Source organism: Aspergillus pseudonomiae, assembly GCF_009193645.1.
Source record: "Aspergillus pseudonomiae strain CBS 119388 unplaced genomic scaffold BDV37scaffold_1, whole genome shotgun sequence".
NCBI classification, from domain to species: Eukaryota; Fungi; Ascomycota; class Eurotiomycetes; order Eurotiales; family Aspergillaceae; genus Aspergillus; species Aspergillus pseudonomiae.
Genome location: NW_022475993.1, coordinates 114,512 through 1,064,673, shown reverse-complemented (window position 1 = coordinate 1,064,673; position 950,162 = coordinate 114,512). Strand labels below are relative to the sequence as shown.

Here is a 950,162-nt window from a genome sequence, read left to right as displayed (position 1 = left end):
AAAAAAAAAAAAAAAAAAAAAAAAAAAAAAAAAAAAAAAAAAGAATAATAATTAAAAGAAAAAGAAAAGAATTCTCTAACACCCGCCAATCTCCCATCGAGTTGTCTCTCAAAGACATTCATCATATTCAAAATTAGAGCCTGAATAGTTTGATAAGATTACAATGACTCTCTTAACCCCGGGTTATTTAAGAGCTGAGATCTGATATATTATTGCAATTAGCAGACAAAATCACATACAAATTCAGCCTGTTTGTCAGCTATTATATTTACACCAGTGGGTTCTATCAATAGTGCCAATAATGAGATTTGAACATATCAAAACCCCCGACCTTGTACCCTACTTAGGTAATTGCGAGGGCAAAACCCATGCAACTAGAACAATTATTATCAAACTCAGCTCTCTATTCGATATCGAAAAGTCTATAGAGAAACCACTTGAGTAGTGACTGATCAAGCTCGTATCACATTATCCAAAGGTAAAATACAACTCTTCCTGGAAGGACTTTACCCCTACAAGAATATAGAAGCAGATTCGCTGTACATCGTGGAAAGGCCGAGTTGGATCTTCCTGCAAATTGCAGATGTGTGGGAACCTCCATCTCAACGAATGGATTGTCGGATTGAAGACAACCTTCTGCTGATTGAGCATTTAGTATCAATACCTCGCTGTTTAGGTTTAGAGATCTTCGGTGTTATCCAGCAAACTCTCTATCGCACCTGCAAGTGCAGCATACACGTCAATGGGTTCAATTGACTGCTGCCCAAAGTGGCTGAATGGTTGCCATAAAACTGGAGCTCTCATTATGTCCTGCAGCAGTTCGCGCACGGTTGATTAGATATATCACAAATATGACAGGTTGAGTGTGAGCTGTGGGAAAACACATTTAAAGTCACATTGCGATGTGTCCCCCCGTGCATGAACTAGTGAATTGTCCTGCGACGTGCAATACAATAAAGCTAAAGATACCGGTCAAAGCAACTTCGACGTCAAATACCACGAATGTATGCTGAGAAACATTCTTTTCGACTGGTCTACTAAGGTAGTTGGTTATTGGCCTTGTTCTAAAATTAGGGCCGGGGCCTAACCGATAATAGTAGGCCAGACCCTGAACCCTGAGGCTAGTGGTAACGCTAGTTCCGCCGTATACTAGTGGTATTGAGCCAGTAAAAATCTGGCCAGACCCGGTAGTGATCATCTCAATATGAGCCCTCATCCTGCTGGGTATACAAACACCACGTCCCATTCTCGCAATATTTAATACTGTCGGGACGCCATATTGTCGTGAGAAAGTCACGGCCCCTTTGTGTGCATCGGTCAACGTTCACTCCACCCACCATGCAGCGGCTCTACGCTCTTGCTTTACTGTCATGCTGCGCACAAGCCCAGGCCAAGGCAGTCTTTGCCCATTTCATGGTACTCGAATCCTTCCCCCCGCCTGAAGTACATCTACTGACATACTATATCTTATACTAGGTGGGTAACAGTGCCGAGTTCTCAGATAAACAGTGGAAAAAGGACATCCAACTGGCCCAAAACGCCCACATTGATGGGTTCGCGTTGAATATGGCCCACAACGAGATGCTCCCCGCGGCCCTTGATAAAGCCTTCGACCAAGCCGATGACCTCGACTTCAAACTCTTCTTCTCATTCGACTATGCTGGTAACGGATCCTGGCCCAAGCAAGACACGATCGACCTCATGAACAAGTACAAAGACCGCCCGGCCTACTACAAATACGACTCCAAACCATTCATGTCCACCTTCGAGGGCGCAACATCCAAAGACTGGCCTGAGATCAAGAAACAAACCGGTGCCTTCTTCATCCCCGACTTCTCGTCCGTCGGTCCCCAAGACGCCGCCAACAGAAGCTACGTGGATGGGCTGTTCAGCTGGGCCGCCTGGCCAAACGGGCCTACCCGCATGAATACCTCGTCCGACGATGCATACAAACATGCGCTGGACGGTCGCCCATACATGATGCCGGTGTCGCCCTGGTTCTACACCAATATGCCCGGCTTTGACAAGAACTGGGTATGGGCCGGTGATAACCTGTGGTATGATCGCTGGGAGGAGGTCATTTCGTTCCAGCCGGAGTTCGTCCAGATCATTTCGTGGAATGATTACGGCGAGTCGCATTATATTGGCCCGCTGAATGATGATAGCTATGAGGCGTTTGACCGAGGAGAGGCCCCCTTCAACTACGCCAAAAATATGCCCCACGATGGCTGGCGCACGTTCCTGCCGTATGTCGTGGATCAGTACAAGAACCCGAACTCGACAATTCCGATCAAGGAAGAGAACGTTGTGATCTGGTATCGTCTCCATCCGGCGTCGGCATGCACCACCGGCGGTACGACCGGAAACTCGGAAAGCCAGGGCCAGGTCGAGTACAAGCCGTCCGAGATTGTCCACGATCGCATCATGTACTCGGCGCTTCTCAACTCCACGGCCGATGTGAAGATCAGTATCGGAAAGACCACGGTGACAGGCAGCTGGGATAACGTCCCCAAAGACGGAAAGGGAGTCTACCACGGCAGTGTGCCCTTTACCCAGTCCGGAAAAGTGAAAGTGAGCATATCACGCGGCGATAAGGAGATCGCCAGTATCTCTGGCGAGCACATCACGTCCGAGTGTCCTAGCGAGGAGAAGGGGTTCCAAAACTATAATGCCTGGGTTGGCACTTCCGGGGCGGATGGTACCATGGCACCGTCCCATGCCATGCGTCTATTCTCGCTCGGAATCGCCATCTTTATTTTGGCGAGGGAGATGATTATGTTGTAATGCGTTTTAATGTTAATGTTGAATATATAGCTCCAGTACGAGGGACCACAGTGAGCAAAATGCATCTAACGACAATTACTGTACATACCTGGCCACCGGGGAAACACAGCCGGACAACATCCATACAGACAAATGTGCTCCGTATGTCTATAATGATTTCCGCGGCCACGGAAAATGAAGATTGCATAATCATCACCTGTAGATATTCTTCAGCCAGTCCCGCATTCACTCTTCGTCGTAACGAGAACACGTGTCGTGGTGTTATCCAGAACTAAGAGAGGGAAGGTTCAGACCCAAACCGGCTAGACACGAAATTGCACCAGCGGAAGCTAGAAGCACACCATCGTTTAGACGACAAGAGGAGGCCTCCGAGAATTTCACCGACGCCAGCCAATGATCGCGTGGGATTCCTCCAGCTCAAATGTGAAGAGATGCGGGGACGCCATCCCACTCGTAGCCAAGCTTGTTTTCACACCAATGGAATACCTGCATGAACTATCCAAAGGAGGGGCATTCGCATGGCTTCCACTGGTGGCTGATCGGTCGCGATGCGGAACAATCGGATTCAAGGACCATGAGACGTACACGCGAGATGATGTGGGGATGAAAGCGTCGCTTGCGATATTTTGTTGGGGATGGGAGGATATATAGAAATGGTGTGATTCCCTGCTGTTCTCTTCTTGCTATATTAACCTGGAACTTCACGCTCTGTGGACCTTCCTCTGGTATATATATAATTTTCTATACAAGTCGGAGAGAACCTTCATTCGCCATGCCTACTGCCGTCGATAATGCGACTCCCGCGACGATACGGGGAGGCAATGAGCAATCTCGTCCGCGCATCTCACAGCCATTGGAATATACCGGCACCCTAGACACATATACCCACCATGACCTGACGCCCGTTATCGGGAGAGAGTATTATGGCGTCCAAGTCGCCGAGATCCTCAAGTCAGAAGAATGCGATCGGATAATCAAAGACCTTGCTGCGACGAGTTAGTGGCCATACATAATCTCATCACGTCGATTCACTATTCTAACAATGACCAGTCTCCAGAAGAGGCGTAGTCTTCCTCCGGAACCAAGATCTAACCCCACAAGAAATGCGCCAGTTTGGTGAAAAGCTATCAGTCATTGCAGGATGCGTGAGCTACCCGCGCCCAGACTCATACTCTCCGCAGACCTACTAACGCAGCAAAACAGCCAGAATCATCAGCCTTGCACGTCCACCCACTAACGGAAGAAGGAAGCGAGCTGGGTGACCAAATCAGCGTCATCAGCAGCGAGAAGCAGAAGAAAGGAGGCGGTCTGACACATCAGCTCAGCGACACGAGCCGCTTCGCTTCAGTAGGATGGCACACTGACATCAGTTTCGAGCGCGTACCCTCCGACTATGCGATGCTGAAGATCCACACTCTCCCCGAGACAGGCGGCGACACGCTGTGGGCCTCGGGCTATGAGGTCTATGATCGGCTCTCGCCGCAAATGGCGGAGTTCCTGGAAGGGTTGACGGCGACGCATGATGCTACGTTCTTCCATGATGAGGCGCGGAGATTGGGGAACCCCCTACGAAAGGGTATTCGGGGCTCGCCTCTCAATCATGGTGAGGAGCTTACGGCCGTTCATCCGGTTGTGCGGACTAATCGTATGTTCTCTCTGTTTTCCTTCAGTTTGCGGTCTGGTATGGCTAACATTGCGATAGCGGTTACTGGGTGGAAGTCGGTGTATGTAAACAAGGGGTTTACTCGTCGTATCAACGGGGCAACCAAAGATGAGTCCGATATGTTATTGCAATATCTATTCAATGTGAGTTGAAGGAATAGCCGAAGTCTGGAGTCTATGTACTGATGGCATTAGCTTGTCACGCAAAACCATGACGCCCAGGTTCGGTTCAAGTGGAACAAGAACGATATGGCAATTTGGGATAACAGATCAACCTGGCATTGTGCGACATACGACTATGCGGAAGCTCGGGCTGGTGACCGAGTCTGCAGTTTGGGCGAGGCCCCTTATTTTGACACTCAGTCCAAGTCGCGGAGAGAAGCACTGGCTGAGAATTGACGGTAACGAATATCATACCATGTATGTAACTGGCGTTGGTTGTTATTTTCTACTATCTTTTTAAAATTAAGGCTGCAATAATATTCACAAATGAGAGACAAGTCTTAATATTCATTCATTGCATGATTAAACATATGAACTTCAGAGAGCCACAGCGCCAATAGCTCGTAAGTCATTTTGAGTCGCAAGATCTTTAAAGTTAAACAGACATATATAAGGGTGGAACGAGAAGAAGAGAAAACAGAAAAAGGTAACTAAAAATGATAACCACCTATCCAATTCCAGATTCCAGCTCGGGCATGGATAGGCGAACCTAAAATGGATATAGAAAGAAGTACTGCTCAATCTCCAATCACGCTTGGCATGGCTCGGACATCTTCATGTAGTTCCAGCAAACTATGCGATGTTAGTTATTGTGCATGTGAGAGCAACGACTGGGGTGAACTTACTACTGTAGCCCATATCCTCACCAAACAAAGCCCCCAGGAGCTCCTTGCCATGCTTAGTGCCCTCGTCAGGGGTATACGACACTGCCGTATGTCCCAAGGCCAGCCCCATCACAGGCGGGTAGTGGATGAGGTTCATGAACTCAGGCTTGCCCTTGGTCGCTTCTGCTAGCATAAGCTGATGGATGTTGGTTCCTGCATAGTGGCCGTGGTGTATGGCGCCTCCACAACGCTTGATACCAGCCCACTGAGCAATATCACCAACCGCGAAGTGGTACTCTGCGTTGGGGACCGGGTTGGCGAATTGAAGACTGTCACACGCTTAGTTTCCTAAACCACCAGAAACAGCGGGGTACGAAGTCACTTACTTCGGACGAATCTTAACATAGCCCTCCTCGGTCAAGGCATCCTTGGGCAGATATGATGATGTAGGCGAGCTTTTCGAAACGGCATTCATAATGTGACCGGCTCTGAGTTTCGTTCCATTCGCCAAGGTCAGATCCCATGTGCGCTTCCCTTGCTCTCCCTCTACCGCTGTGGTATCAATAACCCGTTGGCCCAGAATAACCTCAACACCCTGGTCCCTGAGCTCAGAGACGACGCGCTCCGCAAACTCATCCGGCAAGGGCTCCGCGGAAAGCAGACGATCCCGAGAATGAACCAGAGTAACCTTCTGCTGGGGATCCAGCTCCTTCAACTCAGCTGCCATTTCAACACCCACGGCACCTGGGACACCACAGTTAGCCACACTCCTTCCAACAAATGATAGGACATATATTACCTCCACCGATGACAACAACGCCATCATCTGCACCCCGGATGGCCTCTTTATGACTCAGCGCCTCCTTCAGGAACTCTTCTCTCTTCAACGACTGCGGCACCGTCGGAAATACCCGACGGAGACCCGTGCCCGCAATGAAGAAATCATATTTCTCCTGCCTCGTCTCCTGGGTCTCGAGGTCAACGATCTGGGCGACCTTGTTCTGAAAATCCACGGTGTTGACGCTGCCACGGACGATTTGGAGATTCGGGCTCTTCAACGCGGGAATGTCGCAGAACCGAGTCCATGTCTTCGACGCAAACTTGTCGCATGCCAATGCTTTGGGGGAGCCGATCAAGTGATCTTCAGGAACATGTTCGTCAGTAACCAGGTCTCGGGTCGCGAAGGTGGGGGGAATTCTCACAGAATCCATCGCGTTCATCTACAACGGTGATCTGAATCGGGATTTGATATTGGGGGGCCTTGGCACCCTCTGTGTAGTTGAAGCGAGCAAGGCGGCCCTTGGAAAGATCAAGCAGGGACAGGGCTGCGCTCAGTCCGCCGTACGAGCCACCGGCGATCAAGACGCGGAACTGGCGCAGGAGAGGGGTAAGGGCTTCGTTGGAGGGCATTGTAGCGACGGTCTACTAGGGGGGTATTATGCAAAAAGGAAATACAGATGGAGAGAGGAGATGGCAGCGACCCAGGGGAAACAATGGTGATATTCAGTGTAAGGGCAGAGGGAGCATTAAGAACGGGGATTCTTCTTTTAAAGTCGGCGGTAGTGACCGGACGTGTGCTGCGCCTGCATTGGCAAAATGGATCCGAGGCCAAGGATCAAGGACTCCGGAACGGTGGAGCTAATGGAGGTTTCTATATTAGACGAGTACGAATGGGTTAATTGCCCGCGGAGATTAGGGAACTACTAGTAGTAGGGTAGCAGTATGATATTCAGTATGCGCTGTTGCATTTGCTGTCATATTGGCGGGAATATGAAGTCTATTGCCTTGGATTTGACACTCAGAGATATATGTGATGTAATGGGGTACTCCTTAAGATGGGGGATTATATGCAATGCCGGTGTCTAATCAGATTGTCGCCCCGTTCTGGATAAACACTGCCAAGTAAAGTTTCTCGTATCTTATCAGATCCCGGCTCAGAGCGGGCACGCGAATTAATTGCGGGTTTGATTGCATAAGAGAAACTCGGTGAAGAGGGTGGAGTTGGATTCGGAAGAAAAAAAAAAGAAAAGAAAAGAAAAGGAAAAGGAGAAAAAAAAAAGGCAGGATATCCAAGACTAAGAGGAAAAGAAAAAAGACTGAAAACGGAAACTCCACTGAAAAGACACAATTACAGTTATCTGATCCGAAGCCACCCCTCCCTCGGCAACCGGCCTTCCTGTTTCTTTGTCCCGCCCAGAGTCTCACCTAAAGTCTAAAGTTATCTGATCTGATCTTGGGATCATGCCCCAAGGGTCGTCCCTACCCAGTCCAATTCCTTGAAGGCAAAGGCGGAGTGCCGAGGGGTTCTGAGTTTCAAAACAGAATGGAAAGACAGGTTATGCTTAAGGCAGTCTCAAGCAAGTCGCAGCAGATGAACCCAAAACTCCAGCTCATGGACGCTTTATGTATGTACAAAGGAGTTATGGAGTAGGGTTCATGTATATCCCAAGTACATCACTGCTGTAGCTGGTCGCAAGCCCTTTTATATTCGTTGTAAATGATCTCCCCCTTCGATTCCTATTCCTGTATCTCGTACACCCCATGCTATCCATATACAAAATGGGATGATCGTCTTGGTGCACGTGGGATTGTCTCCGTGGGTGTGTTGCATTAAGAGACGCAAATCAGTCCCTGCAGATGACCACCAATATGCCCGCATGACCATAGATTATGTCTCACAGTCTAAGAAAACTCAGATCACTAAAAGCATCGACATGAAGAACAATATCAAATGGCGACATCGGCTTTTACAACGGTAAAGGATGCGTTGCATTGAATAATTCTCTCCGATGAACCTGGACCAAGAACTAGAACCCACTACTCATCATGCCAGGGCTCAAAACCAGCTCCGATGTATCTCTCAGAGTCACGCCGGATACAAGTGGATTTGCGCCATTTACGACGCATTCCGTCCGATCTACATGCGAAAATAGTGCGTGGGACACTTGTCGGAAAGAAAATTTGCTGTCTGAGTGGAACTGGTGCTGTAAGAGGACTAGTGTGGTGTGCCGAAGTTTGTATCGTTCAGGAAATACATTGCCTTGGCCCATGTTACCATACACTCGATACATACAATACGTCCTTGACTGATAGTATTGTTTTGCATACCTTGGTGATACACTTCTCTCCTTTTTGTAGATGGGGATCGTCAACATCCTACAAACTATGCATCGAGACTAGAGCTAGGTGCATACTCCAGAGTATCGCGGGAGTGCCAGGCCGTTGCAGATGTATCGGTTGAGGTTTCCGAGAGAGTGGAAGCAAAGGTTCATGTAGATTGAGTGGTCCTGCAGCTGTCACAAGGTTCCCAGACTCTGGACGCTTAGGATTATCCGAAGAACCATAGATAATATCGTATGAGCGTTAAGCTATCCCAAACAGAGTCGACTTGCGTAGTTTCAGGCGTAACGCTCCTGCGACGCCACCTTTCTCATATAAGCATTGTGTCTAAATCCATTTACAGGAACAGTAGAAAAGAAATTGCCCGGCATTGGCAAGAGTTAGCAGATACTTTGAGATCTGTTAGATGTAGGGCATGGTCATAGATGAGCCATGGGACGGAGTTGAGTTATATATGCCCTTCTACATAACAAGATGAGTTCGACGGCTTCCATGCATTGTTACTTAGGAATGGTATGGAGCTACTTGGAAAGAAATACAGGTTATTCGGCGAGCAATATGTCATTCAATGTCTCTATACTATCAGGATGAACCGTGTAAGCTTCCTAACCTTGCCAATCGGTCGGTCGTTTACCGAAGCGCGTCCTGGCAGGGGCAGAGGTTTCCGTATAGAACGTAAATGTGTGAGTTCCCATACATCCTGTTTCGAAGACATGACTACTGCGGACTAGATTTTCCAACGGTCATATCCGATCATACCCTCTATCTATCATCGGAGGATTGTCCTAAGAGTAAGCATAGGCAAGCATCGCATCCCTGTTCGGTTCAAGCCATTCCGGATCTGTCCCTTCTATTCCATCAAGAGAGACCCTCTACAACTGTTCCACTATTATCATGTTGGCCTCAAGGTTTCCAAGATTTAACATTAGAGCCAGTTCGATGCACTGATTGCTCTTATATGATCACTCGTAAAGGAATATTGTTAGGGGCACAAGGAATTAATGTTCACGAGGTTGGACTATGTCTATGCGTCTAGCTTTATTTTGGAAGCATATGCTAGTGAACTGCCAGGCGGGAAGTTTGTTCACCCTCTAAGCTGAACAGCTCAGATATGCTGGGACATAGTCTGTTCCGCGTTCTGACCTGTGATGTTGGGTCTTCGAGGTATCTCTGTACATTTCTATGCATATATCCTTCATTTCTTGGTTGGGGCATAGATCGGTATATCTCTGGTAAGAATACGTACTGTGTAATTTTGTGTTCCTGCGGTTAAAGTACAGGGAACTGAATCACTTACTGGACGGTTTCTCATTCTCGGATAAAGTGGATCATATGGTAATATCTTGGCGCTTCTTTGTCTTTTTGTTTTTCGTATTTTTTCTTTTTTTGTTTTTCTTTCTCCCACACACAATCTCTATCTCTCTTTTCCTGTTCGTGGACCGCTGCTCTGTACTACGGACTATACACGAGCCGAGAAAAGCTAAGATCTCCAGAACCAACTAAAATTATCTGATCCGTGATACCAGACTTCATTGTGCGGCAAAAAAATCCAAGGCACAATCGATTCCACACTTAGGTAAGAGATTAAAGAAATAGCCGAGACCGGAGTCAGAATTTTTCTTTTGTATGAAGAAAATGAAGCCCAAGTGGGGGTGGTCAGCGTCGTGTATCGCGCAAGAAATAGTCATGCTCTAAGCCCTAATGAAACTTTCTTGGCGTAATTTCATCTGATTAGATGATTGTCTAATCTGATGCACTTAAACCGTTATCATTGGCATCCATAGCAAATGCCCCCGCCCTCTACCCCCACCTTCTTCTCATATTCCCTCTCTTCTTTCAATTTTTTTTTGCCCGGTACTTTCTCCAAATTTACTCTTGGAAATTGCATTTATGGATCACCCTTCTCGGAGGTTCGAGCGGGGCTTCTGGTTGTGTCATTGGGCCATACGTCCTTACTTCTCCGATTTATTTGCGTTTCCCGATCCAGGCTTCGCTACGGATGATTGCAATCTGAAATCACAATATTGGTGTCTTCGGGCGCGTCTTACCGTCAATATGAATATTATATAGTCTAAAACCGAAAATCAATTGCTCCTAGGGTATTCATCTAGCTATGTACAGCTGTGTATCATTTCAATAGCAAAAGTGCGAGCATAGGGCGAACTCAATTCGTTTTCGCACGCTGCTCCAGAACCTGTGCCGCAGTCTTCCGTAAATCCACCTTCCGGACTTTTCCACTGCCCGTAATTGGGATTGTTCGATCCACACCCTCTTCGCCAAACACGAACACATACTGCGGAGCCTTATGTCGGCCTAATTTCTCCCGTGTCCACACCCGCAACTCCTCGTCCGATGGTCGCTTGTCCTCGTAACCAGGAGCCAGAGCGATGAAAGCCCCGACCACCTCCCCGTACTTGTTGTCTGGAATGCCGATCACCGATGCAACCTCGATGGCTGGGTGGCTTGCCAGTCGCTCTTCGATTTCTAACGGATAGATGTTTTCTCCACCTGTTTGTAAAGAAACACGTACACGGTCAGTCATGACGGTTACTGTAATGTAGGGGAGGTTTGCGGAACGTTAGCCCACGTACCACGTATGATGATGTCTTTGAACCGTCCGGTAATGGTGCAGCGGCCTTGCGCATCGAATATGGCCTCGTCCCCTGTCTTCAGCCACGTGGTGCCGTCGGCGTCGGTGGTTAGGGTTTCGGCTGTCTTGTCGGGGTTGTTCCAGTATCCTTTTGTTAATTGGTAGCCTGCGATGCATAGTTCTCCTCGCTGGCCGACCGGGACGATGCGGCCTTCCGCGTCGATGATCTTCGCTTTCGCATGGGGCATCACTTTGCCCACTGTTCTCAATCGGGTTTCGATGGTGTCGGTCGTGACTGCGTTAAAGCATGTAGGTGACGCTTCCGTGAGACCTATTGATATAAGCATAAATGTTAGTTCGATCCATGTTTATATATGTCGGGATGGTATTGTTTCAACACCCACCGTAGCTGCTCGTGTACTGTGTCATATTCAATTCTTCGAACAACCGTTTCATTAACGGACGGGGAACAGGGGCTCCAGCGATGATTCCAGTGCGTAGGTTGCGTGTGTCGAAGTTCGCCGGTTTGGGTAAGCTTAGGATGGCCTCAAACATAGTCGGGACACCGTGGAGAGCAGTACACTTTTCATCGGAGATCGCGTGGAGAACTGCCTTCGGGTCGAAAGTTTCGCTGGGGAAGACGATCTTCGCCCCATGTGTGACAACAGCTAGCATTCCAAGGACAAGTCCGAAGCAATGGAACAGGGGTGGAGGGCAGCAGAGGATATCGAATGATGTGAGGTCCATACGGTCTCCGATAAAGCGGGAGTTGTTTACCAGATTGCTGGAAACAGAATAGCATTAGCAACATGCAAGCAATGATTATATGTAGCGATCGACGCTGCATCGGACATGATATGTTAGGGGCACACGTACTAATGCGTCAACATGGCAGCTTTAGGGTTTCCGGTTGAGCCACTGGTGAACTGTAGATTGCAAACATCACCCGATGTTAATTGCGCCTGTCGATCCAGCAAGGCATTGCTTGAAGCCGATAGCCCTCTTTCAATGACATTGTTGTATGTAGGGAAATTGGAGTGTTCACCCCGCAAAATGACGATCTCTTCCAGTGCAGCTGATGATCCTTTCCGCTTGGGATGGGGACCCAGATTTGACAGCACCTCCTCTAAATTATGACGACCAATGCAAGGCGTCATAAACAGTATTCGGCAATCTAGATATCAAGATAAGCTCTCAGCATGGAAGTTACATGTCGATCAACCAAGGCGCAAATACCTGTATGTTCGAGAGCATAGTAGAGTTCCGACGGCGTATAAGTATTGTTGAGTACCACTAGAATAGCCCCGACCCGTGCTGCTGCAAAGAAAAGAGAGATGTACTGTTCACAATTGCCGGCCATAATCCCTACACGATCGCCCTTGTGGATACCCATAGCCAATAGGCCTCGAGCCAATCTATCAGCCTCATCGTTCAGGTCGGAGTACGTCCATCGGGTTCCTGTCCAAGGAAACACCAGACACTCGTGTTCTCCATATTGAAGGCTCTGTAGTGCAAGTAACTCTCCGAGGGTGATGTCTAGTAGGGGAGGTTGGGTATCGCCGTAAACAATTGAAAGTTGTTCAGTCGCCTTTGGCGGCTGAAAATGTGACAAAGTCTGCTGCAGACGCCGTGTAGCTGCCATGTCGAATGTGTTTCTAGTGTCGCAGGGTCGGTCCACAGACTAAGAGTTTCTACGAGAGAGCTAGGACGGGGGATATGCCGGTTCATATATATAAGCGTCCTATTCTAGGCTGTAATATACCTCGGGAGTTAATTGTCTTTGCTTGGATCCTTCTGGGCGTTCCATCAAACGCCTCTTCTCATCTCTCGGCACTCAATACCCAAAGTAGCAATGGAGCATGTACTAACTTAGTAAATAGCTCGTTCTTGTCCTTATACTTATCCACCCGGGACCCGTTCCAATCAACAAGGTTGCTCCAAGACCTAGATCTTACGTTTTTCGACCCGGATTTCACCTATGGGCATTACCACATCGCTTGCAGAACTGGGAGACGAAAAAATTCCAGGTCTCAGCCATAGCCTTCCTGTCTCCACTGGTGGCGCACCGGTCTGACAGACTGGTGGGAGGGTCCGGTGTAGCCAATCCGGGTGTTTCAGCGTATCTCACTCGGTTGGGGTAAGATCAGATAACGGCTGCTGTGGACTGAGCTCGGAAATTTTACCATAGCATCCGAGCCGTTAATGAACGAGCACAACTTTCCTACATGACTCAATCTTCATTATTAAAAGTGTCTCGCCTGGAATTTACATTAGGCATTTGACTCATCTTGAAACGTGGCTAGAGGAAAAGCGTGAAATAGGGGGGTTTAGTTATCAGATTAGATCAGTATATATTGACGTAAAAGGCTGTCAGGTCCCGAAAAAATTTATTCCACAAATGCCCTCCAAAATGCCTCGGTCCAGACGGCATACGCAGGCCAATGTTCATCGCAGCAGAGATATTTGTTATTTCCGTCTCATTAATGTGCAGGAGTTAGCCAAGCTAGCCAAGCCAGGACAAGACGCCAGCGCACTCGGCTATAGACTTTTTTGCCGGCTTTCTCTGGTTCCTCGTCAATAAGAAAGCTAAATAAACGAGCAACAGAGAGAAGTAGTCATGAATACTACGCTTGGCAAGAAAGATCGATTGATCGAGAGTCAAAGAACTATCGAGATGCCATGAACTATGACGGATATACCCGCCCTTGCCTATATTGGTTGAACAAAGCAATATCGGATGCTTCCAGGGTCAGCTTGGATTCGGCATTAGTTACTCTAAGCCGCAGGGATCGACCATGTCTTTGTCTTATTGAGGGTAGTTCCTGGCGGGGCCTAGCATCCCGTTTAGAACCAGGCACTCTATTATTATCAACTGCCTTACCCGGCTGCATAGCTTGCAAACGCGTGGTTGAGGTATATATAGTATGAATCATCCACGGCAAATTTCTTGGAACAGCAGCGCTGTGAGATAATAGCACTTTGTCTTTAATTGTGGAACTGGAGACTGGTGTATAGTCGAGCGAACACGTATAAACGCTTTCACCATACCAATGAACTGGACCATTATATGGAGCATCTGACAACCACCCCTGCCATAATCTGTTGTGGAGACTCTTCAGGCAAATGTCATGACTAGGGCAGAAACCTCAGACCCTGTCGGTCGTTGACAGGAATAACTTCTGCATAAGTGCACAAGTCCTAAGGAGCAAAGGCAAGCCATGTAGCCGCACATGGAAAAAGCCTCTTGGAAGATCGACAGATCTAAGAGCACATATTACCCAGGATTGGGTTTCAACTCAGGGCCCTGGCCACAGTCGCCAAATGAAGCCTGTGATAGAATACAATTCGATGAAAGTATTTTCAGCTCGGAGTACTGTCATTAATACAGTACGGCCGATACAATACTAGTGAAAACGGTATGAATCTAATCAGATGATCTAATCAGATAACTCGGCCGATGACCGGAGAGAGTGACTGGCTCGTCCCCACTTCGCGACCGACGGTAAGAGAATCGGGGGAGTGATTGGCGCGTCATCCGCGCAGTGTGGTGTCGCTCTCAACTTTTTGCAAATCCTGCACATCACAATCAATACCATTGTAATTACCGCGGTAGCCCGCTGAGTAACCCCCACTTTGTCATGTTCTGTCCAATGAACTTGTGTGGTGATCCTTTGCGTTCCCACGGATGACGCCGTACGATGGTTCCTGAGTTTGCTGCAGAATGTGGCTTTTTAGCTGCAGTTGCAAGAATATCTTGGTTGCAAATCTTTCCAGCTCCTCTGACTAGCTGTGATTTCCATTTATTTGTACGCGCGCAAGTGCACACTCTTGCTGCAGAAGCAAGACCAGTTTCGCTGAGTTCGCAGGTGAGTAGCCGCAGTGACCCCGCACTACTGAAGCAATGGCAAGCAAAATCACGAGCGATGAGGGGTACGGAAGCTCCGCGGACTCAGTCTGCGAAAAGACCCTTTCCTTGAGCAACAGCGCCTCGACCATAACCATGAACGAAATACTGCCCGTTACCAAGGTTCCAGCCTTGGACACGATCGATCCATACGTTGTCAATAGATCAGCCGAGTGCGCGGTAGCCAGAAGTCCCCCACTTGAGCTATCTTACAGTACGGAATATCAGAACCTCGCCGATGACATCGTCCAGGGCTATGCGCGTTTCATATCTAGCTTCACCGGGCTCGAGGATGTTGCTTTCTTCGTATCCCGCCACTCGCCCTTCGTGTCGGCCACGCAACAGACATGCGGAGTCATTTGCGCCTCCGTGTTTTGCTCCGATGGTGCTGAGCAGCAGAGGGGCGAAGAATGCTGCAAAGTGCGCGAAGTAGATACATGCTACTACAACAAGGACGAGATCCAGTTTTCGTTGACTCTAGGATTGAGCGTCGGACCTGAAAATGGCGAGCTACAACCTAGCGTCCAAGAAAATGTTGGTCTTCTCTAAAGATAGCTTGTGCACTTTACTTAGGTAACTGACGCACCTGTAGGTATTCGGCTTGAATGTTACATCTTCCACGAATGACGGTGTTCTACAAATCGATTTTACCTATCCGACGCAGCTCATTCCGGATACGGCAATCTCTCAACTGTTGAAAACGCTCGCCTCACACCTAGCCGACTCGTCTCCATTCCTTAGCCCCGATATATCCCCTCCTGAGCTTTCGATCATTAATTTCCCTCCACTCATGGTGCCCCCATCCAGGGACACAGAACTGAATGAGGCCGTTGCAGCCGAGAGCTCTAGGCCATCCCTTCTTCACGCTGCTTTTGAGGGCTGGGCCCGTAGAAAGCCTAATACCATAGCGCTTGACTTCATACATTCTTTAGCATCTGCAGAAATACCCGCAGAACACAGCATTTTAACTTACGCCGCTCTTAATACTGCAGCCTCGAACTTGGCCATCCATATCAGGACTCTTTTGTCCGGTCACGATCACTCGGCCAATCATGGGCGCATAATCCCTGTATATATGTCGACGTCCCCTGAACTTTATATTTCCTATCTCGGTGTCCTGAAGGCTGGCTGTGCGTTTTCGCCGATCCCTCAAGATGCCCCCGCACAGCGAGTACAAGAGATCCTCCAAGACATTGGCTCTCCCATTATTCTAGGCAATACACCTGAGCCGTTCCCGATGCCGTGGACCACGGAAACTACAGATGCTAAAACAACCACTCACACATGGGTTGACGTCACGGAAGTGTCTAAGTGGAAAGAGCTACGAGGGGACCAGGTCCCCTCAACAGTTATGTCTGAGCCTCTTGACCAACCGGATATAGATGAAAACCAGACTGCTTATCTCCTGTTCACGAGTGGCTCTACTGGAAAACCCAAGGGCGTTCAAGTTAGCCATTTGGCGGTTACCTGCTCCATCGAGTCTCATGCTACAGCCATCCCGCTACCTGGAGACTCCGTCGGGGACTTCCGTTGGTTCCAGTTCGCGTCTCCCACATTTGATCCATCACTCATGGAAATCTTCGTGACATTGAGCAGTGGTGCTACTCTTTGCTCTGCCTATCGGAGTTTGACATTGACAGACTTGGAAGCAACTATCAATGAAGCAAAAGCAACTGTGATGATGGCCACCCCCAGCTTGGCTGCACTTCTGCGGCCTTCACGTCTGACAACTCTCCAATCTCTCTGGACCATGGGTGAAAAGCTGAATCGAACAGTCATCGAGAACTTTGCTTCCCAACCAAATACCAATGAGGTGAATGGCTCTTCAGGACCTTCAACCATACTGGTTAATGCATATGGTCCCACAGAAGGCGCGATTAACTGCACCTTCCTTGCCCCAGTCGACCGTTCCACTCGTGGTTCAATCATTGGTAAAGCCCTGCCCACGAGTGCAATGTTCATCCTCGATCCGAATACCCATGTCCCAAAGCCGATACCGTCTGGGCTTGCTGGGGAGCTGGCGCTAGGAGGGCCGCAGGTCAGCAAAGGCTATTTGAACCGCCCGGAAGAAACTGCGAAGTCCTTTGTACATAGCCCCGACTTCGGTTATGTCTACCGCACTGGTGATATGGCACGCATTGTTTGGGACGAGACAGGCTCCCAGGTTATTGAGTTCCTTGGCCGTATTACCTCTGATCAGGTAAAGCTCAGTGGTCGCCGCGTGGAACTTGGTGAGATAGAGTCTGTCATCTCCACTGTGAATGGTATTACCGAGGTTGTGGCCGTAGTGTCGAAGCGGGACATGAATGTGCAAGGCAGCGAACAGATCTTTGCGTGCCTAGTAGTGGATAATGCAACCGAAGTAGAAAAGCACGAGATTGTGCGAACCGCCCAAGAGTCGACACAATTGCATCTTGCATCATACATGTGCCCATCGGCGTACGCATTCTTTGACTCTCTACCTAGATCTAGCTCTGGGAAAGTCGACCGCAAAGCCATATCTGCCAAGCTCCAACAGGGTGGTGTGGACTTATTCTCTATCCAGAAACCCAAATCTGAGACGTCCGTTGATGCACAAGACAACTGGGAGGCTACAGATGAACACACACAACGGGTACAACAACTGGTGGTCAATCTTATTGCAGAAACATCCGACGAAGATGTCACCGCAATCAAGCCCGGATCAGATCTTTACTCGCTGGGCATTGACAGTCTCGGTGCGATGCGGCTCCTACAGAAGCTGCGAGACAATTTCATTGAAGGCTTATCTGTAGGGGATGTACTGCGAGCTGAAACACCTAAGACGCTGGTGTCAATGATTGCGAAGCCTCAGTCAACGGCCAATGGTATCGATTCGAACGGCGCTTCTCTAGCTGATAACTCCGCCGAGCTGCTGAGCCAACAGCTTGCGTCGTTCAGTACCAGAAACCAACCTGTATGTGCGGAGAGGCTCGGTCTAACCTCGGATCAGATCCAGAAAGTCTTACCGACCACGGCAACACAATCTGGTATGTTGACCAGCTTTCTGCGCAGCTCAGCTGATACGTCGTTCGAAACGCGCTCGTATATTTATCATTCCGTCCTTCCCCTTGAGGCTGCAGTCGACCTTGACCGTGTACGGAACGCGTGGGACGTTGTTACTGCGAATTATGACTCTTTCCGAACTGTCTTCTGCTGGCTCGACGACGACATGGCACCATTCGCACAGTGTATCCTGGCTGCTGATGCAGTACCAAAGCCAAAGTGGAATGTTTACAACGTCTCTAAGGGCAATTCAGAGAAGGAAACGCTAAACGAGGCTTTACGAGACGCAGAGGAAACTATTAGCTTGAGTACGCCTCCATGGAAGTTGTCTCTGATCACATCCCCTCAAAGAACACTCATAATCTTGAGCATGTTTCATGGAATCTTTGATGGTGGCTCATTGCAACTACTTCTTCAGGACGTGTCTTTGGTTTATGGCAATAAAGCTATGGCGAGCCGAACATCATTGGAGCATATTGTACAACATCACTTTGGCGCTGACCATACAGCAACATCTAAATTCTGGAACGAACATTTGGAGCACTACTCACCGATTTCTTTTCCTTCCGTCACGCCTTATCGGGCTCCCTCAGTGAAAGCGGCCGATTGCGTGGAAATCACCTCACACATCAGCTACGACCGGTTGAAAAGGCAGTCTAAAACCATCGGCGCAACCCCACTCTCAGTGCTACAGGCAGCTTGGGGCTCTGTCCTCTTGGCCTACACTGGGACCCCAGACCAAGATGTTGTGATGGGCAGCGTAGTTTCTGGGCGGTTGGATCCCGACTCAGAAATATGTATTGGCCCAACCTTTACCACTGTTCCTGTGCGACTCGCTCTGAACCTAATCCCACAGGATGCCACTGGCACTCGGACGAACAGATCTGTCGCCCGTTACCTGTCATCTTTAAATGCCAAGACATTATCTTATCTGCAACCGCGCTTGGGGTCCCTGGTCACAGGAGATGGTCGATTACCATATGACACGCTTGTGGCATATCAGGACTTCAGTGCTGGATCAAGCACCAGTGGGCTTTGGAGCTCAATAGACCACCCACCAATGGGGAATGACTTTGCTGTGATGATTGAAGTCTGGCCTGGAGCCAATTCATCTTTGACCTTCCGTGCCAGTTTCAATCATGCTCTGCTTGACTCTGAATCAGCTGAGGTCATGCTGAGACAAATGGTTGATATCGTTGCGTTCATACTTGAAACACCAGAAGGAAACTTTTTAGATTCCCCATCCCAGACCCAAGTCGAACTGAAGTCGATTTTCAATCCTACATCAATCATTGCTCCAGAGGTGTCAGAGGGCGCGCTAATCCATTCTCGATTTGAAGAACATGCAGAATCACATCCCGAAGACATCGCATTGATATTCAAGGGCGACTTGGATGACGACAGCAACCCATGTAATATATCATGGACCTATGGAGAGCTCAACGCCATAGCCGATGGTCTTGCTGAGAATCTGCTTCAGGTTACCGGTCCGCTGACAAACACCCCTGTTCCCATATGCATTGAGAAAAGCCCGGCCATGTATGTGGCTATTTTGGGAATTCTCAAAGCAGGCGGTGCCTGGTGTCCGATTGACACCCTTTCTCCTGCCCAGCGTCGCCATGACTTGATTGCGCGGACTGGCGCCAAAGTTCTTCTCGTGTCTAGTAACGATGGTGATCAACCCGAAGGGTCCATCCCAGCTGGGGTTGATATCATCGATGTTAGCCGATTCACCGTGAATACCTCTAAGTCAAACAGCATGGGAAGGCCCAGTACTAAGCAAAGAACAAGCCCAGATTGTATGGCATATCTCATCTGGACCAGTGGCACAACAGGCGCACCCAAGGGTGTTCCCATCAAACATTCTGCCGCGGTCTCTTGTATGAAATCTCTTAGCAAGGATATTCCTACAGACGTACAAGGTGGCGTCGTTCGCTGCATGCAGTTCTCACAGTATACCTTCGATGTGTCAATCCAAGACATCTTCTATGCCTGGAGTCTTGGAGGAGTTCTCATCTCCGCTACAAGAGAGATAATGTTGGGCTCTTTCTCTAAACTCGCGAACATCACCAAGGCTACTCATGCGCACCTCACTCCAGCATTTTCAGCAGGTGTTCCTAGGAAGAGCTGTGAAACGCTTGAAGTGATTACTATGATTGGTGAGAAGCTGACCCAGCCAGTCGCTGATGATTGGGGCACTGATATGCGCGCCTTCAACACATATGGGCCTGCCGAAGTAACCATTGTTTCCACAATCAGGGAGTTCGGAAATGAGCACAAGAACATCAAAAGCGCCAATATTGGCTGGCCCATGGATACTGTGTCTGTTTTCGTGACAAAGAATCAGCGAATGGTAATGAAAAATGCAGTTGGCGAGTTAGCATTGGGTGGACCCCAGCTTTCCCCTGGCTATCTGAATCAAGAGGACGTCACAAAAGCAAAGTACGTTTGGAACGAGGAAGCCTCACAGACACTCTATTACACCGGTGACTTGGTGCGCATGCTTGCTGATGGCTCTCTTGAGTATCTCAACCGTGTCGATGACCTGGTCAAGCTCGGTGGTATTAGAGTTGAGCTTAGCGAAATCAGTTTCTCCCTTGATGGCTGCCATCCTTGTGTTGAGAATATTGAAACACTCATCCTCAGTCGTTCCGATAGACCTACGAAGGTGGTTGTTGCCTTCCTTTCTGCACCTGAAGCTGCATCTGCCGATGATGACAAGTTGTTGATACTCAACAGTACGGCACTTGATATAGCTCGTGCTGCCAGTGACAAAGCCCACTCGGTCCTTCCTGATCATATGATCCCGTCTGTGTACTTGATTGTGAAAAACATTCCAAGAACACCATCTGCCAAGACTGACCGTCGGGCTCTGCAAGCCGCATATGAAGCTATTGACATCGACAGTTGGGAAGGCCAGCTGAACCCTGACAATACGGATTCTGCCAAAGAGGCAGAAAATGACGCAGACGCCACCGCAAGCTCAAATATAATCGATATGATCGCATCGCTGGCCAACATCTCGTCCTCAATCATTACCAAGGCCAGTAGACTTGGAAGTCTGGGTATAGATTCAATCCGCGCCATTCGCCTGGCCTCCAGGCTCAAAGAAGCTGGCTACCAACTGTCTGTTGTCGAAGTACTGAACTGTGTCACCGTACAAGATTTGGTGAGGTTAGCGTCTTCTAGCAAAGCTGCCACTGCCTCCTCAGATACATTTGACCTGGAGAAGTTCAATCTGACATGGCATGTGTTGGCTGCCAAGCAGATACACGAGGATTTCTTCACTGTACGCGCTACTACAATTCAGGAAAGTTTGCTCAGTGAGACAATGGGTACATACGACATGTACTGGAGCAATCATTTCTTCTCACTTGACCCCTCTGTGTCGCTTGACGGACTAAAGCAGGCTTGGCTTGCAGTTTGCCAAAAAACGGAAGCACTAAGGACTGGATACATTCCTGTGGCTGAGGTGGCTAGTACTTGTCATGATAATTTCGACTTTTCTATCCTGCAGCTCATTTACAACTTGCCTGCCTTGGATTGGGAAGTGCGCAACTGTACTGAAGATGATTGGGTAGCGCTGCGTGACCATCGAATTGAGACAATCATGAAAAAACACCAAACTACTTATTTCAGCTATCCACCGTGGGCTGTTACTGTGTTCGATAAGGGTAATGAAAGGGTCATGGTTCTTACAATACACCATTCTATCCACGATGGCCCTTCTCTTGGTCTAATCATGGATGATGTGCAATCTGCTTACATGCACAAGCCGCCCTTGAGACATCAGCTTAGCAGTGCGCTTTCCATCGTTCTTCCGAACGAAGTGAAGAGCGCAGAGACCTGCAACTTTTGGCAATCCGAGTTAGAGAGGTTTTCAGAGCTGGACACTCCAGTGTGGCCTGACCTTACTGGCAAAAAGGTAGATCCTGGAGTTGAACAAGAATTTAATCTCATCTCAGAGGAAGTTCCATTGACGGAGAAGGTTTCAGAGCTTCAATCAGCTGCGGCTCAACTCGGAGTGGCATCTATTGCCTCTATCATACGAGCAGCATGGGGCTATGTTTCACTTTGCTATCTTGGAATACCAGCAACCGTTTTTGCAGAAACTCTCTCCGACCGTGTGTTGCACCCTGATCTAGAGGATGCAATTGGCCCATTGATCTCTGTTGTCCCCATACCTTTCCACCCACAGGGAAGCGCGCGCGAATTTCTTGCAGAGCAACATCGGATCTCGGTACAATCTTGGAAGCATCGCCATATTCACGCTCGTGATGTGCGAAGGATGCTAAACCGGCCAAGAGGAGAGGCTTTATACCCAGCTGTTTTCAACTTCCATGTGGCAACTGAATCGAACGGCCCTTCTCAGTCCCAAATCTGGCAGGAGCTAGAAGACCAAATTGGCTTACACGTGGAGCACCCTATGGCCTTCAATGTTTTCCAACGTGCAGACGGCGCTATTGTCTTGGAGGCATCCTCGGATAGCCGCCTGATGAGCCGAGAGCAGCTGTCTCTTTTTGTCCGTCAGGTTGACGGCTTTGTCACTTCTATGTTGGCGTTTCCCGACAAACAATTAGCAGACCTCGTGCACCACCTTCCAACAGCCTTGAAGTCTATTTCCACTAGACCTGTTCCCGAGTCTGTTCGTGATTCGGTTCATACCAGTCCAACCTATTGGTTGGAGAAGAATGCGCGCGAGCACCCGGAATGGACAGCTGTTGAGGTCGCAAGTGACATAGCTCCTGAAGGAATTGTTAAGGAAGCGTGGACCTACGAGACGCTCAACACAAAGGCGAACCGTGTGGCAGCCTACATTGCCTCCCAAGGGCATAAGAACAGAATGATCGGCGTTTGCTGTGGGCGAAACCTTCCTTCATATCCAATAATCGTTGGCATCTTCAAGTCTGGAAATGGTTATCTTCCGATAGACGAGGGCCTTCCAGACGAACGTAAAGCATTCTTGACTGAGGATGCTGATTGTCCCATTGTTTTCACCGAGACCCAATTTTCGCAGTCATTCTCCCGAGTCCCTGAAGCATGTCGTGTCATTTGCGTCGACGACTTTGGTTTCCAGGAATTGGTGGAAACAATGCCCGCTGAGGACCGGGATTACCAGTCTCATCCAGACGATGTCGCCTATCTTCTTTTTACATCCGGTTCAACTGGTAAACCGAAAGGCGTCATGGTCACCCGGGGCAATCTTTCATCGTTTATCGAGTCATTCGGAGAGTTCTGCATCAAAGCAGCTCCTGGTACACTGACTCTAGGTGGCACTGGTAGGTATCTTGCACAAGCCAGTAGAGCCTTTGATCCTCATCTTCTAGAAATGTTCTTCCCGTGGCGCCAAGGAATGACAACGGCGACTGCTCCTAGAGCTATGATCTTGAATGACATCAAAACAACACTTTCAAAATGGGAGATAACACATGCAAGCTTCGTGCCGTCAATGGTGGATCAATCAGATACACGGCCAGAGGACTGTCCCAAGCTACAATATATGACGGTCGGCGGCGAGAAAATATCCAAGAAGGTATTGGATACATGGGCCGATTCTCACATTGCGCTTGTAAATGCATATGGTCCGACTGAGGTGACAATTGGCTGTACTTTCGCTCATGTTAGGAGGCAGACAAACATGCGGAACATTGGACCACCGTTGAGTGCTTGTGCCTGCCATGTCATGATTCCCGGTACAGATACCTATGCCCTCCGAGGTCAAACTGGAGAGCTGGTCTTTAGTGGCGATCTTGTTGGAAAAGGATACCTTAACAGACCCGATGCCACTGGATTTGTGACGGGGCCTAATGGAGAGAGAATGTACCGAACTGGTGATATAGGCCGTCTGATGCCAGACGATTCAGTGGAGTATCTGGGCCGTGGTGACGATCAAACCAAAATCAGGGGCCAAAGGTTGGAGCTCGGAGAGGTGTCCGAAGTGCTGCGCTCATCTTCGGCCGTTCCCATTACTGTTGTCACAACAGTTGTCAAACATCCAGGTCTCGCCAGAGCGCAGCTTATATCTTTCATCACACGGTCGGATGCTCGTCGCCACCAGCCGGATGAGAGCGTGGCCTTTGTCCAGTCTGATTTCGCAACATTGGGCAAGGAACTCCAGGATATCCTCAAAAAGAAGCTGCCAGCATATATGGTTCCTGAGCTTATCCTACCCATAACGTATATCCCGAAGGCACCGATGTCTGGGAAAGCGAACCTCAAGGAACTGCATGCTCTGTTCACAAACTTACCACTTGCGGCTGTTCTCCAGGGAAACAATGCGATCAATAAAGATGGCAGCGCCGTCAGTCGACCCCTGACTGCTGATGAGGAGGCTGTTGTGGAGGAGGTCTGTACCGTTATATCTACAGACCGTTCCAACATTGGTCCAATGACAAATATCTTTGAGGTTGGCCTAGACAGTCTGAGCGCCATAGGCCTCTCTATCAAACTCAGAAAGATTGGATACCAAGCGACAGTCGCTCTTGTCATGAGCAACCCAGTTATTGAACAACTTGCCCGTCTTCCAAGAAACGCCTCGCCGTCAAATGGACAAGATTCGTTGTCGAATACACGCCAAAGGCTTCTTGACATAGAATCTCAGTACAGAAAAAGCTCCCCTGCTGGAGTCGACCTGTCTCGAGTTGCTTCTGTGCGTCCTTGTCTGCCCCTCCAAGAAGGCTTGGTAGCCCGCTCCATCAATAGCGATGGGGACCAACTCTATGTTAATCATGTTATTCTTCAACTTGGAAAGATCGATGTAGCGCAGTTGATGTCAGCATGGCAAACAGTGGTCAATGACAATGACATCTTGAGAACTGCTTTTGCTTCGTTGGACAAGGAAATGGTCCAGGTAGTCTTCTCTCCTGACTCCAGCCAGCTTCGCTGGACCGAAAAAGAATATCGCACCCTTGAAGAATCGATCGAGAGGTCCAAACTACAACAGGAGGGAGTCACTCAAGACATCATTTCGAACATCTCCAGCACACCTCCTGTGCGCTTCCATCTTGCAAAGAGCTCTGAAACCAAGGAACCACTCGCTCTCTTCATCTCCATCCACCACGCTCTCTACGATGGCGAGTCTTTCTCAATGTTGATGGATGATGTTACTTCTCATTATACAGAGCACCCAGTTCCAGAGAGAGGTTTACCGTTGACGTTCATTGAACATGTTTATGGTCAAGACTTAGAGAAGGCAAAGAAGCACTGGACTGAGTATCTGTCCGGTTGCCACCCGACAATTTTCTGCGAAGATCCTAGTGTCATGGAACTTCCAACTTCTGCGCACAAGCAACTTGGTAGCAAATTGTCAGCCTTGGAGCGCCGATCAGCGAGTCTCCAAACAACGGTCCCATCCTTGATACAGGCTATATTTGCACTTCTGTTGGCCGATACAGTAGGCGCCTCAGATGTAACATATGGACTTGTGCTCTCTGGTCGCGCTTTATCTGTGCCTGGAGCAGACTCAGTCCTACTTCCCTGCATCACTACAATTCCCAGTCGTCTTGATACGGACGGTATGGACACTGTTACTGACGTAATCGAGGCTGTCCAAAGATCGACTGTCAGGTCGCTTGATTACCAGCATACTTCCCTGAGACATATACAGCGCTGGATAAACTCCCAAACTCCTCTCTTTGATTGCCTCTTCTCCTACATCAGGGCTACTGAGCCAGAAAGACATAGTCTCTGGAAGGAGCTTGACAGCCACATGCCTGCTGAATATCCACTTGCAGTTGAAGTCGAGGCGAACCATGCTACTGACACGGTCAATCTACACTGCCTCTTTTCCCCATTGTTTGGCACTCTATATAATGGAGAGGAGTTCCTCGAAAAGATGGATGCTGTACTCGCAAGTGTCGCGTCAGGCGAAAGTGTCTCTTTGGATAGTTTCAATCTTCCTCGAGTGGAAGATTCTGGGCCACGTTCATCTGCTATTAAATGGGATGAGACCACATGGTCCAATACAGAAACTGCGATTCAAGGTCTTGTTGCTGCTTTCTGTGGCTTGAGTTTGGCAGATGTCACCAAGGGAGCCTCCTTCTTGAGTCTAGGAATTGACTCTGTTACAGCCATCCAATTCGCACGCAAGCTGCGTGAGTCAGGCCTCAATGCTTCCTCGTCTGATGTCATGCGCTTCTCTTGTGTTGGTGCATTAGCTAGACACATTGAGCAATCTTCTCTCCCTCAGCCCACAACGAACGGCGAACAGGTTAACGGAACAACGCATATTCCTCTTGATGTTTACCAGAAGCATGTCCGTCTCTTAGGTGATAATGATTCCGTCGAATCCATGTTTGAATGTACACCTCTACAAGCAGGCATGATCACACAAACACTAGCCTCTTCCGGGCAGGTCTATGTTAATCCTCATCCTATCCGCCTCAACGACTCTGTGGATACTAACAGATTACGGGATGCGGTTCAAGAAATAATCAAGAGAAACAATATCCTGCGTACTTCATTCCATCTGATAGGGGAGCTTAGCTCTTCTTGGATCGGTGCTGTACATGCACAGCCCCCTCTTGAATGGCAAGAGCTGACTTTACCATCTGACTGTGACGTTCTTTCTAAGGTCAACGCACTCTTCTCCTTTGGAGAAGAGTCCTCCTTTGAGGTTCCCCCAATCCGCTCTGTTCTAGTTAACCAGCCTGATGGAAGACTTTTGATCGTCGTCATGCACCATTCTCTATACGACGGTGCTTCCCTGCCATTCTTCTTCGAGGACCTCGCCATTACATACAATGGTGAGCGTCCGTCAGAGAGACCACAGTTCTCAGAAACAGTCAGGCATGTATTGAACGGACAAGATGAGGCCTGCGACTTTTGGGGCCGTAAGCTACAGGATTATGAAGCTGTCGAGCTTCCTCAGCTGCCGTCTTCTGAATCTTTGGATCGCATGTTCCTCTCAGACAGTCGTGTTGATCTTGACCTGCCGGTTATTATTGACGCCTGCAAAAGGATGGAGGTCACTGTACAAAGCGTGGCTATCTTAGCATACGCCAAGGCCCTTGCACGCCTTATTGGGAAACGTGACATCGCATTTGGACAAGTTCTTGCAGGCCGGTCAGTGCCAGGAACCGAACGTACTTTTGGCCCGCTGTTCAACACTGTAGCTCAAAGAGTGACCTTTGAGCCAAAATTCCTGAGCAATAGGGCTATGGCATTGCGGCTGCAACAACTCACAACTGAAGCACAAGAATATCAGCACGCGCCTCTGAGAGTTGTACAAAACTCTCTGAGAAAGGCTAATACGCTGAAGGCCACTTCGCTCTTCGATACACTCTTCGTCTTCCAGAAGAGCGCAGACTTTGCTGGCAGCATACTTGAGGAGCAACAGATTTGGAAGCCGTACGAAACAGACGACTATGCTGCTCAAGCCGAGTATAAGCTGAACGTGGAAGTTGACCATGGGCAAAAGGGAATTGCAGTCAATGCCAACTGCAACGGGCAATATATGTCACAAATGGCTCTCGATAGCTTCATCAACGATTTCACAACAGCCTTCAAAGATATCATCCAGCACCCAACCAGGTGCGTCACAGTCGTACCTGAGCATCTTGGAGAACTGCCTCTCAGACTGTCCTTGGAAACTTCTGAAGAAAACCTGGTAGAAGCCTCCAGTGCGCCTCCGCACGAAGCCACCGTTAAATCTGTGCTAGCAGATGTTTCTGGTGTGCCAGTCGACAGCATTAACGCCAGTACTAGCATCTTCAGTATTGGGTTAGACTCCTTGTCGGCAATTCGCATTGCTTCTGTCTGTCGATCGAAGGGGCTGAAGGCGGGTGTAGCCGATATTCTCCAAGGCAACACTCTTCGTGGAATCAGTCAACGTATCCGGCCTATAACAGAACAGGCAGTCAAGCCCCAAGGTGCCATTATCAAGGACTACGATCAAGTTGAGAACACAGTTTTGAAACAGCTGGGCTTGAATAAGGATTCTATTGAAACCATTCTTCCATGTCTCGGTGGTCAGTACTATCACCTCGTGAGCTGGTTGAAGTCTGGACGGAAGCTGTTCGAACCGGCCTGGCCATACTTTACTACGGAACGCATCAATGCCGAAATGCTTGAAGAAGCATGGTATCAACTTCGTCAAAGGCATCCAATGCTAAGAACTTGCTTCGCAGCTATTTCTTCTTCCGAAGCTGTCCAGGTCGTCATGAAGCACGCTGTGCGTGATGGTGAAACTTTCAAGGTCATTGAGTCCTCTGATTCCATAGAAGAGGCTGCAAAGGCACAGTCAAAGGCAGAGGCTTTAAAGCCTTCTTCGCTCTTTGTTCCCCCTGTACGACTACGCCTCATAAAGGCCAGCGACAAAGACGGAATCCTTGTCCTAGTCAACCACGCTGCATACGATGCATGGACAATGCCACTGTTCGTTTCAGAGCTTGGAAAGCTCTACCACGGTCAGCCATTGGACTCAGACCCTGACTTCCCTTCCTTTGTCGACTACTCAGTTCGTTCTCTCCGTGAAGTTGATGAGAAAGCATACTGGACCTCAGCCCTCGGCTCAGGTACGCGCACCGTCATCAACTCTAAGCAGGAAGCCGGCCAAGTCCCAGATCAACTATTCATCGGAGCTTGGGAAAAAGTCAAGAACGTATCCCATATGGAAAACACATGCCGCTCCGTCGGCCTGAGTCTCCAAGCCGTGGTCCTTCTGGCTGTTGCTCGCACCCTTGCGCGGGCAACAGGATCAACAAGCCCAACCATGGGTCTATACCAAACCGGTCGCTCTGCCTCATTCCCCAACATTGAAAAGCTCTCCGGTCCTTGTCTAAACGTCAACCCATTCACTATCTCCGACGTCATCTCTGACGGCTCGGAGCCCCACCTCCTGGACAAAGCCCGCGCGGTTCAATCTTCCCTTGCAGAACGCGTCTCATTCGAGCAAAGCTCACTGCAGGACGTCCTCCGCTGGGTTGATGCTCAACAATCTGGATCGCCATGGTTCAATACCTGGGTCAACCTCCTCTGGATGCAGGGTTCCATTCCATCAGGTAATGATGCCTCGCCAGATGCAGACGTCAACGACAAGGCCGAGGTCTTCTTGCCTCTTCGCATCGGTGTCCCCACGGACTTTATTCCCGATGAGCCTCTGCCTGGTCTGGAGGCGACCTCCGTGTCTGCCTTAGATACTTCTCTTCTGCCAGATGAGAACGTATACATCGATATCGGTCCTGACCCGAAGACTGATACCATTGGATTCGGTGTTCGTGTCGAAGGAGGTTGTCTTTCTGAGGAGGAAGTCAATAAACTTGTGTCTGATATCGGGGCTGAGATTGAAGGGATCGTTTCGTCGTTGCATTGATACAGAGCGACCAAGAAAAAAAAAAAAAACTTAAAAAAAAAAAAAAAAGGAAAGAAAGAAAGATAGAAAGAAAGAAAAAAGAAAAAACAAGTTGGTATGAGGCAGGATTCCTCGTTTTGGATACGTTTGCATATTTTTGGCTACATCATAGACATTTTTTGCTATATGTGCATTGCTAGATTTTGATTTCTGTTCATTTCATGTTTGTCGATCGTTTGTATATACTCAATTATTTTGACGGTTCAATCTATTTTTCGTTCAAAAATTTGGATCCTTTTCAATACAAATAAATAAAGTAGGTGTATATTAGTTCGCTGTTCATATATTCATTCCAGCACATGCAGATTCTATGCACGGTATGTGGCTAAAATGCCGTCATAAAGGGTGGATATACATACATACATCGTGAGGCCAAGGGCTATCCACAAATACGGCTATATACATATAAGTCATCATCCTTTATTCAATTCTATCCGTAAGTTTAGTTTCCTTTCGTATCCGAGCGAGGAACATCTTTCATCGCCTCCTGCACCAACCACACCGTGACATCTTGGATATCTGTGCCGACTCGCCAGCTACCCAGAACCACGCCCTTGTCAGTTAGGATGTCGTGGGCTCTTTCCCAGCGTCTCCGCCAGAGCTCTTCGCGCTTGTTGGGCAATGGCGCGGGAGGCGCAGATCCGGCAACTGATTGTTGGTCGCTGTCTAGACTGTTTGTACTTGATCTGGCCGGTGAGGGGTTGGTGGCTGTAGATCGGAGGAGGTTGGAAGGAGATGGAAGATACTCTGAGGCGTACTGTAGAGCGGCTGCGGGGTATGATTGTGGTTGTTTTTGGGATGGTTGGCGGCTTGAGCTTGAGTTCGAGGTTGCTGTTGAGGATGTTGCTCCCGTGTTGCTTCGGCGGGGTGGGGGTGGCGGAGGGGGTTGTTTGGACCGCGCGAGTTCTTGGGGTTCGATTGGATCTGTTTCGTTGAATGTTTTGGAGCGGATTGGTAGTGGGTTTGGTGGAGTTGGGGCTTCTGAAGGACGACGCGGCGGTACGGGTGGGATTGGCTTCCGTTTGATGGCCTCCTGCATCTGGGATGAACTGCCCTTTCCTGGCTGGTCTGACATGGCGGAAACGGTACGTAGGGATGATGGCTTGGATGGTTTCGCTGGTGGTAGGCGTCCGTTCGGTGGCTTGGACGTGTCAGCCTGGGTATCTTTCAAATCGTCATCGTCGCGGAGGTCGATCAGATCGGCATTATCTAGGCTTATGGCATCAGCAGATCGATGATCTGGTGCTCGAGGGCGGCGAGGAGGTAATGTAGGCCGATTAGTTGCCATATCGCTGGTATCGATCAGCTGGGGAGTGCTGCGAGTGCGAGATGGATGAGGCTCCAGGTGGTCGATGGACTTCTCAAAGAACTGCTTTTGATCTGATGTGGTGACGTCGCGGATAAAGATTCCCAGGATCCTTCCAGGATTGGCCAGGGCAACGTCGGTGTAAACTTCGAGGTCTGCCTCGCCGCTGTCACCGACTAGAATGAATCTGCGTGTCGGGAAGTCCCGAAGTAGTTGTTCAAGGGAGCCCTTCTTTCGTTCTGCAGTGGGTTCGAATATCCCTTGAAGCATGCCGCTGTATTGTTTAAGGTGAAAGGAACCAGGAGGCAATCCTGCCAGTTTAAAGTAGCGCTCTAACAACGGATAAAGCTGCCATGGTGAATTGGAGACGTAGTGTATCTGAACCCCCATTTTAACTAAACTAGTATACCACTCCGAGACTCCGTCGACAGTTAGATCGGCTAGTTCACGAATAAAAGTATTCCGAAATATTTCTTTGGCTCCACTTGCGATAGCTGAATGTTTCACTGTGTCGTCTATATCACTGATGAGGCTGACACCGCTCGGTTCGATGACCTCGACCTGTTTCATAGCAGAGAGTTCCTCCGAGGCTAGGACACGGATATGAGTCGGGATAAACGGCAGCGCTGCACGTAAAGTAAAGTGGCCTGACTCGTCAGTCAATACGCTTCTCGACTGGCTCTTCCCATCATTGAAAAAGAACACAGTGACAGGCTGCTGGTTCATGGGATTCGACAAGAAAGGGCGGAGTCTCTCCATAAGGTGAGCATTTGCCACAGACAGCTCATCCATGCTCATTTGAGAAGGTTCGAGCGTCAATGATGTGGTCGTTCTATGTAGAGGTCGTCCAGGGATAGCTTCGCCATCTCGTTCCGAGGCACTAGATTTCCAAGCAGCATCCGCCCTTCCTTCTGCATTTCTGATGATCGATTGCGCCTCCGCATCCACAAGCTCATCATCCCTTTTACCCGATGCCTTTCCTATAGAAGCGGTGTCGGAATCGGGGCCTTCAGTATCAGTCGAATAATTACTCGGCGCCGGTACACCGCTTAGTTTCCTCGCAAGTGCAATCAACAAGCGCTGCTTTCGATTCATCGGCCCGCGATGAGGTGAGTACACCCAGCCTCGCACATCAACCGCGACGATCGCATTTTCATCCTCCAATATCTCTCTTTCAAGTTTCTCCAGCTCCGTCTCCTCGGCCACACCGCGGTATTCATCGAGCGTCGAAGTCGATCCCCGACGCTGTCTGTTGTGGTCTTTGACAAGTCGCCTTGCGTAACTCGGGAAAATCACCATTTCCTCATCTTCGGACCGTGCGATTTCAATATCTGGAAATGCCCCCGGCGTGTTCTTCAAATACTCTTCATCGTATCCACGGGATGGATTTATCTGCGCCGACCATTGCGCGGCGTACGTCTGACGTAGTTCGTTCGCCGCCCTCAGGTACTGGTAGACCTTCTGGCGACGTCCGCCACTAGCACCGCCCCCTGAGCCCCATGAGGATGTCGACGATAAGAACTGTGACATTGGCACTCCTTCTGTCGCACTCGCCGACTTCCCACCACCAGTGTCCAATCTTCTCAACCGCCGTCGTCGCCCGACAAGGAAATCTAACACTCTCCGTCTACCAGTCTGTCGTTTCTGGAGAAGCCTGGCTTGCCGTCGAAGAATCACGCGGTATAGGCCTGCCTGGGCTCTATGGCGAAGGGCAGGGATTGTCTCGTGGCGGAAACCCCAGAGACGAGCTTGGGCACGACGGCTCGTGGTAGGCCCGAAGAGCGCACGAAGGAATCGAAAGACCTTTCCTTGTCTAGCTCCACGGTCCTGAGCGGTGAAACGAGGGAGGGGCAAAGATCGTGAGGGCAGTTGGCGCCTAGCGGGGAAGCTCGGCGGAGCGCGCCAGCGACTGCGAGGAAATATTTTCGGCGCCACGGTCTTGAGCGAAGGTAATGCGATAAAGATATGTAAATACCTCAGGAGAGCTGCAGGGTTTCCAGTCGGCGTTCAGTCGAAGGGGGTCGCGTAAGGCTGAACTTATGTGCTGTCCGGGCAAGGAGTTGAAGTCATCTCGGCCCACAAGGCGTTTTAGCGTAGTGATGTCAGGGTACCACCTTACTAGTGACCGAGTCCTCAACCGACAGTGAGCGAGATATAACAATAAATATGTAACCCTTTGTCAACACGGATGGCAAGCAAAGAGGCTATGAGGACCAAAAAGGGGTGGAAACATTCGATTAAGCTTGAGTTTCAAAAGCCGGCGGAAAGGATGTGGAGACCGTTCCAATGCCATAATTGCATCGTACCTTGCCTTAGTCAAAGGTTCTCGGGCTGCTAGATATTATGTGCAATCGATGTTATTGTGTACTCCAAGATTAAATTACTATATAAGATCTATATTCGTGTGCGCGCTATAGAGAAAAAAGAATACATAGGGCTAGAGTCGGAGCGCTTTTGACTTCAATGTCTTGGCCATCCAAGGGATCCCAAGTATAGTATTGATCCATAACCAAATAGCGTCAGAAGGAAGTACGGTTTGAACAAAGTATGATCACAGAGATTCGCCGTCTTCAGCGTAACTGACTGGCTTCACTCGACGGCTTCGACGGAGCCCAGTGCTCCTAGTTCGCGTGAGCTTGGGAGGATCCGGCAAAGCATCATTATCTGAAGCAGAAGTCGACGTGCTAGCTGGCGTAGAAGCTTTGCGTTTTCTACTAGCTACCTTCTTTGCGCTAGAGGTACGCTGAGAGGGTTTGGACGCGGGCGTCGAGGCAGGTGTAGTCAAGACAGTACTGGCCACTTCACCATCTTGCTCCAACGATCCCTCTACGCCACCATCGACCTTCTTCGTCTGCCGAGATCGTCGGGGGCTCTGGACGGTTTTAGTACGGATGAGTTTTTTAGGCCGAAGCCATTCCTCCATTGTAGGCGGCCAATAAACCCTTCTCTCCGGACCTCCCATGCCAACCACTTCCTCAGGGATAGTTGGTGCAGGAGGAACATGTCCCTCGAGGTCAACAAACCCCCCGTTCTTTTTGGTAGACTTTCGCGGCGGCTTGAACGGTTTGTTCTCGTCAGTTCGAACATGTGGAATCATGTCATTGAACAAATCGTGACCGGGAAGCTTGAAGGTTCTCATCAGTTCAAACACAGCCTGTTCTTTATCTTTTGCCTCAATCATCAAATCCATCGTGGGGTCGCATGGGGGCAAGGTGGACACGCGATCGCTATGCTTCCGCCGCTGACGATTCGTGATGGCAGAAGGTGTCGGTTCCGAATAGTGCATCTTCTGGGTGATTCCCTTCCTAGTCCAAGTAGCCTTAATTCTATCAAAGAGCCCTATAATGTCCTCAGTCCCTTCACGCACTTGGCTCGAGTCGAAAATGATGTTGTGGTGGTGGAAGTCTAGCACGAGCGGTATATTCAACTCTTCGCATATAGGCAACAGATCATGTACAGACCAGCTAACATCATCATTTTCTAAAACGAGTCGATTCTTGATATCTTGCGAGAGGGGTTGGTAATTCTCCCGGAACCGGTTCAAAGTGGCTTCTTTATCACCAAACACACCACCCATGTGGAGAATCATGACCGCATCCCTATCTTGTTGGGGAGGCAGCTGAAGCAGCTGCAGCATTTCAGAGTGATACTCGAGATCTCGTATCGAACTCTCCACGACCTCGTTTCTAGGAGACCCTAGCTGAGTGAATTGGCCGGGATGCACGCTCACCCTATGACCAAGCTCGGCAATAACCCGTCCGGCTTCTGCGAGAACTTCGGACGCAAAAGGAGCTAATCTGTATCCAAACTCCTTGTGGCTGGCAAATGGAAACATCTCGCTACTCAGTCGCATGAACTTGATTCCATAGCGGTCATTCCAGCGCAGGATCTTTACAAGATCCCGGGCATTGGCGAGTCCCAGTGCTTCAACGAATGCTTGGCCCCGTGCGATATCAGGTGTCTGGCTCCGGTCCGGGCGGTTCTTCGTCGGATGGGCAGGCTGAGAGGGGTCTAAAAGCGGGTGGCGATTTTCTAAAATAGAGGCGATGCGACAAGTGCGGGAGCAGAAGACAGGAGGGTTTGAGTATCGTAAATATGTATTTAGGCATGCCTACTCACCGTAAGAAATAAAGTCATACGGGAGGGAGACAAAAAAATGCAAAGTTGATTAGTGGTTGTCACTCACATATCCCAATCTGCCCTTCCAGGGGAGAGGCAGATAACTACTGTTAACAGGAGGGGGCCTCGATAGAGCCTCCTGGAGCTCCTCGGCCTGAACAGGCACATCCTCATCCGATTCGGGATCTGGAGGAACGTCTTCCGGTAATTCTGATGGACGCGCCTGGGCTTTGACAGCATTTTCCTCACTCGGCGAGTTCACGCTGTCCCCACTCTCAAGTTTCATGTCTACAGGCATGTTCGCGACCTGTGATATCCCCACCATGCCACGCGGACCTCCTACTAGGCGCCGGGAATGCAAGGGCGGAGTGAGTGGTGTCGTTGCAAGCTTCAGTGATCTCCGAGGGAAAGAATGCAACAGGTGGTGAACGCGAGATTCGTAATGAGAGCGACAGGAGGTATGGAGGGGAGCAAGAAAGGAGATTGAGCTTGCCACAGGAGCCGGGTAAGTTATCCACCAAGCGGGAGAGTGGCGAACGCGGCGGGAGCGCGCACCAAATTCCTCGACGTCATGGAAACGCGCGGCATGATGACAGGAAAGCGCACGGCCAAAAGTCCTCTGCTGGTGGTAGAGAGGCCGCAAAAACATCCAGCAACGCGCTATGTATTATATGGGAAAAGACAGTAAAGTGAGAGGTCTCTGGCGCGGCGTTGGGACCATTATCCTCCAGAAAGCAGGCAGGAATGAATAGCGAGGGTATGGCGGATGGTAGAATGTAGGGAGCGGGAAGAGCTTCAAGCGGAGAGAAGAGACGCGGTGGAGCGGACGCTAAGGAGCTTTAGGAAGGTCCTCGGCGGGTTTCGTATGGGAAGCACTACCGCTGACCAAACTCCCGCCCTGACAACAGCTTATTCTCTACATTACAATAGGGATGGATATTCATCGCGTCTCGTTATATACGATTCTAGCCACAGTGACTCTCTTTGACTAGTGATGCGTGATCGGAAGTCGAGACTCTCAGTATTCTACTGTACACCCACAAATTTGACAAATCTATATGCGGCAATGCCCGCCATGAGACCATTACGTACCGTACGGGATTGAAGGCGCAAGAAGACATCCAGGTTTCGGTGCGTCAAAAACTAAAAGTGTCCCGAAGAATGGCCTGCCCTTGTTTTGGCATTTTCGTGGGACAACAACATTCCAGGCGGCGCTGAGCATACCTACGTTAGCCACTTAGAGCCAAGGGCAGAGGGACAGGAGCATGCCAGAGCTCCAGATCTTGAATATGTTGAACATCTGGTTGGATCATACTGCTTGCGCGTTCCTGAGCTTCTCTCCTTTGAGCCAGGCTGAGGGTTTTTGTGGATTTTTGTTTATTCCTCCCCCTTACCAGAAGAAAGAAAACATCTTGTCCGCTATAAGGAGTGCCAGTCATCGCCATCCGGGGAGATACATCTTCATCTTTCTAGACTCTCCGGTTCTGCTTATAAGTGCTGTTATCTCTTGACTGGGTACGTGCAAGCAGTCTTGGTTCAAAATCAAATCTAACAAGTTACCTCCAGTGTTCACGGTTGGGCAAGCGGTTGCATATATCTCAGGCATAGACCATCCTAGTACCAGAACATCCACAATGAAGGGCCTTGCTTTTGTGTGCGGCCTCCTGGCTACATCTGTGTCTGCACACATGCAGCTGTCAAAACCATATCCCATCCGAAGCCCGTTGAACAAGGACGCAACTGGCGAGAAGGATTATTCGTACACAAATCCGCTTTCTACCAGTGGTTCGGACTACCCGTGCAAAGGATACGCCAATGACCCATTCACCTCTGTCGCCACATACAGTCCAGGCCAGGAGTACGAGATTGAATTGGAAGGTAGCGCGACACACGGTGGCGGCTCCTGTCAGATCGGTCTCTCGTACGACAAAGGAAAGACTTTCCGTGTGATTCACTCCATGCTGGGAGGGTGTCCAATTGCAAAGAAATACAAGTTCACAGTTCCCACTGATGCACCAAATGGAGAGGCCTTGTTGTCCTGGACGTGGTTCAACAAGGTCGGTAACCGCGAGATGTACATGAACTGTGCACAGGTCACAATTGGTGGTTCCGCGAAACGTGCAATCTCGCGTCGTGACAGCTTCGACAGTCTCCCAGAGATCTTCCAGGCCAACAATGCTGGCCCTGGCCAATGCACCACCATCGAGGGTGAGGAAGTGAACTTCCCACTACCGGGACCCTCGACAGAGGGAAGTCTTTCCGGCAAGGGCTACACTTGCAAGAGTTCCGCTTCTTTCCTAGGTACTTCCAACTCAGCCAACGCTGCTATTAGCTCTGCTGCCCACGGCCCCAAGAGCTCCGCTCACATTTTTGGCTCTGCTTCTCCGTCTGCAACGCCCAGTAACAGGGTCGCTTCCGCCTTTGGCACTTCATCCTCCGCCCATGTCGCTTTTGCCACGCCATCCCCCTCGCAGCCAGCACGTGTCGAATCGCACCCTCTCAAGCACCACGAGCCTAGCCAGGAAGACTGTAAAGATGGTACCATTATCTGCGGCGAGGACGGTCAAACCTGGTCTATGTGCAGCTTCGGTCGCCCCACCTTCATGGGACCTGTTGCCGCTGGGACGCGCTGCCGCCACGGCGCCATGCACCGCGTGTGGTGAACATGAACTTGAACGCCTATTCGCACCTTCTAAGTGCGTATTCCTCGATCAAGCTCGCCTGGCGCGAGTATACAGCATCTTCATATCCATTGTCGAGGTAGTTCTTCACTGTTTCCATTTTTAGTTTGGACCAAGGGCCTATTTTATTTTGCAACTGTTCTGTCTTCTATTCTCATTAGCCCACGTCCTGTGATTTTGTAATTTTCTCGTGATGTGCTCTGTATTGAATTCACTTTTTTGATTTCTGCAATTGGTTTATGATACGTGGCTTCACCGGGGATGTGGTGAACATTTCATATTCCTAATATATAATTTCAAGTGTGCTTGAATGATTAGCTTTCTTGGTAAACCTATTCATAATGTTCACAAACCCCGAGGGGCAGTTATATATCTACATACCGCGCAAGAGAAGCAATGAGAAATTCAAATTTCATTGAAAACCGGCAATTGTTGCCTACACTATGGAGATCCAGAGCTACACAGCATGGGACATAACTCCAGTTTATGCTTACCCTGCATGCCCAGACCCTCCTTCGCTTCAATTACACTCACCATTCCCACCCCCAGATGATATAATCCATCCTCTTTTACACCTCCTCGTACAACTTAGTACCTGCAAAGGCCTCCCATCCACCAATCAACTTTGCTTCATATGATCCAACACCGAGGCTTCCGTCATGGTATTCCATAAACCCTTCACCGACACAAAATCCCTTCCCCAGATATAATGATCGGATAAGTTCTCTTTCACTTTTCAAATCTATATTAGTACCAGTCTAACCTCGAAGCAATAATATAACCATCCAGGGTGCAATCATCGATTCTGACCACTAGTATAGATTTATCATAACAGTGACATGTTTACTTGCAGTAGCTCGCCGCCTCGTGTACCGTCTGATGGTTTCCTGTTCAGCAACACTTGATTCTCACTAAAATTTCAATGCTGATAGAAGTCCCTACATATATGGGCGAGAAACCTCAGCATCGGTGGAGGGTTGCCCGATCCGTGCGATCGCGTAACTTTGTCCTTTTCATTACTTGGAGCGTTTGAGGATGCAGACTAGTCAACTGTGATCACAGACCTTAGCTTGGTTTGGGTATGAAATGTTTTCAGATTCAAATTGCTCAATTGTATCGTAGTTTATGGAGCGCCAGTTGGTAAAGTTCAATGGGGAGCGAAAAGAATATATATATTTCGGAAGAGTCAATATTGCGTGTCCTTGTACCCTTTGAGGAACTCGCACGTAATGGATCAACGTTCGATTACAGTATACGACATGATTAAATCGATCCTAGATTAGAGTCCAGTCTCGGTATATTCGCACGCTCATATAAAGAACCTCGGTGCATTCTAGAGCTTCTATCGAACGGATGGCATAATCCCGAGAGTTGCCATGCCTGAAAGCGGCACAAATACGAAAACCGAGGAATGTGCGGAGGAAAGACAACAAGCATCGCCTTCAATGTTACAACTACAATTGCTTTGTATTATTTTTATGATGCTCTCAACGGAATTTGTACTGAAGCAGAGTTGGTACTCATAAATTAGGTAATAATTTGATTTCATTAAACACTGAGCCAATTCCATATCGTCCAATGCAGAACTGTACAGGAAAGTACCACCCCACATAAATCCAAAAAGACCATGGTATCTTATTTGCAATCATTATTCATAGACGTTGTTACCTTCCTAGCCCAATTAGATGATAAAGTCATTGCCCAGTTTCTCCCGAGCGGATATAGACCGCGCGATTAGGTCCAACAACTCCAAAGTTTGTTGGTTTCAGTTATAGTGTATCTCATTTTATTTGTTTGTTTTTGTTTTGTTTTGCACACCATGTTTGTGTTCTCTCGAACGATTCCATGGTATTCACATTTCGAAAGTGGTATGGAATGTAGTCGTCTTAGTAGTTGCCCGTATAGGCAGAGTTTCCGTAGCCATAGCCGTTCTGTGGCACATTCGGGGTGGTCTGAGTGGTATCTTTGTTTCGAGAGAAGAAGCTACCAAAACCACTGGGCTTCTCCTGGGTAGGTCCTAATTCAACATCCTGAGGAGTAGGATGGGTTGGGAGCATATCGTCGGCGCTGGCGGTATCCGGGTTGTTCTTCTTGCGACGCCAGAAAGCACGAGGACGAGTACCATACGTGTAATCGTTGGCCGGGGAAGGTCCGAAGCGCTTCTCACGCTTGTGGTGACGGGCATAGAGGACTTGGAAGAGAATGGAAACCAAGAAGAAAAAGCTGGTGGGGAATGTCAGCGCATGACTCCTGATTGACACCTTGCCTGGCGCAGCTCAAGGGGTGCAGGATGGAATATTACTCACATTCCGATGATCGCGACGGCGAATGTGACTTTTTGGAGTTGACAGGCAAACTCGTATTTCACTTTAGATGGCGATTCTGCGTTGCTTTCCCCTGATCCTAAAGGAGTATCGACTCGGCCGCTGCATTGCTGTGTGCCATTGCGAGTCATGATCGCAATAGCGATCATGGCTCCCACAAAGCAGATATCGAGAACAACGGCCACAGCGGCGAAAAATGCGACTCCTCCCAAACAGCAGCTGAAGAGGATGCCTAATAGTCCGTAAAGGGTCGCCGCACCCGACAGACCCTCAGTAGCTTTCATCCACTGAGGGATGCTCTGGTCATGGCGGCTGAGGACAGCTAAAAAGTAGGAGAAAATTCCTAGAATTACCGCGCCGTCAAGAAATTGAAGGACACGAATAGCCAGGTTGAAGAAGCGGAGAACAACGCCGCCAAACCCCATCCTGGAAGTGGGTGGCTGTAAAGCAGTCTTCTCGAAAGAGTAAAGAATATATTGAAAGTGGCACTAGGAACGAGGCCCGAGAGCTATAGTACGAAGTCTGAAGGGGCTAGAGAGCCGTTAGGTGAAACTAAGGGTTAAATTTCAACAGGAGCTTGACAACAAAGATGTATTATAAGGCTGAAGAGTGGAAAAGGTTTGCACTTGTACACAGTCCAGGCAGCATTGTTGAATGAAAAGGTTGGGTCCCAGGGGTCATGGTGTCGCAGCAAGCAGATCAGTGGAGGCATTTCCTTGGATGCCTTCAAGGCTTGTGGAACTCGAGGAATCCTTCAATCGCTTTCACAAGAGGACCCGTCCACACCATCAAGATGTCGATCCACGGACAAGGACGGAGCTCACGACACATTTGATTGGGAAGAAAGAGCAGAGGCGGGGACAAAGCTGATAATCCCCGTCACAAGCCACACCCACAGCCCAGCCCCCAAACGTCATCATCCAAACAGGGCTCGTTCTCATTGGTTTCCTGCTACTGTGACTAAGCCCTGCCCAGACATCCCCTGATTCGGCACCGGCACTGGACCCTGGACCCTAAATCACATGTCTGTCACCAGGTCTCGTGTCCATATTAGTGACCGCATTAGGGAATCACCCATTGCGGCCGGGTGGGTCCACGGCCGCAACACTTACTAGTAGTGACAATTACTAGCCACAGTTACTCATTGGCCGCCAGTTGTATACCGCCACAGAGCAACATATACACAGCCACACTTCTCCTGCTCTACCAAAGTTCATAACGTCACGACTAACACCGAATGGTTTCTATGTTTAGCACAAGCTTAAAGCAAGATCGGACCGTGCCACTGTGGTAATCGTGGCAGCGGTTGAGGCTGGACTCGGCAGATGAAAGCCAAGCGATGCCAATATCTGGAAACAAGACCCCATCTCAACTCTATCCATATACCTGAACGAGCGATAGCACTAGAGATTAACCAACCTATGCCAGGCGAACCATACCATCATGCCTGCACGTCGATTAAGATCTTGCAGTGGTCCTCGCGGTCGTTGACCAGGGTCTCGAATCCCTTTTCCACCGTCTCATTCAACTTTATTTTCGACGTAATCATCTTTTCTGGTTGCAATTGGCCTGCAAGACGGAATGCAGTCAGAAAATGTGGTGGACCAAAGTCAAGAAGTCTCTCTAGAACAGCTTACCATATCCAAGAGCCTTGATAACGGCTGCGAAGGAGCCTTCGTCGTACAATGCTGACCCAGTATAATTGACTTCGTTGTACATTAAGTCGTTCACGGGAATTGCGGGTTTCTTCTCCCATACAGCAACATTAATGATTGCACCATGCGTGCGACACGCACTAATGGCGCCGTTCAATGCTTTTTCCACACCAGCAGCATCAAAGATGACATCGGCACCCACACTGTCCGTCACTTCCATGACCCTCTGGGTCACATCCTCCTGTCCCGGATCAAAGGCGTGCGTAGCACCGTATTCGATCGCAAACCTTCTGCGCTTCTCATAGAGCTCTGATAACATGATATTCTTAGCGCCTTGCAACTTTAACACCTGTACAATGCCGATTCCAACTGGCCCGCCCCCTACCACCATGACATTATCGCCCATCTTGAAGGGTGATAGATTGACAGCGTGCCAGGCGACAGCCAGTGGCTCGATCAAGGCCGCCGCTTCAAGAGATACGTTGTCAGGGATCGGATAGAAATGTTCTGCCGGTGCAACATGGTACTTTGCCAACCCGCCACCGTACCCTGCAGGATGCGTCAGTATCATCGCCAGCTATGTATTGTTTTGACAGTGGCCGCATACCAGAAAGTCCAATGAAGCCTATGTTCTCGCAGCAGTACTCATAGCCACGTTTGCAAGCTGGGCATTGTCGGTCGAAGATGGTCGGACGTACGACGACCCGCTGTCCCGGAGACACATGCGCTACTCCCTCCCCTACCTCCTCGACGATGCCGCTGATTTCATGACCAAGTGTCACTGGACATGACCGTCCGGTTATATTATGGGGTTCTTGAGGTATCAACACAGGACCACCGGTATATTCATGTATGTCTTGCTCAAATCAGTTTATTTTTGGATAAATGCAATATAGAGGTAACTAAAGCTTACCACTGCCACAGAGCCCAACGAAAGCTGGTCGGATCTACTATTTTCACTTTGAATCAATATATTCTTGTTCATGCCGTAGGTATAGCGCAAAGTACCTTTACTTCCCCTTTGCCACAAATAGGCTCATCAATTGTTTCAACCCGGATGTCGCGGGGTCCATGGAAGCGGACCGCTTCCATTAGGGGCGTAGTCTTCAGTGTCGCTCGGACAGTACCCGTGTCAAGAGTTGTGTTCAGCATTTTTTTAAGCATAAAAAGTATCCCACAAATGCGAAAAGCTGGTATAAATTTAGATTCATTTGAAAGATCGTATAGTTGCACTATCGCTGTGTATTGCGAGAAGGCTCCCAAAAGAGATTCCTCCCTTCAAATATATATATGTAGTATGCTATCGAGGCGAATTGATGTAGCAGGAGACGCTATCATGACGTGGTCCACAAGCATTAGATATCCATAAAGCAAACAACCCTGAGATCTGATTGGTCAGGGCTCTGCGACTGTTCATCTGATAATCATTACACCATCTATGATGTTAAAGACGTTCTCCTGGGATGAAAGCCCCGACAACATGATTCGTCAAGACACCTCCAGATGAGATGGATAGGTGAGCACGACCCTGTAATAGATCCATCGGCCTTGAAGGCAATAATATGTTGATATCACCACGTGAGCTGAAAATAGTCATCCCTAACGCGGGGAAACAGTCAGTGGCGTCATCTCATTCTCCAGATATCTTGGCTACTGAATCCCACTGGCGGGATCATGTAGCTGCTCCTGTCGAAACAGTTAGCCTGCGTGTCATTGAAGTAAAGTACAATTAGGTTACACTTACGGGGGGTACTAAGGCAAGTCCGGAGAAGGAAGCCGCCAATAAGTCTGGGGTTACATTACCCCGTAGGGGACTGAACACAAGGACCCGGCCACTCATAAGAGGCAAATGTTCATACTATAGAATTTCGATGTTTCAAGTTTCTTCCTCGCGCTGCTGGTCAACAAAAGCGCGCAGGATGGATTCCAGCCCTTCGTTGCGCCGGGCCAAAAGCATTACGTCGGAAACATTAACTGTCGAACGTCCGGCATGCCTAATAAGGAAGTTCCGAATCGGTCAGCAACCCGCCATATCGAATCATACCAAAGGATCCTCTCTGCCAATGTCGCACAGAAGTACGGTAAGAAAAGCGGCGAAAGAATAATAACAGCAAGGCAGAGCACCCATCCATAAGATGATTTGAGTCGCAAATCAGCCACTTACTTAGCAAAGGATTCCAAATCCTGGCTGACTGTCTCTGTTTATCGAAGCTGATCAGTTTACACGCCACCATGAACTAACTGTGACGAAAAGCTCCATGGCTGTTCGCTCTGCGAAAGTGGACATACCTATTTGGGCCCAAACCATCTCCGTCAAGGCCCCGATGAATTGCGGCGTGGCATTCACACCAAGTTTGATGGTTTCATCATCAACTATCTTGCCAATAGCTAGCCAAAGAGCGGATTTCAGGCGCTATGAAGAGAAATTGTAAGATCTGCTTCGGACTAAGTGATCCATATCACCACGTACCTCTTCCAGACCAACTTCTTCATTTGGATCCATGTTCAGCAGACAGCCGGGAGTGACCGATAATTCAACCCCCCAGAGTTGATAGCCGAGAAGATAGCTTTTATCGATACTGATGGAAACGATGTAGTTACGATCTATACTTGATCGCGCGCGACGGTGAACAGACGCGTCCATGGATGGAGAACAACTGACGCCGCCTGTGATTGGCTACGGCTAAAACGGGCGGACAAAAGATCTTCCGAAAGACAGTAGCCACTAGACCAGAATGGAACACTTCCCATTACGGAATTCTTCGCATTGAATGGAGACTAAAAGAAAAGAGCTTGCGGCATCCAGCGGGCAATCCACTTTCAAATCTCTCATACTCTCGCCAGAAAAGGGGTTCGCAAGCCCTCATTTGAGCGCCTGTCTCTAAACCAACTCACATTGAGCTCGCAAACTGAGCCATAACATCTCAATCTCTCTCTTTCGATCTCCGCGAAATCCCGCACCTCTTTCTATAGTAATCCTTTCTCAACACCAACTACCGAGAATAATAAAACCTGCAACCGAATTGAAAATGTCTTCTCCCGACGTTTCCGTCGCCACAGAGGCCTTGAAGGACTTCTTCGGCCAAATATATACCTTCTTCGAAACGATCATCGTCCGCTTCTTCAGGAACCTCTATAACTCTTTCGCGGACGTGGGCTTCAACCGTTGGACCAAGGTCACACTCTCGGTGATCGGTTACGTTTTACTTCGTCCATATATCGAAGCCTGGTTTAAGAAAATGAGTGAACGCGATCGCAAAAAGATGCAGGAGAAGGAAAAGGCTAAGAGGGAGGCACAAGGAGGCAAGAAGGCTAAGGTTTCGGCCAATACACTGCGAGGTGGTGCTACCGGAGGCGGAAAGGTGCTTGGAGAGGTCGAGAACACCGACGATGAAATTGAGGAGGGAGAGGACTTTGCAACTGCCAGCGGAGTGCCGGAGTGGTCAAAGAATGCGAAGAAGAGGCAGAAGAAGTACATGAAGAGCCTGAAGGAGGCAGAGGCGAACGCGAATAAGTTGTCCCAGGACCAGATTATGGAGTTGTTGGACTGGAGTGATTCGGAAAATGAGAAGAAGGATGCATGATTCAAAGGCGTGGAAATTGGCTTCTTTCAGTTCAGTGTGGGTATATGAATTACTAGTAGATTTATCCGACGTTATACAAATATATAATTAATCTTCCTTCTGATATGCTTTTTGGGCATTGACATTGACATTGACATCCATTCGAGGACCTTACTACACTCTTCTGAGAGTTTGCCTTATTTGGTGAAGTACAATCGCTACAATATATCACTGAAATATACCGGGTAGAGTCGGTCTATAGAAATTCTATACCTGATCGGTGTTTTTTCTCAGGCTTGTTCAAAGACCACTATATTGCACATCAATCTCATTGTTATTGAGCAATAATTAATCCGTCCCATCCTAAATACATCCACACAATCAAGTCCTAATCCGTATAAGCCCTCTAGACATAGGCGGACACTCCTTGATAATGGACAGTTCTAGTGCAATCGCCTCAATGCCTCTATCATAACTTTCACCTCGTGGACATTCATCATGCCCACTGAATTGACAATCTCCTCCTGCACATTAGGCTCACAGTTTAAGAACTGTTCAATCAACTCGCCATCCACAAAACGGTATGGTTCCTTTGCTTCTCGGACCATACTGCGGAATCCCCGGAATTCGTTGAATGGCATCTCGCCCAGTGACTCGATCTTGCCCGCCATTGTGGCTTGTAGACGCATTAGGAAATCCTGGTGTTCTGGATTGATTATGGCGAACAGGTAAATGGAGCCCTCCACCTGGTTGTGCAATCCCAGTTAGTGGTGTATTACATAGAGGGAGGGTGAAGGGAAATCACATACCGTGCCTAGGAAAGCTCGCGGGGTGACCGTTACACTTGCCAATTGTTGAATGTTAACTGGCCGGATACGGTTGACCATTTCGCCTAGTGAGATTTCCCCGGTTACTTCTAGCCGGCGCCTATCGTCCTCTTCAACTCCGGCGAGGTTCCGACGGAGAACGATCAAGTTTCCTTCCGCATCGCTCTCTAGGAAAGTGTCCTTGTCGATGCAGGCGACTCCCGTGGCCCAAACGGTCTGGAAGTGGCGAGCCACTTCCGTTAATGAATCAGGAAGGCCGTTTTCCCCTTCCTTAAACTCCACAAGACATACACTCTTCATGAGATCTGAGACCACAATCACGTTGCCTACCACGGTCACATCCACCGGTGCGGTCGATGTTCTGAAACTGGCAAGCTTTTCCAATTTCATTGCACCAAAATTGTTGTTCACTACCTTATAAATAACGATCTGAAAGGCTTCGTCAGACACGGATTCACAACAATCGGCTCAACTATCACTTACTGTTTTGACAAGTGCCGCTACAATCTTGTCTCCTAACATAGCCAGAGCACGACATGCCCCCTTAACAGGTAATTCGGCAACCTTTGTCAGTTTCCGCCCATTGTCAACTTCAAACATTAGTATTCGACCTCGAATCGACTCTTCTCCTTCATCGTCAAGATAAGCCGTTCCAACGACGAACCGATCCTTCATCGTTTCACGTCCATTTTCACCCTTGCCCGCCGGGAATTCTGCGCGAACAACGCTTTCCACTAACTCCTCCGGTCTCAATTCAAATGAATCGAGCTGTCTAAACAGAACCTCATCAGCGAGCATAAATCGGCTTGTGACAATTTCCGCCCCGTCTGCAAGTTTACGCTCTATTGTTCCGATGCCGAACGCCTTTTCCGAAGGTGAATAAGCGACTCTGCGTACAGTTGCACCGATTTGAAGCGTTTGGATCTGGGTCGTCCTCTCCCGATCGACCAGAGCGATCTTGAGCTCGTGTGGTGTAGCCACTGCAATAGATCCAGGATAGGCCTCCGAGTTAAAATGACAGACGCGAGAAGCCCCCTCGGAATTTACTGCAGAGTATATAATACGGCCTTCGGAGCCATATATCAGGCTTGGATTCTCGCATGTCGCAAAGACATTGTAAAGTCCGTCACCCCTTGGCAGTTTCTTGAAAGTTGGCTGCTCAGACCCAAGAATTAGTTTGTTCATTTGGCTTAAGGAGTAGTCATCCAGCTTAAACGAGTAAGTGATAACACTACCATCTGCCATTGAGATGAAAAGGGTAGGAGGACTATCCGCGAGCACGTCCGCAACGAGAACGGATCGTGGGAAAGCCTCTCCGGCTGGGCCCAGCGATGTAGTATGCACTTCAGTCAAGTCTTGAAGCTTGAGGACGGACACCTTGGCAAGTTGAGGGAATCCAACAACACAAACTTCAGTCGGTGATGCAGGAACCGTAACACCAGACACTTGGCTATCGGCCCCAAATTTCTTCTCTGTCACTACTTGCACCTCATTCCGGATATCCAAGACGGTCATAAGCTCGCCTCCAATGACAAGCACCATTGAATCATTGTTAGCAGAAGCAGCGGTGATGACCAGCCCATTCGGCGGTGCCCACTGGTACACGACCATTCCACCTTCCAAATCCGCGATAAGCACCCGTTGCTCAGTAACCTGCAATATTCGGCCCCCAGACAAGTTGGCTGCGAGAAGCGTGTTCTCCGAAAGACTCAGTCCAAGGAAATGATCCAATTCTTCTACCTCACCCTCGGGACTGAAGTGGAATACACGAGTTTCATCAATAAAGGTAACAAGGAGTGTATCCAGTGTGTCCCCGCCAGCGTGGACCTGCAAACCCCATAGATCTGTGATGTGTTCCATGTCACCCAAAACGCCCAGCTCCTCCATTCCGACACCACTGCGCACACTTCGCAGGGTCCCGTCGTCGAAAGCGCCTGAGCCTGTGACAATTCGAGCCTGCCCAGACGAGAATTCATGGGTTTGGCTTTCACTTGTGCGGTTCCCGAGGTCCATTATGGTGAAATCCAATATAGGGGCAATATTGGACAGGGCTTGGATTATTTCAAATGAGCCATTACCGATTCGAAGTACTTGAGAATCCCCTTGATGAGATCCCACAAATACAATCCCACCGCCAAGATATACCAATGCAGAAGCTCGTGATGTATTTCCCAGATGATCCAGCTTCCAACCCTGAACCTGGTTATCCGAGTCTAAAACAAGCATTAAGAAAAATAGCCTTCCATAATCATCGGCTAAGAGCCATCGCTGGCTATCCACTCCTTCCCAAGCGACAAATATCGTTGCTTCATCTAGGGGCCGAGAGATTATTTCATTGTTATCGTCATCAACATATTTAATAGATGTTTCGCCAAGAATGAGAAGACCACCTATAATTGTCAGCCCGGGAGTGCGATAGTGGAGGGAATGCTATATCACATGGCACAGGGAAACTAACCTAGTGGAGCGGGCACGGGTATAAGGTGGGAGGCTCCAAGATCTAGCTCTTGCGCAAAGTCGGCAATATGCGTTAATGTAGCGTCTGCGCTCGTGCTCGCCGTAGCAGAGGTGTAATTCAACTCTCTAACCATCAATCTAACCTTTTTCTGGTTGTCCTCGTAAAGTAAAGCCAAGCGCGGCAATCCTGACTGCACATGGAGGAAGGCAGAGGAGCGTACAAAGAGCTCATCAATCCTCGCTGTCGTCAACTCTCCGAGCTCGCCGACTTTCGGCGCATCAGGCCCAGTAGGGACAGCTGCAGCCCTTCCCCTTTTCCGGCCAGGCAATTGTACAATCGGTACCACAGCAACCAAGCCCTCGTAGACCTCCAGCGTCATGAACCGACCACTCGGGTCTATCAAACATCGGTTACCAGTTTGCGATTCGCGCGACGATGGGTCAGCAATGTCGACATAGTTTCTTTCCGTTCGTATCCGATTTTGCGCACTGTCCCACGATAGAGTGCAGTAGGTGTATCGATCTGTGCCAACGAAAAGATGATCGGTGGGTGAATGGGCGGGGGCAGGAAGTCGAGCCAGCATCGACACTTTGGCATATAGAGTACACGACGCAGCAAGATTCAACCCATCGGGGGTAAGGGTATAAATTTCCAGTCGATTGGCCTTCCTATGACAAATTGGATATATTAGTAACATGTGCCTTGCAGCCAGAGGCCGACCGGTGGATTGTGGTCACCAACGCAACAACCAAGGATTCCTCCTCTGGGTTCAAGAACTGCAGCTTGATCGCATGACGCACGCTGCTCGCCTTATGTATTGGCACGACATAAGCCATCTCGATAGCCTGATGTTCTATGAGCTCGCAATCGACGATCCGGAATGAGCTTTTTGCAGTGGAGACCACTGCGGGGAGATGATAGCACGATCACCCGTCAGATCCAACGGAGTACGGAGAATTACAGGTTGACTCCAGATCGTAATATCGTATATTCAATGTTTGAAGAATATCCACATCTCTAACGACGAGAATACAAGCTGGGACGAGTTGATAGTAAAGGGACCGAAAAGAGAGGGACTGGTACGTAGGACCAGTTCGGGACTTGAGGTAAAAGTCGCAATGACGATGTTGCGGTGCCTTCCAAGACATTAACTCCGGGCTATGGCCGAACACCACCTACAGCCTTGAACTTTCACATCTCTATACTTTTATCCAATACATATTTAAAGTACTTATACATGTGTGTATTTTAAACACTTAGTCTTTCCTAATCATTGTATTTGCACCACGTAATGTTCAAAACTTCCAAAGAAACAAATGTATTTATTACCAAGTTCCGGACATCACACGTGATCAAATGTAGTGTTAAGTTCCGTACATAATTCTTGAAACATTTTCGAACCGTCAAGTCTATCATCCCTCCCTTGGCGAGCTGTGTTTTGCCATGATCAAATAATCATGTCACCCACCGCATGAAGGCCAAAAAGAAGTGCTAGGCATACATGAATCACGCCGAAAGACAACAAAATATAAAAAGGAAAAACAGGCGGAGTATATATGCAAAGATCATCTAGGCATGAGAAGGGAAAAGAAGTCATGTTCATTTAAAAGAAACGCCCATGGAAGAATCATGACCAGACATCCTCCTGGTAGCTTCCACTGCTGCGCATATGCTTGACCATCTCCTCACCCTTCTCGGCGGGAAGACCACGCTGTTGAGCAATAATCTGACCAAGCACCAGATTGACCTCACGTGCCATGTTGGCGGCATCTCCACAAACGTAGAATGTGGCTTTCTGTTTCAGAAGGTCGCTGACCAGCTCAGCTTGTTCACGCAACCGATGCTGGACATAGACCTTTTGAGAGCTCTCGCGAGAAAATGCAGTAATGATCTTCAAGGAATCACCAAGTTGTTCCTCATAAGCCTGTAGTAAAACCTGTTAGAACTAAGGGTCCATGGGGATCTGAAGGGGGAAGGGCAGATGTGAGGGAAATCATACCTTGAATTCGTCCTGATACAGGAAATCCTCATTGCGATTACGGCACCCAAAGAACAGGACGGTTGTGCCGACCTTCTCGCCTTTAGCCGCCAAGGCAGCACGTTCTTGGATAAAGCCACGGAAAGGTGCGACACCGGTACCAGGTCCAACCATGATAATGGGTCTCGAGGGATCGGATGGCAGTTTGAAATTCGAGTGACGGACGTGAACAGGAACATGAATGCCATCGTACTTGTTGCGCGGACCAGTGATAGCGTACGTCAAACCGTGAGGGTCAGGAGAAGGTTCACCATTTTGCTTCTGCTTGAGCGCAAGGAGGTAATTCGTCGTCACACCCTTGACAAGGTGGGAGGCACCAGGCAAACGGACGGATTCCACAACGGCAGTGATACTGATCTTGTCCTTCTGGACGAGGGAAGATGACGAGATAGAATAATAACGAGGCTGGAGCTTGTTGAGGCCTTCAACGAGCAAAGAGAACGGGACGGCAGAGAAAGAGTTGGAAGTAATGCTTTGAAGAGCCTGGGCAATATTGAAACATTGGTTGGTGATCTTCTCGTGGAAATAATCCTTATCGTTGCCCAAACGCTGAATTTCTGTCTTGGTCGCCTCATCGGGAGCAAAAGCAGCCAGACTCGAGACAAACTGTCGGGAAACAGGGGCACAGACTTCCATATAGTAACGAACGGCGGCATCATAGGTGGTAGGGGTCGGGATCGGAACCTTAGCCGTCACATCAATGCCCTTGATGTTAATAACCGAATGACGCTTCTCTTCAAGTCCAAAAACCTGTAGGAACCGGTCCACCTCGGCACCAGCGTTTGTCGGCCAAACAGCAATGTGATCACCGGTTTGATAGGTGAGGTTGCTTCCGGCGATGCTAATTTCCATGTGCAGGCAGTTACGATCCTTTACAGTGAATAGCTCACGAGACTCGACAATAGGCGCAACGAACGGATTGTGGGCTGAGAATGGGCCTTTGGGTTGGCCTTCGAGATGACCCTTGGTAGGCTCGCCAAGATAAACTGTTTCGTCTTCGGCACTCTTAGACTCGTCTTCTGTGACACTGAACACCGGCTCATAAACAGCCTCGCGCTCCTGGAGACCCATCGCCTCAGAGAGCTCAGTCCACATAGGTTCCTTCCAAGCCAAGAAGTCTTCCTCCATTGTGCCAGCGCCGTCATCACCTTCACCAGCAGAACCGATACGTTGGGCACCAAGTTTTTGCAGAGCGACGTCAAGATTGCGAACCATGGCGTTGTAGTGCTCATAGGTATTGTTACCAAGACCGAAAGTGACATACTTGAGAGCGGACAGCGGCTTCTCTTCAGCGGACGCACCACTTTCAAAAGCAACATCTTCACCGGTGATGAACTGATAAAACTCGACAGCATTATCCGTAGGCTCGCCCTCGCCATAAGTCGCCAGAACAAAGAAGGCGATCTTGTCTTCGGGGAATTTGTCCAAGTTTTCGTAGTCATAATCTTCCAAATCAGCAACCATAGTTTTGAGACCGAATCTCTGAGATCCTTCCTTGGCCAATCTCGAGGCGTAGTCCTCCGCAGTTCCAGTCTGGGAACCGTAGAAAATAACGCAGTTCTTGCCAGTTTCTTCCATTTTCTCCAAAATATCTCTAGTCTTTCCTGCCTTGGCGGCGCCATTCATCGCTGGACCTGAAGAGGCATAAGGATCTTTGGCGACGGCCCAGTAAGTGCCTTTGGTGAAGTAGGCAACGCTACCCACCAAAAGCGCCACTAGGACCACCAGATCGAGAGTGTCGAGTTGCGCCATACTGGCTTCGCTATGGGGGAGGGTGAGGATTCAAACAAGTATCCGAGTAAGGTGGGACGGAGAACGAGAGGGAGGCAGGCAAAATGGGGCAAAGAAGGGTAAGAATCACCCCCTTATCTTTACCGATGGTGGTGTCAACCACCACAAATCAATTCTGATGTTGGAAGACGCCGATACTGACAGCGTGTTTCAACAGAGAAGAAGAAGAAAATAAAAACAGACAATAGAAGGAAAGAGGTAGAAGAACGGAACACACAGTACACAAGGTAGAGAAGAAGGGAGCTGTGGTCTGATCGAAGGAACTAAAAGATGCGAATCCACCCTCTAAGCGGACCGCATAATTTCGGGGCCGGACACCGGTGAGGTTGAGTTAAAGAGATGGGTGGAGAGGGTGGAAACTTAAAGTAGTAGGCGGAGTGAGTATCAGAGGCAATCGTGGCCTTTTCCTCAGGTCCTGCCCTCTTTTTTTTGGCCCTAGAACCTCGGATGGCCCCGGCGCTGGTCTCGGGATTGGATGGCAGAAAGGGATACGAGCCCCAACAAGATGAGATCGTCTTATGATTGCGGTGTGAAGGCGAGCGCCGAGGTGAATTTCGTACGGAATGGAATGCGACGACAAATTAACTCTTTGTCAAAGAATTGAAGATAAGAATCAATTGACCCGTATTGACCAGGGTAGCTTAAGTGAAATAACTTATCCCAGTAGTAGATAAGCCCACAGCAGAATCCTTTCTCTCAATAATAAACTCGAGGTAATATCTTTGAGGAAACCAACTACGATTATCAAAGTGACAGGACCAAGGTTTATATATACACCATTCTTATTGTGGGGAAGCATGAAAGCCCGACAGTCAGGCCGAGCGTAAGTTGGGTTCGGAAGGAAACTTCGGTGCTGACTCGATGTGAAAACATTCATGGAGGTGAGCGGAGTCTGGGGGCGACTTTGGATGACTTTTGGTTTCCATTATTCCATATGAGGAAACTCCCGACTAAGGCTGCCGAGCACCGTTGGTTAGTAGCCGAGTTCCGCCTTTCCTGCACGCTGAGCGAGGAATGGACAAGACTGCAACCGTCGTGAATAGACATAGACACAGCTCCTGTAATTTCTGTATTCCCTGATCTTGCATGTACATAGTGCAACAGAGACTTTATAGGCTCAGAGTGGTCGATTGCATTGCTTCATCAGGTTATCATCATGAATTTCTTCTACCTAGTATGTAGTACTAGTATGCATCAATTGGCACGTGACACATCTGAAGGTCTCGGAGGATGTTGAGTTTTGCTGCCGATCATCTATGAAACAGCACTATTCCAACCCAATCACTAAGTCCGCACACAGTACGTCCTGCGTACGCTAACGCTGTGAAAATCATTTCTTCTGTTGGCTTCGGTGGACTACTGTGTTCAAGAGTTCCGCGTGTACACAGTAGGCGGATATGCATCCATGCTGATACTCCGATCATTATGAGTGACTAATCGGATGTCTGGAAAGGTACGGAAGTGATTCCGCGCCGTGCGGTTCAAGTGCGAGCTTTCTACGGAGGACCGGAGAACTGGAAGTTATGCTTGCGCTCAGAGCAGGAGGACCAACCTCTTTCTTATACCTACGGTTTCTTCTTCACCTCTGCTGTCAAACTCGATGAGATCTATCTAGCTGCTACATTCAGCCGTCATGACATGTTGCTGCGCGATAGTATCATCTGCCAGACTCGAATGACCTCAGCTTGATTCTAGCAACTTGTCCTTTTCCCCTAGTACTCAATTATTACCTCCTGCCATACAAGGCCGGCCAAATTAGGCAATCGAGGCATGCCAGGAAGTTCATGGTATCTCCTCTCTTCCATCTTCAAATTTCCTGTTCTTATCGTAATAAAATCATTATCATCCACAGGCAATGTAGAGTCTCAATCAGATAATATTGGTACTTGTTCACTGTATACATCATTGAACGTTAAGCCATTTGCCACAACTCCAAGAAATCACTATCTCGAATAGCTCGACTACTTGGCAGCGTTTTAAGTCTCATTAAGCCCACTAGTTCATGTCCGGTATTCAGTGGGTTCCTTGTCACCTAGGGAAGTGCATGATTGAGAGATATTAAGTAGTACGTACTCTATCAGATCTTTCTCGAACCCCACAAGGGTTAATTGCGGAACACTCTATATTGAAGATACACCGCCAACCCTTGTATTTTCTTGGTTCTCTGCGGGGAAATCTGGACTGTATTGGAATGCATAAGTAGGTTGTCATGGACCTGATGGTAAGACTAGAAATATACGTAGAAGAAATATATATTTATTTACATATGTCATGGCAAGAGCTTACCTTAGTAACAGATCCGCCCGTTTCCGAAGGAAATTGCGGTACGCGAAGCACTTTTATGTGCAAATAAGGCTGCAGATAGGCTATATCAGCTTTAAACCTATCTTTTTGTTTATAATTATTTTTTTAAATAATATAGCTTTTGAAACCTAATCTACAAGTTACTGTGGACGAGTACCATGGGTTTTTATTTTTCCCCCCCTTCCCACTCGTGGTGCCCATAGAAGACCCGTGCTTTCGGTCGCGAACGAACGACTGCCCATTAGGACAAAGCTCACCAGTCAGACATCATCCTTGGACACCACCACCATCTCACTTTATTCTCCGCCATCTTCGGGCTGCTGAGCAACAATGTGCTGCTCTGCATTGCCCTTGGATTCTTTCGCTCCAGTAGATGTGAGCCTCAGTAAGCAATGAATCCAGGCTGAATAAAAAGACGCAGTACAACAGTATGTGTCCCTGATGACTCTCCAACGGTTTGAATACCAGCCTTTCTTCAGGGAATTCCTGCATCAATATTTATCCTATAAATTTTATGATACTTTGACGATCGATCAACTAATCTGAATTCTATGCATGTCTAGTGGCTTCACACCCATCGATCAAAGCAGGCCCCGTCCAGCCAACAACAATGCCCCTCATCCCTGACGAGTCAGGTCTTGCGTCGCACCATACCTTCGCATCTCCACCGGAACGGTTAGTGACTAGAAGTACTCCATCTTCCACCGTTCACAGTCGAGAAACGTCCGCCGTTAGAGGAAGACCAACCGACCCCTCCACGCTCACCCCTTCCACCCTCCAACCTCAAAATACTCGCCGCGGCCACTCTCACTCCAAAAGCCCCGAGACTGCTTCCGGACGCCCCGGCGCTGGCTATGATGCTACTCTGGAGAGGCGTCCTTCTAACTCATACGGACATCATCGCCAGACTTCGATTGTTCATGGGATCCAGCACTCTCGTAACCCCAGCTTTGCCGCCTCCTCCACCTCCAATAGTCCTCTGAGCCCAGAGATGATCGCGTCTCTCGGGCGTGGCGTTAGCGTTGAGCAAGATAATTCCCCGCTGGGCCGACTGGAGCAGCTGGATATGCATACATTTCATCAGAACCAGGGGACCAACGGGACGGCTCATACTCCGCAGGGCATGTTGAGCACCATCGAAGATCGGGATACAGATGAAGCCGCCGAGGGCGGACCGGCGAACCCAGCACATAGAAGGATGAACTCCAGTGGGAAACCACGCTCTCATAGTCGGTCACATTCAAAGAATCATCATACAGAATCAAAGACCGTGGGGGAATATGCCTTACACCATCTTTTCAACTCTGTAAGCGCATTTCGACCCAGCTCAAGTATACCTGTAATAGCAGCTGACTGTGGGATAAGTTTGTTGGCCAGGCGGACAACAAGATAAACCAAGCCATTATGAAACTAGGCGAGTCTGATGTGCCTGTGGAAATGGTGTGCGGACCGGGAGCAGACCCTAGCTTTGATCAGTTGATCTCCGCCCTTGGCCATATCGCACGGCAAAAGCCGAAACCTTTGATTGATACAATCATGTTCTGGCGTAAAGCCAAAGGCGATGCTGCGATCATGGCCAAACAAGTACCTAATCAAGTATGGTTGAAACTTCCCTGCGAGTAGATGTCCGCTAGCTAATCATCCCTAATCTTGCCAGTCAAAGGAGAACGGCTTACTTATACGGCGGAATACAGAACCCCCCCAAGTGGCTGCTGAAACGGCTGCTCAGCCAGATCACCCCTCTCCTAACCCAATCTTTCCCAGGAGTGACGATGTCATTTTGGCTGAGCGTCGTGCAACTGTATCGGTATATCTCGTTTGCCGAGTCTTGATTGAGATTTTCAACCAGAGTAGTCTTGCTTCTATCACAGTCGACATGGCTGAGCGCTTGGAAGAAATTGTGTTTGGCCAACTCAAGACGGTTGATCCGGACCAGGTCGCAGCCTCCCCACTTCGCATAGCTAATTGGAGGATATACTCACAACTGCTCGGAATTATGAGTGAAACAAACTTCACAAGTGTCACGACCCGCTTTACAACGGAATTGGAACGGTACCAAAAGGAAGAGACACTTCGGGGACCTTCAAAGGACGGCGATGCCAGAGCTGAGCTTTTGATATTAGGGATGAGACATCTCCGGATCGGGACCCATCCAGACGCATGGCCTAAGTCGTGCGACTTCATGCGGTCATTGGCACGGTTGTTTGTTAATGCGCATGGGCAGCGGGTCAAGCAGGCTTACTGCTATATCTTTGAGAAGCTGCTTCTCCCGGTTGCGGCGAATCCCAACTGCGATTTATCTCTGCCTCGGTGGAAGGACTTCTTGGATTTAGTTCAATCGCGCCTGTCACAAATGCTGACCAAACCTCGCCACTGGGCTGCTTCTTTCCCTCTCCACGTTTTACTCTTGTGTGTTTCATCTAAAGAGAACTTTTCTTCCCAGTGGTTGTCCGTCATTTTAGGGCTGCCACCAAGGCTAAAGGATCGTCCTACCAGGGGACCAGCTCTCCATGCCATGTGCCGCTTGCTTTGGACGTACTTTTTCCGCTACTCAGAGTCTCCGACGGCTACTCTCCGAAAGGTTGATGAAATAGCTAAAATTGCGCTACCCGTGGGCAAGAGAACATACTTGAGCACTGAGCAGGCGGTCACGGAGCCTTTGATTCAACTGGTGCGGATGATTGGATTCAAACATCCGGAGGTTTGTTTTCGTAACATCATCTTCCCTATGATAAATTCGGACCTTTTCCTATCCGGCAAAGAATTGAAGATCGAGCAGATGGAGCCAGAGAAGATGGTCATCGGCATTAGATCGTTCCTTGCTATAGTTACCGACCTTGAGAATTGTGACCAACTATGCCCTCCGTTTCCAACTGGGTCGATACCGAACCCTTTCACTGACATATCAGCATCGACTAATCTGCTACGGCCCCAATTCCTTGCGGACCCGCGGTTGCCAACTGCTTTCGAAAGCCGAGACGATGCACGGCCACGTCCCGTCAACACTTCCAGGCTGAGTGACAACGTTAGGACTTACTATATCCGCTTCTGCGAGATATTGGGTAAAATCACCCTTCTCTGTGACAACACATTCGGTGGCCAGGCCGCCTTGGATGAGAAGTTTGGAGGTGCGACTCCGAAGACCCCGATCTCAGAGGCATTCGGCTTTGGGAGACGCGATGATCATATAAACGCATTGGATCAAAGGCAAGGCTTTTACGATTTGCTTCATGTTGCCGTTCAGGCACTACCCAGGTGCTTGTCAGATCATATACCGTTTAACTCGTTGATCAATTTGCTCTGTACTGGCACCGCGCACGTGCAATCCAATATAGCCTTTTCATCCGCAGAGTCTTTGAAGGCGATTGCCAGACAATGCCACGCGCAGCAGGTAACTATAGGCTTTGCTCGATTCATTTTTAACTTTGATGCAAGGTACTCAACAATGTCAGATGAAGGCATGCTTGGTCCGGGTCATATAGAGTCTACGTTGAGGCTGTATGTTGAGTTGTTGGAGATTTGGATAGAGGAGATCAAGCACAAGAGTAAGGGAGCCGTCGCGGCTGATTCGGGTGATAAGTCTGGCTCTGGTAGCCGCGCCTTGCAGCTTGACCTCTCTAGCGTCCTGGCTCATGTTGAAGAGATTGAATCCCATGGCCTATTCTTTCTGTGCTCGCAGTCTAGAAGGGTGCGAGCTTTCGCCATAACCGTGCTGCGGCTTATCACGGAGTTTGATAGGGCGCTTGGTAAGGAGAACACACGAATAATCAAGATTCTCGAGGCCGACTCTCACCAGATCTTGAATGTAAGTGATGAGCAGCTCACCGTTGCCGAGAGAAGCCGCATTCAGAAAGGAAAGCGGAGGAGTGCATCACAAAACACGCTTATCGAACTGTGCAGCAGTGAAGTGTCATACGATTCGACATTGTGGTCAAAGGTGTTTCCGAATATTATCCGGATCAGTTTTGAGACTTGTCCGTTTGCTGTTACTCTCGGGCGGGAGATTGTCTGCGCAAGACTTGTTCAGATGCACAAAACGATAACGGGATTTGCTGAAAATCCCCAACATCCTCCATATGGCCCCTTGGATGCCACACAGGCCCGCCCCCATGGAAGGTTCCATATGACTGCTGAGATTCTGATCGAACAGTGGAAGCTTTACTTGGTCATGGCCTGCACGACTGTCAACAGTGTAGGCGCCCAGTCTCAGAGCCAGCTAGCCAATGCCCAACATGCGCGGAAATCTTCTAAAGGTTCCCAGCAATCAAATGACAAGATCAGTTCCGCCAGGAGCCTCTTTGCATTTGTAATTCCGTTGCTGTCAGCTGAGAGGGCCTCCATCCGCAATGCAATTGTTGTCGCTTTGGGTTCCATAAATACTAATCTTTATCGTACCTTGCTTGAGTCACTCCAGTACGCCGTCACAACCTGCAACGAGGAGGCTAAGATTCGCATTGGCACGCACCACCGATCTCCGAGCAGCCCAAGACGCAATCGAAGAACAGATAGGCTGCGGACGGAAGTCACCCATGTTTACAAGCTTACATCGCACTTTCTGCAGGAGCCAGAAGTGTATAATGACGACTGGATCGTCAACAATCTCGTTACATACGCGAAAGATCTACGGATATTTTTGAGCGATGCTGAAGTTCAGAATGATTGGGAATTCCAGCGGCTACGATTTCACTACTGCGGGCTAATGGAAGAGCTTTTTGAGGGAATCCATCGCACAAAGGATTCTTCACGTTGGATACCATTCGAATCCAGAAAGTCCGCGTTCTCTCTCATGGAAGATTGGTGTGGATACTCTCCAAACCAGGCCCAGATCTCTCAGAGAGAGGAAAATATGCGAAAACTTGCCATTGCAAACCAGCGCGAAACCGGCGACCTACGTAACACTGCAGCAGCAATGGAGATAGAAAAGAAGAATTTACGTGCAGCGGCGCTTAGCGCAATGGCATCTTTGTGTGTAAGTACCTGCTTCACCCCCCATGATTGATGTCGTCAGCTAATTCTTGAAGGCGGGACCTATCAGCATTACTACAGAAAGTGGCTCAGTGCTTCAATTCGATGTGGGGCGAATGCTATCGTGGATCGATATTATCTTTAGCACTATCAGTGATAAGTGGCATGCGATTGGCAGACGAGCACTTAAGAATCTGATCGTTCACAATAAAGAACATGCTTACCTGCTGGAACGGTCGATAGAGATGTGCTATGTCACAGAACGGCCCAAGGCTCTAGAGAGTTACTTTGAAGTGGTTTCTGAGGTACTCATCGAGCACACGGACTACCCGCTTGGCTTCTGGAGGATCTTGGGAGCAGTCCTCGTCACCCTCGGTAATCAGAAACGGGAAATCAGAATGAAGTCTGCCAAACTTCTTCGCATCCTAGAGGAACGCCAACAGAAGAGCTCTAGACTGCAAGACTTCGACATCAGCATTTCTGACAAAACCACCGCAGTATACAAACTAGCACAGTTTGAAACGTCTAAGCGTTTAGCAAAACAACACTCTGACCTTGCTTTTACTCTCTTTTCAGAATTCTCCTTACACTTCAGGAACTTGCGGCCCGATAGTCAACGAAACATGGTTGCTGCTATTTTGCCATGGGTACAGACAATCGAGCTTCAAGTCGATCCCAACGGCGGGCCCACGGCCAGGTCGTATATGCTTTTAGCTAACCTTTTCGAGATCACTATTCGGGGCAGCACTATACTTCCAAATGAAGTCCAAGCTCTTTGGCAAGCACTGACAACAGGTCCACACGGCGGGAACGTGCAGCTGGTCCTTGACTTTGTTATTAGTCTTTGCTTGGAGCGTAAAGAACAGAACTTTGTGGAGTATGCTAAGCAAGTTGTTGTTTTCCTTGCAGGAACTCCTGCTGGTTCAAAGGTTATCGAGTTTTTCTTGCTGCAAGTTGTTCCCAAGAATATGGTACAGGAGAGAAAAGATATAACCCCGCCTCCGCCGGATATCAAGGGCTTGCCTTATGTCGCAGACCTGGCAACTGTACTCCCGGTAGGGAACAAACAGGCAGGGCTTTCTCTTGGCCAAGTCGCTCTTATCTTTCTCGTGGACTTGATGGTTGCTCCCGTTACCCTTCCCCTGGAAGATGTAGTCAAGCTACTTCACGTTGTCCTGATTCTCTGGGATCACTACACACTCACCGTACAAGAACAGGCTAGAGAAATGTTGGTTCACCTGATTCATGAACTAATTGCTGCCAAGCTTGAAGACGACGCCTCAGCTGGAACTAGGCAGTCTATCGAAGATTTTGTAGAGTCTATCCGCAAAAGCGACCCAAAGGTGGTCTGGGAATACGAAGACCTCAATGACAAGGATGAAGAGGATACCGGCAGCCGTGTTCCTCCGTCAATGGGAAGTGTGACTCGGCAGGTTGTTGATTTCTTCAGTTTGGCATATGAAGGTATAAATGATCTTTGGGCCAAAGAGGCTCTGAATTGGGCGACTTCTTGCCCCGTACGACATCTTGCCTGTCGATCATTCCAGGTATTTCGCTGCATATCCATGTCGTTGGATTCTAGGATGCTTGCAGATATGCTAGCTCGACTGTCAAATACTATTGCGGATGAGGAAGCAGACTACCGGACATTTTCGATGGAGATCCTCACAACGCTCAAGATTATAATTAGTTCCTTGGCCCCAACGGATCTTCTGCGCTATCCACAATTGTTTTGGACCACATGTGCATGTCTAAACACAATCCATGAGACAGAGTTTATTGAGAGTATTGGTATGTTGGAAAAGTTCATGGAGCGCGTCGATCTGAGTGACCCAATGGTTGTCACAGAGCTTATCAAAGGCCAGCCCCCTAAATGGGAGGGTGGATTTGATGGTCTTCAGAATCTAGTCTATAAAGGCTTGAAATCATGCGAATCGCTTAACTTGACACTGGATGTTCTGCACCGTTTGAGTGGTTTTCCAAACAACGAACTCATGGGTGATGGTAACCGTCTTCTCTTCACAATTTTAGCAAACATGGCCCACTTTCTACATCAATTTGATCCTGCTGTCGATGATCCGAAGACACTTGCTCGTGCCACGTTGTTAGCTCGTGTTGCTGAGAGTGAGAGATGCCCCCGCCTTGCAGCGTCTCTCCTCGGGTTTGCAAATGGACAGTATAAGGCCGAGAACGATTTCTTGAGCCACATTATCACGGAAATTCGCTCGTACTATTTCCCTCGACAAGATGTCCAGAGTCTTATCTTTCTCATGGGCTTGTTGACCAACACGACTGATTGGTTCCGGGTCAAAACCATGAAGATACTTTGCGTGCTCATTCCCGAAATCGACATGCGACGGGGAGAGGTGACATGCCATGGCCCTGACTTGATCTCGCCCCTTTTGCGTCTTTTGCAAACCGATCTTTGCCCTCAGGCTCTGCAGGTGATGGATCATATTATGACTGTCTCAGGAAACCCTATGGAGCGTCATCATCTTCGGATGAGTATGGCATCGTCGTCTTCATCTCGGGCTATCCGCAAAGAATACGAGCGTATTCAAAGTCTGTATGGTATACCAGAGCCCAGCGGATGGTCCATCCCAATGCCTGCTACCCAGTCGAGTATCACCCGCCATAACGTCCACGCTGTCTTCTACACCTGTGCTGAGGTCGATCGCATAGAAGTGCAAGAGACCGCTCCATCCGAAGTAGAGTTCCATGCGGACGAATACAACGATTCCTTCTTCCCTATGCGGGCTGATACGATGAAGTCTATTGACACGCAGGCGGATGGCAATATTGGAGATATTGTACAGAAACTGGACAGCCTAGACGACTTTTTTGAGGAGACCGAGACAAGTAACCCGACAATTGACTCTATTCCAGACTCGGCATTGCGTGGCTTTACAGGGGCCTACGTTGACACTAGCGCCAGTCTCTATGATCAACAAACAGCCCCAATTTTACGGAAGTCTCTCGCCCGAACAGCTTCCTCGTCGTCCTTCCACAACGGCCTCGCTGAATCTCGACCCCCAAATTTCCGGTTCGATGGCCCTGGGGTACATTCACCAGTGGTACTGACACCTCAGGCGTCGAGTCAAACGTTACGCCCAGTCTCGCACGCTCGTTCTGTCACGTCTCCTGTCAATCAGTTATTTTCCCCGACGTCATCCAGTGTCCAATTTGCCAGTCCACCTATTGGCTTCAACGAATCTGCGTTCCTCTCCGATGATGAGGTGGAAGAAGGAATGTATGATCTCGATGAGCGTATCATAGCTAATAGACTGGCACCTCATCAACTCAACCAAACACGTAGCGCAACTGATGGGTCCTCGTCACTTGAGTCCATGATCCGCAGTGGTATGAGACGGCTTACTGGCGGCGCCGCGAATAACCGAGATAAAGAGCGACAGCGCGATCTTGTCCGAGCTCAACACCGGGCTATGGCTCAGACTGCAAGTTCACCCCGTGTGCCGAAAGTGCCGCCAGAGTATCTCACGGGTCCAGTCAGCAACCCGGCATCACCGGGTCAATAAGCATCCGATTCATCTTTGCAATGCATTTTCGCCTACGGAGCATACTTGGTTTGTATAAGCATCCTATTTTCTTGTCAGCCACACGTTACTTTTTCCTTCAATCTGATAATCCGTGCAATGTGGGGGCGTTTCTGCACAATTTTGATTTCGGAGATTACATATACTACATACCCGCTTGTCATTGATTTTTCTCTCTGGGATGTTTTATACAGGCCAGTAGTTATTCCTTGCGGTAGAAGTTAGACTTATGTATATTATCTGGGTCAAACCCGAAAGGAATACACCTATAATCTCGTTATATTTGTCCAATTGCCCGCAAATGCAATTCTAGCTCTGCCGCATATATCATCGCATATAAAGTGAGGGAAAAAAAGAACAGAAGACGATGTAGGGTTCTCAAAACAGTGCAGCGCTAAAAGAAAATCAACCAGGAAATAATGATACCAATCCGAGCATAATTTGCTACTATTGAGTGGCCGACTGCTCTTGTAGCCATTTGTAAACCACCGAGAAGTCCTTACCTCGATGCTCATCTTCCACCGCTTTATACACCCTCCGGGCCTTATCGGCCAAGGCGAGAGGAGTACCGGACTCCTCCGCAGCGGAAATCGCCAGTCGAAGATCTTTATTCATTAAACTGATGCCAAACCCGCCGGCATATTCGCGCGACGCTGGCGCGGTCTCGACCACGCCCGGAACAGGGTTATTGATTTCCATCGGCCAGCAGCGACCAGTCGACGTATTGATCATATCGGCCAGAACCTTGGGGTCGAGCCCGCAACGGATTCCCAGATTCATAACTTCGGCGGTAGCAATGTTGTTGATGGCCAGGAGATAGTTGTTGGCTAATTTGGCAGAAACGCCTGTTCCTGAACTACCCATGTGCCATGCCTTCTTGCCCATGAGCATCAAAACGGACTGAACGCGATCAATGAGCTCTCCAGTCTGCGACGAAGCCCCGAACATAAAGGATAGCGTGCCGGCGCGGGCCCCCACCACTCCGCCTGACATCGGGGCGTCGACGAATCGCCCTTGGCGTGTTGTATGGATAGCATTGGCAATTTCTTTGGACGAAGCTGGGTCGATTGTGGAGGTGTCGATGAACAAACGCTCCTTTTCTAGGGCCGGGAGGTCGCCATCGCGGAGCATACAATAGAAGACGTCCTTGACGTGTTCGGGTTCCGGAAGGCTGGTGACTATCACAGTCTGGAGATGGTAGTTTAGTATGTGACTTCATTTTCTTAACCCCACGAGAAACTAATCAAATAATGCCAATCCCTTTCTTTTCTTCTTTTTTAGTCCCTTTTGCCAATGCAAGTACTCGAGTCCATGAGTGTGTATATATAGCACTTTCCAGTCCATAATGGAGACTCCTTTTAACCAAGGTTTGTGCGGATCCTTGTGGCATGAATTGTTCCCGTGGGGGTGGGGGGATAATAAAACGCAACGCGTAACTTACCGATTGTTCCGCCACTTCTCGTGCGTTTTGAGCGATAAGCACCTTGGAGGTGTCTTCCTTAGCTCCACTGTTCCGGACAGCTTCTTGGTTCTCTTCGACGAATCTTTTGGCGGTGTTTTCGTTTACGTCGCGGATAATTAGTGTGTCGGATGCGGGGATCTTAGCGCGCAAGTTCTTGGCCATGGCGTAGCCTGTGGAGACAATGATGTTTAGTTCCCGGTAGTGCATGCGGTTAGAAAAGGTAAAAGGCGCGAAGTAGAACGAGATGGTTTATTCAATGGGTTCGGGTGTAAGGAGATAAGGAGTGCTAAGTAAACATCGGAGCTGTGGCCCAGTGCCTCCCAGTATACAGGTCGATCATTCTAGGTGGTCGGGGAAAACATAGGTATTATAGTTGAACCAGACAAAATATTAACATACCCATTTGGCCTAACCCGACAAACCCCCATGTAGCATCACGTCGTAATGAACTGGAGAACGCTCTAGTAGCTGTGAAAGCTGACGGCGACAAACGTAGAGCAGGAGAAGTGGCAGACACCCTCCGCAGAGGAAGGGATAGCGCACGCGACATGCTCATCTTGACAACTCAAGGCTGTGTACTGGACAGAGCACCAGGTGACTGGTAAATTAAGTATGGGTGTTTCCGTCGGGCGTGCTGATGATGAGAGAAAGAAATGGGGGAACAGCTATAATTATATTTGGCTTCCGGTGCAACCCATGTCCTTCAAAGCTGGGTAATAAAGTTCAAACGCTGGCTTCAGCTGCAACGGTAGGTCAGAATCGTGAGGGTGGATGGATTCGACGGGAATAAGGAAACGAGGTATTTTTGTCCGTTGCTACCCGAGCTATCCACCCACCAGGGGAGCATCGGAACCTCTCAGGCACAAGATTTGGTAACTCCAAGTGGTCTGACTTGCTCTCGACGCTCCAGCTTCTCCGCTCTCTCCGTTCGTCTCCATGCGGGGAAGTCCTCTTCGGGAATGGCTGCGGAGCTCCGAGAGCCGATATCCTCACGTGAAAGACAGTCCTAACGCCCTTGAGTTTAGCGGGCAAGCGCCGGATCTGTAAGGGAGACTAATATTAGTCCCTGTTGAGGCTGCATATAGTTTATACACCGAAGTTGATGTATACTGACGCCAACGTGCAGGATAGACGTACCTTCCCTCCCATGGATTTCTTTTCCTAACCTTCTATTTCATCACTCATTTTACCCTTCGCTTTTTTCTCGGGTTTCATCCTATTTTGTTATAGTCGGCTTTTCCTGAAGTTTGTACGAGTTGGGAATCTAACTTTTTCATGATGATTATTCACGTCTTCAGACAAACATGACTCGAATTAGCTCGTTTCCCCGATATTCTCTAGTATTCATACATAAATAGAATAAACTACAAAAAGAATGCGTACATCGTCTTCGCGTAATGATCCATATATTAGAGTGTGATTTCGCATGATTCGCTGGTATCGCGAAAAGGTTCGACGCATATCCGAACTAGTCGATGGTTCACCAAACAGTTCGAGGAGCCAGCGAACAGCTCACTTAGATAGGAATTTGTTCGACGGACCGAACTAGATAATCGACTAGCTAGAATGCTGAGTAAATGCATATGCGAAGGAGTTCGCTACTCCCTGAGCTTGCGACTCCTTCGGAGACCTCGCTCGGCCTTATATGAATCCTACTATTACAAGTCCTACTGTTACAAGAAATCAAAAGAGGTTAGGGGGACTCTTCAGTTGAAACCGTGAACATACCCAAAGACTGCCGTGGTGGAAAATGTCACGGGTGACTGTTGACAATGACGCTTACCGTTTATAGTTGTCAGGGCTGTACAACGATACTGTACATATACATAACAAAAACACCAATGATATACAGTCTCCGACTGTATATCACCTGCTCTCTAAGTACATCCATGTGACGCGATAGTACTACTAGTAGTAGCTAGTAAAGATTTAACCAACCGTTGAATTGATTTATAACTTCCAGTATTATCATTGCAACTTGAACCCTGGTAAATAGTATCGGGTATCTGGTAAGTATGTCCAGCCAACTCCAATAGGCTGTCAAGTCACGCTTTCGGGTATCGTTCAAGCTGCGACCTACTTTGGTGTTGACTGTAAGTTCCTTCCCCAACAAGCACGGCGGTGCCTGCCATGTATGGAAGACACCATACTCTTTCCTTATAGCGAGTGAGAACATGAAGGAAATTTCCCGCTCATTGTTCGTTCCTCCTTCGTCTTCTCCATCTCTTCCTTCTCTTCTTCACTCTTACCTTGCTGCTTAACCTGATTCCTGTTCTCCTCGTTCCCTGCGCTGTCGAATGACCCGTTGTTAGTCGTTTATCAAACACGTACAACTATACATCGGAACATCCCCCAAAGAGTCTGTGTGCCGTCAGCTCAGTTCCTGTTGAAGGTTGTCAGGTACTACAACGCTACCATGGCTCCTCAGCACTCGGGTGATGTCTTGACCCCCCTGCTCGGCGCTTTGAACCTTCAGGCGCAGCGTCCAAAATATCCTTTTGTCTTTCTTCCGGATCAGATGCCCCAGATACCGCAGATACCTCAGGTGCCATATATGTACCCAAATGTTCTTCCGTACCCGACCCTTCCTTATCTGGTGAACTGTAATGAGGAGCAGAAGAACGAAAGCCTCAACCTTCCATTTCAGATGATGAAGACTCCTAACGGTTACATTCTTCAAGACTTGGAGAGTCTGACACAGCAGGATCCCCCAATTCCGCGGGCAGTGCCTGCAATGTGGACCAATCCGTCCGATCTTACACTCGCTAAATGCCTCGAGAACCGGGAGGGTATCACCAATGTTTACATCCGGGGCTTCCTGCCGGAGACGACCGATGAGATGCTGTACGCATATGCATCCCGCTTCGGAAAGATTGATCGTTGCAAGGCAATCGTGGATTTAGATACGGGTCTTTGCAAAGGGTATGTGACGTGTCCATTATTCCCACCTCATCACTCACGGAATCGGTAGCTTTGGCTTTGTGCAGTATTACAACTTCGAATCCTGCGAGAATTGCATTCGGGGTTTCTTCTATCTTGGCTATCAAGCCAGCTTTGCTCAGGTAAATCACTACTTGCGATGCTCAATGGACGGCGATCATGGCTAATATGGCTAAGAAATCTCGTAACTCGCGTCTCAAGGATCTGGAAGACAAAACATCCACTAATATATACTGCACCAATATTCCGAACGACTGGACTGAGGCAGTGAGCCGACTGATCTTTTCATCGTTATCGGGCTGACAAGAATTTCTCTTCAGGATCTTCGTCGTCATTTTGAGCCCTACCGTGTCGTGTCCGAGAAGATTAGCCGCGATGAAAAGACGGGCGTGAGTAAAGAAGTTGGATTTGCCCGGTAGGTGTTGCAGCTCATTCTATTATGTTCTTGAACCCTAACATCTTGCCCAGATTCGAGACCCGTGAGATTGCAGAGAAAGTGTTGGCCGAATTCCACAATGCCGTGGCAAAAGATGGCGTCAAGTTACTCCTTCGCTTTGCCGACACTAAAGCTCAGAAGCTGCTCAAACAGCAAAGCAATGAGCGCCGGGCTTATCGAGCCGGGGAGTACAATTACTCAGTTGAGGTAGTCCAAGGCTCAACCCCCTCGCCTTCTTTGCATCGTCTGCAACAGACTGCGTCCCATCTCAGCCCCAGCTCCCAAGTCAGTTATCCCTCGCCCGTGGGGATGGGCCCTACCTGGACTCCTGCGACATCCATTTCCCCTCCGTACGTATCAACAAGTGTATATAAGATATGAACCCGGCTGATGAGAAAACAGGTATGCTGTGGTGAAGAACCAGCCCGGTAATGTACACCTCAACACCTGGTCTGCCGGGAACAGCCCAGCGACACTTGATCATACGCCTGTCTATCGTGGACGGCTTCCTATTAGTCGTGTAGCCTGGATGGATTCAATCTCTGGCGGTTCGTCGAGGACAGTCTCGTCTAGGACTGCTTTGCCCAACTCTCCTTGTGCCGAATCCCATTCTGGGCCAACCAGCCCCCGGAAGGAGAGTATCAAGGCTGAGTCTTTGTCGCCTATTCCGTCCCGCAGGGAGATCGTTGTTAAATCTCCGAGATCCGTTCACTGAGTCACTTATGGATTGCTTCCGGTCTTACCACCACATTCGGCTCCATGACTACATGTCAGCATATGCTATAGGTTACAATGTTTCCAAAAGCACGTTTTCCCATGTTAGTTCTGTCAATTTTGTTTGTTTTGTCACCGCATTGCGGTCGTCTTTTGATTTTGCCAATTGCTACCTGGTCTTGATTTGTTTTGACAACATGCCCGTTCTATGGCGGTCGACAGCATGGCTTTTAAGATCTATATCCTTTACACTTGGCCCGTGCACATGAAGACCATAAAAAAGGAGATCGATGAGTATGGTTGAGAATTGCTATTTGTGGTATCTGACTTAGAGACACATCCCTTTGTTCAACATGATACAGGTTAGGTAAATGTTTAATGGAATTTGTACTCACGACGTTGCAAACAGCAGCCCACAGCGATATATAAAATCTATTCTTCTACCGTATACATAGAGATATAAGAGGAAAAGAGAAAGCCGTGAAAAAGGGCGGTAATAGAAAGTGGGGTCCAATACGCAATGTCATCCAATCTTCTCAGATCGCTCTCTATGCAAACATCGGATGAAACAAGAAATGTCTGCGTGAGCAGTTTGACAGTCCTGGTAACACACCATGCCGGCGGTCAAGGGGACTTAATTGCGCCCCAGCCGCTCCTCCAGGTCTTCAGTCAACTCATATGCTGGTCGGTAGTTTTTAGTGAATTCGTTATCTGCCGCAATGTCGACGCGAAGCTTGGGATTCGGGTGAGTATCCGTCTGGCCACCGAGACTCGTGTATCCCTGGTCGTAGAGAGGGCAGTATTCTAAACCCAGTTGACGGATGAAAGCCCAGATCTCCGCATAGTGCCAATCGATTACTGGGTGAACACGAACAAAATCGGGCCAACCACTATCCGTCCGATCGAAATGAGTCAACTTAGCGCCATGGGGATCCGTCCGGCGAGTGCCGACGAAAATCGCCTTCACACTGGGATGGAGGGATAGGTAGTGCGCAAAACTCGACTTGATCGTCGTCTTCGGCGGCTCCGTCGTGTACTTTATGATATCAAGATGGTAGGCGTTCGACGACCACTGGACGAACTCCTCGACCGTGGGGAAGGGATCCGGCGGTAGAGCATATATCGCCGGAATGGACTTAAGACCGCCGTTTTCGGGCGGTGGATGCGGGTGCAGACTGGCGAGGAAGATCACCAGGAGGACCAGACAGTCTTTTCCGCCGTTATAAGAGAGGGCGAGCTCTGGGAGGCTGTAGCGGGAGAGAGCTGTTGCGGCGACGTCGAGGGAGATACGAGTTTGGCGTTGGACGGCGGCAAGGAGGGAGTCGGGGGGATGTGATTCGGCGAGGAAGCTGTGCACTTTGTGGTGGCATTGGGCGATAATTTCTGAGAGCGAGGAGGATGTTGTTGTTGTTGTTGTTGGCTGTTGTGTGGAGGGTATGGAAGTGCATTGCGCTTGTGGGGAGGGCAGATGGGGCGCCATGTTTTTTAGGTTCGAGGTGCCTCCATTTAATTGAGTTAGGGCCGGGTCTGGTTGAATGGCTGTGTCGGTCATTCTTCTTGTATATGTTCTATTGTTTATGGAGTGGGAGGGACTGATGATATGTGGTGGGGTGATGGTGGGCTGTTGAGTGAGTTGAGGGGCGGCCGGGGAATTTGAACAATTAACAGATGAGGCGGAAGTTGAATTCTAGGAGTCGAATCGAACGAATCGTAACGATGTTAGCCGGTATTTAAAGATGGCAATGGATAAGTCTTTCACTTGCTGGTCCCGGTATAAACTCGGTCAGGGGTCAATTGAGTCGACCCTCGCGTATGTCGTGCGATAAGAATCGAGACCGAGGGTGATGACACTTCTGGAGAATCTTCTGGTCGCCTGGTCGGGCCGAACGAATCGGTTCGCTCGCCCCGCGCCCCGCATGCTGACCGCTTTCTTATCGCATGTGCATTGCCTGATAGCAACGTTTTCTCGAGAATCGCGTTTCCATAATTTTATGCATGAAGATGCCCTTCGACTAGGTTGTGGTTATGTGCGAGTAAGACCCTGTTTGGGATGAAAGGCTATAAGTAAATCGAGGAAAGGACAAAAGAGATTCCAAGTTAGTGAGCACTACGCCGTATTATCTACATGATGGCATTGATCCCCGTACCGCCTGTTCGGGCTTTGTTCGGCGGACTTGGTTCGGCCATTTAACTGAGACTGGTCTGGCCGGGCCCGGAACGATCATAATATCAGTTGGTCGACAGTGCTGAAGAATAAAGCCATATTGACCAGACTGACACTTAGCTAGGAGTTCTTTGAGGACCAGAGAGACCTGGGGGACTGTTATAGTGGTATCAAGATGGTTTATTCGAAAACGGTCATGCGCCTCCATGCATGCTTATATCAATCAATACATGGTGACCGACAACAGAGTAGGTATATATTCGTTTGCCCGAGGTATATTTGCTTCATTTATCTCATGGTACATTGGTCGAAGAGTGTGGATGGCAATGCAATACTATCGGGGTACAATGTGGCTAGACAATCTCAAATCCCTCTTGTAGTACCTTAGTATAGTTAGGCCTAAGAACAGCAGCCACACGCCCAAGGCCGCTGGTGATGAAGAATTTCTTGAGAGAGCAGAGAAGACTATATCGACACCAGCTTGAAGAGCTGGTTGAGGATAGTAATAGCTAACTGGTAGCCCTTCTAAAACGTCTTTGTTTAAGCACATATATCTGGGGGTTAATCCAGCTATCTATATCTTCTTCGGGGGGACAATCCAGGACTCTATTTGAACTTTCCAAGCTCTTTGCAATGCCACTGGCGGCTGAGCTTCTACTCAACAGTACAAGCCAGTGACACTGGAAATAGACTCACCTGACGTTTTCAAATACCGGATTCATACAGTTTAAGCGATATTCAAACAGTTAAAGCAAAATTGCTTTGTTTATCGGAGATATCAGAATATAATACTTCCTTGATTTGACCAACATGATGATGACAACAAGAAGAAGAAGAAAAGTGACTGGACTTCGGATGTTATGAAAAGAATATTCAATTATTCATCAAAGCAGGGTTTGAAGAAGAATAATTTTTGGAAATAAAGGGAAAGGGGTTCTAAAATAATAGTACGAAAATGCCGTGAATTCTCCACTGACCTAGGTTAGTTATTAAGTCCTTGGCCCCGTCAAAAGTTTCCGCTGAGCGGCACAGACCACGCTGAACGATGTATTCAGCCGATGTTTTCAAATGGCCTTGAAGCACGTCTGCATGTCCTTTGGATCGATAAATCGGGGTACGCAATGGATTAACTAAGAAAGAAAGAACCCTAATGTTCCGTCTTTAATGCTATGTGCGGTAGCTCCCTGACTAATGTGGCGATCCTTGACCGCCTGCTGATGTCGCGGCAATTTCCCAGGAACTCAACGCGGAACGGAGCGTCGGTTTTCAGCATATTTTGTTAAGTACAACGCGAAAACCGCCAAATTTGTCGCGAGCAATGTGAACCCCGGGTGACGTGGCTTCTTAATTACTAATGTACTACATACGGGCTCTTGATGCCTTAGGCAGAAGGGCTTGGGTTCCTGCGCGGGGAACAAGCCACCAGAGTGAGACATGTGCAGCCCGTGTAATTGGCATTGCGAGAACTCAAATTTCATCTCCAACCATAATCCAGAAGCATCCTACGTCACCGGAATCCAGATAGTCAATTTGGTCGCAGCGAAGGACTAGTTGGGTGTGTGAATTATATTTATTGTTTCCGTATCTCCGTGAAAGCGACATCATGAGGGCGTCTAGGATAGGAGCCCAGCTCCCTATCGAGCTTATCCTGCTTGCCGCCGAATATCTTGCACCTGTTGACCTGCTGTCTCTGTTATATGCGGCTCCTGGGCTCGCATGCGTCCTAAGTTTTCAGCATACCACGCTTCAGGATGAAGGAGGGAGGACGATCCTACATCTACTCGCGACGGACGGCGAATTGATGAAGCTACTGCTCGGAAACTACAGTATCAGGCCAGACCCGAAGGATAATTGTGGTCGGACGCCGTTATCTTATGCAGCTGGAGGTGGAAATGAAGCAGTGGTCAGGCTATTGCTGGACCAAAATGTTGAGGCAGACTCAAAGGATAATGACGGGTTGACACCATTATCCTATGCAGCTGGAGGTGGACATGAAGCGGTGGTCAGGCTACTGCTGGACCGACAAGATGTTGAGGCAGACTCGAAGGATAACTTGGGTCGGACACCATTGTTATATGCGGCGTGGCGCGGACATGAAGCAGTGGTCAGGTTACTGCTGGACCGACAAGATGTTGAGGCAGACTCGAAGGCTAACTGGGGTCAGACACCATTGTCCTTTGCGGCTGGAGGTGGACATGAAGCGGTGGTCAGGCTATTACTAGACCGACAAGATGTTGAGGCAGACTCGAAGGATAACTCGGGTCGGACACCATTGTTATATGCGGCGTGGCGCGGACATGAAGCAGTGGTCAGGTTACTGCTGGACCAACAAGATGTTCAGGTGGACTCTAAGGCTAACTGGGGTCGGACACCATTATCCTGTGCGACTGAAGGTGGACACGAAGCGGTGGTCAGGCTACTGCTGGGCCGACAAGATGTCCAGGCGGACTCGAAGGATAATTGTTGAGGAGGAAGCGCTTGATGAGTGATGACAGTCTGACAAGCAGTCGAGTCGACATAGCGGAAGATTCGCACACTTGTTAGGAACGACCTCAACCGAATGGTTCGTATTGCATGGAATAGGAAGCATGGAGAACTAAGTGTGGTTGTGCGATGCTGTTAGACCCTGTATGTACTGCGCTGAAGACAACCGAGTGTGATGCCTCTAGCCTCTGTGGATGCGGAGCCTGAGGCGCACGTGAGGCACAGTCGATATCTCCAGGCCGCTGGTCCTCCGCAGGAAGACTAGTGACCCCGTGCAAACAAATCCCTTGGAACCCCTCGCAGACATCCCCTTCAAAATCATCTCATCAGTCTCCTCCAACGCCCGACCCAGATACTCCGGAACACGGTAAAAGACAAAGGCCCAAAAGACGCACCCCAAACCCACCATACACAAACCCAATCTTCGCCTTGAGGTTCGCGGCGTTCGGATTAATTAGGTAGGGCAGCACAGCGCTCCACATGACGGTGTCACTTCAGGCCGTTTCGGAAATCACTGTCGAGGCGACGACGAGTGAGATTGTAAACTGAAAGTTGTATATTTGCGGGTGCGCTGTCCCCACAGACGAGAAGATGAAGGGCCGACCCCGAACCCGGCGACGCAGGTTAGGAGGAGCGTCCGCCGTCCTGTAACGTGCATAAGCGGGATTGAGAGAATCGCGGCAAGCAAGGCTGACAGGTTCAGAATGATGCTGATGAGAAAGGGCTCATGGACGCCTGCGTTCGCGTTGACCGGCTTGTTTCTCCCTTGAATGGTTCCTACAATGGCTCGTGCGACATCCGGGGCAGCCTCGCAAAGTTTGTGAAGTATTGTTTGAAACTTATGTCGCACTTAGTATGATCCTGATTTTCAGTGAATCAGCGTGCCTTGGGCGTCTCTTGAAGATCAATGGCTGCGTGAGAAGCAATAAGATGAACAAAACGCTCCAGGAGCGTGACGAGCTCATCCCTAATTTCTGGTAGGATCCGTCAGAATACGTAGAAAGACAATAGCTTGTACTATCCAAGTACATCCAAGTAGTCTCCCCAGCTCGTGCATATATAAGAATATCTGAGCAGACATAGCAGCAGCAAGAACAGTAGCATCAAACTCGAATGCGTCTCTTTCGGTGAATCTGGCACAAAATAGCCCAGGAAACGACTTCAATGGAGATCGGAAGAAATTCCAGACAAAGCGGCAGAAAATGAGAATAGCTCTCCACCGGACAATCTTGAGGACGACATACATGAGCGACTAATGTAATTTACGTGGGCTGTACTGATCGTATAAAATAGGCATTCCTGGGCCAACGTTTGCTGGCTTGAGAAGGGGCGTTATAGATTAGTTCGCATTCCTCCTTACTTCATAGAGAGGGGGAGGGGCATCGCCTTGGATATACCTCTGGACATTGGAAATGAGGTAATGGGAATTCAAAGAGCGAACAAAGTTTATTAAATGTATTGAACCATGCGAACAATTGCCAACGTTACTATGCAAGCCCTAATTAGAATGCCTCAATCCATTTGTCGAGTAGTGGTACTAACAATGGTAAATGTTATCTATGGTACTTGCCCTTTGGCTGGATCAGGCTTAAACCAGATATATAGCATTTTTCCCTATCTCTGGCTACGAGGAAATTTTATAGCGTGCACTTAAGTCATGCTGACACATTTAAAGTGCTGTGCTGGAATACGCCACAGAGTCTCAAATAAGAGCTAACAGTAGATCAGTATTGACTATCCTATTTAGTAGCAACTCCGTGCAGCAGTACGCATATTAGCTCCTCCTTAGGGTAGGGGTTCGCGCCAATCTCTGACCTTCCTAGCCCTCCTGTTACGGAGCGGCCCGGCGAGCCGTGCTTTGGCAACGCCGCTGACCAACTTAAAGGGCCACCCCAAGTGCTTACTACGTTACTAAGCTTATATGGTACCTGATACACAGACATTTCCAATTTAGCCACCAGGCCACCAGTTTGAGCACTAATTCAACGCTGTCTGAGGCCATTGATTTGTGATCGTCTTGCTCTGCTGACTTACAAATTGTATGCAAGTGCGCTATGTGCGTGCGTTGGACAGTTGGCCCTTGAGCCGACGACATGTAGGTAAATGGCGTAGGCTCTTGACAAAAGCACATACCTAATCAATCCAGGACTAGTATTGGTCTTGGCTGAATCATCAGATTGCTGAAAAATGCCCTCTGCATATGCAGACATAGTGACAAACACACCAGGCCCAGTCAAATGGGTTCTTATGCCGGGGGTCTTCATCAGCAGGCCCACTTCACCAAATAGGTCCGTATATTAGTCTATATTACTACGCGGTTTTATAGAAATGTGCTATTGGAGGCCAAATGAGCTATATATGTGGTATTAAAAATAGCGAATGATCCATTAGTCGTACTTTGTTACCCGTGCATATCTGGTCTTCAATCAGGCTCAATCTTATCTCGTCGTCTCGCATCCAATTCTGGTGTTCTTCACTATGGATATGTTAGAGTTCACCCTCATGCTAGTTTGCTACTTGTCAGTTCTTCCTGATTGCGTCAACTTCAGCACTATATTCCGTGAATGGACTGGACTTTGCGAGCATGGTAACGGTCACAGATATCTTCGGGCCGCAACAGCCTGGTATCGACCTAAGCGACAACCAGACTCCCCAGATAAATGCAACAGTTATTGCCCTATATACCATCGCCGTTGTCTCTGTGATACTTCGATTTGTTACGCGGATTAAAGTCCAAAAGATTAAATTAGGGATTGACGACTGGTTGATTGCAGCGTCTCTTGTAAGTAGCCTCCTTATGCTTAACATCTCAATCACGGCACAAAGAACTTCTGCTTATAGATTCAGCACAGGTCCCGTTAACTACACTTCTCGCTGAAACTATACTGGGTAAAGACTTTAACTAAATCTCTTACAAGTCAAGTTTGGAGGAGCTGATTGTTTGTCGACCTTCAGCGGGATACTGCGGCCTCGGCAAGCATGTGTGGAGAGGAACGCTTGAAGATGTAGTGAAGATGCGAAAGGTACAGCATACATCGGGACATTTTGGACACACTACTTGGGCTGGAGACTGACAGCGCAAGATTCTGTTCGCTTATATCTTCATCTATCTAGTTCTACTTCCATCCATCAGAGTTTCGATTATCCTCCTCTATCGTCGAATCTTTGGAATGAACTGGATGATGTGGGTCTGCCTGGCCCTCAGTATCGGTCATGGTGCTTGCTGCATGATTGCCTTCTCCTGCTCTTGCAAGCCGCTGTCATACTTCTATACGCAGTTTGCTGATCCGTCGGGAGGAAAGTGCATCATTAATCTGTATGCATTCTACCTTGGCAACGCGACAATAAATGTCTTCACAGATGTTGCCACATTGCTTGTTCCGATTCCGATTATCTCTAGACTCCAAATTCGCCCGGTGCATAAGATGCTGATCTGTGGTATCTTCCTCTTAGGTGGCTTCTCAGAGTGGCCCATACACCTTTGCTACCATGACACGAGCTAATCGTTATGTATAGTGTCTCTATCGGAAGTATGGTTCGTATTTATTACTTGACTTTACTCGCGACGAACCACGACACCAACTGGGTCATGGGCGACGTATACTTATGGTCTACCATTGAGCCCTGCATCGGCATTGTTTGCGCATGTCTGTCCACACTTAACGTGCTGGTCCGAAGAACCACGAAGCTTGTTCTCGGGTCCAATGCCGAAGGACTATTGGGCAGTTTTTCGCTATCAGCTTCTAGAAGGAAATGCCGAGATATATTGCAGAGTAAAAGACGTTCGTTCCAACAGCTAGACGCGCATGAGGGCAGTCGGAATGCCCAATTGTGTCGGGAGGACGAGATAATACTGACGAGCGTTTCGGCTCACAGTGAGCCCAACTCGTATAAGAGGGATACGGATAGCGTTAAACATATGAATGAATCTGCTCATATGTCTATAACAGTCAGGCATGATTTTGGTTGGAGTGAGCATCGTTCTTGATCTGTTAGTTGTTATATTATATCGTGTATTACATATTTTCTGGTTTATCCTATAGCATGGTGAAGTGATTTGGAAAACTGTAATAGATGCTTGGAAAACATATGCTGGTAGATACAACAGGAAAGGCAGTATATGAGAAGTTGAGGGCTGAAGATGCCATACATACTGTCTGATCTGCGCAGAGTGAATCATGACATATAAACCATTCTGAGTTAATGACCAAATGAAACTGCCTCTTACATTCATTGATGTAAGGAAATACCGACTCACTACCGCCAGCTCTGCCAGCTTCTTCGTGTTGCTTTCAGCCAGGGTCCCCTCAACTCTTCCCTATGCCAGCATGCTATATCGGATATCCATCGGTCAACCGGGCATTCGCCATCATAACCCTCATACCAGCGGCTGCTGTCATTAATTGGATGTCTCTGGATATAACGAAGGCGGGCATTTCCTTCATCCGATGACCCTGTACCATCTTCTGCCTGTCGGACAGGGTCAAATTGCACAGACCACAAGGTTTTCTGATCGCCATTCCATTCTGGTTCATTACATATAAACAGCAACCCTCGGTAAAAAGAAGTATCAGAATAGTCATGTACCATAGTGGGTAGAGCTCCAACCCCTGGCAAAACGTCGTAACGACTACTCTCCTTATATGCCTTGAGTTGCTTCTTATAATCCCCACGAAAGCGTAGCTCCTGGCGGTAATGAGCTATACAACCTTCTTCACCTAGACCGGGGACGAAGTAGAGATCGAATCGGACATCGTAGTTGTTGTACGAATCACAAAGAGCATGGTATAAAGCCCGATGGTCTACCTTTTCGCGCGACACGTGGGCATGCATAAAATAGATGGCAAAGGAAAAAAGCGGTGGCAGCGAGGAATGTCCAAAGTTTTGAAAGACCATATACGCTGTGCCTCCATTGTGCACCCAGAAGTCCAACATACGAAGTTTCAAGTCACCGGCACATTGATCCAGGCCTTCTTCTTTTGCAGCGACTTCCTTGTAGCTGTCCATGCTGTCGTCTAGGGGTAGCAGGATCTCACGACGATCTCGACATTCCTCGGGGAAGAAAGCAAATATTACCGCTCGTCTTTGGCCATCCATTCGCATGTGGTATATCGTTTGCAAGAGCTGCGGCCAGCTTCCTTCCTTCCGAAGTTGACAATCTCTTGGAAGGGCTACATGTCGACAGCCTCGTCCCACTGAGAGGTTAACACCGTTTTGACGGCACACTTCCGAGATGTCAGAATCTACATAGAAACCCTCTAGTTCAACCGAAGTTAGGGACGAGAATACCCCCGCTGTCCAGTGCTTCTTGCAGGTGCACGCGTATACTGCTAATGTGGAAGAATTTTTTACCGCCATAGAGGGTGAGAGACTGGAGATTACATGGCAAACGGTCTTTCAAGCGGTAAGGGGCATTCGGCTGGTCCCAGAAGCTACCAAGTAAGACTTCTGCTTGAATACAAAGCTTTTTCAGGCATAAAAATGGACGGAGCAGACCAAAATAGCGTTGACTCATGAAAAGCCTCGTGTGCTCTGCATCACGATAAATGCCGAGGTATTCAAGGCTGTTCTGGTGCTTTTCTAGGATATTCCAGAGGCCCGCATTTGATATCATATCAGCTCCAATTGAACCAAACGCATAATCTTGTACTTATAATGAGAAACTGGTTAATGCTTCCGGTAAAGTGAGCAGAGCCCGGAGATCCGAATACGTGAAGCTGGAATTGAAGCCGCCGGTTATGGATAAGTGTTTCAGCCGAGACATAGAAGGACTGGCTCCAAGTCGACGCGCTGCATTTGCTATATTTAGGCCATAAAGTGAGAGATTCTGAAGACCTGTCAAATGAAATGCGGGCCACAGGTCATCTAGGCGCAATAGGGTTTGATCGGCTCTTGGAAGGAGGTCATAATTCACGAGGTCACGGGTAGGAATGTCCACTTCGCCAAATATATAGAGTTCGCTCAGCTTGCTACGAAGTGTTGATGGATTGTTGCCACCCTGGCAATCTAATATTTGCATGAGAGCTGCGCTGAGAACGGGGTCGGACTGCGGCATGTGCGCGTATATTCTCGTGAGGTTGGGGAGACATGTCAGAAGAAGCGCCATCAGCGGTCGACGGTCACGCTTTCGTATATCTTTGATGATATTTGATTCTAGGTGTTTGATTCCAACCCTATTGATAGCTTCGCGGATAAGGGTGATCTCCTCCCGTGGAAGATTTAGTTCTTCCCACTCACCTGAGCGTGCATGTGGATAGTAACCCCAGTTACCTATATGTAAGGAGTGAACCAAGACTGCTAGACGGGAATCGTTGAGGATAGTTCTGAGGAAATTCCAAAGAGACCTGAATGACTGCCTCGCACCATTATATGCCCATTCAGCATATATACGAGGAACTAGGGCCTCGTACCACTGGCGACTAAGAAGAGAGAGACTGCAGAACAATTGAATGTCACTTTGATTCTCGAAGGCAAGGTCAAGCACTGGGCAAAATAATTCCGGTGGAAGCTGCGCGATGTTCGCCATTTTGACAAGTTAGGTGAATTTTAGGCCTCCTGGTTGCCCCTTTCATATAGAAACCTTCACCATCGCGCACTGAAATAGATGCATCAATCCAAATGTGCAGAAGAAGAAGCCAATGTGTCCATTCAGGCGGGGGACGATGCCAAGTCATCGGTGTCACAGTCGAATCCAACTCGGTCTAAGTCTAAATGCAGAGGCGCAAGTTGCTTGTAGAAATCTTACAAGCCTGGTGACAATGCTTTCCATTAAGACACAACAATAAAGATTTCAAATGCTATGATGCCTTCGACCTGTGTCACTGTGATGGAGGGGTCTATGAAAAGTGATCGAATCTTGCAAATCAGCCCAGGACTTTCAATTTCTTCTTCTTCTTCTTGTCTCCTTCACTCTTCTTTCCTTTCTGCCAATCTCGCCAGCTGCTGATACGCTCGTCACGACTGTCCTCCCATGCCTTGTCCTGGTCTCGCTTTCGCTTTCGTTCTTCAATTTCCTCCTCTTCTTTCCGCCTCTCACGGCCTTCCTCTTGTAACTTAGCCTTGGCTTGTCTTCGCCGGCGTGCCTCCTCTTCTAGCAACACATGCACTGTCTTCTGACGCCATTCCTTCTTGAACTCTTCTGTCTTTAATTCAGGCGAATCCAATGTGTACTTGTGTTCACGAATCAACAGCCGTCGCGCATCTGCGATACATTCATCGAGGTACGTGCGCGACTTCTCCTCCATTAGTGTAGAGTGGGCTTTTTTAAGACGATCAAACGCATCTGGCGCAGCTGGATTCTTTGTCTTATCAGGATGGATAAGTAGAGACTTTTTGCGATATTGTACTTTGATATCGGATTCAGTAACTCCTGGCTGGAGATCGAGGACGGCGTATCTATTAAGAACCATCACTATTAGTCTTAAACATAGTACAGACAGCCAAACAGCGCTAAGCTTACGCGTCTAGTGCAAATGCCTTCTTAATGCGATCAATCTCGGCGTCCTGCCTTAGAGTCAGCTGGGTGAATTCTGAGCACATTGTTTGGAGCTTTGGTTACCTTGACAAAGTCGGACGCTTCCCTTTCCAGGGCATCCAAGGCATCTTGCTCATCGGAAGACATCCTTGTTGACGCGTAAATGGAACGGCCCCAATCCCGGTGTTGAAAATGGGTAGGGAAAAGTAATAATGGATTTGTATGCTACTAATAAAAGCTCCGCATGGAGAATAGAAATGGTCGCATGTCTCCATAGCCATCGATAAGCCCTTCATCTTATCGCAAGCTGACTCAGCAGAATACTGACCGGCAGAAAAAAGTAATCATCACACCGCCCGCGATTTCTTTCGCATTCCGAAAAGCGCTCAGAAAAATCAAGAAGACTGTTACGAAATCCACAAACGTTTCAACGACCTAGCAGGCGAGCTTACCATGGCTCCTTCAAACGGTCCCCGTAACGGCAAGAATACGAAACCCTCCCAGCGTCATCCCCTGAAGCGCAAGCGTGCGCAGGATGATTTGTCGACTCTTACCCAGCGGGTTGAGGATCTCGATATCAAGGAAACATACAAATCCTTTTCCGATCTCCCTCTGTCTGAACCGACTGCCTCTGGGCTAGCTTCGTCGCATTTTAAAACCCTCACTGATATTCAGTCTCGTGCTATTGGCCATGCGTTGAAGGGTCGGGATATTTTGGGTGCCGCAAAGACCGGTAGCGGCAAGACACTGGCTTTTCTCATCCCGGTTCTCGAGAACTTGTACCGCAAGCAATGGTCTGAGCATGACGGATTGGGCGCTCTAATTTTATCCCCAACTCGTGAACTCGCCATTCAGATCTTTGAGGTTCTTCGAAAAATTGGTCGCTATCATACATTCTCTGCCGGCTTGATTATTGGAGGGAAGAGCTTGAAGGAGGAGCAGGAAAGACTGGGAAGAATGAATATCCTGGTTTGTACACCGGGTCGTATGCTGCAGCATTTGGACCAAACGGCTCTGTTCGATGTGTTCAACCTTCAAATGCTGGTCTTGGACGAAGCGGATCGTATCTTGGACATGGGTTTCCAGAAAACTGTGGACGCCATTGTTGGCCATCTACCCAAGGAGCGTCAGACATTATTATTCAGCGCTACTCAAACGAAGAAGGTGTCAGATCTTGCCCGGTTGAGCTTACAGGATCCCGAGTACGTAGCTGTTCACGAGGCAGCATCTTCCGCAACTCCATCTACACTTCAGCAACACTACGTCGTTACGCCATTATCGCAGAAGCTTGATACCCTGTGGAGTTTTATCCGGAGTAACTTGAAGGCCAAAACGATTGTATTCCTGTCTTCCGGAAAACAGGTACGATTCGTTTACGAATCCTTCCGCCATCTACAACCTGGTATCCCGTTGATGCATCTTCACGGCCGGCAGAAGCAGGGCGGACGGCTGGATATCACAGCAAAATTCTCACAAGCAAAGTATGCAGTCCTATTTTCCACCGATATTACTGCTCGTGGCTTAGATTTCCCTGCCGTTGACTGGGTCATTCAAATGGACTGCCCTGAAGATGCCGACACTTACATTCATCGAGTTGGGCGGACAGCCCGATATGAGCGTGATGGTCGTGCGGTGTTGTTTTTGGATCCTAGTGAGGAATCAGGAATGTTGAAGCGTCTCGAGCAAAAGAAGGTTCCTGTCGAACGCATCAATATCAAGGCCAACAAGCAGCAAAGTGTCAAGGACCAGTTGCAAAATATGTGCTTCAAAGACCCGGAACTTAAGTACCTCGGACAAAAGGCATTTATTTCCTACGTTAAATCAGTTTATGTCCAGAAGGATAAGGAGGTTTTCAAACTTAAGGAGCTCAAGTTGGATGAGTTTGCTTCCAGTCTTGGTCTTCCAGGTGCTCCCCGTATCAAGTTCATCAAGGGAGACGACACTAAGGAGCGCAAAAATGCATCACGGGCTACGGCCTACATGTCAAGTGATGATTCTGATGAGGACGGCGAGAAGAAGACCAAGAAGGATGAAAAACAAGTCCGGACCAAGTATGACCGTATGTTCGAGAGGCGAAACCAAGACGTCTTGGCCGACCACTATTCGAAACTTATCAACGATGACGGCACATTGGTTGATCCCAGTAAGACCACAAGTGCTGCCGATGATGCGGACGAGGATGATGACTTCCTGTCTGTTAAACGTCGCTTCGACGCTGGAGATGAGGAGCTGGGTGGTACCTCTGAAGAGGAGTCGGAACAAAAGGATGTTAAAGTGGTACAACTCGATGGCAAGGATACATTGGTCATCGATTCGAAACGTCGGGAGAAGCTACTCAAGTCGAAGAAGAAACTGCTCAAGTTCAAAGGAAAGGGGACGAAACTTGTGTACGACGACGAGGGCAACGCGCACGAATTGTACGAGATGGAGGACGAGGAAGACTTCAAGGCCCGTGGAGATGCCAAGGAACAGCAAGCCCGGTTCTTGGCAGAGGAAACCGAACGGACGCGCACGGCCGATGTGGAGGACAAGGAGGTGGCCAAACAGAAAAAGCGGGAGAAGAAAGAGAAACGCAAGGCTCGGGAGCGCGAGTTGCTTGCCGAGGAGGAGGCCGAGGAAGTGGTGGCGCAGCTGGCTCCATACAAGGAGGACGACGAGTTTTCTGCATCGGACCGGGAGGACGACACACCTCGCCCCAGCAAGAAGCAGAAGGTCCGCATTGCAGAGCCCGACGAGAGCACAGAAGAACCCTGGTACAAGAAGAGCAAGAAACCGACCGCAAAGGCCCCCGAGCAAATCCAGACTTTGGAGGATTTGGAATCTTTGGCCACTGGATTGCTTGGCTAAGGAGATGTGTAACCTGGGAGGCTGTTTTATTGCCAATGGATATATCCTTTTCAGTGTTTTTTATTTGTTCTACTAGCGGAGTATCAAAAGCTTGTCCATGATAAGAAGTTTCTACGTGTGTATATAGTCGATAGGCTAAGAGTCGATAACAAATACAAGATTTATAGCCAAAACTCAATCTCGAACTGCAGATGTCAAGAGTGGAGATCCACTAGCCACAGAAGGAAAGCGTGGTCGGCAGTTACGCCAGCCTCCTCCCCGCGATGTAACTTCAACAAATCCGCCAGGTTCAAAGTTGTACGTAATTTTTTTTGAGCACGTCATCCGCTAAGTTTTTGCGAGGTTGCAAGACCTGCATTCGCCTTGACTCCCCTGAGATGGCACAATCGAGTCTTCTGGGTTTAAGAAGCTTTTGGTCTCCTCCACCCCCGCAGAGTTAATATCTGATTTGACACCTGCTCTTCGCAGTTTTGCGCGTTTCTTCACCATCACGTGGAATCCGGCGGGTCGCTTTCCTAATTGGGAAATTTTATAGGGCTATCACTGAGGAGCTGATAAGTCGGCGTTCAGGTAGGTCGATATTAGTTGTTATGCAGGTGCTCTGCTAGTTTATCATGCTAACGTGGTATCCATGTTAGTGCCATTGTCTGGCTTTGACGGTTTATTTACCTTCTCCATCAGGATCCCCTGACCCTGGTTGTGGTCAGCTGAGGGACTTGGTATCTCAAGTGCTCTGTTAGTGATCCACGTTGGGACCATCGCCAGATCATTTGCGCATAATGGCGGTCCATGATATCGAGAAGGGGCCCGGTAGGGCTCCTCAAGAAGATGCGGGTCAGAAGGCCCCGGGATTGGTAACAAATCCCGTCGACGGCAACATTCCATATGTCAATGCGGATAAACTCGCCCGTAATCTTTCTGCACGTCAAGTTCAGATGATTGCTATCGGTGGTACTATCGGAACTGGTTTATTTTTAGGAACGGGTAAAGCTCTGGCCACTGGTGGTCCAGCATCTATGCTTATCGCCTACGCCATTTGCGGTGGTATTGTCTTTGTGACCATGCTCTCTTTGGGTGAAATGGCTTCTTTCATCCCTGTGGCGGGATCCTTTTGTACTTTTGCTGGGTGGGTCATTCCACATTATGTGATAGATGTTCCACGAGTGCTGACTACTTTCAGTCGCTTTGTCGACGACGCGTTAGGGTTCGCCCTTACTTGGAATTACTGGTTCAATGATGCGGTTTCCACTGCGTCTGATGTTATTGCTCTGCAACTACTGCTACAGTACTGGACGGATAATTTCCCTGGATGGGCAATTAGTTTGATATTCCTGGTTGTTGTCATCGGCTTGAATATGTTTTCCGTCAAGGTTTATGGAGAGGTAGGTTACATGCATTCTGGAGTCCATTACTCTCTACCTGCAGTTGCTGATCTTGGATACATTGCAGATCGAGTACTGGCTCAGTCTACTAAAGGTTGTGACTATCATAGTATGTTTCTATATATCTCTTCCCTCTGATTCTACAAACACGATGCTAACCATGTCCAGATCTTCATTATTCTGGGCATTGTAGTCAACTGTGGCGGCAACACTGAACACACATATATCGGAGGCAAATATTTCCACGTCGATGATGCACCCTTTGTTGGCGGTATTGGTGGTTTCGCATCCGTCTTCGTTACGGCTTCATTTGCTTTGTAGGTTATATTTATTATCCCTGAGAAAGAATATGCTGACAAGATCAGTGGTGGCACCGAGTCTATTGCAGTTACAGCTGGTGAAACCAAGGACCCAGCGAAGAACATGCCCAAGGTGGTCCGCAACGTCTTCTGGCGTATCATATTATTCTACATTGTGTCTATCATCATCATTGGTCTCAATGTACCATACAACTACCCTGGCCTGTCCAACGGAGACACGGCTACCAGCCCCTTCACCCTCGTCTTCCAACAGGCCGGCAGCGCCGTTGCAGGCAGTTTCATTAATGCGGTGCTTATGACTAGCGTTATTTCCGCAGCGAATCATGCTTTGTTTGCTGGATCCAGACTACTTTATACCTTGGCTGTTGATGGATATGCGCCCCGGTTTTTTGGCCATCTGAATCGTTTTCAGATCCCCTGGGTTGCTGTCCTGGCGACGTCTGTGATCAGTGGTTTATGCTTTGGTGCCAGTTACATCGGAGCTGGCCAGTTATGGTCGTGGTTACAAAAGTGAGTCCATTATCAGCAGTCCCAACCATCGATGATTATGTTTCTGTGAAGTCTAAGCTAACCCCCACGCAGCATTGTTGGAGTTTCTAACCAAATCTCATGGGTCTGCATTGGAGTAGCATCTCTCCGTTTCAGAGCTGCTATTCGCCACCAAGGCCTTGAACATCTCCTCCCTTACAAGAACTGGACATACCCAGTTGGACCTATCATCGCCATCGGCCTCAACAGTGTTCTCATCCTCGTACAAGGCTGGAAATGCTTCAGTCCACACTTCAAGGGAGTCGACTTTGTTTCCTACTACATTGAAATTCCTGTCATGATTGTGATGTTCCTCGCCTGGAAGTTGTTCAAACGGACACGGTTTGTTCATCGCGGCGAGATGGACCTGATCACAGATCGATACAACCTTATTCACAGCACCGGAGTCGACGTGAATGATCCAAATGAAGGTTCACCAAATATCCACGATGATAATGCACCAGATGGGTCGCGCAAAAAGAAATTCTTTTCGTGGGACCCAGAGGACAAGAGCGTCCTGGGGAGGATTAAGCAGGTGGGCATGTGGTTGTTCTTATAATATGTTTCTTTAATGATTTCTGTACATACAAACCGTAACAGATAATTGTGTTACGAATAACGATGTATACGCAACGAATTCTACTCACTTTATCTATAACCCTGGAAAGATATCAGCGATAATAGTACTTTTAACCTACTGCGCTAATAAGATACTGGTGGACAGTGTCACTAATAAAGATCTCAAATATTGGATCTAGGACTCAATCAATTGACACAAATATAATCACGAATCACTGCAAAGCAATATGCTCTGGAATAGGCGAGAACAATCTTTTCCCTAGCGCCGCTCTTCTCGCATTCTCCATTGCCCACGTTTCCATTTTCGCCAGCGTCTCAACGGTATGAGTTCCAAGATGGGGCACCATCAAGGCGCGCTCATTCTGCAGCAACCGCCCATTCACGCGCGGTTCATTCTCATATACATCTAGGCCCACAGAACAATCTTTCCCGAATCCAGCGCCTTTGCCATCGCAGCCTCATCTATAATTGCGCCACGAGCGGTATTCACAATGACAACCCCGTTCTTCATCTGAGAGATTTCTTTCTCCCCAAGGAGCCCTTTGGTCTGCGCGTTAAGAGGAACATTAATGCTAATAATGTCACTCTCAGCCAGCAACTTTTCAAAAGAGACATACTCAGCCCCGGCAGCCTGATCAGAGGAGGGAGGCTTGCGGTTATGGTACTTGGTGATCAGACCAAACGGCTCGGCCCGCTTCTGGATAGCGCGTCCGATACGGCCCATGCCGAGGATACCCAGGACTTTTGCCTTGGGGGTCGTGGCCGAAGTCAAGCCCTGTTTTGAACTTCCCAGCCCGCCAGGGAGTTGAGAGATGGATTCAGTTGTCGCAGAGCGCCCAGCACCAGCCAGATGGAAAGGTCTGCTGTCGCTTCGGTAACGGGGTCCGGTGCGTAGGTCACGGTGATTCCGCGTTTTGCACATGCGGTCACGTCGATCTGGTCATAGCCGGCACCGTTGTGGCAGATATGCTTACAGCTAGGAGGTAGATGCTGGATCAAGTCTGCGTCGAAATTGCCAGCTACCTGTTGGGTCCTTAGTGTGTGAAAGAAGGCGGATTGTGTGGACGTTAGACGGTGTACTTACTGCGCCGCTGGCTGATGTTCTGTAGATGATTGAGATATCCTTGTATTTTCTTTGGAGATCGAAGTAGAATTCGTCTCTGCTCTTGCTTGTGATGACCTCAGTTCGCGCTACATCTTGTAGCTGTTGATAGAACGGTATTGCATGTCTGACTGGATTGAAGAATAGGATGAATGGCCGTGGTGCAGGCATAACGGGCATGTTTTTGAAGATTGTTGTCTTAATGGTGAAGTATAGTTTGAGATGTGAACTTTTTTTCTTACAAAGTTGTGATAACGTGTCGTTCGGTGTTGGACGGAGCTTGTTGAACCTACAACGTGGCCATGCCTTTTCCTACTCAGTCTTCTTGTAATCTTCTATATATGAGGGGAATCGAGAAGCGGTTAAACTTACAGCCTAGTAATTTGACCGGTAATCTGAAGCTGCTGCTTTTCAATCTAACTTCTTCATGTAAGGATAAAAAAACAAGGTATAACCAGAGGGTGAGAACAGTTGAAAGTGCCAGGGGGATATTCAAATAGCTTCTTTGTCGTAATCGTAATTAAACAACCTCCAAGGACAAAAGGAAGTACGGCCGCTAGATAGCATCGTCTGTTTGCCATAGTTGCTGGCGCGCCGGGCTTCGCACCGTACTTCCACCGTTGTTACTCGACGATGACCTACGGTATACGCCAAATTTGTGGTTCTTGTATACAACCTTTCAAAGCTGCGCCACGGTTACTTTTCCACGGCATGGGAAATGGGGTGGAAGGATTATCAGAAAGATTAACGTGCATTACTCACCTCCACCAGAAACAGACCGGGAAAGGATACTGAACTAACCATATAGAAGTCGGTTTTCAGCTGCTAAGGGATTATGTATGATTTTAATAAGGAACCCGATGTCGATAGTTTATCTGTGTCGGCATATACTTGATGCTTTATCCCCGAGAACACAGAAACAGGCTATGACACGATCTTCTGTCAGTTATGGCCAGTGTGCCAGCCTTAGCCGGCAGGCAATGCTTGCTGAAGCCCGGTTCAGCCCATTTCTTATACCAGGATTCGAAGTCTTTGTCTGTCGGGTGACGCCCGTGGTATGACCCAATCATACCTACCAGTGTATAGCACATCCTTGTCGATATACATGTTTCCCTTACTCCAAGGATCCAGAACTCCAGGCTTAACCAGGGTTCTGAAATAGTTTGAACCTGCGGCGTGTTTTCCTGGTCTCCCTTCCAGCATGCTCATCAAGGCTATCAGCCAGCCACAAACTACAGATAAGAAAGATACTTTCCTCCCGGAGAACCCTCCAAATCCCAACTCGTCTATTCTAGGACCATTTCCGTTCTCCTACAATCCCATTCCTGACGCATATCAACCCATCCTATTTACTCTAGAAATTCCCATACATGACCTCGACCTGAACAAAGTCGCCGTCGAACTCCTTCCCTCAGAACGCATCCGCATAGCTCTTCACCATCACCTCCGGTTCTAAGCATCTGCCATCCCCAGAGAGAGTTTCTGATAAGAATATTTACCCGAAAGTTTCCCGTACCATTTTGGGATATTCCAGTTTGTCAATGGATCGGTTAAGAAAGATGGCGACAGCCATGAGGCTTGGGAGATGTGGAAGTGGATTTGTAGATTTAGAAATAATTGGGATGTTAGGCTTGAGTGTGTGGGGGGTTGTATTTCTATGTAGTCTAGGAGCCTGGAATGGGTGTAAGGAGTGAGGGTGTTGAGTTGGGGTTGTGGCTGAGGACGCTGTATACCTACGGGGGGGATTTTGGCTATCGTATGAATTCCCTGTGGAGGGGCATATTGGTTGTTGAGTAGGGAGTTGGGGCTAGACTTGGGATATTAGGCGACTCCGAAATACTTGGGACATGGTGTTTTTATTACTATATATAATGGAACAGAGACATGGGCCTTGTGGCCTTGGTGGCTCCACTTGTTCTGCTTGTCTTACTGGGGGTTCGTTGCAGGAGCCTCATTATTTTAGTAGGCGGGCATGGTGGGGAGCTTTTCTTTTCTTCTCTATTCTTATTTACCAAGATGCCCCACTAACAGTATGTAACATCGGATGTGCAAGCGATGGTCGTGGAGACTGTAGATCGTCGCGTGGTTTCACGTTATGCCTCGGCCAGTGCAACGTTGAATAGCCCTAACTGTATCTGGAAGTCCGCTGTCGCAACTTGAACCTTTACATGGAAATCAACATTCCTGTTACAATTGGTCCAGGAGATCTATATCAAGGGTTGCGTATTGGTTATATTATGTTGTTAAAAGCAAGTAACGACTATTTCCTCGGTGACTCCATATTTTGATTGAAGATGAAAAAGCATACCCGACTGAGCTCCTTGAAAACGACTAGAAATATTTGAGAAGTTGAATGAATTATATATCTTGTAGTTTGCACCCTCTTGCGACTCCCATGGTACACACATATCCACAATTTGTATGAGCTATCTATATGACACAGAGCCAGCATATGAAAAGGCCCTTCAAAATAAAACCAGACAGGAAAGAAAGACTAAAGAAGATACAATGCCCCTTTTTAATATGCAACGAATGAAGCAGAAACCTTGGTGATGCCCCCGACTCCAAAACAAAACGCCGTCTATGACGCTGAATCCAATGCTCAAGACCATTAATGTATCTTCCAAGGATACGCGCCCCGCGCCATGCATTGTATGAAACAAGCCCAGTTCACCCAAACATCCAAGGCTTATGCAATTCACAAGGTCAAACAAAGGAAATAGTGCTTAAATGGACCACATAACACAACAATGACAAAGATCGGATCTGTATCAAATGCACAACAAAGGAAATGAGGCGAGAAAAGTGGATATGGAAAACGACAGACCGCTAGATATCGGATGTAAGCATAAGGTAAGCAAAAACGTATCACAAAGGAAATGTACATGAAAGTCATCAACTGTTGTAGGTCCGGCTACAGGTATCAAGAACCAGAATGCGTCATCCGGCCCTTGAAAGAAGAAAAGAATGGATATGCTAGCTCCGGTCATGGACTTTTCTTTTTTTCTTTTTCTTTTCTTTGCCTTTTTTTTTTTTTTTCCCCTTTTTGTTTTCATGGATTGAGGTAAGTACTCAATCGTTGACCATATCGTCCAAGGCCATCTTCCGTCTCTTGGCGGGCCTTGAATCATCAGTCTCGGCTCCAGCACCTTGCTGGTCATCTCGAGCATGTACAGGAGACTCCTGTGGCGGCTGCTCTTGCATCGGGGGAACTGGTGCCAGATGTCGGGGAATCTGGTTCCCAAAACTGAAGTCCGATGCTGCTTGACGCATCTGGCTACTCGGCGAGATAGGTTCAATGGTGCTCTGGCCGTGTGATGGCACTTGCCGTGGCTCCTGCTGCATCAATTCCTCTCGAGTGCGAGGTGACCAATTCGCTGGGTATGGATCGCTCAGCCGATGTGTTTGTGGGCCAGGCTGGGGGTTTCCCATTGTGGGAGGGTAGATAGGGGGAAGCCTAACTGAGGACTCTACCAGATTTTCCCGGGGATCCCTTGGCACCGATTGCTCGCCTATGGGCATCCGATTGACCACCCTAGCATTGGGTGCATATGGCGAATAGGAAACACCGTACGACTGATAATATTGCGGTGGGGAAGGGCTAGGGTGTACCACTTGGTTTCCATATGACGACAGCGGTCTCCCAACCCCCATAGGCATATGGGACGCAGCCATAACCGGACTGTATCCCCCAATTGCCACAAAACTGCCAGGGGACACTGTTGCCATGGATTGGACTGAGCTTGAGGAGGAGAATCGCCGATGACCTATGTTACGCTGCATCGACAGCGATGGATCAATAGCCTGTGAGTACACAGCACCTGGCCATCTTGTTGGCTGCCCTGGAGAGACCCTTATCCCGTAATGCCCCGGGGGTCCGCTGGGTGCCTGTAAGTCTGTCATGGGTCTGAGCTCACGGGACGATGTAGCCCTATGCATGGGGCGTCGTGGCTGAGCCGCATGCTGCTCTCCGGATGTTCCTGAATTATCTGTCTGTGATGCATACGTTCTGAGGGACGCGTCTTCGGCTTTCAAGGGCGGCCTTCCCCGCTTTTTGTGCGTAACATCGACGCATGTTGCCTATTGAACGCTTAGTAACAGGGCCTTCTCTCCTCTATCACTGCCTTGGCCCCCGCGGATTGCAATACAAAGGAACAGGGCCCCAAGACTTCACGAAAGTAGATGGCAAAACTTACTTCTTTCCCTGACAAGACACACCTCCGACAAGGTCGGGCAGGGTCACAGCCCAGATGCTTCTTCTTACAGTTCACACACGCAGATGCCACATGAGCCTTCGTACGTCTTGTCGGTTTCTGTGGTAGTGACCGGCCAGCAGCCCCAGGTGGCGATGTTCCAAAGGTGGATTGCGAAAAGGTCGGCACAGAAGGCTGTGATGTTACCGGGACGCTGAGTGACGTTGGTAAGCGCGAAGAAGAACTGTCGTTGACTGGAAACGGGTGTCGCGCTACATCATTCCCGGGACCAGAGATCACTCGGTAGTATGTTGGCTCGTGGATCGTTGTTGTAGGTGTTCTTGGAGGGCGGGCCTGCCCCGTCACTCCAGCGGATATTCCAGTAGGCACCAATACAGTCGAAGACTCCACCGCTGTTACCGGTTGAGGGAGCTCTGACTGTCCGGGCCGTCTGACGTTTCCAGAAGTCTCCAGCGGGTCTTCTGCCGGGACCGAAGTGGACATAGAGCGAGGGAGTGGGAGATCCCGGGGATTGCACCTTCGAGCATTGGTTGATCGAGTTAGATCAAATGAAAGCCTCCCTGGACCCGGATCAAGTCTTGAATGTCCGAATTCTGGGGTGATAAAGGAAGAAGGGGGGAGGACTAGTGATTGCATCTGGCAAAACAGTCCCTCGAATGATGGGGGACGCGGTTTACAAGAACGGGAAGAGGGTTGTAGTCGATATTGACATGGGCAACATATTCCGGTACAAAGAGGCCGTTCTGCTGTATGTCAGATGCGGTTTCCTGTTCAATCGGCAGTCATTATTGAAACTCCACGCATTGCAGTCAGAGGACTACAGGAGCTTATAATGAAGTCAGCCTAGGATCATTATTGGAGGAGTCATAAATTAGGACGCGCTAATCCGGATAGACTGCCCAGATCGTGACGGACAGTTTTCCATAGCTTCGATGGTCTCCATCATGGGTTGATTATTGCAGCATGGTGGGCGATCACTGGACCCAGTGGGCAAGCGTAGAGCGGAAAAATTAAGGAGAGTGGAGGTGTAGTAAAAAAAAAAAAAAAAAAAAAAAAAAAAAAAAAAAAAAAAAAAAAAAAAAAAAAAAAAAAAAAAAAAAAAAACAAAAAAAAAAGAAAAAAGAAGGGACAGAGAGCTAGCACGTCCTTACCTCTTTGCACACTATGTAAGACTCAATTTCTTTTTTTTTTCTCCGTTATTTTCTTTTTCTGGATATAGATTTTTGACAGTCGTTAAGTGGCTCAACACCCGTCAGGAAAATAGGAAAAAACGGTGAACTATAACCGGAAAGTGAGGCGTAATAATCCGGCGAGATCACACTCCCTTCCTTTGCCAACGGAGAGTAAAGTTAGGGAGAATGGGAAATTGAAAGAAGGCGATCTTTAAAAAAGAATAATAAAATTCAGAGGTTCACGCAATAAAACAGTCTAAGGGAAAGAAAAAGGAGGTATACCCAACCTCGATCGTCAAGTCCTTTGAGTAGGGTCACTCTTGGCTGGTCATCGGCTAGGTAGTAAGTTCAATGTCAAGGGGAGAAGAAATCCCGCTGGGCGCTCACGTCGCTTTAGGAATTGTCCTCAAGTGAGCAAGTGATAGCAAGACCCTAGTCTGTGTCTGTTGTGACGAGGCTTATACCCACGAACAGGAAGGTCCCTGCTTGGTTGGCAGCATATGGGAGCAGCGGGTGGGTAATAGTGGCCAGTGCAACACCGACTAGCAGCCGATAGACTTGATCTCCATCATTTGTAGATCTCCATGGGGGTTCTTTTTCGCTCCGTAGGCCATGTTAGTCTTTTTGAGTTCTGTACGTTCGAAACGGAACCGCGAATAGTTCCAATCCTCCGGCGGGTCCAATCCAATAAGCTCACTCTTCACACAGGGCCTCGAAAGAGCTGTGAGTCGTCTCTCCTTCTTCTCCCTTTGGAATGGGGCGACGTCTTTTCTTCCTTTCTCTGATTTGTTCGCCTTCGTATTTTATTTAATCTCTTCATTCGTCTCCCATTTCATTGCTGGTGAGAATTTGGTTCATCTTCAAAATAAGAAGATCCCCCTTATTCGTCGAGCCAGTTTCCTGCTGGGTCGACAGGAGGTTCGTGGCTTGCATTAGATGGACGGTTAAGAATAGTCACTGACATCGCCCGGAACGGGGTCTCTTACCCTCTCTCAAAGAGGGGAATTTCAAGAGAGGGGGAAAAGAAAGAGGATCAGACGCCATGTCCCAATAGAGAAGCGTACTGTTCTCTGTGGAGTTGTGGTAATTTTTCTTCTTTTTTTTTAAAAAAAAATAATTATTATTTTTGACTTTTATTATTATTTTAGTTATTTCCTTTTTCTTCTATCTTTCGAGTATTTTAGTTTTTCCAGGTTGTTTGGTTGATAGCCTAGTGAAGCAGTGGTGCTCAGCCGATGCCAATCAGGAGACGAGGAAGTAAGGCAAAAAAAAGATTGAGCCAACGGATCGACGTCGGCGCCCGTCCGCTGCATCCATTGCCAATAGTCCGCTCGGCAAGGATGGGGTGGCTGCGCATTCCCCGTCCCAGTTTGACATGCGCAACCAGGTAAGATAGGAAGTCGGGGAACTTCTCACCAGGATTTTAAGCTTGTCAATCATTGGGGATTGGGTAACAGACCCCCTCCTCTTGGCCTGGGTGTTCATCTCTGTGTCCCCTTCCACATCCGATCTGGGTTTACTTGGTATTTTTGTTCGTCAGCTCCCATACTTCTGTGGTGACCACTGATGAACTCTCTTTCCTGTACTCTTTTGGTTTCTTTTTCTTTTTCTTTTTCTTATCTTATTAGTATCACTATCCTTACCATATATATATACCTTTATTGGATTTATTGATTAGTGCGCGGTTTTGTCCCAGAACTCTAAAAGAAACGGACAAGAAAAAACGTGGTAATGAACATTTGAGATCACATTGTTGATCCACGGAACCACAGCGTTCCTTGCTATTATCTATTTATGTGATTGTGCAATTTCGGTAATTATTCTTATTATTGCTATCCTAACCATGGAAATATGGATTTTCTGTTACTCAATAAGGTGGTTATATATATATATTTAACTAATTTGATTTTTAATTTTTATTTAATTATTTTTTTTCGTTTCGGCGTTCCATTTGGCCCTGATCACCAGTATGCGTGTACATTCCGGGGTTCTCAGCTGTATACGGAGATAGCTCCTTCAGGCAGCCCCCATTTACTAGGTCGTGACGGTTAAGACGAGGGTAACGGCTCTTGACGAAATTAACGGAAATTTTGATCATCTGGCATAACGATTTCTTCTGTCTTAATTCCATGCCCAATTATATCACTGGAACGGTAAATTGCGACTCGAGATCGTCATTAAACCCCTCGAGGTGACGTCCCAGGACCATGGGTCACTATCTGACTATCGCGATGGGATCTGCCCGAAAGAGACAGGACGGAGGATGTATGCAGTACGCACAGTGCTCAGCTGGGCTGAGTACTCCGTACAGCCCTGTCTTCGTACCGCTTGACTTGACAGATGACGCCAGCTCAATAGTCCGAACTTTTGGATTGAGACAACAATTCTCCGCAGTGGTTCCATAGCCTATAGGCAAGACCCACAGGCTGTGTCAATGAAGGTTTGACCTTCTGACTTGTCGTGGTGAATAAAACACACTGCACCGTGTACTCGAAACACTTTATTTGTTGTGTTGAGTGCCGAGTTGGGAGATGCCGGTACTTCAAGATAGATGCAGCTGCGACCCCGTAGACATGAGCCCTCCCTCCTTTTTTTTTTTTGGCTCAAGCCCCTTAAGATTTTGGCGGGAGGGTGGGAGGACAGCGCTTGTGGGGGACGCCGTTCGTACCACATCTTCATTAGCCTGAGATCTATTGATTCTGGCCGTTGGAGGTGACCTTCGCGGATGGTCAGAACGTTTCTTTCAGCAACCATGTCACGGTGCCACGCCACTTAGCAAGAAATCGAAAAGTGGTCTAGGCTCGCTGCATTTCTGACACTGCGTGATCTTAGACAAAGCAATATGTTAGCTACAAGCCGGTGAGGTACCCCAATCGGCATCTCTGGATTCTCTCCAGTAGATTTGAAAATAGATGAAGATCAAGATGTGGCTGCAGCTGCAGCTCTCTGATCAGTGAGACAAACATGGGTCTGGCTTGGTCACCTGAGGTCCGGACAATTTAAGCACTCCACACCCATGAATGACAATAGAAAATGGTCCGCCCGATAAGAGCGAAAAGATCCACCCGCTGCTTGAGCACGGAGCAACGGAGTATGATCTAGTGGAGGAGACCACTTGGGCGCGGATTACCGACGGTTAATTCCTGACTCGGGTCGTGGATAGGCCCATAAATCGTGTGTGATCTTTCTTTCATTCGTCAAATTCCTTTTCTTTTCCTTATGGTATCCAATGTACTCGCTTGTTGTTGATTTGGAATATTAGCGAGTCATGTTTCTTGGCCTCTAAAAAAAAGGGTCCCAAACTTGAGCTGGTCTCGGGAATTTTCCACTGACCTTCGTGACTCAACGTTATGATACCAAGCAGAGAGCCTTTGGTTCCGTTATTAGTCTCCTTTGGTCTCACTTACCCGGAACTCTTTTATTTTATGGTTTTTTGATTTTCTCCTTTTACATTTTTACGGTTCTAGAGAGTCGGAAAACACTTCAAAAACAAGCTATACAGCGCCAGAAGCGCGACACCAACGCAGTCAGTGAGTCTAGAAAGTCAGAAAAAGGACTGAGATGGCCATAACCCCCAATATTGTGCAACAGGCCGCACGCGGGGGTCACAATTCAACAGCAAGGGGTTCCGTGGGATTCAGGTAATTGGATCCTCCTGTATTAAAGGGGGACAGCTGAGTTCCCAGCAAAGTAAGCGGTTCATGCAAGCTGGAGCCGAGGGGCCACCAGCACGATCTGCCTGTTAGGGGCCGGGTGGGTGCCAATAGTCCGAGCCACCGGCTCCAAGTTCTTAGCCACCAAAGCTAAGAAGAAATGATTCAATTCCCGAGAAAAGTGTGGACTGTGAAGCGCCATCAAATGAGGTAGAATTCAGAAGTTCCTAAGACAATCAGTAGTACACGATACTGTACATAAGTCCCCATCTGGCTGGTAGTAGGCCACACGCACACTGTATCACCCAAACCAACGGGTCCGACAATCAACACAGGCTACTTGAATGGGGCGGAACAGGTATACGAGACACTCACCACCCCACTGACATGCAGGTTAGTGTCTATACCAACGTCGATTATGATGACGGGAAAACAAGGAATCGCGAAAGACGACTCCTGAGTGGATCGTCAACTCGCTGGCGAGGGTGTTCGACGACGCCCCCCGATGCAAGGTGCTTGGGAGATGACCTAGCCCTTAACCCGTTCCGGATTAGCGGCCCCCGTGAGCAAAACCTCTTTGGGAAAGCACGCGGATCTCGACGGGGGGGAAGTATTTGTCAACCTCAGTCGAGGCTCAACATGACCACTCTCGACTCGAGTACTAAGCTGCTGACGCTGCACGGAGTGGCACGCCTACTAACCTCGTACTATTTTATAGTTTAGCGGACTATGCACTCACTAGGGGATTTATCTTATGAGTTCACCCCAACTAAGGCAGTAGAGGACGATCGTTAGGGCTTAAAACGTCATTAGCTCCATTTCCGGGCCTGTCATGGCGGATGAGCCCGGGAATATCGTTGGAAGAAGCTCTGGAAACGCCAAGTAAAAATCGCCGTTCGTGTGAGCATCAATGAACTGGGGTTGACATCCGTGAGGCTTCCGTTCTTACACAGTTATTGTCAATGCGTGTTCCGGCGACACGAGGTAATCTTCCGAAAATTGTCCTCCAGTCCAGCTAAGTAAGCCGTGGGGGTGTTTGGTGGACAGGGAAGGGTTCTGCTGGGCAGTACTTTGCTGCGTCGCATATGGTTGACTAGGTTTCTCAGCGGCTGAATGACATCTTGCTTCGGACATCCCTACTCTGTAGATAATTGGTATAACCCCAAGGGCCTTTGTTTCTTTTTTCTTTCTTTCTACTTGTTGGTGCGCCTTTCTCGCTCAAGTCACTGCATCTTGTCAAGATTGTTGTCAGGCGTATGCAAAGGTATCAGCGAAGCACGTTCGTAGTGCTTGACAATTGTGCTCCGATTCTTAAACGCACCGAAAACTTTGACATACCCAAGCAAATTGCTGCATTAACGTCTTCGAGGCCATGCCCAGACATCGTTTACTTGACTTATCTCTTGGCTGCCTAGTGTGTACGGACATGTCAGATGGTGTTCCATGCGAACCAGAATACAAGGAAGCGATCCGAGGACTGACCATAAGAAACACAACCACTCAGAAAAAGGCCTCTCCTCGACTGCTGATCTCGCATTACGTTCACTTGTTCGGTGAAAGAGCCAATCAAGGTTGATTTCGTCACTTGGGCATCGTGGTTTTGGCTGATCGCCGATAAGTCTATGTGCTGGTGTACCCAATCCCTGCGCCGAGTGAACTTGGCCAAGTGCCAGTCACGGTGACCTTTCTAAGAGCCTTGCGCAAGTCTCTATGCTGGCCCGAAGGCAGTTTCATTTTAATCCGTATCTCAGTGGGCATGTTCCGACTACCACATCATGTGGGAAAGTGGCCCCTTGTGCAACCATGCATATGCTTTCTCCCACGCCCTCGTGATGGGCTGATAGACTAGGCACGGCCTCAGCTGCAGTCGTAAGCAAATAACTCTCGCAGTCTCTGGCCTCAGTCGGAATCTGGGTCAGGACTGACCTGTTTATTCGACTAGTATCCGCCTAAGCGAGTGTGGCGCCTTCGAAAGAGGTGACTCTTATCTTAGGGGACAGGATCTGCTGTATAATAGTCTCAGTCTTGGCGAGTTAAACAACCGGACGGGTAAAGAAGGTTATATGGCAGGAGTTTGACCGACGAAACTCAATGGGCTAGAGATGATCCGTCATCTGTGGTAAGTGATATACCCTGATTGAGCAATTCCGAATGAGGGATCAACTCCGGAGAGTCGGTGAAGACTTGTCAAATACCTCGATTTGCCATGCTGCTTGCATTCTTCTCCAGCTTCTGTCTCTTTCCCTCTTTTTCTTCTCTACCTTTCCCCCCTTTGTTCTTTTCCCCTTCTTCCTCGATCTTGTAGACGAAACTCCTCGGGACGGTCCGCGAAAATCGTTTCCGAAGAAAGGGATAATCAATAATTGGCACGTACTAAGACCATTGACATACACTACTTCGTACTCTGCTGGGCAAAGACATTACCTGACGGAAATCAACCGTGTCAAATACCTGGGTAAGTTATCGAAGTTCAAATGTCGCCAATTCTCGATTAGCCTCACGACCTCCCCTCGGAAGAAGTTTTTTTTTTTTTTTTTTTTTTTTTTCCCCAAACATCATTTTCAAGGGTCCCAATTTCACTTATGCCAGTCAAGTTCTATTTCCAGCCATGTGGATACCCCCGTTATCTAAATAGAAATTCCAAAGTGGCTTGTTATAAGCAATAGATGTGTATGCATGCATGTACATGCCTAGATTCGGTACATATACCCAGCGGCTTAACGAATACCCATGCCGTCGATCGTCGTCTTATGCAACTTAAATCCCTCAAGTGACCTTCCATTTTGCTACTACTCATGTACCTTGAACAGGATATTTTTCTACACAAGCAGAGGGGGTTAGTAATTGCCATCAATTACCAAACACCGCAACATTAGCAGCAGAAAGAATACGAAAGCTCCGTATATAGAATAACAATGTATGTATGTACTCATCCCAACAATAGACAACCCGCACACACAAAGCTCCCTCCGAGCCAAATCTCAATCTAGACCCTCTCAACATACCTTTTCCATTACCAAAGTACGAAATATACATTGCTTAAGGAGTACTCCGGGCCGGACACAAACCCACATTACATCCAATAGTGTGTCCCAACCCTGGGGGTGTAATATTCCTTTTAGGAAAATTGATATCACACCGGGTAGATCCCCTACTCAAACTGGACGTTTTCCCTCCCATTGATATTCCTCATGAAAGTCTAGATAGCGGGTTTTTCGTTTCAATTGATGGAGGATAAACGCAAGTAACGGTGTGATTCCAACCGAGATATCGCTCACTCACTCGCTCAGCCCTCTGGCACACTCCCGGTATATCATAGTGTGTGTAGGCTGTATATGAGAGATAGTATATCCTTGCCACTTTTTTTTCCGGCACTCGGGGTTGCTTGGTACCGTTGTCTTGGGAATCTGGGATAAATGAACTCGTCTCCACCAAGGGTGGCCTGTTGCATGGATGTGGGCGCTCAATTCAGAATTTTATTTGTTTATGTTAGGGGTATATTGCGAGAGGGTCGCTGATGTGATCGCGATGTGATATGTCTTTTATTGATTCCTATGTGGAGGAGGGGCCAATCAGCTGGACGATTGTGGATCGGGGGTGTGGCGGTGATGGAGGAACCTAAAGGGCTTTGGACTTTACTGTTTACTGTTTATTTTTATTCGCTTTCTGTGGTGACGATGGTGAGGCTTGTTGGCTGGGCAGAGGCCCGTACATATACTAATGTACATGTTTAGGTGTCTATGTGATTAGTGCTACACATGTATACTGCTTACAGGGGTTGGATTATGGCAGAGATACACGGTCTATATCATTTGGTCTTATTGCAGATGCTGTAAGAAATTTTCATTTTCATATCACAATGCCCGACTAGATGTATAGACTGCAATATGCGGTGGTATATACAATGCGTGCCTCCATGACAGCGCGTTCTCCAATCCATTACGTTCACTTCTTCCTCGACGGCCGGGCATTCTTCTCTCTTCTCTGCTGCTTCAGCTTCCTTGCCAGTCGGATATCATCTGTAGATTTTAGTTCGCTTCTGCCGCCTGCAGCCGCGCCTCCGGCCTTGGACAGCTGGCGCTGCTTGGCTGCTTCGCCCTTCTTCTTCATCTTCTCGTAGTCGCCACGTAGGCGGTCGGCCGCCTTGGGCGCCTGTTCCTTCCGGTGCTGGAAGCGTCGTCTCCTCATAGCAGTATTGAGCTCATGGACGAGAGCAGGAGTCTCTTCCTCACCCACACGTGGCATTTGTCCCAGACGCTTGCCCTTCCTCCATGCGTCGAATCGTCCGCTACGGAAGGAGGAAGCAATTTTGGCGCCAGACTCACCCTTGACAAGACGTGTACCTTTGGATCCATCTTCGTCATTCTGGCGTGACACGTACTTCTTGTGCCGCTTGTCCCAGCGCATCATGGTACGGGGCTCGGCGAACCCGCGAGCACCCTCATCACCAAGTAGATCCATTGTAGCGCTGCGCGAAGCTTGAGTAAAGTTGGCATTGGTACCAGTGTGCACACCATAGGCCCTGTCTTCAGCCAAGTTTGTATTGGATGGGGTATAGGACATGAAGTATTCGGGGTTTTGGAAAGATGCTGCGTTGTCCTTCTTTGCCTTGCCACCGTTATAGGAGGAGAAAGTGACTTCAAGATCTGACTCGGATGCCATCGACATGTTATCGGGCACTCCTTCGCCGACATCCTCATCGTCATCGGACTGGACACCGTTCTCCTCAGTCTCGTCGGCACCTCCTTTGTTTCCGCTGGACGCATCCTCCACGAAGTCTGACTGCTTCTCAGCCATCTCCCGTTTCTTCTTCTTGTGATCAAGGGTAGTACGGATCCTCTTAATGGTGTCGATGGCTTCATCACCTTCGTGCTTGCCATTTCGTCGGTTGTGTACTTCGAAAATTGTTTCCTGCGGCCGGTAGCCTCCAATCCGGGCAAGCATCTTCTCACGTTCTACTTCCATTTGACTTTCTTGGTCGTTGAAGAGAGGATGTATGGCTGTCCAGTTGTCGGAAGATACAACCTGTTTCGCCCGCTTAGCACTTTCAAGAGAAGCCGAATTTCGTGTTCGCATATAGAGCTTCTCTCCCTTTCCAGCAATAGTCCGTTGACCGTAGATGTCGGCTTCGTTTTCTAGGACTCTTGTAACCCATTCACAGCTCGTCGACAGGCCATCCCTAGGCAAGCTGCCGACGACCACATCTTCGGCAAAGTTAACCTGGCCATCATACTCGCGGCCAATGACAAGTCTCCTTCCAAGGAACAGTTGTAAATCAAGCATATAGGGGGCATCTGAGTCCCGGACCAAGCTATAACTCCAGCCCTTCCGCCCCGCACGAGCCGTACGACCGACACGGTGAACGAAGATCTTAGGTTGAGATGGGAAATCGTAGTTGATAACGTTTGCAAGAATTGGAATATCAATACCACGGGCCGCAACATCTGTAACAACGAGGATATTCGAAAGACCCGCTCTGAAGTTCTGGACTTGAATCTTTCGAGCGGTCTGGTCTAAGGAACCGTAGGCATAAGAAACCGCAAATCCGGCCTCCCGGAGTAGGGAATATAAGTAATCCACATGATGCTTCGTTGCCGCAAAAACAATAGTCGAATACTTTGTGGGAGACTCCTTGAAGTTAATGGCCTTGTCATCCCCTCGCTTCCGCTTCTTGAAATTCTTGCTATCACCCTGCTCCTTCTGGCGCTGCGAGGCCTCAGTTGGGCCAGTGGGCATCTTAATGACTTCGTGGAGGATGTGGAGCAAAGCACCTTCCTTTTCCGCAGACTTAACAGAGAAAAAGACGTTCTCAAGATCCGGCGAGATCTTGCTTTCAGTATCTAGACGAATAAGGGTAGGCTCCTGTAAGCCAGCACGGGCGAATTCCACCAGCGACTTAGGCAACGTCGCAGAGAACAGCAGAGTCTGTCGGTTCGCAGGAAGGCCATGCAAAATTTCCGTAAGTTGATCAGCAAAACCCATCTCGAACAGTCTATCGGCTTCGTCAAACACAACATAACGAATGCTCGACAAGTCCAGATTCATTTCTACCTTCAAATGCAGGAAACGTCCGGGTGTCGCAATCACAATATCAGGGTTACCGGCCATCATGCTGAACTGTTCCTCCAAACTATCACCACCAACAAGAAGGACAGACTTCAAATCCGTGCCCTTTCCAAGCTCCTTCACAACCTTCAGGGTCTGCAAAGCCAATTCTCTCGACGGTGATAGAATCAGTCCACGAGCTCCGACCTTGATACTGTGACTCTTCAATTTCTCGATCATAGGGATAACGAAAGCAGCGGTCTTTCCGGATCCGGTACGTGCCATACCAACTACATCCTGACCGTCCATAATCACGGGGATAGTCTTGCGCTGAATAGGAGTCGGGACAGAGAAACCCTTCCGGGTAATAGCTTTCAACAGGTGCGCATTCAGTCCCATTGCTTGGAAACCACCTCCCTTCTTGACGGTACGGCCCTTGAGATTAGAAGCCTTCCTGTTGGCCGAAGCCTGTTGTCCTGCAATGAATGCCTCGTCATCTTCGTCGTCGTCGTCGTCAACATCTCCTCCAAGGAAATCAAGCATTTGAGGTGGTGCCGTCTTCTGTGGCCGCTTTGTCTGTTTCAAAGACGTATCGTTGTCGGAATCGCTGTCATTCTGGAAAAGCGCATTTGTGATATCAAACTCATTTTCTGACGCCGCTGGCGACGCTGCGCGGTGAGGCATCTTGACCTCTATTGACTATTATCGTACCTATTCGCCAGCAAAAGCGGCGGGATGAAAAAAAGTTCAATGAAAAAGGGACCAAAATCCTTGCATAGAAATCTTCATCAACAAAAACCAGGGTATCTCAAACAAAGCACCAGCAGTCCCTGTGAAGAGCGATTGAAAACGACGAGAAAAGACAATCTTCCTCTCCTCGTCCGATAATTAGCACTCTTATCGATCCTCAACTTTTTTTGTCGGCGGTGGAGAAAAAAGTTCCAGGCGGTCAGGGATCAAAGTTGCTCCGGGCTGTAATGCAAACCTCTCAAACAGCTATGTCCCCGCAACGCGTCCAACGCGTCCAGAAGCGGTAAAATGGCGATAATTGCTTTCCGTTCACGAAGTCATTGACGATAGAGCTCCAAGTTGCATAGCTTAGTTCAGCACAAAGTAATACAAAATGGGTAAGTCTTTCTCTTGTCGTACACATATTCGTAATATCTTCTTCTTATCTGTCGTTACTGATAAATTTCAGATAATTATGGTTATGGTTCTTCCTTTGGAAGCGGTGGTGGCTTCGTGCCAGGAGAGACCAACAGCCCCGCCGGTGGAAAGGTATGGATGAGCTCCAAATCACGGATGACTTGAGATACCCCTTCTGTTATTCTAAGCTTTCGGCCGGCTCACACTAACTCTAATATCGCAAACAGAGCGCGGACGGCAACAATACTACACTCCGCCCCATCACAATCAAACAAGCCCTTGATGCGACACAGCCCTATCCCGAAGCCGATTATCAGATTGACGGTGCAGATGTAGGCAGCATTTGCTTTGTCGGACAAGTTCGCAACATCAGCACCCAAAGTACAAACATCACATACAAAATAGACGACGGGACGGGGGAAATCGAAGTGAAACAATGGGTTGACTCGGCCACGGCGGATACCATGGACACAGATGATGGCAAAGCAGGAGCAGGAAAGAGCCAGGTCGTGAACAACGGATATGCCAAGATATTCGGGAAAATAAAGACGTTCGGAAATAAGCGATTTGTAGGATCACATTGCGTGCGGCCCTTGACGGATATCAATGAGCTCCATTGCCACATGCTTGAGGCTGTTGCAGTGCATCTTTTCTTTACCCGTGGTCCTGTTGGTGGCTCCGGCGGCAGCGGCGCCGCTGCTGGTGGAGCGGGGGGTGCTGATGCCACTATGGGGGGTGTTGATGAATACAGCGCCGGCAGAGGCCTTCCTGCCATGAGCCCCGTGGCAAGGAGGGTGTACAATTTGTTGAAGACGGAACCTCAGAGCAATGAGGGTCTACATGCTCAGCTCATTGCGGCTAAGCTGAGTTTGCCCATGCCGGACGTCGCCCGCGCTGGTGATGAGCTGCTTACTGCTGGTGTGATTTTCTCGACTGTTGATGAGCAAACCTGGGCTATATTGGATTATTAGATTTATGGTGTCTTTCTATCTTTACTACCTACTTACTCACGTCTATGCATATGTCTGGAAACCAAAAGGCGTCAAATTCATGTGTTCGTTGCCCCGATAGCCTACTTTGCGTTTCATAATCCTGATGATAATTGAAAGCTCGTTTCTCCTCCTACCTTCCAGTCTTTTATTGAACGCTAGCTACAGAACTAAGTGTTAGAACATGATAACAACACAGCAAAACTCTCTACACTAGGTGAACGTTCAAGATACATATCAACATCCAATTTGGCTTCATTCCAGTACACGGCCGTTATAAAAATACTCCGCAGAACCTTTTTCATCATCCCATAACACTATATAGGCAGAAAAAGTTTAACATCATCTTCGACAGACAACAACAATCGATGGATGGTATCGAAAACATAGGTTATGGCGTCATCTCATCATAATATGCGGATATCGGTCATGATTCTATGCCATTGCGTTTCTCTGAATAGCATCTTGAACCGAACGGTTCCAATCAGTTTGTATCAGGAAGATCAGCTCGATCACTGATACCAAGAGAAGGGCAAGAGCAACACCGGACCAGAGTCCCAGTAAACCCCAACCCAGTCCAAATGTGGTCCCGAAGCTAATGGGCATTGCAACTGCATAGTAGCAAAAGAGCTGGACATAACCGCCTATCTCTTGTCTGCCAATCCCACGAAGAATACCGTTGCAGTTAGCTGCGAGGGCGTCAAATAACTGGAACGCTGCACACAATGGAAGGACCTGTGCTACGAGCTCGATCACTTCTTCTTCTGGGGTAAATAGCCGTGGGATGTATGAGCGCAGGGAGGAGAGCAATAGCATATTGAGCACCCCTACGATGACGGAATATCCCATTGTCACTTTGGCTGAAATCTTGGCGGGACCAACAAGAGTTGCTCCGATCAGGTTTGCAACGCGGGTACTGCCAGAAATTGAAAGGGGAAAAGGAACTTGGAACATGATACTGGCGATGGTCGATAGAACCGACTGGGCAGCCAAGGGGGTTGTGCCGAGGTATGACGATGCTAAGGTTAGTATTTCAAAAGCGAGGCACTCAGCTTCTACCATTACCAGACCAGGTAAGGCAAGTCGGATCATTGGGCCCCAGTTGCGCAAGGCCTTGGTAGTAAACCCATTCCAACATTCCGCACCATCAATGAAATACACATAAAGGAACAAAAACAGCGGCATCAGATTGTCTGTAATAGCTACTGCGATAGGGGCGCCAACAAAGCCCCATTGGAATTTCTATCCATCTGGTTAGTCACCGTGAGTGAGATAACTGCAGCCTGTGGTGACTTACCCAAACAAACAGCCAGTTCATCAAGGCGTTTAGAGGTGCGCAGATGAGTAAGACATATAGCGAAGCAGAAAAGAGTCCTTGAGCCTGCACATAACGCTTCCCGCTCTCAAAGCAAGCGTATCCAGGTGCCCCCAAGATGACAACCTTCAAGTACAAGCCAGCAAGTGCGGCGACCTCTTTCTCCGGGACAATCTTCATGAGGATTCTGTCCGCAAAGAACCACAGTACAGCAATCGGGATAGAAATGGTGCAAAGGAAGAACACCATCTTTTGCATTTGCAGGCCTACCAGCTTCTTCCTTCCAGAACCATATGCCTGTGCACACAGAGTGTCTAAACTGGTTGCTAAACCTTGGTATACAGCATATCCTGTTATGTTCGCACTCATGCTAGCTAAACTCACTGCACCAAGCTCTTTCTTGCCCAGGTGGCCTAGGGTGAAAATGCTGGCTACTGTCAACGAATATTGGAGCAGGAAAGTGGCCATTAATGGAGCAGCATTTTTACCGATTACCCGCGCCTCCCGTCTCCATGTTGTGTGAATTAACCCGGCTGCGACAGCCTCTTCCCACTTTCTGTCAACCTCTTCATCATCTGTGGCATTGTATTCGCGACCGTCTACTTGGTTTCTTAGGAGCGCCGTAGTTTCTCCTGAAGGTGCCATGGTTGGAGTCACACGCCGCTTCGTCCTCGCCTCCATGACATTATTATCGCTGAGAAGATCCCTCTCATCCTCGATGGCGCGTTCGCGTTCCCTGCGTGTCAGCCTCTCTCGTTCTCCAGTATATGGTACAACCGTGGCATGGGAGACCGTAGTGAAGAAGCTCGGACGACGGTAGGATCCAGCTAGAGAATGGGGGTTCGTGCCGGGCTGACTGTTTATCGCGCGAATAGTAGATGTCTCAGAAGCATCGTCGTCAGTACTAATCATTGAATCCTCGTCATCCGCATAGTTCTCTAAATCTCGAGCAATTGCGGCCTCGGCGAGCGGGGAACTAGATAGGAAGCGGCCATGTACGGTTTGCTCCTCCACTGAACGTGGAGTGTTACCGCGGCCCATTGTGACGGTGGTGTAATGATACAAAGGGTGCGCGGAGAGACGTTAAAGCTTGGTATGTGTTGAAAATTGTGTGTTTAATAATACTTCACCATGGCCTGATGGCGCCAAATATATACAAGCTCGAGGGAGCTGTCAATGGAGAAATGCGGTGACTCAGAGAAAGAAGGAAGAGAGAAACAAAAACGGAAGCGGGGGCGGGCGATGGTGTCGGTAAGCATAATACGCTCTATCAGCAGATTTTGCCTCTAAAAGAGCTTTCAGCCATTGAATTAAAGTTGTATGGACCGCTATATGTGTTGGATCCACTTTCTTTGGCTCCAGTTGATGCATGGGCCATTTTTTGAGTCAGCTCGTATTGACTAACGTTTTTTTTTTTTTTTTTCTCAATCATTACACAGTAAGTTCTGCTGATATACACAGTTTTGATCAAGTAAAGTTAATAGATGAAGGAATTATGCCGTATCCATTGTCATGCACAAGCCATAGAAAAACGTGCAAGCAGCCCCCGCAAAGGCAAAGCGGACCCCCACCATGAACCTTGGAGGGTGAGAAACGGTCCATAGAGAATGGTTCGCGTAGTGGAGGTGTCGATCCAAGATCAATTAGCGATGCTTCATCTCTTTGACATCGGTCATTAGGGTGCTGCTGCGAGATCTCATTCGTTTGATCTGCGCTGGTTATGAACCAACCCAGGCCAACATCAGCCACGAAGAAAAGCGCAGGCCAATGGCAGGGAGATGGACCATGCAGGGATCAGTGACATCATTCCCGATTGAGCCTAGACATGTGAATCACGTGGGTCTGTCATCGGATCTCTGACATATGGAAACGCGACTCAAGAAACATGCCCCCCCGACTTTGCTCCTTGATGAGAAGGATGCGACTTATTGTTCTTATTGTTATATCGTCGCGGTAGTGTTTCACCCATACTTTGGCTGGCATATCGACCCCCACTATGCCAGAATCTACGACAAGCCAAAATGCTGCTTCTCTTCGGCCGCGGTTTAATCCGGTGATCAACCCGGCGAACTCACGCCCCGTTCTGGTAGACGAGTAAGCGCTTCTAGTCCTTATGAACAATATTTATATCTTGGGTTATTCAAAGCAGGATCAGGGAAAAAGAGAACACTTAGGACTGACCCCGAAAAAGACACTTAGAGGACAACCATCATATCTTCCTATCCCGTCCCTGGCTTGGAGCCCTGTTATTCGAAAATGTCACCTCCGACGCCCGCGATCACTGCGCTAACGAACGAACCTTTCTGTCTTGGCTTCGTCTTTCTATGTACCTTGCGGTCGTTTCAGTAGCTATCATCATCTCGTTCCATTTTCATGGCGGGCCGACCGGACTCGAGCGACGGATGGCTCTGCCGCTGGGTATTATGTTCTGGGTCCTTAGCTTAGCCTGTTTGGTTAACGGGTTTGCAAACTATGTGCGCACCGTGCGAAAGTACAGCCGTAAAGCGGCTTTGGTACAGAGCGGATGGAAAACACAAATGACATTTACAGTGGTGGGGACCGTAATTCTAGGGAGCTGTATACTGTTCTTGGCAACGGATGCAAAAAGTAATAATTAAGAGAATTGGATTTGCTTTTTCGCTTAATGGAAAACCCCGCCTTGAGCAGGCTTTCTAAACAATGCTCTATCGTAGACCCATGTCGTGAGTAGATAGGACGCCAAATTGTAACAAGAGAGAAGGGATCTGTCACTAGCCCCAGTAAATGAAGATAGGTACCTATAAACATAAAATAAGTCCTGTTCATACATAAATAGTGCATTTGACTAGCCCATGCCATGGTATCATAATTCGAGGAAGCAGACGGAAACAGCCGAAAGATACCGCTACATTGCAAGACAAACGGATAACATATCACCATTTTCCGTTTAGCAGAATCTCACATACGCCGGATTCCTTTCTCGCCCTTGTACTTCTCCAAGGTTGGAGAGCCGAGGTGGCTCCACCATTCGAACAACATCGAATTGCAGATGAGTTTGAACCAGGGTGTGAATTTCAACCCCGGCTGCTCAAACATCGTTTTCAATTCGTCGGCCGAGACATACTTCGTGTCTCGTACTTCATTCGCGCTAGGATCCAACTCTACATCGGCTTGGATGAAGAGAATATAGTCGACTTAATGATGTTAGTTTTCGACGACAGCTGGTGATGAAGTGAAGGTCAAAGGATATGAAACATACTCTCATGCTCTCCCCATTTTCCATCGCTAGGAGCCTTGTAATGTATTCTCGTGAAAAACTCGAACTTATCCAGGGGTACTTGCTCCGGCTTAATTCCAAGCTCATGTTCCAGCTTCCGCTGCGCAGCCCGCTTCACGCCCGAGATAGCGGCATCCAGCTCAGAACCGGTCTCTCCAGCAATTCCAAGGGGGTGAGAGCAGCAGGTGTTTGTCCACATATCCGGGAAGGTGATCTTCTCGCTGGCGCGTTGTTGGAGGAGCAAGCGCTTGTTGGAATCGAAGAGGAACACGGAAAAGGCACGGTGGAGAAGGCCCCGGTCAATGTTGGTCATGAGGTGGCCTATTTTCAAGTAATTGAGCCGTTAGTAAACGGTATTGGCAAAGAGGGGAGGAGGCAAGACGCCAGCAGGAAAATTGCACTGCACCAGACGAGTACTCATGCAGAGGGCGGATCTTACAGATTTTCTTGCTGGCACTTCCGATAGGCTTGTCATCATCATCCAGAACGATGCATACTTCATCCATCAGACGGACTTGCTCCTCGTCGTAACCTGCCAGCTCGCTGCTGCTAGCGGCGGAGGGATTGCCGTCGGCTTTGGGGAGGACTTCGCGAGCCAAAGAAGTATCGACCTCTGGGAAGAGAATAGCAACATTTTCCGCCGTAATTCTAGGGGGTTCGGTAGTTGTAGTAGTTGCGCTCATTGTGACAGTTAATGTATGACGCTCACAATCCAAAGAGGGGTACTATTGTCTGGACCTTCTGGAGCTGGAGGGGAAAGGGGAATGAAATAATCCCCGCCCTTCGGAGGCGGTGTATCACAGCAAAATTAGTGGAGGATCTGGAACACCCGCTATTGGACTCTCTACCTAGTAGTAGCGAATCGCGATGGCTATACAGGCAATCTGAACCTACCACTACCTACTTGGAAGTTCCCTGCAAGCCCCCACGTAATTCATTGCAGAAAACGTGTCATACAGAGCATAGTGTCACCCACTTTAGGCTGGCTGCTCATTCTCCATGTTCCATTTTTTTGGTCATATCAATCATCGCTCGGCCGGAAGAAGTAGCTTGATGCAGAACATGTCGAGAACATTCGAACCTTGCTGGGCGTGCTTCCTATATGAGACAAGGCTACCGTTATGAGCGCTTCCATTTACCGGATATAGACTGCGACTATCGTAGATCTACGATGGCTACTAGATATAGTAGCACGCATAAAGATAGAATTCAATGTAAGCGTCTCATAGTACTCATCGGTACCCTCGATATGTCCAAACGGTGCATTACTTGGGCTACATACTGTAGTGCAGCTGAAATGACACATCATTCTGTACATATGTGAGGTGGTGAGATGCCATGGATAGTGCCCCGCATATAGAAGATTATGGGACGTCAGCTGCAGCCATCTTCTCAATTTAGTATACGGGTGGCTTATAGTTCCGCTGGAGTTGGTCGGCCCTAGCGGTCAATATCCAAATCCATTGAGCACTGCATGTCAAACGAAGGCTAACATATACAAGGCAGATGTTGGTCGTGCCAGTCCTAGCTAGCCTTGTGAAGCCGCGACTCCTATTAGCCAGCAGCGAATGGACGGAGCTCGGTATTTCCCTTGTCACTCCTATCAGATAATAAACCAGCTACAGTTCTCTAACATGGCCAACGGATGAAAGATAATTGCGTAAAGGGTGAACCGGTGATAAAATCCGGACATACATGCTTTCTATCGCGGCAACAATCAATAGCATTCGCAACGAGATCTCCGATGTCCCTGAAGACGGAAATACAGCAGGGATGAAGTAGTGCAGATCGGGCCCAGTCCTGATAGAGGTATGCAATGTATAGAATGAAAACAATGGAGATACCGAAGATCGACAGCACTCTCTTGGTAACATGGCGATCTGAGTTATGTCTTAGAAGCCTGGGTTCTATCACTCGTGACATTAGAGTTTGGGAATCGGCGACTCGTCAATTTCGTAACGATATACTTTTGGAGTCCCTCGCATACTTTGGCTATAGTGTACTTCTCAGTCAGTTGACACTCAGCTGTACAGGGATACTGCCTGCGTACTTATTGGTGTAGCAGACCAGCAAAGGCCGGGAGGATGTGAAATTCTTAATGTGTGAAATTGGCCGTCCCTGATATATGCTTGTGCTTAATAGTTAGTGTTATGCTTATGTTGGTTTGAAAATGGCCCAAAGTCTCCAGGCTGCCTGTGCATTCCAGAAGTACCTTGGCTGGGATTAGTGTACACTCCCTCGGCAGCCCCAGCTGAACTGAGACAGATTCGCACACTGAACTGTATCCCTTGTTGTAGAGCCTCTGTAAGCATAATTCCACATGACCTGTGGTGGCAATAGGAGCAAGGATTGTTAAGCCAACCACGACGCATAGGATATGGATGGGATTCGATCTTGGCATATCGTGCCTTGCTTGGTCTAGCGTGTACATCGCCCAAGGGGGAGATAAGGCTGGAGATGCCGAGTATGCACATATGTACACATGTCCCTCTAGCCAGAACCTCACATGATAGCCTACAAGGATGCTAACCAGATCAATCCATGTTGATCTAGAATAATAAGTAGACCCCGGTTACAATCCCAGAAACTTCCCGTTTCTGGAGTTATATTGCGAGTCGAGATGACTCACTATGAGGATGATACTAGGTTATTACTAGGTAAAGAAACAGAAATACAGTAGGTACCTGCCCTTATCAAGTAATCGGAGTTGCTCCAGAGTCTCTTCACGCAAAATTCAGTTATTCTTTGTTTAATGTTAGCTTTGGACTGAATACAAACAAAGCAAAATGTCGAGATTAAATTGAGCCAGATGGTTGATTTATCAGGTTGAGGACATAATGACTAAGTGTCCGGAACCCCAACCTCCAAGCACGGGATGACAAATTCTTTCCTCGGCCCCCGGGCCTTCTTTTACTCTTTCCTATTCAAGAAGTCTGTAGTTATACTAGTAGTTACCTAGGTATGTCTATCGACTAGTACCTCAGCTAAGTAGTAACTATGTTTGGTTCAATCTTAAGAAGTCCATAGCCAATCCAGGTAATGATCTAGTCCACACGTTTTTTACAACCCAGTTAATGGCATAATGGAACTTATAGGAAACCTGGCCCTGGCTCCCAAAATTTCCGAGGCAGGTTAGACGCTATAGCCGTAGCCACTTAACGGCGTTGCTTGGAGACGCGCTTGTTTGAAACTAAAGATTTAGGGCTGTTCTTCCAGAAATTAATCCGCCCGTAGCCGTTCCAGAGACCTGTTCTACTTTTAAGGCGCATTGTCGGCTCCGAGCTTCAAACGGCCAGACTCGCTTAGCGAGAAATGGCCAGAGCAGCGCAGATTGACTCGCCACAAGCCTGATCTCATCATAAGGCTCTGCTATTGTGATAATAGTAATCATGACAAGCATATATCGACATATATATAAAAATGACGGATTCAGATTCCTCGGGTTCTCCGGCACGGACGGAGCTGCGAGTTTTACTCCACGCGGCGTACTCCGTACATTGTCTCTCTTCGGCCGCCTTATATTTCATGCGAGGTAGTAGTGAGCACTGAGCAGTTTGGTGAATCCTTTAGTGATCGCCCGGGTCGCGTACGGGGAAGCTTCCGTGGTAAGATACTAGGTCTCATTAGCTTGACCATCGCATGAACTCGACAAATGAGCTTTCAGAGAAGGTGACCAGTAACGCTATTTGAGTTTCGCGACTTTGTGGCCCCGGAGACCTGCCTAGTGTTGTCGTTGGCGTCTATATGGTTCCAGAGCCGTCGGCTCGTGCACAGAACAGCTTAGCCGACGTGAGTATCCCGTTGAATCCTAGTTTTTCCGGTTAGTGAAACAGGGCCGAAAATCCAAAAAGAAAAAGTAGTCAAATTCATAATTAACAAGGCTTTGGAGTATTAGGTCGTTCATATCCATGTGTTCAGGCATGAGCCAGCCATGCGATGATACTCATTTCTAACGCTTCCAGATGCTGTACTGGTTCTAATGACAACAAAAGGGGGGAAGAAAAAAAAAAGGAAAAAAGGAAAGAAGGAAAAAGACAAAGTAATGACAATTCCAAACTCGAACAACATTATCCAAAATACTTTATGCAAAAGAATTTCATAAAACAATGCAGATAGCCACCTCATCCACAAGAGCATTCATTATGTCCCAGACAAATGTACATCATTCATTACTGAACTGAGAAGTCATGCGTATAACAGTAACTACCATATCCGCGATCAACGCAGTAATGGCTCACCATGTATCTTGATTGTTCTCGATCACTGTGCCAGACATACAGCTATTTTTTCGGTAAGGACTGCTGTCGTTTGTTTCTGCCGTGGGGATCTTTGGGAGGGAGTCCAGAGAGGTGCTGAGACGCTTCGACCTTTCTGGAGACATCCGTGCCTCGTGGTCTTCGGGGGCAACCGTCTGCCTTGTGTCTATCATATCAAACCGTATTAGCTTGTATACACATATACACTACGGTAGATTTGCTTGTTTACCTCGAGAGTGTATCCCGTCGACCGAACCGTTTGCCACAATCCTCACAACCAAATTTTCGGATTCCATGATGGATCTGCGTTTTTATCAGCTATGTATTTATGAGGAAACCGCGATTCAACTCACACTATCTACATGTCGCCGAAGGTCAGTCTTTCTTCCGAATGGCTTTTCGCAGAACTCGCAGTGGTACGACTTTCTGAGGCTTGGGTCATGTCTCTTCACATGTTCGCGACAGTTAGAACGTCGAGTGAACCGGGTACCGCAGATGGTGCATTCAAGACCACTTGCAGATAGTATCTTGCACCGCTCATCGGGGAGTTCGCTATCGCTTTTCGTCAATTGAAAGACTACTTCAACGGGCATTTTTCGTGCTGTAGGCTTTCGGCCCTCATCCCTCTGACGACCCAGACCTGGGTTTAATTCGACAAAAGTATCATTACCGTTATCGGCAAAGTGTTGAGATTTTGAATAAGCATCGTTGCTCACTGTGTGAGGCATTTGTGAAACCGAGCCAATTACCGTAGTATCACTGACCTCTGTCAAAAGGTTTTGCTCCCAACTGTCGTCAGGTTCTTCCTTAACTTGTGACTGGATCTCGGAGCTAGCAGCGTCGGATTGGGGGGTATTCGGCCAAAAGTGAGAGGAGGGGGCACTCAAAGTGCCAGAATTTCTGGCGAAATCCATAGCAGAGCCATAGCTAGATGGGGCGTTCAGAGTTTGCGGGCTGTAATAGGTAAGGGGCGAGACAGAAACATCAGAGTGAGCACCAAATGGCTCGTAGCATGGTCCTGGAGAGAAATGACCGACGTCCAGCGTCGTCTCGAGAAGGGATTCGGGAGGGATCATCTGATTCGGCCATTCGGTTACCGGCGATGGGTATGTGTCGGGTGGAAACAGCCTTAGCTGACTGGATGGGTCTTCCATCTCACAATGGGAGATTCCCAAGCCAGTAGTCGACTGCGAGTTTCTTGGATAGCTCGAAACAGAGCACATAGGCGATGAATAAGCAGAAGTATCTTCCAGCATTATGTGATTTTCCGGTGGCGATCGAACGAAGGGCGAGGGCGAAGAAAACGATGTAGGAGCCTGCTCCATTCTCAAGATCCACAACTGTGTTTAATCAAGAAGAACAACAACAAAGAGAGTAGAGTAATACAGGGAAGAATGAAGCGAATGTTGGAGGTAGTAGCGCCAAAACACAATTGTGCTATCCTCACGCTCGTTAGACTTCTACCTAACAAGTGGGTAGCTCGCGGGTTCGAAGGCTCTATATTTGATTCGAAACACGAAAGAAGGGAGGGGGATAAAATTCATCTATATAAGTATTGGTGACTCAGTAGCATTTCTACTGATAGGTGAGGTCAGGAACAGGCATAGACTGTGGCTGATGGCGATCTCGATCAACTGAGCCATATGATAATTGGAGGGGAGTGTCCGCCGCAATGACACGATGAAGGGCCGTCAAGCAGTGACCTTGACGCCTGGTCAGCCAAGGCAGATTCGACGGACTGGATGTGCATGGATGCGGTGAATAAGAGCCACAGAAGAAGGGAAGAAGGGTGTAGGGGTGTGGGAAGTCTAGCTGTGGGAAAGGGCCGGACCGGGTTGTCTGCAGCCCATGTCTGCAACATTGAGATAGGCGCGATAATCCCAAGTCATGCACAATTCCTTAGCGCCGAAAAAGTGTGATCAGGCCAAAGTATCAGTCATTGCCGTAGGGTTGGGCAAGACAGTGTTAGGCATTGTTTTTGATTAACAATTGGAGGAGCCGCCATTGTGGCCAGGGTTAGTGGGTTTGCCCGAGTAGGCTCCAGGCAAAATTGGAAGGGAAATAGAGGAGAAAAAAAAAAAAAAAAAAAGTAGCTAGCGGGGAGTGGGAGACAGGGGTGTAGAGTAGTGTCGTGTCATGTAGGATAGCAACGAGAGAAGGCTCGTCTCGATGGGGATGTTTGTGAGTGAGTGGGTTCTGTTCGTTTAGATCGAAAGCAAGAAAAAGACCGCATCAGTTCATGACAACCAGCGCTGAGAAACGAAGGCACCACCACTACCACAGTAGCATGTATGTATGAGTACTAATGGAACGTATGGCACGTATGGGACCGCTGAACACTCTCTGATCACCGCTGGCCAGTCAAACACCAGCGCACACTTCACCCATTGCTCTTTCATCAAAGAGGTTTAGTGACGACCCGACAGTCTGGTAACCTTGCTTGGCAAAATAGCAGTGCGTGTCTCCCAGTCTGATTGGTAAACACAGCCGCATAATCCGAGGAAAAAGGGGAGAGAGGGGTAGGAGACTAACGCAGTCTGTTATGGAGGATGGAAAGGAAATGGTGAGAATGATGGAGCCTCCTGTTTAGGCAAGAGGGGCTCTCCGTCCACCCGACCCTTGATGGGGCCAGCAAATCATCATATCTCTGCAGGCTCGTCCTGGTTTTCATCATGAATCAGTTGTTCTTCTATGTAGGTGTCCTCGGCTATCGTCCTGTTCTGTTTGGTGCATTTTTTTTTTTTTTTTTTTTTTTTTTTTTTTATAGAAAAAAGAGATCATTCATGTTTTTGTTTACTTTTCTCTGAAATTTGTCATTTTCTGTTGACGATCAGCATGAAACCCTTTTGATCCGTGAGTAGGGAGGTCCATGTTAGATGCCACTAACCTTTTCCTGTTATAAGTTTCATCCGGTCATGCAAATAATATGGACGTTGTTGAAGATCATACGAGCTGAGACAAAATCAATACCATCCATCCTAATAATACATCATTAGAAAAAGTAGGTTGCCAATTATTCCATACGCCCCCCCTCCAAAATCATTAAAAACTGGATGAAATACTAGCCAATGATCAAAATAAAATAGAAATTTGGAAGATAAAAATATGAAATAAGAAAATAAAAATTGAAAACACATAACATAGATGATTGCTCAATAACAATCTACTCTGAATTATTCCCGATTTGGAACTAGTAAAGTGACCGGTCTTCGCGCTAACCTTTTAGGCGAGCAGCAGTGCGTGTGTATATGGCAGTGGTCCGTCGTCTTGCCTTGTATGTAGTCCACATTTAGCCCCAGTCTTTCTCCCCTAACGTTCATTATTGAACTCGGTGGTGAAGGGTGACTGTGGCTGCCACTCGCTCCACTTGAGTGCGCAACCGTTCCACCTCGTCGATCATATCTGCGAGGTCAACACTTTCGGCCGGGCCCGCGTTTCGTCCACGCACCCCAATATACTGCTCTGGGTTAGGTTGTTTTCTGGCCCTACCGGAACTTAAAGAACGAGCATCAGCTGTGGAGAAAGCTAAGCCCGTCTGAATTGATGACACGGGGCGACCGCTTCCCCGTGCTGTGGCTGTCGGGGGCCATTGACTACTAGTATTTCGCCGCGAGACATAGCGGCGACTAGATTCATAGGCCCAGATGAGTGCAACAAAGGGAAGGTGTGTTGCTCTGAGCAAAACGATGCGCACCCGGCGGATATGCTCCGCAGGCAGAAAGAGCCTCAACGGGCGGATACAAAGCAGAGGGATGAGGTTCTGTGTATCAAGGTTCCGTGGTTAGCGGCATGGATGAACCATAACACCCTTGCAGTTACTAACCAATGGTGGCATGAAATAGGTTAGTCTTCGGGAATTACTGCTTTCCAACACGTAAATAGATAATCTGGTCCTCCACATCAGCGGAGCTCAATAGCGAGAAAATAGAGACCAGTAAAACTAACTGAAAAAGATATTCTTCGCGAGCGTGAGCCATAACCTACATTAGATAGAATGTCGGGTAGACAAATTAGCATTCTTGGGCGAATCAGGTTGGGATGCCCCACACTAGATCGTGGGTTGAACATACCCCTTCCAGACTCATGCTCATGAGACTGACCAAAGAAGAGATCAGTAAAAGGTTCGTCATCGAGACAAAAATTAGCCTGTGAATTGCACATATCAGCTTGCATGTTCTTCTTCTGATGTAACCAGACTTTTCATGCCAAGTATCGTGGGGTTATCGGCGTACGGCCCAAAGCGGCAGGTACAATAATACGCAAGGCTGAAAAAAAGAAAAAAAGAAGAAAAGAAAAGGGAAATTAATGGAACATGGGAGAGATAGATAGTGGAAAGATGGCGGCACTGAATTAGATAGCGCCATACTATCTCGAAAGTCTCTCCAAATGTCGAACGTGATCGAAAGAGTATGCGGCCAAGGTCACGAAAGGTACATGTGGCGCAGTATATTTCGTACTGAAGGGGAAACTCACATCAAACCGTAGCCGAAGATCGGGGAAATCTAAGAATTAGCGCATCAGTCAACTTAACGCCATGGCCAACCGATTTTTCAAACCCCCTTGCAATTTTGATTTGGGCTGCATGACAGCTGCTTAGCGCATTGTACTTACTTCGTGAGCGATGTCCTAATATCCAATCATTTCAGCCACCATTAGTATGAAGAACACTTCTACGCCAACGGAATACAACGCACAAAGCCTAAGACGTTCGATCTGCCTCGCGTTGTTAGTAGGAGCAGTTCAACAACAGGGGTCTCACCGCAATACCCAAAGAAAACTTTCACCAAAATCCAGGACATTTGCCTGAGAGAAAGTCGGTCACGGGCAAGCATGGTGAACGTCGTCAAGAACCCTGCAGCGCCACAATGTCATCATATGAGACTACGAGTACCTTCCTCTAGCGTGCCTCAGCGCCACATACCAATGTATAGGACAACTACAACGGGCATAAACCGGAAAAACGACTTTGTCTAGACCCAAGCGATCAGTCTTATCAGCTTCTTCGTCATCACACTAGCCCCGGGCGTAGTACCATCTCCTTCAAAACAGGTATCTATGCACGATACTTGTCAGCCCATTCAATGGTATGCGTTTATTTAATGCAGGGTCGGCGGGCCCGACGTACAAGACTCCCAAAATAGGAATTGAGGCTGACAAGTGAGCATATCCTGTTTGCCACCGTCAGATCGTAAACATGGACTTGAAACTTAGTAACAGCAGGTGAAACTTGCCTTGGAACTAGGAATAATGCCTCTAATGAAAGTATATCAAATGACAAGTCTGTAATGTACTCGCTATCTTCGGCCAACCCAATGATCCCTAGACAATTTTCTGCTTCAGCACATAGAACGGGGCAAAGCTAGGGTTCGCTCACCCCGATGGCACAGGATCCTAGTCCAGCTGAAAGAGCTGAACTAATGGTAAGGCAGATTCACAGGAGATAATGACTCACTTGAAATGACAAAGGCAAGCCCGGTGCCTATGATTCCCATATTCCATAGCTTCCAGAAGTCCATCTGATAGAAAAGCATCCCCGCATCTGCCATTCCGCTTACTTCATCATAAGCGAAGGCAGCGATCCAGAAATACATCAGCGTTTCAAAGATTCCTATACCCGTCGACTTTCGTTCAACTAGGACCGCATAGTATAGGAATAAGAAAGAGACAAAGAAAGCCGCTTCAAACGCTTTGCGATATACTGGAACCCGTAACCGAGAATAAGGATCCGCTGTCCTGTAACACAACTGCACTTCAGCAATCGGTAGGAGCTTGGGAAGCAGTGGTCATATTACCTTTTATTGAAGAAGTGTGGCCTCTTTGTCGAGTGCACACTCAAGGTATCCCAGAAAACAATTTCTCCCTTCCAGATATAGTCAATGACTCTCTGTACCACTTTTTGGCTGAGAAATTTCTTTGCGTGGGCAATAGTTGCAATCTCTAGAGCATTCAGCCCAAAAAACAGGGAGAACTTCTCCAGTTCATACGCATCATGTGTAAAATCGTGGGATCCTCGATTATCATCCTCAAGTGAGCTACCTAGACGCCTCGTGCCGCCAAAGAAACGATACAAAGATGAGGACGAGCTCAGCAACAAGGGTGCTCTCTCATCCTCTTCTAATGTCCTGTGATTAGTAGTAGCGGCAGAGGAATACCCGGAAGCACCCATTTCCGCTTGAGGAAGGTTGATAGCCTTCTGTGTGGGCCATGTGAGTTCCTCAAGCAGGTATTCAAGAGTTTCCCGCTGATTAAGATGACAGACAATCTGCCAGGCGACATATTCACAAGCGTATCCTCGACTTTCACTTACGCCCCAATCATAGTCAGCAGCATTATCAAATTGCCACTTCAGGATCCTAAGACAAGTCAGTTCAAACTCCTCTGCTAAGGAAAAGGCGTAAATATATCAAACTAAGCTTACATTAATGCAGGAATTATATATGTGTTATGTGAGCTTTCCACTAAAGAATGGATTAGCAACCTGAGACTATAGCCGTGAGAAGTAGACCCGATCTGTTCAAATGTATATGAGACATCAGATATAGTCAACGTCAAATAACTAGACAAGAGCATGTCAGGGCCATTTTCCAACAATATAGTGAGAGCGAAAAATACTTATATAGCTTTCGGACTACGTCAACTAACGGTTCGTCATCGTCAATAATCGGAACGTCGGGATGATCATTTCCTTGGGGCCCTATTGACGACGTAGAACAATCCTGATTAATTGAAGGCATAGTGGTCATCGGCTATCCAGAAGTCGCCCTCAGATCGATGGCAAGGTCGGTCAGCCGTAGTGTCGGCTTTACGATCGAGAACCCTGGTAATGATTAGCAAATTCATCACTGGAAACATAGTCGTGGTCGTGACTGGACGTGGCGCTTCTTGACCGATTCTGTACCGTACCTTCGATAAAGTGGACGATGGCCTTGGCGTAGATTGACGACGAAGTTCTTTACGGGGTAAACTAAATAGCCTGAGCCCAAGAAGTCCTTTGACCCAATCTTCACACACACATAACTCGGGATAAACACCTTGCAGGTATCATAGGTCACCGAGGGGCACGAAAGGTGGAGTTTTACAGAGCAGGATAAACGGTGAAGTAATATAACTCCATAATGGTTTGACGGCTATCGGTAAGACGGGACCAGCTGTACTAAATCATGTCGTCTGATTGGATAAGGTAGTATTCTTGAGCCTGATAGTTAAACAAGCTTTCTTCTTTGTACGGTACACCATTGCGTCTATCGACACAATCTGTACCTCACCTATCTCCTGAAAAATTGACGGCTGTTCACATACAATTTTACGGAGCTTTACCAGGTGAAAAGGTATAACTCATGAGACATTTTTTTTTATTACTTATCCTTTAGCAATAAGTAAACGCATCTTATCGAACGCCGTGTATCTGCAAGGCACTTCTCAAATCATTCTTCCCTTTATCCAATTTATTTTCATCTTTATTTTTGCCTAAACGCGCTTCTTGCTCCATAAAGATTATCATCAGGACCGCGTAGAGTCCCTCGTGTCAATACGGAATACGTACAGTTTACGGAGCACATTACACCGCCCGTATCATGTGACATGTACATCACCCAACGACGACACCTTTCAACGCGTCAACTTCACCTTTGCAAGGTATGACTACCAACTACTCGTTTTTCTGTCAAAGCGGAATCGTAGATTTGCTCTGTATATTACACAGACGCTTCCCTTATCTTTGCGTTGATGAGCTACATTGTTTTCAAAGGCCCCTGAGATGAAGGAACCTCAACATGGGCCAAGGTTATTCACTTACAACCCTTTCAGCGGGTTCGGCCGGGATTGATATCCCCGAGCTGTCCGACTTAACATATGAGAAGTCGATGGGTGGTGGGAGATTTATGAAGAGCATCCGGGCAAGGCAGCAAAATGGCCTCGTTTTTGTTAAGGTAATAATGAAGCCTTTTCCTAGCATGGAGCTAGAGCCATATGTCAAAGCTATAATTCGTACGTTTTTATTTATATGCCGTGTGCCAACATGCGCCCAAGGCGCTCTAACTTATCAGGGTAGGGGAGCGCAAGCTGCTTTCGGATGTTCCCAATGCCTTAGGTTATCAACGAATCCTTGAAACTAGTACTGGCGGTTACTTAGTCCGTCAATACATCCACAGCTCGCTTTATGACCGGATGAGGTATGTGCTGAACCTCCAGCCCATGGACTTTCTCTAACCGGCGTAGTACGCGGCCTTTCCCAGAGGATATTGAGAAGAAATGGATTGCATTCCAGCTTTTGTGCGCATTGCGAGATTGCCATGCGCTCGATGTCTTCCATGGTGACATCAAAACGGAGAATGTCTTGGTCACATCATGGAATTGGCTCTATTTGTCAGATTTCTCGTCATCTTTCAAATTAACATTCCTTCCGGAAGACAATCCTGCAGACTTTCACTTCTACTTCGACACCTCAGGGCGACGAACCTGCTACTTGGCACCTGAAAGATTTCTAGAAGCTGGTGAGAAACGAGAATCTGAGCAAGTTAACTGGGCCATGGATATTTTCAGTGCCGGCTGTGTAATTGCAGAATTGTTTTTAGAGTCGCCCATATTTACCTTGAGCCAAATGTACAAATATCGAAAAGGTGAATACAGTCCGGAACATGGCCAGCTGGCCAAGATCGAGGATCCGGAAATTCGAGCATTGATTCTTCACATGATTCAGATCGACCCAGAATCAAGATATTCTGCAGAAGAATACCTGAACTTTTGGAAAAACAAAGCCTTCCCGGAGTACTTTTATAGTTTCCTCCATCAATATATGTCTCTCATGACAGACCCCTCCTCGGGTAGAACACAAGTTGAAGCTGAATCTGCCAACAGAGGAGAGGCCGATGACAGAATAGACAGGGTCTACCTTGACTTCGATAAGATTTCTTATTTCCTCGGTGCATCAACCAAGAATTTGAAGGATGGCTCTAGTCGCACTTCCTTGAGGCTTACTGGCAATACTTTCCCTGTCCAGCTTGATTTGCCCCAGTATGGCCATCAAGGGTCCAAATCTCAGTCACAGACAGACGATGGTGTTCTCATTTTTTTAACACTCATTGTATCTAGTTTACGCAACACATCGAAAGCGTCTTCCCGAGTCAAAGCCTGCGATATCCTTCTTGCCTTTGCTGAGAGATTGTCCGATGAGGCAAAATTGGACCGCATCCTCCCTTACATTATGATTCTTCTTAATGATCGCTCTGACTCTGTGAGGGTTGCTGCCATACGCTCACTTGCACAACTACTGGAAATGGTCCATGTTGTGTCTCCCGTGAATGCTTATCTATTTTCGGAGTATATTTTTCCAAGGCTGCAGCCATTTGTTTCTAGTTCCAATTCAGACCCAAGCCCGCTGGTACGCGCCGCGTATGCATCGTGCATAGCATCGCTAGCGCAATCATCCCTCAGGTTTTTGGATATGATACAGGCGCTACGCACAGATACACGCCTGCCAGCTTTGATACCAGCGGGCTCTGAACTCAGGTGGACCGAAGACGCCACCTATCACAATCTTTACGATGTGGCAAGGGTCGATCTTCTGGAATACTTTGAAGCCCACACCAAAGCTCTTTTGACCGACAGCGATGCGTCAGTTCGACGCGCGTTCCTTGGATCTGTCTCCAGCCTCTGCGTCTTTTTCGGCAATCTCAAGACTAATGAGGTTATTTTAAGCCATCTAAATACGTATCTGAATGATCGTGATTGGATACTAAAATGTGCCTTTTTTGAGGCTGTTGTGGGTGTTGCAGCTTACGTTGGGAGCACAAGCTTGGAACAGTACATTTTGCCATTAATGGTACAGTCGATGGCTGATACGGAGGAATTTGTTGTGGAAAGAGTTCTCCGCTCGCTTGCCGCGATGGCCGATCTCGGACTTGTTCAACGATCGACCACCTGGGATCTCCTTCACACCACGGTGCGTTTCTTGATTCATCCTAACGTGTGGATCCGCGAAGCAGCTGTGACATTCGTGGCCAACTCCGCCAAGTTCCTATCAGTGGCCGATAAGTATTCTATTCTTACACCGCTTATTCGGCCTTTCCTTAAAGTCAACATTGTAGGGTTTTCAGAGGGCGATATACTCGACGCGCTTAAAAAGCCTATCCCGAGAAATGTATACGAGTTAGCCTTTATATGGGCATCCAAGGTTGAAAAGGGTATATTTTGGAGAACAGCAAATCTAGAGGGAACTTTCAGTCTTGGTGCGAATGAAGGTATCATTCCCAGAAGCCAGAGAAGCTCGAGTTACTCTCTAAGCTCGTACTCTAAGAATGAGGAAGATGAGCAGTGGTTGTCTAGGCTAAAAAATATGGGGATGAGTTCTGACGATGAGCTCAAGTTGGTCGCGCTCAGAGAATACATATGGAGAGTCACTGCGCGTCAGGTAAAAGAGTCTGAAAATGGGACCTCTGACCTGAACAACGTCATTGCTTTGACGCAATATGGAGTAACTCCTCAGACTGTTTTCTTTGACAAGAATCAAAATGTGAAGCCACGCAGAGCTCCATCGGCCAAGGACCTGCCTGGCAAGGCTGGGGAGCGCAGACCACATACTATCACCGATGCTCTACTCGATGCTTCAACTACGATTGATAGTCGACCTAGCTCTCGTAGAAAGCATGCACGTTCAAGAAGTCAACTGCAGAGAGACATAGGGCCTGTCCTGACTACGTCAAAGCAGGATACCTTGGATACCCTTCGAGCAGCAGAAAACTCTCCTGTCCCGTCGCCAGTGGCATCGTCACCAAGCGCCGCGCTAGGATCAGGGCCCTTATCACCTCCTAGCTCAGACACCGAACGAAGACTTGCCGAGGGAAGAGAGAGCCCCGGGCACGAAAGTTCATCGACGCCGACTGACGCCGAGAACCCAGTGGTGAGAAATCTAGCCACTGGCGTACAAAGGAAGCCCAGTGCGATAAGCCTACTCAATCGTAGGGAGTCCGCAAAAGCTTACGCCGAAACCAGTACGAGCTCTGCAAATGCATTTGGCAAAGTCGATGTTCCATCACATCGGGGAACGCCGCAGCCATCTCCATTGTCCGCTGCCCATGACGTGAAAACTCTCGAGAATGGGCCACAACAGTATCATGCCAGTCACTCATACGGAGGACATAATCCTGTCATCCTTAAGTTACTCGATAATGTGTTTGCGGAAAACTACCCTACGGACTTCTTTGACCTTGGTCCTTATGTCAAGGAGATAGACACCAGGCGAGCAATCAAGAAAGCCAGCGGTTACGAGACAAACAAGATATGGAAACCAACTGGTGGCCTAGTTGTCATCTTTGGTGAGCATAGTGGGCCGGTGAATAGGGTCGTAGTAGCGCCGGATCACGCGTTTTTTGTCACTGCCTCAGATGATGGCACCGTCAAAATCTGGGATACAAGCCGTCTTGAAAAGAATTTGACGCCCAGGTCCCGCCAAACTTACCGCCACTCTACCGAAGCTAAGATCAAATCATTGGCCTTTGTTGAAAATACACACACTTTCATCAGCGGTGCGACTGATGGGAGTATTCACGCGGTAAGGGTTGACTATAATAACATCAACGAGACTATTCGATACGGCAAACTCCAACTCGTACGCGAGTACCAACTACCAGCAGCCGAAGATGGGACCGTGGAATACGCAGTCTGGATGGAACACTTCCGTGTAGATGCACAGTCTACACTCCTAATTGCGACGAACACATGCCGGATTCTGGCCTTGGACATGAAAACTATGCTTCCTGTCTTTTCGCTTCAAAACCCTGTTCACCATGGGACGCCAACTACATTCTGTTGCGACCGGAAGCATAACTGGCTTTTGATAGGCACAACACATGGCATTCTTGACCTTTGGGATCTTCGCTTTCGAGTGAGGCTGAAGGCATGGGGCCTTCCTGGATCCAGCATCATTCATAGACTTCAAGTGCACCCTACTAAGGGACGGGGTCGGTGGGTCTGTGTGTCGAGCAGCGGAAGCCACGGCAACGAGATTACAGTCTGGGATATTGAGAAAGTCCGCTGCCGAGAAGTGTATCAAACGGACTCACCTGGGGTAGCACCTAACGGCGACGACACCAAAGCAAAACAGACACTCTTAATCTCTAAGGAGTACGACGCTTGGCACGTTGATAGTGACCGGCCTGAAGGAATGTTGAGTCGGTTCGCAACAGAGGGACCTATGTCAGGAGCTATCGAGCAAGGTTCAGGGCCGTCTCCTTCCAGCACACCAGCGGGGATATGCGCTTTTGCCGTTGGATTTGACACCCCTGAAGATAATCGGGATAGCAATACTCGCTGCGGATTTATTGTGTCTGGTGGGTGTGACCGCAAAATTCGTTTTTGGGACTTGGCTCGACCCGAACTATCCTCGATCGTTAGCGGACTGGACGTTGTTTCGGAAAACGGAGCAGCCGGAAAGCCGCGTTATGAAGTGTCTCAGCCGGGCCCATCCCTCCTGGTGACCTCCGAACACTTTCCTCACTCTAATGCCACTGCCGCTACTACCAGCTCGGGTGGAAAGAACAACAACAAAAAGGGAACGGCTGGAAGACTACCACGCAGCACAGTGATTAGCCTGCAGCAACAACAGCTCCTGAAGAGTCACTTGGACTTCATCCAGGATGTCGCAGTACTCCGGGTTCCGTATGGAATGGTCGTTAGCGTGGATCGCGCCGGAATGGTTTATGTTTACCAATGATGGTCATGTCTCATCATATATAATTTATGACTCAATGTTAATAGTGATAGAATCACGAATACCTCAGGTCTTGCAGACCATAGATTGACGATACTACATAGGAACAGCTTCCGCCACGTTGATCTATATAATTCTTTCGTAAACTCTGTATCCGTGAAGGGTCAACACTCACACTCCACTGACGGAACAACTGGGGGGAATTGTATATCCATGATACGAAAAGGCGAAAGAAGAAGAAAAAAGGAAAGGACACTACCCAATCACAAATATCAGCCAAACGTAGAATAGCTTATAAACAACTAGGTTCTTTAACCTATAGTAGCAGAAATATATATCGCAAACCTATGCAAACATCATGATACCCTGCAGCCGCCTAGATACATAGCTTCCAGTAATCACTAAGAACGACTAATAAACCAAATTTATACTCACTCTATACTAGTATTTCATTTCTCATTATCCCATCAGATAATAAATATTCATCTCTCGCCTCGCGATACTATTTATCTACGAAAGGCGTACCCTATCATACATCCATTGCTACCTCTTAACTTCATCTAAACCACCATAGCATCGCAGAGCCCATATTCTTCGAAATCAGGTCTATCCCCGCGAGCAGGTATAAGTTCGGCGGGAAGTAGGAGTAGAGCATTCGGGTTGCCTGGGGCTGGCGAGTGAAAATTCCCCGTGTGTTGCTTTCTGTTCTCGTATGTTCGAGAGAGGTGCGACAGTTGTTTGTTTGTTGCTTCTTGAGTGTTTTTCACAGTCGTAGAGTTGAAGTTCGCCTGTTACAATACTTGTATAGTCGGGAATAACGAGGGATGGATAACGTGGCAGACATCCCTATTCCTTTGAATGAACAATTAGTCTGTCTGATATGGTGTATGTTATTTTGAGATTCTCAGGTGATGCTGGCTAGTGAGTTGTGCTATGTCTCTCGTGTAGTATTCCACCACGTGTCGATATTACATTCTATAGTATCTGAATTAGTGTTCTGGAGTTTCGAATAATGTTGCTGGAGGCCATCGTTTGGTCGGAATTAGATAGATAGGTGCGTTAGTTAATTTGAAGCTGTAATCACGTAAGTATGCTTAAATTATTGGGGGGGGTTTTTTTTCATGAAACATGTCTAATCTACGGAATATACCTTTACTCTGCCAATGGTTATCAATTAGACCTCAGTTCCCAAGTAAACGTGCCAGCCAGGTGGCTCAAGTGATTTAGTTGCTCAAAATGTATGTGCTGTCCAGAAAGGGTGAACAGTTCATCTCCATGTGATACAGACCAACCCAAAGGCATGGCTATCCAAGCAATCGAACTAGGATAGACTAGTAGGTTGTCTCCAATGGTTTTCGGGCGCTTTCCCTGACGGCTGGCAACAAAGAAAAGGAAATTGCAAAACCTTAACACGGGTCGGGGAAAATAAATGATAACCAAGGTTGTTAGCGCTGATAAATGTTCCGTACTGTAAGGGTTCTGTTTAAAATGTGTAGGTCGATTGGACTGGGTTCATGGGTTTGGAGGTGTCCAGGGCATCATGGTCTAATGTTTCCGCACGAAACAGCTGGGAACGAGTACGTGCGCGACATGCATTGCTTGGTGTAAGTAGATATGTATGTATGTATGTACTTTTGTTGCCCCCCCCCCAATATCCTACGCCCCGTTTTAATCGATATGATATAGCATGATATGATGTGTATATTGCCCCTTAGCTCGGGATATGGCGGGAGGAACGGTCCAACGGTCAACGAGGTAGATACCCCTGTTCTTAGGGTGAGCGGCATTCAGGTTTAACGCTCAATATAGATACCTGAACGGGATTAGTCCTTTAGATAAATGAATAGTTGAACCGGTGGATCCGAGACGGTGGATGGTGAAACACTAGACAGTGGATAGGTCACAGACTGGCAGGAAACGTCAAGCACTTCACCTTTGTTTGGGGAAGACGGTGACTATGGAGTTCTATAGTGCTGTCAATGGCAAGTGTTGACTACTTCATAGCAATTAGTATACGTAGGGTGTAGTTTTGCCTCGCTTTGAACAGGGTCTGTACAGAGTTGCATGTCAAGGACGGAGAATATAAGGAGTGGTATATACCGTTTGTTTATAGATGGGGTTGCTGGGATTATGAACAGACCTGACAGCGGCTTTCTTTTCTTTTTTTTGCTTGCTGTTCCTGGCTAATGTAATCCGCTCTGTGGTGTCATTTCTTGGCTTGCCTTTGCGTTTTGACATTGACCTCAACGAGGGTATTTACTTGTTACGGATTGTTATACAGGTCAACTGAGTTGGTAGTGACATACAATGAAGGTCTTCGACATTGGAGAAGGTCTCGGCGGAAGGGTTCGATGTCTGAGCTCGTCAACAGGACTCGGGAACCTGTTCGCATATACGTTTCGGAGTTAGGCTGCTGCACCAACTACAGACTAAATCAGAAGGCGTAAGCAACTAAAGTGTGCTGTCAGTAAACAATGGCAATGCGGAAAAACTAATAGAATAGTGCCTCTATCTTGCTATACACGTTGAAATAAAGTACTGCATGCGAAACATCTTGTCCGTATTCCAAGATTAGCCCGACAGCATCCATGGATAAATCGCTCGCTAAGCGAATCTTGACTGTAATCTGGTGTAATTACTGGTTGGCCTTGAGAGTTTGGGCCGTTGGGTCTGTACCAGACAGCCGAACCGAGATTCCCGTGAGGGAGCCTATCGAAAGAAACCCCACGACGACAGGATCGTGTTTGTTATTTATTACCTGTACCCCGTAGTTTAGCACCGCTGTGTGGAAGCAGACTTTTCCTTCTATTGTTATCTGAAACACACTGTTAATTCCATGGTGTGGCTCGCATATTCTCCGAGTCGATAGTGAATTCGATAGTTTGATATAAAAATAGCGGTCAGTTGCCTGCTAGTGCTGCAAAGATGTCATGGTCAATCAGTTGATCGATGCGATTCAAACCGTCTGGTTATACTCGGTATCTTATAATTGCAGGTCATGCCGATTCCTGGGGCTGAATCTAGATTGTTTGTTTGGGGAGCACTAAATCTGCAGGTAGCGATTAGAACTGCTGTCTGTGTGTACGGCAGCTGGAGTCGGGGTGAGCCTGCCATTTTTGACAGAAGCATCGTGTCAGAGATTTTCGGTTGGAACTCCTATTTGTTAGAAAGGGATAGCCATGACTCGAAGCAGTGGATCCGGCGGGAGGAACGCGTTGTCTCCGACCTGTCCGTCAGTACCGCTACCTCGAGTTAGGTATCGGCTCTTCTAGTATTCAATACGATGTTAAGAGGATGTGGTGGATTTCAATGGAATAAAGGGAGGCCGGGAAGCAAAATATAAATACAAAAGAGGGATACGTAATGGCAGGCTTCCAGAAAGCGAGGAGAAAAAGTCAAAGAGTAGTACTGTAGAAATCCTCCGAACGGGATGGATGTAAGTAACTCAGTATCTCCGACTATTCATCACAAGGTTAACTTTTCGGTGTTCAGGCGGTTTGACAATGTTCATTGTTGGTAGCGACAAATTTGGGTTTGGATCGCCCTGGAAGACAAGAATACGTGGTATAATTATTGAGAACCTGCCGTATTACTGCATAAGTGCGTCCTGTTACGGTACCCATGATGCATACCAGGGTTGGCAGCGAACTGCTGCAAATAATGATCGTCCTCTTTTGCCGGTTGCCACTGCCACTTCCATGCCTCCCGCCGAAAATATTCCACCGTGGGTACGGAGCATTAGGTACTCATTGTCAGGGGAAAAAAATCAATAAACAAGAAGGCAACAGGCAATTGGATATATCCAGGACCAAAGTCATATCATTCTGCCATGGGACATTGGCGGCTTAAACTGAGAGAATAGCTCCGATTCATCCCTGTCGTAATCCCACCCCTGATATTACTCCAGAGTAGTAAATTCTCTTCAACACAGACCAAAAGTCAATCGCGCAGGTGTGCACGGCGATGATAAGCGATACGAGAACTCTATTCAGCCTTCCCTTACCACATGTGGGATTCTCGGCGGAAGAATACTTGTGTATAGATTCCAGAATTTCATTCCAATCCAGCCGAGCGAAAAGAGCCCACCACAAAAAGAGGGATTAATATTAATGTCTCTGCGGATAAGGCAAAAGGCGGGACTGGAAGTGGAACGAGTTGTTCGCATCCATGATACATGGGCCGAGCTCCACTTCCGAGTGACGAGCAGTATATGCTACGTACTAGTACTTAGGTGCAGAAGGATAGCTTCATGCATGTTCGTTGTGCTTGGAGTCTGGTCCATGTTCCTGTAGCTTTTTTTTTTTTTTTTTTTTTTTTTTTTTTTTTTTTTTTTTTTTTTTTTTTTTTTTTTTTTTTTTTTTTTGTTTGACTTCCATAGCGCTTCATTGTGTTTGGTTGAGACTCGTGGGAGAAGATCCATTCTCGCGTGGGTAAAGGGCGAACTTAGCCCGAGCCGTCTATCGTGTTGGGAGGGTTAGCCTTGTCTCAGTCCAATCATTTCCCCGAATTGCGGGAGAAGTCTTTGGTACCTGAGGTAAGCTCCGTCAGAAGCACTTCGCTCAGGTACCCGTGACTTCCCAGGTTGAAGCAGTGTGCCGAATCTATTTCAGACTTTCAGTATGGTAATACCATCGGCTGGCCGCCACGCCCCCGCACGGGCGCAAGGAACGAACCTCACCTGGAACACAGACTCTGGACTGAACCGGAATTTATCATTGTGCAGACAAACTTTCTATTTCAGGAAGTCGAGTCATGTTCAATATGAAAGAGTTCATTTGCAAAGGAATGTCCTGTCTTCTTGACTACGACTACTAGTCGAACAGTAGAACGATTGTTCCTTCCATTGTTCCAAGTCCCTCACGTATCAGATGGGGGACAGCCGGTTGATGGTCCCTGACTAGCAGTATCCACCGGCGCAGGAACGAACAAACGGGGGAAAGTCTTGTGTACTTTACTGGGAAAATTAGATTAAAAAAACCGCAAAAAAGAAACGGAAGGACCTCGAGTCTCCCCTACGGAGTTAGTCTCTACACTAACTACTACTAACGCTCCAATGAGAACGGGCCCCTCAACCCCTTTACTGCGACTTGCCAACTCTTCAGGGTCAAGATCAACTCCCTGGCTCTTTCTTTTTCTTTGCGCCTCCTCTCCGTCCTTTTCTTTTCTTGATCCGTCCCGTCCCTCGTCTTTCCTTCCCCTCCTGCTTTCCCTCACCTCTCTTTCATCACCACCTCGGAGAGAGAAAGAGTGTGTGAGAGTTCTTCACCACACCTCAACTCGCCACGTCGGTTCTCTTCTCCTCGGGACGTCCTACATATCTTGGGCAATGCTCGCCAAGTCGATAAATGGGCTGTAATTGAGTATTTGATATCCGGTTCCGCCCAATTGCCCCTACTTGTTCCTTCGTTTTGATTGGGTTGTCGGTCCTTCGTTTCGCCTCGCCCTTTACAACCTCTAGCAGTGCTACACTTCCCTCACCGATCGGATTTCGGGTCTCTCCAACTGAAACTGCCCTACGATCGTCCTACTCCTTCTACCGTCCATTGATTTTTAGTATCGACCAGGTCTCGACCCCAGTGGTAGTGAGGCCCAACCAAAAGGGACAAAGAAACCCCAAGATTAGATACACCCGAAAACACTCATAGTCGTTACTTGTTTATATATTCCCATTATGCCTCCGTCTCTGAGAGAACAGTCATCGTCTTTTGTCCGACCATCCACGCGCGACCGCCCGGCCACCCGCGACCAAGGAGAAAACTCGCTGGTCGTTCCTAGTCGCACCTCCTCGCTTCACTCCCGTATCACCCAGCCAATCCCGTCACAGATGAACGCGAAACCGGCCCAGCGGACGCCCAAAACCTTGACCCATGCTTACATGGTCTGTGGTGTGGGCCGTGAGCCCTCCCAATGGGTGAGGGCGCCCGCCCCCGAGCAGGGAAAAATTGGCCATATGAAAGGTGCCGTGGGACAATTTTGGTTGCCGGAGATCCTGGGTAGCAGCCCCCGGTTGGAACAGGATAATGAGATTGCTAAGTCTTTGCACTCGGCAATGAGGGTGTGTAACCGATAAACTTTCGAAGGTGAACTTCTCCGAAAGGAACAAGCCGGCTGACAAGTGACAAATAGGCATGCTTCCCCCACGACGTTGAGATCTGCACAGGCAAGACCCAGCCTCACTGTGTACACCATGCTTTCGTTCTGCAGCAGGACTCCTCCCACACTCTCTACGGTATCGCTCTGCGGGTCTGGTCAAGGGCCGATGAGAAGCGTGCAGAGACCATTCGCGAGCTGCGCAAAAAGACTGAGCCGGACTTCTATGATAACCCGGAGGAAACCTACTGGATCCCGTATTGCTTGAGCTTTCTGTCGAGATACCCGTTGTACGACCTGTTGGGTGATTACCTTCGAGGCATGTGGATTCACTGGAACAAGGCCACAAACTTGTTCCACGCCGAGGAGGTGTCCCGAATCCTCAGCTTCCCCGCGCCTCGCCTCAACGACCTTGTTCGCATTGATATGAAGGACTATGCGTTGTGCTACCAATTCCCGTCATCCCCTACCGGGTTCCAGAACTTTGCCATGTGGCCCCTGTTCAATTGTTTGTCGATTCCGAACATTGTTGGAGTTATTGAGGCTGCTGTGTCACCCACTCGTCGCATCATTTTCGTCAGTCATTACTCTGCCATGTTGACTATTGCTGCCGAAACTATTCGGTACTGCGTTCGAGTCTATGAATGGAGTGGCCTGTATGTCCCAGTAGTCCACGCCCGTCACATCAAAGACCTGGTTCAAGAGCCGGGACCTTACATCCTTGGTGTTACGGCGGAGTGCCGGACTTTGTTCAACGCACCGAACGACGCTCTGGTTGTGGACCTTGACCGGAACTTCGTGCTTACTTCCAGCCCACCAAATGTTCTGACTCCAGGTCAGCGGACCAAATTTATCAACCGATTAACACAAGCTTTGAACGGCGATGTCTCCCCAGCAGGTGTGCCGAACCATCTTCGGTCTGCGTACGCTGGTGGTAAGCTCATCCCAGCTGGCCAGATCATTGTGATGAGAGGGGAGGTTGAGAGCATCCAGGATCCCCAATGGTGGAACCAGGATGCTGTAATGGGCGTTATGGACCATGTATGTGAGAAGCTGGGTCGTAACACAGGTGTCAAGGCCATTTTCGGCGGCTCTGTCAAGAAGCCCCTGATGACAAAGGTGTCCACCCGCCATCTCAACGAGATTGTGCGCGAGCGGAACCAATACTCTCGTGATGCTATGGAGGCTTGGCAAGATTTCATTAACCTGAAGGGCCGCATGGATACTGAGCTGAGCAAGGTTACCAAGCGCAACAACTTCTTGGTCGAGGAGTTGGAGACCTGGAAGCAGCAGTTCCTTAAATTCCAGGCCTTCGCAGAGCAGCTCACCAAGGAGACCTCCGAACTCAAGGTCAAGATTGAGAATCACAAGCGTGAGAACCGTCGCCTTACTGGTCTCATTGATCAGCAGAAGGATGATGTGGCCCGCCTCACTCTTCGTTTGTCTGGCACTGAGAAGCAGCGGGATGATGCTCTTGAAGCATTGGTTCTTCAACAGGAGATTGCAGAAGAACTGGAGCGCGAGCGCAAACGTAACCAGCAGGAGCTGTCTTCCTTGCAGCACAGTAATACATCCCTGGCTCGGCAGCGTGATGAGGCTCAACGGGTGGTTTTGCATCTCCGTAGCCTCATCAATGGACAAACCCATCATATGGAGCACATCATTCGCTCCATTGGTAGTGAGGTCGATATCTCTGAGTTGGCAGAACAAGAGGCAGTCGAGGAGAGCAAAGAATCCAAGGAAAGCAAGGCAGTTGAGCCGGCACTGGCACCGACACCGGAGCCTCGGAGACAATCGAGCACTCCTCGTCTTGACGATAACCGGGTGTCCAGGGTCATGAAGGACATGAGCCCCGAACTGGAGCAGCATCTCCTAAGCATTGGTAATGGGCATAACCGCTCTCTCGCTCGCCTTAGCATAACTGATGTTGCAGATCGCTACCTGCGGGATAAGACCGACGCGATCTCCGACATCATCCGCAGCATCAGCGAACAGTGTGCTGCCGCCGTGGAGGGCCTGCATTTGGCCCAGGATGCGGAAGATGACGAGTCAGATGAGTCCAACAAGACGCTTAATGGAAACAGATTGATCCCTGATGACCAGTCTTCAATTCGCGAGGGCAGCGAAATGGGCGACGTGGATAACTCCCTTCATGCCCACCGGGTCTCCAGTGTTCCTCCCACGCCAGACTTGGTGCATAACCGGTCGAGTACCTCAATGTCCATGGTGAGCAATTCAACCTTTCCGGAAAGGTCTAGCCAACAGTATGGACCAGGTGAGGTGCCCACCAGGATAGTTGAGGATGATGATGAGCACAGCCATGAGACCGATGGTCTTGATGACCAGACCGAGACCGGAACTCTGTCTAAGCAGACCAGCGAGGATCTCATGCGGTCGAGCACTTCACGGCTGGTCGTTTAAATTGCCCATCGCCCGATGATGCAACGCTAGTTTCAACGACTTTGACACGACCTCTGCTCCCACCATCTCAGTTAGAGCGAGTTGTGCAATGGCATTGTTTTGACTTTTGCTTTCGCCTTATTCTTTTCCGCCTTCCGTTTTGGATATTCCCACTGTCGCCTTTTCAGCTTTGGACATCTATTTTCCCTGTCGTATTCATTTTATTATCTACTTCTTCTTCTATTGGCGGACTTGTTTTCTTCACGTCTGTGTTGGGATGGATCCATTGTCCCGTTTTCTTTTCTCCCATCCGCACCATTGGCGTTTTTAACTTCATTTCTTTCCGGGACCAAGTGGTCAGGACTTTTGTCTCTTTGGGTCAATTTCTTTTTAACGGCATCCCATGTGGGACCACCACACTCATTGTGTTTTCCTTGTTGTGGCACATACATTTCCTTTTGTCTATAGTTTCGAGAGGGGCTGCTTTGAGAGCTGCTGTAGTCCAGGATATTCTGAATTGGACAACGTCTACTTCTTGGTGGATTGATTGAATTCAAATTGTTTATACAGCAAATATAACTTCGTCTGTGTAGAGTAGTCATCTGTGAAGGCAGTTAAGCCAGTTTGCCAGGTACGAACGGGTGTCCCGCACTCAGTCCGCCGCAAACCGCCCATGCCTGTCCATTTACATAGCTGCTTTCATCACTTCCCAAGAAAAGGGCTGCCCGAGCAACCTCATCAGCAACAGCGCCTCGCTGCAAAGGGTTCAACTGTCCGATCTTGCGCTGCGTTCCTCTTGCGCGGGCGGCGTCAAACACAGCTTGCGTCATGCCTGTCTCGATCAAGCCAGGGCAGATAGCGTTGATCCGGATACCGCTGCCCGCCAGTTGATACGCGCATGTCTGAGCAATAGAGACTACAGCTGCTTTCGACGCAGAGTAATCGGTCGAACCGGCATTAGAGCGCAAGCCGGCAACTGATGCAGTGCAGATGATAGAGCCTGAGGGATACGGCTTCGAGGCCGACGTCTGTTTCATGGCGCCGGCCGCATGCTTGACAGCCAAAAAGACACTAGTGAGACAGCCATCAGTACATGTCCTCCTTTAACCACCGACTTAACATAAAGCAGACTAACCCAAGAGTATTTGTCTTCAGCGTCTTCATAAAGTCCTCCCCAGAAATATCTGTGAATATCTTTGGCTGACCCACAATCCCTGCGTTTGCAAAGAATATATCGAGCCTGCCGTAGCGCTGAATTGCATCATCGACCACGGCTTTCACAGCCACTTCATCGGCTGCGTCGAACTGGCGGGTGTGAACGTCGACACCTGGATAGAGAGTTTCGATTTCCCGCTTGTGAGTTGCCAAATGTGTGGGGTCGTAGTCACAGATGTAGACGGCTTTGGCACCATTGTGAGCGTATTGGTGTGCGCTGGCACGACCGATGCCGGCAGGTGAGTTGGCTCCTGTTTTGGGATTGCTTTGGTTAGCGCATGCTGCTGTTTGAGGTACATAAAGTCTCGGGGTTCGGTGTCCTGTAAAGGATATGCTGGACTCACCTGTTACGATCACAACCTTGTCCTTGACACGGCTATACCTCACTTAGCAATGGGTTGTGCATGCAATTGTTTCTCGGTTGAGATACACTTACGGACCGACCGAGTCCTGAGCAACTTGTCTAATCTTGGGGATGCCTTCAAACGTGCCTGCGTCGGGGATGCCCTCCACCAATTGCTGGCTGAGTGCTTGGAGACGTTGTTTGGCAGCTCCGGACATCTTAGATGATTTAGTAATTCACAATTGCTGTACGTGAACTCCGTAGACCGTAGTTGATCAGTATATTAAGAGAGACAGAGAAATATACAATCCTTGAATTAATGTCTGCGGCTAGGTATAGAGATAAAACAAGATATACGCGACCAACATCTCGGGTGTCATGCCTCCAATGGCTCACTGATTAGCTCGGATATTGCTCTATGGATCGGTTCTTTTGCGGGGGAGCCGAGGTTGCGGTCAGCTGACTTTCAGCAGGATAATTACATAATAAAAAACAAGAATCTGGTGAGTAAGCCGATCTTCCGCATTAGGACCAAACAGGAAAAGTCACATGCCCCGTCCCACGTCATGGCCAACGCTCTTTGCTTTGCTTAAACGCATTCCAGACTCTGCTGCTTTTATTTTATTTTCTTCTTTTTTTGTTGCCTTCCTGGCAGCCCCCTTCGCGAACCTTGTGTCGTTCTTTACTCTCCCCTCTTCCGTTCACCGCAGTTTTGTTGTTCTTTGGCTTTGTGGGATGATCTGCAGATTTCTACCCATCCATGAGACGCAGTCACGGCATCCCACCAGCGAAGGTACCAAGGGCTAATTAGATGAGACGACTATCGGAATAACGTACCGACATTCTCTCCTAATAGCCTCTTAGTGAATACAAAGTATACAAAGTATACAGTTATTCATGAAGTCCGCAGGTCAATTCTCCGTCTGCTCAATCCACTTTGCAAAGAGTCATGGCGGAGTCTGATATCGAACGCCCGCAGCGTCGGTCATCGTCACGGACGTCCTCTTCTTCCCGTCACAGCCAAAAGCCTAGACCCGTCCGTACGAGATCTCAGAAACGACAGTCAGCTGCATCTTCCAATGCTACCACCACCGACCTTACGTCGTTTCCCTCCCTTTCTCCGGACCGTTCAGTGGAAGGATTTTCCGGCAAGCCTGCGTTAAACCGCGCCCTTACGAACGCGTTGTTGGACGACCACGAGAGCATCAATAGTAGTAGCTCGGGTGAGATGACTGGTCGTGATCGAAGAGCGACCCTAGCGAAGTTGACGAGCGGAATGCCGCGAACGTCTGGCCGTGCGGCTTTGTTTGACGATGGTGTTCCGGTCCATGATTTCCCTGGTGCGCTACATTTGGCGGACGATGCACATATTGAGCGGTTGATTGCTGGTACAGGGGCTGTGAAGTTGGTCCGGCAGTTTGCGCGCGATCTGGCTCAGCGGGATGCTGAGATCTCATCACTGAGACAGCGGGCTGACGCGAGGGAGAGAGAATTGAAGAGGATGCTGAGGGAGGTTTCTGTCTCCAACCAGGATATTGAGCGACGGCTTTATGCATTGGAAAATTCGCCTCGGAAGGTTGAGAAAGAACATGATGATAACGGTAATGCGGACCAGGAAGCCGGTTCTTCTGGAGTTCATGGGCTGATGCAGCAAGCGATGTCTGATGGAGTAGGCTCTCGCCAAGAGGAGTCGTTAGAAGCCACTGCGGCGCAAGCTACCGTTCGAGGCTTGCAACGCCTAGAGAGCGACGCCAAATCGGGCACCTCTAGCGTCGAATCGGGATCAGGAACTACACGGAAGAGACAAAGCTCTCTGCGGAATTGGCAGGATTACCTTTTCGGCAGCAATACAGGCAGTAAAAAAACTAGCCGAGCGAGTAGCATAATGACTGATGTTGGTGAAGTTGATGAAGAAGATACTCGGCGTCACCCGAATAACATGGCCCGCCGGAAAGCGCTTGACGAACAACTTTTCAATCCTCCGGATGAGCAGGCGATCTCTACGGGTGAGCTTATCGGGAAACACGTGGCGGGGGTCTCGGTCAACGGGGATGATGCCAGTATCCATTCACGCAAGTCGTCAAAATCTGTATCGTCTTGGACAGTCAAGTTGTTTGCCGGAAAAGCCCAAGCAGGCAAGGAAGAGAACAACGTGGACGCACCGCGCGGCCGAGCTCTGTCAAACAATCACGGGAGTATCAGAGGAGATCCTCCGTCCCTCCAAGCAAATTCCAAAGGAGGAATGTCGGCGGTGGCTGCCTTGAAAAGGATCAACAGTAACACGAGCATGCACGGGGCGCCAGGAAAATCGCCAAGTGGCCTGGGTGCGATAAACCGATCAAATCAGATAGGGCGTAGGCATGCAGCCTCAAGTGTTTCGCACGGGACAAGTTCGGAAACCACTGACAAGAACCCAACCAATCTCGGACCAGTTGAGATGGATGCTATCCTTCCGATGGAGTCGCGACCTCCGACACTCTCACATATGTACAACAACTATCAACCTGGCGAGCTTCTGACTGACAGATTCGGGTTTATTTATGATCAGCGCCGAAAAAAGCGGCAGCGAGAGGCTAGTCTGCTCAAGAATAACAACAACCGGATAAGCATTGCGGAGACCCTGAACAGTTTTCGAAGCGATAACTCGGATGGCGATAATGATGATCTCCAGAAGCAGCCACAGTCCACTGCAGAGTCTACGCGCTCGCCCGTTTCTGCATCTCCTGAGGACCCGGAGGCTGGTAGTGTTGCAATCCGGAGGTGGCAGGACTACCTGAGAATTGCGACGGGACCCGCCGAATTGTTGTCTCATACGCCTTCAGCTGGTCCTATAGTGTCACTAACCGCAGGTGAGAGCCAGCCTCGAGGCCCTGGGGTTGCTGTCGATAAGCGTGGCTCGCTCTCAGTCAATGCGAATGCTCAGCCGTCGGCATCTACGTCTACTGTCGTTGCAGATCGTCCAGAATTCGCTGGCACATCGAATGATGAGCCTACAGCTACGGCAGCAAACGCCACTGCGAACGAAAATGAGCCTGTGAAGTTGCTTCTGGAACAATTGACAGACCTCCACGACTCCCTGCAGCGCGACAGGAGCGTCAGGTGGAATGAGTTTCTCCGTAAAGTGCGTGCAGAGCGGAGGAAGGAGGGCGAAGCCGCTGCCGCTGCCGCTGCCGCTTCAGATCGGCCTTTGCAGTCTGTACATATGCCTGAGGCATCCCTTACAGACGGCGAGGTTGTGGGAATTGCTGGCCTGGGGAACAAGGGCAAAGTCGGCCGTGCGAAGTGGCGGGAGTTCCGAACTCTTGTTCTCGGAGGAATTCCCGTTGCACTTCGAGCTAAGGTCTGGTCTGAATGCAGCGGCGCGTCTTCCATGCGTATACCTGGTTACTATGATGACCTGGTAAAGGGTGTCGGTGGCAATGACCCCGATCAATCTGTCGTTGCGCAAATCGACATGGACATCAACCGGACTTTAACAGATAACGTATTCTTCCGCAAAGGCCCTGGTGTTACTAAGCTCAAGGAGGTTCTCCTCGCATATGCCCGTCGCAACTCGGAGGTGGGATACTGCCAAGGCATGAATCTCATTGCCGCGTCTCTACTTCTCATAACGCCGACTGCAGAGGACGCGTTTTGGATTCTAGCATCCATGATCGAGATCATCCTCCCAGAACATTACTACGACCATGGTCTTCTGGCGTCCCGGGCTGACCAGGTCGTGCTGCGTCAGTACATCTCCGAAGTTCTACCCAAGCTAGCCGCTCACCTTGAGGCGCTCGGCGTTGAATTAGAGGCATTGACATTCCAGTGGTTCCTATCCGTGTTCACGGATTGTCTCTCTGCGGAAGCATTGTATCGCGTTTGGGACGTAGTCCTATGTCTCAACGTCACCAGTGTCATCAATCCAACCCCAACTTCCGCCAATACATCAACGTCCAGCCCTCGAGATCCCAATGACTCCACCGCGTCCCCTATCAAAGACCTCACCTCCGGCAATGGTGGGGGCAGCACATTCCTTTTCCAAGTTGCTCTTGCCCTTCTCAAGCTCAACGAACAGCAACTTCTCACAACCTGCTCCACTCCCGCCGAGCTATACACGTATATCAATCACCAAATGACCAACCACGCAATCAGCATCGACGGCCTGATACAGGCCAGCGAGGCCTTACGCAACGTCGTGCGTCGTGAAGATGTCGTAGAGCGCAGGGCAGTCGCAATGCGGGAGTTCGGCGCATACAATACGGACGAGAGTAAATGATTTTATTCCTTTTCATTTTATTACTATGTGTTCAACAATACCCGAAAGATACATCCCCTGTTCATGTTGCAGTCCCTTATGATACCACTTTTCTTTCCTTATCTTCAATAGACTGGCCTGGCTTCTCAAGATTATACGATCCTTCAAGTTTAGATACGTCCTTTATCATACATCACCTAGCACTCTTTCATTAGTTGTGATTTGACTTCAGTTAGCAGCAAGCGGGCGTGAAGCAAAATAAGATACCCGGTTGGCCTTTTTGCTTGAGAGCAGATGCATACCCACCCATTGTCACATACGAAATCAAGCATCAAAATAAGAAAAATCTATCCTTCCTAAGGCTATCCAAGTACAAAATCCTATCTAATACAAGAACAAAATACCATTACACATGAGAGAGGGGAATGTAGTTTCAAAAAGAAAGAAGACAAGAGAAGAAACAGGTCATACAGTCATAACACTCCTCTCAGGGGAGGAACCCAAGGCAGCCGCCGCAATCTCCCTCTCTTTCTTTGCACTGTCATCCCCAAACAATTCATCAATCTCCTCCAGCGACTTCCCACTCGTCTCCGGCACGAGTAGAAAAGCCCAAATCCCTGCAACAAAACACATCACAGCGAAGAAGATGTACGTCCGATACTCAATCTCGGCCAACATCGACGGCGTAATCAGCCCGATAATAAAATCCGACAGCCAAATCACACATGTCGAAAGCGCCACACCTTTCGACCGTGACGTCGTCGAAAATACCTCAGAAGGCAAGGCCCAACCTAATGGCGAATAGGAGACTCCGTATAGCAGGATGAACACAAACGCCATCGCCACACATGCCCAGCCGGCCGCCATATTGGCCTGCCAGTCTTTCGAGTACACGCCTGACAATACCGCGATGATAACATACGCTGCTGCCATCCCGAACGCACCGCCGATGGCGAGCGGCCGCCGACCAATCTTCTCAATGAGGAGGAAACAGATAATTGCTGCCACCAATTGGAGAACGTTAAAAACACCGGAGAGAATAAGCGACATCTCGGAGGATTGACCGAGAGATTCGAAGAGCGTCGGTGCGTAGTAGATGAAGGCATTGATCCCCGAGAATTGCTGGAAGAATGCGATACCGCAGCCGACGGCCGTGCGTCTCCAGGTTCCCTTTGAGAACAGATCGAACCATGACAGGATTTCGAGCTTCAGGCCCTTTGCGCCTGGATGTTTACGCTCCTGGACGATCTTTTGGAAGCGAACTTCAGAGATGATGCTATTGTATTCGATCTGGACGCGCTCGTCGGTGGCGGGGAGGTTGCGCAGTTTCGTAAGGCTGGTTAGGCATTCGGCATCGCGGTTCACGAGCGCCAGCCAGCGTGGCGAGTAGGGGAAGAAGTGGATTCCCAGGCCCAGGGCTGTGGCTGAGACCATTTGGAGGCCGAATGGGAGGCGAAAGCAGGCTTCCCCAGCCATGTGGCGCGTTCCGAAGGTGATCCAGTAGGCTATTACTACGCCTGCGGAGATGGAGATGGATTCGAGGACTAGGAGTGTGCCGCGCATGTTCGGAGGAGAGACTTCGGAGATGTAGAGTGGTGCGCCCTGGTACCGGGGATATTGGGTTAGTGCTTGGTCTTCTTTCGTCTTTTGGGAGGGTGGGGAGTATGGCCTGGTTGTTAGGGCTTTGCTTACCATTGCTAAGGTGCCAACTCCAATACCACCGATGAATCTTCCGGCTACTAGCATGTCGTAGTTTACGGCAGCTGTCTGCAGAATAGCACCGATGTCGAAAGCCACCACCATAGCCGTGATCGCCCATTTTCTCGAGATGCGATCTGAAAGATATGACATGAATATACAACCGATAAAGGCACCCAGCAGCAACATTCCAGTCATCAGACCCTTCCCGAAGGAGGTCTCCGCCTTGGGAAACGCCTTATGGAACGGTTCCATCACATTGATGATGGAAATGACACCCATATCATATCCCATGGAGAACCCGCCCAGCGAGGCGAGGGTAGCCGCACCGAAGACATATTTGGAGAAAAAAAGGCCTTTGACGCCATTGGGGCCGTATGAAATTGCATCCGGATCGGCATGGGGATCTACAGTTTGATAATGAAGACCCGGTATGGCATCCTCGTCATGTTCGACTATCGGGCCATCCTTGCGTTTGTCTAGATCGATCGAGCTCATGGTCGATGGGCAGTATATGAGGAGGCCCAAGTGTACAGTAGTACGTATATGGTATAGTATGGTACGTACAAAAGGAAGAAAGAAATGAAGAATAAGAAAAATTACTCAATTAGGAGCGGCAAAGAGAGGATTGCCTGAGGAAGGGGGAGGTGGCGCGTTATGGCACCGTTGCGGAGTACCTTGCCCTTTTTTCGAGTCTATCCCGAAGTTATTCGGCGTATTTATATCTAATATCGGCTATCGACAGGTGAAGCTAGTGCTACGGTCCGGCTTGATGCATGTCGGGACAAGCCTCAATTGTGACGTCGTTCCCAACACCATCATTTCCCAGACCGGACCCTCAACGGCAAGATTTCCCACTTTCAGGGGAGGGGGAGTCTAGAGTCTTGACGTGAGATGCGGAGTGAAGCCGAAGGTCGGGGGGTCTCCACTTCTCGCAGCTCTGCCTTTTTGGCCGATCTTATAAGTTACATCAAAAACCGCGCCCACTGCATTTCGATGGGTTACTACCCAATGACCGTGAAGGAGAGAGGGAGGGGAGGCGGGTATGGCTGCGGCACTGTCATTCGACAGGAATACTCCTAGAACCTAGTATTCTCTGTCTCCGCTACCTATCAGTGATGGCAAGGATGTTGCCCCGGGATGCCAAAACCCCAGAGTTTCTCGACCCCGGACCAATCTGGAGGTTAAGGTTAAGTTAATGCGATATCCCCGCACCCGAGTGGCCCACGCCTTAGGGTTGTTCTGATCACGCGGGTCGCAGGACGAATCAAAACGAAGCAAATGGCAAACGATGGATGCGGATGAACGAATGAAGAAGACTTATCCGGAGTTGCTCAGAACTCAATAGAAAGAGGAGACAAACGACGCGTCTAGTGGTTTGTGTGCACGTCCATCTTTCAACGCCACGTGATGCGCATGCGGGAAATGATGCCATTCCCGTCTTCCATCTCTTTCCATGTTGGTCCGTGTGGCGGACATTATTGCCTCCCTCTGCTTTTTCAAGACGCTGAGAATTACCGGTTTCGCTGGGAGATTTCGTACCCGGCATTGATGATGTCAGGGTGAAGTTTGCATAACTCTGCCTTATGTTACTTGGGGGAGGTATATGCATTCATTCTACATTTACACTGATTTGAGTTGGTCGGTAATCGTTTATTAAATCAACAGTTGTCTAGGGGAGTGTGGCATATTATGATAGACAATGTATAGATGCATCCATTGTGTCCACAAAGGGGGATTACGACACCATGTTCCTTGGCATCACATCGCACCAGTCTCGCCACGCACTCCTGTTATTGGGTGCATAGACAGTTCATGTGTTTCTTATCATGCAACAGCGATGCAAGTGAGTCGACTATAGCTTCAACGGCCAAGATAGCACCAAATTAGGAAATGAGTTACATGTCGGTAACTTGGGCCTACCGGGAAGCCGGCGGTGGTTCATGAATCATTAGGCGACCATTTTATAGCACAGTTGCATTGTGCATATGCTTTCATGCTACTAGGATACCCCCAGACTATACAAAGCAACTACGAAGCATGCTAAAGTATGGTGACAGGTTATGGAAGAGCGCTGGGCAGTCCGGACCGTCGTGGACCTTTCCATTTTCATATCGGTTGAATGCATACTTCTGGCAACTATCAATGGCTACAGGATGCCACAGGGTCCATTATTGTGGCAACCGGCTATACAAACACAGAAGGCCGTCTCGAACTGGCGTAATTGCTAACGAGCGTTGAGGTACGGAATACCACAGAGACATAAGGCACTAAGTCTAAGGCGTACATTTACCACCCCCACGATTTCCAATAAAGTGCTGCGTACGGCACATGTGAAAGATGAGAAGAAAAGCTTTTCACCCGACGTCAACGTGGCAACGTTAATAATCCCTTCTTCCTCTGAAGGTGTCAGATACCAGAGCGTTATCGGCTGAGACATTTTCGGGCTCTGAAAGTTGATACACCGCGGCAGGGTTACCGAGAAAGGCAATGATTGAGAGAGTTTTATCTTCCCGTCCACAGGTAATGCCTCGTGGTTTCTGTATGTCTTTAGACTGATACGGCAATGATCTCGCAGCTCGCATTAGCTGATGTGAGTGTCAGGGAACTAGATATCATTCCCTTATCTGGAATGTTGAACGTGGGGAGTCCTCTACACGAGGCTGATGGTTCCCGGTTTTCATCAGATTATAGGTAATTTTATATTGTCTCCAAGTTATTACTGGGTCTGTTATAAGTAAGTAAAGGGAATCCTTCATATCTATATAACTATAAGGGGGTGTACAAAAGAGATAACAAGATAGTTAACGGCGCGTGTTGGAAAACCAATCTTTTCATAGATTAATTGGCTCTCTTGGTAGCCAAAATATATTTCTAAAATCACCATTTTAGTCGGCAATTTTCTTAAAACAAGGATACCAATCCAGAGTCCACTGCATCTGGCAATGTTGGAAAATTACGGGAGGCCCTTGATGTTCAAACAATATATGTCTTTTGCTGGGCAGATATCAACCTCATTTCCAATTAAAATCCCTTCCTCTTTGGTAAAACAGTTCGAGAGAGAAGGTTGCCAGACGTGCAACAGATTTTTGACTCTCGATCGCAGTCTGGTTAAATCAGTCTACAGATCACCAGAGCGGGAACCAGGACTATACTATCCCTTTCTCCCATGTCTCTTCTTCATTTAGCTGTGTACCATGTTTTAGGTTCGGGGATACTCTTAGATTTACTGATCAGCGAATAGAGAATACAGGCACATACTTCGAGATGCTTGTTCAGCCTTTGCATGGGCTTTATCTTTATTGCTGCCCAGTCAGCCTTGTCCTTCGATACGGGGCTCATGTGATGGCCTCACATACGGGGGACTAAACGCGATCTTAATGCAAAGCTGCCAAATTCAGCACTCCAGCAGCTGAGACACAACAATTCGGTCATTTGGGAGTCAGCCATTCCTAAGGGTAAGTAAGCATATAAGGCCCTTACTCTCAGGGGCCATTCTTTCGCAATGGCCACACCAGCCGATACCCAATCTAAAAGTCGCAGTGAATATACTGTAGGACGGATTTGCGCGCTTCCCAAGGAGCAGACTGCGGCAATGGCCATGCTGGACAAGAAGCACCTAGATCTACCCCAACCATCCAACGACCACAACATATACACCCTAGGATCCATCGGCAAGCACAACATCGTTATAGCCTGTCTACCGAAAGGCAGGTACGGCACTAATTCAGCCGCAACTGTCGCTACTCAGATGGTACGGACATTCCCATCCATTAAAATTGGCCTCCTGGTTGGCATTGGCGGCGGCATCCCACCTAAGGTCCGACTCGGTGATGTAGTGGTTAGCACACCCGTGGGTGGATTTCCAGGTGTAGTCCAGTGGGACATTAGCAAGACAAAGGACGGCAACTTCGAGCGGACAGGGTCGTTAAATAATCCACCAACATCACTTCTCACTGCCTTGACGAAGCTGGAGACGGAGCATGACTTGAATGGGACAAAAATACCTGAGTTTCTGGACGAGCTAAAGCTGAAGTGGCCAAGGCTGGCACCAAGGTATCTAAAATGTGATTCCTACGAGGACCCTTTGCACATTCACGAGTTCCATCATAGCCAGAGCAGATGGAAAACCATATTGACTCTCTGGGAGATGATCTTGGCACTTGTCACATATCTGTTAGGGTGGCGGGAGTTTACTCCCAGCCAAAGTAGGCCCGAGCAAGTGGCAAGCAATGCACGAGATAAACTCGACCGTGAGTTTGGCGGTCACATTCTTTGCGTCGAGATGGAAGCAGCGGAACTTATGAACAACTTCACATGCATCGTCATTCGAGGAATCCGTGATTATGCAGACTCACACAAGAAAAAGGAATGGCAAGAACATGCTGCAACTGTAGCAGCGGCGTTTGCAAAGGAGCTGCTAGAATATGTGCAACCGTCTGATGTTGATGAGGAACGTCCAGTGAAGAGATTTCTTGGCCAAAGTTAGTGGGTTTCAACCTGTCTTGTCAGATGAATATCAGGCTTCTAGTAGAATATTGAATAAACAGCAATATGTCCCAAGCTACAATATCTTGATGGCACCCTTTCGGGCTGCTATCAGACATGTTTCTATCATATCATACAACAGGTACCAATATGCCCCAATACAAAATACCTAAATGAGTTTAGCGCACTATCAAAGGACCGTGCACCACCATCAACGAAAACCTCCCAAAGTAATCCCCAAACACAACCCCAACATCCAAACCACACTATGCCCCGCGTCCCCACAACCAGAGAGGTTGTGCCCGGTGCACCCGTCAACATCATCTTAAAAGCTGACCAACCAACCGGTCGCACCGTCTCGGGCACCATCGCCGACGTGCTCACCCGCGGCAACCATCCCCGGGGTATCAAAGTCCGGCTCACGGATGGCCGGATCGGGAGAGTGCAATCCATGGGGACGGGGGGTTCGTGCCCTCCACCTGACCCGACACAGGGACAAAGGACAAGAAGGACTACCTCCGAAGCAGAGCTTCCTTCGCAGAATATCGGTCTAGATGCATATATGGTTAGTGCAAGACCGCGGCGGGGTGCACGTCGAGATGAACCTCAACAACCCGTGCTCGATGGTTCGGTAGTGACTTGTCCTGTTTGTGGGGTGTTTGAGGGCGATGAAACTGCTGTTGCGCATCATGTGGCTGGACATTTTGCGGATTGAAGTATTGGGGCTTTTTGGGCTGAGTTATTATTTGAAATGGGCTGATTACAGTTCGGGTCCTTTTGGACGAGTTGAATGTTTGGACCCTGGTAATAGCGTATTATAGATGGAATAAATTACCAAGCAATGATTTATTATCAATATATTTACATTGACATTACTTTAGTAGAGTTTGATAAGTGCATGAGGTATCACACAGCATATACAGCACGTGCTGCTCGTCATGACATCGAGGATTCATGTGCTCTCCTCCAACGTTTCCGATAACCCACCCATATTGGCGGAAGACAGGCCACGGTCACCGCTAATTACCGTTAGAATCGCCGTTTCACGAGAGGAGGACAGCACTAACCAACAACACACTCCACATGGCTCCAAATTGCAAGCCAACGCTATTCGCAAACACATATTAGCCTGAATGATCGCAGACCGCCAAAAAATCATATATGAGCGAGATATAAGGCTCCAGACCTGGTTTATTGGGCCTAGGATATTATTTCCTGCCCTAGATGCATGGATTGCTCGGACGAGAGAAGATGCGATCTGATGCTTCGTCAGACATTGATCTCGCCTGTAGTTCTGCAATAGAGGTGAAAAGGGCAGTGTTACGATTATCCACCCCAGCGCGAATATTCCAACAAGACCCGCTTTCTGCTTTTTGGTTGCCGGGAGTTCAAATAGGTGTCGAGTTGGGAGAATGACGACTGTGCGCCAAAGTGTCAGTATGAGATAATTTACTTCACTCTATGGGTCTGCGCATACTCATCACGTCCGATAGAGTGTCTAAGGCTGTCGTGCCATAGAGCTTGCCTGGCTCCCTAGAAATCCCGGAGACGCAGTTATCTGTGGTAGGTCAACAAACCATTTACTAGATCAAAACACAAGACGGCTGATGTTCTGCTACCATTGTCGATTGAGAAGTTAAGGCCGAAAGGCAAGCATCCGAAGAACTGTATAAGAAAACACCCGACGAGATTCATTACCGTGAAGCCGAAGACGATATACCAGCTTGATGAAATTGCGTCAGGAGATGGTAGTTCATCAACACGAAAAGTCGAATGGCATTTTCACAACATACCCTTCCAGATAAACTGGTATTGGCAACATAATTGGCCGAAGAAAGAAAAGCATCGAAAACTTCACGCACCACACCGTAAGCCAAAAGATGATGAGAGAGGCCTTATTTCGTTAGCGGATGTTAACCTGTGCAGGAAACTGTCTACAGAGCAACACTACCTACAAAAGAGTATCGGAGCACCACTGTCACATTTTCTCTCAAAACCGAGCTTTCCGACAGAGCGTGCCCAAAATCTGTGCTGTTTTGCGCTACGTTAAATGCGTCGATATATGGTGAAACAGCGGCCGTGTGGATTGCTGTTCCAACCGAGAGAAAAGCAAATGATGAAAAGGCGAAGTAATCGTCAGCTTTCAGGCGCTCGCGAATTGAAATTCTCGAGATAATACGAAGGGTCATAAAAATCAGGGCAATCAGGTAAAGACCCCAATACAGGACCTGCGCGGAGCAGTACGATTAGCGTTACGGTTCAACTGAGTCAGGACCTCAGGGGTGCCGTTACATAGTCTGGCCATTTCTCCATCCCCCGTCTCCCTTGGTGTTCTCAACAATTGCGCGTACAACAATTCATCTGTAGCTGATGTGATTGCGACAGGGAAACTGTACGATCTCTGTGTTCTTTTGGCTGATCATCTCCGAGACATTGGGGCAATGACAGGGTCTGCACGCATACCATGACAAAGGCTGTATGTCTGGACTCGGAAGCAGCCACTAGTAGCTTTTAAGTAAAACTGGGGGAACACGATGTCCGGGGAAGCTTAAAATCAGTGGCTTACTACAATCGACATTATTCGCCGAGTCAGCAAGATGGTTGAGAGAATCTGAAAATAATCGGGTTTAGGGGTGGCAAAGCCACATGATGACGCAGCCATCGTTCCTTCGGGCCCATTCTACTTTTGTTCTCAGGGTCAATCGATGAACTACCTGGCACTTCTATGGCCCCTGTTATTTAGGGGATCTTACAGATACTCTGTTCGATGAGAAATTCCTTTCTCAACGACCAGTGTTGTGGAGACATATTATATCTCTTTCACTGGCATGAAAGCATATTTATCCTGCCACCTTCACCCCGAACAATGCGGTCGCTCAGGCATTCAATCCTCCTGCCTTCCAGACGCAATTGAACTAGAAAATGTAGAAGAAGGCAGTCGTAGAAGCTATGTTGCGCATCGCTCCACTGCGTTCTACACGCCGGTCTATTCTCCGAGGTTCGTCTATGGATGCGTCCTGTCAGCATCCATTGGGGGACTTCTCTTCGGCTACGACACCGGAATCATTTCAAGTGCCCTTGTCGTATTCCATAAAGATTTGGGCCATGACCTCAGCAGGGAAGAGAAGCAACTCTTGACTAGTATTACCAGCGGCGGTGCTTTTGTCGGAGCATTGATTGCGGCTCTCACCACGGATGCGGTATGGTGCCTCGATCACCTTGCCAGCTTGAATGTACCCAGAAACGAACCTAACCCTGCTTAACAGATCGGACGAAAAATGGTCCTAGGACTCGGGTGCATCTGGTTCACCGTAGGCTCCGTCGTCGCATCATCCGCATACTCAGTTGCCCTAATGTCCATCGCCCGATTCATCATCGGGGTAGGCATGGGCCTTGAAACCATGGTACTCAGAACACCCTACTCCCTCATAATACAGTCCCTAAGACCATCCACAGGTAACACCACTCTACATCTCTGAGCTCTCTCCTGCCTCCCGCCGCGGCCGCATGATCACCGTCTACTCGCTCGGAGTAACAGGCGGCCAAGCCCTCGCGTACGCAATCGGCTCCATGTTCAGCCTCGTCTCGCAAGGCTGGCGCTATATGTTCGCCTTCGGCGCCATCCCAGCCCTAATCCAAGTCGCGCTGTTCCCCATCTACCCCGAAACGCCCCGCCACCTCATCTATCGGAACCAAACAGCAGACGCCATAATGGTGCTGCAGCAAATCTACCCACAGGCACCCCCCTCCGACATCCAGACCCTCGTCCAAACCATCCAAGACGACGTCAATCGCTCCATCTCCTTCGACCAGGGCATCCGGCGCGCATGCTGGTCCTGGAAACAGCTGCATACCGTCCCCTCGCATCTCCGATCGCTCATCACAGCCTGCGGCCTCATGGCGCTGCAGCAGCTCTCCGGCTTCAATTCGCTGATGTACTACTCCGCCACGCTCTTCAACATAATGGGCTTCTCGAAACCCATCGAAGCGGGCCTGATCGTCTCCGGGACGAACTTCCTCTTCACGGCCCTCTCACTGAAATTCGTAGACCTGGGTCGTCGGCGCCTGCTGATCGGCACCGTATGGGGGTTACCGGTTGCGCTGGCGATGGCGGCGGGCGCGTTCTCGAAGATCCACATCGACACGAATCTAGAGCTCATGGCCACGCCGCCGCTGTGGGCGAAGATCCTTGCCATCGTTTCGTTTGCGGTGTTCGTGGCTTTTTACGCGATCGCGTTGGGCAATGTGCCATGGCTCGCTAATGAGTTTCTGGCGCTGGAAGTCAGGGCCGTCGGGACGGCTATGTTGACTATGGTTTGTTGTACGTGGGGTTCCTTCCTTCCTTCCTTCCTTGGTTGTTGCGGGCACAGTGGCGTGACATGCTGACTGGTTCATGATAGGGGGCTCGAATATTCTGGTCTCGGCTACTTTTCTTTCTCTGGTGAGTGCGATCTCGGCTTCCGGTACGTTTGGGCTCTATGCTGGGGTTTGTTTCGTTGGGTGGGTGTTTATTATTTTCACGTATCCGGAAACGGCGGGGTTAGGGCTGGAGAGTGTGCGACAGGTGTTTGAGCATGGGTTTGGTGTTCGGTATGCGAATCAGCTGCAGGGGCTGCGGTGGATAGATGCAGAGATGTGAGCTTGTCATTTTTGTTTGTCGATGTATATAATTTTCATGTTGCTGTAGAACTCTTTACGAAAGGCTTTATTTGCTTTCTTTGAGAAACCTGGTGTTGCTATATCAGGGGCGTGTTCAACTCGTGATAAGAATCATATTGATTGTTCGTGCCAATATATGGTTAACATTGATGGATGAAACTTCTCCAAGTATCTAGCGTCCAGTCATGATATGCACCAGTGCCAAATTCCATGTAATCATCAACAAAACGCCTACGTGAATATATGTCATTTCCTTTCCAATAGGGCTGGGGGTCAGTGCAGCCATCCCTGTCGGTAAATATGCGTACATCGACATGTTGGCTGATCTTTTATGTATTAATCTCTGCGGTGGGTATCGATAGCCATACCGTCAGATGATGTGAACAAGATTGAAATTCCAAAAACGCGAAGTAGATCCCAAATTTTTGAAACACTTTACCGCGCAAGGGATTCTGGCATCCAGAATCGACCGCTGTCAAGGACGCTATTCAAGTCGATATGATCCATGGTTGGTCGCAAGCCAAGGTCCATCACGTCGCGCGCGACAGCCTTGATCTGGCGGACGATGGCCTGGGAAATGGCCCACGTACGGCCGAGAGACTTGAAGACCCCGATCGTGAGCGTGAGTCGGTCTCGACTCGGATCGGGCATTTGTCCGGCTTTCACGGAGCAGGCAGCCAGCTGCACAATAGAGCTCATTACTAGAGCACAGATAAAGAAAGGAGTGTGTTTCACGACTGGCATGCGAATAGACGCCAACGAAGAAATTTCACTGGCCGCTTTCACAGCCTTCATCGCGTGTGCATGATGCGAGAAAGCAGGAATGCTGCAAGGGCCATGATGGCCACAGATGACTTCCGCAGCCATCGCCGGCGACGACAGCAGATCGGATCTTGGGAAGTGAAGGTAGATCGCCGCACCGTTGACGACCATGGTCGCCTGAAACATCATCTCATCGACCGATCCATCCGAACGCAGCAACTCAGATTTAGATTCCGGCAGGTGGTGGAACCAACTGGTGATCCGCGCGTCGATAGCTTCCACATGGTCCTGCTGGCCTTCCACCATGTCTTGTATAGACACCACTCGCCCAAGGATACGAGCTGCTTCAATACGATATGTGAAAGAGGAGAAATCTCTCTCCTCATCGGCGAATACACGTTCATCGAACTGCGCAATGGTCGGGGCAGGTGGTGGGACCAATCCGTCCTGATATATACGTTCCTCACAGGGCAGCCCGACCTCAGGCGCCACCAGACCCGTGCGAGCGGTTCGCTGGAGTCCAAGTGCAGTCAGCATGTTCTCGATAATGTACAATTCCCACCACGTACGCCTCAGGCTCTCCTCTCGCATCGGGTCACCTTCGTTCATTGTCGTTGCGTAGCTGTGATTGTTTAGGCCCAATTCAAAGGCGATATCTACAGCCGTAGCCAGACACTCTCCAGCCTCGGGTCGCTCGTTGCGCGAATGGAGTACAATGGCCAGTAGCAGAAGCGCCTGAAGCTTCTCTATACAGGAATCCTGCTTCATGACGGACGACATTACGTTGGGTCGGTAATTCTCGCTAGAGGCGGCCGGGGTAAAGTGTGAACCGATGAACTTGATGACATGGTCGAGGTATGGTGGGACGTATGAGCGATACAGATAACGAAGGGGAGGTAAAATGGGATGGGACGGATGGAAATATGTGTAGTAAATATCGATCAAATAGCCATCACCGGGGACGGTGGACGAGGAGTCCGGGGTAAGCGGCTCGTTGTGTAATGGGACGGGTTGCGAGGAGCTGGACTTCTCGGTCAAGCCGGGGCTTCCCGAGGATGGGGTCGTCAAGGTGGCGGTTGGGATGTACTGGAAGCCGTTCTGCAGGCCGTTCCAGTCGGGAGGAATGTTGACCAAGCCCACCGACTGGGGGTCAAAGGAGGCCGCCAGATCGTCGGCCGTTTCATCGGGGGACGGGTTGGCACGGCGTTTCTTTGACGGACCTTTGTACCCGCGGCGCGAAGGAGTATATTGGCACTCTGATCCGGTGGCCGCACAGCGGCCACACACAGGAGTTTTCCCGTCACATTTAAGATGCTTATGCCGGCAGAGGAGGCAGGCCAGGAGCGAAGGGCCAGCCTTCGGAGGCCCCGGGTTTTTCGTCGCGATAAATGGTTCGTTCATCGTGAAGAACTAGCTAGAAGCATGAAATTGATCAAATTTGCTAGTTAAATCCGCCGATATGATTGAGGAATGGGATAAACAGAAATCAATTAGCTCCAGCACCAATTGATGAATAATGAAAGAAGAGGTGACACTTTGTGTAATTGTGGCGTGAGGCGGGGAATCAAATCACTTTTTTTGGTTGGGGATGGGAAAGTTGACCAACACACGAAGAGATGGGGAAAAGGGGCGGATGGAGGGGGAAGAAAAGGAAGGGAGTACAAGAACTGAAGGAGAGACTCGGAGATGCACAAGAAATAGGGACCACCAGAGAAAGGGAAGAACAGGTGATGAAGATAAAGAAAAGAAAGAAAAGAATCATTAGTCAGGGGAGGAGAAGGTCGAACATGGAATATACAAAAGCTCTCCAATCAGATGCGAACCTGGCCTGAACGCTGTTGTACTTTTTTTTGGGGCAAAGCAAGCTGTATGTATGTATGAAGGTATGGTTTACGAGGTGCAGCCCATGGACAACGGCGTGTATCTTACAGCACAACGCACAAATCGCTCCCCTCCGCCCCCCACATACTCGGCCGAAGATTGGCTCCAACAATGCGATATGGTGGATATAGAGGTTAAATTGCACCCGGATCAATCACATCGGAAGACCTCAAGTGAAACATGGAAAATAGTCCAAAAAAACCAGTTGAAGAGCAACTCCGACCAACTTCACACCGTCAGAGTGTCAGAAGGACCTTGAAACGGGTTTCAGATTAGTCACCCATCGCTGACTGATCCCATCCGTTGACGCCTCAGGTACCCAAGCCTAACTCAATGAGGAACCAACAAACAGGTGTCACTTGCGACCGGCCGATCTCGACCTCCGCCCAGCGACCTAGGTACAACAAGTACATACTATCAACTCCCTCTTCCCATATCTATCAACCGCCCGCCCCCATTGGACCTTGGTCCTTCATACCCACTTGGAGCTCAAAAGGCAGGTCTTTCATAATGTACCAGTACCCCTACACCACTCTCAATGCTATCCAAACTGCAACGATGATCCTACAATAACTGGTTACTGACGTGGCTTCTATAGTAGCAACCACGCCGGCTTCGTCTTGCGACGCATCATACCGACCATACATTCCCTTCGTTCTCGAAGAAATCAATTGACCTTGCTTTCTCCTTATACTCCCGGTTCATAACTCCCCCAACCATCAAAATGATTTCCGACGACGATCTCCACCGTCTTGCCGTCTTTCTCGGCTCTTGCGCGATGATGATGATTGTTCTCTACCACTTCCTCGAAGTCAATGCCAAAGATACTGGAGTTGAGGGGGCAAGTGAAGGGAAGAAGTCGGCCGCTGCGTCTCAGGAGTCAGTTGCTGCTAGCCTTTCGACAGAACCCGCAGCGGTTGCGGGCGGTTCGTCAGCCATCGGAGAGAAAGACCGGTAGTGGCTATCTTCTTCATTTCTGTTAGCGTATTTTCTTTCTTTTCTCGTTTTGATACGGTTTGCCCTTGGTTGCGGTGGTGAAGACGGCACAGGCGCGACGATGATGGATACCCCTATGGCCTAGGTTGGAGCGATAGATACCAGCAAGGACAAGCCAGTACATGATCCGCATGGATGTGATTACGTTGGTCCTGAAATGCATCACTATTGCGCAACTTATTAGGCGATTAAGTCTTCTAGCGATGGTAAACCGCCTTGGAAAGGGGTTAAAAAAAATAATGTACACAGAATATTGGAATCGCAACCAGCCGAACGCCACTTCCTGGAATCGGCACCAACCCTGTGCGATGTAGGATACGATACGATTCCAAGAGATGCAATGGGGTATCACGCGTATGTTCTAACTATCGATTTTCACTTCGTAGACATCCTCCTCGTTGCTCACTCTCTCATTCCGGGCGGGAGTAGCCAACTGACATCCGCCGGGATCCAACCCAACACCAATCTGTTCTTTGAGCCTCTGGACCGCCTTGAAGATTCCCTGGGCCTTGTCACGCTGTGTATTATGCCCATGCACGAGATTAAATGCTCGGATTGAAGTTTGATGAGCTGGAAAAATAAGTGAGTCCTCGCCGCCCGCTATATGGGACTCTGGGATAGTCGAAGGAACCGGGCTGTGGCCAGCTGTACCTTGAACTAAAATCATAAATCAAGTATTAATAGTCAATCTTCTAGATCAAAGATCACGTTGAAAAGGAATCAGCCAGATGCTTTCTCACCAGTTCCAGGCACTGATGGTCCATCACCTAACTTCCAGGCAATGGGATCAAGATGAGCACCTCGAATGTGCTTCACTAGTTCGGCTGCAGGGAACTTGTCATCGCAGGTGCAGCCCTTCCATCCACAGGTGAGGGCATACGGTACGTGCACTTTGTAAATATGTTTTGCGAGCATTTCCAGGTTATGAAGTTCAGCGTTACAGGTGTCCCATTCGCAGGAATAAACCTGATAAGGAACCGGGGTAGCGGGAGCGGACGGAGCCACCATCTGGATTTTTGAGGTCCCTGGGGGCCGTCCTGGAGGCCGTCCCGGAGGACGTCCCGGCGGCCTCCCAGGTCTCCTCCCAGCCATCTTCCCCGACTGAATACTTGGACTTCTTGTCGGTACCTGTACTACGGGTTTGTGCAAAGCCCGGGGTTTCGTCGGCACTGGCGACTGTGCTTGAATTCGGTCTGTGGTTTCTGAGTGTTGTTGACTGAGGTGTTGCACTTGAGACGGCGGTGGCGGTGGAAGTGGTTGTTGTTGCGTGGGTTGGCTTTGTGTTTGTATGGTTGGCGCGGGTGTACCCTGTAATGACGGTTCCTTTGGCGGAGCGGAACCTTGCATCGGCGCCAGAGGTGAGTCACGTGACTTATTTACACGCTGCATATCGACCATATCCCAGCGGAAGGTTTCCAAGTCGGATGAGTTATCGACATAGAGGAAAATATCGCGCAAGCGAACGAGGTGATGGTTTAATGCCGGTTCCGTTGGATGTCGCCCGGATGCGATTAACACATCTCTGGCGATCGTCCGCGGGTCATAACTGAGTTTTACAGCAGCATCTACCTTGCTAAGGGGTTTGACGATATCCATGCGGTTCTTGAGGAATGATCTGTCTGTAGTATCACGGGGGCTGAAGGAGAAGGACGAGATATTTTCTTTTGAGGCCGGCTTCGACGTGGCGGGAGTGACTGTAGATATCACGCTGGGCTGGTTTGATGGCATAGAAGTGTCTGTACGGCGCCTTTTCGTATCATGGCCATCATTTGACTTTCTGGGTGTGTATGATTTCCATGGAATGGTGGAATCTGTGAGGGGCAGGTGAGAAACTTGTCCTTGGGAGGTCACTGGAGCGGTTGACGGTGTAGAGTAAGGCGGCTGTCCCTGGTAATAACCTGGCATAGAAACGGCAGGCTGATACTGAGCAGTGGGATTTGCATAGGGAACATCTGTTCTCATATAGTCCTGGTTGGTTGGAGGAAACGGGGAGTGAAGGTAGGCGGAAGTATTTGCTATAGAAGCTTGTAATGCTGGCGGCACACCGACATATGGAGCCGGGTCTCTTTGTGCCAGTCCAGACGCAGGTTCATATCTGTGGTCAATGTGATATAAATCTGGTCGTGGATTATTTAAAAGCCAGTCATATCCATCGTTTGACATTTTGAACAACTAACGCCACGCTGTTATCCTCAATTAAAGCACTATTGGTATCTCAGCATGACGAAAGTCGTAACAATGGGAGATCATGTGCATTCGTCGGAAAGGTGGTCACTTTGACTTGAAAAATAATTGAGGGTAGGCGTGCCAAACACCATTCGATATCAGTATAAAATGATTCTGTCGCGCATCGCGATGATCTTCCAATAATGGGACGCGATGACTTCTACTTTCCGGTGTTCATCTCCACCGCCTACCATTTTGATCCCAGTGGCTGAAAAACACATGTAAGGGTAGAAGCGCGCAGGCGGTACCTCTCTTGGGCGGTCAACCTTGTAACCTGAACCTGTTGAAGAGCCGTTAGTTTCTGGTCCCACCTCAGCCAATACCAAACCCTACGCCATGTCATGTGACGCACATTAGCGCTGGCGCACATCTTCCCCTGACGACTGACCACGATCGCGTTTCACCCACAACAACCCAGAGCCCGGTTCAGATCACCAATGGAGGCTCAAGAAGATGACCATCAATCCAGGAATATGGTCTGACAGTTCATTTTGTTGACTTTTGAAGCTTTGGCTACCATTACAGTTCCAACATGGCCCATAATGGCAAGATCATCCTATCTTGAAGTGGGTTCAAAGTCCACACAAGATTGTATTCATCCCTCCATGGGCAACATCTCCAAGCTCAAGCTCGGTAATGACTGCGAGCAGATCCTGGGGTGTGTCGCAAAGGGACGTGAAGTTGCCAATGCTTAGGAGAACTGCGTTTCGTCTGCTGTGTTGCACCTGGGTGATTTGGCGTGGGAGTACATGTGATACTCGAAAGGAGACACAATAAAGCTATTATGACCAGGCTTCTGTCTTATCTTTCTCAAGAGACCGGCGTACTCTGTACATTGGGCATATCCCTTGTCAGGCTATAGCCGCATCTGATGAGTACATCTCGATGCAGTTTATCGCTGAATCTTCCCTCTGCCCCCTTTTCCAATATTGTCCATCGGACATTGATCCGATGACTGCTACATGCTTAGCAAAGCAAAACTCTATCCCTCTCCTTTCCCCAAGACTTTCCCCTATTTAGCGCCACATTATCTCCTTATCAATCCCGTCTCTGGCGGATCAGTGGTTGAAGAGGTAAACGGATGGCGCAGAAGGAATTGCAGCAACCTAAATCTGGTAAAACCAGAGGTTGATCTGCCTTGCTTGCAGACTCGCACTGATGCGTTGGCTAGGAAGCTGCGAGTTTGAGAGTGAGACACATTACATTGTAAGAAGTAAGCTTGGCTTCTATCGCCTGGTTTGTTATAGTTGTCTGAACCAATATTATTTGAATTTATTTCATCTTTTTCTCCCACGTCCCTTGATTCGGGTAGTATATGTAAAGGATTTGGTGTACTCGTGTTTGCAAGGGTAAATATATATTGTCCGTACGAATGTTACGTCAATTGTTCAGTTTCATTATATCTAAACACTGCACGTTGTCCTGGAAAAGGAAAATGAATGGATTATGTGTAGAAGTACCAGGTGTAATAGTACAAGAAGAGAAACTGTGCTAAAAGAACAAACAATCGTGAATGGCATCGTAAAGCCCCGAGTGATAATCTGAGCCGACAATTTATTGTCCCCGAACGCAGTGAATCTCCGACATCCCATCCCGTACGCAGCAGCGGGAACCATCACGGCTAGATCAGACCGGCCAAAAAGAGCACTTCCCACTCACTCACTCACTATGACCAACACACTTCCCCCAAGCCGGTAGTCCACACCCTATCCCAATGAACAGATACAGTAGGAAAACAATCACCACCCCCAAAAGCACCATCAACTTGATATTCTTCCACCACATCCGCCTCCTTAAACCCCGACTCCGAATGCGAAAATCGTGCGCACTCCCACCCAATCGATCCGTCTTATCAACAAGCAGATCAATCCTCTCTCCACGCTCCAGCACTCGCTCGATATTCTCCGTCATGATATCTCTCACACTATCAATTTCTCTGCGGGCTGAGGCGAGCGAGTCCGACGGCGGGGCCGTATTATACGTCTGCAGTAAGGAGCGCAGTTCGTTGTTGAACGCGGCGCAGCCGTAGGCCGGGAGGGCGGCGAAATCAGTGCTGGAGGGTGGGTAGGTGGATAGGAACTTGCGTTTCATTTCGAGAAGAAAAGCGAATGGGATGCGACGGCCCTGTTCGGCGGTCGCGACTACGATGTAGCTTAGCGGAGCGTAGGAGTTGGGTTCCTGGCGGGAGCTGGCATCGTCGCTCGCCCCCGTGGGAGAGTCGGCGATATAGTGCACGAAGAGGCGTTCATGAGTGTAGGTAAGCTTTTGCGATTTCTCGTGCATGATTTTGGGGAGAATGATGGAGGCGAGAGAGGAGGCGGATGTTGACGAAGTTCCTGGGGAGGAGTGCTCTGCGAGGATTGTGGTGCGGTGGGCTATGCAAGTGCTACAGATTGTTTGATATGTTAGTCTTAAATTGAGGATGGTTATGAGATTGTGCGGTAGGTGGGTTATAGACATACTAGAGCAGGAAGCTCGGGGGCTTTGAGGATGAGGCCATAGTGACTGCTTTTTCTGTCACGGAGTACGACAGAAAGATAAGGGAGACTACACTGGAAAGAATGAGTGAAAAAGTACACCAATGACTTATTCGCCGGCCCAGGAAATTTGGTGGGCGCCTAGTGGAGATAAGGTTGTAAGTAAAAAGAAAACGGAGATGTCGATAATCACAATGCCGTGACGTCGGCGCGCCAAGAACCCCGGATTTTGTCACGTGGAAATAGATCCTATTCTATGCCTTTCCTACAGAAAGCAGACAATACGTAAAGATTCTCATTGTTCCCATTACTTATGAGAAACTGTGGCCACTAATGTACAGAATACTTCCAAAAATTATTACCGAGTATTTCCGCAAGTTGTGTTATCTTTTCGCAGGCGCAAGACTTAAGACAAGCCTCGTTCAAATCCATTTCCTCAAAATTACTCAAGTAGTGTCCATAACGACAGTGTCATCGCCATCGCTATCACAGTCAAGAGAGAAATCATCGTCGTCGTCGGCCGATGAATTCAACAGGAAGGAGCAGTCGTCAACTGCTTCGTGGTCTTCAAGCGATGCTGGCCCTTGGTGACTGCTGCCTCCACTCTTGTCTCTCTGAGAACCAGCAGCTATTGATTGTATAGACATGGCTTCTGTTCTATAACCAACAGTGGTCCCGTGAGAAGCACCTTGGACGGTACTCTCTATTTCTTTAGTGTTGATGATCGAGATTGAATCGGCGGTTGACGCTGCACTACCTAAGTGGACATCCGGACCCGGCGCAGAGAAACCCCCTGTTTCTAAGAAGGGGATATCTTGGTCCATGAAGACCCCTCCAGTTCCATCGTCATTCCCCCCTGCCCATAATGGTAGATATCTGAGTTCATTTTCGGTTAGACAGGTAACAATGTCGGTTCTCTCGGTCGAGCCTCTGTCCAGCTCAAACATGTCACTTGCGCACTTAGCCACATGTAGCTGTACATCTGATATGAACATGTCCAGTTTGAATGGGCCTTCACTATTTGATTGTAACCCGCGTAACCAGGTCTCTGGGTCACAGTTGTCCTCCATATTCCAGGGGTACCCTGGTTGTGTTTGGGAATTGGGAATCTGGTGGTTCACAAAAGAGTTGAATTTACCCACCATCTGACATAGCTCACTTCGTGTCACCGGCCTGATTTTCGCGTCGGCATGGGCCCTGAAAGCTGGTACCCAATCTCCCAAACTGGCAATGGTAGAATCCCAAAACGACTCCTTAATATCCGAAAAATGGCTTCCAGTAAATGGTTCGTTCATGAGGTTCTTCCAGAATGTCCTAGTCAATACGCGCTCTGGGTAGCGCATTGAGCTATAGGCGTACTTGTAGTGTATCGAACGATCCTGACCCATACTCCCAACCACCGCTGGTAGCGAAATACCATTTTCTCTCTCCAACCATTGCACGATACGTGCTCGGACATACTCCTTGCAGGTCAGGATGAGTTCGGTCATGAGAATTTCCTCCCAATATGTTTCTGGAGTGAACTTTGATAGGTGCAGAAAGCTTGACAATTCGAAAAGCCATTTCATCTCAGAGCCTGCTAGAACGACAAATCGATCAATAACATATTCTAGAAAGCTTTTGCTAGCATATTCGATGCGTTGGAGCTCCTCGTCGTCCAACAATGGCTCCCGGAAACGCTCATGAAAGGTCCATTGCGGTCTACCTGGTAAAGGTGGTTGATCTGAATTCGCTAATAAAAGCAGTGTCTCCTCCCCAACAAGGATCGAAAATGAGTCACGGCAAAGATAGTAATGTTGTACCCCACAGGCGATTTTGTACGCAATCTCGGGGCGGTATTCTATGAGACGGGCATTCTTCGGGTTGTAAAACCAGGATAATATGAGATCCCTAATTTTTGGTACAGTGGATACTCCGAACAGTCTAGCCAGTGAGAAGAAGGTCCAGAACTCGCAAGGGGTGTCGAACTTGGGTGGAAACCCTTCCAAAGCATATATAATTTGTTCAATACCCCTATGGTGTCGACCCACCGAGTATTCCACAGGAAGACTCGGCTTGCTTTCTGGTGGCTTGACTTCATCTTCACCACTAACGTGGACAGGGGGTAAATCCCACCAAGCCGTAGTAGTGTTGGCCCAGTTCCTGATCCCTACAGGGCACGATAGCTCTGTGAGAAATATGACAGCATCGTCTTCCACCGCAGGAGGAGTGAGATCAATGACGTATTTAATCCCATTTGTAAGCTTGCCTTCGAGTCCGCGGCGACTGATCGTCCGAGCTTGAGCCCTTGGCTGGAAGAGGTTCTTAAAGTAATTAGAGTTAGTATCCAGAAGTTTCTGGCTATGAATCCGGTGGGGGATTGACCCAGGTGAGCGTGGCAAGGCTGAGGCGTATGATTTCTGCGGGGGAGGATCAATATACAGCAGCGTGTCTGCATCGCCAAGGAGAAGTAATGTTGAACAAGGACTATCAATATTTGTGCATGGTGAGGGAGGATGCATTAATCTTGGGGGATATGCCCTTGAGCCCGCTGACAGCCCGGAAGAATCGTCCATTGTTGTATGCTTCCCTAGAGCTCCTCCACACGTGTTGATTTGAAAAGCTTCTAGTATGATAACAAGGTAGCTGGGGCGTATCAAGAGTCGCTTGAGAAATTTTTCAGTGTGTCTATTGATAGAGGGTTAGCTAATAGATCACAGTCGGTCATACGAGCAATACCAGCCAGGTAAGACAATCATTAGGAACACGGGATAGAGTAGCCTAAATGCCTTTCCAGTTTCCCACAATAGGCTCATGAGATGTTCCTTGTGGAAATTAATATTACATACCTTACTGTCTCATCAGTCGGATATCTGTTGGGCGTAGAAAAGGGTCCTGTGCAAGTTCACATGTGCGTTTGTCTAGAGTCCCACTTACAGCTCAGCCCAAGAAGGTTCAAGATGTTAGCTTACACATGCAAAAGGTTACGAAAGATGCTGTCACTATCCTTCCTTGACGTCAAGGTGATGAGGATGGAATTATGCAGATGTTATCGCCGTATGATCTAAGCCCCGTTCAATGCCTCATAGAGTTTCTTGAGGTGCCTGAGGATAGATGCTAAACTCAACCCGATATCAAATCAAAAAGCCCTTTATTCACCAGAGACGACGATTCAGAGATAAATTGCAGGATAACTACCTGTCAGTCCCAGAACAAATATGGTGCCATATTTAGCCGGCCATAAGAACTCCTTTCCGCTTTTTGTCTCTGTTCCATTATCTTCTGGATACCAGACTAACTGCATCGACAATTGTCTGAGTTAGATCCAGAATCGTGCCGTGATGAGTGTCGGCGGCGGCGCTTGGTCCGTCTTGCGGTATCTCTGGGGAGGATGACCGTGGCATCCATATAAGCTTAGAGAAAAAGCGAAACGTATTGAAAGGTAGGACGAATGAACATGGGCCTCAGGGGGAAGGACTGTTAGAGAACCGCCAGGATTGGGAGGTGGGAGTTGGGAAAGGGTTACTGTTTACATAGAAAATACGGTGCCTGTGGGCAGATAGTTTCTCAATTGTGTATGGGGAAACATCGGGTATCAAAATTGCAAGTTGAATCCAACTATGAAACAGCCACCCAATATTTTTACACAGCAGGGCTGGAGAACAAAGTAGCATACATCACAAATATATAATAGAAAGGTATTGCATAGAAAAACAAGAAGCGAAACACCGAATTCTCAAAACCAACGCTTATCTTATAATCCTCCGTTGCGAGGTATCAGACATCGCATCTGACGACTGCTCCTCACTGCCGGTCTTGCTTCTTCGAGGCCTAGGATGTGCCTTCTTCCCCTTCTTCTCTGTGCGCTTCTTTTCGCGCTGATTTCCTTTGGACTCATCAGGTCCACTCTGACTTCGGCTCGTACCTTCACGCCGGAGATCTTTCATCTCTCTGATCACTTCGCGGAACCCTTCCTCAATATTGTTCATCCGGGCAAGCACGAGCTTGCTGAGCATATCCTGGCTACTGTGAGAGCTATCTGGCCGGCGCATACCACCCGTCACATATGCCATCTGGGTAGTCAGACTTGAAGGAGCGCCTCCGACAAAGACATTCGCGATCGCCTTGTTGTCTCCTATGTCAGAGCCTAAGCCATGGAGAATGGAATCTGGCCCCCGCTCCCTATATCGCGGACCAGGAACCAAAAAGTGGCCGAATTCCGGTACAGACATGGGATTCGAGATGGGCATAGTAACATTTCGACTCCGACCGTCAGTACTGTGCCTTCTCCTTGCCCATCGGTCAGCAGAAGTAGACCTAGCCATCCATTCCGCGTGATTCGGTGTCTCTGCTCTGGGTCTGACAGGGGTCGATGGTGCTTCGGTTTCTTCACCATTGCTCGTGGTGGATAAGGGCCTGTATAGCATGGTGGCGCCTGAGTAACTCCGTGAATGATGCTTAACGCGCCGGGCGGGACTGTTTCTCCGCGACTTGACTTTCGCTGTTGATGGCCGAGAGCTGTAAAATTTTGGTGTTGCTTTACCGGGGCTCTCATTTTGGGGAATACTTTCATCGCCAGAGCTTTTTCCATTCGACTGGTCTTCATGACCGTCGCTAGTGAGCTCATCATCCCCTTCCATGCCTGTGTGTCGCGAAAGCTGCCGTCTTCGCGTCGACGCCATGAAATCCCTTCCGGCACGGGGAGTGGCTGGTGAGGATGCAATATACGCGACGTGATCTTCGGGATTTGACACAACAGAGCGGCTTGACACGGTGAAATCTCGTAAACTCCGGGTGAGTCTTCTGCGGGAAGGGTGCCGTGGCCTGTGGGGTCTTTTTTCGAGCTGGCTAACTTCGTCCGAGTCCTGCTCATCAGGAGGGTTGGCCGGACCAGGACCCATGGTTTGCATCCAATTTTTGACGATTTTGTTGGTCTTTCTTTGATCCATCTCCCTTACAGGCTCCATGGCCTCTCCGTGAAACGGGCGTCGAAAGACCTCTTCCAACGCACGATCCTTCTGATAAGTTGCCACAGAGGGTTCCCGAACAAGTCGAGGGGCATTAGAACTGAAAGCCTTGAAGCGACTATGCTGAGGGCCACGTGTGCGGGCCGATGTGCCGGCGCGAGTTTGAGAATCAACCAGGTCTGTAGGTTCGATCACTTTGGAGCTGAGGATCGTTTTCTCGTAGAAGCAGATGGTGAATAGAATGGGCAGGTGCGTGATCTTAATAATTGTACGGTTGACGCGTACAAATTGTCTGAAGGGCATCACATAACGGAAAGGTGTTATTAACCAAGCGATGATGTTAGTCGGCGCCACATAAGAGAAAAGAGCATCCGACTTAACCATGGAGATGGCGTTGACAGCAAACAAAAACTGATGTTCTTGGTTGGCATTCTGTACAATACCCATGAAGGAGTTAGTGAGAACAGTGATTAGAATGGTCACAACAACAAAATGACAGATGAACAAGAACACAGTCAATATTGTCTTCCCCAGCGTATTGTAATCATTCCAGAGTGCCCATGCAGTCGGCGTGAACCCCATCAGCATCTGAAACAAGGCATACGCTATGGATCCAGGCGAACGATCTTCGCCACTGCCGAAGGACAATGTAAAAGCGACAAAGAAGCCACTGCATGCAATTATAATCAAGAAAAAGACGGCTACCAGGTCGGAAGCCATGATCCTGAACGCGATAAGCAGCTGTGAAAAGTAGCGGTAGTGGTCCAGGATCGAGAAAAGTCGAGGGAAGAGGAGGACAGCGTTGGCAGCCAGGATATCATACGCCTGATCGGCGACTGCTTGCTTACGGGTGAATGGCATGAAAGCACCATACAGCCGCAGGCAATAGTAGCAGAAAAGAAGAAACAATATACCGAGGTCGAACAAGTTCCAAAAGCTCATGAGATACAGGCTGAAGCCCTGTTCGTTAAAACCAACAATCTCATCAAGCATGAAGCCTGCGCTCCAAAACCAGAAGACAACCTCTAGGGCACTAATGTGCACACGCCGCCGGTCTAGAACTGCGAGGAACAATGCCAGTAATACAGCAAACGACAGCGTCGAGAGAAACTGTCTATAGCGAGGAACCCTCAACCTAGAGAGTTTAAACAGAGAGGCATCTCTCGGGTCATAGAGAGTGACTGAGCGGCGCAGCTCAGCCGATCCGGGGCTTAGATTGCCGGCAAACGGGTTGGGGGTGGTAGCAGTAACGGTGGTACCATACGTCGGCCCTGAACTCTGACCGAGTCGTGTCGGTGAGCGATGAAGATAGTCTGCGGCCGAATGGAAAACGATGGTGCCCGCCCAGATCGCTTCCAGCTGTTGTACAACAAGCGGGTGAGACAGGAACCGCTTCGCTTGGGCACGGATCGCGATCTCGAGGCAAGAAATGCGGGCTACCCCAGGCCGCTTGTTCCCCGCAGCAGGAGTCCAGCCCGGGGGTTGTTGGGAATCCCCGGGCAACGACTGGCCCTGGAGAGGAAAAAACTCATAAGAGAGAGCATCGATCAACTCTCTCGTGGTATATTCTCTCAGTAACTTTATGGCAAGAAGCTCACTCACCATGGCCCTGGTCTGGCTTGTGCCACTATTACCGGGGTTGAGGTGGACTTCTTTGTTGAATTGCAAACAATTGGTCAACAACGCATATAGTGTGGCCCGAGAAAAGTGAAATGCTCTAATTTGTTGCTGGATTGGTTTTACCAGAAACTGAGAGATCTGGGGCGACCGCAACTGGTCCCAGGATAACGTGGTCTCGCAGCGAGCTGCGATAAGTGCGCGAATCGCATGGGTGATATCGTAAACGGGGAGCGTGTCTATACATAACGAAACGGCCACCAGTCAGACAACTCAGACGATCTTTCGTTCGGGGAGTACAAAATGATAAATACCTAAGTGAGAGGCTGAGAAGATGGGCAGAAGGGGACTGGACTCGAAAGGACCATCGTCCTCATCCCCGCTTTCATCTTCTTCCCCATCGTCGACAGCCTCATCAGCCTCATCATTCCCAGGTATCTCCTCATACTGCGCTTCGGAGCCACGCTGAAGGAACGGCCATGGCAAATCCCGGGTCGTGTAGGGTGACGAAAATGGAGAACGTTCTGCGTACACTCGACGTTTCTTTGGGCGAAGAAGAGAAGCAAGCATGATTGGAAAAGCCCTGTGTTCCCCAATCTTGAAAGGAACTGGTGGTGTGGTTAATGCATGATCCCGGAGAGACGGAAGATGAAACAACGACGCGAACCTACCACTAGATAAGATATAACGCCATGAGGTGCTGTATCAGCACTCTAGAGAGGTTCGCGTGATTCAAGAGGTAATTTTCTGATCAACCAGGAAGGGATGTAGAGATTAAAAACAAGCCAGGGCAATCATTTGCTGGGACAATTGACGCAGTTCACATGCGCCTGCATGCAGGATTAGCTGTAGTGGAGAGGGGGAAAGATCGCTCTCACGACGCGGAGCATCCCAGAAACTTTTGCCGCAACGCGATTTAATTTTAGTGCCCTTACTTTAACTTTTTTTTTTTTTCCCAGCTGACCCATAAGTTGATAACCGATCATTTGCACACCCTATCAAAGTCTCCACGGCAGTGGCTGACCTCGGGATACGATTTGGTCGCGGTGCAATCTAGAATGATCAAAAGTGGCAGCTCATAGTAGGTACTCATGTATGAATGCTATTGTTCTTCTAGTGGAGCATGAGGTTTCATATCTTCCGTAGTCTAACAGCCAAACGTTCCATGGATAAGGACCCTTCAGGAATGCAAGTAGAAGCGCCAAATATATATATACTGTGTGTGTATATATTTTTGTAAAATGGGACCTTTTGAAGGAACCATAATCATATACGTAGTGGCGTATATATCAATTGCTTGAAGGGGCGAATTAATGGTCATAATCATGAACAATAAATACAAAGGCAATAAAATCCAAGACATAAAAAAACCGGTTTGCGTTATGAATCAAAATCTCGTAGTTGCCGATTCCCGAGCATGTACCTGCTTCAAATCGAGAAGAAGAAAAACCCCCGTCGTTGAGATGTACTGTCATGAGGTTTAATTGGATTCCAGAGGGCTGAAGCTTTCAGCAACACGGACCATGGAGGCGTCTTGGCGGACAAGAAAAAACAGGGAGGCTGCTCACCGCCTGCAGTGTCGTTCTGTCGATCGGGGTGGCGAGGCCCCTCCATTTTGTCTTGTGCGCACCATGGTGGCGTTCAAAATTGAGCTTTTCACTCCTCCCGACTCGCGGAGTTCAAAAGGGCCGCAACCGGAATTGGGGGTGGCCTCGCTATTACTAAGAAGCAACTTAAAAACTGCAGTATTGCACGACACCTAACCGCATCAATTAATTTTTCGATTAATTTACTATTCCTGTGGTATAATCTTAGTCGAGTCACTTTAGAACAACAACAACCCCATTTGTTTTAGTTGTCTTGTTCAAGAGTATATGTTTTGGTATATAGTTTAGAAACCATTACTCAAGAATTGACCAGTTTACTCCTGATTACAGGCATTGGCATTATCAAACAAAGGAAAGGCAGAGAAGGCTAAAGAGTTTGCATGCAGTAAAAAAATTTTCAATCGGGCGGTCCATCAAGGCAGAATTCTCAGTGATGTCCGGATCAGTAAGTTGGTTAGTCCAATGAGAAAGCTCCCTCAGCCCGCTGAACACAAAATTTTATTTTATACGACCATCCCCGTCGACGAGATTTCTTTCTTCCCTTTCTATATTCCTCCTCCTGTGCTGAAGCAGCAAAAAAGACCCTTCTCCCTCCCGCTCTCTCATCTCTCTATAGGAGTCTTGGAGGCTGCTGATGCTACGGTAGAGTGAATACCATTGCCATACTGTCCCCGAGAGGACCTTTTTTCCCCTCCACGCCCACCCCCACACAGTTTCCCCAATGCCACACTCCGCCGGTCACGAGGAGGTCGCACTCCCTTCGAGTCCTTTGACTGGAGGAGCTGTTTCTTATAATCAGATCAATAAGGAATTGCAACCACTTCCCTCAATGGATGTTTCAAGTGGCGCCGTGATCCCCCCCGCCTCGTCTCGAGTGCGTGGCGGCAGTGGGAAGATGGTCGCTCTCGAGCTCGAGGATGGCACAGTCTACCAGGGTTACAGCTTTGGCGCTGAGAAGAGCGTGGCAGGAGAGCTGGTTTTCCAGACTGGCATGGTAGGATACCCGGAGTCGGTGACTGACCCCTCCTATCGTGGCCAGATCCTGGTCGTCACTTTCCCCCTGGTGGGCAACTATGGTGTTCCCTCTCGGGAGACCATGGACGAGTTGTTGAAGACACTACCAAAATACTTTGAGTCTACCGAGATTCACATTGCGGCACTCGTCGTTGCCACCTACGCCGGAGAGGACTACTCACACTTCCTTGCCGAGTCCTCCCTGGGACAATGGCTGAAGGAACAGGGTGTTCCTGCCATGCACGGAGTCGACACCCGTGCTCTGACAAAGCGCATCCGTCAGAAGGGTAGCATGCTTGGCCGCATGCTGCTCCAGAAGTCCGATGAAACATTGGAGGAGGCTCCAGTGGACAAGGACAGCTGGAGGTCGTACTTCGAGCAGACTGAGTGGGTTGACCCGAATAAGAAGAACCTCGTCGACGAAGGTAAGTCATGCGCTTAAGAGTGACCTTTTTATGAGCAAGCTGTGTCTGACTGGATTCTCATTAGTCTCCATTCGGGAACCACGTCTTTTCTCTCCTCCTGAGAATGTTGCCCTTAAACATCCTTCTGGTCGTCCGGTTCGCGTTCTGTGCTTGGACGTTGGTCTGAAATTCAACCAGCTGCGCTGCCTGCTCGCTCGGGGTGTTGAAGTCTTGGTCGTCCCGTGGGACTATGATTTCCCTACTCTTGCCGGCAAGGACTACGATGGTCTGTTTGTCTCTAACGGTCCTGGTGACCCTGCCACACTGACTACTACTGTCAACAACCTGTCGAAGACCCTCAAAGAGGCACGGACCCCCGTGTTCGGTATCTGTCTGGGTCATCAGTTGATTGCCCGCTCTGTCGGTGCTCAGACCTCGAAGATGAAGTTCGGTAACCGTGGTCACAATATCCCTTGCACCAGCATGGTGACCGGCAAGTGCCACATCACTTCTCAGAACCACGGTTATGCCGTCGATTCCACAAGCCTCCCTGAGGACTGGGAAGAGCTGTTCGTGAATGCCAATGATGGTAGCAATGAAGGTATCCGGCACACCAGCCGTCCGTTCTTCAGTGTTCAATTCCACCCTGAGAGCACCCCTGGTCCCAGAGATACCGAGTATCTCTTTGATGTGTTTATCAACAGCATCAAGGATACCCTGGCTTCCCCAGACGCTCTCAACAAGCCAGTTACCTTCCCAGGTGGTACCGTGGAAGAGAACGTCAAGGCATCTCCTCGTGTCTCTGTCAGGAAGGTTTTGATTCTGGGAAGTGGTGGTCTTAGCATTGGTCAAGCCGGAGAATTCGATTACTCCGGAAGTCAGGCTATCAAGGCCTTGAAGGAAGAGGGAATTTACACTATCCTGATTAACCCGAACATTGCCACCATTCAGACCTCGAAGGGATTGGCAGACAAGGTGTACTTCCTTCCTGTGAACGCGGACTTTGTGCGAAAGGTTATCAAGCACGAGCGGCCCGATGCTATCTACGTCACTTTTGGTGGTCAGACCGCGTTGCAAGTCGGTATCCAGCTCAAGGATGAGTTTGAGTCTCTTGGTGTCAAGGTTCTGGGTACACCAATTGACACTATCATTACCACCGAGGATCGTGAGCTTTTTGCTCGTAGCATGGACTCGATTAACGAGAAATGCGCCAAGTCTGCTTCGGCGTCCAACCTCGAGGAGGCTCTCCGAGTCGTGGAGGACATCAAATTCCCTGTCATTGTCCGTGCTGCTTACGCTCTCGGAGGTCTGGGCAGTGGTTTCGCCAATAACATGGATGAATTGAAGGACCTTTGCACGAAGGCTTTCGCCGCCAGTCCCCAAGTTCTGATTGAGAAGAGTATGAAGGGTTGGAAGGAAATCGAATACGAGGTTGTCCGTGACGCCAGAGACAACTGTATTACCGTCTGTAACATGGAGAACTTCGACCCTCTTGGTATCCATACTGGTGACTCCATTGTTGTTGCCCCGTCGCAAACTCTCTCTGATGAGGACTACAACATGCTGCGCACAACCGCTGTCAATGTTATCCGTCACCTCGGCGTTGTTGGAGAGTGTAATATTCAGTATGCGCTCAACCCATTCTCGAAGGAGTACTGTATCATCGAAGTGAATGCTCGTCTGTCAAGATCCTCTGCTCTTGCTTCAAAGGCTACTGGTTATCCTCTTGCCTTTATCGCAGCCAAGCTTGGTTTGGGTATTCCCCTCAATGAGATCAAGAACTCTGTTACCAAGGTCACTTGCGCTTGCTTTGAGCCTTCTCTGGACTACTGTGTTGTGAAGATTCCCCGCTGGGATCTTAAGAAGTTCACTCGTGTCTCTACTCAACTTGGCTCCTCTATGAAGAGTGTTGGTGAAGTCATGAGCATTGGACGAACCTTCGAGGAAGCGATTCAAAAGGCCATTCGCTCCGTTGATTTCCACAATCTTGGTTTCAACGAGACTAGCGCGCTTATGTCCATCAAGGGCGAACTGCAAACTCCTTCTGATCAGCGCCTGTTCGCCATCGCCAACGCAATGGCCACTGGATATAGTGTCGATGACATCTGGAAATTGACCCAGATCGATAAGTGGTTCCTTAGCAGACTTAAGGGTCTCAGTGACTTTGGAAAGCTTATGACTACATATAATGCTACTACTGTTCCCAGGCCTCTTATCCGACAGGCCAAGCAGCTGGGTTTCTCCGACGGTCAACTTGCCAAGTTCCTTAGCTCCAACGAGCTCGCTGTTCGTCGCATGCGTGTTGAAGCTGGCATTATTCCCATCGTCAAGCAGATCGATACCGTTGCTGCTGAGTTCCCCTCAGTGACGAACTATCTGTATCTGACTTACAATGCATCCGAGCATGATGTTGTCTTCAACGATAAGGGTATCATGGTCTTGGGATCTGGTGTTTACAGAATTGGTTCTTCCGTCGAGTTCGACTGGTGTTCTGTCCGTACTATCCGTACCCTCCGTGAACAGGGCTACAAGACTGTCATGGTCAACTATAACCCTGAAACCGTCAGTACAGATTATGATGAGGCTGATCGCTTGTACTTTGAGAACATTAACTTGGAAACTGTCTTGGATATCTACCAGTTGGAATCCTCCAGTGGTGTTATCATGTCCATGGGTGGCCAGACTCCAAACAACATCGCCCTGCCTCTCCACCGTCTTAATGTCCGCATCCTCGGAACCTCTCCGGAGATGATCGACGGGGCCGAGAACAGATACAAGTTCTCGCGTATGCTTGACCGTATCGGCGTCGACCAGCCCGCGTGGAAGGAGCTTACTAGCATCGAGGAAGCGACCGGCTTCTGTGACAAGGTTGGCTATCCTGTGCTTGTCCGACCTTCTTATGTGCTTTCCGGAGCTGCCATGAACACTGTCTACTCTGAGCATGATCTTGCCAGCTATCTCAACCAAGCCGCTGAGGTTTCCCGCGAGCATCCTGTTGTTATCACCAAGTACATTGAGAATGCTAAGGAGATCGAGATGGACGCTGTAGCACTTAACGGTACCATGGTTGGACACTTTATCTCCGAGCATGTCGAGAATGCTGGTGTCCACTCTGGTGACGCCACATTGATCTTGCCCCCGCAGGATCTAGACCCAGAGACCGTCCGGCGCATCGAGGAGGCTACTAGGAAGATCGGTAATGCCCTTAATGTCACTGGTCCTTACAATATCCAATTCATCGCAAAGGACAATGATATCAAGGTCATCGAGTGTAACGTTAGAGCTTCTCGTTCCTTCCCATTCGTTTCCAAGGTCATGGGAGTCGACCTCATTGAGATGGCCACCAAGGCGATGCTCGGCCTCCCCTTCCAGGAATACCCTCCTGTCAGTGTTCCCAAGGACTATGTTGGCGTGAAGGTGCCCCAGTTTTCCTTCTCCCGTCTCTCTGGAGCGGATCCAGTGTTGGGTGTCGAGATGGCCTCCACCGGTGAAGTTGCTTCCTTCGGTCGCGACAAGTATGAAGCTTATCTCAAGGCACTTTTGTCGACTGGTTTCCGCCTGCCGAAGCGCAATGTTCTGTTCTCTATCGGTTCATACAAGGAGAAACTCGAGATGTTGCCGTCAATCCGCAAGCTGCACCAGATTGGGTTCAACCTCTTTGCTACCGCTGGTACCGCCGACTTCCTGAAGGAGAATGGTGTCCCAGTCAAGTACCTGGAGGTCCTGCCAGGCCAGGAGGATGAACTCAAGTCCGAGTACTCGCTCACTCAGCACTTGTCGAACAACCTCATCGACCTCTACATCAACTTGCCGTCTAGCAACCGATTCAGGCGCCCAGCCAACTATATGAGTAAGGGTTACCGCACTCGCCGAATGGCTGTTGACTACCAGACCCCCTTGGTCACCAATGTCAAGAATGCCAAGATCCTGATCGAAGCTATTGCTCGTCACTATGACCTGGCGGTGCAGACCATTGACTACCAGACTAGCCATCGCACTGTCACCCTTCCTGGATTGATCAACATTGCTGCTTTCGTGCCCGGACTCATGACTCCTGGCTCCAAGGACTTCGAGATTGTGACCAAGGCTTCCATGGCTGCCGGCTTCAGTATGGTGCGCGTCATGCCGGTGGGCGTCGATGCCTCTGTCACTGATGCTCGCGCACTGAAGGTTGCCCAACAGAATGCCCAGAATGCTTCTTTCTGTGACTTCAACTTCTCCGTTGTGGCAACTTCCACCAACTCTGAGCAAATTGGTCAGGTGACAGGAGATGTCGGCTCTCTGTTCATTCCTTTCAACCACCTTTCTGGAAACATCAGCAAGGTCGCAGCAGTGACTAGCCACTTCGGCGCTTGGCCTTCCAGCAAGCCCATCATCACCGATGCCAAGTCTACAGACCTTGCCTCAGTCCTTTTGCTGGCAAGCCTTCACAGCCGTAACATCCACGTCATGAGTGTCTCCTCCAAGGAGGATATTACTCTCATCGCGCTTAGCAAGGAGAAGGGTCTCAAAGTGACTTGCGATGTCTCTGTATTCAGCCTCTTCCTGTCTCAGGAAGATTACCCTGAATGCAGCTTCTTGCCTTCCGCCGAAGACCGGAAGGCCCTCTGGGAACACCTCAGCACCATTGATGTCTTCTCCATTGGCAGCATTCCCTTCCAGCTTGCTGGCGAGAAGGCTTCTCCAGAGGTTGGTATCGCTGAAACTCTGCCACTGCTCTTCACTGCCGTGTCAGAGGGTCGCCTTACCGTCCAGGATATCATCGCTCGTCTGTATGAGAACCCCAAGAAGATCTTCGAGCTACACGATCAGGTTGATTGTTCAGTTGAGGTCGAAATTGATCGCCCATACCTCTTCCAGAACGCGCACGCTTGGTCTCCTATCAGCGGCAAGAGCGTGAGAGGATCTGTCCAGCGGGTTACTTTCCAAGGAAAGACATCCTGTCTTGACGGCGAGATCACACCAGATGCTCCGAAGGGAGCGGATATGTCTGGCCACCGGATTGTGCCTGCGTCTCCTTCCGTCAAGGCCATGTCTCCCTTGGTACAGGCACGGCCAGAGGGTATTGATGGACGGCTGTCCGTTGCCGGAACTCCCGCTCGCCCCTCACGTCGGGCCTTGGATCAAGCCCCAGCTGTCGGTGAACTCGGACCTCCCTTGTATCCTGCCATGTCACAAACCTCTTCTCCTCTTCATGAGATGCTCGCCCGGTCAACTTTCAGACAAAAGCACGTGCTCTCTGTCGGCCAGTTCACCCGTGCCGACCTACACTTGCTCTTCACCGTGGCCCAAGAAATGCGTCTCGGTGTTCAACGCCAGGGCGTCCTCGATGTTCTGAAGGGCCGTGTCCTTTGCACTCTCTTCTATGAACCTTCGACCAGAACATCGGCTTCCTTTGACGCTGCTATGCAGCGTCTTGGAGGACGTACCATTGCCATCTCCACGGAGCATTCTTCGACAAAGAAGGGCGAGACCTTGCAAGATACCCTCCGAACCCTCGGCTGCTACGGAGACGCTGTCGTTCTCCGTCATCCGGACCCGGCCAGCACTGAAATCGCTGCCAAGTTCTCCCCAGTTCCCGTTCTCAACGGTGGAAATGGAAGCGTTGAACACCCCACCCAGGCATTCCTTGATCTCTTCACGATCCGTGAAGAACTGGGAACTGTCACTGGCTTGACGATTACCTTCACTGGTGATCTGAGATATGGCCGTACCGTCCATTCTCTCATTAAGCTGCTCCAGTTCTACGACGTGCGGGTGCAGCTTGTCGCCCCTAAGGATTTGTCCTTGCCGGAAGAGGTTCGTCAGCAAATTATTGCTTCTGGCCAGCTGGTTGTGGAGTCCGAGGAGTTGACTCCGGAGATCGTTGCCCGTTCCGATGTTCTGTACTCTACACGGGTACAGAAGGAACGCTTCGCCGATTTGGAGCAGTATGAGCGTCTCAAGAACAGCTTCGTTATTGACAATGCTCTTCTCAAGCACGCCAAGAGCCACATGGTTGTGATGCACCCCTTGCCCAGAAATGCGGAGATCGCGGAGGAGGTTGACTTCGACCAGCGGGCGGCTTATTTCAGACAGGTTGGTCTCCCCTTGGTGCTTGTTATTGGACATGTCTGTGCTAACTTTGGATCTACAGATGAGATATGGCCTCTACTGTCGCATGGCTTTGCTTGCATTGATTCTGGCGCCTTAGGTCATTTACTTTACTTTAGAGGGAGCCGGATGAACTCCATGATTTTCATGTTGTGGAACGCGACCTCGTTAATTCTTTTGCTTGCGTTTTGTTTCCTTTTCAAGCATGTGTCACCAAAAGTTATGCAGTGTCATTACAGAATACCGCGTAGGCTTCTTAGAAACCGCCCGCATGATAGATTAGATGAATTCCCTTTTATGAACATGACGATTTCGTTGTGTGTTATGTATGATGTATTGTGTATTGTGTGTTCTGTGTTTTGTGTGATGTTTACGTGTGGTGTGTGTTTTGTGTGTTATGTTGTGTGTGGTGTATGTTGCGTTTCTTTTCCTTTTCTCTTTTCCTTTTTCTTTTGGTGACTGGCGTGTTTTGTTTTGTTTTTGTTTTTCTTTTTCTTTTTCTTTCTATCTCTCTTCTTTACGCTTTTCTCTTGTTTTGGGTGTTTTGGGATGGAATATCTTTTTATGGCGTTGGGTTTGGCTGGGTATGGGACTGGAAACGGAAACGGCAAGTGGCATGGATGCCTTGATACCTGATACCCCGATATGCCTGCGAGGCAGGACACGACTATTACTACATATACCCTTGGACACGACAATACATTGATATAATTCAGATGGCTTCATCTGGATCTCAATTTAACTATGATCTTGACATCTTTCATGATAGCTAGACTTTATTACCTAATACCCTCTCTTTTTTTTTCCCTTTTTTTCCCCCTCACTCCCCCTTAGGACCATGGCTCTCCGCAAATATCCAAGGTTCAAAACAAATCAAACATTATCCTAGCTAAATAAGGCAACCACTTATATCAATTAACTAAGCTAAACACCATTCCAATGACCCTGCTTTCAATTGGGGTGGTCGACAGAGCATATGTTACTGGAAAGAATAAACTTCGGGATCACTTCATCTGCAGGCTGATGGCGTGATCTACTATGCCCTTATAACCTTCAGCAATATCTTGGGATACAAATGCTGTTTAAGCAGGGGGAGCTGTTGAAAAGAAACCCCCACGCCCAATGACACAATTTCTCAAAGTCAGGAACTACTCAGTATATAGCTTTCCTGCCATGGAAGATCTTTCCTCATTAGCACCGGCTCTCTCCAATGTCGCCATCGCGGCGCCCCAATTGCTCATCCATCACCTTTGCGATGTGCAAGCCGCTGTCTGCACTCCCTCCTCAGGCCGCTTTTTATCAAAGTCTGGCCCGCACCAAGGCTGTCGGCAATTCTGATTTGCTGATTAGCGGGCCAACGCTTTCTATACACTGCAAGATCAACGTTCCTGCGGGAGGAAGTAGTGGTCTTGACCCTGCGGCTATATCTCATTCGCCGCGTTCATCGCGTGAAATGCTGGGGCGATGATGTGCTGCCTGCCATGTGGTACCCCAAACGTTTTGCTTATTTTAAATAACTGCCCTTTGCCTGGTCTCAAGATTCTCTAGTCATTCCTTCAGTGTTGACCCTAACCACGGGTTCTTTCAGTACGGTCATTCAGTTTACGTCGGCCACCTGAACCATGGCAGAGTCCAGTAAGGAAGTAGAGATTACTTCCTCCTCGGAAAAAGCAAACACTGTATCTCCTGCAGCGAGCACACTTGCTGATGAACATAATGGCATCAACGAAAAGGCCCTACTACGAAAACTGGATATGCGACTCCTTCCACCATTAACGATACTGTATCTCTTGTCATTTTTAGATCGTAGCAATGGTATAAACCTTTCTTATGAAGCAAGATGGGCTCATTCTAATTATTCTCCCGCATAGTTGGCAATGCCCGCCTTGAAGGCTTGACGACTGATATCAACATGAGTACGGACCACCAAAATGAACCATTGCAAGAAAGCTTCACTGACGGCGATTGACGCACATAGCGGGGAACCAATACTTAACGGGGTTGACCCTCTACTTCATTGGTTACGTGCTGTTTGAAATTCCCTGCAACATTGTGTTGAAGAGGACCACGCCACGGATCTGGCTTCCCACGCTCACATTGGTCTGGGGTATTGTTGCTACCCTTCTTGGTGTCGTGCAGAACTATGCCGGTTACTTGGTTTCACGGACAGGTATGCCTAGCTCTCCGCAACCAGTACGCAGAAATACTGATGGGTCGGACGTCTTGCCGGTTCGTTGGATCTCTTGATCCACGGATACCGGAAGGCTTCTTCCAACGATAGCCCTTGGCATTGCAGAAAGTGGACTTTTCCCTGGAGTTGTGTTCTACTTATCTATGTGGTACAAGAGGAGTGAGCAGCACTATCGGGTAGCATTGTTCTTCAGCGCTGCGTCGCTAGCTGGTGCTTTTGGTGGAGTCCTGGCTTGGGTACGTCTCTCATAGTGAACTCCCGAACTACAACACACTGACTATCGCCTAGGGAATTGGACATATGCGAGGTGTTGGTGGATATAACGGATGGAGGTGGATCTTCATCCTGGTATGTATTTACGTACTCTTCTCCACCAAAACTATTATCAGCTTACCCTAGCTTAGGAAGGGCTGGCAACAGTCGTCATGTCCGTCATTGCTTACTTTTGGGTCTATAACTACCCTTCCACCGCAGAATTTCTGTCAGAAAAAGAGAGAGCGTTTATTCAATTTCGCCTGAAAAATGACAATGACTCGATGCGGGACGAGAAGTTCACCTGGTCCGGGGTTTTAGATGCATTCAAAGATCCGAAGGTCTGGCTATACGGACTTGGTTTCCATACAATGTCCCTTCCAATGTATACACTGTCTCTTTTTCTGGTGAGGACTCATGGAACAGGCCCAGTTCGAACGACTTACTGACAATGAGCAGCCTACGATTATCAAAGAGCTAGGGTACACAGCCGCTGAAGCCCAACTTCTCTCCGTTCCCCCCTACGCTGTGGCCACGATTCTCACGATTACTGTTGCCGTCCTTTCGGAGCGCACCGGTCGTCGGGCGCCGTTCATCATGGGCTCTACTTCATTCGCTTGTATCGGTTATATTATCCTACTGACGGACCACCGGCCGGGGGTATCCTATGTGGGAACTATCTTCGCCGCAGCCGGGATCTATCCCGCAGTTGCTATTGTGCTCTCGTGGCCGGCCAACAATGTGTCTGGACAGACAAAGCGGGCGATTGCTAACGCAATGCAGATTTCAATTGGGAACCTTGGAGCTGTCCTAGGAACGCAGCTCTATAGAACTGAGACGAGCCCCCGTTATTATCTGGGCCATGGGTTCGCCTTGGGATATCTTGTTGCGAACATTATCGTTGTAGGCATTCTCTGGCAGGTTCTAAGGCGCGAGAATATCCGGAAAGCGGAAGTCAGGGAAAGAGAAGGGCTACAAGCGTTAATGGGTGATATTGGAAATTCAGAAGGTGAATTCCAAGGAGATAAGGACCCTCGGTGGATTTTCCAGACATAGTACAGCGCATTGGACCATGGTTGTTTGCTCAGCTTAGTACCGCATCGCTCAAGAATGTCTCTTTTGACTTGGTAAATGAACAATCTTGCAAGTAATATAGATTTTGCGACGGTTTATCTTAGCGTTGATGCACGTGGCCGATCCGCGGCAGTTGAGCGGAACCGTCGCCCTCCTTCTTATCCTTTAGTCTCTTGAACCAGGACATCGGCTATATTTCTCGATCAATTTGCAACCGAGCTACTGTGGAGACCCGGCATGGTCATGGCTTTTTGATTTGTTCTACACTGTCCCCTGAATTAACCGCGTGGTTACCATCAAGCTATATAAATCGGACTGACCGGCAGCTTTGAGCTACCCTTTCACGATGTATTCTCATTGAACTCAACAGTTATTCTCCTTGTGACTTCCTACAGAACCATGGGTATGACACTTAGGAGCTTGTGGTTGCTGGGTCTGAGCTCTGCGGCCTCAGCCAGGGCGTTCGAACCGTTAGAGCATTTAGGTGCTAATTCTCCGTGGTTTGCGGGTAGGCTTGTACACCCCATATCATCATGAAATCGTCATCTGACGAGTCTAGGGCCTAACGTTAATAAGATTGCATCTACTGTCCCTGAAGAATGCTCCGTGGACCAGGCTGTTTACGTTGTCCGCCATGGCAGCAGATACCCTGATCCTGGTGCCTACCAGGAATGGGAGGATCTCCACAAAGCGGTATGCCCTCCATCATAGATTTAGTTAACTATATGCTTCTGATTAATCACCAAATATTATTCAGTTTCAATCTGCCCAGTATCGCGCTACCGGGTCGCTGAGCTTCATCTCCGACTGGAGTCCAGTGTTGAGGCACCCTGACCAAGAGATTAGTCAGTTGTCCATTACTGGCTATAAGGAGCTGTAAGTTAATCATTCGCCCAAAGGGTTGTTTGGTCGTTCACAGGATCTAGATACAACCTTGGTGCCGATTTGCGATTCCGGTATCCGACTTTCTACAAGGACAACACTCCTTTCTTGCTGTGGGCGAACGACTATCAGCGAACCATTGACTCTGCGAGGTAGGTAAATTGCTCTACTTCGGGTATAGTGGTTAACATGGTCGATAGACTCTTCGCTCGCGGTTATCTGGGTCCCAATGCTTCTTACGGCGATGTCTACGTTGTCGATGCAGATGCCTCGGGTGCTGCTGGCAACTCCTTAGCTACCTCTGACCAGTGCCCCAACTTTAAGGATGCCAGCGGGGGTGATCAAATCGCCGAATGGCAAGACATCTATCTCCCTCCCATCACCAAACGCCTCAATCATAAACTCTCCGGCAATCTCACTCTCACGGATGACCAGGTCTCCTTGTTTCCTTACCTGTGTGGGTTTGAGACGCAGATCACCGGCCAGGTCAGCCCGTGGTGTGATGTGTTCACGAAGCAGGAGATCCTAGAATATGAATATGCTCAGGATCTGCGCTACTACTACGGCACAGGTACGTGTATCACGACCGGGGAAGAGACGCGATTAACAGGTATATGGTAGGGCCTGGAGTGGGCAAGAACATGACCGTTATGCTGCCTGTGCTGCAAGGCGTGGTCAACCTGTTGAAGGAAGGACCAGCCGCCACTGCTGAAAAGGGCAACGGTACCTTGCAATTGCCTCCGTTGGTGGTGGCCTTTACCCATGACAACCAGATTAATGAGCTGGCGTCTATCTTGGGTGTTTTTGATGACCAGAAGCCGCTCGCCTCGGACAAGGTGGATCGTGATAGGGTACGCCGCTTTACTTTGGACCAACTTGAAATCTGCTAATATTTGTCCTATAGATCTATGTTAGCAGCAATGTGAATCCGATGCGTGGGACTATCGCTTTCGAGCGTCTTACTTGCACATCGGGCGGGAAGAGTACGGCTAACGTCCGCATTTTGCTCAACGATGCTGTGTACCGTGAGTCTGCCTTGCAATGTGCATCTTGCTTTGCCCCTTCCACGCTACGGCCCTATGTTTCTCATGTTTCTCTTTCCGGTTCTATTGGTAGTACGTGTCACTGATGTCCACAGCCATCCCATCCTGCCGTTCGGGACCCGGAAGCAGCTGCCCGGTTGACCAATACGCCCAGTACGTGGCGCAGAAAAGACAGGAGTACGGGTCGTTCGCCTCAGTCTGCGGCCTACCTGAGAAAAACATTACGACCGCCGGTGCCGACGGATCGGTGACCTTCTTCACAGATCTGACACTGCCGTTCCTGCGCGTGGTCAAACCTTGAATGCCGCAATACAGCCTAAGACTTGGGTGAAGGACAGACAGGTCGTGTATACTTACTGCCCTGAGTGATAGATGATTGAGCAAAAACCAAAGCAAAAAGAGAAGCCGAACGCGGGGGTCGAACCCGCAACCTTGAGATACCGTGACGACTAAGAGTCTCACGCTCTACCGATTGAGCTAGCCCGGCTACTTGTTATATAGCAGAGTGACAATATGGCTAAATATAGCTAATGCATGTAATACCAGAGCATTTCGAGCAATGGACACCACATCTGCAGGGGTTGGGCATCCGCCTGAGCACATGGTCATATTCCTCGAGCAGAGTACGACTAGTAAATTCCAAATCCATCCGCCGCCGGGATGCAGCCCATCCCGCCAGTTCCCCACCCGATCTGTAGTTCATGAACCTAACCCCAGATAAGCAGTCACAACCTCCTCGTGCATTCAAAAGCAAAACCCAGTGATGATTGATCACCAGACGGATCGGGTCCCATCGGCGAGAATCCCGTCCATGCCCGATCCAGCCTAGCCTCCAACCCTAACCGCCGACTTTGACCAATGACCCGCACTCGATCTACTTCACCTCGGCGGTGGGGAACAAAGGAACAACAGCCAAGATGCGCCGAAAACAATATTATCAATAGACGTGATAAATAACCGCAGGGATTCCACCTCAGCTCTCTCTCTCTCTCTCTCTCTCTCTCTCTCTTTGTATGTCATGCTGCCCAACGTGGGCCATCTTATACGAACGCCCCCTGTCGTGTTCTTCTTAGCGCTGAACGAGGATATCCCGGGTGTATTATTGGTGCTGGCGAGTTGCTGTGTGATGGGAGTACATTACCTTGTGTTATTTGCTCAATTATTTATTTTGCTTTTTAGTGTGAGTGGCTATCGTTGTGGCTCTGAGGGGGGAGAATTGATTCTGATTACCTACTTGGATACGACAGTGCAATAAATGTGTTGTAGCGGTAAACAAACTCGACTGGTATATAAAATATGGACCGAGATCTCACCGCAACGTAACGGTCACTTGTACAGGTCACATTTTTTTTTTTTTTTTACTTCACCTACTTTAAGTACCTGTTCCTGGATGTCGCTTAATCTCCGGTTCAGATCGTGACATATACATAATTAATTCTCCTGTTTGCTACTTATTCTCCTTGGACATAGCTGTCTGCATACATACATACCTATATACTTACGAGTATATCCGTCGCATCCATCTACAACACCCCACAGAATTCTAACCATCCAACTCCACCAAGAACAAAACCAACAAAAAGAAGAAGAAGAACAACAACAGCAACAATGCCCCCCAAACGAACCCTAAAATACCACCTCTTCCTCAAACCCGTTGCCCTCGTCCTGCGCGCCCTCGCCTACACCCTCGCCCCACGCATCACCCCAACGCCAACAACGACCCTGCACATCCCGTCCCGCGACCCCCAAAGAACCATCCCCGTCCACATCTACCGCCCCCGCAACCCCGCCAAGGGCCCCCACCCGGTGCTCCTCAACTTCTGCGGCGGCGGCTTCATCATCCAAGGCCACGGCCTCGACCACACCTACTGCAGCCACATCGCCGCCCACACCGCCTACACCGTCTTCGACGTGCAGTACCGCATGGCCCCGGAGCATCCCTTCCCCGCCGCCCTCGAAGACGCAGAAGATGTCCTGGGCTATGTGCGCGCGCGGCCGGAGACGTATGATGCGAGTCGCGTGGCCCTGAGCGGGTTCTCGGCGGGGGGCAATCTGGCGACGAGTCTGGCGGCGAACCACGAGGGCCCGTTTAAGGTGCTCGTGGCGTTTTATCCGTTGGTGGATGCTGTCAGGCCGTTGGGGGAGAGAAAGGCGCCGGAGCGTGGGGGGTGGACTTTGCCCGGCTGGTTTGTGAGGTTTTGTACGGTGGCGTATTTGAGTGGGGGGTTTGAAGGGCAGGGTGGGGATGTGAGGATTTCGCCGTTGCGGAGGGCGGTTGCGGATGGGTGGCGGGTCGAGAGGGTTTTGTTGGTTGCTGCTGCGAGGGATTTGTTCGCCCCGGAGGTGGAGGAGTTGGGGGCTCTGCTTGCGAAGGGCGGCAATGGCGGGTTTTTGAAGAAGGTCGTTGTTGAGCGGGTCGACGGGGTGGGTCATGCTTGGGATAAGGTTGCGAAGGAGGGCACGGTGGGGTGGGAGAAGATGATGCGGGTTTATGGGATGGTGGTGGATTTGTTGGATTAGACGTTTCTTCTTCTTTATTGCTCTCTTTCTTTCTGCTATGAAGGAGTTGTGGATGTGTGGCCTTGGTATTGTTTCATTTGTGGTGTTTGTTGGTCGAATTACATATACCCCCGTTTGTTAGACCAAGGGCCAGTATTTTTGGATGATCGTTTTCTTGTTCACCTTGCCCATTGCGTTGCGCTCGATGTTCTCGACGATCTTGAGCACCGTGGGGATCTTGTAGGGCGCCATTTCTTGCTTGAGTTGCGTGCGAAGCTTCTGGAGTTCGAGGGGCTCGGTCTGGTGGGTTAGTGAGCATTTGGAACCTGTGAAGTGTAGTATGGGAGATGGACGTACGCCAGGACGTTGTTTGACCACAGCGGCCACCCGCTGTCCCCACTCTGCATCTGCCAGCCCGACTACCGCTACTTCCTGGATGGCGTCTAGTCCCAGCATCTTCCGCTCTACCTCCAGTGCCGAGATCTTGTACCCGCCGGATTTGATCAGGTCGACAGATGCCCGTCCCTGGATAAAGTATGCGCCAGAGGCATCCCGTCTGGCGACATCCCCGGTCTTGAACCACCCGTCCGCGGTGAATTCCTTGGCCGTGGCCTCAGGCCGACGCCAGTACTCCAGGAAGACGTTGTCTCCCTTGATCTCAATCTGTCCGTCTTCGTCCACCGCTTCAACAACCTGTCCGGTTTCTTTCTCGGTTAGTCGTACTTGAACGCCGGGAAGCGGCCACCCGACACTCCCGTCGATCCGTTTCTCGACCTCCAGTCCGCAGCTAATCGCCATACCGATCTCCGTCATCCCGTAGCGCTCCAGGAGCGTCTGACCGGTGATCTCTGCAAACTTCGCCTTAATGGGGGTGGGGAGCGCTGCGGAACCGCTAACAACAAGTCGTAGAGCGCGAGCTCCATCCCGCGCCGCGGATTCCTGATCCGTTCCGCGAATGTGAGTTTCAAAGTAGTCAACCAGTCGGGAATAAATCGTCGGCACAGCCATGAACATGGTCGAGGAGCCCCAATCCTGCCAGCGGGACCAGATGACCTGGGGATCGAACTTCGGATGCATCTCAACAGTAACACCACTAAGAAAACTAGCCGCCAGGCCATTGATGATCCCGTGCACATGATGCAACGGCAGGACATGAATAAGATGATCTGAAGGTGCATATTTCCACGCCTTAATCAGACATTCCGCCTGGAACGTGATATTCTCATGCGTCGTAACGCAACCTTTCGGACTAGACGTCGTGCCCGACGTATAGATCATTAGTGCGCGCCTTTCCAGCGGACATTCTGAGCTAAATAGAGGTAATTGGACAGCCGTCGGTGCGACACGCTGCGTAAACGGGTCTAGATCCATGAACGGGATTCCATTCTTGGTCCCCTCCCGCAGGGATATTTCGAAGTGCGCGAAGCTCGGATGCAGGATGATCAGTGACGGGTCCGAGTCGCCGATTGTATAGAATAGTTCTTTCACTGGATGCGTTGTGCCTTATATTATGGACCAGCTATTAGTTAGTGTTTCAGGCGGAGTGTTTGCGATGCATACAGAGTGGGACGGTAACTCCGCCCGCTGCCCAAATGGCCCATTGTGCAACCACATAATCGTATCCGTTCGGTGTGAGGAAAGCTACGCGTCTTTCTTCTAGGTCCCCTGTTTCGGTGAGCTTCAATTGCTGGAGAATCTGCTTCTTTAGTGCTGCGGTGTCGGAAAGGAGTTGGCTGAAGGTGAATGATTGGTTCTTGGTTGTGTCAATGACAGCAATTTTATCCGGGGTTGTTTGCGCATGCTTCTTGGCTGCGAGGAAGAGTGGGAGAGATGGAATAGACGTTAAATTGGGGGATTGCGTCTGCAAGTTTACACTGCGCCGAGGTGTTAGCTGTAGTTAAGATGGGCCGAGAGCGGCGGTCCGGCTTGTATACCCGTTGCTTGTCTCATTCAGGACAGCCATGTTGGCTTCAGGAGGCAGGACAAGGTACGTAGAAGGAGGTGAGGACTATGCAATGCTTCAAAGCATTCAGTGAAAGGTGAGATCAAGTGAGATCGATTGGAATGCAGTTCTCACATGAGGTCAGCTTTCGGCATTTATGCGGGGGGAAGCTTTGCCGATCGTTATCGCGTCGTCGGACTTTAGATAAGGATACCCCTGGCTTCGGATAACCCGCTGGGCTTGTATACAGCAGGCTTAGCCTACTCGCGTTTCGGATTCCGAGTACCAATGTTGAGCCATTATAACTAGATCGTCTGTAATGCCACTGCGCTAGCATTGTATGTCTAGCACCTATAGTAAAACGTCTGGAAGAGACTATGTTTATCAGTCTGAGACCCCTTAACCTGAATATCAGAAGCTGAGCACGCCGTATGCCTGGAGGTATATATCTGATCCATACTCGCTATACATAGCAAAATCAGGAACCTCGTTTACTACATACCACCATGATAACTCGACACTGACTGCCTGGCCAGTCGATGATGTCTGGGATAATAGAAGCGTCGTCTTCCAAAACGAATATATTTCTTTTATATAGAGCTGGGTGAAATAGGAAGGATGTGACAGCGTTCTGAATACAATGATCTGTTGAGATCTGCTTTTAGTACTTTCCAAGTGTGTTCAAGGAGACTGCAACTGATCATCTTTGGCATGGTCCATAATAATGTGCTTGCTACCGACTGGATTGCAGCTATCTGTGGCATTTTCATTCTAGTCTAAGAGTGTGGAGATGGGAACTCTGGTATTTGTTTGCACTACAACGGGCGACCAACTGGCTAGTCATAGCAACGGGTGTGATTATGTCTCTTTGTCACTCTGAATATGCTTGTCTCCATTGCTTAACAGTAGAATATTTTATATAGATGCCCGAATAACCATCCTAATCCGGCAATTACAGCCGATGATCTGAGGATACTCCAATCGGAGCCGAGAGACTACTCCGGCCAGTTCTGCTGATATCCAGATCCCTCATACGAGGTATAGAGTTACATCGGAGAGGAGGAAGGCTTCGCTTACTTCTTGAACTTCAAAAGTAATCCAACTCCATTGCGTCATCGACACCGACCACCATGCAGTGGACACGTGACCGTCGGAGTTGAAGACAAACTCCGAGAGTCCTGAGGCAGCATTGGAGATTCAAATAATCGCCAATCGGTCTGGATGGGAGGAGACACCAGGCGGAAATCATGATGCTCAGAGGACCTGCATCGCGGACAAGGTTGCTCTGGCGACCCACGAGTCTGCTGCGCACGACTCGCGCAGGGTCGTCATTGACACCGCCACTAATTCGCATCCAAGACGGAACCTTCTATCAGAACTATCCCAGTCCAGACGACGCCGCCAACAACCAGAACCCGCCTCTCTTTTCCAACCTCAATTTCACTCTACCCGCCGACCGGGCAGCATCGGCTGAAAGCAATGGAGATCAATCGCTGCAACACTGGGCCGTGATCGGTGCCTCGGGGAGAACGCAACTGCTCGATATTCTCCGCGGCCAGTATGTCTGTCTCCCGCCGACGGCTCGCTCCAACCCCTACCTCCTCACAGACGAGATTGCGAAGAAGGATCCTCGGTTACGGTTCGTTGGAAACGCGATTCAATATATTGGGTTCAGCGGTGAAGGGTCGGGAGCGATTGGTGGTACCCGCGGCGCCTACTTGAGTGCTCGCTATGAGAGTCTTCGGGAAGAGACGGACTGGTCGGTGATTCAATACCTGAAGGGTCAAACTTCCTTGAACCCCCTGGAAGGAGAAGAAGGTGGAAAGATACGGGATGAACAGCTACTCAATCAGGTCATCACCGATCTGCGACTGGGAGAGCTCCTGGACATGCCCGTCGCAAACCTGAGCAATGGTCAGACAAGACGTGCGCGGATCGCAAAGGCGCTACTCAGCAAGCCGGAGCTGCTGTTGTTAGACGATCCTTTTAGTAAGTGGCCCTCTCTCAGGTTACTTTCAATTCTATTGCTAACAACTTCTAGTGGGCCTTGACCCTGCGACCACCAGAAGCATCTCTGGCCTTCTCCAGCGCCTAGCAGCCAAATCGGACCCCCGATTAATCCTCGCCTTACGGCCGCAGGATACCATCCCGGACTGGATCACGCATCTGATGCTCCTCGGAAATAACAACCGAGTCTTATTTCAAGGTCAGCGCGCCGAAGCGGACACGGTATTCAATGTGTGGAAACGAGTCGTCAAAGGCGGCCGAGAGGTTTCATCTCTCGCTCCAGAGGAGAAAGTGATTTTCCGTGAAGCAAAGAGCGCCATGGAAGCTGGCCATCTGGATCGCCAGCTGCTCTGGGACCTCCAATTACTAAAGTCAAAGCCCAGTAAGTTAGGCCTGCCTGCTACGAAGGGAGGGGAACCAGTGATCGAAATGGAGGGAGTCCGCGTACAATATGGCGAGAAGGTTGTTCTGGGTGGATGGAAACAAAACATCAATGGTGAAGAGAAAGACGGCCTTCACTGGACCGTCCGTCGTGGACAGCGCTGGGCGATTCTGGGAGCCAATGGATCCGGCAAGACGACCCTTCTCTCCCTGATCACCTCAGACCACCCCCAAGCATACGCCTTGCCCATAAAGCTCTTCGGCCGTTCCCGCCTGCCCGAGCCAGGAAAGCCAGGCATCTCCATATTCGAACTCCAATCCCGCCTCGGCCACTCCTCACCAGAAATCCACGCCTTCTTCCCCCGACAACTCACCATCCGCCAAGCTGTGGAATCCGCCTACGCAGAAACCTTCCTCTCCAAACCCAACCTGGACCACGCCCGCGACCTCGACGTGAGCGCCGCCCTGCGCTACTTCAAGGCCGAGCTGGACCCCGACGCCGCCATCACCACCAACGAGAAACCCCCGAGAGTGCCTGTGGAGAGCAGAGCACATTTCCCGCGGATCAACTTCGTCCGAGGCGCCAGCCCCAAGTACTCGCCGATGGATTTCGACGTCGAGTACGCCGACAACACCCTCTTCGGCCAGCTTAACACCGCCCAACAGCGCGTCGTCCTCTGCATCCGCGCGCTCGTCCACAAACCGGACATCGTCATCCTCGACGAAGCCTTCTCCGGCATGCCCGCCTCCATGCGCGACAAATGCATCCACTTCCTCGAAGCCGGCGAATACTCTCGCAACCGCGCCTCCTCCGCCACCCGCCGCTCAGACGGCAAGGAAGACTGGTTGCGCGGCTACAACCCCGACGAGACCGACATCCGCCACCTCGGCCTGTCCGACGACCAGGCCCTCATCATGATCAGCCACAATCGCGAGGAAATCCCCGACAGCGTGCGCTACTACATGCGTTTGCCCTCGGAGAGCGTCGAGGGTTCCGAGCCGCTGGATTTCCGTTTCGGGCAACTGAAGTACGCTAAGACGTTGAATGAGCAGAGCACGTGGGATCACGCCTGGTTGCCGCCCTCGGAGTTCATGGCCCGGGGGGCCATCCGGTCGAGGCGGGGGAAGACGCTCGGTGAAACTGAGGAGAGTGACGATCAGGATGACAGGATATATGAGTGGTATTCTATTGGGTAAAGGGTAGATAGATCGCTAGTAGACGTGATGTTCTTGGCTGTGTGCCCGGGTTGTGTGTATGTGTGTGTATATATATATAGTGGTGTATAAGACAAAAGCGTATCCTGTTCAACCAAGAACACCAATTGGGGATTACTCTAAGGAGCCTTGGACCAGAACATATCCAACAACAGTAGCATTCGATCAACGACGCTCACTCAGAACAAAAACTATCTAAAGGACAAGAAGGATATATAGTTCAAAACGAGTCACTATCATCATACATGCATGCATCTCAAAGCAAGTCCGCGAGAGCCGCAATTAGGCCTTCGCTGCATCCGCCAAGCCCGAGATCAGCGCCTCCGAGCGAGTCATCTTCGGCTTCTCCACTTTCTCTCCCTTGTTCAGCTCCAGTCCCTTGGCTACGAGGTCGGTGAAGTCAATCCCGACTTCCGTGAGTAGGTCGGCATGCTCGTGCACGATGTCGATGCACTTCTGCCAGACGGTCGTGCCGCGCTGCACGCTGCTGAGCTGGCGTGTGAGGAGGGCGTTGAACCCGTCTAGGTGGTGTTTGGCCCATTTGATGCAGGCGCTGGTCATGATGGCCGGGAAGCATTGTTGGTAGATGTTGACGGTATTTTTGATGAGAGTGAAGTAGACGTAGGAGATTTGGAAGATGTATAGAGGCAGGTCACCTTCGAAGACACAGGCTCTGTTTTCGGGATGTTAGTTGCTGTGCTTTGGCTTGTTTGTTGAAAGGGTAAGGAACTTGCCTGATTCGTTTGGTAATCACGTCGGATCGGCATTTCAAATAGGCCTCTCGGGCTTGATTTTCAAAGCCCAAGCGGGTCAGCCAGGAGACCTTGGTCTTGGTGGCGTTTAGGAACGAGGGCGTGTCGACTAAGGATCGCGACAGCACCCCTGCCAGTTTGGCGGCTCGCTCGTCCACTTTAGAATTGATCACGTCCTGCGCGACCGAGTTGCCTTTCAGGCCTTTGGCGAGTTTCCGCAGCCGCTCGATGTTGGAGACAGCTTCTTCGAAGCGCTGAAGCGCGATGTCGATGTCGAGTTCGTCGACCTGGCCCTCGACCCATCGCAGGTTTTGTTGCTTTCCGTCTACGTCGATGCGGACTTCGGGCGCTTCGCGTTGGGTTTCCACGGCGCTGAAATCTGGCTTTACCATGGAGTATGACGACTGTCTTACTCCTAGATACCCAAATGACTCGTTCTTGCCTGGGGTCTCTGTTTCAGATCGCAGCGTCCGGCGAAGGTCTTCTACGGTTTTGCGGAATGTCGCGAGAAGGTCGATCTTGGCGGAGCCATTCCGCTTATCATGGCGATAGGTGAAGGGTTTAGAGCCCACGCGGACACTCACAGCGTTCATGATACCACGGTCTTCTGCTTCTTCACGGGAGACCCCGGGGCCAAGATTGGCACCGAGGTCAATCATGTCGACATCCTGCAGAGGCCAGCACTCTTCCGCGACGAGCTTGGTGGGCACCGGGCCCTGGTGGTTTGGATTGCTCTGATCCACACGCTTTCGCTTTTTAGCCGCTACAAGCAGGTGGTCGTTCAGAAGCACGATGTGAACTGGTCGCCGGGGCTTCCAAGTCGCAGAATCCAGCTCGACCCAGTTTCCCGTCTCCAATACGATGTGCCGACCTGGTACCACCGGTAGGAACTTCTGCGATCCTTCGACGGTCTTCCACAGTGTCTGCAGCTGAACGTTCCACATGCTCTCCAGATTGGCAACGGAACTGCGATTGTTTCGCTTGGTGATGCGTTCGTCCAACGTCGGAGACATGGGATTTGAAGTGTTGCCAACAGTCGCGGTTTGCCCCAAAGCTGTTGTGAGCTCTGCCATGAGAGTGCGGAGAGTGCGCATCTCTCCCTTGAGTTTCTCCGCTTCTTTGCTGATCTTGATGAATTGCGTGCGATTCTGGTAGACATTTTGCTGGAGGTCGGTGGATGTCCTATTCTTCACCTTCTTTAAGCTTCTCTGATACTCTTCGATCTCTTCCTCGGTTGCATTGGCTAGGAGGTTGGCGACGTCTGATAGGCACGACCAGGTTAGCAAGACTATACCAATGTCTATGGAGGATTCATGACTGTGAAACTTACATCTATCAACTGGTAGACTAGGGTCGCGCAAAGCATTCAGATCCACTTGTGGCGGACCCGAGGTCTCTGTCGAGGGCCGTCTGCTGGTTGACTGAGGTGGACTTAGCGCCGTATACTGTGTCGGAACTTTAGGCACCCCGGGCACCGGGGGTGCATTCGCGGCGTCAAGATCGGGAGCTTGATTGAACCGGGTGGAATATCTCCTCTTCACCAAATCGGAGGTTGCATCTTTTTGAGCAGCGCGTTCGCGTGAAGTGGACGTTGACGTAGCAGTCCTGGGGTCGACGGCCTTACTACCGGGAGGGAGAGGTCCGGAGATCGGTTTCGGCGCACTGATCTGGGGCCGGGGACGGCGGGATTTGCTGCGGAGAGTCAATCCGCGGCTTTCCATATTGTCTGGATCACGAAGCCCGACGGGAACGGTTCAGATTCATGGGGAAGAGGAATGACGACGTGGAGGTATTGGATGGGGAGCTTGCTTGAACTCCCCCCGAGCGGGACAGAAACCCCGAGGCGGAAGAACAATGATCCTCCGCTTTCAAAATTGTCAGAACATGAGAAAAGCGTCACTTCCCCAGTCATGTCCCCATAGACCAAATAAACATCCCTTTCTTCGGTTCGGTCGGACTCGCCTGAGGCACTGGACTTATTCTACCTCTGTGCTTTCTTTTATCTTTCTTTAATAAATAATTACACGTTATCTCCCGTGACACCATGAGGACGTCAACTTTGGTCGCTGCTTCGGCCGGCACGGTCCTTACCGGCCTGCTGGGTAAGAACATAACATCAAAAATCAACCGATCATGAAAGCCAAACTAATCAATCTATTTTTATTCGGGATTTAGCTTACGCTATTTACTTCGATCACAAGAGACAGACCGACCCTGAGTTCCGCAAGTCGTTGAAGAGAAACAACCGTCGTCTGGCGAGAGCTGTGAAGGAGGAAGCCGAGGCTCAAGGAGCCCAGGAACGGGAATCCATCAAGAAGTCTGTCCAGCAGGCTCAGGATGAGGGTTTCCCGACCGAACTTGAAGAGAAGGAGGCTTACTTCATGGGCCAGGTTGCCCGGGGAGAGTCTCTCTGCGCTGAAGGTATGTTTCTGCTGCGGTCACGCCATCCGCCTTCCCTCCCCCAACAGAATCATAGACGAGATTCCATTTGAAAGTAGCGGCGGTTCACATATAACCCTAGGCTCAGACAAGGTTGAAGCCGCCCTGTGCTTCTACAAGGCCCTTAAGGTTTACCCTCAGCCTAAGGATCTGATCTCTATATATGACAAGACTGTCCCCAAGGAAGTCCTGGAAATTCTGGCCGAGATGGTCGCCATGGACGCCGGTTTGAAGCTGGGCACATTCACTGGCGAAGGTGGCAGTGCTGAGTCAAGCCATGGTGTCGAGTAAAATAACAGACGTGACGCATTCATTGGATCCGGACTCGCGCCCTCGGCATTGTCAATCATCCAACCCCCTTCCGTATAAAAATAAGAACTTTGCTTGGCCTGTGATCTGGCTTTCTCAGGTCGTCGGGTCACGCTGGGCCGTGGTCCGGACCCGTTTTCTCTTGCATTTGGGCTCCTAATTGATGCGAAAAGGTTGATCGATCTCTGTGAAGGTCGACTCTTTTCGACGTTTACGCCTTGCGATGTCACACTCTCACCCTCTCCGCTTATTATTTGTTACCTTTTTTCCTCCTGTTCCCTGTATATTTGCATCATTGCCCATGTCTTGGCCGCCGGCGTGGCGGACTCTCTTGGTATTTCTCGGCGCCATGACTTTTTGTTTCTCATTTTTCTCCTTCGGTTATTCACCCCCTATTTCACCAGTCTTGGGGGTTTCTTGGGACGTGGACAATTCTTGGGTTACAGGCGCCAACGTTTCCTTTTCCCCAAGTGCTTCTCCTGACGGGTAACATTTGGGACTGTATTTTAGAGAGGCAGTAGTGTATCAACAGTGAGCCATTAAACGTGGATTGAGATGCAACAATGATGTATTCCTGATTAGGTGATCTGCAACCCTATCCCTGATCCATATCAAACAGCTATTATGAGCTCAAATGACCGGGGAACCGTTTCACCTCTATCTACCGATATTGCCTCCCTTGGGAAGGACTTAAATTAAAATAAAAAAAATAAAAAAAATACCATCGCCTAGTTTCAACTTTGAAGACCCTCCGCGCCAAGGGTCTTGTCGGTAAAGGGGATTGGTTCTAGTGAACTACTAGTCGGGAGTGGAGTCTCATAGTGCTGGAGTATACCCTTTAATGAAACTAAATTGCTGGGCATCAGTTGGTTCGGAGGGGGCCAAGGGCTCGCTTTCACTCAGTCCTTTCTTTTATTCAAAAAGCCTTCTGCCGGGTCGACTCGCGACTCTTCTCTCTCCCTCCTTCCATTCATTCCCCGTCGCTGTGCTTTTTTTGTTCTACCCACACTCGCTACTTCCCTCTCGGGTTGTGTTTGATCTTTGTGCGCCTTTGCGCTCGTCACTCGTTCTCTTTCTACTTTGGAACTTCCTGTGGAAGCACCTCCGTCCGATCCTTTGACTCCTTGTGCTTGTTTTCTCAGCGAGAGAGATATAGAAAATGCCTTCGGTCGGTTCACTTCCTTCCCCTATCAAAATTCGATATCCACATTGATATAGATCCACCGATTACCCAAAAAGGAATATTGGCTGACTAACGGCCGAGTGTATAGATGTACACTCGTCTTTTTGCTGCGCTTTGCGCTCTTGCGACCACTGCGAATGCCGTCACCACCATTGAGGTGAAGGGCAAGGACTTTGTCAACAGCAAGACCGGTGATCGTTTCCAGATCCTGGGTGTCGAGTACGTTCCTGTTCTGATCTACCTTCTGTTCACTCTCTATGATCGCCTTGCGATCCATGATATTCGATCGCGTTACCTCGTGGGGAAAGCGGTGGTGTTGATCATCATGTCATATCTACAGTTACCAACCCGGCGGTTCTTCCGGCTTCAAGAAGGACAAGGACCCTCTCAGCGACAAGGACGCATGCTTGCGTGATGCCGCTCTCATGCAGCGCTTGGGTGTGAACACCATCCGTGTCTACAACTTGGCGCCCAGCCTCAACCATGACGACTGTGCTTCCATCTTCAACGCAGCCGGCATCTACATGATCCTGGATGTCAACTCCCCTCTGTACGGCAGTTACATTGACCGTACCGCCCCCAAGAGCAGCTACAACGCCGTCTACTACGAACAGGTCTTCGGTGTGATCGAGGCCTTCAAGAACTACCCCAACACCCTCGGTTTCTTCGCCGGTAACGAGGTGATCAACGAGCAGAGTGTCAAGGAGGTTGCCGCTTACATCCGTGCCGTCCAGCGTGACATGAAGGACTATATCAAGAAGAACGTTGACCGCTCCATCCCTGTGGGTTACTCCGCCGCTGATATCCGTCCCTGGTTGATGGATACTCTGAACTACTTCATGTGCGAGGACTCGGACTCGCCCAGCTCCCAGTCTGACTTCTTCGGTCTCAACTCCTACTCGTGGTGCGGTGACTCGTCCTACACCAAGTCCGGTTACGACGTCCTGACCGAGGACTTCAAGAACGCCTCCCTGCCCGTCTTCTTCTCCGAGTACGGCTGCAACGAAGTGACTCCTCGTGTCTTCACCGAGGTGCAGGCTATCTACGGCGAGGAGATGACCCAGGCCTTCTCCGGTGGTCTGGTCTACGAGTACACCCAGGAGGCCAACAACTACGGCCTCGTCAAGCTCAACGACAGCGACACTGCCACTTTGCTCGTCGACTTTGAGAATCTGCAGAAGCAGTATGCTAAGCTCGACATGAAGCGTATCCAGGCCTCCAACTCGACCCAGACTTCCTTCAAGGCCCCCAAGTGCAGCTCTGACCTGATCAAGAACGGTACCTTCCTGAGCAAGTTCGACCTGCCTTCCCGTCCCTCCAAGGTCCAGGACATGATCGACAACGGTCTGTCCAAGGCCAACACCGGCAAGTTAGTTGAAGTCTCCACAACCTCCATCCCTCAGAAGATCTACGACCATACTGGCAAGGAGGTCACCGGCATCCAGCTGAAGGCCCTTTCCAGCGGCGAGTCCAACACCCCAAGCACCTCCGGAAGCTCCAGCTCCGACAGCGACTCTGACAACACCAAGGAAAGCGCAGCGGGCAAGATGACCGCTTCCTTCATGGGTCTGGTGGTCGGTGCCGTTGTGGCCGCGGTCTCCGTGCTGTAATTAATTGACTTCGTTGTGCTATATTTCACATTGCGTGCGTTGAATTAACTTCATGTATTGTCTTTTTCTTCGTGACCGAGATGACTCTGGGAGGGTCAGCAAGTTTATGATACCAGTTCTGGGACACTGGGACAACTGACCCACTGGAGATGTTATTTTAGAATGGAGTCTTTTCGCTTCTCATCGGTAGAACGATTTCCTTAACAGTTTAATTTGAAGAATGCTCATAAGAAGGGAATATGATCGTCCCACTATTTACCTACACGAACCGACCACATACAGAGCGTCATTTGCCCCACAGATAAAACTAATCTACTGCTATACGCTTAGACCGTCAGCACTAGAATAACTGAGAGTGATCCTGGCCAACATAACATGTATGCCCGAAGTATAAAAATCCATACACACCACATGAACTTCCCCCCAGTCTTCCAAAGAACAAATAGAGATCCAAACAAAAACCCCAGTGAAATAAAATCAACATGTCCCCCAAGCCAACCATCCTTCTCATCCACGGCGCCTGGCACACCCCAGCCCACTACGAGCCCTACACCACAGCCCTGCAGAACGCAGGCTTCGAAGTCCACTGTCCACACCTCCCAACCTGCACGGGCCAGTCCCCCCCAACAGCCACCTTCGCCGACGACGTCGCCCTAATCCGCCAAACCCTGCACTCCCTCACCTCCGCCGGGAAACAAATCCTCCTCATCATGCACTCCTACGGCGGCTGCGTCGGCACCGACGCCGCCCAAGACTTCCTCCACCCATCCCCAAACAACAAGAACCAACCTCCAAAAGGAGGACAAGGAAGCATAATCCACCTCCTCTACCTCTGCGCCTACATCCTCCCCCCCGGCTCATCCATCCAAACCATCATGGACCAGGCCGGCGTAGACGAAACCCTCTGGGCGCAGTTCATGGACGACGATGAAGCCGGACTCACCCTGCCCCGGGACCCCGGGCTGTGGTTCTACGAAGACCTGGAGCCGGAGACGGTGCAGAGGTGCATGCAGGGGCTCGTGAGGTTTCCGGTGAGCGTGCTCCGGGAGAAGACGAGCGGCGATGCGTGGCGCCGGTGTCCGGTTACCTATGTGAAGACCGAGAGGGACCGTGCTGTGCCTGGGCTGTTTCAGGATTTGATGCTCGATGCGGTGAAGAAGGAGGGCGTCGAGATTAGGGTTTTGGGGTTCGAGGCTTGCCATAGTGTTTTTTTGGAGAATGTTGGGGGTTTGGTGGGGGTTGTTCGGGATATAGAGGCTGGGGTTTGTTGAATGGGGGGTTTTGGCTGGGTGGTCAAGTTGTTTGTGTCCCCTTTCTTGGGAGTAGGTAGATAGGACTGGATTATATTATATTGATAGTGCCCTGCACTGAAAATCATATCTATCACCAAGGTGGGGGATCCTCTTTACACACATGCTCGTATGGTTATAGTTCCCCTTGCCACTCGCCTGATTGCAGCTTGTAAGTGAAGTTACATTTCCTCTCATGAGTTAGGGAATTGGTCGTGACTGAGTGGTAGTGCATGTCTGTGGCTCAGTGATACCGAGAAACCATGGCAATATGCGGCACATCTAAGTGCACAGATTCATCTGACGAGCTCCAGGGAGTTCTCAGCAGTAGCGATGGCAGTCAAATTATAGTTGCAACGGCCTTACAAGTAGTCATTTTCGGTAATACTCTAACAGATCCTCACATCGATACATAAATCCCGAATTGTATATTAAATGACATGATAACATGATCGAAACACAGACATAATAAATGAACCGAAAGCAAATGTACAAAGTACGGAATTACAAAGCTCGACCCTTCCCCTTGCCCTTGCCAGACTCACCCCACGAGAGCGATGGGAACTCGTCTCTTTGCTCCGGTGGCTGACTATCGGCAAGACTGAGTTGGATGGCAAGCTCCAAATCATCCATTTCTTGTTGGTGGCTGCTTTCAGCGACGACTTCTGATGGGGAGAGATTGTGAGAGCTAGATTGAGACCCCTTCGCGTACTTGATGGGAATGTCAGGATACTGCTCAAAAGACCCAGGCCCCTCGTCAAGAAGACTCAGGCGGATCGCTTCAGCGATGTCAGGGGCAAGATCGTCGTCAACAGGCTGCTCGTATGGAGACGAGGAGGATGAAAATTCGTCTGCTGCGACTGAGCTATCGTTCCGACCGATAGTGTCGCTAGAGGCGGAGCTAGCCATGGAGCTAGGCACGGCATCGCCCCGTTTTTGCGCTTCACTAGCGAAGGCCTCCTCACTCAGGAGTTGCGCATAAGCGAGAAGCTGCTCTTCGTCCACATCGGGTCCCAGCAGATCGATGCCGAATCGGTTGCTGAGGTGCGCCTTTTCCTTGCGATCGGCTTTTTCTTGTCGCACCATCTCCGCCTGCTCATCCTCGATGAAGTCTTGGAGCGCTCCTCGGCCGCTGCTGTTGAAGCGTTGGCCCTCGGGAGTAGAATTGCTGCCCCGACGGCCGCGGCGGAACCGGCGCTTGCTCGTCTTATACTGATCGGCGGCGCCAGAGCTGTAGGACCAGTAGCGCAAGTGGGACCCGAGGGCAACCATTCCCCTTAAGACCGTAGGATCAGGGTCTAGGCATATAGCTCCACTGGCATAGAAATTGTTTCCAACTCCCTGAATAGAAGCCTCCGCCTGAACTAGTCGACGACGCGCGCGGGAAGAAAAGCGTGAGTTGATGGTTCGGATAGGTCGAGTTGAAGATGCAAGAGGATCCCAAGCCTGCACAAGCCCGTCATTACCGCCGTGCACAACGTACAGCGACGTAACAGCAACACAGGACACTTGAGGAGAGTCAGTCTGGATGATGCGGATCGGATTGACGGAGTTGATGATATCCGAGTTCTTCGCCGTAGGAGCGCGTATGTCCCAGACAAAGACCCCTCCGGTAGCCGTTCCAATAGCCATGTAGCGCCCCCGTTGACCAGGAATTTCTGGGTCTGAGGGCTGCTTCATGTGCGGCATTGGCGACGACATACCGGAGGAAAGTGTCGAGCTTCCGGACATCCCAAGAAGAGGATCCTCGTCAGGAGTCAGTACAGCATATGTCGAAAGGTCCATTGCGCTTGTTGTGATTTCGATTGACTTGTGATCGCCGAAAACAAAATCTGAGATCCGCCATTCAGTATTTGCGGCAGAGCACACTATTTCGCCGAGGCGACTGGAGGCTCGCGAAGGCGGCACACTGGGCGTATTGACGGCTGAAGACAGAGACGAAAATTCAATAGGCCCACCGAATATAGATGAAGCCATAGCTTCGCCCGTTTGATACGTTCCAAGATGCGACGATAGCATTTCGACCTGCGTCAATTTTCTGGTGTATCTGCGAATCGAGGCCTTCTCATCTTCTTCAATACCACGAGCAATGACGATAACGGACTCACCGGCTCCGTGGCTATCGTCACCAGCGAAGTCGACTTGCATTTCGCGTCGCATGTCCCAACCCTCGCAAACCTTCCGGAAGTGTTTCGGCTTAAATGACATAAACTGCTCAATTTCCTTGGTCTCAGCAGCAAGCTGATTCTCATCAAGCTTCATCGAGTCCGACGACGACCTCGGACTATAGCTGCCGTCGACAAGCTCTCGACTGTATGGGTCGGGCCTGGCCGTGCGGCGACTCAACTCCAGAAGCTCCCAACGAACACTCCTGCCGGTCTTCCACGCCAGAGTATCAATTTGCTCAGGGCTCATCTTAGCCGACGGAAGTTCAGGCTGGCGTGGCAAGTCTGAAAGATAGAAAACTTCACCCAAGGCATTGAGAACGGTTGCCCAGATGCGTCGACGGGCGTGACGCTTGACAGAATAATCGTTGTCGACTGCAATCGCAATGATGGGGACTCCCGGACAGAGAACCCATCGGGCAGTCACTTGGCCTCTTTCGAATCGCTGTTCATACGTGGGATGAGGCCCGAGTGCATAGGCTGTAAGAACCCCAGAAGAGGCACCGGACATCATTGCGACCAATCCTCCAGTCATTTTCAGGACATTGGAGGACTTGGCAATCCACACCGCGGTGACCGCATTCGTGATCAGATTCAGAGTAGGAATGCCCAACTGCGGCTGTGAGATGGACTCAGTAAGGCCCAAGAATCGCCCGCGTTGCTCCAAGGTTGAGATGAAATAGCTGCGTCCTTGAGGGCAACCCTCACCGTAGATCATCCCGTAAGGCTGGCTAACATCCATGCGATTCGGCAGGCCGACCATGTTTCCAGAGCCAAGACCGTACTCGGCTTCACCAGGGAATATATCCGCGAAATGGCGGAACAGCTGATGGTCAGACAAACCCCATGTCCCAACCTTGACCGAGGAGGGATCGCTAGCAGATGCGATTCCCTGCTCTGACGCCCCATGGATGAAAAGAGGCTGCTTCTTGGTCACCTCGGTCCCAAAGGATGCAGCGAGATGATTGACAGGATACAAAAGCTGGGAAGTGTACGTGACAACGGCACTGCCATTGCGCATATTTACAGAGCGAACTGTACCGCTCTTTTTGGCAGGGTCGAATTGCGCCGGCTTACCTCGCGCAAGTGACCTCAGCAAGCGGGTCCGCAGAATATACTCGGACCTCCATGACGCTAACGCAGTGAGCCGGGAAAAGAAGCGCTTATCCGAGGTGACCCTCCCAGGTGTGTTAGCCTCAGACAGGTGAATGCCATTTTCCGAGACATAAGGCCCTGGAAAGTAGCGCGAAAATGCGATTCTCCAGGCGTGGGGCGTTGTGACAAGAGTGTGAAACCGGCGCGACACTAATGCCATAGATGACAGAGCTGGTGGTGGCAGGTGCGAGAGGATGTGCGTTAAAACCTCTGGCAAGCCATAGTGTTAGCAGGTCATTGTCTGAGGAAGATTACCAACGGTGACATACCATTTGGGAATGCGTCCAGCGACAGATGCGACTCAGTAGACGGGGGTGTTACTCTGAAGCTCAGATCGGTTCGTCTCCAAGGCGACTGCGCTATCACATTCTCGTACTGAGTGACACGGTCGGCAACCGGCGATGCGGGGGCTGAATCGTCAGACCTCGCCTGGTTCAAGGGCGCCAGGCGAGGTGAGTCAGAGACGCCTTCAATGTCTCTGGCCTCATGGGGAGGTCCAGAGACTTGATGGTCGCCATCGAGAACATGTCCATGCTGGGTATTGTGAAAGGACTCTCTGGGGGGCGAATCTGTAGGAGAAGTGCGCTCAGAAACTGCAGCAGGCTCGGATTGCATAAAAAGGTCTCGCGGGGTTAACGGGATCAACGGAGGCGACTGAACCAGGCCAGATACTGGGTCAGTCGGGCAATACAAGGACGGAAGAAGGAAAAGAGTTGATGGCGCGAGAACGACGCTCTATGCGGTGGAGGATGCGAAGGATAAGAAAAAGAAATCTATACAGTCCGAAAGGGAGAAGGAGAGATAAAGATGAATGGAGATGGGGCGTAGTTCAGGCAAAACGAGGGACTGACGAGAATCGACGTTCGGATTTCGGAGGGGAATGTGTCACGGGCCAGCCCTGTGATTCGTCACGGCCTTTTCGCGTCCCTCTCACGTGAAGACGCGCCGCGGAGGCAAATCAGATTGGATATCGACTTGTTAGTAATATTACCAAATATCTTCTATTTGATGGCATTTCTTCAGATCTAGTTAACTAACTACTACGTACTGTGGATTAATTAAGCATGCATCGCGGCACCCTGCACAAAGGCCGTGCATAATCCCCTGCCATTGGTCCTATTCAACGGCTTGTTTTTCCAGGCAACACCCTCACATTACAGCCTGACGGAGTCCCCATTTAATAGTGGCCCGTTCGCATCACAATACCCACCATCCTCGACACTTTCACCTCAGGCGGACTGGAGTGATTTGTTATAATGCCCGAGCTTGGTGGTAAGTACGCAATTCTTGTTTTATTGTTCTCGAGAAATCTTAGTAACAGGACCAGACGCGGAAACGATCCGCATCCTCGTTGCAACCGACAACCATGTCGGGTACAACGAACGAGACCCGATCAGGGGTGATGACAGCTGGAAGAGTTTCCACGAGGTGATGTGCCTGGCCCGCGAGCGTGACGTTGACATGGTGCTGCTCGCGGGCGATCTCTTTCACGAGAACAAGCCTTCCCGAAAATCCATGTACCAAGTAATGCGCTCGATCCGGATGAACTGTCTGGGCGATAAGCCCTGTGAGCTGGAAATGCTCAGTGATGCCAGTGAAAACTTCCAAGGGGCGTTCAACCATGTGAATTACGAAGATCTCGACATCAATGTGGCAATCCCCATTTTCTCTATCCATGGCAACCATGATGACCCCTCCGGAGAGGGTCATTTGGCGGCGTTGGACTTACTCCAGGTTTCCGGACTACTCAACTATTACGGACGGACGCCTGAGTCTGATAACATTCAGATAAAGCCGGTCCTGCTTCAGAAAGGCCGGACCAAATTAGCACTATATGGTATGAGTAACGTCCGAGATGAACGACTATTCCGTACATTTCGCGACGGAAAGGTCAAGTTCTACCAGCCTTCGATTCAGAAAGAGGACTGGTTCAACTTGATATGTGTCCACCAGAATCACCACGCTTATACGGAAACTGGATACCTCCCCGAAAACTTCCTCCCGGAGTTTCTTGATCTCGTGATCTGGGGCCACGAACATGAGTGCTTGATTGATCCGAAATTGAACCCTGAGACCAAATTTCACGTTATGCAGCCAGGGTCCTCTGTGGCAACATCACTTGTCCCCGGAGAGGCAGTAACAAAACAAGTGTCTATCGTCAGTATCACCGGACGTAGCTTTAAATGCGAGCCGATCCCACTGAAGACTGTGCGACCGTTTGTCATGAGAGAAATTGTCCTCTCCGAGGAGAAGGGAGCTCAAAAGTTGGCTCGGAAAGAAAACAACCGGACTGAAGTCACCCGTTTTCTGATGGCAATCGTTGAGGAGCTCATTGAGCAAGCGAAAAATGAATGGCTGGCGATGCAGGAAGATGTTGAAGAAGATGAGGAGTTAGAGGCGCCCTTGCCACTAGTGAGACTGCGTGTGGAGATCTCCACACCGGAAGGAGGTAGCTATGATTGTGAGAACCCTCAGCGGTTCTCTAATCGCTTCGTAGGAAAGGTGGCAAATGTGAATGATGTTGTACAGTTCTACCGGAAGAAAAAGAACGCAGCAGCCCGCAAGAAAGATGATGACTTCGATGCAACAGCAGTCTCCCACCTCTCAACGCTGGACACGGTGAAGGTGGAACAGTTGGTGCGTGAATTCCTCTCTGCCCAATCGTTGAGTATCCTTCCACAGAATTCATTTGGGGATGCTGTGGCCCAATTCATCGACAAAGACGACAAGCATGCCATGGAGATGTTCGTGAACGAATCATTAGAAAGTCAAATCAAACACCTCATGGCCCTGGATCGTGACAACGATATCATGGACGATGAAGAAGAGGCGCAGAGCTCGCTACAGCAGGCAATGGAGAAGTATCGAAATCAAATGGAAGACATGTTCTCTCGAGGCGTCAAGAAGAGTTCGCGAGGGAAGAGGCGCTTTAAGCCTAAACCAGATGGCTGGGATACTGAATTCGACGGCGTCTGGGAAGACCAACCTGGGGCGCTTATACATTCAGATAATGAGGGTGATCCCAATGAAGAGGATGCTGCAGAGGATGGCACAACACCTGCTGCCACGAAAGGAACGTCAACTCGTGGTCGGGGCCGAGGCCGTGGGGGAAGAACGACCGTTTCTGCAACTACTCGCAAAGCAACTACCACCGCGAAGACCACATCCACGGCACCCAAGAAAACGGCACCCAAGAAACCTACTAGGGGACGGAAGAAAGCCGTATCAGACGACGATGATGAGGAAGAAGATGTCATCATGCTGGACGATGATGACGAAGATGTAACCCCTCCCGCAGCTCAAGCCCTCTCTGACGATGAAGACGATGATTCCCAATCTCTATTTGTTAAGCAACCTTCAACCCGAAGCCGCAAAGCAGCGCCCTCGACGACCACCACCCAACGTCGAGGACGGACCGCGCCATCCCCGGCACCATCGTCGAATACCATAGGAGGAACCGCTACGCGTAGGTCTGCAACGACACGAGGCAAACAAACCCAGATGACGTTGGATTTTACCGGCTCCCAAATCAGTGCTCGTGAGAGCCAGACCACCTCCAGGTCGACGAGACCGAGTCGGAAGACTCGGGCTACGAGTGTGTTGAGCGAGGAAATTGATGATGACAGTGATGCCTTCGAGTCTGCGCCACCCCCCAGAAGGAGGTAGACTTCCTCGTCAATAGGTTCGAAGGAGGAGGTTCCATGCCTTTCATCCGTGGGCACTTCCGGCAGATTATGACACTTGCATTCATGGCGTTTTATGTACAGTATGGGACAATTTCAATCAATGTGATGAAAACTCAATGCCAAGAAAAGCATCTTTCCTAGATTATCCGCAAGAGGGACATCTGTGATTTAATATACCTAGCTATTGACACAAAGAAAGCTATAGCTGCAGATAGCGACGGGCAATTACAGCTTGCCACGGTTTAAAAACTTGACAGGTAAATCCACCCATTTTGCCCGCAGATACTCGGCAACATTCTTCCCCAGAAAGTCGACTGTAGTTGTCGCGCCAACGCCACGGTCGAGGAGGTTTCGGAACAAAAAGTGTACACCACGGAGGTTTGGAAGCTCGAATCGCTCGATCTGTAGCTGAGGGTTCGACCGATATTCCTCTCCTAGAAGCTCCTGCGCCTTTGGAATGGAGAGCAGTGAGCGCAGCCAAAGGTACTCATCGTTGTGGCGAACCCAGAACCCGCAGTTCGCATCGGGTCCTTTGTCGCCCGATCGAGCATGGACAATCCACCCTAGGGGGCCTCGAGTTGTAGGCCCGAAGTCTAGGTCGCGGTTGGCAGGGGATTCGGTAATCGCCTGTGAAGGCTGACGAGGCGGGAACTCTTGGGTCGTGGGCGGTGGAGGAATGTCCAGCACTTGATTCTTCCACGGGAGGTGCACACGGTGCTTCACATCTGCTTGGGGCAGAAGACTAACATAATACTCATATATGGGCTTTGGGAATCCCTGTCGTGCATCAAGGTGGAAAGTAGCGCCGGGATAGCCTTGCATGATATTATCGGTGATATGGCGGAGAAAGTTATTCGGGGCGATATCTTCTGCTTTACGAGCTTGGGCAACAATTCGCAAGGTGACAGTGGCGCTGTTTTGGTCTCGAGGGTCGTCTGGCGCTGAACCCAATGTAGAGAATTCGAGAGCTGTGTAGCTGGATGAATATGGGGCGAGAAGGTGGCGAATCTGCTCCTCCAGCATCCGTGCCTTCGCGTCGATGTCCAGCCCAACCAGAAACCATGAAGCCTCTGCTTGGAAACCGCCACGGGCCGTGATACCGACTTTGGTTGTTGGTGGAGGTGGTGCGGATCGGACGCCGTGCACGGCCACACGATTGGTACCGACTTGTTCGAAGTGGATGTCCGTTAGCACAGCAGTAACGTCTGAGTTGAAGTACCAAGGGCCCTGGATTTCGTATAAAAGCTGGGAGGAACAGGTATCGACAGTAACCGCGCCGCCAGGAGCAGAAGATTGCATTGTGATAACCACTTTCCCGTCTGTTGAAATTTCTGCAATAGGATAGCCGATATTACGCCAGCCATCACTGCCAACTTTCTCTAGCGTCTTGAAACCGGTGAAATTGCCTCCACATACATAGTTGCTACATTCGATAAGATGTCCAGCAACAAATGCATTGGCCAACTGATCGAGATCGCTGCGGTTCCACCCATGATACCAGTACGCGGCTCCAATAACAGGGGATGCATCTGACACTCGTCCGCACAAAACAATATCGGCCCCTTGAGACAAGGCTGCAGCAATTCCCAGGCCTCCAAGGTAACACTGAGCATATATTGGCTCGAAATTCCAGTCGGAAAGGGTCTCTCCTGTATAGACGTTTTTGAAGGTTGATTTCCCAGTGGACAAAGCTGTTTTCACTGTTGAGAGAACCTCGTCGCCAGAGACCCAAGCCACCTGGACTATATCAATACATGCAATGTGCAGAGTACTCTAACAATGGAATTACCTTTAGATTTAAGCCCTTGGCCTTGACCATTTTTGTTACCACTTTATACAGCCCTTCCGTGTCTGCATTTCCCGCGTTGACCGCTACTTTGATGCCATATTTGGCCAAATCATCTAGGGCTGGCTCCAGAGCCAAAAGAAATGCAAGCTCATATCCCGGTGCAGTTGTCGGCATCGCCGGGGCGTTATTACCAGCTACCTCCTGGGCTTTATCTTGATCTATCCGTCGTGCTGCCCCCGTGACCATGTTCGCCTCGCTCATGAAGTCGGCGATGATGACGTCGACGGGGTCTCGAGGGTAGTTACGAGCGAACTCGGTGATGGCATGTCGACGGTCAGACGTAGAGCCCGAAGCACCTGTCAATGGCTCAGTCAATATTGCCTCTCACGAGGAAGGGATGAATCTAGAAATTGCGACTGACCTGCAATGCGAACCGGACGAGAACTCATGATGTCTTTCAGTGATGTATCTATTTACTACGGGAGTAAGAGGTGAAGAATTTTCTCAACCGAGATACAATTGATGGGGAACTGGAATGCTTTAAGGGTCATCAAGTGGTCCATCTTCCCACTAGTGAATCTGGTTGTCGATCATCCAAACTATGTAATGGCCGAGGAGGACTTTCGGTTGTCGGTTCGCGGATGCGGGGTTCACTGGGCTGATGTATTAATCTGATGAATCAAGGACAGTGGAATAATGAAAGGTATAATTAGCAGACAATCAGCTCAATTGACGTATCTGAACTGAAGTATTACCGGACTGTGAAGAGTAATGAATGATGGTGGAGCTATTCAGCTTTTGCTTGTTGCGGTTTAGTCCATGAGATCACATGTGGATAACAGATTCGATTCGATGTGGGTCACGGGGGCAGGACAGCCCCCGAGTATGCTATGTACTGTGTACGCAGTATGTGCTCTGAAAAGCTTGTATCGGTCGAGAGTGTTGTTGGCTGGGAAATCCCATTCTTCTCTTTACATTTAATTCATTTGTAATAGTCTACAGGGATCATATCTGTATCACGTTATCGTGCTTACATGCAGACACTGAGTCACCATGTCGCTCGGAGTTAGACGTGGTTTCCGAGCCCCCACTTATGATATATTTAGTGCTAGGGATAGGGAGAGTAGCAATCTGATCACCTCTCACCGACATTACCACTAATAGCCCATTCCGATCCACCACAATGGTTCAATACTTCGAATCCATTTCAGATGATATTCGCGACTGGGCTTTACGCCAGAGCGTCTTCTTCGTGGCCTCGGCGCCTCTGCGTGGCCGCCACGTGAACCTGTCTCCGAAAGGCCTCCCAGACGCCTCTTTCGCCATTCTGGGCCCTAATGAAGCAGCTTACGTAGATGCGACAGGTTCTGGCAATGAGACGATTAGTCATTTGCGAGAAAATGGCCGTATTACTGTGATGTTCTGCTCTTTTGACAAGTCACCGCGCATTCTGCGACTGTTTTGCACGGGCTCAGTTGTTGAATGGACCGATCCCCAGTTTCCTCAATATTTGGAGCGCATGGCAGGAAAACATGTCACAGGCGCCCGTGCTATTATTCATCTGGACGTTTTTAAGGTTCGTTATTTGCCAGTGATACCTTTCCCGCTCTTACATTTATTGCCGCATACTTCATATCCTGTATGCTCATAGTTTGCAGGTCCAAACATCGTGTGGGTTCGGTGTGCCACAGCTAGCTTTGACTCATGACCCGGAGACCAACGAAGTGAAGCCATATCTCAAAGACCGCGAAACGATGGGCTATTGGGCTGGTAAAAAGGTGAGTGCAGGCCAGATGCGCGCGTATCAGCAAGAGTGGAACGTTAGTAGTCTAGACGGGCTTCCTGGTCTTCATTCCGCACTGAGAGATAATCACAAGAGTGTATGGTGGGCACAGTTGGAAGGTTGGATGAATCGCCATCGAGATGAGCTGGAAACGACGAAGACTTCAATCTTGCTTTTGTTTGTGGGTATGGCGATCCTGCAGTGGGCTGGGTATATATAGATAGATTGTATATGACAATGTATCTGCTGTATGCGAGAGATGATATGCTACTTCGTTGATGGTGTTGTCTTGATGGAATTTTTCTTGCTGTTAGATATATCTCTCTATCTTTTTTTCACTGAATGTGCAGCCTCGAGGGGGATCGACTTTGAGTATATAAACACAGCTATGCAGACTGAAACGACAATGAGCATCAGGAAGATCATGCGCCTTGTAGATCCCGTAGTGTTATTACGCGCAAGAGCCCTTCCAAAGCAACAATGCTATCTTACCGAAATACTAACAGCCCGGATATCTCCACAGTATCATCGATGCTGCCTTGGAGGTGCGGGGTTACCCCGTGAGACAAGCCGAAGACTTTTGACCAATGGAATATCAGAAACGTTGGGAAGCGTTTGGACGAGATATTTACGCGCGCATACAACTCCAAAGCTTGGGCCATACCGACAGCCGAGGTATGCATACTACCGAGCTTACAACATCCATCGTGGTCTTACTGAAATTATTTGGTCAGATGAGTGCTACGTATGCCCATCGCTTTGACCACCGGTATCCCACTTCCCGTCTGGAGCGCAACGTGCAATGGCCGATATCCTATACCACCTTCAAAAGAAGGACATTCTGTTTCGTGGCCACTTTGGATCATGGAAGTACGGGGCTGAATCACAGGTATGTGGATTATCCAACTTTGCAAGGGGAGATGGTGGGCTGAAAAGTCTCGAGTTTGATATTTGGTGCTGAGGCGGTTGAGCGGCCTTGATGACCTTATCGAACCCGAGCTTTATCAACTCTCGAGCCAACGCCGAGCGTCGTTCGGTGTCTACCATGGGTGTCCGCTAGTAAGTATATAGATACAGCTATGGATGACTGCGGAGGGATCGCTATCCACGGGCCAGTACTTGTATAATTGGGTGCGTCTCACCAATACTACTCAGCTTCAGCGCAGGCGTAACTATGTACATGAACTTTGTTATAGACCTTTTCTAGTCCTTGAATTTGATAAATACCTAAAATAAGCATAAACATAACACAATATTTCCTGTAGCTTCAGGGCATACGGACAAGCCGGTCTGTACAAGGGGAGAATACTGCCTCAGGAAAGAAACTGAAACCGTGATACCGACACAGCACACCAGCCAGGGTCATCCCGGCACTTCAGCTCTTCCAACAGACCTACTACAGAAGCCATCGAAGCATCGGATGGACGTATAAGGTCATATATAAAACCTGATTTCACTGCACGATTTCCTTTGTCGAATCCCGACCAAAGATTAATGGTTACTTGGATGAAAATGATTTGAAGACCTACTTCGGATATACAACGTGTACACTGTTCATGCGTATCAAACTCTGTGGTTCCGCTGTACGCGGATGGTCTGTTCTTTTTTAAGCTTTACAAGTCTCACCGGGACAAGTATGGGGTTGACGTGGGATGCGGGGGATAAGCCTTGTTTGTCGGCCAAATGGGAACGCCCTCCCAGCCACCCAGCATCAACACCAAATAAAAGTCGAGCCTCTCTTCGTGTTACAGTACCTATGCACGATGAGGTGAGAATTCAAATCCCGTCCGTTTGAGTACGAGCCGAATATCTGATAACTCCGGTAACCCGAGAATACGGCGGGATCGGATTGCGGGGATTAGAATCCTTCGAGACAAGTGTCCTGGTGGTCCGATCTGAGATGTGAACGCACCCGATGAAGATGTAAAAATGCGGACTTATCGCAGTTCATGACCTGTTGAGCACGATGGTTAAGGCTGGGTGGCATTCAAGGTACGGGAGCTTGTTTAGGGAGGGTTGCATATCGGGTGAACCTTGGTCCTCCAAGGTTTGAAGCTTAACGCTCCGTCATGTTACCTATTGTTAAATTTGTTACTTGCTGTTCCAGACCCTCCTTCCTCGCAAGCCTCGCAAGCCATGCTCTTCAATGGCGTACTATAGTTCCGATGCGGCCCGATTGAAACTCCCGAGTCAGCTGATTGGATGATCGCCAACTAGTCATCCATGCCGCGGCGAGGAGTTTGCGATTGATCGTCTACCATTTCTGTACAGGTCACGTGGTAACATACATAACAGGAACAGTACCTACTAATGCTAGATCCCGTCTGATGTACATACCAGTACATCTATGCGACCTGCAATGACCGAGGTCATTGATTGGACAGGGGGGACGTGGCTGGAAGTGTTTCATTGGACTGCACCTCCGTCCTGGAAATTTAGAGCAAAAATCCTAAAAGTCGCCGGCGGGAAGGAAGTTCGGCCGGTCCAGTGGAGACGGAGGGGACTTGGCACTCTCCCAGTCAAACACTATGTCTCATGACGGGGGTGCAGCCTGGTTACGATTATGCAGATGGACCAGTACCAGCCCGGGAATGTCAACTCACTATTTGGAATATCGATAGCATATTGTCCCAGAGGGCTCCGTCACCAAGATCATATTTTTCACTGATTCCACAATCGTTCAGTACCAAAGTACGGGCTACAGGTACTGGGAGACTACCTCCCAGACTACTTTGTTAGGTGCAGGAATTGCTAGTTTCTACTTCGACCTACCAAATGCAAGCAAAGGCTGCCAACAACCCCGGGTCTGGACCAATCTTTACCCCATTCAGTAAGACTTTCGCCCCATTGATTTGTCGTGATTAGTGAGATGCGTTCTGGAGACGCTTGTTGGAGACCAAGACCAGAGCTAGTTGCCAGTAGGGGATACCGAATGAGGAGAATGGATAGAGTGATTAGCAACTATTGACTCCGTACTTCAGACGTCTGCATAGAAGTAATTTGCTGTATTTGTTTGCCACGTTGGGATTGTTGAAAATGCGTTGGCGGGGGTACTAGGCTACTGACGATATAGCGGGGCAGCATTTCCCCTGTATCAACCCTAATTCCTCCGCGACCATGCGAGTAACTTGCGGACTTGCTTAAAAACTTGTTTTCAACACCATACAGAACCCCCACGTGGATCTTTTATAGCAGAGTTTTATGAACCGCGCAAGGTGCACCGGGGGAACCAGACAGAAAGACAAAAAAAAAATAAATAATTTGGAGAGATGATGCAATTTCACGGAGAGCGGAAGTACTCCTGGTGCGTCAGAGCTGGTGGGAATCCATGGACTGGGAGGGTCAGACTAACACGAAGACGTTGTATCAAAACGGATAGGGTGCCAAATTTCCAGAGACCGGAAGTGGACCGGCCAGGCCGGGGATAAGCGCTGACTGGCCTGAGGAACCCCGCACGATCGTCTGGAAAGACAGCTACGGTGGGGTACCGGTGGATCCCCTATCATCAATACAGCCTCGGGCCCTGGCCCCTCAGCCAACCGGGGCCCGGGATGACAGTGGGATTACTGAGCCTGACCGGTAAAATTACGGGCCTCGCTAACTTAGGAAGTGATGGACCGTACAGGCTTCCCCTCCTTCTTCGGTGTTATCACTGAGCTTCTCCAGTCAACGGTCGATGATTCCCCCTCCTTGCTTTGTTTTTTGGGTAAGTTTAGTTCTTTTTGTGATTTTCTTTTTATTTTCATTTCTAATCAATTCATTTCTTATTTTTCTTTTTTGTTTCCGCTTCCCACCTTTTCCCCTCCTGACCCCCCCCATTCGGTCCTGTCCATTCGCCATACAATTGAAAGGTATTAATACCGTGGGATCTCCCCCTCCTTTGCCTGACACCGTTGTTTCTTCTCCTCATCTCCCCTCCTCTAAACACCTCTCTCTATACCAACACCCCACTCCTTCCAGTGATACCCCCTTTCTCGTTTCTTCATCTCCTCCCTCACCATGGCCGACCTTTTCACCACCATCGAGACCCCTTCGGGCAAATACGAGCAACCCTTGGGCCTGTATGTCATCCCGCCACCCTTGCCATTCTCGCTCAGGGAGTCCTTGCTAACATAAGGTTGCCGCTTAGGTTCATCAACAATGAGTTCGTCAAGGCCAAGAGTGGCCGCACGTTCGAGACCATCAACCCCACCAACGAGAAGCCAATTGTAGCCGTCCAGGAGGCGGACGAGAATGATGTCGAAGATGCCGTCAAGGCTGCCCGTGCTGCCTTCGAGGGCGATTGGAGGAAGGTGACTCCCTCGGAACGTGGCCGCCTGCTCACCAAGCTGGCCGACCTCTTCGAGCGTGATATCGACATCCTGGCTGCTATCGAATCCCTTGACAACGGCAAGGCCTTCACCATGGCTAAGGGTGACGTTGGCGCCGCCGCCGGCTGCCTTCGCTACTACGGTGGCTGGGCTGATAAGATTCACGGCCAAACCATTGATACCAACCCAGAGTCTCTTACCTACACCCGCCACGAGCCCATTGGTGTCTGTGGTCAGATCATCCCTTGGAACTTCCCTCTTCTGATGTGGTCCTGGAAGATTGGACCTGCCGTCGCTGCCGGTAACGTCGTCGTCCTCAAGACCGCTGAGCAGACTCCCCTGTCTGGTCTCTATGCCGCCAAGCTCATCAAGGAAGCTGGCTTCCCTGCTGGTGTCGTTAACATCATCTCTGGTTTCGGCCGTGTTGCCGGTGCTGCCATCTCCAGCCACATGGATATTGATAAGATTGCCTTCACTGGTTCGACTCTGGTTGGTCGTATGATTCTCCAGGCCGCCGCCAAGAGCAACCTGAAGAAGGTCACTCTGGAGTTGGGTGGCAAGTCCCCTAACATTGTCTTCGACGATGCCGACATCGACAACGCCATCTCTTGGTCCAACTTCGGTATCTTCTTCAACCACGGCCAGTGCTGCTGCGCTGGTTCCCGTATCCTGGTCCAGGAGGGCATCCACGACAAGTTCGTTGCCCGCTTCAAGGAGCGCGCCGCTGCCAACAAGCTCGGCAACCCCTTCACGGCCGACACCTTCCAGGGCCCTCAGGTCTCGCAGCTGCAGTTCGACCGCATCATGGAGTACATCGACCACGGCAAGAAGGAGGGTGCTACCGTTGCCACCGGTGGTGAGCGTCACGGAACCGAGGGTTACTTCATCCAGCCTACCGTCTTCACCGATGTCCACAGCGACATGAAGATTGCCAAGGAGGAGATCTTCGGCCCCGTCGTCACCGTGCAGAAGTTCAAGGATGAGGAGGAGGCCATCAAGATCGGTAACAGCACCTCGTACGGTCTTGCCGCTGCCGTCCACACCAAGAACGTCAACACTGCCATCCGCGTCTCCAACGCCCTCCGGGCCGGAACCGTCTGGATCAACAACTACAACATGATCAACTACCAGGCTCCCTTCGGTGGCTTCAAGGAGTCGGGTATTGGCCGTGAACTGGGCTCCTACGCCCTCGAGAACTACACCCAGGTCAAGACTGTGCACTACCGCCTGGGCGACGCTCTCTTTGCTTAAATGAAATTTATGATGAAATAATGAAATATTTTACCCGTTCCATTTTGGCGATGGCTTTGATCTTTTGTCATTCCATGTAAACATAGGATATGAATTCACGATGAAATTGTGACTCCCTACTGCTTTGAACCGTAACACTAGTCAAAACAAGACCAATAACGTAGACCAGACTAAAGAGGCCATCGGTCTTTCCAGAACAAAGTTGTAAACTGAATACATGCCGTTTGGTCGGTAATGCATGAACCGAAACTAATGAATGTTGTTGTCTCCATACTTCGCTCGTCGATACAAGTGCCGACATCCCGCGGGGTCAAGGTCCTCGGGTCAAATCCACCCCGAGATTCCTCTCGGGGGGTGATACACCGAAAGTGCCGGACTTCTGCTCCAGATCCATGAACACAATGATAATATCCCGAGACATTCAACAATGCTTTATTATCTCCACTTCAAACCATGTAAATTCCGTAATACACCTAGTATGATATATCCGGTAATCAAACTCTAAACCCCATACAAGCGTTGGGTAAAGCATTATAATACACCCGCTAATACGCGATGATCTCGATAGTGGCTTTGATCGGCAGTGCAGCGCCGATGCATGTGCATACTAGTTTAATAGGATTGTTATGAATGTAGAGTTTGTGAATGGTGTTATATGACTCAGGTTCATGTCATTGTTACTTTTAGGGAAGGGGTACTCTGTCACCCTGTCACTCTATCACCCTCTGACTCTGTTTGATTACTCTCATAGGGAATGGCGAAGTGTATTAGGTTAGGGTTAGCAGTGTATTGCATACTCGTCTGATTAGAAAGTGGTTGAGTAGTTGAATTGACCATGACTGGGGTAGACTTTCTCTCTGAGAGTGTGTAAGGATACTAAGGGAATTGAATGCCTAATGCCTCCCGACCGGTACATGTATGGACGTTAGTGGTGCTCGCAGATGATCTGCGAGGAATGCTAGTATATGACCGTCGGCCTCTAAGGTGGATGGATTCCTTACACAGTGAGCATTTTATATTCCCTTCAGTCGCCCCGTCCCGTCACTGAAGGCCATCCCGCATGGATTGACAGTATGCTAAACCCGCAACGGCCGCCAAGCTGCTTTGTCTTTCAATATGTCTCTTCATGTGCAGATTTCTCATTATCATTGCACTTATTCTTGACCGGGAATAGAGCCTACTACTTCTGGATGTGATTTGACATAGGATTCCCTATCCAGATGCTTTCTCAAACCACACACACACACACACACACTCTCTCTCTCTCTCTCTCTCTCTCTCTCTCTCTCTCTCTCTCTCTCTCTATATATATATATATATATACCCATAGCGCAAGCTTCTCTTCTATTCCAAAAACCCCTAACTCGAACCTCGCATACAGTTCCCACACCAAAATCCACAGACGTAAGCTGACTCAAATCAAGCCCCTGACCATTCAGCAACTGAATCGTCCATTGAATAAAAAACCAGTCGGATACGCATGGTTGTGACTTTGGATGGAAGTTTTGTTGGTGGAGAACTTACATCTTTGAATGACACTGTTTGCGTGAGTACTGGGGTTGAATTTGATAGTGGGGTTTGCTGTGAAGGGTGGAGACTGTTGGTTGGCAGAGGTAGGTAGAGAGACTTAGGCTGTAGGATTCGGTCAAACTTGGAGTTGATGTTGTTCATCGCGTTCATCAAACTGGCATTACGGACATTCACTATTGTTTGCCAAGTCACGCACTATCGCGCCTGGGAACTGGAAATATGACTACACTTGAATTGTATTTTCTTCCTCTCTGACATCCGCTAGATCCAGTCTGACAGAGATCATGCAGTTTTCATGTCCAAAAATCATCTGGCAAACCAATATCACCGTGACGGCAAACCGATCTGACCAATGCCATTCAAGTGAAGGCGCAGAAGCTGAAGTTTGGGCGTAGCACTTTCTCCAACAATAAGGTAGAAAGGCATCAAAGCCCAAAACCCAGAGTGTAAAGGACGGACTCGTGCATCGATTTCAGAACATCTCGTTTACGAGGTCGAGAAAAGTCTGGAGAAGGACCTCAACACCGCGGCGCGGTTCGCGATTCCCAGCAATGCCGCATTGTCGTGTGAGAAGCCCGTTTTTCAACAATAATGGGGATTTGATGATTGTGGCCAATTACATCGTATAGTGTGCTCGAATGGCTTGTTGTCGAATTGGGGCGCAGCAATGGTGAACCAGTTTTAGATTGAGCGTGAGATGCGTGTTATTTGTTAGTTGAGGGTCAGATTGCTCAATGGATGCGGCTTCTCTTGCCGGGTTTTCGTCTGTACCTTGATACTGCATGAGATTGTTAGAAGGAAAGGTTCTTGGTGGTCAGAATTACTAGAGCCAAGGGACTATAGCCATTATTCTTTTTATCCGGTAATTAACATAACTTTTATTAGCGGGAGGGAATGAGATTTCAGTATAGGTTTAGTTCTGGGTATCAGATTAATTGATCACACATGGCTCGGTAGAGTCCCAGGGCTGTCGTGGGAATGGAACTCCGCCTCCCCCTCAGCAGCTTGTAGTAATCTGCTGCCGGTTGCCAACATCCTGGTCCGAACCTTCTCCATGGCATCGCGCGGGGGCATTGAGCCGTCGTTGAGGGTAGAGGTTTAGGTTCTGAAGATATTCGAGACATTGCACATGGGCTATATACGCTAAAAGGGCATTACTAGAAGGAAACGGTGGCCATTTTACCGGGGCGGAATTTACATGCAGAAAATCATGTTTATCTGGCCGTTACATTGATATACATTTCAGCTGACTATACATACGGACGTGGAGACGTCAAACCAGGCACTCTAGCGTGCATCTCAGCCAGGGCAAATTTTGCAACGAGGCGGTCGTGCCCGTCCCCTATTCGGAATGGCCGTGGGGGCCCTCCATGCCCTCTTCCGTCGGCGGACCGGCGTAGTTCTGATAACCCCACACCCAGTACCATATCGCCGAGATGATGAAGAAACCGACGAAGACGACGGAGGCGTAGTTCATGGTTTCTTGGGTGACGTCCATGAATGTGGGCATGGAGAAGAGCGGGATGGCGAGACAGGTCCATGCTGCATTGGGCATCGGCAGAGATTAGAATTTCGTTCATGGATGGAGGGCCTGGGATGATCGGAGGGGAGAACCAAGTCCACTTACCGAGACAGACGATATTACAGAACAGACCCAGGGGGCCGAGGTTGAAGCTGCAGTTCTTGATATCTTGGCGCTTTCGGAGAAGGAGGGAGACCGCAACTGGGCAGGCGTAGCTGAGGGTTAAGAACATGACACCGACACCGGAGAAGGCATTATATGCGGCTGTGGAGCCGAAGTAGATCAGGCCGAGCAGGAGTTCGATTACCATGCCGAGGAGCATCGCGTTCAGGGGGATGTTGTCGAGGCGCGGCTCGACCTTCTTGAACCACTTGGAGCCTGGGATGGCTCCGTCGCGGGCGAAGGCCCAGACGCTTCGGGATGCCGCGGTTACGCAACCTACACCGCAGATGATGCCGAGGATCAACAATGGGATGAGCAGGCAGAAGGCGCCGGCGGAGTTGCCGGTGGCGGCTTTGAAAATGGGCGGCACGGGTTGGCCGGAGGGGAGATTCGCCAGGTAGGAGATATCGGGGAGGACAAACGCGATGGGGATCAGAAAGGCGAGACCGGCCAGGGCGTTCAGGGTGAGGCCGCCGACGATCGCTTTGGGAACTTGGATGGCTGGCGCGCGGACTTCTTCACACATGCTGATGCGGGACAAGGTTAGTATGGGCTTTGTTTTTTTTTTTCGCGACGGGCATAGAGGTTGGCAAAGGCCTACGAGGTGATCATGCCGGTGGCCGAGAGCGCGTAGGCAGCCTGCAGTAAACCGATACAGAAGGACCAACCGTCTGGCCAGCCGGATTGCGGGGAGAAATCGGTGAAGACATATTTGGCAGAGTGTCTGCCGTTACTGGCAACGACCAGAATGGTGATGATGATGGCAGTCACGCCTACCAGGGTCCAGAAGATGGCAAAGGTCTATAGGTCGAGTATACAAGTGTGATTAGTAACGTGGGCATGGAGGTCTAAAACAAGAAAAGGTCAAGTCTGCGCTGCAATGATAGCTTGATATACCTCCAGGTGTGTCAACCACTTATTCCCAAAGGCAGGAATGACATGGCAGACGAGTGTGATGGCTAGAAAGATCAGATAGGTCTGATAGGCCTGAAAGTCTTCTGTGATACCGACACCTGCAGCGTCGGTAAACACATTGAGACTCTCAATCAGAAACAGCGCCGTGGCGAAGTTCACAGCCAAGGTGATGGTGATATTGCCGGCAATAAAGGACCAGCCGCAGATCCAGGCGGCCACTCGGCGATACTTAACGGGGGACAGGGCAAAGGTTTGGTAGTAGACACCACCGGCGGTGGGATAGACGGATGTCACCTCGGCGAGCGATGCGGCGACACACAACATGATCAGGGATACCAGGATCCAACCCCAGATCATGTTGGCCGAGCCGCCCCCGGCAATGGAGTACAACATGGTCGTCGAGAGACCGTACGGCACGGAGGCCAGAATGAAAACCATGAAGACTACCTGCCATGTTGATCGATTGCGCGACAACTCTGGCGTGTATCCGAGAGCTGCGAGGTTGGAATCTGCGGTGATCTTGTCCACCGTGGGCGGGTCCATGATGGAATGGCTAGTCTTAGGAGACTAATTAACGTGGATATCGGTTAGACGTCGAAGGACGATTTAGGTGCACTGGGCGTAATGAGGCGCTATGGGTCAATCGCATAAATGCTGTTGAGTGGCTTCCTTTTTCTCGGGATAAAGAAGGAAGAAAAGGATTCACAATGGACGACGAGGGCACAAAAAAAAAAAAAAAAGGAGCACGTGGCCGAGGAACGTCAGAAAATGTTGTGCTTTTAAAATAAAAGGAAAAAAGGAAAAAGGGTCGACGAGACGGCCAATACGCCAGTCCGATTGCAGGAGATAAATCGCCGTGGTGACTAATGGACCAGGGTGGCCATGAAGGGCGACACTGATTGGCCCTTCGGCCGGAATACGAATCTCCTTTTCCCCAGAATGTCTGTAGGATATTGCCCTAAACTGGAAAAGGAAACCGGGTGGCACCAACAGACTTTAGACTAACGCCGAGTGGCAACCTTACACTGCCACCACCCCACTAAGCGGGTCACCGCCTACGTAAACTGGTAGGCGCCAATCTTATCTCGGAAGAGGCCGTCCAGGATGGGAATTCCCCAGGCAGAAAGATTGGCGGCGTGAGGGGCAGGTAGTATTCGCGTGTCAGATAATCACAAAGCTACAGTCGGCCGCGCGACTCCTGGCCACTGCAATCCAATTCGCCGGCCGATCGTCGCCCTCCAGCCGCCAAAACATCCTTAAAAAGGACAAAACTCGCCGTCGTTCCAGGCTGCCGCTGAGACGAATCACCCCCAAAAGCGCCCGTTCGATGGCGTCTTGCTGATCCGGGGAACGACATTCCGTCCCACAGACGAACAGTGGCCAGACCAGGTCGTGCGCGAAATATGCCCGCTCCATGAGGTGCGATAAGTGTTCGAGAATCGCGTCTCGAGAAGCCCGAATGAGGTCGTTGGACGAACCGAAGTCAGAGAGCACACGGTGGCTGTAGATTAAACTCGCATGGTAATACATGTGTGTCAAGTGTTCGAAATCGTGTCGCGCGTCGGGATATTGAAACCGCATGATCTGATTCAGCTGGAGCGCTCGACCTCTCGCCGTTTCAATTTCGTCCACGATATCTTCCACCCGTGTCGTTTCGATATCGGAGCTACCACTAAACTTACGTCGCTCCGCTCGGGTTACAGAGTGCATGATCCGGACAAAGTCACCAAAAACGGCAATTTTGTCGTGAATTGGGATATCGTCAATGACATCGTAGGTGGCATCAAACGTGGTCAAGCCGTTGAAGACGGCGGTGAAGTAGTACTCATAACGGAGAAAATTATCGGCGACGTCGGGGGGTAGGTGACGTCCGATCGCCTGAAGCTTCCATTGTATGATTGCTCGAGCCCCCTGGATGTGTAGTCGCCGTTGCGTGGCCTTGGCCGCATAGAGCTCGAGGTTGTAGAGAAGGAGGACTGTTGCCAGAGCGAACCGTGCCTGATTCGCACAATCAAACGACACGGGGGCTTTCAAAAGACGTTCTAGATGTTGTGGTAAGAGGGATAAGACTTTGTCCCGGTAATACAGCGACTGCGCTTTCAGTTGATGGAAGTACGGCCGGTCGATGGTATATTTATGTGTGAGATCCTCCGACGACATGGCCAGCAAGGAGTAGCGCACGATCGGCGAGGCATGGGACAGGGGGAGTATAATCTGTCGCCACGGGTTTTCTGGGCCGTCCACCCAGGCAAGCTTCGTCGCAATGTTTTGGTTGAAATGATGCAGCAATGGACCAGAGACATTATCCAGTGGGGAGCTTGGTCCACGGTCTACTGGTGTCAGACACACCACCTCACGTAGGGTCCGGTCTGGGTCTCTGGGATCGCCCGCAACCGGTCCATCTCCTGCCAGTCTCCCTCTACTGGGGATGGCTTGCTTCCAGCGCAGAATTAGTCCATAGCCGGGACATTCGTAATTTCGGCGCAAACACTTTCGGCAACCGGGCAAGGTCCTATCACATTGGATTCGGCGCGATTTACATTTCGGACAGTCTACCGGGCCACATTATTGGTTGGTGAGACGTTCTGGGAAATATTTTCCCATGGGGTTCATCGTTACCTTTCGACGCAACGTTCATCGAAGGGGCGGTCATACCCGGATTGATATCACCCTTGAAGTTGAGACGAAGGGAGCTGTGATGGTTTGAGCACGAACTGATCGTCCGCTATCAGTCGAGAAGTCCGAGGGGCAGAAGAGATGAGAGTTTGGTTAATGGCATATACGCTTACAAACCCTGCTTATCTAATTCCGAGTGAGGCCAAACTACTGTGGCATGGAGAGAGCAAGAATGGACACGGATATCATCACTGTCCAGGGAGGGGATTCAGTCCAAGACCTGTTAAGCCTGCGGCTGTACAAGTTTTGCAGGGCTCACCCACCAGTCTTTTTGCCGATGAGAAGGCTGTCGGAAGGCTTGACGGTTGGTGGATCCAACCATCACGCAAAAGGTAAAAATGCCTGCTTGGCTTCCTGTTTGGACACTTGGCATGTCTCCACCGATCCCCGAGATGGACGCGTGGAGCGCCAGAAACACCTTCATACCTGCACAGTTACGACAGGAAACCAGCCATACTAGTAGAAGATCTATTCCTCCTGATATGCACAGACCATACTAGCTCCCAGAGGCTGCCCATCGAGTGATCTATTAGTACATAGTGCAAGCTTTTCCCCGGGTGCCCTTCCCGATCTTTCACTCCTGCTCAACAAAGTATTTCACCACCACCTCGATGATATGCTATGGAAGCCTGGGGGTTACGATTGACTGTGCCAACCACCCATACTCTGATAGAGTCAGGTGGCGACTGTCATGCTCCGCCGATCACCGGCTCTATTGCCATCGCCGTTCCCTCTGCTAGCTTAACATCTTCCACGGAGAATTACCCCCAGTTCGAAATTAGTCTTACGCGATCGGTGACACCCAAGCCCCCTGATGTCGCGGTCCCCCGCACCAATAAGAGCTATAGTTTTTTCTTTAAGCGCAACCCGAAGCCCAAGTCGTCAACAATCCAGGACTCTCCCCATGCAACCACATCCCTGGAGCCCACCGTTGAGACGCTAGTACAATATAACCTCTGCCATGCCCCGGATGAGATAGATCCCAAAGAGGACGAGGATGAGACATGGCTGAGGTTCAATTTCTACATCCCTGTGCCAAGCAATATCCCGCCGACGACGGAGACCATCCTAGGGAGCGTGTCCTATGCGATCACTGCCACGGTAACCTCCACGATATCCGGCACAAGGATATTGAAAGATACGCAGCAAGTAAAGATGTCCCGCCGTGTGGTCTCGGAGCCAATCCGACATATCCGACAGTATCCGGGCGAAAGGGTCCTAACGGAATTATCCCTGATACCCACTCAACTATACTCAGACTCACCCGAGGAGACGAAAGTAGCGTACTCACTAGAATGGCTGGCCCATTCTACCATTGCAAAGGGAGCGCGAGACATGGAAGTGAAATATGTGGTGGGCAAAGAGTTGAGGTGGAGAGTAGAAGAGACCGTCAAGTACCTCGCTATCGCGCGGGGCGGTGGCTCACAAAGAGACGCAGTAACGACCACCTGCAAAGAGCAGCGCGTACGGCAATTATGTGAAGGGAAACAAAAAGGCCACTGGATAGCCAGTGGGAGCTTACAAGGAGGCGACCATACGATTGAGATTCCATTTGACATCAACATTCCCGCCAAAGTGAGGGCAGCAGATGGAATAGGGCTACCTTCATATCTATGCCATCACGAGGAGAAGGCTTGCGATTGCAATCCGAGCCAAACAACCGGTGTCACAGTCGAGCATAATCTGATTCTGGAAGTGATCACGGGCCAGGATACGTTTGACGAGGCAAGTGGAAGACTTGTCGATCGCCGGCCCCGCATGAAGTCCTTCAATGCCCTTTTCCCTTTTTCGATTCAGAATTTCGTCAGTGGGGACAGTCTTTCGCTCAGCGAATTCTATGTGGACGATACTCTGCCAAGATATGACGATACGTATCTACGGCCACCTCAATATGCCACTGCCCATTGAAAGATCGTCTTGTTTGGTTGACAGGCGGTTCATCCGTGTCCCTGAAGGAAAGGGATGCTCGCCAGAGGAAATACCACCAAGTCTTTTGATGCTATGTGATATTCTGTGGTGTAGTGGAGCTTCCTTGCAGTTTTTCATTCTTATTCAAAGTGTTATTACTTAATCTAGATATACCCATTGTTAATGAATGTTCCTTTCATCTTGAAAACGCAGCGTTGGCAACAATACAATGAATTGTCCTTAGGCAAAGACTGCTCCAGTACCTCCTGTTGCTTCCGTTGAGCACAAACCGTCGAAGAACTTATATTCCCAGTGTATGAGTACAACTATTAGACGTAGTTTTTCAACATTTGACAGTACTATTAGGGTACTATTTTAGAGCTAATATTAAATAAAATCTACTTATTATTATAAAAAGCCGAATAAAATGGACAATAACTTCGCATTGCAAGAGTGAAGATTATTCAATAGTTCGGCTGGATTTCGACGTTCTTCAATCCCCCCCAAATTAGACGGATGGTGAGTGAGCTTCCTGATGCCCGTATAATCGACCAAACAACTCTGCCTCCATGCGTTGGACAGGCTGGGGGCCATCGCGAATTTCTCCCATCATGTCAGTACCTGGTGGAAAGTCAAACTCGAACGATGGGGTGAAGGAGCTTTCTGTGGTACTCCCAAGCATCCGGTGTGAAGCTTTGGATCCTGTATATACTTCCCAGAGCACGTGGGAAGAGATGTTCTGTTTCCCAGTAAATTCCACCCGCTCACGCGTGCTTGAACATTGACCTGGGCAGTGATAACGCACCGACCATCTCGCTGGCTAACTTGGTCAGACAACTTGACTGCTTTTATCAACTGCTATGGTTGTTATCGTCACAGGGATTCTCTTTCCGTCGAGGAAGAGATTAACAGTTCGTGGGACGTCTTCTCTGTAGCTTCGTTTGGCACTCAGGGGGCACGCATGGAGCGACGCTGGGCGCTAGTGATTATTTGGGCTCTTGGCTTGCCCAGCGGTAGGAATATAACGGCCATGTTGAATCGATGGAGTGATAGCTCACAGAGGTACTTAGAGCCGTGCAACCGAGGCTCGAATCACCCCCTTGACGAGGTAATCATAGGGTTTAACAGGTCTAGAAGCTGTACGGCTGTGGGATTCCCTGAGGCACGTAGACCGCATTGAGTCTTATTGAGTGTAGCTGGAAATTAGACCCAGAGATTCAGGATAGGAGACCTCGCTCAGACTACCCTTTTAAATATGGCGGTCTTTCAGGCCAGCATTGGGAAATTTATAGAGATAGTTGAGAAGGGGGTGAAGAAGCAAGCAGAGGAATGGCAAGTTGAATTCTACCATCTGCTTCTGTGCATAGAGTTAAGTCTAAGGAGGGAATCAGTGTGGCTATTTAAGTCATCGATTGTAGGTAATACTTCTGGGCATATCATGTATCGGGTCGTCAATAGGATCTCGGTATGACTTACCAAGCCCATCAGTATTATAGCATGATAGCATCCGTGAGGGAGAGATAGCATTTACCATGAGGCGAACAATTAACCCTAAATCAAGGACTTGGCTTAAGTCTAGACCGCCTCTATCGCCATTGCCTCAGCTAGGCGTAGTGGCAATGAAGTCAGACATCCCACGGATCCTCCGTAACTGCGGCGCTAACTTTATATGCGCACGTATATACGCTGCGCAAGATCCGCCGGCGTTATGATGACTTCGAGTTCTATTCCCACTAAGTATTCACCAAACCCTAATATACCACCGAGACGGAGTACTGGTTGGTTTCCTGCAAGTGTCTCAAATCTAAATTATTACTGAATTATAATTGTTCGGGTTCTGGCTTCTCTCACACGGGTTGAGCGGAAGTGATTCAGCGGAGAGGTTTCACTCGCCGTTTTCTCTATCTCCTAGATCAATAAGAGGTTACTTGAGACCGGTACAAGGCTACAACCGACCAGCCGTCCCGGAAATTGCGAAATCCGACTGCCAAGGATGGATTAGAAATCCGCCTAGGAGTGAAGTTCTCGGAGATAACAATATCACCGGCTTCACCGGCAGCTGTTTCCTCCTTAAACATGGCCACTCATACATCGATCTATGACGCTACCGGCCGCGCTTGCATGTAGATCACTTATAGTGAGACGTTTATTCTAATGAAAGTTATAGCTCGGGGGATCCAAGATTATCAATCACCATGTATAAACGGATGGCGGAACTTGGCTCCTCCCGAATAATGAATGCATCTTAGCTGTGAATATGTTAGTAATGTCTGCCGACATCACTTTGGGAACGCACCTGGGTTACTATTTAAACCATGAAGATTAACACACTTGCTGGAGCTTTTCTCGCCATTGTCACGCACGGCATATCCGAAGCACATCTACGTTCGTGATCCTACTTTGCTACCCTGACAGCCCGAAGCACCATGGACTACGAAAACCTCCCGGAAGACTACTTCCTGACGGCTGGCGCATTCACCAAGAAGCTCTATCGGGACCAGTATCCCGCCATTGATCCTACCTTGCCATCCCTGTCACAGCAGGGAAGAGTGGTTGTGATCACCGGCGCGAGTTCAGGCCTAGGTGCTCATGTAAGTTGCTCTCATATACCTGTCTCGTATACCCTCCTTACTCAAAGGTGTCTAGGGGTTCCCAATCTCGTTTGCCAAAGCCGGAGCAAAGGCCATCTGGCTCGTCGCCAGAGATAAGCAGGGCCTGGAGGCGACCAGACAGCGTGTTGTAGCAGTAGATCCCTCCATAAAGGTTCGGGCGGTATCTCTCGACGTCTCCGACGAAGCCGGCGTTGCCCGGCTTTTCGACCAGATCGAGTCGGAAGACGGAAAGGCCGATGTCTTGATCAACAATGCGGGTCTTTCACGGGGTGGTCCGATTACCTCTACCGCAATAGACGGTATCTGGAAGGATTTCGTACGTGGTGCATTGCATTCTCGACACCGGATATAATCAAGGCAGACACTAACTAACGCCAAAATAATACTTTCAGGAGGTCATGGTTAAAGGAACCTTCATAACAAGCCAATACTTCACCAAACTACTAGGGCCGACGTCAAGGGGCTATATTATCAACGTCTCAAGCATGGCAGCCGTGCTTGCGATGCCAGGAAGTGATAGTTACGCCTTGTCAAAGATGGTTCAATCCGCAATGCAGCGCTACATTGCACTTCTGAATCCGAATATCGTAGCGACGAGTCTTCATCCGGGGGCGGTCGCGACTAATATCGTCCCGGAAGTCTTTTCGAGATTTGCAAAGGACACGCACGACCTTGCTGCCGGCACTGCTTTATGGCTTGCGAGTGAAGATGCGCAATTCATGAATGGGCGGTATATGTCTGCGAATTGGTCCGTGGAGGAAATGGTGGAGCGTCGGGAGGAGATTGTGGAACATGACTTGCTCAAGTTTGACTTGAAGATTGCACCTTACGCTGCCTAGATGGGGTTTGATAGAGTTTCTCTATGGTTTCTAAGATTGACGGTGCTTGGGTTTGTTTATGGGTGCCCATTTCAGAGTTTGATATAGAGCATGGACAAGATATAGTACTATGGCTCATGCCAAGCACATATCATAAAATATGCTACTACGAGAACATAGAAGTAGCTGAAATGGTTTACTTTTGCGTATGAAAGACTTTGATAAATCAGTCCATATATTACAGATAATAATTATCATAGAGGTCTGTATATATAGACGGGTACTCCAACCGTGGGGTACTGTGGGACTATGGGGATGAAATGCAGTACAAGGCCAATAAACCGACGAGAAAGCACACCTCCAAAATGGCAAGACAGGATTCTCGGTTCTTGTTTTCATCTGGTCTGACCTACATCTAGCTCTAAATTGTCCGTCATTCTCCACACAACGCATTGTATCGATAGTAGATCCTCGAGGTACAAGATGATAACAGAATCATTCAAAACATGGCAACTTCGACTAATCCCCTCAAGGACGCTAGAGTCTCTCAAAATATACTCTCTCTTCTAGATCACCTGCATGCTGCCTCGATCGAGCAAGAGAGCCGTCTAGATAGAACCGCATTTGAACCAGATCAGATTCACAATGCCACTCGGGAAGCCTTCATTGCGTTGGACCAGGACAAATGCCACTTTGTTTATCAGTTGGCACACGCAATCAACGCCAAGAACATCGTCGAAGCAGGCACCAGTTTCGGTGTTAGCACCATATACCTGGGTCTGGCTGTAAGTGCGAATGTGGAAGCTTCTGGTGGACCTGGGACGGTTATTGGAACAGAGCATGAGCCTTCCAAGGCAGAACAGGCTTGCAAGTACTGGACTGAGGCTGGAGAGGTGGTGTCGAGATATATTGATCTGCGCGTGGGCGATCTGGGGGAAACGTTGAAACAGAATGTTCCCACCGTTGATATGCTTCTGTTGGACAGTGAGTTCTTTCTTTATGTGGAATCAGGCTGAATCATTTACTAATATCCTCGTTAGTCTCGGCTCCTATGACGCTTCCCGCTTTGAAAGCTATCCAGCCGCATCTCCGACATGGCGCAGTTGTAATCATTGACAACACCATCAGGTCTGCAGCTCGCTATAAGGATCTGCTCGAATACCTGCGCCAGGAGAATAGTGGGTTCACCAACTTGACTATTCATTATTCGAAGGGCTTGGAGATGTGTGTTTATGCTCCGCGATCATAAGTCAGATATGAGAAGACGTGTACTCTTCTATGTATCTGGGAACCATCTCAGGTCACCTCCTTCTACTATCTTGCAAGTCTGAAAACAAGCCAGGTCATCTAAGGTTTGGGAACATATATTATGTGATGGAGCGTGCTTTTCTTAATCTTTGTAGTCATTCTTTTCACTGTCACTTTCTAGAATCTAGCACTAGTATCTATACCTACAAGAGCTTCTCCAAGTGCGGTAGGCTTGATGTTTTATTTGGTGCATAGTCCTGACTTATCTATTGCTTCTCGTCTCTTATAGGGTGGATTTAAGTATAGTCTAAATGGTTTGAGCTAGTTATTGAGTCGTTAGATAAACATAGTACTACGCAACCTCTGCTAATATTCCGACCCTCCTTTATACATACTGGTTTAATATGGAAATTCCAAAGTTGTTCGAGACTACACTTCTGGTGAATAAGGCAACTGCTTGAACTATGAAGTTCTTCACTAAGTGACGGTCTATCTATGTAACCCAGGATATTTCCGTAAGCTTTCCATTGTGCCAATGAAAGAGGGAAATAGTTTGTAGACCACTGAAACCTGTGCATTTAGCGCCGACTGACTATTGCAAGGCTATATTGTAAAGGTATTTACGAACCGGCACTGGAATATGTAGGTTTTTGCAATATACTAATACACTAATTAGTAAGATGCTGGGCTCGGGAGTGCTTCGTAAGGTGTACTCAAATCTTCTTTTTAAGCAGTAGTCTGCCAATCATCTCAGACTTGGATTGGATACACTGTCATTGATTCGCGAGATAGAGTCATTATAAATCATAGATTTAAGCTCACCGTAGATCCTCGTAGTCTTAAAATTGTGTGGGATTGCCATATTGTCCAAAATTAGCTAGTGGTATATTGGGAATCAAGGGGTGAGCTTCAAATCCTGAGTTTACAAATGATGTAGAAAGGCCCGTAGACTCGTCACCGGATGCCTACCAGAACAATCTCCTCGTTCATCCAAGCAAGCATCGCGGTCCCACACCCGACAAGCACATATGCATCAAGGATGGTGAATAAGGCACCATTGCCGGCACTATACCATAAGCTTGTCAAATTCTGCAGTTGCAAGCATCGGCCGTAGGGTAATATGAGTAATGTCTTTCACTCAGATAAAGCTTGAATTCACAGAATCGGGGCTTTTCTTTTTCAATACATATTTCTGACTTAATACCCTACAGTGTAGTACGTCGCCGTATCGATCTATACTCGCTATCCGGGCTCCATCATTATCGCTGGATCTTGATCGGTTCGTATCTCTGCTGTTCGGATCGGATCAGGTATAGATAATAGAACTGATGCACTCTGGTGTGAGTATCACGCAATAATAATTAAAGAAGAATTGCATGTCGTGATGCACGTAGCACTCTCAAAGGGGTCTGCGCTGCGCTAGTATCCTACCTTGGCACCTGTATTGCGCCAGTAAACACGTCAATGATATAGATTTAACTTTGGGTCATGAGCAACTTGCAACTACCCCTCCTATTAAAAGTCCCTGTAATGCTACGTTATGAGATATACGATCGAACTTCTGATTTGGCATTTCACGTTCCCACTGACTTCCAAGTATCTGCTAGTTCGTCTTTGCCAGGTGGCCTCTACTTTGGAAGTCGGTCGAGCTGAACAAGATGGCCACTAACCAGGAGGTCCACTGCGAATGGGGGAAGCGAGACTCGCCCCGCGCCATATACCATACCTATGTTCATCTGTCGCTTGCTTCTGCCAAAGTTCAACTGATGAATGCGAATTAGCTCTGGAGCCAGCACTTCATCCATAACGATCTATAAAGCTGGTGGATCCACCAGAGCGGAATGTGACTATCGGTCAGTGCACTAATAACCAAGGCGAACTATTTAGCTACGCCACTGCCTTGCAATCGTCGGCTGCGGCTTATAGCGATGGAGAATTCATCCATCGTGATGGACCTCCCATTTCCTAGCCTAGTATGGTAATGATCTGCGGGTTGATGCATTGCCAACTCATCTATCCCATCTATTAAACGTCAACATACGGGGGAATAGGAGTCACAGGTCGCCCGGGAAGCGATCCAAGCGAGACCAATGACTCTAAGCTATGGCATTCAATCAGTTCAGAGGGACTGGATATCTGGACGACATGAATACTGACGCTGGCACGTACCTTCAGCAGAAATTCGGTATCATCACCCCCAACCGTCATAACGAAAACATCTCACCCCCTGGATGGAGCAAGACCGTGGCTCTGAGCCATCGGCATTAAGCTGCTGGCTGGCCCTCCGTTTCCTTTTTTGCTTCTTATACTTTACACTAAAGATGCACTGTTGTATACATGTACCCCTCAGTTCAGCTGAGCTGGCCACTTCTCCACTATGGGAGTCGAAAAGGCTGACCATTGGTAGATTCCGACCTCTACTTGATCGGGCCCATAACAGAGAATCTCAAACTTGACGATCTTCTAGGATATAGAACAATCATTCACTTGGTTTTGGCGCTATGGACATCAAGCCCCTCAACTCGAAGACCCATTCTGATGTAGATCGTACCAATAACACAAATGCCTAGCCTCGTCGACAAAGTTTAAGCCCTACTCACAGCATTTTAGTGGTTATTGACCCATCACTCGCAGGTCCTCTCTGACCAAACATAGAGTAGTCTTGCTGGTGGAGGGGCTATGCTCGATAATATACCCTCTGGCTAAGCACCAACATGACTCAAACGTAATTGGTATGGAAATCCCTCACGAAATATGGTTCGAGATACTCCTCGGAGCTCCATTAATTGGAGAAAGCCAGGTGCTGTGGATCGGACGTACATACCTTGCCAGGGTATATAGTGTGACTTGTTGCGCATTTCCCAACAGAGTCTTGGTGATATTCCTCAAGTCAACAAGTGAACAATTCGGTGAGAACATAACATATAAAGCAAACATGGTGAGATACATTGCAGCGAAAATTCTAGACTTGATCTAACATCACCTGCCTGCTAGGGTCGTTACACACGCGAAGAGATTGATTTCTGGAGGGAGAGATTCAAGGAAATTGTAAGTACATGGAAGCGACTAATCGGCACGACTGCTCCTAATTTCATCAAATCTGAAAGAATACCAGCGGTGATCGTAAGTTCCTTCTTCTATAGAACTACTGCCCCCACTGGCTCATGTATCTGACCTACTAGGTTATATCGAACCGTTTGAGATCATTAAATCTGCGAAAGAGGACGGTTTCGAGATGAGTGATGAGGAGGCCAAGGAGTGGATCGACACGTTGGATGAGAACCACGACGGCAAAGTCTCATTTAGCGGTATGTTGCCTCTAGAACCTCTAACCAGCATTGGAGTTCGTTTGATCGTACTGACTCTAATGGATAGAATTCATCAAAGCGTTTGGAGAACTAAAGAACAAACAGTGATATCGGATTCTGTTCCGATAATAGATCTCTACAGAAGTGGTATTGATTAGAATGAAGCAGTTGGTCTAAAGAGCAGTTTGATAGTACCTGTACTGGCCTATCCCTACCGTGCCTACAATGTCGAGTCTGTATAAATCATAATAGTACCAGGCCTCGGGGTACACCATTATCTGAGTCAAAACTAGTGCACTACGCCTACAGTTAAGTGCCACATGTTTAATAGATTTAACAGCGAGGGCTGGAGAGTAAAACCCTCGAACACTCGACCCAGCTTAAACATAGGGTTTCCCCACCAGTGCAGGGTTAGAATCCATTTACAGTACCATAGAAATTAGGAATGGAAGGAAACCTTGATGACCATAAAAGCTGCCATCCATATTTTACTTTCGCCAGTTACTCAAGGCCTAGTTGGAAACGTCTCTAGAATGCAAATTGTACATCCTATCTGGTCATGGAAGATGTTCAGTGAGCACTTTAATACTACCATAGGCCAGTTCACTGTGACCTAACCCGCTAAGGCGGCAATGACCTGCTGAATGGCCGCATATGTTGGTCGAGAGAGTATTGCTTTCGCTTCGGTTGTGGCCATAGTATGTGCTCTAACCACGTTTCAACCTGGCGACTATTAGAATATTTCGAGCTGCGGCAATTTAGACCGTAACTGACTCGTGTAAATCTGGCGCCGACCCAAGAGACTACCGTGAGAAATGTCAGGGACCCTCCAATGACGAGAAACCACCACCAACTCGGGTCATCTTTCAGGATGTCCACGTTCATTCCGAGAAGACTCTATACAAGTCAGGCATCACTGTAGCATCATGACTGGTGGTACCTACTGAGGTAAACATGAGAGGGAGGAATATGAACTAGGCTTGTCAGTCAACGTCCAAGTGAACTGGAGCTCATAATATTACCGTGATCCAACTCAGCCGCTTCATGCTCGCGGCTAGACTGGTGGACCGGTGAGCTTCATTGATTGACACCCATGCAAATTCCTGGGCAATATCGTGTTAGACGGAGACCATGGCAACCGCCGCTCAACAATGGTAGTGTGCACTCACCACTTGAAGCAAGTCCCGAATCCCCTGCTCCATTTTATCGATCTGGTTTGAAACATCATGCTCAAAAGTAGTGATGATCTTACCCATGTGCTCACTGAGCTGCCGACTCTCAGTGAACGCTTGGTACTGTGAAACAAATTCCCTCGCCTGATTTAGCTGGTCTTCCAGCATCCATTGCATTTGGGTCCACTTTTGCATATTCCCCGCTATAGCGTCAATTAGCAAGTCATCTTTGCCAGCAGCGGCCAGCTGATATGATCGCTACCAGCCCTGAAGTCAGCTTGTGCCTATAACAGTATGTTCTCGCTCGATTACTTACCAAGTGCCCAAGGTTTCTCCTTTCATCTCGACAGAAGCTTATCCAGTCGTCCTTCCAAGTTTGCATGAACAGCTCGATAAACTCCAAGTCGCTTTGCGGGGTCCAGCCAAATGGCAGATTACTGAAATAGTGAATTGTTTTAGGAGGCGCTTCAAGTACTGACCATTCAATTGTTCGGAGACGGTAGTACTCGCCATTTTTGTCTTCAGGAGACTCCTGTGGGGCCTTCATGTTCTGGAAACGGGTGACTATCGACAGACTAAAGGTCCTGCATGGGCTTCTGTTGCCCAGGGAGAACTCTAGTTCGTTGGGGAGGTTGTCCATCTGGCAATATGTGTTCCACGGCTGGTTCTCTCGAAAGAGTCTGATGACATATGGGTGGTGATGAGTTTGGATAATATACATAGGGGCAAGACAAACTCACATCAGATGACTCTCGTCTGCGCTCTTTGTCATCTTTCTCATTTTCTGGTCAAATGCTTCCTCCAAAATCCACTCTACGTCCTGTCGTCCATCCTTAAGCGTCATTATATCCACAGCGATGCTCTGCTGGATGTTGCTAGAGTACTGGGCAAAATCGTCATCGTCGTCTTCGAGTTCAAGGATTCGAGCACGTTTCCCGAGTAAAGTGGCGACCGCAGTGCGATCACGCTCCTGGATTGTCATTTCCATTACTGGTATAGAGGAATAACCATCCCAATTCGCTTTATTCAGACCCACTAGAGGTTCCGCCGCCCTCAGTGTGCTACAGGGCCCAAACCAATCACTGCTTTTGAGACCCTGCGTACTGGCTTTGTAGTCTAAGAGTAGCCTCACGGTTGGCCGGTCACTTTGCTGGAGGGCCATTCTCATGAGAGGGATCGTACTGTACATATCCTCCTCCTTTAGATTGGACGTGTATCGGTCTAAGAACAGTTTCAACAGGCGGGAGCGGCCTTCTCGTATAAGAAGATGCAGTGACACGCAGTCCTTTTTCGTTGTCTCCGGGTCTATTCCAGACATAAGCATGTCAGCTATTTCGTAGTGTTTCCACTCCAAAGCATAGATAAGCGGCGTTTTCCTGTGGCGATCAATCGAATTTGGATCCGTCCACGTCGTTCGGAGCAGTTCTTGGACCAGACGCTGATCGCCTCGCTCACAGGCCCAAGCCAAAAATGTTCGTCGTTTCTTGGTCACTGGCTCTGTGCTTCCTCTGGGGCCAAGAATTGAACACCATCGCTGGAAGTCCACCAGGTCTGTTTCAGTTTCTCGATTATCATTACCTCGGTCTGTGTTGTTTAGAAACCACCACAAGGGTATCTGTCCCTCATTATCACGGATCTCGACATCAGCACCGTGGTCAACCAATGTTTCCACGATGTGTAAATGTGAGTTCTCAGCAGCCCAAGATAACGGCGTCCGACCGCGTCTGTCTCTACTGTTAGAATCCGCGCGACCGTCAACCAAGAGTCGCTCGACAAGTAAATTATGTCCTCTCTCTGCAGCTCGGGATAACGGTGTGCGGCCCCATTTGTCCGCGGGGTCCGACTGAGCCCCCTTTTGCAAGAGTAGACACACTATCTCATGGTCTCCCGCTTTAGCTGCCCAATGCAGGGGCGTTTCTCCGGTATGGTCCCCAAGGTCGGGGTCAGCACCTCTGGCAATGAGGAGGTCAAAGAGCACATCTACATTGAGGCGGTTCCGGAGATCTTGTTTTGAATTAAATGAGATGGTTCGGGACAAGAGGGTTCGGCCCGTGCGGTCCTGAATGTTAGGCGATACACCATTGAGAAGAGATTGTGCTGCATCGACGTGACCTCGTTCAATGGCTTGCATTATGTCTGTCATGCGGAACTCATCCAGTGATTGACGCGTGATGTTCGCGACATTGTGCATTTTAATTGACTTTCGACCGTCAATTGTCCAATTATACAAAGGTTGCGAAGGATGGGATACATATGAGTGTAAACCTCGGTAGTTAATCGTACCGTTGTTGTTTATTTTCAATTTTTCCCCCTGCGTAATTAGTGCGCCTTGTCCTTGATTCTTCACGCGATTTATACGGAGCACTCCGACCTGAGATGATCATCTGTCAGCCTTGCCCTAAACATATCTATTCCTCATTCAGCCTAGAAGCTCACGTGCATGCTGCGGGAATATATCTACAAATCGACCAGAATAGGTTAAACCACCACTAACTCTACCACTTTATCACGGATGCTTCTCACTTACAAGTGTATAGATATCTCTCCAGACCGTGCTCCATATCGATAAATGCCTGGTTCGCCTCACTTAGCGGCCGTTCCATCACCCTTGGCTGAATGCTTTTCTCAACGGCCAGTTGGAGCATCTCCTAGATCTCCTTACTCGATAATAAGACAGTGAATTACAAGTAGAGTGCAAACATATTACATCTTCATAGATCAATGAGCAGAGGCTTGACCAGAGCTTGCTGAGGTCTATACTTGCAAACTTACTCTTGGCGTTATGGAGAGCTTGATCCACTCCCTTGAGATCGATATCTTGGCATTATGGAGCACTTCCCACTTGGTCCAGCTTCTGGAAAGTCCTGGCCTTCCAAATTCTCCGTTGTCATGTTAGAGCCAAAGTCATTGTAGTCCAGTTGAGGTTAATATGAATGCAGGCCACATCCATTTTCGAATAGCTTCATGATCTAGTATGCGTTTTGGCATGGCCGGTGATTTTTAACCAAGGCAGCCCGGCGGCCCAGGATACAAGATAGTACAGGTATAGGATCATAAGCCAGGATGAACCTCGGAGTTGACATGTTCTCCACCTTTTGCAGTCACGCAACTATGCCCGCCGTAAAACACTGTTAGAATGGGCACTTCTGCGAGACCTAAAGCAGCAATGCAACTTAAGACCTCTCATTCTTCACCCGGATTCCCCCCTTCCAAGAACTTGAAGAACGTCAATCGATTCCCATCGTGATCCATCATGGTAAACTGCCGGTAGCCCCATGGCGTGTCTTCAATATCCTCCACAATGATCACCTCTTCACGATCTTTCAAATATCGGTAATACTCGTCTAGTTCCTGAGTTCCTAGCGCGATCATGGCTTCGGACACTTTGAATTCTTCAACAGAGGCTTTCGAGAAGTAGAAGTTGGCTTCGGCTTTTGTACCCATGAAGATCGAACAAAAGGTCAATTCAGACGTGCCATCTTCGGGTTTAACACCGCCAAGCTCGAAGCCGAGAATCTCAGTGTAGAATTGGACCGTACGAGAAATCGAAGTAGATTGAAAGATGGGAATCACTTTCCATGCGGACTTGGATATTTTGGTGGCCATTTTGTAGTTATATGGTGGTTGGGTCAATGCTATCGTACAACATTGTATAGGGCGTTGAATGTATATTATAGCAAGATCCTGGTAGCTGCCTGCTGCTGCTGCCTGCTGCTGCCTGCTGCTGCCTGTCTAGATTAGTAATACAGAACCGAAATCAAGTTATGCACAGACAAGTTATCAGGCTTGAAATGAGAAAGACATTGTCTTTCATGACCAGTTTCAAATTCAAACTGCTTATGAATAACCGCTGTAATGAACCAGAATCCTTGCAAGACCATCACAGTACCACACTTCATGCCAACAGACTCAGATAAACCCTCTTAATTCTCTGGATCCCCTCCGCCAAATCCTCACTGGACACTGCAAAGCTGACTCGCATCCATCCTTTCTGCCCCTCGGGCATATGATATGCTCTCCCTGGCACCACTGATACTCCTCCCCCCATGTAAGCGCGGAGGGCGAGGATCTCCTCGTCCCAAGTTGTTGCATGGGGGGCCAACCGAGCAAGAACGAACACTGTCGCACAGCTCGGGAAATACTCAATTCCAGTGGCTTTGAATGCAGTGGTTAGAGCCGTGTATGTCTCTGCCAGTCTGGTGGCGCTGAGTGTCAGCAATTCCGGCAGCTGCGGCGAGGCGAGCACTTCCTTCGCAAAGACGGTCGACAACACCGATACATGTACGGACGCCACCAGCCCTACAACGTCCCTGAGGGAGCGGTTGCGGGTTACGACGCAGCCCTAAAGCTTGGTCAGGATTCGGCTACTAATGCAGGGGAAGGGCTAGAGTAGCTGTGAACCTACCAGTCGCACTCCACTGGCGGAGAGGTCCTTGCTCATGCTCCACACGACGTGGATGCGCTGCGGATCACATCCAACACTGGAGGGATCAATGCTTAAACAGGAGACAAAGGGCTCGGGATTTGTAAAGTCCGGGCTAACGAAGCTGCTGAGGGCAAACACCTCATCGGAAACAAGGTGGATGTTCCGCCGTTGGCAGAACGCCATGCATTGTTCGAGAATTGATCGGGAGTATGGTCGACCGAGAGGGTTGTGTGGATTGGCGAGTACGAGCGCCTTGATCGGACAAGGTGCCTTCTCGTACGACTCTTCCAATGCAGAGAGGAGAGCTGGCCCGAAGGAGTCTTCGAGAGAAGGCACGACAACGCCAACAGGACGGACCTCGGAGTGCAAAGCGAAAAGTGCATCGTATCCATCTGCAAACGTTTAGTAACCGTTACTAGCCATAGTGTAAAACAGCTTACTTACTCCAGTATGGACACGGAACAAGCACACCGTCACCCGGATTGCAAATATTGTACAGTATAGCATCCAGACCAGCCGCTGCCCCGGCGGTAACCGCGATACTGTCTGGTGCTACCTGAGAATGGGGGCGGAAGTGGGTGTTGACTGTACTTGCAAGGAGGTCAAGCAGCGTTGCATCGCCAAAGAAGCCCTTGGGCCAATCTAGATGCTGAAGACAGTCAGCCGGAGTCTCGCCGACCATTCAGATAGACAGCCCGGTGATTGTCTACCTCGTAATGCAGATTTGTCTCAATGGCTGATTTGGCCAGCTGAAGGATTTCCTGACGAATAACTCGGTTCTCCGCCATGGACAAATCAATCTCATCGCGATGCAAGGCTGGGTTCAGCACATGGGGCGGAATCCTGCGAAGCACCTGGGTGACATTCAGGCCACCGCGAGCGGACAATAGGCTGTCAACATTTGCCATGGTCAATATTGCAGGTTGGGATGCTCGACGGTGGACCAACCGAACATTGCTCAGCACGGCAAGCGCAAGTTATATCCGCTAATTGCTGATAATCTACGATAATCATCCTTAGACGTCCGTGCCCTGCTTCGCCCCCATCGTATATATTAATTAGTAGTCCATAATCTCACTTTCGCCTCAGGCAGCCGTGTCTCGTAACGGTCAGAACCGTACGATACCGAGACAGTACCGTGTCTCATTGACGGTCTCTATAAGCCCTAAGGAACTCATACTGCTCACTTCTCTCCGTACATTAGCCCTATATAAAGAAATGATATCCATATCCCAGCTCCTGCTTGCTCGTCATCCTGTCCCTTTAGCACACCATCATCCATAAACTATCATTGTGTTGACTCTACTATGGCGGCCGTAATCACCCAAACCTCGTCCCTGGCGAACAATGCCAGTATCAAGCTCAATATCACCGCCCCCCTCCCATCCCCTACACAACCAGCCAAAAAAACCAACATCCTCTCCTCCCTACCACCCTCTCTCGTTCCCTACGCCGAGCTGATGCGCCTCCACCAACCAGCTGGCATCTACGCCGCCTACGTCCCACACCTCATCGGAGTCTTCCTCGCCGCCGCCTCTCCAACCCTGACCTCCCACCGACCAACCCCCACCCACCTCGCCAGTCTCACCATCCTGCACGCCCTCAGCAACACACTCCTCCGCGGCTCTGCTTGCGCCTACAACGATGCCCTGGACGCCCCCTACGACCGCCAAGTCGCACGATGCAAGAACCGGCCCGTAGCACGCGGGGCCGTCTCGGTAGCGCAAGCACACGCCTTCGCCTTCTTCCTCGGCCTCTGCTGGATCCTAACCTTATCAACCCTCCCCTCTACTAGCTACATGCCCGCAGCCCTTCTCGCCGGCTCCATGGCCTTCTACCCCTTCTGCAAACGCGTCACGCACTTCCCCCAACTTGTCCTGGGTCTATCCCTAGCCCTCAGCCAGGGAATCGGGTACGGGTCTCTGGGCGTGGATCTCCGTGTTCTTGACTCCAGGACCCAGATCGCTCTGGTATGTCTGTACGTGTCGTATGTAGTGCACACCATGATCTATGACACGGTGTATGCGCACCAGGATCTGGAGGATGATTTGAAGGCCGGCGTACTTAGCATGGCGGTGTTGTGTCAGGGGAGGACGAAGATCGTGCTGACGGGGTTGGCAGCGGCGGAGGTGGGGTTGCTTGGGGTGGCGGGCTGGATGATGGGTTTCGGGGGGATGTACTGGGGCGGTGCGGTGGGCGGCTCGGCGGTCGTGTTGGGGAGGATGATTTGTGTGGTCAGATTGGAGGAGCCGAGGGATTGTCGGAGGTGGTTTGAGAGGTTGTTGTGGTGCACTGGGGCTTGTGTTATTGGGGGGTTGGTGGGGGAGTTTTGCTTGAGGGGGTGAGCGTGTATTACATGTTGTTGTGAGTACGTGTGTGTATACTTGGGTGGTGGGGCGTGGTTAGGGTTCATGCTGGCTTGGTGTTATGTAGGTTCTTTATCTTGCAGAGCTTGCCCTATGGTTCTGTATGTTTCTTCGGTCTAAGTATCTAGACTGTTCTGATGTAAGGGATTACAAATGTCGGGAATGATAGCTCTGAGATTGAAGATGATCCTGCTTGAGGAGCTGAGTGAAATTAGGGCATAGATATTGTGCACATTTCTAAGGCTTTACGTTGATATTGTACAACTATTACCCTCTTGAATGACGTCCATGGCAAAAAATTGCCAGTTAAGAGATCTCATAACCACAAACTCGTAGTAGTATAATAGTATTATGACACAGTTTTAGCAAGACTCAAACATATTATGCTTTCCCAGCGTCCTCAACCAGACCCAGTATCCTTTCCACCGTTGGGTTATCATACACCACCTTCGGCTCCAACAACTCCTTCCCTGGCCTCCATTTGATAATATAGGTGTTCAGCGCATTGGTCAAATCGATGACCACCAGCGAGTCCAACCCAAACTGGAACAAATCCGAGTCATCCTTGACCTCCCTAATATCCATATTCTCACCCAGCTGATCATAAATGACCTTCTTCAACTCAGGGGGTGCCGGCTGCACCACCTCTTCAACCCCATTTGTCACCCCATTCACCTCCCCATTGACATGCACCGGCGGCTGCACAGGAACACTCTGCGAAGCCACAGGCGCCAGCTGCCCCGTCAGCCCAGCAAGCAACCGCGCCAACACATCCTGCACAGCGCGTTCAACCGCCCCCGGCAAAACCCGCTGCAGCGCCTCCTCGACCCTACGATCGAGGTCACCGTCACCAACATCCACCGCCACCGCCTCCCTCTCCACCTCCTGCACAGCAACCCCATCCTTCTTCACATGCGGCCTCATGCGGTCATACAACTCCCTAAACTCCTCCGCATACAACTTCAACACCTGATGCCTCTGCACGGTATCCTTGCCCGCCCTGGGCATCGGCTTGTCCGGCTTCGTCAGCATCACAAAGCCCCGCATAATACGTCCGTGGGCCGGACAATCCCGATTCGCCTGCAGAATACTCGGCCAGACATCACGCAGAAACTGGTCCTCTTCTTCCTTACTCCGCGGATACGTGTACGGCTCAATGAGCACGGAGGCCTGGAACTGGCCCTGGCCGCCCACGACGGCGGACTTGACCTTGGCGTTTGCGGAGATGACGCTCTCCATGGTGACGGGGTTGAGTTTCTCCGCGGTGGTGAAGGCGATGATGTCGTCTGTGCGGGCGCGGAAGACCCATGACTCCGGGCGGCGCGGGTGCTGTTCGAAGAGATCGCCCATGGCGAACTCGGTCTTGTCGGGGAAGGTGCGGAAGACGCCCTGGAAGAGCTCGAAGCGCGGGTCGCGGATGAAGACGAGGTCGGAGAGCCCGTCGCGGTCCGCCCGGAAGGTGTGGCCCAGGAACGGGCTGATGGTGAGGTATTGCCAGTCGGCGGGGTCCGGGTTGAGTTCGAGTGGGTGCAGGGCGGTTTCGCACGAGCCCATCATCGTCATTAGTTTGATACGCGTGGTGAGCACGTTGCCTACTTCCTCCGGCAGGGCGCCGCCGACGTAGGAGAGGAATTTGAGGCGTTGGACCATGTTTACGCAGTGGGCGTTGTTGTTGTAGCAGTCGACGATTAGGGAGGGGGCCATTAGGGCGCCGTCGAGGTTGCCGTGGAGGAAGGCTTGGTTGGCCAGGTCGGCGGTTAGGGGCTCGGGTGGGGGCAGGACGCAGGTGACGCCGCCGAAGATGTTGAACACGAGGGTAAAGGTGAGGCAGGCGGCGTGGAAGACAGGGAGGGCCAGGAAGAGCCGCTGGCCCGAGAGGTAGTTGATGAGCGTTGGCTTGCCGCCGAGGGAGGGGATGAGCTGGTGGGCGTCGTTGCTGGCGAAGGTGCCGTAGGTGACGAAGACGGGCTTGGGGATGCCCGTCGAGCCGGACGTGTGGAGAACGCAGAAGGGCTTGGTTTTGGCTTCTTCCCAGGTCAGGGTAAATGGGATCGGGGGCACTTGGTCAAGGTCTTCAAAGAAGAAGTCTACTTCGGGAGCCGCGATCTGCTCCATGGGGCGCGCGGCAAAGATCTGGCCGAGGATGGCCGGTGCACGGCTGGGCACGAGGACTGTGTCGCAGCCACACTTGTCTAGTAAGGAGAGGTGGGCTTCTAAGCTGTTGCGGAGCGAGCTGAAGAAGGCCTGGAAGAGAGTCAGTGACATTGTAGAGATGGTATGGAGTACATAAGACTCACCATGTGGCCTGCCTTGGCCGCCGCCAGGATGATGACCAGGTATCGCACATCCAGCGGACCCATGTAGAGAATGGTCTTCGGGATTGAGTCCTCGCCGAGCTGCTCGCGCAGATACCAGGCACACTTGTTCACAGCCTTGGCGAACGTGCCATAAGGAATGTCCTTGAAGCCATCGGCTAGGTTGGAGCTCTTGGGCACTGAGACGAACACTCGCTGGGGATCGCTCTCGGCCACTTCGTCGAGCACGGCGGGCATCAGCCGCCGGCCGCAGTTGCGCGGAACCTGGAGGTTGGGATGTTCAAACACCATCGTGGATAAGAGCGATAGTGGTCGAAAGATCCTTGCTTGGTGGGAGATGGCCCCAAGTATAAGTAATGGCTTATTGCATCCCGTGGGCGATGTAGTCGATTAATTGCCCGAGGCAGTAGATCCTGTACAGCGCTACACTTGACGAAACAGGACAGTATTCGTAATGACAATACCTGTTCCTACGCACATAGGAATGATGGATGGTAACCTTGGCTCGCTATGTTTAGCACCGCCGGGTTCAATGCACATCAACTTCCTCAAGGGGAACATACTTCACGTCATAGGTTTTATTGACTCTACCAATTACAGCCATTTAGTGGGTAAGCGAGGGTTGCATCGGCAGATAAGGGCCAGAAGTAACCCTGACAGGGAAACTGCTTATTGCTCCATGCATAACCCCCGCGGGCATCTGCAACGCCTTCCACTAGTTTCAAGCCTCAACTGCGCCAGCGAAGGAACGTGGGTGGGGGCCACACCAACTCCGGAGAATTTTAATACGCCTCGAGCCATGCCGGCGGCAGGTCGTTCCAGCCTTGGACAGGCTAAATTCTAACGTCAGAGGCAACGCTGCGTCTGCCGGATTCACATTGGTCAACGGCTTTGGGGCGGGGTGAAACTTCGGCACTTCCGTATCTCAAGGCTGTTTGTGCTGATCTCAGCCTGGTCTCACTGGTATCTATACTGGGCAGAATTGACAGAGGTCATTGGTCACCATTCTCACTTGGACAGATCTAAATCTATGGCCGCATTGTGATCGACATCTTCAGTGCCTTGCCCGCCCAGGGAGATACATGTCAACGAACTCACCGGAGCTACAACGTTCAACACGAGCCGATATTACAGGCTTACAGCCAAGACAAATGTCTCTAAACCATCACGGATGTCATACGGCCATATCTCATTTTGCATGCTATATTCAACAGGATCTGGAACCCCAGCTTTCGCCCCCACGTATGTCTCCATGTTCATACCATATCTCTCGGCGCCCTATTCGGCAAAATCTGCTCCATACTCGCGGTGGGCAAATCCCTGGCCGACTTATTCCCCGACTTACCCTGGAATGAGCCCGACCCATGGGCACCAGAGCTCGATTGAGTCTTGGAGGAAGACCGGATGCCCAAGTATGACATGGTTTCCGAGGTCAACTTCATGAAGGGTGTAGTCAGTGGGCGGAGAGCCGGCACACTGCCGATCATCATGGCAATGTTGCGCTCCATGCCCGCCCACATGAGACCCATCACGGTCGTGTAGGAAGCATCGCTGATCCCGTTTTTGAGGCCCAGGCCGGATTCAATGGTGCGGATGGTGGCGAAGACGCCCGTGCTGGTTCCCGGTTAGTCATGATAGGCTTATATGAGTGGAGTGAGGGAGGTAGTGACTTACATGACGCCGAGTCCCATTAGCCCACATAGGATGATCTTGTTTCCGCGACTGACCTGTAGGTCTTTGAAGAGGAAGAATGGGAGAATGGATAGGAAGTAATCGGTGACGGCGGACCAGGCTGTCGTGCGGATCTTGGTTAGTCGTGGATTGGTGAAGAGGACTGTGACTGATGTATGCCTACCTCCCTGAAGCAGCACAAGGCTGATCTCAGTTCTGAATTTCCAGCATGTTCCAGGAATGAACGGGTTCCAGGACTTGCGTGGCGGATCGCATTGTGCGTACAACGAGATGATGACCACAGTATTGACCGCGAAGACCAAAAACGCAGTCAGGTAGCACGTTACCCGTAGCACGGTATGGCGCGACCCCTTGAGGATGCGCAGGTAGGATAGACAGATGGAGATTTTAGCAAAGCTTAGGGCATTGATGCAGAAGACCTGCGAAAGTAGATCATAGTACATGGCTGTGACGGCGTCATGCTTCGGGATGTAGACTAGGTGACGTCCCAGTCCTTTGTCCACGGCGACAAAATCGAAGACAGTCGCTATTAAGGCTTGGACCTGAGGATGGACCGAATTAGTTTCCGCTGCCCAAGAGTGTAGAGCGGGATGAATGAATTACCAAGGCAAATATCATGAGGTAGTCATCCCAGCTCATGCGAGCATATACGCTGCGAGCCACACCCCGCAAGGACACCACGATGAAAGCGCATACGAAGGTGACGGTTGTTCCGACCAGGAGTCGGTAGCCGATGCTCACATCAGGCGGCCGGGGGCCTGCCATTTTGTCCATCTTTTACAAGAGTCAACGAGTCAGGCAATGAAGAAAGCAGAGAAGGAGAAGACAGGTGAGGGGTCAGTTCGGCTCCGAAACCCTGGGTGTCCACGCTTTGAAAAAGAAAATGTCTCTTGGGCTAGCCAGCGCGTGGGCGAAGGTATTGCATGGTTGTGACTCTGGTCGTTGGCCCCATTGCAGGCATGTGCATACGGCGTCTCCGGTATCTCATGAATACGGAATCAAGACCGGATGGTCATGCAGGAATACGAAGAGGGTGTCACACGTTGCGAGTAGGAGAATTGACATTCTGCACCCTAGTCTGGGCAGAGAATATGCCTCCCACTGCCTAGGGACAGGAACAGAAATACGATAGTCGATCTGTCGCACGAACCTCCTCCTACCCCTGCCATGCTGACGGGGAATGGCTTATAATAACCTCTGGATATTGCCATGCTTACTGCGCCTCTCACCACCAGTCACTTTTACATGGGGCTATTGGCATGTACATTTCACTTATGCCGACTTGCATTAGTGGGACAGATTTCGGGGCAAAAATAGCAATGAAAGCAACTGCCATGGCGTCCGGACGTGGGGGCCAGTCGGACCTGATAAAAGGATCAAACAGGTTACATGAAGAAACCATAATACTGACTAGGCTGAGTCGAGAGCTAAAGCTAAGCATTACCCCGCTAGCTTAGCAGCTCACGTAAGACTGGAAATGCCAGACCTGGCCAAGAAGCTAATGTATAAGGAGCTATTTGCCTGGATAATATATCCGAGACGCTTGGCAAGGAGAAAGCCGAACGAGATCCCCGCTTCAGTCAGTCCGAAGATGACAATAATTGGGCTCGCGTGGGATGTTTTATTTATAGCCACTCTCTAAACATTTTCTACGGTCATGGATTGGACATGGTCGCCCTTGCTCCCTTGGTAGACTCGAGGTAGATAGAAGGACGTAAATTGAAAACTACTGCCATGACTCGTATTCATCCTAAATCAAATAGGAAAACTATTTACAGAATCTTGCCCAGAAGCTCGTTTAGCTCCTGCACCACAAACTCCGGGTTGTCCTTCTGGATAAAGTGCCCTGCATGGGGCGCCTGCAGTGGCCCCTTGCTATACTCAGCCTCAGTAATCTTCGCCAACCCCTCGTTGTACTTCTGCCAGTATGGGTTGACGAAGCGGTTGGTGACAGGCTTCGGGGGTCCCATCTTGGCAGATTCTTCCGCAAAGGCATCAAAGTCATGCCCCACCACCGTGACGTAGGGGCCATGGCCATCAGGGCCCTTTAGCAAGGGACCGTCACTGGCGGGGAGTAACTCACGCAGGTTGCGTCGACTGAGACCTTCTTTGCTGCCAACATCCGGGTGGAAAATGCGACGCGCACCGGCCCGCACGGCGCGAATGGCCTCCACAGGGAGGGGCCCAAGGCTAGCGGGATCGAAATCGGGGGCATCGGGGTCGGGGAAGACCGATACGAAGTCTGAGTTGGCCAGCACGCTGTCCAGCAGCAGTAGACCGGCCACGGTGCCGGGGTATTCTTGAGCGTAAATTCGCGCGAGAGCGCATCCGATCGAGTTGCCTACGAGAACAAGAGAGACGGAGTCTACATCGGCAGCGCTGAGTTTGTCGGCGGCAATCTGGGTGATGAGCTGGCGCAAGTCGCGGACGGCGGTCAGACAGTCATGACCGTGCATGGGGTCCTCTGCGCCGGCATCCGAGGGATCGCGATCGGTGGTCTGGCCCTGGCCATATCGATCGTAGGTGAGGAAGGCTGGGGTGGGTTTATCCTGGCGGAGAGCTTTCAGTTGCGCAATAACCGGTTGCCAGAAAGCCTGAGGCAACCCGAGACCATTGAGAAAGACGACCAGGACGGGCTTCGAGGTGTCCTGGGGAGACTGGTAGCTGTAGCTTAGCTGTGCCGAGGGCTTGGTGGTGAGGGCGAGAGTTTGAACATCCGCCATGTTGTGGGGGGCCAAGCGATGAGGCGCGGGAGGATGAATAAGGTGACGAGAAGCAACACGAGAAAGCAAATGCGAGACGGTCGGAGAACAGAAATCTCACAGGCTGAAGGATGCAAAGGCCAAGCTTGTCGGGGTTTTTATACGCGCTGGAGATGCGGCTGAGGCTGAGATGAGGGGTAGAGGCGCTTTGGCGAGCTTTTTTCTGCTTGTCTCATCTTACGACCGGCAATTTCTTTGTTGGTCTCAACGCTAAAATGCCAGCTTACGATTGGGGCCAAAAGGACACCCACGAGCCGTTGGTCTGCGTTAGGGCTGACGGGCTTGCGGCTGGCCCCCACCCGGTATACAACATGATACCCTGATCTCCGTCTACAAGAAGGGTACAACGCGCCATGTCCCCGTAGAATGGCATTACCACCAGTTTTCCATGCATCATCATGGGCCAGCCCATTGTAGAGACACTTCTGGTCTTCGGAGCCTTCGGGCTACTTTGGCTCTCGTATGAATATCTGCGACCGGGGAGTCTCCTACGGCGGCTAGCGGGCAAGGGGCGTAGGCTGCCTCCCGGTCCCCCAGGACTCCCTATCTTCGGAAACATGTTCCAATTCACGAGAGCCCGGGATGCAGGCTTATGGGGCCCGTTCGTGAGTCCAGGTTTCTTGCCTGACGCCGGTCTGAGTCACTAACGCAGATCGCCGACAGCTGGCTTCATTACGGCAATACGGTCCGATGACGACGCTGCACATGGGCTCCCAGACCTGGGTGGTGCTGAATGACCCGCAAGTAGCTACGGATATTATCAATAAACATGGTAAGATCACCAGCGAGCGGCCAGCGATGCCCATTGCTAGTGATTTGGTCAGTCACGGTTTGCGCACCGTGATTCGTCCCACTGCTGCGTGGACCGAGGGGAGACGGGTGATGCACCACCTGCTTAGCGGATCGGTTCTGCGCATATACGGTAACTGGCAGGAGATTGAGTCGCTCCAGATGCTGTCTGCTTATCTACAGGAGCCCAAGCGCTGGTACGCGCATCACTATCGCTACTCCATTGCCGTGCTCTACCGTCTCGTCATGGGTGAGAATCTCTCCAAGACACAGGCTGAGTTAAATGACTACCAGAAGGTCACGATGGAGTTCACCTTGAGCTTGCTCAACAGCATGGTGGACTTCTTTCCCCAGCTGGATCGCTGGATCCCCACCTGCCTGCAGTGGTGGCGGCCCTACTGGGCGAAAATGGGCGACTTCCATCATCAGGTGTTCAAGTCGTGGTGGGACCCCATTCGCGATGCCGTGCATCAGGGGACAGCCAGCTCTGGCTTCGTGCGGGACACACTGCTCCATCCGGACATGCGGTACAAGGGCACCGAGGAGGAAGCCATGTACCTCGCTACGTCCGTCATCGCCGCCGGCAGCGACAATAGTCGCATGACGCTCAACACTTTCATCATGGCGATGATCAGCCATCCGGACACGATGGCTCGCGCTCGCCAGGAGTTAGACGCCGTCTGTATCAACGAAGATGGTACGCTGAGACTTCCTGGCATGGTGGACTTTGAGCGTCTGCCCTACCTGGCTGCCATGGTCAAAGAAGTCCTTCGCTGGCGGCCCACCACTCCAGTGACGCCGCAACATCAACTGACGGCCGACCTCGAATATGAAGGGTACCGTTTCCTGAAGGGGACCTGTTTCGTAGTCAATGGGATTGCCATTAGTCAGACATGCGAGAAGCCAGATAATTTCGATCCATCGCGCTGGCTGGACGGCAACGAGGGCAACATCGTACATAATCTCTGGGCGTTTGGTGGTGGACGACGTATCTGTGTCGGTTATCGAGTTGCCCAGCAGGCACTATACGTGGCTATGGCACGAATCATATTCTGTTTTGATCTTTGTGCGGTAAGTGCTTCCCTTTGTTTATGTCTTCTGTCGTACTTCGTTCTCCTGTGGTTTCGGACGAGGGGGCGTGTTGCTCACTCAGGGATAGGATGGCCCCATCAACACTCGGAAACTTAACCACTTTCACATCCATAACGAACCCTTTCCTGTTAAGGTGACGGTTCGTAGCCCCAAGCATGAACTGTTGATCAAGGGAGAAGCAAAGAAAGCGGGGACAGCTTGTTGAACAGTGACCTAGGGGACATACGCTAGGCAAGTAGACGCCAGGCCGACATCGCGGAAGATTGCATCGTTTTAGACAGCTCGCAAAGGTATAAGGCGTATGTGTATATAGTAATTGCTTTTATATATTTTAATGTCAGGTAAACTATATCTTTACACCTCTGGTGCAGTTCTTGTGGATGTGTCGATGAAAGTCACTTCATATTGCTAGGTGGTATAACTGTCGGGAGAATTATGTTTTATACCATTGCTAAGGTAATTGACCGAGATGGAAATATTGTATATCGAGGATCACAAGGCGAGCTCTGTATAAGTGGGTAAACATTGCAAAAGAGCTACTAGAGAAATGTAGTGTAGACCAGAGACGTTATAAAGCGGGATAGGAGCGGTGTGCTTTGGATGTATATAGGGGATAAAGCTATGGTTAACGATGAGGGATATGCTTCTATTATAGGCCACATCAAGCATATTATCATTCGAGGTATACGCCGTTCCAATATATCTTTGTCTAGAGTAATTAGATAACTTATTTAGTGATGCTGGAGGGGAGAATATCTTTCTGCGCGAAATTGAGGAATATCTCGTATCGCATCCATCGATTAGCGAAGCCAGTGTTGTAGGGATTTCTGTGTTGGTAATACAGCGAAGTTGTGGGCTGTTTTCTTAGAGTAGTTGATGATACTGCGAGGCCAGACTACCAACAAGTCATAGAACATGTTGGCAGTACTCTCCGCCATCACAAGACGCCGCAGTATATGTTCTGGATTGGCGATTCGGGGGTGGGCAGCGATTTCCCCAAGACTGGCAGTGGGAAATACCAGAAGTGCATTCTACGGGAGATTGGGTGTCGTCTAGTGGAGCAAAACGTGACTAGGGCTCGCGTGTAATACATCAGCTTTTTGGCAGTAAACAGAGATTTGCTATCGTGGTTGGTGGTAGTCCTGCGCGGAAATATATCCAGGTCGTCTGTGTTGATGAGGAAGCGACAAAGAGCAATGGTTGCATGGCCACATGTATTGCTATATCCGTGACCATGTATATAGAGGATGCCCATATGGGATTGTCTAGTGTCTGCTAACTCATTGTTTGGTGGGACCTCTCGGCCTTCGCCTTTTATGCAAGGAATGTTACGGGAAATTCCATTGCAATAGTCTAAACAGGAGGTTGGGCATCATTGTGAAAACCCAGCTACTTGATCGCCTCCATTTCCAAACGTAAACTGTTACAGGGCTTGGCTGAAGCAGTGGTAATTCAATCGGGGTCGTACAACTACGTGAACCGGCTTTCTGCCTGAAAATCGCTCCATGTAAGCGTCTGGTTGGTTTGCCCTGACCACAAAGAACACCCGAGCTCGCGTTTTGCCCCTCTATACACTAATCCTGGCGAAAAGCAGATCCTGAGCCACGATTGTTTTATTTCTCATAGGTCTGAAATGGCGTCTTGTGGAGACATCGCGTGATCCATGATTGGCTCGTGAGACGGTATGTTGATATCCATTAGAGATAAAAACGGCCTTGATCCCAGGGAATGGCAAGGTTGCCCACATATGGAAATAAGTGAAAGGATTACATCGCAGTAGTTCAGAAGCGGGCATGATGGTAAAATATGCACCCGGGAGGGAATTCAGACCTTTGTTCTGGGAAGTTGGATAATGTTAGGCTACCTACAACTCAGGCTACCTACAACTCATCCTCCTGTATATAGTACCGAACTTTCCCCTCAAACAACCTCCGTGCAGTACGCGACACTGCGCAACTAGCGACTTCTCCGCCATTGGCCATTTCCACATCCACCTTGATTGTTCCTTGGCTATGTTCAATTAGTACATCGCGCGCCAACCCAGCATGCTCTTCTTTCTGGTAGTCAGGTGGAGGTGACTGCGCGGGAGTCGGTGGCAACGTCCCATGCATGATAGAACCCATGGCGGAGAGACCCGCCACGATTGTACCAGGGTAGCTTAATGCGACGGCTATTGTCACGGCGCCTGTGAGCTGTAGGCTGGGATGCGGTAGCCCCATGGAGTAGGCTTGTATGCGAATATCTGGCCTAGCCTTGATGCTGCCGCCAGCTTGGGTAATGGTTGGGGGAAAAACGAGTGCAGCTTTGGGCGTACCACGAGTCCTACCGGCGGCTTCGACGTCTGTTGCTAGCCCCATCGCGACTGCACCGGCGCGGCGGATGGACTCTACAAGATCATTCCGATCAGAGTCGGATGGATTTGTTCCGAGAAGGGTTGCCGATATTGATGTCGTATCGATGAGGACAAAAGGGTTCGCCGAGTCAATAAGTGTTACACGAACGTCGAAGGGCTCACGGCCGGGCATGAGTGGCTGCACCCAGAGTGTCTGCTGTTGCTGGTCTGCGGAAGGAAAAAGCTTCCCAGTCATACTGCCAAAGGGTTTGACAAATCTGCACTTGACTTCGCTCCCAGGCGTTTTGACCCCAGAAATGATAAAGTTGCCATCCTCCTCATAGTCTCCTGAGCTGTCGAGTGTGACAGTCTCGATGACTATCCGATCTGTATTTGTGTTGTAGATTCTTACATCCATCTATTCGTCGGAAATTAACCGTTTTGCTCTTCCTTCTGCAAACTCTCGCCCAAAGGACAAAACATACCTTGGTCTGTTCTCGCTGAGGCTTGATCAGGCCTTCCTGGATGGCAAATGGTGCCACACCCGCAGTCATGTTGCCGCAAGTACCGGTAAAGTCTACTGACTCTTTGCCTACAGCAACTTGAACAAAGGTCCAATCGATATCGGCGTCTGGCCTTTGAGAGCGCCGAACGACGGCAACCTTTGATGTCGTTGATGTCCCTCCGCCAACACCATCAATCTGTCGAGGGTCGTTCCCTCGAGATCCAAGAGCAGAGACCAAGTGGGGAGCCCAGTCAACCTCCTTCATCGGTAAATCCTTTTGGTGCAGGAATATTCCTTTGGAGGTACCCGCGCGCATGAGAACACATGGTAGCGCGTGGCGCTTCAGCCGCCGCGTCTTGGTGACCAGTTCAGTAGCCATATCGGGGAGATTAGATCGGGCAAGTACCGGCAGCCTCAAAGTCTTTGGACACAGTCCAGGCAGAATATCACCTGGGAGCCTTTTGGAGTATTCTTGGGTTTGGGATCCGAGTGCTCTGCTGAAAACTTGGGGCACTAACTTGTTCATCGGGCCAAAGCCGTGGCATATAGTGTGACTAAATATGGCCGCATTTTCAAAACCAGTAGCGCTCCAACCAATGTTAGTGTATAATTCCAACTCAAAGGATCGTTCCAAAAACGATCGTGATAGGGAATTGAAATGAGGCGACGGGCGGGTTCACACCTTTGAGAGGGCTCCACATCCAACGGGAGTGATATGCCCGCGGGAGGAAACGGCTAAACGGGCATTTCGTTTCGTCCGCGGGAACCCAGTGGACTACCATCACCAATCTGTAAAAGGGAAGCTATCTAGTGACGAACCATTCAAGCCAAAAAGTGGATCCTCTAAGGATGTAGGCTCGCAGTTTGTCGGTCTCCAGCCATACTGCCATTGAGACGTTCCGCTGGCTGTCTCCGATCGATGCGCACCATTGGTGACATCAATATCTGGACGAAGAGAAGCCTGGCTTCCGACGTGCCGCGCATTGTCCATCGTCACCGTTGCAGGAATATCGCATGGATGTAGCGGCATCCATGGTGCTCTAGACAGCTGGGTGGGGGTTCCGTTGGCCTCGTAATCAAGTAGTCTTGCTCCGCGGGTGCTATTCTCATGTAGAAAGCTCTGGATAATCCCATCGATATCTACCCAGTCCGATCCAGGGGACTGTATCGGCTGACCGGGACTTTTGGTGTTCGAATATCCCGTCACATTGCCACTAGTCAGGCTATTGTGGGTTTCGGTACCGGCGCTCGGCTGGACGCTGACATCGCCATCAGTAGCACGGTCATTGGGCTGTGGATCTCGCTCGGAAGATTTGACCGGTGGGTCTATTTCTAAAGCGTCAAGTGAGATATTGTCAATAACTACGCCAAGCCTTTTCATCAACCCTTGTACAATATTAGCCGCTTTCTTCACTGCTGAGTTCGTCTCTTGATTCTCCTTGAAGACGGCGAGGCAGGTCGCTAGGTTGGCATGTGCTATCGAGTCATGCCTACGTTTGGCCGCAATTCGGGTCAGAATCGTAGCAGCGACATATGTCGCGTACGATATCAGGTAGGGTGCTCGTCTGATAGAGAATGCACGGTGATAAGCACGCAGCAGATTGCTAGTATTTGATGCCGCTGAGGCGCACTTCATGAACGAATCGACGGATATCGACGGAGACGTGCTATACAGATGGCCGTCTGCTACAAACGGACGGTGCAACAGAATGACAAGTGAATTATGCATAGCACTGCCAAAAGTCAGTCCAGTACAACGACACTCTCAGAGCGAGTGGGCCGACTTACTGAAGGCTGGACACATGAGGTGGCGGGAATGCCACGCTGCGAGCTTTCCCAGGGTCAAACCGCAGATGTTCTGGCAACGTTGCCTTCCATTGGTCCAATCTCAGCTGCAGTTCATCCAGCATACTTGCCAGCTCAGCGGGACGTTGGTTTGAACTGCGTTCCGTATATATACAGCTTAGGATATCGCTCATAATGAGCGAGAGTTTGCACAGACACGTGAAGGTAGATATGCTGTACGCCGGCATTCCAGGGTAGTCAGGTGCTGATGTCGTATAGGCAAAAGGCTGCCAATGCTCGAGCTCCTCGTAGGTGTCCAGAAACTTGATTGGGACAAGAGCGTCTGTGTCTTTCAAGCTAACGGGACGGCCTTGATACAGGCTCTGGATCTTGTCCACAACTACAGTTTTCGACTTTGGTCAGCCAGTCGGTTTATTCAAATGCGCCCTAGGTATATGGAACTTCCTTACCAAATGCACCCCAAAATACCCGCCGTCGAATTTCTAGATCCTCGTCTGAGAATCGGTGCGTACTGGTCAAGTCAACATGCATTCCCATGTCAATCAACATGCGGAACGCCAGACCAGAGTACAGCCATGCGGCACTCCTTTCATCTCCGAGAGCAAAGAGTGAGTTTGTCATTACAAGTAGTGCTTGAATTGTTGTGATATCACTATGATCTAGTGCACCACCTAGAAGTTCGCGGACTCGCTCGCGATACCTCCAGCCAGCTGTACGGACATCGTTTGGGTCTTTGCGAACCTCTAACCTAGGGCTGAATTTGGCCGCGCCAAAGTAGATAGCGTTTAGAAGTAGCTTGGAAAAGTAAGGACCATTGCAAGCCATATCTCTCATGAATGCTGGGCGGTATGTTATTAGAAATGAATGATGTTGTCGATTCCAGTGGAGCGAGAGGAGATGCATCCCTAGATCCGGATCAACACCATCAAAGTCAAGCTTAGCCTGGCGGAAGTTTAGCTGTTCCATCTGACCTGTTTCCTAGTTTTTCAGCCTCAAACCCGATATATCCTGGACATGATTGAATAATGAAATGGAATATAGCAGTATTATGGCCAAAGGTTATAATGATATTGGCGTGCACAGGGGTCACCTACGTTGTTTTGCTGCTTCAGCGACGAGGCCCCGCTCTACCCAGTCATCCGGCATTCGAGGGCGCTGATCCGCCCCGATAGATCGATCTTGAAAGTGATCTTCAAACAAAGCACTAGTCCGGCCGTGATAGCTGGACTCGCCGTTTGCTGAAACCAAAATGTGAGCCACTCTAGCTTCAGACGACCCAGTCGCATCGCCTCGGTCGATATCACCATTAGAACGGTTACTAGATGCTGTTCCTTCATCCATCTCTTGTAATTGGTCAACCCTACCGTCGCCCTGTGGCAACCGACCTGGATGAGAGCGTCCATCTTTGCCATCGTTCAGGGCGCTCTTCTCTGGAGACCTGCGGTGCCTGGGCCGGTTATGGCGCGTATCGCCAGCCTCCCGAGCTTTACTACCAATGGGCTCATAGACGCAGTCCTGTGCGTACGTCTTACAGTTAATGCAGACAGGCCGTTCATTATTGCATTTGATCTGTCGTCACCTCGGCTACGGTCAGCGTGGGGTACAGCCGCCAGGTCAGGGTCCTGAGCAGTCTCGCACCTTTCTTCTACGGCAGAACGAACAGGCCTCGATGGCACGTCGTCGACGGGAACGAAGCGATGGCTCCGAAGGGGGAACGGATTGGTTGCTGTGGGTAGACTCCATGAATATCAAAGTGGATGCAGATGCGAGTATAAAATTCCGTCCGCGGGGTCTTCAATCTTATCTCCGCCGGACGGGCTGTTCACGTGGACGGCAACACCCGACGATTGCCGACGATTTGAATGTTGCTGCGGAGGGAATCGGGTATTGGGATCCCGCGGCAATACTTCCCATCTGATGGAATTGAAGCCATGGCCGACCGGTAGTTAATATCCCATCCAGGACTTTGCTGCTCGTTGGAGCCTTTCACTACAGTCATCTACCTCTACTCCTAGAAGCTGTGAGGTCATTGACGACCCTCGTATTTCAAGTTCAAGCATCTTCTCCATGGCGACCATTTCCGAGGCCCAGCTGCCGTCTACGGCGCCTGCACCGAAGACTCGGGCGCAAACGGCCAAGAAAAATGTCGTTTCTCCCGGCATCTCACTAGCTGCTGGAGCTGTAGCTGGAGGAGTGGAAGCAACCGTCACTGTGCGTTTATCCTCTTCCCTGTTGTCTCGCCCGCCCCACTGAACTCAACCCGTGCCACAGTACCCCTTTGAGTTTGCTAAAACACGAGCTCAATTAAGCCAAAAAGCTGCCAGCGGTATTACTAGTCCGATTTCTAGGAATCCTCTGGCTGTGATATTGCAGACGGCGCGCCATGATGGTGTTCGAGCTATCTATACCGGTTGCTCCACCCTGATTCTCGGGACTGCCTTCAAGGCCGGGGTGCGTTTCTTGTCTTTTGACACTATCAAGAATCTCCTGGCGGACGCAGATGGAACGCTGTCACCAGCCCGGGGCATTCTGGCTGGCATGGTCGCGGGTACGGTAGAGAGTGTAGTCGCAGTTACTCCCACAGAACGGATCAAGACTGCTCTGTAAGTCTGTTTCCTACCATGCTTCTTCATACGCTGATAGGATTCGTGCGAAAATACAGTATCGATGACGCACGATCATCCACCACACGTCGCTACAAGGGTGGATTCCATGCCCTCCGGACTATCGTTGCTGAGTCCGGCGTTAGTGAGGTCTACCGCGGCTTGATCTCTACGACAATGAAGCAGTCGGCCACGTCTGCTGTACGTATGGGCTCCTACAACGTCTTAAAGGAGATCGTTTCATCTAGCACCAGCATCAAGGACACAAAGAACCCCGCACTGACATTTGGAATGGGAGCCACTGCCGGCGTCATCACGGTATACATGACCCAGCCCTTTGACACCATCAAGACACGTGCTCAAGGGGCCAACGGCGCATCGACCATGGAAGCGCTGCGAGATGTGCTGAAAGACGGAGGTGTGCGAGCCTTGTGGCGGGGAAGTTCGATGCGACTGGGCAGGCTGATCCTCAGTGGTGGCATAGTGTTTACGGTCTATGAGAACGTTGCCGCACTTTTGATGGGCTCAAGGGCACGTACTATCGATGGTTGATACTGGGCACAATTTTAGATTTGTTTGTAAAGGTATAGAATTATCAATTGAAGCGTGACAATATATCAAGAGTGCCCATCCCCGTCCATCTACCTCCCGCGGATCTTACGATTACTGTGAATGCCCAGAGCTCGCCAAGATGGACGCCATGGCCTCTCGCTTGATGTCTTGGATCCGCGCCAATGGGCACAGATACTTTCTCGTGTCTTGTTCTACAAAGCAAACTTTGTATACTCTTTCTCCCGCGGGATCCACAACATTGACAGTGCGGGGCCCCGCAAACCCCATGTTGTTTTATGCCCAGACAGCCCAATGTCGCGACATATATAAGGAACGTGGACTTGAAGACATATAGGGGTTTCCTCCTTCGAAATCCTTCTACGCTTCAATTGTTGTCCACAGACAAGCCGAACACCATCGCAATCATGACTCCATCGCTGACAACCTGCTCCTCTAGCTTAAAGGGCGAGGAAGAAGCCAATCGCATCACAGATGTCAAGTCAACTGAGAAGCATATCGAGGATGTCTCGGAATATAATGAGCAGCCACCTGCCGATGGCGTCTATATCGCGCCGGCAGAGATTCAGGCGCGGTTCGAGCTTTTGCGTGAGCTGAGCCCGGAGCAGATGGACGTACTCAATAAGCGTGTCCTCAAGAGGATTGACTGGCACATGATGCCCTGCGTCACACTCATGTTTCTAATGAAGTAAGGCCCCCTATCACCTTAGATATAGACCAAGGAACTAACCTTGTGTTAGTTATCTCGACCGGATCAATGTTTCCAATGCCCGTCTTGCCGGGCTACAGAGCGATTTGAATATGAGTGATACTGTTTGGAATGCTGGCATCTCGACATTCTATGTTGGCTACCTCGTTGGTCAGCTTCCTGGAAACTTACTGATGGCTAAGTCAAACCCACGTTGGTTCCTTCCAATCATAATGCTCATGTGGAGTTGTGGCACCATTTGTATGCCTGCTATGACCAAGTGAGTCATTGTCAAGAGTTCTTCGTGCGCCAGGGCCGGTGGCTAACAGTGCCATAGTGGCGTTGGGTTCTGCGTGGTTCGATTCTTCATTGGCCTAGCTGAGGCACCTTTTTTTCCTGCTCTCACTCTACGTAAGGAAACCCTTCCCTCTATCTACTACACCCGTTCTAAAGCTCATGGCCTAGTTACTTCTTCATGGTACACGAAGGAAGAGTCTCCGATGCGCATGGCCATCTGGCATGCTGGGAACACCATATCCAATATCATCTCTGGATTCTTAGCTGCTGGGGTTCTCGAGAATATGGATGGCATTAGCGGTCTGCATGCATGGCAGTGGTTCTTTTTGATCGAGGGGATAGCATCTATTCTTGTTGCTGTCGCATCGTTCATCTTCTTACCCGCCTGGCCGCATAACACTCGTTTCATGTCCGAGGAGGAAAGCCAGATGGCACAATACCGTGTGCTCGTGTCCAATGGTGGACGGGATGAAACCGTTGGAGGCACATGGTGTGGACTCAAGGACGCCGTCAAGGACCCTTTCACATGGTTCTTTTGCCTCATGCACTTTGCACTCGTTACCGCCCAGAGCTTCAAAGATTTCTTGCCGTCGGTGAGTTGCCTTCGCGTTTATGCAACAATATATACATCTCAACAACAGCAATCATTCAAAAGCCTATATCTAACCAGCGAACCTAGATCATAAAAACATTTGGTTTCGACACCATGACCACGTACCTCGTCCAAGCCCCTCCATATGCTATTGCCTATATCTTTGCCTGCGCCGCGGCGTGGTCCTGTGGCAGACTCCAAGAGTCAACTTGGCACATAGTCATTCCTATCATCATCTCTGCCGCTGGGTGCAGTATTCTGATCAGCACCCTCAACGTCGGCGCGCGGTACTTTGGAATTGTCTTACTCATATGTGGCACTTACAGTGGGCTCAACCTACAGTTGTCTTGGGAGACTACCGTGGTTCCCTCGCCGCGAGCGAAGAAAGCTGCTCTCATTGCGATTGCCAACTGCATCAGCCAGTCCAGTCACTGGTTCAGCCCCTACTTCTATCCAACCAGCCAAGAGCCATTTTATCGTATGGGTGGCGGTTTGGTACTCATGGGGTGTGCACTGGTGGCGCTGTCTGCCTTTGCTGTTAACTGGAGGGGTAGGAGGCTTAATAAAAAGTTGGACGAAGCCGAGGGGTGGACGATGCACTCGGGTAGCGAGAGAGGCTGGAGGTACAAACTCTAAGCCATAGTGGCGCATTATGATGGCGTTTGTCCACGTACCTAGTGTGTGTCTTACGACGTATGGGGCATGAGATCTAGGAAAGTGGGATGGACTACGGTGCAAGTTCGGACGGTCGACGCCAATGTACAATATTATACATCATGGTCACACCATGCTTGGAAAACATCAAGCAGAAGAGCCAACCCCTGTACCTCCCGACTTAGCGATAGAACACACACACGGCACCACGGAGAACCTAGTACCCGAAATGCCATGCTGTTTTCTAGCCATCTCTGGCAATGTTAATGCTCTCCACCTTAACGTAAGACTATCCTCAATCGTCAGTTTAGTCGGTCTGTCTTGGATGACCTCAATCGACCTGTGGCAAGATGCAATTTATATTCTTCTAGATCAGAAGGGCTGACTCTAGAACCCCAAATAGTCGCCTGGCTTATAGCCCGTGGATTCACCTTCCTTGTTGGTTTCTCAGATCAACTCCCTATTCTGAATATGATTGGAGATTCCAACTATACGTGGTTGCCGATTCTGGCTGCCTCAAAACCCATTCGAGCGATGTTCGCAATCATCATAGATATGCCACTCCACCAATCATGGGACTGGAGATACCGAAAAGGTCTTCAGAAGCTGCGAGTCTCATTGAATCATATCCCGCGTTTGAAGTGTTGTATAGTGGAGATGCATCGTTCGAGAAGGGTTCGATCCAAGCTCATGGAATCAGATCTCGACAGACTATGGCCAGAGCCTATGTTAATAAAGCATGGCTCGAACTGCGTCTAGAAACGCCGTATTAGGGCCCGCCGTATAGCGAAACATACTGTCGGGTGCCCAGTTACGCCATATGACTGCCGACAACTAATGTAGTCGATTGGCTACTCTGGTTCGATTGACGATATCCAGAGGCAGGGCACCTATTCGAAGAAGGCACGATCAATCAGGCACACACGTGGTGAGAGACATTAGAGATGTAACCGTACGCATTTGTCAAGATAATTTTTCTTTTTACCTTTTAAGCGATGGTAGGGCCTACTCGAAGGTATTGAAGGCTGGACTAACCATTCGATAAGCCAATCACCAAGATGAATGGAAGATGGCAAAAGGCTCACTTATCATGTTACCAAAGTTCGTCCCGTCCCTCTGGGCTTCAAACTTGGTCATTTTCGCCCCTAATGACCCCACAAGGCATCACTATTGAGAGTTTGCTATAGTCGGAAACAGTCCGATGTTCGGGAGTCAGAAATGGTTCTATTTGCCGACGGGAGCGTTATACCCGCGGGATCTCTAGGGCAAATTGTCTCCCGCGGATTTCGTCTATGGAACCATGCCCCAGTTACACTAAATCTAGTAATCTCCTTGCCCCAGAGATTTTTCCCCAATATGCGGGGGCCCGGATATAAATCTCTATCCTGCATATGTTGCGGAGTATACCTCGTGCTACAGTCCGGGGAGCTGCACGAAATACAAAATGCTTCAAGGGCAAGCGTTGCGTCTGGCACAGGTGCTTCTCATCGTCGCACCTGCATTCATATCCTACGGTTACAATCAAGCGGGTGTTGGGCCGCTCGCCACTTTGCAAACATGGTATGCATATTATTTTTTGTGCACGATCTACATTTGAATGAGAAGCTGACATCCCTCTTGGGTCCACACGTTCCCTGAGATCGACACAATCAACACCGACGGTACCGTCAAGGAACAAAACTCGACAAGAAAAGGCGCAGTTATCGCCTCCCTCCAGCTTGGGGCACTCCTGGGAGCGCTATCATGCACGTATCTTGGGGACCGTCTTGGCCGGCGCAAGACCCTTTTCCTCGCTGCTGTCATCGTCGTGATTGGCGAGCTGTTGGAAACATCAGCATACAAGATTGCTCAGCTTACCGTCGGGCGGGTTGTCCTAGGTATTGGTGTCGGACAACTTAGTGCCACTGTTCCTGTCTTCCAGGCGGAGTGCAGCTCGGCAAAGAACCGTGGGCAGCATGTGGTTGTTGATGGCATTTGCATGGTCCTAGGCTTTGTTCTGTGCAACTGGATCGATTTCGGACTGAGCAAGACAAGTGGTCAAATGCAGTTCCGTGTCCCTCTTGCTCTTTCCTTCCTCTTCCCACTGATTATCCTCGCCTCTGTGTTCTTTCTCCCGGAGTCCCCGCGCTGGCTGGTCTTGGTAGGCCGCCCAGGCGACGCCGCACGCAGTCTAGCAGCCTACAGGGGGCTCCCGGTAGAGGATGAAGCCATCCAAGCAGAAATTGCCAGCATCGAGTCCGCGTTAGAGCTAACTGAGCAATCTGGTCGTATCACACTGCGCGAAGTATTCTCTCGAACCAATGAAGACCGGCTTTTCTATCGTTTCACTCTATGCATGGCCATCCAATTCTTTCAACAAATGTGCGGCGGTAACCTAATCTCAACATATATTTCTACAATCTTCGAGCAGAATCTCAAACTCGGCAGTGACCTGTCTCGGATTCTAGCTTCCAGCGCACTAACATGGAAATTTCTATGCAATTTTATCCCATTCTTCGCAATCGACCGCCTCGGTCGTCGGAAGGTCTTTATATTCAGCGGCACAGGAATGTGCATCTGCATGACCGTATTGGCAGTCACAACCAGCTTCGATACCAGCAACAAGACCGCGTCGGTTCTTTCTGTGGCTTTTATCTGGCTGTTTAACCTATTCTACCCAATCGGGTTTTCGGGTGCAAACTTCCTGTATTGCACAGAGGTCGCCCCTATCCAATTACGCGTGGCCATGGCGTCCATATCTACGGCGAACAAGTGGCTATGGAACTTTATCGTGGTGATGATCACCCCTGTTGCGCTGGACACTATCGGTTATCAGTACTATATCGTGTACGCGGCTATTTCAGCTTGCATCCCCGTGTCGGTGTATCTCTTCTATCCTGAAACGATGGGCCGCAATCTCGAGTCCTTGAATCAGGTCTTTCGTGATGCCCCGTCTGTGTGGCATGTTGTGGCTATGGCGAAGGCTCTTCCCAAGGGGGATGTGTCTACCTTGGATATGGAGCGAGCAGAGAAGAAGCTGGATGCGGAGCAAAGGGAGTATGCATGACAATTCCCTACTAATGATTTCCCAGAAAGGACGTCTGGAGACTCGGAGCATGGCAGAATGAACGAGTGGAGGCATCGGCCTCCTCCCAGCACCGTTAACAGTACTACATATACAAGACTAAGAGTTCCAAGGGCCCAGCAAACTTGTATTTCAAAGATTAAATTGCATTATGATACGGCCTTCTTGATCTGTATTATAGAACAGATATATGAATTCTACAGACATCCTATAGTTTGTTGATCACGATAGTTAGTTGCAGACAGTTTTGTAATCTTATTATACATATTGCAGTACTGTTCTATTATGTAGTACAAATGCCATGTTGTCATCATCCTAAAATATCGCCCGGACGAGGGCCCAAAGGCAAAAATTGAAGCCAAGACACTAGACTTTCTTGCAAAATCTACTACTGGTACCAACATTGAAATCCCCGCCCCAAGACACATACGCGACTGGGTCGATCGTGATGGGCGATACTTTGCCCTGACCGAACGTATACAAGGCCAAACACTCGAGCAGGCGTGGCCGACATTATCAGAGTCCCAAAGAATATCCATTGCAGACCAGGTCGTCCAAGTTCGCAAACAACTTCGGTCTAATTTCACCTCTACTACTATGCAAAGTGTCGACCAAGGCCCTTGTTATCCGGGCTTACTATTTCTCGATACGGAACCATATGGGCCATTTCACTCTGACCTGGACCTCTGGATGCCCTTACCATGGCTTATAACAATATCCCTAAATATGTCTTCGAGAACTTGAAAAAGCACTTTCCAAAAAGTGAGCTGTTTGTGCTCACCCATTGTGACCTTAACTTAGGCGATATCATGGTTCGGAATGGACAGGTTGTTGGTATACTTGACTGGGAGTATGCTGCTTATCTTCCTGTCTGGTACGAGTATATCTCGGCGTCTTTTGCATTCACAGATATGGATGTACAATGGAAGAAGGTGTACATGGTGATGCATATGATGATGCAAGGGCTCTTTGGAAGGACCTGATCAGTCTGAAACAATATCCTAATCTGGATGAGAAAGGTAAAGAAGGCCTTGAGAGACTAGCATCAGCTTAGATTTTCTTGATGCCAAATCCATAACATTGCTAGTCTTTTTTTAGTAAGTATGATCTATGATCTCTCCTCTACCTTCCCTTTGGGTAATCTTCCTCATTATTCTTTTATCATAAATAATGATAGCTGCATTGGCATTTCGTATACTGACAACCTGATATGGAAAGTGAAAAGTTCTATGGATCGATCTTGATCCCTTTTTAAGATTCGTTAAGAAATACCGCTTGCTACCACTTAATCCTTTTTTCTCTATCCTCACTTTGTCTCATGGCAGGGGTTAATATGCAGTTTCCACAATTTTATTCTCTGAAACGTAGTGGCCTGGTTTCTCGATCCTGATACGGCAGATGGTGTGTGAATGTGATGATCGACTGTTCTTTTCTGTAGAAGCTTCTTGCCGGAATGAGGTCGCAGTATCAATTAACGCAAGGATCTTGGGGGGGGGGGGGGGGGGGGGCCTTTTGATACAGGACTACTGGATGCCAATCAGTTGAGTATTACCGATGTTACTATCGAAAAAATATATATATATTTAAAAGAATTAATCTATAGTACCTATATAATCTTTATATAATAATAAATAACCCTTTATGTAGTTGTTTTGCCCTTTTAGTCAAGAATTCAAGAATGTAACCTTTTATTAAGGCGCTTTGTTTTCATCAATCTTTAAGCACCATGTGATGTTTTCTTTTAGTTCCTGTATACTGGAAAATTACGAGATGAGGTATCATGAAAGTATTTATTATGGCTGAGATATTTCTGTTCTAAGGTACGATAACCCAAGAGATCGCTACTTGTAAATTCAATTGCTTCTTACCTACTTTGCAACCTAGGGTTGACCTATTCCTTATTGGGCTTGGTTTCATCTCCCTTGTAAACAGAGCATTTCTGGTCCTGGACCTACGAAACGTTGTCACGGTTAAGGCCAGGTTCTGGGATATGAAAGTCTAGTTGTCGTTAACCTTTCCAATCGACAGGATATTGAGATAGTTTACTTCTTCACTAGTCAGGCTATCTACGCGCGAAGCCAAGGGGAATATCGAAATTGCTTATCCGGACGCGTAGTAGAGTGGTTTGTGGGGTTAATCATCCTCCCATTTATCCGTCGGAAGAGGACTTTCATGTCTATGTGACATTTGAAGCGTAAGATAATAATACTGTAGTGCTAAAGCTAAGACGCAAGGTAGTCAGGCTATGCATAACGCCAACCATTTAGATTGAAGGGAATGGTTTGGATATGCTGGTGTGCAGGTCAGTCTATTGGAGTAGCGCTGCATGGCCTGTCTCGGTAGTTACATAGCAAGGTCCTCGTGCATCGTCATAATAACTCACACTGCGCTCACTGAGGCCTAAATTCAATTTGGCACTCGTGTTCCTGCCAAGGTTAGTGACCATACCGATCATCCATGTGCTTGGGGAGATCATACTCGCACGCCACTGCAGCCTTCATCATAGAAGACTTCAAAACGACTAGTGATGCCAGGAGAGATCTTGTCAAATCCAGCTCTAGTCTCAGTTGTATATTTGCGATAGAGCGCCGCCACAAATGTGGTCATTTCCGCCATGGCAAGACTGCAAAGGTAAGTAGTCGATCTTGATATTGCCTATTGAACGGTATCTTACTGCATTCCGATACACATCCTTCCACCGCTGGAGAAGGCCCAGAAAAATCTGTTCATTTGCGCGAGATCTTGAGACGAGTCGAGCCAGCGGTCTGGGTTAAATTTCAGCGGATCTATAAACACATCTGCGTTTCGGTGCAACGTATATGGTGAGATTGAAACGACGGTACGGGCGGGAACGAGATAACCGTCAATAGTGATAGCTTCAGGTGATGACCTTGGTTCAGATGCTGGCAGCGGTGCGAAGAGTCTGAGCGTTTCTTTGATAACTGCCTCTGCATAGGGCAATTTGTCCGCTGCTTCTACCCCAGGGATGCCATCCGCGTTGAGGTCTTTCTCAGAAAGACTCCGAGCTTCGTCGATAAGCTTTTGTTGAAACTTCTTGTGCTCAGGGCGAGAAAGCGACCAGATTGTGAACATCAGAGTATCGCTTGTGGTGTCAATGCCGCCATCGAGCTGATCTGCACATTCAGATGCAATATCGAGATCGTCCAAGCCGCCATCTTTCATGGTGTGATGGTGTTTCCAGAGCTTTGAGATAAGAGATGACTGTTCAGCCTTCTCAGCAAGTGAAGCATCCGCAAATCTCTGGAAAGCCTTGGTTGCGTGAAGTTTGATGCTTGTGTACGGAGTTGGTTTCTGCATCGGGTAGAATTGACGAGCAACGCAGCCGATGATTCCAGTCTGCGAGTATAGCCATGCTGTGAGTTTGGGATGATGGACAGTAAACCAAGAAAGTGTGCGACTACCGGTGGCGAGGATATCATGAAGAAGAGCACGGTCTTCCTTCATACCATCTAGACATGCCGTCTTCCCAAAATCACCATAGAGGAACTCCGTGATGTTATCTAAGGAAAAGTAATGTAAGGTGGTAAAGATGTTATGGGATCGGCCCTCTCTGTCCAGAAGTTCCATATACTTTCTAACCTTGGTTTCAATCATATGGGCGTTTCGTCCTTTGAGCATTGCAGATTTTGCATAGGCGTGAGCAAAGAGTTTCTTCCGTTCGCCATGCTGCTTCACCGTATTGAACGAGAACATGTTCTTCCGCCCGTATATCGCAAACATATGATAGAAGTTGGTCCTTTCAAAGCCGCTCCCTGCCCCATATATCGTGCGCAACGCAGACAGGCTGTTGAATGCCACTTCATTTGGACCGACGCGCACTACTGGACCGTATCTTTCATGAAGCTCATGTATCTTGCGTGTGCGAGTGCCCTTGTAGTCCTCGTATGCAAGTCTCCATTTGGTCAAGGCAAAGGACTTGGGTCCTGGGATTCGTGCAAGAGGGCTTGAGAACAGTGACCAGTAGATATAATACAGTAGAAAGGCTACACTGCCTGTAGCGATTGCAGCAACTGTGATGGTCATTTCAATGCAGATGGCAGTAGGTCACCTAGGATTTCTTCTAATTCAACTTCCTAGTCAAAGATCCCTGTCTCAGCTTCCCGTCTGTGTAATAGCATACGGCGGTCAGCGGCATCATTTAATATAGCCGGCATTTGGTTGGACAGGATTGATATTCTTGGGTTGAAGGAAAATGATATGGTGACGCAGAGAGCAGCTGTAGGGGCGGTTAGGAACGGATGCATGCGGGGTGATAGTCAAGCACGCCGTATCATTTTCAAGATATCATCTTCTCCAACCTAATCGTATTCGGACCCCGCACGCCATGAGGTTCTATATTGCGGAGATATGCAACTGGACTCCGATAACGGACCAAGAGGATTATAGTTTGCAAATTTGTACTGAGTAGTGCTTGTATCAGTCTGGGGTGGAACTTTTGTTCTCATGCACGCGGATTCACCATGCAATGAGAGCACCAGACAACATCCTTATATATGACATGGACCTTTAAGATAGGCGAGCGTAATTCTGAAGGCGGGCCTTGGGGTGTCGAAAACTTAATTAAATCTTATTGACCATCGTCTCCAAGATACAGTTGGCCGACCTCGGAGATCCCAATATGAGAGGCACAGTAAATCGATAGATTTGTCGTCCAGACCTTGGCAATGTACCTCGAAAGAGTAAATGATCCCACTAACCAGTCAGATCATTCATATACTAAGCAAGGGAAGATTGAATGTTTCACAACGGCTCGAGAATACCCCGAAGACAGTCCTATCCCCCACCGGTCGATAGGACCGTGGTTGATATCCAATGAGTCAACGCACTAGTAAGTAATTCCTGCATGCCTCATATTGGGACCTGGAATGATATAACAATACCCTACATCTTTTCATTCTTTATGACTCCACGGACAATGAAACGAAAGCCTGTGATATCCTTGTCGCCGGCTGGGAATGCTGCTTAGTAGTTTATTTATTCCTAGCGAGTCCTTCGTAGGTAACTATACGCCATATTCTTCCTTCTCTCCCAACCTCCCGGACGTAATAGACTGAGGGCCAGAGGTGAACTAAGCTATAGTCAGGTATTTTGTCGATTTCAAAGACAAACCCATTCGACTAATCGCTCATTTCGCTCGCCTGGAAAGACCAAGCACCAGAAATCCACGAATGGTTCATCAGGACTCTATTACCACAATAAGTAATAACTACCTCAGACTGGCCAATAAACCCAGGTGCGTGACACATCCGCCGTCTACATTTGCCGGCCTAACACATTAACTGCCGGACCACAGAAGCAGCTGAAAATCTAGCTCAAGAGATCCTGCATCAAACTCCTTCATAGATTCTCCGGTCTCTTTTTCATAGAACATACCGTTGCTTTTCTGGTCAATATTTTTGTCGTTGGCCAGGATTGCCATACAAGGTCTCTTTAGGTCCCAGGAGTCGCCGGAAGTTTGAGATAATGCAAGGATCTTACTGGACTGTCTTTCTATTCAATGAGTCCAATTTCATTTGCCCGCCACTGAGGGATGAATGTAAAACATCCATATGAGTATCAGTAATACAAGGTATAGCTTCTTACGTGCTCAAGGGTGCAAAGGATAAGCTTGTGGTCGTGATATCCTGTTAGATTCCCCAAATCTCTATTTATAACGCATAGAGTAATGTTCTTGTATAACAAAGCAGTGTGTAAAGTCAATCAATTCTATTAACAATTTAACCAAGACAAAGTCCGAGCATGAATCAAGAAGCTAGGAGCCATTCCGAGCCCACATCATTGTTACTGTACTGAGACAAAAACGATTAGGCACTAGCATCTGCTCAAGGTCAGTGATAAAGTAGGCGACAGCCTATGCTAGACTACTAACCTCGCACCACAGATCGCTATCCAAAGTGGACGCCAGCACCGGCGCCCACGCCGATATTTGCGGCCACCTCAGCATCAGCATCAGCGTTCGCACCAACGTGGATTCCGAAGGGTTCAGCGACCGCAAAGACGGCGAGTAAAGCTGTCGCAAGAGCGGAGACAAGCGTGAATTGCATCTTGTAAATTGAAAAGCGGCTCTGTATGCGTTGCTTCAGTCTTCTACTATATCATCACCGTAGCGACAAAATCTCGGGCCTACCTACTCTTTAGACTGAGGCGTTAGGGAAAGGTAGATGAGTATGAACAGGTCGGTAGACTGATTGTTCGGATGAGAGATGGATGAGACAAAAGTATATCTAAATGGGAGATTAGAGGCATTTTTATACCTTTTTCCTCATATGAGTTGGCCCATATTTGAGATCAGGTAGCGACATCCAGGAGCGTAGATGACTTGGGATCTGATACCGCGGACTAAAGTTTATCATCGCATCATTTTCGGTATTATAGCAATGGAAGTGGAAAGATCTTCGCTGTGCAATGTGAAAGGGAGACGTCGAGGTTGCTGTCTCAATTTTCAGGTAGCGTATCTTGACTCAAATTTCGGACAATAACTAAGAAGCCGAGAATATTCAAGAATCCGACCGTCGAAGTCCATTACATTCAGCAGCACTCTTACCATGCCATTTTCCGTATGCTTATCTCCAAGTATGGTCAATCAAGATTAGGGATTGCGTCTGTTGCTCTGAGTTTGAGAACAATGCCAATCTCGGTCCATATTTGAAACATCTTTTGTCAATTCTCGTATATACTCCTTTTTCCATTTGTATTTTTTTTTTCTTACCGTGTTGACATTTTTCATTTTATGCATGCACAATGGACACTGTGTCTTGGAAGTTTCTTCTAAAATTATTTACTTCGGTTATAGTTATAGCAGCCTATCTTGAGCCTCTGCCACAGTCAGACCCACTGCAACTGCGTATTTGCCCCTGTATCGTGGACATCTAATCGGAATGATTCACTCCTCTGCTGCTGCTTTTTATTTTCCTCGTACCTCGCACGTACTATGTTCCATCTCATTCGAGGTTTTCTAAAGGATGTTAGGGTCTATATGCTTGAGCTTGGGTTTCTACCGGGTATATATTACTTTTCAGCACCTCCTTGTACATGGTCAACCTAACATACTTGGCGACCTTAAAGTAAGCTCTGTGACATAATGATCTGAAACTGATAGGATTGGAGCAGCGTTTCAACCATTGGCAATTTGCTACCATGGCCTACTATCCCCAACCACCAAAACTGCGTCGCCGAACATGGCAATAGACAGGCAACCACGTCACTTCCGAATTGGCAAGTACAACCCCCTACTTATAACCTGGGGAAAGAGCACCATCCCGAGAAATTCGCGATAATGAACGTGTTGTCGAGACATAGATCGTGGTTGCCTTCGGGGTTCGGACGACTTTTCATGCTTTGCCACACGACCGGATCTCGGTAGTCGGGGCTTGGCTGCAACCCTGCATCGCAATAAATACATTGATGCGTCACCGTTCTCTATCGCTGAAAGAAGAGCGACATTTGGTTAAATCGAGTTCACTTTGGAGATCTATACTTGAACCACGACATAGGCCTTCAAAACATTATCGATGGCATCCAATCTCACGCTGCATCGAGTGACCACTCTCGAAGAGTTGGAACCGCTATATCACATCGGAGCAGACGCCTTCGGAGATGACCCATGTATGAACTGGTTCTACCCCGGAGGTCGCGACCATCCCGAGGATTTTGTTGTGCTATGGAAGCACATTCTGCAGATGGAGTTCTTCGACAAGGGGAAGTTTATTCTTGCGGCCACGATCCAAGATCACAACGATGACACACGTCCGGGCAGAGTAGTAGGATTTGCGGTATGGGAACGAAATGGGGTTTGCGATGCAGCCAGGAGCTGGCAGGGGACTAGCCTTTCCAAAAGTAGGTCGTTGGATCTCTGAGACCTTATTTCATAGATATCATCGTTTGTATGTTTCGGGACTAAGGAATGCATGTCTAATTCAGAGCTGAAACGAGTAAATGTCAACCTAAAGATCGCTTATACGTTTCATCTGGACACACCGAAACGATCCATATCCTGGCCAAAGCTGAACCACTATCAACGTGAGCTCAAGTCAGCTAAGGCTAGTCAACCGACCGAGTCGTGGTACCTAAGCATCTTGGCCGTCAGCTCAAAGGCCCAGGGCCAAGGCGTCGGAAGGAAGTTACTTCAATGGGGAATTGATCGGTCGGAGGAAGAGCGTATTCCAGCTACTTTGGTAGCAACTCACGCAGGCCTTCATTTGTATGAAAGTACGGGGTTTGAACGCACCGGTTGGTTGTTTTTTGATGATGAACGGCAGAAACAAACCATCATGCGGAGAGATACAAGGTTGACTTGATTCATTTATGGCTTATACAATATTACACACGTGAACTAGACCCTCAATTGTATTCATTTTTCTGATTTTCTTAATCCTCTTGGAGCCGATAAGCGACGTATCAAGCATCCAAACAACAATAGCTTCTACGTTGTATCCTTATTATTCAGGTCGCCCGTCTCCAACTTGATGACCAGGCTTGAAGTTTCCATAGCACGCCTGTTGATACATGGCTTTTTCTTTAAGCATGGGCACCGCATTTAGAAAATGAGCGACCTTACAGAACCCATTCATTGAATGCTCACATCCGACTAAGTCGGAGATGGGAAGTGGGGCACCATTCAACACGAAGCGGATATAGTCGGTTGTGTTTTCTGTATCGGACAGGTCTGGATTCACATAAAGAGTGCTATCTAACACCTCGACTCTGGTTTCCTCGGGACAAGTCCAGACTTCGGAGATCAGGCGTGCTCCAAAAGGTGCCACCTTGTTCAACCGAAACTCCCGCGGGACGGCATGAGCTACCGTTGAAGGCATACCCCTTGGCCCGTAGTTGAAGTACTGGAGCCCCAGGGCAGTAATGGTACCGATAATGACTTTGTCATGTGTCATGTCCATATACAGTGGCTGGTGTAACGGAAATGTCGCGGCGTCGCTATCATAGGTAGTGTTAATACTGGTATCGCTTGAAGTGATCAATTTTTCTTCAAGCCTGGCAGCAAGCTCGAGAAGATATCCGATCCCCTGCGCTCGTCCCGTAGGGGAGCCAAATGCAGATGCCCCGTAAAGCCGCATATCAAGGTTATACGCGAAGTCGGCCCATTCTTGTTCGGTAAAGAGGTGACAGAATGATGAGCTACCTAACGTTGCGTATTCATAGGGGCAAAGGTTCATCATAGCCAAAATATCAGAAGTGGTTAAATTGAAGCCATCCGGGAAGTACTTCTTTAGCCGGGCGAGGGGGTCTTTAATCATCGTGGGAATGAATTTCTCTGATGCATGTGTCCTGTAAGTGCATTAGAATTTCGACTCAAATGCCCATGTACGAGACTCTTGATATTCTCTGTACCCTTCTTTTAGATCACCCGAGCAGGAATGTTCGGCCGCAAGTGTGTTATTTAAACCGTCCCCCTCAGGGATCACCACGAGATTGTACGATGTATTGGCATGGCCGGGACCGAAAAAGCCAGCTATCAAATCAGTAACTTAGCTCAATGCACAACATGGCTATTAGATGGACTGACTTAGCCACCACCTCGCACTCTCCAAAATCCGCTGCTTATTCGTGGTTCTAAATATTGGCTTCGGCCTGCGAGTGCCATTTGGATACACATTTAACTCTGGATCCCAGACAGCCATTCCAGGAGGCGCTCGATACAACATGCGTCCATACTTCGACCATATATCAGCCCCGGAGCGTGCCTCTGTTGCAGCACCCGTGGCAAGCAAGATATCGCGACCGAGGAGATACTTCCAATTCTGTAGAAAGGCCAACGGTCCTGTGCCTACAGATACATCATGCTCGCTGTTATAGTTCTTCAGCTTCTTGCTGAATCTCTCCATTCCCTCTCCATCAAACCAGGCGGACTCAGGATAACGCTCTGCATGTCTATGCAAAACATGAACTTGCGATAGCTCGCAGCCACGGGGTACGCCCTTCGGGACTCCGAATCCATCGGCTTCCTTGTAGGGACTGAGATTTGCCCAGCGGCTAGTTATATCAAAGCCGGAATAGTATGCAGTACTTGTTGGTGCGGGAGTCGTGGCTGAAGAGCTTGATGAAGGTGTATCGCGAGTGAATGCCAGGAGGGTAGCCAGTACAATTTGTAGGTTTAACATGTGGATCATTTCTCCTCTCGTCTTTCGTGTTGTGGTTCATATGGAGCAAGGAAATGGGGAATCGCATCAACGGGAGGAAACTCCCGCCAGACGTCATAATATATTCACGTCATCGGCTCTCGGAGCGGGAGCGAAACAGAACCGATATAGGGCTTCGAGTCTCATATGGTCAAAGTGGCCAGGTAGAAGCGAACAAAAACAAGACAAAAGCAGAACGTAAATTAATTCACAGATTGAATCGAAGATTATTGACGTTCAAAATTAATACTAGTAGGTGTTCCGTACAGCTCTTGGTCTCTTGAAGATGCAAGAATATATATATTATTTAGGAAAATCATTGCAAGGCATCATGTTCACATTCTGGGAGCACCGACACATAAAAGTGCCCTATTGAACTTCAAATGGAACTAGAAATTTGGAGTACTTATCTCACTCAAGCGCTGCAGTCAAACTTTCTTGGACAATGGTGTGTTGACATATGTGGTATCTACCTTCGACAATCAGGACGCACCTGCCACTTGCTCTCATCGTGCTCTGCCCAGATGACATTGATTTTTGTACAAGATGGACATCATTTGCGTGAGGGCAATAATAGCCAGAGCCAAGATTATAAAGCCTTAACATAGAGGATGGATAGGACGGCAGCCACAGTGATGACTTGAAGGTAGGGGGGAAAGACATATGGATCAATAGTTCTATGATAGCTTGAAGCCAACTAACTGACTACGGCCTCTGCAAATGATGAAGAAGTCAATTCCCTCACCAATTCCCTTTTCCTAGACCTCTTGGTACTAATATGGAACAATTGCATTTTTCCGCGTCCGTGACTCCATTAACCCATAAGCACCCGTACGATCCTGCACAATGACTAGTTCAATTCGATAGAGACGGCGTGTAGTATCCTTGGTCCTCTTTCTTTTATCGCCGCCTCATCTCAATACAAGAAATGATATATTATCATACACACAATAGCCAATGCAGGCATTCTGTACGATTTACAGTCACAAGCAAGCTGCTACAAACTAACACCTGTCAATACAGAAGGCCTAGAACTGGCCGGCTTACCTCAAGGCTGGATCATAGATTGGAAGGTCAGCTGTGTGCACATGGTATAGGTCTAGATGGGCCGTTTATATTGCAAGGTAGGGATTTCATGGAATCTAGTAGGACTTCCTACTAGTCTTTTCTTTTCCTGCTTCTTAAAGCTCGTATAGACTAGTTTGAATCCCTACAAGAGTTGCATACTTGTGAAGTAATGTACTGCACTTAACATATCATGTCGGATGCATTGGCCTCTGATGTCACCTTGAGCATTGTCAATGAGACCAACGGTGCAACGCAAATCATCCGGCAGTCTGACAAGGATAATATGGGCCCACAGAGTTGACACTGGAAACCTTAAACTAGATGTTGTGCAACTCTGCATTCTTGAGATTACATACAAGGGTACCCAGCAGCCTGATACGCATGTTCCAGTGTTGTCCAAAGGCTGAGATAGTGATTATCTGAGGTGTTAACAGGGCTTATGGTGACGCGATTGATTGTGATTCTAATCGAGACTAACCACACAGGGTTCTCACATGCAGATACGAAGCAACACCTGCACTAGGAAGGCAATGGCAACTTCCCGAGTACTACATCCCAGTCAATTGAGGTGTAATCTGCAGCATGGTCAGGCTTATCCACGTAATTACCACCACCCTATTCCATGTCATGCATAGTACAAGGAGAATTGTAAGATGGCCGCATAACGGACCCTGCTCCTAAAGCTTTGAGACATCGGTAAAAGAGTTAGTCGAATATCAAATTTAGACATGGCGAAAAAGAGTGAGTTAGGCGTGCAGCGAGAGAAATGATCTTTTTTCGAAAGACCTTTCCTTCCTACAAGCGTTGCATATTTGTACGTACCACTGCGTGTACGCTTGAGAGAGAACACTGAGCAGTCGGCATTTGATATTGCACTCCTATGACGATGGCCATTTTATCAACATTTGAGATGCGCCACTGGGCAGAATGTGGCGTCTACTTTATGCTGGTTACCTTTGGAGTGGTTGTTTTGTTTGCTCTGATTGTTCTGACGTCTGACTATGTGGACGGCTGGCTAAGGAGAAGGGCTTTGGGTGACATTCCTTTTGTAGATGAGGGAAGCAATATGAGCGCACGTTTGAGATGGTATAGCCTGAGGTTTGACGCTGAGAAAGAGTATGCCAAAGCATATAAACAGGTAGGTCAATGTTTAATGTCTAAACTTTCAATTGGAAATGCTGAACCAATATCCATCTAACACATATGCAGTACAGCAAGGCAGGCAAACCATACGCGACAAGAGTCCAGAGCAATGATCATGGTATCGTACTTCCCTTGAATTCGGCCAGGGAATATCGTGCCTATCCGAATGATCAACTAAGCTTTTTGCATGCATTGTCAGAGGTAATAGTCTGAGACTTGCTAGGGATGGGTACTATGTTCTAACCAAAAGATGCAGTTCGCCGATCAGTACATGCATACAAATGTGACAGATAGGACGCCCGTTCACACAGTACATTATTGCAATAACACTAATACGCTAAGTATGATTTGGCCGTTTCGGCTATAGAGGTACATCATATTATTGGCAAGCACTAAACCGCCTTTATAGGCCGATTTCATGGGGCTATGGTTAATGCAATAGATAAGACTTTGCCATTGACCATTGACAATACGACAGCAGGTGGTAAATGACACATGCAAGTTGTATAGACCCTCACTAATCTAACGCAGTAGAGTGGAAGCAATTGAACGTATTTAACACTATCGTTACATTATGCTCAACGGTTGTGATGTCTGTACTGCTTGGGCAGGAGTTCTGCATGGATATATCTCTAATACAGGCTATGAGCATGTACAATGCTACGGTGATGCCCAGCTGCTATGAACGCACTAGCTATCCCCGTGTTCTCCGGCCATTTGTATGGCGCCTTTCGCCCCCCTGTCGTGCAATGAAGTCACATTTTTCAAAGGCAAAGATGAGGCTGATGCCAGAGATAAAGCGCCGTATTGATATTGCGCAGCCAAACAAAGGGCGGATAGGAAACGATGGCCCGGCGTCCCTCTTGGATGGTCTCATTGAGACAGCATTCGAAAAAGGCATTTTGAATCGAAATAGCAATCGCCAAGATGATGACCAGCAGGTTGATTTGTTGGCCGAGGAGATCATCCTTTATCATTTTGAACTCTCCTCCCCCATTGCATTTTTCGTAATCTTCAAATTGTACGCTGTCATTAACCACATGGAATACTTGGCTCCTCTCAGAGAGGAGGTTAGCGAGGCTGTCAAACAGTCTGGTGGAAGATTGACACTCGATACACTGAAGCATGCCCCAAAGTTGGAGAGCTTTTCCAGGGAAACATGTCGTTTGTACGATATTTCATGTTGTGAGTTTCCCCAGCTGCACCTAACTTTCATCGATTTGCTCTGCCCAATTCACCACATAACTACTGACGTGGAAACCCGTTCTCTAGTAACCAGCTTCCGCCGGGTGATGAAACCAGTTCACCTGGAGTCTATAAACCTATCTTTAAACCCAGGCACCATAATCATGTCCCCGGGTAGAGATGTCCATCTTGACCCAGATCATTATGAAAACCCGACCACATTTGATGGCTACCGCTTCTACGATGCCAGCCGCGGAATCTGCACTCCGCATATATCGACTACCTCCCCGACGTTCCTCACGTTCTCTCATGGAATAAGTGCTTGTCCAGCGCGAGTGCTTGCGACTCAAATCTCTCGAACCATCTTTATCATGTTCCTTCTCAAATATGATGTGGAGCTTGCGCACGAAGAGATGCCAGCCTATGGCATCACTAATGGGCCAGTGTATCTCCCTAATCCGTCGATCATGATGCGCGTAAGGCTTCGCCAGAAAGACGCGTTAGGACCGTAAGAATTTGTCTCAAATATTTGTTTTTAGTCATATTTGAAGTTCCTGGCTTGAAGTCTGGTGCTGGTAGAGAGGAGTAGCCATGTGGACGTGGGCTTTGCAAAAGCGTGACCTGCTTTTTGGAATCAATGCTGTTTCACATATTGCAATTTTACTGCCTTCCATTTAATACGCACCCAGGTGGTCCACCTTTGGTTTTGGGTAATAATAGGGTATCTAAAAGTAGGATATGCGTGTTCGTTCGATATCGATACATAGCTGGGCGTTGTCAAGATAACAAGTCCAGTATTCTGGGTATTTCGATGACAGGCGAGCACTGGTGGAATCAGTGCCACCAGAATGGCAATGCAGTTTGAGTCGCGTATATGCAAAATGTACAGGGATTGTATACTGTTAGGTAACACAGCAGACCACTACGTGAATTGCAATGCTGACCTCGTACCATGAGCAATGGCCTATGCTTGGCTGGCAAGAGAGACTGGAATATAAACCATTGCTCCTGGTGAAAGATAATATTCATCTTCCCCCCACACCCCCTAACATTTTTGCCTTGAATAATTCTTCCCCCTTAAGTCTGTAACATACCTAGCCAATCATCATTTATTTAATCATGCATGAAGCTCTGACCATAGATCCGCCCGCTTCGCAGAATGTTCATGACAGCCGCTTTGCCGCCCTGTACGAATTAGGCGGCGGGATTACAGAGCTCTTTGCGAAAGAGCTGATATTGCAGTCAGGCTTGGCCCTGTCCAGTCAGGAGCCTTTAGTGATTCTTGACAATGCTTGTGGCACGGGGGCCGTTTCAAGTGTCCTTCATCGTACCATTGGCAGCGACAAGAAAGGTAACTGGCAGTTGACCTGTGGCGATAGGTCAGACAGTATGCTTTATTATACTAGACAGAAGATGCTACAGGAAGAATGGCATAATACCGAAGTGAAGATCGTGAATGCACAAGACACTCGTCTACCAAGTGCACATTACACTCATGTGTTTACAGCCTTTGGTAAGTAGATAGTGCGAACATGGGCAAAGGAAATGACATTTCACAGTGTTGACTAACGAGGTTTCAGCTTTCAATCTCTTTCCGGACGATATTTCTGCTATGAAAGGTAGCCGGGTTGCTAATCTCTGTTGAGCGCGACAGGCACGATTTTACTAATGGGTTCGTACAGAATGCGTCAGAATACTTCAGCCTCGTGGCATCCTGGCAGTTTCCACGTGGAAGAGCAGTAAGTCACTAACTTATATGCTTATCTGATTATGCATAAATGCTAATACGTGGTATCTATGAGCGAAGCCATCTGGGTTTGCACGCTTACTGCTGCCATGGCCAGCTTACCCGGAAATCTTCCAGCTCCGTCGGAGAAAGAGATTAATGGACTATACAACCTTGGCTGGGACGAGGAGTCTTCTGTGCAAACTAGGTTCGAGCAAGCCGGGCTTAGTAACATCCAAGTCAGAACGGTGAGAAAGGAACGCTTATTCCCTATGGGCCAGTTTGTTGAAAGTTGCACCGTCCTTATTCCCATGATCGTCAACACTTTCTGGACGCAGGATCAGCGACGCCAGCATGTGTCCGAGTTGCCACTGGCAATTCGTCGCTACGCCGAAGGAAAATTCGGAATGGATGGATTGGCTTCCCTCGAAGCTGAAGCTATCATTGCAACAGGCCGTAAATCTTGACTTGGAAGGTTTAAAATTTGGATCTAGTATCTATTATTTATTTACGGTGTGATTTTTAACACAGCTTGGTGACATCCAGGCCGTATTTATCGAACTCGTTCAATTGCAATGCTCGCACATATGTGGAGCTACCTAATAAAATGAATAGAGGAAGATTGATTTTAGGGCCTAAGGTAGAGAGCCATAAACTTCAGATACCATTTTGCCTTAGCAGAACTGTTCAATAAGACTGAACACTTCATGCCGTTAGGCAAATTGTTTCCTATCTTGGCGGTGGGACAATACCCTTCTGGAGATTGATTGAATATGGCCGCCATGTACTCATGCCATGTCACCTTCTCAATCCTTTGAAGTCGAGCTTGTAGTAAGCCTTACAGTCTTCTATCCTCTAAACAGATTCCACAATACCGTAGCGTGGATATTGGACAATCAAGAGTGCCTGCCTATAATAATCGAAGCTGTAAATTAAGGAACAAATGAAACTAACAGTCACTTAGAATAGAAACCCCATCCTTCATTCAATAGTTTGATAAAAGAAATTATGATTATTTGATCCAGGCCTCAAGGAGACCGTGGCAGTTTCCAGGAATTTGATAAACTTCCTTGAGTTTAAGTCCGGCCGAATCAAGAACTTCATTCCACTCCTTCAATGTTCTCTGTTTCGCACCGAGGTTCATCATTATCATATCCATCCATGCTTCCTCAGTACCGGGGTTGGTATCAGGAACTATGATTTCCTCAATCAGAAGCCGGGACTTTTCTGGCCGCATTGCTGCGGCGACGTTCCTCAGGATCTCGACAATACTCTCCTGAGGCCAGTTGTGGAGACAGCGGCGTATAAGGTAGGTAAGAGCTCCTGATGGAGAGAGGTCTGGTTATGCTGGAAGCGCTACATGTACCATTTTAGAAGAGAATATCTTACCTCGAACAGGTTGATCCTGAGAGAAATCACATGCCATCTTCTCAATCCTGTCGCCAAGTGAACCTGCAGCTTGGATTACATGCGCCTGATCCTGAAGAATGAATCTACCAGCCAGATCACCGCAGTGAGACCAGATGCGCGAGATTCCTTTCCCAGTGCCGCCCCCGATATCCACCACAACCACTGTTGTAGGGGTGGGATCCAGGCTTGATAGACTTTCCCAGGGGAAGAGGTCAATCATCCACAACTCGGTCATTGCCTGAAATGTCATACCTACATTGAAAGATGCCATTCTTGTAGGCCGTTCAGACAGGTATTCCCACATGCTCTTGCCATTCGTATCGTGAGCATAGGTGTACGGATTATTACTAGTCGATGTTGGCTCCCTCCATGAATTGCGCTTCAGGAATTCATGCATCTTAATATGGGCTGGCATATGCTCATCCATTCTAGGGTCGTTCTATGTCAACACACGATGAGCGTGGGTGTTAATCAGATGAGCACTTACGCAAAACGAAACATGCCTCGAATTTCAGGTTTGAGGTAGGCTTCTGAGGACGGAGTATGTCTGTATTGACCCGGTCCAGTCTCCTCAAAAAGCGCGGAGTTCCTCATTAATCGAGCTAGCTTGCAGTTAGCTAATCGGCAAATATCTTAGAACACAGTGCGCCGTGCACCTAGCAGAGTCTCGTCGACCTTCAGCTCTTCCGCAAGATTCCTTGTACCCCGGGACTCCTTGCCGGTTGGAAGCGCTTCGAATACCCCCATCTCCAGCAATGACCGGGCACATGCTAAATGGGCTGTCTGACAAAATGCATTAGCGGCAACGGTGATATGGCAGACACTAGGGGGGCCAGTCTTACCCGTTCAAAGCAAGTGGCGACTGTATCGATTGGACCCTGCGCGGTCTGGAGGAACTTGGAGGCCTCCATTACGAGGTTATCATGCGCGATCTGATTGGCACTAATGCCCTTTATACTTCCGTCGTGGTGAGTAAGAAGTCTTTCCTGGCATTCATTCGCGGCAGCATTGAGTCTCTTCAGGGCGGCTGTAATTGATTGCAAATACCAATCCGTCTGTTGAGGAACGTCCATGATCGCGGAATTATTCTGAGTTCAGATAGATCAGGTCTGCGCAAGAAGTAGCCCGCGTTCGGGGTATTGGTAAGTAGTATGAAAGAGAATCTAAATAAGTCGACATGTTTGGACCTCAAAGAAAGATTAGTTCCAGATAGCCATATGTCTATCATAACATTTCCTGGATCATTCTAGAAATCAGCCGACTACGTATGATACCTCACATGTGCGACTACTGAGATGCGTATATGACACGATACATTGGTCCATTTAGAAATTTAAACGATCGTCGTTACAGTTCTATGGAGCCCACACTTGTCACCGCACATTGACATTCGGCGATTATATCCTGTATCCAGTCCCTTTGATATTGCATAGTTGGGTCGATTACATGCCCAACACCCTCATTGATATATCAAATGCAAACCCTACCAAGAGAGGGTCCACTGCAACCATATCTAGGATACCTTGTCTTCGCCCTAAGGGTTCCAAAAGGTCTTTAGAAGAGGCTAGAAACTATAGCGTCCAATGAATACAGAATATGAGGCACGATAGCTCGTATTCTTGGTTAGTGTTTTGATGCAGCCCATTTTGCATTGAGGGTTGAATAGTTGCACGAGTCCCGGCCACCGAGACTGACTTTCAAAGGCCATTGCACTAATGCAGTGACTGTTGGAGACGCAACGCAAATAATGAGTTCAACCAGCTCACACGCACGATTTTAAGCATTTTTCCTGCAAGCCGGTGCTTATTCTCATTGTAAAGCTGGGCAAAATTAAGTCTGAAGCCTCTCGTGAAACAAAAGGTGCATCAAATAGTACCGCTTCCTGGGCTTCCATCAAAAACTATCTCTAAACAAGTTGACAAGCTCGGAGTATCTGCCGCTATGATGATACATCTTCAAGCTTCCAGGTGTCTAGTCAGATTTACAATTGTGGTAATTCTTCTTCTAAGATGTATAACCTGAAGCATGCTGGGATAGTGTTGCACTGGCACCCTCTGCTCGTGATACGTACTACTTCGATTATGCTCAGCATAGGACAGTCCACAACTGGATGAACACAACATCTAACATAAGGCTATCCGAGCCAGGTGCTGACTACTGTTTCACTGTACACCCATCAAATAGAGCCTTCTCTGGTGGTCGACGTGCTCGAAACAGAAAGTAATGGATGGCTCGATGGTAGTGCATGGGGTGATAATGTCATCGCTGGGGCGCAGAATGTGGCGCCGTTTTGCTCTTTTCATTCCTACTGAACTCTCACAGGTTTAGCTCTCATAGTAAAGACATAACCAGGAAGATGGCCAGATGTGACCCAAGAAGGATGCTTATGTGAAAGATCAAAGACACAGTAGCGGATGGCGCGCAAAGGCCCTTAATTCGTGCAGCAGTGAGTCCACGGTGCGTATAGACACATGCTGTAACATAGTATATTACAGGATTAGGGTGATAAGAAGACATACACTTGATTAATCGCTGATCCATGTGCCGTACAGGCTCGACTATCGATCGACCCTAATGTTCTAATTCCAAACAGTATGCAGATCTTTTATTTCAGCAACAAGTTTCCTCCAGATGATCTCTCGGATCTGTTCCGCCGCCTACGTCTGCATTCCAAGTGCCCAAACCATGTGATCTTGGCTAGAGTGCTAGAGGAGGTAACAGATGTCGTGCGAGAGGAAATTACTGGGCTTCCCGCCGAACTGAGAAGTCTGTTGCCCCCTTTCCAATCTATCCTTGACCTTGCAGAAAGCTTCAATTGGCATCAAGGGCCCTTGTCAGGAACATTCGAGTGTGTGTTTTTGGTTCTTGTGCCGATATGTCTTTTCGTCGGGTGAGTCGGTTTTCAAATGCAGAACTCCTACTATGCAGCAACAGTGACAGGTATTTATTTTAATCAGAAATTATGAGAATCGGCCATACGAGTTCGTCTTCCGTCGAGATGCATCTTTATTTACAGGGCTTGGCCTTGGGTTCTTGGCTGCCACCGCGATCGTAGCATCTCCCTCTCTATGTAGCGTGCCAGCCACGGCGGCGGAGCTGGTGCGCATTGCAATGAGAACTGGCCTTCTGATATACCAGCGATCTCAGGACCTCGAGCCGCAGAGCCTTGATGGCGCACTTCAAAGCTGGGCCAGCATTGTGAAAGGTATGAACGAGGTAGCTATACGAGACGGAATTTACGAATATAACACATCGACGTTAGGCAAGGCCTAGGCACGGATAGGAGTAGAGCTAACTGTCACACAGGACACTGCACAGCCTAGTTCAATCTACATCAGTGTGGTAGAGCCGGACGGTAGTGTCTTCATAAATGGCCCGCCATCAAGGCTTCGCAAGTTCTTTAGCACGCCCGGAAAAGTGCAATCAGCAGCCCATGCTCCATTGCCTGTATATGGTGGGCCCTGCCATGCACCTCACTTGTACGACCGCAGCCACAGTGCGTGGGTTGTTAAGCCATGCCGTCCCCAGGTTCTCTCCCGCAATCTTTCCCATGCAGCCCACCTTCTGTCCATGGCAGATGGCAACCCCTTAAAAGCGAATACTGTATTAGAGTTGTTTGAATCTGCCACCTACATTTTATTAACAAGCATCATTCGCTGGGGTGCAGTGGTGGATGCCATCACAGCGTCGTCGTTACTATGGGAGAAGGACACGGAAGTGCATCTGAACATGCTCAGACCTTCTCCTATCGTGGATGGTTTAGTGTCTGCAATTCGGAAAAGCCACCCTAGTTGCACCGCCCATGTAGTTGACCTTGGAGAGTGGATATTTGATGATACTCGCCTTACTCCATATAGCGGCCACGAAAAAATCGCAGTGGTTGGCATGTCTTGCAGGTTGCCCGGAGGGGCTGAAGATTTAGAGCTGTTCTGGGATCTTCTTAGGGAAGGGCGTGATGTCCACCAGAAGGTCCCAGCAGACCGATACGATGTTGATAGCCATACAGACATTACAGGCAAACGGCCAAATACCAGCCATACACCGTTCGGCTGCTTTGTAGACAGTCCCGGAATATTTGACGCCAGTTTCTTCGACATGTCCCCGCGTGAAGCAGGACAAACGGATCCCACTCATCGCCTTGCACTTCTTACGTCCTATGAAGCTCTTGAACAGTCAGGTTATGCTCCTGACCGCACTCGATCTACCAGACGGGAAAGAGTGAGTACGATCTATGGTCAGTGCTCTGATGACTATCGCGAGTGCAACGCTGGGCAGGATATCGACATGTATTTTATTCCTGGGAACTATCGGGCCTTTGCACCAGGGAGAATCAGTTACTTCTTCAAGTTCTCAGGACCTAGCTTCAATATTGACACTGCATGCTCAGCAAGCCTAGCTGCTGTCCAGATAGGCTGCTCGGTACTCTCGCGTGGTGAGGCAGATATGGTAGTCGCCGGGGGATTAAATATCCTCACAGGGTCAGATAGTTTTGCAGGTCTTAGCAAAGGCTTCTTTCTGTCTAAAACCGGAAATTGCCAGGTCTTTGATGATGCTGCAGATGGCTACTGCCGTGGCGACGGAATAGGGTCTATTATACTCAAGCGATTGTCCGATGCTCAGCAAGATAACGATCATATTCTCGGGTTGATCTTAGGTAGCGCAACTAACCATTCCTCCAATGCAATTTCGATAACCCATCCACATGCACCTACACAGGCCGATCTTTACCGCTCGCTCTTGAGGCAGGCTGGGGTTCGTCCACAAGACGTAGACCTGGTCGAGATGCACGGCACCGGCACCCAGGCGGGCGACGCCGCCGAGATCGAGTCAGTTACGAAGGTGTTCAGTTCAGCTGTGCCTCGGCGCTTGCAGCCATTGCGCATTTCATCTGTCAAGGCTAATGTCGGTCATGGAGAGGCGGCAGCCGGCATTACAGCGTTGATCAAGGCACTCTTGATCTTTCAGCACAACGAGATTCCACCACAAGTGTGCCTCAAAACCATCTTGAACTCTAAGTTTCCCGATCTTCGACAGCTCAATGTACATATCCCCAAAGATGTCATTCCCTGGCCACCTTTACCCGGTCGCAAAAGGTATATTATGGTCAATAACTTCAGCCCGGCTGGGGGAAATACAGGCCTTCTCTTGGAAGAACCTCCGGCTAGGCCAGACCCTCAGGGATGTCCCCAAACAAGATTTGTTGTTTCTGTGACCGCCGAGAGCACAATTTCCCTAATGAAAAACCTTGAAAGGCTGCTCGCCTTTCTTAAACAGGATCCATTGGTGGATCTTGCAAGTCTTGCGTACACCACCACTGCACGTCGTGTGCATCACAAGTATCGCATAGTGGTGCATGGCGACTCCGTCCAGGAAATAGCCAAGTCCCTTGAGCAACATTCGTGCAATGCGATGGCTCAATGTGCAATTCAGAAAGCTCCCATTGTCGGGTTTGTCTTCTCGGGTCAAGGTAGCTTTTACCAAGGTGTTGGATGCCAACTCTTCCAGGAATACCCGCCCTACCGGAAGGAAATTCGGCGTTTAAACGAGATATGTGCATTCCACGGCTTTGACTCCATCTTGCCAGCGATCACGAGTAGGAGCTCAGATCCGTTTGAGACCAGCCCGTTCATGGCACAGCTGGTGACAGTATGTGTGCAGATCGCGCTGTGCCGCTTATGGAGAAGCCTCAGAGTGGTGCCGAATGTTGTTATAGGAGCAAGCCTCGGTGAATACGCTGCACTCTATGCTGCGGGAACCTTATCAGCCAGTGATGCTATCTATCTCGTCGGGCAACGGGCCTGGCTCATGCAGGATTTGTGTACCATCAACAGTCACTCGATGCTAGCCGTCAAGGCGACCGTTGATGAGATCCGTCACACGGGGCGGAACAACGTATATGAAATCGCATGTATCAATGGGCCTCGAGATGTGACCATTGCCGCGTCTGTCGAAGAGATCAAGGACATCCAACAGACTTTGGTGTCACAGGGATATCGGGTCGCGAACTTGAATGTGCCCTTTGCATTTCACTCTTCTCAAATGGAGCCTATCCTAGAAGCTTATAGTAGGATTTCCCAGTCGGTTCTGTTCCGGAATGTAAAAACAGCACTCATATCGCCTCTTTTGGGTGACGTTATATTTGACAAAAAGTCATTCCCACCATCATATCTGTGTGATAGCACGAGGGGTACTGTACGATTTGCCGATGCGATGGCGAAAGCCCAAGAGATGGGGTTGGTAGACTCTAAGACTGTCTGGGTTGAGATTGGAGTGCATCAAACTTATACCGGTATCATGCGCGCAAACATTCCGAATCTTGAGGTCATGGTACCCAGCTTGAGATCTGACGAATGCAATTGGCATACGTTAGCTGTCAGCATGTCGGCTTTGCACGGCGCGGGCGTCCTCCTTGACTGGAACACATGGTACCAACCCTTTGAGTCAGAACTACGCCTACTAAGTCTGCCTCCGTACCAATGGAATCTGAAGAACCATTGGATTCAACATAACGGGGATTGGCTGTTGCTAAAAGATAAACGGTCTAGGGCTGAAAATGAGAGCTTTCCAATCCCTGCTCCCCCATCGTTGCGCACCGCCCTCGTGCACCAAATTCTGGAAGAATCATTCGGGGAAGACGGTGGGAGCATAGTCATCCAGTCAGATGTGACTAATGATGATTTCTTTGCTATTGCTTCGGGACACAGAATGAGTGGTCGACCACTCCTCTCGGTCGTAAGTGCCATACTTGCTTCCAGCTATTCGATGAACGACTCTTTGACTGACAATAATTTTCAGTTCGCGTACACTGACATTGCTCTGGCTATGACGAGATATATGTTCTCCAGGCTAAAACCAGGAACACAGCTCCCAGCCCTGGAATTTGGGAAGGTTCGGGTCTTCCAGGGCTTAATACCCCGGAAGGATAGGTCCAAGCCTCAGTACGTGCGAATGCGCATGCAAACAGACCGCACGTGCTTTTCGATGCCGCTGTCATTGCATCGAGTTCTCGAGGATAGCTCAAGCGAGGAGGAACTAGCCACCGGTGTTGTGACGTGCGGAGACCCCCAATCATGGCGAGACGAGTGGGCTGCTTATTCGCACCTCCTGACAAGCCGTATTGAAGCGCTACATCAGCTAGCAGATCAAGGGTCAGCAAGCCGCGTGTCCAAGGATTTGGCGTACACTCTCTTCAAAAACGTCGTCGACTACGGCGAACATTACCGTGGCATCCAGTCGGTTGTCATGTACGGCCTGGAAGCAGTTGCGGATGTCATTCTGTCCCCAAGCCAAGATAGCCGGTGGACAGCACCTCCTCATCACATCGACCCCATTACACATGTCGGGGGTCTCATTCTGAACGCTGGGCCAGCCACGGATCACACCAGCACGATTTATGTCATGGACGGCTGGGAAGCCATGCGGTTCTCCGATGTATTGGTGGCGGGAGAGATGTATCGCTCGTACGTTAAGATGAATCCTGCCAACGATAATTCTGGATGTTATTCCGGCGAAGTGTATATCTTGCATGGGGTCCATGTGATTGGAAGGGTCCACGAGATGATGCTTCGCCCATTGCCTCGCATTCTCATGAGTCGGTTCTTCGACCCCCCAGACAGCCAGTATAGGCAAACGGTTCAGCAAGACCCTTCTACTACAGCCGCTTCAACATCGCAACATACGAGTTCAGCCACGACTACAGAGTCCACTCAGTCGCAGCAAGATGATTCAGAGAACACGTCGCTTGTTACGCCTGAGAACGAACCCAAACTTCCACTATCAGTGCCTTGGCCTAAAGCCAACAGCCAGCTTGTCCGTGATGCTATAGCCCTCATCGCGTCTGAGACCGGGGTAGAGCTGGATGCCCTGACAGACGAAACAGAATTTTTTGCTGTTGGAGTGGATTCACTTCTGTCACTGGTTCTCGTAGAGAAGTTTGCTCTTGAGCTAAACGTTGATTTGAAAGGCTCTTTTTTCCTGGAAACTCCGACCGTTGGTGATCTGAAGACCCATCTTGAGACTAACCAGATGGCTGTGCGCTGAGATGTGTTTTCAATGATGCTTTGTTTACAATAGGATAACTCTGATATAGTACAGCGATAGTTAGTTTAATCTTCATCTTTAAAATACTTCCTCGTCTCAGCAGCTGACCTTCAGCCCTTAAAACCTACAAACCTGCTTGACTGGTCCTCTTGTAAAAGGCTTCAAAAGTCATAAAGGTTATCTAGATGATGAATAACCGTTATACTATGCTGAAAAGGCCTACTCTTGTTACCTATGAAGAATTACGTACCAGGCTACTTAGATCATCAATCCAAAACCTATATTCAGATCGCGAACCCTGTCACATTCCTCTCTGGGCCTCTGCAAGGCAATAGTCCTTTACATTCTATAACATCCGATGTGTGCAATCAGAGCTATACGCAAGATGAATAATAGTCCCTAGCAGATACTTGTTTATGTGGTCAGTACGAGTATACCAAACGCTAGCTTATGATGCGACCAAGATCGGATGTGAACTAGGGCTGAACCAATCATGTGCTGCGTATTCCCGTGACGGGATCTGGTTGTGCTTCATGCTACTGATATTGGATTTGTAAGCGGTGTTATATACTTAGTTAGCTATATTTACTGTTATTACTTAGCCTTCTTGTCTGCAGGATCAGCTGTATAATCCGTATCAGTCTCTTTCCAATCCCAGCATTGCGTTAGATCCAATCATGTCGCAGTACATCATCGACAAGGTCCTCCGGGAGCCTCATATTCTTCCCTCTTCGGCCTCCAATAAGAAAAAATCTGTGTGAAGACTTTTTCGGTGTCTCAAAGCAGTTCTAGATGCGGATAGTCTTTGGCTAGACTGAGCTATCGACAGCTTGTCTGACTTCCCAGGCGATGTCTTCAGCCCCATATCCCATTCAGTGCAGGGATAGCTTGGTTGCATAAGTCCGCGGAGAACGTCGTACCCTCAGCGAGACCAGGTCTCAAATATCAGCCACGACAGCGCATCATCCAAGGGTTTGCAAATCTCCGGTCAATTCCGTGGATATCTCCACTGGCTTCATCATGGAGCAAGTATGCCAAGTTCAGTGTATTGGTCAGTCAGAAGGTCCACAGATCGCTTTCCTAGCAGGAAGGCACAAACGATTGGCAGTCAACATTTTGAAAGCACTGGAAGGCGATCCTGTCAGCACACTCACTTTCTTTGTTGCTATGTCTCAGATTGTTTGAAATTGCACCCACTCCTGCGCAGAAGGCAATCCACATGAAACCAGGCGTTCGCTTTCCTGGCAACTACCCCTATCTTGTCAATGGAGTCAACCATGCCGTTTATGGTAATCGCAGCCGTGGCGCCAATAAAAAGCGGCCTTTTGCCACTTTCAATTGGGGTACACTAACGACAGGGCCATTACCGGTAGTCCGGGGAAACCTAGGGCTCCGTGTAACAAATCAGCCCTGGTCGCGAATCGATTGAATGGTCGTGGCGTAGGAGGGTTCTACATCACTCACATGCTGCGAATTTTCGGCTAACTGCATGGATGTTCCCCGGGTTGCCTCAGGTGTTCGTGAGCTACCTGCCCTCACAGCCTCCCCCACCAATTATTACACTAGATATGCCGTACCTAGCCCGGCATTGAAAACCCGGGGGATGAAACCAAAGGCGACCGTGACACCCGACCAGAAGACTCCCTTTTGCTTCCAGAAATTCGCATATCCCCGAGTGGCAACGAACCTTAAAGACAAAGGAAGTGAAAGTCTATGAGAGATTAATCCCTCCGCCAGCTGTACAACATATGGGTCGGTGTAGCGGTAGACAGGCTGGCGAATAGACCTCCGTCAGCCCACCCCATCAGACAAGTTGAAGAACGTAACAGGGTCCAAGCTAGTGCTCGGAAGGTCCAAAGGGGCAAGGCAGTAGTCAGACGAGTTGCAGAAGTTAAAGAGGAACCTATGCAGAGGAGATAGACAAATAGTATGTGTGCACACCAGCAATGGCGGAGCGTCAGGCCGGCAAGAGGCGGAGGATAGGCGCCACCAAAACAAAGAAATCCATGCCAAGACGGAAGGATGCAGAATTAGTTGAAAGAGCCCAATAAACACTGGATACGAAGGGGGCTGGGTAATGAGCCCACAACGAAAGGCTACGAGGTGGAAGATATTCCGCTCAGAATTCAAGTGCGTGAATACCAATTGAAGGCCTTATAAGCTAAAAAAGAGACTTGCACCAAAACCCGCTCCCATAGCTCAGTTGGTCTAGAGCATCAAGCTTATATGACCATTGTACTTTGTACTAGGTTGTATGCGTCTCTTGGAGGTCGACGGTTCGATCCCGCCTGGGAGCACTTTTTTTTCTATCTGCTAAAAGATTCCTCAAGTAGGAAAGCGGAATGCCAGAGGCTATTATCCGATAAATATCGATCTTATAATCATCTTCAATCTCCTGCATTCTTGAAACAGGTGTTCTGAAACCATACATAAATAAAGCGTTCCATTCCTAAGTCTAGTTGTACAACTTTTCCGTTCGCTCCTGTTCCTACACAAATAGTTTAGATCCTCAGACATCATGAACTTACATCACATCTCCTTCACGAGCCTCGGCTTAGTGGTACTCGACGAGATCCGCCTTCCCAATAGGAAAGCATTGACTGACATTCTGGGTGGTTCTGGCGCTTACGGTGGGCTTTTCTATCGTATATCTCATGCCAGTCATTGAATTGTTAATGTAATATTGTATTCATAGCGACACTCGGTGCCCGGCTGTTTCTTCCTCATCCACAAAGCAATTCCTTAGGCTGGATGGTCCATGTTGGAAATGACTTTCCGAAGCCCATCGAAGACCGTTTGCAAAGCTGGGATGTAACATTGGTCATAGAAAGGGAATCAAACCAAGCTTCGACTAGAGGGTTACTTGAATACAAAGATTCTACATTTGGACGTACGACATACCTTTCTTCATTAAAATCTGAATATTCCCTTCCCTACTGCCGACACAAACTTCTCATCACCAACTTACTAGATGTGTTGTCAACCATACAGATCACTTTAGCTAACAAGTCGTCTAGCCAAGAAGTTCAAATACACAACGCCCATCCTCGCAATTCAGGATAGCAGCTTGAAGAACACACCACTCCTAACATCCAGGGCATATCACTATCTTGAAACGCCTCAAAATATTACGATCCGTCTCTCCAGTCTCCTTGTGCTTAGGGAAAAGTCAGGCGTACCAGAACGCCCACTCATTATCTGGGAACCTGCCCCATTCTCGTGTACAGCGGAAAATTTGCAAAGCTGCCTAGACGCCGTATGTATGGTCGATGTGTTCTCCCCAAATCACCTAGAATTAGCCGCACTATTTGGCCAATCGCGACCAGCCGTTGCAGACAAGGATAAGATCGAGGCCCAGGCACTGCGGTTCTTGGACAGCGGCGTGGGCCGTGACGGAAAGGGTACAGTAATTGTCCGAGCCGGTGAGCATGGCTGTCTCGTTATAGCTCGCGATACGTCTCCTATCTGGCTACCGCCGTTCTATCGATCTAGACCTGGAGATACCCCGCACGCTAAGGTAGTCGATCCCACTGGCGCCGGTAATGCATTTCTTGGGGCATTTGCTGCCGGGTATCTGCAGACAGGATGTATCGTTGAGGCAGCTTGCTATGGCTCCGTTGGAGCCTCTTTTGCGGTGGAGCAGGTGGGTATGCCGGAGAAAATTAGCGATAGAGGGGAGGAACTGTGGAACGGTGCCAACGTGCTCTCGAGATTGCATGAGTATCGGAAGACTATCTGACTCGCTGTTATTGATCGTGGCTTAGGCTGGGAAGGCCTTTCTCGGCGACATGTCGTTGATGTATTGAAGACTGATGTACTGTAAAAGCTCGGCTGTTGCGTCGCATGGAAGCTCACAAATTTAGTATACATTTGCTCTTGGCAACGCTCATGGTTTAACCTATAAACAGTACGTAGGCTTCTCTGGTCACGAATCAATAACCTCTACTGAGAACTTGGTGAACATAACCTTTCCCTACCAGCCGCTTTGGGGGTTACATACGCCTTTTTTATTCTGTTCTCATTTCTGTTCCTTTTTCTTCTGTTCGCTAGAATTTCGGATCCCTTAGATCAAGCAATTGAAACTCTCTGCGAGAAAATCCTAGTATTCCATCTTAGAACTTTCTGGTTTTCTTGAGACACTCCATAAACGTCTCAGCAACTACGAGTACATTCTGCGGAAGAACAACCAAGCATCCGATCCCGTATTACGTCGCTTGCAATATGTCTCGCAGCTCCTCCGACAGAGGATAAGCACCCTCGACCGGAAGAAGGCCTTCGGCTTCTTCGACATCCCCCCTATCCAAGGCCCTCTTGACATCCCCCATCAGACCCGTCACGTCAGTGATCGAAACGATCCACTCATCAATGTATCGCTCAACCGCCTCCCCACTGATCCCAATCTGAATTGATCGATATCTTAGTGGCCGGTGCCACAGATCTCGCTCCGGATCCCACTGTACACGGACGGGACTCTTACGGAGACGCTGACGCCATTCATCTTGCTCTTGGTCCTGGGTTCCAGGTACATGACTGAGACAGGATCTCTTCAGGGCCCATTCGAAGCCTTCGCGGGTTATCTCGATCGCCAAAACACGTTCTTGGTTCGGTTTGGTGGCCCAGCCGCAGCGGTAGGCCATCCAGAGGAAGGACGGCTTGATCCAGGTCATGCGTGTGCGGGAGAATGGAGGGACGAATTTCTGGGCCCTCAGAGCAGGTTCGGCGATATCGGGGGAGAAGGCTTGGTAAACTGTGATCGTGGATCCAGTGGATTTGGCCCGGATCGCTCGGAGGGGTTGGGGGGTTGGGTTCTTCGTAGCCATTGTATCTTCATTTACACGTCCCCGCTAATAATGTATTCGATGGTCGTTCTGTTGGGAGACAGGTTACAAACACAGTTATAAGAACGGTCAGTATCAGACAGCCTGATCGATGTGACTTGAGAGCTTTGTTTACGCGATTTACGGGGCCACATGCACCTTGGACGGTCAGCACATATATTTACGAAAGAAGGAGAACGTGGTTTTCAGGGAAATGAGTCCATCGATCGATTCATGTCTGTGGGGCAGAAGGCTGACTCATAGGAAGGATAACTCGTATTCGGATCTGCCGCAGAGGGAGTGCCTCGTAATCATCGAGCGGAAGTTGAACTGCTATTCTTTTGGCCATTGTCGCTCCACCGAAATTCCTTCTCTATTGCAAGAGCTTCTTCGTTAAAGCAAGCCAGGGAACCATTATAAGTGCCGATGATCTGATCTGTAGCTCTTTCATTAGCACTAGCATAAATCCAGCATCTGCGGTCAATAAAGGAGACTTACTGAGATTAACGACGTGAGGGATGAGCGGTGCGTCTTTAATGCATTCATTAATATTGGAAAACATGATCATCAAGAGCAAGTCTTACCTCCCGTTCCACATGCACATGCCATCACCCCAAGTTCAGGGCCAGGGACGCAATTGTAGCAGTAGGAGTTCTCAAATGCCCTTCCCCTATTCGAAGTATTAATAAAGCACTGAACCAATCTAGAAGGTCCCCCACACACATAGATTTTCCATACAATCCCTTTGAAGGGGAATATGCCAAGCATCTATCCAACGGCAGTTCGGATTTTCTCTCGTCGTCTGACCTTCTTCTTTTGCATGTTGCCGACAGCGTAGGGACGTTATAGCGATCATCAGTCTTTACGACAAGAGAGATATTGTGGCAGCTATCTATAAATCCAGACGTAGGGTCCCCATCGTAAAAAGCCAAAGCTGCCAATGGAAAGAACACAAGAGGCAGGAATCGACACATAGCTCCAGGTGGAGGATAAACCAATATTTATTTTGTAGGAAGTGGAATGTTATATGGGTCTAGGGGTCCTTTTATGCCTACTATGGCCTTGGTAGTTATCAGAAGGCTCTGTCGGCTTGACCTTCAACGATGTTCCAAGACAGGGTGCTTTGTTCTAGTCGGGCAAAAGTAGACAATGTGGGCGAGTCGGGCAAGCCGGGCAAGACGGGCAACTTGGGTGAGAGCAATATCTATATATAGTATATCTGTATGATCTCTAGCTCGTTGGTTAGGAATTATATTTTGAATTTGATGCCGTATGGCCTCGCATTATCGTACCACCACACTATGATGGAATAACAAGGGATAATCAACCGATCTGGCCATCTTACACGAGCCTACTCCGTATAGCTTTCGGATCAAACCTCAATTTAGGTTCTTTTCTCAAAAGTCACTGTAAACATATTCAGTCTATCTACGTCAAAACTGTTTGCTCCTCTATAGCACCGTCAATGTTAAACTCTGTACATAATACTTTTAGAACAGCCATGCAGAGCAGCACACTACTTGCGCTAGGGCCACGGGTAATTCTCCTAAAGAAAGGCATTAATACAACACTGGCTAAGCCATCGGCGAAGAGATGGACACTTACAGCAGCTACACCCTTTTGTCCAAGGCAGCTCAGGTATCCCTCATCGCTGTAAACCACTTGATCTATAGGCTAATTGTTAGTAGGAGTACGCAACCTGAGTTTTGCGTCAAGAAGGAGACTTACTAAGATCAATCCTAGATACCCCGCGATCTAGATATTTTGAAAAAAAGGGAAAAAAGAAAAAAAAAAGACTTATCAGTATCAGAAGGTATATTCTTCAAGAGGTTAAACTTACTCTCGCCATAAAAACACCCCATCAGTACTGGAGCTTCTTTACGATGTATCCCGTAAATGTTACGCGTAGAGTTTTGACAGTGCTCGTGCCCTGCAAATGCATTTCCACTTTATAGAGTTATTCAGAATATTCACAAAGCTGTTAACAGGTTTGAAACTTTCCACATACCTTATTTGTGGTGCGAATCCACCATACTCAGTGAATGCCAGACACCGATTCAGTTCCAGCATGGTCTGTATCAAGCGTCCCGTCTTGCCGCAACATAGAGTTACTAGGCGGCCAGACTCGCCTTGTGGGTGGTCCACAGTCATCTCAGGGCAATCGTCGTAAAAGCCACCCTTGAGTTTTTCTGTGCTCGCGGTATCCATCGGGACTTTGGCTGGATCGCGGTCACCCTTTCGAGCAAAACAGCCCAGGTGACCATCATTATCAATATGAACGGTTCCCCCTATAGATAGGCCTTTTGTTAGTAGGGTTACACTGCCAAGATCTAGGGTTAAGATAGAAGACTAACTAAGATTAAAGTTGACAGTAGTATTATCTGTATATATAGAAAACTATTAGTGCCAGAAGATATCTTCCTTGATAAAAAGAGAGAGAGAGAGAGAGGAAAGAAAACTTACGCGAGCCACAAACACACCTTATACTCTCTCCGTCAAGCATACAGTCAAGACATTGTGCCCCATATCCATCCTCCCTTGTGAAAAGTTAGTTAAGCTGCTCACAAAACTGCTAATATATCTAGAGCTTCTCACATACTCTTGTTCTGGCTGTATATGGTCGGTGTCCCAACTAAAACAGTGATCCAAATCTAAGGAACTTAGGGATTCTCTTCCATCATATCCGTAACAAGTTGCGGATAACGTGGTTGGCGCACGGTGCATTTTGGTCCAGGCCAGTTCGGCGCCAACACAAGTGTCCAAAAACACAGCCTCACCGAGAGGGATGGCATCAGCGGAAGTCCTACCTATACTCCGTAGCCTGTCACTATCATACAACCACGCGGCAATGGAATAATGAATATTCTAGCCTGAAGACTTCACCAATACCACATGACAGTCTTGTAGGAGGTATATCTATAGTATACTACGCTACAGAGCTGTTCCAAGAATTCTCTAAACGGTTTAACATTTGTACTACTACAAGGGACTCAGAAAAAGAAAATAACCCAATTTGACCGGAACATAGCAATAGTCTGCTCACTGCAGCATAGTCATCCCCAGTGCCGATAGTTGAGAATCTTGTAAAGTATCAGCTCTGCACTAAATGCAGTGACAGTTGATTTGCTCGGGAAGACCTAAAAAAAAAAACTTACATTACCACCGCGCATTACCCTTCAGACCGAAACAACCCAGATAACCATCATAATTGGAGATTGTTTGATCTATGGGTCTGTTGTTAGTAGGGGTGCGTAGCCAGAATTTGGGGATGAGATAGGAGACCGACTAAGATCAATAGAGACAGTAGTATCGTATGCTTCATTCAATTAATTCATAAATTCATCAGTTCCAGAAGGTATATCAAGAGAGAAAACTTACTATTACAATTACACCTCAGGACTCCTCCGTCAAGAGCACAGGAAGGACACTTTTCCCTAAATCCTTCCCCCCTTAGTATCAAAAGTTAGTTAAGAATACTTAGAAAACTGCTGATAGAGCTGAAGATCTTCACATACTCCTTTTCTGGTCGTATTTTATCAGAATCCCAACTGAAACACCAATCCAATTCTAAGCGGCTGGGAAGGAAGCTGCCAGTATGTTGTTGACAGTTTCCATACAGCCAGGATGGCCCGCCATTTATAATATTGTACCCTCTCAGAGATTTAACTCTGAGATCATAACAAGTAGCGAAAATCCCACCCTGGTTGTAATCAACAGTAGTCATGTTCTCTTTGCCACCCTTGGGTTCCTCGGTAATCCGAGGGCTCCGTGTGGGCTCATTGACAGCAAAAGCTGCCGGGGTCAAGAAAAGAAGTGATATGAATAACTGCATAGCTCCCTCCTATGTGAAAGGTAGACCGATGGTCACTTGGCAAGACGTTGTAGGAGAGCTAAACTCCAGGCGGTCCTCTTGTGGCCTATTTAACCTATTCTCAGTAGATTGCCCCAAAGCTCTCGTTTTGCCCGGTCAAAAAATCAATTCCTTCTCCGGAGTACTGAATCCCTGGCTCGTGGGCTCTGGCATCGAGGACGGCACAGGACGGGCGCTTTGTTTCTAATCGGGCAAGTTAGACAAACGCCCCGGCGTTCAAGTCAAACCTAGATCTTTAATGTAAAGGGAATTTTCAAAGACTCTAGAACTCAAGTATGAGCGGTAATGTTCGCATCAAAGACGGTTTGTCTGGCTCACTTGGGCATACGCGAAGATATCAGTATGCCATTTATATTTATGCATATATATTTCGATGGAAACAGGTTGTCTCTGGACATTATTCGCTTATTTCCCCTAGCTTGAGAGTTTAGCGTACTCCCCAAATCACCAGACAGATACAGCCCTTCTTGAATTGGACCTTAAGGATGCATGTGGTAGCTCTAGTTGACTCAAGGCAGATTCGTGAGGCTGCTATTATATTTGGTTACAATGTCTGCTTATGTGCCCGTTCTAAATCTCTACCCCCGCCATTCCGCGCCTGTATGAACTTCTAGACCAAGATCCTTCGCTACCCAATATTTCAAGATACACCCCCCGGCTTGGGCCGCACAATTTTAGAGGTTCGAATTTTTCACCGGACATTCCGAAGGTGGGCTTGAACAATCACAAACATAAGTGTCCTTTGCAGTGTCACAAACAGAAGACCTGCGGTTGCGGCACACAGATTGCCTGCTCCCGCAACAACAGGCTTGGTTCCACTTTTCCACATTATGGTAGAGCACAGGGAAACCCTCCGGGTGAGGCTCAAAAGTCGGATTCACCATTTGGGGAGGCGGCTTATTATCGCACGTAAGAGTGTCCGCTGTGCCACGGCAAATCGAGTTGCTTTCAGCCTGGTACTTAGTAACACGACATGGTCGTTGTTCAGGTGGTTTACAATGGCCGTAAGCTGACCTTCCTTCCAACAACTTCGCAACATGTTGATCCAGTTGGCAAGTTGTCCCACCGGGGCATTTGGAGTTGTCCACTTCACACCATTGAACACATCGCTTCTGCGGTGATGGCCCTCCCATTTTCTCTCCAGACTCACAAACAGAGACAGTCTGGCATGATAAGGCAGATATCTTTCCACAGTAGCCGTCTTTGTGGCACGGACGCCCCAACCACACATTCAGCTGCTGAGCGCCGTCTAAGATAAATTCGGATTCGTGTTGTGTACTTGATGGATGCCTGTCCATTTGAGAGTCCGCCAGGTTGGATAGAGTACTGCTCGCATTGTAAGGCTTGCCTGGAGCTGAAGGATGAGTCGGCTGGGTATGACCCGTCCTTGAGCCTTTGGTACAGAGTGCGGGATTCTGCCATATTGCGTCTGCAGCATATTTCCAGAGATTGGTATAGTTGTACCAGGTCTCGGGGACGAGGAATATCCTGCAGTCAGCGGCCTCATAGAGAAATTGCAAGGGAGTGGCGGAGGTGTCAGTGTGTCGGACCTGGTCTCGAAGATTGACCGACGCGGTCGTAATGTGGAACGCATGCGTGCGGTTGGTTAAGTCCACATGCGTCGATTTGTCAATGTCTCGCGCCAGGTCGATATCTTCATGCATATCCTCAGCCTTGTAAACTGCTGCACCACGGGTTCCACTCGGTGCCTGCATCGGGCCATAGCTGGGTTGGCCCCCAATTACAACGGTTCGCACTCCTGCTTCATGATGCATAAGTTCCATGAAAAGTGCACATGCCGACGTGCAGAGCCCGTCGCTCAGGATAACGATGTCCTCCGGTTTATATGGCTGACCGTCGTCATGTTCATCAATTTCAATTCCAGCCGCCCCCAAGGTAAATAAGGTGCTTGATAAATTGTATTGCTCCTAAGCGCCCTCCGTCAGTACCGCATGTTCCATTGAAGACGGGGTAGAAGGATAGGCTTTGGTACTTGCCTTCTTAGTAAAACCATCACGATAATGACCTATTGGTCCGACAAAATCATCCCACGAGGTGAAGTTTCTTCCAGTATCGAAGTCCAGCCGGCCGGTTACCACCCACTCGTTAGCTATTAACTTGCGATAATCCGGATGGTCCATGGTGAGGTTCTGCCAGTAGCTTGTTAGGGTGGAACCTAGAGCGTTTGCCACTGGATGAACGCGTCGACGACTACTTGCCCACGGCGTAATGGAAGGGAAAAACTATATGAAAACGTGGGTCAGCCAGGAGCCGAGCGAGTTGCAGCGTTAACTCACTATCTTAAAGACTTCAAGTACTAACAAAGGGCTTCCACCGGAGTTCTGTTGTACGTCGATAACCACTTTCTTCATGCCTGCATTGGTGCTACGTGCGAGGAATTCCTTGACTGTGTTGCTGAACGATTGGGCTTCAGCGGTGTCAACCGCAAAATGCGGAACGCTAAGAACTGCTAAGGAGGTATCATGCAAGAAGTAACCTCTTACATGCGCTCCCTCGTTCCTAGTGTAGCTAGCATCTATGACATCAGCTTCTGAGGGATACGCTGGATTTTCAACAGGAGTTAAGTTGGGGGTTGATGTGTTCGATGACATCATGCCTTGTCGCTTGGAAATTGTCGTCGTGGATGCCGCCAGGCTTTTGTCGGATGGCCGGCCTAAGACAAAAAAATCATAGAATTCGTCCATCGTCTGCAGCGGCCCATTGCTCCCCTGGCAGCAGAATGAAGCCTTCCAAGGAAGGGGCCCGAGCGTGGTACCGTTCTCGAATGTGAATGTAATGAAGTCTCCTGGGTAGGAGGTGGTAGCTCCGTGGAAGACATCCCGCTTTCCTTGGACGTCCAATGCCGCACTTCGCATCAACATGTTCCAATCTGCATGAGGCTCAAGCTTTCCGATGGAGTGGACAGAGGAAAACTGCGTCAGATACTCAACGACATCCTGGCCGTTGATGGTCGCGATGGCCGACGGCTGCCAAGGAAGACAACCCGTTTCGTTGGCGAATAAGTCATCTGGAAGAGGCTACTGTCAGCGACAGTTCTCTTTGAACTTGTCTGGGTATTGACCTGAGATGTAAACCTTGGGCAGCTCTACCCCGTCCAATGAAACAGACACGATGCTGTAAGGGGCTGCATAGGTAAACCGAGAAAGTGCGCCGCCGACAAGTTCAAGATGATCGTCATGGGCAGCATGGATCAAGTGGTTCAGAGCCGTCTCAAAGGCATATTCATTGTGGAAGACGTTATCATCAATATCGCGTTGGAGTTGAGACAGCCCGGCCATGAGGTCAACGGCTGGCTGCTGGTAGCTCTGTGGTGGATCGGCCAAATAGGCGAGAGTACTGTGGAATTGAATCATGTCGTTGACATATTGGACAAGTTGACTGGCAGTATCTGCGTGGAATGGAAGGCTCGTCAGACAATTGTAGGCTTGGCTAGCGTCGAAAATAGAAACTTCTAAGTAAATTGCTCATAATCAGCACCTGGAGCTATCATTCTGTTTGCTTCACTCATTACATACCCTCGTTATTGACGATTTCACCGCAAATTGTTGGGTTGGGAGTCATAGCATTGTTGGAAGATGTCGGCAGCTGCTCCGCGAGCACCTGCATCAGCAAGAGCACAAGTATGCCAATGATCTGCCGCATCATGAATCCTGATTGAGAATGAATTGTTTTCATTTGGGGATAATTTAGATTATTGTCTACTCAACGCCTTGTTATCAGGATTTATACCTTGTCGTGAGACGCCAGATGCATTTGCTCCCTCAGATGATTCCACCTCAGCTGTTGTCTTAGCATTTCCTCTTGATGCAACTTCTCCCAGAGTTTCAGTTCTTAGAATAGCCAATCTGCATCATTCATTCGTCTGTTCCATCTTTCCCAGGCCTTGGCAGATCCCAAGAAGCCCCGAAGAAGCCCCCAAGAAGCCCCCGGGGCACGGGATTGGAGATTCCCGGTTTGCAGAGTCGCAGGCACTCAGCCTCGTATGATGAGTCTGCCACAGCCAAAGATCTTAGTTTCAACCAAGACAAGTCTCAGTATTGAAACCAAACCAACAGCATGACGCCTAATAATAAATAACGAACACTCATTACTCATACGTTACCCAGGGGTGCTTTCAGCCTTGCTTTACTGCCACAAAAACATATGAGACAAAAGAAAACCATACTGAAAAAGGACACACAGTACAGGATTTTGCCTTCATTCGGTCTCATTCTGTCACGGCCTCCCTATCCTGATAATTTCCGATCGTTACTGCGTAAGGCAAGCCCATCTGACTGTACTTGCATACAGCACGGGCTCTGATGAGGTCGGGAGTGCTCTTTCCTCGCTCACAATCTCCTAAAGGTTCAGCATTGCTGGCGACCCCTGAGCCACTTCTATATGTTTCTAGGGCTTGCTTGTTTCATAAGTGGCGGTCAGACGTTGCATCGCCCATGCTTCTTCATCCTCCCCCACTTTTTTGGAACTCTCTCACAGTCTCTCACAATATTCCACATTCACATTGACTTCTAATCCATACTGACCAACCTTGCAACCGCAGTATGGACGGCTCAAATCGTATTGTTCTCACTCGTGACGCCTACACGGTAGGCTGGCTTTGTGTTCTGGACTCCGAGCAGAATGCCGCCAGAGCTCTCCTAGACGAACTGCACGTCTGTCCACCTACCCCCCGCGATGAGAACGCATACATGGTCGGCCGCATGGCGAAGCACAACGTCGTCATTGCTAGACCTGTTGGTCAAGGAAAAGCCAATGCTGCTGACGTTGTGGTGAACATGACTCGTACATTTCCCCAGATCCGGTTTGGATTGCTGGTAGGTGTTGGGGGAGGCGCCACAGACTCGCCCGACCCCTATGTTGGAAAGAGAGATATTCGGCTCGGAGATGTTGTTGTCAGCAAGCCTCATGGCAAGCACGGTACGTTGATGATCTAAGATTCTAGACTTCGCTGCATTGCTGCCACTGAGCATGCTATCAAACCTTCCTTGGCTAATACGTGTTTGAATGTTATATAGGTGGAATTCTGCAGTACGATGCAGGTAAAAGGTACCCTGAAGGGTACAAAATCATATCGCACCTGGACAAACCGAACCCTGCCTTGATCTCGGCAGCCAATATGCTCCAATCAAACCACAGTTTCAAGAAGGGGAACATGGAAGTATATGTACAGGACGCGATCTCCAAGCTTCGGGATCTGGATATGCCGTATTTTGGCTTTCCGGGTCGCGAGCATGACCTGCTGTTCCGGGCAGAGTATCGCCATCCTGACGAAGGTGAGGACTGCAGCAACTGTGACCGAGCACAAACAGTCGACCGGGCCCCGCGACCGCAAGATGGTCCCTCCGTCCATTATGGGCTCATTGCATCTGCAGACCTCACTATGAAAGACCCGATGTTTCGGGATGAGCTTCGCAAGTCCAAAAAAGTACTTTGTTTCGAGAAGGAAGCGGCGGGCCTGATGGATCGCTTCCCATGCATTGCCATCCGGGGTATCTCGGACTATGCGGACACTCATAAATGCAAGAAGTGGCAGCCGTATGCTGCTATAACTGCTGCGGCTTATGCAAAAGACCTATTGGCGTTGCTTGACCCCGACAAAGTTACCGAGGATACGGCGGCGGCGAAAGTTCTTGAACAATGTACGTAGTATCCATATGAGCAATGAAAGGGGGCAGGATGCCCCTCTGATTTTAAATAGCAAGTAGACTGTGCTAACAAAGGGCCTTGATTGTATTCGCACATGAAGTAAACGATAAAGTCGACAGGATGGGCACGACACTAGACACCCAATTCCGCCGCGAATTTCTGGATTGGCTCTCTATTTTGGACTTCAAAGCCGAGCAGGAAGAGCTGTTTGGCAGATCCGTGCCAACGGGGAAGTGGCTTCTTGAATCTGATGTATTCAGACGTTGGGTCGAAGGAAGTCGCTGGCAACTTCGATGTTGCGGCGAGGCTGGCACAGGCAAGGTACGCCTTCGGGTGTACATTTCCCCAAGTATGGAATGATCGCCTTTACTAATTCTATTCATCAACCAGACCAATCTCTGTGCTATAGTGGTTCACCACCTCCAAACGGCTCTTGATTCACCAAAACCAGTCATCTATCTTTATCTAAGTGATGATGAACATAGACGAGTCAACCAAACACCAGACCGTCTTCTGGGTAGCATGCTAAAGCAGCTAATCTTGTGCGATCCCAACGTCGATATACCACCGAAGCTCATAGAGGCGTACCAGGGTCGTGGCAATGGAGCACTTTCGACTAGAGACATCATGAAGCAGACGTTCCAGGACTTAGTGGCCAAACAGGATCGCGTATATCTTATAGTTGACGGCCTGGATCAATGCTCTCCGGAGGTTTTAGAGCTTATCAAGGAATATGCCCTGGGGCTCATTCAGGATGGCCTTCCCTTGAGTTTGCTTACCACCTCACTGGGATACCGAGAAGTTAACAGTGCCATCTATTGCAATCACTGCCTCAGAGAAGACCTTCAGATATATTTTAATTGCGAGTGTAAGGATGGACTATTTGACTTGTGTCTGGACTGCAAACAACAAGGGATCACCTGTCCCAAGAAACACGATGGCGAGGAGCTATATGACACAGTGCGAGTGGAGATATGTGTTCAAGATGACGAGCTCCAGGAATATTGTCACGAGATGATCACTCGAGCACTGAAAACGTGCCGTGATCGACGTGATAAACGCGTGCATCCGTCGCCGAAGTATAACTCCCGGGGCGTTGCGCGATACCTATGCGATAAGCCCGACCTAGTTAACCGTATGTCTCGAGTGATTGCAATAAAAGCAAGACGCAATTTTATCATTGCGCAGGCTTGGATAGAGAAGCTGTTTGACGAGGACAAGGAGCCAGAGAACGACCAGAAAGCGCTTCAGCCCCTGATCGACATACCACTCGAACCTTTGACCGCGTACTTTGATGAACGGATTGAGAAGCTCAAGAGGTACAAGAAAGCGAGTCAGCTACATGTAGCATTCATGACATTTGCCTTGATGATGTCGGCTCGTCGGGATCTAACCATACTGCAATTGCGGCATGCCTTGGCCCTCATTTCAGGCAAAGTCGTGAAGTCAAACCTAAACGATAGGACTTTCATCTTGCAGTCGACAAATGGGTTAATTACCATTGACAAAGCTGACGAGCCGCACTCTTTCGTACGATTTTTTCACGTTGCACTGTCAGCTGTGCTCGCCAAAAGTGACCATCATCCATCTTTGAAGCGGGCAGAGTACGAGATGGCAAAGGTTTGCCTGAAGTACTTACAGGACGAGGATTCTTTGAAGCACTATGATAATATCACGGCATATCCTTTTCTGCCCTACGCTCTACGATTTTGGGGAGACCACGTTCGCAAAGCGAACGATCGGGGGATTGAGGAGGAAGCGGTTCGGTTTCTCAAAGATCCGGTTCAATTTGCACGGCTCATACGAGAAGCCGCGAAGCATGGTCCGAAGGCGTCTGCGGAGTGGATTCATGAAGCTGCGGATGTTCTTCATCTTTGTGCTTGGTTCGGTTTAGCCAATATGGTCAATCTCCTGATTACTGAAAACTATGATGTCGGCGTACGTGATCATAAATACAGCCGTACTCCCTTACGATACGCTTGCATCAATGGCCATGTCGAGACAGTAGAAGGCTTATTGAAGCACAACTCTCCAGTGGAGGAGGAGGCAGTGGTCGACGCTATGTGTGGTTTAATTTGTGCGGATCGTTGCGAACAGGAGAGGCGGCAACGGATTGTTGAAGAGCTTCTGGAGACAGGCAATATCAACACCAATGCCGGATTGGGCGTAAAGAGCCGAACGGTCCTCATGCTTGCGCTGGGCCACGGTCATTATGACTTCGTTGAGTTGTTCCTAAGTCATAAATCAATCGACGTCGACACTCAGGATTCGAATGGCTTTACTGCATTAATGTTTGCGGTATATGCAGAGGAGGGCGTTACGATCGAAATAATCGATAGTATGGCAGACGATGTACAAATTGTGCCTTATGAATTTTTCAACGAGATCCGCTACGAGAGATACAGATGCCCGGGGCTTGTCAAATTATTATTGCGAAAGGGTGCTAACCCAAACATGAGAGACAACGCCGGTAACTCGACCTTGATATGGGCCATCAGACTGGGCGGGCTGGATGCTGTACAAACCCTCCTCGAGTGCGAGAGGTTAGACCTGCAAGCTGAAAAGGAGCTTATCCACACAGCGAGCGCAATGGGCCACCCCGAGATTATCCATTTACTCCACTCGGCCCTTTCGCAGAGTAACAGGTTCCATGTCTATAACATAAACACCCAAGACAAACGCGGATTGACACCACTACACTATGCTAGCCTTTCGAACAGCGCACGTGCAGGTGAAGTGGCAGAGATGCTGCTCGAGCTGGGCGCAGATCCCAACCTCACAGACGCCAGGAGCTGTACACCTTATATGATGGCTTCCCTTCTTCAACAGACACAAGTCATAAAGGTGCTACAGAGCAAAACCACATCACTCAATGGGGAAACCAGAAGCATGTTGGATCTTCCTGCTTTGACCCTCGCCAAACATGGCCATTGGGAATTGCTTCGAGAAGTAATTACCTCCGGGAGGACTGACCTTACATACAAATGCATGTTGAGTGGTGATACCCTGGTACACATGGCAACGGCGGCCAATGAAACTGATATTTTGCGCTTACTTCTCAGCAAATTCAACTTGCGACCAGACATTGCAATCAATGAGCAAGGACGTACGCCACTGCATCTGGCGAGCAGTGTAGAAATCGCCACGTTATTAGTCGAGAACGGCTACCATATCGACTCAACGGATTTTAATAATGATACACCATTGGACATTGCGCGTCGATGGCCTGGAATCTGTGATGTCGCTGACTATCTTGAAAATGAGCTAAAGATGTCCGAGCAAAAGCACGGTATGGAGATATGGGTGCAAAAGATTAAAGGTGGAATTGTGACAGTGTTGAGCGAGCTCACTGTGACTGTTCATGATCGTGGTTTGACTTCGGGCAATTGGACTGGGCGACTGAAGCGTTGTAGCCTCCACCTACTGCTAAGTACCCTTCTTTTACTTATAATGTATATATAACTACTCGGTACTAGAATTGTTTCCCTGTTGCAATAGAAATCGAGTCTTCTTTGGAGATCCTAACGCCCCCTTTCCGACCTGTTTCTCAATGGTGGAAATGAACTATTCCATATCGCCTGTAACCTTTCGATTGCAGGATATGTTCTATCGCAGCTGAGCGTCGTATCCATCTAGGCAGAAGTATTGGGTTTTCAATAACTGGACTTTGTTGTTGAAAGCCTTAATAATAAGGCCTACATGTTGAATCGTGATCTGAGAAGCCGTCATTATTATTACCGCTTCACTGACCGCCTTTATTTCTTCTGCATAATTTCATGACTCAAGGTAAGTTCTACGGTTAAGCGTAATACCACAGGCGCAGGAGCAGAATTGAATGCTGATTGGTCAAAATATATAATGTTCTGATTGGTTGTTAAAGCGTTTTTCCCCCCATCCACAGTGCCTGAGGCATCGGTCGGGACAGCTGCCAGTCACTTGAGCTGGCAGCCCCTAGTATGGGGTTCTTGATCGACAAGGGTAAACAAATGTCCTCTGTAACTATTAGGATACAGCCACTATTAAGCCAACTTGTAGAGCAATCGTTAACTACCATCAACGGCCTGCAAAATCCTATAGCCGTGGCCTTAGTTTTCGTGTTCCTCAAAATCAGAAAACCTTTAATTTTACACAAAATAACAGCGAGTATACTGCTATCAAGTTGGCCGGGCGAGAGAAGCCTGCCAACCTTGCGCCGAAAAACTCTAGCTTGTTTGGAATGTCGATAAAGTAGGATGTAAGAGTCATCAAAATGGCAAAAAGGAAAGAATTTTTCCCCTGGCGACCTCTCGCTTACATAGGAGATCCATGACAGCCCAGCGCCATATCTAACTAGACCATCGGGGGCTTGCAGTATGAAATTTCTTGGCTCTTTAATGTACTCTAACCGCAGTCGGTTGCTAGAAACATCCAGTCTTGGGGTTGGTCTTATCGATAGCTGATAAGCCTGCGATAAGCGATATAAGATGTAATATGAACCCTAACGTTCACCAATATATCACTTGTGACCGTCGAGCTTTACATCTGGTGAGGGTTTTTTAAATTTTGGGACTGGCCCTAGTGGTTACCGTTACTGAATTTAATATTTTGTACACTATACTCAAGTCTGTGGTCTGCTTTGGGGGATTCGGTCGCATTCAGGTGAAACTGTAGCTACAAGATATATATTCCCACCGGAGGTATATTGACCGCAAGGAGATTGCGTCAGCCTACCACGAAAGTTCACCCTACTCAAAACCGGATAAACCTTATAGATACTGAGGAACTACACACCGAGCGATAAATGTCTGTTTGGCCCTAGAATGGGTTACAATTCTACTAGAACCTCAGGGTCTCATGACGACTCTGGTATTTACGCAAACCCTTGCGCCTTTCATGTGTGTCCTCTGTACAGGCCAGTGACGCTGATTACAAATGATAGACCATTCGTCAAACAAGCGTCTAAAGGCAAAAACTATACTTCACTATCACTTCACATGACCACATCGACTACAGATTACAGCTACGTTGGGCAGTAGTAATCCGACGAATATCGGCATACCGAGCCTCGGCCCGATGGGAACTGGAAGCTATTTGGCATTAGACAAAACATAGCATAGCTTAGCGAACGACGAGCCGAAAAAGCCTTATGCCGAGAACAAATCAGATGAAATTGAGCATCTCTTCTAAGCGAGCACGTCGACCAATTGCTATTCTCAGCTAGAATCGATGCCGGAACAGCAAGAGTACCGAACATCAGAGAACTACTATGCCAAGCCATGGATGAACAAGCGGAGCCTTGAAAACTCTTCCTCACTGTTCATTGGCTAATTGAGCACAAGCGCGCAGGCAAACAGGCCAAACACACATGATCTCGCTTCCCACTAGCGCGCGCACTAGCAGGAGGCGTCGAGTATAAATACCGGCGGTTTCCCATTCATTTCGAAAATTAAGCGACTCTACGTAAGTTCATCCCCTCCCTACATTTGGGATTTCCAGCTCAAAACGATGAGCTAATGAAGAATGCCTGCTAACTATCTTGCCTACAGTTCAAAGAATCACTTTAGAGTAGACGTCCCACCTCTGAACTCTTCTAAAGAGCTACAGAATCTCCACCCTTGCTGATGACTTCTATGTCCTCAATGCCCTAAAGTGAAGCCGTGTTTACTCCCGCCTCGACGGCTGGTGTCTGCGAACGACTTGCTTCGGTGAGCTTGTTCGAGTGCCTTCCGTCCAGGGAGTGGTGATGATCTTTACCTTGTCTCGATGTCTTGACTTCGGTCGGTCGGACTTGGTGGGTGTTGAGGAGGTCTGAAAGGTGTTTTGCTCCCATTTTCTTTTTCACTTTTCTGTTGGTGAAATGGTGATCGGACCTTGGAGTTTTATCTATATACCCATATTTGCTCAAATGAAATGATTATCTTCTGAAACCTCTCCACATTTTGTAGACCATGTACTTAGACCCCGTCATCGAGGTAGCTTTGCAACAGCGTCTCTGGAATGGCCATCTGAAGTACTTGTAGGAACCCCATCATGTGCATTTGGGCAGCTGTCGTGCGTCGTTTGTCGGGTGCTTGAGATTGCCCACTGGCGTGTGCCGTCTAATTTCTAGATCGTAGCGCATTACTATTCCTCTAAGGGTATCTATGAACGTTTCTTACAGCATGACAATTCATGAATATCATTTAGCCTCCTTGGCGGTCCCCTCGGGCGCAATTGCATTGGCGTTACCTCCACCGCTTCCCTTCCCACCACCACCACCACCACCGCCTTTCTTCGATCGCCCGCCGCGTCCACGCGACGATCCCGAGCCACCCTCAGTCGCTTTACCCCCGCGACCCCCATTGGTATTGCTGTTGCTGCTGTTATTGTTGCCATTGGCGCTGGTAGCCTGAGCCTCATTGCGATTCTTGCCACGACCTTTCTCTCCTCCAGGGTTAATCTTGCGTTCCAGCACCACAACTTGGCTTTGGGCGACTGATACTGGGCTGGCGGCGATTGCTTTTTGTAGTCCGTCTGGCTCTGCAAAATCAATATATCCAAAGCCCTTCTTCTTATCGATTTCCACCTTCACCACCTTGCCGAACGTCTTAAACGCCGCTTCTAACAATGGCTCCGTCACCCCCTGCGAGGGATTGGCATGCTTCAGGAAAGCTTGTGTGGATGTAGAGGCTGCGGGCGGTGCCTGTTTCCCTTTTGATTTCGAAGATTTACCCGAGATGGGCGTAGTGCTAGCGGGAGGTGTGTTCGCTTCGGACTGGGATGTCAACTCATTGACCTGTGGTACGTTTCCCTTGGCCTTTGCGTTCTGTGACGAGGCGCCTCCTCTCGATGATTTCGGAGGGGTCTCCTTCTTGCCTGATTCGGCACTAGTCGCTTCAGCTTTGGATGCGTCCGTCTCCGCCGAACCGCCCTTGCCCCCCTTGCGGCGACCGCCGGATGGTGCTAGGCCTAAGTCTCGCTGGAGAATCTTGGCTGCGGCCGCAACGCTTCCTCGTTCTCGTCTGCGCTCCGTGGTTGGGGTAGACTGTCCAGTGTCCTTCGGTGAGTTCTGTACGGCGGAGGCCTTCGCGGCATGTTTGGCGACATTGGCAGCCTGCTTGTTAGCTGCCCTCACTGCGTCCTTGGTGGCTTTATCCGCCTTGGATTTCTTTTCATTCTTCTCCGGGGCCTGTGCCGTTTCCTTATCCGGCCGTTGTAACAGTTTCTTTGCTTGAACCTTTTCTGCCTTGGTCTCCTTATCCGCTTTGGAGTGCTTTGAGGATTTACTGGAACTCTCCTTCGCTTTGTTCGCCTTCTTCTCTTTGATATATTGCACTAAGGGTGTAGTGGTCACGGTCTCCTTCTTCTCATCCGCATCAGTGGTATTCTCGACCGTAGGCGGTTTGGTGATAGGCTGTGTAAGACTTTCGAGAAAGGCAATGAAATCGGGGTCTTGGTCAATAGTTCCTTGGCGAGCATCTTTTCGTACACGGCTTCCTGGAATTTTTGCATACGGCGCATATTCCACGGAGGGAGGGCCCAGCAGAATGGGGTCGTTGAAGGTGTTTCGAGCGTCTGTGAAAGATACCTGACGAACCTTATTCGAGAATGGAATAATATGATCGCTCGACACAACGTGAACGTAGGCACGCGATGGTCGCGACGGCTTCGCTGGACTGTTTCCCAAATTAGCACTCGACAATCTATATCACAAGTCAATTAGTCGGGCACCCACTCCTTAGAGACCTTGCCCGGCTTATATTGAAACCAATCGATCTTTCCCGCTCCAGTTTTCCATTCAGGCCCTACAGCAGTCTCAAACTCTGTCTGCGTTAATCCCGGAGGTAGTCTCCGCACTAGGAGCTTGAGTCGTGGTGCAGCCGGTTTGGGTGCCTTCTTTGGCGCGGGGGCGGTGGCAGTGTTGGTGGTGTTCTTCTGTGTTGCGGCGATAGGGATTTGGAGGACACCTCCTGTTGATTTACCAGCTGAAATCTGCGTCATGATGTAGAGCGTGTCAGAGATCTACACTCCGAAAGGAGTGAGATTGCGGGGGAGGGGTTCTCGAAGATGGATGCAAGACCGAGTTGGCGAAACGGGGCTGTGAAAGAGATGGGAGGGAGACAAGAGGAATGGAACCTCCAAGATGGGAGTCGACACCGAGACTCTGGCGAAGCAAATAAGCGACAGAATGAAATGGGGGAAGAGAGACTCCGTGAACAGCAAAAGCATGGCAAGTCGGTTACGGGACACCAGAGCGACCAATCACGCGACCTCGAGATACCCAACCACGTGTGGGGAAAAGCGTCACTTGATCTTGATTAATGATTCAATCCAACCTTTGCGACGTTCTAGATATTCGCCCCTGCTGCAATTAGACGGCCCTCTTTTAATCCTTCCTTTCCCCTCTTTTTGATCGTCCAGCCTCTATCTTCTCTCCTTCTGTCGATCTACCCCTCAGTTCCCCCCCTTTCTCTCAGCGCTTTCGACTCTCACCATGGTCGATAGTAAAGTCCCACAGCCAGGACCTGCCAAATTAAGGCGCAATGCCGGTCCCGACGAATGGCTAGAGGCTGCAAAAGATTGCAAGTATCTTTCAGAGCAACATATGAAACAACTATGTGAGATTGTGAAGGAGTACATGATGGAAGGTAAGCAGCCCGTCGAATGAGATCCGTGCTTGTTCCTCCGAGGCTCACTTTTGCGCGCGCTTAGAATCGAACGTACAACCGGTCTCGACGCCCGTCACAGTCTGCGGAGATATCCATGGCCAATTCTACGATCTACTGGAGCTGTTCCGCGTCTCGGGCGGCATGCCGGACGAGTCTATGGTCGAACCCCCGAAAACATCACCGTCTGTGATCACTTCAGCTGATATCGAGCCTCCCTCGGAAATTACGGACCCCAAACTGCGGAAAAGGCTGAGAAACTCTGGATCGCATTCGGAAGGTGGTGACGAGACGAGCTCACAAAGAGAGCGTTCTTCAAGCGCCGGATCGAACGAGGTGACGCTGAATCGGAATTTCGTCTTTTTGGGTGATTATGTCGACCGAGGATACTTTAGTCTGGAGACTTTGACATTATTACTATGCTTGAAGGCTAAGTTAGTCATTCTCGTGCTCGGCCTTTTGGTGGAACTGATACTAACGAATCCTTCGGCAGGTATCCGGATCGAGTAACGCTGGTGCGCGGGAATCACGAGTCCCGGCAGATCACGCAAGTCTACGGCTTCTACGAAGAGTGTTTCCAGAAGTACGGCAATGCATCGGTCTGGAAGGCCTGTTGTCAGGTCTTTGACTTCATGACACTTGGTGCTATCATTGATGGCAGGGTGCTCTGTGTACATGGTGGCCTAAGCCCGGAGATCAGGACCTTGGACCAAGTTCGTGTAGTGGCAAGGGCCCAAGAAATTCCGCATGAGGGTGCTTTCTGCGACCTGGTCTGGTCCGACCCTGATGATGTAGAGACATGGGCAGTCAGCCCAAGAGGTGCTGGTACGTCACTTTCAATTCACGAGACGCTGGGCCTTTTAATGACTAATGCATATGTAGGCTGGCTCTTTGGAGACAAGGTGGCAGATGAGTTCTGTCACGTTAATGATCTGACACTAATCGCCCGTGCGCACCAACTGGTGAACGAGGGATACAAATACCACTTTGCTAACCAAAACGTGGTGACGGTGTGGAGTGCACCTAACTACTGCTACCGATGTGGCAACCTGGCATCGGTTTGTGAGATCGGTGAGGACCTCAAACCGACATTCAAGCTCTTTAGTGCTGTCAGCGATGACCAACGGCATGTGCCCACCTCGCGGCCGGGCCGTAGCGAGTACTTCCTGTAAATTATTGCATGGTCTGATTTTCGTTGCACAGTTTTGTTTTTGGGCATATGGAAGGGCATACTGTGACATGGTGAATATTCGATTTACACCCGGCGCTGGCGTTCGGAGAAACCGTTCATGTGATATGCTCTGCAGAGAGTGACAGATGATAGGCACGTTATATAACGATATTAGAGCACATTTAACGATGGTCATGCTTGGAAATTAGGACGCATGTTGGATATTTCGTCAAATGAAGTTTCATGAAGTATCAACTCGGCCAGTGGTGACATATGGCGAACAAGGACTACCCTTACCGGGAAGCCCTCCTTCAGTAAGCGAAACCCGCTAATTTGTCCGTATTCTCATCCCCAGCGCATCTCCTCCACATGATGGGCTGATATGTATCTTTTCTCCACAGCCGGGGCGGAAATGGTGGAGGAAGAAGAAGACCCTGGCCGAGGGCTGTGATGATTTGCCGTGCGGATGCCGACCCCGGAATCCATCCCGTGCATACCCCGGGATACCCCGGGATGCATTCCGGATCCCCCAAATTTAAGAGACCGATGACTGCACATGCCAGGCAAACGGAGAGTTTCCCAATTCATTGAAGTATTACCCCTATTTTCACTCTAAAGCGCCGAAGGGTACTCGCATACTCGCCGAGGTAGTCATGGTCGAGAAAGTTGACGTCCTTATCTGCGGAAGCGGATCCGCAGGCCTCTGCGCTGCCACATGGCTCGCGCGCTGTGGGATCCGTTGTAAAGTGCTTGAGCGCCGCGACGGCCCTATGACCATGGGGCAGGCGGATGGCGTTCAGTGCCGCACCGTGGAGATCTTTGAGAGTTTCGGAATTGGCGAAGAGTTGCTGCGCGAGTCCTACCATGTCCTGGAGGTTGTATTCTGGGCTGCCGATGGTTCCGGCGATATCAAACGTACTGGTCGGACGGCAGATACACAGCCAGGGCTATCACATCAGCCGCATGTGATTTTGAACCAGGCCCGTATTAATGGGTTATTCATCGAGTCTATGCAGCGGTTCAATGACCAAATAATCGATTATGGGTTTGACATCAAGAACGTTGAGGTTGATAGCTCGCTCGTCAATGACCCACAGTCGTATCCGGTGAAGGTGACGGCTGAAAAGGAAGGGAGAACTGAGGTCTTCGAGGCGAAATATGCTCTTGTATGTTTAACTCGTTTTCTCCAAAGTGTTGTCCTCTCTCGTGTTCTAACGTTCTTTGCTATAGGCGTGTGACGGCGCACACAGTACTGTCCGTCGCTCACTGGGTTATAAAATGATTGGTGACAGCAGCGACGCAGTCTGGGGTGTTATGGATATGGTACCCCGGACGGACTTCCCAGATATCCGGAAGAAGACCACCGTCCGCTCCAAGGCGGGTAACCTGTTGATCATTCCTCGTGAAGGCGATGCCCGCAATTTAACACGGTTTTACATCGAGCTGCCTGCAGGGACCAAGGCCAAAGAAGTCAAGCTAGAGGATCTACAACAATCTGCTAAGGCTATCCTTAGTCAGTACAGAATCGAGTTCGCCGAGACGGTGTGGTGGTCCGCCTATGCTATTGGTCAGCGCCATGCGGACTTCTTCCATAGGGATTACCGCGTCTTCCTGGCGGGTGATGCCTGTCACACCCATTCTCCCAAGGCCGGCCAGGGCATGAATGTCAGCTTGCAGGATGGATACAATATCGGCTGGAAGTTGGCCGCTGTCTTGAAAGGATTAGCGCCTCCGTCCTTGCTAGAGACGTATGTTGTTGAGCGACAGAAGGTAGCTATTGATCTGATCAATTTCGACCGATATTTCTCGAAGCTTTTCTCGTCTGGTGGGCAGACCTCCCCAGCTGAGTTCCAGGAAGGGTTCATTAAATCCGGGAAATATACTGCTGGCTTGACGGCCAAATACGATAGCTCTGCGATCACATTCCACACAGAGGGATCAGAACAACTTTCTACTAATATTGTGACTGGCATGAGGTTACCCAGTTCCCAAGTGGTGCGGTACTGCGACTCAAAACCCGTGCAGTTGATGACAGCTTTGAAGTCGGATGGCCGCTGGCGAGTCATGGCCTTTGTGGGTGACATTAGCAAACCTGAAAACAAGTCCAAGCTGAACGCAGTAAGTTTGGAGGTATTCCATTCATCTTCCGTGCACTGACTGACATACGCAGCTTGGAAACTACTTAAGCTCAGATGAGAGCCCATTGCACCGCTTCCGCCAGAAAGATGCCGACATTGACAGCGTGATTGAGCCTATCCTAGTGGGCTATGGGAAGCGACACGGTATTGAACTGGAAGAAATCCCAGAGGCTTTCCACCCAATCACCGGAAAGAATCAAATCAGAGGTACTAAGGAACTCCCGCCCCCGGCAAGTATGTGGCGTAAAGCTCACTTGATGAATAGATCTGCACAAAATCTACTTCGACGACGAAAGTTATAATAAAGGTCACGGCCGTGTATACGAGTACCTCGGTATTGGCCCCGAGAAGGGCGCAATTGTGATTGTCAGGCCAGATCAATGTACGTTTTGCCCCCTCCATTCTATATTTGAACGACAATAATTGATTAAAATAGATGTCTCCGCCGTGATCGGACTAGACGATTACCAGCAGATAGGCCAATTCTTTGAAGGGTTTTTAATTCCTCAGGGGGAAAGCGCTGTACCGGGGAGCAAATTATAAGGTGTTGCTTGCATTGAATGAGCATCCTATGTGATGTATAACCCATTTAGATATGAAGATCACGAACAATGAAGAGCCTTCTATATGCCTACGCACTTGTATCCCACTCCCTTTAATTCACCCACCGTAGGAACAATAAGGCAAGGCCTCCCGATACACCATCCTCTCAGATCCAGTAACTCCCTCTCCGGATGGATCCCTCTTCAATAAGAATCTCTCAACCTGGGCATCGCCAAACCCCAAACAACTCGCTCGCCGTCTCCGAGACTCAATCAATCGCCCACCACCCTGACTACTAACATCCTCCGCAGGAAATTCATCCTTGTAATTCTGAGTCGTGAGGAAGCAAGCTTGCATAAACGCCCCAACAACGAATAACAATGTAATCAATCGTCGATGCTGCAAATCCTGCTCCAAACCGGATCTACTTCGTGCTGGGATCCGAGAATCATGTCTCCCTTTGGAACCTGTCCATCCGATGTGGTTATCATATGTTGATAGAACTAGTTGGGAGAAATGCAATCGGACTTCCTTGGGAAGAGACGAGTGGGTGTCGTGCCATGTGTTTCGCTGGTGTTGACGTATGAGGTCGTCTCGTGCTTGGTTGTATAGCTCTGCTTGGCGCCGGGCTAGGATGGGATACGGCGCTAGGCTAAGTGGTGAGGATAGTCGGGGGTGATCTTTTATTAAGATTGATGGTTTTTCTGGAATATTGTAGGTATTGGTCTTTGAAATGCATGGAGTTTGCGAATAGGGCCTGGTGTAGCCCGGGAGGTGCTTTATAGGGAGGACTGTATGTGGCGAGCACGATATCTTTTTGAGATACATTGCCGTGGATGGGATGCTTCGTTATGCGTATCACAAAGATGGGTATATGCTGGCGATATAGAACTGATTTCACCACAAAACGCTGCAGAGTACAGTGGCTATAGCCATGTGGGGTCCTGAGCCTGGAGTGGGATAAGATGGAGGAGGAGAGGGGTTTGTGTATGCATCGTGCTAATCAGAGAAGAATATGACACAGTTGGCATGTGAAGCTGAGAGAGCTTTGGGGAACCTGGAGGATCGCATCGTCACCATGTTCTGGGAATCTGGCTGGTAGAGTAAAAGGTTGTCTGTACCAACCTGTAAGAGAGTGGAGTGGAGGTTGGAACTTTTCTCAATGCTCAAAAATAAGAAAAAGAAATGTTACCTATACAACGAAGAAGAGCAGAGTTACAATTAATTGGCTTGTGGACTCATATCACCCTTGCTTGGGGCTGAGAATATTTGAGAAGATTATTCATGTTGCATTCTATATGCGGGTTTAAGGGGCTTATAGGACGCCAACGCTACAGTCCAACTATTGCACGCTCAAACATCTCAACAACTAGGTATATCCTGAGTCTGAGCTCTGCACGAATATGACTTAGGCTTGTCCATGATGACTAGTGTAGTGCTGGCATTGTCTTTTCCACTATTGGGTTTATCTTGGACAAACAAATTTCATCGATGCTGCCGTGAATTCCCATACGTCTACTCCAGAGAAGCGCAATCTAGCTTCAAAATTCCAAATATTCTCTACCTACCCCCCTCAGGAATTTTTGAAGATTTCACACACAGTTACGAGATGTTTGATTATCCACACGGGAATGAAGGGAGAATAAGATAGAATCCAAATGTCATGTTATCATCCATCGTGGCATGATCCATCCTGCCAACCCGGTGATTGCTGAGTAAATCTCCCCATCGTGAGTTCGCCCACAATGATGCCAGCCAGGACTGCGCACAATATGCCAATGTTGAAAGTCATGACTGCCAACATTCTGAGAAAATCAATTAGCTTTTAGTAACAGTATATCAATGGCGCGTCACTCACAAGACATAGCCCAGCAGCGCACGAAGGCCCTCTAGTAGTGATCGTCCTCCATCTTGCTGCCAACTCCATGGGCCACTTGGAGTCCACTTCCCAAAAAGTATCGTGAACCACCTCCGGAACCAGGACAGCCCTGCGCGGCCAGATACCAGCTCGCTCTGCTCATCGTCACGCAAGGGTGGAGGAGAGGGAGGCGGTGGCAATGGTCTTTCGAATGGATCGTTCGTGTTGACTTGTATGTACTGCGGAAGAGGGCTCGCTCGATCTTTGGGGATCTTTCTGTGTCGATATGCGGGTGGTTGTCCTAGAATTGGTACGGGAATTCCAGACATGCGGGCTGAGTTCATCTTATGTTCTATTTGGAACTTGAGTGCCCCAAGGAAACGGTTGAACAAGGCAAGCAGAAATAAAAATGCCAGCGTGAGGAGATACGTGGCCATGGAGTTGGTCGTCCAGATGCTGAAGAATAACGTTACTTTCGTCCCCGTTGTGAAGATGGCGGGCATCGACATGTCATGGTGGCCGTGATCATGGCCATGGCCATTTGTCTCATTTTGCATGTTTGTATTCATACAATTCCGCAGGCAAAGAAATGAATAACATTCGGGTTTCCGGTGAGCTGGTGGAGTTCCAGTTTATAATGTAGGTGGAATGGAGTGCTGGGCACATGTCTCCTAAGGCTCGTTTAGTGTTATATGGTCTGATTGATAAATATCATCAGCACTACATAAGCTGAGGTTATCCGAGATCTTTATTGGATACTATCTGCAATGTTTGTACATGCAGCGCCATCTGGTCCTTCTCACCGACAGAAGGTTCGTTTGAATCATCTCCTTGCTGCAGAGGCTTTACCCGCCATGCAAAGTGTAAATGACTATATACCAAAGTGTCGCCAGAATACATCTGTAGACCAGTATGAGTTTGAGACCCTGTAATACATTACGTCTTAATTGTATTGGCCATAAAAGGCCTCATTTTCACTCATGTAAAGCATGGCTTAGCGGTCCTGCTGATCCTGAGTTATCAGCGCAAATATGCTCACTGTCTCCACCACCATTTTCGAGTCATTTTATAGGCACAAATTGGTCGCGATGGACATCAAAGATACGGAGTATATAGTAGATACTTAATACGTTGCATTTTTCCATATATATATCTTAACTTTGTCTATCCTCCATTGAGCGCAACGCATGCCGGTTCATCTCTCCTCTACAACTCAATGTTAATATGACCCTCAAAACCAGAGCAACGATCCGTTCCCTATTCTGGACCGATTACTTCTTCTCCAATGCATATATCACTCATATAACCCGACAAACCCCGTCCAGATCGCTGTGGGGATGGACGGCTACCGAAAAGCGACATAGGTATCTAATAACTTACTGCCCGACCAGACAGAATCTTGACATTGGTTGTGCTGACTTGTCAAAGAATCCCATTTTTCAAGACCAACTAGTGCGAGTATGCAGGTTGTTCAATGTGATGGTAACGACCTTTCTTCCTCTTTTCTCTCAAACGTGTGCTTTTATTCTTCTTTCGTCTAATTCTATGGTATTTGATTACATGTATAGCAAGGCCCAAAATAGTCTCATTCTTTACAAGTCGCTTAGATACCCACCCCCCGTGTTTTCAATGTTGCTCACTTATCTCCCCAGATATAGAATATGGCTCATCCAAGCTTGGAGCTCTGTTGGACTGCTAGCTGAGTAGAACTGAGCAGAACAATCCTACCCCTCGGTCGCTTACACCGTAGAATGACTTGATGTGATATGTGTAGTGGAAACCTTTTTGACGCTCATGAACCCATCTGTCTGCTGAGCAGGGAAAGAGTTCACGAGGGGGATGACATTTGCAGAGGAGAAAGACGACCAAGGCGAATAAATTGTTCAGTACAATCAACCGTCTCAAGATGTGCCAGCTGCAGGCGGTAGATACTAATTTGGAAGCTTAGAAATATGATATTGGGTGTCCATAATCATCCAAGGATAAAACTAGTTCTAGTAAAGGAAGACTACCTTTACTACCCTTCTAACTGAAGATCGATAACATGCCCTGAAGATGACATGACGTTCTTGGCTGGTATATATACACATATGTCTTCACTTATCCTGCCCGTTCCAGGTATATATTTATACCATGGCCCACAGGCTTGAATTAATATTGTTAAAGCTTATCGTCTGCTAAGGCTCCATCGTCAAGGACACCTCCCGAGTATAAATAGAACAACGACCGTATTCATGAACCAGAATGCCAATCACATACAGAATGTGGGGTACTTATCGTGCTTTATGAGTCATCCGATCTCCGTAAACCCTAGGCATAAATAAAACACAAAATATATTTAATTGAATACTATCAACGTCAATCCCGAATTATTTATCCCCACAACCCGACATCTATTGACCCATTAAACAACCAAACCAGACAATAAAAGTTATCCGAAGGATGTCTCATAATCTCACTTTCACCATCCCACCTCATCTAGATGAGTACAACATCCCCCTCGCCAGCTTCAAAGCCGCCAGGCCGCAATGGACCAACTTCATAGTCGGGGGACTGGTCTTCTCTCGTGATTCCCAAAACAAAAGCAACGAGGGAGGCGAACCAAGAGTCCTCCTGCTCCAACGTGCTTTGACCGATTCTCTGCCCGGTTACTGGGAAGGCCCCGGTGGAGGCTGCGAGGAGACGGACGAGACGATTCTCACAGCCGCTGCGCGCGAAGTCGTGGAGGAAAGCGGGTTGCATGTGTCGAGGATTGTGGATTTGGTCGGAGTCGAAGAATGGACGAAAGAGAAGAATGGGACGATGTCATTTGTGGCCAAGTTTACGTTCTTGGTGGAGGTTCATGAGGCTCAAGGCGTCTTTGGGGAGATGGCTGGGAGAGAAGGCGAGAAGACGGTTGAGGTTGAAGGAGATGCTGTGCAGCGGTGGGAGGACCGAGTCCGACTGGAGCCGAGTGAGCATTCAGCGTACGAGTGGGCGACGGAAGAGCAGGTGAAGTTGGGATTGGACGGAAAGGGGAAATATAAAATTTTGGAGGACGAGGGTAGGAATCTTATGAAGGCATTTCGAATGGTGGCTCAATGATTTCTAGTATGGATGGAGGCATCCGTGCTACAGTTTGAAGAACATAGAGTGATGAGAGACGTTAATGGAAACCAAGCATAATGTTTTTAGAGCCTACTAAACTATAGGTATGTACTAAGGTCTTGCTGAATTCATTCGACGGAGTGACCAAGTGCTTGGTATAATATGATGTATAGCCATAGTTACACATATTTGGAGGACAGTGGTAAAGAATATGTATCCACAGATAGGAAAGCGGGACAAGACTTTGGGTGGGCCGTGTTTACGCCTCAGAAAGATCATCCTCCAGAGGGAGAGCTCCGTTAGCTTGCTTCTCAAGAGCAATACGGTCTACTTCTTTCCAAACGCGCAGTAAGTTACCTCCTACTACCTTGCCAGCATCCTCATCACTGACACCCCTTCTGAGGAGTTCGGCAACCAAGTCTGGAAATTTGGAGACGTCGTCCAGGCCGCGAGGAACAGAGCCGATGCCGTCAAAGTCGCTTCCAAACCCAACATGGTCAAACCCGATCAGATGCCCGATATGCATGATGTGGTCGGCAACATGCTCTAAAGTAGAATTTTCGGGGACAAAGTCAGGCAGACCATTCGGGTTATTACCAGCCTTGCACGAGACGAAGTCTGGGGCAATGTTAACCATCACCAGCGAATTTCGTGATTTGACCAGCTTCAGTACATCGTCGGGAACGTTACGTGGATGAGGGCAGATGGCATATGCGGAGCTATGACTGAAGATGACCGGCGCACTACTGCCCGCCCAGTCGTCCTTGCCTGCGCCCAGCACGTCTCGCATAGTCTCGGCGCTTACATGGGACAGGTCAACAATCATCCCGAGGCGATTCATCTCGGTAACGAGGGCCTTTCCAGCTTCACTGACACCGTGCCAAAAGGGGTCAGCTTTCTTCACGCTGCCGTCCGGGAGCTCGGTGACGGCAGCATCAGCGTAACGGTTGTGGCAGTTATGGGTCAGCGTCGCATACGATACGCCCTGCGCGTAGAAATGACGTAGATGGGCAAGTGAATTCCCAATGGAGTGGAGGCCCTCCATTCCCATCGGCGAGATGATCTTCCCGTCCAGGAAGGGCTGAAGAGCTGTGGTACCATTTGGGGGCGTGGAGAAGGTGTCCGGATAGGCTTGCTGTAGGCGGAGCCATAAGTCTACCTGCTCCATTGTCTGGCGTACACCTGATAGATATTAGTCAACTGTGATTGGAGAGATACGCCGAGAACTTTTTTTACTTAGAGCGTAGTTGGCATTAGAAAAGTCCTGCCAATCTTTAGGACACTCCACAAACACGCTCCAGAACGTGCCACCAACTCTGCCCTTGGAAAGACGAGGCAGATCAACGTGTCCGGGAAAGTCACCATGAGTGAATTTCGTAGTGAAATTGTCCTGATAAATTTGGTTCCCATACATGAGGCGGATGAGAATGGGAAGATCATCATGACCATCTGCACTTTTTGCTTTAGCAAGTTGACATTCAAGTAGCTGACGGTCGTTGTATCTTACCGATCAATGGAGTTTGATGCAATATACGGTCTACTCTTTGTTCAAGGGTCAAGGGTTTATGATGTTGTGAGATGCCTATCCCTAGGGGTTCCAACCGGAGACTATGTGCAGTCATCACGAGGAAGAATGCTAGGAATATAAAGTAGAGAGCGCGCTCCATTTTTTGACCGACGGAGAGCCTTGCTGGAAGAGGTTGCGTGACGGTCTGCTCTTCGAGATTGAAGGAGTGAGAAAGGTGGGCTTTCTCTTTGGACAATGGATCACCCTTATCGCGCATCCTGCCTAGTGGACTCGCGGTGATCTATATATGTGCTGGGACAGAACTAATTTGACAGCCTCGTATTTTGTACAAAACCCTTGCATGTGCTGGTTGACGTGTGCCAGTAGTATTGCTGGATACAAATTGCAATGTAGCTAATACTGGGAAAACGGATTGAGGCGGCTATCGCAGGTTATTAAAGACCCTCGTCTTAGTAAGTATGGCGTTATCATAACTAACAAAATAGCGCTGATATACTCCGTGTTGGGGTAAAGATCGAGAAGCGTGAGGTATGAAGTTTGACTTACTCGATGGATTGACTGTCTGTCGAGAAAGACTTGAAATAACAGCTAGCTAATTTATAGTCTCACAACGCATTGGTCGATATAAAACTGTCTGGCTGTAGTCGCTGGGATGAAGGAGGAGACTTGAGCTGAACGGAAACTCCGACTTAAAATCAGGTGTCAAGGCATGCAAGGGCCCGATCTGGTAACCGTGCGGGAGCCAATCAGCGCAAAGGTGAAAAATTCCTCGTGACATCGAAGTTTCTCAACATGAACTTTTTTTTTTTTGGGATTTCGATATCTTCCTCGACTCAACCACGGCCATTCGCCAAAAACCCCCGTCGGAAGACTCTACCCATGCTGTGTCTCTCATAGTCGCAGCCATTACCGAGTCTTTTGTCAGAAGAACTTTGTTCAACCTGGAGGAATCTGCGATGTCACTGCAGGTTTCCCCACTGCCCCTCTTAACCACTCCGCTCTGAGTCCTTATCTTCTACAAAGAAGAGGCGTTGACCTCGCACGGAGAAATTAGACGAGCAAAGACTTGTCGTAGCTCGGCTAACTCATCATGGCCGAACCCTTCCTGACCGAAGGTATATTTCTTGTTATCTTCATCGTTTCACACAAACCACCTTGCTGATGAATTTAGGTCTTGTGACCCTCTGGCATTCCTACCGTCTCCCTATTCTTATCGCTATCGCCTCAGTCGCTATTATTCTGCAAGCCTATCGCAGGTTCCAACCCAAGTCCAAAGCCGTAACCGCGTCCTCAATCCCGCCATCCCCTCGGAGCCAAACTCCAGAGAAATTCGATCAGATTCGTACTGGTGAGCGTGAGACACCGGCAGTCGCGGAGAAAAGTGCTCCAAAGCCGGCTGTTAGAAATGATCCGGCCCCGAAGGTTGTATCTGGGCCTAAGAGAGTATCTGGGAAAAAGCCACTGAAGGTTGCTGGACGCCGTCGGGAGGACCAGGAACCCCCGTTGTCTTTCATCCAGCCTATCATTTTCTTCGCCTCGTTGACCACGACTACGGAGAGGTACGCTCAGATATTGCTGGAGGATCTGCGGACGGCAGCGAAGGAGAGAGCCGATCCCGAGAACCGTGAGCGTGGTCTTCTTCCTCCCCAAATCTACGACCTGTCATATATTGACTTTGACGACTACTTCACCACGGCGCCGAAGCCTCCGCCCACCTCTCCTGGCACACGCTATGTATACTGCTTATTGATCCCTACCTACAACATCGACACCGTCCTCAACACTTTCCTTAGCCATTTGGATGAAACCCACCATGACTTCCGCATTGATACCTCGTCTTTGTCAACATTGGCTGGTTATTCAGTTTTTGGGTTCGGTGATAAAGAGGGTTGGCCTACCGAGGAAGAAGGATTCTGCTCGCAAGCCAAGGAATTGGATCGTTGGATGGCAAAACTTACTGGCAAAAAGAGAGCGTATCCTTTGGGATTTGGTGACGTCAAGAGTGATGCTGAATCTGCCTTCAAAGAGTGGTCCCGCGGGTTACAGGACATTTTCTTCGACATTCTTGATAATGGTGGCCTCGGTGAAGGTGTTCCTGGTAGCGGCGATCCGCTCGAGAGTGACGAGGAGGACCTGGATGACGAAGAGAACGACGGAAAAGGCACTAAACGACGCAATGGCCAAGATGTAGTTGACCTAGAGGATATCAAGATGGGCTCTGATGGACAGACTGGATCTGGTCCTGTCCCGGTGGACTTTACCACAGTGGGCAAGTCCGCGGCACCCAGCCAATCAACTGAGAAGGAAATGGTTCCCAAGACATCGCCCACATACGCTGCGCTCACGAAACAAGGATATACTATCGTCGGCTCTCACTCCGGTGTAAAGATCTGCCGTTGGACCAAGTCCGCTTTGCGTGGCCGAGGTTCGTGTTACAAGTTCTCTTTCTACGGTATCCGATCCCATCTGTGTATGGAGGCAACTCCTTCGCTTTCTTGCAGCAACAAATGTATTTTCTGTTGGCGTCATGGCACCAACCCTGTCGGGACGACTTGGCGCTGGAAGGTAGATTCACCAGAGTTGATTTTCCAAGGCATTAAGGAGGGTCACTACAAAAAGATCAAAATGATGCGTGGTGTTCCTGGTGTCCGTGCAGAGAGATTTGCGGAGGCGATGCGTATTCGCCACTGCGCCCTGAGCTTGGTCGGAGAGCCGATTTTCTACCCTCATATTAATGAATTTTTGAACATGTTACACAGCGAGCGCATCTCTAGCTTCCTGGTGTGCAACGCTCAACATCCCGATCAACTTGAAACGCTGCATCGTGTGACCCAATTGTACGTCTCGATCGATGCTAGCAACCGTGAAAGTCTGCGAAAGATTGACCGCCCGCTTCATCGAGACTTCTGGGAACGATTCCAGCGGTGCCTGGATATCCTACGGGAAAAGCGTCACGTCCAGCGGACTGTCTTCCGTCTCACCTTGGTTAAAGGATTTAACGTCGACGATGAGGTGGTTGGATACGCGAATCTGGTCGAGAAAGCGTTGCCGTGCTTCATTGAAATCAAAGGTGTGACCTTTTGCGGCACTAGCACTAGTGCCGGAGTAGGATTAACCATGCAAAACGTACCTTTCTATGAAGAGATTCAGGAATTCGTTGTTTCCTTGAATAAGGAGCTCGAGCGCCGCGGATTGGACTACGGAATTGCTGCCGAGCATGCCCACAGTTGTTGTGCGCTGCTTGCTTCGACGCGGTTCCATGTGAATGGTAAATGGCATTCTCGCATTGATTACGATCGCTTTTTTGAACTCCTGGAAAAGGAGAAAGCCGACGGTACGCCATTCCGCCCTGAAGACTACATGAGGGAGACGGAAGAATGGGCTTTGTGGGGTAACGGTGGCTTCGACCCCAATGACCAACGTGTTTACACGAAGGGTAGCAAGAAGGGCCTCCACCTGGCTGCGACTAAGTGATAGAGCAGCTTTGCCCTGCACGCCTGAAGCTCGACGCTCTCACCAAGTGCTTATCTCCACAGCGACGGCGTTAGCGCCGTTCCATGACCACTACTGCTGGATCTGTGTAAAATACACAACATCTACAGAGGGATTAGCTGGCTACGCGAAGGCCCTGATTTCTCATAAGCAGGCCCCTGGAAAAGCCTATTGGGGCAGGACATTGACGAGAAAAGCAAGAGAGTTGGGAAGGTACTACCCTAGCATTTCCGAGGCATGCCTCGAGATGCGCGTGAATATCCCAGGGCTGCGAGTACACGCCCTGAATTCATAAGAAATGCGACTTGTTCAGTATAGCACACGCGTTGCTATTGTACTAAGTTGATCAAAGACAAAAACAAGCCAAACCTGTACATAAAACTAAATTGATGACTATGTTTTACGCAAGAATTTGATGTATCAGCCTTCTAGCTTCTCTCGCGCGTGTTTCAGATAATCTCAGCATTGATTCGATTGATACGGCAGATAGAAACCAACTAAAGTCACTTGAAAGGCTGAATAATTGATAACATGACGTTTGAGCGTCGTAACTGAGCAGAAGACCATCTACACAGGCGTTGAGGTCCGGCTCTTGGGAGAAGCCCTTACGCTCTCATCGTCGAACGTCTGCGTCTTGAACCTCCGCGCAGAGAGCTGCATTTCAAACATCCGATCGATTTCCATCGGTGTCCGATCTTTCATTTCGGGTACGACATACCATGTTCCCGCCAGCCCTAGGAGGCACAAGCCCGTATACACAAACCCTGTTTTGGCACGCAGATCACCCTCGTCTGGGTTAAAGATATACGGCAATACGAGACCAAAGACCCCGTTGGATAATCCGTTGATCACCCATCCCAAGCCCTGTGATGTAGCCCGCAGACGGAGCGAAGATGCTTCGGCCCCGACGGCATAGGATGCTGGCCACGCCGTTGCGCCGCAGAACGTAATGACGAGCATCATTGTGACTGCAGACCACCTGAATACCGAGCGTTAGTCGAATGCAATGGCCAGGCATGCTCACGCCGGGACTTACCAGATAGTCACCACGCCCTGGAAACAGCCTAGTATGCCCATGCCAGTCCACAGGACAGTCGTGATCGCCAACCCGAACATGATAAGTGGCACGCGGTTAAACCGAGATAGCGTCCACATGCTGAGTATATTGGCGATCAGACCAAGCGCAATCCCAACCTCGAGGAACAGAAGACTATTGGTCGCCCCCATGCCGACAATCTGCAGGAAATAGCTAGATTTGGACATGAGGGTTAGGCCGAACAGCTGTGGGATCAGATTAGCGTATAAGACAATCATGGTCCGACGGAGGTTGTTGCCTCGGAAGCATTCGATGTAGCCGGCTGGATGGTTTTGCGCCTGCTCATCCTCGTGCCGAATGGACGAGCACAGTTTCTCTATTGCTGCCTCCGAGTCCACTCTCGGGCTGTCCAGGCGGCGTTGTGATTTCCGGGCTGCGTCCATTCGGTCTTTGCGGATGAGCCACGTTGGGCTTTCGGGGAGAAGAATGGAGACGAGAAGGGGCAAGCCTGAGAACGGCCATTGTGAGATGAAACACTTCAGGTAGCCACCGGGGCCTTTCTCCTTGAGAGAGGTGAAGACGACGATGCTGCCGATTAGCTGGCCCAGCAAAGTGAAGAGGGGGAAGAAGGCGAGGATGGGGCCTCGCAACGTGGGAGACAGGACTTCGGACATGTATGTCTGAATTGTGCACGTTAACATGTTGACGGCATAGCCCTGGACTAGTTTGGCTACGAAAAAGACCGCTCGCCGGCCATCGATCCCGCCAGGGAGATTCGATACATAGGCGATCGCCACACCCACTGCCGATATGATACTTGCGAGCGCCAGAGAGGAGCGTCGGCCAAAGCGGTCCTGCACGTAACCCCCGAAAACGGCACCAAGCATGCCCCCGATAGGGCTGGCAACATTCCAGAGACCCAGCCAGAGGGACGGAATGATCAGTTTGCCATCGAGCTTGCGACCGAAGTCGCGCCTTGTCCTTATTAGAACACCCAGTGAATATAAACGGGTAGAAGGGTTCTCACTGGAACTCAGGCATAGAGGAGACATTGGATACAATGGCCAGATCGTAGCCATACAAGATAATGCCAGAAGTAAGGGCGAGACAATATCCTGCCACCTTCGGGGAACGTTTGATATCTGCTAGCAGCGATATCTTGCCCCGAGGAAGGGGAGGTTCGGACAGGACTTCAGTATCGTGTCTAGCAATGGGTTTGCTATCTGAATCCACCATCTTGGCCATGTTGCTAGGTAGGTAATATCGTATGCTACAGATGACTGAAAAGGAAACTGTCAACCAAAACTAGAAGTTCTCTTGAATGATTGTTTGTAACATGAATGTAGAAGTAACGAGCTACAAATGCCCCAACATACCTTTGCTTCCCTTTGGTATCTGAGGTACATCACCAGTGCATACACTGGGAGTGGTGACTGACTGGGGTCAAGGTTCGCAAGCTTCAATCGTGTTTCTACCTAGATATATGTGAATGGCCTCTACAAGCCAACCGAGGTTCTCTGAGCACTTGGCGTACGTCCAAGCGAAATTTAATTTATACACTCAACAAATTAGAGTGCCATCATTCAAACGCAAAAGGCGCAGTCGTGCGGGGTTGTTAGTAACAACTCGTCATTTCACCTACTAGTGGTGATCTTAGCTGAAGTAAGTAGTCGACGGCGTTGGATCTCTTGTACGTATTTATACACGCATAAGACCCTACCCGCAGTCAAGCTAGCAGGTTGGACATTATGCAGTGTACCACATCCAACAGGCTATACGTGAAACAATTCTACATATTATTTGAGAGTGGTAAACAATCTGTGGTACGGACGAGAATATGAAATTGTAATAGTCATACCTAAAGTTTTCCACAGCTATTCGACATTGTTGATGTGTTGGATATCTTATATGCTAAAGCTAGCTCAACTGCCAGGCTATGATGATTAAAACTGTGTTTACAATGCTCGAGTCTTATCGAGAAGCCATGTAGTAAGGCTTATAGACGGTTTTTGGATACGTTTTTATTTGAACCTGCCTACAAGACTCGCATCCGGGTGATAGTGACACAGAGGTTTCGCACAAAACACATATAACACCATTGAATTTGTTACTCAACCTTGTGTCATTGAATTTGGATTGGGGCAATAAATCCGACGTTTCACAACACTCGTTCAGCAAGATTGAGCATTATTGTGTGGTGGATTACAGAAGATTTCTTCGGCCAAAGTGTAACGCAGAAAACAACCAGATCCTTTACGGAGTTTTCCCCAGAATATTTTAATTCCCACGAGGCTTTGACAGGAAATTGCAGGGTCCATGATTAACCTTCACCCAATCTGGGAGATATGCGCAAGGATAGTGGAAGGGGACAAGGTGCGGATATCGGTATAGAGACTTTGTCCGAGGGTGGATGTCTTCTGGAAGCTCAGGCGGCTCGAGATACATACCAACCAGGCACAAACAAGAGTCAGGCTTCGAACGAGACTATCACCAATGCATATTCAGCGATTGATAAAAACGCGTCTCAAATCATCAGATCAACTAGTGCCATCACTATGTATTGAGTTGGGTCTCATAGTACACCGTTTGTTAACATATATCGTTCATATTGTATTACCATTTGAGGTTGTACACGACCTAAATTTTGTCATTTATCTTCTGTTGATTCCCATTGTTCTAAGATAACAATGTGGGATGGTGCGTCTCTCCTAGTACTATACCGGAACTCGGAACAGGGCAATATCGCAAAACCTCAGGTACAATCGAATACGCCTTAGTATGAAGCATGCAAGCGTGCACTGTAGCTGGAATGGCTGTAGCGTATAGAACGTGTTTAATACTATACTACAGCCAACTCGCTCGCTTTGAATGATAGGGTTCCGACTGGGAGCAGATGCAGATAATAGACGTAATGTCTAGACTGATGATGAATACGATGACCATAGCGCTGGGATAATTATATGCTCGCAAGTGACTGCCTCTACGGGGAATGTTGGAACGTGGGCTCAAATCAAGTTCCTGGCCTTGCTAATGTTTATTTAAAGCGTGATGTCTAATATAGACAAAGACACGAGCTGCACAAAAACAGCCAACCCAAGAGGATACAGTGGGTGAGGTTGGTAGCTGCATGTTAAGGGAGGTAGGTGAGTTGGACGGACGCAGGTTCTTTGGTCAACCGCTGGTTTCACGCGGTTTATGCAGGTTAGCATCTTCGTCTAATAGAAGAGAATGGAGCTAATTCCTCAATTACTCGATAAAGGTGTACCGTCTCGGATACTTTCAGTGAGACTTTGTCGAGGAAGCTGACAATCTGGAGGAAACCCGGAGACTGTGAAGAGGAGATGCACTATCAGTCGTTGGATTAAGCTTCAGAAGAATCTCGAAGACGACAAATGCACGGAAATAATCGAAGATCGTCAAATACTTGTTCGGCTAGGGTACAGGCGTGCAATTTGCAGGGCCCCAAGGATTCGCCCGTGCCTTCAGCCTTCATATTCGAACCTGATAATGCTGAGTGCGGTTTCGTTCAGTCTTGTGCGGACTCGAATGTTCAACGGAAGAGAAGTCGCATTAGTCTTGTGTAGTATTTTTTTTTTTAAACGTGCAGTCTACTGTATCCAACATTGCATTCTGAGTTGATCCCAAAGAATGTGCGCCTGGGGTGGTATAGATTTATTAGTACATGCATCAGGACGTATAGAGTGACTCATTCTCGAAAATGACCAGTTCAATCATCGCTACACTGACCATAGCGGGGATGACAATTTCTTGGATTGAGATATAACGCATTCTGGAGATTCCAACGTACTTTCAGTCACCTGGCATGGGAGATTCACAATTATGCCACCCTGGTCAAAGCTTCATAGATAGCAGAGGATCTGTCAGGTATACAGTTTAACCAACTCCATTGTACAAGATCGCTTATTGCAACGGCATCTGAAGGCGATTAAAGTGGAAATGAAGCACCCACCGTAATATACAGATGTGGTGTCGTGTGATCCACTCAGTATTACCACGCTTTTGATGTCCGAAGTATTGCGTGACAACGAGCATATTAACGAGCATTCAAGAATTCAAGAAAATCCGAACTGTCTATGTAGATCACGATAGAAGCTTTTCCTAGTCTACGTTAGCGGGCTTCAATTCCGATCATGTCGTCTGTCATCGACTGCTGATCTGCCACCAATCCCCCAAAAGCCCCCAAAGATCTTCAACGAGCAAACCGCCTGTAACTTTTACAGGTTCAAATACATAACAAGCCATACACACAGCATGACCACAGCCTTAGAAAGAAAACACACTATTGGATAGTGGGGTTGCCCCGGCTCGAGTCTGAATACTCCACCCCCTTGACGCTGGTGGACCTGTCGATTGAAGAGCTGGATCCGAGATTATCCGGACCATTCAGTACAGCAATAGTGCAATGGAGGTACCCCAAGGGTGCTGGCTAAAATTATGAGAACATGCAGGCAGCAGTATCTCAAGGCTGTCGACTTTTGGGCTATGAGGAATGTTTCGCTGAACATAATCGAGTACCCCAAAAAATTACTACGTGTATTCTCATGAACCATCTAAAGTTTTGCCTTGGGTATTTCTCCAGAATGACGGTCTTCACTCCTATTAGCTATAAACATGAGCATCGCTCGCAAGACATCATGCCCCACAAGTGATCTCGGCGTTATATTTCCCTAGAGGCGAAGAATTCAAGCAATTAAACCAAAATATAATATATATGGTAATAGCACCTAGTACTTTCGGTTTCCTGGTACTGCTGTGCCTTATACCACCGAACGGTATTCACATCTTGAAGCACGGCATCTACTCCCTCCTGGCTACGCAATTCGGTTTTGAAAGAAGGCAGTGCCTTGCATGTTGGGATCTCCTTCAGCATTGAATGAGGATCCTGAGGTGGAGCTTCAGGGCGAGTCATACACTCCGTTTAACTTGTGTTTCACCTATTGTTGTGTACCATTTCTCCAGGTTGACGCAATGCATATGTGTTTCTTTTTCCAACGACGGGTATGACGTACAATTGGTCCATATTTTTCTTCCAGCGAGTCAGATTTAATATAGAAGAACTCTTCCAGATGGGCTGACCTATATATCCTGGATCGAGATATATTAGCCCTGGGTAGACCCAACTGATCGAATAAATCTTCAGGATTGTACAGCTGTTTATACCAGAGCCTTTGGTTGACTCCAAAAGACTAATATAGAATCCTACATTTTGAATTGTCCTAAGTGTCTGAGACGGAACCAACATCTCAGAAGTGGAGTGGACGCCTCGTAGTAAAATATATAATCTATATAGTTTGTACCAAGTTGTCAGCATGTTCCCCCTGACCAAACACATCGATTGGTGGTTTGTATAGCCCGGGTCCCTTTCAATATCTACTTAGCACACCGACACCAACATACGTCCATCGTCCCAGATACTAGGACCGTCTCTCGTTGCGTCGGAGAGATTCTGCCGCAAGGCTAGACCAGTCGCCAAATAGTGTTCCGGTCGAGCGGAAACACGCTGAGAGACGGGTGGCGGCGAGATCGCGTTCCAGACCTCTTCTTATATAACGTATCCAAATGCCATCGGTGGCTTAAGTATATCTCGATGCTATCCAAAGCTTCCTCAAGCCTTATATGCATGATTAGCCCCACAGTCGTTTGTCAGAAGCGCACACATCGTTGTTTCATTCCTATTGTCGGCACCGTGCAGAGCCTGTGACAGTCATTCCTTGGAACTGCCAAATAAACACGGAAATAAAGTTGTGAGCCGTCAAGATTCTAGCAAGGAAGAGGAATTGTCATCGTGGATCTCCCGTGTTGCAGCATGTGATCTGTCACAACTCTAGGGATTTGACTGTCCAGTACGGAGTGCTTCGTAGATAGAACCAGATTTATCGACCATCGGGATTCTGCCAGGAATGCCCAAAGCTTCCCCGGCATTTCACCGGGCACGGCAATGAAGGATTCTGTTTGTTTTATTTGCCGAGACAGTTAACCGCCGGCAGTATAGATTTACTGTTGTGTTTCTGAAATACTAATACCAGCGACTCGACCGGAGACGCTCCGACGACGGAGTTCCGGGGGGCGAGAGCTGCAGATCATGTCCGCGGAGAGACATGCCTTCGACGTGCGGATCGCTGAGGCGGGAGAAAAGGGATAGTATTTAATCCCTGGCCTCAACAGTCAATCTTCGGACGGTGGCCCGCTGTCCAAGTTCTCCGTAATCCATCCGTAACTCCATATGCAGCTACACGAATTAGTCTGCGCTAACGAAACTCCATCGTTCTAACGTTAACCGAAGCGCCAAGAACAGGCCCAGCGCTATTTCAGGAAGGATCATTACACTTGCCTTTCTTTTTGCTCCTGGTGACTGGATACTGAGGACGAATAACTCCATTGCCGTGAAGTCGAGGGCAAACAAATACGAGGACATCTTGGCGCGATCCAATTTCCGAGACCCATGGTTGTGGGAGAACTTGTTTCGTTTATCCCTGACAGCGATTACTGGCGGCCCACACGTGTGCCGTTGGCTGGGACTCTAGAGTAGCAGATGATTGGCAGTGGAAATGCCGGCGGCGTCTGGATTCCTGCATGGCTAGTGCCAAAACGGTTCCTGAAGAAGTGCGAGGCGGGTTTTCTGGGCGTTAGCAAAAGCAAAGGAGCAACCAGGCACAATGACATTGACTAGTAAGGTTCCTAATGCACGTTAATATACGGATCAGATAGCTACTGCTGTCGGTTTCCAATAGTTCCACGGATCGATACAAATCGAATCCTTTACCTGTCAATCTCTACCCCGGGGATCATACTTTCTCATTCCTCCGCGTTTATCGCAGTGATGGCGGTTTTCCCTACCGCTTTGGTGGTCATATCCCGTCAAGTGGATCGCCAGCGAGCGGCCTGATACGAGCTAACAGCGTCTATCATCGGCGAAAGATGCTGGATTCGGTTTAAACACTAGGGGATGGACGCGCTTGACCCAGCAGGAAATAACGTAATTGCGTGGTTGCTCTTCATATGTACGAAAGTAATGCACGGTCCTGAACGATTGCCACTCAGGATTAATTAAATCCACGTGGAACCTCGGTCCATATTAAGAAACATATACTCTCAGTGCTCAGTGCTCTTGTCGTCGGGGACCATCGGTCTAAACCCTAAGCGAGGCTATCCAAGCGCCTCAACAGAGGAAATACCTTCTAGTCTGTTTCCCCCCTTCTCTGACTCGTCGTGACTCCATTCACACCACTAAAAACGTCTTGGCGTCTGGTCTCTTCAGCCGGGTCGCCACTTGACGTTGTCGATCCTCTGCTTTTTTTGCCATAGCCTGAACGCTACTAAATGCCCCGTTTTTTTTTTTTTTTTTTTTTTTTTTTTTTTTCAGTCCCTCTACCCCCTTTGCGCCAACCAGCTTAGATTAATTCGTAGCGGTTCTAGAATGGGAAAGCTGGGACCGAGCCAAGCTCAATGTCTCCAGATCTCTCCTAATATTAACATTGTAATATAATATCGTCTGCCCCCCGGGCCCGTCCCCACAACCTCTACTGGCCATGTCCGGACCTCATCATCGACATGGACCATGCGGATGACCGCAGTCTCGAAGTCAGGGCGGTCGCGGCCGCCTTCATGTCGGTGGCAGTCGTCACGGTGATCCTGCGATGCTACGTGCGAGGATGGTTAGTGAAGGCATTCGGCTGGGATGACGGGGCAATGGTGGTTGCACTGGTTAGTCTTGTTGCGACACTGCCGTGAAACAAAGAAGAAAGTATTGGCTGACCAAGGGAACCAAAACATGATAGTTATTCTACGTGATGTTCTCCGCCTGTATGATCGGAGGCAGTTTATGGGGTACCGGGAGAAGATATAAAGATCTGACGGCGGTGCAACGAGTGACGGCCATGAGGGTAAATATACACACCACCATCACCCTTCCCTTCCCATCGAACCCGACACAGACTAACACGGAAAGTAAAGTACTGGTGGCTATGTGAAATCGCGTACTGTTTCGCCTCCGTCGGCGGCAAAATCTCCATCTGCATCTTCCTGATGCGCATCACCGTCAAACGGGAGCATATATGGTCACTCTATATCGTGATGATCCTGACGGTTATCGCCGGTCTCGTCTTCATGTTCCTCATGCTCCTGCAGTGTAAGCCGCTACAGTATTTCTGGACTAAGGTCGCTTTCGACCCGAACATTGAGGGCCATTGTCTCGACATGACGATAATTATCGCCATGACGTATGTGTACAGTGCGTTCGCGGTGATCTGCGATTTCACCGTGGCCATTTTGCCAATCTTCCTGGTTAAGGACTTGCATATGAAGAAACAGACGAAGATTGCGGTGGTCGGGATCTTGAGTATGGCCTGCATGTAGGTGGATCCTTGGGACTCTGGGGAGAGTGGAATGATGCTAACTGGTGCAGTGCTTCTTCTGCTGTCATTATCCGTATACCCTTTGTTCATACATTTAACGACCCGGACTTTCTTTGTAGGTTCCCTGTCTCCTTCGGACGTGGATATACCGGGGGACAATCGCTAACATGGACATGGAAAACAGATGCAACAGTCGAAATCGCCCTCTGGTCCAATATCGAAGTTGGCCTTGGTATCACGGCTGGAAGTCTCGCTACCCTTCGTCCGCTCCTCCGTCACTGGCTCGGTTCACGCACCGATCCTACATATCCCTCTCCCTTTCCCGGTCGATCCGGGTCTCGACTTCCCGGTGGTGCCAGCCGAGATCGACCCTATCCGTTGGGGTCGCTGGATGAGAGCGCCCAGAACCGGCTGAGGCCGGATAAGTTGGCGATTACGGTGACGACGGTGCAAAGCCAGGACCAGAATGGGTCGTGGCATGGGGGACCGAGTCCGAATAGTAGCGAGGAACGCTTGACGGCTCAGGGATCGCCTGCGTTGCCGGCGGTAGGGGGCGACATGGGATTGGGCATCCATCAGACATTTGAGGTCACGCAGACGAGTACGTCCCAGACGGTGAGGGAACACTGCTAGCCTATATTAATCTTTTATATTTTTCATTATATATATATATTTCCTAGAGTTATCACCGGGTTTAGCCAAATACGATACGATAAATGAACAGTATTGGAACGATCGAGAAAATGCTTTATATTGACTATTTATGCGTGTAGGTATCCGTTGACAATTTCAGCGAAGGCCGCTGGTTGCTCGACCATAGGCAGATGCCCGGCCTTGGGAACCAATTTCAGTTCGGCACCACCGTTCAAATCGTTTGCCATCTGTTGCATTGTCTTCGGCAGTACACCATCTCCCTCGCCGGCGACAAACAACCCGGGCACCTGTGCTTGAGCCATGCGGTCCCGGACATCATATGCGCAGAGTGCCTGCACGCCTTGGCGGAAACCATCCAGGCTGTTGTTGCGTACGATCTCCTTCACCTTCGCGGGAACTTCCGGCTGGGTCTCGTATGATTCAGGCACGAACCACCGACGGGTGGTGACTTCAGACAACTGCTCACCGATAATTGGCTCCTGAGTGGTGGCGGACACTGCACCGTCGCTTTCGGCCATGGCCACGCGATCATTCCAGGCCTTGCGGTTGGATTCGGGCGCCGAGCTATTTGTGTCGCAGGAAATGAAGCGGGTCACGCGATCGGGGTACAACAACGACGTGTTGAGAACGGTCACACCACCCAGACTGACACCAATTAGAGTCGCCTTGGGGACCCGCAAAGCATCGAGGAGCGCGATGATATCCGATGCCAGAAGATCAATATTGATGGGCTTCTCCCCACACTCGCGGAGACGGCCACGGGTCAGGTACCGGAGGATCCGGAAGTTCTGGTTCTTAGGGTTGGAGAAAAAGGCATCCACAAAGCTGTCCCAGATGGTATAGTCGACGAGGATGGAGTTGCTAAGGACAATGACAGGGCTATGGGGATCGGTGCTGCCCTCGAGGCGGTATGGGAGATCTACACCGTCCGGAGTGGTGATAAACGACTCGACGGCCGGGCGCGTGGCCGAAGGAAACGTTCTGGTGCGACCGTCGTTGGAAGCCCAAGGTCCGACAACATCCTTGGAGGTTAGGGAAGACAATTCGCGTGGTGCTGGGCCGAATGTATAAGCCCACTGGTACACACGGCGCTTCTTGCTCGTAGCAGGGTCATTCATGAGGCGGTTGCGCCACGGGGTATCCATCGCAGCTTTGTGTTCAGGGCCCCCCAAGCCGTTGATCGCGCTGTACTCATGTAGGCATAGGAATTCTCGCGGTGCTTTGGGGTCGATCGACGATGTGGCAAAGAGGCGGCTGCGACGCCAGCCCGGCACACGTGCTAGCATAGGGAAGTGTTCTTCAGAATACCAGTTCTTGAGGTCCTCTTCCTTATCGGCGGGAACGGAGACCAAGGCAGAGACAAGTACCGAGCCGGCGGCTTCAGTGTCGGGTATCTCCTCGAGAGGCTTGTAATCGGCGTCTTTGTGATCATGGAGAAGATCATAAAGGCGACGATCAACGTCAATCTGGGCCATGGTGGCCTTTTCGCGTGGGGTCTTCACACCATCCCCACGGAGAGCCAAGTAGGTCTCGCGCGTCAGCTCCACCATGTCGGTAATGTCGTACGGAGCCACCCACTCGGGCTCAATGCCGTCGACGGCACGATAGCGGAAGCCATTAGTGACAAAGGGCAGACGGAGGCGTAGGGGACCGTGTTCGGTATTGTACCAGTCGTGGAACTGGGCCGCGGGGAGGGAATCGCGGGGTTGCATCGTCACGTACAGAAGGCCGGGGGTCGCCATGGTGGATTATTTCTCACTGTGTATAATTGTCCAACTCAAATCGATATCCTTGACCAGTCTGGAGAGGAGGGGTTCGACCGGGATCGCGGGGGCAATATCATTTTGTATCGCCGTGGGCACATTCCCGGATCAGGGAGAGGCCGATTGACTGCCGACCAGATAGCCGAACACTGGCGGATGAAGTCATCGGGAAGCAGGCGATCAATTCGAAGCCGGAGATTGGGGGGTTTGATTCATGATTAATAGAGGATTGGCCGTTTTTTGAAAGAAAAATATATACAATGTGTCAAGTTGTGATGCTATCCAGAAACACCTCGAGTAAGGGAAGACGACAAAATCTAGAAAAATGCTGGTGGTGGTGGTTCATAAATTATTGAGGCAAAGCACGGGATTCGAGATTTGATGCCTGGTGTTCCAGGCAAAATACGAGTATGCAGCACAGATACCTTATTGTCCAGGCATACATACAGCCGTTTGCGGCAGTGGCCCGTCTAATTCCAAGACATTTGATTCAGTATCGGCGCTTCTCCCAGGCAATGTACGAGATCGAATAGTCGACACGGCAATTCTCAATAAGCTACTGTTTATGTATCGTGGTATTCAAAAGTACATCACGGACTCAGATCTGCGAGGTTTCAACAGACCCGCAGCAATACAGATGTACTGTCATTTCTACCGAAGCTAGCTCTTCCATACTCCACCATGAACTTTCTGTAGACAACAGTGCATCAGGACTCATTCTCCTCAGCAGACCTACCTAGTAAAGGCATAGCATTTCTTTCCGCAGTGGAGGAATAAAACACATTTCCGGCTAGACTTTCGACAAGCGCCCGAACATATCGGGCCTCTGGGCTGTCATTGCCTGTCCTACCCAGGATCTCTTTGTAAAGTGCGTGCATTTCTCGTTCCGTATCCAGCTGGATGTTACGCGCAACTTCTTTCGCCGTTGTGGGAGATACGTTGAACTCTCTTTGTAAGACCTGTACGGCGTTGACGATTGCGGAGTCGTTAACCTGATGCTCGAGACAGTCTTTCTCATATGAAAAGAGATCCTTGACGATGATTCTGTGTTTTGCCCAGATATTCACTATATTGTTCAGTATAGGATCTTGGCTTTGCCTAGAGGTGAGGTGGATTGATCCCGCGAAGCGGATCATGGAAAGATTGATGCTGAAATCATCAGTGTCCATATACGGCAAAATGCTTGACTCGAGCGTACTCCGTAGTAACATCTCCAACACTCGCTTCAAGGTAATCTGATAGGGTCGTGGGTCGGTAATTGCCCTGGTCCCGAGAGCAGTGGGCTCGGGGCCTTTGATGCCACTTTAAAACCCCCGCTGCGACTTCAAATCCAATAATAGGGTCCGCTCGAAGGATATCCTGCAGAACACTGGAAACTAGGCGGCATATGGGACTTGTACCTTCATGGCACCTCGTTCGAGTAGGTGTCGCAGGAGACCTTCGGCCTTGCTGGAGCTCTTCCTGTAATGCTCTTAGTAGACTTGGCGTGTGTTATGTCACTGAGACCTTACTTGGTGGCATTTAGCAATACCCGGTACATCTATTGATCGGTTAACGAAGATCTGGTCTGGAGTTGCATAGTGACGATACCATCGTGAATCCACATTACGACATGTAGCTGAGCTAAGAGCCGGATTCTGACCAAACCAGCTCTCGGATACATGTACACGGTACATCCAACAGCTGTCTCAACTACTTGGAGAATCTCTGCCAAGTCTCTCCAGTGCTTGCAAAGGCTACTCTTGGACAAGCCTTTCGCACGAAATAGCCTATCTGTCAGCTCTTGTGCAGCGTCCTCTGCCTCTCGCCACTGTCGACTTTGCCGACAAGCGGGAAAGAATGTTTGCCATGATACGCCCAAGTCTTCGGGGTTAAGGCAAAAAGAGGACCTGTGTAGTGCTGGGTCATCCTTGGCGGCTTTGGCAAGAAAGTCAAAGAGATCGTGATTTGGGGAGTCTGATGTTGTGTGTACTGGGTCATATGAATGGTGCACCGGCCTAATAGGGTGACGAGGTCCTCGATCGAAAGGAAAAGCAGCTGTATACGATGTGGTCATTGAAGATATTGTGGATTCAGTATTGCCTGCTTAGAGGAACGTCTTGCTTTTCACCGATTACAGGGGATGAACGGTTGTTTTATATAGATCGCGACTTGCCACGCGAGTTATTTATGTCACGCAGGCCCTGTGCGATATAGCATAACAGCATTTCCCGGGTCCTCATCTTGGCTAATGACCTAAGCCTTGTGTTGATGTGCATGGAGATGTAAAATGACGTGATAAGAGTTCAAGCAGACTTGTTTGATGGCCATAAAATTTCAAGTATGTCCCAAGGACGTATCCTGCACAGAGCAGCATCGAGCGAAGGCCAGGTGCTGAGACTTGTGCCTAGAATATCCTTCCTGCCTATCTCATCTTTCACTTTAATTTTGAAAACGACCACAAAAAGATTCTTGTGGATGTAGATTCAAGGCGGTGCTGGAAATAGTAACACAACTGTCTATGCAAGATTCAGTGAGTCTATTGAATCACTTGACGTGTTGAACCATGGCCCTCGTTCTATATCCCTGGCTGATACGTCCGCCAAGGCAGAGCTGAAGGTATGTGCAAGGCTATTCATGGTCTATTTCTGAATGAAGCGGCAGGCCGTCGTCTCCCGTATCTAAAACCGGATGATATTCAACGGCTCCTTCCATATTTGGACATCCCGTATAACCCGGGATACTGCTCCTGGAATCTGGCTTTCAGTCGCATTTAATGGAAGAAGGAATCGGAATCTTTATAAACATTCTATTCTATCATTGCATTATTTTATAAGCTTTGCGTTTAACCGTTAATCATACCAGATGGCATTCATGCCGAATCCCTTTTCAGGGATATCTACTCGTGCGACACGAGCCAAATTCTCATCGCGGAATCGATAGATCTCGACGAATCCCAGCTGGTCGTCGCACAGCGCCAGCCACTCGTCGCTGAAATCACAAGGGCTGACCGCATTAGAGTGTCCACCGCTGGTCGAGGTCGGGTGGATAAACAACTGTCGCTCGATGTTGCCATTCGGGCCTAGCTTGAAGGCCGTGATGTAGCCTGTGACATCGAAGTGGTTGCTGCGCGTGGTCGCAAAGAGATATTCACCACTGCGGGTGGTGAAGGTGACGTCGCCGCGATACTTGTTGCGAGGGGGAAGGCCTGGAGGAAGCAATGGGTAGGTGATGTGCGTAAAGACGGGCACATGGCGCTTTTCATCGATGACGTATACGCCCAATCGGTTACCCGCCTCCATCAGCACGTACAAGTACTTTCCGCTCGGGTGCATCTCAACCCAGCGGGGGTGGTCATCCGGCGAGGGGGCATCAATGCAATCCACCAGGGTCAATTCGCCTGTTGTTGCATCCTTGCGATGGGTCCAGATCTTGTTCGCCGACAGATCGGCAGAGTAGAGGTAGGTCTCGGTTGGGTCAAAGACCATGCCGTGAATACCGGTGTTCGGCTCGTACTCGTAGTTCTGGATGTTCTTGGCGAGACGGCCGTCAGACTCAACCGAGAAGACATTTCCATATCCAGCATAGTTGTAGAAGGGGTTTCCATAAACAGCATAAGGGGCTTGACGTGCGGCAAGAACGAAGATGGCACGGGTATTGGTGTCGTCGTTGGCAGCAAGGGCTGTAAGGAGTCAGAATACTGCTTCCAATAGCAGAGGGCTTTCCACAAAGAATTGCGACGTACGGTGACCAGCAACTGGGTGGGAGACTTGGTGGACAATATCGGTAGGGCTGTTGACGGCGAAACTGTTCCACTTCTTCATGGCCGCGCCGTAAATCGTTTTTTTGTCGTGCTATAGCAATTGAGTCAGACAATGTCAATTGAAACATGTCGAGACCGATAGACATACGGAGAAGGTCATCCAAGAGATGGGCTCAGCCTCTGGAATGTCGGTCTTCTTGACCAGGTCCAGGGTAAGTGCCTCATCATCAAATGCGACAGTATAGATGCGGCCTGGAGGAGTCCAGGTACCGACCATAAGATGGTGCTTCATATTGGGGGTGATTGACTGGGAGAAGGCGCGAGAGATAGTGCGAGAGACCGGTATGGCTCGAAAAGTCGACGAGAACATCGATTAGAGCGAAGAAAGAGAGGAAGACTGGCTGACATGATGTCTACTTACAGATGTCTGGTCCGGAGAAAGGACGGGAGTTTGAGATCACCCGAACGCGGGGAACGGCAATCGCAGGCGGCAATGCATCGCTGCCTCAGGCCGGTAACCCCACGGCCAAGTCACTGATCTCCGTACCAAGATCAGTGTGAAGTTCAATCCATGTGAGGAAAGATTCTAGGGCTGAACTAGACCTCCACTTGGATCCCATAGTGGAACTCAATCATTTCCGCACATAATGTCCGTAGAACGTGTAATATCTATCAACGGTCACCGGCGTAAAGCTGCATAGGAGGTCATGGCTGTCCTTTTGCTCCTGTACCAGAAATCGGGTTGGGCGGATTATGCGTACCTCAGTTCCAGCAGCACTAACAAGTTTAAGGTATTGTAGCCTAATTTAGTAAGTCTAATAGTACCCGCATGAGCAACATCCACTTAAAGACAACGTCTTCAAGAAACCATGCAGTAATTTAGGGCTATTTTTATAGTGAGTAAATGCGAGGTTGACAGTGAAACACAATTCGTTTTTTTCTAACCGTTTACTCATGACAATATGACTGGAGTATGCGCTAGAAATATATACCGTGTATTTCCTCAAACGCTCATCGCAAATCAGGTATTCTGCTTTCTGTCAGTAATAAACCTTTATGTCTAGCACGTAGCACAAGACCAATGTATATGTAAAAAGTGATCCAAAATCCAGGAACACTCCCAGGTCACCCGACCTGGTATTCAACTGCTTGTGTCGAAGCCGTTCAAACCAATCATGAATGCTGTCGATGAGTAAGCTCATTCCAGATCTACAAAGCCTCCCTTGTAAACATAAGGGGAAAATAAAGAGGAGAGATAATTACCCCAAGTGAACTCGATGGCCGGTGGAGCAGACCGCGGGTAAGTATAATTCCGAAGCGGAAACGTATTTACCCGCACCCCCGGGTTTGGCTGGGTTAGGTATGAGGTAAAATTGACTGGTTGCTTATTGTCCTGACAGTTGCTGGCCATCATGTTGACTATGTTAGTAAGGTGATGCCAGTGCTAAAGTTTACATCGTACTTCTGGGTCTAACCTATCTTGAGCTGTTATAGCTGAGTTATACTTGCAACCACCAGGGTCTGTTAAGTCTAGCACTGTCCATGTCCAGCAGTCGGGCGAATTGGAGAGGAACACAATTCCAGCTGCACCAAGAGCAGAACTCGTGTAAAGAAACTGCCATGACTACAGTGGTATGAGTCGACGCACGTAGTGCTCGATCGACTGAGTGGATAATACGGCTTCGGATCACTGGGGCGGAAAACTTGAGATATGTTGTTGTATCAGGGGTACCAAGCCGCTTGACCTACTCTAAGATACAGTTATTATGCCTCTCAAATACTTTCAGTGCAACCTCACTTTCCCCTAGACTTCATAACTTCGAAATGCTGCTAAGTGGTAACTGTGACATGCTACCCAGATTGGGTTTAGCCATGCGTCACGCCCGAGACCCATTTCCTGCGTTGAGGATAAAACTGGCGCCCCTTGCCTCGGCAAACAAAGAAAATGGACTACAAAACCGTGATAGCTGTTTCTTCTTTTATCCTGTAGTTCTGAATTCTGTTGTATCGGAAAAAATGCGATGCTGTCAAAGCCTGTGTCTGAGGTGAAGGTAGACTGATCAGTATAATGATGGAACAGATTGACTATTGTGGTGTAGGGACACCCCCTGGGCACATGTATCGGTGCTTGGCTTGTAGTATAAGAATCTGCCTGTCTCTGTTTCTATCTACTGGCAATATAATAAAGCGTTTCCCCCATCTTGGCTTAGTGGAACGTAGACCGTGCCAAGGAAGTCAGCCCCGTAGGGCTGGACGCCTGGAACCCGGAAAGCAATGCGGATAGGCCCGGGAGAGTGGGAGGTAAATTGCAGCGGCGGGGCAATGTGAAGGTTGCCTAGAGTCGGGTTGAATGGAAATGGGCCCTTTTGTTCCAACTAATTGGGCCTGAACTCAAACCGCTCCGCGGTTGATACTTATAGCTCAGGGTGGGGATGCTTAATTGAATGCCCTCCCTATGCAACATTATCCAATAGCAATTGTCAATGAAACCCTCGACAGCTACACATAAGGAACTGTGAAACTCTGTAGTGACGGGACCTAACTGGTATATAGCTATAGCCCCTGGACGGGATAACAAAGACGGGGCAACAGGGCACTGTGCCAAGGCTCTTTCACTCAGTGACGATGATATTATACATCCCTCTATGTTTCCCCTTTCTGGATCGGGACACGAAAATATATACCCTTGACTAGCTGGTACTAATAGACATAAAAGGACCGCGAGGTCCTGGATCATCGACTTCCACCTTCACTATTGAACAGCATAACCCAGGTTCAACCCCCTCAACACGCCTACAAAATGAAGTTATTCTCCACGCTCTCTCTTCTTCTTCTTGCGTCAGTTGTAGCCGCAGAAGATAAGACCAATGAGACATCTCAAGCCACAAGTCAGACCCAGCCGCAGAGTAGCTCGGGAGACGGGGCTTCGAAGGGGTTGCAAAACTGCCTAATGCCAGAACTGAAGAAAGGACATGTTCTCAGGGCTACGTGCTTTGCCGATGGAAGTAAGGACTCGCTGATTCATGGCGAGTTGGACTTGAATCATTGTTTCGGTGCGAGCCTGTTGAAGGGCGAATTGTCGGCGGAGCCTAAGTACGTGTTATTTCTTGCGTCAATGATCGTACTATGCTAATGATCGATATCCAGTGGACACTTCAGCCGAAAATGCGTGAAGTGTGAGCTAGGGGGAGAAACTCGTGGTACCGGAACCCACGCTGGGGCATGGACACTGTACTGTCACTGTCTTGCCCCTAAAGCCCAAATTCGATTGGGTAAGTTTATCTTGACAGTTTCTCCCTCTACTGTTAGTAGCAATCCGTTCAGGAACTTGTTCTAATTTGTCAATAGAACCTACTGTCCAGATGAACAAACAGGGTCTTCTTGAGTGCCACGGCCATGTTGCAAAGCCAATCAGCCCATGAGTTGTTTGCCCGTCATGTGGAATACGTGCTATCATTGGGCTTTAGAGACTGCAAAGATCTTTTACTTTTTCTTTTGACTGGTGTCAATACCCTGGGCCGATAGAGCTGCGGTTACATTCTGTTGAGGGAGCATCCCATTTACTCAGTATATGCTGGGGGACTGAACCCTCCACCACAAGATGATAATAGATAGTAATAATTTCAATATGTTGTGATCTAAAATTCTATAGATTACAAATGGATATGATTGTTGAAGTAGAATGATAAACAGGAGAATGAAATACTTGTACCAGAGACTTACCCCCGATACACTGAGGAACGTAATCGGTAAACAACCTAGTTCACTACGCGTTTTCGACGCGCCTCAAATCTCCTAGATGATTTAAACATATTAGATACGGTAACTACATCAGAAACCAAACAATACTTAACAGCTAAGTGTTCTTAAAATTACTTACTACTAATATGCAGACAATATATTCTCTTGCTCTTCTCCTATTGAAGGAAACGGTTGTCTGGCTAACTTAGAATATTTTATCACTCGCAATAGCGAGGCTTCAGTAAGCAGTTCTCCCGTAGGATTACGCGGAAGTTTGGAAACCCTAACCTTTATTTAATAATTTCTGTTATCACTCCAGGCATGGTATGGAAGCTATAAAATTGAGGGGCTACTTCAAGATTTGACATCCATCGAGCCGGTGGTGCTCTTGGTTAGGGTTAGGGGTAGAGGTAGGCTCTTATAGACTATAGTTGACCCATAACGCAGACATATACACCGTATCAACCGGCTATATCATGCTAGTATATACGTATAAGTTTACAAGCCTTGTTCAGGCGCCATTTTTAGGTCTGTATTTATTCAGGAAGGAGTTTATTGAACTAGGAGGACGGCTATCGACGCCAAATAGTACAGTCTAAAGCAAGTGATTCAAGGTCCTCGTTAGAGCAGATAAGATATTATATAAGGTGGCGACTCCCTATCAGACTTTTGATCGTCCGCTCACCGTTTTTCGAAGCATTTTATCGTTCCAGATACAAGGAGACAGCAGAACAGTAGATACGCCCGCCCGAAACACAGGTAGAGATAATTAACGAGTACTAGGCGAAGGTGTTCCGACCCCTCGAAGGTTTGCAACCGTTTCCAGAATTTATGAGAATGCAGTATTGTGGTATGAAAGATATTGACCTTTGGACACTAGCCAATAATCTCATTCATAACCAAGTATCGTACCTAGGCACGTGGGTTGTTACTGTATTTTGAGGACCGATTTGAACCCCGGAATTCCAGCCACACTTCATGAACACCCTGCATTTTAATGCCCGGATTCGCATCTTTCTCTCGGATCTGTAGTCTCCAAGTTGTAAAAGGACCCAGTGGGGCTCGACTAGACTTGACTGGTTGACCACCAAGGACAAAGTCATGCTCCAACCCTCCAGCACTAAAGATTGCCTCCCAGTTTGCTTCCCTGATAGATGGGACAAGATCCACATGGTAAGCAAATTGCACCTCGGTGCTATCATGCTCAAAGTCGAAAGGGGCTCTCTCCTCATCATAAATAGTCTCATTTCCAAGATGCGTGACTTGAATCGTCAATTTTCGGTGTCCATTTTCATCGATCTTTGCAATCTCAGCACCGAAAACCCATACACGAACTTCTTGCAATCGAACATCAATGCTGTCCCCAAAGATTCCCTGGGAATTGTGGAAGTTCAAAGGAATGAAAACTGTATAGCGGCCCTCATTGTCTGGCGTCTTTAAGATCTTCAATTGCTCTTGAGTAAGTTTATAACGCAGACCTGCATCTGCACTGTTTCGCGGCCAAACAACCCGGATGTTGCCGCTGTACAAGGCAACACTATCGTCGAACATACTCTGAAGATGCATTTGATTGTTTTGTAGAGCAATATAGTTCATCAATGGACCGGGGGCGGCGAACGGAACCTCCTTTCGGAGACCCCAGAACCTGATGGCCCGACTCTCATAGTTGAGATATTTCATCACCACCAAACGCAGACTGTCTCTCATCTTCCGAAGCCAAAAGACCACCGCAGGAAGGCTTGGGTCGATCTTCAATGCGGCCTGTCCAAGATTTTCAATTTGCTCCTGGGCATACTGTCGTGATTGGAGTGCTTCTTTCAACAAAAGAACGTTGGAGTTATACTCCAAGACAGCGTTGTTTCGGGTGAGAACGGTCTTCAAGTAGTCATCCAAGTCAGCCTCTAGCTTTCTTTTCTGACTCTCCGGAATTGCATCCTTGAAGTTTTTCAATATCTTTTTAATGCCCTCGTTAGATGCAATGAGTTTCATGGCGCCGGGGTCGTCCAGTTGGATTGTTTTGTCGTTCTTATTGGTTTGTAATGCCTCTACCAAGGACTCCAGGCTGTCCCCTGCATCTCCCAATTGCTCAATGATGTATTCCTTCTTCACGTCATTTCCTTCGGCATCTTTGACCATTGTTGTGGAATTGTAAAGCTTGTATCCGAAATCTAGAAAGTCTTTGATCGCCGATCGTGATGGGTCAACAGTAATAAGCATTCCAATGCCCTCGATGATCAATTCAGGATCTAACTTCGTGCTGAGTTCAATCTGGCTGATCTTATTCTTTATCTCCTGACGCCTCTTCTTCAAAAGTGGAGTAAAGGCCACAATCTTGTAAGCTGTAGTTCTCAGCGGACCGTTAGTATCGGTTAGAAGTTGTATCTCGGAGTCGGCTGCTTGTTTGTTGGACGTCATCGCATTTCTGCTTTTCTCGATGTATCTCGTTTGTTCCTCTTCTTTCTTCACGGCTTTCTCAAAACCAGCTGTGTAATCCTCCTGCTGCTTTAGAAAGGAAAGTTGATCGTTGACAGACTCTTTGTAGTACTGGAAGGCTAGGCGAGGCGCCCAATTGGCTCTATGGCCAAACATGTCCTCCCCAACGAGCAGTCGGTTGAATCTGCTAAGGCTTTCTTCGTAAACAGAGCGTAACTGGGTCAATCCACTCAAGGTTACCGCCCAATTCGTCTCTATCGTAGTGTAGGCCTTGCCTAAACCAGATGTAGCTATTTTCTCGCCCTTGAGAGCATCCAAAAATCTCAATCGCGTTATGATGGTGTCATAGATTTTGGAAGCTCTCTTGCGATCTTTTTCCGTATTCGCAAAGAACAACTTATTGGCATTGTTGACGAGCATCTGGCATTGGTCAGGGAATGCAAAAACCTGCGATGCAACCAAGTCTTCTTCATGGCCATCTAAGCGCAAATTTCTCGGAGTAACGGTTCCTCGTTGCTTGCTGTCTTCACCCTTGCTACCAGGCTTTGATCCTGCAGTGCCGCTAGAACCACCTCGGCCTCCCACGCCTATATGTGCATATCCTTAGTAAAGTGATTGCGCGTTGGTTTTATAACGTTTGAGACACATACCATTGCCAGTTTTGCATATCTCGCGGACCTTTGTTTCGATCCCGGTAAGATCTCTTTTGATATCACCCAGTACCGTTACCATCACATCGATCAACTTTGAGTCGTCTTCCGGAGTCAAGCCGTGCATTGTTGTCTCAAGGTCCTTCCAAAAACTGTCTATATTCGACTGTTGGATCCGAACAGACTGCCTGATTTGATCTTTGGCTCTCTGAATCTTCCGGATGATCTGTGAATCGGGGGTTTTCAAAGGTGCTGGCTTAGAACTCAAGTTGCTGTGGATCATCTGCTGGATGGAATGAGCGATCGAGCTCTGACCATGTACATTATCCAACACACGATCTAAAGCAAGAAGTGCATTCGCGAGGTCAACGTAATTAGCAACGATTGCCTTATCCTCTGCCGACACATAGGAGGGAAGTTCGCGACATGAGCTCCCTTGGAGCAAATTCCGTGCTTTCTCCGGCCATGGCTGAGAATATAGCTCTCGAAAGGCTAGATAGGCTGCCTGGTATTTGCTGCCATAAAGAAATTCGATATTCCCTGGTCGCATTAATCAGTCTATGTAGCTTGCATAGTACCATAATGGAATGTATTGGGCGAATCATACCTGCGTCCCCTCCTTTTCCTCCATTCCCACCGATCTTGCCTGAAGCACTAGTATCACCTCCCATACCACCTGTTCCGCCATAGGACTCAATCTTCAATTCTTGAAGTTGCGATACAGTCAAGTCTTGAACAAAGACCCAAACATTTCCAGCATTTTGGCCATCACCGCCCTCCCCACCTTCCTCATTGATGGAGGTGTCCCCAGCCCTTCCGTCATCTCCAGAAACATTGATCGTGGCAGGTCCGTCAACCGTCAATTTAGAACAAAATATTCCTACGTTTTTTCCTGGGAGATTGATCTGCCCAGATATCTTGATCTTTTCTGCGTAAATCAGCAGACTCTCGGTCTTGAAGGCGAGACTACTATCAAACAGGAACGCCTCGTCATTCGTATCCAAAATGACAGTGACAGTCTTCTTTTCCACAACAGCATGTGCATCTGTCGCAAGATCCACGGAGTCAGACATCCTGTGATGAATAAAGGGGTCTTCAATAGAAAGATTTTGTCTGCAAGTGAGTGGCTTAGCTTTATATATTCCACACCTATAAACCCCCAGCTTGAGAGAGGCATCATAAAGTAAGAATGCGTTGCGCCCAGGCTTTCTTCAGACCCCGCCATAGAATTGCCCTCGGACCTTTGAGTATGGAGAATACAATCGAATTTCAGCTCGTGCCAGCGGGTGTGATGAAAAGCTGAGAGGTGCAGTAGTTCTGTACACTATGACGTTCCATATCGGCTGTAGGACCAGTAATCCTCCAGGCTCTGACCTGCAACCACTATACGGTTCTGCCCATCTGTACGTGGGCATAAGTCCCTTGACCGATCACCGACTTCAACAACACGATTGGGTCCTAAGTGCTTTGTGCCCAAACTGGGTATTCAGCTCTGCAGAATCCTTCGTATGTCGTACGTAACAATTCACCACTCGCCGTAGACCCCTCAGATAACATATCACATTACTCGTTGCCTTCTTTCTTCTTTTGCATTCGGCTTTTGTTAACAAATTCGAATTTTCGCCTCACTTTCTGTACTTGGTTACTTGCGTTTGAGCTGAAAGCGCACCTGAGCCCTTGCTCCCTTTTCCCCCCCTTTCTTCTTCTTTTTTTTTTTTTTTCAGAGTGAATTGAGTCGGTGTGGGCTCAAGTCACCGATGTCCCTTGGGCGAGCCCTTTTATCCAATTTTCAAAATGGATGGATCCTAGTATATATATAGAGGGAAGAGCCAACCTCACTTCGAACCAACACTTTCTCGCAACTTGTTTACAATTTTGAATCCTTTCATAACTCTCTTTATCGGGCTCCGCGGATAAATCAATTTCATCATGGAGAAAATCGCATTGGCCACGCTCGTGGAGGAGATGAAGGGAAAGGATACCACCAACGGTTGGGACGTAGTTGTATCTTACGATGAAAATTAAATTAACAAGCTCCTCCAAGAAGCCCACAAACAAAACCCTCTTACCCTCCCAAAAATGACATACCAAGGAGAGAATATCAACACCGGCGAGCCAGAAAATATTGATTTTACATTTACCATTTCCAATCCCACTTTGAAATTTGTTGGCACAAGAGGTCAGGTCGAGTTGGTCTATGATTTGGGTGGCAAATATGGCACAAAGGATCGAGATATCCCCAAAGACACGAAGATGGAGCTCACTGTCGACATCACCAACCTGAAGGGGACTGTGGAAGAGCATGGCGGTAGTACGGGCTTCAAAGTACATGGGGGGCAGCTCAAGCCTGACGAGAAGACCAAGGAAACTCAAAAGCCCAACTACATTGTTCAATTCGATAATGCAAGCGCCGACGCTGCTCAAGGCATCTGTCTGGTCTTCAGAGACGCGAAGTTACACATCACCAATAAATCGACCGATAATGCAGTTAAGAGAACGGTTGCAATGATGGAGACCACTATTCGACAGACGGCTGAGGACGAGACCAAAAAGCTCGACTTTCAATATTTCCTCGCCGGAGTGACCAACCAAGTGGAAGCTCTATCGGGACCACAAGGCACCGTTACAACCCTAAAGCCCAAGTCATTCTGTTTCACGCTGATCCCAAGTGGCGAAAGCACCGGTGCCTTGATCATCTGGATTGGTGTTGAAGGAGGGCATGGTAATGGAAGTCAGCAATCCGGCAAGACTTCTCTGACCTTCCATCCTAGCGATTTTGACCGATGTCCAATTCCGAGTGATAGCACGGCGAGTATCATCTTCCAGCATGATTTGATTGCCAATCAGTTCTTCAAGGTAGGGATTCCAGTACAAAGAATCACGAGATACGATTCTAACGCTTCCACAGCCAACACTGGAGCAAAGCTTCACCGACGTGAAAGTAACGTCGACGAAAAGCACTGGTAAGCAAACCAATGAATTTCAAAGTACTCTTCTAATCAAATCTTACATATAGATGGCATAAAGTTGACCGGAAAGCTGAAGGATATACATATCAAGATAAATGGGTATAAAGAAAGCTATTGGGAAGGCATTCGGCTCTTTCATAAAAAGCTATCTGGGGTAGACTTCTGGGCTTCCGACACAGATTCAGATATCACCGTTGACCCATCCAATGCCGTCAAGGTCTCTTACACCAGTCTTCCCCAGAAGAACCTGGAATGGGTGGAAGGCACTTCAACAGACTCGGGAATACCTCACGGAATGTTCGACCTGACCTTTAGGCTCAACATTAGCGGGTCATGGACGAAAGGAAGTGACCCGAAGCAACCTAATATTCTGGAGGTTGAGTTTACTAAGAATAACACATTCGATGTCGAGGCCAAAGGGAAAAAACCGGGGTTTTTTGATTGGATGGGATTTCAACAAGTGCCCGATTTCTACAGCAAGTTAAAGGTTAATGTGAATAAGGACCTGCAAATGGGGAGGCTTGATTATTTCCTCACAACTAATCTTCTGTTCCCTGGCAAGCACGTTTTTATTGCTGATTCTCCTCTAGTTGATGCTACTAAAAACCATGGTTTGATGGTGCCTCGCGATGTTATATTAACTGGAAAGGTAGCAGAGAGTTTGACTTAGATTATCTATCGCTCATCAATATGTTAGATATTTGTTTGGGACGTTTGAGTCAGATCTTCTAGTGATATTAAATAAATCTCATGCGATACGCTCAACATATAGTCTCACGAAAGAGGAATTTTTGACGCCCCTTGCTTCAACCGTTGCGTTATCAAGTTCGTTCTTCTCATCGTGTTTCTCCTCTGCCCTGGAAACCATTTTTCGAATTATCCTTCCTTCTCTATCTTATCGTTTTGAAACTATTGCTCTAGGTTTTCTTTCTACTCACGTCCCTGATCGCTAGCAGTACTGCAGTTATACTTACAAAGCACCCGATTGAAGAATTCATCGAATCCTTATCTCAGCAGGGGTGGAAGCCGATGCGACTGTGGACATCTTAGCCCCTGATAACCACGAAGAACTGTTTCGAAATGATGGACCTTTTTCCGACATACAACAAGAAAAGAGCGATCAGATAGCGAAACTAGGCAAGCTAGTCTTCGGAGAATTTACCACCGAAAAGGAAGGTTTTAGCGCCCAAGAAGACAAGCTGCAACAGTGGGAACAAGAAATGTAATATGGAAACATACGGGTATAACGACCTGAATAAAGCCCTGAGACTCCAGATTGTGGATATCGAAAGCTTCATACCATTGCTTGAAACTTCCAGGAGAGGAAAGAAAAGCTTGAGGAGGGAAATCATAAACTAAAAAAGGATTAAAGATCCTAATTCCTAAGCTGGGACTAATATAAGTATATACAAAAGAACGTATGGGGCGCGTGCAATCCAGACGAACACGCTTCATTCAGAACACCCTGGATCGCATCTATATAGTATACCGCCGTTACACTGCCCAAATCAATACAACGACTACTTATCTTTACATAGAAGTCTGAATCTATGGCTTTGTAATTATTTTGATTGTTCATAACTAGTAGTTAACTTTTGCAAGTACTGCGCGGTTTAGTCAGCAACACGAAAGGTCCTTGTTCAGGCCATCACTGGAACTCTGTTGTTTCACCTCCTACATGGTTCCAGCAGTCATTCAGCATGGGGAGGCCGTCGACAGCATTCACGAGAATCAGCATGGCGATGGCACTGCCACCTCCCATCAGTTAATGCAGCTTTCTAGCGACTATCTTCAGGTGCACGTGGTGGTAGAGCACCCACCGGCCAAACGGCTGCCCCTCCGATTTGAACCCTAATCTTATCAATCAGCCCCGCCTTAGTCAGCGCCGCATTCGTCACAAAATCTCGCGATCGGCACGCAAGGTGCAGGATTCCTTCTACAGTCCAGCGCATTACCATCGACCCCCCAATTCAACACGGGAATCCTCGATTCAACATCAGAATGACTGACTTTATCCTCACCCTCTCCTGCCCCGATCGCCCGGGTATCGTGCACGCCGTGACCGCGTTCCTGGTCCAGCACAACCTGAACATCATTGACTCATCGCAATTCGGCGATCCGACATCGCACCGATTCTTCATGCGCACGCATTTCTCCGCCGACGAGAATGCCACCGAGAAGAGTATCGACGAGCTGCGCGAGGCCTTCGAGCCCACGGCCAAGTCCCTCTCCATGGACTTCCAGCTCGTCCCCGCCACCCAGAAGCCCCGCGTCCTGATCATGGTCTCCAAGATTGGCCACTGCCTCAACGACCTCCTCTTCCGTAACTCGACCGGCCAGCTCGCCATCGATATCCCCCTGATCGTCTCGAACCACCCGGACTTTTCCACCCTCGCGGCCACCTACAACATCCCCTTCGTCCACCTGCCCGTCAACAAGGATACCAAGCCGCAGCAGGAGGCCCGCATCCTGGAGCTCATCAAGGAGCACAACATCGATCTGGTTGTCTTGGCCCGCTACATGCAGGTCCTCTCCCCCACCCTGTGCGAGGCTATGTCCGGCCGCATCATCAACATCCACCACAGCTTCTTGCCTTCGTTCAAGGGCGCCAAGCCGTACCACCAGGCCTACGACCGCGGTGTCAAGATTATCGGTGCCACCGCGCACTTCGTCACCAGCGATCTTGACGAGGGCCCGATCATCGAGCAGAACGTCGTCCGTGTCAACCACGGCATGAGCCCCAAGGAGCTGACCCACGCTGGAAGCAACGTGGAGAGCAACGTGCTGGCCTCCGCCGTGAAGTACTTCTCTGAGCGGAGGGTGTTGCTCAATGGACACAAGACTGTGGTGTTCAACTAGGGCGATTCATGGATATATGCGCATATATACATAAAAAGGCTAGGATAGACAAAAACACGGATAAATAAATAAAAAAAAAACACCCTTTTACAGTAAGGCCATATCCACTGCTAAACCCGAATCCCCTCAAAAGGATGATAGTCCTCCTCTCCCTCCCACTGCGCATCATGTAACGACTCCCCCATCTGCGACGCATCCATTCCCGCAATGACGTCCCTATGAACCCATTAGCACACCCCCCACACAGCAGCCCCAAGCGAAACAAGAGAGAACGTACTCATCCGTCCCCAACACCTCAAACCCAGGAACACAATCCACCAGAGCATACAGCGTATAACTCCACCCAAAGCTCCACACAAACCCTATAACCGCCTCTACAATCTGGATCCAGAGCTGTCCCCAATGCCCGTCAAACACCACACCTCCTTTAATAACCGTCGACCCGTCATAGGCCGCAACCTCCCGTCTGGCAAATAGCCCCGTCACAATGGTTCCCAGAAACCCGCCGAGACAATGCGTCGCAAATGTATCCCCGTTATCGACCCACCGCCATCGGGCAGCCCGCTTCGTGAACTTGAGGCGCAGTGCCTGCCGGCCGAGACAGGCGCCGAGAACCCCGAACCCGAAGGCTGTGGTCAGGTCGATGAATCCGGCGCTGGGTGTGATGAGGACAAGCCCCGCGATCGCGCCGAGGAAGGTGCTGTCTAGGCTCCATTTCCCGGTTTCGTAGTAGGTGAGGCTAGCCCAGGTGAGGGCGCCCGAGGCGGCGCAGAGGTTGGTCACGCAGGCGGCCATGACCGATTTGAAGTTGAGGGCCAGGGTGGTGCCGGCATCGAAGGCGAGCCAGGCATTCCAGATGATGATGAGGGCGACCAGCTGGCAGAGCGTGTTGTGGGGTTTGTGGAGGACGAGGTGCTGGGGTGTACGGATCGGGGATCGTTTGGAGCGGAAGAGAGGGTAGGAGAGATATAAGCTCATGGCTGTTGCTGTTGCACCGCTGCAAATGTGGACGGGCGTGCCGCCGGCGAAGTCCAGGGCGCCGAGATTTGCCAGGAAGCCGTTCTCTGCCCAGACCATGTGGGCTAACGGCGTATAGACGAAGGTGCACCAGAGCTAGAGTCGAGTTAGTTGTTCTGGGTGGGTTCGGTTTTGGTAGCAGAGGTACGTACGAAGATGAAGGGAATTAGTGGAAGAAGCCTTCCGCGCTCGCAGGCTCCGCCGATGGCAATTGCGCAGACAGTCGCACAGAAGATCAGTTGGAATTCAGAGAATAGGATCTCTGGGATCGATCCGACCGGGTCAGCGAGGACGCCGATATGGAAGATTTTACTGAAGCCGCCGAATACACTGTTGCCCTCGCCGTAGGCCAGTGAGTATCCGAGCATCCACCATTGGATAGAACAGACAGCTACTGCTAGGAGGCCTGGGTAGAAGGAAGCCAGGCTATTGAACCGTGTCGAATAGCCTGAGTATGCGAGGCCCACTGCCGGGATAATCAGCCAACAGAAAACACTACATACTAAAATGAAGAGAGTGTCTGTTTTCGAACAGGCCTCCCAGCCAGCTTGAACAGACATTTTGTCGCGCTCGATGAACGTCGCTAGGCTGCGACAGGAGCGCAGAAGTCGACGGAGGAGCTTGAAAGATTCATATAATCTCCCATAGATACTTAACGTATTGATAAGAATCTTCATGATGACACATTGGATTGAGTTTTCTTATCATATCGAACAGATCATCGGATGCGACATCGAGCTGCATGTGGACCAATCCTAAGCTGAGCGCGCTATCAGTGCAGCTTTGCTGCATAACCGAGGTAAGGGAGGTATGCACGGCTCCGTTGGCATGCAGAAACAGTATACTGTATTGGCCTGGACAAGGGTTACATTGCATTAGCAACCTGCAAGAAATACAAGGGGCATCCCCGTCGTCTTCAGCCGCACTCTTGCATCGCGTTCCTTAATGAGCCCACTGCCCCTGCTAGGGTTAAAGAAGTTAGTACTCAGCGAGCTGAGGGGCTATCTTAAGCATTGTTGAACAATTTAATTATGTAGAATCTAGTTAGTCATTATATGACATAACGGAAGCTTTCAATTTCAAGGTCCGTCTTGTTTGATAGCCCTTGCATCCGCTCCTCTTCCTCCGTTAACTGGGTTGGAGGACCATACGCCGAGTCGCGACGTTTATTCTCCACGATATAGTAAACGAACAGGCAGACCAGGAAAAAGGCCCCCAGTGCGAGACCAGAAATAGCACCCTTCATACCGGTCTAGGAACTAGTTAGCATTTGTTCACGTGTTCTTTTGAGATACAAAACTCACAGGATAATGAGGCTCCTCAGAAGCAAGGAAGAACTGAGGCCCAACAATGTTTCCTACACAGTAGGCTACAAACATCAAGGCACTCGTCGTGCTTCGCTTAGTGAACCCAGCCACGTTGGAACTGATGATGCTAAGCGCCAGGGGAATGTTAACCGCAAAGACGGCCCCCAGGGCCAACCCAGTCAATCGACCTTTTTGGTTATCCTCATTCAACTTCCAGACGAGGACCATGCCGACCAAAGACACAGTTGTATTGAAGATCATCATGAGAATTCGAGTATTAGGAATGACGGTGGCGACGCCAGCAGTGATGACCAAGAAGACGATTTGGGCGGCACCAAGAGGCATCTGCATCAGAAGAGACTTGATCTGTGAGAAGCCGAAGCCGCTGATAATGATTGAAGAGAACTGTTTCGTCAGTGAGGACTCGGAGAATCTCAAAAGCTTGAGCGACATACACTAGTGACACCTCCGTTGCACAGATTGACGGAGAATGTGTACAAGACAAGAAACCATGTTTGTGGATCACGAATGGCAAGCCAAGCCTGGTTCCATTTGAACTCTCCACCATCCATTACACCAGTCTTGTTCTTGAGAGTCCGCTGCACAGCGATCGTACGCTCGGTTTTGGTTAAGAATATCGCTTTCTGGGGGGAATCGGGTAGGAGGATAACGAGGAAGACCGATATGGCGGCAGTGATGGCACCTAAGAAGAGGAAGAGAAGCTGCCAACTCGAAATGGCATTAACCTTGATCGTGCCAATTCCATAAGCAACGACACCGCCGATGACGGTCGAAACACAGTTGCCGAAAAACCATGCAGCTTGTCTATATGAGAGTTAGATGGACAACACCAAATACTGAAGCCCAATGTGCTTACCGTGCAGGCTGTTCCTCTCGCTTATAGTACATTCCAGTAATTAAAGCAAACCCAGGGGCGATAGCAGCTTCTCCGACGCCCAAAAAAAAGCGCGCCGCCATTAAACCGCCAAAGCTTTTGGCCGCGGCGTGGCACATAAGAACTCCTCCCCAGACCAACCTGTGAGCTATTAGCAGGGGACGGTTGTGAATGTAGATGGAGAGACGAACACTGAGGCACTGAGATATTTGGCTATGGGAAGTCGGACAATAAGGTAGGAGCTGGGCCTAATCGCTAGTCAGTGATCTGTGTGGGCGCGTTGGCGTGGCGAACATCATACCAACTCCACGCGAAATATCCGAAATAGAAGACCGCGGAGGACCAAGAGTACTGTGTTCCTTGTAGATTCTGCCAATGTTAGCACCATGATTTAGACATGATGACCGATGGCTCATACTAAGTCTTCTCTTAAGTTGAACATAGTTGCTTGACTCAAAGCCAATTTGTCCATATACTGCATCATATAGCAAATACCCATTAAGGGGATCAATCTAATTGTATAAGTTTTCAAATTTGTATAATCAAACACTGATATACTTACATCAAGTCTAGCTTGAGCAGCACTTTTCTCTCCTGTTGCGGGGTGATATCCATCCCCAGCATCTGTCCTAGGTCGACATCTTTGGCAACTGACGTCTCAGGCCCAAGCTTCAGGTCATCTATCTCAGGTGCTGTCCCGGGGGGGACCTCCTGTTGCTTTTCCATGGTATCTGGCTCTTCAAGTTCTTGAGGTTAGTGGAACGAAAAGAAATATCCTCTCGAGCCAGGAGTCCTTTTATGACAGATATGCAGGGCATCGGGATCAATTTTCGGGAATTGATACAGCGGAAGATCGCACACTAATTCCGCACCTAGACCATGCTAATCAGACTTAAAACATCCAAGCATTTGGTACATTCACCGGATAGACAGGTATTCATTGAGTCAGCTCTTCAAGATAGTGAACTAGAGAGATAGGATACACTGCGGAAATGACGCCCTGGTTAGCGTGGCACCCAATACCGTGGGTCCATATGAAATCCTGGAGGTTTAAATCCACCGCGAACCCACTTAATGGCCGGTAAAAGTGTAACGATTCGCCCCATGGAACAGCCGCGCCACTGGATAAATATGAAAGTAGGGCTTCGTCGGCAAATCCACCAATGTCCGCCCCGAGCTCGGCAAATGTCCAACCTAAACCTGCAAAGGTTATCAACGCGTTTCCTTATCGTGTGGATCTTGACTACTTCAATTGGCATCTCACAGGCCTTCCTACAGCTACCCCGCAAATTCGATCGTGCGGAGAGCATGCAATCTGGAAACCTGAGGTGGCTCACACGAGGACTGGGGCTGTTTGATATCCACATCTCCACTCTTGGCTTCGGCAAATTGGAGCAGGGACTGGCTGTAATCTGCCGAGGGGCCAGTGATAACGAAGATAATAGTCACTTGTGTTTGACAGATACTGTAGTATCATGCATCATACCGTTAGTCATCCTGTCTTCCCTGCTGATAGCCTGCCTATTCTTACCAGATAAAGATAATGATAGCATGCCCAACATGTGGGGTGCAGCCGACGTGCAGCATGATAGGCAATCACCTCGGCGGTTTATCCTATCAAAGGGTCTCCTGAGGCGACAACCCGACTCATTCTTTTCTTGAATGCAACTGGAACCATAGCCCATACTACCGAGGGTGTTGTAGACGAGCCTATTTATAATGACCTTCGCTAACTAGCGTTGAGCAACTGACAGCTACCCAGACATCACAAACTACCATCATGACAATCTTGCAGACTAAGCCTACTATTGCGGATATTAAGGCATCCGTTGATGCGGCGTTAGAGTCGTTACAGACAACCTTGAGAGAATTAAACCGAGAGGTATATTGTTTGGTCCCGGCGCCATTTATTCACAATCGCTGATGGCGTAGATCTGGTCCAATCCGGAAACGGCATACCAGGAATTCAAAGCTCACGACGCGATTTGCAACTTCCTTGAAGCACAGGGCTTTACTGTGACTCGCCACGCATATGGACTAGACACATCGTTTGAAGCCCTCAGTGGGTCTGGCGGACGGTTGATCAATTTCAACGCTGAATATGACGCACTGCCCGGCATAGGCCATGCCTGTGGCCATAACCTTATCACAACTAGTAGTGTCGCTGCTTTCTTGGCACTATCTGCTCTTCTGAAGCAGTATGGGATCCCTGGTCGTACTCAGCTATTGGGCACACCGGCCGAGGAGAATGGCGGTGGGAAGGCTAAATTGATCGATGCCGGGGCTTACAAGGGTGTTGACATCTCCTTGATGGCGTATGCACTCTGAATCTCGACGAATATAGCATACTGACTCCATGTAGGCATGCCGGTCCCGAGAAGCTCTTTCCCGGTGTTGAAGCCACTGGCGTGGGTGGCGTCTTGATGAATGCCCGCAAACAGATTCACTGTGAATTTACTGGAAAGAGTGCTCACGCGGGAGGCAATCCATGGGAAGGCGTCAATGCGCTTGATGCTCTGGTAACCTCTTACAATAATGTTGCTGTCCTACGGCAACAGCTTCAACCAGAGGAACGTGTCCATTGTGCGTTCTTAGATACCCCTAAGGTAGCCAACGTTATCCCATCGTATACGAAGGCATATTGGCAGGTTCGCAGCCCGACACTGAAAGGCTTGAATCGGTTGATGATCAAGGTGCGCAACTGTATTGAGGCAGGTGCATTGGCGACGGGATGTGAAGTTATAATCTTAGAGTACGTACGCCATGTCCCAAGTATTTCTCCAGATCTGAGCTGACATATGCAATAGAGATGAGCTGTACACTGACATTAAGATAAACGACACCCTGTGCGAACGTTACCAGGCCCACATGGGGAGCTACGATCGAAATGTCCTGAAGAGTCATGACAAAGTCTTAACTGGGTCCTCCGATATTGGTATTCTACATTTCACCCTTTCTCGGTTATGTCCATCACTAACCACCACGACAGGCAATGTCAGTTATATTATGCCCACCCTCCATACCATGTTCGGTATACCAGGACCGGACGGATCATTCCCTCACCATCCGTCGTTTGAAGCAGCGGCTGGCACTGATGAAGCTCATGTTGAGGCAGTGGTTGTGGGAAAATCGTTGGCCATGATTGGATGGGAAATGGTCACGGACGAAGCTCTATTCGAGCAGGCCAAGGCACAATGGCAGAAGTGTATCCAGGAATAAAATGGGCGGATGCTTTTAGTAGACGAGTATCACTTGTGCTGGGGGAATTTAGGTGACATGAGTGAGGGGAGCATCATGATTTACGGCTGCATGTAATTGTCTAGGTAGGATTGGCATAAATAATCGTTTTATTTCAAACAAGATTATTCTCAACTGCGTGTTCTCCATCTCAACTACCGTTATAGAACTTGACAGAATTAGGGTAGGGTTTTTATAGAATGAGCTGCTTTAGAAGGGCAAGTTCAGCAGACCGGCTCACATCCATTTCATATTCTCCTAAAATACTTATTACTATCCAATAATGTCAAGAAACATGGGGCAGGAAATTTGTCTACTGAACAGTTCGATATGCTGTTGATACGGTGCGAAACATCACTGGCAGGGGGCATAGTAGAATGTAGGGCTCACGCCGAGAATAGGACGAGTGTACCACGCTGTCCATACACACGCACAAGCGCCAAACACAGACAAAGGCGTTTCCTACGGAAGTAAATAGAGATCTCAGAGAAGAGCTCGACATAGTTTGGTCTCTCTATGGGACCGAAGAGTCGCTGACTAAGCAATATCAGATCTCCTCCATTTTCCGGCATCGCTTTTCCTTCTCTATCGTCACTTTTCCCGACAACCTTCAGATGGTTTCCCGGCTGCCCTGCTCCTTGGCATCCATTCGTTGCTAATGCCTCCCGGCTGATTGCTTCTTTTTGTAGCGTGGGCTCTTCAATCCATGTCGGGTCGGAACGCCCCTCGCTCAAAGAAAGGTACTTAATACCTACGTGCATATGTACCCATTCCCGGAGCCTGCTATGGAATGCTCGGCTTCCCGGTTCAACACGCAAACTAACCGCGACTTCACCCAGGCTGCAGTACCTGCCGCCGTCGAAAAGTGAAATGCGGCGAAGAGCGCCCTGTCTGTAAACGTTGCTCCAACTTACGACTCAGCTGTGAGTGGGGAGTGCCAGTGAAACGAGGCAAGTCCGTCACTCCGGCGCGACATCTTCAGCCTCGATGGCCGAGTCGTGATGTCGCTGCCGCCGCTGCATTCGCCACTTCAACGATCGAAATCCCTCAACCATCCTCCGTGACTTCTCCTGCCACGTTATGGTACCCCATAGACACTATCCCCGACCTCCCGGGGATCCCCATCGGATCGATTTCATCTCCAGGCTGGCTCGGTGTGCCGCCTTTCCCCCCCGCCCCGCCGCTTTATCCACCGCTATCTGGAACCGATTTCGCGTGTGCCAACTCGTTGGTGCTTTCCGAACATGATCACAAATACTTCCAATATTTCCCGTCGTCATCACTTGTCTTCTATTACATGAAGTCGTGGCAATGGAGCAGTTTCTGTTATCTGTACCAAGGGCCGGCAGCCACAAACAAGATAATCATGCGGATGATTCTCGCCTTATCAGCGAGTGACATGCACCGCAACGGCCTGATGGTGCGCACGCCTGGCCGGCCCACGGCAGAGGACCACGGTCGTTACCACTACGGGTTGGCCGTCAAGGAATTCCGCCAGACTTTGGTGTCCCCGCGACAGGTCTCGCCCGCCGAGCTGGAGGCGACTTTTGCGACCATGTTTCTGATGGTGACGTACGAATGGCAGTATGGCCATTGCGCAAGACATCTGCAACTACATTTACAAGGGGTGAAGTCGTTACTGGAATCCCACCCAGAGTTGTTTCAGATCAAGGATGTGAATAATGTGCTGCTGTCGATGGAATCCGAGGACTCGAACGAGTCGGAATCTCGGGTGTCATTTATTCCCGAGCAACTCTTATTATGGATTCTGTAGGTCCCATGGCCTTGCTTTGAAGCCGGTCTAATGTTTGCCACAGGTATATCGACGCGAGCTGTCAGCCCATGGGGTTGACCGAATCACTCTACGACTACGTCCTTCAGTCCGGAAACCCAGCTTTACATCCGGACCGACTATATCGCTGCGCCCGCGTGTGGGGTCGATGCTTTTGGGGAAAGCAATACCCAGACCAGGAAGTATCGGATGACATGGAGAATTACCGGGCTTTGGAGCTATTACATGCGGGCATGGCACTACGGAATCGAACCTGGCAATTGCTATTCGACAACGTTCCTGATTCTGGCTACCAGGTAGAGTCGTTCTTTAACGAAATAATGACCGCCAGAGATGTATGTCCCATCCCTGTCCGAACGAAACCAATCCTAACAGTTGCAGAAATTCTCCGATCTGTTCATCACAGCCAAATTCGCAGGCCCGGCCTCCATGCGACGCACTTTAAACACAATCAATATGGCTGTTAGCACTTTTTACGCGCAGATTCTTTTCCATCGGCGCTTACTCTGCCCGTCTCAGCCTCCGCGGACACTTCACCGGCACGCATTGAGCAACATCCTCGAGATTGTGCACAAACAATACGCGTCTGAGCCACGACTCTTACGTCGCCTGCACTGGCCAATCATGATAGCAGCGCTCGAAACAGACGATCCGGCGCAGCTTGAATGGCTCCGCCAGCGACTAGCCGAGTTGCGTCCGTGTCATACCGAGATTCGGTGGGCCAACGAGATTGTAGATGAAGTGCTCGCGCAACAGAATGCGAGCAAAGGGGAGTACGTAAACCTGGCCGAATTTCTGCGCAATCGCGCGGCACAGTAATAATAAATTCTATCTGACGGACGCATTGTATAATGTCTGCTGTCATCCGAGTATGCACTAGAACACTTAATAGATTTTTGAATAGAACCAGTACATCAAACAATATTCTCCAAGAAATACGCATCATATGCAACCTCGCCTTTGGCTCTGGTCGCCCGTCCCACAATCACCCGGTTGTTCATCCATCTGTATTTTTCATGGCCGGTTTCAAGCTTGATATGCAAATGAAACCAGTACTGGTTGGGATCCACTCCGTCTCCTTCCATCAAGGCTTTCAGGACCTCGGGAGGTCCGGAGCGAGTTCCTTCCGTCCTATATAAGATCAGTCACCAAAGATTAGTATGGGTCATGCAAAGGTGCGGAATGAGAACTAACCGGATGTAAATATAAGCCCCATCATCACTTTTCAGGACATAATTCGTGTTCACATGTGTTGTTTGATCCGCCTCGACCAACCTACATGTCATCTATCAGTATCCCATGCTCAGATGAAAGAAATGCAATGCTGCTCCGTACATGAAGTCCGCTCCACCAGGAACCACTTCCCCGTTCAGGTACTTCCCTCGCACGGTACCGGATTTAATGGGTACGCAGCGACGTCGACCGTAGGGTCCATTGCCGATCTCGATTGGAGGGTCCACGGCACACTGGAGAGTGAACAGATGTGTTAGGGCTGGGGGCGGCGAGAGGGGTTCCATTTTGTCTTTCGTACTTCTTCCTTCGTGTGAAAAGAAAAACAATTATATGGCGAAGAATGGAGGGTAAATGAGAGGGGCCTGGGGAAATGAGGAGAGGGTGGGTCGTATATCATTTAGTTTCTCCCCGATGTTCGGCGTTGTTGCAATAGAATTGCCTAATTCTACCTCTTCAGCAGGTTGTTTTCCTCCAATTTCGAATCTCGAGCAACTTTTTGTCTTCCGCAAGACTGCTTGCTCTCTTTACTGGGTTATTGTCATGTCTCTCATGAAGTTGGCAAGTATTCGATAGTCCTTGGAATAAGTGGAGTCACGAATAAACGCCATGGAATTGCACAAAGCTTATCGCCAACTACATTTTCTGGGTATAAGCTCGATCTACTTTCATATATAGCTTTTGGCCATCGTGTTACAACAAATATAATTTGCAAATGTTTTTACTATTGTGAATAAGAAGAGAAGAAGAAGAAAGCATAACAGTAGGCTACTCCTGTCCTTCTGTCAAGGAAATACAAGGACGTTGTCAGGTCGGGCCTTACAACTCAGAAACAGAGAACTGTAATAAGAATAAACTACTTATATGATATATCTAAATTACACAAGAGATAGTTATATTGTTGCAGTGTGACCTTTGGCAAAATTCCAAATATAAAGAATTCTTGCGCCCATGGCTAGCTTGTGTACAGACAGGGAATTTCACTCTATTTCGTTTGCCTGCAAAAACTCCAGCAGTTTCTGTGCAACAGCAGACGGTTGCTCTTCGGGGAGAAAGTGCCCACAATCATCAATAGCGCCCCCAGAAACATTGCTCGCGAAGTTTTGGACCAAGTGAATCATACCTGAACCAACGGAGCTGGCGCCACCCAAAGCTAAGACAGGGATATCGAGTGGTGTCTTTGCATATTCAAGATTCTGCTTTGCACTTGTTTCAAATGCTCGATAATACTCGAACCCCCGACTCATCGCTCCTGCTCTCGAATAGGCTTGGATGTAGCGTTCAAATTGGTCTTTTGGTAAACCATCAGCATTCGCCGTCTTCAGATTGAAGAACCAGGTCAGTAGCTCCCGTTCACGACCACGAGTAAGAATTTCAGGTAATTCAGGAAGGGCATTGAATGAGAATTGCCAAAGACGCATGTTGGTCTGGCGAGACAACGGAAACTGAAGCTGGGGCATGAAGCCCGGCACTGACGCGTCCAATATACTGAGCGATTTGATTCTCGATTGAAATTGAGCCGCCCAAGGATAAGCAATCCATCCACCTACATCGTGGCCAACTAGATGGTACTGTTTTTCGTTCAAGGTATGGTGAACAGCCTCGGCCATGGTTTTGCTCACGTTGGAAGTATCATAGCCATTGAGGGGAGGAAGCGATTCACCCAAGCCCGGGGGGTCGAGAGCGAAAAACTGATAGTGTTTTGAAAGAGGCTCGAAGATATCGCTAAACGCCTCTGCTGTTTGTGGCCAGCCTGGAACGAGAATCACAGGGGGACCTTGACCGCCAACTATGGCTCGGATTCCGTGGAGGAGACGTATGGTTTGCCATTTGGGTGTCATGGTGTTGCCGTCCGCAGGGTCAGGTGTGTGGATGAAGACTTCGAAGCGTGGGCAATTGTAGACACAGCAGTGTTAGGGTATTTCAGCGGATTCATATCATTTTGTAATGAGTCATAGAATAAGTGACAAATCACGGCACGGGGTTGTTTCAGGCCATGCATAGACGTACATGAATCCCCTAAATCGGGTAGGCCTCTGGGAAGAAAAGACGAAGATAAGTAAGATTTTGAATACTACGGTTTTGCTATAACGAGCGTGATCGGCTGGAAATCTAAGGAAAGCTTGTGCAAGACTGTAACTATTGAATTGACTAGTTAATCAGCTAATGTAATATATTATGACTCAACGTAAATAAGTCCTTGACCCACAAAATAGCCCCAAGGGCCGGGTTAGTACGCATCCAGTTGGTAGTCTCGTTTATCATTTTTACTAGTGGACACGATATATGGTTACTGTAGAATAAATTATAAGAGACACCACTGAAATCTGGGAGGCGGACTCAAAAGACCCAACTTTCGTAAACATCCAAGAACACTCTTTAAATAGCTTTCCCTAGATAGCTATTCACAAGATCATGTCATTCCCGGCACCGGAAGTGTTGACATACAGAATATTGGTAACAGATCATTGATCCTGTCACTGTTGAAGCACTGAAGTGGAGAATCAACTATAAACTAATCAGAGTTAAACAAGAGATAGCCCTGAAATCTCACAGAGCTGGCCCAAAGGCACTAGTAACTCAAGAAGTGATTATCTTGAGACAGGAAGCGTGTCAACCGGCAATTTAGGCAAGTAGGGAAAAGAAAGTTGCACAATGCCGATCTTGATGGTGGCCTTGAGGCTATATAAAGAATCTCCCAAAAAGTTATAGGTTGACAAATTCCTGACGGTGAGTATTGTTGGAGTCAAGAAGTTGTCTTTAGTAGGGATGATCTCGATCATCCCAAAGAAGTTTAGCCTATTTCTATGCTGATCCGTGCACGTGCTTACATACATACATTTGTGTCTCTTGACTGCAGCATCCAATTCTCCTACATACTTCGGATTTATGATGAACCCGATGCTACAGCAATTCCAGGTCTCTGGAAATGGCACCAATGTTGATGCTGCTCGTGACCCGAATGGCACCTCCAGCCTGTTGACAACTATTGATGGCCCAGCAGAGCCCCGACGAAACCAGGCCTGCGACGTGTGCCGGAGGATGAAAATCAAATGTGACAGGACGTACCCCTGTAGCCATTGCCGTGACTCTTTCAATGGTACATCCTCGTACCCTCTCCCTACTGATGGGCGCTGCTGATTAGATAAGATTGTGTATTATCACACCCACGGCGCAGAAAGAGGAGCCCGGTTCAGCCTGACCGGATAGAACATCTTGAGAAACGGTTGAAGGCAGTCGAAGAGTCGTGTCAACAGCGAGCTGCACTGACAACCGTAACGCCCCCCATAGGATCTACAGATATCGTGCATTCTACCCAAGGTAATCTCAATGACAATCCTCTTTCAGGCACCAGTGGTCGTGTTCCCGACGTCAGACTCCCCTCGGCTCTTGAAAACCAAGGCGAGGCGCGCTTTTTGCACTCTGCGGCGCACATGGACTTTGTAAGGCGCTTAAAAGATGAGCTAGGAAACTGGCCTGGAGCAGATGCGGAAAACCGAGTGCGAGCAAGGGATGTGCCAGCACCGAAGTTTTTCCCATTGTCAAATGGCCCGGGTGAGGCAATATCACTGCCATCGCGAGACAGAGCCAACTATTTAGTCAATCTCGCTTTCGATGCGCACTTCTTACACAATTTCGTACACCGTCCGACTTTCGATTCCGCTTTTGCCCTACTGTTTACCTTGAACGTCAAGGATTATGGTAGCGAGGAATACCGATATCTTGCACTGTTATTTTCCCTTATGGCTTTGGGATGTCTCTTTGAAATGGATGGGGAGGGATATCGGGATGCATTCATCTTGGAAGGGTGTGTGATTACTGAATTCCCGTCTGATCGGCTGGAGAACTGACAGCAGTAGAACTCAGTACTTTGAAACATGCCGTACCCTGGCTGATCTGCAAAGCTGCAACGACTTGGTCACCCTCCAGGCCATTCTCTACATGAATATCTTTCTATTATACACTGCCCGGGTAAGCTCAAGCTTCTCAGCTCTCTCGTACACGTTTTCCCTGGCGCTACGGATGAAATATCATCAAGTCGCTGAGACGGATGACGCATTTACGCGGGAAGACAAAAAGCAAATTTTCTGGACGACACGCCACCTTCTGGCCTGTGTCTCAATCACAGGTGGGCTACCAATGCCTATGGGGTGCGACGATCTTGATCTTGAGTATCCGAGTTTATCGTGCGAGAGTAGAATGCGTGCCACGGAGGCGCGCTCCGACAGGCCACATAACGTGGTACAATGGAACCCAACCATTGCCAGCGTCGCATGTTTCCGCCTACATAACGTCCTCGGACATATAACTAAGCGACTATACCCATTGAAAGGTGTCAAAAAAACAGACAGGCAGGGGCTGTTGCGCCACCTAGTGAGCAAGGAGACTGTCCGGGAACTAGACAGCGAGCTTCGGTCCTGGCTGGCCTCACTTCCTCCAAGCCTCCGCCTCGGTCAAGAGAAGCATCCCTTGCACATCGAGCGGTAAGCCAAGTACAATGACTTTTCCAAGCCTTTTGTTCTGATCTGACATGGTGCAGTGCACAATACGAGCTATGCATGTCGTACGCACATGCTCAGATTTATCTGTACCGGCCGTTCTTGCACTACCTTGGTGCTTATTCGACTGACGAGGTCGGACCAACAGATGGGTTCCCCGCGTATGCTTCCGCCTGTGTAGATGCCAGTCGCAACATCATTCGCCTTGCACAGGATATGTATCACAAAGGACTTTTTCGCGGAGTACACTGGGATATTTCGAATATGATCCTCGCCTCCTCCTTGACTATGCTTTACATAGTCTTGGCGAGGAAGGGTTCCTCAGTCGAGGAAATGGCTTTAGCAGAGCTGCGCACTGCTCGGGATCTCATGACTCTTTTGGAGCCATATTCCACGCTCGCGAAGAGGACAAGCTTTGCGGTAAAGGTATGTATCATGCAATTAGTCCTATATACGGACTTTTATACTAAGCGGCTGTGTAGCTTTTGACAACAGCAATTCTGCCTGCTGGAACAAGCGATCTGTCTCCACAGAATGTCGTGCCTGGTCCATCCCCAAACGTGTCCGACTCATATACCGCTGCTCTGGCTGAGAAAACGTTTGGTTATGTATCGAGGACCAATGTATCGGATTACCAGGGGATATCGCCAGCTGGGAGGCAAAGCAACTCGGTGCCAGTTCCGGTATTGACTGAAATACAGTCGGCAGATAGCCTTCCACAAGGACCTCTTCAAACTGCTAATACAACAGGAAGCGCCACTCAAGGCCCTTCGGTGCCTACTGCAGCCCAACAGTCGAGTACCTCTACGCCTTTTCCAATACCATCGGGTATGGACAATACGCCATTCGTTACTGGTGGGATCATGGAACCCAGTCCCCTACATTCCACATACGTACAAGATTACGGAATTAGCGGGGACGACTATGGATATATGATTGACGGCACTGGGCCGATCGACTTTAGTGATATGATCGGCGATCTGTTCACTTCAGAGGGGTTGCTATAAAGCCCCTGAGAAGATGAATGCCTAGCTGCTTCCCCCCCTGCGTACGCCTGAGTTACATCTGGGGAACTAATGCTGAATCTTTACCTATTAAACATTTTATTCACCGAAGCCCGTCCTGGTTTGTCAATTACATTATTCTAGATCGACCGGGAACCTCTGTCGGAGAGACGCACCGAATCTGCGAAACAGGATAGGCAGCGAAATCATCGCCAGTGTCACAAACCCCAAAAGCGAGTTTCCCCAACCGTATCCGAGCTTTTCATACATGGGTGGCCCTGCTAAGGGCAATAGTGCACCGAACAGGGACCGAGTAACTGTCATTGCCCCGATACCAGATGCCGCATAGCGAGGATAGGAGTCAACGATGTATGCCTGCAGTGTTCCAAAGATGCCGATATTGCCGAAGGCGAAGGGGAAGAGTCCGATAATGGGAACGATCCAATGTGTCTTCTCCTGAACAGACCAGCCATACCAGGAGAAGGAGATTGGCACGAAGAGCGCAAATGGCAAGCACAGCGGAAGACGCATCTCAGGTTCCACAATGTTATTATTGCGTCGTTTCAGCCGGACGAGAGTCCTGTCGCTTGTGAGAGCGAATACCACCTGGCCTGCGAAAAAGCCTAGCCCCAGTCCGATATATGCAAGGCCGCTGGTTTCTACACTCCAGCCGTACTGGTCCTGGAAGACTGATGTGATTGTGGTGAAGAGAAGATAGAGACAGCCATAAACTGACGCAATATAGAGAGCCATCATCAGTACGATGGGCGAGGTTGCCAACAACTTGATTACCCTGGTGGATGTTTTCACTAGGAGAGTCGCTAGTCCGCGTGCCTCGCCCTCTTTTTCATAACAGCTGCGAAGTTCGGGGCGGCTCAGCTCCTTGCGCAGGGCTACTGTCTTTCGCCGTATGAGCACCGTCGGGTTGGTCTCTCGGTTGGTCACCATGACTATACCGGTCAATGTACCTCCCACAATGACCAACACCCAAAAGCTCCACCGCCACCCGGCGCGTTGTGCAATGAACCCTCCGCATATTGGTCCTATCACTGGCGCAAATAGTGGCCCGAACGAGAAAACAGACAAGGCCAGTCCACGTTGCTCTGCCTCGAAAAGGTCGGCAACAACACCGCCCCCAATTGTCAGACAGCCGGACCCTCCAAAACCAGTCAAGAAACGAAAGACAATCAAAGCCGAGAGATTGGGAGCAAGGGCGCAGCCGATTTGAAATAGCACAAAGATCGTCGTGGCCGCGTTCAATGTGATTCGACGACCGCATATCTCACTGAGTGGAGATAGAACTAAGGGGCCGCTCTGACATGATGAAGCTGTTAGCCGACCACTGTAGCCTTAGCTACTGGGTACTTAAACGCACAAAATAGCCGAAAAGATACGCTGTCACTGCAAAAGAGCCGCGTATGGAGGATGTTTCCCCAAATTCTTGCTCGGCAAGGCTGACACCAGGTGCGAATACTGACGATGCAAATGGGCTACAAGCTGTTGGTCAATGCCAACGTCCTTGATGGTTGCAACTGTCTCGTTTTCTTACCTGATGAATGTGATAATGCTAACTGTCGCTAATTGAAACCATTTGCGAGATGGCGGGTAGTTTCTTTCGTTCTGGCGTGAGTCCCATTTTCTTCGTTGTTCTGATGTTAGGACCTTACCTGGGGTTTAAGGGATCTTCTTGACTTTCCCATCCCACTATTCCATTCCCCAAGTCCATCACCGGATAAGTCTCCCGACTGGCAGCCGGTTCCTACATACCTTGCCATGAGCCGACATCAACCACGGTGTCAAATAGCACCTACAGCCTGTTTGTTCTTTTCTTCGTTGGACATGATGGGATATGACGAAGGCTAGATATTCCTCCGAGTCAATACAGCGAGTAAACGAACTTTGTCGCGCATGGGTTGTCCTGTCCCTTTTTATCATCGACCGTATAGAAAGAAACATGCGATATGCCAAGACATTTCCCGAGCTTGAGGTTAGACCAGTCGCTACTATCCAATAAGAATACCTCAAGACACAACTCCACCAAGCACACTAACCCAAAGCTCGGCGGTATATCAGTAACACCCCGAAATTGGGGCTAGCGCATTCCTTTTTTCGGAATATCAACCAATATTGCTCTCGTGTCCTGTATTGAGCCCTTGCATTGACCCCATTGACAGGAATGAGGATACGCAGAGGATATCTTTCAATTAGTAAGAGACGTTTCTGCTAATCCCTGTATCGGGAATATATTCTGGACCGATCATAGAAGAGTTCGAATGAGTACAGACACACTCCCAGTAAGCGAATTCCGACATATTTGAACCTTTGCACCTTCGATGCAGGGTGTTACAAAGGATACCAGTTACTTTCACCACGACCTCGAAAACATTTCGGCTCCAGGGGGGAGTATTATTCTCAGGAAAGGGATAGATTGGCGTGCTCGGTATGCTCCCTGAACTCTGCTTTTCGTTATATATTTTCCTCTGAAGCATACGAACTACGAGCAAATAATATGAACAACAGAAGGAAACATCTCTAGGAAAATATGTGCACTCAGCGAGAAGCTGATGCTTATATTAGAAGACATATGTATCTATACTACATCAAGTAAAATTATTGAGAGTCCAGGCCTGCGCCCCGGCGATCTATATACCAGAGACCAGCCCGTGATCACCCACGATCCGCTTAGCAAGAAGCGCCGGAAGGAACGTTCTGGCACTCATCGGACTTCTTGCCACCGGAGAGGCTGACGCCCTTCCAGGTCCAGTCAGAGCAGCTGCCCTTGCCGCAGAGGATGTAGACGGGGGTGGCCTTGCTGGCAACGGAGCCAGTAACACCGTTGACAGTGAGGTCAGTGATGGGGACACCGGTGGTGGGCTTGCCGGTGGGGCCGCCGTTCTTGTAGTCCTGCTGGATGACGATACCCTTCTTCTTGATGTTCTTGAGGGTGATGTTGTCGTAGGTCACACCGCTGACGGAGCCAGTAGCACCGGAGATGGTCTTGATGCGGATACCATTGTCGGAGTCAACGACGGTGGAGTCGGCAATCTTGACGTTCTTGACGACGTTGTTGTCGCGACCGCCGATGGAGCCGATGGAGATACCGTGGCCGCCGGAGCAGGTAGCGCCGGTGAATTCGATGTTCTAGGTCACGTCAGTATCCTGGTGCCAGAAATGTGATCCGCGTGGCTGATCTACTCACCTCGCCAGAGTTGATGGCCAGGCAGTCATCCTGGTTCTTGACGTTGGCACCAGTGATGTAGACACCGTTGCTCTCGCTGACGTCGAAGGCGTCGGTGTTGTGGCCTCCCTTGCTGTCACCCTCGGAGTTGTCGATGGTGATGTCGGTCAGGTGGACGTCGTTGCCCTGGACACTGAAGACCTGGACGGGGGAGTTCTTGACGTGCAAGCCCTTGATGGTCGAGGACTGGAGCTTGTGGGCGTAGATGAACTTGGGCTTGGTCTTTCCACCGTTGGTGCCCTTGCCGTCCCACCAGCGGGAGCCCTGGCCGTCAATGACAGCACCGGAGGCCTGGGTGATGGTGATGTCCTTACCACCGAAGCGGATCAGGGGTCCCTTCCACTCCTTGTAGCCGAAGGTGGTAGTGCCCTCGAAGGTGATCTAGAAGACGGGTCAAATTAGCTACTCTATCATGCACTGAGCGGGATATTGGTTGAACATACAGTGGCACCGTCCTTGGCCTTGGACAGGTCAAGAGTCTTTCCAGCGGGGACAGCGATGTTCTTGAGGACGATGTTGGAGCAGCTCTTGGCGCTAGCAGAAGCCTGCTCAGCAGAGGTGAAGGTGCAAGAGGAACCCCTCTCAACCAATTCAGAGGTACGAGAAGGGGCTGGGGCAGCAGCAGCGAGAGCGCCAAGGGCGACGAGACCGAGAGCTTGGAAATGCATAGCGAATGAATGGGTTCTGGTCAACAGAACGTACAGGAATGAATAAATGAATGTATGGGGCCTGTTCAACAGAAAAAAAGGAAAGCAAAGGAATGAAAGCAGTGATTTGAAGATGAGGAATTCCCTGAAAGCCCTGGACAACGAGAGTTTTTATACCTCATGGTTCTCCATACTTAAGCTTCGGATCTTGAGCTTGGCGGCAGCGTGGGCCTGTTTTCCATGCTGCCGAAATGATCCCATCATTGGTGGAATGGGAATCTCCACTGCGAAGCTGTTCCACCGTGCTATTATCAGTATCATCAACCTCTGACGACGGATCGCAGCCTTAGAAGGCATTTAGGGCATAGCGGACCCATGAGCCCTTAGGGTTCAGGCCAAGATCCGGTAAGGCTCGGCCCCACTATCAGTCCTCTACTCATCTTTTCGTCCAACAATCCCTAAAACGCTCGGCATAATAGGTGCTCATCTGCCGGATCCCCTGGCCCATATCCGACGCTTTGTCTCATGCTTGTCTCACTCTGAGGGAACTCGGTCCCTGCTTGAACCAGTGGATATCGTGGTCCTCCGGTACATCGAGCATGATTGGAACCAAGCTACATGGTCACTTTGGTAAAGTTCACTAGCTAAATAAAAGGTTTTACCGTTTATTCTCCGGTGTTGCCTATTCGTCGCCCTTGTAAGTCAGGGCTATTCGTGATATCCCGTCGGCTGGGACCGAACGCACCGATTCTCCGCCATCCTGAATTTATCCATATTGGGCCTTGAGTTGCTGGTTTAATCTACCCTAAATTGGGTTGCCTGGAGTCCCTGGATCAGGGGCCTCATCCTTTTCAGAAAATAGAGAAGGGATCAACAGTCAGAATCACAAATCCGGATTTGTCATATTCGGCAAATCTCCGGATCAGCCCGGCGCTTTGACACCTCACAAAGGAACCGTCACATCAGTCTCTAACCGAGTTACTCTGGTGTTCTGAATTGATGAAATGTTATCAATGTCCTCGGACAATTGATCATGACAGCCTGCAGTATAGGATAAGGGATTGGCCAGCTCAGATGTATGCTACGAAAAACTGGAATGCTGGAAGCCTGCGTGCTCCACCCAGTGGGTCAGCTTCTGGCAAAGGCAAAACGGCTTTACTCCGGAGTAGTGTCTCAGTTTCATCTGGACTTGGGCTTCTAGAATTCGCTGTGGCGCAAACTTCCTACCATAGGTGGAAGACGAATCCGCTTGCATCAATCAATCAACACGACGTTTTGCTCCCTTCGGATGCACCGGCAAGACGGAAGGGAGAGGGGGATTTCTCCGAATTCCAATATCGCATGATGCGTAGTGGAATTCTTTCTCCCCTTGACGCTGGTTGATTTCGTGAAAGACGAATGCCGTATCCGGAAGGTCTCACACTCGGAGTCCGAAGATTGCCACTGCGCGAATACGATCCAAATGCCCATGGAAAGGAGGTAACTGGACATTTGGTCGTACAGCTTTTCAAATTACATGTCACTACCGTTTCATGTTGAGCAGCCTTCTGTTAGCAACCGCTCGACTTTCTTACCTCCAGAAGAATACGATTATGAGGGAAAAGTTCAACATGAAATAGCAAAACGGACGCCCGGGAATGAATACGAAGGATATTCTTCACACCATGCCTATACGGCAACTTTGGACGATCCACGGCTCGACGAATACATTCAGGCATCAGGATGAATTGTTCGATAATAGACCAGAAGAGGACGCGATGACCTAGGCATGAATGATGCAGGCATCCATTAATAGAGGACCTACTTAATTGGTTTTTCTGTTTTTAACCGTACCAAACGCACTAACCGGCAGCATTGGGAGAGAGACCATCCCCTAACACAGAATACTTTCACTTGGCCTTGAGAATAGGTAAGCATCCAAGCTAGTCATATCTGGGTTACTAATTGCATCAGCAATGATAAATCAAGGCTAATATAGGAATAAAAATAGGAACATCCTTTCTGCCACACTGTCCCCATCCTCAGAAATTTGAATTGTGCCCGAGCGCTTTGAGAAATACCGCCTGTCTCGCCCTGGCTATAATACAGAGGTCTATTATGTGGACGGCATAGTAATCTAGTAATTAACTGGAGTTGGGTTAAAAGCTCATTCTTCGAGTAGTCGGCTTTCTGGTTGGCATAACTGTCTATACCCGCTCTGTTAGGAGTTATCCCAAGCGCGGTATAAAAGCGTATCAATCGACCATAGAAGATCTCGAGCACAGTAACGCATGTGTTGTGTATCTTATATTTCAATAATGGAGGTGAATAGGTCCTAAAGGAGTTGTGAGTGTGAGGTCTTGTACCTGTGTTAGGCAATTTCCAATACGGGCATCTTCTGTCATATCGATTCTAGTTGTCTGGTATTAGTCCTAGACAAAGAACAAAGGCCATGCCCTGACAGGCATTCTAAGACATATCCTCCCAGATCAGTAGCTATAGAGAATATCTTATAGATCAGATGGTACCGGGCGAAAGGATCCTATTTGAATAATCACATGCTCGACTGTATGCCGGAGAAATCCGATGCAGCAACTGTTTCTTGGTTTCAATAGTCAAATTACTAGGATATAGAAGGTAATTTAATTATGTGCATATTGATTTGAACATGTAAAGACTCTCCTCGAGTGCGCCGTGTGAAAGGTGATGCTGTATGGATGCAGGATACTATCAGGGAACTATCAACCACCCATAATTTAGTCTAGTAGAATAGCAGTTGTACAATCCTCAAATATCAGAAAGAGACTCGGGGGTAAAATAGTTGAGCAATGCTTCCAGCAATAAACCTGATTTCTATGTGCATCTTGTGCCGCCTTAACCTATAATACCTATAAAGTTTGCAGAAGATATCCTCCAACACCGTGCTCTCGCTAGAATATGTCGACCATCCTTTCCACGCTCGTATATTCAGTAAAGAGACGTACATACTCATGAACAAAGAAGCAAATGGACACAAGGAGAAAATAAAATAGAATAAAATGAAAAATAAACAAAAAAGAAAGATATCTCAGCACATTTTACTTCCTTCTCTCTCCTCTTTCCTCCTCTGCCGCAGCCTCACTTGCCGCTTGGTGATGATATACCAGGATCCCAGGGTGAGCATCGTAAGTGGTACTGCTGTTACTACAAAGATCCAGAACTGCTTGGATATTGTGAATCCTTTCTCATTCGAGTCACCGAATTCAAAGAGATTCATTCCTAGAAGAGTCTGCACATATTGTTAGGGCTGATATGTACCATGAACATTGAATCTGACATACGGAGACGAAGCTAGCAGGCAGGTAGATAAGGGTGACCAGCGTAACGACCCGGACAGTAGCATTATCTTCGAATGCCTCGCTGGTAAGCTGTAGCATCTTGTCGTTAATTTCGTTGGCTACAGTCTGGCCCTTGAGGTTGAGGGCAACGGCCAACTACATCGGATGAGCGACGTTAACAAATATGAGACTCAGAATCATGGAATGATGAGGTACAAAACATACCAAGTCTGAGATACCTTTCACCTTTCCTTCCAGCACTTCCACGCTTTTCATGTACCCTTCGATGGTAGTTACGTAGTAGGCCATCTCGCTGGCGAATAGTTGGGAGTCGCTATCCGTGGTAAGCCCCTTGGATTGGAAAAGCGTGTTCATGTCATTCAGTCTGCGAACAGTTTCCAACGCGACCTGTAGTCTGGAAGAGAGCGATAGGAGCTTGTCGCCCAGATATTGTGGTGTCAAGAGCTGAATGAGCCCGTCTTTATCGGTATCAGGCCTTGAAAGATCCAACGTGAGGGCGATGTCAACCTAAGAAAATTGTTAGCGCTTTTTTGGTCTTCATAAACGTATCGGTCGCATTCCACACTGACAGTCTTCTCGATCTCCTCGCCAAGGCTGCGGATACACCAACGCCAGTTGCCAATATATGCCGAAAGCACGAGTAAATGCATCGAATACCAGCTCTTGGACACGCCTGCATGCTGAGAAGTGATCTCAGCTTCGATCAGTTGCTGCATCTTTGAACGTGGCCTCGCGTGAAAGAAGATCCAGAGATTGCCGGATCCAGCGGGATTGTATCTGTGAAAGACGCAGGTCTGTCGGATCGTCCATGGCACATTTCCCTGGGCGGCATTTCTCTCCGCATATGTGAAGAGGTATTGCATGTCTGAAAGATCAGCATCATCGTTCTCGTGTCGGCTTTCAGGTCCGTTAAGTACCGTATGAGCCGTCCTCCTTCTGCCTCACTGTCATGGCTCCGTGTCCTGCATCAGCACTTTGTGGCTTGTCGCCGAAGGAAACTGCGAGGTCGAGCAAGGTCGCGTCGATACCGTATGTGTTTATGAGCTTTCGCATCGCTTGTTCGGTGACTCCGAGGGGACGCATTGAATTTTGAGAACATATTGACCTGGAGGGTTGTAAGTCTAGGTACTACGTTGTCGTATGAGCAGTACGTCTAACACTATACGTGTGTGTGGTTTGGATGTGGTCGCGATATGAGTTTCGAAGTCGTCGCTATTGGTGAATAGGTGAGGGCCGTCCGTTTTGGGACCAGATGAGGCTTATACAGTAAGCCAGGATTCAGAAGCTTGTTCTAGGGACTGACAACGTACATATATAATCAAACAGATATATGTTTGACTTTTCCGGACAAGAAACAAATGTCGGATATCGGAGATGAGGTTCTATCGCGGCATAGTGCTCAGGCGTCAATGGATTCATCTGGCAATTATCGCCTTGCAACGGTGCGATGGCATGCATTCTCACAGAAAGTGCCCAGTATGTTCTAGACGTCACACTAGAACTCTTCTGGAAGCAGATTTAAGGATACCAAGGTACTAACAAGTTGCTTATAACCAGATTCGCTCGCACCTTTCAGTTTACGAGGCAGATTTAGCCAGGTTAAGGGATGGTAGTCCAAGGCTGCAGCATGGGATAGCATTGCAGGTAAGCAAACACAGCCAGCGGCGAATTACATTACATAAAGCAGGATACGTTGAAAAGTAAAATAATATTGCTGCGGTATCAAAGCCACATGAGAAGACCGAACCAAGTGATCATCTCATCCACGTCCATCTCCGTATGATCAAACATTCATTCAATCACGAAGATCGCTGTATGGCAATATCCTAAGTCAGATTGTTGACAACTAATGCGTACTGGACTCTCTCGCACTCACTCGATCTCACTCTAGAAGCATGGGAAATGAACAAATTAGCCCACGGAATAGAAACCAATTTACCGCTAAAGTTGCACCGAGTTGCTTACCTGAGTCACTATCCTCGGGGCGTCAAAAACCCATCGCTCATTGATATGCTTTCATATTAACCTTGTGTGTCAGCAGGGTTGAGATACCAGCGCTATCAGCGAGGCTTCTTACACGAACTTTGATCGGTTTGCCAAACAGGCTTAGAAGCCTAGCCTCGAGCCTTTCCTTTCTGATATACCCTGTTATGTCAGGGCTGATGGTGTTCTGAACGGACCCGCTCATGGTCAAGGTTGGCTAGTATGGCTTAGATGGAAAAGGGAAGAGGCAAGTTGATCTGAGCACGGGGCGAAGGGTGGGCTCTCAGCTCTCTCCATGCGGTTATAGGCAAAAAGAAACAAATCCTGGCAGTACGAAGAGGCGCAGAGCCTCTGAAACTCGTGAGGCTGTGACGACGAGATCAGTGCGCTGGGTGATACTCGTCTCGATTCCGACGCGTGCGCTTGTGTATTCCCCAACATACGCAGAAGGTGTGACGGGCTCAAGAATCACAGCCCGACAGGCCGGTTACGCCAGTGAGGCTAGCGATGGTTTGAAGGATCGAGTCATCTTCCCCCTGGTTGGAGTACGGCCACGTCAAAGGTGGGCGGGGAATGGAGGATCGCTGCATGAGAAGCGGGGGATGTCAATCCATGCCCTATGGAATTTAGCACCATTCGGAAATCCCCGGAAATGCTTCTCTTCTCGTTACATAACATCGAATCTGGGGCATCTGCGTAGTGGATACCCTTCTGGCGAGGTATTCAACGGGTTGGACATTGAATCCATTGCCAGATAGATGATCCCTAACAGGTAGAAGAGTGGTCTCGTCGGCAGTTTTGGTGCACAGCCCCTATGCAGGTATCCAGTAGTCCAAGAACTTAAACAGGAAAAGGAAAGAGAGCAAACAAATTAATCAAAGAGAAAAAGCAAAACCAGTGGGTGGCAGTCCGTTGGGCGCTAAATCTCGTTCAAGTCTGTCCTCTCTTACCATCCCATTGCCGAAGCTTCCAACAGCCACCACAGGACAGAGTACTCAACTCGACGCGATTCTTCTACATTTTCACAAACTTCAACCATACACACTGAGTACAACGACTGCAGCGCGGTTTGTAGCACATGCACGGTAGTTTGAAAAGTGATTTCAGACCCAGGAGTGCCAAGGCAAGGCTGTACATGATGATCGAATACGAGTCTCTTAAAACTTTCGGAAGACTGCCCAGCATCCGGATGAAATAATCCACAAAACGAGCCTCATTTCCCGTCATGCAAGCTCCCATTTTATCTGACAGGGTGGGGAAGTCTTTCCTTGTCTCTTTTCTCTGGTGAAATTTGGCTTATTGGCCAGATCCCCTGCTTCCTTACCTCCTCACCTTCTCCGTATTCTGTGCCATTAAAGTATTATTTTGTAAAGCTACTTCTCCTTCCAAGTGGCATAAAGAACCTGCAGCTCAAATAAGCCTTGGATGCTCCACTTGACCCTTTGTTAGCCTTAAGGTGTGGCTAAAAACCATCCTATCTTCCGAGCCCCTTACCTCGCGCATGTTGAAAGGTTAAGGTTGGAGGCATTCATGTAAGGGACAACATGTGGGCAAACAACACAGCCAGGCGGTAAGCATTCTTTTCTTTATTTTCACTTTGCGATTAGTCCTTCATCCAATGGTGTTGTTGAACCTCCGTCACTCCTGCTTACGGTCGGGCATCATGCTCATCTTACGTTGAATCCTTCAGGCCTCGAAACCCGCTGGTACTGAGAACACCAGACGAACTGGAAGAAGACGTTCGCAAATTCTATGACCGGAACCACCTGCAAGACGTGATCGACGTGGAATTGCTCATCAAAGGGGCACGCATAGCACAGGAGCCGGATAACCTATACACCCTCCAATTAACAACGGCAGAGTTCAAGGCGATCAAAGATGAAAAAGAGTCAGGGTTTTGGCAGCAAAGTAAAGACCTCAAGGTGACCATTCTAACTACAGCATGTGCGGCAATCACCCAGTAGGTACGCCCGGAAAGGATCAAATCATCTCGAGGCTCCTGTTGACTAATTCCGATAGAGGCTGGCAGCAGTCGACGATCAATGCGAGTTCAGGAGGTTGGAAGCATGATTTGCACCCCCAGGGTGAAGACTGGACGCACCACCATCTATTATTGGGGGGCTTTATTGATGCTGCGCCTTGGTTATCGGGTAGTATGATGTGAGTTGCCCAACAGACGTAAGAAGACACAGAGGAACTAAAGGGTTTGGCAGTGGAACATGGCTAAGTGATCCTCTCCAAGAGGGTAATTATGGGAGGCGGCCAGCACTGTTCATCTCGGCCGTGTTTTGTGCTGCTTGTGCACTCGGTAGAAATCGTCGAAACACTGCTCATTGGACTCATTTCTAACTTCGAAACAAATAGGTACCGCTCGCTGTATGACATGGCAGCAGCTTCTTGCTTGCCGAGTGATACTAGGTATTGGGGTAAGCTATTTATTCTGTCTACTGTTGACAAAGGCTCACTAAATATCAATAACAAGATCGGTGCAAAGGCGTCAATCGCCCCAGTCTTTGCCGCAGAGGCGGCGGTTGACCATTTACGAGGACGGTTATTGATGATGTGGCAATTGTTCGATACTTTGTACGTGTTTATGCAGTTAACTCTTGATTCCTGCTGAAATGAAACTAACATACCATCGATACAGTGGTGTATTTGTTGGCTTCGCATGCGACTGGATTGTGGATCGGCAATGGCGAGTGCTCTTGGGGACATCGTCCATTCCTGCTCTTATCCTCCTGTTCCTGGTCTTTCTGTGCCCCGAATCCCCTCGGTTTCTTATTCGTAAAGGAGATTATACCGGTGCATTCGTGAGCCTCCGGCAGCTACGAGGCACTGACATCCAGGCAGCGAGGGACCTTTATTACATCCATAGTCAACTACAAGTCGAAACGGAAATGTTTGAGGGAGAAAGACCGCAGAACTGGTATAGTAAAGAGATATACCAGGAGAAGGTGCGAGAAACCAATTTTCTGTGGCGGCTTGGGAAGCTTTTCAGCCATCCACGCAACCAAAGAGCATGTTTGGCTGCTTTCTTGGTCATGGCGTCACAACAACTATGTGGTGTGAGTCGCTCCTCTCTTGCTGTGCTTATTGAAGTTGGCAACATCATTTGTCTCATTATCGATTTAGATCAATGTTCTTTCGTTTTACTCTTCTCGACTATTCAAAGGTGCAACCACGGACGACAAGAATCCCAACATGAGCGATTCCCGGCAACCTGCGAATATAACTTGGCTTAACTTTGGTAAGTGGCAATTCATATCTACTCCATGTGTATAAAAGACATTTGTAACAGAGGTTAGGATTCGGCCTGGCGAACTTCCTCTTCACCATTCCTGCGTATCGATACATTGATTGGCGTGGGCGTCGGCTTCTTCTGCTCATCTCGCTAGCGGGAATGTTCCTCAGTCTACTTGCCATTGGATTTTTCTTCCGAATCGGTAACGACGAGGCCAGACTGGCTCTAGTATCGACTTTTGCCATCGGCTTCTTCACGTTCTTTTATGGGATCGGTGCGGGACCAGTGCCGTTCACCTTCAGCGCCGAAGTCTTCCCACTTGCGTTTCGTGGTGAGTGTTGGCTCTTTCTTCCTTTCGTACGCCAATTGTCTCCTTTACAAGACCTATATTTGGATAGCTCAAGACAATGGGATTTCTACTAACTCTAAAATTTAGAGGTTGGCATGAGCTTCAGCGTTATGGTCAATTTCCTGGGTCTCGGGCTTCTGGTACTCTTTGTACCCGAATTGACCGATGCGCTAGGACAATTTGGAGAATCTAAATTGTGTTTTATATTCACGTAGGATTTCCCTATTCTCCCAATCGTATATTCCATGAGATTCTAACCGTGCATCAGGGGACTCAATGCGCTGGCGTTTTTTCTCGTCTTTCTGTTCGTAAGTACTCTGCCATCTCCAGACCACCTAGCAACAGCTAACTCTCAGCGTAGGTTCCCAGTGGGACTGCAAAAGTGGGCCTGGAAGAAATGAACCAAATATGTACGCTTTTCACCTTTACAGCTCTGTCCTACCTCGATACATGCTGACTGAGGCCACAGTTAACACAAAAATGTCCGTTCACGTCAAGGAGCATGTCGTTAGCCTTGGGAATCTGTGTGGCCGGCGAAGAATCGAGGATGAACCACATCATCTTCATCAATTTCATGATTATGCTTAGAGCATAGCATGAGAACCCGCGTTCCACTGATTACATAGAATGTCTGTAGAGTACCTCTCGTCTGGATTCATAGATTTGCTAGGCGACGTAGGCCTACCAAATTAGGATTCTATGTACGTAACTTAATGAGTCGGCTGTTTTTTCTCTCTTCGGTGAAGGCACCGAAATGCGTGTGTGGTAAATTCCGCAGTAACTTAATGGTCACAACTCCCAGTAACTCGCTCCTATGCACTGGGCTGTACAGCCACATTATACAGAAATTAGGGGTCATCAGAGAAGATCCTATTCGCCGCCTCGTCCTAGTCCTGACTAATTAGCTCCAGTACCTCAGTACCGGTCCAATACACCCATCGAGTCGAGGTGTTCGAGTGAGCATTGATCCCCACGGGGGCAGCCCCATTCGTTCTTGGCCGAGGCTGAGAGTTTTAAGGACTCGAGACCATTGGGACACGAAGGAAGCACAAGTATTAAGAGCAAACAAGCCACACGTGAATTAAAGGGCAACTATTCCATGACGTTGCCTAATCACCGTTTCTTCCAATCTCACCTCCGTTACTCATCTTTCCTTCATGCAGGCACCAGTAGCCCTTCTGCCAACGCATATGTACTGCACATACTCATATTGTACGCATTCACTTCATGTCTACTACTGGCTCTCTAGATTAATTTATTGTTAATGTACACTGTTAGCTTTAGACGCTCGCAGCGACTCATTTGGACTGAAGCCCAGCCGTCCGTTTGAGCGTCGCTCGCGACCTCGACGCTGCGGCCCGCAATCCCACGCTCAACATGAGTCGTCATGATGTATTTCGCACTGTTTTCAATGTTACAATGTCCGATGAAGAGATCGATGCCAATCTGTCGGCAAATGGCTATAGTTTAAATGGCTTTCACCGCACCCTCAACTCGTACTCTGCCGAGGACTCCTCACATCGATCCAGCTCTGAGGCGGACAGACAATTTACCAGAAGACTTACACCAGCAGAGCATGCAACACCTAGAACAATTCCTAACCAACCTCACAGTCCAGAAATGGAGATGTATGGGATATCTCCGCATCACACTTACTTTCCAGATGATCACCACGTTTACAATGTCCATGCCAAGTCAGTATACAAAGTGACCGTTTGGACTTCATGCCCGTCTCATTTGCACTGACTGATTCATCTTATAGTACAAGATACAGAGCACCACATCTCATAGGTGACAGCCATCCATATTCCCCTGATTCTCTATTCATCGAAGGCCCTACGGAACGGCGGCAATCTCTCCCACGGGAGTTGGTGCTTAGAGAGCTCTCCCGTGCGATCCAAACTGCCACACACCGAAGAGACAGGCCATCGGAAAAGGTCGTAACTCGTCATAGCTTGGCAGTTATTTGGAGTGAGGCTCGTCTGGAGAAATTCATAGACCTCGTACGGCCCGGGTTCGATTACGGCTGGATAGATGAGATTCGGGAGGACTGGCTGCAGACGCTATCTATACTGGTGGATATCGGCTGGCAGGATTGGGGGAGGTTTGGAGACATATTCCTCAGACACCGCGGCAAGAATGGCGAACTGGACCGTTCAGATCGAATGATCCCAAAGTATACCCTGGCGATTCTGGAAGATGATTCATTCCTGGGGTCCCCGTGGGCTGAAAAGTTTCAAGCCAGCCAATATACTTTCTGTCCGATTGACATCGAAGAGGGCAAGAGTCTGATGTTTTCGAAGGAATGGAAACTTCCTTTTATCAACGAGACATCGGCCAGTATTGGGATCGGTGCATATGGCAGGGTCACCAAGGAGATCATCGGAAGTGGACATTTTCGATCCCGATCCGAACATCATCTGCCAGGAGCGCCTTACAGCGTAAGTCCTATTAGTTCCATTGATAGCGTATTACCAAGCTTGGCAAGCTGACCAAGCCGGCTGGCTGTAGAAAGATATTGCGGTCGCTTTGAAACAGTTCGAAGCCAGAGGTGACTTCCGCTCGGAAACCAACAACCTCGACGTACTTCGTTCCAGCCTCTCTAAGCACGATCGCATTGTTCCATTCCTAGCTACCGTGACTATTGGCAATTCGTTCAATATTCTTTCCCCGTTGGCGGAAATGGATCTAGATGTCTTTCTCCGCGAAGGGCATCAAAGATGCCCAGACTTCACGGTACGTGACCTGATGCAAGAGGCCGCGCATCTCGCTGGGGCGCTAGCCTTCCTCCATCAAGGCTTGGACAGCAATCCACCAGGTCTTACCTGTTGTCACATGGACCTCAAGCCAAGCAACATACTTGTGTTTCAGGGAGACTCCTTGGACTATCCCAAAGTGGGAAAGTGGAAGATCTCTGATTTTGGAATCTCGATCATGTCCCGACCCGAGAGAACTGGCACCACTGTTACGGAATTCGTGGATTCATTCACCCATCGAGAGCTGTCCCGGCCGCCTCCTGGTCCATATCAATCACCGGATGGCGCAGGGCTTGGCCTTAAGAGCGACATATGGTCCTTAGGGTGTATTTTAACTCGGGTCCTTGCGCTCGGGTTAGGGGGAACAGCTGGAATGATGCAACTTGACCACCTGAGGAGTACCAGCGATGATGGAGAATCTCCTTACGAGAATGACTATTTTTACCGTGGCTCGCCTCCTGTGGTAAATCCCCACGTCCGGACATGGCTATCTGGGCTGGTCGGCGGTGGTTATAATTACAACCCTGAATTTCTGGAAAAATGTCAGTCTCTGATTGTTTCTATGCTCTCTATCAACCATGATGATAGACCGAGTGCTAGAGATGTTCAAGAGCAACTGCACTACTTGGTTGATATTGCTCGACCGATCGTTTTTCGTCCACCCAGTACTAACACCAGTGTCGGTGGGTCGGCGTCAATCGGCAGTGGGTCAGACAACATAGGGATCAGTAACAGGGAAAGCCGCCTGAGAGAGGAACGACTAATTTGGCATGCGATTAGCCTGTTAGATGGGGACGCCAATATTGAGGAGCGGATTTGGCATGACGATGACAGGCTACTTATACATGTTGTTCGGTTCGGTCTCGCATTCAAGCTTGAGAAGCTCTTGGCTCGAGAACCGGGCCTCGACGTTGAGACCCCAGACTCCAATGGAGACACCCCTCTCAAAATAGCCGCATCTGCAAAGGAGCATCACGCGTATGTTGTCGAGGTCCTTCTCAACGCCGGTGCGAGCATTGATGCCCCATCACGAAGGGGCGTCACTCCACTCATGGCAGCATGCAGGCACGGCAATGTGTCAGCCGTCCGACTTCTTCTCGACCGTGGAGCGGACTGCTCACGCCCTTCTCGGGATGGCTATACATGCTTGCACTACGCCATGTTTAGTGAAGATGGGGCGAAGATCATTCAGCTCCTCAAGGGGAGAGTTTCATTTAATATCCGCCGGTCCCATAACGATGAAACTCCTCTGATCACCCTCATCAAGCGGTACGATGGCACGGCATCTTGGTGGGAAAAGTTCGGGAAACTTTTACAAGGGTTCGCGGACATCAATATGGCCGATACAAACCGTTGTACGCCTCTATCACTTGCTGTAGAGGAGGATCGTTCGCAATTGGCAGCCGTACTCCTCAGGGAGGGAGCAGAGTATGGCGAACGCCCGAAACCTCGCCACCTATCCTCTGATATGACCGCAGTCCTCAAAAATGCGCAACCACGAGGCCGTCGAGAGAGTGAAGGCAGGCCTGGATCATCGACCACTCGTTTTAGTCTTATTCGCCGCTTCTCCACGTTTAAATTTTGAACTGAGATACTCATGTGCTCGCTATCTCGGTCTTCTTTCCTATTTCGTGCTGTTCATTTCTGCACTCTCCATTTTCCTGGATTCACTTTCATTAGTTCCTTTTTTTGTTAATTACCGAGATTCCCGTCTTGTTCCTGTTTCTGTGTATGTGTCTCTATCTCTGTCTCTAGTTCACCCTATCTGTTTCTTTATTTCTATCTTCTTGTCTCTATTTCCCTTTTCCTACCTCTCTTTTTTTTTTTTTTTTTTTTTTTTTTTTTTTTTTTTTTTTTTTTTTTTTTTTTTTTTTTTTTTTTTTTCTGTCTCTGTTTATGTCTGGGTAAGATTGTTAGATTCATCATGAGGAAAAGCGGGTTTGTATAATGGAGTAGGGTGCATGAGGATATACCAGGTCTGATCTAGTGAGAGGAATATATAATGTTACATGACGGCTATGATGTCATAGGTTTGAGATTGTGAATATCGACTGCAATCAGGAATTTCGATCAAGTTCCCTACAGTAGTAGAGACAAAATTAGTTAAGGTACTTGATATTCTCCCCAAGCAATTGAACCATTTCTATATCTTAATACTATTCATCATACTGCGAACTGCAACTAGGGTTCCATCCGATCATGAGTCCCCCATAAAACATGATTGGCCAATGGCCCGTAGCAAACGAAACAAACCAAGCAAACCACCGCAACCTCCGCTCACGGAAAGATATACCCAAAGCGACGGGTCAGGTGTCAGACCATCAGCAGAACGCAAACAAAGCAGCGCACAAATTACAATCACTCCCATGAACACCATCACCGTGAACCAAATGTACGCCCACACCTCGCGACCCTCTTGAACCCTCCTCCCCCGTCCTACAAACAGCACCCCCTTCCCCCCCCCGCGGGAAAAGGCAAGACCCGTGCCATTCCATGGCTTCGTCATCACCAGACACCACCACGCTCCCATTCCTGCAATTCCCGCCAGAAGTCCGCCTGTCCATTTACCAGTACCTGATCCCAGACCTCCCGATCCGCAACTTCTCGCTGCTGCGCGATCGCTCGAAGACAATCCACCTGCGGCACGATGGCTCGCGCTGCTGCCCGGCGCTCCTGCGCGCAAACCACCAGATCTACGCCGAGGTGATCCAGGAATGGTACGGGTCGACGTCCTACGAGGTCGTCCTGGATACGAAATACATCTTGTTCTGTGGCAAAGTCATCCCGCCGTATGTGCCGCTGCCGTCGACGATCCAGTGGGTGCAGTCCATGCGCCTGTGTCTGTCCATCCAGGGCACGCCCCGCCATATCCATAGCCAGTCGACCCTGGAGCATCTCCTCGGGTTCCAGGATCGGTTGACGACGCTGGCGGCTGCGTTGTCTGATAAGGGGTATCGGAAGCTGAGTCGGCTGCAGATCGATATCGGGGTCAATATCCCGCTCCTGTTGAGCTTGAGTAAGACGCCCAGTGAATTGCTGGAGTTATTGAATTGGAACCTGCTCCCGTTGAGGGAGAATGTGCGCGATGTGGCGGATGTGCGCTGGGAGTTGCAGGAGCAGAGCTATGGTATCCAGAGCGAGGAGTTTCAGCGCTCGTATGCCGGCATGAAGTCCATCATGTGTGCTTTTTTGCAGGATATGCGCTTGGATATGCTGGAGAGGCCGGATGGGTGATGCGCATTGTGGGCTGGGTTGCTATATTGGGGATTGGTGCTTCCAGTTTGCACTGGTGGGCTTGTGTTACTGATCTGCCATCGTGTGGTTGTGAGTGGCTTTGTGGCCACTTGGATTCTCTTATACATATCTGGACACGACGTCATGGCATCGTCGCCAGTTCATCCTCAATCAATTGACCCAATTGGGAAGAAAATGGGAGTGGATGCCAAGTGATCAGTGGGGCGTCTCCACTCTCTGGAGCTTTTCGCGTCCAGGTCCGGTATCGGTAGTTGAGCGCCCCATAATTATTGTTGAGCTGAGTCGTGGGTGGCTGGGCGCTGGTACTATGTACGCCGGAGTAGGTATCTTAAAACTTCAAGGTCTATGAGACAATGGCTGAATTGGGAAGTTCTAGGACTCTCAGATCGACAAACTGGACGTTTAATGTTACATATTAAATTTCATGCCCTAAGTATTTTTAGACTATCATGATAATCGTCACATGACATCACTTTTCAGTTAAGAGAAAACGAAGAATATCCAAACGTGGGAGGGGGAATCTAAGCCCGGCTGAGGTTCTCTCCCTCCTCAGCCTTCTGCAGACCGTACTTCTTGAGACTAGGGTCGAGGTTAGTGAGGAAATATTGTAGGACGGGGTGTCAAGAGAAACATACCGGATGGAGCTGATGGCAATGAAGCCGGTGGTGTCGGTAGGCTCGAAGTCCTCGAGGGAGTCCATGGAAGCCTCCTCGGCATCGTACAGCTTCTCGGTGCTGCTGGAGCGACCAAGGATGTAAGGGTTGCCCTTGTAGAGGCGAACACGGACCTCACCGTTGACACGCTTCTGACTGAACTTGAGACTGTTCTCGATGAACTCACGCTCGGGGCTGAAGTAGTAGCCGTTGTACAGCTGGATGGACCAGTTGTGGGTGACGAACTGATCACGGAGAGCGCGGACCTGGCCGTCCAGGACGAGACCTTCAAGGTCGAGATGGGCGGCACGGAGGATGGTCATAGCAGGGGCTAGAACATGGTTAGCTACAGGATGGAGGGTGACGGGTGAACGGGGATCATGCGTACAGTCATAGCAGCCACGGCTCTTGAGACCGATGAAGCGGTTCTCGACAATATCGATACGGCCAACACCGTGGGTGAAGCCGAGCTTGTTGAGAGCGTCGAACAGTTCGACGGAGTCAGTGTACTCCTTCTGGGGAGTGACGAGCTTGGTGGGGATACCCTGCTCGAACTGGATGGTGATGTCGGTAGGCTCGTTGGGGGCGTTCAGAGGGTCGGCGGTCATGGTCCACATGTCAGCGGGAGGGGTGTGGTTGGGGTCCTCCAGGACACCGGCCTCGTAACTGCAGTGGGCGGAGTTGGCGTCCATGGACCAGGGCTTGGCCTTGGTGGAGGTAACAGGGATGCCGGTCTGAGCGGCATAGTCGAGGAGGTCGTTACGGCCAGCGAAACGCTTGAAGAACTTGGGATCACGCCAAGGAGCGATGATCTTGATGGAGGGCTGGATGGCATAGAAAGCCAATTCGAAACGGACCTGGTCGTTACCCTTGCCGGTAGCACCGTGGCTGACGAATTGGCAGCCTTCACGCTGAGCGACACGCATCTGGGCACGGGCGATAACGGGACGAGCCAAGCTGGTTCCCAGGAGGTAGCGACCCTCGTAGATGGCATTGCACTCTGTATCACACGTTACTCAACGGCTCATGCCTACGCAAGGCATTGTGATCTGCTTACGGATGGCAGGGAAGCAGAGCTCTTCGACGAACTCCCGGCGCAGATCCTCAATCACCATCTTCTTGGCACCAATCTTGAGGGCCTTTGCCTCAACAGCAGCCCAATCTTCCTCCTGGCCGACATTGCCGAGGAAGCAGACGACCTCATAGCCCTCCTCTGTTGCTCACTGTTAGCGGCCATTGGGCAAACCAAAGGGGATTGGAGAGTTGTACCGATCAACCAGCGAAGGATGCAGCTGGTATCCAGACCGCCTATTCAAAATCCACCGGTGTTAGCAACATAATCTTCCGGTCAATTGTTTTGCCATTGAGGGGTTGGTATACCAGAGTAGGCAAGACAGACACGGGGCTTCTCGGTAGCCATTGTGCTTGAAGAAAGAATAGTGAAGGGAAGGGTGGAGAGGTGGAAGAGTGAGGAATCGGGAGGTGTTTTTTTCTTCTTTGAATTGGGAGCAAAAGGAAAGAAGTTGTGGTCGATCAATGAAATTTAACTCAACCAAAGCGACAATTCATTGAGTCACGGGGGGTTGAGTCATCTGACTGGGGCATTAAACGATATGTTATCGGAGGGGCTACTCCGGATCGGGGTTAACCCGGCCCATGATTGGCAGCGGATATTATGTAACAGCAAGCGAGCACCACCACCAATAGAATGCCTCCGATAATGAAAGCGGAACCTTGCCATCACGTGAGTATACCCCGCATTACCTTTTGGGGATTCTTCTTATATAATAGATCGATCCTGCCCTATCAAACTAGTAGTTATACTGCTACTAATAATACTGGGGACATGCGGTCGTGACTCGTCAGCCTGTTTGCTTTTGCAAGCTTCACATATGCGTTGCGACTATTCATGCACTTGCGAGAGTCTTCCGTGTCAAGTGGTCTACCCCCCGGTTGTAGAATACCAGATTGCGGTCATGGTGATGGTGACGATGTTTGAAGACTCAACACCTGGACTTGGACTGGTATAAGAGTGAGCTTGAATTTGTAGGAGACATGGGTTCGGCAATTCCACGAACATTCCCAGACAAGGACTAGGTGCATCCGGTGTTTCCCTCACATCGGAATGATTGAGACATGACAGTGACGAGTTCACTCATCCCTGACGCGAGAGTACACTCCTATGGTTGTCATCTCCCGAGTCGGTGCAGAGTATAGTCCGAGGAGATACCGAAACCAACTGGACCTTGTCCGAATATGCGACAAGTAGCTTTGGTCAGGTCCATACCGAGATTTTCCGATGGACTGACGTGGACATCGCAGTCCTTACGGATTTCCATGGGCAATAACAAACGCCAAATAGCAATATATCCCAGTCCCTGTAAGCTTGGCATAGTAGGCCAAGACTTGCAATCGGAACCACTATACGAGGAAGAATGTATATTGAAACATTTATGCCTCCCGTTTAGACAGGATAGCCCGCACAGCTGGGAGAGAATCATTACCTGCACACTGTCGCAATGGAGTTACGGCTATTTGGAAAGAGGACGTCACCCGCAAGCCTACTGTCAAACTACCAGTCCTGATCTCAACGGTACTTCTGAATGGCTTTGACACTGTCTGCATATCGTTGATGCTGTCCCCTTTACCTGACTCTTAACGTGTCATATCGTTCCGCTTGCACCTCTACTTCGGCAAAGCCTCAAAACTATGATGGTACCGATATGTGAAAATGGTAGCAACAGAAAGGTCAATATTATCGCCAGTTTGGCACAGAGATAAGCTCTACCAATAGACGGAGCTACAACTATGGAACACGGTGAAGTACCAATCAAAGCTGCAGGCCATAAGGTCATGATCAAGCGATGCGCTTAATCTTTCTCTTCTAGCATGTCGAATTCGGGCTACAAAACCAATTCCTATAATCCTCGTGTTCGGCAGTGGGAACTTCCTGGAGAGAGCATCGAAAGCTCTGGATCCCGTTCGGGGATGGTAACTCCCGATCCGTACGTAAGATGACTGTGTCAAGCTGTACCGAACCAACAGTACCCTGTCAATTGGTGAATGTAATGAGTTACTCCAGTCCAGTCAGGTAGCGAGACAACTCAAAGGGTGGAACGTGACACTGTCAGTCGCATAGTACTTAAGTGATGGGTAGGGTCGTCCTGCCCCCGACATCATCTATGCTCGACCTTTCACATACGAATAAGTCCTACTGTCCACTAAAAATGACTTCACACGAGCGTCCACATATCATATTTGGCACTGCAGCCTTTGGAACTGGATCACCTCTGGCCAAGATTCAAGATGAGGCAACTGCAGCTCCGATTATTGCCACACTCCAAGCTAGAAACGTGACCGATGTGGACACGGCTCGCGCATATCCCGTGGGTTCTCCAGGGGCCGCCGAAAGACTCCTCGGCGACTTAGGGGTTCCTACCTGGGCCAACCTCTCGACCAAGGTCACCTCCTGGGTGCCTGGTTCCCACACTGCGGAACGAATTCAGAAAAGCGTGGCGGAGTCACTCGAAGCATTGAAGACGGACAAGGTGGACATCATGTACCTACATTCCCCGGACCGCCACACTCCGTTCGAGGAGACATGCAGAGCCATGGATGCTGAATACCGAAAAGGAAAGTTTGCCCGCTTTGGCATCAGTAACTACACGGCAGACGAAGTGGAGCAGATCGTAACGATTTGCGAGAAGCACGGTTTTGTCAAGCCTAGTGTGTATCAAGGCCGATACAATCCTGTCATCCGATCTGGGGAAACGCAGTTGTTTCCTCTCCTCAGGCGCCATGGGATTAGCTTCTATGCATATAGGTATGGGCTATTTCATCTATCGATAGGGGTGCCTAATCAGAACACTACTAACACAACGCTTTGCAATCCAGTCCAGCTGCAGTAGGCTTATTCACAGGAAGGCTCTCGCAGGACCCGAGCCAACTCGCTGGATCAAGATGGGATCACAGTGTAGGTCTATCTTGATGCTATTTCAGATCGCAATAACTGACACATAGACTGTGTTATATAGACTCCCTCGGGAAAGATTTATCATGACGCTTATTACAAACCAGCAGTAATTGCAGCAGCTCAGACCGTAGCAGATGCAGGTGCAGCAGCTGGAGTAAGCGGACATGAACTGGCGTTGCGATGGACCATCTACCACTCGGCACTAAGCCGCGAACATGGAGATGCCGTGCTTATCGGCGCGTCGAGCTTATCACAGTTGATCCAAAACTTGGATGCCGTTGACGCGGGCCCCTTGGATGAAGAACTAGCTCAGTTGGTCAGCAATGTGGGGGATCTTGTAGAGGACGAGGCAGCTGCATACCACGTTTAACTATGGGTATTACCGGGATTAACGGTGGCATGCACGGTACTTCGGGGTTGAATATACTCAACGCATTGGTCTTCCCCTATCACCGTTGTGATTGGCCTTCAAAGCCGTTGCCATCTATGTACATTGCATGAATGGACCGACGAAGCCGATAGTATAGTTTTCCTTGTTGCATGTTTCCACAAATATGGCTAAGTAGTGTAGGGCAAGAGTAGCAAAACAGCCTACTATGATATAAACCTGATGCTAAATTAGTGGAGGTAGAGCAAGAATGCAAGAGGCTCCTCTCAGCAACCACATCGCTGTTTTTTCCCTCTCTCAAAAGAGAGGGTGGGGTAGAGACATAGAGTCATCGCGACAGTAAGATATAGACAAAGTGGAGTTAGCAGCATAGGGCCATGCACAACTTATGAGGAGATATTATGCACTTGGTAGATTTATAGGAGGAATGTATGTATCTGATGCTATATTCTACGCAGACGAAAGTGCTTCCACAAAGGTACAGGCAAGTGTACTATACGTCAATCTTGACCACGATAACACAAGGTGATCAAAGCAAAGCTGTATTCCATTCAAACCAGATGTGCAAAGTATACCAGTCTCACTTCAGCTACTGTCATCATATTATTAAAATAGTTGACAAACCTTGCTTAAAGCTTGATAATCCCTCGCTCACGGAAAGGCGCGGCTAGAAAGCATGGTAAGCAAGAGAAGAGAGGGGAACACTTAGTGTTCGCGGGGACCGACGGTGAATGCTGCGGTCCTATGCTCTGGGAGGTTATAGAGCTATTGTTATCCCTATAGAAGTAAAGACTATGATTGCATGATAGGCCCGAAAGATGACGTCCAGAGCTAGGAAGGAAGGAGGTAAGCCAGATTCAAAGGCAGAGAGAGTATAATATGAGAAAGACAAGAGACCGGCGCAATTCAGAACAGCAATGACGGCTATTCTAATCTAAGCATACCTGAAGCCGTACAAAGACTGAAGGAAAGAGAGCAGAAAAGTTTCTAACCGAGGGATATCCAACGAAAGGACCAGGGGAAAAGAACTAAGGCCTAGCCCAACTGACCATGATATGGAGCAATATATCAGAGTCAGGGTTATTGGTTCACGAGGGAGGGGACGTTCCTTAGTCGGGTCGGACCGATTTGGAGAGGGGTTCAATTAGTGAAGTGATATCAGTGAAATGGTATTAATATATCGAGGAGTGGGGCAGAAATGGCAAGATGGCAGGTCGGTCTAAGTCGTGATTCGAGCCATGAGTGGTGATATGAAGATTAATCTATCGATTCGGCATCCGGTACTTCCGTGCAGTAAGCACTGTCATTCCTTCACGATACCATTGCCGAAAACTCTTGCACGGTTCTCAATCATGCATTAGCGCGGGTCTTGGTTAGAACCAGTAGAAACAAGCACTACTAATGAAAGTGCCAAGTTACGCTGCCCCACCAGGCTGAAGGCTTAAGAGTCATTCATTCTTATCTCTCCTTGCCTAAAATTCCTGCCACTAGCCTTATTGTAAGCGAGGTAAGATTGTAGGTGGCGAATGGCGTCACAGGCGCTATAAACCTACTTGTTTAGTATGTATTGTGACAGCCTGTGCGCTGCCAGAGTGGCTGCGCTAGTGAGTGCAATTCGGAGATTGTCTTCTGCTCAAGGCGGAGGTCTAACTACCCTCCTGAGTCTCAGCATATGACTTCCGCTATCTGGTAACGATCCTTACAAATTCCTCTTCTCTCGGGCATTATGAAAGTGCAATAAAAGACAATAAAGAAGTGGGTTCAACCACCAGGGACAGTGTTTGCAAAGAGGTTTAGACATGCCGAATATCCCGAGACCGCTAAGGGCAACTAATAAATATAGCTTCATACTAAACTCCTCTACTAGCATGTCCATTAAAGTCTCATATTCAGCCGTCGGAATCCGATGCAGCTTGCCATCTTCCGTTGGTCTGTTCTCATTTTCCGTACAATGACAACTTGCAGAGCGATGTTTTTGCTAGCATGTTGCAATTTCCTGGAAGAATGATTCTGCATGGTGTGATCTAGCAAGACTGGATATGAGGAGATACAGTATGGAGCAAAAAAAGATAAATACTCCCACTGGACCTCCTGAATATTCTCCATCATCTCAATCACCACAGCTCTCTGGTATCCACAGTTTTATCAGACATCCAAGGTCCAACAGCAATCCACTTTTCTATCAAAATGAAGTTCACTATTGCTCTTGCTACTGCAATCCTTGCTGGCACCAGCTTGGCTGCCCCTGAGCGCGGCCTCGCAGCTCGTGTCAAGGCTCGTGCGGCTGCTGCTCGCGGTTCTCGCCCTCTTCAGGCTGTTCAGAAGCCAGCAGACGTGACAAACAAAACAAATGTTCAGTACAGTTCCAACTGGTCCGGTGCTGTCCAGGAGAACCCTCCCTCTGCCGCTGCCACCTACACCGCAGTGACTGGCACCTTCACGGTCCCTCAACCCACTGGTGGATCCGGTAGCTCTTCCGCCTCGGCCTGGGTTGGTATCGATGGCGACACCTACAGCTCGGCCATCCTCCAGACCGGCGTCGACTTTACTGTGACGAATGGCCAGGCCTCCTTTGATGCGTGGTACGAGTGGCTGCCCGACTACGCTTATGACTTCAGCGGCATCGACATCAAAGCGGGCGATGAGATTGTGGCCATCGTCGAGTCGTACTCCTCCACCAGTGGAGTTGCCATTATCGAAAACCTAAGCACTGGCCAGAAGGTGTCTAAGGATCTTAGCTCCTCTTCGCCCCTTGGCGGAATCAATGCTGAGTGGATTGTCGAAGGTAAGCCTTTCGTGCTCTGGATACAACTCTGTTCTGTGAACATGGCCTGACCCGCTAACGAACAATTTTAGATTTCGAGGAAAACGGCTCCTTGGTTAACCTGGTTGACTTTGGCACCGTTACCTTCACTGGTGCCGAAGCAAAGGCTGCCGGTGGCCAGACGGTCGGTCTCACTGGTGCTACCGTCATTGACATCGTTCAGGGTAGTACGGTTGTGACCGATGTGACCATTGACAGCGACTCTGAGGTTACCATTCGCTATGTTTAAGGCATAGGGATTGACTTGACCTGCCGAGAGCTTGTGAGCTGTTGTTCTGCAATCATACCGTCACTTTAACATTGAACATGTTGGAGTGTGGTTGAGGAGCTGGAAGAATAGAGGCGACACTGAGATGGAGAGATGCAGGTAGGGCTAGCTATTCTATCGGGAATTCTTGAATTTGGGTCAGTTGCTGGGTCGACAGTTTAGCCTGAGATAGCTCATAATTCAAGACGATTGATTCCTCCTCTATCCTTCGCTATATATGCCTTGGCTCTCTTGCTAGAAGACACAGTTACATAAGAGTATCTTCGTTTCTTTCCCCATTACAAAACTGCTAACAGTGTTGGAGCAACATTACAAGCCGTGGATGGGTCTCTCAAGCATTGAGAGAGAGTCTTGAGAGCGTTCCGAGGTTTTCCTCGAAACCACTTCCCACCATGATTGCAATTAAAGTTTCTAGGGGTGTTGCTGCTATTGGCCTTGTTTATTTTCCCCTGCTACCATTCCCTGGTAGAGCAAAATGATCGACATGAATTAATTCCAGAATACGAGCTCCCAAGGCTCCCAGGCCTGATGACTAACCTCAGGCACCAACGCTGGTTGCCTAGGAGGATGCCCCATTTGAGAGCCAAATCACCACACCAACTGCAGCGATCTCAATCGAAGATAGAATTTAAATTCCCCATCTCTTCCCCAAAAATAGCTAACTTGCCAGTCAACGCCATGGAGCAAGACCGGGTCGTACTTCCCGGCTTCGGCCAGCCCCTGAAGAATCATTTACCCACAATTGAAAAGGAGGGTCCGTGCAAAGGCCAACGTCGACGATTCCGCCATGCATTGTGCGACAGTTGCTATAGTGTGGGCGTCTCTGTGCGGGAGCGTCGAATGCTAGATTTCATCAATAAAATCACTGATAAGCCAGAGTGGGAGAGGAAGGTCTTCGACGAAGACATTGTGAGCAAATGGCGGGATGAAGCGTGTGTACACAGCGATGAGCTTGAGGATTACTATCTATCCGCTGCGATGTTCGATTATGTGAGTTTTTGCTCCGTCGACATTCCCGTCCGGTTAAGCCTGTCTAATAACATATAGTGTATGGAAGAACTTCGCGACAAAGCCAAGTACTTCAAGGACTCCCAGGTGGTGTCTGTCTATGACTGTGAGACGGCAATCGTGAAGTCCGACTCAGCAGTCACATCACTCTTGGCGGAGTCGCTACGCAGCAATGTGCGTGTCTTGGAGGACGTCCCGGAGCATCTGAAGGATTGGCATCCTGGGTCCGATGAAAAGGTCCTGGATTTGCTTCACCCGTCGCTGTTTCCCTTGATTTACGGACGATCACGCGCACTGCCGTATGGGACTGTGCTGCTCGAGGATTGTGCCCGCTTCACTGGAGAGGGCGAGGTAGTTGACCCCGAATATAATGAGCACGAGAAGCTATCTCAGCGACGGGAAGGATCACTGCCGGAATGGGGTAGCTTCCAATGGCTCCCATCCAATGTTGAATTCGACAAAGACGGTATTCCCAGAATTGTCAGTTATGTAAACAACCTGCACCCCAGGCGGCACAAGGAGCTGTATGGAACGCTGGAAAAGTTCGTCGCAGCTGCAATTCCCCTGTGGAATGAGTGTCTTTCTTGGGATGAGACTAGGTTGAGGATCGAATTCCGGGGAGGGTCAGACGAGGACATGATTATTCCTGAGGGAGTTACCTTCACCCCAGACGAGGACGAAGTAGAATCGCCCGAGAAGATCCGGCCGTACACGTACGAAGAGGCGCTCAAGGATACGGAGATCTGCTACACAGATGGTTTCGATGTTTGGTATAGGGACAACCGCGTCTTCATTGAGAGGGAGCCGGAGCCATTCCAGTCTCGCCAGCAATGGGAGGAGAAGGCCGAACACCGGGCCACCGATCTGCAAACGCAGTTTGCTGCGTCTGGACTGCAAGTGATCTTTAAGCTCGCGAATATTCACCTCACCCCTGAAAAACCAGAGTACGACGGTGGTACGTGGCACATTGAAGGAGCGATGAACGAACACATCGTCGCCACAGCTCTCTATTATTACGATGAGGAGAATATTACACCTAGTCATCTTGAGTTTCGGCAGTCTATGGACGCGGAGGATTTCACGTACAGACTTCCTCAGGTAAGTGACTGACCACTATAGCCCATATTGAACTCGAACATTGATGAAATGTCCTTCAGAATGAATACAAGTCCACCGAAATCTTCTACGGAATTGAAAACGAGGAGGTTGCAGTACAACTGCTCGGCAGTGTTGTGACCAAACCTGGTCGACTTCTCGCTTTTCCAAATGTCCTACAACATCGAGTTCAGCCATTCGAACTGGATGATGACACAAAGCCTGGTCATCGAAAGATTCTGGCCATGTTCTTAGTGGATCCATATATACGTGTACTCTCCACAGCAAATGTTCCTCCCCAGCGAAAGGACTGGTGGACAGAAGAAGTTCGAAAGGTACCCCCGTTTCGGGGCTTGCCGTTGGAACTGTTCAATATGATCATCGACGAAGTCAGAGACTTTCCACTTAGCTGGGATGAGGCGGTGGAAGTTAGAGAGGCCCTCATGGATGAGCGAGGCGCACTAATTGACTACACCAATGATGCGGTAGAAGAGGTATGCCATAATTTACATTGTCCTATCCATATGTAGCACAAGGCTAACTAGCTCTAGAATACTTTCAGCTTCTGTGAACATTGAACCTGTTTTGCGCTTTTCAAGCTGCACGCTTGGGACTCCTCCCGTATCCAGTTACATTCCAAGTCTACACTATGTTTTGCAAATTACTACAAGTAAATAGCCAGCAAAGGCGGTTCGTTGAGTCGATGATTATGATATTTCACGATTTTATTAAGTATATAACCTTCTTGACCTCGGGCTCTCATAGAGAGCCAACAGAGAAGAGTGCGTGTGTCCTATTCCACCATAGAAAACGAGAAAGAATGGCCTATGGTATCTGAATTCATGGAAGAAGATTATATTAGAAACACATCTGAGTCCAGGCTCAGGCTCATTTGGTAGAGTCGATAACCGCAAAACCGACTATGCATGATCGATAGGAGAGGGACCCGCGTCGATGGGATAGGTGAAGATGTAGTTAGGACCATCGGCCATTAAGCCATCACTGCCGGGACGCATCTGCGAGGCAGGCAACCAAAGCTTCTTGTCCGCTGTCACCCACATCAGGTCCGTCCAAAGAAGGGCGTCGTCCTGGACAAGAATGGTCGCACGGCCCTCAGGGGTGACCTTCCAGATGGCGAGGAGGTTGGTGTCGCTGACGTAGATATTGCCGTCGCCATCGATAGTGGTTCCTCCAGTGCTGGGCGTCAGGGCGAAGGGTTCAGCGTAATCTCCGAGCGAGGCAGCCAGTGTCGCGTTGGTCAATGTAGCATCGACATATGAGGTCTTGACGCGGTACAGACCACCATTGCAAGGTTGATAATACAAGTAGATTCCATCTGGCGAGACTTCGATTTGGTCCAGCCCGACAGCGAGAGTACTACCATCGCCGCCGTATCCGGGTACCAGTGTCCCGTTGTACATCATCGGAAACCAAGCAGCGGCTGAGTCGTCGTCTGCAAGGACACGCACACCATTCCCGGTTGTCATGTTCAAAACCAACAGGGCGCCGGCTGTATCACTCAAGTAGGCCACGTCTCCAGCCGCGTTGAACCGAACATCATCAATGCCGCTGTCGTCTGCCTTGATGTCGTCCAGGTAGTAGATTTTATCAACCTCGTCACTTGTGAGGTTGACGCCCACCAGCTTGGTGGAGCCATTAATTCCTTGCGAACCGCCGTCAACCAGCCAGTACCGCCCGTCGGGCCCAATCCGCGCGCCGTCAATGCTGACGAAGGTCTCCCGGGGGTTTGAGCTCGGGTTGCTTGCATTGTATGAGTTCCATGCCGCATTCGGATAAAGCACGGTTGTATTGTCACTCAGAAGCTCCACGGCCAGCGGAGGCTCCGTTGTAGAGTACCGTTGGGACAGAAACTTGCGCCCGTTGGCGGAGATACTGATGCCCTGGGTCGCCCGTTCAAGGGAGTAGACCAGTTCAAGTCCAGGTGCGTATGCAGCCACCAGCGGAGCTGTGATGCTCAAGAGGGAGGTAAACAAAAGACCAGACATGATACTATTGGTGAATGCTAATGTAGTTCCGGCTAGATATGGCTTGGAGGATCGGGCAGAGTACGGTCTTTATACATACATCTCCCGTCACCCATCTCTGGTCACCGACATCCATTACCAGTTAGTAGTTGCCGCAAGACGCGGGTTGTTTGCAATAGAGATCAGGCGATTTTCGGCCCTCTTTTTACTCTCGGGCATACAGAGCTCGACATGCTTGCGTATCAAGGATTCTCGGGGGTTCCACTATTGCCTCATTTAAACATTTTGTAACGGATTGATGCCGCAAGCTAAAGCAGGAACCCACCGTCGATTACGCAAGATGTTCTATGCCAAGCTCAAGCTCGGAAATGTGGTCCATGACCAGTATTAAGGTGGCTGATGATCTTCGTCGGCGTTTAGATGTTAGGGCCCACCCCCGGCCGGCATGAACAGAACGGGACTAGTCTCCGCTACAACTGTATATCCATCAGCTAAAGGAAAGAAACATGATGCACTATGTGCTAACACTTTCGAGCAGAGCATAGTAGATGACCATGCCGAGGACTCTTTACAGAGGTTTCTAATATCTAAATGGAAGTAGAATATTCAAGACACAATTCCTGTGTAGGCCGAGGCTATTGACTACTTCTGCCGATTGCTAGCCGGATCTGTAAGTGATTGATACACTCCCTCCAGTTGCAGTCCCAAGGTGAGTTGGAATGCTTAGGTATTCAATCCAAGGACCCTCTGGAATATATCCAACGTATGATCCCATAACTTCGTCGGGTACTCCCTCTCGCGGTAGTTCCTCATCAACGTTTGGTTTGTCACATCTTGTCCATCATAATTAAGCAGATACGAGCCACCGCCAACTTTGCCGATCGATGCCACTGCGACCCCAACGCCGTCAGCCGACAAGTCTCCAGCGTGTGCTGCAGGTGGATATGCTGTAGATGTGGCAATAAAGACGTTGCGCTCTCCACTCTCCTTTTCCGATATCGACATGAGCTTGGTCACGATGCCAATCACCGATCCGAGTATGTATCCAAAGCTGGACTTCATCAACGGCGTCTGCACAACTCCGGGAAATGTGTGAATGAAAGTGACAGAGGGGTGTTTGGCAGCCAGGTACTCCATCGCCAATGAGTTCATAGTCGCCCCGTATGTCGCGGCAGTGCCAAAGGAAAAAGAGGCCTGAAGGTCAAAGTTGCTCTCGTCGATTTCACCCTCTCTCCCTGCCGCTAGGACACTGACTACTCTGGCGGGAATGTTGGCAGCTTCGAGCTGAGGGAGGAGGTTGTGGATAAATCGCATTCGCGCATAGTAGCGGAGCACGTGATTATTGTCGAGCCCTTCCACTGTATCTGCGACACATCAGCCGTGGGTAATTATGGACAACAAGGCGACGAGCTATTGCTTCTTACCATTCTTCCGCGTCGCTAGATGGCCCGGTGTCATGAACAATAGGTCCACCTGGTGCTCTTTCTTTTGGATCTCTTGGCAGGCGGCATCAACTTCGCGAAGGAGTGATACATCAGACTGGATGAATTCGAATGTTCCACGAGGATTCAACGTATTGAGCTCTTCTATTACCCGCGAGCCAGCCGACCCATTGCGACCGACCAGGTAGATCGTGGGGGATTCAACTGTCTGGGCCAACTGTTTGGCCGTTGCGGCGCCAATCCCACTCGTTCCTCCTACAAACACTGCCACCAATTTGGAGCGTCGCCTGCGCACGGTCGTATTCGCTTGACGCGTCCGTTGTAGTCTCTCCATGATGTCGTTGTAAAGGCCTTAGGAACTAACATTGACAGGAAGAACGCGAGGGTGGCATGGACAGATAGCGAAATGAAGGAAGGGATAACAGGCGCCACGCGACGCCCCACCACCAACACAGGGATGAATAAACACTGTGAATAGAAACAATTTTTAGCCCATATTGGCCAATCTGCACAACGGGAAGCTTGCAGGAGAGTTCTGAAACAAGGTGTTGACATGACATGCAGGCGCGTCAAGGGCGCCCTTCATTAGCCCCTTGCTTTGCTATCTTCAGAAGGAACTGATCGCTCAGCTGCTTGACGCGAAGGATTTCATTGTCAAGGGTTGATGCCCCAGGTTCTGTGGACTAGTCATAGTATTATCTCTCTCCGCCATGGCTTAACTTGAAGTCATCATCAGGTCAAATTTTTTACCAACAGTTTTTGCACCATAAACATAAATCTCATGCTACACATCGTGATCTATGAGCGCCCTTCTGTTGCCTACTATCCAACAACACCTTGCATAGAACGTAGAACATTTTGTTCATTCATCATGGCTACACCAGTGTGATATGTGTTTCAGCGTCACGTACCGAAACTAGCGCAAGATAGAGTGAAGAGTCAGTTGAAGGTTGTCGACTAACCGTTGTCATTCCGATATATCTGCCAGTCAAGGCGGGTAGATGGTAGAAGTGATTGTGTGGTTCTCCTTTAGTAAAGTTCTTTTGTATTCTTTGACTTAGCAAGTCAGACTTTCAGCCCTTTGGACTCCCGTGTTGTGTGTCCCAGGTTGCTAGAAAATCTTCTGAATCTGCCTACTGAACAAAATATTTAACACGAAACTACACGATATATCGACGATGCTTGTGAAGCTACCGTATTCTGTATTGTCCGTAGGTATCTTGCCTATACAAGGGAAACACGTCTATCCACGTCCATTGGACTCAATGCCCCGTCATGTGGCTCCGCTTGCAGGATACCAGCGCCTCCAAAATATATAGTAGATCCGGCCGATAGGACTTAGCAGGATAATAAGAGGCAAGATTCGACATCTGCCACACAGGCAGCCTGAGAGCTTATTCAGTATAGCGCGTAATCATCAAGAGCAAATACTCGACAGAGCCGAGTTGGTATTTAGTTCCGCATACTAGTGTGTATGAATGTAGAGAATTGTCGGCAGGGCTGCTAGCGTAACTGCTGTCTCCAGAATTCATTCCGCCAAAGGGAGACAGTGGAAAGCACAATATCGAAGCCACAAATAAAATTAGCTCCGAGTGGCGAAGCACACGGAGACTAATGAGGGTATCGACTGGCATGCTTTTATGCACGGTACAAACTACCCTGGATAAGTACGGCACGTACCTAGCTGCCAGGTTGTCTGACCCTCGAGTTTTAATGACCTTCGCTTTGCTAGAAGAATATTCTTATTGGTCACTGGGCCCTATAGTTGAGTTTAGACTAATCTTAATCAGTGGGTAGGAGATCTTGGCTGCTCCGCCAGCTTTTTGGGCTGTCGTGATGAGGCATTGAGGACGCCTCCTTACTTGGCGTGAGGACTCATCCCCGAATCAAAGGCTGTAAATTCGCAGTCTCAGAGGCTGGGTGAAGAGAATACAGCAACGTGTAAGGGGCCATCGATCTTTCAAGCCCAGTCACATACGAGCTCATCAGACACCGCGACCATCGTATCCTTGACCCAATACTCATCTAGGGTAAGATCATGTTCGATCCTCGGCTGGCCGGAATTTAATCTCAGCTCGGGAAAACCCGCTCCAAACCCGCTAACCACTTTCGATGCAAATTGCGCGATTCACGAGCCCTGAGGACGCTAAATATGCAGCTAGACCTCAAGGCACAATCAGTTCCCTGATCGACCACTTCCGCCCAGTTCTTTGAGGTGTGGATACGAGGAGCCTCATTTAGCTGGAGTAGCCCTACCAGCGCTTGTAATGATTGGGCCGCAGAGCTGTAAATAACACTCCTGCCTCCCACAAGATGACGCCCCGTAGTTTGCACCTCCATCTCCCCCGTGGGCAGCTGGTGTCTCTGACCCTCTATTGACCATGTCTTCTGCAAATGCCGTCTACACTGGAGTGTGGACCAACTGGTCCCATGGCAAGATTCGAGGCGCCACTCTGACACTCCCCCAGGAATACGCGGGACTGTTGACGGCGTTTCTTGCCATCTTTGTCTCGTTCGCGGGAACTATGATGTGGCGGATTCTCTGCTTCATCATACACCAAGCCAACACCACACAACCGTCGGAAAAGCGAGATTTCCTACACCACAGTCGCCAGGTGATCCTTCGAAACAGCGGATCAGGGACGGCAGCAGCATGGGCATTCACCACACTAGCTTGGAACGCGGGCAGAAAGGCACCGCGAGGCTTACTCCGGACTCTTCCCCTCGTACTCCTAGCACTTCTCAACGTAGCCTTGTTTGGAGTCTCGGGTGTGTTCACCTCGTATGTGACCAAAGTCCCGGGCAACACAACCATCATCCTGGGTCCCCACTGCGGTGGGGCTGTAGGAGGCCCAGGAGCGGATACGAATGGGATATATTTATCCAAGTTGTTGGAAGATACAAAACAGGCATCGGCCTATGCGAAGCAATGCTACCAGGGCAGTTCATCTTTAGCCTGCGGGACTTACGTTCGCCAAAGCCTACCTTTCACGACTCAACAAAATGCTTCCTGCCCGTTCGCAAAGGGCCTGTGCAGGTTTAATGATGAATCTGCCTTTGCAATGGATACGGGCTTGTTGGATTCGCATGATGACTTTGGAATCAACGCCCCGCCCAACAACCGAATCAAGTTTCGACGGCTTACGACCTGTGCCCCGATCTATGGTGCCGACTTTGGTAGTGACCGCGATGAGCCTGGCCTGGGTCCGGTTGTTTACATCAATGCTGGGTTGACTCCGCAGCTGGTTGAGATGGGCAATAACTGGACATTCTCCTATGTTGCTCGCTCCGCGTTTGATCGGCTACGTGCATACTCGCTGAGGTAGGGAGGCTATGCTACCGAGGACACTGCAACCGTTATCTCAATCTAACAATGGATATAGTTCTGTTTACGGACAAGCAGACCCTACCGGTGTTCTCCACAGTACTGGAGCTATGTGGTATCCCCACCCAAAACTGAATCAAACCGACTCAGATATCACCCTAATGATGCTCACGCAAAATGGTATTTACTATCGAACGCCGAGCGACGATCCCTGGATAGCAGCCCACCAGAAGCTTAACGGAAGCGACGTGTATACGGGGGACTACACGGTTAGTTTGTTGGGCTGCATCGACCAGTATCAATTCTGCAACCCCAACAGAGAGGGCGATACGGCATGCAGCAAATTGGGAGGCATAAACTCTGTGGCTCAAGACATGATGAATCGATTCGTTTACTTTAATGGGGATCAACTCGCGACAATTGAGCGGTTCTTGACGACAACGCACTTACATTCAATGCATCAAGCCGTCCAAGGCTGGGGAGGCTCAGCGCTCGACAGTCAGTTCCCTATACCTATTCCATAGCTCCCAAACCATTGAAATAAAGCTGACCCGGCCATCCCACAGTCGGCCAAAAGCTGTACAACGGACTGCAATACTCTGTCCCTCCTAACCAATGGCAAATCGAAGTCTCGAATTGGTTTGCCCTTTCCCTCGCCAAGTCACAAGCGTGGGCCATCGAATGGGCGACTGAACCCCAGAACTTCGAACGCCCCAGCGAAGGCGAGGATTCCATTTGGGAGTACAGCCCGCCCTCCACACCCGAGGCCCAATCTCAATGTAGAAATCAACTCGTCCACAACTCGGGAGACTACAAGAGCTTGTCGGTCTTGGGAATGGGCCTGATCCTGGCGCTGGGGGGCGTGATAATCCTCCTTGGCTTGTTCCTGGATGCCTGCGTGGGGTTGTTGCAGCGTGGGAAATGGGAGTACTTACGAGATCAGTGGCAGATAGAGGAGACGCTGGGATTGCATGGCGCTGCTTATCGGGCTCTAGGGGTCTCGACGAACTGGGGAGATGAAGTGCCACCCAGCTCAGTGTTTCAGGATCTCAAGTCTGCCACGGATGGCCATCATTCAGTCCCTGTGGCAGGAGCTGATCCTGAGGGGAAGTCCGATGGTGGCATAACTGTGTCGGAACGACATCAGTTGCATCGTGATACTGTTGTCTAGGCGTATTGAGAAGAGGAGCGTAAATTTGGGCTTTTTACCTACTTTTATTTTAATATTGTGTATATTGGATGCGGTCGTTCTGTTATTTCTATATCCGCAGTGGATAGGGGAAGTTTTGACTACTCAGCCTCACCGTCTCTGCTAATAATAATAATGTACTTCCAACTTGCATTAATTAAGGATCAGGTGGTCATATTTAACTGTACATTTGTCTGGTTGTCGCTAGGGAGGAAATAAGTTTAGGAAGGTAGATTGAACGGAACAGCTCCATAGTAACGGATGGACACCAGACAGCAACCAACGAACAGCGCAATAGGGAATCCTGATTAGCATATCACTAGTAAAATAAATTGATGGAGTAAAAAAGCAAAAAGAAAAAGATATGACCAGACAGGGGTTCGAACCCTGGGCCTTATCCGTGTAAAGGATACGTGATAACCAACTACACCATCCGGCCGATATCGGTGAAAGTATGGCTGATAAAAAGTCTCAATACTGGCTTGTTACACTAAGCCGAGTCAAGCCCTAACCTGGAACAGCATTCAGTCCCCGTAAGGCCATCTCGTTGTAAGCATCATTGTCTTTCCAATATAGAGCAGTGTGTCAAATACCTTTAATTATTCGTGTTCGGTCATTCATACTGTCAAACAACTCTGTATCATCTTTTTATTGGCGGCTTGATGTCTTTCAACAACGGACTGGTTAATATCTCGCTTTGCTGTGGTTAGAATAGCATACCCGAGAATAAGTGATGCTTCGGTCGAGAACATCTTAATCAATTTCCCCGTACATGAGAAGTTTCGAGCGCCTAGACTACTCAGGGTCTTTGAGTCATATTGCATTGGCTGCGCAAGAGCAAGTCCTCAGCGGAAGGGTATCTAACTGGATTCCACTTCCAACAAGGAAATGCATCTGGATTGGTGCTGTAAGATCTGGAAAGTACTAGTAGTCTTGTTACTTCCTGATCTCTCGGACCACCTCCCTTGCAAAAGAATCTGATGCTCTATCTTTCATCTTTTTTCTTTGCTTCCTTTGTTGGGCTACGGGGACTGAAACGTTCAGCAATAATAACCGGGAGAAGTCGTTTCATCCAGAATCCAACGGGAAAGGATCTGAAGAGGATATAAGTTCCACCCCTCACCCTGTTCTGGAAAACAGACCACAGTATTTTGTATTCGCCATATTCGTACATTACTGGTAGCTCTGCTATATATGCCAAAATGAAACCGAACCAGAAGCTAGAACATAATGTTGAGCCGAAGGCCGAGAGACCCGAAGAAGCTTCCCCCAGAACGAACCCGGTACGTGGAAACAGTTTCAGAGAGACTTTTCTCACAAGAACTTCAGTTGTTGCCTCTGGACAAGCTGCGCAAGACCTGGATGGAGTTCCCAGGGAGCCAAGGGATGATGAAGAATATGTGATGAAAGAATTCGAGAAACATGTTGATCACTGCACGAAACGCACTCCTAACAAACTACGTGAAGAGGGGTACGGTGATGGACACACATGTCAAAAACATGCATTCGACGTGATTCAGTACTTGTGCTGTGTCAACGGTGAGGCCAACTCTTTAACGGATCTCAGCCAAGTGAGCATCTCCACAGAGCGGAAAGCTGTATGATCTCTTCTACGTGCAATGGAGGGTGGTCTTCGTTTTGATGGAGTCTCGAAGGCCAAGATCGAGGAGACACAGAAATATATTGATGAGGTCAAAGAGAGGTGTAAGAGCAGAGCCGGGAGGCAGGATAGTGCCGCTGATCCCAAGCCAGGAGAGCAGTGGCAACTTGGGGAATAGGTTCATACTCTTTGACCATCACACAAGATATCCTTCTGTCTCTAATAATGTTAGAAGCAGCATTTATGGTTCCCATCCTCAAAAATATTCAGCAACCGTGGGATGAAACTCGGACCGATCATGCGCCTCCTAGTTCTTAACGCTCTCTGGGTTGAGCACCTTGAATTTCCTAGGGCCAATATAGTTACATCAGTGATGTCAAGGAATTAATAGCTGGATTAGGTATTAATAGGTTGGCGTGGGTTTCCTGCCCATTTAGCTAGGCTAAGCGAATTCGACCGGGGTAGTACGCGGTTCCTTAACGATATTCCTGTTGATCTGATCTCCCGGATTGTACTCCGTACTTCTTCTCTTTGGATCTCAACAAAGGTGACCCATGCGTAACAATTCAGTGCGACCAGTGGATTAGGCTCAGGATCTCTATTTACGATTGGCAAGCATTGAATAATAGGCCACCCAAATGGTTCGAGATTTAACTCTCTTTTCCTCTTTGCTGGCAATTTAGTTATTTCCCCTCTATCTTCTAGTACACTGTTCAAAGTGTTGTCTGCCTTAAAGAAAAAGAGTGCTAGATGATATTGAGCATACCACATTTCATTTTGTAGCGGCTAGTCGCTTATAGATGACAAACAAGTCCTTAGCACCGCGTGAAGTCTTTAGCACCGTGTGATTTTCTGTACGCGGTGTTCGGAGCTTTGTTGACTCTGGATGGCTAGGGGATGAGTTACCGATAGTATAAATGAGTACAATAGTTCGCTCAAGCCTTTCCTCTTTTAGAAATATCACCCTGAACTCGGTAGCCTCTAATACCTACCTATTCTTAACCTATCAGTCACCCATAGCCATGCATTGCTTTAAGATCATCCCTATTACCTTCCTTACTGCGCTCGCCACTGCAGCAGCCATCCCTTCCAGCAGTGATGTACGTGTTGTGGTATGAGCTATACACTCCAAAAAAAAGACTGTTTTCGCTAATCGAACCGTGTCCAGGAGGGCTTGAATCATTTGGAAGACCGCGACTCACAGCAGGTCGCCCGACAGGCCGTCCAGAACGCTATCACCGCTGCGCAAATGCAAGCAGAGCAAGACGCAGCTGCAGATGCCGCGGCGAGACCCGGAAGCAACATATAGTATGTCTAGTCCTTGCGACGGTGGTGATCGTCTCATTTGCTAATTGGGCCTTTCTTGAGTGGCAGTGCCCATCTCATCCTATAACTTTATTTTCCTTCTAGTAGTGAGCGGCATCTTCTCAATGGCAAGGTTCGGTCAGGTTGATAGTTTACTACGTGCTGTCCTGTCACCTAAAGGCTCGAGCATTTGGTGGTACTTTGCTGCTTCAGACCGTTAAACTTTGACTGGGACTATGCTGTACTTCATGACCAACAATGCGTTTTATGCTACATGAAGGGACATGCTCATTGGCCTCCAAATATTACAGTCACTCTAAGAGCTAGAATGAGTACTTTACTATATCAGATGATATTCCTTAACTCACACAAAACCCTCGATCCCATCCGCACAAGCCATTCACATCGCACTAAGAACTACCTGGCCAGTATCCTGAGGCCAACCGAGCATACCATGATTCCCACCATCCCCCACCACAAAGAAATCCTTCACAGTAGCATTCCCAGCCACAACCCTCTCCCACACCTCGGGAAGACACGTCCCCGGATTCAAGACATAGCACCTCGGCTCCGGCATTGGAGGAGCAATATTCTTAATATGCCAAGTATGCTTCGGCCCACTGGTCCTGAACTCCTCCGTAACAGATCGCAGGCCCGTCGGGATATCCCGATCCAATGTAGCACGCATGAAGATCTCATAAGCCGCGACCGGCTGATACGCCGGTACTTCGTGACCTGCCTGGTAGACGCGTGTGAAGCTATAATTGCCCAGTTGGCGAGTCATGCCCTTGACACCTTCGGATGTGACTAAGGGAGAATACCCGGTGTTGGCGAACTCTGCGGCGCGCGAATACGGCACTGCAAGACTGGCCTTTTCGCCGCCGACCCAGTTGCAGGCGTAGTCGCGATCGCCGTACATCATGTGCACCTTGACGCCGCTGTCAAGCAGGTGGGCTATCGAGTCGAGGAATCCGCCGCGCGTGATGCTAGGTATGTTAGTCTGTGGCTGAGTATACGGTTGAGAAAACGTGGTTGGGAATGCATACTCATAGGTCTTCTCGAACTGTTTGTGAACAACGGGGGCAGCTTCGGTGAAGTTCACAGGGACGCCGAGGGCCTGTAGCACGGACTCTTGGGTCAAGTAACCCAGCATGTCTGGACAATTCGATTGGAATTAGAACTGAAAACAGGATTGTGTTGGTGGTTGCACTTACGATGCGCTGGAAAAGGGTCATTTTTGGGATGCGAAATGTCATACCAACTGCGCTATTAACCGCAAGGTGTGGTTAGTTTTATATCGGAATAAAAGGACCTAGGCACATACGTTCAGCTCCTGGTATCGAGCAGTACCACCTCCCTCACAATCTAAATCGATGTCTTTGCATATCTCGGAGATATTCCCCTTCTCAGCAGTAGAGTCCCAGTCCTTCAACGCTGCTTGACATGCTATAGCTCTGTCGCGACAGCCCCCGGGACGTGCCCACTCGTGCATCAGTGAATCATAAAGCGACTGGTTGAAAATTTCGAGGCCATATGTCTGTTTATGTTAGCAAGTACCAGCATTAATTTTCCAGGACGCGGAGGGTCCTAGTAAGAAACATACGTTGTTATACCCGATGGTAATATAAGATTCCCCTTGGACCACAGCATCAATAAGACCATTCACAATTCCCAGGGTGTCTAGATGCAGATACTGTGCACCCTTTTCCGCGGTACCCGTCGCGATCCGTTCATTCTGTTCCTGGAAGAAACCGAAAATCGCTGGCCCGTAGTGACCTCCATAACTCTCAGTCCAGAGAGAGATGCGGTCATCGACAGGCTTGCAATGAGGAAACTCGAAGAACCAGGTTTGGGCGAAATGCCATAAAGCATGAGCGGCAAGCGCACTGCTGTTCGCGGTCTGTGATAACTCCTGACTCGCAAATGTACCAACACGATGTGTGAAGTTCGATTCAGGTATCTCTGTCGAGAAATCCCCCGGCACAATCGTAGACTCTACAGCGTTGTAATCGACGACTAAGGTGCCGTTAGTAGCGACGTCGTAGGAAAAGCCAACCTGCATGGGCTGATCGAGGAATAAGAGGTTGACCTCATTGTTCCAGCTCCAGGGGTTCAAAATCGTGGTCTTGGAGTCAGAGGCCACCGAGCAAGGGCCCAGTTCCTCGAGAAGCCCCATGAACGAGGAGCCGCCAGGACCGCCGTTGAGCCAGATGGCGAGGGGCGCGTTCTTGGGGTCCTTGCGCGCCTCGAAGAACCAGAAAAATCTATTTATGCAAGATTAGATCTCTCGGCGATCGCCAATGTCTGTGAGGGTACGACTATACGTGTTCATGGGGTAGTCCTGGCTGTCTCCTGTGTCGTCATCCAGAAAGCCGGGTGGGAGATGGACATAGCCCGAATATGACCGGACATTAGGTGTCGTTTCACATATTCCGGGCTACTAATTAGCGACTGGCTATGTATCAAATGGGATACCTACCTCCTTGAATGAGATGGATACATTCTCATGTAGCTTAGACTTGACGACGGTCACCCCCTCAGGCGTAGGGGGAAACTGCGCTGTGGCCACGCCGAGCAGGGCGCCCAGTCCCAGGCTGAGAAGCATCCTGGCGCGAAGTAATAAAAGTAATGATCTCAGTTTGTGGGCGCTACAGCTTTATGTAAAAAGAAACGAAACAAATCCAGCATATAGATAAGCTTTTGGCGATAAGCCCTAGACATTCCGGAGTCCGCCGGAGTACTTTTCAATGGCTTATTTAGTGACCATCAACCAGGCAGAAATGGCCCGGATTACATGGCTAGCGGCGCCCTAGGTATACTATAACAGCGCTAGAAGCCACCACCCACAGCGAATAAGCTCCGGCAAGACATTTAGTTGGTGGAATGTTTGAACAAAGAACTGCAGCCTCATTAGGCCACCGAATTGTCACCCTGTCGGTCTAGGCCTTCAGAATACTAATCGCTATTTCGCTTGTATGAGGCAGTACTGGATATCTATATCTGATCGATACTCCGGAGTTATACCTGGTTATATCTATCTAATATGATGCATTTCTCGTGTACCAGTTTGGTCCGAATGGGATGCTACTGGGCCATGGAAGGTCCCCAGGAGACTAGGTTTTGGAAATGAAGGGAATCACACTGCCAGAAGTACATACTCAGCTCTTCGTATATTGGCCACTATCAACTCTTATGCACTTCAGAAACGGTGGTCTTTTGAACTAGAAATGGAAATTTGAGGAGACAGAATCAGAGCACGACTTAGTGCTTAATGGTACTGTCGAGTAATACATCTCAGACATATAGAATTCTATATTTTATATCGGTATCTATACCACGCTTGAACAGACCACTAGCACTTTGAGCATGACATTAAACAATTAGAGGACACTGGCATGAACTCTGGTACTGAAACGCCTCATTTCCGAGGCTCTCTAATCATAGACGCCAGTCCAGCCGCCGCACTTATAGAATCACTTCGATCCTCAAATCCAAACTTCTCATAGACAGGCCGACCCTGAGTACTTGCATCGAGATAAGCAAGAACCCCTTCTTGGTCAGCCATTTGACAACCCCATCCAATCAGCATCCGAGCAGCGCCCATTTTCTGATAGTCAGTATGCGTACACACCATATCGAGATCTTGTATGGATGTCAGTGATTCCTGCGAGGGTTACTTCACGTAGAAAGCCAACATACAAAAGTTCTTCTTTCCCCCGACCAACCTGGCACGACCGGCCTCCATATTTCCGACAAATGCGTCGTTACGCTCATGGTTCATCTCCGGGTGCCATGCGGGAAACCGAGGCCCACGCTCTTCAGCCGTCTGTAGTGACCACTTGGCATATGCTGCAATCCGACCGTTCCTTGTATCGACAACCTTGAGATATTTCTCTAGAGGCTTGTGTAGCATGTCGTAGCGGTTGGCGTGGTCCCACCATTGTCGTACACCGGGGGTGTCCGGCCAAATGGCTAGCATCTCTGGGGTATTAAATGCGTCGTACCAGACGTCAATTAACTCTGGGATATCCTCGAGGGTTGCATGCTCGAGCCTGAGAGGGGATCCCGAGGTTGAGGTGGGTTGTGTTGTGTTCACTGTCATTCTGGAAGGCTGCCTTGTTGACTGTCGACTGGCGAGAGACAAAGACTTGTACTGCACAAGGGTTAAGTAATAGATCTCAGTAGAGTCACAACAGCCCAGTTAAGGGCCGGGGCGGACTAATGTTTAAATAAGTCTAAAGCTTGGAAGTGGGGCAGCTATGAGGCATGAAGAATTAGAAGGAAAATCATACGTGTCGAGAAATGCATGTGGCTGGGCGAGGAACGTAAATTCAAGCATCGGCGGCTCCACAATGTACAGGGTAGGCACTTTCAACAATCGGTGAGCAGTTTGTCGAGCGCGACATGTCACATATCTCAGTATTCACGTTTATCGTACACGCGATTCACTTGTCGGTCCCGTAGAGAGGACCATTACTACCCAGCATCGCTGCTGATACTCCACGAACGTGGTGATGACAGATGAGGCCATTTCCAGGTAGGGGATTGTATGAGCGTGGTCCCAGATGGAGATGAAAATAGTTGTCAGCGTTGGGCGGCCTCAATGCAAGGATTGTGTCGCTTAGAAATCATCAGAGTCGGTGAGACCCTGCAGGGTCTTAAGCGCACCTGTTACATCATTCATATGAGCGACACGAACAATGAGGCAAGATTGGCCGTGCATCTTGTTGTAAATGGTCATCCCCGGGTCTGTTGACACTACGTCTCAGGTGATGCTGGCTGACTCGCACGCCTGGCACTGCCCCTTGCGTCCTCCTGGCTGTCTGCCAGTCGTCGGTGCCTGTTGTCTCAATTATAGCTAGCTGAATTTATTCCACTATTACCAGTGGGATATTAGATATAAGGGAAATATGAATATTTGGTACTGTACAGTAGATTGGTACCCATCCAAGGCCTTTATATACAAATGTAGGCATGTAATCATGAACTCTGTCGTATTTCAGTCAACATGGCCTAGTTCGCTTTTTCGGGGGTGGATATATTGATGAAGGGGACGCGTATAGCTATTAGAAAAGTATATCCGAAATGCATGGAGCTATTCCATATCAGATGACGAAGAGAACTTGGAGTGGTAGAGCTGTAGAACAACGAGTCTAGGCTAACCACATGCGAAGTTGTGTTGACATGGTATAGATATAACTCTCAGGATCTTGCACACACTCTGCATTATGTAATTTAGGTCACTTTGGTTCGTGAGAACAGTCTGGGCGTATATAGTGGGAGGATATGCCCTGTCTAGAGTTCATATCTCAATCGCTTCCCAGTCTCCACTCAATGAACAAATTCTTCCACATCCTCTTGCAAAGATGAAGTTGTGCAGCCACACAGGAAGGCAGTGGGGCGTTGAATCCCTCGATCTGTCAAGTCACAGCTTGACATTCTAAAATAAACTATGCCGCGATCTCCAAATGGGTCCCGGGCCGTTGTGAGACTTGGCTGCTATTTTTATACATCAGTGTGGGTCGTATAGATACCATGGAGGAGGCTGATTATAGACTGATCTGACGTTCATGCAGGGAGTGCAACGTGTTTATTATTAGAGGAAGCTCCGCAGTGGCTGGGTATTTGATGATGCTTGGGTACTCCGTAGTGCGTGAGGATGAATAGGCTATATTAGCGTTGGAATAAGGATTTAATTGTTGCAGAACCGATGACGATCCGTGGACATGCGCATTTCTCAAAGAATGCAAGAGATAGGGTTGTTTGGCTTCCTAGCAGGTTATTTAGCTGGGATGATGTACCATCAGTTACATTACTAAGCGGAGTTTCCGGACATCTGAAATGGTGTACGCGTGAGACCGACTATTTATATCGATGGAACACATTCGTACGTCTTTCATAGTAGCTTCAACAAGTGCAAGGCGCAGTTTTACACTAAGAACTACCCTCCCCATAGCTGAACACGTCGAACTGATCTTAATTTCCAGCCTGGAGATTGCGGTGAAACAGACGACATGGCTGGCCTTGGTAGGAGGGAATACGGGTGCACTAGCAGAAGATCGGCTGTTGAGATTGACAGCATTCGCCGGCCAACTGTTAGCGGCGGTGGGGCGAAGGGGGACTTGTGGTTCCTGGGCTAAATTCTTTTCCTTCTCCACGCGTCTGTGTTTTTTGCTCGGAGATAATGTGATACCGTGTGGCTTGCAGAGAGCAGATGCAGCCACGGTGCAATAGGTCGGTTTGCCAGTGACCTGTACAGTGTAGATCATAGGTTCAGAGACTGTAGCAGGATCATGACAGTGCTGATCAAGCACGATGGGATGTGGTTCGACGAAGAGGAGACGCAGGACGGATACGAAGCCGCGTCTTCCGCGTGGATGTTGAGCTCCACTCTGTATCGCCGACCCAATCAGGGGTTGTTCGGCCATAAAAATAACTGTCAGCCCTAAAGTTGGTCGTTGAGCACGTACGACGCCAGTCACCCTAGACGAGGAAATTTTAGAATCATTTAACTCCAACTCGCTAGTATTTGAAGTCGCGCTATGTTTACTCACACGAGCCATGCACAATATTGCTTGCTCCCCGCTGCATCTCTCTTCCCCCTGACCCTTTTCCCGCCCCCTTAATTCACATTGGCCGAGACGCCGTCGATATGCGCATACAATCTTTGGTCGTACTGGGAACGGTCTTCTCGGGCGCTCTGGCTCACGCCGAGCCCGATGCTGAACGGTCACCGAAATGGCCTTCTACCACAACTACCCTCGTCGTGGCGCCGACACCCGCAATACTCCAAGACAACAACAATGGCCGAACAAACCGACGGCATGAACATGGCTTGCTTCTAGAAAAGCGAGATTCGACTACGGAGGATGCTGCAACTACTGCAAAAGACGCCACCAGCACGACAGAAGAACCAGCAACAACAACAGAGGCGACCACGCAGGCTGAGACCACCACTGCCCCAAAAACTACTGAGGCGACGACGACAACCGAGGATGCTACGACTACGACGGAGTCCTCTACGACCACTAGTTCGAGCACAACTAGTTCCACGACCTCAACAACCTCCACGACCTCCACTACCTCTACCACATCTACCACATCCTCCACTTCCACCACATCTTCTACCTCCCAATCTACGAGTAGCATGTCAACGACCACCACAAAGAGCACATCGACCACCGCCTCAAAGACCAGCTCAACATCCACCGCCACAAGCACGGTGAGTGCTGAAATGCGAGAATACAATCGTCGTGGACACATAGCCGCCATTATTACTTTTAGCATACTGGGTGCGATCTTCTTTGGTTATGGGTTCCTCCACTGCTACTTGGCATCGCGGAAAAAGCGCCAGATTGCAGCGAGAAACGCGGCAGCTGAGGCCGGGTCAAACCACCCGTTAGTGGCATTGAAGGAGAATGCGAAGTCCCAAACTGAAGTCAATTTTGACCGGTCGTCTATGATGTTCGCTTCTCAGTCTCCATCCCGTACGGACTTGTCTTCCGTAGTTCAACAGGGTGCCGGGACGCAGGGGTATACCCGCACGGCGCGAACGTCATCGCTGGTAGCCAGTGAGCACTATCAAAGTCCGACAGCAGGTTCCCCCTCCAGTAGGCCTCAGGGGAACTACATCTGAGAGAGAGGAGCAACACCTGAGAACCTCCAGTTTTATCAATCTGCAGATGTTCTGTTCAATATAATGTGTGATACGATACTCACGCCATGTACACTTGCACAAACAATCCCGGATTAGCGATGTACTATTATATCCAATTTTCTTCCTAGTCTGATCTTCTCGTTTTCTTTTATCTCTCGCATGATCCTTTGTCTTCAAGGACTCGAGTTATTGGCGACCGGGATATCTCCTGTATGTAGTTTTACCCCCATCAGAACTGAAAATGCAATCGACTGCGCGAACATTTATGAAACGATTGAGCTCCTCGTTATTTTTCCAGATTCTTTTGCCCGCATCAAAACTACCCCTACCGGAGCCCTCACGCTGAAACCCTACGCTCTCATACAACTGAATCAGATAGTCTGGTAACGGGAGACAAACATGAAGGCAGTTCTAACAACAAGCCGAGTACCTCTTCCCCTCGTAGACACAACACGCCGGTACAAATACAAACTTCAATCCATATATAGCTACTCTACCCGACTATCTGAGTCTTAAACCCTCATGCTCTCTGGTGGTCCCAGAGCAGAAGCCGCATAACCACCCATATCAACGACAACCTTCTGCAAAACGACCCCCGGTTCAAGAAGCCAGAGAGCCAGTTCATGCTCTCCAACCACAACTACACCATCAAGTTCAATCACCGATGTCCACCCGTTTTCCATGACCGCTGTTGCCCATGCTTGCTCTTCCTTATACAGCAGTACGGACGACACAGGCCGGACCGTCACGGGCGTAGCCCCATCTAGTGAATACGCAAACTGGATCCAGCGGGTTGGGTCATGGTTGTGTGAGGCACCCAGGCTCACGATCAGTCTCGCGCTCGCGGAGGAGGTTGTGGTGAAAAGAGAGTATCGTAACGCGGGCCCCGTGCTGGGGTCCTGTGTGCCAATAGTCACGGGCCATGGCTTTACCGCTGAGATTGTCCGTCCGTAATGTGGGATGTTGACGTAAGAGACGTCGTTGCTTGTCTCTGCGATATTGTAGTGGCTGGCTTCAATAGATATAACGCCGTTCGACTCGACGAAGCCGGTGAAAGTGGATGGCACGGTGGTTTTGTTGAGTGGGAGGATGAGAGTTGCAACTGATGTCTTGCTGGAGCGGACGGTTAGCTCAACGTAGGATAGACCAGGGCTCACGGAGTTCCAATCAACTGTGATCATGCTCCGCGCGTCTGAGGTATTCCTGGACGCTGATAGAGAGCCCTCGTTGTTTGAGACCGTTACGTAGGATGCGTTGGACGAGATCGAGTATGGGAACGTCTGGTTTTGTCTTGCAAAGATGTCAATATACCGAGTCTCATTAGGTGGCATATAGGGATCCATGGAGAGCAGAACCAGTCGGTCAGACTCCGGGTACGTTGTGCTGTAGTGTTGGATGGCAACTCCCATGGCCTCGTTGCGCTCTGGTACTCCCGTGTAATTCAGGGCAGGCATAACATTGGTGTTATTGGCAGGGTCATCCCAGGAAGTGTAGCCGATATGAACCTGGTTCATGACGGGACTCCACTTGCCTCCCTCCAGGTCGTGATATCGCTGTGTGATTTCGTCGTCCTCGGCAAAGAGATCGTGTACCTCTTGGGCGAGGTAGTTCGCACTGATGCGGCCCTGCTGGTAGTATAGCCCATTCAACGCAGCCTTGGTATAGAGATCCACGACGGTCTTGCCAGCCAACACCGGATGGAGAACCATCTCGAAGAACGGGGTTCGAGTGGGAGCATCTAAAGAAGAGTACACGCTCTGCGCTTGGACCAGGAGGTTTTCCCATTGAGCCAGATTAGTCTCCGCCTCGTCATAGTCAGTAGTGCTAAATGCGAAAGGCAGACGACTGAGGAGTTCGTATTTGCGGCGTGCGACAAGTATCCCATATTGGTTTAATATGTCTGCTGTTCGGTCAGCTACCTGCTCGTTGACCTCTCGGGCGGCCCATTGCTTGAGCCAGGCAGAGGTGGATTCTGTGTTGTCAAAGCGATCCATGTCGTACGCCATGTCCATGAAATGTGTCAGAGGGACTTCAAGACCCTTTATGTCTCCGACGTTTGCAATCCATATCTGCCGAGCATTCTTATGGTAGGCGAGATGCATCTGCTCCCATGTCTTGACGAGCTGGATTGTATTGATCCACTTGTAACTGCGTGGGCTGCCGACGTAATCGAAATGGTAGTACACGCCTGCTCCGGCCGCACGATCGGTCTCATTTGCGAGGGGAATTCGAATCAGATTACCGGAGTTATCATCGGTCCAGAGGAGTGTGACAGAGTCGGGAACTTTCATGCCCGCCGCGTAGTAGTCACTGACCTCCTTTATGTAGATCGTTAGTTGCATGGCGCAATTCCATGTATTGACGAACTCACCTTGTAGAGCACCCAAGTCTGCGGAATGCTGAGAGGGTCACTCGTGTTAAAGGCATCTAGTAGCAGAGCCTGTTGAACCCCGATCAGTTCCTCCAGATCATCGGCAGTCAAGGTAGGAGATGCCGCATCTCCTTCTCCTCGCATACCCATCGTCCACATTGTGTCCCAATCTTTGGCCCGGTCAATCCCTTCCTGGAAAAAGGTCTTGATATTGGCCTGATTGTCGCCCCAGTCCCATTCCCCCTCCAGGTATGTTTTCTGCTCTTGCTCGGATCGAGCCATGGGCTCATGGTGGCTCGTCCCCATAATTACTCCATACTCATGCGCAATTGCACCGTTCTCAGCGTCGTCGACGTAGAACATCTTGCCCCACATGGCGGGCCAGAGGTAGTTTCCCTTGAGGCGGAGACATAGCTCAAACACGTGTCGGTAGAAGTCGCTATTGAATTTATCGCCAAAGTTCTCGCTTACCCAGCCTGACAGCGCTGGCGACTCGTCGTTGATGAAGAATCCACGATATTTGACCGATGGCGATTTCTGAACCTTTCCCTCAGGAGACACCCAAATCCCTGGTTTAGTCTTCACGGGGACATCTGCCCACCAATACCAAGGTGAGATACCCATCTGCTCTGAGATGTCATAGAGACCGTAGATCGTTCCTCGGCGGTCACTGCCTGCTACTGCTAGTGCCCAGGTAACATTATCAAATGGATTATGCACGATCTGGGACGTGTATGATTCCCATTTGCCTTGAACCTGAGATATATCTAGCTTACCATCGGACACAAGGCTATCTATCAGCGACGAGTGTCCTACTGTCCCTGCAATAATTACAGGCTCTCCAGCAGCGGGGTCGGGGCCATCAGTGTCCACGATTGAAACCGTGCCGTTCACGCCGAGCACACGTCCAAAATCCTGGGCGAGATCCCGTGCTGCTCTCGCGACCCCAATAAGATCATCCTCGCCGGTCCATATGGCCGGGGCAGTTGATTGATCCGCGAGCTTGAACTCACTTCCACCGGACGTGAACAGGAGATATGCGTGGACCCTAGGAAGCAGAGCCAGCAATACGACCGGAATTGTGGAAACTAGCTTCATAGTCTCTCATAGAGTGACTTCCTCAGCCATACGGGGTTTTAACAGAAATGACGATGACTAGTCCTCTGGCCTTCATCTATATTGTGTTTTTTATGTACCCCTTAAAGTAAGATGATTCCGGCTAATTCCTCTGACGAAGCGTGTATTCAGGCTGATAATGCCCTCCGCGGAAATTTGTTTCAAACGTCTGCCGAAAAGTCCCATCAATCTTGCTTACCATCCTGTCCCTTTCCAATTACCCAGCTGTTGGCGTCCGCAACCCAGCCAAACACCGATGGTTGGAAGTCGGCTATTGATGACAATTGCCGTTATTTTAGAAGCAAGACGGTTACTTCTGAACCTTCTTCAGACTTCCCCACATTCAGGCTGATTAGAGGGAGGATTAACCTGAACATTTGGATCTCTAATCGAAAGGTTTGCTTAACCTTCACGGATAAATCATTACAGAAGATATCATCCACCAAAGGAATTCCTCCAGCTTTCAAGTGACGGCAGTCAAGGATCATATTCCATGCCATGGGCATATTCTTTTATATTCCGCGCACTTTCAGATCTTGAGTATCAACTACGTCCAGTAAGATGTGGTGGCTTCCCTTAGCTAACATACTAGGCGCGCTAGGTTTGTCATTGGATTTATATATCACTTTTCGTTTGACTGAATATACCTTTGTTCGAGATGCCGGCCAGTGCGAAATAGCTCGAGTGGCAGTTGGCTTGTCCTGTCTACCCTGGACTCTCCCAAACGACGATCAACTATCTTCCTGTTGGCTTTCCTGATACCATCGTCGCCAGTCACAAGGTTGAATGCGCCGTCGACTCTCGAGTCATGGATCTGAGGCCCTACGCGGTACCATCGCCAAGCGGGCCGTAAAAGCTACCTTGAAATTCCGGCTATATGTTGAGTGTACTGAAAAGTTGGTTCAGTCTACATCGCATACATGTGAGATGATAATATCGCACTCTGGTATCAGGATGTCGACTGGGCCATAACGTTGGGCGCAACACCCCGTCTTTTGACCTCGGCAATCCCACCATGACCCTTGTCAGTGTCCCGCGACCATCCTAGCCCCAACCTCGGGCAACCTACCTAGAGCACCGCTAGCTGGGTAAACAAGTACAGACGGGGCACTAAGACACTAGCTCTACTTACATGTGGCTTCTGTTAGCACACGACGCCCAGGCGACATGTACACACCACGCCATTCTCTTGCTACTTAATCCCTGAAACTTGAGTGAACATGACCAACGGACACGTCTTAGATTACAAAATCTCTGGAAATATTTGGCTGTAAACGGCATATGCCAGTCAATATCCCGCTGTTGACAGAAACCTTCCACCTTCACTGTTTTCCCTTGCATGTCTTGATGCCTCCAGTTTCATATCGGAACATTCCAGCACATCATCCTCCATCAATGTCCAAAGAGCATTCAGCCCGACTGAACTTCTTACATGCCAAAGGTAACTGCGCCAAGTACATTCGGCTTGGACCAAGTCTTCCTTCTCATCTCCTTGTTAGACAGCTTGAGGGGACGGTCGTCTCTCACAACCTTCGGACGTGGCATGTCCTGATCTTGTGCTGCCGACTCATTGGATTGGTTGATTGGCCGTGACGGTAGACTATGGGTGTCTATTTCTTTTGAGGAACGGAAGCACATTGTAGAAGCGACGGTGGATATAGGGTAATAAGAGCGAAAGGTTGCTTTCTCGGGACTTGGTCGCTTTGGTATCGTAGGCACGAATCAAGTTCTTGTTTGGCAAAAGTGTAAGTCTCTCAGTAAAGACAGCAGTGGTTTGTTCGGGACTGTGACTATATATTGAGATTGGCTATATCAGACGAATTTATACTTACAACACTTTTAGTACATTGCTTTACGTCATTCGGCCATTGGGGCATCCAGTGTCCTTGTATCCAAATCATTGGCCGGCCAAATTATGTACAATGCATTCCCAAACCAGCATCATGAGTATGAGCAGCGAATTAAGGCGATCGATACTGTGGGCCTGGTGCCCGGAAATGGGGCAGAAGACAAGCATTAGGCTTGGCAATACGACCTATATCCGTCAAAATCTCTAGCTGTTATGTTAGAAGCAACTGACCCGAGGGACGGCACGGCACTACGTCAAGGAATAGCCTTGTCACACCAATACACGCCCGGCAAAATCGAAGCTTGTATGCCCGATCCGATTTCGTACGAAAAGTACCTCAAGGGAAGCGTTCATAGTCACATGCTGCCTCTAACGTGGCCATCTCTGATTGTGGTCTTTCCCCACATCGAAGACTCTGTCCTGGCATAGAGTCGCAGAGATCCGCACACTTGAGACAGTACGAGTTGCGGAGCGAAATATCACAGTGAAGGACGCCAATTGAATGGAAAGCGGTTAACCCCTCAGCCGCTTGTTTGGACCAGCGAAGACGATGTTCGGTGGTCACACTTTGGCCGTACTGCTGTATATACCCTCCAACATCTCCGTTACCCATATACTCCAGTGTTAGGCAACATGTCTCCGAGTGCCTGAAAGAACGGCACTGGACTCGTGAGTGCATGGACCTGTTTGTACGCAATCCGCTCACCGCTTAATGGTCCGTCCCTATAAAGCACCTGGGAGTGACACCTGACGTTCTGGTATGTTCATCTCTTTCGACATCAAGACCAATGAGCATGTCATTGATTGACTTGCCCCAGATACACCGTAATGACTTCATATGAAAATTTAATGGAAACTCCTGGATAATCTCAAACACGCTTTTGCTTACTCGTTCGTCGTCGTCACCCCCGGCAAACATACCAACCGACCAAGCATACTGGAGCGACAGCGAAGGTGGGCACTTCGCTCTCTCCACGATACCTCGGCCTCTTCCAGATTCCAAGCCCCTCCCAGAAAGCTCCTCTTCTATCTCAAGAGTCCACACAGTCGACAATCAAGCGGCCGTTTGGCGAGCAGGCGAAGCCTTCATTAAAGCGCCTCGCATGGACTACCCTCATGTCACTAGAGAACATGTTACCCTACAGTTTCTCAAAGACCAACGGTCCCAGGGTTTTGCATATCCAGACGTATACTCTTATTTCGAAACTGGCTCTCGATATTTCCTCATCATGTCGAGGATTCCTGGCCAGCTACTTGAGGAGGCTTGTCCTACTTTGGACGAGACTCTTTGCTAGTATTACATCAGAAAGGTGGCAGATGTTTGCAACACCTTGGCAGCATGGAAGGGCGATAGCATTAGTGGCGTGGACGGACACCAGCTGTTGGAGCGTTATCTCGTCAGAGGCAATAGCAAGATGGCGGATGCCCTATCTCCACAGCAGCTTGATGCTTAGCGAAGCTATTTAGATGGTTACTCATCAATACTTGGAGGTTAAGCAGACCTCTTACTTAACAAATACTGACAAAGTAGTATGACTTGGGAGACGAAGCATGCAACGGATCAGTCACTAATTACCAAGTTAAGATTTTGAGGAGTAACAATGGAACTTTGCTAGGGATAGTGCACATTCAAAATCTCTGATCGATCACTATGACCTTCACCCTTATATATTTTTTCAACACACTATTCTCTTCTCCTCTTTCCCAATCCTGTATTCTGGGTCTACTTCTATAAGTCGAAGAACCTCTCTCTTTCGCGGTTTATTTACGTTTTAAATTGATTGACTAACTGTTTATTGTGAAATCGTGGACTATGACAGCATGGAAGATTATCCTTGCTCATTTAGCGGCACAGCATGAAGATACCCCGGTCCAACGTTTTCATTTCAGTCGTACGATTCTAACTCCTGGGTCCTGTTTACGCTGCACTTAGCAATGATTCCTATTCCAACAAAGACATCCCGTCCATTATGCTACAGATCTTTGTAGAGGTTCTGCCACATGAAGCAATCCAAATATAGGAACTAGGCGGATCCTCTTGGCGTCAGGTTTGTACTTTGCGCATCTAGGTCTCCGGACAACCGGTTTGTCTTCCTATGTTATCCGGGCCATGAGACCTCATGACTCGGATGCACTTCAACAGGCCGAAAAAACGGGCTAGCTGAACAGAGTAGTGGAGATGTTTGAGATAACCCCTGGCACCTTCCCGCTTATTGGAGGAACCACGAACCAGTCGATGAGGGTTCGTATTCGGCAATTCTAGCCCACAGGCCAAGGGAAAAGAGAATTGGCACAGGTGCAGTAGGGTATCATTGCAGAGGATATTTGGTGTGATTTGCACGCAGTCGCGAAACAAGACCAATAGATATCCATGATATGTCTCAGATATCTGATTTGAAGTCCACTATTGCCGTGAAGAGCTGAGCTGAGATTTTAGTCTTCCGCTCTCCACTTTTACGATCCCCGATTGAGGTTATAAACTGAACTCTGGGGCCGAAAAGATCGACCTTTCGTTCACCTGTCCATCTTGCTTGAAACTGCATTTCGTTGTCCCAAGTAAGGCCCAAAATGCTTGTCGGGGTAGCTTTCCTCTTCCTGGGAGCAGTCGCTGCCAACCCAGGTTTGTCCAGCCATTATCCTTAACCCATAGAGATGCTAACCGTCAGTTACAGTCATACCCAGGGAGGATGGTAGTTCTACTCCAACTCCCACTCCAACGATTTCAAGTAGTGTACCTGCATCTGGCCCATCCGATGCATGCGCCGCCTCGTCAACAAGTAGCCAGTGGCTAAGCACATGCAATACCACTATCTTCTGGCCGACATCAACCAACTACTACTACGGCCCAACCACCGGTCCCGAGGCCTCGGCAGTCTCCTGCAACGCCGAATGGGTCGAATACGACGGACGCGCCAGCGGTTTGGAATCCCTCGGCGCAACGTCCACGTCCACCATCTACAGCACCTATGTCACCAGCACGGGAGCCTGCAACACCCAGATCTGGGGCGAAGGCTGGGACGACCCTCACGCGGGCCCAGTCACCACGCTGTGTGACGGGATTCCCCGTGCCCTTGGTCCTCGAGAGTACTCGACGACATATTGGCCCGGTACGGGGCCCTGCAGCTCCTTCATCGCGACCGAAACCACCACGACCCTCGTCTATCGATCCCCCTCACCGACCCCCAGCTGCTCGCTGAACTCCCAAGACTGCATCCCCATCTGGCAAACCTACAGCAGCCTCCGCCAGGCCTACTCCGACTCCGTGACAACTTCCCTCCCCGGTGACACCAACAGTCCCATCCGCCCAGGAAGCTGCCCATCCACCACGAGAAACTACACCGAGAAGGACCCCTGCACGAACTGCCACTACCTGCCCGGCACCGCGACGCTCTTCTACTGGCCCGTAACCACCACCAACGGCGACCTCTGTCTGCAGAACGGAAGCACCGTCCCAGCCACCCCGACGGGCGAAGGCCCCAACACCGCGGTGGTCAACGGCCACACCTTCGTCTCGCCCAGCATCTACGTCTCCTTCACCAGCATCTACGCCCGCAGCAACCAGCGCGCCCACCCCGGCGGCTCCTGCGGCGGCGAATACGAAGACGTCATCATCTCCGTCGATCCCGCCGCCGTGTCCTCCTACCGCAGCCACATCAACGCCAAATACCCCACCATCGGCACCGCGTACCCCTTCGAGTACGACGAGTTCCAGCCGCACACGGTCGGCAATTATACCATGCCCTTGATCCCCTGGGAGAAGTACCAGGGCGCCTCGCAGTGTCCCTTCCGCGGCGGCAACAAGTGTACCATGATCCGTGATGACTATATGCCCTGGATGGGCATCCCGGAGGGCGTGATGACCCAGATCGATCCCCGATGGACCGAATGTGATCGCAGGTGGTATATCCCTCCCGTCAGCATGGTGCCTCTCGTGGGCGATCTGGAGTCCCTGCCCACTGGCGTCGCCGAGGCCAGCGTCCCGACGCCGACGCCGGCGGTGCCCGAGTCGGGGGTTGCTGCGCCTACACCGGAGGCTACGGTGTGGTAGTTGTGTACATACCGTCCGTTCCATAGTTATACATGACATTCCCAATACGATGAGCAACACAGTATATAGCACTACCATAAATAAATTAACCCATATATTAAACCTATCCCACACATACACCCCAATACCAACCCCCCCCCCCAAGAGCCCAAACTCAAGAGGTCAACCACCTCTCCACCCTCTTCGTCAACGCCACACACTTATTATCCACGTAGATCGTATAATAATGCGCCGCATACAGCACCACCGTACCCAGGATAATCCCCGAAGCCCACCACGCCACATGAAACGACATGGGATCGTTCGCGGTCGCCTCCACACTGCCCGGGTAGGGGCTCCCATTCGCCAGCAACCAGAGCCAGTTCCGCAGCGGATCGCGCAACAGATGGTACACGGCCTGGTGCACCAGGTACAGCGAGAAGGAGATCTTGCCGAGATACTGCACGGGCCGGGTGTTGAACGGGCGCTGCAGGAGCGGAGATTCGCCGATCGCGTAGACGGTCAGGGCGGCGCCGACGGATTTCCAGCACCAGTGGATGATCTGCCAGTTGTCTTTCCATTTGGCGGGTTGGAAGACGGATAGGAATTCGTAGCCGGGGGTGAGGTGGCCGTCGTCGCCCAGGCAGAGGAGGTGGTAGCCGAGCAGGAAAGAGAGGATGGTTGTTATCCGGGAGAGGGTGAAGTTCTTGCGGTTGAGTAGGCGCTCTTTCCAGTTGGAGGGGGAGAATGGGAATAGGGGCAGTTTTTCTTCCTCGTCGTCCGTGGGTTGAGTTGGGCTGTTCCCGGTGGTGGCTGCTGCGCGTTCAGCGAGCCAGAGGCCCCAGATGAAGCCGAAGATGTCCCAGATGCCGTACCAGAGGAAGTATAGTGCTAGCGCGGGCAGGAACCAGAGTCGGAGCTTTGGGCGCCAGGCGGATAGCGCCATTAGCAGCAGGAAGATGACGTTGGATCCCCGGAATTCGACGGGCATGGTCCACAGCTGGCCGTTGAAACCTCCGTTGTACTCGAAGGCGATGATGTTCAGGCTATCGGTCATGTAGAGAAAGAGCCACTTGATGTGGGCCCAGGGTGCCGTCCAGGGTTCGAGGCCCTTTAAGAGCCCCTCGTCGAAGGTCCAGTTATAGAGATTGAAGAAAAATAGCAACTGACTGATCGTCGCCATGACCAGCACAGGTAGATAAATTCGAAAGGGTCTCCGGAGCACGGCGGAGGAAATCCGTGTGTAGTATTGCTGACTGGGTCGGGCTTTGAGGATATTAATGGAGATCGCATAACCCGAGATCACCATGAATAGCGTCACCATCGCATGGGCGGAAAAGAGGATGCGAATGGGAGGCAGTTGCACGAAGCGATGATTATCCTGCTCCGGGCCCCCCCAGAAGGAGAGGAATGGGTGCCAGACTTCTCCCATGAAATAGTGGTCGAATGCCACGATCGCGGCGGCGATGCCGCGCAGGCCGTCCAGCCATTTAGTGCGCTCCATGCCAGCGAGAGGGAAATCAGGTTTCCTTCGCAGTGCGCTGAACAAGTGGTGGATTTACGAGGATCCCCGGACAAGCTTACATAGACATGATTCCAAAGAGTGAGTGAGATTCAGCAGGGACCAGGGTCCAAATGACGGGCGAGGGTTAAATGTCACTCCGTGAGGCTGAAAAAGAAGGCGACGAATGGGTCCAGGGGAAAGTCTGGATTTAGTCTCCTTTTTTTAGATTTCGCCCCAACCTTGCAGAATCAGTCTCGTAAATTGTCATGGCACCAATAACCACTAGTCCTCGCGCCAGACTATCTCCGGAGGAACCAATCCCAGAATAATTGGGACTAATTCCAGAGCGCTAGGCGTCTTATGGATCGTTTCACTGCCTCCGATTGCCCACTGTTGAATTTCCCATTTCAGGCAAATTAGGGCTAAGTGGCGCTGCAGCCAATGATTTGTGATACATCGGATCCACCGGCTGCATCTCTCGTATCCGTGATGGCCGGCGGAACACGCGCTGGGTGACAGTCACCAAAGGACAATGCCAAGTAGCAAGTGCCGAATGCCAGGACCATGGACAATCTCTCCACAGATTGAGATGGGATCTCCAGGAATGCGGCTCTGGCGCAGATCGCATCCAAAGGCGAATATCTTCGCTGCTGAAGGATTTTCTCCGCCCCACTCTGCAGACACCCGGCCAATCACATCCCCATTCACAGTGCATATCCACTACTCTTGGACAGAGTAGTGGTCATATTGATCCCTGTTCGTAGAGTACAAACGAGCTTTGCAAAGATGGCCATGGTTCTCTGAGTACATATCTATACGGAGTACAGTTGCATCAACTTACCCTCATAAAATGTCCGTTGCATGGACATGCAAGGGCGGCGATCCCAAAGAGCTATCCTTACCCGATGCGGTATATATATCGACCATCCATGATCGTGATGCATGAGAACATGCAAAGCGCTAAAGACGCGGCGTTACATTCAACCCCGCCACAATCACATGGAGTCTGCATCAAAGAAACAAAACCCGTTCACCTGGCCCTTTCTCCCTCCCATCTCCAGAGGACTCAAAAAATGTCACTGCAAGTTCCCCGGGAACCGCTCCTCACCCTCCTCTTCCAGGTATGGAAGAAGCACCCTACCAAAACCATCATCCGAGATCTGGCCGACGGATATGAAACTACCGTGGAAGAGTTCTTGAACGACGTACTGGTCACTCGGGAGCGGATCCTCGAGTCGCTTGACCCAGATGTCAAAGCCCGCCTCAGGAGCGCGGATACGGATGTTTTCGTCGGGGTCCTAGTTGGCCCAGGGCATGAATTTGCCGTCCTGGCCTTCGCCCTCTATAGTATCGGTGCTGTCATTGTTCCGCTGTGTAAGCTATTTCCTTCGAATTGCCCATCCAGCGATATCATTCCGAATACTTATGTGAATCCATTAGCACCGGCGCTCCACCCCGACGAAGGGAAATACTTCTTGGGGCTATGCAACGCGGCACTTATAATCACGGTGCCGACGACGAAGAGCAAAGCCGAGGCCATCTCCGACCTCACCGGCATTCCAGCCCTCGATGTCAACGTGACAGACTCAGTTAGGCCGGACACTCTTGACTTCGCATTGCAGCCGGAAGGAGAGCCCCTGATCGACGCGGGCAAGGGCTTCGTGCTTCTCTACACGTCCGGAACTACCGGTACCCCCAAGGGGGTCCTTCACACGCGACGAGGAGCCGAAACAGCCTATGTTACCAGCATTGAATTGTTCAGCTTGGGCCCAAGTGACACCTGGGCACATTATTCTCCGGTTCACTGGGCAGCTGGATGGCTATTCCTCTTTCATACTATTCTGGCCGGCGCCTGTCTTGAATTTTGTAGCTCCGTGTTTAGTCCAGATTGGCTGTTAGAACGGTGGGAAGAGAAGGCCGGGCCGGAGGATGGCCTAACAGTTGTGTTCATGGTTCCGTCGGGGCTTCAAGCCGTCGGTGCGAAGCTAGAGGCGATTCGGAGGGAAGGCCCACCTGGGAGGTATGACCGTATTCTTCAGGGCCTGAGGGGAACGCGAGTGATCGCCTCGGGGGGTGCGAGGGTGACGCCGGAATTAAGGGATGAGTGGATGGAGCTGCGCGGCGGGAGGCCGTTGATGGTGGCATATGGGATGTCGGAGGTTTTGATGTTCATCGCTGCTGCTGACTGGGACTCGAATGCGGTTCTCCCGGTGGTAAGATGATACGTCCTTGGAGCGTGATGTCGAGGTTAGTTTGGCTGACCCTAAGAAATTAGGACTGCTGTGGTCGGATCTGTAGCCATGTTGACATGAAAATCAACGAGGCCGGCGAGATATGCCTCAAAACTCCCCCCGTATTCAAAAGGTGACAGAATCTATCCTATCCAGATTTCAAATGACTGACACCCCACATCGAAGGTATATATCGGAAAATCCAACGGTAATGAACGGTATTTTCGATGCCGACGGATACTGGAGAACCGGAGATATGGGTAAGCTGGAGGGGGACTTGGTCTACGTCTTTGGTCGGGCGTCTCAGGACAGTAAGTGAGGCTTTATTGTTATATGCGTTGTCCATGGATTGATAGTTGTAGTTATTCGATTTTCAGGGTGGAAGGTCCTGGCACCGGAAGTCGAAAGCGAGCTGGCTAAACACCCACTTGTATCAGAGGCGATCGTCTTTGGCATCCAGGATACCTCTGCCGGCCAGCTCGTTGCTGCGCTCGTGGTCATAGGTGGTGATGATTCCGACAAGACTAGCCTAGATCTTCCATCAGTACGCAGGTGGTTGGCAGTCGAGAGACGGATGAATGCATACAAGTTGCCAACGGTCCTACGAGTGGTTAGGAAGAATCAAGCGCTGCCTATGACGCTGTCGGGAAAATTCATCAAGCGAAAGATCCGAGATATCTTCTTCAGTCAAGAAGAACTCGACAGCGGTCGGGTCCAGGTGCATGACCTTTCGACTCAGGAACCAGACATCGGCAACCGGCCATTTGACTGGGCAGGAATTCAGGCCAAATGAGAATAGCTATTGATATTAGTATGCAATTAGAGATCGAAATATAGATAGTATAGAGTGACAGCAACTGTTCAGTAGCTCATTTGCACCCATGGAACGGATAACCCAGCCGAATATAACCGCGAGACATCACACCTAGTGATATAACGCTTAACTCCGACCAAAGTAGAAAGAAAGAAAGAAGAACACTACATTGTAAAGGCCCGTAGATAATGCAGAAGGGGTTGAATGAAATATCAACGACCGGACAACGCTTTAGTCATGCTCCTTTGCTCGTCGTCCATATCTATGGCCCATGCCATGACCCCTCGTAGTCCTTTCCTGCTGGCATAGTCAACCTTGAGCTTAATTGTCTGGGGATCATCGTATCTAGAGCATCACGACCAGAGCATTAATCAAAATCCCAGCAAAGGAATGGAATCACTCACGAGACCCAATTGTCCCTGCCCCATGTTAGGTGCTGGACAGAGCCAGCCTGGTCAAACACCGGCTTTGCACCGCCAGATATCACATCATTGATCTCTGTTCCAAGTAGCATCGTTAGAATGGTGAACCCGCAGTCAAATATTATCACATACCCGTGTGAGACAAATAGCCTGCAGTCTTGACGCATCGCCCCTCAGCCCCCGGACCAGTAAATGTACAACCAGGTTGCGTGCAACTGCCACTGGCCATTTTTACGCTGCGACCGTAGAAGGCGGTCCCCAAGACAAGTTTAATTGGTGCTACTCCAGCCTTGAGGTAATTCTCGACCCCTTTGTTGACGTCGGTCAAGTTCGTATGCCCGGCGGCCTTTTTGTCGCTCTCCCATGTACCGTGGATATCATACGCCATGACGTTGATCCAATCAACAGCCTCAGAGGCTACCTTGAGATCATAGTTCTGCAGGTAATAAGAGGCCAGTGGTGCCGCGAACGTCATAACGTATTTGCTTTGGAACACATGTCGCATCTCCTGCAGAAGCTTCGCGAAATTCTCCTTGTCAGTTGGGCGGCCACCTCTGTCCTCGGCACCAGGGTATTCCCAATCGAGGTCCACACCATCGAAGTTGTATTGAGTCAGAAAGCTAAGCAGGTTCGTGATGAATGCTTGGCGATTGGCAGGTGAGGATACCATGGTAGTGAATACCTCGCGGTATGGGCCGGGGTCAGTATGTGTCCAGCCCTAGAAGATTGTCAGCAAGGAGCATGGTCGTTCAAAGGGGACCCTACCCCAAGAGCCACGAGAACCTTCAGGTTGGGGTTCTTCTTTTTGACATCCGTGACCTCGTTAAACAAACCTTCTTCGGTATCCGGCATGGGCAGGACTTTATAGGTATCCGGCGCGACAAATCCAAATGAGAAGATGAGATGCGTGAGCGAGTCAACAGGGATCTCCTCCGGCTTCATGGTGGCACAGGCCTTGCCCATATTCCATCCCTGCCAGTAACCCGCGATGACCTTACCGGTGCTGTCTCCTGAGTTGCCCGGTGTTGGTTGGGCGATTGGGGGACTACTCGGCGAAGTACTGGGCACGGTTGTCGGCTGTACTGTCGGTTGGGAAATCAGCAGGGAGCTTGACTTTGTGCATGACCCTTCGCTTGAGGACCTAGGGGTTAGTGTGGTTTGCTGTTGGCCACGCTGAGAAGTACTCGGCTGATGCCCTAATGTATCCTTTGGCGGAGCGCAATTTGATTGGCATCCTGTGCCACAGTACTCACTAGTGGTACCGCAGAAGCCCCATTTACTATGTCCCTAGGGTTAATCATATGCATGGCAAGGACAAGTCTCTGCACATACGAGCAGCAGGCATTGCCAGGGCAGGAAGCACCTGGTGCAGCAGCGTCCGCGCCGCACTCAGCCACACTGCGGCCGATAGAGCGACCAAAGCGAAGTCGATGACGCAGGGCTTTGCCACGGATATTATGTATCATGGGGTTGCCAGCAACCTCTAGTACCCCCTGGAGTGCAAAGAAAGTGATCAAACATTGTAGAAGGAACGGCATGGCCGAAGAATGGCCTCTTCAAAGAATGCAAGAAGTGAATGTTTCCCCGGAAGTCGCAGACTATCAAAGGGCTTGGGGGAGAGAATTCAGGGCTGGGGTAGACAGCGACTAATATACTTTGACGCGCTCTAGTCTATAAACCACCGCAGGCAGAACATGTTCTGTACCACTAGCCGTATATTGTCACCCCTTCATTTCGGGCTGCTGATGAGGCCGTACGAGCATTCAGCTGGTGCGGTAGCACACAATCGAGGCGACCTATTTAGCCTGGATTTTGCGATTGAGCAAAGGTATCAAGTGTCTCGTGTCGCTATCGGCCCGGTGACTCCTGGTATTACCACGAATGGCAAATATGCTCGTGAGACTATTGACCAGACAGTCAGCATTATTTTCATTCGACATCCAGGTTCTAACATCACCGACAGTAGGAAGATCTCTTGCATCATGCAATTATGGTAGTCACAGCCACCACGTATACTACGGGAGGGGAATGATCCATACACGTGGAGTCAAAGAGATTAAAGGGCGGATCGTGTAACAACGGGATCGACAGGACCGTTGATAGTCCCAGAGAGACAAAGAGAAGACGAGATATGTGTCTCGTTAGTCGGTTGCACGAAGCGGCGCCTCACTCGACACGTACAATTCGAATGTCCTCTCGGCATTTGGCCTATACTGTCTAGGTTAGCGCCCTCGTCTTCCGTATGAGCCACCCGAATGCCTAGACGCGTGCCTGGAAATTGTGAGATCCTTGAAAACGCCCCAATATATGGTTACACCACCTTGACACTGACCCCAGCAGCCGGCGGTGCATGAGCGTGAGTGCATACTTGAGCCACCAAAGGCGAAGGTCAGATGTACAGGTCATCATTGTCCATGTCAAGGGGAAGGAAGAGGAAGAAAAGCCGCAGGTGAACGGTAGCCCATTGTGGCTATGAGTTTCGTTTAGAGGCCTATGTTGATTCATAATGAAGACTTAGCGCGGGTCATCTGGTTCTATCAAAATCGAGTAAGCCTTTTGAAATGGAAATATAAATATGTCAACTACAGGTCAGCGCTGTCCGCTTACGTGCTTTCGGTTGCGGGCTGACCATCTTTAGGAAAGGGTTGGGTTTCTCGTGCAGATTGCTACCGTGGATAGAACGGTGCAAGAAAGGTCACTCGGTACCACAGGACTATCGGCTACATCCTCTGCGGCACCTGGAAGTTCGCTGGATCGTAGCCAGAAGCATGGCGATCAACACGAAGTAACAATCTCGAGACCTCAGGACCTGAGCCAGTACACGGCAATGGGTAATTGATACATGCACCCGTACAAGGGTACATGTGATGGATTTCCTATTATTCATGGGTATAATACGCAACGTGAAGCTAGTTATTGGTATTGTCATAGCCGGTTTCCGGCATCAGCCACTATGTGGCTTTGGATATCTGGGTCCATTCATGTCAAGACACAATTTTCCACCATTCATTCCCTTCAACAATTATCCTCGGTCGGTGATGGTCATCCGCCACAGTAATCATATCAAGTCGTGACTGCATGCAACTAGGTATTCGACGTATATAGGGAATTGCGCTTAGTAGCCACCCTGGTAGCCGCCCTGCTGGTAGCCACCGCCCTGCTGGTAGCCCTGGTAGCTGCCGCCCTGCTGGTAGCCACCACCACCACCAAAACCGCGGTTGCCGCCGGAAGGTCTAGCGTTGGCCAGGTTGACCTTGACACGGCGACCATCGAGCCTAGATCACACAATCCGATTAGACGATTCAAGGCCATGACAAGGCTGAAATGCAAAGCTTACTCGGACTCGTGGAGCCCAGCAATGGCAGCCTCAGCTTCCTCAGGAGTACCGAAGGAGACGAAGCCGAATCCTCTGCTGCGGCCGGTTTCGCGATCTCTCATGACGATCTAATAAGATGGACTTAGCGACAAAGGACTTCACAGCAGCGCGAAAGAGAAGGAAGAGTCAATGAAAAGGATCGCAAAGGCCAACTTACAGCGTCAGTGATCTGGCCGAACTGCTGGAATGCCTCGCGGAGAGACTCATCAGTGGTGTTCCAGGAAAGGTTTCTTTTGATTTGGAATTCAATAAGTAAGATAACATTCCACATGTGATTTTTTGATTAAGAATGTTTCATCTTAATCTTTTTTTTTTTCAATAATTTTTCTGAATTCAAGAACTGACCCGACGTAAACTTTCGACATGGTGAAGGTTTGTGATGAAGTACGATAGTACTTTGGATTGTTGGTTTTTTGGGTGGAAGGTAAGGAAAGAAGAAACCTGGTGGTAGCGGGGGAGACAAAAACAGAATTTTAGCAAAGTGGATAAGGGCGGGCGGTATGGAGGGGTGCGCGATATTTATACGGGCGAAAGAAACGACACGTATCAACCCGTGATGAGATCATCCCAGATCACGTTGGGCATTCCTGCAGGCTGCACATCCTGACTCAGCCTGGGCCATTTGTGTACATAATCTGGCAGAGAGCACGTGCTCCGGTGCATCTGAATCTCCCACCAGAACATTCCCCCACAAAGAATCTCCAAACAATCATCACTTCTAATTACACTGGAACGAATGGTTCTCTATATCTATCTACGATGCATAGCAGCTACTGTTCCCCAGAAAATTGCCGGTAGGCCTGAATAATCGCCTCCCATCCACCCGGATGATTGTACTCGATCGGATTTGATTGCTCGTCCAGGACCATGACGTCCGTCTTGCGGGTGCTGATGGAATACCACACGAGGTTGCTTGGGGAGTTTGCCACGCGCATCATGTTCGTTTGACACGAGCCGTTGCACTGATGGCTGTAGGTTCCATCCCAGGGCCCGTTGAAGAACGCCCATGCGGCTGAGTTGTACAGAAGAATATCCGACCCGCCGTCCACGTTAGTTGCCAGTGAGGTACGGCACTTCTGATCGTCTTCGCCGCACCAGGAGAAGTCGGGGTCACCGAACTCGGATGCAGCGGTCCATGGAGCGGGAGCAGTCTGTGTGACTCCGTCCCCTTGCATATATGGGGACTCCGACTGGAGAAGACCTGCGTAGACATTCTGTGCGTTATGGAGGTTGTAGTTATACAGCCAGTGATGCTCTGACCCAGTCCCAGTAAGCCAGGTTCCCTGGGTGGCCTCGACCAGAATACCACGGCCCGTGGAGATAATCGTGATCGGCCCACCGTCAAGGTTATGATCAGCCGTCCAGCCCCAGAAATTCTCAATATATGCGGACGATGTCTTTGTGAGATGGAGGACCATGAATGCCGCCATGCATCGGGACATATCCTGGTCGGTGCAGCTGTTGGCAATGGTGGTCTCCGCTGTACCTCCTACGGTGGCGATAGTGTTCCATAATGCCACATCGCCGGGTGCACTGCCTGCCATGTTTATCTCGAGAATCTTCGCGCCCGGAAGAATCTCGGCAACACTGAATCTCATATTTTGAATTTCAGCCACACCCACATCCCCCTCTTGTCCGATTTGCACGACCGGCTTCGGCTTGGCGGCGTTTCTGAACCCGCCTCCCGCGCCCGTAATCACTGCCCAGGCTTCGCCCACGATACGAGAGCCCTTCGGAATGACGAGCGTATCCTTGACGAGGTATACGCCGTATGGAAAGTATGTAATCTTACAGTTTGCTGCATTGTCTGCCAAAATAGCGTTCAGCGCCGCGCTATCATCCGTGGAGCCGTCACCCTTGACGGTGTAGCCTTCAGCAGCCTTTACATTGACAATCTGGTCACTGCTGTATTCGGCGTAGGTGGGCTGCACCTTTGTGAAGTACTTATTATTTGCAAGCAGCACGCCCGGGCGCAAGGTACTAAAACCGGTTCCGCTCTGGTACTGGCCCGGAGTGACGTTTCCCCAGACCCAGGTGTCGACATGCGAGACAGCACCCAGTTTGACATTGCCTTTGCTATCGACTGCGATGGGATTGCTGTTCTCATGCGACAGGTTTTCGATAAGGATCTGGCTATTACGATTGCCGCTGTCATTGGACGAGTCGTGGAATCTAACGACCGGCCCAGAGTTGATAGAGGAGGAGTCGAGCAGCACGAGACTACCCAGACTGTTGGTAGTCATGTTGATGCCGGTGCCACAGGTGTCAAATGTCGCCTGTTGTAGTAGCACCGTGTGGCCACCCGCTGCTTCGAACGCCGTCGTGCAGTATTTGAATGATATATTCTTGAAGTTGACCTGTTGATTAGAGTTCTTGATACCTACAGCACCGCCGATGATTTGCTACTTCAGTTAGCATTGGCCCGACTCGAACATGCAGTCTGCAAACATACCACATCGGTAACGGCAATGGTCGAACCAGCCTGGATGTATATGCCGGTGTGGCCCGTAGAGCTGGTCGGCATTTCAATCTGGACATTGGTCAAGCCGGAGCCTTGTGCTACACCCCACTGCAGCGCTGTGATCTTTGTGTCCGCACTGAGAGCCGTGGTGTCCAGCACTACATTTCTCATCAGGGTCATGAAGCTGGTTTCCGGATTTCCATTGCCCGAATCATACCCCATAACCAGCGTATCGCCTTTGAAATTCGGCGCAGCCTTGAGCACCGGAGGATTTAGTGGGTCTCCTGTAATGATGGTGCCCACGCGTAGTTCCAGTGTGCTACCCAACTGATAGGTTCCCCCGGGGAGGAAGACCTCGGCCGGATAACGAGTGACGCCGCTGCTTTTACGACTACCGCCCGAGCCGTTATCGTTGATGGCGTTTTGCAACTTGGATGTCTGGTTACCGGACCCATCATTGCTGGCACCGTAATCCCGGATATTACGCCACACAGGGTAATTCGTATTGTTCACGTAGGGGGCGTACCCACCAGAATTTCCGCTATGGTTTTGATCCGCGAGCCAGTAGCTTGTAGGGGAGCTTTTGATCGGGCCTGTGCATGTTCCGCTGGCTGCGACAACTAGACTGCCAAAGCCATTTTGGATATCCACGGAGATCGCATCGGTCCATGTTAAATGAGACACTTGAGCAGTGGTCGACGATATTGCTGCGAACGTTGAAGGAATGACGGCAGCGGACGATGAGGCCACAATGCTGGCCAACCCTAAGAGAGAGCGGAAGTCGCGCATCCTCGGAAAGGAATGACTATTTTGGTTACGAATGAAACAACAGAAAGGCAAGAGAATGGACGGGTGCAGTATCCCCAAGTACGAAAACTGGCCTGCAGCTGAAACGGGCCATCGCGTCTCCTATATACGACCCGCTGCAGCTGAGCTATCACAATATCAGCCGTCGTCGAGCGAACCAGACCAGGGGACAATATCCAAATTTACCGGGCCACGAGCATGTAAGGTCTAGACTGGTGGTAAGTGTGCCTGAGCTTGAGGGACTTCTCAGCACTACGGAGCAGAAAGTGGATCAGCTTGGGGCTGCGAGTCTGCGACAACTTCTGCAGCACGGAGTAGTCCCAACTGTGATACACTTATATGCCTGCAGGAACTGGTGGCCATCTGCTAAGTGGGATCGTCACCTCGAATTTCCTTTTCTTGTTCAAGGGACTCACTAGTTTCCCAATTGAATCTGGCCAGATGCAGGATCAACTTTAGGGCTCAGCATATGGGCCAATCAGGGCCGTCAGCAGCCACGCGATGTCTGAATTATTGATCGCCCCTTTTTCACTCAGAAGAGGAGGCACTGATCAAACCAAGAAGAGTCAAGCACCTGGATTACCTCGGTAGTGGCCGTTACTTCGTACTCCGGCGTATGCCTGTACATACAGACATGTTTGGTTTAGGTCTACTGTGTGTCATCAGGCAAATACCTTTTCGGGAAACTGGTGTCTGCTACGGAGATGTACATCGACCATTTTGATCCGAAGAACTGTTTCACCTTGCGTGTCAGACCTTACCTTAATCTCAAAAGAGATCATAAACCCACGGAGCGCGAAAGCTTGGCGTCCCCCATTTCCTTTTTCCTTTCCGGTCTTTTCCTTTTTTTCTGTTTTACCCCCATACACCATTGTCTGGAAGATAACATTGCTCGATGGCACTCAACAGAATTTGTCAACAGCAAAGGCAGTCTTGAGTTATATATATCTAGCCAAATCTATAGTTCGCACTATCGACTTTCGCCACAGGAGCTCCATTGCCGGACTAAAAGGAGTGTGGTTCCGTTAAAATCGTTGGTCTGCTGTTTATATATATATAACAGTGTAGAAACCGTCCCTGCAGAAACATCGGGAATCATTTATCATAGACACCTGGACGACTCAATTCGAGCATCCTGTACTACTATTATGATGGTTTGTAAAAGCCTCTTTGACCCTCACTGACCCACTGCCCTAGCGATATTGTCCCTTGCTATTTGAAGATTATGAAGTACAAGAACCAAGCGGACGCAACGTTTATCATCTCTTGGTTGGGTCGATCTTTGGATGGTCCTGCCTTTTCTATCTCAGATGCCAGATCATGTCAAGCAGAAGGGCGCACTTGAGTTATGGATTGCATTCAATGATAGAGTGATGTAGTTGAATAAATTACAAAATATGTTATTATGCTCTCAACACCAAAGAGCGATAAAGAAAACAGAAATCCAATACAACATTCCCATGCCTCGCTTGCAGAATCTATGCAGCTCAGAGCCGAACTCCATATCCCCGTGGATCTAAGCAGCAATCGGCCCCATCTCCGACTATAAAAATAGTATGTTTCAGGAATGGGGCCAGTGCAATTCTCACCAGACGATGTCACCATAATATGAACTGCCGTGAGATTTCTCACCCTCATTTCCCGAAGTGGGAGAATGATCGACACGCGCCTGCGGTACTATTGTAAACAACCCTTGCATGCACGCTATTGTAGCCAACCAATGCCCATGCTGATTTTAATGCACGAGTCAGTGCCAGGGGTCTGAACAATGCAGGCAGATAAGATCGTGCAGCATATAATATCTAAAACACTTCCTGGGTTCTCTCTCCTACCTTCTAGGGAAACTCGCCCAGCATCGTTTTCCAGTCAAAAATGAAACTCCACGTATTGGCCGCTTTTTTGGGCAGTGCCCCTCTAACCCTAGCCTGGCTTCCCACCGACGAGGGTCGGAGCCTCTCCGGCTTCACCAGTACTTCCAAAATCCGCGGTGTCAATCTGGGGTCCCATTTCGTCATGGAGCCATGGATGGCCAGCACTGAATGGTCAAATATGGGGTGCAGCGACTACAAGAGCGAATGGGATTGCGTGCAAGGCATCGGACAGGATGCAGCCAATGCAGCCTTTAAGAAACATTGGCAGACGTGGACCACCAAGGATGATATCACTCGGATGGTCTCATACGGTCTCAACACCATCCGGGTATGTGGCAAAAGCCATCAAAATACGTCCTCACTGTCTGACACAGTCTCCAGATCCCCATCGGCTTCTGGATGTACGAAGACTTAATCAATGACAACGAGTACTACCCACGCAACAGCTCAATCGACGATCTAATCACCGTCTGCCAATGGGCGTCTGACGCCGATATGTATATCATTATTGATGTGCACGGACTGCCGGGCGCTCAGCAGCCCAACCAGCCCTTTACCGGCCGGGTAGGGTTTCCAGATAACTTCATTCTGCTTAGACATTTCAGTTGAGCGTACCCTGACTTGCATGTAGTACGTGGATCCACCACAATTCTACCAAAATGACGAAAATGCCGAACGAGCATACAAGTTCTACGAATGGATCATCGAGAAAGTCAATAGCAACCGCTCCGCATTTAAAAATGTCGGGGCCCTGGAACTCGTCAATGAGCCGCTCCAGAACACAGAGAACGCTGACACAAACTGGATGGTCGAGCATTTCTATCCGTCGGCGATCGATCGTATCCGCGCGAAAGAATCGGACCTGGGTGTTGCGGATGCTGATGCGTTGCACGTCACTGTCATGGTATGTTTTGTTCTATCCACCTATTTCACGGGAATGTTAATGTAGTACACAGGACGATAAATGGGACTCGGGCGGTAACCCTACGCGCTCTCTCAGCGACACCCAGAAGGAAAAGCTCCTGTTTGACGACCACAATTATGAGATCTATCTCGTTCGCAACGCCGCGACGATAGATGAGATGATTACGGATGCATGCGGCGACGATCGCACGTCCAGTGTTAGTCCAAAGGTGGTCGGCGAGTGGAGTCTGGCGTTTGATAACACGGGCGATGCCTTCCTGCCCATGACTGGGGATCATGCGTCGTCGTACTCGAAGTGGTTCTCCGCGCAGCAGAGACAGTATGAAGCGCTTAATGGGTGGGTCTTTTGGTCGTGGAAGACGGATGCCTTGCCCAATGTGGAGCAGTGGAATTACCAGAGTATGTTCCTATCTTACCGTTTATGCCGGGTGGCAGTGCTAACTGGAATGATCAGAGGCCGTCGACGCGGGTATCATTAACAAGGATTTGAATGCGCAGTATGATCAGAATCCGTGCTAGATCGTGGACGGTTCTAGTGCAATCGAGATGAATATAACCGGGGCAGGGATTGACTTCAAGGCCAATCTGAATATATTAAGACGTAGGGATTGTGGAGTGTGCGTAACTTAGGATACATCCAGATGTATTATATCACCAGGGTTGATATCAAATGGACAACGACAATACAATTATAGAGACATGGCAGTGTAATGATCACACTTCTGACAGCACGGAGATAGCAATGCTCACATCAAGGAGCACACGGAGTCTCAAATATTGCAGCCTCACGGTCAATCGGTCTTGTCCTTAGCAAACCGTCCAGTGAAAACCCGAATTCGCTTCCCCCAGATAAATATCGGGACGCCAATCAAAGCGAGGAACCCGGTGAGAGCAGCAAAGGTATTGAACGTTCCATCGTAGCCATGGAGAGCGATGAAAGGAGCGGTATCATAACTGGTGCCGAAGGAGATGATACCTCTGAAAGCACAGATAATCACCAGCAATGGGCCAGCCCGTGCCGGGTAGCTGTCCAGCAGATACGTGATGGTGACAATATTGACGCCAACGAAGCAGAAATAATATGCTGCAACACCCCACGCGTAGACAAACCAGTGGTAGTCATATGGATGGGCTGCCCCTACACCGTATAGAGAGCTTGTAAACGTGCCCACCACGGCCGGAATGATGAGTGGGATCAGTCGCGTTTCGGGCTCGTGCAGTCCGTTATTCCGCTTTGCGCGGAACTTGACCAGCCAGTCCGAGCCATGCCCGAGGAGAGGCAGCGCGACAACGGCCACCAAGATTTGCCCACAGTTGATGTAGCTCGCACTGCTGTTCGGCCAGTTGTATGGAGGTGCGGAGAGGATCGTGCTGTATGTAGTGCCGATGGCTATGTTGACACCAATGACCAGGCCGTTGAGGAGAAGCGCCCAGAGGACGTTGGGGAAGAGGAGCAGCTCTGCAGTTTGCTGTGCACAACGTCAAGGTTACTAACTACGTTCCAGAAGCGCTAGCACAGTGGGCGATACACATACCTTGAGCACTTCCCATAACTTGATCCACTCCGGCTTGCCGATCCACAGGCGCAAGTCCGACTTGAATGTGCGCGGGGCGTAGTTGATATAGTCTAGCTCTGGGCGCTCCGTGCAAGGTGCTGTCTTTGGATACTTTGGTTTGTCGTCGGTAGAGCTTTCCGTGGCCATCTCATCACCAGACGAGGACTCCTCTTGGTATGCCGACATAGATCGCTCGTATTTAGTTTCCGGCAACAGGAAGATAGTAGCGACAAATAGAGCGCCGGCTAATACGGCACCAAGACCATACCACCATTGGGGAGTGATGGCCTCGGCGATAGGGCCAGCGAATAGAACCCACACTGTAGTAAAGCTGACTTGAATAGCTTGTTGACCCATGAGGGCTTTACTTCGTTCGTGAAGAAAGAATATCTCCTACACATGTGCACAACAACATCAAAGAATGATATTAGTTAGGGCACCGACTGAAATAGTGAAAAGGGTACATTACTTACCTGTGTGATCATGGGAACAATCGACTCACTTTGGCCGGCCGCGAGACCGACCAGGATTCTGGCGCCAAAGTGCCACTCGTAGCTCTTTTCCGTTGCACATAAAATGGCGCCGACAGCAAGGATTGCAGTCGAGACTAGCATGACTATCCGACGCCCAACACTAATAGCCAGAGGCATGCCGATCAAATTCCCAATTCCCCTGTGATATAGACACGTTAGACATAATACGAGGCGCTGATGTACATTGGGATGACTTGGACTCATACATGAACAGGGTTGGATAGGTCATCAAGTAAGTAATTCCATTGTAATCTACCCCCGCGGCTTCATATCCAGGAATGTAAAACCCTAGCAAGCCGCCGAATCCCGATACAAGAGCAAGGCCGAGACATGAGACTGTTTGGTATTAGTGTGCCTGAATTTATGCTCGTCAAAGTAGGCTGCCTACAAATCGAGATGACGACAAGGATGGTTATCTTGCGAAGCATGGACAAATTCAACGGATCTAAAACATTGAGCTAGTCAGAAAAATGCAATGCATGAGAAGGATTGAGACAATATACCCCGAGGATCGGCTGTCGGCGCCGGGATGTACACAATGCTGCCTTCGGTCAACTTCACCGTGCCCATCACATTGGTAGCGCGGTGCGTCTCCGTTTCGCCAATGTTGACTACCTCAATGTCTTCCACATGGCCCACAGAACCTTTGTCATTCCGAGACATGGTGGCTACAAGGTGTCCCGAAGAAGCCTCGAATTTTGGACCAAACGTCCAAGTCTAACAAAGAACGAAACAGGGAAGGGCAGCGTAAAGGAGGTGGAGCGGAAAATGCAACAGCCCCAGACTCTGCAGTGGAGAGCTCACGATGTGTGAACAATGCTCATTGTTTATATGCAGACAGCATCGATTGCCATGCATACAAAAGGAATTAAGGTTGACGAATTCATGCCACGACGACAAGAAGCTACCCCGGGCCCCCCACATTGTCCGGGGGTTTAATTCTGGAGACCCCGCCGAAGCTGTCTTGGACGCCCTCGGCCACTAGGCTTGCCACCTCGCTCTGCTCCGAGTTAGGCAGACGTTGATTGGCGTCCGAGGTCTCGATCGCGCGGAACTGTCTCCTATCTCATGAAGGCCAGACCACCGAAACACGTATTGTCAGGTCTTGCATTGGCTCTTTGAAGCTATTAGTCTCATGTATCTCGATCGTGATTTAGGAACGAGTAGAACTTCATAGGGTCATGAAGCTATAGTTGCGGTGAATTGAGTTCATTAGGGCTTATCATACGACATATTTGGAGAGCAGCGAAGTGTCAGACTTCCGAGGTAGATCAAGTAATAATCATGAACCATAAAATTGTAACTATCAATTCTCAAAGACTAGTACATAGCACAACAATTACATTCAGTACGGCTTGACTCCGGCCAGTTTGAGCACCGTGTCGGTCAACACGGGCTTCTCAAAGGGCTCAGTTCGGTACTTCGGGCACACCTCGCCATTCCGCATGGGCTTTTCCGACGCAGGACGAATATTGCTACAATTTCCAACTGTTAGCTGAGCTGTCCATGATACCGTGTGGCAAATGAGGAGACTCACCAATGGGGCCAGTGGGTCGTGCCCATGTAGTTCTCGAAGCAGGTCTTCTTCAGCTCCAATGCCTTTTCGGTAGCAAAGCGTCTGGGCGTCATGCAGATGTACTGTGCGTGACGGATCTGGTTCGCCTCGGGGAAACAAGCATAGTGGAGTGACCGGGAATCCCACAGGACAAAATCACCAGGGCCGAGGTTGACCTTCATGAGCTCGCACCCCCGTTCCTCAAACCACTTGACATCTTTCTCATGGAAAAGGAAGAGGTCCATGTACTTCAGCTCCGGGGGAGGAGCATCCTCGTGGTCATATTGCTCTCGCTTCTGGGCGAAGAACTCATCGAAGAGTTTGGCAGATCCCTTCATCAGCATCAGACCGCCATCCTTGGGGCCATTGGGGGCAAAGTTAATGAGGCCCTGGACAGCTTGCATTCTGAAAGAGTATTAGCATACGCCAAGTTCGAGGATTGGTTAGGATACCCACCCCTTCCGGTTTGGGTTCTGATCACAGTGAGGCCATGGGCTCCAGTTGAGATCCTTTCGGCGCGGGAGCGAGATGTTGATGCCGTCGAAGGAGCAAAGCAACTCCTTCGTTTCCCATAGCTTCTCGAAGATGTCTATGATAGCTGGCTCGGTACGGGCTTCCCAGGCACTCTTCTCATGAGTGGCGCCGTACGAAAAATACATTCTGGTCACAAACATGGTTAACTGGATGCTAGGCCGGGTCTGTCCGAGACGGTGGACTGCTTACCCTCCCTTGAAGCTGACTGGCAAATGGTCCGCGGTCCAGGTGCTCTCATCGTTCTCATCGAAGCCAAGTTCGAAGTTCTTCAGCCATTCAATCTGCTTATCGGCGTAGTATTTCGCACGCTCCGGACTGATCACATTCTTGAGAACAACACAGCCATGGCGGTGAAATTCATCACGCCAATCGCCGTATGTGCGGTCGCTGAAGTCAACCAAGTCCTTGATGGTGAAGGACTGTTGGGTTGCTTCGGCGATTTCTTGGATCTCGGTAGTAGTCGACATGGTTCAGACTTTCGCTGTCACGATTCACAATACTTGGTATTCGATACTGCGCCGAGGACTGATGTGTTTTGCTGGTTCAGTTTGACGGGGCATTTTGAGAACACTTAAGTAACTGAGCACTTCGCCGGTCACCATGCGAACAATCATTGAAGCATTGCGTCTCCGAGGGGTGCGGGGACTAGCGCCGAACACGCCGGGGGGCAGCCTTGCGAAAGCCATGGCTCATTTTCAGCACTTCGCAATGGGTCATCTTGTTGGGCTCGGCTTGCTCCGAGACGCTCGGGCGCTTATTTAGCACTCGGCGAGTTTTGACTCTGTGAGGCATGTTGACCCACTGCCTTCTTCCACCGAATTTTACCCATGACTGGGTCCTTGGTACACTAGTTGGTAGTGGACACTAGTCAAACCTGGGACGAGTAGAAACCTCTGGTGGCAGTAGTGGACTACTGGTACAACTGAAGTCAGCCTATGAAAGCATGTTGCACAGTAGGAAGGCACAGTTAGGCGTCGTTTTGTTGCTCGTGACGACCAGAACGAGTGAGGACCCGGGGGAATGGAATAAACGGCAAATAACCATGAATGTGGATTGGTATGTGGACTTATTCTGATGTGGTTTAACACACGCATTTCTATCGTCATGGATTTGTTGACGTTTTTCAGTTCATGTTTCTATATACGTTTCTTTCCCCGGCTACTCTGTTTTCTTCCGGTAGCGCTATCAGCCCTGTTGCGCTTTGTAAACTATATACACTGATATTACCATATGCTAGACCCTAGAGAAACCGGACTCAACATGAAAAAGACAATAAGCAAACTGCAAGTAGCGCTACACTCAGACTGATTGTCCTTGAAGGAGGACTGGCGATTCGTGACTGGCACGTGGTAGAAGGTGAAGAGGCTTCCACTGCGAGGGTCTAAAGGTCTTGTTGACAGCTATTCCCTGTGCCCATAACTAATCACCAATCAGCAGGTTGGCTTTGGAATCTGCACATGAACCATGGGCCCGGTACCTCCTGTTCTCGCTCGAGCCTGCCGTAGCTCCTTAGACTTGGTGTATGGCAGATAGAAAGGGCCGCATATCAAGACTACTAGTGATGTCTGGACAGCAAACCTGGTGAGCGACGTAGATGGATGCATGGTTCAAGGCGTGGGGAAATGCAAACAGTACCCGTTGTCCCTTGGCGAGAGACCTGCAGTTGGAAGCCGTCAAGAGTTTATATTGCTACTGTTATTAAGCGATCTATAAGGAGAGAAAGGATGTGGATGACCTCGTGTGGCTAAGAGTGTAGAAGCAGTAGCCACGCCCAGGCTGACGCCTATAGCCATCCCTCGAAATAAGATCCACCAGATATCGCACGTCTCTCGAGATGAAGCGCACCGATTGGACCCGAGCCTGCTTCGGCAAATGTGGAGGAGCCATATCCGAGGTCATTTGCCGCCACGAACGCTAGGCTAAATGGCTAGCGAGATCGGCATTCGAGCCGTCGCCTCTCGAGTCTCGACATGACCCTAGCTCCAGACCAAGAGCCTGCGACAGTTTCCCCCGCATTCTACTCTAATCCCCCGCTTTTGGAGTGAACTGGGGATTACCAAGTCGTGCATTGCCGTTGCTTCTCTCTATCGTCATATCGTGTCCTCAGGCGCATGTGCAGCAATGGTCACACGGAGTGCTTCTTCATGTCAATGTTAGTGGTCGCCATTGCTTGCTCACTATCATGAATAGGCCACCAATATGCCTCGGACATCCATTGCCCCCTCTAGGATACGACATAGAGATTGATGATGGATCGACCTCCCCCGGCCAAGCGGCCCCGGCTGTCGATGGCATGCAACATCTGTCGGCAGCGAAAAGTGAAATGCGATGCCGAGTATCCCAAGTGTCGCAATTGTCGGATACGGAATCAAATTTGCGTGACGACTGACCCTCAACGCCCTGGGGTGCCAGGAGTGAGAGAATGGCTAGAGATGCCAGAGAAGATCAATGGGAACACAGGGACGCAATGTGACGGGTTGCAGAAGGAGCCAGCGTGTCGCCAAAGTGATCAAACCTCGCCCCCAAATACATCGCCTCAGCAGCAACCTCAGTCGCAAGAGGGTCAACCCTCTCCATCTGTGGGGGACAACCTGGCAGATGAAAAGGTCAACGAATTTTCCCCAGTGCATCAACCGTTCGATACATCCCTCAATGTGGAGCGTGGAACGAATCGGATGAAAATTCTGGGTGGCAGCAGCTCGCAATGCCTCGCGAAATCATTGGACGTTTATTTTGAAGCGGCACGGTTAAAGCCAGTGTCGGCTTCCTTTGGTCACGGCATGAGGCATGCGGAGGAGCTGGATATGCCGCTGACCCTATCTCTACCAGGCCTGCCTGGCCGGGACTGTCGCGACCGATATGCGCGGATCTATTTGGCCCGAATCCACCCTACCTATCCCATTTTCTCCCCCAATGGGTTTCGCGAAAGTATGGAGCAGCTTGCCACAGTCGCCGATTACACGCACCTCCCTCGAGACAACGTTCCCATACTTGTGCTTGTCTATCTTGTGATGGGATTGGGCTCGGATGAAGAGGCTCAAAGTGTGACGGAAGTCGGGGAGAAATATCTTCAAGCTGCGGCCGGGCTTGTATCTCACCTCGTCGCAATACCCTACCTGCCGACGGTGCAGGCTCTGTTACTTCTGACACTGATGTATAGAGGTCGGAACCAGGAGGGTCTGGCGTGGCAAACGTTGGGCATGGCGATCCGCATCGCATACACCCTGGGAATCCACCGACCTCAGACGGGGTCCGCACTGTCCACATCCCATAACACACCTGATGAAAGACACCTTCCCAGCCAAATATGGGCGGTTTGCTGCTGCTTGGAGCGGATGATGCAACTCCAATGCGGCCGCCCTTCCTCCATTAGCCCCGAACACCTCAGTACCATCGGCAGTTTAACCTGCCAGTCACCCTACCTGCCGTGGAGCCTGGGGCTAGCTGAATACCAAGGAAATATCAGCCAGCATATCTACAACTACCATCCTGGGTCGAGAAACGTGCGCCAGATACTTCTGGATACTGCCCGACTGGATCGGCTGCTGCTCTCATGGGCCAATGTCATTCCTCCTGAGCTACGGCCAGGGAACGATATATTCTGCCCTGACGAAGAGTACCATATGGCTGCATACCTATCCATCCAATTCCACGAAACCCTTATTACGCTTCACCGCGCGGCGCTAATTGCCCCGACAGCGAACTTTGATAGAGAAATCGAAAAGCACTGCGCCGACGAACCATCCAAATTCAGGATGCGTAATGGAGAATCGATCTGTGTCAACAGTGCCCGTGCCATCGCTAAGCTGAGCATTGAGCTCTCCGAGAGGGGAACAGCCTCGCGCTTGATTCCCGTTGGGCCGTCATTGCTCGCATGTATTGTCCTGGCTATTTATCTAATGAAAAACCCGAGATCTCGCCTCCAGACGATGGACCTTGAGGTGAGCGCCCGCTGTTGTGTGATCGACAAATATTCCTGCTGACGGTGGCTAGCTCCTGAAACTATGTCTCGAAAACTGCAGACAGCAGCTAGCCCGCTGTAATTCAGATCCCCGATTCATGGAGGGTATGCCCTCAGTCCCATTATATCTCTCAAGCCACTGGAAGCACACTAACCGCGTATCCCATCGATAGGTCTAGCTGCCATGTACGACCAAATCGTGGCCCACCATCGTGTCGTTTCAACATCTGCAGAAAGAAGGCACACTCTAGCCACAACGTATCAATCAGATCAACATCCCCACAAAGCCTCGACATGGCCGCCTCGGAATCACAACCAACAATCTACCGCCTCAAACATTGCTATATCCCAAAATCCATCAAATTATACAATACCCCATAGCTTCCTGACCCCTGCAACATACGACGATGCCCCCGCAATGAACAACATAGGACATGCATCATGTAGCGAAGAAGCCCATGCTGCGAGGGCACCCCTGTTTGATTATCTACCGACAACAGGCAAGGATCAGCCTCATAATCAGGGTGATGCAGGCCTTCATGATACAGGTTCCCTGATAGATCAACTGACCTCCTCTGGCGATGGCTCGAATGAGGTAGACCGACTATTTCCCTTTGAGGGATACAATGTAGAAGATTTGTGGAACTGGATGCTGTACTTTGACGGACCACAGTCTGCATAGACGAGCCTATTTGTCTTAAGGTGTTATATATAAAGTTTATAGATATGATGTTCTTCCTCATGGGCTGGGGACCACTATTCATGTCTCCTAGGCTTGTATTGTAACGTCATGAGCTGGAGTGGCCTGCTCTCGAAGGTGCCCAAGGGCTAAGATGAAGTTATAAGTGTGTAATTTTAAAGATATTTTGGATTCACGACGTATTGACCAGCAGTCATGAATCTTGAACTATCAGGCGATCATCATAATTGTAATAGCAATGCAGGCCAGTTTCCCCTTCGAAAGAGAACATGAGCAGGTCACATAAAACGCGAAACTAAGATAAATCCACAACCAAATATACATGCGACCAAATCAGGGTTGACAAACGCAGGTATGTACTAAAAGCCCTGCACTACGTTTCCCTGCAGAGTACAAACTGTTGTATCATTCCACAATCCTATGCCTCCTGCTTGATATACGGAATTCCAGTGAGCCGGAAGGCCCGTTCACCCAGTACCGGATCCTCAGCGGGCATCTCGCGAGCCTTAGGACAAGGGGCGCCATCACGCATGGCAATATTAGTAGGAGCGACATGCTGGGCATTCGGCCAATGCGTAGTACCCAGACGTTCTGCATATGATGTCAGTAAACCATTCCATCCCACTGTTACGAGGCCCACACAAGGGGTGGAACATACTCTCAAAGGCCTCCTTCTTCCGAATCAAATCCGCCTGCGACGCGTCGGCAACAGGCATATAGCATGTGTACACTGCCAGACGATCATTCTTCCCGGTGGGTGGCACATTGTAATGTGGGGTTCGGCTATCCCAGACGATCAAGTCGCCCGGTTCGACGCAGACCTTTTCCCACTCCAAGCCGTGGTCCTTCAGCCATTTCATGCCGTTCTCAGTGAACCCGAACCACTCTTTCGTCCAGGCGGGGATACGTGGCTCGTCGGCCATCTCGCGGTGGAATTGCTCAGAGAGCTTGTGGCCGCCTTTGCACACGATGAGGCCACCATCGTCGGGTCCACCGGGGTTTAGGTTCACTAAGCCTTGAAGACCTGAACCATGGGTAAGTTTTTAGCAAGATAGACAATGATCACTGACAGGAGGTAGGGGAATACATACAGCGGAAGCCTGGACATTCGGGGTCTTGGTCCTGGTGTGGCCAGGGTTTGCTAGACACTGTAAGTATTTGTTCCTCGGAGCCATGCATAAGGGCCATTTACTTACTTTTCGGGGAAGTCGCCACGCCTGAAACACAGCAGCATATTAGTTCGACTGATCGAAGACGACAGTGATGGTGTTGGAACTTACCCTGGGAACTGAACATTGACCACATCAAACGATACAATCAAGTCCGAATCATCATATACCTTCTCAAAGGCCTCCACTACACCGGGTTCCGATCGAATATCCCATACCCATTTCTCATGAGTCACACCATAGCTGAGAATCATACCCTTCTCATTGATCACAGGCAGCATAGCCCGCTTCACGGTGGAGGGGTCATCGCGCTTGTAACCCAAGTCACTGCAAATGGTTAGCATACGGGAACATGGAAGAACCAGTTCGCCTGCTATCAGGAACATACAAGCCTTCGAGATATCCATAGAAAGAATCTGCGTATTTCTTGGCTCGGTCTAGGGGAATAGCGCCCTTGACCACGGCGTAGCCGTCTCTGTTGAGAGCATCACGGAAGTCGCCGTAGTTGGTTGGCTGGCCATCAAGGGCCATTCGGCCCTTGGGCTGATCAAGAGTGATTGTCTCTTGGATAGTGGCTGTTGTAGACATGGTCTCTATTATTTTGAAGTGTAGTGATATTGTAGTTCAGGTAGGTAGCTCGGTCATCGACATAAGACTGATGATGCTTATCACAATCGCTGCATTGCAAAGCCTTTTCTACCTAACCTCTGTGGCACTTAGAGTGCTTGTTGCTAGGTGCATCTCGGCGCAGCAGGTACACTCCGAAGGCCTGCCGAGCATTAAAACAACCAACCTCATGATCATCAATTTGCCTTCCTAGCAACATTCTCGGACCCAGTGTGGGCGGCCGAGTTCAGCGCTTCGGCGTCCACCGAGGCCCCGCCGAGAGATGATCCCCCACGCAATTAATACTTACGCTTCTAGGGACAATCAGAGAGCACTATCCGAAGCATAAAGGTTCACTCTTAGTGTGTGCATGTCAGAAGATAGTGAGTATTGTATGATCATTGTGAAAGTTGTTAGCAGAAGATGAGTCCATTCAAGATAATCATCGTGGGCGGAGGAATAGCCGGCCTAGCTGCCGTAGGTGCCTTGTTGTTCACTACATAACAAGATTACCATGTTAACATTCTGTAGGCAATCGCACTGCGGGATGATGAACGCGATATAACTGTCCTGGAACAATCATCCATAAGCCAAGAAATCGGAGCATTGATCTCACTACAACCAAATGCGTCCAAGATCGTCGAAGATCAATGGGGACTAGGACGACGTCTCCGCGAGCAGGGCTCCATGATTGACGAGGCTTTCGAAATATACAATACCAAGGGTGAACTTCAATCGCAGATTCTCCTCTCAGCCGTGTCATCCAAATACGGCGCCGACAGAGTGTGCTATCATCGGGCCGATCTGCACCAGGCGCTCAGAGAGAGGGCAACATCCCCTGACTACCCTGGCCGGCCAGTGGAGCTGCGACTGTCGAGTAGAGTGCTAGACTGCGATTGTGAGAGCGGTACTGTGAAGCTTGAGAATGGGGAGAGTATTCAAGGAGACTTGGTCATTGGGGCAGACGGGATCAAAAGTAAGCTTCGCCAGGCCGTGCTGGGCGAGGATGTGGAGGCTCGTCCAACGGGTCTATCGGCGTATCGAATGATGATTGCGACCGATGAGCTTGTCAAGGAAACGGACTTTATGCAGGTTATTGACCCTCGGAAATGTCGTACGGCCATGGTCATAGGCCAAGACCGCCGGCTCGTTATGGGCCCAGCACGAAATGGCTCTGTCTATGGTGTGGTAGCTCTCGTTCCTGACGAGAGAATGAATGAGTCCTCGAAGGACACGAGCTGGACAACAAAAGGTGATCGCGGTAAGATGCTGGATACGTTTTCTAATTTTCCAGAGTGGGCTCAGAGACCGCTTCTATCCGCCAAGGAGGTTGGTCTCTGGCAGCTGCGCGACCTGGATCCTTTGTCGACCTGGTGCCGCGGCCGTGTGCTATTGATAGGTGATGCTGCACACGCGATGCTTCCGACTCAGGGACAGGGCGCAGGTCAAGCTGTTGAGGATGCCGAAGCTCTTGGTGCATTTTATAAGGACTTTGAGAAGAGACACCCCGATCGGTCCTTGAGCGACGTGCGCAAGACCAACGAGGATATCTTTAACTGCCGGTATGAGAGGGCTACCACCATACAGATGTATAGTCGCCAAGCAGCGAAGCCAGGTACTGATTCGACCGAAAACCGAGTGACCATGAATCCCGCTGAGTTCATGGATTATAATTGCCTTTACGATGGTGCGATGGATTGGAATCGTCGGCGACAGGGGCAGGGCTCGGCTGCACCTGTAGCTGCTTAATGAAAGATGTTATTAGTACAAGCTAGTTGTTACCGTCATAATATAACGCCTTTAAGAAATACAGTTCTAAACGCATATCCTCAATTCTTGACCTTCTTCTGATCAAGATGAGAAGTTTATGGTACTCTGTAACCTATTCGAGTAGCCCCCCCACTTCGCAATTTCAAAAACACTCATGTCATGGCATATCAAGACGATTAGTGTAATATATGAATACTAGTTACTCTGCTCAGGCCAAAGATAGCGTGTGAAGCTTAATGACAGTCTCTGGCCAGGGCAAATCTGTGGGAGAATTTAAGCCGGGATACTCCATGAGCAATCAGAGTGGCTCAGAGCATTAATAGGTGGCTGGGCGGAACTTGCAGAAAGACACCAAGTCATAAACTGCTACGAAGCTTTATCTGGCTTTAGATATACTTGCATTTGTGTAAACTTTCTATTCACTGGAAAAAGACATATCAGAAAACAGTAAACTCCAGGTCATCACCATAAGCCATTCGCATATTACAGTACGTATTCTGCCACCATATACCAGACATAAATGATACCCATATCTCCCACCCCCCTGATAGAGTTGAAATAGACATCAGGGATCTAATTCATTTCTCGCTAATCTCAGATAAATGGAAGGATAACATGGCTGGGATATTCTCCACCGAAATGAACAGTGTGCTTCCCTTTGTTGAGCTCATACGCTGGACGGGGCTTGGAGAAGGGTGTGATATCTTGCGAAATGCTAGGATACTGGCCACCAACCTAGAACAAATATGTTAGTACTTCAAGGCCAACTAAAACACGATGAAGGGGGCTATCCAACTAACCTGCAAACTAATAGACTCTCCAGCATCAAAGTCCACTCCCATTGCCCAGATACCGATCTCCAGCTTCGTCACTGTCCCTGGTTCTATCTTCTCCTGCTTCAAATGCGGGTGGAACGGGAATTGCGGGTGGATACTCTTAGTTGAGTCAATCGCACGATGAGAGGCGCGGAGAATTCCAACGGGTCCTAGGTGTAGATTCAGACCTGCCTGATCCTTCTCAGGGATGTCGTCAACTGATTTCACAGGGGTGGCGTGGAGCGGGAAGTTGAGGTGCATCAATAGTTTTCCATTCTTATCTTTCTTTCGTAGGATGACGAACACCGTAAAGTCATCCTGCTCCTCGGCGGACATGTAGAGGATTGCTTTCGGCAAGCCAATCAAGCGTGATGGTTTCTCGAAGGTATAATCGAACTCGGCAATGCTGACTCTGGTTTCGGAATCATAGGAGACAGTAGAATAGTCCGTGACCGGTGCACTCAGAAGCTGTTGGTTCCCGCCTAGGTATAGGCTCCTGTACTCTGTGGACGGTACAGGGAAGTCTTCCAGAACGATGTTGTCGATGGCGTCGCGGTCACCAAATTGCAAAGCAGACCAACGAACCTTGGGAGTCTTTTCCCAGCCATTTTCGATGCCTTTCAGATAGCGATCAAAGAAGACCGTGAGTTCTTCCATGGACTCAGGTTCACTATAGAGCTCGTACCACTCCTGCTTGCTCCCCCAATGGAGCCACTTGTTGTCGTGTGGGATTTCGAGATAGCCACGAACAGAACCCATGGTATGAATTGTGCTCACGTCCGATCCACGGATATACGCTGGGCACTGAATCTTCGTCATATCCACGCGCTTGTCGGCCCAGAAAGCATTCGAGGTAGGCGACCGGCGATACATTTCCTCAAAGTCCTCCAATCCGGAATTCTCTTGTCCGCGAACGATCTTCTGTGCAATAAGATCGAAATTGCTCATAAAGAACCAGCCGCCACGGCAGAACTGCTCACGATAGAGATCACCCAGTCCTTCCCAGGGAGCAATGGCCTTCAACGACGGGGGCTGTTGGGCAGCGATAAACCACTGGGCAATCGCCAGCGCGGAGTTACCAGCCATACCGATGGACCCATTACACCAGTCCATGGCAGCGATTGCCTCCACTATATCGTAGCCATCTTCTGCATCCTGACTCCCCATGACACAAATCTGTCCATCACTATTCCCAGCGCCACGGGTATCCACACTGACGATCGCGTAACCCTTCGGGCACCATGTTTGGGGGTCCAGTCCCTCGAACTTCTCCAAGCCGCTGAGGTCGGAGCGCGGGACACAGCAGTTCCACACGCACATTGGTAACATATCCAATGCACTGTATTTCTTGCCGTAAAATGACCAGCTCAGCACCGCGGGCACCTTCTCGGTTGAATCTGCTGGGCGATATATATCAACGTAAAGTCGAGCACCATCACGGACCACGATTTCAACGTCATGTTCCACGCGAATATCACTTATCAATGGCTTCGCGTTGAAGCCATTCCAGCCTTTCGGCAGGACTTCTGTTTTCCCAGGCTGGAATTCGACATAACCGTTTTCGCCGACTGTTGGTTTGCCGATTTTCTTATATGCGACTTGTACGGGGGGAGGCATGGTAGGTAATTAATTAAATAAAGTTGGGGATGGCTTCAAGATACTTCTATGAAAAACGATAGTTGGAAAGGCTTTTCTGAGGAGCTCGTAATGGAAATTATTCTCGGCATGTTTTATCCCCAAGCCTTGGAGCTATATAAAATAACCAGACATCAACAAAGTCCGCCGGAGCACCACCATAGGCTCTTTCCTTCCCCGCAGCGTTTCTTACAGACCCAGCAGATAGTCTGTGGGGGTAGAGCTATGCGTACAGAAACAAGCTACCAAGGGACAATTGCTCGGAGCATCTAGCGTGGACTTAGCGCCCGAATGCTGTCGTGGGGTTGCGCCGAGTCGGGGCTTTCATAATATGCGTCCCACCTCGGGGCTGTTCTCATGACTCGCTGGCACTATTCCTGAGTAAGTTGCTAAGTGCGCTTTGGCCTATCATGAATCATTCAATTCGTCAACCCCGTAATATCGACAGTCTCTCGTGATAGAGTCATGTGGGGCCGAATTAGGGCTCCGAGCCAATACCATCACTCACTGACCAGTAATCGATTTTTGCAAGTCAATCGAGGCCAGTTAGAGATTAACTAAATCGCCCTAGCTCGGGCCAATATACCCCGTGTGAAATTAGACGAAGTAGTGCTGTTGAAAGGCCAAACTGGTGCTGAGTGTCTAGATCCCCCGAGTGGGGTATTCGTGCTCTTGGACTTCGGGTGCCCACCGAGGCTCCGACATACACGCTCACCAAGAACAAACGAAGAATACGATGTCTACTACGTAAAGCATACTGAACATTGCTTCTACCATGCTGTTAAAGTGAATGCAACTTTAAATGTCGTCATTGAAGCTTCAAGATAGCATGCAAGATATATGTGAACATGGCTTCTTTCATCGAACAGGGTGTTAATCTGTATGTCCAACGCCGGATGTCACTAGGCGTTCCCGAACGGTTATCCCGGTTGACGGTGGTCAACAATCGAACCTTAGCCGAATGGACTATAAAGCACTGTTGGACTGTAAAAATGAAGAAGAACTTGACCATTTGAATATACAAGCTTTCTCAATTCTCTACTCGGCAAAATTGCAACACCTATCACAATGACTGTAACATCAGGCTTCGTTTCTCACCCATTCCCCATACCACACGGTTCTCCCTTCCCAGTATCAAATATACCTTTCGGCATTTTCAGCACTTCAGAGGACGTAAGTAGATAAAGTAGACTACTTGATTCCACTATAGCTAATCACCTTTGCGCCATGTGCCTAGCCCACGCCACGCCCAGGAGCAGCGATTGGTGACTATGTGATCGATTTATTCCGAGTCGCAAACCGTGGTGCTCTGGCCGTTGAGCAAGCCAATGGAGTAGAAAATATCTTCCGCGAGGTAAGGAATGGTAGCAGGAATTTGTCCACTCCATCTCACTGAAATGTGGCCGGTAGCCGACGCTCAACCGCTTCGCAGCGCTTCCTCGTCCTGTCCGGTCCAAGATACGGAAGGACATCCAGGGGCTGATTGAAAATGCGGATTCACCATTATACAACCAAATAGAACAGCCCAAGCTACTAATTCCAAGAGCAGGAGTATCAATGCACCTCCCATTCTCCATGGGCGGTTTCACAGACTACACCTGCTCTCTAGAGCACGTCGTGAATGTAAGCAGCAATCCCCTTGGAATCTTCGAGGATTCCAAACACAAGCCCGGCTCTCCATTGCACAAAGTACATCACTAACCCGCGTCTCTCATGTGAACACAGGTTGGTCGCGTAGCAGGCTTCGGCGATGTACCCCCCAGCTTCCGCAAGCAACCGTTAGCATACAACGGCCGCGCCTCATCGGTCGTCGCCAGTGGCACGCCGATCCAGCGACCATACGGCGTCGGCTCTGACGGACTTTACCCCTGCCAGAAACTGGACTATGAGGTCGAACTTGGCATGTTCGTCTCTACGAAGATACCTATTGGTGAACTCATTCCGGCGTCCCGCGCCCGAGACTATATATTCGGCTTCGTTCTGCTGAATGACTGGAGCGCAAGAGATGTGCAGTTCGCAGAGATGATCCCCCTGGGACCGTTCAACGGTAAGAGCTGTGGAACCAGCATCTCTACCTGGGTCGTGACGATGGATGCGCTTGAAGAAGCGGGCGCCATCGGTCCCGCCAAAGCGGATGTTGCTACCGAGGGGAAGTTCACGGCGAATCCTTTCTTACAATGTGCGGAAGATGTCTCGATAGATGTCTCTACGTTTATCTCTAGTATGTATTTCCCGGTGTATGAGTTCCTGGGCTATGGTGCTGATGGAAAACACAGGAGGGGATAGCCATCGGACTCCCATCAGCAGAAGTAACTTGAAGCATACATACTGGTCACCATTCCAGATGCTTGCGCATCATACCTCGGCGGGCTGTGGTCTTGCCCCTGGGGATCTGATTGGAACAGGGACACTGTCCTCCTCTGCCAAGCAGGCAAGCGAGGATCTGGAGCAAGCGTCTACGGGTCTAGGTCGGCTTGGGTGCATTCATGAATTGACGGCTGGAGGGAAGACACCGGTTCAACTTGCAAATAACGTGTCACTGGGCTGGCTGGAGGACAACGATGAGATTACGATAGAGGGATGGGTAGGCGAGGGAAATTCTCGCATCGGCTTTGGTCAGGTCACCGGTAGAATTGCTCCTGTTGCGCAGGCACCGGGAATGGTTACAGCTGCTTCTACCTGAGGTGCCTCTTGAGGATGGGAAGATATAGAATCGAAAAGAGTGGTAGCTCAGAACTTGGGGAACTCTACATTGAACGAAGTGCCACAATGTGCATCCTCTACTGTTCTGAAACCTGTCCTAGTCGCAGATAGCCGAAAACTCTTGTCTCACAGCATCCCCCAAAGCCTTTACAGCCTGCTCGAATTCTTCTGCAGGAGCAGCGGCAAAGGTCAACCGAAACTGCAGTTCGCCATTCGGTTTCTGATTAGGAGCGAAAAGTAATCCCTTTGTAACCTGTACCCCATTCTCTACTGCATTGTTGTTAATTTTTTCAGCAATCTCAGACAATAAATCCTCGCTCTCCACCGGTTCCATGTTGTTCCTGAATAAAGGATGCTTCGCCCAGTTCAGGCGCAGCCACAAGAACATCCCATACTCCGGTGGGTCCCAGGTACAGATATCTCGAGGTAGGTATTGATCACAAGCACGCAGTAGAGCATCCCGCCGGGTGCGATATGCCGACGATATGTGGTTCAACCAAGAGGTAAAGCCTTGATGGCCCCATGTCTGGCCAAGCAGGGACCACAGCATTAACTGCGATGGGCCATTCACTTCCACTGTAGTGATCTCTTGATAAGCCACAAATTTCTCTATGATCTGCGCACTCGCGGTCACCCAGCCAGCCCGGAGACCAGGGGCTAAGATCTTAGCCGCTGAATCAAGACGGACGACACGACCTGATCGATCGAGCGAGAGGCAGGATGGCAGATCAGAGGTTTCCGCTGTACTTTCTTGATTAGATTGGTAGGCACCCATACGAAGGAAGTAGTACGGGTCGTCTTCAATAATGATCAGGTCATGTTCTTCAGCAATGTCGTAAATGGCTTGCCGTCTCTCTGTCGATTGCGTGGCTCCAGTGGGATTCTGGCCCGTGGGAATGGTGTACAGCACATGAGGCTTGGGCCCTCGCGATAGATCCCACTGCCGCAGAATCCTTTGCAGAGCCTCCGGTTGAAGGCCTTCCACATCCATTTCCACGCCCTCAAAAGCCAACCCTAATAATTTTGCCCCTTCAATCGCTCCGGGATAGGTGAATCGTTCAGCCAGGACTGTATCTCCACGATTGCAGAAAATACGGAACGCAATCTCTAGAGCAGCCGTCGAGCCAGAAGTCAGACTGACGCTCCAGTCTGCATAGGGCGGACGATGCATAATCTCTACATGCTCTGTCAAAAACCGAACAAGGGATGGTGACCCCACCGTCGGTCCATAGTTCAACCCGTTGGATAGGTTATATGTGCTATCGTGCTTCGTAATGGTGTACTCCGCCGTGTCTAAACCGGTAGCACTAGATGCTGGTGGATGAGGTACCATTCCTCGAATTGTCAGAAACTCCCAAGGGTAAAAGTCGGCGGTTGGTCTCCCAGTTCCGAGAGGGATGACCTTCCGTCCATGCAGTCGGGAGCCCAGCTTTTTGAGGGATGAGCCAGAGAAATCTTTGCTTTCCGTGCTGAAATGGTGTTTCATTGACTTGGACTGTGGTTTGCCATTGCGGTTGGATGATACGGTAGAACGTAAAGAAGATGGTTGTGTGGTAGAGTGGACGGAAGATACTGTTGACCTAGTCATAGTGTAATAGCTATTGATGAATTGTAATGTTGTTCATCAATGACTCGTGGGACCCGGTCAAAATTTGACATATATATGTTGTGTTCTCCGATCCATACAGCTTCGGACCGGAGAGAGGATGGATAGTCGGAGTGATCGGAACGACTGATACGGCCATTATAGAGTGGATCGCATCATCGCTTCACGCGGGAAAAATGACTCACGTCTTATCTATATTATAATGAAACAGTGAAACATCAAAGAGTAGGCAAGGAGTCCAATGATGGGTGATCCGCCAAGTTTTCCCAAAAGGAGTACTCGAAGTCCCACGGATCCTGGCTAAGAAACCCAGTCCAACTTTCATCCACGCGGCGATGGGCCACTGGAGGTTGTACGGTGTCAATGAACCTCCGAATTGTCTGTGATGCTTTGGATAATAATGCATAATTTGGATCCCCTTGCTTGATAAATGATCCTGCTTCGACTTCCGCCACGAAGACGGTCAAGTCCTGTACCGCCCGGGTCCAAGAAATTTGCGCCAAACTGGGAATATCCTGCTGTCGAAGCATGGCTAGAAGAATGATTCCAGCGGCTGGGAGGCCGTAATGCGCAACCTGGTCACGTTTAATATACGTTCATAATGATGGATAGGACGTGCCTACCCTCCAAACCAGTGCAGTCCCAGAGTTAACAAGCTGATCTCGCACAAGGATACTTTCCACAACGAGGGACATCATTTGTTGCGCCACCTCTGTTATGGGCATATCTGGCTCAGCCGGTGTGTTCAGGAGGAGGAGGCGCAAGAGGAATAACACATGCAAGTGGTTTAGTCGGACAGCAGCTACGAAGTCTCTCTCGAACGGATTCTGGGTGCACTGCTTCAAGCTTCCCTCTAGTCGAAACTGAGGAGGGAGTGCCTCCCAATAAGTCTCCGCTTTCTCTTGGATCACACTGCCGTCGTTAGCCACTTTCATTATAACATTGGCTATAGCATACCTAGCCCGCTCAGTGAAGGTATCCTTCTTGTTGTCACAAAACATTTCCATAATCTCTTCCTTCAGGGACGCACACAACGCAGACCAACGTGTCTCAGCTTTATAGCTAGCTTTTGCATCTTGCAGAGCTGCCGTGATGTGCTCAGGGGCGTCACTGTCAAATCCAGCCCAGCTTGATGAGAGCTGGAAATGGCAGAATCGCTTGCTCATTCGGGGTGGGCGCCCGAGGAAAATGGCTATGTTCTTGTCTGCCGAGTAAAGCCGAGCAGAGGCAAGTTTGCGGAGTTCAATTAAGAATGGTGGAAGATCGGGTTTATTTTCGATGTTTTCATGATAACCTAGTGCAAAGGTAGAGGCTATTGCATCCCCAAGTCTCCTCCAGGAATGGTAACCTGTTCAGTCAATGGCAAGCCAGGCAACTTTGAAATCTTGGATGGCTTACTTTGGTCCCCATCTACGTGTGAATGGACAATGAAATTCTCGTACTGGAATATGAGTTGTAAATCGTTGAGACAATCAAGGGAAAGAGAGATTTCCAAGGCACAGTCACTCAACTTGGTGGCAGATCTCCGCAGTGCATATTGTTCTTTTTCTGATAGATATAAGGAGGGAAAATACGGCACATCTAGTGTTGCTCGGCTGACAACAACAAAGAATATGCCAATCGTTTCCCATCTTGCGTTTTCATCGAAGAACTGGGCCGAGAAACTCGCAAAATTGGATTCGTGGTTGAACTGCAGTGGCTTCGCTGAGTTCTGCAGCAACTGTCGTGCGTATACCAAGTGCCAATCTTTATGTGATAGCAGGGGTAGTAGATGGTTCATGGTCTGTGCACAATGCTTCACGAAAGGCCCAGCTAAGGCCAGGTTTATGCCTGTGGCTAGCCAGAAATTGACGAAGCTTATGGTGGCCTCTAGGGGAAATGTGCCGAAAAATTGGCTTAGAGCGTCGGCTGCCCGTTGTGTGAGTTCGTAGCTCTCGGACGGGTAGCCTGGCATAGTAGCCGTTGAGATATCAGTACTGCTATCTCCGTCTGGCGCGATATGATTGAATATAGACACATGGCTGGAAAACCCCAGATACCCAGGGTTTGGGTATGGGCGGCGCCTCAGAGTCGGCGTTACAGGCAGTGGGCCTGGAGAACGCGGACTACTTGGGTTTACTATCAGAAAGACATACTAAACAGAGGACAGGAAGTAGACTGACCTTTCGGAAAGTTCCACAGCCGATGGAGAGGGCACCTGCGTTCTTTTCCGCTTGAACGGCGCAGCGCGATAAACGCACATGCCGACCCGATTGGCATTCCGGCAGCGAGTACATGCCGGCCGTTTGTGATCGCATGCGAGCTTTGACTTTCTGCATGCTTCACATGCTGCTAATCTTGGTGTCATTTTCGCTGCGATAGCACGTTGTTACGGAGCGGAGTTTTGGCCGTTGATACGGGAAGAAAGTTCTCTTCTGCTACGGGGTAATCGGATCGGAGTGTCGGCGAATGAATTGCAACTTTCTCCGAGCTAACCCTACAATCTTATAAACTACCGATAGTACACAGAATCAAGGTAGCTATATGCAATGCATCGGTAACACTCTGGCTATCTAACAACAATGTCGATCAAATTAGCCGATTATCTATTCACTCGCTTGCGCCAACTGGGTATCCAGTCTATCTTCGGCGTCCCAGGCGACTACAACCTCCATTTACTTGACTTCGTTCAACCATCTGGCTTATCCTGGGTGGGCACCTGCAATGAGCTTAACGCTGCCTATGCTGCTGATGGATATGCCCGGATAAATGGTGTTTCAGCTCTCATAACCACGTTTGGCGTTGGGGAACTCTCTGCGATCAACGGTATAGCAGGTGCTTATGCCGAGAAAGCACCGATTATTCACATTGTGGGCACACCTGCTCGAACAATTCAAGATTCACGAGCTTTGGTGCATCATACCCTCGCAGATGGAGAGTTCCGACGATTTGCAGACATGGCCTCCCATGTAACAGTGGCACAGGTGGACCTGAAGGATCCCCGGCTAGTACCCGATCAGGTCGACTGGGCTTTGCGAGAGGCCATGATTCACAGTCGGCCTGTTTACCTAGAGGTACCAGACGATATGGTTGATGTTCATGTGGATGCGTCGAACCTGACAACGATGATCTGCACACCTTCTGCGCCAGTCACTGGATATGAACCAGTCGTATTGGATCGCATCCTGGACCGGATTTACGCTGCCAAGCGACCGTTAATACTGGTAGATGGCGAAAGCAGATGTATGGGAATTCTGGATGAAATCGATAGACTGGTAAAGACAACCGGCTGGCCAACGTGGACGACCATCTTTGGCAAAAGCTTGGTGAACGAACAACTGGCAAATGTGTACGGGATTTACGCTGGGTCGCTAGGCGATCCGCAATGGAAAGAGTATTTCGATTCAGCAGATCTAATCATCAACATGGGCCCGCATTACAGCGATACAAACAGCCAGAACTTCACAACCATTCCCAATCCGACCGTGACAATTACGCTGTCGAACACCTATGTCCAAATGGACGGTGACATATACCGAGATATACATCCTAGCAACATCCTCCCTCAGATACTGGAAGCACTCGACACCAGCAGAGTCCCCAGAGTGACCGGGCCTGCTAAGTCAACCAACGAAGCAGACCAGCTCAATCCGTCCGATCCAATCACTCAGAAAGACTTCTACAGGATTGCAAATTCACTCTTCCGTGAATGTGACATTGTCCTCACAGAAACAGGCACTGCAGCACACGGAGGCCGCAATATGGTCCTGCCGCAAAACACGCGGCTTCTTGGCCCTGCCACTTGGCTATCAATCGGGTACATGCTACCTGCGACATTGGGAGCGGCGTTAGCTCAGAGAGAACGAACGCAGAATCCAGAGTCCCGCGCCATCCTTTTCATCGGAGATGGAAGCCTACAGATGACGGTTCAGGAGATCAGCACGATAATCAGGGAGAGTCTGAACGTTATCATCATCATCATTAATAACGAAGGGTATACCATTGAGCGGGCTATTCATGGAAGGAAACAGTCGTATAACGATATTGCTCCTTGGAGGCATGCTCAGGCTTTGGGCTTCTTCGGTGCGGACGATACACATCTCACGAGGAGGTACTTCTCTGCTCGGACTTGGGGCCAGTTGGATGCTGTTTTGAGAAACAAGAGTATACAAGACGGAACGGGAGTGAGGATGGTTGAAGTATTCATGGGCCGGGAAGATGTTCAGGGTGCTTTGTTACGACTACTAGAGAAACAGATAGGTGATGAGTAGTGCTGTCGCTACTTCATTCGTAATTTCGATTGTGGGGTTTACTTCGTCTTTAATGGCAAGCTCCTCGGAGGCATGGGAAAAATGTGAACAAAACCAAACCGTTGACTAGGTCGTTAAGTAGGCTGTTAAGGTCCAACGCCGTAGGGTATGATCATATTTCGGGGGTTTGCCGGGTTGCGTTGCTAAAATAAAGTGCATAGCCTAAAGCAAATAGATAAGATATATAACGAGAAGTACGATTCTGGCGTCGGTAGATATAACCAAGGAAATGAAGACGCCGCAAGAGCCGGACGCAGCACTCGCGTCCTCAGCAAGAGAATACTCCATCATCCAGCAAAGATCCAGCGAGACTATGAAGGCGTGGGAATACACATGGATAGCACTTGATCCCACGAAACGAAAGCCGCTGATCATAAGTGATCACTTGTATGGCAGAAGAGGATTTTGGGGCTCATCCTCGCGGTCCACACCCAGTGGTATTACGCATAGCGAGGCGCATACTTTACATACCTCATATCTTGACCCAATAACATGCTGGTACTTTGTCACCACTTGAGCCCGCTCGCCGGATGCCAGTATCCGTGTTCCTTTTAATCAAGAGCCTACCTCATAGTAGTGCGCAAGGAATAAGTGGATCTACATGCATGGGAAAGAGGAGATTTCATATGATTCACCAATTAGATATACATTAGGTACAGCGTCTCCTCTTGCAGAGGCTGTTCCCCGTATTGTAGTACCTACATGAATTAAGTGATTTACATAAAGTGTGCGATCAGTTGAGAAATAACACTGTGTGTTAAAAGACGTATTATGTATTCCTAGTTGCAATCTGGAGTGGAAGGATTCCAAAGGGCAGATGAAAGCGTATTAGCATAGCAGGATATTCTGAAGTGATAGCGATGATAGTAACTATTATGAAGTAGTGTATGCATAAAGGAGACTAACAACTGCACTAGACTTAGTTCAGGAGCCTACGCAGTAGCCGGTGGGTCATTTAGTCAACAATAGGAACCTAACAACTGGAGGCGCGCCATAAAGCTCTACATTGAGAACAAATGAACTGAGAAGAAGAAATACGCCGCGTGCAGAGATAGGGCCTGGCTCAAGGAGGGGGAAACATTCGTTGCATGAGCTCCTGTACCGTCCTCGTAGTGTCAAGGCTGAGCACGAATGGCATGATGGGTCTCGACAACTGAACACGTCAATTGATCGTCCAGACTAAATCCCCGAGTTATCCTACCCCATGCAATGCGGAATGGGCATCAGGATTGTGACATTGCCATGTCTAGGCTTCACCAAGATCTACGAAGGTAGATGGGAGCTTGGCAGCGTGTCTAGTCGTTTATGTATTTCAACAATGGGAGGTATTCGCACCAAGTAGTCGGGCTAAGCAGTACTTCTCTCACGATGAAAATCACCGATCGGGGGCTAATACACAGCTCTCCATCTGGTGGAAGATTAGCGCATTGACCCAGCAACCATATGGAGCATAAGATTGTTACATGCATACTATGCAGACAGACTTGACCAATGAGAGACCCGCCGTAGCTCGAACCGTCTGCAGAGCGATGTGTTTGGATACAATTGGTTGTTACTCACGCTTCAGCTGAAAAAGCTGAACATCAATTATACGGGTTCCTACCGCGTTGTTCGCGATCGGCAATCATAGTGCATAAGGAATTTGTAAATACTTTCCGGTTCTGTGTTGGGACAGGAAAGATTGTGCGAGATGTACACTGTAGCTGGAACCCAAGTTGCCCTTTTTCTTTTTCTTTGCGCTTGGACATATCAGCTCAGGGCTAGCAGGATCCCTCTACCTCCAGGATAAGTAATTAGTCCTCACCCATTCAGCCCACTGGCGATCAGCCGCATGGTTTAGGTTGCGGCCCGCTCTGAAATTGGGTGATATTCTTCTTAGACGTCGCCTAGCAGGAGTAGCGACACTAGAATTTAGCAGCTGTAAATAACAGAAATCACTCCCCAGTCTAGGGATTCTTATGCAAGAATAGTAGCTATCCTTCCAGAGATGCTCAAAAGCTACATCCTTTCGAAGTTGGTTAGTATTTCCGCAGTCACCATTGTGTCAACGACCACGAGTATCTTTATAGCGTCGGCTCGCCCCATTCCAGCATCGAGACGCAGATCTTTTTCTAGATCAATCTGCAAGGCTCGGAAAGCACTGAATGGGGGTTGCACACGTATACCTACCTACATTGGTCTCCGACATCCTTCTAGTTCATCTGTTGTGGGAGTGGGGCCTTCCATGGTTGGTCAGCCTAGACATGCAGGCTATGATTGACCTGACCCTGCAAGTTTCTATGGCGGTTGATACACTAGTAAGATGCGCTGGGTTTCAGTATCTGACTATGCGTCCTACAAAAACAAGCGGAAATTATATAAAGGCAAAGCACTGCGTGTGTTCCATCAGAAACCTCCACATCTATTTCTTCTTCACTTGTCTCCTTCCATACTATACCCACCAAGGCATTAAGCACTAGCTCTTTCGCATTGTCAACTACAGAAACATGGCTCCCAATGTTTTCATCGCAGGGAAGGAGTACTGTGATCGTTTCAGATACCTACACTATGGCGGGCGCAAAGTCACTACCAGTAATCCTCCCGGAGGTGCGGCATTGGTTCGTGACATTGTATCTCAGTTAGAGCGCAAGGCTAGTAACGCTGGTTCTACAATCCAATGTCATTTTATCAAACGTGAAAATGGCACCGCCATCCAAACAGCCTTGGAGATCGAGCAACTGGCACCAGAACCATCATCTCGCCATCACATCAAGTCATGCCTTCAGCTAGAGTCCAGTCTGGGCGATACCCAAAATCCCTCCAATGCCAACATTGGGCAAAATGATTTGCTAGTGCTGGTAGAACAGCCTGAGGTGAACGTCTTTGGAGTCGACCCATCGTATCGGATTTTTAAACGATCTGGAAATTTGATTGAGCAGAGCGACATGCAGTGGACTACGCTCGACAGCTATGCCAAACTGGCTGATGGGAGGAATTGTGCTGATGATGGTTGGGACCCCTTAGGAGTGGTCATCGATGCCGAATACCTCAGGTGGAAGCACGTCGAGATCAGTCGCCATCTGTCTTGGGCGCAAACCACAGAGGACTTGCTCCGAAATTTCATTTTTAAGAAACAGGAAAAGCCAGAGCTTGAGGTGCTTCGAAAAACTCCGAATCTGATCGTCCGATTTGATTGCGACGGCGTTGTTCATGTTGAAAATGCCACAGCAGAGGATGTGACAGCAAAGCTCTACATTCACAAGTCGGAGAACTCCGAAGGAGACTTCATCCAGTCCACTCCAGGACGCACACCAGCCATTGCTGCTGGATTCGTGGCAGGTCTGGTTAGACCGTTGGCTCAAAGCAAAGAGGCTTACAGGGAAGCGATCCAGGCTGGATTGCTAGCCTCACACAAAGTGGCATTGGCAAAAGTACTACCTGTGAGAAATGACGAAGGTGATTATTATGTGCTTGATGATAAGATTAAAGGAGAGGATTTCCCAGGCGTCCAAGTTATTGTGCCATCCTCCGAGATTAAGAACCAGAGGGAATACCGTTGGAGTATCCTCCAAACGATACTCGAAGGGCAATACCTTGAACAACCAATTAGAGAATTTGCAGAGGGAATCATAAAGGCTGGGGCAGAAGAAGACGCGCGGATTGATTCGGCCACGCTTTCGAGCTTTCCGGGAGCCACTAGGCCCAAAATCAAAGAATCTGTCAAAGTCATTCTGCAGATGCAAGAAGATGCCCATGTGGCAGTGTTGGCGACAAAGATTGCGGCTTCTGTGCAATCAGGGACTGCAGCTCTTGCGAAATCGGAAGCAGCACCTGACGTTGAAAAACTGAAACCCTATATTAAGAGTGTTCTGGAAAGATTCCTGGAACTGCAGGCCCAAGCCGACGTTGCAGCAGTACAAGGCGCAATAGAGAGCTTATTGCAGAAAGAATTAAGTAAGGAAGAATTCGATGGAATACAAACAGAAATCGAGCCCTTTGCGAAGAAAACTGTGGAAGGTCGACCAAAGCCAGCTGATGGTGAAATTGAAACGAATATTACTACGCTGGGAGCGGGAATTCTGAAACTACAAGATCCTAAGGGCAAGGAACTTCGCAAGAAAACCAAAGCGCTCGCAGATGAGATTGTGACGAAAGGATGCAAGACGGCGCTCGCGGGGATTCCTACTGCACAGTTCGGAAACCTCATGACGGCAGACCGACAGGAAAAGGAAAGCTTTAGAGCGATCGCCAACTTGGTGACGGAGTACCTGCAATCACCGCAGGAGAAGCCAATTTCGATAGGTGTCTTTGGCGCACCCGGGTCAGGAAAGTCATTCGGGATCAAAGAGGTCGTCAAAGCGGTTGCCAAACGGGTGAGCAACGGAGGGAAGCAAGTCAGCAAACCCTTGACGTTCAACCTGTCCCAGTTCCGGGCATATGATGATCTAGTCGTCGCTTTCCACACGGTCCGTGACAGCGGGCTGTCTAATGAAGTCCCGTTGGTGCTTTTCGACGAGTTTGATAGCGGCTTTGGCGAGACGAAACTGGGGTGGCTTCAGTACCTGCTAGCACCAATGCAGGATGGCAAGTTTTTAGAACACGGCCATCAGCGACCGCTGGGGCCGGCTATCTTCGTTTTTATCGGTGGCACATGTTCCACGTTTGAGGATTTCACCACTGATCTGGCAACCAAAGACGCAAAAGACGCGAAGAAGCCGGACTTTGTTAGCCGACTACGGGGGTTTGTGAATATTCAAGGGTCGCACCAAAGCCCAACAGACACCGACTATATGTATTATGTTCGCCGCGGTATCCATCTGCGTGCAATGCTGCAGAACCGACTCCGCTGCAAGGCAGACGAAGAGATCGAACTGGACGACGGAGTGCTGAACGCACTCTTGACTGTGCCACAATTCCGCCATGGCGCCCGATCGCTCGAGTCTATTATCGCAATGAGCCAATTACATGGACAGAAGGTCTTCAGACGCTCTGCGCTGCCTTCTGCGAAGCAGCTAGGTCTTCATGTCGACTATACTAGCTTTGTCGAAGCTTTTGAACCTGAAAACCATCGTGCAATGGCTCGAGTTAGGATCGCAGAAAAGATTCTGCCAGCGGCAGACCAGTCTCACGGAGAGGATGATTTCCGACAGCGAATTGCTGGTCAAATTCTGGACATGATCTATAACAATGGGGCCTGTTTGGTTCCAACGGAACTGGGTCAGGACGCTAAGCACGACGGGGAACTAGTCGATCACTTGGCCAAGTACCAGTATAATGCCTTCAATCTTACTATACCTGCTGCTGACTGGAAATCTTACGAGGAGAGTGGTGAGAAAGAAAATTACAAAAAGTCCATTAAGGATTTACTCAACCTTCTTCAGGAATGTGGCTTTGTTGTTCAGAAAGGAAGTTAGCCAACACAACTGCTGGTGGTTCGAGGACAATGTCAGCTCTTAGCTTTCTCTGTTCTATCAACCATATCGAGGTTGTTGTACGTACGGCATTCTACAGTAGTCTATTAGTTGAGGTTCCTGGATCAGCTATAAGAAAATGCATAGTTAGCTGGTCTTGACGTTTGGAGATCTTGAATTCATTCTACGATTTGACGAACTCTAAATATATCGATAAAGTGGTGGTGTATGCAGGGGTTGGAAAAAAAACGTATGGCGTTGAGGTGGTTACAATTTACAGTAAAATGACACTCAAGGTTTCCGTCTTTACGGTAGGCCATTTCGTTCACTACATCCACAGGGCATAGTTGGACGTCAAATTATCATGCAGTGTGCACTTTTCACGGCCTCGTACGCACCGTAACAATGCCTTAATTTATACACCTCTCAATTGATGGAAGAGAAAACTCATGACATAGAATCGTTCTCAAGCGCATAGAAGCTTGGTGGCCGTCTATAGGATTGAAACCCCAAATCTTTATGTTGATAAACGGGCACAAACCCTACATAATTCTGGTTTTACGCGCTATATCCGACAAGTATTAGGTACCTATATAAGAATTCAAGGCCTGGCTCAGAACATGGGCAACGTATCTGCAAGGATCTTTGGACGTAGCGAATTAAGTTAACCTGTCTTGGATGTAAATATGGTTGTATCTGAGTATAGGTGCACAAAGCCTCATATCATCAATGGCACGGCACACGCATCCGAAGAGCTATAGCAAGAAATAGGCAGCAATGCACAGCCACGATCTATTTCCGAGTGTCAGATAACGATAGATCCGTATGACGTACTTAGAGATATATCGGATGGGCTGTTGTTGGCTAGAACCGGGTTCATCGGATAATTGAGTTATCTGCAACTCTCTCACACATGCATCGCAAACTGCAGACTGCATTAGCGGAGCAAATATACACCACACTGGCTTTGAACAGGGTTAAAATGCTAACCGAGGATGAAACCAAGTCCATTAGTCATTGCCAAGTGATTAATAGTCGAGGTGCCAAGCCGTGCATAGATTCAATGTCCAACATCAGTGGACGAAGTGTCCAATGCGACCCCGCTACAAGAGAGTTGCGAAAGATATCGTTCAATTGTCATGGATTCCTTGGTTAATGTAGAGAATGTTACTTCGCAGACATGGAAACTTAATCCAGAACGAATTGCCGAGTAAAGCGAGCATTTCTGGATCCAATAATAGGAAGCTCGGGTGTAAGTGTGGAGCAAGGGGGCGTTATTACGCTGATCGATGGAGCTATTGAAACTTCGAGAATGCGTGGAGTCGTGGACTGAGAAAGATCAGGAAACTCACTCCACAGTACCACGTTGCGATTGTCTGAATTGGGTATTGAAGTGTATCTCCTCTCTCTACTAGTCTGGTGCTATCGTGTAGTTCTCTCCTGACTGAGCGTAGTGGCAGGACTCTGGACCGTAGTGTGAAGTTAGATTGACAAGGCCCCACTGCGAGGAAGGGCTCGGTAAAGTCTCAGACTCTCAGTGGCCGGTGGCGTTCATAAACTCGGCAAGATTAAGTGATGACAATATCCACGCGGCGTCGGTGATATCACAAAGATTCCCCGATGGCCCCATCATCCATGATTCTCCAGCGGCGCTCAGCCACTGGTAGTGTCCGTTACGCCTTGGCTTTCTGTTGCATGTAACCCTAAAAGCATGCCGGCGTTCGCAACCAGCGCCAGCCAAGCTGATTCTATCAACCGAGCAATTGCCGGCAGTCGGCACCCATACACATTCGGGGTGGGGAAGAAAGCATGCCAAGATGGCTAAATCTTCAGCAGACCACTCATGGTAGAATGTCTCCTAGAGCTCGTCTATCTTACGACCCACTGTGGGTTATCTTGGCAAAGCCCGGAGAACGGCACAAAGGTCGAGTTACCTTCCTTGACCAGAGTGCGTTTAATACGCCGCAGATTCGGAACCTGAAACCACGTTGTGTGGTGCGTGAACGGGGCATCTTGGCATTTTTATCTGGGTCTTGTGCTCGAAACCATTGTTTCTCCTGAATGCTGAACAGGGGAGATACGATTACGATTGCGTACCTCACTCTGGAGCATGGACGTACTTCATAGGGAGGGGGTTCATATACCCCCCCACGACCCGCGTCCATCCCTTTTGCTCTTGTCCTAGACACTTTGCACCTCATCCGTCATGTCCCAATGTCCTCTTGGACTTGGCCTTCGAAAAATGCCCGTCGCTCGCGGTTGAGCCTCATCACCGGCCGCCATCTTGCTACGGTTGGCGTGGTCATCAGCTTTCTCTACATCTTTTATGTCTTCGCGGTCCCGCAACTTTTACGATTTCGCTTCCGCACGGATCTGAGCCAATATGACCTAGGTCTGTATGGGTTTGGCCCTTCAACCGGCTACGTTTCCTTTGACTACGAATCGCCAATTGTCGAAATCACGGAATCAGATTCAGGATGTGACCCGCGATACACTTTTCTTGCGCCGCGCGGTGATTCCGTGCCCCAAGCAGGTCCAATGATTCTCGACGCTCAGGGCAATCTGGTTTGGATGAAGTATAACTGGGACACCACCCAGGATTTCAAAGTCCAGCGATATAAGGGTGAAGATTTCATAACGTACTGGGAAGGTCACGAGATCGAGAGTCGCGGCTATGGATCGTGGTATATGGTACGTATGATCCCACAAGGGGCGATATGTGTGTGACTGACCATGACCAGCTCGATTCGTCCTACACCCAACGATACGTGATAAATCCCGTCGGCAACTACGGTGGTGACCTGCACGAATTCACGATAACCGACGAGGGCACGGCCCTGGTGACTATCTACGACCCAACGCCAGTGGATCTAACACCTGTCGGAGGTCCGGAACTAGGCTGGATATTCGACGGCGTATTCCAGGAGATCGATATCGAGACCGGTGAATTGCTGTTCGAGTGGCGCGCCTCAAAACACTATCCCGTCGACAGCACGTACGAGCCCCTGGGCAAGGCGGGCAAAGATCGCACATCAGCATTTGACTACTTCCACATCAACAGCGTCGAGAAAGATGATCAAGGGAATTACCTTGTGTCTTCCCGCCACTTGCATTCGGTCGGCTGCATTGACTCAAAGACGGGATCTTTATTGTGGACACTAGGGGGCAAAATGAATGATTTCACTGACCTCTCCGATGGCGAAGCAACGAATTTCGCCTGGCAACATGATGCGCGCTGGCACGCGAACAACACTTTAACACTGTTTGACAACGCCGCCCACTCAAGCAATGATCCAGATGATGAGAGTCGTGGGGTGGCCATTCAATTAGATATTGCCTCCAAGCAGGCAAGAGTGCTGGCCGCTTACTATCATCCCCAACAGATGAAGTCCGTATCGCAAGGCAATGTACAGATGCTGGATGATACTGGCCGGGTTCTAGTTGGCTGGGGCCACAGTGCTGCCTATAGCGAATTCAGCGCCGATGGAGAACTGCTGTGCAATGTCCATTTTGGCGCATCAGCTTTCTTCTCCTTTGGGCGTGTTGTCTCTTACCGTGCCTTCAAGGGTGACTGGGTGGGACTCCCTCAGACGACCCCGGATGCTGAGGTCGACGGTGATAAAGTGTACGTGAGCTGGAACGGCGCAACGGAAGTTACGTCGTGGAGATTGGAGGTGTGGAACTCCGATGATTTGACCGAGTTCTCATTTGGTGTTGTGGCGCAATTCGAAAAAACCGGGTTCGAGACGGAAATCGACATCCCTGACGACCTTGGCCCTTTATTCCGTCTCGCAGCTCTAGACGGGGAAGGGAATGTTCTTGGTGTCACCGACGTGCTCCAGAAAGAGCAAAAGTCAAGATTTGACACGTTTCTCGATCTGCACAATTGGATTCTTGGCTTCGCTATGGTGGTAAGTATCTGTGGGCTGCTTGCTGGTCTCTATCGGTGCTGTTGCAAACTCTTCAAGCTATATCGATCTCGCTCTAACGATTACCAATTGGTGGCCATAAACGAAAATGGTCAACACCCGCCTGTGTGAGTTCAAAAGGCTTTCACCTGCCATGTATAAATATTTGCTCTGGGCGCTAGGCAGCCCATGACCCGTTCTGCCGGTCTCATTCTTCTTGTACATAGTTACTACTCGTATATACCCCGAACAGATCATGGAATTCTTTCCAGTTTCCGAAACATTCTTAACTTTTCTCTTCGCTGCTCTCTGAATTCCCGTATACAACATCAAGAATACACAAGTGTAATAAATCATAGCCATCCTATTATAATCGTATGTAATTCTAATAAACACCTGCATTTAAGAGGGTCTCTCGTGGAAGTTGCTTCATATATATAATAGGAATATCCCGCAGTGGCTTACTAAAGAGGCAAAAGAAAGTACCTGACACTGCCAATATCATATGACTGCATGGCCCATCTTAATGACTTATGGGATATTGTGTTCCAGAGAGGAAAAGAAACACCTGCATCAACACATATTTCCAATGAATAAGGTCTGGTACTGGAAGATCTTTATTCCGCTACATCATGATTATGCAATCCCAACTTTATATCAACAGACTTGGCCACTATCCATCTATATAAGTGGATCTCAAACGCACACCCCAGATCACGCGTGTTTGAATTCCACTGACGAATCCTGACCAATGTAACCTACTTTGAACCAGAACATATCATTTACTTTGTCCTCTCGCGATGTCTTTCCATGAAACCGCCTGCGATATTCACCTAGACCACGAGCGTGGAAAAAGGAGAACTTCCCTAGTCGCTATCTGCAATAACGAGGAAGGATCAGGTCTAACCAGCGACATCTTACTCGATGACTTCCTTGGTAACGATAACGGTAAGGCCTCTATTCTTCTTGATTAGACTTTTGACACGTGGTAATCTCTACCTCTACTAGGACATTTCGTCTGGGGCGGAAAAAACGTTACCAAAACGAGTCGAAATCTCTCGATAACCAGAGAAGGGCCATCTCGAGTGCCCATCCTGCATGCCGATCTTCTAACCGATTCAGGTGAATATGTATCTGCTCACTGCCCCCTCGATGAGCATATTTTCAACATCAATGGCGAGCTCTTGTTTAAGCCAGATGAGGCTAGGGAATAGTATATGTTTCAGGTGAAAATAGGAGCCTTGAATTTGAATAGCAGGTTTTATCGTTATGAATTGATGTTACTATGCTGGAGGCTGTACTAGATTGGTATGAGGGAGAATGATACCCTGTTGACTGACATTTAACGCCGCTTGCAAGAGCAAAGCGCTCTCACAGAAAGACATAGTCAATGGTTTCATATAGCGTCTTCTGCAGCGAAGACAGCCAGGGCAATCTTCCTGTAAAAATCCAAGGAATTCCCTCTCGGAGAGGAGCCAAATTAACTTTATGTATTGTGATCCTCCTGAAGGAAGTCCTTGCATAGAGTAAATGTTTACCTACTCAACCTGCTTCTGCTTGACTAGGTGTGATCCATGTGCACGCAATATCCTGCACGTCCTCACACCAAGGCCGACCTGATCAGCCGAGTGATGTGTTTCCAATAGCCTTCATGACTCCAATACTCATCTCGAGCCGTGGGTAAGCTCGACGATCTTTTGAGCAGCTGCATCGAAATCGGCCTCTAAAAGTATATTATCTAGGCCCGATTCTTGAATCTATACATACCATTAGTGAATAGCAAATAGAAAGAGGTACAAGATGTGGACTTACCAATTTAACACCTTTCTCGTAGTTTGTACCCTGTAGTCGAAGGACAACTGGAATCCTGAACCCTCCCATCGCAGCAGCAGCAGCCAGTATCGACTCGGCAATCATATCGCACCGAACAATCCCTAGTACCGGTCCGATTAGTGACGAACTCTCTGAGCCAAGACATACTCACCGCCATATATATTTATGAACAGCCCTTTCGTGCGGGAATCCCCCTGCAGAATCGAAAATGCCTTCGACAGTGTCTCTTTAGTGGCGCCCCCGCCAATATCTAAGAAGTTCGCACAGTTCCCGCCGTACAAGGTGACCAAGTCATTAGTTGCCATCGCTAAACCAGCGCCGTTAACAATAACCCCGATATTACCGTCCAACCGGATGTAGGAAAGACCCAATTTCGAAGCTTCATATTCATCTTTCTCCTCCGGCAAGTGTTCCTCAAGACTAACCAGCTCTGGCTGTCGGAACTTCGCCGAGTCATCGAAGTTGAACTTTGCATCAAGACACATCAAGGACCCTTCCGTTGTCCGCACGAGGGGGTTCAGCTCGAGGAGAGTCGCGTCTTTTTCCCGGAACAATGTTACTAGCTGACGCAAGATGTGTGTGACCACGCGCATATCGTCGTCAGAAAATCCAAATTGTGCTTCAATATAGGCCGCGATTTCAGGAGTGATTCCGGTCGAGAGATGGAACCAAAACCGCTGGAGCTGGTTCACGTTCGACTCGATATTGACACCTCCATCGTCTGACATGAGGAGGACAGGCATGTACCGCTGGCGATCGAAGGTAATAGCCACGTAAAACTCCTGCGCAATATCGACCGATTTGTAGATGTATAACTTATGTACTGGAATACCGCTGGAGGTAGTTTGCTTCGTGACGAGAGAATAACCGAGCATCTTAGATGCGTTTTCAAAAGCCTCGTCCGCCCTTGGGTTGTGTCAGAGCTACAAAAGTATCCCTGGATTCGTAGGAACCTACGAGTCAACAATGCGAACACCACCTTTCCCATCACTGCTATACTTGCCCTTGCCTCGTCCACCGGCGAGTATCTGAGCCTTCAGGACTGACGGAGCCCCTGATGTTGTCTTAGCATTGGACAATGGTCCCGGTATTCCTCCCAACATTCAAACGGCATCGCCAAACCAGGAACTTACCAATGTTGTATACGACATCCCGAGCTGCCTCAGGACTGTGCACTACAAACCCATGGGGGACTGGAATCTCGAACTGGGAAGGGTCTTAACAACTTCATGCCCCTACAGTGGCACACTGCCTTACCTGTTTCAAGAGTTGATGCGAGTGGTGTTCTAGGAGGCTGAACTGGCGCACATGTTTTCTGAACGGACCATGATGCTGTTTAGCGATTAGTTCCCCGATCATTCAAGCCTAGTCCTACAAGGATAACATGCCTCTCGTACGAGAGAGAAAAGGGACCGCCAGCGCATCATCTTGAATTGTTCCAGTTGGTTTCTAGTAACTTATCTTCCTGAGTCTCTCCAAGTCCTACCCAGCGGGGTGAGACGACATTAAGATGATGGAGAATAATTTTTAACTTCATAATGACATCAGCACTATCACTTCTTCTCCGAGTGGTGCGGAGTGTTTCCCAGAGTCCGGGACTGGAAAGCTTAAGGTTGGGGTTCCGAGGCGGTTGAACCCTATGTCATCGGGCATACCCGCCCACGGCGATAGCCGCCTATCTTGAAAAGGGAGTCATAGAAGCCATAAAGTACTATTCATTTTTTTATATAGAAAGAGAGATGAACGCCATCTTATGTCACGTGCATTCATTGGAGGCCTTACGGATAGCGTGTCATCGTGGGGGCGAAACCCACAGCTTCACCGAAGTTGAAGCTGCCCGAAACAAATCTCAACCCCTCGAAGGTGATACAACGAAACCAGTTATTGTCCTATCTTCCTTTTTCCTTTTACAGTGGTGCAAGTGAATCAACAAAATACGCACTGACTCGATACTCTATCTAACCACAATGCTGTCACGGCTCACCACCCTCTCGAGATACCTCCTCTCTTCCGTCGTGCTACTTGGTGCCTTCTCGCGCTTCACGCATGGCGAGTATACCCCGGGATGGTACGAATTCCAGGAGTATCATGCCCCAGATGACGGATCCACTGTTGCATTGATCACTCCAATTATGGACGCAATCGTTGGAGTCACGCTATTATTCGGGAATAAGATGTCTAAATATGCCGCCGCGGCTGTAAGCCTTATGTTTTTCACCATGGGACTGGCCATGCAGGTACTGGCAGGCAAGGACTACAAGGGTGATGTGGCGTTGGTCATGCTTGCGGCGGTAGCGGTTGTGGGCTGTGTCCAGAAGTAGGATGAAGAAGCAATCTTAGAATACGTATGGCAGCTATTGCAAGCTATTAGTGGGTTTCTTTTGCTGTATGGTTCGCACTACGCAATCCATCGAGAGTCCTCAACGTCAAGGAAGCCACAGATATTAAGCGGACAATACGGCTTTACTGAACTGTTCTCGGGGAAGAGAGGATGTAGAGAAATGGATCATTCGAGATACACTTCATATATATGGCCCTCGAGAATCTGTACCTTATTTCTTATAAAACATCAGCCTTATCGAGCCAAGTATCTACGTAGATTTAGAAAATATGCCCCGGTTGTTCAAAGCTCTCGAGTTCCGGCAGACAGACTGCTTTGACTTACTTCTATTCGCACGGAACCTACTTGTCGACGGCGAGGCTATCTACCTCGGACTCCTAGCCAAGCAGCAAGAGGAGAATTGGACTGGTGTCCCGAGGATATTGAGGACTGGAACAAAGGCACCGCTTACGTTCTCGCACGATGTTCTCCGAAAGATCAAATGTGACAGTGCAGGCGCTTCGGCAGCAATGGCGCTGATGGGAGACGTGCAGCGCATGATCGGTAGCCAGTATTTCCAGGGGCGGGGATTAGTGAGCCACGCGCAATTCGCGGAGCTCGAACGAATTCTCCCAAAGGCGAGAGATGACTTTGTGCGGGCGCATGCGCGCAACGAGAAAGAAGAGCTTGAGCTTTCGCGCGCGTGGCCATTCGATTTACCGGACCGCAGTGCGCAAAGAAACGCAATAGCTTGAACCACCAAGGTCATTTCAAGTGACAAAATTAGCCTCGGGCCAAGGCATCGTGCTTGATTGGGAAGAAACAGTTGAAGGCGAAGACAGAGTTTGTTCCGCCTAGTCTTGAGTCGATCTGACCTTGGATTGGCAAAACAGGAACACAATTGAAGATTGTAAGTCGCCTGAGCGGTAATGAACTGGATAAATATAGTTAATTTTATATTTAGAAATTTTAGTTCTAAGATTTAGAATTTAGAGTAGATTCTGTTTTGTGCAGGAGATATCTGTACAGCGCGAGCAGAGACATGCTAGTAAATAAGGACTCCGCTTTGCGGGTTGCGACTGCTTGGTGATGTTCATCCTGGAACAGCGCTTTGACGTCGGCGAGCTCCGGTCGGTCGAGGAGGCCTTCGAGTGGTGGGCCATTGTAGTCTAGGATATAAGGCTCGATGGTGTGATGGTATAGCGGGGCGAGTTCTGTAGATTGCCAATCAATGAAGGCGCATATCTCTGATGGATCCTCTGGATTGACAAAGACATTCTCGATATGCAAGTCGTCATGCCAGATACAGGACGCTGATATGTCCTCGTCCTCGGGTAGTAAGAAATTTACCACCTTGAGGTAGCTTTCGATGGCGAAAACCTTTGTCTCACGCGATGGCTGGTACGTCCCCGAATAGTGAATAGCAATGGGCGATTGTGGTAATTGCTCCATACTTTTGATACAATAAGCTTCGCGCTCTCCAGTTGCCCGTTCATAAGCGTCTAATGTATCCCAGGGGCCTCGGTCAAAATCAAACTTTGCCCTGCCATCATCGACATTCTGCCGACTAACCGAAGGCCCAACAGCGAACCTCTCGTCGACGACGAGATTCCCATCTTTATCGGTGTACCGGAGGTTGGGACTTGACTGGTCGAGGTCACTTCGGTAGTACAGACTCCCATACTGCGAAAAGCAAACCTGGGACCAGAGCTCCTGGTAGGAGGCGACTTTTTCAAGAACCTTGAACTTGACCGGCGCGCCAAGTTTGTCCCACAGGCTACTCAGTGGTACGCCGCGTGCATTCTCCATTACGATGTACTCCGCCGCAACAGGATTGTCGGTCGAAGAACTCCACGAAAGAACTTTGGGAACTGGCGTACCGAGGACGTTGGTCATCTATCTAATGTTAGCACTTCGTGAATAGCCACGACAAAGAAGGGAAGATGTGCATACGAAGTCCATCGTAGCGACTTCCGAGGCAGTGGTGAAGTGCGGAAGCCCAGCATTCGGATTCGGAACTTTGCCCACCGCTTGGAACCCATTGTCCATTGTGAAACGTATAGCCTTATTGTGCATTCCGTCTGCCATTTTTTCAACGCCGATACACGTTCGCGGTCCATTACTTGCCGCCTCTGCAGCCCGAACAGCAAACCGGGCGAGCTCATCGACGTCAAAACGGACATGTCTCTTGGCCAATTCACTGGCTTCGTCGGTGAGGAAGCGGCCGCGGGTGAATCGAAAAAGGGTCCCATCGTGTGCTGTACGCTCGCACGGTGAGGGGGGTTTAATCGTCGTAAGCTGGCGGACTTGGGCCGGCTGCCTGATGGGGACGCAGAGCCAATATGCATCACCCAGGTGCGCGGACCTTAAGACTGGGTTCCATCTCAATCTGAGAGTCTTTGGGCCAACCATCTAGTCTGAATACGGACAGATTTGAGACCAAGACTCTCGAGTTGAGACTCCCACAAGATTGATCAGCAACCTGGCGTTACTCCTTGATTCATGATTTGCCCAATGGGATCACTGCTTTTTCCTGAATCATGTCTAGAATGGCTTAAACTAGCTATAATCTAACTTAACCCGTCTCGGATGAATTAAAATATAAAATTCCTTAACTAATATAGATATAATTGAATTAAAATCAATTAGTCTTTTAACTATAGTTAACTATACACTAAAATAACCTAACCTGGCCAAACACCCGTCTAATGCCTACTCTAATCTGACATTTGGATACTGATGGATGCTCGCTGGTATCGCCCAAAGGGGAATAGTTGGATCCAGCGAGTGAGAGGAATAATCCAGCAGCGTTCGCTGAAAGAGAGATACATGAGTATTGTGGAGATCTGAATGACGAGTAAATTAACGTGTCTCGGCTTTTGATCGCGAAATACACGTAAGACTGAGCTATGTTTATGATCTAACTACAACTGAAGCCATTGGTCCGTCTCTGCAGACTCCAATACTCCAAACCCTACCAATCTCCCCAGACGAGCTAGCTGAGCCTTGAACCAGGCCTGACGCTGAGAATCCACATACTTAAGGCCTGACGCAATGGTCAGCGGCCAGACAACCAGACTAGCGTCCGCTGGTTTAATTTCTTCCTTTAGATTCAGTGTGATGGATACACCAGGAGAGGATGCTGAAAGCGTGTTCTTGACTAATCTGAATCTCTGAAGTGCAAAGGGCACAATTGCTGCCAGAACTTCAGATACAGACTGTATATCGGAAAGAAGGTTTTGCTTCAGGGATAAATTATGTGGATTATGGAGGGCGAGAATTCTTAACCGCGTACTCTTGATAAGTATTCTTGTGGCATTGTATTGACCCCAAAAAGCTGCATATGCCGGACTGGGATAGCTGTATAGTGCTGGGGCATAGAAATTTGCAGATGGCCAAGACGGCAGGTCCGCGTTTGATAGCGTATGTTCTTGAACCTGGTGCCATGCATCAGGGACATGGGAAATGCAAGTCTCTAAGTCTAGATCAAGGGTGCGCGACTCTTCATCGAGCTGTTCGAGTATGGAAATTAACTCGGCTTTTTGACATGCACCCCGAGTGGTAATCTCGTTGATGAGAGTGAACAACCGATGGCGGAGGTTCAGGAGGCCTGTGATAATTCGGTCGTATTCAAGTTCAAGGCCATGCTCAGCGAAGAAAGCACCATCATGCACCCAACGTGGCAGTGCTAGATTTCGCATGAGGGCTGATCTGAGCAGACCCCGTCTAGTATGCTTAATAACATTCGTTGCGGGCCGATCGCCGCTTAAATGGTCGTTCCACACCTTCAAGATTGCCAATGCTCCATCATGATGTGAGAAGCTCGGTGAGGCATGTATAAATGGGGACTTGGTCGGTGGGTGGTATACCGAGTCCTCGTAGCGACCCATAAAGAAGACCGCAAGCAGACACCCGTCAACATTCTCGGGTGTCAGGTAATGTATCGCAGCTTGCGCTACCTGCAGAAGTCGATGATACGTGGCAGATGCCACTACGGTAGCATGAGGGTAATTTTGGGTCCTCGAAAATATAGCTAGAGCCAAAGAGGATACCGCTAGGTCGAGGATTGAACACCACGGTGCTGACGGAAGCACGGCTAGACATCCTCTAGTGACATCCTTGACAATATCGGGAACATTATGCGGCGCCTGCAGATAGTTATGCATAAAGTATGCAACTGCGTATGTTTTTAGATCGGCAGGCTTGTAAGACACAGTTAGATTCATTTTCATCGAGCGAGGGCCTCTCGGGCGCTTCTTCTGGCGGCTTGCATAAGCATTCTCCGTATGCCAGACTTGGTGATCCCGCATGCCATAGCATGTTCGCCGGGATTTTATGCATCGTTGACAGATTGGTTGGGCCTTATCACACTATGAGCAGCGTCAGCTGAAGCCCTGGCGGAGTGGATGGCCTCCATGCTAGCAGTACGTATGTACCTTGATTCGTCGATCTCTACATGTTTGGCATCCGCCACCGGGAAACGGCATTGTGCTGGGATGTAACTGGTCTGGACGGGGAAGATCTGGATACACAGGCGTTAACTTTTAAGACCTGTATCTCAAGTTCAATAAATGCTCGATACGCTCTGACCACACTAGTAAGTAAGTTAGAGTGTCATCTATTCTGGATTGCCCCAGCTGGATGTCAGCGCTGCTCGCGGGTTTCGCCCGATACGGTTTAGCTCCGACGACCATCGCTTATAAACATGACATCGATGTCAGATCTACAAGCCAAATATCACCAGATAGATTTGTAACCGCTCAGACAATATTACAAATGTAATCCTTCTTCCTGATTCTATATTCCCCATTCCAAAGCTATATATCACTACCCAAACACCCCATCATCCCAGCCCACCAACACAAATACTCTCAAACACCAGACACCAGACACCAGACACCAAACAAGCCTCAATCCCACCACATAAGCAACCTCCCACACCCAAAACCAAAACCAAGATGTCCACCCTCCAACCCCTAAAGCTCTACGGCGACCGCCCAGGCCCCAACCCCGTAAAAGTGCTCATCCTCCTCAATGAGCTCTCACTCCCCTACACAATCGAAACCGTCCCCTTCAGCGAAGTCAAATCCCCGCCCTACCTATCCGTCAACCCCAACGGCCGCCTCCCAACCCTCCACGACCCGAACACAGGCCTCACGATCTGGGAATCTGGCGCCATAATCGAGTACCTCGTTGACCGGTACGACACCGCCCGCCGTCTCAGCTTCGAGCCGGGGACGCACGACTTCTACCTCGCGAAGCAGTGGCTGCATTTCCAGATGTCCGGACAGGGCCCGTACTACGGGCAGATGGTGTGGTTTAAGAAGTTCCATGCGGAGCAGCTTCCCAGTGCCGTGGAGCGGTATGTCAAGGAGGTGAATCGCGTTACGGGGGTTCTGGAGGGGTGGTTGGAGAAGCAGGCTGAGGGTGAGAGCGGAGGGGATGGGCCGTGGCTTGTTGGGGGGAAGTTGTCGTATGTGGATTTGGCGTTTGTGCCGTGGCAGAGGATCCCTGGTGCGGTTGTTGGTGTGGAGGATTTTGATCTGGAGAAGTTTCCGTTTGTGAAGGGGTGGTTGGGCAGGATGTTGGAGAGGGAGGCGGTTAGGGTTGCGGTGGAGGACGAGAACAAGTGAGTTGACTTGCTGGGGTGTGGATACAGGTAGTTCTTCTCTGTCGTGTTATGCATGTTATGAATCATCACATCTTCCTGCTTGTTAACTCGTCGGCCGGGCGGTCTACGTAGAATTCTAGTAATGTTGCTATAGGAGCATGCGAGGCACACTCTTATGTATCAGCTAGTAGCCTCATTTGGCGGAGCTCAAATATGCGGGCAACCATGGCGGAGAAACCAATGCTGTCGGAAAAATTTATGGGAGTAAAATACACCATAGGGAACAGGGAATTCTAAGGATCCCAAACTTCTATATAAAGGAAAGTATACAATCGTAAGGTGTGGGTGGTACTCACCCAGGTCCGCTCAACCTGGCCGGGGCGTTTTCCAGGGAGCTTCAGGCTACCTTGTATTTGAATATATGCTACAGACACAGCATGCATCTTGGTGACAAGGTTCCTGAAATAGAATGTCTTCCAAGCACTACATCTAGGTGATATAACACCTTCCTTCTTATTTCTGTACTCCAGGTAAAATCGCGACTTTGAGTGTTGTTATATCGAATATAATATGCGCACAAGCTATATAAACCCCGATCTCGAGATACTTCCCCTTTTTCCGTTTTAGCTCGGACTGTATGAATGCGTTCATTAGAAAATCCCATCCTAAATCAGTTTAATTCGCTCAGGGTCTCGATGGAAAGGATAATGGCCACTGTAATTTTGCTCTCCGCGGCTTATCTTTGAATAGCAATTGATCCCAATCCGTTGGAATACTCCTTCCCTCTCAGCCACTTTTCTCATAACCAAAAAGCCAGCTATACAGTCTTTCCTGAACAGTTCTCCCAGCCAAACCTTTTGGTCCTCTAGTTCTTTCATGTCATCCTCGACATCGACAACTGCACAGCATTCACCCGCCTGGTCATGCTCAGAATGGTATAAGAGCTCTACCTTTTTCGGATTAGACCCACTCAATATGAGTTCAGCTTCACAAATTCGCAGTCGCAGGTAAATGAAGCCTTCTTGGATTGGCCCCATGGGGTCGTGAGTTGCAGGGACAGTTCCTGCGTCAAGAACGCAAGCCTTTTGCTCAGCACCTTTGAAATAGCTCCCCTGGTCTATGAAGATGGCATCACCATGAATAGATGCCCACGAAAAGCTCGGAGCAACATATTGTTGATGTCGAAAGTGCTTACTGAGTTCCATGGTCGACCAGGTCAGCTCCGAAATCAGATTTTTCGACCATAAGCCAGCCAGGTAATCGCCAAATATCTGCCGTGGCATTCGTTGAACCAGACTGGACAGCGCTGCTAGTCGGTCCGTCGGGACTGTGAGATCGGCTGTACAGTAAATACTGACAATAGTATCCCAAGCGTACCGATAATCGTTCCCATTCAACTCCTGTCCACGCACTGATATATGAAAAGCATCGCCCAGAAGACTCTTAGGTGCATGCATGTTCCGTCCATCATAAATCCCTAAAGACATTTTTTGACACTCGCAGTGCCTGAGGGTAAAGCATTCAAAGCTAACCTCCCATGGCCGAAAATGGAGGATGCGGGGCGAAAGAAGACGCTCTTGCACACACCACCCCCTTCTCATCAAGGATGGGCCGTTATCCAAATCATGAAGATCGCTTCCCCGGTACCCCCTGTATATAATAAACGCGGAAAACTGGTCTCCATTGCCATCAGGCAGGCCCACTTCGCGGACACTCTTTCTCTCGAGAAAGCAGCCATCGCTTGGCGAGCTATCTAGGCCACTATGGGCAGCAATAGTGATATATGCCCCTTCAAATATATCACCCATTTGAGATGCTTGCTTTGCCCAATCGTCAGGGTCATCTTGGATAATGCAGAAGGTGTCGATCCATAGATATCGCACCCCGAGCCATCGGGTAAACTTGATTGTATCATGGAAAGTTTGAGAAAGCCCTTGCTGCGGTAGAAACCGCTTTCGAGATTCATAGTTTTCCTTGAGTGTCATGGATTTCCTGGCTTCCGAAAACTGCCAGTTATGACTAAGGGCAATATATGGAGCTTTCCGATTTATATTGTCCCGGAGGCACATGACTGCTTTATCATCTTCCCCGAGGTCAATCAGCCGTGTAGGCATGGCAGACGGTCTCTGGCATTTCGGGTGATTTTCAAGGCACTCCTGCACCCACGAAAGATACCAATCTCGATGTTCATCCGTGAGAACATATCTAGGAGATGACGATATCTTCGCTATCGTTTTCCAAGGGTTTCGGTGGTCTTAAGATCCATCAGAAATGGCACATATTAAAAAAATATATTCTGGACAAGTAAGTATCACGGTCTTACCAGCGAGTATCTGGAAAAGCCCCCAATTTCGAGCACAACGTGGTTGTGCGAGTGGCGCACTTAATGAACAATCCATCGCTTGTCCTGGAGCGGATCTCACTATAATATACATCCGGTCTTCGTCCTTCAATGCATTGGGCGTGAATTCCAGACACTGAAGATATCCTTCATATAGTAGCATACACCCATTACAGCCATTGGATGCTTGGTTGCGGGCCTCAGTGACTTTTACCTCAATTGAAAAGCCAGCCTCACCCGCTGCATTGATTGGTATCTTCCTATGATAGCCGACATTCCATAGACGGCTGTGTGAGTCGCGCTTGTTATTTTCTTCCAGTTCTGGCTGAAAGTTATGGCAGACAGGACAGTCTTCCAACACGCTAGGATTCATGATTTGATCGTTGAGGTGGTGGAGGATATGGGTTTCTGATTTCCTCTCTTGATATTCGATGCATTGTTCGTATCGACTAGGGTGAGGGGCGCAAGGTGTGGCACTAAATGATTGGTTCAACTCCAAACGAGGCTGAATCTGAAGGGTTTAAGATGTTGGCTTGTATGCATGCTTCTGTCCAGCTTTGATGTATATTCTAACATGTCTCCAAATAATGGACCCGCTACATAGCTCAATACCGCTCTCAGTTTGACCTGGCCCGGGAACTTCTTTGTTTATTCTAATTAATCAAGAATATTGGTACGATTATTAAGATTCTCATACAAAGACAGGACAATACGGTGAACGAGCTGTGTGCAACCAAGTCCGTATCCGATAAGATACAACGTATCCAAGAGCACATCAAACACCCCTTACTGAGTTATCTTCAGGATCATGCAAAGATGGATGGAAATCTGGCAGGATTTTATAACGCATGGGGATGTTGATTGGAGGTCACCTGCAGGGTCCAGGCACCGAGGCCAGCCATGCTCGGTTATCCGCGGAGGCGGCGCGGAAGGAATCCCCGCATGATGACATTCTGGGGAATGGAATATAAATCAAGGGGAACGACAAAGATCCCTTCTGCGAGCATTTCCGTGACCGACTTCCATTACCTACACTCTCCGCTCCTCTGCCCTACCCTCCTCAACCCACACAATGGCGTCCCTCCGCTTACCCCGACTAATACGCCCGTCCGGTCGTCGACTATACTCGGCTGCGGCGTCGCCATCGTCACGACTGAACCTGCCCATTGACTACAAATCCACTCCGCTCCTCCATCACACATCGTCCACGATCTCCGAAAGCCTCGAGCTCCCCGGCTCGACAACCTCGAAATCCATGAACCTCTACCAAGCCATCAATTCCGCCCTACGCACAGCACTCAGCAAGTCGGAGAAGGTGATGTTGTTCGGCGAAGATGTCGCCTTCGGAGGTGTCTTTCGCTGCTCAATGGATCTACAAACAGAATTCGGGTCGGAACGTGTATTCAACACCCCATTGACCGAGCAAGGAATTGTCGGATTTGCCATTGGCGCCGCCGCGCAGGGCATGAAGCCAGTGGCGGAGATCCAGTTCGCGGATTATGTCTTCCCAGCCTTCGATCAGATCGTCAACGAAGCCGCGAAATTCAGATACCGTGAAGGTGCCACGGGGGTCCATGCTGGTGGCATGGTGGTGCGGATGCCATGTGGTGCGGTTGGACACGGCGCTTTGTATGGCCCCACCCAATGAGTGCACTAGAATCGCTATACTGACCCTAACCCCAACTAGATATCACTCACAGTCGCCCGAGGCGCTTTTCGCACACGTCCCGGGTGTCCAGGTTGTTGTTCCACGTTCGCCATCGCAAGCGAAGGGCCTTCTCCTGTCTTCCATTTTCGAGAGTAATAACCCCGTCATCTTCATGGAGCCGAAGTGTTTGTACCGGGCGGCGGTCGAGCATGTTCCGAACGAGTACTACACGATCCCGCTCAGTAAGGCGGAGATCCTGAAGCCAGGAAATGATGTCACGCTTATCTCCTACGGCCAGCCGCTGTATCTGTGCTCCGCAGCCATTGCCGCCGCGGAGAAGGCCCTTGGTGTCAGTGTGGAGCTGATTGATCTGCGCACTATCTACCCGTGGGATCGGCAGACGGTCCTCGATAGCGTGAAGAAGACCGGCAGAGCGATCGTGGTGCACGAGAGCATGATCAACTATGGAGTCGGTGCTGAGGTGGCTGCTACTATCCAGGACCAGGCATTCTTGCGGTTGGAGGCACCCGTCAAGCGGGTTGCGGGATGGAGTACACATACAGGACTTCAATATGAGAAGTTCATCCTGCCTGATGTTGCTCGTAAGTGGTGTTATCGTCGTATCCTGAGTCGCTATACTAATCTTCTGCAGGGATATACGACGCCATTAAGCAGAGCATTGAGTACTAAGTTGGTCGGATCATATGTTCAAACAGTTCGGTTATATTGCATGGATGGCGATAGCTATGCATCTTCCCTTATGTATCTAGACATTGTACGATCGGAAAATAATGAACCACATAGCATTGACATAGTCTGGGCACCTTCGCTACTTATGTAGACTCCTGGGGATATTTATTAAATCACAGCTCAGGACCTTACCACAATGATCTACAGAATACTAGTATCCACATCAATCGTACACCAGACAAAAAAAGTCCGCATTAAGCGATCTACTGATCACGAACTCAATTAATTCACTGTAGACACCAAAAACAAAAGCGGAGCCCTCATAGGAAGGCGGTCCATAACGCAAGACGGCATATGCGACTCGCAACCCCCGACCGTAGAAAGGATGTTCAATCGTTCAAACTACGATATATATATCCCACCCAAAAGAGCTCCCTTAAACCTCAAATTCAAACAGGACACTAATAATATCACGTGAAATCTAGTGCAATTTTCTCCCGCATAAAACATCGCTTTCCACGGAGATATGGCGCAGAAATCCATGCACAACAAACTATACACAAACCAAGCAGGCAAATCAGAAAGTGTTGAAATGATTCTGCCGGATTGGGGATCTGGAGAAAATGCACCAGTCCTGATCAGGCAAGGTGGCCCCCCGTGCTTTTTCTTACCCCGTGATTTGGGGCGTCTCCACCGCCTAACCCCGATTGGTGGGGGATTGTCAGAGACCCTTCCTTAGTAGGTAAGAATAGCCACGGTTGCCATCGGGGTATATCTTTGTCCGTGTGGAGTTTTGTTTGGATGCTTTCCCGTTGCTCGGCGTTGGGGACATCAACTTGTCGGGATGTATGTATTATAGACCTATGGTACTTTGAAGGGCATACTTTCCTGATTAAGGAGTCGCGTAAATGGTGAGAAACACTGAGGAACCGACTTTGGTAAAATATAGAGATCATGTCTGGCTGCTTCAGTGAGATGCTTGGGATATACTAATTAGGCTGGCCACTGCTGCTTATATCACGATGTTGTAGATCTAAAGCAATGGAAGAGCACAACGGATGCTAACATCAAACCCACAAATCGCACTTTCATAAATTGATCGTCACATCTCCACCTCGGCTTTGCGGCTTCAAGTGGCCCAGCATAGGATGCCGTCTGAGCAGGTCGAACCACATAGACCACACCTTGGCGCTGTACCGATCGGCTGAGCAGTGTCAAATAAACGCTTGGAGTTGTGAACGCTTGGGCTCGATTGGACCGGCATTAGTCCGTGGAGGATAATTTCCTGGAATGCTATCTTGATTGATAGAGTACAGATGCATGTGGTCTGTTTTGCCATCGTCGGTCTCCAATCGGCCCATGCTTTTATACCTATCATCCGATATCAGTTGATGATCTACTCCGAATAGATTCTATGTGGACATACCCAGTGAGATCCCTCGGCGCATCGCACGCATATCGATCCAGGGTCGCTGGTCCAGAGCGAAGAGTTCTGTAGTGAGATCGAACATCCTCTCCGCATCCTTGTAACAATGTCGTTCGGTCATGGGAATCTCTCAGGTCTATCCGAAAGAATCCCCATTCTCTACATGCGTTGAACAATTTCTGCCATTCGGTGGAGCTCCCATTCTGTAGACCTTGAAGAGAGATAGACAGCAGACTAGCGACTGGAGTATCGGTGGGGAAGGCTGGGGCTTGGGCGAAATACCGGGATGTCGGCATTGTTCATTGCTAAGTGAGTTTGATGACCGGGAACAGGCACTAGGGAGATGTGGACAACAAGGGTACATCCAGATATCTACTACAGCAGATTGCGTTTATACATGTGCAAGAAAAAACGAGTGATTATAGCAGAAACATAGACTCCTTTGCTCGGGGGCTCATTAGCTGACAAAGAACCACACAAGCGCCAGAGTTGGGGCCAAAAGGGCGTAGGTATTAGAGTGCTATTGTCTGGTTAACTATCATGCATGCATTACCACTTGACTGGCTGTCAATATTCATAGTTTTTTAAATTAGAGAGGCATGACTTGGTTGTTATCCTCTCACGCTCATTGATTACTAGCCTGGAGCCTATCCATGGCGGTCAACATCTTCATAGCCCTCGCATTCGATTCAATGGCATCACCGTAAAGAGGAACTATACTCATGGTGTTTGTATTGGAAGGTGGTTAGTTCTTGAACTGGGTATATATCAAGACCCCAGGCATTGTTGCCAGAGGGAACTGGGAAAGTGCCGCAAGCCGTTGGTCAGCAGTATAAGAAATATTCACACATTATGAACCTAACATGCACTATTAAAACGAATCAGCAGCTGAAGTCGTTACATTCCACACTGATATATAATAAAGAAGCTGCCTGTTCTCTATTGACGCAGTTGCCTAAGATTAGCACAATACCCAGAAACCCTACATGTCAGCATTATGATTCACCAGATTCGGCAAGGGTAGTCAATTCTGAGACCGCTAGCCAGCACTAGAACATACCAGAGGATCAACATTGCAGCGGCTCGGATCGGACCGTATAGTAGTTAGCTTTACCCAAATGACTATAGTATCGTGCGTCATTTACCAAAGAAGTACTAGTAAAACTGCCTGGTCAGGGCACGGCCCATGCCTTGCCCTAGTATCTGATTTATCCGTATTGAGAGAAATTCCTGAGAAAGGAATGATAGACGAGGCTCAGCTCTGACGAATACACACACAAACCCACCAATGACCTCTACCTTATTACATGGTATATTAATGGTTACGTGACTGGGCACCGTCCCACTTGGCCTGGATTGTCAGGTTGGTAGTAACATCTGACTATATTAGTTAACCTTAACTTTTGAAGTATTGGAGTATTCCAGGCTAAATTGGCATTGCTCAACCCTAACTACCTGGTATTGATTAGGGATGCTAGTATTAGGGAAAGTATTATCGCTTTTGTAAGGATATGGAGGTATATTTGTCTATAGTACCCATGAATCACGGCAGGAATGACAGCCGGAAGGTGAACACGCTTATTGGGAGAAATCAGAAATATTACTTCTGTGAATCACATCTAAGAATCCTTTGTGCCATTTTGATAGACTGAACTGGCTCAAAAGGATGATGGTAGAATCATTGGCCCACAACTTCCATGCTTAGATCATTACCTTGGGAAAGTGACCATTATTTTTATGTGTAAACTGCAAAGTGTGCCATTCAAACTGTTCGTGAAATGTGAATTCATTTGCAAACCAAATAGCCTTCGTAACTATTCCTAATATCGAATTGTTACACACTTCGCGCTCTATCATCAACGCCAGAACAAATTTAAGCAAATCAATCCCCGCAAATATAACACTACAATGTTGCTTCCACCTCGTCCACAACCAAGACCTTTATACTCGGGTTCTTTGGGTTAGCGCACAGTTGCAACGCCCCCTCAGCCTGCTCTAATGGGAATGTATGGGTAACAAGTTTCTTGAGATCGAGGATTCCGCCACTCATGCACTGGATAGCTGGGGCCCAAGTGTCGCGGTAGCGGTTGATGAAGCGCAAGTCAATCTATAGCGAGAACGTTAATAGAAGCTCAATAAAATATGGATAAGTAACATACCTCAGCCAGCGAGATATGCATAAACGGCAAGTTGTTCATCACAGCTTTACCCACGCCAATAACCACGACCGTACCACCTCGTCGGGCTGTGAACGCAGCAGTGCATACACTGCTTTCCACACCTGTGCATTCGAGAACTGTCTCCGGGGCAAAGTATTCTTCGGAACCGAACAGCGCTCGGATTGCCTTGGCATTACCTTGGGCATCTAGATCGCGGTTCACCTGGTATGTGATGCAGCTCGGGACGAACTCCTTGGCGAACGCCAACCGACTAGGCTCCAAGTCTGTAACAACGATAGGATGAGCACCTGACGCCCGTGCCGCAGCCAATGCGATCAGTCCAATGGGACCGGCACCGCAGACGACGGCCCCGCGACCAAGCTGCAGACCAGCGACTGACATTCCACGCATAACAACCGAGAGGGGCTCGAGGAGGGCACCCTCGGCGTAAGTGAGGTTATCAGGTAGCCTACATTTTCGGTTAGACACGAAGAGTGTATGATAACGGCTAAGACTCACTTGTGGACCCATTTTGCTGGGTGCGTCTTGTATCGTTGAATAGTCCCGGCGTAAGGGTATACACCTGCGAACTGGACATCTTCGCACAGGTTATACCGGCCATCAAGGCAGAGGAAACAATCTCCGCAAGGCACGCCTGGCTCCACAGCCACTCTGTCGCCTATTCTTCCGCATCAACACTGTTCAGTCGAAAGGGTCAAATGAGGTGAAACCAACCAGGACGGAGGTGAGTGACTCCCTCGCCGCATCTCAAGACAACGCCTGCAGCTTCATGTCCAATAATGCAATCGCCCTTGAAGATCAATTCTCCAATGCAGCCAGTTTTCCAAAAGTGAAGATCAGAACTTTTGTTCAAGTGTTAGTAAAGCTGGCGCATGGAATCGATACGATATCCTTACCCGCAGATTCCAGATGCCTTGATTTGGAGCAGAACTTCGCCGTGCTTTGGGGCATACACTGGTGCATCAACGGCTTTGAGCTTGTGATCGGCTGTGACTTGGAGAGAAGGGTTTGGGAAAGGTGTGATAAGGGTCTCTGTAGAATGTTTGGCCGGGGTTGCGGCTGTGGGGGGATTGAGACTGGGATCGAGGAGAGAAGGCGCCATGGTGAACCAAAATTAGTAGTATCAGATTATTCCTTGATCAGGATATGAAAAGCGAAAGACAGAGGAAAACATTGTGGGGGGAAATTCGTGGATATTATATTGAGGGACTCTGGATTGCAAGGCGATGCTTAGTGATATGGGGTGTTGTGGGGTATTCTTGCATGAATGTGAGCAGGGCAACTGCAACCACTGGAATCACGGGACCCGCTCCCAATGTGGATCGTCTTATCGATAAAGCAGGAATGTGGGGCGCTTCGTGCATTGCCTCTTTCGGCCAGAAGTGCCTCGACTTGCCAGATCGGGCAAAAGGGCTCACCCTACCGTATCTGTCATGCGCATCAAAGTCCCCGTCGCGCTTTGAGTTATAAATATAAGTCTGATCGGCTCCTGATCATGAGCTGTGGAAGACACAGTTATACTATACTTTTTAGCGAACACATACATACTCCATGGCTGTCGGTCTGGCTACCGTTAACGGCAGCGGCAAATCTGCCCTGCCGCTGGTCCAGCAAATGTCCAAAGACCACGATATTGTGTTAAAGACATTCCGTATGCTCATTTCGGACTTGTGCCAGCAATTCGGAGGAGGTCATCCAGGGTATGTTAGCCAGCAGACAGTTGTCACTGAGAATACTGACATCAAACCTCCAGTGGTGCCATTGGTATGGCCGCTATCGGTGTCGCGCTCTGGCGATATGTGATGCGCTATGCTCCACACACCCCCGACTTCTTCAATCGCGATCGTTTCGTTCTGTCTAATGGCCACACCTGCCTGTTCCAATACTCCTTCTTGCACTTGACCGGATACAAGGCTATGACCTTTGACCAACTCAAATCCTACCACTCGGATCGCATCGACGCACTTTGCCCTGGCCACCCTGAGATTGAGCATGAGGGTATTGAAGTCACCACAGGACCCCTCGGTCAGGGTGTTGCCAATGCTGTCGGATTGGCGATGGCGACCAAGAACTTGGCTGCGAAGTTCAACCAGCCAGGATACGATGTTGTTAACAACCACACCTGGTGTATGATTGGAGATGCCTGTCTGCAGGAGGGTGTTGGATTGGAAGCCATTTCCTATGCTGGTCATCTGAAGCTCAACAACCTGACGATTATCTACGATAACAACCAAATCACCTGTGATGGATCGGTCGATCTGACCAACACGGAAGACATTAACGGCAAGATGCGCGCCTCCGGGTGGGATGTGATCGACGTCGAAGACGGTTGCTACGATGTTGAGGGCCTCGTGCGGGCGCTGGAACAGGCTCGCGCCTCCACAGAGAAGCCAACCTTCATCAACGTTCGCACTGTCATTGGCCTCGGTAGCAATGTTGCCGGTCAGGCCGCAGCCCATGGTGCTGCATTCGGAGCTCCCAATGTGGCGCAGATGAAGCAGGACAACGGCTTCAACCCAGACGAGCACTTTGTTATTGGAGAAACGGTACGGAAGTTTTTCGAAGATCTTCCTGCTCGTGGAGAATCTCTCGTCCGGGAATGGAACAACCTTGTGAAGCAGTATACTGCTCAGTACCCTGAGCTCGGCGCAGAGTTCCAGCGCCGCATGAGCGGAGAGTTGCCATCTAACTGGAAGGACCTGATCCCCGCCAGTTTCCCAGAAAAGCCTACCGCTTCACGAGCCTCGTCGGGCTTGGTCTTCAACCCCATTGCTAAGGAGATCGAGAACTTCATGGTCGGTACTGCTGACCTCTCGCCATCTGTCAACATGATCTGGCCTGGCAAGGTAGACTTCCAGCATGTAAGTTATCCCAACCCGAATCACTTAGTCGAACAACTCTGACTTTTATAGCCTGATCTGCGCACCACTTGCGGCATCAACGGCAACTACGGCGGTCGTTACATCCACTATGGTGTGCGTGAACACGCCATGTGCGCCATCTCTAACGGCCTGGCCGCCTATGCCCCCAACACCTTCATCCCCATCACCTCGTCCTTCTTCATGTTCTACCTCTATGCTGCTCCCGCCGTGCGCATGGGCGCATTGCAGCACCTCCAGATCATCCACGCCGCCACACACGACTCCATCGGTATGGGTGAAGACGGCCCTACTCATCAGCCCATCGAATTGGCCGCATTATACCGTGCCATGCCGAACCTTCTCTACATCCGTCCTGGTGATAGCGAAGAAACCGCCGGTGCCTGGATCGCCGCCATCGAAGCCAAGAAGACACCCACCATTATCTCTACCTCCCGTCACACTCTGCCCCAACTGAAGCAAACCCGTCGCGACGGCGTCGCACACGGTGCATACGTCCTCGAGGAGGCCGAGAACGCAGCTGTTACCCTCATCGGTGTGGGCGCTGAGTTGTCCTTTGCTCTGGAGGTCGCTGAGAAGCTCAAGGAAAAGGGCATCGTTGCGCGGGTAGTCAGTTTCCCCTGCCAGCGTTTGTTCGAACAGCAATCCCTCGAATACAAGCGCTCTGTTCTGCAGAGGCACCGTGGGATTCCTGCTGTCGTTATCGAGCCTTATGCGCCTAACGGCTGGGAGCGGTATGCGGACGCTGGCGTTTGCATTAAGCGCTTCGGTCACAGCTTGCCGGGCAAGGTGGCGTACAAGTACTTCGGTTATGATATCGATGCCTTGACCGAGAAGGTTCACGGCTATCTGGGACAGGTTGAGAAGGATGAGCTTCTGAAGCGGGAGTTTGTTGAACTGTGATGACTTAGTTATGATGTATATACAAGGCGTTCCAAAATGAATATAGATTAATTGTTTTGTGTCACATGTTTTTATGAGTCAAGCATGGTCAGGGATATTGTGTAGCAAAGTCTTCAAATCCGTGCTTTGTCGAATTTGTATTGCTGCAACTCCAGACCTCTTTTCTACAAGAAAAAGGAGGAGGAAGGTTCCCCAGTAGTGCAACCTGGGTTTATGTGTATGGCATAGCGTCCACATGACCTGAATCATACGAGAGACTTGCAGACCCTTTTCTGCTGGGCTATAGTGATCCAACATTTATGCTAAGTGCCGTTTCTTTGAGGCCTATGATGTAGTACAAGGCTGAGCAAGCCATTCCTCCCAGCCTGTCAACACATGAGACCTATTGATCAGGGATACATCACACCTATTATCGCACATGGTTCAATATCGGTCAGGCAGCACCTCGTGCCCAACCATCCATGTATGTTTGCTGATTTTCCAGGAGGTATGGATGTGTGAATCACGATTTCCGATTCAGGATACAGCTGCATGAGTCGACAAAATTTCCAGCCCGTAGGCCCTCTATTGTGGGCCACTTGAGTAACCATCATGGAGCGACTCGGAGAGATTTGAGTCACTATACAGGTCCAGACTACGAGTATAATCCCAGCAATGCCTGCATCAAATGTAACCCAGTACTGACACCCATTGGGGCTTCGCCACTACGAGAGACGGGACAGTCGCACTTCCCTTGCCAAAATTACACCTATGGTGACAGTAGCATAGTATTGCACTTGCACAGCCTCCCTGGTCAGTACTTGCGAGGGGGAGATCTGCAACTAGGTAGTATTCGTCGCCCTCTCCCTCTCTTCTTCAAAGCTTTGGAGTCCTTTCTCTGTGGTCTCTTCTCTTCCGATTCTTCTTCCCCTGTCTAAGTGACGATCTCAGATTCTTTACCAAAATGGACCCCATCACAATAGTCGGGCTCGCTTCCAGCATACTAACCTTCGTCCAATTCGGTACGAAGGTTATCCAATGTGCCCATCACGCCAAATTGAAGGAAGACACAGAGGCTATTGATGTGACCGTCTCTGAACTGCAGAGGTTATGCATGGCGCTCGACCCAGACAGTGTGCCTGAGAACGAGAATGAGAAGGCTCTTTACCGTCTGGCAGAAGGATGCAAGACTGTGTCAGAAGAAATCATAGACCTTCTGGGCAAGATAAAGCCGAGAGATTGTTCCTCCAAGATACAAAACATGAGTTCCGCTATAAAGCTCAAACTATATGAGCGTCAGCTATCAGAAAAGGAGACGAGGCTCAATTCTTATCAGAAGCAACTGGAATTGCAGCTGAGCTACATGTCGAGGTAGGGCTTCCTAGTCCGATGTAGCAAAGATGGTTCTCATCACACACTCCTTGTGCATTACGAATGAGCTTGAAGATAAGACACTCATAGAGTAGATGGAACTGATAGCCACATAGGTCCGAGATCAACAATAAGCTCGACAGTTTAGTACATATCGATGGCAAAAATGGAGCTCAACTAAATATGCTCCAATCCCATGTTCTACAGCTCCGTCAAGGAGTTCAGGTATCATCACTCGGAGAGAAACTTCAAGAACAGCTGCAGCATTTCCTGGGTCTTTCGGAAAATGCTGCGAAAAGGATGGCTCAGCAGCGAATCCTTAAAACTCTTGCCTTTAGTGCTATGCGCAGGAGATTCGACGCTGTTGAAGAAGCTCACAAGCAGACCTTTCGATGGATGTTTGAGGAGAAACCGTCATCCGACACTGGGAATGATAACTGCTCTCATAACAGTCAGGAGTATAAACAAGGCGTTGCTGGTCGATTGTTCACGGACTAGCTATCCCGCGGACAGGGAATTTTCCACATAACTGGGAAAATAGGGTCAGGGAAGTCAACACTCGTGAAGTTTCTATATAACCACCCGCGAACAAGACAAGAACTAGATACATGGGCAGGTATGCTATTCATTTCTGTGACATTAGCGACTCTATATAGCCTTAAGTTATGAAGGACGAAGCATGGCTCTAACCGTTCATCACAGGCGCCCGAAAACTCGTTATTGCCAACTTTTTCTTTTGGAAACCAGGAAACGAGCTGCAGAAGACTCTAAAGGGCCTGTTACAATCAATTCTTCATGACCTGCTGAAATAATGCCCTGAGCTCATTGCCGTTGTGTTCCCAAAGCATTGGGATCAAGTGTACAATGGGTCATCCAATAATCGATCTGAACTAGAGTTTCGACCAGATGAGATCCGCGAGGCATTCATACAGTCGATAAGAAACGGGACGCTTTATCATAGATACTGCTTCTGTTTCTTCATTGACGGTCTTGATGAGTATCAGGAAACACATCAAGATGATTTTAAAACCATTGTGGAACTGCTCCGGAAGTGGACCGAAATAGCTCCAGAATACGTGAAGTTCTGCGTCTCAAGCAGGGAGTACCATGTATTTCTTAATGGATTTTCGCCAGACAGAAGGATCAAGGTTCAAGATCTCACGAGATCAGACATAGAAATGTATACGGAGGATAAATTGAAGGACGTCGATCTTTGGACGAAACGACGCCTTGTTTCGTGTATCGTTGACAGGCAATCTTTCCACTCTTTCTGATATATCATAAACTACACCCATGTAGGGCAGTTATGTGCTCAAATTCTGGCTATCCAGGCAGGGGTATTTCAAATAATTCCTCCCAGGGGAAAATAGACTTGTCCAACGCAGCGGCTGAGTCCCTAAGATAATGGTAACCCGTCATACATCTAAATGCTCTCCCCAGAACCTTTCTTTCGCAACCGCTCCTCCAGCTGCTCCTTCGGTGACTTCAGCTTCACCTCAGGAAACCTGGCATCCTTCGTCCACGGCAGAAAGTCCGACGATTCAACCAACCATCTCAACACCTCCGCCTCTAACATCCGAGCCACAGGCACATACTTCGGCTCCACAGCCAGATTATGCATTTCCTCCGGATCACACTGCCGATGATACAGCTCGGCAGGCTCATACAACCGATAAACAAACGTCCACTCCACCGAACGAATACTAACCGCCTTGCCAACAAGCGTCGTATCTTCATGCTGCAATGCAGCCTTGATATCATACGGATAGGGCGCCTGTTCCAGCAAGGGCTCCTCAGCAGTCAAGAACCCGCCCTCACTAAACGCATACTGCTTATGCGCCAGACTCGGATCCCGCAGAACAGGCACCAACGACCTCCCGTTATGCGGGAACTGCTCGGGGATACCACAGAGCTCGAGAACAGTAGGCACGAGATCCACCATCTCAGCCATCCCAGTGTAAACCTGGCCCTGGGGCAGTCCTCCCCCGGCGATAATCAACGGCTCATGCACAAGCGAGTCCGATAGACCTGACGGCCACTTCTCAATCAACCCATGGTCCCCGAGATACTCACCATGATCGGTGAAAAACATCGTAATCGTATCCTCCCACAGCCCTAACTCATCCAGCCTCCCCACCACCCGTCCAAACTGATCGTCCAGTCTCGATATCATCCCGTAATACGTCGCCTTCAGCTCCCGCCACATCGCCCCCGTCGCCCGTCCAGTCCCGTACCGCTCCCGAATCACCCGCATATACCGCGGCTCATACCCGGTCTTCTCCCCCGGGGCAGCCCCAGGCTCCGGGATGGCGTCCCGGTCATAGAGCGAGAAATACGGCTCCTCGACCTGGAACGGACAATGCGGGAAAATCAGCGGCATGAAGAGCACCCAAGGCTTATCCTGCGGCGGACACTCGAGCCACCGCAGCGCAGACCGCACAACGGCATCATCGTAATCGCTCGCCTCGGCTGCGTTCCTCAGCCCCTTGTAGAACAGTCGACCCCAGATACTCTCATCCTTGGGGGTGTTGGACCGATCGCCCGTGAACCGGGGCACGAATTCGGGAGTCTCGAGGAATCCGTATTCGTCTACGGAGAGCTCGGTCACGGTGGGCGCGAAGGTGTCTCCGCGGGGTGCCAGACAGGCGACGTGGTAGCCGTTTTCCTTTAGGCTGCGGAAGAGGTTCGGTTCCCAGGGTTTGATGAGGTTTTCGAGGCTGCGGTGGCCGCTGACGTGCGGGTATGTTCCAGTGAACATGCTGCACCGGGATTGGGAGCAGACGGAGGCTTGCGTGAAGCAGTTTGTGAATAGGGTGCCTCGGGCTGCGAAGGAGGCGATGTTGGGGGTTTTGAGGAAGGTGGTTTGGGGGTTCGAGGTGCAGGAAAGGCTGTCGTAGCGGAGTTGGTCGGGCATGAAGATTACGAGGTTGGGCTTTTTGGAGGCCATTTTGGTTGTTTTTGTTGTTGTTGTTGTTACCGTCATTTCTGTGGTGTAGCTTACTGTGATTATTTATCTGTCTACCTAATGTATGCGGCGGGTGGCTTTCTTGAGCATATATGTAGACAGGGTTGCTGGAAGCATGCATAGGATATCGGCTGTCGGTGCCGACTGTCGGTTGTCGGGGTGGAGACGAGTAAGTACAGCGTCAAACATGCACCAGATGACACCATCCACAGTATATTAAAGCTCGTGGGGCAGTCAATCAGCATTAAGCTCGCATCTTCCTGCATGAAAGAGGTTAAAGTAAAGTGGACGGAGTTTGGCGGAGCGCAGGGCCGCTGTCCCGGTTGACGAGATACTCGAAAGTCCAGGCGGTTGGTAGTTTAGAGATTGACATTGGCAAAAAAAAAGAAAGAAAAGGATATTAAGAAAGTCTTGAGAAGATATACGGAAGCCCATCGTCAGAAATTATATAATGTCTCTTTGCAATGTAGTATCTATATAGAAGCATCGGATATTTATACAGATCTGAGCAAGCCAAGTTTTACAAGCCTCGCGGAGCGCTGAAACTATTTGGCATCATTACTCATAACTCTGAAATATAGCAATAAACTGCGAATGTAATGCACATATGATCATGAAGCATGGCTTTCCTTAAAGGACTGATAGTGGCAATTACTATGAAATATTGAGCTTGCACGATATCAGAATGCCGAATATCAACCAAAGTATCCCATACCATCCCATTGCATCTGCCGAATCAAATCAAACCCTATACCGGGCTCATCCCATGCTCCCTCAAATGCATTGCCACCCTGTAGCCACACTTGGCTTGCCACAGTTGAGCCTGGTGTCATATGCTCTACAGTGTCGAAACTGGGCAACGGGGATGGCAGCTCCAACGTGTTTAGTGGTCCGCTGTATTCATGGTTATGCTTCTCATAAGCAGAGGGGTTGTCGCTAGCATGCACATCCTGAAGTGCTAGTTCCTCGCTGTCATCAACGAATTCCGATCTAGCAATCAAGCTATGGATTGACAGGATCTGGCGAGGACCCTGCGGTTGGGTGTGCCTAGGGCGGTTCTCTGGATGGGCGTTCTGATCCTGGGTTTCATCGATCAGACTTTTCAGGTCATGTTCCTAAATCGGTCAGTTACTCATGTTGCCTGCCTGTCAGCAACTGACTTACAATTGTCTGAACTGAGGGAGAAGTCCGAGCTACAGTCTGTATAATTTGCAAACATGAGTGTTGATACTGCTTGACCCTCTCGCGCGATACCGATATCTTATGCCCATATGTCCTCTGCCCATGGACGAGGAGACGTATGCACTGGTACGCACAAACAGCCATGTCCAGTGGAAGGATTGGGAACTCCAACCTGAGATCCATGAGCGAGGTAAGAATCCCTGCGATCTGTGCTGCATGGTGTGTGCACTGTTCCCGACACCTGAGAACAAAGGCATTATCAAACTCATCCAATGTGGCTGCCGGGATAGATTCGATTAGCCCACTAGTAATACAGCGATACAGATCACAGTAGCACTGGTGCCACAGGACATGTAGAACAATAAACCGAGGCAGCCAGGGCGAATGAGCACGAAGTCTAAGATTTCTCTCTGAATAGGCACTGGATGGGGGCAATCGGAGATAGAAATTCTCTAACTCAGTTTCCAGTTCTCGTATCCCATACATTATCTCAATGGCACGGCAATTCCCCGCGGCAAATCGCTTTGCATGACTGAACATCTTAGCATATCCTATAAGCTCACATAGTAATATTTACCACCGAAACGTACCGCAAAATCTTGTCTCTTAGATAGGACACGCAGACATTTGCTGCTAGTAACCCAGGAAGCTTAGCTTGTGACTTGAGCTGTACTTCCGTCTCTGGGCAAACATCCAATTCCCAAGTCTCTTCGGGGCACGGCAGGCCAACATAGATAGCATCTACTGGACAGGTGGTGAATTCTAGTAGGCCCGCAGCCCAGCTTTGGTCAAGCATATAGATGGCCCACATAAGACGGCGACGAGCTTCCCGGGCCAGAAAGCAAACTCTCTGGTCATCGTAATTCAATCGTAAACTAAAGGCGAACCGAGAAAGTAGCGATACAAGTGGAAATGCAGAGGAATACTCCCCAAAGCACATCTTACACCGTACTATCAAAAGTAGAGCCTGAGTTCGGATGATGGATGGTTGTGATAGGTTATTGATGATGAGCTGTTCTGCCTTTTTCAGGCATTGAGCGGCGTACTCACGCTTTGCGGAGTCTACCTCTGTTAAACAAGTCGAAATAGCAATGATAGCGAGAAGAAGGCACTGGTCAGTCTGTCCTCGGTGAAACCGGTCATACAGCGAGGCGCGGTGCAGGAAGGCATATCCCGGAAGGGGATAGATGCGCATAAAGAAAGTGTCCAGAGCTACTTGAATCTGTATATTGTCCGGATTCCTGAAGGCATCCGTACTGAATCCGTCAGCGACATTAGATGAAAAGAGGAAGCATATAAGATCTACACACGTAATGGTTGTCGGAGGTTCAGCATTTGTTTGCGCCTCTTGTTCCGAGGACCGCTGTGGTGCGTCCTTCGGACCGTTTCTCTCATCTGTGTTCCCAGTCTTCAGTGGACTAGAGCTATACACGCAACCCCTTCCTCGTTTTTGACAACGGAGACATGCAGGGAGATGTCCACTACAACGTACTTTCAAAGAATGACAACGAAAACATGCTTGTCGAGCTCGAAGGCGCTCCGGCCTTTCTAGTGTAGGCGATGATGAGTCCAGGTTTTGGAACGAGCAGGCAAACTGAAGGCGATCACAGTTGCCACAGATGCTTCGGCGTCCATCGCAGCGGACCTATATCAAAATGAGCTTTAGTGTACACGGACATTCGGTTATCTGAGCACCTTTCTTAGTCTACACTGCTGGCAGGTCTTGAGTCTCTGATTCGGTGCGGCTGTCGTGGATGTAGCCATGTGGTACCAATTCTAGAGGGGACAGTTTGTAACTCAATGATGGATGGTAGAGGAACATTCCGCTATTTAGAGCCGGTTGCAGAGATGTATTGGCAGTCTATACATAGTTTAATTGGTCCAGCACTAGTTGTGATTGCGGGGGTGGGCCACTAAATTGCGTGATCTGCTGCTGATCCACAATGCGAAGAGACGAAGCTATACAAGAGAATCCTCGATTCATTTCAAGTTCACCCACTAATGGTGGAAAAGGCTATCTAGCTAGATAGGAAACCAGTTCCCACCTCGCTCATATTGCACGAATATCTGGAAGAGAGACAATATGAGTATGTCAGTACACATGACACCGAGCATTGAAGAGAGACCCCAGATACCACCGTCAGAAAGAGTTCGGGGCACCTTTTCGTCGAAGTTCTTCTGAACTAGCCCCAACTTTCTTATTTAGGGTTATCAATCCCCGCAACGTCGGCCCCGACAGCCGACATCCCTTAGCTACGAGATATCGCCCTGAAATTTGACCGGAATACAGATGATGCCAATGACACGAGATATTGTCTCATCCGACGCTATAGCAAGATGACTATGACTTGGTGTGCACATAAGTATGCTTATATATACCATCTATACACAAATTCCGTCTCGAGACGACCATGGTGGCCTCTATCCTCTACAGATGCCCAATATGAGACGCCCACAGTTCTTCGCATACTTCAACACCAGACTGGCCCTAGCCTGCTTGCTCATAGCCATCTCCTCTTTCAACTATGGCTTCGATAACCAAGGCTTTGCCACCACGCAGGCCATGGACGCCTTCGACAAACGGTTTGGCAACTACAATCCTGGAACGAAGGAGTATGCGTTGGACCCGGCCTGGCTGTCGCTGTTCAACAGTCTAAACTACATCGGATTTGCTGCTGGTATGTCCCTCCCTTCTCCAACGACGCGCATCGTATGAGCTCACTAGTCAGGCGTGCTCATCGGCAGCCAAATATCCGCCCGGTTCGGTCGACGGTGGTGCATGTTCTCGATGAGTTGCTATGCCCTCATCACAGCCACGATCACAGTTACCTCTGCGAACCGTGATCAGATTCTCGCTGCTCGAATCCTGAACTACGTCTATGTTGGGATGGAGTTGGCTGTTGTCCCAATGTTCCAATCCGAAATAGGTGAGCCCCATAAACCTTGTACTACTACGTTCTGTTCTCCAACACTAAATCGCGACGTATAGTCCCTGCCCAAGTGCGAGGCCTCGCCGTAGGCACATACCAGTTCAGCATTATCCTAGGTGGTCTAATAATCAACTCCATCTGCCGGGGCACAAGCAAAATCCAAGACGACCGAGCCTGGCGCATCCCGCTTGGCCTATTCTACATCGTTCCAACAATAGTCCTATCATTGATATGGTTCGTCCCCGAGAGCCCACGCTGGCTCCTCCAACAAGGCCGCGTAGAAGAATCCCAAGCTAGTCTCCGAAAACTACGCCAGGGGTGTTTCACTCCCGAACAAATCAGCAACGAATTCCATGAGCTCCAGACCGTGCTCGAACAGGAGGTTGAGAAAGGTCACTGGATTGACCTAGTCAAGGGCGTTAATCTAAAAAGAACGGCACTCGTTTTCATGGTCAATTTTTTTCAGCAGGGTACTGGGCAGGCATTTTCGTCTCAATATGGAGCGGTCTATGTCAAGCAGTTGGGGACCGTAAACCCGTTCGATATGACGGTTGTTCTTTCACTTTTAAATTTGGTGTCGATCATTGGCTCGTTGGCGTATACTGATCGGGTTGGGAGGAGGTAAAGCTCGCCTTTTCCTTCTTTATTTCTCTGTCCTTGTGGCACTATTTGAGAGGTTATGCTGACGGTTTTGCAATATAGACCCATGCTCCTAGCCAGCTCGGCAGTAATGGCAGCAGGCCTGTTGACGATGGGAGGCCTAGGGACTCCAAATCCCATGACAATTGACTTAAAGAAAGGCGTAGTGGGTATGTACGTGGTCATGGCCCTGGGATTTTCTCTTGGATGGGGACCACAGACGTATGTAGTAGCCACCGAGCTACCTGCGCTGCGGTTGAGAGACATGACGCTGCAGTTGGGGTTTGTGGTCAATGTCATTTCCAAGTATGTCGTTCTCCGGCCTGTCCTCCGTCTATCCCGTATTCACCTATTATCCCGAAGGCTAATATGCATCTTCCAGCTTTGTCGTCAATTTCACTATCCCCTACCTTGTAGATGCGGAATATGCGGGTCTGAACTCCAAGGTTGGGTTTATATTTGGTGCCATTGCCGTTGTCGCGTTTGCTTGTACTTTCCTTTTCGTGCCGGAGTGTCGGGGTAAGACTCTTGAACAGATTGATCTCATGTTTCATCTGGGGGTCAAATTGCGGGATTTTGGATCCTTTGATGCTAGCACCTTGGTTGCTGAGCAGGAGTCCAAGGGAGGCGAAGTTCCTAGTGACACTGGTAAAGTTGGAGAGGGTGGGGTGAAACAGTAGACTGTTCTATACGGTTGGATGTTACATGGGACTTGAGCAGTACAATATGAATCAATCCATTCTAGGCGAAGATTCTATATTCGTGCCATGGCGAGTGGGGACGTACAATAATACCGACGTCAAAAAGGTCAGCTTAGAAATCTATGTAACATTTGCACATTAGCTATATTCGTGGTTGGTACTTTTATCCTCCCGAAGATCGTATATTCGTTGGACGGACGTCAAATCAATAGGTATACCGAAAATGGGCCTGCGCAGATTAGCAATTAAGTCATGCAATATTGACTCTAACTGGGGAAGAGCTTACCCTGTTCTGGATGACTAGTTGCCCCCTCTTCTGCTGACGGTTGCAAATGTAAAAGGCGAGGGTAAATACACCCACAATGGCAATCATGAGAATATGGGACCTGCTTCAATTAGCCCCAGCTCCAGGCTCTCAACACAATTGACGTATCAATACGTACCCCACCGATACCCACACAGCAGTCTGATACTGCGGGGCCTCCTGCTGCCGGACAAGGTAGCTACCCGCCACTCCTCCCAGCCCGTTACAAGCAGATACTGCAGCCGCGGTGGTGGCGCGCTTCCACTGCCCCACTATATTGTTCGCCATAAACGCGTTCAGTGCCGCCCAATTGGAGACGTATGCCCCAGTGGCCAAGAATGTCCCGATATACCGCACAGTAACTTGAGTGGAGGAAGGGAGGCCGAACATCAAGAAGCCCGCTATGAGACAGAGGGCGTTGAACGTGATCAGTGGCCCGCGTAGCCGGTACGTGTCTCCAACAAGAGAAGTGAAAAGAACAGGTACAACCGACCAATAGTATGGCTGCTCAAGTTAGTATACACATAGCAACTTGCAAAGAAAGAACGCGGCGTTGAGGATGGGACATACTGGAGTGGAAAGGATAATAGCTGCATTGCTAGAAAACCCCATTCCCGATTGCAGAATGATCGGGAGAAAATAGGACAATGCGGTGGAAACCAAATTGAGAATGAAAAACATGCATGCAAATCCGTATAGCTTCGGGTCCGAAAAGTTCATGGCGATTTTGCTCCATGAAAAAGGCTCGGGCACCACATCATCACGATCGGTCTGGATACGCTGTACAGCTAACTGTGCCTCCGCCTCCGATAGGAAGTAGAAGCTTCGGTGTGCTGATTCGGGGAAATCGACCATCCACCAATACGTGACGATACCAATGACGCAGGTGATAAGTCCTTGGACAAGGAACATCCAGCGCCAGCCGCTTAACCCCGCCCGTCCATCCAAGTGATTCAGGCCGTAATTGACGATCGTGCCTGTCGCCATCACGGTGACCTCTCCCGATTGGAGAAATGCGAATCGGAGCTGTTGTTCCCGCCGGGTGTACCAGGTGCTGATGAGGTATGTCAACCCTGGGTAGATACCGGACATAGCCATGCCTAGAAGCACACGAAGAGCAATAAGCTGTTTCCACGTTTGAACAAATGCCGTGCATAAAGTAAGCAGGCCGAAACAGAATGTGATAGATGCAAACCAGATCCGCGGACCAACCCAACGCACCGCAACCGTGCAGGGAAGTTGAAAGACCACGGAGGCTATGGTAAAGATGAATATCGATACCGAATATCGAGTACCTTCAAGGTCAAGATCGCTGAGCATACTAGTCACCGAGGCCGACGAGAGGATGCCGGAGTCGAGCAGATTGAGACTGCAGAGAATGCCGGCAATGGTGCAGAGGCGCCAGTCCACTTTCCAGCGAAGTCTCCTCTCCAACTCTTTCAATTCCTCCGGAAGGGTTGCCTCCACGACTTCACGGCCGTTCGACTGCAGGCCATCGGGCGTCAATGGCGAGGAGTCCATGGCTGCCGCGGGAACTTTTTCTTCGATCATAATGGTGGCCTTTTCCTCTTCTTATATTTAATATCGCTTTCCCTTGAATGGCTCCCACATTTGACCTTATTGTTCCATGGTCATCCAACGCCGAGCAAAGGTAAAGAAGAAATTCGATCCAGAGTCGAATTTTAGCTGGGTGGCAGCTTATCGGCAATGTTTCGTGCAGTTATCCGCAGACTAATGCAGTCCCCAACGGCAAGCACCCAATAGCGCCATTCAGCCACGGGAGTATTGAGGATTGACCATGCTAACATACCTAACATGGTGCCGAGGTCGCTTTAAATCGAATGGCCACTTCAGCCCCAATTGTGCCCTCAGCTGACAATAATTTCAGTGGCTTCTAGGATAGCACATCTGGCCAGAGTTGTCCCTCCGATCTCATTGGCAATCTTGGGGTGTGGAACAAGAATCCCTTGCATTATGCTTGAAGCCATCGTCACTCATGAGGCACCAGTAAGACTTGCCAATGTTTGTGGAATGTTCATTGGGATTTGTTTGACCACAAACACAAACAGAGTTGGTCGGGAAGATCACATGGTCAGCCTGTCCAAGATAAGCATCAAGTCGATCAATTAATTCGTTGCAATTAAAATAGTTTTTAATTTAATTGAAACTAATGACTATAATTCACTCAATAATTTTTATGATTTATTTGTTCTCTTTGAATCCCACGATTAATTTTTTCAAGGTTCTATCATTCAATTTCCTCCTACAGATTCACCTATTGTGTTTGTAAAGAGGGTCGACCGTGGAATATATATTGCACAGTTAAAGACTTGAATATTCTAGTCCACCACGTCCGCCGATCCGAGTTCGATGACCGCCCAAATGGAGGGAAAATGGTTCAAAAGGGGCATCTCCCTAAATTCTCACATTGGTCTGATCTGTCAACATTCCCAGAGTCAATCTAATTCATTACCACGGTGGCTCCCAACCCCGCAAATGGGACCCCACTCTCTCTCTCTCTTGCGCTCTCTTCGGGCGAAGGGAGACCAAGCGATTCGAGACCATGCGAAGCTTCTCCCCTTCCCCCGACTGGTGGTGGCACAGCTAGTAAGTACGGAGTAGTAGTTGGTTTAAGGCGATCGCTACACGTTGCTTTCCTTTTCTTTATTATAAACCCTCTCTCTCCCTCTTGTCTTTCTCTCCTTTCTCTCATCCAGTTTATGTACGTATCAGTTTACTCACCGCCAACGAGGAAATCTTCCGCAGTAAATACAGAAATTAAAGAACCAATTTACTCCGAACGCTCGTTACACGTCAGAGCTCTCCTCTTCCCTACGGCCAATCTGACCTTACGAAATACCGTCAGTCGCAATGGTTGACCTCATCTCCCCTCCTGATCCTCGCACCCTACTCCCGCCTCTACTGGCTTGTCTCCCTACGGCTTTTGTATCGCCATTGCCCCCGCCTGCACTTTTGCCTCTCCTATCGCCCGTGCTACGCCAGCGTGTTCAGGTTCTGAGTTCCCTCGCCGCTTCTCCGAGCGAATCATGGCTGCGACTACTTTGTTGGGACTCCGGAAAAGCTGAGCGTCTTCAAACGGTGGTGAATGAGAGCAGCTTTGAACCACACCCAGTGTCGGGCGAGATTGAACTACCCGATGAGGTTCCCGTGGAATATAAGCGCGTGGATGAGGAGACACTACAGTCCCGCGTTTTGCTCTCGGACTATCGTTTAAAGGCTATCTATCTGTGGTGTCCCAACGACAAGGATGGTGGCGGACCCGGGTGGCGAGTCGCAGAACTTTTGCCCTACGAAAGCAGTAGGGCAGATGGTGATGTCTGGTCGGCATCGATAGGGGAAGCCAATTCACACTCCAAGGAACGGTTGATGGAGGATGCTTTAAGAGCGGCGGAGAAGGAGGAGGAAGCTGCTAAAGACCAGGAAGATGACGACGACGATTACTGGGCTCAGTATGACGCTACACCGGGGAGGACCCCATCGGTGAAACCCCCCGCTCCTAATGGGCGATCTGCCCTTCAGCACCAGGACATGTCTGAAGCGTCCTACTTCTCGCGATATGCCGATGTGCAGCCGGCGATGGACAACCATGATCCATCGGAAGAACAACCAGAACTCGGTCCATCTTCCCTGGGCGGAGATTTGCTAGCCAATCTCCTCAAACCTCATGCTGATACTCAAGCATCTGAGAACTCACTGCACCTCAATGGTCATGGAGACGCTGATAGTGCACTGAACCATCCACGACCATCATCTGCCTCGTCTAACAGCTCGGAGACTGTTGCCAAGCTCGAGTTGGAGGCCGAAAATCAGTCAGCATGCGAGGTAGGCGTCAAGCAGCATATTGGCTCTAACATCAAGAGTCTGTTCCGGCTCGCTAGAGCCACAGGGATCACACGCGCCGAGTTTCAGTCGCTCGTCAGAACAGAGCTTGAGTTGTTGAATATGTCCGATGATGATTAGTTTTGGCCGTCTATGAGGCGCTTTGTTTTATGGAAATCCGCAGGGTCGATTTGTACATAATGTTTCATTCGGTCATGATGATGTTTGAGCGTTGGAGTGCGATTATTATGTTGCATTGGATATCCCACCGTTGTGATTTTTTTTTTCCATATATATATATATATATTTTATTTTTTTGTTCAAGATTCAAATTTATATATTTATTTTGATTTTGAATTTTATTTTATTTTTCTATTGCATAGGACACGCAACCAAGGAAAACCAAATATATCCACAGGTGAAACCCGAGGTTAAATATAGAAGAGCAAGCAAACGGAAATTCTGGGTCAAAGGAAATAAAGTTCGGATGAGCTCCTTGTTCCGTTCCGGCGTGTTGTGTATGGGGATGAAGACACGCAATCAGTGCGCAGCTCCCCTCTTCATTCTCCGTACGACAACAAGCCTCTCTCTTTCCCTTTTCTTTTATTTCTCTATATGATGTCCTTTTCCTGATTACTTTCTGTAGGTCATCGCATGGAGAATATTCCTCACTATCTATTCTCCTTGCTCTAACTAACCAATTGCTCCGTGCTCCCCGTCGAAGCTCATTAGGTGATCTTTTTTCTACTATCAATTCTCGTCGTCGATTACAGCCACTGAGCATGTCTCAATCCCCTCCACCGTCTCTCCGGAAGAGAGGCGGAAAGAAGGAGGCATCCCCTGGACCCTCAGATGTCTCTTCTCCTTATCCCAACAACCAGGGTGCAACCCCCAAGCCTCAGTCAGAATGGGATTATAGGCTGGCCATAACGGTTCTGACTGTGCTGGCATTCATCACCCGGTTCTATAGGATTTCTTACCCCGATGAAGTTGTCTTTGATGAGGTGCACTTTGGAAAAGTAGGTCATACATATTTCTATACCCGAAAAATGACTGGACGTTTCTAACACGATCATGTGCTTCAGTTCGCCTCGTACTACCTTCAACGCACGTACTTCTTCGATGTTCACCCTCCATTTGGCAAGCTTCTCTTTGCGGCGATGGGCTGGCTCGTCGGCTATGATGGCCACTTCTTGTTTGAAAACATCGGCGACTCGTATATCGAGAACAAAGTTCCCTATGTCGCTCTTCGCGCCTTACCCGCCACCCTCGGCGCACTGACGGTCCCCGTGGTCTTCTTGATCATGTGGGAGTCGGGATACTCGCTGCCGGCTTGCGTTCTGGCCGCTGGCCTTGTGTTGTTTGACAATGCGCACATTGCTGAGGACAGGTTGATCCTTCTGGATGCCACCTTGGTCATCACAATGGCTCTGAGCATTCTGTGCTACGTTCGCTTCTACAAGCTGCGCCACGAACCCTTCGGACGGAAGTGGTGGAAGTGGCTGCTACTGACGGGTGTGTGTCTCAGCTGCGTCATTTCTACCAAGTATGTCGGTGTTTTCACTTTCGTGACCATCGGCGCTGCCGTCATGGTCGACTTGTGGAATCTGTTGGATATTCGCCGTCCCGCCGGCGCTCTCAGCATGTTGGAGTGGACCAAGCACTTCGCAGCGCGTGCCTTTGGCCTTATCGTCGTGCCTTTCTTCTTCTATCTGTTCTGGTTCCAGGTCCATTTCGCGATCCTAACCCGCTCCGGCCCTGGTGATGACTTTATGACCCCCGAATTCCAGGAAACCCTCAGCGATAATGCCCTGGCGGCCGAGTCCATCGGAATCCAATACTATGACGCGATCACTATTCGGCATAAGGACACTAAGGTGTTCCTCCACAGTCACTGGGAACGGTACCCGCTTCGCTATGACGATGGACGTATTTCCAGCCAGGGCCAGCAGGTGACGGGATACCCGTTCAATGATACCAACAACCAATGGCAGATCCTTCCCACGGTAGCTCTGGAAGACAATGACGGCCAGGGCCACAGTGTGAAGAACGGCGACCTTGTCCAGCTGCTTCACTTGGGTACCGACTCGATCCTACTGACCCATGATGTTGCCTCCCCCTTTTATCCGACCAACCAGGAGTTCACGACTGTGACCAAGGATGTGGCCAGTGGCGAGAGACATAACGAGACCTTGTTCGAGATTAAGATTGAGAATGGCAAGGCCGGCCAGGAGTTCAGAACTCTGTCCAGCCATTTCAAATTGATTCATTTCCCCACCCGAGTGGCCATGTGGACACACACAACTCCTTTGCCTGAGTGGGGCTTTAAGCAAGCCGAGATCAACGGTAACAAGAACGTCCTTCAAACCAGCAACCTGTGGTACGCGGAGTCCATCGAGTCGCTGGAGGAAGACAGCCCTCGCAAGCAGAAGGAAGAACGCAAAGTGAAACAGCTGCCCTTCCTTCGGAAGTACCTGGAGCTCCAGCGCGCCATGTTCTTCCACAACAATGCCTTGACCAGCAGCCACCCATACGCGAGTGAGCCTTTCCAGTGGCCATTCCTTTTGCGAGGTGTCAGCTTCTGGACCAAGAATGATACCCGTGAACAGATTTATTTCCTAGGTAACCCGATCGGGTGGTGGATTGCCAGTAGTCTGCTGGCTGTTTTCGCTGGTGTGATTGGTGCCGATCAGTTGTCTCTCCGCCGTGGAGTTGACGCCGTGGAAGAAAGTAAGTAAACCTGGCGGATAGTAAATGCGGAGAGGCAAAGACTGACTGAGTGCGCTATAGTTTGGGGACTCGGTGCCCGTTCTCGCCTGTACAACAGCACCGGTTTCCTATTCCTCTGCTGGGGAGCCCACTACTTCCCCTTCTGGTTGATGGGCCGTCAGCGTTTCTTGCATCACTACCTTCCTGCTCACCTTGCCTCCTGTCTTGTGACGGGCGCTCTGATTGAGTTCATTTTCAACCTCCAGCCGGTCCAAGCCGTTGTCGATAGCGAGGTTGATCCATCGGGCAAGTCCAAGTCTGTCCGTCCCCGTCATTTCGTAACGGCCAAGGAACGGATGAGCCGCAAGTCTCTTGTTGCGGGTTGGATCGCCACCCTTTCTATTCTGGCCATCACTGTCTGGGGATTTTGGTTCTATGCACCCCTGACTTATGGTACCCCGGGCTTGGACGTTGCTGGTGTAAACGCACGTCGGTGGCTGGGCTATGACCTCCACTTCGCCAAATAAGGCGATTAAGTCGGGGTATGTCAGCAGCTTCCGACAGCATGTAAGCGCCCCGAAATCATGTAACCTTCTGTGTCTGAGAATGGTGTAAACATGGCATGTAAGATAGTGAATGAATGTGCATCACGATGGTCTGAGTAAGCTTCGGGAGCGCCGCGAAAGCAAGTGGCTTGAAGCCCAACGCGGCTACATTGCGAGACGGTGCTCTTTTGGGGCTCGTTTGAGTCATTGTATTTTCTTTCTCATTGGGGCCGGAACCATTCTTTTTCATCTTTTAATCTCGCATCTCCTTGAGTTGTTTTCTCTGCTCCTTTTGGTTTTTGCCTATGTGATATCAAATCAATAAAACGTTATGAATAGAAAACAAGACCGCACTCGAGATGTATGCCTACGGTTCCCATTTCTGCATGAGGCTACTACATACATAGTCTACTGGGTACAAAGGAGGTATCCACCATGAAAATGCTCTATTGAAATAGGACCTCAGAAACATTATATCTATGCGCACAAAAGGCAACAGGAAAGAAACGCCACGTTGAGTATCATCAAACAGTACAAAAAGTCCACACATCAGGAACGCATATGCAACCTCCTATCTAAAACGCCATTCTCTTGCCGATTTCACTCTCCCACCCACGGACTCTCTCGAATCCGTTCGACGCAGTCTGATAATCAACCATCGCCTGGTAAACCTCCTCCTGGCTGGTCAAGACAAAGGGACCGTACTGCACCACCTTCTGGTCCAGCGGCTGACCCGCCACCAGAATGAACCTGGACTCCGATTCGGCATTATCCGGCACCGACGCCTCCACATAATCTCCGCCCTGGTCAAAGACCACGTTGTGGAATTCCTGCACCAACTTTGTAGAATCGTTCGACCCAAAGACTGTTGTTCCAGAAAGGGTATAGGCAAATGCATTCCACCCCTTCGGTAGGGACTGTGCGATGCGTCCACCCGGCCGGATCGCAATATCCAGCAGCCACACGGGTGTATAGGCCAAATCGCGGACCGAATCAACTCCATGCGACTGACCTGAGATGACCTTCACTGTGACCCGGTCGTCATCTACCTTGGCGACAGGGATCTCGGACGCGCGCAGATCACGATACCGCGGCTCGCACATCTTGAGATTCTTGGGCAGATCGACCCACAGCTGCATGCCGACGTTGGGGCTGCCGTCGGGGTTCTCGTGGGGCATTTCCGCGTGCATGATTCCGCGCCCCGCGGTCATGAATTGCAGGTCGCCGGGTCCGATGGTGCCCTTGTTGCCGGCGAAATCTTCATGGTCCACTCCGCCCGACAGGAGGTAGGTGATGGTCTCTTGGCCACGGTGAGGGTGATCTGGGAAACCGGCGCCCTTGCCGATGGTGAAGTGGTCGAGCATGAGGAAGGGGCTGAAGTTGCGCAGCTTGGCGGTTCCAATTGAGCGGCGAACGCGGGCACCAGCACCCTCAGCTTGTTCGATGGCCAGAACGACTTGGCGGATTGCGCGGGGAAGGGCCATTTTGCTCGTTGGAGGAGTTATTGTCACCGGGAAAGAGTCTGCGTTGATTTGGTTGGGAGTGATCGTGTTGGCTGTGTTCGTGGTGATGTTGAGGCGAGTTGACACTTCTTGTTGTATGAAGGAAACTAGCGCTTTGAGATGGCTAAAATATAGCGATAGGAAGATAGCTGTGATTGCGATTGAAAACGAGAGAAGTAGTTTCATCGGCGCTGGAAGGGGATCTTTATATGGAGTGGACCATTAACGAGAAGTGAGTAGAAATGTCTGGAGCCATTGGGACATGGCCATTTAGTCAATTCTTATAATCGGCTAATAAGCATCTGCATATTAGTTAGTGTATGTAGATCGGCGATGAGATGGGGCTTACAAAGATCGAGGTCAGCAGCCGCTAGTCCGCTTTTGGGCGTCCCCTGGATTTCCAATCGCTGATTCAGTGGGTCGGTGGACTCTTTTCCGGCCGTTCATTGGTAACTGACTCAGACTTCACTCAGCAGCTTGGGAATTCATTCCTCAGGTGCCTGTTGCTCATGTACACTGTAGTACATCTACCGTGATTTTAGGTAATGCTCAGTCATGGCTGAGTTCTTCCTTGACTCCTGTATAGTGTCATCTCCTAGTAACTGCTCACTTGAATATATTCTATTTCGCCCTGTAGTTCGTTGTATTTATCTAGTTTATGTACAAACACTTTGCGCTACCTACACATACAGCTACTAGTACTGGGTAGAGCCTGGAGGGATGCAGGTACTACAAACTGGAAGGTCAGCCACCAATCAAACAGATGTCAAATCTATAGCAAAACCATCCAATCGCTCTTCAATATTCATCCAAATTGCATGAATCTATGACCTCCATTGATCTGGTTGGTCATTCCCTTCTGGCTCTAGTGCACAAGGCACGTGGTGATAAGCCGAAACCCCAACGCAACCGTTCAATCGGATGTTCTTCACAGCTGTCATGTTGCTCTGCTTCCAACTGCAGCGAGGGCTTTCCCTCCAGCATCCATATCTTCCCATATAGTACCATGATGACCAATTGAACTATCCCTCCCTTTCTTGTTCATATTCTAATTAATAGGATTTCCTTCCATTAAGTGACGTGGGCCTCAGAGTTCCACCAGGAAAGCTCTCATCAGGCCAGATCGTTGCAAGTCCGTAACGCCCCAGCCAAGCAGCGCCCAACGCTATCGACATTTATCGGTACAACTCGCCGCCATGGGCCGGCGCAACCGGATCGTAGCGTCCTTGCTAACTTTAGCATGCGCGACTTCTACCGCCCTTGCGAACAAGAAAGTCTTCAATATTCACGATGATCTACTCGCGTTTCCTCAAGTACATCCCACTCCCAGTCGTTGCGCTAAAACCGACATTCTCGCTAATCTGAAAGCTAAACTTAGTACCAAGTCCTTTTCCCTGACGAATATGTTCTTGACTCTCACGCGAAAGAATTACTACGGACGCAAAGTAGCCCTCCCGTTTCCGATGACCAACAGGGAAACTCTCTACAAAAGCCGCAGATCCCTCTAGAGCCTCGCACAGATGGGTCGCAAGAGCACAGTCCACAACAGGAAGGAGGACCGCAGCTCACATACGAGGAGCTAACCCTCCAAGGCCAACGATTCCTCTGTCAAATCCCGCAAGTCGAGAAAGACGAAAGTGGTCCGACGAATAGGACCAAGGAGGCCAGTGAGACGGACGAGAAGCAGGAGCTGGCTCGGGCGACGGAACGCGGCTTGGAACTTCTTAGCGAGATGGAAGGGAAATGCATGTACTATGTTTCGGGCTGGTGGTCGTACTCGTTCTGCTACAAGAAGCAGATCAAGCAGTTCCATGCGCTGCCTTCTGGCAGTGGGATCCCTAACTATCCTCCCATGGAGGATCCGGCAACGCATTCGTTTATCCTGGGCCGGTTTTCCCGGGCTAATGAAGAGGAGGATGGTGAAGCTGAGCGCAAAAGGACGGCCGAGGCGACAACAACAGCAACAACGACGGACGTGGCCGAGCTCCAGACGAACGGGGGATCACGGTATCTGGTGCAGCGGTTGGAGGGCGGGACTAAGTGCGATTTGACGGGGAAGAACCGGAAGATTGAGGTTCAGTTCCATTGTCATCCCCAGTCGACGGATCGCATTGGCTGGATCAAAGAGCTGACGACTTGCTCCTACTTGATGGTCATTTACACCCCGCGCTTGTGCAATGATGTCGCCTTCCTACCCCCACAGCAGGAGGAGCTCCATTCAATTGAGTGTCGCGAGGTTCTCTTACCTGACCAGGTTCCCGACTGGGAGGCGATGCGGCAGTATCACCTGGCCCAGAGACTTGTCGAATCGTCTGCTACTACGTCAGAATTTCCTATCGTCGGTGACATTGAGGTCGGTGCCAAGAAGCTCGTGGGCACCGAAGGCAAGGAAATCGAGAAAGGCCGCGTGGCTTCCGCCGGAGAAGAGAAGGTGGAAGTGGTGGCCAAACGCGAGAATGGTGAGGTGTTGCAGTTGTCCAAAGTCGACCTAGAAAAGCTTGGGCTTGACCCGGAGAAGATCGAAACCTTGAAGACCCGACTCGAAGAGCTCGCTCAGGGTAAGGACTGGACATTGGAACATGTCACGGCCAATGGCGAGCGTGGATTGAGAGGCATCGTGGACACCGATGAAGATGAAGAGGAGGAAGAAACGGGAGCCAAGTCTGGAACAGAGTCGGAGGACCATGGTACAACGGAAAAGCCGCAGGAGAAGGCTCCCGCCGAGAAGAAAGTTCCAGAGAAGGAGGTCCTAGAGGCTAAACCGAAGGACGAGCCAAAGGGGGAGGAGCTGCCTGCGGACAACGCGGAAGAGGGCAGTGAGGAAATCTTCAAAGATGAACTGTAACTACCCTTAGACTATGTCATATTTGTACTTGACGACTTGTAGATCTGTGTCTATTCTTGGTTATCATTTTTCATCCCAACAAAGTACCTGCAATTTCAACTTCTGGGTACCTCGACACATATACAAAGCAAAGGATTCTATCATACAGAGCAATAGGCCATCCCTCAAGTCCATAACCTACGGGGCAACTCGTCAATCATAGCCATAGTCAACGCATAAACACTGAGGAACTCCATCCCATGAATATATCAAGGAACGCCCAAGCACTTAGCAAACAAATCCATCCCACCCGACAGCCCTGCACGTCAACAAACCGGCCTCGACCTCAAAAGACACACAGTATCATCCAGATCACGACCGATCAAAGCCCTAGTATACCATCAGCACCCAACCAACCAACCAAGTACAAACAGACATATATATATATGTAGAACATACGGCCCATATCTACTGTACGGCGTCCGCCCGAAACACCGCCCAAAACACCGTCCACAGTCACACCGTCCATAGTCCTCATCGATAGGAATAGCCCTAACCACACCGCCAATCTCTTCCAGGAACTCGATCACTGCTTTCCTAATCTCTTTTACGCTTTTGCGTCGGGTTATGGGCTTAACAGTCTGTGATTCAGCTTCTGAGACTTCTGAAGAAGAAATTGTGATGGTTGTGCTGGGTGATTTGGGCTTGGAGTGTCTGGATAGACGCCTGCGGAGGGATTTGAGGGAGATCGGGTGGAATTGTGTCATTCTTATCTCTGGCTGGTGGTAGTGGTAATGAGTTGTGTATGCGTGGTGGTTTGTGAGGGTCGTGTGGATAGTGAGGTTGAGGGATAGTGTAGCTTACAAGGGATGTGGAATGTTACTAGGAATGTTGTCAGGTGGTGGGGGGTGGAGTCGCTGTCACTATGATGGTGGTGATTATTACTGCCTGCTGTGTAGATTTGGATGGTGTGTTGAGCCATGGATGGGGTAGAGGGAAGACGTGTGTGTGACTCTATCTGCCTTATTTAGGGTTGTGCTTTGTGTAGGTAGCACTGTAGATGGATATATGTATGAGGCTGTCAGAGAGGTGCGAATAAACTTGTAGCGTGGACCTCTCATCTGAGGGTTATTGGGATCTATATCGTGCTCCAGGCTTTTGGTATGATGTATAGAGATAATAGAGCTTAGCCGTAATACTTGAGCAACAAGCAGCCCTAGCTCTTTAATACATGGTGTCACTTCTTCTTCGGCCATTTTACGGTCTTCGGGGTACCCTTGAAGATCAATCAGGTTGTAGGAATACCATCACCTATTGTCTGACTGTCTGAGCACGCAGTATACAAGAAGGAAGTTCGGATAACAGACTCACTCGTCAGCAGTGGTTGATAAGGCAGTGCAGAAAACGTGACCGGGCGCTTCTGATGCCTAAGGCTGCACCCCCTCACAGCCTCCACAGGAGTAAACCAAACCACGAACGGATCGGCCAACTTCCTCCATTCCCTCCCTCGTGTGTCTGTCTCTCCCTGAAACTCTTCCGACTCGACCCTTTCTCTCCCACATTTCTCTCGTTTCCCTATCCCACCCCGCCCGGTCAACGGCTCACACGGGAGTTCTCTCCGTTTCACCCTCTCCTCATCCTTCCCCGTCCTATCCGACAGTTGCGGTGCTGCGGCCTCGGGCTCGATATCGGTACCTGAAGTACTGCCACTGCGTAATTGCCAAGCCCACCACCACGAACTAACTAACCCCCCCGACCGACCCATCGACCATCGCCCGACCTTTGAGTCTACTCTCCGCTATCTCCCTCAGGGCCCAAGCGGGAGCACCATTTGGTTACACGACCATTTAGAACCGCTGCTCTTGGGAGCAGCAGCTGCAATAATACAACAACTCCTTCTACGATAGCCGGAATTCTATCCCGGTTTGCCAGCTGACGGCGCCCACCATGGGTTTCCTCGGTGTGTACACGGCCCTTTATGACTATCACCCTCAGGCGCAAGGTGAATTAGAGCTTCGCGAGGGTGACCTATTATACCTCCTGGAGAGCAACGACGAAGACGATTGGTGGAAGGCCAAGAAGAAGGCGGAACACGATGATGAGGACGAGCCCGAAGGTCTTGTGCCTAATAACTACATAGAGGAGGTAAGGATGCATCCTATCGCACTTTGCTGTGCAACCTGGAATTCACATGAGGCATTGCTGTTGTCCTCCGGGCCTCCCGTCCTCTGACCGGAGTTGGTGGTTGTTCGTTCCCACCCTCAGGGGTAGAGAGTGGATCACCGTTGAATCGGACATTTACTGACTGTGGAACCGAATTGAATATACAGGCCCAGCCAATTCACTCTGCCAAAGCGCTATTTGATTACACACGCCAAACAGACGAAGAGGTATCCTTCTCCGAAGATGCAGAACTGGTGGTGTACGACATATCGGACCCGGACTGGACCCTAGTTGGGGTCAGCGGGGATTTCGGTTTCGCCCCGGCAAATTATATCGAGATTGTTGAACAGGCTGCCCACGCTCCCGCAGCATCATCTGTCCCTGCTCCTCCCGCCGAAGCCGCACCTCCGACACTCCCGCAGCGCCCAACGGCGGCACCGACAGAAGAGGCCAGCAGCCCTGTCTCAAGCTCGCCCATCGGCGCCGTTCAGAACCCAGCCGCCGCGGCGATTGCTGATATAATTCACAAACAGCATGCAGAGCCCGAAGCCACCAGGGCAGTGCCGCCACCCCCGCAGCCCCAGCCATCGTATGAGCCCGAACCAAGCTATCAGCGGGAGCCTTCGCCGCCGCCGCCGGCCCTCCCACAACGTCCCCCATCCCAGCAGATATCTCCGCGTGTAGAGTCTCCCCGGTCCCCGGGTCTCCCGGCACGCCCTCCTCAGATCATCTTGGCGCAGGAGCAGGATAGTAAAGGACATGTGAAAGAGTCCCCGCCGTACAACAGAGTCGGCCCTGCACCCCGTTCTCCTTCCGGCTATCACATCTACAATGTCAATGAAATGGTTGAGGTGATGGGCAAAAGGAAGAAGATGCCGACAACCCTGGGTATCAACATTGCTACTGGGACGATCTTCATCTCGCCGGAAGACGATGGGGAAGAGCAGGAATGGACAGCTGACAAGCTGTCTCATTACTCCATTGAAGGGAAGCACGTTTTTGTCGACCTGGTTCGCCCCAGCAAAAGCATTGATTTCCATGCCGGCGCAAAAGACACCGCCAGAGAGATTGTCGCGGCACTTGGTGAAATCTCCGGAGCCTACCGCGCAGAGGGCTTGAGGGAAGTCATTGCGGCTGGCTCCGGTGGGGGAGGACAGAAGAAGGGTCAGATTCTCTATGACTTCATGGCACAGCAAGACGATGAAGTGGGTGTAAGTGTTGGCGATGAAGTCATCGTCCTTGATGACACCAAGTCTGAGGAATGGTGGATGGTCCGGCGCGTGAAGAATGGCAAGGAGGGCGTAGTCCCAAGTAGCTATGTCGAGATCACCGGCTATGCCTCCAGCAGTCAGCCATCAGGCGTTGACTCGGGCTTGTCGGCAGTGGAGCGAAACCGTCTCGAAGAATCAAGGTTGGCCAAGGAGGCTTTGCGCAAGTCACGAACCGATTCAATTGATTCGCCCCGCGGAGAGGTAGGCGCTGTCCGTTGGCTATTTGGCCGATATATAATGGTGTTATTAGAAACGCTAACGATTATCTTTTCCATTATAGCATCACAAGCGTGACAGCCGTAGCAGCCAGAAGTCGAGTAAGTTCCCCTTTCCCCCTTCACTGTGTCAGGAGATTGGTCATACTAACGAACCCCAAGAGCCAGACCCAGCCAAGACGAGACAATGGACCGATCGTACCAAAACTTTCACTGTGGAGGCTCAATTCATCGGTCTGCAAGACGGTAAGATCCATCTGCACAAGATGAACGGGGTCAAGATCGCGGTCCCTATCCCGAAAATGTCTATTCAGGACCTGGAATACGTTGAGAAGGTGACGGGAGTGTCACTGGACGAGGACAAGCCACTCTCCGACATCAAGCGTCGTTCAACACAGCGAGAACCTGAAAGATCTCGACCTTCGGCTGAGAACAAACGCTCCGAGTCTGCTGGAGCTTCGTTCCAGCAGTCCGATTATGATTGGTTCGATTTCTTCCTGAAAGCAGGAGTCGGTCCACACCAATGTGAGAGGTATGCGCAGAATTTCACCAAGGATTCGATGGACGAGAGCATTCTTCCGGATATTACGCCAGAAGTACTTCGCACGCTTGGCTTGAAGGAAGGCGATATCTTACGAGTGATGCGCCACCTGGATACCATGTTCAGTCGTACTGGAGCCAAGTCTAAGTTGCGCAACGTAAGCTTCGGCGGAGAGGAAGTCATCAGCAATGGTGAAGACGGCGGTAGCCTCTTCGCGGGTCCAGGAGGTGTTCTGCGCAACAATACGCGTAAGGGCAGGCCAGCGCCGGCTGTGCAGACCGGAGATGTGGTCGATCCCAAGGCTTTCGCGCAGAAGGAAGACTCTAACCACGCGGAGCCAAAGGAAGCCTCTCCAACTTCTGCGGCTCCGGAAAAGCCTGTCCAGCGTGGTTTTGATGACGATGCATGGGAGGTCAAACAGCCTAAGCAGACTGCTCCCGCGCCAGCTCCAGCAGCTCCAGCGGCTGCAACGCCGGCTTCCCCTGCTGCAGCCTCGCCCGTGACAACGCAGCCACCACAACAGCAACTTACAGGGGCAATGGCAGACTTATCCGTGCTTCACCCTCCGCTACAGCCAACTCCTACCCAACCGACTCCCGCTTCACAACCTCCGTCACAGGCACCTCCAGTCATTCAGCCTCAGCCAACTGCTGTACCCGCGCCTGCCCCCCAACAGCCACAACAAACGGGCGCTACTCCCGGTTTCTTCTCTCAATTGGGTCAGCCGGCACAGCAGCCGCTCCAGCAGCCACTCCAGAACCCCACGCAGGGATTCAGTCCCCAAGCCACTGGGTTCCAGCAAGCTTCCAGACCACGCCCGCACGCTCCTCAGACTATGGGTCAAAATTCGCTGCTTCCCCCTCCGCCTCAGCGACCACTTTCTGCACCCCAGAACTTCCCTCAACAGCAAAGCTCTTTTGGCCTCCCTCCACTGCAGCCTCAGCTGACAGGGCTACCTCAAGCTGGACCGCCACTCGCTGCTCCAGGTCAGAGTCTGGCCGAACTAACCCAGCAGCGGTTCCAGCAACCACTCCAACCACAGCCAACTGCGTTCATGCCCCAAAATCAGTTCCAAAATGGCTTGATGCCACAACCCACTGGCTTCCAACCGCAATCTCAATTTGGAATCCAGCAGCAACAGCAACAGCAAGCGGGCTTCCAGGGACTTGCCCCGCAACCCACTGGCTTCGGTTTCCAGGCACAGCCGCAACAGCCAATGCAAACCGGCATCAACTCCGTTCTTCCCCAACCCCTGCAGCCTCAACCCACCGGTATGAATGGCGTTGGCAGCATGCCTTACAACACTACGTCGCCACCGCCAATCCCACCAATTCCTCAGCAGCCAACGGCTGCACCTCTGACCCCACAGAAGACTGGGCCCGCACCCCCAATCAGGTTTGGTGTCAAGCATGACGCTCCAAAGAAGCTCGCTCCCCAGCCGACAGGTCTCCGGGCTAATCTTGCACAAGCCAGTAAGTTCCGCCAAGCAATGCATACATCTCTTAGGCGGCTACTAACTATCTTCCACAGCGCCCACAAATCCGTTCGGTTTTTAATCTGAACATGTATATAATCGTTTTTGCTTTCGCGGCACATGACACATATCTTATACATTATTTACTCTTCACATCGGCGATTTCCCGCGCTAACCATAAATAACTCGCGTCTTCCTACCTCTGACGCCGTAATGCGTACTAAACGTCTTGGCCCACAATCTCGATCTACGCAGTCATGTTTGGAGCAATGTCTCGCATGTGTCCCCCTGACGCAGCTTCAGCCAGCTAGATTTGCCGTTCTTATTTCTTTTTTTCTTTCTGTTCTTGGTTATCATTGTCCAGGCAATGCGTGATCCTAAAGATATGACTTGACCTCTGTTCTGTTTCTTTTGTTCCTGATTGGTACTTGATACTCCCAATTACCTGTCTCAGATTGACTGTCTCGATACAACGTTTTCTTATGTTACATTAATGTATGTTTGGGGACTCTGGAAAAATATCCTTTTGGTTGGATGAGCTGCTGAACTGTGCCTTTATACCTCTCTCTCACTCTCTACTCTGGAGTAGGGTGCCGGGCCGATAGTAGAAGTGCTCTTATTCTTGTTACCTCCTTTCTGCTTTTCTTAGTCATATTGTACGATACATAGAGGGGTACTCTAATAATACTATGACAGGGTCGTTGGCAAGTGGAGCCAACTATCAGAAGCAGAGCACTGCCAGCCACGGCTGCAGCTCCCACATCCCAGTTGTATAGAAGCGTACCATATTAAGTAGCGTGGTGGGGCAATTAGTACTTCCATGAAGCCATAAACTTTTCACATCTCACTGGCAGTTTGGTTGCATCCCCCTTAAGAATATAGAACTAGCACAGCATTGTAACAAATTAAGCACCAAGTGCATTCGCTTCGATAAATCTTGCAGCACCGTGCAATACAGACCCGAAAAGCGCACGCTGTCTCTCCATGTTCAAAGAGCTTCGTTCATGGTTCCTTGGGTTTCACATTGAGAGACGAAATAAGGTCAACAATGACATCAGCCCGGATGGTCTAGTGGTATGATTCTCGCTTGTAAGGAGACCTCGTCGCCATTCCATCAATATCATCGATACTAATAAATACTCTTAGTGGGCTATATAGTACCAATCTGCGAGAGGCCCCGCGTTCGAACCGCGGTTCGGGCCCTTCTTTTTTTTGCACTCTTTCTTTCTTTACTTTATTTATTGTATATCATAACAGCTCCTCTCTTGCCACCTAATTGATGTACGCACAACAGTTACTGCCAGAGCCAGTAGAGCCAAAGACCAATTCCCCAAAGGGGAAACAGGACCCTGATCCCTCACGGGGTAGTAGGCCGTCGGGGTGATAACTAATCATCATACAGAACCTGCTGCATCTTCGTATCTGCAAGCCCATTGCCATATCACACCGCGCTATAGAGAGGATCAAAACCCGGGAAAAGTGTTTCGTGGCCTTACAGAGGAAAGGGGCTGTAGAACCTCAGCCTTACAAAGCAGAAGAATGCCGTCGGCGATGGCTACAGAAGGTGAGGGAACCTTGAGAGTTCCTGGCTAGTTCTACATGAAGAGTATCTGCTCGTCGTATGACCCGGGATTTGACTCGTGTGGGGTTACGGAGAAGGCCTGGATCCGGCCCGGCTCGGCTCCCGTTTCCCTGTTTTTATGAGGCTAAATGGCTTGCGGGGATTCCGAGCCTCAGCCTTCAGCATTGCGGTTAGCGCCTTTTAGGCGTCCTACTCTCAGCCTCATTGGGAAAGTGATTGCCCGGCCTACTACGGAGTGCTTCGCGCATAGCCCATGATCTTCAGGGACCTCGGCTGAGATGCTTTCGCCCTAAGCTTATTCGACTGCTCGTGTACTTTGATCTGCGCTAATGCCTCGGCTTGATAGCACGTTTGTGAACCCTCTGGCTTTTCTTCAAAAGCTTGCAACGTCGGGAGCTCGATCTGTGGAGCTACTATCCAGAAGCATAAAGGATGTTTCTGAATATTAATCCGCTCACTCCGATCCCCTTATCTACGAGTCAGTACCCAAAGTGTAAGTGTCGCATCATGATCCATCGGGGTAGAGCTGAAAAAGATGTCAAGCCAATGGCATCTCATCGATCATTCAGTAGGGCTCCACAAGGGGGACCTACTTCTGGTTTTTTGGTTAGCCAGGATTGGGGGCCGTTCTATATCATTCAACAAGTTTCAGGGTCCATTTAGCGCCGCATAATCAAGCCATAGACTAAGGTTCTTGGTACGACAACTGTGGGGAGTAGGAACCCTGCAGCAGTCACCTTCACCATTCCTGTGCCCTCGACGTGAGGCCAGAAGCATTTGTGGGTACTACCTGTACAGCCACGAGATACTGGGAAGCCGGGGAAGCCGGATAAGGGGCAACAGCCGCTGACTCAGATGCAAGGAGGCTTTTTCCCGGTCACTGCTATACCTGATCGCCACTCCTGTCTGCTGCCTCACTGTGGATGTTGACTCGGCCTCTGTAAGCCTTCTACTGGCCTTGCCTTTGCAGACATCCCCCTGCGGCTCTCATGGAGTCACTGCTTCCGGTTCTGGCTTCGCCGGAGGAAGGTGGACATCCATGAAGAGCATTACTTGTTCCACCAGTGATCATCACTGCTATTGACTGGCGATGTGGGGTCTTCTATACAGTGCTCCTTCGATTGGTGATTGTCACTAGTTGTTGGGCACTGTAAGATTACCATTGGACGGACGTCAAACTGTTCCTGTTTAGTATCAGGCACAGGTCAGCATATCCTTACAGGGACCCACGGAGGCTACAAGTCCAGCATCAAGAAAGAATCCCTGCAGGACAACCATGTGATGTAACGCTCTCGAAGCTAAGTGATCCGGTCGTCTAAACATCAGGCCGGATGGTGGCCTTGAAGGATCACACCGGACCAGTCCACCATCGCTGAATCCGAATCCGAATCCCCGATTACAAAAGCAGCCCTCAAAGAAAGGTATAAAAGGGCCCCTCCCCATCCCTCCAATCCAACTTCATCATCACAGCAAACAGCTTCATTCACTCCATCACAAGAAACCAAAAACAACAAACCAAGTTCATCCAACGGATCAAATATGCAGCTCAAAAACCTCCTCTCCACCCTCCCATTCATCACGGCCGTCCTGGCCTCCCCAGCCCCCGTGCCAGCCCCCGTGCCCGGCACCGTCGCCGTCGGATACGGCCAGCAGCTCCAGAACAACGACCAGGCCAACCACTGGGTCGTCTGGATCGAGGGCGAAAGCGCCTGCCCGAACACCCGCGTCCTGACCAGGCTCACCGACAGCCCCTGCGACCAGACCTTCTATTTCAACAACAAGGCCTATCATCTCGCCGACTGCGGTAGCGACAACGAGCCCCGTCGTGTGGTTCAGCCCGGTGGTGGCTCTGCTGGCTGCTCCCGCGATAACCGCAAGATTACCTGCCACGGTAGCACCCATGACATTGTCAAGCATGGCAAGTGCGGTTAAGTGGATTGGTTGAGTTTGGATATAACGCGTGGGAAAGGGGGATTGTGGAAGTGTGGATTCGGGTCCTGGATGATGCGTGGAGACAGGGATTGACGGGGATGGTGGCCTAGTTGTGGCTGTGGTCTTGTGTTACATGTTAACAACCTACGTTTGATGTCATGGCCTATAGGTTCAGTTAGGTTGAATGAGATGGAAGTTAGTTGTCTTTGAGTGGTATGATACATAAGCAAGACTATACCGGGACTTCCTTCCTACATGGAATCTCCAGATAAGAATAGTATCTGCAAATATCTGCACTAATATACGCCATCATGCTCATATCCTAGTCAGGTATGATGATAATGAATGAAACTACCGGGTCCCCTTAGCGCCGGGAGGGACCGCCGGAACCAACAAACTGATTGGCATAAACCCTCCCGGATGGTTCATGACTCGGGCTCGCACAGACTCTCTGTTCGTTGACGGAGATGATTACATTACTGTAACACCGCTCGGAGGCTGTCCTTCAGTTAGTTGCTTATGAAAAAAAATATAGGAAATATAAGGTAGCGTGCTATCTTTCCAGAATTGTATTATTGTCGTTCTATGCAGTTGTAACGGTCTGTATCTTAAGAGGTACGATTCCTGGCTTTTGTGTGAGGGGGTACTATCATGCAAGGTCATGCTACGGATGTCTTCGAGATCGGCTTTTGAAGTGGGATTATCTTGCAACTCACTAAAGTAAAACTGTTTATCAAGTTGCATGATTGCTTGTCTGTACAATTATTTAAAAATGATTATATAGTAGTTGAGTACTAACATAGTATACTAAATTAAGTTATACTCGGTAGAGATACGATCTAATTTATATATAACACGCCCAAAGATCACGATCAGCCAACCACACTATCAAACTCATATCATATCTTCCAATTCAGTGCTTTAAATCCTTGACACAAGGCTGCGACAGTCCAGACTTGACGGAAGAATACAGTTAAAGTATAGCAATACATCGTGACACCCGTATCATATCCCCTACTCACCTACAGCTCAACTCATGGACCCCAGCCCCTTCCCCAATATCCATCTTCCCAGCCCTCGCCTGCCTCAGCCCAGCCAGCTCATACGCCAACACAGCCCGACAACATATAACCGACGCGAGGAACCGCCCGGCGTTAGCGAGCGCATCTTGAACTGAAATAAACAATAGACTGGATAGCACCATCGTGCCATACAAGATATGAACCACTGCGCCGGTGGAGACACACCAAGAAAACAACAGGAATAGATACGATTCTTCGATCTCGTCGACGTCTGGGGCAGGAGTAGCGTATAACGATGGGGTGATCTCACGGACGAGATATGCCCGAAACCAATCCAGCCGGGTATTAAAACGTGGTTCTACTACAGGGTGTCGGATGACACGGTAGCGGAGTGATAGAGCGATCATTCCCCCGATATGAATCAGTGCGATGATGAACGCCCAGATAAGCGGCTGCGCGGTGACTTCCGTCGCGTAGTTGCATATGCACCGGATGCCTAGCTGGTAGCAGACGGTTGCAATATTCGCGACGGCGCCTAACGCGACGATATACTCCAGTGCCGAGATGAGGATCCATGTCCTCCCGCCCGGTTTCGCGATGGTGATCCTTTTCTTTACCCCGTCGGCGCCGAGGAGTGCTTTCACGTTGGGGTATTCGAAGGGTCGGTCCGGGAGAACGGCCGGTGATCCTAGGGCCAAACACAGTGAGAGGAATGGTCGGCCTGCGACCCGTGCCAGGATGGCAGTGTCGACTGTGTTGGAACCCAGCATGGAGAGCATGGTCGGCAAGAGGCCGAGGATAACGCCTGCGTTGGCCATGTTGGCTTTCACATTTTCCGGGAGGTTGCTTAGCATACAAGAGACCAGGGGCGCGGTCAAGGCGCTGCCCTTTGTCGGGTCATACCAGAGCTGGTATTCTGGGTTGAAGCCGGGGGTTTGGTTGAGGTAGTTGTGGTACTGCTCGGAGCAGTTGTTGTTGAGGACGAATTCGATCTGCGAGCGGAATTGTTTGTACCAGTGCTGGAATTGATCGGGCGCTGCTGCTGCCACGGCAGCCTGTATCAGGAGTAGAAGCAGTATTCGCATGGTGGGATAAGGCTTTGTGGTGCGACGAGGAATTGAAGCAGTGGTTATCAGGGACTCTTCGAGCGAAGCTGAATCCTTCCCTGATTTAATTCAAGGCGCTAAAACCGCCCCTCCGGATGATTACGAGTCATTATTGCACTGTCATCGTATCAGTTCCTGCATACCTGATCCGTGTGGCGGCTTAGCGTATCCTTCGCGTCGATGATGAACCTATCTTGGATAGCTCGACATAGTGTGACTGAGAGAGCCTATCAGGCTGTTCTCTTGGGGCTAGCGGAGATTGAGCGCAAGGACCGCACCGAACTAGGACAGCTGGAGCTTTGACACCTTTTCTTTAGTTAAGGCAACTGTGACTTTACAAATGCCGATGCCAAGGTCCCTAACTTATCACGCGCTTGACAATCTATTAGGGTTTAGCAGCCCTATCTTGGGGTTTCTGACCTCATGCGTAACTCCCGAGGGCCCGACAGAAATTGTACGACTGCCCTAGTCCCACTGAACTCAGACTACCAGAGCATTCCAGATGGAATAAATAACTAGGGCTTTGTATGTAACATCTCGTCTAACGCTAGTACAACGCCCAGCTCCTAATTCAAAGGGGTCATATAGTCATAAAGTTGGTCATAAATACAGAGGATAAATGTACAACTCATCTTGCTCCAGGGGTATATGCAGATACTGTGGGGATCGAAGAGGGCCAAATAGAGAAAGGCCAGTCTCGGAAGAGATGCAGCAAAGGTTGAAGTGAAATTTGTACGGAGAGGTGACATAAAATCAAGTCTCTCCCCAAAGCCCGAACACAGGAAGATCCTCCGCCATATAGAGGAGTCCATTATCTGAAAGGATCATATCAGAGAGAGGTGTTTGGCCTTCGTTGTCCGGCATTCCATGTGGGCCAGTAGGGATTGTACCTCCTGGTGAGCAACCGATGGGAATGCCTGTCGTCGTCAAAGTGGAAATGGCTGTGTCGTATGGGAAGGGTCCTTCAGTGGCACATAAGGCATCCCAGATACCGTCATCAGGGTGGGCTGTAGCAGTTGTTTGCTCTATAGATTGGGAGGGGAGGGGCCCGTCGGCAAATTTGTCTGGGGATAGAGGAGACGGGACTGTTGCTTGATCCCCGCGGTTGGTTGAAATGGTGTGGTGGTTATTACTAGTGCTTGAAGCTTCGTTGGACGGGCCTACTTCGCCAAAAAGCTGGTCGACTTGTTTGCTACGACGTTCCATCCATTGACGATTCCGGCGGCGGACGTATTCACCAACTGCACCTCGCAGGTATTTGATGATTTGGAAAAAGCGGCAGGCATGAGGATCATGCGGAACGAACAAACCAAGGAACTTTTCGGCCTTGTTCAAGCCCTCTTCCAGTGGGAGCAGATTGTCATAGTCAGCAAAGAATGCCGCCCCTAAGACAACAGCCGAGTTGAAAACGGAATTGATTAAGAATGGAAGCCTTCGCGGCAGGGACGAGTATTGAGAGAGATCGTCAACGACGTTGAGACTGCGCAATGCGGAATAAACGCATGCATCGGCAAAAAGCGAGAGTCGCGAGTTGTTGACTTTACTCTCGGAAAGTCCTGACTCGCTTTTATTTTTCACATACTGAGAGACTCGGAAGACCAGGAATGGCCGGGTCAACAGAATAATCGACCAGTAATACGAGCCGAATATATGGGCTGCAGCCAAGGTGTCCTCGAGAGTTTTGGCAGCATCAAGTCGTTCTGTCTGCATTCGTAGGAAGGTTGGCAGGTTTCGGACCCACGCGCGATGTTGATTCGAGATGCTGTCCGCAACACTAATCGACACCACCTGCCTCATGTAAACTTCCGTAAGGATCCGCTCGAAAATACGACATAGCGAAACAACCGTCAGGGAAAGTTGCTCTTCCGGCTGCAGGCGCTGTTGTGCCCCTGGCGTGTTGCCATCGTGTGGGTCGTAGTCAAAGTCCGTCGTGGCTGGAGGGCGACCCAGAGAGGCGCTGAGGAAGAGATCCATCATGCGCAGGCTTTTCCACACACGTTCCCGGGCACGCCGCTCTCGCGTGCAGAAGAGCGTGTTCGCATCTTTCCTGTGGATGCCGACCGCATACGCGGCACGAAGAGCAATTCCCAGATTCATGAAAGCGCCGTTGCGACGGCAAGCACCCAGCATATACATTGAAATGAGGACATATGACTGTATAGTGGAGATGCTGGGGGTCTCCGTAAAAGCCGAAAATGCCAGCTGACGCCCACTGATAAAGTATTTCTCCGCCAGGGTGTGGTTGGTATCCGATACTTGGGCCCCAATGGCGAGCACTAGATAAAATATTGAGCTCACGGTGTCTTCGTCGCCCGTTGGGTTCTCAATCCAATTGGCCAGTCGTGGATGGAATTCCTCAAGGTCAAAGAGATTCAATAGGGGACTAGTTGCAAGAACATATTGGCGAGCCAATTGTTGAGCTTCTTCATTTCTTGGGGGCGGTATCAATGGTCCCGTCTGTGTAGTGGAGCTACTTTGAAAAGCCTCAAGCATTGAATGGCGTGAATTATCTTCCGTGAATTCGCAACGGCCAATTGACGAGGATACTATGCGACGGACACTTTGGAGAAAGGACAAACTCGCGGAGTCGCCAATGTACATGAATTTACCTTGTCCATCGCGAAGAAGCCTGGCCACCTTCGGAACCGGAGCCGTCCCGTCTTTATCATCCACCACCTGTTGTTCTAGATTTGCGCTACGATCTTCGAGGGAGTTCAGCAGTCGGTCCATGGCGGTTTGTCTTTGCGGAGTAGGCACAAGGCGTTCGCTGAGCAACATTGTATCTTTCGAGCTCTCGCTGGGCTTCAGCAAGCGGGCCGGCTTGTCCGAAAAATGGCATTCTGATTCTTTGTGGCGTTGAACACAGATTGTGCATGGTTGCTCTCCATTGCATTTCTGCTTCCTCCGCTTACAACTATCGCACGCTCGTCGGCATCGTAGCCGGCCACCCGGAGGCGCGGTGACCTTCGGCATGACACAAATGGGGCACCTGATGGATATAGACTCCGGATCTCAGGTTAAATTGAAGTTCGTAACCGGCCGAGCGAAGTTGCCGCGAATAGAGTAAATGCCGAAGTGCCAAGTCGCGGGGTCCGGTGGTTATTTGATATTCGATCTGTGATGAGGGTCGCCTACTCCGGCCGACTGAAGGCTACTCAAGACATGACTCCTCGGTCTATACCAGGCGATCGATAATCACGGCTAGTCACCCTGCCGACGTGGTTAGTTGTGTCTAGCGAGAGAAATTGCATTGCGAAGAGGATTAAGTCGGGATGGTTTGCTTTCCCCGGAACAAAATGCGGAGCACATCCACGCCGGATTATTAAGCATCGCCCAGACCGCCTGCCCACACTCATTCAATTATCGTCATCAATCCATACTACCATTTCGTGTATATCGAATTGAAACATCCCATTACCACTATGTAGCTAGAAAATACATGAGACTCGCAAAAACAGAGTCATCTACTCAGGGCGGAAAGAGACAATCTTCCCCCATGTATCAGCCGTGCCCCAGATACCATGTCGCAAGCACGACAGCTGCACAATCTGACTATGGTCGACAAAAAGGTTGACATCAATACCAAACTCCCGGATATACCAATTGTAGACCTTTGGATCTGCAGCCTCAAACATTACGCGCTCCAACGGCAATTCCTTCATGATCGTGGACACCACATCCGTGCGCCAGGACTGTACATTCTCCGTGATGCCCTCGGACTCGATCATCAGGCGCTCTACCCCCGCGTTGAGGAACTTATGGCCTAAGCTGACCAGCTTTCCAGGATCCGAGGTGCCGGTTGCCTCTAGGCCGGCGGCTGGGGTGTCGCCGCCTGCGCCGAATTGAATACCCAGCTCGGGCTTCGCTTTTAACTTGTATGCGTGGACTTTGTCGACGAGGCGCAGCCAGTCGTCTTCGGGGAGTGATAGGAAGCCGGATGAGAGCTCGACTACGTCAAAGCTGTAGTACTGGTGTGTCAGTATGGTGTATGTGGCGCACAACTAGGTCAAATGGCGACAAACCCTAGGTCCCTGCACTTCTGGAAGTATTTGTCAAAGACAGCATTTGTATCTGGATGAGTGAGGAGGTGTTCGGCCCATCCACCCTACACATCTAAATTAGACGATATGCCCCCTTAAACCCAATCATTGTACAGGGAAAACTCACCGTCGAAACATAAACGCCATGCTCATGAGCCAGATCAATCAGCTCCCTCAAGGGCTTCTCCTGAAACAGTGAAAAAGAGCCTATAACCGGGGTCAGATCGTTGGTTCGACAAGACTCGACGCTGCACCTACCTCCTGCAAACTTGAGACCATCCACGTGAGTCCCCATTCTGTAAGCCGTACGTTAGCAACACTATGTTATTATCGGCGTTGCTGCTGAACATACGTTTCAAGCACATCGGCCAGGTATCTCTTGCCCATCACCTATAGTGCATCGCATATCATCAGCCCAACTGCAATCAACGGTACAATTGCAAAAGTATATAGTGCATACCGTGTAGTACGGGCCCCTGATCTCGGTGACACCCTTGCTCCTCGGCTTTGGCGGCCTAGGGTTGGACCGTGCGAACCCGAATCCATTCTTCTTATCCTGGAGCAGGGTTACATTCTTCTCTGCGGGTGTTGTCGCAGTTAGATATCTGCAAGGTCCCATCGAACATGCGACTTTCGGGACCTGTTGGGAGGCAGATTTCAGGATGGGTTTGGAGGAAACGGGGGAGAGGCGTGGCATATTCGACAACATGGTGACTTTTATATAGTTGTACTTCTCGTGCAGCGGATGAGCGGAGATGCCGAAGGACAGAACAACTAATTCAACTACTAGAAAATAGGTTTATACGCGTAGGATCAGTTGATTGACCTCAGAAATATATATAGTTGCTCTATATCTATGTGTTCGGTGTGAGATTGCCCTGACGTAAGGTGTGTGTCACCCCCGTGGAGAAGCAAAGAGCAAATTATGGATCGCCATGCATAAATCAGAGGTATTAATCTGAGAGTGTATCCTGCTATTCGTCCTTTGCTAACCCCTTCTGTATTATGTATTTCTCTACATCATTCTAAGGACGATGGGGTCATCATGTCCACGTGATCGATATCAAATTCTATTCAAGTGGACTCAGGAGTATGTTGTAAGACTATAGAGCTTCCCTGGCAACTCTAAGGAGAAAACTGGCTAATATTCAGATGCTCCTATGCATTTCCCGGAGTCTAATCCTAATACCAAGACTTGTGGTCATAGGCCAGTAGTACTCGATCTTACAGGCTAGTATACTACGTCCATACAATGGTCCACAAGCTATCTACTGCCAACGGTTAATGATTATCTCCGCCGCTTTTTCAGCGATCCCATATACAGCTGTCTGTGGATGGCCGGATAACAAAACTGGAATGACACTGGCGTCGACCACCCGAAGATTCTCCGTGCCATACACGGTCAGATTTCCATTGACCACCCCATGGAGTTCCTGCGGTAACATCGCACATGTGCCGACAGAATGCCATATTGTTGAAGCACTGTTGATTACATACTCCATCCACTGTTTATCACTATCGGGCCCATCACCAACCACCGAAAGGCCTGGTTCGTATTCTTCGGTCCAGGCGTGCCGGAGAGGGGCTGTTGATGCCAACTTACGCATGTACTTCGCGGCAGATGCGAGAGCCTGGATATCATATTCATGGGAGAAGTAGTTTGGTTGTATCTGCGGAGCTGTCGAGATCGAGGACGACGTCACATGTATCGACCCCGTACTGAAGGGGTGCAGCATGACTGCGATCAACGTGAAGAAGTTTGAACCGTAGAGTGGAGATGTCTTTGGTGGGTACCCTTTTGTTCCGAGATATCCATCTCCGGAGATTATCTCAACCTGTGGAACATTCTCTTCTTCATGTTGTATTTGATGAAGCTGAATATGAGCTCTGATGCGCTCGATGGGCGACGATGAGAGGGGTTTATCAGCGGCTTTGCGTGCTAAAGATTCCATGCGCGTAGGCTCGTCAGCCACGCCAGTCCAGTTAAGAAAAGCGTAGCTACCCCCAGTATAGTCGTATATGGACTTTTTACCTGCATTATAAGCTTTCAGTTGCTCTTTCGCGAAAGTGGTATTTGTCTGAAGCAGATCGAGCGAGGTGTAGTTGGGGAGAAGTCGATAGGAGCTCTCAATTCGCAGATGATCCTGCAGATTCTCTCCAACACCAGGGAGATCAACTAGCGGTTGGATATTGGCAGCACGCAGCACATCTTTCTGACCGATTCCGGAGAGCTCCAACAGGCCGGGGCTTTGCAGGGTGCCAGCAGCAACAATGACTTCCTTCTTTGACCAGACAGTTGTGTTATCTTCCAGAGTGACGCCTGTTGCTACCAGATCTCCTCGATCCATACTCACCAAATCAATCTTGCGCACCCTAGTCTCTACCCGTATATGAAGATTGGGTCCTGCAAGCGAGGGATATCCTGGGTGGTGGGCACTATACGACCTTTTCCGATCGAAATACCGGACGTTTGAAGGCTGGAACACGCGGCCAAGAACATTTCCTCCCAGTGAATTGCGGTTCTCTGTCACATCCAGGGTTTTCAACGCTTCCATGAAGAACTCCTGGTGTTCTGGCACCCAATCACCGATCATCGTCTGGACGGGACCACCAAAACCTACGCCTTGGTCACCGTACTTGTCTGACAAAGTGAAATTCTCAGCTTTGAGCATAGAGCGGATCATCTCTGACCAGTCCCATCCATCATTTCCTAACTTTTTCCATGTGTCATACTCGACCTTACTGGCTCTGTTCCACGCCATGAAGTTGAGCGCGGAACTTCCGCCCAGGACCTTTCCTCGGCCTTGAGCCAGGGAACGGTTGCCCGCATGCTGTTGTGGGACAGTAGTGAAATTCCAGTCGTACGATGATGCGATGGCCGAGCCCATCATAGCCGGGATATTGATGCGAGGCTCGTTCGCGGCATCAGGGCCAGCTTCCAGCACAAGGATAGAACTCTCCGGCAGTCCACGACTTAGTCGTGAGGCCAGGGCAAGACCGGCTGTGCCGCCCCCGACAATAACCTATTGAGAGTATTAGAAGATGATGGTGGGAGCGGAAAAATGATCCCCAGTGGCCCTACAAAGTCATACTCAAGGTCGGCTTGACAAGTCGCGGCAGCAATCGCTGTCAAAAACAGCCTGAGTAGCATCCTCAACCGGAGTTGCTTTGGTTGCGATTGAGCCGTGTAGAATCTCTTAGTCGTAGGACCGTTGCTAAATTGCAACCTGGGCGAAGAGCCCTCTTATATGTAATATCACATGGTTCCTTCTATTTTCGAGGTCAATCCCTTGCCTTGGTATTTGTGAATGGACTGTGGCTGACCTCCGGGATGCGACTGCCAACTTGGATGCCCCTGGGACCGTCGTGAGTGCAGTAAACAAGTTAATTGACGTAGCGCTGGTGCATGACTAGAAACAGTTTCCCACATCATTAAGACACATCGGACGGAGTACCTCGTACTTCACTCAGCAATGGAGCTGTCTTGAGTTTAGCATCAACCAATTCTTCTCCATCTCTATAGAGTATTCCCGTACGTGTATATATTAAAACCAACCAGGCGTAGAGCAAATGACTGTGGAGAGGTCACGTTTCCAGCTGATCGTCGACAAAGCTGACCTTTTTTAGTGGCATTTCAATCTCTCCCAAGACTTTGTTATGGAATGAGAGCTCTAGTTTCCATGACCTGTAGGATCCAGATGGATGTGAGCATTCTCTTAAATTTGAGCCGATATCACAGTGACTTTTTCAATGGCCTAAGTGAAGATGACACCTCCTGAATCAGAGTGAGACAGTTTCCGTCAATCCATCTTAGTCTAACAAAGGGGGAAAGATGAAGACGAGCACTAGATCGGTAATTACCAGCTATGGCATCCTCTTCCTGCACGAGGAACATATATACAAAGGAGGTAAAGCCACGCTTTTAACCGAAGTCAGGTAATCACTGCTTGAAGTACTCTTCCTATGGTGTTATATGCAAAGCTCTGAAACTATAAATACTAATAATGTAGCTTGAACGTACTTGTTGTGGGCGCATCAAGATATCGCTATATACAGTTCATGATAATCATACTGTCGCTCAGCGTCAGATATTAGTTGACAAGCTAGCAGTTAGTGCGAGTGACCTATCTTTTGTAAACAGCACAGCTCTAGAGATAGCCCTATCAAAGCCTATACATTATTCAAGATCAATTTAGAATGGATCCTTCTAATCACGCTAACGCTCAATCCGCATCTATGCCAGCATATTCCCACGTATCAGTGGTATTTCAGCGGCCCTTGCCACCAGAGATATCCTGTCCCAGGCGGTATCCTCCGACCTTCTCCCATTCCACCTTCTGCCGTGTGATGGGGAGCTGTCTGCGCAAGCCCTTGAATGCGCCCTCAGCCATCTGCACGAACGCGCGGTTCAGGTCCTCCTGGTAGTCGCGCTCCGCAGTTGCAATGCGGGAAATGATGCTCTCGGCGGAAGTGGATGGGACGGAAAGCTTGATGGGTTTATTCGTGTTGAGCGCCACGTTGCCATCTTCGTAGTAGTGGACGTCAACCTGGATCTTGCCGGTCACGGTCGTGGGCTCAGAAACAGGGAACTGGTAGGTAGCGCGGAAGCGCCCGTTCCTTAACGAATAACCCATTAGCACCATTATATCCGACAAACCGACTGATATGGACTCACCAGAAGTTGTTAGGTGAGTAGCGGTTCGAAACCAGCAAAATTGCCACCGCAGAGTCGTTTTCAATGGGGTATACACCATAGGCGCAATTAGGGTAGTGCTCCCGGGCGTGAGCACCAAGCGACTTGAGTAGCGATTTGCTGCAATTGTTATCAGCAGCAGCCTTCCAACCCGGTATCCACCAACTCACATCAAGTCCGCATTTTGCGAATCCAATACATACGACTGCGCCGCGGAGGCTTCCTGAAGCCAATGTCAGCTTAGTCCCCGCCGAGACCCCACCAAAGAGCGGCCATACTTGTGTGACATGATCGACTTCGAAGGACGTCTGGCTCTCGACGTCAAAGTAGCGGTTACCCTCCAGTTTATTGTATTCGCTGATAAGGACCTTTGCAATTGCCTTGTCAGACATTGACTCTCCACAGCGATTATAAGGATCACTCCACCTCCTGACTCGCCCCGGGGAGCTTCACGGTCGCCAGTTGCGTCTCATTGTATCGCTCAAATGCGGGAGCAAGGGATGGGATGATATCGGCGCCGTCAGAGGTAAGCGTTTTCACATCTGGTCATTCGGTCTTGTTTAGCTATTGAATTTGGATGGTACGGAAGCTCTGGCGGGGGAGCATATGCAGTCTGGAATGCGGGGAGTGGGCAATATGAACGAAGGAAGAAAAATTACCGGCAACAACGTCCGCGAGCTAAAAGGTCAATGTTAGCGACACAGCGAAAATATACCATAGGAGTAGAGCTCGACTTCACAGGCATACCTCGCCTGGCGGGGCACCCTCAATGAACGAGGAAGCGATGTCAACTGTGGATGCCATGTGGACGATCAATTAAGAACAAGTTGTGAGTAGGTTTGGTGGATATATTCTTTCAGGGTATGAAAATATATGCAAACAAATATCCAGTAGACAGGTAAACGACCGTAGATGATGAAAGAGCTCCTGAAACTGCGGTGCTTCCCCAGTGTCAACAGCGGGAGCTTTAGCGCCGTAAGCGCCCGCACCTCGCACGTGGCCATTGGGAACGAGGACCGCGGCTATTCAACTTGTATGATTCAACCCTCTGTTATATGCAATTTTGATTAAAGTATGATATTTTGATTAGGTGCTATCTATGATGTCGATGCATCAGAAGCAGATGGAGCTATACTAGCAAAGTACTATTGTTACCCAACCACAAGGCCCCCACTTGACGCCATGTATGAAATAATCAAAGGCAATGTCCAACCAGCCCAAAATATAAAACAGCTCCACGCTAAATTAAACCCAGAAAGGAAAGGCATGCAGAAGTAAAACTATTATGGTAGTGATAACAAGAAACGAGCCCGGCTCGTGCAGAAGAACGCCTGGATGTCAAGAGCGTCGACTATCACTCGATGCTCATATTCATGAGTCCATCGTTCGTTTCAGTCATCCCTTGCAGGCCCACTCGCTTCAGATGGCCTGTATGCTTGGGTGTAGATGGATTCCGGGTACCGCTTTCAGTGCTCGGCTGGTCAGGGAAGAGAGAGCCGATGTTGGCTTTGGGTGGACCCCAAATGCTGCTGCCCGTATCCCTCACGGCAGGTGAATTAGGCATCACCGGACTACTCTGGACGCTCATACTCGGAGATACCGCCCTTCGCTTGAACAGGTTCGGATCGAAATCGTCCTCACGGCGCCGTTTCCTTTTGAATTCCAATATCGAGATTGGTTGAGTTGCGATTGGAGTCGAACAGCGTGAGCTGGGCCTCTCGCTCGGTTTCGCAAACTCAGATGTCGATCCCACGGTAGTTGAGGGCGTGATATCCATGGAGAGGTCGTCCTCAGATACCGAAGTTCCCATCTGACGTAAAGGCGGCGGCGGTGGCGTACGATACCGTTCATCAAAAGAATTCCAAAACTCAGCACCAGCAGAATTTCGGTGGGCTTCCTCGCTAAAGCTAGGTTCATCGGGGACAGAGGTCCCAGTTTTCGCCGGCACGTCATCCAGATTCCGGTGCAGATCAGTTGGCTGGAAGAGATTACTTGACGAGAGGGCATCCAAACTGGGGGACGTCTGCGGAATTTCTGGCTCGCTCTCCCGGACCTGCCGAATGACCTCAGCTTCCCGCTTTGCCTCACAGTCGATAGGGGCCGATTCCTCCATCAGTGCGGCTCGAATACGTGCGAAGGTCTTCGTCTTTGGCTAGATGAGGTGTGAGCGGAGGTTCAGACGATCATGGAATGGAAGAGCTCACCAATAAACTACTTCTACGTGTAACAGCTCGTCGAATAACACCCAAGGGCCCGCCTTCGGAGTTCGAGGTACCTGGGCTGTTACCTCGGTTTTCCCCTTCATCACTCAAATCTGAGAGACGAAGATCACGAGTACCCAAACTCAAGCTTTCACGCCGTGCACTCAAGCTAGACCGTGAGCCAAAGTAACCATTCTGATTCTCGATGCTCTTCATCACCGGTGGAGACAGCGGGCCAGGGCTGGGTTTCGAACTGTTTCCGCTGGCACTGCTAGAGCTATGTCTACTGCGTCCTTTACGAAACCTAGCCCGTTGAAAGCTCATGAGACTTGCTGCTGCCTGCGAATACCCACCCATCCAATCGTTACCCGGACTGGGCACATTGCCCACTGCAAAATGATTCATCTTGTTGGCTTGGGGTGTATTCATTATCATGTCGTCCCTATCGCCAATCATCGGTTCGTCATCTTCCTCACTGCTACTAGTATCTGATTCCATCATGTTCACACTTGATACAGAGCTTGAAATTGCCGTTCTATCCGCTGGCCCGGATGTAGAAAACGGAGGTACCGAAGTCGATCCCAAAGAACCACGACGTTGGGGGATTGTCATTCCCCGCCCACCAATCGTTGGTGAAGAATCGGGCGATGATTCGGCAAGCGTAGAATGATGAAGGTTAGTACAAGCTCGAGAAAAGTCGAGGCCACGGGAGCGTCGAGGGAGGACAGAGCCTGGGGAGCCGTAGATCTGGGACGAATCAAGCTTCGGGGAGAGTGGAGCACGGCTAGATAAGGACGAGGATCCGGATGGTTTTGAAGGCAAGTTTAGAGGTAAGCCATGCATAAAAGGCCGATGAGGTGTTTCTGGTGTAGATGAAAGAGAGTTATCATCTTTACTCGACGGCCGGTGTTCTTCGGAGGTGGAACGTGCAGATATCGGTTTTGGCGCGTCGGACAACGACCGTGACTTCGGTGAAGGGCGCAATGGTGGTCCAAGTGAAGCAGATTTTCCTGAAGTTTCTGTATCGGTTGCAGATTCACCTTGTTCCTTCCGTTGCGATAACTGTTCACTTAGTTTACTTGCGAATGGCAGGGACGGCACGCTGTGCGATACAGTGGATGAAGTAGTCGACGACGTCATTTTGCGATTGAATACTCGGCTTCAACACGTGTCAATGCTTTGGAACAGTGAAATTAAAACATGATGAAGTCTTCCAGTGCGACGATCTGGCGGCGGTTAAGTACTTGGGAGGTCAGTGTCACAATGAGTATACGACGGCGCGCGATCAATAAGCGGCACAAAGAAGATCTTTCTCGCGTAGTTCTTGATATTTCCCACAGAAACAATAGTTGAGTAGAGGCAAAACAAGAAGATAAACAAGGTATGGATATAGTCGAGAGGTTTCCAAGAAGGAAAGATGGGACGGACGCCTAGGAATGTCGGACCTTGGGTCTGCTACTGAAATCGGTACTGACGTCCTTTGCCGCTGGATTTGGCGAATCACGCTCTGTGTAGCCCCTCCTCCTCGTCTGGCGATGCTGATTGGTCCGGCAGCCATGGCACCACTTTCGATAAGCATCGTGAGATCTGAGTACCCGTCATGCTTTACACATTCTAACACTAAGAGGTCTCGTTCAGAGAAAATGGATATTTTACATGCATAAAACACAGAAGAATAGAAATTGCCAAAGGAAAATGTCCCATGATTCCAAAGAAACTCGTCTCATCGTGATGGTTGTGTCCAAGTCACGCCAAGCTCATGGCAGTACTGATTGGCGCAACATACCATTCCCAATCGTTACAGCTCGTCGCGTGATCCAACGAATCAACAGAGGATCCTTTCAGCATGTCACTGTCCCTAGCTTGCCATACCTTGACGATGACTGCTCTGGTGCGCGCAACATTCGAGACACTCGATTCCGCCATCGCAGCCAACGCACGTAGCACAAGCGGTCGGCCGTATACAACGGTCTCGCCATCGGACCACACCTCGTCATGAAGAGGGTCTAATTCCACAGCAGCCACAAAGACAGGCCACGTCATACTGACTGGTGATCCAGAATCAAGTAAATCTGAAACGAGTCGTAGAACCTTCCGAACGTATTTAACAACCAACGAGGTAGATGGTGACGCCCCATATAAGGCGCAATGCAAATACAACACCGCAGCCAACCGCTTTAGCTCTGCGGCAGTCTGGAGTGTTGGGTCGTCATCATCATCACCATCGATTTCCTGGACCAAGTTCTCAAGTTTTTGTCCCAGAGAAGCTGATCGTAGAGAGAAAGCCGCCCGGGCGGAATCAGAAGTAAGCTGTCGTCTTGTCCGGCTCAATTCTGTAATAGAAGACAGTATAGAGACGAGTTCCGGACTGCAGCCCATCCACAAATCGATGTTACGCTCATTTTCTTGCCAATAGTCACTTCCAAATAACACTTCCTCGCCGCATGCCGTGCGGCCCATGACATCTTGAAATGCAAAGAATAACTCGGCAAAGGTTGTAATAGGGTCTTGGACACCACGGGACTTAGAAAGCATTGTCTGTTGTCTTCTAAGGCGGATAAGGTCCTTGGCTCCCTTCAGATGAATCGTCCAGCGCTCATCACAATTATCCACGATTTCATACAGGCACAGCATCATCATGATAGCCAGCACTTCAGGGTCGGTCGAGCAGCTCAAGGTCCCTTCTGTTGCAAGTCGGTGGCGGAGGCCCCTCAACGCTTCGGACTTAAGATGAAGTCCTATGACCCCGTAGGTCGGATCAAATCGAGACCAGTGACATGCCCCCAGTGCCTGGATCGATTTGAACAGTATTGGTGATGCAGATAGACAGAATGGAAGAATGATTGATGCAAATGGCGATGATAGCTTTGAGCTGGCAGTTGTACGGGGACACACTTGCTGAAGGTAATACTCGAAGAGGTGTCCCTGGTTTTGTCCAGCAACGTGGGGAAACAACGGTAAGGAGGCCATAGGCTGCGGCAGCTGTTGTAGAATTGGCCCATACTCTGAGATATCTACTAGCGCAGGCCAGTTTGACCTGACTGCCAGTCTTTCTTTTCCTTTGTCGCGAACCACCACCGCGTTTAATTCATCACAAGCAACGTTGACTTGGTCCGGTTGCTCAAAAGTCGAGACCCCGCTATTGACAAACCCCCAAGACTCAATGAAAGGGATATCGCACCATTCTTGGTCATCATCCAGAAGCGAAGATGAGGGCGGCGATGCCTTGGATTGAGAGCCGGACTTACTCCAAACGCCAGCTCGACCGAAGGCAAGCCCTCGACTCACAAACTCCGACTCCCATTTCAGGACCAGTTGCGTTGAGCAAACTAGGCCCCTTTCCCGACACCTGGTACAGATCGGCTTTTGTGTGTCACAACGGACTCGACTCGCGCGGCATTCCTTGCAGCCGCTACGGCTTCGGGTCTTGACCGGACCCACGCGGTCTGCAGCCTTTTTACGCGGCATCCGATAGGAGGAAACTTTACATGGCCAGTCTTCCGGACAAGATCAATTTCCTAGCGCCATCAATACGTTGATGAGCAGGAGCAGTCTCACAGTAAAGAGAACCAGGCTTTGACTCAGTTAGCCAGAGATACTCGTGGCAGAAGAGGCCCAAAACTGGGACAAACGAATGACTGCCTGTCAGAGGCTATGATACGTGGGCCAGTGCAGTGAGGAGATAAGGACGATCTTGACTGGGTCTATTATAATTAATGATGGGGGAACAACGCTTATCGAGTCAAATCAGAGAGAGTTTTTGTGGAGCGGACTTGCAATTGATTGATAGTAAAGCCAAGAGTGGAATCATGTGGGATCCGCTCTGCTCATGTAGCCTTCCACCAATAGAAACTCTTTCTACCACCCGGCGGGGAACCAATGTTGATTGGATCACTTTTGCCTGCCCATTGCAGCCTGAGGCTGTGATCTATACTATACAATACAAGAAGCATAGATGGCTATCTCAGAAAACCACCGAATTCGGTTCCCACATGAATAAGGATCAATAATATTGGTCATCTCTTGCACAGTTTTCATGACCAAGTGCTCTCGCCAAAGGTCTCGTTCGCCTTCAACTCTAACCACGGAGTGCCTTTACTATCAACCGTTCCGCCATTGACATTGTTTCCCCACCAGCTAAGGCTAACGCCAGGAAGTACCAATGAAAAGAAAATCAGAATAGCAGAGACAGCAACACCGGAGTCTAGGGCTGCGGACAGGACATAGTTGTACTTGGCCCACCAGTTTGGTCGACGACCTTTAATGATCTATGGATTGTTAATGGCCAGCAAGGCAACACGGTGCTATGCTCAGTAGGCTTACCTTATTGAAGATCAAGCTGACTACAAACGCTGTAGAGTAGTTGATGCCAGTCTATAGGTCATATGTTAGTTAAGAGTAATCTAACATCGTTTTGCGCACCACATACCGCCGGTGGTAGATTTCCCGTCCCAGCAAAGAAAATAGGCCAATGGATCGCATTCAAGATGCGGTTATTGGGATACTTCTTTCGAAGAAAGAATGTAATGATGGGAAGTAGTGCACCGATCCAGAACATGTGAAGAAGTCCAGAATACCTCTGCCCAATATTGTAAAGTCGTGCGGGTCCAATGGCTGTAACAGGTATCAGTCACTCGTACTTGTTAGAATGGAAGTGTACTTGCTCACCTCCCCAGAATACAGCACTGTTATAGTTGACTCGACCTTGGGGGCAGGTGAAATTGTTTGGCTGGTCGTTTGCGCATACGTCCTTGACATGCCCAAGCATCCACAGCAGGACACCATCTGGTGTAATCATCAGCAGGGCCTTTTAGGACATGTACCCCTTCCACTACTTACTCTGTGTCAGAGTGCCGAGGATACAGGCAATCAACTGAGCGACGAACAGTGTTCGCCGTGGTACCTTCATGTACAAACCAAGCTGGTGGGTGCACCGAAAGTTATCAGCGCATGTCATATATGAAAAAGATTCAGAGCTACTGTACCTTCATGTCAGCACCGTAGTACATTGCTTGACTAAGACCAGTGTATGCATAAAACTAGTCGGCTGGTCAGCGCCAGATTTATGCCAATGGTAGGTGTGAATCGGACCTTAAAGATTAGAAGGACAAGCGGCTTTCCCTTGAGCAAATAACCAGACACAATTTCTCCCAAAACAGTTAGAACATTGGCGTTGAGGTTTGCCACGGCATACACAGTTCCGACCGGAATCACATAAAGCGTAGCCAGAGCTAGGGTAATGAATAGTCCCCAGAAAGGAAGCCCGGTGTTCCAGACATATTGGACCATGATGGCAACAGCCACAACGATGACCTTTCCATGTTAATCATACGATGTATAATGATTGCATAGCCAGGACTTACTGTCAAGATCGCATACCACCACCATGCAACATCAGGATAGCGTGAAAGTAAACGTGCATGTATGTCCTTCTTGTTTTGACCCCTGAAGGTATCAAGGATATCTTTGGTATGATGGAGGACTACGTGAGTCAAAAGACAACTCAGAACGGCAAACCCAACGCCATAGCTTAGCGCAAATGTGATGGGTAAGAAAATAGGGCTGTAGTCCCGATACTTAGCATCATCAATTATACCTTCGTCATTCAGAATCCGGGTCGAGTTGTAGAGATTTCCGGTGTTGTCGTAAGCGTCAGAGCCGGTCAGAGGTAGGTGGGCAGTGTACCAGGTATTGGTATAGTACAAGATTGGCGCAATGACAGCATAAATACAAAACCAACCAGCAAAGACATTTGCCTGTGCCCAAAATGGGATTGTCAAGGGAGAAGAGTTGTAGGCAATTTGGCTCCAGTCGAATGTGGTGGGCATGTATCCGAGGCCAGTCGTCATTCCAAACAAATTGTTTACCACTTTGTTGTCTGGACATAGTGTTAGTGAGTTTACTATGCGATTCATTGGTAAGAAGCGTACTTGGAGCTGCCCAGCAGATAAAAGCAAATGTACTTAGCCCGGTGAATATATATCCAGGAAGCCAGTACCAGCAAAAGCTGCCAATGAAGACGTACAAGAAGAACCGATACCGGGAAATTCTCCAGCCATCGGCTATAGGATTTGCGCCACTGTGCAAAGTTTGGAATAGAGCTGCATTCGCCAAAGTAGAAGGCCAAATCTAGTGGGGTGTTAGTAACGGGCACGTATCAGCCATGGTTCGATGTGAATTACCATATGTGGTGGCTCTATTATATATCTGTATGATAGGCCCGCAAGGCCGAGTCCGAACATCTGCATAGACAACGCTAGCAAGATTTGGTATCCTACTGGGGTCGGCATGCCCAAATACACCTTCTGTGCCTGTATGATAGCACTTGCCTGATCTGTTGTCAGCATTGATGTCAAATTGTCGCAAGTGAACGCTTACCCATGACTGATTGAAGCTAAGATTTGACATGATCGTAATTACTGCATGTTCCTTGACATTGAAATGGTGGTCAGGGTTGATAGGGATTTCCCGACCAAACACGCGTATCGTCATGATGGGTAGTGCTTTTGCGAAAAAGCACCCAACGGGGTAGCTGATAAGCTGCGCTACCAGGGAAGTGATTGTAACACTGGGATAGCGCATAGAGAAGAATTGGTTCACACCCGTGCCGACCTCCACTTCCTGTCAGCATTGCAATGCCACCTTCCTACACGTTTAATCAAGACATACCAGGGTAAATACGATCCCCAAAAACCACATTCGAAAGGTGTTGATCGGTAACGTCGGATCATCCGTATTCGGTACATTGGCACGGACCTCCAGGTAAGGAGAGTTGTCTGAGTCAATAGTATACTCGACATCTTGACTTTCTCCAATCGCAATTTCCAAGGCTTCCTCGGCCGTCACGGGCTTTTTGGGTGCGCCATCACCCTCCAAGGTTGGATCCTGAGGGCATTCCTCAACATCTGCATCCTGCAGTCCACGAGACCGTAATCGACTCATGGGAGCGTGCAATCCAGCGGACAGTAGCCCAAAATCTTGCTTGAACGGAACGCGGGGGCACGGAAACCACAAAGGCTACAATTGGGAGGCTATGGCATTGAGGGCTTCAATCCTGAGGGTGGTCATTGGCCTCCCTTATATAGTGGCATGTAGCTCAACCGGAGGGCCATATCTATCTAGACTTTGACATTACCGGAAAGGAGGCAAATAGTACGGAGAATTGAAAAGATAACAATTTTAGACCAGATAGAAGGTCCTCCCCAGACACTGACCCGTCGATCATGGGTGGCGCACTGTCGCAAGCTAGAATGTGGGGAGAGTCAACGGGCGCCAGGATCGGGTCCATTCCGATACCAGGCTACATACTAGTAGTACATCCAAGTATTCTTAAGCCTAGGGCAGGACACTGATAGGAAGGTAAGGTCCAAGCGAAGGATGACACGGCACCAGCCGACAGCATTGCAGAAGTCTTATCCTGATCAAGACTAGCTAAGGCGGCTAAATATCCCTAAGATTTAGCGTTATCTGCCACCACAATCCCGGTGCTAACGTACGGACGGACCAGCCTTACCTGTCTACCGGCATCCAATAATCCGAATCGATACGAGGACTGGGCCAACTGATAAGTTTTAGTGGAGACATTGCTCGGTGTGGCTCCGATCCTGGCCGACGTCGGTCAAACATAAGGAAGGTACAGACTTATTATAACAAGTATACGAGAGGGCCGTGGATCGTCTCACTCAGACCCAGTGCATGGTTGACTCTGAAACCATGTATCGCGTGGGTGGACAGTGCACGCGGGGAACTTTCTTATCCAGTCTTATTGGATAATGACTACTTTTAATCGATAGCGGTCAATCCGCACGATAGCTTTCTCCAACAAGTTCAAACCGCGTGGACCTTCCACCCCGCCGGTCCGGCAGATTGCAACATCTCGTATGATTCATACGTCGGGCTCGTTTGCCGGTGGTATAAAGGATGAAAGCTGACATCTTCCACGAAAGTCCTCCCACACCAAATTGGCTTTTCTAGACCATTTCGGGGCCATCTTAATTACGGCAGTCTTGCTGCCGGAGCTCCTTCTTTTGTCTAATTATTGACATCAACATTCTCACTGCAACAAGGCACAAAATCACTATGACTGTCACCAAATCTTCCTCGATCCTGGTCATCGGTACTGGCACTTGGGGTGCTTCGACTGCCCTCCACCTTGGTCGCAGGGGATACACCAATGTCACCGTCCTGGACCCATACACAGTGCCCTCGCCAATTTCGGCGGGAAACGACGTGAACAAGATCATCTCCTCGGGGCAATACAGCAACAAGAAGGATGAGATTGAAGTTAACGAAATTCTTGCAGAGGAGGCCTTCAAAGGCTGGACAACCGATCCCTTATTCAAGCCATATTATCATGATACTGGCGTTGTAATGTCGGCTTGCAGCAGTGCTGGCCTGGATCGCCTCGGAATCCGAGTAAGGCCGGAAGAGGAACGTGATGTTGCCCAAGTCACGAAGCCGGAGCACTTCCGCCAACTGGCCCCCGCTGTGCTGAAAGGAGACTTCCCGGGATGGAGAGGCTACCATATTCGCTCGAACGCTGGCTGGGCACACGCCCGAAACGCCCTCGTGGCCGCTATACGCGAAGCAGAGAAACTCGGTGTTAAATTCGTAACTGGCACGCAAGGAAGAGTCATCACCCTTATCTTCGAGAACAACGACGTCAAGGGTGCCGTCACCGCAGACGGAAAGATCTGGCGCGCGGAGCAAACAGTTCTCTGCGCTGGCGCAAATGCTGCGCAATTTTTGGATTTCAAGGACCAGCTCCGCCCAACGGCATGGACACTCGCCCATATCCAGCTCAAACCTGAGGAACGCGCTCTCTACAAGAACTTGCCAGTGATTTTTAACATCGAGAAAGGATTTTTCTTCGAGCCCGATGAGGAGCGCGGGGAGATCAAGATCTGCGATGAACATCCGGGATACACTAACATGGTTAAGTCTGCCGACGGCCACTTGATGAGCCTTCCCTTTGAGAAAACCCAGATCCCGAAGGAGGCTGAGACCAGAGTCAGAGCTTTGCTGTCGGAGACCATGCCTCAATTAGCCGATCGCCCATTTAGCTTCGCCCGTGTTTGCTGGTGTGCGGACACCCCAAACCGTGAATTCATCATTGACCGCCACCCTGAACACCCCTCTCTTGTTTTGGGATGTGGCGCTTCTGGAAGGGGTGAGTATATGCACTAGATCATTCTATGCTTATAGATGCTAATTAGTTATCGTCCAGGGTTCAAATATCTTCCCTCGATCGGCAACCTCATTGCTGATGCCATTGAAGACAAAGTTCCAGAGAAAGTTCACAAGCTTACGCGATGGAGTCCAGACATTGCTGTTGACAGAAAGTGGAGAGACACTCTGGGCCGCTTTGGGGGGCCCAACCGTGTCATGGACTTCCATGATGTCAAGGAATGGACTAACGTGCAGAACAAGGATAGTGCGAAGCTGTAGAGGAGCTGCTATACGTATAGATAATTAATGATAATTCAGCTACTTCCTTAGTCACGTTCTATCCGTAGCTCTCAAACACAGTAACGGTTTTCTTACAGCTCATATATACACTAGTGTAGAGAATAACCCCGAATCCGATACATAGTTTGAAGGGTATCATTATTTTACAAGAAAGAGAAAAAGAACCTTACACTCGACGTGGCGATGATGAAGTTTCACTAAGTTGGTAAGCCTCCTCCTCAGCTCCCCATTGACTGGAAGGAACCACAGGTCTCTGTACTTGTTGTTCCTCGTCACTGGGAAGCTTGTGGAATCCCTCTTCGCCGGTGATTCCTGCTTTGTCGTAGGGCGTGTCGCAGATAACGGACCGCAGAGAGGGATAGTAGCGACGGTACGAGAAATAGGCAACCACAGTACCTAGGATAGAGCCACATGTGACATCGTATACATCATGTCTGTAATCATCAAGACGTGAAATCGCAACCATCAATGCGCAGAGAAAAGGCAAAAGAGCCACAAGGCAGCGGCAAAGGTCGGTCCTCGGCCTGAACACATGCATTTGACCGGAAAGGAAGCTGGGAGAAAACAACCGTTAGAGATATGCAATGTTGAGGGGCTGATTTGTGGGCCAAAACCCACAAGGACAAATATCCCAGCCCGCCAAATGAAAAGCTGCTGTGGCCGCTTGGAAAACTTCTCCATCCTTCCTGAAGAATATGTTGACTTGTCTGGGTGCATACGGTCCACGCAACCAGCTTGTTTTCAGGAGTGCCCTTCTTGGGGATACAGCGTGAGATCAAGTCGGGGCGAGGTCGTCCCACCGCGTTCTTGATTATATCCGTGAGCAGCGAAGTCAACATCAAGGCGACTAAGAAACCAAGTATAGTTACTTGGACTTTATAGGGCTTCGGTCGGAACGTGGCAGCCCACAAGAGCATTAATACAAACGGAATGACCCCAGCGTATATGATAGACCATACTAGTGTACATTATCAGTGCTTAGAGCGCAACGTCTCGATATGGAAGACGCTCACCAACAGGAACTCTTTCCACTACAGCAAAGGGATATTGAATGGCCTTGTTGTCAAGGGAAAACAGACGATGAAATGGATTCACAAATAGCTGGATCTGAATGTGAACGTATTAGCAAACTGAGATCAATAAATTAGATAAACAAGGCACCGACCAAGATCCATCCTCCTACAATACATCCTAGCGCCAGATAGTCAACCGCCGGAAACGATCGTTGGTAGAAACGAGCCACAGCGCCAGGTACCCCGGATTGTGCCGGGCGGGCAAAGGATGCAGCAGATAATCCACTACGAGACATCTCTGTGGTGTCAATTGAAGTACGGGTTCATAGATATGACAGTCTCCTTGAGACTGAGGACAGGAATCCGAAACGCTTGCGACAGCCATGAGACCACTGCCGCCTTTAGACGCACAGACCACCGCTACTCCCGCGGTATCTCCGCATCGCATTCCCAGACACTTTACTCTGTACCATCACACCCAAACTACCTCGCCATAACCTGACCTTCCCCATCGTCGGGTCCTCTTATAGCGTATTTAAACTTTTATTCTGGGGTATCATTATACAAGGCAAAAGATATGGCCGACGCCGGACAGCAACGGCCTCTCACAGCTTTCGCTCCGCCGCCTCCTTTGTGGAAACACTTCACGCCGGATAACCTCAAAAAGCTAGACCAGATCAAGAAGAATGCGTCGAAAAATGAGGACGGGAAACTGCAAAAGAAGAAGTGGACGCCGGCTGAATTGCAAGCTTTAGATGTACCACCAGAGCTTCGTTTTCTGATTCCACCAGAGATACCCAAATCAGGCCATTACAGTGTGTTTGGAGAACTACAAAGCGTAAGCGCATTAGCTGTTCGTGTCTCTCGCTGAGGATCATAGCTTACAAGCGATTGCAGCTCTCAACAGCTCTCCCCTCCCTCCAAGATCAAGGCATTACACAGCTTTATCCTTCCCCGCCAACAGGTGACGCCGACCGGGAACAATCCTCAGAACCCACCCGGCCACTAAACCACGCGTATTACCTCCTCAAGATCAGCAAATCGTTGCTTCTAAACTTCCTGGAATTTGTGGGCATTCTTTCGGTAGCTCCCGAGCAGTTTGAATCCAAGGTAGAGGACTTGCGCAATTTGTTCATCAACGCGCATCATCTTCTGAACCTGTATCGACCTCACCAAGCGCGGGAATCGCTCATTCTGATGATGGAGGAACAGCTGAGCCGTACCAGGGAGGAGATTCAGCAAATGGACAAGCTAAAGGAGGAAATTACTGGAGCCCTCGATCAACTGAAGAAGGACGGCATTGACGTGGATGCAGCATCCGTCGAAACCCCTGATAATGACACAAAGAAACCCAGTGTTTCAGAAGAAAAAGTGACCGGAGATGCGCGATTGGTCTGGGACCTCTTGGATGAGAACAATTGAGGCTGAAGTTTTGATCAATATGAAGCACTTAGTTCCCAGCATCTCAAGCGTCCAATACCATGCTCTTCGTGCATAACAATTCAATTGTTATAGCGCTAGCTACATTGTCTACATTCGGAACCCACACAAGCAACAGCAAGGGATGCATCATATGAGCCATCAGTCCAATACGCCGTTTCTTTCGCACTCGTGATCAGTTCCTCGACTGGACAGTCCGTGGACTCAAAATGGGACAGCTTGGACTACAGTGCAACATACCCATCCTTCACCTCTATCAGGATCCGACGTGAGATCTCGAGCATCTGTTTTTGGCGTTCTTCGAGCTCCATCTCCATATCCACTTTACATAGCGGAGTATGGTTGATCCGGGATGGTCACGTGTGGCGCTAATTACGCGCCTTTAAAATCCCACCAAATTTTGCCGTGACGAACATTTTCATGTTGACCTTCATCCATACTTCGACATGACCAGATTGGTTACTTGAAAGACTCTCATTATGGTCTTTTCTGCCTGGCTTGATGATGCCTAAAGGATTGAACTGTTTTGAGTGTCCCCTGTTCACCATTTTCGACACACAATTACTCCTTGCGACTTGTAATCAGCTTGGTAAGTTGATACTTTTTCACTTAGTCTCCCTACTATGATGATTGATGCCTATTATTCTTTGTTTCAACCCCATCTGAGAGCACACAAGTGCTTTTTGATTATATCCGCGCATCTACTATCTGAAAATTCAAGCTTTAAAGCTTGATTTTGAAATACTTGTTCTGCAAAGCATTGGACATTACGCGAACCATTTGCTGACTGGTTTCAAATAGGTTTTCCCAATGATCACATAGCCATGGATAGTCATGAATATACACTTTTTCAGTTCACATTGTATAATTTATGTTTGCCTTTTGTAGTCTAAGTCCTGTAAACTCTAGCGTCGCAATTGTAGCATCCCACAAGATGAATGTGAGCAACCCACCCAGTCGAGCAATCCTGAGAAAACCATAGTGCCAAAGCAGCAAAACCACAACACAACCACACGATACCACCGTTTTTTAACCCAAGTACTAGTAGGTATATATGCGATCGACATCCCGAAAAACAGGGAAACAACAGAATACCCCCTAATCAAGACCTAACACACATACGTACCATATATATCAACCATAACTTCAAGTCCCATAACCCCGTAGTCCAGTCCGGTCCCTGTAAAAATACCCTTCGAACACCTCAACACAAGCCCATTCTAATGAGAACGCTCATTCCACGCTTTTTCAATAGCACAAGTAGCAAGTCTATACAACTCGGAGACGAAATCAGCCACGAGCTTGATATGCACGATCTCCGCGACTGCGAAGGGCTGTCGCGAGAACAACCGCTCCATCATACCCGTTGCTGTGCGAAGGAGGCGCACATCCTTTGTGGCCTGCGGGTCGGATGGGTTCTGGAGGATGTTGCAGAAGATTGCGAGGAGGGCGGACATAGGGTAGAAAATTAGAGTCCTAGGTGGTGTTAGGTTAGCATGGAACCGTGTGTGTAGGTAGGTCATGCGAGACTTACCAGAAAATGCCGTCGACGAGGACGTGCTCCGCTGCTTCGATGTAGAGGAGGGTCGAGCGACTGGCTTCGACGGAGAGCGCGAGACTGGAACTCACGCCGTCCATCATGCCGCCCTGGCCTTTGGCCCAGGATTTGCAGCGGCTGCTGGACTGATGAATCATGGTCATGCAGAGGTGGTAGTTCAGGCGTAGCATGACAGAGTGCATGCTGACGTTTGGGTCGGGGGTTTCATGGGAGAAGGACAGGGTTGGTCGCCATTCGAGGGGGATGGACATTCGCCAGCGCTCTAGCTCGTCGTCGAGCTCGCGGATATCTTTTAGAATCTCGGCGTCGGTTTTCTTGAGGGCTTTGAATGAGTAGAGTGCGCTGTAGGCGCGAGACTTGATGATGCTCAGACGGAGGTCGACGGGGAATAGCGGATATCTTGTTATTTCGCATGTTCGTAGTTCCTCCACGCAATGATGTACCTGCATGTCTGCGTATAGCTGTTCCACGTAGCCGGGTGGTAATGTTAGATCGCAGTTTTCGTCTGTGAACATCTGAGGTTGGCCGATCCGGATGCAGACATCTTTCTCGATGGTGAAGCAAAGCCAGAAGATAATTCTGAGTTGCCGTTGCACTCGAGAGCGACGGCCTCTGGTGGTTTTTATGGGATATTCGGCTTCATCTGGATAGGAAGTATGAGCACCTAACATGAATAGCATGCGTGCTGCAAGAGTGCCAAAGTAGTTTGCAGATTGCAGGCTACCGGTGATTAACTCGAACAAGGCCTGATTCGAAGACCCATATCAGTTGTCAAATTCAAGTAGCAGGGAACGATAATGATCAGATGTATGACTGATGGTGGAAGGGCTCATTTGCCAAACCAAGTCGACGGAAGAGGTGTAGAGAAAGTCGTCAATATCATGTAAAAGCTTACCATTGCTGTAATCGCCTGGACACCATCCAGTGTTGGAGTCCCCTGCAGAATTTGGGGCACCAAGAGATGCGCTTTCATAAAGTATTTCTCACCATCAACAGGCGGGGGTGTCGGTGCGGTCACCTCATTACAGGGGTTCATGATAAGAGACGAGAATGCCAGAAAAGCAAAGATGCAGCCCCTTAAACTTGACTCTGCGTAGGAAGAATCGGGCGAAGGTTTCTGATAGACGGCATCAATGGTCTCCTGGAAAAGTTCGTGGTCCACAATGGGAAATATGCTCTGCATAAGTGATAATCGATACCTTTCGAGATGAAGCTCCAAGACCTTTCTATCCGGAAGATCAAATATTTGCCCTGTCTGCAGATCGTTGAACATTGCACATGAATTCAATGCACGCTGTTTCTCCCATGGAGGCCTAGTAGGACTTAGCTTGTCGACGTCGATTTTCTGCCCAGTTCGCGATTGAACCCATTCCTGGCCCTCCGGTAACAAGAATGGGATACCTGTAAGCTGGCTCACAACGCTCAACTCTCGTCCTGCGAAATGAAGCGGCACCGAGGACGGTAGGGACGATTGGCCGTGGGATGGCCCAGGCAACTTTATCCCGAACCCACTTGGTCCAGAGGAGGCAGGAGACGCATTAGGCGCTAGAAGGGAAATGGTCAGTCCTACGATGTATGCATGCCGAGGATCAGGCAGACAAACTGGGTTCTCTGAACAGGCTATCTGTTAGGAGTTTCTCTATCCGGTCGATGCGCTCGGCCAGGCCGGTAGATTTTTGTTGGCTGCAAGATTGGGTAACAAGTTAGTGTCTTTGAGGAAATCATGAAATTTGGTTTTTCCTATGGCATACATATTTGCATTTGTCTTATCTTTTCGTCTTTTATGGATGACTCGCTCGAATGTACATGGGATATTGTGGTGACTACACCAGTTACACTGTGGCACAGCTGCGTCGCACTTGATCTGTGCATGAATAAGCATTATGCCCACAGCCAGGGACGCTGCAGTGATACCTTTCTTTTATAACATGCATCACAGGCTCTCGCTGTGCGCTTCCTCGGCTGTCGAGTTTCATCCTCCGACCTCTCGGCGGACGTTGGAGACGGATACATCGATAGTCAGCCTCCACAGAGACTAGCGGTATGATCGCTCAATTTCGTTAATTTGAGAGGCGGGACCACAACGGGGGATGTGAAAAGAAAAGTCCGGCTGCCGCTGACTAAAGATAACAGAGGCAAAAACTTCATTGAGGCAGTGTAAGCGGTGTTGGGAGGTACTTGAATGGCAGATCTTTTTGTTTTAAAGCGTGTTCTATAGGGGTATCGATCTATCATAGATCGGGGATTTTTCTCTCCGTGGCCGAACCCCCGACAAGGCCCGAGTGTTGATGATGACAAGAGTTCGAGACTGGATTTCATCGATCTTCAAACCTGCGACGACGATCTTTCCTTACTAAGCGGAGATGGCCTGGTTAGAGTTTTAGTTCACGAACTCGTTAGCTAATCCCCTTTGATATCAATCAATCAATGGATCAGAACACCAAGTGTTGGAACTACTGGTAGTAGTTGCCATCCCAAAAATCGGGATCGTTCGTTCCCCGTAAACGCCACAAAAACCTTACTATCGTCGACTAATCCATAACATCTCTTTAGAATTGACCAACTGTCAGATGGCGTGTACTAAGCTTAGATAACCTAGTTCTATTTAAGGTATATATAAAGTAAGACTGGAGGCGTTCTAGCACGTTTTCCGTCCTCCCCTGGTTGCGACCCCTGAACAGGTTACTAAGCCACTAGCTTTAGTTAACTAGTTAACTAGTCCACCTTAGACCGAGGTGACTTAAAGCCTACCATACTAGGTAGGTAGACATTCAAACTACCAGTCCAGTATACATCCCCAACTCAACTCTAGCGGAGATGTAACGAACACAAACGTATCGCGCGAATATCTGCAAAAGGCCAGCCTGCAGCGAATGCGATTATGGTATCAAACGTTGAAATACAAAAACTATTCGGAAAGATGTCCCCATAAGGCCAGCCATAAATTTCGCGCTGGAGATCCGAGGTTGGCGTGGAGTGAGATCGGACAATGTGTGCAAGATTTGCTCATACTGTACAGTCCGGTCGCTGACTACCGGACAACGCAACAGACAATTTATAAGAATCAGACGTGATGCGTGGTGGGGATATGGTAGGTGCAATGACAATAGCAGCCTGCCTCAGCGTGAGCTGCCAGCAAGCTCGTCATCGTCGGGCAAGTCCTTGATGACATCTTTCAAGATTTGGATCAATTCATCAATGTCCGGTCGATCTGCCGGTTCAACCTGCAAACACTTCCGAACGACATCCTTGACAGGCGCACTGATCGTTGTGGTAGCATCTTTGCGGGATTCATCGCCAGCTTTGCCCTTGCCCTTGCTGGTACCCGGTTTCTCATCAGGGAATCGCCAGTCTCCACCCAGGACGCACATACTTAGGCTACCACCGGTCTCCTCGCTACGTGCCTCAAATGGGCTTTTGCCCACCAAGCAAGCGTAGAGAGTACATCCCAAAGACCAGATATCGACTTTGGTGTCAATTATGGAGCCGGTCTTCACGTCGAAAAGCTCCGGTGCTCGATATGGCATCGTACTATGTTCCGCAGCAGTATCTTGGACGGCCAAAGCAAGTGAACGCGAGGTGATAGCAATGGGGCTGGGGGCGAGTGAACCGAGATCCATCAGCACTGGTGTTTGTCCGTCATCATCAATCATGATGTTGCCTACTATCGTTAGCTACGTGGCCGAGCCCACGGGATGGGTAATGGGAACCTTACCAGGCTTGATATCTCTGTGTGCGTATGGGCGCAAACCTCCATCTTGAACGCCTTCCTGACTCCTTGTAACCTCGTCATCCATCAATGGTTCGTTCTCAGAATCTTCGTCATCTGCACCCTGGGTTGCTCGGCGCTTGGGCTTGCTCATGCGCATTGACGTATCTGCCTCTTCGCCTTCCCTTCTTGCAGCCTTCGCCTTGCGAGTAGGCCCGGCACCGCTCTGGACACGATATTGATGCATGGCCCGGAGCGCAGTGGCGACACCCAGCATCAGCACCATTAATCGCTTCTCCGGAAATCGAGTATGGTTGACTAGATTGGCATTGATGGCGTCCTGTAAATTCCCTCGTTGATAGTAAGGTAGGAGGATATAAACAGTCTTAGACCCGGCTTCTCCGCCATCGGAGCGGAACTTCGAGCCTGACTCGGTAGACACGGAGTGATCAATCGAATGAATGATATTGGATTGTGATGCAAACAGATTGTAGGCCTCCACTTCTTTTAGTGCTTGAGAGACGGACTCCTGACCAAAGGGACATCGGATCTTTTTCAGCGCAAACAGCTCGGACGTTGCTTTGTCTTGGACTAAGTACACGTAGGAGAAACCACCCTAGCATTTCGTCAGTAAAAGCCCAATGAGCTAAGCCTGGTTTGCTCCTTTTATCTTACCTCGCCCAAGAGACGGAGCATTTTAAAGCTACGATTGTTGATCTTAAGCTGCGGCGTGCTGGGGAAGCAGCACATGCAATCGGTAAAGTTATACAGGAGGTCGAAGAAATATTGCGCCATTTTCGGTTGATCACACTTGTAACATCCAGCTAGACTGCCGAATCAATGCGCACTCAATGGTCTGATCTGTTTTGTCGTGGTGATGAGTCTGTTCCAGCGCAAGGCCAGCCGGCCGTTTGAATGCGAGCGGATCCGGGGAAATTAGGAGAGGAGAACAGGTGCGGCAAGGGAGAGAAGGCCGGTATGCAGTCGAACGGCAAGGAAGGAAAGATCGGGAGATTGTATGTTTTAGAATGAAACGCAAAATGAGGAAATTACCACTAATGGGGTGGTAAATCTTGTTTGATAGTCCCACTGGTACGGTTGAGAGTAAGCCAGAGAGATAATGATGAGGTGGAAGATATGATGAATAATAAGGCTGGGGCGGCTGTAGTAGCCCGTGCAACCAGTACACCTCGTCACAACTACCGAACGCGCAGTACACAGTATACCAAATATACATCGACTACGCTCCCCCTTAAAAAAACTAAGGCTGTAGATGTTATGTATATCAAATACTGTATTTGTGCTGATGTTATGTCAAAGATGATAATCTGGCCAGACAGTACTTCATTGAACACATTACTCGGGGAAAATATTAAGAGGTATTGATAAATCACAACAATGCCAGGCCTGAACAGGGCCAGACAAGTCCAATTTGAGCAGAGTAGTAAGTACGGGGTAGGTACTAGGAGATCTACTGCTTTTCCATGTTGACGCAGTACAGTCCAACTACTACTAGTAGTACTAGTAAGTACTGTCAATGTACCCGTCAGGACATGAGAATCATAGGCATCAACTAAACGGAGTAGGCGGTCTGCGCCAAGATCCCTGAGGCTTGCACTTTGTTGCCTGAGCAGGTGGTTTGTTGTATGTATTGTACAGTAACTGGCGGTATGGCCACTCAACACCCATGCATGGGTGGAGCACAAACCATGGTTCGTTCGTGTGGTTGTTTATGTTTGCTGCGATTATCATTGGAACTAACCCCTGGGATGCATATTGATAATTCTGGGGATGAGTTGAAACAATTTGTTTATACATTGACACGAGAGAAATTGTGTGGCGATCAACTCAATTCTTTCTCCTTCGGTGGTCCCCTCGCTGCCCGACCAGAACAGGAGGAAACCAACGCAGAAAATCCTCCGATCCTCTCAAGTACTAGTTCGCTCAGACTATCAACACTATGACTGCCCGTCTATGATCAGTCACGCAGTTACCTCCGTCTTCGCAGCTTATCCCTTCCTTCGATATCGGACTTGTTTTCTACACTGAGTCCCTCCCTCTGACTTCGAATGATTTAATATCCCGGTTGCCATCCTCCCCCTCGTCCCCTCGGTCAAGGCCAATCATTTTCTCGACACCCTGATGGCTCCCCTCGACGACATCCAGGTCGGTGACCTGGTAAACGTTCCCGGGGGTATGTATGGTACCATAAAGTATCTGGGAACTGTGGCTGGCAAACCGGGGAAATTCGCTGGCATTGAACTGGCAGCTGAGCATGCCAGACGAGGGAAGAACAGCGGTGATGTGGACGGGAAGAAATACTTCACAACCTCCACCCCCGGCTCAGGCATCTTCGTTCCCATGAACAACAATAAGTACGTCACGAAACGCTTGTCCGCTCCTAGCATGCCTAGTGTAAACCCTCCGACTCCCTCCCGACCCGTCAACTTCAGCAAATCCGTCGGCCCGGGCCTGAGCCCCGCGGTTCGAACTCCCCGTCCTATGAGGCGGCCTTCACTTCCTCGAGCTGAATCTCCACGTGGCCCACCGCCCTCAAAATTGAGTCTCACTGGACTACGCACTCCATCCGGGGTGTCGAGAGCCCCGAGTTCGAATAGCCGTCCAAGGAGTCCAGTCAAAGCCCCGTCCCGCACTTCGACCAGCCGACCGCCCTCTCGCCTGAGTGTAGATGATGACATTCAATCTACGAGGTCCTCGGATATTCAGCGCAAGGCGATGGCTGCGGAGGTGCAGGAGCTGACTGACCAAGTCAGGGGTCTGGAGAAGCAGCTCCTGGACCGTGACAAGCAGTTAGATGAGCAGGCAAACACGTTGTCCGAATTCCAGAGAATGCTAGAGGACCTTGAGGGGTCGGATGCCATCTCCATTCGCGCTCAGTTGCGTGATAAAAACGAGAGGATTGCCCAACTGACGACGGAGTTCGACCTCCATCGGGCCGATTTCAGGAGCACTCTGGATACATTGGAAATAGCTGCAGCCGAAACTGAGCGGGTATACGAACAGCGTCTAGATGAACTGATGCAGCAAAACAAAGAGCTGCAGGACCGAGGAGAAGATGTCGAGGCCGTTGCAAGGCAACTGAAGCAGCTCGAAGAGTTGGTCTCGGAATTGGAGGAGGGTCTGGAAGATGCGCGCCGTGGTGAAGCCGAGGCGCGAGCAGAAGTCGAGTTCTTAAGGGGTGAAGTCGAACGAACGAAACTCGAGTTGAAGAAGGAGCGTGAAAGCTCTTCTCATGCGGTGGGGGATGGACAACAGCATTCAAGGGAGCTTGATCAGAAGGATGACGAGATCCGCGGTCTGAAAGCTATTATCCATTCTTTAAGTCGGGGTGACCCCAATCTGCATGCACTTGAGCCAAATGGACTCGGAGGTACTCAGCCGGAGTATGATTCAGAGCATGTAGCCCACTTGGAACGGCGGGTCGAGGAATTCGAACGCATGACAGAACGGAAGACTTTCCGTATTGAAGAACTTGAGCATGAGCTTCAACAGTTACAGCTCAACGGTGACAATCATCATCGCAACCCCACTACCAATGGCTCGCACGCCTACCACAAATCCTCAAGCTCCCTCGGAAAGATCGGCGGTGAGCATACCGTCAACCATGCCCATCGGTTATCTGACCGCACTGTGGTCCCAGGCGACTGGCATGATCAACCACAGCATGATGACCAATATCAGGCTTACCCTGGACGACTCCGTAGCGCTTCGGAGTCTTCTCATCAGCGACTGGAGACCATGCACGAATCCGATGCCCGGTCTGATGATGGGGCTTCCTTGTGGTGCGAGATTTGTGAAACTGGTGGTCACGATATCCTGAGTTGCACGAATATGTTTGGCGCCGAGCAAAAGAACAAGAGCAACACCGATACTAATGAACCATCTCAAGACGACTCAGCTGATGAAAAGTTCACACCAGAGACATCGCCAGCTCCTGAGTCCGCGCAATCTAGTCATGAGGATAGCACCACCCCTCAGAAAACTGGCCGAGATGTCGTTTTAGAAGGGTTGAAAGGAGTCGCGACGACATCTTCCATGGCTCCTGTAGCAGGCAAAGCGAGCGGAGCAGTTGATGAGTCGAAGTGGTGTGCACTCTGTGAAAGGGATGGTCATGAAAGCATCGACTGTCCATTTGATGATTAATGGGGTTGGGTGGTTAGAATACTGGTGTATGAGGTATATGATCCAGGGATCAGTTCTTTCTGTGGCTTGGCACGTTTCTCGCAACTGTGATGTGAGATGACATTCTGATCGGTTAGCGAGTCCGTTCCTGATTTATTTTTAATAGTGGGTTGGACACATTTTCTTCTCTTGGATATGCTATACACTGTATTATTCCGGGTCTTTTGTTTTCTCCACCCTTTCAGTTGCTATCCTGACTCTTTTATCATATACCAACTTAGTTTGTGTGAACCTTACAGAGTACCCCGATCAGATCTGTTCAACAGCATGTTCTCTTTCTATTGTCATATTGAATTTTTTTTTTATTTTACTCGCAGGTGTCACTCGTTCTGGTATTTTTAATAATCGTGTACCCTTGTGTCTCCAGACCCTTAGAGCTGGCCACTCTTCCTTCTATTCATTGTTCACATTCTGTTTCCTGGCATTCCTTTTACACGTGGTCAGCCTCAACCTAATCTAGACGAATACATCTTCATCAGACCCTCAAGGCAGGCCGATTCCCTCACATCGTCTAAGAAACGAGATTCAATTACCTACCTAGTAGTAGACTAGGCATACGTCCAATTACCCTACTAGATGAATTAGTCTCACTTGATACTATACACACTATAAACTCAAGGAAAGCATCAAGGACTTAAAAATAAGCTTCTTGAAATTCTTCCACGATATATACTATAACAGATACAGGAGTGTCAAGGAATGAAGAACTTGGGTCCAATACTCTGTGAACAGTAGCTATGAGTCACTTATAACCGATTAAATCAGGCTAGGTAGATTCCAGGAACCCTTAGTTAATTTACAATCGATACGTACCCTTATAGCGTAACCAAACCTGCTTCACCTATACTCTTCTGATGGAGGGACCCGCGATTCCCAGCGAAAAACGACATTGATAATGCAGCGACCAAGGGCATGAGGGCTCTTAGTGCATTCCATAGTGGTATATGACTGCATGTCGATCTAAGCTACCACCCAGCATACGATAGCGATGCTACTGGTTCGGTCTAAGGACTCAAAGAAATACAGCTTTCTCGGTTTCTGTGTCTGCATCCCAGGGTTGTTGTCGCCTACTTCTACGTTCCATTTGCCGTGGTGGCTGGTTCTATGCGCTGCGCACAGAATGTCGTCCCCGAGTCGTCCATGAGCGTCCGTGGTTTCGATGCCACTATTGATCATCAAAGTGATCAGGCATGACGGTCTGCTTCATCAATCAGCTCTGGAAGTTCTCTTCTGAGTATTGTCGGTTCTGATGTCGCGAACAAGTGTAGGCATAATCTAAATTAGGGTAGTTTCTGTTCAGAGGTACTTAGTGGTAGAACTTGCTCCAACCCGAAAGAACAAGGCAAGATATAGTTGTTCGAGAAATGCCAGTTCCTATAGGTACATAAGCAATCCTTCAACTCTTCCATGCCCTTCATTATTCTCTTTCAGTCTACTACCGACACCCAATCACCATTTGTAGTCAATTATCATCATAATCATCATCGTTATATGTACCCCGTAAACTCTACATGTTACATCATCAAGTTACTCTGGAAATCATTCCAAACATCAACTACTCAAGGAACCTGGGTGGCTGTACCAGTTCCCCCTCTTGGTATTTGGTTTCAGCAACAGCACCGCAAGCCTTGCACGTCCGCTTTTCCTGATCCGCGCCAAATTCTTCAACAACTTCTTTCACCTGCGTTCCCAGGTCCGTGCACACAAAACGCTTCTCCCATACAGTCTCTCCACAACTCTTACAGTACCACCGCAGGATATCAACTGCACCTTCAGCTCTGGGCTGCTCCATCACAACACCCACGGTATCCTTGAACCGCACCGGACAGTGAGGCGTATTGGCGGGTAGCAGAAACAGCGAACCCTCGTGGATGGGAATGTCTTGGAACGTTGGGGGCGAAGAGGATGTATCGACAGTTCGGAGAAGCATTGAACCTCGATACTGGTAGAAGAACTCTGGGGTTGTATTAATGTGGTAATCCGTGCGGGCGTTGGGACCGCCCACGATCATCACTGTGTAGCCGGCTGTTGCCGGGGAAGAGGGGTGATAGACACAGTAATTGTTCACTGGTGGTTGGAGAAGGTGAGAATTGGCCTCAAGCCTGTAAGTGCATGGTCAGTTCAGTCATTGTACAGTTATGTAGCTTCTATTGGGTCTGGTCGCATGTTGTGACGCATTGCGGGGGAGGGGCAATGAGGACAATATATATGGTAGCGCATGGATTGAGAAAGTACCATTTCGGAATGTTCAAGGCCGGGGGAAGCATTTTGAGCAAATATTGTATTAGCACGATGCACCCTTCTCAGTCTAAAAGGCCGTCTTGCAAGTATTCAAAGTTGAAAAGATCGGCGGAGGGGTGAACGCGCATAGTTATCAGTCGACATTGATAATCAGGCTCGGAGATAATCATTTTGCTTAAGCCCGGGCATCATTGCGGAACATTATTACCCCGACAGATTTTCTCCATTCGCTTTTTTTTGTCGGCTCAAAAGCATACTTTTGATTGCGACATTGCTGGCCCACGACGGAGATATCGCGAGTCTTCAATCAAATAATCATGGCCACTTCACAGCCCCCTCTCCGCTTTACCGGTCATAAGAACTTTGTGTATCGCTTGGTTTTTGCAACCTTGACTGGCCGCACGGTGCATATCTCCCAAATCCGCCCTTCATCTCCTACCAACCCTGGTCTTGCTCCGCATGAAATTTCCTTTCTTCGTCTCCTAGAGGCTGTCACCAATGGCTCCCAACTTGAAATTTCGTATACAGGAACAATTGTGGTTTACAAACCGGGTCTTATTACTGGGAGTGGTGCAGGAGCAGGCAGTGGTGGTGTGATCAGACATGAGCTTCCGGCAGGTTGTAATCGCGGTGTGAGCTACTACCTTTTGCCTCTTTGCCTTTTGGCTCCGTTCTCCAAGGCTCCTATAAAGGTTCTCTTTACCGGCCCTGGTGTGATCACTTCATCTACGCCAACAGGTGATATGTCCGTGGACAGCGTGCGAACCGCGATCTTGCCGCTCTACAATCAATTCGGCATATTCAACAACATCGAACTTCGCATCCTACGAAGATCTAACCCTGGACATAACGGCCGAGGAGGTGGTGGAGAAGTTCAGCTGGTCTTCGGCCACCAAGTGCGTCTCCCGAAAACTCTTCACATGATGAACCCGGGTAGAATAAAGAAGATTCGCGGTGTAGCCTATGCCGTCGGTGTCTCAGCTTCCAACAACGCGAGAATGATCGAAACCGCTCGTGGTGTTCTCAACCCACTTGTACCGGATACTTACGTTTTCTCTGATGTGTCCTCCGCCCCGCTGATTCCTGCCCCGGAGAAGAACAATCCTTCGGCTAAGAAGAAGATCGGTCTTGGATTCGGTTTGTCGCTTGTTGCAGAATCCTCGACTGGTTGCCTCTTTTCCGCAGATGTGGCATCCCCGCCTTCAGGTGGCCAGGCTCCTGAGGATATTGGAAAGCAGTGCGCTTATCAGCTGCTTGAAACCATCTCGAAAGGTGGTTGTGTTGCCCCCGCTGCAGCAGCTACCATGTTGGGTCTTATGACAATGGGCTCCGAGGATGTTGGCCGGCTTCAACTTGGCCGTGATGTGATTGCCGACGAAGGTGTAATCCAGCTGGCAAGAGACTTAGCAACATTTGGCGCGCCTGGTTGGGGTCTTAGAGAGGCTGCCGGAGAAAATGAGCGTGGTGACGTCGTTGTCAGTGTGGTTGGACGGGGTATTGGAAATGTTGGACGAAAGGTTGCTTGATTGCGTGCTCACGGTGCGAGCCTCACTTTGATTCGTGCAGCCATTCTGGTCAGCTGCCGCAAGTTTACATTCATCGATAACTGGAGGTTCAATAGCCAGGTAACAGCCTTGTTTCAGAATTCGACCATTTAACAGCCGATCGACATGAAACCCGACCTTGGTACCCGAACAGCGTGAATTCTCACGGCGTTTCATAATTCGCGATCGCAGGGAGGCCGATTACACGTCACTTCTTATCTCTACAAGTGCCTGACCTCGGTAGTCGGACGGTGGGATTTGAAATACCATGCGCTTCTTTTCACCGCTACCTTAGACCTCCGCCACGTGTCTAGGGTCTCGCCAAGACAACAACTGTTTTCCACACCGCAGCCGGCGTTCTGACATTTTCGCTTCACATTCCAAAGAGATGTCGCCCCTTTGATGGGCCCTTGCAGTTTCATGAAACGCTTAGTTGTTGTATTTCAAATGATACCCACTGTTTTTCTGGTGCTTGGAATGTCCACCTCACCGCTGGGTGTCTACCCCATAGTGGGTATAGATCTCGCAGTTTAGGGCTAGGAGTATGTTGGGCTTTGATTCTGGTGATCATGAGTCACACCTCGTGGAGAGACTGTTCCTGAAAACTATGTATATAAGCGGCATCAATGGAGATCTTATACTTTTACTTCCCCTGTTGTATTGTCTTTCACATGACTCGTCTACGTCTATCTCATTCATTATGTTTCCTTTTCTTCTTTTCCTGATGTCTGCGCAATCGCCTCGAGTTAACCAACTCAAAAAGCAGCTCAGCAACGAACCGGAGATTTCTTCTCACCGATTACGGCGTAAGCCCGGCTGTCTGTCTGCCTGACCACGACAAGGGAGCGGTGCCCATGGAATTTTTCCTTCTTGGTCATTCCATGATTCTTTCACAGTCGGACTGAAGAAGGTTATAAACCACTGAAGGCCTCATTTGATATATTCGGGACGCTTTCAACGCCATCACCAAGAGTCAGTCTCCCCGTCTCGATCGGATCTATGACCCTCCATCGTCCATCCCTCGAAATTCGAAGATAGATTCGATGTGTGATCCCTGTAGACCATGGAACCCTCGGCCATGTCCTGCTGTGTTTGACCTTCGACACCCATCTGGAGGTCACCAGCTCAACACGCCCTGAGTTGCTCCTTCCATATTAGGCAATGCGATGCCACTGAGGAACGCACCACCACCACGAGTCCACTTCCGAGGCCCGTATCGTCATTCAGTCATAATCTTCGTCGCAGTGTTCCCAACGCCACCCCCTTGCTTCCCTCTTCCCCTCCCCCCTCGTGCCTCGTCCTCGTCCCAACTACTGTTACTCTTCCACACTTTGGCTTCCTTCACACACTTGGCTCTAACATAGAGAATCATTAGGGAACAGTGTTTGTAAGTCCTCTTCGAGGTACCAGTCAGCATGTTCCTTTACTACTGATGAGGCAGGACGACCGAATATAGCTCATATTCCAAGTTAGCTCACCGTCGTGGAGGTTTCGAGTTTCATCAAGCTGGCCTGCTGGTAAGTCTCATGGAGATGAGCGCCATTGCTGACGACGCCCTCTTCGGCTTATAGGCAACTGTTTGCTTGCTTGGAACTGGATGAGACTCGGTCCTTTTATCTGCTCGACATTTATCTTGACTCGCCAATTACTCACCAGCCGAGATCTGAGCTGTCTCACCTCCCTGAGCATTATGCCTGGCACCGTGGGCAGGTCCAGTAAGTGACAGAGCTTGTATGCATACCTTCCCTCAATGCACCATCCTTTGATGTTGACGACTATTGTAGGCTGGCTAAAAAAAACTTCGCCCGCACCGCAGGCCAGCTCCCCACGGGGACATGCTCTTGTTCGTACACACCTCCCTTCTTGCATGACATGTTTCTAATCAGGTAGCTAGGGGACAAACGCCCAATCAGCTTCATGCTCATATGCGTCTTTCTACGACTGACTCCTGCCTCCTTCACCCTCCACTTGCCTTGCACCGCGGGCAGGCCCAGTAAGTGACAGAGCTTGTATGCATACCTTCCCTCAATATACCATTCTTTGATGCTGACGGCTGCTGTAGGCTGGCTAAAAAAAAAACTGCCCGTTCGCCGGCATAACCTCGCCATTATGGAGGCAGTGAGCAGGCAGACGCGACTACATCCTGATCCGACTTCACGACCTTGAGCCATGACACGCCTTCGGTCACCAGAGAACAGCCCCTCCCACTAGCTGCACCGTGGCAAGCCCAGTAAGTGACAGAGCTTGTACGTGCGGCCTACGTCTAGTGCTGGGTTCCTCTACTGACTGGGCTCTTCAGGCTGGCTAAAAAAAATACCCGTCACACCGCAGTGAAGTGAAGTCCATTGTCGGGAAATGTAAGTTTGGCCTTCTTGCAAGCCAACTGCGTGTCTTACCAGTGACTCAGACACCGTCTTGCACTGATTGCTTTCTCGACCTGTCCCACCACAACGCCCTGTGCGTCCATCAATTCTTAAGGCCGGTCACACCACTTTTGAACGAACGAATCAACCAAGGTGACCGGAGATAGGAGTTGGATAATTTGGCTGGGGGATGTTGACATATTCCTGTCTTGAGAGTTTTGTGATTAGTTCTCTGGTTGTACCTTTTGTGTTGTCACTCTCTTGTTATTCCAGTCCTGGTCAAGGTTTTTACCCATAAAATGGGAAGTTTCCCTTGGCCTCGCGGATGCAACCGCAACCTGAATAGGGGGACTGGCTGTGATATCAATCAAATTCATTCAAATGACGAGGCATCATGTTGTAGAGGTGTAGGTGGTTACCGTACTCGTAAGCACGTTGTGGATTGCAATAACAGTTTTCACATTTTCACATTTAGAGCTGCTACAATAAGAGTCTATGGTCATGAAGTCCGGGGAGCAACAATTTTGTATGAAATCAGATGACATGGAGTTTGCCTCCTCTTGCCGATGCTTACTTACCTATTAATGGCTGTTGACTTCGTCGATTACCGGCACACTGGTTGACGCCCTCTCCTTCTTTTTTCTCTCTCGCCCGAAAGGCATGCCTTAACCAGCATTCCCAAGCGAAAATGGTCATTGATAATATCGGTGAAGCTCGCCAAAAAGTCCATTCCCAGCCACCCAGAGTTTTAACAACGGCAAATCTACCCACAACCGCGCCTTATCCACACTTTTGTCTTTAAATAGCTTTGGTGGCAGTCGCCGCGTCACTGAAGCTATCCAAGGATTACTCCACCAGCATCTCCGCAGAGAAGTCGCTATAAATAGTCGACGCGGACAAATTTAACCATATAGTACAGACGCCGCGTTTAAGACAGCGGATTCAATTATCAATTTACATCACCAATGTTTGGCTCCTGGTTTGTACCTTGGTGACTTCATTGGTGCCGTGAGTGGGTTTGAGGTTGGGATGGGATGGCTGGGACGTGGATCCCGACAAGGAATCAAGCTTGGCTTGATTCTGTGGTGGGTTCTTTCTTAGGATGTGAGGCTGTTAGTGGCTTTGTGATGTGGTTTTGCTCGTTGTCTGACTTGGGTTTTGGGGTTTAAAACTCTGTACTCGATTGAGCGGTATAGTTATTTTGAGAGTTTGGGAGATGGTGTGAGCGCTACAGAGTAGTATATTTGGGATTCGGAGATATGTATGTAATGCTCCGTAATTTGATTGAAACTGCAGCCGTCGTTACCCTTTCATTCATTCATGCGATTATTAAAGGCGATATAATAACTGTAGAGGTATGCCAAACGTATGGCATGAAGGGCTTCATATATAATGTCTGAAGCATATCCCAAAGAGGAAACGAGGGCCTCCACCAACGGGGATTTTCTTTTGAGATGTCGGAATAGCTTATGCTTAATAACACGGATTAATATGTTGAGATGATAGAATTTCTTGCTAGGGAAGTCATGAACATGGAGGCGTTCACCGCATAGTTATATACTGCGCGCATACATCAGTCGCAAGACGAAAACACCTGCAGCGGAGATTAATCGATGTGTCATATTGCTTTCCCTCGCTCAACCGTTCTACCATCTATCTAGGGATTCATTTGGGAAGAATCTGAGCCAAAATGGCCTATTACGCAAATTTGGTAGTAACAATATCCCCTAGAAGAACTCGCAATTCGCCCACGATGAATTATTCAACTGCCAGCTCACTGGTTTATGTTCGTTTCTCCGTCGAGGGATGCGAGTGAATTATGAATAGTATCCACTAAATTAAGTGCCAATCCAGGTACTCCGTACAGCACCTGACAAAAAAAAAAAAAAAAAAAAAAAGTCTTCAGTTGGGTCCTGAGGAGGCTGGCAAATGAATGATGCATCGGGCAACAACCTAACGGCAGACTAAAATCCTTAGTGTCTCCGCGTCCACCATTCGCCTTCTCTCGACCCTCCGGACGAGCAAGCTGTCTGATCCCCACAGTGGCTCGCGTGAGGCTTTCGTCGCATGTTGAAAAGAGTGAGATGAGCTGTCCAACTGGTCCATGGACGATGGGGAATCGGTCATGAATACAGAGTATTGGTGAGAACAATGGAACCGAGTCCACAACGTTCGGGAACTATTCGAGTAGGGGACCCTCGATGCCACGATGCGGTCCCCTCTCTCTGTGCCCACTTTCCGCCATGCATCGCATATTTTTCTAACAAATGAGAGACACCGAAGGGCTGACTCACTTGCAGATGAGGAAATCCAGTGGCTGGTTTACGGTCTGCTTTGTGATAAGAGGGGAATAATCGCTGGCAATCGCGACAATGTTGGCGGTCAATCCACCCTGCGAAACCCCCTCATGGATGCACACGTAGCAGACTATCCTTGACCCAGTTGGGGCCGGTGTCTAAATTTTTTTTTCTTGACTCTTCCGCGCCTAGGGTTGTATTGCGATGGAGGGATAAGAAGGCGCATTGCGAAGTGTAAGTCGAACGGTCAGGGTGCGCCGGGCAGTTTGGTATATATAGACTATATCATTAGTGAAAGCGCTTGAATTTTGAACATCAACTGTGTGGGAGTCTTACGCTCTCTTTCCTTTCTTCTACCTTTTGCATTGTCTTCATCTCAGCCTGGTTTCGTTGTATATTCTTTTTTATTTTTTTTCTTCACGTGTAGAAAAGCTACAGCAAGCGTCCATGGATAACTATCGGGATTACAGCAGGTGAGTTGACTTTTGGGCATCATCAGCCGAACAATTGTCTCATTTTGGTTGCGTCCTTTCTTCCGTTCCCTGCATCATCACCAAGAGCGCAAATTTTCTTTATACCAACCATGACAGTATTGCCACTGACCCTCCGAGTTTCTCATTGGGATACAGTATCGTCCATTCACCGCCATTCACTTTCCTGGTCGGCGCCAACCACACCAAGTTAACCGTTCAATCGGGACTCGCCCGTCATGTCTCCCAGCCGTTGGACCATTTGATGAATAGTGGGGAAACCCGCGAATCGAAACATCATATCGCCGTCTTGGAGGAGGAAGATGTAGAGACCTTTGTCGCCTTCTGCGAGTATGCCTATACCGGAGACTACAGCGTCCCGGGTCCGGACAATCGTGAGGAGTACCAAGAACAGGTCGTGAACAACCCGTTCAAGGGTGTGTTCTCCGGAGAGCCTGTCCTGGCGCAGCCTGACCCTAAAACCAGCGACGAGGCCGACAAGGGCCAGAGCAAGCCGAGTGAGGAAGTCCAGCCACAACCGGAGCAACAAGTGCCGCCGACTCCAGAGCCAGAACATCCTCTGGAGGAGAACAAAGCACCCGAGGAGTCTTTAGTAGCCCCAGTTGAGTCACCACAGGAACCCGAGCCTGTCCTCGAGACGGCCCCTGAAGAGCCCGTTGAGCAGCCTCCTGCGACTCCCGCTGGCGAAGAAGGTGAACCTGCAGACGCCAATGAAGGCGCGGGCTCCGGCAAAGGCAAGAAGGGAAAGAAGAACAAGAAGGACAAGAAGAAGAAGGGCGCTGCTGCCACGGAAGAGCCTACAACCAACCTAACTCCTCCCTCTACGCCTCCGCCTCAGAAACCGGAGCAGGGCGAGAATCTTCCTGTGGATGAAACACCTGCCCCAGCTGAGGAATGGAATCAGGCTCAGGAGCCTTCGGATCCCCCGGTTGATGCAGACGCCGATGCAGAGGCTCCCCAAGCGGCTGAGCCTGTTCAGACCGAGGTTGACACCTGGGAGCAATCTGCTCCGACGCCGCAAGAACTTGAAACGGTCGAGCCTGAAAGAACGGACTTGAAGCCCGAGGCTAAGGAGGAAGAGAAGGTTACAGAGGAACCGAAGCCATCACACTTTCGGACCAACTCCTTCATCGACATGTCGTTTGCCCGGCAACGCTTCAACTTTCAGCATGATTCGGGCACCAACTTGTGGGATGAATTTGCGGCCATGGACTATCACGACCCTCGACAGACCCACGGAAACAGGCCGCCAAGCTCACTGTCGTACTCGGGCTCGACCAAGGGTGACCTTCCGTATCTTGTTTTCCATGCCAAGCTGTATGTCTTCGCCACGCGCTTCTTGATCCCTGCCCTTGCCCAATTATGTCTCCGGAAGCTCCATACAGATCTCCTGAACCTAGGATTCCCCGAGCATCAAATGGACTCTCAGGATGAGGAGTCATTCGCTTTAGCGACCACTAAAGCCAGAATGATCCTCGACCTCCTCGACTATACCTACAACAAGACCACCCGTCTCGAGCCAATCTCCGCTATCTCAGCCACTCAGCTTCGCGACAACGAGCTTCGGAGATTGGTTGTACACTATGCAGCTTGCAAGATACGGGATCTGGCGGAGTTCTGTCCTCCCGAGGAAAACACTGCAGGCATGCCCTACCCACATAAGCGTTCGGCCAAGGGTTTGCGTCCCCTCCTCGATACCACCACCGAGCTCGCCTCGGATCTGGTGTACCGTATGATGTGGTGAAATGATTGATATGATATGACTTAATGGTTCTTTTCTGTCCCCTGGTTATTGATTGAACTTTCTTTTCGTTAGCTATTTCTTTTGTTTTCTTTCTCGTCTTCTCGCCCGATATGTATATCAAAGAGCGCACACGCACAGACACAGATCAAACACAGACACGACCTTTACGTGTATGCATGACTTGGAGTATGAATAATGACTGATGTGGATTGTCTCGGAACAAATGGGTCGCTAGTCTTCCTGAACCTTCTGTTATGTTTACTCATCCTTCCGCCTGTGACGAATTTCCTTGCGTGACCCAACATTGAATGATAATTTGTTGCAAGCCTTCCGGTATGGACGATCATAGATAATTACTACGTGACTGTTACATTGGGTCCCCACCTTGCCAAGGGAGCATCACCCTTTCTTCAATGTCTTATTGATCGGATCTAACGCCGCCTGAAGGCTGCTTCCGTTTCACAAGACAGACGGGAAGGTTTAGACTGTCGGTGTCCGTCGTGGATGCATCGATCCCGTTTCGTTCGACCTCCCCCATTAGGCATATGCGTCTTCATTCAATCCTTCCGCACTGATCCGAACGCATGGGATTGGATTGGATGTCCTTGGCCAGATTGAATCTGCAGCGGGGATCGGTGGTGATCACATTTACTAGCTTGTTTCCCATCGACCATCCCTGTCGATATCTCTATGACTGATCGTGTCCCAGGGATAGACTAGCAAAATATCTGGGAAGGCTGGTTCCGGAATTGGCGCAGGATGACCTCGAACACAAGACCTATGGCTGCACGACAAGGCCCTCAAGGGATCCCTTTCGAGTATCCGCAGTCACACCAGACCGAATGTGAAGCGGACCCCTCTCAGCTGCAGGTTATATTAAAACGCGCGCATTCGCAGGATGTCGGATCCATCAGACAAACGAGGACCCGTGGATTTAGCCGCGATAAGAGAAGAGCACAACGCTGACCGGATATCCCGCAGCGCAGGAAGGAAACGCTGTTTCTTGAGAATTGATACAGAGTGCATTGAGCCCAAGAGGCATGGGTCTAGCTGTCCATACCGAGGTTCATGCGCATGAGCCACTCCATAGTTGGGTATAGCGGGCCGATGAAGTGAACCACGTCTCTCTGGCAACGCCAAGAATAGTCGGATTTTGAGTGCAGAGGTTGGCTGGGCCTTTTGCTTTTGCTTCTATTTTATTTATTTTATTTTTTCTACGCTTGCCAAAAAAATGTGACGAATGCTCTCATCCGTAGGCGGAAGGACTGGCGAGGGGGTTGGTGGAGACGATGATCTACCTGTGCTCTTCTTGGAAGATGTTGCTTGGTCTTGGCGGGGGCATGTCTGTGCCACCGCAGTTCTTGGTACGAGTCAATCGACTCGATATAGAAGATAGATCAGAGATAGAAAGGTAAGACGATCAAACTGGGCCATCCGGGAGTGGGGGAGGAGAGGGGAAAGGGAGGCGGAGCTTGGGGTATGAAGTTCTTCGATTTGAGGGTCAACGTCCGGCAGAGCTCTACTCCGCAAGCGAACGGGGAGGAGAGTGGGATTTCAAATGAACTATTGTATGGCGGTTGATCACTTTTCCTGGCGCCTTTCATTCTGCCTCCTGATCGACTCAGGGTTTGGAAAGGGGAGCTCGGTAATTGCTGACGAATCAGTCTATCATCACTGCCTTTCTTGGCTTGTCAGGATACTAGTTACTAGTTCCTATTTTTACATGGATGTCAAGTGCAGATCATGGAAAGGCAGCAACAATTCTCTCGAGACAAGAAAAAAACGGGGAAGAAAATAGAAAGTGACAGGCAAGATAAGGCCTGTACGCATCATCCATAGTTCATCATTTCAAATGCTGAAACACAATTGGGTTATGCTGTCGGATAGTCGCATTATTGAGGTCAAATTACGTCGGTTGCCCAATAGTCAGATATCTTTGCCAAGAACCTCCTGCCAAGGCTCGAGACTCTTTCCATTCCTCATTGCGTCTGACTCTTCAACTGACGGTTTGTCTCTGTCATCTTGCATTCTTGTACAACACGGTGTTTGACCCTCCGTGGCTGGTCGTTGGACGATCAGTGTCATTCGTGTATCATCTTCATTCTCGAAGTATAGAGGCGGGAAAGCGGTTCTTCATTCCTCCTCTGTATACAGAATACAGAATACAGAATAGGAAGAGAGAGAGGGCAAGTGGAATTCCTCAATTAAATGAATAGATCACATTCGCCCAACGTGCTTGTGCTTGTTATCTATAGGAATGATTAATTATCTTTCTAGACATTATCTAACACTCCTAAACTTTAAACTCTAAATGCGCTCCCCTTTTTTCGTTACTATAATTTTAGCGTCGAGCTCTTATCTTTCGTCCTTCCTTTTCCACAAATTTCGTGCACCATAGCCACCGTGAGCTTGGCAGCGGACCTCCCGTCGGTGATGTGCTGTCGATCTTGGTCTTGGCCCTCGCAGTCCTTGGGCGAGACGCTGTTCGATGAAGCCTACCGCCGCGCACGTTGAGAATCTTCTTCTTCCCAGACCTTCCGTGACATTAAAGGTGCCTGATTCGGTGATCGAATGGCCCAATGGCCATGATGGGATCCACTTACTATGCAGGAATTGTGGCGAGTCTCGCCACCTTTTTGTATTTTTATTTTATTTTGTTTTTGTTTTCGCGCTGTGTCTTAGCAAAGAATCCCTGTAATTCGGGCCGAAAAGGACGGGCTTCGGCTTGTCTGGGAGGAAAACGCATGAGAAGCCGACGGTGTCAGACAAGCCGTTAAGTTCGTGTTCGGCTGGGAAATCAAAGGATAATAGATCCTATCTCAACCGAGATGGGAAATCGATATCATAAACGGTTAACTAGATGGAGAACTGTATGGAGTTTTAATTATGGGAAACAAATTTTTTGAAAAAAAAAATAAAAAAAAAAAAAACGTCTGCCTTATGAATAGTAGCATAGAGTGTAGGGGAGATGGTGACACTTGCTAAACCATTGCACTGACACAGCCGACAAGCCTACGGAGTGGATCGGAGAGTGTTTTACAATGGGTCTTTTTCCTTTTCCTTTTCTTTTTTCTTTATTTTTTTTTTTTCGCCTTGAGCGGATAAGAATGATTTTATGCCTGGTGATATCAAATCAACTGGGTCGTGCATGCATTGCATAGTCGTTGACATTGTTGGAACTTGTTTCTACGCCGCCGACCCACCGGAACTACATAGTATATCCTCTCCTGGCCTTGGCGGATCAAAGTGAAGACGCTATCCACCGAAGATCATGAACCATTCTGGCCTTTCTCTCTACTTCCCCTGGTCATCGCTGACTTGAGTTCAATGCCGAGCCCTTGCGCCATGGTCTCTCTGCCCCTTTGCAATAATGCGATGGGCCCCTGATATGCGCCAAACATGAGCTCTTCCTATTCCTTCCGGCCCGCAGTGGGCTCTGTATCCCTTTTCTGGGACGACAAGAGTTTAGGAAAGCGGGTTTCGTCATCTCTAAGCCAACCAGCTTGATATGTATCTGGTTTCTGTTTCTTGGCCCTGCATTCCTCAGTATCGACTATAGGCGCCGATGAACATCAGCCTGAAGTCAATGATGCCCTATCATCCGCGACATGTGTAGAGGATGCCAGCACGGTTCTTATATCTAGACCGTCCCACAGCTGTAGCATCTGGCTCGATGTATCTCTGTTCTGGTCCATTGACTGCTTTCCACGCTTTTCCGAGCGTTGTCCCGTTTTTTTAATCCATTCACTTTCTTTTTTTGTCCAGCTGCATTGCATTGCATTGCATGCCTTCATACTTTCATTGATCTTGGTTTAGCCTGAAGCGTCTGATCCTTTCGTGATTTTACCTGCAGTAGTTCTTTGGTCGTTCTTTGGGTTCCTTGCACTCATTTTCCTATCATACATCAAGATATAAGTGTGTGTGATTTCCTCATCAGGCACAGTTGAAGATCACTGCCACACAGTCTGTCGTATACAATACTATCTCTCTTGATTCCTTTCTCTTATCTTCTCTTGCCTTTCTCAGTGTCACACCACTCTACCTCTTCCTAGGGTCGTGCCACTGCCTATCTCGTTCTTTATCGTACCACTCCACTATAGTCTCTTCCTTTGTCTTATAAGCTTCGCGCCAAGGGCACAATGTTCAACAACAACAACGAACACTTCATACCACCGGGTTCCTCCCATTCAGATGTCGAAATGCTAGCACCTCAGAAGTTCGAGGATGAGAAGCAGCTGGGCCCGGTGGGTATCCGGGAGAGGCTTCGTCATTTCACTTGGGCCTGGTACACGTTAACGATGAGTGGAGGAGGTCTGGCCGTCCTCATCATCAGCCAGCCCTTTGGGTTCCGCGGATTGAGAGAGATCGGCATCGCAGTTTACATCCTCAATCTGATCTTCTTCGCCCTTGTCTGCTCGATCATGGCTACAAGGTTCATCCTGCACGGTAACCTTCTCGAGTCCCTCCGCCATGACCGTGAGGGTCTCTTCTTCCCGACCTTCTGGCTCTCCGTCGCAACCATCATCTGCGGCTTGTCTAAATACTTTGGTGAAGAACCCAGTGAATCCTTCCAACTAGCCCTCGAGGCCCTCTTCTGGATCTACTGTGCCTGCACCTTGCTCGTCGCCATCATACAATACTCATTCGTCTTCTCATCCCACAAGTATGGCCTTCAAACCATGATGCCTTCATGGATCCTTCCAGCCTTCCCCATCATGCTCAGTGGCACAATTGCCTCCGTCATCGGTGAACAACAGCCCGCTCGTGCGGCCCTCCCCATCATCGGCGCCGGTGTCACCTTCCAAGGCCTCGGCTTCTCCATCAGCTTCATGATGTACGCCCACTACATCGGCCGACTGATGGAGTCCGGTCTGCCCCACAGTGACCACAGACCAGGCATGTTCATCTGCGTTGGACCCCCAGCCTTCACAGCCCTCGCCCTCGTCGGCATGACCAAAGGCCTCCCCGAAGACTTCAAGCTGCTCCACGATGCCCACGCCCTGGAAGACGGACGCATCATCGAGCTGCTGGCCATCTCAGCCGGCGTCTTCCTCTGGGCCCTGAGCCTCTGGTTCTTCTGCATCGCCATTGTCGCCGTCATCCGCTCGCCCCCGAAGGCCTTCCATCTCAATTGGTGGGCCATGGTCTTCCCAAACACCGGCTTCACCCTGGCCACCATCACCCTGGGCAAGGCGCTCAACAGTGACGGCGTGAAAGGTGTGGGGTCGGCCATGTCCATCTGCATCGTGTGCATGTACATCTTCGTCCTCATCAACAACGTCCGCGCCGTCATCCGCAAGGACATCATGTACCCGGGCAAAGATGAGGATGTGTCTGACTAGACCACCACCACCACCACCCTCCATTCTCCCCCCCCTACCCATACAGCCATATCTACATGTCCATACATTTTACACACAGTTCCTCATACTCCCTTCACTCCAACCCATCTCTCCAGTTTAGACGTTACTTCCATTCATCAGCCTCCCCCTTTCATATACCCCTTCACCATCATGTCTTTGTCCATTGCTACCTGGCATCCCACGGCGTTTGTTTATTCGGTATATATATAACGTTGCGTTCACGGTCATGCTAGCACTCTGTTTCTATTTTTTGTCTCTGTTGTTGTTTGCGTCTTTCCCTTTCCTGTCTTTCCCACATTTCCCTCCTGGCATCATCTTTCCCCTTCCCCATAGACAAAGAGATAGAAGTCATAGATTTAGAAGGAAACAAGTCTCATTATACGTTCCAAATCCAGTCCCCAAAAACTTAGTACGTAGCCAAAAAAAAAAAAAAAAAAAAAAAAAAAAAAAAAAAAAAAAAAAAAAAAAAAAAAAAAAAAAAAAAATAGATAAAGAGAGTCTAATCTCCCCAGCAAATCTCCACATAACATCCACATAACATCCAATGAAATGGGCAGAATCTAGACCGCGTTGAAAACCCATATACATGTCCCTAGTAGTTAGTATGAACCAATCTACTAAACCGGATCATGCATCCGTCCTACTGCACTCGGTAGGTGGGGATCTGAGTTGGGATGGATTATTATGGATTCCGGTTTATTGGGTTTTCCCTTGGCGGGGAGATGAAACTATATACTACTGTGTCCTGTGTAGAGGAAGTACTTCATTGGTTTTACGTAGGTCAGTGTCTAGGTTACGGTAACTAGGAATCAGTTCCGGTTTGGGTAAGGAGGTTTTGCTCCGAGATACTATGCTTGTTTAGGGTGTGATTTCGGTTGGGCCTGGAATGGTCTCTAGAGTGGGGGTTTATTGGGTCTTGGATCAATGTCTCTACTACTGAGTAACTAGTAACTAGATGTCGAAAGTATTCTGTTGAGAAGTTGTAATTTGGTGGTAGGGGTTGGGTGATTCAAGTTGTGATATATTATATATTGGGGTTGTATATCTCTGAATTACCATGATGGCCTAAGTTTCGATAAACTGTACTTGAGAGGAGAGTTTTTATAATATCCAGCTGTGCTTTCAACAATTCAACATGGAAACACAGCACACTTCTATGGCATGAGGGTATTTACGTCGACAGCATTGTATCGTACACAGTAGTTTAGACATGACAGGCCATGGCCATATATGGATCCAATCCAAAAGGTTGGCAGCCCAAAAGACGAGAAGAGATCTAGTGCACCAGTCTGATCTCGGTGAGACCGGGCTCCCACTCCTTCAAACCCTGAGCAATATTATACCAGAAGCGCAGGCGCACGCATTCCTGTCTTGCGGACTCCAGATCGCCCGTATCGAAGGCATTCGCTAGCTTCTCCACACAGTCTACTACACGGGCCTCGTTTTGTTTCTTCAGCTCGGCGATCGTGGACTCGGCGCCGGGTTCGGCGCCCACTTCTTCGATCGTCTCCTGCACCTCCATTACTTCCATCAGTGTCTCCGGGTCGAGCGCATGGTGTGCGGCGCCGTCCTCGGCTGTGACGTCGATGTCATGCATCTCGCGGAGGAGGTACTGTGCGCGCGCGAGCGGATCAGACAGCGTGCGGTAGGCTTCGTTGATGCGGGCTGAGAGGGCCTCGGCCTGTTGTTTCGATGGGCCCGGCGGGTACTTGTCCGGGTGGATTGTACCCTGGAGCTGAAGAAACTCGCGTCGCAGGTCGCTGACAGATATGTGAAAGGGTGAGCTAGGCGGTGGACCTGCTGGGAGGGTCTTGGGGAAGATAGTGTAGTGGTTCGTGATGTCGGGGATGTTTTGGACCGTGCCGTTGTTATCAGTTGTGGTAGCATTGGAGGGAGATGTGGAAGCGAAGCGACGGGGTTGCTGAATATGATATTCACGTGGTACGCGAACGGTACTTTGCGGCCTGAACTGGCAAAGGAGGCATGCCCCTGGTGTTTGCTCGGGGAACGAAGGCCGGCTTCCTGATGTTGCTCGGGAGGTTGTAAAGGAGAGCCGCGGGAGCAGTCTCTGAGGGCGAAGGGATGCCGCCATCTTCTTCTGATTTGCCCGATTCAGGTTCCAAGTTGGTCTGAAAAGACAATATGTGTAGACTGTACGAGTAATGGTTGTAGATTACACGAGGAGAGAATACTCGGACTGAGTTGGAGAATTGATGCTTATCGGGCAAACCTAATATAGGGCCGGTTAGTCAGCATGGGGTTCCGGCCTCGGAGAAAACGGAGAGAGTTCCGGCAATTTACGTCATAGTCCGAGAGCTTACTTTTGATATTCGTTGGATTTCTCAGTGTACGGCTGTTGGTGACTAAAGGTAAGAAGCTCCATGAATTGCATTGGTTCGTGATTTTCGAGATTGCCCATGCTTGTATGACCGCGGAAAAATCCCAAAAGGCTGCGCCCGGACAAGTAATGCTCCCATATCTATGGAGCAATGGACTACCTAGATTCTGAAGTAGTGACCTGTACTGCAGGGTCATAGATTGGGCAAACTGACCCCGTTATTATATTGCTGCATCTTCAGCTATCCTACCCATCGATGCCCCAAAGCTTCACTGTGCGGTCGTGGCCACAACTAGCGATCCACTGCGCATCATCGCTGATATCAGTACTCAGCACATTGCCTGAATGGCCACTCAGGCTCTTCACCAATGACCAGTCGTCCGCACTAAAAACGTTGACATTCTTATCAAATCCACTGCTCACAAAGAAAGTGCCCGACTTCCTGGGTTGTACAGATGTCGACTGTGAGGATTGATCGCCGTCCACATCCATCCGGCCACTCTGCCCATCGGTAGACGGCAAGTAGGAGCTGGCAGATTCTGTTCCTTTATACCACCGAAGGTCGGACACGACACTCTTATGCGCACCGATGCCACCAGTATTCCGTACTTGACGCAAGTCCCAGCACTTTACCCAGCCGTCACCCGACCCGGTCAGGACACGATACCCATCCACACCCCAGTCACAACCGTAAATTTCACGGATATGGCCTTCAAGAATCATCACAGTCCGACCCGTCCGAAGATCCCAAATACGTCCAATGCTGTCGAGTCCTCCACTAGCCAGAAGAGAACCATCATTGTTGAATGATACTGTGTAGACCTCACGAGAATGACCTTCCTGGAGCAACAGTTCCGCGGTCGTCTCAACATCCCATAACCGCCAAGTTGTGTCATAGGACGCGGACGCCACATATCTCCCGGATGGATGGAATTCCGTTCGACACACCCGACCACTGTGGCCTGACAGTGTAGCTATCGGTTGATCCTGATCAAGCGACCACAGACACACATTTCCCTCGCCACCTCCCGAAACGAGGTTGACGGTCGACTCGGAAACATTGGACGTCGACAGTGTAGCACCTGGGAACCATGACAGGCCACCTACCCGATCTGTATGTGCTTTGAACGACCGTTTCTCCTCCAGGTTTGGCACCGTAAGCAGCTTAATCCCACCGCCCCAGTTACCTGTAGCGATGGTCTGCCCATCCGGCGCAAAGCGACAGATGCTGACTGGACGATCACCCGCAATCTGCGAACCGTAAAGATCAAACCCATGTAGCTTCTCCTTAACCGCTTTACGGTGCTTAATGTGCGTCCGGAGTGGAATTGTCGATTCTTCTCTCTGTCGGGCCACGCGCTGCTTTGCGCGCGGAAGGGAGAATCGCGCGATCGCTTTCCGTGCTTCTAACAGATCTTGGGAACCCTCAGTGTAAAACTCCTCCTGCTGCTCTGCTTCCTCCTCCTCAGCCTCTTCAGACGCTTCTCCCATATCCACATCTCCCTCTGCTGCCGCCGCATCCTGTTGCTCGGCGCGGTCGGTTAAAAGCTCTCGTAGTCGGTCTCTCCGGTCCGCGGGGCCTTCGCCAAACAGAGTGATGGGTTCTCCAAGCTCTCGTAATCGCGCGCGTACTCGACTATCGTCGGTCGGGACCACCATCGCAGCAGCTCTTCGTTTGCGTTCAAATTGGGATAGAATAGCGGATGCTCTCTCCGACGGGATGCCCGCCGCAGCGGAGGGGATCTCATAATCGCGGTCAACAGCTAGATGAGACAGATCAGTTAGTGAAGTTCGAGTAAGATACATACGATACTTATCTTGATAGGGGAGTCGTTGTTGTACTTACGCAGATTGGCCAGATCAATACCCATCTCGGTGTCCTATGAGCCGAGCCATTGGATGTCAGTGATTTTAAGAGAAAAAGCCTTGTAAATGCATTGTGATCATCTGTTACCATTCCCGGGTCTATGGGATTCAGGATCGATTGATTCGAACAACAAAAGGGTAGGTCTTACCGCCGCCTCCTCCACATATGCCTGTCTGGATGGGTGCATCATCGTGGGCAATAGGACCACGGGCGTCGATCAGACTGCCCAACACCTTTTCAACAAGTCGGACGGAATGATTCGCGTGGGTTTGTACCACAAGGTACAGCAGCGGGTTGTTTGAAGGGAGTCGGAGGTTTGAGGGAACGCTGTGGGTTAGTGGAAGTTCGGACGGAGGAGTTCCCTTTTTCTCTTGAAATTTTGAAGGTGACGCGAAAGGAAGCGGCAAGATGAGAAAATGAACGGCGAGTGTGAACAGACACACCACCACAATGTCACAACACCGCAGCCTCCTTTTTTCTAACGTACTCGATTACATGTTGCTTCAAGCTACAGAAATTCTCTATACGGCACTATTGCCATGTCTGTCCTTGATGAACGCTTGATTTATGCTTATCGGCCCGAGTGTCACCTTATGGTCTAGACAGACCCAATCGGTATTGTCAATCCTCTCGTTTTATTCTTTTTACTCCAACACGTGGGCAATTCAGAGGCTTCAGTCGGCTAACCACGGAGATATCCAGTCGCGAGGCACTCAAATCACAATCAAACGACCGTATCCCAACGTTGGCACTGGTCACTCCACTTAAAGAATGGAGGCGGTCGATTGATGACGACAGGCGGTCGGCAATCCATTATTTGTAATTTGAAAAATGGTGCCGAATCCCAGTGTTCAAACCCCCTCGGGAGATATCAAACACGACCGCGAATTTTCGTCCTTCCGCTGTATATATACCGACCGTTGTCTCTAGATTCAATACTTGGCTCAGCGGGAGGGTCTGCTCACTCTCTTTCACGGCACGACAGGCCCTGTGCGAGGGAACATTCTGTTGCATGTTCCTAACAGACGGGTCAAAGCAAAATTCCCTATCGCTCTTTCGCGAGGGTTTGAATTGCGTTACTTAGTGCCCTTCGGCGACGATCTGGTCACTGCCGATGACCCCTCTGGTTTTTCTCCGTAGAGCCTGCAGTCCAACCTGCAGTAGGCTACAACCCGTCACGAGAGGTAGGCTCTTGGCCTCGTTCTCGACCAGCACGCCATGGTCCCGATCCTCTCCGATATCATCCTCCTTTCCTCCACCCCGACGATCCTTCCATTCGACACGGTCGCTTGACTCGAATCCCCCGCGCATCTCATACCGCATTGCCGCTTCATCCTCCGGCAAAGGCCGTCGTTTCCACCCCGCAAAGAACACGTCCGACTTTGATCCCCAGCGCCACCATGCCATTGGGGTGGCCACAGATGTGAAGAGTCCGGCCATCCGGCGCCAACGGAGGCCTGATAGTGGAGAGGATGCATACTTCGTGAGCAGAGTCGGCCAACACGATAACGGAGCGGTCGCCTTTGCCGTCGCAGACGGGGTAGGAGGCTGGGCGGAGTCTCGAGTCGATCCTGCGGACTTCTCACACGCGCTGTGTGGATATATGGCGGAATCCGCCATTGATTGGAACGCCCCGGCGGAACAATTGCGTGCAAAGAGCCTCCTCCAGGCCGGCTACGATCAAGTTGTTGCCGATGAATCGATTCGCGCTGGCGGTTGCACCGCCTCGGTGGGTATCGGCTTGGACGATGGACGGGTCGAACTGGCAAATTTAGGTGATTCAGGCTCAGTCCTTCTACGTCTTGCTGCCGTACATCACTACTCGATCCCGCAAACCCACGGCTTCAATACGCCCTACCAGCTTAGCATCATTCCACCGCGGATGCGCAAGCAAGCATCTATTTTCGGTGGTGCCTTCCTCGAAGACTTTCCGCGCGACGCGGCCGTCACCAACCTCCACATGCAGCATGGCGACGTGCTCCTCCTTGCAACAGATGGCGTCTTCGACAACCTCAATAACCAGGACATCCTTAAGCTCATAACCAGTCGGATGGTACTCACAGGCGCCTGGACCGCCACACCCGACGTTGGAATCAAACCCTCTACCGATCTCGATCAACTTACTGGTCCTGAGGGCCTTGCCTCCCTCATCCCATCATCATCCACCCAAACTTCCCAACAGCAGCGCTCCACAAGCAAGAGCCACCTATACAGCCTTCCATCCCTCCTCGCCGCCACCATTGCCGGTGAAGCCAAATTGGCCAGCGTGGATATGCGCCGCGACGGACCCTTTGCCAAAGAAGCCCAACGATATTACCCCGGCGACTGGTACCGTGGCGGGAAAGTGGATGATATTGCTGTCTTGGCTGTGGTGGCTGTGGAAGAAGGTTACAATCCACCGCCGTGAATGATGGTATATACCCCTCATCAGTGTTCATCCAATTTCAGTGAGAGACAAGCTGCCAGGCCGCGGTCAGACCAGGTCTGCCCCGAGACAGCTACGCGCACTTTTGATATCGATTGGAATTCAATCAATTTGGCGTTTTCATAAATACCGGTGGCTTTATACGGGTTTTGTGTTTTTTGTTTCATTTGCCCTCAGGGATGGGCGCATATCTCATTCATACATATTCATGTATACATTTATCTGTACTTTTGTTTCATATGCATTTGGGACTGGGACGGTCGGGTGTTTCAACTGGTATATTGATACTGATATAGAACATTAGAGTCGCACATCAGCGTACCATTAATAACTACTTAGAGATAAAAAAAAAAGGACTAAAAGAATAAGAGGATTTATGTCTTGAGCAAATGAGTACGTTGTATCTACCTAGAAGGATCTGTTTCCATATTAAGCTGTGTATTGTTGCTATCGACACGGATTTAACTGTACAATACGGCCTCTATACATTAGAGCTTTAGGAATTGAGGCCTTATACTAGTTTAATAAATTTCCCTTTCTCTTTCTATTTTTATTTTATTTTATTTTATTTCTTCTTGCTTCCTCATGGAATAATAAATTACGGCGTACACTGGGGAAAGCAAGAGACTATAGTTTGGACTGGGTGGCACATGGATATAGTAGTAGTAATAACAGAGGATGGAGTGGATGACGACTATCGGGAGACCTCACTTTACCTCCTCTTTCACTGCACCAGAACTATCTTCCAAACACTTATCATTTCCCACCCCTCCGCTTGTCGCCATCAAGTAATGCGGGGTTTTGAACTTCGCTATACAAGGTAGTAGTTGACATCCTTCAATTCAGGTGTTACTGTTGGCCTTTGTTATTGTGGCACAAGGTCAGTCGGCCATTCGTTCGTTCATTCACTCATTGCCCATCCGCTCTAATCAGGTTAATATTTGATTGTATCCTATACTAAAAATACTTACCAGGTTCCTTTCGCGTGACAGACTATTGCTGTCTCATCAGGCTAATTGCCTTGATTTGGATGCCTTGGCTTTTCTGCATCAACCACCACTTTCACAAAGCATAGATCTGCGCAACGCGTCTATCTCATCCTACCGCCGTGACAAAGATTGAGATTCTTTGACACTCAGGTGGCAGGTCTCTTTGCTGTCTCTGTTTCGACCACTACTGGCTGTGCAGCTTCCTCGTGTTTGGCACCAGCTGAATCACTGATTGCCATCCATTCTACGCGTTATTTATCTCTTCCACTGTTACTACTATTATCTTTATCACAGCTTTATCGCTAGTTGTGTGTTCTTGAGTCTACAGGGCAAGCTCTTGCGAATAACTGCGAAAGCTTGTTGAACGACTGGGGTCGCGTCGCGTAGTGAGATCACGCAGTCTCACGTGGATAAACCTGCATCCTCAGCGGTAGTATATTTGGCTACCTGACTACCTGTGAGGCTCAGTGACAAACAGCTGTCGCGAGTTGTGGAAATTCCCATTTGTTGTGGTTGCTGGTGAGCGTTGCGTCATTTGCGGTCTGGCAGCGCTTTTTTTCCCGGCAAAAGGAAGTGCACGCGTTGTCAATCAACTTCCCGCCCTCCGTCGCGACCTTCTCCACCACTTCTTCCCTCACCCACATCCACCTCGACCTATCCACCACCTCTTCCATTGCAAACTTTTGATTCCCGCGAACCTCAGGTGGAGCTGTTTTTGATCTACTTTTTATTGAGCTTTGTCGCGCATCATGGCTGAGGATACCCCTACTGCCTCGGCACCTGCCCCCGACGCCGCTGAGTCGGTCGAGCGCGCCCCTGCTGAACCCAAGGAGTCCGCGCCAGAGGCAACCAAGGAGAAGGAGGAGACGGCCAATGGATCGGAAGAGAAGCCATCGGGTAAGTGGCGCCCAAATGTTCTCTTTTCCTTCTCCCTCCTTTGCTCTGATCTCCTAGACAAAGTGTGTTACCGAGCTCGTGCGCTAACTCGTGTTACTTGATTTGTTTTAGGAGATGCAACTGCCACCGAAGAAAAGAAGGAGTCAGATGAAAAGTCCACTGAGAAGCCTGGCGCGTCCGAGTCTATTGACGCGAAGAAGCCTGAAGAGAGTGCTGCACCTGCAGAGTCAGAGGCTGCCCCTGCCCCGGAGGCTAACGGAACCCCTGCGTCGGCTAAGAAATCCGGAAGCACAAAGCGCAAATCAACTGGCGCCGTGCCCGAACATAAATCCAAATTGAACCGGAAAAAGTCGCAGGCTCGCATGACGAACCTGAACGCGAAGCCAGGCGAGTACTATCTAGCGCGCCTTCGCAGCTACCCACCCTGGCCATCTATCATCTGCGACGAGGAGATACTTCCTCAGACTCTTCTGGGTACACGCCCGGTGACCGCTCAGCGCTCCGATGGCAGCTATAGGGAAGATTATGCCGAAGGTGGCAAGCGTGCTCACGAGAGGACCTTCCCCGTGATGTTCCTCGAAACAAATGAATTGTAAGTAATATGCTCCTCGCTTCGCCTTTCTCGGGGATGTGTCAGCTCATGGCAATCACAGTGCCTGGATTCCTAACACGGATTTGACCCCGCTCGAACCCGCCGCCTGCAAGGAAGTGTCAGAGAAGGGCAAGTCGAAATTGCTTTTGGCCGCATATTCCGTGGCTGCTGATGGCCACGACCTTCAACACTTCAAGACCTTGTTGGCCGACCACCAGCGCGCCATCGAACAGGAAGAAGAAGAGCGGGAGGCCCAGGCGGCCGCAAAGGCAGCTGCTAAGGCTGAAAAGGACGCTAAGAAGAACAAGCGGAAGAGCATGGAGATCGTCGATGACGAAGATATTGACATGGAAGATGCAGACGAGGAAGCCAAGAAGCCTAAGAGCTCCAAGAAGAGGAAGAAGGATGCTGAAGCCGACGCGGAGGAGAAGGTGAGGAAACAAGCCGGCCTGGAGAAAACTGCTCGAATACTAACTGTGCATGATCTTTCTTTAGCCTGCTAAGACTCCCAAGACCGGAACCAAGCTCAAGCTGACGACCCCGAAGACTCCTGCCAGTGAGAAGAAGGCTCCTGCTTCGAGCAAGGCCAAGCAGACTGCCAGCAGCAAGAAGTCCAGCAAGGCTGCTGCCAGTGATGAGGGTGAGGAGAGCACTCCCGCGGCGCCTAAGGAGCCAGAGAAGCAGGTCAATCCCGAGGAGGCTAAGGCCAAGAAGGAGAAAGAGAGTATGATCGCCCCGGAAGCCAACTGGTCGTTTGCAAAAGGGAAAACTAACGAGAGACAGTTCTTTTCGTTCGCCATAAGCTTCAGAAGGGCTTCATTTCCCGTGACCAACCTCCCCAGGAGGAAGAGATGACATCGATGTCAACCTACTTCACTAAGTTGGAAAATTATCAAGACCTGGAGGTTTCCATCATCCGTTCGACGAAGATCAACAAGGTTTTGAAGATGATTGTCAAGCTTAGCTCCATTCCTCGTGATGAGGAATTCCAGTTCCGTCGCCGTGCTGTGGATCTCTTGTCCAAGTGGAAAACTGTGCTCGATGCAGATACCACTCCAGGCCCTTCAGAGAGGAAGCCCAAGGCCAACGGTATCCACAAGGAAGATAGTGTGGATACCCCTGCTCGTGGAGAAACGGAAGGCGAGAAGGAGGACGAGCCCAAGCCAACCAAGTCCGAAACCAAGGACGAGGAAATGACCGATGCGGATGCTAAGGAGAAGACCGAGGCCCCTGATGCAGTAAAGGAGGAATCCGACAAGACGGCCCCCAAGACCGACGAACCAGCCGCTGAAAAGGCCACAGACACAAAGGGTTCTGAGGAGAAGACAACAGAGGAGAAACCTACCGGAGAGAAAGCAGAGGAAAAGACCGCAGAAGCTTCTGCATAAGCGTCGGTCCATTCTCGTGTTTTATCTCGGAATTTTCCCTGCTCTGGTGTTCTTGGTTCTGATGTTGTCTCACCTGCGCTACTTTTATCGTGGTCTTGGTTTTTAAGCCGCTCTGCTAGTGTTTCTATCTCCTTTCTCTGATACTCCGGTTCTTCGTTTTGGAATTGAGCATTGAGACTGGGAATTCCAAGAATATTCATAATAGGCTTGACGCCTTCCCGTTCCGCGCTCCTTTTCTATACCTCCTACTCTTCCTTTTGGACCCTCTCGCATACCTCGCCACTGTACATCTAACCTCTTCAATGGATGCCCAATCCGGTGTCACCGACTGAAACCTGGAATCAGGACCTAGCGACGGAACCAGACCCATAGGATATTTTGACGGAAAAGCCCTGGACAGAGACAGATCCTGCATAAACAGGTCAGAGCTGAGTTTGACTGATTGGGATTTCGGATATCGAAAGCTACAACATGAGTTGCGATGTAGTCAGCCTGTCTCATTTTCTTAAAAATTATTCAGCGTGTGGATGGATGGTGTTCATCATTGACGTTTCTTTCAGTATTGTGTCTAATTGTGCTTTTATGTCTGTGCTTCATCACTTCGAGAATGTTACTTGTTCCGCTTGGTTGTATTGTGATTGATCCTCATTGATAACTATGTTGAGCCAATAAATACTGCTTTCGATTATTGGACAACCTTGGGGTACCGTACGGGCTGGTAGATGCTATTTCCGCGGCTTTGTGAATCTTGTAGTATGTCTAGAATTGGGCCAAATAGATATTCAATTGTGTAGTCTTGTGGCGGTGAGAGATGCATCAATTCCGGATGAGGATTTTCTCCCGTGGTCATTAATACGTCAGGCTTGAAATAAAGGAATTTCCTTGATGTTATTCATCTTTATAGGATCAGTACTTGTCCTTGTATATATAGCACTCCATAAAATATGTATTTCTCCTAGGTTGAACAGTAGAATTGGCAAATTGAACGGGAGATGTAGAAGAGAAATCAAAATGCATGGAGAAAGGGATATACGCTGTGAATAAACTAGGTGGAGATTTCATGCTGGGCGTATGTTTTACTCTTGTGTCACGTAGTATCCATATTTAATGGTAGCTACTTGATACACAGGACATATTTAATTAAATGTTCAGTAGATTAGGAAGATACAGAAGCGTACTATCTAAGATACATGCTCAGATGGGTATAACATGAGGTAAATGGAAGGGATATGATCATAGAGATGAGGGATATGCAGAAAACATCAGAAGACATAAATATCATAAAAAAGACATAAAAAAGCCATAAAAACGCAAATCAAAAAGGGTAACTTTAGGCATGGCGTGATCGAGGCTAGAAAAACAAGAGAAAAAGAACCTGAGCGTACCAGCGCCAGTCGAAGATCACCAACCCCTCCACTTGATCGCAGCTGTAAACCTCGCCCTCTTGAACCCACAAGGCTCCAAGATTTCCTTCAGATGAGGCTTCCACCAATCCTCGTGACCATCTCGAACCACAGCCGCAAGTGCATACTCCATATACTCCGGAAAAAACCCACTATATTCCCAATCCACAATTCCAGTGATTTTGCCATCTTTCACCATGATGTTCCGCGCAGCTAGGTCTCCATGTGTCAGCACGAACTTCTGTTCCCCCGTTCCACGCATCCCAGGGAGAAGCTGTGCCCATATCTTCTTCGCAGTGGGTGATTTCACCCGCTCGAGACACCAACTATCGAACTCCTCTTCGGATTCAAAAGGCCCCATGTAGTGCAAGTGGATGCGGTCGTAGAAGTTTTTTGTCTCCTGTCGCTTTATACGACCAATGTAAGGCTGTGTGCACTGCCGGAAGAGGCGTAGTTGCTCCTTGAGCTGTTGCTTTATGGACTTTTGTTCGGCCTTGGTCATGGTATGCCAGACGTTGTCGAGTGACTGCCCCTCGACGAGATCTGACACGGTTACGGTGATCTCGGGATCGACATCGTAGCAGCCTAGAACTTGTGGTGTTAAGATTCCAGGTTGCTGCGAAGCATAATGCATCATGTCGGCCTCGGATCTTACGAAACCATCAGCTGGCTTGACCTTAACTGCGACAATCCGACCACCTGATGCCCTTGACTCAAGGACCCGATTGCCGAAGTAATTGTATAGTTCTTTGCCTTGAATAGCGTCTGTGTAGGAAAACTTGTATGGGGACTTGGATTTGGAGGGCATCTTGATAGATACTTTAAGTTGCAAAAGACTACGAATGGTAGCGAGTGCATACTTCGATGGAACTGTGGATGTACCAAATGGTTCCATTGATGGGGCACGTCTATTTATCTGGGGTTGAGGGTACATTTGGCCAATCACATGTGCATAATGCTATTTATAGCTCATCTGTGCGCCCAATACAACGTTGGTTTCTTTGTAGAGGTACAAATTGATGACTATCGTGTATGGAATGATCAGTAGTTATATTTAGGCCTTTAGTAAACTATCCGTGGTTCAAACATATCCATTCATCTCATTCGATATGATGCACTAGAATGCAACATCCCATATTGACTGATCATCATATACTTCACCCCTTCTCTCTTTATATTACACAATTGAATTGTTATGGCGGATGCTATATAAAGTGTCATAATCTTACACCCTGTAGCAGGTACAGTTCGTATCATAGAGTGACCCCACTATTATCCCTGGCTTTTCTCGCTTCTTTTTGGGGCTTTCATCAAATACTCTCAGTGAAACAAGACTTGGAAGCTACATACCCAGACAATACCTACTGGGAATCTAATAATCAAGAATAGCCACTAACATTCCTAATACACAAGGATGTCAGTGGGGAAAAGATCGGCATCCCCGCATGTCGTCTTCTAGATTGGAGGTGTTTTTTAAGGAGTACCTGTGTGGTAACCCGAGCGAGGACCATTCATCCAATGTGAAGATAGGCGAAACACCACCACCACTACCATAGAGAACTGGCCTCTATATATCGCCGCTGATGAAGAACAGACAAGAAATGCCTCGATCTGAGGAAAAACTTGACTGTGGGCTCAGGGCCTGAACGTTCGATTCGCGAAGGTTCTTTGAGGACGCTGGGAGCAATTCGCTTGACCCTGGAGCTATCAACAGGTTCTGGACAATCCCGGAACTTGTCCCCATTACATTTACAGGAACCCCCAGTAAGAAAATTGATATTCTTTATGACTGATCTCTGCTTACTTTTTATATCTAGAATACGATTTGTTCCCCCCAGAATGTCTACAAAGAACCGGACTTTGTTTTTGACTCTGACGAGAAGGAGGAGTTGGTGGCACTACCACGAGGATGTCAACGGCATAACTTCTAAGAGAGCCAGCCCCCTTCAAGGGCCTCTGGTAGAGCCTCTGGCAAAGCAACGTCTGGCTCTCGCGATATTGCACGACACGACCGCGTTTTCAGAAAGGCAGTGTAGTTGTCCAAGGGGGGACGGTTGCATACATCCGAGTGCGGAGTTGAACTTTTTTTCTTCCTCAGTCCCACGAAAGCATCTCATCCAAGTATAAAATGAACTTGGAGGCCCCCGAGATCAGAGAACGTTTCTCCCAGGTTAACCAATTGACTGATGGCAATGAGCGGAGTATAGTATCACAGTTGACAGGATCTATTTATCGGCTTTCTTTCAAACATTTGTATACCAATATGTTTCGATCTCTGTCACGTTTGACAGGTAGCCTGGCTTACCTTCGCCTACGAGATGACCCGAGAGGCCTAGAGAGAGAAAGCGGCATTTGCAGTCTCAGTCTTAAAGGAACCACTCCTCTTTCACGTAACAGTACATCTCACAGTGCGTCTCGCGAAATTAACCATATATTATTTGGTACTAATCATTGTACTAAGATATTTAGTACTAGTGGAACTACTGTGTATATAGAAAGATACAATTGCCTGATATAGTTATGTCGTTTTGTTATTAGTAAACTTGGTAATATTTTACATTGTCCAGAACCTCGATATATTCACGCAATTCAAATCAAGAAAATATCATTCTCGTACACTGTCAAAGCAAGGTATCTACTCCGTACGTGCTAACCATGAAAGAAGGTAATTATCCGTGAAACAAGAGAAATAGAGCTTAAATCGACCAGCAAAGAGTACGTACCAGTAAAAGCCCCACAGTTTTTTTTTTCATCATACTCTATCCAAATAGGTTTATTGCAAAGGATCCATGTGTCAATCGCGCCAATTTACCTGTATGGTGATAATGCCGCTCGGCAACGGCTCGGAAGCGCGGCCGTAATTACCAATAAGAACAGCTATCCTCATCTTATCGCCTATAAGATACAATGTCAACCCCGGTCCGAGACTCATATAACTAACCCAAACTACTACCCGCGTCTCACGTATACATAATCTATGTACCTCCACAACATATCCAAAAAGTGATAAAGAAGACAAGAAAAAGAAAAAGAAAATGGCAGTCAAACCGCTCACCCAAAAGCCCAAACCAAACCTCCTCCGCCAATTTTCCAACTTCATCTCCACAGTCACAGGCCTCGAGAAGACCTGCCGTCTCATTCAATCCTTCGCCCAAATAGTAATACAACTCAATATCCCCCCGGGGTCAACCACAACCGCGCAATGGGAGACTGCCATATCGCAAATCGCACTGAGTAAGTTCCACGCACCTCTACAAATAAGTAAATCGAAAAATGAGATGTTAATCAATAATTGAACACCTGAACAGCGAGACGGTTTTTCCGCTTCTTCGCGTTCATCAATTGCTTTAGCCAAGTGTATGAGCTGCTTGGCGGGGCGCAGAGTCTAGGGTTGTTTATGACCTTGGTTGAGATTGGGAGGTGGAGTTGTTTGGGGCTGTATCTGGTGCTGGAGGACTTGACTATTGTGAGTTTCCCCTCTCTTTTTTTCCCCCCCTTGTGTATGGGCTCCTTCTCGAGGCCCCAATGAGATAGATGGACAGGTTAATAAAATAAACAGCTCCACGCGTTGGGCGTCCACCCCGTCGCCTGGAATACGCCTGTCCTGGTCGAAGCCTTCAAATTCTGGTTCTATTCTCTTGCATTATCCGTCTTCGGTGCTGTTTGCGGTTTACTATTTACTTCCTCTTCACCTGCTAGTAATAAGACCAGCAACAATGAGAAAACGAAAGAGAACAAGAACGCCGAGAAGACGGCACCCAATACCGACGATTCTCAAGCCAAGGCCCAGAGAACTGCCCTCATGAAGCGCATCGTGGCCGACGGATGCGATCTCCTGATTCCGGGGGTGTTCGTCGGCTGGATGCAGATTAGTGATCTGATGATTAGCGTGACGATGGTGATCAGTACGGTTGTTTCTGGGGGAGACGCTTGGGTGAAGGCGCAGGAGTGAGTTAAGGTTTAAAAGGGGGGGGGTTGGCTAGATAGTTAGATTGCACAAGTCATGGGTGGATTGCTGGGTATGAAGTGTGATTTATATGGCTTGGTTTGATAGAGGGTTGGTTATAGATATATAGATGTCATTTGGAATGGCGGATTGGTGATTCGGGATAGAGTGCGAAGTAAGCGTTAAGCATATTTAAGATTGCTTTTGATTCGCAAGTCATGTGTCAGTGGGCCAGGCTTGACGTCAGCTGATCTCCTGTGTCGGTCTAGTTTCAGGGGTACTTAAGTTACTTCCAGGGTCAGGACTTAGCAGGAGACATTAAACTTCTATCCCCTATCCTGTAGTGTAGGAGTATGGTGTTGTACGCGTACTGGACCCAGAATTCCCCCGGATCGTTGGACACATGTCCCCGGTAGTGGATCCTAGGACGGTGGACTTATCAAATGGATCAAGGGCGTATACAACGAGCACTATATTATGCCGGGATACAATCAAGAGTATGAGATGCGTCTAAACTAGGCATGGTGAGGTGCCAACATGGAAAAGTAGGGGACGGTAGCACAGGGACCAGGAACAATCCACCAAAACAAATGCCGCGTCAGCTGGGCAACGGAAAGTCTAAGCCAACAGCTTCAACACCAGATCAGGTCTTATCCATATAAGATCCCCAGAGTATCTACAGAGTAAATGTGCTATGAAATCTCGGCGAAACAAACCACGCCTTCTACTAGGCCTCTACGCACGACCCTGGTTTGTGTTGTGATCGGGAAAGTTTCCTCCCTGGAGAATGCGGAGAGGGTGTTTGGTGAAACGCCCTTCTACCAGGTTGAGGATCCGGATCAGGACAAAGCGTTGGCTTTCGATTGTCGCTCGTGGGTGGTAGATGCTGTGGAAAGGCTTCGGAAGTCCGATGGGGTTTCTTCGCTACTTGATTGGGGAATGCTGGAGAGGAGGGCTGTGGAGTATGTGGAGGGGAAGAAGAGAATGGGGAGATGGAACGCTGGCCAAGATGCAAGTGCGAAGCGACGAATTCCGATCATGGACTTGATCACAGGGGCGGAGATTTCAACTTAATGTGGGTTACGGTAATCGATGTGATACGATATGATATGATTAGATCCGGGATTGATAAGAACTTACCCTTACATGTGTTGTATGCTTCGTGAGATCACATTCATCGCTTATGTATATTCTTAGCCACACTGTTGCCTGCTCATGAACCCATCAATATAATCCATAGATGATAGGTTTATTCTGAGTAAGACAAGGCCCTAAAGGAGCCCATCAGCCCCATGGACCCCTCAGCACACAGTCAGATATTTCCGACCCCAGCACTAAAGCAAGGAGTTTACGTATGCACCGGGGCAAGCGACTGATGAAGATCTCCACATTCCCAAACCCGAGCCAACAACATTTCTCATGGCTCCCAACTCCCAAAACTAAGGAGTCGCCGATCGACAGCCATGGCACTTCTCAGCAAACGAGGCTATGTGCCGATCGCAACCAACGCCCTAATACTCAGTCGTTGGCGCAAATCCCTTATTAGCTGCCGGCCGCGCGACGACCCGCGCAAAGAGGCTGAAAGAAAAAAAAAATGATAGGAAGTAAACGACTACGTCAACCGGACGACGAGGGGATAATAAAACCCACCGAGTGCTGCTCACTATGTGGATGTTTCGAATGCGTCGGACACAAGCTTGGGTCGTCAGCGCGGCGACCTCCGCACTGATCTTCGGTTCTCTTTATCTCTTTTTCTTTGCGCATCGGCGCGGCGGGAATATCTACCGTCTTGTGACGGTGCCGAGACCTGCGGAAAAAACGAATGAGCGTACGCTGGTCGTGGCTAAGACGAAAGATGCGGACACGACCTGGGTCGATACGCTCCTGAACGAAGATGATCGGTTATACAGCGCGGTGTACACGGTTGACGCGCCGAACACGACTGATACCCCGTTCACCGTGCCGATGAACAAGGGCCACGAGGTCATGGTGTATCTGACATATATCATCGATCATTACTTTCAGCTTCGCGACGTGACGGTCTTCATGCATGCGGACCAAATCTCCTGGCACAACAACGATCTCATGAACATGGATTCGGCGCTGATGGTTCGTCGTCTGCGGAACGACTATGTTTACAAAAGAGGATACACGAACTTGCGATGTCAACACGACCCCGGCTGTTCGGCTCAAATTCGACCCGCCCCTGCGGGCGGGCAGTATAACCCGGAAGTGCCCGAAGCAAGGGCCATCGGAGAGTCTTGGAAGACGCTATTTCCGGAGGAGAGTATGCCGGCTGTGCTGGCGCAGCCGTGTTGCAGTCAGTTTGCGGTCAGTGCGGAGGTGATTCGGCGGGTGCCGCTGATGAACTATGTGGCGTACCGGAGGTGGTTGATCGAGACGGAGCTGGACGACAATCTGTCTGGACGGGTGTGGGAGTACTTATGGCAGTGGATCTTTACGGGGCAAGCTGAAGTTTGTCCGGATGAGCGGGTCTGTTATTGTGAGGGGTATGGTGTATGTCTGGAAAGGGAAGAATACGAGGAGTTCTTTAGGGCTCAGGAGGAGGTGAGGAAATTACACGCGGAGCTGGAGCATACCTCACTGGCTGAGAAGGTCAATTCAATGCGGAATAAGGTGGCTGCTTTGCAGCAGAGGATGGATGAGATTAAAGCCACCGCACTCATGAGTTAATGAAATGATTAACGACATTGTATACTATTTTCCATACTATATCCGGATTAATCTTCCACCTGCAAGTTTTCGTCTAGAGATTTGAGATTTATGTCTATCGTCTGGTATCTAATATCCGTAAGTACACAACGTCCACCCCAGTCTGCTCCTTTATTTCATCGCATATAATTTTAGATCACGAAGAGTCCCTCTGCTGCAACAACTCCTTGATGTGGTCGTTTAGCCAGTATGCCTCCAGATCCTTCCGGTCCATCTTCTTTGCCCCATCGATCAACCCCTTGCATACACCCTCTCCAGATCCACAGTTGCACTGGAATGGCTGGTCCATGTCCCACTCACTGCTGGGGTAGAAAAACGTGAGCTGGTCGCCCACCTTCAGGTCACGATCATCGACGACTCGGACCTCCATCTTGCCCATGTCGAAGTTCAGCGATGGGTTGCATGAGTGGTTGCAGTAGACGAGATCGGAGTTCAGTTCGATGTGGCTGTTGGCACCGGTCTGTACCGAAGTGTATGCTTTCTTGGAGGGAGTGGCTGTGGTGATCTTGGCGAAGAGGGAGCCGGCGGGCAGTGAGACGAGGGACACGGCGCTGGAGGAGAAGGCCTTTGCGCCACGGTCGACTCGGAGTATGTCAGGGTGAGTCGGGGGTGTCACAATGGAGGTAGGGAGAATGGTTGCGGTAGTGGTGGATGCGGTGGCCGTTGAAGGTTGTACAGCGATTGGAGACATCTTGGATGTTTGTATATAGATATGGTGTAATTGAGAAGGATGAGAGGGATTGTTGAGTGCTTTCAGTGGGCGGAAGCTTTTAATCCAAGTCGTAGACGAAGAAGGGAGTGAGGGATGGCAGGTAGAGACGTAGTAGTGGGGGCGGGGGGAGTAGGATACCCTCGAGATCCTACATCGTCTTTATAGATTTCCGCATCCAGCCGTGACTCCCTTCCCTTGTCCCGAGGATCCTGCCCGCGGAGGCATGGAATGGAGGTGAGTGGGGCCATGTCTTAGGCGTCAGTCATACCTAATCTATGAATGGCATGGCTTGGGAGGCTACGTGTCGAGCCTAAATGCCGATGTGCGGGTTAAATGAGTTGAAGTAAGATTAGGGTTGGGGGTAGCTGGTGTTTCCGATGGACTGATTGATTGATAGTTCGATTACAGTTCCGGCGGTGCCTCGGCTGACCAGAGGCGGCCTTATGTAATCACATCAGCGACTCTCCAGTGACTTTATGTTTGCTCACTTGTCTCTAGATCATATGACTAGACTTGTATGAATCATGACTTCTTCCATATGAAACCTCCAAGCCTGTATGCCTTATTCAGTTCTCTCGAACGAGGATCTGACGGTTTTGCGCTGGCACAGGATCCGAGGTACAGAAAACAGTTTTCGATTCTTGGTCCACGGAGATCCCCCCACTATGACGAAATCCACATGAAAGTTGAAACCCAGAATACGACAGAACGAGTCTTTTAATTAAGCTTCATTTGCACAGCAGAAAAAATACCTCTAAGGACAGATTGGGTCTCGGTGAAGCACACCTTAACCAAAAAGGGTACTCCTCCGGATCACATGCATCACACTTATGTACATCGTATGCAACTTGGCCTCTTAGCCACTTCAATTGTCCCACATACCATCCTGGATCTTCCGCGACAAAATGTTGATTCCCCCCTTTCAATTCATCCGTGTGTTCAATTCCTCTCCATTCAACCACCTCTCGACGTTACGAGCCACCTCATCATACCACCCGTGAATCTGTTCATCTCCATATCCCATATGCGGTGACAACACCACCTCACTCCGTCCGTCTTGACCCCACGCCGTGGTCCGCCAGGGGCTATCCTTGGGCAGAGGCTCGGGTTCGAAAACATCCAGGGCCGCCCCACGGATGCGTCCCGCATTCAACGTCTCCAACAGCGCCTTCTCCTCCACCAACGGACCCCGCGACGTATTCACCAGGATCGCCGTCGGCTTCATCACCCCAAATTCCGCAGCACCGACGATGCCCCGACTCCGCTCCGACAGTACACTATGAAGACTCACCACATCCGCGCTGCGGAAAAACTCAGCCTTGTCCCGAACAGCTTGAAAACTACCCGCCGGCAGCCCCTGTGCCGCAGCCTGTTCGTCCGCCTTTTCCTGCGTCAGATTCGTAGACCACGCAATCACCTTCATATCAAAAGCCACAACCGCTATCCGCCCAACCTGCGAGCCTAACTTGCCCAGTCCCAGTAATCCTAATGTCTTCCCCGCAAGCGTCATTCCAAGCGACCCCTGCCATTCTCCCCGCTTAATAGCTGCATCATCCCGCGCAACATGACGCGCCAACCCTAGAATCAAAGCCCAGGTATGTTGCACCGTAGAATGGACCCCCCCTGATCGGCTTGACGTTCCAGCGACGGGAATTCCGCGCGAAGCACAGTATTGCACGTCCAGGGCGAGATTGCGAGTGCCCGTGGTCAGGAGAAGTTTCAAGTTCGGGAGCGCGGCGAGCGTTTCCTTGGAGAACGGAGTACGTTCGCGCATGGCAAGAATCACATCAAAGGGCTGGAGGCGCTCGATCAGGAGCGCACGTTGGCGTTCATCGCGGGGATCGAGCGTTTCCGGGAAATAGGAGATTGAGATGCGGGATTCAAGGTGGGCGAAGTGGGGTGGGGAGATGTTCTGATAGTCGTCTAGGATTGCGAGTTTGGGTTGCGCCATTTTTGCGGTGATTGTGATGGCAGGTGAGGTCCTTCGGATAGGATTGTAGCTTTTCGTAGTATGTTTGGTTTAGTGTTTGCGTGGGTAGAGGTTGATGTAGAGATATGCCCGGTAGAAAATATAGCCGATCAGAGGATCGGAAGGAGTCATAAACCCCACATATGACGATTCGTTTATCCCCCGCATTTCCGTGATAAAGGCAGTAGGGCTTGATAGTGATAAAATTAAATAGATTGAAGCAAATGAATACATTCCCATGAACACACGGGTTGCTTGGTAATAATATGCAGGCCAGTCCCACATGATAATACAGTACGAAGTAAACCGAACAAGTCGATATTGACAAGGCTTTGGGGCTGAAAAAAGCAGCGTTAGCCCCTCTGTAAATACGGCAATCCTGCAAACCGCCAATACAGACGAGCCACGTCAACAAACATGAATAATTACATATATCACTACCCGCTTTCTTTGGTACATGGCGATCAATGGCTTCCTGTCCGTAAAGTCAAAGAGCGCATCTTGAACGTTGCCAGGTGCTTGATACTGTACGGACTGTGCGGCATACAAGCAGAACAAAATCCGTATATTACAGCCTAACCAAGTTATAGCACAGCCTTTGGTTATGCACAAGAGGATGCAAAGAGCAAGTCCAAATACGAATTCTCGGGGGGAACCAAGGAATCTATGTAAACAATGCCGAACAATCAATATTGAGCACCTGGTTTTGGGATATGCGCACACTGCAACGACAAAATGGTGCCAGCTTTGCCTTCTCCTCGAGTCATCTAGAGAAACAAATAGGCTAAAACTGGCGAAGCCCATACTTCCTGGTCTTCCGCCTGCGTTATCGAGAAGTGCGGGCATCAGAGAGAAACCTATTTTTGTAATGACGAAGAAAGGTAGGGGAGAGGCTTGGGCAAGTAGTTGCTAACCAGCCAAGCTAACGTCTCCAGGTGATCCTGCTGAGAGATTTGGCGTCCCGGCAATCACTTCTCAGTTGCCTGGAACCTGGTCGGAGGACTCGTTCAACTTCATCAAACATTGCCTGCAAGAGTGCTTGATGAATCACCACTGTTCCACAAGCATGTTCAGATCGCGGCGTCATGCTATCTTCAGAAAAGCAGCAGTGAATGATGAGGTTGAATCGGTAGCACCAAATGATATAGTAGATTCTGGAGCACCTCGTCGCTTGGTTGATGTTCGAGCATTCTGCAGCGACCACGACCATGGCATTGAATGCGAACACAATGTCAGGCTAGTGGAAAACCTGCCAGTCTGCCCCGAATACATGACACTGAGTCATTGTTGGGGCAAAAGGCTCGGTATCAATGCCATCACAACACGATATAATCTCCTCAGTCGCATGGAAAAGATTAAGCTTGATGATCTACCGGCAAACTTTTGGGATGCTATTAGCATTACCCGCCGACTTGGCATTCGGTATTTGTGGATTGATGCACTATGCATCATCCAAGACTCACAAGCAGACTGGGCTCAGGAATCAGTCAAAATGGGCCATATATACGACAGGTCATACCTGACAATCGCAGCGAGTGCTAGCGAGGATAGTACCGGAGGATGCTATCGCGGTACTGGGACAAGGCAAGATGGTCTGGGTGGAGGGACTCTAATCGAAATCACAAACAAACTCCTAGCCGCAAATGGCGAGACATCGACCTTGTTCCTTTGGGTGCCAAAGTTAAGCGAAGATGATCCTCTGAGAGAACCTGCACCCTTGATTGGCTGTTCTCTGAGCCAGCGTGGATGGGTATTTCAGGAAAGAATCTTATCGCCGAGGACGATTCATTTCACAAACTCCCAACTGGTTTGGGAATGCCGAGAAGTATATGAGATGGAGGATCGTCTCCCTTTTCTCACACCCCATGATACTCTGTCCTTGGCTATGCATCGAGAGATCTCTCCTGATAGGATAAAGCATATTTGGTACGACTGGCTCATTGGATCCGGATACTCTAGTAGGCAGTTCACTCTGATGAAAGATCGACTTATCGCCATAGCTGGAATTGCGAGATCTCTGCACGAACGAACAGGCGTACCTTATATTGCTGGTCTATGGACGAATCACCTGGGTTTCGGGTTAGGTTGGCTTGAAACTCCTAAGCATGGATCAGCATATCCTTCTGAACTGTTCAACAGTTCTAATTCTCGACGCAGGCCGACCTGGACCTGGGCTTCATCTGACCATGAATTCCAGTATCCATTGAGGGATTTTGAAGAGGACCATGATCTCCGTTACGTGGACAGTAAAATGGTAACTCTAGGAAACGTTAACGATCCATTCACTATCATTATTGGCGGGTGGCTAAACATTAAAGCAAGAGTTTACGATGGTCCTGCGTCCTATTTCACAAAATTATGTTTGGATACTATGGCCCAGCAGGAAGTTTGGGGAACGGCATCAGCAGATTCCGAAACCGGGTCTTCTACCTTCAACGCTCCGTCATGGGGGTATATCCGACTAGGACAGTTCAACTCCCGAACAAAAAGCCACATTTGCACTGACGAATCATGGCTCATAGTGCGGCGAGCGGAGGCAAGAGAGGAAGAGTATGAGAGAATCGGTATTGCTTACCGAAGCTTCAAATATCATGAAGATGGTATAGATGGAGGTGTTACACTAGGGATCGGGGATTGGGAATACTTGGTAAGAGACCTTAAGCTGGTGTGAAAGTGTGCATAGCGTGCGTTCCTACCGTATCTTGTGGCCCTCGTGTCCCCTACTCGCAAACCCGTCTTGGGTGATCCTACGATATCGATCAGATCATCATAGAAAGACTCGCTGTCATGTATCTCGTACTTCAGAATCAGGTTTCCTTGTGTAGCTATGTCTCTCTTCACTTATCCAACGCTTTCCAAAGCCCAAATACCACCCTCATGACCCTCCTTTAACCAAATAATTGGTAGAATGGCAATTCCTCAACTACTGTTTCTCCGGAAGGTGAAACAGAGCGTCTTTCCAAGGCACTTCCCTATGGACCAGGCAGTGTCGTGAATTGGCCCCTACTAGTCATTATCAATTCGACGTTCTACACACACTATATTACAACAAATCTCTATGCACCACAGGTTAGCCTCCGAAATCACCAACCTCACCAGGCCTTGTGCATTGACACCACTTGGTTCGATCAGGACACTGAATCCGAGAGGAATATACAGTCTTTACTTATACATACCAGCCATACTAAAGCTGACCGTTCATTATCTAGCTGAGGGAAACATGTATGGATAGTTATATAGCCTTGGAATGACGCGTGGAGAGCGCAGAAATGCCGTCTACATCGATCACAGAAACCGACATCGATCACAGGGTATCCTGGAACGCAACGATCTCAGAAGCGCAAATTTCATAGCGACATGTCATTCTAATCCCTTGGTTTTTAGATGGCGGCGGTGAGAGGGTGATTCTGAGGATTGAATACCGAGGTATCTAGAACAAGATGTTGTACGCAAACCATTGATGAAATAGAACTGACTAGAATTCGACAGACAGAGTACTAAGTGATCCGCGCCATCCACCTTCCTAGTTTTACTCTTCTACACTGTGGATTTTGTAAACACATAACACACTCTTTGGGGACTTCATAAAATATATAAAATAAGTATGCAATTCTATAATCTCTATTGACGTCGTAAACGCTGCAAGCAATCATGATACAGTTCTTCCACTTGGGAACCCCCCACCCCCCTTCGACATGCAATTGAAACAAACGGTGGGATTTACCAAGCCAGCAGCAAAACCTCCTATTTCTTAGTTCTTCAGAGTATACACCACGCGTCCGCGGGAGTCTTTTCCCTTGTACTCCACCGGTTTTCCGATATCAGAAACAACCCGTCTCTCATCGCCGTTATGGAGGATGATGTCCAATTCCCTCCAGGCCGGAACAAATCCAGATTTCTGATCCCGAGTGAAACCAACTGTTACCTTTTCTTCCGTCGAGCTGTAGCTAATGGTGTACTGTGAGATGTTTGGCTTCAGCGAGATTCCGTCATCTTCAAACCAAGTTGTGCTGAAAGCTTGGCCATGCGAGCTGCCACGAGGCGGGAAGATCTCAACACCTCTGTAATCATCGAGCTCCTCAACGGCCACGGACGCCGGGGTTTCATCACCAGGCACTCGGGTGTGTACAGACTTTCCAATTGGGATCGCACCACCAATCCGGGCCAAGAGGGGAATACTTTTCTGCCACTCGGATGGAACCTCAACCCATTGCCCAGAAGCGAAATAGGTATAAGGCTCGTTCATGTTCACATATCCAAAATCAAACTGGTCATTGGCCTTCCGGGGAAGATACACCTTGGCGACGCTCACGCCCGGCTGGTAGACGCCACCAACCATAATAGTGTCACCGAACCAGAACTGCTCGTCCCCGGACTTAAGTGCCTTCGTCCAGACCTCAGGATCAGACTCGTAGCCCCAGCCCACCCAGCGCTGGGGTGGAGAGGCGGTCAAGTGACTCTCCAAACCTAGAGAGTAAATGTATGGAAGGATCTCATAGCGACGCTTGATGGTGTCCCGGACGAGAGGTGTGATCTCGGGGTACATCCAGGGTTCAATGACCTCCCCGACAGAGTTGTTTTCGGGCGACGTCTTGAAGCAGTTAATGGCAAATCGAGGGGAGTGAATACCCAGTTGGATCCATCTGAGGAGCAGCTCAGGTGAAGGTTGGGGTCCTTCGAAACCTCCAATATCGTGCCCACAACACTGCAACAGCGAGATACCTGCATTGAGGGACAATGCATTTGCACCTTTCATGCTTTCCCAGCTGGTAACGTTGTCTCCACTCCACGTGCTAGCTGCGTAGCGCATCGTACCAGCCGTAGCACTCCGAGTCAGAACGAAAGGTCTCTGGTTGGGCTCAAGATCGAGCAGGGCGTCATGAGAGGCCTTGCCCATGAGCTCTGTGTGCATTGCACGTCCCCAGTCTCCAACAGTGGCCTTGACCCCCGTCTTGGCGCCGTCGGAAACAGTTGGCTCATCGATAGCAAGCTGCCAATCATCATCTGGAAGCGTGTATTCATTGTTGTCATTCCACATTCCATCTATGCCGGCGCGCTTCAGACTCTGGACTCCATCGTACCACCACTTGAATGCGACGGCTGAAGTGAAATCGATATGGCATCCGTCACCCCCAGTTGCTCCGCCAGCACTCCACAATCTCATATACCCCGGCTCATTGGTTTCGGGGTTCTTAAAGAATCCATTTCCATCAATAAGCTTCTGGAAGTCTGGGTGGGAGCCAAGCAAAAATGGCTTGATGTTGGTAATGAGTCGAATTCCTCGTGAATGATACTTGGCAATCCACTCTTCCGGATTGGGGAACCGGTACTTGTTCCAAGTGAAGACATTGCGAACTTTGGGTTCGACTTCGGCAATTGAGTAGCCGGAGCTCATTTGATGCGCCGAGCAGGGAATTTCATGCTCTTTCAATTTGTCGGCGAAATCCATGAGCGCTTGGTGGGCGGGTGGCTCATCCATCATGGTATACTTGTATCCTCCGGAGATGTATCCGTAGGCCCATCTGGGGACGAGGATCGGGTGGCCGACAAGCTCTGCATACGACCTCACGACGTCCTTGAGTGTCTTTCCGACAATGAGATATTGTTCGAGACCACCGTAGTCTTGACGGTAGACTTTGAAATGGCCCCAAAGACCGTCAACCTCCGAGCCAATGGACCACGTTCCTCTGCCGTGTGTGGTCGAGAAGATGGCAACACATCCCGCAGGTGATGCCTTAATCAAAAGTGGGATGTGCTTGTATAGGGGGTCGGTATTATACACATCGTATCCAAAACTGTCCGTGGCTGAGAGCTGGAAATGACGACCACTGAGATCCATAGGGGCTCTCTTCTCCCCTAGTCCAACATGGAGGTCATTTCGGTCATGTTCAGTGTAGTGCGCAATTCCAGATGCGTCGGCTACATAAGACCGCAAGGGAAGATCTCTGTACAAAGGCTTTTCGGTGCCCTTCCACGAGAGCGAGACCACTGGAGTGTTGGCCCACTCAACAGAGGCTGTGATATCACCAACTTCGATGGTCTTTTGTTGAGAGCCGTGTTCTGTAGAAACATGGACGTCTTCCAAGCTGGTCACTGGCTTGGTCACACTCGGAAAAGGGGGAAGAGGATGATCCTCGGAAGAAAAGGTGACTCTGAATAGGTTTTCACGAATTGGCTCGAATGAGAAGTCAAATTGCCTCTTGTCTGAACCCGAACGGAGGTGTACAGCGGCGGAGCTCTGAGCTCCTGTTGAAGTCTCCTGATAGCTCTTAGGACAAAACTCTTTCTGAGGCATGATTGCTGGTTAAGCGGTCTGAAAAAATACAATTAAAGATGAGTTCAAATCAGCGGGATATACCAAAGTCTTGAAGCTCTATTTGAATGTTTCTACGCACATCTACCACATCTGCGTCATCGGGACTCCTCCAGGGCAACTACCGTGTATACATCGGACTTCGGGCCCATGTCCGACAACTGTGGTTGCTTTCCCCACACGACATCTCCACGCTCTTGGCAACATGTCGGTTTTTCTAACCGAACACCGATACTAATCTTCTTTAAGACTACAATATCCCCACCATTGCGTTTCTTGTCCTACACGGTGAAAGAACGATGGGAATCATTGGACGCATCATCGGAAGATGCCCGACGTTCGTCACGAGTCGTGACATGCCGTCCCGTTGTGTTTTGCCGGCATTGATGGCCCGGTCCGCACTAATCCTCGTATGGTCTACAGAACGAGCCTTGGCTTGATGGGTTTGCTCCCCCTTCGGCTTTTGGAAGTTTTATCCGGGGCTGGGGGTGATGTGTTCCCCACGGGGTTCTCCTATCAAGGCTAGTATAGTATACCTTTAGAAAATCTGAGAGTATGGAAGCAAATATCCTCCTGTGCTGGCTCACTCCTCTTGGTATCTATCACCATCTGCTCTGCGCGTTGGAGAAATTCTGAAACCAAAAGATACTTCTATTTCTTTCAAGATTCTCTTTTCTAGTACCACGGATTCTAAATTCCAGAGCTAGCTGAGTCCAGCTAGAGGACCTAAAAAGGAGAAGAAGAAAATGTCTCATCACAAAGCAGCAGTGTCAGGAGAGCAAGGTCAAGACGAGCATATAGAGTCTGTTGAAAATCCTACTCGCCAGGACAGGGAGCACATAGTTGGCCCTGGACAAGACAGAGCCCTAGACCTTATAGCAGATGCAGGACACTCATCTGTCCTCACAGCTGAGAACAACGCCCGAGTGCTTCGAAAGATCGACCTGAGGCTTTTACCCATTCTTCTCGGGATATATTTCTTGCAGCAACTCGACAAGTCGAGTCTTTCATATGCATCCATTTTGGTCTCGTCGAGACAGCTAACCTCCATGGACAGCAGTATTCCTGGCTAGGAGCAGTCGTTTACCTAGTGCAACTCGTTGCCCAACCTTTCGTTGCTTATATATTAGTCAAGGTTCCGATTGGAAAGTTTCTGGCATGTACAACCCTTTGCTGGGGCATTGCCCTGACCTGTATGACCCCGGCAAATACCTTTGCGGGCTTGTTGGTCTGCCGGATGTTTTTGGGTCTCTTTGAAGCCGGTATACGTGAGTATCTCTTGAACCCTAGGCGCTCTGGTCCTCGATGCTGATTATGGGTTACCAATAATAGCTGCTTGTTTTATCGCGGTCACGCAAATGTGGTACCGACGAATCGAACAGCCCGTCCGACTTGGCTCGTGGTATGCTATGAACGGTGTGGTGTACATGGTGCGTTGGACTCATTTGAACACACAGTGTACTGTTGTACTAAGGTCAGACTCTTGCAAGTAGTTTGGCAGTCTTCTTTCGTATGGTCTGGGCCACATAAAATCCTCGGTTTTTGAGCCCTATCAGGTTCGTCATATCCCTCAAAGTTGTTGGTGATTCAGGGATCTAACTGCCAGTCAAGATTATCTTCTTATTCTTCGGCCTCATAACGATTGCTTTCTCTGGCCTTATTCTGTGAGCGATACCACCTTTAAACCAACTGATGCGCATATCTAACTCTGGCTGCATAGGCTGTTTATGCCCGACTCGCCGATTCAATCCAAGTTTCTTACAGAAGAAGACAAGCTTCTAGCTATTGAAAGGTATGCGGCTGGAGTCAGATACTTGCCATATAGGACGCTAACAGAATCTTGTCAAGACTACGCATGAACCAACAGGGTATAGAGACGCATGAATGGAAGTGGGGCCATGTCAAAGAGGCTTGTCTCGACATAAAGTCCTTTTTCTGGTTTGCCCTGATGTTTTCAGTATCGTAAGGATTGGTCTATATCCGTCGTTAAAGTAGCCTCAACTCACAGTTAGCAGGATTCCCAGTGGTGGTATCTCAACATTTGGCCCATTGATCATCGAGGCGTTCGGTTTTGACCAATTCGAAACCATTCTATTCAACATACCGTTTGGTGCTGTCCAGCTCGTAGCAACAATGGGAGGAGCATGGCTAGCGACTAAGCTAAAAATGAAGGGACCTGTTATAGCCCTGTTATCTTTACCTGCCATTGCAGGTTGCGTCATGCTGCTGCAGCTTCCTCGTGATGGTCAGCACAATGGAGCATTACTTGCGGGATATTACATTGTAAGTCTTCCTGGGCATTGGTATTTGCCTGGCTCTGCTAATTAGAAATAAGATCTCTGTGTATCCTGGAATTAGTATGTTCGTTACGTGACATTGCGAGTGGATTGAGCTAACAGACCATTAGCGCCCATGGTCTATTCGTGGTCTGCAGGAAACACCGCAGGTGAAACGAAGAAGAAGATTACGAACGGCATTGTCCTTGTTGGGCAATGTGCTGGTAATGTACGTGAAGAATTCAGTCCGATCGGAACATTTTACTTACACCTGACAGGTTCTTGGCTCGAATCTGTACACAACCACAGATGCGCCCTTATATAGACGTGGTTTGCTATCCAAGTATGTGATAGCACTAGACTAATGATACGGTACCCATGCTGATTGCAATTATAGTCTTGCAATGTTCTGTCTCCTCGTCCTGCTTCCCATGTAAGTTTGTTCTCCTGGCCCCTATACCGGCCTATGTGTTTATATATCGCCAGGATGAATATGGCATACCTGTATTTCCTCAACAAGCAACATGAGAAGAAACGAGTGAGTATGGGTAAGAGTGCAAAGATTATCGACCATTCGATGCAAGCCGTTGGTTCAGTGCCAGTGGACAAGACCGAGCCTCAGCAGCCTGCAGTGAGCGAAGACAACGCGTTCAAAGATCTCACGGACTGGGAGAACGAGGACTTTATCTACGTTTACTGAGCGATTCAATGATGACAAAACATGGTATATGGATATATGTGTGAAGTTACTGGACCAGCTATCTTGTACAGCGCGTTATAGATGATGATAGCCGTTGTTGGATGGAGTATATCAATAATTCATTGCTTAAAGCTTGTCCCCGGATTTGAATTATTCTACGTAGAGAAGCCCACGCAGTTGTGAAAGGCTTGGCCACCTCTAGACTAGGCTCTAATAGCGTGTAATCCTAAGTTTGTTTTAAGCGAAGACATGCGCTACGTTAGTAGTTGTATCGGCATGTCTTTACCCGAGTCGGCAAGTCTCCGATGTTGACGGCGTTGCCCCGCCCCCATTAATATCACCATGCAACGATCCTCGCCCTTCTTGCATTAACTCTTTCTGTAATCTATCCTAGTTGACTTTAGTACATACTGTACACACTATATGGATTCTGACGGTTCCTCGTGTATGGTGTCGGCCCCGATTGGGAAAAAGCGCATCCCCGTATGGTCTCTCCTTTTCCAGGATATGCATGTGTTGCTGGCTAACTCACGCTAATCACAGAAGGCTTGCAGCGCTTGTCGACAGTCTAAAGTGTGCTTGAACTCTATAAGATTTCCGCCTGCATATCCATTTTAACCTTCCTGTAGGTGAGATGTGACGGGAAACGACCATGTACTAGGTATTGTCCCCGTTTCTCATACATCTACTCTAGACGATGACAAGGCCATTCTCACAGGTACAATAGATGCAGGCGCTCGCGGAAGCAATGCGTATTCTTCGAGATCCCAAGGGACCCTTCCTCAGAGTATGTATTCTGATCCCATCTCTTCAAAGCGGCCCTTTGATTGTTGGTAGAAGTGTCCAGAACTGACCAGACGGAAGACGGCTAGGGAATGTGGAAGCCGAAGTACAGCGACTGCAAGCGCAATTGAGTGACATGCATGAGCTTCTTCAGCTTCACATACAGCCAAATCCAGGACCTCTTGGAGATATAACCCAGGGTCCAGTTCCGGGGCAGCAGATCCCAATCCCCTCTCCAAGTCATATCATGTCGGATCCAGGGCCAATGCCTACATTCCCTGGAACGGCGGAGACCGGTGAATACCACTATCGTGGACCTAGGTGTATACCAGCTCACCGGAACGGCTCCATCTTCCAGCAACTGCAACCCGCAGAGGTGCATAGTCCTCATCCAGCTAGGCAGAGGCGCTCTGGGTTCGATGTTAGAGAAGAGCCCATTTCCGATTTTATCAGCAAGGGTTTGATGACAATTGACCATGCCATGTCATGCTTTCGGGCGTAGGTGCTGCGAGCCATCATGTATCTTGTGAGCTTTTGCTGATCCAACATAGGTTTTTCCAAGGTTGCGTACGTGCCCTTAGTTTCCATCAATTATCTTGGGTGCTTATTCCTCGAGCAATTTCCAGGATAGGTATATCCCGATTTTCGACCCGGAGCTCGACAACTTTGCGTCTGTGCGAGCGCGCAGTAGCATACTTTTAAATGCCATCTGTACAATTGGCAGTCGCGTTGAGACAAGTATGACAAACCTCATCAAGTACCCACGATTGCAGTTGTATACTGATGAACATCAGGATCCGGATCCCAGATCTCCGACTTGTTGCACGCAGAGCTTAAGAGGTGGATTAACGTGGTTATCCAAAACAAAACGATGAACTGTCTAGAGTCCGTCCAGGCGCTTCTTATAATAGCGTGCTATTCTGCCGAACGTTCTCTTCTACTGTCATTTGCGACCCGGATGGCATTAGACTTGAGCTTGGACGAAGCATTCGAAGAACTTATCCAGCGGCTGACCATGAAAGAGGTTGAAGGCATCTCTGAATTTCATATGACAACTGACGAAGAAGAGCGTTCTTTGATGCGCAAATCCCGGACTTGGTTTGGCCTTCTCGTTTTGGATCATATGTATGTTCACAATCCAGTGCGGGATTTATACAGGCTGATAATCTCCAGATTTCATGTAGATGGCGGAAAGCCGCCTGGCATTCGGATGACGGGCAATGCGCATCGATGTCGCATCTTGCTCCGTCATCATACATCGACAATCTTAGATTTGCGTCTGTTTTCTCAGGTTGAGGTATGGCTCCTTATCTAATTTGATCAAAAATCAGGCTGACTGCGAAATGAAAGTTGAACGTTATACGTGGTAAGTTAATATCCCATATCTCAACATAAACATGAGAAAGATGCTTACACCCTTTAATAGCAAAGATCAACGATACTCTAGATGCGAAGGAGACACTCGATAGACCGGATATTGCCGAATTTGTGCACGAGGCCAAGGTAGATCTTGACCTCTGGTTTGAGTAAGTGAATCAAGTACTTCTACTGTCTACATCACTCACTGACTTATTTAGCGATTGGTTGCGCATTATCGGTAAGATTAACCTATGAATACACAAATCCATATGGTGGTACTAATGCTGTTGAAATTTCAAGAAAGCTCGATTGCAGCAGAGCAAGAGAGGCCCTTCCTCTTGGCGGCCCTGCGCGTCCAAAAATGTTGGGCTGAGCTAATCCTCCACTGCAAAGCCCTGCTATCAATGGGAGTAGAGAATGTGGCGTACGTACCGTGTTGCCCAATAGTGAAAATATCATTCCGCCTTGCACTGACACAAAACTAGTGCCATGTCCCCCGTTGAACGCAATATCCTCCTGCTAGCCAAGTCCAGCGCCCGAAAACACCTCCGCCTCATAAGCACAGAGCCAGACTTCTACCTCGCTAAGCTCAAATACGCCATGGACTTCGTCTGGGCCAAATGCGCATTCTGCTTCCTACTCCTTCTGAAACTCTCCCGGCTTCTCCCAGAGCGAAGGGAAGAGCACCAGGAATTGCTGGACCACGGGAACAGGCTTCTCGATGAGCTAACGCGGTCTGTGGGATCAAGCGGTGAAACCACCGGAAACGGAAGTATCTACATGCAGATTTTGAGGCTGAGCATAGAGAAATACGGCCGAATCTTTCAAGAAAGAGAAGCGGGCGGGGATCCGGTGGCCACGGCGCCATTCTGGGAGTCGTTCGATGCTCAGGCGGACTTGCAGTCGTTTGTACCGGAGCAGTTTGTTCGGGAGTGGGACTTTCCGGGGCTCAATTTGTTTTATTTTCCTACTGCGTGGCAGGATTTCTTTGGGGACTTTTCGCTGGCTGTTTGATTCTTTCATTTGAGCGATAGTGTCTGTACTATAGGTGATGAAGTACTGCCAAGTTTAATAAATATAAGACATCTCCTAGGCATACAGGTCATAAGCCAAACTTTTATTACACGTTGTTCCATGAATGAGATGCGATGTGGCTTGTAAAACATATCCTTTCCGCACACATACCCACAGTTCTCTCGGAGACGCCATCCATCTACAAGCACAGCTGTCCACCCATTTGCCCCTATGAGCTAACTAGCAGCAAATCTAAAGACATGTACAAAAGCAACCCAAGTCCCAACGTCTACCAAACCACAGTCCACATAAGCTGACAACAGGGATTCAAATCCTGTAGTGGATCAAACTCAAAACCTAGTATACGAGCCATCCAATCAAGGGTACTCAATGTGTCCTAACTACAACGTCCGATATACCGACCCGAGCCCTAATCGGAGTATAACATCTCTTCACCGACACGAAAGTAACATAGTATAAGAACGAGCCCTCGATCACTTTGACCTGGGACATTCAGGCGCGTCTTTGCATACAACTCGAAAAGCAAATCCTCTCAGTCATGGTAGGCCACAACGACCCCAAGACAGGCTGGTACGTTGATCTCACCCTTACAACCATATCCCCCGACGATATCTTACAGATCCAGCTAATATCTGGATAGGTGGATGGGAGAGCCCGGAAACTCTGGTACGTTAAACCCATCAGGCTCATTCTCACAAGAATTTCTAAAATCGATCAGTTCGATCAGCATACCTACCACCCCAAATCATACTCCATTAAAAACCCAAACTGAACCAAGACAGTCCTCCCCACCCCAACCCGCATAGCCACCTATGCCCTATCCCCAAATAGACAGAAACCCTTTGCCGGGGCATTCCACGCTGCCATCTTCAATACCTTCCGGAGGTTCAGACACCAGGTGTTCTATGTTGTGCCGCCGTTTTTAGTTGCCTATGCGGCGATGTGTTGGGCGAATGAGAGGTAAATTGCTAGTTTTGAGATGGTCGTTTGTACTGTGTGTACGTGCTAAATTTGGGGTAGGAATGAGTATCTGAATTCGAAACGGGGGAGACTTGAGAGCGCTGAGTGAGAGGTTGGGTTTGTGGTTGTGTTTAGCGGTTGTGGGTTGTTCTATGTGTTTTGCGTGAATTGGATGGGGGAGTCTAGATCGCTTTTTGCTGTATAGAGAAGATATATTTATCTATGTGCACTCCGTATAAGGTCTCGGATAATATGTTGCGGTTTGGGAGGTGTGTTATCAAGTCGATCTGTTCGCCGTTCGGTATAGATACATATTCTAGGCTTTCCGCAACCCACCGATCCATTGGAACCATGGATACATTCGTACTACTAATCTATAATAATTACAACCTAGACCCAGAGCCCAGAACAGTATATTTTCCCAAACCACGGGACACGGCCTGAAATTACATAATTAAAAAGAAGCTTTAACTAGTTAAATAGATTTATACGAACGCAACCCCACGTTTCCACTCTTCCAATCTTGATAGCTATATCACAAGAATTCTGTATAAAATCGAAACTCGAATATCGTACCAACACTACCAGTTCATCTATCACTCTACCGGAATCAGACAAAAGATCTTAGTATCCATCATGACCACCCCAAATCAGAATGTAAGCATTCCTGCAACACCGTCCTATATTAAGATCTTCAACCAAACATAAAACCCCACGAACCTCTTAAATTTCATATCAGACACTTAACAAAGCAAAAACAGATAGTATCTCCCACCGAGTTCCAAAAAGCTCACAGCGAACATCTCACGCTCGAAAAAGCAGCAACACACCAGCTCCAAGCCCTCTCCGCAGCCCGCCGCTCCCTGCCCATAGTGCCCGTCCCGGATCCCGCACGCTTTAAGTTCGACACTGTCCAAGGCGAGAAAACTCTTCCAGAGCTCTTCGCCGGCCGGAGACAGCTCATCATGTACCATTTCATGCTGGGACCGGAGGACGAGAAGGGCTGTGTTGGGTGTTCATTTTGCATGGACCATATTCCTGATTTGCGGCATTTGGAGAGTCGGGATACGAGTTTTGTGGCGGTTGCGAGGGCGCCGGTGGGGAAGATTGAGGAGTATAAGAAGCTTACCGGGTGGGAATTTCCGTTTTACAGTTCGGAGAAGACGCATCGGGCGTGGGAGGAGGCGGAGAAGGGTGGAGAGGTTATTACGTGGAAGCCTGGCAATGGGTATTTTGGGCTGTGTGTGTTTTGGAGGGGCGATGAGGGGGAGGTGTTCCATACGTACTCTACGACGGATCGGGGGATGGAGATTCTTCTTGGGACGTATCATTTATTGGACATGACGCCGTTGGGGAGGCAGGAGGTGGGGAATGGGATGAATGAGTTTCGGAGAATTTATGAGTACTAAAGGGGGGTTGGGAATGTGATGTATGTAATTAGGGCTGGCTGAGGCTGGGTTCCGATGACGTCGGACGTTGCATACATTGAGTGAATTTCATGTAGTCATGTTATATCACGCATATTTCCAGTGTAGGCCTTATTGCTTCAAGGTTGGGTTCCAATGTTCCTTTCGTGAGCAGTTGAGCTCCGAGTGATAGCGCCATGGCTCTGATCTCGAACTCATCAAGAGTCTTAGATGCAGATTTATAATGAGTGAAATAGAAAAAAAAAATGTGGAGGAAAGAGAGATTAAAAACACGGTGGGGAATTTAACACAAGGAAAAGAAAGAAAGGAAGGGAAAAAAGAAAGAGAAGAAAAGAAAGAAAAATGATGAACATGAATAGAATCCTGGACGCGTCCCAATGCTGGAGAAAAGAAAATCAAGTCAAGGAAAGCAGAATGCGTATCGGCAGAAACGCAGAGTAGAAATCCTCCCACGGCAGCCACTTCATCCCACACCAAGGGAGAAGAAGTCGTCAACATCACTTCGTCCCAATGTACATAGTCGTTACTTGCACTTCATCGTGATTCTATACGTTTTTGTAGAGCAACAGCGGTTCGCCGACGTTCTCGATCTCGGGAATAGTGCACTTCAGGTCGAAAGCCTTCGCCAGGACGATCTTGAAGATCTACCAGAAAGTTAGTATTGGACGGAAACCAGGTTCGGAATGTATCTCCGTTCGCACCTTTTGTACGTTTATACTGTGGCTGGTGCTGCTGAAAATCAAGCTGGCCTTCATGGCCTTGGCAAACCTCTTGGCCTGAGCTCAAATTAGCGTGGTTATCGTTAAGATTTCTTCACGCTAACCTACCTGGATCGAGATCTCTTCCTGGTCTTCCCGGGGAAAGTTGACAAAGTGATCGTATTTTGTGCCAACGAGGAAAGGAATCGCGGTCTTGTTGAAACCACGGCCCTGGCGGTACCACTCCTTGATGGAGTTCAACGTGCTCTTGCGAGTGAGATCGAACATGAAGAGGATCGCGACGGCATCGTTGCAAACAAGAGGAAGCATGTTGACGAATTCACGCTGTCCACCCAGATCCCAGATGGAAAAAGTGATCTCCGTATTCCGGATAGAAATTGTTTTCTCCATAAAGTTTACACCTTCGCATGGTTAGAACTGTGCCCACAAATAGCGACCCCGGGTATGATCACATACCCAACGTTTGAATGTAGTCTTCGTCCCAGCTGCCCTCCACATATTTGACCATCAGACTAGTCTTTCCGATTTGAGCGTCCCCGACCATTCCGACCTTGATCACCACGCTGTTCTTCGTTTGCTGCTGCGATGGTTGCTTCTGGCTGACATCCTGGCTAGTCTGGGAGATGCCGGGTGCGCTGGACAACCCGGAACTTGGCCGAGACGATGAAGGCATTTGAGGTTGGGTCAAAGGAGAAGGTGTCGGCCGGGCATCATCATGAGACTGATACTCGCGAGTGGGGGAGTGGTATTCGACGGCGGAATGGGAGGAATAGTGGGCGCGCGAATCGCTGCTGTAACCGTCCTTATAAGGCGCTGCGGGGGCCGTATCCTCCGTCACATGAGGATCCTGTTCAAACTGGTCCGCCACATGAGGTGTGCTGGCGGACGGAAAATGTGACGCATCCATATTGAGAGGAGTGTTTCAACTGGGAGGGTTGTTGGACAAAGCTTTCCACAGCCCCTGTGGGAGTGCCTGAGGGTGAACACAGCCGCAGCTCCAGAAGAGGGAGAGCGTCAACAGCCCGATCGCCACTAGTCCACGATAGGCTTAGCGCCGTTGCCCGTCGGGCTTTCGCAGAAAAAAAAAGTTCCTGAACCCTAATCAGTCATTTTCCCTCTCTGTGAAGGTGGTTCTGCCGCACGACTGGTTCGTCGACAGTTTCTCGTTAATCCCTACCAGACAAAACTTATACACCATGTCGAAGAGAGCCGCCGACGTTTCCGATGAGCAATCCGCCGCTCTCAAGGCCGGAGAGCGCCCGATGACCGAAGCCCCTCCAGACGAGGTGGGGGAATTCGAGGACGAGTTCGAGGACGAATTCGAGAGCGAAGATGAGATCCTCGAGGCCGGTGTCGATGGCCGCCCTGATGCGGAGCGGGAGGAGGAGGAAAAGGGTAAGCTCTCCTGTTCACCCATTTCTATCGGTTCAGCTCTGATTGCGACCGTGTTCTACAGATGCGATGGAGGTCGACCAGCAGACTTTCATTCCCGGAAGAACGAAACTCGCTCCCGGAGAGGTGCTTTCGCCCGACCCTTCTACATATAATATGCTACACACCCTCACGACACCCTGGCCCTGTCTTTCTTTCGATATTGTCCGCGACAATCTGGGCGACAACCGCAAGACCTTTCCCGCGACCGTCTACGCCGTAACTGGTACCCAGGCAGAGGGACGCCGATCAAAGGAAAATGAGCTCATGGTTCTGAAGATGAGCGGTTTGAGCAAGATGGAGAAGGAGAACGATACCGACTCGGAAAGTGACTCGGATGACGATGATGACATGGGAGAACCTATTCTCGAGCACAAAAGTATCCCCTTGGGATCGACAACCAACCGGATCCGTTGCCATCAAACCCCCTCCTCCTCTGGAGATTACTCCAAACCTCCACAGACCCTCACTGCCACCATGCTGGAGAACTCGCAGGTGGTCATTCACGACGTTACCCCTCATCTTACGAGCTTCGATGTTCCCGGCACCGTTCTCCCTCCTTCCGCCTCGAAACCTCTTTCTACCCTTCGCATGCACAAGTCCGAGGGTTACGCACTGGATTGGTCTCCTCTACAGCCACTGGGCAAGTTTTTGACCGGTGATAACGATGGTTTGATCTACGTTACGACGCGCACCGAAGGTGGCGGCTGGGTTACTGATACGCGGCCCTTCACTGGACACTCTTCGTCGGTTGAAGAACTGCAATGGTCTCCCAACGAGCGCAATGTCTTCGCTTCCGCCAGCAGTGACGGTAGTGTGAAGGTGTGGGATGTCCGGTCCAAGTCCCGCAAGCCCGCTGTGGATGTGAAGGTTTCCAACACCGACGTTAATGTCATGACATGGTCGAACCAGACGTTCCACCTTCTCGCTACCGGTGCGGATGATGGTCAATGGGGCGTCTGGGATCTGAGACACTGGAAGCCGAATGCCTCGGCGCCGTCAGCCCAGATCACGGCATCGCCTGTGGCCGCGTTCGACTTCCACAAGGAGCCGATCACCAGTATCGAATGGCACCCAACGGATGACAGTGTGGTTGCCGTTGGTTCGGCCGACAACACTGTGACTCTGTGGGATCTGGCTGTCGAACTTGATGATGAGGAGAGCCGGGAAGCCGGCCTGGCAGATATTCCGCCGCAATTGCTGTTCGTGCATTACATGGAGTCAGTCAAGGAAATCCACTGGCAGGCCCAGATGCCCGGTACTATCATGGCTACTGGCGCTGCTGGATTCGGGTACGTATATCGGATACGAGTATGAGAATTCTTCCATGCTAACCTATGCTTCACAGAGTATTCAAGACGATTAGTGTTTAAAAGCATAAAAGTGCGATTCCGAGATATACGCCCCACGACTTGCCGTTCTCATACCTTTATACCATTTGTTTGATGGAAGTTCATTTAAAGTTCTCCGGGAATAGAAGTCAATGAATCTGATGACATTGTGATATTATGCAAAACATGACCGCACAAATCATGGGCGATGATGACTGACTAGTGTATTGAGCCAGAAGGCTGATTGGGTTTTGAGCGACCGTTTAGCGCGGTGCTCAGTGCGCCTCGTGACGATCCGCATGTCGGCAAATGATTGTCAAATGCCGTCGGGGTGTAAGCGAGCAGGTGGCCAGTCCTGATTTGTCGTAGACTGACCCAGCATGCATACACACTGTGGTAAGGGAAGAAAAATATTCATCTAAAAGCCTAAAATGGCGATAGATACGCCATTTGCAAACTTGAAGGCATGCAGCAGAGAGGCACGTGTAAAACAGTCGTAGAGTGCAACCATCTCCCGTGACCCGGCATATCACAGTCCTTCCCCATGGAATCTCGTGGGGATCAAAGTCTGGGGCATCCAATCAGACGTGCGCTGAAAACGTTCCCCATTTCTGCGCAAATGCGGGGAAAGCTGTGCCTCGATTGGTGTGTTAAACGTTGTCGCCAACCTGGGCCAAATCCCTCGACTCAAACCTTCAATTTATTGTTGATCTCTCGGGCAATCACTCTTTTGCTCCTCATCTCTTGTCCCTGCAGTGCGCAGACCTGTCGGTTGATCAGTTCACTAAACCAATCCGCCCATGCTTGTGCTTAATTTGTATCATTTCCCCGCAGCGCTCATCGCTCAGCACCAACTGCCCCGCAAACTGCCATGAGGATCGGAAGGGGATGTGAGCGTTGTCGCCTTCGTCACATTCGGTGTACTACTCGCGCGGGGGCTTCGTCATGTAATGCATGCGCTCGCTTAGGACGGACTTGTCGTCTCGATCCTCCGTTCCGTTTCAAGACCGTTCGGCATGTGTATCAGAAGAGCCAAGGGACTGCCTCCAAGTTTGAGTTGGAATGGGACTCTGCACAGACATGGGTGAACGTTCCTCGGTCTTGTATGTTCTGCTATTTCCACCTCCATGTTCTCTTTTTGTCTAGATTAGTCCCGACGGGGCCCTAACTCATCCGCTTTAGTGACCTTCGTTCACGAGTCAGCCGAAGAGTCAGCGGATGGGAGCGTCAGTGATGCTCCGAATGAGCCTCAGGCCGAGACCCAGATTCCGGGCGGCTCCCATACATATATCCCGGATCCTTTCGTCGCTCACCTGCCTATCTCCGGATCTCTGAATCCACACGATGAGGCCATTGGCATCCCACATGTGGAACCAGTAATATCGACTCCTTCAATACACGATGAACAACACTCCACCAAAGCCACGGCGATCTCGCCGGGGGCTGTCAATGACATGGTCTCCCCTTTGGCATCCAATAGCACCTGGTCGCCGATGACTCCATCCACCCCGCGCTCGACCTCCTCATCGACGATGACATCGCGGGAGGCGTTCCTGTTGCGCTCATACATCAACAAAATATCGCACTGGGTAAGAACCATACACTGTCCGTCGTACCTCTCAGTAGCAGAGGATCTGATCACTACAACAGTTAGATATCTGTGACTCGGGATCTACTTTCAACACCGAGGTGCCTCGCAGAGCGCTACATGTACCGATGGTTTTGAAAGCAGTATTAGCGCTCTCTGCACGACACGATGCGATCATGTCCGGCGGTAGTGATTGGGAGGCCTCCGAATACCACAGCCAATGTGTAGAGATACTGCTTGCCGCTCTTGCGCGGCCGGAGGAAACGTACGACGACAACATGCTGATTTCGGTCGTGATCTTGCGAATCTACGAGGAACTCGAGAGTACGACCGATGAAAAGTGTCATTGGCTTGGTTCCAATCGGTTGCTCAATACTATGTCCCGAGCCGCATCCTCTGGCGGGTTGACAGAGGCTGCTAGCTGGCAGTTTCTACGGCAAGCCATCTACGCATCCATTGTCCAAAATCAGCCTATGCAGCTGGATCTTCGGAACTACGAAAGGTCATCTGTTTTCAAGCGGGGCGACGACGCTGCCTATGCCAACACCATCATCTTCTACTGTGCCCGGATCATTCAACTCTGCTCGGAAGGCCATGTAGCAGCCGTGGATGAGGAGGACTGGCACGATTTGTCCAGCAGCGTAGAACAGTGGTACCGCGACCGGCCCGTCAGTTGGCAGCCACTGCAGTACAAAGACGCCAATCCAGCAGAGAATCGACCGTTTCCCGAGTTATGGGTCATGTCACCCCCAGCCGGTATGTACATGGATCAGAGTGGACTGGGATATATGTTGACTGGTATAGTGGTCGGACTGCAATATTATCACACCTGTCAAATTCTCCTCACGTCGTCCGACCGCCATTGGGGCGTCGTGAGCAACTATGAGCGTGCACGGCTCAGACGTATAGAAGAGGTTCGTCCTTCGAAGTGCCATCGACAACTCCATATATATACTCACCGTCCACAGAAAGTAATTGCATCACACGTGGTGCAAGTGATCGGGCTATCTTCGTCGAACGAAACCGTCGAAAATGCCTATTTCATGGCCTGCCACCTACTATATCGATGTAAGTTCGTCGATCTCCGGTTAAATGGCTTTCCCGTCCTAACCCGCACAGATGGACACTGCCTGCGCCATCCCGCCGAGAAGCGGGGATCACTCAAATTCCTGACTCAGGTGGAGGGCTCCGTGGGCTGGCGCACGGGATGGATTATCCGTGAACTCGAGGATCAATGGAACGAGCTGCAGGGATTGGATTCGTGGGAACTCGAGCTGCAGCCGAGACGGATGTAAAGTATATTTTTCCCTATATTTTTTTTCTTTTCCTTTTTTTGCTTTTTGGTGGAGTTGGCGTTCCGGCAACCAGTCAACAGCCTTGATGAGGGCATGACATGATGCAATGATATGATTATCTCGATGCCTGATGAGCGGGGTCGCGACGGAGTGGGTCTTGGCGTACAGGGTGATAGACGATAGAGAAATTAGAGATATAAATAGATTCCGCTGTGAAGAATGTTACCGCCTGCGCTATATCAAGTCAGTCGTAGTACTACTACTACTCCGTTACTGTGCTCTTTGTTCACACCCCCAGGCATCCATATATCCCATGGAACGCCAGAGGAAAATCAATCCAATCGCCACCGATCAGACCCTCGGAGATTTCCCGGCGACCTCCTCTGTATTAGCTCCCGCAGTAGGGGTACACTGTTGCCTGGTACGCAGGAGTTCTCCGGACCATCGGCACCAAAGGCGAATGAATTACTTAACAGAAAAGCCCTAACCACAATAAAAATAGCAAAACCATCGCTGTACAATTCACACATACTAATCAAATCAAATATTACAAATCTATCAAATACCCAAATACACAGGTTGAAAGCGAGACACCCAAGGAAATTCACATGTCGCCAACACACGATCTGCAAGACCGCCAATACGCCGGAGTATAACTGAGGGAATCCGTGACAGCAATGCGAAACCAGGGTCCAATGCCAAGACCCGGGCTAGGGATCCTGAGAGTGGGGACTCGGTTACAGCTATGCCTTGGGGGGGGCGGTGCTTTAGAATTTCTTTCTGGAAGGAGGGAATATTTTCATTATCGCATGATTTCATTAGTTTATCCTATTTGTTTGACGGGTTTATGGTCGGTCACTGGCTCACGTTGCATTGCACCTGTAGACCCCAATTCCTGTCTGAAGGGTGGTAGAAGTGAAGTGGTCGAGGTGAAGTGGATGGAAAGCTAGCAAAGTTGCCCTATCTTGGCAGTGGGAACTGGGGCGTCGCCGTGCCTGATGGATTCTGCGTAGTTTCTACCCCGGCGATGGCCGAGACGGGATGGGAATGTGATTAGTATGTGTAGTCCAGTCTGTCACTTGTGATGATTTGCTCTCTGTCGGAGGGGGGATTGGAGTCCGGTTCCGGTTTTGGAACGATTGATGTAGTAACTCCCTTAGTAGTAACTAGTAGTAGGAGGTTGTGTCTTCTTCAGTTGCTCAGCCACTCGGAGATTATTGTACAGATCTTTGTTTGGCATTGGACTGGTGTGATTTCATTATTCGTTTTAGTTCTAGTTTTAATTTACCCCAAGGGTTATTATTCATGTAAATACCCTTTTGGTTTTGCTTCTCCCACTTTTTTTTTTATAATATTATTTTTATTTTTTTTTTAACTCCCTTTTTTTTGGCTGGAGATAGTATATGTGTTGTACTGCGGTTTGCATATCGCAGTCCTTCTCGCGCGAATGAAGTCAAGACATTTACGGTCAATTTCTGGGCTTTTGCTGGGTGGGACGGGGGTTTTGGCTTCGAATTCATGTGCGTAGTGCTTCGTCTCATTTTCTTTGCTTTTGTAATTTGATGCCTGTCAGGCAGTCCAGGTTGAATTGACACAGCTAACTGTTGGCAGGCTCGGGAAACCTGAGGATATCTTCCCAATCCGACGCCGACGCCCTCAAGGACTGTGAAACCATCAACGGCCCGGTCACTGTCTCCTCCTCCTCCAGCGGTACCATCAATATCCCCGAACTCCAAGACGTTAGAGGCCCGTTCACGGTCGAGGGATCGTCAAATCTCAATGCCGTCACCGCGAGCAATTTGCAATCCGTCAGTGGGCCACTCACGATCAGCGGTAATGGGGCGCTGAACAGTATTTCAATGTCGAATTTGCAGACTGTCGGGGGTGAGCTGAAGGTTCAGGGGAATGAGGGGTTGAAGGAGCTGAAGTTGGATAATTTGGAGAGGGTTAATGGGGATTTGACCCTGGATGGGGACTTCGACCGGTTGGTTGCTTCTTTTGAGGGGGTCATTTTCTGGCATGTGGTCGGGTGCTGATGTTGATATAGGATATCGCTTGGGAATCTGGACAATGTCTACGGCAAAACAAGTATTCAGAGCTCGGGCTCGTTTCAGTGCTCGAGTCTGGATGAGCTTAAGTCGGACAATGGAGCGTTCAGGGGCTCGTTCTCTTGCAATGAAAAAGGGTCGGGGCTTAGCTCCGGCGCGAAGGCCGGTATCGCTATCGGTGTCATACTCGGTGTTATTCTCCTCGCGCTCCTCATCTGGCTCTGCATACGTCGAAAAAGGAAACAAAAACGGAAGGATGCAGCCCTCGCTGGCCTCACTGCTGCTGGCGCCGCAGGGGCGGTAGGGAAGGATGTCGAGAAAGCTGAGAATAAAGTGCCTGCTGCTGTCTCCAATAGTTCCCCGTCCAGCCATGAGCCACCAAGTCCGCCGTCTGATACCGAGGTGGTGGCGGCGAGTAATATACCCAGAAAGCCTCTTTCTCCACCCCCGCCAGCATCGGTACCTGCAGCGTTGGTGCCTGGCGATCGGTCTTCGAGGGTTCTTTCCAACCCGGATGACCCATCGTTGTTTCTGCAGGCGATGCCGAGGCGGAGACCTTCAGAGTCGGAGGTCCCCATGTTGGATAGCGAGAACGTGCATGAGGCGCCGGCGCCTGAAGTTGGGAGGCAACAGGAGGGGTTGTTTGAGCTGGATGCTGGGCCTGTGAGTGGTAGGCATCAGCAGGCTATACATCATGATTGAGGAGTGGGCCTTCCTTTACGTGCAATGATAATAATGATACCTTTTGTCTCTTTCAATGTGGTTTGTTTCTTGTTTGAGATTCGCGGTGGAATGACTAGATGTCAGCAATCACAGGTCCAATGTCCCAATTCCCTGTATTATCCAGTCCAGGTCCGGCTTTCATCCGGTGGGATTATGGTAGATAAATCTGGGACGAATGACATGGGTTTGACCGAAAAAAACATCAATTAGGTGCTAAACTCGTAACCAGTGTATATCCATGGTAGTATACATCAACATTAACAATCATCTATTCAGGTCGAAATTCCCTTGGACCGCGGGGCTCGCACTGCCTGCAGTGTTTCGCCCGACGGCAACGGCCCGCACCATCCATATGCATCGCATCGGCACTGTTCGTAACGCGGACAACTGCGGCCCGTTAGCATCTCCCCCATCGTAAAAGACAGGAACCCAAAAGAACTTACTATATGTCCTTCATGCCGAAAACAATATGCCACACCTTCTCAAACACCCACCCGACGCCAAAACTATCCGTCAACTCCGTCTCCGCCGCCCACTTAAGCATCCGCTCGTAATCGTGTCGCGGTCGCTGGAGGATCCGTTCCCGGCTCACGGCGAACTGTCCGCAGCAGACATTGCCGATATGCTGGGGAACCTTCTCCGGGCCGACATTGAAGAGAGTCTCGTAGACCTGGGGGAAGTACGCGCGGATGTCATCTTTTTCGATGTCAATCTGCGTCGGGTCCCATGGGTTGACGCTCGTCGGACAACCAGGGTTATGCTCGCAGCGGAGATTGACATATCCTTGCGCGTCGACGGCTTCGAGACGGAGATGGGGCAGCACGGAGCTGGTGCGCGGGCCGAAGAGGTCGTTGTGCCACTGGTCAACGTTGGAGTGGATGAAGATGGTGTACTTTGGGAGTTGATCATAGTAGTCTACCAGATAGGATAGATAGGCGGTGGCCTCGCGACCGCGAGTTGTCTCAGGGACGAGAAGGTAAGGGGCGGGAGGGGTATCTGTGGTATAAATGAAAGGGATTGTTCCGCTGTGGGCAATTAAGGTTAATCATTAGCATTGAGGCGGTCCGTGATTTGGGGTGGTACAATATCGTACTGATCCCGGCAATAATTGAGGAGCCAGTTAAGGTCCTCTCTTTGCGTGGCTGCTAGCACCAGTCCAACTTCACTTGCATTCGTGTAGGTGTTCGTGATCTCGGATAATTGGCGAAAGACTTGGTTGTTGACGGGCTCAGGCTCTAGATATCTATGAGCCATGATATCATTGGGAATGTGGGAAACTCCCTCTCGGAATGGGGAGATAGGGGGGGGCTGAGATAAGTATACATACCGGGTTGGATGTCCAACGGCTCGCTCATGTATAAGAACATAGTCACCAGAGTGGTGAAAACTAGTGCCAAACATCCTAAACACACCGTTCGAGGGGCAGGCCAGCGAAACAACCGTCTCTTAGACATTATAGATGTATGAGCACTCTCACGGGCGAGAGGCCGAAATGGGGGAGAAGCAAGGGAATGGCGGAGGGGATGGGAGGATGAAGCGTGTCAAGAGTGGTCGATGCATTGAACTAGGTGTTATCAGCCATTTTGTTGGAGAGTCGATGGACCACTACGATGGAGCCTCAACCCCAAAGCACAAATCCTGGCAGGTCTGCCTTACGTCCTACGGAGAAAAAAAAAAAAACAGAATTGGGGGCAGAACCTGAGTGGATCCATGGATGGCCTCACGGTAAGGGGCGAATCGCATCCTGAATATCAACTAATGGTTCTCCAATCAACAGAATCTGGATGAGCGGAAGGCCCCAGTGGGGCCATTACTGTCATACCATTGGTATGCGGCACGAGCCACCCAACTACTAGTCTTCGTCACCATCGCCCTTTAGGATTAGGGACAACTTATTTAACTTATTACAATGTCTTTGAGCCCCAAGGAGAACCAATGGGGACATTTTTGATGTTGGATCGTTCTTCGAATCGTAGTGCCTAGGTGGGTAATAATCACTGCTCGGAATATGTTTTTCATCGGCCCTCCCAGACTGGCACGCTCAGTGACGACGAAGCTTGCGTGGCACCTTGTGTGATTAAGTAGACAGCAGAATAGTCCCGATTTAAACTGACAACCAATCACCTACCAAGCCAAGATGTCCGCGGAATACAAAAGTCCTGTCAATAAAATACCTAACTACTCCGGAGTACAGTATAAATAAGTGATCTGTCATGGCCGAGACCTTTCCCGCAAATTATATATGCATATCATTTCCGTGCCGCGTCCACCATTGGTGTGATTAATGATAGCCCCGCCTATTTATTTTTATTCTGATTCTGATTTTGAGCCCGAAAATTCGAGAAATTTAACGTGACGACTTTCCTACTGAAGTTTAGCGACGTGCAGTGTTAAATTCTAGGTCTGGTTAGGCGGAGCAATCCGTCCCGTGTCAGGAACCAGGAGCTCCACCAGATCACGCATCGATGGATCCACAATGAGTGACTTTGACTGAGGAAGAGATATCGCAGTACTACCTCAATGAGCATCCGGAGTAGTGAAGTGTGGAGGATTGGCATTGACTGGGCATGGATATTGCCATGTCATCACTAGCAATGGACAGCGAAAGCAACCTGGTAAAAGTAGTGGAGGGATCACTATAAGTGGACTATTTCATATACCAAAGGCATTGCGAGAATCACATTATTAGATTAAGAAGAGAAGGTGTCTGTCAAAGGCGTCCCAGAAAGGGACACCTATTCGAGAGCTGTCGGCTATTGTTCCCTCGCGTGCCTAGATCATATGGGTAAGCCGGCCTCTAAAGTATTAATCAACACCTGGGCAAGGATTTGAATACTCGCTAGTTTGGTCATACGCGCCAAGGGCTTTGATTACTTGAAGTCACGCACTCGATGGGAAAGGAAACTCCTTGAAATAGGGAAAAGATGTTGCAAAGAGGGTGAAATATGATAAAACATACTAAAAAGGTAAGATATACAAGGATGCGTAGTGTACGGAGCTCCGCTAGTAGATTAGCAACTGATGGCTCAATGGGAACGCTGAACTGGTTAAACAAAAATTGTTCCCCTGCAAAGTTTTTTGACACGGGCTCGAGCACCTTCGGGTCTAACATTACTTTGTACTCCGTAGGAATATTTTCCCGGCTATCGGTTATGATTCTTTATAGTAAGCTTAAAAAACTGACAGTTACTATATAGAAAACAATAAAAATTGCTTGAAAAATATACAGGAAGCAATTAGATAGAAATACACTAATAATACGGCTAAGAATCTTTCTCACTAATACTATACAATCTACTCGGTGGGAGCCAGGCCAAAGTTGAGCGAGAGGTGCGTAATGTCTGGCCCCAAGCACTCAATGAGTATGTGATCCACACTTGATCTTATTAGCCAGATTTCCTGCAAGCGGTCGAAGAGACATATGGATCAATATATCACTATTAAGAAGGATCTAATGTTAATTATAGAGGCAAAGGACAGAAGCTCAAGTAACAATATCGATCATTCTTATTCTACACACTGCAACTGTAATAGGTTCTCTATCACCTTATTACTAGTATCTACAAAGTGGAATTGTTTGGCAATGAAGTTAGACAAAACCCTTTCTAAGCCATACCTTGTCCATAAAACTTGGATGGACCAGAGGGAGATTACTGCATGGCGACTCTTCCAGAAACAAGTCTAATTGAATCGACTTAGAGAAGATCTGCCGCATTTATCTGTTATTGACTCTTTTGCACGGAGGTAACTGTGCTATAACCAGCACTAAATGTTCCAAAATGAAAACTGTTGACATGCCGACGACCGCTGGCGCACTTGTACACCGTAAGCTAAATGAAGCTAGGGACGCACCTTGGCTAGTGCAGCTGTCCGAACTGGGCGATTTCATTGTTTGAGAGACATCGGATGATCTTCCTAGGCCATATGAACGCTTCAATATAGATACTTATGCTCGTTAAAAGAACAGGGAAGTGTGCGGCCTATTTTCGCATATAGGGCCAACCCCAGCTTTTCATTCTCTCAATAATCGCCAACTACCCTTGGACTTCCGACAATCAACAATCGAAGGATACCTCCTTGGTTTGCTAGAAGTATTATCTGATAAGTCTCGACTTATTCAAGCTGACAGTGGTGATACCACTCGGCTTCCTGTGATTGAGGTTGATCTTGAAGTGGGTGGACTTCCAGAACTATTGAACCTTCCAACCACTGACAATACTCTGAACCCATCACGATACAGGCCACCGATAACAGCTCCTCATATGGACAAGGATTGTCAGATGCATTCTTTCTCTAGCTGTGATACAGGATATTGACGACTACTAGGTTAGCTTACTCAACTTCTCTCTCTTCATCTGCACTTGCATATCGCTATGAAAATAGCAAACGCTATCATGGTTACCGCGACGGCAGTAAGAATTTACCCCAAACAAAGCAAAGTCGATGCATTCTCATAGTATGACAGAATACCTTGGACCCAATGACGAACAAGAATCCGCTAGGCTTGGTATGAGATGCTACTGGTAATGATAAACAGGAAACTGTTTCTGGCCCCTATCGAGTCTCCGCCAGGACGTGTGTTAGACGTCGGCGCTGGAACAGGGATATGGGTAATGGATTTTGGTGAAGTCCCTAGATCAATACGCCTTCAGGTTCTGTACTAACTTGAACAGCCGACAGCCACCCATCAGCGGAGATTGGGCCGATCTACATTAAATTAGAGCAACGGCCCTTGAGCTGACATTAGCGCTTTCCAGGGTATTGGAATGGATTTGAGCCCAATACAGCCTCAATTGTGGGTCGTCAACTTCTGTGTGCTGGGCCCCACTGATAGAATGATGTCGCAGTGTCCCTCCAAATGCTAGGTCCTTGGTCGACGACTTCGAGAATGATTGGATCTACCAAGACCAATTCGACTTCATCCATGGTCGATATTTGGCTGGAACCGTGAAGAACTGGCTGAGGCTCATAACTGAGGCATACAAGTTGAGCCTCCCCTCTCACAACATGATCCCCTGATTTACTCCAACGGGTACACGAAGCCTGGAGGATAAGTTGTGTTTCAGGACTGGGATGTCGAGGATGGGTCCATCAAAGGCACCTCGGTTAAGAAATACTACTCGGTAGTTTGTGGCAGTTTCACCAAGGCCGGGTTTATGATTAGTCCAGGTCCGTCTAGGTGAGTGGCTCCAAGAAGCAGGGTTTGAAGAGGTTCACGTGCAGAAGTACCGTGCTCCTGTTGGAGGCTGGCCGAAGGATCAAGTATTATGTATGTGGGACCAGGTCGACCGCTGGTAGTGCTGATCTAACTGGCTTCGAGGCAGGGGCCATGGCGACCCTCACAAGGTTTGAAGGCTGGTCGAAAGAGGAGGTTAATGTGCTTGTGTCAGGGGCGAAAAGGGATGTCCGGAATCCTAACGTGCATACTCCGTACTATAGCCCACTTGTAGGTGAGCTGGAAGCTATATTGTCCGCTAAACCGTTTCGCAGTCATGTTGTGTGTGGCCAGAAACCTACATCACCGACCGAGCCATAACCTTGAAGTTTTAAGAAGTCCATATGGGTGGAGCTGTCAACCTCCCCTGTGGCAAAAGCAATACCGCCCTATCATGGTGGACTATAGGCGAGGACAACCGATGCACCGGCGGGACTCGCGCGACCCTACAGGGAGGAAAGTGGTGTGGATCTTCCCGAAGACCGATTGGTTGTCGTATCCAAGGAACGCCACCGACCCGAATTTCTCATGCGACTCGATCTAGACTATCGACAAAAGGGGATTAGCTGGGGGTGGTTATGATGCCGATCGCAGCTGAGAAATTGCAACCCGTGGATGTTGTTCATTTGCCCGCTGGTCTCGATTTGGGGATACCACACGAAATTCCTGGAGCCGAGTTACTACAGCATTAACTTTTGTTGAAGACCGAGGAAGCCAGTACGTCTTCAATAACGGAATACGTCATGGCGCTGAAGGGTGACACGCCTTCGCCACGACGAGTGCCTCTATGGATCAATTAGCACCAGCACAAGAATATACTAGTACACTCTATTCCCACCACAGAGTGACAGCACCGAATAAAATGTTGTCCCCACGTGGCATTGACCAGAGGCAGTGTCACTAGAAAAACGAGCCAGGAAGATTCTTCCACCGAGTGGATCAGCTGATCATGACTAAGAATTCATCAAAAGACCCCGTCGAATTTCCCTTCTTGCTTAAAGGACCAGAGCTGCAAATTCACCTACCGGTTTCACAACGTCATGAGAAACAGTTTCGCATACTCTTGTAGTTCCCGATAACACAATCTGGTTTAGGATACATAGCTTGAATTGAGTCGTTCATGAAGACAAATTCATGTGTGACGAACTCCGCCAGTACTACTTACGTGCGTCAGAAGCTATTGCCACTAACATGTCCAGTAGGATCACAAAGAGATTTCCATGACTCGCCCGGAAAGCATCCCATATTTTTAAACCATGAGTCCACGACTTGAGAAACATTCACCGTCACACACTGGGCGGTCCCCGTCTCACTCCTCAGAGGATGGAGGTTCCCGCTTCGCCTTCGTAACCGAGGGCACCTTGGCTGAAGCTCGCAGTCATGCAATGCGGGAGCATTGGAGGCAGCGCCAACGGCGCAAGCAAAAATCAGAAGATCGCCGAACCCAGAGGAAAATATTGCCTCACACAAGCCCCGTGGAGAATAGTAAACCGAAGCCAAACCGCGCTTCTGAACCAGTAGTTGACTATCATTGTACCGAGGATGTGTTCCTACTGCACCAGCCCAGTCCGACTCGTATAAAGACCAGATACTCGGATTACGGCGAAGAAAACACCGAAGCCCAGCATGCTGGGGTGCCAATACAGGCCTTAACTGGACTCAACCACGCCCTCGCGTCTTCCAGGCTCGACCCCTTTGAGATGTTTCCGGTTCAATTGACAAGTAAACATCACAAATTGCTCCATCACTGTGTGTTCGATGAGGGATAATCCTATGTGCCAGAGTGGCTAATTCGATGCCAGGGCTAATTACCCACGCGACTATGATGTTCGAAGATGTCGCCATTCCGAGCTTCAACCCGATGAAAGATGTTTGGTTCCCCCTGGATCTCTCCAACGCTGCTTCTTTCTATGGTATTATGGCCCACTCAGCAGCTCATCTGGACCATCTCTACGCGGGAATGAACCCTTCAAAAGGAACCGTCTCTGCCGATGCGTTGAAGTATAAATCAGAGGCAGTGAGCATACTCTCTACATGGATGGCCGACCCAGAGAAATCGCTGAGTAACGATGCCTTTGCTGCTGTTATTCGGCTTTTAACATTTGAGGCACGTTCGCTCCCTCTCGCAATGTTTTCCCAATGTGCCCCTCTTCTCTTCCCACCCGGCTTGTCTGGTGGCTCAAATTGATACATGACTGACTCATGTGCAGAGATACTGGGGGACGGAAGAGGAGTGGATGGTGCATCGCACTGGCCTTCAAAGAATGATTGACGCACGGGGTGGTATTGATAAACTGCACGATAATTGGCGGCTGGAGCTTGTCGTTTATCTGTAAGCTTCTATATGGCTATGGCAGTGTCATAGCTAATGTGTCAAGCAGTGTCTCCTTAATGTCCAAACCAACGTGGTTCGCGTCGTCGAACAACATATCAGAAATATCCGAACAGTCCTTCCACAATGCCGCGAAAGCAGCATTAGTGGATACACAGAAAGTCCGCTGCCTATGGCTGATATCATTCATCCAGGACATGCGAACTCTCATGGCATTTTCATCTCGGCTATATATGGACGGTCTTGCGTCTTACCCCTCTCTGTACGATGCCGTTTTACTCCTACGGTCGAATTTCCACCTAGCCAACGAGAGTCCTCCCCAGACTGCCAGTTTTCCCTCCGACTACGATAGACTGGCTTGCCTATTCTCCATCTGCATAACGATGCAAGAATCCATATCCCGCTCGCATGTCACGGCAGCGTTACCCGCGCCTGAGATTCATAACGACATGGCATTACTGGATGTGGCTCTTGCAACCTCGCGAAACGTATGGGAAACATCAGTGTACAGTCTGCGTGCATTCCTGCATCACCACTTCGTGGCATATCACCCAGACGGAGCCGCGAAGATCGACTATGTCATGAAGATGACGGACGTTCTGGGCCATCTGAGTCTTGAGGCACGTAGGGGTGTCGAAAAGTGTCTTTTGAATATGCTGTGTCGTGCACAGGAGGGCAAGCTATTTTTCTTAGCTGATGATAGCTGGACTCCTGATTCGCTGCTGTCGTCTGTGCACGGCCAGTAATTTTTTGTGGTCTTTCTTTCCTTTTTTTTCTGTTTTCATGCTTTCTTCGAGCTGACTGCTTTTCGGCGATATCTATTTCTTGCGGCCGCTATATGTCCCCGCGTCTCGGAGATGAAGGGTCAATTTATCAACCCTAATGTATATACCTTATGGCAGATATTAACAACAATTCTATATGAATCAGGATACTTAGTCTCATTAAGTCGATATATCCCTACTTAAGCACACCTGGCCACCGAGCGAACGCGATTTCACCAGGCCGGATTGCCTATGCGGAGGTCCTACGGTTGACGAAACGGTGTAGGCTGTATACTTGATTTGAGTACAGTGGAAGTACAGCTAACTAAAACTGGATGGTAGAACTTTAGTGATTTTATAGAATTCTTCGGTTCCACCCCCGATATACTAATCCATAGCTTCTAAAAATACATACTATGGAACAGGATCGGGACAAGGATCGGGACATAGTTCTTGATTCACTCTTTTCTTAGAGTCCTCACAAGGATAATCTTTCCTCTTGTGAATGACATGTTTTGGATCGTTCTTCCAGTCTTTCTATATGACATCGTATTCCAAGTAGCAGCGCATGTCGACCGCTAGGTCAAGGTGAAGATATGGTTCTGGTTTTCTTGGGAAAGGCACCCTTAGAGAATGGAGTCTTGAAGGAAACCAAAGATGGATTTTTAGTTATTTTTATATCTAAATAAAGCGAGGGTGTAAAATGTGAATTGCCTATACCCGACTTAACCTCTGATGATATTTAACTGAGTCAGTTCACATTTTGTGTTATGTACATCTGCATAAGGGTGTCCAGAGACAATTAGGTGTGATGAGCAGCTTCCACAGGCAATCTTTAAGAATTTCTAGGACCGTCTGGTATTGTTTGGAGGAGGAACCGAAAGTGTGTGGTGAAAGGGGAACAATATTAACAACTTCCCCGCGGTACGAAAGTGGAACTGAAAATTAACTCTGATAAGCTCGCGTCACCCGAGATTTTTTATCGCCAATCGGTCTCCGGAAATTTACCTTGACCACTCACTTGGTCTCTTGAGCTCTAGATTTCTTCCTTACGCCTCGACCGGTCTCCACCTGATGCAGGGTCCTTGAAGCTTTTTTCATCTTCCATTGACGGTTTTTACTTACACCCGTAGCTACTATAACCACCACAATGGCCGACACAGACGAAGCCGCCATTCACCTTCCGTCGCATGACTCCGCGACACACATCGACACGGACTTGTCCGATGAGACGCAGGACTTTCGCATGCTGAGCAATCTTTCCTTGTCAGTGTTGCTGGTTCCTAGCCCACACGTATTATGGTTATATCATGGACTGACTCGGAGAATAGCCTCGCAGATACGTCGCAAGCTACTCTCCCCAAACGCGGTGAGAAGGACTTCGAACCGAACCCAACCCTGTACCAAGCCGATATCCTAGATGCCTCACGTCAGGCTATGCACAATGCCCTTGCGCATCCGCGGTTACACAATCCAAAGAACCAGATCATTGGCATCTACGCGCCCGATGGACCTGCTCCGCCTCGATCATTAGCTACGCCAAAAACACTAGACACCATTGCAGAGAACGATACCCCAGCACAAACCGCCGAGGCGGAGGAAAGTCAGTCTAAAAAGCCTGCAGGCACTGGGGCAAACGTCCATCCGGATTCCTGCGTCTACGTAACGAACCCGAAGGGACAGTTTTTCAAGAACATGGGGCGCGCGGATCGGTGGGGTCGGATCTGGCTTCTGCCAGAGGAAGCTTTGTATATGCTTGAGCGAGGCAGTCTGGATGTTAGGTGGCTGCAGTCAGCAACGGGATGTGAGGATGATGGTGAGACGGAGGACTCTGGGATCCCAATGAGCTTGCAGGCTGCGTATGCGTGTTTCATTGGACATGGGGGGTTAACGATCGATCGGTTTTCTGTTTACTCCGGATTGAGGAGGTTGGGTTACACACTTATCCGAGCTCCTGGGTGGTACGATGAGGCGGAGGAAGAGTTCGAGGACCCAGAATCAACCAAGCGACAAGGTCCGGGTCTGGCGGGAATCTATGGGCGATTTATGAACTGGCTGCATAGCTCTACTACCACGGCTGTAGGGCCTGTTGCTGGCCTTGGGATCCATCGCAATTACAGTGAGTCAGGCTAAAATTGTCTCTGTAACGTGGTTCCGTTCTAACGCTATACAGATGATATCTACCGCAAGCTTTCGATAATTCCTTTCTACGACCCTACAGCTCCTTTATCCCAAGCCCCGCAGACGAAACTGCCATTCCGCGTTGTATTCTATGTCTACAAGCCATCTACTCCATTCCGCAAATCTGCCCCTCCTGCACCGGACTTCAGAGTTGCTGTCGTTAATGCTCGCACGCAAACTACGGTGCCAACGTTAGCTCAACTCGGCACCCTCCTTGAGAGCACACCCCTGGATCCGCCAAAAGGCGAGAAGATGGAAAGAATGCTCTACATGCGACTCCGACATGGATACCGGAACGTTGTCTTGGCGGTTGTCGACCAAGGCGTTGTAAGCTACCTCCGGGTCGCCGATGCAGCGTTTGGAAAGGAAAAACTATATAATAGACCTGCTCCTTCCGGGAATAAACGGGGTGCGAATCCTCGCAACCCCCGGCCGAAGCCCAAGGGCCGGTGATGCCAAACGTTATTGGTAATGATTCTGGTTTATAAGTACACAACATACCAAGAAAGTTTCCAGATTTATACGGCGCTACCCGGACCATGAGGCGACAGCACAGCCAATTCGTGTTATGGGTCCACACTGATCTTGGCTGCCATAAAGTATGGTACGAAACAGAAATGTCTCCCCAGGAATAAGGTCTCGATCTCCATGGCGAAGAAGGATGAGGACCTAGTAGAAGGAGGGAGAATTGACGTCATCTGCCATCATCTTTAGGACGTCCGTCTATGATGAAGATCGGACGTAGATGCTCAGATGGCGTGCAGTATTGATAGGGAACGAACAAGGGCGTGGTTTTCCATACCAGAACATGATGTATTGTGTTCATGTCATACCGTTTACCCTCCATAGCCTTCAGGACACGGTATTCTAGTAGTGTCAACCGGGACAAACCCATATATACACGAGGCCCAACGCCATGCGCACTATCCTACCCACGATCAAACTCCGCCCGTAAAAAGAAATAATCGAAATAAATAAATCATCCAGATCATAACGCAGAAAGGGTATGTCGCCTAAAGCCTGGTCAGCACAGCACCCAATAAGATCTAGATTATCCCTGACATACGGAGGTAAAAATCATGTATCCAGGTAATCCGCCGCCATCAACAACTCTAGACACAACTCCGCCGGAATTTCCATATCTGGAACATTTGACTGGTTCTTATTCTTCTCGTTATAGCAAAAGTACTCGCAGACTTTCTCGAGAACGATTCCGCTGATATTCTCTAGTGTGCAGCGACCTGTCAATGCTTCGGCGAATTTACCTAAATAACAAACTCACAGTAAGCACACTGAATCCCAGAAGATAGCACAGCGAGGACGGATTAACGAGAGGCAACAGGGAAAACGAACTAGAAGGATCCAGCATCCGACGTATCGTCCCAGAGACACAGGCCGCGCTGCGCGGAAGGACAAATTCAAACCCATCACCCGAGACCAAAGTCACGAACTCTGAGTCGGCAGCTGATGAAGCCATTTTCTCGTTAAGGTTGTGAGAACGGAGACGATATGGGGAGGAGATGGTGACAGCTGGATTTGATCAACGGTGGACGCGGGACAGGACAAGAGAGATAAGAGACGCGGCGATGTCGTGACGGAAGTTTTAACTTTCTCCACGTGGTCTGTGCGGAAGCTTTCCGATGAACTGCTTTCTTAGTCTATTTTAATTTCAATGTCCGGCTTTATATACTTCCTCTGGCATGTGTGCCTCTTGGATGGGTTGTTGAGCTTATTGTTTTCTTCTTGGTATGTTTGAAAGCGTTGGAAGCTTTCTTGGTTGTCTTCCTTGTTTTCATTTCAATCGCTTTGAGTGTTCACATACATTCATTCAGTCAGACTCAATAATGAACAACTGCCTTTCATCTCTATACATCTAACTCGATCGAGACGTGGCCGGGCTTGGAAAAGCACAATCAACCAGAATGCAAACAATACGACTCAGCATGCGCAGCGCAACAATGCCAACATCGCACCTCCCCTCTCTAGGCCGCCGATACAATAGGCGCATATTGAACACAGCTCTCTCCACAGCCTGCAATGCCCCACAAAGACGACATCTCTCATCCCAGTCACCCAGCACCCCAGCACGCCTCACCGGCCGTACCTGCATGATCACAGGCGGGACATCAGGCATTGGATTCGCCATCGCAAATCGATTTCTCCAAGAAGGCGCAGAGCGCGTCATTCTCGTCGGACGATCGTACGAGCGCCTCCTCAAAGCCGCCGCCAGCCTCCAAGTCAATGGTGAAGGTGCCCAGAACCAAGAAGCGGCTGATGACACAGCATCAAAGTCGCAAGGGACTCTGGTCGAAACTTCGGATAGAATAAGTCTCCTTGTGGGCGATGTATCGGAGGCTGGATCGTGGCTACGTGAGCTGGAGAAGGCGATGGTATGTTGTGTTACATTTCTCACTTTGTCATTTTGGCTTTGTTATTGTCTTCGAACGATGGTTTGGCTGACAAAGGATCCTAGCAACCAGTCGACATCCTAGTCAACGCAGCTGGGATCTCCCACTCCAATATTCTTCCCAAGATGTCTCCCGAAGATATCTCACAAACCCTCCGGACAAACCTTGAAGGCGCGATCTTGACATCCCGCACCCTTCTCCGTGCGTCTCTCCGCAACAGGGTAAAAAGCCGTTCTGGCGAGACCCGACCTGCATCTAAATGTATCATAAACATCTCATCATTACTAGCGCTGAAAGGCGGAACCGGTGCAGTCCCATACGCCGCTTCCAAAGCGGGGCTTCTCGGCCTCACCAGGTCGTTAACAGTCGAAGCGGCTGGTTCTCTGCGCAATGTGGTCGTGCGGTCGAATGCGATTGTGCCGGGCTATATTGAGACGCCGATGATTGCGGACTTTAGCGAGGGGCAGAATGAGAGGTTGAAGGAGAGCATTCCGCTGGGTCGGTTTGGGGCACCGGAGGAGATTGCGGATGCGGCGGTGTTTCTGGCCGGCAATGAGTATGCGAATAATTGCGTCATTAATTTGGATGGGGGGTTGAGTGCCGTTTAATCTACTGTATTATGTCAGGGGTTGGTTGTGTGTATATATGATGAGGACATCAGTGAGGGCCGTTAGAATGGTAGACCCTCAGGCTTTAGTGCAGTGTAGGATAATCTCAATTATGATAACAAGTAAATTCATCGACTCATCTGTGTATCTTTGTTGGAACGCCACGCCGAAGTATGCACATTATGACTTCGGTCAAACTAAAAAGTACCAACGGTAATCCCTTCGTCCAATCTATTCGGAGCAAACGCATGATATGTTACAGTAGATGGAAGGGGATAGAAGTAAAAAGAAGATATCTCTGGTGATCCACCCAAAACTCAAGAAACAACCAATGTGTGAGAGGAAAACATTGCATAGGGAAATATGTCGGAGGTTGAGTGGAGATAATTGGCCTCCATGTGCCTCTGTTTTGTTCGTTCAGTCGTCAATCAGAATTGCACCTCCTTCCGTCTCATCTAAGACGATAGGATTCGATCCATCGCCGTCAGCGACAGAGATACTAGCCACGCGCTTTGAACGGTCTTCACCGTTAGTAAGGCCGGCTTCCTCGGCATTACGCTTGCGCTTGTTCGGATCTGAAGTGCCATTAACGTGCTCGCTAACGGTAGGCGTAGGTGCCTGTGGTTTCCGGGGAATTTCAGGGACCTTGACTAAAGTGATCGGCTTTTGTTCTGGTGCCGAGGACTCGGGCCTATTCAATTGTCAGTAATCTATTTAATCAAGTCGGTTGACTTGAGAGGTAGATAGCCGGAGGCTTACTTCTCAGTCATGACAACTAGTTCAAGGTTCACACGCGGTTGCTCGTCCTCCTCGTCTATGATTGTGATGAGGCTTTCATTGCTCACACCCAGTTCCGATAACTTTTTAGTCAAATTGTCTTCAAGGTCGGGGTCATAAATTGTGCCCAACTCGTTGCTGACTGAAAGCTCTTCACCATACCCTAGCTGCGAGCGGAGGATATCCTGCACCAAGTCGTTGATTGTGGCCTGCTCCGGGTTAATCTTTACCCTGGCCTGGGCGACCGAGCAAACAGGGCAGTTGGGGTTGGGTGGCTTCAAAGAATCGGAATTAATTGCACGGGCACCTGATCGTTCGAGAAAGATCTATTTTGGACGAGTTAAATCGAGGCCACATGACTCAAGGCAAAAGATACCTACCATTTTGGCATGTGCGTAGTCATCCTTCAAGACCTTGAATGCCTGTAGGACACATAGGCCAGCAGTCATAGCGTTTGTGGTCGCGATTGCTGGTATAATATTACCAGCCATTTCTGCTCACAGTCAGCAAAACCTGGGTCTGTCACAGCGTCCCATTGCTACAGCACTTACGTTTTGTATCGAACTTTGATTTAGGCTCAATCCCGAATATTGTTGCTCGCAGGTTAGCACTGGCGGTGACAAAGTCTAGTGTATCCACATCGTCCTTATCAAACACCAGGATGGGCTTGACATCATTATTTGTGGTGTCTAGCAGTGTCTTTAGCCGTTTGCTCAGTCGATCCAAGCTGTGATACATATCAGTCAAAAGAATCACCACTGGAGGAACGAGGAATAAGTCGAACCTGTCCTTAAAAACTACCAAGTCCTCGGCCAAAGTCCAGACTTTTTGATCGTTACTAGAAATAGTAGGCTCAATTGACGAAGCATCTCCCTGTATCTTCTCAAAGTCCAGGGGCTCCGGGGCCTTGCGGGTCTTCCACATATCCTCCATACCGCGTAGTCGGTCTATGTCCTCCTTGAAAACCTTTGTAAATACCTTGTGAGCGAATTCGGGGGAGCCCATTGATTCGCGGATTTCTTTGAGAGCCTGTGCCTCTTTTCGTAGATTCGCAATTTCTTCCGCTGGGCAGAGTTAGCAATCTTTGCCCAAGGCTGGGTGGAAATCCATCAATATGACTCACCATTACTGGCATCTTCAGTACTATCCAATTCTGGCGTCTCGTCCTCACTTGTCCCAAAAAGCTCGCTAGACCTGCTTAGTTTATATCTTGCCGAGTATACCCTCTCCAATAACTTACGGGAAAAGATAGCTTTTCGCCCAGACAATACAATGAATAGGTTGGCTCGGGGTACTGCGGATGGTGCACACGGGGAATGACTTGGGGACTTCCTTTGAGTTGCAATCGTAGCATTCCGTTTGGCCCTGTCGGCGGTCAATTAAACCCAGCAGACTCATGTGGACGCAGTGGGTCGCCCCCATATCCTACCTTCTTGATGACCTGAACCTGACCGTTAAATCCGGTAGTTCCGCTTTCGATCAGTGGCACATCGGCAGCTAGGCACATCCTGTTGACATGGCGACGCGCGTCCAGATTGTCAAGCGCATTGAAGACCACGTCGAAATTCGCAAACCAATCCACGTTGAAACGGCTGTCCTTGATGTTCGCATGGTAGGCTTCGAGCTTTGCGCTTGGTTGAAACTTCTGGGCAACTTCCTTCGCGACCTGTGTTCAGGAAAAGACATTCGTCAGCTTCTCTTCGTCCCGAGACAATGAAAGGTGCCGGAAGGGTATCAGGGTGGGACGTTGCGCAGGTGACGCCACGGGCGGGGCATGAAGGGTGGACGGTTCAGTGTGTGACGCACCAATGCCTTTGATTTTTTAATGTGTTCAAAGCGAAAGAGGAACTGACGATTCAAATTGCTCAGGTCGATGGTATCAAGATCGATGATGTGGATTTCGCCAAAGCCAGAGAGCAAGAGGTTCTTCAGCAGCTCGCAGCCGATCCCACCGGCGCCCACAAGGAGTACGCGCGACTAGAGAGAATGACATGAATCAGCTTCTGAGATAGAAAGGAGCACAACCACAGGGTCAGAAGTATTATACATACCTCCTTTAAGCGTCTGGACAAGGTCCCGAGCGACCGCTTGGAGTAGGTGTCTCGCGGCATGATTGAGGGCGCGAGAGCAATGCGAAGGTGGAATGAGTGGCAGCTGAGGTCAGAACAGGGCGACAGTCATCGCCAAATGAGAGAGGATTCAGCAAGGAACAGTGAACAGAGCGACGCTGCAGGGGACAGCAGAAATGAGCGAAAGTCCAGGACCGGATGATTGATTTCGGGAAATGCGAAATGCGTCGGAGAAGCACCGCGCTTTAATTAGTCCCAAATTGGGGGCCTGGAATGAGCAATGACGACACCGCTGTCCAGAACACGAGACTTTCTATTCCTTCTTATATTTTTGTTATTTTTTCCCTTCTCCCTTTTAATGAGTAAGGAAAAGCTAGTCATGCATAATAGTGGTTCTACTAAAAGTCTCGGACAGCGGATGCGATCGCACGATTGGACCCTAGAGCAATCAATCTGAATTGAATTTATTGGTCATCCTCTTCTTATGCGGTGTTCTTGATCACATCTGGCTAGTCCCACTTATTGGCCATCCAGCTTCCCACATTCAACCAGAACGTACAGTAGCTTTCCTACTAGAACAAAAGTACATTCAATGATATTTGGGGTGGTGTCGATATACTGGCTGCGCAGTTGATTGCTGGGAGAAATGTGTACATACATGCATTGCAGAAAGTCGTCCCTTTATATGAACAATTTGGTCAGTCTAACTGGGGAATTGATTCCCTGCTGTTCAAATCACACATATTGGACCGAGTGACTGCAGCTAGTCATGAATTCATTGGAGAGTTCTATCTACCATAGTACTTATTTGTAACACAATTTACCATTATAGCATGTCCTCAAAGGTCAAACATGGCGTTGGGAATAAATTCATGTTTCGGTCCTGCACGAAGAGTACAACGAGGATATTATTAGAAGGCCCTATCAATGATCAGTTTATTTGTAATGACTTCTTTCTTGACTCCTACAATTCTCCAAGGCAATCTTGTTTGCCGGACCAAGCGTCCGCACTCCGGCCCATACTGTGTAGTAGGCGGATCCAATGCAAGCCCCCGAAAAGAGACCATGAAGAAGATCGCTCATACTCCCCCGTATTATTATCCATACTTTGGTTAGCCTACCCTCATAAAGCAAAGAAAAGATAGGATGGAGGTGCCCGTGATTATCTGATAATATAGTAGTTGACTCTCTCTAAGACGTGGAAGATTTTCAATGCAATCATAGTAATACCATAGTAAGTGTACATATCTTAGTGGGGAGTCGTTGCTTGTTGCCTGTCCCAATTTTCCACCTTTTTATACCTCTGGTACTTGGATTCAGGTTCATTGGTGAGGAGCCAATCGCAATGTCTCTTGGGCTGACTAACCAGGGCCTTATCGACTTGAACCCCCCCCCCCCCAAAAAAAAAAGAACCAATGGTCTTAGATGAGATCCATTCCTTTTGTTGAGGCAAGGGTCAATGAATTTTTTTTTTTTTGGTTCTATGACATTGTGCGTAAATGAAAGGGGATTCTGGGACCCATTTTTAAATGTTCAAAAAGCAACCAAATTCAAAGGCGTCTATGGGTCCTTATCAAATTAGCAAAACTTGACTCGCTATTCTTGCCCAACCGATTGTCCACCAAAGTAACCAGACTTTTTGCCTGATCGTCGCTTTTGGTTCAAGGTTCAAAGGAGTACAAACGGTCGTGGGGAATTCGGTGCGCTAATACTGTCGGTCTTTGTTCCCTCCTTTTCTTTTTTTTCTGTATCAATTATACCTGATTTCCTGCCATTTCCCTTCTCGATCTCTTTGTCTATTTCTCTTTGACTCTTACCCCTCTTAAAAGTAAATTTTGGGGTTTCTTGGATAGTTCTTCCCGGTTTATATCAAGAACCGGAGCACAAGGGAACCCGCACCACTATGTCAGACGACGAAGCAGATCCCGAATTGCTCGCTCTTTTACGCAAGTCCCTCGGGCTAGGAGGAGGGGCAGCAAACCCGCGCGCAGCAGAGACAAAAGTTTTGGAGAATTCGCAGTACGTCTTCGACAATGCTATTGATGTCGCATTGAACCCAGCCAAGACCAAAGAGGCCGCCGAAACCATCTGGCGTTTGATGCAGAAAAAGGAATATTCCACGCAGACATGGTCGGAGCATGAATTACATCCCAAGACCAAGGATGAAAGTACCGTGGACTTCATTTTCACCATGGATTTACTAAACTTCAGTTTTTGGTCGGAGCGCCCGGAGGAGAAACGCTTCGCTATCGAATATCGCGGCAGGAAGTGGACCGGGTACTGGAGCTTAGTGGCTGCGTTGCAGAGGGCTTTGGATGAGGGTAGGTTCTGCATATTTATTAGGATCTAATCCGTAATCTGTTTCAGCGCGCTGTAGATGCTAAGACTTGCAGAGATCCCCATTACGAGCCCCTACTTTTGGGTGAATGAAGACGAATGTTCTGAGTCTCTACTCAAGCATGTGTTTCGATCGGTAGCTGCCGAGGAGATTCCTCTCCTGCAAGAGCGTCTCCAGTGCCTGCGGGAAGCGGGTCGAGTCTTGTGCGAGGTATGCCCAGCAGCTCCTGAATATCAGTAGCCTATGTATGTTCTAACAGCCTATCTATCTAGGATTTTGAGGGTAGTTTTGTCAACTGTATCTATAACGCCAACTACTCAGCTGCGTCCCTCGTAAACCTTATGGCTGAGAGTTTCCCCTGCTTCCGGGATGAAACCAGCTTTCAGGGACGGAGGGTTCGGCTCTATAAACGCGCGCAGATCTTAGTTGCGGACCTATGGGCCTGCTTCAACGGCGAGGGCCTTGGCGAATTCCACGATATTAACAAGATCACAATGTTTGCAGGTGCGCTCCATCCCTTGATTACCTTCGTTAGCTATAATTTCTCAAGTTTTGACGGGAGAAGTCAAGCTAACTATGATCCAGATTACCGAATCCCCCAAATACTAAACCAACTCGGTTGCCTGATGTATTCTCCACCTCTGGAAAGCCATATTCGCGACCTCAAACCAATTCCCAGTGGCTCTACTTGGGAGGTTGAACTGCGCGCCACCAGCATCTGGTGCGTTGAATTGATTAGACGAGAAATTGAGAAGAACCATCCAGACGCGAAGCTCAAGATAACGCCTACACAGCCTAACGGGCATGTGGCCAGTGTGGACCGCCGCCAAAGCCTCACCACCTCGGCATTAGAAGAACAAAGGAAGTGCACTACACAAAAACACATTACACAAACCAGCCCTGCTAAGCCCGCATCGTCGGGCGTCAATGCAATCTTGATAGATTTCTTTCTGTATGACACCATGAAAGAGTTAGAAAGAGACGGAAAGGAGCAGATTCCCCATCATCGCACAAGGAGTATTTGGTATTAAAGGTTAGAAAACCTTTTGCTTTGCCTGTTGATTTTTGGTCAATATACCCTTGGCCACTACTGTTAGGGAATTGATGTCTTTGCTTTCTGTGCTTTTCTTTTGCTGTTTGGGGGTTTGCATAGACATCGATACCATTTCTTCTCTGTTTTTCTGTGCTGGCAGCAGCGATGTCTTTTTGGATACCACCACTTTCAGATCTGGACGGCCATCCAGAGCTCATGACCTATGACCTACACATAAACTTCCTTATAGAAATGTCATCTGTTCCTCAGGAGACATGTCGCATATAATCCGACCACTTCTAACCGCCCAACCGTATTAAATTCATGCATCCTTTTAATTTCTTTCTAGAGGTATACTGGAAGCGTCTATTTCTCAAATCCATCTACTTCACCGGTCCTTCATGGGGCACAGCACTCCGACATTTCATTTCCCCTATTGGAAAATTGCTCAGTGCGCCCCGTTTGAAGAAGACATAAAGAAGTAAAATTGCGATTTCCAAAATAAACATCTCTCGTTGAAGATGCAGAGAGCAGCCGTTTAACAGGTCGCCCAGCGCCCCAGCCAAGCCTGACAAAGATAGAGGAAATGAAATGAATAGCATCTCATTCGATACCACTACGAGTCTCCCGACGCACTATACAATAACAAAGACATGCACGGCATAAACTTAGATCAGAAAAATTCTCCTACATGGCGCCGGGGAAGAACTTATATCAACCTCCATCCCCAACTATCGCTCACTTACAAGCCACTCCCATCTTCTCTCCCCAGCACAATACTCGTAGGTCCAACAACCAGCAAAGATGTACCGGGCCTTAATCCTCCTCCTCACTACCTACCTGGTAGCATTAGCCACCAGCCAAACCCTGACCCCAGGAAACACACTCGCGAACCCAGACACGGGCGCAGGGCTCCCTCGACCCGGCTTCCAAATACTACCCAGGAAGGCCCCCCCAAAAAACCCGCCTCCCAAATCACCCCTGCAGCAGGAATGCAGAGACGTCAAGGTCAAAACAGGACCCTTAGTTTCTAAAGGAAGCCCGGAACAGCAGCTCTTGACGGCATCCTGCCGCATCCCAGGATCACAGAAAACCCAGTCCTCGGAGCTGAGCCTGGACCGTTGTCTTGGGTGGCACAAGAACAGCGACGGCGGCGGAAGATTTGTCGCGATGAAGCAGTACGTATACTACGATGACCCCTGTTCACCCATAGCATATTGTTGCGAGTGATAGGCTAACGAATGCTAGTGGCGGAGGACTTTCGAAGGCAGGGGGGGAGTGCTCGACTTGTAGGTATCTCAATTCTAACCCTAATCTGCTATGCTATTGCGCGAAGGTGCGTCAGGATGAGATGACCTATATGAACCCGGCTACGGCCACGTGGACAGGTGCCGTCATGTATAACTTGTGTAAGTGGTCTGTGTGATTGATATGGGCTATTTTCTGATTGAGAGATATAGTTGAGGTGCTCCAAGGCGGGAAGTTTTTGATAGAAGTCAATGAGAAGGGAGTTCTTTCATGCCATGGTATAGCCGGGGAGTCCAAATAATGACCCTAGAAACTGTCAACAGTTTTGAAAGAGCCCTACAAAGATGGTGTTTTAAATAGAGGTTTGAGCGTGAGGTAGGGGAATGGAATGATATCAGGGTTTTCATATAGATTAATACATAAGACTGTTTGGGTATAGACTCTATCATACATAATAGCAAGTTTTGGTGATACATGGGGTAAAAATGAGGCATTGACAATGAAGAAAACCAAAACACGATGGAAAAGTAAGGAAACAAGAACGACACTCGCCTTTAGTAACTCCTATCCTCCAAACCCGTTACCCGGAAGAAGTATATATCAGACAGGCAAGGGGCCAAAATGCTGCGCTGCAGTCTTTTGAACCTGCTCAATTCGTGCCAGGACTGTTGCCTTCCACTCAATATAGTCTTCCTTGCGATCGTCGCTTAACCAATCAACACGATCCTGCATCATGGTCCCAAGACCCGGTAGAAGGCCCTTTCTTGAGGAGTGTTTGGCCAGCGAGCGACCCGATTTCGTTGTCTTTTGCCGTTTGGTGCCTTTAGCCCGTTCTTCACCCTCGCCGTAGCCGTCCTCATCCGAAAGATATGCATCGTCGCCGTCCAGTTCTCCAGCCTGCGGGATGTTTTCAAACCATTCATTCCCATTGGCCCAGCGTTGTTGCATTATCACTGCGATCCACTGGTCGACATCCTCACGATGTCGTCTCTCAGTAGAAGGGAGACCAATGCTCACTAATGCAGTCTGGCGCATCTCAGAAAAGGTCTTCTTGTCGAGCTTCTTAGTTTCCCCTTCCTCTTCGGATAAGGAGCTTCGTCTGCGGGCGAGAGCCAAAAAATACACGGCTACCACTAGAGCATTGACAACCTCTTTATAATCTTCATCGTTCTCTTTATCCTTCACAACCAGGATAGGCTCCACGAACTCTAGGGTTTCTTCGTCGAAATAATCCTCATCCTGGGCGGAAACCCGTGAAATGAAATATAGGATGGATGATACACCGGCAAAAATATGAGGTGGTAGGGTTCTCGAAATGGGAGGCCGGGACCATGTGCTCGTTCGTGGAGCTGGTGTAGATAACGTTTTACACACGCTCCGAATAGATGTCATCACCCAGGCAGGTGCATCGGGAATAATTGTAGAGCCAGGAAGGCCATCAGAGCGAACTTTGGGCTTCTGGGGCGTCTGGGAGCGCGATTCGCTTCCTTGTTGTGTGATTGAATTCTTTAATGGCGTGGGTTTGCCCGTAGTGTTTTGGAGTTTACGCGGCGTTCCTGCTGTCTTCAAAGGTGTCCGAGTATGCTTCGAATTTTTCGTAGGGGTCGACGAAGCGGATCCGGTGCGTGAAGGGGTTTCTGAGATAGAGCTGCTTCCTGCACGCTTTACTCCAGCTACACTATTCGAAAGGGAGCGATCAAGGAATGCATAGAGCTTCTTGTAAGCACGCGGAGGACATGGCGGATGCCCCATCAAAGGGGGGAGTTTAAGGGCCCGAGCTAACCTAGACACAACCAGCTAGTCAGTGTACCAATTAACCAGAATATGGTGCAGCGACAGGGATAGGACGCTAAACACACCGGCGGCAAGCGATCTCGGCGCAAGCATAAGGGCGTGCGATTTCTTCCTCGGGCCTTAGGCTAGTAGAAAAGCTGCGAGATTGCGCGACAAGAGATAAGGCCAAGCTGCGGAGCTCTTGAGGCAGGTCATCGGCGTGGGTCGGCAACAGGGTACCCAATGCTTGTTCAACAGGTCTGTTATTCATTCTGGACGTGAGTACAACCTCAAATGATCGTACAATCGGAGTGTCGACGCCTTGAATGTCCGTGTATTTTTTCGTTATCTAAAGGCGCGTTGTTATCGGCGTCCGTCATGTGACCGTGTATTCAATTAGATACGGACTACGTAAATGCGGCGAAAAAGTCCGAGCTCCACCCATTGCATGTTTCGCTGTCGCCAGTCTCCCGTCATCTATTCTCTCATCCATAGTTCACTCATATCTCAAATAGCCATGTCGGTCACTGTGAGTTCGTTGTAACTCTCTGAATTCCCATACCCCCTCTGGGATATCGACTAATCATTATGAATACCTAACAGCTCCATACGACCCAAGGCGACCTGAAAGTCGAGCTCTTCTGTGAGGCAGTGCCGAAGACTGTAGAGGTATGTAATATCTTGCGCCTCTACGCGAACTCACTTTTCACCTCACAACTTTGTTTCGCTCTGGACCTGTATACTGACGCTAAACCGAGTAGAACTTCCTCGCCCTTTGCGCATGCGGCGCATACAACAACACGCCCTTCCACCGTCTGATCCCCGGCTTCATGATTCAAGGAGGCGATATTTCTCTAGGACCAGCAGCACATCAATCGCAAGACAGCACCAAACCCATGCTTCCCTTCGACGACATCCCGAAAGGCGGCACATCGATCAATCACCCTGGCGCATTGGACCAGGAAATCCACATCCCCGCTCTTCGGCACAATACGCGCGGAATTCTCTCAATGGCAGCGCGCCCCGTCAAAGATAGGACAGCTCCCGGATCCCAGGGTGCAATGGGGGCTACGATTAACGGAAGTCAGTTCTTCATTACGTTTGCCGCTGCCCCGCATTTGGACGGAAATAGCACCGTCTTCGGGAAGGTGTTGAACTTGACGGCACAAGATGAGGGTGGTGATGTGTTGAGCAAGTTGGAGAAGGCGAATGCGAAGGTGGACAAGAAGGGGAGGGTTGTGCAGCCGAAAGAGGGCGAGGAGTCGGAGTATGAGGCACTGCGCATTAACAGGGTCACGATACATGCGAATCCACTTGCGAAGTGAGAACGGGCTTCACTAGAAGAGTATGCAGGTTTGTGTGCGATATATCACGCGATTTTCGAGCACCAAACAAATCCCCCGAATCAAGGCGCCAGGGCCATGATACACAAAACCTGACATTGAGGAAATGACTTCACCAGACATACTGTTCTGGATAGGGAATCTTTGGCCGGCTTTACGCGCTGTCGGGGGCCATTCCACTTTATTAGGTCCATTCCAGTCGAAGAGTTGCAGACAACCAACTCGGATGTGGTCTGCAGGAGCCATTGCCTTATAACACTACTTAGGACGTGATTATCGAGGTATTTCTAATATGTAGCACGACCTTGCATAATGGAAGATGTGATCCAATGGCAAAATGTCTAGGAGCCATGGGCACAGAAGTGCTATTATTTCCCACTGAGGTGGATTACTCAACAGCATAGCATGGAATCAGACACAGTTTTCAATGAAGCTTCGAATCAGCGTTACTTCTTGCTTTTGTATACCACCCAGGAGAACCAGGATTATATTCCAAACAAACAAAGTGATATAAACCCCGACACTACACCTTGTAAACAAACCACAACGTCATCGGATATCAAGAGCGCGAAATGGGGCATAGTGGTCTTGGATGACAACTATGCATGCATGCATAGAACAGGTATGAAAAACAACTTGAAAAGAATAATCATGCACATCGTGAGGAAATGAACATCATCTACAGAAAAAGTCATGAGGCAAACAACTCAATACAGGTCAATTATGACTTCTGCTCGGCGCTCTCTTCCTTTTTCTCTGCATCCTCTTCATAACCTTCGAGCTTCATGTCCTTAAGGCCCAGCTCTTCTTCCTCTTCCTCAGTGCGGGTGTAATCTTCGGAGGTGATCTGAGGATCGACAGCAGGGGCACACAAGTCCTGAACGTAGCTGTTGGCCATGGGATCTTCGAGGGTGATGACAAACTTCATGTCTCCGTTGATAGCAGCATCGAGACGAGAGAAGAAGCGAGTCCACTTCTCTTTGGTCTCGGATGCCATGCTGTCTCCTCCAGCGCCGCTCGCATCATCTATATCGAAGATCTGACCGTGCAGTTGGTCGCGGATCTCGGTGAGCAGACCCTCAACAGTAGTGAAACGTCCGCCCAAGGTACCAGGCTGAACAGTGACTTCCAACTCTTCACTGTGCAGAGCGCAGGTGTCGGACTTGAGGATATCACGCGAGAGATCGACTTCATTCTCGACACTAAGAGTGATGCGCTTGCCCTTCTCTGGAACCTCACCACCAGTTTTAACTTCGCTAGTACGGTATCCGCAGTGCTCGCAAGATGTACTCCAGATAATGACCTCCTTGAAGTATGGGATGTTCACCTTCTTCATGTTGACAAAGCCAGGCTTTGTGCAGCCTGGGCACTCAGTAGGCAGACTGTAAACCTGACCATCGACAATCTCAGAATCATCCAATTCGCCGGATCCCTCATGCTGTACAGCATTGGGGTCCGCGGAAATTCCAAGCTCCTCATTCTGCTCGTGCGTACGAGGATAATCGCGACGCTTGTAGTTGTTTCCACTGTCGTTGATGGAAGGCGCTATCCACGAGTTACCAGTGGGGTCATCCAGGGAGACGGCGAAAGGGAAGCCCTCTCGGTTCAGAATCTTCTGAAGGTTCTCGATAATCGGCACAAGGGCATCGTGAAGTTCAGGTGCCTGGGCCTTTCGCAGGGGTTGCTCGCTAGAGAGCGACTCGTAGATCTTCTGGATCACTCCTTCGACAGTCGTAAACTGACTCTCACCCTTGGGCATCTCGATTCCCAGAGATTCCACCTTGAAGATTGAAACATCGCTCCGAACAACCTGGCGCTGGAGGTCATTTTCATCCTGGACGGTAAGTGTGTATTTGGCTCCCTTCTCTTGAATCTGCCCGGCGGATTTGACAGAGTTGTCCTTGAAATGACAATGGGGGCATTCGAAGGATTCAAGAATAATGTCGCGGAAGTAAGGTACTCGGAGGAGGAGGAGCCTTGTGGTTCCCTGAAGCCGAGTTAGTTGCGCTGCTACAGCACTCATGTTCCAGCTGGTAAACGTACGTTCTCATGGCAGTTCATACAAAGACTTTCCAAGGACATCACACCGGTATCCTCATTTCTCTCCACCAAGTCACCAGGCTTCTGGAACTGTGACTCGACGGGAGCTTCTTGCTGGACTGGCTTATCTTCTACCGACATTTTGAAGGATGGGTATAGAGAGGGTTCTGTGATACAAGGAAAACAAGATAAGAGGGTATCGAAATCTATAACGCGCAAATGAGCGGAAGAATCCACAAATATATTTAACAATCTCTGCACCCAATGATGTCCAAGGAAAGTAAAAATTTCGCCAGCGAGCGCGGGAACGTTCCTTGACTTTCCACTATCGCTGTGGCGGGGCACAATTTTTTTTTGGAGGGGCAGATGGCATTAGTCAGCCCGATGGATAGTTATTTTATGTCAGAGTTGTATGGAATCGAACAATACCCCACATATGATGCTCATAAATGAAAAGATCCAGGCTCTACAACATGGTAGACACTTCAATTGGGCTCTTGGAGAAAGTATCTCTAATCTATGGACCAATAAACTGACACAGGCCTACTTCGCACCAGCCCTCATAGGATGGAACCATTTACCTACCGGTAGCTTCGTAAGAGAATCTATAATGGCAGTTAGCTGTGTCCAATACAGATGGGTGTGAAGGACTTATAAGAAAAAAAGGGGCCGTTTCCTCGAAAGGAAACGGCGGTTCACAGGCCACCACCAAACCCGCTATGGTTCGGCTCGCCAACGTAAGGCTTACGACAGGCCACTTGCGCAAACACCTGTCCCGGGGTCTGATGACGCTTTGTATTGCAGAGCATCAGTATACTCTCTTCGTTACTCATCAATCCTACCCGTGGAGGCTTACAACCGCATGGTAAGCGGCCATGTTCGGAGATATGTCACCGAAGAAGCCACACAGACAAGCCTAAGCTTTGATCCTCACTCTTGAGAGGTCCTGCAATATGCTCCACGTTGTACACATCCTAGCATGGCAACCCCAGCGTTCAACCAACCAAACGAATGGGCAGAGATTTGATTTCTGCAACGGAGAGGAGAGCAACATGTACTGTCCCTGAAGTTTTCAGCGTTCCGTTCCCAGGACACGGCCAGCGTCGAAAGAGGTCATGCCATCGTGCCCGATTCGGCAGAAGTTGAACGGCAGAGAATGGTAGAGCCTGAAAACGCAGATGCGACATCAATAGTGCCTCACGCTCTTTATGCAGAGAGATCGAATGCACGAAACCCTTCCAGAAAGTTTCCAGTCGGACTTGGATCTAAAATCTCCATCTCCCACCTGCTTTTCCAATTTGTCATTTGTATCGATCAGAAGACATCCCGATGTCGCGAAGCCAAATTACCGAAGCTATTGCCTCGAAAAAACTCTCGTGTGTGGTACAGTATCCCCAGGGACAAGCTTTTGTTTCCTCTCCGCGTTTGTAGACTTGGAGGGCTTGGAAGAAGCGGACAAACAGCATCCATAAAAACCGCTTCCTTCCTCCCAAAAGAGAGGGACAGCAAATAGTACATTGCCGTGATTGTCGGCGCCCATCAATCTATTTGCAACCTACATTGCAAAGAGATGGCTAACACGGTCGATCGGGATCTCCGATGGAGCGCAAATCAAATGGCGGGTGCCGTGACTTGGGGTTTGCTAGCCCTTAAAAAGACAGTAAAGACTAGAAACGAGGAGTTGGAGAGGAGGTACAAGCTGCCCAGGCACCTTGATGTTGGAAACACGTACACGACGAACGATAGAGGAACAGGAAAGAGTGACGGTAACTGCTTGGCCATGCAGGACTATTATCCATCAAGAACCAATCCATAGCGGAACGGGACAACGAGCCAGATGGCACCATTGTGATCGCATGGATCACAACAGTTGACCAAGGATCACTCCGCGCAGTTGTCAGAAGAACCTCGCTACAACCTAATCCGCTGGAGACACCTGGGTTGCTTCCGCAAAGATCAAATTGATGCCGACGAGTGGATTCTTCAGGCAAACTGACTTGATGACCGTGTGTAGGCAAATGATCCAAAGATCAAATCGTTGTGTTCAACAGGAGCAGCGGATGATGCATAATATATCCCACAGCAGTTGAGAGCGCCCCCCACAGTATTCCTGCGCAGCCATCGTGATTATCGTAAAGACAACTCCGAATAAAGATGCCCGACGTATTTCACCTGCTCTCTCCCCAATATTTTCTGGCACCAGGGTATAGACAAACCATCCTCTATGATCAGCATGATAAGTCCAGCATTGGAAAACCGACGCGCGCCCCTTTCAGGAGCTTGAAACGCATGGTAGCCCGTCTTTTAGCGCCTGTGATAGGCTCTGGACATCGGGTGCCTATGTGATACATCCGCCATGCGAGACCGTGAAACTTGTGCCATAATGGCATTGAACCGACTTGGTCAACATTAGGGTCAGATTCCCAACTTTCGTCACATCCGCTAGACCAGTAAGGCAGCAAATGAAGAGGCAAAGGTTGAGAAGCTAGGGAGGGAATAAGATCTGTACAAATGTAGTCGTTTCAGACAAAGAGGAGACCTTCGACAAACTGGAATGTCTATGAAAGTACAACAACACATCTTCGAAGACAGAGGGTCCAATAGGGATATTATGAATAGAAGTCCTGCTGACTGAAAGCCCGAGAAAGAGAAGCATTGCGGACGCAGCGTAAAGTCGTTTGAGGCAATTGATGTCGGCGAACTGCAATAGTTGGAGAGGTAACCAAAACATCGAGATTGAATACTAGTACGCTAAGGTTGAATACGCGCGACGCGTGTACACGTGACCTATACGCGGTCTGGAATTCACCAGGCACCGGATTTCGAATTAGTTTCTACGTTAGACTCTCCTGCGCAAATGCTAGCGTGGGGTAAATGTTTCTTTATTTTCTTTACTTGTATTTTTAATGACCTGTGGGCCACCAGAATTATGAGCCGCGAGCACTCGGGTTTCCACCACTTCTTATTCTTACCGGAGATCAACTCCAATCCATATGACCATTTTAAGCTCCATCACAATGTTTCCTATACTTTTGACCTGATTTGGCCAAAAAGATGCTCCTAGCATGATCACTTGCTGACGGCAATGCACTGGTCTAAAATTCCGTATCAAGGCTCTTCAACTGTGACGAGAATGTCTTTCGAACCCACTCCATGTAGGCCTTCCATTTGTGATGCTCACCGGACGTCTCGGCATTGGGAAACGCCTTGCTCAGCTCTCTGGTAATCTTCAGAACACCCATTGATGCTTCCTGTGCTTTTTCAAGCTCTTGCTTCACGGCATTATCCTTTGGTTTAAAGGACAGCACGACGCTGTAACGCTCTGATAGAGCATCCAGAGACCTCTGCGTCTCCTCCGGAGCAAGGGCGATTAGTTTGGAAGTCATAAGGTTGCAGATTGTGCGAATATCTTGCTCATCGTCAATTCCGGCTAATATGCGTTCGAAGAATTCAGAGACATGCGACAAAGAGAAGGTCGTGTCTAAGGAGGCATAAAGCGTTTCGTAGGCACTCTGTTTCTAATATCAGAATATGAATGAAACAAAGTAGGTCCGTTTTACTCACCTTCCGCAGCTCAAGACCGTCATCAACTCTATGCTTGAATGGACCCATTTGCACTTCACGGATCAACTCTGGCTTGATCTGTGTGTCACCGAACACGGCAGGTAAAAGTTCGTTAAGGTGAGGGAGGATGATATCCATCTTGTTATGAATAGCAGAGTTAAGGGTTGTCAGGGCAAGTCGGTGATTTCCCAAGTCACGATCACTGAGCATGTTTACCAAAAGTGGAACGATTAACGGTCTCAATACATCGTTGTAGGTATCTCTTGAGTCTGACAGGGTATAACGGAATGCAGAGATCACCACCGCACGAATTGTCGGGTCCGAATTAGAGAGGCATTCCTATAATGTTGACATTAGCAGGTGTAACCACTGAAAAATGGGTGATGAATAATACCTGGAAATGCGGTATGTAAGCTATAGGATCAATCAGTGCTAGTCGACCAACACACTCGGCGCCAACGGCTCGGTTGTCTTCTTCTTCAGAGACATTGAGAAGAGCCTGCCATAGCTTGAGTGCCGAGGGAGCAACATCTGGGCGAACAATCTCGGGATGCTGAAGCAGTTCTTTTACCGAGTGAAGAAGCAGGTAGCTTTGATGATTGGACTTTTCCAGGCCACTCATGATAGTGGGCAGATAAGTTTTCACATCACCCGCGGCTGCATTTCCTAAAGCAGTGGCAGCAGCCAGGCGAACTTTGTCAGACTTCGAATCGAAGTGAGTCATAAATAGCTCCGGTGTCAACGAGCACTCATGGCCCATTCGTAGGCCGATTTCTCCGATGATTGCGAGCGCGAGACATTTGCGTTGGGCGTCTTGTGCAGTTTGCAACTCTTTGAGGAAATCATCCATCTTGACGCCTAGCTTGGATCCGCCGTGGACTAAGAGCGTTCCAATAGCCCTTCCAACAACAGATGTGTCGCCGTTGATGCCTACATCACGCAAAAGCTTCTTCATCAAAACTGCACCGGCACCTTCTTCCCCAACAACCTTGACGAGAAGAAGCAACGCCTTCAGAACAGTACCAACAAGTGAGGAAAGGACGATTGAGCAAAGAGCGGAAACCAAAGCCTCATTTACGAGAAGTTCCGCGTTTCCGGGAATCATTTTCGCAAGGATGATGAGGGCAGGAGCGAGGAAGTGGAAATCTTCAGCCTTGATAAGAGGCAACAAACAATCCTCTAATTCCTTCATAGTCTTCCCATCAAAATGTACTCTGGTCTTGGAATTCATAGCTAAACTGCGTAGAGCCTCTAAGCTGGCACCTCGAAGTACTCGATCTGACTTACGTAGCTGAGCCCCAAGTTCGGTGGTGACTTCGCTGACCCACGCCGCAGTGACATCTGCCTTCCTATCACACAGGACAGCAACGTCGTCAACAGCACGTACAGCCGAAAGTCGCGTAGTTTCATTCTTCAGGCGGTCTACCAACACGGCAAGCCCCTTTGACCGTCGGTCCAGCGAGATGAAAGCCGAACCTTTCTCTCCCGATGTTCGTGCCAGGAGAACCCCAAATACATGAATGGCACGTTGGCGAACTTCCAGGTCGGCACTTGTGTCGGTAATGCGACTATGAACAACATCGTACAGCTTTTCTAATTGTGCTGCGAGATCCTGCGATGCAACAGACACCCGGGGTGGAGTGAGAGCTTTCACTATCTGCTCGACAGCCCCGAGCGCTTCGCTACTCACCTTATAGTTTCTGTCATTGACGGCACCAATGACTCCAGGGATCAATGCGATTAAGAAAGGTAAAAGGGCATCAGACATGTGTGTTTCCGCAACTGCAGCAATGAGACTTAGAGTTTCGATCTGGAGAGTGCCTGCACTGGCTGTAGCTCCAGCTGGTGCGGATGAGGTTCCCGCTGGAGACGATGACTTGAGAACATCGGCTATCGGGTCTTCAATTTGTTGGAGATGATCAGCTAAACCACCGTATCGAACGAGTGCTAAATTCTTGAGCAATACAATGATAGCTTGCTTTAGTGGTATAGAAGCTTGTTTCCACATCTTTACCAAGCTCTGCACGACGAGGGGCACCGAGCGCGCCAGATCAGCCTGGGGGCCAGATTTCGGTGATGATGGAGCAATAACGGGCGTGCCAACCGCAGACGAGGTGCCGATGCTTGGTTCAAAGTCGATCATACTTGCATCGCTATCCTGCCTCCTTCTCTTCCTTGAGTTCTTCGATCCTCCCACCGATTCGAGGAAGCCATTTGATGTGATTATCATAACATCTTCACCTGTCTTACGGACGAGGGCAGTCATTGTCGAAACCACCTCCAGCTTCACGCTTTCTTCTCTTTCTTTGCCGAAGCGGGCAATAAGGGCAGGCGCAATTTGCTGGTACAAGGAAGAGTCGTCCAACGCACGACCCCGCCCGTACGTCGAGATGACGGTGAAAAGCAGCTTCGCAGCACACCGGCGCACCTTCCAGCTCATGTCATCAACGTCACTATAGCCACCTTCCTCCTCGAAATCTTCGAATTCATCGTCATCCAAATCAGGTTCCTCCGTCCCGTCGTCCTCGGAGCCATCATCTTGAGTACCACCCATTTCCTCATCTTCCTCCATCTCAGCGACATTCGGATCGTATTTGAGGAATCTAAGGGCGGATTTGATCGTATTCTGTAGGTAAGGCTGCATCTTCTGGCCGCAGGAGCTTATCAAGGCTTCTAGCGTCACCAAGGCGGTCTCGCGGAGCTCATCCGCTTGGGGATCATGTTCGTCATCCTGGGAATAAGACGACATCACAAGCGTTTCGTAACAGTCCGGGAAATAAAACAGGTGTTATGTTAGTAAGAAGGTAATCTAAGAGTTGGCTATTCGTTTCAAGGGAACGCTAGTATGTTGTAAATCAACACCCAAAGCTAATCAGTTGACGTGAGGCGGAGCTGGACGAGAGAGCTCTGGCCGATAAAGACACCCCGCGCTAGACCCCAAAATATATCGGAATAACTATCGCCGATAGCCCGATCTTGGCATAAAAAAAAGTACATAGCTAATCATGTAGCAAAGCTGTCTACTGCTGGAGGAAGTCAAACAAATCCAGAGAAGAACTAGCCCGAGATTGTTGCTTAGATGCTAATAGCGCTTGCAATCCACCCTGTTTTCTTGCCTTGGCTCGTTTCTTGCTGCTCGCATTATCGGCTGTCTTACTAGTAGGTTTAGTCTCCGCAGGATCAGGATGTTGTACTGCAGGAAGAACTGCTGGACGTGTAGAGTCTATTGCTGCAGGTATTTTAGACGAAACATTAGGGCGAGCAGGATCCTTTCGAGACGGTTTCACTGTCCGCCGACGGCAGCGGAGGCACTTGTGGATAATGGCTCCGTCTGGGGCTGCCGAGGAACGTTTTGTATTTTTCTTTTTGATATGAATGGTTTTAGTCCACTCAGGGGTTCGTATGCTACCGCAAGCCCCACAAGAAGATTCTTGTTGTCGCTGGTTTAATGCTCTGCTTTCGTCGAGAAAGATTTGGTTATGGACGGCCATTAGATGAGCCGCAGTGGAAGGGCTGAGAGAATCCAGAGAGCTGGCAGCATCCTTCAGAAAGCCCAATCGAGGGGCATGATCGCTAAAAGGCATGGTCGATATGAAGAGAATAACGATATTGACTAAACACAGCGTTTGCTGGGGTGAGCTGAGAAAAAGATGGGAACATATAGTATTAATAGGTTGAAGGGAGATTTGTTGCAGAGCGGCAACAGCCAATTAAGTTAATTTTAGTGCAACCAATACAAACCCGCCGACTTTGTCGTTGTCCTTCACTCTTTTTCAGATTCCCATTCTTCTCAAGCACACAAGAATCCTCACTTGTCCTCAATTCCCTTTGTGTTTCTTTCTGTGTTTTTGACACTGAGTCACTGTCTTTTTCAGAGTTGAGGATTATGCAAAACTGCCTCTTTTCTCTCACTGTGTGCTGAGAGCTGGGTCCTTTCTAGTTCAAATTACAGAGTAAAAAGTTGCTTTTTTCGGTATCAATTCTTTATCTACTCGGTCCAGCATTGTAACACCATGGCGCCGGAGCTCAATTCTGCATCTATTCGGGTCGCATTTGAAGGCTGTGTAAGTATTTCTGTGGCGTGTTGCTGGAGACTTTCACGTTTTTTACAAGTTACTTCTACCATGATACTAACACAGCGCTAACGATAGGGACATGGTTGTCTTCATGACATATACGCATCAGTGGAGAAGGCCGCGACGTTGAAAGGCTGGGATGGGGTTGACCTGCTGATCATTGGCGGCGATTTCCAGGTATGATCATTATCTCTGTGTAATATTTCCAGTACTAACACCCCCACCAGGCTGTTAGAAACTCTCATGATATGGCTTGTATGTCTGTACCACAGAAGTACAAGGAGCTGGGAGACTTCCATGAATACTACAGCGGAAAACGTACAGCGCCTTACTTAACCATCTTTATCGGCGGCAATCATGAGGCTGGCAACCACTTATTTGAGCTCTACTACGGTGGATGGGTCGCCCCCAACATTTACTACATGGGAGCGGCAAATGTCATTCGCTGTGGTCCTTTACGTATTGCAGGCATGTCTGGCATCTGGAAAGGTTATGATTATCGAAAGCCACACTTCGAACGGCTTCCATACAACCGAGATGAAATCCAGTCTATCTATCATGTCAGAGAGCTGGATGTTCGCAAGTTACTCCAAATTCGAACCCAGGTCGATCTTGGCCTTTCACATGACTGGCCCAAACAAATTGAAAACTACGGCGACTATAACACACTTTTCAGAATAAAGAAAGGGTTCCGGCAGGATTCAGAGACCGGTAAATTGGGAAACTCGGCGGCGAAATTTGTTCTGGATCGTCTACGCCCAGCGCACTGGTTCTCTGCTCACTTGCATGTGAGATTCGCTGCGACCGTTGAGCATGGAGATTACATTATCCCGGAGCATCCAGGCGCGAAACGACAAGCAACTACTTCACAGGGAAATACATCCCAGGGCCCAAATGCTCCAAACAAGTTTGGGTTCGACGGCGCTCTTGTCACGTCATTGCTTGGTGAAAAGGACACGACAAGTGCTCATACTTTGCCAGGGCGTACCGCAAACGAGGTTTTAGATACTGCTAGCCCAGCTCATGTTTTTAAGTCTGAAGGTGACCTCTCAGGGTCCCATCACCATCAGGCAGCACAATCGTCAGCCGATTCTACGACACAAAGCATTGTGGACGGCATTGATATGCAGCAACCCGTCTCAATTCAGCCAGACCATGAAGACACTCAAAGCAAGATATCGGCCTGGAATGAGTTTCATACGGTTGCTGCTAAGAATGAAGCGATCGAGAATTCTCGATACCTCACGGAACACCAGGGAGTTGTCCCCGAGGTTCAGCATAACCTAACCTGGAAAAGGGTCGATATTGGTGAGGATGGAGTTGGTCGGAAGCTCGTCGGAGTGGAAAGGGATACATGTGCTGACACCGCGGTAAACAAAAAGCAGAAGTTGCAACATGAACTTAACCCCGTGAAAAATTCAGATGAAATTGACTTGGACCTGGATAGCGACTCTGGTGAAGATACTGCTGCAGATACCGTTCCTGAAGCAGAATCGCGGGTCATAGATCACTCGAACTCAGCAGCTAACATTAACGAAGGTCCTACTGATAGCATTGCCAAACCCGCAGAAGATGTCGAAAAAGATACAGGAGACATCTATGAAGAAATCCGGAGCCAACTACCTGCTGGTTTTGCACGACCTCAACCGCAAACATACGCGGTTAATGGGCCTTTGCCGGAGTCTATTTCCAACAAGACCACACACTTTCTTGCTCTGGACAAATGTCTTCCAAACCGGGAATTTCTTCAACTCGTTGAGTTTAGTACTATTTCAAATCCCGACGGTGCTCAGTGCGAGCGTCCTTATCGCTTGCAGTATGATAAAGAATGGCTAGCCATCACACGTGTGTTCGCAAACGACCTTCAGCTGGGCGATGCAACCGCCAAACCAGCTGCTGATAAAGGCGACACCGTTTACGAACCCCAGATCATTGAGGAAGAAAAGTGGATAGAGGAACACATTGTGAAGCCTGGAAAAATAGGCATCCCAGAGAACTTCGTTCCAACGGCCCCGCCCTACGACCCAGCTGTTCCTATCACTACAGAGCAGATGCCACCGGAGTACAATAACCCTCAGACTGCTCAATTTTGCGAACTGATTGGTATCGAAAACAAGTTCCACCTCACTGATGAGGAACGTGAAGCTCGCATAGCTGCTGGTCCACGGCCTGTTGAGTCTAGACAGAACTTCTCCCGGCATCCTCGTCGCGATGGCGGTCATGGGCCTGGAAGTGGCAGAGGGGGTGGTAGAGGTGGCAGAGGTGGTGGCCGCGGCTGGGGACGCGGACACGGACGCGGACGAGCAGCTCCCTATTAAGTACTCATCCCTAAAAATTCTTTTGAGCTTCTCTATGATGTTTTCGTGTCTATTTGCGGAAATACCCTCGTCGGAACCTATGTTACGTGAACTCTAATATCTTCACTGATGAACTTCCTGGTTTTGAAATGCCTAAATAGTGACCCCTTCAAGTCTGCATGTTCCAGCATAAAAATTTGAGATATCATGCTTGTCCACTCTGTTTTCTACTCTTTTGCTAACAGTAGACACGTATTATCGTAATGTACACCGGTGTCTCGCAAATGCAGCAGTAGCTCATTCAATTTCTTCAATCCTAGGCCGTCCGCTTTCATTTCTTCCTGCAAGAGGGTCGATTTGAAGGCCCGCGATTCGGTCCCCCAGTTCGACTCTTGGCTCATTCTCACCATGGGCTCCAATTCCCCACAACAACGACTTCTCTACCCAAGCCTCCAAATTCTCAATCAGCACACGGATATGGCCACGGACAATGGTGTCTGTTTCGCGGCTCTCGACAAACGTGAGTGACCGCAACATATGCGGGATATTACCTGTAGTCGAAGGCCCACGGTTGCTGGCATTCTCACCCTTCCAAGACATACCACTGGCCGAGTCATCTGCAAGTGAGAACCCAAAACCGAGAGCTTGACTTCCTCGAGCCTCACGGGTAGTATCGAGGGCCTTAAGGATATCGAGAAGCAGGACAACACTTGCTCGTCGGAGAATTGCGGACTCAGGATCTTGCTCTAGGGTAAGAGTCGCAAGCGCAAGGTCAACAGCTGATGAAGCCACCGAAGGTCCAAGGCCAGCAATATTAGTTTGAACCGCGGTCGCCAGGATAGACAACGCAGATGCACGGACTCGCAGATCATCCGGTTCCTCGTCTGACGAGGCACCCGCAGCCCAGGCGGCGATGATATTGGCGGAATAGGCAGCTTGCTCAGGAGACTCAGAGTCTGAACCGTCTTCGTCTTCTTGTATGTTTGTTGCTGGTGTAGGCGACGAGATCTTCCAGCCTGATGGCATTGTTGGTTCCTTGTTTCGCCGTTCTTCCCGCTCCTTCTGTCGTTTTTCTTTCTCGAGTTGTTGTTTGCGGCGCTTTTGGGTCTCCGGCTTTTGTGCTCGTCGCCCTGCGACTGCAACCATACCCTCGCCTAAAATCTTTGCGGTCTCTCCGGTTAATGCTTCGCCGAGGTCTTGGACAGTTCGTAACAGAGATTCTCCGATTTTGAGTCTCTGGTCCAGACTAGCGGTTTCATTTCGATCTGTGTAACGGTCGACTAGTGTTTTAACAACTGTGCGGGGGTGTCTTGAGGCTAATGTGCCAATCAGTTTGATTGCATTCAGATAGATAAACTCGTCATTAGCTGCAGTTTCGGACGGATCTGTTATGATAGATAGAAGAAGGGTTAATGTAGACGGTATGTCGAGGACGGGAGAGGCTTTTTTAATCAGGTCAGAGAGAAGTGAGAACCCTTCAGCCTGGACTGGAGGGAGATCGGAATTAAGATTGGTCAGGGCTCGGCGATGTGTTTCAAAATCAGATGTTTCGGAGTATGGACGTTTCTGGCTCTGTTCGGAGGGAGATGTGAGATGAATTTCTAGAAGCATTGAGGAAGTCGTCCCTGGCTTAGCAAGCGACGGTGGAAGATAAGGGATCAATTGGTCTAGTCGTGATTTGAGATTTTCGAGGACCAGCAGAGTATCCTGCGATGCCGAGAACTCGGGGGATGCAAGAACGGTGGATAGTAAACTGAAAACGGCTGGTAGGGATTCGGTTGAGTCTGACTCTTCTGCGTTGTCTTGTTGTGCATTTTCTTCCGTAGGGACAATGTTCGCCAGCGAGGAGAGTGATACCTTGCCGGTTCCTAGATCGCCGTCCCTCTTTTTTCGTGTACTTGTGCGATTGAGCTCACCATCTATGATTTGTTTAATAAGTTCGAGTACTCTGAGCGGCCGACGAGAAAGGATATCTTTGAAATTCTCTAGAAGGGTCTCTGCCAGTTTCGCGCTGACCAGCTTGCGTTCCATGCTCTCAGCCTCATTCTCGGGGCCGAGCTGAGACTTATCAAAAGGTCGCTGATTGACCGGAGATTGAACGAGCCAGCTCTCGCTCACATATAGAAATATATCGCCGGTGCGCTCTTCGCTGCTAGGATCAGCTCCCAGTAAGCCGACGAAAAGCTTAGCCCGAGACTGTAGAGTGTCTAGAAGTCGTACAATATTCAACCGATCTGATTTGGCAGTCTCACGTTTAACCAATGAGATCCCATGGGTTGGAACTATACTGTAAGTCCAGGGGGAACCTCCATCCCAGAGCAGATGATCAACCAACTTTTTCAGTGGCTGTTCTCCGACAGATATAGCGAAGTACGTTTGTAACACTTCCATGATCTTCTCATTAAGAGAATTATGTTGTTGCTCTAAAGTAAAACAAGCCAATCCCCAGAGCGGAACGAGTATTGGGTAAACAAGTCTCTTCACGAGACTTGGGTTCGGGGGCTGAAGAACTAAACTTCTCAGTCTGTCAACTGCCACCACCAACAAGGATTCGGGCACAAGGACTCGGTCCGGCAAGTCTTCACCTTTAGCTGAGGATAACATCATCCAATTCCTTGATGAATTATCCAGACCAGCCGTGAGTGTCTTGAATAGCGGTTCCAGGAAGATAGAGTGGCCTATAGTCCCGGGTGCGCCATAGGCACGCTTGCATAAAATCCCATTACCAACCACGTATGCCGCAGTCTTCTTCAAATCCGGATCATCTCCATCAATTAAGGTCAATAGTTGGGGCCCAATGATCGAAAAATAGTGCGCTGGGTCCATGCCCTGAGGTACTGAGGATAGAAGGCGCGATGACTGCATGATCGCCTGCACTGTAAAGTGTGGGCCATTAGACGTCTGGTCTTGAGACTCCTGTCCTAGTGAAGGAGCAAGCTGTGAAGCTAGGAAGAGTATTGTTTGCAAAACCCCGTCGTGACGTAAAGGGACCCTTGATATTTGACTAGAAACTATTGATTTGAACCACGGAGCTGTATCCGACTGAAGGAAGCTCGACAGGGTGGACAACAAAACTGGGCTAGGTGTTCTACGATTCCTCAGTATGTGTAAAGTGTGGAATAAATTTGATCAAGACATACTCTTCAACTACCTTCACGAGCACATCACGGTAGCGCTGTTGCTTATCTTGGGATAAATGTTCTGCATTCGAGGCTAAGTCTGAGGCCGCACTGATTATATCGCTCAAGATACGGCCACGAATGACAGGTTGTATACTGGACCGCTCATCACAAATGATGTCCGAAAGTACGGACATTATGTGTTCCAGAAGCACTTCATTCTGTAGTTTGTTATTCGTAGGCTTCTGTGGTTGATGAGCAATAACGCCGGCCGGCAATACAGAAATCACCCTTTGCTGAAGAGGAATTCCCGCCCCAGATGAGAGTGATGGATAAATTCCCTCTAGAGAAATGAGGTCCAGGAGGGCATGTAACAGTCTGCGTCGCTTTGCGTCTTCCAAAGCGGCATCTTCCGACTCGCCGCTGGGTTGCGGGTGTTCTGCATCCTGTACTGGAGCGACAAACGCAATATGGATACGAGTCAGTATGTCTAATGCCCTCCCGATAACAGTAGCCCTTGTTGACTTTTCATCTAAGGCTTCATCTGTTGAGTCTTCACTCAATATCTTAAGTAGTGAGCTCCCGCGGGACTTTTGGAGCTCCTCTTGCATCTAGTTAGCGTATCAAGTCAAATCAAGTTTTCTTACTTCGTGGTTGCGTACCCTTTTGAAGGACGGGGTTTAGAAAATTGCCTGCGGCATTAAACGCATCTTTTAGCTGCTGCGTATCGCACATGGTCTACTTATAGATATGAAAAAGTTCACATCCAGGTATTGTCATTTTCTGTCTACTGGTTTACTTGGACATTGCTTATGCAGCAAAAGGCGACGGTTTACACGTGACTCGCACACTAGCCTCTTGCGTAGCTTACTCATAAGGACCTTTTCATGGAATTTATGGCACCATACCAAATACGGCTAGCTTAGTTTCAATTCAATATATTTGTAGCGGAACCGTTAATGATATTCTCGACGTCCTGCTCCGCTGCTCTTCCACTAGAAAACATAGTGATATTTTCAACGAATATGTTCTTGCAGCGAGGCAAGAGTAAAATGTTGGAGTGGAAGGAAGATGATTGGGGAAAGTAACTGGTACCTCCAATGTTGTTGCATACTCTGTATCTGCTGCAGGGGGTGCTTGGCATGTATTGCTCCTGACACCAGGGTCTTTTCGCCAATGTAAGAAAACTGGAGCGGCTGATTTTAGGCATACAGTGTGCTTATGATAGTCGTTATGCTTGTCCCACATTGACGGCTCTGTTAGATCCGGTAAGTGTGACCACGGTGTCAGACCAAAGCTAGTGAGAGCATTCAACGCGGGCTGTATGCAAGAAAGTTTTGGTAAAGGAGACCCTACAGTTGTGCTGTATTTCAAACTGATCCTGATGGGTAGCACAGCTGACATCTCCCTTTGATCTATTGACAATTGCGTATTTGTCTGCGCAGACAAGAGTCCAACGCGTCTTCGGCAAAGGCCCTTGCTGATGTATTTTTGTTGGCTCAGGCAGTAGAACGTGCTATTCTCAGGGACTAAAAGCGGTGTTCGCTCAAGGCGTGGTGAGCCAATATGCACAGCCTGCATCCAGTCTCCGACAGTAGTCAACATGTCATGCGTTTGACTTCTTTTCATGATGCTGAATCTGACGTGGTATTGAATAGCTATTGCCCTAGCTATCATGTCTTCTGTCGGCTCATCATCAGTCTGTGACCTCCTGCCAAAGCTAGGAGGTAACTGCAGATGTTCCCATTGAAACTGTTCGTGGCGGTGATGTTTTTGGCAAACATGCGGCAGCAATTCTGCAGGAACGACAAACTCGAAAGGCAGCCGATATTCTGTGCCTATTTGCAGTGTCTCGGCTTTCTGACAAGTCATATCGTGGAGTGGCTTATCCATTTGAAGAAATGTCTTGGATACCGTAGACTGGGGGAGTGGTATATTGGTTTCATTTGTGTCCATGCGCACTACAGTTTTACCTGCATTAATTGTTAAATATCAAGGCCCTATCAATAGGAGTATTCAGTGAGTACCTTCAAAGGATAGGCGTAGCTGATGTAAGGCAATTTGTCTTCGAGGGGTAAATAGCACAGTTCCTTCAATTTTGTCACCCGGTGTATACCTTCTGGTGCTGTCCACTAGAGCGATTTGCACCTTTGCACTCGTTTCAACGGGAAAAATTATTTTTGCAGCTTGTCGGTGACTTCCCGAAAAGCCGATTGAAGATGTCACGCCATAGCCTGCGCCGTGCTTACTAGCGAAGCTCTAATTGTAACATGATATAATACTGAAGCCATAGTCTTTCTGTTGTTATTACCACCAAGTTGTCGACTACTTTAACCTGAGTGGAGATTACCTGGTGATAGTTACTGCAAATCCGATTCCGAACCCTAACCTGTATGTATGTACATTGTGACAGCCAACGTAAATTTCAAGCCAGACTATATGTAAACCATGCATATCCGATTTATCTGCGATTCGAGCATTGGTGGCAGCTACCTAACCCTCGAATGCCAAATTATGCTTTTGTGAAGCATCGTGTCGCTTTTCAACCTGCCTAGGGTTTTCCCAGCCGGAGTTGTTCCATGATCAGTTCTGAAATGATCTGCTTCAGTAGAACGTAAGGTATATGGTTTCATTAGCGAGATATCACAGGGTCTAGGTTGCTTCAGGGTTGAGTATTATTTTCGTGAGTGTAGTCCTTGAAATTTGAAAACTGTGATAGGGTTTAGTTCTATTAATGCAAAGATATATATCCTGTCAACCTTATCCGAATTTATACACGCATTGTAATAATACCTGGTAGTGAGTGACGCACCACTCAAACTCAATCTCTCCTTCTAGACTTTTGTTTATTCTCCATTTTTCAGCCACTCATATTTAACTTGTTGGATACTATGGTATCAAATGTTGATATTAAATATTTGGCTTTCATTACTCCGTACCGAGTACTTTTTTCAATTTTCCATCGGCATCCTGACAAGTTGCCGAGGAATAGATGATTAAGCGGCCCAAGTTTGCCTCTCGGCGAAGAAGCCGAATCCCGACCAACTGTACTCTTACTGAACTTGTCCAGTTACTGTGTCTACAAACCGATCAATAGAGGGATATTGTTAGCCGAGGAATTATTTCATCCATATGCCTGTTGTTAGAAATAACCCTTACGGGCGCAACAAGAAGAAACCTGTCGCGTACGTCATGTAGTCCACAAAACCCTGAACATCGCTCTAATCTTTGTGCAGCTGCCACCGATGCCACTCTCACAAGGTCAAGTGCTCCGGCGAACAGCCTTGCGCTAGATGCAGTCAGGCCGGATGTGGAGACGAGTGTCAATATACCTTACGTGATCGGAAGCTCAAGGTTAATGAAAGGTACACTCCCCATTGGTTCTCAGTGGGCTTAGGGCTTAATCATATGCCCGTCTTATAGTTATATCGACCAACTTCTCTCAGAAAACACTCGGCTGAAAGAGCAGATTCGTACTTCATACACACCCAACCCTTCTCCAGCAAGTACCGCGGACACTACAGCACCACCACCACCACCAGAATCCTATCCTTCACTCCAAAATCCTCTGTTTGGAGAGCGGGCTTGGTTCTACCCGTATGACTCGAACGCTCCTCCAATCTATATGGGGGATGCTGCCTGCACCGCATTTGCAACGCGGTTACGGCAGTTTCTCACAGAGGATCCGAATACTGCCCATGTGGCACGTACTCAATATACCCCTGAGTCTTCCTTGCTGGAAGGTGAATCTCAATGGCCTAGCCTTGCTCAAGCCCGCTTACTAGTCAAGATTGCTTTCAACCAACTTAGTCGTGTCTACCATTTGTTCTTGCGCAAGTCCACTCTCGAGCAGCTGGAAAGTCTATATCGTCTACCGTCTCTGCGAGATGACCCGGCCTTAACATGCAAGTTCTTCTCTCTTTTTGCCTTGGGTGAGGTCTACTCTTCGCGGTCGATTTCGTCGCCAACCAGCCGAGTGCCAGGGACAAGGTACTACGTACGTGCGATGGGGATAATTCCAATTCTACCGGAAAGACCGGGATTGATCCACGTGGAAAGCTTACTACTGCTGGTGAGTGTCGTCAGTTATCTTTGAGCATGTCCTCTAACTGCGAACCAGTCATTATACTCATACTTCCTGAATAGACGGCATTCTGCCTATATACTAGTTGGAAGTGCCATGCGCCTGGGGCTATTCTTAGGGCTAAATCATAATATTCCTGCTCGGCAATGCGCGGATCCAACCGAGCGCGAACACCGTGTGCGCCTCTGGTGGGCTATTTATATCTTTGACCGCATGTACACGTCGAAAATCGGGCTCCCTCTCCAGATTCGCGACGACGATATCTATGTTGATCTCCCAGCAGCGGTTACCAGCCCCGACGCAGAAGAGCAATTCTCTGATACGGCATATCTAGTGTCTAGCATCCGTTTGGCCCGTATAGTCGGCCAGATCGTAGAGAAAATCTACACCCGCAAGCCACACCAGGAGTCATTCCTACAACGAGAGCAGCAGTTACTTCTCGCGTTGCAGGAGTGGGTTCAGTCTCTGCCAGCACATATCAAATTACCAGCTGTAGAGACTCCTCAGAAGCACGTCGTGTCTCTCCACTTGCAATTCAACCAGGTAAGTCTTACACACACACGCGTGTCGTGAGGCATGTCACTGACATGAATAAGTGTGTCATATTGGCCACTCGTCCGATTCTCCTCCACGCCTTATTCCAACAACGAGCCCACCGCGACAATCATGAAGACACCCCGCAGCCAGTCATCACATTGAGCGAGGCATGCATCCACGCTGCCCGGCATTCTCATACCCTGATAACCGAGGAGTGGGTAAACGGGTCACTGCCAATGTACGGGTACTTCTACGCACAGTACCTCTTCTCCTCCGCTATCATCCTGGTGATGTCAGGCCTTCTGCCCTCGATCGGCACGACGGCCGATCTAGAATTTCTGGAGACAGCCATCGAGATCCTTCGGCGAATGAAAGACCATGGTAATCTTGCTGCGGCAGAGTTTTACGAAAACCTGAAGCGAGTAAAGCAGTGTTTACCGAGCGGCTCTGGAAATAATGCTATCCCCCGCAGTTATACGCCTGAGCAGTCCCGTCTCTCAGTTGGAGATGCTGCTGCAAACGTGGACCACATTTTAGATTCGACCGCAGTTCCCGTTGTGGGCCTCACTACCGAAATGGCGTTTCTGGAACCGACAATGCAGGACTTCCTGGGCAGGACAAATAATGAGATGGACCTTATAAACCCGGGGGTGTTCTCGATAGAAGACTCTACTGGCATAGATGCCTGGCCTACTACCTTCTGGACATCATGAGTCTCCACCTATCTCTCATACTCATGCTTTTGGTCCATTTCAACAATGAATCTGGACAACTGGCATATCAAGCGTGGAACCAACACCGGCCTTATAGCTGACCGACAAAGACTATTCCGAATAACCTCGGGAGGTAGCAAAGGTACTAAATTGAAAGAAGCCCTGAATAAAGTCTTGCATCGGCCTTCTGGGCGGAAATGGGAGCATCTGGAAGCGGCTGCAGTGGCGGTGTACTGTTGATAACTATATCCACTTCTACCGGCCGTTTGAGGAGGCAGAGTATGCGAAAAGGGTTGAGGCAGGCCCCTCGTAACGCCGCCAGAGATTCTGCCGATATAATGCTCTACCGGTATAATGCGTTATTATAAGTAAATGAGGAACAATTACACCCATCCCGAGCGGAGAGTAATGAAAATTAATGCATTTGTGGCCTCGTAATTTCCTATCCAAAGTTCAATAAGATTTACATCTCCGACCACTGATGGAACGTCGAGTTCCTAGTAAGCCTCCGTAGCCTTTTACCACAAAAGTACAATGGAACAGCAAGGAGCATCGGCCCCATAGTCAAAGCAAACTCCACCATGGCAGGAGCAATAAAACCCTTCCTCGCACCCAAAGGCGCAACCCAATAACTCATACTAAACCCAATTGTGTTTTTAACAACCGTAGCAACGACCATGATCTCCCCGGACATGGGCTTATAGCAGTCGACCGCGTATGCAACGGCAATTGTCGGCACAGTAGTGACACTGAGCCCGGTGAGCCCGTACCCGAAAACAAGGATAATGGGCCATGGCCACTGGTGTTGATACCCTAATCCCCCAATAACATTCCCGATGGCAGTGGTGATGAAAAAGGGAATCAATGCCGGAAGACGCATCTCTGCCTCTCGAACGCCTCGATTCCGACGCGTGGCTTTGTCGGCTACCCAGTCCGAGAACGGTCCAGCAGTTAGAAGCCCTATGGTTCCACCGACGAAGAACGCAAAATTGCTATACCCGACAGCCCCCGAGGAGAAGTTATAGGGCGGCGCAGCTAGGATGGCAGATTCCGTCAGGTTAAAGAAGAGAAGTAGGTTCGCTGGCCCTGCAACGTTTAAGCCGGCCCAGAATATGATGGGGTAGAAGAATGCGCGAATGGGAGAGAAAATGTCGCGCATCAGAAAGCCTTTCCAGCGGGAGTCGGGCTTTTGGAAGAGCATGAACTGTTTCTTGGATGGTCGTCCCTTGCCGTATTGTGAACTGGTATTGGATGCTTCGTTGTCGTTTGGTGCCTGGATTGATTCTTGTGCGTCGTGCTTTTCGGTATTTGTGATCGGTGTTGGTTCGTCTACAGCTTCTGATTTGCCTCCGAAGGTCGCTGCTGAGCGTCGGTACTTTGTTTCGGGGAAGAATAATGCAAGGGTGATGATATTGAGGGCTGAAAGACCCAGTGATACCCAGAAGAAGCTTCGCCATCCATGCCTGTAGTTGGGTATTCCCTTAGCTGTGGTCATATATCTACAACTTACGGTGGTTCATCTGAAGCCAAATAAGAGATGAGCAGATGGGGATGGGCCATTACCTTTCTGCAATGTTGCCCGCAATCACTGGTCCCAAGAATAAACCAAAGAAATAGGACGTACTGCTCTTCAATTAGCTCCCTTGTCATGGAGCAGCATAGGGTGAAACCAACAAATAGATACCGGTCCACAACCCCCTTTCATGCAGAAAGAATAGATCTGCAATCACTTGCATCATGATACTCTCTGTCGTGGCCGTCGTAAGACCATTGACTACACGCGCTGCCAGAAAGGCCCTATGCGAAGTAGCAAGAGCTTCCCAGAGCACGGTAAGGAATGTCAGGACTGCCAAAGATATACTAGCCAACCTCCGCCCGAATATGTTCGAGAACGGAACGATGAGAAAGTTCGCATAGCCTAGACCGAGGATGCATCCTCCCGTGAGAAGGCCAAGCTGAGTTTCATTGAGGCCCCATTCCTTGCCCAACAATGGAAACATGGGTGCCATTGATAGCGAGGATTCGACCGCAACGAAGACATAAAGAAATTGGGAGATGATGACCAGATCTACTTCCCACCCATGTATTGTTAGAGCATTTGTTGGTCATTCGCTGTGTTTGGACAGGATAGGGCACTAACATTTCCAAGCAGGTGCCCAGTTGAGCGGATCGTTACTATTGTTCGAAGGCTGTGGAATGAGACTGGACGATGTCAGTTTCGAATACAACACATCTCAATTGAACTGGAGATAAGCCATACACAGTGTCACTTCTTCTGCCATGCTTCAAATGACGATCCTCAGCGTCGCGTAAAACATCTGTTCCCGGAACGATGTCTACTTGCATATCAGCCGGTCCCAAGGTTCCGCCTCCGCCACGGTGGATGTTGTTAGCCGTCATGACAGCTTCTTTCAGGGGTTAATTTGATATAAAAAACGGCGGATCAAGAACTGGCCCGGGAAATAAGGTGTGAAGAGAGCAGTGAGGGTCACGACTCTGGACGCAAGGGAGCCTGCTGATCAACGTTCTTCCCCAAGAAGAATGGAAGGGATTGACTTGTAGATAGTACAGCTTATCTGAGCTTACAGAGAGACCGTTTGGTCACATTCTGAACAGGGTTCAAATCAGCCATGGGGTCGGACATTAAACAGGCCGAGGACTGTCTATGTGGGTGGGCTGTAGCCATGACTGGCGTGGAAAATTGAACAATCCTGGTTCATAAACGATCTCGGCCTCCATCCCGTTTGAGGACGACCGTTATTGGCGTAAAGTGCTTATTGTGCTTAAGGCGGGTTGGAGGGCGTGTGCACTAATGGGTAGGAATATTTCTAGCGTTGCCATGACCCACAGCAGGTACCCAGATCCTTGTATACATTATATTAAATTTTTATTGCTGTGCATGACTAGTTTCCGATGGCCTTCCGTTCTCGACTCAACAGCCAAAGTACGAGCTACAGACAGTGCGACACTGCATTCATTTCGCGTCTCAGCGTCTTGTGCAACGATTGACGTGGCCTCCTTTACATGAAATGATACATATGTTAGCCAGTCACCTTTAGTACAGCCATATATTTCGGATAATGTGAGGATTCCGTCGGACTTGGCCCACACTTTACTATTTACCTAGTAGTATGAAGTGGTGCTGCCATGGTGATCATTATTTAAATCTCATACCATAAGATCATGCGCATATCCAAGTGACACCATGAAGAACCACAACCCCATCATATCCTTTCGTGGGGAAGTACCTGCCCGTAAGGTTCCCCATGCTCTCTCGATCCCGCCGGCACTTCGTATGTTAAGCTGATATCGGTTGTCTTGACGATTGTACCATCCTCGACCGACAGGATATTCTCCTCGCTTCCCTTCCCATTGACAGTGCTCACCAACAGGTCCGTCCCGTGGGGATGTGGCTTGGGTGCTTTTGGCATGTGTTTGGACGGACGGGAGTAGGACTGCAATTCTGTCCCATCACGGCTATGTTTATTGTATCGCCCAGTCGCCGATCGTGCGCTGGTCAGGATTTTGTGGAATATAATCATCAGGAGAGGACGGATTGGAGGAATGCATCCGACGATAAGGATAACCCACATCTCCGTTCTAGTGTACATGAGAGTCAGCGTTGCAATTCACGGCTATCTCCTCGATGAGACTTACTCATTCCATGTGATGAGCTGAGACAAGTAGTCTATTATTGATGTCAGAAGTATGAGTGTATACGTGCGATTGCCATTCGATTCCACGGATTGGTGGTAAGGTGACTTACACGTTACATTTTCGGTCTTGGAGAGCACGCGGAGGTAGGTTGTTTTAACAATGGAACAAATGCATGCGCTTGTATTCTATCGTGAGCAAGTTGCTTGTCTTTCGACCAAAGGATGCAGTGCGCTTACATCACTCCCAACCCCATCAATATGCAGAGCCCAGTCTTCACTGGTAATCTGAGCTGTACGTTCCAGAAAAAGCTGACCGGGTATAAGGCAAGGATAAGATCGCACAAAGCAGACCAGCCTAGAAGATGCCAGCGAAGTCAGTCTCAATCGTTTCCACCGTCCTATGGACTAGAGAAATCATACTCCCTTGGAAAAAAGCACAATTCTGAGTGCGGAGATAATCACAAGTCCCAGGATGTCTGTCATCCCATAGCTTGCTCAACGGTTGGCACTGAGTCAACACGATAATTATAATGATAACATTGATCACAAGATTACTGAATGCCACTATCCATAGTATCGCTACTTTCCAGCGGTCCTCGGGGCCATGGAGATGCTGCAGAAAAGCAACAATGGCTAGCTTCCCCATCGCGATGGCGAAAAGAGCCGACAACTGGTTCACCCAACTCCATTTTATGGCCATAGCAGCCTGATCTTGTGTCAGGATTGTCGAATCTTGACCGAGGCCGTGGAGGATGCTCAGGGTTAACGCGATAAGACTCTCGGTGCCAACGGCCTGAAACCATTTGAGGATGTTTACCCCGATTAGTCTTCAACTTTTCTTGTGGGGTGGCATATTCGAACAGAGAAAAGGGGTTATCATACAAAGGTGAAAAGTGTTAGATATAGATCGATCCGGGTGCGCCGCGTTATTCGCAGTGTCGTGTACACCCGTGCCAGCAATAGGGAGAGTGCAATGGCGAATTCCACCCAAGTAACAATCAGAAGAGTCGGGCCGTGACCTCCCACTAGGTTTACCATATCTTCAAAAAGATTTAAAGGCAGGGAGAAGTGATAGGAATGAAAGTGCATAACATAACATTGTTGATGTATACTTGAAGATCAGAGATCAAGGCGGGACAGACTTATAAAAGATGGATCATTTAACATTGGATATGCAAAATCATTTCAGTGATCGAAAAGACAGGCACAGCAATCCCTTCTCTCCCGAGCCTCTGACCATAGAAAATGAATTAACTGTTTGATCTTACACGGGATTGTACGTAAAGGCCAGGGAGCATCCCGGTAGTTAGTAACACTATGCTCAGTGCTAATATAGACATGTACACCGTGGCGTGAGTACTATCGGTCTGTGATTAAAGAGCCCCCTGGCTATATATGTGTCTCTTTAATTTGCTCCAAAGTGTCTGCTGCAGGCGTGCCTTGATTTGTGCGTGGATGGGCCATAGAGTATGTGAAATATGCACACGCACAATCTCCTAAAAGACGGAGACTCCGTGGTTGCAACAGTGATGGGCAGTACTTTCCTTAGTCCCTACATGGTCAATCGTTGTTCCGAGTTTGCTCCATCATACCACTGCAGGGATTCAGCTCCGTTACGGAATTTCGCAGCGCAGCCGATCCACTCATGTTGCGCCGCGAGAAGAATACAGTGTGCAGGGTCCTAAAGGACAAAAACAACACCCGCCAACCATCTCACTATCGATGCTTCACCAACTGCAAAGGGTATAATACTCACTATCACCTTAGGTGTGTGTATCAATGAGCACGAGCTCCAATCCAGCAGACACCAATCAATTGATTGACGGTAGATAGCCAGACCCTGGCCTGGGCCTCTTTTATTGTCAAGTCAGGAGAGACCATTTGCCAAGTCCGAGTCCAGCCCTAGAGTACTACCCTGACCCTGGAATTCCATTACTGACTTGGGACGACTGCAGGTCATCACGTCCAGGATGAAGTCTCCAAACAGGGCTCCTCGGCTAAATGGTCTCCCCGATGCTTTTATACCACCACATTGATGTTCGACATCATATATTCAGAACTAGCCTACACCTTCTCAGCCAAAACTCAAGTCTGAACAGAATTATAAGCGATTTGAAACGCGTTTACCTTATAAGCGATTTCCCGTACGGCTGCGCGTAGATAATTGTGATTGTTAATTTATTTCGATGGTTGGGCGCATTTCGAGTTGATCGAGGCTAGATATGTTAACTGATAGATAGAATGCATCGCACAAGAGGAATGAGCAAATAATCATTTTCAATGGTAAATACAAGTGAACTGGACCACTCCGGTCAGTTGTATTGTTGGTATCTGTAGCGCAGGGAGCATAATCGACAAGTTTTGGATTTAGTAGTGAACATCAAAGAAGTACAAAAAAGTCGCTCATGCAGAAAAATCCAAGACCTTTACTCAACCAATACCAAAACTCCAAATATGCAATCCTTTGTGGGACACAACGCCAGTCAGTCCGACATTAAAACACTCATACATACAAGCCGTTAGCGGATGATAGGAAAGGGGCGTAAATGAAGAATAAAAAGAGGAGTTGGAGAAACTTAAAAGAAGGGTAAAAGAGAAAAAGAAAAGAGAAAGAAAGAAGGAAAAGGGTAGACAGAGGGGGAGAAATCATCCGGTAATAGCTTTTCTTTTCAGTACTCCAAGTTTCTCAAGCTTCTTCCAAGCGTGATCTATGTCGGAGCCTGGTTCGAGCGTGGGACGCAATTGCAATCCATCCAAAATTTTGAGGGAGCCGCCTGTTCCCGCATACAGCATCAGCTCAAATACTCTGCGTCGAAGCCGTGTCGGCTCATCCAAGTGGGACAGATATTTCTGGTCGGCCTGGGGGTCCGCTGGCGGCAAAGTGTATGGGTCGTTGATTTCGACATCTTTGTCGGCGATATGTTCATCATCCTTTTCATGAATAACCGAACGCTCTAAGTCCTCAGCGTGTCCAAACTCAGCAAGCACAGATTGGATATCTAACCCAATTTGCTCACGTTGGCCGGGCTCATCTTCTACCTTCAAATCCTTTGCGTCCCCGACTCTGCCGCTTCCAGTGACAGCTGGAGGATAAAATCGGACTGTAAGCGGGTTGCCTCTTATATCTACCTTTTGAAGGGTAGAAACCTTATTCTTGTTTGTTCTTCCTATCCGACTCAAGACTTGACAGAGTCTCCTCAACCGAACAATGCAGTTGCTGGCAATGGTCAGGCGAGAAAGGCAGTTCAATCCAGCCAGTTCATTGATGCCAGCCAGGGAGTTGAAGTTCAAGTTGAGAACCCTGACGTTCGGAAAGTTGAGAGCAAAGTCTGCGGGGAGGCTTTGGATACTGCAAGATGCAACATCGAGCAGCTGCAGGCCTGAAAGAGGGCTGGACGGAGACAGGCACTGCAAAGACAGCTTATTACAAGACAGGAAAACTTTCCGAACGTCTTTTACCAGACCCAGGTCCACGTCAAAAAACCCACCATTGTGCTCACCTGTATTCATCTGCTCACGTGCAGAGAAGACGTCCAAGCCTGCACATTGTTCAAGTCCCGACACTGTGAATAGATAGTTGTGGTCGAGGTAGAGAAGGGTAAGTGACGGAAAAGCTGCAACATCCAGGCTATGCAGTTGATTACTGGAGAGTCGTAAGGATGATAGGTATGGCATAGGTGCCGATGGAGCTACTCTAGCCAGCTGATTGAAACTAAGGTCGAGCTTTGACAATGCTGAGAGCGACTCGATATTTTGTATTGACATCAGTTGGTTATGGCTGAGATCTAACTCTTCCAAGCGAACCCTATAAGAGCAAATGAGTCAGTTGTCCTGTAGCAATCTGGGCCGGAATAAGGGTACTTACAGCTCTGAGTCTTCAAAATCGACAGTCGTCAAGCTATTGTTCCGCAACTTCAGGCTTAGAAGTCCGTCCAGTTCGAAAATGCCATCAATGTTTCGGATATTGTTGTCTTCAGCTTTTAGTTCTCTCAGGTGAATCAGACTACTGAATCCATCCAGGCTCTCCAGCTCGTTACCAGAAATATCCAGATATTGCAGGTTCACTAAGTGGCCCCAGGCTGTTAGATTGGAGAGGCAGTTATGCGATATTCTCAGAGTCCTCAGAGTTGGAGGCACCCCACTCAACTGTCCAATATTGTTGTTAGACACATCCAAATCTTCAAGGCGAGGACAAAAGTCGCAAAGTTTGTGAAGCGTGATCAAGCCTTTGTGGCGAAGGACCAAACGTCGAACATGCTCCCAGTAAGGCTCAAAAGGTTCGACTTCCGTAATATGCTTTACTAACTCTTCAGTTGCCAGAGCAAATGTCCCATGCACCTGACGCAAAGACCTAGGGTGAGTGCGCTGAGCCACATAGCTAAGTTCTAGTTGTAGAGAAGGGTCAATTTGGTGGACAGTAAAGTCAGGCAAAGGACTCAAATAGAAGCTATGATTCGTGTCATGGTCCATATCACGGAGGCACATAAGCGAGTTTTCGGCCTGACTCTTAAGCGGGGTGGATAAAGCATCATTGCCCTGTCGGACTAAGCTCAGACTATCGCCTTGCTCTTCATTTGTCTCATCTATTCTGGAAATAGCGTGGCGATGGGAGGCTTGCTCCGAGGTGTATGTGTGATTAGCCGCCGTTTCAGGTTCTTGACCGGCTCTGCGGAGCTTTGACGGACTTTCATCGTCGCTATATGCGATATGTGAAACGAGGGGTGATGAGAAACTTATCGTGACCACACGAGCTTGTTGTTTTCCGTCTTTTTGGCGCCTTGGTGGCTTCGATAAGTGACCCTCATGAAGCTGGATTTCGTGTTCAACCTCGCTGGAGGATGCTCTATTGCCTTGGGTTTCAGAGCCCCACGAGGTCACTCCAGTCGCCGAGTGCGGAATACTAGAGTTGGAGCGAGCCGATTTAGACTGCAAAGAACTAGCAGCAACCGACGGCTCACCATCCTTGGTTCCCGGCCGAACCACTGAACTGGGAGAGCCGGTCTTCCGACTTAGCGGACTTTGGTCATTGGCATCTTCTGGCAGAACAGAGTCCCCAGTCCGTTCTGGGGAAGGCGAGTTTTGCATCCTCATCATTTCTTGCAATTCGTCAACACTAAGATCGGGTATATCTCTGAATGGATCATCCTCACTGTCTTCGCCTTTGGGCTTTTCGAAAGAAACTTCGGACTTTCCCCTTATCCACTGATGTCTGTGGCGGTCGTAAGTCAGGCCGTTCACCTGTTCTGGAATCAAATGAGAAACTATGTCGGACGATAGGACACCTTTAGCGTGTGAGCTTTGTGAAGACCCGGTAGGCACCGAACGTGCACTAAGGCTTTTAGCTGATATTTGAGTGTTAAAGGTCAAGAGACCGGGTAGGTCGTCATCTTCACCAGAAGTAGGCGCGGATGATTTACGTTGGCGCTGCTCAAATACGTCATCTGCCGGTTGCATCTTCTCAAACGCCTGGTTTGTCGCAGCTTCATCATCTTGCTCGATATAGTCTTCGTCGGTATCCACTCGAGAAGGCGAATCTTGTTGGTTCTTGAAGCTCAGCGAGGTGACAGAGGCGTTGTCGCCCAGCTCCAAGTCATCATGTTCTTGGAACTTCTTGAGGTGGCTTAGAATTCGAGGGTTTGTCTCTTTTTGCTCTCGCAATTTCCGCATATCGACTCCCTCTCGACTCGGGGGACGCGAGAACTCTTCCCTAGTAGATTCATCTTCGTAACTTTCACTTTCGTTTTTGTCTTCTGCCTCGGACTCTTCTACACTCGACAAGCCACCTACGTTCCTGCCCTTTGACCTGATAATGTCCATGATCTTTGTGGCTTCGTTAAGAAAATCTTGAGTTGTGATTGACCCCTTGCGAATTTCTTCATGGATACCAGTAACTTTGACCACTGGCACATTCGTCTCCGGCGGGGAGTTCTCATCATTGTACACAACATCAGGTTCATTTTTACTTGGTGAAGATCTTTTCCTTGTAGAGCCTCTTGTTTGGCTCGGTGTTGGCGTCCTTGGGCGGTCGGATGACTGGGGCCGAAGCAGACTGTCACTGTCATATCGCAGACCGTGTTGCATAAGGCTTCTCTGTAATAATGACAAGTTATCAATTGGCTGGTTGGACAGTACTGCTTCTTCCTGATCCTCCCCTGCTATGATGTGAGATCGCAGAAATGTTCTGCGTCTCTTTGGGTTTGGGTCTTTGGCAGGACTCCCAGGATTCCACTCTGGCTCTACTTGTTCAGGATTCTCCAGCGCAATCGGATCTCGGTTTTTTGACGCATTAAATCCACGGTCTATGTTCGATGACCTGCCCGTCGAGTTATGACTGTTAGTCTCTGAGCGACGGCTCGACTCTCTATGCGAGGGACGTCGTAAATACCGTCGCCGCCGCGACAAAGGACGGAGCTCTCCATCAGGGGCATCACTACTTAGCAACTTTGGCTCGTAAGGACTCGTGTCTGCGAAGTCAAAGTTATCTAATTGGCCATCACCGAACCGACTAAGGCGAGAATTTGCTGTATTCCGTGATCGCGGCCGTTCAACCCTTCTGATAGAACTTTCACCCAGCATATCGTGCCTTGCGCTTAAGAAACTTCGGCTCTCGCCCTTCCGTCGAGCTTCTTCTGAAGGCGAGGCAGGCTCGTCTTCTTCTGATAAACCACCAAAGGTTTCTTCAAACTGGCTCATCCGTCGTAGAAGCCTGTTGTTTGTGAAAGTATCATGATTTCCAAAGAGCTTCAAGGGGCTCCCTGAAGAGGGCATGACTTCACTCTTATCATCCCCAAGTATCGGGGCTTTTAAATGAGCTGACGACGGTCTAGGCAGAGTAGGTGGATCAAGTATGGGATTTGTCCGATTATAGAAAGGTGGCGAACTTCGAATCCTTGAGTTGGCGGCAAAAAAAGGAGATAATCGCTGGGAGGTGAAGGTTGGTGGAGAAAGTTGATGCTTGTGAAAGGAGCTCTCGTTTGGATACTGCTCTCGGCGCAAGTTGCCGAAAGGCCCACGGCCTCGATAATCTAAAGTCCCCATAGAGAGATCCTGAGGTAGCGAATGACTTGTAACATCGAAGATGTCTTCTTCCGGGGGTAGATCGATAGTAAATTCGGTGTGTTGATTTAATAAAACACTGTCACTTGCCCTTGAATCGGGGCGCTCATAAGGAGGTAGAGAGAGTTTCTGAAGCTTGCTTGTGACTTGCTTCAATGCTGACCGTATAACCTCTGACGTCGCGTTGCCCTCCACTGTGTTGGTGCGTGAAAAGGTGATAGGCGTGATGCCCTCATTGCGAAGGTCCTCCAGTCCAGTGGCGGACCTCATCTGGGTATCGTCATGGGTAACAAATGAGCTGTCATTGAAGTTTGAAGGAGGTTCCTCAGGATCTTTTGATATTTCCAAAGTTGCATTGGGTGATCCTTCCGGGCTGTCGCTAGGCTTCGCATTCAGCTGTAACTGAGAAGTAGGCCCTGGTGGCCTATCTTCCTCATTTGACGCATTTGTAGCATCGTTCTTGTCGGTGTCCTGTGCCTGCGATGACCTCTGAGGGCTTGTAGAGGGGTCTTTATCCGAAGGATTACCGAAATCCCACAGATCGTCCCTTTGTTTCATCTTCGGAATCGCCTCATGCTGCGTCTTCTCAGATCCTGGTGTCGGAGGTTTGAAAACACCTTCTAAGCCGATAGGAGCGAACAAGTCACGCTGCTCTCCCGTGGGTATCTCACCCCGAACCAGCCTTTTCCGCCATTCGGGAGTGCCCTCTTTGGTTTTGCCCTTCTTCGGTTTCACCTGCACTGTGCTTTGTTGGCCGGATTGCGTGGACGCATTGGATACAGATCGCAGGGGTGACCTGGAGTCCATGGCCGGTTTCTGCTTACGCGCCGAGGGCAGATCTGGTTTCGGGGTTTTCTTCGTCTTGTCCGGTGCGGGGGATCGTAACTTGGAAGGGGTCTTCGGGGTTCGAGGCGTCCTGGGGGTCGGTGGTTCTCTCCTCACAAAATGACAAGGGCGGGATACCTTTTTCTTCTCAGCGGTGGATGGTTCAATCGATCGGCGCGTGGGTACAGGAATGCGACTAGGAGAACTCGGTAGGCCTGGTAAGCTCTGTAAACTGGTGCGACGGGAATGATTTGCGGATCGCGCTGGCACCGGGCTGGTGGGAGTTCCTGGTATAGGCACCCAGTCGTCTGAAAGGTTGTCGAGCCATGGTTGGTTGCTCATTGTCGGTTTGCTTTATGACCGCAGTGTTCGCGCGTCGCGATCCCACAGTTGCAGTGAATGCAAACAGAAAGGTAATAATAACATAGAGTCCCCACTCATGCAGCTGCAATATCCGTCAAGGAAGGGGGAAATCTTAATATATAATTAAACATGGAAGTTCAGAGGGGTTGGGTAGTAAGTTGTTGTAGCATAATTCTGGTTTTATTATTTGAAGTGGAGTTTGAGGCGCTTTGAATTAACAAGCAGATCGATAAGTTAGTTCGTTTTGGGTGGTCCGGGCAACCCCAGAAGTATACCTTAAAAAAGAGAAGTTTCCACCTGTTCCACCAACAACTCTTGACTAAAAAAATGAAAAAACAAGGGAAAGGTAGAAAAAAAGAAAAATCGACCACACAGTAGATAGATCTATCATTCCCACGCGCATCCCCCATATATCAATTTTTGCTTTTTTCTCTATTGCACTTATCCATGTCAACTCACTCGTGCCTTACGTCGGGGAAATTCCGCTATAACCCAAAGCAGAAGTCATTGAGATTTCCCACCATTTTTGTCCAAAAAAAAAAAAAAAAGGATGTACGCTACTCCGTACATACATCCACTACAGAGTATGTGTTGGCAGTGGAAACTGGATTGAATTGCTGAGGGCCAATGGAAGTGAGGAGGAGCATAAGTCCTCATCCTACTGGCAGGCCACAACCCGCTGCAAGGCATCAATATGGATGCCAGGGCTCCAAGTGTTTCGGGCAATTTAATTTGGTAAACATGAGTTGGACATTATTGTCAGGACCAAAACATGTGCATGTATTCTTATTGTTCATCAATGGCAATTGATTCCACCAGAATTGATGTCGCCCCTTTATTCTTCATTCTTTTTATCCCTCTTTCTTTATTTTCTTTTATTATTATTATTATTATTTTTTTTTTTTTTTTTTTTTTTTTTTTTTTTTTTTTTTTTTTTTTTTTTTTTTTTTTTTGGAATTTTTTCCTCGCTCATTTGTTGATGGACTTTCGATCAATTAAGGCAGTTAGCTTCAACCCATCCCGCTATTTGTTGTCAGTTTGTTTCATTTTAGGGGGGAAAACTTCCAATCCGACCTCCAACCTGTATCCTCTACCCAACGGCATACGACCACAGTTCAAGGTTAGCGCACAAGAGTTGTACCTCCGTCTTCACGAAGTTGATAGGTATTGCTCGTTAAATCTTCATACTTCGCATATTCCAGTTCCAATATTTCTGCCATGCCAGATACAATGAGGATTTTGTCTATTCTCCAATGGCAATCTAGAAGGGCGGTGCTTGGGCGGGCTATTCTGTTAGTTTATCTCCATTGAATTCCACTGTATCAGGAAAGAATTGTCTGGATTTGTCTGCAAGACCCCAATACTTCTTTATCTCATAGATATTAGATCCCGATAATACACTATAACTTAGCAACCCGCAAAGCTTTAGTTTAGTTATACTATCTTAAACTAGTGATTTCTGTTCTTATACTACGCCGGCTGAGCAATTCAATTATTTGAACAGTTCCAGCAGTTCCAGCAGTTCAAGCTAGGGATAGAGTATAGAAGTAAGATTTATAAATAGGCAGAGAGAGAAATTAGAATTAAGGAAGAGCGTAGAATACAAAATAGGCGTACTACCATACAATATAGTAGTACTACAGGTGTATAAGAATACAATCACGTGTTACTTGAATGAGCGGCCAATCAGAATGCAGAAGCCTGGAAAACCACCCAGAAATTGCAGAGCGGCCGGGCGCTTTGCAAATAATCCGCATTTAGCTTTGTCCAACACTAGAAGTGTCAACATCGTCGGGCCTTCAATAATCCAGCATCCACCACGTTGCTGCGGGAATCAGTGGCGGGCGCGTTAAGTGGTTTGCTTCGCGTGACCACACCGGAACTTCCACAAGAGCTAAGAAAAGCTTTGATCTGACGCAAATGGAGCATTATCGGTCCATTACCATTGCAGTACCCAACAACACATTGTTGCAAAAGATATGAGGATCTCTCAGCCGCTCTCAACCTTCAAGTTCTCGGTCGCTCAAATGCAGTCAGTATTCGACTGCTGCTGCACAGTAAACAATCATACCCATTGATGATTTCATCCCACCCAGATGCCACCTCGTCGACCGGTGTCGCCGCTTACTCTGGAAACATGCTCTCCGCCGACATCCGATCTAGACAACAGTGGTCTTCTTGGCTCCGACGATGAACTGAATGACGAGGAGCTTGATGCGCAACGTCAGAGGATTGAGAAACTTGCCGAGTCATATCTCCAGGGCAAACCCCTCTTCATTCTCTCCGCTTCTCTACGGGGGCGCTTCGATGAAGGCTGGGTAAACCCTTGGAAAACCAATAGAAAACGAACGATACCGCCTGACCACAAGACGATACGGCCGCCCAAAGAGCCCGAGATTCCAGCTAGCCCTGTGATACATGAAACCAACTCTCGGAGAAGAAGAACATACCAAGAGCCCCGGGAAAAACGCGATTCGAGGCCACCCACTGTCGCTCCAGATTCAGATGTCCGTTTTTCGGGTCACAGTAGAGATGCTTCTGCTCCCCTCGGTCGCTCGCGTGATAAACGAAAAAGGAAGTCAGTTTCTCCGAGCACGCCTCGGACGTCAATACCGTGGGCGAGGCCAGTTGATTCGAACGCACAGTTGCAGCTTTCCAGCACTTTGAAACACACAAGTGAAGCTTGGTTAAAGAAAGACCGGAAACAGGTTAGCTTTCAAAATGTTGACCCCCCCACATCACCAACAACAACATTGTCATCCCGCTACTCAACCAAGAGTCGCGCCTCTAAAGACGCTAGAAACAACAGCCAGACTACATCTTTTGAGCATCAAGACGGATCCTTTTCAGAACGTCGCACATCATTTTCCCCTGAACATGATGGCCCCGATCCTGACCCTCTCGATGTCAGCCGGATCCCAAACAGCATCGCCTCTTCCCCTGCCAAGCAGCAGGACCTTCCCGGTCTTGGAATTGAAGCGGCCACATCCGGTGCCGTGAGGCAAGGCCCTTCATTTTGTGTCCTAGCGCCATCGTCGCATCTACCGCAATTTGAGTACCGTCGGAGGAAGCCCCGTGTCTCCAACGAAACAAGAAGCTCTAAATCCCCTATCGCCGGGGATATGGACGCTGAAGAAGCGCCACGCCCATCAGATTGCACAAAAGGTAGCCAACCTGCAGAGAAAGAGGCATTATCTCCACAAGATATGTTTTTGGCTCATCCCAATCGACATAGCCGGTCTGAGGTCGACAAAGACCCTAAAGACCTTTTCATTTCTACTAGCACTACAAAAGCGATTGGCAATATATCTGTTTCTCAGTCGGCGAAGTTTCGATCTACAAGCACTGTGAATAAGGGGAACACTAGTGAGAGGTTACCGTCAGCTCAACAAGTGCATGCAAACCCAACCATGACAGACATCACGTCCTTGCACTCGATTGCAGTACCAAGAAGCAACTCAGAGTATGACGGTGACACCATCCCCGATCCTCAATTCTCTACTCAGGCGGCTCTCCTTCACGCACAGAGGTCGTTCCAGAATGACCTCGACAGCCCGGAACATGATATAGCATATCCAGAGAGGCAGCACACTCCTAATTCCTCCAACCTTTCTTCGCCTATAGCGAAGGATACTACTCCTTTCCATCGACTGTCCACACCCAATAGAGCTGGGGCAAGTAGTGGGGTCAAGGCACCTATGACTGCCGGCCAGTGGCAAAGCACCCAGTGCATGATTGATGCGGTTACGCCGTTTACCTTCAGTACAGAAAAGAAGCCAAACCGTCGGACTATGTCCCCAGTGAAGCACTTAACAGGTAGAAAGAAATTAAAAACTGCCAGCTTTAAACTATCATCACCACCCTCGTCAGCTTCTAGTGAGGTACATTGCGAACAGGACAATAGTTACATACACTCAAGTCCTCTTCACCGTCGGTCTCCTGGGCATGAGACACAGCATAGCGTTCTCCCAATGACATTAACGGGGACAACACCACCCACCGCTCAGGAAGGGCAGCAGGGCTTTCCAGGTGCCGACAGCTTTAACCTTACTCAGGCGATCGCCGATGCAGGCAGCTGGCTGCAGCAGAGCTTCGACCTCAATAGGGATCTCAAACTCTGTGAAACTTCCAAGTCTGGTCCAACTTCTTCGACTGGCACACGGCAATCTGCAATGGGCGCGGATGGTAAAAAGTGACAGACATCATATAACCAGGCTTTTCAAGTGTTCATAAATCATATATCACATTTTCCCAGACGGAAAACACGACGGAGCTGGTCTTCCCTCGAGGCGGCAGTCCTCTGTGTCTCTATATTTGGCCTTCTCATTTTTCAAGATTTCACCTGTGACGCATTTACGATTTGATACTTTGTAAATAGAGATATATACCCTCGCTAGCCACCAGTCCTTTCTTACAGTCGCATATTGTCAAATGCTCTAGACATACAATCTGATTATTCTAGTAGACTGTGCTCAGATTACCTATCTGCATAGCGATTGGAAATTATATTTCATGGCACAGTCCCTGCATACATGGTCTTCAAACCATATTAGGACAACCCTACTCTGTCTCCACGAACTAACAAGGCAATCGTCGAACCCTCACGGACTCTAAACTCCTCATACCCACAAGCCCTAAGGATCGCCGAAATCGCATATGAGTGGACCGTAAGAGAAATAAACGAACTAGAATCTTGCGCAAAAAGCTCCTCAAGAACTTTCTGCTTCCTGGCAACATGCTCCTCAACAGACTCCCACCGATCCGGGCTCCACAGAAGATCTTCTTCCGAAAACCCAGACTCAATTAAGTAAGAAGGATAATGGCCTTCAATCCACGTCCGTGTACTTCTCTTGTCGCACGTATGATCCGTTAATCGCTCCCTCAACAGCTCCTTTACTACAGGCTGAAACGGCTCTCCAGATTGCTCCATAGGTTGGGAGAACACGAGCCGCGTAGTCTCAAGACATCGCGCCAGAGGGCTCGTGTATAGCGATTCTGGAAGTGGTACCTTCTCCGTAGTCACAGCATCTGTCCAGAATTGGCTCAGCGCTTCCGCTTGTTGGATGCCGGCTTCGGTTAGCTTTGCATCTACCCAAGAGACGGTACCGTCTCCGTCGAGGTGGGACCAGTAGTTCTGATTTTATTAGTGAGGTTGACTAGATAGGTGAAATAAAATGGGGAAGAGTGATCACATACATTCCATGCTTCTCTGCCGACCTTTGCTTCGAAGACATTGTGTATACCGAGGCCATGCCTGGTTAAATAGATGATCTTATAGGTCACGCTGTCTGGGCTTTCTGTGTTTAGTTGGTTTATATACGCTGTGAATCGTTCCCACGGCTTCTTGGGTTCAGCGTCTGGCTGGGTATTGCTTGGTGCGCTGTAGGGTTGGTCGATAAGGCCAAGGCTCGGCTGGGTGGTTACTTTCGAGTCTGGGCTTTGTCTGGCGATTTCGTGGTAATTTACGAAGAACTCGGGCATGAGTTTGAACTTGTAATAAGATACTGTTGCTCTTGGTTGCTCCATTCTGGTTATTTCAAGTAGAGGGAAGGCTAATAATCATGGGAGCTTGACAAGTTGAGTACAGCACGTCATAGAATACTTAGGCTTAGATATGCAACTGACGTCTCAATAGAGCAGAACGAGACAGCCTCCAGGGCTGGGGCGAAGTAAACTTTGCCGTTTTGGGTATGGTGCCAGATGCACCAGGGCACTGCATCTCAGCTGGCATGTACATGTGTACATGATTAGTACCTACATATTCCACAAGTATGTTTTCAAATGCTTAACCCTTAGCTATGAGCGGGAGACCTTCACTTCCCAAAAACGGTATTCTTATACTAAGCAGCATTATAGTACCCTTTCCATTTGTCTCGTCTTAACGCACGTGGATGGTAGCTTGGATCCCTTGGTGTAGCATACACCCAAATACCTGACTCAACTGTTGATCTGCAACACTCCCGACCACAGCTATGGAGAGATGTTCCTTGGCTAACGCTCCCAAGCCCAGTGAGGATGCTTGTGCCTGAAAATACCGTGACTGCTCATGAGTCGGTGTTACGTATGACATTAAAATCTGTGGTACGCCATCGCTATTGCGTGCATAGAGGCTCTGTTCAGTCAAGCCATTGCCAAATACGGTTCGGTGTTCGCTGGTGGGCTGCCCAAAAGGTTGCTGATAGATCTCGAGCATCACAAGACTTTCTTGTGGAACGATGATAGGATTGTATGTCGCATTTCCCATAATGATACGCTGATCAAGCACAGTCGCTGCTTGGGGAATTTGAGACCGCCGAGGTACAGAGTTTTGCTGCCAGCAAATCGACATTGCACTGAGGCAGGACAGTCAGGAATAGTGGAATAAAAGACCCTAAGAAAACCATTGCTTACCGGTTCCTGAGTTCTAATATTGGCCATCCTGCTAACTCTGTCTGACCGTAGTTTGATTGATGGCCATCATGAGCAACTACATCTAGCAGCTCGATGTCCTGCGGGAGACTCGTAAGATGACGCCTGGCAGTTTCGCAATGGATTCAACTTACATCCGCCTCTTCCCGGCTTCGGCTGGCGACAATTGGATGGAGAATTTGCGCCCAGTGCTCCGAGCATTCTTTTGTCTCGTTATATGTGTGAGCATTCACTCTGTATATCCATGTGGGGAGGAGATACTCACGGTCAGGATTCCTTGTTTTAACTGAAAATGAAACCTCGTCCCATCTAACAAACAGTGAGTCTATATCCTTGATACAACGGAACAACGACGTCGATAACACTCACTCGGGTCCGTATATTGCAACAGCTTCCCTTAATCGCGTCTCTTCATCTGACGCCCAAGGCCCTTGCACCCAGCGACGGTCGATCTTGAACCATCTCTTGCGGCAATCTCTATTCGTCCTCCCTGGTAATGATTGTGCAACCAGCTTCCATGCGATGGTATCTTTTCTGGCTTTCTTCGGATCTGATGGAGGAGACTGGTCCTCCCCACGAATCGTGCAAGTGTGGACAGTCCTGAAGAGGATTCCATCTTCCTGAGCAGTCCACCATATAGGTGGACGTCTTCGACTAGAAGGTGGGTTTTTGCTTTTTCTCGCCATTGCTGGATCAGGCCGTCCTAGTTCTTCCTTGCAGCCCACGAAACTCACGATGGTTCTAATGAAAGATCAGGCTTCATGCCAATATTTATATGTGTGCAACCAAGATATACTAGGGAAAATGTTATAGCACCATAAGTATGGGAACCTAATAGTGTGGCAACCTCCCAGACAACACGTCAACGCCACTACGCTATAATCCGACACTGTATACACTCTCCGGTTACATGATCGAAATTCTAGAACTGATAGAAGAAACTATAAGAAGGTACCGCACCCCTGAAAGTCTCAGGTGGAATGCGTACTCTATTCGCCAATTCAATATGGCTCACGCAGATCCATGGGTATGGAACCGTCCAGAAGCCACTTCGCTTTAAGACAGGAGAGTCAGCTCCTTCGTTATTTCTGGCGATCATACATATCTGTTCATTTGTCAGTGTTTTCAGACACCACCCTCCCGCTACCACTTATCCTACCTAGTTTAGTCACCATGCAGCACACGTATTCCAGAAAGCTCCGCACTAACTTGGTTTCAGGAGCTGAGAAGAGGGCTGAACGTCTAATGTTAGAACACGAGCATGTTAAAAACATCATCAATTATGGTATAGCACCTGCTCAAATTCTTTGTAATTTGACGCTCAAAGAAGCCACACAGTGAGACTAGCCCAACCATGTCCCTGGGTAGTCTCACCTTTGCTCGTATTCTTGAGACATCCCCTTCCACGGTTCTACATGGATGTCTGGCGTTGCCATGCGCTGAAATACCCAAAGTTTGTTGATTCTAGAACACACAAGGACGTATCTTTTGGTCCTTAGAAGAAGCTAATACCGGATACATGCATATTCTGAATCCTGGCACCATACACTCCTTCCTTAATAAGCATATCCTGTTCCACTTCCACCAGTGAAGCCCAAGCTACCTCGTCAAACCAGAGGGCTACTGATTAAATCTCAGGGGCTGTGGCATGCCGAAGCAAAGCGAGATCACACCTTGCAGCTGAAGAAATTTCTGTAATTCTAAATAGCTGTAATTGGTAGTGTAGGAACATTGCCAGGGGAATTCAGCAAGTATTGAATTCTGTGACCAGCGACATTTTGTAAAGCAGATACCCGATCCCTTAAGCAACCACTTGTAGCAATTTGTATAATGATAAGGGTATTCGGACAACACATTCGAGGAAGATCAAATGGATTGTTGTAGACAACAGAAGGAATTTGTCCATCTTCCCAAAACAGACCGAACCGTGACATTGGAGGGAATCTTGATGATCACGTCAGTCGTCACTCATAGTATAAGCCTGGATTGTCAATCGCGGCGACTAGTTCATCGAGTCGTGCCAACCGGAATAGGCTTGATATTGGTCCAAGAAATCTTGAACTTGTTCCAAGCTCAGGATCGATCCATTCTGCGATGTCGGTTGGCAGTGGACCAGGATAGCCGACGACAAAGCTCCAAATTGGACGAAAACCGGCAGCAACAAGCTCTTGAGGATCTCGTTAGAGGTCTCCAAAAGAGAATTCCAGTCTATCTGTTGAGGGCATTTTGGACTTTGTTTGGGGGGGCCTCGAGGGGATTTCGGATCAGTGATATGCTCGATGTCAGGCTTGGGGGAGTCATCCTGGTGGACACTTGAACGAATCGAGGGATAATGGTGCAAAGTGGCTCAATTCGTGGATTTGGTCCACCTAAGTTCATTGCAAATATGCTGGGGCTTCTTGAACTTTGAAAATTACATTCCTCGAATAGCCATCTACAACAGGAAGGCGCAATTCACTTAACAGTGAATAAATCAGAGAGGAGAATAGTGAGAAGGAATTGAAGTTGTCTACTATGGGGTGCAATTGCCAATAATCTACCTGTACTTAGCAAGGTCATATTGACATATCTTAGTGATGAATGCTATTATCCGTAACTATACAGGCCGTAGTTCAAAAGTTCTACGGGAGGATACAATTCATTGCCTGAGGAGACCAAACTGCACTGTGCGCCCCTATGGTCTCCCGTAGGAGCTATACCCCACTTGACAGCCACTCCATGAAGCTAGATCGGATTGATACCGACTAATCGATAAGTCATTCAGAGGGACCTCCAACCTCACTCGGTATCCTGTTTAAGATCGCATCACCTTGACTCTCGTGCTGTACTTTCGCCCCTTATACCACATTCTCCACGTTCAACATCTCTCCTCCAGCTTACCTACTATCATTTTGTTCGAGTGGAATTTGTTGTGCGGGGTATACAGCCATGGCGGACCGACAGGCAGTCCAACAGAACCTCAATGGTCTGCTCTCGAAATTGGATGATCCAGATCCTGACATGAGGTACATGTCGCTGAACGATCTTCTGGGGATTCTCAATAGCCCCACCTCTGCATATTTGGCGCACGATCAGTTTTCCTCATCACGGCTGGCGGACGGCTTGCTCAATGCCTTGGATGATCAACACGGCGATGTTCAAAATCAAGCATTGAAATGGTTAGTCTATGGTGCACGCCTTGCATTTCGTACGTAGGTCGAATATATGGTTGACTATAATCATCAGTCTCGGTCCACTTGTGAATCGACTGCCTTCCGAAAGCCTCACTACCATCCTCGAAAAGCTCTCGAACCTGACAGCATCCCAAACCATCGATACCTCAGTTCCTAACACCGCTCTACGCGTCATTGTCACCGCCCTTCCCCGTCCTCAGTCTGGGCAACCACCTACTCCAGATGTCTCCATGGCTTACTCGTCTGTCTCCAAGATTCTCATCCCCCGCTTGACCGGTCCTACACCATCTCAGTCTGGCAGAAGAGGCTCCGTCATCAAGGGCATGCTAGAGAAAGATACTTCCAAGGGTTTTAGCAGCGATGCGATTGATGTTCTGATTCAGGTCGTCACCTGCTTCGGGCCACTCCTCAAAGAGGCCGAGTTAACGGCTCTCCAGAAATCAGTGATGTCGATCATCGACAACGACACAGCTGGTACCGTAGTTACGAAAAGAGCGCTGGCCGCTATTTCCGCCTTGGTACCTCATTTTTCAGAGGCTCAGTTCAGCTCGTTCGTCGACGAACTCGTCAAGAGGTTCAATAATCCACAAATGAGCGTCGTGCACCGAAGGCACCTCATTGCCACAGTCGGTAGCGTCGCAAGGAGCAGCCCGACCAAGTTCGGTCCCCATCTTCCGACACTCGCTCCGTTTGTTTTTGCTACCGTTGGTGAAGTTATCGCGACTTAGAATACTAGATACAAAAAAGATTAATCAAGCTAGTTGAATGAATTTTTTCGGATACCCTCCGTCATTCGTCCATTTCATAGTCTAATAGGATAGCAACCATAGAGTAGCTTGTACCAATGCAGAAGAGATTTGAGCAATAGCACCAGTCCCTTTTTATCATTCCCTTGGTATATAAGGTAATTAATCTATAATTACAAGACTGAGGGAATTGGATTGCTGCTACGAGTCAAGACAAGGAAAAATAATTGCACATTGGTGTGTGTTGTTGGGAGCCAGAATGCCAGCTATATATATGTCGTAACCAGGTTTCTGCTAGCCTTTAGCGTTTGAAATCAATCAGTGAAGACTTAAATTGAATTTACTGTCCAGTCACAAGCTTTCTTTTTTAAAAAGATTTTCACTCGTTATTCTTCATTCTTTTCGGTTGCACGCCTTTCCTATTCCATCCTTTCTTTATTTGGTGATAATTAGTTTGTTCTATGTATGAACTCAGGAGTCAGGGGAGCGCTCGTATGGCTTGTCATACCACTCATACGGTATGTATAACAAGAGATTGTAGTATGCCAATAAAATATTATAAAATTAGGTATTGACTTTCGGTATTACTAGCCCAAAAGTGAGATATGGTTGAACAATCTTTCCCACACCTCAGTTGAAGCAACCACCTATAGAATGTACCCAAAGCGGGTTCATCGACGGCCAATATAATTTCCTGATCAATTTCGATATGGACTCTAATGTTATGTGTCTCATGGTTTGCCCGCATAATGATGGTGGTATGTTCATATTATGTTGAATAAAGTACTGATTGCGCGAGTGACAAAGTGGCTATGCGATGCAAATGGCGTGGAGTGTCTAGAAGTATCGTGGAAAAGGATAGCTCTGTGGTCGCAACTTATACACGAACATGTGAAGGACTCCAGAGCAGCTAATGTTCCGACTATCTGGTGCGATTGCTCCTCGCTCCTGCCATGATACCAGGATCATACTGCGCCTTCCTTAGGGAGCAATGCTCGCAATGGGTGAGCATCCATGGACTATCTTCCATGTTGATTTCCGTCCTTCATCATCTCACCACTCACTCTTATCCAAGCACTGCACCATATACAAACCCATCTCGTATTATCGTCTATATTATCAGATACATCTCACTTATCCTCAACTGATACCTCAAAAATGCACTTCAGTCGATTGATGACCATCGCCAGCACCATAGCATGCTCAGCCGCGCATGCTACCCTTCAGCCAAGCAGTACGCTCGAGGGTATTGATTCGATCACTGAGCTTGACGGGAATGATATCCCCCATGCTTTGGTGGAACGTAACCCGCAGGCCCGATGCGGCCGTGGCTTCGGCAAATGCTCCGATGATGGTTGCTGTTCGACTGCAGGTTGGTCTTTCACTTTCGCGCAAAGAAGGCTAGGTTGACAGGACCTAGGCTACTGCGGGAAAACAAAAGCCCACTGTCGCTCGCCTGATTGCCAGATCGATTACGGCCATTGCGATGCTCATATGACGCCTGACGGACCCCCAACGTCCGGTATCCCTCGACCCACAATTGGCAAGGTTCCATACGGTCCCAAAGCTGTCCGGTCATGCGTTGGGGCAGGAAATGTTGCCTTGACATTCGACGATGGCCCGAACAAGTACACAGAGGATCTCCTCGATTTGCTCGACAAGTACGATGCAAAGGTGACTTTCTTCATCACAGGCAACAATAACGCCAAAGGACCCATAGATACGCCAGGCATGCCCTGGGCCTCGATGATCGAACGCATGTATCAGAGTGGACACCAGATCGCCAGTCATACCTGGTCGCATCAGGATCTTAGCAAAATCACACCAGAACAACGCCGAATTCAGATTCTGTGGAATGAGGTCGCTCTCCGAAACATTTTGGGCGGTTTTCCAACGTACATGCGTCCTCCATATTCCAGTTGTACTGCGGAATCCGGCTGTCTGAAAGACATGGGTAATCTAGGGTACCATGTCATCCTGTATGACATTGATACCGAAGATTATAGCCATGACAGCCCCAATGCTATCCAGGGTTCCAAGGACATTTTCGACAAGAATCTGGCCCGTGGAAAGGCATCCGACAAGTCTTGGCTGGTTATCGCTCACGATGTGCACGAGCAGACTGTTTATAACCTCACAGAGCATATGCTCAAGAAAGCCTCCAAAGACGGCTATAGTATGGTGACTGTCGGCGAGTGCCTGGGTGATCCCGAGGAGAACTGGTATCGTATGGATGAGAGCTCTGAGCTTACTATCCTTCGGAAGGCCAAGCCCCTCGGTACTGCCAACCATGCCGTTTCGCGCGACGGTCACTGCGGTGGGAATGTTACCTGTCTGGGGTCGAAGTTCGGATCGTGCTGTGGCAAGAATAACTATTGTGGGAATACTCCCAAGCATTGTGGGGCTGGCTGCCAGCTCAATGCTGGTCATTGTCAAAAAGCTAGACATACATCCTTTGTTCACAAACATAGACCTGAAAAGCGTCCCGCAACATCAGGGGCGAACACTTTGCTGCAACCTGGATCGGAAGTTGCGGATTTGGTTTTATTTGTAGCAATGGCATGGTTGATGGGATGCCTTGGCCTCTTATTTTGACCCTGGTTGTAACCTTGGGATGATGGCTATGAAGTGATTAATCTCTATACTGGCTTGTCAGCGTGTTCTTTTGTACTTAGTTAGGTTATTCTTCCACTAATGCTCCTGTTGTCCGGATACTGGTTAGGACTGACATGGTCCACTCGTTTATGAAGAATGCAGTTCGTAACTCATCTCATTTGACATTATCACTTCCCGTACCATCGCGGTGATTGTATCATATACACGTTAGGAAAATACACATATTAAGAAGACAGTATAGCCAGCCGGTCGACGAACTCAACTATGGGATTCGAATATAGTAAACAAGTGAAGGGTCTTCAAGAAGATGGCTAAACACGCGCGTTTTGGTAGGGATGATTACCGCCGAACAATCTTCAACAACGGAGCAATCCTGGCTCTACGACTCAATCCAACGCGATAGGGCACTTTCCCCGTGGAGATTGGACTGTGTTTGCCGGGGCCTTTGCTCGCACCGTTGCCTGAAGCATCTGTATCCGCCGCCCCGGGAGCCGTAGAGGGTGTTTTCGGCTCCGAACCAGACTTCTTGGGTGTTTCGGGCGGGTTCTCGTGTGTAGGCAACACGGGTGTCGATTCAGAGTGAGTATTCTCTGAACCAGCCTGCAGATCGCATGATACATCAATGCTATCTGAACTATCGACGGTATTCTGGTCGACTGCCGTATTCGTAGTATTGTCGACCGTGACCGAGACAGTCTTTTGATCTTGTTCGACATGGGTATCCGACCATTTCCCTATCTTGTCTCTTGGTTCCTCCTCGATCACCGGATCGGAGGTTTTCTTCCGCTTGCGTCCGCGTTTCTTAGGTTGCGGAGCTGGCTCAGTTTGTCCTGTTGTATTGTCTGGTGGGGTTTGTTTGCTATTAGTAGGGACTGTAGGGTGTGAAACTCCGCTGGTTAGGGGATGTTGTTCTTGCTGGAGAATGACGGGCTTTGGTGGAGCATCGTCGATCCATATTACGTCGTCTTCGATATCTGGGTCGTAGGTTTTCTGGAGAGTTACGGAGGTGGTTTTGCCCCGTTTTAGTTTCTTCTTTTTTGGTTCTTTTGGTGCTGGTTCCCGAGTGTGTAGGGTTTCCGTGGGTGCTTGTTGTGGTGGGGATTGTTGGTTGGGTATCTCGATGTGGAAGTTGGTGGTTCCTGCTGCGTGGTTTTGGGGTATATCGGCTGAAAGACTAGGGAGTTCTGGCACATTTGGAGGAATTTGTGGTTCTGGTATTATGGTTGGGTGGGCGGATTGATCATCGATGTTCAAAACGTCATTGTGCTCTGCGTCAGGCTTTGGATTCTTGGGTGGCCGGCCTGGCTTGCGCTTCTCGGGTTTAGTATTATTTGCTTCGCTAGTGCCCTGGTTCGCTGGACGTGGAAGGTCTGGAGTTTCAACAATTTCCGCTGGATTTTGCTTCTTTGGACGACCTCGTTTCTTTGGTTCTGTGGGTGTTTCAATAGTGACAGGATGAGGTACCTGATTGGGGGACTCTGCATGTTGCTGTACGTCGGGGTGTGGAACTAGAACAACGTTTGAGACCGCATTGTCACTTTGCGAGCGAACGGCTTTGGGAGACAATAATGAAGAGTTCGGTTCGGTGTCGTGCGGCGAAGAGAGCATTCCTTGCATGGAGTTCCACCTCCGGGCACCATTCTGCAGGTCGATCTGCAAGGCGTCGTCGGGTCTCAAGAACGATATTGGATCGGGATTGGAGCTTCGGGAGGGTTGTAATGATGATTCGAAGAGATTGTATGACTCCGCGGACTGGGAGAAGTCATTGCTCAGGAGACTTTGAGGATGGTGTTGTTCCGTATGTGTGATAGGTTCGTATTGGTGGGTGACTGTGTCGTTTGTTTGGTACATATATTCCGGGCCACCCCCGAGTCTATTGCATTCTAAATGCTGTGGACCATTGATGCCGATAGACGGGACGAGATGTATATCATCCATATGTGGTAAAGTAGGCTGTATCGGTTCCGATTCAAGGGTAGTATGTGGGGGAAGATGCCGATTGGCGTTTTGAGCATCATCATCGTCGAAGAGCCGTTGCTGCGCGAGACCAATCTGTGTCATCATTGACCCTATCGCCATGTACGTAGTGAGTAAATGGTAGATGACTCAGTTTATCCTGCCAATGCGGAGTACTGGACTGGTAGCGCAATGCTCACCTATTGAACCGCCGCCCCCCGCTTCATTCGGGATCCATCTTTCTTCTCTCCGTTGCTGGGAGGACGATGGTCCATTTGGCGCTGTTTCCTGGGATTGAAGAAACACATCGAAGTTGATTGAGATTGGGTGATTGGGCTCCTGTACTTGGGCTGTTATAGGGTCATCTTGTGCGACTGAATTGAAGGCGTTATCGTTGTCAGCTGGATGCGTCGGGTTGGCGCGGGGTGGGAAGTCCGCTGCCAACGGATCGTCCTCGTCATCGGAGTCTTGGATCACCCGGCCGTGGGACATGGATCTAACTTATATGTAATAACGTGGAGAAAAGTAGGAGATAAACTAGACATTGGCTGCGCTTTGGCAAGGCAAATTCAATGGCTTATCACGCGTCGTGGCCGATTGGGTGCGGAACTGACGCGCGTGCACGTGATGATAAGATTATGTTCATTTGATGCCCATAATTTGACATCAAGACGTAAGCTTGGATTGGGTATGTCTGTAAACATAAAATTCTAAATACAAAAGGTATCATGATGCAAGCATTGAAGACACATCTTCATTCCATGGTGCTCTGCGGCCGCATTACCCCCCTTCCGAAGAACTCACTGATGACCCCAAAGCCATCCTTCGACCGTTGGAGCTCCCCTTTGAAAAGTTCATGTTGATCCGCTGACTCCACCTGTCTCTTGCGGATGGCTCTGATAGTGGAGTTCTGAGGGGCGCAGACTGGACACTCGGCTTCCTCATCGACCTTGTTCAGACACCGTTGGTGAAAAGAATGCTTGCAGAGAAAGTGAACCGTAGGAAGGTCCAAAATTCCACCGCAGGACTTAAGTGCACACCGGCGAGCTTGGAAAACGACTGGTTTGCTACCTAATTGTTCAAGCTCCTTCCTCTTGGTCTCCGTTTCTGTGCTATAGCTGGAAATCAAACGACGATTCTGCGAAGATTATTAGTTCACGGCATGATTATTTTGAGGGCGGGGCACTAACAGTCGATATCTCTTTCCGTTCTCGCTCGATGTTATCACTCAGATACTTCTTTACTCGGCCCATAGTGACCACTGCGTTGTTGCTGAGCGCTTGGATGACTTGGAGCGGCGACATGAGTCCCTCATCATTGATGCGTTTGAGAACAACATCTAACTCCTCGCCTGCCTCTTCGAGGATCTTCGGGCTTGAAGCAAAATAAGTCAAAGCATCAACATACAACTGGGGTTCTTCCGGGCCATATTTCTTCAACGCTTGGATAGCTCCGCGTGTATCCTTTGCAGACGTAAACGAGCGGAAAATATCAGAACGAAGACCTTCCTGCTCCCGCACCAGAGTCGATCCCTCTCGGAAGCCCGAAAGATCTGAGAGTAACAAGACGCTGGATGTGGAGATTGGGATCTAGAGAAACATTAGTCAAGCCAAGAATGAGCAAGCCATGCATATCAGGTACATACATCCTTGCCCTCGATAAGTCTCTTGGCTTTAGTCTCCCATTCTTCCTTCTCGATCGTGGCTTTCTTGCGAGATGCCGTATCCAGGTACATCTCGAATAGTGTCGTATAAAGGTCCACTTTATCTTCTTCTTTCAGGCCGTTTTGCTTGATAAGCGCCTCTAGGAATGTAATAAACTCTTGAGGATGGCCCACAAAAGCAGAGAAGGCAGTTCGGGGCTTGGGGATCTGGTAAACCGGAGTATCATCTTCTGCCTTGTCCTCTACTTCGGGCGAAGGCTCGGTGGCTGTCGTCTTGGTGCCTGCACTAGAGTTCATCAAAGGGAGAGGAAGGAAAGCGGCCAGGCTTTGTAGTGTGCTAGTAGACTGCGCCTGTGGCTCGGGTGGATTCTGAACTTCCGTGATGGGTTTGTACTTTCCCTTGTAGTATTCAATAAAAAGCTCGGTCGTTCTCTGTGGGCAATTGGAGAGGAGAACACGAGCATACTTCATAAGGTTATAGTAGGCCTTGAATTAATCAGTATCATGCTGTGGAACAATGCTAATTATTAGTACGAACCAGTTCAGGATCAAGTCTCCAGATATATTCCACAGCCTCTGCATACTTCTTTGAGTCTTCAATCAGTATGTCAACAACCATGTCGTTTTCGCCGTACTTTGTAGCCAGGTAAGCGGCTTGCTCATAGTAGCCGCCCTGACGGCACATGGCAATAGCGGTTTCCAAGTCGAACTTTAATTCTCCGGGAGCTTTTATAAACTCGTCTAATTTGCCTGTGTCCTTGAGCTTAGCGTAGCAGTTCAAGAGTAATGTGGTGTGGTCGACTGTGGCACGATCATGGTCGTGTAACTCTTCAAGGTACTCGATTAGATTGTGGATACGCTGCGTATCCAGATACTATATTCATATACAATTAGCTATGAGTGTGCAATGTGTACATGGTGTTCCAACCTTTCGAATGACTTGTGATGGCTCTGTGTTGTCAATGGCGCGGAGGTATTGCTGCATGGCTGTGTCATAGTCACCCCTCTGGTACAAGAAGTCGCCATATTTACGGTAGATGGCATTCTGCTGCAAAGTGTCGACACCTTTCTTTTGTGCCAAATTAATAGCTAATATGTAGAGACTGCGCTGGTAGAGAATCTCAAGTTTTTGTTGCAAGCTCTTCTCACGATAGCGGTAGATCTTCATCAGGTTAGCATAGCCAAAATATTACGAAGTAAACCCGCATACCTTCCCGTCGGTAGTGAGAATGAACAGATCGCCCCACTCAATGAATACTTGTTTTACAGGGGATACGAGGGCCTCCGAGTGTGCAATGAACTTCAGATCCGTATCCAGCAACGTAAAGGTGGTTGTGCTGAAGATATCATTAGGCTGACTGACATCGAAGTTTCGCAAAGTACCCGAGTTCGAAGTTGCGACCTTTGGAGGACAAACCAGTGCGACATAATCCTTGAAGATGTTGATAGAATTCTTAGGACTGTCGAAGGCGTAGCTAGGCCCGCGCCCATGCGGCCCATAGGTATAAATGGCATCCTCTCTGGCCACAAGAACGTCACCGTTGTCTTTGTCCAAAGCCATACAGCCGAGAGCGCAGCCCGTGTCTTCGAGGACTCGGGCTGGTTGGCCCTGTCCTCTACCAGCAATAACCAACGCTAATATTCGGTTCGTTGTAGAGATATAAAGGATAGTTGTCGGGCCATTGTGTATTTCCAGTCCAGTTATCGGCTCTTCTGATTCGAATACAATACGTTGCCGTGCGCCGCGATCGTGAATCAAGTCGCCACGAATAATCGCCACGGAACCATTGGCAAAACCCACGGCGACCTGCGACAGGTCGGGTACGGCCGTAAACGCAGATATCTGCCCATTCAATACTTAGCAAGAGTTCAGGCACCACCGAGGGCGAACTGACGTACAGGGAATGGTCTTCTAGCATTCTGCACCGGGGTCGTTGATAGGCACTTAGGGGCTCCCGTTTTCTTCTCCGTCTTGTCCAGAGCCCAAACCTTCAAAGCTGGTTCATTTGAGGCATCATCTGCGATCGTAGCCAGGAGTGATGTTCCGTCTATCTGTTTGATATGCGTTATGGGGCCGCCCTCAGATGCCTTGAACGATCGGATGAGCTTGAAGGAGGGCGAGATGAGGTGGACAAAGCCATCGGTGGATCCAAGGAAGAGATTCGATGAGCCAGTACAAAGCGAGGAAATATCGGACTAATTCCGAGGATATATTCTTAGTATGTCGCAATATCGGTCAGTAGATGTCAAGTACGTACATTGAATATTGATGAGCTCTCTTCAGGTAGCTTGACGGAAGAGACGTCGAAGAAGTTGAAGGCTTTCCACTGTGACAGGGCGTGTTAGCAAGTACACTTGCCACAGATAGCGATCGAAGCCTTACTGATGTTAGAGCCATTTGTACGTGGCCCACACCATGGACCGATAACAATAAGTTGGAGAAGGTTAGATTGACGGAATACGTCGTTCAGGTCCGGAGGTGTATCATTGCCTAGGCCGAAACGGGACAGCTCCGCCCGCACTAGTTTTATCAGATCAGAAGGCAATAAACAACCATAACAGATACATGTATAGGTCCATTAGACTTCCCTATTCGTCCTTACATATTAGTTGTGAATACTGAGAAGGGGACAACGTTAAGTTTGATATTTCACGGTTCATCTATTTTATTCATCTACAGACCAGTGAGATGAAGTAGCCCATTGTGTCATGTCTGAGGAGGGCCCTTGCACCTGTACCACGGGAAACTGGCAAACTGCTGGTCATTGACCTCGGATAGTAATAGAGATACCAAGACCGGTTGAATTGGTGATATTTAGTCAGGGAAAAGAAAATAAAAGAACCAAACAGTATTCAACATTGCAATTTCCTGTTGTCTGAGTAGGTATCTTCTCCACAATGAGGAGCATTACATCACTTGAGCCCACGCCGGCAGGAGTCGCTCCGAAGCTGGTTGTTCAGTAGTGACAAGGGCATGTCATCATCCGATCACCTCCAGCCTCCTCTTTCTCCTTGCATTCTTTCTCTTCCTTCTATTCATCTTACCTCAATTGCTTCATTTCCGCATAATAAACCCTTTACCACCAATCCTCATTATCCTGAATCAATTAAAAATGGTGTTCGCTCGTGCTCATGTCCTTCGCGCTTCTGCTCGTGCTGTTGGAGCCGCATCTCGTAGACCGGCGCAGCAATTCGCTCGTCGCACATACGCTTCTGAATCATCACACGGTGTCCAGAAATCCAGTGACCTGCCATGGTAAGTCGTGATAACAACCCTCCTTCCTCCTCGCAACACACGCGATGCATCGCATCAGGTTGCGATGAAAATGCTAACCCCAATTGACTACAGGTTGCTGGGATCGGTGGGCTTAGGCGTGCCGGCTGCCTATTACTTGCTCTCCTCTGGTCCTGAAAAGAAGCCACATGGCGACCACGGAGACCACCATGAAGCTGTGAAAGAGACGGAGAAGAAGGAGGAACAGGCCCCTGCGGGAGAATCCGAGCCTCAGCCCGATCGGGATGCGGAGCAGAAGGTCGAGGCCGGGAGTTCTTCGTCTTCAGCCGGCGAGAAGGGTGGATCATTTGGAGAGCCCCCATCTAATGTTGACGAGGTAAGGCCTATCCCGTTTTCCATGCGCTTCATAAGTATCGGGCTCGGGATTATGGTTAATGTGGTTGGTCTGACTATTTTCGCGATAGGCTTCGGCGCGCGGGGGAACTGGGGGACCAGCCACTATATCCGGGAAGCAGGAGGGCCTCTCCAATACCGACACCTCCAACCCGTATGTGAATGAGCCGGGAAAGAGCCAGAAAGGAGAGGGAGAAACCGAGACGGCTAAGGTGAAGGGCACTGTGGATCCGGAACGACCCCAGGCCTAGAAAATGGCACGCTTTTCCCCTGTGCATTTGTACGAGCGGCGTTCCGATAGTTGTTTCGGCATCTTGTGAATGTAATACGGCACTGATCCAACTTCATGTGGATTTCCTGCCCTTAATAAGACACCTTGTATCTATAACCACACGATAGCTTGCTAGCCAATGTGGCCGAGATGTTAATGATGGAACGTTCTCTTGAGCTTGTAATCAGCTACTGAAAGCGAAGTGGACCTGAACTTTGAATCTTGGCGCAGATAACCTATCAGCGCGGGTCTATTATTATTATTATATGATAATTGCGCGTAGACATCCCCAGGATACTCTCCCTTCCAACATACCGATAAAGCGCACATCCATGGAATCGTCACTATGTCCATTCAGCTGTGTCATGCACAACGCCAGACGACCAAATATATAAGAGGAAAGAAAAAAAAAATGTGTGCAACGAAGCGAATCTCGTAGACCATGAATACCGATGCGACCCCCATGCAAAACGCTTCATTTAGAAGCAGACCCAAGTGAACCGCCATATGAAAACGGTGAAGTATGAGTTGTTGACCCAAGTAGCTCAAGAGCTAAGAAAAAGAGAAAGCAGTGCAAACTCCGTCAAGACCGCATTGGAAAAAGTCCTACCTTTGGAGCGGATAGGAGTGGTAGAGCGCAAATTCTACCGGCGGCTGGAGGACTTCTCGTTGAGGGGCTCTCCGTTCACCAGAACTTGCGGAGCCTGGTTCTCCTTACCGACGTTTCGGGCAGTAACGGTGGGCACCTGAGCTCCAGTCGCCAGAGTAGCACGACCGTTTTGCTCCTGTTCCGGTTCTTCCTCGTCCTCTGTGTCCTCGTCATCACTGCGCTCATCCTTTGTAATGCTGTTGAAGACGTAGTTCTTGAGGATGCGAAGGATCAAAAAGAGCCAGAAAAGGTTGACGGCCTGCAAGCTCGCCAGCAAGGCAAAGGTGATATATTGACTGATCCAACACTTGTATTGCTGGGTCTCCCAGTTCAGCTCGAAAGGACCAACGGTTCGGAATTCGGTAAGAACCGCCCAGAGAATCTTCAGGTTCAGGTAGTGGCGGCAGTAGATCCACATGCCAACGAACATACCGAAGTACGGCGGAGTAATGAACGAGTCAAGGTAGTTGAGTGTTTTCGAAGTCTAGTGCAATTAGTATCTATCACCAGACGGAGTTCAAGGTGCATGCATACCGCAAGGAAGAAGTCAGAGACATCGTGTGTGATGTAGACCGCAAGGCCCATGTAGGTGAAGTGGAACCGATAACTCAGGGCGATGAGAGCCAAGGTAATGATGTGATGCCCGACAAGTTCTTTGAAGTCCTTCCGGGGTTTCTCTAGCTGGAGTAAGAGCACGATGGCTTGTTGGGCCCAATAGCTCGCCTGCAACAAATAATAGGCCTTGAATAGCGCCTCATGCTCACGGTGCGGGAAACCCTCATACATCGCCCTTGTGTTGAAATACCAAATGTCAGACCTGTACATCACGTACAAACCGAATGGGCCGAAAATGCCGAAGTAGATCGCAGTGTACACCTGCTCCATGAAGCGCGCAGTCTTGCCTTTGCCGCGAATTCCGCAGTAAGTCGCCCACGGCCGGATGATACGCTGCATGATGAATTCCCGAGTGAAAGATAAGACGATAGTATAAAACGAAACAAAGGCTATGTCCTTGGGGCCTTTTCCGTACATGACCGGGCCACCAAGGGTTTTCGGCCCTTGAGGGTAGGACAAAAAGATTGCGCTATGCAGAGGGTTGGACGGGTTGGGGTTCACTGCATACAGGGCGAGCAGAACAATCAATATAAGGAGAGGTAGGAGCCATGTATGTTTCAAGCATTTGTCTTTAAAACGACGGAGTAGGGATCTGCTTTTGCGACGTTTCGATTGCGATTTGAGCGACTTCTCCGAAGACTGCGATACCTCAGGCTGGAGTGAGCATAGGGTCGGAGAAGCACTTGAGTGAGGGCAGTTGCGAGCCGCGCAATTGATTTAGACCATACCTTATCCCACTTTGGAGCATCCGTTTCAGTTGGACTCACTTCATTCATGGTCGACATTGCTGGTGCGCTGGTGTCACCTGGTATGTCCGCACCCAAGTTACTCGAACTCCGGCCGCGAGCCATGATCAGATGAAACGACGTTGAGTATTAATCCAATTTGGAAGTCGTCCTATGGGTGCCTCCCTTGACGCTCTCCTAGAGCGTATCTCGATCAGCGTCGGCGTTCGTGAGAGTGATTTTTCTAAGATTCCAACGCGGGATCCTCCGCCGTATCGGAGCGGAATCGAAGATAAGGGAAAAACAGAGTAGAATTGAAGAAGAGGACAAAGTCAGAGGAGAGAACAACAGAAAAGCACAGAAGAGATTGCACCGGCGAAAGATGAAAAGCCGTGACCCTCCTAGGTAAGAAATTGAGAACTGATGGGGTACGAGTACGAGACACCTAATTCGTTTGAATTGTCAAGAGCGCAAATTAAACCCAATCCAGGGGCGCTGTTTTTTTTTCTTCTATTTTTCTCCGCCCCGAGGTTCCACCATCAATCAACACAGCCATTCGGCGATTGACGGAGTCCCGCCCATAAGTGGGATTGTATCTTCAACTTACTCCGTATCGCAACCCTTTGTTGCTTACGCGTTCTTAGACATTATTCAGTGCACAATCAGGTCCTGCTGAAGGTCAGGTTGTACTTTATGCAACAGTGACAGACCGCCGTCATCTACGAATCTCACCGTCGTCGTCTTGAATGGCGTATTCCGACGCCAAGACTCCTGGAAGTCGACAAGACCCACATGGGATCAGCGGTATTCGATTTGAGGTGAATTTGGACCGAGGATGAAGCATTTACCGGACAAGGTGGAAAATCTTGGCTACCCATACTCAATTGTCATTTCGAATCAAAACCATCCACCCTTACATCTGCGACCTGGGAGGCTTGAGAACTGTCGGATTGCCTTCCTTCTAGAATAATGTTTGAAAAGTTCTAAACACGTCTGCTGGTCAAAATCGAAAACATTGGTATATCCACATTATACTGTGAATGATATTCCAAATGGCGGCAGCTTTGCTCAAAAGCCAGAATGCCCCCGTAGCTGGGCCAGTATGTGTGGCAGATACGCCCTGAGGAATCCGACAAACAAGAACGCATGCGCGCAGATGATCTGTCACAGACGCTGAACCCGAGTTCAACTAGGGTCCATTGATATACATGACTCCAGGATTGACCACGATGACGACTAAGACTATCACCCGGGCACGTTCCACACTGCTCCATTCTCACAATGAGAATAGTAAAGCTCGAAGCACAGAACCCTATCATAGTAGATGACGCTGACTGGGGCCCATAGTATGCGTCAATCTACCCATAAGCCCGGCGTAGCATCGGCGATTGTCTAGTTTTATGTGCCTTTCATAGTCAAGTTGACTCAAGGTACAATAGATACACGTTCGCAAGGAGATGCATCATGGCATCGGTTGGATCCCCTCCGAGCATTGATGGTCATACCTTTGGCTTAGAAGTGGTTGCTAACCCTGAGAGATCCTCACATACGAATGGTTATAGTGAAGCGCTCTCAATATCGCACGGCAGAAACTAGGTTCAGCATATTCATTGCTCCTCTATTGAACAGAATTGTTGCATGGCGGTCATTGGGTAATGCCAATTGAACTTGGAACCTTCTGCATCTGAGATCCGAAAACGCTTATCCTCTATCGCCTATTTAACTAGGTACAGACTAGGATGTCCCTTGTGTCGTCAGACTCAGGACCTGGCTCAGTCTAAGTGGCATATACTGCCCCAAAGGAGCAGGAAAATGACATGATCCACCTATGGATAGAGCACTAAACGGACCAGGATATGAATATAAAAAGGTGTACTTTTTAGGAAGGAGACTACTTACACTCGCGCCTAACCGCTCCGATTGACCCCAGTTCTGGCAAAGTGGCGCGGACCCAATATGCCCCCACTTTATCTGGTAGCGACGATGTTACTATCTCTATTGGAGCCAATGTGTGCCATGTTACGTTCTTACCAGCTCCATGCAAGGCCGTACCACTAGTGTTGAAGTGGCTGTCGATAGGGTTCCGCTGTGACAGTTCAGACATCGAACGAAGTCATTCTTGCCGTTGGAGTACTTCATACAACTAAGCTGCTGACAATTTCTGGGCTTGGAGGCAGACGACAACTCAACGGCTTCGGGAACCTCATGATTGTTAAGAACGCTAATGCTGAAGAATGTCTTTAGATTCGCCATATGAGTGTTCTGGGTGTCCTGTTGAACACCGCAGAAGGTCGAAAATGTGGCTTGTGGAATCTCCAGGCTCTCTTTTACACGCCGCACAAGCCACGTTCGCAAAGCCTACCATGGATCCTGAGTTCTTCATTAACGAATAAGATATCAAACTGATAGCACTGTAGGTTCAGCCTGGCGTGGCTTACATCACGAAGAAATCAAACTGTGCTAGTAACCATGCGCCTTGATGGAGGCCTATGTAGATGTCCCATTCAAGGTGGGGATATGATTTGTAGTAACTTCATGTTAACCTATGCGCCTCTAAAGCATCTTAACCGCATATTTGATTATTCCACGGAGGGGAAAGCGACGGTGACGACCAATCTGGGCAGTAGAGGCACCCTAGCCTCTCAAGAGAAAAGCATGATAAAGTCCGCGAAGAACTCCGAGGAAAGTCCGTTCCTGTGATTTCTCGCACTGGATGCTTTGTTATAATGGCTTTCGCACCGTTGCTGCATCAAGAAAACCTCAAAGAAGTGCTTGAGGCGGGCCTTCTCCAGCTAGGAGGGTTTGCAGCACTTTCAGGGATTCTTCTGCATACAACCATCTTTCGGATGTACTTTTGTGTAGAAAATCATATCTATAATCTATTGGGGCTCTACGCCGCGACCGTCCTATCGTTATTCTATGCATACTTCACAATCATGGTGCTTCCTCCAATCCAAATTCTAGGAAGAGTTGCCTTGCTCATCACTTCTTTCAACATCGGCCTCGTTGGTAGTATCAGCATATACCGATTGTTCCTCCACCGACTTCATCCTTTCCCCGGGCCCTTCGCATGCAAGCTCACTCGGTTCTATAGCGCCTTCCTAGCGGCAAAGCATATCCAATACAATGTGGAACTCAAAAGGCTCCATGAGCAGTACGGCGACTTCGTCCGCACAGGCAAGCTACTTTAACTAAACATCCAGAAATCATACTCTAAGCAAGCACCACGACAGGGCCTCGTGAGATCTCCATTCTCCGAACTGCAGCACTACCCCTAATATACGGTCCTCATACTGAATGTCGCAAGTCAACCTGGTACGGGCAATTGGATGTAGATCACACGAAAATATGCATGGCTTTAAGCCGCGAGTTCGACGACCATCGGCGACGAAGAAGGGCCTGGGACCGAGCTTTCAGTATCAAATGTCGGTCAATCTTACCCTTGCGGACAGTATATACCTCACTACTAACGAGCACGTAAAAGCCCTCAAGGTCTACGAACCCCGTGTCATAGCGCAGGCGGAGAAGCTCATATCGCAGATCGAAGCCAATCAAGGAAAACCGCTCGATGCGACCACCTGGTCCATGCTTTTCGCCTTCGATATCATGGGAGACGTCGGATTCGGTAGGGACTTTGGCAATCTTGCCACAGGGAATGCGCACCCCGTTATCAGTGCTGTGCATGACCATATGCGCTTCATTGGTGTCGTGAGCCACCTTCCGTGGCTTTTGAATATGCTGGGTAAGATCCCCGGCGCGGCGGCTGGATATCAGGGCCTCTTTAAGTGGTGCGCTGATCAGATTGAGACCAAGCACAAGGTATCAAGTCCTCCTTACTCTTCTGGTTAGCTGCAGATGGTGCACGAGACTGACATATACCCGATGTAATGCGACAGAGCTGGGACCACGAGAAATACCCCCAAGACATCATGTCCTGGGACTTAAAAGCTTTCATAGACAACGATATTTCGGCCCCACCGTCCGAACCGGCTCTTCATGATGACTCCCGTGTGGTGGTGATAGCGGGCAGGTACGTACTTGCTCCTGTTCTTCTCCTTCTAACGGGGGAAAAAAAAAAAAAAGAAATACAAGGAGAGCTCCCCAAACCTACCATATCTAACCAAACAAAATCAGCGACACAACCGCCTTAGCCCTAGCAAATATCATCTACTTCCTCGTCAAACACCCCCCAGTCCTCCAAAAGCTCCAAACCCGACTCGACAGCGCAATTCCGAACGGCCCCCAAAGCTGGACATACGACAAAATCAAACCTATAACCTACATCGACGACATAATCCACGAAAGCCTCCGTTTACGGCCCCCTGTCTCAAGCAGTGGATACCGTGTAACACCTGCCAAGGGCCTCCAGATCGACGAAGTCTCCATTTCAGGCGACGTGAACGTCTTCGTCCCACCGCAGCTAATCCAAACAGACGAGCGATACTACAAATTCTCCAAGGAGTTTATCCCCGAGCGATGGGGCGAAAAAAAGGTCGAGTGGGGGACTGACAAGGCGCCATATTTCCCGTTTTCTTTGGGTGAGATTTTCCTGCTTCCCCCCCCCCCCGGGCGTGTTCATTAATCTCCCATACGAACATGAAGCATAATATGCCAGGTGTAGATACGGATTATTGATACCAGAATTGATACAGGTGTATACGGCTGCGTAGGCAAGAATCTAGCTATGCTTAGTCTCCGCGTTGCGTTATCTACCCTGGCACAACGGTACCATATCCGGTTTGCGCCAGGGGAGACCGGGGAGGCATTTTGGAACGATGCGTTGGATACGTTTACCACTTTTTTGCCGCCTTTGCATGTCGTGTTTCAGCCAAGGAAAGTGTAGATACGAAATGAGTCTTGGTACTATGGCGTTCTTTGAGTTCCTTTCTCCATTCTTGTGATATTCCTGCTATGGGTATGTGTATTCAGCCACGAAGAATGAATGAGGTTTCAGCCATATGTCTCAAGTCCCTAGTTCTTTCCTATCATTCTTCCCTCCACCCCCTTAGTATCTCCTCGAGTCTCAGATCACCCAGTAACAAAAATAAAAAATAAAAATAAAAATAAAAAGCAGTCTTCAGCACAGACCATCTTGGCTTGCGGGAATGCACACTCCGATACGTCCGGATGAAGCTTTCTCCAATGCAGCCAAGAAACTGACTTATTGGCACTGAGGAGAAAGGGACGTCCCGAATCGATCGAGTCGGCTTCCCGAAGTGCGACGGTATCGGTCTGCGATTGTTGATCTGTGGCGGGTTTTATTCGGACTTGCTGGAATGATCTGCATCACGTAGTGGTGTGTTGTATGGATAGATTTGGGGTTATCGGGTTTGGTGGGTTCGTATATGTGGGCTCTATTGGGAGATGTTTGGATGCGTATCGGGATCTTAGTGGATAGTTGGTTATTTGTGAAGGTTTACTTAATGGTAATGATGTTGTGGTTTGTTGTATAGATTCTAGCATGCTATACGTGATCGAGCAGATTAATATAAAAGCACGAGTGAATTAGAAGCTATCCCATAGAAGCACTAGGTATCAAGATATCATCGTTCTCTCGTAAACATGAACTAATTAAGTCACACACATGTTCATAACAAACCCACACGAAAGGAGAGGCTTGCTAGGCTGGTATATAGGCGAGTAATTAAATAATTTTCCTTCAGAATTCAACCCCATACGTCGATTATGGGAGTCCGCCAGTATCCAATTATGCGGACTCGGAATGCTGGACGGTGCCTCCGACCTTCTTCTCCTCGTCGAAGCCGACCTGCTCCAGGGTGGCGCCGCGCGAGAATTCGTTCTTGGTCTTCCAGGCGGGAATACCAATGAGCGGAATACCGGTGGGGTCGGTGAAGATGGCCTCGACGTCTTCGAGGGTCTTACCGGCGGTCTCGGGGAACATGAAGAACACATGGATGAACATGGCAGTACAGAAAACACCGAAGACGATGTAGACCTGCCACTTGATGTTCTCGAAGGCAGGGGGGACGAACCAACCCAGAGCGAAGTTGAAGGCCCAGTTAAACGAGGTGCACAGAGCGTTGGCCTTGCCACGGACACGCAAGGGGAAGAGCTCGGGAGGGTACACCCACGAGGCGGGACCCCAGGTGATGGCGTAGGAGGCGACGAACAGATAGGTGCACGCAATGACAGCTTTGCTAGGAGGGCCGGTGATCTCCCAGGACTCTGCGGGCGTTCCATTGAGACCGCCCGGGGGAGCGGCATGACCGTGTGAGGCCATCAGACCAGCATTGGCGTACATCCAGGTCGCCATGAGGGCTGCACCAATAAGGAGAGTGGGACGGCGACCCCAGCGGTCCAGCCACAAGATAGCAGGGATGGTCATAAACACGTTGATCACGTATTGAATACTAGAAGACACCAGAAGATTGTTACCCTGCAAACCGGCCATCGCGAAGACATACGTAATGTAGTACATCATCACGTTCATGCCCGTAAGCTGGGACCAGATTTGGGTAAAGACACCGACGTGAGTACGGTTGATCATGCTCGGCTTGAGGAGCTCCATGAAGCTCACGTCGGCATTTTGACGTTCAAATTCACACATGCCCTTAATCTCCTCGAATTCGCTCTGCACAAAAGGAGAGTCAGGGTCACCGTGACCATGGACCAAGGTAAGGACGGCATGGCACTCCTCCCAACGGTCCTTGCGGGCCAGCCAACGGGGAGACTCAGGGAGCAGCATCATTCCAAGGAAAAGAAGGATGGCAGGAATCATCTGCAGACCCCAGGGAATCCGGAAGGCGGCAGTGCCCTTGATAAAGCTACATCCATATGAAATGCTAAACAGGGACCAATTATTAGTCTGGGGACAATGGTGGAAAGCTCCGAGACTAGACTTACTAGAACATAATCAGGATACCCCACGTGATGGCCCATTGCTGAAGACCAACAAGGCGACCACGCTTAGTAGGAGGGGCCTAAATGAGGGATCAGTAAATTGCTAGGAGTCAAAAGGTCAAGGTCATAGTAGATACTTACGATCTCAGAGATATAGACGGGGACCTGAGCGGAGCAGATACCGACGCTGAAACCGTTGATGATACGACCAACAATCAACATGGGGATGTTCTGGGCGGCGCAAACAAGAATACATCCAATGCACCTGGTCAACAGTTAGAGAAGTCCCAAAAGGGGCGGAAGTTTCCATTAGGCCTACCAAATCACGGAACCAATCATGATCGATTGCTTACGACCGAGCATATCAGACAGGTACCCAGAGCACAGAGCACCTAACCACGATCCACCAGCCATGGCTGCAGTGATACCACCCTGGGTCATTGTATCGGGACCTCCACATTCCTTTTCACCGTTCTCATTGATTGTCACGCTTCCTCCATTGTTGAAATAACACTTATAGGTGTTTGTGCCGATAATCGCAGACATTGACGAGATATCGAAACCGAAAAGACCACCGCCGATGACGGCGATGGCCGCAATGACATAAATGTTGCCAATAGCCATCTTGAAGGCAAGATGGAGCTCACCACTCCACTCTAAGCAAGATGGGGTAGACGGCTACCTGATGAAGACAGAAGCCACAGAAAAGGGAGTTGCGAAAACTGTGTAAATACAAAAAAAAAGTTTTACATCACTGGAGGGGACGGGCCGGTCTTAATATACCCGAGGACAGGGGACGGAAATTTTGCCTTTCGATGTCGCATCGAATGACAGCCAATTCCGTCTAAATTCTTGATGACGCTTGAACCTGTACCGACCCGAAGTGCCATAATGGGGAAAAGGGCTGCACGCCATGCGACTGGCGAGATTAGTCTCAGCTAGCGAGATTCACTGGATTCCAATCGGTGAGACAACCAGGAAACCATATCCAATCATGGATCAGACACATCATATAGACGGCCCACCGGAGTAGCTGTTCTGTCAACAATGACATAAAGTAGCAGCCTTTCGGCTGTCCGAGTCCAAAACGGACGGGTTCCTCATTCAGTAAGAATGGGGAAACCCGCGGGGAGGCAACACATGGTCTGGAGATTTCGGGACAGTGAGGGGATCAGGCCAGCGCAACCAATCCCATGATCAGGTATCCATGCAATCATTTCGCTGGGAAGATTCATTGGGAGACTGGGAAATGGAGGACCACATCTCGGGTCCACCGGCTGCGACCCTAGGCCAAGGTTGACCGTTTGAGAAGTAATCAAGGACGGAAGGGTCGTGGTCAGCATAATGCATAACTCCGGTGGATAGTGTGAGGCCGGGCTGTTGGACGAACCAGAGGCGCGACGTGGAGGGATCCGGGGAAGCCTGACCACGCGGGTTCAGACTAGTGTTCCTAAGCCGATGGGGCCGTGAAAGGAAGAGACACCGAAAGTGACCTATTGCGCCGGAGGGCAAGCACGGCGCGAGTCGTCCCCTCGAGCAAATTGCCTTCGAACAGAGCCGATTGCAGACGGATCGGCACACATCGCTTCCTTTCCCGGCCGGGGGGTTTCCCAGAGACGGAGTTCCCGTCACCGCGCTTGTTAAGTGAGGAGTAAAAAAGCAACAGAAAAAGGTCCGAGGGTTGAATAATTGAATAAAAAAAAATAAAAAAAAATTCATAAAAGGAAAAAGAAAAAGCAATATTGTGTGTAGAGTTGGGTCAATCATTCGAAGAGAGTGCCGATCGCTGACATCCATCACTTTACAAAACGAGCCTAAACTGGCACGGGAACTCCTCCTCAACCGTCTCGGAACATGCCATCGCGTAGCGGGTTCCATGGACCCGAATGGATTCAGAAAGACTAGGAGTTTGGTGAGCTCTAGTGGTGGTGGTGGTGAGCGTTGTTGAGGTTCGGTGGATGGTCGAATGTGGAGGAATAGGAGGGGCCCCAAACCCCCGACCAATTCCCCAGAACAAACAAAACAACTCCAGCCTAGAATCTTAGGCCCCCATTTGAACCGATGGTTTAACCCAAGGGAGTAAGTGAGGGTGGAGACGACCAGCTGAAAGGGGCGAAATTAAGGTGAACAAATGAAAAGGTCCCGTTTCTTTGTTCCCCAGCCCCAAGAGGGCGTTCCTGATTGGAGGAACTGAGAGCATGTGCCTCGGCCAACGTGCCATTTCCAGAATCGGAAATTCCACCAATTAGGGCAGCGGCACAACATGAGTCGTGTCGTGGAACAGATTGAAAATTATAAACCAAAACAATGTGTTGGCACTGGTAGGCTTTGATTTCGAGATGGAGGGTGAAGGAATGCTAAGAGGGGGCGAGCGAATAAAAATTCGGAATAGGGAAGGGATTCGCAAGAAAAAATAAAAAAAAAAAAAAAAAAAAAAAAATTAAATAAAAAATAAAAATTATAAGCGAAACAAAACCGACGTCACTCATACAGTTGGTGAAAAAAAAAAATCTATATGCATTTCCACAATCGCAAAATGTTCAAACAATCATCAATGCTCCCAACAGATGTCCCGTGCCATGCGAGGCAAGTCGTATGGCCAGTGGGGCCCTCGCAGCGCCCAGATACATCGACGGTTGCTCCTCGAGCACAGTTTGCATATCCCTGGCAAGGGTTCCGACGATTATTCCCTTATATTACTTAATGTCATGTTATATTGCTTCTAATATACGATGCCTGCGTCACAGCAACGGGCGTATTGCCACGTACGTATGTAGGAAGTCAATCTGTAATGCCGGACTGTACCATGTGAGGGGGGCTCGTATCCACGATACTAATTTAGCAGCATCATGATATTAGCCGACAACCTGTCCCTCCCGTAGCGGTGTCTTGTATCAAGCCACAAAGGCTTATGGCCATGAAAATTTTTTTTTCTTTGATCTTTTTTCTTCTACTCGCTATTGAGTATTTCAGATTTCTTTACGTTGTATGGTTTCCCCCATGTCAGGGGGATGAAAGATTATGGCTCTAAACTTAAACATAATTGATTTTAATTCAAGGAGTGAGATCTTGCAGCTCTATTCCCGTATGTCCCCTCTGAAGGGTCAAGGCATGTTCCTGTAATGCCTGATTCAGCCTTGACTAATAACTGGGGTCCTGGGTCAACGTAAAGAATCAATCCATGGCTATTTAGCCTTGGTACTGCCGTCCGTAGGGTTAGTGTGGTTTTCATGTTTTCCCGTTCAGTGCCCTAATTCGGTTTGTTCCACGAGGAGGCTCTGGAGATGTACTCGATCACAGAGCACATGGTCATTACAGTGTGATATGCCGTTCATTTCTAGTGCATCTTGCTACGGGGTGATAGTCGGATTCCCTCCTGGATTCATGCTTCGTTCGGGATTACGGAAGAAGCATCATTCATTATCATTAGTGTGTCTTATGCTAAGCAAATATCATGATCCCTGCTGTTGCGGAAGAAGCTTCAAGTATGAGGGATCGGGTATTAGGGAAATTCAGAACCAATAGGGACGTCGCCATGAGAGAAGCCAAGCGGCGCCTAATTTCAAGCCCGCAAGACCGTTAGGGCTGCACGCTAAATCACACCAGCTGCCACTCCGCAATGTAAGCCCACGCCATGCCTACCCGACCGACTTGCTGCCGATATTCTTCCGCGGTGACGCCCCGTGCGTCCTTTCGATCCCCGAAGCTGGTAAGTACGGCGATGGCTAGCTTCTGGCCGGGTGCGCCCAGCATCTTGGCATTCGGTACATCGACATACCAGAAGTCCCCACCTCCCCCCGGTCCCGAGCCCCGGACATGGGTGAAGGGCAGACGGTCCTCTTGCCGACCGTCGAGGCCGTGAACCATCAGCAAGAAAAGCCCAGGCTTGGCTCGGGTGTGATGCTCCAGGGTCCAGTGTTCGCAGATGAGATTGAACTGGAACCGGAGCGGGCTGGGGTCATGGATAGAGATTTGCTTGGCCGCCGGACGGAATGACCGTTCACCTATGCTGTGATTTTTTGCGTCACCAAAGATCGTCGGCTGCTCGGCGCTCAATGGTGAGTTCGGGTTGCCCAAGATGTACTCCTCCCAAGAGATCTCGGGCCGGCCATCATCCCGGAAGAAGTGAGATCGGTTGGAAGGGAAATGTCGGAGCCCGAACTCGTCATTCGAGTCGGTGAACATGGCAGGGCTGAAATGCTTCTTGTAAGGGCGACCAGGGCCCTGAACTACACCCGCACCCCAACAAGCGTCCAATAGCTTCCACTGTCCATTATCAATTCTCACTGCACTCCACGCATGTCCGGTTGCCGAGACAGGGGGTATAGGGGAGCCCGGGGCAGGAGCATCATAGCCGTATCCCTTACCGTGACCAGCGACTACTACTGCCTCGAGCCCAGCGTGAGTTGCCAGAGCGGCAAACAGGCTGGCGTATCCCTCACACACCGCCAGTCCTGACGCTAGAGTCCCGGCTGGCGTGGAAGGTTTTACACATTTGTTAAAGAAGGAATGCACATCGTATTCTATATTGTGATGGAACCAAGTGAACAAAGCTCTCGCTTTATCAGTGGGCGAAGGAAACGGCGCTGTCAGTTCCGTTGCCAGCCATGCCAGATCGTAAGATGGCAGAGATTCGCGAGGATATCGCGCTGCGTGGGCATCAGGCGCCGAGAAATCACGACACTTCAAGCACATAGTGCTCAGTGCCGTAGCTGAATGCGCGGTTTTACAAAGGCGAGGTTTAGTCGCCTGAAGTTTGGCGAGATCGACATCTGGACGTGTCGCTCTGGGAACCGGAGGTGGCACCCCGTTCGGCTGCGCTTCTTGTACACCACTATTCATCCCTTGCCCGGAGCTCTCAGTGTTCCGATTTATCCCTACAAGCCCTGAACTTTGAATCTTCTCCAGGGCAGCACTCGAAGGGGGCGGCGGAGGCAGTTTTCTCATTGATGGCTTGCCATCGATATCCGCACTTGGTCCGGGTGACTTATCGCTATTTATCCTAGAAGGTAATGGTGGTGGAGGCCGAGACGTAGAGCGGCCCCCGTTAGTTGATGTGCTGTTGGTCGACTCCCGCCGAGGGGGTAGTGCGGGACGACCCTGCGAGAGGCTTCTGCTGCTGTTTGCGGGCGACGGCCTCGGCCGTGAGGGTGGCTGAACAGTCTTCGTCTCTTGCTTTTTCGGCGGCAATGGAGGTAACTTTGCACCCCAGGCAGGTGCACGTACGCTGCGAATGGTATCCGAGTTATTAGATGTAGTCGATGCTATTGTAGCCCTTCCCGCACTCGTAGAGGTTGAATGGGAGACATCCGAGCCTAGGGACTCCCTGGATTCCTTTCGAGAGAACCCTGACGGTCTTCGCGGTGGTAGCGCTGGTGCCGATTCGGTTGACGCTTTTCGAACCGGCAGCGGTGGAGGGGCCCTTGGTTTCTGGACAGGTGTTGGTGGTGGCCTGGGCACAGGTTTTTGTTGGGCCCCCGTTGACTCGTTTCTATCCGGTGAACTATCACCGGGAAAGCCATGAGAATTGACTGGAGGATTATTGATCGTTTGCTGTCGCGAAGGGGCAGGACGCGATGCGAAAGGGGTTGGTTGCGCCCCGAGTAACGGCGACGCTGCCGGGGGGCTTTGTCCAGCCTGCGCCTGATTCAGGGCGGCGATCCGTTGCTGGATAGAAAGCACCTGTGTCTCTTCTGCCATTCTGTCCAAATCGCTCTCTATATGGTCGCCAGGGAATAGTACAATGTCACTAACAGGCAGGAAATTAAGAATGACGAATGACGGTAAATATCCGGACTCAAATGGATGACCGGATTAGGAAACTTGGCAACTCCGCATTCAGGAACCGCGACCAGGAACAATTGGAAGTTGGCGCGTTGGGCCTGTTCACTTGGGAAGGGCAAAGAAAATTTTGAAGCAGATAAGAGAGGTCTAGGGGGGGATCATAGGTTTATAACGACAACCCCTGCATCCTCTCCAAGCGAGTGGCAGCTCGAGGCTGTGACTGTTTGAGCCTCGCGGGGCCAACGATGGCCGCAGGTCATTTCATCCACCTTCATTGTTACATTCGGGTCCCGTTCTGGATTAGCCCCTGATTATATAACAGCTCTGGCCCCTTCTTCGGACGTCATGTGATGCCTGTGCTTTCGACCATTTTGTATGGCCAGCTTGAGAATTATCAGAAACTGATCTTGTCGCATTGTATTTACATGTATGCTAACTGTTTTTTATTATATTGCGAACCGTGTTCAAGTGTTCCGGTGTTGACAAACTATGACACGTTCCAAATGGGCCTCAAAGTAACCGAAATATATATGTTCTCAAAAACGGGATATCAGTACGTACTAGTCTATGGATAATAATAGTATGACTCAGTTCCTTGTGGACTCCTCAATGATGCACTACTGTATGGCCAAACCTAGGTGATTGATACTATTAGAAAGAGGTAATCCTTCAAGCTAATATCTGGAAATTCTAGTAGAAGCCTCCAGCCAGGTTGTCAGTAATTTTAAAAACCTGTTGCTTCTCACACATGTACTTCGTGGTCCCCACTGCCTAGCCCTATACCGTACTAGGCAAATGGGTCTATATCCCAAGTTCTATTCCTGTCCCAGGCCCGAGCGTCTATAGTTTTCAGTATGTATATGTGCTTTTAATACCCCGTACAAAATAATAGCCAAACGCAGCACGCGTACCAAATCGAATCAAATCGGGGAGAATAATTGTCTTATTGTTCATTATGAATGATTACTGCAACCAATTTGATATCCTCCCTGATTCCTTGCCTTTGTTCCGTCCCTTTCTGACAGTATTCAGAGCTCGCTGAAATTCTTATTGTAGGCGCTGGTTGGAACAGTGGTTCTGTGATTTGTGGAGTCATCCGATATAGGTGGATATTCTTCTATCTCCGGGCAATGTTATCCTCAGACAGAGACATCCAGGTGCGCTTAGCATCATACCAAAGTCCCACTTAAGATGCAACGCACAGCATCATGGATATCTTGTGAATTCCGGGTATTTGTTCCTTCACCTGCCTTTACCGACGCCAAGGACGAAGGCCAGAACAATGCAAGCCACTTGCTCCATGTCAAAGGCCTCTTTCAGATGGAATGGGCCGTACTGATGAAGGGTGAGAAAGCGGGGGGCATGTGTCTTCCCCAGGAGAAAGTTGCAGTAGTGCCGGTCAAGAGTTCCGAAGCTCAGCATGATTTTGTCTCGGTCTTGCGAGACCAGAAAGATCCTAGGAAGGATCCTTATATTATGTTGCTTTCGAACGAGCACAATTTCATAAAAACATACTGTCCCGGCATTGCCGGCTCTGGATGATTTTTCTGGCAAATACATACCGCTATTTGGGCTGCCTCTTGATACTGACCCTGAGGGAGAGCATCTTTCCTCTGTCTTGCCTTGCACTCTAGAAGCGCAAATACCTTCTCTGGTTCTTCATATAGATAAAGAGCCCCATCAGTGCAGGCCTGGAAACCCTTCTCTCCTAGTGCTTGAAAGGCATAACAGGTTGCGGCCCATTGCGAATACACACCAGGATTCTTCAGACACATGGCTTGAAGATAGTTAGTTAATGGCTGCGAAGGTCACAATTATCTCGTTGAAAAAGGGCACAACGTACCACGCGTTCTTTCTGTCCGAATCAACTGCAGACAACTTGAGATCTATACCGTTTCCAGTTAAGATATAGTATTAATGACATCGTGGGATCTCGAAGATTCCCAAAGGACTAGAATCATCAGGGTTCCTCAGCGTAACCGGTGCCCCATCTTGGATACTTTGGAGATACTTCTGGAACGCCGGTGTAGCCTAGAGCATTGCTTCTGCATCATCGAATCTCTTTAGACCCCCAGTGGGCTGGATCAAAGTCCACAAGCTTGCACAGCTTGCACAGCTTGCACATAATGCGTATAAGTAGGAACTAAACTTTGTTGGCCCGAGATCCTGACATGAGGTTCAATTCCTGAAGACCCATTTCTGTCCCGGGCATCTGCATCTCTGATAGCCGTCTGCCATTCCTCCTCCGTCTTAGGGATCTGGAACCTCACAGCCGACATTTTGAGAATCCCAAGCGCACTGACAATGGATAAAAAGACACGGCGGTAGTAGAATTAACATAAAAAGCGGCTTTAATGTACTGTTGAACGATGTAAACGCAGATCAAAGCATGAGGAAATCAAGAAACAAAGCCCTTCTTAAATACCCAGAGTCAGTGAGTGATGCACATCCATATTATTTACTTGTCCTTGTCATTAGCTTGCGAGATAAAGAGAGAGAAAGAAATGGCTCAGAACATTCACTAGCATCAGTTAAGCCCGTGGATGCAGGTCAATATCCTTGCAAGGTGAATTGCAGACCCTGAGATATACCTACCCTTTTTCAATATCTGTTGGATCCAGGCCTACACAAGAAGATATAGGACAACGCTATAGTAGGCCAGGCAATACTACAACTGTACGGAATTATAGCGTAGGTAATTAGAAGACAAGTTTGACTTATTGAGACACTATATGTCAGATCTGTAGATAATCTACGCCATTCTTGAACTTATGCGCCTGGTAAACTAGAGCAGTTGAATAAGTTGATATAAAAGATACTGGCCGAGTAGCCACGGGCTAACAATATACGACAAGACCAGGAAGTCTGACCTGGAATTAATCATGGCCCGGTGGATCCCAGCACATATCGGGGCTCGTGGGAATGAAAAGCGGCGGATGATCCTGTGAAGGAGGCGGACACTGATCCTCCTAGTCACTGCAGGCAAGCGCGATATTCGCCGAGGAATCGAAAAACAGTGGGCAGCACAATGTAAAGCCGACAGAACCGGGTAGCCAACATATAGACTACTCAAGGTACCATGGGTAGTCCTAAACCCACCCAACTCGCGGGAAACGACGGTCTATCAGATCCTCCCCACTTTCCCAAGTCATAAGCAAACAAATTGTACGGCAATTAGGAGAAACTCTTCAGAGGTGGGTAAATCAAGACCTACGTTGATCCGTGCCAAAGTGCGGCGAGCACTGGTACGAGCGTGGCATCTTTATAGGTTTGAAGAGCAGTGTCGCAGGGAATGATGCCAGCCAACTACATAGGCTTCCAGGTATCCCTCGATATTCACAAAGTCTTCCAAACTGGGCCAGGGGCGCGGGGCGAGGTGTATTCTACCAAGCATGCCTTCCTGAATGGCCGCTTACAGAGCCATCACGAACAACAGAAGCTCATTAGATCGAACGTCGGCTTAGAGTATACAACACCCCAGGTATAGCAACTGTGGAAAGGCTTACTGAATGGGTTTAAATCTACTATTGCTACTGCTATACAAATCGTGTGAGATATTTCACTTCATTGTGTTCTTTTCTATTCTAGATTCTTGGACCGCTTTGCTCAGAGTAACTTAGTGATAATAACAAATCCCGAAACAAATGAGCATGTTGACTGATCAAGCTGCGCTTGCCACCTGTACCTCCATTGCATACTCAACCTGATCAACCACCGTCTTTGCATCCTTCTCATTTTCTTCCTTGCCCTTCCCCTGGTCCCCTTTGTCGGGATAAAAGTCGATATTTCCATGGGCTTGGATCACACCAATGCGATCCAAAAGCGTACGGGAACGGACGTACGGATCCAGTTTCCAATAATTCTCTCGCAACCGCCGGGCGATATCCATCCTGCGATCCTTTTGCAGTGAGACATCACCTAAATTCCCCTTGCTCTTGGCGGAAAGCCACATCGAGGTTGCTTCGAAGAGTTCCTCTCCCATCTGTTGGTGCTGGGCCATGATGGAGTCTCTGGTGGCCGTATCCTGAAGTTGAGCATTCTCGTCTTGTTGAGGCTCTACATATTCGTAAGTCCAGTCTTCATCGCCGCCAAGCTCCGTCACAATCTGGGATCGATCGATAAATTGCTCCAAGTCTTGAACCGAGTTCACGAAATGTACTTTGGCGGCCACAACGGGGTCAAGCCAACCCCGGATGACCTTCCAGATTCCTGAATACAAGTATTAGCATGGGTCTGGGTAGCAGGATGGTGATGAAAGCTGTATTGGACGCACCGGAGAAGAACCAGGGGGCATTGTAGAAGAGCATATATCCAAGCGATTCGGGATAGTTCTCCTGGAAGCATTGGATGATGAACTTGACTGGAGCGTACTCCTGGGAATCGTCAGCGAAAAGAAACACAGTGTCTCGAAGGATCAGAATAGTTTACCATATTTGAAAGAGCGAAGTTTGTCAAGTCGAAGATTAGTGTCTACTCATCCAGTCCACGAATTAGCCGAGTCCATACCTCCTCATGCTCAATCGCACGTAATGGGTACTTACCATGGTTTCAACCGGAGGAACAAGCAGCAGTCGCATCAACTCGATATTATACAAAATATATGAATTGAGCGCCTTTTCAGTCTGCGCACCTGGCTTATGCGTCCGGGCTCTTACAACACAAATAGGACGACCGGATTTATCGGAGCCATGGAAAAAGCCCTTGCCGATGTGCAACTGTGCCATAAAGCCCTCTCCATCCTTTTTATCAGTGCTACTAGTGGTGCTCTGCGACTGCTGCAGTGCATGTAGCTCGCCCTTGCGGATTACCTCCTCTTCCACGTGTTGCTGCTTGCTCCACCACTCCAGTGCCGATACAAACTTGACAAACCCTTTGCTGACATCCCATTTCTCGGCACGTAAGTATCGAAGAAGGAACGTGTCTGGATGATCTTGTTTCATCATGGCAAAGAAAGCCGAGCGAAGCTCGTCCGGCTTGAGCTTGGGCAGAACTTGCTGAATCAACTTGATCTCCGGTGCACTCATCTTCATCGCTTCGAGCTCAGAAAGCAGTTTGGCAGGCACCGAAGGCGCGTCGTTGGATTTGGCTGGTTCCTCCGACCATGATAGCGAGAAGAACTTCTTGCGCTGTTTCGGTGATGTTGTGGAGGTAGTCTGGCTCTGATTTGTTTCTGTGCGATAGAACTCCGGATCGCACGATCGCAGGAAAATCGTCCATAGCTGTAGGAGTTTCTCTTCTTGGTCTTGGGTGAGGCTCCCCACGTACCCCGTTTCTATGGTTGCGATGCTCATTTTCAGTCGTATTCCGGTGGTATGGTGACGATGTTGGGTAAGAGAAGGGGTAGTTGTCAGGGCTTATACTAGTATTTGGCTGTGCAACGGCTTTAGTCAATAGCCGCCCTCGATGATCCTCGGTCCGTAATGACTTTTCGTCAATTCCGCCGGGTGGTGCCAATTGAAATATTAAATAGACCCCTTGGCTTAGTGTATATCGACAGTGGATTCCTGATCCACATGTGATTTTCTGCAGCTACTTTAGGTTAAGGGACTAAGAGGCCGGGTGTTGTCCCTCGGTATGTAAACGTGAGGGGTAAGAGGTATATCAGGGGCGATCTGCAAACCGCTGGGGCTACGATTGACGCCTGGTCTCAAAGGTTTTGTTGGGGTTCAGCAATTGACCAGGTTCATCCTTGTCGCAAAAATCATGGGACAAGCACAGAATGTTGGCTGCATATCATCACCATGCTTACTGCGGGACGTGCTCATGTCCATCTGGTTGTCCTGCATAGTGGCATTTGAACCTAGGCGATGGGACTTGACCAAGTATCCAATCAGGACGAGAGTTTCAGTCAGCTCAATCTCCAACCCCAGATAATGGATTCCCGCCGAATCTGGTCAGGAGTGCGAGAGGCTATGGGCCACTCCATCTGGAGGTCATATCTCGTGGAATCAGGGGAGAAGGGGAAAGCGGGGTTGACGATCTCAAAGTTGAATATTCGCCGCGTGGTCCAACCGTACAGGAACGGTATTAACTCAACCGATTTGGGGCCGTGGCTGGCTGGCTCTCAGGGCTCTGGAGTGGCTTGAGCTTAGGGCAAAAGAAAGAAGATCGGCGCCGGTTTTGGCAGCGTGACGGGGAAACACCAAGCCTCAACGGGACTAGCGGATGGGTGACCTTTAAAGCAGCGGGACGACATCCCCAAGCCATCATCTCCACCATCGGAATGGCCTGCGGTTCGAGCCGCCGACCCCCTTGGCCTTTGCTGCATCTTCCAGTATGACCAACCGCGACCCCGAGTTTCGACATCAGCTGGGCAAGTTTCGTCTTGATTCTTCCTTCTCATCGCATGTTTCCACGCCTCCACCGCCCATACAACATCCTGAAACCTCCCCGCTCTCTCAGCCCCCTTCCTTGACGACGCCGACATCGTTGCAGCCACAGCAAACCCAGTCCCATACATCCCACCCCCATCGCAGCAAACGTGTTTCAACGGCGTGTGACTTTTGTCGCAAGCGGAAAAAGAAATGTGATTTTCGCTATCCGAACTGTTCTGCGTGTACTCGCGCCGGGGTACGATGTACGATTCCTCCCCCGGGTCCCCAAGTCGCCAGTGCCTCCGTCCCTCGAGATCAGCTTGAGAATCTTCAGAACCGTGTACGATGGCTAGAAGACGTTCTGCGACGCAAGACGGGCCTCTCCGTAGCCGACAGACCAACAGGGAGTGCGCTGGACGGGGAAGGAGATCTGGACTGGTGGTACCAGGTACCAACTGTGTTAATGGGCCGGGACGGTTCCCGTTCAACGACGTCTGCGACAGTCTCAGCATCTAGCCCAGCTGACTCTCCTGCGGTCGGAGCAGAACTGCCCAATGTAGGCGAAATATTCCGAGATCAGCTGGAAAATCGACGACCATCCGTTGCGCGCCCGGTCGCATCTGCCCCGCGCGTTCTCCGCTTGGCCTCTTTGGAGGATGCTGAACGAGTGGCCTCGCAGTACTTCGACGGCATTGGCTACCAATACCCATTCCTCCATCGTCATGAGTTCTTTACGCAGTTACGACGCATATATACTGGTGACGTGCCATCAACTGACGTGCTATACACCTACCACATCACAATCGCTATCGCCATGCTGATCAGTAATGCCGAAGGCACACAAGCGAACGAGTACTACCGTGCGAGCCAGGAAACACTATCACTGTCGTTACAAAACGAGGATCTGTCGGCGGTGCGGGCCTTACTGAGCCTGGCTCTATGGACAATGTTTTCCACGAACGGCCCGAGTGTGTGGCATGTGCTGGGCAGCGCTCTCCGTCTCGCGACGAGTCTCGGTCTGCATAAAGCTCGGAATTCGGGCAGTGTGGTGGAAGATGAAATGGCCAAGCGAGCGTTCTGGAGTCTATACAATCTCGATCGACTTGTTGCCAGCACACTGGCCCGACCGTTGGGCATCGCGGACGAAGATATTAGCGTGCACTTACCGCGCGAATTCAACGATGACTGGAGCGAAGCGCCGGGGGCCAGTGCCATGACGATCCCAGTGCAGGTGGTGCGACTGCGCCGGATATTCTCGCGGATTTATCGTTACTGTAGGTTTGCCGAATGGTATTATGATATGTCTGGACTAACCTTTAAAGTATACAACAACCATCCTCCTCCTCCCCCCACCGAAGTTTCCCTTACACTCCTTCACTTTCGGCAAGAGCTTGATGACTGGCGTCGGAATGCGCCCGTGTACCCTCCCGCACTTCTGTATTCGACCAGCTATTACGATTATCTCTATGCGACCACTCTGCTTCTCATGCATCGACCGAGCCCGCGAAATCCGACGCCGGATGCGACTAGCATTGTGAGCTGCGGCGATGCCAGCATTCAAGTGATCCGATCATATTGGGACAGCTATTCCGTCGGGAAGCTCAAATGGATCTGGCTGACGCTGAGCCAGATCTACTTCGCAGGGATCACCATCTTGTGGTGTCTCAACCAGAATTTCCTTTCTGTTCGGGATGGCCATCCAGCGGCCTGGCAGCCGAACGACCAGATGATGCGACGGGCCATTCAGGCAGTTGTCGTGGTGCTGGAAGAGTTCGGCAAGCGACGGCCGGGGGTGGAACGCCTGGCGGAGTCGTTTCGCCATCATAGCACAGTCATCTTCAGTCACTTGGCATATCAACAAGAACAAATTCACAGCCAACCCCCGAGTCAGTCACCGCTACAACCCCAGCTGCAGCAACAAAACGTTCTGGTGGCACCGCCGGTGCCGATGGCGGCCACCTTGGACGATGTGCTCCTTGTAGATGGCTCAGGAAATGTGCCTCTGATCGATGCGCAGCTGGCCGACGAATTGTTCTATTCGTACGATTGGTTTCAGGAAGAGATGGCGACCTTTTATACCCTGTGAAGATGTACATAATTTATTCGTACGCAATGAAGTCGAGATGCCATTATCATTCGTCCGCTTATCACTGTCTATTATTACCCCGCCTCTGATAAATAAAAAGTACTACTTCACATCACATCAGACCATGTCCTTTCTTAACCTCCTCAGAACCAACATCCAAGAAACACTCTCTACCCCCCACACAACACCACAATGACCACCACCACCACTAAAACCGCCCAAGCCCTCCACGGCACACTAATCCACAGCAAAGATCCCCAGACCCTCGAAATCCTCCCCGACACCCTCCTCATCATCTCCGCAACAGGCCAAATCCAGTCCCTCCACCCCTCCACCAACCCACCCGACATCCCAGTCCTCCTCACCCAAGCCAACCACAACCCCGACACCACCCCCGTAACCACCCTCGCAGCCACCGAATTTCTGATCCCGGGCTTCATCGACACCCACACGCACGCGCCGCAATGGTCCCAACGCGGCCTCGGCCGCGGCATCCCGCTTCTCACCTGGCTGGAGCAGATCACCTTCGCGCACGAAGCCAAACTGGCCGACCCCGTGTACGCCAAGCAACTGTACCGCGCCGCCGTGCAGGGCAGTCTCAAGCAAGGCATCACAACAGCCTGCTACTACGGCAGCCGGCACAAGGACGCGTCGGTGATCCTGGCCGAAACATGTCTCGCGATCGGCCAGCGCGCGCTGATCGGGAAATGCAACATGAACCGCCACGCCCCGGACTGGTACGTTGACGCGTCCGTGGACTCCTCCGTCGCCGACACCGTCGACTTCATCGCCAGAGTGAAGGAGCTAGACGACGCCACGGGGCTCGTGACCCCCGTCATCACGCCGCGGTTCGCAATCACCTGCGACGAGCATCTCCTGCGCGAACTGGGCGCCCTCGTGAAACAGAACCCGGGCATCCCCGTGCAAACGCACTTCAACGAGTCCCACGGTGAAGTCAACTTCACCCGCGACCTCTTCCCGCAGTTCAAGAACGAAACCGAACTGTATGATAGCTACGGCCTCCTCACCAACCGCACGATCCTCGCCCACGCCATCTACCCCCAGCCCGAGGAGCTGCCCCGGCTCAAGGAGCTGGACTGCGGCGTCGCGCACTGCCCCATCCCCAACACCACCATGGATGAGTTCATGATCGCGCCGGTGCGCGAGTATCTCTCGCGCGGGATCAAGGTCGGCCTGGGCACGGACTGCGGCGGCGGGTACTCGTCGTCGATGCTGGATGTGATGCGCGCGGCGTTTATGGTGTCGGTTGCGAAGCAGACGGAGACCGGGGGCAGGGATGCGCCGCTGAGTATCGCCGAGAGCTTTTATCTGGCGACACTGGGGGGCGCCAGGGTTGCTGGGTTGGAGGATCGGGTGGGGCGGTTTGCGCCCGGACTGGAGTTTGATGCGTGTCTTGTCCGGACGGGCATCGCCGAAGGTGTTATGGCGCCGGTGGAGGAGGCGGATGGCCTCGAGGGTGGTTTCGAGAAGTTTCTTATGACGGGCGATGATCGGAATATTGTTAGGGTTTGGGTGCAGGGCAGAGAGGTGAAGGTGGCTGTTTAGACGGTTCTTTTCTTTTTTTTTTTTTTTCTTTCTTTGCTTTTGTTGTGTAATTCTTCGTTGGTAGGTTGGCTCTGTACTGGGGTGGTTTAGGGTGTATCACGGTTAGGTTCTGTGTTGAGTTCTGAGAGAAATGGTTGTCTGTCTAATTCGGCTCTGTAGTCTCTCTTTGCGGGAATGGGACAAGTCGAATTCTGATAGCTACCCATCGTTAGGTATCTGTCGATTGGATTCACGACTTAGTCAATGTATTGTCTCTCTTCATAGGATATTTGCATTATGGATATGCTATTGAGAGGAACCAGAGCCTATCGATAATCATGCTGATACATATATATATATATCTATGTCGGGATCGGGATACGAACTTTCCAATTCTCATCAACTGTCAACAACCGTTCATATGGAACTGTAAAGGGTCCATGAAGTATTATGTTTCGTCTAAATAATTACAATTAAGTGGCACCGTATGCTATGCTTAGACCACGCCAGCCCGAAAATATAAACGCCACACACAAAACCCATATCCAACAAAGCTTAAAGGTATCCAGCGTATAGAAAAGGGGTATTGCTGGCCTGTATGGAGAAGATGAATGCGCCGACCAAAAAATATCAGAAAACAGTTATTCCCATGTTCCTTTGCCAGGACCGAAGTATCCTGATTCCGGTAGCGCCTTCCACGGTGTGCCTTTACCGTCCGCAGTGCGCGCGGATACGGTATTGCCCCACCAGTGTAGCGGACCAGCTGGAAGGGTGATGCAGAAGAAGATGATGACGGTGGCCACGGCCACAGCGCAGTCAAGTGCTGCTGAAAGAACGTAATCTAGACTATGTTAGAACGACGCAGTGGTGTACTCGTGGGAGAGACAACTTACTGTATTTAGCCCACCAGGCCGGCCTGCGTCGTTTAATCAAGCCATTGAAGATAAGATTGACAATCCACCAGGATGAAAAGCTGATCCCTGTGGCCGGTGGGACAAGGCTCATGGCACCAAAAGCTACCGGCCAGGAGATGTAGTTGGCTTGCTTCCAGCGCCGACCAATGAGATATGTGACAAGAACGACCAGGGGCCCAGCCAAGAAGAACCAGAGGAGATGGCCGTAGATTTGACCGGGAGAAAAGTTTCGTCCGGGACCGAGGGCTCCTACATATTGTTAATCAAGTTCATTTCACGCGTGATGGCGAATGCCTACCCCAGATTAACGAGGATGAGTACGTGACTCTACCATGGGGACAAGTGAATCCGCCATTGGCATTGGGCGTGCAGATACCGTCAATTCGAGTGATCATGAACACCGTGACGCCACACTGGACGATGGCCCCAATCAGAGTCGCCAATCCCTGGGCTAAGAATAAGGTTCGGGGAGCGATGTGAAGATAGTGAGCTAATTTCATGTCCGCCACGAATCTGTTCGGTTAGGTGCGCTCAGATTCCAGGGGTGAAACGGGATGGCTTACTCTAGTCCTTGAGACACTGCCACATATCCATAAAACTTGAATGCCATGTTGGCAACGGGGCGTCCGAGGAAGGCGTAACCGCCAATAAACTCCGTGATAAGGTTTAGCTGGTTGCTGGTAATGTTCGTCACCGCCTTTATGATGCCAACGGGGATAAAGTAGATCATCGGCAGCACAAAGGCCAGCAATACCGCCCACGCGGGAAGACCCGTATGCCAAACCTCGTTGGTCACAATGCTCAGCACAAACATTAGGATGGTTACAGCTGCAAACCACCACCAAGGAACATCTTTGTAAGAGGCCATGAGCCGTGAATGAACATCCTTCTGATCCCGTCCTTTCCATTGCTCCCACAGGTCCGTCCCGTGGTACAGGGCTATGTGAACGAAGATGCCCGTGAGATTGGCAAATGCTACGCCGTAGGTCACTGCGTAGCCCGCTGGAAGAAACATGGGCGAGTACTCGCGGTACGCCTCCACGTTGACTGTGCCGTCATGGTTCATCACACGGCTGGTGTTGTAAGGTTTACCTGTATTGTCGAAGGTGTTGGGATTCAACATCGGTAGATAAGCCGAATACCACGTATTGGTGTAATACAGAATGGGGCAAATTAACCAGAAGAACAAGGCAAATGATCCAATCACGTTAAGCCCTGCCCAGAAAGGGACCAGTAGCGGGCTTTGGTTCGCATAGACGACCTGAGCCCAATCAAAGGTTAGAATTGACATGCCCAGCCCTGTCGTCTGGCCAAAGAGCTGATTGACAACAACATTTGTCGGTACGATCCAGCAGATAAAGTTAAACGTGCTAAGACCGGTGAAAAGGTAGCCTGGAGCAAAATACCAGATTGCCCCGCCGGCGAAAACAAAGATGAAGAAACGGAGGCGCGTTATCGACCAGCCATCCGCGACGGCGTTGGCGCGCGAGTGTAAGGTGGATAGTAGCGCAGCATTCGACAAAACCTGCGGCCAAATCATTGTCGCCGGTCCCACGAGCCAGCGCGAAGCCATGCCTGCCAAGCCAAAGCCGAACAGTTGTGTGGTGATACACAGTAGAATCTCGAACCCCCCTTGCGAAGGCATGTTATAGAACTTCACCATCGCCTCAATTATCTGCGTCGCAGCGGCCGATCCGAAGGAGACATTGGCCATGATGGTGATCAAAGCATGCTCCTTGATGTTGAAGTGGCGGTCCGGATTGAGCCACCCCAATGGCAGCCATTTTGCCCAGGCACAGCCAACGGGAAATGCGACCAGCTGTGCAACCAACGCGCTGATGGTTACACTGGGCTGCCTCAGACTAAAGAACTGATTCAATCCACTCCCCACCTAAGGCTAGGTCAGCGTTACACGCTCCGCAACACAGCTGTTCCGCCCTTGACGTACAATCGTAAATACCACCCCAATCGTCCACATCCGAACCGTGTTAACCGGCAGATGTACATCGTCCACCGGTCGAACGACCGCCCGAACCTCTGGGAAGGGAGAATCATCGGCATTGTAAGGGAGGATCTCGGCGGCATCGCGGTCGCTTAGAATGCTGTAGTTGCTCCCATCGATCTCCAACGACGGTTCCTAGCGACGATCATTAGATAAAAGAACTGACGGTCAGAGTATGGAGGAAGTGATTGGCCCAATATCTGCAGGGCAGACGGTGTGCGCCACGTGGAAAGCGAAGGATGGTCAGTGGGCGAGCTAAGTCAGTCTAACCCACCTGTAAGAACTCCTTTTGCTGGGGCTTTTCGTCCCGGTGCGGGATGTCCGCCATAATACGAAGGACGTATTATGCTGGTAAGCAGATTTAAAGTAGGGTTGTTCGCGCTGGGTCCAGTCAATGAAGGTCCAGGATCTTGTCTAACAGTCTAACAGGGGGGGTTGAATGAAGGTGGAGTGGACTTCGCCCTCGATGCGGTTTAGTGGCTCTCGTGACAGGCGAGCCCACGCGAATCTTTTATTAAATTTTATTATTCCTCTACCCGGTTGAGTAATAAACTCTCGCTCTGAGCCGTGAGGATCAGGTATCAATACTAACGTGTCCGGTAACGGCCCATACGACAAATACAGATCGGACAACCCCTGGCCTCGTCATCCCCGAAAAAAGGCGATGGTTTGAGAAAGGAGGAGATCTTTGCTACCCGAGTGGAGAGGATCCACCTGGAATTCGTTATCGAATTTTTCTGGTTTTCTTTCTGATTCCCCTTCTATGTCGTTGGGTGACTTCTTATAGGTACTGAATGCAAGTTAAATAATCCGGTGAAGTATTCCCTCACCGTCATCGGTCTAGCTTTCTACATTGAGTTTAGTCGACGACGATGAAATGTTTGTCAGAATACATGTGCATCGGAGGAATCGATGGTCGACCGCCTTGGGTATGGCTGGGCGGTTCAGTCCGTCTTTTTCCTCATCGAATATTCGCCGAAGGTTCCATAGTGCGTCGGGACGAACCGCCTACAGTCATGCCACGATAGAAATCAGCCTGTGAGCTTTGATAATGCCACAAGATGACGAGTCCCTTGTAAACCCTTTTCGCTCTTGGGACACAATATCACCCTGATATTATTGGCGAACATTGAGCGTGAAACTTCTCTATCTGGCGTAGACGTTGTTTGTCGGGTGGTTCTCCCTCGCCGCTCCCAGCGGGTACAGCCGACCATCGGATCTGAGCGCTTCTATCCGACTCCAGCAAACCATTCGAGAACGACACCCCAAACTGATCATCGCTAGAGATGGCTGTTCCATCGGTTCCTTATAAGAGAAAGATGGTGGCGCTCGTAGAATGATAAGAGCAATGAATATCTTGGTCCCTTGAGGGCTTCACATCCAGCTACCCCACGATTTATATGTCGACATATCTATCCTTCAACTTCGCCTCTTAAGATTCTCCTAAACTTCATCCACCATAAGTCTTAACCCCCTGGAGACCTTAGTGTAGGTGGTCTACGCCATTGTACACCAAGGAAGGCAAATCCGCCGGTACGCACTGAATCTCTTCACTGACAATATGGGGGATCTTGGCCACCCCGTCGATATCTCCGATGTGCCTTTCGCACAACGCCCCATCATCATCTTGGGTGCCGGAATTATTGGATGTGCTGCCGCAAGACAACTTCTCCTCAATGGATTCCCCGTAGTCTTGGTAGCGGAGTATCTTCCCGGAGACCAGAGTATCTTTTATGCGTCTGCTTGGGCCGGAGCAGCATGGCATGCGGCTGGAGGCATTAGCCCTGAATACCGATACTTTCAAGCGATCACCCATCGACATCTGCTAAAGATGGCGCAGGAAGACCCTGAGTCAGGGGTTTGTATTGTGGACACACGCGAGTATCTTGAAGACCCCCCAACCGAAAATTCTGCGATCTGGGGGAAGACTGTCGTATCGAAGGTGAGGCGGCTATGTCGTTTCACAGGGGGGACGTTACATTGCTGACAGTGGAGATAGTTTCGTGACCTAGAACCCGGTGAATACCCCCCTAATTTCTCCTGTGGGTGGGCATACGATACCCTCGTCACCGACCCAACACGCCATATGCCATACCTGGGAAAACAAATCAAGGCGCTCGGCGGTCAGTTCATTCGGAAACGGGTCGAATCTCTTCAGGAGCTGTACACAATGTTTCCCGAATCGAGCATCTTCATCAATGCAAGTGGTATAGGGAGCAAAACGTTGAGTGATGTCCAGGATGAAAAGTGTTTTCCTGAACGTGGACAAAACGTGTTTTTGCGCACCGACAATTGTCAGACCATGTACTTCCGAAACGGCAAGGAATATACTTATGTCATTCCCCGGCCATTGTCGAAAGGTGTCGTGCTGGGTGGAGTAAAGCAAAGCGACAACTTGTAAGTTTGTTCATCGCCTTGTGGTACAACATTTTCGCCCAGAGACTGACTGATAAATAGGTCTCCCGAAGTGGATATGGAGATAGCCCGAGATGAGATTGCACGCGCCCATCGTCTTGCTCCCGAAATAGTTCCGGAATATCCCCCCGAAGATGCGCTCGATCACATCATTGGCATCCGCCCGTCCAGGAAAGGCGGTTTCCGCCTTGAATCCGAAAAAGTGGGAAACCGGATTGTTCTATCCGCGTATGGATTCGGTGGGGGTGGATACGCCTTCTCATACGGTGTGGCCGATGCTTTGGCAAAGATGGTGGAAACGGCTGAGCGGGAGAATGTAATTCTGTAGCACGGCTCATTGATTTCTTTTATTGAGTCAGCTGATGCATCTGTGCAGGGGGGCTGTTTCAAACTGGACTGGATGTTACGTTGTTTACATTTTGCTCATTAGCGACAGGATGATGATGATACCAGTATTATCGCAAGTAGTCTGCCAATTTCACAGGCAGCTGATGATAAGTAATGACATTAATTATACAAGATGAGCGTTGTTATTCTTCATCTTTGCTGATTTATTCAGTTTCAATTCCAATTTCTATCCCTCTTTCGCTATGTCGTCTATCATACGGCCACATGGAAACTGTGGCCTCAGGTTGTCGGGTGAACGGGGCCTTCACGAGATAAGGCCTTCTCGGTCAGTGGATACCCATCCTACTATTAGTAACGGTAGGGCCTCACTTCTCCTTTGACGGGCGACATACTTCTAGAAGAACTATGGAAACACAATTGATTTGTGGCCCTGGACTTCATTAGTCACTAGTACCTGTGAATCCGTCTATCCTTTCCGCAAGGGGAAGGACAGCGTCTCTGATTCTTGTTTCAAGATAACCTTCTTTCTGTTCGTCCTATCACGATGCTCGAGGGCATGAAACTCCGGAGTACTATTGATATTGATGAGGCTTTACATGGGTGGATCCCACAGTGAATAAATCTCCAACTATCGAATCGATGACGTCGAAGCATGATTACATAGAGACTGGAAAGTCCATGCCGAAGGGAAAGGATTGATAGTCAATGCCACGAGGTGAGATGAAGACGATCGCCGCCAGACCGCCACGAAGAATAGTTCATTCTACGGGGGGCGAATGAGGGTTTCAGGGGTATCTAAAAATACCATCTTGACGACCACGTTACAATTGGATCTCGAGAGGAGTGACCGTTGTACACGTACTTTTGCTTGTCAGCATTTGAGCGTGGCTGAATAATCGCTTTGGGAAAGAGGGAAAGAGGCCGGTGGGATTCTAGAACCTGAACTAGCGAGGGAGAATCAGTGGTTCCATTCCTTGATTTGGCCCCATCGCATTCTCGCTGGTGGATCCGCGGTTCTGAAGGAAATCAGGAATCGGTTGGACTAAGGTTGGAGGGAATGCAAACATTGGTGGTTTTGGCATGCAAGCAGAAGCAACGTGACTGGATGGTTGGGCGCGTGCCCCGCAAGTCCGGGCTGGTCGGCCGCCCACTAGAGGACGAAAGCGCATGGTCGATCGCCTTCCGTTGACGTCGGTGGTTTGGCCTTTTGCCTTAACTCGGCCTCCCCTAATGAGGAAGATTTTCTCTCTGTTCCAAAGCCAACATGAAGGTTTCAGATCCTGATCGCTTTTCTTTTCCATCCCGATCTGGCTTTCGGCTTTCTTGGGTGAATTTACTGGTATGAACGGGTTTCACGAGGTCGCAACGTTAACCCCAGATCGTGTCGGATCGGGTGAATCAACCCAAACCGCGTGCTAGCTTTCCCTCACCTTGGATATTTTTGCTCGCCCAGTCTTATTCCGCCACGCTTCTTGTGGGAAGCAGGGATGTCTCTCAGAGATCGATTTCTCAATCTCAGCATGCACGATCGCGCCCAAACCGTGAACCTGCCGCTGATCACGACGCCACCAGAAGACAATGATATGGTGTTGAGCGAACTCAAAGGCGACCCGAAGCCATTGCTACGGACGAATGACAACTGCGCCTCAGACGCCGAATATGTCATCCCACAGCAGGATGCCTCGTTATGTCGCATTTATCGCTACACCCCAATCCCGACTATCGTCGTTGACGCGAACCTATCCATAGTGGAAGTGTCCGACAGTCACCTCGCCCTCTCGGGTCAATCCAGGGATACGTTGCTCAATACTTGCATATGTGATATCTCCCCTTCCATAATCCCTGTGCCGGATATTGCATCCTTATATGGTGCGGTACGAGCGGCTATTTCGACGAAAGAAATCCAGTTGATTGAAGATGTTCATCTCCGTGATAAGAAGTCGTACTTTCGACTTCAGGTTACACCAATCTATCAAGGCCGGGCATTGATATATATAATTTTTGAGGCGCATAAGGACACCAGAGACCATTCAGACACCCACGATAAACACCATGCATATGTGAATGAAACGTACAAAATATTGGTGGACACCGTTAAAGACTATGCTATCTTCATGCTGGATACCCGTGGCAACATTACAACTTGGAATCCCGGCGCTGCTATCATGAAGGGATATTGCGCCTCGGAGATCATCGGTAAGCACTTCTCAGTGTTTTACAGTCCCGAAGATCGGCGGAATGATAAACCCGGGAGGGGCCTGGCGGTTTGTTTGCGGGATGGAAGGATGGAGGATGAAGGCTGGCGCTACCGTCAAGATGGTTCTCGATTCTGGGCCAACGTTATGATCACCCCTGTTTACGAGTTTGGCCGTCATGTTGGATTCGTGAAAGTGACGCGTGATCTGACAGAACGGAAGGCGGCTGAGGGGCGTCTGATCGCAGCTTTCGAAGAATCATCAAGACTCAAGACTGACTTCTTGGCTAACATGAGTCATGAGATTCGGACGCCAATGAACGGCATGCGGCTTGCGTTGTCTATGCTGACAGACACCGAGCTCGATAGCAACCAACGTGAATATGCATCTATTATCGAGGATTCTACTTCCGTGTTGCTACAGATCATCAACGATATCCTTGATTACTCGAAGCTATCCTCAGGGTCATTCTCCCTAACATCGGACATTGTGGAGGTTGCCAGCGTCGTGGGCGCAGTTGCGCGAAACTGTAAATCTTGTTTAAAACCAGGCGTCACCCTCAGCTGTTCCATTCCGCCCAACTTTCCTCAAGCCCTGCGTGGAGATCCTCTACGATATCGCCAAGTACTCCAGAATCTTGTCGGCAATGCGGTCAAATTCACAGAGAAGGGGGATGTCAAAATATCTACGTCATTCGCCGTAGACGCCCAGGATCCAACGATGTACAATATATCGACGGAAGTAGTCGATTCGGGGGTTGGTGTACCTGGAAGTGCGCTCAACACCTTGTTCACGCCATTCACACGGTTTGCGGATTCGACGAGACGGAGATACCAAGGGACAGGGCTCGGTCTCTCTATCTGCAAAAGCCTAGCGGAACTTATGAATGGAAGTGTAGGCTATCGGCCGAATCCGGACGGACCGGGTAGTGTATTCTGGTTCACGGCTAGAATGGGGCGGACGGATACGCGAGTTCCAGTCAAGAGTTCTGGCGTGCTCCCTGCTGACAGCTCAGAAAATCTTATCAAAAAGCTGAGAGAGGTCGCGCCCCGCAAACATATTCTGCTCGTGGAAGATAACTTGGTGAACCACATGGTAATGCTCAAGCTCCTGCAGAGTTTTGGGTTCGAGCGGGTTGATGCTGCCTGGGATGGCGCAGAGGCCGTCAGGCTAGTGAAACAAACGCCACTCTCGTACAATGCAGTACTTATGGATATCAGCATGCCGGTTCTAGATGGTCTCGAGGCGACATCTCAGATCCGGAGTATGAAGATCGATGTGCCTATCATTGCGCTCACTGGCAATGCTTTGAAAGGCGACGCTGAAACCTATCTAGCCAAGGGCATGAACGACTATTTGGCAAAGCCTGTGCATCGCAATCACCTTTTACAGGTGCTTTGGAAATGGCTAGGTACATGAAGACCGAGTCCCTCACCGAGATATTCAACTACGGCGTGAATACGCCAGCATTTAGGAACCACTGGTTTGTGGATCATAGGGTTATCGTCAATTTTGACCCCCTCTCAGCCTTCGCCAGTGAACTCACCGGCCCTCATTAGCCCCATCAGTATACTTGAGCTGGTGGTACTGATCCAATTAAATGCTGGATGAGTGGATGGTTCGAGAGACCGTGTTGGTGATACCCACCTGGCGACAGGGTCCCATCGTCTAACAGACGGGGCACTTGTTGCCCAAAACAAGGCGTAATACGGAGCCCGGAAGGGCTTCTTAGTCCCTCTGCTTTGTGTTTCAGGTCTCCACTGCCGAATTATTTCCGACGGAACTGACCGGAAACCAAATATATCCATCTGAGACAATTATTGCACGCGTCGTTTTGGACTACTGTAGTACCGTTTACCATATCAATGCTATCAATCCTACCTTATTACACATTGGATCACGCTCCACTATTTTTTCTCACAACGTCGCGCGCGATGGAAGCTTTACCAACTCCAGGCTTCTGGGTCGATAGGACTTGTATTGAAGGAACCTCTGCTTAACTACATGCAGTGCCCCATCTCGGGTTTCTTCGATTTATGTCCAACATTTAGCGGAGTTGCATCAGAGCAATCGAAATGGTCCATCCATCCTGGCAGCCCTGTTCATTGGCTAAGCGAGAGTGAGACACAACACAAGTATATCGAGCTAAGGTGGAGGGGCTGAGCAGATTTCCAGTGAGGCTTCGATCCTCAATCTCGCATATCGAAGCTGCCTATCACATAACCTCCCTGACCGAGCCTGGGCGGCATAAGCTTGATGAAGCTGTCGCTCCAGGTCCAGTATGATGTGCTGAAGGACATTTTTCGCTGCGTTACTAGGCACCTTAAGGAAGACACCGAAAACCTGGACACCATTCACACGTCGCCTTTTCTCTTTCTGCCTCCTTTTGCTCCTTTTCGTATGAAGAAAGGTCGTTAGTCGTTAGTGAGGCCCATGTGCATCGTATGCAAGCGAAAAAATCCCTCCAATGGCCCTCTCTCTGACTCGGAAACCCTAATGCTACAGTAGATCTGTATCATAGCACTCATGGACATGTGAGATCGTTAACAACTTATAACCATCCTAGACATTATGAAGACCTACACGACCAGTACTCCGCTGGTTTGATATCGAAGTGGGGGCCCGATTTGGAGAGGGGTTGCTTTTCGGTTTCTGCAAGCTGTGAGCGAGAACAGAAAGATACGTGGGATTTGTTCAGCATCGTCATTATTGACGATCTGTCCAGGGGTGGGATCCGTATAGTAAGGTTATTATTTCATTTTCGAAGAACGCCCTGTTTAGGGCTTCTAAATAGGGCTTTCCTGGAGCTTAAGTTGACGTTGTTTAACGCCGGTTCCGGAGTCTATTCTTGCTCCACTCTTGCCAATTGCCACCCATATTTTCTAGGTTCCAAGAACCCGTAACTCCCAATCTATGCTGTCATGTACATACTATTTTCGTTTACTCGCTTGGACCTGGAAACCCAACATTCTATATATTGAACCCACTTACAGGGAATGTTGCTGCGCGCAGAGGTCCCAAATGACGATCATCTGAAGGAACGATCCGACATTGTAGCAATTGGGTCTCACCCAGTGATATCCAAGAAAAAACATGGCACATGTATTTACATCCTCATCTGCTTATTTACACAATCTCCTTGTTCACAGCCACGTTTAGGGTGTAATAGGTCCCAGATTTCCAGCAATCTGACAGCAGTGTTCGTTTACGAGTCGCCCGACTGCTCTGATCCTAGAGCCATCCAAAAGGGCGTGATGAGTAGAGTCAATATACTGTACCCGCAATCCAGGGCAACGAGCTGTCCACCACTCCGTCGCCCCGGCCGCGGCGGATTCGGGCGTTATGACGCAGAGACATTCGCCATGATATTCAGGTGGCTGAATCGGTTCGCGCGCCAGTGGTGCAACCTTGTTGAAATGATCCAGGATCAGCTGCTTTTGGGTTTCTCCGAACAACGTCAAAGCGTAGTTGATCTCCTTTTCGCTCTCATTGTCGTGTACAGAGTTCGTGTAAGTTGCCGCGTCCAACAAGACGAGAGAAGCTGGGTATTCGCCGTGTCGGGCTCGCCACAACGAGGCCATCTCATACGCGATCAACCCACCAAGAGAGTAGCCCCCAAAAATCAACCCATGCCCTAGAGAAATCTGCTTCTCTACATGGTTGAGATAAAGCTCTGCCCATCGGGGTATTGTCTCGGGACCCTCCGATCGGCCAAAGAACGGATCATGAATGACCAAGACATCAAGGATATCGTCTAGGAACGGGACCAAGGGCGAAAAGATACTGCCCTGTCCCCAAAGTCCGTGAATCAGTACGATTGTGAGTCGGGAGTGTGATCGACGATGATGTTCAAAGTGCCAAGTGGGCTCGTCGGAGAGTCCTTCGGTGCTCCTTGTGGGGATTATGTCTCCTAGCGCAGCCGGGGTGGGCGAGTTTAGGAGATCAAAAACGTAGAGCCTGCACATCAGTCGACGGTTGATTCGGGATACCAGTCGCGCAGCCTGAAGAGAATGGCCACCGAGATCATAAAAGCTGTCGGTAATACCAACTTCCTCACCCAACACGCTGGTAAACTCCTCGCATAGGGCGCGCTCTACGTCGTTCCGCGGCAACATGCGTGCAGCCGATGATCTATTGGCCTTCACGATGTGTGCACTCTTTGTAAGCGCTCGGCGATCGACTTTGCCGTTATCATTGATGGGCATCTTGTCCAGCACCCGAATCACGGAGGGGACCATGTAGGATGGCAACTTCACCTTGAGCTTGTTGCGCAGCTGCTCTTCGACCCTTTGTTTCAGCCGCTGCTGGAGCGGCCGGTTGGTCAATGAGTGAAAGGCCCGGCCATGATGGTCGGTAGGGAAGCGAAACAAGACCCTGGCTCCGGCGATTCTAGGTGTATAGCGGTGGAACACGGCATCCAAGCCGCCACTCTGAGAGGCCTGCCGGGCCCAGCTGACTTCCACAGAAAAATTGGCGAGATGGGCCACTTCGTGAAGGTCGACAACCGAGAGCGACGAAGTACTCCTTGCTGCTTCGTGGCAAGACCTAACCCAGTCGTTGCCATCGAGCTTCTCGTCCGCTGCACTGTCTAGTGACTCTAGAACACATCGCTCAAAGATGGTTTTGCTGTACGGGATGTTGCTCACCGCTGCGACGGCGGTGATCGGAAGGGATTCCAAAAGTTGTAGGAGCGACTGACGGTCTAGCTGGTGCGACACAAAGTCGATCCACTGCCCCTCGTCGATCTGGTAGATGGGCTGCGACCGTTCCTTCTGGTGTTTTCTGTATATCACCGCCGCGTATCGATAACAGCTGAGCTCGTTGGTCGCCCTCATCCTCTTGGGTAGGATCTCGACGTGGTCTACAAGATCCGGCAGCTGAGTCTCCAATGCCGTGAAAAATGCGGGATCAATAAGTAGTTCCTCTTCCGCTCGTTCTATCGCTGTCATCTTCTGTCTGATCGCACCCGGCGTTGCTGTACTGGTGATATGTAGTGCTTGTGTCACTTGGAATTCTCGATAGAGAGCGTAGGACCGCACGTCGCCGAAGAACAGACGCTCGACGCTGTCCAAACGAAGGAGGTCCTCAATTGCCTTCAGTAGATACTCAGCAGTAGGAAAATACTGCGCCGTTGAATTGACCACGACTAGGTCAGGCGAGTTAAGCCTGTCAGTACGAGAGACGTCCGTGACCGTGCCGACTCGTACCTCGACCTTTCCGCGTAACGATGGTACCGATTGGGCCGCCTTGTTCGCGAACGTTGCCGCTTGTTCAGCAAGCTCAAGACCGACATAGCTTTGCAGAGATTTGGGTAGATTGAATAGGATCATTCCACTGCCTGTGCCCACTTCTAAGACGTTGCGGGGCTCACCACCGTCGAGGATAGCCGTCATAGTGTCATCCAGCCACTCTTCCATCTCATTTCTGTCGATTTCACTCCCATCGTACATGGATGTCCATCCAACAAAGTCTCTCCCTAGCTTACTAGGGTCTATGTTGTCGATGCCAGCATACGCGGTTACGTCAAAGTGCTCCCTCCACGTTTCAACCTGTCCTTGCTCACTGTTGCTGTCCACTGTCTCCCATTCAGAGAAGCCCTGACCGTCAGAGATGGTGATAAAGCTAACCAACTCCGGCTCCTGACCCTCCGCGTCGCGCACTACTGTCACAGCGTCATCGACGGACTCATAGGCAAGCAATGCATGTTCCACTTCTCCTAGCTCGATACGGTGTCCTCGTATCTTGACCTGGTAGTCCATGCGGCCAAAAAACTCGAGTTGGCCATCCATCGGCCGGTATCGCACATAATCTCCCGTTCGATAGGCCTTCACGGACACACCGTCGATTACCACGCGCACGAATCGATCGCGATCCCTCTCTGGATCGGTGTATCCTCTGGCTACACCGTCCCCAGTGACGATGAGCTCTCCTAAGACTCCGATGGGCACTAGACGCTGCTGCATATCCATGACATATGCGCCTGAATTGCTGACGGCCCGCCCAATGGGCACACCGTTTACACACCTTTCTTCCGGGAGTATACGGTATAATGTGCTAAGTACTGAATTCTCTGTAGGCCCATAGGAATTGTAAACCCCACCTTTGACCAATTGAAGTATCTTGGATGCATCCTGTGCGTCCAAGCGGTCTCCAGCTGTAAAAAGTACTCGAAGTGCTTGGATCGTGGTGGGAGAAGCAACGAGGCATTCCTTCAAGAAGGCCGGCGGGAAAACAGCAACTTCGACTCTCTCTCCCTTGAACAAGTCGCCCAGCCTGACTCCGTCTAAGGCAGTCATGTCATCGATGCAGATTATTGTTCCTCCGTTCAACAAAGGGGTGTAGATCTCCGACGTCGACGTGTCAAACGCGATATTGGTCATATGTGCCACTGGAACAGCTCCCCAAATTCGCGACAGTACGTCGGCTGCCCGTAGTATGCCGCGATGCTCAACCATAACTCCCTTAGGTTTACCTGTCGATCCTGATGTGAACATAACATAAGCTAGACTAGTAGCCGAAGGTGCCACAGAGGCCGCTGCCAGTCCATTGCAGGCCCGGTCAGCCTGAGACGAACGGTGGAGGATGTCGGCAATAGAGACGAACTCGACATCAGCTGCCTGAATAGCTGGAGCTGGCACATCTTGTCCGAGAAGAAGCAGCTTGTGGCCCGGGACGGCAGAGAGGATGGCCTCGATGCGCAACTTCGGAAGTCTGATATCCAGCGGCATATACGCAAGGTTCGCCTTCAGGATCCCCATGAACGCTACAATTGTCTGGCATGACCGTGGGGCAAGAACGCCAATAAGTGTTTCGGCAGGGATACCAGCCTGTGTAAGCCAGTTGGCGAGTCTCTCCGATCTTTCGTCTAGTTGGGCATAGGTCAGCTCGCCGGCAGAGTCTTTGACAGCCACGACGCTAGGAGAAGCGAGGGCCTGGCGCTGGAACGCCTCGACCACGCTAGAATCGCGCGCATACATTGTGCGCTTGATCTCAAGAAGACCCATCTCGCGCAGCATGGAGCTGCCATCGGTCAGGTGTAGAGAGGCGACCGGTGTCTGAGGCTCCTCAAGGCCTCGTTTGAGAACCTCGTAGAAGACTGCAACCATCCCGCTGATTGTTCGTTGATGGTAAAGTTCTGTCGCGAATAGAACAGTGCCACGGATGCACTCTGCTTCTTGGAACAGGTGAAACTCTAGGTCTAATCTCGAGCCCGACACGACGCTCAGCTGCTCCATCTCCAGGCTATCGAACGTGGATCGCCCTAGGTCCTTTTTAGAGTGCAAGGAGAATACTAGTTGAACAACAGGATTACGCGACCCGTCTCTAATATCTATCGGCAGCTCCGAAACGATCTTCTCGAATGGGACATCTTGGTTCGCATGTGCGTCCGCTGTCGTTCTGTGCATTTGGCGGACCAACTGTTCGAAAGATTGATCATCTTCGATCCGGATTCTAATGCATTGTAAATTGGAAAGGAAGTCAATCATGCCCTCTGGTCTTTGCCCGTTCCGGCTTTCCTTCAGGGTGCCCACAGTCGCATCGTCTACACCAGTAAGACGGTAGTGTGTTGTTCTAAACGCAGTGAGCAGAACAGTAAAAGGGGTCACTTCGTGTAGTTTGCAGAAGTCCTGTAGGTCTCTATATAGCGACCCACTGAGTTCAACCTGTTGCTTTTCCGCTGCTCCTGACGGTATAGTCTGTCGTGGCTTGTCGCAGAGAAATCTGGCTGGATGGCTTCCTTCTAGTTGTTTGACCCAGTATTCAACCTGCCGTTGGTGCTCCCCTGTCTGTCCTTGCTGCTTCTGCCATACGACAAAGTCCCGAGATTGGATAGGTAACGGTTCCGCTGGTGAGAGCAAATCCTGAATGCCCGAAGACATCTTTGGACTCGTGAACTCGGGGGGATAGTTCAAGGGGGAAGTTCCTATACTGGGTTTAGATGATGAAGAAGGGAGAGCCGAGGACTGGCAGGGGTAATTTTGCAGATGAATTTCATTCGTCGCTTCGCTCTTGAACATAGTACCCCGGCGCTATGCTTGATAAGAGACGCTGTAAGAAGAGTCCGTAGGCCTCTACTATGCCAACGGTATATGACTCCTAGAGGTTTCGGCTTCTCTCGGCGCACAACAATGAATTCGGTCTCCATCGGGTGCCGAATCGAAGTACCGAATATTGCATAAGCGCCGATACGGGCCTTATACGAGAGATATGGCGTGGTCTTGCGAGGTGCATCCATTTGAGTTCTACATAGAGTCAAGGCCAACCCTAGATTCTCTTCGCACGCCCCAATGTTTTTGTCCGAATTATATACTTTGGCTTGTTGACCCTCTATCATCTGCTCCGCTATGGGTGTTGTCGTTTGGAATTACACTGTCAGTCCAGGCTCTGCATGCCTACCATCTCCCAAAACAGCCCTCGTCTTGCCATAAGCTGTTTGGAGTTGCCAATCTCGACTATAGATCCTTCGCGCATCACGCAAATTATGTCGGCGTTCATGACTGTGCTCAAACGGTGGGCGACCATAATGGTAGTACGGTTCTTCTTGACTGCATCAATGGCCGCTTGTACGATAGCCTCCGACTCACTATCTAGTGCCGACGTGGCTTCATCTAGTAGTAAAAGCTTAGACTTGCGCAGGAATGCACGGGCGATAGTGATGCGTTGTTTCTGCCCGCCGCTGAGCATGCTGCCGCCGGTACCCACTATCGATGATAGCCCATCACTACACGTAAGATGTGGTTAGATCTTATCCACTTGGGGGCTTTGCACTTGGGGAATAGGATACTGACGGGAGGGAGTGAACAAAGTCAAGAATATTAGCTTGTCTGCACGCGGCCAGAATGTCATCGTCGCTGACTTGTCCTACTAAACCCACCGCAATATTTTCTCTCATGGTACCAGAGAAAACAACGGGTTCCTGGCTGATTAGTGAAATTGTCGATCGATAAGTTTTTAAATCCAGGCTACGTATATCATGTCCATCAACGAGGATCTGCCCCTGATGGAATGGGTAGAATCGTGCGAGAAGAGAGAGGCATGTGCTTTTCCCACTCCCACTTTGGCCTACCAAAGCTAGCGTCTGCCCGGGCTCAACAGTAATCGTGAAGTTGTCCAAAGCACATTTGTCTGGCCTGGAGGGATACGAAAAAGACACGTTCTTAAAGGCCACTTGACAAGGTTCAAGGCCGTGAAGAAGCTCGTGTTCGGTTCTCTTGTGTTCCAATATACCAGACTCCGCAGGCCGCCACTGCACTTCATTCCCGGGGTCATTGAGTTCCACTATATACTGAAGGTCCTGGGCCGCATGCATCGCCTTACCGGCATCGGGTGCAAAGGTAAATATTGAACCGGCAATCTGAGAGCCCGATATGAGACAGACAAAACATACATAGACCTGAAAATCAGAGTATTCGCGGTTGGCAATCAGTGTTCCACCGTACCAGAAGGCAAGGGCCGCGCATAGATACACAACGGATTGCGACGCAGCATAGAGTCCTGAGGCAATCAGTATGGACTGGAGAGACTTCGCTGCTCTCTTTGCTAGAAATCCGTCATAAAGCATAAGAGCCTGCTCCTCAAGACCTAATGAAGCGACAGTTCGCATAGAGCGCACTATTTGTCCTGCGTATGCGGCCGAGTCCACTCCACTTTGCCTAATTCGAGCATCGAATGCTGCAAGCACCTGGAGGCGCAACCAACCGCAAGCAACAACAACAGGTATCGTTGCTGTACAAACAAGAGCCAGCTTCCAGCCGATGGCCAATGAGACTACTATACCACCGACAATGGTGGAAATGAAGGTCAATATGCCTCCCAGGACCGGGCCCCCCATACCAGCAAGATCGTCGGTACTTTTTGAGAGCACGCTCGAAAGCGCACTTGGTGAGTTTTTGGATTGATCGAAGAAGGCCATGTTCTGTACTGTTATACGATGGCAACAGATCTCGCGAACCCGCTGGGACAGCTTTTGCGTTGCGTACGACAGAGTAATTCCGAGCCCCAGCCAGAGTATGAATCCCGCCCCCGCAAGGGCGACATAGAGACCGGTCCACAGATTAACGCCATGTCTCAGCTGACTGTACTGCGCTTGAGGTAGCCCAGTGATTGTTAGTAGCTTTGCAAAGAATATGGATTGGCTGGAATCAATCAGTCAACGCCTGCTTAAGGGCAAAAAATATGGAGGTATGAAAAGGTACGCACACTGGGATTTCCAACCCTGCAAGTATTGCACACGCAAGACCAATTAGCAGAAGTTTCCAGTCGGGTCTACTCATAAAGAAAATGAATGATAATGCCCCTCTAGCGCTTGGGTTGTAAGAAGTGTCATTGGGCGCCTCCACAACACGGGCAGTAACAGATGCGCCATTCTTTTCATCATCCGAATTGGAACCATGATCCAGACTATCATTCAGCATGATAATACCCTCATCACACGTGTGTAATGAACTTGATGCATCTTGTCCATTTTCTTTGATCTGTTGCTTCTCGATCAAGTCAGCATATAACCCATTTCGGGCCATCAGCTCGACGTGAGTCCCTTGGTCTACAACTTTGCCCTGAGCGAGTACAACAATTGAGTCAGCATTCTTAATGGTGGATAATCTGTGAGCAATAACAACGGTTGTACGTTGCTCTGCTGCGGCGTCAATAGCTGCTTGTACAGCTTTCTCAGACGATGTGTCCAAGGCGGAGGTTGCTTCATCCAGAAGAAGAATTTTTGGGTCTCGAACAAGAGCACGGGCAATGGCAATCCTCTGTCGTTGCCCCCCTGAGAGCTGGAGCCCCTTTTCGCCTACTCGGGTCTGGTAGCCTTCAGGTAATGCCATGATAAAGTCATGCGCATACGCTTTCTTCGCAGCGTCGACGACTTTCTCAAGCCGCGCGCTTTCCGAGGCTGCATCATTCACATTGGAGCAACTGTAATATATATTGTCAAGTATGGAAACGTCGAGGAGGATCGGATCCTGATCAACTAGGCCTATCTGCTGCCGGAGCCAGCGCAGGTTGAAGGCTTGGATATCTTGCCCGTCGATAGCTGTAATTCAATTAACAATTTGTAAGCCTCGTAGATGCACTTTTACACTTACTAATTGCCCCATGTGTTGGCTCATAGAACCTTTCGATGAGACCAATAATGCTACTTTTACCTCCCCCAGAAGGTCCAACTATGGCCGTCTTCTTGTCCGCGGCGAATTTCAAAGTGACGCGGTCCAACACTTTGGCCTGACTTCTCGATGGATAGACAAGATCCACCTGATCGAACAGGATGTCACCCACAACATTAGTTAACTTGTCACCGTCTGCGACCAAAGGATCTTGTGGAGACCTTCTAGCAATAGTCTCCAGTAGTGACCCAGTAATAGCGACCCCAGAAGTCAGCGCTTGCAAGGATGGTGCGATTCTAATGATGGCGAACACGCCGATTGTTACAGCCAGTGTAGTTGTTGTGATATCAGTCACAGACATCTCGCCTTTAACCAGGAAGATTGAACCTGCCCAGAATGAGAGCGCATAGATAAGGCATGGCATGGCGTTCATTGATGCCACGAGACCCGCTACCATGTTCTGAGCTTTTCTTTCTGCTCGTGCGGCTTGACCTAAGCTTAGAGAATAGCGTTGTCGCACGAAATTCTGCATCCCAAAGGCCGCTACCTGTCTGATAGCACCGAAGGCTTCTTCGGGGATACCAGCTGCGTAACTGTACTTTTCCCGGGATTGCTTTTGATGCCTGACAGTATATGCACCACCGACGGAAAACATCAGGAGCATTGCGATGAAAAATGGAGTTAAAATCAGAGCAGTTTTCCAGTACATGACAAAGGCAATAATGAAAGCCGCGCAAAATGTGGCTATTGCGCTCAGCATGGTCGAAGCTTTACTTGTTATAGCTTCCTGGAGGATGCCCATGTCGGACATGATGCGGTTTGAGATCTCACCAAGACGCAGAACATCAAAAAAAGCCATATTCTGGCGTATGATAGCAGAAAGGTATGCGATTCGAAAGGCCCTCGTGATTCGCTCCCCGCTGTAATAGAATCCGACCGTGGCCAGGTACGTAAAGACGAAAAGGCCGATGCTAAGATACACATAGTATAGACTGAACGTCGAGATTTTCGACCGCAGCTCGGCAGCATCTACTGATCCCGTCGCAAAACCGTTGAAAACGCCCACGAGGAGGCCATATATAACCTGTGAGAGGACGCAGTGAGCGAGAGTGGTTGCTTGGGTGAGCAAACGAATGGCTCAGACGTACGGGAACTAGCGGGTTTAAGGCACCTGCAATAATCGCGCAAACTGAACTGAAGCAAAGGATAGTCCTGTCGAGCTTCGTTGCATAGGTAACTATTTTCAACCTTCCTCTATCGTCACTGCGGAGACCATTCAATTGCCTTTCGAGCACAGTCTGCATGTGCTCTTCCGAACTCATATCGACTTGCGATGAGGCCATGGCTACTCGTCCTATACCAATTGCTTTGGGATGGAAGCCAATAAGGCACAATCTTTGCCAGCAAGGGGTGTAGAGGTAGCTCGAAGCGCAATCTGGCACCTGACTGTAATTGCTGGTTCCGTGCTAGATGCCTTTACTAATCCAATGGCCGTAACTAATGTTAACATTGACAGAATTCATGCGTTGGTCACCGATATTATTCGATATAAACGCCGATTGTTTACGGACACCGAACGGACCGACCAACAAACTGAGGCTCGGTCAAGATATACTTGCATGCGTCATGCAACTCGTACAGTACCAAGTAACGCTCGATTCGAAGTGGGGGCTAGAAGATAACAATAGTTAGTTAGCAGACGTCTTATCTAAGATGATTGATGAATAAATAATTCTGTGTAGGTGGTGCTGAGGCCATATTTATACGGCCGCGGAATCAAAGCAATTGGAAAGACAGTGATCAGACACTAGGTCTATTTAGGCAGCTTCAACAAGTAGTTGGAACGTTACTTATTATATTTGTTATTGATTCTCCATCATATCTATACCTTTAGCTAAACTTCAGGAGCTCGAGAGACAAGGTACTGTGGGAAAATGTCTGTCGAATGTCCCAAGCCAAGCGTCTTTGCGTTCCCGCTCAAGCCTAAGGAATATGCGCCGGCGCCTTTGCCGTCTCTCGAAGAATGGAAGAAGCTATGGGCGGCGTGGGATCTCGTGACCACCAAGATGATCCCTGCCAGTGCCTTGATGGAGAGGCTGATTCCCCTCCGTAATCCCCTCCTGTTCTATCTGGGTCACATTCCAGCATTGTAAGTCTTGCTCGTCGTTCACCAAGATATATATCGTGAACTGACATAATCGGGTTTATCTACTAGTGAAGATATACACTTGACGCGGGCCACCGATGGCAATCCGACTGAGCCAGCTATTTTTCATGATTTCTTCCAAAGAGGCATAGATCCCGATGTGGATGACCCGACCAAATGTCATGATCACAGCCAACTGCCAGAGTCATGGCCTACACTTGAGGAGATCCTTGACTACCGGGAGAGAGTCAATAAAAGAATTACTGCGCTGTACAACGATCCCGACACAATGAGCAACCGAACCATCATGCGTGCACTCTGGATCGGGTTCGAGCATGAAGGTTAGTGAAAAGAAGACCCTATATGTCGTAGCTCTGAGCTTACAGTCCTATAGGACTCCATCTCGAAACCTTCTTGTACTTGACCGTACAAAGCCCATCTGTCTTGCCCCCACCTGGACCGACACCCGATTTTGAGGCAATGGCAAAGAAAGCCTTCTCTGAACGCGTGGAAAACCGATGGTTTGGGATTCCCAATCAGACATTTACAATTGGCTTCGATGATCCAGAGAGTGATGAAGGGCCGAACCGATTTTTTGCATGGGACAACGAACGCGAGCCCTACTCGGTCACAGTGCCAGAATTCGAAGCGCAGGCGCGCCCAGTGTGCAACGAGGAGTATGCCAGATATCTGTTCACTACTGGCAAGAGAACGGTTCCCATTACCTGGACTCAAAACCCGAGTGTATCGCGGACAGCATCTGGGAACGCGACCGTCAACCAACTAATGACCAACAGAGGCGATGATGGTTTCGCACAATTCATCGACAGTCAGGCCATCAAGACAGTATATGGTCCTGTGCCTTTGGCATTGGCGCTTGACTGGCCTCTCATGGCTTCATACAATGAGGTTGAAGGGTACGCCGAATGGGTCAAAGCGCGTATTCCTACTTTGCATGAGGTGCGAAGCATTCATGAGTATGTCGAGAAGCAGAAAGTGAAGCGCAATCCCCCTTGCGACGACAGTAGCCCAAGACTGCAACCTGATCCCGAGGAGATCTTTGTAGATTTGACTGGCTGTAATGCTGGCTTGCAGCATTTTCACCCCGTCGCCGTCACTCAAAATGGCAATCGGATCTCTGGCTTGGGGGATATGGGTGGGGCCTGGGAGTGGACTAGCTCGGTGTTTGCCCCGCAGCCCAATTTCAAGCCCATGGACATTTATCCTGGCTACAGTGGTACGTATATTGCTTATGGCTCTGTAGCATACAATCGCTAACGCATGGCAACTGCAGCGGACTTCATGCACGGGAAGCACAAGGCCGTCGTGGGTGGGTCCTGGGCCACCCACCCGCGGATTACAGGACGCAAGTGTTTGTGAGTTTTTGTTCCTTCAAGTACGGTGGCCAGCTAATTAACATAATCCTCTAGCTTAAACTGGTGGCAAATGAATTATCTCTATCCTTGGGTTGCTGTTCGTCTTGTGCGCGACACAGTAAAGGCTAGATGAACAGGGTGAAGACCGAGATTATACGATTAGCATGCCCTACTAGAGTGGTTTTGGATATGAACTAAGCACAATGCTTCCCCTCGCTTGATCAAATGTTCGTTCCAGCAGTTCTTGCTCGTAGCCTCTTTGGCGATTAACGCTGATTTGGGTGCCAAAAGTGCGTCTTTCTAGCATCTGTTGTGATCCTCTTAGAGCGTTGGTCTGTATGCATTCTATTGGCCGGTGCTGGTAGTGGCTGGTGGTGCGTAGCCCTAACATCTTTAGAGGCTAGCTAGACATGGGGCTTCCTCTGTAGTGCCAGGCGCCTTAAAGGCTTGGTCGAGTTTTCAGAGGTGTTGTCCGGTACGGTCACCGAAAAGGCTGCGACACAGCGCTATTATTTGCTTGCTTACTATCGGTCCGACATAGCTGATTGCTCTTGGCTTCCTTTTCAAGGCTGGGCCTAGTTGAATGCTTCGTATCGGTCCGTACGTGTGTTTTTCAAGGGGCAGTCTACTATCTCAGCCGGTGCCTGAAAGTGAATCCTGCAGTGCCCCCTGCTCCCATCCACACTTGGCACGTAGTTTTAGTCAGTTTCAACGAGAAAGCCATAGCCTATATCCCAGTCTACTTCAACATTCAAAGTGTTACCATCAATTCAAGAACAGTCAACTGCTCAGTTTCAACTGGATTATGTACAAATATGGCTATTCCACGACAGATCATCATCGTCGGCTCGGGTGTCTTTGGCCGTAAGTATGCCTTGAGGTAATCAGCTGAAGAGATGACTGACATGTGTAGTATCCACGGCGTACTACATGAGCCGAGACGCCACGTTTGCCAAAAGTAGTATCATCCTCCTGGATGCCTGGGACTTTGAGCCGGACTCCCAATCGACTTCCGTGCATAATCCTGGAGCAGCAAATGCAGACACATCGCGCATCATTCGTCGTGTCTATCCACAAGGCCCATACGCCGCGCTCGCAGATGAAGCTGTGCAGCGCTGGCATGCAGAGTGGGGCAGAGATGGCAGATATGTCGAGCAGAGACTATTATTTGCTGCAGAAGGCTCTTCTATTAGGTCTCCCCGACAGCGCGACGAGACCGTTAATTATATCAAGGATGCCTATGAAACTAGCTGTGAGATGACTCCTGGGGGTGCTGAGTCGTTGGAAATCTGGGATTCACTTGATAGGATACGTTCAGAGCTTCGGCCGTCTGGGAAGCCATCTGGAAACGTTCGTAACGCGCAAGACAAGCAGCAGGAAAGGTCATTGAGAGGGTTCATCTCGAACGACTGCGGCTGGGCCAATTCTGGGGCAGCCATGGAGTGGTTACGACAAGAAGTGGTTCGCATGGGTCGTGTCGAGCGTCGTGTCAGCGAAGTGCAGAATTTGCTTTATTCGAATGAGGGAACCCGAGTCAACGGGGTCCGACTTCGAGACGGGGCAGAAATTATAGCTGATCTGACGATTGTTGCCGCAGGCTGTCACTCCGCACGCATCCTGGGCGTGCCAGAAATGTGTAGTGTCGAGAGCGCAGTCGTTGCATACATCCAGCTCTCCGAGGCTGAAAGCAAAGAACTCAAGAAACGAAACTGGCCGTTGATGATAAACACCCATCGCGGAGTATTTTGCGTTGGACCAGATCACGACAACTGCTTAAAGTTGGGGCAGTGCTCAACCATGAGCAAAAAGGAAATCTTGAAAAGCGCTTCTCTCGCCGTTGGGCCGCAAACCCATTTCTCAGAACCCGTCCATCAGCCTGACTGGGAGAATCCCAAGGTTGGCTGGGGGTGCAATGTCATGCTATCTAGTCAAGGCGATGTTGTGGACCCCGAGAGCGCTTCGATCAACAAGACTTTGGCCGCTTTCCGTTTATTCCTCCTGGAGCTACTTGGGCCGGTAGATCTCGGAGGTTTTGACATTTTGGAATCAGATGACGGCCTACTCAACAATATCGCCGTCCGACCATTCGCTCGGGTGCATAAGTGTTGGTACAATGACACGCCGACATATGATTTCGTAGTTGATTATCATCCTTCGTATGATAGGAGTCTATTTGTCGCCTCGGGAGGCTGTGATCACGCGTTCAAATTTCTACCGGTTTTGGGGGAAAAGGTGACGTCCATACTCCTTCACCATCTGGGCGTGTCTAGCTCTTCCACACCAGTAGATTCTTCGATAGAAGAGTTGTGCAAACTTTGGAAATTTCCGGCGCATCTCGTGCACTAAAACCTTATCGGGTGCTCACAGAACGTGGATATGAATCTCCATCACCTGAATTCGAGATAGAGTCTAAAGTTCAATTCGTTTATTCATATCAATGTTGGTTGCTGTAAACGTTTCATTTCTTAGCAAGACGCCATCTAGACCACGTTACGTGATAGCTTGACCATTCGGCCAATGACGTTTCTACAACACTTTTTACGTGTGATTTCTCACTTGCCAAGGTCTTGTGCCTCGTGGTGACTGCAATGCTATAGTTTTAGTAACCTGTTATGCGGGTTCAACTCAAATCCATCGATCTGCAACCGTGCGACAGCCAATGGTACTATTGGTGGGGATCGACCCATGCCACCCAGTATCGGGGCGAACAAGCTGCCAAACGATTGGAGGGTAGATGCATGATAAGAATGGACACGATTGAGGACGCCTATAGGTCAGAGCGACCAACAGAGCCGAAATACAGGTTACAGGACTTTTGCGCGGCGGGGAGGCACACAGAGCACCCGACGACTTAGATGACTGCAGATCTCTAGTGAAATTATTGTACATTCGCCGTTCCTAGAACCAAAGTACCGTGAGAAGCCGAAGCTTGGCGACGCGTCAGCCGTGAGCCAGGCCCCCTGTCATCTGGGGTAAAACTGGCGATATAGAAGCGGCAAAGGGCGAGTTGAGATCAAATTGAACGTTTACGCTGACGGCATGAGCAGTAAAGAGACACACGCCAATTAAATGCGTGGCTGTGTCCGTCGGACCCCGACGCATGTAACCCCATATACAGAAGGATGCCGTACGGTAGCCAGGTGCATGCACCAATCCCCGAGCGGCATATAAGGCCATGAGGGTACCACGGCGCCGAGGAGGACGGATTGCAGTTCCGTGAGCGATCTTTGCCTATCATCCGTCTCCACACACGCAAATTGAGTTAAACACTGCTCTCCACCTAACAAGATGACCACTGGCGCCCGCCCCAAGGAGGAATATGTGGCAGAGCCCCAGCTTCTTCCGGCATGGGTGAACCCGGACCTGGATCGTCTCATGGTCGTGCACAAGGAAAGGGACGGCAGCTACTTCCGGTCGTGGGCCGAGTCCAAGGTCGACTTGCCCGCTGGAGCCGTCTTTGCCCGCATCAACGGTATAACACCTACTTCCCAGCAGGACTACGCCACGGTGCAGAGTGGGCCCAACACGCACTTTGTCTGGAACTCCGATCTCTACTACTGTAATCATTCCTGTGCGCCCTCGCTCGAATGCGACACGTCGACATGGGAAATGAGGGTGAGTCGCGACAGGCCGCTCAAGAAGGGCGACGTATTATCGGTGTTTTACCCGAGCACGGAGTGGACTATGGACCGCGAGTTCGAGTGCTGGTGTGGTGCTGGGGAGGGCAAGTGCTGTGGGATTATCAAAGGGGCTAGAGATATGAATGACCGCTGTTTGCAGCGATTCTGGCTCAACGATCATATCCATGCGCTGCGTAAACGGAGGGCAAATATTCCGCATTTATAAAAGATTACTGGTAGTAAGATATATCAGGTTCGTGTCTCTTGTCTCCCTGCAGCCTGATCATAGATGTAACTGATCAGTGGAAGCAATAGAGTTCCATCTTAACTTTTTTTTAGTTCTCAACTAATCCGGGGAAAAGTGGATGGAAAAGGGGGTCTACGGGTAAGCCCTAAGCGGGTCGCAGTGTTAAGAAGGCGGTCAAAATAATCGGCAAAATACAACCAATGAACTATATATACAGTGTAAAAGTTTGATTCAAAGCTCACCAAGTGGTCATATCAGAAACTGAATGTAGGTTGTGCTGGTTTACCAAGCCCTTGTGTAATGATTTTCCACTGAGTTAGCCTGCTTTGATTAGTGAATATCTGATGTTTATACTACTAATCATCATAAGACGATCCGGAGGCCCGTCCCACAAACCGCTCTTCTAAGTAAGGTTAACCTCCAGTAGTGGTCCAGACCACAGACTCCCGAATAGGAAGTAGTTAATAATAACCTACAGTACATAAAAACAAGGGAGCTTTTTCTTACATCTTTATTGAATCATTGACTTTTTCCTTGAAAGGTCTTTTAGTATATCTTAAGGAGCGTCATAGACAGTGCGCCATTTACATAACCAATACAACCAAACAGCCCTCGCTAGAAATAGTGTTGGACGCGGGGGCCAGCACTAGTCCAAAATAGTTATGTTAGGGGAACAGGAGCCTCAAGAACCTCGGCCGCTGTGGCTGAAGTCTTCCTGTCGAACTCAATTTCTAGCTAAGTAAGCAATTTCTTCTTTAGAAGTATATATACGTACTTTAAACGGAATATGAATGTAGTATTGACGAAGGACAGTATCACGTCAGCTTGTCTAGCGGAGTCCCTCTAGTCTATACTAAACTGGAATAATCTACTGTGGCTTAATATGCCCGGCAGACGGGATCTAGAACTTCGGAATGTCGTATGGCTCGGAATTGTCTGACAATGGTCTCGCAAAGGACAGAATGCAAGCGTGGAAAAGATAGAAGGGACCTGTGATAGAGTCAATTGACATTGGAGCATGTTGGGCGAGATTATGAAACGATACTAGAAAAATGAGGAATAATCTGTCGGCTCTTAGCTTCAACTCTTCCTTTCCACTACGGTATTTTGAACATTCGACTTTTAACAAAATTCTCAATGTCTTACGCAAAAGAACCCCACCGCTGACCGCTGCCCGCCTAACCGCCAGGCCAGCGGGGTAGGTTGTATACATCCTTGTCGGCGTTGATATCACTTCCCGAGAAGACGAATCACACCATTCTCCCCGGATGCGGCGCTGCTTGGTTGTCGTACCGGCCAACAGAAGGCTTGTGATACAGCCAACGACTGGCTGATAGTCATCATAGATGTTTGCTGCCGTCGTCCTGAATATTGGGCACGTGATGCATAACAAAAGTACTAGATGACCAACGTCTTCATCACAACGATCAAGGAGACCTATATCATTTCATCGCGTTGAGAACGCATTGGACCTGATCGGAAAACCTGGAATCGACGGCTGCTCCTACCCCCTCCCGAACTTCAAAACACCGGTGGCAGACATGGATAATATCGCTGCTGGACAGCGTTTACGTTCAGCATGCAACGAATGTCACGCATCAAAGGTACACTTGTCCCACTAGCTTGTCACGCAAGCGACGGTCCAACTGACGACACGTTTGACAGGTAAAATGCAGCGGCGAAAGAACAGGTTGCCGGCGATGCATTAGCGCCGGTACGTGATTTGTGTTGCTTGGAATCCAATAAAGCCCCTTACCGATCGCTTCTAGGATATGACTGTCAATTTGAAGTCTCCATGGTTGGACGGTGCTCCAAGGGACGCCGACGCCGCAAGCGTGGCTCGGACTCAAGCCTGACGGCCACGGAGCGAACGGGCCCCACGGCACCGCGTGGTGTAGGGAATAGTACTCAAACGGGAGCCTTCCGACATTTGCCAGCGTCTGCAGACTCGTCTACCGGCGCGGACCGTGTCCCCATCGACCTAGATCTCACCCCGCTTCTCAACTGGGACTCTGGCACCGGGCCTGATCCCGCTGGACTGTGCGCCGACGGGGATAGTAACATATTGTTTGCTGACCACAACGCAACAACAACGGGTGATGTATTCGGGGGTGCTCTGAGTCAGCTTGACATCCCGAGTCCGACGGAAGACTGCACTTCGGGATTGCATATGGCCTTCGTTGCATCCTCCACTATTGACCGTGTCCATACAACGTTGCCCCTTACACCTTATGCAACTACAGCAAGCACAGCGACTCCCCGGACTTCCGAAAACATACTGCAAGAACAGATAACAAACGCCCCAGTCAGTTCCGACAAACACACCGGTATTCACATCCTCTTTAATGTTATAACAAATCTGGAGGCTGAAATCGGCGACCCTGGCTCAAAGATTGATAAGATCATGCATACCGTAAAGACAAGCACCAAAGCTGTTCAGCGCGTGACACAGTCCAGACAGTGGCAACTAGCTGTAGTCGGTCCGATGCTGGCGCTTGTTGCCATCGAGGTGGCATTGATTTTGATCGAGAACATTGTCTCTCGGTGGAGCGGCAGCACAAATGCGAATCTGAATAGTTATTCTATTAATGACCAGCAAAGTCCACGCGCCTTACTACTTGGTGAATATAGGGCCGAAAGCGAGGAGGCCGCTATGATCTGGAGACATGTTATAATAGTCGAGCTTCGGCGCTTACGTAGGCTGATTGAAGCACTCGGGGTCTATCTTGATGACTCGAGTCGCTGTCAGAATGGCCAGCGACCGGTAGATCGTCTAAAGAACTCCTGCGCTTATCAAGAACAGAAAGTAGCATTACTCCTCGCTACTTTACAGAGGCAGGAGGAGATAGTCGATGATGGAACAGGCTCCGCGTTCTAGAAGTAACCTTCGAAGGTAATACATTAAAAGATGAAGAAGGTTGGGTTGACCGATTCGGACTTGGACCATAAATTGCAGTCTCGTGATACCTCTAACTTGGACAAAAGATTCTGACAACCATCCTCATCGCGACGTGTTTGAATACCATCTTTCAGTTGGGTTGCTACTTTCCAGACCAAGTGATCATTTCGTGATGTTATTGTTACATTTATCTTCCAATTTTACGGGACAATGGTCTGCTCCCAGATACAATATCTGCCTCTATATACCTTACTGTCTTTCGATTACTTTGTGTGTGTGATGTTTCTGGCTTCGGCCGCCTCTGAGACAAAAGATCTTTTCATGATCACTGCTCTTCAAATAAAAGTATATCTGACTGCCTCTCGAACTTCTTTGGCAATATTCAATGCCTCTTCGCGACTATTCCGCGAGAAAACATTGAAGTAAGCTAGAAAGGTGTTCCGTCCAGTGCTGGGATGTGGGACATGTTGTCCTCGTTTTACAAGACAACCGCATTTACTAATGAATGCTTCGAGATCAGGTCTTCTTGCAATGAGGTCCGCGCAAATGTCCTCCGAGTCAAAGATACCTTTACACGAGGAGGTGAAATCAGCCGGAATGAAAACCATCACACTGGTATATTGCGGTCCCTTGAGGAATGGTCGGGCAAGAGCGCGAACGCGAGTCTTATCACCCACGGCCGAAAGTAATGCTAAGCCCCAGTAGTCGATTCCGTACGTGGATTCAATAATTTGGGAGCCTGTCATCCCTAGAGGGCGAGGGTTGATCTCGATGAGCCATGCCCTTGGTGCACGATTACTGTGACTGCTCCGTGGGGAGAGCACCATAACTCCGTCCTTCGTCATATACTCGACCACAGAGTTCTCTATGCGTCCCTCCAGGTGCATGACCCCGCTCCTTAGGCCAAGCGACAATAGCATTTCCAGAAAGGTGTCGCGCAGAAGCTTGATCTCTGCCTCAGGAAGCTTTGAGGGATAAACGCTGCACAGCTCATGAAAGTTGGTTAAAGAACCAAGGCTTGGTCCATTCACATCGGCTGACTTTGGTAAATCATCGCACACCTCGAAGAACAGCAGCTCTCCGTCCTGTAGTACAAGGTTGACATCGACCTCGGGTCCGTCGCAGTAGGGCTCAATGACGAACTCGGGTCCGTGACGGGAAGCGATAATCGCGCTTACTGCATCCTCAAGAGCGCTACGTGAATCGACACGGTACACCCCTTCAGAACTCCATCCCCCACATGGTTTTATAATCAAAGGATAAGGGAGGTCGTGCTCCTCAGATATCGAGACAGCCTCAGCGAGACTCGATGCGCGATAGGCTTCGTGGCCGGCGAATACACTTGTAAGATACTTGTTTGTCGCAATCCTGAAGCCCTCTGGCGACGCGGTTGGCAGACCTAGAACATTGGCGGCCTCGGCAACATAAGGCCAATAGGTGTCCGCAAAAGTGACGATGCCGTCCACAGGCTTGCCGTATGCCCGCAAAGATGCGAGGATGTGGTCCTTCATATCACTTTTTGGAGGGTTAGTAAGTTGTGTTGGAATGAAAGCCTCACGTATATGGGCGTTATCACGGCTTTCAAGCCAGTGTCCAGCACTATCCAAGACAACCAGACTGATTCCTAGAGCCGCAGCAGCAGTATAGAGCCCAAGTCCATCTTCCGGGTGGGAGCTGTTCGCTTCGACAAGCACGAGAGTTCTCTGACGGGCCGTCTCTGGAATAATCCATGGGAAGGAGAGTCGATTATCAAGCTCTTTGTCCAACTCCCAGGATACAGCCTCCTGTTCAGCCTGGGGCACCGGACGCACAAGTATGCAGGCTGCAGCTGCAGCAAATACTGCTGATAAGCAGATGTCATCCTTGCCAAGGATTACAATAGGGGCCGTTTCACTTTCATAGCGTTGTAGTGGTTTTGTAAAGGATCTGATTTGCTCAACAAGCAAACAATCGTGAAGACGTATATTGATAATATCCGACCGCACTATGTATCCCTTTGCTAGTGGGACGATGAGTTTGATTAATCGCTCTTGGCCTTGGGCCGCCGACGCCAAGAGAGTCTGTACGAAGAATTCGTAAGCGTCTGCTGCGCCAAAGGATTCTGCCTCGAGTCGCCTCGATTTGTCCTGATGAACAACGACAACACGTAGGTTGTTGGTGCTCCTGGAGAGGTTGGCCCCTCCCACCGTGCATACGCCATGAATGTTGGTAAGCGCAATGTCAATAGACTGCCACTGGTAATTTTCGCGGTATGATGTTCGCAGAACTCGCCATGTGTGCTCACTGAGTAAGACTGCTTACATTCAGTTCTAGAGACCAGACCGCGCATGAAACATAACTCTTACCGTGTTGGCTCCATATCTGAATTATGCGAGAGTCTGCCATGGTGAGATGCACTCATCAGATCAAAAGCCGATCTGCAGGCTCCGGAGATGTGGTGTTAACAAAGCGTTAGATCGGATGAAACTGGTGGGGGTATTGATACCACCATCGCGGTGGCGCTGAGGCCCTCTTTATGTAAACAGCCTACGAAACAAAGACATCGAAGACAAAGGGAATAGAGAACAAAGAGACAGGCGTGGCATGTGCTTAGTAAGGCACGGTGACCGAACGTCATTTTATTATTATAATCAGTGCATGGTTATTACAATTTATAACTGTTCGACCGCGAACCACAAGTCAACTAACGAGTCCTTTTCAGCGCTAAATTCTTGAAGCTGGATATAGTGCAGTTTCAAACAAGACAGAACACTTTTCCCCCTATAATTGAGAGCAGAGAGAGGTCTAAATCCGGGAAAAAGAAACTCCAATAGAGGTGACTTATTCAACAACCTATGATAAGCCGAGCCCGCGAAGAAGCTTATGAAGCCGCCAGTAACCGAAGAACGAACACAACTGCTATACACAGACTAATAATAATTATTTTATTTTATTTATTCATCATACTAAGAATATTCTTAACCCTTGATCATTCAATAACTAGTAAATCTTTTGCCTATTCAGAACAGTAGTTCATGTTACCCCCCTTTCATGGTATATATATATATATCTCAATTAGAGAACAAGTATAGACCAATCGATACTGTTTGTAGTAATTATATTTTCCATTCACGCATCTACATCTCTCTCTCAAAGAACACATCTATAGAACATATCTAGTGGAATGGTACCTGAATGTTGAAAGCTAAACTCAACCCTCAGGTCTCCTGGTTCATAGATTAGGGAAGTGAGTCGTGACCTTGTAGTAGCGGGCCGAGCAGTCACGGACTCACGGATCCCGAATTTAAACACCGAACCAACGGACCGAGAATTGGCATTGGAAAAAAGACGGTTCAGGGACCACATAATAATTTACGTCGTTGGCGACATCCTTGCCCTTGACTAAGGCCGCAGCGTGTTCCCACGAAGTCCACCCAGCAGCCTGAGGGTAGACGAAATCGCCTACGCATTGAACGATATGGCAAAACCAACACCCTCGTTATCTCAATATGACCACGAGATGGAAACGATTCCCGGTAATTTGCCTACAACCAAGGCAGGAGCAGACTCGAAGGTTCTCTTGACGAGGCTCTCACAATTCCACCACTCTTCCCGCTCACCCCCCCCAGCGACTTCCGTGACAGAACAACGCGATGGCATACTCAGGGCATGGGCCATGTTGCTTCACTTGTATCTTGTGTCTGACACTGTTGCGTTCGCTGTGGTTGGTATGGGAAGTAAAAAGCTGGCATGCTCGCACTGGCCAGTGTCTGTTCCTCAAGGTTCGACATTCTACCCTGATCCTCGACTGACGTTCACTCCTTTCGAGGCCGACAAGCATCGCAACCAAGTTAATACCGCTGTCGCCTTTGCTGACGTTGACGTTGACGATGGCATATTCAGCTATATTGTGCAATCATCCGAAAGGTTGAGTCGAGATCTACGATTGTACACCCAGCACACATGCGTGCCACGCAAGTTTGCGTCCGCGTTATGGAACACTCTCCTCGAGATACATTCAGATTTGGTGGATTCGGCTTCTTACAAATGGTACAAACAGTCAGTTAGTCAAATAGACAAGAAAACACTACGGTCATTCTTGCCTCATACGTCGTTTGAGCCACGGGTTTCTGTGCACGACCTCTGGCGTGAGTCGGTCCGAACGGCCCCTCTTGCACCAGCCGTGGAATCATGGGATGGTGCCTTGACTTACACAGAGCTGGACGGGCTAGCCTCCAAGCTTGCGCATCTATTGCTATCCAAAGGAGTGCAGAGGGGCGATTTCATCCCCTTCTCATTCGAAAAAAGCATTTGGATGGTAGTCTCTATGCTGGGCATTGTCAAAGCTGGAGCTGCCTTTGTGGCCATTGATCCCTCGCAGCCAAAGGCACGAGCTGAAGAGATCATCGACCGAGTACAGGCAAATATAATCTTGGTCTCACCATTGCAGGCCCCGACATTCGCCGACATGGGTAAAGCCACCCTGACGGTTTGCGCGGATAACCTGACAAGCGAATATGATAAGGCCTCACCTGGCCGATCGCTTCCTCGTGTCAGGCCAGAAGACCCTGCAGTATGTATCTTTACCTCTGGCTCAACTGGGAAGCCCAAGGGAATTATCGTCCAGCATCAAGCACTCGCCACTCGCTTACTGGCAGAGGGCGGAGCCCTTGGGTACCGGGGGTCCAGGTGTTTGCAATTTGCTGCATCTACGTGGGACATATTCATCACCGACGTCTTTGCAACATTGGCGTACCAGAGTTGCATCTGCATACCGAGTGAAGAAGATCGACTATTCAATCTCGCAGAGTTTTGTACCAAATACAAAGTAACCTTGGCGATCATGACCCCTTCATTGGCAAATATGTTGACGCCTACTTCATTCCCCACATTGAAGACACTCATATTCTCAGGGGAAGCCCTGCGAGCTGATGTGGTGGCACGATGGTCATCACAGAGCGGTGTTTCACTCTACCAAGGCTACGGACCTGCAGAAACGGGTGGTTGCATCATTGGACGCCTTGCTCAGCGTGCAGAGGTCCTTGGCCACGGTCTTAAAAATTATACTTGTGTACTTGTGGATCCTCAGAACCATGATCGCTTGGTACCAGTGGGAGCTGTAGGTGAGCTCCTGGTTGCCGGACCAGGCCTGCTTCAGGAATACATCCATGACCCCCCCAAAACGAGTGCGGCCATTGTTGAGCGCCCCTCGTGGTGCTCAGACCTCCAAATTGATGAGCCAAGATTTTATAAGACTGGGGACCTGCTCCGTTATAGTATCGATACGCTCGATGGAAGCCTCGAATTTGTGGGCCGTGCAGACGGTCAAGTGAAGTACCATGGCCAACGCATTGAGGTTGGGGAAGTAGAGTATCACCTTAGTCAATTCCCCAATGTGACCTACTGTATGGTAGGTCTACCCAAAGAAGGGCATTTGAGAGGCCATCTGGTCGCCGTGGTTCAAATCGATGGGCATTCCGGTCCTAATCACTCCAATATGAAGCTCGCGATACATAAAGATGTGGACCGCATTAGAGAGGAAATCAACAAGTTCCTGTTATCACGTCTACCAAAATACATGATTCCAAGCAAACTATTTGTCGTCAGCAACATGCCGTTCAACGCGTCGATGAAACTAGATAGGGCTGCTATCAATAAATGGATCCTGGGCATGCCGGCTGAACATACTACGGTGGCGGATCAATCACTGCCCGCCACAGATGCCACTCAGCTGCTTCCCCATGAACGCACTGCAAGAGCAGTAGCTCAGCTGTATGCCAGTGCTGTTGCAGGAGAGGATGGTCACCACCATCGGCAATTTGAAAATCGAGACTTCAAGCTACAGTCGGGTGGCATTGACTCCGTTCAGATTATGTCACTTTCACTTTCTCTTAAAGATAAATTCGGGGTCCAGATACCAATGGACGAAATGCTAAGCTCGAGGTCAACTATACGCACAATCGCTTCTATTATAGACGCGAGCGGAAGTCACCAAGTATCGAAAGCTGCGACCCAGGAAGAGATCAGTACAGAAAGTAACATAGACCTAATGCTTAGGTCGGTATTCAATTCTTCCGAGAAGCTGTATAACGACTCGGACATACATCATGTGTTCCTCACCGGGCCTTCTGGTTATCTAGGAATAGAGATATTGCGTCAGCTTCTCACACAGTCTACCTGCCAAATCTATGCGCTCGTTCGGGGCTCATCGGAAAACGCTGCTCGTGATTATCTCATACAGAAGGCAGTCACTGCCACATGGTGGAGAGATGAATACCTTTCCAGGCTTGAGATTTGGCTAGGTGATCTATCGCGGCCCCAACTTGGTCTTGATTCGGATCAATGGCGTTTGCTTCAGGGACTAGGTGGACAGGGAATTGATGCAATTATCCACAACGGCGCCAAAGTCCACTATCATATGGACTATGACAGTCTTGAGGCTACAAACGTATCGTCAACCATCCAGTTGCTCAAAGCGGTTAACAACCGTGAAAGGCCACTCCACAGCTTTGTGTTTGTATCTGGTGGGCAACAACTCAGCTTTGACGACAATGACGACGCCGCCAATATACAGAAGGCTCTTCAAGGATCTGGGTACGCACGCTCGAAGGCCATGTCAGAGCTTCTTGTAAAGAGGTTTGCTGATCATACGGAGAAAAAAGCCAAATATGTCCGAGTTGTCAAGCCGGGATTCATCATTGGTGATGCTAAACGAGGTATTGCCAGTAAGAATGACTTCATTTGGAGATACATCGCGGCCTCAATCGAAATCGGCGCCTACGATAAAGAAAGTGCGAATGGATGGCTCTTTTTGGCAGATATTTCCCGGGTATCGGAGACTATTCTTCACTGCGTGTTCGACCTTGAGTGTAAGCCAGTGGTAAAGGTCCTAGATGGCGTTCAGTTTCATAATATCTGGCTGCTTCTACAGGATGAATTTGACTACAATATACGGCCCGTGCTCCAGCAGGAGTGGCTTTCTAAGCTACGTCAAAGTGTTGCCGCTAAGCAAGAGAAACATGTTCTGTTTCCACTTATGCACATGTTTGAAACAGATGGCCAACCGCTCGGTGTGTCCAACGGACCAAGTTGCCCGTCCGATGGTGTTAAAGAAGCTTTGCGAGCGAATATCAAACAGCTGATTGGAAGTGGGTTCTTTATGTTGCCCGGCTTCCTTCCGACTCCCCCGTCCACCGACGAGGAAAGTGTGGAGGGCAGTATGGCACCAGTCCAAGACGCCTTTGATGTGCAAAGCGTACGCAGGCAGTTTCCAGCCCTGCAGGGAGGCATCGTAGCGTTCAACAATGCGGCTGGGACTGCTGTGTATCAGGGTGCCATCGAAAGGACGCATGATTACATGTCTTCGTTTCCCATCGAGGTCGGACTTGATGATCCGCAAAGTCAGAAAAAAACAGAGGGTCTGATGAATAAGACCGCTGAACTAGCGGCATTCATGAATGCAGATTCTGATGAAGTCGGTAAGTTACATTCGCAGGCTGTGCCATGCAGTTGTAGATATCTCTTTGACCAGCAAAGGCAGGCGGCTGACAAGAAAAAAATGTAGCATTTGGCCAATCGACGACGATGCTTCTACGCATTTTGGGCCAGGCACTACGACCGGCGCTGAACTCAGATTGCGAGATGATCGTCTCAAACCTATGCCACGAAGCTAGTGCAGCCGCGTGGATATTCCTTGCCAAAGATCTTGGTATTGCCATTAAATGGTGGGCGCCACCGGCGGGTGATGATCCTTGCCTTTCGCTGGAAACGTTAAAGCCACTTCTGACACCCAACACACGAGTCGTCGCTTGCAATCACGTTTCCAATGTTGTAGGAACCGTTCATCCCATTCGCAAGATTGCAGATGCGGTCCATAGCGTTCCTGGAGCCATCCTGATCGTCGATGGAGTTGCTTGGGCGCCTCACCGTCCGATCGATGTCAAAGCTTTAGATGTTGATTTCTACTGCTTTAGCTGGTATAAGGTCTTTGGCCCACATATAGCACAGCTATACGGCCGGCGAAGTGTTCAGAAACGTATGTTGACTGGGATCAGCCATTTCTTCCTTAGTGATTTCCCAGGACTGGACTGGCGCCTGCGGCTTGGTGCCCCTGCCTTCGAACTTGAGGCGGCTCTCGTAGCCATTACAAGGTACCTTAGCCAAGTCGGCTGGGAGAATATTATTGCACAAGAGACGGTTCTTCAAGAAGCGCTCCTATCCTACCTTCGACGGCACCCAAGCATATTCCGTATTTTTGGAGAGAAGTCATCAAATCCGGAGAAACGGGTGCCGGTAATCACATTCCAGGTGATAGGACGGTCTTCACGAGAGATAATGAACCAGATCAATAGACAAACGCAATTCAGGATAGTGTCAGGCCATTGCTGGGCACCTCGACCGACGCACGACGTGTTGAACCTCGACGAAAACGGCCTAATCAGGGTCAGCTTTGTGCATTATAACACTATCGAGGAGGTGCGACAGTTCTGCGAGGCATTACAAGGGATCCTGAACCTTACAGACGATAGTAGTTGATTGCTTTCACTGTCACGTCTATCATTCCTCATGACCTGGACATACTTCCGTAGAAGCTAATGTCAGATTTGTCGCTAGTAGTGAAACTGAGTCCGAAAACCTGGACATGGTTATTAAATGCTTCGCCATGGGAAAGTTTGACTGGGCAAACCCGAGATTTCGCGCAACTTCGAAATCAATACGCTTGCACTAGAAGAGCTTGAGTATTTAATTAATATCGCTGGCGAAATCTCACAGCGATTGACGTGTATTTCGGGACGTGTAGGTACATGTATATCATCAGAAGATTAATCCAGATTAAAGTCACATTGGTCTAACGCATGGAAGAAATATTACAAGTACCATCGCCACTGTATCCACTTGATTACTCCCTCATTTCTGCTCCGCCGGATACAGTTCATCCTGCAACTGTCCGGCCAGTCCTCCAGCCACCGATACGCCAGACGACATAGCCATTGCGACGACCTTTACAGGAACTGCACAGTCACCTGCAGCAAAGACGCTCGGCACCGAGGTGCTATAAAAGGGCGCCGTAGTTTCGATATCCGCGGTAGGTGTCAGCTGCAGCCCGAGCTGCTTGGCGAAAGGACCATTACTCTCAGTCTTGGGCTTGTGAGTCTAGCAACGATTAGAGACGGATTATGACACAATCATAGGACATGTGCATACCAAAAAGCCCTCGGTAACCTGCGTGCCATCCTGGAACACGATTTGCACATCGGATGCCCCGGGTCCCTTAACCAGCTTGGAAATCTTTCTGTTGTCCACTTTAATCCCTGTCCCACTAGCTGATTCCTTCAGGGCATGAGCGAGCTCCTCAGCCCCATCAGTGTACAACGTCACTGTAGTAGTGAATCGCCTCGCCATGCGAGCAAAGTGCATAGCCACCCTAGGCTCCGCAACATCGCCCACGGCCAGAAGGCCCGCTGAAGCACAGCCGCGCTCTTCGTAGCCGTGGCAGAAAAGACAGTGGAATCTGTCGCAAGGAGTCAGCCAAAGAAGCCATAACACAAACACACACACAGTGGAATAAGTACTCACATGCCAGTCCCCCAACACTCTCTGTATCCGTCGATGTCTGGGAAAACATCACGGACACCATTGGCTAGTACCAGCTTGCGGCCTGTCCAGACACCATCCCGAGCATCGAATGCCTTGAAGTAGCCTTCGGACGTCTTTTGGACGCGCTTAATCTCGAGATCCTCAAATCTGATAGTATCGTAGCGAGCCAGGATACGCTCACGAGCTTCCCGACGGAAGTCTGCAGGGGAGCTATGATCCCATGTAGCCACGTTATGCATGTGGCTCGACAAGGCGTTGCGATAGACACCCGAGTCGAAGACGACTGCGCGGTACAGTTGGCGGGCGAGGCCGGTTGCTACGGACAGGCCAGCTGGGCCGCCGCCGATGATCAGGACGTCGTAGAGAGTCATTATTATATTGCTGTTGATGTTTCTAATGCCAATTGAAGATAGAATGTATGCTTACTGTCGGCTATACAGCTGGCTTAACACGGAGATTTATACGCGAGGATGTCGGAGACTTTTAGCCCTAAGAATGTCTCCGAATAGGCTCCATCGTCGTCTTGGCTAAGCTTCAGACATCTAGACTTCACGCGCCCCCTTTTTCCATATTTGAGATCCACTATCCTTGGTTATTCTTTGACTCATATCCTAGCGACGTGATCACATTTGAGAGAATTATTCAGCCATGTAGCGTCATCATCGTGGAGCGAGCTTGGTATGCGACGACGACTGGCTCGCTTTCTGGTGTTGTTCTATGGCCCGCATAATGCAAAATCATCAGGCTATGGACGATTTCAGACTTGGCATTGAAACTTTCAACAAAGTCGAAAAGGGTTTGTTGGTATGTGATGGTTTAGACTCACTGTGGGGGATGACATGCTCGATAGCTGGTGCCACGCCTAAATTCTTCAACATGTTCTGGAAACGCTCACAGTCTTGAACGGCTTTGGTATCATCCGATTCCCATACAATAGTGACCGAGTACACATTTGTATAGGAGCGACTGCGCTGCGCCGCCGCCGCTGACAGAAACCGCGTACAAGCTTCCTAAGTAGAATAGGAAGCTTATCGCATAAGTCTCTACTGGGCAGGGGGTCGATTTGATCTAGATAAATATGCGGAGTCACCGAGTGGCCCTAACGCTCTCTCAGCGGTTGATTTCAGAATCAGGTAAAGAGAGTACTTGAAGATGGATGGTGCTGGAGGCGGAAGACTTGGGGATAAGACAAAAGAATTGAAGGAAGGCGGAAAATCTGGAAGGTTAATTCACAGAAGGTAGTGAAGAATATTGGATTAGCGAGATATTGCCACATATTGCTTTCCAAACAGTGAATCTGACCTAGGCTATTCCTATTGCCCATTCCAAACTCAGGTAACATGCATTTCAATCAGCCCAAGTCTTCCAATTGGATTTCCACCCATTATTGTGAAATGACCACCCAGCTAGTCCAATATTGAATCTCGATGCCAACTCTACCTGGGGTTGCAATAGCACACAGGCCTTTGTATATGGTATAGTGGTATGACAACGAATCATGTTCCATATCTCTAGCGAGGGGCGACTTAGGTTTGATGTTACTGACAATCTCGAATTCCTAGAATATAAGTCTTTGCTTTTGGATCTTGGTCTAGGCGAACAGATCTTGCTTGAAGATTTCAATAGTGAGACTTCAGCCTACTTAGCACCAATACTAGCTGATTTGTGTTGACTCTCGTGCAGAAGAATATCGTACAGTACACCACCTATCCCCAGGGCTCCTTATGTAAAACAAGTCAGACATTAACTTAGATCACGGATTTACCAAGAAGCGTTTCACGACGGCCCAAGTGACGTTTGCCATGTAATCTTATCTCGTTATATTATAACCATATAGAGCGACATGTCCTTGTTGGTGTGTATATTTGAACCGAAGACTTATAGTGAGACTATAGAATCTAATGCTGTCGCTTCCGATTCATGGCAGTGTAGGGTGCGATATCCTGCTCTGTATTATTGCCATCCCAGTCGGTATAATCAACAATGATCATAACCATAGCCGAGGACAATATGGGCCTGATCAGCCTACCCATAACCGGATTCCATCCAAGTTGCCAAATGTTTAGGGACGTCCCACTGGCCTGGATTTGCCAGAGAGCATGCGAGGAGTTCCTCACATGTTTGTCCATCCGCATTTCTCGCCTTTCTATTGGCGCCTAATGCGGATAGTCTATCTATGGCCTCGACATGGCGGTTTCTAGCCGCCTTATGTAGAGGTGTTTCAAGAAGCAGAGTATCTCTAGGATCCAGCGGGACGCCCCAGGATTTGGCCAGCATCTCAATTCCTAAGATCCACCCTCCAGCAGCGGCCAAATGTAGTGGTGTGACATTCTCGATCATCAGGGACTCTGGATTCGCGCCACTTTTCAGAAGTAGTTCTACCATGTCGATCCTCTGTCTCTCCACCGCAAAGTGAAGAGCTGTTTTTGACTCCGGTTGCATGGTGGCGATATCAAGGAGAGCCCCGTGGCTCACAAGGAGCTCCAGAGTTCCCATTTGCTCATTAGTAACGGCTTCGTGTATTGGTGCCCAGCCCTGTTTTGGTAGAATCCATGTATTAGCAACGAGGCCTGAACGAGGGATGGATCCCAAAAGACGAAGAGAGAGGATAAGACACCTACATGACAGTTTTGTGCATTGATGTCTGCCTTCTTGGACAGTAATAACCTGGCCGTGTCCACATCGCCCCACCAGCATGACTCTTGGAACGCCGTACGCCCAGATGTTGTCCTCGAATTTGGATTTGCACCGTGTCGTAACAGCAGATCGGCAACATCTGTATGCCTTCTATTTGCGGCCCACCAGAGAGGAGTTGCTCCGCTATAAAAGAAAGGATCATGGCCATCACTACGGCCACTCAGGCTCCAGCCCTTTGCTGATACGCTAGCTCCCTCGTCAAGCAGCGCCTTTGCAACATCGTATTTGCCCCACTCGGCCGCGTATGAGAGTGCCGTGCGGCCTTTTTGGTCCCTTGAATCTACCTGGATATACTGGAGAGCAGCTTTGAGAAGAAAGATAGAGCCGCTTGACACAACGGTTTTTAACTCCTGGGCTGCGTCATGGTCAGAGCGTGCAGGGGGTGCTGTCGCTGTTGTCGTGGTTTCAGAGGTTTGCGACTGGTTATCATCCAGCCTCAAGCCGACAACAGAGACAGCGTAATCGTTCAGCACAGAACCAAGATCAGCGTTGAATTCGTAGCCTTCTTGGAGCACCCTTGTGCCGTTTGCTTGGGGGTGCAGTTTCAATGTGAGGAGGCTACTCAGAGTTAGCCAGCTAGGCATCTGACACAGTAAGGAAAGAAAAGAGAATAGGGTGCTTGTGCATATGGCATACAGTGTTATACTACCCATAGCATCACTAAAGGTCGACTTTGCTCTCTCGAGTTCAGCCAGCAAGCCAAAAATTTCCTTTCGTTTGAAATGCCATAGAACATACGTGCGGCTAAATCGCGGCCGTTGAATTTGAGGATCATCACTTTTTCCCGCTGAATCTGGGCTCTGTGCTGAGCCGACCTTCTTGAGATATGGACTTGTCTTATCCTTGACGAGTCTGAGAGCAGACTGACAGTTTTTTATGGGGGCCGCGAGCGTCCACAGTGCGTTGCTAACCTCAGGGTCCTCGTCTACAACATTCCGCACCGCATCGCTGCCTAAAGCCCCCTCTAAATTGAGAATCAGCGGTTTTAACGCATTGACATCATTGCTGATGGCTGTGATTTCTCGAGGAGCATCTCGGATGGCAGAGCAGAAATTGTAGACCTCGAGTGCGGTTTGCCCAGCCATCTGGGCCAGCTGCAGGATTGCTGCAGCTGCACTGACCCCATCCATTATCAATAAGTAGATCTACTAAGTTTTGGGGAGGTGCAAAGTTATCCAGGGAGCTAGGGTGTGAAGTTATAGCTTAGTACACAGGAAGTGAGGGGCTGAGCGTGGGGGCTGGAGATGTGGCTTAGCGGGACTATATGTTGATCCTTACACAGCCTCAATCCACGATGAACCCTAGGTAAAAGTGACATGATGGCACTGTATTGATAATGCCAAAGAGTGTCCGCTCCAAAGGAAGGATCTATGCGGTTCCTTGCCCGGCTGCATTTGAATGATTGATAATACTACCCACCGAACCCAGTGCCATTCTTGTCGTTCTTCTATCGTAAATCTCTCTGCGATTAATCTGGATCTCGGTCTTATTTAGCCAAGCATTTGTTCTCGATATAATACCCTGAATGTGGAATCATAAGAAAGCTATGTCAATTCATGGTGGAGATATGCGTGCTAGAAGCAACTCAAAGGCTAGTATAGGCCTAGATTATGATGGGAATAACCCAACCCGGAGCTGGGTCGGGTGCGGGTTGTAGCGGGTCCTAGATTTTCAACCCAAACCCGACCCGCTAACTACTCTCTGGACCGCCGACGATCAGACTCAACGCCTTCAGTAAGAAGATGATGCATACGGCCATACTCTCTTGATAAACAGACAATTTCCTGGCTGCGTTACTTGACTGACATGGCACTATAGTTTCCACCTAGTCAGGATTGCCGGATCCGACATGCTAGCCTCAAAGATTGGAGAAGGTGCATTATCGCCTTTTCAATGGAACAGGGATCATCTGGAGACTGCGTTACATCGCGCACAAACTGTATATGCGTGGTTCCCAGTCTAGCTTCATACACCCTTGTCAGTATTTAGGTACTGAACGACTTATAAGCCCCGCCCTCCGCCCAGGTCGCGTTCGTCGACACCTTTTTATACTCGATCTCCTACTCCTCCTCTCTAACCTCCTCGAACCCTCTTTCCCTCTCTCTCCCAGACATGTTGTTGCCGCTAGCTCTGATGATACTGTCATGGCTAGTCAGTGTTGAAATCCAACCCAGCTCTGTCCAAGACTGACCTAAACCGTTTAGAATCAGTACTCGTACACCATGCTGATCGGAACACTATCCATGATTGAAGGGCCACACGGCCAACCCTCAACTGAAGGAAATGCGACGTATATCACGAGCTCTCTTCGCAACACCATTAACCACCTACGTACCCACGTCGGCAACTCGTTCTACCTCCGAGGGTTCGCCCTCGTCCTCGTCCACGACATAGCCCGAGATACCATCCTGCCAGCTCTCCTACCAATGAATGGCAACTCGCCGCTCAACCGACACATCTGCTCCCTAATCTCCGTGGCGGCTTTGGCAAATTTACAAGTTCTCTGGGTCCACATTGTCATCACCCGGCCATCACCAAAGTTTCTTTACCAACGCCTTCCCAGTCTGAACTGCTGGGTCCGAGTGATCCCTATAGCCTTGCTTGAGTCTATATTGTGCAAGCTAGCAGTTCCAATCACGCTACTCGTTGAACTCCATCTGATACAGGCTGTGGGAAAGATAGACATTGACCAGAACCTGGATAATAGCCAGGCAGCAGCTCACGTCTATGCGCTCGCGGCTGTCGCTCCCACATTAGTGAAATTTTGGCTTGCTCTTCCTGCTCGAGTTGTATTGGTTCGGATCGCAGCATCGACAGTACCAGACGATGATGAATCGATTGTTCCGCTTGATCCACGGCTCAAAGGTGGTGGTACTCCGCTGGGCATGTTCGATGCATGGAGGAAAGACTCGTGGGCGCGTGCTTGTAAAATTCAGACCAAAGGCTTTATTGCAGGGGTTGCTATTTTCCTTTTAGGGCAACTGGTTCTTCCTGACTTCCGGAGTTATGTTCCTTTTCTGCCGATGTGGTTTGATAGTTGATCAATTTGATCGTTTGCGTGTGTCTAATTTTGTATAAGTGGAGAGGCATGAAGGAGTTGACTTTGATAAGCTTGTTGCGATTTGTTGCAAACCGAGGCTTGAATGAATACGCTAAAGCCACCAACTTGGGCTAGAGGGGTCCAGAAGCATACAGTGGCATGTGTGAAGGGTTACTCCCCGAACCTGATGGAGAACGTTCAGTTTTGTGTGGATGCCGAAGCTGATCGCGCAGCCCTACACGAGGTGCATCCGTTGCATTTGGAGACGTGATCGAAGATGACGCAAAGCACCCAGTGATTTCTTCTTTAGACTACAAGATCCTGTCCTGTCCTGCCAGTTCATAAGAGACTGGGATCAGTACCCTGAACTGCGATCGGCATTGATCTACTCTGTTACCCCATCAATCTCCCTGGAGCCTCTCGATATAACCTTAATGTCTTGCCCGATGATCCTGTTTCTCAACACTCACCGTCACATCGACCGTCCTCAGCACACCCTCCTTCCCCTGCAAATCTTGCGTCAAATGCCTTGTGCTCTCCGCCCCTTCACTAGAACTAGACTGCCTGTCTCCCTGATCTCCACCCGTTGAAACCTCCGTGATAACAACTCCATCCGTATCCCGCCCATCGAACATCGACCGCCCGTTCTTCCTCCAGCGACCGCGCGACCGAGGCCGCGACTGCGACTGACTGGCCCAAGAGGAAGACTGATTGATATACCCGCTTGCCTTGGTCTGCGGAAGTTCAAGGTCGATCCCATTGGGGATTTGTGTTGTGGTTAAGCCCGAGTGCAGGCCGGCGAAGATATGGTACAGGGTTGGGACGCAGGCGGCTATAACGGCTGTGAGCATCATTGCTTGGCCGGTTATTTCCCAGTTCACAATGTCCCCTATATAGATACTGGTCAGTATTTGCTTTTTCGTTTCTGTTTTCTGTTCTTTTGTTTGTGTGGTATTTGGAATAGGAATGGGGTGTCACAAACAGGAGACGTCAGTAGAGTGGCTGAAGGAGGGGAGGAGGGCGAGGTGGGCAATTCCGAGGGCGACGACGCTGTGAGGAATGGTTAACAAGCTGTTTAAATCTGTGGTAAAATGTTACAGTTCGTGATGGGTACCTTAGGCGCGCGGAGAAGGAGGACAGGATCTTCACTCGCTTGTGCCAGACCATCTGGACCTTGTGCATCATTATGAAGGGCAGGGCGACGATGATAGCCTCCGTGAGGATATTGAATCCTGCGATCGGGTAGAATATGGCACCCTGGTGCAGGTTCAGCGGGCTTTGAAGCCAATCCTAGAGACGGTTTGGGTGTATACTGACCTCCCCAGCACATCGCTCAGGCGAGTACAACCACGGACCAGGCATCTCACATTGGAATGCAATACCGAACACCGCGAAGATTGACCAGCCCACGACAATACCAGCGGCAATAGCACAGCTGCGACGCAGGCTTTTACTCGGCGTTAACTTCCAAATCAGCAAAATGGTCGACATCTTGGAAAGCGACAAGGCGACGATCAGCAGAAGATGCGCAGCATAGGCGAACTTGCTCCAGGCCTGGATGTCGCCATCACTAAGCCGGTCTTGGTGTTTTCCCAGTCCATGATCAACCGCCTTCTGTAAGAGAACGACTTGGATGACTGCAAAAATCAAAGCCGCCCAAATGGGAGTATTGACCGCGGTCCGTCGCTGCTTGAAGTAGATCGCAGACCCGAACTTGGCGGCCACGAAGATGATGGCCACGATCAGGAGCGAGACAGAGGTCAAGGTGATGATAGCACCACGATTCTCACTGGACAGGACCTGGAAGGCGTCCTTTTGGTCGGCCATCGCCCCATGAGATAGTCTTCAAGTTTGAGACATACTCGGGGAGAATCGTGGCACCATATAATAGAAGCCGATTTTGTACATCCCTGTCACTTCTAACTTTTGCTCTGTTAGGAATTTACGACGACTAGCCATTGGTATGGCACCACCCCATCTCGTCTGTGTAGGGAATCCAATATGCGAATTATTGACTTCATCGGCTAAATTAGAAATAATACGAGATTTTCCGACAATAATAATGTGCCAGTGGTCCAGAATCAATTTAAAAGGGGAACCCAGCGCCACTAGAAAGGCACCGGCTCCACACTAAAGAATGCTCGAGCCTAGCAGCCAACGAGACAAGTCCACGGACGGACCGTGCCATCCATCTCTGGGGGTTTTAGATGCAGCCCTAACTGCCACTAGCCACGCGAACAACCGGGGTGTGCGCCGAAGCGACATGACTGTTTTCACGCCGCGTACCAGGTCGCAGCCCGGTCTCACGACGATTCGTTTCGCTTTCATTATGCAATCAATATCCCTGTCTAGCCTGTAGAATGGAAATGAGAAGGCAAAGAAAGTCGGAAGTTATTTCTTGCCGTCTTCTGGGACTGGCCTATTCCTCGTCGACGTTTCTTTTCTCACCTTTTACCTTTCTTTTTGTTCTGCCTATGTGAAAGAAATTGCTCATTCGTTCTTCGAAATGCAGGAAGAGATAGAAATGAAGAGCGAGGGCGCTGTGCGATCATGGCCAGTAGGAAGTGGGAATGGGGGCTATCAGAGCGCTACAATGCGCGAGAAGCAACAATTGGAGGTACAGTCGCACGGCCTAGTTGGTCTGCACAGCATCTAATAGTTTCACAGCGATATCTCAATTTTTTCTCCTCCGTTGCCTTTTCCGCCTGTCTACTTGCTACATGGGAATCTGCCGGTGGTAGTTTGCTCTCAGGCTTATACAACGGTGGCCCCGCAGCGATTGTCTATGGCATCATATTGAGCACCATCGGCAACCTGGCTATCGCTTGCTCTCTGGCCGAGCTTGCTTCTCTGTATGTGCGTGAGCCACTTCACATGGGATGGCGCTGACTTCGAGCCTGACAAGACACCCCACTGCCGGTGCTCAATATCACTGGAGTTACTTCCTCGCACCTCGCGGTCGTCGATTTATTAGTTTTTTCCAGGGTGAGCTTACAGGTGTATTATTCTTTCTTTCGTTCAGACAATTGCTGATGGCTATCAGGTTGGGTGACCGTCTTCTCATGGTCTGCTCTCGTGTGCATCGCCCCATATTTCATCGGAACCCAAATCCAGGGAATGGTTGTGCTGGCGCATCCTGACTATGAGCTTGTCAGATGGCGCGGTACGCTGCTTATGTGGGCCGTTGCGATCATTCCGATCATTATCAATATCTTCGCGCGTCGTGTTCTGGGGGCTATTGAAGTCGCTGCGGGAATCATGCACGTTGTCTTCTTGCCCGTCACCATTGCAGTCTTCGTTATTCTCGCTCCGCGAAACCCAGACTCGTTTGTATGGAACACCTTTGTCGGTGGCCTGAGTGGCTGGAAGGATTCGGGGGTTGTCTTCTCCATCGGTCTTCTTGGTGTCATTACTCCCCTAGCCGGTACGATCCTGCCTATTGTCTTCACTGCTTGGTCATACTGATAGTCTAGTATCAATGTAAACAGGCGTCGATGGTGTCATCCACATGGCTGAAGAAGTCAAAAACGCCAAAGTCGTCGTCCCCCGCTCCATGATCTATGGCACCATGATCAATGGCACTCTTGCCTTCGCCTACCTCATCGCAGTCCTCTACTGCATGGGCGACTACACCGAGGCCGTCCTCAGCCCCACCGGCTACCCCATCATCACAATTGCCTACCAAGCCACCGGCTCAAAAGCTGCAACCTTCGTGCTGATGGCGATGGGCATGCTGCCCGGCTGGATCGCCCTCTTCAACGGACTCGCCTCCGTAACCCGCCTGACCTGGGCCTTCGCGCGCGATAACGGCCTCCCCTTCTCCGACTTCTTCGCGCGCGTCGACCCAACCTACAAAATCCCCCTCCGCGCTCTCTTCCTCGTCGTCTCGTGCATCTTCGCCCTCTCCTTTATCCAAATCGGCTCCACGGCTGCATTCAATGCAATCCTCTCTCTCAGCACCCTGGGCCTCTACATCTCCTACCTGATCCCCCTCATCCTCCTCGTGTTCAAGCGTTTCGCCGCGCCCCAGGATATCCCACAGGGCACCTTTACGCTAGGCAAATGGGGTCTCCCCATGAACTTGCTTGCCATTCTCTTCGCTACATATTTTGTTATCTTTCTGCCGTTTCCATCGACCCTGCCGGTTACAGCAGAGAATATGAATTACGCGGGGCCCGTGCTGGGCTTTGTTATGTTGTTTGCTTGTGGGGATTGGATTGTCCGGGGCCGGCATAAGTGGGAGGGCCCGACTATGCGGCCGTATGCGAGGGACGAGTAGATTATAAAATAGGAACAGTGGGAGTGGAGGGTTCAGGTGGAAAAGTGAGTGGAAGGATTGAGATACTATACTGTTTTTGTTACCGGCTTTTATTGCTAAGGGGGTAGTAGCTAGTTTACTGCTATATAACTAAATACTATACCATTGTTTTGTCTTTTGTTTTGGTAGGGTTAAATTTACTCGATAGTGGGACTGGTTGTAAGACACAAAGCAGGTGGAGATCTAAGTACGGCTAAGTACAGCGGACGGGCAGCCCTATCCTCCTCCACACCCTACGGCCGTATGTACGAGTTTTGTAGTCGTAGAGCACTACCTCGGAGACACAAGAAGTGAAGGGAAAAGTGTCGAGAGGGTTAGCTTGAATTGTTCAGTTGGTGACAGGGCATCTAGAGCAAAACAAACTTGCTGATAAAAGTGAGTCTCGTCAACTGCAACCGTATCCATACAGAATCGGCCAATGCGCATATATATATATATAGCTTATGACACCAGTTCTAATAGCTACGCAAATCCCACATTGGACCTTCCCAGTAACTCGCGTGGATGACCTGTGTCGATAATATCAAACTCCTATGAAAGAAGAAAGAGGTGAAAGCGAATCGGCGACAGGCGAATTCCATATAGCATTGTCACAGTCCAATCACATCCACGATGAAGTGCCCCTGGTTGCAATAAACGGGGTGGAAATAACAAAGTGCATTAAGGGAGGAGCCTAGGTCTGTAGATTCTTAATCTCCCTAGAAATACTCTTTTTTGTTATCACCGTCGACAGAATACTATCTAGCGTCATACAATCATTAAATAGATTTTAACAGTATTCTAGGAATATTTTCTGCTGAGTACTAGAGCTTGAACTCGGACCCAACCCGATGCCACCTTGAAGCATATGATATCCTGAATACCCCTCAATGTTGGTTGCCATGGTTGTGGAAATTCGATTGGTCTCTGCGAAAGAATGCGTGGCGGGGACTAGAAGGGCAGTTTTTTAAACACCTGTAAAGCAACTTGGGGTTGAAATAGAGTGATGGATGTGGGTTGGCCGAAGCATAAAGTTATCTCTATCTTGGTCTGTGATAGGGCTCAAATCCCCAAGCGATGGGTGAGTTGGGTAGCAATATAACAGAACAAATAGGCCATGGGTAAGAAGAGGATCAGGATTACGAGCCCATTCTCGAGATCGAACTGTGAGAGGAATCTAGTCATGACTTTCGTAAGATTTACATCCATGATGAATGATCAGGCAAGACAGATATTCTAGGAACTCCGAGCCCGTGGAGCCTCTAGTCGACTGGTTTAGTATGGGCTACATGAACAACATTCGACTATTTGGATAGCAGTCATCAAATCGGTCATGTGTAAGAAAATGGCTTTCCCTGATCAATGGCAAAGTACTCTTAGCGCTGCTGGTCCCACGCTCTGGTGCCTAAGACGTCCCTCAAAGCGAGCATACTGACAGCTCGAGCAACCCTTGGCGTCACAGCCCTCTGTCTGCCTTATCCCTCTATAAAACACCTCGATTCTACTAAGCTGCTCGGTCTTTTGTAAACCTCAATTCTTTAATTAACAGGAACCAGCCTACGTCAGTTATCATCGGTGCGTCTCTGTTACAGCGGCAGCACTTGATTACCAAGAGAAATGACGTCCCATGCTTTCTCTGATCGCCGGTTGGTCTTTCGTTGGCTTTTAGCGTATCTCGTGGAGTTTACTTTGGTGACTTTCTCAGGGGTCAAACTGACGATGACGGCTGCTCTCAATTGCGCTAATTTTACATAGAAGGTGTTCCCCGCGTCGATCAGCGCTCTGCCGTGACCACTGCCGAGGGGTTCAATGTGCAGTGGGCCCAGAGCCCCGAAAATATACGTACCGGTCTCTGTCTGATCATCATCTGCCTATACCCCACGCACAGAATGTCCACGAGAAGCTTGAGCTGCGCCTTCACATGGGCTTGTCCTAATTAAGCTTTCCGAGGTCTCTTTGGCTGATCTCTCCGCACTTTCCTTCCCGTGTTTATGATAACCATGATTCTCAACCATACCAATCCAGCACTATCACCACAACCGTGACTATCCTAATCTACGCTAGAGTAGCGCGGGTCTTAAGTGCCTAGTGGAGCCAAACCAAGCAAGCTTATAAGACTTTGTTGGACTTAGTGTGGCATATCTGCCAATAACAATGGCTTCCCGCGCAGATCGAACCCTGAAGCCAACATAATCACACGCCGTCCCCTCGGCCTTAGCGCACACTATGGCTGCTTCAGGAGAACAATGCGATTCTCAACATGGCAACCCTGAGGGTTCGCAAACTACTGTTAGAATGCGCTTGGCCCTTCTGCGAGCGGGGAATGCGGCTATCCTGACAGGTATATGAATGGGTACAGTACTTCTATGGCAGTCCTTACCCGACCTCTGTTCTTTGTGTTCTGGGGTTGATCAAGGCAACCGGTGAAATCAACATGAAGGGTTCATTTCTACTGTTGCATGCCCTGGTGGCGGCCGTTGGGTCAATTCCAACACGCACTGACTATGTCCTCCACGAACGTCGCGATGCTATACCAAGCCACTGGACTGGCGAGAAGCGTCTGGACGGCCAGACCATGCTACCTATGCGAATAGGTCTGACGCAGTCTAACTTGGACCGGGGTCATGATCTTCTGATGGAAGTGTATGCTTCCATGCCCCCTATCTTGTCTAATGGTGCTAACGATCTAGGTCCACGCCCGGTTCCCATCAGTACGGCGACCACCTGACGGTTGACGAAGTCCATGATCTATTCGCCCCCTCTCAGGACAGCGTAGACAGCGTGCGCTCGTGGCTGGAGTCCGCAGGCATTGCCCCTGATCGTATTACCCAGTCGACAAACAAACAATGGCTCCAGTTTGATGCGGGCGCCGATGAGGTCGAACAGCTTCTGAAGACAGAGTTTTACCGTTACTCGCACGCTGGCACTGGTCGGTCCCATGTGGCTTGCCGGGAGTAAGTAATCCCGCTGGTCATGGGAGAGGCGCTCTCTAATTAATTAACAGATACCACGTCCCGGAAAGTGTGCAATCGCACATCGACTATATCACGCCCGGTATCAAGCATCTGGAGATTCGAGAGGAGCGACCGGCTGAAAAGCGTAGCCTTGACAAACGATCATTTGGCATTCTCCCACCAATCCTCCGACCATTGACCCTGCCTTTGGAGGAGTTACTAGGCCAGCTGCTGTTCTTGTGTGATGTCGCTGTCACGCCTGCTTGCATTCAGGGTAAGTCCACATCCACCCCAACCTCCGTGATGACTCGCACTGACGGACTAGCCATGTACAACGTAACCGACGGTGACAAGGCAACCAAGGGTAATGAGCTCGGTATCTTCGAGGATCTAGGTGACGTCTACAGCCAGGATGACCTGGACCTCTTCTTCTCGACTCTCGCCCAGTACGCTCCTCCCGAACCCCCTTTAGCATAGACTCTAACCCGCTTCCCAGTAAGATCCCCTCCGGCACACACCCAATCCTCAACGCCATCGACGGCGCCCAAGCACCAGCCGACACCACCAACGCCGGCACAGAATCAGACCTCGACTTCGAGATCTCGTACCCACTGATCTGGCCCCAGAACTCTGTCCTCTTCCAAACCGACGACCCCATCTACCAGAACAACTACACCTTCAACGGGTTCCTCAACAACTTCCTCGACGCCATCGACGGGTCCTACTGCAGCGAGACCTCCCCACTCGACCCACCCTACCCCAACCCAGCCGACGGCGGCTACAAATCCCCGCGCCAATGCGGCGTCTACAAGCCCACAAACGTCATCTCGATCTCCTACGGCGGCGCCGAATCCGACCTCCCGATCGCCTATCAGCGCCGCCAATGCCAAGAGTTCATGAAACTGGGCCTGCAAGGCGTATCCATCGTCGTGGCCTCGGGCGACTCCGGGGTGCAGGGCCGCGGCGGCTCGCCCACCCCCAGCGGCTGCCTCGGCAAAGATAACAAGGTCTTCGCCCCGGATTTCCCAGCAACATGTCCCTACCTCACCACGGCGGGAGGCACATACCTGCCCCCCGGGGCGGACGTCCATGCCCACGCAGAACAAGCCACAACCAGCTTCCCGTCCGGCGGCGGGTTCAGCAATATCTACCAACGACCAGACTACCAGAACGCCGCCGTCGAGGAATACTTCAACACCGCCCAGCTCTCGTACCCGTACTACGAAAGCGTCGATAACAGCAGCTTTGCCGCCAACGGCGGAATCTATAACCGCATCGGCAGGGCTTATCCCGACGTTGCTGCTATTGCGGATAATGTGCTGGTGTTTAATAAGGGGTTGCCGACGTTGGTCGGGGGCACGTCTGCCGCAGCGCCGGTCTTTGCGGCCCTGTTGACTAGGATTAATGAGGAAAGACTGGCGGCTGGGAAGAAGACGGTCGGGTTTGTCAATCCCGTGTTGTATGCTAATCCCGAGGTGTTCTTTGATGTGACGAAGGGGAGTAATCCGGGCTGTGGGACAGATGGCTTCCCGGCTACGAAGGGGTGGGATCCCGTTACTGGGCTTGGGACGCCGAATTATCCGAAGTTGTTGGAGTTGTTTATGGGATTGGATTGAGGTTGTTGTCGTTGTGAAGGTTATATGGATGCACCGTGTTAATTGTATGTACTAGTGTCCGAGGGAATTAATGCAGATATGTCGAGTGTAGCTGATGAAGGGCACTACGCCAGGAAATGTTGTGATGTATACATTTTAGCTTTTATTCATATATACTATGTATATGCACCAATCTATCCTCCTTATGGATATACAAAAAAAAACATCAATCATTAAACGTGACCAGCACATCAACAAGACCCTTAAACAATGACCTTGTGGTCAGCAGGAGCCTCCTCGGGCTCACCGAAGACATTAATGTTCCAGCGAGGCTTGTTAGCAACGTAGGGGACGTTGTAGCGGCGCTCGGTGCCAAGGGCGGTGACCTTGGCCACCTCGTCGGCGGTGAGCTCGATCTCCTCGAAGTTGGCGGCGATACGAGAGGGAGTGACAGACTTGGGGATGACACTGTGGCCACCGACCTGGGACCAGGCGAGGATGACCTGGGCGGGGGAGACGGGCTTGCCAAGACGCTGGCCGGCCTCCTCGGCGATGGCCTTGATCTCGGGGCGGGTGATGAGGAGGGGCTCGCCGATCATGTTGTTACCAAAGGCGGAGTAGGCAGTGACGTGGATGCCCTTCTCCTTGCAGTACTGGATCAGCTTGGGGCTCTGGAGGACGGGGTGACGCTCGATCTGGTTGGCGGCGGGGACGACACCGGTGGCATTGATGATGGCCTCGAGCTAGAACAGGCAATTATCAGTATCAACTATTTATGCAGGTGGGGCGGTTCAAAGTGGACTCACGTGCTCGACCATGTGGTTGGAGACACCGATGGCGCGGGCCTTGCTCTTGGGGAGCTTGGTCATGGCCTTCCAGGTGTCAACGATGGAGATGCTGTCGTCGATGATGCAATCGCCACCGGGGACGGTGCTGCCCTCGACGAGAGGGAAGTACTCGTTGCCGGTCTTGAAGGCAACGGGCCAGTGGACGAGGTAGAGCTATCATTGCTTCGGTTAGTGCCTCTGAATCCCAGATAGGAAGGTGTAACCCCATCACATACATCAAGGTACTCGAGGCCGCACTCGGCAAGGCAGTCGTCGAGAGCCTTCTCGACCACATCGGGGTGGTGCTGGCTGTTCCAGAGCTTGGAGGTGATGAAGACGTCCTCACGCTTGATGTTGAACTCCTGGAAGGCACGCTTGATACCGACGGCGATTTCCTTCTGGTTCTGGTAGATGGTGGCCAGATCCAGGTGACGGTAACCGGCCTTCAGGGCCTGGTAGACGGCCTCACCGACCTCACCGGGGGCAGACTGCCAAGTACCGAATCCCAGGGTACTGCGGAGATGGTCAGTGTTGACATTCCTTCATGTGTTCGTTTCCATGTAAACATACGGGATTTCGGCGCCGGAGTTGAGGGTAACCTTCTTGTGGAGAGACATGATGACGGTGGGTGATAGGAATAGGAGGAAGTGGTATAGATATCAGAGAAGAATGAAAGATGAATGAAGAGAAAGGGAGGAAAGCGAGAGACAAGGACAAGAATAAGTAAGTTTCTCAACTCCGGTGGGGGAAAACCGTCGGAAAATTGCTGGATTAAATTATCCGTTATTATCCTCAGGCGGTACCCCGCCAGTCCCCGTGCCCGCTAAACCTCTTTGAGGCTACCCCTCGGTGGGGTTTCTGGCCACGAGTACCTTTCGGGTAATTCGAGCCACCACTTGACATTTTGTTTTCATTCATGTTGTTTTCTGTTTCTATACAAGAAAAGAAATATGTACGTCGATGGGTACCTTGCGACAGACTTTGGTACATTTCCACGTGTCGTTACCATCGATGCGATGTCTATTGTTACGTTTTCTGTACGGCAAGTAAACCATATCAACTGAGGCACAATGCAATTGTCGGCGGAGACATGCATGACGTCAAGCGGCAGACACTCCTCCGGAACAATCAATTGTTACCAAATCAATTTCCCCTTTTTGTGCAAAGCTTCTGGAGACTTCCATCCGTTCAATCTTTTTTTCTAGTCGGGAACCCGATACAGTAACTGGGGTTCGCTTCCCCCGACCTCCGGACCTTCTCCGACCGCTCAATGTAGCAAAATACGGAGTCTGCCGAGTATCAAAGATGCCGCGTCACGGGAGTTGCTGCATCTGCACCCCCACATCCTGTACCTGGCCTCCACTCCACACTCTCATGGCTGGCCTGAGTGCCTCCGATTACCAATCTTGATGGGAAACCCTGGTCTAAGACCTATTACCAGTACGAGAAGGTATCGTGTCATTATCTTGGATGCGTGAGGTCCTCCCCAAGTCAAAAAAGCTGCTCCCAATTGAGATTTCTACCTCCTATATGCTTCGACCGCGACTATACTGTTTGCCTATTAACATTCCAACGCGTCGACCTTTTTCTAGACGGGTACCATATGACTGTTACCTCATACTACTTATGATGCGGACTGTAGACAAGGTTGGGAGATATATCATCCTCGCAATTAAGTGTCTGCAGTTACTGCCTGTCAAAGGGCATATCAAATCAAACCTTGCAGGCATGCAAATCCTCTAATTTGAACAAATGCTCCGAATGATATGGAGATATATTTGGTGACAGGACGGACGTATGCACAAACAGCTCCCGGTTCTGTATATATTTGTTCTTATTTTCTTCTTGGCTTGTTGGTCATTCTTGATTGCTCGAGGTCAGAATAAACTCCAGAGAATGAAGAATGACTTAGCACTATCATAGTCGTCAAGGGTGACTTTACGTCTCCTGACGGCAACGTGGGATTAAGACACAGACACCCTTTTGGCGACACAGACGTAAAGGATCAAGAGGAGCTAGATAAGGAAGTAGGCGGGTGTAGAGCCTCAGGGACAGTAAGGGAATATATATCCAGTTTGGTCAATTACTATTGAGCCAGAATCTGCCAAAGGGAACTTACTAGTGCCTCCAAACATATATTTAAGCGTAAGGGCTATATCTACACCCAGTACTAGTGGTCACACAACTCAGTGAGGGCGTTGAATGGCATTTGACCCTAACAGAACCAATCATATCGATGCTATTCCAGCTTTGTGGCTTCATAGTGAATTAATTCTACCTCTAGGGCACTAGTTTCTTTCTAATTGTCAGTGTCTCTTCATGAGCCTTCTAGAATATTGGACATTCAATCCCTTAGGACACATCATGCACCCGCTTCATATATGCCAGCTAGAGCAATATCACAGCAATTTGGCAAATCCTGTCCACAAACCACGCGAGGTGAAGACACCGCGTGGATCAACTGCCCGTTGGATGTCCATCAACCTCTGTATATTCTTTTCCCCGTAGCCTGCAAAGACTCCCGAGGCCTGCGCTGCTGATGCATAGTTGAGATAAAGAAATGGGTGCGCAACATCGAGGGTCTCAGCGGCTTCCCTGATTCTACGGGTAGTATTCTCCGTCATTGTATTAACAGCAGCATCGTCTTGCGCATCAGTCCAAGCCGTAGATATCAAGATGACTGAGACATTGTCAGAAGGATAGACCACAAGTAAGCTCGAATAGGAAGCAGTAGCTTACGAAAGAGAGGTTGATCCCCCTGTATACCGAGCGAGTTCCCTCCCCTCTGAGCCATGGCTGCAATTGTGGCTCGTGAAATCGCATAGGAGATGAGGTTGGGAACCAAGCCATCCACTGATTTGATTGCCCGGACCTCTTGTTCGAAGATCTCTACTGCTTGGGTGAGGAGAGAACGGGAGGGTAGCACGGTTAGGGTGGCGAACAGGTGCCTGGGACATGACGGTTCAGTATGAATGCCAGAGAAGGACCAAAGAATTCGCATCCGACAGGCGCCGTACATACCTTGTGGTACCCAATGGCGCAGAGTCCCGAGTCAGGTTGCCCATGTTCGTTATGGTAGTGCTTCTTGCTAATGTTGGTATATGGTTAATAGCTCTGAATACAGGTGGGTTCCGTATAGGCTTCGCGTAGCGCTGGGTGCCCGATAGGATGAAGCTGTCATCTGATGAGACATATGTATAGTACATATCATAGCCCATGTCTACATCGCTAGTGAGAGACTCATCCGTGAAGAGCTCAAAAATCTGGTCGAGGACCAGTTCAGTCTGATTCTGGGAATAGGTTGTCGTAGTCGTAGAGACAGGACCCTGGGTGAATGTACGGACAGTGAAAGCTGTCACGATGCCGAAGTTATTCCCACCCCCTCTCAGAGCGAAGTACAGGTCCTGATTGTGAGTCTCGTTTGCGGTGGCGATTGTACCGTTTGCAAGGACCACCTGTGCTTGTGAGTATATCGCTCAGGAGGCGGGTAAAGACCTGACAACATGGCAGCAATGCTCTTCCAGAATGTTGCAAAGATTGACGCACCTCATATTCATAAACATTATCCAACGCCCAGCCGTACTTGCCCGAGAATGGTGATGTACCACCACCCAGTGTGAACCCGCCAACACCGACCGTGCCGACTCTTCCACCAACAAAGGACAGATTATGAGCATCCAAAGCTTCGTACACGTGGTACGAGGTTGCACCGCCGCCAACACGCGCCCTATCACCAGGGTCTAATATATCGACTTGTATCATGCGGTTCAGGTCCACTGTAACACCTCCTACAGAATTAGAGTCCCCTGGGTTCCGTGAGTGACCACCGCCCTTAACCGAAAAGTAACACCAGTGGTGTACAAGAATGTCGAGCACCTGGGAAACCTCCGATGCAGTGGATGGCTCGACCCGGCATGCTGGGCGAACCTCCTGTTGCTTCGCGTCCCAGATCGTGAAGCTGTCATTACCGGGGTAGTGGAGAGCTGATCCAAAGACAGTGGATAGTGTGGCACACTGATTACTGTTAGACTCGAAGAAGGGGGCAAATCGGCCGACATCAATAGGAACTTACTGCTTGCTTGCAGTTTGCGGATACTGTGCTGTTTAGCTGAGTGCCATGTTGCATGGAAGAGAGGCCATAAGCTGTGGCGTTAACTCCAGCCAGGATGTAGGCCACTGAAACCATTGCTCTCATCATGATGGATGCCTTGTGAGGTGATGGAAACATGCAACAGCTGGCGCATACACCGTCTTTATACCTGTCTGAATGACAAGTTGGCCATCGTAGCCGGCAGGGGCAACAACTAATGTTCGGTGCGGTATTAGAAACCCATCTATAGAAGCCGACTGGGAATGTAGATCCCTTCCAAGCACGACTCAATTGAACAGGGCCTCCCTCAAATCATCAAAGTCCTGCTCCCTGCGATCCCGATCGGAAAATGCGTGGGATAATTGTCGTCCTCATCCCGTGTTTCGTAAGCTATCTCTCGGCGTGCAATACCCGGACGCCATTATTCTTGATGTTCATAGGGGTTATCGGACTGAATAAGTGCCCTAGGCACCAGGGATAGACACGGTTGGCTTGGCGTCAAGTTGTCCGCATTCTTGAATCCTCGTCCCAAGGTTGATCCATCGAGTAAAGTGGGTATCACATCCCAAGATGGTTAAGCTTCATGCAGGTGTATGACAGGACGGGTCGATGAGATCGTTTTAACTGGGCCGTTTGGCGGTCCTGGGCCCGCTCAGCCAAGCTCTCTTATCAACTTCAATGACGCAGCATACTCTAATCGCACCCAGGGGCCATTGACTACCTGCTAACTTTTCAGCAGAAGCCTGGGTGCAATAGCTTGGATTTCCTTTTGCACTTCGAGTTTCTCTAACTATATAGTGCAAATTGTTCATGGTTCTGTCAGCCGGCTGCATCAACGCCACCCAGGATCACTCCAACCGCAAATATGGACTGTCCAAATGTTAATACGCCATCCCTGATTGAACGAAACACAGGGTCTGAGACAGGAGCACTGGGCAAGAGGATTTGTGTACGACAATTTTCCGAGCGCATTGCAACATGGCCAGAGGAAGACTGGTCAGGCATTTCTGATTCTAAGCAGCGCAGGAGGCTGCAGAATCGGCTAAACCAGAGAGCCCGACGTAAGTAGTAAAGCCTAGAGCCCCCGCTATAGACAATAGCGCATTCTTTCCAGAAAAGCAAATGATTGATAGATCATCAATACAGGCCTACGGAACAAACAGGACACTCAAGCCCCACCTGATGACCAGGCGAGTGATAGGAGTAACCGTTCGTCGGCCGACAAGGGAGAACATGCTCTGGCGGTGGCGACGAGTCCAAAGTATCGTAAACAACTTTCGAATAGAGCTTGCATTAGTGACAGTGCGTCCGCGATCTCTCTGGCAGCAATCGAGCACGTACATATTCTTGAACCAGACTCGGCTCACACTAAGAGGGTGTTGCAGCAGCTAGAAGTCATAGCGCACACCTACTACGTGCTGGGTTCCCCGCGTACGGACCTGCTGCTCCACCTCATCCAGTTCAACTTTACAAAAGCTTTAATAGAGAACACGAGGGTTCTCGGGCTCACCTCGGAGCAATTACACGACGATGCAATTTCGCCGTTTAATATCGCCGGCCCTTGGCCGTATAACTTCGAAGCTTCGCTTCCTTCTAGTCTCCAACCTACCACCATCCAGCGCACGATACTTCATCATCCATGGCTAGATCTACTCCCAGTCCCGGAAATGAGGAATAACCTGATTCTTGCTGAAGATTCATATGACGAAACTCAGCTTTGCCTTGACATGAAAGGAGCTGTAAGCGTGAGCACGAGCCAAACAGGCATTATTGTTTGGAGGGACCCATGGGACGCATCGGGATGGGAAGTGACCGAACCCTTCGCTCGTTCTTGGGGATGGGTGATTCGAGGCTGTCGGGACCTCCGTCGCTCCACAAACGCTTGGAGAGCACGAAGAAATGAAAGACCGCTTTTTCGGGTATCATAGGACGTGGAGATGATTTCGATCTACAATCTGTGATGTACATCTCACCCTAGCAAGCGGGGAGGCTAAAGTAGATTCGCCTTCCATAGTAGCATTCACTCTTTTGGAGATGAATTTCAAGCGTTATTTGCTACACATGCTACCTATCTCTACCCTCGTACGCATCTTACTCAATAGTTTTAACCCTGAGCGAGTGACGCATGCAGTAAGATCATCACTCCAGCGTCGTAGGCTATCCGTTCTTCGTGCGACAGCTGAAGCAGCTTTTCTTTGGTCATCGATCCCATGGACTCCTCCCAGGCATGGCGAATGAGCATGCCTGGAAGGTAAAGGGGGAAATTCAATTAATATAACACCAGTGGACTTGATTCCTGATGGTCCTTTGCGATGTCTAGAACTTGCTCGACGGTCAGTGTATTAGAGTGGAGGCTCCACCGGTACCAGGCCGGAGATACCGGAGGAGATAGTTTGGCTGCCACCCAAGCGATCCACGGTATTAAGGTCTTAGCTCCACCAATAAATCCGTTGTCATCATTGTGCAGATCTGCTTAACCCGATCCGTGAGACACTAGGATATGTCATCGCAGCATTTGCTGGGGCGAAAGGTTCAATCCCCCCACCACAAAGCATTCTTCCAGAATGTATCCTCTCGGTTAGAGGCTATGCCGAATGAATTATACTTCTCCACCACGAATGGTCTGGTTCAGTGTTAGCAGGAACCTTAGTTAGAGCGACGAAAATCGACTTGAACTTTCATTGCCACTAGTTTCATCAACGACATATATAAAGGGGCCATTCTACCTGTTTCCGAGCTTGAAAGTCACTCCCATCTACTCTCATCCAATTCTTCAATATCATCATGTCTATCTTTGCCCCTGCACCAAAGCCCCCAAGCCTGCTGGGCTACCACCGTGTGTTAGCACCATCCGCAGGTGTAAAGGTCTCACCCCTATGCCTCGGAACAATGAACTTCGGAACTACGTGGTATGACCACCTATTCGTGCTGTGATGGCTGGAGTTTAACAGTGGCTTCTTGATATAGGAAGGATTTCATGGGTGAATGTAGCAAGGAGCAGTCATTTGCACTGCTCGATGCCTTTTACAAACTGGGGGGCAATTTCCTGGACACGTAAGTTCAATTCATGCCATTCAACATGTGATCTCACTGACCTCAGTGGCCATACAGAGCGAATAACTACCAGCAGGAAGAATCCGAGATTTGGATAGGAGAATGGATGAAAGAGCGCCGTAACCGTGATCAGATGGTGTATGTACCCCGCAACCCATCACCCATGAAATCTGTATATCAATTGACTTCCATTCAGAATCGCAACCAAGTACACAACTGGCTTCCGTACCTCACATCGCGACACAGAGCCAATCCAGTCCAATTTCGTGGGAAATTCCGTGAAAAGCATGCGAATCTCGGTCGAGCAAAGTCTAAAAAAGCTCCAGACCGAATATATCGACCTCCTATATGTCCACTGGTGGGACTTCACCTCATCCGTCGCAGAGGTCATGCATGGACTAAACAACTTGGTCAACTCGGGCAAGGTGCTCTATCTTGGTGTTTCTGATACCCCGGCTTGGGTGGTTGTAAAGGCAAACGAATACGCCCGAGTTCACGGGCTGCGGCCGTTCTCTGTGTACCAGGGCAAATGGAATGCCGGCTTCAGAGACCTTGAGAGAGAGATCATCCCTATGTGTCGGGATCAGGGAATGGCAATCGCACCATGGGCACCGCTTGGTCAAGGCAAATTCAAGTCTTCGGAGGCGCGTAGCGGCGCTAACACGGACGGCAGTGGGCGAGCGTCTAACATGAGCGAGGCTGATATCAAAGTATCTGATGCGTTGGAGAAAGTCGCTAAGAGAAAGAAGACTACTCTGCATGCAATTGTGAGTATCTATCTGGTTCCCTCCACATCTAGCATTTCAAAAACAGTTATAGGGAATATGGGCTAACCACACATGTACGACCATTAGGCACTAGCTTACGTGATGCATAAGACGCCTTACGTTTTTCCTATTGTCGGCCAACGGAAGGTCGAGCATCTCAAGGCGAATGTGGAGGCATTGAGCGTGAGCTTGTCTGACGAGGACTTGACCGAAATCGACAGTGCATCCTCGTTCGATATTGGGTTTCCAATGAACTTCATCTTCCGCGACAATTACACAACGAATAACACTGCTGCCGATGTCTCTTTGACCCGTGTGTCGGCTCATATTGATGCGCCTCCTAATCCTGCCCCTGTTCGGCCTCGATACCTGGTATGAAGTGCAATTTGGTCTACATGGTCACTGCCTCCAGTGAGGGCTCTTAGAATCCCAGGCACCATCTGTAAGACGCATGCTAGGAAATAAAACAGGGACAGATTATCAAATTTTCTTCAATAATAACATGAGCAGTTAAGGTAACATACCTTTTGGTCGGAAAGCAAACCATGTCAGGGAACCTCTATATCTATATATATTGCAAGGGGTTGTCATAAATTGAACCCTTCTGTACTGCAACTTGCTGAATAGCTTGAGTATGGTAAAGGGCGCGGGAAACGGATATCTTTCTTGATTCCATAAACCCATCCAATAGTGACGGTGGCTGCAGTTGACCACCCATCTATCTTCTGTAGCGTCCTTGGTAATGTCACTTAACGAGATAATTACGTCTTCTATGGAAAGATATGAGTCTCGGAGTAGTTTGGACATGGTTTTCGAAAGCAACGCTAATTATTTATAATTCTCCAACCACAATTGTCGACTGACTAGTACATCGAAATCATATATCGTCTAATGCCGACTAAACCGGAGAATGATATTATTGTGGTAGGATTTGGTGAACTAGCTAGGTACCCGAATAACAACCTGAATAGGATCTCTTCAAAAGCCTTGCTAGCAATTATCCTATCTCTTTCTTTTTCTTTTTTTTTTTTTTTTTTTTTTTTTTTTTTTTTTTTTTTTTTTTTTTTTTTTTTTTTTTTATATATATTTGAAAGGAAACATATTGGACGTCCGTTTGTTGGTTCAAAATTAGAGTGATTTATAAATTTTTTTTTGTTGAGCCTACGTACGGAGTATATCGGAATAATATCTTGCATGAAATGTAACCTCGGGATCCCGTACTCGGAGACCGCTGATCCCCTACGGAGCACACCACCGGAATATTCTCTGACAACTCTTAATCGGTCACCGAACCCTCTTTGTATGTCGTGTGCATAGATTGGTTTCCTCGGTAAATGAATTCCATATACCGTACTTGTGGAATATAGAATCAATTTATGTCCCTTTTGCCTATTGCAATTTCTATACTTGAGTGGAGGGCATCCTTAAAATTTAGGATCGACAAGGATAAAAGTTTTTGAAGACTAACCAGACACGGCGCAAACAAAAACGGGTTGTTGGGTATGAACAGAAACCTTACGTTGGGGGGCATAATACTACACCTACGAAGATCTAGAACGACAAGGGTTTCTGCACCGTAGCTGCATAGTTCAAGTGGATCTCTACTAAGTAGACTAATCTGTTAGGTAATTAGTGCACTCTACACTTGTGACTAGGACATTCCGATGCATCTGACAGTGTTTGGAGCAGAGACGTACGGGTGGGGCGTGCCATTAGTCTTTCTCCCAAGCATATCTTAGCTATCTTAGCTGCGCGTCTCCCGCCAGGCAAAGAACGATCAACACTCTCCCGTCTGTGCACCCCTTGCACGTGCAAGTATGTCGCCATGAGAGCCATTCTCACTGTTCTCACTTCTAACCGCTACTACGCGCACGACCAGCCTTGGCAGTGGACCCGTTATGCAGGATTTGTCTCAAGTTTCGAGACGGACTGCATACCCTGCATATGGTCCAGTCATCTTCTAGCTCTTTTGCTCATCGTTATCATGGCGAGCTGGAAGAGTTTTATGATTTGATCGTGGCTGCTGATGATTGCCGAATTATCCCGGCTTCTAGTTCTATCCGTCAAGCCCCTGTGGATCCCAAGTATGTAGATTATGAAGAATCCCGATACACATATTCGATGTTCTCATCCTACTAACTGCTTTGGCTATAGCTGTGGCTCTCTGTACTTCACATATCTCAGCACATCTTCCGGTGCTATGTCGATCATTCCCGGTCATTGTCCACTGTGTCTTGCCCTTCGCTCAGCGTGCTTCGTGTTGCAGTAGAGGGTCAGCAAGTGAAATTACAGTGGGTCAGATAATTCATCACGTCCAGGCATATCCAAGGCGAACGGCATTGCCGGCTTTGGACCTTTCTGTAGAACTACAGGGATACTCGTGGAGCCCTAACAAGACCCCCTATGTGATGGTAAACCACATGGCCAAGACCCCAGTCGTTATTGGGCATACTACTCTTATCATGACTTTCTAAGTATCGTCCATATTCTCTATCTGTTGCCCTAGGATGGTGGACCTACTTGATAATCTTTCCCAGCTCGTCAGTCGATAATCTCGTCATCGCCTTCCTGGTGGATTAATAATGTGGGATGGTGGGGGATAGATGTAAAGGCATATAAGGCTCTAAATATCCAGAGGTGGTCGTAGTTGCATTAGTAACAAATCAGTTAACAACAGCTTTACTGAAATGTGCAATATTCAATTCATTAAATATCATTGTCTCTTCTTGCACTCGTATCCTCAGTCCGCATTATCAAGCGCTTCAGAAATATACACCCACCTTCTGAAATGGGGCAACTCAATGAGACCAAGGCTCCTAAGGTAGCCAGTGTCACAGTGTCTCCAACGCACAGTATCGGTAAACATTCACCTCCTTCGGAGGATTCTCTCGAAGTCCAGCAAGTATCGCCCCCAGTCTATCACATCTTCTCCCGATCTCGCAAGTTAGAGATGGTGGTTATTGTCTCGCTTGCGGCGATCTTTTCACCATTGTCCTCCAATATCTATTTTCCCGCCCTTGGAGATATCTCAAGAGTAGGTTAACCCTTGAGTGTACAAGTCTATTTCCAGCCATAATTAAATGGTCAACTGTCAGGATCTTCATACAAGCATGACCCTAACAACTTTGACCGTCACCATATATATGATCGTTCAGGGAATTGCACCGACCTTTTGGGGCTCTATATCAGACACCTCTGGCCGGCGGCCCGTGTTCATTGGGACCATGATTGTCTACATCATTGCCAACATTGCCCTTGGTGTATCTACTAACTACGGCGAGCTTATGGCATTCCGTGCCTTGCAGGCTGCTGGAAGCGCGGCTACAATATCAATAGGTTCGTCATTCGCCGACTAGGCCTGGCTTCGGCCAGAACTAAACAATGCCTACAGGAGCAGGTGTCATTGGTGATATCACAACTTCGGCGGAACGAGGAAGTCTGGTAGGGATTTTTGGTGGCGGTGAGTTGCACACTACCTCGAGACTCTGTACAAGAGCTGACAGTATATCAAGTCCGCATGCTGGGTCAAGGAATTGGCCCGGTCTTTGGCGGTCTTCTCTCGCAGTATCTTGGATTCCGATCGATCTTCTGGTTCCTCACGATTTGCGCCGGCGTCAGTCTGTTAACTATCCTCGTACTACTTCCTGAGACCCTGCGGTCGATTGCCGGCGACGGGTCGGTCCCTCTTCATGGCCTGCAGAAGCCATGGCTATACTATATCATTGGACAGCCAGGTGCGGAAGAGGGCGCTGAGCCCAGTCTCAAAAAGACCAGGGTGACTCTTGGAACTGTCTTCGCGCCTCTCAAATTCCTGGTAGAGATTGATGTGTTTATTACTCTTTTCTTCGGAAGTATTGTCTACACAGTGTGGAGTATGGTCACATCCAGTACCTCTGACCTGTTTGAGCGAACATACAACTTGACCACCCTTCAGGTCGGACTCACGTTTTTGGGCAATGGTAAGCCAGTTAATCTCAACTCCGATAAATACCACAGCTAATACTTACACGCACCAGGCTTAGGATGCATGTCAGGATCCTACACAATCGGCTACCTAATGGACTACAACCACCGTCTCACCGAGCGCGAATACTGCGAGCGACATAACTACCCACCCGGCACACGAGTGAACCTGAAAACACACCCGGACTTTCCAATTGAGACTGCTCGTATGCGTAACACTTGGTGGATTACAATTCTGTTTATTGTGTGTGTCGCGGTCTATGGTGTTTCGTTGCAAACTCATCTCGCGGTCCCTATCATCCTGCAATACATCATCGCGTACTGCTCAACTGGCATCTTCACGATTAATAGTGCATTGGTAATTGATCTCTATCCGGGTGCCAGTGCTAGCGCCACCGCTGTCAATAATCTTATGCGGTGTCTCATTGGTGCTGCGGGAGTTGCGGCCGTACAGCCTATTATTGATGCGCTGGGCCCGGTGTATACTTTCATTTTACTTGCTGGGATCACTTTGGCTCTGTTCCCTTTACTCTGGGTGGAGACGAAATATGGAGCCGGATGGCGACTTGCTCGACATCAGCGGTTGAACAGCCCTCGGGCTAGGTAAGGGTACATAGCGAGAAGCTGGATGTGTGGAACTGTGGTTGAAAAGGTTTTGGGTAAAAAGTGTTTATTGTTTTGCGTGATATGGTTTCTCTAGTATTTTGTCACACCATACTTCTTTCTAGTTCAATATAGACATAGATGATTCAAGCTTTACGCATGTCCTCTGATGATGCACTTGAGAATAGGCTAGCTATCTCTGTCGACATCCACAGTGCCCTCGCTTCATGTACAAAATCTCAATTTTGGTGCACCTTTGGTTGATCGCCTTTGATGGCATCGCACTTAGTATTCCATGTCCATCAAGAAAGATATAGAATACTATAGGGGTGTATATTTGAGCTGTTTCCCGGCGGTAGGTGGCCATACTTTCCTCCGAGGGCGGGGTAAGTAGGCTACCTTTCACTTGGTACTCCGTCTCCCAGCCACTTCGTCATTCTGCTCTTTTATGACCACAGGAACTTGATAACCGTACAAAGCCTGGGCTATAATAGAGGGGATAAGGGTTGAATAGCCAATGGATCATTTTCGGTACGAGACTAGTGAAACCTAGGGGCCACGCGGCCGACCACTCCTGCCTCTAGAAATGCAGTTCTTACGCCTACGATCTACATACTATCAGCTACTCTACATGAAACATGATCCATGAATCATGCATACTATGTACTGTGAACTTTGTAATGCTTCCTGAAAGCTCCATTGGTCGTACCTTTCTGCATTCCCGATTAAACACATGACACATATATACTATCTAGACATAGCCATGCCCGATTTCTCCATACGTTAGCTGGAATTCACTTGCCCAAAGTAAATTCCGATAGCCTCCCGAACTGTGAGTGTTTGGATGTCGGGAAAAATTGCGTTCAAAGTGCCCTCTGTGGGTAAATCCAGACCTCCATCAACAGCCCAGCTTCCACAAACAGCGAGGATCTTCATGAAAGCCCCCAAGTCAATTTGGGGAGGCAGGCTGGCGGCTACGGCGGGGAGAATTGTGCATTCCCCCTTAAGAAGAGTCGCCATTGTGTCATCGTGTCTCTCAAAAGTGACTCCTTTGATCTCCTCAGCAATACGCAGAAAGTCATTCAAGGTCAGTCTGTCCCCAATGAGATAATATCTTTTTTCCCATCTACTGAGACCAAGAGCCTTGACAACGAAACGGCTGATGTCCTTCGAATGTGTCAAGACTAACGGGGTGTCTCCATTACCGGGGATTGCGGCAAAGTTATTGTCCAGATCAACCCAAGAAGGCGCATTGAAAGCGAAGGCGGATGGTATGTTGGGCGAGAACCAATAGTCCATAAATAATCCGTTGGAAAAGAGTGTGTACTCTAGACTTGATGCCTCGAGAAGTTCAATCGCTTTGAACTTGAAAGCATAGAGAGGTAATGCTGCAAGATGACTGGTGAATGATAATCAGCATAGCTTGCGCAATACGGGAATGTATGTATGGTACCTTGAATCGTATTTCGCACCGAATTCACTTGGCATGAATCTCTTGGTGGCTTTTGACCGATCGGCTGCCTCAATGAGATTCAGTTGAGACTGTCCGCTAGCTTCAGTCTGCAACGAGACCGCCGAGATGACCGTATGAATCTCATGTTCTTCGAGAGCACTTTGTAGACCTTTGGGGTCCGAGTAGTCCACGGCGAGAACCTTGGAATCATTTGAGACGTTCCGGCTGAGGATAATACATTGATGGGAACCATCTTTCTCGAGTGCCTTGACGATGGCCCTGCCGATACCGGTGGTGCCGCCTGCCACTGCGACCTTGACCATGATGGAATGGAAAGTTGTTCTGGAAGTGTTTGATGGGTATTGCCAGTTGCCTTAATTCATATGATATAGTAGAGTTGATGTCAGGAATAGTTAACTTAGGCCTCATAATTGAGAGCTCTGATGAAGAGCATCTTTATACTAAGTGGCCAGCCAATGAAACCGCCCGCCGGAATGCGGGTAACTGGGAGCCGGCCGGGCCGGAAGGTTGGCTGGCGCTAAAAGTCGGCTGCGGGGCTCCCGGCGGCGTTGTTATTCTCCGGCAGATCCGCCCTCGGTCCATGGGCTCGACGGTACTGCGGCTCTAGAGCTGGAGTCAGGCTAATGTTAGCCTGCGTCAAGACGCAGCGTAGATAAAATAACATATGCGGCCCTTCCCATTGTCTCTAATACAGTCCTATTCAAAGACAACGACTTCCGTTAGGGATCTTCTTTGTGGTATTGGAATATGGATTATTCTTCTGAGCCCCTCAGTTGATTCACCACTTCCCCTCCGTGCCATGAATCCAACATTAGACCTTAGTTGATACCATGGTCTAACGCTGATTTTTGCATTCTCTTCAGTCTCTCCCTGCTTGGCATAGCCTGGATCTGAGCCTTCAAGCTAATCTGTCACTGCTCAGCCGCTACTTCATACACTCCTTGATCGATTCCAAGCTGATTGACTGCCAGATTTTTTCGAAATTTCATAACTCCCAGTTCTCCGGATGCTGACGCCAGTTCCAATCCTCTTCTGGTCGCTTAGCGAGTCCGTACGCCATGTACCGGGTATCTGACCATTGGAATTTGGAACGGATTGGCCATCCCATTCGAAAATCCGAAATGCGACTGAAATTGTTAGCAAATCTCCCCAGCATGATCTTGCTGGCATTTGTAGATCCCTTGACGTACACATTGCCTGTAGTCTGATCGTAGATGATCTTAGAAATTCTGGACATCTGTGGCACTACACGGCATCGTAGAATCTCTCTATTGAGTATGTTAGCATCCATTCCATCTGCTTTCCTAGACTCCTAAAAATCCGCAGACAAACTGACTCGTAAGCAACGCGAAACTTAGCGCGGATATCATCACGTGTAGAGCGATCTAAGCTCCAAAAGAATTCCTCTGTAAGGGACTCCCCAGGAACCTTTTCCCATACGAGGTACTTAGTATAGCCACCAGGAATAAGTTCATTCTCTGCTTGTATCTTTTCGTCGTAGCCAAGGAAACGTGGAACGGAGTTGCAGCCTTGACGCATCAACAGCTTAAACGCTTCTCGTTCACCACAAATCTTATCTAGACCAGCAGGATCTTTACCGGCCTGCTGGGCTCGTGTGTCCGGATTTGCCCACTCAGTCCCAGTGATAGGAATCTGATGATAGATTCGCATAAAGGCTAACTGCGCCGGATCCTCCTCTAGGTGGCATAGGAATGTACCAACTGTCATAGGCGTCCCAATGCCCCACTCGACGTCTTCCTCTGTGAGATTGACTGCTCTCTCAGAGAGCTTTTCAGTAATAACCCACGTGCAGCAGATCCTCCGGAGCAGCGAGCCAGGGCCGGAAAGGCTAGGAGCTGTGGCGGTTGATACCGTAGGAGGATGACCAGTCTCATGCGAGGTCGTGGTATGCGAGGCTGGAGGAAGTGAGGCTGGAGTAAGCGAGACTGCAGGGGGGAAGATCCCGGGAGGAGAAATTCCAGGGGGAGAATCCGCAGACAGGGAAGCCATAGAGGCAGTGGACACGGCCGATGGCTCCTGTGGAGGGTCGATGTCGTCAAAGGTAGTGACCTTAGTCCCTACCAAGCGGTCGAGGAATCGAGCATCAAAGTCACTCGATCTTGTGACAGGTGCCATGATAAATGTCGAAGTAACTTGGAAGTCCGAAGAGTGTTGCCAGATGGCCAACGAGATTCGTGTACTAGTAGTAGAAGGCGTAGAGTAAGGACTAAGGAGCAACGAATGACGCGCAGTGCCAAGCTTTAGGAAGCGGGGCGATTTCCGGGAACTAGTCCCGATCAGGAACTTAGCCGCTTCCCAGTGCCCACAAAGAAAGACCTCGAAACTATTGATCCGAGGAAGATCGTCTCGTCGTAGTTGCTTAGAAACCCATACACACACCTGAGGCGTTGCATGTACATGATGGGTTGGGCGAGTATCCTCCTCAGTTCCCAATCTTCATCGAGCTTGCCATCAATGTTGTGGTCGGAAACCCAGGGTACCTTGAGCTCCCCAACAACTTTCAACTGGTGATTTCTATCCTTCAAAATCACATCGGGTATGCCGCTGTAAGTAGTTTGCACGGTTTTGAAATCCGCAAAGCGTATACCCTTTGACTGTGATTCGAAGATGGCGTTCAGGACGTCACCGAAGTACTTATGAAAGCGACCTTGCATGCCATGCTCATCCCCAATCTCAACGTTTCCATAAGAGTAAGGGTCCCGTGTGTGGAGGTTGAGGCCTAGGCATTCATTTCTCCAGGTATGAGTCTCGTGCATATTCTTCACAGCATCCAGAAAGTCTGGCCAAAGCTTAAGATCCCCTTGAAAGATCAGATCATGTAAGGCACTTGAGGTGGTGTGGTATTCGCCCAGTGTAAGCTTCGGCGCGGGGGACTCGGCCAATCTCTTCGGGCTAATATGGATCGCGGAGCGGGGCATCTTGAGAAATCGTGGTTTTGGGATGACCAAGGCTATCGGTGACTTTCTGTGTTAGCGAACCACGCTACCACATATTGTAGAGAAGGCGTACAGAGGTGATAGATTGACGTGCGTAGTGACTTAAGCAGGGATTTTTCAAGCAGGGAGAGACCGAAAACGATAAAATAAATTGGTGCTGGACAACTTTTCAAGGATATATTAGACAGGTTGAGAGGCACACGTATCTAAACAGACACGATAGAGTAGACGAGACTCACCCACGCTTGGATGGACGGGACTCTTCAGCGGAGCGGACTATTGGCAAAGTTGGCAACCAAGATTTTCTCAATCTAGTAGGACATGTCCCGCTAATACAAGAAGATACCTAAAGAAGGGCTTTCGAGAATTTACATGTCATCATGACTTGCTCCGGTTTCCAGATATAGCGACCTCCGCGTATATTCTGATCTCGAGAACTGCTGTCGAACTAACCGTGGACCACTATTCGTGAGGCAGACATTTGCTAGATAGTCATAGCTAGGACCAGCTTCCCCCAATCATCCAAGAGAACGCCGGGTTTGAAACAGGAAGAGATCGTGATAAAGCTGACTTTGCCTGTCAGAAACACTCCCAGACCCCAAACTGGAAGGAAATCTCGTGGATGTGTCCTGATGATGCGGATAATCTATATAAAGCACAGTGTGTGAGCCTGGCAGCGGAGGACAGGAGAGCGGGTGTGGATGTGGCGCTATCAGAAAATTTATCTCTGATTTCGACCATCGATTTAGGCGAGGATATTTGGTTTCGGTCGTACTCATGAAGTGGCTTATTGAACAATGAAGAAGCGCAAGGACAAGGCTGGATTATTTGGTTGGGTCTCACCATTGATTGCTGCTTTTGAACAGCTGAGCATTAATTTTTTTGCTTGCTTTGGGCAGCCATATTTCTCTTTATCAGCTACGAAGTCCGTTGTTAATGTTCTCAATTCATGTCACCAGACTAGAATCCGACCATCACACTGAAGTTGACTGAACTTCCCGCATCCATTGCTGGATGTGTTCCTTCGATAAGTCTTCATATGTGCGATTTTCACGGGGTGGAAGGTAGGAGGTGGCATTGTGCTTAAGTCTCTTGAAAGCCAAACCGATGACTACCCACCTTGGGGATACAAACCCTCATTCTCTTCGACACTGAAATCCCGTCAGTTTCTTTCTCGCCATTTTCGCCAGATACGATGGACGCTGGATTCAATATCGGCATCGAACTCAAACTGCTCTTGCGGCCATTTCGCAGGAGCAAAGATGACTTCGATGACCTGCATGATTTTGCCCAATTCATAGTTACCTACTGCAATGCTGCCTATCTTCCAGCCCCACGACTCTCCCACGACGTGGATAATACCTAGAACAAAAAATGCCTTCTCTAGATATATGAAGCGGCCGGATGGTGTAGTTGGTTATCACGTATCGTTGTGTTTACTATATTAAAAGGAAAGAGTGAATAGTACAGCGTACAGATAGTGAGGCGCTCCTTACATAGGTTAAAGATAGGATAAATCGACCAGTAGCTAGTAGCTATAATAATTATATAGTAAAATAGTAGTTATATTTATATATATTTTAATATTATTAATTAATTTTATTTTTTTAAATTTAATCTACTAGTTTTTTTAATTAATATATTAATATTATAATTATAATTTAAATAAAAAGATTATATATAAAATACCTAATTTTATAGCTAAGTATTGTATAAATTATATAGTAATAGATAATCTAACATTTATACTATTTAGGATTTAATTAAGAGCTTACAGATTTATTATAGATCTCTATACTAGGCCCAAGGCCTATTATAGGCCCTAGACTCGGGCCCAAAGTCCAACCCACCGTGGGCTTGGGCCGGGGTTGGGCCTGGGCCGGGATGGGCCGTGAAGAAGCCTAGGTGGAATCCCCTAGCTAACATAATTCAATGCCCAAACTCCGACGTATCATAGGGATAGTGTAGACTTTGCCAGTCACCGAGTAAACACCTTCAATTCGCCAGTATATTCCCTTAGATACTTTGTGAAAGACAGGGTATTTCCCTTTATGAGTTCCAATGAATAATCTCGGAGAGTTAAGTATTCATGTCATTAACTGTTACACCCTCCCCTTATAAGTACGAGCCACATATGTACATATACAATCCTATCTCCACTTATCTCCAGAGCTAACCTGTAACTCAAATTGACCAAAGCTGTATCTCACCGCAGAGCCCTGGGCCGAGCTGAAGCCCTTACTCCCACTATGTGCGAACATAAGCGAGGACTCCTAGCAAATATGTTGTCTCTATCTATTCTTCCCTCATGAAAGAAATATAGCTCATGACTCTATGTGGGCCTTCCTCACCAACTTCATTCTATCTCTCTTCCTGGAATCTCCTAACCATCAAACATTGGTATCCTGTAAGTATCATACTATCTGGCTTCATGTTTTGAAGCCATATATACTAACCCGCCAGCCACCGCTATAGGCTCCTCCCTACCCGCCAAGGAACCAAATCACTACCACCCTGTGATTTTGAAAGCTCATTCCCTCCTACTCTTCTTGCTGTATCCCTGTTACGGGGACGGGCCATGCTCATTCGTCGGACCAAGGAACCTACCATGAGACACGGAAGAACCAATTGTAGATATCAGCTGGTTTTCATGAAGTCCTATAGAGCAGACCAGCTGCTATCGAGCCATACTCCTGGATAAATCTCTCCTTCCCAAGGGCCCTGGAATATATGATACCAATGCCAGAGTCATGGACCCCTGAGTGTCTCACGGTCAAGGCCCAAGCTAGCCGCTAGATGGGTGTGGAAAGCTACACCGGTTGAATATTCCTGACTCAACTCTGCGAACTGTACGACCTCTGTGATTCTGTCAAGTCCCTCAATTCTGCCAGGTGGCTCCATCAGCCGACACCGCTTCTAAGGCATGTCATGACTTCAGTAGATACGCGAGCGAAGTCCTGGAAACTCAAGACACCTGTCGTTTTTGTACTGGGCTTCACGTTATGTGGCCCAAGAGAGAGTGATTGCTTCAGCACACACTCACATGTGTGTGTGTGTGTGTGTGTGTGTCTTTCCTGTCAGCGTTTCGATCGACGCTTGTACTAAGAGGTCTACTTCACCCCAGGTGATAATGGATGGAACTGGGACGATATGCATTCATATTGTCTTTAACCCTTGAGGTCACAAAGGGCAGCTCGCGTTGACGGGCCAGAAATCGGAGACTCTGCCTCAGGGCGGGGAACAAGTTAAGCATTCAACTGTCGAATGGGGACCCAGGGGTTCAGAAGCAGACATTGGCATTGTCATGTTAACCAACAACTCGGCAAAATGCTTGCTTAGATCTCAGCGGCTCAGTGCGGTCCCTGTAGGGAAATGGCTGAGAGCAAAACTCGGATTGGTTAGCATACCCACGGCTGATATGTAGCTGAGCACTGGGTATTTCTGCTGGATGTGATCTTAGAAATACCCAAGAGGAGCTATAGGAAACGCAACACATTATGGATCTCAGTGCTCCCAGTCAGTGGACTATAAGCACTATACACTTGACAGTATAAGAGATACTTTACCATGTTGAGTTTCCTGAAAACTACCAAGTCTGCTACGCAACAAAGAAAGTGCATCGGATTTAAGCGCCGTCAAGGCTTTGTGCAGATGGGACGTGCAACTCCAATTGTTTGATCTGGGTTGCCCGTCTGTTGGTATCACACCCTGTTGTTCCGTTTGGCGGTTTCTCAACACCCCTCATTTTGCATTCTATTCAATACTCAAAGTATCTACATACATTCTATCCACTGCTGTTGGCATTGGCTCGTCCTGTTCGTTGCGTCTAGGTAATGCCCTGGTTCCTGATGACAAATCTGCGTCATTCAGTCCGCCCGCAGTTGTGTACCTGTTCATCTTCTGCTCCCAGTAGTTCTAACCTGGCTGAACAGTCCGTCAACATGGTTCACCTCTTCCTCGCTCCTGAGACCTACGTTAACTGACCATCCTGTGCGCGAAGGGCCCATTTCCTACCCGTATTTCTGAGATCCCTCAAAGTGACCAAGATTACGTTCTAGTCTTGGGCTCACACACTAGTGGGAGAATATCTACGGGCAACATGGGCTCGGCGTGTGTGCAAATGGACTGCCATGTAATGTATTCCGGTCGAGGCCTGAGTTTGAAACACTCACCGAAGCGGTGCCTCCGGTTACTAGATATATTGAGGATATTATCCAATCCACCTCTTGAGTGAGGCCTGCACGGCCGTGCGTGTTCTCGAGCCGATTCGTGCCCTGGATTGGGCTGTCGATCATACTATGGAGTCCGTTGTCAACCCTGTTAACTATTTTCTTTATATCGCACGAGCTACTGGTCACGTTTCTGACTGTTGGTTTTCTCCATTACGAGATCCAGATACTCAGCCCCAGCAGTATGCAGTGCTATATCAACGGAGCCTACGACTATGTCTTGGACAGGGTAATCAAGCAACCGCGCTTACAAGACACCATACCAACCAACCCGTTATAGTCTCCCGTGAAACTTCCAGAACGCCTTTAGTTGCAAAGGCATCTTGCTATTGGCCATCCGCCAGCTACACCCAAGGGTAAAAATTCAGTATGGCTTATGGGGAATTCAAGCTGGCTATACTCCACTTGGGAAAGCGCAATACTCTGCTCTAGGAAGAAACGGTATTATCAAGAGTTGATGCTTCTTTGCGTTAGGTCCCTAGGAAAATCCTTTGGAAGAACGGCGAATGCAATCTATATACACTCTAAACACACCATGGATTGCAGAAGCAATGGAACAGGATTATTATCTGGCGAAGGTCTATCGCAAGGTAAATATTGGCGGCGGACGTGGCTATCGTTGTACTTCCGGTGATTATGCGCATGGTTTGCCTTACATGGAACAAAACGGACCCTCTATCACACGGCCAACGATCTGAACATCATAAAAGCGGCAACCAATACTGCGTTTACATTAACGGTGGAGATTCGAGATCAGTTTTGGGTATCTCCGGGTAAATATCTGACATCGCAAAGACGCAGCCGCAACGAATCAGGCAGCTCACCGCATGGATTCGCAGCCTGCTACCATTTGCCGTGTTGGCCATAGACAGAGTCTTATCACACTCAGCCGATGTGCTCAACCCTGAAAGCCCTGGCCCGCAATGTTTCAGGCTTGGGACTTCCACCCTCTCTTATATCATAGACGGTCAACTAATCCAAGTCAACATCTACTGTCAACTTCGAAGAGGGCCGTGATGGTGGGGGACTACAAACAACCGTGGCCCCCAACTTTGAACAGGGAGCGAGAATGTGGAATAGCTCTGCATTGGAGAGATTGAAGAGGGCAGTTTCTCTATCGGTAATGCTGGATATCCAATATTGCTCACACGGCAGACTCTACAGTCGATAGAGCAATTCCGATAGGTAGAATCACTCCGTCTCGTATTTATTCTGGGAGTTTGGATTTCTTTCATATGCGGAGCCAATTTCCAGAGACGCGTCGCGCCCGGATTTAACAACGGAGGCAGAGATCGCAGTTTATTTGACCTCTGTTATCATGAAATATATCCGCAATTTCCTTACCATATCACCCTACAAAGCGCAAGTAGCGTTAGCCGCGCAGAAATGGGAGATACGCGGTAGACCGACGAACACGGGAATTGACGAGGAAGTTAACGACAAGATTCCAGTCTTCTATCCATTCGATAGCCTCTAACTGGCTACTATCTCAGGTAATACTTCCGGGAAATGCTGCTCAACCTGTGAGAGTAAGTCTTAGAATTCTTTCAGCAATAGCTGGTGATTCACTAGGTGGTTCTCAAGGATTCTATGTCAAGCAGTGCGGACTATACCTAGGATCTAGAGACCCAGCGCCAGGGCTACCACTCAATCGCTCTCCAGGCGTTGTGTGGATATATTGATGGGCACTCCCTGAACTCAAGGCTCTGCTCGAAGTCTGCGCCCGATTGGAGAGTTCATTGCTTATAAATACTTGAGCACGCCACATCCAAGCCGTTGATGGTGTTCAGGGGGCAAAGGCCGACATTGTAATAGTCATGCTACCTAGGAAAAATGTGTATGCAGATGTCATGGGCTCCCCATGCCGTCCAAACTTTGTGATATCCAGGGGCAGGTGTGGTGTTTACTACCTGAAGCCGATTGTATTAGAACATTCTTTGAATGCTTAGAAGAAGGGCCGTCTGAGGGACAGAGCAATATGTGCTGGTGACAATGAACCCCAACCAGCAACGATCAGTCGCATCTGACCAAGAACTTTCAAATTTCTTTAACTACAACACGTACAATAATGCCACTCGATCAGCACAGAATCTTGGGAGGCATGTCTCCGGCAGGACATTGCCCTGCAAATTGAGCTTCGGCTGAAAGTTCCATGAAGACCAGTCGGCGACATTTGAAAGAAAGGCCAGCAGTACTAATAGTTACAAGGTTCAAAATACAGCCACAGTTTAGGGTGTTTCTGAACTCATACAATGGTTATCCAGACGTCCTTTCAACCCCCCACTTCATACGTCTCTGTCATGGTGCGCTGTAGCACTATTACTACCATAGCCTATCTCTCCAGAGAAAGATTTAGTCCGAAAATATACAGTTCGCGTGCGCCAGTCAAATATCGACAGTACGGGTAACGATGCAATATCCAACTGCAGCTAGTGATGTCTCTTCGATAATACTGGGGCACAGTTGTACTCTCTACAAGTTTCCCTAAAGAACGCAGACGCTAAGTGTATCACACAAATCTACATTGCATGCCATTACTGGTTTTCTGTTTCATTTGCAGAGGGCACTGCCCTTCTAAGAAAGAGAGTCATCTGCCATACGTCCTGCTTCATAGTGACATGACCATTGGCCATAGTGAAAGACAAGGATACAAGCCTATTAAGAGACTGGCTGGAAGCGTGGATCCGGGGAGGGCTACGGCAAAGACGAGTGGATACACTAAACCTACCCATCAATGGCAAAGGACATGGGTTTTGCATCGTAGTATATAATACTACAGCTTCCCTTGACCGTTATGAAGCACGGGTTGATGGGCGATTCGAGCCTTCAGCTTTCTGAAACCTCCTTCCCCCAGTAAAGACTCACTCGAATTGGGATGGATATTGGCTTAAAGCTGTCTGGGTGAATGAACATAACCTAAACAATCCAATGAACGAGACTGCTAAATTTCGACATGTTCTAGGTATGTCTCTAATCTTATTAAACTGGCTCTCGCTGTTATCTGAGTGCACTAACTGCTGTGTATAGGTCGAATAGTCGAATACATGCACGACCTCGACGTCGCATATAGGATTCTTTCGAATTATGAATAGACCCTCTTTCTTCGACTGAATGAGGATGTCTATGACAGGCTGGCAAGTTCAATATAGTCCAGTAATTTACCACGACGCATCATATTCCCAAGGATATGTCACTGTGCGTCAATGTATTTGGCCCCTTGCCAAACGCGCCAGGTGGAGAAAAGGACATTAAGCATTTTCACCGGACGATGGGTATGATATCGACATGACAGCATCGGGAGTTGGATAGCCGCCAACTACCGCCTCACAACTGCGGACGATGCCAGGAGAACCTATCTTTAAAGACTGTGTGGTCGTGCCTGGGGTTCAGCACGGAGCGCGTGCGCTATCTGTGGTTATTCCCCAGCCGTGTACCCTCTATGACAAGCTGGAGGCTGCCAGACCTTCCTGGATTATTTTTAGCAGTCTCGGCCCAGTGCCTCTAGGACCAACAAAGCGAATGTCATATGACCCAATCACTGCTGGCTTCTCACGGGGGTAATGCAAGGTCATCAGCGGCTCATATCTCATTGAGCCGTCGACAAATCCCACTAGGGGACTACGTGTCAGAAGTTGATATTGATCAATCGATCACGCCTGGGTGGAACCTCAAACGCAAGGCAGTTGCCGTGTGTATCCTCTTGCTTTGAGGTTGAGGCAAGAATCAAACATACGCCCTACAAGACAAAAGTACCTGTAGAGGTCGAGATCCTTGCACCACGTGCTTTGTTTGAGAATCCCTATGCCATCGTGTCCTAGCCCTATATGGCACGACAGACATAGAGAGTGCCGCTAGCCCAAGTGAAGATGGGTGGTTCATATCGGACTTTTACTTGTTCCATTATCTCTTGCCCCGGGTATTCCCCGGTATTACTGGCGCAGTTCGATTACTTTTGGAACACCTTCGTAGCACCAACTGAGTAAGATGCATTATGCAACCATTCATTCACCCGCCTGTCCCGGGTCACATCACCATGACCGTGACCATTGCGTCAACCAAACGTTGAGAACCTCAGTTGCTCAGGGCTGTTGCTTGTGGCTTCCTCATTCGACTTTCCCCTGTATTCTTGGATTTGTTTGTCAACCATTCTCGAAAGACTTACAGCAATGGGTGCCAGCTTCACAAAAACGCTTACTGTTACCAAGGCCATCAACGATCAGGCGAGCCCGCCCACTTTCCACATCATGGGGGGCAAGTGTCGCCACGAGCATATAGAAGAGTTAAGTAAATATTGTTGTTTATGCTCTCAGTTCAAAGCCTCAGTTTCCCCAAACTCAGCATCAAAGACGCAGCGGACAAACCATGCTCTCACTGTGGACATAGTGAATCAGTACACGATGACGCTTCTCAGGATATCCTCACTAGCACTCCAGCCAACGATACACTAGAGGATGGTTAGATTCTGCCTCGCTCACTCACTTCATGCGATAACTGATGATGTATATGACAAACAGACTTCGACTCGCGTTTCATATCTCTACGTGAAGATACTGTGGTTCAGCTACCAAATCTCCTCGAGAAGGAGAAAGTTGTTCATGCGATTTCTGCTACGACGCCGATATTATTATCAGAGACACGGGTTCAGAATTTGAAGCTGAGCTGATGTATGCAGTAATTACTACTAGCACGAATAAATAACTTTCCTCAAACTATAATCATATCTAATCAAGAATTGTGGAAATCCACGGAGAACGCTATTCCAACATTGCAGCTTAAAACACAGCTGCTAAGTGAAGCCCTGAAGCACCACTTGCTGAGAGCACTTCAGCGCATCACCCTATTAATGTAGACATATTAGGTGTTGAATATGTCCTGCTGCTTGTCTTGCACTTACAAAGTCAATCGTTGTGCATAGATGCGCTTGGTTGATTTTCAGACTCTACCAGTAGATCTTACATATTAGATTGAGCGTACACCGTTAGGGAATGATATCGAAGAATAAGTGACCCCTGACCAACGGGTCCCCTCCCTGAATGCTAATCAAACCCAAACACCCCTTTTCCCTCCCGGCCAGCGAAGACGAAAGACAAAGGCTATCATGAATACCATGCAAAAAATAACTCCGGGATCCATGCGTTCGTGAGACATGATCGTGCTCGTCTGTTAGCGAGCTGGGAATTGCACGCGAGTCTCGCAGTGCAGACTGAGTCCTATCCTGTATGGTGGGCCTTGCACTTGATAGCGTAGCAAAAGTGGAAACCTCCACTACCAAGATTGAGCAAGACGTCGGACTCCATCCCAATGAGGATATCCAAAAGTTTGGCCATTGCCTTTGTTCAATCGATCAAAGGCTTCTTCTGGTTACCGACAATGGCTACTCCGAGATGACGAAGAGCGTTAGGGTCACTGGGTCGTACTATCGAGGGTAAGGGCAACATGGGGTTATCTGGGTTCACATGGACAGCATCTCGAGCGGCCTGCTCAATGGCATCCATTTCTTCTTTGCACCCGGCGTGATCAAGAGGACAAACAACTATTGGCTGTCGAATAACAATATCCCTTGCAGATGTCAAGTGGGCCTATGGCGAGTGAGCTTCATCCTACTAAATATTCGGGAGGGTGTGGGCGAACTGAATACGAACCTTTACCGTTAAGTAGTACTCTATCTTGTAAAGGCTTGCGGTGGTCGTGAACCCGCTCACTGCATACATCGGAAAGGCAGCTTTCCCTCTAGGAAGGATTCCCTCCGTATCTCGCATATCCTTCGCTGGAAACACTAAGCCGAGGTTTGTCAAGAAACCAGAAGGCGGCAGCTTCATTCCAATGTGCTCAGTCCTCTTTGTTAAGGTTTTCACTTTCCTCTGCGGCTCATCACCTTCGTGGTTATATATGATTTCTTCGTCGATGCCAATAGTAATTTTACTTATTGTAACCTTTCGAGCCTTACTCATCCAGTCCGGGTTTGGAGATAGTTTGATATAGACGCTCACTGGGTCCAGTGGGCCATAAGACCACCGTGGTAATGAGATGCCCAGAGTGACCAGGTGATCTGTTACCCGTTCTGCTGACTCGGGACGGTTATACATCCCGAACGTAGAAAGTGTATCATAGCGTGCGATTGGCACTGGAAAAGTGTATTTTCTCTGATCCGAATGTCCTTGTTGGACCATCACCACAATCTCGTAGTATGTCTCCGCCGTTCGACTCGGAAGTTGTAGACTCGCCGGAGGGACTCGCCGAGACGCATCTAGCCCACTGCGCCCGAAGGGGATGAAAAGCACGAAAGGTAGGTCCATAGAGATAACCTCCTCATATTCTCGACCGGCAGGGCAGCGAAAGAGCAACATCTCCTTGCCCACGATATCTGTAATCTCTTTCCGAGGAGGGGCCAGGTGTTTCTTAGTAACGGAGTCCGCCGAAGGGTGTATTGTCTCACGACGGTGGAGGGAAATGGTAACGAGCGATACATTGACGGGAGCCGTGATGCCGACACTGGGCCTAATCTCAACCTTGCCTTCAATCCGAGGCTAGTCAACCGGTTATTGCGACGCTCATGGCATATCAAGGGGAGGGAAGCCTAACACTCACCATAGTTGCGGATATACCTGGATACCCGATCAGAAAGTTGCCATTCGGCGGCCCCGACACTCGCACGAAGGCGGCCATGCTGAGAGCGCTACACCCGCACCACCATGGGGCGGCTGAGAGGGATGCGCTCCGGGGCTTATCCGGGGGGTATGCGACCTCGACGACCTCAAACTCCTTGAAAGGCTCATAGAGACCGGCTGAACCAGCGGTTTCCGCTTGAACGCCTTGCGCCGAAGCTTTTGCGACGGCGCAGTTGCGGTAAGCGGCTCGTGTTGTCCTGGAGAAGCGCTCGGACGACCCAGGAAACGGAGCACGTCCCAGTGGATCGCAAGAGGATGGACGGATTAACGATTGGCAAGGACCGAAGCCAAAGGCGCAGATGTCTCAGGTTTCTTGGAAAGTGAAACCGGGGAATTTTCAAATAAGCGTAAAAGGGCACAGGAATAGGTGTCGAATAGCCGCCTATGTGGGGGTGGGTGGAAGTTGTGATTGAGGAGCAAGTCGATTGCGGCGGCTACAACAAGTACCTCTTGTCGAGCCTCGATTCGATCGGCGGCCTTGCCAACCCTTTCCGGTTTAACATGCACTCTCCTCCGTCAGCGGATCGGCAACAACTCATTTCCATGAATACGAGAGTCTTACCTTTTCACGTTCAAGTTTAATACCTTACTCTCCTTTTCTTTTACTCCTATCTCTTTCGGTTCGTCAATATGATCGTTCACGCGAGGTTAAGCAATACTGCCATCCTGCACAGGCCCTATTTATAAATAAGACTTGGTGAACCACTGGTACACTTCACATCTCGAACCCACTAGACCCAACAAGGCTGTGTCTCATTGGCCTCGACCGCCTGTCACTGCCCTGTGAACAGCCCCCCTTCATTTCATGTACATATGTATGTCTCGGGAAACAGAGACAAACAACGTGGTAATCTTATTTACATAGCGACCCATCAGGCTACAGTGGGAAGTATCTAGTTATTGGAACACCCGTTTAGAGCCTAGTGGCCGATTTAGTGACCGCCTACTAAATAGGTCTATTCTGCCACCCAGAAACCTCCTGAGTTCACCTGGCAACTATCTAATACTATAGTGAAATGGTAGGCGGTAGGACTGGTGCACAGCTCCCTCCTGGCCGTGTTCCAATAACTAACGGAATCGAGTGCTGTCCACTTCTTCACTGTTTGGCGCTTACGTCATTATCGATATATGTATAATTTCCTGCAAATGACAAGATCAATTAAATTTGTCCAGCCAACAGGAAGATATCACACTCAATCTTGAAACAATCTTTATTATAGTAGGGGTACGGTACTACACATGTTTCACATAGTGAGCGCGGCCGCTCGGTTGAACTTGCTCCTCTGCTGGAATGTCAGCGAGAGTGCGGCTGCTAACAGCCACCTTGGAGGGATAAGGAGAGTATCGGAAGCCGATTGATGCTGAAGCCCGGACACTCTAATAAATCCCCGGAACTATAATCATTATACGACTATTCGAATGCGGGGTGGCATAGTATTATCGTAGATAATTTGAGAACGGGACATTGCTGTCGATTCTGATAGACTGGTATTGAGAATTAAATGACTTGTTTCGAGTTTTGGAATCTGCGTAGGATTAGAATATAGGAATGTGCGGGACTACATAGTCCTATGTCAATAATTGAAAGTGTCTGTTTAGAGATGATAAAGGTGAGAGATAGAGTTGGCGACAAGGGTTTATTTATGATAAGATATATATATTCTCTACCTACTCAAAGCCGGAGTCTGCCGGGCACGTTGTCAAGGCTACCACTCAATATTTGACGATATTAGATAGCCTATCTAGGGCTCCCAGTACTGATTCAATTGATACCTGTCACTAGTATCTTTATTTTTTTTGCTCGAAATAATCAGATAGAGCTGTGACTCTTTCCGAGTAGCCGCATTCGGACAAGACAAAATAACTAGTGCTGCTGGGAACTGCCGCAGCTATGTATAACCTAGAGGGCAGAAAAAGAAAAATAAAAGCGAGCAACGTAAAAATAAAAGAAAGAGAACTGGATGCTTCTGAGTATATCTTGTAGAAGAGGAAGAGCAATACTATTTATTATATTGTTATTCATGAAATCTATTGGTTGCTCTCGCCCAACGGCCGTCCCTGATGTAAATGTAGATTAAGGGTTTCGGTTGCCATGTGCAACAACCAAGCCAAACTTTATGACATCGATGTCCCCACTATCGTCGAACTACACAATACCGGTTTGACCCCAGATCAGACCGTTCTCTCCACCCTGCATCTTAGCACGTTGTTGGTCCCGACTATCTTTCTTCAACGTATCCATTCTTAATCGCAAAGATATCGCAAAAATGCCTCCCACTCGTCGTCGCGGCGGCCAGGCTGCGGGCACCCGCTCGAACCAGGCTACCCTCTCATTCGGATCTAAGTCCAGGGTTACCAAGCCATCGGTGACACCGACGCAAACGCAGAAGACCAAAGACCTTGAACCGCTTATCGCCTCTATTGCCGAGAAAACTCCAGAGCCTGAACAAGTGTCGGTCACACCCACTGAGCCTTCGCAGCCGCATGTGGCGGAGCTTGCTGTGAGGCAACAAGCCCAGGAGGAAGTTGAACAGCCCTTGTCGAAAGAAGATAAAAAGGCGATCAATATTACCGAGAAGGACCTACAGCAATACTGGAGGAAAGAGGAAGAAAAGATAAGGGGACCTCGGTGTTAGTGTTCCCCCTGTTCATCCCCGATAACAGCTACACATTGCAGGGCCAAAACGCTAACAGTATGCGCGACAGTTCACCAGCAAGACCTCACACTACATGAAAAGATTCTTCGACATTTCGATCTATCCAGTCAATTTGGGGTATGTTTGCTTCGTGCATCATAAGTTCCAATGTGTCCAGCATTTTCTGGTGCCCAAGGAGAACATCTAGCTGACTGATATCTAGCCTTGCATTGGAATTGCTCGGTTGAAGCGATGGAGACGTGCGAATTCTTTAAATCTTAACCCCCCAATTGAGGTCTTGACCGTACTACTCAAACACAAAGATGATGTGAAACAGAGGGCATACGTCGACGAGCTTCTGTCCTGAGCCACCATTCCACTGTACAAATAGCCTTATCAGGCGCTTGGGAATTGGCGTGCAGGATGGAGATACGAAGGCAAAGAACGAAACATCAGAAAACTAGGCGGAGAGAGGATGGAAGCTTCTGGGCTATCCATGCTTAGATGCGGTATTCCCGGCCTCCCACAGATGAGTGTCGAAGCTATATGGCATTGGGTTTATTATTCGGAGCAGGGCGTTGGGAAAACATTGTATATACATACCCTCGATTGCGGTAACTTAGGTGTTCACAGTATAGGTGTGACCCAAGTTACAACGGATTTGGTCTTTCACTTTCTCTGACATTGCGCATCTATACCTTGATAGCGTAGAAATTCCTATCCAACTATGTAAATGGGCTAGGGATTCTGGATTTCCCATTGGTGAGTTCCCAAGATTCCACCAAGGGGGAGACAAAGACAAATTCCTCTACCACAAAGAACCCCTTTAGAGACAGCCACACGCAAACAGACAGTGACTCGCCTAGGTTACACTCGCTTTGTTCTCGGCCACGTCCCATTGCACAAGATCCTAGTAGATGTCTTACTTTTCGGGTGGGTGGAAACCTATCAGCAAAGTCCCGAAGCCGTCTCACTGGACTTTGTGTTCTTGGTATAGGTTGTTTTGATTCGTCACTTGTGACACGTTGACCCATGCCTCGATGGCTCCGCCATGTCTTACCTTTGCCCTTATAGCAAATGAATGGCAGGAAGAGTAAGATTACATCTACCGGCCAGAGTGCTAAATATGTGGTCCAGTCAGATTGAGTGGCTACTGCAAACCAATACGTGCTTGGTTACGTCTCTAGCCCTAATGCGTCTACTGTCCATGGGAATTGTCCTACTTCAGGTCTCTGATATTGAAAACTTTAGAGTCTTGTTGTCTTTCGATTAGCAAAATATCGAAATTGTTTGCACGGACTTCACCAATACCCGAGCCAGAGACCTGTATAGCCCCTCATCCAAGTGGAAATCCAGCGTATAAGTGCAGAACACCCTGGTCCGAGCCTACGTATGCCTTCTGCAATAGTGAAGTCAATAGGCCAAAGGGGCATCATCATTAGCATTGCTTACGCCCCTGCTCCGCACCTTGATCACTCTCAGGGTGTACGGAGTACGTATTGGGGGCACCGCCAACAGCAATAAGGTCTTACTCCCCAGATGTACCAGAGAATGAACTCATGTAGGGTTCATGTTGCATGTCACATGGCGTGACAGTCCAGGAACGATTGGATAGACATCTCCCAACCAGAAGAATCGCACCGTCCTGACCAGAGAAGCTTGTAATGGAACAAGCTCTAATCTTAAAGCTAATAAGCATGTGATGCAATTCCCTGAATCTGGTGAAACGTTCCCCCTCATGGCTTATAAAAAGACGTCCATTTCTCCCGAGCCATGTAACTCTCTGTCTCCGTCACCGCTCGTTAAAATCTCGACACTCGTTTTGATATCGCTCCAACATCCCTTCTTTCCTCTTGACAGAAACCTCTACGTCGCCACAATGCAGCTCGTTCACTACTTGATCGTTCTGTTGGCCAATCTGGCCGTCGCCCAGAACCTCCCCAACATTCCACCTTGCGCAGTAAAGTCCACCATGCCCCCCCATCACAACCACCCAGCACCACTAACCAATCCTACAGGTGTCGTGTCTCATCACCGCTCTGCAAGGCGATGGATGCCCATCCATAACCGATTTCGCCTGCCACTGCCAGAAACCCGAGCTCGTCCCGAAAGTCACTCCATGCGTCGCACAAGCCTGCCCTCTCGCCGAGCAATCGTGTACGTCTTCCACTACCTTCTATCAAGTCCGGGAACTAACAGAATAACTCTTTTTTGAAAAGCTGTCTCTAGGGTCGTCGTTTCCGCATGCTCCTCAGCTGGCCATCCCATCAGTGTCCCCAACCCAGGACCCTCAAGTACCCCCCAAGCAACCACCACCACAACCGCAACGACAACAAGCACCGGCACCGGCACAGGGGCATCGCCCACAGGCTCCATGACCATCCCCACCGTATCCTCCAGCCCCAAGCCCTCGTCTTCGGCCGCTAGCTCTTCCCATGCCTCCTCGTCCCCGGGAGCATCCACTCGCACTGGTGGTGCTGGCGGTGGTGGTGGTGCAGGTGGTGCTTCGCCTTCGGGTTCAGCTACGACCGGCTCAGCTACCCCGCCTCTCAAGACGAACGGGGCAGCGCAAGTCACGGGGAGCTTTGCTGGTATGGCTATTGCTGCCGTGGCTGCGTATTACCACCTTTGATTCCTTTAGTTGGGGTCGATGTTACCCATCAGAGGAAGGGATGTGTCTCCCGATGATTGTCGTCCCTGCAAGGATTGAATGAGAGTATGATGGCTTAGGCTTGGGGTTTGTAATAATATACTTTTAATCATTGTCTTGCTTAGTTTTTTACCTTCTGTCTGGGCTTTTGGTACTTTATTGCGGGGATTGTTTGTCTTTTGTTGCTCGCTGGCTGGCTTACTTTCTACCTACCTTTGTTGATACGGAAATAGGGTTGGTTAATCTTAAACCACGTTGGATGATATGCGGTAGTACTATTCCTTTTGTAGTCTTTAAGTATAATGAAGTATGTGAAGATAGCATATTTTACATGGAAACGGAAATCAGAACGAAGAGAAGTGATGATGTAGTAATATGTATGTATTGGTATGTCCATCAGGATAACGCCGTCGTAGAAGAACATTAAAAGAGTAATAGAATTGAATTGGAAAAAAAGAAGTCTATGGTACCCATAGTCGCACGAATCCTCCAACGTCCTGGCGGCAAGTCACACAGCTCCCAAAATTGTTCATTGCGAGGCTCACCCTACACTCTTCGCAGACGCAGAGACATCGGCATGGCCATGTAATGACTGAACGTGGGTTTGTCTGACAGATAACACATGGTGGCCCGCTTGGCCCCAATCCCGAAGCACCAGATTCCCATGACTGCTCGTCAGCACGGACGGATGTGCTTGAGCGTCGGGAGAGGATAAGTTTCTCAAGTATCTCACTCTCCTCTTCCATGGTAGGCTTTCGTTTCTCGGGTCTTATTTCCCGCGACATTCGAGATGACAATAATACCTGTGCCCTTTCATGCTCCATCTGTTGTTGAAAGCGACGTCGAGTCAGTATCCGACCTTCTTGACCGGCAGCGAGATGGGCAGCTAGGATGCGTGCCTCCTGTCTGCTTTCCTGATCACGCGGATCGAGCAAGCGCGCGAAAGAGCCAATATCCATCATTGATTCTTGTACGGTAGTGCTTTCGCGGGAGAAGCCCGAAGGGAAAGGATTATCGTGGGTGGGTGTACGACGACCGTCCGATTCGTCCTCCCACTCAGAGTCTGCGGTCGTGGACATGGAGACGACACTGGTCGTGTCGTCATTGTCGTTTTCGGGAGGTGAGTAGTCTGAGCTCAAGTCCCGGTCACCCCATGAGCCCCCAGCCTTCCACCAGCCATAAAGCTTGTCATCAAGTCGCTGCTCATCTGACTGTTCCCAAAGCGTTGCGCCTGATAGTTCCCGCTTCCTCATTTCTGTTTCTACGTCGAATTCGTAGTCCGCGGGTAGCACCAACTCGCCAGTATCTGTCAAGATCCAGAAATCGAGGGACGCCGCTTCTTTGGCCTTCTGCCCCTGAGGTCGACTCTTACGTGGTCTTACTATTGTTTTCAGCCATTGTGGCCGGGCACTAATTCCCACCTTGCTCAACAGCTTGTCCAAGCCAAAAGCAGTCCATCTAAGGAGGAGATAGGAAATTCCACGAAAGAAAGCAAAGCCGTGGTAGCACCGGACCATGCCTCGGAAAGCCCCAACACCACCTGGATCTGTCTGAGTTCGAAGGGATCTGGATCCGTTCTTGGGTTTCTCGATCTTCTTCTCCCGGCCATATCCGCTTTCCCAATCGGAAGGCGCTTCTGGTAGATCAAAGTCCACAGATTCACCACCGCCAAAAGGAACATCGCTCGTATGGCTGACAGGGTCCCGTAAAGATCGCTTTTCTCGTGATGATTCGATCTCCGCCAACCTATCTTCTTCTAGCCATGTCATACTCCGAGCAACAACTCCTTTACCTTCGTTCAGAAACACCGCCTCGCTGGCTGCAGTCAGGGCGGTGTATCCAATTCTCAACAGAGTGGTATAGAAGTCTTCGTGTCTATTAAATCGAATATTGTGAAACTGGGTAGCACCTTGCATATTCTCATGTGCCAAAGCGAATCTCTCTCGAAGCGATAATGGCTGAGGAGTATCGGCAGGAAGGGAAAAAGCTGTGACGAGGAGAGCAAGCATATAGATCACAGCACATGTGATAATGCCCGATAGGATTAGCAGATGTGGTACGAATCCCACGATACAAACTGTGGGAAATTTCAGGACCACGTTCTCACTTCCCACAGACGAGCCTTTCAGCAAGCCCCACGCCATGGTAGACATGAAGCAAAGGCCCCAGAATGCCGTATTGAATAATCGGTACCGGCTCTGTTTACCAAACACATCTAGGACGTTCGAGGTGAGGCTATTGCAACATGATATCAAAGCGATCAGAAGTAACTCTGGGGTCACATTCATCCGCTCGAGAACTTGAGCTCTACTCAGTAGATGAAGGGTGGATTGGGCACTTTCTCCCAAGTCATCTTTGCTAGCACTTTGTTTGGGAAGACCAAACAGTCCTAGCCCAAGAGTTTGGCTGATTGTAGACTCCGCCTCGGCAAATGCAAGAGAGTGCTCGAAAATAGACATACCCGCCTCCGTGACCACTGGTCTTCCCTGTAGCGCGCACGAAAGTGTTTCTACGAAGTGACTGAGGCACAGCCGGATGAACACCGGCCAGAGAAGCACAAACGATCCATAGGAGATATCCGAGGAGCTAGCGGGCCGGGCCATGTTCATTGCACTGCAAGACTGCTCATCCGTCTCCCATGGCAAAAGCGTGGAGCCGAGCGAGTATAGAAACCCTCCACCACCAGCATGATCAAACAACAAACGTTTCCCGGGAGTGCCGTACCGAATGAGCGAGTAATTGGTCGACGTCTGGCAACGGATTGCGCGGAGTAGCGAGTGGATCTGGGATATAAAGAGAAGGATCGGTATAATTCGTAAAGCTAGTCGCCGGCTCCAATCAAGATGCAGATGTCGCCGGGTAGACGCATATATGGTGATCCTATTTAAAACAAGGGCCTTTGATCTATTAGGACAAGAACATCATGGGAACTATCTGGCAGGTAGAACTTTACCACGGTGAAGCAAGCCAAAGACCATCGACTAGTCAAGTAGGAAAAGAAACCACTGAACTTGATAACAGCCTGGAAGATGTCGGTGAGATGGTAACCCGAGTCGGCCTGCGCGGCGGCTTCAACGATGCCTTCTCTGGCAGCATCCGCTGCTGTCTGTGTCGCTTCTATCACTGCACCCCTTGCTGGTCCTGCAACTTCTGAGGCCCCCAAATATGTTGTCATACTCGATAACCCCACTAGCCGGTTGACATGAGACGAGAGGGCGGAGAAACGGCGGAACGGGGCGGCGAGCAGTTCGCGCGCGGACGAGGATAGTGCAGAGGTAGCGGGAGCCGGGATCGTTGTATTTAGAGATTGCGCAGCGGATGTAGTCACAGGTGCGTTCACTGTCCCTTGCAAGACAGACATGGCTGGCTGCTTGGTTGGACGGCACTTGCCGGCCTGCTGGGCTGGATCCGAAGTGTTCAGACTTCAAGTACAAGACATTCGCAGCGAGATCAGCCGTTCGCGGTAAGATGAGGTTACCCGAGTGAATAGTGGTATTAGAGTGACGGAGATCCTGAGTGCATCATGTCCTAGAACATGAGCCTAGATGTCAGCGAGAGTATTGAAGATAGGTCGCAGTTCCCTTTAGTTGTTGTCAACTCCCTAAGTCCGGCGCTAATCCAATCTGGGAGAATCCGCTGGTTCCGCACGTGCCTCGCTGTAGCTGACCAACGCCAAGACGACGGAGTACGATATCTAATTGTCAGTAATAGTATCTCTCTCGAGGAGAAGGGTTTCATTAAATTACGCAAAAATACTCAAATGGCATTTAATCAACGAGGTAGTATCTCTAAAAGTCTATTCTTGTCATTTTCAAAGCTACCATCTGATCAGTTAACAAAATAGCTGTTTGACCCTTTTTCGTGGAGTGTTGCTAGCTTTCCCGATTGCCAATATCATCATAAACGACCGAAAAAAGAAAAAGAGAAAATCAAGAAATTAAATGGTGTCTTCCATAGACCTCATTAACTTTTGGAGAATAAACATACTATCCGTGATGTCTCCCTTTCTCACAGACTCGCCAGATGCAAGTTGATACAACTCTCCATCTCGTACTACCCAACTGTTGAGTAGACCCTTTCCACCTTTCGAAATTGAAGGGAAAATGAAACCCTCACCGAGGTCTGCAATTAAACCGGGAAGGGCTTTCCGTTCACTGCGCGAAACAAGTTCTTGGTCAAAGGAGGACTCAAGTCGATATTCATAGACGAACGTCATACGCTCCTGGCCGAGTCGACTTACTCGTCCAATAGCCTGGTTAATAATTGACTTGGACAAGCCCACTGAGAGGAGATGAACGTTGCGGCAGAGATTTTGTAGATTAATGCCAGCAGCATTGACATTATACGTACAAATCAATACCATGCATTCATCGCGTTTCTGTGTAAACCGCTCGACGAGATTCATCCTCTCATCACGAGTCAGTCCAGCATGGAAAACCTCCGCATCAATATTGGCCTCTTTGAGAATGGCTGCAACATAGATCTGCTCAGCAGGAAACTGGGTCCAAACAATTGCTTTTTCGCCATGAACAATTACCTGATCACGCAAGACGGGAAGCATAGCCCTCATTTTGGGCGACCCCTTGAGGAGATACTCGAGAACCCAGGTTCTCCGCGTTTCGACTATCGATTCGATGCTCTGGTAGATAGACTTTGGGTATTGAGAATTCATTTTCCTCAATATGGTTCGTGCGAAGACAGTCCCTAAAGTCCCTTCTTCCAACTTCCCGCAGGCATTGGGTATCTTGGTTGCGTAGAGCGTATGCTTGAGATATTCGAAACCTAACCATGAGGTTAAAAGACAAAGGTTGCGGAGTTTAGCCATGTTCCAAACCACTTTGGTCGGATCGTCCGGATCCTTCATGAAAAGCCCATCGAAATGAGGAGCAGAAGCTCTAGTATACATCTCTTGTTCCTCTCGGCTGAACACCACGGTGCAGACTCTGCGATGCGTTGGTGGTATGTCACTCCCTATCATCCTTGAACCGAATGACTGCAAACGAGATGTTAAGGCTCTTCTAATCATGGTCAGTCCAAAGACCACACGTAAGCGCTCGCCTGCCGCCATTGGCGGCACTTTTCTGTCCAGAATGTACTCTTCCACTGCCTCCCCCGTGCAGCAAATATACCTCGCAGGGTTTTCAGGAGGGAGTTTGAATACATCCCTCCCTAACTTCTTTAATATATCCTTGTCCGCTTGGGAAGGTGGATGAAATAGTAGTGGAATATATCCACGCATGTCTTCACGAGAGTTGTAAATAGGAGTGGCAGTCAATAGTAGATAGAAGCTCGCCTTCAACCAGTAGACCACCTGGGACTGTGAGGTATCCGAATTTCGAAGTGTATGGGCCTCATCAATAATCACATCGGAAAAGCACCCTTCAAGGAGATGCGGAAAATCCGGTAGGGAAGCTGGTATATCCTTCTTATAATCCCGACCTGTTTTTCTACACCATATCTTGACCGCGGCGGGCCCATGGCGGTTGCTCAGTGTTTGATAAGAAGTAATAACCACTGTCCGACCATTGACTGGTGAACCATCAAACAGCTCATGTTCCTTATGCAGTATAGTCTTCAGTGGCTGCATGCCCTCTTTAGATGTCTTGTTGCCATAATACAATACAACTCGCAGCTTGTCTGTAACCCGAGTGATCTCTGCACACCATTGCATGATGAGTGACGGAGGCAAGACGACGAGGAATGGTTTACTTGGCGGGAGTTCCTTTCCTTCACTCACTGCCCTTTTAACAGATTGATTATAATCTTCCCATATCTATAAGCACGGTTAGTTATTCGTTGGTTAGCTTATTGGGTGAACATGTTGGAGGCAGTGCAGACCTTCAGCATTAAGGCAATGGCCTCCCACGTCTTTCCTAACCCCACAGAATCGCCAAGGATAGCACCCCGAACCATAGTGTTTGCACGAATATCAAGCAAACGGGCTATGGCAACCGGTTGCCAGAACTTTAGAACAGCTGATCGGTTCATAGATCTCATTCGTGGTACCCTAGGATTTGCGATTTTGAGAATCTGACAGGCCTCTTTGTGATTGTCTATCTGATATTCAGGGTTGTCTAGCATCTTTCGATGCTTTTCAAATTGTTCCAATGATTCTTCCGTTGGAATGATCAACATGGAGGACTCAAAGTCACTCGTGTCAATCTCTGCAGCCATACTTGCTTCTAGGTCTGCCGTCTTTTCAATTTTCATTGGGTCAAAATGATCAGTCTGGCTGTTCACTGACGGATATAAGCCATCAACAGAATGGTCCAGAGTAGGTTCCCAAGCGGTGTTTAGGTTGATTGATAGCTGTCCTAGATTTTCAATCTGTTCATCCACAGACGACGTCTCAACTCTCTGTAGGGCTTCGGATATATGTTGGAACTGCCAGTACTTTTCCTGCGGATTGTAACATGGGGAAGATCTGGTCAAGATAATCCGCTCTCTTGGATGAAACATCTCCTCGCGCCACTTGTCTATCGTTAGATCTATCAGCTCAGGCTCTTCGGTGCTTAAGTGATCCGATTCCTGCTCGTCTGCGTCTAGATCCACGCAAAATAATGGGTCTTCTTCGGACTTCTGATAACGCGGGCGCTTGCCTATTACAGAGTTTCCATTAGTGCTTCTCAAGTAGCTCAGAAGAGCCCAGACGATGGCTTCCATGAATGACTCGGGAAGGTTTTTCCTGAAGAAAACGCCCTGATTAGACCTGTGATTCTCGGTCTTAACCATACACACAAAGCGTGCTAGATGATCAGCAAGGTCCCATTCGTCTTTCTCAGGAAATCGCGCGCTATATCTCGTTTGTCCGTTTGCCTCCCCCCGAGCCAGCTTCTCTAAAACCACTTTTCGCCGGACTCTGACGGGCTTTCCTGACTTTGGCTTGGATAGACAGTCGCTGTATAGCTCTTTCCACCAGGGGGCAACTAATGAACTCCTTAGCCACTCAAGCCATTCACTATGAGTTTCAAGCTTGAGGATCTTTTGGAGCGCATTCTTTCCTCTTCCTGGTGTGAACTTTTTGTGGACTCCGTCATTTTCCTCTACTTTTCGTTAGCATATGGAAAGGTTAGGAACGTGCTTTTTCTTACCATGTTCGGTATGACCAAGGTCAAGATCGGAATCCGTGTCAGACGTCATGGTGCAATTTCGAAAACCAGTAAACCAAATCGGTGTCAGTGTATCGGTCACAGTAATGGGGAAGTGATCAAGTAGCCATGGGAAGACAGTGATAAACTAAAGCCGGGGGCGTTGCAGTCTGAGGCTTTGGATATGGTAGGAGTATGGAATCAGGAGTGAGAGGTGTAGAGATTTAGAATACTTTCGGAATGTTGTGACAGTTAAAATTTAATTCATAGGGATATCAGTCATGTAAGATTGAGGAAAGAGACGATCTGAGGGATTTAGAAAAGCTGTGATTAAGCACGATAGAATGAATAGTGTCTATGGATCCTGAAATGCATAAAATGGTTGAAGATTAGATTAAGACAGTGGGAAAGGGTTGCAGGTAAGCTTGATGACAAGGAAATATGTAGTCTGGGCTAGGTGTATCAGAGGTGAAGTGATGATGATCTCGTGGAAGAGAGAAAGTGAGAATCATCAGTGGAAGAGGAAGGTGAGAGATCATAGAATACCATTGAAACATTCTATGAGTGTAGGACACATTAAGAATATCATAAGGTATGAGAGGAAGATGGTACGAAGTGATCACCTGGGAATTAAGAATTGACAGGCAAGGGTGAGGTTGCAGATCTCCTGGGAGAGATAGTAAAAGACTGAGTGACCAAGATTTGAAGCACTTAAATACTGTCTTGAGATTCAGGAGATATATGTATAGCTTTTCCTCCTCATCACTTCTGGCACGTTCACATCTCCGAATAGGCTCGATATATTGTATAGAACTACGCGGCGTTCTTCTAGGTTTTGTGCACGGAAACTGCCTGGGGTTGACTGCCATATGCAATGATTCTAACCATATGTCGGCGGTCACCATCCTCGAAGTCTGGCACAGCTGAGTGGGCAACTGCTCTCTAATACGAAGGTCAGCAAACTCTTCACGCTGATGTATGATGCTGCGGCACGTACTTGATCCCATACGACAACAGTTCCTTTCTCCCATGAAACCCGACAACTGAAATCCAATGATCGAATATGATTATGCAGAAACGCTAGCAGGTTTTCCGACTCCTCGGGTTTATAGCCAACGACCTGTCTTGCGATGGTCGGGTTCACAAATAACACGGACTCACGGGTGACAGGATGCTCGATAATAAGCGGATGTTCAGTTTGTACTGCCTCCTTCAGTGCTCTTTCCTGCCCAATACGTGCAACTTCCCCCACACTGGCACTGGTGTGTAGGAGTTTCAACGGATGTAGGCCTTCACGAAAAGTGGGTGAGAGGGCTTGATAGGCAGCTGTCAGTGATGTGAATGCGGTATCCCCGCCGCCAGACGCAGGTGTCTCAAGAACCCAGAAGAATGTTACTCCAGGTGTGTTGGGCGTGAATGTCTGGTCGATGTGCCAAAGATCATAGCTTGTACGTGTTCCAAGCAAATTGCGAAGATTTCCACTAGAAGTCAATCAGCTGGTGGGAGATACCGTTCGGAGGGAAGACTTTCATACACTTTTTCGTCTGCATACACCACCTGGAACTCAGGACTAGTTCCTTGTGGGTATCCCATTGTCGGATGCTATGCAACTAGGGCATCAGTTTATGTGAATTGCACGTCATTGCGAAGCTTATCATGGGCGAACCTGATGGAGTGGCCCATAATGAGCTGCGATATCCCGCTGTCGGTTTGTCCCAATGTCGGCAAAGTCTTGGTCTCTCTGCACCACTCGTTAGTTAATATTCGGTTAATATAAACAGTAAAGAGTGGCGCGCTATATTATGGAAGGGATTGAAGTTAGGTCATCATACAAATACGAGCACGCCTCTCTGGGCAGCCAACAGTGCTATTTGATCCAAGCCTTCGGTACTTAATTGGCTTAGCTGCACTCCTCGTATTTCCGTTCCAATACGTGGGGTTATGTTCTTAAGTTGGCTATCTTTAGTGTAGATCTCTGGTAAGGAGGGATCTGCGCGACATCCTGCTTCGGGAATATCCTGTAGTGGAACCCTCAGAGTTGGAGTGAACCCTTCCGGACGGACAGGGAGGTAAGAGGGGTAGAGAGGGGCAGAATCGTTGTTAGGCATGATATCTAAGATCTATTAGACATTGATATTACAGATCTGGCCACTAGATAATAGTAGCAGAACTTGATGTTACAGTCTATGCCGATCAGGCTAGGGTCAGGTTATATAGACGGTTATTATATGCTGTGGCGCCACTACAACGATTATACCCCTCCATTCTCTATGACCCCAGTCGAATCCTTGTTGCTTCTGAAGGGATTTAATAAGATTAAACCGGAGGGATTCCGAAAAAAATTACCTATTGTGGTCACCACCTTAGAACCTGTGTCAAATGATACAACGATCCGACATGATGATGCCTTTCAAGCCAAGAAATACACCATCAACACCCACTCACATGTGGTGTATTGCAGAGACGCAAGCTCTTCCAAGTTCCAACACTAAGCGAGGACGTGCATATCATTTTCTAACTTCCAATTCTTGGCCATCTTAAACCTTTGGTCTTTTGCAAAAGCCCAATCAGACTTTGTATTAACCACTGGGCTACAGGCGGCCAACGCCGCAGACCATCGATGATACCTATCGCGCCATAGACAAATGAGTGATTCCTTTCAGCATATAAACATTCTGTCTCCGATTCTATTCCAACTGGGTACGACGTATCATGCTAAAGGCTTATATACCCAGTTGAAGGATGGCGACGACCAAAAACAGTGTGGTTATTGAACAATGCCCTTCAAATGATGAGAGTCCACGCGTTACAAAAAGCCGAGGATGGGAAAACTCAATTTTATCAAAACTCTGCAATGACAGAGAGCGTCTGGTGGTTCTTAAAATTGATTTCCTGCTGTTGACATGGGCGTTTGTTTCTGGTTTGACCAAGGTCGGTTTCCCTTGATGCGCGACCTAATCCGGACGAATGTTTTCTTTTAAAAGTAAAACTAACCAGGTGAACTGCAGGACATGGACCAGTCTGCAACTACTCAGGCATACGTTTCAGGAATGAAGGAGTCCCTCAGTCTTTATGGCAATGAACTCGTGGAATTCACAACATTCTTTTCTATCGGATACGCTATAGCAATCGTGCCTTCGCAGCTGACGCAAACGAAGATTAGGCCATCTGTATGGCTTCCAACCTGCGAAATTATTTGGGGTGCATTGAATCTGGCGTAAGAGTCCCTTCTCTAATCTTTCTAAAGCATGCTAATGCTCATAGCAGTACATTTGCCGCAAAGAATGCAAGAACAGTATATGCATTGAGATTCTTTTTGGGGGTCTTCGAGTCCGTAAGTACCATCCCACCATTTTAAGCTAGAGATATAGACACTGAAAAGGGTAGACCTCTTGGCCGGGCCTTGCCAGTCTGCTGTTCAACTGGTGTATGTCAAAGGATATCGCATTCGTATCTCTGTTTCAAACTAAGAAGAAATCTAGATACTCCCCAGGAATTGGGAACACGCCTGGCAATCTTCGGTGTCAGTGGCACGGCAGGCAATATGTTCCTTGGAATTTTACAGGCAGCCTTATACAAGAATCTAGATGGCGCAGGCGGACTACAGGGATGGCAATGGCTGTTCATAGTCACGGGCTGTATAACGATGGCATGGGGCATGCTTGGCCTGTTCATTATCCCCGATTCTCCAAGTATTACCCGGGCGTTATGGTTAACAAAACAGGAACGCATAATTGCTGTAGACCGCATGGCGAGCCATGGGATTAAGACGAACGAACTTGTCAATCGAAAAGTTGTTCTTGAGAAAATTCGTGCTCTCCTAAAAACCCCACTGAGTTGGCTCTATATCGCTGCATATCTTCAATATGCATGGAGTCAGAGGTGCAACTCATATTTCCTGCTATACCTAAAGGTATATCTCTCTTACTTGTGATGGTGGCAAAGTTGGATGCTAATCCGCATAGGGCCTAAAAAATGATAATGGTGAACAGCTATATAGGTAAGCTACATAATGCCGTCCATAGCTGTGAAGATAGTCTTTTAACGGAAGCAGCACGTACACTGTCAACCTCATTCCATTGGGCGGATACGCAATTTCTATCGTCACCAATGTCGGTTTCAATTATCTGAGTGACAAGAAGCAATGGCGATGGCAAGTGGCCGTCTCTACAGCGGTAGGTGGATTTTCACACTGATTTACACATTATAATCGCCTTTCTATCAGCAGTTTGTCTAACACTACCAAAGCTGCTGCAAGTTCTCTGCTGTTCTGTCTTATCCGCCTGGCCCGATTCCACACCGACAGTCATGGCCTTCTACTTCATGACCTTTGCTACCAGTGGGTGGGGGTATGTCCTGCGCCTCTAGCTCTCATATTCCGCATCCTGTTAAGCTAAAATTATCTGTTAGGTATGCACTACTAGCTTGGATCGGCGAGATCCTTCGCAAAGAGCCCGAAGTCCGATCAATTCTCGTAGCTCTAACTGTTACGCTTGTGTGTATGTTTAGCTCATCGAGTTCTGTGTTTTCATCCTCTCTTTTTATTCCCTTCCTTGATGCCACTGAATATGTTATTATCACTTGCTAATTTCAAAAGACGTCGGCCATGCGACAATTCCACTTCGTATTTGGAGAACGTCAGATAGTCCGCGGTATCCTATTGGATTCCCGTTGTCGGCTGCTTGGGCAGCTGGAAGTATTGTTTCAATGCTAGGAATTGAATTTTATATCAGGAGGTAAGGATTTCGTAACTAAATTACCTGGTTAGAAGTCCTGTAGCTAACGTATGGATTGATCAGGCACCAGGAAATTCTGGAGAATGGTCTTAGTGGGGTTCCACTGGAAGAGGATCAGAGATCAGCTAGGGATATCTTAAAGGATACTTGATGATATGAATGCATAGTGGATGCTTACGGAGGCTTATAGCGGCCACTCCGCAACAACAGGTCTTATCAATTTCTGCCAGCAGAATTGATAATAATTTAATTTTCTTAATGTTATGGTGGTATTATGACTTCGAAACCTGTTAGCGTAGTTATGTAAATGTAAAGTAGGTGTCCCTGAACTCATATCAAGTTGGCCAGTTTTTGCGAGCAGAGTAATATTGAACTTCGTCCTAAACTATCGAATTGATGACACTCATCATCTTCCTTTTCATATCTCATACAGGGGATATTGGAGTTAAATGCCAGTTGTCGACTAGTTCGACGACCAAGCGCTCCGTTGGTTTCCAGGAATAAATACAAGGTATGAGTCCTTGCAGATGTAAATAGTGCATAGAATAACTTGTCAATTAATGCTGCTCAGACCTGGTCCATTGGCTGAATCAGCTTGTAGCTGTGACAATTTTTAAAGTCTTAGTCTGTACTCTGTAGAATGACAAGCAGAACTTTAAGCTGCTAAGCAAATGAAGGAAATAACATTTATACCCAGTCATTGATGTGAATCCTTGAACCTTAATCCACATCAAATACCTGTCACAGTCTATCTAGTTACGTTGATCCACTTTCTATATCCTTATATTTGTCTAAGCATACACTGAGTTTATTAAGAATATTAATATTTACATTAAATTAGCCTCACTGTCTGATCATTAATATATTACTTAGTGAGGTTAGGGGCTAGTGGGCTCCTGCCTACTTTAGTGAATATAACTTTATCTCACTTCCTATTACTGTTCTCTCACCTCACTAAAAGATCATAATGACACCCACTTGAACACCTAACTTTTAGGCATCAGTTCAAATACCCCTTTCTCCATCCCCATCCTGATTCTTTCTTCCTTCTTCACCTCCCGGGTCATTATCACTTCCATCATCTCGCAACCTTTGAACGTGGAATAGAGCATACTGAGTGCTGAGCTAAGGCTCCCGTAATCAATATTCGGTCTTTTCTAAAGTAATTCGAAAGAAGCTAGTACTTGGACCTCTCTATTACACTTTACCTAGCAGGGTATCCAAATATCTCAAGTTCACAATAACAGATACGATTCGCCCTGATAGTATCGCGGATTTCAATGCAGTTGGCCGCACGACAGAAACAACAGCGGACCTGGCAAGTATGGAATTCTTGATCCACTGCCCCCCCGACCTCCCTCCAAGAAGCCGGATCGTTTCGCTTTGTGGAATTACGGACTGGGGCGATGGTGCCAGCCCCCAAAACGATGGGTGGTTCATATCAGACTTTTACCTCTTTCACCATCTCCTACATCGTCGTGGTAAATTCGTCTCTTTCCTTGGTGATTGCTCTCTTTTAATATGAAACTTAGCTAACTGAAAGCTACCTAGATCCTCTATCAACTAACCAAATCTGGTTGACCTCAGAGCCCCGACGATTTGGTCCGAAAATATACAGAATATGCACACGGGGATCCCCACGGGTAGAGACGAGTCGTCTTAGAGACACAGTTGTTGGATGAAATCTCCTCTGCGGGGAACTTGCGTGTTGTCGCCAGAAAGGACCTCCTTGAGAGGTTTCTCAACACCGTTCGCGAACAGGCCCTGATTGCGGAACACCAAAGCGAACAGCTAGTTATTATGATATTCGGCCATGGAGATACTGAGACCTCTGGGGTCCTCGTTGGCGGCGAACGAGGCTCTAAGAGCGCTCCGCGACTCTGCATGCAAAACATCAGCAGATTGCTTCCCAGCGAGGGTGTGGTAAGAAATGACGCGGTCATTACCCGCCGACGGGCATTTTTGGAAACAGTTAAGAGGATGGGTTGGAAGGTCACTGAGAGGAATGAGTCATGGTGAGCTAGGTTTGAGCCCACTAGGCTTGATGCTTAGTGATTTCGACTGGGGCCAAGATTCGTAGGTGCCGGACCATGACTGAAATGTTACCCCAGGATCCAGGTACTGACAGACAGCATGTGACCAGGTCACGTGATTATTGCTACATCCCAAATGTCAGTGCCCTCTTTGTACCTTAGCTAGTCGAGTACTACGACATGACAAAGTTCGCGTAAGCCGTGACACAGGAAATATCCATAATGTACACTGGAAGCGAGTTTATGACAGTTGAAAGTCGGGAACAGCCCCAGCAGAGGAACTACTCGTGGGAGAAGAATATTCCAATTCATAAATTCATTTCATTGTAGATTGACTCCTTAGGCGAACTCTGCCATAGCTGCTCAGTGCACAACCGCATCACAATGTGTACATCTCGCTACGGCTTCGCACTCCATCGAAAATGCATGTGTTATCCAGCGGTACATACTGCCGTGTGATAACTTTGAGTGCTTCCTGCGCGACCAAGCCACCAGTAAGAGACGAGATATTATGCAGCTCGCCGCCCTCTGTCCGGCGTAGTTCTTGGGTGGCTTCCAAAATGCGCTCCCGGGCGTCCTGGTCAACTGTAGATTGGTCGTCGGTCGTGAGCGCAGAGAGGACACGATCAATCTGAGCGTCCCACGCCACCTCGTCATCAATTGATCCACTGGGGATTTTTCCTCCTTGGAGGTCGGTAACAACATTGTCCAGGACTTGGAAGGCGACGAAGGCAGGGATGAGAGAGTCAGGTATACTTATATTGTTGCGGATCGCCTTAAGTGTCTGTACTTCGCCATCAATTTCAGGGATATTGCGTCCACGAATAACCTTGATGTGAGCGGCATTCTTGCAGAATATTTCGATGTCCTTCTCTAGAACCTCACCAGACCGAGATCCTATTCGGGACTCGATTCTTCTGACTATATTTGTGACTTCCTCTACATCTTTTCTCGCCTTCGACTTATAGATGTTCTGAAGAGAGACATAGTCTGCCGACTGGGCTTTCATATCGGGCAGTGAGCCGGGCAGAGGTAACACATTATGCTGCTGGAAAAACTCCTGAACTGCAGATGCGATAATCCAGAAATCGGCCGAGTCGGCTCGGGGGTTTTTGCACTCATCCATCTCAAAGATCTCGCGAGTCGAGCTGCGTAAGCTAAAGGGGTTCAACGATTTCAGTACTGCCGCAACAGCCTCATCATAGTTCTCTTCGCCGCCTTCGGGGTTACTCGTTCTTGCGCTAGAGCGCACCATCTCCCTGAACTCAGACTTTTCCTTGTAATTCGCTGGAACGTTGCCGTTGTGTGTCTCCTTCCATTTCTCAAGGTAGTGGAGAAGTAGTAATAGGTATGGAACATGACCATGTTGGTGATCATCCAAGGTCTCCAAATCACTGATTCGAGAAGCAGCTTCTACCAGCTCTGGCCAAGGGTTGAGCAGACGGAGATCCTGTGTTGTCTCCGGATCTGGATGAGTCTCTACTATAGGAAACAGGGGCGGTAATTGGAGTGAGAAGGCGGAGTAGAATCCAACAGAGCGTGTATACAAGACTGGTATGTTTAGCTCATTGGCAGCCTTGCAAAGAGCATCTAAAGAGGGTCGCTTCATAGGACCAGAAACTAACACCAGCCTATGCTGTGCGAGGAATTCTGGATCCTGTCTCAGAAGTTCCGTAATTGACTGAAGATAATGTATCAGCATATAAAGCTATTTAAGGACAGATCCCCCTATCCCATACCTTTGACTGGAAGCTCCCTTCTACGTCTGGGTTCAATTCTTTTAGTAATCGGCAGGTCTCTGCGGCCCTAGGCTTCCCCAGGCTCTGTTCTTCGAGGAAGAAATTAACTCCAAGGTCCGCCTCAGTGACAGTAGCAGGATCCACGATAGTAAATCCTCCAATTCCAGGAAGGACAAGGTTCTTCAGTGTTTCGACACCCACTACACCTGATACGCCAGTGCTCTGGTTGCTCCATGGGCCATCAGAGTTGACCAAAAGTACACGAGACTCCTCTAGAGCCTTCTGACCACTTGCAGCCCATAACCGCAGTTGTCGATCATATTTTCTTTCTTTGGATGATGGCCCAGTCAGGGCACTAGGAAAGGCATCAGTCATGAGGGCGGGGAAGTGAAAGAGAAATGGTGAGGAATAGGTGAGAGTAGCAGAGACACGCTATCAAGTCACTAGTACGACCAGATTACTAGTACTGCCTCAGACAGGCGATATAATATCAAGCATCTGACAATTGTTGAAAGCCAGTAGTAGCGGTTGACAATGGTTCTGCAGTAATCCGTAGTAGACGCTGCATGCCCACGTGACGGGTAGCTAACACCCTGGGAACGGTTAAGTGCGTGGAGTCGGAGGGGCAGAGCGTTCCTGGACCTCTGTGACATGACGGGCAGAAATGGGGACCGCCAAGTTGACCGCCGGGCACATCTTGCTATTGCAATCGTTTTTCAGGTAAGCTAGTTGATTAAAACGAGATAATGATAATAATCAATTTTCCGTCCTTTGGCATCAATTGCTTAGACTAGTGGCATCCCCACGATCAGTATCTGCCCCGTACAGAGTGATGCATCTCTAAAAATGAAGTAGGTTGGGTGAAGCAGACTCTCAAGCCATGCTCCCGAGCATGGACAAGCAAACATCTCGAGCCATGTCAATTTTCTCAACAGACTAGAGGGTTCAGAAAACCAGCGGGCGATCGATTTCGGAACAGCCATGGCCAAAATTTCACATACGAACCCCAAGATCGGACACACGATGAAATTATCCGGTCTTCCGCATGTATCACATCAGGCGGCCCTGGGAGATGTTTTGGGCTATACTCCCCTTTCAATATAGAGAACGGGCTCCGTAGGTCTATAGATACTTGGGCTATTTGTCCATCCGGACCAAAATTCTCGTTGAACATTCGGTGTCAAGGTCATGCCAGGGTGACTGGTGGGTTGCTCTTGTCATTTGGCGCAGAGAAAAGTCTTAATAGGACAGAGTTGACGCTATAGTTGAACTTACAGATTATAGCTTTACAATACCGAGGGTCGCGATGATTGAGGGGCAACTGGCCTCATACATGGACAGATCTAGCTAGCATTTGTAGAAGCTCAATCTGACAGTATAATAAGGCCTGGCTTTACTTCTAGTGGTTTATATGGCCTACATACTGAGCACAGGTCAGCTAATTATTCGTCTAGTAGCAATATTCTACAGTTAATATATTCTCTTAGTTTATCTAGACTCGTATGTACTCAGAGTTGGAGCTGTAGTAAGTTTTAATTCAAAAAGATGAAATCTCTCTTTTCTTACCCGGTTCAAGCTGTTCCGATGGTAAATCTATTCAGACCACCAGGTCACGCTGGCCTTTATTCTAACCACACTGGTGTTTCAGTCTGGATTACTGTACTGGGTAATCCTAACCGCTGACAACTGAGGCCTTGCATGGCGGCCTGAGGCCGTCTAAAGCACTATGACGACACAACCCCACCACTAGTCAAAAGTCACCTTTATCATTGCGACAATCAACATAAACTCGGCAATTCGCAGGGACGTTATCATTAGGTGTGTTTGGTACAGGTGTTACATATCCATTGAGCCTCAATTGCTGTGCCATGTTCCTAGTAATTTCACGTGGCTGCCAATTTACTGCGTAAGTCACGATTACCGGGACGTTCCTTGGGATCGTATTTTGAATCCCCACCTTCAGGGCAATTGCGGTTCTTACCCCCCAGTTAATTCCTGCCGCTAAAGCACTTTAACCTCCGGTATAGCCCGCCTAATCATATTTATACAGATTGCGATCCTCGTTCCCCTCATCCTTCTCCGCTCACCCTCGTCTGCGCCTTCATACCTTTCGTCCCTCGTCTCCCACAGTCTTTCCTGCAAACTTTCGTCTTAAATCCGCAATGGCCGATCTTATCGAATCCGCAAAGCGCGCAGCCGGTCAGGCTGCTGTGAAGAACCACTATCCTAAGGATGCCAAGTATGTGGGCATTGGCAGTGGTTCCACCATCGTCTACGTTGTTGAGGCCATCAAGGAGTCTGGTGTCGATACCTCTCAAACCAAATATGTGCCTACAGGCTATCTTTCCAAACAGCTCATCGTCTCCAATGGCTTGACAGCCGTTGAATTTGACTCTCTTCCCGAAGGAACCGTGCTGGACATTGCCTTTGATGGAGCGGATGAGGTCGATGACGACCTCAACCTGATCAAGGGCGGCGGCGCCTGTTTGTTCCAGGAGAAGATTGTCGCCCTCCAGGCCAAGGAATTTGTCTGCGTTGCTGGTCAGTGGACCTGATATTGAATAAAAATCCTCCTATCAAGACTAACCACAAGCAGACTCCCGCAAACTTCAGTCTCGTCTCCTTTCGAACTGGAAATACATCCCCATCGAGGTGGCCCCCATCGCTGCCAGCCGTGTCCTTAGAGAACTCAAGGAACTTGGTAGCATCTCGCCTGCTCTTCGTTTGAACCCTACTGCTCCGGAAGGCGCACCCAAGCCCACCCCTCTGAAGACCGACCAGGCCTTCAACCTCATTGACGCTCCCTTCAAGACCCTTCTTACCAAGGCAGATATTGCAGCCGGGCAAGATGGCAGCGGAAAGGATGGAGTTTGGGAGGTCGAAGCCCTTTCTCGGGCCATCAAGCAGATTCCCGGTGTCTTGGATGTTGGTATCTTCTCCGGTGAAACTGGCCCTCAGGCGCAGGCTCGTGGGGGTACTGGAGGTCAGAAGCCTATCGCCGCGTACTTCGGCATGCCTGACGGCTCCGTGTCCGTTAGGAAGGCTTCTGCTTAACCACTTATTTCCCGAGACGATCTAGACATGTATACATAACAGTGGAACTAAAAATGATACCATTTGATGCTAGCGTAATCAGATTCCTTACACTGTCTACCTAGACAAGGGTTCAAATTCCATTTCCAGTCGTGATAATTAGATGTTCATAGTAAAGCTACGTAGTTCTATTTCGCACCCTTGCCCTTGGCCTCTGTCTCACCAAGTTCGCGCACATAAATCTTGACCGCCCCCTCAACAACGTCATCTTTCCCATCTTCAAATCCTGGGCTGACAGCAATGGCCAGGTACTTCCCATTACCACTGAAATCCACGGCAGCAACACTAGACTGGTACTTCTGATACTGCCTGATTCTCCTCTTCGCAATACCATCCCAGAGAGCAACCACACCATCACCACCTCCGGACGCAAATGTTCCATGTACGGGGTGGAACGCAAGAGTGTTCACGGGGTATACCACATCGACATCATCAGCCGTTTGGCGATGGCACTTGAAAGCGTATTTCCGTGCTTGCGATTCAGCAGAGGGATCAAACCATTCAACAGCGACTCGACCCTCAATGCTCGAAGAAGCGTAACCCGCATCATCAGGCATACATGCCACGCATCGTGTCATAAACTTAAGACTGCTTTCTCTCCGCTGCCACGGCTCGACCTCGACCTTGTTCGGAACAGTACCATCCAACTGAGCCGTGAGGACAGATAGCGCCTTCAGATCATAGATATGCAACGCGCGCGAGGCCATCGCGACGACCAGCTTCGTAGCGGTGAGAGACATGGAGAAGGGCTTGGAAGGGAGAGGAATAATCGAAGGTATGGAGTCCGGGGCATCGATGCGATGTACGTGTAATGTGGAGTCCCAAGATGCCGATATCACCAGTTGGTGTTCTTTGCTGTAAACGACGCTTCGAACGCCAGCTTCATGGCTGCTAAGCACGGTCTGCGTTGATGTTGCTACGTCAATCCTGCAGATTGTTAGCACTGCATTACATTTTCCAATCTCTCGGTATCTTCACTGAGGAAGGAAAATATGGCTGGACTCACTTCCTAACGTCCCAATCCAAACCGGCCGTGTAGATCTCGTCCTCGGTTGCGCCGAAACACACATCAAGTACCGGAGCACGGTGCTCGAATTTCTGTAATAGTTTACCTTCTCCTACATTCCCATTTTCATCGCGCAGCTCGTAAAGGTACACATTTTTGTCCCAGGATGATACAACAACTCGTGTGGAATTAGGGTCGGGAGAGAACTTCAAGGCGGAGATGGCATCAGTCGGTGGAGACGCGACAATGAACTGGTCTACAAGTGCATTAGCCAGGTATGTAAGTTATGCCATAAGAAGATTATACTTACTCGACGCCATGATTGCGCAAGGTCACCGGGAAAAGCCAATTGAAGCAGCAACGGCAGATAGTTGTTGATCGGCCGGCGTCATCGCAGCTTTGGTCCTTCAGATCATTTTCTGCCGCATAACACCGCCCTATAATATTCTCCCCGCCATTATCAATGAATGCAATCGATAAAGTCTCTCAACGTATCTATAGCACGTACTTTTCCGACTATCTTGCATTTCCATCACGGGCGGATCATCATGCCGTTTGCGCAGCTAGTGATAGGGCCTCCCGGCGCGGGAAAGTCGACATATTGCAATGGCATGCATCAGTTCCTTGGGGCAATTGGGCGCAAATGTTCGATCGTGAATCTGGACCCCGCAAATGATAAAACGTCATACCCATGTGCGCTGGATGTTCGCGACCTGGTTACGCTCGAGGAAGTAATGAGTGAAGACAACCTGGGTCCTAATGGCGGTATATTGTATGCACTAGAAGAACTGGAGGAGAATTTTGACTGGTTGGAGGAGGGCATGAAGGAACTTGGAGGTAAGCGTTGGAATTGGTGTGGCACACTTGGTATGACATGCTGAATTGTGAGTCGTTGTTAGATGACTATGTTCTATTTGACTGTCCAGGTCAGGTCGAGATATTTACGCATCACTCTTCCTTACGAAATATTTTCTTCAAGCTCCAAAAGATGGGATATAGAGTATGTCTCTTCCATTCCGTTCTTGCTACACAATAACATACATGGGGCTAATCGCTACTTTAGTTAATTGTAATACACCTAATTGATTCCTACAACCTCACTCTACCTTCTATGTACATATCCGCCCTCATCCTCTCCCTCCGCGCCATGCTCCAGATGGACCTTCCCCACCTCAACGTCCTCACCAAGATCGACAATCTCTCGAACTACGCTCCGCTCCCTTTTAATCTAGACTATTACACGGAAGTCCAAGACCTTTCGTATCTGCTACCGCACCTGGAAGCGGAATCATCTCGACTTTCGCATGATAAGTTCGGGGCCCTCAATCAAGCCATTATAGACCTCGTTGAAGATTTCGGACTCGTTGCATTCGAAACGTTAGCTGTCGAAGACAAGAAGAGCATGATGAGTCTGTTGCATGTTATTGACCGTGCAAGCGGGTATGTGTTCGGACCTGCTGAAGGTGCAAACGACACCGTCTGGCAAGTTGCCGTCCGGGACGGCCTAGGAACGATGGATGTTCGAGATGTACAGGAACGCTGGTTAGATGCCAAAGATGAGCATGATGAACAGGAAAGGCAACAGTTGGAAGCAGAGGCCAAAGCACGAGACGAAGAGGCTGGTGCTACCAAACCCAGTGCTGGCTACGAGGACGACGATGAGTACGACGATCTTGGCAGGGGATTCATACCAGACAGCGGAGTGAAGGTTGTACGAAAGTCATGACATGAATTTTACCATCCTCTACTATACATGTATCATAGGGTATCTCTGATGAATGAAAAAGAAAACCTCGCCAACAACGGCGGACGCACCCAAAACAAAAGCAAACACCTTCATCCTATAGAAGACCATCAATCCTCTCCGTCACTCCCCATATCAACATCCTCCTCGTCATTCTCCATCACACCCTCAACAACACCAGAGCCCTCCTCATATTCCAACCCACCAACCAAGCCCCCAAGCACCCCAACCTCCTCCGCGCCTCTCAGCCGCACAATCTCCCTCCTTGCCCGCCGAATCGCCTCTTCCTCCGCCTTCCGCATCGTCCCAGAAATCCTAATGACCCGAAAAACACAAGGCCTCGTCAACGGAACATCCGACCGCCTCGACCGATTCGAGTCCCCATACTCCGGCACCCGAGACATATAAGTCAGCGCCGTCCAAACAAGCCGGAACGACGCGCGCGGACAGCGAATAATGGCCGTCGAAGTTGCAGGCGACAAGTATTTAACTGTCCCAATCGAACTCAGGATTAATCACCATCTCAACCCACCCCTCTACCAACATAGGGCGAACAAAATAGAAGGAGGGACTATACGTACCACTAACACCGCCAGCGGTAACACCACCCAGTCTCCCCACACCCCAATCACCAAATATCTCTGCGACTGCCTCCCTCACCATCTTCGCAAGCAAGCTCGGCGTCAGGGCGTCGGATGTGGGCGAGTGGATGCGCAATTGGGATTGTGCGTTTCGTGTTGCATTTTTCGGCGCCGTTGTCGAGGGCGGCCATGAGGTGGGATCTGGGTAGAGGATGTCGAGGAGCAGGTAGCGGTGTTTGACGCGGACCATTTTGGATTCTTTTTTGCGTTTTTTTCCGGGTTGTCTTTTCTACAGTTGGATGGACTTAGCTAGCGCGCTGAGGGTTTTTCGTTTGTGTGAGTTCTTATTTTTCGAGCGACGAATTGGTGTGTGGATTGAGTGATATTGAGCGATTTCGAGCGGTCGAGCGCCCCTTGTGACAAGTAGGTTTTGAGGATTCTCGGAGTTGGCGACGACGGTTTGAGTTGAACCGTAGATGTCCGGATATGTTTTATCGATTCAAGAATTGCAGAAGCTCTAAGGTAGTCCTGCCTATTGCGGTTAGTTCCATTACTTCCCAAAGTTTGATAAAGGGCAATGTGGGGTGCTAGAAGAACCGCTATCTCGGGCATTATGTTTCTCAATTGGACTGAAAGGCAATCGGTAAGTCACCTCATCTGGAATGGATTCTCTTCTTTTGATCTTGCAGTTCGTTGTCTTCGGTTATTTTCCCTCAAATTACCAGGCCGGCAACTTACATGCGCAAAGCGGGCAAAGCGCCGATACCTTTCAGCTAGACGGAGGGAACGAGTTATGTAGGATAGGGACAAACATTCCTCGAAGTTTTAAACGATATGGAAAATATGATTGAAATTATAACCCATTGGATTGTAAATCAGGCTGTCGTAATTCTAACTCTTCTAAACAGGTTCTGCCTTTTCTGCCCTTGCATAGAATTCATCAACCCTATCAGCTAGTCATGCCACATGTGCGCACTGCAGATTGTGAGGTGAAATAAAATGATATAAGAATCGAAACAATGCAACGCAAACCATCATAACTCCAACGTCAAGAACATGACGGGATTTTATGAGATTACCAGTATCCCACACTGGCCACTTCCACGAGTGTAAAGATATAGAGAAAATGAAAAGGTAAGAAATTAATAAGGATATATAAAAGATTAGAGGTTGACCTCGACACGGCCTTCGGATCCACCCTTCTGCAGGGCAGGGAGCAGGTAGGTGATATCGTCCCAAGGATGTCTGTAGAGGCCGGTACGCAGGCGCTTCTGGTCGAGGTAGTGGGCAATCAGACCGATACTGCGACCCAAGACGAAGAGACCGTTAAGGACACCCATCTTCATGTAGTCCTCGACCTCCTCGGGGGAGAAGGCACCGGAGTTGCGCATAAGGTCGACAAAGCAGACAGCAACGCAACCATCGACGTTCAGGATCAGGTTGTCCTTCTTGGAGGTGGTGACGGTCTCAACAGCGATGGCGTAGTCGAGCAGCTTGGTGCTGGGGAAGTGCTTCTTGGCGAACTCCTTGACCAGCTCGACACGAAGATCGGGGTTGTTACGGGACTTGACACGGTGACCGATACCAGGAACTGTGTGCGGTTAGTGATGTGTTTTCAATTGGGAACGTAGTGAATGCGGTAGCAGGGGGACATACTGAGCTTGTTCTCCTTCCTCATGGTGTCAACGAAGTCACGGGGGCTCAGACCCTTGTCGAAGGCCTTGGTGAACTCCTCAGCAGCACCGTCAAGGGCACCACCGAAACGAGAACCAATGGTCAGGAGACCAGAAACGAGAGCACTGATCAGATCCTTGCCGGCACGGGTGGTAATGATGGTGTTCATGGCACCGGACACGGCAGGACCGTGGTCAGCGGTAAGCATGAGAACCATCTCCAAGAACTTGCTAGCATAGGCGGGAAGGCGGCGGCGGAACCAAAGAAGAGACATGACACCACCAATACCAATGTCCTCCCTGAAGACATCGGAGATGGGCATACCAGCGTAGAGGAGCTCCTGGCCACGGTCGTCGGAGATAGTGGAGATGAATGCGGCGGGCTTACGGACGAGACCGAGCTCCTGGGCCCAGGAGTAGTCGATAGGGATCTTAGGGGGAACAGGCTCGGGCTGAGGCTGGATGTTGCCCTTGCTGACCTCCTGGTCGTAGACCTCCTTGAGCACCTTGGGCATGTCCTCAAAGGTCTCGGGGACGTGGATACCAGCCTCCCTCATGGCCTTGTTCTTAGCAACAGCGGTCTCCAGGTCGGAGTTGGCCGAAGCACCAGCGTGACCGAACTGGACCTCGGTCTTGAACATGCTGGCACAGGTACCAATGGCCCAGGCAACAATGGGCTTGGTGATAGTGCCGTTCTTGACGGCCTCGATGACACGGTACTCCTCAACACCACCGACTTCACCGAGCAACACAAGGATCTTGCACTCCGGCTCGTTCTGGTAACGCAACAAGTGGTCGATGAAAGTGGTACCAGGGTAACGATCACCACCAATGGCAACACCCTCGTAGACACCATCGGTATTTTGAGAAACAATGTTGTTCAATTCGTTGGACATACCACCGGACTTGGAGACGTAGCCAACAGAGCCCTTACGGTAGAGCTTGGAAGCCACAATGTTGTCCATCATACCACCAGTGTTACCAATCTTGAAAGCACCAGGCTTGATACCTCCGACGGTAGCGGGTCCAATGATAGTGATGCCCTTCTCCTTGGCAGTGACGAGGATCTCACGAGCGCGCTATTACCACTGTTAGTTGGGGTCTAGTTTGGCAGAGGTAAAGAACCTACTCTTTCTGGGACACCCTCAGCAATGATGGCAATGGACTTAATCTGGGGGCAGTTCATCAACTCCATGGTAGAGCTGTACACGGAACGGGAGGAGGCGAAGTTCACAACAGTGTCAACATCGGGGTGCTTGGCCATGGCCTTGGAAACGTCCTGGTAGACAGGGAGCAAAGTCTCGCTAGTACCCCAGTACATCTTGCTCACGAATTGACCACCGAAAGTGTAGATGATACCGGCGACTGAGGGTGTGCTACGCTTGCAGATGAAATCGAAGTCGAGCATGCCCTGCACGGCCTTGGGCTGCATACCACTACCATAACAGTCAATACCTAGCATTGACCCGCAGAGGACGAAAGTACTCACTATACGAAACATCTGGTCTTGTTGTGGAAGAGGGCATGGTTGAGAGGAGAAAGCACACGGCTGGGGGGTGCGAAGCGGGTGATGTTGTCGTTGGCAGAGCCGCCATTTGCGGTGTTGACAAGAGGAGCGGTAGAAGACATGATGGCTAATTACTCTGTTAATCCGGTTAACATTAGCAAGGTGTTCAAAATTCCAGGTCTGGCGGGAAGACTAGGTCAAGGGGATGGGAAATGGATGATATCAGTATCCGAGCTGATTTCGAAGCATACCTGTCAACAGAGCTCCAAACGTAAAACAATCAAAGGAAACAAGGAAGTATTATTAGGTGTATGTAGGTGAGTTAAATGTTATAGAGGAGAGTAAGTCGCAACAAGTAAAAGCGACCTGGGAGGGAAGGAGAAGATAGATGGGAGGGAAGGATAAGGACGATAACCAAGGAAGGAGGATGGAGAAATTGGAATTGGAGGGGGAATGAAGTGGATTAATCGATGAGTTAAGACGGAGTGGGAGAAGAAAAAAAAATAACAACAGAGGGGAACGATATCGGGTTAAGATTGGGGGTTGGTACGGAGTAAAGAATTATGGAGCTGCTAATAATAATTTTTGAGGTGAAGTACAGAAGCCCGGAGTCTGAAGTATGTACGGCGTATGGTTGGTATGTATCAGGCAGGTAATCGTATGGGTGGGCGGTATGGGGCAGTACTATACGGTCTTGAGAAAACGGCGGGGGGCGCAATGCGGGACCAGTTGGGAAAATAGTAGTCTGGCCTGAGGCTAAGTTCGGACTTCGGGACTGTCCTAATAATCACCTTCAGATGAGGAATCTTTATTGGAAAATCTAGTCTAGCTGATCGGGATTCGGGGAAGCCACAGATACCATCTTGAGGAGAAGCTACGGTGTTGGAATAAAAAGAGCTAGGGCTGACGTGACGGCGTACAGAGTATTGCTTACAGAGTGTGGAGGATGCGACCAGCCAGCCTACAGGGCATTAATTGGGGGAGGTTGATCATATTGCTCAACAAACTCAAGTCTTGTTTTTTTCTGCCTGGCGGTGATCTGAAGTACACCGTATAAACTGGACTGACTCCAGTGGTGACCCGAAGTACACGGTATTCATAATACTGACCCCGATAGTGATCTGAAGTACACCGTATATACAATACTGACTACGGTCAAAAAGGGTAATGGGCAGGATAATCGGGCCATCTTCAAACGAGTCTCGACTCCAGAAAGTTAAAGGTCAAGGCACTAATTCTGTACGGTGATCTGGTCGGCACTAAAGGTGGGGTCGATGAACGTCTGATATTTTTTTTTCTTGTTGGCACAGGGATGGTAGTGTACCTTCCCTAGTATACAAAGTACACGGTAAACCCGAGTACACCTCATGCATCGGCTGCATCTTACTACGTAAAGATGCCGGTTGAGAAAAACATCTGATTCGACTCGGCTCTCTGCTAATAACGATCGCACATGACGATGCTCACCGACTAAACATCATGCAACTCCGACAAAGATGCATTAGAACCGACTATTTCCTTTTACATCCAGGGTGCTAATAAAAGGTAGTATCTATGACTTCATGACAAAATATCTGTAACTACGTCAGGTAAGAGAAGGTGGTAGTACCTTACTCCGTGCAGTGTAGTATCTTGATAGTACCTAGACCACCTCAAGTATGGAGCTATATCCATGGTAATAGTCTAACCTTCTAGAAGATTGTCGAAAGGCGGTGAGGGGGCCTATTGGGTACCTGAGCAGTTAAGGCAATAAAATCATTCACTGACGGATTCTACCTTCCAGTAGGCCTAGTAGCGCCGAGTACTGTAATGTGTAGTAGGTAGATCTTCTCAATGAACACAGTTCCCTGTCCCTGAATATTATTCCGATTTAGACAGTGGTCCACGTGTACGCTGCATATCCTACGTATCAAACTCTCTAGTACTCCCGAGGGGTCACCAACAAAACCTACGCAAAACCCAACAAAACCGATAATGAGAAACCAAAATTACAGATAAAATCTACGATGAAATGCGACTTCCGGAGGGAACCGTCCGAACAGCGCCAGAAGTTGCCATTCATCAAGCCGTACAGTATTGAGGCTACAGCGTAGGGCAGATACTGCGTACTAAATACCCCTTCCCGAAGAACCCCAACGGAGTGGAAAGCGAAGCTCCCAACCGGTAGGAATTAAGGCCGCTTGACACGGTGGGTCCTGGTGTGATCCACATCCTCTGCTGATCCCCACCGTATCTCAACACCTCTCCCGAGCTCGGCCTTTTTTGGTGTGTTTTGGTATTCCCGTATTGTGCTGGTATGGTTGCTCCGGAGGGGCCAGAGTACAGTTTTACCAGCAAAAAAATTCCCCTCCCCCTCCAACTTGTCATCCAAAAGAGTAATAATAATTTCCAGCTGCTGAAATTATTATCATCGCCGAACCCGACGTACTCTTTTTTTCCTCCTTCTTTTTACTGCGCCCCCCGTTTGAAACTGTCCTATACCTCCAATACTCCTCTCTGGTAATTTTTGCCAAGCCAGAAACAACTTATTTTGTTTTCTTTCCTCACTTTTCCCTCTCTCACTCCAATCTATCCTCACATACTTCCCACACCTCTATACTCTTAATCTGGGGTTGACTTCCCTTTCTCTTAACACTTTTATTCCCCCCTATACTATCACTCTATAGCTCCTCACTCCCCTCTTGATCCTCTCCTCCATATCTCTTTCTAGTCCTCTACCCCTCCAATATGTCCGCCAAGTCGATTCTCGAGGCTGATGGCAAGGCCATCCTCAACTACCACCTCACTCGTGCCCCCGTCATCAAGCCGACTCCTCTTCCTCCTTCCTCCACCCACAACCCTCCCGCTCGTCTCGCCTCTCTCTACTTCCCTGAAGACCGTGCCGTCAAGGATGTCCTCGACCAGGCCGAAGTGACCTACCCGTGGTTGTTGGCCGCCGGTGCTAAGTTCGTTGCTAAGCCCGACCAATTGATCAAGAGACGTGGCAAGAGCGGTCTTCTTGCTCTGAACAAGACCTGGGCTGAGGCTAGAGAATGGATTGAGGCTCGCGCCACTAAGGACGTCCAGGTTGAGACCGTCACTGGCGTGCTCCGTCAGTTCCTGGTCGAGCCTTTCGTTCCTCACCCTCAGGAAACTGAGTACTACATCAACATCCACTCCGTGCGTGAGGTAAGAAGCATTGTAGATCCATAGGCAATGGCAGAGGATATCGACTAACATTTGGCAGGGTGACTGGATCCTCTTTACCCACGAAGGTGGTGTCGATGTTGGTGATGTTGACGCCAAGGCCGAGAAGCTTCTCATTCCTGTCCAACTGAAGAACTACCCCTCGAATGAGGAGATTGCTGCCACTCTCTTGAAGAAGGTGCCCAGCGGCGTTCACAATGTCCTCGTGGATTTCATTTCTCGTCTGTACGCCGTTTATGTCGATTGCCAGTTCACCTACCTCGAGATCAACCCTCTCGTGGTCATCCCCAACGCTGATGCCACCTCCGCTGAGGTCCACTTCCTGGACTTGGCTGCCAAGCTGGACCAGACTGCTGAGTTCGAGTGCGGTACCAAGTGGGCTATTGCCCGTAGCCCCGCCAACCTGGGTATTGCTGTTGCTCCTCAGGAGGGCAAGGTCAACATTGACGCTGGCCCGCCCATGGAGTTCCCAGCTCCTTTCGGCCGTGAGATGAGCAAGGAGGAGAAGTTCATCGCCGAGTTGGATGCCAAGACCGGTGCCTCTCTCAAGCTCACTGTCCTCAACCCCAAGGGCCGTGTCTGGACCCTGGTTGCTGGTGGTGGTGCCTCCGTCGTGTACGCGGATGCTATTGCCTCCGCTGGCTTCGTCAGTGAGCTCGCCAACTACGGTGAGTACTCCGGTGCTCCCACCGAGACTCAGACCTACAACTACGCTCACACCGTCCTCGACCTGATGCTGCGTGCTCCTATCCACCCCGACGGCAAGGTTCTCTTCATTGGTGGTGGTATTGCCAACTTCACCAACGTTGCTTCGACCTTCAAGGGTGTCATCCGTGCCCTGCGTGAGGTCGCCCCTGTCCTCAACGAGCACAAGGTCCAGATCTGGGTTCGTCGTGCTGGTCCTAACTACCAGGAGGGTCTCCGTAACATCAAGTCCGTTGGTGAGGAACTTGGTCTCGACATGCACGTCTACGGCCCTGAGATGCACGTCAGTGGTATCGTTCCTCTTGCTCTCCTAGGCAAGAAGTCTGATGTCAAGGAGTTCTCTGCTTAAAGAATTTCCCTTTTCCTTTTTCTTTGATTCTACTTAATTTAATCTTACGTGTGCATTTCGTTTCTGAACGCATGGCATGATATGGTTTCATTTTATTTATATTTTCACCTGTGGGCAAAGAGCGAGCAGTTGGACAAAACCTCGACCTGATTTTCGGGCCAAGGAGACGGGATATCCATTGTATGGAGTTGAAATTTAGACTTGGTCTTGCAGGGCATGAGATACATGATTCTGCGATGTTAGTCGTTAATAAGACACGATTACCAACGTTACGCTATTCGTTTCTACGTAAACTTAACAAATAATGCATAACTAGTAGTCCAAGTCCAAAACTCACATTAGAAGCCAAGGAAACAAGGGTCTACCAGAAAAGAAAAGACAAGGAATAATGCTGGGGGGGAAGTAAAGGAGCAAGAAAAGAAAAAGAAAAAGAAAAAGAAAAAGGAGTTATCCCAGAAAGCGCCAACCGCACATCATAATCCGGCCTAGTTATATATGAGAAGTAAAAAATCAATACCCAGAAATACCACATACATACAGTAACTCCAAAACAGGAGTCAAAATAAACTACATTCAAAAATACCACTAAGAGATAACCTCAATGCCAAACCCCAGATGATCCAGCGATCTCGATCCATGCAGAAACTAGAATAAACTCGTGGAATAAGGTCTGTGTGGTGGAATCGGGCTGTCCTGTTGTGAGTAACTTCCGCACGTCCGAGATGGGGACGTCCCGGATGGACGGAGGACCACTATCTTGGGAATGGTAATAGGGTATGGGCTTGAGACGGAGCCGACGGGACGGGCCTTTGCAGGTGGATGGAGCTTGCGTGTGGATTTGAGGGGCCATTGAGTTTGTGATCTTATCTCTGTCGATTTTTTCTTTTTTTTGGTGGTCTTTTCCTCATGGCTTTGGTTTGTGGTGGTGGTTGTTTTGATATTAGGGCTTTGGAGGTGGGACGTGCTGGTAAGCTGGCTGTGTGTATTGGGTAGGAGAGGGTACGCTTTGGGGTTTTGTACTAGGGTTACTGGGTTGAGCGATTTATATCTTCTACTACCTGTCTATGTTCAAGTTGGTTTATTCCAGTGACAGGGTAGCTCCCTAGAGATTGAATTGAGTGATATTGAAGTAGGTGGGTGCATAGACTCCATCGGACGAATGGAGGAGCTTCAATTTATAACGCCGGTTAGCACACTTCGGAACATCGCGCTTCTTATAGGTAAGATATTTATTTCCTGGTTTCTATATGAATAAATTTCTGAATACTTTGATTTAGCGTACTGGAATTTTCTGAAGACGGTCGACTCTCTGGTCAAATTTCAATGCTGAATACCGTGATAATATATTCAGGGTCTATATATACCGTTGGCCACGAACTATAGTTCGTACAGAAGAATTAAGATAACAGATTGCATCAATTGCAAAGAGATAAAAAGGAGGACTTGCATGGCTTGCATGTGCGTCATTATCTGGTCTGCGAATCTATATCATCGTGCTATCGAAGAAGGTTGTTGTTCCTGGGGGGCCGTTGACCGTTTGACCACGGGTTTGCAATTGTGTGTTTTCCCGATTCGTCGAAGAATGATCAGCAGCAAGAGACCCAGTTGCAATAGGCTCAGCCCGGAATCGCTCAAGCACGACGCTGTTTGGTGGTAAGTGTGGCATTCTTGTGGAAGGAAGTGACTGGCCTGTGAGGCGTGTTCGGTGCTGAGGAGTCACGGGCACCTCCTCTATGCGAATATTAGACAATCCATCAAAGCCACAATAACATACTCACGATGTCTTTGATTTCCTGGGAGACTTGGAGGTGGCATCGCTGAGGTATCCGTTCTTTTCCTTACCCCCTTTGAGCTCCCAGTGCCGCTACGTTGATATCGATGTAATTGCTCCACTCCCTCTTGGTTGACAGGGAAGATGTACTGTTGACGATGAGATGGTGTCTGCAGTGGTATCTGTGGACCCAGTGGTTTGTTCGATGCCGAAGCTGAAGCGTCATTCCGTGACGCTCCTAAAGAATTCAGCGCCTGGGAAACCGAGTCCGAAGCAGCGGTCTGCATATGGGACCTCATTGCCCGAGATTTCAACAAATTATAGAGATTCGTAATTTGGGAGAACTTCTTGCACTTTTCTCGGTATAAGTCAACAAGCTCCTGGTTCTTCTTCTGAAGTTGCTCATGGGTCGCCTGCATATCTGGTCCTTATTCAGATACAGTTCTGGTATACAAGTAGGACACCACGAACCTGATAGCCTTGCCTGTAGAGTCGAAATTTCCGTGTTGGCATTATGAATAACTTTATCCATCTGTGTATTTAAACCCGTATACTTGTCTGTGAGTGTCTTTGCCAGAAATTCCTGGTAGTAGCTGTTGCCCGTCAATACGCAATAGCTTCGAGCAACGATCAGGACTACGCACATTTCTTGGGCTGTTTGATAGGTCCAAAAGAGCAAGGCACGTCCAGCACATTCCATTATGGTGTTTGGATCCAACCCACTCAAAACGCTGGTTTTGTAATCCTCCGTTGGGCTCAAGGCGGTTATCACGACATCATCGGGGTTGATGAGGATTGCCTGACATGCTGGGCAATGACGTTCGCCAGTAGTGGAACTCGAAAGACCAAGGGCACCTGCACAAGTAGGACAGAAGATGTGTCTAATGAGTCCATGCTTAGCATCTACAGAGACAATAGGACAATTGATGTACAATCCATGACGGAGGGGTCCGACTTACGAACAAGTCGTAACAACCGCTTGTTCCTTCAACTGACATCGGCATTTAAGTGCATTGCATCGGAGATAGAAGTCCATCTTGAAACTGTGTAAATATGAGGCAGTCTTGAACGTTTGAAATCAAGGCGATGATATGCGAGTGTGGTGTCGAATGGTATGGAATGGTTAACCGGCAGTGGCCTTCCGCACACATGGCAAGGATCATAAAAAAGACATACGCAGGGAAACCTGGCGACTATACAAAACCAATTCTATACTCTCCCTCATGGTATCTAGTATTATTTGCTGGGTATCTTAACATACAGAATTCAAAGAACAACGCACCCTCTATAGCAATCTATTCATCTTTCCATCATGTGTTTAATCGTCCAATCAAAAGAAGAAGGTGTTTCCTGAAGCATCGCGTCGTGTTGTGCGCATCTTCTCTTCAAATTCAGGCCCTGGCTCGTATTCTCGCCATAGACTAGCAGGGTAAATATGCTTATTCCGCTCATACCACCGTCTATCAACGACCTTCGTAGATACAGGATCCTTATCAGCGCCCTCAAGTTGATCGGTATTCGATCTCGATAGAGGATCATCATTGGCAGGAGCTGTTTCAGGGGGCTTGTTGGAATAGTCGAACAGCAATCCTCCAGCACTTGAGAAGCTGGGTACTCGATTGGCAATAAAGTAGTATAGTTCGTAATGCTTGATGCCGATTAGCGCCTTGGTCGCGATATTATGGGGTTGAAAACAATCACTCACATGTGGAACGATTACATCCCCCTTGACTAGCATCAAATCATCGACACTGACCCTTGCCCATTCGCGCCGATTATCTTTCCGTCCCTTTGAAGCACCACTGTTACCGCCAACTCCCAGTTCAGCGCCCACCTTTCGGCATCGGTCCAAAAACAACCAAACTGGGTCGCCTTTTTTAACCTTGACCGTACCCGCAGGAATATTCGTTCCATCATAGAAAATGAATGGTATTAAGATTTCTGTGTTCTTGACGGCATCCTGCATCGCCAGGAATTCCTTGCGCAAGGCATCCCGCGCTTCAGCTTCTGCCTTCAGCGCAGCTTTTGTCATTGCTTTGGGTGGGGGTGGAGCGTTTGGATTCGGAGTAATCCGACGTGACGGCGGTAAAGAGCTGTCTACTGGCGTTCGTGAAGCGGAACGAGGTATACTGGCCGCGGAATCTTCTCCGGTATTATCATCCTCTTCCTCATCGTCTCCAAAAGAGAGTTTGCTCTTCGCAAGCGGCTTCTTCTTCTTCTTCTTTTTCGGCGGCCCATAGCTTCGAGTCGAGGCGCTAGTGCGTGGCGATTAGTCTGAAAACTGTCGATTTCAAAAGTGCGCTTCGACTTACCTGTCGGTCACATCGCCACCTGATGGAGTTGCGCTTCTCGAGTTACCAGAGGTGAACCTCCCTAGTGACTTATCATGCGCTTCTCGTTCTTTCTGCTCGAGAACCTCTGCGCGACGCTTGCGAAAATCAGAAAGATGGACTAAACCGACAGTCTGTGACTTAAGAAGTTCTTCTGCAGAGACTGTCTGGCTTGTGAAAGACCTAGGTGTCGAGCTATGGCTCGGCTGCTCTGATTGAGACATTATGCTGGATTGAATGCGCAACGCAGGATACCTGACGTAGGTCGAAATCGAAGATCTCACATGTAGTAATCAATTTACTATCGCACGTGACCGCGGAAATCGAGATCCAGTAATCAAATGGAGAGAGATAGTCACGTATTCAATTACATGATAAGTTTGGATTAAATTGACGCCGTTGCCGTATAATTAGGTTGATTACAATCTCTATTTGGTTTCCCTGGTGAAAAATTGCGCATATCACTCATTGCTTGCCCCTCTGCCGTGCCACTTTCTTAATATATATTGTGATGATGCATATCCAACACCTAGAACACTATAGTATAAGTTGTGCTTTGTATGCGTGAGGTGGCGATATCGCCCCATTTATCACGTATAAAAAGGCCAAAAGCGGATACAAAAGCCATATATAGACCAGGCAAAAAATTCCATCAAGGTCGATGTCAATCTGGACGTTCATACGAAAGGCGTGATGTGATATTCGGAGCGGAGCAAACAAGACAAACTCGGCCTTAAGATACGATATCCGCCGTAAACAGTCTGCACGTTGCTCACAGTAGCTATTCCACCCATTACTCAATTATTAAAATGCAGAATCAGGTAATTATGGACGATGATGACGATGATCTCTATGACCCTGCCGATGCAGTGCAGGTAGCTACATCCCAGAATACAGCGCATCACGCCCAAGCGAATGTCAATCAAGAGCCAGATGACGTCGAGGAGGAAGAGATAGAGGTTGAAGAAGATGATGTACGCTCGTGTTAATTATTCCCTTTACGGCTCTTGCTAAAAAAGAAACCTGCTAGGACGATTTTAATATTATCACGGAAGCCCCTCCTGATGCGCCTCCCCCAGAAGTGTGAGTTCGTTCAACAACGCGACAGGGTCGTTTTTCGTCTAACATTGTGTCAAGTCCACATCCACGCCACGCCAGCCTACGAGCTGAGTCGCAGCGACCTCCATCTGTAGATTCTTCCGTAACGAAGTCAGTTACGCCCTCCGTGACACCGAAAGTGGAACATGCAACTCCGGTCCCAGTCGGCGCTCGACCCGCCGTACCGCAGAAACCAGGTTCTGCATATCCTCCTATCCACGCTTCAGATATCGACGTTCATGCAAACCCAACTCACCCAGCTACCGGTAAACCAATTCTGTCGACGGATATGGATGCGGACTTCCCAGAAGATGATAAGCCCTGGAGGCGGCCGGGTTCTGACATCTCGGACTACTTCAACTACGGATTCGATGAATTTACATGGGCAAGCTATGTTTTGAAACAGCAAGAGTTAAGAAAGGAAGTTGGCGACCAGAAGAGACAACTGGATGACATGCAGAGTTTCTTGACCATGGGGCTTCCGCCGATGCCCGGCGGTCCTCAACCTGGACCTGGAGGTCCCGGTGGCGCACCGCCGCCGATGCCTGGCATGCCAGGAATGCCAGACATGTCTCCAGATATGATGCAGGGAATGCTAGCTAGTATGATGGCGCAGGGCTTGGACCCATCATCTATGGATCCAATGTCTTTCATGCAGCACGCCCAGGCAATGATGGGAGGCCAATCCGGCGCAGGCGGCGGACAACAAGGCCAGCCTGGCTATGGTAACCAAGGTGGTGGCCAACCTCAGATGGGCTATGGAGGGGGCTTTGGTGGTGGACGGGGACGGGGCCGGAGATGGTAAAAAGCTACTGAGTTCATGTTTTGGTCACGCTGTAATTTCTATAATGCGCTGTGTAGCATCCTGGGACGGTTCGGTCTGGTGGAGTTCAATGTGTAACAATCAAAGATACGCCAATAGTTAAACCACGACTTTTTTCGAGCTTATGCCTTCGCGTTTATCTAGATCATCATGTTCGGGAGAAAGGAGCTCACGTCTTTGACGACATCCAGGGGAAAGCAATAGATTAGTTAGAAGTCGAGACGGAAAGATTCTCTTAACCAAATCTCTGCGATTTCTATAATCGAAAGCGACCGCATTTAACTGCAATTGAGTCATATTTGTCGGACGGGAATTGAAAGGTGGTAAATAGAAAGTTGAAGCTATACCCTCGGCAGCGGCAATCCGATGGGGAAGTGAAGCTGTCGGTCTTGGCATTCTGGAAATTTCTCGTGTCGACTTGAGTCGAGATCTTCTTTCTTCCCTTCCCCGGTCTTCTTCTTCCTCTTCTTCCTTTCTTGCTCTCCACACTTCAACCTCCCCGTCCTTCTTGACACATTCTGCATCCTTCAATCAATTTCTCATCCACTCATATCTCTCCCGTAAAAATGGTACGTGTTTGCAATTGTTACGTGTTATGGGAAGCTCCGGCTGGAACCTTTCCCGGCAACCGTTGACTTCATCGCCTCCTGCCACTTCGCATCGCTAGCCCGCTGGAGCCGCCTTGAAGATCAACAACTAACGTAATAATATCGATTAGTCTCTCCTCCGCAACATCAAGAGCCTTGCTCCCCTCCTCGACCGCGTCCTGGTCCAGCGCATCAAGCCCGAGACCAAGACCGCCTCCGGTATCTTCCTTCCCGAGAGCAGTGTCAAGGAGCAGAACGAGGCCAAGGTCCTCGCCGTCGGCCCCGGTGCCGTCGACAAGAACGGCTCTCGCCTTCCCATGAGCGTTGCTCCCGGTGACCACGTCTTGATCCCTCAGGTACGTTACTGGTTTGGGTCCTTCTACTTCGCTTCCGGAACCATCCGATGGGCAATAGAAGCAACCAATTCGTTTGATGAGTTCACTGGATATTTCGTTGTACTAATGGTGGTCTCAATAGTTCGGTGGAAGCGCCGTCAAGGTTGGTGAGGAAGAGTTCACTCTTTTCCGGGACCATGAGTAAGTTCCCCCATCTTTGTCCTTCAGCCGGAAACAATGGATTCTAATGCGAATGTAGGCTCCTTGCCAAGATTAAGGAGAACTAGATCGGTTCTTCATCTTGTTCTTCCGCTTTCCGACTGGTTGAAATAATCCAATCGGAGTCTTGTATTATATCACGCAAATCATGAGCTTCTGTCATGCACTCTAAAATAATTTAAAAAAGAGCCATCTACGAAGTGAGGACGGTGTAAGAATCTGTTCCTCGATTTCCGGGCTAATGTTCCCTTTTCCTTATCTTGCATCTGCTACCTAAAGCGTGAATTGTGTCTTGGTTCCTTTGCATACTATGTGATGTACTTTAGCAGTCGTTGTCTCCTGCGCTCTCTGCGGGATGAACACGAGTAATCTGATACGAATGTCTCCTCTCTACTTTGTCTTTACTGTTTGGGTCTGAAGTACTCTACGGGTTTATGCGTTGATATTGCAAGTGCCATATCTCGGCTATTAGACCACGCCGGACCTGGATTGAGAATTATAACATCGACAGTCCGAGGTGATAAGGCATATAGGAGGGCTATTCATCGCAAGGGGTTCACAATCGTTCAATAGTCATATCATTGTACACCTCCCTTGAACTGGCGACAGATTGCGTACCTAAATAACGCGAAAATGACAAACATGGACGCAACTCACATAGTAATCATCCCTTCAAACCGCAGCTTTTAATCAAAATCTAACGCCCAGTCACATTGCCAGTCCTTTTCAAGAATTGCTTCATTCCTCTTCCCAATCAAACCTGGAAAGAGTTCTCGTCGCTGCTCCGGTGACATTTCGATAAATCTGGAGAGGGCACTCGTCTCTTTATCGACATCATGTGGTGTACTGTCATTATATTTGCGTTCGGGTATTTCTCGTTCATATTTCAAGACGGTCAAAATAGTTTGCGCAGCATACGGACTCAACCCTACTCGACGGAGAAATATTTCCCAACGAGTTTCATTCTCCATAGTCTCAATGTCAAACATGTTCTTCGGAGTCGCGTTAACGGGTGTAAATGACATCGTTTGTGGTAAACCAGCAGTATCAGCAGGCAAATGAGAAGCATGTTTGCGAGCTAGTGCCAGAATCCATTCTATTAGTGTATCAGACGATGGAGAAATCAAGATCGGAGAGATAGTTGAATTCGCTGACATCGAATCACAGAAGGCTGTTAGTGATGTGAAAGACGCCAACAACCGTCTATCTGCTGTCAATCGTGGAGCGTTGCCTTGTCCACCTTTCGGAAAATTTGCGCCGTGCGCAACAAATACGTAGAGGTATCTGTATCGCGGAGCTAGGAGGAAGATGCGTTCGCGGAGCGGCGAGTTGATGCACGTAGTACCGTTCGTCTGTGGGTTAGGCTTATGGCCAGGAAGGTATAGCTGTGTTGTAGCTTGTAGAGTAGTCAGTATGATTCCAGCTGTTGGTGAGACGATGATGTCTGCTTCTTTGGGGAGAGTATCTTTTGTGTTTGTTTGAGATGGAGTCCAGATGCGAGGAACGGGCTGATCATAGTCCCTATATATCATAGCTGGAGGGCTCTTTAATCTTTCAAGACCTTGAATAATTGGGAGATGGCTCTTGAGGAGCGCAGTTGATACGAAGAGTAGTGGTTGCTCGTGATTGTGGGCTTGCAGTTGAGGGTATTGAGGGTACTGATGTTTTGTAAGCTCTAACCCTGGAGGATATAGCTCCTCTAGCGTATCTTTTCGTTCTTCATATCTGTGGGGGTTTTCAGCATTTATAGCTGGGTTCTGATGTTCTACAACACCCTCAAACCGCATGTTGTTGGTAAAGTATGGACTGACGGCCGTTACTTGTCGCCTTTCGACCCTGCCTCTAGCCTCCATGAAGGTGGACAAGGAGCCCAATATCGACGACTGTGAGGGCAGCGTATACTTGCATTTGTCGTTAGCTAGGGATGCGGTTAATGGTTGGACAAGTTTGCGGTCTTTCCGCGAGACATCCTGCCCCTCCTCGTGTCTTCGTTTTTGTCCCCCAAGCATTGTATCTGTTGAAACTTCGCAGCATATTAAATTAGACACCATATCTGAGGATGCATTGGTTTCAGGAACTGCGGTATCTGGGGAAGTACACATGGCCGTCTTTCCACTTTCGTGTTGAAGAGCTGCTATGTCAGGCTCCGACAATTGGCGTTGTCCTGTGAATCTCATGTCACTAACATCCTCATGAGTAAACCCCAGTTCCTTGTCAGATGCTGTTTCAGCAATGTCTTCCACACTCCCGTGGTCTTCAACCGTATGTAAATAGCCACCAGCACGGTCTTCCGGTTTCGAATGTTGAGAAGAAGGCATAGTTGACATAGGGTATGGTTGACACCGCGTAGAATCTGGATTGGGCGAGTCTATTACTGAAGAGGAACCAAAAGACGATATAAACTCTGCCGACATGCTTGCGATCTGACAATTCTCGACAAGTATAACCCTGGGTGATTGACTTGATCGCTCCTGAGTCGAGGTGCACGCAGTTGGCATGCACTCATTCTCTTGCGTATGAAATATGGCTGATGAATCTGCATCAATCAAGTTGATAGCATCGCCAATTTGTTGAGAAACACCTAAACCACGTTGTTTTTCACTTCTGTTATACTTGTCTGGAAAAGACTGAGCGGCACTGTCGGCTCCAACTGTGCTTATTTCCGCGTTGTTTCGGTCAAGTGATACTTCATGCTCTAGTCGAGCCTTTTCTTCACTCGTATGGCTACCTTCTCCCTTGTTTGGCGCTACCGCACAATCTGATGTCTTTGAGTCTGAATGACAGACTAATATTTTGTTGCGCTGCAGCTCAAGCTCAAAAGAACCAGAGGAAGCAGGGCTGGGCAACATCAGCGACTCGAGAGCCGGCGAGGGACTCCGATAGTACGTTTCATCAATATCCGATAGAAGTAATGGAGGAGATTTCGAAGGATTGCGGTCTTTCTGCAAGCTCACGAAATGTATAAGTCTAAGTTCCAGCAACATGTCTTTAACATTCATACCTGAACGGACATCATCATATCATTCAAAAGACCTTCTAGGTCTGGGAAGGCAAGACTTCCACAGTCTCTAGCCCTTTGTATTAACAACATTGACTCTCTGCTACAATTTAACTTCTCCGGCATAACATCCTTCAGAACCTGGTCAGCCTTGACTAAAAGGTCAGCAATGATTTCTTCATCCTTAAGTTTCGGGCACGATTCGTCGTGAGGACGGATTTCGACCACGTTCTCGTCGTAACGCAGCGGACTTGTGTACCGCAACGTTTCCATGATGCTGTCCTCGTGAAGGATTGGAAGTGGTAGCTTAAGCTCATCAGCTTGACTGAATTTAGGTAGAAGCTCATCCCAATTTATGTCTAATTTTTCTGCTCTCGCATCTTGAATCACCGATGCTAGCAAACGAGCGCTTTCTTTTCTGACATTGAGCTTTTCTTTGCGAAGCTTATCTTCAACGTTTCTCTGTGTCTCGTAGATATGATCTTGAAATTCCGATAGAGTATCATGAGGTAATGGTGTTTCAGTTGCGACGTCGTCGATGTATGTGAGGGGATCGACTGCCGTGAAATCACGGGCAATACCGTAGAATCGGGCATACTCTAGCAGGGAAGGTTCCTGGGGGTTTTCCATTGAGTCTTCCGTTTTTAGGTGAGTGAAGAGTTAAGCTTTTCGCGGTTTTAGGTATTCAGAGTAAAGTGAGAGAAAGTGATCAGAGCTCCGCACGTGGCCTGATAGGCTGCCAGAAGGTTTCAAATTTTGTCTAGATCTTTAGATTGTACCTATTGCTACAACCTACAAATAGTGAGTGGCTACCTTGTCCGATATGAATTCATCCAGAAGAAAATCTTATTAGCAATGTGTAAATAGTAGTATATACAAATCAATTTCCCGGGTATGTGTAACGCCATATATCAGAATGCTCACAAGTGCTTCGCTCGGCAGTGGAAGAGAAAGAGAAAGAGAAACCAAATCTTAGTCATTGTAATTTGACTGACGAGCACCATCCTTGTTTACCGGTGGCAGATTGTACAGCGCAATGTGCTCCTCCTCTTGTGATTTGCCGGCTGGGTCTAGGTAGGGCCGTTCGGCCTGAGCAGCGACTCGGACTGCATGGCGACGGTGAGGTGCAAAACCATAAGATGCCGTGTGATTCTGTTGAGTTCATCAGAAGTGTTCACTACTTAATTATTACAGTATCGTTACTCACCGTAGTCCGATTGTCCCAGATAGCTAAATCATCCTTGTTCCATTGAAACCGTGCATGCATCTCTTGTGTGGTTGCAATAACATCGGTAAGGTATTTGATAATAGCATCGCTCTCTGTCTTAGGGATTCCAACAATTTTTGTCACAAACCCGGGGTTGAAGAAAAGACTGTTCCAGCCAGTCACTGGGTTGGTGCGGATCAAAGGGTGCTCCGTAGTGACAGGCTCGCGACGGACTGGTCGGCCGAGGGCTCGTGAATCAGAAGCTTGCATGTCCGCTGAGTGGAGTGCGGTCAAGCCCTTCAAATATGTCTGCATATGAGAGGAGAGAGCATCGTATGCTGCATACTGAGAGGTCCAAAGTGTGTCGCCACCCCCTCCACGGGGAGGCCCCGTAAGAACCTTCAGCAATGTGTATGATGGTGGCTGTACCTCGTAGGTCACATCCGAATGCCACAAAAAGCTGGGCGTGAACAATGCCCGCTGGTCACCAGAATTATCTGCACTGTAAACCACATGAACATCCTCCAAGCCTTGCTTCCTCGGAACAGACGTGGTTGCGTGCTGTATGTTGTTAGATCAATCTGAAAGCAGCTAAACCCAGATGGCTCCGTACCTTATGTAGTCTCCCAAAATGTCTACCTAGTTCTCGTTGGGCATCAATGTCCAAGTCTTTTTGATCACGGAAGAACACCACCCCACGGACAGCGACTAGGCGAGCCAAGTCATCCTTCTGTGCTTCATCTAACTTGGCCAAGTTCACACCATGAATCTCAGTTCCGATCTTGGGTGTGTAGTCAAAAACATCGGTGGCATCCCGCAGGAGGTTACGGAATTTAGGATCCCCGCGACGTCCTCTGTCTTCATAGGGAATCTCTTCCAGCGGATCCCAATAAATATCAGGGAATGAAGGCAGAAGTTCTTCATAAGCGTAGTTGTCGTGACGCTCGACGAATGTGCGTCCCGGTGTGTATTGGAACTTGTTGTCGCCGATGATCTCTTTCTTTGGAAGAATAACATGACCCAAGGCTGGAGCCAAGGTCGGGTCCTCAAGTGTAGGCGCCATGTTTTGAGCTGGGCGAGTAGTAAAGAGAACCAAGTGTGGAAGAGTTGTGTTTGGATGAGGAGTTCCTTGGAAGCGTCTATGTAGCTTATTTATCCAACTCAAAGCTCTAGTGGAGGTAGTAGTAGACCGCCATTTTCAAGCCTACTGTTATCATTCCACATCATCATTATCAATGCCCGGGATCGCGGATATGGCACCATCGCTGGCGAAAATCACCCAAGAGGGCTGATGGTTAGGACGGATTAGGGGAAGTGGCCTATGTGGACCAAGTTTCCACAGGTCTTCTGGAATGGATGACAAAACCAGTTGCACATCACGTCATTTTTGCCCTGCAGCATTTTCACTATGGTTATATGTAAGCACGAGCTCGAGCGTAATATGCCTCATAAGATGTGGAATGTAGAAGGAAACTACTGGCTCTTTTGCTTGCCTATAGAATCGATTTGTTCTTTTTCTTTTTTCTTTTTGTTGTTGTTTTTTTTTCATTTATTTTTTTATTTTTTTCATTTTTTTTTTTTTTTTTTTTTTTTTTTTTTTTTTTTTTTTTTTTTTTTTTTTTTTTTTTTTTTACATACTCGGCAAGTAGATGCCGCAAAATTGAGACAAGGAGATCAATAACTTGAAACGTCGACCGTCTCTAAGCCAGGTGCTGATCATGGAAAGTGTGGAAACCTGGGGTTGGAAGTGATTAGGTGCGATCACGCAAACCGGCCAAGCTCTTGCGTGCGACAATCTGGTTCGTCTAACGGTTGGGAAGGTACCCGCAATGGGTAGTCGGTTACATTCTCCAGGGCTACTAGTCAGTCGGCTTGAGACCGAGTATGGGGTACATGCCTCGTAAGCAAACTTGTCAATCGTATATTCTAGACTGCATACTTCGTCACACCGTATTTCGTCATGTTTATCATTGAAGAATAATGAATACTTGAGTCAAACGAGTCTGATGGAAGGGGAATAGCGCCGGTTAACTGATCTACCGCAGAACGCCTGACCTCGAAAATCATGCTCAAGCCAAAACATCCAAGCCCTCTCCTTCCGTTTCAGAGTAAATTAGGGCAAGCTTCATTATATTATACATAACCAGAAAACGATTGATTCATTACAAGTTCAGTCTACCCTCGCCGAGAGATGGCGGCCCCAGCACCACTTCTTGAACTTGTTCTGTAACTCCTCCGAGACGACTGGCAACCCCCAGAATACCAGCTTCAACGTCCCCAAGCACAACCGCAAGATCATTAAGCACCGATTTGGGTGTCCCCGCAGCGGCTCCATCGCGGCTGCGAGACGTCACAAATTCGTGGATCTGTCGCTCCAGGGTAGCCTCGACTCCATGAAGGTGGTCTTCAATCTCTTTCAAGTTCTGTTTGTAACGTTCGAGGACGGTCCCCATCTCGTCAGAACGCTGAGAGAAATAATCGACAAGGTTAACAGGTACTCCATTGACAGTTGTAGAAGAATCGCCTTCGACATCGTCGGGAAGAGCCAAAGTGTTCTTGCGTGTTGACCGCAACGATTGCCGATCCGACAATTTCTGGTCCTGAACAGACCACCACCCAGAGCCCCCTGCAGGCTGAAACTGCAAAGGTAGCTTGAGGGTATCAATCGCCCGGAAGCCCACTTGTGCTTCAGCCGCATCACGAGCCACAAGATTCCGTAACTGATCAATATCGCTGGCATCGTTTTCGAGTGCGTGTTGCATTGTTTCCAATTTTCCTTGGACATACTCTACGTCGTTCGGAATAGTTTCTCCCTGGGCAGCAATGCTAGGGATCATGTTTCCCACTTCGTTGCACATCTTGATTTGCGTAAGAACGTAATTGTCGAATACTTCCAGCTCCTTCTTGATCTCATCGGCACAGCTTTCATACTTGGTTGTCGGCAGAAGATTGCTCAAGTCCACTTTGACCCCTGGGACTACCGTTCCGGCTGCGGCAGTCGGCTGCGCTGGTTGCTGCGTTGTGGTATTCTGGTTTCCAAACAAAGATAATGTAGGCTTTTGAGCTTGCTGCTGTTGCTGCGTGTTGTTTTGATTCGCACCGCCGCTATACCCGCCGATGGTTAGCTCATGAATACGAGAGTATAGGTAAGATTGATATCACACTCACAATAGCGATCCCCCTGTGTTAGTAGATGTTCCCAAGCCACCGAACAGGGGTTTTGATTGAGTCTGTGCGGCAGAAGCACCCCCGAACAAGCCTCCGCCAGTTGTGCCACTCTGCGCTGTGTTTGCATTTGCAGTTCCTGGGAAAAGGCCCCCCGATTGTGGCTGGGAAGTAGTCGCTGTGGAGTTTCCAAACAATCCGCCGCCCCCAGTATTACTTTGTTGTCCGCCTAAGCCTGAAAACATGTTTGTCCCGGAAGACTGATTCTGCTGTGTAGTTCCACTAGTCGCGTTGCCGAACAGACCGGTCGCGGGCTTTGATTGTGTTGTAGAGCTTCCAAGGTTACCAAAAAGTCCCGATGTCGTGCTCGTCGTTCCTGGTGTAGTTGTGGAAGTTGTCTGTGTATTGGCCCCGCCACTAATTGATGCGACTAGACATTAGCTTTTCTGGAACACGATATTTCAGAGTAGAGTGTTTCTTGATAAACAGCAACAGCATTCGATCTCTAAAAAGACCAAAATAAGAACGCGACAAAGAAGTAACAGCGAAGAAGTGCGCGCGCTAGGATGAAAGAGAAGGGTGGACGACCGGCTTCCTTGTAACACAAGGAACAAGTAATCAATGTCAAAACAGAAGTAAAACACAATCAGCCGGCACTAAGTAGACAAGAAAATTAGTGCCTTACAATAGAGAATTGGCAGAATTGGTGTTTATGGAAAGGCCGCCGCCCGCAGGTTTTGCGGAGAACATTATGGAAGGTTATGAGTGCTGCTTGAGCAAAGGGATGGTTCGGAAGGCAGATTATTGTAGGAGACCGAAAAGCCCCAGCCGTTCTCAATAGAGGAGACAACTTCTCTAGAATTAGTTAAAGGAAATTAGCTTAATGAACAATGTTCATGCTGGGGTGAAAACAAAGTGAAGCGGTCCGAAACAGCACTCCAAGCTAGTGATCGATGGAGTAAGATTTTCCGATGCCGGTACACAGCGGCCTCAAACTTATTTTGAACATCATATTTAGATCAGTATAAGCTTTTATTGGACATTATATCCACTGCAAATATCTTGCTAGATGGGATCGTGATTTAGCCATTTACCAAGGCTCTCTGCTGATATATGTCACATATAATTTTGCTCTCTGTGCGATTATCAACTTCGTCCCTGGGATCTTTTCTTCGTAGCCAGAAGACGCTTCATACTGTAGTTCTTCTCCGCGCTACCTGATAACTATTCAGGCTTAACATTCCGGATATCTTATGTTGGACTGATTGATGGCGTTATATGAAAGTTTAATGTGACTTGACTAGAGGAGAGAGCCCCCGTATCTTGAGCCCTGGTTTCGTATCTGGACATCAAGTATAAGGCCAGCTTCATCCGCAACGTTTTACCCCTGTCATATCAGTTTGTCATGTCTCTTGAATAGCGCTCTAGGTGCTTTTAAAGCGATTCGAGCAAGTGTATACCGCCAATACTTTTATTGTCAATCTTACAATCTCAGCGCATCATGACCGCAAGCGGTGTTACCAACTCTGCGCCTATATGTGTGGCTTCAACTCGACGAGATGATGAGGCCTGTGATGCATCTTTAGACAGCCATAGCCATGATACTCCGAGCACCGCATGTGGCGCCGACAAAAGCGCCTCCGACACAAATTTTGTCAAGAGTGTAGAATGGTATGCTCACGACGACTTCACCTTCAACTTGCTGTGACTGACTAGAATGCTCATGTAGGACTCCCGATGGCACCACCCTTCTAACAGATTCCGCAGACTATCATATAAGAACTTACATCTTGTTAGTTTATGTTGTAATCCTCATCTCTTGCTGTGCTAATAGTTAGTCAGGCCACCTGATCTTTTAGAAGAAAGACCGTCACCGCACCGGTTGTCTCCTTACTCAGTGCTACCTTCAGCAGAGCCAACCTATGCAGCTGCTATTTATCCTTATTATTCTCTTCAGGATCCAGCTACTACACTTTTCCTATCATCAGTCCGAGATCATCCAATCAGACTGGCCTCAACTCTTGCCCCTACGTTGTTGGCGACTTATTCCTTGATACACCCAACCACGGAAGCTTTTATAACGCCGCATTCAATTATCTATCCACACGCTCTTGGTGGAACGCATTTCCTCACTGGATCAGATAGCCTTATATGTCTCTTTGATGTTTCCCGGCCCGGGAACGATGGACCTGTTTCTTGGATGCCTACTATACCCAGTAAGCGTAAACAGACAGTGGGTGGGGGCGTTGGAATGAAGGGTATCATTTCCGCTATGGCCATCAATCCAACAGAAGATGGCATATTAGCAGCTGGTACCTTCTCAAGACAGGTAGGATTGTATGACTCAAACGGAACCGGGCAGTCCTTAGGCACGTTTAGTATTGCAAAGACCGATGCTAGTCATCGTATTGGGGGTCGAGGTATCACCCAGCTCCTTTGGAGTCCTTGTGGACGATACCTATATATCGCTGAACGGAAGAGTGACGGTGTTATGATATACGACATCCGCGTAACCGGTCAATTACTTGGCTGGTTAGAAGGCCGCAAAGCCATCACTAATCAGCGGATGAAAGTTGACATTGTCTCTACTAATCAAGGTACCTCGCATGAGATCTGGGGTGGAGGAACTGACGGTTTCATGAGGGTATGGCGTGACCCGACCCATACTGCTGGAGGGCAGGAACCAGTATCGGAATGGAAGATCCATAATGGTAGGTATTATCTATCCGGTTTACTCTAATGCAATCGCTGACCTTAGTCTTCGTAGACTCGGTGAGCAGTACAGTACTGCATCCAATGGGCAATGTTGTGGCTACGTGTGCTGGGCAAAGACACTATTCAGACGACGATGGCTCGTCTTCTAGAGAAAAGCCTGACAATAGCGTGAAAGTATGGTCTATGCCATTCCTGTAGGCCTGCTGAATATGAGTCAGGTTCTTTCTAACTCTCCAACGGCATCCGGGGCAGTTCACACCCTTTGAAAATTGAAATTACTGCTATGAACCATTATCATGGATGAGACGGGGAGGGAAAGGAGGCCATCAAAGAAAGCCAATGCAACTCTCGGATGACTACCTCGGGGCAGTCAGGGAATTGATAGCAGGCTACCACCATCTTTGAGTCAGATGAACCTGGAAGTCTTTTCAGGTGAAAGTCTATAAAAGCATTATACGGTTGCCAATAGGGACACAAGACCAGGCAAGTTGACTGTTCAATATCTGTCCATTTTCTAAACGATCAAGTGACGTTCTCCGATTGGACCCTATCAGCCAGGCTAATATAGCTCGATCGATATATATAGCGACGGGAAAGGGGTTGAGGTAGCTTGGAGGTATTCATATTCCGGTCAACAAGTTCATTGTCTCTGGATATCTCAATGCAACAGTGCCATTGTCAGCTGAAGACAATTGACTTGTGGACTGCTGAAGCTAATACCAATACATACTTCCTGTTCTTCACTACTCTGGCTACTGGATAACATTGACTGTTTTGGTTGGCATGGTGAATTCTGTTAGCCCTGAATAAGGACCCTGGACCCTATTGTTCCTGAATTGACTTGAAACGAGGGGTTGTTGACAGTCACTCTGATTGTTTTCCTTTTTGGGAATATATCATCAGTTTCCAGACCAACAGCAGCGCGGCATCTTCCCGGGGTGAAATTCACGTTTTCGCTTAAATACAACTTCTCTTTGATGAATGGCCTCCCCATTCGCACCTTGATCCCCACATTCATTTCTGGACATTCCTATTCATGTCCTATTCCCTCTCTATGACGCTAATACTTCACAGACACTTTCTTCACTGGCTCTATACTATCTCACTCTTTTGATGTATCGATGTCTTCCTTCTATTCTACTAAATTCAGATGATTCTCTGCTTCCCACAGCTTCTTCCTCTCTTTGCCTCTTTCTTCCTTCCAACCTCGTGAATTTCCCGCCATTCCTGGAATTCTGTGCTGAGCTGCTTTCCCCTGGCATTGGGTGGCTGTAAACATCTGTTATCCTTTGGTAGATATAGACTTCACGATGTCCCATTTTACGGAGTGGTATTACCAAGATTGGGAGCAGCAGCTATTGCACCTGGATCAGCCGCACACTTCAAACCCTGCCCTAAACGCTGACCTTAGCTATAATGGCTTTCTCATGAACAATGATACGTAAGTTTGCATGACGTCAAGTCTGGCTAGAAACTAATATTTGGCTAGCAACTGGGCATCCGGCGGGTTCGTTAATGGAGCATCTATGGAAGACACGTTGGAGGTTCCTCATCCTGACATTTTCAGCGGAGCTCATAACATGACTACGAGAAGTCGCTCGACCGCTATGATGCCGATGGCTGGTATGCCCCAGCATGCTGGAAACAGGATTGCACGTGTTGGTAACGCAGAGTATGTTGTGTCCATCGTATCGCATTGATGTGGGCTTCTTACTCATACATTTAGCAGTGCTGAGGACTTTGCGATCAGCTCAGGTGCTTCGGCGTCTGGCCCTGAACTCGGCTCCAGCCCTCCCTATATGCCTCTTGGCATTGTGACGGGCGGTGCAAGTTACGACGACAGTTCCAACAATAGCCCCGCGAGCAGAACATATATTGACTTGCCATCATACGGTAATGCCAATTTCCCACGCAATTTGTCTGCTCCTGCCCTGGGCAACACTGTCGGCGGTGGTGAGCTTGGGGGTGGTGCACGCCCTTCTTCACTGCCCACCTCTGCACATCTGAACAGCAGCCATGAATCAGAAACAGCATTCACCGATGTAAATGTACCATTAATTGTTCGGGACTATCAAAAGCTCATGGATCCTCTGAACAACAATGTCGACGTTGATACATATTATGCGTCTCTTGAGGAGGCCAATGAATCTCAACGCCCCAGCGTCCGACTTCCAGAAGATCCTACTATTCCTTGTACTCAGGTACAGAAGCGGGCAATTGTCAAACAAATGTGTAATGCTATGGCAAGCACCCATCGTGCGCAAGACAACAAACCTATGATCAAACCTTTCAAAGAAGGTAGATACAGCGATCGACGAATGGAAGCTGCGTGCTGGCAGGTCTTGGTAAGTAGGAAATGCCGCTTCCTTGCGACGTTGCTAACATACTTCGAGGAAACTGCCATCGAACGACACACTTTTGGTCCATTGTTGAGTGCCTTTGACGTCAAGCCGAAAAACCATGAGGTAGTGACATTTGCCACTAGAATTGACAAGATAATTGAATGTCTCATGCTTCACAAGACTATTTGCAAGCATCTCCTGGACCCGCTTTACGTCTACCACTTTGTTGACGATCCTGTTCAGGCGGAGAAACGCGTGGTTGCAAACAGGCTGTTGAATAAGCGCAAAGGAGAAGTGATGAATGCAGGAAAGCAAGTTCTCGGTTCCAGAAAGCCTGGTGCCAAAAAGAGGTCTAGCAAAGCTGCTAAAGCTGTTACCCCACCAACAGATGAAGCTCCTTCGGATACTCCTGCAAGCTCGAGCACTGGTGTTGAAGGGACACTCACCCCTGACGGGCTCACTCGAGTGGTGAAAGCCGAGCAAATGAGCTCCTCTCCCATGCTTAGCATTGGTACGCCGACTCCAACATATACTGCAGCTACCCAGCAGTATTCTTCTACCCCTATGATGGGAAGCGTTGCTATGTCACACCTTCATAATCGCCGGATGACTGCGCCCACCTCCCACCCGAGACCCATAATGATGAACCCAAATATGCCTTACCACTCTCGTGGCGGCTCTAAAAACCTTGTTACCAACCGCAAGCGTCCAATGGGTGACTATGAGGCCTCTTCTCCCGAGAAGCGCCAGCGCTAGAGACCGATATTGATTTTGAGAAATGTCCCTCCAAGCCAATCATTCCACCAGCTTTCTACTGCCTCTGATGCTAACTATTCTTTTGTTGCTTTTGCTTGTCCGTTCCTACAGTCTATGCGGATCAAATCCCCGGTAACTTTATCTACTCTTTTCCTACCACCTGTTGTCTCTCGTTGCTTCCCAAACATCTGACTTGTTTTGGAAACTGGCCTTATGAAGTGAATATCGAGTTGGGTGCTATGGACTTTAGGATGGACCTCAGAACCTCTGACGGAATGACTTTGATACCCCGACTGGATTTCATCATGAGCTATGTCTTCATCTCTAAATGGACGTTCTTGCCTAGTAGTTGGGACCATGTGATACGCTACCGCTAACATCATTTGGAAGCCTCGACATCTGCCAGTCGATTAGTGAAAAATTGGTTGTTATATCTCAGCACTTCTCTGGTTCGTCTTACGGTTGTGACAACATCAGTTTGACGACATTCCTAATGCAGCTATGCTTTCTTTTGCTTCGTTTGGTAAACTCTGAAAACGACTTTAATTCATTCACGCAACACCGCATGGGTATCTTGGATTTCATGTACAGTTTCAAGCCCTGGTAATCAGGCTAATGTTTCTATCCACTAGTTTATGCAGGTTGAATGCCATATTTCTCGTAAGGGAAGTCTTCCAAAGTAGGGACCAAATCACCAAGCCCATCATTAAGCTGGCCAGGCTTCCCCGAGCTCCGCCCCAATCTACCCGCAACGAGCTCATCCGCCTCATGTTCAGCCGTAGACTTCTCCTCCTCCTTATGTTCACCAGTCAAACCAGCCAATACTTCGGCCTCTCGGCCTTTATAAGCCCCCAACAGGCCAGGGTGAGGGCACCAAACGACCCTCATACCAGCTCTTCTCCCCGCCTCAACACCAGGAACGGCGTCCTCAAAAACAAGACACTCCTCGGGAGTAATTTCCTTCTCCCCCTTCTGCCGCAAATTAGAATTGATGGTCTCCAACGCAATCAAGTAGATATCCGGCAAGGGCTTGCCCCTTCCCTTCCCAATCCGGGGATCATCACCCAGAACACGCTGGGACTCGGGAAACGCCGCGAAGAGATCCTGCAGGTGGTCGGACTTCAACTTGTAGTTCCTGCTGTGCGACGAGGTAGCCAATGCGATGTAAACAGGCTTATCGGTTTTCTGCGTTGAGACAAGCTTGTTCAAGAGTTCGCGCACACCGGGCAGAGGCTGCGATTCGGGGAAGTATTTGCTCTGCAGGGCGGCTTGTTTGGCGCTATATTCTTCCGGCGAGATGGGGAGTTGGGCCCAGTGGTAGAAGATTTTGAAGGCCTGGTTGTTTTAATAGAATTAGCGAGATTGAGACTGGGGTGCTCCTGCGGGTGCTTTGGTGTGTTCCGCGAGATTGAAAGGTACCGCAGGTGACGTCTTAACGTACCTCCGGTTGCGGGCGCCCCTGAAGCTGCGCTTTGATGGACCATGGGAGAGAGGGTTTTCCATATTCGTGGAGAATAGAGTTTGTAATGTCGGTGTATTTGTCCTCCGAGTCAATTAGGAGTCCGTCCATGTCGAAGAGACATGCCCGCACTGGGGGCAGACTGGCGTTTGTTAGTTCCCCATCTTTGTTTACTTAACGATGACTGCAGAACTTACTTTGGGGTAGAATTCGCCATCTTGCGACAGGGATATAGTGTCTTTATGCGAGGTGCGAGGTGGATGTAAAGCGTGGTAGATCAATTGCCTCTACTCCGCACTTTGATAAAACGATTCTTAACAATGGCGGGGCAAGGATGGAGGGGATAACAATCGATATGATGCCTGAGGCTAAAGACCGATATGACCGAGCCAATCGGTGAACGGGTTATCGTCCCGCCCCGAAAGCTAACTCATCATAAGCTGCGGACGGCAGTGCTGTAGTTGAACTAACAATGCTGAATTATCCATCTCAAGAGTTGTGCGAATAGCTATACACACTGAAAATGTCAAAAAATACGCCTAAGGAACACGCAGGTACCACAGGGAGCGACAGTGAAGAAGAGGATGTTTTTCATGATGCTAGATTTCCCGCCGAAGAAGAAGCTGTGAGTTTACCTGTCTTTTCATCACGGAGAAGCTATCATGCTTACATCTGATTGTAAATAGCAACTCCTGGAGGAATCTCAGTCTATAAAAGCCGAAGCTAATAAGCTATTTACCGCGGCTTGCTACGACCAAGCCATATCCTGCTACGATCGTGCCCTTGCCTCGTGTCCGAATTACCTCGATTACGAAGTCGCCGTGCTACGGAGTAATATGGCTGCGTGCTACCTAAAGCTCGAAGACTGGAAAGCCTCTGTCGATTCAGCGACGGCATGTCTCGACTGTCTAGAGAAAGTAATCCCGTCAGCAAATGAGAATTCAGACGCCCCACAAGAAAAGCAGCAAGAGTCGGGCTCGACGGATGCCGTGGTGGAGATAACTGGTGATGATGAAGAAGCAGAACAAGAAGAGCTCAAGCGGTTGCAGAAGGTTGACGAGAGGAAAAATGACGTTATGCGGATTCGGGCAAAGGCACTTATGCGACGCGCACGAGCAAAGTCACAGCTTAGCGGATGGGGGAACCTGCAAGGGGCCGAAGAAGACTACAAGTTGCTTGCCAGTATGGACAATCTACCGCCCGACGATAGGCGCATCGTGCAAAAGGCTCTCCGGGAGCTTCCGGATAAGATAGCCAAGGCAAGAGAAAAAGAAATGGCGGAGATGATGGGCAAATTGAAAGACGTGAGTCTGGCCTTCCTTTGTTTGAACTCATTATTATTCACGCTAACCAATATGCCAGCTGGGCAATGGAATCCTCAAACCATTTGGGCTTTCAACTGATAATTTCAAATTCACCCAAGACCCGAAGACGGGCGGATATAGCATGAACTTTCAGTCCTAGACTAGCGTCTCATCCCTGCATCCCGTCCCAGTATTCTTTAAGCGTTTTGCATTGCACAAGGCGTTCTTTTCTGCAGAATTGTTAGCAGCACCGAGGGAATTAGAGGATGAGTCTTGTTGAATTGTCCAATAGTCTTGTCTACGTCATGGTGAACTTTGCCCCCTTTTCCTTCTCTTTTTTGAAGTATTCTATATAATTCATCCTTCACGGTGAGCGTCATTCATGGTCGGCCTGGCGCCACAAGCGGATGATGCATCTCTACAGGGAATGCTGGAATCCGAACTCCAATATCAAATTTCACTCTCGAATTTGATTTCATGGCAGGTCACAAGGTATAGGTATAGGTGACAAACGCCATTGTCATCCTACCGTCCCCTGAGGACTTACGGCCGAAAGTCCATCCGAGAGGTTTTACTGCGATACCCACGCTTGTGAATTATCCACTGTAGGGGCGTCACTTACAAGGAAGATGGGGTGCCTTCCAATTTGTTGGATCTCTTCTCCAGCAAAGGTCAACTAACCTACCTGGCGAATTAGCAGATAATGCAATATCAGCAAAGCCTGCGCTTTGACATTTTGCAGTCTGGATGCTGGGAGTCAACGAGTGACTGAAATAAATGGATACATACGACCGTTCTATACCTTCGGTTGATTCTTTGTAATGCGTGACTCCTTTAGCTTTGCGGCCAAGGCAAACCCCTAAATCTGTCCATTCAACAGGTAGTTTGGAAGAGAAACGCGAAGCAATTAATAGATAATTTCCCGGCAAGTCTGTCATAGTAACGTACAATTTCTACATGCAAAAAAAATTAAGCTTGTATGGTCACACAGCTTTAGTAGCCGTAGTAAAATTTTCGTGCCCTGGCAATCATGTCGTCCAATTCCACTCTTGTTAAACCCCCTCTTTTTTCTCCAACCCAATCCCCACATTTTCGTTGCCCGAGGTTGCAGCGCTGAGCGGAAGTTGTTATGTAGCGGATAAGCCGATTCATAAAACTTGCTGCTCGATGAATGTATCATCCGTAGTAGCCTTTGTTCCTGCCTAAAGACCTTTAGAAATCAAAGCATCATACACTCTTGACAATTAAGCTTGTTTCCATCTGCCGGGGAAATCGACATGGAACAAGGGTCATCGGAAGACCCGAAGATGGGGTATTTCCGATGTGGTCTCAGAGGTGCAGAAGTCTAAGTCGATTAGATCCATTTATAGCTTAATTAGCTATTTAATTATGGACCGAACCTGAATACCTGCATCCTCTACCCTTTGTGTACACGTTTCTCATCTCACTGCAATTGTTCAAAAAAGAAAGAAAATGGCTGCAACAACCATCCAAACGAAGCACTTGGGGCAGATCCGGGGCAGGACCGCCGAAGGCGTAACACAGTTCTTGGGGATCAAGTACGCCACTCTGCAAGATAGACTTGCCGACGCGCAACTTGTGGAGAAGCACGATGGTGGTATCGTCGATGCGACAAAGGACGGGTGCGAGAATCATATATAAAAGTTTCCATGCTCTTTTCCTTCCCTGAAGCTAACATGAGATAACCTTACGCAGACCAACAGCTGTCTCACCTTCGTTCGGATGTGATGTAGAGCAGGCCGCCATACAACATAAACTGCCCCCGAAAGAGCTCGCGCAGTCGGGCATCGACTGTCTCAATTTAAACATCGCTGTTCCCGAGGGCACAACCGCATCTTCGAAACTTCCGGTATTTTTCTTTATTCATGGCGGGGGTCTACAGATCGGGGCCAATTCATGGCCACAACTGGAGCTTATGCGCTTTGTAAAACTGTCGGCTGACAAGAATTTACCTGTCATCGCGGTCTCTATCAAGTAAGGCTATCAGATGACCACTTCTTGGAAAGACACTGGGCTAACTCAACCCGATAAGCTATCGGTTAGGGGTGTTTGGATTCTTGACTTCCGATGAGCTTCGAAAGGCTGGGTATAAAGCTAACAACGGCCTCCGGGACCAAAGAGTCGCACTTGAATGGGTGCAAAGACATATCGCAGATTTTGGCGGAGATCCAGAAAATGTTACAGCAGCTGGAGAAAGCGCTGGTGCAGGTATGGATAGGGAGATATATCAAACTAGACACTAGGGCTAACTCTTCCAAGCATCGGTGACATATCACCTGGACTCCGAAGTTGCTCTTTTTAAGAGAGCTATTGCGATGAGCGGCAGTTACCTCTTCACCCAAGCTTTGCCGTATGGTATTCAAGAGCAGAATTATCAGCAAGTCGTATCGGCACTGGGTTTGGAAAATGCCAGCACAAAAGAGAGGATTCAGACTCTATTGGAAAAGCCAGAACAAGAGCTGATTGCCAAATTGCCTCCTTCGGTTTTGGCTGCGCCAGCCGTGGACGGCGACCTGGTAGCATCGGCCGCTACACATGCTCTAACAGCTGATAGAACTTCTGGATTAACAAAGAGAGGAAACTGGTGCACTGAGCTGATGATCGGTGACTGTCAGATGGATGTGAGTCCGTTTTTCTCAGGACTGATGATATGCTGGTCACAAGCTAACACTTTTATGCTATTTAGGCGAGTATTTTGGGGGTAATCATGCCAAACCTGAAGGAAAATTGTGCAGAGAAATTTACCACAGCAATGAACAAGGTGCTATCATCGCAACCGGATGTGGCGCAACGTATCCTGGGCGAATATGGTATTAGAAAGGGCATGCCCGACAACGAGGCGTTACCTGCGGTACTTAATTACGTCAATGATATCTGTTTCTTTGCGCCTGTTCTGACTTTCATACGGGGTTGGAGGGGGAACTCTCATGTTTACTATTTCAACGAAGGGAACCCCTGGGAGGGACCATGGAAAGGAAAGGCGACTCACATTCTTGATGTTGCCTATCTAACCCAAAACTTTCAGGAGTTCATGAAACCCTCCCAGCAGCTTGTTGCCACCACATTTGCTGAAGACTTCTTCAAGTTCTGTCATGGTACCAGCCCGTGGCCAGCAGTCACCAACGGTGATATCACCACCAATTTTACGGCTAGGGTGTATGGGCCCAGCTCTGAGGGGCATTTTGTTGGGCAAGTGAGTGAGCCGTACAAAGGGGAGAGTCATCGGAGAAGCATTTTGTTTGACTGCAACGATGCAGTCTCATTGGACGAGCTGGCCGGAGTATTCGATGTTTTCAAAACCATGTGATAGTTGTGAAGTGGACTGATATGTATATAAAGTCGTAGAAACCAAAATCCATCCTGGTTCACAAGTTTTCTAGATCGGAAATCTGGAGTCCAGTTTGACGATGGCAAGGAACAGAGATACCTTCATGCAACAACCTGTGGATTACATACAATACGAATCACAGGATGCAGGATGTCCACCTTTGCTGACTCAAAATTTAGATCAAAAAACAAAGCCTCGACAGAGCTGAAGGGTTTTATTATGAGATGTAATCGGAATTATACCAGTGAGAACTATGGCAATTGCTTGAGTGGAGTATTGATGTTGTGGGTGCACGAAAAGCAAGGAGTTGGGAAATGGGAACCATTTGATTTCCACTCCTCTACTTTACGTCCGTCTCGAAGAATAACTAACCTATTAACCGATAAGATATCTAGCTATTTTCGAGTTATTGTGTACATCACCTTTCAATGAAGCCATGGCATCTTTATCAAGAAAGGTTGTACGAGCCCCTTTACGCCTGCTCATGAGCGAAGCCCTCTATATCATAAGACATGCCCTCGGCACGGACGTACCAGTAGAAGGTTAGCTAAAATACTTCCATGATACCTAATACTATAAGAAGTGGGCGTGACATTCGTTCCTATAGGTACAATGACTGTATAAACATTCCATCTGGGAGTCGTTGGTTTTCGGCAACCGTGGTATCTATAGTCACCTTTGACACTATGACATTATAATGTTGAACTTTTGACGACTATGCTAAAAGCTTTAGGTATTTCAAGGAACATACTATATTATCTTCACGTAGTACAAATGAACAGAAACTGGAGGGCACTAAAGTGGAACTATACTCTGAGAATCAAAGAACAGGTGCAGGAGATAATCGGTTCTTCTGTCACCTGGCAAGACGTCTTCTGCACACCTCTCGGGTACGACTACAATGACAGATACAGCTTCAGAGGGGCAGCATTAGTACAGTATACGCTGGGGACACTATAATCTGAAGGACAGTGTTCTTGTGGAGAAGCGTCAATCTAGGTGATGTTCCACTTCTGTCTCTACAAATATTCAGAAATGACGATTGCTCTTGAATTTACTGAGTAATATTGAGCCAATGAAGTCTATGAATTGGCAATATGAACATGATTTGTTGTAGCTGTCAACCAAACTGACACACAAAAGTGACCCCCTCAGCAGCCAGATTCAGCTCCTCCAATTTTGACTAGCCCTGTCGAGTACCACACAATCTTACATTGTCCATTATAAACAACATTTAATAATGAATGAGCTACTCCTCATCTATATTTGCATCTATCTCATAAGCCTTCAATTCCTCCGGGATGTCCGCATAGGTAGCGTTCGAATACCAATACTGAAGAAGGGTTTCTTTCACATTTTGCGGGGTCGCCGGCCCAATGTCAAACTGATGTTCCTCGTCAAAGGCGACAATGTCTGGTTCGACTACATCGTTGGCGGGCAGAATCTGGACATCGAATACTTCCCCTGCTAATGCGGCGTCCCTCCTGCACGAGCGATAGTCGAACCAGTAGGAGCCGCGGGAACTGGGATTACTGAGGCATAGCCTCAGCCCGTGGCCGCTCTTTTGGATAATGCCGCAATTTTTCCCCCGTTTATGGGTGCAAATGGACCCAATTGCAGTCGTTGGAAGGCCGTAGAAGCGGCTGGCTCCATAGGATCGCCCTGGTCGGCTGTCGCAGCACGCCTGTGGTCGAACATTCCGGCATGTCTTGAACCGGCCGCCACATCCTGCTTTTTCGTAGTTTCGAATAGTGACGGCGGTTGTGGACTGAGCCATTATAGTGAGCATCACGAGGACGAAGGTTAGCGAGACATACATTTTGTAGGATAGGTGAGAGAGGATGAAATAATGGGTGACTGATGGAATAGTAGGCTGCAGGGTGAGATGTACTGCAACTATGTGGATGGACTATACTGTGAAAGAGAAGAGAGGCCAGCTGCCTATAAATACTAAGAGATATGTGCCTGTGATAATTTCCATACTACCTTACATATAGAAAGTAGATTATACTCTGCCAATCAAAGGGCCATGTTCCTAGATAGCTACTACTTCGTTATTACTTGATGGTTGGCCTGAAAAATACCTCATTGCGTGCCTGCCAGCTGATGGTTGCATTGTTTGCTTACTGTGGCTGAATGTCTCTGTGTCCTTTCTGTCACCCTTCCTCTCCTCTGTTTCCCTCCGCACAAACATAACCCATCGCTAATTTTTGAGCCTGGAGAGCAAAACCAGATTTGAAGAACAGAAATATTATTTCTCTAACCACCAAAAATAAACCTCGCAATGCCCGCAAAAGACAGCTGGCCTCGACCTGGGGATGAAGCCCCGGACATGCCGTCCGTTGCGCCAGATGCACTGTGCCTGGATGGCCATCTATTCCGCATCAACTATGATGTTCCAGAAGAAATCACCCAGCAACTGGAGGATCTGTACGACCGCGATGCAAAATATGAGGAGATCCCGGAGCACCTAAAAGCATACGAAACCGAAATGGAAGACTCAGATGTGGAAGAGGCAAAAGAGCTAGAACGGCTGTCAGAGGAACAAACCCAAGACAAATCCTCCAAAAACTGAAGGATCGAAGCTGTAACCTGACCTTCTCCGCCCGTTTGGAAGGTATTATATGGATGTGCTGAATGTTATTGGAATGCCACCCACTCAAGTCTAATACGACGCAATTCAAATCCCGGCTATCAACATATGTGTGATCATGCGCGGTCGGGAGGATACATCTGGAGGAAGGAAAGAGAATAGGAAAACCATGGACAGTTCTCTATTGGCACCGTGCAACTGGTCTTTTATCCCCTGGCGCGAATGTAATTGATTGTTTCTTATTACGAGGCCAGAGGAATGAAACTAGGGAACAAGGATGTATATTTCTAAATACTATAATGTTACGGTACAAACACAGCCGCAAGCCCTGTTCTCCACACTCTATGGTCGTATGTACTTATTTATTCTAAGTAGTAACCTATTTGTACAAGGCAGGTAGGTGGATAGTTTTATGACGGGCGCAGGTAATAGCTATGTAAGGTGCACCCACAGATCTCTAAATCAATAAATTCAGCATAGAACATGCAGTAGGCCAAGTTCAACCTTTTAAAAGGATTGAAGTGCCCCATTAACTGGTTGTCCGAACACGTCCTTCAAAGAGTGTGCTAGTGCTTCCGCTGGTCTCCACAGGCCAAACTACAGGGTCTAGAAAAGGATAAATATGGCAGATCTTAACTGTAGGATTCATGAATGCTCAATTCAACATTGGGCGTCGCTACACGATATATCAACGCCACACCATTCCTGGCTACCTGCTCACAGATAAAAGATAAGATAAAGCTTAAGAAGCTCTTGGCCACGTGGGTGCTGACTAAATTGACCGGAGGCATAAATGCGACTATTAATAGATCATAGATCCTCGCCTGATAATAACTATAGATTCTCTTCCCCAGTCACGCCATCCATCCGTTTCGTAACTATCCTTATATAAGAGGTTGAAGTATCTGGTGTGTGCTTGGTGAGTAAATAGTCGGGAATTTGAAGCGTTCACAGAGCATCTTTATGCGGCTGGTAAAGATTAATTAATATAGTTCGTGCACTAGTACTACAAATAGCCGGCTTTTCTAACGGGGCCCGCGGATCCCGAGGCCGAATATTTTGAAATGCTTTTCTCTTCACCTTTCTTTCTGAAAGACACTGAGGCAATTTCTTATCAGATCTTCGGCCTTGCTTACGGAGTAATCTCCTGGTTAATTATTTCAGATGTCCCCATTATAAGCTTACTTCCATTGCTGTATGACGTCATAGGAAATCCGAATCAAATCTGCTTTACGGTATAAACAACGTGGTAGGAAAATGCGCCTATGGCCGTCTGGTGATGGGACATCCGATCCACCGGTGTTCCTGGAGTGGAGATCATCGAAGTTTTTCATCATCTTTGTGGTGGTGTTTGCAGTTTTCACGGTATGAAGATCAAGCATGCCATATCATCAAATGCTCAGACAGAATATGCTGATAAACCCGTTGATAGGACATCTTACTCTATGGACTAGTATGTGATATAGTCATTTTGTATGACTTGAGATATCGTAGGATCTCTGACATGATGCATAGATAGTTCCTGTGACCCCAACTGCTTTACAGGAGAGAGTGGGCCTATCAGAAGACAAGGGTATGTTAATTTGCCTACGTTTTGACATCCGTTCAATCATGATTAACAATTGCACCGCATTTTAGAACAGAGCTGGACATCTATCTTGCTGGCGCTTTACGGAGCAGCTCTGCTGGCATTTTCACGTATGTACTGACCTGGTTTAATCACCTTGAAACATCATTCTGATAAGCATGTCAAATTCCAGCTATTGCTGGATACATAGCCGATCGAATTGAGTCAAGATGGTGGCCTCTATTGATAGGCTTGATTGCCTTGGGTGCCGCTACAGCGCTGCTTTGCGTCGGTACCCATATTGGCCTCTGGATTGCGGGCCGCCTATTCCAGGGAGCATCAGCGGCAGTTGTCTGGACAGTAGGATGCGCACTTCTAGTCGATACAGTTGGTAAAGAAGAGCTTGGGCAAGCGTTGGGCTATATCGGCATGGGGATGACCCTTGGAATAATGGGGGGTCCCCTCCTTGGCGGTGTTATTTACGAACATGGAGGATATTATGCTGTTTTTGGATTAGCTTTCGCGCTGATCGGATTGGATATCTTGTTCCGAATTATCATGATTGAGAAGAAGTATGCCGCAAAATGGCTCCCTCCCACAGAGGCATCCTCCCAAGACGAGAAATTGGGTAACGAAGCTGCCTCGGAAGACACCACAGAATGCTCTGGCCCTGCTACACACAATAGCGATCACAATAGAGCAGGGAGCCCGCAGGCTGTTACACCTGCATTGTCAGAAGGTTCACATTGCATCGAGAAATCGGGTGATCAACACCTTGATCATTCCAGTCCTTCGGCAACCACTGAGCCCCATCCAGCGAAGGCCATACTCACGCTACTAGCATCGCACCGCATGATAGTCACTATATGGGCATATTTCATCCTCTCGGTCGCCCTGACCTCTCTTGACAGTGTGCTTCCCCTTTATGTGCAAGACACTTTTCATTGGGGGCAGACGGGCCAGGGATTGATCTTTGTCCCTCTATCTGTCCCGCACTTCATAGACCCCATAGTGGGATTCATTAACGACAAATTCCCGGGTGTACGGCGCTATCTTGCAGCAGGCGCACTTTTCGGGACCGTCCCAGTCATTGTCTGTTTTCGATTCGTCACGGAAGACTCAATGAGACAGAAAGTACTGCTCTGCGCCCTGCTAGCCCTTCTTGGGTCCTGTCTGGCTTGCCTCATGCCACCCATTCTGGTAGAAGCCTCATATGTTGTGCAAGAGAAAGAAGAGAAGAATCCCAATATATTTGGTAAAGGCGGCGCCATGGCTCTTTCATATGGGATTTTGAATGCCGCCTTTGCCGCGGGCAGTATAGTCGGGCCGTTTTTTGCGGGCTATATTCGAGAAAGTGCCGGTTGGGCGACGATGTCGTGGGCCCTTGCAGTACTGACGGGTGTGTCGGCCGTTCCAGTGCTGCTGTTCTTGGGTGGATTCATTTTCAAGAAGCAGAAGAATGTGGAACCTCGGTCTGCTGCGTGATTTGCGAGGACTGGCCGTGTATATAAGAGATACAGAGTCGCAGACTCGCAGTATAGTACATACTTTAGATAAAAGCCCTCCGCTCAGGTTAATATTACTATGCCATATTCTAATCCCATATGTGCGATCTTATTGAAATCCATGAACCGCATCAAAGCCTTCTCATCCGTCCTCATCAGCCGAGCACAAAGAATCCTCCACAGGCTAACTCGCAGCGGTGGAACTCCCCGCAACAGCCCCACATGCGAAGATGATGGCCATCGGCAATACTCTGGAGGTTATCAGCCGGGACTGAGGGAAATACAAAGAGTGGGGGTTCGGATCATATCAGAAGATCATTAGCATCATTAACAATCTTTTTCTGAATACGCTATTACTAGCATCTTCTTCAGCCGTCACGAAATATGAGCACACCGCAAGTTTCTCATCAAACCCTAAACGCAGATTTCAAGGGCACCGCGCGCAAAATTGGGGACACTGCTATCCACCAATTCCGCGGAATTAAATATGCCAATGTTGCCGCCAGATTTGAGCGTGCCGAACCTGTAGATAGCTTCAATGGAGCATCTATTGATGCTACCCAGTACGGGTATGTGCTCTTTCTGTAGTCATTGAAGAGTTGGGTTGCTCGGTGATGTGTTAATGCATGGTTCAGGCCGAGATGCCCTCAGGCAGCTGTAGACGTGCGCCACTTGTTGCGGATTCCTGAAGATTTTGAAATTCCGGATGAGCCTGAGGATGAATTCGAATGTCTTAATCTAGACATCACATCTCCGCCTTTGTCAGCTAATTCGTCCCTTCCCGTTTTGGTCTGGATTCACGGTACATACTTGACGGCATTGACCTCAACGTTAGAACACTCACGGCTGACTATCATCCAGGCGGTTCCCAAGTCGTCACCTTCTGCTCAGGAGCATCCAAGATCTGTGGTCAGTATGCCGCTGAGTCGTGATTCTCATTTAGTGTCCAATTATTGACTTGGTCACAGATCCGGCCAAGATTGTAGCTGACTCCATTGAGGCTGAGCAGCCCATCATTGTTGTCTCCGTCAATTATCGACTCAATATCTTCAGTTTCGGAGATGGAAAAGAGAGGAATCTTGCACTGAAGGACCAGAGACTGGGAATTGATTGGGTGCGGAAGAATATCGCCGCTTTTGGGGGTAATCCAGTATGTGTCAAGTCGTTGCAGATATCGCTCATGGTCGGTCCTATACTAAGTTCGCAACTGTTACTAGGACAACATCACTCTCGCTGGTGAAAGTGCAGGTGCTGTTTATGTTCATGCACACCTGATCACTGGACCGCCTGTAAAGAGGGCAGTTTTAGCATCTGGATCCCTTTACCTCTCATCTCCGTTGCCCGTGGAGCGAGGCAATGGACTTATCGAGGTCTTGCAAACGAAGGTTCAGGAGCTTGGGCAGCCTTCCCTTCGTGAGGCATCCGTTTCTGCTCTCATACAAGCACTGAAGGAGTGCAATGTGAACACGATGTGGATCCAGGAGGAGCCAGAGCTTGAGAACTGGGAGACCAAGCCGGAACAGGTTGGCGAGCTTATGATAGGTGACACAGAATATGAGGTGCGTTTGATAGTCATTCCATTCCCAGTTATTGGATGTCCATCTCTAACCATGTCTAGTCTGTTATATGGAGGAACGGGGTGGAAACACTAGACGGGGAGACGATTACTGCTGCTTTTGAACAAGACAAGGAATGGGGTACAAAACTGCGAAAGCTGTACCAAGTGGTCGCCGACCGCCCTACAGCCTGTAAGCTGGGCGCTTTAGATTTAGTCAATGACATTCGCTATACACTCCCTGTTGAGGTTATCTCTGAAAAGCTTGCAGCAGCCAACAAGAGAGTGTATAGGTATGTGTTTGACCAAGCCAACCCATGGCAAGCTTCCAGTCGTGCTCATCATGCTGTTGATCTTCTCTATCTGTTCGCGGGGGTTGATTTGTCCTTCAATCCGACTGCAGAAATGGTGGGCCAGGAGACAAGAAAACGTTGGATCCAGTTTGTCAGCGGCGGTAGCCCCTGGTCTTCAGAGCAAAGGTTCGCCTTCGGGCCACTTGGAGATTGCAAAGAAATATCAGAGGTGCAGTTTGCGGGTCGGAGACGAGTAAATCATCTCAAGGCGTTGAAAGAGGCTAGGATGGCTGCGTATATGCCTATCGCTACTGCCCTAACAGCAGGAAAGATTAGTCTCTTGAATTGAAGAGAACAAAGAATCAACAATGAAAGTTTTGATACGCAATAGGAAATGTGGGAAATGCATCATTATTTGTGGCGATGCTTGCTTATACTAATGACATTTTGGTTGTTGGTATAGACCTCTTAGTAGAACGATAGGACCGGGTCTGCAGATGTATGTAGGCGCCTACTACTGAAAATATATTCATTGGATGGCAGAGAGAATCCTTCGCAGCCTTGTGCTATGGGTGTTCTGTTTGTTGCGCAGGCAACTTGAGTCAGTAGCCGCCAAGGTATTCATTCACCTCTTTCCATTGCCAATCATTTTGAGGCCGCCTCGTTGCACTGCCTTTGTTTGAGCTTCCCAGTAGACATAAATTGATGCTCAACCCAACCTCCAATTCACAACTCAGTCTTTTTTTTTATTGTTTTCATTTCCTATTTCAGCTAAACCATTTCTGTCTCTCAAACCTCTGCTTGTATACTTTCAAATAAAGCTACATCTTACGGACTGCCCTCAAGCCATTCATCATGAAGAAAGAGACTTTCGAAAACTCGATGCTGGCCGACCCGGCACTCCTGGACAAGATCGACAAGCTGTTCGCCTGCAACGTGGGTGAGTATATTGATCTCCCACAGCTAGTTGTTGTTGGCGATCAGTCCAGTGGAAAGTCCTCAGTCCTCGAAGGTCTTACCCAGCTGCCATTTCCGCGCGATAGTGGGCTTTGCACTCGATTTGCCACCCAAATTATCTTTCGCAGAGATAGAGGTTTATCCACTCGCAAAGTCATTGCCTCTATCATCCCAGCATCTGAATCAGATGCCGACCGTATTGCTAGACTCAGTGAATGGCGCACTGAGAGTATCGGCGGGTTAGAGCATAATCTTTTCTCCAAAGTCATGCAAGAAGTAAGCCGCAATCCTAAGCTTATCTTAAGCTTTAAGCTAACTCTGTAAAGGTCCATGAAATGATGGGAGTCGGTGGAAACTCAGCTGTGTCGACATTCTCCAAAGATATCCTCCGCTTGGAGATTTCGGGGCCGGAAGAGGACCATTTGAGTGTGATCGACGTACCTGGAATCTTCAAAAATACTACTCCAGGGTTGACTTCCAAGTCTGATATTGCCGTGGTCAGAGAGATGGTAGAAGGCTACATGAAGAACCCTCGGTCTATCATGCTTGCGGTCGTTCCTGCCAACGTTGATATCGCTACCCAAGAAATCATCGAGATGGCTCGCGAGTATGACGCAGAAGGAGAAAGAACTATTGGAGTGCTCACAAAGCCAGACTTGGTGGATAAAGGTGCTGAAAATAAAGTTGTTGATCTTGTATCAGGGAACAAGTTATTTCTTCGGCATGGTTGGATCATAGTCCGCAACTTGAACCAACAGGAGCTGACGGACAGAGACACTGATCGTGACGAGGCAGAAGAGGCTTTCAGTCGGCAGGCACCTTGGAATACAATTGCTAAAGATAGGTTTGGCATCAAGTCTTTGAGATCCCGTCTCCAAGAAACCGTTACTGAGAATGCACGACGCGCATTTCCTTCGGTAGATCTTACTTTTTTTTCAACTCAACTAGAGGATCTCTACTAACTCATCCATAGGTTCGGATGGAAATCAACAAAAGGCTGAAGGAAGCCAAGAGCTCCTTAAAGGCCCTTGGCAACGAGAGGGGGACGGCAGAGCAGCAAGCAGGCTTTCTGTTAGACATTATGAGCAAATTTCAGGAAATCACTTCCCAAGCGTTGAGTACGAGCTACGGTGAGAATGATATCTTCGACGACCATATGGACCTTCGACTTGCCACTATGGTTGTCAACCGAGACACAGTTTTCGCAGAAGACCTCGATCGATATGGCCATGAATACAATTTCAAGACCAATGGCAAAAGGAACCCTGATTCATCTGATGCAGATTCTACGACAGCGCCTTCAGATGAGCCTGGGGACCAGAACGAAGTCCAAACTCGAAAAACGGATAGCATGTCAGAACTCGATGATGTCGTTACTGAGCAGACCTACGAATCTTTTCCCTCTGACAGTGATATCTACGAGTGGTTAAATCAGCTATACCAATCATCTCGTGGATTCGAGATTGGCACGTTCAACGCGTCCTTACTTCCTACTATCATGAAAAAGCAATCAGCCAAGTGGGCTAACTTTGCTAAGGGGTATATTAGCGATGTGATTACAATTGTCCATCAATTTATCGTTAAGGTACTGGAGACTATTTGTGTGGACAAACGTGTATTCAACAACCTTTGTTCAATCATGATAGACAATCTCTTGGACAAGTACCAGCGTGCCCTGGCACAGGTGGACTTCTTGCTCCATGTGGAACGGAACCAGGCGCCCAAGACGCTCAACCACTATTTCAATGAAAATCTCCAAAGATGGTACGCTGGTTCGAACAAGTTTAAGGTATATTAATGCATCTGCTAACAGGTTTCAGCCGCCAAGAACGTTTGCGTTCTAAGCTTGAAAGTAAAGTCATCAGCGACAGCTATTCTGGGGAGCTCGTTCGACTGGAAGACCTTACTGTGTTAAACCACATGAGCAACTCTGAGTACACGGTTCATGATATTCATGATATCCTCGAATCGTACTATAAGGTAGCTCGGAAACGATTTGTAGACAACATTTGCATGCAAGCAGCAGATTATCATCTCATCACCGGGCCAGAGACCCCCACAAAGCTTTTCTCATCCTCGTTGGTCAACAGATTGTCTAAGGATGAGCTCAAGGACATAGCGGGCGAGGATGCATTCACTGTACAGCAACGAATGAACTTGCAAAAGACGATCAGGGAACTTGAAGAGGGTAGGAGGATACTGTTCTAAGGGCAAGTGTTGGTTGGAAGTACAGCGAAGCGAACTGAGGTTGGAGTTTGTGGAAATAGGCAAGTCAAACAGCTGGTATTCTGATAGTCTCAATGCAAAGATGGAATTGAATAAGAAAACGTTTCGGTCAGCAATTCATACGTGAGGTAGCCATGGGTTGCCCTGAGCATTGTGTGACAGCAAAAAGCTAAGGAGAGGCCAGCTCTCACGTATTCTATCCCAGAGGATTGGAGGTTTTCAAGAAGCAAAAAGCAATGACCAGACTGGGGCTCGATCCCAGGACCTTATCGGTGTTAACGATACGTGATAACCAACTACACCATCCGGCCAACTGATGAATTTTAAGTTTAGTATTTGACATCATAACGCAAGGGTAAAAAAAAAACCCCAACAGCAACTACTTGGGTAAGGTTATGTTGTCTGTATCTGTGCACTCGGTAGGCTTTTGTCCTTGCATATCTATAGACCATGTGAAGTAAGCTATGTAGCAGTTATAAATAACAGAGTTAGAGTTGGTTTTAGTCAAGTCAAAGCCTATTGTTTTCAGATTGCGCCGAAATAGAGTATAGTCCACAACAAGCGTTCTATAGAAGGGTATGAACGCAAGGCTATCTCTGTAATGTTAAGCCCAAGCAAAAATGGGCCTCACTGTAAACACCGTTAGATCTAGTTTAATAGAGAAAATACCTTATCACGTACGTAGGTGCTAGGCCTATATGATAGGCCCCGGCATTAACACTCGAATGAATCCATGAATTCACCTTGCCAACATCAGTTCGGTGTAAAGCCCGCCCCCCTGATATATTGGACACCTGGGACCTCACACCCCGCAGGAAGAATGGTATCAAAAGAAGTGCAGACCGTGTGCATCAGGCGATAACTCTCACTGCTCTCCGCCTTTTCTGCTTCCCTTTTTACTGAATATATATATATATATTAACAAAAAGTTCCCATATCATCGGCACTTAGTGTCTGTCAGTGTATTCCTGCTTAGAGGTCAGGTATAAACCTTGAGATTTTTGAACGCAGAAAAGTCAGCCATTTGGACCCAGGTCAGGCACAAGAACAATGATCTGAATCCACAGCTTCAGACTTTTCAAGGGATATACTAGATTCACTTGATATGCGAAATGGCACACCATACTAATATACAGCACATGACGGTCGAGGTAGCCTCGAAGTCCCCATGCTTCCATTTTACTGTGTAAACCACAGTCGCTAGAATTCCTATTTTGCTAAACAACAAGCAGTGTAAGTAAGCAACCTCTATGGAATTGGGGTCTCAATATATATTAAAAAGTTTATTTCTCAATTTCTGCTTTCTTGTTCGAGGCAAATACTGCGTGATGGGCAGGAACGCACCAATATTATTGCTAACACTTATCTAGAAATCTGGGGATCTCGTTCATTGATATATGCTTTACACATTTTCGAAGAGCTAGCCAAAGAAGGAATCGTAAATAGGATATACATCAAACATCCCATCCTTTCTCTTTGAACGCCGCCAACAGAATTTTCTAAAACACGTTTCGAACAAATTCACAGCTTGTAGAATTTGAGGTAGCATATTTATAGTCGGTGTACCAAGGGAAATGAAGTTTTCATCACACCTATCTTATCACCTTCTGTGCTGCTTCCTCGGAGAACTCATACTTCACTCCTCCACAGAAGCATGATCCGGAAGGCATGATGCTTTTAACAGATGGAAAGACAAATTCCTAGCGTCTGGTGTAGAACGAAAGGAGCAGCCCGGGCATATATATTTCCCTCTCATATCATATGGTACGCTACAAAGTTCGGGCTTCGCTGTACAACCAAACGCCGAGAGTATCCACACTCGGCGAATGCACACGGGTAGCTGCGTCAGATGGCCATGGCCAAAGATAGAACCTGTAGAGTGGGCCTGTGCATACTAAGCACCAAGTGAGCATCGATGCTAAAATGTCTGAGGTGCAACGAGGAATTGCAGAGGGGTCACTCCGGGAGAGTAAGCTCTCTCTCCTGTAAAGTCACAAAATTTACGAAACGCCAAGAAGTCTCTACATATTGGTTCTAGGGTAATACTGTACAATATTCAAATTGTTTATGAAGCCTACATGGTTATCAATTGATGCTATGTTTCACTGTCATAAATCGCCCCATTTAGCAAGCTGTATTTTGTACCGATGGCGACCAATATATATATATATTTTTAAAATCAAAATAAAAAGATTCTGCAATAAAGGAAGTTGAAATACAAAGTGACAAGATGATAAGACATCACGGTTCATCTTTCCAAACTTTAGAAAGAAACTCGTCCACAGTGGTTAATTTCAGATGAGGAAGAAGTTGGTTCCACTCATTCGAGACCTCCCATGCCCCTTTAAGACCTCCAAGGATAAGCTCAGCAATAACATATTCAGAGAATGTTCCCCAGTCCGAGTCCACTTGTGTATCGGGATGCCTGGGGAGCATTGGGATCCATGATGTTTTCAATCTCCCAGCCTCAAGGTTCTCCCGCGACACAGTTTCAGTTTTAAAAGGACCTGGTACAAGTGTTAACGGCAAAAGCGAAAATTTGCCCACCAGCGATATATGACTGACCTCGGATAGACTCTGCGAGCTTAATAAGTTCAGAGTTGGAGATCAATGAGCCAGTAATTCCTCCAATCTCTGGCCAAGTGTTTTGGTACCCAAGAGCTTCAGTAACAACCTTGGCCATGTCCTGTACAGTGGTCAAGGTAACTCGATAGTCTTCTCCGGCAGGTATGATAGCGCGACGATTTTTCATGTCCCACTGGTTGGTAAAGATGGGAGTATAAGTTGTCGACGGAATGGGGAAGCTGAGATAATTCATGAAGTTACCAGGTTGGAAGAGGCAGTATTCCAGACACCTATTCTTTCTGTTCACTTCTTTCAGATACTCATAGACGCGGTCTTTTTCTTGGAACGTAAAGATTCCGCTATTGCTTCGTCTATAGAACTGTTAGCATTTCTTTGTTCACCAGGAGCGAATGACAGTTTCCATGGCTCACGCAGCCCATTCGTTTGGTGCAAATCGTTTGACCCCAGCTTCAATGCAGGCATCGATTAATTTTGTCTGTACATCGAAGCTAGATATAAAGCAAAGCACAGAATTCACGGCTTCTAAATTCTTGGCCAGGCTGGTTTTATTATTGTAGTCAACAACAACGAATTCAACCCCAGGTTGCGTATGCTTAGGGGTGCCCTAAATACCGCTTTGTATAAGAGTGAGAAAGTTAAGGGAAGAACATTAAATTTACAGCTCGAGTGAAGATTATCACCTCATGCTTTCCAGAATCGACCAGCGCAGCAACTACCTCCTGTGCGACAGCTTATATAAGGTAGAGAGTATCAGTCAATGTGCAACATGACATTCATTATGTGGACTTGACTTACGTCCAGTGCCTCCTGCCACAACAACGCGAACCATGGTGATGGACAGAGAATATGATCACAAACCATCTAGAATGAATTGCCATGATGGTCTGGGGGAACTTTGCCCACTTATACTCTCTTTCTTACACATGCCAGGCTCAAATTGGGAGCGCACGATATGAGAAAACCCTTAGTAATGAACGAATTCTGTGGGATATCTACTTGAGTTAACAACGTAGCCAGATCCCGGAAGTTGCAGTACCCGGTATCCGGGTCTTCACCGGATGTTCGGTGACTGCAAATCCGGACAAGGCTACTATTAATTTGAATTTTATCCTCCACAGTGGAGTGAGGTTGTTCCTACTACAGTTGGTCTATCCCTCAGAAGTGGGTAATCTGTACTACTTTGAAAGTGGCATGTTACACCTCCCATAACTTTTTGTGGTTTATTTGATGACTGATTCGCATTGAACTGGAGAAATTATTACTCGGCTAATGTTATTGGAAGGTTGTCCGAGCCCATATCATTGTGGGGTCTGTTCCATACATTCCTAATTTGACGTTAATCTTCATCCTGAAAGTGCTACCGGACAGGGTAACAGATGTTCAAAGCATGGACGGCTCTCATAGTAGCAAGATTAGTCGGGGCATACTCCATTAGGGCATCCCGCCCTCTTAAGGCATCGTGGACCGCCAAGTGCTTCATATTCATGTTGCTGCTAAATCGAGCAAGAAATATTAGGTTTAAGAGAGCAAAGTATGTACTATACATCGGGAACCAATGAGAATCTAGTTGTGGCGTCTGAGACCGTCTGGACAATCTCGCGTGTGCCCTGAGAATGTGTGATCGTATTCAAGTAATGCAGAAATGGTCGATAAAGTAGCATCTGTGCGTGGAAGAAAGAGATTTGAAGGGTTGTTTGAGCACTGTTTCATATGAGAACACTTTCAAAAAGGCTTGGTAAAGGGGATGACGGACAGGGCCATAGCAGGAAGTGAGGGGTTCGTAGCATTGCTGAGAGTTGTGAAATGTATCATCCACTTTTGCAATCTTTGCTACACAGCATGCACTGCTGGAAGCTCAATCCGAAAGTGGCTACGGGTGGACTTTCGGCCATAGGTGGGATAAACCTCTTGGATAAGAGAGAGAAGAATTAAAGTTCAATGTCACAGTTCATATAAGCCATAAGACTAACACTCCAGTAGGCATGGAGTTGATCCCATTTTAGGTCACATATTCATCATCCACCTCCAGGGTATACTCTTGATCTATGCCTTCTTCTCGGAACAAAGGTGGCGTACAAGGAGAACACTTAAGAAGAGGCCCACATGGCTTAGCGCCCAGAAAATCCGTTTCCTACATTCCTTCACGATTGGGGTCCAATAGGCTTCAGGATAGATCATATTTTTTGTGGTCGTTGTCCAAGCATTTCCAGCTTCCATATTGCTCTAGGTGATGTTTGTGGGCGGCTCTTGTAGAAGCACCCTAAAAGGTTATCGAGTGGATACTGAAAATCGAGGGTGGCGGTGTCAACAAAAACGTACTGTCCCCAATCCCAACGCATGACGCGTAGGGATATTGCCTGTTGCACCGCAGCCTTCTTCAGGAACATCTTTCGCAATTTTTGGAAGTCCCCCTCCGCTGCGCTTGGTTTGACGCTCTCAGGCAAGGAGTCATTGCCTGTAGTTTGCCGGATTATAGAGGTCCTGCTCTCTACATTGGAAGTCTATGTAGCGTGGTCTAGTACTTAGATAAGAGAAATTTCCAGAGAATATACTCTGTCTGACAATTGTAAGTTATGCTGGAGCCCTCTTTTCTGGTCAAAGCTTTGATTGATTGTTAAGCAATGTGCATACGTTACTAGCACTGCGACCATCGATTGATAAGCTATTGGAAATGCCAAATCACCGGTCGACCAAATACCGAGAATAGGCTCACTTGTTTCAACTTTCAGTCGCCGGAGGAGAGACCGTGTTTTACTCGGTGAATGAGTTTTGATATCACTCACCCATTTGTCATTGGCCATGTGCCTTCTCCTGGATGTTTAATAAATACGCCCACCCTTCGGCTGTGAGTCCAGATACATCGATAGCAATATATCCAACTATAGGTTGTTGTTTCATTGTTCAACATACACAAGATGGTTCTCACTGGAAGCTGCATGTGCGGTAAAATTAAGTATCAGGCTGATGGCAAGGACCCCCCCCCCCCCTTTAGCCCAACCTCAAAAGCACTGTCAATAGGACTTGCTAATTTTCTTCTGTCTTTAGCCGAGCCTGCTGTAAAGGCAGTATGCCACTGTCTGAATTGCCAAAAGGTATGCATAGACTCTTTACCGCCACTGTTAGGCGCAACCCTAATGCCAATATAGTTCAGTGGATCTGCCTTCACTACAAATTTTATTATTCCTCGATCAGCCTTTAAGGTTGTGTTTGGTATGCAGTAAACATTCTCTGATAGTCTCTGGTATCTAATACAACTTTCACAGGTAGCCCCAAGTCTGGCGAGTATTTAGCCGACTCCGGGTATAAATATCATACATTCTTTTGCGGAGATTGCGGATCTTCTCTCTACGGCCAACCAGAGTCTTTGCCCGAAATGATGTCTATCAAAGCCGGGTCGTTGGATCCAGAGCAAGCACGGCTTGCAGATGGGAATATTGATGCTGAAGCTTTTGTCAAGCGGCGTGTGACCTACCTGAAGCCCATTGACGGAGCGAGCCAAGTCGAAGGTATGATCCAGGCATGAGCTGGAAATGCAGCAGTAGTTTTTGATGGGCTGTATAATTTATCGGGGTCATCCCATTAGCTAGTGCTACATATTACATGTCAATAGATAGAACTACGGTGAATTGGCATCACTTGACATTTACCAATGCGTTGTCTGTTCAAATTAGAAGCAATGTAGACACCTATAAGTCACTAGAATTGCTTACAGCCTCTTCTTATATTTTTCCTCTTTACCCCTTTACTGTGTATAGAATCATAGTTAGTATACCGTGTACGAGATTCAGAAGACCATTTCAACAAACTAGAGAAACAGATACCCCAAGGTATGCAAACTCCAACCTACATAAAGAGAAAAATCTTTCTGCTACCAGGTTATGGAATAGTGAAGAATGGAATATCTGTTATTCTCTCGCCTATCGCAAAGGGTGTAGCCAAAAGCCTAACCGATCCCGCAGTTCCCAACGTAGATTTGAGGACAGAGACACATTTGATTTTAAGATTAAAGTGCGCATCGTATGATTACGAACCTCATACTGCTTACCGCTTTCTTTTCTTTTGTTTTAATTTTACTTTTAGTTTTTCTGTTGTTGTTGTTGTTGTTTCTAGTGGCAAGCGTCAATAGGCTCTGTCCGCTAGGTAGTATTCGGCGTTTGCCATCTGGGCGAGCAAAGGCCGAGTCATGACATCGGTGTTAACTCAAATTTCTAATCAGAGTTATCAATCTAGAACTGAATTAGTCAAGCAGGTTGCTAGCTATACGGTCTGTATCGCATAAAATGGAATCAAGTTTCCTTAAGTTCATGGACTACAATCCAAAAAATCCCAGAGAATCACATTCTAGACATTTACTAAATCTGCTTATTACCCTGTTAATCAGCGACTCCAAATTCCACGCTACTACCTCAACATGGCCACTACCACGATGAAGCAATGGGTTATCGAACATCCAGACAAGGAAATGAAAGGTATGAAATTGGCCGAAGTTCCTCTTCCTCAGGTTGGTGGTCGTGGGGTCTTGGTGAAATTCCAAGCGGCTGCTCTTAATTACCGCGATTGTGCTATCGCAAAGGTGAGATTAGCTATATAGCTATACAAGCCTCTTAAGGTAATAGTCCCCGAACTAACTAAGTTTATAGGGGACATTTCCATTTGCTCACAAATATCCCATCGTGCCTGTTTCCGATGGCACTGGTGTGGTCGTCCAAGTTGGCCCTGAAGTTAGAGAATTTAAAGAAGGTGACATAGTCATGACTATCTTTAATCAGGGCCATCAGTATGGCGACATTGATCCTTATGCCGCATCAACTGGTGTTGGCGGTACAATCGACGGTGTTCTCCGTCAGTATGGTGTTTATGACGAGTCTGGATTGGTTAAAGCTCCAAGGAATCTCAGTGCTCTGGAGAGCAGCACTCTCCCAGGCGCAGCACTTACAAGTTGGAATGCATTATATGGACTCCGGCCAGTTAAGGCAGGGCAATATGTGCTGGTTCAGGGAACTGGAGGTGTTAGTGTCTTTGGTCTACAGGTATGTCTTGTGGTTATTTATAATGCTTTTGGACTTTTGACTCCGCCCGTCCAGAGTCATCCCTCTATTACGAAGGCTAACAGGGTGGCTACTTGTAGTTGGCTAAAGCTGCAGGTGCAACGGTTATTGCTACAACCTCCTCTGAGGAAAAGGTTAAGATATTGAAGCAGCTAGGAGCTGACCATGTTCTTAACTACCGATCTAACCCAAATTGGGGTGAACTTGCTCGTCAGCTTACCGCAGATCAACAGGGAGTTGACTATATCATCGACATTGGTGGCACAGATACACTTGAACAGAGCTTGAAATGTATAAAAATGGATGGAATCATCAATTTGGTTGGCTTCTTAGGTGCCAGTGATAAGCCTCAGCCAGGGCTTCTTGAAGCCCTGAGCCATGTCTGCACAGTTAGAGGTATCTATGTGGGCAGCCGTGCTATGCTTAAAGATATGGTCCGGGCATTTGAGGCAAACGACATCCATCCTGTGGTTGATGAGAAAGCTTTCACTCTTGAGCAAGGAAAGGAAGCATTTGAATATCTGGTAAGTCATGAATGATATGTGCTTTCTCGAATTTTAAGTACTAATTCACTCCGGCACAGGCTGCCCAGAGACATATTGGAAAGGTCGTTGTGCAGATCAACTAGCTTGAACTGTATATGCTGGAGACCATCGTCTACTGGTGTTTGAGTCAACATACGAGGGGAAACACTGTTTATTAACAGTTTATGCGTCCTTTTTTCTCTTTGGCATCTCTATAACTATGGCTGAAGGAGTCTTTGCAAGATATCTGTGTTTTTCTGGGCTTTGTTCTCTAATCTCTAAGTCTACTACTATATATATATATTGAAAGTTGTGTTGAATCCGCTCCTGTTATTGTTATTCTGTTTTCTGGTTCCAGAGCTTGCAGGTATTCTACCGTTCAGTGTCCAATAGCTTTTCCGTTCGTCTTCACCGTCTCTTTTGTTCTGCCGCTCTGTTTCTTTTCTCTCCGCTTTTTTCTTTCTTTCTGTGTTGTCCCTTCCTTATCTACCTCTATCGTCTAGTACTTCTATCTATTGTGCTGCTGGGCTCCCGTTTTCATCCTTTCTTGATTCTCTCTGGATCTTCGCCTGGCGTATATTACCTTTGCCATCTTCTGCACCTCTGCGTGCCTGTGTTATGTTTATAGAATCACTGTGTTTGCCCTTACGGTCTATGCGGCTGTGACATCGACCTCGATGGCCTCACTATCGATACCGCTGGCCTCTAGTTCAATAACACTGTGGGGCCTTCGACTTTGGCCCGGCAGACAACTCTCCGGCAGTCCCACCGCAGCGAAGGAGCAATGAATATGTTGCGAACAATCGTTGCGATAACTCATTGCTCAAAGGAAAATAAATCATCATCACTTGCCTGAGTCTTGTGAATCGTTGCAGTCACCCCGCGGGAATTGCAGACTTGATGAATGATGGCGGCGCAAGATATTTCTCATGGAACTTCACAAACCTGTACTACGGTGGCTTGGCTACTATCGAATTCAGACAGGCACTAGGGGCAATTGGCGAAGCAATGTGTATACCATGGGTAGAGTTTGTGGTACCTTTCGTTCATGGGTCTAAGATGACCTCATCCTATCGGGACCTTCTTCAGTACTCTCGAGATGTCGAGGGGCTTCGCAGGTTCCTTACAAGACATGAAGTCTCTAAGTTCAAACATTCTCTCTTGGGCCATATTTTCCGAGGGAAATCCGGATTTGTGCTACCAAAAGCTGTCCGAACTTTGAGCGAGGAAGAGCGGACAGCGTCGCGGGCAAAGATAGAAGAGGGTCGCAAGAAAAATCTTATGATAACGAAGCTTGGTCTGAAGCCCAATTAGAAAGCATCTTTCTAGCTAATTGTCGCGCAGTAAATCCAGGAGAAGCAACTTAACAATACATGGAGCATTAGTCCAATCTCTACTGTCATGAAGTTAACTACGTAGGGATTACATAAATCTTCTCTCATTCCAGAAACACGCAGTGGTAATGATTCAAGTCTATCTGAATGATTCGATATTCTCACTGCGCTTGAATTAGCCTGGCCTCCTTGTCCAGTAGGGTGGACATCCTCCACGCATCTAACAGCAAGTCCTGCAAGCTTCTGAGGGGCAAGAGGTTCAGACCCAGGCCTGACACTCCAACTTACTCTGCCAATCCAGTCCAACCAACCGAACTTCGACTTGAACCGCTTTTCGAACCCTATAGGAAGCCAGGTACCTTTCGAAGCGTTTTGACACAATCAGAATGAGCGAGAACCGGAGACCACTCCCCCCGCCATCCCTCATGGTTCGCAAATTCCTCGAATACAAGGCTTCGGAAGATCCACGGTTACCTTTCGCATCCCAAGCCAGATCCCCTAGATATTCCGAAACAGACTGGCCACAGACGCCTTTGAGTGAAGGTTATTTCTTCTTCTAGGGGACACTGATGGACTCCTCCACACTTGCCAGAGTTCTGCAATTGTCTGAGCCTCCACGAATGCGACCAGTCAGAGTGATAGGCTACACGACCAAGCTCTGGGGAAAGTACCCGGTCCTTGTCAAAGGAAAGCCATTTCAACCAGTTGACGGCTTAGCCTACAAAATTCGTCTGCGGGAGGATTGGGATCGGCTTCTTGTTTACCATTCCGATCATTATGATCTGGGATATATTTTGATTGACTTTCTTGACACCGGAGAAAACGAAGTCGTGGGGTTTGCCTTTGAGTGGAAGGGAGACCCCGAAGAGTTGCGAAATGGGAGCTTTAGCTTGGAAAAGTGGCTGCAGGAACGGGACTTGACCGGATCAAAATGACAGCATGGGTGCGGACAGACATCGAAGGATAAAACAGGTTTTGCGTCTCAGATTATGGACTTCCGGGGTTTAGTTGTTGATGTGAAGAACTTGCGTATAGCTATTTGTGTTGAATAAGTTGATTGCAACTCCTGAACTGTCTCCCGACTCATCCAATTTAGCCGCCATGAAGATCACCTCCTCTGGCTTTTTCACCAGGTTTACTTTCTCCTGTTCTACCCCTGGCAGTTCTAGAACAACCTTAAATCCGTACCAACTCCATGGTATGGAGTACTAGCTACAGGACTTCGTTTACAAGAGACCCATCACAACTAGCAGCCCACATAAGCGCCAACTTCTCATAATCTAATGCGCATCTAAGCTTCTTGCACGAAAACTCAGTGGATTTCCACGAAACTCCACACTTATGTATTTACTTAGCCAACACTAGATGACTCATAGCTAATTTCGTCCGTTTCCTCGGAGACTGGGAAACCTCGCTGTCAGGGAACGGGCCCCTGACGAAGATCAAACGAGGGAGGAATTATTACCATCTATAATTCAGATTCATGTCTATACCATTGTATTAATGACTAGACTACGGTATAATTGACATCTTTCAGCCTCTAGGACGCGTCGATTATATTAATTAGTACTCTGGAAAGGCCCCGGAAAGCCTCCCAGTCCGAGAAGCCAGCAGGAGCAAAAGTAGTCTAACTGAGAGCGATATAGCCCTTCTACTGGTCGGCCGCTTCGGACCCTGACAGTCCCGCAGTCTCTAGGGCTCATAGGGGTTTTGTGATGATACAGCGTACTTAGGGCTACAGACACGTAGATCTATATATAGTGCGTGTGCAGACACATTACCAGGTAGTATATACAGTATACAGGAAGATAGATGCTTGCAAAATGTCTGAGGTGGTCAACACAGCAGCTTTTTAAAGTCTTTGAATTAATCGAGAATTTTAATATAGCCACCGTGAAATCTGGCAAACACTAGACATTATCGGTTCTGAGGTGTTGCGAACGTTATGAGCCTAGTTTCATAAGGCGCTCGATCGAGCTTTACAGGACATCGCATTTCAGACACTATAGGCATTCTAGTGGAAGCCGAGGAAAAATGATGCCTGGCGACCAAAGCGAGAGGGACAACGGAGTGGCAGATCTCGGCGATTTGGATCAATAGCAAAATATCTCACCAACACTGTTAAATACAGAGGCGGAACATGCTAAGAAGGAAAGGGGGCAAAAGAGGCAAAAACATTGACCAGACTGGGGCTCGATCCCAGGACCTTATCGGTGTTAACGATACGTGATAACCAACTACACCATCCGGCCGAATGATAGAATTAACAGTTCTTTTAGACAACATAAGCCAGGGTGGGTCCGCCAGGCACAATCTCCAGTGGAAGATATTCGAGATCATTCACCCTCAGATCTTAATGTTATGTTGGCATAACCAAGCTCGTTATTTTGTCTTTCAAATAAAACACGGGTCTTTTGCAACATACTGTTAACTGACACATAACTCATGAGTGACATGTTACCCACTGTGTATTTCATGCTGTAGCTTCCATGCCTGTCCGAGGGTCTCGCCAACAGTGTGCTAAATTATATATCATACCTTTAACTGTATTCCGTAGCTCCGACCATACATACTACCCTCCGGTAACCCGTCAATAGTCAATACCATGAAACACAAAGTAACTAGTACCCATAAATTCAATATCCATGGTAGCGAGAGCAATCATATTCAGCTTATCAAAAACTAGTAAAGACGGCCGAAGGTCTGATGAACCAATTATACACATAAACCTCATATGGATATTGAGTTTGGAGGTAGTCAGAATATCGAGATGGGCAAAAAGGGGTTGGTATCTCCACACTATATAGTAATGACAAGGGGTTGCCCATTCAAAGATTGCTTGCATATATGCACTTTTTAAACTTAGGGCTCTGGATGGCCTAGTCTAGGAGAAGAGACTTTTGGCAACGCTGTGTTTATTTAGCCTTATAATGTCAAATAAAAACAGCACAATTCATCAGTTGGCCGGATGGTGTAGTTGGTTATCACGTATCGTTAACACCGATAAGGTCCTGGGATCGAGCCCCAGTCTGGTCAATGTTTTTGCCTCTTTTGCTCAGTCACCATTTTCTGGCTCCTTGTGTCCAATTCTACCTTTTTGGACTCGTCTACACCACTCCCTAGCAGATACAGGGAAGCCAGCCTGTTTAAGCATCATTCCATACCAATCACCCTTGTTGTATACTCACCAACTCTTCCAGTCCCGTGCAAACTGAGACCAAGCAGCCCTATTCAGAGTCCTAACATATATCCTGGTGGGATACGTCCTGGCAACCCACCACACTCGTGCTGCGTACTCCATGGATAGATTACATACATTGCTCTTCGTACATTGCTCTCCGATCTTAGAGGAGCCAACCATTGTGGCTCGGCTAATAAGCGAAACTTAGGAATGTGTCCTCAGGTATTTACATAGCCATTTATCTGATCCCCGAGTGAGTCCAAGACGTGATTATGGCTCCGCGAGACTTTGAGTGTGTTGAATTCTGACATGGAAAACGAGGACCTAAACTGGATAATTCACCAATGACGGCTGCAGAAGCGGTGCCACAAGAGAACACTGATAGATTGTCACGAAATAGGCATGCTGGTGAGAGCCCCCATGGGACTTTAATGTCATCACACGGAGAGAAAATAGGTACAAATGGTGCTTAGGAATACATTGACGCAGTGAACCAAGCATACCATTAAGGCCACTAGCGATATCATTGAAACCTTAGAGGTTAAAGAAAACTCCTGGCTGCTGCAGTGGATAGACCAAAGTAGAAAGATTGAACTGTCGACTCAACTTGGAAACCTTGGGCCGCCGGATGTTTGTATCGATATGCACTTTATTGCGTTCCACCCTGCTTCACACTTTGGCTATGTATCGATGGTAGAGATCTTTGATTTGAGTCTTAATAGCAGAGAGATCTAATTCATTAATAGCAACAGCTGTCAGGCATTGTGCTGGGCCCGGAGACAAAGACATATGAACACGGCTCAGATGTTGTGCGAATATAAAGCCGAAATCAAGATTATCAAATATGGACAAATGCCAGGTTTGACTGTCTTGCATCAAGCCGTTGAGTCAATAAATTATGAGATTGTTGCGTATCTTATCAAGCATGACGCTCAAGTCAACGTCATTGATGAGGATTCTGGAACACCCTTATCGCTGTGACCAGCGAGAACCTTGCTATTGTGAAGTAGCTATTGGAGATAAGTCGACCCAAACCTACAGGCTGGAGAGGAAGTGGCACCGCTGAATGCGGCTATATATGCCGACAACCTGGGCATTTGTCTTACCTTGTCCATTCTGGGGCCTACTGAACGCGAACATGGAACATAAAAGGTGGCAATCCTTGCTCGTGTAGTAACAATGCCATAGTTCACCATCTCCTCGAAAAGTAACATAAGGAGAATTGGTAGCGGTTCAAGCCGCTCGGAAGACCACCTTATGGGGGTTACTGGGATATGACCCGCATTCAATGATGGCTCCTTGGACAGTAGTAATAGCCTTGGATTTGTTAAAAGCATCGACAATAGGGGAAGAACAGTTGCCAAGGATTTGAAGTAAGCAGCAAGAGTAAATAGTAAATTCAAGAAGAGTTTCTCCCAAGGCTATCCGACACCTCGGCCTTATCCTGGATCCAATGCCCTTCACCATACATGGAGTTATGGGGACGGGAAAGAGAACCTACCTTTAGCTAGCATGCTTTTGATATGTAAGTATTTGGCCAGTTTGAAGTGACTATCTCATGATGAATAGATTGAGCCTCGAGATTCTAGTCTCATAGTAGGTGCTGTTCCTGGTTGCGTGACAAAGGAGAATAAAAGTTTTACAGCTCATCTCCTATCTTAGCTATTTGTTGTCACTACTCAAGAATAACTATACATAAACAGTTAACTTTCAGCCGACAGTGAGCGTTTTGGAGATACTTACTGAATGTAATAGGGCTGAGCTTTCGTTCAATTCTTGTTTGACCTACCGCAGAAGGACGACTGTGACCATACTACTAGTAGTAGCACCATTGAGGGTTATTGGAATGGCAGTCTGGGAGGTGTCTATCGGTAAGCTTTTCTTTTTGTAGTCAAAAATCAAAAAAGTCATTCAACAATTGGCCGGATGGTGTAGTTGGTTATCACGTATCGTTAACACCGATAAGGTCCTGGGATCGAGCCCCAGTCTGGTCATTGCTTTTTGCATCATTTATCTTCCTGGATACTACCCGGAAGCCCCCCCCTTTTTTTTTACCCCTTCTCTTTGTTGTATTCCTCTCGATATAGTTCTGCAGTAACTTGTGAAACCAGCGAGACCCGTTCCGCGGAATTAATTTTTCGGAATACCACTTGTGGATTCATATATTTTTCCCCGTTCTAATTTAATTCATGCCAAAGAAAACAATAGCATCAAAGTCTGGGCACTATATTTTATACCCGACTTTAAGACTATTAGACCTTTGTTACCTGGCCGAACAGGCATTAGCCCGCGGCGCGTTGCATTTCGAAGATAGCAGGACTAGATGCTATACCATATGCCCTATTGGAAATTACGGACATAGGTTTATATTGACTATAGATCAGTAAACATATGTCTATATACTTGATGACAGTCTCTCCATCTATAAGTAAAACTGATTGTAATCTTACTGAGGCAGACTGAATCCTAGTCTGCATTGGCGGCATACAACACCTAAGTATTATGTCACCCATACCTACTTCAAGCGTCGACGCCTACTTATGACGTCCTTGAGACTCGTCATCACATCCTCGGCGTAGCCTTTCTCCTTCAGAAATCGTCAAATCACGACTGCACTCTACCTTGCCACATTTCTTAGCTACATCGCGCTCGAAACTATAATCTGTCATGTCTGAACGTCCACAAATCGAACTACCCCAAGCAGAGGATCTGGAAAGAGGCAACTCCTCTAGGCAAAATGATACGACAGAGCATCCCGAGCCCACATACCAACGGCCAAACCAAAGAAACCCGGTATTGGGAAGCACGGCTCTCCAAGACGTTGACCTAGAAAGAGGGGAGGGTCTTGGGACTTCTACCATCAACAAAAACCAAAAGGCTTCCAAGAAGAAGAGATATATTTTTGGAGTTCCCGATAACCCCTTTGATGACTCGGAATCGGACAATGAATGGATGCGGCGCGATGGTAAGACATACCTTTGTCCTGGACTCGATCTGAAAGCTAATCGTTTCACAGATGAGAATGAGCCAAAGACAGAGAACAACAATTCCGAACAAAGGTCTGAGCAGCACCACGATACTTGCTGTCAGAGTATTTCGAGGGGCGCCCATAAGATACCATTCGTAGCGTACGTTTGGTTCACTATCTTTATAGGTCTCTTGCTTCTAGGAGTCGGCGTGGCTCTTCTAGTATTATTTCCTAGGAGAAAGAAATAAGCTCCTGCTCTTTTTGGGGCAATGTTTTGAGATCAGTTGTACCTTATTCGGAGAATGATGGTGAGTTTGGTTTTTTGGGGAACTTGGCTGGCATATTCTCGGCACTTGATTAATGGGAATTTGGCATTATTTATGTCTTTTTGGCTGCAGGTTGGTGGTGGACTTTGCTGGGATCTTATATCATGAAATTTATATTATATCGGGCCTACAATATGGACGTACTGCTCAGGATATCATCTTTAATTGGCCTGCAGGACCTTAAATCTCATTATAGCTTGCACTTGAATTGTAAGGCACTTGGTTAACCCTTCATTGTGGTAGTTTTATAGTGGTCTCGAGAGAATTCCTGAGGATCAGGACCTTAGTCCCAGAGTAGTCTGAATAAACAGAATCTACTTGAGACCGCGAATCATGGCCTTACCCATTATGTGAATATGCTTCAACAAGTCAAATCATTTGGCGAGACACAGTTGATATGCCTTCTAGTAGTACTGCGGTATCGCCCACAATAGGGCATTATGTCGTAATGAAGCATGACAACTACATATGAAGTCAACCACGGATCTATCCTGAGTCATATAGCGATTAACTTCGACATCCTCTCCAGCCTTGAGTTCCTTCTAGCTGGAACATTTTCACAACTCAGCCTGAATAGCACCTCGCGCATGACTTTATCATGTCTCCATCTACGGAAACACCACCGCTATATGATCTCGAGAGAGGCGAGGGTATTGGGTATGAGCCCCCCCAGGCCAATAGCGCAGAAATATACCCATCTACACAAGATTTAACTCGATGTCCTAGTCTAGATAGGCCTCCATCATACAAGAGCCAAGACCAAACTCGGCAGAATAGTAAGAGCAAGAACTACAAGAATTACACGGGAAGTATTTGTGTACATGTATGATTAATTTAATATTTGTCAGCAGATTCGCTGAAGCTCAAATATTCGAAATGCCTTAATATGAAAGAGATGTGGGGAACGATCATTTCCAAAGCTCACAAAGTCGGGGACCAGACTGTCGAGACCACTTGTGCTATTCTCCGCGCAGTATTCTCGATGTTCAAACAAGTTTTGAAATGGATAACCACAGGAGTATTAGCTGCGGGGATAATTATTGGCGATATATTATGTTATCTAATATGCTGGATATTTATCATTACCTGTGGTGTTGTTGCTGTTGGGATCCCTCTTGGGGGGATTGGATATCTTATTTACTGGACTGTCCGCGCCGAACAGCACCGATGACTTTGGATTGCGGATGCTACAGTGCCTGGCAAGAACTGCACCTGGTATTTTAACGGTTTTAACGGATCTGAAAGCCTTAGCAATCACTGGATTTGGGCTATACCAAAGAACTTCGTTATCAAGGAAGGTCTGTCTAATATTGTGCTCTACCCGGTGGGCGAGCCACTTGCTTATTCGGTCTACTTTTGGCCATATTGTCTGACGTGATTCGAGGCACTGGGTGAGTCGGAATGAATGAGTCTTACATTGATTGTGTGGTTATGCGGTTGATATTTTCCTGGGTCTATGGCTCTAAGGGATATGTTTTGTTGATTGGAAGGTGGTTGAAAATCTAAACTTCACAATTTGTTTCGTGTCGCTGTTTATTTACCAAGACATGGTAAGAGTTTAGAAGAAGGGCCAAAGAAAATGTTATCCTATCTAAGTACCAGTGAAGGTCTTACCTCTGGAGAGATTTGAAGTTGAGTATACATTGCAGTGAGAGGTGAAGCGCAGGCGAGCATTAATAGATGTTTGGCAAATTCACCGAGACAAACAAAGCCTAGGAAAGTCTATTCTAGACACTATGTAGAACCATGTTGGTCGAAGCAGAGCTCAATTTGATTCGAATCCATCGGGTGTAGTGCCTCCGGCATGGAGGAAAATGCTCTTCAGAACCTCAGCAGACTGAACTAAACTGTCGTGATCTAGCTCCGCAAAGGTCCCCGATTCAAAATCAAGGGTGTCCTTGAATTCCCTCGTATTACATGCCCAACATTCCTCCACATATTCTTGGCCAGCTTTCCCAATCATAGAGTCATTGCCCGCGAAATACGCCCTTACCTTCAGCTTTTCCTCTCCTGCCCGTCTATGTCTCCTTCCCTCAAGATTTGCTAACTCCTTCACGTAAGTCCCGTAGTCATCGCACTTTCCCCATGTCTTTCCACTATCAGACCCCTTCCGCAAACACTGTAAAGCCTCACTGTTTGCACCGACAGTGCTTTCCTCGAACATGAACTGGAAAGTCAGACTATCGAGTTCGGCCTGCACATCTCGAGAGAGTCCGTACTCATTCTCAATTTGTCGTCGGTTCCTCTCTAACTCCGTCGTGTTGTCTTCACCGCTACTGAAACCAGAGCCGGAGGAGATAACGTCTGAGGTCTTCGTGATAGCAACCCCACTTGAGGTAAAAGCCGGACCCGCTTTCAAAAGAAGAAACTTTGGAATCAGATTCCAGATGCTGAATGCTTTGACCGGTACATATTGGGCCATTTGCATGGACGTGACGTGGGAATGAGAAGGATCTACCCAGGGTGCTATCTTCGTTAATATTTGGAGCAAACAAAATACCAAAGGAGTCGAAGGAAATACCCAAAAAAGCGACGAATGGTCTCTCTGGATGGAGAAGGTCACGACAATGGAACAGGGTATTCAATAAATAAATGGTCCCGGCACAATGTGAGACCAGCGCTACATGATCGACTTCTAGATGCGCTAGGAGACGGGGCACTATTTCGATCCAGGTGGAGAGTCGTTGATCTAGCGGGACGTCGGTGGAGTTGCCCATTCCGGGGCTGTTTTGGATGGTTAGCATTGAGAAAGACCACGGGTGTTGGGATAAGTGGAACAACCGATCGACTATCAAGACACGCACGCCATGTTTCTCTGCAATTGCATGTATAAATACGCCGAGATATCGGGAGGCGAACATGCCCGGCATAAAGAGGATGGTTCGAGGATTCAGATTCGTTGAACTGGGAGTGGCTCCGACGTCCGCATAAGTGAAGGTGAGGCTGTCATGCTCCGCCGTGGCGGGGAGTGTGTAGCGGCGGTGGAAACGAGAGTTGGAGATGTAGCCAAGAGCAATGGCGCGCGGGGAATTAGAGTCGGCGGACATGATTATCCTTGTGTCTTTCCCGGCGTTGTTCGATACCTGTGAATGATAATGTTCAAGGTTGGTCAAGGTATGGAGAGTTGTAGTGGAGATATTCAGGTTTGGATTAATGCAGTTGCCTGGCTGGTGGCTTCACCAGCTGACGGGCTTCCAACTTACTAAGTAATTATCCTTTAGGACCATTTAGACCTAGGCGTCCAACTCTACTAAGCCTGCTTACAAACGTTTTATCAATACTCAAAAGTAGTAAGATTATATTTCAAGTTAGCCATACGCCTGGCTAGACACCAACTAGTATTTAAAGTACTTATAGCTGCCAAGACATCTTTGGGGGCCAAATTTAGCCTATACTAAAACATAACGAGATACTTGGCAGGCTAGATACTCAGCAGAGGTGTTAGGTAAAAGGACTTTTACTATGTTATAATATAAACCGAATATCTATAGACGCTAGAGGTTAAGGTAGCTTTGGAGGCCAAGTCTAGCCCGCGCTAAGATATGACTAGATACTTGGCAGGTTGGATGATCAGCAGAGGCGTTAGGGAAGAGGACTATTGCAGGAAAACTATTTTATAAAAAGAACCAAATATCTACAGTCTACAGATGCTAAAACATCTTTGGGGGCCAAGTCCACGCTAAGACATAACTAGGTACTTCGCAACGTCGGACGGTTAACCGAGGCTAATACCAACTTTGATCGTCAAGCCTATAGAAAGTTTATTGAGGTGAGCAATATACCTTATGAACCACTTTAGAGGCCTTCACAAGACAAACAGTAGTAGCACCGCGCGACTTGGCTAGACTAGGTTCGCCGCTAGATTCAAAATATCCCACGATCTCAGCGTAGGCCGGGCTTGGCCTCCAAACATGCCGTGGCAGTAATAAGTCTTGACTAAATAGTAATCAGTAGTCAACGGCCAATAGACACTGCACTCCACATAGCTAACTCTAACGGGCTAAGTGACAAGGCTAGTGACTAATTTTATAGAAACCCTCAAACTATCTGTGATTAGCGCTACCTGAATACAACCTTGAGGCCTTTATAATACAACTCTCAGTCACGTGTCTGTCTAGTACTTCTCTGCACTACATTAAATGTGTGGAAAATTCTTCCTTGTGTTTTCTTATACTGATAAACACTTCTTATTCTCTCGATAATCATTTTGGACGAAGATTTTAATTTCTGAATATCTACTTCCAGTACCTCCACCAACCATTGGTAGGCTCTTACTCCCTCCTACCTGATATACTACTATGTATACTTCTGCTTACATTTAACCGAAGAATATAGAATTCTACATTCAACACACTTACCGATATATAAACAAAAATATATGCATTGACACAATATGGCATCAATCGGTCCCGCCCGCTGTGCAAACCACACCGGCTTCCCAGAGCTCCTCTATCCCAACGCCTGCGGCCTACCGATCTACCAACGCTGGAACGCATCACAAGACCCCTACACAACGTTAGGAGAATGCTGCAATGAAGTGAATGGTAGTATAGGCTACTTTGGCAAGGAGAGCTGCGCTGCCTATTGCAATGCCACGGAGAGTACGCACGAGCAGTTAGAGAACTGCCTTTGGCACTCGAAGAATATCAATCAATTCGGGTGCTCTGGTGCTGCAGCGAGGAAGGCAAGTCTGTCAAATGCGATAGTAGTAATGGGGTTAGTTTGGTTGGTCTTTATAAATTAACAATAGGGAATGTTCTTGGTTTGAAATATAATAGTTTCAGCTCTTTGCATCTAAGACATCACTAGGTCTTGACTATAGAGGTTCTACGCTTTCTAAGTTGAGTGAAATCACATATCTACATTAGCAAGCTTTTGATCGAGAACATTGACTATTTTAATACCACAAGCTAAACTCATGTCTCCAGGCCAGTTCACTGCTAGGTCTAATATTAATTGACGTGTTTATATGGATGATGCAAGAGACGATTGTGGTCCAAGGGATTTACCTCAACATTGACGTAAGCTTTTCATTATATTATACAATATGTAAGAAATGTCTTGAATAAAACAGTCAGCAATACAAAGATATCTATGGAAACACCTGATCCAATCTCTTGCGTTTGCTAGCTGAACAACGCCTCACCTCTAGACTCTAGAGCGAACTCCAGATCGTGATGTCTTCCCATATATACCTGCATATAAGGAGAAACCCTGCGGAAAGTCACCAATGTCCTTGAATTAATACATTTCTCGAAATCATTATGCGCGGGAAACTGGGGCCTTAGCTTTCCGACCCTCGATAACAATAACAGGAGTAATGGTAAGGGTTAACACTGCAACAACAACAGCAACCTGAGTGCCGAAAACAGCCGAGATACCGTTTCTCGTAATCCAAGCAGGCTGGAAATACCCAACGGAGAAACCACTTGCTGTGCGCCATGCGTTGATGATAGCAGACACAACAGTTGACTGATCGGGATACTTCTCAAGGCTATACGCAGTGATGGACCTTCAGAAGGTGATATAGGTAAGTATGTACTGCACAGAACGAGGATGTGGGGCAGTACTAACACCGTGCTAGCAATCATACCCGCTACAACCATACCCCAACCAAATGCAAGTCCAATCCAATGCTTGCCATAGTTCAGAGTGAAGCCGTAGGTCAAGAGACCACATGCCATGGTTCCGATAGCAATCCAGACGCCATGCAGACGGTACTCAGGGAGCCAGTTAATTCGGCGAGATCTCTCAATCCATCCGTTGAACCAATAACCAAAGGCATACCCTGCTCCGCTTGTCAGATATCATTCATACGCTGTCTTTCTCTTTCTTCTAAAAGAGTGAGGCGTGGGGGTTAATACCGAACAAGCCACCGAGGATAGGCGCCCATCGCAGCGAGGCAGACTGAACCGTATTGAAGAGATACGGAGGTTCAGCAACGAATGTTGAAATAGTAACAGTAATACCTTAGCAAGATCAGAATCAAAATTCGATGAAAGATCAGAAGAAAAACCTAGCATACCAATTGGCCAGCAAAAGTTCACCATAGTTGCAATGCCAGTCAAAAGAAGGGGTAACTTGAAGATATAGACGATCATTAACTTAGTCCAGTAGCCGAGGGTTCGGCCAACAGGCAAGTTGTGGTTCTTGATTCCAAAAATGGATTGTAAGCGGGAATTGCGTTGGCATTGCCGGCTCTTGACAAAGTAGGTTTCGTAACCAAAAACGAATATTAAAATGGTAGATATTCCGTAAAAGACCGTCAAAATTCCAAATGAAACCTTCCAGTTGCTTCCTGCACCTATATATCCAGCTAGAGCAGGGCCAATAAAAGGACCTATCAAAAACGTAGTTCCCCTGGAATAGTCTGTCAGATCACCAATCACCAATCTCGCAAGGCTAATCTTTAGATGTGTGACTCGTACCAAATATTAATCATCTGTGGCCAGTCTGTAGATTTTGTGAGTTTGGATTCTCTAAAATGTACTTAGATTGGTTTTCTTTTCTGCATACCTTCGGGACGATACATGTCATGAATGATCGGCAAACCGACAACTTGTGGGACCGTGCCAAATAGACCCTGGAGAGATCGAAATGCGGTAAATGTGCCGTAGTCATCTGAAAGTGTCGCACCGAGGACCATGAAGGTGGTAATAAACTGCGGCCATACCCAAACAGGGAGACTGTGTTGATCTTAACCTTCACACCGGCACCTCAAGAAGCCAGCAAGGTAGCACTTACCGTCCATAGGCTTCAATCAAGGGAATGGCTATAAGGCCACCTATTCCTTGCAGCAACATACCATAGTTCATGCTTGTTGCTGAATGATTAACGCTGATACCCCACTCCAAGGCCTGAGGAACAATTAACGTCGACCCCCATGTCATCCCACTGCGGCAGTGGTTAGTGGGTGGTTTGTCTCCCGGAGCCTATGGCAACATAACATACCCATCAGCCAGGATGGAGCTTGACATGAGTGCTATGAATATCAAGCGCCTTTTTGTTGGACTCCAGTTCCGAGGGTTGCGATCCTCATCATCCTCAAGGGTGGTGACAGGGGATCCAACTTTTTCTGGTCCAGGCCTGTCAATCGGAAATGCTAGCTGCTCAACCTTTGGTTCGGCCATTGTCCCGTGGCACGGTGACTCAAACCGTAGGTCAAGAACACTTTGAATTGACTTTCTTGGAGGACTTATTATAGTACAAGAGGAGCTGGCTGAAAGATGTTCAAATGGAGGATTGACAGTGATATTAGACGACATCGGCGGGACCATACGGGCAATGCATCACCTAACCCCTTGTAGCAGTAGTTTAACTTGTATTATACTTCAGTCAACTTTCAGGAATGATCAAGCGAGGTGACCACGAAAGAGGATGTTACCTGATGGGTCGAAATTTGCAACCACCATCGGCTTTTCCGGGAAGTCGACCAAACTAGACCATACATAGAATTTGATCAATAACTAAAAAAGTGAAACTCATTACGCTGCGTAACACCACTATAGGCGAACGTGGCTGATTGGCAACGTCAAAAATGACTGGCAGGGGTTAATCAGTCTAGAGATATTTAGTGGGTGGTTAGCGTTGGGGACGAAAACTCAAGATACTTTTCCCTCGTTGTATACCAGGGGTAATTTACCGTTAGTTTGTATCATTGCGCCAACATAATATAACCGTGCAACTAGCCCCATATCGATCTAAATCCGTTGTTGGCAATCCATTGACTTGATCACTCGAGACACGATACACAAACGAGGAGGATTTTGCTGGTCGGTCGCGGACTGTGAACAACAAACTTTAACCATCCTGCAAGGGTTATTGATTGCTCCTTATGTCTTCACTTCCACCTGGGGTAGCTCTTGCGAGCACAGTTACTTCAGTATGTCTCGGAACCTTTCTATAGACCCATCTGGCATGCTCACTTCATGATTTAAAGGTAGCTGCGCTTGGTTTCGTACCTGTTGCCGTGCATTTCGACCTCTTTGGCACTTTGGCAAATATCGAAGGCCCAGCGAGCGGAGAAGATGTTTTGGCCGCCTATAGAAACAGCCAGGGTGATAAGACCGAAGATAACGTACCATGTGTGTCTCATATCTTCCCCATCATGAAACGAAGTCACCTCTAACTCTGACCTATAGGTTTACGTTTAGTTCGTAAGAATATTCCATTCTAAAATTCTCTACAACATAGAATGAGACGTGCGGCTCACTCCACTTTCCTACAGAGGATACCCTATATGCCATGTCCGGTTTGGGCTTCGTTGATTTTACCGGAGACGATCTGTACAGCGCCAATGCGATCACTAAACACTTGGCTATCATGCCTTCCGCGCAACATGGAGCACTTCACTTGTGAGATATCCCTACGATAAGCTCAAAAAATATTTCTCAGTGTAGAAAAATCATCATCATTCATGAATTCAACTCTACGAAGCTGTGCTGACCGGCTATAGTACAACGGAAGCTCTCCTGGGCGCTGCATTCTTGATGAGAAAGTTGCAAGCAGATAACTTCAAATACCCATTCAAAGAACTGGATACACCCTACCAATACGCCTATCATTTAATGGGACTGGAGGAGCTAGCGAAGCAGCACACGTATTCCATCATGACCGATGAAGGACGGATGGACAGCTTCAACCACTTCATGGTTGGCAAGTTCATGAAGACAAATAGTGCTCCTGATCGCCTTAGGGCACTCGGATACGACTTACAGTCCGTGCTAAACGAGGCAGGAGACGCTGTCCCGGCCACTATGGTCGATATTGGTGGGGGCCGTGGAGAGCTGTTGCTGGATATTAAAGCGGCATATCCGGACTTGCAAGCTTCCGACCTTGTGGTACAAGAGTTTAATCAGGAAATTACAGAGATTCCTGGAATTACGCTGGCCACATGGAACTATAAGGAGGACAGCCCACAACCCATTACAGGAGCATTGGTCTACCATCTCGCGCATATTCTCCATAATCTGTCGGATCTACAAGCTGCGCGTTTGTTACAGAAGGTAGCCGAAGCTATGGCATCCCATTCTCGTGTTCTAATTCATGAGTTTCCGAAGAATGTGAACTATGCCAAGATGCATTCGGCAATGATTACATTATACGCAGGGCGGGAGAGAAGTGCGGTCGAGTGGCGGGAGATGGCTGCATTAGTAGGGCTAAAAGTGACCTTTGAAGCTTACCCGGAAGTTGGTGAAGGATTGATTGAGATGAGAAAACTTTGAGATGGCTAGTATGTTCTGGATTCTTAGCCCAAAAAATGTTGTTAGCTAGCATATGAGTTGTCGCATAGACTTGCCCACTTGTCTTGTTGGCTGAGTACGTACGTCTCCATAATACAGTTTCGAGAGTTTCATAGGTACACGGATATCAAGCCTGTATGCCCGATTAGCTTAGCCGAACGCCAAGGGGGCATAAGCACTAGTAGCCACGAAAATTCCTGCGTTAGTACGGAATAATTGTAGCTCAACCACCAGTGATGTGGTCGCGTGTAACATCGACTCTTGAGGTGCCTGGCTAAATGACTTAGCCATGCAAGATCCTTTGCGACTTTCTCGAAGGGTGTACTTGGAGTTGCACATTGACCTCTTCCGATATGTAGGACAGCTTTATCTTTAGTTCTACATCGATACCTACATATTCTCCCACTAGGATGAAAATATAACCCAAGTATTGCCTTCACGTCCGGGTTGATAATTTTGCCTTCCAATTTCATTTAGTATACCTCATCTAGAGTGACATATTAGCTTGAAATTGCTTAAGCCTCGTACTATTGCCAAGAGGGATGGTGTACACTTGTAAAAACCAAGTGATAGCCTACCATGATGAGACTGTGTCTGTTTGAAATTCATGATTAGCCCTCCTGGTTAATAATGGACGACGGTGGACTAAGGATAAGAGTACTACGTCTGTTAAAATCAACTTTCCCTTGTATACACCATTTATGTCGAAAATAATCCTAACGTGTCTATTAGGGGTTCATTCGAACGGTATGGCTTCGGTAGAAAAATGAGAAAAACGTGGGCGAAGCCTGAAAGGCAAGGAAGAAGAAATTTTATTGTCGTGTATTACATTACGACTAATGATTGCGAGTCATGCACAATTAGGATGTACCTACTAATGACTCTAGTCAAGAACAATGTTGTACTTGGTTTCGGTTTGACTAAAATTAATATAGGAGTAATGTACCCCTCCAGTAGGGTTGTCCAATATCAAGCCGTTAATGTCTAGTTAGCCTTGTGCCAAGATGGGGCCGCAAGCCATTCTCCAGGGGGGTTTTCCGTGGTCTGTGAGTTAGCCGGTAACCGGATGGACTCCGTAGCGTCGGATACGATTGTAGATCCACCAGAATCATACGGTCAGCCCTCATTTGGTGATTGGGGTAATTATCCGAAATCACGAACTAGGATCATGACTCGATTTTATTTTCTGACATATCCCTGTCGAGTGAAAAGACTTTTTGTAATCCACCGCAATCTACGGAGGATATTCCAATGAGAACGTTCATTGCTTGGGTAATAGCTTGCTGAGCGTTCTTCCCGACCCCGTGGTCCTCGATCAATACCTCGTTCAACCCGATTTCAACGCGTATCCCGAAAAGTTTTTTCTGTACAGCGTAGCTATGATTAATATGTACAACTGGCCTGGTTCGTTTCAATACACGACAGCGCCTAGCTGATTACTCCCTACTAATACTCTTTCCAGTAGAGTGATTGGATGATGCCATTGCCTCTGTTTATCCTTTCAATCTAGGCAATGCTTTTAATCCTTTTATGATACTATGTATACTCTCCTTCCTGGTTGTACCTAGCGGCGTAGCTATTGTGGCCAATGCAATTTGGACCTATTTTACTATGCATTGATTGCTTACGAAGTGCATAAATCTAACGGGAAAAAAAATCCATATTGTGAACTGAAGATTAGACATATGACTTAAACCCTAGGCCCGTTAACTAGTTTTCGAAATTTCTTTTGTTCACATTCAACTAGAGCTTTCCATGGTTTCTCTCTCCATACGACCGTTCTCTAAGATTTACCGTTTACTGCTCTAGCGCTACATTGCCCAAAACTGCATGAAATTCCTGCACTTTCTCATCGTCTCCAAATATGTCCTCCCCGCAAGGGGACGATACGAATTATGGTTAGTTACCCCAGTTTACCCTCAACAGAGACCGAACAATACTGGGAATGAAGTTCAGTAGCTAATAGTTCCGTAAATAGCTGGCCCTTACATACATGCGTGCTGGGTAAGTTATCCGTTTACCGTGACCCATAAGTGATCCATAAATGTGAAAAAGTGGCTAACCGAAGGCGTGTCTATAGGCTCTCACTGGTATCGCCGCAGTGGCATTGATTTTTCGATACGTGATCAAGATTTGGATTCGTTGGACGTTGCCTCGAGTTGGTTCCCCAGAGCGCGTGTGGGGCATAGAAGATCTTCTCTATGCCATTGCGTATGGATTTGATATAGCACACATGATATTTGTTCAGAAAAGGTCCGTCCGAAGGTCATAAACGTTCGCCTGTACCCTTTCGGAAACATTACCTGATTTGGAACTTAGTTTTCAAGACGGTTTAGGAAAACATATGTGGTTTTTGTCCAGTAGTGAGAGAAAAGGAACGCTGAAGAATGAGTTCACGTCCCAGCCACTAGGTAAGGAAAGCGTTATAACTGTGGAGCCTAACTCTAACTAAGATGTTTCCAGCTGTGATTGCTTCTGTGATTAGTCGATCAGGGATGATGTGTTTTCTGTATAATTGTTTCAACAGTGCCGACAAGCAAATAAGGATAGCTATCATTGTTTGCATGGCCATACAAATTGTCATTAACATGGTTACAGTTGCCCAGATTATTGTCCAATGTGGACCGAATCCATACCATGCGGTATGTAACGCGACTGATGTGTTATAAAATAGAGAGTCTCCAGGTACTGATCTCTCTGAGACTGATAGTCGAATCGAGTCAATTATTTCCATTACATGTGGGATGATCTTCCATCCGATGGCTCAGTTACATGTCAGTCACCATCCGTGCAGACTACAGTAGGCTTTGTTCAGGGAGGTATGACATTTTTGCATAATCTCTTCGCATTACATAAGGATACTGATGCTTCAGTAGGATTTAATTCCACCATTGATTTCTTCCTAACTATACTCTCCGCCGTCCAACTCTGGCGATTTACTATCCGTGCAACTGACCGTGGACCTGTTCCCCGTCTGCATCTGTGTGCTAGAATACGCAAGATGCCCAAACAAGCTCGTATTCGTCGTGTTTGGCAGACGATGAGCCTTAGCGGACCTTTACTACTCTCTGGAATTGCATCTATCGTGAAGACATATGTGAGCTTTTTAACTTCTATATGAGCAGTCGATTCGTAATCTTACTAACTGGGCTGGTATTTACAACTATAGCTGCTCAAATCTATCGGCGACAAGAATGATATTACTCGTGAGTTCAAATACCCACAAATCTTGAAGGTTCAGTATTCTCTGATGGCTTGAAATAGACAATATCATACCTTTCATTCTTTGGGTAAAGTGTGTCAAATATAAAGACCTAATCACCTACATAGTACTTCTGCAAACACCATTACTGACTGACCTGAAGAATTGAGAACTACAGCATTCTTCTCGCAACTCTAGCCCCAATGATCCGACTTTGCATCTCCATGGTATCAAAGGACCACGACCGAAGCGGTGGCTACTGGTCCCATAGTGGATCCAAAGGTACTCATCCGGGCCTCGAACTTGGGTCACGACCTCATACACAAAGCAAAGGGGCAGTAGGCATGTCTGCCTTTGATGATGGTGACGATGACGAAGAAGAAAATATAGGTTACAGAAATGACTGGAATGGAGCTAGTGAACAGCGAACCCACCAGCGCGGAAATTCACATAATAAGCCTACGGATGGTGTCACGATTCGGACCGACATAGTTGTTCGCGTCTCCTCTGAACACTCGACCGAGAGACTTGTCGTCTGACAGAACCTGCTATATCAAGTATAGTTCAACTAGCTGCACAGCTTAATTTTTAATACAATTTCCTTTGTATATTAGTAATATTCGTCTCAGTGCTGTCCCTTAGCACAACCCACGAACACAATGACTGTACCTGACCTGCAATCCATGACAACAACAAGCTTGAAATGAAAAGATAGAGGTGTCTGAAATCAAGCAGAACTTTAAGTCGTGACAAATCTCGCTCGACAGCATATGCCATAATGCAGTGGAACAGTGTCCGTTGAATCAGTTAGCGTCCATAATTTTTGTAGACGATGTAAGTCGTAGATCGAATGCTAACCACTAGAAAGGGGAACCAGAGTAAACAGGTTGAGACAAGCGGAATATTATTCAAAAACTTGAGTTATCACGACTGTTGTTCACCGATCCAGAGCTCACCACAAAGAGGAAGTGAGACTTGAGTCCGACGTAAAATTGAGAGCATTTACCTCTTGAGAAGTTTTGTTCCCTAGTAGACAAATCTTTGAAAGCTTACACTTGGTTTGGCAGAAAATAAGATGAGCTAATCACAATGCATGCCTCATCCTGCCATAAGTGGCGGCATGAAGTCAATAATACTACCTACTCGGGATTTTATCAGTCCAGCTTGGTGTAAGCTCTCATCCCCCAAGATATCCTATCGTCCCCTCTTCTTTTGCTTTGGTGGGGCTATCCTATAACTAATATGTAAGAGGGATATATCCATTGATTACTGTGACAAAAGTAATCCACGCACAATTACAAGCCAACTATCCTCAAAAATTTGATTATGTTAGTATTCGAGAAGACCGGGTATGTCGGACTCTCACTCTCTGGATAGCCTATTGATCTTCGAGAGTTATGTGCTTCGTAGACAGTTAGACTGTATTGGCAATATATCGCCAGACTTGTCTTAGTCCGCACTGTAGCGCGACTAGAGTGCACCAAGAAGCTCTTTCTCAAATCCAGGCTATCTGGCGGGCTCACAAAGACCTGCGACAGTTTTATATACTTCCCACGTGAGGGATCCCACGTCAATGCACCGGCAAGCTGCATCGATGAAAACGACGATAACTATGACCCCAAAGTCGGACGTGCCAGGCAGTGGAAGCATCCATCTCGACTAGATGATATGGCTTCAAATACACCCGAGCAAGAGGATAGTCTCATCTTTATTTTATTCTTCATATCCAATACGGGAAGATTTCTCTCCTCACTTCGTACAAGCTGTGACAAGTACGACAAACAAGCTTTCCCGATATACCATCTACCGAAGTTATTGATCGCCATCCCAAGCACCATGTCACCCGCGTTATTCACACCTCCCTGGCGAATCAGATTATTTTCAACTAGGAGCCGCCGGAGGATAGATCCATCCCGTTTCACTGGTGCGATAATTTACCTATAGATTGCTGGGTTTGGGCAGAGGAACAGTCCAGGTGTTGGAAGATACATCGAGATCACTGGTGGTCATGTTGTTCAAGGACACAAGCCGAGTCGTATGTACATTGATTGCACGGTTAAACATAGCTATGTCATGCGATCCGCAACATCAAATTGTACCTCTCAAAGGATTCTATGTCGATATATTTGATATGACAACTGCGTACAATAGCTTAGACCCAATACCAGAACATGGTCCGAAGACCAATCCGCGGTGCTCATTCTGTCCGAATCCAGTATTTTTCGGATTTCGTACATTTTAGACAGTGGATGGGTTTGAAGAGCCCGTAGAGCCGCCTCTCGAGATGCGAATGGGCGTGGTCTGCTCCTTTGCGAGAAATATAAGTGGCTTAGCAGGGGGGTTGGCGCAAGTCGTGAAGAATGAAGAGACAGGGGCTACGTTTGGAGCATGCGCTGAGACGATCTATTTGTTGCCAGGAGATGACATGTACCGGCCCTATTTTTGGCCCTAACAGGGACTGCTTTCTTGTGAAGGTATTAAGTTTTAAATATATATAGGCTGGTGGGTGGGTAGTTATGGAAAATTTATGACAAATCGGGCCGTTTTGGTCTGGACCAGAATTTAAATTGACGCGTATTGCTCCAAGTAACTAAAATAAGTTTAAAATAAGTTTCTATCTATATGAAATTAACTCGTAGTGTAACCCATGCATCGAGGGAGTGCGATGTCACAAGTGAAGCTTGATCATCGGGGAACACAGATGACTGCCAAACTAACACATGACAGGCATTGACTATTACTACCAGCAGGGGTGAAGCTGGTTAAAGGGTCAGCAGTAATCCCTGGCTTGTGGCAAGTCAATGTAGGTACCGACTTTCTGGACTGTGAATTATTATTTTTCTTCTTCAAGTTCTTTCATCCCTTCTTTGCCCCTCTCTTTATTACCTATCCCTTCCATGACAAGATATTCAGAGTGATCGTCTTCGCCTAACGTGAGGTGTATTTGACTGCAATAGAAGCAATGAAAAAGGTCAGATAAGATCGAAGCTGCTCCCAGTTCTGTATAACCATCAGAACTGGTCATATGAAGAAGGAAGAGGTACCAACAAAACGAGAGAGAAATGATGACAAGTTTCCCCAGTTGAACCCTAAATCTGTTTGAGTGAATTTAACCTTAAGTTACAGGTATTTTTCGTTTTCCTACCCCACACCGCCCGATACCTTGACCAGTCAGCGATCGTAAAACCCAGTTGGACGACCTGAGATTTCCTCCGCCTCTCGAAACGGGTTTTCGAACGGATTTTCTTTTCCATTCAGTTCGCTTCCCTTTGACTCGCTGCTTTACACTTTAATTGTCTTTTTCTTTCCCCTGTCGTTGCGTTTCTCGTCGAAGGTTCTCACCGATTCGATCACCTATCATTGGCGTGTTCCTTAACATATAACTCCCTTCATCGTGTTACCTCGAGCTGCCACGAGACGTGCGCAGCTCACTGTCACGACGTCTTCCACAAAGCGCCGTAAGGTAGCAGAGCCTCGCAGACCAGGAACCCTTCCGGGTTTGTCGTTTGCCTCGCAGGCCGGAAGACGTCACGGACACCACAACTCCGATACAACCTCGTCCTCGCCACCAAACCCTCGTCCGTCCTCCGACCCTAGTGCGACACAACGCCAAGGCTCTTCCTCTCCTCCGCAACGTTATATCCCCGCCCATTTGCAGGAGGAAGTGCTTGGGGCCAGATCTACCCCGGATTCCGCTGGTCCCATCGACCTCCCATCCGCAGCTTGCGCTGGACTCTCTCTCGCCAGCGATCCGCCCACAGATATGTCTGGTTCCGATCAGAGAGATGGTAGTGCTCCGCCCGCTGGGCGTGACATCCGCTCAGCATCCCCCGGCGTGAAGCGGGCGGCTCCCGATGCCGAACAAGATGTGGATATGGATTTGGGCCCGACCGAGAAGGAGTCCCAGTCGGACAAGATGGATACAACCGGAACGGAGGACGACGATTCTACTTCAAACGATGTTTCCGGGTCTGACAACGTCTATCCCTCCCCCTCTAGCATGTCGACTTACACCGCCTCTACCGCGACCAGGGCTCATTCCAAGGCCCTGTCTTTCACCACATCCGAGCGACCATCCTACGATGACCAGGTCGCGAAAGTAACGTGTTTCATGATGCAGCCCCTAATGGAAGGACAGAAGGGATATGTTGTGTCGATGGCATGGCTAAAGCGGGTGCTCTCTAGGAGCTCTACTCATGCAGACAAAACGGACAAGACTGCTACAGAAGGAGAGGTTGGTCCGGTGGACAATTCTGACTTGGTTCTAGTCACGGATCCTGCGAATGCATCCTTCAAAGACGAAAAGGGAGAGCCCTTTGTACCCTTGCGCCCAGGTTTGCAGATGAGCGAAGACTTCGAGATTATACCTCAAGAAGGATGGGATCTGATCATGCAGTGGTACGGTTTGGCAGATCAGTCACCAGCCATTGTTCGCTACGCCCATGACACCAACGTTGGCGGGGATTCCGAGAACATCCAGTATGAGATTAATCCGCCAATTTTTACGATATTAAAACTTTCTCGCCTGTCCGCGGGCACTACTCCCCAGTCCCTGAGGGAGAAAAACATGAAGCCCGTGCGGATTCTGGCTAGCAGGCACTCCAACTTCCAGAAGTGGCTGAAGGAAGCTAAAACAAGGGCCAACATCGATATGCCGACTAAAGTTCGTGTTTGGAGAATTTTGGGCGGTTTGGGCAGCGCAACAGCATCTGCTGCAATGACCCCAGCTGCATCGCGAAGCGCTTCACCGGCGCCTGCAGCGTCGATCGTCGCCAATGCCGGTAACAGTCTCGTGATCGATCTCAACACTTTCCTCTCGCTGTCCGAGGGTGCCCAGAGGGAGTTGTTTGAGGACGCTAAGGATCAGACCGCCAACCCTAATTATAACGGTCGGATGACATTGGATCTTGCTGGACTTGGCGGTAGCGATGTCGTGGTGCTAGAGGAACGTATACCCGGTGGGGAGTGGGTCTCAGAGGCGTCCAAGCAGACACTTAATCGCCTTGGTGTTCCCTCGGGTAGTCTCAAGAATGGTGCTTCCTCTAAGCTGAAGAACAAGAGCCCTACCGCCAGTGGCCGATCGTCTCCAGTACCGGAGCCTGTTAGGGGACGACGGAAAGATGGGAAGCCTCGCGGCTGCACGGGTCTAAGCAACCTTGGAAATACGTGCTACATGAACTCTGCCTTGCAGTGCGTACGAAGCGTTGAGGAGTTGACCTATTACTTCTTAAGTATGTATTGATCTTCGCTTACGGCATTCCCCACCAATTATTACTGACAACTATTGTCTGTAGATGACGTTTATAAGCAGGATCTTAACCCCAGCAACCCGCTGGCTCACAACGGTGATGTAGCGAAGGCGTATGCAAATTTGTTGCGTATGATCTATGACGAAGCAGGCCAGTCCTCCTTTGCTCCCAGGCAGCTGAAACACACAATTGGCCGCTACGGCCCAGCATTCTCTGGTTATGGACAGCAGGACTCCCAAGAATTTCTGCTTTTCCTTCTTGATGGGCTACAGGAGGATCTGAACAGGATCCTTAAGAAGCCCTACATCGAGAAACCCGACTCCACAGATGAAATGGTTCATAATAAGGCGGCACTTACTGAGTTCGCGGACAAATGTTGGGATATTTATAAAGCTCGTAACGATTCTGTGATCACAGACCTCTTCGCTGGGATGTACAAATCAACTCTTGTTTGCCCTGCCTGCGACAAGGTCAGTATCATCTTCGACCCTTTCAACAACCTCACGCTCCAACTTCCCATCGAAAATCTCTGGGGTAAAGAGGTATTCTACTTCGGTCTACACAAGAAACCAGTTCGGTTTGATGTAGAGATCGACAAGAATTCTAGTGTCAAATCCTTAAAGGAATTAGTCGCCAAGAAGCAAGGCACCGATCCTGAACGCCTGATCATGGTCGAGATCTTCAAGCGCAAGTTCTACAGAATGTTTGATAACACGAGCTCCATTGCTGAGTGTCAAATTTCTGGCAACGACGAAATCGCTTTCTTTGAAGTCGAGTCCGTGCCGACCAATTACAATCCGGATAAGCCCCAGAAGAGTTATTTCTCCTTCAGCAGGTCGGATCAAGAGGAGATCCCAAATATTGACTCCCCGAAGGCTGACCGTATTCTGGTGCCTATTTTTAACCGCGTGGACCGGTCAAAGTCAAAACGAGATCTTTTTGGTGTGCCCTCGTACATTGTTGTCACTCGGGAGGAGGCTTATGATTTCGATGCCATCTATGGCAAGGTCCTTGCTGGGGCGGCCACGATGACCACCCGTGACTTTTTGAACGAGGAGGTTCTCGGCGAAGATCAGCAAGAGGCAACTCAGGAAGACTCAGATACTGTTGTCATGAACGACGACGACGCCCAGTCTGCCGATTCCAAGATCAAGACATCTTCGGTGGACGGCGAAGATGGTATGGTGGATGTGTCCATGCGCGATGCAGACTCTGCCTCCCAGACTGGCGCTGCGCGCTCTGAAGGCTCTATCCCTGCTCGATTTCGGGACATGTTCGAACTGAAGATAATGAAGGGTAACGAGCCAGTGCCCCTAGGCTGGTCTTCGGTAGAAGACAACAAGGAATACCCCAAGATGTCGTTCCGTATAAAGACGAAGCCAGTTACTCCACCAGAGGAGGTAGGTTCCATACCTGATGTTCTACGTGTTTCAGAGTGCAAACTGATGGTCATAAGCAGTCCGAAGAACCATCCGACCCTGCAGATTCGAAGGCTGCTGAGAGTGGATCAGCTTCGGGTAGTGATGCCGATAACTCTCCAGATGTTTCTCGCACCCCAGCCCCAGTTGCCAGAGTTCAGATTCGACCCTTGGTTCGACCAGGCGAGGGACTCGTTGTTGACTGGAATGAAGAGGTCTATGACGCTCTTTTTGGCGGTAGTAAGAAAGACCGAGATCCCCTTCGCGGCCTGCCAACATGGCAGGACGTTGAGCGGGTAAATGACCCCGAGCTGAATAAGCGACGTCAACTCCGCCAAACCCGCAAGAAGAGGGGCGTCACCCTTGAAGAGTGTTTAGATGAATTCAACAAGGAGGAAATACTTTCCGAGAACGATGCTTGGTACTGTCCACGCTGCAAGGAACATCGCCGAGCTAGCAAGAAGTTCCAGCTATGGAGGACACCTGATATCCTTGTCATGCACCTCAAGAGATTCAGTGCTAGCCGCGGTTTCCGGGATAAGTTGGATGTGCTCGTTGACTTCCCTGTGGAAGGACTCGATATGAGTGGCAGAGTAGAAGCTCCTGAAGAGGGTAAGAGCTTAGTCTATGACCTTTTCGCGGTTGATAACCACTACGGTGGTCTGGGAGGTGGTCACTATACTGCATATGCCAAGAACTTTTTTACTGGCCAGTGGAACGAGTACAACGGTAGGTCCAAAGCACTAACATAATAATACTATAATGGCTGACATGCGTAGACTCGAGTGTCTCACGACCTATTGACCCCCAAAGTGTGGTAACCTCGGCTGCCTACCTCCTCTTCTACCGCCGTCGGTCCGATCGCCCGCTCGGTGGTAAGATCCTTGAGGAAATTACTGAGTCATCTACCCGACCGGCGAGTGAGGCTGGCTCGCCGAGCGAATCTCGTGGGCAATCTCCGTCGGGGGACGGTCGGCGTCTCGGCGGCTCATCCCACAATGGGTCGTCGAGCGTCTTAACCGGAGTCGGAGCAGCTCACCAGGAGGGAGATGGTGGTTCGCGAACCGGAACCCAAGCGAAGAACGGGGATGAGGCCGCGCCCCCTGGATACAACAATCGTCCCGCTTCTAGGGAGAAGAGCGTTGGGAAAGAACACCGACTGGAAGGTATGAGTTTTGATGAAGCCGAGTTCGGTGATGGAGCGCAATCCGATCCGTTCCGCTTCCCGAGTCCGCCCTCGTGGTCTTTCAACCGAGTCCCGGATGCTCACGGCCGTTCACAGATGACCACAGCGCTACCGGGATCCACCTCTGATGACGATGACCTGCTCGACGACGACGCTAGTAACCAGGCAGTTGGTGGAGGCGACTTTAGCGATTCGGACCTACGGCTGGCGTCTTTAGCGGACAGCCCCGGAGATCACGGTGCGGTATACCCCGGGACCCCAATGGAAGAGACTCCCATTCAGGATATCCATCCTCCGTTGGATGCAGATGACGACGACGACGAGCTACCCGTTGTGGAGCTACGAGTGAACGATGAAGACCGGATAGTGCCTGAATAGACAGGCATATTCTGTTTTGGAAACGCGACATGAACGATACTGGTACTCTGTTCGCTTTGTCGGCGACATCATGATGCTCCCTGTGTGGCTGATGATCTCAATGAAGGAGTCTATGGTCTTATTATAATTACACTTTCTTTTCGTTTTTGTTTTGAAGAATTCCCTATGCAGGTCCCTGTATAGGGACTGCGTTTTCCATAACTCGGAGGTGGCATCTTCGGTGGGTTTGTTGCATATTGTGAAGAGAATATGGACGGCGGGATCAAGCTGTCCTTGCATTTACATTTTGATTATTGAGGAGGACCTCTTTTCGAGCCTCGACACCGTGTTCTAAAAGCATTTATTTTGCCGGTCATGGTAGAGCAGCATGGCTGCATTGCATGAAGATATGCATTCGTTTTCTTCGCCATATATGTGGTGTACTAAAGATATCGTAGTGATAATATAGTAGAATTTTAATATATGTGTCTACTTTAGGAGACACAAGATCAGAGACAGAAGTGTACACATACAGATTGACAGTCAAGGCAATGCATCAAGCAACGCAAGTGACGATGTCCGAGGTTCTTATCAGATGTTAGTTCCGATGACTGGTGCCAGTCATCTGATGTACAATCAGCCCTGTGACGTCAAGGCATCTCAGTATAATAAGTATGGATCTAATACATTTTACCTCAGTCGGTCATACTGCTGTGAATTCTATTGTGTGGATGGTCTGTATGATTTGCAGAAGTACTATTGTGACATAGACTACGGAATGGGTGCCTTGAGCCTGAATTAGATGAGTGGTAAATCAGTTGGATGGCTATTGACACCATGTGCCGTGCATGTGTCTTGTCGAAACAACTAGAAAGAATTGATAGACTAAGCTGTAAATTGTATTCCGTGGTCAGAATCCTCTACCATGGTTTCAAGGACCAGAATGTACGAGTTCGAGTCACGGTTAACTTGGAAACGAGTATGTACGAGATGAATTGTTAACTTGGATATGTGATATCCATGAATAGAAATATCATAAAATAGTTCAGATTACAAAGTAGAAATATCACCTGTTCATGACCTAGTACTATTGAAAACCACAGGGCAGGTCAGAAAGGCAATTCCCAAGCAGAATTTCTTCCATCATCTGAGGTGGTCAGGTACCTGAGGCTTCTCACTATGGATAACTATAAGAAAGTCGACATTTGCCTACACTAGGTTGCCTTGTCATTGATAACAAGCTTACCTCAAGTGAATGACTGCCCCCAATTCAATCCCACTGGATTTCACAAGTTACCGAAAATCGGAGTAACCTCAAATTATACCAGGCCTCAGACCCTCGTCAGCCTTTCCTTCCTTCCCAGTCGCTTTTCACCTGACCTTCCACCCTGGTCGTGTATACAAAAATAACATCCACCAAACTAATATCAGCAACCACAATCAACTACCCACAGCCAGAAAGCCAGCCCCTCGCATCAAAAAAATGAATCCACCCAAAACACCCCCTCAAAGCCTACACCCCAAATTCCTCACATCGGCTTTCAAACCAAAAGAATCAACTTCCCCCCCTCCCACAACCCCAGAACCCCACAGAGACAACCTCAGCGACATCCTCAGTGACAGCGACATCAGCATCCTTGACCTCGGCCCAAGCCTCTCGGCCCGCAACACATCTTGCTACCAAACATCCAACACGGTCAAGACCCGAGACACCAAGCAGTCCTCCTCTCTCACCATACCGCTTACCCATGACCATCTACAGAGAAGCCTAACCACGGCCCAAGACTTCAAGGCTCGACCTACTACCACATCTCCGTCAATGAAAGATGCAACACAGGGAGTGGACATCACGCCCAAGAGACTTAAGATGAGGGCCGGGTCTGTGAGGGGTGCTTTGAGAACTTTTTCGTCGCCGCTTTTGTCGCCTTTGAGGGGTGGTACTGCGAAGGTTGGGGGGCCGGGGGTTAATCGGGCGAAGACCTCATTTAGGGGTGTTGGGGGCGTTTTAGAGCGTTGAATTGAGGCTTGTCTATTTGAATTGGATGGTTTTTGCTGGATGGGTGAGTCAATTGGTATTGGACATCGGTTTTGAGGCGTTGCGGGCTTATCAGCTGGACTTTTGTGTCTCTTGTGCTCTGTTTTGTGGTTTTTTCCGGTATTGCTGGTGATTGGTGATGGGGTAGTTAGGATATGGGCAATTGATGCATAGGCGCATTGGAATACTGATGCCAGGGTTCGGATAAGATTGACCAAAGTAGGGGTTTCTGTAGGATCAGGCTTATCGCCTATCCATGTTCTATATCCACTAATGGAATGTGACAGTCATCAGTTCGGGATTTACTTTCAGGTAGTTGTTGTGTATAACTTCACCGGATTACCACGGTGTACAGTCCACTGATATACTTGCAGTTGCTGTCGCACAGCTTCGTGAGGTGACTTTGGCTTTCAATCATCGTTCCAACCTGAGCTACCATTGGAAACAACTTGAGCCAGTCGGATCGAGGATACGGCTTGGGAACATATCAATGAATTTCTTGAAGAGGCTACCTGTCGCAGTGATCTAGAAGCCTAATATTTATGAAGTATAACAAAGAACTGTGGCTTCATTGACCATACTGCCCGGAGGCTTAGGCCATTATGCAAAGTGCATTGTCATACGTAAAGAGATAATTGAAAAAGAAAAAAAAAATAAAAAATAAAAAATAAAAAAAAAATAAAAAAAAAATAAAAAAGGCTTTATGGTGACTATATAGCAACAGTGGAAACCAAGATTACCCATCCTACCAACTTTACCTTCATTTGCTGATCTAAACATCACTATGTCGCCAACCCATGCAGTCTATCTCCGGAAAAAAGCTCACAGGGCCGCCCCTGGACTGTGCAACCGTTGTCAACATGATCCCCAGCCAGAACAAGCGTATGTTCGAGCAGACACGCATCATCACCCATCGATGCTCCAGCTAGCAATCTCGAACCAGACCTAAGAACGCTCCGATCGCCCACACGCAGTGGGTGCATCTCGAACTCCCCTCGCGTATTTAGATGGCACACTACACTGGCGTCATCAGCCGCCACACGATCCCCAAACGTCACCAAATCTGGTTCTGTCTAGAGAATATCAGGATTCCCGTCGGTCGCCAACGCGCAATCCTTGCCCACAGTGGCTCCCATTGCCCGATAGAAGACTGGTAGATATGCCGTGCCGGAGATGAGGGTCAGGATTCCAATGTTCCCGGGATAATGATCGATGTGCCATTCGATCGCCAGCATAATCTGCCAGCGCTGTGAATAGCTGCTCATATCCCAGGGATAATACCCCTCCCTCCGCCGTCCCAAGAGCACCCATTTAGCAGCGATCGTGAACCCCATGACTGCAAGGGTTTGCAGGAGGACCATCACTGCCATTACTAAAGTGAAGATCCCGTAGAAGGAGAGAGGGCGCCACCAGTATGCCTCCAATCCAGAGAATCCTATTCGGAGCAGACGACGGACTGGTAGCCTAATAGCAGCCCAACATATTCTATAGAATTAGATAATCGTGTAAAGGATTCCAATTCTTAAGCGATTTATTCTGTTCCAATTTATATACAAGTTCCCTATAAATCTGAACGCGTTTAATCCTCCTAGTATTGCACCCCTTGTAGCCGTTGGCCACTAGCTCCGAAGGAGCCCTTACACTTTCAAATATTTCCTAAAATTTAGCTAATTCCTCCTATTTCTGGCTATGCAGCTACATTAATAAATTAGTATAAATCCTAGGCTTTCTTACTAATTTATATTAACTAATAAATACTAAAGAATATATTCAAGAAATTAAACAACTTATAATTATATAAACAAAGACTTAATAATAACGCCTATACACAACTTCCTAACACCAGTCAATAAATATAGCATACTATAAGTTTATATACAAAAGTCCAGTTAACAATAGCTATAATACTAAACTTAATAGTTTTAAGAGTATTAACGATAGTACTTAATATTATTTATATTTTACTTTAGAAAGCAGCTACTGCAAGCGATAATTTAAAATATAAATTTTTCGAAACTAATCCTTAAACAATTTAATTATATATAATTTAAGCGCGAAGAGCGGGCGTATTCTTTCCTATATCAGCCTTTAAGAGATAGTTTAGAGATTGTAGTAGGGGAATAGTACTGTTGATAAAATTATTTCACATATAGTGGAAACCCTAAGAATGACCTGCTGGTGGGTTGTATTGATAATTTATATTAAATATCTTTGTATCACTGTACCAGTAGAAAGTATTATTATCTAGTAGTAAGCTCCGTATAACTGAATATATGTAAAAGTAATGATCTAGCAGAAACCACCATAGTAGTATACTCCACTAAATTGCTGTAACTAACCTTGTGATCTCTTTCTATTAAAGCAGACATGGGTATCACACAAGGTTCTTCTGAATCGAACTTAAACTAAACAACGCCAAAGCATCCATCCCAAACTGTTCAATCTGGTTTCTGTATCTCCATATTTGCATTGTTGATTGGTTCGTGCATATCGATGATGTTGTCGAGGCACACATCAAAGCCCTGGATCCAGCCATCCCGGACGGCTCGAGGTATCTGCTTTCGGGGAAGGGCGGGAACTGGAAAGAGGTAGCAAATATAATTCAACGGGAATATTCAGGCCTCGGGGCAAAGATCACAGTGGATATTGAGGAAGAGTTTCTCTCAACGGACAGTGGCAAAGCAGAAGCAGAGCTGGGAATGCAATGGCGCTCTTGGGACCAGATGGTGCGAGATGTAGTAGACCAGCAAATTGAGTTTAGGAAAGCTGGATAAAATACTACATACTGAGCTTCGGAATCTATGGAACTTTCTTAAGCTCAAAAGATATCCAATTTTGTTGAGATTTTGAGGTTTAAAAACGGAGCCTGGGAGGACGAAGTCCAGGTGTTGCAATATTTTTGACCACATAATGTTCTCCAACTACGATAACCAATATGAAGCAATTCGACCCTAAATATTTATTGTTATTCCTCGATTTCTGGTGGTTTCAAGTCTCTGTTAGATCGAGTCTTATACCCACATCAACGAATTTCATTTTACGATGCAATGGACTGGACGAGTGTGGGAGGAGGCATGACATCTTTCTTAGATCTTAATCTTCTTCCAATGGCAGGAATTCTCTCACAGTCAGAGAATGTAGAGGCCTTTCTGTGTGGTATTATTTGATTCATTACCTGGCATTGCCATGAGAATCAATCGAAATGTTACCATTTTACTCTAGATGACATCCCAAATCGCCTCTGGGGCTACCCGTGCCCTCCTTTTTGGTACCAGGACAAAGGGATCGCCCATGGCAGCAAAGAGAAGGCTTGGGACGGAACGTTTGGGGAAGTGTTTCCATGAGCCTGGCAGGGTTCCCAAGGCATGTCAACAGACCAAAGTCACTGTCGCCGAGTTACGACTATTTTAGTACGAATCCGGGGGCTGTGATGACTTTTGTCTTTTGTACAACGACGCCAGTCCTCGCCAAACTACGGCTCCAGCCAGCATAGCATAGTCTCGAGCTTTCAAGTGGCTGGGACAGCTAACCGACCCCCTGGCTATTCAGTATCACAGTACTTGGGAAACTTTCAATCGAGTGACCGCGAAGTGACAGGGCTTCAAAAAACCGCGGCAGGTTCAGGATCAACATTTCTAGGCCTTCTCAATTGGGAATTTATCCTTCTCCAATACATTTCGACCGCTTTCTTTTCATTCCTTTTCCCACTTTCTCTTCTTCGACCTTTTTTTTTCTTTTTTCTTTTTTCCTTTTTCAAATTGGTGGCCTGAACCTCTTTTTAATTCCTTGCTCTATATGGTATTCAATTAGCTTTTCTACTCTAATTATAGCAAGCTACCAACTGCTATCGACCAGGACCCACGCCCGAGTCCCGACTTAGAGCCGGGTTGGGGCAACCATCTAGTGATTGCCTCAGGCAACACCAGTTACAAGTTAGATATAACTGACCCTATTAACATAACCTAACCTAGCCACACACCAGTCCAGTCAGATGAGGTGTTGATCCTTAGATATCAAGCTAGGACCCAAGGCTGCTTGACAAGATCTTAGTACGCGCGCTTTTTGGCCATGGTATTGTATCAAGAAAGTTTCTCGCTCCCGTGTTTCGAGATGATCAGATGTTCAACGGAATTCAACCCGAATGGTGTGGCGATTATTTTTATGAAGCTTCAACTCGATCTGTCCTCCCGAATAAATTTGTGAAGAATCTTCTAGTCTGTGAGGATATATCAACCAAGTAGACCTATATCGGCGCTGTGGTGGCAAATAAAAGTTGCTCCCAATTCTAGACCTGTCTCCTCTAGACAGTGTACATACTGCAATCACTTCAGGATATCTATTCGAAAGTCTAGATTCGCTGGACCTTTCATGGTGGTTGCGACTGTCATCGCTATAGTCTGAATGTATGACATAACCGTGGAGTTTAAGATAAATACATTCCCACTACCCTGCGAGTTGACTTCACCTATCCGACAAAACCCCATTTCTAACTAGAACACCATCAAATGAATCACAAACCGTAAACTTCACCATGAAGCAACTACTGGTGTTGTCTGTTATGTTGGCAATGACCGGGGCGACCGTCTCCGCCGCCGCGATACCTGCGCAGAAGGTTCCCTTGACACGCACCAACCGAAATTGCGATGGCTCACTTGCTTCTCCTACTGAATTGACTGAATCATTTGGCTTTGCCAACCTCGTTTAACCGGCATCCGGTAAACTGGTCGCAGCTGTTGTCTTACAGGGTGCAACGCCTAGCGGTACCTATAAGGTCCGGCTCATTCAGGCTCCGATGCCGTCGCCTTGCTATGATATTCCCAGCACCACATTGATCACGGACAGCTCAGGCAATGGGAATACAAACTTCCAACAACCGGTGGATCCGAGTGCGACAGCCGCATTTGTTGATCTTAACAACCTGGCCCATCCCAACGATGACTACTTCACCACTAATCCGAATCACTTTAAGCTTTCTCCTCCAGCATAGAGGGGATGATTTTGAACGTCAATAGCCTGCTGTGTACTGTCTGTTCCTGTTTCTGCTTTACTTCATGTATTTGAGGTATCAAAGTAGCACAAAAGTGATGAGTTACGCGTCATTGATCAGTCCTACTGCACCTCGCTTGGATATTTAGCTACCCCGAAGAAAAAACGACTTCGTCGGTGTTGTACTCGCAAATTCAAATGCAACCGAGAAGTACCAAGATGTTGGAAATTTTGATGAAGGCTTGACAGACTCTTATTACTTCGCTAGAAGGAGCGAGACGGAAGGGAACGAACTCGTTTCCGCACGTTGAGCATCGAAAAATATGAGAAAGCTCTTCCGCGATCTGCCACTTGTTGTTGAGGAAGACCATTCTGTTCGTATGGAACATGCATTAAAGGTAATGCTGCTTGTTTCAGATGTCGACTAAACAACTGCGAACAAATTTTCGTAGGAGCCGTCAGCATAGGGTACGTACGAGACTCCCTAAAAAGGAATACCCATGACCGACGAAGCCCTGAACCGTAATCAGGATCATGACCTACCAGAGACGTACGATACTAAACATCCATTTTTTGTACTAACGGTTGAACACCCGGCCAAATATAAGCTGTCCTCCAATATATCCAGCTTAGTGTCCTTAGTAGCTGATATGATATACGTACTAGTTACAGAATCGAAAGCCCTAAGAGAATGGTCCCAATATTCTTTATCAAAAGCTGGACTCGATATCTTGTAAGGCACTTAACCTAGGGGTCAGATGACACAAGGCTATATACCACAAGAGCAATATTACCCCCGAGATAGATCTCGCGGACCTAGAGCCTACTAAGTAGCGCACTGCATAGCCCTAAGGTCACCCGCCTGTGCCGTACAACTAAAGAAGCCAAATTCAGATCTATTTGTGGATGGACCCATCCTATTCCCGTCTCAACCCAAAGCCCGTCTAACAGCTCAACAATAGTCAGAGATAGACATTACAGGGAAGCGTACCGGACATTTCAAGGACTACAGGACAAATTCCGGGGCCCCAACCTGATATCAAGTCTAGTCGCGCTGGTCGCGGCGGGGTAATTAATGCCTGAGGCATCCACCGCTGTCTTTGCCAGTTTGAGGGTGTATGGTGTCTTGCAAATACGTATATTTGTAGAGTGTTGTAACTCATGAATGCGAATGCCAATGTCTCGAGAGACCTACAGGTTTGTATTCGTCCTGAGCCGCTAGTCCAAGAATGATGATCGCAGTGTAAGAGTCACAACATAGCAAGTTAAGTCACCTACTGACTGGTCTGGGTCCTCGGTATCCAGCTCATTCAAGGGGTTAGTTGTGCCCAATCAGAAGCATTCTTGGGCCTCAGCGTAGATCCTCGCCAGCAGTCCCGGCGGTTGAGGCCTGCAGGACAAAAAGGAACGTGCGGAGGCTTGGTGGACTGAACGCAAGGCTGAAATCGTTACCCCCGCTCCAAGTTCTTTTGAATGAACATCGTACGTACATGTTAGAACCCCCTTGAGAACATTTCCAGAAACTGCCTCTATTCCATCCAAATTTCCACTGAGGGAATTCATGTAAAATGGAGACAGCAGGACTCGCAATTGGAGTCGTGGGGCTCTTTGGACAGGTTTTCGCTGGAGCAATCAAAGGTATAGTCATTCAGCCTCCAGAAAACAGCCCGCTCTCGGTCACTCCCATATCAAATGAAAGCAGCGATCACCAGCGAATCGGACTAATAGCGTCTGAACTGTAGCAATTAAACTTATTCGTTCGATCAAAGATGCACCCAAAGATTTCGAGCAAGTCCTGTTGGGGTTTCGACTGCAAGAAGGGAGGTTGATGAGTTGGGGTGAAGGAGTCGGTCTGCTGCAAGCCCCGGCAGCTGGTGACGAGTGGCGTATCTCCATCAGCCAACAAGACCGGTGGGTAGCCCAGGACCTTCTGGACAGTGTCCGGTCTGATATCCAGCAACTTCTCAAGCCCCTAATAACCAAGGCGGAAGAGGTGGACCGCCTCACCGCCGCGCAAGAACCGAACGAGAGGGCATTGAACGCCTGGTTGAGGGAAATGGAGCGCAAGCAGAAGGAACTTAGCAGCAAAATAACGTGGGCCACCCTCAGAGGGGACCGTCTGACATCCTGCCTCCGCTGCCTAACCAGCACCATTAATGACCTGATCAGTCTCACCAGTGAAAAGACGCAGCGGGAAATCCTCCGCAAAGTGAACTTAGTGTATGCGGAGCTCGTCCTGGTCCATAATAGCGTGGACAAGCTGGGACAGTTGTTCCACGCCCTCGCCAGTGCAGAGAAGGGGGTCACCTTGACTCGCTTGGCGCACTTCAAGGCTGCCATGAAGGAGCGCCAGGCCAAGCTGTCGCTTCATCCCAAATCACAACTGTCAAAGGGTGCCATTGAAGTACTTGATCTGATCGAGCAGGACGAGCGCTGGATGGCCCGTTATGACGATCGGAAAGGCTTTTGGGTGGAATGGAAGAATTATCCAACCGGGAACACCAGTCAAGGACCCACGAAGGAGCAGATTGAGAGGTTTATCATCCAAGAGCTGGTGGGTCTTCTGGCGGAGGAAGATTCTCACGCGATCCAGGTCCCTCAGTGTATTGGATATGTGGATGACCACCCGCGTTCTGATCGGTTCTGCTTGCTGTACAAATATCCCAAAGGCGTCACAACGGACGCGCGGCTCCAGACGCTTTTCAGCCTATTCAGAGAACCCCAACGTCCAGACCTAGCCGACCGAATCGAACTGGCCCGTGCAGTGGCTCAAACGTTGTATTATCTTCACACCGTGGGGTGGTTGCATAAGGCGTTTCGCTCGGACAATATTCTATTCTTCCAGGAACCGAATAAAGGCGTGGAATACAGCACGCCCTATGTGTCGGGATTTGATAATGCTCGCCCATCGGGCCAGGACCAGATGAGCCAAGTGGCAGGGGCGAAGGAAGGGCTGGAGTACTATCAGCACCCAGACACGCTGACCGGATTCGATGAAGAAGGTAGAAAACCATTCCGCGCCACCTTCGATGTGTATTCTCTCGGCATAATCCTGATCGAGATTGCACACTGGAAACCGTTGCGAGAAATCCTCCGGGGCAGCGCGGTACGGCCTTGGGAAGTCCATGATGCCCTTTTTCGAGACCCTCGTTGGCTCCAAGATGTGGGCTTCGCCGTAGGTCGAGCGTACGAAGACGTCGTCCGGACTTGCCTTCAAGGGTGGAACAGCCTGGGCGCTGACGGTGTGGAAGAGACCAGTACGGAGGGAGCTCTTTGTCTGATGACCAACTTTGAAATGATGGTCCTCGAGAAGCTCCACAATATTCAAGTCTCGGGCTAAACCCGTAGCATCGTGTACGAAGGAGTGTAGGTTGCTACCAATAAGAGAATCGCATTCCACCAGTGATACAATCATAGTGTGACTAAATATAAGAAGAATATGAAAAGCAATACCAAGAGACCACTGCAGGAGAAGAACCATCATCCTCTCTGTCCAGCCCCTTAGGACCCACACCACCTCTCTCAGACGACCATTGTACTGTCCGTGTCAAAATCCCTTATGTGCATAAACTCCGGAAATCCGCACTTGCCATTGCGTGAGAAGCGGCAAGGATATTCCTTCTCAAGACAATGGTGACCAAACAAACAATCTTTATTAATGCACTTAGTGCCGTTTTCACATGGCTTATTACGAGTCAACATCCGAAGCATAAATAGCTGATCATCCGACGCCGAGTAATCCTTCTGGTGTTTAAATTCACAATTCGGGTTGCGGCAGCCACGGGGGTCGAGGAAGGAAAATCGACACAGGTTCAGACCCTTGACGTAGTTATAACGTTCTTTTGCAGTGTCGTCCCAATTCCGGCCACTTTTAATAGCCTCTATGTCCAATCGCTCGCGGTTTCGGTTCAGGAAAATGGCCTCTGGTTTTCCGTGGGAATAATGAGGAGCCTCTGGTGGAGGAGTTCCCATGCTTAGGCTTGACTTGCTTCGAGACATGGTAAGGCGTGTGACGGTGTCGGGGGAGTTCCATGGGTTAGTTAATGGCTGCAGTGCACCTGTCTGCCCTATCTTCAATTTTTCCTTCAACTCCTCCAGCTCGGCGGCAATGGTCTTATTCTGAGTCTGGCACTCTTCCAGGTCTCTTTCTTCACGATGATTACTACTGGATTCGCCACATCTAATCCCAAAGAATCCTCAAGGATGGAGAACTTACTGACGCTATCATACTTGTAAGTGAGTGCCGCGCTCGCGGCCTTCTCGCTCTCATACTTGGAGGAGAGTTTCTCGTACTCTTCTTTCAGTCGGTCATACCTCTCCAGAAGGGCTTTGAAGCCTACACCGTCTTTGTCGCGGCGACAGCACATCCCATGCAGTCGACCCTCGGGATCCATCGTCGCGAGTTGGGAGGCGACTTCGTAGGCGCTCGGGCGATGCGCCGGGTCCATCGCTAACATACTGAGGATCAAGTCTCGGATGCCGAATATCTTTCCGGCTGCGGCTGGTGGGACCACCATCGTCGCCCAAGCTAGTCGGGAACAGGTGTAGGTCCGATGAAATCTGTCGTTCCCCAGCCTCATTTTCCACTTCCCCAGGTCGCTTGTGGTACCGATGGTGTCTTCCATGTCTTTCCGCGAACGGCCCATCAGGAATGTGAAGACTTCCAAGAAGACCAGACCCAGAGAGTAGATGTCAGACTTGCGACTCCGCTCCTCCCCGCACAATTCTTCGGGCGCTGCATAGATCTCGGTCCCATCAAACCGGGTCCTTGCGGTCACCGTCGAGTCGCTGTCCTCGAAATCCTCGGACACATTGAAGTCAGTGAGGTAGAAGGAGTTGCGGTCGACGAGAATGTTACTAGGTTTGATGTCCTTGTGTCGAACTTTCCTGTTGTGGATGTAGAGGATGGCGCTTGTAATGCATCCATAAATTTGTTCCAGCCGAGGGCCGACCACTCTCGGGAGTGACTTCAGACTGTCATCGTCCACACTGTGGATCCATCCCAGCTCGTACAAATACTTAGGTTGTGGTGAGCCTGCCTGACAGTTGTCTAACTCGCGTAGTAAGGCCGACAGGTCACACGTGGCACAAGGGAACAGCAAGATGTGAGTAGTGTGATCTTGATCGTAGGATCCCACAAAGGAGACAATGTGGTGATGATCAAGTTTCTTCAGCAAATCGATTTCGTTCTTGATATTCTTCTTGGGGAATGATGCCGAGGGCATGACACTCTTCCTGGCGAAAGCAATCTCTGCATTATTCTTCGGATGGGTCCATATCGCCTTCACCACTCTTCCTGCGCCGCCGTGACCGATGGCGTCCGACCCAATAGCCAGGGGGGGCTCTTCCGTACGGTTGTAGGACGGTTCGCGCCCCTTTCCCGACCAGTGACCCTCCACCGTCTCAAGGTCGTCCAGCAGTTGCCGTCCCCTGGAGGGTATGGGCCTGACCTCTGACCCCATGGGAATCCGAAGGGGATATCACGCGTCCGTTATATAAAATGCGAGGAGTATAGTACACGTTGCAACTCTGTCTGAGTATGATCTCCCACAATGGTGGTGAGAAAGATTTGAAGGAGTTCTCCTCGGGGTTCCATGTCCTTGCGGCGCGTCGACGACAATCGCAGCCTTGCGATCCTTTTACCCCGCCCTTCTCTAGTGTATTTCCAAAAAAAGCAACATAACGCATGGGGACCAGGGTCTCAGGATGCTCTACGCTCCTAGTTATTTGCGGACTCCTCATCTCTTCTTCATACCGCTCCTCTTTTCCCTTCAGAACAACTCGAAATCTGCTGACTATCAGAGAAGAAGACTAGATCGTTGTGCGTCAAATCTCTACATATATGTAATAGAAATCCCAACTTGAAGCTTCGAACATGTATGTAAGGTTTGACATTAGGCCTAGATAGGGAAGGATCTCACCGATCACAAGAACTTGTACGTATGGGGTGTCAGCTTTAAGGGTTCAGGGTTGAGTGGCTGGGGTTCAGGCATGAATTCTGTACGTGATGAGGTCACATTTCGGAGCCCGAAAAGACAGAAACGGGTCACAGTTGAACGGGGTCCAAAAAAATCTCGGCGGTGCTCAGAATTCTGCCACTGCCCCTGACTCAGAGTCACCAAAGAGTGAGAGTTATATTTCGAACACAACACTGTAGACGCATATTAAGGTTTCGTCGCTTTTTCTGAACTTCTCGTTTCTTTGAATGCAATAATAGATTATAGGAATAACTGGGAAACATAGTCTTCAGAGAAACACCAGGTAACCAGAAATGTACTCAATCTTGACCACACTCCATTTTGTCTGAAATGTACTTGGCCGTTCGCAATGCTTGGTTGGGGGTAGAGCTTCAAGGTTGCGGGCAAGTACAGCCTAGAGCGTCTTTTTCTTCCCAGTTTGTAGGTAAGTAGACTTGAAAAACTGTAGAAACATCCATGCCAGAGAAACAATGAAAATAATACCAAGCCATGTCGCAGAGGTATGGCTGCCCTGGTTCGTGCAACTGACTGTTCGTACGTCGCAATATGACTCTCCACGAACCGCTGCGCCTTGGGAAGCCGGCGTCTCTACAGAATCTCCCATCGTCCTGTGTTCGGTGCAACGATTGTAGTCAACAGGAACATCATAATAGATAAAGAGGTAGCATGGGCAGACAATAATGTCAATGAAGAATTGCACGATTTGGATGGTTGTCATTGCTGCCTTAACTGATCGAGGCACTGCAACATGAATCGATTTCAATGCGTAATAGGTATACTGCAACTTTTTGGTCAGCCCCTTACCTCCTTCAGGCTCTGGTATATTTGATCAGCCCTTACCATAAGTGCATGGACGCCAGCATTAAGGAATAATGTGATTAGTGCCGGCGGGGGTTCAGAACGAACTGAGGCCCACCCGAAGAGAATAACACCTGCATGGTGGTAAATTTGGAGTAAAGAAGCCTGTCGGCCTTTTGCAAGAATAATAGCAGTATCAATAAATTCATAAAACTTCGATATGTAGAATGCCCAGCCGACAAAGACTAACTCCTGGAGGGTTTCCTTATGAGGTACGATCTGCCCACCTTGACAGAATAGGTCTGCCACCAGAACCGTATAGAATGTATCATGTCTTCTGGGCCATGCGTTTTCAAGTGTTCGAACAACCGTGAAAACAATCCAGGTTGAATAAAGAGCTAGAAGAACGTTATGTAGGATAACCGTATGTCGGAACCACCTCGTTTGGCTTATCGCCCATGGCTTCCCGTGTCTCCTTTTGTTAATGTGATTCAGAAGTAGTGCAACAATTGTATACATGACAATCGCAGCAAGAGAAAAATTCAAGTGCGAGGTGATGCGGTAAAACGATATTGGTATGCCGAGATGTGCCAATTTGCAAGTTGGAATGGTCGGCTTTGGTTGAGTCCGATCAACCATGGAGAGGGATAACGGCGGAAAGCCAAAGTGTACAGACATCTTGTAAGTCAGCTATATCAGATACAACTAGACAAACAGTATCTCTGAAGAGAAGCCTGGGAGATATTAAAATTGGATCAATAAACATAAATGCTGTGCTAAAGCTTTTGAAATGGAGAGGGTGGTCACTAGCTATATCTAGCCCATTATCGGCAAGCATCTGTCAACAATTTTGAACTTATCGACAGAGTGCTGGTTATCCTAAAATATTAGCGAATTGATACAACCAAAGGACCTCGTCTTCTCGCAACATACATGGCAGTGCGCCATGCATAACCCAATAGACTGGCAGCATTAGAAAAAGAAGGCTTATAGCAATGTGAAAAGGTCGGGATTGTATATGGGGATTCGCTCGGCAACGAGTATATAATGCACACTTGGCCAACAATTTCCATTGTTGAGGTAGGGAAAGAGGTCAGGTGGATAGCCAGAGACCTCTTGTGGTTTTCTCCATTTCTTTTCCCTGTTCTCCTTTCTCAATGAGATTATGCTGTCCCTACTACAAGACACATGCTCATTATCCGAAGTTGTTACTCAACCCTGAGTTTGATCCATTCATAGTGGTATTGACTTTCTCCGAGTTAACGTAATGAAGTTGATTGATCCAAAACTGTCATTTTGCTGGCTCTTCAGCAGGGTGATCAGCGCTACGCAATCCACTCAGAAACAGCTTTTCTGTGATCTTGTGCCCTGATCATATGGTGGTCTGTATCACATCCGACAAGTACACAACTTTCGTATATGTGAAAGCATACAGCGTAGGACATCAACCATCAATGCTACTGTCAGTCTGGGCTCCGTCAGCCTTATCATGTATACGCGACACTACCTATATCTTTCCCGCTTAGTCGGCGGCGATAGACAGCAGGATATAATAAGACAACAGAAGATCACAGCTGAGAAGCTTTATATGAGCATGCACCAAGGTCTGTATTATATAAGAAAGGTGCTTATACCAGACAACACATTGTGACCAGCTTTGGACAAAGAGAGCCCACTGTTGTGAAAGAAGCTCCTTGTTCTCTGTCTGCTACTGGCTGGTACTCTTTTCTACCAAAGCTGTGATAGCCATATAAACACCGAGTCAGTCCGTGTGGTGGCCGGTTGCACAATAGTATTTATCCTCCGTAAACTCCCAATTCAGTGCCTGATCTGGTCTGGACCACGCGACTGACTTTTCGATTGACGTGATAGATGTGACGAATTTTTAACCGGCGAATATCTTTGCAATGTTCAGCTAGAGACTCAAGGCCGATAATCCCATCATATACATTGATGGTCAGCGCGTTTGCACTGCTCGTAGTGTTACATACCTACTAATATATTATCCCGAGCGACCAGCCAATAAACAAGGCACCCCGGCTGGGGCCATGGAAACTAGTAATAGCTAATGCTGATGTCTGTGTGGCTACAAAGAATATCTGCCAGCCTTTCCGAGCGGAGCGACATGGCCCGTGACATATTACTATACTTCCCCTAGAGCTGGTCCGACTTCTCGTCGTTACAAATAAATTCCGTGGCTTCTTTGGGACAAAGATAATTCGATACTCGAACAAGTAATATGGGCTTACATGGCAAAGGGGAGCCTTGTACTTGGGTGATGAGACGGATGATATGGGTTGCGAAATGCACGAGGGCAGAAGTTGGGGAGGCCCGGGGGAGGGGGGGTTTATACTAGCAGTCCTGTTAAGGCTGTAAGGCCCTAAGGCTGCGGCGGCACGTCGGAATGGTGGAGGTGGTTCACGGGTCCTCTCCAAATTGTTCAATATTGGCCATGACATGATGCTGTAGGAAAAGCCTCTATTCATTTGTATTAATATACGATACTCTGCTAATTAAAATCTATATTAGTGAAAGTGCAACACAGGCTTAACGAAAGCCGGGTATCTAAGACTAGATTAAATCCTTTCCCATGTTAGGGGGCGTCTTGTATGATGGGCCAGCCATCGATATATCCCAGATAACTATATCCCAGTCGGGCTTCCTGTTGAAATATCAGCGACGTGACACGATATGAGAGATCTAGAGAGGGGCTGAGGACTAACCCAGAAATCATAGCTGATAGTTGTGTTTACTGATCTGGTTAGCTTACTCGTCCTTGGGTACCGGAAAAGAGACCCACAGTAATGATAATAAAGAATATCTCCAGTCTCCCCAGTTAAAACACCCTGCCCTCCCGGCGCGTAGACGTCGTTGTTAGAGCCATAGATGAGTTCTCCTCCGCCCTCAGCAAGCTCTTTTCCTTGTTTGTCTACAAACGGACCGTGAGGGCTCTCGGAGCGTCCGACGCGGATACTATATCTATGTTTTTGTTAGTGTGAACAATTGTGAAACCAACAATAAATACTAGAGTTCCCATTGGGAATGGGAGGAGAGTGAAGGAATATACGAGCAAGGCTTACTCTTCACCTGATGGTGGAAGGTTGTTGGGATCATAATCGCAGCACTGGCCCCAGCTCAGCCAGAGATAGTAGTACGGTGCATGGTAAGAGATATAAGCACCCTCAACCGGGCGGCGACCGGACGAATCCCGACAGAGTGGATTGGTGTTTTGGTTCTGTGACTTTACTTGCTCAGGCTGCGGATGCTTTGCTAGATGATGCGCATTGGATCCAGTTGTGTTGCCGACCGAGCAGAGGTCTTCATTCAATGGGACCTGCCATATTCCAGACCAATAGCTACCGAAGATCAAAAGTCCTTGATCATCGGTGACCAGAACTGCAGGGTCAATGGCATTTACCTCATTGAATGGATATTCCTCCGAGCCCTGTCCTGTGCCCGACTGAATAATAGCCCCGTGGTCTGTCCATCCTCCTGGACCCGGTGTTTGTGATGTGGCTACACCGATAGCACTGTCGCGACACCCAGCATTGCTGACTGAATAATAGCAATAAAAGATCCCGTTCACTTCGATAGTCGTAGGAGCCCAGGGCTTTGCGCGGTCACCTTTGGGGATGATGCTGTCTTGATCCAGGACACTTCCGATCTGCCTCCACGGTCCAGCTAGATTGGATGCCTGATGAATAACGATGTGCTCTCCTACACCATAAGCATAGTAGATGCCATTGACGTTGATGACGGTTGGGTCATGGATCTTGAGGTCGGTAGCTTGTGTATAGGCTGAAGATAAAGGACCTGAGCGCGGTATGCTCCTGCATAGAGAGACCGTAAAAATGGAGAATAATATCGGTATGAGGACCATCTTAATATAACCACGATTGAACAACCATTTATTATCAGGTATGGGAGAGTTCAGGCTGGGTACGAGAAATAGCATGCTAATAAATGGTGCCCCCAGCAAGCCCCTTCTCGGCGGTCGGGAAACTCGTCCCCATACTCCTGATTTTTTTCTCGTTCTCCAGTTTTCTTTTTTGTGAGCACGGCAGATCAGAAAGTGTAGCAGCATAATCTAGCACAGGGTCACCCGAATGCCCCCAGGGGTGTAGTATCCCTAGTCTAGAACGACAGGATCAGCAACGATTTACTCCGATAGGAGACTGTTCAGTGAATAATCGGTCCTGCAAAACTCCGTTCTCAAACACCCTGGACGAAACTTCTAAGATACAAATCAGGCTATTAGGACTGGGGTGTGGGCCCTTGTTGTAAGAAATGCAGATGCAACCGGTAGTGAATAGCTCGAACCTAAGTGTGACCAAATTTTGGACCCCGTTGGAGAAAACTTATAGTTCGTAGATACACAGGGGATACAGTTCATATGTTCATGACCGATCAACACGGATGATCGCCACAGGTAGCCAGGATTGGTATCATGTTTAGTGAGAAGGTGTATGTGCCGAAAGGAAGCACTCCGTAGTACGGGACTTCTTACCGAGATGTTCATCAGTTGTAACTCTTGCGTAATCTCTGGGAGGAAAGGAGGAAACCCGCACTGGGACCACTCTAGAGGGAATTACGACATCACTCGAATGATTGCAGAGAGCCAATGCACTTACTAATATAGCAACGTCGGAGTCGGTGATCGCCGAGGGATTTTCGACGTTCGCATAAGGGATGTTTATCCCATTATTGCCTCAAGAAGTGGAGCCGGCTCCTTCTTACAGACTTTGAAAGTTGACTCATCCATTGACGCGCACTGCTTCCCGGATACATCAGAGCTGCACCTTTATCAAGTAAACGGTCGGAAGATCGTTATGGGTGGGTACCTGAACGGAGAGAATAAAGTTCCCTACGGAACGCAACCGTGGACATAAATAGGGTACCATGTATCATGTGCCGCGCTCAACTCTGCTAGTTAAACAAAGCAGCAAGACAAAAAATACAATATCTATCGCTTCAAATTCTACTGTGGGTTGGTAGGGGATGGATCGATGAGGCTACATTTGACAATATCGCCTCCGAAGGATGACTGATCTGCAAGGTGATCAACGGATTTTCGGCCGATCTAAAATAGAGGACAATCATTGCGCCCAATATCAAGCATACATCACGGTAGAGCTCATGAAACATATAATTAGAAATCCACCAACGCCGAGTAGTCTCACTCTCTGAGTGCGATTACCGGGGGAACAAAATGCCCGATGTAAAAATAAAAGCCATACCCTCACACACCGCAAGGGGGTTTAGCGGACGACGATCTTGTCCACTTCATCCTTTGCCTCGGTCCATGTCTCGAGGTTTTTCCGGGCCCAGTCCAGATGGCATCGGGCATATGCGACCTACAGAAAATATCTCAATATTAGCGTTTCCCTCGACCATATTTTGTAGTCCTCGTTCCTTACCATGTAACGTCGCAGATCACCCTCCTTATCCTTCTGGAATCGCTTCAAATCTTGCAAGACACCTGTGCTAGCGTCTTTGACGTCCTTTTCCGAAACCTCAAGCGCTTGCTCCAACTGTGCATATTTTGTTAGTAAACTAGATATAGGGAAAGGGGGCAAGGGCCATAACAGCCCAAAGGCAGTGTGGTTAGACTAACCTGAAGTAAACTCTCCTTCGTTTTTCCAATCTGATCTCGTCGCGTCCTCTCCGGGTCAACATCAACGAACCCGTGGACGGCGTGGCTGATACGCCCAAACAACTTGTTCGTCATAAATGTCCCACTGGCTGACTTGCGATGTGCTGGAGACGAGGATGTCTCAGGCCGTCGTGATGGAGATACCGGGGGTAACGGCGCATGCGAGCCGATCGATTCCCCATGGGTAGGGGGAAAGTCTGAATCGATAGAGGTAGTATCTTCCGGACCGCCGGGGCGAACATCTGCTCCATGACTGCCCGGTCCGCTCGTAGCTGACGACGTAGATAAGGAGCGTTGCGATCTCGTCCCTGATCCTTGAGGTGACGTCCGATTCAGGTACTGTTCAATCCGCTTTGCTTCCAACTCGCTCCGTTCCAGAGAATCCAGCAATGTCTTTTTCTTGGCTAACTCATCCCTTGTCATCTCTTCTTGCACCCGCTTCAGCACCCGATAACGTAGGACACTACGAACAATGCTAGCGAACTGTGCGCTTTCCCTCATAGGTTCGGCAAAGCTGGCACTTAATGCATTGGAGAGCTCCTCAGTTTCGATGTAAGATGTGTCTGCTGCCTGACCAATTCGCTCAATTGCCGCGGCTACCGTGGGTGATTGTTCGGACAGAGAGAAGCCGTTGTATCGTGCCCCAAGCTCCATGAGGTCTGCTGACAATGAAGATAAATGCGCCAGTGTTCGACGATTGACTTTCTCGATATTCCCTTGCAATAGCAGCTCAAGCTCCCGTGTAGATGCCTCAAAGTTGATGAAATATGGGTCCAATTCTTGCTCGCTCAATTTGCGGGACTCCGGAGGGAAACGTCCTAAAACATCGGGGCTCGGCGCATCGACTGGGGGAGGCGCAGCTGAAGCTGCATGACCAGAAGTACCCTTGAGCTTTGCAGAAGAAGATGGCACCGGTAGCCAAGCGTGTGCGGCTGTGGGGTTGGCGGGATCTAGGGGAGGTGCTTTCAAATTGTTCTTGGGCACCGAGGATGCGGGGTGAGAATGAAGGACCTCGCTCTATATTAGAATTAGCCTTTACCGCCGAGTTCGCAGGCGCTCGGTTCATACATACCCAGCTAACATTAGGATCTAGAAACCTCCACCAAACGCCGTCCTCACGGACTTCCTTCATTCTGCGACAGCGATTCAAAAAGACAGCCAGCATCCGCTTTCGGAGCTCAATTATCGCAGTATCCTCCTTAGCCTTGGTAGGTTTGGCTGCATAATCCGCCATTGTATGTTTCTCAGGAATGGGCGGGATGACGAGTGTGGGATGGAGGTTCACAAGAGTCTGTCGCAGGGAGGCGAATTCAGAGTATCGTCGCCGGACTTCCAAATCCTACATATGTTAGTCGACTCTATAGACGGTCTCCTACCTGCATCATAACATACTCCAGTTCGTATGGTGTACACGATAAAGCTTCCACCACCCTCGTGGTTCTTGCCGGCATCGGTGATCAGGATCGGCATCTCCGGGTTCTCATAGAGGATTTGTTCTATGCGGCTATCGTAAACGGACTTCCCGTAGTAGCCATGACTGGCGGGTTGGTTGTCATATCCTTCATTTTCCTCGTCGCTAAAATCCCGCGGGTGTGAAAGGTAGTCGTCGGTCGGATCCTGGGTTGACGCCTTGCTGGAGGGGGAGGGAGGAGTGTATTCGCGTTCGTAGAGAGCTTGCAGAGGTTAGTCTGCGCGCATCGAATTGGGCAGGGAGCCTTACTTGGAGAAAGGTTCGCCGAATGTAAGGATTCGGAAAGACGGGCTTCGGGATCGAATGCGCCGTATGGGTTGTTATCCTCGTCGTTCCACATGGTGCTGGTCCTGCTGGGAGACCGGAGACTGGGCAAAGCAGCCCTGGCAATTTAAGAGTCCGAGATAAGCGAACAACACATAAAAGATGACCTGTCAGTTGTAGGAATAGTTATATAGAGGACACAATTAAGATATTACTCGGTTCAAGCTGTTGGGTAAAGAGGAAGCAGTGAGATGGCTGAGCTCAAGGCATCAATAGCTGGAACCGCGGGAAAGTCACCGCCCGCAACCATTCGCGGGGATTCAACGTCACTGACTCCGGGGAGCCACAGGAACCAAAGCAGTCATTCTTATCAGAGTGGCTCGGCGCGCTAATCCCGTTTCGGCGGTCCACGTTTCTTCAACAAACCCACAACAATTTATAGAAATATGGTTATATACGTTTGGAGCAGGTGTTATATACTCTCATTTCTCTTCGATTCTGACTACATGATGATTTACTCAGTACGGAGAGGCTACCCACATTGCAATGAAACCGCCAAAGATCTACGCATTCTCTAATAGCTAGCTATGTGAAGTGAAGCGTAGCTTCGACAGAGAAAAACCAGCCTGGAATGTTGGACAGCCCCCTCGACCAAGGGCCTGAAATCAAGATATTGGAGAATTTTACTGATACACAGTACTGTGAACTTGTAGATGGCATCATGCCTCGGCCCTTCATGATCCAGCGAAGCTCATTTTAGCTCCGTAGCCAAGCCTCGTGTACTCTCTTTTACCACGGCTCGGCCAACTAGGTTGTCTTGGGCTAGGCGTGACACCTTCCAGAGACCAAAGTCATCAGGTGACCTTTTCTCAAACGAATGAGATAAAGCTGGTTCCCCATCTCTATACAAAGGTTGATTGTTTCGGTTCCATGGCTCCCAGCGAATGACTGGCTTTGAAATACGGACACATCTGAAGGAACCTAGGCGAATTCATTTGCGACAATCTCCTCAACGTATTCCACGATACTTGGGTCGTATTCAGTGACCTGCGTCACCTCGTCTAGACTTAGATATCTCATGCTGCGCATAAAACGTTCTTCGTACTTCTGTGTAAGTTCTGCAAAGACTACGTGTTCATTTCCTGGTATTGTGGAACCTTTGATTTCATCAAGATCAGGCAGGGTGACGTCTTGGATTGTGTTGTAGAAGGCTTCATTGGCAATAACTGCATTTCTGGGTGAGTTGGCCGTATCCGACGACGCTTGATCAAACATCATGGCTACTCGTGTGATCATCGTGGCTGGTAGCAGTACGGAAATGCATCCTGACCTTGGTTTCGTCATCACTGAGCTTTTTCTTCCCTTCAAAGTCTTCTGGTTGAAATCGGGGATTAGTCAAGGGCATACCTTGACGAATATAAGTGAAGTATGCTGAACGCACTAGCTCAAGGATCTCAGGCGTATCACTTAGATGAGACGAAAGCCAGGAAATATATGTTGTTGTTCAACGCACAATTATCTAATTGAATCAATAATAAGTTCGCCATGGGAACACATCCCGAAGAATTTGATGGCTAGCTGCATCACCATAGATATTAGGATCATACGCATACCATTTCACCTTGTAATCTTCGAGGTCAAGGAGAACAAACGGCGTTTTGGATCGAGTGAGAGAGTTGCAGGTTTTTAGCGACGTGGCCTTGGAATTCGCGTATGATGGTGGCTACCTCCAATGAGGCTGTTTGCGTGAGTCTATAGTAGTGCCTTGCAAACAACCCGTTGACGTCGTGGTGTGTAGCTGAGTTGATAACTGTATTTATATATAAGCGTGGAGGCATGACTGTAAACATTCCACATATGTGATATACTTTGCTCGCAATATCGCAGAATTGTAACATTGAAGCTTAAATATATAAAAAAAAATTAAATTGACTACTAAAGATTAACTCATCCTCTGATGCTGTTGAAGTAGATGTTGCGTTTTTGGGGAGAGGATGAAGGCTGACAGGGTATGCCACAACCCTCAACAATAACTCAGAACTCGGGAACTGCCCACCACCTTTGCATTTCTCATCCCTCCAACCACCTAGTCGGAATGAGGGCATGCTGGATATTTACAATCACACCATTCCTACCACTAGTGGTATTTGGATCAGCACCAGTGACAAAGCTGATTATCGACTCAGATCTGTTTAGTGATGTTGAGTAAGCCTTTGTTGAGGTCTCGGTCTCATATTCCCCGCCCGTTGCTGATGATCTCCTCAGTGATGTAGCCGCTCTTTTGGTGGCTTGTGGCCATCCAACAGCGACGCTAATGGGCGTCATGATCAATTATCCGTCGATATACAGTGCCTTAGCTGCCTCTAGTATTCTCGGGTATTATAGCTACTCTGACGTTCCAGTTGGTCTTAAAAGACCGTTTTCCAACGATACTTTCTTTGACGCCTGGTCATACCAACTAGGGGAATATGCAAGCAAAGTCGCATACAACTGGCGACATAATGCATCGATGCCATGGGGAGACGCAAGCAGTGCGTGGTATCCCGTCGAGCTGTACCGGAAGCTTTTATCGAAGGCGGACGATCACAGTGTGACCATTGCCAGTATTGGATTCCTCGATAACGTGAGTATTTGCGAAGGTTCATTGCTTGAAGCAATTGCTTAAATATTCCCTAGCTCTCTGAGCTTCTTTCATCTCCGAGTGATGAATACTCTCCACTTTCAGGGCATGACCTTGTAAAGGCTAAGGTGACGGAACTCGTTATCATGGGTGGAGCATACCCATGTGGATATGAATACAATTTCTACGGCAACAATGCTTCCGCAACCGCCCATGTGGTAAGCACTTGGCCGGGGCCCATGACATTCTCTGGAAGTGAACTTGGGGCGACCGTCTACTCGGGGGCGCGGTTGACGGTAGAGGGACCTGATGGTGATCCAGTCAATGCAGCTTACCGGTGGTACACGTATGTTGCTCCATGTTCCACACATGCGATAACCGCTGACTGACGTTACAGCGGATACAACATGTCTCGGAGTTCGTGGGATCCTCTTACTGTACTCTATGCCATCGACGGATTGGGAAGTATGTTTGAATACGCAAACAATGGAGGGCAGAACTATATTTACCCCAATGGTAGAAATGAATGGCTGCCAGACAACCCTCTGTATCCGCAGAAATACTTGAAGCTGCGAATGTCCGAAACACAAGCTGGTGAAATTTTGGATGTTTTGTATCTCGACACAGCGAGAAGAGCTGCAAGGAGGTAATAGGCAATTGAATTTTGATATCGACTTGCTTGGAAAGACAGCAATTGTGACTAGCATGACAATAAATGGAGCAAAAATTGCCAATTGACATAGGCTTATTGAACCAGAACTCACCATCATCCAACCTCTTGTAGGTAGGCACCATTGCCTCGGAGACATTAATTTGAACTCGAGGGCTGCCTGCCTGGTCCCACCTGCCTTAAGTCGACTTATATTGCAACGATCGTCCACGTGCGTGCATAGCTAGATAGGGCCCACCAATCTTGGTTCTGTCGTAGAGTAATTGACGATAGGATCTCTACTGGGCCCTCATGCCTGCTATCTGAATATTGTGAATCTTTGTAGAATAGCTTGTTTCACTGATAAACATCGTAAAATACGGGATACTTTCTTCGAAAAGAAATCCTCGAGGATTAAAAGGTGGTGGGCAACAGGCTAATACCCCAAAATGTGTGTGCTCAGTCTCAGGGCAATGTCGCCGTTCGGTTTGGGAATAACTGAAGCGAGATTCGTGCCCAGCGCATAGAGCTATAACTATAGATGTGAGAGGATACTCAATAACTATGGCGTGTTAATACTTGCGGATTGGGGACATATAAATCCACGACTCGAAACGGCTGATGTTGTATATATTGGATCAAATTAATCCTGAAATGGAGACTACTCAAGCCATATTGAATAGTCTAATATAGCCTTATTAATTGAGACGTTAAGGGGTCAAAAATTCGCAACGACCAGGTAAAGATTGAAGAGTAGTCAATCCTGTTGCTTGGACTATTTCTCCTATCGACAGAAGCATTGCCGAAGTATAATCTAGGCAGCGAAATAATGTTCAAACACCAATTAAGACAGAGTCAACGAGAGACGTTGATCTAGGTAGGTTAATTTATCCATGTATCATATGTAGGGTCTAGTCTCCATAGTCCGGACGCATAATAAGAAATCCCGCCAATTGCGCAATGCAGTCTTGTTGAATGGAATTTGCAGGGTGAGTCCGGCACTGGTCGGAACATCTATCTGGATACTTTTTGTCCGACCCTTGAATTGAAGTGGAAGTGATCGGCTCAGGGGTCGGATTTTATTGACTGGGGCCAGATTACGTAGGTTTAGTGGAGACTCCTGACTCGGTCCGATCTCGCCAGAGGATCCAACAAAGCTGCCCCGTTTCATAGCCTTAGGATTCCTGTTTCAATGGCTAGCTGGTATCTGTCTTTTCGGCTTTCTGCACATTACGTTCCGGATGTTCAATCCTATCTCTGTCAATCGCACAAGGTGTAGATAGGTCCAAAGGAGTGAGATACAACAGATTCAATTGTTGTTAAGATCATCTTAGGTAGAACGTCGGTACCGTTTGGCTGGTGGAATCGCAGCTAAGCTTTTTTTGACTACGCGAACCGGAAGCTTAGCCGTAGACTCAAGCCACTTGTTTCAATCTCAGACATGTTTTTCCGCTTCCAAGGAGTTCCCCTTCTTCTCCACCCTGCTGTATTGTAAATCTTCCGTCGAAAGAAGGTAATAGGATGCGATAGTCTGAATTGCAGCTCATCAGTGGTAGGAAAAGGGATATAAAATCCTCCTCGGACTCCGACCATGCTTGCCTTTCTCTCAGCATTGTCTCTATCCATCCTCCATTCTTTAGTCTTTCTTTCAGTCCATTTTTGAAGGCCTCTTGTTGACCAAGTCCCTATCCTTTCTTTCCGAAAAATGCAGCTTCTCCAATCTTCCGTCATTGCCGCTACTGTCGGCGCTGCGCTGGTCGCCGCAGTCCCTGTGCCCGAGCTTGAAGCCCGCGACTCCTGTACTTTCACCTCCGCTGCCGACGCCAAGTCGGGAAAGACCTCTTGCTCGACCATCACTCTGAGCAACATTGAGGTCCCCGCTGGTGAAACCCTTGATCTGACGGGCCTCAAAGAGGGCACTACTGTATGTATAAATGTTTAAGTACATGCTCTCATAGTTAGCATATACTAAAGCCATGTCTAGGTCATTTTCTCGGGTGAAACTACCTTTGGCTACAAGGAGTGGGAGGGCCCTCTCATTTCCGTCTCTGGCACCAACATCAAGGTCCAACAGGCCTCTGGTGCCAAGATTGACGGAGACGGATCCCGCTGGTGGGATGGAAAGGGTGGAAATGGTGGAAAGACCAAGCCCAAGTTCTTCTCTGCCCACAAGCTGGACTCTTCTTCCATCACCGGCCTCAAGATCTACAACACCCCCGTCCAGGGCTTCAGCATCCAGTCGGACAACCTGAACATCACTGATGTAACCATCGATAACTCCGCTGGTACCGAAGAAGGCCACAACACCGACGCCTTCGACATCGGCTCTAGCACCTATATTAACATTGACGGTGCCACCGTGTACAACCAGGATGACTGTCTTGCCATTAACTCTGGCTCGGTACGATAACATCATCCCAGTTGGAATCTTCCCAGCTTTCCTCCATCTCATAACCTGGTCACCAGCTAACACCCCTGTAGCACATCACCTTCACCAACGGCTACTGTGATGGTGGCCATGGTCTCTCCATCGGCTCCGTTGGTGGTCGTAGCGACAATACTGTCGAAGACGTGACCATCTCCAACTCTAAGGTTGTCAACTCCCAGAACGGTGTTCGTATCAAGACCGTCTACGATGCCACCGGTACTGTCTCCAACGTCAAGTTCGAGGATATCACCCTTTCCGGTATCACCAAGTACGGACTCGTTGTTGAGCAGGATTACGAGAATGGCAGCCCCACTGGTACCCCAACCAACGGTATCAAGGTCTCGGACATCACCTTCGAGAAGGTTACCGGCACCGTGGAGAGCGACGCTACTAATATCTACATTCTCTGTGGATCTGGCAGCTGCACTGACTGGACTTGGTCGGGTGTCTCCATCACAGGTGGTAAGGCTAGCTCCAAGTGCAAGAACGTTCCTACTGGTGCTTCTTGTTAAATACGGACTCACACGGGGGGATTGGCTTGCGGTGTTCATAGTTATTATTCTTGGTGTTATTGCTTCGCTGTTCGTAGTGCTTACAGGTTAATATAGCATTACGCAACAACTACGCAATTCACTCCTTTTACACATTGCGTCTTACGCAGCTTCTTATTCTTTACATTCTTGATGGAGCCAGGGGAGGGGAAAAACGCGATGTAGACTTCGGAGTACTATATCTTCAACCTATAGGGTGTCAGACACGTAATACGATATCAGTATGTAGATAGGCTGCCCCGTCGCTAGGTATGAATCCACACCGGCCGTTGACCTAGCTGACAAGGGCTTTGTGGCCAAGCCAGATCGCACAGGATCCAGAAGGTGGCACAGTATCTACTCTGTAACCGAGCCTAGAGCACCTCACCCAGCCCTTACTAGAAAACATACATCTCGGCAGTATACTACATACTCTAATTGCCGGAGAGAATCTTGGCATGCCACCCCGCGTTGCACCTCGCAGCCTCATATTCAACGATGCGGATATAAGATTGGCCATGGACTTGCTGTGCCACCATGGATGGTTGGATCTGCCGATCGTAACGTATCTGGAACCCATGATTGATTGACTTTGGACCCGCCCTCCGTAGTGGCGAGCTGAAGCCTTTCAAGATCGGAAGGATCTTAAGTGTACGGTGACGTTCAACAGTGAGGAGAATCGAACTCCTCGCTTAAGGAACCCCAAGTGTTCTTCGCCAATATAAGATTCTCCCCCAATCTACCGTCCTCCCACCTCAACGCAAAAACCAGGATACGATTTGAACAAAATGGGTCTTATCGAAGACCTTTTTGGGGATGACAATATCCTTACCACCCCTGTCGACAGGTTTATTCTAGATAATAATGTGAGTGCGTTACATAGATATAATATGACGGTCCTGACGTTTACAGAAGAACTGCGAATCCCGCCTTATTCCCAATATTCCTCCCACTGATAACAATGAATCATGGGAACGGTACGACAATGGCCAGAACACCAGTGGGTACGCCGTTGCTGCGACCCTGCTTCAGATGGACAATATAAAGAAGAACGGCCCCAGTCCGACCTTTTAATGGGTCCCCCACTAAAGAGGGTACTCGGTGACTTTGAACCAACAGCAGTGGAGGTTCACGAGAAGCGTTCAAGCTTCGCAAAAGATGCGGACTTACCCTTTTTATCCGAGGATAATAATCTTAGAGATGAAGTAAGTTAAGGTTTGGCTACTCTATAGAATAGAGCAGTACTAATTATAGAAAGATATCTCAATTTATATTGTACCACGAAGACGATAGAATGGTAAACCAACCCAATCTTAAAAGTGATGAGTTTATTACGTACTTAATCGATAGTGTGCACAACAAGTTAGAGTCCGACAACACCGAGAAGGGTGTAACTAAGTCTATTGTCGCGATGGCAGTGCTTGATTTTTCAACAGATGTAGTAGAGGATCCTGGGTTCTTGGCAGTAGGTTGTCTCAATTTATTTTGTTTCAATGTGTTTGAATATTGACATGGTGGTAAAGATATATACTGTCCATATATTCTGCAGGCTTCGAAATGGTGGTGATGATGATGACAACAATAATAAGCTCATAAAGGAGATACGATTGGGTGAGTTGTTTCTTTTTAGAATAAATGATTCTCTAGCAGATACTGATCAATATCTGATAATTCTAGACACAACGCTTTCTACCATCGAGGTAGATAGAGAGGACTGGGCGGACTGGAGAGAGAAGAACAAGGAGGATTGTACAAGAGCATATGAGTTAAGCAACCAGTCCATTAGCCAATATGGCCCGCGCAGATAATCCCGATACCTGGAATTCAGCCCTATACCTTAGCACCTGGGGAATCAGAGGCTGATTCCAGTTCTTCATCTGCTGAGTGGCCTAATTTTGGTATTTATACATATATCTATTATATAGTATATTGTTACAGACTTTTGTCTAGTATATCTTATCGAAGGCGGACACACAAGGAAGAATATCATAGGATAACGATAGCTGCTTAAAGGACAGCTAATATCTAAAGAATTACTATATAGTTGAGTCATCTACCATAGCTGATGATAGGCCTAGTAAGACAGGCGACATCGTCTAACCAATGAGATCGATAAGTTGGACTCGACCTGACCTCGTAGTTACATCAATGAGTCGTCCTCATTATTGAGATTTGTTTGTGTCATGACTTAGTTGCAGGTAGCTCCGTAACCTTATTGTATGATCAACTCTCAGGGGTTTTAGAGTTCACTCAGCTAGAAGGTCGATCTGATCCTGACTGACCCAATGGTCCATCCGATCAATATCATGATCCCAGCTGGGACTCTAAACGGGATAGCAGCCCTCAACGATTTATCGCTAGCTATTTCGAATTCATCCTTGGGTCTTATTTGGCGCGTGGAGATCGAACGGGGAACTTATGGTATTATGATAAGAGACAACACAACAGCCACAAGCACAACCTTAGGACCAAACCTTGTAGTCAATGGGATCAGAGTCTTAGGCAGCTATCTCTACTACGTGAACTCGCCCCAAAGGTCGCTCTACCGCATTCGTTTAGATAAGTCGGGTAATACGGTTGGACAGCCCGAGACCATCGCGCAAGGAGTGCTGGTTGATGATTTTGCTGCTACCTCTTCGTGGGCTTTTCCTGCTAGCTTTACGGATAATATTATAACAAACGTCTCTCATAACGGCAAAGTACATGTTGTTGCAGGAGGTAGAGACTCAACTGCAGTGATGACTGCGACGTCTGCGGCTGTTGGGAGGACTAAGCACAATGGGAATCTGCTCTATATCATGACTGGTGGAGAGACACAGGAGCCTGTTCATAACACTGACCATAAGGGGGGCAAGATTGTCGTACTCAATCCTGATGTATAGAGACTGTTTTTCATGTAGCACAGCACGTAATTGGTCACGTCAGCCTTCATAGGAGGGAAATGTACCTTGGGTCGAAGGTCTGCATGTCTGGAAAAAGTTTCTTATGTACCTACTACAACCAGCGGTGAGAGATGGAGTACGAAAAAAATCTTGTCTTTTACGAGTGATGGTTTTACATGATGCACTTTCTTCGAAATCAACATTTTCGCATAATCCGTTCTCAGGGCGCCGTAGAGGAGGTTGGACAGAGTCAAGGTTTAGGAAAAATAGAAGGTGGCAGTGATTTTCCTCCATGACTTGTGTTGTAAAATGTTATGCATGGAGTTCACCTCTACTTTAGTCCCTAAGGCACACTACTTGTCCTGCTGAAACAACTTAAGGTACGGTTTATATTACACTGGTAGAAATGAGTACTCATATTCAATGTGGAAATAAGATGCAATGAGGTGGAAATATACCGCCAAGACATCTCTACCAACTGCCGAGCGATTCTCTACCCACTGACTGCCGAGGCGTATTTGTGATTTTCCTCGTGACCCACTCAATGTCACTCTAATCTGACATATTTTGTTTCCCGAACAATACCCTTGGTTGTTGATGATAAAAGCATGGAGTATGAAGCGCGCATGGCGCAATTATCCAAAAGCCACATTGTCCCAGGCTTATATAGGACGATGGAGCCGCCCGAGCTATTCTCACTATCACATCCTATCTAATCGGAACCCCGGCACTGTCTCTGGGAAGAAAACTTGCATCACCGACTGTCGATCAAAAGAGAAGACATTCTTGTATAGATACCAACGGCCGCGGAACTTTGTCACTACAGCTATTCCCTCTCTGCTTGTGCCGCCCCTTATTTTCGTCGGCCTCTTGCTCGCTCTATGGACATGGAAATGCTTCTGGATCGTTGTTTTGCAAGACAAACTTCTATACCTTTCATGGTTGCCGCCGCTTGCACGGTCCGAGAAGATCGCAGACTACGAGGCCGAATGCAGGCCGGTCCAGTGGACGGAGAAGCAGATCCGGAGTCTGGACGGGACTAAGTTAGCGGTATGTGAAGGTCGCATCCCAGCCCACAGCCGCAGTAGTCGTGTTGCATCCGCGACACTTGGAGAAGGCTATCCGCAAAGTACGGCGACAAATAAAGGAAAATCAGTCGTCATATGTTATTTCCAGGGGAATGGTGGTTCAACCCCCCTTCGTTTGCCGCTTCTCTCTCAGGTTCTACGAACAATCAAAGAAAAGTCGAAGTCTATGCCGTTATCTACATCTTCATCAGTAGGCACTGAGTTCACCATAGTGGCCTTATCATATCGCGGCTACTGGACTTCCTCGGGTCGCGCAACGCAGTCCGGCATTGAGCTTGATGCGCAGGCGTTCCTCGACTGGGTATTGGAAACGTATACCGCACCAGACACCGATCTGGAGGTCGTCCTCTGGGGACATAGTCTCGGCGCGGCCATTGCGAGTAGTGCTACTGCCACATATCTCTCCCGTCACGGTAGCGACCAGTCACCTGTGAATGAGATGAATGAGATGGGACTCCCTCCTCCAGTAAACATCGCTGGACTGATTCTGGAAGCACCGTCCTCCAGTATCAAGGACATGCTTATAAGTCTATACCCACAGAAATGGCTTCCGTATAGATATTTGTGGCCCTTTTCGTGGAACCACTGGAGTTGTACCACCGCGATGGAGAGGATTGCTCGCTGGCGGGACCAGAATAAGGAGCAAAGCAATGCGATCATTCATGGGGGTAGGTCAGGAGTGACGATGCTGCCCGGGTCTAAGCGCCTTTGTACAAGCTCAGGGTCCTCTCGTTCGCCTCCTCCAATTCTTCTGCTTTCCGCAGGGAGTGACGAGGTGATCCCGCCCCATGTAGCGGATCAATTGGAATTAGATGGGGAAAGACTTGGACTAGAGCTTGAGAGAAAAGACGTACGGGGGGCATTGCACACGGAGGCACCTGTCAAGGTGGGTGGTAGGGAGGCGTTGGTTAACTTTATCATTCAGAATACCTCCCAAAGGCAGAGGTAGCTTGACAACTTATCGCATCACAGTGCGTACTTCGCATTCACATCCGGAAGAAACGGAAAGCATAGGAAAAGAAAGGATACCGCGATAAAAGGTGTAACGAGAATATAGACTCATTCCCTATGTTTACCCATAAGTTGTTGTGTGATTCTCCTGCGGTTATTGAAGCTGTACTGGATTTGAAATCTCTCGATAGGGCATGTTTCCCCGCCAGATTCATTTATTATATAATCTTTCTGATATATACCGCATACGTTTAGGGTCACACCTCCTCAACACTTTGTATGGATATGCCACGTATACACGGGAAGACCATCGCTGCTGAGAACTTGTTCAATCCCTCCTGCATCTTAGCCTCCAGTGCTAAATCTGTCGATGAATCGTGTGATTCGTGATCAGTCTGTACACGAGCATCCTCACTCTCGAATTCAATACGCGATCGGATGTTCTGATGTAGCTCGAGCACAGTCATAAGCTGGTCGAGAAGGAGCAGAACTGAGGACAGGATACTAATGCAGGGCTGCTTAGAAATAATCTTCGCATATTTCGACGGAGTCATCTCTGTAGATGATCCCAGAGATGTCGTGATTGTATCCTCTTTCGAAGCAAGAACAATCCTTGCGCGCAGCCTGGTTAACCGAGCTTTCGTTCCAGTCATCCTCCCAATTAACTGGCCTATGGCAGCGGGCTTAGTATTTTCTTGCGATTGGATAATAGCGCGCGTAGCTGCATAATAACCTGGACATCTGACTATCTCGTTGAAGATGAACAACACGGCATGATCGACCAGGTCATATTCATTCCCCTCATTTTCCGTACTGGAACTCTCATTGACTGTCAATGACCATTCTGGGTTCTCTAAAAAGCATGACTCTCCTTGCCTAAAAGCCTCTTTGGCCAGAAAATTTCGAAAGCAAAATAAAAGAGTCCGACCTATACCATGTTTATGCGCAGCAGGTCCACGGGCACACATAAGGTGGCGGACGCCGCCACAGTGGAGTACCCAGGAATTCTTGCAGCTCTCATCCAGCATCTCGTATGCTCCAAGCAAAATAGCAGCCGCTAGCGTCTCATCAGTGAGTGCAGCGGGTGTCTGCAGGATATACGCAAGATGCTTTATTCCTCGACCATACATGTGTCGACCGCAGGCGATAACTCCTTTGTTACCTCGCACAACTCCCATATGGAAGGTATTCAGTGCTCGGATTGCCCAAATCAACGCTTGTGGACAGGTTAGTCCCTGTTGACGTACAAAATCCATCCAATCCACCTCTAGTCGGGATGACCATATTGAATACGCTGGAAAGTAGTAATCAAGAAAGTCATTGAACCGCTCCTTTGTTTGGATGTCTAGCGCCGCAAAGGTCAAACCGGGAGCGAAGACCTCGTCGATGATCAGTTCAGATAGTTCTGTTGGCCGGGCCTGTTTCTGCTTTTGCACTCTTGGAGGGGTTCTACTGGGCCCCGGAGGCTCTCGTCGGTATCGCTGCTGCAGAGCTTGTGTCTGGTCGCGGAACTTGAAGTGACGATCATAGCCCGGACATTCGCAACCTCTCTTGATGCATCGCAGACATTGAGGCCTAGTCTCATCGCACTATAAGACCAGCTTAGTCCACCTACCCGGTACGGAGTTGTTTAGGTTTGTTTTGGCATCAACCGGAGTACCCCATGCTAGAATGGATATTATGGTGGATACGGACCTTGATTCTGCGGTTCACGCACATGCGACATCCTTTGCTGTTCGAAGCCCCTGTCATGATGATTCGGGTAACCTGGACTGGCGAATGTGGTGGCAGATACAATAGCACAGTACAACGAGAGTAGGCAATTAAGGAGTGAGAGCAGTGGCACAAGCTGAGTGAGCAAGGGTAGGAATCAGTATTTGGTAGCTGGAGGGATCCTCTTTGTTTCCATCCTTTGAGACTAGTCACCCCGTGACCTTGGGGTGCGATTCTCTTGAGGGCTGTCGTGTAACATAATCCTGACTGAGTGCATCGGCCAACAGCATCAATTTACTTATTATTCCTTTTTCTCTTCCCGCCTTTTTATTTGTTTGTTCCTTTCCCGTTTCCAAGTACCCAACAGATGTTTACTTCCCCATGGTGGATCATGGATGGAAACTAGTGACCTAAACCCAACCATAAGATTACCTGACGATATTAATACTAACTACCACTAGGCTGGAGTGGGTCTCATTGCCCAGCTAGATTTTCGTTGGCGCGTTACAGCCATACCTGCAATGATTTTCACAACATGAGTACTACTGCTGCGTTAACCGGTGAGGGAACTGCATCATAAGTGCCTCATTAAGGCATGTCGGTATTTACCTTCATTGTGCAGCGTTGGATAACATGGAGCCGGGAAGCTCTAGCCTGAGAGCACTTTACATTCCGATGTTTGGATGTAATGTGAATGGTTAGTTAGGGGTTGCAGTAAAGCTTTTAGTACTTGATGAATTTCCTCAAAGGAAGATCAAATGTAAGAGTATTTGGGGTGGGTAAGAAGAACCTTTTACAAATTACCAACCTGTATTTTGAATCCGGTGTGAGATCGATTATATATTTCGCTAATCACTATTAGAACACAGCGTTCTGCTTGAGTGGATAATAACAGTTGAGTTATATCTCTAAGACGAAGGTGTTCGTTCATTACTTATAGCATGTTTATAAATGTAATTGACATATTAATTTAAAATTAATACCTTGCACTCACAGTGGCGTGCATAATATGTCATTATATTAATAAGCAAAACTATGCACCAGATTGACATAAGGTGTGCATAAAGACCCGATTGATCACGTGGGGAGCGTTTCACCTAATCTGGTAGCCGGATTAAAGATCCACTCATGAATTACATCTGACCACGCTTCTGCCGACAGGATGCCGCGAGTGATAAATCATCCGGTTAAAGCCGCATGTCTCGCCTGGTATAATCCCGCATTGCCTTCTGCGTGTCGATAGCAGTGTGCTGACTAGCGTGCAGCCGTGCATCAAAAACACGCTGCGACGGTCAGCAGCCTTGTAAACCTGTAGGGTCACCTGATCTCAAGCTCAAATAAGACGCTCAGATCACTGATACTAGCCGTTATCATAGTGCTTTGAAAGAAACCGTGGCTGCTATTACCGTCCCAGTCGCCGTGGGGGACCGCGACGAAGCACTAAAAATGATAAGGAAGTTCAACGCATGAGCGAACCTCGCTCTTCGATATCGTCACATCCATCGACTTCCGGCACCGTGATCGACATTCCTCAATGCTCAAATGTTTCAGGTACAGGGGACACGAGTTCTGGTCAAGAGACGGATCCCAGTCTTCGGCATATCATTGGTCTCCTGACACCTTTCAGTGGAGAGCAGAGCCTCGGTGTGGACCTGGGTTTGCTTTGGGGTCCTCAGGATACAGAGCCACCTAGCGAGATAGAAAACCCCGTTTTGAGGGTTTATACCTCTGAAGAAGATATGTAAGTCCGCCATGAAAAATGCTTACTTGAATATCTTCGACAAATTTACCGCGCCGGCTAATTGGAGTTAGAGTGAACGCGTATTACATCTACATCCATCCATACTTAGCGTTGTTACCAGCTTCAGTAAGCCCACAGTATGAGGACAGGCCAGAAGTCTTCCAGCCACCGGCTGCAGAGGCCGGCACGGTGGACCAGTCCTGTTTGCCTTATTGGCCGACGACTTCATTGAGTTTAGCATTATCGGCGATACTTTCCCTCATTCCGCCTCCTCAGGATCCACAACCGTCAGGGGAGTGCCATGTTTGGATGCGACGCGCATATGCACGTCTCTATGCACAAGCCGCCCTTAGCAGTGCAGAAAAAGAGATCGATGATCTTTTGTCACGAAACAGCGCAACTCCCTATGCGGAAAAGGATCGTCTTCACATCGGACTCCCGTTGCAGCTCTATCCAGTTCTGGCTCTTGTTGCTCTGAGTATCTATGAGTATTGCCAATGTGGTAATGTATCCCGGATGCGCACCCGCGCGAACCAGGCCATAACAACAGCTATGGATCTCGGCCTCCATAGCTTGGACTCGAGCGCCTCAGAAGCACACCGACGAGCATGGTGGTCCGCGGTTAGTGTTTCCAGATCTCAATTCTGTGAGCAATGGTCACTTACTCATCACAGATTTCCATACTGTATCATACCTCAGTCGTACAAGTATCAGTAAGACTCCGGACAACGATTAAACCTCTTGACAACAGGCTAATCTACATGTATCAACAGTCACCTATCATTACTGCAAATGATCCTAGGATAACTACTCCATACCCCGAATTCAAAGCGTTTATAGATGGGCCAGAGGTAAGGATTGTCCTCACTACGTCGCTCTCGGTTTGTCTATGAGAGAACTACAGTTAACGCGTCCATCAGCCATGGCCGCTTTTGCTTAAAGCCCAGGAAGCTTACATCTCGGTCTCTGGCCTCCTGGGAGCATTGGGCCTAGTGCATAAAGCTCCTACACAATCCGTTGACTTGCGGGATCAAATATATCAACTCGACTCACGTATAATGTCTCTGGCGACAGAGTCCGAGTTCTACATGGGTCTAACATGCAAAGACGATGCCGAAGGGCTTGCCATGCAGGGTATGGGGCTGATCACATATCTCTTGCTCCATTCGTGAGTCCGTCCCGTATACGCTAACGTTACTTAAACGTCTAACTTTGCTCGTTGTTCACAGCGCATGGATCAGACTCCATCGGTTTAGAGCCTTCATGGATATTCCGATTTTTGTCGAAAAGCACTGTGACCTTACCGCTATCTATGACAAAGCTCCATATCCGGAAGTGTCCTCGAATTTCGAAGCTCTATTCCCGTTTACCGAACAACAATCCTCTGTCAGGTGCTTGAAATCATCGCTTGCTGTGGCTCGAGCATTTAAAAACCTTCCCTGTCCACAACCATCCCGGTTGACCGGGGGCTCAGGAAATGATGGCTCACCAACAGCCGCCCAGAGCTTGGATATTCCTTCTGCAGTATCACCTACCATTTTTGGGGCGCGATCACCAAGTGCCTTGCCGTACTTTAAATGCACGGCTATGCAGGCTAGCTACTCAATGTTCATGTTAGTCCATCGAATACGGGCAGCTATCACCTCCGGCCGTCTTTCAGTCTGCTATCCTCTGATGGCGAGTCCAGAACCTGCCACAGAAGTCCAAGATGCTAGGAGGCTTATTGAAGAGCTGCGACATGCAATTGAGTGCCTAAAGCATTCCATGGAGAGGGACATGGTGTTCGAAGGCATTGCTGCCATGTACCGTGGACTTACTGCTGTCTATCTCTCAGTCTTCCCAAATTGATTAATGTGAGTAAGATGTGTCCCGTTCTGCCACATGTCAGGAAAGGGATTTGCCATCGGTTGTGGAGTGTAGAAATCTGGGATGCAGCAGCTTCCATGGCCCTGGGTGATGTACCAGCTTGATCACAATTCCGATTACCTTATTGTAAAATGCGTCTTTCTCAAGTTTTTAGCGTTGCCCTAGGAAGATATCCTGATTCAATGTGGTTTCCCGCCAAAGATTTGGTGTATTTAAAGTTCAGTCTATTTTTGAAATCCTGGAACTTACTCAAGAGAACTTTCCGATAATCCCTCAATAGGTCGAGGAGCAAGAACAACAAACGAAGAAAGAGAGGACGGAGGAGAAAAAACTGCTCATTCGGGTTCCGCGGACACCAAATCCTGAACGATTCTTCGGCGTCCGAAAATGGATTAGCTTGTAGTGCAGCTTTTGGGCACGCCCTAACTCGTCAAAGAACATTTAATCATATTTATATAAACTGGGTAATTTATCAGGGCAGTGGACGAAAAACTACATATTATCATAATAAACGGAAAGAAGGCAACATGAATGATAGCTACCCGTGTAGCTCGTCGCAAAAGCCATCGATTAGCACCGTGGACGAAACCTCTAGGTCGCCTGAAGGACCGACTGAGCAGGACAGTGTTGTAGATTTTCCAGACGGCGGATGGCGAGCATGGAGTGTGGTGCTGGGTTCGTGGTGTGCAATGGTTCCCTCGTTCGGTCTTTTGAATACAATGGGTGTCCTGGAAGCTTGGTTGGCAAATGATCAGTTGAAGGAATATTCAAAAGCTTCCATCGGTTGGATATTTGGTCTGTATTCTTTCTTCCTTTACTTTGGAAGCGTGCAAGTTGGTATGCTAGGCTAAACTCTTTGTTGCACATATACCGATATTGAAGACTAACTCAGACAAGGGCCAGTCTTTGATGCCTACGGTCTCAGACCCTTACTTATTCCAGGATGTATCGGACTTGTCAGTTCTCTCATGGTGTTCAGTGTAGCCAGAGGTTCGTCTACTTCGAGGAAACATTCATTGCCTACCGTACTGATGTTAAACATTGCCTGTCGCTAGAATATTATCAGTTCATGCTCGGTTTCAGCGTCCTCGGTGGAATTTCCTCATCTATGGTCTTTACCCCTAGCATAGCCTGCATCGCGCACTGGTTTCATCGACGTCGTGCCTTGGCGACAGGAATCGCAGCCACGGCCGGTGGTTTCGGGGGCATTATCTTTCCCATCTTGATATGGAACCTCAGCGAAGTTGTCGGGTTTGCATGGGCCATAAGAATAACAGGTTTCGTATGCACCTTGTTTTGCATTCTATGCATCCTATTTCTGAAGACCAGGTTGCCACCTAAAAAGCTAGGCGGAGGCAAGATTGACATTAGAGTGCTGCGCGAAATCCCATTCTCCCTCCTCACAGTCGCCATTTTCCTAATCGACTTCGCCCTACTGATTCCCCTGACCTACCTGACTTCTTACGCTGAATCACACGACATGGAAGAAAGCCTGGCATACCAATTAGTCTCAATTCTCAACGCCGCTTCGATCCTTGGACGCGTCGTCCCTGGATACTTCGCAGACCACTACGGTCGGTTCAATGTCATGATCGTCACAACACTCGTGTGTACTGTTTTCACACTAGCGCTATGGTTACCAGCCGGGTCCAACACCGCCGCAGTCGTGGCATACGCTGTACTCTTTGGGTTCTGGAGCGGTTCCGCTATAAGTCTTGCCCCCGTTTGTGTTGCCCAAATCTCGTCCACGGAGGATTTTGGAAAGCGATATGGAACGACATATTCGTTGGTCAGTGTTGGCGCTCTGTTTGCTATACCTATTGCAGGGGAGATAATGAAAGCCCAGAGTTCGGGCAGAGAGAAAGACAATTACTCGGGGCTTATACTCTTTTGTGGTTTGGTGTATGCTTGTGCTTGTTTGTTTTTTGCTTTGGCGAGGGGGGTTAGTATAGGGTGGAGGCTGAAGACTATGTTTTAGGGCTTGTTTGGGAGGGTGGTGGGTGCGAGTGAGGATAGAGAGAATGGTGGATGTGATTTAATATAGTTCGTAATGTATACGTGACGTGTTTCGCCTACTTGTCTCGTGTCGTGAAGAGATCCGAGCATGAATACTTGCCCTTTACTCTCTATCTCTATTTGTAGTCATAGCCCTGTACCTTCATTAAAGTGTCAGCATGCCATTTCGCTCAGGGCTTTAGCGGGGATCTGTTAGTGCTAGTATCTGGAGTTCAACTACTAGAACTATTGGAGAGCTGGACTCGCCCCTCCACGGTGATACGTAAGGGGTGTCTTTTTTTGAGTCAAACACCAAGGTACCTTCAACCTCATCGACAACAAGAAAGAGAGCGAGGATCGGGGAGGTTGTACTTACACCATCATAATCGCAAATAGTATGCATAGAGCGGTAACTTTGGGCCCGGTATTGAAGGGCAAAGCAGGATGCTACACAGTCACGGAGGAGTTCCAATGTAGCGTGTGGCTAGCGTTGTAACCTTCTATATCTGCCCTACTCCCAGTTGATGGAATCTAACAGTTGAGCCATTCCAGATCACAACGCAGAGAAACTGTCGTGGTTAGAAGTGTCAGACACTTAAGTCACTGATAAAGCGTTCTCTGCGTTCAGCTCGCTCGAGCCATGTCGGATTTAAACTCGGGTAAATCCCGCGGCTATGACTTACGTGTATTCCCTTACAAGACAGATGCAGAGCAAGTCATAGCTACCATGCATGGTGAATAGCTGGGATCTCACGCAGCTACAATTCGCTGGAACAACCAGAAACCCCAGGAGAGTTCAAGCGTTTCTTAGGATTCATTTTTATACGAATCGATTCTGCAGCAGGCTCCCCCGGGCAAACAACAGTGTATATCGGGAATTCTATCCCTTATTGCATGCAGGCTGATCTGATCCAGCTTTTTCAACCTGTCGGATATATACATGCCATTGAATTGCACACCGACCATGGAAATGCTTGCGTGAGGCTAGAGACACACGAGAGGGGGCAGCTGCCATTGCCCAACTTCAGGGCCATTATTCTCATGGCCAGCCCATTAAGTGCGGTATATGTACTGACAGTGGGTACCTGCCTCTATCTGACATGCTACCTTAGTGAAGTGGAAAAGGGCGACACCATAGTGTATGGATCTCAGGAAACTTGCGCTCCAAACGCAAACCTACAGGGACCTGGGATGGCACCGTTCAGTAGGCATCTTTGTATACAACTGTAAGCCCTTTCATACCACATGACTGGCGACTAATATAATATTTAGGCACATCTGACCAAAACTACTCAAATGTTGATAATCCTAACCCATATTATACGCAGTACGGAATGGGTTACTACACTTGCCTTCATTGTTCTGGTAACTTAAACGTAAACCGGGAAAGCTTTCTGGTTATTCGTAACATCTTCATTTCCATAAGCTAGGCGTAAAGGTGTACTATCAAGTGTAGATGATCCGTCGATCATATAAGACACGATGACTTAGAGCGATGGTAGTTGTTATTGACTGAAGGGTGACAAGCATGGCTGGGTTGTGGTGGACGAATGGCTCCTGTTTTGCCAATGTTTGGAAGCCCAAGGCCGCAGTAAACCCCCAACGAAGTAAAAGAGGAATAAAGTGAATATACCACACTAGTACTCTTTAAAAGCCTTTTGGAGCCTCCCTAAATCTAACGGCGGCTTGCTCGCCCATGGCCGTCATGACGGTAATCACTACAAGCGAAATAATCAATCAACATCACTCAATATTGACAAAAGTCCTAGTATCACTTACACAGGTCCTTGCCCTCCTTAAAGCCGTGGTCAATCTGAGAACCAAGGTCGCCAGGAGGAACCTTGACATCATCTTTTGCGGTATTATCAGCACTCATCAGGTTTAGGAACCCATCATCAACATTAACCTAGATATACGTAAATCGCTATACTTTCTGGGTTTGCCCTGCATCAGTCACTTACAAGCGAGTACTCATGAAGCGCCACGCTCGGGACATCGACGAAATCGCCAGGATAAGACTTCAATTCAAGCTGCGCGCCAGTGAAAATGTCCACACCGTTCACGCGTGTCGCAGATTCACTCGCATCGATTGAAATATCATTGATTTTGCACGGCCGGCCGTTAATAACGACAAACCTATTTTTACACAGAGTGGAACACGCTACAGAGGATGTCCCGGATCCTCCGGCACTCCGTCCATCCTATGGTATGTTAACAACTGATTTCAACTCCTACAGTGTTATGTGTGCTCCGCATAATGCAGTAAGTCTGCGAAGATATAAGGGAAGAGCACGAGGGCAGGAGAGACATACGAAAACTTCATAGTTTTGCTCGTCATCCGACATTGTAATTGCCTATAGAAGAGAAGTCAGAGAGAAAGGTATAAATGGTAAGCAGTTCGGAAGTTGTGAAAAGATTGTTGGTGTTGCGGGTGTGGGGGAATTCAAATACCGCGTAGGCTGATCTGATGGTATGGTTGCCCCTCTACGAAACTCACGGGGACGATCTAGTGGAGGGAAGTGAGATCAAATCACTGTCGATCCCTGCAGGAATCGGTCTGTGATAGGATGCTACTTAGTACGTGGGTCTGAGCACGTCCCATCGATGAGCTTTAGGGCAAATATGTGAAGAAAAAGCGGCAAGGGCACCAAGGCAACAAATAAATAAAGTAATAAATAAAAATTGAAAAAAAAAAAAAAAAAAAAAAAAAAAA

The 950,162-nt window shown here is 48.9% G+C and overlaps 338 protein-coding genes and 8 non-coding genes across 346 annotated transcripts; 169 read left to right on the top strand and 177 right to left on the bottom strand.

The window, feature by feature from the left end:
- The first annotated feature begins 1,236 nt into the window (after positions 1-1,236).
- On the top strand, positions 1,237-2,923 carry BDV37DRAFT_4282 (glycoside hydrolase family 71 protein). Its single transcript, XM_032090633.1, has 2 exons — positions 1,237-1,416; positions 1,477-2,923. The coding sequence occupies exons 1-2, from the start codon at positions 1,339-1,341 to the stop codon at positions 2,782-2,784; spliced, it is 1,386 nt and encodes a 461-aa protein (XP_031947442.1). The 5' UTR covers positions 1,237-1,338; the 3' UTR covers positions 2,785-2,923.
- BDV37DRAFT_290272 (TauD/TfdA dioxygenase family protein) lies at positions 2,922-4,845 on the top strand (the record flags this gene model as incomplete). The annotated part of the gene is made up of 5 exons (XM_032088679.1): positions 2,922-3,779; positions 3,835-3,929; positions 3,988-4,429; positions 4,487-4,590; positions 4,642-4,845. The coding sequence occupies exons 1-5, from the start codon at positions 3,557-3,559 to the stop codon at positions 4,843-4,845; spliced, it is 1,068 nt and encodes a 355-aa protein (XP_031947441.1). The 5' UTR covers positions 2,922-3,556.
- A 301-nt stretch (positions 4,846-5,146) lies between these two features.
- BDV37DRAFT_290268 (putative pyridine nucleotide-disulfide oxidoreductase AMID-like) lies at positions 5,147-6,683 on the bottom strand (the record flags this gene model as incomplete). Its single annotated transcript, XM_032088678.1, has 5 exons — positions 5,147-5,241; positions 5,295-5,602; positions 5,660-6,017; positions 6,073-6,414; positions 6,476-6,683. The coding sequence occupies 5 exons, from the start codon at positions 6,681-6,683 to the stop codon at positions 5,198-5,200; spliced, it is 1,260 nt and encodes a 419-aa protein (XP_031947440.1). The 3' UTR covers positions 5,147-5,197.
- A 3,874-nt stretch (positions 6,684-10,557) lies between these two features.
- On the bottom strand, positions 10,558-12,625 carry sidI (putative long-chain-fatty-acid-CoA ligase; the record flags this gene model as incomplete). Its single annotated transcript, XM_032084062.1, has 5 exons — positions 10,558-10,901; positions 10,985-11,314; positions 11,388-11,767; positions 11,860-12,157; positions 12,220-12,625. The coding sequence occupies 5 exons, from the start codon at positions 12,623-12,625 to the stop codon at positions 10,558-10,560; spliced, it is 1,758 nt and encodes a 585-aa protein (XP_031947439.1).
- Positions 12,626-14,709: 2,084 nt separating this feature from the next.
- Positions 14,710-29,486, top strand: sidC (nonribosomal siderophore peptide synthase SidC). The gene is made up of 2 exons (XM_032090631.1): positions 14,710-15,421; positions 15,480-29,486. Exons 1-2 carry the CDS (start codon positions 14,885-14,887, stop codon positions 29,220-29,222), a joined length of 14,280 nt encoding a protein of 4,759 aa, XP_031947438.1. The 5' UTR covers positions 14,710-14,884; the 3' UTR covers positions 29,223-29,486.
- Positions 29,487-29,526: 40 nt separating this feature from the next.
- BDV37DRAFT_235747 (phosphatidate phosphatase App1 family protein) lies at positions 29,527-32,772 on the bottom strand. Its single transcript, XM_032080544.1, has one exon. The coding sequence runs from the start codon at positions 32,095-32,097 to the stop codon at positions 29,704-29,706; it is 2,394 nt and encodes a 797-aa protein (XP_031947437.1). The 5' UTR covers positions 32,098-32,772; the 3' UTR covers positions 29,527-29,703.
- Positions 32,773-33,118: 346 nt separating this feature from the next.
- On the bottom strand, positions 33,119-34,984 carry BDV37DRAFT_267666 (UV-endonuclease UVE-1; the record flags this gene model as incomplete). The annotated part of the gene is made up of 2 exons (XM_032084061.1): positions 33,119-34,678; positions 34,754-34,984. 2 exons carry the CDS (start codon positions 34,982-34,984, stop codon positions 33,119-33,121), a joined length of 1,791 nt encoding a protein of 596 aa, XP_031947436.1.
- Positions 34,985-36,087: 1,103 nt separating this feature from the next.
- Positions 36,088-37,557, top strand: BDV37DRAFT_4262 (putative extracellular protein). Its single transcript, XM_032090627.1, has 2 exons — positions 36,088-36,201; positions 36,253-37,557. The coding sequence occupies exon 2, from the start codon at positions 36,321-36,323 to the stop codon at positions 37,347-37,349; it is 1,029 nt and encodes a 342-aa protein (XP_031947435.1). The 5' UTR covers positions 36,088-36,201; positions 36,253-36,320; the 3' UTR covers positions 37,350-37,557.
- Positions 37,558-38,908: 1,351 nt separating this feature from the next.
- On the bottom strand, positions 38,909-40,513 carry BDV37DRAFT_235741 (uncharacterized protein). Its single transcript, XM_032080543.1, has 2 exons — positions 39,674-40,513; positions 38,909-39,590 (listed from the first exon to the last, which is right to left on the bottom strand). The coding sequence occupies exons 1-2, from the start codon at positions 40,114-40,116 to the stop codon at positions 39,254-39,256; spliced, it is 780 nt and encodes a 259-aa protein (XP_031947434.1). The 5' UTR covers positions 40,117-40,513; the 3' UTR covers positions 38,909-39,253.
- A 619-nt stretch (positions 40,514-41,132) lies between these two features.
- On the bottom strand, positions 41,133-42,438 carry BDV37DRAFT_267664 (uncharacterized protein; the record flags this gene model as incomplete). Its single annotated transcript, XM_032084060.1, has 5 exons — positions 41,133-41,260; positions 41,329-41,895; positions 41,954-42,202; positions 42,260-42,293; positions 42,355-42,438. The coding sequence occupies 5 exons, from the start codon at positions 42,436-42,438 to the stop codon at positions 41,133-41,135; spliced, it is 1,062 nt and encodes a 353-aa protein (XP_031947433.1).
- A 784-nt stretch (positions 42,439-43,222) lies between these two features.
- BDV37DRAFT_277752 (CENP-S family protein) lies at positions 43,223-43,990 on the bottom strand (the record flags this gene model as incomplete). The annotated part of the gene is made up of 4 exons (XM_032085854.1): positions 43,223-43,340; positions 43,511-43,544; positions 43,636-43,759; positions 43,817-43,990. 4 exons carry the CDS (start codon positions 43,988-43,990, stop codon positions 43,223-43,225), a joined length of 450 nt encoding a protein of 149 aa, XP_031947432.1.
- A 78-nt stretch (positions 43,991-44,068) lies between these two features.
- BDV37DRAFT_235736 (uncharacterized protein) lies at positions 44,069-45,127 on the top strand. Its single transcript, XM_032080542.1, has one exon. The coding sequence runs from the start codon at positions 44,376-44,378 to the stop codon at positions 44,928-44,930; it is 555 nt and encodes a 184-aa protein (XP_031947431.1). The 5' UTR covers positions 44,069-44,375; the 3' UTR covers positions 44,931-45,127.
- Positions 45,128-45,352: 225 nt separating this feature from the next.
- On the bottom strand, positions 45,353-49,581 carry BDV37DRAFT_290265 (DDB1/RSE1 family protein; the record flags this gene model as incomplete). Its single annotated transcript, XM_032088677.1, has 5 exons — positions 48,936-49,581; positions 48,195-48,862; positions 46,220-48,126; positions 45,719-46,165; positions 45,353-45,655 (listed from the first exon to the last, which is right to left on the bottom strand). The coding sequence occupies exons 1-5, from the start codon at positions 49,028-49,030 to the stop codon at positions 45,353-45,355; spliced, it is 3,420 nt and encodes a 1,139-aa protein (XP_031947430.1). The 5' UTR covers positions 49,031-49,581.
- On the bottom strand, positions 49,418-52,440 carry cprA (NADPH--hemoprotein reductase cprA). The gene is made up of 2 exons (XM_032090612.1): positions 50,194-52,440; positions 49,418-50,118 (listed from the first exon to the last, which is right to left on the bottom strand). The coding sequence occupies exons 1-2, from the start codon at positions 51,982-51,984 to the stop codon at positions 49,822-49,824; spliced, it is 2,088 nt and encodes a 695-aa protein (XP_031947429.1). The 5' UTR covers positions 51,985-52,440; the 3' UTR covers positions 49,418-49,821.
- A 2,497-nt stretch (positions 52,441-54,937) lies between these two features.
- BDV37DRAFT_277748 (putative cell morphogenesis protein (PAG1)) lies at positions 54,938-62,828 on the top strand (the record flags this gene model as incomplete). The annotated part of the gene is made up of 4 exons (XM_032085853.1): positions 54,938-55,633; positions 55,693-55,923; positions 55,985-59,296; positions 59,349-62,828. The coding sequence occupies 4 exons, from the start codon at positions 54,938-54,940 to the stop codon at positions 62,826-62,828; spliced, it is 7,719 nt and encodes a 2,572-aa protein (XP_031947428.1).
- Positions 62,829-63,060: 232 nt separating this feature from the next.
- Positions 63,061-65,080, bottom strand: BDV37DRAFT_4116 (6-phosphogluconate dehydrogenase). Its single transcript, XM_032090595.1, has 3 exons — positions 64,708-65,080; positions 64,288-64,478; positions 63,061-64,034 (listed from the first exon to the last, which is right to left on the bottom strand). Exons 1-3 carry the CDS (start codon positions 64,862-64,864, stop codon positions 63,294-63,296), a joined length of 1,089 nt encoding a protein of 362 aa, XP_031947427.1. The 5' UTR covers positions 64,865-65,080; the 3' UTR covers positions 63,061-63,293.
- A 1,644-nt stretch (positions 65,081-66,724) lies between these two features.
- BDV37DRAFT_277746 (putative RNA binding protein MSSP-2) lies at positions 66,725-68,399 on the top strand (the record flags this gene model as incomplete). Its single annotated transcript, XM_032085852.1, has 6 exons — positions 66,725-67,230; positions 67,280-67,370; positions 67,426-67,515; positions 67,569-67,663; positions 67,717-68,034; positions 68,087-68,399. 6 exons carry the CDS (start codon positions 66,725-66,727, stop codon positions 68,397-68,399), a joined length of 1,413 nt encoding a protein of 470 aa, XP_031947426.1.
- Positions 68,400-68,850: 451 nt separating this feature from the next.
- BDV37DRAFT_4078 (FAD synthase) lies at positions 68,851-70,202 on the bottom strand. The gene has a single exon (XM_032090590.1). The coding sequence runs from the start codon at positions 69,948-69,950 to the stop codon at positions 69,033-69,035; it is 918 nt and encodes a 305-aa protein (XP_031947425.1). The 5' UTR covers positions 69,951-70,202; the 3' UTR covers positions 68,851-69,032.
- A 5,342-nt stretch (positions 70,203-75,544) lies between these two features.
- BDV37DRAFT_290263 (putative integral membrane protein Pth11-like) lies at positions 75,545-77,207 on the top strand (the record flags this gene model as incomplete). Its single annotated transcript, XM_032088676.1, has 4 exons — positions 75,545-75,828; positions 76,130-76,512; positions 76,563-76,921; positions 77,155-77,207. Exons 1-4 carry the CDS (start codon positions 75,631-75,633, stop codon positions 77,205-77,207), a joined length of 993 nt encoding a protein of 330 aa, XP_031947424.1. The 5' UTR covers positions 75,545-75,630.
- A 96-nt stretch (positions 77,208-77,303) lies between these two features.
- On the bottom strand, positions 77,304-79,572 carry BDV37DRAFT_277742 (uncharacterized protein; the record flags this gene model as incomplete). Its single annotated transcript, XM_032085851.1, has 3 exons — positions 77,304-78,271; positions 78,336-78,626; positions 78,711-79,572. The coding sequence occupies 3 exons, from the start codon at positions 79,570-79,572 to the stop codon at positions 77,304-77,306; spliced, it is 2,121 nt and encodes a 706-aa protein (XP_031947423.1).
- A 168-nt stretch (positions 79,573-79,740) lies between these two features.
- BDV37DRAFT_4048 (uncharacterized protein) lies at positions 79,741-80,727 on the bottom strand. The gene is made up of 3 exons (XM_032090581.1): positions 80,605-80,727; positions 80,506-80,549; positions 79,741-80,441 (listed from the first exon to the last, which is right to left on the bottom strand). The coding sequence occupies exons 1-3, from the start codon at positions 80,665-80,667 to the stop codon at positions 79,910-79,912; spliced, it is 639 nt and encodes a 212-aa protein (XP_031947422.1). The 5' UTR covers positions 80,668-80,727; the 3' UTR covers positions 79,741-79,909.
- A 26-nt stretch (positions 80,728-80,753) lies between these two features.
- On the top strand, positions 80,754-83,507 carry dbp4 (RNA-dependent ATPase HCA4). The gene has a single exon (XM_032080541.1). The coding sequence runs from the start codon at positions 80,974-80,976 to the stop codon at positions 83,365-83,367; it is 2,394 nt and encodes a 797-aa protein (XP_031947421.1). The 5' UTR covers positions 80,754-80,973; the 3' UTR covers positions 83,368-83,507.
- Positions 83,508-84,035: 528 nt separating this feature from the next.
- BDV37DRAFT_4023 (amino acid permease) lies at positions 84,036-86,228 on the top strand. Its single transcript, XM_032090578.1, has 5 exons — positions 84,036-84,749; positions 84,817-84,858; positions 84,918-85,066; positions 85,115-85,579; positions 85,652-86,228. The coding sequence occupies exons 1-5, from the start codon at positions 84,147-84,149 to the stop codon at positions 86,154-86,156; spliced, it is 1,764 nt and encodes a 587-aa protein (XP_031947420.1). The 5' UTR covers positions 84,036-84,146; the 3' UTR covers positions 86,157-86,228.
- Positions 86,229-86,388: 160 nt separating this feature from the next.
- Positions 86,389-87,520, bottom strand: BDV37DRAFT_290259 (D-mandelate dehydrogenase-like dehydrogenase; the record flags this gene model as incomplete). The annotated part of the gene is made up of 4 exons (XM_032088675.1): positions 87,261-87,520; positions 86,963-87,199; positions 86,598-86,924; positions 86,389-86,538 (listed from the first exon to the last, which is right to left on the bottom strand). The coding sequence occupies exons 1-4, from the start codon at positions 87,456-87,458 to the stop codon at positions 86,389-86,391; spliced, it is 912 nt and encodes a 303-aa protein (XP_031947419.1). The 5' UTR covers positions 87,459-87,520.
- Positions 87,521-89,708: 2,188 nt separating this feature from the next.
- On the bottom strand, positions 89,709-89,867 carry BDV37DRAFT_235704 (uncharacterized protein; the record flags this gene model as incomplete). The annotated part of the gene is made up of 1 exon (XM_032080540.1): positions 89,709-89,867. A coding segment is annotated over one exon (159 nt), but the record flags the coding sequence as incomplete, so codon positions are not given.
- A 483-nt stretch (positions 89,868-90,350) lies between these two features.
- Positions 90,351-92,128, bottom strand: sclB (putative C6 transcription factor; the record flags this gene model as incomplete). Its single annotated transcript, XM_032084059.1, has 2 exons — positions 90,351-91,358; positions 91,475-92,128. 2 exons carry the CDS (start codon positions 92,126-92,128, stop codon positions 90,351-90,353), a joined length of 1,662 nt encoding a protein of 553 aa, XP_031947417.1.
- Positions 92,129-100,185: 8,057 nt separating this feature from the next.
- BDV37DRAFT_235701 (ATP-dependent RNA helicase DBP10) lies at positions 100,186-103,262 on the bottom strand. The gene has a single exon (XM_032080539.1). The coding sequence runs from the start codon at positions 103,044-103,046 to the stop codon at positions 100,263-100,265; it is 2,784 nt and encodes a 927-aa protein (XP_031947416.1). The 5' UTR covers positions 103,047-103,262; the 3' UTR covers positions 100,186-100,262.
- Positions 103,263-103,444: 182 nt separating this feature from the next.
- Positions 103,445-104,642, top strand: BDV37DRAFT_3980 (putative replication factor-a protein). Its single transcript, XM_032090565.1, has 3 exons — positions 103,445-103,489; positions 103,561-103,640; positions 103,736-104,642. The coding sequence occupies exons 1-3, from the start codon at positions 103,486-103,488 to the stop codon at positions 104,477-104,479; spliced, it is 828 nt and encodes a 275-aa protein (XP_031947415.1). The 5' UTR covers positions 103,445-103,485; the 3' UTR covers positions 104,480-104,642.
- Positions 104,643-104,932: 290 nt separating this feature from the next.
- BDV37DRAFT_267649 (MATE family efflux transporter) lies at positions 104,933-106,853 on the bottom strand (the record flags this gene model as incomplete). Its single annotated transcript, XM_032084058.1, has 2 exons — positions 104,933-105,739; positions 105,795-106,853. 2 exons carry the CDS (start codon positions 106,851-106,853, stop codon positions 104,933-104,935), a joined length of 1,866 nt encoding a protein of 621 aa, XP_031947414.1.
- A 760-nt stretch (positions 106,854-107,613) lies between these two features.
- Positions 107,614-108,446, top strand: BDV37DRAFT_235699 (DUF202 domain-containing protein; the record flags this gene model as incomplete). The annotated part of the gene is made up of 2 exons (XM_032080538.1): positions 107,614-107,906; positions 108,004-108,446. Coding segments are annotated over exons 1-2 (521 nt in total), but the record flags the coding sequence as incomplete, so codon positions are not given.
- idi1 (isopentenyl-diphosphate delta-isomerase IDI1) lies at positions 108,446-109,850 on the bottom strand. The gene is made up of 3 exons (XM_032080537.1): positions 109,508-109,850; positions 109,051-109,389; positions 108,446-108,985 (listed from the first exon to the last, which is right to left on the bottom strand). The coding sequence occupies exons 1-3, from the start codon at positions 109,749-109,751 to the stop codon at positions 108,750-108,752; spliced, it is 819 nt and encodes a 272-aa protein (XP_031947412.1). The 5' UTR covers positions 109,752-109,850; the 3' UTR covers positions 108,446-108,749.
- Positions 109,851-112,966: 3,116 nt separating this feature from the next.
- On the bottom strand, positions 112,967-115,385 carry BDV37DRAFT_235693 (putative C2H2 finger domain protein (Ezf)). Its single transcript, XM_032080536.1, has 3 exons — positions 113,678-115,385; positions 113,554-113,627; positions 112,967-113,490 (listed from the first exon to the last, which is right to left on the bottom strand). The coding sequence occupies exons 1-3, from the start codon at positions 114,647-114,649 to the stop codon at positions 113,349-113,351; spliced, it is 1,188 nt and encodes a 395-aa protein (XP_031947411.1). The 5' UTR covers positions 114,650-115,385; the 3' UTR covers positions 112,967-113,348.
- Positions 115,386-116,345: 960 nt separating this feature from the next.
- Positions 116,346-120,476, bottom strand: BDV37DRAFT_235690 (uncharacterized protein). Its single transcript, XM_032080535.1, has 17 exons — positions 120,228-120,476; positions 119,937-120,141; positions 119,743-119,880; positions 119,117-119,677; positions 118,777-119,057; positions 118,556-118,643; positions 118,450-118,492; positions 118,357-118,377; positions 118,246-118,294; positions 118,092-118,176; positions 118,019-118,037; positions 117,936-117,950; positions 117,798-117,826; positions 117,395-117,470; positions 117,270-117,304; positions 117,148-117,211; positions 116,346-117,084 (listed from the first exon to the last, which is right to left on the bottom strand). Exons 2-17 carry the CDS (start codon positions 120,065-120,067, stop codon positions 116,644-116,646), a joined length of 2,076 nt encoding a protein of 691 aa, XP_031947410.1. The 5' UTR covers positions 120,068-120,141; positions 120,228-120,476; the 3' UTR covers positions 116,346-116,643.
- Positions 120,477-120,985: 509 nt separating this feature from the next.
- On the top strand, positions 120,986-126,111 carry BDV37DRAFT_235685 (ubiquitin-binding serine/threonine protein kinase VPS15). Its single transcript, XM_032080534.1, has 3 exons — positions 120,986-121,310; positions 121,375-121,495; positions 121,542-126,111. Exons 1-3 carry the CDS (start codon positions 121,097-121,099, stop codon positions 126,031-126,033), a joined length of 4,827 nt encoding a protein of 1,608 aa, XP_031947409.1. The 5' UTR covers positions 120,986-121,096; the 3' UTR covers positions 126,034-126,111.
- Positions 126,112-131,701: 5,590 nt separating this feature from the next.
- BDV37DRAFT_290255 (DENN (AEX-3) domain protein) lies at positions 131,702-134,643 on the top strand (the record flags this gene model as incomplete). The annotated part of the gene is made up of 2 exons (XM_032088674.1): positions 131,702-132,085; positions 132,157-134,643. The coding sequence occupies 2 exons, from the start codon at positions 131,702-131,704 to the stop codon at positions 134,539-134,541; spliced, it is 2,769 nt and encodes a 922-aa protein (XP_031947408.1). The 3' UTR covers positions 134,542-134,643.
- Positions 134,644-135,134: 491 nt separating this feature from the next.
- Positions 135,135-136,296, bottom strand: BDV37DRAFT_277728 (SDR family NAD(P)-dependent oxidoreductase; the record flags this gene model as incomplete). Its single annotated transcript, XM_032085850.1, has 4 exons — positions 135,135-135,591; positions 135,656-135,986; positions 136,080-136,111; positions 136,172-136,296. The coding sequence occupies 4 exons, from the start codon at positions 136,294-136,296 to the stop codon at positions 135,135-135,137; spliced, it is 945 nt and encodes a 314-aa protein (XP_031947407.1).
- A 389-nt stretch (positions 136,297-136,685) lies between these two features.
- On the top strand, positions 136,686-140,713 carry BDV37DRAFT_3814 (uncharacterized protein). The gene is made up of 3 exons (XM_032090536.1): positions 136,686-137,679; positions 137,752-137,934; positions 137,983-140,713. The coding sequence occupies exons 1-3, from the start codon at positions 137,028-137,030 to the stop codon at positions 140,334-140,336; spliced, it is 3,189 nt and encodes a 1,062-aa protein (XP_031947406.1). The 5' UTR covers positions 136,686-137,027; the 3' UTR covers positions 140,337-140,713.
- Position 140,714: 1 nt separating this feature from the next.
- BDV37DRAFT_3836 (sugar porter family MFS transporter) lies at positions 140,715-142,709 on the bottom strand. Its single transcript, XM_032090542.1, has 2 exons — positions 142,008-142,709; positions 140,715-141,917 (listed from the first exon to the last, which is right to left on the bottom strand). The coding sequence occupies exons 1-2, from the start codon at positions 142,509-142,511 to the stop codon at positions 140,781-140,783; spliced, it is 1,641 nt and encodes a 546-aa protein (XP_031947405.1). The 5' UTR covers positions 142,512-142,709; the 3' UTR covers positions 140,715-140,780.
- Positions 142,710-145,287: 2,578 nt separating this feature from the next.
- Positions 145,288-146,572, top strand: BDV37DRAFT_3805 (nucleoside phosphorylase domain-containing protein). The gene has a single exon (XM_032090535.1). The coding sequence runs from the start codon at positions 145,519-145,521 to the stop codon at positions 146,500-146,502; it is 984 nt and encodes a 327-aa protein (XP_031947404.1). The 5' UTR covers positions 145,288-145,518; the 3' UTR covers positions 146,503-146,572.
- Positions 146,573-146,716: 144 nt separating this feature from the next.
- Positions 146,717-147,322, top strand: BDV37DRAFT_235673 (YwbE family protein). Its single transcript, XM_032080533.1, has one exon. It carries the CDS (start codon positions 146,770-146,772, stop codon positions 147,214-147,216), a length of 447 nt encoding a protein of 148 aa, XP_031947403.1. The 5' UTR covers positions 146,717-146,769; the 3' UTR covers positions 147,217-147,322.
- Positions 147,323-147,386: 64 nt separating this feature from the next.
- Positions 147,387-148,973, bottom strand: BDV37DRAFT_3737 (uncharacterized protein). Its single transcript, XM_032090524.1, has 9 exons — positions 148,794-148,973; positions 148,457-148,729; positions 148,295-148,395; positions 148,121-148,224; positions 147,979-148,059; positions 147,826-147,920; positions 147,688-147,759; positions 147,569-147,608; positions 147,387-147,520 (listed from the first exon to the last, which is right to left on the bottom strand). The coding sequence occupies exons 1-9, from the start codon at positions 148,812-148,814 to the stop codon at positions 147,438-147,440; spliced, it is 870 nt and encodes a 289-aa protein (XP_031947402.1). The 5' UTR covers positions 148,815-148,973; the 3' UTR covers positions 147,387-147,437.
- On the top strand, positions 148,789-151,368 carry BDV37DRAFT_3757 (general substrate transporter). Its single transcript, XM_032090528.1, has 4 exons — positions 148,789-149,701; positions 149,768-149,905; positions 149,958-150,822; positions 150,902-151,368. The coding sequence occupies exons 1-4, from the start codon at positions 149,330-149,332 to the stop codon at positions 151,138-151,140; spliced, it is 1,614 nt and encodes a 537-aa protein (XP_031947401.1). The 5' UTR covers positions 148,789-149,329; the 3' UTR covers positions 151,141-151,368.
- On the bottom strand, positions 151,242-153,605 carry BDV37DRAFT_3740 (Zn(II)2Cys6 transcription factor). Its single transcript, XM_032090525.1, has 2 exons — positions 153,496-153,605; positions 151,242-153,402 (listed from the first exon to the last, which is right to left on the bottom strand). The coding sequence occupies exon 2, from the start codon at positions 153,321-153,323 to the stop codon at positions 151,596-151,598; it is 1,728 nt and encodes a 575-aa protein (XP_031947400.1). The 5' UTR covers positions 153,324-153,402; positions 153,496-153,605; the 3' UTR covers positions 151,242-151,595.
- A 558-nt stretch (positions 153,606-154,163) lies between these two features.
- BDV37DRAFT_235628 (dolichyl-diphosphooligosaccharide--protein glycosyltransferase subunit 4) lies at positions 154,164-155,053 on the top strand. Its single transcript, XM_032080532.1, has 2 exons — positions 154,164-154,299; positions 154,402-155,053. Exon 2 carries the CDS (start codon positions 154,528-154,530, stop codon positions 154,759-154,761), a length of 234 nt encoding a protein of 77 aa, XP_031947399.1. The 5' UTR covers positions 154,164-154,299; positions 154,402-154,527; the 3' UTR covers positions 154,762-155,053.
- A 1-nt stretch (position 155,054) lies between these two features.
- On the bottom strand, positions 155,055-157,274 carry BDV37DRAFT_235625 (putative C2H2 finger domain protein). The gene is made up of 2 exons (XM_032080531.1): positions 155,540-157,274; positions 155,055-155,456 (listed from the first exon to the last, which is right to left on the bottom strand). The coding sequence occupies exons 1-2, from the start codon at positions 156,960-156,962 to the stop codon at positions 155,161-155,163; spliced, it is 1,719 nt and encodes a 572-aa protein (XP_031947398.1). The 5' UTR covers positions 156,963-157,274; the 3' UTR covers positions 155,055-155,160.
- A 1,130-nt stretch (positions 157,275-158,404) lies between these two features.
- BDV37DRAFT_235622 (synaptobrevin family protein) lies at positions 158,405-159,744 on the bottom strand. Its single transcript, XM_032080530.1, has 2 exons — positions 159,488-159,744; positions 158,405-159,411 (listed from the first exon to the last, which is right to left on the bottom strand). The coding sequence occupies exons 1-2, from the start codon at positions 159,523-159,525 to the stop codon at positions 158,685-158,687; spliced, it is 765 nt and encodes a 254-aa protein (XP_031947397.1). The 5' UTR covers positions 159,526-159,744; the 3' UTR covers positions 158,405-158,684.
- Positions 159,745-159,948: 204 nt separating this feature from the next.
- On the bottom strand, positions 159,949-162,057 carry BDV37DRAFT_267639 (uncharacterized protein; the record flags this gene model as incomplete). The annotated part of the gene is made up of 1 exon (XM_032084057.1): positions 159,949-162,057. The coding sequence occupies one exon, from the start codon at positions 162,055-162,057 to the stop codon at positions 159,949-159,951; it is 2,109 nt and encodes a 702-aa protein (XP_031947396.1).
- Positions 162,058-163,230: 1,173 nt separating this feature from the next.
- On the bottom strand, positions 163,231-166,635 carry BDV37DRAFT_277717 (ion transporter; the record flags this gene model as incomplete). The annotated part of the gene is made up of 2 exons (XM_032085849.1): positions 163,231-166,304; positions 166,380-166,635. The coding sequence occupies 2 exons, from the start codon at positions 166,633-166,635 to the stop codon at positions 163,231-163,233; spliced, it is 3,330 nt and encodes a 1,109-aa protein (XP_031947395.1).
- A 1,561-nt stretch (positions 166,636-168,196) lies between these two features.
- On the top strand, positions 168,197-175,944 carry BDV37DRAFT_235618 (bifunctional carbamoylphosphate synthetase/aspartate transcarbamylase). Its single transcript, XM_032080529.1, has 3 exons — positions 168,197-169,111; positions 169,176-175,168; positions 175,227-175,944. Exons 1-3 carry the CDS (start codon positions 168,394-168,396, stop codon positions 175,281-175,283), a joined length of 6,768 nt encoding a protein of 2,255 aa, XP_031947394.1. The 5' UTR covers positions 168,197-168,393; the 3' UTR covers positions 175,284-175,944.
- Positions 175,433-176,009, top strand: BDV37DRAFT_3642 (uncharacterized protein). Its single transcript, XM_032090516.1, has one exon. It carries the CDS (start codon positions 175,581-175,583, stop codon positions 175,887-175,889), a length of 309 nt encoding a protein of 102 aa, XP_031947393.1. The 5' UTR covers positions 175,433-175,580; the 3' UTR covers positions 175,890-176,009.
- A 138-nt stretch (positions 176,010-176,147) lies between these two features.
- On the top strand, positions 176,148-177,162 carry BDV37DRAFT_235616 (uncharacterized protein). Its single transcript, XM_032080528.1, has one exon. It carries the CDS (start codon positions 176,394-176,396, stop codon positions 176,649-176,651), a length of 258 nt encoding a protein of 85 aa, XP_031947392.1. The 5' UTR covers positions 176,148-176,393; the 3' UTR covers positions 176,652-177,162.
- BDV37DRAFT_235614 (allantoate permease family MFS transporter) lies at positions 176,148-179,217 on the top strand. The gene is made up of 7 exons (XM_032080527.1): positions 176,148-176,998; positions 177,055-177,099; positions 177,162-177,353; positions 177,465-177,610; positions 177,663-177,722; positions 177,779-178,033; positions 178,086-179,217. The coding sequence occupies exons 1-7, from the start codon at positions 176,806-176,808 to the stop codon at positions 178,680-178,682; spliced, it is 1,488 nt and encodes a 495-aa protein (XP_031947391.1). The 5' UTR covers positions 176,148-176,805; the 3' UTR covers positions 178,683-179,217.
- Positions 179,100-180,926, top strand: BDV37DRAFT_277714 (putative histidine acid phosphatase; the record flags this gene model as incomplete). Its single annotated transcript, XM_032085848.1, has 8 exons — positions 179,100-179,208; positions 179,260-179,393; positions 179,458-179,576; positions 179,627-179,734; positions 179,783-180,153; positions 180,204-180,433; positions 180,487-180,607; positions 180,721-180,926. The coding sequence occupies 8 exons, from the start codon at positions 179,100-179,102 to the stop codon at positions 180,924-180,926; spliced, it is 1,398 nt and encodes a 465-aa protein (XP_031947390.1).
- Positions 180,927-181,028: 102 nt separating this feature from the next.
- On the bottom strand, positions 181,029-181,112 carry BDV37DRAFT_t6. The gene has a single exon. It is a non-coding gene; the product is annotated as a tRNA-Lys (tRNA).
- Positions 181,113-182,011: 899 nt separating this feature from the next.
- BDV37DRAFT_290249 (Alpha/Beta hydrolase protein) lies at positions 182,012-183,451 on the top strand. Its single transcript, XM_032088673.1, has one exon. The coding sequence runs from the start codon at positions 182,234-182,236 to the stop codon at positions 183,143-183,145; it is 912 nt and encodes a 303-aa protein (XP_031947389.1). The 5' UTR covers positions 182,012-182,233; the 3' UTR covers positions 183,146-183,451.
- On the bottom strand, positions 182,719-185,087 carry BDV37DRAFT_290243 (acyl-CoA synthetase; the record flags this gene model as incomplete). Its single annotated transcript, XM_032088672.1, has 4 exons — positions 182,719-183,424; positions 183,482-184,626; positions 184,685-184,998; positions 185,059-185,087. The coding sequence occupies 4 exons, from the start codon at positions 185,085-185,087 to the stop codon at positions 183,263-183,265; spliced, it is 1,650 nt and encodes a 549-aa protein (XP_031947388.1). The 3' UTR covers positions 182,719-183,262.
- A 1,226-nt stretch (positions 185,088-186,313) lies between these two features.
- On the top strand, positions 186,314-188,739 carry BDV37DRAFT_235610 (putative ABC transporter; the record flags this gene model as incomplete). Its single annotated transcript, XM_032080526.1, has 2 exons — positions 186,314-187,055; positions 187,108-188,739. 2 exons carry the CDS (start codon positions 186,314-186,316, stop codon positions 188,649-188,651), a joined length of 2,286 nt encoding a protein of 761 aa, XP_031947387.1. The 3' UTR covers positions 188,652-188,739.
- Positions 188,740-188,811: 72 nt separating this feature from the next.
- BDV37DRAFT_235609 (exocyst subunit EXO84) lies at positions 188,812-191,321 on the bottom strand. The gene is made up of 3 exons (XM_032080525.1): positions 190,752-191,321; positions 189,404-190,682; positions 188,812-189,342 (listed from the first exon to the last, which is right to left on the bottom strand). The coding sequence occupies exons 1-3, from the start codon at positions 191,140-191,142 to the stop codon at positions 188,952-188,954; spliced, it is 2,061 nt and encodes a 686-aa protein (XP_031947386.1). The 5' UTR covers positions 191,143-191,321; the 3' UTR covers positions 188,812-188,951.
- A 15-nt stretch (positions 191,322-191,336) lies between these two features.
- Positions 191,337-192,847, top strand: BDV37DRAFT_235607 (TOM complex receptor protein TOM20). The gene is made up of 3 exons (XM_032080524.1): positions 191,337-191,523; positions 191,597-191,842; positions 191,943-192,847. The coding sequence occupies exons 1-3, from the start codon at positions 191,466-191,468 to the stop codon at positions 192,149-192,151; spliced, it is 513 nt and encodes a 170-aa protein (XP_031947385.1). The 5' UTR covers positions 191,337-191,465; the 3' UTR covers positions 192,152-192,847.
- A 202-nt stretch (positions 192,848-193,049) lies between these two features.
- On the top strand, positions 193,050-195,203 carry gel2 (1,3-beta-glucanosyltransferase gel2). Its single transcript, XM_032090514.1, has 3 exons — positions 193,050-193,337; positions 193,441-193,571; positions 193,693-195,203. Exons 1-3 carry the CDS (start codon positions 193,329-193,331, stop codon positions 194,960-194,962), a joined length of 1,410 nt encoding a protein of 469 aa, XP_031947384.1. The 5' UTR covers positions 193,050-193,328; the 3' UTR covers positions 194,963-195,203.
- Positions 195,204-196,494, top strand: BDV37DRAFT_3591 (alpha/beta hydrolase). The gene has a single exon (XM_032090515.1). The coding sequence runs from the start codon at positions 195,445-195,447 to the stop codon at positions 196,231-196,233; it is 789 nt and encodes a 262-aa protein (XP_031947383.1). The 5' UTR covers positions 195,204-195,444; the 3' UTR covers positions 196,234-196,494.
- A 261-nt stretch (positions 196,495-196,755) lies between these two features.
- On the bottom strand, positions 196,756-200,186 carry BDV37DRAFT_277706 (F-box and WD domain protein; the record flags this gene model as incomplete). The annotated part of the gene is made up of 2 exons (XM_032085847.1): positions 196,756-199,781; positions 199,841-200,186. 2 exons carry the CDS (start codon positions 200,184-200,186, stop codon positions 196,756-196,758), a joined length of 3,372 nt encoding a protein of 1,123 aa, XP_031947382.1.
- A 413-nt stretch (positions 200,187-200,599) lies between these two features.
- Positions 200,600-203,489, top strand: BDV37DRAFT_235603 (MRX complex nuclease subunit). The gene is made up of 2 exons (XM_032080523.1): positions 200,600-200,843; positions 200,899-203,489. Exons 1-2 carry the CDS (start codon positions 200,828-200,830, stop codon positions 203,235-203,237), a joined length of 2,355 nt encoding a protein of 784 aa, XP_031947381.1. The 5' UTR covers positions 200,600-200,827; the 3' UTR covers positions 203,238-203,489.
- Positions 203,360-205,676, bottom strand: BDV37DRAFT_3567 (acyclic terpene utilization AtuA family protein). Its single transcript, XM_032090513.1, has 3 exons — positions 205,468-205,676; positions 205,047-205,402; positions 203,360-204,994 (listed from the first exon to the last, which is right to left on the bottom strand). The coding sequence occupies exons 1-3, from the start codon at positions 205,493-205,495 to the stop codon at positions 203,483-203,485; spliced, it is 1,896 nt and encodes a 631-aa protein (XP_031947380.1). The 5' UTR covers positions 205,496-205,676; the 3' UTR covers positions 203,360-203,482.
- Positions 205,677-206,192: 516 nt separating this feature from the next.
- Positions 206,193-207,246, top strand: BDV37DRAFT_235599 (pyridoxamine 5'-phosphate oxidase family protein). Its single transcript, XM_032080522.1, has 2 exons — positions 206,193-206,622; positions 206,705-207,246. Exons 1-2 carry the CDS (start codon positions 206,230-206,232, stop codon positions 207,047-207,049), a joined length of 738 nt encoding a protein of 245 aa, XP_031947379.1. The 5' UTR covers positions 206,193-206,229; the 3' UTR covers positions 207,050-207,246.
- Positions 207,247-210,113: 2,867 nt separating this feature from the next.
- BDV37DRAFT_235593 (aldehyde dehydrogenase family protein) lies at positions 210,114-212,508 on the top strand. Its single transcript, XM_032080521.1, has 2 exons — positions 210,114-210,890; positions 210,959-212,508. Exons 1-2 carry the CDS (start codon positions 210,829-210,831, stop codon positions 212,388-212,390), a joined length of 1,494 nt encoding a protein of 497 aa, XP_031947378.1. The 5' UTR covers positions 210,114-210,828; the 3' UTR covers positions 212,391-212,508.
- A 2,605-nt stretch (positions 212,509-215,113) lies between these two features.
- Positions 215,114-217,247, bottom strand: BDV37DRAFT_235588 (putative amino acid permease). The gene is made up of 4 exons (XM_032080519.1): positions 216,502-217,247; positions 216,206-216,405; positions 215,548-216,131; positions 215,114-215,462 (listed from the first exon to the last, which is right to left on the bottom strand). Exons 1-4 carry the CDS (start codon positions 217,060-217,062, stop codon positions 215,263-215,265), a joined length of 1,545 nt encoding a protein of 514 aa, XP_031947377.1. The 5' UTR covers positions 217,063-217,247; the 3' UTR covers positions 215,114-215,262.
- A 103-nt stretch (positions 217,248-217,350) lies between these two features.
- BDV37DRAFT_3488 (transcription factor domain-containing protein) lies at positions 217,351-219,016 on the bottom strand. Its single transcript, XM_032090500.1, has one exon. It carries the CDS (start codon positions 218,677-218,679, stop codon positions 217,681-217,683), a length of 999 nt encoding a protein of 332 aa, XP_031947376.1. The 5' UTR covers positions 218,680-219,016; the 3' UTR covers positions 217,351-217,680.
- A 719-nt stretch (positions 219,017-219,735) lies between these two features.
- Positions 219,736-221,263, top strand: BDV37DRAFT_3484 (uncharacterized protein). Its single transcript, XM_032090499.1, has one exon. It carries the CDS (start codon positions 219,817-219,819, stop codon positions 221,101-221,103), a length of 1,287 nt encoding a protein of 428 aa, XP_031947375.1. The 5' UTR covers positions 219,736-219,816; the 3' UTR covers positions 221,104-221,263.
- Positions 221,264-221,594: 331 nt separating this feature from the next.
- On the top strand, positions 221,595-222,570 carry BDV37DRAFT_235586 (uncharacterized protein). The gene is made up of 2 exons (XM_032080518.1): positions 221,595-222,478; positions 222,529-222,570. The coding sequence occupies exon 1, from the start codon at positions 222,065-222,067 to the stop codon at positions 222,281-222,283; it is 219 nt and encodes a 72-aa protein (XP_031947374.1). The 5' UTR covers positions 221,595-222,064; the 3' UTR covers positions 222,284-222,478; positions 222,529-222,570.
- A 311-nt stretch (positions 222,571-222,881) lies between these two features.
- Positions 222,882-224,739, top strand: BDV37DRAFT_235584 (SDR family NAD(P)-dependent oxidoreductase). The gene is made up of 3 exons (XM_032080517.1): positions 222,882-223,694; positions 223,750-224,031; positions 224,108-224,739. Exons 1-3 carry the CDS (start codon positions 223,530-223,532, stop codon positions 224,552-224,554), a joined length of 894 nt encoding a protein of 297 aa, XP_031947373.1. The 5' UTR covers positions 222,882-223,529; the 3' UTR covers positions 224,555-224,739.
- A 300-nt stretch (positions 224,740-225,039) lies between these two features.
- BDV37DRAFT_267623 (O-methyltransferase) lies at positions 225,040-225,782 on the top strand (the record flags this gene model as incomplete). The annotated part of the gene is made up of 2 exons (XM_032084056.1): positions 225,040-225,517; positions 225,574-225,782. 2 exons carry the CDS (start codon positions 225,040-225,042, stop codon positions 225,780-225,782), a joined length of 687 nt encoding a protein of 228 aa, XP_031947372.1.
- Positions 225,783-227,884: 2,102 nt separating this feature from the next.
- BDV37DRAFT_277696 (EF-hand domain-containing protein) lies at positions 227,885-229,197 on the top strand (the record flags this gene model as incomplete). The annotated part of the gene is made up of 5 exons (XM_032085846.1): positions 227,885-228,025; positions 228,776-228,829; positions 228,889-228,904; positions 228,964-229,089; positions 229,157-229,197. The coding sequence occupies 5 exons, from the start codon at positions 227,885-227,887 to the stop codon at positions 229,195-229,197; spliced, it is 378 nt and encodes a 125-aa protein (XP_031947371.1).
- Positions 229,198-229,710: 513 nt separating this feature from the next.
- Positions 229,711-232,452, bottom strand: BDV37DRAFT_277695 (ankyrin repeat-containing domain protein; the record flags this gene model as incomplete). The annotated part of the gene is made up of 7 exons (XM_032085845.1): positions 229,711-229,812; positions 229,864-229,986; positions 230,034-230,063; positions 230,112-230,192; positions 230,259-230,519; positions 230,578-230,941; positions 231,002-232,452. 7 exons carry the CDS (start codon positions 232,450-232,452, stop codon positions 229,711-229,713), a joined length of 2,412 nt encoding a protein of 803 aa, XP_031947370.1.
- A 992-nt stretch (positions 232,453-233,444) lies between these two features.
- BDV37DRAFT_267621 (pyridoxal phosphate-dependent transferase) lies at positions 233,445-235,595 on the bottom strand (the record flags this gene model as incomplete). Its single annotated transcript, XM_032084055.1, has 5 exons — positions 233,445-233,846; positions 234,181-234,603; positions 234,667-235,079; positions 235,132-235,336; positions 235,398-235,595. The coding sequence occupies 5 exons, from the start codon at positions 235,593-235,595 to the stop codon at positions 233,445-233,447; spliced, it is 1,641 nt and encodes a 546-aa protein (XP_031947369.1).
- A 399-nt stretch (positions 235,596-235,994) lies between these two features.
- On the top strand, positions 235,995-237,032 carry BDV37DRAFT_277692 (4-hydroxybenzoate octaprenyltransferase; the record flags this gene model as incomplete). Its single annotated transcript, XM_032085844.1, has 1 exon — positions 235,995-237,032. One exon carries the CDS (start codon positions 235,995-235,997, stop codon positions 237,030-237,032), a length of 1,038 nt encoding a protein of 345 aa, XP_031947368.1.
- Positions 237,033-237,434: 402 nt separating this feature from the next.
- On the bottom strand, positions 237,435-239,671 carry BDV37DRAFT_290236 (thioester reductase domain-containing protein; the record flags this gene model as incomplete). Its single annotated transcript, XM_032088671.1, has 2 exons — positions 239,351-239,671; positions 237,435-239,297 (listed from the first exon to the last, which is right to left on the bottom strand). Exons 1-2 carry the CDS (start codon positions 239,657-239,659, stop codon positions 237,435-237,437), a joined length of 2,172 nt encoding a protein of 723 aa, XP_031947367.1. The 5' UTR covers positions 239,660-239,671.
- A 479-nt stretch (positions 239,672-240,150) lies between these two features.
- Positions 240,151-241,825, bottom strand: BDV37DRAFT_277690 (uncharacterized protein; the record flags this gene model as incomplete). Its single annotated transcript, XM_032085843.1, has 5 exons — positions 240,151-240,201; positions 240,631-240,982; positions 241,043-241,160; positions 241,224-241,602; positions 241,664-241,825. 5 exons carry the CDS (start codon positions 241,823-241,825, stop codon positions 240,151-240,153), a joined length of 1,062 nt encoding a protein of 353 aa, XP_031947366.1.
- On the top strand, positions 241,413-242,428 carry BDV37DRAFT_235571 (uncharacterized protein). Its single transcript, XM_032080515.1, has 2 exons — positions 241,413-241,602; positions 241,664-242,428. The coding sequence occupies exon 2, from the start codon at positions 241,944-241,946 to the stop codon at positions 242,190-242,192; it is 249 nt and encodes an 82-aa protein (XP_031947365.1). The 5' UTR covers positions 241,413-241,602; positions 241,664-241,943; the 3' UTR covers positions 242,193-242,428.
- Positions 242,429-242,832: 404 nt separating this feature from the next.
- BDV37DRAFT_277689 (alpha/beta fold hydrolase) lies at positions 242,833-243,783 on the bottom strand (the record flags this gene model as incomplete). The annotated part of the gene is made up of 1 exon (XM_032085842.1): positions 242,833-243,783. The coding sequence occupies one exon, from the start codon at positions 243,781-243,783 to the stop codon at positions 242,833-242,835; it is 951 nt and encodes a 316-aa protein (XP_031947364.1).
- A 420-nt stretch (positions 243,784-244,203) lies between these two features.
- On the top strand, positions 244,204-245,985 carry BDV37DRAFT_235569 (cytochrome P450). Its single transcript, XM_032080514.1, has 3 exons — positions 244,204-244,427; positions 244,486-245,682; positions 245,771-245,985. The coding sequence occupies exons 1-3, from the start codon at positions 244,221-244,223 to the stop codon at positions 245,906-245,908; spliced, it is 1,542 nt and encodes a 513-aa protein (XP_031947363.1). The 5' UTR covers positions 244,204-244,220; the 3' UTR covers positions 245,909-245,985.
- A 1,598-nt stretch (positions 245,986-247,583) lies between these two features.
- Positions 247,584-251,492, bottom strand: BDV37DRAFT_290233 (PrpF protein-domain-containing protein; the record flags this gene model as incomplete). Its single annotated transcript, XM_032088670.1, has 7 exons — positions 247,584-248,453; positions 248,521-248,953; positions 249,059-249,127; positions 249,356-250,273; positions 250,329-250,725; positions 250,796-251,317; positions 251,441-251,492. The coding sequence occupies 7 exons, from the start codon at positions 251,490-251,492 to the stop codon at positions 247,584-247,586; spliced, it is 3,261 nt and encodes a 1,086-aa protein (XP_031947362.1).
- A 921-nt stretch (positions 251,493-252,413) lies between these two features.
- Positions 252,414-253,501, top strand: BDV37DRAFT_277685 (mitochondrial carrier domain-containing protein; the record flags this gene model as incomplete). The annotated part of the gene is made up of 3 exons (XM_032085841.1): positions 252,414-252,557; positions 252,618-252,949; positions 253,009-253,501. 3 exons carry the CDS (start codon positions 252,414-252,416, stop codon positions 253,499-253,501), a joined length of 969 nt encoding a protein of 322 aa, XP_031947361.1.
- Positions 253,502-253,926: 425 nt separating this feature from the next.
- On the top strand, positions 253,927-255,732 carry BDV37DRAFT_267614 (major facilitator superfamily domain-containing protein; the record flags this gene model as incomplete). Its single annotated transcript, XM_032084054.1, has 5 exons — positions 253,927-254,207; positions 254,260-254,487; positions 254,545-254,618; positions 254,673-255,097; positions 255,184-255,732. The coding sequence occupies 5 exons, from the start codon at positions 253,927-253,929 to the stop codon at positions 255,730-255,732; spliced, it is 1,557 nt and encodes a 518-aa protein (XP_031947360.1).
- A 1,462-nt stretch (positions 255,733-257,194) lies between these two features.
- BDV37DRAFT_290221 (sugar porter family MFS transporter) lies at positions 257,195-258,803 on the top strand (the record flags this gene model as incomplete). Its single annotated transcript, XM_032088669.1, has 2 exons — positions 257,195-257,281; positions 257,390-258,803. 2 exons carry the CDS (start codon positions 257,195-257,197, stop codon positions 258,794-258,796), a joined length of 1,494 nt encoding a protein of 497 aa, XP_031947359.1. The 3' UTR covers positions 258,797-258,803.
- Positions 258,804-261,204: 2,401 nt separating this feature from the next.
- Positions 261,205-262,858, bottom strand: BDV37DRAFT_277682 (cytochrome P450; the record flags this gene model as incomplete). The annotated part of the gene is made up of 3 exons (XM_032085840.1): positions 261,205-261,240; positions 261,293-261,437; positions 261,489-262,858. 3 exons carry the CDS (start codon positions 262,856-262,858, stop codon positions 261,205-261,207), a joined length of 1,551 nt encoding a protein of 516 aa, XP_031947358.1.
- Positions 262,859-264,639: 1,781 nt separating this feature from the next.
- Positions 264,640-264,879, bottom strand: BDV37DRAFT_277681 (uncharacterized protein; the record flags this gene model as incomplete). Its single annotated transcript, XM_032085839.1, has 2 exons — positions 264,640-264,653; positions 264,744-264,879. 2 exons carry the CDS (start codon positions 264,877-264,879, stop codon positions 264,640-264,642), a joined length of 150 nt encoding a protein of 49 aa, XP_031947357.1.
- Positions 264,880-266,197: 1,318 nt separating this feature from the next.
- BDV37DRAFT_3367 (GNAT family N-acetyltransferase) lies at positions 266,198-267,195 on the top strand. Its single transcript, XM_032090480.1, has 2 exons — positions 266,198-266,671; positions 266,756-267,195. Exons 1-2 carry the CDS (start codon positions 266,347-266,349, stop codon positions 267,130-267,132), a joined length of 702 nt encoding a protein of 233 aa, XP_031947356.1. The 5' UTR covers positions 266,198-266,346; the 3' UTR covers positions 267,133-267,195.
- Positions 267,196-267,273: 78 nt separating this feature from the next.
- BDV37DRAFT_290218 (histidine phosphatase family protein) lies at positions 267,274-268,959 on the bottom strand (the record flags this gene model as incomplete). Its single annotated transcript, XM_032088668.1, has 4 exons — positions 267,274-267,350; positions 267,450-268,117; positions 268,181-268,301; positions 268,356-268,959. The coding sequence occupies 4 exons, from the start codon at positions 268,957-268,959 to the stop codon at positions 267,274-267,276; spliced, it is 1,470 nt and encodes a 489-aa protein (XP_031947355.1).
- A 2,996-nt stretch (positions 268,960-271,955) lies between these two features.
- BDV37DRAFT_277678 (cytochrome P450) lies at positions 271,956-272,876 on the top strand (the record flags this gene model as incomplete). The annotated part of the gene is made up of 1 exon (XM_032085838.1): positions 271,956-272,876. The coding sequence occupies one exon, from the start codon at positions 271,956-271,958 to the stop codon at positions 272,874-272,876; it is 921 nt and encodes a 306-aa protein (XP_031947354.1).
- Positions 272,877-273,483: 607 nt separating this feature from the next.
- On the top strand, positions 273,484-274,557 carry tpcH (methyltransferase tpcH; the record flags this gene model as incomplete). The annotated part of the gene is made up of 4 exons (XM_032085837.1): positions 273,484-273,877; positions 273,945-273,983; positions 274,047-274,103; positions 274,172-274,557. The coding sequence occupies 4 exons, from the start codon at positions 273,484-273,486 to the stop codon at positions 274,555-274,557; spliced, it is 876 nt and encodes a 291-aa protein (XP_031947353.1).
- A 545-nt stretch (positions 274,558-275,102) lies between these two features.
- On the bottom strand, positions 275,103-276,573 carry BDV37DRAFT_267610 (S-adenosyl-L-methionine-dependent methyltransferase; the record flags this gene model as incomplete). Its single annotated transcript, XM_032084053.1, has 5 exons — positions 275,103-275,413; positions 275,480-275,928; positions 275,988-276,102; positions 276,157-276,283; positions 276,343-276,573. The coding sequence occupies 5 exons, from the start codon at positions 276,571-276,573 to the stop codon at positions 275,103-275,105; spliced, it is 1,233 nt and encodes a 410-aa protein (XP_031947352.1).
- Positions 276,574-278,094: 1,521 nt separating this feature from the next.
- Positions 278,095-283,540, top strand: encA (non-reducing polyketide synthase encA; the record flags this gene model as incomplete). The annotated part of the gene is made up of 5 exons (XM_032088667.1): positions 278,095-278,390; positions 278,458-278,757; positions 278,824-279,114; positions 279,148-282,232; positions 282,296-283,540. 5 exons carry the CDS (start codon positions 278,095-278,097, stop codon positions 283,538-283,540), a joined length of 5,217 nt encoding a protein of 1,738 aa, XP_031947351.1.
- A 2,188-nt stretch (positions 283,541-285,728) lies between these two features.
- Positions 285,729-285,837, top strand: BDV37DRAFT_t7. Its single transcript has one exon. It is a non-coding gene; the product is annotated as a tRNA-Ile (tRNA).
- Positions 285,838-286,058: 221 nt separating this feature from the next.
- On the top strand, positions 286,059-287,279 carry BDV37DRAFT_277674 (pfkB family carbohydrate kinase superfamily; the record flags this gene model as incomplete). The annotated part of the gene is made up of 3 exons (XM_032085836.1): positions 286,059-286,170; positions 286,236-286,430; positions 286,558-287,279. 3 exons carry the CDS (start codon positions 286,059-286,061, stop codon positions 287,277-287,279), a joined length of 1,029 nt encoding a protein of 342 aa, XP_031947350.1.
- Positions 287,280-287,460: 181 nt separating this feature from the next.
- On the bottom strand, positions 287,461-288,526 carry BDV37DRAFT_235558 (DUF4291 domain-containing protein). Its single transcript, XM_032080513.1, has one exon. It carries the CDS (start codon positions 288,358-288,360, stop codon positions 287,746-287,748), a length of 615 nt encoding a protein of 204 aa, XP_031947349.1. The 5' UTR covers positions 288,361-288,526; the 3' UTR covers positions 287,461-287,745.
- Positions 288,527-291,513: 2,987 nt separating this feature from the next.
- Positions 291,514-295,891, bottom strand: BDV37DRAFT_290216 (uncharacterized protein; the record flags this gene model as incomplete). Its single annotated transcript, XM_032088666.1, has 6 exons — positions 291,514-291,581; positions 293,295-294,156; positions 294,226-294,471; positions 294,526-295,256; positions 295,311-295,700; positions 295,765-295,891. The coding sequence occupies 6 exons, from the start codon at positions 295,889-295,891 to the stop codon at positions 291,514-291,516; spliced, it is 2,424 nt and encodes an 807-aa protein (XP_031947348.1).
- Positions 295,892-296,790: 899 nt separating this feature from the next.
- Positions 296,791-301,357, top strand: BDV37DRAFT_277671 (ankyrin repeat-containing domain protein; the record flags this gene model as incomplete). The annotated part of the gene is made up of 4 exons (XM_032085835.1): positions 296,791-297,166; positions 297,265-297,888; positions 297,996-298,216; positions 298,286-301,357. The coding sequence occupies 4 exons, from the start codon at positions 296,791-296,793 to the stop codon at positions 301,355-301,357; spliced, it is 4,293 nt and encodes a 1,430-aa protein (XP_031947347.1).
- Positions 301,358-303,878: 2,521 nt separating this feature from the next.
- Positions 303,879-306,100, bottom strand: BDV37DRAFT_3258 (putative nonsense-mediated mRNA decay protein Upf3). Its single transcript, XM_032090453.1, has 2 exons — positions 305,589-306,100; positions 303,879-305,529 (listed from the first exon to the last, which is right to left on the bottom strand). Exons 1-2 carry the CDS (start codon positions 305,852-305,854, stop codon positions 304,053-304,055), a joined length of 1,743 nt encoding a protein of 580 aa, XP_031947346.1. The 5' UTR covers positions 305,855-306,100; the 3' UTR covers positions 303,879-304,052.
- Position 306,101: 1 nt separating this feature from the next.
- On the top strand, positions 306,102-307,974 carry sitA (TOR signaling pathway phosphatase SitA). The gene is made up of 4 exons (XM_032090462.1): positions 306,102-306,501; positions 306,566-306,953; positions 307,013-307,344; positions 307,402-307,974. The coding sequence occupies exons 1-4, from the start codon at positions 306,348-306,350 to the stop codon at positions 307,689-307,691; spliced, it is 1,164 nt and encodes a 387-aa protein (XP_031947345.1). The 5' UTR covers positions 306,102-306,347; the 3' UTR covers positions 307,692-307,974.
- On the top strand, positions 307,975-310,430 carry BDV37DRAFT_3267 (putative phenol 2-monooxygenase). The gene is made up of 6 exons (XM_032090456.1): positions 307,975-308,004; positions 308,092-308,856; positions 308,921-309,808; positions 309,861-310,035; positions 310,094-310,210; positions 310,265-310,430. The coding sequence occupies exons 2-6, from the start codon at positions 308,344-308,346 to the stop codon at positions 310,369-310,371; spliced, it is 1,800 nt and encodes a 599-aa protein (XP_031947344.1). The 5' UTR covers positions 307,975-308,004; positions 308,092-308,343; the 3' UTR covers positions 310,372-310,430.
- Positions 310,431-311,712, bottom strand: BDV37DRAFT_3281 (uncharacterized protein). Its single transcript, XM_032090460.1, has one exon. The coding sequence runs from the start codon at positions 311,197-311,199 to the stop codon at positions 310,489-310,491; it is 711 nt and encodes a 236-aa protein (XP_031947343.1). The 5' UTR covers positions 311,200-311,712; the 3' UTR covers positions 310,431-310,488.
- Positions 311,713-312,040: 328 nt separating this feature from the next.
- On the bottom strand, positions 312,041-312,786 carry crmD (putative copper transporter crmD; the record flags this gene model as incomplete). The annotated part of the gene is made up of 2 exons (XM_032085834.1): positions 312,041-312,176; positions 312,230-312,786. The coding sequence occupies 2 exons, from the start codon at positions 312,784-312,786 to the stop codon at positions 312,041-312,043; spliced, it is 693 nt and encodes a 230-aa protein (XP_031947342.1).
- A 1,829-nt stretch (positions 312,787-314,615) lies between these two features.
- On the top strand, positions 314,616-315,444 carry BDV37DRAFT_235537 (NUDIX hydrolase). Its single transcript, XM_032080512.1, has one exon. It carries the CDS (start codon positions 314,672-314,674, stop codon positions 315,311-315,313), a length of 642 nt encoding a protein of 213 aa, XP_031947341.1. The 5' UTR covers positions 314,616-314,671; the 3' UTR covers positions 315,314-315,444.
- A 67-nt stretch (positions 315,445-315,511) lies between these two features.
- On the bottom strand, positions 315,512-317,442 carry BDV37DRAFT_235536 (putative dipeptidase). The gene is made up of 4 exons (XM_032080511.1): positions 317,391-317,442; positions 316,824-317,287; positions 316,553-316,765; positions 315,512-316,498 (listed from the first exon to the last, which is right to left on the bottom strand). Exons 2-4 carry the CDS (start codon positions 317,098-317,100, stop codon positions 315,576-315,578), a joined length of 1,413 nt encoding a protein of 470 aa, XP_031947340.1. The 5' UTR covers positions 317,101-317,287; positions 317,391-317,442; the 3' UTR covers positions 315,512-315,575.
- A 401-nt stretch (positions 317,443-317,843) lies between these two features.
- Positions 317,844-320,611, top strand: BDV37DRAFT_3227 (flavodoxin and radical SAM domain protein). The gene is made up of 2 exons (XM_032090449.1): positions 317,844-317,959; positions 318,016-320,611. Exons 1-2 carry the CDS (start codon positions 317,935-317,937, stop codon positions 320,316-320,318), a joined length of 2,328 nt encoding a protein of 775 aa, XP_031947339.1. The 5' UTR covers positions 317,844-317,934; the 3' UTR covers positions 320,319-320,611.
- Positions 320,612-320,903: 292 nt separating this feature from the next.
- BDV37DRAFT_277663 (general substrate transporter) lies at positions 320,904-322,617 on the bottom strand (the record flags this gene model as incomplete). Its single annotated transcript, XM_032085833.1, has 3 exons — positions 320,904-321,315; positions 321,373-322,347; positions 322,400-322,617. 3 exons carry the CDS (start codon positions 322,615-322,617, stop codon positions 320,904-320,906), a joined length of 1,605 nt encoding a protein of 534 aa, XP_031947338.1.
- Positions 322,618-328,998: 6,381 nt separating this feature from the next.
- Positions 328,999-330,380, top strand: BDV37DRAFT_267602 (putative integral membrane protein; the record flags this gene model as incomplete). Its single annotated transcript, XM_032084052.1, has 5 exons — positions 328,999-329,097; positions 329,172-329,276; positions 329,347-329,744; positions 329,798-329,862; positions 329,932-330,380. The coding sequence occupies 5 exons, from the start codon at positions 328,999-329,001 to the stop codon at positions 330,378-330,380; spliced, it is 1,116 nt and encodes a 371-aa protein (XP_031947337.1).
- A 35-nt stretch (positions 330,381-330,415) lies between these two features.
- Positions 330,416-332,507, bottom strand: BDV37DRAFT_3127 (putative alpha/beta hydrolase). The gene has a single exon (XM_032090425.1). It carries the CDS (start codon positions 332,141-332,143, stop codon positions 330,509-330,511), a length of 1,635 nt encoding a protein of 544 aa, XP_031947336.1. The 5' UTR covers positions 332,144-332,507; the 3' UTR covers positions 330,416-330,508.
- BDV37DRAFT_3126 (isoprenoid synthase domain-containing protein) lies at positions 332,508-334,851 on the bottom strand. Its single transcript, XM_032090424.1, has 4 exons — positions 333,755-334,851; positions 333,676-333,704; positions 333,363-333,625; positions 332,508-333,313 (listed from the first exon to the last, which is right to left on the bottom strand). Exons 1-4 carry the CDS (start codon positions 334,218-334,220, stop codon positions 332,872-332,874), a joined length of 1,200 nt encoding a protein of 399 aa, XP_031947335.1. The 5' UTR covers positions 334,221-334,851; the 3' UTR covers positions 332,508-332,871.
- Positions 334,852-334,995: 144 nt separating this feature from the next.
- On the bottom strand, positions 334,996-336,198 carry BDV37DRAFT_267600 (lactonase family protein; the record flags this gene model as incomplete). The annotated part of the gene is made up of 3 exons (XM_032084051.1): positions 334,996-335,825; positions 335,889-335,997; positions 336,055-336,198. The coding sequence occupies 3 exons, from the start codon at positions 336,196-336,198 to the stop codon at positions 334,996-334,998; spliced, it is 1,083 nt and encodes a 360-aa protein (XP_031947334.1).
- A 2,508-nt stretch (positions 336,199-338,706) lies between these two features.
- Positions 338,707-339,328, top strand: BDV37DRAFT_277658 (uncharacterized protein; the record flags this gene model as incomplete). Its single annotated transcript, XM_032085832.1, has 3 exons — positions 338,707-338,999; positions 339,054-339,178; positions 339,255-339,328. The coding sequence occupies 3 exons, from the start codon at positions 338,707-338,709 to the stop codon at positions 339,326-339,328; spliced, it is 492 nt and encodes a 163-aa protein (XP_031947333.1).
- A 1,231-nt stretch (positions 339,329-340,559) lies between these two features.
- On the bottom strand, positions 340,560-343,803 carry BDV37DRAFT_277657 (uncharacterized protein; the record flags this gene model as incomplete). Its single annotated transcript, XM_032085831.1, has 3 exons — positions 340,560-342,667; positions 342,731-343,270; positions 343,338-343,803. 3 exons carry the CDS (start codon positions 343,801-343,803, stop codon positions 340,560-340,562), a joined length of 3,114 nt encoding a protein of 1,037 aa, XP_031947332.1.
- Positions 343,804-344,809: 1,006 nt separating this feature from the next.
- On the top strand, positions 344,810-346,369 carry BDV37DRAFT_277656 (uncharacterized protein; the record flags this gene model as incomplete). Its single annotated transcript, XM_032085830.1, has 3 exons — positions 344,810-345,586; positions 345,639-345,693; positions 345,747-346,369. 3 exons carry the CDS (start codon positions 344,810-344,812, stop codon positions 346,367-346,369), a joined length of 1,455 nt encoding a protein of 484 aa, XP_031947331.1.
- Positions 346,370-347,645: 1,276 nt separating this feature from the next.
- Positions 347,646-348,668, top strand: BDV37DRAFT_235523 (formyltetrahydrofolate deformylase). Its single transcript, XM_032080510.1, has one exon. It carries the CDS (start codon positions 347,701-347,703, stop codon positions 348,556-348,558), a length of 858 nt encoding a protein of 285 aa, XP_031947330.1. The 5' UTR covers positions 347,646-347,700; the 3' UTR covers positions 348,559-348,668.
- Positions 348,669-350,135, bottom strand: BDV37DRAFT_290210 (ammonium transporter; the record flags this gene model as incomplete). Its single annotated transcript, XM_032088665.1, has 3 exons — positions 348,669-348,774; positions 348,836-349,671; positions 349,728-350,135. 3 exons carry the CDS (start codon positions 350,133-350,135, stop codon positions 348,669-348,671), a joined length of 1,350 nt encoding a protein of 449 aa, XP_031947329.1.
- Positions 350,136-350,626: 491 nt separating this feature from the next.
- Positions 350,627-352,503, bottom strand: BDV37DRAFT_277653 (major facilitator superfamily domain-containing protein; the record flags this gene model as incomplete). The annotated part of the gene is made up of 8 exons (XM_032085829.1): positions 350,627-350,827; positions 350,880-351,287; positions 351,338-351,707; positions 351,760-351,918; positions 351,969-352,025; positions 352,079-352,146; positions 352,196-352,289; positions 352,340-352,503. The coding sequence occupies 8 exons, from the start codon at positions 352,501-352,503 to the stop codon at positions 350,627-350,629; spliced, it is 1,521 nt and encodes a 506-aa protein (XP_031947328.1).
- Positions 352,504-353,055: 552 nt separating this feature from the next.
- On the bottom strand, positions 353,056-353,364 carry BDV37DRAFT_277652 (uncharacterized protein; the record flags this gene model as incomplete). Its single annotated transcript, XM_032085828.1, has 2 exons — positions 353,056-353,242; positions 353,309-353,364. The coding sequence occupies 2 exons, from the start codon at positions 353,362-353,364 to the stop codon at positions 353,056-353,058; spliced, it is 243 nt and encodes an 80-aa protein (XP_031947327.1).
- A 193-nt stretch (positions 353,365-353,557) lies between these two features.
- Positions 353,558-355,062, top strand: BDV37DRAFT_290207 (M20 family metallopeptidase; the record flags this gene model as incomplete). Its single annotated transcript, XM_032088664.1, has 5 exons — positions 353,558-353,659; positions 353,710-354,092; positions 354,140-354,529; positions 354,585-354,712; positions 354,767-355,062. The coding sequence occupies 5 exons, from the start codon at positions 353,558-353,560 to the stop codon at positions 354,994-354,996; spliced, it is 1,233 nt and encodes a 410-aa protein (XP_031947326.1). The 3' UTR covers positions 354,997-355,062.
- Positions 355,063-355,632: 570 nt separating this feature from the next.
- Positions 355,633-357,766, top strand: BDV37DRAFT_235521 (Zn(II)2Cys6 transcription factor). The gene is made up of 4 exons (XM_032080509.1): positions 355,633-355,754; positions 355,854-356,784; positions 356,832-357,141; positions 357,188-357,766. The coding sequence occupies exons 1-4, from the start codon at positions 355,721-355,723 to the stop codon at positions 357,623-357,625; spliced, it is 1,713 nt and encodes a 570-aa protein (XP_031947325.1). The 5' UTR covers positions 355,633-355,720; the 3' UTR covers positions 357,626-357,766.
- BDV37DRAFT_277649 (DUF3237 domain-containing protein) lies at positions 357,721-358,323 on the bottom strand (the record flags this gene model as incomplete). The annotated part of the gene is made up of 3 exons (XM_032085827.1): positions 357,721-357,937; positions 358,001-358,081; positions 358,142-358,323. 3 exons carry the CDS (start codon positions 358,321-358,323, stop codon positions 357,721-357,723), a joined length of 480 nt encoding a protein of 159 aa, XP_031947324.1.
- A 519-nt stretch (positions 358,324-358,842) lies between these two features.
- Positions 358,843-360,084, bottom strand: BDV37DRAFT_235518 (alpha/beta fold hydrolase). The gene has a single exon (XM_032080508.1). The coding sequence runs from the start codon at positions 359,875-359,877 to the stop codon at positions 359,017-359,019; it is 861 nt and encodes a 286-aa protein (XP_031947323.1). The 5' UTR covers positions 359,878-360,084; the 3' UTR covers positions 358,843-359,016.
- Positions 360,085-360,928: 844 nt separating this feature from the next.
- BDV37DRAFT_277647 (uncharacterized protein) lies at positions 360,929-363,542 on the top strand (the record flags this gene model as incomplete). The annotated part of the gene is made up of 5 exons (XM_032085826.1): positions 360,929-361,136; positions 361,187-361,844; positions 361,897-362,520; positions 362,577-362,961; positions 363,018-363,542. The coding sequence occupies 5 exons, from the start codon at positions 360,929-360,931 to the stop codon at positions 363,540-363,542; spliced, it is 2,400 nt and encodes a 799-aa protein (XP_031947322.1).
- A 132-nt stretch (positions 363,543-363,674) lies between these two features.
- Positions 363,675-365,380, bottom strand: BDV37DRAFT_277646 (MFS transporter; the record flags this gene model as incomplete). Its single annotated transcript, XM_032085825.1, has 5 exons — positions 363,675-364,853; positions 364,915-365,029; positions 365,089-365,151; positions 365,207-365,298; positions 365,351-365,380. 5 exons carry the CDS (start codon positions 365,378-365,380, stop codon positions 363,675-363,677), a joined length of 1,479 nt encoding a protein of 492 aa, XP_031947321.1.
- Positions 365,381-366,158: 778 nt separating this feature from the next.
- On the bottom strand, positions 366,159-367,983 carry BDV37DRAFT_235513 (glycoside hydrolase family 28 protein). Its single transcript, XM_032080507.1, has 4 exons — positions 367,906-367,983; positions 367,221-367,831; positions 366,739-367,158; positions 366,159-366,680 (listed from the first exon to the last, which is right to left on the bottom strand). Exons 2-4 carry the CDS (start codon positions 367,443-367,445, stop codon positions 366,222-366,224), a joined length of 1,104 nt encoding a protein of 367 aa, XP_031947320.1. The 5' UTR covers positions 367,446-367,831; positions 367,906-367,983; the 3' UTR covers positions 366,159-366,221.
- Positions 367,984-369,708: 1,725 nt separating this feature from the next.
- BDV37DRAFT_277644 (uncharacterized protein) lies at positions 369,709-371,824 on the bottom strand (the record flags this gene model as incomplete). Its single annotated transcript, XM_032085824.1, has 6 exons — positions 369,709-369,738; positions 370,525-370,671; positions 370,724-370,876; positions 370,946-371,248; positions 371,311-371,606; positions 371,659-371,824. The coding sequence occupies 6 exons, from the start codon at positions 371,822-371,824 to the stop codon at positions 369,709-369,711; spliced, it is 1,095 nt and encodes a 364-aa protein (XP_031947319.1).
- Positions 371,825-372,354: 530 nt separating this feature from the next.
- Positions 372,355-373,154, bottom strand: BDV37DRAFT_235511 (uncharacterized protein). Its single transcript, XM_032080506.1, has 3 exons — positions 372,819-373,154; positions 372,707-372,754; positions 372,355-372,628 (listed from the first exon to the last, which is right to left on the bottom strand). Exons 1-3 carry the CDS (start codon positions 372,927-372,929, stop codon positions 372,614-372,616), a joined length of 174 nt encoding a protein of 57 aa, XP_031947318.1. The 5' UTR covers positions 372,930-373,154; the 3' UTR covers positions 372,355-372,613.
- Positions 373,155-374,268: 1,114 nt separating this feature from the next.
- BDV37DRAFT_290201 (uncharacterized protein) lies at positions 374,269-376,846 on the top strand (the record flags this gene model as incomplete). Its single annotated transcript, XM_032088663.1, has 9 exons — positions 374,269-374,294; positions 374,415-374,684; positions 374,744-374,884; positions 374,938-375,032; positions 375,089-375,150; positions 375,207-375,307; positions 375,372-375,822; positions 376,023-376,296; positions 376,402-376,846. 9 exons carry the CDS (start codon positions 374,269-374,271, stop codon positions 376,527-376,529), a joined length of 1,548 nt encoding a protein of 515 aa, XP_031947317.1. The 3' UTR covers positions 376,530-376,846.
- An 845-nt stretch (positions 376,847-377,691) lies between these two features.
- BDV37DRAFT_290200 (uncharacterized protein) lies at positions 377,692-380,655 on the top strand (the record flags this gene model as incomplete). The annotated part of the gene is made up of 3 exons (XM_032088662.1): positions 377,692-378,008; positions 378,077-378,755; positions 378,826-380,655. The coding sequence occupies 3 exons, from the start codon at positions 377,692-377,694 to the stop codon at positions 380,653-380,655; spliced, it is 2,826 nt and encodes a 941-aa protein (XP_031947316.1).
- A 2,191-nt stretch (positions 380,656-382,846) lies between these two features.
- On the bottom strand, positions 382,847-384,398 carry BDV37DRAFT_277641 (argininosuccinate synthase; the record flags this gene model as incomplete). The annotated part of the gene is made up of 6 exons (XM_032085823.1): positions 382,847-382,904; positions 382,961-383,309; positions 383,367-383,978; positions 384,036-384,191; positions 384,248-384,286; positions 384,359-384,398. The coding sequence occupies 6 exons, from the start codon at positions 384,396-384,398 to the stop codon at positions 382,847-382,849; spliced, it is 1,254 nt and encodes a 417-aa protein (XP_031947315.1).
- A 1,807-nt stretch (positions 384,399-386,205) lies between these two features.
- On the top strand, positions 386,206-387,321 carry BDV37DRAFT_277640 (aldo/keto reductase family protein; the record flags this gene model as incomplete). Its single annotated transcript, XM_032085822.1, has 3 exons — positions 386,206-386,801; positions 386,873-386,951; positions 387,013-387,321. 3 exons carry the CDS (start codon positions 386,206-386,208, stop codon positions 387,319-387,321), a joined length of 984 nt encoding a protein of 327 aa, XP_031947314.1.
- Positions 387,322-389,020: 1,699 nt separating this feature from the next.
- Positions 389,021-390,699, top strand: BDV37DRAFT_2910 (A4/G1 family peptidase). The gene is made up of 2 exons (XM_032088846.1): positions 389,021-390,124; positions 390,196-390,699. Exons 1-2 carry the CDS (start codon positions 389,527-389,529, stop codon positions 390,390-390,392), a joined length of 795 nt encoding a protein of 264 aa, XP_031947313.1. The 5' UTR covers positions 389,021-389,526; the 3' UTR covers positions 390,393-390,699.
- A 345-nt stretch (positions 390,700-391,044) lies between these two features.
- On the top strand, positions 391,045-393,346 carry BDV37DRAFT_235501 (DUF4246 domain-containing protein). The gene is made up of 4 exons (XM_032080505.1): positions 391,045-391,421; positions 391,479-392,537; positions 392,597-393,028; positions 393,086-393,346. The coding sequence occupies exons 1-4, from the start codon at positions 391,110-391,112 to the stop codon at positions 393,110-393,112; spliced, it is 1,830 nt and encodes a 609-aa protein (XP_031947312.1). The 5' UTR covers positions 391,045-391,109; the 3' UTR covers positions 393,113-393,346.
- A 108-nt stretch (positions 393,347-393,454) lies between these two features.
- Positions 393,455-394,540, bottom strand: BDV37DRAFT_277637 (SMP-30/gluconolactonase/LRE family protein; the record flags this gene model as incomplete). Its single annotated transcript, XM_032085821.1, has 1 exon — positions 393,455-394,540. One exon carries the CDS (start codon positions 394,538-394,540, stop codon positions 393,455-393,457), a length of 1,086 nt encoding a protein of 361 aa, XP_031947311.1.
- A 702-nt stretch (positions 394,541-395,242) lies between these two features.
- Positions 395,243-396,295, bottom strand: BDV37DRAFT_290197 (uncharacterized protein; the record flags this gene model as incomplete). Its single annotated transcript, XM_032088661.1, has 2 exons — positions 395,243-395,883; positions 395,944-396,295. The coding sequence occupies 2 exons, from the start codon at positions 396,293-396,295 to the stop codon at positions 395,243-395,245; spliced, it is 993 nt and encodes a 330-aa protein (XP_031947310.1).
- Positions 396,296-397,239: 944 nt separating this feature from the next.
- BDV37DRAFT_235500 (uncharacterized protein) lies at positions 397,240-397,664 on the bottom strand. The gene has a single exon (XM_032080504.1). The coding sequence runs from the start codon at positions 397,593-397,595 to the stop codon at positions 397,356-397,358; it is 240 nt and encodes a 79-aa protein (XP_031947309.1). The 5' UTR covers positions 397,596-397,664; the 3' UTR covers positions 397,240-397,355.
- A 528-nt stretch (positions 397,665-398,192) lies between these two features.
- Positions 398,193-400,632, top strand: BDV37DRAFT_235497 (uncharacterized protein). The gene is made up of 3 exons (XM_032080503.1): positions 398,193-399,283; positions 399,345-399,784; positions 399,853-400,632. Exons 1-3 carry the CDS (start codon positions 398,343-398,345, stop codon positions 400,455-400,457), a joined length of 1,986 nt encoding a protein of 661 aa, XP_031947308.1. The 5' UTR covers positions 398,193-398,342; the 3' UTR covers positions 400,458-400,632.
- A 208-nt stretch (positions 400,633-400,840) lies between these two features.
- Positions 400,841-400,914, bottom strand: BDV37DRAFT_t5. The gene has a single exon. It is a non-coding gene; the product is annotated as a tRNA-Val (tRNA).
- A 763-nt stretch (positions 400,915-401,677) lies between these two features.
- Positions 401,678-402,253, top strand: BDV37DRAFT_277634 (uncharacterized protein; the record flags this gene model as incomplete). The annotated part of the gene is made up of 2 exons (XM_032085820.1): positions 401,678-402,073; positions 402,131-402,253. 2 exons carry the CDS (start codon positions 401,678-401,680, stop codon positions 402,251-402,253), a joined length of 519 nt encoding a protein of 172 aa, XP_031947307.1.
- An 844-nt stretch (positions 402,254-403,097) lies between these two features.
- Positions 403,098-403,468, top strand: BDV37DRAFT_277633 (uncharacterized protein; the record flags this gene model as incomplete). Its single annotated transcript, XM_032085819.1, has 3 exons — positions 403,098-403,175; positions 403,244-403,383; positions 403,450-403,468. 3 exons carry the CDS (start codon positions 403,098-403,100, stop codon positions 403,466-403,468), a joined length of 237 nt encoding a protein of 78 aa, XP_031947306.1.
- Positions 403,469-403,715: 247 nt separating this feature from the next.
- Positions 403,716-406,079, bottom strand: BDV37DRAFT_235495 (Alpha/Beta hydrolase protein). Its single transcript, XM_032080502.1, has 7 exons — positions 405,860-406,079; positions 405,705-405,817; positions 404,984-405,644; positions 404,705-404,917; positions 404,595-404,646; positions 404,427-404,535; positions 403,716-404,366 (listed from the first exon to the last, which is right to left on the bottom strand). Exons 1-7 carry the CDS (start codon positions 405,983-405,985, stop codon positions 403,781-403,783), a joined length of 1,860 nt encoding a protein of 619 aa, XP_031947305.1. The 5' UTR covers positions 405,986-406,079; the 3' UTR covers positions 403,716-403,780.
- An 849-nt stretch (positions 406,080-406,928) lies between these two features.
- On the bottom strand, positions 406,929-407,579 carry BDV37DRAFT_235494 (uncharacterized protein). The gene has a single exon (XM_032080501.1). The coding sequence runs from the start codon at positions 407,480-407,482 to the stop codon at positions 407,054-407,056; it is 429 nt and encodes a 142-aa protein (XP_031947304.1). The 5' UTR covers positions 407,483-407,579; the 3' UTR covers positions 406,929-407,053.
- Positions 407,580-409,852: 2,273 nt separating this feature from the next.
- On the top strand, positions 409,853-411,413 carry BDV37DRAFT_235492 (uncharacterized protein). Its single transcript, XM_032080500.1, has one exon. The coding sequence runs from the start codon at positions 410,033-410,035 to the stop codon at positions 411,014-411,016; it is 984 nt and encodes a 327-aa protein (XP_031947303.1). The 5' UTR covers positions 409,853-410,032; the 3' UTR covers positions 411,017-411,413.
- BDV37DRAFT_2867 (uncharacterized protein) lies at positions 411,107-411,487 on the top strand. The gene has a single exon (XM_032087963.1). The coding sequence runs from the start codon at positions 411,197-411,199 to the stop codon at positions 411,422-411,424; it is 228 nt and encodes a 75-aa protein (XP_031947302.1). The 5' UTR covers positions 411,107-411,196; the 3' UTR covers positions 411,425-411,487.
- Positions 411,488-411,549: 62 nt separating this feature from the next.
- Positions 411,550-414,506, bottom strand: BDV37DRAFT_277629 (glycoside hydrolase family 115 protein; the record flags this gene model as incomplete). Its single annotated transcript, XM_032085818.1, has 2 exons — positions 411,550-413,355; positions 413,409-414,506. 2 exons carry the CDS (start codon positions 414,504-414,506, stop codon positions 411,550-411,552), a joined length of 2,904 nt encoding a protein of 967 aa, XP_031947301.1.
- A 3,885-nt stretch (positions 414,507-418,391) lies between these two features.
- On the top strand, positions 418,392-420,498 carry BDV37DRAFT_2732 (uncharacterized protein). Its single transcript, XM_032085018.1, has 2 exons — positions 418,392-418,993; positions 419,046-420,498. Exons 1-2 carry the CDS (start codon positions 418,942-418,944, stop codon positions 420,419-420,421), a joined length of 1,428 nt encoding a protein of 475 aa, XP_031947300.1. The 5' UTR covers positions 418,392-418,941; the 3' UTR covers positions 420,422-420,498.
- BDV37DRAFT_2576 (acyltransferase family protein) lies at positions 420,499-422,089 on the bottom strand. Its single transcript, XM_032082966.1, has one exon. It carries the CDS (start codon positions 421,902-421,904, stop codon positions 420,576-420,578), a length of 1,329 nt encoding a protein of 442 aa, XP_031947299.1. The 5' UTR covers positions 421,905-422,089; the 3' UTR covers positions 420,499-420,575.
- On the bottom strand, positions 422,090-422,714 carry BDV37DRAFT_2575 (uncharacterized protein). The gene has a single exon (XM_032082956.1). The coding sequence runs from the start codon at positions 422,617-422,619 to the stop codon at positions 422,275-422,277; it is 345 nt and encodes a 114-aa protein (XP_031947298.1). The 5' UTR covers positions 422,620-422,714; the 3' UTR covers positions 422,090-422,274.
- A 263-nt stretch (positions 422,715-422,977) lies between these two features.
- Positions 422,978-424,928, top strand: BDV37DRAFT_267581 (class I adenylate-forming enzyme family protein; the record flags this gene model as incomplete). Its single annotated transcript, XM_032084050.1, has 5 exons — positions 422,978-423,278; positions 423,345-424,117; positions 424,180-424,268; positions 424,322-424,446; positions 424,498-424,928. 5 exons carry the CDS (start codon positions 422,978-422,980, stop codon positions 424,926-424,928), a joined length of 1,719 nt encoding a protein of 572 aa, XP_031947297.1.
- Positions 424,929-425,211: 283 nt separating this feature from the next.
- BDV37DRAFT_267580 (glycoside hydrolase superfamily) lies at positions 425,212-426,909 on the bottom strand (the record flags this gene model as incomplete). Its single annotated transcript, XM_032084049.1, has 5 exons — positions 425,212-425,278; positions 425,354-425,447; positions 425,504-426,089; positions 426,137-426,374; positions 426,704-426,909. 5 exons carry the CDS (start codon positions 426,907-426,909, stop codon positions 425,212-425,214), a joined length of 1,191 nt encoding a protein of 396 aa, XP_031947296.1.
- Positions 426,910-428,393: 1,484 nt separating this feature from the next.
- On the bottom strand, positions 428,394-429,281 carry BDV37DRAFT_2567 (RNA recognition motif domain-containing protein). The gene is made up of 4 exons (XM_032082866.1): positions 429,093-429,281; positions 428,905-428,977; positions 428,709-428,815; positions 428,394-428,646 (listed from the first exon to the last, which is right to left on the bottom strand). Exons 1-4 carry the CDS (start codon positions 429,110-429,112, stop codon positions 428,487-428,489), a joined length of 360 nt encoding a protein of 119 aa, XP_031947295.1. The 5' UTR covers positions 429,113-429,281; the 3' UTR covers positions 428,394-428,486.
- Positions 429,282-429,493: 212 nt separating this feature from the next.
- BDV37DRAFT_2560 (glycoside hydrolase family 55 protein) lies at positions 429,494-432,337 on the bottom strand. The gene is made up of 2 exons (XM_032082787.1): positions 431,200-432,337; positions 429,494-431,149 (listed from the first exon to the last, which is right to left on the bottom strand). Exons 1-2 carry the CDS (start codon positions 431,995-431,997, stop codon positions 429,518-429,520), a joined length of 2,430 nt encoding a protein of 809 aa, XP_031947294.1. The 5' UTR covers positions 431,998-432,337; the 3' UTR covers positions 429,494-429,517.
- A 1,550-nt stretch (positions 432,338-433,887) lies between these two features.
- On the top strand, positions 433,888-435,329 carry BDV37DRAFT_277622 (glycoside hydrolase family 5 protein; the record flags this gene model as incomplete). Its single annotated transcript, XM_032085817.1, has 5 exons — positions 433,888-434,214; positions 434,268-434,450; positions 434,518-434,790; positions 434,843-435,209; positions 435,265-435,329. The coding sequence occupies 5 exons, from the start codon at positions 433,888-433,890 to the stop codon at positions 435,327-435,329; spliced, it is 1,215 nt and encodes a 404-aa protein (XP_031947293.1).
- A 272-nt stretch (positions 435,330-435,601) lies between these two features.
- Positions 435,602-437,562, bottom strand: BDV37DRAFT_277621 (major facilitator superfamily domain-containing protein; the record flags this gene model as incomplete). Its single annotated transcript, XM_032085816.1, has 6 exons — positions 435,602-436,279; positions 436,346-436,759; positions 436,840-437,038; positions 437,106-437,235; positions 437,288-437,344; positions 437,403-437,562. The coding sequence occupies 6 exons, from the start codon at positions 437,560-437,562 to the stop codon at positions 435,602-435,604; spliced, it is 1,638 nt and encodes a 545-aa protein (XP_031947292.1).
- Positions 437,563-438,244: 682 nt separating this feature from the next.
- On the bottom strand, positions 438,245-439,455 carry BDV37DRAFT_290189 (uncharacterized protein; the record flags this gene model as incomplete). The annotated part of the gene is made up of 4 exons (XM_032088660.1): positions 438,245-438,374; positions 438,437-438,859; positions 438,911-439,114; positions 439,178-439,455. 4 exons carry the CDS (start codon positions 439,453-439,455, stop codon positions 438,245-438,247), a joined length of 1,035 nt encoding a protein of 344 aa, XP_031947291.1.
- Positions 439,456-441,177: 1,722 nt separating this feature from the next.
- On the top strand, positions 441,178-443,631 carry BDV37DRAFT_290187 (uncharacterized protein; the record flags this gene model as incomplete). Its single annotated transcript, XM_032088659.1, has 3 exons — positions 441,178-442,929; positions 442,982-443,054; positions 443,123-443,631. The coding sequence occupies exons 1-3, from the start codon at positions 441,235-441,237 to the stop codon at positions 443,629-443,631; spliced, it is 2,277 nt and encodes a 758-aa protein (XP_031947290.1). The 5' UTR covers positions 441,178-441,234.
- A 436-nt stretch (positions 443,632-444,067) lies between these two features.
- Positions 444,068-445,406, bottom strand: BDV37DRAFT_290185 (phytanoyl-CoA dioxygenase family protein; the record flags this gene model as incomplete). Its single annotated transcript, XM_032088658.1, has 6 exons — positions 444,068-444,240; positions 444,308-444,673; positions 444,741-444,790; positions 444,846-444,866; positions 444,930-445,145; positions 445,207-445,406. The coding sequence occupies 6 exons, from the start codon at positions 445,404-445,406 to the stop codon at positions 444,068-444,070; spliced, it is 1,026 nt and encodes a 341-aa protein (XP_031947289.1).
- Positions 445,407-445,781: 375 nt separating this feature from the next.
- BDV37DRAFT_290183 (uncharacterized protein) lies at positions 445,782-447,173 on the top strand (the record flags this gene model as incomplete). Its single annotated transcript, XM_032088657.1, has 2 exons — positions 445,782-445,901; positions 445,956-447,173. The coding sequence occupies exons 1-2, from the start codon at positions 445,848-445,850 to the stop codon at positions 447,171-447,173; spliced, it is 1,272 nt and encodes a 423-aa protein (XP_031947288.1). The 5' UTR covers positions 445,782-445,847.
- A 615-nt stretch (positions 447,174-447,788) lies between these two features.
- On the bottom strand, positions 447,789-449,626 carry BDV37DRAFT_290182 (CocE/NonD family hydrolase; the record flags this gene model as incomplete). The annotated part of the gene is made up of 2 exons (XM_032088656.1): positions 447,789-447,929; positions 447,995-449,626. The coding sequence occupies 2 exons, from the start codon at positions 449,624-449,626 to the stop codon at positions 447,789-447,791; spliced, it is 1,773 nt and encodes a 590-aa protein (XP_031947287.1).
- Positions 449,627-450,712: 1,086 nt separating this feature from the next.
- BDV37DRAFT_277615 (uncharacterized protein) lies at positions 450,713-452,327 on the top strand (the record flags this gene model as incomplete). Its single annotated transcript, XM_032085815.1, has 5 exons — positions 450,713-450,817; positions 450,882-450,998; positions 451,055-451,267; positions 451,370-451,865; positions 451,921-452,327. The coding sequence occupies 5 exons, from the start codon at positions 450,713-450,715 to the stop codon at positions 452,325-452,327; spliced, it is 1,338 nt and encodes a 445-aa protein (XP_031947286.1).
- A 117-nt stretch (positions 452,328-452,444) lies between these two features.
- BDV37DRAFT_290179 (aminotransferase-like domain-containing protein) lies at positions 452,445-454,104 on the bottom strand (the record flags this gene model as incomplete). Its single annotated transcript, XM_032088655.1, has 2 exons — positions 453,485-454,104; positions 452,445-453,454 (listed from the first exon to the last, which is right to left on the bottom strand). The coding sequence occupies exons 1-2, from the start codon at positions 453,933-453,935 to the stop codon at positions 452,445-452,447; spliced, it is 1,461 nt and encodes a 486-aa protein (XP_031947285.1). The 5' UTR covers positions 453,936-454,104.
- A 67-nt stretch (positions 454,105-454,171) lies between these two features.
- BDV37DRAFT_277613 (uncharacterized protein) lies at positions 454,172-456,300 on the bottom strand (the record flags this gene model as incomplete). The annotated part of the gene is made up of 5 exons (XM_032085814.1): positions 454,172-454,528; positions 454,577-454,865; positions 454,911-455,301; positions 455,352-456,058; positions 456,116-456,300. 5 exons carry the CDS (start codon positions 456,298-456,300, stop codon positions 454,172-454,174), a joined length of 1,929 nt encoding a protein of 642 aa, XP_031947284.1.
- Positions 456,301-456,514: 214 nt separating this feature from the next.
- On the top strand, positions 456,515-458,203 carry BDV37DRAFT_267568 (alpha-keto acid decarboxylase family protein; the record flags this gene model as incomplete). The annotated part of the gene is made up of 1 exon (XM_032084048.1): positions 456,515-458,203. The coding sequence occupies one exon, from the start codon at positions 456,515-456,517 to the stop codon at positions 458,201-458,203; it is 1,689 nt and encodes a 562-aa protein (XP_031947283.1).
- A 2,525-nt stretch (positions 458,204-460,728) lies between these two features.
- On the top strand, positions 460,729-463,635 carry BDV37DRAFT_277611 (uncharacterized protein; the record flags this gene model as incomplete). Its single annotated transcript, XM_032085813.1, has 1 exon — positions 460,729-463,635. One exon carries the CDS (start codon positions 460,729-460,731, stop codon positions 463,633-463,635), a length of 2,907 nt encoding a protein of 968 aa, XP_031947282.1.
- A 1,692-nt stretch (positions 463,636-465,327) lies between these two features.
- BDV37DRAFT_235446 (arylsulfotransferase family protein) lies at positions 465,328-467,720 on the top strand. The gene is made up of 2 exons (XM_032080499.1): positions 465,328-466,323; positions 466,374-467,720. Exons 1-2 carry the CDS (start codon positions 465,847-465,849, stop codon positions 467,670-467,672), a joined length of 1,776 nt encoding a protein of 591 aa, XP_031947281.1. The 5' UTR covers positions 465,328-465,846; the 3' UTR covers positions 467,673-467,720.
- A 511-nt stretch (positions 467,721-468,231) lies between these two features.
- On the top strand, positions 468,232-468,789 carry BDV37DRAFT_2494 (CVNH domain-containing protein). The gene is made up of 2 exons (XM_032082075.1): positions 468,232-468,488; positions 468,549-468,789. The coding sequence occupies exons 1-2, from the start codon at positions 468,341-468,343 to the stop codon at positions 468,752-468,754; spliced, it is 354 nt and encodes a 117-aa protein (XP_031947280.1). The 5' UTR covers positions 468,232-468,340; the 3' UTR covers positions 468,755-468,789.
- A 415-nt stretch (positions 468,790-469,204) lies between these two features.
- BDV37DRAFT_277609 (succinate--CoA ligase subunit beta) lies at positions 469,205-470,800 on the bottom strand (the record flags this gene model as incomplete). The annotated part of the gene is made up of 7 exons (XM_032085812.1): positions 469,205-469,297; positions 469,353-469,474; positions 469,525-470,279; positions 470,331-470,427; positions 470,507-470,579; positions 470,631-470,705; positions 470,771-470,800. The coding sequence occupies 7 exons, from the start codon at positions 470,798-470,800 to the stop codon at positions 469,205-469,207; spliced, it is 1,245 nt and encodes a 414-aa protein (XP_031947279.1).
- A 317-nt stretch (positions 470,801-471,117) lies between these two features.
- Positions 471,118-471,955, top strand: BDV37DRAFT_235443 (uncharacterized protein). The gene has a single exon (XM_032080498.1). It carries the CDS (start codon positions 471,341-471,343, stop codon positions 471,692-471,694), a length of 354 nt encoding a protein of 117 aa, XP_031947278.1. The 5' UTR covers positions 471,118-471,340; the 3' UTR covers positions 471,695-471,955.
- A 713-nt stretch (positions 471,956-472,668) lies between these two features.
- BDV37DRAFT_277607 (uncharacterized protein) lies at positions 472,669-474,105 on the bottom strand (the record flags this gene model as incomplete). Its single annotated transcript, XM_032085811.1, has 2 exons — positions 472,669-473,589; positions 473,647-474,105. 2 exons carry the CDS (start codon positions 474,103-474,105, stop codon positions 472,669-472,671), a joined length of 1,380 nt encoding a protein of 459 aa, XP_031947277.1.
- A 390-nt stretch (positions 474,106-474,495) lies between these two features.
- On the bottom strand, positions 474,496-476,275 carry BDV37DRAFT_235442 (Zn(II)2Cys6 transcription factor domain-containing protein). Its single transcript, XM_032080497.1, has 2 exons — positions 476,130-476,275; positions 474,496-476,063 (listed from the first exon to the last, which is right to left on the bottom strand). Exons 1-2 carry the CDS (start codon positions 476,178-476,180, stop codon positions 474,618-474,620), a joined length of 1,497 nt encoding a protein of 498 aa, XP_031947276.1. The 5' UTR covers positions 476,181-476,275; the 3' UTR covers positions 474,496-474,617.
- Positions 476,276-476,483: 208 nt separating this feature from the next.
- tpcF (glutathione S-transferase tpcF) lies at positions 476,484-477,353 on the top strand. The gene has a single exon (XM_032080496.1). It carries the CDS (start codon positions 476,652-476,654, stop codon positions 477,324-477,326), a length of 675 nt encoding a protein of 224 aa, XP_031947275.1. The 5' UTR covers positions 476,484-476,651; the 3' UTR covers positions 477,327-477,353.
- A 532-nt stretch (positions 477,354-477,885) lies between these two features.
- BDV37DRAFT_235440 (HET domain-containing protein) lies at positions 477,886-479,899 on the bottom strand. The gene is made up of 2 exons (XM_032080495.1): positions 479,628-479,899; positions 477,886-479,558 (listed from the first exon to the last, which is right to left on the bottom strand). Exons 1-2 carry the CDS (start codon positions 479,806-479,808, stop codon positions 477,970-477,972), a joined length of 1,770 nt encoding a protein of 589 aa, XP_031947274.1. The 5' UTR covers positions 479,809-479,899; the 3' UTR covers positions 477,886-477,969.
- Positions 479,900-480,512: 613 nt separating this feature from the next.
- On the top strand, positions 480,513-482,141 carry BDV37DRAFT_235437 (thiamine diphosphate-binding protein). Its single transcript, XM_032080494.1, has 3 exons — positions 480,513-481,274; positions 481,333-481,895; positions 481,946-482,141. The coding sequence occupies exons 1-3, from the start codon at positions 480,718-480,720 to the stop codon at positions 481,981-481,983; spliced, it is 1,158 nt and encodes a 385-aa protein (XP_031947273.1). The 5' UTR covers positions 480,513-480,717; the 3' UTR covers positions 481,984-482,141.
- A 1,056-nt stretch (positions 482,142-483,197) lies between these two features.
- Positions 483,198-483,705, bottom strand: BDV37DRAFT_277602 (uncharacterized protein; the record flags this gene model as incomplete). Its single annotated transcript, XM_032085810.1, has 2 exons — positions 483,198-483,354; positions 483,410-483,705. The coding sequence occupies 2 exons, from the start codon at positions 483,703-483,705 to the stop codon at positions 483,198-483,200; spliced, it is 453 nt and encodes a 150-aa protein (XP_031947272.1).
- A 1,445-nt stretch (positions 483,706-485,150) lies between these two features.
- BDV37DRAFT_235435 (putative alcohol dehydrogenase) lies at positions 485,151-486,862 on the bottom strand. Its single transcript, XM_032080493.1, has 5 exons — positions 486,486-486,862; positions 486,304-486,431; positions 486,088-486,247; positions 485,569-486,037; positions 485,151-485,516 (listed from the first exon to the last, which is right to left on the bottom strand). Exons 1-5 carry the CDS (start codon positions 486,689-486,691, stop codon positions 485,313-485,315), a joined length of 1,167 nt encoding a protein of 388 aa, XP_031947271.1. The 5' UTR covers positions 486,692-486,862; the 3' UTR covers positions 485,151-485,312.
- A 156-nt stretch (positions 486,863-487,018) lies between these two features.
- BDV37DRAFT_290171 (transketolase family protein) lies at positions 487,019-489,371 on the top strand (the record flags this gene model as incomplete). Its single annotated transcript, XM_032088654.1, has 3 exons — positions 487,019-487,289; positions 487,343-488,450; positions 488,502-489,371. The coding sequence occupies exons 1-3, from the start codon at positions 487,141-487,143 to the stop codon at positions 489,369-489,371; spliced, it is 2,127 nt and encodes a 708-aa protein (XP_031947270.1). The 5' UTR covers positions 487,019-487,140.
- Positions 489,372-490,314: 943 nt separating this feature from the next.
- BDV37DRAFT_277599 (uncharacterized protein) lies at positions 490,315-491,219 on the top strand (the record flags this gene model as incomplete). The annotated part of the gene is made up of 2 exons (XM_032085809.1): positions 490,315-490,721; positions 490,838-491,219. The coding sequence occupies 2 exons, from the start codon at positions 490,315-490,317 to the stop codon at positions 491,217-491,219; spliced, it is 789 nt and encodes a 262-aa protein (XP_031947269.1).
- A 925-nt stretch (positions 491,220-492,144) lies between these two features.
- Positions 492,145-493,668, bottom strand: BDV37DRAFT_277598 (alkaline-phosphatase-like protein; the record flags this gene model as incomplete). Its single annotated transcript, XM_032085808.1, has 1 exon — positions 492,145-493,668. The coding sequence occupies one exon, from the start codon at positions 493,666-493,668 to the stop codon at positions 492,145-492,147; it is 1,524 nt and encodes a 507-aa protein (XP_031947268.1).
- A 713-nt stretch (positions 493,669-494,381) lies between these two features.
- BDV37DRAFT_277597 (fungal specific transcription factor domain-containing protein) lies at positions 494,382-496,385 on the bottom strand (the record flags this gene model as incomplete). The annotated part of the gene is made up of 5 exons (XM_032085807.1): positions 494,382-494,801; positions 494,851-495,400; positions 495,459-496,124; positions 496,179-496,263; positions 496,361-496,385. 5 exons carry the CDS (start codon positions 496,383-496,385, stop codon positions 494,382-494,384), a joined length of 1,746 nt encoding a protein of 581 aa, XP_031947267.1.
- A 917-nt stretch (positions 496,386-497,302) lies between these two features.
- On the top strand, positions 497,303-499,117 carry BDV37DRAFT_290169 (sugar porter family MFS transporter; the record flags this gene model as incomplete). Its single annotated transcript, XM_032088653.1, has 5 exons — positions 497,303-497,546; positions 497,598-497,795; positions 497,858-498,419; positions 498,501-498,743; positions 498,820-499,117. The coding sequence occupies 5 exons, from the start codon at positions 497,303-497,305 to the stop codon at positions 499,115-499,117; spliced, it is 1,545 nt and encodes a 514-aa protein (XP_031947266.1).
- A 46-nt stretch (positions 499,118-499,163) lies between these two features.
- On the bottom strand, positions 499,164-501,227 carry BDV37DRAFT_2445 (putative MFS transporter). Its single transcript, XM_032081550.1, has 4 exons — positions 500,013-501,227; positions 499,582-499,946; positions 499,425-499,524; positions 499,164-499,367 (listed from the first exon to the last, which is right to left on the bottom strand). The coding sequence occupies exons 1-4, from the start codon at positions 500,991-500,993 to the stop codon at positions 499,344-499,346; spliced, it is 1,470 nt and encodes a 489-aa protein (XP_031947265.1). The 5' UTR covers positions 500,994-501,227; the 3' UTR covers positions 499,164-499,343.
- Positions 501,228-501,795: 568 nt separating this feature from the next.
- BDV37DRAFT_235429 (uncharacterized protein) lies at positions 501,796-503,572 on the top strand (the record flags this gene model as incomplete). The annotated part of the gene is made up of 1 exon (XM_032080492.1): positions 501,796-503,572. A coding segment is annotated over exon 1 (1,106 nt), but the record flags the coding sequence as incomplete, so codon positions are not given.
- Positions 503,573-503,983: 411 nt separating this feature from the next.
- Positions 503,984-506,546, top strand: pmt4 (dolichyl-phosphate-mannose-protein mannosyltransferase). The gene is made up of 3 exons (XM_032080928.1): positions 503,984-504,301; positions 504,368-506,012; positions 506,073-506,546. Exons 1-3 carry the CDS (start codon positions 504,065-504,067, stop codon positions 506,516-506,518), a joined length of 2,328 nt encoding a protein of 775 aa, XP_031947263.1. The 5' UTR covers positions 503,984-504,064; the 3' UTR covers positions 506,519-506,546.
- A 565-nt stretch (positions 506,547-507,111) lies between these two features.
- On the bottom strand, positions 507,112-508,020 carry BDV37DRAFT_267556 (pirin family protein; the record flags this gene model as incomplete). The annotated part of the gene is made up of 1 exon (XM_032084047.1): positions 507,112-508,020. One exon carries the CDS (start codon positions 508,018-508,020, stop codon positions 507,112-507,114), a length of 909 nt encoding a protein of 302 aa, XP_031947262.1.
- Positions 508,021-508,978: 958 nt separating this feature from the next.
- Positions 508,979-510,954, top strand: BDV37DRAFT_235425 (PRKCSH domain-containing protein). Its single transcript, XM_032080491.1, has 2 exons — positions 508,979-509,351; positions 509,417-510,954. Exons 1-2 carry the CDS (start codon positions 509,235-509,237, stop codon positions 510,881-510,883), a joined length of 1,584 nt encoding a protein of 527 aa, XP_031947261.1. The 5' UTR covers positions 508,979-509,234; the 3' UTR covers positions 510,884-510,954.
- Positions 510,955-512,398: 1,444 nt separating this feature from the next.
- On the top strand, positions 512,399-517,221 carry BDV37DRAFT_235423 (cytoskeletal protein-binding protein SLA1). The gene is made up of 5 exons (XM_032080490.1): positions 512,399-513,007; positions 513,193-514,497; positions 514,577-514,613; positions 514,674-516,524; positions 516,583-517,221. The coding sequence occupies exons 1-5, from the start codon at positions 512,810-512,812 to the stop codon at positions 516,606-516,608; spliced, it is 3,417 nt and encodes a 1,138-aa protein (XP_031947260.1). The 5' UTR covers positions 512,399-512,809; the 3' UTR covers positions 516,609-517,221.
- Positions 517,222-517,583: 362 nt separating this feature from the next.
- On the top strand, positions 517,584-517,728 carry BDV37DRAFT_t8. Its single transcript has one exon. It is a non-coding gene; the product is annotated as a tRNA-Tyr (tRNA).
- A 1,919-nt stretch (positions 517,729-519,647) lies between these two features.
- Positions 519,648-520,040, top strand: BDV37DRAFT_277589 (uncharacterized protein; the record flags this gene model as incomplete). The annotated part of the gene is made up of 1 exon (XM_032085806.1): positions 519,648-520,040. One exon carries the CDS (start codon positions 519,648-519,650, stop codon positions 520,038-520,040), a length of 393 nt encoding a protein of 130 aa, XP_031947259.1.
- Positions 520,041-521,058: 1,018 nt separating this feature from the next.
- Positions 521,059-522,147, bottom strand: BDV37DRAFT_277588 (uncharacterized protein; the record flags this gene model as incomplete). The annotated part of the gene is made up of 1 exon (XM_032085805.1): positions 521,059-522,147. The coding sequence occupies one exon, from the start codon at positions 522,145-522,147 to the stop codon at positions 521,059-521,061; it is 1,089 nt and encodes a 362-aa protein (XP_031947258.1).
- Positions 522,148-522,921: 774 nt separating this feature from the next.
- On the bottom strand, positions 522,922-526,917 carry BDV37DRAFT_267553 (coma-domain-containing protein; the record flags this gene model as incomplete). The annotated part of the gene is made up of 6 exons (XM_032084046.1): positions 522,922-525,132; positions 525,587-525,588; positions 525,689-526,128; positions 526,191-526,273; positions 526,336-526,476; positions 526,669-526,917. 6 exons carry the CDS (start codon positions 526,915-526,917, stop codon positions 522,922-522,924), a joined length of 3,126 nt encoding a protein of 1,041 aa, XP_031947257.1.
- Positions 526,918-527,476: 559 nt separating this feature from the next.
- On the bottom strand, positions 527,477-529,359 carry BDV37DRAFT_277585 (GMC family oxidoreductase; the record flags this gene model as incomplete). Its single annotated transcript, XM_032085804.1, has 2 exons — positions 527,477-529,231; positions 529,291-529,359. 2 exons carry the CDS (start codon positions 529,357-529,359, stop codon positions 527,477-527,479), a joined length of 1,824 nt encoding a protein of 607 aa, XP_031947256.1.
- Positions 529,360-530,281: 922 nt separating this feature from the next.
- Positions 530,282-531,800, bottom strand: BDV37DRAFT_235414 (F-actin-capping protein subunit alpha). The gene is made up of 7 exons (XM_032080489.1): positions 531,649-531,800; positions 531,561-531,579; positions 531,328-531,443; positions 531,180-531,269; positions 531,072-531,124; positions 530,884-531,021; positions 530,282-530,825 (listed from the first exon to the last, which is right to left on the bottom strand). Exons 1-7 carry the CDS (start codon positions 531,703-531,705, stop codon positions 530,477-530,479), a joined length of 822 nt encoding a protein of 273 aa, XP_031947255.1. The 5' UTR covers positions 531,706-531,800; the 3' UTR covers positions 530,282-530,476.
- A 162-nt stretch (positions 531,801-531,962) lies between these two features.
- On the bottom strand, positions 531,963-534,514 carry BDV37DRAFT_235411 (uncharacterized protein). Its single transcript, XM_032080488.1, has 2 exons — positions 533,106-534,514; positions 531,963-533,053 (listed from the first exon to the last, which is right to left on the bottom strand). The coding sequence occupies exons 1-2, from the start codon at positions 534,240-534,242 to the stop codon at positions 532,256-532,258; spliced, it is 1,935 nt and encodes a 644-aa protein (XP_031947254.1). The 5' UTR covers positions 534,243-534,514; the 3' UTR covers positions 531,963-532,255.
- Positions 534,515-536,834, bottom strand: BDV37DRAFT_235409 (Zn(II)2Cys6 transcription factor). Its single transcript, XM_032080487.1, has one exon. It carries the CDS (start codon positions 536,568-536,570, stop codon positions 534,849-534,851), a length of 1,722 nt encoding a protein of 573 aa, XP_031947253.1. The 5' UTR covers positions 536,571-536,834; the 3' UTR covers positions 534,515-534,848.
- A 302-nt stretch (positions 536,835-537,136) lies between these two features.
- On the bottom strand, positions 537,137-540,044 carry optE (small oligopeptide transporter, OPT family; the record flags this gene model as incomplete). Its single annotated transcript, XM_032085803.1, has 12 exons — positions 537,137-537,370; positions 537,426-537,476; positions 537,532-537,716; positions 537,771-537,887; positions 537,942-538,023; positions 538,088-538,141; positions 538,194-538,415; positions 538,466-538,980; positions 539,033-539,231; positions 539,285-539,431; positions 539,481-539,714; positions 539,772-540,044. The coding sequence occupies 12 exons, from the start codon at positions 540,042-540,044 to the stop codon at positions 537,137-537,139; spliced, it is 2,313 nt and encodes a 770-aa protein (XP_031947252.1).
- An 848-nt stretch (positions 540,045-540,892) lies between these two features.
- BDV37DRAFT_290161 (NAD(P)/FAD-dependent oxidoreductase) lies at positions 540,893-542,549 on the top strand (the record flags this gene model as incomplete). Its single annotated transcript, XM_032088652.1, has 2 exons — positions 540,893-542,271; positions 542,329-542,549. The coding sequence occupies exons 1-2, from the start codon at positions 541,182-541,184 to the stop codon at positions 542,547-542,549; spliced, it is 1,311 nt and encodes a 436-aa protein (XP_031947251.1). The 5' UTR covers positions 540,893-541,181.
- A 91-nt stretch (positions 542,550-542,640) lies between these two features.
- BDV37DRAFT_235404 (phosphatase PAP2 family protein) lies at positions 542,641-543,912 on the bottom strand. The gene is made up of 4 exons (XM_032080486.1): positions 543,736-543,912; positions 543,584-543,677; positions 543,189-543,528; positions 542,641-543,124 (listed from the first exon to the last, which is right to left on the bottom strand). The coding sequence occupies exons 1-4, from the start codon at positions 543,877-543,879 to the stop codon at positions 542,737-542,739; spliced, it is 966 nt and encodes a 321-aa protein (XP_031947250.1). The 5' UTR covers positions 543,880-543,912; the 3' UTR covers positions 542,641-542,736.
- A 167-nt stretch (positions 543,913-544,079) lies between these two features.
- med7 (mediator complex subunit MED7) lies at positions 544,080-545,198 on the top strand. Its single transcript, XM_032080281.1, has 2 exons — positions 544,080-544,421; positions 544,481-545,198. The coding sequence occupies exons 1-2, from the start codon at positions 544,161-544,163 to the stop codon at positions 545,003-545,005; spliced, it is 786 nt and encodes a 261-aa protein (XP_031947249.1). The 5' UTR covers positions 544,080-544,160; the 3' UTR covers positions 545,006-545,198.
- A 703-nt stretch (positions 545,199-545,901) lies between these two features.
- On the bottom strand, positions 545,902-548,916 carry BDV37DRAFT_2255 (putative C6 transcription factor). Its single transcript, XM_032080251.1, has 6 exons — positions 548,496-548,916; positions 548,333-548,445; positions 548,185-548,264; positions 547,477-548,126; positions 546,558-547,327; positions 545,902-546,499 (listed from the first exon to the last, which is right to left on the bottom strand). Exons 1-6 carry the CDS (start codon positions 548,592-548,594, stop codon positions 546,244-546,246), a joined length of 1,968 nt encoding a protein of 655 aa, XP_031947248.1. The 5' UTR covers positions 548,595-548,916; the 3' UTR covers positions 545,902-546,243.
- A 53-nt stretch (positions 548,917-548,969) lies between these two features.
- Positions 548,970-551,401, bottom strand: BDV37DRAFT_235401 (putative serine/threonine protein kinase ENV7). The gene is made up of 3 exons (XM_032080485.1): positions 550,966-551,401; positions 550,297-550,906; positions 548,970-550,242 (listed from the first exon to the last, which is right to left on the bottom strand). The coding sequence occupies exons 1-3, from the start codon at positions 551,083-551,085 to the stop codon at positions 549,701-549,703; spliced, it is 1,272 nt and encodes a 423-aa protein (XP_031947247.1). The 5' UTR covers positions 551,086-551,401; the 3' UTR covers positions 548,970-549,700.
- Positions 551,402-552,343: 942 nt separating this feature from the next.
- On the top strand, positions 552,344-554,541 carry BDV37DRAFT_2238 (CAP-Gly domain containing linker protein BIK1). The gene has a single exon (XM_032080226.1). It carries the CDS (start codon positions 552,433-552,435, stop codon positions 554,452-554,454), a length of 2,022 nt encoding a protein of 673 aa, XP_031947246.1. The 5' UTR covers positions 552,344-552,432; the 3' UTR covers positions 554,455-554,541.
- A 1,430-nt stretch (positions 554,542-555,971) lies between these two features.
- BDV37DRAFT_235398 (3-hydroxyanthranilate 3,4-dioxygenase) lies at positions 555,972-557,018 on the bottom strand. The gene is made up of 2 exons (XM_032080484.1): positions 556,729-557,018; positions 555,972-556,595 (listed from the first exon to the last, which is right to left on the bottom strand). Exons 1-2 carry the CDS (start codon positions 556,758-556,760, stop codon positions 556,049-556,051), a joined length of 579 nt encoding a protein of 192 aa, XP_031947245.1. The 5' UTR covers positions 556,761-557,018; the 3' UTR covers positions 555,972-556,048.
- Positions 556,601-558,541, top strand: BDV37DRAFT_2119 (RNA 3'-terminal phosphate cyclase-like protein). The gene has a single exon (XM_032080027.1). It carries the CDS (start codon positions 557,052-557,054, stop codon positions 558,258-558,260), a length of 1,209 nt encoding a protein of 402 aa, XP_031947244.1. The 5' UTR covers positions 556,601-557,051; the 3' UTR covers positions 558,261-558,541.
- A 4,691-nt stretch (positions 558,542-563,232) lies between these two features.
- On the top strand, positions 563,233-565,255 carry BDV37DRAFT_2074 (uncharacterized protein). The gene is made up of 2 exons (XM_032079941.1): positions 563,233-563,411; positions 563,568-565,255. The coding sequence occupies exons 1-2, from the start codon at positions 563,386-563,388 to the stop codon at positions 565,171-565,173; spliced, it is 1,632 nt and encodes a 543-aa protein (XP_031947243.1). The 5' UTR covers positions 563,233-563,385; the 3' UTR covers positions 565,174-565,255.
- Positions 565,256-569,140: 3,885 nt separating this feature from the next.
- BDV37DRAFT_2068 (tellurite-resistance/dicarboxylate transporter family protein) lies at positions 569,141-570,639 on the top strand. Its single transcript, XM_032079935.1, has one exon. It carries the CDS (start codon positions 569,313-569,315, stop codon positions 570,513-570,515), a length of 1,203 nt encoding a protein of 400 aa, XP_031947242.1. The 5' UTR covers positions 569,141-569,312; the 3' UTR covers positions 570,516-570,639.
- Positions 570,640-571,582: 943 nt separating this feature from the next.
- BDV37DRAFT_2038 (J-type chaperone JAC1) lies at positions 571,583-572,919 on the bottom strand. Its single transcript, XM_032079891.1, has 2 exons — positions 572,858-572,919; positions 571,583-572,766 (listed from the first exon to the last, which is right to left on the bottom strand). Exon 2 carries the CDS (start codon positions 572,626-572,628, stop codon positions 571,813-571,815), a length of 816 nt encoding a protein of 271 aa, XP_031947241.1. The 5' UTR covers positions 572,629-572,766; positions 572,858-572,919; the 3' UTR covers positions 571,583-571,812.
- Positions 572,920-575,393, bottom strand: BDV37DRAFT_2037 (putative pre-mRNA splicing factor). The gene is made up of 3 exons (XM_032079889.1): positions 574,890-575,393; positions 574,721-574,754; positions 572,920-574,637 (listed from the first exon to the last, which is right to left on the bottom strand). The coding sequence occupies exons 1-3, from the start codon at positions 574,929-574,931 to the stop codon at positions 573,121-573,123; spliced, it is 1,593 nt and encodes a 530-aa protein (XP_031947240.1). The 5' UTR covers positions 574,932-575,393; the 3' UTR covers positions 572,920-573,120.
- Positions 575,394-575,855: 462 nt separating this feature from the next.
- ppmA (type 2C protein phosphatase PTC7) lies at positions 575,856-577,148 on the top strand (the record flags this gene model as incomplete). Its single annotated transcript, XM_032085802.1, has 1 exon — positions 575,856-577,148. One exon carries the CDS (start codon positions 575,856-575,858, stop codon positions 577,146-577,148), a length of 1,293 nt encoding a protein of 430 aa, XP_031947239.1.
- A 1,346-nt stretch (positions 577,149-578,494) lies between these two features.
- On the top strand, positions 578,495-581,268 carry BDV37DRAFT_2005 (PWWP domain protein). The gene is made up of 5 exons (XM_032079839.1): positions 578,495-579,052; positions 579,164-579,644; positions 579,706-580,075; positions 580,140-580,368; positions 580,428-581,268. Exons 1-5 carry the CDS (start codon positions 578,905-578,907, stop codon positions 581,030-581,032), a joined length of 1,833 nt encoding a protein of 610 aa, XP_031947238.1. The 5' UTR covers positions 578,495-578,904; the 3' UTR covers positions 581,033-581,268.
- A 1,034-nt stretch (positions 581,269-582,302) lies between these two features.
- BDV37DRAFT_235381 (kinase-like domain-containing protein) lies at positions 582,303-583,294 on the bottom strand. Its single transcript, XM_032080483.1, has one exon. The coding sequence runs from the start codon at positions 583,241-583,243 to the stop codon at positions 582,434-582,436; it is 810 nt and encodes a 269-aa protein (XP_031947237.1). The 5' UTR covers positions 583,244-583,294; the 3' UTR covers positions 582,303-582,433.
- Positions 583,295-585,413: 2,119 nt separating this feature from the next.
- BDV37DRAFT_1999 (PEX11 domain protein) lies at positions 585,414-586,562 on the top strand. The gene is made up of 3 exons (XM_032079831.1): positions 585,414-585,669; positions 585,744-585,901; positions 585,995-586,562. Exons 1-3 carry the CDS (start codon positions 585,471-585,473, stop codon positions 586,385-586,387), a joined length of 750 nt encoding a protein of 249 aa, XP_031947236.1. The 5' UTR covers positions 585,414-585,470; the 3' UTR covers positions 586,388-586,562.
- A 1,404-nt stretch (positions 586,563-587,966) lies between these two features.
- On the top strand, positions 587,967-589,075 carry BDV37DRAFT_290157 (DUF3431 domain-containing protein; the record flags this gene model as incomplete). Its single annotated transcript, XM_032088651.1, has 1 exon — positions 587,967-589,075. The coding sequence occupies exon 1, from the start codon at positions 588,047-588,049 to the stop codon at positions 589,073-589,075; it is 1,029 nt and encodes a 342-aa protein (XP_031947235.1). The 5' UTR covers positions 587,967-588,046.
- A 91-nt stretch (positions 589,076-589,166) lies between these two features.
- On the bottom strand, positions 589,167-590,386 carry BDV37DRAFT_235378 (uncharacterized protein). The gene has a single exon (XM_032080482.1). The coding sequence runs from the start codon at positions 589,803-589,805 to the stop codon at positions 589,251-589,253; it is 555 nt and encodes a 184-aa protein (XP_031947234.1). The 5' UTR covers positions 589,806-590,386; the 3' UTR covers positions 589,167-589,250.
- On the bottom strand, positions 590,379-592,016 carry BDV37DRAFT_235377 (D-2-hydroxyacid dehydrogenase family protein). Its single transcript, XM_032080481.1, has one exon. It carries the CDS (start codon positions 591,775-591,777, stop codon positions 590,749-590,751), a length of 1,029 nt encoding a protein of 342 aa, XP_031947233.1. The 5' UTR covers positions 591,778-592,016; the 3' UTR covers positions 590,379-590,748.
- Positions 592,017-592,663: 647 nt separating this feature from the next.
- BDV37DRAFT_277561 (HET domain-containing protein) lies at positions 592,664-594,466 on the top strand (the record flags this gene model as incomplete). Its single annotated transcript, XM_032085801.1, has 2 exons — positions 592,664-592,676; positions 592,731-594,466. 2 exons carry the CDS (start codon positions 592,664-592,666, stop codon positions 594,464-594,466), a joined length of 1,749 nt encoding a protein of 582 aa, XP_031947232.1.
- Positions 594,467-595,546: 1,080 nt separating this feature from the next.
- On the bottom strand, positions 595,547-598,090 carry BDV37DRAFT_290155 (putative alpha-glucosidase; the record flags this gene model as incomplete). The annotated part of the gene is made up of 1 exon (XM_032088650.1): positions 595,547-598,090. One exon carries the CDS (start codon positions 598,088-598,090, stop codon positions 595,547-595,549), a length of 2,544 nt encoding a protein of 847 aa, XP_031947231.1.
- Positions 598,091-598,854: 764 nt separating this feature from the next.
- Positions 598,855-601,084, top strand: BDV37DRAFT_290154 (putative MFS transporter; the record flags this gene model as incomplete). Its single annotated transcript, XM_032088649.1, has 13 exons — positions 598,855-599,110; positions 599,149-599,376; positions 599,441-599,538; positions 599,602-599,664; positions 599,720-599,772; positions 599,829-599,900; positions 599,957-600,070; positions 600,124-600,391; positions 600,444-600,465; positions 600,516-600,613; positions 600,663-600,727; positions 600,782-600,817; positions 600,871-601,084. 13 exons carry the CDS (start codon positions 598,855-598,857, stop codon positions 601,082-601,084), a joined length of 1,587 nt encoding a protein of 528 aa, XP_031947230.1.
- Positions 601,085-602,114: 1,030 nt separating this feature from the next.
- Positions 602,115-604,240, top strand: BDV37DRAFT_277558 (putative C6 transcription factor; the record flags this gene model as incomplete). Its single annotated transcript, XM_032085800.1, has 10 exons — positions 602,115-602,365; positions 602,419-602,434; positions 602,494-602,605; positions 602,662-602,992; positions 603,041-603,164; positions 603,218-603,233; positions 603,294-603,393; positions 603,445-603,464; positions 603,527-603,650; positions 603,712-604,240. 10 exons carry the CDS (start codon positions 602,115-602,117, stop codon positions 604,238-604,240), a joined length of 1,623 nt encoding a protein of 540 aa, XP_031947229.1.
- Positions 604,241-604,799: 559 nt separating this feature from the next.
- Positions 604,800-605,330, top strand: BDV37DRAFT_277557 (cytochrome b-c1 complex subunit 8; the record flags this gene model as incomplete). The annotated part of the gene is made up of 4 exons (XM_032085799.1): positions 604,800-604,831; positions 604,902-604,927; positions 605,044-605,221; positions 605,282-605,330. The coding sequence occupies 4 exons, from the start codon at positions 604,800-604,802 to the stop codon at positions 605,328-605,330; spliced, it is 285 nt and encodes a 94-aa protein (XP_031947228.1).
- Positions 605,331-605,857: 527 nt separating this feature from the next.
- BDV37DRAFT_277556 (DUF899 domain-containing protein) lies at positions 605,858-606,630 on the top strand (the record flags this gene model as incomplete). The annotated part of the gene is made up of 2 exons (XM_032085798.1): positions 605,858-605,878; positions 605,983-606,630. The coding sequence occupies 2 exons, from the start codon at positions 605,858-605,860 to the stop codon at positions 606,628-606,630; spliced, it is 669 nt and encodes a 222-aa protein (XP_031947227.1).
- On the bottom strand, positions 606,587-607,302 carry BDV37DRAFT_1953 (uncharacterized protein). Its single transcript, XM_032079749.1, has one exon. It carries the CDS (start codon positions 607,144-607,146, stop codon positions 606,760-606,762), a length of 387 nt encoding a protein of 128 aa, XP_031947226.1. The 5' UTR covers positions 607,147-607,302; the 3' UTR covers positions 606,587-606,759.
- BDV37DRAFT_235366 (Spg1/Tem1 GTP-binding protein) lies at positions 606,587-608,316 on the bottom strand. The gene is made up of 4 exons (XM_032080480.1): positions 607,824-608,316; positions 607,476-607,768; positions 607,350-607,424; positions 606,587-607,292 (listed from the first exon to the last, which is right to left on the bottom strand). The coding sequence occupies exons 1-4, from the start codon at positions 608,272-608,274 to the stop codon at positions 607,194-607,196; spliced, it is 918 nt and encodes a 305-aa protein (XP_031947225.1). The 5' UTR covers positions 608,275-608,316; the 3' UTR covers positions 606,587-607,193.
- A 177-nt stretch (positions 608,317-608,493) lies between these two features.
- On the top strand, positions 608,494-610,154 carry BDV37DRAFT_235365 (ribosome biosynthesis protein RRB1). The gene is made up of 2 exons (XM_032080479.1): positions 608,494-608,762; positions 608,824-610,154. The coding sequence occupies exons 1-2, from the start codon at positions 608,564-608,566 to the stop codon at positions 610,113-610,115; spliced, it is 1,491 nt and encodes a 496-aa protein (XP_031947224.1). The 5' UTR covers positions 608,494-608,563; the 3' UTR covers positions 610,116-610,154.
- A 268-nt stretch (positions 610,155-610,422) lies between these two features.
- Positions 610,423-613,012, top strand: BDV37DRAFT_290145 (uncharacterized protein; the record flags this gene model as incomplete). Its single annotated transcript, XM_032088648.1, has 5 exons — positions 610,423-611,232; positions 611,312-611,718; positions 611,780-612,473; positions 612,522-612,785; positions 612,837-613,012. The coding sequence occupies exons 1-5, from the start codon at positions 611,001-611,003 to the stop codon at positions 613,010-613,012; spliced, it is 1,773 nt and encodes a 590-aa protein (XP_031947223.1). The 5' UTR covers positions 610,423-611,000.
- Positions 613,013-613,372: 360 nt separating this feature from the next.
- Positions 613,373-614,047, top strand: BDV37DRAFT_235356 (uncharacterized protein). The gene has a single exon (XM_032080478.1). The coding sequence runs from the start codon at positions 613,690-613,692 to the stop codon at positions 613,960-613,962; it is 273 nt and encodes a 90-aa protein (XP_031947222.1). The 5' UTR covers positions 613,373-613,689; the 3' UTR covers positions 613,963-614,047.
- Positions 614,048-614,459: 412 nt separating this feature from the next.
- Positions 614,460-615,762, top strand: BDV37DRAFT_277552 (putative GPI-anchored cell wall protein Pst1; the record flags this gene model as incomplete). The annotated part of the gene is made up of 3 exons (XM_032085797.1): positions 614,460-614,532; positions 614,624-614,996; positions 615,060-615,762. 3 exons carry the CDS (start codon positions 614,460-614,462, stop codon positions 615,760-615,762), a joined length of 1,149 nt encoding a protein of 382 aa, XP_031947221.1.
- Positions 615,763-615,958: 196 nt separating this feature from the next.
- Positions 615,959-617,435, bottom strand: BDV37DRAFT_1904 (DUF3431 domain-containing protein). Its single transcript, XM_032079656.1, has 4 exons — positions 617,111-617,435; positions 616,877-617,018; positions 616,227-616,808; positions 615,959-616,170 (listed from the first exon to the last, which is right to left on the bottom strand). The coding sequence occupies exons 1-4, from the start codon at positions 617,235-617,237 to the stop codon at positions 616,056-616,058; spliced, it is 966 nt and encodes a 321-aa protein (XP_031947220.1). The 5' UTR covers positions 617,238-617,435; the 3' UTR covers positions 615,959-616,055.
- Positions 617,436-618,042: 607 nt separating this feature from the next.
- On the bottom strand, positions 618,043-618,937 carry BDV37DRAFT_235351 (uncharacterized protein). Its single transcript, XM_032080477.1, has one exon. The coding sequence runs from the start codon at positions 618,893-618,895 to the stop codon at positions 618,632-618,634; it is 264 nt and encodes an 87-aa protein (XP_031947219.1). The 5' UTR covers positions 618,896-618,937; the 3' UTR covers positions 618,043-618,631.
- Positions 618,938-621,874: 2,937 nt separating this feature from the next.
- On the top strand, positions 621,875-624,136 carry BDV37DRAFT_1871 (uncharacterized protein). The gene is made up of 5 exons (XM_032079591.1): positions 621,875-622,152; positions 622,201-622,747; positions 622,801-623,105; positions 623,209-623,330; positions 623,380-624,136. Exons 2-5 carry the CDS (start codon positions 622,255-622,257, stop codon positions 624,074-624,076), a joined length of 1,617 nt encoding a protein of 538 aa, XP_031947218.1. The 5' UTR covers positions 621,875-622,152; positions 622,201-622,254; the 3' UTR covers positions 624,077-624,136.
- A 1,108-nt stretch (positions 624,137-625,244) lies between these two features.
- On the top strand, positions 625,245-626,728 carry BDV37DRAFT_277549 (tRNA-splicing endonuclease subunit SEN54 family protein; the record flags this gene model as incomplete). Its single annotated transcript, XM_032085796.1, has 3 exons — positions 625,245-625,360; positions 625,426-626,213; positions 626,268-626,728. The coding sequence occupies 3 exons, from the start codon at positions 625,245-625,247 to the stop codon at positions 626,726-626,728; spliced, it is 1,365 nt and encodes a 454-aa protein (XP_031947217.1).
- Positions 626,729-627,352: 624 nt separating this feature from the next.
- BDV37DRAFT_277548 (elongin C) lies at positions 627,353-627,752 on the bottom strand (the record flags this gene model as incomplete). Its single annotated transcript, XM_032085795.1, has 2 exons — positions 627,353-627,540; positions 627,629-627,752. 2 exons carry the CDS (start codon positions 627,750-627,752, stop codon positions 627,353-627,355), a joined length of 312 nt encoding a protein of 103 aa, XP_031947216.1.
- Positions 627,753-628,233: 481 nt separating this feature from the next.
- Positions 628,234-629,291, top strand: BDV37DRAFT_277547 (SDR family NAD(P)-dependent oxidoreductase; the record flags this gene model as incomplete). Its single annotated transcript, XM_032085794.1, has 2 exons — positions 628,234-628,665; positions 628,749-629,291. The coding sequence occupies 2 exons, from the start codon at positions 628,234-628,236 to the stop codon at positions 629,289-629,291; spliced, it is 975 nt and encodes a 324-aa protein (XP_031947215.1).
- Positions 629,292-629,708: 417 nt separating this feature from the next.
- Positions 629,709-632,179, bottom strand: BDV37DRAFT_267529 (E1 ubiquitin-activating protein ubaB; the record flags this gene model as incomplete). Its single annotated transcript, XM_032084045.1, has 10 exons — positions 629,709-629,982; positions 630,051-630,394; positions 630,449-630,561; positions 630,620-630,795; positions 630,853-631,132; positions 631,192-631,262; positions 631,309-631,433; positions 631,498-631,734; positions 631,875-632,045; positions 632,120-632,179. 10 exons carry the CDS (start codon positions 632,177-632,179, stop codon positions 629,709-629,711), a joined length of 1,851 nt encoding a protein of 616 aa, XP_031947214.1.
- A 1,401-nt stretch (positions 632,180-633,580) lies between these two features.
- BDV37DRAFT_235297 (queuosine 5'-phosphate N-glycosylase/hydrolase) lies at positions 633,581-635,729 on the top strand. Its single transcript, XM_032080476.1, has 4 exons — positions 633,581-634,458; positions 634,531-634,685; positions 634,748-634,979; positions 635,061-635,729. The coding sequence occupies exons 1-4, from the start codon at positions 634,041-634,043 to the stop codon at positions 635,504-635,506; spliced, it is 1,251 nt and encodes a 416-aa protein (XP_031947213.1). The 5' UTR covers positions 633,581-634,040; the 3' UTR covers positions 635,507-635,729.
- A 583-nt stretch (positions 635,730-636,312) lies between these two features.
- Positions 636,313-637,057, top strand: BDV37DRAFT_277544 (uncharacterized protein; the record flags this gene model as incomplete). The annotated part of the gene is made up of 3 exons (XM_032085793.1): positions 636,313-636,686; positions 636,757-636,917; positions 636,969-637,057. 3 exons carry the CDS (start codon positions 636,313-636,315, stop codon positions 637,055-637,057), a joined length of 624 nt encoding a protein of 207 aa, XP_031947212.1.
- Positions 637,058-637,267: 210 nt separating this feature from the next.
- Positions 637,268-638,914, bottom strand: BDV37DRAFT_235295 (uncharacterized protein). The gene has a single exon (XM_032080475.1). It carries the CDS (start codon positions 638,506-638,508, stop codon positions 637,357-637,359), a length of 1,152 nt encoding a protein of 383 aa, XP_031947211.1. The 5' UTR covers positions 638,509-638,914; the 3' UTR covers positions 637,268-637,356.
- A 132-nt stretch (positions 638,915-639,046) lies between these two features.
- cyp5 (putative peptidyl-prolyl cis-trans isomerase) lies at positions 639,047-639,854 on the top strand (the record flags this gene model as incomplete). The annotated part of the gene is made up of 3 exons (XM_032085792.1): positions 639,047-639,058; positions 639,133-639,198; positions 639,291-639,854. 3 exons carry the CDS (start codon positions 639,047-639,049, stop codon positions 639,852-639,854), a joined length of 642 nt encoding a protein of 213 aa, XP_031947210.1.
- A 714-nt stretch (positions 639,855-640,568) lies between these two features.
- Positions 640,569-642,188, bottom strand: zpr1 (zinc finger-containing protein ZPR1). The gene is made up of 2 exons (XM_032079125.1): positions 641,916-642,188; positions 640,569-641,859 (listed from the first exon to the last, which is right to left on the bottom strand). The coding sequence occupies exons 1-2, from the start codon at positions 642,051-642,053 to the stop codon at positions 640,594-640,596; spliced, it is 1,404 nt and encodes a 467-aa protein (XP_031947209.1). The 5' UTR covers positions 642,054-642,188; the 3' UTR covers positions 640,569-640,593.
- Positions 642,189-644,825: 2,637 nt separating this feature from the next.
- Positions 644,826-648,360, bottom strand: BDV37DRAFT_1586 (TIP120 domain-containing protein). Its single transcript, XM_032079115.1, has 3 exons — positions 645,871-648,360; positions 645,477-645,815; positions 644,826-645,424 (listed from the first exon to the last, which is right to left on the bottom strand). Exons 1-3 carry the CDS (start codon positions 648,223-648,225, stop codon positions 645,008-645,010), a joined length of 3,111 nt encoding a protein of 1,036 aa, XP_031947208.1. The 5' UTR covers positions 648,226-648,360; the 3' UTR covers positions 644,826-645,007.
- On the bottom strand, positions 648,330-649,118 carry BDV37DRAFT_235285 (ribonuclease P Rpr2/Rpp21/SNM1 subunit). The gene has a single exon (XM_032080474.1). The coding sequence runs from the start codon at positions 649,058-649,060 to the stop codon at positions 648,497-648,499; it is 564 nt and encodes a 187-aa protein (XP_031947207.1). The 5' UTR covers positions 649,061-649,118; the 3' UTR covers positions 648,330-648,496.
- A 157-nt stretch (positions 649,119-649,275) lies between these two features.
- BDV37DRAFT_1583 (RNA lariat debranching enzyme) lies at positions 649,276-651,921 on the top strand. The gene is made up of 3 exons (XM_032079110.1): positions 649,276-649,540; positions 649,628-649,729; positions 649,780-651,921. The coding sequence occupies exons 1-3, from the start codon at positions 649,490-649,492 to the stop codon at positions 651,868-651,870; spliced, it is 2,244 nt and encodes a 747-aa protein (XP_031947206.1). The 5' UTR covers positions 649,276-649,489; the 3' UTR covers positions 651,871-651,921.
- Positions 651,922-652,146: 225 nt separating this feature from the next.
- BDV37DRAFT_277537 (RTP1/Tango6 family protein) lies at positions 652,147-655,703 on the bottom strand (the record flags this gene model as incomplete). Its single annotated transcript, XM_032085791.1, has 3 exons — positions 652,147-654,937; positions 654,990-655,572; positions 655,631-655,703. The coding sequence occupies 3 exons, from the start codon at positions 655,701-655,703 to the stop codon at positions 652,147-652,149; spliced, it is 3,447 nt and encodes a 1,148-aa protein (XP_031947205.1).
- A 248-nt stretch (positions 655,704-655,951) lies between these two features.
- Positions 655,952-657,089, top strand: BDV37DRAFT_235282 (uncharacterized protein). The gene is made up of 3 exons (XM_032080473.1): positions 655,952-656,308; positions 656,366-656,934; positions 656,989-657,089. The coding sequence occupies exons 2-3, from the start codon at positions 656,706-656,708 to the stop codon at positions 657,006-657,008; spliced, it is 249 nt and encodes an 82-aa protein (XP_031947204.1). The 5' UTR covers positions 655,952-656,308; positions 656,366-656,705; the 3' UTR covers positions 657,009-657,089.
- A 1,011-nt stretch (positions 657,090-658,100) lies between these two features.
- On the top strand, positions 658,101-660,302 carry BDV37DRAFT_277536 (transcription factor domain-containing protein; the record flags this gene model as incomplete). The annotated part of the gene is made up of 5 exons (XM_032085790.1): positions 658,101-658,153; positions 658,205-658,333; positions 658,392-659,040; positions 659,089-659,595; positions 659,649-660,302. The coding sequence occupies 5 exons, from the start codon at positions 658,101-658,103 to the stop codon at positions 660,300-660,302; spliced, it is 1,992 nt and encodes a 663-aa protein (XP_031947203.1).
- A 463-nt stretch (positions 660,303-660,765) lies between these two features.
- On the bottom strand, positions 660,766-662,702 carry BDV37DRAFT_277535 (major facilitator superfamily domain-containing protein; the record flags this gene model as incomplete). The annotated part of the gene is made up of 5 exons (XM_032085789.1): positions 660,766-661,765; positions 661,866-661,925; positions 661,977-662,370; positions 662,443-662,504; positions 662,563-662,702. 5 exons carry the CDS (start codon positions 662,700-662,702, stop codon positions 660,766-660,768), a joined length of 1,656 nt encoding a protein of 551 aa, XP_031947202.1.
- An 824-nt stretch (positions 662,703-663,526) lies between these two features.
- Positions 663,527-664,996, bottom strand: BDV37DRAFT_277534 (uncharacterized protein; the record flags this gene model as incomplete). The annotated part of the gene is made up of 6 exons (XM_032085788.1): positions 663,527-663,902; positions 663,960-663,990; positions 664,069-664,136; positions 664,196-664,313; positions 664,379-664,751; positions 664,841-664,996. 6 exons carry the CDS (start codon positions 664,994-664,996, stop codon positions 663,527-663,529), a joined length of 1,122 nt encoding a protein of 373 aa, XP_031947201.1.
- A 1,300-nt stretch (positions 664,997-666,296) lies between these two features.
- BDV37DRAFT_235277 (uncharacterized protein) lies at positions 666,297-672,344 on the bottom strand. Its single transcript, XM_032080472.1, has 2 exons — positions 667,824-672,344; positions 666,297-667,763 (listed from the first exon to the last, which is right to left on the bottom strand). The coding sequence occupies exons 1-2, from the start codon at positions 672,179-672,181 to the stop codon at positions 666,605-666,607; spliced, it is 5,517 nt and encodes a 1,838-aa protein (XP_031947200.1). The 5' UTR covers positions 672,182-672,344; the 3' UTR covers positions 666,297-666,604.
- A 1,640-nt stretch (positions 672,345-673,984) lies between these two features.
- On the top strand, positions 673,985-676,632 carry BDV37DRAFT_235276 (uncharacterized protein). The gene has a single exon (XM_032080471.1). It carries the CDS (start codon positions 674,299-674,301, stop codon positions 676,396-676,398), a length of 2,100 nt encoding a protein of 699 aa, XP_031947199.1. The 5' UTR covers positions 673,985-674,298; the 3' UTR covers positions 676,399-676,632.
- Positions 676,633-676,743: 111 nt separating this feature from the next.
- Positions 676,744-677,918, bottom strand: BDV37DRAFT_235275 (histidine phosphatase family protein). The gene is made up of 3 exons (XM_032080470.1): positions 677,838-677,918; positions 677,399-677,778; positions 676,744-677,336 (listed from the first exon to the last, which is right to left on the bottom strand). Exons 2-3 carry the CDS (start codon positions 677,726-677,728, stop codon positions 676,752-676,754), a joined length of 915 nt encoding a protein of 304 aa, XP_031947198.1. The 5' UTR covers positions 677,729-677,778; positions 677,838-677,918; the 3' UTR covers positions 676,744-676,751.
- A 115-nt stretch (positions 677,919-678,033) lies between these two features.
- On the bottom strand, positions 678,034-678,708 carry BDV37DRAFT_235274 (uncharacterized protein). The gene has a single exon (XM_032080469.1). The coding sequence runs from the start codon at positions 678,528-678,530 to the stop codon at positions 678,081-678,083; it is 450 nt and encodes a 149-aa protein (XP_031947197.1). The 5' UTR covers positions 678,531-678,708; the 3' UTR covers positions 678,034-678,080.
- Positions 678,689-679,454, bottom strand: BDV37DRAFT_235273 (SANT/Myb-like DNA-binding domain-containing protein). The gene is made up of 3 exons (XM_032080468.1): positions 679,367-679,454; positions 678,935-679,271; positions 678,689-678,876 (listed from the first exon to the last, which is right to left on the bottom strand). The coding sequence occupies exons 1-2, from the start codon at positions 679,371-679,373 to the stop codon at positions 678,976-678,978; spliced, it is 303 nt and encodes a 100-aa protein (XP_031947196.1). The 5' UTR covers positions 679,374-679,454; the 3' UTR covers positions 678,689-678,876; positions 678,935-678,975.
- A 2,084-nt stretch (positions 679,455-681,538) lies between these two features.
- Positions 681,539-685,336, top strand: BDV37DRAFT_267514 (uncharacterized protein; the record flags this gene model as incomplete). The annotated part of the gene is made up of 5 exons (XM_032084044.1): positions 681,539-681,768; positions 681,836-682,491; positions 683,653-683,901; positions 683,971-685,070; positions 685,205-685,336. The coding sequence occupies 5 exons, from the start codon at positions 681,539-681,541 to the stop codon at positions 685,334-685,336; spliced, it is 2,367 nt and encodes a 788-aa protein (XP_031947195.1).
- BDV37DRAFT_1485 (uncharacterized protein) lies at positions 685,305-687,365 on the bottom strand. Its single transcript, XM_032078932.1, has one exon. It carries the CDS (start codon positions 687,222-687,224, stop codon positions 685,485-685,487), a length of 1,740 nt encoding a protein of 579 aa, XP_031947194.1. The 5' UTR covers positions 687,225-687,365; the 3' UTR covers positions 685,305-685,484.
- A 422-nt stretch (positions 687,366-687,787) lies between these two features.
- BDV37DRAFT_235264 (tethering complex subunit PEP5) lies at positions 687,788-691,186 on the bottom strand. Its single transcript, XM_032080467.1, has 9 exons — positions 691,148-691,186; positions 691,023-691,091; positions 690,664-690,960; positions 689,975-690,607; positions 689,693-689,926; positions 689,303-689,638; positions 688,747-689,250; positions 688,292-688,690; positions 687,788-688,239 (listed from the first exon to the last, which is right to left on the bottom strand). The coding sequence occupies exons 1-9, from the start codon at positions 691,160-691,162 to the stop codon at positions 687,856-687,858; spliced, it is 2,871 nt and encodes a 956-aa protein (XP_031947193.1). The 5' UTR covers positions 691,163-691,186; the 3' UTR covers positions 687,788-687,855.
- Positions 691,187-691,877: 691 nt separating this feature from the next.
- Positions 691,878-692,643, top strand: BDV37DRAFT_277526 (uncharacterized protein; the record flags this gene model as incomplete). The annotated part of the gene is made up of 3 exons (XM_032085787.1): positions 691,878-692,020; positions 692,114-692,375; positions 692,464-692,643. 3 exons carry the CDS (start codon positions 691,878-691,880, stop codon positions 692,641-692,643), a joined length of 585 nt encoding a protein of 194 aa, XP_031947192.1.
- Positions 692,644-693,162: 519 nt separating this feature from the next.
- Positions 693,163-695,206, bottom strand: BDV37DRAFT_1456 (TLC domain-containing protein). The gene is made up of 3 exons (XM_032078884.1): positions 694,656-695,206; positions 693,847-694,575; positions 693,163-693,796 (listed from the first exon to the last, which is right to left on the bottom strand). The coding sequence occupies exons 1-3, from the start codon at positions 694,776-694,778 to the stop codon at positions 693,308-693,310; spliced, it is 1,341 nt and encodes a 446-aa protein (XP_031947191.1). The 5' UTR covers positions 694,779-695,206; the 3' UTR covers positions 693,163-693,307.
- Positions 695,207-697,378: 2,172 nt separating this feature from the next.
- BDV37DRAFT_290128 (cytochrome P450) lies at positions 697,379-700,193 on the top strand (the record flags this gene model as incomplete). The annotated part of the gene is made up of 6 exons (XM_032088647.1): positions 697,379-697,829; positions 697,886-698,077; positions 698,137-698,471; positions 698,549-698,682; positions 698,787-699,190; positions 699,305-700,193. The coding sequence occupies 6 exons, from the start codon at positions 697,379-697,381 to the stop codon at positions 699,493-699,495; spliced, it is 1,707 nt and encodes a 568-aa protein (XP_031947190.1). The 3' UTR covers positions 699,496-700,193.
- A 1-nt stretch (position 700,194) lies between these two features.
- Positions 700,195-702,423, bottom strand: BDV37DRAFT_1400 (sugar porter family MFS transporter). The gene is made up of 4 exons (XM_032078830.1): positions 701,833-702,423; positions 701,655-701,778; positions 701,517-701,593; positions 700,195-701,455 (listed from the first exon to the last, which is right to left on the bottom strand). Exons 1-4 carry the CDS (start codon positions 702,135-702,137, stop codon positions 700,360-700,362), a joined length of 1,602 nt encoding a protein of 533 aa, XP_031947189.1. The 5' UTR covers positions 702,138-702,423; the 3' UTR covers positions 700,195-700,359.
- Positions 702,368-703,485, bottom strand: BDV37DRAFT_1405 (uncharacterized protein). Its single transcript, XM_032078839.1, has one exon. The coding sequence runs from the start codon at positions 703,389-703,391 to the stop codon at positions 702,711-702,713; it is 681 nt and encodes a 226-aa protein (XP_031947188.1). The 5' UTR covers positions 703,392-703,485; the 3' UTR covers positions 702,368-702,710.
- Positions 703,486-704,633: 1,148 nt separating this feature from the next.
- On the bottom strand, positions 704,634-707,793 carry BDV37DRAFT_235253 (uncharacterized protein). Its single transcript, XM_032080466.1, has one exon. The coding sequence runs from the start codon at positions 707,211-707,213 to the stop codon at positions 705,111-705,113; it is 2,103 nt and encodes a 700-aa protein (XP_031947187.1). The 5' UTR covers positions 707,214-707,793; the 3' UTR covers positions 704,634-705,110.
- Positions 707,794-710,854: 3,061 nt separating this feature from the next.
- Positions 710,855-712,794, bottom strand: BDV37DRAFT_1373 (CRAL-TRIO domain-containing protein). Its single transcript, XM_032078800.1, has 4 exons — positions 711,839-712,794; positions 711,726-711,767; positions 711,571-711,670; positions 710,855-711,506 (listed from the first exon to the last, which is right to left on the bottom strand). The coding sequence occupies exons 1-4, from the start codon at positions 712,586-712,588 to the stop codon at positions 710,959-710,961; spliced, it is 1,440 nt and encodes a 479-aa protein (XP_031947186.1). The 5' UTR covers positions 712,589-712,794; the 3' UTR covers positions 710,855-710,958.
- A 779-nt stretch (positions 712,795-713,573) lies between these two features.
- On the top strand, positions 713,574-717,263 carry BDV37DRAFT_267507 (guanine deaminase; the record flags this gene model as incomplete). The annotated part of the gene is made up of 3 exons (XM_032084043.1): positions 713,574-714,885; positions 714,934-715,651; positions 715,946-717,263. The coding sequence occupies 3 exons, from the start codon at positions 713,574-713,576 to the stop codon at positions 717,261-717,263; spliced, it is 3,348 nt and encodes a 1,115-aa protein (XP_031947185.1).
- Positions 717,264-717,721: 458 nt separating this feature from the next.
- On the bottom strand, positions 717,722-720,837 carry optF (small oligopeptide transporter, OPT family). Its single transcript, XM_032078598.1, has 6 exons — positions 720,433-720,837; positions 720,105-720,293; positions 718,720-720,047; positions 718,455-718,669; positions 718,136-718,405; positions 717,722-718,083 (listed from the first exon to the last, which is right to left on the bottom strand). Exons 1-6 carry the CDS (start codon positions 720,484-720,486, stop codon positions 717,884-717,886), a joined length of 2,256 nt encoding a protein of 751 aa, XP_031947184.1. The 5' UTR covers positions 720,487-720,837; the 3' UTR covers positions 717,722-717,883.
- A 709-nt stretch (positions 720,838-721,546) lies between these two features.
- BDV37DRAFT_1112 (FAD-dependent oxidoreductase) lies at positions 721,547-723,383 on the top strand. The gene is made up of 3 exons (XM_032078376.1): positions 721,547-722,100; positions 722,158-722,555; positions 722,616-723,383. Exons 1-3 carry the CDS (start codon positions 721,720-721,722, stop codon positions 722,899-722,901), a joined length of 1,065 nt encoding a protein of 354 aa, XP_031947183.1. The 5' UTR covers positions 721,547-721,719; the 3' UTR covers positions 722,902-723,383.
- A 932-nt stretch (positions 723,384-724,315) lies between these two features.
- fos-1 (sensor histidine kinase/response regulator Fos-1/TcsA) lies at positions 724,316-726,954 on the top strand. The gene has a single exon (XM_032078527.1). It carries the CDS (start codon positions 724,409-724,411, stop codon positions 726,533-726,535), a length of 2,127 nt encoding a protein of 708 aa, XP_031947182.1. The 5' UTR covers positions 724,316-724,408; the 3' UTR covers positions 726,536-726,954.
- A 1,317-nt stretch (positions 726,955-728,271) lies between these two features.
- On the bottom strand, positions 728,272-732,996 carry BDV37DRAFT_277514 (uncharacterized protein; the record flags this gene model as incomplete). The annotated part of the gene is made up of 1 exon (XM_032085786.1): positions 728,272-732,996. One exon carries the CDS (start codon positions 732,994-732,996, stop codon positions 728,272-728,274), a length of 4,725 nt encoding a protein of 1,574 aa, XP_031947181.1.
- Positions 732,997-733,229: 233 nt separating this feature from the next.
- On the bottom strand, positions 733,230-737,564 carry fmpD (ABC-type transporter fsqE; the record flags this gene model as incomplete). Its single annotated transcript, XM_032088646.1, has 5 exons — positions 733,230-733,838; positions 733,906-735,252; positions 735,317-736,151; positions 736,204-737,305; positions 737,370-737,564. The coding sequence occupies 5 exons, from the start codon at positions 737,562-737,564 to the stop codon at positions 733,490-733,492; spliced, it is 3,828 nt and encodes a 1,275-aa protein (XP_031947180.1). The 3' UTR covers positions 733,230-733,489.
- A 456-nt stretch (positions 737,565-738,020) lies between these two features.
- Positions 738,021-740,275, top strand: BDV37DRAFT_1122 (C-type lectin protein). The gene is made up of 5 exons (XM_032078395.1): positions 738,021-738,370; positions 738,437-738,708; positions 738,762-739,604; positions 739,662-739,743; positions 739,798-740,275. Exons 1-5 carry the CDS (start codon positions 738,156-738,158, stop codon positions 739,874-739,876), a joined length of 1,491 nt encoding a protein of 496 aa, XP_031947179.1. The 5' UTR covers positions 738,021-738,155; the 3' UTR covers positions 739,877-740,275.
- Positions 740,103-742,229, top strand: fmpA (fructosyl amino acid oxidase fsqB). Its single transcript, XM_032078776.1, has 2 exons — positions 740,103-740,607; positions 740,657-742,229. Exons 1-2 carry the CDS (start codon positions 740,559-740,561, stop codon positions 742,087-742,089), a joined length of 1,482 nt encoding a protein of 493 aa, XP_031947178.1. The 5' UTR covers positions 740,103-740,558; the 3' UTR covers positions 742,090-742,229.
- A 603-nt stretch (positions 742,230-742,832) lies between these two features.
- On the top strand, positions 742,833-743,893 carry BDV37DRAFT_1125 (uncharacterized protein). The gene has a single exon (XM_032078404.1). The coding sequence runs from the start codon at positions 743,032-743,034 to the stop codon at positions 743,587-743,589; it is 558 nt and encodes a 185-aa protein (XP_031947177.1). The 5' UTR covers positions 742,833-743,031; the 3' UTR covers positions 743,590-743,893.
- A 2,820-nt stretch (positions 743,894-746,713) lies between these two features.
- Positions 746,714-749,106, bottom strand: BDV37DRAFT_235221 (uncharacterized protein). The gene is made up of 2 exons (XM_032080465.1): positions 748,855-749,106; positions 746,714-748,802 (listed from the first exon to the last, which is right to left on the bottom strand). The coding sequence occupies exons 1-2, from the start codon at positions 748,892-748,894 to the stop codon at positions 746,845-746,847; spliced, it is 1,998 nt and encodes a 665-aa protein (XP_031947176.1). The 5' UTR covers positions 748,895-749,106; the 3' UTR covers positions 746,714-746,844.
- An 860-nt stretch (positions 749,107-749,966) lies between these two features.
- On the top strand, positions 749,967-755,023 carry fmpE (nonribosomal peptide synthetase-like enzyme fsqF; the record flags this gene model as incomplete). The annotated part of the gene is made up of 2 exons (XM_032085785.1): positions 749,967-753,966; positions 754,053-755,023. 2 exons carry the CDS (start codon positions 749,967-749,969, stop codon positions 755,021-755,023), a joined length of 4,971 nt encoding a protein of 1,656 aa, XP_031947175.1.
- Positions 755,024-755,277: 254 nt separating this feature from the next.
- BDV37DRAFT_1089 (NAD(P)/FAD-dependent oxidoreductase) lies at positions 755,278-756,479 on the bottom strand. The gene is made up of 3 exons (XM_032078332.1): positions 756,065-756,479; positions 755,693-755,999; positions 755,278-755,641 (listed from the first exon to the last, which is right to left on the bottom strand). Exons 1-3 carry the CDS (start codon positions 756,454-756,456, stop codon positions 755,396-755,398), a joined length of 945 nt encoding a protein of 314 aa, XP_031947174.1. The 5' UTR covers positions 756,457-756,479; the 3' UTR covers positions 755,278-755,395.
- A 1,444-nt stretch (positions 756,480-757,923) lies between these two features.
- Positions 757,924-759,962, bottom strand: BDV37DRAFT_1087 (ankyrin repeat domain-containing protein). Its single transcript, XM_032078324.1, has 3 exons — positions 759,419-759,962; positions 758,707-759,340; positions 757,924-758,620 (listed from the first exon to the last, which is right to left on the bottom strand). Exons 1-3 carry the CDS (start codon positions 759,910-759,912, stop codon positions 758,111-758,113), a joined length of 1,638 nt encoding a protein of 545 aa, XP_031947173.1. The 5' UTR covers positions 759,913-759,962; the 3' UTR covers positions 757,924-758,110.
- Positions 759,963-760,519: 557 nt separating this feature from the next.
- BDV37DRAFT_1068 (uncharacterized protein) lies at positions 760,520-762,038 on the top strand. The gene is made up of 2 exons (XM_032078276.1): positions 760,520-760,933; positions 760,987-762,038. The coding sequence occupies exons 1-2, from the start codon at positions 760,895-760,897 to the stop codon at positions 761,821-761,823; spliced, it is 876 nt and encodes a 291-aa protein (XP_031947172.1). The 5' UTR covers positions 760,520-760,894; the 3' UTR covers positions 761,824-762,038.
- Positions 762,039-762,253: 215 nt separating this feature from the next.
- Positions 762,254-763,649, bottom strand: BDV37DRAFT_267498 (uncharacterized protein; the record flags this gene model as incomplete). The annotated part of the gene is made up of 5 exons (XM_032084042.1): positions 762,254-762,512; positions 762,543-762,711; positions 762,805-762,872; positions 762,937-763,079; positions 763,140-763,649. 5 exons carry the CDS (start codon positions 763,647-763,649, stop codon positions 762,254-762,256), a joined length of 1,149 nt encoding a protein of 382 aa, XP_031947171.1.
- A 418-nt stretch (positions 763,650-764,067) lies between these two features.
- BDV37DRAFT_1060 (amino acid/polyamine transporter I) lies at positions 764,068-766,130 on the top strand. The gene is made up of 5 exons (XM_032078265.1): positions 764,068-764,439; positions 764,490-764,674; positions 764,728-764,807; positions 764,866-765,246; positions 765,311-766,130. The coding sequence occupies exons 1-5, from the start codon at positions 764,329-764,331 to the stop codon at positions 766,099-766,101; spliced, it is 1,548 nt and encodes a 515-aa protein (XP_031947170.1). The 5' UTR covers positions 764,068-764,328; the 3' UTR covers positions 766,102-766,130.
- Positions 766,131-768,553: 2,423 nt separating this feature from the next.
- On the top strand, positions 768,554-770,689 carry BDV37DRAFT_290119 (S53 family peptidase; the record flags this gene model as incomplete). The annotated part of the gene is made up of 5 exons (XM_032088645.1): positions 768,554-768,762; positions 768,810-769,073; positions 769,124-769,347; positions 769,399-769,519; positions 769,570-770,689. 5 exons carry the CDS (start codon positions 768,554-768,556, stop codon positions 770,687-770,689), a joined length of 1,938 nt encoding a protein of 645 aa, XP_031947169.1.
- Positions 770,690-770,705: 16 nt separating this feature from the next.
- Positions 770,706-772,324, bottom strand: akr1 (putative aldehyde reductase (AKR1)). The gene is made up of 4 exons (XM_032080464.1): positions 772,066-772,324; positions 771,732-772,008; positions 771,475-771,669; positions 770,706-771,411 (listed from the first exon to the last, which is right to left on the bottom strand). The coding sequence occupies exons 1-4, from the start codon at positions 772,110-772,112 to the stop codon at positions 770,932-770,934; spliced, it is 999 nt and encodes a 332-aa protein (XP_031947168.1). The 5' UTR covers positions 772,113-772,324; the 3' UTR covers positions 770,706-770,931.
- Positions 772,325-773,894: 1,570 nt separating this feature from the next.
- Positions 773,895-775,681, bottom strand: BDV37DRAFT_277499 (FAD-binding oxidoreductase; the record flags this gene model as incomplete). Its single annotated transcript, XM_032085784.1, has 5 exons — positions 773,895-774,175; positions 774,235-774,443; positions 774,517-774,950; positions 775,042-775,509; positions 775,568-775,681. The coding sequence occupies 5 exons, from the start codon at positions 775,679-775,681 to the stop codon at positions 773,895-773,897; spliced, it is 1,506 nt and encodes a 501-aa protein (XP_031947167.1).
- A 602-nt stretch (positions 775,682-776,283) lies between these two features.
- On the top strand, positions 776,284-778,025 carry BDV37DRAFT_235196 (DUF3425 domain-containing protein). Its single transcript, XM_032080463.1, has 2 exons — positions 776,284-776,646; positions 776,732-778,025. Exons 1-2 carry the CDS (start codon positions 776,451-776,453, stop codon positions 777,511-777,513), a joined length of 978 nt encoding a protein of 325 aa, XP_031947166.1. The 5' UTR covers positions 776,284-776,450; the 3' UTR covers positions 777,514-778,025.
- Positions 778,026-778,369: 344 nt separating this feature from the next.
- BDV37DRAFT_267493 (aldo/keto reductase) lies at positions 778,370-779,784 on the top strand (the record flags this gene model as incomplete). Its single annotated transcript, XM_032084041.1, has 5 exons — positions 778,370-778,494; positions 778,553-778,639; positions 778,697-778,777; positions 778,836-779,406; positions 779,494-779,784. 5 exons carry the CDS (start codon positions 778,370-778,372, stop codon positions 779,782-779,784), a joined length of 1,155 nt encoding a protein of 384 aa, XP_031947165.1.
- A 2,391-nt stretch (positions 779,785-782,175) lies between these two features.
- BDV37DRAFT_290117 (major facilitator superfamily domain-containing protein) lies at positions 782,176-783,976 on the top strand (the record flags this gene model as incomplete). Its single annotated transcript, XM_032088644.1, has 5 exons — positions 782,176-782,440; positions 782,502-782,742; positions 782,798-782,866; positions 782,919-783,365; positions 783,423-783,976. The coding sequence occupies exons 1-5, from the start codon at positions 782,195-782,197 to the stop codon at positions 783,974-783,976; spliced, it is 1,557 nt and encodes a 518-aa protein (XP_031947164.1). The 5' UTR covers positions 782,176-782,194.
- A 677-nt stretch (positions 783,977-784,653) lies between these two features.
- Positions 784,654-785,817, bottom strand: BDV37DRAFT_235192 (NAD(P)-binding protein). Its single transcript, XM_032080462.1, has 2 exons — positions 785,426-785,817; positions 784,654-785,371 (listed from the first exon to the last, which is right to left on the bottom strand). Exons 1-2 carry the CDS (start codon positions 785,746-785,748, stop codon positions 784,756-784,758), a joined length of 939 nt encoding a protein of 312 aa, XP_031947163.1. The 5' UTR covers positions 785,749-785,817; the 3' UTR covers positions 784,654-784,755.
- A 286-nt stretch (positions 785,818-786,103) lies between these two features.
- BDV37DRAFT_235191 (uncharacterized protein) lies at positions 786,104-787,180 on the bottom strand. The gene is made up of 3 exons (XM_032080461.1): positions 786,783-787,180; positions 786,637-786,714; positions 786,104-786,573 (listed from the first exon to the last, which is right to left on the bottom strand). The coding sequence occupies exons 1-3, from the start codon at positions 787,172-787,174 to the stop codon at positions 786,432-786,434; spliced, it is 612 nt and encodes a 203-aa protein (XP_031947162.1). The 5' UTR covers positions 787,175-787,180; the 3' UTR covers positions 786,104-786,431.
- A 9,618-nt stretch (positions 787,181-796,798) lies between these two features.
- Positions 796,799-797,295, top strand: BDV37DRAFT_277493 (uncharacterized protein; the record flags this gene model as incomplete). The annotated part of the gene is made up of 3 exons (XM_032085783.1): positions 796,799-796,916; positions 796,979-797,086; positions 797,147-797,295. The coding sequence occupies 3 exons, from the start codon at positions 796,799-796,801 to the stop codon at positions 797,293-797,295; spliced, it is 375 nt and encodes a 124-aa protein (XP_031947161.1).
- Positions 797,296-797,366: 71 nt separating this feature from the next.
- BDV37DRAFT_235189 (arrestin C-terminal domain-containing protein) lies at positions 797,367-799,775 on the bottom strand. The gene is made up of 3 exons (XM_032080460.1): positions 799,221-799,775; positions 798,275-799,159; positions 797,367-798,211 (listed from the first exon to the last, which is right to left on the bottom strand). Exons 1-3 carry the CDS (start codon positions 799,296-799,298, stop codon positions 797,969-797,971), a joined length of 1,206 nt encoding a protein of 401 aa, XP_031947160.1. The 5' UTR covers positions 799,299-799,775; the 3' UTR covers positions 797,367-797,968.
- A 1,677-nt stretch (positions 799,776-801,452) lies between these two features.
- BDV37DRAFT_235184 (putative DNA polymerase delta subunit 4) lies at positions 801,453-802,624 on the top strand. The gene is made up of 3 exons (XM_032080459.1): positions 801,453-801,931; positions 802,007-802,074; positions 802,160-802,624. The coding sequence occupies exons 1-3, from the start codon at positions 801,568-801,570 to the stop codon at positions 802,301-802,303; spliced, it is 576 nt and encodes a 191-aa protein (XP_031947159.1). The 5' UTR covers positions 801,453-801,567; the 3' UTR covers positions 802,304-802,624.
- Positions 802,625-803,815: 1,191 nt separating this feature from the next.
- On the top strand, positions 803,816-804,568 carry BDV37DRAFT_277490 (CFEM domain-containing protein; the record flags this gene model as incomplete). Its single annotated transcript, XM_032085782.1, has 3 exons — positions 803,816-803,896; positions 803,955-804,093; positions 804,156-804,568. 3 exons carry the CDS (start codon positions 803,816-803,818, stop codon positions 804,566-804,568), a joined length of 633 nt encoding a protein of 210 aa, XP_031947158.1.
- A 349-nt stretch (positions 804,569-804,917) lies between these two features.
- Positions 804,918-808,127, bottom strand: BDV37DRAFT_929 (putative ubiquitin-protein ligase (Asi3)). The gene is made up of 2 exons (XM_032091457.1): positions 807,540-808,127; positions 804,918-807,483 (listed from the first exon to the last, which is right to left on the bottom strand). The coding sequence occupies exons 1-2, from the start codon at positions 807,945-807,947 to the stop codon at positions 805,048-805,050; spliced, it is 2,844 nt and encodes a 947-aa protein (XP_031947157.1). The 5' UTR covers positions 807,948-808,127; the 3' UTR covers positions 804,918-805,047.
- A 396-nt stretch (positions 808,128-808,523) lies between these two features.
- On the bottom strand, positions 808,524-811,726 carry BDV37DRAFT_277488 (P-loop containing nucleoside triphosphate hydrolase protein; the record flags this gene model as incomplete). Its single annotated transcript, XM_032085781.1, has 3 exons — positions 808,524-810,359; positions 810,425-811,629; positions 811,678-811,726. 3 exons carry the CDS (start codon positions 811,724-811,726, stop codon positions 808,524-808,526), a joined length of 3,090 nt encoding a protein of 1,029 aa, XP_031947156.1.
- Positions 811,727-812,299: 573 nt separating this feature from the next.
- BDV37DRAFT_235180 (TauD/TfdA dioxygenase family protein) lies at positions 812,300-813,814 on the bottom strand. Its single transcript, XM_032080458.1, has 5 exons — positions 813,507-813,814; positions 813,341-813,415; positions 813,209-813,276; positions 812,672-813,155; positions 812,300-812,616 (listed from the first exon to the last, which is right to left on the bottom strand). Exons 1-5 carry the CDS (start codon positions 813,780-813,782, stop codon positions 812,503-812,505), a joined length of 1,017 nt encoding a protein of 338 aa, XP_031947155.1. The 5' UTR covers positions 813,783-813,814; the 3' UTR covers positions 812,300-812,502.
- A 213-nt stretch (positions 813,815-814,027) lies between these two features.
- Positions 814,028-816,650, top strand: BDV37DRAFT_235177 (major facilitator superfamily domain-containing protein). Its single transcript, XM_032080457.1, has 11 exons — positions 814,028-814,605; positions 814,683-814,891; positions 814,942-815,008; positions 815,062-815,101; positions 815,157-815,587; positions 815,640-815,674; positions 815,729-815,849; positions 815,923-816,023; positions 816,085-816,173; positions 816,272-816,410; positions 816,474-816,650. The coding sequence occupies exons 1-11, from the start codon at positions 814,417-814,419 to the stop codon at positions 816,559-816,561; spliced, it is 1,509 nt and encodes a 502-aa protein (XP_031947154.1). The 5' UTR covers positions 814,028-814,416; the 3' UTR covers positions 816,562-816,650.
- Positions 816,651-817,432: 782 nt separating this feature from the next.
- On the bottom strand, positions 817,433-818,468 carry BDV37DRAFT_235175 (uncharacterized protein). The gene has a single exon (XM_032080456.1). The coding sequence runs from the start codon at positions 818,351-818,353 to the stop codon at positions 817,994-817,996; it is 360 nt and encodes a 119-aa protein (XP_031947153.1). The 5' UTR covers positions 818,354-818,468; the 3' UTR covers positions 817,433-817,993.
- A 274-nt stretch (positions 818,469-818,742) lies between these two features.
- Positions 818,743-820,685, bottom strand: BDV37DRAFT_235173 (NEDD8-activating enzyme E1 regulatory subunit). The gene is made up of 2 exons (XM_032080455.1): positions 820,183-820,685; positions 818,743-820,124 (listed from the first exon to the last, which is right to left on the bottom strand). Exons 1-2 carry the CDS (start codon positions 820,555-820,557, stop codon positions 818,823-818,825), a joined length of 1,677 nt encoding a protein of 558 aa, XP_031947152.1. The 5' UTR covers positions 820,558-820,685; the 3' UTR covers positions 818,743-818,822.
- Positions 820,686-821,972: 1,287 nt separating this feature from the next.
- On the top strand, positions 821,973-823,319 carry BDV37DRAFT_235170 (ribose-5-phosphate isomerase RKI1). The gene is made up of 3 exons (XM_032080454.1): positions 821,973-822,088; positions 822,233-822,723; positions 822,779-823,319. The coding sequence occupies exons 1-3, from the start codon at positions 822,051-822,053 to the stop codon at positions 823,234-823,236; spliced, it is 987 nt and encodes a 328-aa protein (XP_031947151.1). The 5' UTR covers positions 821,973-822,050; the 3' UTR covers positions 823,237-823,319.
- Positions 823,320-823,325: 6 nt separating this feature from the next.
- Positions 823,326-824,855, bottom strand: BDV37DRAFT_235168 (WD40 repeat domain-containing protein). Its single transcript, XM_032080453.1, has 4 exons — positions 824,790-824,855; positions 824,592-824,718; positions 824,282-824,537; positions 823,326-824,202 (listed from the first exon to the last, which is right to left on the bottom strand). The coding sequence occupies exons 2-4, from the start codon at positions 824,599-824,601 to the stop codon at positions 823,404-823,406; spliced, it is 1,065 nt and encodes a 354-aa protein (XP_031947150.1). The 5' UTR covers positions 824,602-824,718; positions 824,790-824,855; the 3' UTR covers positions 823,326-823,403.
- Positions 824,714-826,242, top strand: BDV37DRAFT_235166 (GTPase GPN2). The gene is made up of 3 exons (XM_032080452.1): positions 824,714-825,118; positions 825,181-825,281; positions 825,345-826,242. The coding sequence occupies exons 1-3, from the start codon at positions 824,749-824,751 to the stop codon at positions 826,005-826,007; spliced, it is 1,134 nt and encodes a 377-aa protein (XP_031947149.1). The 5' UTR covers positions 824,714-824,748; the 3' UTR covers positions 826,008-826,242.
- On the bottom strand, positions 826,243-826,871 carry BDV37DRAFT_235165 (Rpp14/Pop5 family protein). Its single transcript, XM_032080451.1, has one exon. The coding sequence runs from the start codon at positions 826,854-826,856 to the stop codon at positions 826,512-826,514; it is 345 nt and encodes a 114-aa protein (XP_031947148.1). The 5' UTR covers positions 826,857-826,871; the 3' UTR covers positions 826,243-826,511.
- A 575-nt stretch (positions 826,872-827,446) lies between these two features.
- On the bottom strand, positions 827,447-830,231 carry BDV37DRAFT_794 (putative ATP citrate lyase, subunit 1). The gene is made up of 5 exons (XM_032091229.1): positions 830,038-830,231; positions 829,769-829,913; positions 829,409-829,715; positions 828,263-829,358; positions 827,447-828,197 (listed from the first exon to the last, which is right to left on the bottom strand). The coding sequence occupies exons 2-5, from the start codon at positions 829,906-829,908 to the stop codon at positions 827,770-827,772; spliced, it is 1,971 nt and encodes a 656-aa protein (XP_031947147.1). The 5' UTR covers positions 829,909-829,913; positions 830,038-830,231; the 3' UTR covers positions 827,447-827,769.
- Positions 830,232-832,188: 1,957 nt separating this feature from the next.
- Positions 832,189-834,298, top strand: aclA (putative ATP citrate lyase subunit (Acl)). The gene is made up of 2 exons (XM_032080450.1): positions 832,189-832,954; positions 833,013-834,298. The coding sequence occupies exons 1-2, from the start codon at positions 832,514-832,516 to the stop codon at positions 834,024-834,026; spliced, it is 1,455 nt and encodes a 484-aa protein (XP_031947146.1). The 5' UTR covers positions 832,189-832,513; the 3' UTR covers positions 834,027-834,298.
- A 1,359-nt stretch (positions 834,299-835,657) lies between these two features.
- On the bottom strand, positions 835,658-836,833 carry BDV37DRAFT_277478 (uncharacterized protein; the record flags this gene model as incomplete). Its single annotated transcript, XM_032085780.1, has 5 exons — positions 835,658-835,757; positions 835,801-836,218; positions 836,269-836,390; positions 836,442-836,678; positions 836,757-836,833. The coding sequence occupies 5 exons, from the start codon at positions 836,831-836,833 to the stop codon at positions 835,658-835,660; spliced, it is 954 nt and encodes a 317-aa protein (XP_031947145.1).
- A 199-nt stretch (positions 836,834-837,032) lies between these two features.
- On the bottom strand, positions 837,033-838,507 carry BDV37DRAFT_235157 (FAM50/XAP5 family protein). Its single transcript, XM_032080449.1, has 3 exons — positions 838,110-838,507; positions 837,503-838,052; positions 837,033-837,445 (listed from the first exon to the last, which is right to left on the bottom strand). Exons 1-3 carry the CDS (start codon positions 838,349-838,351, stop codon positions 837,128-837,130), a joined length of 1,110 nt encoding a protein of 369 aa, XP_031947144.1. The 5' UTR covers positions 838,352-838,507; the 3' UTR covers positions 837,033-837,127.
- A 244-nt stretch (positions 838,508-838,751) lies between these two features.
- Positions 838,752-840,498, top strand: fip1 (cleavage polyadenylation factor subunit FIP1). Its single transcript, XM_032080448.1, has 3 exons — positions 838,752-839,101; positions 839,158-839,210; positions 839,265-840,498. Exons 1-3 carry the CDS (start codon positions 838,937-838,939, stop codon positions 840,028-840,030), a joined length of 984 nt encoding a protein of 327 aa, XP_031947143.1. The 5' UTR covers positions 838,752-838,936; the 3' UTR covers positions 840,031-840,498.
- BDV37DRAFT_267481 (co-chaperone GroES family protein) lies at positions 840,199-841,257 on the top strand (the record flags this gene model as incomplete). The annotated part of the gene is made up of 5 exons (XM_032084040.1): positions 840,199-840,221; positions 840,380-840,458; positions 840,767-840,991; positions 841,113-841,171; positions 841,230-841,257. 5 exons carry the CDS (start codon positions 840,199-840,201, stop codon positions 841,255-841,257), a joined length of 414 nt encoding a protein of 137 aa, XP_031947142.1.
- BDV37DRAFT_290110 (uncharacterized protein) lies at positions 841,207-844,817 on the bottom strand (the record flags this gene model as incomplete). The annotated part of the gene is made up of 2 exons (XM_032088643.1): positions 841,207-844,131; positions 844,191-844,817. 2 exons carry the CDS (start codon positions 844,815-844,817, stop codon positions 841,876-841,878), a joined length of 2,883 nt encoding a protein of 960 aa, XP_031947141.1. The 3' UTR covers positions 841,207-841,875.
- A 211-nt stretch (positions 844,818-845,028) lies between these two features.
- On the bottom strand, positions 845,029-846,883 carry BDV37DRAFT_719 (TauD/TfdA dioxygenase family protein). Its single transcript, XM_032091104.1, has 3 exons — positions 846,008-846,883; positions 845,395-845,955; positions 845,029-845,339 (listed from the first exon to the last, which is right to left on the bottom strand). Exons 1-3 carry the CDS (start codon positions 846,455-846,457, stop codon positions 845,160-845,162), a joined length of 1,191 nt encoding a protein of 396 aa, XP_031947140.1. The 5' UTR covers positions 846,458-846,883; the 3' UTR covers positions 845,029-845,159.
- A 205-nt stretch (positions 846,884-847,088) lies between these two features.
- On the bottom strand, positions 847,089-849,433 carry BDV37DRAFT_235145 (nucleoporin FG repeat-containing protein). Its single transcript, XM_032080447.1, has 3 exons — positions 849,245-849,433; positions 848,563-848,976; positions 847,089-848,499 (listed from the first exon to the last, which is right to left on the bottom strand). The coding sequence occupies exons 1-3, from the start codon at positions 849,307-849,309 to the stop codon at positions 847,557-847,559; spliced, it is 1,422 nt and encodes a 473-aa protein (XP_031947139.1). The 5' UTR covers positions 849,310-849,433; the 3' UTR covers positions 847,089-847,556.
- Positions 849,434-849,899: 466 nt separating this feature from the next.
- BDV37DRAFT_687 (uncharacterized protein) lies at positions 849,900-851,720 on the top strand. Its single transcript, XM_032091063.1, has 4 exons — positions 849,900-850,230; positions 850,289-850,351; positions 850,402-851,270; positions 851,327-851,720. The coding sequence occupies exons 1-4, from the start codon at positions 850,061-850,063 to the stop codon at positions 851,470-851,472; spliced, it is 1,248 nt and encodes a 415-aa protein (XP_031947138.1). The 5' UTR covers positions 849,900-850,060; the 3' UTR covers positions 851,473-851,720.
- A 718-nt stretch (positions 851,721-852,438) lies between these two features.
- Positions 852,439-854,409, top strand: BDV37DRAFT_681 (uncharacterized protein). Its single transcript, XM_032091052.1, has 4 exons — positions 852,439-852,715; positions 852,764-852,946; positions 853,004-853,619; positions 853,668-854,409. Exons 1-4 carry the CDS (start codon positions 852,585-852,587, stop codon positions 854,370-854,372), a joined length of 1,635 nt encoding a protein of 544 aa, XP_031947137.1. The 5' UTR covers positions 852,439-852,584; the 3' UTR covers positions 854,373-854,409.
- A 471-nt stretch (positions 854,410-854,880) lies between these two features.
- On the bottom strand, positions 854,881-856,122 carry BDV37DRAFT_674 (haloacid dehalogenase superfamily protein). The gene is made up of 3 exons (XM_032091037.1): positions 856,029-856,122; positions 855,814-855,973; positions 854,881-855,707 (listed from the first exon to the last, which is right to left on the bottom strand). The coding sequence occupies exons 1-3, from the start codon at positions 856,046-856,048 to the stop codon at positions 855,006-855,008; spliced, it is 882 nt and encodes a 293-aa protein (XP_031947136.1). The 5' UTR covers positions 856,049-856,122; the 3' UTR covers positions 854,881-855,005.
- Positions 856,123-856,316: 194 nt separating this feature from the next.
- On the top strand, positions 856,317-857,990 carry BDV37DRAFT_235138 (uncharacterized protein). The gene is made up of 3 exons (XM_032080446.1): positions 856,317-856,456; positions 856,518-857,135; positions 857,194-857,990. The coding sequence occupies exons 1-3, from the start codon at positions 856,355-856,357 to the stop codon at positions 857,293-857,295; spliced, it is 822 nt and encodes a 273-aa protein (XP_031947135.1). The 5' UTR covers positions 856,317-856,354; the 3' UTR covers positions 857,296-857,990.
- A 398-nt stretch (positions 857,991-858,388) lies between these two features.
- On the top strand, positions 858,389-860,463 carry BDV37DRAFT_290107 (putative carboxylesterase; the record flags this gene model as incomplete). The annotated part of the gene is made up of 5 exons (XM_032088642.1): positions 858,389-858,778; positions 858,852-859,130; positions 859,276-859,364; positions 859,416-859,777; positions 859,843-860,463. The coding sequence occupies exons 1-5, from the start codon at positions 858,609-858,611 to the stop codon at positions 860,461-860,463; spliced, it is 1,521 nt and encodes a 506-aa protein (XP_031947134.1). The 5' UTR covers positions 858,389-858,608.
- A 1,270-nt stretch (positions 860,464-861,733) lies between these two features.
- On the bottom strand, positions 861,734-862,261 carry BDV37DRAFT_277467 (uncharacterized protein; the record flags this gene model as incomplete). The annotated part of the gene is made up of 1 exon (XM_032085779.1): positions 861,734-862,261. The coding sequence occupies one exon, from the start codon at positions 862,259-862,261 to the stop codon at positions 861,734-861,736; it is 528 nt and encodes a 175-aa protein (XP_031947133.1).
- A 1,929-nt stretch (positions 862,262-864,190) lies between these two features.
- BDV37DRAFT_235135 (MFS transporter) lies at positions 864,191-866,261 on the top strand. The gene is made up of 5 exons (XM_032080445.1): positions 864,191-864,442; positions 864,510-864,530; positions 864,593-864,650; positions 864,716-864,775; positions 864,838-866,261. The coding sequence occupies exons 1-5, from the start codon at positions 864,335-864,337 to the stop codon at positions 866,127-866,129; spliced, it is 1,539 nt and encodes a 512-aa protein (XP_031947132.1). The 5' UTR covers positions 864,191-864,334; the 3' UTR covers positions 866,130-866,261.
- Positions 866,262-866,533: 272 nt separating this feature from the next.
- On the top strand, positions 866,534-868,346 carry BDV37DRAFT_267476 (putative carboxylesterase; the record flags this gene model as incomplete). Its single annotated transcript, XM_032084039.1, has 5 exons — positions 866,534-866,718; positions 866,785-867,077; positions 867,118-867,299; positions 867,367-867,708; positions 867,768-868,346. 5 exons carry the CDS (start codon positions 866,534-866,536, stop codon positions 868,344-868,346), a joined length of 1,581 nt encoding a protein of 526 aa, XP_031947131.1.
- A 413-nt stretch (positions 868,347-868,759) lies between these two features.
- On the top strand, positions 868,760-871,243 carry BDV37DRAFT_235134 (dynamin family protein). Its single transcript, XM_032080444.1, has 4 exons — positions 868,760-869,230; positions 869,281-869,871; positions 869,928-870,718; positions 870,775-871,243. Exons 1-4 carry the CDS (start codon positions 868,853-868,855, stop codon positions 871,160-871,162), a joined length of 2,148 nt encoding a protein of 715 aa, XP_031947130.1. The 5' UTR covers positions 868,760-868,852; the 3' UTR covers positions 871,163-871,243.
- A 174-nt stretch (positions 871,244-871,417) lies between these two features.
- Positions 871,418-871,491, bottom strand: BDV37DRAFT_t4. The gene has a single exon. It is a non-coding gene; the product is annotated as a tRNA-Val (tRNA).
- A 1,814-nt stretch (positions 871,492-873,305) lies between these two features.
- On the bottom strand, positions 873,306-874,700 carry BDV37DRAFT_235133 (NAD(P)-binding protein). The gene is made up of 5 exons (XM_032080443.1): positions 874,562-874,700; positions 874,426-874,496; positions 874,177-874,370; positions 873,746-874,116; positions 873,306-873,687 (listed from the first exon to the last, which is right to left on the bottom strand). The coding sequence occupies exons 1-5, from the start codon at positions 874,593-874,595 to the stop codon at positions 873,422-873,424; spliced, it is 936 nt and encodes a 311-aa protein (XP_031947129.1). The 5' UTR covers positions 874,596-874,700; the 3' UTR covers positions 873,306-873,421.
- A 254-nt stretch (positions 874,701-874,954) lies between these two features.
- BDV37DRAFT_235129 (uncharacterized protein) lies at positions 874,955-875,353 on the bottom strand. The gene has a single exon (XM_032080442.1). It carries the CDS (start codon positions 875,310-875,312, stop codon positions 875,124-875,126), a length of 189 nt encoding a protein of 62 aa, XP_031947128.1. The 5' UTR covers positions 875,313-875,353; the 3' UTR covers positions 874,955-875,123.
- Positions 875,354-876,681: 1,328 nt separating this feature from the next.
- BDV37DRAFT_277462 (GFA family protein) lies at positions 876,682-877,289 on the top strand (the record flags this gene model as incomplete). Its single annotated transcript, XM_032085778.1, has 4 exons — positions 876,682-876,709; positions 876,812-876,858; positions 876,913-876,976; positions 877,030-877,289. 4 exons carry the CDS (start codon positions 876,682-876,684, stop codon positions 877,287-877,289), a joined length of 399 nt encoding a protein of 132 aa, XP_031947127.1.
- Positions 877,290-878,192: 903 nt separating this feature from the next.
- On the top strand, positions 878,193-879,442 carry BDV37DRAFT_267473 (zinc-dependent alcohol dehydrogenase family protein; the record flags this gene model as incomplete). The annotated part of the gene is made up of 4 exons (XM_032084038.1): positions 878,193-878,339; positions 878,407-878,796; positions 878,895-879,338; positions 879,398-879,442. The coding sequence occupies 4 exons, from the start codon at positions 878,193-878,195 to the stop codon at positions 879,440-879,442; spliced, it is 1,026 nt and encodes a 341-aa protein (XP_031947126.1).
- A 3,408-nt stretch (positions 879,443-882,850) lies between these two features.
- On the bottom strand, positions 882,851-882,924 carry BDV37DRAFT_t3. Its single transcript has one exon. It is a non-coding gene; the product is annotated as a tRNA-Val (tRNA).
- A 710-nt stretch (positions 882,925-883,634) lies between these two features.
- On the top strand, positions 883,635-883,708 carry BDV37DRAFT_t9. The gene has a single exon. It is a non-coding gene; the product is annotated as a tRNA-Val (tRNA).
- Positions 883,709-885,773: 2,065 nt separating this feature from the next.
- Positions 885,774-885,847, top strand: BDV37DRAFT_t10. Its single transcript has one exon. It is a non-coding gene; the product is annotated as a tRNA-Val (tRNA).
- Positions 885,848-886,520: 673 nt separating this feature from the next.
- Positions 886,521-887,069, top strand: BDV37DRAFT_277460 (uncharacterized protein; the record flags this gene model as incomplete). Its single annotated transcript, XM_032085777.1, has 2 exons — positions 886,521-886,818; positions 886,870-887,069. 2 exons carry the CDS (start codon positions 886,521-886,523, stop codon positions 887,067-887,069), a joined length of 498 nt encoding a protein of 165 aa, XP_031947125.1.
- A 1,646-nt stretch (positions 887,070-888,715) lies between these two features.
- Positions 888,716-890,282, bottom strand: BDV37DRAFT_235126 (alpha/beta fold hydrolase). The gene is made up of 3 exons (XM_032080441.1): positions 889,929-890,282; positions 889,669-889,871; positions 888,716-889,601 (listed from the first exon to the last, which is right to left on the bottom strand). The coding sequence occupies exons 1-3, from the start codon at positions 890,192-890,194 to the stop codon at positions 888,913-888,915; spliced, it is 1,158 nt and encodes a 385-aa protein (XP_031947124.1). The 5' UTR covers positions 890,195-890,282; the 3' UTR covers positions 888,716-888,912.
- Positions 890,283-892,409: 2,127 nt separating this feature from the next.
- Positions 892,410-894,277, bottom strand: BDV37DRAFT_277458 (putative MFS transporter; the record flags this gene model as incomplete). Its single annotated transcript, XM_032085776.1, has 8 exons — positions 892,410-892,659; positions 892,722-892,935; positions 893,012-893,116; positions 893,173-893,507; positions 893,576-893,600; positions 893,664-893,833; positions 893,892-894,041; positions 894,099-894,277. The coding sequence occupies 8 exons, from the start codon at positions 894,275-894,277 to the stop codon at positions 892,410-892,412; spliced, it is 1,428 nt and encodes a 475-aa protein (XP_031947123.1).
- A 704-nt stretch (positions 894,278-894,981) lies between these two features.
- On the top strand, positions 894,982-896,371 carry BDV37DRAFT_277457 (putative O-methyltransferase; the record flags this gene model as incomplete). The annotated part of the gene is made up of 5 exons (XM_032085775.1): positions 894,982-895,029; positions 895,087-895,231; positions 895,289-895,303; positions 895,375-895,501; positions 895,603-896,371. The coding sequence occupies 5 exons, from the start codon at positions 894,982-894,984 to the stop codon at positions 896,369-896,371; spliced, it is 1,104 nt and encodes a 367-aa protein (XP_031947122.1).
- Positions 896,372-902,848: 6,477 nt separating this feature from the next.
- BDV37DRAFT_235119 (putative ubiquitin-specific protease UBP12) lies at positions 902,849-908,227 on the top strand. Its single transcript, XM_032080440.1, has 5 exons — positions 902,849-904,822; positions 904,886-906,240; positions 906,300-906,987; positions 907,038-907,424; positions 907,541-908,227. Exons 1-5 carry the CDS (start codon positions 903,355-903,357, stop codon positions 907,570-907,572), a joined length of 3,930 nt encoding a protein of 1,309 aa, XP_031947121.1. The 5' UTR covers positions 902,849-903,354; the 3' UTR covers positions 907,573-908,227.
- Positions 908,228-909,284: 1,057 nt separating this feature from the next.
- Positions 909,285-909,818, top strand: BDV37DRAFT_277455 (uncharacterized protein; the record flags this gene model as incomplete). The annotated part of the gene is made up of 1 exon (XM_032085774.1): positions 909,285-909,818. The coding sequence occupies one exon, from the start codon at positions 909,285-909,287 to the stop codon at positions 909,816-909,818; it is 534 nt and encodes a 177-aa protein (XP_031947120.1).
- Positions 909,819-910,618: 800 nt separating this feature from the next.
- On the bottom strand, positions 910,619-911,206 carry BDV37DRAFT_277454 (uncharacterized protein; the record flags this gene model as incomplete). The annotated part of the gene is made up of 2 exons (XM_032085773.1): positions 910,619-910,909; positions 910,961-911,206. The coding sequence occupies 2 exons, from the start codon at positions 911,204-911,206 to the stop codon at positions 910,619-910,621; spliced, it is 537 nt and encodes a 178-aa protein (XP_031947119.1).
- A 3,214-nt stretch (positions 911,207-914,420) lies between these two features.
- Positions 914,421-914,907, top strand: BDV37DRAFT_235117 (uncharacterized protein). The gene has a single exon (XM_032080439.1). It carries the CDS (start codon positions 914,629-914,631, stop codon positions 914,821-914,823), a length of 195 nt encoding a protein of 64 aa, XP_031947118.1. The 5' UTR covers positions 914,421-914,628; the 3' UTR covers positions 914,824-914,907.
- Positions 914,908-916,390: 1,483 nt separating this feature from the next.
- Positions 916,391-918,162, top strand: BDV37DRAFT_277452 (prion-inhibition and propagation-domain-containing protein; the record flags this gene model as incomplete). The annotated part of the gene is made up of 2 exons (XM_032085772.1): positions 916,391-916,460; positions 916,565-918,162. 2 exons carry the CDS (start codon positions 916,391-916,393, stop codon positions 918,160-918,162), a joined length of 1,668 nt encoding a protein of 555 aa, XP_031947117.1.
- A 182-nt stretch (positions 918,163-918,344) lies between these two features.
- Positions 918,345-920,284, bottom strand: BDV37DRAFT_277451 (protein kinase family protein; the record flags this gene model as incomplete). The annotated part of the gene is made up of 2 exons (XM_032085771.1): positions 918,345-918,970; positions 919,039-920,284. The coding sequence occupies 2 exons, from the start codon at positions 920,282-920,284 to the stop codon at positions 918,345-918,347; spliced, it is 1,872 nt and encodes a 623-aa protein (XP_031947116.1).
- Positions 920,285-921,194: 910 nt separating this feature from the next.
- BDV37DRAFT_267471 (elongation of very long chain fatty acids protein) lies at positions 921,195-922,276 on the bottom strand (the record flags this gene model as incomplete). Its single annotated transcript, XM_032084037.1, has 2 exons — positions 921,195-921,578; positions 921,641-922,276. 2 exons carry the CDS (start codon positions 922,274-922,276, stop codon positions 921,195-921,197), a joined length of 1,020 nt encoding a protein of 339 aa, XP_031947115.1.
- A 1,915-nt stretch (positions 922,277-924,191) lies between these two features.
- Positions 924,192-925,553, bottom strand: BDV37DRAFT_267470 (arabinan endo-1,5-alpha-L-arabinosidase; the record flags this gene model as incomplete). The annotated part of the gene is made up of 4 exons (XM_032084036.1): positions 924,192-924,260; positions 924,322-924,350; positions 924,399-924,577; positions 924,679-925,553. The coding sequence occupies 4 exons, from the start codon at positions 925,551-925,553 to the stop codon at positions 924,192-924,194; spliced, it is 1,152 nt and encodes a 383-aa protein (XP_031947114.1).
- An 893-nt stretch (positions 925,554-926,446) lies between these two features.
- Positions 926,447-929,260, bottom strand: BDV37DRAFT_235111 (PX and BAR domain-containing protein). The gene is made up of 6 exons (XM_032080438.1): positions 928,972-929,260; positions 928,644-928,924; positions 928,324-928,590; positions 927,213-928,268; positions 927,016-927,129; positions 926,447-926,952 (listed from the first exon to the last, which is right to left on the bottom strand). The coding sequence occupies exons 1-6, from the start codon at positions 929,060-929,062 to the stop codon at positions 926,857-926,859; spliced, it is 1,905 nt and encodes a 634-aa protein (XP_031947113.1). The 5' UTR covers positions 929,063-929,260; the 3' UTR covers positions 926,447-926,856.
- Positions 929,261-929,967: 707 nt separating this feature from the next.
- On the bottom strand, positions 929,968-930,282 carry BDV37DRAFT_277448 (uncharacterized protein; the record flags this gene model as incomplete). The annotated part of the gene is made up of 1 exon (XM_032085770.1): positions 929,968-930,282. The coding sequence occupies one exon, from the start codon at positions 930,280-930,282 to the stop codon at positions 929,968-929,970; it is 315 nt and encodes a 104-aa protein (XP_031947112.1).
- A 1,172-nt stretch (positions 930,283-931,454) lies between these two features.
- BDV37DRAFT_267468 (glycosyl hydrolases family 28-domain-containing protein) lies at positions 931,455-935,195 on the top strand (the record flags this gene model as incomplete). Its single annotated transcript, XM_032084035.1, has 7 exons — positions 931,455-931,517; positions 931,663-931,952; positions 932,004-932,252; positions 933,399-933,458; positions 933,921-934,179; positions 934,240-934,656; positions 934,737-935,195. 7 exons carry the CDS (start codon positions 931,455-931,457, stop codon positions 935,193-935,195), a joined length of 1,797 nt encoding a protein of 598 aa, XP_031947111.1.
- A 2,303-nt stretch (positions 935,196-937,498) lies between these two features.
- On the top strand, positions 937,499-938,095 carry BDV37DRAFT_277444 (uncharacterized protein; the record flags this gene model as incomplete). Its single annotated transcript, XM_032085769.1, has 1 exon — positions 937,499-938,095. One exon carries the CDS (start codon positions 937,499-937,501, stop codon positions 938,093-938,095), a length of 597 nt encoding a protein of 198 aa, XP_031947110.1.
- A 615-nt stretch (positions 938,096-938,710) lies between these two features.
- On the top strand, positions 938,711-940,132 carry BDV37DRAFT_277443 (alpha/beta hydrolase; the record flags this gene model as incomplete). The annotated part of the gene is made up of 1 exon (XM_032085768.1): positions 938,711-940,132. The coding sequence occupies one exon, from the start codon at positions 938,711-938,713 to the stop codon at positions 940,130-940,132; it is 1,422 nt and encodes a 473-aa protein (XP_031947109.1).
- A 425-nt stretch (positions 940,133-940,557) lies between these two features.
- BDV37DRAFT_267467 (Zn(II)2Cys6 transcription factor domain-containing protein) lies at positions 940,558-941,886 on the bottom strand (the record flags this gene model as incomplete). The annotated part of the gene is made up of 3 exons (XM_032084034.1): positions 940,558-940,604; positions 940,640-941,723; positions 941,830-941,886. The coding sequence occupies 3 exons, from the start codon at positions 941,884-941,886 to the stop codon at positions 940,558-940,560; spliced, it is 1,188 nt and encodes a 395-aa protein (XP_031947108.1).
- A 1,134-nt stretch (positions 941,887-943,020) lies between these two features.
- On the top strand, positions 943,021-945,630 carry BDV37DRAFT_235105 (fungal specific transcription factor domain-containing protein). Its single transcript, XM_032080437.1, has 8 exons — positions 943,021-943,056; positions 943,113-943,158; positions 943,224-943,588; positions 943,660-944,209; positions 944,263-944,301; positions 944,362-944,439; positions 944,509-944,756; positions 944,818-945,630. The coding sequence occupies exons 3-8, from the start codon at positions 943,314-943,316 to the stop codon at positions 945,434-945,436; spliced, it is 1,809 nt and encodes a 602-aa protein (XP_031947107.1). The 5' UTR covers positions 943,021-943,056; positions 943,113-943,158; positions 943,224-943,313; the 3' UTR covers positions 945,437-945,630.
- Positions 945,631-945,981: 351 nt separating this feature from the next.
- Positions 945,982-947,432, top strand: BDV37DRAFT_290092 (MCT family MFS transporter; the record flags this gene model as incomplete). Its single annotated transcript, XM_032088641.1, has 3 exons — positions 945,982-946,291; positions 946,352-946,444; positions 946,510-947,432. The coding sequence occupies 3 exons, from the start codon at positions 945,982-945,984 to the stop codon at positions 947,430-947,432; spliced, it is 1,326 nt and encodes a 441-aa protein (XP_031947106.1).
- Positions 947,433-948,956: 1,524 nt separating this feature from the next.
- On the bottom strand, positions 948,957-950,106 carry BDV37DRAFT_235099 (eukaryotic elongation factor 5A hypusine, DNA-binding OB fold-domain-containing protein). Its single transcript, XM_032080436.1, has 5 exons — positions 949,901-950,106; positions 949,762-949,803; positions 949,411-949,650; positions 949,229-949,355; positions 948,957-949,167 (listed from the first exon to the last, which is right to left on the bottom strand). The coding sequence occupies exons 2-5, from the start codon at positions 949,792-949,794 to the stop codon at positions 949,097-949,099; spliced, it is 471 nt and encodes a 156-aa protein (XP_031947105.1). The 5' UTR covers positions 949,795-949,803; positions 949,901-950,106; the 3' UTR covers positions 948,957-949,096.
- Positions 950,107-950,162: the final 56 nt, after the last annotated feature.

Excerpts from the sequence above, each read along its gene's own strand:
- BDV37DRAFT_235625 (XM_032080531.1), bottom strand. The coding sequence starts at position 156,962 with ATGTCAAACGATGGATATGACTGGCTTTTAAATAATCCACGACCAGAT. Across the intron at positions 155,457-155,539 it reads ACCATCAGTGCCTGGAACTG|TTCAAGGTACAGCTGGCCAC; the intron begins GTGAGAAAGCAT and ends TTATGATTTTAG.
- BDV37DRAFT_3567 (XM_032090513.1), bottom strand. The coding sequence starts at position 205,495 with ATGAGTTCTCGTCCGGTTCGCATTGCAG. Across the intron at positions 205,403-205,467 it reads TCGTCCGGTTCGCATTGCAG|GTGCTTCGGGCTCTACGTCT; the intron begins GTCAGTCGCAAT and ends AGCCATTGACAG. Across the intron at positions 204,995-205,046 it reads CCAAGGGCTTAAATCTAAAG|GTGGCTTGGGTCTCTGGCGA; the intron begins GTAATTCCATTG and ends GATATAGTCCAG.
- BDV37DRAFT_2005 (XM_032079839.1), top strand. The coding sequence starts at position 578,905 with ATGGCTGAGGATACCCCTACTGCCTCGGCACCTGCCCCCGACGCCGCT. Across the intron at positions 579,053-579,163 it reads ATCGGAAGAGAAGCCATCGG|GAGATGCAACTGCCACCGAA; the intron begins GTAAGTGGCGCC and ends GATTTGTTTTAG. Across the intron at positions 580,076-580,139 it reads AAGCCGACGCGGAGGAGAAG|CCTGCTAAGACTCCCAAGAC; the intron begins GTGAGGAAACAA and ends ATCTTTCTTTAG.
- BDV37DRAFT_3814 (XM_032090536.1), top strand. The coding sequence starts at position 137,028 with ATGGCGGAGTCTGATATCGAACGCCCGCAGCGTCGGTCATCGTCACGG. Across the intron at positions 137,680-137,751 it reads GAAAGAACATGATGATAACG|GCTCTCGCCAAGAGGAGTCG; the intron begins GTAATGCGGACC and ends CTGATGGAGTAG. Across the intron at positions 137,935-137,982 it reads TTTCGGCAGCAATACAGGCA|TTGATGAAGAAGATACTCGG; the intron begins GTAAAAAAACTA and ends ATGTTGGTGAAG.
- BDV37DRAFT_235366 (XM_032080480.1), bottom strand. The coding sequence starts at position 608,274 with ATGGATGCGTCACATTTTCCGTCCGCCAGCACACCTCATGTGGCGGAC. Across the intron at positions 607,769-607,823 it reads AGACTACATTCAAACGTTGG|GTGTAAACTTTATGGAGAAA; the intron begins GTATGTGATCAT and ends AACCATGCGAAG. Across the intron at positions 607,425-607,475 it reads AGGAAGAGATCTCGATCCAG|GCCAAGAGGTTTGCCAAGGC; the intron begins GTAGGTTAGCGT and ends ATTTGAGCTCAG.
- BDV37DRAFT_235356 (XM_032080478.1), top strand. The coding sequence starts at position 613,690 with ATGCGAAACCAGGGTCCAATGCCAAGACCCGGGCTAGGGATCCTGAGA.
- BDV37DRAFT_235277 (XM_032080472.1), bottom strand. The coding sequence starts at position 672,181 with ATGAGCAACCAACCATGGCTCGACAACCTTTCAGACGACTGGGTGCCT. Across the intron at positions 667,764-667,823 it reads GATTTTGAAGACTCAGAGCT|GGTTCGCTTGGAAGAGTTAG; the intron begins GTAAGTACCCTT and ends TTGCTCTTATAG.
- BDV37DRAFT_1485 (XM_032078932.1), bottom strand. The coding sequence starts at position 687,224 with ATGGCGATAGGGTCAATGATGACACAGATTGGTCTCGCGCAGCAACGG.
- BDV37DRAFT_235693 (XM_032080536.1), bottom strand. The coding sequence starts at position 114,649 with ATGGAGCAGGCTCCTACATCGTTTTCTTCGCCCTCGCCCTTCGTTCGA. Across the intron at positions 113,628-113,677 it reads TTCGGCGACATGTAGATAGT|ATCCATCATGGAATCCGAAA; the intron begins GTGAGTTGAATC and ends ATAAAAACGCAG. Across the intron at positions 113,491-113,553 it reads CGACGGGATACACTCTCGAG|ACACAAGGCAGACGGTTGCC; the intron begins GTAAACAAGCAA and ends TTGATATGATAG.
- BDV37DRAFT_235145 (XM_032080447.1), bottom strand. The coding sequence starts at position 849,309 with ATGTTCTCCGCAAAACCTGCGGGCGGCGGCCTTTCCATAAACACCAAT. Across the intron at positions 848,977-849,244 it reads AATTCTGCCAATTCTCTATT|TGGCGGGGCCAATACACAGA; the intron begins GTAAGGCACTAA and ends CGCATCAATTAG. Across the intron at positions 848,500-848,562 it reads AACACAGGGGGATCGCTATT|CGGCGGTGCGAATCAAAACA; the intron begins GTGAGTGTGATA and ends CGGCGGGTATAG.
- BDV37DRAFT_235494 (XM_032080501.1), bottom strand. The coding sequence starts at position 407,482 with ATGACAGTGAACACAACACAACCCACCTCAACCTCGGGATCCCCTCTC.
- BDV37DRAFT_235440 (XM_032080495.1), bottom strand. The coding sequence starts at position 479,808 with ATGCTACTATATGAAGGATATCTTCAGTGTCTGGAATTCACGCCCAAT. Across the intron at positions 479,559-479,627 it reads GCTTTTCCAGATACTCGCTG|ACCACCGAAACCCTTGGAAA; the intron begins GTAAGACCGTGA and ends ATGGATCTTAAG.
- BDV37DRAFT_1583 (XM_032079110.1), top strand. The coding sequence starts at position 649,490 with ATGGCGCCGGAGCTCAATTCTGCATCTATTCGGGTCGCATTTGAAGGC. Across the intron at positions 649,541-649,627 it reads GGGTCGCATTTGAAGGCTGT|GGACATGGTTGTCTTCATGA; the intron begins GTAAGTATTTCT and ends CGCTAACGATAG. Across the intron at positions 649,730-649,779 it reads TCATTGGCGGCGATTTCCAG|GCTGTTAGAAACTCTCATGA; the intron begins GTATGATCATTA and ends CACCCCCACCAG.
- BDV37DRAFT_235701 (XM_032080539.1), bottom strand. The coding sequence starts at position 103,046 with ATGCCTCACCGCGCAGCGTCGCCAGCGGCGTCAGAAAATGAGTTTGAT.
- BDV37DRAFT_235690 (XM_032080535.1), bottom strand. The coding sequence starts at position 120,067 with ATGACCACTATGCCTTCAATTAATCAGGATTGTTCTACGTCGTCAATA. Across the intron at positions 119,058-119,116 it reads CCACACTTCTTCAATAAAAG|GACAGCGGATCCTTATTCTC; the intron begins GTAATATGACCA and ends GTTGTGTTACAG. Across the intron at positions 118,644-118,776 it reads GCTTGCCTTTGTCATTTCAA|GGATCATTGGGTTGGCCGAA; the intron begins GTGAGTCATTAT and ends AAAATTGTCTAG.
- BDV37DRAFT_235628 (XM_032080532.1), top strand. The coding sequence starts at position 154,528 with ATGATTTCCGACGACGATCTCCACCGTCTTGCCGTCTTTCTCGGCTCT.
- BDV37DRAFT_235414 (XM_032080489.1), bottom strand. The coding sequence starts at position 531,705 with ATGGCATCCACAGTTGACATCGCTTCCTCGTTCATTGAGGGTGCCCCG. Across the intron at positions 531,270-531,327 it reads TCCCCGGGGCGAGTCAGGAG|GTCCTTATCAGCGAATACAA; the intron begins GTGGAGTGATCC and ends GCAATTGCAAAG. Across the intron at positions 531,125-531,179 it reads AAGTCGATCATGTCACACAA|GAAGCCTCCGCGGCGCAGTC; the intron begins GTATGGCCGCTC and ends CATTGGCTTCAG.
- BDV37DRAFT_235609 (XM_032080525.1), bottom strand. The coding sequence starts at position 191,142 with ATGGAAAGCCGCGGATTGACTCTCCGCAGCAAATCCCGCCGTCCCCGG. Across the intron at positions 190,683-190,751 it reads TAGTCTACCAGTTGATAGAT|ACGTCGCCAACCTCCTAGCC; the intron begins GTAAGTTTCACA and ends CGTGCCTATCAG. Across the intron at positions 189,343-189,403 it reads GTGATTACCAAACGAATCAG|AGCCTGTGTCTTCGAAGGTG; the intron begins GCAAGTTCCTTA and ends TCCCGAAAACAG.
- BDV37DRAFT_235173 (XM_032080455.1), bottom strand. The coding sequence starts at position 820,557 with ATGACTGATGCCTTTCCTAGTGCCCTGACTGGGCCATCATCCAAAGAA. Across the intron at positions 820,125-820,182 it reads AAGGGAGCTTCCAGTCAAAG|TCAATTACGGAACTTCTGAG; the intron begins GTATGGGATAGG and ends CATTATCTTCAG.
- gel2 (XM_032090514.1), top strand. Across the intron at positions 193,572-193,692 it reads TTCCAGATCCTGGGTGTCGA|TTACCAACCCGGCGGTTCTT; the intron begins GTACGTTCCTGT and ends TCATATCTACAG.
- BDV37DRAFT_2575 (XM_032082956.1), bottom strand. The coding sequence starts at position 422,619 with ATGCACTGTGAATGGGGATGTGATTGGCCGGGTGTCTGCAGAGTGGGG.
- BDV37DRAFT_235165 (XM_032080451.1), bottom strand. The coding sequence starts at position 826,856 with ATGGTCCGCGTCAAACACCGCTACCTGCTCCTCGACATCCTCTACCCA.
- BDV37DRAFT_235381 (XM_032080483.1), bottom strand. The coding sequence starts at position 583,243 with ATGCCCTCCAAATCCAAGTCCCCATACAAGTTTTCCTACACAGACGCT.
- BDV37DRAFT_3227 (XM_032090449.1), top strand. The coding sequence starts at position 317,935 with ATGGCCGAACCCTTCCTGACCGAAG. Across the intron at positions 317,960-318,015 it reads CGAACCCTTCCTGACCGAAG|GTCTTGTGACCCTCTGGCAT; the intron begins GTATATTTCTTG and ends TGATGAATTTAG.
- BDV37DRAFT_1904 (XM_032079656.1), bottom strand. The coding sequence starts at position 617,237 with ATGTCTAAGAGACGGTTGTTTCGCTGGCCTGCCCCTCGAACGGTGTGT. Across the intron at positions 617,019-617,110 it reads GCCGTTGGACATCCAACCCG|AGCCTGAGCCCGTCAACAAC; the intron begins GTATGTATACTT and ends ATAGATATCTAG. Across the intron at positions 616,809-616,876 it reads CTCAATTATTGCCGGGATCA|CGGAACAATCCCTTTCATTT; the intron begins GTACGATATTGT and ends AATTGCCCACAG.
- sidC (XM_032090631.1), top strand. The coding sequence starts at position 14,885 with ATGGCAAGCAAAATCACGAGCGATGAGGGGTACGGAAGCTCCGCGGAC. Across the intron at positions 15,422-15,479 it reads AACCTAGCGTCCAAGAAAAT|GTATTCGGCTTGAATGTTAC; the intron begins GTTGGTCTTCTC and ends ACGCACCTGTAG.
- pmt4 (XM_032080928.1), top strand. The coding sequence starts at position 504,065 with ATGTCTCAATCCCCTCCACCGTCTCTCCGGAAGAGAGGCGGAAAGAAG. Across the intron at positions 504,302-504,367 it reads ATGAGGTGCACTTTGGAAAA|TTCGCCTCGTACTACCTTCA; the intron begins GTAGGTCATACA and ends CATGTGCTTCAG. Across the intron at positions 506,013-506,072 it reads AGTTGACGCCGTGGAAGAAA|TTTGGGGACTCGGTGCCCGT; the intron begins GTAAGTAAACCT and ends AGTGCGCTATAG.
- BDV37DRAFT_235282 (XM_032080473.1), top strand. The coding sequence starts at position 656,706 with ATGTTCCCATTGAAACTGTTCGTGGCGGTGATGTTTTTGGCAAACATG. Across the intron at positions 656,935-656,988 it reads TTGTGTCCATGCGCACTACA|TGAGTACCTTCAAAGGATAG; the intron begins GTTTTACCTGCA and ends AGGAGTATTCAG.
- BDV37DRAFT_235365 (XM_032080479.1), top strand. The coding sequence starts at position 608,564 with ATGTCGAAGAGAGCCGCCGACGTTTCCGATGAGCAATCCGCCGCTCTC. Across the intron at positions 608,763-608,823 it reads GCGGGAGGAGGAGGAAAAGG|ATGCGATGGAGGTCGACCAG; the intron begins GTAAGCTCTCCT and ends CGTGTTCTACAG.
- BDV37DRAFT_235411 (XM_032080488.1), bottom strand. The coding sequence starts at position 534,242 with ATGACGTCGTCGACTACTTCATCCACTGTATCGCACAGCGTGCCGTCC. Across the intron at positions 533,054-533,105 it reads CACGTAGAAGTAGTTTATTG|CCAAAGACGAAGACCTTCGC; the intron begins GTGAGCTCTTCC and ends CACCTCATCTAG.
- BDV37DRAFT_235119 (XM_032080440.1), top strand. The coding sequence starts at position 903,355 with ATGTCTGGTTCCGATCAGAGAGATGGTAGTGCTCCGCCCGCTGGGCGT. Across the intron at positions 904,823-904,885 it reads GTTGACCTATTACTTCTTAA|ATGACGTTTATAAGCAGGAT; the intron begins GTATGTATTGAT and ends TATTGTCTGTAG. Across the intron at positions 906,241-906,299 it reads CAGTTACTCCACCAGAGGAG|TCCGAAGAACCATCCGACCC; the intron begins GTAGGTTCCATA and ends GGTCATAAGCAG.
- BDV37DRAFT_235275 (XM_032080470.1), bottom strand. The coding sequence starts at position 677,728 with ATGGAGCAACCAAGAGCAACAGTATCTTATTACAAGTTCAAACTCATG. Across the intron at positions 677,337-677,398 it reads TCGGCAGAGAAGCATGGAAT|AACTACTGGTCCCACCTCGA; the intron begins GTATGTGATCAC and ends TAATAAAATCAG.
- BDV37DRAFT_1586 (XM_032079115.1), bottom strand. The coding sequence starts at position 648,225 with ATGTCGTCTTATTCCCAGGATGACGAACATGATCCCCAAGCGGATGAG. Across the intron at positions 645,816-645,870 it reads CTTACATACCGCATTTCCAG|GAATGCCTCTCTAATTCGGA; the intron begins GTATTATTCATC and ends TCAACATTATAG. Across the intron at positions 645,425-645,476 it reads ACGGTCTTGAGCTGCGGAAG|AGTGCCTACGAAACGCTTTA; the intron begins GTGAGTAAAACG and ends TATTAGAAACAG.
- BDV37DRAFT_3281 (XM_032090460.1), bottom strand. The coding sequence starts at position 311,199 with ATGTATCTCAAAAAGATATCGTGCTCGCCACATACAGTCCTCCCTATA.
- BDV37DRAFT_2576 (XM_032082966.1), bottom strand. The coding sequence starts at position 421,904 with ATGGAGCGCACTAAATGGCTGGACGGCCTGCGCGGCATCGCCGCCGCG.
- BDV37DRAFT_1456 (XM_032078884.1), bottom strand. The coding sequence starts at position 694,778 with ATGGCTCGCGGCCGGAGTTCGAGTAACTTGGGTGCGGACATACCAGGT. Across the intron at positions 694,576-694,655 it reads ATGCTCCAAAGTGGGATAAG|GTATCGCAGTCTTCGGAGAA; the intron begins GTATGGTCTAAA and ends CTCCAGCCTGAG. Across the intron at positions 693,797-693,846 it reads TCTCTGACTTCTTCCTTGCG|ACTTCGAAAACACTCAACTA; the intron begins GTATGCATGCAC and ends TAATTGCACTAG.
- BDV37DRAFT_235685 (XM_032080534.1), top strand. The coding sequence starts at position 121,097 with ATGGGCCAAGGTTATTCACTTACAACCCTTTCAGCGGGTTCGGCCGGG. Across the intron at positions 121,311-121,374 it reads ATATGTCAAAGCTATAATTC|GGGAGCGCAAGCTGCTTTCG; the intron begins GTACGTTTTTAT and ends TTATCAGGGTAG. Across the intron at positions 121,496-121,541 it reads TCGCTTTATGACCGGATGAG|TACGCGGCCTTTCCCAGAGG; the intron begins GTATGTGCTGAA and ends TAACCGGCGTAG.
- BDV37DRAFT_235536 (XM_032080511.1), bottom strand. The coding sequence starts at position 317,100 with ATGCGCGATAAGGGTGATCCATTGTCCAAAGAGAAAGCCCACCTTTCT. Across the intron at positions 316,766-316,823 it reads GCATCAAACTCCATTGATCG|ATGGTCATGATGATCTTCCC; the intron begins GTAAGATACAAC and ends CAAAAAGTGCAG. Across the intron at positions 316,499-316,552 it reads TAATGCCAACTACGCTCTAA|GTGTACGCCAGACAATGGAG; the intron begins GTAAAAAAAGTT and ends AATATCTATCAG.
- BDV37DRAFT_235569 (XM_032080514.1), top strand. The coding sequence starts at position 244,221 with ATGGGCCAGCCCATTGTAGAGACACTTCTGGTCTTCGGAGCCTTCGGG. Across the intron at positions 244,428-244,485 it reads CAGGCTTATGGGGCCCGTTC|CTGGCTTCATTACGGCAATA; the intron begins GTGAGTCCAGGT and ends GATCGCCGACAG. Across the intron at positions 245,683-245,770 it reads TCTGTTTTGATCTTTGTGCG|GATGGCCCCATCAACACTCG; the intron begins GTAAGTGCTTCC and ends ACTCAGGGATAG.
- BDV37DRAFT_235437 (XM_032080494.1), top strand. The coding sequence starts at position 480,718 with ATGGCGTCCCTCCGCTTACCCCGACTAATACGCCCGTCCGGTCGTCGA. Across the intron at positions 481,275-481,332 it reads GCGGTTGGACACGGCGCTTT|ATATCACTCACAGTCGCCCG; the intron begins GTATGGCCCCAC and ends AACCCCAACTAG. Across the intron at positions 481,896-481,945 it reads CATCCTGCCTGATGTTGCTC|GGATATACGACGCCATTAAG; the intron begins GTAAGTGGTGTT and ends AATCTTCTGCAG.
- BDV37DRAFT_3127 (XM_032090425.1), bottom strand. The coding sequence starts at position 332,143 with ATGGCGACCCCCGGCCTTCTGTACGTGACGATGCAACCCCGCGATTCC.
- BDV37DRAFT_235511 (XM_032080506.1), bottom strand. The coding sequence starts at position 372,929 with ATGAGCGGGTCCGTTCAGAACACCATCAGCCCTGACATAACAGGGTAT. Across the intron at positions 372,755-372,818 it reads GCAAACCGATCAAAGTTCGT|CATATCAATGAGCGATGGGT; the intron begins GTAAGAAGCCTC and ends TTAATATGAAAG.
- BDV37DRAFT_3757 (XM_032090528.1), top strand. The coding sequence starts at position 149,330 with ATGAAAGCATATTTATCCTGCCACCTTCACCCCGAACAATGCGGTCGC. Across the intron at positions 149,702-149,767 it reads CGGCTCTCACCACGGATGCG|ATCGGACGAAAAATGGTCCT; the intron begins GTATGGTGCCTC and ends CCTGCTTAACAG. Across the intron at positions 149,906-149,957 it reads GCATGGGCCTTGAAACCATG|GTAACACCACTCTACATCTC; the intron begins GTACTCAGAACA and ends GACCATCCACAG.
- tpcF (XM_032080496.1), top strand. The coding sequence starts at position 476,652 with ATGTCCACCCTCCAACCCCTAAAGCTCTACGGCGACCGCCCAGGCCCC.
- BDV37DRAFT_235129 (XM_032080442.1), bottom strand. The coding sequence starts at position 875,312 with ATGTATAGTACATACTTTGCTCTCTTAAACCTAATATTTCTTGCTCGA.
- BDV37DRAFT_235401 (XM_032080485.1), bottom strand. The coding sequence starts at position 551,085 with ATGGCGCAATATTTCTTCGACCTCCTGTATAACTTTACCGATTGCATG. Across the intron at positions 550,907-550,965 it reads TGCTCCGTCTCTTGGGCGAG|GGTGGTTTCTCCTACGTGTA; the intron begins GTAAGATAAAAG and ends ACGAAATGCTAG. Across the intron at positions 550,243-550,296 it reads ACACAGAGATATCAAGCCTG|GCAACATCATGATTGATGAT; the intron begins GTAAGGTTCCCA and ends TAACGATAGTAG.
- BDV37DRAFT_2494 (XM_032082075.1), top strand. The coding sequence starts at position 468,341 with ATGTCTTTCCATGAAACCGCCTGCGATATTCACCTAGACCACGAGCGT. Across the intron at positions 468,489-468,548 it reads CTTCCTTGGTAACGATAACG|GACATTTCGTCTGGGGCGGA; the intron begins GTAAGGCCTCTA and ends TACCTCTACTAG.
- BDV37DRAFT_4262 (XM_032090627.1), top strand. The coding sequence starts at position 36,321 with ATGAAGGGCCTTGCTTTTGTGTGCGGCCTCCTGGCTACATCTGTGTCT.
- BDV37DRAFT_235138 (XM_032080446.1), top strand. The coding sequence starts at position 856,355 with ATGTCAAAAAATACGCCTAAGGAACACGCAGGTACCACAGGGAGCGAC. Across the intron at positions 856,457-856,517 it reads TTCCCGCCGAAGAAGAAGCT|CAACTCCTGGAGGAATCTCA; the intron begins GTGAGTTTACCT and ends GATTGTAAATAG. Across the intron at positions 857,136-857,193 it reads TGATGGGCAAATTGAAAGAC|CTGGGCAATGGAATCCTCAA; the intron begins GTGAGTCTGGCC and ends CCAATATGCCAG.
- BDV37DRAFT_2445 (XM_032081550.1), bottom strand. The coding sequence starts at position 500,993 with ATGATCGAAGAAAAAGTTCCCGCGGCAGCCATGGACTCCTCGCCATTG. Across the intron at positions 499,525-499,581 it reads GCTGTGTGGGTATCGGTGGG|GTCCCATATTCTCATGATTG; the intron begins GTACGTATTGAT and ends TAATTGAAGCAG. Across the intron at positions 499,368-499,424 it reads AACTAGTCATCCAGAACAGG|GCCCATTTTCGGTATACCTA; the intron begins GTAAGCTCTTCC and ends TAATCTGCGCAG.
- BDV37DRAFT_3980 (XM_032090565.1), top strand. Across the intron at positions 103,641-103,735 it reads ACAGCCCCGCCGGTGGAAAG|AGCGCGGACGGCAACAATAC; the intron begins GTATGGATGAGC and ends TATCGCAAACAG.
- BDV37DRAFT_235584 (XM_032080517.1), top strand. The coding sequence starts at position 223,530 with ATGGACTACGAAAACCTCCCGGAAGACTACTTCCTGACGGCTGGCGCA. Across the intron at positions 223,695-223,749 it reads GTTCAGGCCTAGGTGCTCAT|GGGTTCCCAATCTCGTTTGC; the intron begins GTAAGTTGCTCT and ends AAAGGTGTCTAG. Across the intron at positions 224,032-224,107 it reads ACGGTATCTGGAAGGATTTC|GAGGTCATGGTTAAAGGAAC; the intron begins GTACGTGGTGCA and ends TAATACTTTCAG.
- BDV37DRAFT_3126 (XM_032090424.1), bottom strand. The coding sequence starts at position 334,220 with ATGACCACATCGTATACAGCTGCTTTTCCTTTCGATCGAGGACCTCGT. Across the intron at positions 333,705-333,754 it reads CGTAATGTGGATTCACGATG|ATGTACCGGGTATTGCTAAA; the intron begins GTATCGTCACTA and ends ACCGATCAATAG. Across the intron at positions 333,314-333,362 it reads GTTGGAGATGTTACTACGGA|CATCAATCTTTCCATGATCC; the intron begins GTACGCTCGAGT and ends TGATGATTTCAG.
- dbp4 (XM_032080541.1), top strand. The coding sequence starts at position 80,974 with ATGGCTCCTTCAAACGGTCCCCGTAACGGCAAGAATACGAAACCCTCC.
- BDV37DRAFT_2074 (XM_032079941.1), top strand. The coding sequence starts at position 563,386 with ATGGATAACTATCGGGATTACAGCAG. Across the intron at positions 563,412-563,567 it reads AACTATCGGGATTACAGCAG|TATCGTCCATTCACCGCCAT; the intron begins GTGAGTTGACTT and ends ATTGGGATACAG.
- BDV37DRAFT_235523 (XM_032080510.1), top strand. The coding sequence starts at position 347,701 with ATGACTGACTTTATCCTCACCCTCTCCTGCCCCGATCGCCCGGGTATC.
- BDV37DRAFT_2732 (XM_032085018.1), top strand. The coding sequence starts at position 418,942 with ATGCTTGTCGGGGTAGCTTTCCTCTTCCTGGGAGCAGTCGCTGCCAAC. Across the intron at positions 418,994-419,045 it reads AGCAGTCGCTGCCAACCCAG|TCATACCCAGGGAGGATGGT; the intron begins GTTTGTCCAGCC and ends CGTCAGTTACAG.
- BDV37DRAFT_235404 (XM_032080486.1), bottom strand. The coding sequence starts at position 543,879 with ATGTCTCGTAGTGGATTATCTGCTGCATCCTTTGCCCGCCCGGCACAA. Across the intron at positions 543,678-543,735 it reads TTGTAGGAGGATGGATCTTG|ATCCAGCTATTTGTGAATCC; the intron begins GTCGGTGCCTTG and ends GTTCACATTCAG. Across the intron at positions 543,529-543,583 it reads AGTGGAAAGAGTTCCTGTTG|TATGGTCTATCATATACGCT; the intron begins GTGAGCGTCTTC and ends AATGTACACTAG.
- BDV37DRAFT_235614 (XM_032080527.1), top strand. The coding sequence starts at position 176,806 with ATGGCAGAGTCCAGTAAGGAAGTAGAGATTACTTCCTCCTCGGAAAAA. Across the intron at positions 176,999-177,054 it reads ATTTTTAGATCGTAGCAATG|TTGGCAATGCCCGCCTTGAA; the intron begins GTATAAACCTTT and ends TCTCCCGCATAG. Across the intron at positions 177,354-177,464 it reads TTACTTGGTTTCACGGACAG|CCCTTGGCATTGCAGAAAGT; the intron begins GTATGCCTAGCT and ends TTCCAACGATAG.
- BDV37DRAFT_4116 (XM_032090595.1), bottom strand. The coding sequence starts at position 64,864 with ATGAGCATGTCGCGTGCGCTATCCCTTCCTCTGCGGAGGGTGTCTGCC. Across the intron at positions 64,479-64,707 it reads TGTCGGGTTAGGCCAAATGG|GCTACGCCATGGCCAAGAAC; the intron begins GTATGTTAATAT and ends TTGTCTCCACAG. Across the intron at positions 64,035-64,287 it reads GAGAAGTGGCGGAACAATCG|ACTGTGATAGTCACCAGCCT; the intron begins GTAAGTTACGCG and ends TACCATCTCCAG.
- BDV37DRAFT_235135 (XM_032080445.1), top strand. The coding sequence starts at position 864,335 with ATGCGCCTATGGCCGTCTGGTGATGGGACATCCGATCCACCGGTGTTC. Across the intron at positions 864,651-864,715 it reads GGGCCTATCAGAAGACAAGG|AACAGAGCTGGACATCTATC; the intron begins GTATGTTAATTT and ends ACCGCATTTTAG. Across the intron at positions 864,776-864,837 it reads AGCTCTGCTGGCATTTTCAC|CTATTGCTGGATACATAGCC; the intron begins GTATGTACTGAC and ends GTCAAATTCCAG.
- BDV37DRAFT_1400 (XM_032078830.1), bottom strand. The coding sequence starts at position 702,137 with ATGGCTATTGGCAACATTTATGTCATTGCGGCCATCGCCGTCATCGGC. Across the intron at positions 701,594-701,654 it reads CCGTCTATATCTCTGAGATC|GCCCCTCCTACTAAGCGTGG; the intron begins GTAAGTATCTAC and ends TCCCTCATTTAG. Across the intron at positions 701,456-701,516 it reads GGTATCCTGATTATGTTCTA|CATTTCATATGGATGTAGCT; the intron begins GTAAGTCTAGTC and ends GTCCCTGTTTAG.
- BDV37DRAFT_1953 (XM_032079749.1), bottom strand. The coding sequence starts at position 607,146 with ATGTTGACGACTTCTTCTCCCTTGGTGTGGGATGAAGTGGCTGCCGTG.
- BDV37DRAFT_235133 (XM_032080443.1), bottom strand. The coding sequence starts at position 874,595 with ATGGTTCGCGTTGTTGTGGCAGGAGGCACTGGAC. Across the intron at positions 874,497-874,561 it reads TGTGGCAGGAGGCACTGGAC|CTGTCGCACAGGAGGTAGTT; the intron begins GTAAGTCAAGTC and ends ACCTTATATAAG. Across the intron at positions 873,688-873,745 it reads GCTCGCAGAGTCTATCCGAG|GTCCTTTTAAAACTGAAACT; the intron begins GTCAGTCATATA and ends CACTTGTACCAG.
- BDV37DRAFT_794 (XM_032091229.1), bottom strand. The coding sequence starts at position 829,908 with ATGTCTTCTACCGCTCCTCTTGTCAACACCGCAAATGGCGGCTCTGCC. Across the intron at positions 829,716-829,768 it reads AAGACCAGATGTTTCGTATA|TGGTATGCAGCCCAAGGCCG; the intron begins GTGAGTACTTTC and ends CTGTTATGGTAG. Across the intron at positions 828,198-828,262 it reads GAGGAAGGAGAACAAGCTCA|TTCCTGGTATCGGTCACCGT; the intron begins GTATGTCCCCCT and ends AACCGCACACAG.
- BDV37DRAFT_2567 (XM_032082866.1), bottom strand. The coding sequence starts at position 429,112 with ATGTCGAAAGTTTACGTCGG. Across the intron at positions 428,816-428,904 it reads TCGGCCAGATCACTGACGCT|ATCGTCATGAGAGATCGCGA; the intron begins GTAAGTTGGCCT and ends CCATCTTATTAG. Across the intron at positions 428,647-428,708 it reads GCTGGGCTCCACGAGTCCGA|GCTCGATGGTCGCCGTGTCA; the intron begins GTAAGCTTTGCA and ends TGTGTGATCTAG.
- BDV37DRAFT_235622 (XM_032080530.1), bottom strand. The coding sequence starts at position 159,525 with ATGGCCTCATCCTCAAAGCCCCCGAGCTTCCTGCTCTA. Across the intron at positions 159,412-159,487 it reads CCCCCGAGCTTCCTGCTCTA|CACTTGCATAGCCCACCGCA; the intron begins GTATGTCTATAA and ends AACAATCTGTAG.
- BDV37DRAFT_235184 (XM_032080459.1), top strand. The coding sequence starts at position 801,568 with ATGCCTCCCACTCGTCGTCGCGGCGGCCAGGCTGCGGGCACCCGCTCG. Across the intron at positions 801,932-802,006 it reads AAAGATAAGGGGACCTCGGT|TTCACCAGCAAGACCTCACA; the intron begins GTTAGTGTTCCC and ends TATGCGCGACAG. Across the intron at positions 802,075-802,159 it reads ATCTATCCAGTCAATTTGGG|CCTTGCATTGGAATTGCTCG; the intron begins GTATGTTTGCTT and ends ACTGATATCTAG.
- BDV37DRAFT_235409 (XM_032080487.1), bottom strand. The coding sequence starts at position 536,570 with ATGCCGCGTAAAAAGGCTGCAGACCGCGTGGGTCCGGTCAAGACCCGA.
- BDV37DRAFT_3267 (XM_032090456.1), top strand. The coding sequence starts at position 308,344 with ATGGTCGAGAAAGTTGACGTCCTTATCTGCGGAAGCGGATCCGCAGGC. Across the intron at positions 309,809-309,860 it reads ACAAGTCCAAGCTGAACGCA|CTTGGAAACTACTTAAGCTC; the intron begins GTAAGTTTGGAG and ends TGACATACGCAG. Across the intron at positions 310,036-310,093 it reads CGGAAAGAATCAAATCAGAG|ATCTGCACAAAATCTACTTC; the intron begins GTACTAAGGAAC and ends CTTGATGAATAG.
- BDV37DRAFT_235607 (XM_032080524.1), top strand. The coding sequence starts at position 191,466 with ATGAGGACGTCAACTTTGGTCGCTGCTTCGGCCGGCACGGTCCTTACC. Across the intron at positions 191,524-191,596 it reads GGTCCTTACCGGCCTGCTGG|CTTACGCTATTTACTTCGAT; the intron begins GTAAGAACATAA and ends TTCGGGATTTAG. Across the intron at positions 191,843-191,942 it reads AGAGTCTCTCTGCGCTGAAG|GCTCAGACAAGGTTGAAGCC; the intron begins GTATGTTTCTGC and ends ATATAACCCTAG.
- BDV37DRAFT_235747 (XM_032080544.1), bottom strand. The coding sequence starts at position 32,097 with ATGTCACAGTTCTTATCGTCGACATCCTCATGGGGCTCAGGGGGCGGT.
- BDV37DRAFT_235166 (XM_032080452.1), top strand. The coding sequence starts at position 824,749 with ATGCAATCGATAAAGTCTCTCAACGTATCTATAGCACGTACTTTTCCG. Across the intron at positions 825,119-825,180 it reads GGGCATGAAGGAACTTGGAG|ATGACTATGTTCTATTTGAC; the intron begins GTAAGCGTTGGA and ends AGTCGTTGTTAG. Across the intron at positions 825,282-825,344 it reads TCCAAAAGATGGGATATAGA|TTAATTGTAATACACCTAAT; the intron begins GTATGTCTCTTC and ends TCGCTACTTTAG.
- BDV37DRAFT_1871 (XM_032079591.1), top strand. The coding sequence starts at position 622,255 with ATGAGTCCACGACTTGAGAAACATTCACCGTCACACACTGGGCGGTCC. Across the intron at positions 623,106-623,208 it reads TTCGGCTTTTAACATTTGAG|AGATACTGGGGGACGGAAGA; the intron begins GCACGTTCGCTC and ends ACTCATGTGCAG. Across the intron at positions 623,331-623,379 it reads CTGGAGCTTGTCGTTTATCT|TGTCTCCTTAATGTCCAAAC; the intron begins GTAAGCTTCTAT and ends TGTGTCAAGCAG.
- BDV37DRAFT_235276 (XM_032080471.1), top strand. The coding sequence starts at position 674,299 with ATGCCACCTCGTCGACCGGTGTCGCCGCTTACTCTGGAAACATGCTCT.
- BDV37DRAFT_235351 (XM_032080477.1), bottom strand. The coding sequence starts at position 618,895 with ATGTTAGACCCGAAGGTGCTCGAGCCCGTGTCAAAAAACTTTGCAGGG.
- BDV37DRAFT_235398 (XM_032080484.1), bottom strand. The coding sequence starts at position 556,760 with ATGCTTCCCCCGGCCTTGAACATTCCGAAATG. Across the intron at positions 556,596-556,728 it reads GCCTTGAACATTCCGAAATG|GCTTGAGGCCAATTCTCACC; the intron begins GTACTTTCTCAA and ends ATGCACTTACAG.
- fos-1 (XM_032078527.1), top strand. The coding sequence starts at position 724,409 with ATGTCTCTCAGAGATCGATTTCTCAATCTCAGCATGCACGATCGCGCC.
- aclA (XM_032080450.1), top strand. The coding sequence starts at position 832,514 with ATGTCCGCCAAGTCGATTCTCGAGGCTGATGGCAAGGCCATCCTCAAC. Across the intron at positions 832,955-833,012 it reads ACATCCACTCCGTGCGTGAG|GGTGACTGGATCCTCTTTAC; the intron begins GTAAGAAGCATT and ends AACATTTGGCAG.
- BDV37DRAFT_2910 (XM_032088846.1), top strand. The coding sequence starts at position 389,527 with ATGAAGTTCACTATTGCTCTTGCTACTGCAATCCTTGCTGGCACCAGC. Across the intron at positions 390,125-390,195 it reads TGCTGAGTGGATTGTCGAAG|ATTTCGAGGAAAACGGCTCC; the intron begins GTAAGCCTTTCG and ends GAACAATTTTAG.
- zpr1 (XM_032079125.1), bottom strand. The coding sequence starts at position 642,053 with ATGTCGGTAGAAGATAAGCCAGTCCAGCAAGAAGCTCCCGTCGAGTCA. Across the intron at positions 641,860-641,915 it reads GTATGAACTGCCATGAGAAC|GGAACCACAAGGCTCCTCCT; the intron begins GTACGTTTACCA and ends ACTCGGCTTCAG.
- BDV37DRAFT_235189 (XM_032080460.1), bottom strand. The coding sequence starts at position 799,298 with ATGGCCGCCTTCGTGCGAGTGTCGGGGCCGCCGAATGGCAACTTTCTG. Across the intron at positions 799,160-799,220 it reads CAGGTATATCCGCAACTATG|CCTCGGATTGAAGGCAAGGT; the intron begins GTGAGTGTTAGG and ends CCGGTTGACTAG. Across the intron at positions 798,212-798,274 it reads AGTACTACTTAACGGTAAAG|GCCCACTTGACATCTGCAAG; the intron begins GTTCGTATTCAG and ends CACTCGCCATAG.
- BDV37DRAFT_2867 (XM_032087963.1), top strand. The coding sequence starts at position 411,197 with ATGATCCTTTGTCTTCAAGGACTCGAGTTATTGGCGACCGGGATATCT.
- idi1 (XM_032080537.1), bottom strand. The coding sequence starts at position 109,751 with ATGAGCGCAACTACTACAACTACCGAACCCCCTAGAATTACGGCGGAA. Across the intron at positions 109,390-109,507 it reads AAGTGCCAGCAAGAAAATCT|GCCACCTCATGACCAACATT; the intron begins GTAAGATCCGCC and ends ACTTGAAAATAG. Across the intron at positions 108,986-109,050 it reads AAAATGGGGAGAGCATGAGA|TCGACTATATTCTCTTCATC; the intron begins GTATGTTTCATA and ends AACATCATTAAG.
- BDV37DRAFT_719 (XM_032091104.1), bottom strand. The coding sequence starts at position 846,457 with ATGGCGCCTACACTTGAGGACCCGACCTTGGCTCCAGCCTTGGGTCAT. Across the intron at positions 845,956-846,007 it reads ATTTTGGGAGACTACATAAG|CACGCAACCACGTCTGTTCC; the intron begins GTACGGAGCCAT and ends AACAACATACAG. Across the intron at positions 845,340-845,394 it reads TCTGGGACAATCGGACTACG|AATCACACGGCATCTTATGG; the intron begins GTGAGTAACGAT and ends TGAACTCAACAG.
- optF (XM_032078598.1), bottom strand. The coding sequence starts at position 720,486 with ATGGCGGACATCCCGCACCGGGACGAAAAGCCCCAGCAAAAGGAGTTC. Across the intron at positions 720,294-720,432 it reads AGCAAAAGGAGTTCTTACAG|GAACCGTCGTTGGAGATCGA; the intron begins GTGGGTTAGACT and ends GATCGTCGCTAG. Across the intron at positions 718,670-718,719 it reads GCAGTGTCTCAAGGACTAGA|ATTCGTGGCGGACATGAAAT; the intron begins GTAAGCCATCCC and ends CTAACCGAACAG.
- BDV37DRAFT_235513 (XM_032080507.1), bottom strand. The coding sequence starts at position 367,445 with ATGCATTTCCAAGCTCTCGGTCTCGTCGCCCTTGGCGCTCTCGCTGCT. Across the intron at positions 367,159-367,220 it reads AGGCCAAGGACGGTGCCACT|ATCACCTTCGAGGGCACTAC; the intron begins GTATGTTCAACC and ends CCCGTCTTCTAG. Across the intron at positions 366,681-366,738 it reads TGGCCATCAACTCTGGCGAG|AACATCGAATTCACCGGCGC; the intron begins GTGAGTAGATCA and ends GACGTGACCTAG.
- BDV37DRAFT_4023 (XM_032090578.1), top strand. The coding sequence starts at position 84,147 with ATGGCGGTCCATGATATCGAGAAGGGGCCCGGTAGGGCTCCTCAAGAA. Across the intron at positions 84,859-84,917 it reads TAAAGGTTGTGACTATCATA|ATCTTCATTATTCTGGGCAT; the intron begins GTATGTTTCTAT and ends AACCATGTCCAG. Across the intron at positions 85,067-85,114 it reads GTTACGGCTTCATTTGCTTT|TGGTGGCACCGAGTCTATTG; the intron begins GTAGGTTATATT and ends TGACAAGATCAG.
- BDV37DRAFT_235492 (XM_032080500.1), top strand. The coding sequence starts at position 410,033 with ATGCGCATACAATCTTTGGTCGTACTGGGAACGGTCTTCTCGGGCGCT.
- BDV37DRAFT_1060 (XM_032078265.1), top strand. The coding sequence starts at position 764,329 with ATGCAGGAAGAGATAGAAATGAAGAGCGAGGGCGCTGTGCGATCATGG. Across the intron at positions 764,440-764,489 it reads GCGAGAAGCAACAATTGGAG|CGATATCTCAATTTTTTCTC; the intron begins GTACAGTCGCAC and ends ATAGTTTCACAG. Across the intron at positions 764,675-764,727 it reads CTGGCCGAGCTTGCTTCTCT|ACACCCCACTGCCGGTGCTC; the intron begins GTATGTGCGTGA and ends GAGCCTGACAAG.
- BDV37DRAFT_674 (XM_032091037.1), bottom strand. The coding sequence starts at position 856,048 with ATGGCGAATTCTACCCCAAA. Across the intron at positions 855,974-856,028 it reads ATGGCGAATTCTACCCCAAA|TCTGCCCCCAGTGCGGGCAT; the intron begins GTAAGTTCTGCA and ends AACAAACGCCAG. Across the intron at positions 855,708-855,813 it reads AGGGGCGCCCGCAACCGGAG|GCCTTCAAAATCTTCTACCA; the intron begins GTACGTTAAGAC and ends TAAAACAACCAG.
- fip1 (XM_032080448.1), top strand. The coding sequence starts at position 838,937 with ATGCAGAATCAGGTAATTATGGACGATGATGACGATGATCTCTATGAC. Across the intron at positions 839,102-839,157 it reads TAGAGGTTGAAGAAGATGAT|GACGATTTTAATATTATCAC; the intron begins GTACGCTCGTGT and ends GAAACCTGCTAG. Across the intron at positions 839,211-839,264 it reads GATGCGCCTCCCCCAGAAGT|TCCACATCCACGCCACGCCA; the intron begins GTGAGTTCGTTC and ends CATTGTGTCAAG.
- BDV37DRAFT_1068 (XM_032078276.1), top strand. The coding sequence starts at position 760,895 with ATGTTGTTGCCGCTAGCTCTGATGATACTGTCATGGCTA. Across the intron at positions 760,934-760,986 it reads TGATGATACTGTCATGGCTA|AATCAGTACTCGTACACCAT; the intron begins GTCAGTGTTGAA and ends TAAACCGTTTAG.
- BDV37DRAFT_235501 (XM_032080505.1), top strand. The coding sequence starts at position 391,110 with ATGGAGCAAGACCGGGTCGTACTTCCCGGCTTCGGCCAGCCCCTGAAG. Across the intron at positions 391,422-391,478 it reads CCGCTGCGATGTTCGATTAT|TGTATGGAAGAACTTCGCGA; the intron begins GTGAGTTTTTGC and ends AATAACATATAG. Across the intron at positions 392,538-392,596 it reads TCACGTACAGACTTCCTCAG|AATGAATACAAGTCCACCGA; the intron begins GTAAGTGACTGA and ends AATGTCCTTCAG.
- BDV37DRAFT_235134 (XM_032080444.1), top strand. The coding sequence starts at position 868,853 with ATGAAGAAAGAGACTTTCGAAAACTCGATGCTGGCCGACCCGGCACTC. Across the intron at positions 869,872-869,927 it reads CACGACGCGCATTTCCTTCG|GTTCGGATGGAAATCAACAA; the intron begins GTAGATCTTACT and ends ACTCATCCATAG. Across the intron at positions 870,719-870,774 it reads AATGAAAATCTCCAAAGATG|CCGCCAAGAACGTTTGCGTT; the intron begins GTACGCTGGTTC and ends AACAGGTTTCAG.
- BDV37DRAFT_235599 (XM_032080522.1), top strand. The coding sequence starts at position 206,230 with ATGGTTCAATACTTCGAATCCATTTCAGATGATATTCGCGACTGGGCT. Across the intron at positions 206,623-206,704 it reads TTCATCTGGACGTTTTTAAG|GTCCAAACATCGTGTGGGTT; the intron begins GTTCGTTATTTG and ends CATAGTTTGCAG.
- BDV37DRAFT_235741 (XM_032080543.1), bottom strand. The coding sequence starts at position 40,116 with ATGGGGTTTGGCGGCGTTGTTCTCCGCTTCTTCAACCTGGCTATTCGT. Across the intron at positions 39,591-39,673 it reads GCCGTCGCGATCATCGGAAT|CTTTTTCTTCTTGGTTTCCA; the intron begins GTGAGTAATATT and ends ATTCCCCACCAG.
- BDV37DRAFT_3258 (XM_032090453.1), bottom strand. The coding sequence starts at position 305,854 with ATGACGCAGATTTCAGCTGGTAAATCAACAGGAGGTGTCCTCCAAATC. Across the intron at positions 305,530-305,588 it reads CCGGGCAAGGTCTCTAAGGA|TCCAGCGAAGCCGTCGCGAC; the intron begins GTGGGTGCCCGA and ends TTTGGGAAACAG.
- BDV37DRAFT_1122 (XM_032078395.1), top strand. The coding sequence starts at position 738,156 with ATGTCTGTCGAATGTCCCAAGCCAAGCGTCTTTGCGTTCCCGCTCAAG. Across the intron at positions 738,709-738,761 it reads GATCGGGTTCGAGCATGAAG|GACTCCATCTCGAAACCTTC; the intron begins GTTAGTGAAAAG and ends ACAGTCCTATAG. Across the intron at positions 739,605-739,661 it reads CATTTATCCTGGCTACAGTG|CGGACTTCATGCACGGGAAG; the intron begins GTACGTATATTG and ends TGGCAACTGCAG.
- BDV37DRAFT_2238 (XM_032080226.1), top strand. The coding sequence starts at position 552,433 with ATGGCTCCCCTCGACGACATCCAGGTCGGTGACCTGGTAAACGTTCCC.
- BDV37DRAFT_235105 (XM_032080437.1), top strand. The coding sequence starts at position 943,314 with ATGAGCGAACCTCGCTCTTCGATATCGTCACATCCATCGACTTCCGGC. Across the intron at positions 943,589-943,659 it reads TATACCTCTGAAGAAGATAT|AGTGAACGCGTATTACATCT; the intron begins GTAAGTCCGCCA and ends AATTGGAGTTAG. Across the intron at positions 944,440-944,508 it reads CGTTTATAGATGGGCCAGAG|CCATGGCCGCTTTTGCTTAA; the intron begins GTAAGGATTGTC and ends CGCGTCCATCAG.
- BDV37DRAFT_235111 (XM_032080438.1), bottom strand. The coding sequence starts at position 929,062 with ATGTGGAACGACGAGGATAACAACCCATACGGCGCATTCGATCCCGAA. Across the intron at positions 928,925-928,971 it reads TTCGGCGAACCTTTCTCCAA|CTCTCTACGAACGCGAATAC; the intron begins GTAAGGCTCCCT and ends AACCTCTGCAAG. Across the intron at positions 927,130-927,212 it reads CGAAGGAGAGTTTACTTCAG|TTGGAGCAAGCGCTTGAGGT; the intron begins GTTAGTCTAACC and ends AAATATGCACAG.
- fmpA (XM_032078776.1), top strand. The coding sequence starts at position 740,559 with ATGGCTATTCCACGACAGATCATCATCGTCGGCTCGGGTGTCTTTGGC. Across the intron at positions 740,608-740,656 it reads CGGCTCGGGTGTCTTTGGCC|TATCCACGGCGTACTACATG; the intron begins GTAAGTATGCCT and ends TGACATGTGTAG.
- BDV37DRAFT_2038 (XM_032079891.1), bottom strand. The coding sequence starts at position 572,628 with ATGGCGGCATCCCTTCGCCCTCAGAGACTGCTCCCGCGGCTCTCCTTT.
- BDV37DRAFT_235117 (XM_032080439.1), top strand. The coding sequence starts at position 914,629 with ATGCCGTCGCCTTGCTATGATATTCCCAGCACCACATTGATCACGGAC.
- BDV37DRAFT_3484 (XM_032090499.1), top strand. The coding sequence starts at position 219,817 with ATGGAAGCCTGGGGGTTACGATTGACTGTGCCAACCACCCATACTCTG.
- BDV37DRAFT_235253 (XM_032080466.1), bottom strand. The coding sequence starts at position 707,213 with ATGGCAGAAGAGACACAGGTGCTTTCTATCCAGCAACGGATCGCCGCC.
- BDV37DRAFT_235274 (XM_032080469.1), bottom strand. The coding sequence starts at position 678,530 with ATGTCGATTTGCTGGCAGCAAAACTCTGTACCTCGGCGGTCTCAAATT.
- BDV37DRAFT_1405 (XM_032078839.1), bottom strand. The coding sequence starts at position 703,391 with ATGGAACCCGCTACGCGATGGCATGTTCCGAGACGGTTGAGGAGGAGT.
- BDV37DRAFT_235423 (XM_032080490.1), top strand. The coding sequence starts at position 512,810 with ATGGGTTTCCTCGGTGTGTACACGGCCCTTTATGACTATCACCCTCAG. Across the intron at positions 514,498-514,576 it reads TTGATTCGCCCCGCGGAGAG|CATCACAAGCGTGACAGCCG; the intron begins GTAGGCGCTGTC and ends TTTCCATTATAG. Across the intron at positions 514,614-514,673 it reads CCGTAGCAGCCAGAAGTCGA|AGCCAGACCCAGCCAAGACG; the intron begins GTAAGTTCCCCT and ends ACGAACCCCAAG.
- BDV37DRAFT_235297 (XM_032080476.1), top strand. The coding sequence starts at position 634,041 with ATGTCAGACGACGAAGCAGATCCCGAATTGCTCGCTCTTTTACGCAAG. Across the intron at positions 634,459-634,530 it reads GCAGAGGGCTTTGGATGAGG|AGATCCCCATTACGAGCCCC; the intron begins GTAGGTTCTGCA and ends TAAGACTTGCAG. Across the intron at positions 634,980-635,060 it reads CAAGATCACAATGTTTGCAG|ATTACCGAATCCCCCAAATA; the intron begins GTGCGCTCCATC and ends ACTATGATCCAG.
- BDV37DRAFT_235588 (XM_032080519.1), bottom strand. The coding sequence starts at position 217,062 with ATGGACCCGCCCACGGTGGACAAGATCACCGCAGATTCCAACCTCGCA. Across the intron at positions 216,406-216,501 it reads AGTGGTTGACACACCTGGAG|ACCTTTGCCATCTTCTGGAC; the intron begins GTATATCAAGCT and ends CTCGACCTATAG. Across the intron at positions 216,132-216,205 it reads GCCACCGGCATGATCACCTC|CATGTGTGAAGAAGTCCGCG; the intron begins GTAGGCCTTTGC and ends GTCCCGCATCAG.
- sitA (XM_032090462.1), top strand. The coding sequence starts at position 306,348 with ATGGTCGATAGTAAAGTCCCACAGCCAGGACCTGCCAAATTAAGGCGC. Across the intron at positions 306,502-306,565 it reads GAAGGAGTACATGATGGAAG|AATCGAACGTACAACCGGTC; the intron begins GTAAGCAGCCCG and ends GCGCGCGCTTAG. Across the intron at positions 307,345-307,401 it reads AGTCAGCCCAAGAGGTGCTG|GCTGGCTCTTTGGAGACAAG; the intron begins GTACGTCACTTT and ends ATGCATATGTAG.
- BDV37DRAFT_687 (XM_032091063.1), top strand. The coding sequence starts at position 850,061 with ATGACCGCAAGCGGTGTTACCAACTCTGCGCCTATATGTGTGGCTTCA. Across the intron at positions 850,231-850,288 it reads TTTGTCAAGAGTGTAGAATG|GACTCCCGATGGCACCACCC; the intron begins GTATGCTCACGA and ends ATGCTCATGTAG. Across the intron at positions 850,352-850,401 it reads CATATAAGAACTTACATCTT|GCCACCTGATCTTTTAGAAG; the intron begins GTTAGTTTATGT and ends ATAGTTAGTCAG.
- BDV37DRAFT_3642 (XM_032090516.1), top strand. The coding sequence starts at position 175,581 with ATGTTGTGTGTGGTGTATGTTGCGTTTCTTTTCCTTTTCTCTTTTCCT.
- BDV37DRAFT_235586 (XM_032080518.1), top strand. The coding sequence starts at position 222,065 with ATGGAGCGACGCTGGGCGCTAGTGATTATTTGGGCTCTTGGCTTGCCC.
- BDV37DRAFT_235170 (XM_032080454.1), top strand. The coding sequence starts at position 822,051 with ATGTTCCTAGTAATTTCACGTGGCTGCCAATTTACTGC. Across the intron at positions 822,089-822,232 it reads CGTGGCTGCCAATTTACTGC|ATTGCGATCCTCGTTCCCCT; the intron begins GTAAGTCACGAT and ends ATATTTATACAG. Across the intron at positions 822,724-822,778 it reads GGAATTTGTCTGCGTTGCTG|ACTCCCGCAAACTTCAGTCT; the intron begins GTCAGTGGACCT and ends AACCACAAGCAG.
- BDV37DRAFT_929 (XM_032091457.1), bottom strand. The coding sequence starts at position 807,947 with ATGTCTGTCTTGCAAGGGACAGTGAACGCACCTGTGACTACATCCGCT. Across the intron at positions 807,484-807,539 it reads CTTTGGCTTGCTTCACCGTG|GCCCTTGTTTTAAATAGGAT; the intron begins GTAAAGTTCTAC and ends AATAGATCAAAG.
- BDV37DRAFT_235175 (XM_032080456.1), bottom strand. The coding sequence starts at position 818,353 with ATGACCGCGTCATTTCTTACCACACCCTCGCTGGGAAGCAATCTGCTG.
- BDV37DRAFT_235443 (XM_032080498.1), top strand. The coding sequence starts at position 471,341 with ATGCTGTCACGGCTCACCACCCTCTCGAGATACCTCCTCTCTTCCGTC.
- BDV37DRAFT_235435 (XM_032080493.1), bottom strand. The coding sequence starts at position 486,691 with ATGGCGCCTTCTCTCCTCGATCCCAGTCTCAATCCCCCCACAGCCGCA. Across the intron at positions 486,248-486,303 it reads AGTCACTCACCTCCGTCCTG|GCGACAGAGTGGCTGTGGAG; the intron begins GTTGGTTTCACC and ends GCGGAAGAATAG. Across the intron at positions 486,038-486,087 it reads CCAGCAAAATGGGTCCACAA|GCTACCTGATAACCTCACTT; the intron begins GTGAGTCTTAGC and ends CCGAAAATGTAG.
- BDV37DRAFT_235285 (XM_032080474.1), bottom strand. The coding sequence starts at position 649,060 with ATGCCTTTTAGCGATCATGCCCCTCGATTGGGCTTTCTGAAGGATGCT.
- BDV37DRAFT_235264 (XM_032080467.1), bottom strand. Across the intron at positions 689,927-689,974 it reads TTCTCACTACCGACGGGAAG|ATCTACCGCTATCGTGAGAA; the intron begins GTATGCGGGTTT and ends AACCTGATGAAG. Across the intron at positions 689,639-689,692 it reads CATCACAAGTCATTCGAAAG|TATCTGGATACGCAGCGTAT; the intron begins GTTGGAACACCA and ends ATATGAATATAG.
- BDV37DRAFT_3740 (XM_032090525.1), bottom strand. The coding sequence starts at position 153,323 with ATGAACGAACCATTTATCGCGACGAAAAACCCGGGGCCTCCGAAGGCT.
- BDV37DRAFT_1087 (XM_032078324.1), bottom strand. The coding sequence starts at position 759,912 with ATGGATGGGGTCAGTGCAGCTGCAGCAATCCTGCAGCTGGCCCAGATG. Across the intron at positions 759,341-759,418 it reads GCTATGGGTAGTATAACACT|CCTCCTCACATTGAAACTGC; the intron begins GTATGCCATATG and ends AACTCTGAGTAG. Across the intron at positions 758,621-758,706 it reads TCAATGCACAAAACTGTCAT|GGCTGGGCACCAATACACGA; the intron begins GTAGGTGTCTTA and ends CTACCAAAACAG.
- med7 (XM_032080281.1), top strand. The coding sequence starts at position 544,161 with ATGGCCGACGCCGGACAGCAACGGCCTCTCACAGCTTTCGCTCCGCCG. Across the intron at positions 544,422-544,480 it reads TGTTTGGAGAACTACAAAGC|CTCTCAACAGCTCTCCCCTC; the intron begins GTAAGCGCATTA and ends AAGCGATTGCAG.
- BDV37DRAFT_235425 (XM_032080491.1), top strand. The coding sequence starts at position 509,235 with ATGGGCCGGCGCAACCGGATCGTAGCGTCCTTGCTAACTTTAGCATGC. Across the intron at positions 509,352-509,416 it reads ATCTACTCGCGTTTCCTCAA|TACCAAGTCCTTTTCCCTGA; the intron begins GTACATCCCACT and ends AGCTAAACTTAG.
- BDV37DRAFT_235736 (XM_032080542.1), top strand. The coding sequence starts at position 44,376 with ATGTCTTCTCCCGACGTTTCCGTCGCCACAGAGGCCTTGAAGGACTTC.
- BDV37DRAFT_235495 (XM_032080502.1), bottom strand. The coding sequence starts at position 405,985 with ATGCTTCTCAGCCTGGGACTGGGCGCCCTGCTCGGCGTGGCCACAGCG. Across the intron at positions 405,818-405,859 it reads TATCCATCTCATTCAAGGAG|CCCGGAATATGTGAAACGAC; the intron begins GTAGGTATCCCA and ends GCTAATTAGTAG. Across the intron at positions 404,536-404,594 it reads TGACCCTTTTCCAGCGCATC|ACATGCTGGGTTACTTGACC; the intron begins GTAAGTGCAACC and ends CGAATTGTCCAG.
- BDV37DRAFT_3836 (XM_032090542.1), bottom strand. The coding sequence starts at position 142,511 with ATGAGCTCGATCGATCTAGACAAACGCAAGGATGGCCCGATAGTCGAA. Across the intron at positions 141,918-142,007 it reads GAGTTGGCACCTTAGCAATG|GGCGCACCACTCTACATCTC; the intron begins GTAAGCAAAGCC and ends CCCCGGTACCAG.
- BDV37DRAFT_235177 (XM_032080457.1), top strand. The coding sequence starts at position 814,417 with ATGGCGACGACCAAAAACAGTGTGGTTATTGAACAATGCCCTTCAAAT. Across the intron at positions 815,588-815,639 it reads ATTTCCTGCTATACCTAAAG|GGCCTAAAAAATGATAATGG; the intron begins GTATATCTCTCT and ends TAATCCGCATAG. Across the intron at positions 816,024-816,084 it reads TTTGCTACCAGTGGGTGGGG|GTATGCACTACTAGCTTGGA; the intron begins GTATGTCCTGCG and ends ATTATCTGTTAG.
- BDV37DRAFT_3805 (XM_032090535.1), top strand. The coding sequence starts at position 145,519 with ATGGCCACACCAGCCGATACCCAATCTAAAAGTCGCAGTGAATATACT.
- BDV37DRAFT_1112 (XM_032078376.1), top strand. The coding sequence starts at position 721,720 with ATGGGGGATCTTGGCCACCCCGTCGATATCTCCGATGTGCCTTTCGCA. Across the intron at positions 722,101-722,157 it reads GGAAGACTGTCGTATCGAAG|TTTCGTGACCTAGAACCCGG; the intron begins GTGAGGCGGCTA and ends CAGTGGAGATAG. Across the intron at positions 722,556-722,615 it reads GTAAAGCAAAGCGACAACTT|GTCTCCCGAAGTGGATATGG; the intron begins GTAAGTTTGTTC and ends ACTGATAAATAG.
- BDV37DRAFT_681 (XM_032091052.1), top strand. The coding sequence starts at position 852,585 with ATGTCCCATTTTACGGAGTGGTATTACCAAGATTGGGAGCAGCAGCTA. Across the intron at positions 852,716-852,763 it reads TTTCTCATGAACAATGATAC|CAACTGGGCATCCGGCGGGT; the intron begins GTAAGTTTGCAT and ends ATATTTGGCTAG. Across the intron at positions 853,620-853,667 it reads CTGCGTGCTGGCAGGTCTTG|GAAACTGCCATCGAACGACA; the intron begins GTAAGTAGGAAA and ends ACATACTTCGAG.
- BDV37DRAFT_235099 (XM_032080436.1), bottom strand. The coding sequence starts at position 949,794 with ATGTCGGATGACGAGCAAAACTATGAAGTTTTC. Across the intron at positions 949,651-949,761 it reads AGCAAAACTATGAAGTTTTC|GATGGACGGAGTGCCGGAGG; the intron begins GTATGTCTCTCC and ends AACATACCATAG. Across the intron at positions 949,168-949,228 it reads TAAGGAGGGCAAGGACCTGT|TGATTACCGTCATGACGGCC; the intron begins GTAAGTGATACT and ends TTTCGCTTGTAG.
- BDV37DRAFT_235442 (XM_032080497.1), bottom strand. The coding sequence starts at position 476,180 with ATGCCGTTTCCCGGTGGCGGATGCCAAACATGTAGAGATCGACGAATC. Across the intron at positions 476,064-476,129 it reads GTAGAGATCGACGAATCAAG|TGTGATAAGGCCCAACCAAT; the intron begins GTACATACGTAC and ends CGCTGCTCATAG.
- BDV37DRAFT_235295 (XM_032080475.1), bottom strand. The coding sequence starts at position 638,508 with ATGGGGCATCCGCCATGTCCTCCGCGTGCTTACAAGAAGCTCTATGCA.
- BDV37DRAFT_2068 (XM_032079935.1), top strand. The coding sequence starts at position 569,313 with ATGTTCAACAACAACAACGAACACTTCATACCACCGGGTTCCTCCCAT.
- BDV37DRAFT_235497 (XM_032080503.1), top strand. The coding sequence starts at position 398,343 with ATGTCTTCTGCAAATGCCGTCTACACTGGAGTGTGGACCAACTGGTCC. Across the intron at positions 399,284-399,344 it reads CTACGTGCATACTCGCTGAG|TTCTGTTTACGGACAAGCAG; the intron begins GTAGGGAGGCTA and ends CAATGGATATAG. Across the intron at positions 399,785-399,852 it reads GGGAGGCTCAGCGCTCGACA|TCGGCCAAAAGCTGTACAAC; the intron begins GTCAGTTCCCTA and ends GCCATCCCACAG.
- BDV37DRAFT_235378 (XM_032080482.1), bottom strand. The coding sequence starts at position 589,805 with ATGTCTCCAATCGCTGTACAACCTTCAACGGCCACCGCATCCACCACT.
- BDV37DRAFT_235618 (XM_032080529.1), top strand. The coding sequence starts at position 168,394 with ATGCCACACTCCGCCGGTCACGAGGAGGTCGCACTCCCTTCGAGTCCT. Across the intron at positions 169,112-169,175 it reads GAAGAACCTCGTCGACGAAG|TCTCCATTCGGGAACCACGT; the intron begins GTAAGTCATGCG and ends GATTCTCATTAG. Across the intron at positions 175,169-175,226 it reads GGGCGGCTTATTTCAGACAG|ATGAGATATGGCCTCTACTG; the intron begins GTTGGTCTCCCC and ends TTGGATCTACAG.
- BDV37DRAFT_235518 (XM_032080508.1), bottom strand. The coding sequence starts at position 359,877 with ATGACACCCAAATGGCAAACCATACGTCTCCTCCACGGAATCCGAGCC.
- BDV37DRAFT_3737 (XM_032090524.1), bottom strand. The coding sequence starts at position 148,814 with ATGGAGAAATGGCCAGACTAT. Across the intron at positions 148,730-148,793 it reads TGGAGAAATGGCCAGACTAT|GTCCTGTATTGGGGTCTTTA; the intron begins GTAACGGCACCC and ends TGCTCCGCGCAG. Across the intron at positions 148,396-148,456 it reads TGGTGCTCCGATACTCTTTT|GCCTCTCTCATCATCTTTTG; the intron begins GTAGGTAGTGTT and ends TAACGAAATAAG.
- BDV37DRAFT_235500 (XM_032080504.1), bottom strand. The coding sequence starts at position 397,595 with ATGCCAGTCGATACCCTCATTAGTCTCCGTGTGCTTCGCCACTCGGAG.
- BDV37DRAFT_2037 (XM_032079889.1), bottom strand. The coding sequence starts at position 574,931 with ATGATGCACCCATCCAGACAGGCATATGTGGAGGAGGCGGCG. Across the intron at positions 574,755-574,889 it reads CATATGTGGAGGAGGCGGCG|GACACCGAGATGGGTATTGA; the intron begins GTAAGACCTACC and ends CTCGGCTCATAG. Across the intron at positions 574,638-574,720 it reads TATTGATCTGGCCAATCTGC|CTGTTGACCGCGATTATGAG; the intron begins GTAAGTACAACA and ends TGTCTCATCTAG.
- BDV37DRAFT_235191 (XM_032080461.1), bottom strand. The coding sequence starts at position 787,174 with ATGACAGTTGGTACATTCCTATGCCACCTAGAGGAGGATCCGGCGCAG. Across the intron at positions 786,715-786,782 it reads AAGTTTCGCGTTGCTTACGA|AGAGATTCTACGATGCCGTG; the intron begins GTCAGTTTGTCT and ends CATACTCAATAG. Across the intron at positions 786,574-786,636 it reads GATCAGACTACAGGCAATGT|TCGCATTTCGGATTTTCGAA; the intron begins GTACGTCAAGGG and ends TAACAATTTCAG.
- BDV37DRAFT_235521 (XM_032080509.1), top strand. The coding sequence starts at position 355,721 with ATGTCGGGTCGGAACGCCCCTCGCTCAAAGAAAG. Across the intron at positions 355,755-355,853 it reads CGCCCCTCGCTCAAAGAAAG|GCTGCAGTACCTGCCGCCGT; the intron begins GTACTTAATACC and ends GACTTCACCCAG. Across the intron at positions 356,785-356,831 it reads CAACTCTTATTATGGATTCT|GTATATCGACGCGAGCTGTC; the intron begins GTAGGTCCCATG and ends TGTTTGCCACAG.
- BDV37DRAFT_290249 (XM_032088673.1), top strand. The coding sequence starts at position 182,234 with ATGCCCCCCAAACGAACCCTAAAATACCACCTCTTCCTCAAACCCGTT.
- BDV37DRAFT_1999 (XM_032079831.1), top strand. The coding sequence starts at position 585,471 with ATGGCAGTCAAACCGCTCACCCAAAAGCCCAAACCAAACCTCCTCCGC. Across the intron at positions 585,670-585,743 it reads CATATCGCAAATCGCACTGA|CGAGACGGTTTTTCCGCTTC; the intron begins GTAAGTTCCACG and ends ACACCTGAACAG. Across the intron at positions 585,902-585,994 it reads TGCTGGAGGACTTGACTATT|CTCCACGCGTTGGGCGTCCA; the intron begins GTGAGTTTCCCC and ends TAAAATAAACAG.
- BDV37DRAFT_235537 (XM_032080512.1), top strand. The coding sequence starts at position 314,672 with ATGTCTCATAATCTCACTTTCACCATCCCACCTCATCTAGATGAGTAC.
- BDV37DRAFT_235558 (XM_032080513.1), bottom strand. The coding sequence starts at position 288,360 with ATGGCTACGAAGAACCCAACCCCCCAACCCCTCCGAGCGATCCGGGCC.
- BDV37DRAFT_235180 (XM_032080458.1), bottom strand. The coding sequence starts at position 813,782 with ATGCCTAACAACGATTCTGCCCCTCTCTACCCCTCTTACCTCCCTGTC. Across the intron at positions 813,277-813,340 it reads ATTATGGGCCACTCCATCAG|CATCCGACAATGGGATACCC; the intron begins GTTCGCCCATGA and ends CTAGTTGCATAG. Across the intron at positions 812,617-812,671 it reads CTGTTGTCGTATGGGATCAA|AGAGCAGTTGCCCACTCAGC; the intron begins GTACGTGCCGCA and ends CCTTCGTATTAG.
- BDV37DRAFT_235446 (XM_032080499.1), top strand. The coding sequence starts at position 465,847 with ATGTCCTCTTGGACTTGGCCTTCGAAAAATGCCCGTCGCTCGCGGTTG. Across the intron at positions 466,324-466,373 it reads GCTATGGATCGTGGTATATG|CTCGATTCGTCCTACACCCA; the intron begins GTACGTATGATC and ends GACCATGACCAG.
- BDV37DRAFT_4282 (XM_032090633.1), top strand. The coding sequence starts at position 1,339 with ATGCAGCGGCTCTACGCTCTTGCTTTACTGTCATGCTGCGCACAAGCC. Across the intron at positions 1,417-1,476 it reads CAGTCTTTGCCCATTTCATG|GTGGGTAACAGTGCCGAGTT; the intron begins GTACTCGAATCC and ends ATCTTATACTAG.
- BDV37DRAFT_2119 (XM_032080027.1), top strand. The coding sequence starts at position 557,052 with ATGGCCACTTCACAGCCCCCTCTCCGCTTTACCGGTCATAAGAACTTT.
- BDV37DRAFT_3488 (XM_032090500.1), bottom strand. The coding sequence starts at position 218,679 with ATGTCGTCGGAGGATCTCACACATAAATATACCATCGACCGGCCGTAC.
- BDV37DRAFT_235571 (XM_032080515.1), top strand. The coding sequence starts at position 241,944 with ATGTCTCTTGGGCTAGCCAGCGCGTGGGCGAAGGTATTGCATGGTTGT.
- BDV37DRAFT_235593 (XM_032080521.1), top strand. The coding sequence starts at position 210,829 with ATGGCCGACCTTTTCACCACCATCGAGACCCCTTCGGGCAAATACGAG. Across the intron at positions 210,891-210,958 it reads TACGAGCAACCCTTGGGCCT|GTTCATCAACAATGAGTTCG; the intron begins GTATGTCATCCC and ends GTTGCCGCTTAG.
- BDV37DRAFT_2560 (XM_032082787.1), bottom strand. The coding sequence starts at position 431,997 with ATGCGCGACTTCCGCTCTCTCTTAGGGTTGGCCAGCATTGTGGCCTCA. Across the intron at positions 431,150-431,199 it reads CCATTGCCGTTACCGATGTG|CAAATCATCGGCGGTGCTGT; the intron begins GTATGTTTGCAG and ends TAACTGAAGTAG.
- BDV37DRAFT_3591 (XM_032090515.1), top strand. The coding sequence starts at position 195,445 with ATGTCCCCCAAGCCAACCATCCTTCTCATCCACGGCGCCTGGCACACC.
- BDV37DRAFT_235196 (XM_032080463.1), top strand. The coding sequence starts at position 776,451 with ATGGACTGTCCAAATGTTAATACGCCATCCCTGATTGAACGAAACACA. Across the intron at positions 776,647-776,731 it reads GCTAAACCAGAGAGCCCGAC|GCCTACGGAACAAACAGGAC; the intron begins GTAAGTAGTAAA and ends TCATCAATACAG.
- BDV37DRAFT_235157 (XM_032080449.1), bottom strand. The coding sequence starts at position 838,351 with ATGTCTCAATCAGAGCAGCCGAGCCATAGCTCGACACCTAGGTCTTTC. Across the intron at positions 838,053-838,109 it reads GGTGGCGATGTGACCGACAG|CGCCTCGACTCGAAGCTATG; the intron begins GTAAGTCGAAGC and ends GCCACGCACTAG. Across the intron at positions 837,446-837,502 it reads GGGATGTAATCGTTCCACAT|CATTACGAACTATACTACTT; the intron begins GTGAGTGATTGT and ends ATCGGCATCAAG.
- BDV37DRAFT_235377 (XM_032080481.1), bottom strand. The coding sequence starts at position 591,777 with ATGGCGCAACCCAAACTCGCAATCCTAGACGACTATCAGAACATCTCC.
- akr1 (XM_032080464.1), bottom strand. The coding sequence starts at position 772,112 with ATGTCTCTCCACAAGAAGGTTACCCTCAACTCCGGCGCCGAAATCCC. Across the intron at positions 772,009-772,065 it reads AACTCCGGCGCCGAAATCCC|TACCCTGGGATTCGGTACTT; the intron begins GTATGTTTACAT and ends CCATCTCCGCAG. Across the intron at positions 771,670-771,731 it reads GCGGCCTCGAGTACCTTGAT|CTCTACCTCGTCCACTGGCC; the intron begins GTATGTGATGGG and ends AAGCAATGATAG.
- BDV37DRAFT_2255 (XM_032080251.1), bottom strand. The coding sequence starts at position 548,594 with ATGTATCCGTCTCCAACGTCCGCCGAGAGGTCGGAGGATGAAACTCGA. Across the intron at positions 548,265-548,332 it reads GATAAGACAAATGCAAATAT|CCAACAAAAATCTACCGGCC; the intron begins GTATGCCATAGG and ends CCAATCTTGCAG. Across the intron at positions 546,500-546,557 it reads CTCGTCGACGGCATTTTCTG|GACTCTAATTTTCTACCCTA; the intron begins GTAAGTCTCGCA and ends AACACCACCTAG.
- cprA (XM_032090612.1), bottom strand. The coding sequence starts at position 51,984 with ATGGCGCAACTCGACACTCTCGATCTGGTGGTCCTAGTGGCGCTTTTG. Across the intron at positions 50,119-50,193 it reads TGTATCAGGACGAATTCAAG|GCTTATGAGGAACAACTTGG; the intron begins GTATGATTTCCC and ends GTTTTACTACAG.
- BDV37DRAFT_4078 (XM_032090590.1), bottom strand. The coding sequence starts at position 69,950 with ATGACCGACACAGCCATTCAACCAGACCCGGCCCTAACTCAATTAAAT.
- BDV37DRAFT_235616 (XM_032080528.1), top strand. The coding sequence starts at position 176,394 with ATGTCGCCATCGCGGCGCCCCAATTGCTCATCCATCACCTTTGCGATG.
- BDV37DRAFT_1373 (XM_032078800.1), bottom strand. The coding sequence starts at position 712,588 with ATGAGCATCGCAACCATAGAAACGGGGTACGTGGGGAGCCTCACCCAA. Across the intron at positions 711,671-711,725 it reads ACTTCGCTCTTTCAAATATG|GAGTACGCTCCAGTCAAGTT; the intron begins GTAAACTATTCT and ends GACGATTCCCAG. Across the intron at positions 711,507-711,570 it reads TGCCCCCTGGTTCTTCTCCG|GAATCTGGAAGGTCATCCGG; the intron begins GTGCGTCCAATA and ends ACTTGTATTCAG.
- BDV37DRAFT_3367 (XM_032090480.1), top strand. The coding sequence starts at position 266,347 with ATGGCATCCAATCTCACGCTGCATCGAGTGACCACTCTCGAAGAGTTG. Across the intron at positions 266,672-266,755 it reads GGGGACTAGCCTTTCCAAAA|AGCTGAAACGAGTAAATGTC; the intron begins GTAGGTCGTTGG and ends TGTCTAATTCAG.
- BDV37DRAFT_235673 (XM_032080533.1), top strand. The coding sequence starts at position 146,770 with ATGCCCCGCGTCCCCACAACCAGAGAGGTTGTGCCCGGTGCACCCGTC.
- BDV37DRAFT_235192 (XM_032080462.1), bottom strand. The coding sequence starts at position 785,748 with ATGGTCAAGGTCGCAGTGGCAGGCGGCACCACCGGTATCGGCAGGGCC. Across the intron at positions 785,372-785,425 it reads GGTGCGAAATACGATTCAAG|TCATCTTGCAGCATTACCTC; the intron begins GTACCATACATA and ends ATCATTCACCAG.
- BDV37DRAFT_235168 (XM_032080453.1), bottom strand. Across the intron at positions 824,203-824,281 it reads TTGGATTGGGACGTTAGGAA|GATTGACGTAGCAACATCAA; the intron begins GTGAGTCCAGCC and ends AACAATCTGCAG.
- BDV37DRAFT_235221 (XM_032080465.1), bottom strand. The coding sequence starts at position 748,894 with ATGGCAGACTCTCGCATAATTCAGATATGGAGCCAACACG. Across the intron at positions 748,803-748,854 it reads TCAGATATGGAGCCAACACG|TCTTACTCAGTGAGCACACA; the intron begins GTAAGAGTTATG and ends GAATGTAAGCAG.
- BDV37DRAFT_1089 (XM_032078332.1), bottom strand. The coding sequence starts at position 756,456 with ATGACTCTCTACGACGTCCTGATCATCGGCGGCGGCCCAGCTGGCCTG. Across the intron at positions 756,000-756,064 it reads GAGTGTTGGGGGACTGGCAT|ATTCCACTGTCTTTTCTGCC; the intron begins GTGAGTACTTAT and ends TCCTTGCGACAG. Across the intron at positions 755,642-755,692 it reads AGGTTACCGAGGGCTTTTTG|ACTCACAAGCCCAAGACTGA; the intron begins GTATGCACATGT and ends AATCGTTGCTAG.
- BDV37DRAFT_235126 (XM_032080441.1), bottom strand. The coding sequence starts at position 890,194 with ATGTCCGCCGACTCTAATTCCCCGCGCGCCATTGCTCTTGGCTACATC. Across the intron at positions 889,872-889,928 it reads CGTGTCTTGATAGTCGATCG|CCCCGGAATGGGCAACTCCA; the intron begins GTTGTTCCACTT and ends CATCCAAAACAG. Across the intron at positions 889,602-889,668 it reads ACCATTCGTCGCTTTTTTGG|ATCCTTCTCATTCCCACGTC; the intron begins GTATTTCCTTCG and ends CACCCTGGGTAG.
- BDV37DRAFT_4048 (XM_032090581.1), bottom strand. The coding sequence starts at position 80,667 with ATGTCTTCCGATGAGCAAGATGCCTTGGATGCCCTGGAAAGGGAAGCG. Across the intron at positions 80,550-80,604 it reads AAGCGTCCGACTTTGTCAAG|GACGCCGAGATTGATCGCAT; the intron begins GTAACCAAAGCT and ends ACTCTAAGGCAG. Across the intron at positions 80,442-80,505 it reads AAGGCATTTGCACTAGACGC|ATACGCCGTCCTCGATCTCC; the intron begins GTAAGCTTAGCG and ends GGTTCTTAATAG.
- BDV37DRAFT_1125 (XM_032078404.1), top strand. The coding sequence starts at position 743,032 with ATGACCACTGGCGCCCGCCCCAAGGAGGAATATGTGGCAGAGCCCCAG.